The sequence below is a fragment of the Talpa europaea genome (assembly GCF_964194135.1).
Source record: "Talpa europaea genome assembly, chromosome: 11".
NCBI lineage: Eukaryota > Metazoa > Chordata > Mammalia > Eulipotyphla > Talpidae > Talpa > Talpa europaea.
In genome coordinates, this window is record NC_140078.1 from 87,157,889 (window position 1) to 88,311,321 (window position 1,153,433).

At 39.2% G+C, this 1,153,433-nt stretch overlaps 5 protein-coding genes and 2 pseudogenes across 14 annotated transcripts; 3 read left to right on the plus strand and 4 right to left on the minus strand.

Annotated features, from left to right (window-relative positions):
* Positions 1-202,410: 202,410 nt before the first annotated feature.
* On the plus strand, positions 202,411-288,105 carry THRB (thyroid hormone receptor beta; the record flags this gene model as incomplete). Of its 3 annotated transcripts, none has more annotated exons than XM_084247415.1 (8): positions 202,411-202,432; positions 222,284-222,544; positions 263,982-264,082; positions 269,476-269,623; positions 272,775-272,980; positions 281,100-281,246; positions 284,446-284,704; positions 287,864-288,105. In XM_084247415.1, 8 exons carry the CDS (start codon positions 202,411-202,413, stop codon positions 288,103-288,105), a joined length of 1,386 nt encoding a protein of 461 aa, XP_084103541.1. The 3 variants fall into 3 exon arrangements, with proteins under 3 accessions (XP_084103541.1, XP_084103542.1, XP_084103540.1); XM_084247416.1 differs by having other exon boundaries at positions 284,446-284,533; XM_084247414.1 differs by lacking the exons at positions 202,411-202,432; positions 222,284-222,544 and adding an exon at positions 251,393-251,720.
* Positions 288,106-348,655: 60,550 nt separating this feature from the next.
* Positions 348,656-364,652, minus strand: NR1D2 (nuclear receptor subfamily 1 group D member 2; the record flags this gene model as incomplete). 4 transcript variants are annotated; one of them, XM_084247011.1, is made up of 7 exons in its annotated part: positions 364,580-364,652; positions 363,421-363,509; positions 361,470-361,614; positions 359,054-359,607; positions 357,079-357,264; positions 355,048-355,258; positions 348,656-348,852 (listed from the first exon to the last, which is right to left on the minus strand). In XM_084247011.1, exons 1-7 carry the CDS (start codon positions 364,635-364,637, stop codon positions 348,656-348,658), a joined length of 1,440 nt encoding a protein of 479 aa, XP_084103137.1. In that variant the 5' UTR covers positions 364,638-364,652. The 4 variants fall into 4 exon arrangements, with proteins under 4 accessions (XP_084103137.1, XP_084103138.1, XP_084103136.1 ...); XM_084247012.1 differs by having other exon boundaries at positions 355,183-355,258; positions 358,985-359,607; XM_084247010.1 differs by having other exon boundaries at positions 358,985-359,607.
* A 22,395-nt stretch (positions 364,653-387,047) lies between these two features.
* RPL15 (ribosomal protein L15) lies at positions 387,048-388,621 on the minus strand (the record flags this gene model as incomplete). The annotated part of the gene is made up of 3 exons (XM_084246564.1): positions 387,048-387,353; positions 387,932-388,068; positions 388,450-388,621. The coding sequence occupies 3 exons, from the start codon at positions 388,619-388,621 to the stop codon at positions 387,048-387,050; spliced, it is 615 nt and encodes a 204-aa protein (XP_084102690.1).
* Positions 388,622-397,116: 8,495 nt separating this feature from the next.
* NKIRAS1 (NFKB inhibitor interacting Ras like 1) lies at positions 397,117-419,345 on the plus strand (the record flags this gene model as incomplete). The annotated part of the gene is made up of 3 exons (XM_084248016.1): positions 397,117-397,210; positions 410,193-410,434; positions 418,970-419,345. 3 exons carry the CDS (start codon positions 397,117-397,119, stop codon positions 419,210-419,212), a joined length of 579 nt encoding a protein of 192 aa, XP_084104142.1. The 3' UTR covers positions 419,213-419,345.
* A 1,642-nt stretch (positions 419,346-420,987) lies between these two features.
* On the minus strand, positions 420,988-942,609 carry UBE2E1 (ubiquitin conjugating enzyme E2 E1; the record flags this gene model as incomplete). 3 transcript variants are annotated; one of them, XM_084246429.1, is made up of 6 exons in its annotated part: positions 669,785-669,882; positions 709,713-709,860; positions 733,792-733,924; positions 929,385-929,435; positions 936,863-937,046; positions 942,482-942,609. In XM_084246429.1, 5 exons carry the CDS (start codon positions 937,036-937,038, stop codon positions 669,785-669,787), a joined length of 606 nt encoding a protein of 201 aa, XP_084102555.1. The 3 variants fall into 3 exon arrangements, with proteins under 3 accessions (XP_084102556.1, XP_084102557.1, XP_084102555.1); XM_084246430.1 differs by lacking the exons at positions 669,785-669,882; positions 709,713-709,860; positions 733,792-733,924; ... (1 more) ...; positions 936,863-937,046; positions 942,482-942,609 and adding exons at positions 420,988-421,161; positions 421,822-421,969; positions 423,001-423,133; positions 474,943-474,993; positions 478,462-478,613; XM_084246431.1 differs by lacking the exons at positions 669,785-669,882; positions 709,713-709,860; positions 733,792-733,924; ... (1 more) ...; positions 936,863-937,046; positions 942,482-942,609 and adding exons at positions 420,988-421,161; positions 421,822-421,969; positions 423,001-423,133; positions 478,462-478,613.
* LOC311179367 (ubiquitin-ribosomal protein eS31 fusion protein-like) lies at positions 715,522-715,959 on the minus strand (annotated as a pseudogene). Its single transcript has one exon. The product of its transcript is annotated as a ubiquitin-ribosomal protein eS31 fusion protein-like (transcript).
* Positions 942,610-1,089,217: 146,608 nt separating the features above from the next.
* Positions 1,089,218-1,090,094, plus strand: LOC311179574 (small ribosomal subunit protein uS2B-like; annotated as a pseudogene). Its single transcript has one exon. The product of its transcript is annotated as a small ribosomal subunit protein uS2B-like (transcript).
* Positions 1,090,095-1,153,433: the final 63,339 nt, after the last annotated feature.

The following is a 1,153,433-nucleotide window of genomic DNA, read 5'->3' on the forward strand; positions in this document are numbered from 1 at the left end:
AGCCATTTTCTGATCCATCAAAAAAAAACAGAATCTGGTTTTTTTTTTTTTCCTTTTCTAAATGAACAATTAAGTCGGAATCCTTGCTAGACGTATTGTATATATGGTTGCTTGTTTTCCACTTAAGAACCCTGAATCCAAACAGTAACCATTACTCCTACAAATTATGGTAAACCTATCACAAAGCCTAGAATGGCAAAAAGTTTGTGCCAACTTGAGTAAATGTTGGTGGCTGATGTTTTTGAGAAGTATTGTAAGGCCAGGTCTCTGGGATTAGCAGTCAGGAGTGTTATGAGTGATTAGTAGTGTCTGCTACTGAAGAACAACTAGAGACCAATAGTCTTGGTGTCATGTATTTTTCCTAGCCTGTGTCCATACCTAAGAAGGATTAAAACTTCAAGACACACAAAAAAAACTTCAAGACATTGTCCTACTACTTTTTCTTTGGCTTTATGTTTTCTGCTTTTGAAGTAAAACTGTATTCTATATTTGTTCTAAAGACTTGTTCATTTTCTAGTCAATAGTATATTGGAAACATCATTGGTAAAGTCAAGCAGTCTGTGTAAAAGTGTTTCCTGATTGGCAAGTTTAGTGTAAGATTACACAAAACAAAGTACACAGTGAACTTTTTTAATTGTGTCTTTGTTTTTCTGAGTCCTAAGACTCTATTAAACACATCATTAATACTACTTTAAAAGTCAAAATATCAAAACAATTGGAACTCTTTCAAGAACATCTTGGTTCTCAAAATAAAAATGAAAATAATATTTTCTATTATGTTTAAAAATGGACACATCATATTTATTTGTATAATTTACTATTTGGATTCCATAATCAATTTCTCAATTATGATAATCATCCTCTCAGGAAACTGGCCAGCCCTGACACAGAGTACAGAAGGGAAGTAGATTGTATATGAGAGGATGAGGCAGATGGGGAATCAAAGGCAAGCTCCCACTGGGTCTACCAAGTTAGGAAGATAGAAGAATTTGGCAAAGAAGGTACAACAGTGCAAAGCTGCAGTTTGAAAGTTGCCTATGTTCTTGTTTCATACACATACAAAAGCCCTGAGTCTCTGTCAGTCAATTTTGATTGGACTCCCTTGAAATCTGCCCATTAGACAACCTGAGTAGTGTCCCAGTCTTTCATTACTCACCTGAATGCCCAAACTGGAAACTCACAATAGCTTATATTACATTAAGTGTATATGAGGTCCTCAGAAATTAAGGATGTGAAGAAAGAAATCTTTTGTACAGTTGGTTTTGGCATTCTTTCCATTGAGAAATGAATCACCTCTTTAACAAGTCCAGGACTTGACTTTGTGAAGACAGTCAGAAAGAGAGCAATAGGAGACAATTGGCTTTGTGTTCCAGCCCCTTCTACATTTGACTTTCCTCTTTAGGGGCTGGTGGTCTTCAGGGTATTATGAATGGTGGCCAGATGTGTCTTCATACACATTCTTTTAGAAGGGCACCAAATGCTAGGACCCTGTAGATGTTCCAAGTTATTACCATTCTGGTAGCTGGGATAGGTGTTGTTTTGACCACCAGTAATTTAGTTTAGTATTCTTTGGAATGAAGGATAGGGTCTCAAACAGCAAGGGGCTCAAAAATTATCTGAATAGTTATTTTGTCCTGACATGCACAGCTCTAAGAGTAACACAGTAATATAACATAGCCAGTGAAGTATGACATTGGTAGACAGACCTGAATAGAAATATGTAATAAACACTGTGACCTGAATATATTTAGACAGACCTAAATATAAGTATAACTAGCTTATATGATGTTGGGAAAGTTGCTTAATGTCTCTGAGTTTAAATTTCCCCTTCTTTAAAAAAGTTTAAAAAAAGGTGCTTACTATATAGATGAAAAATGGGGATACCTGGAAAAGAAGATATTGCAGTAAAATTAAAAGAACTGGTCTAAGCAGAGCTAAGTCTATATTCTGAAAGTTTTGAGAGTATGTCTGGCATCTAGGCCATTTCCTCCTTTTTGGGAGAGAGGATTAGGAAAAAAGAAGGAACATACGGAATTAAGAGAGTATCCATTGTTTCTCTGCTCACAATGTATTTTTTTAAAGCTTTTATTTAGGGTTTGGAGCAAAACAAGTCCTTCATCTATTCTCCTGGATAGGATAAACATATGCAGGCTGGTAACATTTAGGAAATTTGACAAGTTGAACAACCATATGCATGGAATGCTTTCATGGAGTAACCTTAGACTGAAGGAGGATGGTCTTCCAAGGACCTCTGCCCTTTTCCTCCTTTTTTTGTGGCATTGTGGTGACACAATTAAGACATAAAGGACATGATTAACAAATGTTCAGGAGTTACAAAGTTTGGGTGTGGAGATCCAGTGTGCCCAACAACAAATTGTGAACTTAGATCATGAACTAAAATAGTGGGTCCAAATCAAGTCAACCCAAAGGAGGATTTCAAGCCACAACATTGCTTTCGATGCATTCTGGAGGCCCAAATTCTAAGAGACCATAAGTCTTCACTATAATATGACTAATAAACAGTGTGATGCCTCTACCTTTACTAGGGCCATATGTTCCATTAAAACTTGTGTTGCATCACAATTAGCTCATTCAAATACAGATTGCTGGGCCCTATCCCTAGAATTTGTAATTAAGTAGGTCCTGGATGATACTGGAGAATTTATATGTCAGGCAAGTTCTTAGCTGATGCTGATGTTCCTAGTCCGGGCATCCTACTTTGGATACTGAGACATCAGAAAAACAGCATTCCTCAAATCTAGGGAGTCACTGTAATCTCCTGAATTATTGAAGAAACTTGGTGTCCTACAATTCAGTGAGGACAAAAGCTGGAAAAATGGGCGGAATTTTGGAAGCCAGGTATTTTGAGGACCTTTGAGGAAAGAGAAGCGTAGGGAGAAGAGAAAAATGTAGAAATGTAATAGCTATATTTAAACATCAGAGTGTCAACATCTTAAAGAATCTTGTCTAAGAATATATATATATTGGAACCAGAAAAAACTCTATTTGATTCATGATTATGCCATCCTTGTATATATTTACAAACACTTCTATGGTATTTGCCACATGCCAGGCACTGTTCCAAATGCTTTCTACATATTAACTCATTTAATCCTTGTAACAACAATCTTATGAAGTAGGTTAAGAGAGATTGAGCAACTTTCTTAAGGTCACCCAGCTAATAAGGGGTGCCAGATGGTCATATGGCATCCAGGTTCTTAAATACTGCCTGACACTTCTCTCTACTACTGGCACTTCTCTGCTTATTGACTGCAAGCCCTTAGTGGCATCTCCTACTGCTTAGTAACTTACCTTCTTCATCTTTGAAATCTAAATTCTCCTAGGGTTGTTCTGAGGAATCAATGAGATCATATTAATAAAGTACCTCAGTTGTGTCTAGTATGCTCAAATTTGTGTTCTGTGATACTCAAAACTAGGAGCACTCAAGGGTAAAGCTAATGTGAGTGACACTGTGACTTTAACTTTAAAACCAACCTGTCAGTTCTGGGGTCTGGGAATAGAGCAAGAGCCTTGGCTTCGGAAGTGTTTATTGGGATCCAAGTTGCCTTCTATAAAGACAATCCTAGATATAGTATTCATACCTTGGTGAGGAGGCTGGGCTAACTGATGATTTTTGTGAAACAACTTTATTCATTTGAAGTGTCGGTCTTCATCAGACTGTTTGTCTATGTTGCCTTAGCTCACTTAAAGCTTTATGTAGATTCTAGAATATTCTGTCACAGTCGAAGCTTTATAAAAATAAGTTACCCAAACTGTTTTCTATTCTTTATTCAAACTTCACTCTTCACTGGCAGACACCTGTTCATAGCTTGTTGCTCTTCAACACTTTTCTCTAAATAAGTTAATAGAATTATTCTTACATCCAAAAGCTAATTCTTGCCTGGTTTCCTTACATCCCAGTTTTCCTTAGTAACAATGTATTTTGATTTTCACTTGTATCTGAAGCATCATATTTTAAAGCAATAGGGATTATTTTTGGAGATATTTCATTAGATTCCTAACAAGTAGGTTGAATGATTTTCCTGGTATACATATAAAATATGATAAAGAAAACCAGACATCTAAGGAGAAAGCCTTGTGTGGGGTGCCCTGGTTTGTTGAGGAATTTCACAGCAAAGGGTAGGGCTAATATTGATGCCTGTGGCCTATGACAGTGGAGTCTCTTATGGTGATGTCCTAACTCTTGTGTGACTCCTACATGTATAAGCTACTCCCTTAACTGGGCTGCCTTGGGAATTAATAACTCATGAATCTATAGAACTTAGTATATGCTAGTAACTCCCAAGAGTAAATAAATCCAAAATAGATAGAGTTGATTCTGGAGGAGGATAAATTCCTAACTAGGCAATTATAGAAGCAAGGAAATATCTGCTAAGGGAAAGATAAACCTGGGTTTTATGAGATGCCTCCACCTGCTCCATGGGGGTGTCTATTAGAGAGATCATGGAGAACTCCCCAAGGGAAGTGGTGCTTGATCTGTTCTGAAGAATTAGTAGCAGTCAACCTGACAAAGCCATGGGCATGTCTGTGTGTGTCTGTGTGTGTGAATTAAGTAAGTATGATATTCCCAAACCTCTTCCAAAACATTAATAGCTAAACCTTCACTATGTAGATAGTAGTTTAAAAAAAAAAAGTCTTCTCTGGAAAATCTGAGTCACCCAAGAAAAAAGACCTAAAGATACTCAATAGGACATCCCTAACCACATCAGTCTATAAAGTAAAAAATAAAGTTGAGAAAAGTAAAATTGAAGCAATAGGCATCAATTTTCTTAACTTTTTCCAGAAAGTAAAAGAGAAGGCAATGGCAAATAGAAGGAAAAGAAAACTTAAACTATTTAAGAGATCAGTTTCATTAACCCAATATCTTAATAAGTGAAATATCAGAACAGAAACAATGAACAAAGAGAACCCATGAACGAACTAATGTGTGGACAGCAGAGAGAGAAATGGACTGAGAGTGGAGAGTAAGCATACTGCCTAGAATGAAATACTACACCATACACTCATATGAGTATGAACATGAAGGTCAAGACTTCTTTCCCACCAATAAATGAAAGAATTTAGAGTGGTTAACATGGGATAGAAGTGGTGGAGAGATAGGAGAGAAGTTTTTCATAATAAAGCTTATAATACTATTTGATAGTTGAAACTAAGTGAAGTATAAATATGACAAAAGTAAAAAAAAAAACTTTTTAAAAAGTATGGTGAAAGAGCAGATTAGATGTAGATGGAGAAAAGAGATGACTAAACTTGAAGATAGTGATGATAAGATCACCTAGCCCACAAATAGGAAATGGAGATTCAGAATAAAGGAAAACTGTGTTAAACGAGATAAATAAAACATCCACACTTAACTCATCCTAATAAGAATGCAGCCAATCAAATAGTGGGTAGGGATAGCATTACTTGCAAAGAAACCACAAAGAGCAAGCCAACATCAGCAACAATAGATGCTAGATTCCAGCAGAATGACATTTTCAAAATGATGAGAAAATCATCAACCAAAAAAATTCTATACTAGCTAAAGCAGAATTCAAAACAGGCTATAAAAATTGATTCAGATAAATAGATCTGGGTTAATTAATCTTGCTGAAAGAACTACTAAAGGACATACTTAAATGAGAAGAGAATTAAACCAAGAAAAGAAGATATAGCTTGCAGGGGAAAATAGTGAGAAAACAAATTAGTAAATAAAACGGGGACTCTAAATAAGCACTGTTGGTGAGACAACAATGTAACTGTCTTTGATGAGTGTTTGTTAAATACCATAATGGAAATAATATGTTCAGTAGTCTTTGTATTATTCTAGGTAAAGCTAAAATAATTCTTTTTAAAAAGATTTTGGTTGGTATACAAATTTAGGGATAACCTCCGTAGAAATATTGAATAGAATGACTTCCCAGCCAGTGGAAGGAAATTTTTTAAAATGCAGTCAATCAACTTAATTGATAGCAGAAGAGAATGGGAAAAAATACCAGGGGAAAAAAAAAGGTATGGTCAATAAAAAAAAAAGAACAAAAAGATAATTGAAATAAGTCCAAATATGTATTTAATCATAATAAAGGTAAATGAATTAAACTCTCACTTTTGAAGACCAAGATTGCCAGATTGCATAAAAATACACATGCCAAGCATTATACCTAAAATACAGTAACTCAGAAAATTTGAATGTAATAAGATGGAAATAGATATATTAGGTATATATGAGTTTAGATAAAGCTCTTAACTCATGTAATATGAGTTATTATATATTGTTAATTGTTATCCTTCATGAAAGTTACTATTTTATATATATGTAACAATATTCATAATATGTAAAATAAGACATTAAGGTGAGACTTAGAAAATGACATCAATGACATCAGCATTGATTATGTAAGTCAAAATTTAATGCCCTAGATTTATCTTTAACAGTGTATTTGTATTAAAATGCACCATATTTATAGAATTAATGCTACCATTTCTTAAGGATATTCTTCAGCATTTTTGAAGTATCAGCAACTTTCATGAAGGATAACAGTTAATAAATTACCGCATCAGTATCCTAAGTGGTGGCAATGTGACCAAAATAATTTTGCACCCAGGGTGTGTTAATACTTAGAGAACAGTTGGCATTGCTTGCTGACTGACAGCTTCCAGGTCTGTCTCATTCATGGGAAGTAGTTTGTCCATCACAAGACTCTAGACCCAAAACAAGTAGACTTTGAAACAATTTCTAATCAGAGTGAAAATCCCCAAGCAACATCTTTTGTGTTTAAACTTATTTCATGTAACAATAACATCATTACCTGTGCCCTTAAAAAACTGTATCACCAGGGTCTTTACAGATTATCTAATTAAAAATGAAATGGTGTGAAGGAAAGGTCTTTTCCTCCTCTAAATTTTTTTTCTACTAACAAAGTTATGCAGAAATCTTAATCCGTTTAACATTCTGTTAAGGTTTCAGATACTTTTCCTCCACTCTTAACTGAACCTCACTACAGAAAACAACCCCAATCAGGCCAAACCAATCTCTGTGTCAATAGTAGGGCCCAAACAGATACTGTGGGATGAGTGTCCCCTCTGCCCAGGAGGAGGGAGGCCAAGTTGTGTAACCCTATAGCAGTGACAGGAGCGGAGTTACAAGGTGTGGGTGGAAAATTGTTCTTGCTCATGCATAGAAGCAGATCAGCTTTGGGTAGGAGCTCCACTCAGCTGGGTGCCTTGCCCAGAAGGGGGTGGGGCTGGTAGCCTGAGAAACTGGGTATTTTTCCCAGGCTTCTGGGTCACTGCTGCTGCCTTTCAATGCCCTTTAAAAAGCACCTCGAGGAAACTTCTCATTGGCAACTGAAGAGCCCACTAGTTCCAGGGGAAGAATGTGGGCAAGAGCAAAGAATTTTCTCTCCTCCCTAGTTTGCAGTCCTCATGGAAAGTAAGGTTTAGTACATTCACTTTAGAGTCAGGGCCAAAAGGTAGCAGTTTATTTACAACGTGTTTTGTTCTATTTGAATTTGAGGTTTCAAGTAACCTGGTTTTTTCCTTACCACTTATTACCGTAAAACAATTTTAATCACATAGATATTTTCCTGATATTTTATAGTCTGCATCAGGGTAGAATCTTCTCAATACTTTGTTCCCGAAACACCATGAGTGATAGTTCCATTTCATTCAAAGGATGTCGTACGACCCGGCAATTCCACTCCTAGGGATCTACCAAAGGACACAAAAACATTGATTCAAAAGAACACCTGTACCTCAGGTTTATTGAAGCACTATTTACAATAGAACTGGAAACAACCCAAATGCCCAAAAATAGATGACAGGATGAAGATGTGGCACATATACACAATGGAATATTATTCAGCAATCAAAAAAGATAAACTCATGCCATTCGCAGAAATGTGGATGGAGCTAGAAGGAATTATGCTCGGTGAAATAAGCCAGAAGGAAAAAGAAAAATATCGAATGATTTCACTTATAACAGGAATATAGGGAAACCAAATAAGACATCAGTGTAAAAAAATAATAACAGTATAAAACACAACAAAGCAAAACAAACAATTATAAATCAGAGACATCCTGCAGGGGAGGAGGAGGGAGAAGGATCAGAGGGAAGGAGGGAGAACAGGGACTGTGGTGATGGTGCACGGGTGCCTTGAGGAAAGAAATTCTATGGGGACTCAACCTGCGGGAGTGAGGGGAAGCAATATTGTTTAAAAAAAATTTTTTAAAGAATTTTTTTAAGAAAATCATCTCTTACTTAATTTGAGTCATTTATTCCAGATTATGGCTTTTAATTGTGTACATTTATTTATTTATTTAATATATATTTCACATCATTCTTCCTTTTTGTACAATGTGTACTTTCTCCTCTCAGGTGTAATTCCCACCGCAAATTCACATGGACCATCACCATAGTCCCTTGTGCTCTTCCCTCCCCTGTTTTGATCCCTCTCCCTCCCCTGTGGAGTGTCTCTGATTTATAGTTGCCTATTAATTTTGTTTTTTAATTTATTATAATTATTTTTTTTCCTGACCCCTTATTTGGTTCCCGATATACATTTCTTATGCATTCTTCTTATAAGTGAAACCATCTGATATTTTTCTTTTTCTTTATGGCTTATTTCACTGACCATGATCCCTTCCAGCTCCATTCATGTTGCTGCAAATGGTATGAGTTTGTTTTTTTGATTGCTGAGTAAAATTCCATTGTGTATGCATACCACATCTTCTTGATCCAGTCATCTATTTGGGGGCATTTGGGTTGTTTCCAAATCTTACCTATTGTAAATAGTGCTTCAATAAATATGGGGGTGCAGTTATCATTTTAATTAATGTTTTTGTGTCTTTTGGGTAGATCCTTAGGAGTGGAATTGCTGGGTCACATGGAAGTTTCATTTTTAGTAGTTTGAGGAGCCTCCACACAGATTTCCATAATGGTTGGATCAATTTGCATTCCCACCAGGAATGTAGGAGAATTCCTTTTTCTCCACATCCTCACCAACATTTGTTGTTTCCTCTTTTTTTAATATGAGCCATTTTCACTGGTGTAATGTGGTATCTCATTGTGGTTTTGATTTGCGACTCCCTTAATTGTGTACATTTTTTATTGATTTGTGTAAGTCAAATGAACTGTTAACCCATTTTAAAGGTGTATTATGTACCCAGTTGTTCAGTTTGTTTGTGGGCCTGTATTTACGTGGAGTCCCATACCTATTTCAAATGATTTTTCCTCTTATTTTTCTTAGTTATCAGTGGTATAACATACTAATTATTTTAAAAAATCAACACAGGAAATATTGACAGTAAAAGAATCCCATCCATCACTGTTTACTTTTGTGCCATGTATGGGCTAGATTGAAAAACAAACAAAAAAAATTCTGTAATATGTGGCAATACATCTGGAATTCTAGAATGTCAGACTGAAAAGAGACCTTAGGTTCATTTATTCAAGCTGTTTCAATTCCAAGGTGCAGCATTTGGCCCAAAAAAGAGGAAGGTACCTTTTCTGAAGTTATAATTTTCATCTGCTTGTGGCTTGGTCTTGAAGCCCAACCCCATGCTCAGCTGCCTAGGATTTTTTCTGACATAACACACTGGTGACAAATTTTTAATTGTTAACCATTCATTTTTAATACCATTTATTATTTTAATCACAAAAGTAATAAATGCTCATTGTAGAAATTTGCCCATCATTCTGCCACCTAACATTGAAATGTTGGTGTATTTCTTTTCAGGCATTTTTCTGTGTCAACATTGTATAAAAATAAGATAAGACTTCATATAATTTTGTGCACTGCCCTTTGCACTTAATGCATGATGAACATTTATTCTATGGAATAAATGTTCTTTATTCTATGGAAGTGGACATTATTCTGTAAAAATTCTTTTCAGTAGTTGTGTGGCACTCTGTGCTACATATGTACCATAATATCTAAATAGTCCCAATAATGATCATTTAAGTATGTACCAGGTTTTCAACAAAGGGGTGTTGTCTTGACCCCAGCTGAATACAAATCCTTGCATACTTCACACACTGGATGCAAATACCAATGTATAGAAATTATACTTTTTCTACAATTTAGAAAAATCTTACAAGGTCTGTGAATCCTTAAAGCTCAAAGTTATTTATTTCATGTCATTAGATTAGGTATCCTATAAAGTTAATAAAATCACATCAATTTAGAGGCCAAATCTGTTCCTCTCTGGCTTGATCCAGGATGATTTAATCATTGAGCCTATTAGTCATATCTTTATTCTATTAGCCATTCGTAAGGTTGTTAGAATAATCTGCTACATTGCTTCGGTCTATAGTGTATTTTGTAGTACTAATAAAACAAATAATAGTAAAAATAGTAGCAGCTACTATTTTCTAAGTTTGTGTGGTGTGCTCCCTATGTGTCATTTAATTTTAACCACCATCTAGTGTGGTATGCACTATTATTACCCCCCACTTTATGAAGAAAGTAACTTAACAGAGGGGTTAAGCTGCTTGTGTGTAGTGGCACAGCAAGTGAATGCCCGAATTCAGTCTTGAGCCCACATCTGCTTTACCCAAAACCCAATACTGAGGCCAACCTTTTTAAGCAAATCTGAAGACTTTTTTTCCCTTATTGTTTAAACTCCTTTGTTAGCAATGTTCTCAATGTTTTAGGGATAGTGAAACCATTTCAGAATTTATACTGTTGCCTAGAGATTTGTGTATTTGAAAATATATTATGCCCTCAATATCATGGGTAGATTCTTGGAAACTTCAACTTTAAGCCTTTTTAAACATGTTTTAAAAAAAAAAATCACCATAGGCTAATTGATGCAAACAAGAGTTAATTTCCTACAGCTTACCTCTGATCGCAAAAACATCACCAAACTTCTCACATTAAACAGCAATTCATATTTGATCCCTTTATTTATTCATTTCCTAACCCTCCTATCCCAGGTAAGAGTCAGAGATGGCTAAAGCCTATTCCTGCAGCTCAGGTGTAAGGCAAAAATCAACCCTGGACAGGACGCCCTACCTTTGCAGGGCACACCCACATCTACACTCACTCACACTGGGACAACTGAAAGCCCTCCAACTAACATGCACATCTTTGAGATACAGGAGAAAACTGAGCACACAGACTAGGCAGAACATGCAAACTTTCCACAGATACTGGCCCCTGCTGGGGATCCATTCTTTTCTCTTACCATCATTGAAACAAAACAATGTTTAGCCAAAAAATGTTATTCCAGAACCTGCTATATATACACAAGTTTTAATCAAATTTCAGGAGATACACATTCTCTAGCTGGAAGCCCCCTACACTTGAGCAGTATTTTTGGGCTTTTACAGTTTTTCAGTCTTCTGGAATCTGTTAAAATACAAATAACCCTGAAAGAAGAACACATGCAGTGCTTAGCAACTAAAAGTGTGACAATTTAGTCAGAGTAAACGTTTAGTAAGTGGCAACAAAGATGACAAGAAGCATTTGTTTCAGATTTTACCTGTCCCTCTTTTTTTTGCAATGACCACTTCTGGATGGGACCCTAAAAATGTACTACTGACGCTGAATTTAACTATAGAAAAACTCCTGGTAGATTCCCTCACAGACAAATAATGAACTCTCAAGATATCCAACAATTACTTTGCCAATTGTAAAGTAAAATTTTCATGTCCCCCCTTAGATTAGGGTAGGTTAAAGGACAAAAAGAATTTAAATATTATTTATACAGCATGATCAGAAGATAAAAGGAAATCTAGTAGCAAAAAAAGAAGAACAGGAGAAGGAGGAGGACATTTATTTAAAAATCGACACAGTGGTTTGAAAATTTTCTGTGCTACTACTCCTGTCATTAAAACATATAGTTGGGAATAAATTGTTTTTCAGTGTGATTTTTCTGATCACCTTGGAACTCTGTATGCCCGTAATGATGTTAGTTATATAATTTAAACAACCACTTGCTTAAATTCGTTTTCCCAGTATAATATACAGTAAGAAAAGAAATAACTTCTCCTTCACTTTAGAAGAAGAAATTGCAGACGGATAAACTTGTTTTTACTTTTCTGTTTCTCTGTTTGAATGATAGAGCTCACCAGAAACATTCTAAAATTCCATTTAAAATATGTTAAATGAAACCTTAAAGTACATTGAATAGCATTCCTTTCTGGGGGACGTGGGCAGCAAAGTAATGGGACAGTAGGTAGAACATTAGGCTCTAGTTCTGACCTATTTCATATGAAATTATTTCTTAATATTGAAAAGTTAAATTTTTGAGGTAAAATTCTTTTGTTTTTTTAATTTTATTTTTATATTCCCCATACAATAAAATTGAGCTCTCTTCTCTACTTACCAAAATGTAATTTGAAAGTTAAGACATGGTATTGTGCTTCCCCCTCCCCCATCAAATAAATACATCCTCATTTCATATTTCCATGGTAAGTACTTATATAAAGACTAGGTACCTTGATTTTTTTCCTTTGTGATATTTATAATATGTAAAATATTTGAGGATTAAAGGCCATACTATGCGGACATCCGAGTTCTATCTAAATATCATCTTTTTGTTATGTTATTATTGATTTAGAGTTTGGTCTTTCTTTATGCCCAATATGAGATTAATTTCTTCCAGGACTTAAAATCACTCTTCAGTCGTCAATGGGTCTTCATGGAGGAACATTCGTTCTTTCAAGCTACTGATACAACATTTACTGCCCTGTGAGCAAATGAAGGGATGCTTGACTCAGTCAATTTTGCCATTTATAAAAGGTTTGTTGGAGGAATTGAAACTAATAGCTAAATTATTAGCAACCAATGCATTAACTAGTACCCCACTGAGTGGCCTGAAAGGGTTGAAAATGTTTAACTCACTGAGAGGTCCTGATATTGCAACTAGGGAGAAGAAAGCTCATTAAAAAAAAAAAGAAACAACAAAAAACTCAAAGGCAATTGAGTATAAACTATAAGCCATAATTTCAGTCTTCTGTAAAAGTTACAAGGTCTTGAGTCTGTCAAGCTTGTCTGGTGAGAACTTAAATGCAGTCAACCAAATTCAGCAGCTCCATCTTTTAGGAATGAAAAATGGTGCTGAAATAAATTGGTCTGCCAGCATTATCAGCCCCCAGTGACTACTGTCTTTAGCCTCAACATGTTTTTCCCTTCCTTTACTTTGCTATATTTCTTTAGAACCTGCCTATTCAAAGGTGGGCTCTGGACCAGCCCCACAGAGAGTTCCTGGAGTTTGTTAGAAACGCAGACTGTCAAGCCCTGTCCCAGAATCTGCATTTCAACAAAATGTCCAGATGATTCATCAATGTCTGTGAAACTCTGTTTTAAAAACACTGAATAACTGGCACCATAATGACCTGGAAGAATTCATGTAGCTTCCAAATATGTCTTTCCTTTCTCTAAAAGTGAACATCCTCACTGGGAAATCACCTGCTAGTTCAGAGAAGTATAGGACTAGAAGTGTCTAGATTTCCTCCCCTTTCTCCTTTGCTTTCTTTCAAATAGTATGCAGTTCAATAAAGCTTAATGAATAACACGGTTGGTGAGATTTGCCAATTTATAACACCAGAAAGCCCTAAGCCCCACAATTTGCATTTGTTTTATCCTGTTTCCCCTTAAACTATTTCTAGAATGACCAGAAAATCAGAAATTAGTTTAATTCACAATTCATCATCTTTAGCCTTTGAATCTCTATCTAGGATGGGAGCTAACTGATGACCAGGTGAATAGGAAATATGGAAAGAAATTATTAATAAGCTTGGATAGTACACAACTGGCTACAGGATGAAATGAAGATGGTTAAACACATTCATTACTATCATGTTCAAAGCTCTATTTCATAGTTCCAGAAAATAGAGGGGAATCTGGTATTCTTTTAAGACTGTTTCTAGCCAGTGACAACCAAAACAGATGAAATGAATGTCTCCGTATGAGCTTCGTAAACACTTCTAACTTATTCTTAAGTGCCTTGCTCCAGGAATCTAAAAAGATCATATGCTTTCTTCCCTGCTGACTTATGTGAGAAGATAATAGTCTACAGAGAAATGCAGTGAAGCAACTGATAAAATGCCTTAAAAATATATTTCAGAGAGTAGAGCAATAATAGTGATGTCAAAACAGTATCTCCACATTCTCCAGCCCACTTAAACCAGCACTGGGTCCACCACACATTCATTTTCCCTCTTAAGCAGGATGGAATGGAGTAGTAAAAATCAATACTATATTTCATTGAATCTTATAATAATACAGCTCTATCTTCTCTGCCTGTTAATATAATATCATCTTGGAAGGAAGCCAGAATTCTCTTAGGCAGTTTAGACCTTTTGAAATAGAGGAAAATTGGAAAGGGGGAGTAGCAAGGAACTATAGAAGTAAAAAATTAACTTTGGGGGTCAAAATTCTTATCTGAACAGATTGACTAGTCTGATTATTTTTTAAAGTATTTGTGTATAGCTGTGTTTGAAATTGAATCATAAGTAATGATTTAACTGAAGTTATGCTGCCCACCCCTACTCCCAGTAACACAGAGAAGCAAACACTCCTTTTGAATTCACCAGGGTTTTCTCACGGATACTCACAGAAGAACACATGAGATAATTGAAGCCCCCAAGTTGGATAAAATCTCTCAGGGTAAAGAAGGGAACGTGGGAAAAGAAAGGTATTGCAGGGAAGTCTGAAGAAAGGACGGAAAGCATCAAATACTGATAGAACCTCTACTTGGATGCCTCCCACCTTTCCTTAGGAACTGGTGGTAACTAACAGCTCCAACTGATCCACATCCATGAAGATCTAACTGTTAGAGACCCAAATCTAAACCCCCTAGTCTCTGTTGCCTTTTAGAAAATGTAAGTCTTTATTGCTACAGTGCCTGGCAAATTCAGCTCAGGCTTGCTGAAGGAATGGACTCAAGAAAAAGCAATCACCGTATGAACTTCATCCTTGCTCTTTTCATACTTCCAGTGGAATTCCTTTTGCATGCATGATTACTTGTGGTGAACTTTGGGTTGGGGTCTTTTTTGGAAAATACCATTTACTACTCTACACTGGTGCTATTGAAAAATAAAGCATTAGTCTGGAGAGCTCTCATTTTCTTTTTTTTTTTAATCTTACTAATTTATTTTTTAATATTAATTTTTTTTATTTTTCACATCAGTGTTCATTTTTAAACAATATTTGCTTCCCCACCCCCTTAGGTGTAGTCCCCATAGAGTTTCCTTCACCAATGCACCCGTGTACCATCACCTCAGTCCCCTGCGCTGAGAGCTCTCATTTTCATTCTCATTCCCTTTATGCTCTTGCAAATGATATTTATTCTGTTTGGGTCTTCATTTCTTTAACATCAGAAATTTCATGATTTCTTACATCTTGTCCCACTCACACATTCTATAAATCTGGCCCCAGGATTTCAAGTATGCTTTTAAACTGGTGATAGTGATCAGAGACTAGGAATGATGAAAAGAGAAGGTGATCATAAATTCTTAATGAGAAAATTTCATCTCCTTTTCATCTTCCCTGTTAAAAGCAAATTGTAGATATTCTTTGGTTAAGCCATATCTACCCCTTGTAAATGCCAAGCATAGTTCCAGTTTTAAAGTGTAGTAAAAACTGTATTCCATTATTTTTATAAGAGCTTTATTAAGCTAATTCACAGACCATGCAGTTCACGCATTGAAAGTGTGTACAATTCTGGTTTTTAGTGTTGTCACAGAGTGTTGCAACCACCACTACTGTGTAACCTGTTGAGGAATAACCAGACTGGTTTCCAAGGTGCTGCACCATTTCACGTTCCTTTCACAGCACATGAAGTTTCCAATTTCTCCACATCCTCATCAACACTACTATTATTAATTTTTGAAATTATTACAAGCCTAGTGAGTATTAAGTGGCATCTAAGTGTGGTTTTTAATTTAATTTTCCTTATGCTAATGATTTTCAGCATCTTTTCAGGTGTTTATTTAATATTTTTATTGAGAAATGTCCTTTTAGATCCTTTAACTATTTTATTTTTATTTTTTTAAAGATTTATTTATTTATTTATTTATACAAGCACTGGGTACAGCCAGAAGCGCGGGAGGGTGAGAGAATTCACCAGAGCCAGAGCAGGGAGCAGAGCAGGCAGAAGGACCGAAGTACACTGCTGAGGGGAGCAGCGGGTGGCAGGAGAGGTCTGCGCACCATGCAGGACACTCCTCCGTTGGCTGTGGAGCAGCCGGGGATCGAACCGGCGTTGCAGAGGCTGCGGGCAGCTTCGCAACCCAGCACTCAACCACTGCGCCACCGGGGAGGCCCATCCTTTAACTATTTTAAAATTGAGTTATTTGTCTTTTTTGTTATTAAATTCTTTATATTGTCTACCTATATTGGACATATGTCAAATATAGGTACTTTATACGTATATTAGATATATGATTTGATTCAAGACATGTGATTCAAGATATGTAATCTTAAATACATTTATTTTCTTTTTTGGAAGTACTAGAATACTAAAAAATGATATATAATTCAGAGTCAAATAACTGGCTATTAATTATACAGAGGCTTGAAGAACTGAAGTTTTTTCCTAAAACATCTATGACACAAAAAACCATAAAAATCATGTGTAATGAACGGTGAAACTATTTCCTGATGAGAGATTTTGTGCCAGTGAGAATATCAATCTCTAAGTTATGAAGAGAAATATGTGATTGAAATTACCCATAGCTTATCATTATAGATATTCATGAAATACCGCTATATATTGGATTAAATTAGAACAGTTAACGGTTTAGAGCTCCTCTTATTGAGATGAGACATGATGGCAACATAAGAATTTTTTTTTAATGCTAGATATACTGTAAGGTTTTGGTTTTGTTCTATGTATTTTTCAAATACTGAATATTTGGTTTAATAAATTTTGTTCACATGTTGGAAATTAAATGTATTATATATATACACACATCTATATATACATATATTTATACATAAATATTCCTTTTAAGGATTTCTTTTACTAAAAAATCAAAGATGTTAGTTCCCTAAGTGCCCTGTTCAGTTAATTTTTAGCTCTTTTTAAAACAATTGTCAAGTTAATTCACTGAACAAGTAAGTAGACTGCCTATGTCCCAGGGTTTGGGCTGGGGCTAGGAGCAAAGTGGTGGATAAAACAGCTTTGATTGAGTCTCATGGGAGTTACTGACAGCAAACTATAAAAATACAAATAAATGTAGAGTAATAAGTCTTTCAAATTATTATGAAGGAAAAGAGGAAAAGAAGAATATGTCACAATTTGCCATGGAGCAGATCATTTTTGATTTTTACTCCCCATTTATTAACTACCCTTTGTAGCTAGGGACTTTCCATGGTAACTGGCCATGAACAGTCCCAGTGTTGGCCATAGGTTCAATGGGTTAAAGAGGAGGAATTGTGGAGCAATCACAGATTTCTGACTTGAGAGTCAGGTGGTTTGTAGGGTTGGTTCCTGGGATGAAGGAAAGTGGGAAGAAGCACATTTCTTAGAACTTCAGGTTCTTCAGCTACAGATTAGCATACCTTTCTCATAGGTGAGAACCAGAAAGAACGTATATTAATTGCCTTCCATAATATTTGGCACATAATAGATGATCAATTGTGTTTTTCTTGTGTGTTTTAGACTCTTCTCCCCTTCTTAACTGTAAGAATGTAAGTATTCCCATCACCCTGCCTGGATCTATTTCCATTCTTGCTTAAGATGTAAGATGAAACAGTGAAGGGACAAAGTCAGGTGAGATGAGTGGGGGGCTCACATTGGACCCCCAAAAAGCCAAGTAATCAGTAGAAATATTATCTTAATGGAATATTTTGAAAAAATCAAATTCAATGAAAAAATAAACTCATGATGACTAAAGTATATTTTTAATAAATACAGGATAAGTATTTTTGATTTCTCCTTTTGCCTCATGCTTTAGTGCTCAGTATGCTGCTATGACAAAGTGAAACAAAGGAACAAAGCTTCCATTCCCAGGTGGTTCCCAACATTTCCCTATTTCTTCCAAAGCTGATAGTGAAGAGTGCTTCAGCAGGTGTGTAACCACTGATACTCTAGATGTTAAAGAATGTATTCTAACACCTAGACTATGGCACACTGAATGGGGCTTGGAAGCCTCTGCTAGTCCAGTCCTCCACCTCTGTCAGTGCCTATGTGGGAGTTGAAACAAGCTTCCTGGGCTCGCCCCACCTCAGTCAACGCAGACCCTGGTGACCCTGGATCTGATGAGTAAACACAAAGTGAAATAAGCCATGGCTCTATTAAACACCTGGTGTAAAGGTCAGCTCTGTGCTTATCGGCTGCGAGTTGAGTCGCTCCCTCCGTAAGGCTCAGGGAGTTGTGTACTTGCAGTATGGATTGAGAAGATGAGCATTTCCCTTCAGAGAGGGGAGCTATTTGCGGGACAAGAAGCTGTCACAGTCAACAGGAAAGCGGCAGGTCAGGAGCTGGTGGAAGGTGAATGGAGGTCCCGGTTCAAAGACAGCTTCCTTCTGATTTTGACTTAGAAAGCTAAAGGTACATGTGGTACTGTGGTGGCTTGTGGATTTCAGCTATTTCCCATGAAAATTAGAAATGTCCAGCCGCAGCAATTTGGTAATTTTAACATTGTCAGCAGGTGAATAATGAGTTTTTAAAGGACATAGTTATCAAAGTTCATTTCTTTCATCAAAAAGCCAGTGGTGGAATTTTGAGCTCCTGGGTTACTTTTCCTCTAACAACAGCTGGGTAAGGGGAGCCAAATCTTAAAAATTCTATGAAGTATTTTTATTTCAATTTAATGAAAAAAAAAACTCTCCTAATTTTAAAAACTGTTTACTATCACCCTAGCAGACCATCACAATGTACATTTATGACTTGGGGTGAAACAATAGTAAAGAGTCACATGAATTTCTCAGGCTGCTCAATGCTGCTGACGTGTGTAAATGGCACTTTAAGATTGCAACATTTTGTTTGTGACCTTCATACTAGTTGACTGCCTGCACCTTAATCTCTGTCTCTCAAAAAAGCTGAGCCTGCTATAGATCTGGCAGTTGTGTTTTTTTTAACCCCAGTTTTTCATTTACCTACTACTTTATAACGCCTGGTTTAATTTGTACAAAAGGATGAAGTTCATGATTACATAACTCAGAAACCCATCTTTGGGTTTCTAAGAAAAATAAGGTCAAGGATTTTCATGAATTGAGACTCAAAAACCTAGATAACATCAGGTGGTCCACTTTCAAGAGTCAAAGTAAAAAAAAAATTGTAGAATAGGCACAAATTCTACACAAATGCACAAAGGAGACAGAATAAAGTTTTCTTTTATAATGAAGTTTCTTTCAGACTTTGAAACACAAAACTAAAAGTTCATCAGCAGAATAAATGTCAGAACAAATCTGGATTTGTGAGGGCTGCCAACGTGTAAACATAGGTTCTGCTTTACAGCTCACTGTCCATTTACCTGCCTCTCTGCAGGTATCATTTTTTAATCTTTATTTTTCAAGTACTAACACAAAGACTTTTGGATTATGAGTAAATATTGCCTGGAGATAATATTGCCTGGTTCCTAAGCTATGATTGTCTAGTAAATCCATGGTAGTTATTTCTTAAAGAATTAACCAAAATTTTCAGTTATTTAAGAATATTGAATAAGTTGTGGTACTTTGCTCGAGTCTAGTTTCCTTCCTTTTTTTCCTTTTTTCTTCCATCTTTCTCCCTCTCTCCCTCCTTCAGTCCTTCCTCCTATCCTGCCTATCTACTTAATTACTCTCTGTCTTCTTCTTACTTCCATCTTTTCCTCCTCCCTTCATTTTTTTCTTTAAAGATTTATTTATTTATTTATGCAAGCACTGGGTACAGTCAGAAGCGGGAAGTTTAGAGAACTCACCAGAGGCAGAGCGGGGAACAGAACAGACAGACTGACGAAATACACTGCTGAGGGGAGCAGCGGGCGGCAGGAGGGGTCTGCGAGCCATGTGGGACCCTCGCCGGAGGCTGGGGATTGAACCGGCACTGCAGAGGCTGCAGGCAGCTTCGCAGCCCAGTGCTCAACCACCTGCGCCACCAGGGGAGGCCCATCCTCCCTTCATTTTTATGTTTATTCATTCCTCTAATATCCATCTGAGTGCTTAGACATTTGCTTCCTTTGAGTTAAAATATTCATATAAGCTGCTATTCTTTAAACAGGCTGGAAATTTTTCAAAAATTTTCATGAACCTTCACTTACCCCCTTATTTTCTTTTTTTTTTTTAAATATTTATTTATTTATGCATGTAAGAACTGGGGTATAGGCCAGACATGCAGGGGAGTGAGAGGAGTCACCAGAAACAGAGTGGGGAGCAGAACAGGTGGATCCACTGAAATACACTGCTGAGGGGAACAGCGGGGAGACAGGAGAGGTATGCTGTGCCATGTGAGTCAGCTCTCTGGTCAGGGATCAAACTCATGCCACAGTGGCTAGCCATAGCTTGATAGCAGTGATACTTAACCTCTGCACCACCAAGGAGGCCCATCCTTATTTTTTATTTTTATTAATTGCATTATTTTTTTAGTCAGGGTTATGTTGGTTTGCAACACTGTATATGATTTAGGGTACAGGTTCTTCAGATGTATGTCACTGCATCATACCCACCACCAAGGCCCCCATAGTCCTTTGGACTCCTTTCTCCCTTTGATCGCCAACATCTACTCTTCCCCTGTAGTAAAATTTCAAGAGTTCGTTTGGTTTAATGTAGTCTGTCCTTTGCTTTGTTTCTTTATATTCCATATGAGTGAAATTATGTATTTGTCTTTCTCCTTTGAACTTACTTTGTTTAGCATAATCCCTTCCAATTCAATCCATGTGGTTGCAAAAGGCACGATTTCATCTTTCTTTTTATAGCTGAGTAGTAATCCATTGTTTATATACATACCACTTCTTAATCCACTCATCTCTTGTTGGGTTCTTAGGTTGTTTCCATAGCTTAGCTATTGTAAATACTGCCGGCAAGTAACACAAGAGTGCTTATATCACTTTGAATTAGTGATTTTGTATTCTTTGAATAGATATCTAGAAGTGGGATTGCTGGATCACATGGTAGGTCTATTTTTAATATTTTGAGAACCCCCCATACTGTTTTTTCATAGGGGCTGGGCCAGTTTACATTCCAATCAACAATGCATGAGTGTTCCTTCTTCTCCACACCCTCACCAACAGTTGTTTCTGGTCTTTTATGGGCCAGATATGGACCAGATATGGGCCACTTACCTCCTTAAACCAAATGTGAATAGTCATAGAATTTGTAGACAAACATTATATAGAAAATTATTAACCTGACTTTCAGTTTTCAAGATGAGAAAGTCAAAAATTCCACAGCAAATTAGAGCTGTTGGACTAAATGTTAGTCTATTAATAAGTAGGAAGAACAATGTAGCATCTCTCCCTGCTGAGCTAAAATATAGTACTGATATCTTTTCTCCAGTAGTGTTCCAACATAGGTTATTTGGTCTGGGAATTGCCTGTCAAGAAGCCCATTTCTGTCTACCTAGAATGTTCCCGGGAATGGTTAATGTGACAGTGAACTTTAATGGGAGAAGGGCCAGACCAATTTCAGAAATGGGTCATGTGTGTATGAAACAGTGGGGAGCAGATTTCAAATAAGTAAAATTCACTATACTTGTTATAGCATGCTTCTCCTGAGACGTACCTATAGGTGGTCTGCATTCAAGGATTTGAAAGCTTCATTTCTAAAGAACATTGGTATTCCTTTTGCCCTTTCTTGTCTTTTCATTGATGGACTTTCGCAGTCACTACTTTGCTGGCTCTCTCGCCTCGTGGTTTCCCGTGACTCCCTTGCATCAAATCTAGAATTCTGCTTTCAAACTCAAACTTTGACTTCCTCTGTCTTACCCTTGTCTTTGACCTTATTTTTGCCTGGTTTGTTGGTCATTCCCTAAGTTCACATTGCCCTGGCCTGTCTTTGTGTGCCCTCTTGTTTGTTTTTAAATGGTAGCACTTCACATCATCATTCATTGTCATCTGACAGTTTGTCTTCTCCTCCCTCTTTTCATCTATGAAAGGAACTTTTTATCTTTGAATATTAAATTTTGTAGCCAGAATTTACTAGCTCTTGACCTGTTTAATATATATTTAGTCGAACAACCTGAATTTGTTGTAAACTCTCAGAGATTGAGATTTTTAATTGTTCTGTCTTGTAATCTTGTGACAGGTGCTCGGTGGAGTGGATGTCAGTTCAGGGAATGAATTTGCAGGTTGTGGCCCTAGCAAGATGGGAGGCAAACAAGTTTATTTTAATAAAGACCCATATGGTAAGGCTGGTTCTTCATGTAATGTGACAAACCAGGGAAACATTTGCTTATCTGTGTATTTTAGCTTTCCTAATTGATAGCATTGTCTGGCTCTGTTGACTGGGATCTAGAAGCTACTTAATAAATGCTTCCTGAATGAAGTACTCTTGACAACAAAAACTCTCTTTCCTTAAGAACTGTAGCAATCATTTAAGTCAGCAAGAAGCAACTACCCATCTCTTCATCCTGTGATACAGTTTGGGTGACCAGTAGCATATGAATCCTTCCTTCCACATTGCCCACCACTAGTACAGTACTGAGCACTGACAAATTCTAAAAAAGTCTTTAGAATTTTAGTGTGTGGTACTTTAAGTTTATATTGAGGATTACAACCATTCTTTGTTCTAAAACAGGGGTCTTAGTGTTACCAATTATGCAATAAATAAGTAGAAGTAGAGATATCCCTGCGTAATAATGGCTATTTGACTGAAAACTGACAGCTGGTAATTGAACTTAGAATTACTGTCTTAAAAGTATAAGATAAAGCAAAATACATTCCCTCTGGGATCAAACCTTCCCCATAATTGCAAAGAAGGGTGTGGCGTGAGAAAGCTCTCTCCCTAGGTTTACTGCAGGTTCATTTAGTCCTATCTGGGTTGTTGAGTCGTTTAAAGTTCAGAAGTTGATTTTTTTTAATGGCTAAATGTAGTTAATTGCTACAGAATGGTAAATTGTCTGAACTATTCAATATACATAAAAATATTCAATAACACATAAAAAGAGTTGATGGGTTTTTGCTTGTAGCAATGCATTATAATTTGTAATAGTCATTAAATACTTTAGATTTTTTTCTAATTGAATTAAAAAAATTAACACCTACTTCTTGAAATTCCATGGATTTCAGGAAAGTGGAGACTATGTTTGCTGATTTTATAATTAAGACATATGTGGCTAAAAAGTTTTCCTCTAACTTTATTTTAAAATTACTTGATTTCTTATAACGGAGGCAAAAAATTCTTTGCAAGGAGAGCAATGGAATCAACCATTTGTAGCTGGGCTAACATGTAGTGTTTTAAGAGTTACTTATTCCTTTTGGGAAATTATGAGTGTAATTAATATTCTACAATATAATTGCTTGAAGTAATCCCACTGTACCATTATGCTATCTTGTAAGTCAAATGAATATCACCATCAAGACCTCAGACTTTGAAGGAGAAGGGAATGGCATAAGGGAGGGAAAGGTGAAAAAGAAGGAGGCTCAAGCTGTGTGCTCTGGGTTACAGGACGTGTGACTGTCCCTTCAGAGCCTTAAAAACTCTCACTATTCAGGAAGCCCTTTTGGATGATATAATCAAGGGACCTGTCAGTAAGACATTCCGGAACAATTAGTTTAATCTCTCAACATCTATCTGGATAACAAAATTCTCTCGCCTTCTTTTCCAAAATATATTTCATTTTTAATGTGTGCCTGTATCATCAACTGGAGTATTCTCTCCCTGAGGGGAGATACTATGAACAATGTGCTTGTAAAGTACTTCTGTTGGGTAAGATAAAAAAACACCACTGGTATTTCCAAATGCTGTGAGAATTAATAGTTAATCAGTTTGTTTAATCTAAACAAAGTTTAAAAAATGGCTTCAACCCTGTCTCCCCAGGGCTTAGTCTAACACATGGCCCATAGCAGGTATACAAAGCAATAAATGAGTGTTGCTATTAATGCTGATGTAAATAGATATAAAAGTTTCTATAATGAAATCAATTGGAAAAAGTCCAGATTAAATAGAGTAAAAAAGACTACTCAGTCTTGAATATGCTAAAGCATTGGGGATATCCAAGAGGGTGTATTTCTTTAATTAGAGAACTCTTAAAACTGTGGAAAAGCTTGTAGGACTTGCATTCATTGTAAGACACTTTAAGAAATTCCTGCTTTCATGGTGATAATTTTTGTAAGATTACACAGAGAGAGGCTCTAGTTTTCATGAATACTACTGTATTCTCTTGTTATCACCACTGTAACAAATTACCACCAATTTAGCAGCTAAAGATTACATACACTTAAATATGTTGGCGAGGTTTCATATGTTCTGGAGACTCTACGGGAGGGTTCATTTCCATGTCTTTTCCAGCTCTTAGAGACTGCCCAAAGCCTTGGCTGGTGACCCTGCATCTCTCAAACTTCTGCTTCTGTTGCTGCATCTCCTTACTTACTCTTCTATCTCTTTGCCTTACATAATTATGTTTCGCCCACTTAGATAATGCAAAACAAATTCGCACAGGGGTTAAAGTGTCAGCACTATCAAGCTATTGCCAGCCACTGCAGCCTGAGTTCGATCCCTGGCCAGGGAGCTGACCCACAGGCGTAGCAGACCTCTCCTGTCTCCCCGCTGCTCCCCTCAGGACTACAGAGCCTTACCTTAATCACATTTGTAAGTCCCTTTATCATGTAATGTGACGTAGTCACAAGCCCCAGGATTAAGAGGTGGGATTCTCTGGTAAACATAATTCATTCATCCACACCCACATTTTGTTTCCCTGTAGTCTAAAGGACATCTAATAAATAATTGCAGAATATTGGTGAATGATGAAATTAAGTGGTTTTAACAAAGCTCAGTGAATTATGCTGTTGAAGGAGAAAAGGACTTCTGTGTCATTGCAGAGATTTTGTAGGAATTTGCAAGAGTATAGATTTTGTTGGGGAAAGAGCTTTCCAAAGTTGGTAGTATTATGAAATGATAAGTTAACAGAGACTTAATGCCCTTCTGTGGAAACACATATCATTCCGTTGTATCCCCTGCATGCTAACCCCTCTGCAGACCTTCTTCCTGTGTTGGAGTTGTTTTGTTGTGGCCAGACTTTGAGTGGGAGGAAAGTGGAGGATGGCAGAGTTGAGTGGAAGGAGGCCACTGTGGAAGGAGAAGAAACAGAATTAGCCAAAAGTGATGGGAGATGGCTTCTTGGATGACTTTTTTTAGAAACTGAAGTGATATATGATACACCACTCATTTCCCTCTGAGATAGTGCAATGAACTTAGTGGGATACCCCAAAGTACACTTTTTCATTTTCTTAGAAGATCAGTAAATTTGCTCTTCTTCACTGAATTGGCATATGTGTTTCCACATCTTGGCTCTTTATTCATTTCTTTAATCTTCTGTTGACTATTGAGGCACAACCCTGTTTTATTTTGTATAGCATGTTATAATTTGTATGACACATTTCAGATCTGATATGGTTAAGCCCTAACCCCTTTGTTATGCTATATTACAAATGTACCTTAACAGTTATCATATGAGCATTTTTAAAAAAAATATTCTTTTAGGTGCCTGTTGGAATTGATTTTCAAATTTCAAAAATTCTGATGTCTTGTGCATAAAATTATGTACAAACTATGAGTTATTTTGGGAGGGTTTGCATCTCCAAAGTTTTCAATCATTTAGTAATATTTCTCTTATTTTTTTTCAAGTCTTATTTGATACGACAGAAAAATTTTTACTGCATGCAAGCTTTGCATATTGTAAAGGTTATTTGTAAGTATTGTGTACTTTTTATTTAATTATATTGGGATTTTTTTCTATTGTTTACTCATTGTGGTTACTATAAGAAAGCTATTTATATTTCATTCTATGTCTTTGTTAATGGCCATTTTTCACCTAGTCACTTGAGTTGTCTTAGGAAACAATCATATTACATCCAAATAATAATTCTATTCCTCTTATTTCAGAATGATTTCTTCCAGCATTGGTCAGAATTTTCAACAGCAGTGTCACAGATACTCAGTGAATCTCTTCTTGTTTCTGATTTTAATAGCCATAATAGGTCTTTCTGATCATATTTTTAAAAATGTATTGCACTCCTAATATATTCAGACTTTTTTTTTTAATCAAAAATGGACTTGAGGGCCTCCCCGGTGGCTCAGCGGTTGAGCGCTGGGTTGCGAAGCTGCCCTCAGCCTCTGCAGCGCTGGTTCGATCCCCGGCCGCCAGTCGAGGGTCCCACATGGCACGCAGGCCTCTCCTGCCACCCGCTGCTCCCCTCAGCAGTGTATTTCGTCAGTCTGCCTGTTCTGTTCCCCACTCTGGCTCTGGTGAATTCTCTCACCCTCCCGCACTTCTGACTGTACCCAGTGCTTGTATAAATAAATAAATAAATAAATCTTTAAAAAAAAATGGACTTGAAATGTTATAAAATGGCTTTTGATTATTTGATAAGTGGTTTACTATGAGAATATAACATGGAAACCAGAGTGTATGACTTATGACTAGATATACCTGAGCACAAATAACACCTCTTCCTCTTAGCATTGTATGACAATGAACAAATTATTTGTCTTCCTATTTCAGTTTCTTAGTCTGTAATATGAGGATAGTAATATAAACATCTTGTAAGGATATTGTGTGTATCCAATGAAAGTTCTTTGCCATGTAAGAGGCTTCATACAGAAAACTATATCTTTTTTAATTATTGTGTTATTTTTGCCTCTGATCTATTAGAATGGTGTACCATAACCACATATTGCATAATATCAAATCATCTTTTATTATTGGAGTAAAGCCTGTGTGGTTATAATGAACTGTTTTCTTTACTCACTGCTGTATTCAATACTTGATTCAGATTACTACATCAACTTTTGTAATGATTTAGGTTTTAGGAGGATTTTTTTTAATAGTGTCTTGTTAGTTTTGACATTGAAATGACAGTGAAGTCACATAATCATTTGGAAGGTTTCATCTCTTTCTGTGCTTGGGACTTATAGGGATTATATTTTCCTTGGAAAAAAAAATTTTTAAAGATTTATTTATTTATACAAGCACTGGGTAGTCAGAAGCGCGGGAGGGTGAGAGAATTCCCAGAGCCAGAGTGGGGAACAGAACAGGCAGACTGATGAAATACACTGCTGAGGGGAGCAGCGGGAGCAGCAGGAGAGGTCTGTCGGGCCATGTGGGACCCTCGCCGGTGGCCAAGGAGCAAACCGGCGCCGCAGTAGCTGCGGGCAGCTTCACAGCCCAGCTCTCAAACGCTGCGCCACTGGGGAGGCCCTTTCTTGAAATTTTAAAAGAAGTTTCCTGATGAATTTTCTATGCCTCTGGGTTATACCTATGGATTATTTCTGTATCTATGACTTATTTATTGAGACACATAATGCTTTTAAAAGTTTCAAAGTTTTATTTGTTGTGTTTGGTTTCTCTAATCAGTGAGTCTATTCAGTGTGTCCATTTCTGCTTGTGTCAATTGTGGTAATTTATATGCTACTCCAAAATTTTCCTTTTGTTAGTATTTTAGAAATAATAATCATGGGGTTGAATACAGTATTCTCTTACAATTTCTAAGATTCTCTTTTTTTCTTAGCTTATTGTATAATTTTGAGGTTTATTGAACTTATTTTTAAGAAGTAGCTCTTGGACTTATTTATCCCACTGTTTTAGCAGCTTGATTTTGTAACAGGTTTATAGTCATTAAACCTTAGTTTTAAAATACTTTTGACTCTGCCACCTCAAAAGTAGTTACTGGTAGTAAGTGATCATTTATTAAGGGCCTCAAAGGCCACGCTTTAGGAATAGTTGGTGTCTAATTTCATTCCAAGGCAGTGAGATATTGTAAACCAGTCGACCTGGCTCTATTACTAACAAGTGTGTAATCTTCAGCAAGTTACTTAAACTTTCTATGCAGTTTCTTCATCTGAGGGTGAGGATATGATGCCTGGCCTATAGTTAAAAATTTAGAATTGTTATTACAATGAAGAATAAACACTTTGGTGATTCTCAAGTTACAGCACATGGTCATAGCATGAATGGAAAACTTGAAGACGAATTGAACATTAAAATATTTTTATTTATGTACATATATACCATGGAATATTACTCAGCATTCAAAAAAGATAAACACATGCAATTTGCTGCAACATGGATGGCGCTGGAAGGGATCATGCTCAGCGAAATAAGCCAAAAAGAAAAAGAAAAATACCGGATGGTCTCACTCATAGCAGGAATCTAGAAAACTTAAATAAGGGACCAGGAAAATGAATAACTATAAGAAAGTGAAAATCAAAATCAACAAAAAACTATGAACCAGAGACACTTTTAGGGGGGCGGGGGCGGGAGGGGAGGGATTGGGGTCAGAATGGGGGGCTGCAATTGTATGGGGAATATAACAATAAAATTTATAAAAAAAAAAAAAAGAATTACCTGGCATTAAAAAAAAATTAAATAGTATCCAATATAAACATAGCCTCTAGCAAAAACTTCATTACATGCCTCATGTTACTATACCTAGTTAAATGTGAATTTCAGATAAACACAAAATAAGTTCTTGGTGTAATTATGTCCCAATAAATATTTAAAATGAAAAAAAAATATTTTTATTTATAATAATTGGAGGTGTATCCAGACTTTAGCAGAACAGAACCAGGCACTCTGAATAAAGTATATAGCAGGTATCATTAAAAAAAAATACCATCAAGTTATAGTTAAGCTATTCTAAATCCTCATTGGTAGAGTAACAGCATTTCTTCATATGCTTATCCATTTGTGAGGGTCCTCACATATCTTCTGATATCTGTATTCCAAAAGTCAAGAATAAAGGTGCTTTCTGGAGGGACCCAGCAACTTTCAGGGATGGAGCTTGGTTTTATTTTTTATTTTGTGGACTGGTGCTAGGTAGAGTATTTCTGTTGAGAGAAGTTTTCCTAATGATGCACAATATTTGCTTTTTTCTGTCTGGTACGTGAAAGACATATCTGATCATACTATCTGCCAGGAAAGGTGTAGTTTTGCTTTCTCAGCATTATCGTGTAGTCAAATGAGGTGATAAATTAGAGAGAAGTGATTCAGCTCTATATGTGGATTATTCCCTTATTTTCCCTAGACATTCTCTTGAAGTACTATGCTCCTTAGAATACTTTCTTAACCTCTATTCTTTGCAGCAATTTCTGTACCTTCCCCTAAGGGAGAGGCATTCATCAATGTGGTTGCATTGCTTTCTGTATAAAGCTAAAGCCTGTAGCAAGGCACAAATTGCCTCTCCAGGCCCCCCTCCTCCTACCGTTCCTCACTATGCCTCTGCTATGTTAATCACTGTGGCATGAGGAATTCTGAGATAGCACCCCGGGGTCCCCCTCCCTGCCATGTGGTCCTCTATAATCACCTCTTCACTGTGGACAGGACCTATGAATCTTATGAAATTGTTACTCTCTTGACAACTTTACCTAAGATTCCATATTAGTGAAATGATTACCTAAGATTCACCTGCTGGTCTTGAAAGACCACAGTACCATATTGTGGAAAGTGGCCCACATGGCAGGGAATGTTGGGCACTTTTAGAAGCTGAGTATAGCCTCCAGCTGGCAGCCAGCAGGAAATTGCGGACCTCATTTCTGCATCAGCAAGGAACTTAATTCCTCCAACATCCAGTGAGCTTGGAAGGGAACCCCAAATCTTAACTGAGTTTGCAGCCCCAACCCACACCTTGATTATACCCTGGTGAGATCCTGAGGAAAGGGTTGCACCACTCTGACCCATAAGATTGACCATGGAAACTGTTTGTTTTGTTGTTTTAGGTTACTAAATTTGTGGTGATTTGTTGCGCAGCAATAAAGGACTTCTACAGTCAGTAGAAGCTGTATTCTTCTTATCACCGATCACTCATTTTCTCTAGTACAATTGCACTGCATGTGTTCCCTTTCAGGGCTCAATTATCATCCCTCAGCCTTCTCAGATTGCATCCTCTTCTACATGGAAGAAAATTATTCTTTTTATACTCTGAAATCATACTCTATAGTTCTTGTTTTTCTCCTGGGATTATTTTTATTCATAAAACTATGATTAGGCTCATGTTCTATTTTTATATTGTACTAAATGCATGTAACACAAACATTTAATAAATTAATGATTTTTAATTCTTCATGACTCAATATATCAGAATACCTGAAGGAGTGAAGTTATTGTCAGAACTAGGCTGGATCTTGGAGTGAGCATGAATCAACTGTGTGAAAACTGCAAGGTTCCCCAAAGAGGTGTCTCCTGTGTCAGGCTTTAGGACCTTTGATTTCATCAAAGTATTGATTTTTCCCAATAATTTTAGTGAGGATGCACACTGCATATTTATTAAAGTGGTGCTTGACTTAATGCCTGGAAGAGCTGAGGTTGAGTAACAGAAAACAGAATTTGGATAAAAAAACAAGAATTAGGATCCAAAGAGATTGTTTGGGTTAGAACAAGGGTCTAACTCTAACAAAATAAATAAAATTGAACGAATTAATGAATTGAATAGGTGTAAAATCCTATATAGTTAAGTAAAAATGGAGTCAATCTAGAAATTAAGGATGGATAAGAAGTTCATTTGAACAATGAATTTAATTTTAGAATTAATTAAATTGTTGTGTCTAGAACAATATATTCCTCCTCTGCTCCATGTGGATCACACCACTCCTAGAAGGTTGGGTAGTTCTGACACCTCTTTTAATGGGCTCATGGACAAACTGGAATTTCTTCATTGGGCAGGGTGAACATTGGAGTGGGTGAACAGATTTGAGATCAGGTACAATCATGTAGATGATCTGAGTTCTGTGTATTTTGCCTGTGGAATAGAAGGTGTCTAACGTTAGATCATCCATGAGTTTGGAGAATGGAAGTTACAGGGAAATAAATTTTTGCTTAAAGAATATACACAATGGAATATCACTCAGCAATCAAAAAAGATGAACACATGCAGTTTGCAACAACATGGATGGAGCTAGAAGGGATCATGCTCAGCGAAATAAGTCAGAAAGAGAAAGAAAAATACCAGATGGTCTCACTCATAGCAGGAATTTAGAAAACCTAAATAAGGGACCAGGAAAAAGACTAATTATAATAAAGACAAAATCAAAATCAACAAGCAACTATAAACCAGAGACACACTATGGGGGGAGGGGAGGGGTGGAGAGAGGAAGGATTAGGGTCAAAATAAGGGGGGGTGCAATTGTGTGGGTGTATAACCAAAATGTAAATGCATACATTGTGCAAAAATGAAAAATGATGTAAGAATTATATAAAATAAAATATTAAAAAATAATAGAAAAAAAAGAATGAATTACTAACAAAAGGCAGCAAAATAGTCTGGGCTGCCTTTGGGATTTATTAAGCCTACTCTCCCTGAGCTGTACAAATAGAGGTTTGGATGGAAAAAAGCAGGTTTGTAAAGCCTTTTGCATTCATTGTCAAAAGAGATAGTGATAGACCTGAAAACACCAACACCCATAGTTAGAGGTTTAAAAGTTTCCTTAAAGGTAAAGAAGACAGAAACGTAAGCATGGTTTGATAAAGCAGGGGATAACAGCATGATCCCAAGCAAAGGACTGGCTCCCCAGATTGGCCAAAGTTCTCCATGAGAGGACATCTACCCGTTGATAAGTCCACCTTTGCAGGATCCAGATGCCTCTAGGTGTGAGAAGCTCAGGTAGCAGATGCTGTAGTGCCCCACCCAGATCCGCCTCAGTTGGCTGCTCCAGCTGCCATGGGTGTTGGTTGCCAGCTTCTGACATCTGCACCCACCCTCGAAGAATAGTCCTTGACTGATAGCACCTGCCTCATCCAAAGATGCCTGATAGATTACAGCCCACATCCTGGGGCCAGCCCTTGGCCATTGACTGGCTGATGTAGATAGACAGCGGCTGGGTCACTTCATCTCTGTGCAGGACAACCTCTGAGGAGTAGTTTACACTGCACAGCTCCTGATTGGATCCACCAGATTTCAGATACCACATCTTTGTTGCCTTTCTCCCACCCAATCATGCTTCTCATACTCCCTCACTTGTTGCTTTTAGAGGCCCTGACTTACACCAGAACTGTCATCTCCAGCCTTGCTTGTGGGGATCCTTGTTTGAGATACTGCCTTGGCCTTTCCTGTGGGTTTATCACTCTTACTCTCTGCGTACAGGTGCTTCTGTCTTTTCATCAACCCTCTCACTGTAGCTAATAGCTGGGCCACGCTATCTATAATCTGGGACATGGTGAAGAGAAGATGAATTTGCTAGGAGCATCTCCAGCTGGCTGTGGCTTCCTGGCCTATCTGAGGACCTCTTTAGCAACACTGGAAGAGCTGTCCCCCCAGGACCCCCTGTCTCCAACAACAGTGATTCTATAAACCTCATAATAGCACTTTACTCTTATAAGTACACAAAGTGTGTGTGCATGCACACACACACACACACACACACACACTTCTTTTTGTTTTCTTTCTGACAATGGCTGTCCTCTCCGACTCTTATGGAGATGAAAGGTTTGGAGTCTTTCACATATCCAGCAAGTGTTCTGGGGACTTGTTAGATTAGAGAAACATGAATATCAGCTAGTGTCCAACTCCTTTTCCCTTTTTAACTGCTTTGTATTTCTTCCCCTTTATTCCTTCCTCCTAACAGCCTTTTCATAGCGGGCACCTGGCTGATCTCCAGTGTATGAGATGACATGTGCTAAGAGGAGGAACATGAGTTTGGTGCAGGGGCTAGTTTGAGAGTCTAGGCTGAAGTGCTTAGTTCCTGTCTCTGGAATTAAACTGAAAAGCCATGTGACTGCCTGGTCATTTACCTTTCTTAATCTCAAGTTCCTCATGTATGAAGTGAGTACAGTGGGCTCGTCCTATCTAACTGTCAGGCTCATGAAGACAAGTGAAGTTGTATCTCTGAGGGATTGTTATGAAAGTGTAAAGCCTTTGATCTACATGAGATTTTATTCAGATACTGTATTAAGGAACAGTCCTGCTCAAGAGGAACTTGCAAGATAGCAAGAGAGCTGAGATAGCAGATGAATGAAAATGACTGAAGGGGAGATGATCCGGTGATCAGGGAGGTACAGAGTTCTGTAAGAGTTCAGAGCAGAGTAAACCCATTTCCTGATGAGGACGTTTGCTCTTTGCACCTGAAAGTGCGTTCCTCTTCTTCCCTGTATCTGTTTTCTGCCTTGGAGCATGTAAGTAGTGAGACCATGGCATAAAATCAGAAATAATATCTGCTATTCCTTTTACTGCTTACTGGGGCAAAAGACCTAGTTCGTATATATTCAATTGATGTAGATGCTGGATAATCTCTTTAGAGTCAACCCTTTGCAATGAGACTTAGGATGTCTATTTTATGATGAATTTTACTACACAAGCCAAATCTGTAAAATGGAAATGTTTCTATGTTGTGTTCTCAGCATAATTAGTTGATTCTTTCATCATAAAGTGAGAAGTCCTCATTATGATTTATACTTAAATTGCCCAGAGCAGATAGAAGAAGCTGAACAGAAATAGCTAGATGTCTCAGCTCTTCCCGGACACCCAACTCACAAATAATGGATATGCTAAGCATAGAACTGCAGCCTTCAAATGATGCTCAGGGACAGGGCCCAGGATCTAGAAGGCTTTCCTGGTAACTTGAACTGTTAATATTTTTGCCAAATCTAATTGCAGTCATTACTATTCTAATTTACTCTGCAGATTTATTTTTTAAAACCAAAATAATAGAAATGAATATGTATGTTAAGAAATGAATATGTAGAAATGAATAAAATAGAAATGAATAAATTAAATAGTATGAATATATATTTTAATATATTTCATATATTACATATCTAGTATGTTAATATATATTCATATATGTGAATAAATAAAATGGTAATGAATAAATATTTTAATATATAATCTATAAATATCTAATACATTTTGTATAACATAATTATACATATGTTAAATATCAGATGCTTATTTTTGTTTTATTTGTTCATTTCTATATCATTTATTTCTATGTATAACATCTATAGAGATTTGGCTTTTGAGTTCTGACTCTGTCTCTCTGGGGAGTCATGGATCACAGCTTGTGATGCTGACCGCTGTGTGTTTACAAACTGTTGTGTCCTCTCCTGCAGGCCCAAGGAGCATAGACTGGGCCCTATGCTTCTTATACTCAACCTCCTACTATTATTCTTTCTTCTGTTCTTATTTTTCCCTTAGCAAAGCAGCTCTTATTTGCTCCTTTGCATATTCCTTATGAGAAAAGGACAGTTCCCTGTATTTATCCCAGATATATACTGACATTGTTATTCCAACACTATTTCTTTTTCTTCTTTTTCCACAAATGGGGATTCTATTGTTTTCTGGCTTACTCTGGGATCTATCTAATCCCCTTCTCAGTTATTCTTCTCTAGTCCTTGCTTTCTCCCACCCCTGCTCCCTAGGGCACATTTAATGATTATTGTGTGTATAAGCATTTATGGAGTTCTTTGATTTCTCTAGTCACTTAAGCTGCAATTAATTTCTACTTCTGTGAAAGAGAATTAATTATACTGAGGCCTAATCGTCTATTCTTCCTAAACAGTTTGGAGGGGCTGAGAAGGCCAGCGGAGCATCTGCGGTGTGCACATCTGCTGCTTTGGTGGCGTTCCTGGGCCTGCAGTCCTCATTGTTTCCTATTTTGCTTTTAAAATACTTTGGGGACTGATTTGGTTTTTAAGTTTTTGAGGAGCTGGGGTTTGAGCGGGGCTCTGCCTTCTGGCATGGTAAGGATATGGGAAAGCCTCATTCCCTTGGCTCCTCATAGCAAACATCCCAAGGTTGGGTCTTGTGCAAGGCGTCTGCTAAGTGTTATGAGTTACCAAATTAGAAAAAGAAGAAATGTTCATGCCCACATGGGCATGATTGGGATTTTAGTGGGACTCTGTGCTGCCCATTTCTGCTCTTGGTGTACTGGACCTCATTATTGCCTTTGGCAAAGCTAACAAGCACCCACCCTCACTCCTCTCACTCTCCATTTTCTTTTTCCAATTTCATTCTTTTTAACCTCTTGGGCCCCTCTGTTCATGCATTGCTGTCTCCTTTGCCTCACTTTGCCAATATGGCTCTGTTCTATAGTGTTCTGATGTTTTTTTGCCTTCCATCTATCTAGTGTTCCATGTTTAGAATCTGTGATCCCAAGAGTTGTTTTTTCTCCTTCCTTTCTCATTTTCAAGGACTTGGCCAGTGATGTCACCATTCACCTAATCAAGCTAGAAACCTTGAGGTCATTATAGACCATTTATTCCCAACCCTGCAAAAAGAGATTATACAGTCAAACCATTACCTGCATCTCCCAGCCCCTGTCCCAGGCCTAGACTACTGCAGCCTCCTGAATATCTCACCAGTTTCCTATTTTTGTTTCCTAAAAAAACAAATCTGAACATTCTCCATTCCTGATGACAGGTGTCCCTTCGATTGGTGAACTCTCCACAAATGTAGGTTATATGTACAGATGTTGGTTTATAATGATGCACACCTGAAACTTATATAATAAAAATGTAGAATAAATAAAAAGTTGGATGCCCAACATGGCATCTGAGTCCCCACAGTGGCTGACCATAGCCTCCCCCTACTTTTATCTGTCCCTCTCCTTTACATGCCATACGCACTAACTTCCCACTAATTTTAGAGAATGGTTTTCTGACTTTGCACATATTCTTTCATCCCAAAATGCCCTTCCCAACTTCTTTAATTGAGAAAGAACTAGACTGCCTTGTAAGGTTTTCTGGATTTCTTCATGTTGAAGTGACTGTTCCTCTGTGCTTTCACTGGTTGCCTGTGGTTCTAGAATAACATCTAAGCCCACACAGAACTAAAAAAGAAGAATTATTATTTAATTTAATAATTAAATATTATTATTTAATTTAATAATAATTATTATTATTTGCATTTGCAGAATAATTAATAGATGGTGAGGCTATTTCATACACTTTCTCTCCATGGTAAGTTGGACACAGCAGAAATAGGAAGGGAAGGTTGTGCTCAGTAGCATATTGGTGTCTGTTCTATTTTTGGTCATTTTTGATCCCCATGTCCTATTATCTACACCTTTAGCAACCAGGAAAGTGTGTCAAACGTCCTTCCATTTAGCAGGATAAGAGCCTGCACACAGGGTGAGGATGGCCAGTCAACCCTGTTCTTGAAAGTAGTAGCTGTGAATTAAAGACAGAGAGTCCCAAGAGAACTCTATGGATTCCTAAAGGGAGGATTTTTGACTAAGTATGTTCTTTGTAAAACATCAACTACCATTTTTAAAAATAAATTTAAGCTAAGAACTTCTCAACTTATTTTGGTCTCCCTTTTTGTTTTTAAACATGGAATTAGGTCTGCTGGTTAATCAGTGCCCAGAACAAAGATAACCTAGGGCAGTTGGCACTAGGTAATTCCAACACTAGCTAGAGGTTAAACCAGAAGAGAGGGAGAGAGAGTGGACTCAGAAAGTATTTATTAGACTACCAAAGCATATAATCATTGAATTTTAGAGCGAGGAATGGATCTAGCCTCTAATTATAGCTGAATAATGAGGCCCGGAGAAATCAAGCACCTGTCAGCGCACACCCCCCCCACCCACTATAGTGTTAACTATGAACTCCTGACTCCAGAATTCTTTCCCCACCTCATTAATATACACAAAGGTATAAAAATAACTTAGGAGGGAAAATAGTGGGAGACACACTAATGCAGTTCAGTATGATATTGAGCCTTTATTTTGGGTCATTTAGGTAAATGATAGTAGTAGAAGTTTTTATTGGTTTTTCCTGTTTGGTCTCACAAAAACCCATAACATGGTGTATTCCGTTCCTATGGTTCTGTAATAGATTATTCCAAGCTTAGTGTCTTTAAAAGACATAAATGTGTATGTAATCTTACAGTTCTGAAGATTAGAATTCAAAAATAGTTTCACAGGACTAAAGTTAAGGGGTCTGTACACCTGGTTCCTTTCAGAATCTCTATGGAACATTCCATTTCCTTGCCTTTTTCTAGTGACCATTTGTATCCTTGGTTTATGGCTCTTTCCTCCATCTTGAAAGCACATCATTCTACTCTCTGCTTCCATCATCAGCTAAACTTCTCCTCTGCCTCCGATTCCTCCTGCACCCCTCTTATAAGGAACTTTCTTATTCAGGATAAAATCCTGAACTTAATCACATTGGTGGAGACATTTTATCCTATAAGGTAACATATTCATAGGTCCCAGAGATTCGTACATGGTCTATTTGGGGAACCATTATCAGCCTCCCACAGAGAGGTACTGTTATTAACCCTATTGTGTAGCTGAGGAAATGAAGGGTCAGAAATTCTATCAAGTTAGATAATTATTGCTGAGAAGTTCATTTGTGATATCACTGAACTCAAGGTAAATATGATATAGTATTATTAAAATTTTTTAGACTCAAAAATATGCTAACCCTGTGGTCTGAATTATAAAATACAATCCATTATAAGGAAACGGAGGTTCTAAACCTATTTTTTAAAGCATAACATTCTTTAATAGCTCCAGGAAATTTGTGGATTATAATAGGCTACGCTTCAGAGTTAGTCATCCTGCTAGGTGATATTTTAATTTTAAAAATTTAAAGCAGCCTCAATATATTTCTATCCATTGGTGGTGGGTGGCCACTCTATATGCCGAATGAAGCTAAACATTTTTAAATCTGACAGTATTCCTTTTTAATTTTTGAAGTCAGTTATCACATTTCTAATCTCTCTTTTCTCAGTTGAATATCAAAATTTTAAATTCAGTTAGCCATTCACATGAAATGGATTTTCAGTATCCCAGTTTCTGCATTTACTTCCCCTGGAATTGCTCTACTTTCCAAGTACTTCGCATAAAATATGGCTCCAAAGATTGGACATATTGCATCTGTAGTTTAATGGTACTAAGTATTATTGAGATGTTTTCCTTCCTAAATTGGTAAGGGCTCTTCTGTAATCTTGACTTATTCATATGGAACTACAGGACACACCAAGCCATTTCCAGAGGGAAATCAATTTTAAGTTGTAGCTTACCTGATAATTGAGTTGAGGTCCAATGAAAGAAGCAGAACATTTTTTTACATCTGTATCCCTGTCAATGCTACATGGTCAGTCTTGATGGGATTAAGTAGATCTGCCTTCCTTTCTCTTTTAATTCCTTATTTTATTTTTAAATAAATTTACATGTTATATATGTAGGTGATCACACTTACAAATGAAATAAATCTTCCATGAAATGAACACCCAATATTGGAAGTGGGACATTCACAACAGTTGAATTTTAGTATTTAGTGTTCTTCCCTGATCTTGTCTCCTGCCCCCTTCATTAAGTTACACTATTATGAATTTTACATTTATCCTTAATTTTTTTTTAGTTTTATTGTGTTGTGTTTGTTTCCCTCAATAATAAATATTTTAAAATTTTGCTATGTTAAATAGTAACATACCACATATACTTTCATACAACTTGCTTATTCACTCACAGTTGTATTTATAAGACTTATCCATACAATATATGAAGCTAGCATTTGTTCATTTTCTATATTCTATTCACTGTATTCATTTTCTATATTCTATTGTGTGAATGATCTATTTATAATTCTCTGGGTGAACTTTTTTAGTTATTTCTAATCTGGAAATTTCCAATGATGTGCTGTTAAAATAATGCTATCACAAATTTCCATGCATATGCCTCTTACTGAATGTAAGTAAGAGTTTCTCTAAGAGTGGAATTGATGAGAGGATAAATTCAATACTTATTAGGTAATAAAAAATTATTTTTCAAAGTGGTTGAACCAGTTGATGCTCCCTTCATCAGTATGTTAGAGTTCTTTTTGCTCTACATCTCTGACAAAAATTGGTAATGTCAGGCTTTTAAATTTTGCCTATCTAAAGTACCTTTTTATGATCTAAAAAAAAGCCTTGTAAAAAATTTTTTAAAAAGCCTTCATTTCTAATAAAGTTGAAGATATTATCATATGTTTTATATATAATTAATGTTTTTTTTTTGTTTATTTCTTCCCCCATTTTTCTTTCCCTATTTTTCTCTTGATTCATAATAGCTATAGGTTGTATGTGTGCATGTAGACATAGAGAAAGAAACTTTAGGTGTTGCAAAGGTCTCCCAATTTATGACCTGCCATTTCACTTTATGGCATTTTTTTTAATGCACAAAAGTTAATTCCAATGTAATAAAACATAACAATTTCTTCTTTTATGGCTAATTTTTTTTTAATTTTAAGAAATCATTTCATCCCTAGCCTTCCCTCCTACATATTTTCCAACAGTTTAAATATTTTTCTTTATGTTTAAGTCTACAATTCATCTGGAATGAATTTTTATCTATTTTTGGCATGAGATAGAGGTACAACTTTAATTTTCCTCTATGAAAAAATAATGGCATTCATATAATTTGTTAAATATCCTGTGATTTTTCACTTTGCTTTTCAATGTCAAGGCCTTCTTAAATGAAATTTTCATTTATGTATGACTACTTTTAGTCTTTCTATTCTATTTTATTGGTCATTTATCAATTTCTGTGTCAATGCCTCATATTTTCATTCCTTTCCCTCTTCCATTTTCTATACTTCTGCCTTCTTCTATAGATCCTGGATCTTTCATTCCATAATTTACTTATGTCCAAAGTCAACCAATTCTCTAGGGACTTTCCAGTAGATTTTATATTGTATCAATCACAAAGCAAATAGGGCTATCTCTTATTTGTGGTGATTTCCTCTCATAACACATGGCAGTATATTATAAAGTCTTCATCAATTCTAGGGAAACCACAGATAGTAGAAGTTGAGGGGACAAAGAATATGTTCCACTCTATAGATTCAGTTTTTCTCTTCTAAACTGCTGTCATCCAGGTTTCCCTCTACGAACCCTGCAGTATGCACTTTGTAATTAAGTTTTTCTATAAAATGCAGTGCCTTATATTTTGCTCTTTCAATTTTACCTGAGAGAACAAATTTTATTTGCTCAGATTAGTTTTGAAACATGCTTATATTATCTCCACTATGACCATTCAGTTGAGATGATGATTCTGTCTTCATCCAAATCAAAACCATTTTTCTTTTTCTAAAAAAAATTACATTATTTTTATTGAAGTGATATTGCTTTCCAACACTGTATATGATTTAGGGGTGTAGGTTTACACCTCTTCAGATTTATGTTACTATGCCACACTCACAACAAAGCACCCACAGTTGTTCACCATATTCCAATGGGCCGTTGGGCTCTCACCACCTTTAGCACCCTATTCTCCACCTTGCCCCTCTGATAGCTTCAATTCTTCAGTCTGCAAATCAATGATGTTTTCAAATTACAAAACAACTGGGAGAAGGAATTGTTTGGCTTCCTCTTTTTCATATGTTAACACTGCACCATCTGGCAGTAGCCATGGGGTTAGCCCTTTCTGTTCTTGCCCTGAACAAAACTAAAAATGCATTGTGACACACTTAGCCTTTTCTTGGCAAGTTTTAAATCATTCTTCAATCTAGTTTTACTGATGCTATTCTGACATCTGGTCATGCTACTGTTGGCCTAGGAAAGGTAAGAGAATGCTCATTAAGAGAAGCTGAACCTTAGATGACCACCAATATTGCTGAAGTCATTGGCAGTTAATCCCACTGAGCGCTTATTCCCAAAAGGCAATGAAGGGCTCAGAGACTGTTTTGATCACGAGGTGTGTACACACCGACAAGTATCTGATGTTATTGTATGGCCAAGAACAGTTTTTATAACATCTGAAGGATGGCTCTGAAATAACATCTTGGCCTGAAATAGAAATATTATCCATTGTGTTGATCTGCAGTGCCTAAGTCACTGCCAAGCATAGGGTAGGTATTCATAAAAATTTGCTAACAGAATGAGAATGCTGCATATTGGGGGCGGGGGAGAGAAAAAAAAGATTAACTCCTTCCAGTCACATGAGGGATTAAAGTTGAGAATGTAGATTTAATTTTTCATCCTATCTTTGGACTAATTTCACATTTTTCGCTTTAAGATTCTGTCCACTTGATCCACAAGGAAACCAGTGGTGAAAATAAGGACTATGTGTCTTGGAAAATGAGTTGCCTGAGCAGATTTAAGACATAAACTAGCGCAAGTCTGGAAATCTTCCTTGTTTGAACTGAAAGGAAAAGAAGCAAAGGAAGGAATTAGAAAATTTCAAATCTTAGTCTCTTTCTGATATTTTTGATGAAAGCCTCTGGAAATGAGTTAAGAAGGGAAAGGACTAACCAAGCCTTCTTGATTAGAGATATTGTAAAGCAAATGATGCCATTTCAGACATTCTAGAAAGGCATCTAATAGTGTCTCTTGAGTATTAGTAATGACAACGATTCTTTTTTTTAATTTAAATTTTATTTTTATATTCCCCATACAATTGCAATCCCCTTATTTTGACCCCAATCCCTCCTTTCCCTGCCCCCCCCAACCCCCATAGAGTGTCTCTGGTTCATAGTTGTTTGTTGATTTTGATTTTTTTCTTTCTTATAGTTATTCTTTATCCTGATCCCTTATTTAAGTTTTCTAGATTCCTGCTATGAGTGAGACCATCCGGTATTTTTCTTTTTCTTTCTGGCTTATTTCACTGAGCATGATCCCTTCCAGCGCCATCCATATAATGACAACTATTCTAATATTATCTGTTAAAGTTTGCAGGAAAGTTAAAATTGTGTCTGTGTGTGGAGAGAAAGAGAGAAGGAGGTAGTGGGGGAGGGAAAGAGTCCTTTCCTTTTTTAGGGTCAATACATGATATAGTACAGTATGTTGTGGAAACTAAGTTGTTGAACAACTCCTGGTCTTGTGTGTATAATAATCCCTAAATTTTCTCAAGTCCTTTTGGAAATAAGCATGACCTCAAAGATGGGGTAATAATCAATTTCCATTTATTTGTGTTAATTCTGTTTCACTAGTCATACTTGCTAAACATTCATTCAAATTGAAACCCTTTTTTGGTTATAAAAAGCATGCAATGATATGAACTATGCTAGCTGGTTACTAGCTGAAAGGGAGAGGTTTTCCTCAGTCACAGATCCAACTTCAGTGCAGGGATTGCTATTTTTAATCACAGAACTTAGAAGCTTAATTCAGTTAAAAAGGGAGGAAGTTGTCAAGGGAGGGTTGCTAAAAGTTCATGCTAAATTTGCTTAGAACCAGATTGTGTTCATTAATATTTATACATCTATGGTTGGGAAGGGGCGATTATGCTTCCTTAAAAACACTGGCTATTCATCTTCCATGTAGCACATAGCCTTCTGATTAGGGAAGGTGGGTTTTCATTGTACAATCAATGGCGATACAGATGGAAACCATCTGGTGCCTCATCCCCTTTTTGTCAAAAACCTTGTCTTGTCTCTCACATGTCAATGATGAATGGAAGGATTTCAATCTCTAGCTGAACAATGCAGTTGGAATCCCTCAGCTAGCCAAAGGGTTTTTGGCAAGCACTGATGGGCTTAATATTTTAAAGAAACCAGCAATCATTTTAATTCATTAGTTGAGGCCTGTTGTTCTAGGCAGTGTTTTTGATTTGTATTTTGAGCATGGGCTTTGTTTTTTATTCACAAGCATATTCCATATGGGTATATTTTCTTTTACACAGTGTAAATCATGGAGACAAAAGTGGGTGTTTTATCTGATAAAATGACCAAAATGGAGAGAGTTTCTTTTAATCATCTCCTGTATTAGTTATGATTCGTATTAAGTGTTCAGACAAAAAAAAAATTTCCCTGTTAGCTGGTTCAGAGCATAAATCAGAGAACACAGAATTTAGTTAACCCGACTGTAGACAATGAATCTAAAAATCAATGCAATGCTCTGCTTTGTGGGAGGAGACCTGGCGCAGACCTATCTTCGAGCACCTGGTACAATGCTTTTATAATTTGTCTGTCTGCTGAAGGTGAGTTCCTAGGTGAAACAAAGTGATCAACTCACAGGGTAAGCTTTGACAGTCATAATCCAGCTAATAAAACACAGGTTGGTTTTCCTGTATGCCACATTGGTAGAAAGAGGTGAATCACCAAAAAAAAGCAAGTTGATACCAGAATCTTATTCAGAAACTCATTTTCAGAGGATGTTATGGGGTCAGTAGAGATTCAGCCGTACTCTGCCCTCCTCCCAAAACTGCAGTGGCCTCTATAGTAGTTAGAAACATTTGTGTGGGGCCCTGGTTAAGAAAACACATAACATCTAAGCTCTTTTATTTAATTATAATGATTATTTTGTTAATACATAGTGCTTGCTACCTCCTAGGCACTGTTCTAAATTATAACATATATATACTTTATACTTAATCCTTGTAAGTACCCAAATAGATAAGTTTTACTAACAATTCTATTTTATTATTATCCTCATTTTATAGATATGGAAACCAAAACCTAGAGAGATTAAAAACTTGTACAAATGCCATACTTGTAAATTATAAAATGGTAGCATGGAGATTGAACTCTAGGTAGTTAGGCTCCGAAATTCTGTATGCAATCAGTTCCTACGGTAGCCAAATAAAATCAAGGTCATTTTCATGATATATGTTCTAAGGATGAGGAATCTAAGTCACTAAGAGGTTCAGTTACTCCCCTTGTTCAGGTAACTGATGGCCTATGAAGCTGGACTCAGACTCTCTAAATCCCATTTTCTGCACAAATGAAAAATTCAGAATAATCACTCTGAGTCACCATAAGACACCCAATTATTAGTAAAAGATTACATTTGTTTAGTGTAGCGCCATCCTAGGAAAGGTAAATGTAATGATTCTTTACAAATTCATAATAATGTAATCCAACCAAATTATCTGTTGTCTATTTTCTATTAGCGAAATATTGAAATTAATTCATTCTTTCATTCTTATGCTGCTCAGTTGAGTTTTGCTATACTTTTGTCTCTAAATGATGATGAAAGTAATCCTTAATATATAAAGAGCTCTTCTTCCATATGATCCAGCAATTCCACTCCTAGGTATTTACCCAAAGGACACAGAAACATTAATTCCAAAAAGCACCTGAACCCCTATGTTTATAGCAGCAAAATTTACAATAGCTAAGCTTTGGAAACAACCCAAATGCCCAAAAATAGATGATTGGATCAAGAAGATGTGGTACATATACACCATGGAATATTACTCAACATTCAAAAAAGATAAACACCTGCAATTTGCAGCAACATGGATGATGCTGGAAGGGATCATGCTCAGCAAAATAAGCCAGAAAGAAAAAGAAAAATACCGGATGGTCTCACTCATAGCAGGAATCTAGAAAACCTAAATATGGACCAGGAAAAAAATAACTATAAGAAAGAAAAAAATGAAAATCAACAAACAACTATGAACCAGAGACACTCTTGGGGGGGGGAAAGGAAGGATTGGGGTCAAAATCAGGGTTGCAGTTGTATGGGGAATATAAAAATAATAATAATAAATATATATAAAGAGCTCTTAATATGAATGGGAGAAAATAAAATACTTATTTTTAAATAGAAAAAGAATGAGTCTTTGTCTACAAAGGACTATAATTTTTTAATGAAAAAATAATTAACTTTATTAAAGAAGAACACTATGAATCCATCCTAATATTAAAGTCAAATGATTAAAAGAAATGGTAATATATGTAGTATTACTATATGATGCAAGGGAATTTATTCTTTCTTTCACTACTGAGGATATAGTTATTTAAAAGGATAATTTGTCAGTATGTATTAATAACCTTTAAAGGTATATCCACTTTGATCTAGCAAACTACATCTAGGGATTGATTCCAAGAATGGCATCAAACAAAGATTTTTTTTTTAGTAATTTGATGAAACGATTATGAATGAAAGCAATTTACTTGCCTATGGAAATAATGGTTAAGGTCCTTTAAAAATAATCCCAAAGCTGGGACAGTGGGAACCAGGGAGTGGTAAAAGAGTAGGATTATTTTCCTCTGTCCTCTTTTTCTTTACCTCATAAGTGTTTTCCATTCTATTGCAGGTTACTCTTCCCCAGCTATTTCAATTATATATTGTTGTATAACAAACAATCCCACAACTTTAGTGACTCCACATACCAATGATTTAAAGTTTATCACAATTTCTTGGGCTAGGATTTCAGGTAGGGTTGACCAGGCAATTCTGTTTAGCATCCATTGAGGATCACTCATTCAGCCTTATTTAGCTGTGGCTGGGCTGGGCTATGGAAGCTCTCAAAGATTACTCAATTATTGGGTGGCCTGGTGCTTTTCTTGTGACATCATTCTATAGCTATTTTGGACACATGGGGTGGTGGTTTGAAGGTAGTCATTGTTCTTACTTGGAAGCTGGCTTCCAAGAGGAAAGAAACAGGAGCTTGAACTGAAAAGTTCCAGGATCAGGCACATCACGTCTTCCACTCTGTTGGTTAAAGCAAGTTACAAAGCTCCCTAGATTTAAAACCAATGAGAAATATTACCAACCTTTTGTACAGCAGAGTGGTGTGTGTGTGAGTGTGTATATATATATATATATATATATATATATATATATGCAAGGAAAAAATAGATGATAGCTGTCTTTGGAGATGCTATTCTACGTCTCTTCACTGTTAGGTTCTCAAGGAGCTTGAGACCTATGTGAGGCTCTAACTCATTAAAGTATGACCCATCAATATAATGATGTCCCCAAAACAAGTTCAGTGGAGGTCAGAGAGGTGACAATTCTTACCAGCAGCTTAAAGAATCACAAATTTTTATACATCCCTCTAGCTCCCATTTTGTCATTTAAAAAATCAGAAAACAAAGTGTGCATCCACAGAGGAAATTGAGAGGAGTAGTCAGTCTTGGGAGACACTCGGGTGAGAGGAAGAATGTAGGAGAACAATCATCTTATTTCTACAAGATGCATGTGTAAAGCAAGGGGAAAGAGAAGAGGCAGCCACCATTTGCTGAGCATCTATTAAATGCCGGGCAAGTTTTCATATTTACACCCATTAATTAATTTCACCTCCAGAACAGCTCTATGGGGTAAATAAGTTCATCATTTTATAGATAAGGAAAGATTCTCAAGAAGGTTAAGTAATTTGCCTAAGATTACACAGCTGGAAAGAGGTGGAGCTGAGATTCAGGGTCAGGTGTGTCTGACTTCAATGCCCTTTTTCATTTAACTCCTCCAGGCTGCTCCCTGTTCAAGATAAGAAAACACCTACTGTACATGGATGTATTATTATGAGGTGCTTTTCTTTATCTGCAGAAATAGCTTAAATTATTATTAAAGTTTACAATAATGTAGCATTGCTGTCTGCACACATATTAACTTATTCCTGGTTGAATCTGACATAATAAAAGCTTCTCAAAGATTAAAGCTCTGATGTGCAGATGTGATCGAGATATAATATCAGAATTACCGGACAAAGGGTTATGCAGTGTTGTTTTTTGTAAGTTAATTTCATCAAGGTTCTTAAATCTATAAATGGCAATACATTAGGTATCCAAAGAACTAAATTCTACTTTTGACTTTAAATAACCTCAGCTAAGGTATTTGACCTCTCTGTATCTCAACTATGAATTATAGTTCTAAAAAATTAGAATTCTGAATGGAATTTTGTTTATATCCAGGGCAGGAAGCCCAAGTTGGTTTTCCACTCAGAGAGAGGTTCGTAAATGAGAAGAGGGAAAGGAAAGAGAAGAGAGGAAGGATCTTCTATCCCAAGTGCATAGACATTTCCTTGAGTGGATGGCTTCCACACCCTGTCTGAGCCTTTGGCTTTGCCTGTCTTCAGTAGCCAGATTGCTTACTTGAGATGCAGTGAGCCTGCAACCAAGCTAGAAGGGATGTTGCAGGGAATATGTTCAGAAGCAAGAAGGGAGGAGCTCTCAATTTGCTGGTTAATTCTCAGTCCTGACTTAACTCTTGCGCTCCTTCTATTTTAAAGCCCTGTGAGCAAGCACCCAAGGCCATGTCCCAATTTTTGTTCTAGGGGTCATTGGGACTCTCCCAGTCATGGGTCCAGGCTCAGCTGACAAGAATGCCATGATTGATAAATGATGTCTGTTATGGGCACTGACGTATAGGGGATGATCGATAGTATGTATAGCCCTTCAATTAGATATTCACCATCCTTAGCTCAACATAGACATTCTAGAAATATTTTTGGATGACTGAACAGCCATTTCTAAGTGTTAACTTTGTTGTAACGATGAGAAAAGCATAGTCCCAGAAGTTAGCTAAGAAGATGCTAGAAAATTTAGTATATTGCCCCATAAGTGAAAAACAGGGAATTTCTCAATGTGAATCATGAAATACTTGCATCAAAATCACCTGCTGAGCTTGTTCAAAGTACTGCTTCCTGGAGTTCAACCTAGACTTACTAATTCAAAATCTTAGCACATAGACCTAGGAATCTACATTTTCACAGATATTCTCAATGATTGATTGTGTGTGTGTGTGTATTGGGGTGTGTGTGTGTGTGTGTGTTGAAGTAGGAGAATCATTGCCTTATAAGATTGGGTAAGAAAAATTGTATTTTTAAACCTGCTGATACTTTCATTTAGAGCATCGTATTTTTAACTAAGTGGCTACTTTGAAAATGGTGCTGGAATTTAGTAGAACTTGATAAATAAAACTTAAGGCCAAATAAAAGTTCTTATTAAAAGTCTCAGATATAAATTACTTAACAACTAACACTAGATGAGACAACAGAAATACTCTTTGGAGGGCGTCTCTATGTGTGTACCTATAAATGTGAAAACTGGAAGGGGAACAGGGTTTCAAGAGAACCGCAACAAAGATGGAAGAATAAAATCTACTTTAAGCAATGGCAAGCTCTGTTATATAATTATCTGAGATGGATGAGGTCTGGAAAGAAAAGGGAAGAAATAGGACAAATGTTTAGGAGGTCTTTAGAATAAGTACTTCAACTCAAACAGTCACATGAGAGCAGGGCAGTATTGTTGAAAAGACATGAACTTCAGACCAGGCAACTTGAGTTTGAATCTGCCACTTAACCAGTTCTGTGATTAAAGGCAAGTTAGCTCATTCCTCTCTATCCTTGTTTCCTCATTGTGAAACTGGATGATAGAACCAACACAACTAGTGGCACAAGTGGTGATAAGAGCTATAAGGTAAACAACTAAGTGCTGGCATGTAACAAGCTCTCAGTGGCATCTGTTGGAGAAGACCCAAAGATAAAATGACTTTCTCTTTTGAAGTATAGCTGATCAATATTATTATAATGTGGTGTCATTTCCCTGGAGGGCATGTGTTAATTTCACTGAGGCTCAATTGCTCATACATTATGAAAAAAAACAAGAGGGCCTATCACTAGTATCACCAGCCTCCAGAATTAGCTTGGCATCTAGAGATTCTTCCTAAGAAGAAGCCAATTTTTTTTGTTTCCCTCAAGTTATATATAGTATATAATATATCATAATTAATCAGTTACTTGATTCAACATAGATATACTCTGAGCCTAGGTCTGTCTTTATGAGTCAGTCCATGGTGCTTGCCCTCTAATGGCTTCCAAGTTTGTGGACATGGAACAGATACCTTAAGAACACAGAGAAAGAGCCACTTAACTGTGTCTCCAGTAATAGGAGGTGAGGGAATTTTATTGATGAGAAGGTATTTGAGTCTGGCTTTGAAGGATGAATGAATACAAGTTTTCCAGACAGGTCCCAAGTGGGGAAGTCATGTCAGGCAAAGGGAAGAGTGTCTTCACTTGGTAGATGACACACAATTGAGGGGTAAGCAAGAATAAGGAGGTAATTTCACTCCCTATTGTCCATTCACATATGTGGACAGTGGATGATTTAATCCTCATGGAATTTGCCAGCCAGGCCTTAAGGATTTTAGTTTCACTATGGCTGAATGAGGGAGGGGATGGGAAAATAGCTTTACTTCATAGGGGAAATAGCTTAATTCCTAATGACACAATTTTCAAACACCTATCAACATAGTGATGGGAAATCTTCCCATAAGCTCTTTATCTTCAACCATATTTTAAAGTCAAGACTCAAAAAACTTAAACATTGTTTGTTGGATGGAGTTCCCTAATCGGAGGCTAGATATGGACAATATGTCACGGCAATGGCATTCTGTCCTTTCTTATTTATCTCAGTGGAATATCCACTCATGTTTACTTCCTTCATCACAGAATCATAAATATATATATATATACATATTTAATGAGTCCATTCTTAAGTAGCCACAAAGAATATGCTTTATTAATAGACCACTTCAATTAGGGGCAGCATCTAATCAAACAAATCATTCATAATGGTGTGTTTGCATGTGCGTGTGTGTGTGTGTTTGGCTTACAAAATTAATCAATGAATGACAAGCATGCACAAATAGATTTAAGAAGAGTCTCTTGAAGTTATGAAACTTTTCTTTCTGAGGCAAAGAAAATATTATGTGCTTTATAATTTAAAAGGAATTGTTGGTCAAATTGATTTCGTGTTCATAAACATAAAATTGGGAGCAAAATAGTATCCAATGTAAACTCTTTAGAAATAAACTCTATTCCACCGAGTATCAAAATTCAGCCATTATCCACTTCTTGGTGGGGAGGGGAGAAGAGGGGGATTGGTTATCAGAATGCAAATTCCTGGATACAACTAAGAGGATGGCACCAATAGATCTTGATTAGAGCCTAGGAATCTTTCACAATCCAGTGACTCTGATCTGAGTAGACTAAATATCAGAATTTGAAAACCTCCAGTATTTCCGTTTTTGCCTGGATGGTTCACTTAGAGGGCTGAAAAAGTTGTCTGGTGAACATATTGTAGAATTAAAGCAAGCACTGCTCTTCTGAAGAACAAGACCTATGTCAGACAGCAGAACCTCCCATTAAATAGCTGGATCAGTCTCTTATAAACAAAGCACTTTGCTCTGATCAGGCTCCCTGTAAGAGGCTAACAGATTATATTCACATCCTCTTTTTTAATCCTTTTCACTGTTCATTAACACTTGATTCTACAAGTACAGTTCCCCAAAGGCAGCCCCTGGTGAAATTTGGGAAGCACTTGGTGGCTTCATTTCATCAGCATTTCATTTCATCAGCAATCTACATACACATATCAGTCTGAGGAATATTTCTGCTGACTATTTTATTCAATTTCATGTGATTTCCTAGTAATAAACACTGGCTGTTTTGGGTTCAAGTATCTTGCCTCTTCTAAACTTGTTATCTTTTTTCTCGTTTGCTGAGTCTACTCCTTACAGGTCTTTAATCCACATGAAAGTACTTGAGGGGGGAAAATATGCTTATAAAAGCTAGCGTCATTAAAGTACTTTTCATATGCCTCAAGTTAATTGATCTGGAATTTCATGATTGTGCTTCCAAATACCTGGCATAATTATATTATGTAGCCAATTTTCTGAAACTGTATTGATTTCAAATATTCCATTCCATTACTATTATGAGTACATACTCATAGTTGTTGAAATATGATTCTAGATTATTGGTTCAAAAACCAGAGACATTGTCAATTGTCTTATGCAAAATCCAATGGCATACAGTTATTGCTAAATAAGGTGGGGTCATGTTAAAAATGCATCTTACCTATTCTGCGTTTCCATAGCAAAAGCGTAAGATACTTGAAAATATTTGATTCTGCAGTCCTGGGGTTCTTGGTATCCCTTAATTTGAAGTAAATCCTTGTTTTGCGAATTGAAGGTGTCAATTTCTTATTACCTAGTAGCTTGGATTTCTTGGACTGATTTTCTCTCTCAATTACATGTTTCTTTGGAATTTTCAAAAATTGCCTCAGTGACAGTATCAGTAAGAAAGTAGTGTCTGGAGTATTGGTAACCAGGCCTTTTCTTCTGAGAGATACACAATATTTATCCAAAAACTTGATTAGAGAGTACAAAATTGACATTAGATTGAATCCTTCAAAAGCAAAATGGAGTAGAGCTCTTATGAGTTTTATTCTTAACGAGAACGATGAAAGATCTGATTTTTACCCTACTAGCAAGTTAAAATCTTAGCCTGTCACCATATCATAATGAAGGCAAAAAACCACAATACTCTTAGGTAAGAGATGAAGAAGAGTTTAGTATTCACAGTGCTAGCAGTAGCTAGAATAAAGGAATTTTCTCATGTCTGTTCTCTGAGTCTTTAAACCCTCAAGGTGAAACAAAGGTAGCTAGGTGACACCTGTGCAAGCAGTTAGTTGTAATTCTAGAAAAAATCCTGAGTTTAGGGAACCAAAATCTTTTGTAATGGATGATAAGCCTGCCTGATCTTTGATGCAGTAAGGTGCTTTATCTTCCTAGTCTGTTCATTATACAATATCCATGAATATCTAGTCTAGAACAAAAGCAGTCAATGTCTCTGCCCATGAATGTGCAGGAATTTTAAAGACCCATGGAGAATTGTCCCCCAACAATGCTGTAGATAATACTTTGCTCTTGAGCACATTTATTTGAGCCTTTTAGGGAAGAATTTCAGTGAATGCCATTTCATTTTAGACATGCTTATTAACTAACACAGTTATGTAGTAAATCACTCCTTCTACAAAATGGCATTTATAAAGGTCATTGATAATACTGAACTCATGGAGATGTTTGGTTTTACTTATTTTCCTCCTAACATAATGCATTTTGTGGAGAAAATAACTTAAGGGCTGACTGTTCCATATTTGCCCCCTTTGAGCAATAATTTAGTATTGGAGATTATATGGATGCTACATGATTAGGTATTCTCAAAAACAAAATTCAAAACTGAATTCTCTGGGAATATCAAAGCATATCCTGAAGCAGCAGTGTTTTTTGTTTGTATACTTGTCTTTAATGGCATGTAATTTTTTTTGTCTAGATGACCAAAGAAAAGGTTTTATTTATTGAACTTTTCCTTGGTCTGAATTATTACAGAATTGTTCGAGTCTATTTTCCCTTGTTTGTGGTGTAGAGCTTCTAAGACACAAATATGTGCTGTTCATTTAGCATGTCAGAAAAGAGAGAGGAAGGATACCAAATAAGTTCTCATCATTCACCCTGAATTTCCTATTGAATTGATCTTGTTAAAGTAAATTTGACATACATATGCTGGGAATGATTTCTCACTGTTACCTGAGCCAAGATAGAAGATTTGCAACTTTTTGTTCTTAGAAACATAGGTTGTCTCTTCAAAAAGATGCATTTTCATGGCTGCATATTTTGCTTCATTTATGCAACATTTCCCTTGAATTGTCTTTCAACACACTTGCTACTGTTATCAGGGTAGAATTGGGGGAATTTGGTGTTTCCATTTGTTTATGCAGTGTATTATTACTCCTTACCTTTAGAGACGTAACTGTAATTGCACATAAATCATAGGGGTCCAGAGCAAGTGGGACCTCAAGTGTTTCAGCTGCTGGTGATCTTTCTGTCCTTGGGTTGGTCCAGATATGCCCCCCAATCACTTTTTCATATTTTTCATCCCTTTTGTAAGATAGTGTACAGTCAGTTTAGTGACCCATTCTTTTAGGGTTTCTTATTGACTGCTGTCTGCAGGAGAATGATGTGGCCCAAGGGTTACAATATTTGTAGCTAGAACAAAATTTTATGATAATCTAATAGCTGAAACTCATCATTTTGACATTTTGACTTCTAAGCAGTAAGTGACAATTTGTTGGTGATATTGCTCTTGTCTTCTATGCTAGAAAGTTATTATTTGCTGGTTGCAATCGAAACACTAGGGGGCACTAATTTGCTCAAGAAATCATTCTAACTCATTGGGTCATGACCTCAATCTCACCCAAGTGTGGTTTAGATCTAGAGGGGACCTAGTAGATTATTTAGGTCCATTTGATAATATTTATTATTGCACCAGAAGGAAATGACTTGACAAGGCTGGCACTGGCAGGTGGGTGTCCTAGTGATTCAGTGTTCTTACTCCTCTACCAAGATACTTTCATCAGGAAATCTGGAACAGCCCTATCCTATCGCCAGTAATAATAACCACAACTCTGCTATGTTTAGGTGATACCCCTATGATCAACAGACAAAATTCTGCTGTCAGATTGATCACCAGCTAGGAAGACCCATTGCCCAGTAAATTGAATTTTTATTATGGGTTGTATAGCAGATAGGTGGCAGGGGAGATTTTCTTATTTAGCTGAGCCTTAAAGGAAAAGGAATCAGTAAGTTAGAAGTGGTCGATGGGGATGAGGGATGAATTAATGGTTTGAATCAAGAAAGATATGACATTACTGAGAGAGAACAAAGAAACTTGGAGGTCCTGAGAAGCCAGTGGGGCAAGAGCATAGAGAGAGGGAGGGAGAGTGATACAAGATAAGCCTGGAGAAATAGACAGGAGCTGGAGCACACAGGGTCGAGTGGGCTGTGTTCAGAATGCAGACCTTATCTAAGAGGTTAGGAGAGGTTGTGTATTTTAAAAAGCCTACGGACAAATAAATATGTTGTCTGTATGCACCCTGACTGCAAAATGGAAAGGATCGTGATCGAAAAGAGGAAGGATCATTATAAAGATGCTAACCTAAATCATTCAAACAGGAGAGGTTGTTGGCAAAAACTGGTAGCATTAGTTATTTGGGGTGGTGGTTTCCACCCAAAAAAGGAGTGATTTTGACTTTCCCCAGTTGCTTCCTGTCAGGGTTGCACCTAAAATCTTCTACTCCTCTTAACTCTCCAACTATAACTTCCAGCTATGACTCTCTTAATTGAGGATGAGACTCCAACTCAGAACTAACTAGGGTCTCCCCTTGCATGCAATCACCTTTGAATTTGAGCCCAGCCAGGTCTATTACATGATCTCAGAAGTTACCTGCTACTATTGCTCTCGCCGTTTGGAAGCTTACAGGGGTGCCAGTGTGTAAAAGTATGTAGAAACAGGTATGACTCATGCCATTTGATTTGTTTAGCAGAGCTTTGTTTTGTTAAAGGATTATTTTTATTGTTATTATTATTAACTTTTTTTTTACTGGATAAAAATAATACATACTCATTGAAGAAAATCTAGGAAATATAGAAAAACAAAAGTTTATTTATGCATACAAGAGCTGGGGTACAGGCCAGAGATGTGGGGGGTGAGAGGATCCACCAGAGAATGCTTAACCAGGGAGGCCCTAAAATTCAAAGAGTTTTAAAAATAATTTTGCAATTTTGATTAAATCATATTTTTAACATATTGGGATCTCATCCAGTATGAAAAGTTTTATTAACATTTTTACAAAAATAGGGCCTCCCTGGTGGCGGATGGGGTTAAGACGCAACCTATGAAGCTATCCGCAGCCACTGCAACACAAGTTCAATCCCCGGCCAGGGAGCAACCCACATGGTGCAGCAGACCTCTCCTGACTTACCCGCTGCTCCCCTCAGCAGTGTATTTCAGTCAATCTGCCTGTTCTGTTCCCCACTCTGTCTCTGGTGAATCCTCTCACCCTCCACATTTCTGGCTTGTACCCCAGTTCCTGTATGCATAAATAAATATATCTTTTATTAAAAAAATTTTTGCAAAAATATCGCTACAATTTTTGTGTATCACACTCTGCTTGGCAAATATTGTCCCAGTTTGATCCTCAAAACAACCCTAACAGACAAGATCTGTTATTGTTATCATTCCTTTTTATAGATGAATAAACTGAGGCATATAAAGATTAAGCTAATTTCTAAAAATTTTATTGAGGTATAATTGACATAAAATGGGCTACACCTATGCAAATCATATAATTTGATAACTTTTGACATGTATGTATACCTGGAAACTATCACAATAGTCAAAACAATGGATGTAATTGTCACTCCCAAAGTTTTCTCATGTTCCTTTGTTACCCATTCTCGCCACTGCCTCCATCCTAGGCAACCACTGATCTACTTTCTGTCACTGTAAATTGCTTTACCCTTTCTAGAACTTCAGACTCAGAATATGTATTATTTTTGCTGTCTGGCTTCTTTCACTCAGCATAAATATTTGAGATTAATCCATGTTGTTGCATGTACCAATAGGTCATTACTATTTTTTTTTTGGTCATTACTTTTTACAGCTAAATACTATTTCATTATATAGATACCATAAGTTATTTTTCCATTCACCTGTTGACAAACATTTACGTTGTTTTCAATTTTGACCTTTACAAGTAAAACATCCTTTTAATGTGAAAATCTTTGTATGAGCATATGCCTTCATTATTCATGGATAAATACTTAGGAATAGAATGAATGGGTCATGGTAGACCATAAATAATACATAAAGAAAACTGAAAACTCAGTTATAGCAAAAGAAGCAATCCAAAATGAAAATAGGCAAAAGATTGAGCAGACACTCTATCAGAAACAATATATAGATGACAAGGACATGACCTTATTAGACAAGCACATGACCTTATTAGACAAGCACATGCTCTACCTTATTAGTCATTAGAGAAATGCAGATTAAAATCATATAAAAGCAAATTTAAAATTCCTATCAGAATAGCTAAAATGAAATGACTGACTATATCAAGTGTTGGTGAATTAGTGATGGAAATGAGTGTCTCATAAACTGCTGGTATTACAGCCACTTTAGAAAATCATTTAGTAGTTGCTTAAAAGATTAAACGTAAACCTATTGAATAAGTTCCCTGGGGAAGCTGTACAAATTACTATAAACTTGGTGACTAAAACAACATAAATTTATTATCTCATTTCTGGAGGCAAGAAGTTCAAAATCACGGTGGGTTCCCTCCAGAAGTTCCCAGAAAGCTTTCATCTTTGCTTCTGGGAATTGTCAGTATTCCTTGGCTAGAAATTCTAATTCATGCCTCCTTAAACTCCCTCTATGTCTTCTGACTACATTTAGAGTCTACCTGCATAATCCAGGATACATTCTTCCTTTGGGGGTCTTTAACTTAAGTATATCTTTTGCCATTTAAGGCAATGTTCCCAGTATCTCAAGAAGTCAGACAGCACGCAACATACCTTTTTTTCACTTTTATTCATTATTATTTTTTTGTAATATCAGTAATATAATCAGATTGAACCTAAAGCAATCCAATTAATTGCACAGTGGGTCACTCTAATTGGGCTTGAAAAAACTCAACCCTGGGGCTTTCTTCCTGGCCATGTGATTTAACATGATCATTGTAAGAATGACATTATGATTACTTAAGTAAAACATCTCAGAGCTCTCTCTTGGCTCATCCCTCCTTACTTAGCCTAGGTAGATGGACAATTTGATAGCCATATTGGTATATGTAAATGAATTATGTCCTGTATTTTAATCTTATATATCTTGGTATTTAGAAAATGACTTGAGCTCTAAGTTCATAATTCTTTGAATCATCATGCCTTTTATTTTAGCATAAAACCATGGCTGTCTGAACTAGTTAGTTCAGATGAGTAGTACAAGATGATAATGAGGCCAATGTTGCAGTTTCAATTAGCTTCACAGAGGGAAAACCGAGCTTCATAGCAACAGAATTAACTGCTAAACCCCAGTCACCACTCTTGCCAATGGCCAAGAGGAAGATGAGAATAGAGAATGTTGCCAATTCAGCAGTGCCGCACCATTTAGCCTGGGAAAGCAAAGGTCATCTCTCATTGATGGACCATTCCTGTTAATATTCTTAGACCAATTCACTGCAGAAACACTAAATGAAGGGCACTCTAAATAAGAGTTGGCTTTATAAACAATATAGATCATTCAGGCCAGACTTTTTTATTTCTTTCTAGAATTAGTGAATAAGACTACAGTTTTGAAAGGCATTTAAACAACTTTCACTTTTGTTTTTGAATTTGCCATTTTGACCATGTTTTTGAGCTAAATTTAATTTATCCTCTCACTAAATTATTTTTTAATCATTCACTTAGAGGAATACGTCATACTAAACATAAATTTTCCTGCCACTATGTAAATATAGTGGCTAACTGAGGAAATTTTTCATTGGAAGACTTTTATAAGTGTTGAAATGGAGATTGAATTTTACTTGTGTTTAATGTGACTTTGTATTGGCAAAAGTGTATTTACAAGGATCCCTGGCACCAATTTCCCCCACTTTATGTGTTGTATATGCAAAAGATAAAGTTCATGGAAACATGACTGTCTGCATCTGCCCTTTATTCCAAAGACTGGACTCTCTTCTACTTTTGGAATATTTGTTTTGCTCCTGCTAAACTACCTATGTAGTAATTTGTGCAGGTTAAGGTAGACAGATTTGTTTTACAATATCAGTTCCAACACTAAGATACATTTGTTTCTTTCCATTTTCTCAGGACTTTGAATTTGGATCACACTCCTCTAATCCCAAGCCATATTTTTCCAGTAGGGAGCTTCTGGGTCTTGATGTCACTTATATAATTGTTTTCCTTTCTTGTTGCCTAATTTTTTCTTTTGGCTTATCAAGAAATCCATAGGAATTTTCTATAATGTTGGTCATATCGTATATTCTAGTGATGAGCAGCTATTCAATTTTAAGCTCTTCCATTTAAAATGCATTCATCAGAATGCAATCAACTTTAGTAGCCTATGGAGAAAATAGCATTTAGAAATTGATATTTACCTCATCTCATCAAAGGTCTGCTAAACATTGAGTCCCAAATGAATAACAGTGGACAAGTCAAACAAATTGAGACTTGAATGTAAGAATGTCTACACATGTTTCCATGGATTGCTTTTTAATCAATAAAACCAAGAACATGTTTTTTTAATTGATGTCTGCAGTTGCAGCTGCTTGGGTACCACATCTCCCCAGTTGCCTCTCTGTTATCATTAGTGCAGTATTCAGAATCTCTTGTTTCAAAATGCATGCTGATTTTCTCTTTACAAAAATTCCAATATTTATCAAAAATTACTATATCAAGGGCTGTGCATAGCTGCTTTCATGGATTGTTTCATTTCATTTGTTTACAGTGACTTTGTATCACATGCGAGATATTATTGTCCTCATTGCCCAGCTAAGAAAACTCATGAGCCAAGGTTAGCTAGTGACCCAGGACCACACAACTAATACTCACACATGTCAAAGTCAAAGTCATACCTGTATTTGTTCTGTCTGAACCCAGAACCCATACTCAGCACTATATTGCTTCCCAAAAGTCATATCACAAAGATTTGTATTATTTTATATTTCTAGGAATAATAATATGATTTTATTTCTAAAATCACACTTGATTTGAAACAATAAATAAATGGATGAATGAATGAATGGATGGATGAATGAATGAATGAATGAATGAATGAATAAATAAATAAATAAATAAATAAATGACATACTCAAATACACCTCTCACATCATTCATAGCTGAATTCCTACAGAATGTATTCTGTTTGGACTAATTTAGCTTAGAGTTGGGTCTTCATCCATCTGGATTCGTGAGTCTTCAATGTGTAGCTAGAGTCTTATTCATGTTTTGAGTAATCATATTTCACTCCCTATGACATTTTGGATACTTAAAACATGTTCAGTGACGTTTTAAAGAATGCAATTTACACCACTTCCTTGGGAAGACTATAAATAAAAAAAAGATAATGTCAAACCACAATTTCATCAAGAGTTTTATTAACCTCATAAAGCATATGAATAAAATACCCCAAAATTATTTTCATCTGCCGGCATCAAAGTTCTCATTTGCTGATTCTATTTTTGCAGCATTGATGGAAGTAATCCAGTTAGACTGACATTTTTATAGAGGACAGTTTGATGTTCAAATAAGCTGTTATTTCACCATCTTTATTTTCTTTATGGGAAAGGTTTTCTTCTGCAGTGATTTGAACTGTGCTATAAAGTAAATGAAAATGTGTTTTGTAGGTTCAATTATGGTTACAGAAGACACATTTTAGTTGATCTTAAAGGTCTTTGCCACAACCACAGTCGATGTTTACAAATACCCATCACTTCTTATTTTTAATGCCATTCTTGTATCTCTTAATGAATCTAGTCTCAGAAAATGTGTCAAAAGGGAAGGAAAGCTTTGTCTCAGACATATGCTTGAGTTTCTGTTAGCAGGAAACAAATGTCCAAATGTGATCACATACAAGCTCATACACATGCTCACACATGAACTCACATGCACACTCACGTTTGGATCTAAATGTGAACCTGGTGACACGGTGGCACACAGAGCCAAATACTAAGCATATGTTGAAATCTGGTGTGATCACAACAGCAGAATGATACAATATTGTTTCATTCAGTTTGATGCAGGAAGGGAAGCCAAATGACAGCAAATCATAAAATGAATGTCATTCCTTTCTCCGAAGTGTTATGTTTGAATAATTGAAGGGAAAATAAGACCAATTTGTTTTAGCGTAACTTCCTTGTCATTGGTAAATTGATAGACATGTTTCTGTTCTATAAGAGAAAATAGGATGATGAACTTTTAATGGTCAAAATATATTAGATAAAATTGATGATACTTGATGTTTCTATCCTATTGATCAAACATATATATATATCACACATCCAAAAAAAATAGTATCAGCAAATTCATATAGTTCAATCTAATAGAATAACATTGTGACCATTTTTAATCTTCTTAAGATTTCCCCTTATTTATATTTTGTTAAAGAGGACATATTTTTATCATGTTAAAAAAAAGACATAACTTAAAGATGGGCCATAGTGACAGATATTGCTTGCTTATGGGTCAAATATTTTGCTATATTATTATCCATGAATTCCCTTAGGAGAGTCAAGTATGGAATAATTGTGCATCACTAGAAAATTTCACAAAAATGAGAATTACAATTCTTTCAGGTTCTTTGATACCTTTAGCTAATGGGTGAAAGCCAATCCCAAGGAAAAGTAAATGTGGATCAAATGATAAATCCTTGCAGAAATCCTACTATACCATGTTAAACTTAAGATGGAGAAATGTCCTATAGACTCCTGGAATGAAAATGCCATTGAAATTATCCTACCCAACAGTTCTCAGCTACCCAGTAAGAGGGTGTAGACCCACATGGACAGGTTGACACAGCAATGAGGTATATTGAAACACAATTTGTTTAGGTATTAGAAACAAAATTTATTTCTAATGTTCAAAGTACTAACATAAGCAAATTACTTTATTCTTTTATAAATCAGAATGTATTAGAAAGTATCCTTCTAAAAATGCCACACCAGCTTAATAGCATTTCAAATCAGAAAGAAAATTCTGTTTCAGTGGGTGTATTTAGTATCATATACATGACCTTTGGAGATACCCATGGAGAGGAAACTTGTATGAAAACATGGAGGTGATATTTCCTAGCAGGGAAAATAACCCTTGATATATCTGAGTATCTCCTGCGGACTTGTCCAGGAGCAGGAGATATCTTTGAATTCATAAGCAGAAACTTGATGGTGTACATAGACTCAACAAGAGCTAAATAGTCTTGGGGGATGTTTCTCCAGGGCATGGTGAAGCCTGAGGATATACCTTTGCCAACACTAGGGAACACATTTTTCATGACTTCTTAGAGCTTGGATTCTATGCCTCCTTCCTGTAGACAGTGCCTGACACCCACTGCCAAAGTTTGTTTTCTCTGAGTCAGTTTATCTAAAATGGTCAAGCTCCAATAGTTGACCTTTTCTTTCTTTGGATGTGTTAATATCATGGATTAAACTCTGCATTTGGTCTCAATGCAGTGGCTAGTCCCATTGACCTAGGAGAAATGTTAACTTAATCAGTTCAGTGCTTGCAGAAGAACCTTATTCTTTTATCTACAAGTTGTTATTCGTGAGAATGAGAGCACCTCCTTATTGCTCCCGTTTACCAAGAAATGAAATCTAAACCTTACTACAATTTGTGGTGGTGGTGTTTTTAACTGCATGGTTATGATGTCTCTCCAGATTATTTAGTGGAGCAAATCTGTACATTAATGATCCTATCTCATGATCTTAATTTTATGTATAGCTTTTGGGAATTATAATTTTCACACATTTGTAATCTTACAGGTACAAACTATTCTAGGGATAGGAAAAAAAAAGCCACTTCCAATTTGCCTTTCTTTTGCAGTGTAGGACAAACCTAACAAGGATAACACAAAAAATTATAAATGAATCTCATATGTTGAAATATGGCATCTTAGAGCTGATGCCAGGAGCCTCTACAGCCACATTTTGGGGTAGGAAAGAAGAGTTCTCTTTCATGAAAACTTGCCTCAGACTTTGCTTTCTTCTCTTTGGCATGGGCGGTCTGCCTTGAAGCAGACAAGGTCAACACTGCAGGTGGTGACTCCAGGTGTTCATCCTTGATTCTCTCCCATCCCTCCTTCCTCTATTTTTTGGCACCTGAGTCACTTTCTCTGTTCAATAGAACTTAGCAAATTTGAGCATCTGAATCTTTGGGTGAGTTTGTTAAGATAAATCTCCCTGCCTTCCTAGCCAGAGCTTCAGATTCCATAGGTCTGGGAGAGAGCCCAGGAATTTGCATTTTGCAATAAGCTTCCAAGTGATATTGAAGCTACTGTTGTGGACCACATTGAGGCAGAGACAAAAGACTCAACAGAGTCAGCCAGAGATTCAAGGGTCTATTCGCTGGGTCTATTTGATGCCATTTAGAAATGAAGATGTGGATGTAGAAGTGTTAATAGGATTACCATTAGTAGTGGTAATGATAAAATAGCAATGATAATAGAAATAGTAAGATTCATAATGAAATAGTGAAAATAAATAATGAAAGGCCATTTTTCTTCCTACATTTTGATTAAAGTCTAGAACATGCCTCGCCAGAAGAGAAAGTTTTCAGATAGAAATTATGTTAAGAAACGTCTCTTTAAATAGATATTTTACATTTTCAGTGAAAGCAGGGTCTTTATACCAGACCTTATGATCCAGAAAAAGCTGTTTCTTTTCCTCCTGCAGGGCATTATTTATCTTTGGCTAATAGATTCAGCCCAGCCATTTTTATAACCTCACATGTTATCAAAAAGTGTTTTTATTGCTCAATCTAACTACTCCCTTTCTCAACCTATTGCATTAATCCTGTCTGCAGAGGCCAAGAATAAACTGAAGTCTAGATAAAAGGGATTTTTTTAAACCCCATTTGTGTTTTTCCTTTTTGTGTTAAATTATGAATACAGTAATTGGCAGTTAATGAGATGTAAGTGCTGTAGCCTCAGACACTTTGGGTTACTCATGTCTCTGCACCATTTTCATCCGGCCCTCATTTTCCAAACGCCAGACCTATAATTATGCCAGAATTTATTCAAGCCGGAGAATATTTTGTTTTTCCTTTTTGCTACCTACAGACCATAAAGTTGTGGAAAGTGTTGAACATGCAAAACGAATGCAGGCCTCCAGTGAAAATTCTGAGGGACAACTCAAGTGTAATTAAAAGTATATGAATTGAGAGTTCAGAGATCAAAGAGCTATTTAGAAAGTATCTAATGTAGCTGTTTCACTTTACTATCAACCCCACTTTGCAGATGAATTAGCCAAGGCTCACCAAAATGAAGTGTAGAGGAAGCTAGAGATGTGTCTGGCCCTCAAACCTGTGCCTTGTTGAAAGGATTTGGCTGCTATCTTTTGCCTCTCTGTTTTTTCATTGCGTCATAACATTGCCAGCCCACCTTGAACTCTTTCATCACCTCATTGTGTGTTTTTCATAAGCTTTGAAAGCATCATTTATGCTTGTTTTGTACAGTATCTTTCAATGAAGGTGTCCTTGCACCAGATATTTTGATGTTCTAAATGTATAGACATACCTGATTGAGGAAGATACATGCATTTTGCTTTGTATTAAAAAGTCCAGGACTCATGTTTATGTTGAAAATGTCAGTCTTTGTTTAACTCGAGTGCTAATCTTTCTAAAAATGTCCCTCACGTTGAAGGACATCCAAAAGGCAGTAACTTATTAGAACCTTGGATTCAGATTACAATTGCATTTGGCTAGCTCAGAGTTAAAGTTCAAATTATCTCAGAATTATTTTAAATATTTGTACAGCAACACTGATTAGTTTACTAACGTGTTGCCTCATAACCATCCACTAATAATCACCTTGGTCTATGATCGTTAACTCCAAGGAGCCCAGTGAGCTCCCGGCAGAGGTAATTTGCCTCAATGTTTGAAGCTGTCACAGGATGTCTTTTCCCAACATTTGAGAGGTGTGGAGTCAGAAAGGGAATCTGAAACCAGATTTTTAAAACCGCCTTTTATTGTTCAAGTGGAAGAATCGAGAAGGAAGTTCCAATCAGGTAAAGTCCTCTCCTAGCCCCTTCCCCTTCAATTTTTTCGGTAATTACTTTCTGGATTATTTCTATTTAAACTGGAGATCCGTATCGTGTTGAAAAAGAAAAAATGTGGTTGTCAAAATACCTGGGTATTCTTTCTGGCTCTGTGAATTCAACTATGATCTTAGAGAAGTCATTTCATTTCTCAGTATTGGTTTCTATAGATGAGAGTGCCACAAAGTTATTCCTAAGCTGTGAAGCCTGGAAAGCTGTGCATTCCGCTGGGAGCTAAACTAGCTAGTTGCAAGACAACAGACCAGTGTATGGGTGAGGTGGACTCTTGCCTCCCTTTCTCTTACCTGCCAGAGGAGCTGCTTCCAGGGACTGTAACCTGCTTAGCTGCCCAGGGCCCCACACTCCACTGGGCTCTGAGCTTGGTTTATGTCTTTTCTGCCACTGTCTGAAAATTATGAACCACTTCTTAACAAACCTGCATTTTCATTTAGCTCTGGACCCGATCAGTTATGTAGTTCGTCCCACCTTTTGGTAATATATGTGTTGCCAGTGTGTCTACCAGCTGGAAAAAAAAAAAAAAAACGTCATAATCTCAAATTTGTCACTTGTGCCACTTTTGTATCTGTTGGATAGACTGAGGAGATCAAAATTATGACCAAAAATATTTTGGGGGTAATTTTTGATGATCTGCATCTGTAATTGTCTACATTTTTCCTACTTCTGTGCTTCTTTTCCCTAACTCAACCCCATTCTTAAGAATGAGTTAGTTACTTGTATTTACCAGTGAATATTTTTAGTCTTTCTATCCAACATCATCCTCGCCAGTGCCACATGATTAGTATGATAGTACAATATAGCGTGGCGTCTTTATTTTTCCCTAGAAGCTACAATTACAATATCTTGACAAACTAGACAAGAGACTTCTCCACCAGTAGCTGGTTTATTCTGGTCAGATGACCCCCCTCTTCCACTTAGAGTACAATAGCCACCCAGGGCTATGAGCAGTCAATTTTCACATTACAAAAAGGACCAGCTTGATTGCATGCACTGACACTGAGAACTTCTCTGTGATTGCAAGGAATATATGCTTTTTTGATGTATGCATTATTTCACACCAAAGGAAGAGAGCAGAAGAGATAAAGTGTGTTTTTGTGCCCTTTGGTGAATGGATGGTTTTACCTTAAGTATACTTTCAGATATCTGGAGCAAATCTCTAAGCAACAAAATGGCCAAGTCTGTAGCATATCTATGAAAATAAAATTGCTTTGATGGGCCACTAAAGAATGTTTTCAAAGTATCAAAAATGCCAAATCATCCTCAATTTTTTTTTCTTTCCTAAACCAGTGTTCATATTCTTCCAAAATGCTGTCTTTTTGCCCTCAGAGGGATTTGAGAATTCTGCCCCCCTGCAGGTGACTTTAATGGGCAATAGGGCTGATACCCAAGACTTAGAGTGAGGTTTCGTTTTAAAAAAATCTAACAGTTTTATTGAGAAACGATCATGTACCATATACTTACCCATTTCAGATCTACAATTGAATGGTTTTTAGTCTATTCACAGAATTGTGCTACCATCTCTGCGATTAGTTTTACAACATTCCCATCATCTCCAAATGAAATTCATTAGCATTCACTCCTCACTTCTCCCCCACTCCCACCACTGCCCTAACCAACTTTCTGTCTCTACACATTTGCCATTTCTGGGCATTTCGTGTAAATGGAATTGTGTAATAGGTGGTCTTTTTTGACTGACTTCTTTCACTTAGCATAATGTTTACAGGGTCCATATACATTATAGCTTATATCAGTACTAAATCCTTTTTTTTGTTGTTGAATAATATTCCATTGCATGGATATACCACATTTTGTCTGCCTATTCACAGATATTACTTTTGTTCTGCATATTGGCTATTGTGAATAATGTTGCTACAAGCATTTGTGTATAACTATTTGCATGTACATTTTTTCTCATTTCTCCTGAAAAAATGAAAACATCTAGTGGTAGAATTGCTGGGTTATAAGGTAACTTTATGCTTAACTTTTAAGGAACTCAGACTATTTTCCAAAGCAGCTGTAGCATTTTATATTCCCATAAGCAAAGTACAGGGTTCCAATTTCTTCACATTTTAGCCAACACTTATTAGTAGTTATCTTTTTTGAAGATAACCATTTTGATCAAAACCACAAAAAAATGATATCTCTGTAGTTTCAGTTTGCATTTCCCCCACAGCTAATGACATTAAACATACTTACACATGCTTCGTGTCCATTTGTATATCATCTTTGGAGAAATGTCTATTTAGAGCCTTTCTACATTTTGTAGTTAATTGTTTTTTCACTGTTATGCTGTTAAAGTACTTTATATATGTTTGATATCAGTTCCTTATAAGAATTATGAATTGCAAATATTTTCTTCCATTCTGTGGGCAATCTTTTCACTTTCTTAAAAGATCTCCATTGAAGTATAAACTGTTGACAAGGCCCAATTTAACTTTTTTTCTTTTTGCTTGCACTTTGCTGTTGTATCAAAAAAGCTTTTCATAACCCAAGGGCATTAAACTTTTTCCTATATTTTTTCTCAGAGTTTTATGGTTTTAGTTCTCACATTTAGGTCAATAACCTACTTTGGGTTAACCTTTCTATATAGTAAGAAGGGGTCTAACTTCATTCTTTTGTATGTGGATGACCTACAGCAAATTTTTAAAATAGCCTTCCCCACCAAAGGTTAGTGAACATCTTGCTGAAAATCAGCTGTGTGATGAACTCCATGGGGTCTGGCACATGGGACATCCATAGCAAAAATGAATTGCCAGAAAGTCCTGTTTCTTTCTGCTCTCTCCACCCCCAGGAAATCTATACACTGGTTGAAAGTCTAAGCATTTCCCAGAACTACCAAAAAACACATCTATATAATCTTTACTGAGTAAGTTGAGGTTCCCTTACTAAGGCACACTTAGCCATTAACTAAAGACGGCAGTCACTAAAGACCTCAGAAGGATTTGAGTTTGCCTTTCTATACTGTTCCATACAAATACATATAGGCTAAATACATATAGGCTACAGTGTGTGATCTATAAGTCAGAAGGGCCTGAAATGCTGTGGGGCTATCTGATGGAGTTTCATCATTCTGTGATGTTACTTCTTTGAATGAAAGAAAGACCTTTCTTAAAAAATTACATGGCAGAGGGCCTCCCCAGTGGCGCAGCGGTTGAGCGCTGGGTTGTGAAGCTGCCCGCAGCCTCTGCGGCACTGGTTCGATCCCGGGCTGCTCCCCGGCCACCGGAGGAGGGACCCACATGGCACGCAGACCTCTCCTGCCGCCCGCTGCTCCCCTCAGCAGTGTACTTCGGTCCTTCTGCCTGCTCTGCTCCCCGCTCTGGCTCTGGTGAATTCTCTCACCCTCCTGCGCTTCTGATTGTACCCAGTGCTTGTATAAATAAATAAATAAATAAATAAACAAAGAAAAAAAACTTTAAAAAAAAATTATATGGCAGAAACTGCTTCTATGACAGTTATGAAATTGTCTTATCTCCAAACATTTAAGAAAAGATTATATAAACCATCTATTCAGAAGACCTTTGAGTGAACTGTATTCCAAAGATGAGAAGTATATCATCGAGACCCAAAATTCTGTGCTGCTACAAATGTGGCAGGTAGGAGCAGGAACAAATCCACCAGCATGGATGAAAGCCCCTAAAAATCAAGCACCAGACTGAGAGCCCAAATTTAGGCACAAGAAGAATTCCCTCTCTCTCTTCAGTTCTAACAGTGCTAAATCTTGTGCAGGCCGGTTCATCTTCCACAAGCAACCACTGTCTGCTTATCTAGGAGAGAACATGCATGAGAAGAGTCTTTCTATTCTGCTGAGCTTAAGGAGGGCATCTCAATTAATGCTTTGGGGGACCACATTGAAGCTTCCATCATTTCTTTTAAATCTTCCAGGCAAATATCCTTTTATCCCAAGAAGGCAACAAGGAAAATAGGCACAGAAACTCATAGACATGGAGTCAAACCTTGCCTCTTCTATACAATCTGGGTAATTTTCAATAAAGTTTTAACTTATTTGACTCTCCTCTTTTAGGTTATGGGGATATAAAAATATTTATAAATGGTCATTGTTAGATATACTAGGATAACAAATGTAAAATCCCTGACCAAGTTAAGAGTTAATGTATTTTATTCCTATCTTTTCTATACTAAAGCTATAGTGGACCTCCAATTTCGAAACTTATTTTAGGGGTCTTAAGTCAAAAAAATTAAAAGGATCATTAGCAAAAATGGAGGTTGGATTTGTGATGGGATACATCACAACCCTCTCCTATATCATTCTGTTTCTTCAGTGGTATTAAAGCCCTTATTTCTTGGCAGGCTATGGGACCTCACTTCATGGGGTCTTCCTGCTACTGTAAGAAAAACATTACTACTACTGTCCATGACCTTGGTGATCCATCAGCATTGCAGCAAACTACACAACTATTTGAAACAGCAGGTATTTATTTTCTTTTGTCTGAATATGCAAGGATGAAATGCAGCTTCCTGGTTTTGGAAAATCTTCTGGGTCTGTATCATTTGGTTAGGTTAAGCACTGGAATGTTTTATGACCTTGGTCTTTCACTAACCTCTACCAGGTGCTCCTGAAGCTTGTCTATGCATATATTTATTGGTCACAAAGCTGAAACTAAGCCCCACTTTCCCTAAGATGTCTTTTGTGGGGTTAGTTGTTCAGTATTTGTGTGAAAGTAAGTGAAGGGGACCATTTACAATGATATGTCTGAGCTCCTGGACAGCAAAAGACACTATAAGGACGAAGGGGGTTTGGCTTGGTTCTTCAAGTAACCTTGGTTCTTCAGTGTACTTAATCCTCTCAAGCAATTTCATTTCCTCTGCATGATGTAGAAATGCTGATCTTTTCTTCCATGTGATATCCTAAAGATTATCAGTATGTTAGCAGACGTGGAAGGATTTCTCTCCAATAACAATATATACATTCAAGTAGTGGCATTTGTATTATTCATATTCCTATGGAATCCAGTCCTATTGCTTTCTACAAAAACATTCAGAAGTTTCCTTAATGATGATGTGTCAAAAATTGTGAACAACAAATTTGAGAACTGTGAGTAAGCATGAAAAGAAACAAGAATTCAATAGGACATTAATTTAGCATTTATTTTTATTAGGCCACATTATCATATATATCCTTCTGGAAAGTTGTGTGGATGAAAGTGGATATATTAATAAGTAGGTTAAATTACTTATTTTCTATATTAAAAAGAGAATAAAGATATAGATAGATAGATATAGATAGAGATATAAATATAGTCCAAGTAGTATATGTCCCAAACTTTTGAGCCATCTTTCTGTGATCTGGCCTGCTTATCTAAATCTAGACATAAAAATAAAAATGTTACTTATGTAACCATAAATATGTAAAACCTAAACTATTTTATTTTGAAATGCAATCAGTTGTAACTTAAGACATTAAAAAACACTGCCTGTTTCTACTGCAGACCAGCACAGTCCCTTGAAACATGCAAGCCTTCCTTTATATTAGGAACAAAGAAGACCTGGAAAATAATATGAGGATGATTTACAGTTGAATATAACTTTAACTTTTTTACATGAAGTTCATAGTGTTTCTTGAAATCAAATGTAGAATATTCATCTGAAAAAGAAATAACCAAACCCTCAATAAACTCAACAGCAGTGTTGTTCCACCACACTGGAAGATACAGGATGAGGGTTCCCAGTTTAAACAAAACAGCGTGTGTGACTGTAAGAATCAATGAAAAGGTGCACAGAAAAGTGCTTTGGAAGTGGTAAGTCAGCAGGGTGCCAGGAGTGGCTGGGGAACCTGGAGGTGATAAGACTTGCTCTGCAATCAGATTGTTTGAGTCTCAATTCTAATATGTGCTTATGAATTACTTCACTTCTCTGTGTTCCAGGATCCACACCTCTAAAATAGGGATCACAATATTTCTTATCACTTCTGTGAAAGCTAAATTGCACATGTAAAAGTCCAGGCCAATGCCTAGCATATAAAAAGTGCTCAATTAATATTAATGGTGATGATGATGGTGGGGATGATGATGATATAAATGTATTGGGGAGAAATGAGAGTAGAAAAGGAAGAGATATTTGTTTTTAAAAATGGAGAGGGAACAGTTGACCCAATCAACTTAAAGAGAAGTGAGCAGATTATTAAAAAAAAAAAAGGCTTGGAAGTAGAATGAAAGGGATACCCATTTTATAAATACACTCTAAATTGAGACATTTGTCTTTCTTGGGAAATATTATTAGCAGCAATTCCCATTGGCTTAAAATGAAATATTTTGAGCAATTATTGCTCGTATACTATTGAGGGTGAAAATACAATTTAAAACCAAAGTTTAACAAGGAATCACTGTCTCTGGATTTAATAGCAAGCATCATAGAGATGATGAAATGATGATGTAGGATAATAAAGTATTTATTGCCACAAATATGGGATGACAGCATTGTTCAGGAATGGTAGACAAAACAGCCTGACTCCAAGGAGAAAGGGACCTCTCCACAAGACCTTTCTGAGACTCAACTATGGCTGTTCTTTTTCATTTTCTAAGAAAATGGGTAAATATTCCATGTTGGACAGTCAGAGCCGCCTGAGCCTTACCTTCTTGTGGCCATGATGCAGGTCCCTGAGCTGCCCCCATTGTTCTCCAGAGAAACTTCCCCAGGCTGGGTAGTTCTGCCCACTCACCAGCCCCATTTACTCTGCTGCCACCTCTGCCTGCCTGGACAATGCACCTGAACTCTGCCTGGGAAGCCTCTTCCCTCCCTGCTGCTGCAGGCACAGGCTGCACAAAATGGCCCCTGAAGAGATTCAGCATTGCTTCCCCTCCAGCTGAGGGAAATTGTCGGCAGGGCCATCTCAGATCTGCCAAAATTAATCCAGCAACATTTGGCAAGAGCCCAGGCTGTGAGTTCTTTATGCTAAAAATGGAGAATTGGGGCCAATATTCTTACTATAATTTTCTTAATTCTAAGAGTTTAAAAATAAAAATATATACATATATTCAGGAAAAGGATTGGAGAGCAGCTGGGCACTGCAGCTGTGTTGTCTTGCGTCTGAGCTGGCTGCATAACCCTTGATTTTTTTGAACTTTGGCCTGAGGATTGAGGACCATAAAACAGAGCTAACAAGTGTTGAGATATCTGATTTCTTGTGAGACATAAAGAGGAGAGTTGATTGTTAAGCAGTCTGCAAATGGAAAGTATTGCAGAAATACTTACAATAATAAAAGGCTAATTATAGCACTTTCCCAGGTTCTGGGACTACTGTAATGGGAAGGATGGTATATATGCAAGACCTAACAGGTCTATCAAAGAGCTGGCGGGATGTCTACAAAAGTAAATACTCCATTATATGTGGTAATATCACATGTGCTGATCAACATAATAAGTCTAGCTGGACAGCAAGATAAGCAAAGCAAGCACAGGAGTGGTATAGCCACATAGGCATAGGTAAATACACCTAAAGGATGTTTTGGCTGAAGAGTAGGATGGCAGGCATCTCATGCTTCTTGGTATCTTCGTTTTACCTTGCAATTATAATGGGCCAGGCATTGGGCCTGGTGCAGAGTAACTGACCAATAAATCACTAGTTCTTTCCCCTTCCCCTAGCATTCTTGTCATCAGTGGGAGATGGCTTAGGGGATAGGGCCATGGCAGCTTGGTGTGCCAAGAGCAAACAGTCTAAACAAAATCAGCGGGTTTGCTATATAAATGTGCCTTGAGACAGCATCTCTAAATCCTCCTTCCTAGCAGATTGTCACCTCTATGCCAAGCCCATGATGACATTTGTTGGTACCTTGTATTCAGCAAAAGCTACAAAATTACCTATTGACTCAATTCCATATACTATGGACATTTACTACATACCAAGATCATGATTCCTTTGAGTGAAGGCTGCTCAACAGATTCCTACTTGTTGAGTATTGCTTATTGCTGTAGCTATTTTTATAAATACTGCCAAAAGCCTTTAATCCTCTCCCAGTAGAGAGTATCTTTTGGGTTGTTTTTGTCGTTAAGACTAACCTTTTGGCAGAGAGTGGAACACACGAGGAAAAGTGAATTGAAGTATGAAGCAGTTTGTAGAAAGATTCTTGGAAAAGCCCTTTCTCCCGCATTACAGTTTGCATTCCATTAGAGAACAACGGATTAAAAACAAAGCACAAATCTGGCTGAGAACCTGAAAGGCAAGTTTCAGCATGAGTGAATTTTTAACAGCCTCAAAGAGGGGGTTAAAACGAAATTCTGACAACCTTAACTACACTTCTTTCTGAAAGTATTGCTATAATAATAAAAGGTGAAATGTCAGCAGTCACATATTATTCCATGTAACAATAGTTGATAATTTTTCCTCCGTAGGAGCACTTACCTTTTTGTAGCTTTGACTTTGAATTTTGACTGACTACCCAAGAACTGCAATTACTTAGGCCATTTACCTGCACTCAGGCAACACAGCCAGGACTAGTTCTGCATTGCTAAGTCCTCTAGGGGTTTGTCCTTGGTGACTTCAGCCAAGCAAATAAGTCCTGATAGGGGCTATGTACAGCCTCTGGTTTTTAAACCCTTCCAATAAACTGTATCCATTCTCAAGCCTTGAAAACACACCAATGGTCATGTTTTCTAAAATGGAGGTCACAAAAGCACAACTCTTTCTTAAAACATCTTCATATCACCAAAGAGTTACCTAGAGCCTCCCTCTAAATATTTTAGAAGAGTAGAAACTGTTCATGGTTATGACAAAGTGGTGAAGAGTCTTCTATTTAACTGTACTCACTTAACACACTTGCTTTGACCAACTGCTGTGTTCACTAGGACAGCTGCTAGGGGACAACCACCAAGAGGACTATTACACAGACCCAGACTGAAGAAAGGTTTACATTTTGTGCAAAAGTCAGATGAGAGGTTTAAGTTATTGAGGAAAGTAGACCAGCCAAGGAAGTAGCTCCATTAAGACAGGACTCTGTAATACTGGAATTATTCATGACCCATACCACCCAAATGTCTCTGGGGCTGGGCAGGTAAAAGAAACAAATAAAGATCACTGGTGAGGACCCTTACACATTGGAGTGTGTGATACCACTAAATGGAACACCAACCCTTAACTCCAGTTCTCATTGCCTTATGCAAATGCTGGTCTATTATTTCCAGGCTTTCAGCTTTTTCAAAAGATATTTATTTGAGAAATAGTTCATAATCTTTTAATACCTGAAAAGTCACCATAAAACAATTCTAGAATATCAAAAGTGGTTCATGGGCCTGGGGTTCTTTCCCTTTGTTATGGCATGTACTGTCATAAAATTTCATTCCTTCATCCTTGTGGTTGGATGTCCCAGTTCAGATTCCAGAAAGTAGATTCTGAGACAGAGTTTAGCCAAAAGGTAGTTTAATATGATTTTCTTCAGATGAACATCTTTAGTAGAAAGGAGACAGAATCCACTTTGAATAGAAAGAGAAGTTGAGCTGCAATGCAGTCCCAGTGGAGGTCTCAGCCAGCCTTCATGAGGTACTGAAACTGAGGTAACCTTGCAGAGTAGCTCCAAGGCCTCGATAAGGAGGCCTGACCTTTGTACCCTGTATGGACCAGTAATTGGATGTGGGTTACTTTGGGAAGGGGCATGGATTTGGGTGATGAGGCTTTCATTAGCTAAAACAATGACCATCAGGGCCATAAGCACTTCCAGCAGCTGGGGAATTAGTCTTGCCCACCTAAAGGGGGATCTGGGTTGTGCATCACAGAATCCATCATAATGGCAGTTAGCTTTTCCTATGTGGACTCTGTTGCCTCACTGAACTGATCTGATATCATGTCTTTTGATCTCGTGTTCATTGTTTTTCCCAGCCCCATCCTTTCTACCCACATTGAATGAAATATGCGTGATCCCTGCATGCACAAAACTTGGTATTTAGTTGGCAAAGTAGATGAATAAACAGAAAAATATAGTGTGACAGATGCTGTCATGGGGTGGTCACAAGTGTTGTCTTGGAAGGTCACTTGGATTAAAGCCTCTAGTTCAAAACAATTATAATAGTCAGTGAATGACATTTCCCCAAAGCAATGCTGACTGGGACAGAGAGGGTCAGCTTATGAAATGTGTTAAGGAGGCAGACTCTGCAAAATTCAGTGAATATTAGCATATTTGAGGGGTGGGGATGTGAGGACCCTAATATGTTGTCCCAGTTGCAGGCTAATATGATTGTAGATTGAGTAGATGTGAATGAATTATGGGATAACTGAGGAGGAAAATGCAAAGCACTAGTTAAACATTAATGATAATTAAGATGTAGTTTGATGTTTAATAACTGTTTATGGAATATGCTCCTCCCTGTGAAGCAAGGAAGGCAGTCATTAATAACTCATGTGTCATATTTTAATAAATGTGATCGGACCAATGGGCACTGGTCTGTGGAAGGACAAAGGGGAGGAAGGCAATCAATACCAACTGAGGAAATAAGAAAACTCTGAAGTAGATAATCATGATGATGACGATAGCTAATATGAATGCTTGTTACCTATGGAGGACAGTGCTAAATTCTCTCTATACTTTACCTTATTTAGTCCTTTCCACAATCATTCAACATTGATACTATAACCATCCTCTTTGTGTAGATATGAAGAAACTGAGACCTTTAGAAACATCAAGATTTCATGACAAGAAAGTGCTGACCCTGGGATTTGAATCCAAGTTATCTGGCACCAAAGTCTGGTGTCTTAATCCAAAGTTGTATAACCATTTGAAATTGATCTGGAAATTAACATGGGGAAAGGGAGCGCTCATACTGAAAAGAAATGTTTTGGCAAAAGCATTTGAGTTTGGGAGGAAATGCAGGAGGTATGACCAAACAAAGTACAGGAAGTGGGAGCATGGTTTGGAGGTTAAATTTGGAAAATTATAGTCTCCTCATAATTGGCCTTACCTACCAACTTGATGAAGTTAGGGTTTTATCCCATGTGAAGTAGATATCCAAAGACGGTTGAAACCAAGGAAGTGGTAAGAACTGAATTTTGAAACAATAACCCTGACTGTCAAGTGTAGAAAGAATTATGGCAACATTTAAGCTTAGAACAGAAGACCCTGAATGTCGTTGAGACTTTGTAAGCAGGATGAGGACAGGGCAAGTAGAAGGAAATGGAGGGAAGACTTAGTAGAGGTGGATAAGAAAGGAATTGGTCATTCCATTGGCTCAGGTTCTGAGTTTGCAGTATTGAGGACACGGGATGAAGATAAATTTGGAGTGTAGAGTGACCATGAGCTCAGATCCAAATCATGAACATGGAAATTTGGGCCTTAGGAGAAATGTTCTGTCTAGAACACTTGTGAATCTCCACTTAGAGCTTTTTATGGCTACTGAAATTTGGGTGAGATGGATATTCAATTTTGATGGGTACAGGAACTTGGAATTAGTTGAATACTGGAAAAAACAGCTTGGCTAAGAAATCTGAAAATACACATTTAGAGTTTAGAGACAGGTTAAAGGGAGTCATATTGCACACCATATTATTTAACAATAAATGAGCTGTTGCTATGCCCATGGGCTGCAAAAGAAGTGTGTGAACTTTCAGTTTTAGGGTAAGAATTCATGTTTAAGATTGGGTAAAGTGTTTCAGGAGAAGGGTGAGGTGAACACATGATGATTTATCTCAAAATTTTAAGGAGGCTAGTTTCATATGGAAACAGAGCCTTAACTTCCTATGGATGGTGGTGAGTCAGTGTGGTTCCAATTGTCTCATTGTTATAGCCATTTGATATGTAGGTTTTTCCAGTAAACCATTACATAATGCCAGTTAGTTCTATAATTTTTATTCTAATGACAATATAATTGAAGGATCAATTTTTATGATATTCTGATCAAAGTCCTGAGGCTTTTTAGGCAAAGTATACTATATGTAAAAAGAGGGAACAATTTCCCAATATTTAGAGTGTGACAAAACATCCAACTCATCCCTGCTTCTCAGTACAAACAAGTGTTTTATGTGTGTGCACGCAAGTTGTAGTGTATTTGATTTCTTTCTGGGAATGATTTAATCATTTGGGCACTCGATTTATAAATTTGTAAATGATAATGTCAAAGTCAAGAGTGGAAATAAATTTCTGGTTGCATAAAACTTCAGCATAGTTTATTCTCCCAAGTAGCAGGCTGGTGGTCAATTGTCTTTTTCTAATTATTCATTAAAAATCTAGTATTTCTAATTACATGCTTATTCTCCAGCAGTTATTAATAACACCCCATCTTTAGTACACCTGTAAAACATCATTCGTAATAGAATTCTTGCTATACCATAAATTTCTTATTGACCTTTGAAATGACAATCAGCTTGATCTGTTTTTGTTGTTAAAGATTTCTCTCCTCAATAAATAATTTCCCTCCAGAAAACAACTTTACCCTGACTTAAATTTAGTTTTAATCAAGATATTACACTGACATAGTACACAACTCATAAATGTATATACCTTGAGCCAGATCAAGTATATACATGGTATAAATGTATATACCATGAGCCAGATCAAGTTATACACATTTCCAGCAACCACAAGGTTCCCTCTCTACAAGTGCTTCATCACTGTTAGTATCCCTCCCCGGAGGTCACCTCAATGTTGATGGCTATGACTTTGGTCAAGGATGCATGGGTTTTAAGTACGATGCTTACATATTGATAAATTCTGAAATATGTTTCTTGGAGTGTGCTAGAGTACCAGCAAGGACTCTTGACTTCTTTCCAGGGGTCCCTTTATAAAAGGAACTCTTTCTATTCAAGTGACTAATCCTTTGGATTTTGTGACCAGAAGTGTCTCACTTTAACTATACAAAGGGAGAATAATTATCAACAGTGGGATTTTTAAAAATTTATTTATTGTTAATGAAGTACCATTGTTTTACATCCTTGCTGGTGTTTTGGCAGTATAGGATTTTCCCCTCACATGTAGTCATCATAGCACTTCTACCACCATAGCTTCCTGGTCCTCCCACCCACCCCTGTTGCCCTCCCCTTCTTACCAAGCTCCTCTCCCTCCCCTTCTGAAAACCCAAAATCTATATCATCGTTCAAAGACTGGTTTGGAAGTAATAGTAAGGGTGAATGATTTTTTTTTTAAGATTTATTTATTTATTTGTTTGTTTGTTTGTTTGTTTGTTTATTTATTTATACAAGCACTGGGTACAGTCAGAAGCACGGGAGGGTGAGAGATTTCACCAGAGACAGAGTGGGGAATAGAACAGGCAGACTGACGAAGTACACTGCTGAGGGGAGCAGCGGGTGGCAGGAGAGGTCTGCGTGCCATGTGGGACCCTCACCAGTGGCCGGGGATTGAACTGGCACTGTAGAGGCTGCGGGCAGCTTCACAACCCAGCGCTCAACTGCTGCGCCATCAGGTAGGCCCTAAGGGTGAATGATTTTAAGGCCTTCTAAAGGAAGTCATAGGTTTGCACCATTTTCACAGAATCAGATCTTTATTAAAATGTCCCCTCCTTTCATTATTGCCTATCCCTAAATGTTTTAGTGGGTATTATCTAAATGAAATTTCTTTATATTATATTGCACTACATATTATATTAATTATTATGTTATCATTTGTGGCTTTTCTACAACTCCAGAAGTTCTCAGAGATGTGACAGTTTTCAACACATAAGAATGAAGAATTTGATAAATGACCGCAAGATCATCTCTCTTATTTAACTATTCAGAAAAACTGTCGACAGCCCAGAAAAGCTTTATATCCTTTCTTGTCTGTATTCTATAGCATTGTTCTTTGTATTCTAAATCCAAATTTGCACATTTAGACACCAACTTTTCTAAGGCTCATTTATTCAACCAAATTTGATGAATGAAATTCTGTTTGGTGATAACGTGTAAGACAGCAAGTCTTGTGACCCAAATTGTTACTGCTGTAGCTGTTACTACTCCTGAGATAATTCTCCACAGTATAAGGCATCCAAGAGAGAGTAGTGTTAGGTGAGTTAGAAATAAAGACCAAGTAGATGTCTCAGATTGTTGATTTTAAAAACTTCTTCCCTAATTGTTGACAGCTTGCCTTCTCAAATTGTAGAAGCTGGTTGTTCCATCAAGGAGAAGTGCTCTCTGGTGAACTGGGTTAAGGAAACTCTTTCATACATTAATCAAAATCAAGAGAATCTGGTTTTCTACACATTGTTCCTTTCTATGAAAAAATTATAACACTAACTGAGTTTCCTGGGAGAATTTTCTTAAATGAGAAAAAAAATGTGTGTTTGTGTAAGTGTACAACCATGCATAAGAATGTTTGTGATGAGTTATATTTACTCTACACTTGAGATTGAACTGAATTGAATTAGCAACAAAAGGCAACTGTGTTAATGTTAAGATTTTTCAGAGTTCAATTACAGTCCTGGTGATAGGATATTAAGAAATTATTTCAATACCTTTGTAGGCTGAAGGTGAAATTTTAAAGAAACATCTCATGTCAGCAACAATAAATATTACGTTATGATAAATTATTTTGAACTATTTGGTGCACCTAGTAAAAATGTAAAGAAATGCAAATATTTAAATAAAAGTGAAACTTTTTACTTCTCTTTCCAATCCTTTTCTTTAACCCCATTCCCTAGATAATAATCATGGCTAATATTTTTACTGCAGCTACCAGATGGGTGGAGGGAAAGAGGGAGAAAGAGAGGATGAGAGAGGTGGGGGGAGGAGATATTTTATTTCTGAGTTAGTTACCTTATTGATGATATAGATACATTACTAAATTTCCTAGATATTATTGTATTGTGGTCTAGCAGAAGGAAATAGATACTGCCCACACACGCAGTATATACAATTATAAATTTAAATGAGCATATGAGTTTTTCTAAGGAAGTGACAAATGTGTTGATATCTGAAGAAAGAATGGAAAACCCATCTAGTCTTCCACCATTTTGTTTAAAGTTGCAATTTCCAATAACATATCAGTGATGTTATGGGAGAATTCACTGTCCCTGGTAAATGTAGAGACCACCAAGTGATCATTGAAATAGCAGGGTCATGGAAAAGAGTAGGAGGAGACAAACTTAAAAAGGTAGGGGGAGGTCAAATCTGAAAGTTATTCTACATGCAGTATGAAACCCAAATTTGATTTTAATTAAAACCTAGTAAGAAGCTTGCACTTTATATATAGGGGTGATTATGTGGCAGTGGTATGAGGGGGGCCTCCATGGTAGTCTAGGGGTTAAGTCTCAGCACTATCACTGCTATGTCCTGAGTTCTGTCCCTGGCTAGGGAGCTAACCACAGGAGCTAACCGCTTATGGCACAGCAGACTTCTGTCTCACCCTCTGCTCCCCTCAGCAGTGTATTTCAATAGATCCACCTGTCCTGCTCCCCCCTCTGTCTCTAGTGAATCCTCTTACCCCCCTCCCTCCATGCCTCTGCCCTGCACCCCATTTCTGTTACATGCAAAAATAAATAAATATATATATATATATATGTATATATTTAAAGGACAATGAGCAAAAATGGCTGGGAGTTTCCATTAGTAGGTGAACATACAATCAGTTGCCCAGGACAATCGGGATTAAACTCGTTGTATCAGAGTGATTATTAATAATGACTCCTTTCCTTCTTGATGTTGCTTATAGTGAAATTATGCTGATAGGGACCTAGGTCATAAGAACCTTGACCAGGGTTAAGGTAATTGTCAGGCAAAGGAAGGGAACAATGCTAAAATGTAAAAAAGAACTAACTGGGCCTCCCTGGTGGTGCAGCAGTTGAGCACCAGCCCGCGAAGCTGCCCTCAGCCTCCACAGCGCCAGTTCGATCCCCGGCCGCCAGCAAGGGTCCCACATGGCGTGCAGAACTCTCCTGCCACGCCCGCTGCTCCCCTCAGCAGTGTATTTGTCAGTCTGCATGTTTTGCTCCCTGCTCTGGCTCTGGTGAATTCTGTCACCCTCCCGCGCTCTGATTGTACCCAGTGCTTGTATAAATAAATAAATAAATAAATCTTTAAAAAAGAAATATCTGACAGAATGTGATGCATTGGATAGGAGTGAGGAGTGAAAAGTGATAGCAAAAAGTGGGTCCATTTTTTTTTTTATTTTTGCCAGAGAAACTGGTATAATAATGGTAGTGACAGTGATTAAAAAGAAAAAAAAAGAGGCATGGCAGGACTAGGAAATAATATGCTTAAGGAGAATAAGAATTAGGTCATTGTAGACAATTGAGTTGCAGGAATCAGTGCGGATTCAAATTCATTTGTCACTCATAGAACTGCATGATAAAGCATATGAGTTCTACATCACACTTATAAAGTCTTGCTTGGTTGTGCTCAGCACTGTAGGGCAGAAATGTCAAGTATACTTGCTGAGTCATCTTTCTAAATTATGGCAATTTGTCACAGAATTCTCATGCTAAATTGGAATTACCTGTCTAATACTTCCACTCTTCCAAGGGAGAAAGTGGCTCAGACAAAACAAACAATAAGCCAGTACTCACATATATTCTGGAATAGCTCAAAAAAAAAAAAAAAAACCAACTTTCTACTTTAATGATCTTGAGTCAGGTATTTCTCCTAGTTTTAGGTATTTCTCTTGGTTTCTTTCATTCTAGAGATTTTGATACCCTAGGTGGTTCTGTCTGAGAGCTCAATACCTGATAAATAGCAGTTGTCTTTTTTTTACCTCCAAGTTTATGACAATCTGTGACCTAATTGGAAACTTTGCTTGATATGTTGTGACAGATAAAAATTACAAAATACTATAATTAGTTTTAACAGGGTAGAATTAGGAAAATATGTAAATATAGAAATGAGCACATAGGTGCATATGTAAATATATATATGCTTGTGTTTATATGTGTGTATATAGAAAGAGATATAAATATCTATATAAATATATAATAAATATATATGTATCTATATAAATATATATATAATACACTCACACGTATCCAAGACAGTATAGTGCTTAAATACACAGGACCACAGGTTTTTGAGTTAGGCAGGGCTACTTGACTCTCATCTATAAAGTGGGCACAATACCTGTTGCATAGTGTCATTATCAGAATTTAATAAGATGGATTAAAAAATGCTTTCAAATGATTCTGTCATTCAAACAAACAAAAAAGACTGGAAAAAATATACCTAGTTTTATAAGCAAAATTATATTTGGATTGCCAGGTTTGGGGACAATTATTCTTCTTTATGTTTATCTCTTCTTTTTTCTAGATGTATAAAAAAGACAAATGTAATTAAAATTGATATGGTGAATTTTTATTAATAAAATGAGCTTCCTACAATAGTATATTTGTCAATAAGAAAAAATCATACACATTTGTTCAGTTTTTTGTTTAGAATCTTCTGTTCCTATATTTCTTATCTGGATACCTCCCTCATGTCTCCTTGAAACCCTTTCTCAACCCTTCCCCTTCTTGAGAGGAAAGGCTCCAGGGCCCATTATACTCGACCATTGTCCCCACCTTTGAAGACTAATAGACAACCAGGTCAAAAAATAGATTCTGTACTTTAAATACATTGCTTGACCTTATCTTTACTTATATTTCCATCTTTTTATTTTTCTAAGAACTAGCCTTTCCCTGATCACAGACTAAAAGAGAGGTAGCACTGTTTCTTTTTAAATACAATAGGAATTTCCCACTAAACATTTCCCACTAAACTTTCATTAAAATATGTCAGTTCAGGGGCTACCTTTACATCTAAAGCAAATGCTTCTTCACTATGGGACTTTCAGAAGATGCTAACAAATGAGTAGATGATAATCCAATATAATTTTACTACATTTATCGGAATATTTCTTAGTCATTTCTCCTTTATATTCACATTGGCCCAAAATTACTGTGTATGATTTTATATATTAGAAAGTAGAAGGTCTTAGGGGAGTTAATCAAAATCTTTAAGAAACAGCAGGACTAGGAGAAAAGCAATAGTCCACTTTGCCTGATTCAGTCTGTGTCTTATTCACACTGAGTTTTTCTTGAACCCATGTTACTGGATGACAGAATTTGTTTAATTCAAACTTGTCACGAGGAGAAAATTTTTTTGTTTGTTTTTTTGTTTGTTTTTTATTTTATATATTTTTACATCATTTTTCATTTTTATACAATGTATGCATTAGTTATAGTCCCTATACAATTCCCACCCCCCTTATTTTGATCCTACTCCCCCCACCCCTTAGTGTGTCTCTGGTTTATAGATACTTGTTGATTTTGATTTTTACTTTATTATAATTAGTCTTTTTCCTGGTACCTTATTTAGGTTTTCTAAATTCATGCTATGAGTAAGACCATCCAGTATTTTTCTTTTTCTTTTTGGCTTATTTTGCTGAGCATGATCCCTTCCAGCGCCATCCATGTTGCTGCAAATTGCATGAATTTTTCTTTTTGATTGCTGAGTAATATTCCATTGTGTATATATACCACATCTTCTTGATCCAGTCATCTATTTTTGGGCATTTGGGTTGTTTCCATAGCTTAGCTATTGTAAATAGTGCTACTATAAACATAGGGGTGCAGGTGCCCTGTTGAATTAATATTTCTGCGTCCTTTGGGTAAATACCGAGGAGTGGAATTGCTGGATCATATGGAAGCTACGAGGAGAAAATTTGGTCTAGGAATCAGAAAATTAGGGCACGGGTTGGGGAGAGGCTATGTCAGTTTTTCTTCAAACTTTGTAGCTAAATTCCTGTGTTTCTCATCCTATACTCTTTGTTAGCTTGAACAGGTCTTTTTTTTTTATAAATTAGCATTAACTGGTTATCCAGACTTTGTTTCCAAAGTCCTTTATTTCAGACTCCTGAAATTTTCTAACTATGAAAGGTCTCCCGTCTCAGTTTACAAGAAAAGGTAGAGAGGAGACCAGATAGGGGAGGAAAGGTAAGTGATTTGCCCAATACAGCTCTTTAACAAGGAACCAGGAATATTCATTTTCAGCTATCAAATGTTGACTCTCTCGCTAAATAGGAAGTTATGCTCTGAGTCACAATCTAGGATATATGCAACCCTGAGCATTTAAGACCCTTTTAAAACTATTATTGCTTAACACAAGGGACTTTGGTGATGGTTCACGGGTGAATTATTAGTGGGAATTTTATGGGGACTACATCTGAGAGGAGAAATCAAACGTACAAAAGTGAACAATGATATAATATATATATATATATATATATACTAAAAGAAAACATTATTGCTTAATAATCTAGAACTAGAATACTACTGAATCCCACCCTACCAGATTTGCAAAAATCTTTTGATACAATTCCTTCCTAGGACACAAATGACCTTATTGATCATCTCTACGTCTTCATCTCTTGAACAGGCTCACTTCATGTAGCAGATAGAATGGAATCAACACCTCTTCTTTCAAATCACACTAGTTTCAATGATCATATTTTTAGGGTATAGGTGCCAAAGAGGACTTTCACTGGCTCATCTTGGGTGATATGCCTATCCCTGCATGCAAGAGTAAAGACACTGGATCTCTTCTGGCCACTTTGCCTTGGTAAGAATGGAAGGGCCTGATTAAACCATAAGTAAAGGTCTCTTACTATAAATTTGTGTTTTAAAAGTAGGAGAAATACATGTTGGACAGACAAAAACTGCAACTGTCCTCTTCAGATGTCAACCAGACCAAATGTATAGTGATTTTTAATTTCATGGTGGGCAATGTGGTTGTAATCATGTTAAAACTTTGGATGTTGTTATCTCCCTTTTGAATGGGATCCATTTTTGTCTGGCAGGCATTTAATTTTCTGGTAGAAGAGCTGGAGCTATTTGAAGCTTGAAGTTAGGAATTGTTTTGGGGTAACTTTTGAATGGTTCATACTCTACAACTAGAGTAGTTCTTTTAAGTGTCATTGCCATAAAGGCTTAATTGAATCTTGGGAGTGTCCAACAAGGTCTCTTGTCTCTGGCTATTTAGAATCCCAATATCTCCTTGCTGTGTAACTGTCAGAAACTTTTCTGCTTACAGAATAGCAGTTTTGACTAAGGCTTTGCATACACTCTGCCTACTGTTCAGCCAAAGACTCAAGGGAACCCCAAGTGCTGATTTCTAGAATTCTTTGTGTAGCTCCTTCTTCCATACCCTGTCCCACAAATTCTCGCCATATCTGCCACTTGGCTCTCAGTTCCCTCCACCTCAGTGTTCTCTGTTTGGACTCCACTTTCCTGAGCTACAGATTGAAATGTGCCTGTAGGCAGAAGGCCACTGTGTACATGGAATTCACCTCCTGTGTTTCCCTCCTCTCAAAGATTACAGTCATGTAATCGCTGTTATCTAATGCCTGAAATTATTGCTTCAAGTATTTTGTCTATGTTTGTAGTTGCTTATGTCCATTTATCCATTAGAGCCAGATGTTAAACATTTTTTGTGATGGTGCAACTAAAGCACAAATAGATTTAATCACTCACTGAATTTAGTTCTCTGTGCAAGCTACTCATATTCAGAAAATATTTCCTTTAAAATCTGAGGACAAGTTTAGGCCCCTTTTAAATGAGTGATGGAAACCGAAAACAATCTGGGGTGAATCCTTTGTGAAAACAAGTAATCCTTTCCTAATTTGTTTATATCTCTGTATATTCTAATAATAATTTATCTCCATATCTTCTTTTAAATGGGAATGTGGACATTTGTTGGAACAATTTTGAAGTAAAAGGTGGAGAAATGAACTTGAAGTCGAAAATCTGGGTTAAAGTCACACCAAATCTCACCATCCCTGGGCTTGAAATTTACTGTAATATTGGGTAAAAATGCCAGTTTTTCAGGTTTTTTATTACAATATTCAGAATTTTTTCCATACTCTTTATTTGCTATCATTAATAGTATATGGCACAAAACAAATTTAGAATTAGTTGATATTTAAACATGTTCGTTGAAGTAGTTTTTAAATGTTTCTGAATAGCCAAATACAATATTATTAAAATCTTTGAATGTGAAATGTTTCAGTAGGACAAAGGAAGCAAATCCAAAACTGTTGTTTAAAAGGAAGACAGTGAATGGCATTTTCAAGTATATCTCTTTGTATTTGGCTTTGCCTCACAGAAGTTTGCATTGCTTTTATTTTCTTATTAATCCCTGTCATAAAATCTCAGACTTTATAAAAGAAAAGTAAAACAGAGGAGGAATATGTGAGCCAAAGAATCTTTGTATTTGACTTGTGTATCTCTAGTATTTAACAGTTTCATAATCCAGGTTTATAACTTGTTGAGAACAATAGGCTAACTATTTTAAGCACATTAGCTTTGCTAAAGATTAACTTTTTACATGCCTGGCAAGTGTGGTGAAATTTAAGCTTTGAGGGTAAAAGGAATATTTTCCATCATTGCTGTGTTCTGGATTTTCAGAGAGACACACCTATTTTCAGTGTGTTAAATTCATTTGAAACCAACGTGATTTAAGTATATTCTTGGCACATATAATCTTGGAAAAAAGTAAAAGAGGGACACCTTGATAAACTAAAACTTAGTTTCAGCCTCACATTACTTTTCATTTCTATCTGTGTACACTTTATGTTCTAGAACCCTCATCTTAATATGTATAGTGTTCAGGCCTGGCTCCCACAAATATGTTCACTCACAGTCACTTTACATGATTTTGAGATTTGTTTAATTTTTAATTGCCTTTTAAATCTGAGGACTATTTCACTATTAACAACTTAGTATTCCAGTAAGAAATTTATGCAATATTTTTTAATCTTAAAGTGATCATTATAGAGATTCACATATAAACATATATTTAAATACTTTACAAACACATACATATACTTAAATACTTTAAACCATAATAGAAACAAACAATCTATATGTATTCTTTTCCTATGTTATTTTCTACTGTAATTTCAGGATGAATGTTTGTTTTAAAAATGTTTCAATATGGGTCTACTGTATAATCTTAGAATGTCTCAGAAAATATTTAGTATGTAATATTTGTTCTTGTGACCTTATTACATGTAAGTGCAAATGAAATCTGTGCCTTTGATCAGGTATGCCCCAGGTTTCCTTTTTCTGCTTGAAATAGTTGAATTATTTTGACAAGTTGAGAAGACATTTGCCTTTGTTTCTTTGATTTTCCATCTGAAATGCATTATAGCATGACTACATGCTTGTAGGTCTGAAAACCTGTGGGTTGTTTACTGTTATGCCCAGCTGCCTTGTCTGTTTGTAAAGAAGGCTTGTCAGATGTCTGTGTTGCTTGTACTCATGTCCCTCAGCAAGTGTGGGAAGAGCAGCTGCCTCTGTGCACCGCTTCAGGCAACAGGGAGTCACGGCTTCCAGCTGAAGACCTCAAGAGCCTAAGCTGTTGGGAGATATTGTAGAAAAATATCCAGTGAGGTTGCAATATAACATTTGCTGTCAGAAAGCATCAGGTGTGGGCTTAAGGACCTGTGTTGACTTTAATTTGCAGACACTTCATTCTTTTGCACATGTATTATCTCACCAGATCATGTGGAGAGAAAAGCCAGAGGCATCATTTGGTTTGCAAGAGCCAATATATCACATCAAGGAAACTTTTGAAAAATAACAGTTTAAAGTGGTTCAAAACTGTTTGAAAATTAACAGCTTAGACTTTGGTCTTTCCTGGGATTTTCCAGTTTTTTTTAAAAGACATAAAGCCCTTTCTTCAAAAGAAATCTTAATCTGACACCCAATATATAATTCATGTTTGGATGGAAAAGTCCAAAGTCTTGCCCACGGGGCCTTATCCCCTTTTTCTGTCCCCAAGGACAAGCTCCTTGGGGTTTCATGGAGAACAGTCTGAGAACCACAGCAAAAACAGACGTTGTAGAATCTATGTTGGCCCACAGTATTCCTGCTTTTGATATCCCATAATATTGCTTTTGTGGGATGTCCTGAACTTCCTGTCACATTTTTCAGTGATAGATGAGGCATCCCAGTATGGTAGTGAAGCCCCCTATCATGATTCAGTTCAAATCTAATGTACTATGTGACTTTGAGCATGTTCTTTGATTTTATTAACTTTCACCTCTCCTCTGTGTAAAATGGGCATGTTCAGACAAGTGCAAAAGGTCATAGATCTTTGGCTAAAAGATAGTATATCAATGGACTGAAAGGTGCTTTGCAATGGTTAAACCAGGAAGCTTCTGAACTATAGTCCGGGTAGATCTAAAATGCTGTGTAAATCCTGCCTAGTTGAGTGAAGTCTTTCTTGCACATAAAAGGTGGGGACGTGCTTATGTATTATGAGTCCAGGTATTTGTGAATTTTCTATTCTTTTTGGAGATTGCTGGGGAAGCTGCATAAGCAAGGTGGCCATCAGCAATGTATTCAGTCACAGTTTTATTGGCTTTCATAGTAAAGGACATGCATACATGGAGCAAAGGAAACAAGATACTGCTAGGCTTCATCTATTTCATTTTTGTGGTTGGGTCAGTTGATGTGGGTCGTGACAACAGAAAGGAGATTTCCAACTTTTCCTTGATCTTCTCTCCTCCCTCTATGAAGTGATAGCATTGTGTCTAATCTTCTTTAGTTGATACCTAACTTAAATTTGGTACCTCATGTCTTATGAGTGATACTTTATGTCCAAAAGAATAAAGGCTCTTCTGCTTTTGACTTAGGTTAGGGGATATATTATCAAATTATGTGATATAGTGGGAAGATTTTATAAATCCTCAAGCTGTTTTATATGTTAAATGTTGTTATTATCTTACTTCAGGGATCACAAAACTAGGACTACAGACCAACTCTAACTCTTCACCTATTTTTGTACTAACCTGGGGCCATTCTTGTCCCTTTAAGGATTTTGGCTTAAAGTAGGTCTCGTGTCTAACTCTCCCATTTGTAGGGGTCCTAAGGTTTATGCTTCTGATCCCAGGCCTACTTCAGCATTTGGCCACAAGGCAATTACAGTTTATTCATTTGCATACCACTTACTCTTCCAGTTTTAGTTCATCATCTCCCTTTAAGATTTCCTTTATAATAAAGTAAAAATCAAAATCAACAAGCAACTGTAAACCAGGGACACACTACAGGGGGGAGAGAAGGGAGTAGGATCAAAACAAGGGTGGTGGGAATTGTATGGGGACTATAACCAAGATGAAAATGCATATATTGTGCAAAAATGAAAAATGATGTAAGAAATATATAAAATAAAAAAATAAAAAAGTACGTATGGCAAAAAAAAAATTGCAGATGAAAATTTCTATTAAAAAAAGAAGATTTCCTTGCAAATGGCCAACAGACATATGAAAAAATGTTCAACATCACTTGTAATCAGGGAAATGCAAATCAAAACTACCATGAGATACCATCTTACACCAGTGAGAATGGCACATATTAAAAAAACTAGCAACAGCAAATGTTGGCGAGGTTGTGGAGAAAAAGGAACTCTTCTACAGTTGGTGGGAGTGCAAACTGGTCCAACCACTATGGAGAGCTGTGTGGAGATTTCTGGACCTACTAAACATAGAGCTTCCATATGATCCAGCAATTCCACTCCTAGGTATTTACCCAAAGGACACAGAAACATCAATTCCAAAGAACACCTGCACCCCTATGTTTATAGCAGCACTATTTACAATAGCTAAGCTTTGGAAACAGCCCAAAGGCCCAAAAATAGATGACTGGATCAAGAAGATGTGGTACATATATACCATGGAATATTACTCAGCATTCAAAAAAGATAAACACATGCAATTTGCAGCAACATGGGTGGCGCTGGAAGGGATCATGCTCAGCGAAATAAGCCAAAAAGAAAAAGAAAAATACCGGATGGTCTCACTCATAGCAGGAATCTAGAAAACTTAAATAAGGGACCAGGAAAATGAATAACTATAAGAAAGTGAAAATCAAAATCAACAAAAAACTATGAACCAGAGACACTTTTTGGGGGGTGGGGTGCGGGAGGGGAGGGATTGGGGTCAGAATGGGGGGTTTGCAATTGTATGGGGGAATATAAAAATAAAATTTATTATTTAAAAAAAAAAATTTCCTATAAGCCCAGCAGAACTTGAAGCACTTTGCTTGTTATAATCTAGTAGTATTTCTCTGAGAACTCCTTCAAAATATCCAACAAAAGTGGAAATCTTTAAAGCCTGCTATCTGACCTGTCCTTCCCATCACAGGTGAAGAAACAGGTAATCAAGCAACTTGTCCACTCTCTCTTAGCTCTAAATGACAAAGCTGAACTTGAACCTGGCCAGTATGAGCTCATCCGGAAAGCTAGCCTTCTACACTGCATATCCAGCCTGAATGATGGTGTGTACCCTGTGAGCAAATAAATTCAAGGATGGTTATTTCACATCCCTGCTAATCTGTTAATCTCAGTGTGGTTTATCAAAACCACAGGGTCTCCACCCTTGGCGGCAGTTTCCAACCTAAAGAGCAATTGATCTTTGTTTATACATGAAAGTGCTTTCAACCATTCCTTTCTCTGAGTTGGCCAAGTCTTCAGCCACCACTCTGACTGGTGAGGCTCCCTCATCTCTTTCCATAGGCAAATGTTCATTTCCTCTCCAACATCTTTACTGATCTCTATGTTACCCCTTCTAATTGTTCTGGAATGGTTCCATGTCTTCCCTCCCAATAAGCTGAAAGTTCTTTGAAAGTGAGAACTCTGCCATCTCTATCAGCTTTATAGCCTTAGCTCCCAGCTCTGCTCCTGGCAAGCAGTTTATGCTCAGTACACATTCATCTAAGGTATTATGGCTGTGTCATCCATTCTGTAAATATTGGCTGGCATTATTTTAAAAGGGGGTATAATTTAAGGAGGGGAAATGGATCTGAAACCAACAACCTGATGAAAGACAACTCAGTTAACTTTATCTCTGGGTCTTTAAAGCAATCATAGGACAGTGCTTCCGGAAAGTAGAGAGACTCTAGCAAAGACATGGGTGAATGTAGCCAGCAGCACAAGTTGTTCTTGGCCTCTTGGTCCTACTATTACTGCCACTTGGTCATCATTTTCCCAAGTCCAAGGGTAAAGGTGAAGTGGTTACTTGCCCCAACTCACACAGCTCTGATGTAGATTGGCACTTCTGTCCTAGAAACCAGCAGGTAAGATAAGGACTAGAATTAAGGCAAATAGATAATGCTTGTTCTATACAGACTGAGTCAGCTTTGCCACAAATGTGGTTAATGGCTGTGTCCTAGTGACACACTGTGTAGTATCTACTGCCAAAAACTGAGACCAGATACAGCTGTCTTTAGGGGCTGATCTCTGCATTGACTGAAACGTCTGGATTAGAATTAGACTCTGTAGATATGGTAATTATATGATTTGTTTTCCAAAAACAGGTCCAATTTCAAATATTTTATTCAATTTTAAGAATATCTATACTTATCAGTCACATCTTACTTTAAGGAAGTAATGGGCTTCAATATGCAAATATTGTATATAACTAGCCCAACTGATTCAGAATGGAAATAGCCAAGTAAACAAGTAATTCTAACCTTCCAAATGCATTAATAGGTCTTTAGTCTATAAATGTAGTTGAGATCTAAACACTCCTCATTAGAATTTACTTCTTTCTGTTTGCTTAAATGTGACAAAAATACTTGAAAATTTTTATAGTGCTTTGCCAATATAAGGGTGATGGGGAGTGGGTTAGGAGAAAAATTTACTCTAAATAAATTTGCATTTCTCATAAACTTTTAGAAGTCATATAAAATAATCACTAAGGAAGGAATAGAAGGTATAAGAAGTACAAGTTGTGTTATTGGATGAAACTTCTGTAAAGTAATTGTACCTTGAGATATTTAAGCATTTAATTTTATATAAAATTAAGTTTACTAAGAAAATAAAATTTTTTTTTAGTATCTTAAATTGACTCAGTTATTTAGGTAGATTTACTCATAAGAAAGTAACTTTTATTATATTTCCAATCTATCATTTATGAACTTTTGTTTTATATATTATATATAATGTACATATTACATTATGTGTATAATGTACATATTATCTATATCTATATGTATTAGTTCCAGTGAGTAGGATACTTTATCATATTTTTTCCACACCATCCCATATGTCCCCTTGTCCCTTTGCCTCCCTCACCCCTCCTAACTTCAAGGTTCTTAGGATGTTTATTAATGCCCTTTGGTTTTTTAAAGTGTTTTTACAATACTGAATTGTCTGCTATGTAAAAGCCAGTATTTGTTTTTATCATTATCTTACATTGTTGCACATAATTCTATCAAATTCCCTCCATTTTGTTTGAAATGGCTGCATTTCATTCTTTCTCAGAGCAATATAATACTCCATGGTGTATATATGCCACATTTGTTCCAATCTTCCATGGGTAGTATTTAGGCTGTTTCCATATCCTAGCTATTATAAATAATGCTGCTGTGATAACTGTGGAATATGTGGTTTTTTTTTTTTTGTTTGTTTGTTTTTTGTATAGAGGCATGCTTTATTTATTTGTTTGCTGGTCTGTTTGTTTGTTTTTGTTTATACATGCACTGGGTACAGTCAGAAGCGCGGGAGGGTGAGAGAATTCACCAGAGCCAGAGCGGGGAGCAGAGCAGGCAGAAGGACCGAAGTACACTGCTGAGGGGAGCAGCGGGCGGCAGGAGAGGTCTGCGCGCCATGTGGGACCCTCCTCTGGTGGCCGGGGAGCAGCCGGGGATCGAACCGGCGCCGCAGAGGCCGCGGGCAGCTTCGCAACCCAGCGCTCAACCGCTGCGCCACCGGGGAGGCCCCGAATATGTGTTTTTTGTTCATTGTTTCATATTCTGTGGATATATGCCCAAGAACAGGATTGCTTGTTGTATGTTATTTCCATTTTAGTTTTTTTTTTTTTTAGCAACTTTTTTTTTTTTTAAGATTGATTTATTTATTTACACAAGCACTGGGTATAGTCAGAAGCGCGGGAGGGTGAGAGAATTCACCAGAGCCAGAGCAGGGAGTAGAACAGACAGACCGACGAAATACACAGCTGAGGGGAGCAGCGGGCGTGGCAGGAAAGGTCTGAGCTCCATGTGGGACCCTCACTGGCGGCTGGGGATCGAACCAGCGCTGAAGAGGCTGCGGGCAGCTTCCCAGCCCAGTGCTCAACCACTGTGCCACCAGGGGAGGCCCTCCATTTTAGTTTTTAAGGTAAATCCAGATTGTTTTCCATAATGGTGGCCTAAGTTCACATTCCCAACAACAGTATAATGAGTTGTTTTTTCTCCATATCCTCTTCAATACTTATTGTTGGGGGTTAAAATCTTTTTCTAGCTGATAAAGACTATCCATGTTTACAATTGTTTGTTATTCCCAAACTAAAATCCACTTTATAATAATGACAATGGATTTTCTCCATACAAAGTTGTCCTATCTACAGCCTAAATATTAAACTGCCCAAGGACCTTATACAACTGCCATGTTATTAAAGTTCTTTAAGCAGTTCTAGTTGGTTAAAAGCTTTAGTTTATTTGTTTTTATAAAGACTGGTGACACAAAGTTGGCTGGATCCTCTGCACCATTCATCATTTCCTCTCTGCAGTCTGTCAGGTTCCAAGCATGGGCAGAAGGACTGCCTGTTCTGCCCTCTGCCTGTTCCTGCACCCTCTTGAGTACCTCCAAGTTCACAGAGGGTGGTGAACTTGATCCAATCACTCTTTACTGGAATGATGCATGCTTTCAAGTAACTCTTGGTGAAGAAGGCAATTAAAAAAAGAAAAGTCAGACTAATAAATATGGCAGGCAAGTGGCTTTTCTTATAAACACAGGGCTTGGAAATATGATTTTTCCTTTTAAATTTTTTTATTCAAGTAATATTATAAGATTATATAAGCTTTGGGTATACATCATATATAAATCAACATCTGTATATACTATAAGTTTACTACTAAAAGTTGATTCTTTTAGTTTATTCTTCACCATATAATTGACCCCTTTCACCCGATTTACCCACTCCCCATCACCCTTAAACAATAATTGGATCTTAGAGTCTCAAAGCTTATTTATTGTTTGGTTTAGTTCATTATTTTGCATCTTTATGTACCACATACGAGTGAAATCATACTGTTTGCCTTTCTTCATATGACTTATTTCACTAACAATAATTCACTGTAGCTCTTTTGTTGCAAATGGTAATATTTCATCTTTTTTTATAACTGTGTAGCAGTCCACCATGTGTTTATGCCACATTTTCTTGAGCCAATCATCTGTCAGTATGCACTTTGGTTGTTTCCAACCATTGGCTATTGTAAATAATATTCCAGTGAGCATGGGATATTATTGGAATAGCTTCTAAACATGAGCAGGGAGAATGCCCATTCTGCCCTCTGCCAGTTCCTAATCTTTTTGAATTAGTGTTTTGTATTCTTCAGGTAAATACTCCGAAGTAGTTTTATATGATAGTATAGAATTTCTGTTTTTAATTATTGGGAGAACCTCCATACTGTTTTCCATAATGGCCACACCAATTCACTTCTCTACCAACTGTGTGCAAGTTTCCCTTCTCTCCACATCCTCTTCAACATCTGTTGTTTCTTTTATTTTGGATAAAAGCCATTCTTACAGGTGGTAGGTGATGTCTCACTGTTGTTTTGATTTGTATTTCCATAAGAATAAGAGATGAAAACTGTCTTCTCATGAATCTTTTGGACATCTGTATATCTTCTTTAGAGATATGTCTAGAAATATGTTTTTAAATGAGGTGATTTACTTCTAACATTCAGGAGATGGAGAATCCTTCACATCTTACATATTACGTATCTGAAAACTAGAGTGACAAAATTAGAGAAAAATGGGTATTCTAGTAATGGAAGATTTGGATGTTTATACACAGTCATATATACATACTTACAAGCAATTATCTTACTGAAATGTAATTTGCTTTTTTGTTGGTTCTGTGAGGGAATACAGTTTTTTTTAAAAATATTTAAAAATACCTCCCCAAAGAGAGTTTTTCAACTATTCTCAATTGTTTTTCCAAAAAGGTGGTTAATTTATCTTATTTGTTTATTTGCATCTTTCTAATTGTTCATGTCAACCCTATGAATAGTCCTTTATAAGTCACATCGAATTATTATGTCTTGTCTTCAGGCATGTGACAAAACAGAAAGATTTGGGACTTAAAAATCAGAAATAGGTTTGAATAGTGATTTCCTTAATAAGTAATGTGGAACAAGTTATTCAGCCTTTTAAATTCTCAGTTTTCCCATCTGTAAAATGAGAAAAACATCAACTTCATAAGATTAGAAATTATATATGACAAGTTCTATCTTGAAGGCTTTTATGGAATATTAGTCATTGTTATTAATATGTGAAGTGCCCAAAACATAGCAGGCATTCAGAAAAGGTGATTTCCTTCCAGTTGAACCACTATATTACCTTGCTTAGGCAGACACAATCAAGTCATCATAGCAATGATACATCAAATGATTGAGGATATCTTTCTGTTCACATTTTACTCATACTACTTAGCTGCCATTTCCAAAGTTACCCTCTATCTCCCTGGCTTATTTTTTCTACCACCATATGCTTTTAAAACTTTTAAGACTTGTCAAATAGCCCTAAATAAATAAGCACTTGCATTAAGAGTACAAGGTGTTTATTATTGAACCCAATATCTGTTTTGCTTCAACAAGACTTGAATTGAATTTTTGTGTTTGCAATCCAAGCCATCATTCTGGATACATAGATTGAACCCTGTGTTGCGTCCCTGCCTCCATCTACTAATAAAGTAGACAATTAGGGACTTATGGAAGGAATGGAAAATCACCTCAAATTGTTTAATAGGATCTATGTATATTATTGTATATAAATTTTATTGTTTAAATTTCATTAATGACTTAAGAAACATCCATCAGTTTCATCACTAAGTTGTCACAAGATGTTCTCTTTTCAAAACAATCAAAACATCCTTTTCAAAAGGTGTTTGGAAATGTGCCTTTTATTTTACCTTTATTTTGTTTTCTTTTTTGTCCAGAGAAAGTGTTTTAATCTTCTTTTCCTTGAATTTCACTTTTCAATTTGGCCAAACACCATAATGGCTTAGGCACATTGAGCCACTGAAAATTGAGGCCCAAGTAGATTGCTTAATATTTACCAAGTGCCCCCAAGGCTTCAGACACCTTTAGCAGCTCAGGCATCCTGTGTTTGGCATGAGTTGAATTTTATTCAATTTATTCTTGGATGAGGTAATGTTAGACTGATCTAAAAACAGTTAATGTGCTCTCTACAGAAACCTTTAAAAGTCCTGAGGACATGTTTCCAAAACCACAGTATCTTTGGACTCTTAAAATTCCGCAGCTGTATGAAATTCTTAAGAAATTTAAAGTCCAAAGCGCCGCTTCACTTATTCACCCCAAAGAAGTATGATTTGCTAAGCCTTGATTTATTTCTCATCACCATAATACTTCAAAAGGTTCATCTATTCAACAAATGATCATCCAAGAAATGGTACCAGCTGCCCTAAAAATTAAGAATTATCCTAAGTACAAGAAACAAAAACTATTAACTTTGGAGTTTTGTTGACTTTCTTCTTGGCTCCAGTCATTGCCCTATTCCCAACTGCACCCAACAGCTCCACTTGCAGATTTACATATACATGTTTTTACTGAAATAGCATTACATTTAACATCATGCAGGTTTATGATATACATCATTATACATCAACATAACTTCCAGATTTTAATTATTATTTCTATCATTTCCCTAGAAATATCCAAAAGTGTTAAAATGGCAACAGAGTGGATCATAAATTGTTATGAGCTTTGGTGTCAAATGGTCTGAGGTCTGTGTTTACCCTGGTAGTTCCTCATTCATGATCTTGGGTGAACGCAACCTTCAAGCTTCATACTCTGGCTTAGTTAAACCAGGAAAATTGCAGTGCTTATATTTTGGGATAGTTGTGGAGAATTAAATTCATTCATCTTTTTATCCTAAAAATATGTATTGAGTGCCAGCTATGTACCTGGCATTCTTCTAGGCACTGGGAATACTATAATGAAAAAATTAGAAGAAACCTCTGCTTTCATGAAGCTAATAATCTAGTGGTTGTGAAATAATAAAAAAATCAATAAGTAAAATGTTGAATGTTAGAAAAGTGTAAGTGCTGTGGAGAGTGTAATAGGGAAGGGGAAGTATTACAGTAGAAGTAGGGAGATGCAATTTCAAACTGATTAGTCCAAGATGGGCTCACTGACAGGAATGATTGTCATATTTATCGGGAGAAAAGAGATTCCTGCCTAGGAGCCATAGTGCAAAAACTTCATGTTTGAGGAGCTACAGAAATTTCTTAAGACTAGAGGGGTTGTTCGGGAGATAATGAGTAAGGGAGGGAAGTGGACAGCAGATGGATGTAGGGTTTTGCAGGTTATGGAAGCGACTTTGTCTCTTACACTGAGTAGTGGGAACCATTGAAGTTTTTAAGGAGAGGTTAGCAAAATATGACTTCCTTTTTAAAAGAAACAGTGTATTGAGAATAACATGTAACGTGTTTAGCCTAGCACCTGCCCCACCATGCACATTGGATAATTGATAACTTCTATTATTGATGGTGCTATCATCATCATCACTATTTATTTTGATGTTGACATTCTGTTTCTTTAATCACCATGAGCCACATGGCAAGATGTGTGCCATGTTATATTTGGGGACTTCTATTATCTTGCACCCAAGTTAAATCAAGAAGAGGAACTGATGTCAGCAAATTTCACACCATGGGCCTGCCATTCAACACATCTTCAGCTATGTGACCCAAGTCCTCAGTCCTTTCACCTCGGCACTGTAGCTTTCTCCTTACTGTTTATTAGGCCAGACAAACAAGTCCAGACATAAGCAGGAATTGTGGTGCAGAAACCAGATGGAAAACTTTACTGGCCCTAACATCTCTTTTGCACATGTTTGTTTCTGGTCTTAGCTTTTCTTCTTGGGTTACCTTTTCATAGTGTTAACTCATCACTAAACGGTGCTGAGACATGGGTGAAAATCATGACAGTACTTTATTCTTAACCTATGCCTTTCTCTTCAGAACCTCAAAATGCTTCTTGCCTCTTCTCAGTGTTCGTGTTCCCTAGTCCTGTTGGCACATCTTGGCACTACATATAACACAAAATTGCTTACAGGTTATTGTTCTCTGAGACTGGACGGTCTCTAATTTGTGCTGTGTATTATATGTATATATATGTCAACAGAAATGATGCAAAGACTCTTTTTTTAATCCAGGATGGTCATGCAATGATCATGGCATGTTTCTCAAGGTAGCAGTAGTGGTGGCATTTATAGTAATCAGACATCATGTGAGTCACAGACCCCCAAGTGAATGACCTTAAATCTGTTGAACTTCCTATATCCTTTAATGGGTACACACACACACACACACACACACACACACAGGCTGCAGATCTAGTTTCCTTTACTTGCACACAGCCTTTTAAAATATCTAACTTTGTTGACAACATGTATTATAAAAATCTGAGTTTTAAGGTTTTTCTTCAGAAATCAGAACATTTGGCACTCCTCCACCCAAATCTCTCCATAGCAACCATCAGCTGGATATGTAGGCAACAACCCAGTGGTGTTCAACCTTGACTGCACAATAGAATCACATGAAGTCTTTTCTCAAAAATACCAATGCCCAAGACCTACAGCAGACCAATTAAAGCACCATTTGCAACAACATTGACAGCAGCAAATGTTTACCTACTGCATACTGGATGTAGAAAACTATCCTGGAAAGAGAGCTAGTCCATAAAATATATTCAAGTTGGAGACAAAGGACTTGTATAAATAAGATGGCAAACAAGCACACAAAATAGAAGATATGCTCAGTACCAAGAGAGCTATCTCAAGTGGTGGTTTAACATTGCAGCATCTTAGAAGCACCACGGTTGAGAGAATGGTGTTTCTGTTCCATTAAATCTCTGTTCTTCACCTTGATGTCCTTTTTGCCCTTTGCTCTTGAATGCTTCAGCACTTGCTTCCTAAGAACAAGGACTATTCTTACACAATTACAGTATGATTATTGATCCCAGGAAGTTCAGCATTGATATGATACTATCTAGTGGACATTCTGTATTCAAATTTTGTCACTTGTCCAATAATAACAGTGATCACAAAATTTTCCCTATTAGGATCCATTCGTGATATGTCGTGTTTGGTTGTCCTGTCCCTTGTCTCCTTTATTCTGAAACAGTTCCCCAGCCTTGCTTTATGTTTCTCCACCATGATATTTGGGGAGGACAAGCCAATTATTTTGTGTCTCTCTGTTTGCATTTCTGATATGTCCTCAGTATTTTATTCAGCTGATGCATTTTTGAAAGGAAGAGCACAATAGCAGTCCATGTCCTCAGTGCATCATATCAGGAAACATAGTATTCAAATTTTGTCACTTGTCCAATAATATCAGTGATCACAAAATTTTCCCTATTAGGATCCATTCGTGATATGTCGTGTTTGGTTGTCCTGTCCCTTGTCTCCTTTATTCTGAAACAGTTCCCCAGCCTTGCTTTATGTTTCTCCACCATGATATTTGGGGAGGACAAGCCAATTATTTTGTGTCTCTCTGTTTGCATTTCTGATATGTCCTCAGTATTTTATTCAGCTGATGCATTTTTGAAAGGAAGAGCACAATAGCAGTCCATGTCCTCAGTGCATCATATCAGGAAACATAGTGTCACTTTATCCCACTGCTGGGGATGTTAGTTTTGATCATTTAGTTAAGATGCTGTCTACCAAGTTTCACATGTGAAAGTGGCTACTTTCTTCTTGGTTGACTTTCTACTCTGAGGAAGAACTTTCTCCTCTCTCCTATTTATTTACTTAAATATTTGCTTATATCAGTGTGGACTCATGGAGAAATCCTTCACCCTTAGGTCTGGAGCTTTCTATGATCTTCTCCTTCAAGAATCTCTGATAACCAATCAGAGCTTCTACAACAGGTTTGGAGCAACTAAGGTGGGGACATCAGAGGGTGAATGGACAAGAAGGTCTTCAGAGCTGTAGGGGATTTGTAATCTTGTTTCAAAACCAAAATCTTTAACCTGGATTTTTGGCTTCCTTCTCTTATGACTCTGCAATCCTTTTTTCAAGAGCAGAAGCCCAGGCAGAACACATTTTTGGGTCCCTCTCCACTTCCATTCCAGTTCTTCTCCTCCCAACCTCGGGTGCTCTCAGTGCCCCAAATGTCAGTTCCACAATCAGCAGCAAAAGTCTTAGCACTAAGGACTGGAGAATGTTCTAAGAATTTGAAACTGTTTACCTTCCTGTTATAGAAAGAAAACCCCAAGAGTAGCTTCCTGGTGCTCCACCTGTTTTTCCAAAGAAAATGTGTTTCTATCCAATTTGCAATAGCATCTGAAGTTCCTTTAAAACTCTTATATTTAGAAATTTTAATTAAGGGCAAGACATAAGCCTGCGATATTGTGGGTGGAGTACCTGTCCACCTTACTGAGAAGATGTAAAAAAAAATTTAGCAGAACTTAGCAAGAAGCTGAAGTGTTTCTGTTACCATAATCTCCGTAAATACAAATTGTTATGTGGCCTGCCTTCATTACATGGTGTTTTATTTAAATGAAGAGATGGAAAGGCAAACTTCCTAATTGACTAAGTGGCTTGCTAGTAACAAGTTTTATTGGAGTTTTTTTTTCTTTTTTACCATAGCAAATTATCTGTCAAATACATAACGTCAGATAAGTAAATGACAGTACAAATTAACCTGTCTTTTCCTCCCTGCGTCTGTCAGTACAGATGGACATTTGGTGGTATAGAAAACTGACTGGTATAAATCAGGAAAGTGTCAAAATCATTAGAAACCTCATGGAAAATGAAGATGCTTTAGCATGTGTACTGCTGTGCCTGCTAAATTGTGATAATACTGTGGTCCTAGCTCAAATATGGCAGTCTTATTTTTTTAATGCATTCATTTCCTTTTCAGATAGCTATAAAGATTATTGCTCTCGGGCCTCCCCGGTGGCGCAGCGGTTGAGCGCTGGGTTGCAAAGCTGCCCGCAGCCTCTGCAGTGCCGGTTCAATCCTCGGCCTCGGGGGAGGGTCCCACATGGCGCGCAGACCTCTCCTGCCGCCCGCTGCTCCCCTCAGCAGTGTACTTGGGTCCTTCTGCCTGCTCTGCTCCCCGCTCTGGCTCTGGTGAATTCTCTCACCCTCTCATGCTTCTGACTGTACCCAGTGCTTGTATAAATAAATAAATAAATCTTAAAAAAAAAAAACTATGTAGCCTTTAAAAAAAAAAAAGATTATTGCTCTCTTTTACCTATGACATTAGTTGCAGTAGGATTGGGAAAGTGGCCAGGGGAAGTCTTGATGGTGTGTAAATGTGCATTAACAAATGGGCTTTCAGCAAGGCCATCCAAACTTTTAAGGTTATTTATAAACTACAATTTAATATTAGTACACACAACCCACGTGAAAATATATATATGAGTTGGATTTTATTTATTTATTTATTTATACAAGCACTGGGTACAGTCAGAAGCGCGGGAGGGTGAGAGAATTCACCAGAGCCAGAGTGGGGAACAGAACAGGCAGACTGATGAAATACACTGCTGAGGGGAGCAGCGGGCGCAGTAGGAGAGGTCTGTCGCGCCATGTGGGACCCTCGCTGGAGGCTGGGGATGGAACTGGCGCTGCAGAGGCTGCGGGGCAGCTTCGCAGCCCAGCTCTCAACCGCTGCGCCACTAGGGAGGCCCAACTTGGATTTTTAAGCTGTTTTTTTAATGAGATTTCCCTTTGTGCATATATGTCCAGAGGATAAGAGACCACGTATTACTTTTACTTTGCATATTCACTGATGCATCCAATTTTTCTGTTCTCCTTGAGAGGTTAAAAATTTGCCTACTGCAGTTGTCATAAAAGAGAAAATGGAGTTTCTAGATATTCATGAATCGATGAATGAATAAACTAGAATTCATGAAGAAATGCATTATTAGATTATTTCAATAGCTTTTATTTATCTAGTTGTTAAAGCTATCCCTGCCTATAATGGAAATGTTGAAGAAAAAAAAGAATACAGTTTGGTATTTATAGAGTGCTTCTTATTTCACACTATTAAGGCAAATACTTTTTACATGTCTCTGCATGTAAATCTTGCTGTGCATTTTTGGTTATTTCCTTAGAGCTTCTGTGCTCTCTTGGAGCTAAAGCAGAAACAAAATTCAGGATCCTAACCCTTTCTGTTAAAGGAATGATCAGTCACCTTTACATCACTCCTTTAAACCACAATCTTGTCCTCACAAGATTTAGTAAGGAAACTTAGTTGACAGGACAGCCTTTAAAATAAAAGTTTTAAAGTGAAATGTGTTCTGTGCTAGAAAGATAATGTGTCTGGTCTAGTTCCTTCCAACATGTTTGCTAGCTCTTCTGCAAAAACAATTTCAATGACCTGAGAAAGACTTTACACCATGAAAAGAAAGATAAAGGAAACTCAAAACCCAAACTCCTTTATCACAGCGATGCACATAGATGCTCACACCATTCTTCATTGTCAATTGCAGAACCCTTTGTTCCTCTTTCAAAAAGTGTCTTTTTGTTTCTCAGAATGAGCTGGCGCCCTCTCTCCCAGCTGTCAGAAATGTAAGAGAATTTCATGAAAAATAAGAATATATACGGCTCCCTGTAAGGGTAGAGATGAGATCCTGTAACTGAGGCACAATCACCATCTGCTCTGCTCCGGTGTACACTGGTGCTGTCGACATCATTACGGTGGGCAGACAGGAAGTGTCTCTCTTATAGGTACGGAGCTTCCAGTGGCAGGAAGTGTGACTGGCCATTTGGAAAGAAATATTTCTCCTGGCTCTGCCTTGACTGAATACTGAGTAACTTTGGAAGCATTTTTTAAGGACTTGTTCTGGAAAAGATTTTGACAACTTATAAGGATACATACACTAACCAAATTAAACATAAATGGGGGGGGCAGGGGGGAAGGCAAGTAGGCAAAGGAGAACAAGTATGGTAGTGAACTGGAAATTAGGCTAATATGCAAAATATATACCTTTATTCATTCCGTAACTATCTGCTGAGGGCCTCATACTTGCCAGTATCTCTCAAAGACAATATTGTTCAAACTTGGTCGCAACACATTAATGACCCATGAAACCATTTTAGTCAGTGACCACTATTTGTAATGGAATAGGATGTGAAGACTAGGACAGAATAGACTAGAAACTATCAAAGGGCATTGCACAAAGTAATGCTAGTATTTAGTAAAGTGAATGCTTCAAATTAACGTGTGTGTTTGTATATTGAATCATGATATAAAATGCATTTCCTACTGTGGCAATAGTAAAAGAAACCAGGAAATCTATTGACTCAGATAAATGCAAATTAAAGGTTCAATTTTCTAGAAAGCAATGGAAAGGGAATGAGCAACTTTCGTTGCTCGTCTCCTAAAACTATATACAAAAATAACTCTCTTGTCCTTAACAAAGAGGAAAATTAATAACATGATAAACAATCTCTACAGAAAAAACTGGCAACTTGAGGCTGTTTTTCTCAGCCTCCTAACTTCCTCCACTCCACATAGAGTGACAGCATGGCTCTATGTGTGACAAGATGTCTGAAATTTACCATGCTGTGTGTTTTAGGGGCTGTCATATATGTCTGTGTTCTAAGTAGGAAAAACATAAATTTTTGTAAAGTATTCTTATTTTTTTAAGCAATACTTATGTACATCCATTTCATTAAAATATACAGTAAAACAAAAGCAGCATTCCATTAAAAATGGTGGTCATGTCCTAGGATGGTTTCATGGGCTATTAACATGTTGCAAGAAAGAATACAAGTCTTTAACACACAGCTTGATAAGTTTTCAAAAAGTGCATACACTCACATAACCTGCAGATAGATCAAGAAGGGAGCATTGATAGAAAGCAGGAGATCTCCTAATGCACCATTCAATTCCTCCCCCACTGAGTCTGAATTGTCCTGTGTTCTCATCATCTAGAGATTCATTTTGCTTCATTTTAATCTGAATATAAAAGTTTCATGTAGATTGTACTTTCAGGTGTGTAACTTATTTTGCTTAATGTTTGTGAGACTATCCATCATTTTGCCTTGTCTTCCATTGTATGATTATATTACAATTTTTCATCCATTCTACTGATAATCAATATTTGAACATGCCCAGTTATTGCAACTGTGAAAAATTTAATTAAGGATATATTTGTATAGGACTTTTGATGAATGTGTGCATTTGTATGCATTTGTTGGGTTTAAAGATGAAATTACAGGTTCATTTTATATATTATGAACTATATAATATATAGTGTCTATATTTATATATTATGTATTATATACAGTATATATAATATATAAATATATACATGCACTACATAATATCTATATATATACCACCTTCAAGAGATATCATAGAACAAAGTGATTTTACTCCCATCAGTTTCTCTGTATTTTCTCCAACACTAGGTATTGGCACTATTTTTTTTAATCTTGATCATCTGGTCCATGTGTTTAAATATCTCCTGTACTTTTAATTTGCATTTCCCTGATAATGAGGTTGAGCACTTTTCTACATGTCTGTTTGCATTTGAATATCCATTCCTATAAGGATATACAACTCTTTTGGCCATTTTTTATTAGGTTAACTTGCCCTTTTCTAATTTACTTCTGGAATTCTATATATATTCTGAATATTATTCCTGGATCAGCCATATTTATCACAAATATTGTTTTGCACTTTTCCATCTCATAATGCTGAACAGAAATTGACTTTAATATAGTCTAATTTTTCTTCATTGGTATTTAATTCCTTTTTTGTTTATTTTAGTTATTTTTTCCTTTATACATTACCATCCTCCTGTATTTTTAATGTTTTATGTCTACTTAAGAAAATTTTGCTTTAAAAAAGATAAACACATGCAATTTGCAGCAACATGGATGGCGCTGGAAGGGATCATGCTCAGCGAAATAAGCCAGAAAGAAAAAGAAAAATACCGGATGGTCTCACTCATAGCAGGAATCTAGAGAACTTAAATAAGGGACCAGGAAAATGAATAACTATAAGAAAGTGAAAATCAAAATCAACAAAAAACCATGAACCAGAAACACTTTTTGGGGGGTGGGGGGGAGGGAGGGGAGGGATTGGGGTCAGAATGGGGGGCTTGCAATTGTATGGGGAATATAAAAATAAAATTTATTATAAAAAAATAAATAAATAAAGTTATGTTTATTTAAAAATTAGATTATTAAAAATTATAAGAAGGGGTTTCTCAGTAAGGGCTAGAACTCCCAGTTCTTACCTGACTTTCTGTACCTGAGAATTAATATTCTGTAAAAAAGAAAATGGGGAATAAATTTTCCTTTCCATAAGTAAAAAAAAAAAAAGAAAATTTTGCTTTAAACTGAGTTGAATAGGAAAAAAAAAAAACTTTGCTTACCAGAAATTCATTACAATTTTAACCTTTTACATTTAGAATAACAATCATCTGGAATTGATTTTTCATGTTTTTCACCCACCACCATTTATACAAAATAGCATGCTTTTCTCACTGCAGTGCAATGCCACTTTTAATGATTAATAATAGTGTCTGTGTGGATCTGTTTCTGGACTCTTGAGTTCTTTTGATCTATTCGTCAATCTTGTGTCAATGGCATCTTGTTAATATAGATTTATTATCCTGTAACCTATGGTGTTGAGCTTCTGATGTTCTTCTTCAGTGATGCTTTATTCTTGACTCATTGCTTCTCCACATAAATTTTAGAATTAATTTACTAACTTCCACTAAAAAAATACTTATGCCTATTTGATAGGGATCATATTGAATATGCTGATTTGAGGAGAATTGACAACTTTAATATGAGTTTCTGTATCATGTGAGTCAACTGATCATAATGTATCTCTGTCTTCTTTATTTTCAGTAAGATTTTGTAGTTTTCCATATAGAAATCTAGTATGTCTTTTCTTTAGATTTATTTTTAGGTATTTGGTATTTCTATGTTAAAAAATAATATAATTTACTAAATTTTATTTTCTACTTGATTTGCTGTTGGTACATAGAAATCCAGTTAAATTTTGTATGTTGACTTTTTATCCAGTGACCTGGCTAAAGTCACTTGTTAGTTTTAATAATTTCTCTATAGATTATTTTGTTTAATCTCATATACACGTATGATGCAGAAAAAATTTCAGGGTTTTCCTTTTTTTTTTTTTAAGTCTTTTGTTTTCCTTATTGCAGCATCCATGTCCCCTAGTAAAAAGTTGAATAGAGATAGTTACAGAAGGTATTCTTGGTCTAAGAGGGAAGCTTTTAATATTCATCATTAAGTAAGATGTTTGTTATAAGGTTTTGTCAGAATGAGAAAGTTTCCTTCCAATTTTAGTTTGCTGAGGATTTTTATCATAAATAGATTGGAGTGATACCAAATATTTTCCTTCATCCATTGAGAAAATTTTTCAATTTTAATGTAAATAGGATGCTTTACATTGATTAGTTTTCAATATTATACCAATCTTGTATTTCTAGAACAAATCTGTCTTGCTCATAATGTGTTATCCTTTTCAAAATATCTCAGGATTTAGAGAACAACCCACAGAATCACAAGCAACTATAAGTTCCTCATATCACTTCCCCAACAGTCCTTGTGATTAAACAGAATCTTCTGCCTCCTAGGAACCTTCCCCTTTATGTCCTTTAGATAAGACCCCCTCCAAGGAACTTATCAAAACCCCTTTCATTTTTGGTTTGAATTGATCAATCTAGCTTTAACCTGGGAATCCCAAAGCACTCTCCCTAATAAAAGCCTCAGTCTTGCCTCAGTCTCTGATCTCTGCCCTGACCTCCCTGCTTGATGCCTCCAGTAGTGCCATCTACTTCCTCCAAGACCTGTGAGTAATAAACTTCTCTACTTAAAAAAGTGTATCTTAGACTTCCACTTACTAGTATCTTGTTTTCTGTTTTTCTCCTAAATTCATAAAGGGTATTAGTTTGTATTCTCTGTTCTTATAATGTTCTTATTTAGTTATGGGATCAGGCCTAGGCTAGTTTCATAAAACTACAAGACATAACAGTTATTGTTTTGAACTGTAATATTCAGTTAGATTTACTGCATTTCTGTTGCTCCTTATTCCTTGTCCATTTTCAAGTTTCCTTCTGGGATCTTTTTCCTTCTGCCTGAAACACACTCTTTAATATTCTTCTTGGCTTTATCTGCTGGTAGAAATTCTCTTAGGATTGTTTGTCTGCAGAAGGCTCTGTTTCATCTTCATTTTTTAAACAGCTTTTTGAGGTCTTGTTGACATAAATAAACTGATATATTTAAAAGATGTAATTTGATATTTTTATTTATGTATACACTGTTAAAACATCACCATAATCAATGTATGAATATATCCATTCCCTTAGAAGTTTTATAAAGCCCCATTTTGATTCTGAAATTGCAGAACATAATTTTGGGGACACTTAGAATAAATCCATCTTTTCTTGGGTCTTAGTATTGAGTTCAACACAGAACCAGGCAAATATCTTACAATTTCTTGGACCAGTATAACAATAACACTAGGATAATAATGTAACATAGTAACCACTAACAGTTATACCATGCTTATGTGTTCCACATACTATCCTAAACACTTTACACATTTTAACATCTAATTTATTTAATTCTCATCAGAACACTGCAAATTAGGCATTGTTTTACCACTGAGGAACCTGAGGCAGGTACTAGATGTCTGTAAATGTGTATCTCAAGTCATAAACAAAACTGCATATTCATCAGCTGGTGAAAATCTTCTACCTGGAGATTTGCCAGTGTCTCAATATCAAGCACAGATGTGTTATTTTTTAATCCTTTTGTCTTATTTTTCTTTTGGAAATATAGTTAAGTATACAGAATAAAATTTAAATCACCAATAACCCAGCCACCCAAAGATGACCACTTTTAGCAAATAATGGTTTGTCCTTTGAGTCTTTTACCATTATAGATAACACCATAAGACCATCTTTGTCACTAAACTTTTTGTTCAACTATAATCATTTATTTAAGGTAAATAAAGTAGAAATGCTGAATAAAAGAACAGGAAAAACTTCAGGCTTTTGATGCACTTGGTAGCTGTTTACTAGTTTGATAGGAAGGGTCTTGGGGAGGGTGCATAGTAAATAGATGGATGTCAAAGTAGTCACATGAAATAAAGAATATTCCAATGCCAGAGGGCTGGCAAGAAGCCACCAAAGGATCTCTGATATGATGGTTATGTAGATCTGTTAATTTTTTTTCCTTTTAGAAAGAGAAAATAGATTTTAAATGTTTTAATTAATAGCTTTGTTTTGGTATCTACCACTGAGGTTAGTAGGTACCAATTTGGAAATATATAGTCTTTTATTGTTTGTTTGGTTTTTGGTTTTTTTTTTTTTTTACTTTTATTGTTTGTTTTTACTGTTCTGTTGCTCCAATTTCAGTTGTGTTCACTAGATCATTACAGAGTCTGTTCTGGTATGTCATCTGGACTCATAGCCTCAACACCCAGAATCTGCTGTTGTGTCTTCATGGGTAATTTCTTTGCCATGCTTTGTTTGGAAATCCTCAGGGGTGGCTCCCAGGAGTCATGAATGCCATCTTTGTTAAAAGGAGCAGGAGGGAAAATAATCTAATTCTACCAAAGAAGGACAGTAAGCTGATCGTGTGTTTCCATTACTGTTGGAAAAAGAACAGTAAATGACAGCAAAATTGAATAGCTTGATACTTGCACCGTATAAATTACCCAGCGGAAGAGATGTGTTGAGAAGGAGAGTGAGGATTTGATCTCTGCCTTTCAGTTTTCAGTCATTGTCAACCACTAAGTACAAAAGTTGGCTCAGCAAACTTTGGCTTCATCCAAGTTACTAGGGAGAAAGCCAAGAGATTTTTTTTTTCTCCTGCTAAGTTGCTCAGATTGATCTTTTGTGGATATGTTTACATTGGTGAATAAAGTCAGAGTACTTTAGTCATTTTGCTACTGTCGTGTTTTATAAACTGTGGGCTTGGCCTTATTAGTGAGTAATGAAGTCAATTTGGCAGGTCATTACTAACTTTTCACTAGTGAAATGGTATATAAAATAGAATAAGACAGAACTTAGTAGAAGAGAAAATGTACACGTGCGCCACATAAGTAAGACTTTTATTTCATGGAAGTTGTGTTTTAGTTAGATATACAAACACACACCTATATAAAAGTGTATGTGTTATAAATTAACAATTTTTTGTGTGGATCATGGGGAAATAATTACTACTAGGAATTTTTTTCATTAGCAATGGCTTTTTATTTTCACTTTCTGGTAATTATTGTTTATTGAGGAACCATTGAACTACTACGCTGTATATAACTCAAAGGAAAGGGTCACAGCTTTTCCGGTTGTGACTATTGCCACACCACATCACACCAATGTACCCATAATCTTCCACCATAGTCCACTGGGTCCCCTCCTCCATTTGCTTTCCTTCCCCTCTGGTAGACTCAATGTTTAGTCAGTCTTCTAAAATTTGTTTTGTTTGATTTTGTATGTTGTTTTGTTTCACTGTATACCACATCTGAGCAAAACCACCTTATATTTGTCTTTCTCCTTCCTCTGGCTTATTTCACTTAGCATAATCCCATTCCATCCAGAATGTCGCAAATGGCAAGAATTCATCTTTTTTTTAATAGTTGAGTAGTATTCCATTGTGTATACATACTACAGCTTTATAATCCATGCCTCTGTCATTGGGCATTTAGGTTGCTTCCATAACTTTGCTATTGTAAGTAGTGTTGCAATGAATGTAGGAAGGCATATTTCCCCTTTAAATTAGTATTGTGTTCTTCAGGTAGATACCTAGGAATAGAATTGCTGAAACCAACCCCAAAGTCACCATGTTATTTTTAATGTCTTGAGAAACTTCCATACTATTGTCAGCAGGGTCTGGACCAGTCCACATTCACACCAAGAGAGTATTAAGGTTTCTTTTCCTCCTCATCCTCACCAACACTGGACATGGGCCATTCTCACAGGTGTGAGTTGATATCGCAAGGTGGTTTTGATTTGCATTTCCTGAATGCCAATCAAATTTTTCATTTCCTGGATGATAAACAATAACAAACATTTTTTCATGTACTTGTTGGCCACCTATATGTCTTCTTTGGAGAAATGTCCATTTAGCTCTTCTGCTCACTTTTTATTTGTTTTTGGTTTTTTTCCTTTTGTTTATTGTTGTTAAGTTGTATGAGTTCTTTGTAGGTCTTGGATAATAGCCCCTTGTCAAATATATGATGTACAAATATTTTCTTCCTTTTAGGATGGTGTCTTTTCAATTTAATGATAGTTTCTTTCACTGTGCAGAAGCTTTTTAGTGTGATGTAGTCTCATTTGGTTTTTGCTTTTTTTCCTTTGCCATTGTAGTCAAGTCCCCAAATACATCCATGAAATCAATGTCATGGAGTGTTTGCCTGTGTTTTCTTCTATGTAAGTTTCAAAAAATAGTTGTTTGTGTCCCATTGAATAAGCCAAACTTTGGGATATGGGGTTAAAGTGAGAAAGTCTTCATATTGATATAGACAGTAATTATTTTCTTGCTGATCAAGATTTCAAGCAGAAAAAAAAAGTTTAGCTTTTTTGAATCTGTCATTATGGTCCTATATGGAAAGCAAGTATGATAAAGACCACTTTTCAACTGTCAGAAAACATCCCAAGATAAGAAAAACATCACAGAGGCATTGAAAAACCAACCCAAAAGTCACCATGCTTTGACAGGGAAATAACTTCTGGCAATACCATATACCTATTGATGCCTGTGGTTACAATTAAGAACTAAACAGTGAATACATTAGTAGTTTCTTGTGATAAGAAGAGCTGATTTTACAACTTTACTATGATGAATTGATAATAGTAGAATAACTTTGCAGCTCTCCAGTTCACTCCCCCCTCCCAATTCAACTAAATTTAAATCCTTGTTAATTGCTTTGAGTTAACATTTAGTGGATTCATGATCTTGAGTAAAATCTAGCTAACAGCCAAATTGTATATAAGTCAGAGTTCCACATTAGGATATATGCAATTAAATACATATATACAGATCATATTAATATATAATACAGTTCATCAAATATATTCATTCATTAGAACTTCATCCTAATGAAGCTAAAGAAAAAACAACAAATAAAAATAATTGCTCTAGAAATCATAGTGGCTATCTGGGGTGCTATATAGAAGTTGGAGTTTGTGTTAGCAATAAGCAAAGCAGTAAGAAAAGGTTGTATTTGATTAGTAATATCTGTTAGGAACTTGGGAGGGGAGCAGTAGTGATATATGTGTTTATCTTGGAACTTTTCAATTTAGTAAATCATTATGGTATCTTGGAAACATGAGTTGCTCCTCCACTTTATAAAGAGAGGGAAATAAACTCTTTAGTGAGAGGAACTGCAATGTTACATGGCAAAAGGGTAGATACAGAGAGGGGTGAAGAATGTAAGCCTTTCATACAATGCAATCAGTCTTTCTCAGCCTCATAAGATTCAATGGGAGATCTGAGACTAAAGAGATAAGTAGTTAAATAAATGATAGGTAGGTAGGAAGATAACACTTTTGCCATAATACTAACCTTTCAAAATTAAAACTTTGCAATATAACATACATTAAGTATTTGCTGGTTTGCTTTGTACAGTTCATTTGTGCATAGTTACCACAAGAAAAAAGTAGACCAAGCAAAGGGTCGTTTATAAATAACATATTAGTAAACCAAGTTAAAGGGACTTGATTTATCCTTTAACCTACAATTTGCATTAATTTGGAAGCAGTCATGGGAAAGTGTGCCAACCTCACTTCAGGTCAGATGGCTTAACAAAATGAACTGTTTCATGCCCCAAAATAAATGTATTCCAAATATAAATATGAATCAGTTACAAAACAGATTCTTTTGAAAGTACAAAATAACCACACTGTTAATATATTTGTGCCCCAATTAAAAATGTGTAAAAAACACACATTCAGGGCTAAAGTTGTCCCAGAAAGTGATTCTCATTTTTTATTTGAATCTCGTATAAACAAAACTGGGCAGACTCCTCTGAGCCATGAGCAATTCACAGTTACCTGTTTTCTAAAGAGAAGGAGAATTTAAAATGGGCATATTTAAGATGGAAGGGTCTGTAGCTTGACCGTGCTCCTTCAAATTTCCTTCATCACTAGGAAATAACTTTGAATTTGTCTACTTAGAGAACTTTAATGTGATTTGAGGCATAGCAGGAAAGAGATACTTTCTAGTATTATTATAGCAAAATTTGGAAGCTACCTCGGGGACACTGTTTTTCCATAGAGATATGGTTTTATCTTTAATACCTACTAAGCCTACTCTTAGAAATTCAGAGTGAGGCCCATAACATCATATACCTGGACAAAAATCCTGGCTAGCCTCCGAATCACTGTTTGACTTGGGCAAAATTGTAAACCATTCTCCGTCTCTCCTTTCCTCACATGAAAAACTAGGTTATTAATAATATCCACCTGACATGATCATTGTAAGAATTAAATTAATTGAAATTAGGTTAAATACTTAGCATAACCCATCCCATTAAATAAGTTTAATGAATATTATGCATAAAATGCTTATTAATCATTATATAAGAATTTTTAGGATTTCACTGAGTCAAGTTCATATCTATTCTTCAAAGTTCAAGTCAGATTAAACCCTCAAAAAGTAAATTGTGCTCATATAAGAGATGTTAGTGCCACCACAGATGCTGGTGTGTATTGACTCATATTTGCCATAAAGGCATAACCACATTTATAAACATGAGCTCCTTTCTGGCCCTGACATTGTAGGTTTTGCATCTGCTTGGAGTTTCTGATCATCTAGGAAACAATGAGGTGATGTTGACATCTTGGCATTTGGAGATTTATGATAGCAGTAGTGAGAGAAACTTTGGAGAAAAATAGGTAAATACAAACCAAAGTCTTCCTTAGTGTTGTTTTAAGAGGAAGGAAAATCAGTAACCTACAGATCCATTTTTAACAATTATTTTTTGCCTTTTCCACCTTGAGTGTCCATTCTGCTTCGAATTGTAATGTAGATGAGCCGCCATTAACACACAGCAAGGCAGCATCTTGAGCTCAGCATAAGTAGCAGAGGAAATTCACACATATACATGTATGCACACCCACACATAACCAATAATCACTTTAATGATATAACAAGTGCTTTTATGATGCCGTAAACATTGGTGTTGGGTGAGAAGACAATGACTGAGCATAGATTTATTCAATGTGGCAGTGAAATTAGAGAATGAGCTGTTACCAGTCAACATAGTTTGCTCTCACATGCATAATGTTGAGTCAAAATTGTAGAAGAGTCATCAAAAGAATCAAACCAAGATTCATATCATATAGGTAATTAAAAACATGAACACTGTTCATTGCCTAGATGCATATATTATACAAAAATGTTTTTAAAAAGCAAACTGAAAAGATACAAAAAATGCATGGTCTGGCCTTGGAGTAGGGTTGTCTAGGAAATTATAATTACACTGTATTTTTCTTTTTAATTAAAAAAAGGAGCAAATGTGACAAAGTATTATCAAAGTTTGTTCTGGGGAGCAGAAAATCAGACATTTGTTCTAGTAACTTCTGTTTTTCCACAATTCCTAAGTTACCCACAATGGCAATTGTGGAGTACAGTTCACATGCAGCATCTTGTGTGCTGTATAGACAAATGCTTGGAGACATGGTTAGCTGGTCCACCAGATGCCACAGTCTGGCCACCTCTCTCGTCTAATTTATAGCGGTGGGAACTGTCGCCAGTACAAATACATTTAACACAATCTACACTGCTCCACAGCTTCCTGTCGAATGCAAGCCCTAATAAATTACCTGTCCTGTTCCACGCACAGGGCACCCTCCCCTTGAGGCAGGGTCGCAGCTTTTAAGAACTATCCCCAGGACCTTCTTCTGACACCCCCCACTGACCCTTCTTGAGCACAAACTCTAGAGGTTGTTTAAGGTTCATGCTTGCCTTTTAGTCGCCTTCCCAGGTTGGGACTCCAAAACTCCTGAGTCCTGTCCATCAAAAAGTAGGTCTTTGGGATCCACAGATTTTGTCCCTATGCCTATAACATGTTCTTACAGATCTTGTGTTAAAACCTCTTTCTCTGAAACCACCTCCCCTTTAGAATGAGATATTATCTAAGTCTATTTGCATTTATTCAAAAATCAGAGACTGCTCTGAAACCAGACCCTATTTAAACACAGAAAGAAGAGTGACTGCAGATTAAGCAAATGTTAGGAAACTTTTTTAAAAAGCACTTCTATTTATCTTCTTATGTTTCCTTTTTTACAGATCTGTGGTTTCCCTCCCATTGGCTGTCCTGCGTGGGTGCCAAGTTCCACACGTGACTGAATGGATCAGAAGGTCAGATGTCAAGTTTGACTTGGCTGTTTGCAGACTTGCTATCTTTCTGATTGTACTTTTAGCATTATTAGAGTTATCTTCTAGAGTGTGGTGTTGCTGCTGTTATGATTTAGCAATAGATTTTGAACTCTGTGGTATTCCAGAGAAATTAAAATGAGCTAAAATATATAATGGAGAAAAGGAATGTTCCACATTCATTCAGGGAAGAAGAGCAATAGTAAGATAGGATGAGAGTGGAATCTGTTTTTCATTTGTCTGGGGAAAACTTGTGCTAAGTGAAGATCCATCAGCCCTCTCCAGCCTGTCTTCCCTGAGTGCCATGAAAGGCATAAGAATTAGATGAGCCATGGGGAGAGCAGGTCAGGTAAGCTGTGAGCACCTGTGAGTAAAGCTCTGCATTCTTCACTGAATATCCCTCCTCTCATCCCCAGATGTTTGCTAACATCTAGCAGCCTGTTTGCAACCCTGAGTTTTCCTTAGGAACCCAGTTCGTTTACATTATTGTAACAAAACGCTTTCCTTTTGTCTCTGCAGTAAAGATTGTGTCAGCACTTTCCCTTCTGTGTTTATTATTTTTAGCTGTTTAAAAGTTAACCATGAAAAAATGGCTTTCTGGCTGTAAGGTGACATTCAGGCTTGGCCAAGGTCTGGTGGAGTCTATAGAAATGCTTGCTGGCTGTAGAGTCGGTTCTTGTGAATGCTGCCTTTGTGCCTCCTCTTGCCCAGGGCCTCTGGCCTATTGTCTAGGCGCCTCAGGTGGGGTGGCACTATCTGATTGTAACCGGTGCTAATATTACAGGGCTCAATGCCCAGCCCTCCCTGGGGGCCCCCGTCTGGCTGCCTGTCTCCCAGCCCTTTCTCCAGGGGACCAGCCACAGCTCTCATGTCAGAAAACACTATTTGTAATTTATAGAATGTTCAAAAAAAAGGCATCAGTAGGGATCGTCTAGACCTGGGGTCCTCTAATTTTTTTCTTTTTACAAAGAATCCTTTTCCCAAGTGAAATCTTCTATTGAGCCCCACCCAACTTAAAACATGGAAAAGTACAGCTATTCTGTTTGAAGGTGAGAAGGGCCTCAGCAAACCCCTCTCTCTGCCTCCTCCTCACCTCCCCCCAATTGAGGTGACTTATGGGGTTCCCTACTCCTCCCGTAAGAATGTCGGACTCTCAGAATATGTACACACTATTCTTACAAAGCCGTTCCCTCATTTATAGATAAGGAAACTAAGAGGTGATTTTTGTAGAGACTTAAAACTTATGACATTAGACACTGAAGAGTTCATGCTATCTTAATCCATTTTATATAGATCTAGAAAAGGTATAACTTATGTATGGTAAGAGGTATCAAAACAGTGGTTACCTTGGGGAGAAGAGGTCATTGAAAGGGCACAAGGGAATTTTCTGGAGTGATAGAAATGTGCTTCATTATTAAAGCGTGGGCTACATGTATTTGTTAAAATTCATCTGTGTTTTTTACTGTATATAAATGATTCTGTCTTTGTCAAGTTGGTTATCAGAAGAAATGGGGGGGTAAAGAAAGAAAGAGAGTAGGACAGTGGTATGACAGTTAGGGTGGAGGATGAGTGAAGCATGTGCACAACTGGACATGTGAAAATATAGCCCCCAAAATATGTAGTTATATAAATGACTGACAAATTAATAAAATTGGAGAAAAAATAACTTATAGCACCATTAAAAAATAAAACAAAGAGAAAAAATAAAGCAAAAAAAATTAGATGTTTAGTGAATGAAAATTCTTCTGAACTTCCTTAAATGCTGACAATACCAGTGAACTTCCATGAAGCTGTGTGGATATGAACAGAGCTAGTCTCAGGCTGCCATGCAAAGTGTCAGAAGATGGGCAGCCTCACTGCACTTCCAACAGTTTTTGTTCAATAATCACCATAACCAGAAAAGCAAATGCTCAGAGAATTCCAGACAGTGGAACCACTGAATACTTTTGGGGTCTTCTAGCCTGGAATGCCTAAAATGGCATTACAAGGGAGCTCTGGGTGTGAGAAGCCCAAATACACATTTCTTTGACCTGGACTTATAGATAATTCTCAGTAAAATTCTCGATAGCTTTTTAAGCCTATCATCTGTCTAATGTTTCCATGACCTATAAAATGCAAGATTTCTTCTCATCTATCTTAGCAGAGTGGAACTTCTGGTGACTGAATCTAGAAGGCAGGGCTCAAGTACCCCTGTGACATTGGCCACTGCTGGCTTCAGGCTTGTTGAATTAGCCATGTGTCACATGGAAACCTCTATCCTTGCCTTAGGATATTTTGACCCTCGAAAGTATTTTCCATCCCCTGAAATACTTAGAACCAATTTGTAATAGAAATCTGGAAAGGTAATTAATTGGGTTGAAATGCAGCTAAGGACTAGGCCAGGGCAGATAAAACTCAGCAACTAGCTCTAGCAACTAGAGCCTTTTAAGAAAACCAAGATTGGAATATGCAAGAAAAATGTCTTTTAAAAGGAGATGGTGACACTGTTAAGAAATAGCAAAAGAGGGTCACATGGAGTCGGAGCAGGAAGGATGTGAAGATGCTAGATTGTTCCAACCTTTGAGTCTATGATGTTACTTTTCTTCAGAAAGGACAAACTGTCTACTAGTTGAGTGATTTCTCAACAAAGGGTCAAGGCCTATTTAACTCAGAAGATGGATCCACATTAACAAAAATTTAGCTCACTAATGAAGCTGTGGCAAAACTGAGTCATCCATAAAAAAGAACATTTTAAATAACCACACATTTTTAACCCACACAGACTGTCCTTTGCCTGCACATACACACACATTTCTTAATCGAGTCAAATTCATTTAGCTAGATTTTAGCCACCAATTTAGTTTAATGTGCATAAGAGCAGAATTGAAATTGTACAATATAAGAGTATGAGCAGGATTTGCTTTTTGGTAATTCTGGGTCCATTTGAAAGGAACTGTTTCATCAAGTCATTAGAGTCAACTTACCCAAATGCAAAGTACCAAGACAGAATTGTGTGTTGACTCCATTCCAGTGATTCTCCTGGAGCCAATGTTACTGAAAATTATACTTGCATACATGTGTGCATGCAACTTTTCTCCTTTCCATAGCACTTTTTTTTTTAAATAATAAATTTTATTTTTATATTCCCCATACAATTGCAATCCCCCCATTCTGACCCAATCCCTCCCCTCCCGCCCCCCACCCCTCAAAAAGTGTCTCTGGTTCATAGTTTTTTGTTGATTTTGATTTTCACTTTCTTATAGTTATTCATTTTCCTGGTCCCTTATTTAAGTTCTCTAGATTCCTGCTTCCATAGCACTTTTTATCTTTCCACATACAAGATCATTTATAAATTGGTAATTGTTACTGTCCACTATAACAAGTTTACAGCAGGGACACAGGAATCTCTGTCTTACATGTGTATGTGTGTGTGTATGTATGTATATGTGTGTGTATATATATATGGAGGTGCATGTGTATATATGTATGTGTGTGTGTATATGTATATATATAGGGGTGTATGTATATATCCCAAACATATAGAATGGTGCCTGGCACCAAGTAGGTGTTAATACCTACTTGCTAATTTTTATTTATTACCTTCACAGTTATACCCACAGTCCTAGAGTTTCAAATTTTAATCCATATAAATTATCAGTCTTTCCTTTTCAAGTTCTTCCACTAATTTTATACCTAAATATCTTCTTCATCTAGAGGTCAAATATTTAACTGGTCAACTAAATATTCTTTCAATTTTCTTTTGTTTTCTTAAAATACTTGCTCTTTAAACCATCCAGCATTCATTAGATTTTGGAATGTGTGATGAGGCTTTAACTAGGTATTTCTCCTAAATTGTCAATTTTTCTCATTTTTAAAACTGCTTTATCTCTCCCTTATTACTTTAGAAGGTCACCTATTACAATCCTACATTAAATTAATACAATATGCTCTGATTGGAAGCTGGTGTAGTTCAATGGAACCCAGACTGTTCTATTATATGATAAACACTTCAAATTCTTGGCATTTGGATTTGCAGACAGTTTTATAGCAAGTCTTTCTTAAACTAGACACAAAATTAAAATTTCCTAATTCTTAAATACATCTGTTAGAAATGAGAGAATAAGGGAGGTCCCTTAACATTCACTGAGATGAACAATATATAGTTAATTAAAAAATACTCATGTCTTTCACGAAATGGGCAAATTACTATGATTATTTTCAACACAAGTTTTGCAATTGCTGATTTCTAAATTGTGGTGAGGTTCATGAATACCCTCTGTGACTGGACATGTCTTCTTGAAATTTGAGGAGATCATAGGAAGGCACAAAAAATTCTGGTTTGGGATTGTGTTTCCTGTTAATCATTGATAGAACAGCTTGTTGTTGGCTCCCTTTGGCTAAAAATGTTGTCAAATAAATATTTATCTAAGCTTTTCTCTATGCAAAACACCTTGGTATGCCAGTGGGAGATACAAAAAGTACAATCATAATTCCAAAAGAGATACTTAAAAATCAGTTAGTGAGTTAACATACCTATATAGAGAAAGGTTAGCTCTATAGCTATATAGAGAAAGATAAACTCTGACTGTAGATATTCACTATTAATTATGTTTTTGGTGAATCCAAATGAATGGGGTAGAATATATTCACAAGATATTATTATATTAATTACATTGATTAGTATGTTATCAAGAAATTAAGATGAGGATAATATTGATTGTAATGGCCTCTGAAATCTTTACTGAGGAGATTATAATATGAATTAGACCTTTAAGAACAAGAAGTATTTGACTTGAAGTAGAGAAAAAGGGAAAGGGAGATGTAATAGTCCTCAAAACTATTTCCAACATTTAGCAGTTAGGGGTTTTTTTTCCATGTTTTCATTGCTGTTTATGAAGGCAATGGGTGGTTTTCTTTCTGGTCAAAGGCTATATTATGGTTTCATACATGTCTGAGCGGCTTTTTATTTCTACTTTAAATATTTGATACACTAACATAGCTTTGAAGTTGAATTAATCAGCAAGGAAAATCTAGCAAGGATAGTTATATTTAGACTGATCATCAAGAGACAGCAGCAAACCTGCTCCGCTCCCTGCTCTTTTAAAGCCATTTGCAATTAATTGAGGATGGATGACCACTACTGTCATTTGCAATTAATTGAGGATGGACAATCACTACTGTCAATGTAGTTTTTCTTCCTTTGAGAGGAAGCATTTAATATGGCAGGTATCTTGCCAACCATTAGTTGTTAACATGAATGAGGTCGGGGGGCAGTGATTCTCACCTATTCTAGAGACTGCCATTTGTCCCAACATAAGCTATTTCTCCCAGCAAATCTTTTATGAGAGTGATTAATAAATAACAGAATTGATCTGATACATTGGCTTCTTTCTCTTCTACTACTTCTTATTGTTGTCTGAAAGAGGATCAAAGACAGTCAGAACAGGAAGCAGGAGCTTAGTCCACAGTCTGAAGAAACAGACCATGACTAAATAGGAGCCTGCCGCAATTATCCATTGTATTCCTCTTATCCAGATATGCCCACTTAATCCAAAATGCCATTATCCATATTTTGCATTTCCCATTTAATTGGAAATAGTATCATACATATTTTGCAACAAGTTGACACAGTAGCAGAATATGCTGAATTTACATACTTGATTTTCTGGTAATCTGGAGTAGACAGTTTGGTGTATTCCATTTTGCAACCAACAGGACACAGGCCTTCAGCTTTCTAGTTTAAGCTTGCCTTTGTTCACTGATATCTTGCACATGTAGGCTACTGTTTATGGTCCATTTGCTACATGTTGTAGTTCATATTTTTATTTAATATATTACTCATGAAAAGCAACTATTTTCTGTCAAAACGTGAAGAGAATGGAAGTTGAAGGTTATATGCAGTTTTCAGTATGTGTATTATGTTTCATGGTAAAAAGGTTAGAACAGAAACAACAATGAGAAGAGGCACCAATGATATCTAGTAACAACGAGAAATTGAATTCTTCCAAGGAAGGAAACTGTTTATTTGGGAAATGCCTTTATCGGTGTGCTTGGAGGTAGAAAGATAAATCTCTGAGAGATCCGAATGAGAGTGGAGCTCTTTTGCTAGAGACAAGGGGAGTTTGGGGTCATTACTTCAGAGACAGGAGAGTGAAAGAGAGAAAATAAAGGAAGTGAGGGAAATGTTAATGCTTATAGACACGTTGCACAAAGGACCTACCTTTGAGTAAAGTCACCACGAGGTGAAACGGAGGCAAATCAAGAGTGCACAAGCATGGTGTCGGAGAGCGCGACCGAAATCTTTCAAAATGGAAGTTTAGGTCAAGGTGGAAAGTGGTGGTGGAGATAGATCTTATCAAGAGATGTTGCATATTGTGATGATTTGAAGAAGAGCTTCTTAAGTTGTAATGATCTTACAGTCACGTGGGAATCTCATTCAAAATGCTGATGATTCTGAATCTAAGCCAAGATTTACAAATTCTTGACAAAGCTGGGAATCCATATTCTTAACAAAGCTCTTGGGTAATGACCACCATGCTGGTCAACAGACCACACTTTGAGAAGCAAATTAGCTCCAGCAACAATTTCCCAGGTTCAAATCCTAGTTTTGCCATGTAACTGTAAGGAATTCTCCCTGTAAGTGTATGGAATGCATTTTAACTTGCCTTTATCAGTCATAAAATGGTGATAATACCTCATAGCATTGCTATAAAATTAAATGAGTTATTGTATGTAAAATACTTAGAACTGTATCTCGAACATAAAAGAGCTATATAAGTGTTAGTTGCAACTGCTACATTATCGTCATTATCTTACTTGGAAATAACAAAACCAATCGCATGAAGAATTAAGAATTTCTTAAGGCTGGTCTATTTATTGCCTCAGTGTTTGGACTTCAACAAATGCTCATTGGTCAGAAAATATTCCCCAAATTCTATATATTAGGCATTTTTGGGAAATCAGTCTCTCATTTCTTAGGTTCCATTTTTCTGAGGGTATATGTGTGAGATTTTCATTTTATATACTCAGGTTTCATTTTAAATTGAAATCAATATATACTGACCATGCTTCTGTTCTGTGCTATATTTTACAGATATTTTGATTATAGACATAGAATGTTATACATGACATTAAGTGTCTGGAGAGAGATTGGAACTATTCTTCTTGCCCCCACTTCCTGCATATACTATTTGGCACATTGTATATTCATATCAATCAATTAATTTGGAGAAAAATCATAGGCCTATAGTCAGGGAAGACAGAAAAATTATACATAAAAATATCATATATAAGCTATATTTGATTTCCACTTAGTCTACGTCATCATTTTGAATTTCCCTATACCAAGAAATATAATACCAGCATAAATACATGGTGGTGATATACATAGCTGGAATTTTTTTTAAAAAATTGATATAAGGATCTGTGCATTTTTGCTTGCTATAATTATAAAGCATTTTCTTCATACTTATCAGTTATGGAATGAAGGAGAAATGATCCACTTTAAGTAAACCTTACTTGGGAACTTCTGAATTTATACAACAGATAAACTGAGTAGCAAATATTTATTTAGCAAAAGTCTTTGAATGAGGATTCAAGACAACTGTCAAATGTATCAGGTTACTGAATAAACTTAGATGAGTTTTGCACCCAGCATTATCAGAGACCTGGCTGGAATAGAAAGGTGCTCCATTTGTAGAGATAGTCTAGGTACAAAGTAGCTAAATATACCCTTGAGAGACCTAGTAGTTTAACTAGTAGATTCTAAAATGGTTTGGTAACAGATTTCACACTTAATTTCTCAATCCTTCTCATAGGTAATTTTTTACAACAGGTATTATGACTTCTGAGGTACTATGACTTCTAGCCAAGTGTCTTAAGAAGAGTGTACCCTGGCTTATGTCAGCTTTGGGCTCCTGGTCACACCGAATTATAGAATCCTGGAGACAAAAGATTTCATAAGATCATCTCTTTTGCTACTCAAATTGAGGATTATGGCCAGTAGAGCTGGCTTATTAGAAGTAGAGAATCTCAGGGTCCTCTGCAGAGCTAATAAATCAGAACTGGCTACACTTTAAGATGCACAAGTGATTCTCACACAGAGTAAAGTGAGAGAAGGCTGAGTTCCTACTCCTAGCCCTTACACTCCATGTGGCTAGCACACTGTATGGTTATTATTGTCACCTCCATAAGAGCATTCTAAAATAAAACGAGTCTTTAGTTATTCCTTGCTGGCTTGGTAAACAGTTTCTCTTTCAAAGGGAAGAAATGCTTCTCTGAGGAATTAAAGAGAAAAACAAGAACAGGATCTGAAAAACAATATGCAGAAACTGTGATTGTGATTTCCCTGGATGATCTGTGGGCCACTTCATGTAACCTGAACATGATCATTTTATGGAAATCTTGGACACCAAGATTTTTATATTTTTTTTTACAGAGAAAAATGACTTTATTAGAAATGGATAAGACATTTTATTTTTTTATTTTTTTTAAATAATAAATTTTATTTTTATATTCCCCCATACAATTGCAAACCCCCCATTCTGACCCCAATCCCTCCCCTCCCGCCCCCCACCCCCCATAGAGTGTCTCTGGTTCATAGTTTTTTGTTGATTTTGATTTTCACTTTCTTATAGTTATTCATTTTCCTGGTCCCTTATTTAAGTTTTCTAGATTCCTGCTATGAGTGAGACCATCCGGTATTTTTCTTTTTCTTTTTGGCTTATTTCGCTGAGCATATTAAGTTAATACTTTACTATACTGTATTTGATTCAGAAATATAGAATCCTGCCTCTTCAGATGCATGTTACCACACCACATCCACTACTGTTGTGTTTTTTTTTTTTAGATTTGGGGACTGTAGGAAGTGGAGTGAGTGGGAGATGAGTGGATATGAATACAAACCTCATGAGAAAAATACACTGATGGCTAAATTCACTCTGAGTTCCTTATCTCTAGCAACATAGGACCTAGACAGTGCTTATATTGCCAAAGGTGCCAAGATATGAGGAAGAGGAGATGGAGCTAAAGACTTCTGATCTTTCCTGTAATTGGTTAAATGCAGGACTATGTGATAAAGTGATTATGAGACTATACTCACACATTGTTCAACCACAGGAGACCCAAGTTCCTGTAACAAGAAATATCTTTCATTAGAATATTCTAAATGAGTCAAAACTTTGATATCAATGAAAGAGGAAAGAATTTGCAATGATATTCCTTTGTACCTGGGCAACTTTAAGCAATTAGCACCAGAAGCCATTAGCTTTCAGATCAAAAGAAAAAGCTGAGGAGATTCTGATGCCCCCAAAACCTGAAGGCCAACAGACCAATGCTGCCTTCCTGGAGTTCCTGGCAAAGAAAGGCGTCTCATAAGTTAATCTAAGACTTTATACACTTTTAATTACCCTTAGAAGGGTCATAAGACAGAGGTGGGACCTGGACCTGACTCAAAGCAAATACAATAAAGGCTTTGTTATTTGGTACATGTAGATAAGATTAAGATTAACAAAACAAAACAAAAAGATACTTTACCCATTTACCTGCTTTTTCCAGGAACATTTTAAAAATCCTCTGTTTGAGCCGATGGAAACTATGGTTTTGATTTGAGAAGACAAAAGGGCCTGAGCTTTAAACACTTTTTTTTTTTTTGGCCACATAATAAGAGGACAAAGTGAAATTCACACTTACATATAATTTTTCTCTCTAAGTTGGTATTTAACAAAAGTTTGTTTTCTTATACAAATTCATCTCTAGTTTCTTCCTTTATAAATATGCATTAAAATATAGTCATAGTTTTAATTTTTCATGGATTTTAATTGTTTTCTGTTCTTTTACGGTAACCCAGTATTGTCCACTAAAAACACAATGTGAACCACCAGTGCAAATAACTTTAAATTTTGTAGTAACCACATTAAAAAAGAAAAACCACAGATGAAATTTATTTTAATAGTACATGTTACATAACTTAATTCCAAAATATCATTACAAGTAACCAATATAAAAATTATTGAGGTATTTTGCATTCTCTCATGTTACATCTTTGAAATCCCATCTGTTTTGTGTACTTACTTATAGCACTTCTCCCTTCAAACAGCCTCATGCCAAGTGCTCAATAGTTATGTGTGGCTAGTAACTTAGGAGAACCTGATGGAAAACATGGACATTCCTTACAGAAAAATCCATGTTAACATCCTGCATAAATGTTTAAGCAATTTATGAACTCCTAGAAGCTATCTTGGACCCCCTGGCATAAAATAATTCCAGCCACCGTGATGCTGTCTCTAGTCTCATAATTTTTCTTAAATGTTGAACATTTTTGGAGTAACATAAATTATTTTAAAAGGAAACTATATCATTCATATAAATGAAAAATGTGTCATTTGCCAAAAGTAAGAAGATAACTATAAAAAAGTTTTTTTTATTTTTTTATTTTCCTTTATTGCAGTAACATTGATTTACAATAGTGTATATGATTTAGGGGAGGTTCACACCTCCTCAGATGTATGTTACCACCTACAACCTCCATCTCTGTCCAAGCACCCATAGTCCGTTACCCTAAGTATTCGGTCCCTTCCCTTTGTTTCCACAACTACCTCCCCTACCCCTCTAGCAACCTCAATTCTGGTAAGTGAAATAATTCAGAAGGAGAAAGATAGGATGATTTCACTCATATGCAGAATATATAGAAAACAAACAAACAAAAAAAAAAAAAACCAGAAAGGACTACACTGACCCTGCCACCAGCCAAGCTTGAGAATTCTAATAACTCCAAGACTTGGTTATCTCAGTCCTTTCAGTTTATATCATTCTGATGGGTGTTTAGTGCTGTCTTATTGTGGCCTTAATGTGCATTTTCACTAAAATAAGTGAGTCATAAAAATAATTAACATTCATATAGAAGCCTTTCATTTCTTGGCTCAGGCTACCATACGTGTGACAGTTACTCAGCCTTTTCAGTAATCCTAACTATTTCTCCATCCTGAGAGACATGATGCCTGATTGTGCAACCATTCCAGTTTTGTCAGATGTGAAAATTCTTCAGTTGCACCCCTAGTGCAATCTCCCCAGGGTATGACCCTGATAAATGGTACACAGGATCCACCCAGCATTCCTGCATAGGCACCTGCTAATAAGCTTGCTCCCACAAACTCAGGGCAGCCTGCCTGTTCAGTAAGAACCAGATGAGCATTTAGTGAGCACCTATTTGTTCCAGGTGCTGTGCTGGACACTTAGGAAGCAAGAGACTATGCATAGTCTCTCTCTTGAAAGGTGCATAGTCTAGTGGAAGAACAGAGAGAAGCATATGAGTGCAATGCAGTATGATATGAGCTTTGAGGAATGTGTGTGCTCAGGGGGCTTGGTTGGAGAGAGCAAGGGAAGTCTTCCAGGAAGAGTGATAGTCTGAACGAGTGTTGCAAAAGTAGAGGGAGGGCATCCTGGGTGAGCAGCTGCAGGAAAGGCAAGGAAATGAGCCTCTGCGTGGCTTTTCCAGGTTTCTCAAGACAACTGGAGTGTAAGACTTGAGCAGGAGGCACAAGGGATAGAGGCCAGGATGCCTGCAGGACTGGATCATGCAAGGTATATTTAGGGGAAAGTGCATTTAGCAGAATTTCAGCCTACAGAGTCTCCTTGGTTTGTCTGCAAGCAAAAGGAATCAAGGTGTCCCTTCTGCTGTCATCTCTGAATTGTGGCTTCCACTCATCTTTTGTTAAATTGCATGATATTAGACTTCTTTCCAGTTTAATTATATGGGCACAAGCACACAGTTTGGAAGCAATATAAACAGTCTCACATATAGTCAAAAATTTGTGTTTTCTTCAGTGGGTGTTCCTTAAGTGCCTTTTAGATCCAGCTCCCTAGCTCACACAATAGCCCTGAGTCCATGTGGGATCAGCCCACTTTGAATTTTCTTATGGAATGGAGTTTTATTCTGAACGTTAGCTTTTGTCCTTTTGATTGGAAGAGTCAGGGAGATATTATAATAAAGGATCTGCTCATCCAAATCAAGTCAGTGATGATAATATCTCATCTTTACCCCTCATGCCCAGGCAAGGAAGACATGGACAGCAGAATTACCACCACTTAATTTAATGAGCATTCATGCAGCATCTATCTCTTTGCATTTTCCAGGCAGTATTCTAATTATGGCACTCGACATCTCTCTCAATCCTCACATCCACCCTAAAGTTGGGCAACATTATTTCATTTCACTAATGGGGAAACTGAGGCACTTAGCACTTAAATAACTTGTTCAAGTCACAGATGAAATTGGAACCCACACATTCATTTATGTAAACTCTGTGCAGTGCTGCTTCTTCATACTTGTAAAATATCCAAGAGAAACAAAGTTCATTCAGCAAACATTTATTGAGCAACTGCCTGGTGGGTGAGTCAGCAACACCTTTGCCTGGGAAGTCAAAACCTACCTGGGGAGACAATGGAAGAGAATATTCACCATGCAACATTCACCTAAGGAAGAAAGTAGCTGACTTTGCCTGAGGAATAAGAGATGGGCCTCCAAGACACAGGAGGCCTTTTAGTGAAAAGGGGTGGTGGTGGGAGGTATTTAAAAAGACTAGTGGTAGGTGGGAGTGCAAACTGGTCCAACCACTATGGAGAGCTGTGTGGAGATTTCTGGACCTACTAAACATAGAGCTTCCATATGATCCAGCAATTCCACTCCTAGGTATTTACCCAAAGGACACAGAAACATCAGTTCCAAAGGGCACCTGCAGCCCTATGTTTATAGCAGCACTTTTACCATAGCTAAGCTTTGGAGACAACCCAAAGGCCCAAAAATAGATGACTGGATCAAGAAGATGTACATATACACCATGGAATATTACTCAGCTTTCAAAAAAGATAAACACATGCAATTTGCAGCAACATGGATGGCGCTGGAAGAGATCATGCTCAGCGAAATAAGCCAGAAAGAAAAAGAAAAATACCGGATGGTCTCACTCATAGCAGGAATCTAGAAAACTTAAATAAGGGACTAGGAAAATGAATAACTATAAGAAAGTGAAAATCAAAATCAACAAAAAACTATGAACCAGAGACACTCTATGGGGGGTGGGGGGCGGGGAGGGGAGGGATTGGGGTCAAAATAAGGGGATTGCAATTGTATGGGGAATATAAAAATAAAGTTTATTTAAAAAAAAAGACTAGTGGGAATTGGGGAGATAGTACTGGTGACTGGCGGGAGAGTGGACATCTAGATTGAGGGTCTTGTATAAGGCTTAAAAATTAGGGCTTTCTCTTGTACCTGGGGGGAAGCCACTGAGGTGGTTAAGTAGAGGAGAGAGGGATAAGCCATCTCCATGGCAATCATCCAAAAGAAGATGGAAATTAGCAGGGTGCTTGGAATCTAGGTAAATTAGGTGGGGCGACAATAAAATATAGAGTCTGAATTACACCTTGAGGGGCCTGAAGACTGTGGGAGAAGGGACAAATATGTGACAGCAAGGGGGAAGAGAGGAGGGAAAAAGGGAACAAGAGAGAGAGGGAGAGAGAGAAGGAAAGAGGGGAAAAGGAAAAGAACAGGGTGGGGGTAAAAGAGAGAGGAAAGTTTGGAAGGAGGAAAGAAAAGTACCTTGGAAAAAAATCTCATAGCAAAATATTACTGGCAAAATCCCAATATGATTGAGGCTTTTTGAAGTATTTGCTCAGCAAGATTTGTGTTGGTGGTTCACCAGCAGTTATTTTCATGGCTCTATAATAGCCCATTGAGATTGCTTCTATCTGAAGATAATTTGTCAGTCTTATGTAAGACTTCATTCAGGGGGCATTGCCCTGGCACGCAGACAGCTTCCAGACCTTACACACCAGCAGAAACATGTTATCTGAAGAGTGCAATAAAGCAAATTAAATTCATTGCTAGGCACCCTAGCAGCAAACAAGAGCTGCTTTATGAGACCTTTTCAGAATAATGTGTTGCTTTTAAAAAATTTAAAAATGAAAATATAAAGAGGCATGAAATTCAGCCTCACCAGCCTGAATCTTGATGCCTTCAAGTCCAAGGAAACCTCAAATATAGAGGGATCAGAAGCTTTATTTCTAGTCAGATTGTTTCTGCCCCCTTTGCTGGCCATAAGCAGCATAATTAGCAGCATGAACTTGTTCTCTCCACAATTATGATGCTCTGGCTGGGTAGAAGTGAATTGGAGTTGGGAGAGGAGTAAAAGTTCTAATCGTCCCAGGGCTGATGGAGGTGGATAAGGTAGCATGTCAGGTGTTAGCTGTCCAGGCAGCCTCCTGGTGTTTAGAGGAGTCTTGTTTCATGAGGGGTTTAGGTTACCACCAGCCTCACTTATCTTCCTGCAGCAAGACTGGCTTCTGGTAGCAGGCTGGGAGGCCTGGTGAGCAATCCCAGCCGGAGAGAGCAGCCTAGGGTGGCAAGCTGTTTGTCTGGGGGGTGCGTTATGTGGCAGAATCTATCCAGCCCTGACGCCAGCCCAGCGTCAGTCAACACAAGCATCTGAGATGCATTTCAAGGGCATATAATTGGGATAGCTCAGCCACATAAGTGCAGGACGTGGCTTTGGGTCCATGTGGTTTATTTAGTTAGAAAGTCCTCATTCCCTCTGACTTGGGAGTAGGAGAAGCTCATGATGAGAGTGTGGAGGTGTCAGAAGGTCCTGAAAGCCGATAGAACAGCAAGGTAAGTGTCAGCTCTCCCTGTGAACCTCTGTGTGCTTAAAGAGATTTTGTTACAATTGAATATGGCCAAGATCTGCCCATATTCAGGGCATGGGCATCCAATGGCCAACTTTTCTTAAATTCTAATATACCATTTCTAAAGGTGAAAGTATTTCTCAGATACCTTCAGCTTGAGTTAAAAGACAAAATAAAGAAAATCTAACTCCTGAATTTCAAGATTTTGGAAAGGCAGGGGAAGGAGTGGCAGAGGGAGGAGAATAATAACAAAATATAGATTATAATGCTGTTTTCTAAACTTTAAAATTTTTAAGAGAAATTGGAAAAGGAAAATAATTTTCTTCCTGTCCTTAAATAAAATATTGAATAGGACATATAAATGAAAAATTGTGATCGCTAAAAACTGAGGGACATTGAGGTCCCTTGAATGTCACACTTAAGGGAATAACGAGGGTGTGTTCCATAGGATGGTTTCACAGGGCCAAGGCTTTGGAGATGTTCCATGTTACATGCGAAGGTAGAAAGAATTGGGAGCATCCAGTCTGGAGGAGAAAAGCCTGCAAAACTCATTGCAATTATTTATAAGAAAGACTGAATATGGAATAAGGAGACTGCTTATTCTATATTTCCCTAGGAAAAGGAGGTTTGATCAATTGGGGAGAAGGGATAATAGAACCTTTAGACAATCTGATTTAAAAAAAAAAACATATATTTACTTCCCAGAAATGCATTTAGATAAATGCAAAATTGGCACATACAATCGGGAATTGCATGAAACCTTGTGAAGTTCATGTGAAGAACTCCTGTTGGGCATGGTAGGACTGACAGTGAATAGGAATTTCAGGATTTGGCTTGAGTTAGTCTGGTAAGTCCTAGAATGGAACTGTGATTTTCATTAGGAGATTTATTCCCCCCATCACTAGCATCTGAATGAGAGGCTATATGAGCTTCAGACTCTTCAGAATCTGGATCTGATGCAGGTTGTGTTGCCTTTATCTGTGCATCTTCAGAAAATCATTTCATCCTAAGTATATGTTCCCTATGCTGTGAAATGGGGGTAAAACCTATCAGGAGGTGGTTGGGATAATTTAGTGCAAGGGGTGCATACATATCTGTCCTAGTAGTAGAATAGATTATGAACAAATTTTAACTTTTCTATGTAATTCTTAAAGATCATGAGTTGAAAGGAAGAATAAGAAAATGTCTAATCCCTGCCTCTGCATAAGTTCTTCATAATTATGTTCCCTTTTTTACTGTTAGGAATATTATAGACAGATTTCTAGCATTGTGTAGGAAGTTAAAATAAATGTCTAACTCCAAATATGTACCAGGTTTATATTTTTTAAAAACTTTTAAAATGAAATGAAAGGTGACATTATGGTATCTTGAAGCTTTTTTTTTTTTTAAGCATTCTAACCAAAGTGTGAATGAACATTGTAGAAAATGAAATGTTCTTGAAATAATTCAAAGTGTTTTCAATGAGGAGAAACTTATACTGAATTTCAATTTAAGGAGAGGAAATGAGGTTGTATTTTAAGGTAATATTTAATAATGGGAAAGAAAAGTAACTACATATCAAGTGAAAAGGGGTAATACTAAATAATCATACATTGTATAATAGAAGTTAAATGTCTGTCTTTAAGATTCTAGAAAGGAACATAGTTTTGAAAGGCTTTCAGTAATGCATTTTTTAAAATGTCCAATTTGGGTATGAACTGGAGGATATGAGCGTTTAGTCCCGTGGGTGGCAGGATATTCTTAGCAGTTGACAGCTCTAGGGAACAGTTCCTGAGAATTCACTGCAAGGTGAATTGCATTTAATTCACCAAGAAACAAATTTGTGTGGAGCACCTACTACATTTGAAATACTGTCCCAGGCATTGTTTGATGTGAAAAAAGATCCCTCACGTTTTAGGAACATAAGCTAGGGCAATGACTTCCCAAGTTGTTGGGAGGAAAGAAAGAAGGCTGTAAGTTGATGACAGCCTTCACTAAGGAGGTAAGAACCAAGCTGGGCCTTCAGAATTCATAGGAGTTTCTGTCTTCCCAACTCAGCAAATGACAATGCCATTCATCTAGGTGTTCAATGCAAAAGCCTAGAAATCAGACCTGCATCCTCCTTCTCTTACCCCAAAATCCAAATTCTCAGCAACTCCTCTATCTTCTATCTCCAAAATATATCTAGAATCTGCAGACTCCACCCTTTCCATTGCCATCATCCTAGGTCAAGTCACCATCACTCCTGAAACACTTCAATTGTATATTACTAGTCTTTCTCTTTCCACTTTTGGCCCATCCTTAAATCTCTTTTCCACAAAGCAGCTGGAGGCATGAAGTCACTACCACAGTTTCAACTCTGTAAAGATCTCCCATTGGACTAGAGAGTCTTCACTTCTCAGTGTGGTCTACTAAGCCTTTTGGGATGTGGGCCAGCCTCACTGACCTCACCCCTGTTCTTACTCCTCTTAACTCATCATGATCAAACCACACCAGCTTCCTGTGATGCTTTCATCTAGCTAGATGTACAAAAGAAAAAAGATAATGTGAAATTATTGAATGTCATATAAGGAGATCAGCTCTCAAAATTAGCAGGAAAGCTTAGCTTTCTAATGATTCTACCACACAAACATGGGTATCTAAGTAGAAAATGTCAGCAGCATGGTTTAATTTCAAGGATCACTGGGGGAAGACTCATATCTCAAGATTTATCTTCCCCATCAACTTTATTAAATTCTTTCCCAGGAGAATACATTTACTAAATTCCCACCAAGAAGTACAATCAATATTTATTATGTGCCATGCACTGTCCTAGATATAGAAGCTCTGGTGGTATAAGAAAAAAGACTTACAGAATACCTTCTAAGTGTTGTTGGGCCACTGGGGGATGCAGACAATTGCAGTAGAAGATAATCACAATGAGGACTTTTACAAGATGCCATGAGAACACCTGGGTGGGGCACCTAACTCTGACTTGTGAGGTCAAGGAAAGTTTCCCAAGGGAAGAGCCATTTAGCTGAGACCTGAAATCATGGGATGTGGGGCAGAGAGGGCAAAGGTAAGATTCATGGATTTTGGCAGAGGAAGCATTACTCACCAAGGGGTCGCATAAAGGGAGAGCATGGCACTTTCATGAAAACCAGAAAAGTGGAGGATGGTTGCAACATATTGGAAACATGGGGGGATGCAGGGAAAACAGACACAAGGAGTAAGCAGCGGTCTGTATATATAAAGGCTTATAAGTCACTGTAAGATCTTTGAACATCTTAGTAGCAAATGAAAGGTTTTGAACAGCAAGATAACATGTTCTTATATGTGTTTTAGATCTTATATCCAGTTCATTCTAGGTAGAGTTTCAAGAGGGACAAGTCCAGAGATTGGTAGACTAGTTGGAAGGCTGTTCTATAATCACAGATGATGTTGGTGAGAACCAGCATGGAGATTGAAAGGGTTGAGGGAAGTCCAGAAGAAAGATTTAGAAAGAAAAATTTACAAGACTTTGAGATGAGCTGGATAATGCAGTGGTTAATAAGAAAAGAGTAAAAAGAATGTTTTAAGTATGTTGCCATCAGGGGCAACCTTCCCCAAGTTATCATTTACTGATAAAGGGACTTGTTTAGAAAAGGAGGCTTGGGAGAAAATGGGGAGAATCCACATCTGAAAGTGGAATACCATTCTTTTTTATATGAGAGTGGATTTTCTTTGTAGTATGGGCTCTGGAAATTCTTAAATAGATGGTTGGAAGAGTCTTTGAAAGGTGGGGAGGAGACCTAAGAGAATCACTGACTCCTTGATTTTTCTTGAGCCCAGACCAAGATGCCAAGCAAGTACTTCTGTCATTAATAAAAAATATTAAAGAGAAATATTGAGTCAGGTAGGTAATATCTAGGCCCTTTCCAACTTTATTTTTCTGTAATTCTGGTATTTACATTTTTCATAGCCAAGGTATGTCCAGAGCCAAGGTGTTCTGCTTTGGACAAAGTGATGGCAGCCGTTGGGGAATAAAAGTGTTTCCTCATCCCAACTGGCTTCATATCCTTCTTCAGCCATACACAGGTCCTCATTTACATTTTGGATGAGTAAATGTCTGGACTGTGTGGTGTTTTATAAGCTTAATGGACATGTGAATGTGGGAGAGACAGACAGACACAGAGGAAGATGACAGTAGATATCTGCTTGAGACACCATCCAATTAATTTAATTTCTGTGACATCATCCCACTTTAGTTGAAGGCTTCTAAAATGAGTAGCTCTTGTTTTACCTGTTATTTAAACTCTTATTAAACAATGGGCTTCCATGAGAAAGAGAGTTCCTTTAGAGCAGAGTTTCTCAACCTCAACTCTACTGGATAATTCCTTACTGTGGGGGGCTGTGCTGCAGTATTGCATATTTAGCTGCATTCTCCACTTGTCCCCACTGGATGCCACTGGGGTACCCCACATATGCATCCAGTTGGGATAATCAAACAAGTCTCCAGACATTACCAAATGCCTTGGAGGGAGGGATAAAATTGCCCTAGTCAAAATCATTACTTCAGAGTGGTTGTTCTTAAAATGATACTCAGACTGAAAGTATCAGTATCCTCTGAAAACTCTAGAAATACAAATTTTGTGGCCCAAGACCACAGCCCTGTGTTTAAGGAAATTCCACGTGATTTTTTGGTACATGGATCCAGAGCAAATGAATGGTCATGGAAGCTGCATAAGAAATAGTCATTCATGTAAGGGAAATGTTGACTATAAGAAGGTTTGCCCTCAGGCCTCCCCAGTGGTGCAGCAGTTGAGCACTGGCCTGCGAAGCTGCCCTTAGCCTCTGCAGTGCCAATTCGATCTCCGGCTGCTGGCAAGGGTCCCACATGGCACGCAAACCTCTCCTGCTGTGCCCGCTGCTCCCCTCAGCAGTGTACTTCATCAGTCTGCCTGTTCTGCTCCCTGCTCTGGCTCTGGTGAATTCTCTCACCCTCTCACGCTTCTGACTGTACCCAGTGCTTGTATAAAATAAATAAAAAAATCTTAAAAAAAAAAAAAGGTTTGCCCTTGCCATTTCCTCTTCTCCTTTCATCAGAGAAAGTAAAAGCACATCATTTTAATTCTGAAAGTCAAAAAATATTGATGAATAGTTTCCTGTCATGGAATAATAGCTTAGATAAACCATTTTTGAAACCCACAAAAAGTTTGATTTTTTTGAACAAAATTCTTTTTTGTTTAGTTCACAAAGATGAAACAGTAACAGTGTGGGTATCAGGTTAACAAAGAAAGATTTTAAATAAGCACGTAAAATAACTTTCTACAAGTAGAATAGACATGTGATGTGGAGCTTCCCTTTGGGCTGGCTAGGCCACCAGACTGCTCAGCACTCAATACTTTTGAAACAAAGGCAGAAGTTTTTGTGAATGTAAACCTTTTCTTTGCTTTCTTTCTTAGCTTCCTTTTTTACTTGTTTGTTCATCATCCCTTTTCCACCAAAACAGCACTAAATAATAGAATGGAGTTTTCTGACTTATTTAAACAGTAATTTTATGACACATTCTACAAATTATAAAAACTCAGATAAAAGTCCCATTTCCAAGTGTATTTTCAGATTCTGGGATGCTGAATAATTCATTGATGTTGATATCCTCCCTGAAATGTCTGTTGGGCCCCTGGACATTAGATTGGATCATTTTATCCAAAAAGGAAATGCCAACCCACTTAATTATTTTTACTTAAGCGTACAAGTATGCCAAAAGTAGAAAGACAAATTTAGTGAGACTTTGTTCATTAATTTAATCATTTCTTATGTATTGATCTGCTCAAAAATGTTAACTAAGTCAACCATTTATCAGATAATAAGAAAATATATTTATTCTCTGACTTTATGGAACTTACATTTTTTGGTAGGCAACCCCAGTATTTCAATTTTTATGTTGAATCCTGTTAGTAGGTTACGAGATCAGTTTAATGGGCCACTAAGTTTTCATGATTATTCCTTTAACAAACAAGCTGGAATAGCATAAAGAAACTAGACTTTACTGTACCATACTTCTACAGGGATCGATGTTAGGCATTGCTCATTATGAGTTTTAAAAGTTTGGAAAAGACTGAAATTTTTACAACACAGAAATAAATGAAATAGCTTTGAATTTTAATGCATTCCTTGAAAAGGTTGAGGGGTGAAAGCAGAAAAGACAAAACATGTCAAGTGTGGGGCAGTGGAACCAGCTTTAGCTGTGGTCAGAGACTGCCTCTCTGAAGCCATATTCCGGCCACACCTGGCCAGCCAGCAGAAGAGAGACGAACAGCCTCCAGCAAGGGGAGAAACAAGTAAAGATTCTGTCTGGGGCCTGAATGCCTGGGATATGGCAGCCCAATTGACAACACAAACCAACAGGTCACCACCTTCCTCCTTAGGAAGGAAAATTCTAGAACTTTTGATTGATAGTAATACAAATACACAGATAGGTTTCATTTCAAAATCCCCAATTCAAATAACCATATATTTGATTAAAATTCAGCAAATATCATTGCATTTTTATCGTGGGTAAAGAATTACACTGGTAAATTTACGGACAAACAAGTTTTAAGAATTAAATATAGGGTTCTCAGTATGTGTGTGTGTGTATACTGAAAAAGTATATATTCACAAAATCCAAAGATTTTAATTTACCTATTAATAAAATTGTCGACTATTCTTCTTTATAAACAGGCCTATTCCACATGCCTCAAACTTATTTTTCTCTATTTGGCTTTGTAACAGAGATTTCATTCATGGTTTCTGCCTAATTAGATAACTGAATGGTTTCTGCATAATTAGATTATCTGCTCTGATCTATATTTCAAAAGATAAGAATGTTCTGACCCCAACAGTGATTTTATATTCTAGGACCTCAAACAAAGCATTGAAAAGAAATTTAAGATCTCTATAACACTCTAATCTCTTTAACACCCTAAGGCACCCTAATCCTTTCATGGAACCCCAAATTCCAAAGTCATCACTTTGATGGTAATTATGCCTATATTTGTAACAAACTTACTATTACTGTGATTATTATTTTAATGTACTCTGTTTCCTTGTTATCTCATTCAGTTTCACAGCATGAGCTATTTGTATAGTCCTATCCAATATCCCTTATTTACCTTGCTGCTGACTGACAGTCTGCACCTTCCTCAAAATTCAACATCCTGCTTTCTTTGCCAAGTGGGAAGAATTCACAAAGGCTGCCTTAATGGCAACAGAAGCTACTTTAGTGGTTGCCAATATATGCTCATAGTCCTAACTTGACAACAATGGACTGTGGGACCTCAGGTCATTGGCAAGTGGTCTGACAGCTCTGGAGCCAATATTTTATATATTAGCTGAAGACATCAGAAATTCAGTGAAAACTCTGAATATAAACAGAGCTAAGGCAGAAGAAAATTCTTGAAGCAAATGAGTTGGGACAGCAGTATGCAATCACATCAAGAACCTACCTGTATACTTATTCCTTGAAGCAGTAATTTGAGGATCTTCTGAAATAGTTTTCATAATTTTTCCTAAAAAATAATCCAGAATTAGTCAATAGATTTCAGCACAGAAATGTGATGTGTGGTAGTACTTGTATTTGGAAATGAACCAAATATCTTTCAGTAGAAGAATGTTAAATATGTAATATTTTATCTATACAGCACAGTAGTCATAGTCTTTAAAAGTGTTATTCATGATGAGATTCTAACATAGCAAAAGGGTAAGGTTATATTGTTAGATGGAAATAGATAGAAGTTAGAATTTCTGGTACAATTTCAACTGCATATAAATAGGTACATAGAAAAACAAGAAAGCAAATAATAGTTAAGAAATCTGGATAGTTACATTACTAATCTTTTTTCTTATGCTTTTTAGTATTTTTAATTCCTTCTATAATGAACGCATGTTATAAACAAATAAACTTTAGCTCAAACATTACCATGTTTTCCCTCTTTAGTGAATGTAAAAATAACTTACGGCTTCATATCACATTCAGCATGCATACAGTACTGTGTAGGATATTAAAATTTGCTTGCCAACATCAATGAGCATATATTTTTTTAGTTTAACAACAAATTATTGCCAAGGAATAAAGCAACATTATTATTTTATAATTTATGGGGTTTGTAAAAACAATCAAGAACTCTCATAGGAGATTTCCATTCTTTATTATGAGAGAAAAGAGGATATCTGTGATCATGATTTACCTTAAAAATGTAATCTTCTTATAGGGGCAGATTTGCTAGGGTTATCCATTGGCTTACAATAATGCACTGGCCTGATTGCTAAATTTTACCAATGAATTGTGAGAAACTAAAGAGAAAACTCTTTACCTGAAGTAGATTTTAGCTCTCAAGGACTTGGAACAATGAACTGGAAGAGGGGAGTTTAACTATAACCCTTTATTTCTTCACCCAGATGTCAAATCTTTTGTTACACCTCAGGAAAAATGAAAGTAGCTGTTCTGGTCACATTGAAAATTTGGCCTCCTTCATCCCTAGGGGCTAGGTTAGTGGACTTCAAACAGGCAAATGCCATGAATCTCTGCTCCTCCACTTTGGGAGAGTTTCCCCTGTTCCTCAGCCCTGTTTATAATTTCTGCTCTCAGGGAGTCTATATTTGTGACAACCCAATCATCTTGGCATGTGCACTGAGCCTCAGTGTGAGGAATCAGAGCCTTGTGGGGAAGCCCGCTCCACAGAGGAGACCACATTGTTGACAAATTCGTGCCTCTTCCCTGTGGGTGGTCGAAGGCCCAGAAATCTGAGCTGTCCAGCACAGGCCTGCCATGTGCCAGGAAATTTAGATTCAAGGAGCTGTTATCTATTACAGCAATGAGCCTCCCGAAAACCAGAATTACAGGTAACTAATATTCCTTCTGAATGCCAAAATAAACCCCAAGCTCTTAATCCCCAAATGACTGGGTTATTAATGTTAAAATAGTTTCTTTTATAGAGATGTGTAGTGATTTGTTAGTCTCTGGTGAAGTCGGTGAAAACATGATTGAAGGACCTGAACTCTGAAACACTTGTAAATGAACAAGGGAGGAAGTATGTTATCTCTTGGAAGAGACTTTTCTGAAGGAGTTCATCCATTGGAGGAGAATGTAGACTTCTTGGGGGCCTACACGATCTTAGAAAAAAGTTCTAAGGAATTTAATAGAAGGAGTCAAAGAGGGTTAGATAAAGCAAACCTGATTTTGAATCCTGAATAGAAATGGGTGTCCCTGGGCAAGTTCCAGAATTTTACTGACCTTTTCTTTCCTCTTTGAAAAAAATGGAGCTAATAATAACTGCTCCTCACAGAAGATGTAGGGGGATGTGATATAATGAAAGTGAAGTGACTGGCTTTTGTAGAGTGCATTGCACATACCTCCTTTTCTCATTAAAGGAGAAGAAAATGTTTCCAATCCTTGGTCATCTATCTCTATCATTTAATTGCCCTCACAATTAAATCTTCTCATTTGGGCATTAGAAAAATAAAGAATGATGTAAAAAATACATAAAATTTTGAAAAAAGAAAAAGAAGAATGCAACATGCAAATAGTCATTTGTAATTTAGTTTGGGACTAATTACCCCCAATTAAACAGATACTAATATTGTATAAACAGTGTATAAACAGATACTAATGTTGACATCTGGACCATCACATCTCTCCCCATACATACGACTCTTGTTGCCAGCAGAAACTCCTGAACTATCACAGAACTTCACTTCCTCCGCTCTTGTAACCATACACCACTTCCACACCATAGAAATGGTTTTCCAGGCAATCATAGAAGCTAATGATTTGTGATGCCATAAAAATATTTTGTGGAAAGAAAAACTTTATGAGCAAGTTCAATATAATATGCTCATAAGATAATTGTGAGGTTGAGAAAAAGAAAGGGAAGCAGATAAATTTAGGAGACACATTCTGAAAGATGACACAACATTCTGAAAGATGAAGCCTTTTGCATGTATGTTTGCCATTTGTGCCAAGAGCAGTGACTCTTAAACTTAGCATGCACTTGAATCAGCTGAGGCCTGAATTCTTGGTCCCTCACCCCCCAAGACTTTCTGATTCAATAGATCTGGGGTAGGGTCAGATAATTTGCATTTCTAACAAGTTTCGAGATGATGCTGATGAAGCTGATGGTCCAGGAAACACACTTGGAGATCTGTGTAATATATAAAATGAATTTAGGAGCCTCTGGTCTCTTTTAATAGTCTGGAATACGTTAAGTAGCATTGGAATTAACTGTTCTTTAAAAGTTTGTTGGGACCCAGCTGTGAAATTGCTTCATCTTGGTACTCCCCACTACACATACACACACTCTCACACACACACACTCACACACACACACACAAATACCTTTTAAATGATAGACTTTTAATCATTATTTCAATCTCTTTTTATTAAATTTTTCTACTCCTTTGGTTAGTTTATTCTTATTTTGCTAGAAATAATCAATTCCCTCTTAGATTTTCATGTGTATTATAATAGAACACATAGTACTTTCTTATAATTATTTTAATTTTTTATATTTCTTTTTATATTTCCTTTCTCTTAATCGTGGGCATGAACTGGCTATATATATTTTGCAAAAGTTAGTTTTTAATTTATTTATTCTTTCTACATTTTTGTTTTTAATTCATTTATTTCAGTACTTATCTTTATTAACTTTTCCTTCCTACTTTTTTTAGGGTTATTCTTTCATTTTTCATGGAATTTCTTAATATGGACATTATGTTCATTATTTCTTAGCTTTCAATAATTAAGTTATCATAGCTATAAGCTTTACATTTTCTTCTTAGTTTTACCTGCATTTCCTAATGGTAGTGAACATTCTCCTTTCCACTGATTCTAAATAGTTTATAATTTAAATTTTGCTTTTCTCCTTAATCCTATAGTTATTTTAGTTATTCTCATCAATCCTAGAGTTCTTCAAGTAAAGTTTGACTAGCTATTGCTTTCTTATTTATTATCAGTTTTATTTGCTTATGATCTAAGATTATGGTCTACTAAAGTGTCTACTTTTTTAATGAGATAACACTGATTTACAACGTTGATGTGTTTTAGATGTATAGACAGACCCCCTTCATGTACTGTTACCGCACCACACCCACCACCAAAGCACCCATATTCCTCCACAATAGTTCATTGAACCTCTTCTCCACCTGTTCTCACTTCTCCACCTCCCCCTCTAGTAGCCTCAGTTCCATGGTCAGATTTCTAGGGTGTGTTACTAGTTTCACTTTATCTGACCCTTTGTTTTGTTTCTCTATACTCCACATGTAAGTGGCACCATCTGTTATTTGCCTTTCTATTTATGACTTACTTCATTTAGCATAATCTACTATTTAAAGTACATTAAGTCTCTTTCAGTCTTTTCATTTGTATTTTATTGATATCCCATTACAATGTATGTTCTGTGTATAAACCTATTAGATTGAGGATCTGCCTGATGTCTTCCAAATCTTTATGTCCTTTCTTATATTTGGACTCCTTGATCAATTCTGAATATCCCCAACTCATTTCCTAAAGCCAATATCGCCTTAATTTCAAAACCCAGTAAACAAAATATAGGCCTATTTCAGGTCATTTGACAGATGGAAACTTCTAAATAAGATATCACCAAGTAAAATCTAGAGGTATCTCAGAAAAAAAAAAAAATAACCTGTGACAAAGAAGGACTTATTCCTAAAATATAGTTACATTTAAAAATTAACAAAGTGGAGGCCTCCCTGGTGGTGTAGGAAGATGGGCACAGCGATGTGGAGCTGTCTGCAGCCTCTGCAGTGCCAGTTTGGTCCCCACGGGCCGTGGAGATACCCACATGGCATGGCAGACCTCTCCTGTCTTGCCCGCTGCTCCCCTCAGCAATGTATTTCAGTCTTTTGCCTGTTCTGTTCTCCACTCTGTCTCTGGTGAATCCTCTCACCCTCCCGCACATCTAGTCTCTACCCCGGTTCTTGTATAAATAAATAAATCCTTAAAAAAATAAAAAAAAATTTATCAAAATGATTTGTCTCTTCAGTAATTCAAAGGAGGAAAGATAGTAATCATACATGTAGAAAATTCATTTGTAAAATTCAGCAGCCATTTTTAATTTGAAAAGCTCTAATTACTTTATCTTTCTGTTTTACTTAAATATGATAAAAATCATCCACAAAAACTACCAAATACCAAAATTCTAAATGGTGCAAAAGGCTCCTTATTTTAAAGTCAGGCATAGGACTCTATCAGCAGTTTATTATCACTATAATGCTGCATCACAGCCAACTAGCACATAAATATGTATTTGTTTTTTAATGCTGCCATAACAAACTGTCACAAGCCTAGTGGCTTAAACAACACAAGTGTATTACCTTACAGTTGTATAGATAAGACGTCTGAACAGGTCTCACAGGGCTCAGCAGGATGGCCTTCCTTTTGGAGGCTCTGAGAGAGACTCTCCTTGCAATTCCCAGAAGTTGTCCATCTTCCTTGACTTGTGCACTCTTCCTCCACCTTCAAAGCCTGCAGTCACACAGCTCTCTGACCTTTCTTCCAAAGGCACATCACCCTGTGACCAAGGTCAGGAAAGAGTGTCCCATAAAAGGACTCACGTGACTAGATTGTGTCCACCTGGATAATGCAGGATAACTCTCCCAATGGCAAGGTCTGTACCTTCAGTCACAGTTGCAGCATCCCTTTTGCTGTGTAAGGTAGCTTTGTCACAGGTTCTGAGGATGAGGACATGAACACCTTTGGGGACCATCATTGAGCCTGCCGCAAACATTTTAAAGAAGATTTATGGAAATAGTCTTATAACCCAGATGCCAGAGAAAAGTTTATCATCAACAGAGAACTTACTCATAAAGGATAAAGAAAAAGATGAACCTGCTGTACTGTGTAATTTTTTTAATTGGATGGCCAAACATACCATAAGCAAACCCAAAAAACAAACTAGATGTCTTACAATATGTTCATGTCTGCATTTTAACAGGGTTCATAAGAATTGACAGGAAAAAAACTTCAAAAAATGAGGAAAAGATCTGAACAATCAATTTACAGGAAAGCAAATCCAAATGGTCAGTGAAACCACACGAAAACATGTTCAGTGTCAGTAGTTTTCAGGAAAACACAAATTTATGGTAGTCATGGGTTCTATATATTTGTTCCCTCAGGCTGCCATAAAGAATTAGCACAAGCTTGCTGATTTAAAATAACAGAAAAGTATTCTTCTCATAGTTCTGGGGGTAAGAATTCTGGAATCATGATTAGTTAGGGCTATGCTCCCTCTGAAGACTCTAGGGGAGAACGCTTCCTTTGATCTTCCAGTGTTTGGTGGTTCTGGATCTTCCTTGGCTTATAGCTACCAAGTTCCAGTCTCTGCCCAGTCCTTTACATGGACCTCTCCTCTTCCTAAGTGTCTAATCTCTGTGTCTCCTATAAGAACACTTGTCATTGGATTGAGGGCCCATCAGATAATTTTGATTTATCACCTAGAGATCTCTAGTTACATATTCTAAGGCCCCTTTTCCAAATCAGGATAGATTCATCGATTCTGGTGATTTTATATGGATATATCTTGGCGGGGACTACCATTCAGCCACTGCAATGAGTATCCACCTGCGGTGGATTAGAAGGGAGGTTCTCATACTCTGCTGCAGTCTTTGAATTTTTGAAAAGCAATGTAGCAAACTCTATTAATACAAAAAACACATATATGTCATATATTACATGATTCAGCTTCTGGGAAACTAGCCCATAAAAATAAAAGCAGCAGTGTGCAAGATTTTGTATACAAGAGTGTTATTACGTCATTGTTGTGATGAGGGAAAGAAGCAGCAAAATGAATGCCCAGCAGTTGGGAAATGACTGAAAAATATTGTGGTACATTTATATTATGAATATATGTAAAATAGATTTGAGAAATCTATGGAAGGATAAATAACAGCTTTCATGATGGACAGAGTGGTTGGTAGATCATGCCAGCATTCATGTTTGTGGTTTTAAGAGGAGAAGATAACTTTGAGTCACAATGTTTGGGATCCTGTACCAACTTCATCCCCAATTCTTAGTACACCTGAGAAAAGTCTCCCATAACTAGCCACGCTGGGTTACTAATTGCTCAACCTTAGGTCAGAGGAGCCCTTGCTCTTCTCTCTTCCTGGATCCTATGAATAGATACTGAATTCGGGGAAGAGCAAAGTGTCTGGGTTCTGCTCTCCCTGACACATGGTGTGAATATTTTTTTATGATTTGACTGACAGATCTAGAGTTGGCATCGGTGGCTTTTGTCAGTGTCATCACTGAGTAAGTGAGAAAATTCCTCTGCCACTTAGTCCTGGGACTGAGGCCGTGTTGGGGATAGGCCACTCAAAAGCATCTTGCCCCTGTGCCTGTAATTCCCCCAAAATATTTTGAACAATGGAAATTCATCAAAGAAGCTACACAGCTTCCTTCCCCAGAAAAAAACCATGTGCATTTAAAAGTATAACCTCGGGTATGTTTGCTTAAAGAGGAGCAAGGGAACATGCACTTGCCCAGAAACCTCAAAGCTTCCTGAAATGTCTGCTAAGAATTCAGATTTACTGATGCTGTCTAAATACCATAATTTCAGCCAATACTGTTAACAAGTAGAAAAAGAGGGTAATTTGTTTAGTCATAGAAACCATTTTTTTCATTGTGAAGATATGCAGTGTCACCTGCTAATCTGTGAAACCCTGAAATCAGATAGTTCTCAATCCTTTCAAATTGCTTGCATACTATAAGGAATGGGGATAAAGTCTCTATCAACTCCAGAATGCTGAGGAATAAATTGTTCACATCAAGCCTCTCAAAAAGCATCCATAGATCAAGTAACTCATTTTCCTTCCTCTTGGCAAGGTCAGAGACCTACCTAGCCCAGTTTCTTGAAGGTCCTCCTCATTTTTAAAATGCCTTAGGATGAGGCTCTTTAATAATGCACGTTCTTAGTTTCCTCTTCTCTATTTTTATCTTATTCTACAATTAATATGAATTACTCTTCTGATCAGAAGAAAATATAATACATTAACTAAAAACTCATCTATGTGATTTGAGAATTATAGTTGATAAAGTATTTTTGGAGTGGATTTAAAAAAAAAAAACAGCCAAATTAGTTACCATCGATCCATAATTAGAATTTCATGGCATGAATGCCTAGAGACCTTTACTTGAGATATTTACAGGAGATTAAACTCTCCACTCGTAGCAATGTGAGAGGAGGTTTGCAGCACGGAGGGAAAGGCCTTCCAAGTAAGAGGGGGTGAAAGCCAATACTTGGTGATTGACTGCCTCTCTGAAGCTGATAATCCTTACCTTTGCAGAGTTTTTACCTTTTCAGGTGGAGGGTTACTATTATAAACTGTTGGAAAATGGCACCCAAAAGCTGACAACATAGGAGAATCCAGTACAGTATTTCATTTTCTTCATCCGTATTTTAAATTAACAAGGGACATACAGGATGTATTAGACCATTTGTCCTCAAAATATTATTGATCTCTTAATTATCTCTCAGTAATTATTTGCACCTAAACACACCAATTTTATTGCAATTTGATAATAGGATTAAATAAAACTTTTTTTAAAGTTTTGATAGAAATCAGGGTTGTGGTTCCTGTAGGAAGGAGTATTGCTGCAAGGGCAGGGCAGTGAGCAAGCGGGGATGGGGGGGTAGGGGGTTAGGGTGAGGGGGAAAGAATGGCTCATGGGTGACTAGTAAGTTTTAGGGTTTTGAGCTGGGTGCTGGTTACGCAGTCTGTCCACTTAGTTCTGCATATGTGTCTATAAATGTATCATACTTTAATAAAACGTCAAAACCAAACAAAAGAAAGATGTCAAGAAAGTAAATATCCTCTATGTGTGTTTAATAGACCTCTTTTATTTTAATTGTTCTCACATTTCACATGCACATCAAAGGGGAAATCAAAGTTTAGTGCTTTAGAACAATAGTTTTTGAACTAAGATCAGACTTGTTTAGGTATTTTTTGAAAAGTTAAGCTGAAGATCTACCTCTAGAGATGGGGACTCAGCAGGTCTAGGTTGGAGCCCAGAAATCTGTATTTCTTAACATCAAAATCAAGAACCCCTACTCTGAAGAGTAAAGCAGTGGTTCTTAAACTTTGCCACATGTTGCGATTGCCTAAGGAGTTTAAAAAATATTGACAGCTGGGTTCCACCTCCAAAGCTTCTAATTTAATTGGTCTGGGGAGTGACTTGGGCATCTTCAAGATTTTTAAAAGCTCCCAAGATGGTTCTAATGTGCAGCAAGGCTTGTAAACAACTGTCTAAGACAGAGGGAAGTAGCTTGGAAATCCCTTCTAGGTATTTATCAACAGCAGGTGAGAACTGCCAGGGAACTTCAGCACCATTTAATTGCCTCAAGCCAAATCTGCCAGCACCCACCCACCCTGTACCAGGGCCTGTGGCTTTCACAGAAGGCAAATATTTATTGCATGCTTCTATAACAAGTATTTATCTGTTTATAGAGACAATATCCTGCCTAAATCATCATCCTCCTTTGAGCCTGTAGGCTTCTTCTAAACAGCAGGGGGTAAGGGAGGGGTTACTGCTTGTACAAGCAGCTAAGTGCTGCAATTAAATGCATGATCACAATAATGCAGAAATTCCTTCAGGCTGCCTGCACAGAGGGGCAATCTCTACCATTTTCTATCTCCTCTGTCCTAGTGACTTCACTGCAGGAAAACAAACTATTTTGGGAGGCTAAGTGTCTCTTTCACAGGGGTTAACATAAGACTCAGAAGTAAGACTCATCTCCCAAGATTCACTTTGGTGATGAAAATGCTTCTATTTTTGATAGGAAAATCAACATTGCAGATGACTATACTCATTGTTCATACAGCTTCTTAGTTCCTTGCCTTCTTTTTAACCCATAGAATCTACTTTCACTCAGTACACTCAAAAGATTTCTCGCCTGAGATATGCCTTAAAATTCCCTTCACTGTGTCCAAGAGGTAGAGCTGAAAGTTTACAAGGGATATGGCTTCTTGACATGTATTAAGGAAGCCAAAGTCCTCCTTGAAAGAAGCAAAGATTCAGAATCCAAAGTTTGAATCTTTTACCTTTTTGAAAAGTTGTTCAGCTAAAAGACTCTGATGAGAGGTAGCAAAATCAGCACTCATTTCTTGCTTTGTTCCCTGAAACTTAAACACAGAGCTTATGGATAATCCTCTTCCACTGACACCCCTGAAGGAACCATGCTTCTTTGTCAGAAATGTCCCTATCCCATGTCCAGAGCTTTCATAAACTTCTAGTCACTCTCCATATGATAGAGACCTCCTCTCTGAAACCTTCCCTTGAGTGCCAGAAAAAGGGATGAGGACATGCTCCCTCCTCTGGATTATTAACAACACATTGTTCATGTATTGATTATAGGATGTGTCACCATGTGTTACAAATATTTATCCTCTAACTGGTCTCCTCTGTTAGACCTGGGCTCTTCTTAGAAGAGGCAGGAAACATTCATATTCTCAGCCTCAGAACTTAGTTCTAAGCCTTGGCATATGGTAGGAATCACACCATGCAATTATAGTAGATGATGTTTGGAATTACATGTCCTGACAACGTGGCCATATTTATTAGCAGGAACTGTGGACAGTAAAGCTTCTAACCGAAGCTGACGTTATCCTAAAATAGGAAACTACATCAACACTGCCTTTTGCCTCGATAAATGTCAGATCTCATTCCATCCAAATAACTCCAACTGGGCTCTAATGGAAGATCAAAGAAAGTCTTAAGACCTAGTCTTTTTTTCCACTTCAAGAAGTGGGTTAATGCTGCAGGTTAATTCTAGGCTCTTGACTTTAAACTGTAATGGCAATGGAGGCCTATCTGACCTTTAACTTTAAATAAAATGAAAAGACAATAGGAGTTGAAAAGTTGATGTAGGAGGAATAAATAATATTGAGATAAGAAGAAACATAGACCATTGATCTGTGTTGTCCAGTGCTACAACTACTAGCCACAAGTACCCATTTAACTTAAATGTAAATTAATTAAATGAAGCAAATTGAAATACTCAGTTCCTCAGTTGCACTAGTCCCAGTTCAGGTCCTCAAGCTACATAAGGTTAATGGCTACCATATTGGGTAGTTCAGACATAGGACATTGCCATGAACACAGAAAATTCTGTTAGACAGAAGGATCCAGGGGGAAATCCTCTAGGTTTACAGATGGGAAATCTGAAAGCTGGAGAAATTCAGTGACTGACCCAAGGATGCACAGTAGACTTTGGCCAGGGTCCCAAACCTGGGGAGCCCTAGGCTGACCTCATAACACTCCATATGATGTGTTTTTTCCCACTTTTACTGTCTGTGTTGTCTGTGCAGGTCAAAGACATAGGAAGGCTAGCAAATTTCAGTTGAATTCCAAAGTACAAAGTAGCCATTCAGTCTCATTAAACCAAGAAAACTCACTGAAATAAAATTTGTAAGTAAAAAGCGTATGACATAGTAATTATCTTAAATGAAAACTTAACTCCTGAACAATCCTTGTCTTTATAAACCATGTGGCCATAAAAAGTACTAGTCTATCACTCAGCTTATTAGATGAGGAAGTTCCTTGTTTATCAAAAACCTTTGTACACCCTTGTAACTATTTAACTTCCTGCTCTTGTATAATAATTATATTTATTGCATAGGAAGATATTCCCAAAAGAAAGTTTTGTGTTTGCATCTTCTAAATCTACATGTATGTAGTTAGGGCTGTGACAAATCATCTATTGGTGTGAAATACCTGACTTCTCAAAATGTTTCTTATGCTTATATGTGCTCAGTTTCTCTTTTATACCTTAAGCTGATTTCAATAATATAATTATGTGCCCATGATTGCCCTACTATAAAGAATATCAGTTTTATTCATGCTTTTAAGTTGGGTTTCCAGAAACAAGGTGGTGAGTTTTAAAAAGATTGTAATATTCAACATTTAAAAAACAATTACGTGAGGAATTTGATTTGGTGTCATAGTTACAGGGACTTTTTTTGACACAGTATTTCAGAAAGTTAACAGAGATTTTAGTGAATTCACAGGTAGCTTACCTTCTTACATTTGAGAGAAGACATCTCTCTCCTGTTTCCTTAGCCCTTGGATGACTGAGCTAAGAGCCAGTGTGTTATCAAAAGCTATATACAGCTAGTGTTAAGGGGAAGTTTCCTCTCTATTTACTGGAATCACATATTAACTGTGTTGTTTAGGTGAAAATTTAAGAGTTCCAGACTAGAAGTGGTTTAAAGCTGTGTTATCTCAAGCAAGAACTGCAGAGGTAGTTGGTTTCAGAATTTGTGAATTCTTTGGCACAACAAGATCACAAAAAAGCCTTCCATCTTGTTTCTCTTTCATTCTTCCCAAGGTGCCTTTCATGGCCAAGGCTTGTACACTCAGTCATGAGGTGTCACATTTCAAGGTGCCATATGCTTGTACAACTGTATCCAAAATAGTTTCTCCTCACATGTGTCTTCTGCTGGGGATGCAACATCACAGATAATTTCTTCATCCACATGTCTTTTGGCTCAACCTGGTTGACCAGACTCCTTGCCCCACTTGGGCAGCTATCTTTCTTCACTTGACTTCTTCATGTGAAGCTTGTGCTTCTTCACAGTATGGCTGCCTCAAGTAGTCTGACTTCCTACATGGTGGTTCACTCCAAGAGTGATAAAGTAGTAAATAGAGACCTCTGAAAGTGTAGTCACACATGGCTACCTATGGGCTCTGGAGTCTAAGCAAGCCACAAGGTTACCTCAACTCAGGGGGAGAGGGAGATGGACTCTTGATTAAAGAAGTGGCAAGTCAGGGCCTCTCTGGTGGTGCAAGGGGTTTCAGACTGTGAAGCTATCCACAGCCTCTGCAGCACCATTTCAATCCCCTCTGGGGAACTATACACATGGTATAGCAGACCTCTCCTGTTCAGCCTTCACAAATCCTGTATGAGATGGGACTATGATGAGCCCATTTACTGATTAAGAGAACAGGTTGAGAGAGGTTAAGTAAATTGTCTGAGGCTGCACAGCTAATAGGTAATGGAGCTGGATTTGAACCCTAGGACATCCTGACTTCAAAGCCACTATAAGACACTGCCTCTCAGAGAGAGAGGTCAAGGTGTGCCCCTGCCCCTGATACAGCAAGATTTCTGAAAGAGTTTTGGCTGCTGAGCCAGGCGTCCATTTTACCCTGCACTCTGTTGGTTTTCAACTACAGAGAGAGCTTGTGTTTTTTAGTTGATTTACCCTGTGCCCTTTCTCCAATCCCCACCCCATCAAATTCTACAAAGGAGGGTAATTTAATCAATCTAAATGAGCATTTTGCCACAACCCCTTTTCCAGAATTTCTGGAGAAACAGTTGAATTCCAACAAGCGCCATTTCAAATCTCAAAGAAGCACACATGGTAGGAGTAGCTTGTCCCTTAACACAAGAGAGAAAGGAGGCTTTGACAACCAGAGAACTGTGAAAATTTGGAAGAGTCTAAAAGGCCTTCCAAAGAGCGCGTACCAGGAGCGCCAGCTGTGTGGAGCCAACTGCTTGTATTTGGAATTTTTGGTTTATGGCTCATTTTACTAAGAGCTTCAAAAGTTGCCCTCCTTCCTTTATTGATTTTTTTTAAATCTAACATTAATGATCCTGTAAAAACTGAAGTTGAGATGAAGTTATTGCATTTTTCATTCAATAAGATTTATTGGGTACCCAGTCTTTGGCAGCATCTACATCTTGGTTCAGAGCCTCTCTTCAATCCAAAATGCCAGCATGGAGTTTGTTAGATGTGTCCCTAATGCCCCCTCAGAGCTGAAAGGCATAATTTTGTAGCACTGACTATAGAACTTTTTATAAAATGTATTTTAATAAAGATAATGCAGACTTATATTTTAAAAAATACAACATTGACAAGTTCAGAAGAAATAAAATAAAATGTAAAACTCCTCTCCCTATCTCCTAACTCCCTGTGCCCTGCAGGTGACCATCAATAACATTGTATTGTATACCTTACCAGAAACTTCATATACCCAACATTTATAATGCACACAAACACAATCTTTTACAACTATGGGATTATACTCTGTAGATCATGCAATGACTTATTTTTTCCTCAAATACAAAGCTTTGGCACCTTTCTGTTCCTTTTTATATAGCTTTAACTTTATTTCACCCTATTTTACTCTCATTTAAGCCACATATTAGTCTGTGGGATAATTAGATATATCAAAATTTATTTACTGGGTCTTCTTTTAATGAGCAGTTAAGTTGTTTCCAGATTGTTATGAATTTGCACAAGCCACAGAGACTTAATATACATATTAACAAGAATGAACACAGCTGTGTGATAATTCCAAGAGGTAGTCAGAGGACATAAGCACTTAGAATTCTCAAAGATACTGCCAAGGGTCAGACTAATTTGCATTTTTGTTAAGAGTGTGTGAGTCTGTTTTCTTTTGCCAGAAATATATCTGAAGAAAACCCACATGTTCACAAGGTGAAGGATGGAGCCATCCAAGCCTCAAGTTTGTACCTTGTTATTTGTGAAGTCTGAGCAGAGCCCAGTGTCTTTACTAATGAAAGGAAGAGGGAAAACTCAAGTTCCTTCTATTTTCAGACTTCTTCTAAAGTCCCTAAACTTGTGTTGTAGGAATTTAGCTTAAGAGTTTCCTTGAACTTTGGTTTCATGTACAACTTGGCTTCTTCTCTCCTTTGTAGGAGGAACATGATAACAGAAACTACTCTGTGGCTTTCTCAATTCTTTAGTTTCTCGGAAGGGAAAGTGCCGTGGTGATGTTTCAAGAATTGCTGAATAACTGGGGTGAATAACTGATATCTGTTATTCATATCTGTTACTCACCTCAGTTAATCATAGGCCATCAACAGAGGTGACCCCCACCCCCTGCCCCTATTGAATCCTAAAGACTAAGTTCAGTGTCAAGTTGGTCTCCCTGAACCATCTCTTTTCTGTATGGAAGTTCATAGCCACAGGACATCTCAGGTAATTTATGCCACTTCCCTACAGCCAGAAAATTTTTAAAAATTATTTTAGCATCTTTTTATTTCTTGTCTGAGAGGCATAGAAATTTGCAGATGATATGATAATATACATAGAGAACCCCAAAAACTCCATAGAAAAACTAATTGAACTCATCAATCAGTTCAGCAAAGTGGCAGGATACAAAATCAACATGCAAAAGTCGGAAGCCTTCCTATACACTAACAATAAATCTGAAGAAGAAGAAATGAAAAAAACCATCCCCTTTATTATCGAAACAAAAAAAATCAAATACTTGGGAATAAATCTAACAATAGAGGTAAAGGACCTTTACAAGGAAAACTATAAAACACTGTTAAAAGAAATAGAAAAGGATACAAAGAAATGGAAAGACATCCCCTGCTCATGGATTGGAAGAATAAACATTATTAAAATGGCCATCCTACCAAAAGCAATATACCGATTCGATGCTATTCCAATAAAAATTTCAATGTTATTCTTCAAAGAAATAGAACAATTATTGATGAAATTCATATGGAATCACCAAAAACCCCGAATAGCCAAAGCTCTCCTGAAAAAAAAAGAAGGGAATGGAGGCATCACACTCCCAGATTTCAGGCTATACTACAAAGCCATAATCATCAAAACTGCATGGTATTGTAACAAGAACAGACACACAGACCAATGGAATCAAATAGAAAATCCAGAAATAAACCCACAGATTTATGGTCAACTAATATTTGACAAAGGAGCAAAGAATATGCATTGGAGCAAAGTCTGTTCAATAAATGGTGCTGGGAAAACTGGGCCGCTACATGCAAAAGAATGAAGCTTGACTACTACCTCACACCATACACAAAAACCAACTCAAAATGGATTAAAGAACTAGACATAAAACCTGAAACCACAAAATACATAGAAGGAAATATAGGCGAAACACTACGTGATTTGCACATCAAAGACATCTTTACACACACATCTCCCAAAGCAGTGATAGTGAAGGCAAAGAGAAACAGCTGGGACTACATCAAATTAAAGAGCTTCTGCACAGCAAAAGAGACAATAACAAAAACAAAAAGAAACCCCACCAACTGGGAGAACATTTTTGCACACAACACTAATGACAAAGGATTGGTCACAAAAATCTGCAAAGAGCTGATGAGACTCAACAACAACAAAGAAAATAATCCAGTCAAAAAATGGGCAGAAGAGCTAAAAAGAAACTTCTCTGAAGAGGAAATGCAAATGGCCAACAGACATATGAAAAAATGTTCAACATCACTTGTAATCAGGGAAATGCAAATCAAAACTACCATGAGATACCATCTTACACCAGTGAGAATGGCACATATTAAAAAAACTAGCAACAACAAATGTTGGCGAGGGTGTGGAGAAAAAGGAACTCTTCTGCACTGTTGGTGGGAGTGCAAACTGGTCCAACCACTATGGAGAGCTGTGTGGAGATTTCTGGACCTACTAAACATAGAGCTGCCATATGATCCAGCAATTCCACTCCTAGGTATTTACCCAAAGGACACAGAAACATCAATTCCAAAGAACACCTGCACCCCTATGTTTATAGCAGCACTATTTACAATAGCTAAGCTTTGGAAACAGCCCAAATGCCCAAAAATAGATGACTGGATCAAGAAGATGTGGTACATATATACCATGGAATATTACTCAGCATTCAAAAAAGATAAACACATGCAATTTGCAGCAACATGAATGGCACTGGAAGGGATCATGCTCAGCGAAATAAGCCAGAAAGAAAAAGAAAAATACCGGATGGTCTCACTCATAGCAGGAATCTAGAAAACTTAAATAAGGGACCAGGAAAATGAATAACTATAAGAAAGTGAAAATCAAAATCAACAAAAATCTATGAACCAGAGACACTTTTGGGGGGGTGAGTGGAGGGAGGGGAGGGATTGGGGTCAAAATGGGGGGGTTTAAATTGTATGGGGAATATAAAAATAAAATTTATTATAAAAAAAAATTTTAGCTTCTAAAAAAATTTTAGACCATTGCTTTGCATCTTCAAATGGAAGGCTTCAAAGTTGGTCATTACTATGTAATTCTGCTGCTGTGTCTGATTTGAACACAAGCCCAAGATCAAGAATGGCTGGATTGACCAAAGTACACTGCTGAGGGGAGCAGCAGGCAAGTCAGGAGAGGCCTGCATGAATAAATAAATCTTAAAAAAAAAAAAGAAAGAAAAAAAGAATGGCTAGAAAAATCAGTTCCTCTTGTCAAAAAGATGTTCTTTCATCTTCTAGTTAATTAGAGAGTTTTCACCAATTAATTTTGTGCCATGTATATTAGAGTGGGAATTGAATTAAATTGCCAGAAAAATCACACCTTGAAATGTTAAAATTTGAACCATCATATTTTAGTTTCAAAAGCCTTTGGATATAACTTTTGACATTTACAGTGAGCATCCTAGGATATGAAGCTAGGACACTTGATAGGACAGCTTATTTACAAAATGCCTTTTGTGTCAATTCAGACACTTTAGAAGATTCTAGAACATGACAAACTGCACTCTGAGAATTGTATGGCCCATGAAAAAAAGACTCATACATTGCATTGAATTAAAGTAACCTAGTAAACTTTCTGGAAGATTTCTTTCCCCTCCTTCATATCTAAAAAGAAACATAACTATGCACCAAATATTTTTCTTTCTGCCAGTGTGTTGAAGTTTTTCTTGGCTTGATATTTTTTTCAGCTCAGACATTATGGAAAACTTTATTGCCTTATAGACACATTTTGGGAGGCTATGGAAATAAAAAATAAGAACAACATAGCTCATTTCTTTTCTTCGAAGAAATAATACCAGAAAAATAACTGAAAATCAGGGGAAGAAGTTAATCATTGCATTGAAAAATAAGGAATTTATTTATGAAATCTATTGAGGTCTTTACTAGGGTTGTGGGACCTATAGGCAAAGTGGCAGAGATGTGTCTGTTCAACAGGGAAAAGCCCAATACTCTGTTTCTGTTTAATATATTGCACACACACACACACACACACACAGAGGGAGAGAGAGAGAGAGAGAATATGTATGTGTGCCCACATGGTTGTGTATATACATGCATAATTTTATAAATATATTTTAAAGGAAAGAATTTACAGTCATGTCATTAAGTAAGGAAATTAACTTCAGTCTCAGGGTATTTAAAAATGTTTTAGAGGAATTTCATGGGGAAAAAAATCAAAGGGACAACCTCTTTTGGTATTTTAGCCTAGGTGGCATTTTAAATCCACTAACCAAGAAACAAACTCAAGATAATTAGATTTTCTCTAAGCACAGCTATAATAAATAGCCAAGTGATATTTTCAATTTTGCTTTCCTTCTGAAAAGAAAACTTGCATTTTAATCCTTAGCCCCCGCCCCTCAAAAAAAAAACTAGACTGATAGATGGAAAGACGGATAGACATTGTGAATACGTACCGAAACTGACTGTTTCACCTGAAGAAAATCTGGAATGCAATTTCTTTGAAGGCAGGCCCATACAAAATTACAATGTTTTGTATGTTAAAATGACCATATGTGGCAATGTCTTATGTTTCAACCTAAAAGAATATGCATCTCAAGAACACTTCAACTGTTGTTTGCCTTTATGGAGCATTTAGAACTGTGCAAAACATCAACCATACAGCTGATGAAATCTCTCACAAAGTAAAGTTATATACCTGGAGATCTTGTTGGTGCTTTAAACTCTATGTGTTTAATTTCTTTAAAAATTCCTTCATGTTCATGTGGTAACAAACAGTAGTCATGAAGCCCTGTGCGTCTACTTGCCAACCCCCCCCCACTGGGCCAGCAAACCTCTGGCCTGAAACCACATACTGGGCTTTCATCCATTTTGCGTGAGTCTCCTCATCCCCTCCCTTTTCTTAGCCAGCACTCTGGATGACAGTCAAAAATCAGAAGGACTTTCTTTCCTTAAGCAAGTCACTTCTTTCAGCATTTCTGGCTTTGCTTGGTGGAGTGGCTTTCAAATTGATGACCACAGTCCACAGTAAGAAATACATTGTACATGATTACCAAGCCTACAAGTGATGTGTTTGCAAAGGCAAAGTCTCACAACAGTCCTCACTCTTAGTGAATGCAATGATTGTGGATACATTCTCCTCTTTCATTTATTTTAAAAGGTACATCTTGCTACCCAAAATTGATTTCCTAACCCACTTCTGAGTTGGGAACTGAATTTGAAAAACATTGCTTTCGTGTATTTGATTCAGTTTGGGAATTTCCAGTTTGACAGTCAATCACAGGCTTAAAAGAACCAAGACAAGCTAGGAACAGAGTAAAAATATCCTCTGCCAGTATTCAGGAGATTTTTTTAATAGCAATGGAAATAAACAGGTATTAAGTCTTTCATGGAAGAGGGCCTCAGCCGAAAATATAGCAAGGGGGTTACAAAACGAGCTACCACACACTCTGAGAAGATAGATGGAATCCCACATACTCCTACTCTAGAACTTTTGGCTAAGTACTACTCTCAACTGATAACCAAATAGCCTGTTTTCCAAGGTAATAGGAAGGTAAGCCTTTCAGATGTAGACATTTTTATGCTATATACATTTTTGACCTGGTGGTGAAGCCTGTAGACCTTTGCAGAAGAATGCTTTTAAATATATGAAATAAAATACCCAGGATTACAAAGGACAAAGGAAACTATTGATAATTCTACTAAAACAAAGCTTCATCCCAACCCTTTGGAGAATGTGGCATGTAGACTACAGATTAAGAACCCACATACTTAAAACCCAGAAGATGGGTAAGGGAGACCGATCAGGTGAAAAGAAGCAATATTTTTAGGGTATTATATATCATCTTACAAGACAATGTGAGAATGCAATAATAGTTCTGAATTGATCTACAAGTAACAGAAGTGCCCATGGCCATGACTAAGGAAAAAGTACCCAAGAATGGGCCAAAACTGGGACTGCAGAATCTATAGCTCCTTCCAAGTGTGAAGTTTCCAGATGTTTTTCGATAACAGAATTTTTATTTTCCTATTGGGCAAACCCACATGTTCACATTTCCATGTTTCCAACTCTCAACTTCTCAATCAAGGTGCAACTCAAATTGTATCCTGTGCAAACTAAACATTTGTATGAAATCTAGGAATGGATGGTGGATATTCTTTCAGTAAGAAGTTTTGAGCACTTGCCACATCAGGTTCCATTCTAGTTGGTGGAATTTTAGGTATTCTGAGCCAAGGTTCCTGCCCACAAGTCGTTAGGAATCTGGAGGCAGTGAGAGACAAGTTAAAAGACAATTTCCATATAGTACTCATTTTTTTACTTGTTTTCCAAATATTGCAAGTTACATAGAGTATTGTGGAATAATGTACCTTCCTGTCCTATAATTCCATGTTACTTTTAAATGACAAAACATATCATCTTTTTGTACAAATTAAGGTATGATCTTATGCTGCGTATTCGAGAAGCGAAACTGGACTTTTTCTGGAGGTTTTAAGTCAAACTATAAAGGCAGAGTGTTTCATTCGCCTGTGTTTGGGCAAGACAGTCTCAGACTTCACAAGTAGAATGAAATCTACTTGATTTTTTTATATTACAAAATCTTACATTACATTACATTTTACATTACAATGTCTCCTTTAGCGAGTCTTATCAATTTTAACAATGCTCAAATTACTCCTCTTTTCTTTCTCCAGCCATTTTCTTGATAGTATATTTTATGCCTATTTCTGTTAGTTCTGTAAATTGAGATTAGTCAGACACTATAGTAGCTATTATGTACTTCATGTGTTTTATCAAATAAAAATCCAATAAATTAATAAGAAAGTTAGTAAGTATACTGGTGAGGCATTATGAATATTTTCTATTGTGTGCTCTTTGAGTCTGGTCCTTTTCATTTTCCTGGCTATTTTCTGTGCTCCAAAATCATATTCCTTCAATCTACCTTAAATCCCCAAACCCTTCATAAAATGAGAAGAATAGGATGATACTTCTGCCTGTTTGGAAGGAAAATGAAGGTTAATAAAATATATCCATGCATGGTCAATGTCATAGCATAATTATTAGCAAGGATATACATTATTAATGATATCACTACTTATTGAGAACACTGATTTTTTGGTAAATACCAAAGGGCTGACTTCTTATAACAAACATGAATTTTAGAGAAATTTTGAATTTAAACATGACATTTAAGGAGAGCCATTGCTAAAAAGACATCTAAAAGGCAGCAGGAGAAATTTGGGGTAGTACATTGAAGATTTACCTTTAATATACCTATTAAAATGTACTTAGTATAGTTGAATTTTATAAATTTCTGTAACTAACTGAATACCCCTGTTAGTAAATGACTTCAAAATAACTTCAGTAACTTTGTACCCAAATTTTGTGTAAATGAAAAAAATGACATTATAGATTTAGGTGTATGGGGTGTTCCGGGTGTCACTATACAATGTATATTCTTATTATAGATCATCTCATCCAATATAAATAGAAAAATATTATACCAAAAGAGATTAAGTGACTTGACCAATGTTTAATTTTTTAAATTTTCTCAATTTGTATCAAATTGAGAATTTCCTATTGTTATTTAAATTATTATTTACTACAAATTGAGGAAATAAATTTTTAAAAAGCAGCTAGATCCCTTAAAACCCAATTGTTCCCCAAATCTAAGTGATGGTGATTCTACTATGATGCAGATTTTCCTTAGTAGAAAACCTGAGAGTATATGGGAGAACCTGTAGATCTCTTCCCACGGGATAGTAGAACAGTTGTATTGAGCTCAAATGAACTGAGCTCTGTGCTAAGAGCTTTGTCTGAATTACATCATTTAATTCTCCCACACTAAGGTAGGGTCTCTAATTATCTACTTTTACAGATGAATAAACGGAGGCTCACAAGTTAGTAGTTACTCACTGCCAAGTTAAAAAATCGTCAGTGTAAATACAGAATCTAAGCTTGGCTGCTCTTTCTTACTTTCTCTTCAATCAGTAAATAGAGGGATAGATTTTAAAAAATAGATTGATGCCCAAACTCTAGTATACACATTTAGAGTTTAGGTATTATACAATTTGTAGCTTAAGCCTGATCAGAGTATAAAAGTCCTCTCAGAGAAAAGTAAATGGAAAAGCAAACATTATAAGGTATTTGAGGGAAAACTCTATTAACAGTGCAATTTGCTACTAGGCTCAGTGTTTCTTAAAATTTAGTTACTCTAATGGCCACCCACTGGGAAAGCAGCAATGTAGTGTTTTTGCAGTGAACTAAATATGATGAATCTTCACTGCACTTTCTGTAGATAGGTACCCGGTGAAGTTCAACCATTTTGTATATCACAACTAGGACATGAATGCTTTTGATTATGATAATAAAAAGAGAAATAAGCTGGAAAGAAGAAAAGGAGGAAAAGGAAACAAAGAGAAGAAATGAGAGATATCAAAACTGGTCTTTACAAAGACTTCACATTATTTATGCATACACTCATTCCTGAGTTTTGGAGAGAGATAAATTTATGCATGTCTGTAATTCACAAAGAAAGAGACACCAATGTGCAGGAACTCAACAATAGTTAACACTAATTTGCTTCCCCAATTAACCCTGATTACTTATCCTTTGCTTTTTGCTCTGAACATTCTACAGTTTAAGTTCATACAAGTAGTGTTGCAATGTAGTATATGCCATTAGAGCTGTGGACATGCTATCAGAGGCAAAGAATTAGAGACAGTGAAAGTCAGCATGTCACAGGCTCTATTACTAAATGGAAATAAGAGTAACCTAAGGCTGTGCTGTCCCAATCTTAGAAAAAGCACTCTTTGGAATTGCAAGCAAAGAAGGATGGAGGTGGGGGGGGCACAAGGAGACTCTACCCAACCCACCCATCAATCAGTCCTGACTGTACATTGCTGGAAACTCCTCTGCTACTTGAAGTGTGGTCCTAACCAGTCTATGCAGTATCACCTGGGAGCTTGTCAGAAACACTGAATCTCAGACTCAGTCCAGAACTACTGAATCAAAGTCCGCATTTGAACACGCTGCTTCAGGGGTTCCTATGCTTGTTAAAGTTTCATAAATCCAAGGTAACACTAAAAAAGTATAACCGTAGCCATCCAAGTGGTGAAAAAGAGCTAGTGTGGTTTGATTGTCATTGTGGAGTATATGAAATACTTGGGGGAAGATTGGTGAGCTACCCTTACCAATCAAAACAGAAGGAAATTGAATTGTCTTGGGAGAGATGAAAGTTTTAACGGTAAAATAGAAAGAAACCTAAAACACTTTGTATCACCCATTTCAAGAATAGACACATGTGTTATGTTTCTGCCACATTCATTTTTCAAGACCTCCTGTCTATGGTTTTTCCATCCACGATGATGATATAATAGTTTCTTTGCAGAGGTTTATTTCAGCTCTTTTTAGTGGGTACAGTTAAAGAACAATAATAGTTAAATAATAGGGCAGATGGATTGAAGGTTGAGTATGAGTGGCTAGGAAACAGGATTGCTAGACTGGGTCAGAATCACCCCGAATTCCATATTTCACAAATGAGCATCATGTTTAAAAAGAAATAGAGGAGGACCTCCCCAGTGGCGTAGCCATTGAGCGCTGGGTTGCGAAGTTGCCCGCAGCCTCTGCAGCGCCAGTTCGATCCCCGGCTGCTCCCCGGCCACCGGAGGAGGGTCCCACATGGCACGCAGACCTCTCCTGCCGCCCGCTGCTCCGCTCAGCAGTGTGCTTCGGTCCTTCTGCCTGCTCTGCTCCCTGCTCTGGCTCTGGTAAATTCTCTCACCCTCCCGTGCTTCCGACTGTACCCCAGTGCTTGTATAAATAAATAAATAAATCTTTAAAAAAAAATAGAGGATGCCAACCTTTCTGTTTCACCAAATAAAGATATTTGAAAACAGAACAAACCAACATTTTCTATCTGCTACCCCCACATAAAAAAAAGAATATTTCAAAAGCCCAAAATGAAAGAAAGACCATATCAGGAAAGAAAGGACAGGTCTTTCTAAGAAAATATGGTTGACACCTTCACAAAGAAAGATGCAGGGTCACAGTCCTCGAAAATCCTTACCAGACAGGTCTCAATTGGGAGTAGAGGGAGATATATTTCTAGATAGGTAGGAAGGTAGTATCATAGTATGTAAGGGAATATCCCACATCATATTAACTACACTAATATTTCTGCAATGAAACATATAATTATTCACACTCTGTTGGATCAACACTTACAGAATATTCACATGACAACAAGTCAGCTTTTGCCACCAAATAAGCTATGATAAAACTTCCAGCTTTCTGATATTTTCAGCTTCCAGACATTTTGGGTTTTAGAAATTATAAAGAATCTGTATTATATGATGTTACCCTTTTTCTTCTTGTCTTGCCATGAAGCAAGGAACGTTATCACTGACAGATTCAGGTCTGAGCATCGTAATGCATGGAGTGTGTGTTTGGGCTCAGTTCAAATAATTTCTTCTAACTCTCCAACTGCAAGCGCAACCCTGGGATTAGAATAAGACACGTCAATTCATGTCATATTTTAGTTGAGTATTATTGAAGAAGAGATTTCCAAATGACCACCATGCTAGATGTAAGCTCTAGGAGGCAGGGATGTCTATTTTGTTCACTGGTGTATTCCAAGCACTTAAAAGCACGCCTTCCACCTTAGGTGCTCAGTATTTGTTAGATAAATGAAAAATTTGCAAGTTAACAACCCATGCAAATATTAAAATTACTCTTGACAGCTCATACATATAAAGACAGTTCATAGATACAGGTGTGTGTGTGTGTGTGTGTAATTCAATTCAACTTACATTTTTTTCTATTTAAAAAAAAATATATATGAGGGTTTCCTACTGGTTCTTCAGTTGTAAACACAATTTGGATAAGGGAGTTCCAGATGATGATGTCATACATTGAATCATCTGAAACTCTGAGTCAACACAAACAAGCATTTGGTACTAACATTTATTTTTTTAAAACAGAATATTTAATTTGCTTTGCTATTTTGAACCCAGGTGGTCCAAAAGTAGGTGAATGATCAATGAACCTTAATAGAAAATAACACCATAAACATAGTGAAATAATTTAGTGAAAATAATAAAATAATTCAGTGAAATTTTAAAAAGAAACTGCTTAGAAACCAAGACTCAGAATTGATTTTCATGGTCATAACAAAATATGACTACAGCTGAATAAAATGTGAGGGCAAAAAGAAACTTGTATAATTGTATTATAACTCTTCCAGAAAGGAAGTTAGTTTTGTTCTCTCCCCTTGCCTCTTCTAGGTATGGTTTTGATAAAGTGTGATTAAATGGGCAAAAATTTTTGACGAGGGAAAAAAATATTCCCAACTAAGAGTAAATCAATATCACAATCTTCTGAAGTGACGACAACATGTTAGCACATCATAAATTATTGGCAGTCTTTATCAGAACTAAGACAAAATCCTGCAGCCACTTACCAACAAATGTCACAATGGTTTCTTGTGACATTTTAAATGGTCTGCAATCTTATCCATCCAAAAAGCATAGAGTTCAGTTCTTCATATATAGCCATGATCTGCTAAACATAATAATCCTTGACCATCATCATCATAAAATCTGCCTCTTAGTATTTACTACTTGCCAGGCACTGAACAATCAATACTATTCCTCTTAGAAACTTCAAATCACAACACCCACTGCCATTTTGTAGTTGAGGAAAGTTAAATTAGAAAAAGTCAAGTGACTGTCTAGGTTTCCACCAGAGTAAGGGGCAAAATGGGGTGCAATCCATATTCATATCATCCACCTGTTGTCCTCTGTGCCACTTTGCCTTCCTCCAGCCACATTATTTCATGTGAAGCTCTAAACATCTTCTGCTTCTGCTGTCTGATGTAAAGGTAACTAACACCCATCAACCAGTGAGTCCAATGATTGTAATTCATCTTTTTCTGTTATTTTCATCTTTTGTCACTACCCATGACAATGACTGTTCCATGAAGTCAATAACAATCCACTTCAGCTAATAATCTTTTCAATTGTCATTTTTTTCCCTACCTATTTATTGAAGCTGTTAATTCTGAAATAGATTTGTGGAGTTTTTTTAATATTCTAATTGTTTTTGTACTATGTTATATCTTAAATAATAAAAAAAAAAACTTTAGCAATTGTTTTGCCAGTCTCCACCAGAAAAGAATTACAGAATTCCCATAATATAACCTAATTTTTCAACAGTCTCTCCAACTGAACAGATCATAAAACACATTGTCTTATAAGTGAAGTATAATTGAAGTATACATCGTTAATTCAATCCTTTAACAAATATACTGAGTCCCCTAGAATGTGTTAGAAATTGGTAGATATGCTTTGAGGTATTAGAAATTCAATTTAGGAAAGAGATGCTGAGTTAAGTTAGTTAGACTAGTTTGTTCCTTCGGTTACAAAATAAGTGTCAGGTAGAATATTGTTGGGGATTCTGTCCTCCTGGTGACCTGGATGATTCTAGATATGTCCAAGATGACTGTAGGCAGAAGAGAATGTGGCATTGACATGGACATACCTTCTCCATTAACTCTCAGTCTGTTTGGATTCCTGCCAGAGCAACAAAGCTGTGTTGATTGCCCTGAACAATTCTTAGCTCTTGCCCATGTCTGTACAACAGCATCAGGCCTCAGGCTGCAGACTTGTTCCTAAACCACTGTCTCTAGCTACAAATTCATAACATTAATTCACTTTATGTATATTCATGACACTCATACAGAGTAGTATGGGTATATAGAGTATATAGAGAGAGTAGTATGGGTGTATAGTACAATAGTATAGAGTAGTAACATAAAATTGCCTTTTCCAACTCATTTAACATTTTTAAAAGTGTGTGAGTTGATTTGGAGGAAAGTATCAAGCACAGTTGTTTTTCAGATAGGACCAAAATCATGAAACTTACACTTGATTGAGCAACATTTGGAAATGCTCATTTTTAAGAAATGGAATCAGAAGCCCTCTCGTTGTGTAAGTTGGACCACATCATTTATCCTCTCTATGCTACATTTTCCTTTAGTAGAAATTGTAAGGATTAAACTAGATAAACCTTAAGAGTTTCCAGTTCCCAAAGTTCTGTGAAAATGGAGGTTCACCCAGGACTGATCTTCAGCCAGAACTATTTAGAATTTCCTAGCAAACTGGTCCTTTCTTCCCCCAAAATAACACTGTGTTCCTTTGGGGAACTTTGGGTATGTTTAAAACAATAACTAAAACCTGTTAGTTTCCTAACTATAGAATGCCTCAATTCCAAAGAGAATAAAATTCTGGGCTTCTTTTTAAGGAAAAATGACTAACACATTTGTTTAAAGAATCTGTGTCAGGAGATTGCCTGACACGTGCTGTCTGGTATTCTGTGACCCACAATGATTTTAAGTGCAAGTCGCTCTCTCCAGAGCTCTTCGAGATGTAAGATAAATGTATCCAGGGCCCTATGTACTTTTGGACTGCCCCTGTTTCTCTTCTTAACATTTTACAAAGATATCCTTTACAATGATCTTTACTCAGTGCTAATTTTAGCAATAAATGCAAGCAGATTTGATTATGTCATGCCTTCTTGTAAACCCTAACTCTGCCACACTACTTAAAAATAATTCCCATCTTCTTCTCTGACTTAGGGGGTTCTCTCAACCAGTGGACACCTTCAGGATTTATAGAGTTGTGCAAAGAGCTGCAACTTCGATTTATCAAAGCACTTTCTCCACGCAGAGCTCTCTTCCCCCTCCTTTCTCTGTCCCGCTGGGGTCTGGTGGCCTCCTCCTTAGTATCTTCTCTACTGTTTGTATTTTGTTGGTCTCTTGGGGTCAGCTTCCCTCTTGCCAGTGCTCCAACCTTTCTCTCCTGGGTCTCCCCAGAACCAAGATTGTTTGAGTATAGGCCTGGTGGAAGCTTTTCTTCTTGGGTATCTTTCAGAAGCAAGCACTCCCCCGGCAGTGAGAGGGAAATCTAATAAGCAGATCACAGCCCAGCAAGAAGTTTGCTTCTCACTATGTCTTTCACTATTTTGCTGAGAACTTGACTCTATAGCCTTTTAACTGTGCATGACAAAGACACACAAGGCTGATCCTAGTGACTTATGCTTTGTTCCCAGAGGCAGTGTTGAATCTTGTGGGTGGCCATTGAACATTGGCATCCAGCGGGAGAAATTTAAAAAGGCAGCGCTTCAGCTCCATGCCCCTGTTGGCCTGGACCAGTGTTCACTAGCCAGTAAGTCACTATATGTGCCTTCTTCCTCCAGAGTGCCCCTCCATTTCAACCGCTATGGCTGTATTCTCCCTTTATTTTATTATAAGTAGATTGCACTGCAGCTTGTCAAAATACAAACAGCGATACCATCTAAGATATGACATCCTGACCAGTTTAAAGAAAAAGAACTCACACAACAATCACTGATCCCCTCCTCCCAATAGTATCACAAGTCATGTGCCTGACTTTTTTCAACCTACTTTTTATATCCAAAAGAGAAGGCACAGTCAATCAAGAGTAAAACCTCAGTTACCTAGAATTAAAATAGCTGCTCCCCGCACATAAATTCCCCTATTAAACTTTCAGAGGAAAGAAGCAAATGAGGAAAACTTAACAAAACTCAACCCACTATTATGTATATAAACATAGAACAGGTGTACAAATCCAGATTTATCCTAGAGAACTTCAGCTTGCAATGATTATGGTTGAGCCTCATTTTTTATTCTGATGACCAAAATGTTTCAATAAACAAATTTAATAAACCCTTACTGAATACCTAAGACCTTGAATCATCTCCGGAAAATTAAATTCATTCTTCTAAATGAAGGAATTGAGGTTTTTCACTGCTGTTACTTGCATAACACTTTACCCGGATCTCTTCTAGAGCATTTATCTTTTTCTACCTTATATTATAGATATTTGTGTGCTCGCTTGATCTACGCTCAGAACTGACAGGGCCCTAAAGGCAGGTGGGATGAGCACATCTTTTGTAACCCTCAGAGCCTCAAAAGAGGTGAAAGATGAGCAGCTACAGCAAATTGAAACTAAATGTCACTCTATTGTTCCCCCAATTGATGAGAGAAAGAAAAGAAGGGAGGGTAGGAGAGCACAGGGGAGGGGAGAGGTGAAACACATGGGGGAGGGAGACGCAGGCTAAATATATAGGGAGGGAGGGAGACAGTGAGGGATAAGGAAGAAGAGATAAAATAGTCTACATCAATGGTTTTCAGAGTGTGGCAGTATCAGCACTACCTGGAAACTTGTTAGAAATGACAAGTGAGGGGACCCATTCCAGACCCACAGAATCAGAAACTCTGGAGGCAGAGATCCAGCTATTAGTGGTCTAAGAAGCGCTCCCGGTGACTCTGCAAATAGATATGAGAATCCTGCATAAAGACTTTTATCTCTCCCATTTTTTCTATAAAATCATTCTCACTTTGCTAAGCCAGGGCTGTTCAAACCCCCAAGGTGCATGCACACCACTGGATTTTGTAAAAAAATGAAGATTCTGATTTAGCAAGTCTTGGGTTCCTTATTTCTAACAAGTTCCCAAGGGATGCTCACGCTGCTGGTCAGTCCTAGAGCAAAAGTGAAGTACAGAGAACCCCAGAAGGTCACGGAAGTTCTGGTGGAGGCAATGCAGAGAGAGGCAGGTCGGGGAGCAGGTCAAGTTCCAGCAACCCCTCTCCCCACCTCTGTCTTTAAAGGATTCTCCTCCAGGTGACTCTGCTTTACACTCTGGACTGTCATAGCTTTCATTGGCAGGAAAGAAAAAAAAAAACTTTTTTAATATTTTGTTTTATTTTATGTAATTCTTACCTCATTTTTCATTTTTGCACAATGTATGCATTTTCATTTTGGTTATATTCCCCATACAGTTCTCACCCCCCTTATTTTGGCCGTAATCCCTCCTCTCCCCCCCCATCCCGCCATAGTGTGTCTCTAGTTTATAGATACTTGTTGATTTTGATTTTTTCCTTTATTATAATTGGTCTTTTTCCTGGTCCCTTATTTAGGTTTTCTATACTCCTGCTATGAGTGAGACCATCCAGTATTTTTCTTTTTCTTTCTGGCTTATTTAGCTGAGCATGATCCCTTCCAGCGCCATCCATGTTGCTGCAAATGGCATGAGTTTATCTTTTTTGATTGCTGAGTAATATTCCATGGTATATATGTACCACATCTTCTTGATACAGTCATCTATTTGGGGGCATTTGGGTTGTTTCCATAGCTTATCTATTGTATATAGTGCTGCTATAAACATAGGGGTGCAGGTGCCCTTTTGAATAAATGTTTCTGTGTCCTTTGGGTAAATACCTAGGAGTGAAATTGCTGAAAGCTCTATATGGAAGCTCTATCTTTAGTACGTTGAGGAATCTCCACACAGCTTTCCATAGTGGGTGGACCAGTTTGCACTCCCACCAGCAGTGCAAGAGAGCAGTGCACAACCTCACCAACATATGTTGTTGCTAGTTTTTTTTACTATGTGCCATTCTCACTGGTGTAAGATGGTATCTCATGGTAGTTTTGATTTGCATTTCCCTGATTACAAGTGGTGTTGAACATTTTTTCATATGCCTGTTGGCCATTTGCATTTCCTCTTTAGAGAAGTTTCTTTTTAGCTCTTCTGCCCATTTTTTTGACTGGATTATTTACTTTGTTTTTCTTAAGTCTCATCAGCTCTTTGTAGATTTTTGTGATCAGTCAGTTATCATTAGTGTTGGGTGCAAAAATTTTCTCCCAGTCGGTGGGGTTTCTCTGTTTTGGTTATTGTCTCTTTTGCTGTTCAAAAGCTCTTTAATTTGATGTAGTGCCAGCTGTTTATCTTTGCCTTCGCTATCACTGCTTTGGGTGATGTGTCTGTAAAGATGTTTTTGAGGTACATGTCATATAGTGTTTTGCCTATAAGGAAAAAAAATTTTTAAACCACAGACTTAGAGTAAGACAGGAAGAAGAAGAAGGAGAAGGAGAAGGAGAAGGAGAAGGAGAAGGAGAAGGAGAAGGAGAAGAAGAAGGAGAAGAAGAAGGAGAAGAAGAAGGAGAAGAAGAAGGAGAAGAAGAAGAAGGAGAAGAAGAAGGAGAAGAAGACTACTATCTCATTGTTGAACAGTGCGAATGCTGGGCAACTTTATGATATCTGTCCCTTTGAAAAATTCCAGTTAACTGACTTAGTTGCTACTGGAGGATATCTAATATTGAACACTCTACATTCAAATATTTAAATAATGGTCCCCTACTATCTGTGAACAAAACATTACTAAAAGAAAATTTTCTCTGGGCATTGCATGAACTAACATTTACAAACCACTTGAGCATAAAAGTAGATAGTAGTAGTAGTTGTTGTAGAATCTGTGCTCTGAGCACAAATACTCCATAGTATTTGGATGTTTGTCTTTATTTAAGGATACTGAGTTGAAATAGAAAAATTAACTTGAGGTCTTTATTTTTTTTTCTACATTTGCCATGTGATATTTTCCCCTCTGCCTTTAATATTGGGAAACTAAGTTCCCTAGAGCCCACATGCTTGTCCTCTGACTATTAAATTAGCTTTTTTCTTAAGAAAAAAACTGTCATCATAGTACACATAGTGCATCCTGAGACATGCAGTGTATACTGGATTGGAAAATGAGGCAGTGGGTACTATATAGAACATCCATTTGTACTTGACAGTTATTAAATTATTAACTATTCTAGTAAGATTAAGAGCTTCTAGGAACTCGAAGAGGACCTAGTTGTGTGTCTTCTCCTCTGACAAGAACCTCCATCTGGGAAAAAAAATCATAAATATTCTGTGCTTCCCCAGTCAGGGTCAGAGGGCTACTTCTTAAAAGACAGTCAAGAAGTTTAAATTTTTTGCAGGTTAAAATTTTTTGTCATTTTTAATAGCCCCCCCTTGACCAAAGTAGAAACCCTTTATAAGCTCCCAAACCCAGTTCCCATAGCTGTTTGCTTTCTGACTTCAGAATGCACATTCTAGAAAGGCCCATGTTTTCATGGGAGGTAGATTAGGAGAAAAGAAAAAGTTCTGATTTCTTTGGTATTTTCATAAGCCATATGTGAATAGGTTTGTGTAGAAAGTGTCTTGGTTCCTGAGGGACACCTTGGGTCCAGCACTGAGTATCCTCTCAATATATAAAACTGTCTTACTGACTCAGGTCCCACCCAACACTAGAGTGTACTAATCAACTGAAATATCCAATAAAAAATTCCCTCAGAGGAAGCAGTGACATATGATTGTTCACACATCTAGGAGGCGCTGTGTTTTGAATGTGTGTGTCTAAATGAAAAATTTCTTAGACCAGAGCATCCAGGGGAGAAAGTATTTTGAAAAAAGAGCCTTCCCGATACTCATGGATCATACAAATGAAAAATCAAAGGCTGTTAAAAAAAAAAAAAAGGAAAGAATTTTAGAAATCAGCTAGTCAAGCCCCTGCATTTTATAAAGACAGAGACTTGCCCAAGAGCCCCTGGTTGATGGAGGGCAAGGGTGAAGCTAGAATCTGCCATTGCCAGTCCGTGCAACTTCTGGGACACAGGCTACCTAAAACCTCCAAGAACTGATAAATGAACCCTCATTCGCTACATCTTGAGTTCCTTTTCAGACCCTTGCAAGAATTGCAGGCATGTCAGCATGCTTCTATTAAGCCCCAGCTGGAAGGACTGGAAAGTATCTAATTTCTAGCCAGCCTGAGTAATGGTATTATAGATAGATGCTCATAATGTTAGCACCCCAGAGTGCAGGCTCACTTGATTAAATGCAGGGTGGATCCCTTTACATTCTTGTTATTTTGATAATTAGATGGGATTTCCAGTTCATCTCTGACCTGACACTTGTATTTCATTTTTAAAGTGAGTCAGGAAATGTGTCATTCATTGTAGTTTTGCAGAACAAACTATACCTGCAGCTCATTAAAATGTGTTTAAAGTTTCATAAAATTGTACCCCATCCAGTAATAAACCTGGCTAAGTGTCTAGCACATCATGCATGCTTTTAATGGTCTGTTTGCTTTTCAAAGATGTGAAACAAGACAAATGATGAAAAAGAAAGATGCAATACTGCCAGGGAGTTGCAGTTTAAAATTTTTGGTCATTTTCGATAGAAACAGCTATTACCTTCTATGTTTCTAAACTGTAAAACTGAGATCCAAGTGATCACATTTTTTAAAGTGTTTCCTTTCCATTTCTCAAGCTGAGTAAATACCATTTATAAGAAGTTAAAAAGCATTGTTTAGTTCTTAGATACTTAAGTACATTAGATATCACAAAGAAGTTAAAAAATAGAAAAAACAGAAAATTTAGGGAGACAATAATACAGAAAAAGCCATACAACAAAGTTATTCTTGTACAAATCAAAGACTATCAAAAAATTTTAATGTTATGCTTACTTTCTTACTGCCATGTGGATAGTCTTGGACCATATGGATGGATATCAGTGCCTGCTCATCCTGAAATTGCCTCATTGTCTTTGAGCTTGAATACCATCAAGAAGTCTTAGACTGGCCAAAATTATTACCTTTATAGAGAACTTTCCTTTTCTGCCTAGTGACTAAAAAAAATATTTTCTTAACCTCAAAGCCCACAATTTAAATAGGCTATGGCTAGTGATCAATAATCCTTTATCAGTTTTTCTTCTCTGGAACATGGCATGTCCTGTTGATATGCAGCTATGAGTCTCTTTTCATTTAAGGAGAAGTGTCTCTGTTGATTATTTAATGAAGTTTTCTTCTTGTCATTATTTTAATTTTATCATCCTTGCTGGTTCAATTTTTTTTTTTTTTTGCAGCAGTGGCATTTTGTTCTCAGTTTGTTTCCTTAGTTCTGCCATCTCCCTTTTCATTAATCTTTTTGAGTCTCAATTTAATCTCCTGTTTTATTGAGTTCTCAATTATTAAATTGAGATACTTATTTTCTTTGGGTTATAGTTTCTTCATAGTCTGAACTCTCTCTCTCAACATCTATCTTTCTATCTATCTACGTATCAAACCTTTTCATCTTATTGATGCTTGATGGGTAACATGAAGATCCTCCTGATCTTCTTTTTACTCTAGAGTAGGTGAATTTTTCTTGATATTTTTTAACAATATCTCAAAATTCTTTGTCTATGAACTGTGTATTGACGTGCAACATTTTTCCTAAAGAAAATGCAAATGAGGAAGCACCATAAAGCAAAGTCCCTTTCTGAAGGTCTATACTTAACTCCCTCTTCTAAATTCCATTAGATGTCCCAAGCCAGGACCCCTCCATCAACTGTAGAGGATCCTGTGTCTATGGACTTGAGAACTTTCCCCAGTTTCCATCTGAGCCCTGCCTTTGCCAACATCCATGATCATACACAAAAGTTCATGTTTTTATAAGGCCTTTTTCTTCATCTTTCTTAGGCTACCCCTTCACCTCTCTCACATATCTGCTTCCCAAGTTTAAAGATATCATTAGAGATTCTCTGGAGTCAGCCCATTCACCTTTTTTCCCCTGGATTGTCTCAGATTTAGGGTTGAAATTTCAATTATCCCTATTCCTTTAGCCAGTCCTTTTAGGATGAGGATATGGAGTTACACTCCTTTATTTTGTGGCTGCTGCCAATGTTTTGTTTTGATTAGTTTTATTTTAATATGTTTTTGTTCATTCATTACTAAAGGACAAAGGCCCCCATGATCCAACTTCACCCAATGATATTTTCTCTCTTTCATCCCAAAGACCACATCAATTTCTATACCAAAAAAAAAAAAACTGGGGCCTCCCCGGTGGCGCAGCGGTTGAGCGCTGGGTTGCGAAACTGCGCGCGGCCTCTGCGGCGCCGGTTCGATCCGCGGCTGCTCCCCGGCCACCAGAGGAGGGTCCCACATGGCGTGCAGACCTCTCCTGCCGCCCGCTGCTCCCCTCAGCAGTGTACTTCGGTCCTTCTGCCTGCTCTGCTCCCCGCTCTGGCTCTGGTGAATTCTCTCACCCTCCCGCGCTTCTGACTGTACCCAGTGCATGTATAAACAAAACAAACAAACAAACAAACCAGCAAACAAATAAATAAAGCATGCCTCTATAAAAAAAAAAATTAAAAAAAAAAAAAACTGAACAATTTTGACATGTTTCAATGAAGATTAAAACTTCCATGCCAAATATTTAATTATCGATTTGATGATTATAAAATAAATGCACTTAAAAAAGGAATACAGAAAACATTGTAAAGAACACAGACATTGTCTTTTAGTATTTTTGTTTATCTGAGTATGATTTTTAAAAATTGGGTTTGCACTTCATGTGTGTTTTTTATCTTGTCACTTGTTTTGCCTCTAGCAGCACACTGTGAGCATTTAACATAGCCTTAAATGTTGTTTGAAAGTACAATTTTAATCATTTGAAAGCACGTTAATGTATTCAAATACCCCAATTGTTGGACATGCTATTTATATTTATATTAACATTAATTATGGGATGAACATCCCTATTCAAATTTTTGGATGTATTTCTTTTAAAATATGTTAGTAATATTCTTTTTTGATAAAGATATTTCTGAGATATATATTCTTTTTTACAGACATTACTATAAACCTTGATTATTGCACATTATATTTGGGATAAATTTAGGTATGTATCTATTAGTGATTTTTTCCTAAAACATTCAGGTCTCAAATCACATGATTTCTGATGAATTATTTAATGAAAGTCACTGAGGCATTTCCTAAATTGTTTTCATTATTTTCAAGAGCACATTTACTGCTTTGATCTGTACCCTTTGGCTCTTTCTAAAGTTCAGAGCAGCATAGTGATTCAGTGCACAAACTCTGAAGTCAGAAAGACCTGAGATTTAATCCCAACTTACGAGATCTGACACACCATCTGCACCTCTGGTCCTTTACTTGCTTCCTTCATTATGTTCCAGAAACACTGACCTTTATGTCTTTCAAGGAGGCAAAGATCACATCCAAGTTGGTTCCTACTATTCCTTCAAATATAACTCTTCCCCAAGTCTACTCATAACTGCCCCTTTCTTATACAAGTTAGTTCCCTGCTCAGCTAATTAACTTTCCCTTAAGCTTATTCCTTATTCCATTATTCTTTTATTTTCATCATAGTACTTCTCACCATTTAAAACTATCATAATAATGGCTCTGACTGAAGGTTTTATTAGCTTACCTCAGCACCCATAATTCCCTTCTACACACCTACAACTCTGAGGTGCTTCTGTTATGAGGGGGACTGCCCTCTTGTGGACTTTCAGGATATTTCCTCTAAAGGCTCAGAGTCTATGTCATTTTTTTGCAACTACAGGTTTGTTTGGGAGCATGGGGGCAGTCCATGTATCAAATACTTGAAACTTAATGATTTTCAGGTAACTGATTAATACTTTTTTAATCTACCTGAAACATGAATGAATTACTTAAAGTGTGAAAAGACTTTGGTGTGATAATGATAATTACTGTTCAATGAATGTTTTCTCAGTACCAACCACTGTGCTAAGGAAGGGATTTTCATACATAAGCTCATTTAGCTTAGGCATTGTCAGCTGGAGAAACAAGGCAATAATTTAAGACACAAAGACAGTTTTCCCAACCCTCAGAATAAAGCTCATTCTCTATATCCAAGCTTTGTCTGCAACTCTTGATTTGGGGGCAGGGAGAATAGGAGTTGGGATAACATAGCATTTAACATGATGCTTTTCTAAATACCAAAAGGGTGTGAATTCGCAAGTCTGATTCTCAACCCCTTTTGACCCTCATTATTGTGTGTCACTTAGAGATTGTTGACAAAGATGTGAGTTTCCTCACATGTAAAAGAGGCTAAAGTCATTCCAGGTATAATATGCTTTAGATAAGATCCAGAGATCCAATCAGTATGCTCAGCCAATGTCAAGGGGGGCAAGCAGGTCACATCATCCTTCCAGTACAGTGGCTCTGAAATCCTAAAAACTACACATCACTTTGGATGATGATATAAATTGAGTGTATTTGTTACATATTGTGTCAAATGTCAGTTAACACTTGAAAAACTTTGCTTTGCAACCAAGTTACTTCTTTAAAGCCCTTAGAGATAACCCTTAACTTAAGAATGATAGATATGCTCTGATTGTAATTAGCTATGTGTTAATATAACTGGCTGTGTCTTTGTTTAAGTTCAACAGACATTCACACAAGTACCTATTGAGTGCCCATTCTGCCCAGTCCTGGTACTGGCATGGAGGAAATATCAGCAAAAGAGATAACCGTGACCCCCTCATGAAATCTGCTACCTAGTGTGTAATGAAGTCAATCCATACCATCTTCAAAAATAACTGAGGGAGTAAAATGCCAAAGGGCTAATGCTAAGATTGGCTATATTAGCTGTATTATGCATAATGGCAGTAATATAATTTTCATTTCTTAAGTATCTGCTTTGGAATCTGACAGCTTTCCTTTCAACCTCTTATTAGCTGTGTGATCTTGAGCAAGCCACCCTACCTCTCTGCGCATCTGTCCCCTCACTTGATAAACAGAGATAATACTCCCTAATTTGCAGTGGATTTTGTAAGGATTAAATAAAACAATGTGTACAAAGAGTCTGGCATACACACTCAATACATGGCAGCTGTTGAGTGAAAAAGAACAGGAAAAGAGAGAAAAGAAAGTTGGAAGCAATCCAGCAGGCAAGTTGGCAGAATGCCCAAAATGGCAAAGTTTCTTAATGTTGTTGTACATTAATGACTGAAAGTCTTAAAAAAAATAATAACCTGAAGAGTAATATCATCTTCAATTACATTTAAGACTAAAAATGGAATGTTCTACCACTCTATGTCATCCTGATACTCATTGCCATTCAGTTCTGGACCTGGATACTCTAGAAGACATGTTCAGTTTTAACCCACCATCCAAATTGGCTGAAAGAAGATTGGCAAGAAATAAATTCTACCAATAAATATATCAAGTATGTGCCCAGCACTGTTACAAGCACTGGAGATAGAGCTATAAACAAATACAGGGAAAATTCCTATCCATGGTTTTTACAATCTAGCAGGGAAGAAATAGGCAGTAAATAATGTAAGCATTTTTAGAGGATAAAAAGCTCTGTGGTGAGAAAACAAAAGAGTGAATAAGGGTGTGTGGGTCTAAATAGGTGATTAGGTAAAATGTTGAAAAAGTAACATCTGAGCAAAGACTTGAAAAAGGTGAGCTTAAGATCTTTTTTAAAAAAAGATATATTTGTTTATGCATACAAAAGCTGGGGTGCAGGCCAGAAATGCGGGGGGGGGGGTGTGAGAGGATTCACCAGAGACAGAGTGGGGAACAGAACAGGCAGACTGACGAAATACACTGCTGAGAGGAGCAGCAGCAAGACAGGAGAGGTCTGCTTCGCCATGTGGATTGCTCCCTGGTGGGCCGGGGATCAAACTTATGCAGTAGAGGCTTTGGATCGCTTCATAGTGCAGTGCTTAACCCCTTGTGCCACCAGGGAATCCCTGAGCTTAAGATCTTTAACAACATCTAAGGGAAGAGCTTTCCAGACAGCATGTTCAATGGCCCTGAGGCAAGAGCAAGCCTGGTGTGTTTTAGAAACAACAAAGAGGTCAGCTATCTGAAATGGAGTGAGTAAGAAAGAGCAGCACAAAAGAAAATCAGCAGGAATGGAAGACTTTGATTGGTGTCCATAGTGATTTGTTAGGAAAATCAGGAATGTGTGCTGAGGATAATAGAGGAAAGTATTTCAAGTTGGAGGTAGTAATCACCTGAGTCAAATACTGCTGTAAGATCAAACAAAATGAGGCCAAATAATTGACCACAGGATTTAACCATGTGGGTATTGTGGGTCGCTTAACTTGTAAATTTTGTGTGTTTTGGGCCAAGGTTAAATAAAGAAAAATAAGGAAAGTAATCAGAATCATGGAGTAAGGACAATCTTTGCTGGAAAGGGGAGCAGGGAAATGCAGAGGGGGTTGAAGAGTAAAGCATGGGCCAAAGAAATAACATGTTTGCTAGTCAAGAGGTTGACCAGCAAGATAAGGACGGTAAGGAGAAGGAAATGGGAGAATTGCCTGAGCTAGGAGCCTGAGGTGTAGGGGTCACATGCACCTGTAGAGCAATTGAACTTAGATAGGACTGTAGCCATGACAGCTACTGCAGTGCTTCTCAAAGTGTGGTCCCAGACCAGTAGCTTCAGCACCATTGGGAATTATTAGAAATACAAATTCTCTAGCCCTTCCCCAGACCTCCTGATACAGAAACTCTGGAGTTGGGGCACAGCAATCTGTTCTAACAGCCACCACCCACCTCCCCCCGCCAGATGATTCTGATGTACACTAAAGCCTGGGAAGCATTGGTCTGCAGTCACAGAGGGCATCGGTTCATAGGTTGGCAAGCAGATGTGGTCTCTCTGCTTGTTTTCTCAAGGAAGTAGGAAGGAAGTGTTGAGAGTGAGGATTAGAGAGTATTATCTAAAGAGAAGTTGTTGGAGATTTTCAGAGGCAGAAAAGGTTTGAAAGAGTTACCTTTGAGAATAGGAGAGGGAGTGAGCTAGGGGCTGTAGTGTGAACCCCTGGAAACAGGAGGTGCCCACCTGAGGTTCCTGGTCATGCATCTACCCCAAGACCATCACTTTGATTGTCTTTTTCTCCAGCCACATCCAACTGGAGTTGGCAAGCTAAGAGAGAAATCCAAAGGAGAAATAAATGAATAAAATTATTACTATCTTATAAATATGTGCTTTAGAAGTGAACATTGCTCTGCAGCATGGAAACTATTATTTCCCAAAGACCAGCCTACCTCTTTTCTTGAGGTCCCAAAGTCCAACCTGGAGGCCTGACCTGCAAACTTCTGGGTAAAGAGTGATGGCTGCTGTGTCATCTCCACCCATACTTGTGCCAGGTGCTGTAAGAGGCAGGGGTGCCTGGCTAGTCAGATGGCAAACTAGCGAGGGCAGAAGTGCCAGGGCACCTACAGAGCGCCCAGAACAATATCTGTTTCTTCATCTCCTCACCTGACTGCCACATTTTCCTATTTAGACAAAATGATTCAAAAAAAAATCTGCCATTCACTAAACACCACATACTGTATGATGCTATTTATGCGAAATGCCCAGCACGGGCAAATCTAAAAAGACAGAAAGTAGAGAAAATAGCTTAGTGGTTGTTAAGGGCAAGAAGGAATGGGAAGCAGGGAGAATAAGAGCTAAAATGTGTGGGGGTTCTTTTTGAAACACTGAAAATCTAAGTTTCAGTGGTGACTGTGGCAATGATTACCTCTATCTATGAAGATACTCTAGTCCAGTGGGTTATACATTTATATGGGTACATTGTATGATAGTTGAATAAAGCTATTTTTAAAAGTTCACACACCCACATATTTAATAACCTATTTGTAGAGAGTAAAATCTAGGACTTGTTAATGAAAGTAAGCCAAGTCACTTAAACCTGTGACTAAATTCTTTTGCCTCATTTCTAAACAAACAGGGCTTTCTACTGCAGATTTTTTTTAAATCTTCTAGTATCTAATATAAAAAATAACTTCGAGGAGCTAAGCTTTTTCATCCCCTAAAAAAGATAAATAAATAAACTGAGAGGAAAGCTAACTCCTGCTCTGCAGTGCTTTGTTATGAAAAGCTTGGACTGAAAGCTGCTGTTAACTACTTTTCAAAGCTAGATCCTCCCTGACCCATCAAAACAAATGCTCCCAGGAGTCTTGAGGTGGCAAATGTTATTAAGAACAAATTTATTTTTGCTTCTGTCAGCTTCATGGCTGAGGGCAAAGTGTCCTGGGTTTCATTTTTGCCTCAATTTGTTTGCTCTAAGTTTAGGGACACACACTCATTTCATGCCGTGGTTGAAAAGTGCAACTTGCCCCGAGTTTTTTTAAAGCTGGCACTTGCTTATCTGTGTTCCTGGTGATTGAAAGTGACTCCTTCATCGTCTGTTTGGCCAGACAAGACCACTTGGTCTTGTCTTCCAGGATCTGAAAATAAATTCTCTCAAGACAATGGCTCCCCCTCTACTATTTGATAGGCATTTATTGGATACTCACTGAGAAGCAATGGACTTTGCAATAGGTGCGTGAGGAGCATGGAGAGGTAGCACTAGCTTTTCAGCAGTGGCCCTGTGACCTTGGGCAAGCCTTCTAAAGTTCCATTTCCACAAGTAAACATGAGAAACTGGATCAGGCAGCCTCTGGGGTTCTTTCCAACTCTTAATTTCTAGAAAAGCCTACAAACTTCTGAGAAGTAAAGAGTTGGTCCCCAAAAGTTGCAATCACTTAGTTGGAATTCTGGTTTTTCTACTTACAGGTGGCCTTGCTCTATTTCTTTAGCCTCTCTGTGGCTTAGTAACTTCCTGTCAAAAAAGACAGTAAGAATAATGCCTGCTGCCTAGGCACAGCCTATAAGTTAACTGACAGCAGGACCTAGGATGGAGAAACTCCATTGGTATTAATGATAATGATACATCTGTGTTCAACACAAAAGTCTAACTGGGGAGTAAAGCTAGCCTCTATGAGAGGATTGGCTTATGGCATTCCTACAAAGCAACAGTCCAGAAAAGGGTTAGCTGGCACATGAGACTATTGGTTGGGAGAAAACGTAAACTGAAGCTCTACTTGTTTGTTTGTTTCTTTCTTTCCTCCCCTCTAGCTCTCCCAAGTTTATGTTGGTTTTGAAACCAGGCCCACCCAGGGGAACTAGCAGCAGACCCATCAGCCTTTTCCTGTCTCCAAGCCTCAGACTGGCAGGACCCTCCCACCCCATTGGCTCTCAAGCATTTCTTGCAATGCCGGTGCCATTTTTAAATTGCAGGGTGCCCTTATCATCTTCCCCCAAATGATTTCAAGGTCCCGGGCTTAGTGCCTGAGGCTGCTTCCTAATATGCTGCCTTTCACCTGCTTGTCCTCCACCTCTGTACCCTGTGGCAGATAAGTTAATACAAAGAGACTGTTTTGATTTATTACAACAATTTGATCTCAGGTGCTACAGACCTTAGTTCTTCGTGCCATCAGTTCCTTGTCAGCACACTCGCTGGTTCAGAAATAATGCTGCAGGTTTGAGTTGCCAAACCACATAACTAAGTCCTACTTGCCAAGTTCTCCAAGCTGAAGCTGAAGGACAGAATGGTGGCTGAGAGTGTTGGGCTCTGCTGTAATTCCCAGTGTGGGAAATTGCCCCATTGGTGTAGATCAGTGTATGATCACTTGCTTGTCAGTGTGTTTAATGCATTATATAAATTATATAATTCATTGCCTGTCAATTATGGGAAGTGATTCATTCTTGGGGCCAATTAAGAAGATGAACCTTCCCCAATAAAAGGAAATGGAATATACGACTCTTCAGATCAGGGATCAGCAAACCACAACCTAAAGGCCCAATCTAGTCACTGCCTGCTTTTAAAAAAAAATAAAAGAAGAAGAAGAGGAAGCTTTATTGGGCTGTGCTCATCTCATTCACTTATGCACTGTCTATGGCTGCTTTCTCACTACATGGCATGGTGTAGTAGTTGCAAAGGAGACTTATGTGACCCGTCCCCCTCCCCCCTCCCACGAAGCCTGGAATAGTTTCTCTATAGACCTGTTCAGATTACACTTGCCAACCCCTGACTCAGATGTAGCAACATCAGATGTAATATGTGCAGTGAGCATAGCCATATAAATTGTCTAAAGTTCTTTTTCCTATGAAGACTGTGTTTTTTGGGGCCTCCCCGGTGGCGCAGCGGTTGAGCACCAGGTTGCAAAGCTGCCCGCAGCCTCTGCAGCGCCAGTTCGATCCCCGGCCACCGGCGAGGGTCCCACATGGCGCGCAGACTCCTCCTGTCTCGCCCACTGCTCCCCTCAGCAGTGCACTTCAGTCCTTCTGCCTGTTCTGCTCCCCGCTCTAGCTCTGGTGAATTCTCTCACCCTCCCGCTCTTCTGACTATACCTGGTGCTTGTATAAATAAATAAATCTTTAAAAAAAAAAAAAAGACTTTTTCTACAGATTCCCATTTCTCTTTTAAGTTGAAATTAGAGGGGGCAAGAGAAAATTCTTGATAAAATATAACAGTCTCTCTATGAATGTTGAGGCCATTCATAAAAGTTTCAAGCTGGGAAGAGACTTCAGGTGACACCTAATCTGATCACTTACATGAGCCATCAACATTGCCCTGAAGTCCTGCTAAGTGCCTGTTAATATATTCTTCTACTTTCAACCATGACTGTTTCAGACTCCTTCAACTTCCATAAACGTGTTATATCCCCTCATCTTCCCTTCCCTCATCAATAACCTCATCTCCTTTAGAGAAAATGGAACCCCTAACACAGGAACCCTCACTGTGCTGACACCAAACACATGAACCCAACTGTGCCCATCCTCCCTTCCCCCTTACAATGGGAGAGTTGTCCCTTCTCTGAATGGGATTCCTTCCTACCCCCCCTCCCTCCCTCTCTTTCTTTCTCTCTCTCACTCTCATTGCAGCCTTCTCATCATTTTTCAATATGTGCACAGTAGGATTTTTTTCAGCCTATCATCCACACAGCCTTTTAGCTAATTCCCAATTCTTTCTTCCTCTCATTCACAGTCAAACTTCACAAGGGTCATCAGTGTGCACCTTCTCTCTGTCCTCATCTCCCTCTTATTCTTCAACCCAATCTGCCTGACTGCAGCTCTCCTCTCACCAACTAAATAACACCTGTTAAGGTCATTGATGATCTTCATTTTGTTAAGTGCGGTGCACATCCAGATCTCATCTTATTTGACCTCTAAGCATCATTCAATACCAATTCCTGACATGACACTCAACCCTTAGATTCTATAACACAAATTCTCACAAGCTCTCCTATTAGTTCACTTGCTGCTCAGATTCCCTTACCAATTTGCTTTTTCCTGCTGAGTTTTCAATGTTAGAATTCCTCAAATGTTGATTGTAGGTAATGTTCTTCTTGCTCTATTTGCAATGCTGAAGCAATCCCTTCCATCAGCACCTTCAGTTACTATTTACCTAAATGCAAATGGAGGTCTCCTCTGATTCTTTCAACACAAATGACCACAATGATTTTTGAAAGGCAAATCTAATATTTTCCACTTCCTTCACTTAAGAGCCTTCAATCTATTCTAATTTAGGACAAATAGTAAATCCTGTCTGGGGCCTAAAAAGTTCTAGGTGGCCAGCCTCCTGTCTGCCACCCTGACCCCACCTCATCCCTTGCTCCCTCCCTACCCTCACTGCTCCTACTGCACCAGCTTTCTATCACCCCAATGTGGGTCTGGCTCCCTGCCTCTCCACAGAGCCTAGGCACATTCTCTCCCAATGCTTAGGATTGCTTCTATTCTTTCTACCCGAGCAACTCCTTATCCTTTGATCTCATTCCACTGGCACTTCGAAAAATCTTATCTTGCCACTTCTACAACTTCCCTAAGTCAAATCACATCTTAGTCGTTCCCTTATAAGACTAAACGTAGCTGTATTTTAACACTAAATTGCATAATTAACTTGACTAATACTGTTAGGGGAAAAAGGATGTCCCAAAGCAAATTCCGTACAGGCTTTGTGGACTCCACCCCCACCCCAGGTCAAAGCCAAAGACACTGGGAACTCCAAATCCCATCACCACCAAAGGGAAGGTGGCTGGGACCTGAGGGTGGGGTTAAGCAGCCAGGTGGATACAAAAGGCAGACACGTGGGCTTTGGGGGGCTCCATTTTTGGGCTCTCGGCCAGCTTGCAGCGTCCGGTCAGCTCTGAGAGTGACTTTGGGTTTCCAGGTCGTCGGATCGGGTAGGACGCATTAAAGACTTTATTTCCCTATTTTCTCCCTGAGTTGTACCTTTTCCTTATTTTCTTTTTCTCTTGTAAATAAACCTTTTATTAACCCTTTTGTGTGTGTCTGTAGTAGAGTATTCATAAGTCTCTTTAAAGCGCGCGGGTGAGGACCCACAGCCAGGAACCCGTTTAATATCGGGGCTGCTCTATAACAATACCTGTTCTCTTCCATAAGACAGTAAGCTCCATAAGGAACTTACTATGCATTATTTTTGTTTTATATTAGGTTTCTAGCACCTAGCACAGTTAAGTTGATCAGCAATAGGTACTCAATAAATATTTCATGAAAGCATTGTTGGGGAGGAGATAAAATTTTCCCCTACCCCTTTGGATCTTTCTCAAGCTGACTGAGCACTCAAATTAACATCACACAGATTAGTAAAAGGAAATTACAATTTTAACTACATATGTACAGGGAGATTACATAGATGTGGATTCCAAAGTCAATGAGACAAAATGAGGATATACATCCTGAGCTAAGCATGGGATAGGGACCTGGGACTCCAAGGTAGGAGGAGGGGAGACCCATATGACAAGGAAAAGATGACTCATGTAAGGAAAAGATGACTCATATGATGAAAACCTGACAATCTGTAATTAGTTTGTCTGCCATCAATATAGACCTAGATAGAAAGATTTCTGGTAAAAATCCTAATTTTGGTTAATACCCCAATTTTCACTCTTCTGGGTAGTTAAGAGAGTGGTAAAAAGTTCTCATATACCTCAACTGACAGGGTCTTGATTGTCCTCAGCTCAAAATAATCCACATGCCAAAGTGACATGTCTTGGACAGACCTGTTCTGACCATCTCGGAAAAGCCTATTCTCCCCCTAGCTTATCCCTAGAGAAAGGAAGCAGAGAGAGAGAGGGAGAGATAAATGAGTGGATGGATGGGTGGATAGACAGATGGACAAACAGGTATGTTATTAAAGTATGTGCCTTAGTAGGTACTATATCAATGGGATAAATATTTTGCAAAGTTTCCATTAATTAAAAGCAAGAGAAACACATTTGACAACAGTGGGATTGTTGATGTCTGTTTGGTGCATATCTCCAAGCCACTTTTATGTTCTTCCCAGGGACACTATTTCTATGGGATTATAATAACAACAACAAGTGCAGTGTGTGTTTCTTACCTACCACAAACATTTCTAAAATGCAAACTTGTGGCTTCTGATTCATACATGTTGTTAGGGAGGAAAATCCAAGCTGTCACAGACTCATAAAAAGCCCTGCATTCTTCACTGTGATTTTACATGACTAATATCATTAGCTGACCACAGAAACTTAACCATTGGTCATAGGAAAATAAAAAATAGTGTATATACTGGTTGTGTTTGGCACAAAGCCTTTGTTGGGTGAATTTGCATGCCAAGGATCTCTAGAATGAACTACCTTATAGCATTCAATCAGGTCCTGAGAATGAATACTTATTAATTTTTTTTAAAAAAAGGAAAGATAAGGGAGAAATGCCCTAGACCAATCAATTTGTATCCAAAGATTAGAACCTTTTACAAAATGTTATTAGTCTAGAACACTTATGTTGACTCCTACATGCTTATATGTAATCCTCTTCAACTCTAATGAAGAAGGAATATATTTATTTAAGTGCTACTATCCTTATTCTAAATATTTGCAGCTCCTCTTTGGGGACTACCCTCAAGGTCAAGAGTATATTATTAAACACGTCCTCAGAGTCTAGAAGATAAATTTGATTTTTAGAAAAACCCACTATAATGAAGAATCATATCTAGTGAATAAAGACAAGGATCAAGTCAAGTAATAGCATTTGGTTCAAGCAAGATTTTTAAGTGTAAAATGATGTAGGTTTTCTTATGAGGTAACCCACAAAATGGAAGTAGAGAGCCAGCTGGTTCTCAGTGAAGCATTCTCAAAATGTTTGAAGACATGGAAAATATGCATGGCTTCATTGGATGACAAAGCTTACAAGTTCTGATGTGTTTGTTTTAAAACTCAATCTCATTTCTTTAGAGATTTGAACTGGCCAACCCCCAGGCCAGCCTTGGTCAGTGAGATGTTTTATTTGGCTAACATGGTGATTTAATTTAAAATTTAGTCAAGATTTTAAAATCAGGAGATTTCAAGTACAAATTTGGTTCTCTGGTGTCTTATGGAAAATCTGAAGTCTGGCAAAACTCTTCCCACAATCACACATGACAGTCCCCTCCTGAAGTGCAGTGTAAGACCTTTTATAAGGCAACAGCAGCCCTGCATCCTTCACAGACTTTATTGTCTGCCCTGAGCTCATGATTTATGACTGCACTCCACTGCACTTTGTTTTATGAGACATTTGTTTAACTGCCTTTGTTATCTACCTCTAGATTAAAAGTTCATGAGGGCAGGGATTTTTTTTTACTGTCTTTGTTCACTGCCTAATGAACAAACCAGGGAAATGCCTTGTTGTAGCTGGCACTGATGCACATCTGTTGAATGAATGAATGAATGATTGTCTAGCCCCTGTGAGCAGTTGAGTTAATAATGATCCTCTGCTAGAGTTGTAGTTAGTAGAAGACCAATTTTTTCCTTTTCTATTTCAAGAATATTTTATACCACGTATATTTCATTTTATGCCACTGACACTTTATTGCACTTAGTTGTCGTGATAATTTTATAAATTGTACAGTAAGTCTGAATTTTCCCTCAAACTTTTCTACTTTTATATTGTATTCACTTCATTGTATTATATCCATTTTATCCTTTTGAACAACTACTAAATTCTGTACATGGTTCAAAATTCAAACTATTTTAAAGTCTGAAGTAAAGACTCTCCCTCAACCCCCTTAATGATCAAGTTCCATTTCCATTGGCAAGCAATGTTGTTAGTCTCTTTCTGTCCATCTGTTGCTATTCTGTGCATACACATTTATGTATTCTTTTTCTCTTTATAGTCATAGATGTCTCATACCATATACATAATTATACTTTGCTTTTCTCACTTAATATTTCTTGAATATTGTTCCATTTCAAATCATAACAAGTTTCGTCATTCTCTTTTCATTCAATAGCATTCCATTGAGTAACTATCAGGTGGTTTATTTACCTAGTCCTTATTGATGGATATTTACAGGTGTTCAAAATATGGGTGCTAAAGTGTTTAAAAAGTGAGCTTTGGGGTAATTTCTAAGTTTTGTGCCATACTTAGTCTCACACTTTTTAAATCCATGAAACAACATGTATTCTGCTAGGACTTTCACTTGTTACAATTGTCTTTCATCCATCATACCCTCTTGGCATTTAATTAAGTTGTTTTATAAAGTATAAGGTAGGAGTTGTGGATTCGACTTTGACTTTTTTTCTAGATGATTTACTATGAATTAAATAAGTGACTTTTTATCACTTTCTCAATTACCATATATACTTAGGTCGGTTTCTGAACTTCTGTTCCATTGATCTGCTGTCTATTCATGCACCAGTACTGCCGTGTTCTAACCATTAAGGCATTATATTGAGTTTGAATATCTCACACAGCTTATTCCCCTTCATTTATCTTCCTTTTCAAAATTTTCGGTATATTTAATATTATGTCAAAATAATATTCAATATTCTCCTTCCCTGAGTATTTTTGAGCTGTCAAGAACAATAGTAACTATTATCACAAGGCTTCAAGATCAAATGCTTGTTTACCCAGTGGACTTATTATCAATGATTAGCAATGTGTGTCAACATATTAAGCCATCTTTACTTTCCTAGAAATAGTTCATTTGTCTGGTAGAGTTTTTTTTAATTTCCCCCAAAAGTTATTTACTGATATCATTTTTGTGCATCTGAAAGTTTTCATAATTAAGTGATATGGGTATATTTCCTTATACATGCCATCTTCATATTTTTTGTATCATAATTATGCTGATTTCACAAAATTCATTGGAATGTTTCTTTTTCTTTGTTTTCTCAAAAGTTTAAATTACATTTTTGTCTGTGATGTAATCCAAACAAGAAATCATCTGGATTTGATAGTTTCAAGGAAGTGGCAGGAGAACTCATTAATAATAGCTCATTTTTCCATAATAACTAGTGAGTATGGACTTGTCTTTTATTTAACTAAGCTTCAAATACCATAGTAGTTTTTTTTATGTGTTTGCTTTTCTTTCATCTTCCTTTTAAAATTTCTAAGTTGCTTATAATGAGGAAAGATTATTTTATCTCTAGTATTCTACTTATTTTTAGTCTTGGGAAGTTTCTTTATCATCTTACTTTGGTTAATTTTATAATTATTTTGATTTTTTCTGTTACTCTGTAGTTATTCTGTTTTTCAGCTATGAAGTTTGACATACAAGTTTAGATCAACATTATTAACAATATTATTCTGATAGTCTTTCTTATTTTATCTATACTTCATCTTTCAATGAATGCAAAGTAAATTAAAATCTTCTACTACATTTGTGTTTCAATTTATTTTGCTTTTAACTGTCTGAAGTGATTAACTTCATATATTTAATGTTATGTTATTTGGAGCATAAGATTTATATCAGTTATCTTTTCTGCTTGATAAATAATTTTAAGGCAGATAGAGAGTAAAACACTGGACCAATAGACAATTAGTGCTACCTCCAATTTATCTGAGAAAGTCTCAAACTTGAAGACTTCTCAAGGGGTATAGATAGTTGGTGACAGATATACTTCTGAATGAGCCAAAAACAAGTGCTTATAATAACAAGATAAAAATTATAAAAATAACAATTTTTTAAAATATGTAGGTGTATAGAGAGGGAAAAAGATTAAAAGGGATAAGTCAACATATCTGTAGTTAACTATAAGGGCAGTATTAGCTTCTTTTTTCTTTATACTTTCTGTGTTTTTAAGCATTTAAATGCATTTACAGAAATTATTTTTATGCTAAAAAAGTCATTTTTAATACTTTGATCCTTTGAAGGCTCCATTCTACTACCGTTGGCTCAGGGTTAGTGTGTCTCACATAAGTTCACCTCTTGGCCAGAAATAATAATTTCTCACCCATAGCAGGAATTCAGTCAATGCTGTTGTTTCTGGTCTGCACTGTTGTGCAGCATTGCACATGCCATCATTCAGCAAGCTTACTACCAGCATGCAACCGTCAATGTCTAGGCAAGGAAACACAACCAGACCAGGTCATTCAAACAGAAGGATTTAGTACAGGGAATTGGTTACTATACTGGTGCTGAAGCACCTGAAGAGCAAAAAGAGAACTCTGAGGTCTACTTGCAAAGAGTTGTTGTTCTTGGAGTTGGGGAACAGACCTAGTAAATGGATCTACTAGGATCTAGGCACACAGAAGGGAAGTCCTGTGGAGCTGGCACATGGGGCACCAAAACAGGTGCTGCTGTCAGAACCTCTGCAGAGTGCAAAGCCACTGTCTCTGGAAATGATAAGAGCCTGGAGACTCCAACCCACAGCTTCTTTGCTCACAGGGGCATTGAAAAAAGAGGTCAGGAAGCACCTTTTGTCTTCTCACCATCCTGTCTCTCTAATGCCTCCTATTGGCAGAATCAATAGAAAGCCTGCCAGAAGGGACTCTGGGAAAGAGGCTGCAAAGTCCAGGCCAAAATCAGAGCAGGGAATTGAAGGGTGGATTTGGAGCTTAGGCACAATAGATAACAAACAGGCACTTAGCTTTTGGGTTGAAAGGTCTATGATTTTGTAAGTGGCAGCCAGCCAGCATTATTCTTTGTACTATTCCAAGCCTTTCCTTTGAACAACTACCAATGTAACAAATTTCCAAGTATCTCTGGATTTAAAAAAAAAAAAAAAAAGAAAAACCTTTTCCTTTATTAAGGGAGTATTTATTAGTAATCGCTTTATAAACTTTTCTGGAAATGTCAACATGGGATTACACCTGATAGCAGGTGAGGACTGGGACGCAAGGGTAGTTCATTGTCACATACTCCTACCCAATTGGTACATGGGTGAGACTTATGCTTACAAACTCAGCTGCATAATAGCAGGACTAGTATCCACAATCAAATGCAGCAATGATTATTAATAGAATTTCTAATTTCCTGAGCAACTACATAACCTTTATTGAACTCAAAATGGCTCGTATCTAACAAGAAATGTTTGCCTGCCTCTTAGGTAATAGATGTCTCACTGATTCTGGGCTGGGTGTGTGCAGGAGGTTCAGAATCATCAAGAATGATCTTTTTAAATAATTTATGTCAGCTTGACTAAACCTGGTGTTTTGTACATTAAAATTTTAGCTGCCTGATATTCCAAGCTAGACTTTTCATGTTTTTAGGAACCATCCTTTATGCCTAACTATTGCTCAGGTTTTGTCTTCATAGGTAGTGACATCAACAATTCTTTGTCATTACCTACCATTCAGAAGAGGCTTAAACTGACATTATTCAACAACCAACTTGGCTTAGAGGCTAGGAGATATAATTTGAATTCTGATTTTCTCATGTACCATGTTTATATTTAGACATTTAAATTCTGAGTATCAGCATCCTTGTCTATAAAAGAGGTAACAAAATGAAATGAGCACAAATGAAACACTTAATGTAAATTTCCTTTTTGCAAGCACCATAAATGCCTGTAATCATTATAATTCTTGCAAAAGTCTATCTACTATAGTGACCTAGAGCTTAAAGTCTGGATCCATATGACCTGGATTAAACTCATGGCTCTCACACTTAAAAATTTTTACATCTGTAGGTAAGGCAGGGCATTCACTTCTCTTAACTAAGTTCTCCCAAATGAAAATGGAGATAGTACCACCTACATCATAGGGGGGAATAATAAATAAGGTAGTATACGTAGGACACTTAGAATTCCTAACACATAGTTAATAATAAATAGCAGATGCTACTTCTTATTATTACCTTTACTGTTATTTTTTAGGCAACTGTACACTCATGTGCAGGATGTGTGGGAGCTGATACATGAACATGTTAATGTGTGTCATTAGCTTCTTTTTGCACAAATAGAAACTCTTTAGATTTTTGTAGATATTTCTACACACCATGTGCCCTTTCCAGTCTTGTCTTTTAGTTTGGAGCTGGGAGAATGTAGCTGCAGGTCACCATTCATACATTTCATGTACAATCTGCATGATTTCTTTGGCATTTTAGAAATGATCTGATTTCCCTTCCTCTGGAAATCTTTTTTTAAAATCGCATGGATTCTTTTTACTGAAAATCACACAATTTGTAGTAATGTTGCTGCAATGTTAATGTCAGAATAATTTTATCAATTATTTCTACAAAAAAAAAAAGTTACACCCTGACAAATAACACCTAATAGTGTGCCCTCTTCAAAAAACTATAACCAGGAATGTGGTAAAGCAAGTTGGCAAAAGGCAGTGATCCTGGTGAATGCCCCTCCCTATAGCCCCTCCGCACACCCCATCTCAGCTACCCCATGAAGAAAGCCCAGCTTCATGGACCAGCTCTTCTCTCACTCTGCGACAGAATATCCAGAGCCCTATGTGTGTGGTCAGTTCTCTCAGAGCCCATCCTCAGAGCGCCCCAGAACATAACCATGCACATTTACTGAGCACTTACTATGCACAAGACAAGTCCTAAGCACATTTCCTGTGTGAACTCATTTACTCCCCATAATATCTCCATAAAAGTCCTACCAGCCTCTTTTGGGACAAATGTACAAACAATATTAAAACAAGGTGATGTAGGTATTGTTTGCAAGCATCCTGGCAGCACAGCCAGCATAAGTTCAGCCCAACCACCCACACTTTGCAAAACCCACCTTCTGAAAGGCCCCCAGGTCACAGCTGGGATGGCATGATGAGGAGAGTTGGAGTTTTTTTAGTTACTCTTTCCCTCCCCCACACTTCCACAGCCCACTATACTCCCTATAGGTACCAAAATACATCCTCCTCTAATTAGAATGTTTGCGTGTGTTCTGTCATCTCCACCAGGCAGTGCTTGGCAAGAGAAGGAGAGGGACTTAGTCATCTCGGGGGCCATCGTCGGCCCCGGCTGTGATGTGCGTGTGGTGATGGGGTGGGTGTCTCGGTACTAACTCTGCGATGGCGTTCTCACCAACTGGGAGACAAAGGATCTGTCTCTCTGCCCCTCTAACACTGTTTCATCAATGAGCAAAAACCAGTTCTGAGTGTCGCTTCCTTGGGGTGTCCTGGTTATTGATGACATCAAGGCTGTGTCCTCAGAAAATCTCGGGAGACTAGCAGCAGTGCTCAGGAGACTTCCTGGAGCATGTTGGGGACTCCCTAGTGGGAATGTTGAAGACCAGACTCTGGGCCACCTCTTGAGTTGAGCTCACCAGATACTCTGCACTTGGGGGAGCCCTGGCAAGATGTGGAATGGAGAAAAGGGGCAGACGAGCAGAAAGAAGGCTATCCCACCCACTTCAGGGTGTAGTAGACAAGCTGTCAAAGTCCCAAGGAAGGGAGAATAGCCTCATTGAGTTGTTGTCTCTATCGTTTTAATCCTGACATGCTGTTATGGTTCATGTGTGTGCATCCGCTGGTTGAGAAGACTAGTCTCTCAGTTCACCGCTGCAGATCGGTGGGGTGTGCAGGACAATTGGTCATGAGTAGATGGCAGATGTCCACATGGCTGGCGTTTTGCTTGGCGTTACAAGTTCAAAGGTGCCAAATCTGTACAAAGCTTCGATTCACAACCAAGTGATGGCTTGCTTTCCAAAACAGCTAGTCCTGCAAAGGGGCAGAATTCCGGGAGGTGTTGAAGTTTTTGAGGGAAAGCCATTTAGTCCAAATAAATCACTCTTGATTTAAGCCTTGATCAAGAATTTTAAGTCACATTCTTGACCTATTCACGCTTCTGACAGCGAGTGAAGGCTAATGAAGCTCTCCCACCTCCCTTTCAAAACCCAAGCCAGAGAAAACCCACAGGCCTGAGAAGAAATATCAATAGGCTATGTTCCTTTTTTAGCGTTAGATTTAACACTCTGTATGATGCTCCAGTTACGTGTGCATTTTTAACAGTTTAATTGAGACATAATTTACATAACAAAGTTCAGCCATTGAAATTGTACCATTCAGTGGATTTGGGTATATTGACAATGTACAGCTATCACCATAATCATTTTAGCACATTTTCATCATCCCTCAAAAAAGAACATTTGTACCCATTGGCAGTCACCCCCCCATCCCATCCCCTCCCCACCCCCACTGTCCAGCCCTAGATTACCACTACTCCACTTTCCCTTTCTTTCACTGTATGTTTTGTTTTGTTTTGTTTTTTAACTCTAGACATTGCCTGGCAGTTCCTGCCCTTGACTTATAATTAGAATCAAATGATAAGTGTTTCCTCACAATCTGTCATTTTGGAGAATCATTTTTTTCATGCATCACTGAGCCTTCCCTCCTCCGATCTGTTTACCATCATCTACAGAGGTGAACACCTTCTTCACTGTGCACATGTTAGCAGGGCCTGCTGCGTGCACACACCGGCTGAGCTCTAGGGGCAGTCAGCGAGCAAAACACAGACCCTGACCTCAAAGAGCAGAGGAAGTCAAAACAATAAGCAACAACAACAAAACTAGAAGTAAACTATGCAGCGTGTTATAAGATGCTAACATCAAGCTTGGGGGAAAAGAATGAGTAGAGCAGACTGAAGGGGACTGGGGGGAGTAGGCAATGCATCCAGAACAGGCAGGGAGGTTCAAGGTAGGCATCCCCAAGAAACTGAGATGTGCCAGACTTAGTGGAGGTGAGAGAGGGACTTCAGCAGGTGTCTGGGGCGGAGGAACAATCAATCCCAGGGCAAAGGCCTCCGGTGCAGGAATGGATGACAGGCTCAAGATGCAGCAAGGAGCTGGTGAAGCCGAGATGGGCAGAGAAGAAGGAGACCTCCACAGAGAGGAGAGTGATCATGAGTGCTACAGCAGGGTTTTAAGCAGGGGCTGAGTTATGTTCTCAAAGATCCTCTCTACTAACATGCTGGGAAGAGTTTAGAAGGAAGCAGCCACAAAATGGGGAGACCTCCCAGATACTATTTCGGAGGCCACATTAGGGCAGTGGTTCTCTACCTTGGCTGCACATCAAAATCCTCTGGGCGGCTTCACAAAACTCAGGCCTGAGCCACAAAGTACTAATGGATCTGGGAGGCAGCCTGGGCGCTGGACCTTTGCAGAACCACCCAGGGGGTTTGGGTTGCAGCTCAGGTTAAGCAGGAGAGTCTTTAGAGCACAGAGCCATCCCACCGGTGTGCCTTGCTGCTGGGAAAGAAAAACCTGTAGCTGGCGCAGGCTGCTTACTAGCAAAACTGTGCCTAGGGAGGACCAGAGATCTCACTGCTCAAGTGAGGCCAGAATTGGCACTGCACACAGGGTGCCAACTGGGTCTGGGCAGAGTCCACCTAGACCGCCAGACCTGGAGGAGAGCAATTCCAATTTTGGGCTGGATCCAAGCACGAGTCTCTAAATGTAAGATTCAGCTCTCACCCTGCACTTGACAGAGGGCCTGTAAATGTATCAGGGTAGAACAGGAGGATAAGACTTGAACCTCAGAAAATGGTATGTGATTCATTCAACAAGCATTTTTTGAGAACTGATAGTTGCAGGGTGCCAGGCATTGTGAAAGGAGCTGCTGATAAAAAAAAAAAAAAAAACGATAAGGTCTAACCATCCTTGCCCAAGCCAAATGGCTCAAAGCAAAGTCGGATAATATTTCTGAAAGTGTTATTTGTGGGAAGGCTTTAAATAAGCCAAAGGAGAAGGGAGGGGGAACCCTTGGGTTGCATATCTGAGCTGCTGGCATTTCTAATTCAGAGGGATGAATAGAACATTATTGTGTTGCATCGGCACAAGTACAGCAGGAAAAAAGCTGCTTGGAGCCGTGAGCCGAACATGAATCAGCAATCTCTTTCTATTGTTCGGAAAATAATCACGATGCTGGGAGTATGGAATTTAAGAATCATGCAGAAATGCCCTGCCCCCAGCAGGAAACAGACACTGGCTAAAACACGGCATTTTGTTTTTGGCTTCCTGAGCTGAAAGGAATGTGAAAAACTTGGAGAGGATTTAGGGAAAGCTGATTTGTAAATATGGAAAATATAACCCATACGAAAGGGCATATGATTGAGACCTAGCGTTGGCAACCTCTCAGAGGGGGCATGCCAGGCGAGCGTTTATTCACTCTGGTGAGCAGGAAGAAGACCTGCCCTCACTTGGATCCCTGGCACATGTTTCTGAGTGTCTGCTATTTGCTGGTTGCTGGGCTAGCTTGCGGGGAGAGGAAGAGAGCAACACTTTCCTTTTGGAGACTTTCCAGTCCACAACAATGGGTAGGGACATGCAGAGATCTTATAAAGCTGTTTCCAAACTCAAGGGAGCATACATCAGAATCATCATCTGGAGGGTGTGTTAAAACACCGTGGCTAGACACCACCCTGGGGTGGAGCCTGAGCATCTACATGTCTAACAAGTTCCCAGGTGATGCTGATACTGCCCATCTGGGGACCACACGTGGAGAACCCTGCTCTAAATAAATAAGTGCTGGGCCTCCCCTGGTGGCACAGAGGTTGAGCGCTGGGCTGCGAAGCTGCCCGCAGCCTCCGCAGCACTGGTTTGATCCCCGGCCACCGACCAGGGTCCCACATGGCACGCAGACCTCTCCTGCCGCGCCAGCTGCTCCCCTCAGCAGTGTATTTCGTCAGTCTGCCTGTTCTGCTCCCAGCTCTGGCTCTGGTGAATTCTCTCACCCTCCCGCACTTCTGACTGTTCCCAGTGCTTGTATAAATAAATAAATATATAAATCTTTTAAAAATAAATAAACAAGTGCACAGGGTAGAGAGGATGAGATGAGTGAGTACAGAAGCCCACCAGGGAGGTGCAGTTGATTAATTAGTACTATAGCAGGTGCCCCCTTTTCAGCTTGTTCTTCACCATATAGCTAATTGCCTTTAATTAGTAATGTGCTTGGGATAAACCACACTGGCCGTGCTTTGTCACCACCCAAGGAAGAGTAGCCAGAGCCAGAGAAGGGAGTTCTCTAGAGGCCTGGGGAGATCAAACAGGACATAACAGCAGGGTTGGGTCTGTGACTCCAGACCATGCGTGTTACTCGGAGCAGGTGAACAACTTTAGGGACACCTGGGGGACAGGAGACTGACCCATTCCCCACATTCCCCACCCATTCCCCTTGTGTTCGTGCTCAAGAGTTTCTCTCTGGAACAGGGATTCTCAACAGAACCAGCTGGGGAGACTTTTCTAGGTACACACAAGCAGACCCAGCCCTGGAGAGGGTGAGCAAGACTCCTCAGATGATTTTGCTGGGAACCCCTTCCCTGAGATTAAGACCCACTCTTTGTGCCACCTCTGTGGTCATGGCCCTCACTCACAAGCAAGCAGAGTGCATAGCCCACCTCTCAGAAAGTGTAAAAACTCCTCACACATAGTGTCTCAATGTCACTTGATTACCATGGAATTTGCGTATCTCAAATTCAAGGGCGCCCATTTAAGATGTAAGTGACCGTCTGAGAAATAGCTGTTCTCCTACAGAACCCGGTGCGTTGGTGGGCTTTTCACTGCTCATGTTCCATGCTGGCTGTGTGCTGGTCAGGACTGGAGAAGTGGGGACACCCACCCAGTGTCAAGTGTAGCCTACCAAGACATGGCCTTGATCCGCTAGCAGGTTCCTAAATGCTCCCAACATGTGGCCCTTGAAAGTACCATCAGGTTACCTGACCCAAACTCTCAGGCCCCTCCCCCTCCAGACTGGCTAAACCAGAAACCCTGTGGGTAGAGTCCAGACATCTAGTTTACCAGGCACTCCAGGTGCTCACCAACATTGGAGAATACTGGCTAAGTTCATAGGTGACATTGCAGTGCTACATCCAAATCCAAAACAGAGCAGGATGGAAAAGCAGTCGACAGCTATCTATAAATCTGTTGAGAGACTGACACAAGGTTCCTGGCATGTTTAACATCTGGGGCTCGCTTGTCAAACTTTAACCTAAGGACTTAGTATCTGGCCAGCTTCTCAGCTGCTCTTAGACTCCATTTATGTATCTTCCAGGGGTAGCATGTCTGACTGCATCCTGTTTCTTAGAGGATGCAAAGACTGTGTTCTTTTACTTTTTTCTTTTTTTAAGATTTATTTGTTTATTTATGCAAGCACTGGGTACAGTCAGAAGCGCGGGAGGGTGAGAGAATTCACCAGAGCCAGATCAGGGAACAGAACAGGCAGACGGACAAAATACACTGCTGAGGGGAGCAGCAGGCGCAGCAGAAGAGGTCTGTCGCACCATGTGGGACCCTCGCCAGCAGCCAGGGATAGAACTGGTGCTGCAGAGGCTTCGGGCAGCTTCGCAGCCCAGCGCTCAACTGCTGTGCCACCAGGGGAGGCCCTCTTTTACTTTGTAGATGCTTCATCACAAACTCCCCATGCCTTAGGGGCTCAGAAAACACTATTGAATAATGGTCAAATATCACTCCCAAAACTGGCGTAAATTCCTGGAGTCTTGACTCTGCATCTCCATCTCTTATTCTCTGTTCCACGGAAGAAGGCCGAACTGACTCAGCATTATGAAACTGAAAATTCCAGATTATGTAATCATGGTGTCAAAAAGAGTGGGGGGTGAAAGGAGGTCATGTAAACCACACTCTTGAATTTTTCCCCAAACTATTAGAACCCTAGTTCTCAAACTCTGTACCAAGGCACCTGTGAGTGCCACCACACACCAAGTAATCACAATGTACTATTTTTAATTTTTGAGAGAAATATAGAAAAAACTGTCAGACACTATGCAAATTCTACTATTAGGCTGTTTAGACCTAATTGCTTAATAAATAGAACAACTAAATATTTATTTTGACCTGAGGTCCCTGAAAATATTGCTGAAACATTAAGGGAGCATGAACTGAGAAAGTTGGAAATCTATTAGATATATAGAAAGACATTTACTTGCAATGCTTTCTGGCCATTATCATGCAACTAAACCAGCACATTGAAGGAAACATACATTTTAAATTCAACTTAAAGGTCAGAGGAAAAAAAGCTATAAGGAAACTATAACTCCATACATCTTTCAGGGACTTCCTTTCCTACCTTCCTTTCTAGATCTACCCACCCAGTTCCCTGACTCAATCCTTTAACCAAGGTTCCTGAGATTTTTTTTTAAATACCCCAAATTCTCATTTAGTGCTGCCACCCTTTCTTCATGACTTAAACATAACCAATTCATGTGAACTAATATTTGCTATGGCGCATTCCCGAAAATCACCTTTAAAACAGATGGTTAAAAGCCAAAATCCAGGATGTGCACATTCTGCACATGTTGCAGAACATTTCGTGGCAAACCGTTGAATTTGCCCATAACGTTGGCCATAAGGACCATTGTCAAGCAGTATCAGGCAAGACCCAGCTGAAGGTGGAAGCTTGTGTAATGTGTTTCTGTAGGAACTCTGGAGTGCCCTCCCCTCCTCCACCCATCCTTTCTCTTTGAAAAAATAGTAAACAATTATGACTACATTTATTAGGAGAATTTTCTTTTCATCTTCAAGGAATTTTAGGGGCAAAGCAATCTCCCTATCACCTTCTTAGGAAGATTATTCTTTTTATCCCAGGGTTAATATCTGCAAGGAGCTCACTGCCGATTCCAGGGCAGCAGAGCGCAAGCTGGGACTGGGAGACACCCTCTCCCTAGGGCGGAGATGAGACCTCCCTAGTGTGGAGGCACAAGTAGTGGAGTCTTTTCTCACTAAGCTGTCCGGCCTCGGGGGAGAGCCAGTGAGTTCTTGTTTGTTGTTATTGTTTTAGTCATCATCAAACACTTTTAAGAAAGCAATAATAAATCATTCGCTTTCATTCTCATGTTTTATTTCTACATTCTTGTTTGTTTTTTTTCCTGCATGTGTCTCAGTGAGTCACCTAACCACGATGGTATATTCAGACATCTGGTGGCTCTGTGTGTTCCCTCATTCCTCAGGAGTTATTTCATTCCCCAGACATGATGAATGTGTTTCCTGTCTCTTCAAAACACACACACAAAAAAAAAATCATACATGCACACGCAAGCACATGTGCACAAGGATATACATGCATGTACATAAGAATGCACGTGCAGACATGCGGGCATGTGTGTGCACGTGTACATACATGTGTGTGTACATATAAGCATATGTACATGCACGCACGCCCTTGCACTTTCTTTTCTCTGGCACAGAGACGCTTCCCTCCTCTCCACCAGGTGTCAGTAGAGTCAGTTTTAAGCTTGATTTGGCCAACAGGGCATCTGTGGAAGTTGTTTCTCCTGCTGTGTCAGACATTTCACACACCACCCATCTGCTTTCTCTTAAGAGACCAGCTTCCGTTTCTTAAAAGCACTCAGAGATGATAGTCCACCTGTAGAGAAGGGCTGCTATGAGGAAAATATGCCATAAACAGCAGGGATCAAGGTGATCCTTCCAGAGTTGGCCTCGTAAAACTTTTACTAGCTAAATCTGTTCTGCTCTTCTGTCCCTACATTTTATGACTAGAAATTATTCCAAGTTTCATGCAGCATGACAATAAGTTATTGGTAGCAGATAGTCTTGCATTCACAGCGGGCTCTTTTGCTTGTTTCAAAGTTCACTGTGTCCCCAAGAAACCCATCGCTGATGACCTGGACCTCCTCGGAAAGCACGGTGCCCAGGCTGCCCCCCCACCCTGTGTCACGCACCTGATGCTTTTTCACCTGTTCAGGTGGATGACCTTATCCCCATGGGAGCACATGACTCCTGACTGCACATCCTCTGTGTCTTTCTCCTGGTGCTTGCAGGGGCCATGCTCTTTCCCTGCCAAGATGGCTTTGCCTAGAAGAAAGATGGAAAAAGAGAGGGAAGAGGCAAAGAAGGGAAGAATGACTTGGCCTGGACATGGGCTAAAATGAAGGGTAGACATGAGCCTCCAAAAGAGCTTGTTGAACTTGAATTAAAAGGTGTGGGTGAGATGGAAATAAAGGTTAATCATCTTACCAAGAACAAAAAAAAAAGTCAACCACAGCAAAATTAAGCTCAGTTTCAACCCCAGATCCTGGTTATATTATCTCCCTCCTTAAAGGCAAAACACTTACAGTGACTACTGAAAATCTGAAATGAAAATTATAGCTTTGCCACTCAATAGTCATTTGCTAATATCTCTCATGTGGGGCCCTAGTCACCCACCATACCCAGCAGGAGAGTTCTCCCTGCTGCACAGGACAAAACTACTACCATTTTCTTATATTTTTATTAACTAATTTAGAGTTTTATGTTCATTTTTAAAGAACTCCACCCCCAGTCTAGCTGTGCTGACTTTTTAATTTTTTCTTCTCTTACTGATTTTTCAATGCTATAGTCCCAAATAGGGCTAGTTTTACAAGGTGGATAAGACAGGTCGCAGTACAATATGATTTGAATACATCTGGCCTCAGTTCTCTTCTATTTGAGTTATTATGATTATCAGAAATTCAGCCATTACATAGTCACTTCATTGGATCCTACAGTTACTATAAAAATTCAAAACCTCAGGGAAGGATAACTAAGGCTGCATTTAGGCTACTATAGAATTGGGGACAGATTAGTCTGTGTACCCAACCATAACAAATTTAAATGAACTTGAAAGGTAACTTTAAAAGAGAAAAAATTTCACAAGAGGTAAAAGAGAAAGCATTTCTTGAAGTGATGGTGCATGGGTGCATTGAAGGAAACTCTATGGAGACTACACCTGAGGGGGTGGGGGAAGCACATGTTGTTTAAAAATGAACAATGATGTAAAAAATTAAAAAAAAATTAAGAAATTGTGCTTAAAAAAAAAGAGAAAGCAGTTCTCAAAAGGTAAAATTCAGACTGGGAAGACAGCAATGGTAGAAGAGAGGAGAAATTCCACATGTTTTATCTCTGTGGTAATGGGGCTTCAGTGGGGAGCTCTGTGCTGTGATGAGTATTTAACCTACCTCAGAACACCTCAAAGTGAAGGCCAGATACCTGTCCCAGCTTCCCACACCCTAGGAATTTGGATGCTGGCCAAGAAATGAGTAGACCATAAATATAGTGAGTACAATAGTGAAGAAATCTTTCAATACCTTACATTAGTGTCCTACTTTTAAATTTACAAAGAAATTTCTAATTCCCTTGGTCCTCACTGTAACCCTAAAGAGTTAGGGTTACACCTAACCCTAAAGAGTTAGGGTTACACCCCAGCCCCTTCTTGGGCTTCCTTGGGCTGCCCATGGAGCTCCTGCTGACATATAAACAGATCAGCCCTATTAAATCTCAGTGTTCCCTCACAGCAGAACTGTGAGCTTACACAGTCATAGTTTCCTTCCTCCTCCTGAGAGAGCCAAGGTCAAGGAAATGAGAGAGATGACCTTGAAAGGATCACAGACACCTTCCTTAGAAAACATTGCTGCAGAGACACGAGGGGGTGCAGTGTTTCATTTTAATTGAACACAGGACTTATAAGCAATGACTCACTTGTCTGTATGGAAAGATTTGTTGAAGGGTGATTTTAACAGTTTGCAGTTCCCTAAGATGTGATTTCTGTAAGGAAAATAAGTAGGGGGGGTGGGGGCAAAGTGCACAGTATGAGCACAAATGCACTGGCCTTTTACAAAATGGAACAGTGGAGTTAGTTCTTTCTGACCCTAGTCTGGCTGCATGAGCTTGAACAGTAAGACAGGAAAATAGCAATGATCCCCAGTTTAGCAAAGAGGTGCCACGGCAGGGAGGGATGTTAGCCTCCTGAGGAGTCCTCTTCCTAAGACAACAGTTATCCCTCTCAAGTCCCATCACTCCCTTAAGGACCTTCCATGGCTCCTTATTTCCCACAGGATAAAGTCCAAATTCTACAGTAAACCTCTCCAGTCCCTTCACTATCTGGTCGTCACACACATTCGCCACCTCATCACTGGCTGCTTCCTGCCCTGTCCCACCTCATATCACCTACCCTGTGCTAAGATGCTGTATCTTTTGCTCTTTTGTAGTGCATGAGCTACACTTTTCATCCCCTGCCTGGGAAAAATCCTGCCTTATTTTTCAAAGCTGAGATCAAATGTCACCATGAGATTACCTCATACAGAAAAAATTAATCACACTCTCCTCTGTGTCTCCAAACACATCTTTAGTCTTGTTTGGCACTTCTGCCCCTAAATTACAGGTTGGTTCTTTACCTAAGTCCTCTAGGGGCAGGAGCTATGAATAAATGATCTGGAGTGATCCAGAGCTGGGGTTGGTTCTGATGGCATGAATAGGGCAGCCGAGGCCCAACCCTTGAAGGGATGGATTTCTCTTCGGCCTCTAGCATGCTTCTCAGAAACCCATACTTCTTCTACCCATGAAGGGATCTGCTGCTTGTCAGTCCTGTTCACTTAGCCCCTGACCAGAAATGATTCTCTTATCTCCTTTTCATGCTATTCACTAGATTATATTTATATCATTTTATGACTTTTCCATGAGCTTTAGCTTTTTAATAATGATCAAAGTCTGTAGCCAAAGTTGAACATTGCATCCGCAGATGGATTGTGTGTGCTTTCTGCAGCTCTCCTGAAAATATTCACACAATTGCTAGCTTGTCCTTCAAACTTAACTTTCATTAAGATCCTTGAGTACGGCCTCCCCTGGTGGCGCAGCGGTTGAGCACTGGGCTGCGAAGTTGCCCGCAGCCTCTGCAGCGCCAGTTCGATCCCCGGCTGCCGGCGAGTGTCCCACATGGCACGACAGACCTCTCCTGCTGGGCCCGCTGCTCCCCTCAGCAGTGTATTTTGTCACTCTGCCTGTTGTGTTCCCCGCTCTAGCTCTGGTGAATCCTCTCACCCTCCCGCACTTCTGACTATACCCAGTACTTGTATGAATAAATAAATAAATCTTTAAATATCCTTGAGTAGACCACACACACCCCAAAGAGCTGAGATCCACTAAGCTAAAGAAATGAAGCTTTACAGAGAATTTAAGAGGGGCAGGGAGCACACCAATAATGTGACCCTGGGACCCTATCATGCATGGCACCTGCTTTGTTTGCAGGTGAAGGACACTGGTATTCTCAAAAGAGGTTTATATGTCCTGAGAACAAAGATCAGTCCAAGGTCAGAAAAGTGTGCTACTCTGTGCACTCATCCCTCCAAGATGTGGGCATCTTCTTCGACCTAAGGTAGGGCAGTGGAAGCTCCTGCCCCTCAGCTTCCCCAGCAGCATGGCTCCCCGTGCCCTCTGTCTATCAGTGTGCTCACAGACACATGAAGACCACCATGGAACCTTCATGTGACTCCTCCGTTTTCTAGGTTTCTGTCCACATTTTCTCAACACGTGATTTCCATCAACCTGGACATTCTACATGCAACTTCCTCTCAAAATGTAGCAGCTCAAATGTGCTCCTGGAGGTTGTGTGTCTGTGCACACAACCCAAGATGGACTTGGAGTTCTTAGAGCTCAATGTCGCTCCAAATTCCCAGGCCGATTTTCTACAGGTTGATAATAATTCCATTTAGTCAACTTCAGAGTGCTCAGTAACAGCTTTTCCAACATTTGTGTTTTATATGTTTGAGAGGTTAATGCACATTTTTCCAGTCTTCCCAGCAGAGTGTCACCCAAGGGACACGGATTGGACTAAGTCTAGATGGAGGGGGCAGAGGAAGTCTCAGTCCTGAGTAATTCTTGGCACACACATCTGTGGCTTATATTTTTAGCTGCAACTTGCCAATGGCCTCCGCCTCTGAGCCAGCTTGTAAAATGGATTGTAAATTCCTAAAGGGCTGAAAGCTTCCAGTCTTAATCTATTTGCATCCCAGCTTTAAATGTTTATCCCAGCATTAAATGCTTATATCACAATCATCACTGTGTCTGACTTCATCCTCCTCAATGTCACTTGAGTCCCTTGCCCTCTCATCACCTCCACTGCCACCAGCCCCTGCTAACCCACTTCATTTCCTCCAGACTTGCTGGAGTTCCCTGCCAACCCTGCTTTCACTTCATAGCCACTGCAAATCTTTAAAGATTCAGACTTATTGCACCCCTCCTTATAACCTGCATAATGTAAAGGATTTACCCAATTTTTCCATACAAGACTCATTTTTTTGCAGAGTAGTCCCTGTACCTCAGAAGCACAAGCATAAAAATAAAACACTAAATCATGAGCTAAGGAGTGAAAAGCAGAGCCTATTGAAAAGCAAAGCCTCAGGACCCAGGATCACCTGCACTGGGAAACCTTTCCAGGTAGCCCCAGGTAGAAATGACCTCTCATGCTTTTGTGTCCAAGTCTGCTTTGAAGAGACACTTCAAGTGAAATCTGTTTACACTTTTGTAATTTTTTAGCATGATTCTCACCCTCTCTTAGAGTCGAAGCCCCGTGTGGACAGGCTGGTGTAATATATTTAGACAAAGCCTGAAACATTGCCTGAGCAGAAGCCTCCCTAACCAACCAAATAAATGAATGATTCATGTAAAAGGAATGTTTTCCACTCCAGTAACTCACCAAGGAAACTGAACTGAATGTCATTCTCTCCATCAATCGGTGCTGACATGTTGAAGCTGTTAAAGGCCTTCAGCACGGAGGGGCTGCCACCGCTACACCCTCCCCAGCCTAACTGAAGGCTCTCACCCACCCATGAGCAAGGGGGCCTGTCTGAAGGGACAACTTGCAGACCTGTCACTCGGCCCTCTGGGACCAAGATATGGTTGTCAACCCTTGATCAGCCGCCGCCCCTTCTAACTGCCACAGCCTGGTCCTCCCCACTCTACCTTCCAGGGAAGCCTATTGCTGTGTTTGTTTCTTTCCCTGAGAAGTAAGAAAAGACTCAGTTTTCATTATTTGTAAGCTCTTTGGACTTGGTTTGCTCCTATGACCCCATGACTAGTGAGTGAATCCCGAGTTTCTGCCATGGCTCTGGAGAGGACCTTCTCTGCAACCCTCCTCAGCACAGGGTACTCTCCTGACACTCACACTGTGTCTGGATAGCCAATAATGGGGCCCTGGACATAACTTACTCCGGATATTGTGAGACACTTTCCTGGAATTATTTTATAGAACTCTAAAGCACTTTGAAAGAAAATTGAACTAAGTAATACTAAATGCTACCAAATAATAAAGTACTGTAGTAATAGTAACACTGATATTTTATTAATACTATAATAACCCTAATGGGAATTGTAATGCAATAGCAAAGTACTATATTAATGGTAATATATTAGTGCTAGAGGAATGGTAGAGTATTATAGTCATAGTAACGTTAATGTACAGTTAACGCTATACTAATGCTAGTAGCAATAGTGCTGGTAAAATATTAATATATGATTGATGCTATAGTCATATAGTATTAGTGACAGTGAAGTACTAAAGTTATAGTAATGCTAATATACAAATAATGCTATAGTAATAGTAAAGTACTAGAGTACTATTGTGGGGAAATTGTACTAAAAGGAAAATAAGTACTAACTCTTGGGGTGAGAACAATATTTTTAAAACCTTAATAAGTTCTTTTTCTGTTCCTGGATACTTTCTGCTTCACATATGCTACTTTTCTTGAGTTCTTATGTCTATTTGCTTGAAATTTGTAAACAAAAACATTTTTTAAATAAATGGTTAAGCAAGAACATAACATACCATTGTTATACCTTTGAGATGATTTTTTATTTTATTTTATATATTTTTACATCATTTTTTCATTTTTGCACAATGTATGCATTTTCATCTTGGTTATATTCCCCATACAATTCCCACCCCCCTTATTTTGACACTAATCCCTCCCCCCCACCCTCCTAGTGTGTCTCTGGTTTATAATTGCTTATTGATTTTAAAGGGACAGAGAACTGTTCTGGCACATTTATATAAATGTTATATTTCCGTATCAGTATTATCAGTCAGGAGCCTTTTAATTGCAAGTGTCAGAAACATGACTTGAACCAGATTACACAAAATTGAGACTGTTCTGCTGAGGAAGTGTGGAGGAGCCAAACCCTTAGAGGGAAGAAAAGGCACGGCTTGGCCCAAGGAGAACTCAAAGTGGGGTTTGAGGCCATAGCATTCTCATTACACCTCAGGTGCTCTGTGAATGTCAACTTGATCCTCTTTCTTACCTTCAGACAGGCTTTTCCCCAGAGGCTGAGGGAAACATAGCCTCAAGCAGTTTTAGGGTTTTAACTTCTGATAAATCCTGCCAACAAAAAGGGACTAAATAGCCTTCTTCCCCTCCCTTTCTTATCCTCCATTCTTCTCTCTCTGTCTTCTCTGCAAACATCCTGAAAAACATCTTATTAGCCCACCTCCATTCTTGAATCATTTTGACCAAAGGTAGAGCATTGTGGTTAACCCAGGTTGAGCCAAGTTCCTCATTCTCTCCACAACATTCAAGAGCAACGTCATGTGAAAACATGGCAGCTTCCATGGACTGCAAGGTGGAGGCTAACTGCAGATGAGTATCTAGGAAGAACAAGAGTCTGGACACTCAATCCTATAGGAACGATCTGTGCTCTCATCTTAGGGTGTCTCGATACCTCTATAACCATACGGTCTATCTGACACTCTGGTCAACATGGATGATATAAAAATGGTAACAACATTATCCCTGCCATAAAGCAATCACAGTCTAGTGGGAAAGGCAGCCATATAAACACATATTTATCCCAGGTATGATAAGAACTATGATCCAGGCATGAATTCAGTACTACGTCCACATCTAATATTATTAGATGTGGACACAGGCAATAATGGCCATATAGACATCCCTGCTGTGAACATAATCTGCACACTTCCTCTTCTCCAAGGAGTTATTTAACACTAAGATGTTTCCTTCCACATCCAGTGACTTTCATATGCAGAAAACATTATGGTTTACCCAGTACTTTCATTCATATTATCTTTAAACCTCAGAATCATCAGACCTGGGAAATAAGTAGAACAAATATTATTTACACATGAAGAAATTGACATCCCTGTGCTTTGAAATGACCATCATGATCCCACAGCTAGTATGTGACAGCATTCACCCCCAGGCCCATGCCTTGGACTTCAGTGCTATTCCTAGGACTCTTTACTGCCCCTATCTACCCCTGAATGTAGAAGCCACCTCTAGAAAAAGATACCTAGCCCCAATCTGTTCCCCGCAGTGTTCTGAAGGACTCTGCCCTGTGTTCATCAGCCATTCTGGGTCATCCAACTTTGTGTAACTTTCAACATCCTTCTCTCAGTGGGCGCACCTCAGCTCACTGATGCCCACAGTGCCTCCTCCATCCCTCATCTGGGACCAAGTCTGTCTGTTGCTCTTGGATGAGTGGTGAGGGAGAAGAGGTCAAGGCTGACTGAGAGAAAGTCACAAAGAGAACGATGAGGATGTGGATTACACTCTCTAGAGCAATGTATCCAAGACCTTGAAGTGCACATGGATCACCTGTGGATCTTGTCCAAATGCAGGATTGAACACGATTGAGAAAGGACCCAAGTTTCTTTTTCTAACTAGCTCCCAGGTGATGCTGAAACCACTGGTCCAGAGACCACATTTTGACAGCAAGGGTCCCAATTAAAGAAGGGGGTACAGTTAAGCCACTTGTGAGGAAAACAGCAAGTCACTGTACTGGTAGTTTTCTTTACACTTGAGATGGACAAATAGAAAATAGATGTGTGATATTGAATAAAATATTATTGTAAAGGCATATTGATAGAAGGAACCCTGAGATAAAAGGTCTTATAAACTTACACTTATCACATAACCCCCCTATGCTTCAATTTCCCCACACTAATGAATGTTTGTGATATCATTTGGAACAAAAACGTTATAGAAATGCCAATCATAACCTGTGGCATTTTTTTCTTGTCTTTTTTTCTTTGTAGGAGATGTCAGTGAAAAAAAGGGTCCAGAATGATTACTAACCTATGACTCCCAACAGTATGACAGGTATCTATATATTTTTTTAATTTTCTTTGTGTGTCTCCAATTTTGTTCCACTTAAAGAGAAATACAGGGTTCCTAAAAGACCTGAGAATCTTAAAATTATTTCCAAACCAACAAGTGTCATTAATGCAAATACACACTGTGAATACATCCTTGAAAATGTTCCTGACTTCAGAAACTCTGAGATGATCATCATCACAAACATGATACAGAGAAAATGACCATTTCAGTGAAAGGCTAGTTTTTAGCCATCCTAAGACCATCCTTGATGCTGTTTACATGACATTCTGAACAATGTAATAAACAACTCTGCATACTTAGAGACCATCAAGTCAGGGCATCTTCCCAAAAGTGGGCTGTTTAGTCCATTTGGCAGTAGAGTCAGATCATAAAAGGTAATGTGAGCTGGAGAAACTCTTAACAAGAGAAAAAGGAGAGACAGATGACCCCCGAGGAAACTGAGGTTGCATTAGCACGAATTCCTTCTGCAATTCACTGAGCAGTGGTTGCAAAGCAGGTTGGGAGTAAGGAAAAGCAATAAACAAAACTGGAGAACTAGGTTCTGTCTGAAGAGAAGAAACCATTCCTCCACTCTAGTCAATCACTGACAACATTCGAATATGCAAGTTGGAAATCCAGATTTTAAATGAAATGTCCATATTTGTAAATGTTAGCATTTACTTTGATATTCCTGTTAATTTACAGGAATATTAAGGTCTCAAGGGCCAGTCCAAATATGTCTGCTGACTGGAATCAACCCATGACTGTCAGTTGACAACTTTAGCCCTCTACCTTCCAGCCAAGCGCCAGGCCCGTCACTGTCCTTTGGTTACTATGGCAATAGGGCAGATACCCATAGACTTCTGCCAGTCTTGGGTACAGCCTGACCTTTGATGATCCATTAGTAACCTCCTTACCTAGTGATAAACTAAATGTATAGAGCAAGAACCCTTTCCCAGTAGATCTAAGCATATTGAAGCCACTGAAAGTTGCCACTCAGCCCTCCAGAACATTTAGAACTCAGTGACCATAACATTACATCTCTCAGAATCACTGCCCTGCCACTCTACCCACCTGTGCTTGGGCTCCTCATGCAGCAAAACCGGAAAGGGCAAACCAGAGTGAGTCTCACCTATAAGAAGCGAGGGCTTTAGAATTACATCCCATATTCTCTTCCTTATCTTATTCCTCAAGTATAGGTCCCACTCCCATTTCTGTTTCACTGCCACCTCAGCCAAAATTCTTCCCCATGTAAATCTCATACCTATGGCATAAAACTGCCCATTTTGTGGGAAATTTGGATAGTTCTACCTTAGCTATAGCCTCCGTGTTTATGAGTGGGAATCTCAACCAGAGATGAGAATCTCATCCAGAGGTGTGATGGCATATCTTTGCAGCTGCAGGTGTGTGTGAGCACAGAGAATGTCAGACAGCAGATAACCATACTGCAAACCTAGGACAAGTGTCCCTCTCTGATGAAGGATAATGTGGGATCCCATGCTATTGGTTTTGCCTCTATACTCCATGATAATTTGGGTATGAAAGAACATACCCTCCTGAGCCACATGAATATGGCAAAACTTGGTATGAAAGTAGGAATGCAACAGTGGGGTTTTGCTTGCTATGGATTTGGTTCTAGATAGAGCATAGAAGTGACCATTCATGCCAGATTTCCATAGAGCAGGAGTCAACCACTTTTTTTTGGTAAAGGATCAGTAGATATCTCAGGCTTTGCGGACTACTCAGCTCTGCCATTTAGCATGAAAAACCATGTTCTACATGTATGCATTTGACGGTGTTTCATTAAAACTTTATTGACAAAGCAAACAATGGGCCAGCTTCAGCTCAAGCACTGTAGCTTGTTGACCACTGTAATAGAGTCCAAGGTTCCAAACCATCTTGCTTTGAGAAGAGTCTGCAAGGCCTAGTTGGCTTAACTCCAGGGCTGAACCTAGGTTCTTGGCTCACTCCAGGACAGTACCAGACTGAGCCAGCCCTCAACCCATCCTGTGGAACCCCAAAGGAGACCTTGAAGAATGTGCTGGGACCTCAGATGCCTCCTAGTAGAAGAATTTTTGCTTCCCAGCATTTGCTTCATAATGGAGAAACTAACATTAATTCTATTTTCAAAAGAAATCTACTCCATACTTGCGTGTGCTCAGCGCATATTAATAGGCTCAGCTGAGAAAATCCTTACTTTAGATTCCCTTGTTTGTGGATGAAATAAGACAGTGTCCCTTTTCCCTCTCTCATTTGCTATCATCTAGGGCTCCATGTTTATTTTAAGAAATCTAAAGAGAGACCATAATATACTTGTAAGCCATCAAAGCTAAGTGCTTGCTTTAGGAGCATAATTTAAAGGGCAAATGTGCATATTTTCTTCTTTGAAAAACATAATAAGAAATATTACTGTTAATGCAATACAGGAAATCAATTAAGCTTTATCAAAAGAAAGCCATTTTTTAAATGAACAGGAGTAACAACATTGAATCTATTTTCCTAAAACCGACCAGACCAGCGTTTTCAGATTAAAGAGTCACTTTGTTGGTATGCAAGCTCCTTCAGCCACAGTGCTTATTAAATTTACGTATTTTGCATCAGCCCAAATGGAAAATTGTTATTTTCTGGAGTTATTTAATATCAGCTGTAATGGAGTCAGGTCTTGCCAAAATTTCCTCGTTGCTTTATTTCACCTAATTGGATATTAGGACGATATGAAATCACTCATTGAGAAATACAGAGCCTTAAAAAGAGAAAGTATGAAAGTACCTTAATATGATATTTTATTAGGCTGGAATTAAGCACTACTTCCTAAGTAATCTGAGGGGAATTCTGCTAATGTTTATGGCATTATAATAAGCTCTGTTTTGCATGAAACTGTGATTCACAGAATAGGGGAGTTTGTTCTAAGGTATAAACACCTAAAAATTTAAATACCAGGTTAGTGGTTTTTGGCCTTGACTGAGAAGGAAACTAAGGTCTCAAATCCACCCCAATGTTCCTGAAGAGGCAGAAAAAAGGCTCTACCATGTCTGCACTGAACCTGGCTTGGTGAGATTAGTGGATGGTATAGGACATAGTTAGCAAAAATGTTTTCATAGAAACTGGGCCCCTGACGTTTGAAACCACACTGTTAGGAATTGATGCATATGAATAACATATTCCTCATTTGGTTATTTACCCTGCATCTCTTCTTTGTGACATGCTTGTTCATTTAATTTCCTATTGTGAGCATTTTTCTTTCTCCGGGCACTGTTATTGTCTCCTTGGAACCAGGGGAGGGATGTTTGCAAGGATATAACAGGAGTTTTCAGTTGCTGCCCCACTGTTTGCACGCAATGGTCTTCAGATAATTTGCATTAGTTCCCAATGAATTTTTTTTTGTCATTGCTGTATGCAGTGACCAAGAGTTAGTTTTATATGCCACCACCACCTGCCCTCACCCTGAACCAAAAAGTCCCAGGCTCATATCTTATCTGTCTTGGCATTTGCATCCTCTTTTAAGTCTCAGGGTGTAAGATTTATATAAATCATTTCACACAGGGTGTGGCACATTGGGACATAACAGAAACAACTATTTTGACGGGGTACCTGTCATATAGTAGACTCTCACTGACTCTTAATTCAATTGTGAGAAAACAGTCCTAGAATTACTGAACAACAGTGGGGGGAAAAAACAGAAATAAATGAATGTGTGATGTTCTTAAGGAGTTTGTTTTCAGGTGAGCTTTAATTCTGATGGCTTAGGTTAGCTGATTTCCATAATTCATGTTTCCTATTTAATGTCACATTCAAATTTGGCACCTGTTTAGGATTTCCTGAAGAATTTTTTGTATAGCTTAAGGCCTTTTGTTTTTCTAAAATGTAAGAGACAAGAAATATCTTTGTTATTCCTTATTATTTTATGGAAAGACAGTTTGAATTGAAGTCGTAGTCTACATATAACATTTAAAGACAAATTCATGCAAAAGGAAATAGGAACTTGTTTTAGATTTTATTGAAGTTACCTTGGTTTAAAGAATGATATAGGTTTAAAAATATTTAACATACTTTAAAAATGTGTATAGCATTAAAAATCAGCATCTGTATATACCACATTATCCTAACCACCAGAAAAATATAGATTCCATCCTTCACCATTCAACTAATCCTTTTTACCCAATCCCTGATAAAATAAAGCTACTTAAAACATTTGCTAGTATTCATATTACTTCCTTTTTTAATAAGCACAAGTTCCTATGCCAGTCAAGCAAAGGAACCACACAGGGTCTTCCTAGATGCCCACATTCACCAGGATGGAGGACACAGAGCAATATAATCACCAGGTAGGAGGTGCTAGCAGAAAAGGGGATGGTGGGGGAGACACAGCTCCCTGCTGCTACCAATAAGAAGTTTTTAAAAAGGCCCTAGTTTCCCATAACTACCTTCATTCTACTTGTGCAATGTCAAGTTCTGCTTACCATTGTTGTTTTTCTCCTACCCTCCCTTTAACCCATGCTTTAAAATGTTTTTCCTGGAAAAATGTGTTTACTAAGTAATAAAACCACTTGCCTATAGTAATCAAAGATATAAATAATCTGGTATTTTGATGAACAGGATGAAATGATCAATATTTCCATACTTTATGATTGTATAGAGAAATATTTGCGTATTTTTCAAAAATGAAAAACCTTCCATATATTTTTCACAGACTGCGTCATAACGTTGTGTAATTTCCCTTGGGGCCTTTCAAATTTTTTTAACTGTTCATAGTATCCCCTGATACTATTTTTATGTATTTCATTCAAATTTAGAGACATTTGCATGAGAAAATTCTGCGTATTCTGTACTCTAATTTTTTCAACTCTAAGTGGGAATTATACGGTATTATTTAGCTAAATAGAACTATAAATGAAGCCATCAGAATACCAATTACTGCTGGCACTACCTTTAATCAAAAAAAAGTCTTTCAGCATTATGAAATCATTCTTCAAATATTAAGGCTATGTAAATGAATATAAAATAGCCTATCATACTCAGTAATGCATAATGAAAATATTCATGAAAATTTCAATCATTTGATACTGTACTCCAAATTAGATCAAGAAATCATTGGGATAAATCAGAACATTAGTAAATTCTGAGGTTTTTTCAACAGAAAATTTTAATTAAATTTAGCATTATTAGAGCATGAAAGATATTAGATTCTAGGCGTATAAACATAATTGAGACATAATCCTTATCTTTGAGGAGCTCACAGTCAAAAAATCAGTTTCTAAACACCTCACTACATGTTTTTTAACACTTAAAAAATACTTAACAAAGGTTAAGAATAAAAAGGAATCTCAGACACCACCTGGTCCAACACAGCCATCTCTTACTTGAAACAGGTGACAAGTTGAATCTAACATAATTCCATAATCAAATGCCAAATATTGTTCAGCTTCCCTGAACAATCCACTGCACCATTCAAGAAGTAGAGTCAAAGGTCTGACCCAAAGCTGGCTCTTCCAGCTTTTGGATCCTTTTGCTGCTAGCTGTCTCCCCAACACAGCTGACTATATTGGTCCCTTCTTCTAGATAAGAGTTCCTTAAACTCCATTGCTGTGGCTTTTACCCAGTCTCCTCTCTTAGAAGAACTCAGGGAATTTTACCAGGCCTACGATTAGCCTAATCTCTATTTTTGGGCACAGATAGTTGTATTCATGGTTGACTTTTTCTCTTTTAAACTCCATAATTGGTAGCACATTTAATTAATAGAGGTCTCTGCAAGGTTCCAAATGTCCAAGTTTAAGAATATGCTGTGTTGCCTGATACTGTCAAACCCCAAGGCTTCTTAATAATTTTTCCATGTGCCACAAGTAGGTTGAAGAAAGGCCTTTGATCTCCACAGGCACTGGCCAAGAGGACAAGAATTAAATTGGTCAGAATGGGGGGCTCCTGGATCTGGAAGAGGCTGGACCAGTCTAATGATAATTTCACCAAACATGCTTTCTAATCAATCTTCTCCACCTCTCTCTCTTTCTGGCTAAGGGTCTACTCTACTGGCATGCTTGTAACTTTCCATCACTGCCCTCCACTTAATTGTTCACATCCTACCACATGGCCAGAATTGTTTACCTCCCTACAGAATACCATCAAGCATGTACTGGCTTAGAAAGCAGGCCAGTTATCCTGGCACAAGGAATCATCTAAATGCTCCCATCCAATATTGTTCCATCCCAAATTATAAGCAGCCACCTTAATCTCAGAGCTGCTGAGTCTGAAAATAAGGAGTGACTTCACCTGGCTAAAAACTACCTGCCTTCTACCAGGATTCTCTCAGCTATCCTGTAGCATGAGGGAAGCTGCTGATTGGGAGCCTTTGACTTCACACAGGGATTGGCACATGTAGAAATTGAGTCTTAATTTTGCTTGTAACTATCCAAATAGCCTTGATCAAGCCAGGCACCTTCTTGGATTGTGATTTCCTTTTCTAAACATGTGGTGTTTTCTAAACATGAGCAATATATCCCCGTTAGCCCCAACTATTCCCTGAATTTTACAACTCAGAATCTACTATACACTGACCTATTGAACTAGTTCATTTCCCTCTGAAACTGGGCACAGATGGATGTCAATCCAGCTGCCATACACAGCCCTGGTGACGGTCGGAAGAGCAAGGGTAAAGTGAAGAGCAAGTTCAAATGATTCATGAAGTCACCCAGTGTGGGCTACCCGAGGTAGGATCACTGTGTCAGCATTATCCACTGACATAAAGAAGAGCAAACCCTTCCCTTTCTAAGTCTTTAAAGGAGGAGAATTGACTCTGAAGCTCATCTCTACTGCTAATTACTTTGCTTGTGTTGTGTCTGCTTCACTTGCTTTAAATAAAAGCCTACACAGCATGCCATCCAAATATAGGTCCTAAGCAGTTCAGAAAGAAGACTGTCTGGGACTTATGGTGACAGGACATTTCAAATACCTTACAAATTCATTCTATCATCTCAAAATCTACATATCAACATTAGCAGTAAAGAAAAAATAAATGAGGTCTGATAGGGGCACAGGAAGTTTCCTATAGTGTTTCTTCCCTTGCTGGAAAGCATTTGTAATCAATATCCAGTGTAAATAATCACTTGGCATTATATCCCAATGATTATATCCCAATGGAACCATTTCACAGATTTGCTTATATGCATTATGAATTTAAAAGATGAGCAATGCTTTGTGACTTTCACCATCTACTAAAAATAAATGTCCACATTATCATGGCACCCTGGCTAAAATTTCAAACATTAGTGGTGAGTTTAGATTAGATTAGTGAGTCACGTAAAATACAGATATTCCTGCCAGCATTGGATCTGTCGTTATTCACCTTAGTGTGTATTGATTCAATCAGACTGTCGTTCCTGGAGTCAGCCACACTGATTGGTGGGGAGCAAATGATACAGTTACTCCAGTGCCGGAGATCAGAGTAAGAGCGCTTTGAGGAAGGGGCCAAGAGAAATCCACTCCCTCATTTTTGCCTATGGCAGGGTTTCCTGACTTCAAGCAGTAGTGACATTAGGGGTGGAAAATTCTATATTGGGGGGAGTTATCCTGTTCATAGTCACACCCTTGAATTGTACCCACTATATGTCAATACTGCATATACACATATACACCCCTAAGTTGTGGCCACCAAAACTGCCTCTAGAAATTGCCAGCTATCCCCTAGGAGACAAAAAACATGGGCAAGAACCATCAAACTGGAGGCACCTATGTTGACCTTAGATATTTGTATCCCATGTTTGGGTCCAATGAAGAACTCTCATATGGAAATAATGAGCAGGGCTGGGATTCCCCTACCAGAGCATCTTCCTCACTTTGGCAGCTTCCCTCTTCCCTCCTCCTTTTCTTGTCTTTCCAGGCAAAAGTTCCCCTAGAATTAAGGCAGATAGAGACAAAGCAGCCCAGGAAGTAAACAGCCCATTCTGCTTGGGATAGCAAGATCGCATGATTTTGCAACACCTTGCACTTAACCTGTCACATTATCCTAAATAAACACAACAGTGAGTTTACATGAGGGACGTGCCATGTTTAGGCTAGACAGCACTTTGGCACCGCCATTTTGGTGGTTCTGTTCTCTCTGCAGAAGCTGTCAGCTGGAGACATATGCCAGACAAGCAGATTAATTGCTAACAGTACAATATTCTTTCTTCTTTGGGTTGTTATTTGGTCAGAAATTACCTCAGGCTAGACTTTCATAAAGCTGGAAATATTTGAATCTTAAGCTGTGACTCTTTTTCTTTTAAACAAAGCATGCCTTTTAAGTTCTCGAGCATCTATGTTCTCAAACAGTATTGTTCCATGGGCAAAACAGACAAGTCTGTTCATTTGGACATGATTCTCTTTCCTATATATCTAAAGAAGTTTAATTTTTGTTGTTTTTTTAATATTTTGTTTTATATAATTCTTACATCATTTTTCATTTTTGCTCAATGTATGCTTTTTCATTTTGGTTATATTCCCCATACAATTGCACCCCCCCCACTTATTTTGACCCTAATCCTTCCTCTCCCTGCCGCCCCACCCCCCACCCCATAGTGTGTCTCTGGTTTATAATTGCTTGTTGATTTTGATTTTTTTTAATACATACTTTTTTTTAAGATTTATTTATTTATTTATACAAGCACTGGGTACAGTCAGAAGCGCGGCAGGAGAGGTCTGCGCACCATGTGGGACCCTCGCCGGTGGCTGGGGATTGAACCGGCGCTGCAGAGGCTGCAGGCAGCTTCGCAGCCCAGCTCTCAACTGCTGCGCCACCAGGGGAGGCCCTTGATTTTGATTTTTAGTTTGCATTAATTAGTCTTTTTCCTGATCCCTTATTTAGGTTTTCTAAATTCCGGCTATGAGTGAGACCAGCCGGTATTTTTCTTTTTCTTTCTGACTTATCTCGCTAAGCATGATCCCTTCTAGCTCCATCCATGTTGCTGCAAGAAGTTTGCCTTTTGATGGCATTCTTTTTTGAGGAGAGATTTTACTTCCTGCAGCCATGGTTCCTAAGGGAATAGGTGAACCTCTCTCTAAGTAACATTCCTGCTAAGAAATGGTGCATTGTAATTCCACGGCAATTACCATTTGCCAGGTTGGCCCATTTGAAGGAAGATTCTGGGCACAGCATGGCCCTCTGACTGGATTTGAGCATAAGCAAATGATTTACTTCTCTGGGCTACTATTGCCTCTCCTACAAAATGTAGCACAGGGTTATGAGAACAGCTACTCATTTTACTTTCTGCCACTTTGGGCATCATCTAGCTCTCAGCCAAGGTTTCCTTACCTGTGAAATGGAGTTAATAGCAGCACTCCTTCATGGTGGTGTTGTAATGAGTAAATAAAACACAGTATGCACCAATGCTGGCACATAGTAGGCCCTCAGTAATTGTTGGCTTTCAATATCTTAGACTCAAAATGAAATGATCCTTCATCAGTTCTCACTTGTTTCATGGCCTTTTAACCTTCCAGATGAGCAGGCAAGAAGTCAATCAATTCGTCCTTACCTTGGAAGTTTTGTTTTTTGTCTGTTTTCCCCTCTAAGTTCTTGGCTGCTTGGAGCAGAGCCCATACCACCATAAACTCTAACTTTTTGAAAAATCATCATCAACAGCCAATGTGAGAAATAGAATCACTGTGTGTACAGCTGTCTCTTGTTTGGTGAGTTTAGTGGAAGAAAAAAAAAGGGTCTAATTAGAAAAATAGCTCTTAATATTTGAGGTATAGAGTGAAAATGTCAGAATTCAAAACTATTGAGATTGAGCAATAAATCCTTGGTGTATACCAAAAACATGTTTTCTATTAAAAGATCACAAGATGAAGACTCAGAAGACCTCATTGTAACCCTTCCTCCATCTGGGTGATTGAGCAAAAATGTGACCTCCCTGGGTTTTAGTTTCTTTATACTGATGTCTTTTCGATCTTTTGCCTGTGGTGAGCATCTAAGCTGTTTGGTGTGACTCTCCATAAAGATGTAGAGGTGTGACATGGTCGGCTGACCAACTGGGGTTTGGATCCTGACTCTGTCGTTCACTCACTGTGTCACCTGAAGCAGGTTGTTGACCTCTCTGTGCTCCAGTTCCTCATCCAAAAAGTGGGGATAACAATTCTATCTCACAGAGTTATTATAAAAGTTATAATCATTTTTACATCATTTTTCATTTTTTTCCAAATTTACCAGTTAATCATTTAGGAAAGACATTAAAAGCACTTCCTTTTAATTCCCTTAACCAACAATTTATCAGATGCCACTTTCCCTTCTGATTCCCAAATAGGAAATTTTTACCTCCATAAATATTAAAAACCACATTTAACAAATTCTGTCTAATTCCTATGGAGTAGAAGTGTCTCAAGCATCAGTGGTGAATTCCATGAGGATCTTAATAAAATGCAGCTTCTAATGCATCAATTCTGGATCCAAATACCACATTTCTGATAAGCTCCCACGTGATGCTGATGCTATAGGTCCCTAAGTCAGAGTCACAGGCCTCATACATTCACAAACCACTTGAGGGAGGATGGACTGGAGCTTGGGGTCACACCTGACTCTTACTGGGGACAAGCATGTTGGAGAGTGACTCACTGCCTTCCCCTGCAGCCACAGCCCCTCCAACTCAATTTTAAACAATTAAAACACTTCAAATGAAAGCAGAAAGGTATGAAAAAGACATAAGCAACACTTCTCTTTATTTTCCTGAACTCTAAAAACATCATAAAACTGATTGCAGCCAGCAGTTTGACCCATCTTCAATGCTAAATTAACTTCCATAAGACACACAGATAGAAAACAATTTAATTTTTCTATTTCTGCCATGGGGCAGGAATTGTGAGGTGCAGGTGTTCAGCCAAACCAGCCTAGGGGAACTGTGCTTAACCTGCAGGCAACTGTCATACCATTACACCCCAATAGTAAAATATGCTTTTTTGGTAACTTTAGTAGTATTCTGAAGGCCTGAAACATCTCCAAGTGCTTACTCTCAAACATTCCTCCCCTATTTAAAAAATCATGTCTGTTGTCGTAACACAGAGTAAGGAAGGTGTACATAAGTGACAGAAATTGAACAAAAAGAAAACCAAACACTCCAAATTTAAATGCTTTCCCCCCTAACTGAAAGAAATATCTGCATTGATCCTGCTTACTTATGTTCAGATAAAAATATGGAAAATGACAGTTATAGTCTATGAAAACCCAGAATGGGCAGCCTGTAGTCTTATATGTTACTCTATTAACACCAGCATATATTTTTGTCCATTTTGTTAACCCCTGAGTGTCATTTATTGAAAGAATGTGTGTTTTGCCTCCAAGTAAGGAGTCTCCAGCTTGTATAAAGTTAATCTGATTGCCCAAACCACCTTTTGTCTTTTATTTAAGAAGTTATTGATCTCAGAGTTTGTCTCAATCTACCAACTATGCCCTACCTTAGTTTCCAGAGTTCGTAAAGGTTTGCATGTATTTCCTACTTTGGGAATGGGTATTTCAAGTTTGGGAACATAAAATGGGTTGATTTTATAAACTACCTATGTGTTGCTTTTTTTCTCCAAAATGTGAGCTCAGACAGGCAACAAGAGTAAACATTCTGATGTGAACTTTCATACAGAGAAATTTAATCCTGGCAGTAAACATCTGTTCCCTTTTATATGCATTTGTGGCTCTTTAATAGGAATGTTTTTGCAACAGCTGTAGCTTTTCTAATATCCTAAATGGAATCTCTGGGGCCTTTAGAGTAATTACCTCAAAGTTTGAGTCATGCAACCTGAGGATCCTCTGATTAAATCCAGTATGAATTATGGAAAACCAAGTGGCTGTTCCTGGGGAGGATTCCATTGTGTCTTCTGGAAAGTACAGTACCAGCCTTTGGGGCCTCTAGTCAGTGATCAGACAGGCAGCTCGTTCCTGTGAGGTTAAATAATTGTAAGACATTGTTCACGCAACTGGTCACCACCATGTTTTCATGGAGTTTCCACCATAGTCTTTGCTCCTGGTTGGTGTTTTCTTTTTAACATTCTTTCAAGCTAAACTTTCAAATGGATGAATGTCCATTCCACTTAATGATTCCAAACACACACTTTTCAAACTTTTCAATAGTTTTAACTTATTATCAAGAGATCACCACTGTAGTTTCTAGTTTCAGACTAATTACTGGAGGTTTCTATACATATATGGTCATTTTTCATTTGGATGGAAAGTGCCTAATGGAACATACAGGAAAACTGGAGAAGTGAAAACAGCCAGATAAGGAAACGATTTGTTTTCCTCTTGGTAGTTCCCTCAGTTAATGGACTGAGAATCCCTGCCAGTGAAATAAGAGAAACACTTTGTGATAGCAAACTTGATTTCACGTGGAAACAGGGCAGAGAAAGCCAGTCTCAACAAAAGAGACAATTAATAGACAGATGCTCAGTAAAAGAAAACCAAAACTACACAGCAATGGAAGGCAGCCTACCCTACAAGAAGATATCTCTGGGGACACATTTTGTCTAACTAGACAGAAAGTGAGTGTTATAAAGTCTCAGGAGTGAAGCAGCAGGGTCATTCTCCAGAGATGAATCCAACCTGATTGGAGGTTTGAGTACTTTACACTCCTTTATTGTTCTATTCCTCCATTCATCCAATACATGCATGAAGACAATGTTAATGAAACTTAATTTCTTTTTAAATTTTCAAATAAAAGTTCCCAATTTTCTTCTCAAATCCTAGCATGGAGTTTCTTTAGAGACCACAGCTCCAGATACTGAATAGCCAGGGACATAGCAGTTGATGCCAGGAGTGACAGGAGAGAAGGTTTGGAGAAACAGTGTGGGGAGCATTAAAAGATAATGAGAAAGGGCACACTAACTGACCAGAGGAGGACAGAACAATCACAGAAAGGAGAAGGGTTCTCTCACTGATTCCAATCCCCTCCCCCACCCCCAACTATCGGGGAGAAGGACAGAGATGGAGAGAATTGGTGACTTTAATTCAGTTCCACTCAAGGCCATGAGCATTCATCAGTGGGTGAGTCCCCTGCTACATCCTGTGGTCCCAGAGATGCAGGAACTCAAAATTCCAAACAGGTAAAAGAGTAGTTTCTGTGCATTGTAACTCATTCTAAATAGAAACACAGGAATCAATAACTTCCTTCTCTCTCATTTCATCATTGATTTAAAAATAACAGAAATAATATATTTTTTTGGTATTTGTATGTGAGATAGGTTAGATAATATGTGAAAAACCCTTAGGATGCTACCTGGAACATAGTAGGTGCTGAAAGTATTTTTTATTTATGGAGCCTGGGCTAGTAACCTGGCATATAGTAAGTGCTCAGGGACATTTAGATGTTGTTATTATTATTATTATTATTATTATTATTATATTCATGTAAAGTATCTTGTACATAACAATAACTATGGTTTCCTTCCGTTCTCATCCTCCAAGAAGTCAGTGGCTTCTATTCCTTTAAAAGGCCTCCTCCGCCATTGTGACCCAAGCCCGATGCATCTGATAATGACCAGGACATTCCAGTCCATTCTGCAGGTTTAAATTGTGAGAAAACCAATGTAGATCTGGTCATAATCTCAAGAGTCATGCAAGTCTTCATATGGGAATACAAATAAACCCCCAATAAGAGCTCAGAAACAATGAGGGATAGCCTGTTATTAGAATAAATAATGAATGTTTTTCAAAAAGGATGAGCCTCTCACCACAGACTGAAATAGTAAAGAAAAGTAGTATGACTCTAACTCAAACTGAGCTGGCCAGTTCAAAATGTTTGTATAAGCCATGGTGGGCAGAGGGGAGCATGAGATTCTACAGACCCTCCCCACCCGCCCACACCCCCAGCATTGTAGACTTAACCTCTGTCATTCTTACTAGTGAAATATGAAGGAAACACTTTGAGCACTTATTCTGTTTCTGCTCAGTGCTGGAAATTGTTCTACGTTGACGCACATCAACCCCACACCAATACTGGGAGGCATTTTCATTCAGGTTTACTAGTGAGCCTCCTCAGAAAAGTCGTAGAGCTGTGCCCTTGCCATTCTTGAAAGTAGTGACAGTGAATTTCCTTTTAAAATAGTCAGCAATTTGACTTTTCCCTATTTTGGAGAAATCTCCTCCCTTGCCAAGATATTACAGATTGATAGATCTCGTGACTTCCACTGGGGAAGTGTCACCTACTGAGGCCATAAATGGAAGTAAGTGGCAAATACTGCAGCTCCAGACCCCTCCAAGATTCCCAGGCCAAGCAAAGTCACCCTAAAGGGATCCAAAGATTGTGGGACACAAGCCAGCATCCTGTCTTCTGGCAACTGGCCCACCCCAACCCAGATGTTACTAAAGGGAATACGTTGTGTTTTGGAGGTCCTGCAAATGCTGTACTCCTATGTCTGTCCTGGAGCTCCCCAGCAAAACTTTGGGAAGCAAACAATGAGCAAAACCTGTGGCTTCGGCAAAATGTTTCATGGAATGCAAACACCAAAGTAAAAATGATTGATTTATCCAGTCTGGGCACTGGGAGGAATGGAGGCATCTAGCTTCTTGTGCATATGACACATCTACACTGTGCTGTGTCATGCATTTATGATTGCGTGAAAGAAATCCCTGAATAGAAATAGTCTGTAGATGCCCTGTCAGCTTCAGAGGTATTTCTGTCTATATTATGTTCTATTACTTCCAAATAATATTGAGATTCTGTCACTCCAGTCTTCCAGCCTCCTCCTTCCATTAAAACAGAGCCTACATCAGGGCCATATCAGGGGTCCACTTTCAATTAGTAAATGCTCAGTGGGTTTTTCACTTTCAGTTATCTTCATTGAGAAATACAATCATGATAGGTTCTTAAAGGTGGGAAATCCAACCTTCTTGTAAAAGGGGACAAAGAACAGGCTTCTGGTGATTGCTCTTAGTACATTAGGAGATGTTTAATATAAGGATTGAAACAAAGAGAGTGCATGAGAATGAGCTTCCCATGTTAGACGAAGCCTATCTGGAAACGGGACAGAAAGCAAGGGACATGGCTCAAGGAATAAGAGGGATGAGACAAACCCAGGGACACACTTGGGCTACAGTAAGGCCTTAGGATTTTTCTCCAAAATGATGGGAACATCAATCGATCAAGAAGATTTTAGGCAGAGATATGTGCTCTGATGTATGTTTTTAAAATCTCACTCTGGCTACTCTATGGGAAGTAGATTATAGGTGACTGAGTGAAAGCAGAAAGGCCAGTTATGAATATAAAATTGAATAAGACAATGAGCACTGTTTATACAGAACTTTCAAAGTCCTAATGAAACTGAAGCTATTAATAGGTCAATGGTTACTCATCAAACTAAGGCAAAAATGGAAACATGTCTGTCAACAACAGACAAGGAGGGAAATTGCAGATTAAGTGCTTCTCCTATCAAGCAGTATGTCAATGATCCAATCCCCAGGATGCTCATAAGAATAAAATCTCTAGCTCAGCACCCGACCCACAGTAAATGCACAGCCCAATAATAGTCTTTGGTTCCACATCACTCCCCAAATAAAATCAGGTGATGTGTTCATAGTCTGAGAATTCAGCTAATAAAACTTATGGATTAAAGTAAAAAACTAAAGTGGAAGTTAAAGGGGCCATAATTAGTAACCTGGTGCTATACTGTGATAATTCTATATACTCTCTGGGTTTGCAAAGTATCTTAAATATACATTGCCCTAATATAAAATATAGTTTGGGGTGTCAGTGGCTAATATTGATGGCTTTGTAATGCAAATTAAATACTCTTTAACAAATGCCATGAAATCCCAGCCTACTCAGCCTTCCCTTCCTCACCACACTGTCGTGACCCTATTTCCTTTGCCTTAGTGCTTTACTAAGGTATCAGCTTGCTTTTGTGTCCTGAGATATTTGAATGTTTTCACTTAATTCTCCTTTTTGATGGACAAATTTATTATCTATCATCTTTAGTGAAATTTCCTGAGATAGGATATAGGTAGTTATGTTCATAAGATTTATGTATGTTCCTTTAGATGCTGTGTCATTCAAAGTCACCAGAATTATATATGGTCAGCTAATATGAACTAAATCATTCAAATCTCAATTCTGTGAGACACACAGGCCAGTATGTGCCTACTTGTTTTAGTAATAATTCGCAAGACTTTCTCTAGTTATTCTCTTTGATTCTATTTGTTAACTTGTATCGTTGCTGACATTGTCAATTATCTTGGTTTCGAAATACGAAATAGTAACAGCAAGATGTTAGCTGGGATCCAGTAAAGAGCAAAGAATTCATATTTCGTGTGAATAGCAAGATATGATCATTTCTAGAATCCCCTTTAAAAAAATACTATTTCTACTACTGTACACATTGTGTCCTAGATAATGTTCAGAACAACAGGTTCTTGGAGTGAATATTTACTTATATCCATATCTGCAATCTATAAGAGCACATCAATTAACATCTGACTTTTAATGCTTTATGCAACAGACCCTAAAACAATTGATACATTTTTAATTATAGCAAATTTACTCCAAGTCTATGTAATACAACAGAGTCTAAGAAGGAGACTACATGCTTATCTGAAAGCTACTGATAATTTATTTTCTTACCTTAGATTTTTCTTAACCCTGTAGATCTCAAACTCTACTAGGTATCAGAATTATCTGGAGAATTTAGTAAATATGCAAATGCCCAGTCCCATCTTACTGCAACAAACCTAGTCTTCTGTGTCTTTAATAATACCTTGGGTGGCTCTGATACACTCACCAGTTTCAAAATCATAACTTAACCTTTTAAGATGTTAATCCCTCTGGAAAGAAATATCTCATTGGCTTGAGTTTTGGGGTAACCAAAGGATATGAGCATTTGACATAGAAATAGCAGGAAATCAATGACAAGCATTGTCACCAAGCAAACACGTGGCAGAACTTGGAGTTCATCAGTGACAGTCTCCCCAGTAAGCACAATTTAAGAAACCTGTTGTAGTGAGTGCCTTTCCCCCTCCTGGGGAATGGAGTAGGAATCATATGTGCCTCTCCCCACCCACCCCTTGTTCTTGGGAGGATAAGATCAAGAATCCTTAAATAAATCTCTGCTGAGTTTTCCCATGACCCAACCAAAACCTCTCAGTCCCCCAGTTTCCCAGCAGCTCTCCAACCAATAAACCCACCAATTAAGCAACTGAATATCATTATGGTGAATGTAATTACAGACAGTAATTTTGAGCTTGTAAATGCCTCTCGTGAACGAAACCCTTTTCCCAAAACATCTCAGCTTCTGTTCTTAAGAAAATGGAAGGCAATCTTATCCCCTGCCTCACCCCAAACATAAACTCTTCACTTAGAAGAAACCCCCTCTTGCTGGCCCAGGGGACATAGGAAGATTCAATAGGCCGAATTATAAGGAGGAATGTCCCACTGAGGTCGAGGTCTTTCAGCACCTCTGATCCAAGCATTGTTCACAAGCTCCCTGCCCTCAAGAGCAGTGACTGCCCAGTTTGGCTCTATTTCTTCATTTCTGTTCTTCCAGGGGAATAATACCAAATATAAGGATTTCTGCAGAAAACTCAAGTATTGGCAACATTACAAAATAGTGTGATAACTTTAACATTCCTTAAAATGGAGTTCTATAGGATGCAATTTGCTGAGGATTGAGTCCCTTAAAATAAAATAGACAGACATCATAGAAACATAGGTGAGAATGGATCTAAAGAGAAAATGAATCTCTTCTGGGCCAGAATTAACTCTTGCATTCAATGTCTTTATATTTAGCTCATAAAAACCTTGCGCCTTAATGGATCATAGGTGCTTGAATGGATTCTATATAGATAGGTTTGAAATGCAATACAATCTCCCAAGGTCTTAATCTGTTGTTTTCTCTTATTTTGTTTTCTTTTTTGTATAATGAGAATGAGTGCCTGTAATTGCATTTGTAATTACCATGGTCAGAACTTATGGATTCACCAACCATTGAATAATGCTATACAAACTCTAAGGAGGAAAAACCCACGTGTATTTAACTGACTCATTAAATGCCTAGCACAGTCTTTAGCATAGAGTGAATTTTCAGAACTCCTCTCTGACTAAGATCAAATGTAACATCCAAGTTACCATGTTGTATGATATTTTTAAGGGGATTATTGCTTCCTGGTCAAATTAAGATATCTTAATTTTTAAATATTTATTTATTTGTGCATACAAGAACTAGGGTACAGGCCAGAGGCGTGGGGGGGTGGGAGGATCCACCAGAGACAGAGTGGGGAACAGAATAGCAGATTGACTGAAATACACTGCTGAGGAGAGCAGTGGGCGAGTCAGGAGAGGTCTGCAGTGCCTTGTGTGTTGCTTCCTGGCCAGGGATCGAACTTGTGCTGCAGTAGCTGCGGATTGTTTTGTAGGTTGCGTCTTAACCCCTTGCGCCACCAGAGAGGCCCCAAATTAGGATATTTTAAGCCACAGCATTTCCATTTATGGTGACGAAGAAATCATGTGTTGGTCATTACTCCATTGTTGTAGTTGCTCAGCCTTCTGAAGTAAAAATTGTATCGGCACTTTCACAGAGTAACCTGAAGTCTCGCTGCAACTTCCAGCAGTGCCTGAGAGCACATTACACTTTTAGAGAAACCATCTTCACCAACATTAATGGAAGACCCGTAGTAGCTGTAGACTGGGTGCTTATAAAAACCCAAAGCAGGTTTAACCCTTGTGATATATAATTGAAAATCCATTTTATATGTATAGAAAAGAGTTTTAAATTCCAGGGCTGTGTGCCGATCAGGATGGATTTGTCTCTCCAATACAGATTCTATGGTCTTTTGGGAATTTCAGAAAGAAAGGAAATTTATTTACAACTTTAGTTCCTGTATGTGGTCACTTTAAAAGTAGAACTTTATCAATACTGTATGTTTTCCCATTTTGACGCACAGTACCTAGGAATTTCTGGAAAAAAAGGAAAACCAGATGGATTTTTTAATGTATATGCATAAACAATGTATACATATGTATGTTAGCATGCTCATTTTTATGTTCTACATCCATGCACAATAAAAATAGTCAAGGAGGTAATATTTCCCATCAGAGAAGTTTCCTGTGAAGAGGTTTTCATTACACTTTTCCATTTTTTTCCCACTTTCTAGAGAGCAAACCTTTAAGTCCCTATAAATTACATAGAAAACAACATATGTAAACAATTAATTGCCTGTACTTTAATCAAAGAGATTTGGGACTCTTTCTCACAGGTCTTTTCGTTATCCCCACGACCAAAGCACTAAGTGATTGCCTTCTCTTACGACATCGCCAGTTGGAGACAACATTGAAACCATTTACAAAATCTCCATTTGACAATCTGATCTTTACTTTGGGGCCGTCGGGGGTAGAAGGAGGGTAGGAACAGAGTTGTCACTCCCCGTAGATCCCTGCAAGCATGTCCCACTTAAGTAACAGGGTGCCCCTCAGGTCAGCCTGTGATAAAATCCAAGTCACACAAGGTTGAATCCTGGATGTTTTATGCCCTCAGGATTTGAAAAGTGATCACGGTCAGCCCTGACCCTTGAGACCTCAAGTGGTCATCTAAGCACTCACATAAATTGGTGTCAACTGGTTCTTGGGCCATTGCTGTGGAGGCAGGAGTGGCAAAAGTACAGCCTTCCCATGGAGGAACTAATGTCTTTCTAGACACTAAAAATAAGGGGAAATGTGTTGATTGCTCCGACAGGCGATCCAACTGTGGTGGCTAAATGCCCAAGGCTGACAAATTCTGCATCTTATCATTGCCGTCAAGTGGAGGTGCATGTGAATACTGTCAGCCCAAAAGAATTGAGAAACAACTTGCCTTCCAAAACTCTGCATCTCCACAAAATCTTGACAATGCCAACAGCTCGTCATCTCATGTTTTTCAACCCTCCAGAAAATGGCCTTCCAGCCTGGGACAAACCGAAGCACTGTCCAGACCAAGAGCACAACTGGAAGCTAGTAGGGATGTCTGAAGCCTGTCTGCACAGGAAGAGCCATGCGGAGAGGCGCAGCACCTTGAAAAATGAACAGTCGTCGCCACATCTCATCCAGGCCACTTGGACTAGCTCGATATTCCATCTGGACCATGACGATGTGAACGATCAGAGCATCCCAAGTGCCCAGACCTTCCAAACAGAAGAGAAGAAATGTAAAGGTAACCCGCTATTTAGTAGACCATATCAGTATCTCAGCAAGGAAAAGAATCCCTTGTTAGAACTGTGTGCTCAGCCTCCATTCACTACGGTGGAGCGTGCCATGCATTTCCTCTGTTCTGTTATGAGGTTTCTTTCTCCCCCTAATCTTCTTTTAAACATAAATAAATAAGAGGGTTCCAAAGGAAGGTAGCTGATTTCAGTTTCATGTTGTAGAGGGCCACAAGGACATTTTTATGTCTCTAATTAGCAGAAAGGTTATTAGATTTGGCTTTAATTCTATTTTTGAATCTGAATGGAAACCGGCTTTGCTACCATTATATAACAACTTGCTTAGAAATGTCTGTGCGTGTGTGTGTGTTCGTGTGTGCATTTCTTTCCCCTGATGGGATCTTAAAATCTAACCTAAACTGACAATTCATGCTCAAAAGAAAGGTTTTAAGTTGTTTTCTTTTGCTCCTTAAATCCTGTGTCATCATCCTAAAAGGTGAGATTATCGTGTTAGAAATTGTCACCTCATTAAAAAATAAGTTAAACTGGCCTTAAGTTCCTGATTGCATTAGATTTAACTGGTCTTCGCCTCAGGTCACCTCCACCCTGACAGATGTCTTTGTGCTGATCGCTTTATTGTCTTAGGGTTCCCCAAAATCTTTGCTTCTTTAATCAATGTGTGTCTTTAAATGCCCAAGAAATCAATTTGTGTCTTTACATGTTCAAGTTCACCTAATTTCCCATTCCTTTCCAATTTGACATGATGATTTTTAAAAAGGTCTTTTTGGTTCCTCTCTAGGATTTTTGACTTATGATAAAGTTTTGAATTGTATATTTTGAATTGTATATCTGATAATCACATTCCAAGAATTATCAGTGAATGTTTATACGGACTCCCATATATGAGCCATGAAGGGCTTTTGCGAACTGTTCTAACTTGAACTTAATCACATGAGTCTATTTATCACTCTCAAAAACTGCTGGTCCTTCACCTTTTCTGAAATCACTTGACCTGGGAAGTTGAGTATGCAGAATGTTTTCATTGAATGCAGGATTATCTGAAAATAATAGTAAAATTGTGTTGTGAGTGCTGATGTGAGTGTAGTCAAAATTGTACATATTCTCTTTGGGAAACTGTGAGCTGTCTCTCATCTTTACTATTTAGAGATTTGAGAATTTGACAGGGACATTTAGAAAAAGAACAAAAGTTTTTTTTGAAGGAGTGGCAGTAGAGGACAGCTATGTTTGATATAATACAATTGAGATTCACTCAGCATTTGTAACCAGTTGTATGTTCAAATTTCATGAGCTGGAATCAAAACTTTGTCAGTCCTTGATTTATAGTCAAATGCCAATGGGAAACTATAGCATCCTCATGATTTAAGAGCATCACAAACTATTTGATTCATTCACCATCGGTAACAGTGTTCACTCATTCACTCACCTATTTATTCATTTATATAGCCTATCTGTGTGTCTATCATTTATGAGAAATCTTGGCCTTGGGCACATATAAAGCTCCCAACATTATACACTTTTTAGTTTGTTGATTCACCTTAAAAGCAAAAAATAGGGTCTCTATTTGGATCCAATACCTGACAATAGGCTAGTTGTTCCAAAGTATAAATTTTTCAGTCTGATATATTTGGGCTAGACTTCTAGCCCTCCACATTCTGTCCTTGAAGAATCATATGTGATTGTTGATAGATTGAAATAAAATAATTTGTTTGAGTATTTATCATGGTAGCTTTCATATAGTGTTCTCTATATAGCAGCTATCATTATTGCTATGGTCATTGTTATTAACTATGCACCATTAAATCACATAAATTCCTTGGAGTGCACTGTGTGCCTGGTAAGGACAGATGAGTGTATGGGACATGGCATTTCAGGGATGTTACAGTTGAGAATCCATTCTCCTTGCATTCTATTCTCTTTTGTTGAAAGTCAGAAAATCACTTATTGAGAAAATACAAAAGTTCTTCCTCAAGTATTCAGCATTTAAAAGAAAATAACTAAAGTAAACTCTCCTGTATTTCCAGAGTAACTACAAGTGTTCACCTTGGCATTGATATGAGACAAAGTCTTGGTTCAGCATAAAAATGCCACCAGAAAGTCTACATTGTCATGACCCAAGAACCTATAAACTGCATTCTGGTGGACACCTGCATTTATTCAGGCACCGTGGAGGAGGGAAGCAATGCAATTAGTTGCTCTTTTCTTTTCCCAGTTGGTTCTCTGCTCTGCGTGTGTGCTAGCTCTATATAGTCACTGTGAAGAGAATTCTGTTTTTATGTGTACCTATGCTGCACATTTATTTCCTCACTGACTCGCCCCAAGCATGTTTTATATCTCAGTCCTGGATTATAATTCCATGTATTCATCCCTCCATGTTTATTGAGTGTCTGCACTATTCAAGACAGTGTCCTTGACATCCCAGCATGAATAAATAGCGGCAGCGCCAAAAGAACATCCAAGTAACCCCATTTCAAGGACTCAAAATGGGATGGGTAAGATGCCAATGTCCCTGAGGGATACAAAAAATGAAGGATCTATAGCACAGGGCCCAAAAGAACATACATTTTGAAGTTGCTCAGTAAGCCATCTCCAAAAATCAGTAAAGGAGCCAGTCTGGCCCAGCGCAGCCCTGCGTGTGGTTTGTGAATGAGTACACTTCTGCAAATGATTACTTTTAATACTCTATTGAAGCCAGTACAGAAACTGGGAGTATACTCTAGAAACTTTCAGTGCAATTGATATTACCACTGACATTCAAACGTGTGATCAGTGACTTCATCTTGCTGAATAGTATATAAACTGGCTGGGTATTGTCAAACTTACCTGGTCAGTCATGTGTGGACAGAGCTAGATAAAAGTCTTATGCAGTAGAACTATGTATTGGGATAGGATGGACCGGATCTTTTTTTATTCTCAAATGGTCCTTCATGTCAAATAGTTGGAGAATCACTGATTTATGTTTTACAGTATTCTTGATTTTTTTCTTTAGGTTTATTTTTGCTAGGTATCAACAGTTTTGTTTTTCATTTTGGCCTGCAAACAGACTTCACATTATTCTGCATATACCTGCTATAAGCATTCTAAGCAATTTGATTAGTAACACATTTAACTATACAGACTAGAACTTACATTCTGCTGCAGAGCCCACCATTCAAATCTGCTCTAACACCAAATGGTGGCAAGTGACCTCCCCAACACACTTTATATCTCCATATTACACCCCCTAGAGTTTGTCACCATTTGAACTGATTGCTCAGCCACCAGGACCACATACTCCTCCTGCCCACCTCCTTTTTTCACAATGTATACTTGCATACTTTGTCCTTTTAAGTGTATTCCCCATAAAATTCCCACCACCGGTTCACCCATGAACCATCACCATAGTCCCTTGTGCTCTTCTCTCCCCTGTTTTGATTCCTCTACCTCCCCCTTCCTGACGATTTTGAAGACTTGATTATCTGGAAGTGCCTGAGAATATTCTTATTCTTAGTATAGGAAAGGGTCTGCCACCTAGTGGACACTTGGGTAATGTGCATTTTTCTTCCCTTCCTTAACTGCACCTGGGGAAGCCACCTAAGAGTCTTCATTCTTGATTGAAGCTTCATCTTAATTGCCAAAGGCATTTTCTTCTTAATCACTCTATATGGTAACACATCCCTCTGGGACTTGAGCCTGTCTGAGAATCCCACTCTGTTTGACCAGGACCCTGATCCTCTTCTAATTTCCTGCAAGGCTTCTCTACTCAGTCCTCTCACACCCCCTGAACTTCTCTCCAGGAGCCTGGGGATCCCCACCAATCCCACAAGGATGCAGCCTAGACTGATCCATGCACCCATATTGCTGAATCTAGTCATCCCTGCTGACCCCAGACAGTCAGCCCTCCATACTTGAATATTTGCCCATGATGTCAATCAGGGACCTCTCACTGGGATTTGATGGGAGAAATGAGGCCGGACTTCCCCAGCTCCCTGGTTACATCAGAAAAATGTTAACAGAAATTTGGTGATTGCACTGAAATTTCTCTGTTCTAATTGAGTTTCATACCCAGGAAGGCAAAAAAAAAATCGAAATAATTTTACTAACAAGTTATTCATTCTTCCACGTTCATTGTAGAAAAAAAAGTGGAAATTTCCCAAAAGCTCAGTAAAAATAATTGTTTAAAAAAAATGATTTTTAGTTCCATCCTCCAAGGACAAGTAGTTTTAAATCTATGTTATATTTCAGCCCTTTTTCAGTGCATATCTATTTTTTTATAAAAGTGGAATCATGCTAGATATAGAGCACCACTTTAAAGCTTTTAATGCTTAATAATATATCATGAATATTTTCCCTTGTCATTAAATATTCTGAATCCTGACTTTTATTGGCCATAAATTATTCTTACTTATAGATATACCACAATTTATTAAACATGTCCCTAAGATTTAGACAAGTTAAAGTCATTTTTAAAACAATATTTTATGTCAGCAAAGGGGCAGACTATTAACTCATGCTCTTCATAAGGAGAAAAAAGCGAATCAAATCAACGATGACAATTTTAAATGATGGATAATTCTCATTGACCCAAATAACAAAATGTACTAAAAATGAGAGATGTAATACCAAGTCATCGTCTGCATTATAATCCTTCAAGTTAGACATTCACATCTTCAGCAGGTGATCACTATTTTTTTTCTTTAAGTAGAATGCAAGGACATCTTCAGATAAATGACATTTTAGAAGGCGGAGGATTAAAAAGCTTGAGCCTTTCCACCAGTTCAACCATCTGCTCTGTCCGCTTCTCTCTCCACTCTGCCTCTGCTCTCCAGGCAGAGGGGTCAGCGGTGCTTGTGAGAGCCCAACGTGATTCATGTATCTCAAGAGCACTCTGGGAGTCTTAGCCATCAACAGGAGAACAAGTGCTCTCTGCCAACTTCTGACATATACAGGAGAGCCATGTGATTTGGTACTTCAGAGTCAGGGACAAGCACCCAATAAGTAGAACAGGGCAGACAAACACAGAAGACAAGAAAAGAAGGGGGGGGGAAGCTGTCAGCTACAGTGAATGGGAAGGAAAAGCAAGAAATTGGGTGGTATTCCAGGAAAGCAAACATCAGAAATTCAAGGCTTTGTTACATCCAGCTTCAGTTTTCCTTGCGGTGCTGCATAGGGTGGTGGGTGGACCACGGGCTTTCAAAAGCCAAAGTAGCATCATCTTCATGACAAAAAATGCAGAGGTGCTTCAGGCTGGCTATCCCTCTAATAGGACTCTATCCCATAGAAACGCTCACACACAGGCACAAAGATCTGTGTTCAGAAGTTTTCTTTGCACCTTTTTTTTTTATTACTAAAAGACTGGAAGCAATTCAAATGACCCTCCATAGGAGAATGTCTAGATAAACTGGAGTATATCTAAAGTACCTGCTAGAAAAATAGCAATCTTCTTAAAATGCCGTTGTTCTAGGAACACATATGAAGGAGCAGCATTGAGTACAATGAGATCCCATGTACAATCTTTTTTTTTAAAGATTTATTTATTTATGCATACAAGAACTGGGGTATAGACCAGAGGTGTGGGGGAGCGAGAGGATTCACCAGAGACAGAGTGGGAAACAGAACAGGCAGATCCACTGAAATACACTGCTGAGGGCAGCAGCGGGAAAACAGCATATGGTTTGCTGCACCATATGAGTCAGCTCCCTTCATAGTGCTGAGACTTAACCCCTTGCACCACCAGGGAGACCCCCATTATATTCTTTAAAGTCTATGTCATGGCAACTACCCACCCGTGCATAGAAAAGAGTTGCTGGATGCACATCAATTTTGAGGCAGTAGATACCTTGAAGAGGAAAGAGTGGATAAAGGAGAATGCTAATATCAACTGCATATAAAACTGCCTTCAAAATGTTTGCAATTAGAATGCGTTGTGTAGTTTTCCTTAAATGTCAAGATCCTGTGCTCTCCACTCAGTCAGACTTAGTTTGACTTCTTGCTCTTTAATTTACCAGCTCAGGGCAAATCTTTACCCTCTCTGACCCTCAGTTCACTTAATTTTAAATGGAGTAATAATATCTGGTTCTCAGATTTGTTGTGAAGAAAGATAATGGGTGTGAAACACTCAGCATACTGCCTGCCACTAGCAGAGATGAGATGATAACTGTTCTTAGACTATAAACAATCTCTTAGCCTTATGCCATCCTCCTCCTGTTTCTATCAGCCTTTCTGACCTGGAAATACTTTGACGAACTATATAAACATAAATGAAGAGAAGCAAAACAATCATGTACACAGCGATAGCAAAGCCATAAACAATTGAAAGAGTCCACAGCAACAACCAAGAAATCTTTCAAATTCATTTAAATTTAAATAAGAAATCAAGAAAAGTAAGAAGGCCCTGAGATGAAATTTAATTCAGGCAGTCTGGCCCATGCATCAGCACTATTTACCATTATACTTTCTTATGATCAAAAAGGCGAGAAAAAGGGGCCTCCCTGGTGGTGCAGGGGTTAAGATAGTGCTACCAAGCGGTTGCCAGCCACTGCAGCATGAGTTCGATCCCTGGCCAGGGAGCAACCCACATGGTGCAGCAGACCTCTCCTGTCTTGCCCCGCTGCTCCCCTCAGCAGTGTATTTCAGTGGATGCCTGTTCTGCTCCCCACTCTGTCTCTGGTGAATCCTCTCACATACCCGTACCTCTGGCCTATATCCCAGTTCTTGCATGCATAAATACATTTTTTTAATCTAAAAATAAAAAGAAACAAAAAAACTTTTAAAAAAATGGCGAGAAAATTCCAGGCACCCTAGGAAGGACTCTCAATCACAAAGGAAACACTGGTCTACACTCGGGCAGGTACAGGGCAGTCAGGCTGGCAGTAGTAGATTCAGCACACACCTTGTTGCAGTCTAAGTTCAGATTCTGACTGCCTCTTACCAGCCATTGACCCTCAACTGAGCGAGTCACTTGACTTGTCTGAGCCTCAGTTTCCTCACCAGTACAATGGAAATCCTCTCTCATAGAATTCTTGGAAAGAAACAAGCTCCTAGATGATTCTGTGGGACACAGTGAATGTTCAATAAATGAGTGTTATTGTTCTTCTAATGAAGCTTAGTAAGAATATGAGAAGCCGATTGGATAGTGCGGAGGTAGAATGTCCTTGTGAAAGTAACCACTGACAGCACTGAAGTTTCTTATGCTGGGAATATTATAGATGTGAGGAAACAGATACAATAACCAAATCCCTAATGCTTCCAACAGATCTTTTTCAGACAAAATTGAGGACAATGTGGACGGCTAACTTAGTGACTTTGCATTGAAGTTGAAAAAGGCATTATCAGGCATATCAAGCTAACAAAGATATCCCAGAGGACCATTGCAATTCAAAGTCTTTCCCTTCCCCGGGTATCTCCCACAGGTTGCCCCAAATGCCTATAATTCCATCGTTGCTCTTTCTCTGTGGTCTTTCAATATGCAAACCTGCTGGCTGGATATCTTATCAAGCTGCAAGTGTCTCCAAGTGGATGAATTGGATCAGATTCCTATCTCCTTCAGCAGAGTCCAAAAAAGACTATGGAAGAATGAGATTGAAAGAAGCTATGAAAGGGGTGAAGGAAGCAGGAAAAAGATGAGAGAGGGAGACAGATAGAAAGAGCAGGACTACCAAGTGCCACTGTGCGGGTTGCCAGGTTGTGCACTGTGCAACAGGAGGGGCGTTCTGCTCACAGGTAAGGTTCTGACACAGTGCCTGAAACAAATGTAACCTGCCTCACCTTCTCAATGCTTACCAAGGGCTGGCTCTGAGCACGTGATAAAAATACAAAGAAGTTCCAATTTAATTTAAACAAATGTGTGAGTAGAGTGTTGATCATAGGCTATCAAAATATTTCAAGAATAACACTATATTTTATCATTGAAATTTGCTAAAAGAGTAGAATTTAAATGTTCTTAACCCCTCAGAAAGATAGCTAGGTAGCTAGCTAGATAGATTGATCGATCCATCCATAGATAGATAATAGATCAGATGGGAAATGTTCTTTCACAACATCTAAGTTATCATGTTATCAGATGTATGCTTTAAATATCTTAAAATTTTGTCAACTTTACTTCAGTAAAGCTGAATAAAAGAGTCCAAGTATCCTCAAGTAACCAGTTGCCCTAGCATGTCAATGTTTTCTGACACTGAGGAGGCAGATAGAGACTCTTTAGAACAGAAGACCATGGTTTGGCTCTTGGCTCTGACACTTAGCAGCTATTTAACCTCGGATAAATCACTAATTTTCTCCTGAGATTGAGTCAAGAAACCAATTCACCCACCATTTAAAAGTACCTCTCCAACATGGTAACCATGTTTCCCTTGTCTGGAAAACAGGGCAAAATACATTAAATAACTACTGATCCCCAAAATAAAAGCTCTGATTATCTTAGAAATATAGTACCAGCTCCAGAATAAATTGGGAAATTGGTTCTTCACACATCTATTTCTGTGGTCTTGCTTCTCTTTGGGACAGCTTCTTTAGGAACAGAGGAGACTGTAGGCAGTCCAGGCTCCCATTTTCAGTATCCAGTAAGTCTAGGCTTCCTTTGCCTTCAGTTTCTGGAAACTTATTGATGCTCCATAATATACTCATAAAATGCTCTGAAGGTGTTTGTGCTTCATACTACCTTCTATTATTATTGCCTCTCCAGGAGAGGTGTTGGGTTGTAAGAATTCCTGGAGCTAGGGAGACACCAGACCAAGAGTAGCTTTTAATGGTGATATTTAGACAAGCATGTTGTGGAACTATTTCACATGCGGCTATGACCTATATTGTCGCAGGGAATGTTTCTCACTCTAGGTAGTCTATTCTGTGACTGATGATAATGATGAGCAACACTTACAGATTAGTCTTTCAGATTCTGGATCAGTTCAACCTCCCTGGTTTACAGTGGAATAAATATGACCCTGTTTCTCTCTCTGCACTGCAAGGGTATTAGAAATCCAGGATAGCTGATTTTTGGGAATAAGATGAGAGTCAGTAATCCTAGCTGGTCCACAACCACTCTCCATGGCATTGAGCTGAAACAGAATTATTATCTTTGGTGAATCTCCATCTCTATAGTAACATTCGTCACTGTTGACTTATACAAGGGACATGACTTTATTAAACTTTATTGCCTCTTAAAATATAGCTCTATTTTGCAAATATGACTATTTAACTCAATTGTCTATATTATGAAGTCACTCAGCATTTGAGTTTGAATACTGTGTGTGGTTTGGTGGTTTATTAGTCTAGATGGCAATATTCAGTGACTGGCAGATTTTACCTCAACTACCCATAGTTGCCTTGTAATGTTCAGCTATAAAGGCCATACTATCAAAAGCTAAGCCTCAGAACTAATGAAAAGATACTTATTTGGCTCTGTTTGCCCAGCTCTGGAAAGAACTTATAATAAGTCTAAGATATAAAACCAAAGGTCAAAACTATGTAAGTAAAAGAACCTCCTGCCCTTTAAGGGAAAAAATTTCGTGATATTTTTTGCAGGAGTTTCAATTGAATGGGTTTCCAAGGAAACAGATATCTGCAATGGGTTCATCCCATTTAATATTTATGACCAAACATAGAGAATAATGCTTTTTTATTATCCCTTTGTGGTTATACATGATACCCTTATTCCTAACTTTATTAAGTAATCCTTCTATGTTTGAGTCTTTTTTTCTTCACCAAGCAAAGGAAATAAATTCATTTTCTATGATTTCTCTTTAAAAAAAGGTTTGCAATATCAAGAACATAAGCCTAGTGATCACCACTATGTTATAAGAAAATAACACTAAATCAACCTGAAACTTAGATGAACCAAAGTCTATTTGATTTGATGTTGTTTCATTACATATATGCTTACTTTTTGAATTGGTTTCTGTTTCTAAAGTTGAATTGAAATGCTCTAATGTGTTCTAAACAGCTCAAACAGGATGTAACCAGCTTGAGTTCGATCCAACTGACTCAACCCAGCTACCACCAGCTACGGTCAGATCCAGCCGGCACCAACCCTTCCAATGGGATTCAACTGTGTCCAAATGGCTACAACCACCTCATACCAGACTTAACAGGCTCCAACCAGATCTAGCCATCCCCAACTTTCTCCTAACTTTCCCTTGTCTGCTAAAAAGTGCTCTAAAGAGCTGCTATCATATTGAACCAGCTCGAAGCTACTCCAACAGGCTTGAACATGATCCAACCAGTTTGAACTGGTTCAAACTGGTTCCAGCTGGCTCCAACCAGATCTAGCCAGCCTCAACCAGATCCAACAGGCTGCAACTCGCTTCAACCAGCTAGAGTCATTTGGAGCCAGTTGGCTCTGGTAGGTGCTGGTTCCAGCCAATTTGAGCTGGTTGTAGCCGATTGGAGAAATTCGGAGCCAGTTGGAAAGTGTTGTATGGTTTGGAGCTGTTTGGGTACAGTCAGGCCAGTTTGAGCCACTTAAAGTTAGCTCACTCTAATTACAGATGTTTAAAGAATTTTAGAGCAAGCTAGGGAAGGTTAGAGCACTTTGGAGCTGATTGCAGACTGTTGGCTCCATTTGGAGCTGATTCAGGTTGGTTGGAGCTGTTTGGAGACACTCAGATCTGGCTAGAGCTGGGTGAGCCATTTAGATCTTATTGGAGCCAGTTGCATCTGGTTGGAGTCAATTTAAACTGGTTGGAACCAGTTCTAGCGAGTTGGAGCCAATTAGTGCCAGATGGAGCCTATCAAAACCAGTTCAAGCCAGTTGGAGCTGGTCCAACCTGGTTAGAGTTGGATGGATCTGGATCTGGTATAGCCAGTTCCAGTCAGTTTGAGATTGGAGATGTTTGGAACTCGTTAAAGCGGGTTAGAGTGATTTTGAGCCTGTTCACGCTAGATGGAGCCTATTGGAGCTAGTTCAAGCCAGTTAGAGCCAGTTGGATCCTATTCAAGCCAGTTGAAGCCAGTTTGAGCGAGATAGAGCCTATTGGAGCCAGTTCAAGTCTGTTAGATCCACTTCAAGCCAGTTCTAGTTCATTCAAGCCTGTTGTAGCCAGGTGGAGCCAGGTGGACCTGGTTCAAGTTGGTTAGAGCTGGCTCTACTTAGTTGGAGCCCATTTGATACTGTCTGAGCTGATTCGAGCTGGTTCAATCCAATTAGAGCTGTTTAGAGTATATTAGAGCAGGGTAGGGAAGGTTTGAGCCATTTGGAGACAATTGAATCCAGTTGGAGCCAGTTTGGGCCAATTGGAGCTATGTGGAACCGGTGGGAGCAGGTTGGAATTGATTCAGTTCTACTGGGACTGGTTCCAGGTTGTATAAGTGAAAAACAACATTTGTGGGGCCTCCCAGGTGGCGCAGCAGTTGAGCGCTGGGTTGTGAAGCTGCCCGCGGCCTCTGCGGCGCCGGTTCGATCCCCGGCCACTGGAGGAAGGTCCCACATGGCACGCAGACCTCTCCTGCCGCCCGCTGCTCCCCTCAGCATTGTACTTCAGTCCTTCTGCCTGCTCTGCTCCCCACTCTGGCTCTGGTGAATTCTCTCACCCTCCCAGCTTCTGACTGTACCCAGTGCATGCATAAACCAAACAAACAAACAAACAAATAGATAAATAAATAAGACATGCCTCTAGAAAATTAAAAAAAAAAAAAAGAAAAGAAAAACAACATTTGTGGCAAAGGTCTATCAGGTCTTCAAGTCTAAGTGATTTGGTGCTTTCTTAGAAGATCTGTTAAGGCAAATCCATAAATTCCTTTTTTATTTCATTTTAAAGTAATCTCAAATTTACTACCACTCATGGTTCTTTTTTTTTTCTTTTTTAATTTCTTTTTTTTAATTTTTTTTATTTTTATTTTTTTTATATTAAATTTTATTTTTGTATTCCCCCATACAATTGCAAACGCCCCATTCTGACCCCAATCCTTCCCCTCCCGCCCCCCACCCCACAAAAAGTGTCTCTGGTTCATAGTTTTTTGTTGATTTTGATTTTCACTTTCTTATATTCATTTTCCTGGTCCCTTATTTAAGTTTTCTAGATTCCTGCTATGAGTGAGACCATCCGGTATTTTTCTTTTTCTTTTTGGCTTATTTCGCTGAGCATGATCCCTTCCAGCGCCATCCATGTTGCTGCAAATTGCATGTGTTTATCTTTTTTGAATGCTGAGTAATATTCCATGGTATATATGTACCACATCTTCTTGATCCAGTCATCTATTTTTGGGCATTTGGGCTGTTTCCAAAGCTTAGCTATTGTAAACAGTGCTGCTATAAACATAAGGGTGCAGGTGCTCTTTGGAATTGATGTTTCTGTGTCCTTTGGGTAAATACCTAGGAGTGGAATTGCTGGATCATATGGCAGCTCTATGTTTAGTAGGTCCAGAAATCTCCACACAGCTCTCCATAGTGGTTGGACCAGTTTGCACTCCCGCCAACAGTGCAGAAGAGTTCCTTTTTCTCCACACCCTCGCCAACATTTGTTGTTGCTAGTTTTTTTAATATGTGCCATTCTCACTGGTGTGAGATGGTATCTCATGGTAGTTTTGATTTGCATTTCCCTGATTACAAGTGATGTTGAACATTTTTTCATATGCCTGTTGGCCATTTGCATTTCCTCTTCAGAGAAGTTTCTTTTTAGCTCTTCTGCCCATTTTTTGACTGGATTATTTTCTTTGTTGTTGCTGAGTCTCATCAGCTCTTTGCAGATTTTTGTGATCAGTCCTTTATCATTAGTGTTGGGTGCAAAAATGTTCTCCCAGTTGGTGGGGTTTCTCTTTGTTTTTGTTATTGTCTCTTTTGCTGTGCAGAAGCTCTTTAATTTGATGTAGTCCCAGCTGTTTATCTTTGTCTTCACTATCACTGCTTTGGGTGATGTGTCTGTAAAGATGTCTTTGATGTGCAAATCCCATAGTGTTTCGCCTATATTTCCTTCTATGTATTTTATGGTTTCAGGTCTTATGTCTAGTTCTTTAATCCATTTTGAGTTGATTTTTGTGTATGGTGTGAGGTAGTGGTCAAGCTTCATTCTTTTGCATGTAGCGACCCAGTTTTCCCAGCACCATTTATTGAACAAACTTTCTTTGCTCCAATGCATAGTCTTTGCTCCTTTGTCAAAGATTAGTTGACCATAAATCTGTGGGTTTATTTCTGGATTTTCTATTCGATTCCATTGGTCTGTATATCTGTTCTTGTTCCAATACCATGCAGTTTTGATGATTATGGCTTTGTAGTATAGTTTGAAGTCTGGGAGTGTGATGCCTCCATTTCCTTCTTTTTTTTTCAGGAGAGCTTTGGCTATTCGGGGCTTTTGGTGATTCCATATGAATTTCATCAATAATTGTTCTATTTCTTTGAAGAATGCCATTGAGATTTTGATTGGAATAGCATTGAATCTGTATATTGCTTTTGGTAGGATGGCCATTTTAATAATGTTTATTCTTCCAATCTACCACTCATGGTTCTTTACACCAGTTTTGCTTCCTGATTCAGGATCCAGGTCAAGATTGGACATTTCATTTAGTTATGGTTCCCCCCCATCCCCACCCCCACCCCCTGCGCCCCACCCCACCTGTTTTTTGGTGTGTGTGTGTGTGTGTATTTTTTTTTTGCTTTAATCTGAAATAGTTTTTCGACCCTTTTTGTTGCTGTTGTTCATGGCATTTAACATTTTTGAGATATTTGGGCTGACTATTTTATAAAATATCCCTCAATTTAGGTTTGACTTATATTTTCTCATGGTTAGAATCAGATTATGCATTTTTGGTAAAAAAAAAATGCTTGTATAACAATGTTTTTTCCTATACAAATTTGGATTTAAGCATGTGATTCAGAAACAATTTTCAATCTTCCAAATCATGTGCATGTTCATGTGAAGAAGTTTGTATCTTTGTTGATGGCTGTTCATCACCTCATAGGCTTGGAGGAAAGTGTAGTTTCTAAATAATAATATAAATTTTCCCTTATAAAGTATCCATTCAATACTCTAAGGATGAATGTTTCAAAAGTAAAAGTTATTTGTTTTCCTGTCACCTATGACATTTGTAAGTTTAAAATGACATCATGACACCTGTCTGAGAAACAACTTTCCCCTGTAGTAAGCAGAGAAAGCAGATTGTCCATAGTCTGAAGACTTTTCCAGGGATAACACAGAAATGCTACTACTTTATTATCTTGTATTTTAACTGGATATGCTTTTCTTTCCAAAATCCAAATCTTATGAAATATAAAGGAGCAGATTGTGGTGTATCTTAGATGTATCTTGATATTTACTGTGCATCTTTCTAAACTACTTTGACATTAGAAATAAAATGAAGAATTTCAATCACCATTTCTAGATTTGGATCTCAGGATACCAACATGAAACAGATGCTATTTTTTTTAAAAATCTTTTACAATTCCTCTTTTATTCCACTCATCCTTCAAGGGCCACTTCAAATATCATTTCCACTGTAATTCTTTCTCCATTCCCCAGCTAAATGGATCATTTCTTTCTTTATGTTACTGTGAAGTTTTGTTAAAGCTATTCCTATACTCCACCGTATCTCATGGTGACTTCTGAATTTGCCTGCTTGATTCACTAAAGAATGTGAGCTAGTCTTGATTTATATCAAATATATTTCTGAATGTGTTCTATATGCACAGTACTGTACCATGTGCTAAGAATAAAAAGTTAAGTGAGCCACACTGCTTCCTACAAGGAATTTTCAATGGACACATTGAAAGATTTGAGTCTAGACTTGAAATGAGCAGCAACTCTGTTAACAACCAAGAAGTGGAGGTCCTATAGGTTGCCTGGCTTTGGTCTTAAAGAATAATGATTAATTCAACCTGAATTGCTTCAGAAGTAATAACCCATTGTTTTTACATGCACTACATGAAGTATTCGCCATGTCAGATACTGTTTCTGCTTGTTGATATGTCTTTTTAGTTGAGTGGCAAATTTCAGAGAAAGTCCATGTTTTGCTTCTATGGTATGGTGTATACTCCATTTGGATCTAGGAAAATCACGGATACTGTATTGGTCTACAGATGATGTGAACTTTTGAATTTTTTTATTTTGATAATCAGTTGAAATTAGCTCAAGTTATTTCTAACCCATGTCTATTTTTGTAATGCTTTAATAAGATGTAATTTACATACATTCAAAAAATTCTTGTTTGAAATGTACAGTTTCATAATTATTAGTAAATATATTTACATCGTTGTGTCACCATCATCATGATCTTATTTTAGAACATTGCCATCAGCCTGATTTACACTTCAGCTGATTTACCCTTATTCTTCATTCCTGTACCAGTCCCTGGCAACCACTCTTCTGCTTTCTATCCCTACAGATATCTTTTTACTGGACACTTCACAAAAATGGAATCCTATAACATGTGGTCTTTTTTGACTGATATCTTTCACTGTGAAGCTTTTTTTTTTTTTTTTGGCATTCATCCATTTGCAGCATTTTCAGTCCTTTGAACTTTTTACCTTTAATTATTTCTCAACATTTTCAAGTCTATGTGTGGGAATGGAGCTGTTAGTGAACAAAGAATAACTCTTTTGAAAACTACTTCCATTGTGCCAGACACTCGATTTTGCACTAGTTGTTCTTAAAGGTGAAAAAGGAAAGTAAATGCAGATGACTCAATCATTCATTCATTATTCCTATTATTAGGGAAATTTGTTTTAAAATTAATCTCTGCCAAGTTATTCTGGAATAAAGAAAGTATACTCTAGCTGTTAAGTGTCAAAACCATTCCACTCAAACAACCACTCAACTTTTCAAATCAAGTCCATCAGTGTGATTACAATAAAATATTCATCCTAACACATTAAACTAAGAGGAACTGGATCTACTTGCTGTGTGTGATTAACTTAAGAATACTTAAATGAATGGCTGTGTGATATTAATGTAAGGCATAAATGATATCCATAAAAATGTAAAATATTAAAGAGAATTTTTTTTCCAGGTATAAAAGGAAGCAAACATATCAATCAAAATAAAGTAATGAAGTGGGATTAAACTAGGTACATCTTTGGAAAAACAGATAAATCAGTTTTGGACTTTGCTTTGAAATACATAATTACTTGTCCAGAATTTTCAAAACATTATTTTCTACTTAGAAATGCAATGTGTGGGGAAGTGGAACAAGTGATTCTAGAATAGAAATTTAAAGGACCAACATTTCTTACTTCTTCCCTTATTGGCTACATAAGGATGAGAAAATCATCCCCTTAATTTTCTACTCTGTAAAAAAATGAATGCCAATACTTCTATCAATCTTATTGTTTCGTTATGAAGAAAACATGCAGTGAACCTCATCAATATTATTTAGCCAATGTTCTAATTAGAGTGACACCAAAACTGAAATTTTATTGTATGTTTTCTAAGCCATGAAGTCAAAACTTCGTCAGGCTACATTAGAAGCATTCAGTTTGCTTTTTTTTTTAAGATTTATTTATTTATGTGTACAAGAGCTGGGGTACAGGCCAGAGGTGCTGGGGGAGTGAGAGAACTCACCAGAGACAGAGTGGGAAACAGAACATGCAGATTGACCGAAGTACACTGCTGAGGGGAGCAGAGGGAGAGTCAGGAGAGGTCTGCTGCACCATGTGGATTGCTCCCTGGCCGGCCAGGGATCGAACTTGTGCTGCAGAGGCTGCAGATTGCTTCATAGGTTACATCTTAACCCTTGTGCCACCAGGGAGGCCCCCATTCAGTTTGCTTTTGAAGCAAGTGTTCATTCATGAAAAAAAGCACACATCCTACTGTTAATTTAGAAAATAAAACAGTGCTGACAACAGTGCTCTAAAATATATTTCATGGTCTCACTCATAGCAGGAATCTAGAAAACTTAAATAAGGGACCAGGAAAAAGAATAACTATATGAAAGAAAATATCAAAATCAACAAACAACTATGAACAAGAGACACTCTATGGGGGTGGGGGGCGGGGAAAGGAGGGATTGGGGTAAAAATAAGGGGGTTGTAATTGTATGGGGAATATAAAAATAAAATTTAAATTTAAAAAAAAATTAAAATATATTTCAAAAACTTTACCTTTCTTTCAATTCCCAACCTTAAGGGTACAGATCTGTATTCGCTTCTACAATATATACATATATTTCCAGTTTGGTCTGAATCCTGAGCTCTTTTTGAATATTACTTAATTCTTTTAAAGCTCAAGGTGACTTTCTGATTTGCCTTTGGTCTTAGGAAACATCAGTCAGAATAAAATCTGTGATGCAAGACATATGCTAGAACCCTAGACACTCACACTCTTCCATCCATTGGAAATGCTCTGGAAGAGAGGTCTGGAAATAGCACAGATGCCCCTGGGGATACTGAGCACTTAAAGAAAGATTACTTGAAAATATAAAAGGATTAAATCTTGGCTTCAGACTGAAACCACACTATTATTTTTCAGTAGGCAAAAAGGGAGGATCATGGACAGACCATCCATCATGGATGTTTAGAAATATTTTGAGTCTGTAAATGTCCTTGTCTGACATGGTTTAAGTTTGTATTCCCCTCAAAGGGACAACTAAGAAGCCATAAATGATCATTGCAAGTCAGATCATTGTAGTCCAACAAATCCCAGACCCCAATGTAAGTCGACTGTTGACGTCAGAGCAGTAAACTGGAGCTGATTTGATAGCCACATCCTGTATTCTAACTTATCTTCCTGTTTGTGTGGAGAAAACACATAAATTACAATCTTTTTTTTTCTTAAAGATTTATTTATTTATTTATACAAGCACTGGGTACAGTCAGAAGCGCAGGAGGGTGAGAGAACTCATCAGAGCCAGAGTGGGAGTGGAGCAGAGCAGGCAGAATGACCGAAGTACACTGCTGAGGGGAGCAGCGGGTGGCAGGAGAGGTCTGTGTGCCATGTGGCCTCCTCTGGTGGCCGGAGAGCAGCCGGGGATCGAACCGGTGCTGCAGAAGCTGCGGGCAGCTTCACAACCCAGCGCTCAACCACTGCGCCACCAGGGAGGCCCCCAAATTACAATCTTAAGAACTGTAATTTTTAGAACATTCAGCTATTGTCCATACCCCTTCATTCATTTATTAAGCAACTGTTACGTGTTTATTGTGAACCCCTAAATTAACTTAGCGGGATGTAAGCACTAGATTTGTATTTGTAATGTATGCATTGACTTCAAGAAAACATAGATGTAAACACAAATATAAATAACTATTTCAGTTTTACCACTTGGACAGCTGATATCCTTAGTGAAGGCACAATATTGTGGAATTAACACAGTGTTTGTCAAATAAAACAGCATTCAGATTCCCATTGATTGACCTTGTGACCTTGGACAAGTCTCAGTTCTCTCATATATAAAGCAGGAATAATTACCCACAAAATTGCCATGGAGCCTAAATGATTTCATCTAGATGAAAGTCATTTCACAAGGCTTTACATCACTATGTGGACTAGAGATAAGATAGGAAAAGGGAATCCAGTGCAGCAGAGGCATAGTGATGCTATTTGGCAAAACTACAAATGGTATAAATTCAGGTTATATGAGTAAATGGCAAGAGATAAGAATAAAAAACAGTTCAGTCCCACATAATGAAGGAAGTCTTCAAACTCTATCTTGAAAAAGTGAGGGTGATTTCAAGTTGGGATGGGGATAGTGATGAGGTTTCAGATCAAGGACAAAGAAAATATACCTTTCAGGGCAAGGAGGAAACAGAAGACCAAAGGAGCTTTGCGAACCCAGAGCTCAAGGGGGACAGCTAGTGAGGCCTAACAAGTGGACAGAGACCAGCTTATGCGACCAATGGATTTATTGACACACATGCACTGCTGGTCTTACCCTACAGAGTTGCTGAACAAATGGGCCTGAAGAATTTGCATTTCTAAGTAGTTTTAGGAGATGGTAATGCTGTTTGGGAACCACATTTTGAGAATCACTGACCTAAGGGTTTGCAGTCCATTTTTATAATCTTTATGAAACTCCACAGGCTGTTTCCTCTGACCCATTTGTTCAGCAAATAGACACATTTTATCTAGTAGCAAGCTGCTGTAACTGGGTTTGTGGTTACTTTGGCATCTGTGAGGGCAAGTAATTCCACTTTAATGAAATAAAAAATACAATCGCCAAATCTGAGACCTGAGAGTGTCCAGGTTGAGGAAGCCAACTTATAAAAACTTCCTTCTCTTTGGAAATCTCTCAGTTCCTATATGGGTGGTCCTTCCATCAGCACAGGCCAGGGAGTTTCTTGTTCCCACTCCAGTGTTCTCATCAGAGCCATTTCTTTTCCATTGCAGATCAGGATCCAGTCCCTTTACACTAGTAAAACACACTGCCTGTCACTCTCTCAAGCACATTTTTGTCAAAGCAAATCCTACTTGGGCTGTGAACAAAAGCCTCCCTTGAGTACCCTTCAGTAGAACTGTAACAGGCTAGACCCATCCAAAAGCTTTTATTCAATAAAGGAGAAAAACTTAGAAACAAATTTAGAGTACACAGTGTTTTAAGAGAGAAGAGCCTTGAGTTTCTGTTCTTGTCAAAACACAGTCAATCCCAGTCAACCCAAAGCCCCCAGTCTGTGTCCACCTAAGGATGTGGCTGGTAGCTTTCCTCAGTCAAGAAAAAAAAGGACGCCCCTTCAGCTACTTCCAAGCTCTTCCTTGGTAAATGAGCTGAGAAAAAAAAATCATTCTTCCAGTTGATATATCTCTGCAAGTGACTTTGCCTCTAACATCTGTACAACAAATCAGAACTCCATGTTTCTAAGTGTGTTTTATAGAGCATTTCTAACATATGTTACAAGATATGCAGGGTATGATCAGATATGTTCAGGAATTGCTGAGTCATACAAAGCTCAATAGTACAGAGTCATACAAAGCTCAATAGTTTTCTTTTGTGAATCTCCAAGAGAGGAGACAGTACATCATTTCCCAAACTCATGTGACATGGAACCTCCTTGTATTGCCTTATCTTCAGCATATCTATTAGGACCAGTATTTTGGACCTCTTTGGGGGAAGTGTCAGTCCAATAGCACTGGATTTCACTTTAAAAAGATCACAGAATTACAATAACTAGGAGGAAAATGATTCATGCTTATTAACACATTTGGGACCAAGGAAGTAAAAAGCTTCAAAATGGTTGGAGTTTGGCATGAACCTGATGCCTCAAGGTTTTTTAATAACTAAGTGGAAGTTCTGAGGAGGTTGTCTTAAGTCCCTCCTTCCCTCCAGAGCAACTTTGACATCTAAAGCACTAGGGTCAGTTGTGAAAATAAAGTCCTACCTGATCCACTCAAAGTAGAAGTGAGTTCTGTTCCCAAAATCTGCTACTTTTCCTGTGACAGAAGTCACTCTGTCCCTCTGGGACTCAGTTTCCTCATAATTTAAATCAAGGACCTGTGGACTGCACAGCTCAGAAGTGCCAGCTGTGATCTCCCTGGGAGATCTTACCCTAGGAGAAGGCCTCCAGAAGGGTTCTAATATGTTGGGGCCCTGGAGAGAGAGTGATTCCTGTTCTGGAGCGGGACTAATTTGGAGTCCTTTAAAAAAAAAAAAAAAAGTAAGATTCCAGACATCAAAAGACCAAGAGAACATGCTCAAAATTTCCCGACCCCCCCACCTTTTTTGTTTCCCCAAAATACATTACCTAACTGTTTTGTGTTGGTCTCAGGCAATTGATAGGGATGCTATCAGCTAGAAGTGCCTGAGGCCACTCACCTGGCCCCTGGTGATTTTCCCACAGTCGTTTTTTTTTTTTACGTTTTTTTAAGTCAACATTACACTGGACCTACCCTTACATTTCTTATTGCCCTTTAGTAATAACCATCAGAAAGCTTTGAAAAAAAGAAAGGTTTATTACTTAACAAAACCTGGAAATTATACATCACACCTGAGCAATAGGGAGGTTGCGGGAGGGTAAAGAGAGAAAAAAGGGGTGGGGGAGAAGATAACAGTTCTGGGGCTCTGCTTTTATTGGGGCTGAGGGTAGGAGGTCTAGGGTTTTGCAGGCTCACTCTTTATTGGTAAGTTTATGTTATAAAAGAAATAAAGAAAAGAAAAAATGGTCAGTTATCCAAATCAACCAGAATCCATAAAACAAAAAAGCCTTCATGGGCAGGGGGTAGGGGGAGGCCACCTGACTTTTATCTAGTATGACTGGCCTTGTGTTTGTTTGAACTAGTCCCTTTTAAGTGGATGCCTGACTAAAAAAAAAAACTTAAGTCAAGCCCTTGCATAAAAAAAAGAAAAGTCAACTTTCAGGGGTTCCCTTACACTAACATTTAGATAAGCTTTTTGCCCTCAGAGGGTAATATCTGGACACCCAACCCCTTTGAAGAGATGTTTCTCAATGTGAGTAGCTACTTCTGGGAGGGCAGGTAATGGTTCAACCTTTTTTATGCCTCTCTCGAAGCAGAGACGACTGCCAATGATGACCCCCCATTCATAATTCCATAACCTCAACTCAGGTAGTTTTAATAAGCAGGTCTACCTCTGTTCTCTCATAGCAAAAGAGAAAACTGTCCCATCTTTAGACAGATAGATGTCTCCCAAGAACTTTCCAAGCCCAAGAGAGTCCATTTATTGCAATATATAAAATTGTATCTGTTTTTAAAAATGCACATAGATTTTGGTACACTGAGAAACTTCCAGTTTTTTTCTGACAGTAACTATTATTATAGATATCAGTGTCAGAGACCTTCAAGCTTATGATGGAATTAATAGCTTCCTGAAACACAGAGACATAAAATTTCAAATAAATCCTGAAAAATAACAACTCTGCCCTGTAAAGAGCCAAAGGGGGAGGAATTTCAGACAGTAGAGAACATATGCAGTATCCCTGGGCCAGGCAAGAACTGAGTGCTCAAGGAATAATAAGCACACTGTTTTGGGCCTCAGTAAATTATATGAAAGAGAAAGGGAAGGTGACATGAGATAGGATAGGACCACCTTTTGATAAAGAGTTTGGATTTTATTCTAAATGCAATGAAAAGTCATTGAGTATTTACAGCAAGGAAGTGATAGAATCTCATTGGAAGTTCTAAAAACTCTTTGTTTGCTATATCAATAAAGAACTAAAATGGGGCAAAGTCAATAAGAGACCACTTGGAGAATCCAGTGAGGAGATGGTGACAGTTTGGACAGCAGGATAGCAGTGGAGATAGAAAAGTGGTTGGATTAAAAATATTTTTGAAGAAAGAACCAATGAACTTATTGATGTACTGGATGTAGGTCATGAGGGAAAGGACTGAACAACAACTCCAAAGATATTTGCTGAAGCCCCCAGGAAGATGGTGGGAATGAGATGGGAAAGAATTAAGCTGGAGATGCCTACTTGTTCTACAAAAGAAAATGCCAAGTTGACAGTTGGACTTAAGACTGACAAGACTGACAGTTGGACTAGAAGAACTGGACTTCTAGTTTTAAAGATTTCTAGGGTAGAGATATGCATCTGGATATTATCAGCCTTTCACGATTATTTAAAGTTATTTAAAAAAAAAGATAAGATCACCTAGACCAGGATTGGCAAATATATTCTATAATGTGCCACATACTAAATATTTTCAGCAGGCCAGATGGCCTCTGTCACAATTATCCAGATCTTCTACTGTAACTCAAGTTGATATAGATGCAATCATAGACAATATGTAAATTAATGAGTATGGCTATGTTCTATAAAACTTTATTTATAAAACACACAGTGGACCATATTTTGACAAAGCTACAGACTCCTGACCTAGTGCAAAAATATAGACTAAAAAGAGAAAGTAGTCCAAGAAAGAGGCTAAAGCATTTCAATAGCAATTATTATGTATATATAGTTATATCATTTACTATGCCATCACTGTTCTCAGTGCTTTGCATACATTAACTCAATATTCACAAAAACCTATGAGATGAGTACTATTACCCTTATTTCATGGAAGAAAAAATAGTGACCTACATTGAAAATTTCTCTCTTGAGAAAAAAGATCCTTAGTTTGGCAGTCTGGGCTATTATGGCACTTTTATGGACTTTAGCAACCTAGATTTCTTCCATCTCCTACTTGTACCTTCTCAAGAGTATGGCTCTCATCCTCAGGAACCAAAATGGTGACTGGGGCTCCAGCCATCATATTCACATTCCAGGCAATAGGAGGAAGGAACTAAGGAAAAGAAGCAAATAAGTTGTCTCTTTAAGTTCTTTTCAGTTTCCTAGAAACTACTTACAACTTTTCTTCTATTGCATTTCACTGACCAGATGTTAGTCATGCAGATACATCCAGATCAAGAGAGACTGTGAAAACAAAATTTTCCCAAGGACCATGAGCCCATATAAAATCCAAATGTTCTGTTATTAGAGCAGAACAAGCATTAGAATAGAAGTTAAAGTCTCTGGCCTGTTGTCTTAACTTTTCTTCATTATGTTTATGTACCTTTTCACAAGTACAGTTGATAATACTTCCTAGGACACTTTTACTAGCTGTTTAGTATCTCCAGCTTCCATCACTAAAATTCTATGTACTTTTCAAAAGCCGGATCACAAGTCATCTCTTCTGTGAAGCTAGAAAGACTCTTCCTGGCTTCTCATGCCATGGCTATCATACTTCCTTGGATTTAGTTCTTTCTTGATGAGTCTCTTTAACCTGTCTCCTCCACTTGATTAGATATCTCAAGGGCAGGTGAAGTCAGATTGAGGTGTGGATGATGGATTTTTAAGAACTAAGAGAAATATGCCATGAAATTACAAATAAAGGAAAAAGAGTAAGCTTACAGGATGCCCAGGTGCATGGTGAAGGGACTGGGGCTGAAGCTAGGGCTGGACACCCAGTAGAACAGCAGTGCTGGGGAGCATTAAAAAAATATTGACACTTGGGCCTCCCCGGTGGCGCAGTGGTTGAGCGCTGGGTTGCGAAGCTGCCCGCAGCCTCTGCAGCACCGGTTCGATCCCCAGCTGCCCCCCGGCCACCAGAGGAGGGTCCCACATGGCGTGCAGACCTCTCCTGCCGCCCGCTGCTCCCCTCAGCAGTGTACTTCGGTCCTTCTGCCTGCTCTGCTCCCTGCTCTGGCTCTGGCTCTGGTGAATTCTCTCACCCTCCCGCGCTTCTGACTGTACCCAGTGCTTGTATAAATAAATAAACAAATAAATCTTAAAAAAAAAAATATTGATACTCAGGTTCTACCCCACATTAATTAAATCAGAATTTCTGAGGGTGACACTGATGGTTTTAAAAGTCTCTTGGGTGATTCCAGTGGGCAGCCATATTTGAGAACAAAGACAGTTGACAAAAGAGGAAAATACAGTTGGAAAGAGAAAAAGAGTGGCCCTCCTTCAAAGACCTGAAGGATCTGTTATTTACCTATGGGGTTTCCAAGCAAAGTTGTTAGTCTTATCCTTTTAAGCTATTTCCTTCTAGCCGTAGACCAAGGTGTATTTATATAATAAATTATTATTGATTGCAACACTCTTAATAAGAATTATTAAAGTCCTCCCCAGTACAATTCAGGCAGTTTGATGCACTGTGGATCAAATAACTCTTAGGCTTCTCTTTAAGTAACTAAATTAGAGCAGTCATCCAGGGAAATAAGAAAACAATCTTACTGAAGCTCACCTCATTTGTGACACATAATACGTTTAAGTTGCTTTATCGACTTTACAAAGAAGCACACCAGATCAATCACAAGTGACAGCACTGTGATTGCTTCTATTTGGGAGCAAGGGGCCATATTTCAAATTCAGTGTGAGTAGTGAACTCCACATTTGGCTAACAGTAATGACAGTCTCATGCATTTACTACAAAGGAAGAATATTCCCACCTGGTATAGAGGGAATGCATTTCAGCAAGCTTTATACTGTTATCTCCAAAAGTTAGTAAGGAATCAGGTTCTCTTAAATGTTTTGAAAGTTTTTTCCTATTCAAATATTTCTGAGCAAATTCAGGAGCTTTTAATTTAAATTTTGAAGTTAGATTTTTGCTTTTCCATATGTGCACAGGTTCCACTCACCTTCCACCAAACTAGCTGTGCCTATACTCCATTTACCTCTCTCTCCTATATCCCCCTTTTTCCCTGCTTTCTCTCAGGCATCAGGCAGCCATTAAATTCTTTCACTAAGTTCAAGATTTATTCCTGCTGTATTTTTCCTATGTATTTTTTTGGTTATTTACATTCCACAGATGAATGAAGCCATCAATATCTCTCTTTTACTATCTGACTTAATTCACTTAACATAATCATCTCAAGGTCTATCCATTTTGTCCCAGAAGCCACTATTTCATCTTTTTTAATAGCTGTGTAGTATTCCATTGAGTTTATAGTCCACAGTTTCTTTATCCATTCATCTGCTGAAGGTATATAGTTTGGTTCCATCACTTGGCAATTGTGTATAGTGGAGCTATGAACATACAAGTATATAAATCTTTTCATATTAGAGACTTCATATTTCTAGGATGAATATCTAATGGAGGTATTGCAGGATCATATGGAATTTCCATTTTCATTTTCTTAAATCTCCATACCATTCCCCATAGAGGCTGCAGCAATTTGCATTACAACCAACAGTGGATGAAAGTTCTTTTTTTTACTGTATCTTTGCCAACATTTTGTAATATCTATGAAAATACCAATGACTTTTTCAAGGACATTGAACAAACAATTATAAAATTTATATGGAACCCCAAACGGCCCTGAAGAGTTAGAATAATCCTAAGAGAAAATAAGAGAAATGAAGATATCACACTTCCTGACTTCAGGCTATACTGTATAGCAATAGTAGTCAAAACAGCATGCTATTAGAACAAAAACAGAAACTCGGGCCTCCCCGGTGGCGCAGCGGTTGAGCACTGGGTTATGAAGCTGCCCGCGGCCTGTGCAGCGCCGGTTCGATCCCCGGCTGCTCCCCAGCCACCGGAGGAGGGTCCCACATGGCGCGCAGACCTCTCCTGCCGCCCGCTGCTCCCCTCAGCAGTGTACTTCGGTCCTTCTGCCTGCTCTGCTCCCCACTCTGGCTCTGGCGAATTCTCTCACCCTCCTGCGCTTCTGACTGTACCCAGTGCGTGTATAAACAAAACAAACAAACAAACAAATAAATAAATAAAACATGCCTTAAAAAAAAAAACAGAAACTCAAGCCAATAGAACAGAATAGAAAGTCCAAATATGGACAGTTAATATTTGACTACAGAGCCTCAGCTGTATAAGGGAAAAAACAAAGTTTCTCTAACAAATGGTATTGGGAAACACAGATAGTCAGGATTGTTCTGATTCAATGAAGATGCTGTTGACCCTCAGGGGTCTTCCAAATGTTTGGTAAAAATATGAGAGTAGTAAAGATTTTCAGGAATTATTCTCCCTTTTTCACTACGTATGTATATCCCGTTCTTGCAGTGGAGGGAAAGGAATAACACTGACTTTTAGTGTACATTTAGATATTTCTAAAAATTGCTTTTTAAGTGTTCCTTCGGAATAAAAGTTGAGACTCTGGCTTTAGTCTATATGGTGAAAAGCAAGAAATTGCTTGGATTTATGCCCTCAATGAAACAGAAAAGAAGCCAGGAAATGCATTGGGCAAAACTGCAAAATTGAATGGATTTGACATGTGGCTCCTACCCAGAAAAAGAGGCCTTGGAACATGTGTGTTTGCCAGGAAAGAAAATGGCTTTATTGAAAGGTTAATTTTCAGATTAGTTTTGGGAAATTTGAGATAAATAAATGAGATCAGACAAAAAACATAAGGCCTGGATCCTTTTCCCTGGGGTTTTCGGAAAATAGTTATTGCTTCCAATGAAATGTTTTGACATTTTCAGTAGGGAGAAAATGTTAATTGTGATGTTATGTGTATGTATTCTTAAAATCGCTTGTGAATAAGTCTGTTTTACGAGTAATCAGAGAGTAAAAACACTATTAAAATGTGAACTGTGTTCTTTATTCCCTTTGGTAATTTTCATGCTTTCTAGGATGTTGTGATTCATTTTCCAGGTTCAGAGGTATGAATTTGGAGAAAATTATTTTACTTGTTTTAAAGTTCAGTTGCAATTTTTTGAGGCGCCTTATCACTAAACATCCATGGGATCTGCCTAGGTTTCTTCCCTCATTTTGTCTCATCTTTTGCTTGTTCTCTAATTCTTCACCTGTCCCCTCAAATCAATAGCTTCTTACTACCTTTATAAAGTCAACACTTAAGGACTCCCTTGCACAACCATGGCCCACTTGGATATTGAATGCACTTGCCATTAAGTTGCTTAGCAGCAGACATTATGATATTTTGAATAGCCATGTATATCCCCACCATCTCCCTGCTTTTTTACTTATCAGACACCTCAGAGATGTTTGTTAAATGACTGTGATAGCTTTCTCCTATCCTAGGGTTCCATTTCACAATTAACTGGAGCTTCATGTTCAAAATAGGGTTTCACTCTTAAAAATCACAATATTACACTTTGTAGTCCCTTAGGAGGGAAATACTGACAAGGGAATTTCCCACATGTAGACGTCACCCCCTGAGCTCCACCCTGCAAAACAGAAAGAATCCCTTGCTTCAAAGAAAACCACTACCACTCTTCCTGAATCATGACCTAGAACACACAAACCTTAGTGACTACACACATACTCCCACCCTCTGCAGGGAACAAACCATTAATAATCATCTTCACAAGGCTTTATCATCCAATTTGATATTTACTAGTATTTTAGTTGAAAGATATGAGGGTTTTTTTATAAGATTGGTTTATAATATTGCACAAGTTTCATGTATAAGGCTGTATACTTAGATATCTGTATATAATGCATTATGATGATGACCAAAATTCTAGTTTCCATCTACCAGATAGGGTGATTCTTATAGAAATGCCCTTCTCTTTTAGATTAGTCTTCAAATGGCAAGTGCATGAATATGTCTTAAATCAAAACTAAGCTGAAAAATAATCTCAGAAGCAAATTTGAATGAAAACAATGATGGATGTACCCAGTTTTGTACATACTACCATTAAGACTGCTGTTCTGCTTGAACAGGCGGGGACAGCTGCTAAAACAGAGGGGTAGTCTTCACAGAAGGATATTGGCACACAGTCTCCCTTATGCACATAGAAGCCAAACATGAAGACAGAACTGAGCAAGGTGAATTTAAGCTTTAGGTCTTGTGTAGATGTGTGCTAACGGTGTAGAAAAGTAACAGGCACAAGGAGACCAGAATATGTGCACCGCACCAGGGGCATTTTCAAATGTGCTATGTTTTAAAACCTGCAGGACATATGTGTCTTTGGGAAGATGGTTTGAAACAAACCAATCCATGACATGTAGTGAAAGATTTAACCTCTAACATCTATAAGACTAGATTAATATTTTAGAGTCAGTCCTGAGGCTCATTACTACTGGATTTTCTCTGGATAATGCTAATAAACTAGATTATTGATTTTAGGATTTTCTGTATCCAAGGAGTTTCTCTAAGATGTCTTTATAAAGTTTCATGCTTAAGTTGTCAACTAAAATGACATAATAGTGAGTAATCATTTTCTAATCAGGTCGAGAGGGGTTAAAAACAGCATATAAAATTAATCTCCCGGTTTTGATTACAGGAGCATTCTTGCCTGTCACTCCTCTGGCTGGGTGGAGGTCATCCCTACCTGCCTGCCATCTTCCCCAGGAATTAGCTGCATTCACAGCTTAAGACCTTTGCTTGTCATAAATCTGCTTTCCAATATGTTTGAATGGCAGGGGAGCTCCAAAGACACCTCAATCGAAATAGGATTTTAGCACATCGGGTGCTATTTCAAAGTAAAGCAGGCTGGGTTTCGTGTTGGTGGTGGTGTTTATTCATTTTCCTTGTTTCATGGGTATGAATGTAGCTTCTCGGTGTATATGCCCGGCTCTGGGGCGTATGGGGTTGGTGAATGCGTGCGTAGAGTGTGTGTATATGTAAAGTAGAAACTGAACCCGGGTAACAAAATGAACTACTGTATGCAAGAACTATATGAAGTGCACCCAGCTGCCGGCAGCAATTGCTACATGCAGGCCACTGATTATTACGCGTATTTTGAAGATAGTCCGGGTTTCGGTGGTTGCAACGCTCAGACTGTGCCCAGTAACAACATATATATGGAACAGGCCTGGGCAGTGAATCAGCCTTATACCTGTAGTTACCCTGGAAACATGCAGAAAAGCAAGGACTCTGACTTGGACATGGCCCTGAATCAATACAGCCAACCTGAATATTTCCCTGAAGAAAAGCCTACTTTTTCTCAAGTGCGTTCGCCATCGTATTCTCAAAAAAAAGGTAGGGATCGTTTTTTACCTCCATTTGTTAAAAGTTTCCGTGTTTGTTTCCATTGTATTTTAAAGTTCCAGTTTGCATCACCTTCATCAAATCTTTGCCTTTGTACGCTGAATGTTCAAAATTAAAAACAAGCCGTGAAGAGAGGTTGCTAGGTAATCGAAAGGAGTCCCTGAACGACATAGATTCCCAAGCACTTTTTTCCTTCATATGTGAAATCTGGATTGAGTTGGTTTTTTAGGGTGTGTGAGTGTGTGTGAGTGTCTGTGTGTATGTGTGTGTGTGTTGTATATGATTGCCCAAAGTGAACATTTTCAGCTTCTTTGCTAAAGAAAAATGATTTACAAGTTTTGTCCCCTTTGGGGGTAGGCACAGTGGCATTTAAAGTGGGGTGAGTGTCCTTATTCAGATTCAAATGAAGATCTCATTTGACTTTTTCTTGGCACTTCATATTAAAAGTTAATTTTAGTTAACTGGTAAGTAAAGGAGTGATTTTTGACAGTACTGTGTAGTTGATATGTTAAGCTTTGTAAATGTTCGTTTTAATATATTTACTTAAGAATCTACTTGTAGCCATATCCAGCTGAAAGAATGTAAAACTCAAAAAGAAGTTGATACACTTTATCTTGCCTAAACTATGGTGTCTCTAAAGTATGATGTATCTGGAATCACATTAAAGGGACACTTTATATGAAAGTGAGTGAAATAAGCTTCAAAATATTCAATCTTAAAACAAGTGCAACATCCATTTATTTTAATAGGCACTATGACTTTATAGTGACCTTTAATTTTCTAGCACTAGAAGTTTCTTATGGTACAAAAAAAGTAAAATTAAAGAAGCAAACAGGTGGTACTCGGGGAACTTAGTATAGCGACTTTCAGAGAGAGATGCTTTTGAAAATAACTTAAGTTCTAGTGCAACGTGGCAGAAACTTGATTTTTTTTCTGTGCATGAACTACAGGACATTGCATAGACAACCAAATTTACAGATTTCTGATTTGCAAGGATATGATGCCTTTTCATCTTCAAAGGTGAATTTCTCTGTGAAATTATCTTAAAACAGAGTATGGTTTTATTTGATTATAGTTCCTGTAAATATAATCATATACTTTTTCTAATGTGACTCTACAATTAAAAGTAGCCCATTTGGGGCAAAATTCAACTACTGGGAATCGTGGTTATTAAGAAAGAACTATTCCCTTGGGGTTCCTGAGATTGTTAGTGTTACAGCCCTGACGATGGTGCCAGCACTGAATATGCAAGGAGTGCTAAGAATAATTGGATATCTCATGGCTAAATTCCACTTGAGATACAAAGCCACTGGGTATGTCTTAGAGAACCACTTAGCTTTGGCAATTTAAGGCTTTTTCCATTGTTATCCACCTGTAATGACTACAGAACAGAAAGCTCTATTGTTTATGATATGGAAATTTTGATACAATTCTCTCTGTACAGTAAGTAATGAAATTGTTGATTGTATTCTTAAAAAAAAAAAGTAGCCCATTTGAAAACAAATAAACAAAATCTAAAGAACACAAAGTAAAACCTACCCCCATTTACTTTTTACCATACACTGTGTTCATATTTTTTCTGCTGCTCTATCACTTCCCAACATGAAATATGAAGGGGATTATAGCATTAAACATATTCAGAGTCATTCATCTGCATTTTCATTTAGTTTCACATCCTCTTGAAGGGCATCAGAATTTCTCATTATTACCAGGGGCACACTGTGTAAGTCCTCTAATAGAAACATTTGAGATAGATTGGATGTGTGCTCTCTATTTCATTTAATATTATACTTATAAGTAATTTATCTGTGATAAGAGGTTAACGTGGCCTCTTTAGACAAGTCTAGGTCTGCCTTTCATAATATTATAGGATTGCAAAAATACAGATATTGGTATCTATCACTCTATTTGGGCATCCTGCTATTCTTAAAAATTCCTGCAAAACTTTTCAGTCTCCTTCACTCTTTCTATTTCATGTCTTTTCACTTTATTTTTCTCCACTGGAGAATATTTGCTTATAAAAATGTTAAACCAAAGATTCTTTACTAATTAACTTGACGCATGAACTAGAGGGAGAGACACATTGTATGCATATATTGATGTAATTTCTCAAAGCCATATGCCATTGAAAGGCCACTGCCACCTGCCAAACTCACTAAATCAAAGCCGGCAAATATTCTTAAATGCACCATTATTTACTGTTGCAAGTCTTTAAGTAAATCCCAGTAAAACTAAGCCCAGCTGTTAACTGTCTCTTAGGACAAAGGGTCATACCCAACACATTTATCCATATTGATCCATTATTGATTTTTATCATTGTTGGAAGACCTCAGTAGTATCTCCTTAAGGCAAAATTAAGACTATAAACAGGTGTCCACTGGGGCCAGCCTCATTATTCCAATTGGATTTTTATCTATTTTCATGAAATTCATAATTGCTTCATCTGTGTTTGTTGCTGTCACTACAGCTCTATAAACTCTTCAATAATGCAGCTGCTTGACATCATTTTTTTTTTTAGGAGTGGCTTATTCTCTGGCCTTTTAATTGAAGTTTTTCAGTATATGGAGAATGGTCACAATCTTGTAAAATAAAGTGTATTGTAAGCCCAGTAAGAGGAATAAAGGAAGGCTACACAACCCAAAGTTAAGAATGGCTATCTTGATTGTAGACTTTAGAGTGACTTTAGCTCTTTGTGTTATTTTTCTCTGTTTTTACATTTACAGCCAAGAGGGAAATATTTATCAAGCCCCTGAAGCATTGAGAACATGAACTAAGGAAGAATCAGAATTTAGTTCATTCAATCACATTGAAAATAAAATTTCAAGATCGGTAGAAGGAAGCAGATATAATTTTCTCATTGAGGAGAGTGGACCACAGAATATACTGTCTTATTTTTCTTATAGAATATAAGAAAACTAAATTTTAATTTTGCAAAGTTAGGGACAAATAAAAAGAAATCCAGCAATCACTCAGAAGATCTGAGCTCTGTATTTTTTTCTTTTAAGAAAAAATAGACACGACTTGTTATATTAAAATCAGTTATCACAGCCAATTCTCATGGCACATGTCCTCCCAGACCCTCAGCTCAGGAAGAAGGAGACAGCATGTTCAGAAATGAGACCCTCCCATTCAGAGCATTGCTGTGTTCTCCTTTATGGCCATGGCTTCAGCATAGCTAAAAGTTGACCTTTTTTTCCCTTAGGAAGGGAAGGGTACTGGCTGTTTCCACCAGAAATTTCAATTACATTCCAAAGTCCTCAAACAGGCTGAGTCTTGGTGCTCTACTCCACAGGCACCTTTGCCCATCAGTTTAAACAGAACTCTTTCTGGAGTGTCTGTGTGACCCTCCTCCACAGAATTCTCTGCTTGACATTCTCCGTGCCACCTTTACAGAAATTGCATGTCTGAAAAGTGGCTAGTGTGTTTTGCATCAGAATAGGATAGCATGTCCAAGGACATCAGAATTTCCTATTTCTGTGCCAAATCAAGGAGATGGGGTGTGTTTGTCCAGTTCAGTTTTGTTTTTGATTGCACATGTTCTTGTTCCCCAGCCATATTTTTTTGGATTGTAGAAAGAAAAATTAATAATCGAAGCAGAAACTCCACATAGGATTGCCCTTTCTAAAACTACTTTCACTGTCCCTCCATCTCAGAGACAGGAATCTAAGTCTTTTTTCATGTTCTATAGCCCTCTTGACATCAGGTAAATAATTGTGTTGACATTAGAACTGGAAGTTAAATGTTTGGGTGGAAAATGTTTGAAGTGACCCACATCAAGAGTTAGAATTAAAAGGAAGAGTTAAGCTCCAAAGAAACACTATCTCTAATTAGAATTCTCTTGGCCTCTTTTAAAGTTAGAGAAGGCTGTGCTGTAGAGAAGCATTGGGATAGAAGGTTCCAAAGTCTACCCCAGAAAAAAAAATGTGACATGAGAACAAGGTACCTTTAAACTCTAAATTCACACTCAATCTAATGAAAGGCAGGCAGGAAAGGAAAACAAAAAAGAGCATGTAAGAGTCTCAATGCATAATCACTCCCAACCATGAATGTGAGTATGAGATGATCGTGTACTATTTCAATTTGGTTTTTCATCTTTTTCCTCCTCATTGCATCCCCTCTTCTCCCTCTCTGTATCTCTGCCCACAACCTCCCCCACCCCCTTTTTCTTTTCCCCCACCTCTCTCTATCGCCTACCACTACCATTCTTCTCAGAATTGAATTTGTTTAATTTAATCACATGTATCGTCTATCTATGTAAGGAAATAAGTGTTGCCTCATGTCTTTAAAATGTAATACTTAAATGGTTAATGCAGTTGCAGGTCTTTCTCCAGTGCTTATGCAATTGTAAGGATGATGTAAGATTAGAATTTCAAATTAAGCACTGCTGCACATATACTAAGAGGTAATACCACTCTACAGAACAAAAGAATTGTTTTTAAAAATATAGAACACATTTACTATTCAAAAGGTTAAATGAAAATGTCTCTCAGCACCCAGAAATGGAAGCAAAGTGTGAACAGTAGTAATTTGCCAACCAAGTCCAAGTGCAGACAAAAGCAAGGGCTGACTCTTCTGTCTTACGTTCCTGAGAATTAGCTATCAGCCTTATCAAAGGCCTGTTGTTCAGAGATATCATTGGCTGCCCTAACTTCATCCTAAATCATTCACTACCCGTTCCTCATGATGAAAATTAATGCTGGGAGATCCAAGAATTATGTGCAACTGAAGCCCAGATGCCTACCAGACTGGAGATGGAATGTTGGCACTGTTATTCCCTGCACATGGAGATCTTATTGACCATCTCCCACTCCTCTATGAATACACTCCCACCAACTCAAAACTTTTTCCTCAGCTCCCAGCATTCAGGTGCATTCAGCCTGAGGTCCAGTTGCTTTCCAATCTACCTGACTCTGGCCCAGCTTTTATGACCCCATCTTCTTGTGAAACCTACTTGGTAGTGGATCACCTCTAGTGCCCATTTGATATCTGTATTCTTCCTTCCCCAGATCTTCACAACTGCTTAACTTCCATTTGCTGTTCTTGGGACCAACCTCATCTGAGCTTCCTCTGTGCCTTAGAGAATTTCCCCAGTTCTGGATACTTCCCAGTGGTGACCCCACCCTATCCCCTTTCCTTATCTACAGACACCTCCAGCCACATTTTTCTATCTTCTCTCCATGCTCACCTCTCTTCTCCTTCAAAGCCTTCTGCTTTAGGCACTCAGAATAACTAAGTATCCTAACAACTTAGCTTCCTTGTGATGCTAAAATAAAATTTCATCTGATCTGCTGGCCCAAAACAATCAGGTTTCTTTGCTGTTTCTAAGTTGACCATTTCTCAAGATGAATCAGCAACTAGAAATCTTCACCTTTCTGATCTGCCCAATCTAGTCCCCATGGCCAGTTAAATGTACTGCTCCTCTAAAATGCCAGGACAGATTCTGCTAGCCAAGGGGTCTAGACAGATGGTCAGATTAAGCAGATCAGAAAAGTTCTCTAAACTTAGCTTCTCTGTCCTCCTGCCACATCTGCCTTCCTCAGCAGCACCTTGTACTTCAGATTTATTGTCAGATTTAGCCAACTTATATCTTATTCCTCAAGGTGACAAAGGAAGCTAGAGTTTCTCCTAGGACCTGAGACACTGTTTTAATTCATTCCAGAGAATTAAACTAGTGAGCCCTCTGATTTTGCCCATGTACAGGAAAGTCTTCATTTCTATGATAATTAAGATGCCAAATTTACTGCCTGTTGTGTTATTTCTAGCACAGATACCCAACTTTCCCCTCCCTTCTACATAGTGAGTCTCTCTGAGAATCTATTTTTTAAATGAATATTAGCTACATCGTAGATAAACCTTTTAAACAGTATGCAAATTGAAGAGTCAGTCACAAAAGACTCCACTTATATAAAATATTCAGAATAGGCAAGTCTGTAGAAACAGAAAGTAGATGAATGGTTACTTAGAGTGGAAGGGGTTGAGGAGGTTGGAGGAACGAAGGATGAGGTCTAAAGGTACAGGATTTCTTTGGGGAATGATGAAAATGTTCTAGAACTATCATAATTCTGTGAATATATTAAAAGCCATGGAATTGTATGGTATGTCAATTAAATGTTTAAAAAGTTTTTTCCTAAAACAGTTTTTAAATGTTAGTAATATTTTGCCATATCAACTTATTTTATATGCAGGTGAATACCTAGTGATTAATCACACATTGCTAAGTGTCCATTGAAAATTTCTCCAAGTCCTTTGTTGAACAAACAGATGGAATTTGCTTTTATAAAAATATGCTTGGTAATGTGCCAGCATAATATATTAGTTTAAAAAATAATGCATCAAAAAATAAGAGCTAGGAGAAATAGATCATCCTTGAACTGACACAGCATCACAGGTCCTCATTGTTTTCTGGAGTGTTTTTAACTGTGCTTCTTCGACAATCACATAGGACAGCTTATATTGTAGCTCTCAGATGAGCAGTTGTGGCTTTCAAGATGGTGTCACTCATACCTGTTTCTACAAAAAAAAAAGTAGGTTTTATTAATATTTCTTATTAAGTCAATTTTGTGTACATTTGCCTTCTCTGGCCATATTGGTCAGCATATGACTCATGAGCATGAAAAAGATTAGATGGAGACAGGGAGAGAGCAAGAAATGGTTATGTTCCCTAGGAGAATTACTTAATGTAATGTCGTCAGATACATGGAGAAACCTTAAGAAAATCCCCACCTACCTTTCATTACATGTGAGGTGTTATTCCTTGATGGAAGTTATTTAATGATGGATAGAGGGCTTAAGCATAATGACTGATGTCTCATTGCCTGTTGTGACTCTTTCGGAAAATAAGATCATTCTGAGTTAATATTTTTGAGAAAAGAAAGAGTTGGGTGGGGTATACTAGTATGATCATGTAAGTAACTACCACCAACCTTAACTAGATGTTTCTGTAGAGGTTTTGATGATTTAACTGAAGACATATTTAATCACCTATTCAACTACTCACCAAGAAAATAATCTAGGGGAATAAGAGAACAAAGCAAATCATGCATCAGATTATAAATCAGAAAAAAAGAAGCCCCTCCCACTCACAGTTTGAATTATCTTTGGTTTCCAGGGTTCACAGAAGGTCAAACAGAACAACCATCTACATAAATTTTGTTGAGCTACAGGGAAATTGGAAATCTTCAAAGTGCCACAGCCAAAGTCAAAAGATATACCAGGCAGGTCATGGCAAGGGAGGGCAAGAGATGGCGAGGCAACTTATTTTCTCAGTTCTATTTAATGTTCTCAGACCCACAAGCCACACAGTGTCCCACTGTATTACAGTTGGTTCCCAGATGTGAAATTAGAAGGAAATGGCCTGTAATATCTGTATTATCACCTCTTTCTGCCTTATCTCTGCTACTTGTAATTAATACCAAGAACTTGGAAGTCTTTACTCTGATCAACCATACATAACTTTGGGTATAAGAGGTCAAGTCACAACCTTCTTGAAACATCAATATGTCTATTCTACCTGAGTTCACCAGGAAGATGTTTGTTTTAATAAAAAGGACTACTTCCTTTTATTTACTTACTTTGTATTTATTAAGAATGTGTTTTGGTGCATATACAGTCACACTCATACCAACCTAAGATGAAGAAACACCCAGATTCCACATTTGTCATCTCTGTGGGTGGAGGTTGGTAAGTAATTTTGTTTTTTGCAACTGTATAATGTTTTGATTTGCTTTACAATGAACTGCATGACTTGTATGACTATTTACTTTAAAAGTCTGTACTTTGTAAGGAACTAATACACATTGTTTTGTGACCACAGAAGTCCTTTGGTCAATGCTGATTTAAGTCCAGAGTTTTTCTGGCCATTTTTATTATGATCTTCTATACAATTTGCTAATTAGTTCTTTGGACACAGAGCCCTTTGGGGATTTATGTTATTTCTTCTCATGGATGGAGTCCCTAAAACTGTGTATGGATGAATCAATATGTAATGAATTTTCCTGTAGGTTTAATTAGTATTTCTTATTAAATTGGAGCCACATCACCATAAGTTACTTAGCAGATAATGGTATAAAATCTTGGCATTTGGGGTCTATGGTTGTGTAAAGTAGATACCTAACCAACAAGCAAAGACTCTTTTGACTGTAATGGCAACATAACCTAGTGTTGAAAGATGAGCAAGTTGTATTAAATATACGCTAAGCCTCCACTCTTGGTGATGGCATCTTATTCAGACTGGCTTAGATCTAGTGATTTTTTTCATTTCAATATTGTGGGAAAATGGCATTTTCTTTACGTTCTCCTTGGCCCTGTCTCACCTAATTAAACCTAGTGATTAGGGTACAGTCCAAGAAAGTAGGACCAAATCTAGTTGATTCATGATCATACATTTCCTAATATCACTAGGCCTTAGATGAACTTGAATTTGGATGACTTGGTCTCCCCAAGATGAGTGAAATCTTGGTTTCTTTATCAATATTTGAACTTTCTAACTGAGTTTTTACTGGGCCAAAGGATTGGATCCCTGTATCTGTATTATCACCTCTTTCAGAAACCTTAGTAGAGGTCTTTAACCTTTCTCAGGCATACCTCCAGCCTTCAAGCTCATCCATGGAGTCCAGATAAACCCTATACCCTTATGTTTTTACCATTGACCTACAGCAGCAATCTTGAAAAACTGTGATGTCATCTTTCAGAGGAATCAGGTGCTAAACACTGGGGTTTCCACATGGGTCATATGATCCTTCCCTCTACCTTAACTACACAAATCTAAGGTGAACCAGAGATAATGAACTTAGGGAAAAGTTCACTGGTAGTTATAATGCATATAATATAATAAAGGGCTACCCTTAGGGAAGCCTAAGGATGTATGGAGTTGGAGGTGACCAGGAAGGTTTCTTAGAGTTTCTACTGGACATAGACTTATCCCAGTGCCTATCACATCATAGGTAGATGATCTGCCACTGTCTATTCTCCCTGTTACTCTGAAAGCTTCTCCAAGAATGAAAATGCAGTCACCTTTAAATCCTTAGAACATTGCCAGTACATGGTATTCCTATACAAATGTTTGCTGAAATAGAACTGTCATCTTATTTCCTTCATTTCTTTGTTTTTTTTTTAATTACAGCTATATTGAGATATATTTCATATCCCATAAAATCCACACATTTAAAGTGCATCAAAAATGTCCATGCAATAGTTTTTCATTCAGTGGTTTTTAGTATTTTCACATAGTTATAATCATCAACACTACATAATTCAAAAACATTTTTATTACTCTGAAAAGAAACTCTGTACCCTTTTAGCAGCCACTCCACATTCTTCCCCTCCCAGCTCCCAGGACTTAAAGCCACTACTCTACTTTCTGTCTCTATGAACTTGCTTACTCTGGACATTTCATATAAACAGAATAATGTACCATAGGGCCTTTCATGTCTTGCTTCTTTCATTTAGCATAATGTTTTCAAGATTCATCTATGTTGATGAATAAAATTCCATTGTATAGGTATGTCATATTTTGTTTACTCATTCATCATCTGATGGGCATCTCAGTTCTTTCCACCTTTCAAATATCATGAGTAATGCTGTTTTGAATATTCCAGTACAAGTTTTTGTATGGACATATGGAGAGTTGTATGGTCAACTCTCTTGGGTATCTTCCTAAGAGTGAAGTTTCTGGGTCATAAGTAAATTCATGTTTAACCTGTTGAGTAACTACCAAACTGTTTCCAAAGAACATTTTACCTTCATAATACTAATATAAGGATTCTAATTTCTGTATGTCATCACTTACATGTATTACTCTCCTAGAGGATGTAAGATACATCATTGTGGACTTGGTCTGTATTTCCTTATAGTGATGTTGAGCATCTTTTCATGTTCTTTCCTTCATTTTCACCATTTTTTTTTCACTGAGAAGTGACCAGGACTGGAAATACAGAACTCAGTTGCTCACACATATGCTTCCCAAAGGGAGAGATCATGTCTTATTTGTTTTTATATTCTAGGCACCAGACATAGTTCTCAGAACATAGTAGATGCTAAATAAATGTTTTCTAAATTCACAAGTAGATGAGTGATTGAACAAACAAATCATTCTAATCCCCTTTTTTTCCCCTCAGATCCTTCCCAGATTCTCTTTTTTTAAATGTCTCATGAGAAATTTGAAACCTTTGAAGTGAACTCAACAGATGATTCATGGTTTGCATGATGTAAAAGTCAACCAAGAAAAGCTGTGATATTTAAAAAGATAATCCTGTACATTACCAAATCTCACTTTGAAGTGATTTATCTACTTCCCAAGAAGGGACATTTTTCTAAAATAAAGTCTGAGCAAAGTCATTTCTAAGAAATTTGATTCATTTTCTTCTGTTTCTTTATGGCTTTTTCTGAATAGCAAGCCCTCAGTGACCTAGTTTAATAAAAGATCCTCGAAAATGTCATGGTAAAACATACAGTGTCGTCTGTCATTTCAACCTGGCTAATCTTTATTGAAACAGTAGAAGTTTACTGAGTAAAAAAGTTTCATAAGGTGACTGCACCTAAGGGAAGAAATCCTAAATTGTGAAAAAAATAAATAAGGATGTTTTAAAAATAAAATAAAAAAATTATAAGAACAGCAAAAAGAAATTTTCATAAGGGCCCATGATCAGTAAAAATAGTGATTTTGTTTTCTCAGACCTTTCCTTCTTCACAACCCAACAAATCGAGCTATGTTTTGATTGCTTGGTCTAATCTAAAACTATCTGCTTCTATTGTGAGCAGTTGATACATATGAAGCTGAGTTTGTCCTTCTGAATCAGCTTCTGGGGTGTACCCATTGTAAGTGAAGGCATAGAGGCAAAGAGACTTGGGAAGTAGACTGCTTCTGTTTTTGTTTGTAAACCAGCTTTTTGAGTCAAGGAATTTAAACTAATGAGCTACAGGTACATGAATAAAGGCAGTTATGATTGTATTTCCTTTTCTTCTTACTAAAGAAAATTTCTATTATTTTACACTAAATAGCCCTACTGGGTTGTATATTCTAGTATCCCAAGTTTGCCAAATCTCATTAGATGTCCTTATTCATGCTACTTAAAATTAATTGCCTGTTTTATGACATATACTGGAGGACTAGATATTTGGATCTTAGTCTCTGCTATTAATTTCTACTGTGACCATAGGGGGAACCAATTCTCTAAAAATATGTTTTTCACCTCAAAAATACTTGATGATCTCCCAGTGACCTTTCCAGCTACAGTTTCCTAAATGTACCGCATGGTATCTTTTCAAAGATGTATTGCATGATCATTCCAAAATGGATCAAGACTTCTAGGAAAAGTTATGAAATGGCCTTGTGAAAGAGTTTGTGGTGTCAAAATTCAGATCCCTCAGGGGTCCCAAATCTTGGCCTCCCGATGAGTCATTGGGTCCAACAGCCTTTGATCTGTTTCTACCTGCACAGCAAGTGTGATCACACCTATTTCTTTTTTTTTTCCTCTCTCTGAAAAAAGTGTTTTATCTATTTGTTTTCAATTTTACCATTCTTTATTGAGGTAACGTTGGTTTACAACACTGTAGATGATTTAGGGGAACAGGTTCACACGTTTTCAGGTGCATGCAGCACACCACTCCCACCATCAAAACCCCCACTAACCCTCCACCATAACTCACTGGGCCTCCTCCCCACTTACCTCTAGTAGCCTCAATTCTGCAGTCAGATTTCTAGGGTTTGTTTTGGTTTAGCTTTGTCTATTGCTTTTTATATTGTTTTTCTATATTCCACAAATGAGTGTACTCATCATTATTTGTCTTTCTCCTTATGACTTACTTTGTTTAACATGATCCCCCCCGGTTCCATCCATAGTAACACAAATGGCAAGATTTCATCTTGTCTTATACCTGAGTGGTATTTCACTGTCATGGATACTACGTCATTCTCCACTCACCTGTCTTTGGGCAGAACACACATATTTCTAAGGCATTCTGAAATCTTGGACCTTATGTTGACCCCGTGAGTGTGAGTTAAATATTAGTAAGTACAAGATACACAGGATCAGAGAGAGACCTATGTAATTTTTTCTTGTGAAATATCCTATTTACCTTTTATATTTAAAACTAAGTTATTACAACATGCAAACCCTAACGCAAAAATGGTATTAACATTTATTAAACAATTCAGTCTTCTTCACCCACTTCACTTCCTTTCCTCCCGATTTGGTGTCTTTCACATTAACAAGATGTTGTGTTCTCACATTACTCTTTTCTCCTCCTTCACAGGGTACATCCCCAGTTACTTAGACAAGGACGAGCTATGTGTAGTGTGTGGTGACAAAGCCACAGGGTATCACTACCGCTGCATCACGTGTGAAGGCTGCAAGGTAATTGTCCTGGGCTCAGTGAGCTCAGTGATCAACCCTCCCCCACCTGCCTCAGGATTCCCCCCAAATTAAATTTCAAATAGAACCAAATCCTCACACCCATGGCCTATGGTCATCCAGATGTCTGACTGGCCTATTCATTTTTGAGGTGTTCAAAACTGAATTCATTTTTTCCCAAACCAAAAGATAGCTTAATGAAGTTTGGTGAGTGTGGCGTCTCTTTTTTTAAACTGGGAGATAATTGATAAAATAAAGAGAAATTAATAAAATTCTCATTTTGAGTTTTGAAATGGTTGGGTAATTTATGTCCAGAAATAGCCATTTCTCCTATTTTTGTCTCCAGTGTTTGAGGAGATAGTTCACTCCACCATGGGCCGATTGCCACTATTAATCAGATTAATGCTCTTGCTTTTAAGGGAATATCTTTGGGACTACTTAGATTCAATTATGTTCTGGATTTATCCACATTGGCTTTCTGCACAGCCTACAGTCAGTAGGTAAATCCTGATGATCCATTAGCTAATTCTATGCTCTACAAACCCATCCTCAGTAGATATTTGTCAAGGATACATCCATGATCAACAGTCAGTTCAGTGAGCCTAAATTTGCCTACTTATAATCTTCATCATCATAATTAAAATGAGTTACTTGGCAAATATCTTTTGTTTCAGCAACCTAACCCAGAAAGTAAAGTGTAAAGTGTACTGTAAAGCTAAATAAAATTTAACCCAGTGTTGTAGCTGGTGTTCAGCTAGTATTTTGTCAGAAAATGTTTTAAGGTTTTTCTTATGAAAAAAATATTTCTCCTTAAATGCTTTATCTTTTATATTAAAACTAAATATCATGGAATGTAAACTCTAAAACAAAAACAAAAATTGTATTAAAATCTATAAAACAATTCAACCTTCCCTCCTCTCCTCCGCTTATTTCACCTCCTCCTTTCTTCCTAACCCTTGACCCTAAACCCCAAAACTCAACATGTTAGTTTGATTTCAAATTAAGGTGATGCTTTTCCCTGGTGGGAGACTTTCCATGCAAATAGCCTACTTTTGTGCATGAAGTCTGCTAAGTGCTGAGATGATACACCCCTTAGAAAGAGATCATTCCAAAAGCCTAAATCTGCCAGTTTTGGGGAATGTGATTTTATGTGTTCTGATTCACCCAGACCCCTCTGATCTGGAATTTGGACACTTTTAGTAAAGATTGGGGATGGTGGGGGTTGTAGAGAGGAGAAAAAAAAGAAAGATTAGGCTAATGGTTGCCATTATATCCATGAAAATAATGTCTTAAGAAGTTCAGTAGAACCAATTACAAATAAGTACTGCTATTTATTAATTGGGAAACTTGCAGACTGAAAGCACAGTTGTATTGGCTTGAAAGAGATAAACCTGCATTATTTTGATATGTTCTCTCATTCCCAAAGCCCAGTCATTCAAACTGGTCTTTTTTTCCCCCTAAATTAGCCCCAATCCATAAAGCTTCACCTATCTGATTATGCAGCACTGAGATTGTTTCAAATCCATTCCTAATGGAAAAATTCTGAATTCTGAGAGAGACTCTAATGAAAATTCCATTTAATACTTAACTCCCCAAAATGACTCTCAAGACTGAATGTGGCTTATAGAGGACTTAAATGCTTATTAGTTATCAATTTAAACAAAGGGAGTATCAAGCCTGCTAACCCATGTCCCTGCCTCATGTATGTTTTCAAGATGATCAAAAATTCCACTAGCCTCTTTCCCCCAAGATCACAGGGCATTTTGAACCTGATTCACATGAGGTTTACTTAAAGAAAGAAATTATGTAGCATCAAGTTAGATTCCTTAGCCTGCATCTTTGCACTTGCATCTCAGCTCAGAACCCTATTTCTAGGATGGATACAATCATAAAATCAAAAAGAAGCCTTCCCAGGGTGGCTATGTAGATCATTTAATGTAAGGACAGAGCAACGTGGAATAAGGTAAAAGAGTTTCTCCAATAAAACACAGTTTTTTACAGTGGCCAGAGAGGAAAAGGATTGTCCTTTCCATACTATTTATTCAAACCACTTTTTAAAAATATTTCTACCCCATATATGTAATATAAAGAGGGAGAATTGTCTTGCTCATTTTTCCCTGAAGACAGTGGAAATCTTTTGGAGATGTCTCCTCTGTTGTGATACGCTCATTTTTTCCTTTTGTAGAAAGAATACCTCTACACAATAAACCATTTTTAAAGAAAGACCCAAAGCTTTTTAACAGTTACCCAAATATTATAATAGGAGGGTGACTTAACTCTTGTCACACTGAATAATGCATCCTCTTAAACATTAAGAAATAGATACAGATATAAAAATGCAGAGAAGGGCCTCCCTGGTGGCGCAAGGGGTTAAGCACCGCACTATGAAGCAATCCTCAGCCTCTGCAGCACAAGTTCGATCCCCAGCCGACCAGGGAGCAACCCACATGGCGAAGCAGACCTCTCTTGTCTCGCCCACTGCTCCCCTCAGCAGTGTATTTCAGTCAGTCTGCCTGTTCTGTTCCCTACTCTGACTCTGGTGAATCCTCTCACCCCCCTGCATCTCTGGCCTGTACCCCAGCTCTTGTATGCTTAAATAAATAAATCTTTAAAAAAAAATGTAGAGAAACATGTCTGGCGTTGATTTATAAAAGCAAGACCACCACTCACCAGCAGATCATTAGGGATATATATGTCCTTATTCAGTCCCCAGTACATCTATTTTGTCAGTTCACTGCTAAAAATATTTTTAATAAATAGACTGTGTTAAATATTTTCTCTCCAGGTTCACTTCCCGAAGGCAGTTTTTGTCACTTTTTTTGTAACTTAAATAACATTGCATTATAAGATCTAAGTTTCAGGTGTGCAGCATCATAAAACTAAGGCCTCCAGAGGTGAGGAGAGAGCGCAATAGACTCTGGTGACTCTGGGTGCTTGGGTGGTGGGTGCACTATGATCCCTACACCTGAGAGTCCAAGACACTAAACAGGATGTAAACCAATGGTACTTCAATAAAGAAAATTAACATCTACATATACTACATTAAGTGACTATAAAAGGCCAATTCTGTACTTCACCAAACAACTGTCCCCTTTTACCTGACTTACCCAACTCCTTCCTCTCCCCCTTCCCTTCTGGTAACCACTAGTTGGCTTATGTGTAAAATTCTCACTTTTTAAAATGAAAGAACTTAGCATCTTTGCATTGATTCAAACACAATGGGCCCTGATCATGTGTCACAATATGTTTTCATCAGAGCTTAGGATAGCCCAATCTCTCACAAGGGAGTTGGTACATGATGTGCCCAAGAAAAGTCAGCAGATTAGTCATGGCAAAGAGGGCAACTCAACTCTTTTTTTCAAAATAATGAAGTATATATTATTCATTCTACTTAAAATTTCGGAGTAACCCTTTGGGAGAAATGAAAGGTCAGTCACACCTCATTCTCTCCCTAGGGTTGTCTGACCCTTCAGTGGGCTCCCGCCCCCAAGAATATAATTCAAAGTTAGGGTGAGGAAAGGGTACCCCAACCTCAGATACAGTAGCGATTTCCCAATCATTTAGCAGCAATCAGTGTTCTCACTGGATACCCTGGACTATGGTGTTTCCACCTCCAGGAAAACTTTGCCCCCTGCCTGTGACGTATGTCGTCTTACGGGGCCATCTCCAGGTGACTTCTGCCCGCCAAGAGGGGATAACCCTGCAGGGTGCACTGGCTAAGGTTACCCAGAGCTCGTTCCTCACTCCTGAGGTATGCCCTGACATTCATGCTCTGACAGGGTTTGCCAACCTTGAAGAAAACCCAGGGAAGCTGGATCTAACATCTCAAATACCTGTTCCACGTGTGAGTTAATGAATCTTCAACAGTCTATCAACATCATTCAAACTAATGGACTCAAGTTTTCAAGGATGCAAAACCCAAATAAAATCTGACAGTTTTTCTGTTAGAACTTGAAAAATGGAACCATTAAGAGATTTGCACACATGCCTCAAAATCAAATCCATTCTTTTCAGCGACTGCTGCCATTTTTCCATTTTCCGCTTTGCCCAGTGTAAAATCCTACTTTTTTGAACTTTTATTTATAAAGAACTCTTTTGTCTAAGTGAGGAATATCAAAGTCAAAGAGAACTAAACAGGATAATTAAAATTTAGGTCAGCTGGTACTTCAGCCCCACCATTTATCTCACAGAGTTAGAGATACCCTTGAAGGTTTAGTAAAGACCATCATTCAAAATTTCTTTTGCCTTGTTACTTTACAAAAAAAAAGATAAAAGGAAGGATTTTTTTTTGAGTAGTGGGTGAGAGGGAATATTTATAATCTATTCATTCAAATAAGACATAAATAATACAGTTTATTACTGGATGGGATGGGATTGAATTGGCTTCAGTTTATATCACATACGCTGTTAAGTAAACAAAATTTGGAGTCCAGCTCCTGGGTTCCAGGCTGAGTTCTAGCATGTATTTACTGTGTGATTTTGGACAAGTGATCTCACCTGTCTGAGTAGGCATTAGAGTCCCTACTCAGTCAGGTTACAGAAGATATAAAGAATATGCATTGCTTCCACAGCACTTTGCCCCCACCCCTCAAACTGAGTACTCTGCCATTAGTGATTCCTACAGCTCAGAAGCACAGTGGCCAAAACTTGAGTATCCTGTCCCCAGAGGTCCTGGAACTCAGTGCCACCCTCAGAAACCTGTATGACAGCACACTCCCATGCCTTAAGAAGGAACATATTGAACATTAGGGTACATGTATGGATGCTGGAGAAAATAATTGCTATGAATGGAAAAACCCCAATGCAATGAGTTCTGGGAAAAATTTGATAGAGGACCTGAAATTTTCTACTCCCCAGGTACTGCTGCTTGATGGGTTATCTGAGCTGGTCATGGATCTCTCAAGAGTCAAAACTAAGAATTAAGCTAAATCTCTAAAGGTAGTTAGCAATTCCATGTAATTACTAAATCAATTATTAATTAATAAAGTATCACAAGCATCCAGCTCTGTTGTATTCCAGTAAAGTGTAGTGAATCTCTTCATAATTTCATTTAGCAGCATAATTATGGCAACCCATAAAATGAAAGAATTATTTATAGTACTCAGTGTTTAGAAAAAATGAAAGCAAGCACTGGGTTTTCTTGTTAACCTCTATTCCTTGAATAATTGCCAAAAATATGTTGATTTTATAGTCCTATAACAACTCCTACAGTTCAGATTTAGAATTCTAAGATTCACATTAAGCCAACTGTCCTATATTTTTATAGGTAACACTGCCGTCCCCTACACAGGTAAGGGCAAAAATAATCCATCACTGGTATGTGGACACAAAATTCTGGGGTCATTTATTTCTAGGAAATATGAAATTGTTGTCTTGGGCCTTTCTCTTTTATATAGGGTTTCTTTAGAAGAACCATTCAGAAAAATCTCCATCCGTCTTATTCCTGTAAATATGAAGGAAAATGTGTCATAGACAAAGTCACACGAAATCAGTGCCAGGAATGTCGCTTTAAAAAATGCATCTATGTTGGCATGGCAACAGATTGTAAGTAATCTTCTTCTTTTGCTTTATATTCAAGGAGTTTTGATTGGGGAAATGTTTGGTTCTAGGAGATCAACCAGGCAGGAAAGAAAGCAGAGGACAGAGGAAAGACTCCTTGCATTCCCACTGACCACTCATTCCCAGCCATTGCTAGGTGTCCCACTCTCTTTTTATCTGCTTCTGACTCTCAAGGCATCCAAATGATGGGTGAGGGAAAACAGTTCAATTATCCCTCTCCTGCTTGCAAGACTGTTAGCAATACTCTATATGCAACAAAGATTACAAATGAGAGGTCTGGCCCATTCGCCTGGAGAGGCTATAATTTTACACACAGCATTCGTGCGGTGAGAGCCTGGTGGATGAGTCCTAATATTTTTTTCAAAAGCAGAGACAGGAATTCATTCTGTGGGCATTTTTAGAGACGGGGCACTGGCAGAAAACATCGCGTTCAGAAATTTCTGAAGAATGTGAAGTTGAGTGCTATTACATGAGTCATTCTGCAGTTGGTTGTTTGTTATATTTTTAGCCATGAAAACATTCCGAGCAGAAGTTGGCCTACCCAGATTTCCCAGTGCCACAGCATATGGTGGTGAGATTAGCCCTCTGGGTCTCTTCTCCCGACACTGTGCAGGGGATTTACACCCATCACTTTAATTAATCTAGTAATAAAGTAAGAATGGTATTGTTCTGAATGCAGGTGCCCCCTTCTGCACGCATCAGTGTTAATTATTTCCACTGGCATGGTTTTGCACATCAGTGAGGGATTCTGACTTTTAGTTAAAACAGAAAGAAGAAAAGGAGGGGGGAAAAAGGCAGTGAGAATTTTCATCATGGAAGAAGAGATAGGACTCGTGTGTATGTGGTAAACAGGGTTCTCTTAGCTGGAACAGAAAAAACTGGGCAATGTCCTGCTTTGCCCATTAAAGAAGACAGGATGGGGGATCTTTTAAAAGGAGGTTAACTTGTGGAATATTACTCAGCATTCAAAAAAGATAAACACATGCAATTTGCTGCAACATGGATGGCGCTGGAAGGGATCATGCTCAGCGAAATAAGCCAAAAAGAAAAAGAAAAATACCGGATGGTCTCACTCATAACAGGAATCTAGAAAACTTAAATAAGGGACCAGGAAAATGAATAACTATAAGAAAGTGAAAATCAAAATCAACAAAAAAACTATGAACCAAAGACACTTTTAGGGGAGCGGGGGCGGGAGGGGAGGGATTGGGGTCAGAATGGGGGGCTGCAATTGTATGGGGAATATAACAATAAAATTTATTAAAAAAAATAAAATAAAATAAAATAAAATAAAATGAAAAAAAAAATAAAAAAAAAAAATAAAAGGAGGTTAACTTGGAAATCCTAGGTTAATCCCCACCTCTGCAGGGGTGTGTTCTTTATCTTTTAAAAGATTTTAGCCCTTTCAACAATATGCCTGATAAGAATAGGTGAAAATGATTGACTTACAACCAGATTCTTGTTGCTCTGTGTCCCTGTAATGAACTGTTACTATGAATATACATTTCACTGTCTTGTTGAGAAATTAAAGATATGAGTGTTTTTGAGGTGCAAATAACTCACTATTCATCTAGACAGTAGAAATAAATTGTAAGTGACCCTTAGTTGTTCATGCAATGTTATAAAAGCTCAGGTTTTATAATCAGAAAAATTGTTGGAGTCCCAGATCTGCCACTTACTAGCTATGTGACCCTCTGACTTGAACTCACGTTCCCCATCTGCAAAATGCTGGCCCACCTTGAAGGTCATTCTCAGGATTAAATTAGATAATACATATCGCCTGGTCAAAGCCAGGCACCCCAGCACAGTGGAAGCATTTCTGCCCTTGCCAAATAATAAATATAATGATAGAAGTGCTTGGCTGTCATTAACATCCACTTAAACAGTTCCTGTTAATAAGTGAACCAAAATGAGTAGCCAGGGTTTTTCATTTCCCCCACATTTGTCAGCAGCTCACATGACTTGAAGATCCAATCCAAAATCTATGATTATTACTTGGTTTGTGGATTACCTGAGCACCTTGGTTCTCTTCCTACTGCTATGTTTGCTTTTTTTCTTTTCCTACAAGGCTAGACCTTCATCAAGAAATGGCCTTAGGACAATGATGTTGTAGGACTAGACTCACGAGTCCTTGGTCCAGGGTCTTGTCTTGGCTCTGCCAGGAACTTACTGTGTTACTTTAGGCAAATCACAACCTCTCTAGATTAGCTTCCTCCTCTGTGAGAGGAAGGAGTTGGGCTCAATCACATCTAAGATTCCTCTCACTCCTCAGTATAAAACACAAGCCTTTCTGTTCCGCTGATAGTTATCAAGACTGGTGAAATGCTTTGGGTTTTGCAATTTAACCACTGAATTCAGATTTCTTATTGCCTGTTCTCCTTAATTCCTTTGTACATAAATGATAAAAGCCATGGATCTACATCCTGAGCACTGCTGATGCAATATCACTGTGAAAAGGGTGTTATTGATCCCATTTACACAGGAAAGCTCAAAGAGCCTAAGCCACTTACCGGAGGTCACACAGCTAGAATGTGGTGGTGTCGTGATTCAGAGCCAGTTTCTCTAGATTCCAAAGCCTGGGCTCCTTAACTGCCAGAAGTACCTGTGAATCCAAAAGAGGCCCAGCCACATGGACAGCCCTTAAGGGGCAAACAAAGAGTCGGGGCCCTTTTTCCTCTGAGGAAATGATCACTAGCCTCCCATTGCTGCTCCAGAACTTTTCTTTAACCTGAAATTCTTCTCACTAAAAGCCTTTTGGCGGGGGAGGGAAGGAGCAGAAACCCTGAGTGAAGTCAGGTGATTGTCCAGACAGACATATCTGTGAACCTGTGGGGATGTAATGTTACTTCTCCCTGCTTCATTTTCATGTCGGGCCACCTACAATGCAGTGGGGATGCCCAGTCACCCCACTGCCCTGGAGCTTGGTGCTGAAAGCTGGCTCGGCTCTGGGAGTTGAGTGCTTGGACTCAGCTTGGACAATGGCGAGTCAATGACAGCTTCCTGACAAGGGGTCACGCCCAGCAGGACCAGATAGCCACCTGTGCATCAGTGGTTCCATCCCTGTGGCTCCAGGATGTGGCATCTGCTGAGTGTCTGGAGTAGCTGTGTGTATTCTCTCACTTTCTTCCTCTCCCAGTGGTACTGGATGACAGCAAGCGGCTGGCGAAGAGGAAGCTGATCGAGGAGAACCGAGAGAAGAGGCGGCGGGAAGAGCTGCAGAAATCCATCGGGCACAAACCAGAGCCCACAGATGAGGAGTGGGAGCTCATCAAAACTGTCACGGAAGCCCATGTGGCCACCAATGCCCAAGGCAGCCACTGGAAGCAGAAACGGAAATTCCTGGTAAGGCTGCCTGCCTGTGGAGTGGGGGGTGGGGTGAGGGGGCCAGCTCTGCCTTAATTCATTCAGTCCTCACAACCCCAGGATGCTGATGTTTTTGCCCAATTTTACTGATGGGGAAACTGCAGCTCTGACAGGTCAGGTACCTTGCAGAGCTGGGATTTGACTCCATCTCTTTCTGAGAGTAAAGGCCACACACTTACCACATACTGCTTATGAGTCACTGAATTCTAAAGCAGTTTCAAAGGCCACATTCTCTGATTTTACGGTAGTAAGTTCAGCCTTGGATCAACTAACTAATAAAATTCTTTACCTGCTAGCTTTCCCTTTTTGTAGCCATTTCCTCCCTCATATTCCCAATTTTGCACATACTTAGTCCCCTAAACTTGCTTCAACATATCCAGTTAAGAATAACCCTGACAATTAATGAAGTATCCTCCATCTCAAATGTGTTCTTAGAAGTCAATAGAAGTCACAATGTTTAGCTTAAAAGAAATGATTTAGAGTCCATAAATGCAATAGGAATGGGGAGCAGCGATGGGGGTGGTATATAGAGAAAATAGGTCTTTCCATACCGTTGGACCTTCTATATTTGATGTTTTCATGAAAACTAACAGTTATACAGGTCCCGCCCATCCTCAGAGACAGTACAGTTAAGCCCTGTGTTTCAGCCAGTTTACATATTTACACATACTCCTTGCAGGATGATGACTCCAATGGAGAGTATTTATTCTCAGAGTAAAAATTTCACTCTTGAGTGGTGAGTTATTCTTGTAAGGACATTAAGAATCCTCAGATGATGGGTGCCGTGGTGGTGGGTGTGGTGTGGTAACATACATCTGAAGAAGTGTGATCTTAAGCCTCTGAATCATACACAGCATTGTATACCAGTGTTACCTCAACTTAAAAAAAAGAATCTTTTGCTTAAATACATCTTGGCTACATGGTATCCCTGCCCTGAGTAGACTTCTACACGTTAGGACCCATCTCTCATGTGGCTGCTACTCCTTTTTCTTTGTTTGCAACACTGCTCACACATATTGTTTCATTTATTTTTATATGATGATGGCCTGTTTTGTTCCAAAAAGAATTTGAGGCAGTCTATTATGTTAATAATAGTATAAAAATATATCATAAAGGATTAAAAATTATATGTTGTCATAAAAGCTAGAAGTATTTATTTATCTGGAATGGTAAGTAACTTACTCCCCAAAAGGAGCTTCTTTATCATTTTTCACTCTAAAATCAGGACTCAAGTCAGAAACAGAGATGGGTGGTTTGCGTTGGGTTTCAAATTTATATTTGGGTCTGAGAAAATGATAGTCATGGGCAAATAAATTTTTGCAAAAGCCAGGCAGATTTTCTAAAGCCATTCCTTAAAATTACTGCCAAAATCATTTAAATCATATAATTTTCTAGTTTTGTCCTATCCGCTCAAATCTCTGATGGTCTAAAAGTGCCCAATTTAACCACCAATTTGGATGTGATGACACTGATGATGAGACATAGATGTAGGCTGAGGAGGAATAAGGAGCATCAGATGCCAAACAAGGATGGGTGTTGAAACATTTGGTTTGGAGCAAACCCCAAACCAGCCCCAATATTGCCATTGATGTGGTGTTATTATTCTGCTCTCTTATTTCACCAAAAAGGTAGTATCAAATGTGACCACAGAAGCAGGGCAGGTCTGCTCTGCTTTCCCCCTGGCAGAGCTCTGGCTGATCTCACACATTGTCAATCAGGATAGCCTCAGGAAAGGAAGGTGAGCAGAAGGATCAGGTGACATGTGTGATTTGGCTATGTACAGTCTATGTGGGCAAGTCAAGGATAAGTGCAATCAAGTCAGGAAGACTTCTGTCACCCAAAGTCAGAAGGCAGGGTGGTTGAGTAATGTTGTGCATGGAGATCGAACCAGACAGTGCTGCCTCTTCCTTTTTAATTATGTGATTGTGGAAAGTCACTTCACAGCTCTCAGGCTGTTATCTTTTTTTTTTTTTAAGATTTATTTATTTATTTATGGAGTACAGGCCAGAGGTGTAGGGAGTGAGAGGATTCACCAGAGACAGAGTGGGGAACAGAACAGGCAGATTGACCGAAGTACACTGCTGAGGGGAGCAGCGGGCGCGGCAGGAGAGGTCTGCTGCGTCATGTGGGTTGCTCCCTGGCTGGGAATCGAACTCATGCTGCAATGGCTGTGGACAGCTTCATAGGTTGCGTCTTAACCCCTTGCACCACCCAGGCTGTTATCTTTCTGCCCTTGCCAAATAGTAAGTATAATGATAGAAGTGCTTGACTGTCATTAACATCCACTTAAATAGTTACTGTTTGAATCATCCCTGCCAACACCATCTTTACCATCTAGTCCCTGCTCATCCCAGGAAAAGGGAGAGTCTCGTAATGTCCCAGGGTCCAGGGATTTCTCAGTACCTCTTGTCTGGGTCTTCCTGACTATTTTGGCAAAGGTGAGAAAAGACACCCTATGAACAAACAGAGGAAGGGAAGTCTCACTGAGCCCCAGGTCACACTGCATGTGCCCGATCTTCAGGTTCAAGCCCAGGAGTTCTCAGGTCCAAGCCAGTCACCTGTAAAGAGCTCAGCCAGCAGCATTTCCCACTCACCATGAACAATACAGGTGAAGCAAAGCACAAAGCCAGTTATTACAATTTTTTAACAACCAGGCTCCTCTAGCGCTGAGCTGGGGTTGAAGCTCGTACCTGCACATGTCTGCATCTCTTCTTTTGCACCTCTCCCTCTACCCCCACCCCACAGCCCCAGAGGAGCCACTTTGGATTTCTAACTGTCCCCCACTCTCATCCAGTGTATCAGAAACCCGTCTTTGGCTCCTGGGGTATATCTCAAATCCTTCTACTTCTCTCCTTTCTGTTGCCGCCCCTATAGTCCAGCCCACTCCAGCTCCCACCCAGATCACTGCTGTTGCCTGCGTGTTTCTTCCTTTGGCTCCCTACACTCCCTCTCTGCATAATAATCAATCTCCTCAAGCTGTTCCTCTGTTTAAAAGGTGCCAGACTGCATTTAGAATAAGCCCATCTCCTCTCTGTAGCCCACAAAAACCAACATCACCAGACCCTTGCCCACTTTCCATCCTTGATCTCATGCCATCTCTGGGATCTAGGGATATGGGTCTGTCTCTAGCCCAGGACTTTGCACTGGTTTTTCCCTCTGCTTTAAATGTTCTACCTCTCGCTCTCTAGAAGACTGCCTCCTCGACGTTCGTCAAGTCATAGCTCCCCCATCACTTCTCCAAGAATTCTTGGCTGTGCCCCAACTCCCAGTCTCCATGTTACTATCATGTCACCTCCAGTCTTATCACAAACTGAACTGAGTGTATTATTATTTATTGTCTACCTTCCCTCACTAAAATGAAAGTTCCTTGAGGATACATTGCTCATTGCTGATACCTCCCCATCTGGAAGAAGACCTGGCCTTTTGTAGATACACAATTAAGCTCTGCCCAGAATTGCTCCTCCCCCTCCCTGCCCCAGTCACTGCCTATTCCCCACCCATATTTCTGCCTCAGTGATTGCTTCTAGAACCGGTGACCTCCCCAAAGCCATGGGAGGTGTGCCCTCCTCACACCACACCCCAAAATGATTTTTTTAATATAGGAAAAAAACATTTTAAAACAAGACCAGTTTAGTACATACGTCTAGACACATTTATTTGCTTACTTACCCGGTAAGCATTCTGTCCTCAACCATTTGGCCCAATGCCTTGTAGACAGTAGACGAATATATGTGCGGATTATTCCCCCTACCTTGAGAAGTTCATATCTTATTTATTTATATACCTGCATTACTTCAATAAAAAAAAGTGATGGAAAAAATGCTAAAATGCCATGAGCAATAGACATGGGCCACCACGAGTGTTCAAATACAATAGATATCATGGCAAACTGAGGTCATCCAGGAAGACCTCACAGAGAGAGCATGTGAATGGTGTGGAATGTAGACAGAAGAAAGACAGAAGAAGGAACTTGGGAGAAAGATAAAGTCAGGCGGGAAGGCAGCCCTGAAACAGAAAAGCATGAGGCGGATTAAGGAGGTGACATAAGATCGGCCGGGCTGACTCCAAAAGTCCATGACGGACAGATAAAGAGGAAGACAGCCAGAATGAGAGTTGGAAGTACTCTCATCCTAAAGAAATTTGATCTATGGAGGCAAAAAGCCAGCCAGTGCACACTGGGGATTCCATAAGCCAAAGATATCATCAGTATGGAAGCCTGATCCCCTGTGTGTAAGTGCACATGGGCGTGTGCAAGCAAAAGTACTTCAAGGAGCAGATTATAGGGCTAAAAGCTATATTACAATATCTTATAGATCCAACTAAAGTAAAATATCTGTACTTTTCTTTATCTTCCAAATATTTTTAGCAAATGACCTGTCATCCTTATAGGTAAAAATCTTCAGGGAAGTTACAAACTAGATTGCATTGCTCAACCTTAATTTTTCATCCTTGATGTGTTAACCTGAGTTGGTCATGGAAGATTTTCTACCATCTACAATTCATTATCACAATAAACCTTAATAATGTAAAAAGAGAATTTTGCTTTGTATATGGCTTTATTCTAGCAATTAAATTTGCCATTTACTACCCAAAGATTTAAAAGTAAATTTTTTCTACCCTACTTATTTTTCCACAGAAAACTTGTAAAGGTGTTACATTTGGAGTTTTTATTTTAATTAAAGTTGCCATATTTCTTTGTGTAATTTCCTCCTTCTTTTCAAACCTTTAGAGATAACACAGGTGGTGATTCAAATACCCCACAGCTTGAAGAGAATTTTTTTTTTAATTTTTCAGTTCCACGAACATGGCATGAAACATTATATAAATTTAAGTGTTATTTGGATCCATTCATATTATAATATGAGTGTCACTGTAGCAATATTTATCACCTGATATCATTATAGAACAGTATTACTGTCTGTTCATTATTATGCATTAGATCTCTATGACTAATTTACTACTTGTTATAAATTTGTACCCTTTAACACATTTAAACTTATCCCCCCAATCCTCTGATAATTATTTTACTCTTTTTCATGGGTTTGACTTTTTTAGATTCCACATAGAAGTAATATCATACAGTACTTGTCTTTCTCTTGTTTACCATAATACTCAAAGTCCATCATGTTGTCACAAATGACAGGATTTCCTACTTTCTCATGGTTGAATAGTATCCCATTATAAATATATACCATGTCTTCTGTATCCATTCATCCATCAATGGGCATTTGGGTGTCTTCCACATCTTGGCTATTGTGAATAATGTTGTAATGAACTTGGGAGTACAAATATCTGTCCAGATCATTTCCTTTAGGCATACACCCAGAAGTAGAATTGCTACATTGTATGGCAGATCTATTTTTAATATTTTGAGGAACCTCCATACTGTTTTCCATACTGGTTGTACTAATTTACATTCTTGCCAATAGGGTATAAGAATTCCCTTCTTGCCCCATCCTCCCCATCACCTGTTGTCTTCTGTCCCCTGATGCGAGCCATTATAACAGATGTGAGGTGCTAGCACACTGTGGTTTTGATTTGCATATCCCTGATGATTAGTGATGTTGAGCATCTGTTCATGTGCCTGTGGCTATTTTGATGTTCTCTTTGGAATGAATGAAAATTAACATCAATATTAACCCACTGAAATTTCAAAGAAAGCTGAATACCATTTGAATACAATCAGATTAGGTATGTCTGTGGTCAGTGAGAAGATGCTTGTATTCAACCAAGACAAAACCCTGTTATTACAATTTTTTTCTAAAAAATGTGCACCCTGCTGATGTGTGTTTATGTATCTATGCCTCTGTGTGTGTGTGTAAAGCTCTACTTTTTCAGTGTATGCCAACATTCCTTACATGAGTTGATCTTTTTGAGTTAGTTCTACTTTAATCACAGTGTTGTAGACAAGGCAAGCTAGATGAGCTTCATTTTCAAGGTGAGAAGAATTATAAAGACCAGCAAGAAGACCTGAAGGATATAAGGGGTAGCAGTGCCCAAAGGAGGAACTGATGTATCTTCTCCCCTAGTTTAATCTATGTGAGAACCACAGTGAGACAGAGAGAGAAGGAAGCTATTCATGCAATTATTCCATCAGTTCTGGAAAGTCAGCAGAACAGTAGTCTCCCATGGGTTAGCCATGCCAACGGTTGCCCCAAAACATCATCACTGGTATGAAAACATGACAGAAACCAGGTTTTTTTTCCTTCCACTCAATACCCGCAAAACAAACAATAAAAAGTCAAATAAAATAAACTGAATAACCTACTGGATAATCCAAGAAAGGTCAATGTTGCCAGAGCTTCTTATGTAATATACTTAAAAATCCTCCCCTAGCTGTAACCACGACTCCTGCTACACCCCTGGGGGACTCAGGCTGCTCCTGTTGCTTTTGGTGCCCTGGCAATAAGAGAGTAAAAGAATCATCCTTTACTTTTCTCTGTGCTGAATATTAGCTGTGAGCAGTGATGGGAGAGATGGGGAAAGAAATGGGTGGCTGGGTCACTATAAGCTGGAGGTGGCTCTGGGAACTTGTCAGAAATGCATATTCACAGGCTTCTCCCCTGACCTCTTGAATCAGAAACAAAAGGGGTGGAGTCCAGCAAGCAGTTGATTCTGGGTGCACAGGAAGTTGAGGAACCCTGAAATTATACCAAAGCCTGTCATTGGCAGTGCCCTCACCTCCCTGAAATGAGGGATTCAGTCTTTCTTGACTAGTTCACAATGTCAGTTCCTCCTGCTCACCTCTGCTCAACCTCCCAAACCTCCTAACCTCTGGGTGCCTTGTCCTGTCTGTTCAAAGGCACAGGTGGCTCTAAACAAAGTGGCCACCACAGGGCAGGACCAAAGTCTCTGATCCCCTTGGTTGCATTCATAGTCCAGCAAGACTACTGGAGAGGTTGCGAGGGGAGGGTTAAGAAAATGAGAGGGAGTGAGTGGGCTCTGGAAAGACTGCAGTCTGGAGTCTGGGCCACCAGGGTCCCTGTCCCAAGCTCAGGGGCTTGCTCTCAACTTCCCTGAGCCCTTGCTTGCTCATCTGCCACCTGGGATTTTGTGAAAACTACCTCATATAGTGCACATGAAGGGGCTGGCTTACTTGTAGGCCATCGATAAATGGTAGTGGTGGTTATCACAGTAAGAAAGGGGAGTGAAAGGACCACTCCTGGCAGGAAGCACTGATGACAACAGGAATGCACCTGAAGTCACATCATGCAGGTCACTGAATATGTTCCTTAATGGCTCCAGTGGACACTGGGGAGCCTAACATGAGTCCAGCCACCTGGCAGGGGTACAGGAAAATGCTTGCTAAAATGCCAGTTCTGCACCATGCGGTCCTTGGAGGGGACCAGGAATCTGCATTTCTAACAGGCCCCCAAGTGACACCTCTGCTGCCACATCACCCTTTGAGCAGCAAGACCATGAATTGTTCTTGAGCTAGTAACCTGTGCAAACTACCCTGAGGCCAAACACAAGTAAATTCATTGCTGTGTCCTCAAGTTTGCCAAGTTTGCAGAGCTCAGTTTCCTGTAAGCAGCCTAAAGATCATCCCCCCAGCCTGAGAGACCTCCTCCAACTGGAGTCCGTAGGGCAGGGGGGAACTTCCCGTCTCTGCTGCTGGGGCAGAAGCAAGAGCAAATCTGCTGGGCTGTTTTCCAGGGCTCCCCCATCTCACCCCACTTGTCATGGCCCACTCTGTGCCTGCCTCCCACACAGACACACCAGAATGTGCATGCACTGAAAATGCCACCCAGAGCCCCTAGAATTCACATCCTCTGGCACAGTGAACCCCTTTGTATATTCAGAGGCAGAATCCTAATTCTTACTGTTTCACCTTCCCTCCCTCTTTCTCTCTCTCTTACTCTCTTTCTGCAGCAACAGCTCTGCGGAGATTCTCACCGAGTGGGGGGGAAGCTATTAAAATGATGGCCAAGACATAGATCCTTGTCAGAGAAATTAATGATGTGAAAACTGTTGTTTGTTCATAAAGGAAGTGAAAACCAGAAACTCTGGGTTCAGAAGAGACTTTCTGCCGTCTGAGGATTTGATGAATAAAGATCCCGTCAATGTATTGATTTCAATCTTTCTTGCTTCTTCTTAGCCAGAAGACATTGGACAAGCACCAATAGTAAACGCCCCAGAGGGTGGAAAGGTCGACTTGGAAGCCTTCAGCCATTTCACAAAAATCATCACACCAGCAATTACCAGAGTGGTGGATTTTGCCAAAAAGTTGCCTATGTTTTGTGAGGTGAGGAAATTGTTTTTCCTTCTGCATTATTTTCACTACATTTCCATCAACTTGCAGAAATACTAGGCATTGTTTATAGTTTCATATTAATACCTATATGAAAGCAATGTCAGTACAAAATGAAAATACACTGTTTTATCTTTATTTCCCATCTTTATTTCAGTCAGCATTCATTAGCTTGTCCACATGAGGTCGATAAAGATCCCAGCCATCCACCTGACCCCAGACATGGGGAAGTAATGACAAGACTTCCATTCACTCTGCACCTATGATGTCCTAGTTATCAGGCCCAAGTTGGCCCACCTTAAATCAATCCCTATAACAGACCTGCGGGGTGGTTTTTATTAACCTTGCTCTATATCTGGAAAATATTAAGATCAAAAAGATTGAGTTGATTTACCCAAACGTGAGGCCATGGTTTGAATCTAAGTACATATTTTTTTCCACTACATATCCCACAAGTTGGCTGTGTGATTATTTCTTAACCTTCAAAAATATGTTAAATGACCTTCTCAGAGCTAGGCTCTTTTTTTTTCTTTGTAACACATTTTTTGTTAATGAGGTATCGTTATTTTACATGCATCTTTGTTTTTTCACAAAGCTCTTAATAGCCCCTAAATTCTGTCTTTTTCCTTTTTTTCCTCTAAATTCACTCTTCCCTGCACCATTATCAGAACACCCTGAAGAGCTTACCCATGGGGGCTCACAGGTTTTCCTTTGGGGATTCTTCACTCCTAACTCAGGAGTTCTGCCATGTGGCAGCTGAGAGCAGGGGCTCTGCAGTCAGTTGCATGGACAAGAATCCTAGACACCAACCACTAAAAGATACTGCAGTTAAAGGAAGCTCAAAACCAGATCCACCACCAGCAACAAACACACCATGGGCTTATGTCTGTGGCAAGGGTCAAGGGTCCCCGAGAACTTTTCAAGCTTAGCCTATAGCAAGCGTCCCTTTCCAAGTTTGCCTCCCAAGTTTAAGCCTGCTTCAAAGTCATGATTCCATCTCTCTTTCATCCCTGATATTTTATTGTCTCCAAACTATACAGAGAGAGAGAGAGAGAGAGAGAGAGAGAGAGAGAGAGAGAGAGAGAGAGAGAGAGCAGCAGAGATGCTTGTTTCCAGTTCTATAGCCTGCTGGAGACTTTCAACTTTTCATGCTCTCTTTGGAACCCCAAAGAGGGAAATGCACTGTGTAGGCCACTGAGCTATGTATGCAGTGGGCTGAGACCCTAGGTGAGCAGAGAGTTATTGCTAGAAGCAGCTTGATGCATTGTGCTCCCAGTGCAATTTCTGCTAAGATCCCTGCCAACCAACTACCCCAAGCTGGTAGACACCCAGGCAAAACCAAGAATCGCTACTGGCAGAGATGTCAGAAATACACATACAAAGCACATTAGAGTGTAGGGAACTGTTGTCTTTGCCAGTCAACCTGAGTGACACTCTCCTGAGGAGACAATAAGAGTCTGTGGGTGGATCCCCGCGTCTCTCCCTGTCATGTCCATCATGGAGTTTTCTCACAATGAAAGTATTTTGGCAGGTGACTAGGAGACTATTTGCTCACATGTTGAAACAACCTCACCAGGATCCTATAAATTCCTCTTAAAGGAAGACATCTGGCCTAGTTTTGAAGCCGTTGGTGATCCCTGACAAATGCTTACTCAGCTTTTATTTCAATTTGAACTAATCAATGGTAAATTTTTAAAAGAAAACTTCTAATTCATCTATAATCAGACTCTGCCCAAGTTTGCATACTTGGATTTTTTTAATAAATGCTTTTTTTAATAAATGGTTTGATCTGATTAATACGTTCTCATTGCTGTTCTATGCCAGGGTTCCCAAGAGTAGGGCCCCACCAGCCACAGGATATCCCCTGGGAACCTAGATCACAGAAATCCGAAGGGTGTGGCAGCAATGATCTTTCAATAAACCTTTGAGAGGCCCTGAGGAATCAGCACCCTGGGCATTAAAGCAGCCTCCACCCACTCCCGCTGGTTCTGTATCTTACCTGTGGGAAGATCTATCCAAACTTGGATTTGCTAATTTCTACCATGCTTTTGGGCTAGGAATCCAAAGATATATACTTGAAGAGTACAGTACACATTAGAACATAACAAAAGCAATCGGTGTCATTTTTTTTTAATGAGCCCACGGTGAAAATTCACTCATATAGATTCTAGAACCAAATACGAGATGACTTTTATTCTGTAGAAGTCAAGTAATTTGAAATTAAATGGCATGGTTGCTAGGTTGGGCTAGTAAAAATATACAATACCCAGTGTTTAAATGTAATTCCTTAGAATTGCTCACAGTTTTATATAATAACCTAGACTACACAAGTCCAGTGTTGCCAAAAAGTGTTTCCCAAAAAGAATCTGTATCTGCCTTAATAGAAGAGATAGAAATTATGTGTAAATTCCATAGTCATTATTGATGGAAACTTAGTCATATCCCAAGTACTTCCAAAGATTGTGTTTTTTTTTCCTTCTCTTGGCTCTAACACTCCCCAAACATTCATGTGACAAACACCAACACCCCCCACCCCCAGCCCTTTACTCAACCTTTCACTCCTGGATTCCCACATCTGTAGTATTGCTGTGAAGATTAAATAAGGTAACATATGTGAATCTTAACACAATGCCCAATTAATAAAAAAATAGCCATTAACTAATAATATTCTTTCACATTGTTTTGCTAGTGGCATTTATTTAAACATTCTCCTCCTTCAGGGGAAAAAAACTGATATTTTTTATTATTTTGCTTGCAAAGTCTTTAATTTTTAAGTATTCTTGATGTTATCACGTTATCATAAATCCTGGTTAACAAGTCAACCAAATGAGCTAAAAATGAGATTGCAAACCTGGCAGAAAGATCCAGGGTGTGAAGTAATTCTGGAGCCTGAAATACTTAGAACAAAACTCTAGCCCCAGGAGGTCTGAACACCATTCTCACCTTTGCCTCTAACTCACTTGATGGCCTTCCAGCATCCAGCCTTTATATCTCTGAGCCTCCTGGGTCACATCAATAGCAACCTTCTAATTCTGTGCCTTTTTAAGAGACTCAGAGAACAAATTTTGCTTTAAAACAAAGAGAAGCACAGTTGTCAGCTAAATGGTAGAGTGAGCTATTGAGAAATAGAGCAACAAGACAAAAATGACTGACATTCGTCTGTTCTTTGCTGATGTGGGCTGGTCCTTTTCAGCTGCCATGTGAAGACCAGATAATCCTCCTCAAAGGCTGCTGCATGGAGATCATGTCCCTTCGTGCTGCTGTGCGCTATGACCCCGAAAGTGAGACTTTAACCCTGAATGGGGAAATGGCAGTGACACGGGGCCAGCTGAAAAACGGGGGTCTTGGGGTCGTGTCAGACGCCATCTTTGACCTGGGCATGTCTCTTTCTTCTTTCAACCTCGATGACACTGAAGTAGCTCTCCTTCAGGCTGTCCTGCTGATGTCCTCAGGTGAGTATGCCCAGACGGGGCCTCCAAAGAGCCTTTGCTTGTTTGGCTAGTTCAAATCACTTGATGAGTTTTCAGTCCACCTTTAACTTCAGAATCACAGCTCAGTCTCCTTCAGTGAGTAATTGGGGGTTTACCAATGAACTGGGTAACTGAAGGAAGGTGTCAGGTCCCAGGGTGGTGAGATGAAGCCTAGGAATCAAAGGAGCCATCTTAAGGAGATGTTCCATCTTCAGCAGACACTACTTAGCCTGCCACATGGTAGCTCACCAACCCTCCTCCTGGTTTTGTGTATACAGAATACGAATAAGAGTGTCCACCAATTCTGTGTGAAGTTCTGTGTGAAGAAATCATAAGTGAGAGCTAGCACTTGTCCCTGGGTTAACAACAATTTAAGTTCAGTTATTTATTGCTAAATAGCACAACTCCCCAGCCCAAAACTTAGGGACTTAAAATACCCAAGGTGACTGGGGTTGGAACTGAGACATCAAACACAGCTGCAGGCTGCTCTCCATGCAGCCTTATCTCTGGCAGAGGAGTTGCCCTTCTTACATGGCTGTTGTATTCTAAAGGAAATATTCCAAGCACACAAAAGCAGAAGTTGCAGCTGTCCACTTTTAAGTCATATAGCATCATGTCTACCACATTGTATTGGTCCAAACAAGTCCCAGATTCAAGAGTCCGCTTCAACATGGGTGGAATGGAAAAGGATGTACAGGCATATTTAACCCGTCATCACTCATTATCCAGACCTCTAACTCTCATCATTGAAGAATAGATAATAATGCTGACACTGTTTTCTTCAGGGGTCATGTCATAATAAATGCAAAACACATTGCTTTCTTGAAGGAAAGCTAGTCTTTAACTAGAAGGTGCTTTCAGAGTCGTCTCTGCATTTTCAGAGGACCCCATATTTAGCTGCAGTTCAACACTTGTCACTCTGCTCCACAGCCATCTGCCTAACTTGCCCATCACTCTCATTGTGGGGGTGATGCCAATATGTAGCTATCACTTGTCTTATGTGAAGAGTCCTGTAATATTTCTCTGCTTCTGACAGTATTAATAGAAATGTCCAGGGTATTAGGGTGGGTGAAGAAGTGTAAAAAGGACATGGAGTCTACCTTGCGGTTGTCGGCAGTGACAGCCTCAGAAGGATTAGAGAATTGGGAGAATCATCCAGTAAGGCATTTGATGGGGTTTGTGTCTCACTCAGTTTTTGCTGCTAAGCCCTATTGTTTTGTTTAGCATTTCAGTTACAGAGTCTCTTGGTCTTGTCTTCAAAAAACTTTTTCACAAGTTGCTACTACTCTGTTCCTTGGTCTGTACTGATAAGCAGAGAGGAACTTTGTCTTAAGGAGTTAAAAGCAGTTTACTTCAACTTGAACCACATCAACATGTTCACCCATCTTCTATGGCCACCTTGTCTTTAGCTCTCATCAAAGAACAGAGTTTTGATGCCATAAAAGGGGGAAGACAGAGGAAGTGAGCGATCTATGGACAGCTGCATCCCCTGTCAAGGAAATCACACAGTAAAAATGCACCAGTTGTAACTTGAGCTGAACAGGGGATTTCCTATATTTTATTTATACTCAGAAGGGTGAATTGAAACATTTTCCCTTATCCTTCCTTTCAGATCAAGCAGAACCCTCTTTAGATTTTTATCAGTACAGATACTTTAATAATGGACACTGGACAGCACACCTAACTGTGGTATTCAAGGGTCAACTGTATATACATATATATTTTTTCTTTTTTAAGTAACAAAATAAATGGGGTAAATGACTATAAATGCTTGATCACATTAAAGATATGTCATTGACATTTTAAAAAATAAACTAGAAACTGGAACTGTGAGTTCATGTCTTCAGAGCTGAAAGGTTCGGCGCGGTAAAGAAAAGGAGAGCCAGGCTTCATTTCTCAAAGGGAGGGAAAGTTTATTGCGCCCCGGGCGGACCTTACAGACCCAAGGCGGGGGTCAGTGGAGTCGCGAGCGTTGTTGGGGGAAGCAGGGTTTTATAGGGCGAGGAGAGATCAGGTGGGTACTTGGGCTCCTATGGCGGGAAAAGTTTGTAGGGCAGGTAGAGGTTCTTTGTCTGAGATGAGACTCGTAGGGGGAGGGGGGAGGCTCATTGTCTGAGTCCTCCAGGCAGGTATCCGCATTCCTGCCCCCCAGGTGGGCTTCTGGGTAGGCTTTTGCATTCCAGCCTGCTGCATGGACCTTTCAAGAGCCACTAAAGAAAATCCAGGAGAACTGGGCAAAGGGGTGGTCGTCCTTCCTGGAGCAATGTCAGGAATCCATTCTGGTTTATAAATTACTTTTGTAACTCAAGTGCTGGATGTTCCACAGTCATGCAGCCTTCTTGAGACTTCCCACTACTGTGATCACAGCTGTCTTGACCCCTCCCTCACAGGCGCAAGGATGAGTGGTCCTCCCAGACTTGGGAAGGTTTCTCGGTCCTAGCCTTTTGCTCTATCCCACTGTGACTCTGCACAGGGAGACTCTAGTATGGTTCACATCCTTTTCACTTTTCATTTTAATTCTCCAAAGCACCTCCAATGCAAGGTTGCTACAGGTAACAGTTTCACTAAGTGGGCAAGGGAAGGGAGGGAGTGGTTCACCAAAGCCTCACAAACAACTAAAATGGGATATTCACCTTCTTTGCCTTCATGGGAATTTCTTAACTGTGCATCTGTGGATGCCGCACCTGTGGAGGCAGCAGTGGATGCCATACCTCCTGAAATGTTCCCAGTCTCTCTTCACATCTCCCTGCTCTGCCATATCCTTGTGTGCCCACCCCTCTCTCCCAGGGAGTTAGCAGACACTCAAAATCTTCATCTCATCCTGCAGAGTGTTCCAACTCTCTAGTGTGAGTTTTCTCTTCTGTCGCCTAGGAGAGCAGCTCCGACAGTCACACCCAAAGAGGCAATTGTCTACACCAGAACTATTCATCTGAACAAAGCAACGACTCCCTTCATATAAGTTACATCACTCCCTGACATCTCAGTCCCTGATGCCCCAGAGGTCATGTTGCACATATGCTCCTTTCTGGAGTTAAGAAGCTCCCACATCTGCCCACTTCCTGGTCAAGGGCGTGAATCGGACAAGGCAAGCTTTCTCCTCTCCTCCTCTAAATTAACATCCATGCTCTTTCTTCCCCTCAGACCGCCCAGGACTCGCCTGTGTTGAGAGAATAGAGAAATACCAAGATAGTTTCCTGCTGGCCTTTGAACACTATATCAATTACCGAAAACATCATGTGACACACTTTTGGCCAAAACTCCTGATGAAGGTGACAGATCTAAGGATGATTGGCGCCTGCCATGCCAGCCGCTTCCTGCACATGAAGGTGGAATGCCCCACAGAACTCTTCCCCCCATTGTTCTTGGAAGTGTTCGAAGATTAGACAGACTGAATTCATTCCCATAATTCCTATAGCACTGTTGGGTGTCATTTCATTCCATTGCCTAGAGCTCTCTTTTGTTTGTTCTTTCATTTCTTTGTATTGGGAGGGATTGTCTGGGGGTACAGGGAAGTAGTCCTTGGCATAGACACGGATGAAACCATCCCTTGAATTCGGGTACTTGTAACTATTGTATTTTGTTCTCCCGTCCTTTGATGTGAATACTTGGAAGGTTTTACAGTGGTGGATGTGGGGTGGGGACAATCATTAATTCACCAGCACCAAGTCATCACCAGCTCCCATCTGTCCCGGGTCAGAGTCTCAAGCAAGCAAAATGGCACAGCAGAAGACTAAAGAAGCCTTAATACTGAGATAATATAGTCATCTTGACCCAATCCTGAGTTTTGCAGAGCTAAATGTGGCTCTCCGCTTTCTAGGGAAAAGTCTGAATGAATTTCTACCTACCCATGCAAAAGCATGCTGTTTTCACACTCTTCATTCTCTCCCAGGAGCATAACTTGGAATGTACAGAGATATTTATTCCTGAAAAAGAAGATGTCCTTTCACTGTAATTTTTATAATCCTATGATTTAATTCAAGTTACTCAAGGGTGTGACTCAAGGATAGGCAGGTATTTGAGTGAGGCCAAGAAGGAAAACCATTTTCTTCTGCAAGCCCAAAGAAATTAGACATCTTCACCAATGTCATTGATGCAACAGTTTCCCAAAATTCACATAATATTACCTCATCGTAGGAAGCCTTCTTCACAATTTTGACTCAGAAAATTTCCACAGAAATCAAGCCCACTGCAGAGTATTGTCACTTTTCAAAGACATCAGATCCACCACATCCCAAACTCCTGAAGTTACGTGTTCTGATGACATCTTTGCTGAGCTGACAACAGAATTCACTGTGGTCCAAATCTTCTAAGAGAGAGAAGAAGGCAAAATTTGGGTCTTGTTCTGGAGGAGAGATGAGTGCAGTTGCATTCTGAGCTGCAGGAAATGCAGTGTTCCAAGAGTCCCCTTCACAAATGGATGTTTTGGGGATGCTTCCTTCTCATCTTAGGTCCTCAAGCTTTTTGCTCTACTGGAAAACATTTCCTCTCCCCTTTTCCCATGGACCCTGGGGCTTGACTATCACTAAGCTAAGTCTGGTCTGGTCACTGACCCTCTCTCTTCCTCTTATAGCTTTTCCCTGACAGATATCCAACGGAAGACACTGGCAGACCATGAACACAACCCTTCCCTCTCCTTGCCTGCCCTGCCTCCCCATGACAAATGCTGGAGTCGCTTGTGCCCAGAAAACAAATCGTAATTCCTCATCACTTCAGCGTCAGAAAATGGGCAAAGAATGTACCCAGGCAACTGAATGTATCTTGTTCTTCACTGGCGTAGTAGACATGAGCTATCCCATTGCCTGCCTTTTACTGCCTTACCCTGGAAATATTGGGGGAAAATAAGCCATATCAGTTGGATTGACCTGAAAGCAAAGAAATGAAATTCACTGTGAAAACCAAGTGGGCTAATTTTTTAAGTTTGGTGGGGCCTAACAGACCCAGACATCAGGGTACCTGAATTTTAGTTGGTGCACTGTCAAGTGATAGATCTATGACCTTGGATCTTGGTTTTCTCATGTAGTGAATACATAATGAAATATGAAACCCATCCAACCTTTAATATGTATGAATTTCACGGGAAAGAATCTGGTTCTTTGGACGGTTTCTTTCGTATTCAAATTTCTCTCTGTATTAGACAACAATTATGGCCCTCTTTGTAGGCAAGGAAAGATATTTCGTTCAAAATAAGAATCTAGTCAGCTATTTAGAAGACAGGATGGCCTTGGGAAAAGGAGAGGAACAGCTTTGCGAATCTCAAGTGTGACAGGAAATAACCTATGAGTAAAATCACATGTTTGATGCTCTGAAGTAACTGCACTGCCTTCTGGGGAGAAGGAAACAACATCATCACTGTGGAACTTGCCAGCCAGAGAAAAGAAGTAGGTGAAGAGAGGAAAATTATAAGCACGAAGTTCATGAACCTATTGCCTGCTTTGACTTTATCTGCAAACAGATTTTGTTTCTCTTTTTTGGTGGAGATGGGGGTTGTTTTCTGGACAGTCTCTGCTACTCCTTGTTTTGTTAACATCTTGGCTTCCTCTGTTGAGTCTCCTTAGATAACTTCTCTGAAACAAATAGCTTAATTGCCACCAGCACTCCAGAGTTACTCTGAGAAGCTTTGTGTGTGTGTGTGGGCGGGGGGTAAATTTTCTTCAGAATAGAATGAGAGGAAGGCAATGGGCAGGGTACAGGAAGGGTTCAGAGTCTCCTGGCACACTAGGCCTTCCAGGGAAAGTTTCCTCAATTTATTTGGTGGAGATTCCTCAGTATATGAGACACCCCCAGATTCCAATGTATGCACACACCTATCTAAAGCCGATTAAGAATGCTTTGGGGATTAACCGTTACTGGGTATTGGCCAAATGGTACAGTATGTCTACAGCAATCCAGCCGACCCCATGTAAATTTCTACTTGATCCTCAGTTTCTTGAAGGATTCCCTTAAACAGGCAAAACAATGACCTGAAAGGAAGGCTGACTATATAGAGGAAAATAAGCCTTAAAATACTTCAGGTTGAAACGAAAGGTTATAAGGACTCAATGGATCATAACCCAGTGGTCAATGCGACCAGCTCATTCCTTTTGCAAGTGATTGAGGTATTAGTGCATCTTAAGACTACATCTCATAAAACTCATAAGGAGGAATTTGCTCTTTTTTTTTTTTTTTTGACTTTTTTTTCTTATATTGTCCGGACTTTCAAATCAAGTGTGGACCTGATTGAAAGCCCCCACGGGGGGGGGGGGGGTGATATCCCAGTAGAGGAGCATACACCCATCCAACTGGGATTCTATTTATATATGACTTAACTTTTAAGGGATGAGTGGTGTGTGTGTGTGTGTGTGAGTGTATGTTCGTAACCCTCAAGTGTACTTTGCTCTTCAATATAGATGTGCAGTATTTCCAGAAATAGTGAAAAAAAGTAAGATCCTTTCTTCTTTATGAATCTGCTCAAAATACCACGTGCTGCCTCAGAGCTTTCTCTAGTCAAACGAGCCTCGGTCCTCAATGATGCGCTTGCTGTGTTGAAGCCTCAGCCCAGTGAAACCCCAACCTGTGCCCCAGTGACACCTCGTCCATCTGCAGCGCGGTCAGCAGGGTGGACCGCCAGGCCCGGCTCTGCTCCAACAAGGTCATTCTCATTGCTCTTCCGTGAACAGGTGTGCAAGCCTTGGCCCCTCCTCAACACCGAGCCCCCACCCCACACACACAGACTCAGCCTCCACGGAACTGCTGAGCACCCTCAGCGCATGTCATTCATTGTCAGTGATACATTTTTATTCTATGGAACTCTAACCTATTCGTGTCATATTGACCTTTTGCTGCATGAGTAATAAATTATAAATCAGTCTTATGGTTTTTGAAATGTAGCCAGCATTTGTAAGGCTAAACCTTTTTCATAAACTGAATTTAAGTGAATAACCAAGCCACAGTTCCTCTTCAAAAGGAGAGTGCTTAAAGACCTTGGAATCTCTTTGCCCTTTCCAAAGGCTATGGCATCAGGTTCTAAAATAAGCTCGTAATTTTCCTGTTATTTTAATAATATGGAAATACTAGCCTAGTGTTTCTTTTGATAGTGATAGTCTATAATCCATATTTAAATTTTATAGAGAAAAAATCTTATTGTACTGTGATGTAGATATTTATTATCCAGGTAAGGATTTGCCCGGTGTGTATTTTTTACAATTGAAACATTTTACCTTAATCTTTAAAAAAAAAAAAAGTTAAAAACACACACACAAAAAAAAAAAAAACCCACAAACTCGGGGGGAAAAAAGGTTTGGCCTTATCACAGAATTTTTACTGTGCTGTATAAATGTTTGCAAATGCAAAAAGTGTGCATTTCTAGTGTGTCTCCACATTAATTAATGCCGCCTTCAAGAGCAATATCATGTAGGCAACACGCTGTTTGTGGCTTTCTGTTGCACAGTTAAAGCTGACCCATTTTATGCACAAGACAATCAAATATAAATCTGTCCTTCTCAGGATGCAGATAATACTCATGTAAATTACGGAGCACAGTGTAAGACAAAAGAAGACTTTATTTAATTACACATGTATTGTTGATACAGAAGATATCAGGGCATGAATGAGCTGGTATTATGCCACTTCTTTCTTTTGGTTCTTCCTAATTAACCTGATATTTTTCATTTAATTTTTAGAGCCAAATTAATTCTCCATCTCTCTTCAGAAAAAACACTACCCCCCCACACACACACATACATACATACACAATGTCTTCATGCCCTGAAAATCAGAAAAATACTCAACAAGAAACGATTTACAGTCATTGGAAGATTTGTGTTTTGCAAACAGTGTTAAGTGATATTGCTAGATTGGTAATATTTTTTTCAGCCTAAAACTGTTGAAATCTGTGATCAATCTGTTTTAAACTATCCAAAAAGGAAATTTGTATATTTGGAAAAATGGATTTTTACATAGCTTTTGTATGCAGATATTAAATTGTAATTATGAATATAGTGGGCGTAGATAAACTCATAAGCTTCAATTCTAAAAAAGAAAAATGAAAAAAAGAAAAAGCTTATAACAAATATAATTTCCTGACTCTTTCTTTAAATATTATTATTTTCTAAATTGGATTGTCTGCTCTTCTTACCTTTCCTGCTTCCAAGGGGAGGAAAACAGGGGTGGAAGGCCATTTGTTTCATAAACATCTACTTGAATAAACAAACTAATTAGGGAGGAGTGCAAGAGAGAGGAGGGATAGGGACTTTAAAGACTGATGCCGACTGATTGGGGGGGATTACTACTTTGGAAGCAGCCTCAGAGAGATGATAGAAGGAAGCGTTAAGTTTTTATAGCTCAAGAACTATATTCACCTTTTCTCAAAATGTTCCAGAATATTATTCATGGAATTATGCTAACATCAGGAATCAACATATATCTTGGTCCCCATTGTCCTGAACATGTTAGTTAGGACTCTGTGATAAATGTCAAAAGGCTAAGGCAGACTGACTTAAGCATAAAAGGAATTTATTGATTGTAATATCTGGAAAGTTCAGAAGTGTGATAGCTTCAGGCATGGCTAGATCTGGGTGTTCATTCAGTATTGTCAGGAAACACCTCTTTTCATTTCTCTGTAGGCTTTGTAGAGATTTCCTTCATGTAAACTTCACGATTACCTAGCCTTTTACCTTATAAAAGCTCCCAGTAGCTCCAAGGTTAGCTTTATAACTCTAAACTTGTGGGGAAAAAGTATCTTTTCCCCAATAGTGCTGGTTGAAATCCTGCACTTAATCTTAATTGGCCCAAATTGAATCATGTGCCCATTCCTATGCCAATCGCTGTGCTGAGGAGGACAGATATGCTAATTACCTTAATCTTCTGAAAACCAGGAATTGGATGGGAGAAAAGACACATAATTTTTCCCATCTAAACTATGGACTAAGAGTTGAGGCAGGAATCTCACCTGGACTTGGCCAGGACGTGAAACAAATAAGCACTTCGCAAAGGAAATATCTGATTGTGTCCTACCTAGATCTTACCACCAGCTATGATGAAGCAAATATTTTATTTATTATTTCCTTGACCTAGATCAGTTCACAGTGTCATTTTCTGAGTCCTCCCATGCTCTATTTGAAAAATTATGTGTAGCTTTTATATTGTCCTCTCCTCTATCTTATAGACCTCTCACCTCCATCCTAATAGACACATTTCTCTCCCCCCAGAAATCATTCCTTTTCTTTTGGAGAATTTTCTAAATGTATATTCCAACAAGATACACTTCTTAACCCTGCTACACAAAGCTGACTCAAAACTAAAGTAATGACTTGACTTGGGTTATGCCATTGGTGTCCTATCACAAACCTGGGCAATTCTAATTGATAAGGAAGGACTAAAGGACAAATGGTTTACATTCTTTTCACAAGGTGACAGCTCTCCTGATGTCATATTTGTCTACTCAGGGCACTGTAGCTTTGTAAGTAATTTAGGTTCATGTGCTTAAATTCTGACACATTAAATGTGTTCAAAGCAAGACCTAGTAGAACTATTAAAATGTAGAGTATTACAGATTATCTTTTGAGTATGTTTCTCTGAGGATCTACAGACTGCTTGACAAAAATGTTTCATGTTACACTCTTGAAAAAGAGAATCCATTTACACCATGTATTGCTGAAATCATAAATGATGTCTGTAGTGTTAAACTGATATTGCCTGGATGTTGTAATAAAATGAAAAGAGAGCTGTCTTAACCTGGGTTCCCCAGAAGGCAAAAACAGTTTTATTAAGGATAGCAGCCCCTGAGGAAACAGAGGTAGAGGACAAAGAGAATGAAGCAGGAAAGGAAAGAGAGTAAGTACAAGGGTGCATTGCTATGCTGGCCACTCTGAGCTACACTGGGTACTCAATAATGTAAGACCACCTTCCAAGGTGAACTACTGAATCTCAAGATCATTCATCTGGGCATGGGGAAATAAGAATTTACCTACTGTGTCTCTTCAAGGAAAGCCGAAGTGTTCTGAATAATTCAAGAAAAGTTTATAGTAATGGCAGGAGGTTGGAGAGGGGAGTGGGGAGAAGAAAACAAGATAACAGAAGCCCTTGAGTTCCAAAATGTAACATCATGCTGTACCTCCTTCAATTTTAGATAATCAGCTTAAAATTAGTCAATGTACAGTGCAAGTGAATTTATTGTAGAAACAAATGAAAATGGATGATCAGCTATAGTGTGGATATGGAAAAGAATAACTCCCAAGCAAAAGGGATCTTCATATTAAACCAGGATTCTTCCAAGTTCCCCTAATTCAGAGTGCTTATGACCCAGAACCCAATCCATTTCCTATAGGTATCAATCAAAGGAATTGGGAATATTTATCTTGTAAAAGACTTAGATGGCATTCTAGCTCACACCCAAGATAGCGCAGGTGGAACAGGAAATCGATTTGTTCTGTGTTGCTTCCAAAGAGCATAGCCAAGACTAATAAGTGGAAATTACACAGAAGTCAATATCAGTTCAAAAGAAGAAAGAATGATGTCACAGTTAAATTGTCTACAACTAGAAATAGAGAGTTTCCCATCACTCATTGCATTCAAGGTAGTACTAAGCTCTCATCTAACAAGAAGGTAGTAAGAAGACTAGAAGTATCAAAATAAATGACCTCTCTGGTCTGGCCCTGCCCCAGGTCATGTCGTGACCATGTCCTTGGAGAGTTCCATACATTTACTCAGATTTTAGTCTGTCCCTGACACTCTATTTTAGAAACTCCGCGAGGAAACATGTGAGATGAACCTCAGATAGATGTGACTTCTGGTGCCACTTACTTTGAATGTATAATCATTCTCTGCAAACGCAGATGAGCCAGTAAAATAAAGTCTACCATCTGTCTCTCCATGTTTTTTTCAACAATCTTCCCACTAGCTCCTGAGAAAATCTTCTCTGTGCAGCCATGAATCAAGCAGACTGATTTGAAGCCATTACCGGAGAGAATGATGTGCCAGAATCAAAGAGCAACTCTAAAGTGAGAAAAAAATATAGCAAATAAATTCTAGAATAGTCTGACACACTTGGGACATTGCATTGCAATTGGTTCATTGGAATTATGTGACATACATGGTCATTAAAATTCTTCATTAAAACATGAATCTCAATTTAGTTGCCTCTGGTTGAGACTCTGCACATGGTTGTTTGCCCAGACACAAATCTATTTTGACCAAAATTAGTCATAATCAGCTTGACTTGAGTAATCATGGAGCCGAAACACAACCAGTAGGCAATTTGAGAGTCTCCCCCAACAATTCACAGATTAGAAAAGAAAAGAGCTTTAAAACATTATTTTGTAAGGACCCTACATTTCAGAACTCTTCTATTCCACTAAGGAGCATTAGTGAAAGCCATGGCTGTCTGCTGCGGAAAGGAATCTGGGGGTGAAAAGGAATGGACTGGTGCCTGGAAATAGAGCAGGGCAGTTACACTTTGAGGTTCCTCAGGAGGTCTCGGCTTCTTCTGTGTGGATGCCTTGTGAGCTGAGAAGATGGCTTATGTTGAATGTCTAACAAAAATGGGACTGATTAGATTCTGACCTCCCCAAATCACCCTGGATCACAAGTAAGATTAGAAATGTGCGCATGCAACTTTTTCCTCCAAAATACTGATTATCAGGAAAAAGACAAAACTTGCAGGCAAAAGGTAGATCAGAGGCACACGGGGTAGGGATAGGGATGAAGGAGAATGGTCAAAACAGGGGAGGGAAGAGCACAAGGGACTATACTGTGGTGGTAGGAGAGTTATGCATACTACACCTGAGGGGGGAAATTAAATATTATACAAAAATGAACAATGATGTAAGGTAATTTTTAAAATTAATTAATAAATGAAATAAAAATTGGAGGAAGGAAAAAATACTGATTGAGTCACATATTCACAAGGATTGATCACATTCATCTTGTTATAAAAACATCTCAACTACAATCATCCTCATCATTTCCAGGAATTCCTTCACTTCACAGCCAAGGGCAGGCTTCTTTCTCTCCAGAAATAAGACCATACTCTCTCTCTCAAAAAAAAAAATGCACAAATAAATTTCATACAGGCAAATCAACATTGAAATATCTGGGTGGCTAACATCAAGAGGCAAGAAAAACAAGTATTGGAGATGATATGGAGAAAAACTCATTATGCCTTAGAACCCACTGTGTAGTAAAAAGGGTCTAAATAAATTATATATAGTATAACAATGATTCTAAACATATCACATCAAGTCACTTCCCTGCTCAAAATTTCCCACTACTTTCCATCTCACTCAAATACTATTTATAACCCATCACACTGTGTCCTGGGGTCCAGACACCCTTTTCCCCTACACTCCCACTCACTGTGTTCTGATACAGTGGCCTGTCTCAAGTTCCTGGAAAAGCCAAAGGGCTTTCACATCTCAGGACCCTGTGACTGTTCCTTCAACCTGGAATAGCAGCTCCTTTCCTCCCTTCCCCCAGGTCTCTACTCAAAGGTCTCTAGCATCTTAGCAAAGAGGAGTTGCCTCTTCATTCACCTTTGGCTCCCATTAGTGTCCATCTGTCTTGTCCCAGTTTATTTTTCTTCCCTTCACTTATCATGACCAGACATATTTTAGTTTTTGTTATCTTTTAATTTTCTACTAGAATACAAATCCCATGAAGGAAAGAAATTTGTTTGTTTTTACTGCTAGTTGTCCAGTTATTGCATATAATATCACTGAGTAAATAATTGTTAAACAAACAGAACAAATAATTGTTAAATGAACAGAAAGAAAGTTCCAGCAGACCAAAAGAACCAACTGCTACAAACACCCAAAAAGGCATAGGGGAAATTCTCCTGCCCGGGATGGCTCCCCCCACCCTGCCCCCACTCATTGCTTTTGTTTTGTTTTGTTTTTAAGATTTATTTATTTATGCATAAAGAACTGGGGTACAGGCCAGAGTTTGGGGGGTGAGAGGATTCACCAGAGACAGAGTAGGGAGCAGAACAGGCGGATTGACTGAAATGCATAGCTGAGGGGAGCAGCGGGCAAGTCGGGAGAGGTCTGCGGCACCATGCATGTAGCTCCCTGGTCAAGGATCAAACTCATGCTGCAGTGGCTGTGGATAGCTTCATAGGCTGCATCTTAACCCCTTGTGCCACCAGGGAGGCCCCCCCCCAATTGCTTTTGCATGCCCACCTTCTCCTTCCTTTCACACCCACACCCACAGGCACTTAGGAAGAAGTATTCATATGCTGTTTACAAGAACAAAGGAGGCCACAACACAAAGCCAGCCAAACTGTAAAATAGAAAGCCAGGGTCAAGGAGAAAATTTCTTCTCCAGCTGAGGTAACCCAAGTTCAGGTGAGAATGCAGAAGAGTGACCTATGATCCTATGGCCCAGGGACAGCCACAGATAACATTTGTGTGGATAAACATCCTTCCAGACATTTTGACATGCAAAGAGACACAGCATATTAATCACTCGTCCAATGTTCAATGTAGACTTGATTCCAGACAAAGATTTTTAGGAGTTAATCCAAAGGAATATAAAATCACAAGAGTAGATTAATGGAGGAGATGAAAATGGGGTAGGCAGAAGGAAGGGAAAAGCTTACATTTAAACAATATTATGCCTAAGCTTTCTGAAAGCTGAAAATTTTTCTGCTCCAAGGTCTACACCATAATTGTTTTTGATAAGTAATGTGTTTAGATAAGTGATGTCAAAAGGGTCAAAAAAATTTTATTCTCCGCTTTTATCATAAACACAGAAGTGACACAATTTAGAACTCAATTGTCACCACCTTCCTTGGAGAGACATGTGAGAATTTAATGAGTTTGTCCTTTTGTATGAGTAGAGAGTTCAAATTGAAAGAATTCACCCAATGAATCACATTAAAATGTATTCCAAGTGTCTTTTAACATTTGGACCTTCTAAAAGAGTTTGAGTTTTTTTCTGAATCAAACCATATCTTCTTGCTTAAAGCAATTACCAATTTCTGGACACAGAAGCTGCCCAGGTTACACTTCAATGAAACCAAAAATGCAGGGAAGCCACAACAAAGAGATTAAAGTGACTTTCTATCAAGAGAGTTTAGGAAAAATGACCTTTGTGGATATTAAATTTCTCTAACTCACAAGTTTTGAGTTTGTGAGATTAGAACTGTTATGCTAAATGTCATTGAAACATCCCCTTTATCAGCCTATTCCTTTTTCTTAATTTTTCTCCTTTCTCTTTGTGGTCTCCATCCATTTCTGCCACAGAGTAGACATATAGAAAGATTTTAGCAATATTTGTAAGTGAATGAATAAGTATCTGCACGTCCATCAGGAATCCCATCAACTCTTAGTAATTTTTTTAATGTTGTTAGGAGAGACAACTCTCTAAGTTTCTCATACCTGCCAGGTAGGGTAAGCCAGTAGTGCAGGTCCCCAACTGCTCTTTGCCTAGGGCATTGCTCAGGGTTGTACTTGTAACAAGCAACCTTGAGGGGTGGGGTAATGTCTCCTCTGAAACAAAGAGCACAACTACTTACTATTATTACTTGCTAAAAAAAAATCCTAGATCTCCGAAGCTATGACACAAACCCACTGTGAGCATGGTAACCATCTGGATTTATGTCACCTGCCCGACTGGAGCTTGGCTAGCAAAAGAACTGAAGGAGGGAGGGAGCGAAGGTTGCGAAGAAGGTAGGAAGGAAGGCTCATTGAAGATGAACGGTAGTTCTCTAAGGCAGTAGTTTCTCAAACCTCAATGTGCCTAAAATGCACAGTTAGTAAAATGCAGATTCGTAGGTCCAATCAGGCCTGCGATTATGCTTTCTGACAACCTCCCAAGAGATGGCAAGGCCCATGCTATTCTCACAAGGATCGCATTTTGAGTAGTAAAGGTCTAAGTAATATTTCTCAAACCTCACAGTCTTCAAAACTTACCTTCAAAATTTTACAAACAAGATGCCCAGGTTCCACCCACAGATTTTAGATTGTAATTAGAGAATGAGGCCCAGGCCTCATATGAATATTTTGATTTTATGTGCAAATAATCATAAGTACTGTTAATACAGAACTTATTACTATTTTTAAAAATCTTGGGCATTGGTTCTCAAAGCATGGGTTGCAGACCAAAACATTAGCATCACGGGGAAACTGGTCAGAAACACAATTGACCCACTCCAGGCCTACCAAATCAGAAACTCTGGGGGTGGGACCCAAAAATCTGTATTTTAACAAACCTATCTGGTGAATCTAATGCAAAATCAAGTTTGAGAACCACTGACCTAAAGCAACTGTTTGAAATAGTCTGCACATTTGAATCACCTGGAGAGTCTCAAAATAACAGATGCCCCGCCCCCACCCCAGTTTCTAAATCAATTGGTCTGGGGACTGTAGGCATTATTTTAAAAAGCGACATGAGCAAGGTGCTGAGCACGGGTTGCCTTACCATCAGGCTACTTATCACACTTGTACTATCTGTGGGGCCCTTGGAGGGCCCCTAACACTGTGAGAACAATGTAACAGCAGAGTTACAAGAGTGTAATTGTAATAAAAGTCATAATCATAAAAAGTACTTAACAGCTAACACCAGTATCCCACTAAAAGCACTGAGAGATAAACTGCCATTAAATGCTATTAAATAAGTAGCAAACGATAGATTAAAGAATAAAAATCCAACAATATTGAGTTTAAATGTTCCCAAAAAATACTGAGCATAACACACCCAACAAAAAATACATATGTGGAAATTCAAGAAGATATAAATTGAAATTAGAGACCTAATTATTCTACTATAAAAAGAGCAAAATCTACTCTTCACTGGGGTTCTTCTAAGTGCCTGGGGCAGTGTTGAGCACTTCATATACATTAACTCCCTGAATCCTCCTATGCACAACTCCATGTGTAGGAATTATTATTGTTCTCCCTATTTTACAGATGAGGAAGCTGAGACTTCAACTAAATGCCTTTGCCAAGAAACTCAGCCAAAAAGAGACTCAGCCTTCAGTCGACGCAGCTCCAGAGTTCATGCACCTAATCACTACATTATGTTGTCTCGCCATAGGAAATAATCATAATGTGATTATGATTAATAATCAATAAATAATAAAGGGGGGAAAATGCAAAGCTGTGGGTCTGCTACTCCTAAGCAGCCTGTTTGGCCACCATTTTCTTACCAGCAGTTCTGCATTCACATACAAGGTCAGAATTGCCCGGCCCATTAGTCATAGCTAAACCTTACAAGGTGTTTTTCAAATCAATCAAGAGCAGAAAGCTTGAATACCCTGGAAAGGGTATGCATCATGAGGTATTACCAGGAATGCCAGGGGAGCTGAGGACTAATGTATAAACTTACTTCTGTCTTATACATCACCAGACATGGCCTGGAACGCCAGGGGGCCTGAGGATCAATGTATAACAAGGGACTCCAGAAACTGATCAGTGGAATGCCTTGTTGATAAGATTGAAACCCTGGCTGGGGATCCAGGGCTTGATCTTAATTACAATACCGAGTCATCAAGCAGATGAGAAGTGCCTGGACTCACAATCCCTGATACTATAGATGACAGAGCACATTTTCTAATTTCACCCCTCCCTTCTCTTTTTGTCCTCCATCCCCTCACAATTGATGCTGTATAATTATTCTATCAATAAAAAGGCCAGGATCTTGCTCTTTGGCAGCATCCTGCATCCTACAGCTTGCTCCACAACTCCTGTTTGTCAGTGCATGTGTTGTCAGTGCAACACAGAGCTGATCGATAGCCTCAATCAGATAATGGGGAAATGCAAAAGATAGAAGAGAGTGCACTATATTTTTAAAAATATAAGGATCTTATGAAAGTGATCATCATATTCTATATGAAGGAAGACAAAAACAAGCCAAATCATCTAATATTCCACAATATGAAAACAATAAAGTTAGAAATTAAAGGCAGAAGCAAAATGCCTATCAGTTTTATTCATAAAGGCCAAAACAGAATATTGTGGAAGGTAGTGGAAGGATAAGCAAACTGTGAGCATCCAGACAATAGAATGCTAACCTGTAAAAAAGAGCATTCTGTTGATACCAGCAACACATGGATGAATCTTAAAAATATTATACTGAGCAAGAGAAGCCAGACACAAATGACTAATACTGTATGATTACATTTTTATGACATTCTATGAAAGGCAAAACTATAGGGACAGAAAACAGATCAGTAGCTGCCAAGAACCAAGGGTAGCATAGGAAATTGGCTGCAAAAGAGCTGAGGAAAGTTTTTGGAGTGACAGAAATGTTTTATATCTTCTTGATTGTAGTAGTTGTCAAACTACTGGATACATTTGTCAGAGCCCATTAAGCATTATGGCTAAAGGGATAAATTTTATTGTACATAAATCTTATCTCAATGAACCAGAGTTTTTAAGTGCATGTGGAATTAGAAGTATTTCAAAGCTATATCATGAAAGAAGTTCTCATCTTACACTTTATAACCTAATCCAGACAGTTTTATATACCTAAAATGAAAACTAAATCATTCAGCAAATTTCTGTAATTTCCTTTATGCCTCCATTTTTATAATATCTTAATATGTTCTCTGTGCCATTATGTATTTAATCAAGATTCGTAATGGAAATTTCAATATCTTCTAAACAACTTTGTGAGATACGGTGTTGAAGCCACATCTTTCCTCTCACCTTTTGTAAAGCCTTTGGCAGAAAAGCCAATGGCCTTCAGAAAATTTGTGCCAAGCAGTTCCTACAAGTTTTTTAAGGAGCTCATGTAGTGGCTATTTCCTTGCATCTATTATTTTATTTTATCCTATTGAACATGATTATGTTTTTGTTTTTCTGATTTTAAAAAGTGAATAGGTTAAATATGCTTATTGGACTTCTAAAATATAAATTTCTTGTTCAAAGAAAGTTCCCTATTTAACAGAATATTTTTAAATGTTTCCATAATAAAATTAATGATGTCCTTCCAAAACAGTGCATTGATGAGCACTTGTTTTTCTACATTAATAAGAAAGAAAAATATATAAGGACAAATCCGAATTGACCAAAAAAGGGAGAATAAGCTAATTATTAAAAATAGTAAAGTGTAGGGTGAGGAAAAACACATTGGTAATGAATAGGAATAACTTTTAAAGTAGGCATGATATTCTCAACTATGTACCGATAGTTATTATAAACACAATGTTTAGCTACTAAAATATGCAATAGAACAATTGACTAATTACAGAAGTAGAAGCAGTTATAAAAAGTTTATGGCTCCCAAAAACAAATAGTAATAATGTATTGTCTTAAATTTCCAAAAACAATTTACCTTCTTTCTACCAAAAAGATTCCAAAATATAGAAAACCGCATGTAACTCAATTTGCTTGTAAATGTGGTTTAGATCATAAAACCTCAAGGTACAGTGAAAAAAGAAAAAGAAATAATTCAATCTCACTTTTGAACTTAACTACAAAAATCCAAAACAAAATCTAGGACTCAGAATGCAAGTTTAGAGGACAAACCTCACCACAGGGATTGGTTCCAATGAAGCAACCACAAAGGGGCACTGCCAACCAGACATTGCAACCAAGAAATCAGAGACCTCCCACCAAAACCAGAGGGCTTGGGTAACCAGTCAAGCAGACAGTGTGTAAGACTCAGCATTTATGACCACATAGTGCCCGACATCATGGTACTTACCTTCTGCTAGAGTTGAGTTCTTTCAGGAGTTGTCCCTGTTTGTATATTTATAGCTTTATTTTTAAGGCAATATCAACTTTGTTCTGCTGACAAATACATGAATGTCTATCAAGATTACTATTACCCTTTGTGAATTTCCTTGTCTTACTTTGTTTGTTCTTTCAGAAAAAAATAATGTTTTATTACTATAGCTAAGAACTGTAAGTAAAATTGCAGTTACAGTAATAAAATGGTTTTCGTATTTATCCAAATACATTTTTAAATTTTTAATCAATAAAATAAATCTTCCCTTTCTTGTCTTTAATAAGACAAGTTTTATTTCATTTTTATTTAATACTACTATGTAAACCCTTTATCTTCCTGCCAATTATGTTTATTCTTTGTTTTATCTCATTGGCCAGAACTTCTAACTGATGATTTATAAATAAGTATTCTTGTTCTTGGTTTTAATCAGAAATACCTTAGCATGAAAGGTAATGAATATGCTATTTTTTTAAAGAAAGGAGAAGGTAGGCATTTGTTAAGAAAACTAATCCAAAATTCAGAAATAAGGCATAAAGACGATAGCATATTTTTCTGAAGTCGTACTGAAGCTTTACTCCACAGTCCCTACCCAACTCGACCCTCAAGCCAAATGTACCTTCATTTTATTTAACATTTACCATTGATATAAACTGAGGCTTTATGAAGTAATCTGTGAACGTGTAAATGCTAGACTTTTGTCTAGTGGAAATGCAAATGACTTGTCTAGTACAAAACATAACCCCAAAGGTTACAGTTTTATTGCCTGGTGCAACATTAACTGATTTTGCCTGTAATGCAGCCAGCTTGCCCCAACATGTCCTTCCCAACTGACAAAACCAGCCTCACCATCCTGCTAGTTTCCTGAGTTAGAGAAATCTTTGACATTTACTTACTACACATTTGGACAAAAGTTATGCTTTTCAAAAGCTTTACAAAGTATACTGTTTGTACATCCAACAAACCACACAAATAACCCCCAAATGGCATTGTGAAAGGGCTTTGAAAGAAAAGGGGGTAACCTATCTGACCCAAGAGGTCGGGAAGGAAATGTCTTCAACAGAGGCCTGGGAGTGACAGCCCACATGGAGTGGGGAGGCAGAGAAGAACCCTCCAGACCTTGTCCTTCCATGGGCTTTTTTCTAACTACATCTAGAGATTCCTGAAGTCATGGAGTCATTCTCTACAATTGCTTAGGTAGAGCTGTCTTGTACTTCTACACCAAAGCAGCCTTCAAAATAAAAATAATAAATGTTAATGGGAATACCTGCTGTTAACTCAGTTTATTCACAATGTTCCAGGTGTGGTATGAACTTGAAGTGAATTGCCTCTTCCGATCCTTATGACAATACTACAAGACAGTAGCCATTATTATCTCTGTTTTATAGATGAGAAAACTGAGGCTCAGGGAGGTCTCCTATGGCCAAGAACAGTAGGCCTGCCTGGCCTCAGAAGTTAATTCCTTTGCTATTCTGCCTCTTCTGAAGATACCTCTTCAAATCTGTGCTACTTTACCATAGGGAAGGATTACATTATTTTCATTTTTTTAGGATATATCTTGCAGATTAAAGCATCGTGGCACGACATGGGTGAGTTACTTGGTCACGCGGAGTCTCTCCCATGTGTACAGGAGGTGTGCACATTATCGTCAAATTTGCTGTGACTTTCCTCTCATCAAAAAAATAAAAAACAATAATAAATAAATAAAACATCACGGCCAGAAGGTGGTGGGAGGATGAAGTGTGTGGAGGGCGCTGTGGTTCAATGTTTACATTTGCTGGTTTTGTTCAGATCCTAGAACTCCCTGCTGCAGAAAGTAAAAAGCAAGTTTGCTCAGAATGACTTTTCAACAATAGTGTCTTATTGAAAACCTGTTTACCCCATGCTTTTAATGTCTCCCAGCACAGCCCCTCTGTACATTTCTCCCATCTACAAGCCCTCAAGCACTTGTCCAAAAGCTTTTAGTCCCACAGAGCAGGCAAAAAGCCTTCTCCACCATTTACCCTGCAACTGGTTGTTTCCCTCAGTGTTTGACTCTTTTGCTGAGGATTGAGAGCCCACTGTGAGGTGAGACTCGATTTGCCTGGTGGCATGTCAGCTTTCCAGAGTTCGCTGACTGGTTTCCTATTCCTTTCCCTTCTCCATGGGTTCTTGCTGCTTTTAAGTTGAGGGTTATATAAAAATATAGTTATCCAGCCACCTTCCTTAATCTTACATTCAAAAAGAACATGGGTGTCTTCTGTATTTACAGAAATATTTTCCAAGTGGCTCAGAGGGATGCTGAATTCTGTCTGGATCTCTGTGGCTTGGAGTCTAACATCAGTCATGACCTCTAGTGACTTTTTTTTTTAATCTTGAACAGCCTACAATAACATCATACAATCCTAAAATAACTGAACTAAAGGCCCCTGAGAGAATGCCTCGTTAAGCTTCTATACTTTACCCCGTGGAAAACAAAGACCCATAAAATTCCAGTGCTGCGATCCCCTTTGTGTATATTAACATTTATTTTGTATTATATAGTTTGTCTTCCCCATCATAAACTTTTGAGTACAGCCATTTCCTATTTAAACTGCATATATCTGTATATAAAGTATGTATTTAAAAGGATGGGGCATGGATATTTTACAGGACCTTCTGTTCTATATCCTTTGTTCTAAACTGAAAGGGATTAGACCCAAGCCATAAGGGATGCACAAAGTTTTAAGTGAAAACAATCTAGGGAAATTTCATCCCAGCTGAATGGGCTCCTTGAGGGAAGCTTTGGATTTTGTTCTGTTTGCTTTATTATGTGTGTAGTACATGGACACACTTCTGTAAAGGATTCAGATCATATGTAAGTATACAGAGAAAAATATGAAGGAATTCCAAATGGTTATCTTCATCTACTTCCCTCCCCAACATAGGTCACTTTAGTCCAAAGCATATTCATACAGTCCTTTTCAATATATTTCTACACATATGTAGGTTTTGGTGTTTATTTTACATAAGTGAAACTATGTTTTAATCATTGTTGTGAAACTTGTTTTCTCACTTAAACAAGTATTTTGCAAATCTTTCTACATTAGTAGATACCATAGTATTCTATCTAATGGGTGTACCTTAAACCTTCTCCTATTAATAAGTGCTAAAGTGATTGTAGTTTCTGCTACAATGACAAAGTTGCATGTATGTGAGTACTAATTTAGAATGTATTCCTGGAATTGTTACAGGAGAAGAAGAGGGGCACTCCAGAACCCCCAAATCTGCCCATTCTAAATAGGTTCTGCCATCCATCACATCAAGACAAAAGCATATAGACCTTTAATGGAAAGGAACTTTATTTTTTTAAGATTTATTTTATTTATTTATGCATACAAGAGCTGGGGTGTAGGCCAGAGGTGTAGGGGGCTAGAGGATTCACCAGAGAAAAAGTGGGGAGAAGAACAGGCAGATCTACTGAAATACACTGCTGAGGGGAGCAGTGGGCGAGATAGGAGAGGTCTGCTGTGCCATATGGGTTAGCTCCCTGGCCCGGGATCCAACTCGTGCTGCAGTGACTTTATTTATTTTTTTTTTTAAGATTTATTTTTTTTTATTTATTTATACAAGCACTGGGTACAGTCAGAAGCGCGGGAGGGTGAGAGAATTCACCAGAGCCAGAGCTGGGAGCAGAGCAGTCAGAAGGACCGAAGTACACTGCTGAGGGGAGCAGTGGGCGGCAGGAGAGGTCTGCGCGCCATGTGGGACCCTCCTCCAGTGGCCGGGGAGCAGCCGGGGATCGAACCGGCGCTGCAGAGGCTGCGAGCAGCTTCACAACCCAGCGCTCAACCGCCACGCCACCGGGGAGGCCCATGGAGTGACTTTAGAAAGCTTCATCGTGCTGAGACTTAACCCCTTGCATTACCAGGGAGGCCCTGGAAATGAACTTTAATACAATTAGTGTGCAATACAGAAAAGGGAAAGAATATAGTTTCCAAATCAAGCACCCAAAGTTACCCATCCCCTCGTGGGTAAATGCCCAGCCAAACAGCGTTGGCCCAAAGCAAGGCCTGAAAGCCTGCCACAAGTATAAAGCACCTTCCGGCAGGGACCCATAGAAAAGGGTCAGAAAGAGTCAGATCAGTCTGAGAGGAAAAGAGCAAAATCAAAATCAAGATAAAAGCTGCCATTGTCACCTTCCCCACAGGTCTGTTTCACGCAGTCCAGGACCAAGAAGCAAGTGCAGCTTCTTTATGCCTCTCTGCTCAGTTTCATCCTGCAGGGCTCCTTCCTGATCTCCATCCTGCTACCTTCCTTCTCCAGTCTTCTTTCCAGCTTCTTCTCCTCCTTGCTCAGCTCTACCCTCCTTTGAGTGGGGCAAGGAACCTGGAACCTCCCCTTTTTCCTGGAATATGGTTGAGGCAGAACTCACAGAAAAAAAGTTGTGCTTATGTCCAACTCCTCCAACGGGGCCCAATGTGGGAGAGGACCACTCCCAGCTTAGAGACAGGAAATGGAACTTTGCTGGCAAACATTCTACCACAGCTAGAAGTGTGTAAGTTAAACAGAAGGAATGCAAATAAGACTAGAGACAATGCAAAGACAATTGTGCTAGAAACTGTAGTCCTTACCATTTACTGAGCCTTTATTATATTCAAGCCACTCTACGTGTATTATCACACATCCTTATCAAGTACTTTTTTTTTTTTTTTTTTGGAAAAGGTGGCCGTTTGCTTTTTTTGCCAGTAGTCAGCTGAGATGTCTGGTCTCAGGCGTTGACCTTTGACACAGAATGTGTCGTGACTCTGCTTCCACATTCCTGGATCTCTGCTGGTCAGAGTCAAGGTGATGAGGCTTAGGGCCTGGTTTCCATAGCAACCTTATCATTCCCTTTATCTGTTCACACCTCCCCAACTTGCCTTCAGGGCAAGGAGTAGGGGCTTAGTTTTAATATCTTAGTTCTCAGATGAGAAAACTGAGGATTAGAGAAAATAAGTACATTTAACCAGGTTACTCAGCTAAGTAACAGAGTTGAAATTCCATTCCAGTTAACCTACTAAAATACAAACACTCACCAGACCATCCTGCCAGCTCTCCCTTAGCTGATATGCTAGAAGAGAGGGGTGAAAGCCTGAAGTAGAGTGTTGGCAGCTTGAGGGGATTGGAGAGTTTGAGAAGTTCGAGAGAAAGTATTCACTAATTGTATGTGGGAGTTAAGGAAGAGGGTGATTCAGAGATGACTCTGATTTCAAACCATCATGGCAAGAAGAAACACATGAAACCAGATGTTAAATTAGAAGTTTAGAGCGAGCCCCTAAACTATGAGTGATGTCAGATGCCAAAGGTAATGTGTAAGACAGACCAACTAAATACAATTTTTTAAAGAAAAGACTGAAGAATCAGTTATTCAACTCTTGGGGATCCTTGTTCAGGCTTACAATACAAAAAGTTCAAAAGGGTGGAAATTTGAAAATGTGTGGGTGTTTGGAAAAAACTCTGCTGTGAGTAATACTGACATTCTTAGAGGGGAAAGTATAAGAGGTAACTTCCTTTCATCCTAAGTGCCAGTGAGAAGGGCTTCCAGGACATCACTCAGAGAATAGGACAAAGGTTCTCGGCAAGTTAAAGATACAGGGCATGGGCTTCAGATTCTGCCTCGAAAATAAGACATCCTGTAGCTACAGAGTAGAAGTCATAACTGGTAGTGATTGAACTTTCCTCTGATTAAAGAGACACAAATGCAGGTACCAGATATGGAAACTAAAGCAGGAACATGAGCCTAGGCCCATTTATAAGAGGGATCTTGCCGTAGAGGATGACTTTGCAGGCCAGGGAAGTTCAACACTACTGGACTGGAGAATGCTCTGTGGAGGTAGAAGTCAAGACAAGTCCAAAAATCACCATTCATGTCATAAGTAAACACAGGCACCTAGAATGGGATTTACGAAGAACCTACAGAGTTTCCCACAAGAAAAAAGGCCATATTTAAACTTCTACCCCCCCGGAAAGCATGAAACATCTCATGGCCATGCCTATACGAATGTTCCTGTTCCCTTATTTCTCCTTTCCAGTCTCCTTCAGTTTTGGTGGATTTAGGAACAGAAGCTGGCAAGTCAAGAAGAAGTTAAGCAACAGAAAGAGAAGTTGATCATAACTCCTACCCCAAAGGCAAATGCACCACCTACAGCTGAATGAAAACTGACTGAGTTCACATCTGAGATTAGATATGTTCATTTCTGAATCAAGACTGTTTTGTAACTGAGGGCTTTCTCTTATCTAACAATGAATAGAAGAGTTGTTGACCTTTACCCCTTGACCCCCTGGCAGAAGAAGGACCACCCCTCTGAAAGGGTTAAAAGGGTCAGTGAGTAATGAAAGTAAGTCTTGCTTTATAGCCTATAAGTGCACTCAATGCTGTGGTTGGAAAGGTTGTGAGCTAATAAAGAGGAAAGGATCAAAGGTGAAGAAGCCACAATGAGGATGCCAAGAAAAGCCAGCAGAAGTGAGGACATGAGGAGAGTGGAAATAGATCATGGTTAAGGGGGAAATACCAAGTTTTAGATCCTAAGGGGTGTCTCCATTTCAAGTGATGACACTGGCCTCGAAAGTATAAGAACAGACAAGAGACAGGACAAGGAAAATGTTACGAACTTTATAATCTAGATTCAGCCAATTCACCTGATTCATCATTCATTCTGTTTCAGAAGGCAAAAAATCAAGGGCCATATGTTTAAAGCTTTCCATTTTTTAAAATGCGTTCAATATTTAAATTGGAGACAGTAAAAGGATTAAGTTTCCATCATCTATAAAACGAATGTTTATGTGATCCTCTATTCTCAGTTAATATTGAATTATATAAGCATTATAATTATTAGCATTATTAGTCCACTTTTTAAAGATCATCTGAACTGACCAGAATATCAAAATGTTGACAAATCAAAACTCTAAGCACCTTTCATTGTGGCAAATTATTTATCATGGCTGAAAGAATGCATAATTTTTATCTTTCATTGGTTTAATATTTCCTGTGATCTTTAGTTCATTTCAGATTTATCGCAGAGGCCTAAATTATTTGTTTAGCTCCTACTACATACCAGGCACTGTGAATTAAAAGGCAAATAATTTTAAGAAGAAAGGGTTAGGGCCTCCCTGATGGCCTATGGGTTAAGTCTCAGTGCTACTACCACGAAGGCCCTCCCACCGCAAAGCAGTCTGACAAAGCAGTCTGAGTTCAATCCCCACCAGAGAGCTGGCCCACATGGCGCAGCAGACATCTCCTGCCTCGACCCGCTGCTCCCTTCAGCAGCGTCTTTCAGTAGATCCACCTGTTCTGCTCCCCACTCTGTCTCTGGTGAATCCTCTCACCACTCGCACCTTTGGCCTATACCTCAGTTCTAAGCAAAAATAAATAAAATAAAAATCTTAAAATAAAGGGATAATCCTTTTAAAAAAGAAGAAGAAGAAGAAGAAAGGGTTAAGCTTCCATAGGAATTTGAGCCCAGGCTAAGGTTGCCAGACTTAGCAAATAAAAATACAAGATGCCTAAGTTAAATTTGAATTCAGAAAAGCAAAGAAAAAACCTTCATATAAGTAGGTCTCAAATATCGCAAGGAACAAATACTAAAAAATAGCAAGTGCTCATCTGAAATTCAAATTTAACTGGGCAACCAGTGCTTTATTTGACAGCCTTAACCCAGCTTGTTGTGGTTTGGTTTGGTTTGGGTTTGGGTTTTTATCTACCAAAAAAGGGCTTTAACTGCATGACATTTTTAAAGCAAAAGTATGGAAAACAACTACCAATCAAGCACTGCTTATCTTGCCAACTCTTTCTATTCATTTCAGTTACAGAACCTGCTTATCCTAACACTTCATCAGGTAGCCTTCGTAATCATATGTACATAGAGCACACCATTCATTTTTGTAATAGACTCTCTTTTTTAGAGTAGTTTTAGATTATAGCAAAATTGAACATAAGGTACAGAGATTTCCCACATACCTTCTACCCACACGAATACACATGCATAGCTTCCCCCATCATCAACATGTCCCTCCAGAGTAGTGTATTTGTTACAATTGCTGAACCTACATTGACATCAAGATGAAATCATGGAGTAGTAGCCTTTCAGATTGGCTTCTTTCACTTAGGAATATGATTGGAGTTTCTTCCATGTTTTTTCATGACTTGATAGCTTGTTTCTTTTTAGCACTGAACAATATTCCATTGCCTAGAGGTACCACAGTTTATTTATCCATTCACCTACTGAAGGACAGTTGGGTCACCTCTAAGCTTTCTTTGTCAATTATGAATAAAGTTCATATAAACATGCAGGGAGCATGTAAACTATAAACGTCACTTGCATCCCTATCGGATACCAGCTTTTCACAGACAGACTACACACAGCAGACACTAGTAGATAATGATGTAATAAAACATACATTCTTACTGGACACCAGCTGTCCGAAGATATCGGACACCAGCCGTCTGGGGATAAGTGAAAGTAAATATTTTTGTTTTGATAATTAATTTGCAGTAAAGAAAATATTTTGGTGAAAGTAAGACGTAAATATTCATACACATATATTATTGGATATAAATATGGGAAATATGTTGAGAAAAATAAATTATATAACCTAGCTTAGGAAAAGTATATAAACTGAGTGATGGCAAATCATTTGGGCTTCAAGGTGAGCTCAAGGTCAGCCCGTTATACTGCACGACTAAGAGCCGCCTTGTCCCTTCGAGATCCACCGGAGAATACCAGAAACATTAATCACGGGCTGCAGCCACCAGGAGTCCCTGCAGAGCGGAGACCGAATTCCAGCAGCGGAGTTCAAAAGATTGAACACAAGCTGCCGGGCACGGACGACTCTTCCTCAGCGACTAAAAGTGACCTTGCAATAAGCGATGGCTCGAAAAACACAGCGATGGGGTAGTGCTAGGCATGGTGTTTGATTGTATACGACTTGTGTGAATAAAGCACATTGAAAGACACCGTTTATGGTCAGAGCTTTATTGAGGACACCTACCCTGAGGAAGCCAAGGTGGTCAGCTTCCCAGCTCGCGACAAACACCTATCTGTTTGTTGGTTTGTGTGTGAACACAAGCTTTCAACTCCTTTGCAGAAATCCCAAGGAATACAATTACATCGTATGGCAAGAGTTTATTTAGTTTTTTTAAGAAACCACCAAACTGTCTTCCAAAGTGGCTGGACCATTTTGCATTCCCACCCACAATAAACAACAGTGTCTGTTGTTCCATGTCCTCAGCAACATTTGGTTTTGTTAGTATTCTGGATTTTAATCATTTAAATAGGTATGTAGTGGTCTATCGTTATTTCACACAAATTCCTTCCTACTACTCCCACTAAGAAATGGTATCTTATGTTGATGGAATATATATCTTTGCCCATTGAGTCTAAATGGATTTGTGAGTACTTTGATCAATTTGAATACAGTGGAAGTGATCTCTAAGACTAGGCTGAAAAAAAGTCCATAAGTGTTCTGCCTGTTTCTCTTCAGAGCCTTGCTCTGTGAGAAATCAGCTCCCTTGTAGGAGTCAAACCAACCCAACCCGCAGTGATGGAGAAGCCATATGTGGATGCTCCAGGTTACAATCCAGCTTAAACAACCAGTGAACAACTAACAAACTGCCAGCCACATGAGTGAGTGAGTCAGCTTGGACATCTAGCCCAAGAAAGGCTTCAGATGAACATCTGACCACAACCCATGCAAAAGCCACCCAGCTGAGCCCTTTCTATTCCTGCCCTACAAAATCATGAGCAAAATAAAGTGGTTTATACCATAACATATCGGAGTAGTTTTTACCACATCAGTAATAGCCAGAATAATGAGCAATAGCGAATGATAGCCAATATTAATACTGGTGTAGTTTCTAAACCTCGTAAACCCTAGATTAGACCCCCTGCTTTCCCAGGTGTGACAACCAAGAGGTGTCATCGCTCAGAATCCATCTGGCTATACTTAGACTTCCCTCGCTCCAGAGCCTGGTTGCTTTCTATTCTCTGCTAGGTTTCCTGTCTAACTTCTAGATTAAGAAAGCCTGGATAAACTTTAGATAAACACTTTAAAATTATTTCCTGGAAGCGCACCAAACCGAACATGTGAATCCTCTCCAGTCTGCACAATTGAAAACAAGTTATATAATTTCTGTTTCTCAGAGCGGAAAGGGCTGTGCAAGACAGGGAACACTGGGACTGTTGCCTGTTGTCTGGAATCACATTTTAAATAAATAGACGAAGGGAACTGCACAGAAATGATGAATAATGAAATGGTAGAAATAGAAATTAAAGAGCAATGCGGACTACAGAAGCTATTTCTGTCTCTCAGTGAGAATTCCTAATGGCTTAGGTTAGGTGTTTATTTCCAACGGAGTGGATTATTTTTAATGTCTTTGAACATAACGCCTCCATGACATCCATTATTTCCAAATGCCTGCAATGTGATTCTCAGATCTGAACGTTACTGAAGGATAAAGGAACAGCTTGAGGTTCACATTGAATGTATATGTTTTTCTTTCAGCTATTAAAAATGTCCCACCAGTTATCTCAATTATTTATGGAATTCATTCTCTGATGAGGAAGTTGTTCTCTGCAGAGACTAAAACTATTTTAAGTCTGATATTTTCTTTCCTCCTTTTTGCTTCCTTTACTGGTCAACACCCTCGAGTCCAGCCACTTATAATAGTGTCATCTGGGATGGCATTAGAATCGCCAGAAGACGGATAATAAATAGAGGTAAATTTTGAACTATACAAATATTGTATTTGTGGCTGTGTTTTCTCCTCCTACTCCATATTCTCAGGATGTCTTGTGGCTCATTAAAGAAACATTCACAGATGTGTAGGTATTTTTAAAACATTCAGGACTCTGAAATCTTTATGGCAATCATTATTCTTTAAAATTCATGTGAATATCTAGAAAATTAAAATTAATATATTGGTGTCTCGGTCCCCAAACTTGACTGATTACCAGAACCACCTAGGGGGGTTGTAAAAAAAAAAAAATGCAGATTCTTTCATTTTGGTCAGAAAAAGGGAATCAGAGTGTCTGGGAATGGAGCTAACGAGTTCATGTGTAATTAGACTCTTTCAGGTGATTGATGGCCAGCCAGCTCCCATAGTCTCAGCCCAGCTGCACCACACCCTGCCATAAAACATCAGGAGGAAGGAGTTGTGGACAAGGCAGCAATGTGTGAGCAATAGGAGCAAGGGTCACTTTCCAGGCCTAGAGAGAATTGAACAGACCCTCCTTCCTTTTATTCAACTAAAAAGCAAACATTTTTAAGGCTGTAGTATGACTGAATTATGTCAGAGAAGAGAAGAATATGACTTATTCTCTGCCATCAAGAAACTCAGAAAAGTACTCATTCATTCCCTCATTCATTCACCAAATATTAGTATTGCTTGAGCACCTACTGTGCGCTGGATACTGCTCTAGACACTATCAATGCACAACTGAGTTGACATTGTACCTGTTCTCATGGAATCTGATATTTAGCACAATCTACAGGAAGATGAACAGGTGACATAGGAGCTTTGCTTTGATAATTACATAGGTGGTCATTAGGCAGAAACAGCACAGCACTTGAACCAGCCTGAGAGTGAGCATGTTCCTAATTTTCTACTCTTGATGCCTCATTTGCCTCACCCTAGTCTCAGTCTATTCAGAAAGTGATGAAAAATCGAGTGTGGCTTAAGTATAAAAGGCACAGGGTGAGGGAAGTGCTGGAGATTCTGTTGTAGATGAGGTGCAACTCAGCTACAGCCCACACAGTTTGTAAAGTTCCTTGCTTGCCAAGTGTTTATTCTCTATGGTAATCATATTCCCCATTTTAATTTTTAGAAAGGTCATTCTGATAGCAATGCAAAAACAAGAGTGAAGGGGAAAGGTGTGGAGACCAAGAAATAAAGTAGTTATTAAAGCAGTCTCAGAAAAAGGTAATAAATACTTAAATTGAAGCAATGACTTAAATGGAAAGGAACTCTTGCTTCACAAACATAGGGATTAACACAAGAGAAAAACTCCAGGGCTATTCAAGTTGAAATTTTAACTACCTCCTTCATTGAAATGGTAAGTAAGCAATAAGCAAAGAGAACAAAGTAAACGTGTCTGCCTCATCCTTGGCAATACTTAAAGGGAAATTTTTTTCAATTGTTTAAATTCACCACAACAGCCCAGCTGTCACTTTAAGTTTGAGCTCCAAGTACATGCTAACTACACAATACACACACTGACTCACACGCACACAGAATTTAATTTAAAGCTAATCCTAGTTTAGCAATATGCCAAGGAAAATGGCAGAAACAAACACAAAACCTTATGAAAGTAATAAAGTTTTAATAATAATGTTATTATTAAAGTAATAATAAACTTTCTCACAAAGAGGAAAAAGAGGAAATTCTGCATATACACAAGAAAACACTACTTACTATTTAAAAAGATAAACTCTTGCCATTTGTGACAACATGAACGAAACTGGAGGGGATTGTGTTAAGTGAAATAAGTCAAAAGGAGAAAGACAAATACTGGGTGGTGGAATATAGAGAAACAAAACAAAGGGTCAGATAAAGCCAAATCAATAATAAGCCCTATAAATCTAAGTATAGAATTGAGGCTGGGGGCGGGGGGGGCGAGAACATAGTAAGTGGGAAGAAAAGGGACTATAGTGGAGGAATATGGGTGCTTTGGCGGCAGGTGTGGTGTGGTAACAACACCTGTAAGAGGAGATCCTGTATCACTAAATCACAAAGTGGCAAATCAATGTTGCCTCAATAAATAAAAAGAAATAAATCAAAAAGAAATTACAAAAAAGTTAGAACTACATATGATGCTGATTATTACAATAATCATTTAACAATACATACAAACATCAAGTCATTATGTTGTATACCTGAAACTAATATCATATGTTGATTATGCCTCAATAAAAATAAATTAATGATAAGCACGAATACATTTAAAAATATAAAGAGAAATATATATATATAAAGAGACTAAAGAGAAGATAACTAAAAGCCACATATCCTGAATTTTTTAGTATTTTAAATTTATTAAAGATTATTAATATAAAATGCAATCAAGTTACAGGCAGTCTGCAAGAACTTTTCATTTTCAAAAACATTTATCAGAGAAAGGGAGGCACCCTGACATCCACGTGGGTTGCAATGTGGGCTCCGTGATGGAGCTCAGCTTTTCCCAAAACGGGAAGAGTTCCAAACCCAGAGGACAGTGGGAGGGACACCACGGTAAATGAACTGAGACTGGTTTCTGACTTCTAGGGGAGATTTTGCAAAATGCCGTCACCCACGGCAAGATGTATAAATTTGTATTTTCAGTGCTTCCTCCTTCACTGCAGTCAGGTTGTCCTCACCTGGAATTACTGGTCATCAGACCCTGATGACTTGTCTTTCTTTTCTAAAAATATATACATATTATGTATCAAATGATTATCTCACAAGACCCTCAATTCAATAATTTCCCTTCATGAATGCTAATCCCTGGTCAGAAGCACCAGATCCTCCAGCATGCCCTTCCTCAGCCTCTCCCATAGCTGTCTTAAGTCTCGCTTAAAGGAATCAAGGCAGAAGCCCAGAGAAGCTGGTCCAGGATGGGGCACCCTCCTGAAAGTCACCCCATCCTCCACGGCTGCCCTAACTCCTCCCATCTAGACACCTGCAGACAGACCTTCATACATAAACATGGCTGCACACAATACTCTCATCTTCCAGAAGCAACCCCATTGATCCATCAAGGATGATTCAGACTCTTATAAGATGGCATTAGATGGGATGTTGTATATTAAGAGTAAGATAAACTCATCCAGTTTGTTTCAGCAATCATTCTCTCTGTGCCAACTACATCTAGACCCAAGTCCTCACAGCACTTGTTAATTTTAAAGACACAGCAAATAAACATTTTTTTTAAATGTATTGAAACAGAAGAGCAACTGTTTCCCTGGTGGCGCAAGGGGTTAATCACCACACTATAAAGCAATCTGTAGCCTCTTCAGAAGGAATTTGATCCCCAGTCCAGGGAACAACCCACATGGCACAGCAGACCTCTCCTAACTCACCCACTGCTCCCCTCAGCAGTGTATTTCACTCAATCTACCTGTTCTGTTCCCCACTCAGTCTCTGGTGAATCCTCTCACCCCCTACCCTGCACTTATGGCCTGTACCCAAGCTCTTGTATGCATAAATAAATATTAAAAAAAAAAAAAAACATAAGAGCAAGATACTTTTAACAAGTCTACCATCTATTTAGTACTGAATTTGTACCAGGCATCATTTGATGACCTTGACTTTCATTAATTCTAATCCTTAAAACAAGGTTGGTCATTAATATCCCCTATTGCAAGTAAGTAAACCAAGGCTCAAGGAGGTTAAGTAAACCTCTTAGGATCACACAGCAAGTAAACAAAAGAATCAGAATTTGAACCCCATTTTATTAATTCCAAAGTCCACACCTGTGCCTCTATGCTTTGAAGCTTGAATTAAAGCACTAAAAATATTATTGCAGGCAGGAAATGTTTGAGTGGTAAGGAACAGATGAACTTAATGCTGCCTGCGATTCCTGGGGAAATTTTCAAAGGGTGAAGAGGCACTTCTATATCTCTGGATGCTGCCTGGTTTATTAAAAGCTCATTAAACTCAATATTCCTAATGCCAAAGCTAAAAAATCCAGCACAATGGATTTTGAAGTCAACATTAAGGTACTTGGCCCAAACCAAAGTCTTACACAAAGGAACATATTCCACCAATAAGAAAACCCTTTGCAAATATTTTGCATCAATCCCCACAGGTACCTTATTCAATTGTAAAAATGTGCTTCAGACAAAGTTTAAAACAACAAGAATCAGCTTCTTAAGTATCAACTGTCCAAACAGTACTCAGTTTATATTTTCTTGATTCATAATACATCACTCAATCCACCATTTAACTTCTAGAAAATAAAGGTCAATAAAATAAACACTATAAAAACATTTAAAAAGTCTTACCAGACAAAACAAACTCACTCAAGGTTCAAACTAGAATTTTTCTATCCCTTGTAGAACTCAAGTTGAAATCAATTTCCTCTCTTCTCTTTTTTCTCCTTTTATTAATTAATTATCATCTCTCCTAAACTACTGATTAATTTTCTTCAGAATATATTTCATTAACTTTTTAGAATATCATTCTGGTCAGAATGATAAGACAGAAATACAGTAGTCTACGGCAGGCAATTCAAATCGACACCTAGTCTATCACTGATGGAAATTAGATCATGGTTTCCTCTCATATAAGCACAGCACCAAGCCCACAGCAGGCACCAAAGAATGACAGCAAGATTAACTAGTAACAAGATTCAAACTCAAATCTGCTTGAAAACAGAGTACCCAGTTGAGCACTCTGATATACTGCCTCTAACAGTTATATTTTAAAGGTAGAATCCTTTAACTGCAACAGGAATTGCATATAACCCATTCTTATCTCACTGCTCAAAATATGTCTTTCCATAATGATGACATATGACATTTTCATGTAAAACCCTCTGAAAGAATTATAGACTCCTCTACAAGGACAAGCAGCACAAAAAGTGGTGTGTTTAGAAATAGTCAACACAAAATAAGAAATAAATTGATGTTTGAAAGGGTAGAGTTGCTTGTCTCAATCTGGGCAAAGCTTCAGTTCTCAAAAATCCATGAAGATTGAAATGAGGCCTCAGAAGAAGCCAACACTACTGATGGTATGAAATCTTAGAAAGCAAGGCTGATTAGGCAAAAATCCATGCTGCGAACTTTATATTCAGTGAGCAGTGGGCAAAAGGGAAGATTCTTGTCTTTGCTTAGCAACTTTTTTTAAAAGAAATGCATTCAGAATTTGCTTAACACCAGGGGAAAAGCCTAGTTCAGAAAGTATAACCATTTTCTCTGTTTCACTGGATAAACAACTGTTTGTTCTGTTGTCAAATGTTTTCCTGTTCTAATAATCCAGCAGTCTAATTAATGCCCCATCCCTTTTCACACTCAAAGTGTATATCTGTGCATTTCAACATTTCTACCTACAAGTATTTCAAGGCAAGTTCAGATCTTTTTCAGATCCTGCAGATGGGAGAAAGATGATTTAGCACAGCATCAGACCAAATACTACAGCCTCATAAAAAATAAGGTAGTTAAATGAATCAAACCTGAAGAAAGGAATTTCTTCTCTGCCATCATAGTGGGACTAGCTGAGAAGCCAGGTGCAGGCAATCATGACAGAAATAAGGAAAAACAAAAACAAAACAATGTGAGACCAAAAGTAAAACCAAAAAACCAAAATCACTTATTTACCTAAACTAGGTTTCAAAGTTCCCATCTCAGGAAAAAAAAAAAAAAAAAGGTTTGCGGCATCTAAGAGACAGTACGACATTCTAGAACATGTCTTCAAGACCTATGGAAATAGACCAGATTCTAATCCAGACCTTGCCACTTAGTCCTAATTACGTGCCATCTCTCTGGAGCCTCAGTTTATCCAGCTATAAAAGGAGGGTCCCCATGGTCAGATCACAGTGAGTAAGATGAGGTCTCCTAACTTTTTAAATTTTTAACCAACCCAAAAATCTTTTCTTTTTTTAAAGATTTATTTATTTTATTTATACAAGCATTGGGTACAGTCAGAAGCGTGGGAGGGTGAGAGAATTCACCAAAGCCAGAGTGGGGAACAGAACAGGCAGACTGACGAAATACACTGCTGAGGGGAGCAGCAGGTATGGCAGGAGAGGTCTGCGCACCATGTGGGACCCTCACCGGCGGCTGTATATCAGCGCTGCAGAGGCTGCGGGCAGCTTCACAGCCCAGAGCTCAACCACTGCGCCACCAGGGGAGGCCCCCGAAAATCTTAATAATAAAGTTTAATTCCCTCTAAGTTCAACTTCACCTAGGTTCTATGAACAATGCTGAAAATTTACATAACAGGGTCTAAGAATACCCATTTGAAAAATTGAGGCATTGCACCAAAATACAGACCTCCCATTGTATGCCAAATGTTCTTTTGCAGTTGAAGATGGAAACAAAGTTCATCTCTTTGTTCCATAAGCTTTCAGAAAACTGCCATGCCTACCTGTTTCCTGTTAGACCACAATTTCCTGGAGGGCGGGGGTCTTACTTTTACCTCTGTGATCCCAACACAGCATAGGAGATGGCACATCTGTGGAGCTCAGAGATCATTGTGCAGATAGATGGATATATGGACACTTGATGAATGGCCTTCTTGCCTCTGTCACAGGGTTGCTTGAGGATCAAATGAGATAACATATGGAAGTGCTTTGGAAATTGTAAAGTGTTTCAAAAGAGCTCAGTAAATTGTGTTGGTTTTCTCAGCCTGTTGGAGGTATAGCAGAACACCACAGCTATCCCAACCATCACAATGCTGATGATGCTGGTGGAAGGGAGGAAGCAAGTCAGGGGATACAGAGAGATGAAGCTTCAGAGTAGACAGGATGAGATACAAATGATTTTGAAGCCTAGCCAGGGAATTCTGGTTTATCCCAAGGGCATGGAAATATCACTGAAAGATTCTAAACAGAGGAAAGGTGTAAGAAATGTACACCATATCACTCTGTCCCAAAACCTGTTTTCCTTTGCATTTTTTTCCATAAAAATCCTCCACATTCACTTTTCAAGACTAGTTTAATCTTGTTAGTATGTCTGACAAAGATAACATACAAACAAGGACAAAAGAATTTCAATTATAAATATAGTCACAAACAATGAAAGTAACTATCATTAAAGTGAAATTTTTTCTCCCCTAAGTGGGAGAAAATATTTACACATCAAACAGCTGACAAAGGGTTATACCCAAGATCTACAAAGAACTCATACCACTCAACAACGAGAAAACAAATAACCCAATCAAAAATGGGCACATGAGTGCAGACCTCTCCTGTCACCCGCTGCTCCCCTCAGCAGTGTATTTCATCAGTCTGCCTGTTCTGCTCTCCGCTCTGGCTCTGGTGAATTCTCTCACCCTCCCATGCTTCTGACTGTACCCAGTGCTTGTATAAATAAATAAATAAATCTTTAAAAAAAAAAAGGCACATAACAATTGTTCATCATCACTTATCATCAGGGAAGTGCAGATCAAAACCACAATGAGACATCACCTCACCCCTGAGAATGGCCCATACCAAAAAGACTAGAAACTACAGGTGTTGGTGAGGGTGTGGAGAAAAAGGAAGCCTGTTAGACTGTGTGTGGGAGTGTACTCTGGTCCAGCCCCAATGGAAAACAGCATGGAGTTTTCTCAAAAGATTAAAATGGATCAACCATATAACCCAGCAATTCCATTCCTCAGTATCTACCCAAAGAAAATAAAAACCACTCGTTAGAAGAGAAAAATGCACTCCCACGTTCACTGCAGCACTATATACAATAACCAAATGATGGAAACAACCTAAATATGCAAGGACAGATGAGTGAATTAGGAAGATGTATACACAGTGGAATACTACTCAGCAATAAAAATAGATGGATGGACTCTTGCATTTGTTACAATATGAATGGAACTGGAAGGGATTATGCTAAGCGACATAAGTCACAAGTAGGATCCTGTTATGGGCATATGCACAGCAGTGGAAGCCAGTGATGGGAGTCAGGTCATCAGGGTATATAACTGGAGAGGCAAGTTACAAACAAGTCCAACAGGTGATGGGGTAACAGATGATGGGGCCAGAGTCAGGTTTACAAGCAGCTGTAAAGCAGGGGCTTTGGCTATTGGCATGTACTTCTGTGGCTGTAAGATATCCCCCAGGTGGCGTGAAGCCCAAGGAGAGAGGTCGGGTGGAGGGAGAGGAGGAGCAGGTGTATAGCTAGAGAGGTCAAGCTACTAGTGAACCCTGTGACTCAGGTCAGCAACATGAGCTATAGCCACATCCAGGCCTACAAGTGACTGTGGGGCCCTTGGCTATGTGTACATTACCACAGGCCCAGGGTCTCCCCCTGGGAACACAACAGAGAAGGCAGATGTTGGCATCAGGATGGTGGCATGCCTGCACACAGACGGAGGAGTGAGCCGCAACCACACGCATGAGTGGAGCCAGCCCTGGGGGCTAGCTGCTATCTTGCATTCAGGAAACCAGAGGTCTGGGCTGCCAACCATATGGATCCAGGCTTCAGTGGGGGCAGAGGAAAATGAAGTGGAGAGAGAAACTCAGGCAGATGGTGTCCGAGAATAACTGCAGGCAGCAAACCAGTGCAATCTGCAGGAGTTCTGCAGCGACAGTGGAGACCTTGATTCTTCAGTGGTGAAAGCTGCTGCGTCCTGTGCAGAGCAGGGCACTGGGAGCTGCAGTCGCTTTTGCTGGTGGCTGACAGTGACAGCCCTGCCTTCTCCCTGGTTTCAGCCAGTTCTATGTCTCAGCTCCACTTGCCTCTGGGTTCTTCAAGCAGTGTCCCAGTGGCTGGGGATGCTGGTTACTCATGCCTCCCTCCATTTCCTAGTAGGGGAAACTCCAGTTCCCTGTCTTGGAGCAGTGCTAGCCTGGGGGGTGGATGACGCAGGCAAATGTAGCTCATCTCCTTCCCTTCTGTGCAATTATTCTCAGCCTTTTGGGGCCACCTTGTTGTGGAAGTTTAATTTGACTCTGGAGCTCTCTCTCAGGGCTGTTTTGTTCATGGATACCTGTTCAATTCTTGATGCTTGTAGAGACACAGAGGTGAGTCTCCTACTTCACCATCTTGTTAACATTCTACAATGTTTTGTTTAGTAATCACATTTACTAAATCACCCCTTGTATCATCCCTTTTAAAACTTGAAATAAGGGCCTCCCCTGGTGGCACAGGCGGTTGAGTGCTGCGCTGTGAAGCTGTCCGCAGCCTCTGCAGCGCCGGTTCGATCCTGGCCAGTAGGCTGGCGAGGGTCCCACATGGCGCGGCAGACCTCTCCAGTCTCACCCACTGCTCCCCTCCACAGTGAATTTCCTCAGTCTGCCTGTTCTGTTCCCCGCTCTGTCACTGGTGAATCCTCTCACCCCCACCCCCGTGCATCTGGACCGTACCCCGGTTCTTGTATAAATAAATAAATATATCTTTAAAATAAATAAATAAATAAAATACCTATTTAAAAAAAAAATTTGAGGACCTCCCCGGTGGCACAGCGGTTGAGCGCTGGGTTGCGAAGCTGCCCGCAGCCTCTGCAGCGCCGGTTCGATCCCCGGCTGCTCCCCGGCCACTGGAGGAGAGTCCCACATGGTGCGCAGACCTCTCCTGCTGCCCGCTGCTCCCCTCAGCAGTGTACTTCGGTCCTTCTGCCTGCTCTGCTCCCCGCTCTGGCTCTGGTGAATTTTCTCACCCTCCTGCGCTTCTGACTGTACCCAGTGCTTGTAAAAATAAATAAATAAATAAATCTTTTTTAAAATAAATAAATAAATATTAAAATTAAAAAAAAACTTGAAATAAGATCAGTGATCTAAGATTTTTTTTTTCTTTAATTACTACCAAACTGGACTTTCCTCCATTCTATGCTGGTGTAATTGCTCTTTCAAGCTAAATTCTGGGTCCCACATTTATTTCTATTACACTCAAATTTCATAATCAACAGGTCTGAATCCTGAACTGAAAAGATCAAAATTTCCCATCTGTCATGCCAGCTTTCAATTCCAAATTATACTTTTATTCCAAATCATTTTGCCTCAAGACGAACATCTCAGGAACAAAGACAGCAAACAGATGTGATCAGATCAAAGGGGGAAATCCCAGCTCAATTCATGCATGAGAGAGGGTTTGGTAAGTGTGGGAGCAGTTTCAGGAGAGGCCCAAGCTTGGAAGGGGCAAAAGTGGTGAGCAAAGGTGTGGAAGGGACGTTGGGGCAACCCAATGCACACCCAGCCAAATTCCCCGAACTCCCACAGCCAAAGAGAGAATTCCCAAAGGGGAACCCAGAAAAAAGAACATACAGAAACTAAAATCTCAGGCTACCCCAATGAAAAGCCAGCCTACCACCCAATCATCCTACAAAGGAGGCACTCGAAGAAGAGCCTGGCCCATACACACAGCCTCCCAAGGCACTGTCAGGCCTCCTCATCCTCACAGATCTCTGGCTGAGCAGTACCTGACATTTAGAGGAAGCCTTGAACATAACACACAGGAGCAAGACAAACAAATAGAACAAAGAACTGGAAGAAACTGAGCTATAAAAGGTGCAATTTTGGTTTTTATTTAAGTTTAAAATGAATATATAAAGTTATGAAAGTTGTTGTCCTGACCGTGAACCAAAGTCAGGTCAGCATTTTCAAAATGCAAGAAAGAGAAAGAACTGTTGGGAATATAAAACTCTGATAGTCAACCTTAAAATTTGGTAGGGAGTTTACGAAAGTCAACCAAGAAGATCTGCCGATAAATAAAAGGAAAGGAGATAAAATAAGCAGAAAACAAAGAAATGAGTAAGAGAAATAAAGATTCAATCTGTGGGTTTCACTATCCAAAAATGTGGAACTCCCAAAATGAAAACTGGAAAAATTGGGGAGGAAGAAATTTATAAAAAGAAAACTTCTAAAACTGGAGCAGGTGAAACACTGGATAGAAAACAGCCATTTATAATGCAGTAAATGAAAAAAAGACACATCCCACAAATACATCTTTTTGGATTTCTAGAACATCAAGAATAAAGAGATTACAAAAGTTTCCACAGAGAATTAGAGGGAAACAGTCAAAGCAATAAATAAATAAATAAACAAGTAAACAGGCCTCCCTGGTGGCCGAGGGGTTAAATCTCAGCACTACCACTGCAAAGGGCTGAGTTTGTCCCTTGCCAGGGAGCTGACCCATATGGCATGGCAGACCTCTCCTGTCTCACCCTCTGCTCCCCTCAGCAGTGGATTTCAGTAGATTCACCTGTTCTGCTCCCTACTCTGTCTCTGGTGAATCCTCTCACCCCCTGCACCTCTGGCCTACACCAATGTTAAATAAATAAAATCTTAAAAAAAAAAAAAAAAGATACAGAATCCAGTAAACAAGTGATCCAGCAGAGGAGAGAGGAGAGAAAATTTCCAGGATGAAAAGAAGTTTCTGAAGGACAGTAGATCCAGAAGCATGGAGTGCTGACTTGAGCAGAAATGTGGAGACTCCTAAGGGGAGTCTATGAGAAGGGTAAGTGGATTATCTATTGGGGGGTGGAATAGATCAGCAAGAGGTACACAGAGAACTAAGCAAATTCAACAGATGCAATTAACAACTCTGAAAAGTATACATGGAAATAATATTTACTTAGGCATGATTATGTAGACACTAAATATTACTATAACCAGAATCTTGGTGAGACTATTTTTGGAAAACAAAGAAAACAAAAAGGTGGAGTCCAGGGTGAGGTAGGAGTAACTAACTCCCAGATCTACATGCTCATCTACCATAAGAAGAAGACAGTAAATTGCCAAATTAACATCTTAAACTGGTTAACCAAGAGACAAGAAAATCAAGACAGTATTTAGAAATAATGTTTAAGAATGCCAGAGGCAACAACTGTGAGAACTATATCAACTCCAGGAATAGGATCTGGGATTAGTTAAGAGGGAATTGTTAATTTAGTTTATTGTCCTATGTGTCCTATGTGTTAATTTAGTTTATTGTCCTATGTGTTTGATTTTTTTAACTTTTATAATGAAATAAATTTAACTTTTAATCGAATAAACAAAGGGTTCTTTATTAGAAAGGAAGACACCACTAACCCAGTTCAACCCAGCAGTGCTGGAGGGAGCAACAATTCAACCCAATTAAGGATTGTCCTTATTCTAGACTGGCATGAAAATCAACACCTTCCCTTTAAACAAACCCAGACTCAGATTAATTAATAGCTGAGCTGTCACCCCCTTGCATTCAAGTAGTTCCTTCAGGTTCACAGTCAATTAATTAATGACACTGTTGCACTTGAATTTCCAGTGTCTCATCTCTCACAATTATTTACTTTGCATTCTCTGGACAAAAATTTACTCTTCGGCTCTCAATATACTTTGTACAAATTTACCTCCACCCTGCAAACAGAAGGAAAAAGTCATCTATCAGCCTGTGAGAGGCCTGGAGGTAAAGACCTCCTCTATTGAAATGATACTTTGATTAACAGGAAGCACACAGGCTAGAACAGGCAAGTTGGCCTACTGTCTCTCCACTTTTAGAGAAAATATGAAGGTGTCACACACATAGACACACAGGCACATACACACACAAGAACTGATTTTCAAGACAGAATCCAAAAAGGTCATATTGAACTCAAATCCTGAACTTAGTAGATGAATCAGATGTCTCTAGTGTCCCAATTCACATTGCATCCTCTTATTTATCAGAAATAAGCAATTAAGATTATAATTTTAAAATATTCCCCAAAGGGGGGAGTGGATACACAAAAATATATTCTATTCACTATCAACAAAGATTACAAAATGCCTAAGAATATCCTTGGAAAATTATATGAATAAAACTATAAAAATGTACTCCAGAATTAAAAAAAAAAAAAAGTGGTCTGGATAAAGGGAGATATGCCAAGCCCTGAATATGAAGACTCATTATGATAAAAATGTTATTTCCATTTCAAATTAATCCTTAAATTCTCAGTGCAAATGTGCTCAAAGTCCCAATACAATTTATTCATGAAATTTGACAAACTGATTATAAATATTCTCTGGGTGAGAAAATGTTCAATGATAGTCAAGCAACATTGTAAAAGTGAAAACAATAGATGAGTTAGCAAAAAATCTCAAGGTATGTCACATCATTGGTGCAAAAAGAAATGAAAAATGATAAGAAATTTTAAAAGAGACTTATTATAAATCAGAATATCTTCAGATAAAGATAATACTTAAAACCAGTGGGGAAGGAAGAATTATCCAGAAATGTTTGAGGCCAACTGGATACTCATTTAGAAAACATTTAACTTAGATCCCCACCTGACACAAATACCTGTTGACAATGTAGTGACAAGCACAAAAAAGAGACATTTTTAACCTCGTAGAGCTAACAGGTGAGAAAGCAGAAAGGAAATCAAAGAACCACAGAGATAAATAAAAATTACTACTGTGGCAAGGGCTACAGAAAAAGTGCTACTTTCTGCTATGAGAATTCAGAACAGTGGAAATTGGTTTAGGAAAGTCAGGAAAGGCTTCCCTGAAAAGGAACTGATTGGACTGAGAGCTCTGACATCTCAATAAAAAAGAAGTATTTACCTGGCAAAGAATTGGAAGGCAATATCCCCAGCAAAAGACAGAGCTACATGGAGGCTTACTGAGGAAGGGTGTATGGGGAAGTGGGCTAGGGCGGCTGAAACTGAGAAGAGAAAAAGAAGCAATGGATTGAGTACTGAGAACAAGAGAAAACAAAACATTGAGAATCTGTGGAAGGTTTTACCATTCATTGACATAAAGAACACAGACTTAGCTGGAAAAATCATAAATACAAGTTTGAACCTGAAGAGTTTAAAGCATTTGAGATACACAACTGAACTATCCAGTTGACAGCGTATAACTTTAGGGGAAACATTCACTTTTCACTTTTTTGATGGAACATGCAATGAGAGTAATGTTACCTGCTACAACAAACAAGCCCTTCAGATTTACTGACTTCAACTGAAGCTAATTTCTCGCTCATGGAGTCACACAGCAGGTTGTGAAATCCTCTCCATCAAGACAGGGACTCCTTTCCTCTCAAGGCCTGCTTCTCCCCTGGGGCCTCAGAGCTGATGCATTCAAGCAGAGGTGGAAAGAGCGGGTGGAGACCACTCACTTGAACCACCTTAGCCAGGAAGTAACAAAGCCCACATTACATATTACATCTCACCACGTTCTGTGCTGCATCGGTGAGAACAGTGTGCTGGCTGAGCTGCTGCCTCCCAGGATGGAGTTGCCTCTTCCCAGAAGTTTCCCCACAAGCATTTCATCGCAAGAATTTTTGACACATAACTAATTGTCCATTAGACAATTTTGCCACAAGAGATAACAACTGGTTGATAGTTTGTTTTTAGGTTTTGTTTTTTGGTTTAACAGTTTGGATTCAAGTTTGATGGTATCTCATTATCTGAGTTTTAGCCGTCATAATGGACTAGAGAGCGGCAAGTAGGCATGGTGGCTTTAAAACAGTGGGTGATATATTCATGATAAAAGCCCTTGAAATTCTTGGGATACAAGGAACATACCTCAACATCATAAAGGCCATCTATGACAAGCCAACAGCCAGTATCATTCTCAATGGTGAAAAGCTGAAAGCAATTCCATTAAGATCTGGAACAAGACAAGGATGTCCACTCTCACCACTGCTTTTCAATATAATACTGGAAGTCCTAGCCAGGGCAATAAGACAAGAGAAAGACATCCAAGGAATCCAAATAGGAAAAGAAGAAGTCAAACTATCACTATTTGCAGACGATATGATATTATACATAGAGAACCCCAAAAACTCCACAGAAAAGCTAATTCAACTCATCAATCAGTTCAGTAAAGTGGCAGGATACAAAATCAACACGCAAAAGTCAGTAGCCTTCCTATACACAAACAATAAATCTGAAGAAGAAGAAATCAAAAAAACCATCCCTTTTGTTATTGAAACAAAAAAAATCAAATATTTGGGAATAAATCTAACAAAAGAGGTAAAGGACCTATACAAAGAAAACTATAAAACACTGTTAAAAGAAATAGAAGAAGACACAAAGAAATGGAGAGACATCCCCTGCTCGTGGATTGGAAGAATAAACATTATTAAAATGGCCATCCTTCCAAAAGCAATATACAGATTCAATGCTATTCCAATCAAAATTTCAATGTCATTCTTCAAAGAAATAGAACAATTATTGATGAAATTCATATGGAATCACAAAAAACCCCGAATAGCCAAAGCTCTCCTGAAAAAAAAAGAAGGGAATGGAGGCATCACACTCCCAGACTTCAAACTATACTACAAAGCCATAATCATCAAAACTGCATGGTATTGGAACAAGAACAGACATACAGACCAATGGAATCGAATAGAAAATCCAGAAATAAACCCACAGATTTATGGTCAACTAATCTTTGACAAAGGAGCAAAGAATATGCATTGGAGCAAAGAAAGTTTGTTCAATAAATGGTGCTGGGAAAACTGGGTCGCTACATGCAAAAGAATGAAGCTTGACCACTACCTCACACCATACACAAAAATCAACTCAAAATGGATTAAAGAACTAGACATAAGACCTGAAACCATAAAATATATAGAAGGAAATATAGGCAAAACACTACGTGATTTGCACATCAAAGACATCTTTACAGACACATCACCCAAAGCAGTGATAGTGAAGGCAAAGATAAACAGCTGGGACTACATTAAATTAAAGAGCTTTTGCACAGCAAAAGAGACAATAACAAAAACAAAGAGAAACCCCACCAACTGGGAGAACATTTTTGCACCCAACACTAATGATAAAGGACTGATCACAAAAATCTGCAAAGAGCTGATGAGACTCAACAACAACAAAGAAAATAATCCAGTCAAAAAATGGGCAGAAGAGCTAAAAAGAAACTTCTCTGAAGAGGAAATGCAAATGGCCAACAGGCATATGAAAAAATGTTCAACATCACTTGTCATCAGGGAAATGCAAATCAAAACTACCATGAGATACCATCTTACACCAGTGAGAATGGCACATATTAAAAAAACTAGCAACAACAAATGTTGGCGAGGGTGTGGAGAAAAAGGAACTCTTCTGCACTGTTGGTGGGAGTGCAAACTGGTCCAACCACTGTGGAAAGCTGTGTGGAGATTTCTGGACCTACTAAACATAGAGCTTCCATATGATCCAGCAATTCCACTCCTAGGTATTTACCCAAAGGACACAGAAACATCCATTCCAAAGAACACCTGCACCCCTATGTTTATAGCAGCACTGTTTACAATAGCTAAGCTTTGGAAACAACCCAAATGCCCAAAAATAGATGACTGGATCAAGAAGATGTGGTACATATATACCATGGAATATTACTCAGCATTCAAAAAAGATAAACACATGCAATTTGCAGCAACATGGATGGCGCTGGAAGGGATCATGCTCAGCGAAATAAGCCAAAAAGAAAAAGAAAAATACCGGATGGTCTCACTCATAGCAGGAATCTAGAAAACTTAAATAAGGGACCAGGAAAATGAATATAAGAAAGTGAAAATCAAAATCAACAAAAAACTATGAACCAGAGACACTTTTAGGGGGGCGGGGGCGGGAGGGGAGGGATTGGGGTCAGAATGGGGGGGCTGCAATTGTATGGGGAATATAACAATAAAATTTATTAAAAAAATAAAAAAAAATGAAAAAAAAAAAAACTATATTGGCAATGGAGCGCAGGCCTCTCCTGCCGCCCACTGCTCCCCTCAGCAGTGTACTTTGGTCCTTCTGCCTGTTCTGCTCCCTGCTCTGGCTCTGGTGAATTCTCTCACCCTCCTGCACTTCTGACTGTACCCAGTGCTTGTATAAATAAATAAATCTTTTTTTAAAAAAAACTATATTGGCAAAGTGAGAGGGAGAAAGAAGAAAACAATCTGTTCAAGGAAAGGTAATAGTCAGCAAAGTCTCATTTTTCTGGAAACTTTACTATGAAAAATGGTGGACCAGGGCCTCCCCGGTGGCGCAGCAGTTGAGCGCTGGGTTGCGAAGCTGCCTGCGGCCTCTGCGGCGCCGGTTCAATCCCCAGCTGCTCCCCGGCCACTGGAGGAGGGTCCCGCATGGCGCGCAGACCTCTCCTGCTGCCCGCTGCTCCCCTCAGCAGTGTACTTCGGTCCTTCTGCCTGTTCTGCTCCCTGCTCTGGCTCTGGTGAATTCTCTCACCCTCCCGCACTTCTGACTGTACCCAGTGCATGTATAAACAAAACAAACAAACAAATAAATAAAACACGCTTCTATTAAAAAAAAAAAAAAATGGTGGACCAGGTTGTAGCCAAACACTAGATATGAGTTGACCTACTCAATAATGAGGGATATGTTGTATTTTAAACTATTGGTGACAATCAGGAGAAGGATATAACAATAGGCAATCCAAAAGAGTAAAACAATGGAAATACTGTATTGTTCACATGGATCTTCCATGCTTTTAACCTACTATATTTTTTTAGACTTGCCCTACAATCAGTGGTAATGAAATCAAGAAAGGGAAAGGAGAAAGTTCTGGGATCTTATGGGTTTCATGGGCTGAATATAAAACCAAGTCAAAAATAAGATGAGAAATTATCTAGCTTTCATGGATAACAGGTGATTAAATACATTGAATGATAAATAGGATTCATACCTCATGTAGACCCCAAGGATCCAAATAACTTCAAAGTAGCCTCCTCATTATTTGATTTCTGTCAATTATTAACAAAGACAAGATCTTCTTGGGGGAGAGAAGGAAGTGAGGACAAATTTAGCTGTTGCAACAACAAATGTTGGTGAGGATGCAGTGAAAAAGGAATTCTCCTCCATTGTTTGGGAGTGCAAACTGGTCCAACCACTGTGGAAAGCTGTCTGGAAGTTCCTCATTCTACTAAAAATGGAGCTACCATACGATCCAGCAATTTCACTACTAGCGATCTACCTAAAGGACACAAAAACAGTGATTCAAAAGAGTACCTGTACACCTATGTTTATTGCAGCACTATTTACAATAGGTAAAACCTGGAAACAACCCAAATGCCCAAAAATAGATGACTGGATCAAGAAGATGTGGTACAAATACACAACGGAATATTATTCAGCAATCAAAACAGATAAACCCATGCCATTCACAGCAAGGTGGATGGAGCTAGAAGGAAAAAAAATAAAAATAAAAAATAAAACAGTGGGTGATAACAATTATGCATATCTACTTGATAGAAATACAGCTGTAAGATGCACTGGGAAAGGTTAACCTTCTGATTTGTAAATCCTTCAGTGAGCACCATCATTCCTCCCACCGTCAAAACTGAAAGGTTACCCAGTGATAGCAAACATAAAAGAGGTGATAAGTCACTCCCAACAGACTTAGAGAGCTTTAGTTATCAATGTTTTAGTTACATCAGATACAACAGCTTGTCTCTAATGCCATCTTGACCAAATGTATCACATAATATTAGAAATTGGAGGCAAAAGAAGAATCAAGCTCCTCTAGCTGCCCCCTCCTAAGAAATCATCATGTGGTTTCTGATTAGAAGAAGGTTCTTGGAAGTGATGACCATTTGTTGCCATTTGAAAATGGAAAACATGCTGTAGACAGAATTTTGGTACTTGACACAGAATCATGGAACTTTTCATAGCCCAGTATGAAAAGTATGTACATGCAGCCACGTACATTACAGACAATGAAAGGAAACAGCAGCTTCTATCATCTGCCAAACAACAGCACAGAAGTTTTCACAAGGCTGGACAAAGAAAGCTCCACGAAAAATATGCATCCTAGTATTTGGAAATGGATACCTCTCTTAAGGAAGAAAGAAATTTTAGCGAAAAAGAAAAAGTGTTTCATTATGTTCTTGATAATTAATGTTCCCCCTTTGTTTTTTATGATTTTTTATGTTTTCATATTTTTTAACAGCAAAACTCCTTCACAGTCAATTAGTTATGCAGCAAAAAATGTTTGCAGCATATACTTACAACAAATCTACTTGGACACCAGTGTTGCCAGGTAAAACATAGGACACCTAATTAAATCTGAATTTCACGAAAATAAATCTTTTTTAGTGTAAGCATGGCCCAAATATTATATCTGAAATTCTAATTTAACTGGTCATTCAGTAATTTGCTTGCTTACTGGCAATCTGGCAACGCTGCCCACAGACAACCTATCTACAGTGGAGGAACCCACTTTTTGATGGAGCAATAGCTCCAGGATACAAATGACTTAAATACATTTTTCCCATATTTCCTGTGCAGGCCAACCTAGGGGAGGGGAGGCGGGGTCCAGGAACTTGTTCTTCAACTTGAAATCTCCAAGAAAAAGGAGATTCAAAGCAGAGTTAGATAAAAGAGGGATACTCTTGACAGACCATTAAGTCAAATACCGCAATTCCGTGTAATTTATCCCTGGAGTCAACGAGCATTTATTGAGCACGAATTCTAAGTGTCATGCTAGGGCCTGAAGAGATGAGGTTTACATCTATGCCCTGAGAAACCCTCATTCCTAGGAGAGGAGAGGAAAGGAGCATAAAAAAGCAGATGAAGGAGGACTTATGTTAAATTGGTGGGAACCCAAATGGTTTCCAGGAACAATGGTGACTGAACCAACCCGTACGAGTGGGGCAAGTTGGAGTCCACTGAGTGAAGATATACCGTTCCACTGCAGCCAACTAGAAAACCAGGCAACACAGAAGAAGCAGTTGACACAGACAGGGCAGAACTGTCATTTTTCAGAGAAGAGAAATAAGCAAGGTGGCTCAACCCACAATGGCTCTAGTTTTCTACCTGGAGCAACTTCTAGATTTTGGCACAGGGAAGGAAGCCAGACTGGGAAACTTGCTGAGTGAAGGGGACAAAGATACACACTTAAGAGTCACTGAGGCAGTGGGAATATGTGCGGCAGATACCACACAGGAGGAAGCTGTGCAGAGAAATCACCCCAGAAATCTGCAGAGGGGTCTTCTCAAGGATTTGACTAATCAATTAACTGTACACACGGAGGTAAAATTCTGTAAAGCCAAAAGCAGGACCACTGCCAAGTAGGTATGAGCTGAACAATTCCCAGAGCCCATTTAGAGTGGGGAGATGTTTTGAGCTCCCTCCAGTCAAAGGGAAGAGGACTCATTGAATGCAAAGACATTTAGAATACTCCAGCAGAGTCATGTCTTAATAACAGAGAAAAAGCTACTCTAGGCCAGACCTCACAAAACTTGAAAACAAGCCTAGAAAGGATCAAGCTGATCTGCAAGTAAGTTCGCCGCCTACCAAAACAAACTTCAACATTCTGTTTAGACAACAAAATCCAAACATTCCACAAAATATCATTTATAATGTCAACATTCAATTTAAAAATTACTAGACATGCAAAGAAAGAGGAAAATGCGACCCACATCCAAGAGAAAATTTAGTCAAAAGAAATAGACTCAGAAATAACCAATAATGGAATTACCAGATGAAGGTTGGGGGCAGAGGGGGGTGGTCGGTGGACTCCAAGCCAAGAGAGTGGTAGGATTACATGGAGCTTCTGGACAACTCACCGTAGGGTGTCCAAGTCCTTTTGGTTGCACTGGTAAGAATAGGTTATTCAGACAGACACCCAGTGTCCTCAGAGGGTTTGGGCAACATGAAGCAAACACAAAGGAAGACTCCATCTGGAGAATTCTAGATGACTCACATAGGTCTTGTTGACTGAAAACAGAATACCTGCTTCCTTCCCACTAAGGAACTTCAAGATCTCTGGGACAAACAGGAAACTGAGTGTATCTGTTATGGTGATAGCTCTTATTTCTAAGATGAACTTGACTTAATAACTTGCATTTCTAAAGAAAAGAGAGTTCAGCTTTGATGAACACCTACTAGGTGCCAAACATTATAGGAGGCACATACATTATTTCATTTAATCCTTACACCAGCCCTGAGAGACGAGTGCTTATCTCCTTAGAAATGATAACCACTGAAGTCCACAAATTAAAGAGTTTGCTTGTGGTAGTTATATAATGTCAGCATGAATTGAAATCTGTGAAAATTCAATAACTCAAACTGTGACAAATGTTCTGAAGTCTTTGCAGTCAAGCACAGCTGAGCTCAAATTCCAGTTCAACCACTTGCTAACTATTTGCCTTTGGAAAATTCCTTACCTCTTCCAGACTCAGCTTATAGATACGTTGAGTGGGAAGCATAAATCATGTTTTATAGGGTATAGGGAAGATAAAGTGAGATTAAAAATGTGTAGAACTTAGACTAAAACATATACTAGGTGTTCAATAAATACCTGCTTTTCTTCTCTGCTATTATCTGATCTGCCCTTGTATTATGACAGGAAAATGAATATCAAAGTCATAACTAAATTAAATATTTTTTTCAGCAAATGTGTAAATCAGTGGTTCTCAAGGTTAAGTCCCTGGAATAGGAACACCAGCCAGCATCATTTGGAATTTGTTAGAAATGTACATTATCTTATCTGACCCCACCTCAGACCTGCTGAATTAGAAACTCTGGCCTCTGCGTTTAAGAAGACCTCAGGTGATTTTAAAGCATGCTGAAGTTTCAAAACCACCCGGTATTATCGTTTTCCCATGTTGTTAATTTAATTACACCCTAGTAACCACACTAGCAATTGCTTATTGTTTTGTGTTTTATGGCTAGCTTTCAGAAAATGTTAATGTAACCTGAAGATTATACCTCCCTATGAGAAATAGTAAGTCAAGTGAAATTCTGTGTTAATAACCATACAAAAAAGAGACTCTCTAAACCATTGATTTATACAAAAAGATAAATGTAGAAAAGTTCTTGAGAAAAGCCATTAATAGCCAAGTGGAGAAAATGATGACTAAATTGGGAGCATCTTCCTTAAATTCAAAATGACACTCAAAAATAAATCCAATCAGGGGCCTCCCCGGTGGCTCAGCGGTTGAGCACTGACGGCCTCTGCGGCGCCGGTTCGATCCCCGGCTGCTCCCAGGCCACCGGAGGAGAGTCCCACATGGCGCCCAGACCTCTCCTGCCGCCCGCTGCTCCCCTCAGCAGTGTACTTCGGTCCTTTTGCCTGCTCTGCTCCCCGCTCTGGCTCTGGTGAATTCTCTCACCCTCCCGCGCTTCTGACTGTACCCAGTGCTTGTATAAATAAATAAATAAATAAATAAATAAATAAATAAATAAATAAATCTCCTTTTTTAAATAAATAAATAAATCCAATCAATTTCACAGTGAGGGCCTCCCCGCTAGCACAGCGGTTGAGTGCTGGGTTGCGTAGCTGCCTGCAGCCTCCATAGCACCGGTTCGAACCCGCCGCCACTGGGTGTGGGTCCCACATGGTGCGCAGACCTCTCCTGCCGCCCACTGCTCCCCTCAGCAGTGTATTTCGTCAGTCTGCCTGCTTTGCTCCTGGCTCTGGCTCTGGTGAATTCTCTCACCCTCCCGTGCTTCTGACTGTACCCAGTGCTTGTATAAGTAAATAAATAAATCTTTAAAAAAAAATTAATTAAGCAGTTCCTGCCCCAGTCCCTTTAAAATTTTGCTCCTAATTCAGCTATTCTGTTTTCCTAACCTGAAATTTTGAAAAACAATGAAGCAAGTTTGATCTGGAATCAGGTGGTTGTCATTAGGAGCTAAAATTTAAATGCTGAAGACCTCAAAATATTGAAAGCTACAAAACAAGGACTGGATGTGGGCTGGGCAGCTGAGTCCAATTATGCAGGAAATTTAGCATCTAAAGTAAATGATACATCTGAATTCTTAGAATGATTCTCCATTGTATTTCAGTAGTTTTCATTTTTTCCAATTGTTACACTGCTCCTCCACATCCCTCTCCCAAAGCTGTATCCCTCCATTCTTGCTTGCAGATTATTTCAATTGTTTTCTATTTTCTTAATCTTCGCTTTTATCTCTGCTGTTTTTCTTTCCTTTCTCATTTCATGATTTTTTTTTCTTACAAGGCATGTATGTAGGGATTTTCTTCCTGTCCTTGAAGCAACAGCTTGTCTTTCTCTTCAAGTGTCTTTGTCGCAATGGCTGATAAACTGTTTATTTTTCCTAACAGCTTTCCTTTTTTTTTTTTGCCTGAAAAACAAACATTAACCAAAATAGTTTTCATTTAGCTAAATTGATACTTTGTATGCAATCCCTGATGCTAGAGCGCCGCCTGCTGAGTAAATGGGAATTAGCCAATTATAGGCATTCGATTGAGCCTCTGCTCAAAATCATTGCATTGGGGTGGCCATTTCCTCATCCTGGGTACAGATTTTTTAGAAATAACTGGTGTAGTTTTTATATAATCCCTCCCTAAACTATCCAATAGAAGTCGCTGTACATTACCCCTAACAAGCTACACCACAGTATAATAAAACTATTAGCAAGCGGGTTACTGTTCAAGTGTTATAATTCAAGCTTTACCGGCCTTAGCAGTAGCAGTACAGCTCTTGCTTACAGCTCCAGTATTACAACAAAAGTGCTACAATTTGCATGCAACAGCAGATAATCATCTGGGCTCAGAACTGCAAACCAGAGGCTGTAGAACCAAAGGGCACTTGAATGCACAAGTTGCCTGCTGTGGGTGTGCTTACATAGGCAGAAGGGATGGAGTGTTTAAAAGGAAAGAAAAAAAAGGGCAAACCAGCATCCCACCACTGTTTGTAGTGTTCTATAAACAGGAGATTTAAGTCACAGTTCAGAAACCCAAAAGAATGTTGATGTATAGCCACTTTAAAAACTGTGATGAAGATTTATCTGCATGCTGTCTCTGAATTGATCACTTCTCAGTTCAATCTTTTTTAGGACCATTTTCACAGTCGGATTCTGAAGTCTAGCCATACAGTATCTATGACTCATGCAGAGTCAGAGAAAACCACCAGACTGACCATTTTTCATCTCAAAATTTTTATTCTCATTGACATAAGAAAGGATTTATTATCAACTTCTGCAAGATGCAGGTAATATACCAGTCTTGGGGGTCTGAACTAGAAGTGAATAAATATGACAGAAGTTTGGGGTCATCTGGTGTCAGAAATGGTCTGGAGTTTGAAATTTTTTGTGACTAATATTATATATTTAAAAAAACAAAATATATTTATATTTTTTCTTAAGGTTTTTCTTTTCCCATTCTAAACACAAGTGCCTTATCAAGGAAAATGGACTCAATGTGCTGTTGAAACCACTTAACATTCCCTTCCCCAGAGTGCACTAAACTGCACAGCACTGATTTTCTCTTTTTTAGGAGTTATTATAAGGGTCAAATGATTCGGAGCCCAACATTTTAAGGAAATTTTTCCTAGTCCCTGAAGAATCCTAGCATTTGTAAATGATACTCTTTTTTTTTTTTTAAAGATTTATTTATTTATGCATACAAGAGCTGGGGCACAGGCCAGAGGTGTGGTAGGTGAGAGGATTCACCAGAGACAGAGTGGGGAGCAGAACAGGCAGATTGACTGAAATACAGTGCTGAGGGGAGCAGCGACAGAGGCAGGAGAGATCTGCTGCACCATGTGGGTTGCTCCCTGGCCGGCGGGGGATCGAACTTGTGCTGCAGTAGCTGCAGATAGCTTCATAGCTTGTGTCTTAATCCCTTGCACACCAGGAAGGCTCTGTAAATCATACTCTTGACTCCTCACTCTGAATATCAGGTTCTTAAAAGTTTTTGTCAGAATTTAATATTCAGGTGATGCATCTAAAGAAAGATCTCCAGATTAATCAAAACAAGTCCTTCCCTTCTCTCCTGTGTTCTTGGTTCTAACCATTTTGGATAAAGAGAATTTAAGGGTGTCTTGTTGAAGCACAATCAGTACAATCTTACAATCCCCTTAACAACAGAATGGAGCAGGATAACATTGGTGGATTCCGTAAGGACAGAAAGCATTATATGCATCGAAGTGCTCCCAGTGGCTGTGCAAAGCCCTTTTCAAAATATGACCTCCCACTATAGAAGCATCCACAGGAGGCAGATGGGACATTGCTAATGGTACAGCTGAGAAACCCGCTAATGCAAGCTCAGGAGTATCTTCACCTCCCTTGGCTTCCATTGCCTTCTCTGAACTATCCTTAACCCAAACGGTATTAGTTAGGTAAGCATTTTCTTAATACCATCAGGTCCCAGAATAAATGTCCCAGTTACAATAAATACATAACAAAATATTCTAAATTTGTGAGCATAAAATAATGATCATTTTACTTTGCTCACAGATTCATTGAGTCAAGAATTCGGCTGGGCTTAACTGGCTAGTTTTCACCAAACCTCACTCAAAAGGTTTTAGTCAGGTATTGACTGAAACTGGAGGTAATCAAAAGTTCAGGGCCTCCCTGGTGGCGTAGGGGGTTGAGTGCAGCGCTGTGGGGCTGTCCACAGCCTCTGCAGCACAAGTTCAATTCCCGGCTGGCCAGGGAGCTACCCCCATGGCACAGCAGACCTCTCCTGATTCGCCTGCTGCTCCACTCAGCAGTGTACTTTGGTCTATCTGCCTGTTCTGTTCCCCACTCTGTCTCTGGTGAATTCTCTCGCCTCCCACACCTCTGGCCTATACCCCAGTTCTTGTGTGCATGAGTAAATAAATCTTTAAAAAAAAAAAAATTCAACTGGGCCAGACATGCAAGATGGTTCCCTTGCAAGGCTGACAGTTGATGCTAGTTGTTGTTTGGGAGTTTAGCTGGGATGGCCAACCAGAGAGCCTACACATGGCCCCTTCACCAGAGCAGTCCCCCAGCAGTTGGACTTCTTATACAATAGGTCAAAGCTTTAAAGGCAAGTGTCTCAGCAGCCACGGTGGAAGCTGCATGACTTTTTATGACTTTTAAGGGTTGGTTTTATTTTATGGATTGTTCTGCTTTACTTGAACTTCCCAACCGTGCCTCCTAGAAATATACTTCAATGCAGGCTCAAGGTGTGCTCTGAAACTAGCTTACAAGGTGAATCAGCCTTCCCTGGGCTCTCGAGACCTGTTTTAATTAGGTTTGTGACATAATGCATTGAGTGCCTATAGGCAAAGCTCAGAGGAAAGAGAAAATCCATTTAGAGTTGCCAGAAGCTCCCGTTTTCTCAAACTTAGCCAGCTAGTTCAATTTCTTGGCATAACCAAGAATGGGTCCCCAGGTCTGCCAGACCTTCTGACTTCCTTTAAGTTGGCATGTCTGAAGGACCAGTCTTCTGTTTCTTTGGAACCTTCTTTTGATGTCCCACCTGGACAAAAGAAGGGAGGTCACAGACAGAAGTTTACCCTTTGTGAAATCTTGGGTTGAAGTGGGAGTTTAACTCTAAGTTGACCGTCCCCAAAACTTAATTCCTACAGTATGCTACTGACAAAGGTAAAGAAACTACTTGGGAGACAGCAATGTGGTTGTTTTCTTGAAAGAACTCCAGAGACCAAATTATACAATTTCTAACACTGGGCTATTCAGGGGCCTGGTAAACACAGAAACCACAAGGGGCTGGGAGGGCCACGAGGCAGGAGCAGCAAGTCTCCTCTAATTTGCATTCACTTTGCTCTGCTCTGTTTTATAACAATGTCAGCTCTATGGAATAAAACCAAATGTGGTTTCTGTGTCTTTAAGGCCCAGGCCGCTTGGGCAATGAGTGGGTTGCCATGGCAACTTGTAATTCTACTGTCTATTAAATGGAAAAGCAACAATAGAAAATCCCTGACAAATAAAGTGGGATAAGTCTCAATGACAATTATCTGTTTATTACAGACTGGCCTGGAGTACTTCAAAATACAAATATCTAGAATCCTTTACTACCTCTGAATGAAGCAGAGCTGGGTTTTTTCTTTTCTTTTCAAAAACTCTCAGTGAGAAAATAAAACAAACAAACAAACAAACAAGTTTCTAGGAGAATTTAGCAGCAAAGCCTCTTCTACAGCCCCAGAAGAATCTCCCACTGTATACACACACACTGCAAAGAAGCAGCAAGTAGGATTAATCGATTCAGAAATCTCTATCCACCGGAGGTAATGCCTGCTAAGTATCCTACTTCAGACTTCCTGGGGGAAAGGCCTGTGACTGTGCTAAGCTTTAAGTGGGTGCTTTGCACCTTGGCTGAAAGACTGTCAGGCATTTTATGTGACACTAAAACTATAAAAACAAGGGAGAGTCAGTCTCTGACTTCTACAGGTTCACAATTGGGGGGTGGGAGGGGAGACAGACACATAAATTATATAACCAGATTTCCCAAGTGTTATGGCTGAACAAGTGTCCCTCCAAAAATCCTCATGCTGAAATCCTATCCCCTAATACTCAGAATGCATCAGTATTGGAAGCCAGACTTTTTAAAGAGGTAATTAAATGAAATGAAGGTCAATAGGATGGGCCTTAATCCAACCTGACTGTTGTTCTAAGAAGAGGAAATTTGAACACAGGCATGTACAAGGGTAAGATGGTGAGGGCACGGGGAGAAGGCCATTTACAAACCAAGGCCTAGAACAGATCCTCTCCGCAGGCCCCTAAGAAGAAACCAACCCAGACTTCTAGCCTCCAAAACCAGAAGCTCTTTCACCAGCATGTAGTAAAAGAAATTAGGAGCCAGTAGTATAATAATGTAGTCTCCAGGGAAAGAGGAGATTCCAGGTTCCCTGCCCCACCCAAAAGAAGGGGTGGAACTGGGCAGGGAGATGAAGCTAGAAAAGGTTGGGAGGACTGAGAAGGGAGGAAGAAAGAGAAGAGAGAAAAGAAGCAGAGAGAAATGGAGAAAGAAGACTGGAGGCAGTTGGAGCAGAGAAACGTGAAGAAGCTGCACTGGCTTCTCTGCCTTGGACTTGCGCCAGGGACTCAGGGGACATGGATGAGGCACTTGAAAGAGACAGAGGCATGGGTGAGAGACCCATGAAGAGGCTAACAATGGCAGCCTTTATCTTGACTTCAGTTTTGATTTTGCTCTTTTCCTTCCAGACTTGCCTGGCCCCTTCTGACTCTTTCCGGTGGGTCTCCACCAGAAGATGCCTTAGACCTGTAGCCAACTTCCAGGCCCCAGTGGCCCTCCTTTGGACCTACCTTGTTTGGTTGGGCATTTACCCTCGAGGGGATGGGTAACTCTGGGTGTTTCATGGGGAAACTATTTTAGCTATATTCTTTCTTTTTCTCCAATGTACACTGATTGTTATTAGCTCTTTTCCATTGAAGGTCTTATGCACTATGAGTTGCCCCAAGTCCCGTCTGAACAGGTAGATTGAATCATGGACAAGCAAGTCCAAACAGTTTGGTCCACCACATTGACCATGAGGTACAATGAGAGACAAAAATTGTTAGATCCTGGGCCTCCCCTGGTGGCACAGCGGTTGAGCGCTGGGCTGCGAAGCTGTTCGCAGCTTCTGCAGCGCCAGTGGGACTGGCGAGGGTCCCACATGATGCCACAGACCTCTCCTGCCGTGCCCACTGCTCCCCTCAGCAGTGTATTTCGTCTGTCTGTTCTGCTCCCTGCTCTGGCTCTGGTGAATTCTTTCACCCTCCCGCACTTCTGACTGTACCCAGTGCTTGTATAATTAAATAAATAAATCTTCAAAAAAAAAATTGTTAGATCCTAACTGATTTTCTCGAACTGTCCTTGAGGGAGAAGGCTAAGAGCTGGCATGGGCAGTTGGGAGTGTAACCGTCTGTGCATGTGCAGGTGTAGCTCAACCCAGGCCAAGCTGTGACAATGTTCTCCTCCCAGTCTCATGGATTTATTCTAAGTATCTCCTCCTAACTCCCTTGGAAGAGCCAGGATAATTCTCCTTCCCAGCACTAGTTACCTCCTGCATAAATCTGATGAATTCTTTCCCTAGAGGACAAAGAGCCCACTCCTTTGGGTAGGAGCCTGTGACACTGCCAATGTGCCATCCCTTAGCAGAGAGTTGGGAAGAGTTCAGGAATATGCCATGCTAACAGATTTCCGCCACACACATAAAAATGAAGGGATTAAACCACAACAGTAAAATATAAAAGTTTTGAACATTATCTTTTCAAATTAGAACTCAATTGTAGGGTTATATAATTTTATTTTTTTGATGTTTTATTTCCAGTATTTCTTTTCTTTTTTTTTAATTTTATTTTTATATTCCCCAAACAATTGCAACCCCTTTATTTTGACCCCACTCCCCTTCCCTCATAAAGTGTCTCTGGTTCATAGTTGTTTGTTGATTATGATTTTCACTTTCTTATAGATATTCATTTTCCTGGTCCCTTATTTAAGTTTTCTAGATTCCTGCTATGAGTGAGACCATGCGCTATTTTTCTTTTTCTTTCTGACTTATTTCGCTGAGCATGATCCCTTCCAGCGCCATCCATGTTGCTGCAAATTGCATGTGTTTATCTTTTTTGAATGCTGAGTAATATTCCATGGTGTATATGTACCACATCTTCTTGATCCAGTCATCTATTTTTGGGCATTTGGGTTGTTTCCAAAGCTTAGCTATTGTAAACAGTGCTGCTATAAACATAGGGTGCAGGTGTTCTTTGGAGTTGATGTTTCTGTGTCCTTTGGGTAAATACCTAGGAGTGGAATTGCTGGATCCTATGGAAGCTCTATAATCTTAAATAATTGTTGTGTTCCTAACAACTGGCTTCTTAAATTCTTAGAGGTGTAGCTCTCAGATCTCATGAGCCCTCACCGGCCAGCACCAGTGCTCCACAGCTAGAGCAGCAGCGACTGGCAATTCCTAGTCAAAACGCTGCCACCAGTGGCCATTTATTCCATGTGCACACGACTCCCATGTTTTCTGGATTGTGCCCAAGATTCTCACAGGATTTCATTTTGCATTTAGATATCTAGGACAGTCTATTCTTCAAAGATCACATCAGATAAAACTGCTTAGAGTCAGCATTAGAAGGAGAAAGACATAACCAAGAGAATGAAAGTGTAGGTGATTTCCACTTTGGAAACTGCCCCACTTAGGTTTAACTGCACAAACTTAGGAAATTAATGGCTTGGTGGGAGGTAGCTCCTGGATGGAATAGATGAAAATGTACGGCTTACTTGGAGACTTTCAAAGATCATATTTAATCCTATGGACACCAGTAGGAAAAAAAGAAGGAAAAAATAGGAACAATATATGCACTGGGTGTTTTGTAGTTTAGCCTTTCTAAAAAGCTTGATCTCCTTCTTTAGTGAGTTGCATTAATATGCAAGAAAATGCTAATTTGGGGAAATGCTACTGATGAAAGCATATTTACATTCTGGCGACCCGCAGACTCCAAGTTTCTGTCAAGATTGCCCTTATGGCTCCTACACCATTCGAGGTTCCGAGCTACCTGTTGTTCTAAGTGGATCTGACACTCTGATGTCTGAAAATCACCCCATAGCAACCAACTTTCACTTGTGAAAAGCAATACTCTTGCCATAGTCATTCTTTAGCCTTTACACAAATAATTAAGAAAGCAGATATAGGGCATCTCCCTGGTGTCACAGGAGTTAAAAGTCTCAGAGCTATCAGCCACTGTGGTATAAGCTCAATTCACCGGCCAGTGAGCTAACCCACGTGACACACTAGACCTCTCCTGTATTTCAGTTAATCTGCCTGCTCTGCTCCCCACTGTCTCTGGTGAATTCTCTCACCCCTTGCACCTCTGGCCTACACCCCAGTTCTTGTATGTATAAAAATAAATTTTTTTGTAAAAATTTAAAAATCAAGCAAATATAACCAATTTTAACAGGCCCAAGTGCATGTACAAGCTAAAATCAGATCCATGAGTTGGCTTTCATTTACTCACAGGTAGTATTTCAAAATTCTAAAGGAATTTCATCTATTTCATTTCCCATCAACCACACATTTATTAGAACTCAATGTTTATGAGGTTGTGCAAAGGGGCAAAATACCACAAGAACTTGGACAGCAATTCAGACTGTGATCAACATCCTGATCAACACCCAAAATGGGTTAACAAGATTTTGTCTCCTGATAGCACTTTCCAAGCTGCCCCAAGAAATGTTCAGCACCGTAAGAAAAACAAGAGGTTGCTTGGTAAAGGGAAAAACTGCATCCCACTGAACTCTTCCTTATGGGACTTGCGATGCAATGCATATCTGCTCATTGAGAATAGAACTGGCATAACACCTCAGTAACTTTAACCCAGCATTCCCCAATGCACTTAATCAAGAGGCCCTTTTCTCCCACCTAACATCAACTAATATTCTCAGAAAAGCGGCGGACATTACTGAACTGGGAAACAAATATAGGGAATGCTATTTAAGTAACTGCCTTAGTCTCTCTAGTGCAGGCGGTAACCACTGAGAGGGAAAGAGGGTTGGTCGTGCTGAGGAACCTTATCCCATTCACAGCCAAGGCTGATTCTTGGCTAGCACCCTCTTCAGCTTTCCCTATTTCCTGGCCAGAACATTACCTTAGCAGGTACTACAAACCACTCACCAGCTGGCATTACAGAAAATTGCAGCAATCCTTGCTAGACTCTCCAAACTCTAAAATCTTTTATAAAAAAGCCCTCCGTGTGTGTGCGTGTGTGTATATTTCCCCATGCTGAATCAGAGATTTACATAGGTGATGGTGTTACTCTCAGGGAAAAGCAGCAAGTCAAATTTTAAGTGGTCTATAAAAACATCAAAATGGAAAAAGTCGCCACATTTGGTTAGAAATAACATTTATTACCCCTCCCCATGTACAGATTACTTCTCAGAAACATGAAGATTTATTCATGTCCTCATCAAATACAGTTGTAGAAAATAAGTTTAATTATTTCCTGTCAACAATATATTTCTATTAATTTTTTAAACAATAGCCATTTAGTTTTTCCATGTTAGTTCAAGAACAGCTTCAAGTTTTATGTTTTGGATCAAATCAAGACAATCTTTGTTTATAGGTAACCATTTCCTGACAAGAGACCCTCCCCCCAACCCCTAAAAAAAAAGTCTATATCCTAAGTGATAAACTCTTCTTGTACATTCAGCAAACTTTATATTGGAAAAGAAAAAATAATTGAGATAGGTACTTACTCTCGTGCACAGTAATAAATCTAGCTGAGCTTCTACACCTTGCTTTGCAATGATGTTTACATAAATCATATCTTACCAAGTTACAATGGTAATTTCTTGAAATGTAGATATGAAAGCTATACAATTAATCCACTGACATTTCCTTTTAATTTTTAAATCTGTAATTAAACCATCACCCTAAGGAAAAGCTTCATCCCAGGAAGGTGTTTCCCCTTTCCCTCAGCTATTTCTCTCTAAAAGCGTGAATCCTCTCTCAGACCATGTAAAGAGATACATTAAAAGCACAGGGAAAAAAAATGTAGCTTGCTGACATAATGCCCTTAAGTTTGCTGACACAATGCCCGTATTTTAATTTTAAAATGCAAAATCAGTTAAAGCATCACTTAATTCATACAGTACATTATTAATTAATCAACAGTGTCCCACTGACTCAGAAGTTTCCTAAACTGGTAGCCTTCTCTGCATATAGTAAGTTTATAACCAATGACTCAACCAGAGAATGTGCTTGTAATAGGCTGCTGGTTTAATGTTAGAAGATTCAAGATTGGGCTATTTTCAAATATAGAAATGCTACCGAAGGCATATGAATATTAATTTCGTTTCCCATTACCTACAGAAAGAATTCATTCAAATAAAATTTTACAAGACAAAATGCGAATCTATATGCGAATCTATATATAGATGTATACATGTATATACTGAATCTAACTAAAGTTTTATAAGCAATACTAACATAGTTCTGGTTACACGTTCCTAAAGACTTAGTAATTGTTTTAAAGGTAACATGTTATAAAGAGGCTTATGCAAAAGGCAAAAATTAAGAACATGATCTCTGAGGTCTTCGTATTATTTCGAAAAGCTGTTTCTATTCCCATAGAAGAAAACTATGCATTTATCTTAGGGAAAAAAATTATAAAAAAATGCTATCATGTAAAGAATTCACAAAAACTATACTGTATATCCCATAAAAGTCTTACCTATTTAAGGTAAACCACGATTATGGTTTATATTGTATTACAGACATCACCATCACCTTTCCTCTTTAATAATGAGAGGGTTTAACTTTTTTTAATTACTTAACTAGTGCCACAGAAATTCAAGTCCCAGTAGCAACAAGTTAAACAAGATTACAAAATAAGGCATTCTGCTCACGTCATTAAGATAACAGGCTGAGTAAAATAAAGCGGGCTCTTTTCATTTTTGCAATTTCATATAATTCAAAAATTAAAAGACAATCTTTAACAAAAAATCCAATTAATTGTTATTTTCCAGGGAAACAGAAAAACATACATAAAATCCTCAACTTTGGCTATTTATCCTACTGTCATAAAAAGAGGCTGATCTATCTAATAAGCCCATTATTAGAAATATGTATATCTTTGACTATAGACTATTTGCAAGTCTGTGGGTCACACACAAAATGATTTTTCAAACTAGATTAAATCTAATTTAAGAATATCCCTGTAGTGTTATTTAGGGGGAAGAAAAGGAGATTCAGAACACATTTGTGCATCTATTCTCTTTCCCTTTCTCTTCCTCTCTCTCTCTCTCTCTCTCTCTCTCTCACACACACACACACACACCCCAAACAATGAAACAGTTTTCTTAAACATTAATTGGTTCTCCAAAATTCTTTATCATCAAGCTGCAGCATGTGTATAAGGGGCAATAATGTAACCTTTGTCAGCACAAGGTAAGAATCTGAATAAACTTTTAAACAACTAGTACCTTGAACTAAAGATTTTACCAAAGATGAATTCCAAAATACATGTGTTGTGAAATTTGGACTCAACTGCCTGTTGCACTTTTTAATAAGTGTTGCTTAAATAAACAAAAATACAGCGTAAGTTCAATATTCTATTGTCTAAACAACTAAAGCGATGATTATGTCATCAACAGGTAAAATGCACCTAATTTGGGTCTTTTGACACCTCTTGTTTTAAGTTTATTGTATGATAAAGTTCTTCACAGTTTAAAATATTGTGAAGAAATATATTTATGTATAACTATATTCACATACATATTATGTACACATACTATGCATTTGATGTACCCATAAACTTTGAATATATGTGTGCCAGTAGGATACCCCACACATATGCAGGAACCCTGAATAACAGATTGTGTGGACAGTGAAATTTCTCAGTAATGCTTAGAAACAACAAAGACTATTATTGTGGATAATTATAATAACAAAAATTTTACCATATTTACATAGTGCCTATCTCCCAAGAGGTAAATATGCTTTATAGACAACTTTTAGCATCTCTGTGAGGTGGGGGCATTGGGAACACTATCAAGTTTCATTTTCCACAACCAACTAACCTCCCCAGGATCATACACATTAACAGAGACAGAGTATAATACAGACATGGAGGTCTCCTAATTTGAAAAGTCTCCAATTACCAGATCAAATAGTCTTGTGGAATCAAATCTCCATCATATAATAGAATTTCTACCACAAAGGATTAATGTTTCAATCTTCAAATACCTGTGCATTGTATTTATACCACAGGGAGATCAAAATGTTTTTTGGCTTTGGCAGATGAAAAAGTCTGACATTCAGTGTGACTATAATTCAGTGTAACTTCTCCAGTTTAAGTGCGACACAGCTGATTGGTCTGTCAGGGAAATGTGGTCAATATCTAATCATGGCTGAAGAAATCTCAATCCAAACAGCTACTGCATGATAACAGAGATAGCCTACAATCTGTATTGTCTTAAAGGTCTTTTCTATCTCCACATATAGTATACACATATAAATAAGCATTTCAGCACAAAATGTACAGTTAGCATGAGTCAGTTCATGTTTAAATAAACAAAGGCCTTAGGGGTGAACTTTAAAGGCCAAGAGCTCCTCAGAGTGCATGTTGTTTAAAGATCGAAGATCTGGCAACTTTAGAAGAAGTTTTGTAAAAATAGAGGCCTCATTTGGATGATTTTTCATTATTAAGGTCCTTAGTGCACGGATAAGGGTTTCCTGCAAAGCTTCCACAGAATTGACGTTTTCTATTCCAGATCGATCTAATGGAGAGAGATGAAGGAAGAACCTATTAGTAACACTAAATATAAATTTTAAAATTGGCTCATTAATGCCATTAATAAATTCAAACAAGGTTTTATACATTGAAACAAAGGCAAAAAATTGATAATTTTTTAAGTTCTAATGACAAATTTTTATGACTAGCACATTACAAAAATATATATCACATAGTACATTTGATAATCAAAATTCTTTACTGCTTAGCTAATTTTGTTCATAAAAAAACTAGGGGTTCTGGTTTTTAAAATTAGATGCCATCTATTGATTTCAACTGCTAATTGGCAAAACGAAATGAATAATGTAGTTTAGAAATACATTTTCACCTCATCCACCATATATCCACATTCACGTAATACCATGTCTGGCAGGCAGTTTCTAAAATGGCCTCCAGTGAGCCCCTATCCTGATATATACGTCCATGGGAGCCCTCTCCCTTTGAGAGGGCTAGACATACTAAGTCACTAGTAATAAACTATTAGATCACAAAATAAAATAAAACCTGGCTTCCATCTTAGGCACTTACTCATGCAGAAAAGCAGATGTCACACTGTGAGCTACCCTATGGAAAAGCCCCCATGAAAGCTGCTGAGAGTGGTCTCCAGTCAACACTCAGGGAGGAAGTGAGGCTCTCAGTTCAACAACTTGCAACAAACTGAGTAAGCCTAGAAGCAGTTCCTTCCCTAGTGGAATCTTCATGAGACCACAGCCATGCCCACAGCTTAATTGCAACAGCCAAAAATCCGTAAGCCAGAGGCACACATCCACACCATGCCCATATTCCTAACACTCAGAAACTGAGATAATAAATGCATCCATTTTTAAGCCACTAAGTCTTAGGGTAATTTGTTACACTGTAATATATAAATAATACATTATTGGGCCTCTCTGGTGGCGCAGCGGTTGAGCGCTGGGTTGCAAAGCTGCCCGCAGCCTCTGCAGCGCCGGTTCGATCCCCGGCTGCTCCTGGCCACCAGAGGAGGGTCCCGCATGGCGCGCAGACCTCTCCTGCCGCCCGCTGCTCCCCTCTGCAGTGTACCTCGGTCCTTCTGCCTGCTCTGCTCCCCGCTCTGTCTCTGGTGAATTCTCTCACCCTCCCGCACTTCTGACTGTACCCAGTGCTTGTATAAATAAATAAATAAATCTTTTTTTTTAAAAAAATACATTATTGAACTTTATTACCTAGTTATATGAATCTGCATACTCTAATTTTCCATACTATGTTTAATAAGCTCATCATACAAGATGTTAATAAATCAGTGATTTAGTATAAACCAGCAGTAAGGTATCTTAACTAAGCCTATGTCTTTTGCCCATGGACTTTTTACATTAGCAAGAGTTATTTCTCCCCTTTCCAACAGGAGGCAGTAGTGTGCAAGATATATTCACTATCTCCCAGTACAGGGAGTTGTAATTATTAAAAAGACTTCTCTCAAAGCAAGCAAAATTTTCTGGCAATTCACATTCCTTTTTTCATTTATTTACAAGGAGGTTGAGGAGGTAATTAGTAGCTCAGTACTTTGCCGTTTGCAAAGTAAGCATTTAGAACAAGATCTAAAATATAATAGTGGGGGAGAGTAATTAAGTTGAAATGTAGAAAAAAAAATGATGAAAACAGGTTTACAGTAGACTAAGGTGGAGAGCTACAGGTGCCTTGGTGGAGAGCTGTGGTTACACAAGTCTGCAGAGGTAGTTTCCTGTATCTATGAATTGTACACAGTATTATAAACTAATGTTACCTTAATAATTTTTAAAAACTGTAATAGAAAATTTCATAAAAAGGAAGATAGGCTTAGCTTCTATTTAATAAAATCTGGACTATTCTTTTGGGAAAAGAAACTGATGGTGGAGCAGTTCATAAATTTTTCAGATAAACTGTTAGGAAAAAAGACCTCTTAAATGTGACTTTGGCTATACAATCCTAAAACTCATCTTTGCAAAAACACTTAAAGTTTCAATAATGCTTTCAAAAGCCTCTCTGGCCTCTGATACTCAAGTAATTATTTTTTTAACATCCTTACAACTCACTGATTCATTATTGAATGTAAGTGGTTACTATGACAGGTGCTAGGGATTTAGCAGTGAGCAAAACAAACCAAAATCACTTCCTTTAGGGAGTTCATGTTTCACAAAATAATTGGTTTGCACTGTATGATCAGTAATTTACAACACCAACAACTGGGAAAGAATGACAGGGATTTCCACAAAAAAATTAAAGAAAGAGGCAAACAGTAAGTGGAGAAGGCTATTTGAGATAAAACTAGTATTGTTAGTAATTGGTCCTTTCTTGAATAGTTCATGCTTGGAAGACCTATGCTTCTCTACACAACCCAGAATTTGGGAGAAATGAATATCTATACCAAAAAGCGTAAATCGTATTAAAACTTCAATTTCTAAAACCATGGTCTTCTTGATTTCAAGGTCAAGAACCTAACTACAAATCTAGCCGTACTGTAAATAACCATGCTCTAGAAATTGGAATAAAAACTGCACAGACTGAAGTAAATGGTACACTAAATGGTACTACCAAATCTTCTACACGTACTCATTTCCTACAGGATGAAAGTTAAATACTTCAATAAAACCCTATGAGGAACACTGAAACCCATATCTATTTTTTTAAGCATACAAGAGCTACGGTACAGTTCAGAGATACCAGGGGTGAGAGGATTCACCAGAGACAGAGTGGGGAACAGAACAGGCAGATCTACTGAAATACACTGCTGAGGGGAGCAGCGGGCGAGACAGGAGGTTTGCTGTGCCATGTGGATTAGCTTCCTGGCCGGGTATTAACAAGTGCAACAAGTGCTGCAGTGGCTGCTGATAGCTTCATTGTGCTGAGACTTAACCACTTGCACCACCAGCGAGGCCCCCCAGAATATAAATGTTTTAATCCTCAACAATGTAAAAGAACCAATATAGCAAAAGAGCATAATATGGAGGAAACAGGAAACTGTCTCCTTGTAAAATAAGATGCTCTCTAAACTGAGAGATTTTGTAAAAATTAAGGATCAAAGAATGGAAGCATATTAAAATTATAATTAAAACCAATAAAGTAACCAAAAAGTAAAACAAAAATTGAGAAGAAAAAGAGGGTGCTTTAATTTATCAGTTATCTTTATAATAAAAAGACAGAAGAATAGTATTTAGAGGTGGATGGGCAATCATCAGGACAATCAATCATCAAATCATCAAAAAGAAAGATGATTAGAAATCTACTTTGCTAAAGAATAATAATGGGAGTAGAGACTATTTCATTTTCTAAATATCTACAGTTTTTGTATTTAATTTCCTGCTTAGATGTTGCTTTCTAAGTTATGAAGAGTTACAATTGACATGAACACTGTCCTACATTTAAGTGAAAACAACATTTGTTTTAAATGCATGGAAATGTACATAACTGTTGTTTATGTATCTTCACATATAAACAATAAAAGGGAGAGTGCATTTTATTATTCTTAATCGATCTTTTCTGTTTAGTACTTCAAACTTTCTTTATATACCACCTATCAATAAGCAGGCAAAAAGATAAATGGGTGAACAGGTGAATGAATAGATGGATAGATAATAGTGGTTTGGGGTTTATACTATCATCTTTAATTTCTAATTTAAGAAACAGGAGCCTCCCTGGTGGTGCAGGAGTTAAAGTCTCAGCGCTATCAAGCTATCGCTAGCCACTATGGAGAGTTCGATCCCAAGCCAGGGAGCTAACCCACATGGCACAGGAGACCAATCCTGTCTCACCTGATGCTCCCCTCAGCAGTGTATTTCAGTAGATCCACCTGTCTGCTCCTCACTCTGTCTCTGTTCAATCTTCTCACCCATCCCACCACATCTCTGGCCTACACCCCAGTTCTTGTATGCATAACTAAATAAATCTTTAAAAGAAAAAAAAGCATTGTTCTTACAATCAAAATGAGATTAAAACAAAATAAAAATCAAGTTCTTGGTAGAAAATATAAATGAGGGGTCTCCCTGGTTGCGCAAAGGGTTAAGCACCGCACTATGAAGCAATCCGCAGCCTCTACAGCACGAGTTTGATCCCCGGCCGGCCAGGGAGGAACACACATGGCACAGCAGACCTCTCCTGACTCGCCCGCTGCTCCCCTCAGCAGTATACTTCGGTCAATCTGTCTGTTCTGTTCCCCACTCTGTCTCTGGTGAATCCTCTCACCCCCATATCTCTGGCCTGTACCCCAGCTCTTGTATGCATAAATAAATAAACCTTATAAAAAAAAATAAATGAAGTAAATACAGTATTATTCTCCTGGCCTAGATTTCCCTTCCACCCCTTGGCCTTCACTTCTTCCCCTAAGCTATCTCTGGGGCACACTCCACCATTTCTACCTCCTCTGCCACAACCCATTTGAGCAGAGTTCATCCCACTGACTCATACACCTAACATTATTTCAACAGCCTCTACCTGATGCTTTGGCTCTCATGACTCACCTGTCTAATCCATCCAGGATAAAAATGTAGGACTACTATTAAAGCCTGGCTTTATTCATGCGTTATCATTCCACTGACATTTTGTTGCCACATATTTCAGCTAAAACTTCTCTGCTCAGGTCTCCTAGTTATCACTTATAACCTGGAGATTCTCTAACTCACAAGTATTTTGTTCTTCCCTTTGAGGTACAATTCAGGCTTTAACAACCTGCTCCTTCCCTGCCCTATCTCAAGTTCTCTCATGACATTCCATCTCTTCTTTTTCTGGGAAAAACCTAATTAATTCATCCCTCAAATTCCAGCTCCACTTCTATTTTTCCCACAGTCTTCTCAAATGATTTTGTCTTCCTTCTGGTAATTCAGTCAGAACTACACAGTTTACTACCATAAAGCCTGTTCTGTTAGCTTTGTCTCTCCAAACAGAAATGTAAATACTTTGAGAGTACGTTTACGTCTTAATGTTTGTTATGTCTTCCTGAGCATCCAGCACTTAAGACAGAGTCATGACGTAAAGAAATTAATAAGTAATTACCTTTGGTTTTACAGTAAAAGATTAATCTGCTATCAACTCCATTACTAATTATTTATCAAGAGACCATGGTAACTGAAGTGCAAGAGGCATTCAAGGTTACTATGAAAACAGGTACCCTTTATGGATACATTACTATATCGTACTACTCCCATATCACAAATACATTTTTATCTACCCAGGTAGAAATCAGAAGAAGTAGTCAAAGAATGTTTTCAAATGGCATAAGCTTTTAAAATACTTCCACTGTATAGGTCCTTTAAGGTATACAAAGAAATTGTTCTCCATGAGTTATTAATAACTCAAGACACCTAGCACAATGTCTTTTTACACAATAGGAAGCAAATGGGAAACTCAAAGAAAATCATATCAAAATATTGTAAAATTCTCAAATGTTTTAAAATAAAATTAGTAATACCTAAAAATGACTGACATGTGCCACAACAAAGTCATTATGTGTCCATTTATAATTTGCTATTGGGAGTAATCACTGCCTTAATAGCTTTTCTCTGAATGGAAATACTTTGGTCAGAATAACTGCAATATAAATAAATTCAAGCAGGCAGGTAAATTGGGAAGTATCAATGATTCATAAAATATTAAATCTACGGACTAAAAAATCTTGGTCACTCATTCCAACAGTGACCGAGCATTTAGTCTGTGCTAATCCCCATGGCTAGGCTTATGTGGCAATACCTCTTTCTTTCAAAGGATGAGGAAGCCAAGACTCAAAAGGATAAAATTACTTTCCCAAGTCACATTCAAAATTCAGTGGGAAAGTTGGGTGAAAGCCTACAATTTATAATTCAGTAATTTTTTTAACATACTGATATGTCTAGGTAATTTTAACATTTTCAAGTAACCCACATAGTATTTTAATTGAAACTTAGATTCATATTACAACCACCTATGTGGAGATAAACAATGTCCCAAGAAGTAAATCCGTGAAATTAAAATTTAGATTCATAAAGATTATGAAAAGCTAAAGACTCAGACAAGCAAATGTGAGGCCCATCGAAATACTGTTTTATTACTATATAGTACTTTCACTGTCATGATAAAAAAAAAAATTAGATTCATACAGACGAGCACCTTCTTTAAGATGTCTATAAATGCTTGCTGGAACCTAGTTAACTGCTACCTTCTCCCTAACTGGTTGCTATACGTTAGGGGTAGCACAATTTTGAGTCAGCTTGCTTACCTGCAGATACCAGGACAACTGCTGTAAACAAACTCATCTCTTCATCACTAAGTTGGAGGGCGTTTAGCTTCTCACTAAATTCAAACATAGAGTTTAGCAGATCCCCAGCTCCCATTGAGTGTAAATCATCCACACTATACTTCTTTCCACTTAAAAAGGTGACAGTACGCTCTTTTGCATCAAATAATGATGCAAACCGTACCATTAAAACCTGGAAAAAGAAAAAGATTTAAATGTATTTGTGGAAGTTGAAATGTAATGTTAAGAAATAACTCATTATTCAAATCAGTTAAGAAAGATCCGACATATGAAAGAAAACCGTAGAAGAAGAATTAAGTTTATGTTTACCTAGAACCATCTCCTTCAATCAAATTATCTATCAATATAATAAAAAATTCCAAGAACATCAAAAAACTTCCAGTGACCAGTGGCAAAATATGTGAATCATGTGATACTCTGAAACTCTATTAATAAAGATTCTGAAATGCAAATATGAAATTAAAGCAGGCATTAATGCCAAGAAATTTGAAACAGTCTTGGCCAAAGTTAAAGAAACATGAAAGAAATTCTTTAAGTTAAAAATATATCACATGGTCTCTAAATATTGAGTAGAAAAAGCAGTAATTCAATGTAGCAACACTGACAACCTTCAAAATGCCCAAATGTAGCCAAGACAAATGCCAAGAGATGAGCTCTAATTAGATTATTTCAAGAAACCGTAACTCAAAAAGACAATACACAAAGAAAACTATTAGAGTAAAAGTGTTCTACACATCGTTATAATTGAAAATCCAAAGCAAAACCAGTCCACAAAGCAAAACCAGTTCCTGATATAAAGCAATGACATCTAGGTCACATATTTCTCTCATAACCAGAGGAACACTGAACAAATACCTTCCCTTTGTAATGCTTCCAAGCAAAGACATGTTTTATCTAAGACAATCCAAAAAGAGAGCTGGTCTTCTATGAAGATGGTGCTGAATCTAGAATACAGCAATCCCAAGACAGAAAGAACAAAAGCCCTGGAGTCTGGGATTTATCTTCCGGTCCCAAATGTGCTATGAATTTACTGATAATCAAAGAGAAGACTCTTCACCTCTCTGGGCCATAGTTACCGACCTAACCTCAAAAATGGGTGAAATGCACTTGATCACTGACATCCTCTCTGGCTTCAAATATGAAGTCTGAGGTTTTCCTTTAAACTGAAAGTCCTAACCTAGAGGAGCTACTTTTGAATTACACATAGCTATTTTATTTATGAAAATGGCTCCTCCTCTGTGCACTGAAATGTGTGAAAACAAGAGTGAGGGGGAAAAAATGACACAGGGAAAAAGAGAGTAAATATTAGAGGATGTAATACTGAGCTGGCCACCACTTGACATCAAGAGCAACTGAGAACTCAACCTTGTGGAACCATCCAGGGAGAAGTGAAAATCTATCAAACCCCAGCAGCACCAGGAAAGCCCTATGTAGGTGAGAGGCACCTAACCAAGCACAGGGAGAGACAGTGTCAGATTGTGTCCTACTGAAGTCAATGTAGGCACTGCCTGAAGCCTAGGCAGAACGCACTTCAGCAAGAGCAGATGGAGTAGGATGCGTAACCTAGGATCCTGCAGTGAGGCTGAGGTTGAGATGGTCTGTAGTGGCATATAAGGGATATATGACACATTCCTCAAAATAGTCTACCTCAAAAAGACAAAAAAACACATTCTATTCACACTCTTTATTCTGTATTAAACATAGTAAATGTCAAGCCAGGCTCTCCATAAGTGTCAAACACTCTGTAGAACCTAACAAGTCCACACTTGACAACACTAGAACTTGAAGTTCATATGCTGGGAACACAGAGCATTTATAGTTCAAATTCTAAGTAACTTGGTTTACCTGGTCTCTGCCCAAGATCCTGATATAGTCATTTTTTTATTGGTAGTTTCATCCTCCGAACTACAAATACTTAGAAAAGAATGAAAATAAACTAATATTTGTCCTGCATCAATAGTCAGAATAAATAAATTAAATAAATAAAACTACCTCAAAAGTCCCAGCCTTTAAAAGGTTGACCTGGTCATGCTGAGAGAGATCTCTGAACCCAGGAATACGCTTTGCAAATTCCACCACTTCTTTCACAGCCGGGGTGAAACTCATTGAAAATTCTTCCCAGATTTCATGTCCTGACTTATGAGGATCCACATATGGAGACTTACTCATTGGACAGACCTAGTATTAACAAAACAGGAAAAGGCTTAAATTGTGATTGGTGGTAAAGTACATCGAAAGTGGCATCTCAATCACTGGAAGCCCCAAAATGAAAATAACCTACAGATACAATTAAATCTACTAATATTAATACTTTCTCCATGTGCTACTGGCCTTGTGATAGAAAGCCTCAAGGCAACCTAATTTAAATAGCAATTAACTTACTATCATTAAGAGGTAGCCTAAACAAAAATGAGATTTATAATAAGCTACTTCAAAAACCTATCCAGGTTTAAGAGCTTATTTTGTAACACTGCTGCCACCTTATGCTGGTTTTATGGTTTTCATACAAATTCATATATATTTACTTGACTCTTAACCCTGTTTGTTATGGCAGATATTATACTCACCATTTCTTAGATGTGGAAACAAGAACTCTAAGAGATTGAGTTAATTATCCAAGTATAGCTAGAAGTCACAGGGCTAGAACCCAAGCCCACATTTAATTAGTATTCCAAAACTTACTTTTTTCAAAGTATATATAATTTCTAAAAGGGAAAGATAGTGAGATGGCTCGTTTTTTAAAAAAAGGTCGCCATTTACTTCATAAACAATGGTGTGACCACTGACCTCCATTTATTCTACTAGGAAACAATTACTGGAGAATCAAGTTACAACTTCTAAATGAGGACCGGGGAGAAAAAAATAGGAAAGTTTAAGAACCCTACAATGATGATGATATATGGACTGTATATTAGTAAAATCAGTTTTTAAATTTTCACTAAATCCACAGAAGGTCCAGGAAAGTGATGATTCTATAACCATGGAGCACATCACAAAATCAGAACCTAAATGCTCACATATTCTTCTCTCATTAAGACACTGACTAAACCTAAAATATAAGGTTACCTCTCATATCCATGGACTCAAATATTTTAAAGTGAGAAAAAAAAAAAAACCTAACATGAGGACTGAGGTAGAGTCAACTATTTTAAATGAAAAGACAATATTTTAATTACCTGACTATAGAAAATATCAAGCACTATCAAAGGACCTTATGGTTTAAACTGGATATGATACAATACTGCTGTTTTTGATGAAACTTGGGCTGAATATAAACACTGCACTTTCATGTAGATTGTTGCATTTGATGGGGGAAAAAAAAACACTTGAACAATATTAACTCATCTCACAGAATAAAGTCTGAAGATATCCTTAGAAATTAGACTATTGAAATCATAAAAATCTTAAATCATAAAGCATTCATGTTCCGTAAGCAAAGAACTTTGTGCATCACATCATTAAAGCAAATTTCTTCCATAGAAATCAAAGAGTAACTGTTTCAAGTTAATAAAAGATCAGACCTTTGAGAAAATCCCAAAGCTACTATGGCTATGAATTACCAGAATCCTTAAAATTTAAAGGGATTTCTAAATATAAAGGACCAAATCTGCATGATTCATATTTTACCAAAAAATCCTAATATTAATCATTGTATCATGCTAGGTATACATGCTTATATCTAGCTTTGTGTGAAATTAGGTCATTCAACAAATGCTGTTGACTAAGTCTTTGATCTAAAATACTACACAAAATTGATCTCGTGAATCTCTTTGGTTTTTTGACCAAATGTTAATACATAGCCCCATATTAGTATATCCCCCAAATAGAAGACTATTTTCAAAGCTTTCCTTGATACAAGTAAGCAAAAAAAAAAAAAAAAAATTTTATTTCACTATACCAGATGCATTCTCCCTCCAGTGTTGCACAGGTAACTATTCTTGTTCTCATTCTGAGAAAATCCGTCTATGGAAACTCTATCACATACTCTTTGAGTATAAGCATTTGAGAAGTTCATACAATGTCCATTTGCAATACAAATGGCATGCCCATTTGGGTAATGCATTATGTTTCTCCCTTTGTACTGTCCATTGAGATGCTGCTGGCTCTCACTACAGGGAAAATGGCTGCTAAGCCCACTGCCACAATGGTCATGATTCAAATTATATTGCTCCATGTTCTTGGGAATCCTTTCCCTCTGGGACTGCATGGTCTCTGCTGAGTTTTCTCGCTGCTCTTGATTATACATAAAGGTATCCTTGTGTGCTCTGGTGACCATGCCAATCACTTCTTCCTTTGCAAAATCAGAAGACGGAGGAGAACTTTTGATGTTTTCTTGTTCCAGTTGGGGCTTGGGTCTCAGCTGTTCCTGGGCTGGTAAGGCTGTCTGTTCATGATGTTCTATTAATGTGTCATTCTGCAAATGACCACTGAACTGGCTGTTCATCATGGTCTTCATTGCACTTTGCATTTCAATGAGCATCCTCTGTTTTTCACGCTTAGGAATACGACCAAACCGAACAGCTATTGAAGAAACAGATATTTAATATCTAGTATTCTAAATAAGACCTGTTTATACAAAAGAATAACACAAAATTATAGCTATAGCCTCTATCACATAAGTAAAAAATGTCTATTCATGTTAGACCCAGATTGTTCTAATAATATTCTAAACCTTCTGGTTGTTTCTGATGTACCATAGCAAGTAGAAGTGGGAAGAGAATTTTCTATTTTTCTCCCAAAACAAAGCTAAGAAGATCTACCTCTTGGCGATTTTATAAGCAAAATCTAAAAACGAAATCTGAATTAACTAATGAAAATCACAGTTTGAAGTGAACCAGCACCTCATTAAATGGCTGAAGGCTCAGTTCTTAAGAAGGCATGTGGGATTCAGCTACCCACATCCATTAACGTTAATGGAACCTAGAAGATAGAATCACTCCCTGAATACATGACCTTTGTCAATTTATTTTCTTAACCTTATTCACAAGACACAACTATTAAATGATCTGCCCTTTCCTCATCTGGTTTCTTAAAAAGTAAAGTCTTAAAGGAAAGAAATAATACACCTATAGAAAAACAGTTATTGCAAAATAAGCTTGCAGGATTTTAATTAAATTCAACAAAATAAAGATGAAATCATTAATCCTCCATTCTTTTAGCCGCTAGTCTTAGAATGTGTCCTACCCCTAAGGGAAAGAAAAGTTTTTTTCTAGTCTAATACTTCTACAGAGATAATAAAAATTCAATATATCCACCCAGCAAGAAAGTCTTACTTATCTAATTATATACTCTAACATTATCACTGTCACAGACTAACAAGTTTATCATGTCTCACACTCAACTTCTACTCTCTCCTTTACTACCATGGCCATTTTTATTCTTTTGGGGCAATCACAATATCTATCAACTATGGATTAGTATTTCTAGTCCTAAAGAACACATTTAAGAATGTTAAAACTTCAAAATATCACTGCTGAAATCCATTATTCAAGAAACTCCTTTTGCAATACTGTATTTCTGAACCCATAAGATATCAGAGTAACCTAAGGGACTACTTAAATGATCCTTCCCTAGATAAATATGGGGTTCTGTTCTTAACAATTCTTTTTTTTTTTTTTGTGGGACCCTCGCTGGTGGCCGGGGATCAAACTCTCAACCCAGCGCTCAACCGCTGCGCCACCAAGGGAGGCCCTCTTAGCAATTCTTAATCAACCCTAATAAACTAACTCTCTAAAAACTAATACCACTCATTTATGTTACTTAGAAAACAATGAGTCTATCTAAGATGTCCATAAGCATAAGAGTCAAATCTTGCGATGATTTCACCCACAGATAATACTAGTTGTCCCACAAATTTCTACAGCTTTTATTTTCCAAGGAGACAGATCATGCCAGAATAGAGCAATCACTTCCACTCTAGACCCTAATGATTCTTTCAATTTTTCATCTCTTTTGATATATTCAGAAACTGTGTCCTGAAAGCACACTGTCATCTCATGAGTGAGAAATAAGTCACATAAAGAAAAATGGGTTCCTCTGTAATGCTAAGACATCAAGAGGAAAAAACAATATTCCTATATTTTTTTTTAAAAAAATTTTTTTTCAGGGGGGCAAAGTATTTGAATTGTATAGGGGGAAAAATGGATCTTTCTACAAGAAGTAAAAATAAGTGAGCCAAGAGCTGTTTCTGCAGTAATGATGCTAAAATTGAACTTTAATGAATTTGGCATCCTGAAAGGCATCAAAATGTGTTTTCTAAAATCTGCATCACTCTAAGTACAAGAGGGCTTTTGGTAACTGGCTTATAGCTCTGGTTTATGCTGAAGAATAAAAATCAAGCTTCACACGCTTTAATAAGAGTACTCCTTAAACAGGGAACATACCATCTCTTGACATTCCAACAGACAGACACTTTTTGAAGCGACACTGCTGACATCTGTTCCTATTCATTCTCATTATAGAACAATTTTCATTCTTCAGGCACTTCTTATATTGTATGTTTTGCTGAATGCTTCTCCGAAAAAAACCCTAAGTACAAAAAGAAGATGCATCCATCCATTTGAAAACATCCAGATGAACTGCTTAGAGCACTCCCCCCCGTATCTAACTAGCCAGTGTAATACCAGCTACCTGCAAAATAATTTTGGCTTAAAACAGAGAGAAACAGAATACTGACACAGTTTAACTGGATTCTTACCAGTATTAATAAACACGTAGGCCTACTAGACAAATAAAACTCTTCTTCCTTTTGTCTTTGCCAAAGCATGCTTTACCCTGGTGCTCACCCCGACCTAGAGCCGCATTTTCTGGGTCATAATTTTAATCACAAATTCCAAATCTTTTAAGATATGAATGACTAATTCTTAAAGACTTCACAAAGAAATTATCCCATAGCTATAATTCCCTCTTGAGAACTAAGGATTACATTAGAAGAGCTTGGTCCTTTTGTGGATCACTGCCTGCTGACACCAGCAAGGCCTACATGTTCCTGGCTACCTGTCAACAACAGGTAGTGCCCACCTGTGTAAATGTGAGAAGTGTCACATCCACAGACCAACTAATGACCTAAGGAAAGAAAATTCACAGCTAAATGGCTGTAAAGACTGCCTTTACTACAAACAACTTAAGTACATGCTCTGTGATCTGCCTTCAAAGATCTCCTGCTTAATGACTCCAGGGAGAAAAGAAAACTCAAGAACACAAATAGCAAAATTATTTTAAACTGTATTTTTCTTCAATATCATATAATTAACCATACATTTCATGAATCTATATCAATAACCATGGGATACAGTATTTTGTATTTTATTATTCTACATGTAACTAGGGTACTACTACAAGATCTGAGCCAGGGTATACAGGGTATAAAACAACTATGTGTATTTATGGAATACACAATTTGGTTCATTTGCTCGTGCTTTTGTTTCTCTAGCTATAAAACAAAAATAATGTCCCAAAATTACTTCACATTTTTGTAACATGACTTTTGAAACAGTGGGAAAGTGCTACATTTGTATAAAATACTAATTTTGTGACGTGACCCAACCATTAAGATCTACCAAATTCACAATTCATTCAGAGTCACCCTAGAATATTTTTTCTTAGATCATGTATATTCATTATCTTGCTCACCCACCATATCCTGCCAAACTGGATTCCTGCTTCTGGCATTCAGTCAAAGAACAGTAAGAGTACATGTCTTGGCTATGTTAATTTTTGAAACTCAGGAGAAAGGACTGTGCCAGATTAGGGAGAAAAAGATTCTCTGGATGTAAGTAGGAGGCATAGACTATCGCCTCTGGAGTATCTGACCAACACTCTAATATTCAACTAAACTTATAAATAGACTGAACTTTGCCAAGTGCTCAATTTACACTCAAGATTCTTCTACTCAACATAACTTCTGAAGATACAACACCTTTTAAGCATCTAGAAATTATTCCCACCTCCGAGTACCTGACATGTCAGAATGTCCAAGTATTGGATGAGGACTATTCAAAGTTGGGTTTAAACTAAGTTCCAATCAGGCAGTAATGCCTTGTCCATTTTGCAACCTGCTGTTTTCCCACCACCTAGAACAGTGCCTGCACATTCATGACAAATATTTGTGCATTTAGTTTCATACCATAATTATGTTTGAATAAAACAGTAAATTCTGATCAAATATTTTTAATAAGAAATTTCACTAAATTAAAAATACATTTCTCAGAACAAGTTATGTATACAGACTTTAAGAAATGCTTAAAACTCTAAAAGAAAACAGCTGACTTCTCTTCTCCCAGGTTATCTTCAATCCCAGGACCAGTAACTTAAAGAAACAAAAGGAAGCTTTACCTTACAGCCTTCACAAGCATGAACTCCATAGTGGAATCCTGATGCCACATCCCCACAGACTTTACACAGTAGAACCATGCCACTAAATTCTAAGGCACAAACAAGACATAAAAGTGAAAATCTAGAAGAAAAGCTTCAGATATTTGTTTTCTTTCCAATTGAGTAGTTTATTTTGTTCAACAAGTAAATAATTTTAAAAGGCACAATATACTTTTATAATATAAAAGAAAAATCTATATCAATGTTAACAATTCAAAAGAAATCATAATTTTCTTTTAAATATAGTTTAGTTTATGGGACTACTAAACTATCTCAGAGAGCTGGATTTTTTTCCTTTCCTGATGACTTTAAACATACACTGAAATTTTGTAAACCTAGAGTTACTTTACATCAGTTATTCAAATATAACTAAGAAAATAATTCTTTGGATAAAAATTAAGAAGTCAAACAGACAAGTCAAACAATAAAAGGTGCAAACAAATGATCAGTTCAATTCAGACTTCATAGGTCCCAGCCCCTATACCTTCATATTCTCTAAGGGATACCAATCCCATTACTCATTTACAGCTTAGTTTCCTAATCCCAAATGTTCCTAGCTGCAAGTTCATGAAAGTAAACCCCTTTCCACACCAAGTAAGCACAAGTTGGGGACTAAGGGCACAGACCCACTGCAATAGTGTAATACATGTAATAGAAGCAACCCTGTATAAAGAGGGCCAGCCCAAATCCATGGATTCAAACAATGACATCCAAGTTTGGCTGAAACTGCAAACGAGGAAATCCCTTCTGCATAAGTAGACCTGCACAGTTCAAGCCCTTATTGTTCAAGGGTCAGCCACATTGCTGTAGAAACCAAATTCAATATGAGGAATCCAAAAGGAAGATAACTGAGAACATGGTAAAGGGGGTACTCTCTGGAGGAAACAAGGTCAGGCACAATACACAACCACATTATCTTGTTTTGAATCAGCTATGACAGCTTTTTAACTTGTAACTTTTAAAGTCATCACTGAGCTCTATCCTAACTACTGAATTATCATTACTCAAAAGGAATGAAAATTATATCTAAAAATATAGTACTCCCCCACATGAAAAATGGGTAAAATAAGCACACCCTGAAATTACTAGCAACAGTATTTAGAAAACTAAAGCAGCTTACTTGTCACTCCACTATGACTCTTGGTCATCCCAGGTGCACTCGATTTGCTTGTTTTCATAGAACAATCTATTCGATCATTCTTCAAGATGCCTTCAATGTTAGAGACATCACCATTTTTGGGATTACCGTTGTTATCAGAATTAGAGCTATTTGGAGAAGATGGAACTGAAGAGGAGGAGGAGGACTGGAAACTGTTCTCAGAACCCTCACTGTGACAAGAGGCAGGACTAGAGGCTGAGCTGGAAGAACTGATATAAGCAATCACACCTCCTAGAAAAGAGGGGGGAAATCAGATAGTTAGGTACACAATAGTATGTATTTTCCATTTTTTGCAAATCTAAACAGTCAAGGCACTAACTTACAAATGGCAAATAATTAAATTCTGCTTACCCCAAAAGTAAAAAAGTAACATTTCTTAATATTCTCCCTGCTTCCACAAAGTTCAAATGCCATATACTTTCCACTGATTTAAAATGAAGGTCCTTACTGGTTTCAATATCTGGGCACATGCAAATCCATGAAGTTTTTGATTTTCTAATTGTCTCCTGGAAGGACTGAAAAAGCTTCCTGCAGCAACTACATAGCTTAAACAAAATATTGTTTTGTGCAGAAATCGGGCTCTGATTCTCTCGTTGCGTCCTTAATTATACCTTAATAGGACAAAATTCTAGAAACAATGAGTTCATCAATTACCTCCCCCCAGTGCTTTGCTAAAACATAGGTTAAACAAGACCAGATGTAACATTTGGACTCTGGATAATGTATTTTACCTCAAAAAAGGGAAACTTTTATAGCTGTTGTTCTTAAAATCTTTGCCTTTTGATAATACCCAAAAACTTAATGACTATTCACTTAATCCAAGTTGCACTTGCTCCCCCTTCCCTACCTAGTTCTTCATTGGACTTGCAGACAAACTCATCTCTAAGCAGCATTTAAGGAATACTGATTTGTTCTTCTGACTAGCTATTTAGAGTAAAGGTTAAAGAGGCTAAAAGGAAGAATGCACCCTGTAAGAGACTAAGGTAAGGCTGAAGCTAATTCCCTCTTCTGAGTTACTCTCAAAACACTAATCACAACTTCACCAACATAACCTCCACAATCCCAATGAAAACTGGCGTTGATCTCTTAGAGAAAACTTACTAGGTTAGGAAATAGCATCTAAAATTATTGGTACAATTTCAAACTTCTACCCTCAAAAAGATAAAATGTTGCAAGAGTGACCACATGGCCAAACATGTTTTTCCAAATCCCAGGCCAAACAAGTGATTCTGATCTTTTCTGCCAAGGTCTACTATGGTTTCTTTTCCCCTTCCCTCTATCAATAGCAAACATTTATTGGTTTTTTCAACATGCATTACATTCAGAAGTTATCTTTCTACCATCATGTCCTGTACTCTTATCTAAACCTATTATCTAAACTATTTGTTTCCATCTATTTCTCACCTAAACCACAAGTAACAAGGTGTAACAATCTCTCTTAATTCTCTATACAAGCTTCACAAGTAATAAAGTTATCATAAATATTTTTTAAGGCCTACTTCTCTGCCTTTGTGAAGTCAACATCTAACTACATGGACAGATCCCAAGCAGTATAAAACTGAAACAGAAAGGACATTTCTGACAACAATCTATGTAACTCTACTGAGTAGTAATAGAATTTTGCCACTCTGCTAAAGGAAAAAGACTCCCCAATCTTTTTCAAGTAATTATTTTTTAAGTCATTAAAAAGGGGGGAAAACTCACAAAGCAAAATGCCAAGGCCAAAACAATTCCAAAGCACCAAAAGACATTTCCATTTACAGAGAAGAAAAAACAGGCAGAGGAATTTTCAGTCACTTTCAGTGTCACATCTGTCATGTCATATCATGCTGAAGTTCAGAACAGTTATATATTTATGTACTAATTACTCCAGGCCCGGAAACCTCTGAGAAGTAAAGCACAACCACAACTCTCAGAGAGTTTGATTACAACTCAGAAAAGAAGTAAAACAGGTGCCTACTATGTCAAGAAAAACTCAACAGTGTTCATCACATACATATTTAATATGCATAAATGCAACTAAGAGCACCTGAGCTTTAAAGACAAAAAACATGAGATACCCACTTTTCCATTCATTAAATTTATGTGCTTGGCATCAACACTTAGAAGTGCTGAGGTTGGAGGTGTGAAAATATATTTTCTATAGTCTGACTCACTTCCTAAATGCTCTCTGGGCATGTACTTATTAACTGCCCACAGTGAAGCCAGGACTTTATGATTAATATTTTCCCCTGCAATGTGGCCTCTACCCATAAGCAAGTCTTTCTCCAAGTGTAGTCCCTGGCTTCATCATCACTTCACTATCTATTAAAAATGCAAATTCTAAAGCCCCACTCCATAGCTACCAAATCAGAAACTTCAACAACCCTCTTGATGGTTCTGATGCGCAATAAAGTTTGAAGTTGCCATAAGCCAACTATTTCATCTGTGCTCAATGGAAGAAAAAGCAACAAGGGTAATTTTAGTAATATGATTCTCATCTATCAAGGATTTTAAAATCTGAAAGGTCCTAAGGAAGAAAAGTTCCCAACTTTGAATCTGTTCTCATCATCCAGAGATAGTATGTGAAAGACATATCATCAGAACTACCAGTGCTTTGGGCCCTGCCCAAACTAGAGAAGACCCTCCCAGAAATAAGTATCTTTAACAAGTATTGCAAGAGATTCCTTACACACAAACTGACCCATAGTTTTAAAAACAGTTGTTTCCACTGGCATATAGCTCCTTGAATACTCTTAATGCATCCTGAATCCAAAGAGAAACAATTTAAACCTGAAGTCTATCTAATGTCATGTTTCTGGGTAAAACCACTGTGCCATCTTCAGTTCACATTAGAAATTCCAGGTGTTTGCAAATTGTTACCTATTTTACACTCTTCTCCACTGAGAATAGGCTACAAAGAAAAATATTATCCTCAGTCTTCAATGAATTCCCAAAAGAAGGTCTCATAGCTGTTTGTCTTTTTTTAAGTACTACCCTAGGTACTAAATTCACTTCCTGGCATCTCAAGAGGGTAGACTTTGAGAAAATGATAGTTCTCCATCAAAGTAAGCCTTTCTAGGGACAGCATTGTGAGTCAGCCAATAATGTTCCCAAGGTCTTCTGACTACCTCAGTTTAAATATAAACTTTTAGAAATCAAAGCTCTCCAGATGGTTTAAGAAATGGTTAAAAGCACTGAGTGGGCAATGGAAGGTAAAATTCCTTTGCAAAAGCTCCTCCAAAATCAAATCTAAGAAAAATCACTGGGCTGTATCAACCCAGTTAAGATAACAATTCATGTTTAGAAAGTTGAACCATCATTTACAAGAAGCATGTATGTCAGGGACCATGGAATCAAAGATGACCCATTTACAAGTAGCTACATTCTCCAAGAAAGAACTCATTATTGACTTAGTTGTCTTAGTACCTACTCTTGCTACCAGATGCCAATCTATTGAACTAATGGCTAGCAATCCAAATGGATTAAATTTTCATTTCCTAGAAGGCAAGGAGTACAGCTAGTAGCTCCTCAATCCCATGAAGAAAGTGAAAACTACAAGTCATCAGTACCTACTGAATGCCAAGAATGACCCAATTTCACATCTATTTTCATCCACACAAGAGCCCTGTGAATGGATGTCCATTATTGCATTCTACAGAGGAGAAACTCAGAGCTCAGAGCAGTCAGTAATACAGCTACTAAAGTGCAAGGGCCAGGGCTGAAAATCAAGGCTTTCTAATTCCAGTATACAGGCTATTAGTCTCGCCAAGAAGACCTGGGCAATCAAATCACTTTCAATCTCTAAACCTGAGACATCTTCTATACAATGGGAATATATCTGCCAGTTATTACAATGTTGAAGTAACATGGTGTTCATAAAAGGGATTATTAAATTACTTTTTTGGGGGGGTCGGTGGCACAGTGGGTTGAGTGCCGTGCTCTGAAGCTGTCCACAGCCTCTGCAGCGCAGGTCCAATTCCTGGCTGGCCAGGGAGAAACCTAAATGGCATGGCAGACCTCTCCTGCCTCGCCCGCTGCTCCCCTCAGCACTGTCTTCAGTCCATCCGCCTGTTCTGCTCCCCGCTCTGTCTCTGGTGAATTCGCTCATCCTCCTGCACCTCTGACCTGTACCCCAGTTCTTGTATAAATAAAATCTTTTTAAAAAATTAAAAAAAAAAAATAAAGTGCTTTTTGCACATGTTTTGATGGTGAAGCAATAAAGGCAAAATCCTGAGCCAGCAAGCCTCAGCACCTCCAGAAACAGGTGGAATGTACTTCTTACATGCCTCAAGCTAAAATTAGCTGAGGCAGAATCTTCTCTATTTTTAGATGAAAGAGAGCCTGGGGCTGGGCCAAGTCCCCAGGCTAGGGCTTACCCAGTGGTCAACTTCAGACAAAGCCAACACTCCAATTTTGTACTGCTGGGACAGCACGCACTATCCCTATATTACTGAGTTTTTCTTACCCCAATTTTAGGGTTGCCTATCATCAAAGTCTCCCATTCTCATTGCCAACCATCCTAGAGTATGCTTGAGCTCAAGTCATGACTGCACTTTTTTGCCTTGTGACTTCAGTTTTCTCATTTTAAAAGGTTATTATTAATTTCTACTCAGAGGGTGGCAGAGTACTAATTGAAGCACTAAACTTCCAATTGTGTCTTAAATGTCAGGGTTCCGGAGAATAGCATGGTCCCTTCTTGAAAAAGACTTCTAGGCCATCAGGGAAACAGCTATGTCAACAATCATTTCAGTGCAACGTGAGCAATGTTTTATGCAAATTACTGCAAACTGCTGTGGAGCACACAAGAGCAACACAGAGGTTAGAGATCAAGAGGAGTGTTTGCTTCGGCAGCACATATACTAGAGATCAAGGAGCGAGCGCAGTCAAGGCGACAATAAGTAGGGGCTTGCAGAATATGTAAATTATCATAAGAGGTTAAGAAAACAAACAAAATCAGGACTGCAAAAAACTACTGATAATAAGTCTCATTTTTGTAAAACTGTTTTTCGTTTTCATGTAAGTTGTTGGGGGTGGGAAGGGAACCAAGTGTAATATCATGTGTAGGAAATGTTAGATCTGACTAGCAACAAAATTAAAAAAAGAGAGGACTGATGAAATTGGGAGGCTCTGCTGACACCATTCCTTGCCCACAAGTATGACCCTATACCACCGCAAACTGAAGGGCCCATGTGCACAGGACAACCAAGTTTTACATATACCTTCAAATATTGTTTGAGCTTAAAACTATTACAGCACAGTAGTTAGCTTGGTGCCTCAAGTGGACTTTGTTGTCAAAATCTTACTCTGTCACTTGCCTGTGTAAGTCACTTAATTTCAATCTGCTTAAGTCCTCATGGTCGAATGGTGACAACAGCACCTTCCTTCACAGAATTAATGAAAAGCGTAAAAATAGTAATACATGTAAAATGCTCAACAGTTACTGGTGATTATTTCATCACTATACTGGAAGAGTTCAATCAGAACAGTTCAAAAGAGACTGGGGCCTTCCTGGTGGACTAGGGGTTAAGGCGCTATCACCACTATGGTCTGAGTTTGATCCCCAGCCATGTAGCTGACCCACATAAGGCGCAGCAGACCTCTCCTGTCTCACCTGCTGCTCCCCTTAGCAGTGTTTCAGTAAATCCGCCTGTTTTGCTCCCCACTATGTCTCTAGTGAATCCTCTCACCCTCTTGTACCTCTGGCCGACGTCCCAGACTTCTACGCAAAAACAAAAAACAAAAAAAAATGAAACTAACTCCCTATTCTTTCTCCTTTCCTTCTATTTTGAATGTCATATGTTCCCAGTGCTTCCTCTGTAAGAGGAAGCATTTCCACACTACCTCCTAGATTCTGTAATCCCAATGACTAATCATACAACTTCCAACTTCACTTTTTATTCTTCCTATTATCTTGCTTGTTTCTCTTTTCACATGAAGACTGTGTTACCCCTACCTCCCTCTGATGTCTTCTTTCAAAGTTTAGAGAAACACAGTAGAATACACATTTGTAAAGATAAAACTGGACTATGTGGAATACCTCCTTAATTTTACAAATGAATTACAGTCATGGTATGAATTTTGTGCAATATGTTTTCATTTAATATGAAGAACCTGGTACACTCAATTAAAATCTGGCAAAATGTAGTTAATTTCTACCACTTCACGATTTCATATCTGAGTTAGTCACGGAAAGGATAGAGACACAACGCATCATGAATTCTATAACAGTGAGATGAAGTGATCATGGCAGAATGTGTATTGATTAATATCAACCAAAAGGGAAGGTCTCAGGTGTGCCACACAGCACTGAACTTGGCCCCACCCTGGTCAACTTTCGCAACAATTTAAAGAAAGTTAAAAAGGAATGCTTTATCAAAGCACCCTCAGACAGAAAGCAAAAATTGTTAAGATACTGGCAACAGATCAAGACAACTTCAACTTGGAAACAAAATGAGAAAATTAAAGAAAAGTAATTGCAAATTCCTACACTTCAGGTCAAACAATTGTCTGCACAGTGGATAAAACCTAGCTTCAAAGTAGTTCAGAGGAAAAGGTGATTGCAAGGTTACTATGAGTCAGCAAAGCAATATGCCACAAAAGCCAAGCCTGCCAGAGAACTCATTTGCAGCAGAATCCAAAACATGGAACTTGGTAACTGTCCAACCACTTCAGTAGGAACCTGTTCACATCTGGGTGCTACATCCCAATGGGGATAAGGATGATCTGAAAAAACAACAGAACAAGAACTGAGGGACGAATGACAACCGGAAATGGAAGAACTGGGGGTGGCCAACAATCATCCAAACCAAGGTTTTACAATGTGCAGCTCCAAAAGGCAAGATTAAGATGTGACAATGTTCCAGGATGGTTCAAACGAGAAAAACTCTGACCACCTAAGCCAACCCGGCTACCTTACATGAAGTTGCAAAACTGCAAAACTGGAAGAATTCACTCATGCTAAAGTCTGCGTTAGAAGAGGCCGAAACTGAGAATATCTAAATTCTAATCAAGTCCATTTCATGATAGCCTTATCCAATTTTAAAAAATACCCTCAAAGACTAAGTAGACCCACAGATCATAAAAACACAGATAATGTCTTCATCTTGGTGGAAAATTCAAAACATTGATTATCGACACGTAGCCTTCGGTAAACATAAAAAGCCCAAAACTGGCTTCTACAACCTCACTGACTTCAGGAATAAGGGCCAAAAAGGCGAAAGGAGCACAGAGTATTCCTGTTCCATAACAATGCAACAGGACGTGTAACAAGACAAAGATTTATAGCTGTCAAATTCTGCTGCTCAGATTCATGAAAGGCTTAAAAGAATGACTTGATATGAACAGTGACCAGTCTCAATAAGGTCTCTAAGGCACCTGGGATCACCTGAGTCATCCTGAGCACACAAGAGCTGAAGGATGAGCTTTGGGCGTCAGCCATTTACAGTAAGGCTTCAGCCTGTGGGGATTTTCCAGCCAAGGGGTAGCATCCTAGAGGAAACCTTTATTTTTATTTTTATTTTTTTTAATTTTTGGGGTAAAAAATAGGCAGCAACCTAACAAGTCGCCCGGGATCTAAAGCATCTCCGATCTGTTTCGACGATCTCCCGTCGGGGAAGCCTCATGCCTCCCCCAAAGCAACCTCTTTGAGCTGAGGTCGTGCCGTCGCCCCGCACTTCATCAGAACCCGCCAAGTCTGCAAGCTCAGGCTCAGCACCGCGGGGCAACCTGCAGCCTGTGCAGGCCGCGGCCAGTGCACTGCGGCGCCCGCCTCCGGGCCGCCCGGCCGCGGGACACCGCACGCGCACGCGCGGCCTCCTCCGCAGTGTGCAACCCCGCGGGGGAGGCGGGAATCGCGGCCACGTCACGGCCAGGAGGGTTCCAAAGGGGCGGGGCCTCCGCGAGGCTGCGGCGCTCCCAGCCGGCTCGCGCGCGCGCGCCCCCGCCCCCACGTGTCCCTGCGGCCCCGGGGAATGTGGGTCACCAAGCCGAGCGGCCTCACGTGTCCCCGCCCGCCGCCGCCGCCTCAGCGCCCATTATGTAATGCCGCGTCACGCACCCGCCCAGCCAACCGCCGCCCGCGCGCCGCCGAACGTAAACACAGCGCGCACGTGGCTCGCGCGGCCCGGCCATGTGAGGGGGGGGCCGGGCCGGCGCCGCCGGGCCGCGCTGCGGCGTTGCGGGGAGCGGGGAGGGCGCCCGCGGGCGGCCCAAGGGGAGGCGGGAACGGAGCCCGAGGCGGCCGCACCGCGCGCAGCAGCCCACCCGCCGGCCCGGGGGGTACTCCCGCCGCCGCCCCCCCGAGCGCCCCCTCCGCCGGGCCCCCACCCGCCGCCGTCCGGCTCTTACCCGCATTCACCTCCATGGTGCCCTCGGGCAGGGCGCTGACGCCGCCCGCTTCCCGCACAGGGAGCAGCGCCGCCGCCGCCTCAGCGCCGCGCCGCCCCGGGCTGGAGGCAGCGCTGGTCGCGGGGCCGCCTCATGGGCAGGGCGGGCGGGGCGCCCGGGACCCGGGCCCCGCGGCCGGAGAGCGGGCAGCCGTGGGAGAGGGCGGCGGCGGCCGGCGAGCGGCGCTCCTCGCGGGGCCCTGACAACAAAAGCGGCGGCGCGGCGGCTTCCTGCAGCCAGCGCACCGCGGCGGCGAGGGCGGCTGACGGGGAGGGCAGCGCGACCATGTGACCCGCGCACACACCCCCTCCCTCCGCGCGGCCGGCCGCAGCGCCGGCTCCGCCCTCCCGCCGCCGCGCCCTCACTTCCCGGCCCCCGCTCCGCCGCGCTCGCCCGCGCCCCGCTCCTTCCCGCCCACGCGGGGCCTGCGGCCGCGGCCCCCCTCTCCGCGGCCCGCCCCGGCCTCCTCCGGCCCACTTTCCCGCCTGCGCGCCCCCCACACGCTCCCTCCCCGGACGGCCCACACGCGCCTGGCGACGCCGCGGTCACCTCGGAGGGTCACCGGGGACGGCCCTTCCCGGGCTGGGCCGACGGGGCTCGGACGACCCAAGCCCTCCGCTCCCCCCACCCCCCAACGCCCCAACCCCCCCGCAACGCCTCAACCCCACCCCTAACGCCCCAACCCCCCCGCAACGCCTCAACCCCACTCCTAACGCCCCATCCACCCCCCCAAACGCCCCAAACGCCCCTCCCCGTCCTGCTCTGCCAGGGCGGGACTTGAACGCAGGACCCGTTTCTCGCCCGTCTCTGCCCCTGGGGGCTGTCAGCCACCCCCGTAGCTGAAACGGACCCGTGTTCTGACGACCCCCTCTTAACAACGAGACTTGACTGAGCGCCGGACGGCTCCGGACGGCCCCGTCCGGCGGCCCGTGTGGTTGTGCCCTCTTGACGGCCTTTGGGCGTCCCCAGTGTAAGGTGCGAGCGTGTGTCAGAACTGAGGGAATCCACGTACGATTTGTCCGTCTCACCTTGCGTGTCAGTTTTACATGGAAGGAAAAACAAACAAACCAAGAAACAAGTGTGTGCTAAGCTCCGGCAAGGATGTGTGCAGTTGAAATGCACGACAGAAGTAAAATGGGCTGATGGATGGAGATGGAAGGCTGGAGGTACGGTGAGGGGATGGTTGTGTGGGGTTAACCACTGTCAAGTTCTTTGCAGTTTGCTCTTTGACAATTTTCGGTATAGAATGTTGGGGAGATGTCATGTGTAACATTTTTGCTTATGCAGCACCCCTTCTTGGCCCCACTGTCCCACCTCCTGCCCCCTCTCTTACTCCCTCCCTTTTCTCCCTCACACACAAGTTCCTTTCCCATTTCGTCCTTGCTGTTTTAGTAAATCTGTCAGTTGCTAAAGCTAGTAAAATTGGGTCCCTCTCTCCCTCTCCCCATTTCTTTCCCTCCTCCTCCTCCCCTCTCATCCCTTTGCCTTTGATATCCCATTTAATCCATTAACAAATCTGGTCTATTCTACCTTCATAATGTCTTCCTCCTGTGCTCTGCACCATGGGCCTTGCTATCACTCTGGACCCAACCACCATCTCGTGTGGTATACTGTAACAGTTGCTCCCTAACAGAGGGGAGGCTCCTGATAGCTACTTAATCAGTCTTATTTTTTAAATATAAATGAGATCTGATTACTCTGCCCAAAACCCTCCGACAGCTTCTTGCACTTTGAGAAAAATTCAAGGCCTTACCGGACCTGCAGAACTCTGTACAAGCTACAGGTCCTGTTTCTCTATCCAAGCTTTCCTGCCATGCTCTAAACACAGTTCTAAAGCAGATTGGTCCCCTTTTCTACCTGTCTGAGGGCTTTGCTACCCTGTGTAATGTTGATGCAAGAGTTCCCTGGGTTACACTTTGTAGCTTGCTTTTTTTATTTTATGTAGGAACCACCATCTGCTTTTACACAGGTGCAATGAGGCTAATGCAAACAGTCTAGAAAGCAGAAATGAGATCATAAAAGAGGATACCACTCTAAGAAGGCACCATACTCTATGGTACAACATTCTGGAAAAGGTAAACTATGGAGGCAGTAAAAATAGCATTGGTTGCCAGGGTTTAGGGAAGAGAAAGGGGTGGATAGGCAGAATACAGAGGGGCACGTGCGTGCTATAATATGGTGGATATCTGTATGATACTACAGTGGTGGATGCCTGTCAAATGTGCACCACCAAGAGTGACCCCTGATGTAGGATGTGAACTTTGGACAATTGTAGTGTGTCAGTATAGAGTCATTGATGATAACAAACATATCTGGTGGGGAATGTTGATAGTGGGAAAGGCTGTGTTTCTGGGGCAGGAGGTATATGGGAGCTTTATAAACTTTTTTGTCAGTGTACTGTGAGCCTAGAGTGCTCAAAAAATGTCTTTTTTTAAAGATAGGATACTGGGCCTCCCTGGTGGCGCATCGGGTTGAGCACAGTGCTGTGAGGCTTTCCGCAACCTCTGCAGCGCGAGTTCGATTCCCGGCCAACCAGGGAGCTACCCACATGGTGCGGCAGACATCTCCTGTCTCACCAACTGCTCCCCTCAGCAGTGTCTTTGGTCCGTCTGCCTGATCTGCAACCCGCTCTGTCTCTGGTGAATTCTCTCACACTCCTGTGCCTCTGACTGTACCCCAGTTCTTTCTTGTATAAATAAATAAGTCTTAAAAAAAAAAAGCACTGTTTGATGGAGGAATTAAAATAAAAATAAAAGATAGGATACTACCCTTTAAATTTGAAAAGGAACTGAATGACCATGAAAGGCCATTGCAAAGAGATTAACATCCTCTCTTCCATGATAATACCTATGAAGTAAAATCTATGTTTACTAGCCTCATGTTTTTTAAAAAAGGTGACATTCCTCCTGTGAGGCTTTGTCAGTAATTATCAGAGATGATAAAGCTACAGCCCCTCACAAGCACCAGCCACGCTACTGGCCACTGGAAAAAGCCCTGGACTCATTGGTGGGTACCGTAGGAGTGGCTGAGAGGCTAGAGCTGCGATGAGAACTGCCTTTTGCTGCTGTCCTTCCAAGGAACCTCATTTATTTACCCGTGGAGACTGTAACTCAGATAACTGCTAATGGATTTCTACTTACTTCCCCTTCCTCATTCCTGTTACCAAAACAATAACTGTTGAGTGAAGTGACTTTGTCTTCAAAAGTCATCTGTTTAAAAGTGCAAATTATTTCTTGGAAAAGCTACTTCATTAACGCTCTTTTGCTAACATTAGGACTCTGGACAACTGAATACGCAGGTAAATCTGGATGTGGATAAAGGGAGGAATGAGTATAAGTATTATAGTGTTCTCATTCTAAATAAACTAAAGTAAAATAGGCCAACTGGGGCACTGCAGCATTTGGACCTGGATGAAAGAGAGGTATTGGGGAGAAGAAAAAGGAGACTGGAAGATGGAGTTGCATTAAAGTTGAAGTCAGTTAAAACCATTTAAGGCCCTTCATTTTAAAATGTTCTAGTGAATCATGCTAGTTCCCAATACCACAGTACAGTCTTCTAAAACTTTATTTTCTGTATGCTCTAGGTCAACAGTTCTCAAACATTTTGAGCTCAGAACCCCTTTACACTCTTAAAATTATTGAAGACCAGAAAATTCTTTTTTCAATGCATTTTGTTAATATCTACCTATTAGAAATAAAAGCAGAAAACATGTTTAAAACACAAAAATACACAGCATGTATATTGTGGAGCAGTGGTATCATCAAGTCAACAAACAGCTTGGGAGGTTTCCCTCCTACAGCAGCTATTCATCCTGGTATTTATAATATCCCTTCTTTCAGGCTCCCTTTTTCTTTATTGTTCTGGACATAGTAATAGCTTCTCTCTCATCCCCCAATTCTGCATCAACATATACCTTTGTTATAATTCAGAAATTTGTCTAGAATTACTATTAACTAGAAAAAGAATTATAATTAAATAATAAACATCAGCCTAATGACCAGTTATGACTTACATAGGTATTGCTACGTAGAGCATGTCTTCTCATTTTGTCTTCATGAAGTATTCAAATAAGACACTACAGTAACCTTGCAAAGAATAAAATCATCCAAATTGAATCCGTCTATTGATACCAGCAAGACCAGTGATGTGTTCATGTGCAATACTAGAAATGATGCCCATATACAATATACACAACAATGCAACAATCTTTTTCTTTCTTTCTGTCTTCTCTTTGCTTGGCATTTTTTGAGCTTTATTCACATTATTTGCAATAGTTGTATGGCTATATCACAATTTTTTTATCTTCTTATTTTTTTAACTTTTTTTAAAAAGATTTATTTATTTATTTATTTATACAAGTCAGAGGCGTGGGAGGGTGAGAGAATTCACCAGAACCAGAGCGGAGAGCAGAACAGGCAGACGGATGAAGCACTCCGCTGACTGAGGGGAGCAGGGGGCGCCAGGAGAGGTCTGCGCACCATGTGGGACCCTCGCCAGCAAAACCGGCTCTGCAGAGGCTGCAGGCAGCCTCGCAACCCAGCGCTCAACCGCTGCGCCACGCCACCGGGGAGGCCCCAACATTTATTTTTTTAACATTTATTTATTTATGCATACAAGAGCTGGTGTACAGGCCAGAGATGCTGGGGGTGAGAGGATTCACCAGAGACAGAGTGGTGAATAGAAAAGGCAGACTGATGAAATACACTGCTGAGGGGAGCAGCGGGCAAGACAGGAGAGGTGTGCTTCGCCATGTGGGTTTCTCTCTGGCCAGCCAGGGATTGAACTCGTGCTGCAGAGGTTGTGTATTGCTTCATAGTGTGGTGCTTAATCCCTTGCGCCACCAGGAAGGCCCCTCACATTTTTTTCATTAAATATATTTGTTTAAATATATAGGTATATTTTATCTTGTTGTTCATTTTTGTACAGTGATTGCTCCTCTCTGGTGTAATCCCCATAAAATTCCCACCACCAAGTCATCTGTGACCCGTCACCAGTCTCTTGTACTCTTCCCTCCCTTGTTTTGATCCCTCTCCCTCCCCTTCCCCTGCTGTATATCTCTGATTTACAGTTTGCTAGTTTTGCCTTTTTTCCCCCTACCCTGTGGTTGGTTTCCCTGTATACTGCCTATAAGTGAAACCATCCGGTGTTTTTCTTCTTCCTTCTGACTTATTTCACTGAGCAATGCAGTGAGATACTGTAAGAGGTTAATATGGTCCCACCAAAAGACACAAAATTGTCTTTTTTAAACAGTTCTAAAAAACTTGCAGTTTTTTAAATTTAAAATAGTTCTTTTTTTAATTAAAATTTAGGGTAGGGAGGGGTAAGGGAAAAATAGAAAAAAATTAATAATAATAATAAAAATTAAAATTTAGTCATTCAGTTACTCTAGCCATGTGTCAACCATCAAGTCACATGACTAACACTCACCATATTGGTCATTACAGGTTTAGAACCTTTCTTAGTCTTCCTATCAGAAGTAGGAGTTTCAGAGAGAGAGTGATTGAAGAAGGAATTCAAGAGATTTTCCTGGAAGTAAGTGGAAGCATTTCCAAAGTAGAATACTCACAGATTATCCTACACAAGTAGTGGGAAAAAAATCTTTAATGCATGTTATGGATAAATTTCGAAGCATCAGAGATAAAGAGATCATAAAAATAGCCATAAAGACATATCAGATCATATATAATACAACAGACATCAGACTTCTCAGCAGCAGTACTCAACACCTGAGGAATGCCTTCGGAAGTCTAAGGTGAAAATATTCCGTGCTAAATCTCAGAACTCGGCCAAACCATCTATCACGTATGAGGAAGGATAAAGGAATTTTTAGACAGGTAAGTAAAAAACTATGTTTTAAAATTTTTAATTTTATTTTATATATATTTTACATCATTCTTCCTTTTAGTACAATGTATGCTTTCTCCTCTCAGGTGTAGCCCCTGTAAAATTCCCACCACCAGTTCACCCCTGCACCATCACCGTAGTCCCTTGTGCACTTGCCCCCTCCCCCGCTCCCCACCCCCCTACCCCTTTACCCCAAAAACTACCTTTTCTTAGAAAGTTACTACGGTGAGGTAACAGAGATTCGGAGAGGGGAAGTATGTGTGTTCCAGTACAGCCATACACTGAGCAGTAGGAGAGGAAGGGACATGTGTGACAGGGAAGTATTTATATTCTTTTCTTCTATAATAGAAAACCAGTAATACCTAGTGCAGAAGTCACTAAAATGAGGAAAGGGACAGCAAAGCTCTCAACAAGTTTGGGAGTTTGGGTTTCTAGATAAATGGATGGAAAGGGCTGGGTAGAGAACAGACTGGCTAAATTCTACTCTGGAATGCTGACTTCACACAGCTTGTCATTGTATAACAAGGAGAACAATCTGAAAAACTGAGAGATCTTTAAGATTGCCTTCAAAGATGCAAAGGGAAAGTGGGTGAATTAGATTGCTAAACTATCACCACTTTTTAATCTTGACATCATTTCAAGATTTAGAAGTCATCTATTACAAGTATCTCTTAAGTAATCCTTGATAGAATTCTTAAAATCTATTAGAAATTAAGTGTTCTTATATGCTCTGGAATGCATGTTTTTACTTAAAGGAAGAGGAAACTCTGTGAAGAATGTTCTGTTTTCTTAGGAAGATGGGCAAGCTGTGATTAATCACCGTTGTGGTTAACACTAATTCTTGCAGAGTTGGTCCTTATAGGTCAACCGGATCCCTTTCTTTTGCTTTATAAATTGAGCTGAAATAGTTCCTGCTGACCTGAGAGTATTGGCTGCTAGCCCAGAAGTGCCTCCCCTGCAGGCTCTGTATAATGAGGCAATCCACAGGGCTGATCTCAGCATAAATAAAAGTTCAAATTGGGACTTAAATTTTTAACACATTTGCAGTATGAAAGCAAAACAGCCAGAGGAACCTCAAGAGAATGACATCATTCAAATAACTGAATAATCATTTAATCATTCAAAGAACCAAGATCACAAGAGACTTGTCATTATGACAGTGTGCTCACAATTGGCTGAGATGGATGCTTCCTTCTTACTTTATACTCATGACCAAACATACGGATACAATTACCTTGGGTGTTTGGTTTAGGCTTATTGGAATGGTTTGTTTGGGGTGAGGAAAGGTGAGACAATGTTCAGTTCTTCACTGTGGGAAAAAAGTTTCTGCACATAGATGATGGATGGAAGAAAGGAAGGAGCAAATGATAAACATGTACACATTTGCAAACCCCATTTCTTTTGGATGAATTTAAAGTTTAGTTCATACATTGCCATTCTTTGATGAGCTAATCTTAGAAACCTCTCTTAAGCAGAAGGAATATAAATGTCTCAGTTTTTAAAGGCTAAAGACTGTGTTCTCATAAATATTTATTAGGCTGCTGGTATTCAGTGTATAAACTATTTTGAAGTACTGCCTAAGAGAAAACAAAAAATATTATGTGCAGACTAAAGATATTTTAAATTTTTTAGCATTTATGGTTATATAGTCTTCAGTGTGATATACTGCTACATTTTCCTTCTTCAAATTAATGACCTGCCCTAGGAAAAATGAAGGTAAAACTAGAGCAAAACCTCTTAAACTAGATGTTAGCAGTTGAACAATGAACAATAATTTTGTACATCATCTTTATATACATTTTTAATGTATAAGCATTATATATAATTTAAAATAAATTTACTGGCTTGCAAAAACATTTATTAATTACTATTCTTTGCTAAACAGATAAAACTACTTATACATTTATAGGAAAGTTCCCCTTAAGTAATAAAAAGAAGTCCAAAGAAATACCATCTTTGGAAGAAATTAATGAAAATTCGGTAGAAAGTAAGGTTTAGGTTTTTTGTTTTTTTTTTAAGATAGATTTATTTATGTATACATGAGCTGGGGTGTAGGCCAGAGGTGCAGGGCCTGGAGTAAGAGGGAGACAGAGTGGGGAGCAGAGGGCAAGACAGGAGAGGTCTGCTGTTCCATGTGGGTCACTTCCCTGGCCTGGGATCAAACTCATGCTGCAGTAGCTGAGGATTGCTTCATAATGCTGACGCTTAACCCCTTGCACCACCATGGAGGCCCCCAAAGCAGGGGTTTTGCCTAAGGAAAAAAAGTATATTAAAATTCTTCCTAATTAAGTGCTGCGGAATATCATTTTGTCAGGTAGGGTTGAGTTTTAGAGGACCACAACCTATTGCAAGATCAGGTTTTTTACCTTTCATGAACCAACTTTTGCGCCATTAAGGACAATATTACCTGTCCATTTTGAAGTTGCATGGTATAATAATGGAAGTCCAAAAATAAAAAATAGGAAAGGAAAGGCAGAGATGGAAGGAGGAGGAAGTACAGGGATTCTTTGCAGGTACATTTTCACCAAACCCATATATTATGCTGATAAATATGTAGAGTGGGATTTTACTCAAGAATGGTGCCGTTACCATTTTGGGCTGGATATTTTTTGTTTTGGAGGGCTGTCCTGTGTATTATAGAATGCTTAGTGGCTTCCTTGGCTTCTGCTCTCTAGAAATCAGTTCCAAAATCCCTACACTACAGTTTTGACAACTAAAAATGTCTCCAGCCACTGACATAGAGTAATTCACAAGAAACTGCCAAAAGTGAGGACTAGAGCTCTAAAGGTGTGGGGTGAAAGAGAATAATCTGTGGGTGAGATTAAGGAAAGAATGCAGACAACCAACCAAAGCTGTACTCATTTCCTATTACTGCTATAATAAATTACCACAAACTTAGTGGCTTAACAAAATACAAATTTATTTTCTTATAGCTCTGTCTTAACTGGTCAGAAGTCCCAAACATGTCTCCCCGGAATAAAATCAAGATGTTAGGAAAGCTGCCTCTCTTTCTGGAGGCACTAAGAGAGAACCTCTTTTCTCACCTTATCCACCTTTTGGAGGTTACCCACATTCTTTCACATGCCCTCCGCTTCCATCACTAAAATCAACAGCACCAGGCAGAGGCCCTCTCACATTGACATCTCTTTTCTCCTCTGCTCCCCTCTCATATTTAAAGGACACTTATGATTATCCACCTCCTGCTTAGATAATCTTCCCATGTCATGGTCAGCTGATTAGCAACCTTAAATCCATGTGCAAACTTAATTCCCCTTTGCTTTATAACTGAGAATATTCAGAGGTTTCTGGTATCAGGAAAGGACATAGCCATTATTCTACCTACCACAGATATTCATGGGGGTGATCTCATGACTGATTCTTAGCATAGAAAAAACACCTCGGTTTTGGAGGAACGTGAAGTATAAGTGGAACTCACTGCTAGGTTTTGCTCTTTCCATTGAAAGGTGACTGCAGTCTTCTTTGCCATTTACTCCCAAGACACTAGAAGTTGTTTTGTGGCAGGTGACAATATATAGTCCTTATGTGGGATTGTTTTTTAAGGATGTACACAGACCTCCATCTATCATTTAGTATAGCAGTTTATACAAATGACTGGAATTTCATGGTGCAGCTAGTTTTTTTTAATGCCCTTTTATCAAGTCCTATTTGTAGGTACTCTTACAATAGTTATTGCTTAAAGTCTGCTTTCTCAAAACACCCCGTGGAAACTCTATCATATCTGTGCTTCTGCTGCCTCTATTTAGTTGAGTTTTCAAGTCTATAAAAGGTTCACATTACAAAACAATCAAAGACTTTAAGCCATGCTTCTTTCTAACCAGCTGTAATCCATTGACTTTGGGGTAACATACCTACCTACCTCTCCCATCAAAATGAACCTCTCTGTCACGAAAACTTCAATTACCAAGGGCGGGCCTCACTGACTAAGTATTATAGCACCAGGAAAAGATTAGGTGGAAAACTCTGCCTGTGCCTAGTTGCCAGAAGGAAAAATAGGGCCGTCTTTGGGGCAGGAAATCAACAAGCACTCGGTTTCTGAATTCACTGGTTGGTTGAGGGCTCCAAGACCAATTTGGGTCTCGTGTACCCCATACTACTTCCCGAAACCCACTCTTCTTCCCAACCTCCCTGCCTCCTACCCTTCTTCCCACATCCCTTCTCCCTCCTCACCCCTGCATTTCCCTTTGCTTTCCCTTTCCCGTCCCTCCTGCCATTAATATTTATGAGCAATGCAGTGGTCAATAACAGACAAGAAAGCTGACTGCATTAGGCTTAAAATCTTCAGGGGAGACCTTCTGCCTGCTCTGCTCCCCGCTCTGGCTCTGGTGAATTCTCTCACCCTCCCGCGCTTCTGACTGTACCCAATGCATGTATAAACAAACAAATAAATAAATAAAACATGCCTTTAAAAAAAAAAATCTTCAGGGGAGAAGGCAAATAAACAACCAATCAATCATCAATAAACAAGCTAGAGAGTATCAGATGGTGATGCTCTGGGAAAAAAATTAAGTGAGGAAGGGAGAAGCAATGCCAGAGAGGAGGATGAGAGAATTTTATTGTTTTTTTTTTAAGATTTATTTATTTATGCATACAAGAACCAGGGTACAGGCCAGAGGAACGGGGGTGTGAGAGGATTCACCAGAGACAGAGTGGGGAACGGAACAGGCAGACTGACTGAAATATACTGCTGAGGGGAACAGCAGGCATGACATGAGAGGTCTGCTGCGCCATGGCCATGTGGGTAGCTCCCTGGCTGGCCAGGGATGGAACTTGTGCTGCAGAGGCTGAGGGGATGAGGGAATTTTAAATAGCACATTCAGGGTGGCCCCACAGAGAAGTTATATTTGAGCAAAGACCTGAAGGAGGCAGGGAGTGCATTATGATGTTTGTATCTGGGGGAACAGCCATCTTGGTAGAGAGAAGAGCCACTGCAAAAAGCTTAAAGTTAGAGCATGCATAACTGAATTTGAGAAACAGCAAGGAAACCAGTTTGGCTATCAGGCATGAGCAAGGGAAAATACAGAGTAAGTGGGAAATGAAATGGAGGAGGTAACTGATTTTCAAAGGCAGTGGTTCCTCTGCTCTCGGAGTATTTTGAAAATTGGTGAGGGAGTTTTTTGATTGTCACAATGGTGGGATGGGCTAACTACTGGCTTTTTATGGGCAGGTGCCAGGGATACCAGACATTCTGCAAATGTATAGGACAGTCCCATTCAATGAGGGGATTGTCCTGTGTTCAGATGTCTTCCTATACTTACAAAGCGGAAAGAAAAATCTATTGTGCAGTTTTAATAGCTGCTGTATTTTCTAGGAGCACAACTACAATGTAAATGAAGGGTAGGTACTTGGTTGTTCTGTTTGCAACAGTAGAGTTTTTAGAAAATTGAGAAATCAGGTCATTGATGGCATCAGTGTTTATGGTATTTGAGTCACTGATTCACTGATAACACATACACATATATCAGGCTACACTCACGGGTTCTTCACATATCCTTTACCAGAATTTGAGTATGAGTTGCAAAGTGTGTGTTCTACCTTCTTCATTATGTGCTTTGATTATGAGTTTTAAAAGCACAGGCTCATTATCCCACATTTGCAAATTTTAAGGAAATTTGAGCATTTCTTACCAACTCTTTTTCCCATTTAAGAATAGGTTGAAAATTGTGTATGCAATGACGTTCAGTGCAGCATTAAGAATAGCTAGTCTATGGGCAAGCTAAATGTCCAGCCTGTCTTCCCAAGGCTTAACTGTGAGGTGATGGGTACATGGAAAGAGTTGCTAGGTGAAAACTGCCATTTTGGGCGAGTTCCTATAGGGTGGTCAAGTTTCTGTATGTCACCTCACTACTGGTGTTTCAGGCCAGCTGGATCCTTCCAAGACAGATCTCAACTGATGAATATTTTAAAAACGTAAACATAACAAAGGCCGTGGTAATTACACACTTTAAAAATCTGTAGCAACACACTTTTTTTTTTAACATTTATTTTATTGATTTATGCATACAAGAACTGGGGTGTAGGCTAGAGGTGCAGGGAGGGGGAGGTGAGAGGATTCACCAGAGACAGACCGGAGAGCAGAGCATGTAGGTGGTTTACTAAAATACACTGTGCTAAGGGGAGCAGTGGGCAAGATAGATATGCTGTGCCATGTGTGGGTTAGCTGCCTGGCTGGGGATCAAACTCAGGCCTTAGGCCTTTACTGTGATAGCACTGAGATTTAACCCCTATGCCAGCAAGGAGGCCCCACTTCTGTATTTCTTAAGAAAATCTGAATCATAAATTTCGGTAATTTGAATTATATGCTGATCTAGAAATACTAAACAGAACTTAGAGGGTGGTAAGGTCATGTCTAAGGTGACATTTAGTATTTGGGTATTTAATATTCTATCATAAAGATACTAGGGTGACTTGTTATGTCTCAGGAACACCAAAGAGGCTGAGATCATGTGAGGACAGCAAGATATGGAGGACCTAGGGTAAAAATGGAAGGGCTCTCATTTCCAGCAAGAGTCTGGTAGGATCCTTCTAGCTGTTGTTTGGAGATCAAAACGCTGCCTCAAGGATAGGAGTGCATGCAGGTCTTGGAGACTGGTAATGACCCTTGACCTGAATCCTCCCTCTTCTTCCAAACTGACAGCAGCAAGTTTGAGGGAAAGCACCTAAATGACTAAAAACCCAAAGGAGACTAAGCACTACATTTTCCTCAAGTTCGGTTGACTGTTAGTTCCTGTAGGTTAGGCTACTTGGTTTGTTTCAAGCATCCTATTAGCACCAGATGACAAAAGATTAGAGACAGTGCCATTTGTTTTAGTTTAACAGACATTTATTCCTTGAGTCAAACAACCTCTACACACAATGGAAATATATGGTTTAAGATTTTGAGTGGAATTTAGGTCTCAGTAAGTTTTGAGCCTGCATGTTTTCTTGAAAATTGGGACTTTTAAGACACCTAAAGAGAAGCTGCAATTAGATTTTGAAAGTATTCTTAAAACAGCAAAACCGGAATTGGTAGGGATTAGGGTAATTCCTCTCTGTATTTCTACACAAATTCACACTGGAAACAGGTCAGGATGCCATAAATTCTAGACTATGGTGTTGTCATGTTAAGGTGGGCAGTTGATGGCCTAACCAAGTTAGTGGAATGGTACTTCTGTTGGCCAGGGAAGAGAGTAACTGTAGACAGTTAAGTAAGAAACAATAGATGACAGCTACATCTATTATGACTTAGTTCTTAGTAGCCTTATGAGAATAGATGTGGGTTGACCCAAGATGATTAAGACTGACTCAACAGTAATCTACTTTTAAATAAAGCCAACCATCTTTCTCCAGGTTCCTAAAAGTGTGACAAACAGATCAAGCTTTTAAAACTTTGATCAAAGTGGACACAATTTTTTATTCTCACACTTGAAAGGTATGATTGTCCCTGGTCTCCCAACCCATAGCATTACTAGTTTATAATCCCAAATGTCAATTCCCATTACTGACCACTGTGTACATAATCCAGGATCCTACATACCCCATGAAGTAATGGGATTCAATCAGGAGCCTTGACTTGAATGGGTATCGTGGAGACACTTGTTCATGTTAACCACCATATTTCATTTATAAGAACAGGTCTTGTAACAGGTTTATTCAATTCTCCTAGAAATGGTGGCTTTTATACTGATTTTCAGAAGCAAGTTAAAAATGGAATATTGGACTAAAAATGTGGGCCCTAGTTAGCTTTCATTTTTTTCTGCATATAATCACAACAAAGGATTAGGATAACATTCATGTTTCAAGCAAAATCCAACTGAAATTTGTTCTCACCAACTCCTAAAAACAGCTACTTGAGAAAACCAGATCATCACATTACCCCAATGAAGTTATAGGTTTTATCACATGCACCAAGAAAGCTATAGGGCTAGTTTCTGCACTTTTTTTTTTTACAGGATTTTACACCTATTATACCAAATAGCATTTTAAACACTGACATGTAACTCCCTAATAAGATAAAGCAAAGACAAAGAATTTATCTTATTAGAAACAAGATACATCACTTATAAGCCTTCAAACATTATTGCACTTTAACTCTCATAATTTGACAATGCATTCATAAAACAATCTGCAGACACTAGTTTTAACAAATTAAAGAACACTTTTAAGCAGACATAACTGTCCTAAATTGTTTATTAGGTAAGAATTTTACAAACATTACTTATTAGCGGTAACGGTGGAGCTGGAGAGTATTGCGCCTTCTCCAAGCTGCACGGCGAGAACCACCAATAGTGTGGTGGAACTTGTGGCCCTTTCCAAGACCACGGCTCTTGCGGCCTGCAGATGTTAGCCCCCGCATCTCCCTGTGCTTGTGGACTGGTTTAGTGATCCATTGGGTGTCAGGGTTTCTTCTGATAGCTTTATGGAATGGATCGATGAGGATAACCTCAAAAAATTTGTACGTGGAATCTTCACCAACCCAGTAAGAATTCAGGACTCTCAGAGCTCCACAGTGGCGTCCAGCTCGCTCCTACAACAGGAAAAAAGGCCCATAGTCAGCTTCCCACAGTAACAACTGGGAAACAATACTTCTACCTTTTTTTTTTTTTTTACCACTAGACAAGTGACTGAGGCTGTACTTTAACATCTCAAAAACCAAGCTTCCCAGTTTGGCCTAAAAGTACAGTAAGGTTTTTACCAAAATAACATACGTATCATATTTAGACTGATTTGAAGCCATTCCATCTTATTTCCCTTTCCCTCATCAAAGCTTAGTTTCAGAATATGACAATTACAAGTTAAGTGATGTGTGTAAGCCTAGCTTCCACAAACCTGGGAAGGTGTGTTCAAGACAAAGACTACTGCCCTGCAACAGCTCAGGTTCTGCAGGCTCATACTAATCATATAAACTCCCCAGTATATATGGACTATATATCAGTAACAAAGACGGACAGTGTCGTGGACATCAACGCTTCCAACAACAGGAAAAATCATAAATTCCACTTTATACACAACACATCTAGGTTCAAGCTAACAATCAGGAAAGCTGCTCAAATTGTTCCCGGCCATCTCTAAAAGGTGACCACCTGCTACTCAAAAACCACTTACTTCAGCAACAGATTGAAGGCTTCTAGCAAACTTCAGCTGATTTACACCATGGTGGACAGGCTTGCCATAGGTTGCACCCTTTGGAACTGGACGTTTGCGGCCACCACGGCGCACACGAATCCGATATATGACATAACCTGTACCAAAAAAATTATCATTTTTTAATAACAGGAATTAATGATTTGTTTCAACCAGTTGTCATTAATGCTGATCCAGCATTAAATATATTTCAGATAAGTTTGCTGGTAATAAATACCAAACTGTGACCCACTTATGAAAATATTTCTGTGATTTTCCAAGTAGTCTAGACTCATGGATTTGCAATCATTGACACACTTGCAATTTAGTTAATTGCATGAACTGCAATTTGCCAGTCAACTTGTGTGCCTTATTACCTTAAGACCCTTTTAGCTAAAGCTTTTTATGAAGGAAGACACTGGTAATACCCCTTCCTAATCACCAGTTTCTAGCTTTTTCCGGGGAACTTTTGTTCCAGCAACAAGACAAAGATCACTCACCTTGCTTGGCTTTGTATCCCAGTCTTCTCGCTTTATCCGGCCGGGTGGGGCGGGGTGCCCTGTGGAGGGCCGACAGCTGGCGATACTGCCAGCAGCGCACCCTGAGAAGAAAGCGCATCACATCGGACTGCTTCTTCCTCCATAGTTCCTGGATGTATTTGTAAGCGCCCATTTTGGCTTACCTATGCGGAAAAAAAATGAGTAGTAAAAAAATACACATTTTAAGTATAACAAGGGGGCTCCGTCCATCTTAGTCACCCTCCCCCGCCCCAAAGGAAACCATTGGGAATGAAAATGGCTCTGCACGATCTGCAGGGGACAGCTTGCCCAACCCTCTGTCTGTGCCCAACGAAAGCAGCGGTAGGTATCCCCTGCCAACCGAGGCGCAGAACAGGGAGGAACCCAGCACATTTTGGTTGGACGAATGAATGGCGCGAGACGTGGACACATGGGGCGGACGACCGTAGGCGGCGATCCCAGGGGCCCGGCCGGCAAGGAGGCCTAGCCGCCAACCCAGTCAAGTACTGCTGGCACCGAAGATTAACTATCGAGGAAAATGCAGCCACCCCATCCAAACCACTGGCCTCGCTTAAGGTCGCCCAGGCTTCGCTTTCCTTCACGCTGCGGGCCCAGTTCTAATTCGTGCCGCCATAACATCTTCCTCCAGCCCGCCTCGGGGGCCGCCTTTCCACGCCCCCGCGCTGCCCCACATTCTGATCAAACTCGCACCGCACAGGAGGCGGGAGGAATTTCCAGAATGCAGGGTCCCCGAGCCCGGATGGCCAAAGAGAAGGGAGATCAACGGCGGATGGTGTAGGGAATCGCTCTAACACAGCTTACCTGATGGCTGCCGCCAGATGGAAAGGAAAGAGCCCTTTACCCACAATCCCCCTTGGGCTCCGCCCCAATTTCTGCGCGCGTCCTTCCGGTGGACCGCGGCCGCCGCCCGCGGCCTCCTGGGACTTGTAGTTTCTGCGCCGAGCCCGGTGGGCGGAGCTCTGCCGGAATTGGGCGCAGCTCCCCCTATTGCCCCGCCTCCTGCTCCGCAGGCTTCAGTCTGGGCGGCTGCGGCGGGAGCGGCTGTGGCGCGGCCTCCGCGGGCCGGCGTTCCGGACGCGCCCGCCGCGGAGCGGAGGGGACGCTGGTTGGGGGCGGTGCTCCAGGGCCCGAGACTCGCCGCGGAGCTGCGCGCCGCTGTTTTCGGGGTCTGAGGCGGTTTCCAGGTCTGTGTCCCGCGGCTGTGACGCGGCCTCGCGCGCCGGGCGCCTCGCTGAGGAGTCGCCGCGGGCCCCCTGCGCGGCGCCGGGACCCCGTGCCCGAGGCGGCGGGGCGCGCGCGGGCTGGGCCTCGCCCGGACCCTCGGGGTCCTGGCGTCGGTTCTGGCTTTAACCCCCGCAGGCCCGACGCTGAGGGATTTTGCCCCGAAAAAAGGTGCGGGGGGCGGGGAGGGCGCGCGCGGGCGGCCCGGGCGCCCCTCCACCCCGGCTTTCCCCGCCGGGCTTTGACTCCAGGCCGCCGCCTCGGAGCCGGCGGTCCAGGGAAGCGGAGTGTTGTTGGCCGAGACCCTCCCGCCAGGTGCGTGGGGTGGCTGGGGGGAGCACGGACGAGAAAATGCCGGCGCTTTCTGTTGCGTTCAAATGCTAAGTTTCAGTGTGGCCGAGGCTTAAGAATCAAAATGACCTAACCCGCGGACGGTTTGGGTTGCTTTTTCCTTTTTCTCGTGTTTTAATTGCACCTTTACCACGGGAAGAGGCCTCACGTGGTTCTTCGAGGCTGTCAGGTTGTGGAGTGTCTGCTAGGGGCCGGGCCGCGTCCCAGCCGCGGGGATGGACCAGGGGCCGCGCCCCCGCTCCAGCTTTCTTGGGAATGGGCGGAAGTTCAACCTCAGGCAGGTAGGGCTTCTGCTCAGTGCTTAAGTGTTAAGGACAAACAAATATTAAGGGGAGGGAAGGGATTCGGGCTGTTTCGGTGGGATTCGTAATTGTGGATGGAATGTTCTGGGTAAGTCTCCTTAGAAGTAAATTTGAGATGTTCTAACGATGTGAGCTTTGGGGGTGTGAGGTTTGACTTCATTCCCAGGGAAGCGTGACGAGGCAGGAGCATGTCAGGATTGATGCTGGAACAGCACGGAGGCATTGTGGCTGGCATCGCTCGGAGGGGAATAGGAGATGACATGAGGAGCGAAGGTTCTTGTCGGGACTTTGGGTTTTTAAACTGCTGAGATAGGAAACCTTTGGAGGTTTGAAGCAGAAAAGTGACTTCACGTGGTTTACATTTTAAAAGGATCGTGTGTGTTGCAGCTTTGATGCTAAAAGGAAGGAGAAAAATGAAGGCAGAGAGCTTAAGAGGTTGTATTAGTTTCCTGTTGCTGCTTGCATGGATTACAGCAAGTTTAGTCTCTTAAAACATCACAAATTTATTGTCCTTATGGTTCTTTAGGTCAGAAATCTCGCTGCCTTAGGGTTCCAGTTTCTAGAACCACCTACATTTGTTGACTTCTGACCTTTTCATCTTCAAAATCAACTGTATGGGATCTTCAAATAAACCCCCGTGCCACACACACGCACTTGATTTGGCTGATACACCTGTCTCCCTCTTACAGGACAATCTCCCCATTTAAAGGTTCTTAATTTAGTCATAGTCACAGAGTCCTTTTTACTGTGTAAAATACTCACAGGTTTTGGGAATTATAACATGGTCATCTTTGAGACCAGGTGAGAGAAGGTGAGAGACCCGTGGCGCTTCCACCACTTAATTAGTGATGGAGGTGTTAAATGGTCCCTCCCCCCAGGAATGTTTCAAGGGTAGAGGATTGATCACTTGTGGGTATAAGAAATGAGTCAAGGATGATTGACTTCAAAGTTGGATGAATCATTTAGAAAGAAGATTCTGGCAATGTGAACAATCACTGCTAATTTCTCAATTAGTTTTTGCAGTTTTGTTTCTTAATTTGCATTTTCTCACTTAGCTGTTTTGCAGGATTTGAATTGGCATTTCCAACTGATTTTTAGATTCCAGAGGGCAGGGTTCATTTCTGGTTTTGCCCCCTCATTTGTCCCCAAATATCTGGCATTATAATAAGCTTTCAGTAAATATTTGCTGAATGAATTTTAAAAAGGTAAGCTGGGGTCTGCTTTCATTGTTTGTTTGTAAAACACTTATGTATGTTTACATAAGATGTAGTCACATATGGATAAGAATTGCACGCAATGCATAATATTTACATAAATACACAGTGTAGAAGTTTTCTCCCATGCTTACATAAGACAGCATCTCTTGTTGATGTTAACAGTGTTTCATTGGTTTTATTTTTCTGGTTGCATAGAAAGGTGATGTAGAATGATTTCCTTAAAATGAACAGAAATACAGGTTTCCCTCACTATCTAAAAGTAGAGCATTTCTTTTTTTTTTTTTTTTTAAGATTTATTTTTGCATACAAGAGCTGGGGTGTAGGCCAGAGGTGTGGGGGTGGAGGGGGTGGTGAGAGGATTTACCAGAGACAGAGTGGGGAACAGAACAGGCAGATTGACTAAAGTACACTGCTGAGGGGAGCAGCAGGTGAGGCAGTGCAAGTCTGCTGTGCCATGTGGGTTTGTTCCCTTGGAACTTGGGCTGCAGTGGCTGCTGATAGCATCATAGTGCTGAGACTTAACCGCTTGTGCCACCAGGGAGGCCTGCTTGCCAACTATTTTGAATTACCTCTGTTCAGTTACTTTTACTGTTTGTCCATGATAGAAACTTCTCTGATATACTGAAACCAACTACCCAATTTATGTATATTCACCCACAAATAAAAATAATACATGTATTTTAACTTTTTTTTTTTTTTTTTTTTTTTGTGGGACCCTTGCCGGTGACCGAGGATTGAACTGGCACTACAGAGGCTGCTGGCAGCCTCGCAACCCAGCGCTTAACAGCTGTGCCACCAGGGGAGGTCCTTAACAAACTATTTTTTAAAGATACATATAGAGAGCAACTTTATTTTTTATTTTTATTTTTGCATAGAAGAACTAGGGTGTAGGCCAGAGGTATGGGGGTGAGAGGATTCATCAGAGACAAGAGTGGGGAGCAGAACAGGTGGATTTACTGAAATACACTGCTGAGGGGGGAGCAGCAGGCGAGACAGAAGAGGTCTGCTGTGCCATATGTGGATTAGCTCCCTGACCAGAGATTGGCAGGCCATAGTGGTGATAGTAATGAGACTTAAACCCTAGGCCCTATATACCACTTTTTTTTTTTTTAAAGATTTATTTATTCATGCATACAAGAACCAGGGCACAGGCCAGATGTGCAGGAGGGAGAGAGAATTCATCAGAGACAGAACAGGGAACAGAACAGGCAGACTGACTGAAATACACCGCTGAGGGGAGCAGCAGGTGAGACAGGAGAGGTCTGACGGACCATGTGGGCATCTCCAGGGCCAGCCGGGATCGAACTCGTGCTGCAGAGGTGGCGGACAGCTTCACAGCGCTGCATTCAACCACCTGCGCCACCAGGGAGGCCCCCTGTATACCACTTTTAAAAAAAAAATTATGCATACAAGAACTGGGGTGCAAGCCAGAGTGGGTAGGGCAGTGAGAGAATTCACCAGAAACAGAGTGGGGAGCAGAAGAGGCCGATTGACTGAAATACACTGCTGAGGGGAGCAGCGGGCAAGACAGGAGAGGTCTGCTGCACCATGTACTCCCTGGTTGGCCAAGGATCAAACTCATGTTGTAGTGGCTGGCTGTAGCTTGATAGCAATGTCTTTAACCCCTGCGCCACTAGGGAGGTGCACCCCTTTATACCACTTTTTTTTTTTTATTTTATTTATTTATACAAGCACTGGGTACAGTCAGAAGCGCGGGAGGGTGAGAGAATTCACCAGAGCCAGAGCGGGGAGCAGAGCAGGCAGAAGGACTGAAGCACACTGCTGAGGGGAGCAGCGGGCGGCAGGAGAGGTCTGCGCGCCATGTGGGACCCTCCTCCAGTGGCCAGGGAGCAGCCGGGGATCAAACCGGCACTGCAGAGGCTGCGGGCAGCTTTGCAACCCAGCGCTCAACCGCTGCGCCACCAGGGAGGCCCCCTATATACCACTTTTAAAGCCACTATATTAAGACTATTTTCAAGACTAGAGTATTTGATTTCTGAATTCCTCAGGATACTGTCGGTTTCAGCATTTTTCCAGCTATCTGTGATCCCCAACCATCAAATTTGCCTCCTTTTTACAGAGGATCTATTCTGTTAATCATTGGGTTTTTTTTTCTTATTACTGTTTGCTTCATTCAGTTATAGTCACTGTATTTTGCTTTTGAAAGCACTTGACTTTGAAGACTGGTATAATGTGTGGGAAAGGGGCTTTTTTTTTTTGATTGAACAGGAAGGAAAGAGGAAATAAGGATTGGTATTTAGAAATTCTTCTTGGAACTAAGATATTTTCAGAGGAAGAAAAGTAACACTATAAAATAACAATAGAAACATAGGAATTTAGATTCTAACAGAAATCTTTTCTTACAGCTGAATAGTTCTGTGCTGCCATCATTTTTCTTACCCTCTGGCAGATATATTTCTTTTTCCTCCTCTTCTAACATGGTTTGCTGGCAACTTTTTTTAACTGGTATCATTAAAAACCTTTGAAAGATTCAGTGGTATAACTTACAGGAGACCACAATATGCAGAGGGAGTATAATTTGATGATAAATGAAATGACATTAAATCATTAATTCAGTTAGGTGTAGAAAATCTTTTAAAATGGGCTATGGTTGCTGACATAGGAGATGCCATACTATACAAACCATACCATACCATAAAACTCTACACTTAGGAAGGGTTAAGAAATTTTCTGTTGCAGTTATGTTGAAAATGTAAAGAAAGTTCCCTAAGTGGTTCTACTTAAAACAGTGATAAATATACTTAGGATGATTTAAAAACATCCCAAGTATGTTACCCAGGAAATAATGGTTGCATCACATAAGTGGTGGTGATGATTCTGCTGCTAAAATGCAGTGCTCTGGAAGGAAATGCTGTGTTGCTGTTATACTACCGTAATGAAAGCATTGAAATTTTCCTTCTCATCAGGTTAGTATTGTGGTTCATTTGGGTCATAAAAAAATTATAGGCTTTGAGAAAATAGAGGTTTGGTAGACATTCACTTGTTATTTAGTGTTTTCGTTGTTGGTAAAGAAGAAAAGCAATAGTGATATACAATACACATACATACAAATACAGCTGCTGTTCTGCCACCATGAAAGTTATGTCTGTACTGAGTTTTTAGTTGTCACAGTCCAGTAAGTATATGACCACAGAAAGATATCCAGGTTCCCTTTTATCAGAATGTTTACTTGAATTTCTTTGCAATTATTGTTTTCTGACTTCAGGGAGTTGGGACATTGCTTTTAGTCAGTTATTGAATATGCTTCTAGGTAAGAACATTGGGGAAATAAGGTGGTAGGAGATGACAAAAGTCACTCTGAAGTTTCAATTTTCTTTTCAGGATATTTTGTTTTTAATGAGCCTTGTTTCTTGTCTGCCTTGGCTTCTGGTACCTTGCTTTCTGGAAAATAAAAGCTTTGAAGAAAATGTTACTTGAGGGCCTACCCGGTGGCGCAGCGGTTGAGCGCTGGGTTGCGAAGCTGCCCGCAGCCTCTGCAGCGCGGGTTCAATCCCCGGCTGCTCCCCGGCCACTGGAGGAGGGTCCCGCATGGCTCGCAGACCTTCCTGCTGCCCGCTGCTCCCCTCAGCAGTGTACTTCGGTCCTTCTGCCTGCTCTGCTCCCCGCTCTGGCTCTGGTGAATTCTCTCACCCTCCCGCGCTTCTGACTGTACCCAGTGCTTGTATAAATAAATAAATAAATAAATAGATAGATAGATAGATAGATAGATAGATAGATAAAAATTAAAAAATAAATAAAGGTCAATGTACTTTAAAAAAAAAAAGAAAGAAAATGTTACTTGATCTTGCTCTTTGGATATGTTAGGAAGCTAGGAGAACTAGTTTAAGGCCCTGAGTAATTTATCTAGCAGTAAAAAGTATGACACAAAAAGAAGTATAAGAGAGCCCAGGTGGCTAACAAAATCCATTTTCTCACTGGCCTGAGTAAAGACTAACAGCAGCTTTAATAGAATTAATGTTTGCTTAAAAAATTATGTCCATTCTTTATCCAAATTTTTATTTATATGTCTTCTTAACTTTTTTAAGATTTATTTGTTTATGCATTAAAGAACTGGGATACAGGCCAGAGGTGGAGGGGGTGAGAGGATTCAGAGACAGAGTGGGGAACAGAATAGGCGATTGACTGAAATACGCTGTTGAGGGGAGCAGCAGGTGAGTCAGGAGAGGTCTGCTGCACCATGTGGATCAGCTCCCTGGCCAGGGATCAAACTTGTGCTTCAGTGGCTGCGGATAGCTTCATTGTGCTGAGACTTAACTCCTTATGCCAGCAGGGAGGCCCCTGTCTCCTTAACTTTCTGTTCAAATGTGGATTTTTCTATATTAATGAGCATGCAGTTTTTTTTTTTTTTTTTTAAGATCTATGCATACAAGAACTGGGGTGTAAGCCAGAGTTGGGGCAGGGGAGAGGATGCACCAGAGAGAGTGGGGAGCAGAACAGGAGGAGCTACTGAAATACACTGCTGAGAGGAGCAGTGAGGAAGATAGGAGAGATCTGCTGTGCCATGTGGGTTGCTCCCAGGCTGGCTGGGGATTGAACTTGTGCTGCAGTGGCTGGTGATAGCTTGATAGCGCTGTCTTTAACCCCTGTGCCACCAGGAGGCCAAAAGACAGTCTTTATAGAATTAGTTTCATCCAGGATTTGATTGGGATTCTTGTAGACTAGTATTGAAATATTTTTGTGTAGAATGTGTTTATTCCTTTTGGAAACAAACAAGTATGTTTTGGTTACATGTATTACAATTATTTGGAATTCATCAGTAAAGATATATAAGAAACTGGTAACTGATTGTTCTAAGGAAGCACAACTTGGAAAAAGGGTTTGGAAGGACATTCTTCTGTGTGTCCTTTTTTTAGATTTAACCAGCCCCCCCCCCACCCCATGTATGATTTGCTTATTAAATTCAAAAGTAGAGGGCCTCCCTGGTGGTACAAGGGGTTAAAATGCAAACCTGTGAAGCTGTTGCAGCTTCGGCAGCATGAGTTCAATTGCAGATGGCCAGGGAGCAACCCACATGGCGCAGCAGAACTCTTCTGACTCGCTGGCTGCTCCCCTCAGCAGTGTACTTAAGTCAATCAGCCTGTTCTGCTCCCCACTCTGGTGAATCCTCTCACCACCCCCATACCTCTGACATGTATCCCAGTTCTTGTATGCATAAATACATTTTTTTAAAGATTTATTTATTTATACAAGCACTGGGTACAGTCAGAAGCGCGGGAGAGAGAATTCACCAGAGTGGGAAGCAGAACAGGCAGACTGATGAAGTACACTGCTGAGGGGAGCAGCGGGCATGACAGGAGAGGTCTGCGTGCCATGTGGGACCCTCATGGGGGGCCGGGGATTGAATCAGCGCTGCAGAGGCTGCGGGCAGCTTTGCAGCCCAGTGCATAAATAAATCTTAAAAAAAAAATTTTTTTTAACTTAGGAAAAAGAGGTTGATTTCAACAGTATATAATTTTAAAGACCTGCTATGCTCATAAGGACTTGTGATTCTTTTTACAGTGATATCCTGAGAGAAGATGGGAAAAGGCTGCAAAGTTGTGGTTTGTGGATTGTTATCTGTTGGGAAAACAGCAATTTTGGAGCAGCTTCTTTATGGGAATCATACTATTGGTAAGATGATTTTTACTTCATTTCTTTGTTGATTCTGGGAACTGCTAGGGGTGTTTTGTTGGTCATGCCAACCTAAAGATGGTACACAAAAGTGAGGTGTAATCAGAGGGACCAGAAGGGTCATAGAAGTCATAGAGAGGGGAGAAATATAGAAAAAAAATCTTTGTTATTGAAATTCAAGAGTACTTGATATTGTGCTATAACAGGTCAAAAAACGTATGTGTCCACATGTATACATGTGGTTTCCTGAGTAGGGGTCATAGGAGTCATAGAATCACTGACTTGATATTTTCAAACAGGACAGTCCAGTACTGCTGCATAGGTTTTAAAAAATGGAAGAGGCAGTTCTTTGCTGCAGTGACCTAATTTTATGAATTGGATTATCTCATATAGTCATTGACTTAAACAGTTGTTAATTACTTGCTATATGATATAGGTGGTAATGAGATAATGAGACCTTTTGAGGATACAGAAGAAAACACCATCTAAGGGGATTATGGTTTAGTAAGTAAGACAAATTACAGATCAGAATGAAAGGAGATTTATGTTAGAGAAATAGAGTCATAGATCTTTGAAGTATTTATCTCTGGCATGTACCTTATAGCATATTTCTGCCTTTCATTAACTATTTTGATCAGCTCTGCTTCTCTTATATTTTCTCTAAATAATGCCTAACAATTTTGATTAAATCCTTATTTGGTGTTTGTTATAATGCTTATGCCAGCAGATCTCAAAATTTTTGGTTTCAGTATTCCTCCTGCCAGAGTGCTACATTAATGACTCTTAATTTTTTATCTGCAGAATCTAAATTATACCTATGTAAAAAAATAAATTGTGCCTAGGAAAAAAATACCCTTTATACTCTAAATGCCCTGACAGCTTTTGTTTATTATAAGCTATCTTTTGATATCTTTAATGGATTAAAATTATTTTAAAATATATTTATTATTGGATATAATAAAATAGCATAGTAAACATACCACATGGTAAGATAACATTTTTATAGAAATGTATTTTTTTTTTTAAGATTTATTTATTATACAAGAGCTGGGGTACAGGCCAGATGTGCAGGAGGGTGAGAGGATTCACCAGAGACAGAGCGGGGAACAGAACAGGCAGACTGACAAAATACACTGCTGAGGGGAGCAGCAGGCGAGACAGGAGAGGTCTGCTGTGCCATGTGGTACCCTCGCCCGCTGGCCAGGATCAAACCGGTGCTGCAGAGGCTGCGGACAGCTTCACTGCGCTGTGCTCAACCACCTGCGCCACCAGGGGAGGCCCTTTTATGGAAATGTATTTTTAAAAAAATTTAGACTCTTATTTTCCTCAAAATGATAGGTCTCTTCATATAGTTTCCTGAGAGAATGTATATGATATATTCTTTGACACATCACATATTTGAAATGTATTTTACTCTCACAGCTAAACTATTATTTTGATGAGTATAGAATTTTAGGTTGAAAATAATTTTATTTCAGAATTTGAAAGCGTGACTCCACTGTCATCTTTTCAGCTTTAAAGTAAAATACATATGAAACAGTGCATAAAACACATACATGGTTTATTGATTAATTATGAAACAAATCTTTGCAAACTGTCCACATGGGTCCAAAAGTAGAACATTGAATGTACTCTAGTAGCTCGCCATGTTTTTCAATTATAACTTGGCCTTTCCCTTGATTTTTAGTGAATCCTTTTTTATATCAATGGTTGTGCCACCTCTATATGTATCAGTAATATAATTTATTTTTGTTACTTTATGTCAGTGGAGTCATTTGGCTCTGTTTACTCAACATTTATTTGTTACGTTCATCCATGTTGTTATAGGTAGCTGTGGTTTAATTTTCACTGTCTTATAGTATTCTGCTGTGTGACTATATCTCTGTCCTGTCTTGATGAACATTTGGGTTGTTTACAGTTTTGAGGCATTAGAAATAAAACTGCTATAAACAATGTTGTACATTTATCCAAGCTATTAGGTAGACATATATCTAGTAGTGAAATTGCTGGTTCATTCAAATGTATATCTTCTATTTTGCCAGATTCTCTCATCTTCTTGCATCTAGGGTTGCTTTTGACAAGCTCACAGCTATTATGTTTCATGTTACTTTGGTTGTGGAAGCTTTTGTAGGCTTTCTTCTTTGTTGCAGTGTTCTGAAATTTCACAGTGATGTGTCCTAGAATTGGTGTGTTTTCATCCATGGTACTGTGCACCTGGTGAGCCCTTCCTTATGGAAATATGTTCTTCAGTTCTGAATTATTTGTTGATGCGTTCCCTCCTCTGTTCTTTCTGTTTCTCTTTTTGAATATTGGATTTCCGGGCTATTCCTTTAATTTTTAAATTTCTCCTGTGTTGTTTTCCTTCTCACATTATTTTTGCTCTGTTTTCGGGGCGTTTTTCTCATTACTTTCCAGCCCTTCATCGAGTTTTCACTTGATGTATCTTGCTACTGTTTATCATCTTACATCTTTGAGTACAATATTGAGTATCTTCTTTGTTTTCTTTACATGGTCTTTTTTTTCCTCTAAGAGGCTTTCTTTCTGAATTTTCCTCATATACCTGGTAATTCCTGGTTGTATGCTCATAATTAAAAATGGAGGAAATTAATTGAAATCCCTAGGCTTGTAGACAAGGTTCATGACTTTGAGATTCACTCTGGCGATTTGGGTGGTAAATTTGCTGGGAAATCCTGAATGCTAGCCTATTTTAGAAGAGAAAGGGAAGCTAACTGGGGGTTCCAACCTACAGTGTATTTGCACAGGCACATCGTTTAATTGTCTCCTGTTTTCACTGTATAACTCACACCCTCTATCCCACCTTGCACCCTCAGTTTTACCCTCTCTAGAAAATTGCATTTTATCTTCTGATATTGGGTAGGGGTAATTGCCCTGCAGCATGGAGTGGGAGATCTAGAGAAGTGATTGTAGAGTCATGACTTTAGTTGAGTAATAAAATCTTAAAAGGTCTAAGGTCTAAGCTTAATAGGGAGGAGGAAGAAACTAGACTTTTTTGAAAAATTTTTTTTTCTTGGCATAGATTTGGGGTATAGGCCGGAGGTGCAGGGAGTGAGAGGATTCACCAGAACTGAGTGGGGAGCAGAACAGGGGCATTTACTGAAATAGGGGACCAGTGGGTGAGACAGGAGAGGTCTGCCACACCATATGTGGGTTAGCTTCCTGACTAGGAATTGAACTCAGGCCATAGCAGTTAAAGACTTAGGCCAGTAGGGAGGCTTAAATTGGTTTTTGATGGATAATACATTCAATGGGACAAAAGTTTCAGTTATTTTTGTCTTTAAATTATTTTTGTAATCAAAACCTGATAAGTTTGTGTCTGAATGGAATAACCTTTCACTTACCTTAATTAGGGAAATTTATCACAGGATGATATAGATACTCAAACCTATGAATACTTTTCCCTTACTAAACACTGAATCTCACCCCTTAGTGTAAAAAACTGTGCTGATGAAGGAAATTTTTGGTTTCTGATGGTCCAACCTGTTATTGTATGATTATTCCTTTTAATACTTTATGGAGATTTTATGTAATACTTAGACATTTCATGTGAAGCACATACTAGAAATCACCCTAGTGTTGAGGGTGTTTAGGGAAACTATAGCAAGAATTCTCAAAAAACTTTAAGATGGGGTGTTTTACTGCTAAAGAACGTTATCCATATGATTTTTCTTCTGGATTTGGCTCATATATCAACGCAAAAGTGCTTATAGGGACCATATCACATATTGCATACTTCTCTACTATTTAAAAAAAAAATTAAAGATTTATTTATACATACAAGAGCTGGGGTGTAGGCCAGAGATGTGGGGGGTGAGAGGATTCACCAGGACAGAGTGGGGAGCAGAACAGGCAGACTGACTGAAATACACTGCTGAGCGGAGCAGCGGGCAAGTCAGGAGAGGTCTGCTGCGCCATGTGGGTCAGCTCCCTGGTCAGGGATTGAACTCACGCTGCAGAGGATGCAGACAGCTTCATAGTGCTGAAACTTAACTCCTTGTGCCACCAGGGAGGCCCTACTCTTTAAAATTAAAGTTTTAATCTTTTCCCCTTAATATCCATATCAATAAATGGTTATTGAATAATTTTGTGCAATATGGACTAAAGAGACAAAACCTATATAACAGGAGCAAAGTAAAGTGCATTTAAAAAAGAATAGAGCGGGGCCTCCCCGGTGGCAAAGCGGTTGAGCGCTGGGTTGCGAAGCTGCCCGCAGCCTCTGCGGCGCCGGTTCGAACCCCGGCTGCTCCCCGGCCACCGGAGGAGGATCCCACATGGCGCGCAGACCTCTCCTGCCGCCCGCTGCTCCCCTCAGCAGTGTACCTCGGTCCTTCTGCCTGCTCTGCTCCCGGCTCTGGCTCTGGTGAATTCTCTCACCCTCCCGCGCTTCTGACTGTACCCAGTGCATGTATAAACAAAACAAACGAACAAACAAACAAATAAATAAATAAAACATGCCTCTAGAAAAAAAAAAAAAGGAAAAAAAAAAAGAAAAATAAAAAAGAATAGAGCGCGTCCTGACTGGTGAATATGTGGAGATCTGCAGAGGGGAGAGCGTGGCAGCTCTGCGCCCTTCCCCTGTACCTTGCCCTGTGCATGTCTTCCCTGGAGTTGTTCCTTTCATAATAAGCCTAAATATTTAGTCCAGGGGCCTCCCCGGTGGCGCAGCGGTGGAGCGCTGGGTTGCGAAGCTGCCCGCACCTCTGCAGCGCCGGTTCGATCCCCGGCTGCTCCCCGGCCACCGGAGGGTCCCACATGGCGCGCAGACCTCTCCTGCCGCCCACTGCTCCCCTCAGCAGTGTACTTCAGTCCTTCTGCCTGCTCTGCTCCCCGCTCTGGTTTTGGTGAATTCTCTCACCCTCCCGCGCTTCTGACTGTACCCAGTCCTCGAATGAATGAATGAATAAATAAATAAATAAATAAAAAATAATAAAATCTTTTAAAAAATGAATAAATAAATAAATAAATAAATATTTAGTCCAGGACTTTGTTAGCAAATCTGACTCAGGTTTTTTTTTTATGTATTTTTTTATTTTATATAATTCTTACATCATTTTTCATTTTTACACAATGTATGCATTTTCATTTTGGTTCTATTCCCCATACTGTTCCCACCCCCCTTATTTTGACCCTAAACCCTCCATTCCTCCACCCCTCTGGCTCTGGTTTTGAAACCGGGCACCACCATCTGCTTCATTGCCCACACAAAACCACAAATCATGAGTTTGTGGGTGATCAAATGCTTGAAAAAAACTGCAAGGAAGTTGTAACTGATAATCACTCTTCAAGTCATAGTCCCTCTCTCTCCTCTCAACAAGGAGTCACCAGCACTTGCTGTTCATGACGGCATAGTGAAACTTCCCATTTCCCAAGTACTGAATTACTGGGAAGCCACAGAAGCAAGTACGCAGAACATTGATGCAGTTTGAAAGCTGAAAGGAGAGAGTGGCAAACGAAACTGAACAACCTCATGTTACTATAGCAATATTAGTCATCCCAACATCTGCAGTAAACACACCCAAAGGAGAAGACAGGCCAGATTCTCCTAAGTACTCAGAAAGAAATTCTGTAAAAGTGTCTACTTTATATGATAATTGGAATCAATTCTAAGAGAATTTGAACCCTGTCTGTGAAAAGAATCCCAATGTGGAAGAGAGAACAACAAAAAGCTATTTGCAGAAAAATATAGCAAGCAGAAAGATTGGTAGTAAAATAAAAATGAAGCTTCCAAGTTTGAGGATGGAAATAAAGGCAGTTTTACCTCTTTAAAAAAAAAAAAGATTTGTTTATGCATACAAGAACTAAGGTACAAGCCAGAGGTGCAGGGGGTGAGAGGAGCCACCAGAGACAGAGGGGGGAACAGAACAGGCAGATTGACTAAAATACACTCTGAGGGGAGTAGCAGGGGAGACAGGCAAGGTCTGCTGCGCCACGTGGGTCACAGGCCATGGATAGCCGCATAGTGCTGAGACTTAACCCCTTGCACCATTAGGGAGGCCCCAGTTTTACCTCTTAATCAAGAAGAACAGTCTCAAGTGCTGCCTGTTCATGCTGTTTATGACCAGGACACTTATTTTAAATAAGTCTTTGAACAGAATGTTCCAGTTAAATGCAAAACAAGAAAAGGGAGAACTTTTTTTAAATTTTTATTTTATATATTTTTTACATAATTTTTCATTTTTGTACAATGTATGTATTTTCGTCGTGGTTATAGTCCCAGTACAATTACCCCCACAATTACCCCCACCGTTGTTTTGATCCTACTGCCTTCAAGGGAGAACTTTTTTTTTTTTAATTTATTTATGCATACAAGAGTGGGAGTACAGGCCAGATAAGTGGGGAGTGAGAGGATTCACCAGATACAGTGGGGAACAGAACAGGCAGATTGACTGAAGTACACTGCTGAGGAGAGCAGTGGGTGAGTCAGGAGAGGTCTGCTGTGCCATGTGGGTTTCTCCCTGGCCAGCCGGGGATTGAACTAGTGCTGCAGAAGCTGCGGATTGCTTCATAGTGCAATGCTTAACCCCTTGCGCCACCAGGGAGGCCCAGGGAGAATATTTTGATAAAAATGTCTCCTGTTAAAACTAAGAACAGTGGCTATGATGAAGATTATTATATATGTAAAAAACTCATTCTTTCTGATGTTGAAGAGAGGAAGTGGTTGGCGCCTGGTGGGAAATTCCAGATTTCCTTGGTCCTTCCAGTGTTAGCTATTGATCAACTCTGCTGACAACAAAGGAATAACAACACAGGAGCCAAGAATCGGTACATCATCTCTGTGAATGGAATTCAGGGGCAACTGAACATTCTCCCTGCTGCTGGTGTGGATGACTTGACAATGGCCAGTCAAGAAATGCAAACCAGGGCCTCCCTGGTGGCGCAAGGGGTTAAACACCGCACTATGAAGCAATCCACAGCCTCTGCAGCATGAGTTCAATCCCTTGCCAGCCAGGGAGCTACCCACATGGCAAAGCAGACCTTACCTGTCTTGCCCGCTGATCCCCTCAGCAGTGTATTTCAGTCTGCCTGTTCTGTTCCCCACAATGTCTCTGGTGAATCCTTTCACCCCCCACAACTCTGGCCTGTACCCCAGTTCTTGTATGCATAAATATATTTTCTCACCTTTAAAACATAGCATATATAACTGCACAATTGTAACAGTTCTGTGTCAAAGGAAAATTTTTCATTCCATATCACCACTATAAAGAATGAAGTTTAGAGAAAGTTAATAATTTTCCTTCTACTGCAGAGATTTTAAGATGCTTATCATTTACCATAAAAACTAATCCAATCATTTTCAAGTAAAGCCGGAAGTTATTGCTTCTCATTTCTAGAATAACTTGTAGAATAGTGCTGTGTACATAGTTGATCTTAAACATTTGCTGAAAGTATGATAAACTGCCTCTTGGAAAGAATGGCTTTATTTCTAGTATGTCTTTCAAAATGTTACTAATCTTGGGGCCTCAGGCTATCCACAGCCTCTGCAGTACTAGTTCGATCCCTGGCCAGGAAGCTAACTAACCCACATGGCGCAGCAGACCTTTCCTGTCTCGCCCGCTGCTCCCCTCAGCTGTGTATTTCAGTCAGTCCGCCTGTTCTGTTCCCCACTCTCTCTCTGGTGAATCTTCTCACTGACCCCCTTTTCCCCGCACCTGTGGCCTGTACCCCAGTTCTGGCATGCATAAATAAATCTTAAAAAAAAAAGTTCCTAATCTTCCTAGAGCCCAAATATTAACAACACCTACTTCTTGTCACTCTGTTAAACAACTATATAGTGAAACTTCTTTGATGGCACTTATTGGAAAAAAATTTTTAAAGTAGACTATATAAACTGTAATTCATATCAAAATGCCAGTAATATTTTTTCACATAAATTGAACAAAAAATATTGAAGTTTATATGGAGCCACATTTAAGTTTGATTTCCAGTGAAAAGTTCTTTTTTATGTTAATAACTATATTTTTAGAAATGCAGTTTAATTATTTCAGTTGACAGTTCTTTCCTCCTTTTTAACTTATATAAGAAAACTATTGATTTCTTTAAACTTTGGGAAAAGAAAACTTTTTTGGTATTTTAGTTGATTTAAAAATGTGTGTTGGTGGTGACTTAATGATTATATTAAGTACATCTATTTATAGTAAATGTAAGTATTTCTGTTTACCATGTGGAGTAACCAAGGTCATTGTTTTTTGACAATTTTGTTTGAAATTCATGTATCTTATTTAAAAGGATAGCATAATATCTGTATTATGCTGGATAAAATAGACCTTTAGAGAATACTTAAACTTTTTTAAGATTTATTTTTATTGATGTATGCATACAAGAGCTGCGTTGTAGAGCAGAGGTGCAGGAGGTAGGAGGATTCACCAGAGACAGAGTGGGGAGTAAAGCAGGCAGATTTATTGAAATACACTGCTGAGGTGAGCAGCAGGCCACAGCATGATAGTGCTGAGACTTAGCCCCTACGCCACCAGAGAGGTCCAATATAAACTTTCTTAAATGTGCATGCGTGACAGGAAAAAAGTATCATTCAGGCAAGAAAGGGACTGAAATTGTGACATTAATTATGAGTTTGCTCTTTTGTTCACTCATTTCAGTAAACATTTAGTAAAGACTTTCTACATATGTAAGACAATTTGTTCTCATAAATACAGTGATAGATTAGCCATAGTCCTGGATCTCAAGGAGTTTACACACCAGCTTTGAAGGGGATTAGGTATGAAAAATTTTAAGTATAAAATGGTACTAACTGTGCAAGGCACAGTGGGAAAAGAAAAGGAAGAGGATAAAGAAAGGACAAGGAAAGGATACACAGTGTTGACATTTCAGCAGTCTGAAAAGGATACAGGTATATACTGAGCTATTGCAGTGGTTCAAGTGAAGATAAAGCAGTGGGGTAGAGGAAGGAGCTTAACTAAGCAGGTATTTCAGCAGTAGAGTCATTGGTTTCTGATAACTTTTACCCACACCTTCTTTATTCAGTGAGAATCTGGACTGTTCCAGGAGGATAGTGAGTAAGGGAAGAAAGAAAGAAAGCAGGAGGTATAGGTGTGGGAGGAAAGACAAGTGTTGTTAGTTTGATGTACTTGCAGGATATTTACATAAAAGTGCCCAGTAGATACCTGGGAATTAAGGCCTGATGCCCAACCCCAGCCTGGACATGTAAATTTTTGAATCCTTTAAATAGACCTTGGAAATTAGTGGAAAATGCACAGAAAACAGTAAACGTCCCCCATGTCCTGTCACTAGCTCTGATGAAGAAAATGACGCCATTTATGGTTAAAGAGACTTTTAAAATCAGCCTTTGATTCCCTAATTTAGGTGTCAATTTCTTTGACTCTTGTAATGATCACTTTTAAAATTTTTCTAATAGTAAATCTCTGACAGTTTTTTATTTCTATACAGAAGAAATATATATTTTTTAAAACCACTGTTCATTAAACTACTTTTAAATTTTTACTGAGGTCATATTGGGGTACCCCACCATCAGGTATTACCACCATACTGCACCCACCACCAACTCACTCCTATCCCACCACCATAGTGCTTCCTTCCCTCTTCATTCTTACCCTTTCTCCCCATATGGTACTTCAGTTCTGTTGTCACCTACCAAGGGTTCAGTTTTCAGCTTGTCTTTATCTGACTATTAATTTAGTTACTTTATGTTCTATATATAAGTGATACTGTCCCATATTTATTTTTATCCTTCTGACTTATTTCACTTAGCATTATCCTTTCAGTCTCCATCCATGTTGCTGCAAATGGCATGACTTTATCTTTCTTGATTGCTGAGTAGTATTCCATTGTGTATATATACCATATCTTCTTTTTTTTTTTAAAGATTTATTTATTTGTTTGTTTATAAAGATTTATTTATTTATACAAGCACTGGGTACAGTCAGAATCTCAGAAGGGTGAGAGAATTCACCAGAGTTAGAGCAGAGAGCAGAGCAGGCAGACTGATGAAGTACACCGCTGAGGGGAGCAGTGGGTGGCAGGAGAGGTCTGCACGCCTTGTGGGACCCTCACCCAGCGGCCAGGGATCAACTGGCGCTGCAGAGGCTGCAGGCAGCTTCGCAACCCAGCGCTAAACCGCTGTGCCACCTGGGAGGCCCTATACCATATCTTCTTGATCCATTCACTTGTTTTGGGGCACCTAGGTTGTTTCCATAGTTTAGCTGAAATAAACAGTGCTGCAATAAACATGGAAGTAGTGTTTCTTTTTGAATTAGCGGTTTTGAATTTTTTGGATGGATGCTTAGGAGTGAAATTACTGGGTTGAATGTCAGATCCATTTCGAATGTTTTGAGACACCTCCATACTGCTTTCCATAAGGGCTGGACCAGTTGCATTCCCCCAGCAGGGTTGGAGGGTTCTCTTTTCTTCACATCCTCACCAGCACTTGTTTCTAATCTTTTTTGATACGGGCCATTCTCACAGGTATGAGATGGTATCTATCATGGTCTTGATTTGCGTTCCTCTAATAAGTGATTGTGAACTTTTTTTAAAGATTTATTTATGCATAAAGAACTGGGATATAGGCCTGAGGTGCTGGGGTGGGGGAGCAGTGAGAGGATTCACCAGAGACAAAGTGGGGAGCAGAACAGGCAGATTTACTGAAATACACTGCTGAGGGGAGCATCAGGTGAGACAAGAGAGGTCTGCTGTGCCATGTGGGTCAGCTCCCTGGCAAATGATCACACTCATACTGTGGTAGCTGGCAATAGCTTGATAGTGCTGAGGCTTTACCCCCGCACCACGAGGGAGACCCTGTCATGAAACGTTTGCCTATGTTTGCCTGTGTTTCCTTATGTCTTTTATGGTTTCAGGTTTTACATTCAAATTTTTGATCCATTTTTAGTTGATTTTAGTGTATATGTAGCATGGCCTAGTTTCATTCCTTTGCATACAGCTATCCAGTTTTCCCAACACCATATATTGAAGAGGCTTTTCTAGTTCCAGTGTATGTTTTTGACTCCTTTGTCATAGGTTAATTATCCATAAATATGGGTTTATTTCTCTCTTCTCAGTTTTGTTCCATTGGCCTATTTTTGTTCTACTAGGCTGTTTTAATTATTATGGCTTTATAATATAGCCTGGAAATGTGATACCTCCATCCTCTTTCTTCTTTGGCAAGCTTGGTTTTGCTATTCAGGGCCTTTTGTGGTTCCATATGAATTTATATGCTCCACTTCTTTGAAATTGACATTTTTATTGGGATTGCATTGGATCTGTATATTTCTTTGGGAAGAATGGCCATTTTGACAATGTTGATTCTTCGAATCCACAAGCAGGGAATATTGTCCCCTTTCTTTGTGTCTTGTATTTTCTTTCAACGTTTGCATCTTCAGGTACATTGACTGGTTTTTCCACTTCATCTGTTCTACTTCCACAACTTTCTCCTGAGTAATTTCATCTCCTGTATTTCTCTTTTGAACTCCTGAGACTCCATTTTTATCTTTAGAGCTTCAATTTCTGGGTTCAGCTCATTGATTTCATTTTTTTTTTTTTTTAAGATTTATTTGTTTGTATACAAGAACCCGGGTACAGGCCAGATGCACGGGAGGGTGAGAGGATCACCGGAGACAGGGCAGGAACAGAACAGGTAGACATAAGAAATACACTGCTGAGGTGAGCGGCGGGTGAGACAGGAGAGGTCTGTTGCACCATGTGGGATTCTCGCCGGCTGGCTGGGATTGAACCGGCACTGCAGAGGCTGCGGACAGCTTCTCAGTGAGACACTCAACCACCTGCACCACCAGGGAAGCCCTCATTGATTTCATTTCTAACAGCACTCATTTGTTTTTCTGAGTTTTCTTCAATTTCTTTATCATTGCCGTTCTGAGCTCTGTATCTCATAGGGAGAACATAGCTTCCATGTCTGTGAATTGACTTGTTTTCTGTCTGTATTCTTCACTTGGGGACTCATGTTGCTGTTTGTTGGGTTTTTCCTTCTGCCCATTATTAGCTTTGGAACCCAATTACTGTATGGGGTCTTATCTCTGGGTATGGTTCCCAACCACCTCACTGGTTAGGGTTTCTCACCTATTTGGGTGAGCAGCTGGCAGGGTCTCATGGATGGTCATGAGGCCTCTGGCCATTCAGGCTCTCTCCCTGCTGCCAGTCCAGGGTCTCACCAGTCTGTGTGGGTGCTGGTGGGGATCCTGTGGGAAATTACAAGGCCTTTGTGGGTCCAGGTGGGTGCATTGAGGGTGCAAGGCTTCTTCCAGTCTAGGCAAGTGCTGGCTGGGTCCTGCCGAAAGTTACAAGGCCTTTGCTGGTCTGGATCGGTATTGGTGGGGTTTCCTGAGGCCTCTGGCCACTCTGGCTTCCTCCCTTGACATGGATCCAGGATTTCAGTACTGGCAGGCTCTCCTAGTAAGTCTTGAGGCCTTTGAGGTCTGGTGGGGACTGGTGGGGTCTCACAGAAGTTCAGGAGACCTCTGCTTGTGTGCGCAGGGCTTGGGAGGTTCTTGTGGAAGGTCACCAGGTCTCTGGCTACTCTGGCACTTTCCCTGATGGGGTTTCCTTGGGCGAGGGCTGGTGGAGTCTCAACCAAGTGTGATTCTTTTTTTTTTTTTAAAGATTTTTATATTTTTTTATTTATTTATGCAAGCACTGGGTACAGTCAGAAGCTCTGGAGGGTGAGAGAATCCACCAGAGCGGGGAGCAGAGCAGGCAGAAGGACCAAAGTACACTGCTGAGGGGAGCAGCGGGCGGCAGGAGAGGTCTGCGTGCCTTGTGGGACCCTCCTCTGGTGGCCGGGGAGTAGCCGGGGATTGAACCGGCGCTGCAGAGGCAGCAGGCAGCTTCGCAACCCAGCGCTCAACCACTGCACCACTGGGGAGGCCCCCAAGTGTTCTTACATACAGGAAATAGGGAACATAGAAATTCAGTTTGAAAGGACAAGAAAATACTCAACAGTTGGTACTGAGTTTTCCAAAAGAGTAATTTTTTTAAATCTCAGGAATGGAAGATTGTGAAACAATGGAAGATGTGTATATGGCTTCAGTGGAAACGGATCGGGGAGTAAAGGAACAGTTACATCTTTATGACACCAGAGGCCTGAAGGAAGGCGTGGAGCTGCCAAAGCATTATTTTTCATTTGCTGATGGCTTTGTTCTTGTGTACAGTGTGAATAACCTTGAATCCTTTCAAAGAGTGGAGCTTCTGAAGAAAGAAATTGATAAGTTTAAAGACAAAAAAGAGGTGGGTAGGTGTGTTAAAAAAATCAACTCTGAGTTTTAATACTAATTAAATTACAGCATGATTTTGGGGTACTTTTTACCATTTTTAAAGCATTGTATTGTATTCATAGTATCTGTAATCTTCATAATTTTTTTTCTAGCCCAGGAAATACAGGACTGAGTTGGATCAGTACCAGCATTTGACTTTCTCTCATTGCTTGTTGCTCTGTTTAAGTTGAATTTTAATGACTCCATCACCAGTGTCTTGTGCTCGTCCCTCCCATTTTCCCCCTTCTTACCCCCCCACTGTATATCTTAGATTTATAATTTGATTTATAATTAGTCTCTTTTTTTTCCTGACCCCTTGTTCAGTTCCTCTATAGTCCTCCTATATGAGACCATCTGATATTTTTCTTTTTCCTTCTGACTTATTTCACTGAGCATAATCCCTTCCAGCTGCATCCATGTCACTGCAAATGGCATGAGTTTATCTTTTTTGATTGTTGAATAGTCTTGCGTTGTGTATGTACCACATCTGATCCAGTCATGTTTGTGGGCTTTAGGTTGTTTCCATAGCTTAGCTATTGTAAATCGTGCTGCAGTGAACATAGGGGTGCAGTTTCCTTTCAAATTAATGTTTTTGTGTCCTTTGGGTAGATTCCTAGGAGTGGAATTGCTAGGTCATATCATACAGTAGCTCCATTTTTAGTAATTTGAGGGTTCTCCAAAAACTTTCCATAGTGGTTGGACCAGTTTGTATTCCCACCAACAGCCAACACAATAATTTTGTTCCCCTATGAATTTCTTCTCAGTTGCTGGTTTCCCTGCCTGGAGCAGATTTTTCTCCAGATACCCACATGTCTGGCTCCTTATCTAGTCATCTAGGAACCTTAATATGTACTGCTTAATATCACTGGCTAGATCCTTTTCCGGTTCATAAGCATGATGATTGGGTGCTCACGCGGCTGTGTGAGATGTGCCTCCCTTAAACCTTGTTTTACGACGTCGGCACATTACCCTTCTGACGTGAAAAAAAAAAAAAAATATCACTGGCTAGATGTTCTTAAACTGGATTTTTTTTTTATGTTAAATCTTTTGAGATAATTACAGATTCACCTGCAATTTTAAGAAATTGAGATGCCTTATTCAGTTTTCTCTAATACGCTAAGTACAATATCACAGCCATGATACTGATATTCAGTCAAGATACAGAACATTTTCTGCATTGCAAGGATCTCTCATGTTATCTTTTTTTTTAAACAATAATGACTTTCTTTTCTTTTTTTTTTTTTATTTAAAGATTTATTGGGGTCTTCCCGTTGGGGCAGCGGTTGAACGCCGGGTTGCGAAGCTGCCCGCAGCCTCTGCAGTGCTGGTTCAATCCCCGGCTGCTCCCCGGCCACCGGGGAGGGTCCCACATGGCGCACAGATCTCTCCTGCCGCCCGCTGCTCCCCTCAGCAGTGTGCTTCGTCACTTTGCCTGCTCTGCTGCCCGCTCTGGCGAATTCGCTCACCCTCCTGCACTTCTGACTGTACCCAGTGCTTGCATAAATAAATAAATAAATAAATAAATCTTTAAAAAAAAATAAAATAAAAAAATGAAACTGCGGAAGTAATAGTCTTAAAAAAAGATTTATTGATTGATTGATACAAGCACTGGGTACAGTCAGAAGTGCGGGAGGGTGAGAGAATTCACAGAGCGGGGAGCAGAGCAGGCAGAAGGACCGAAGTACACAGCTGAGGGGAGCAGCGGGCAGCAGGAGAGGTCTGCGAGACATGTGGGACACTCGCCAGGCGACCCCGTGGGCAGGGATCGAACCAGCCCTGCAGAGGCTGCGGGCAGCCTCGCAACCCAGCGCTCAACCGCTGCGCCACCGGGGAGGCCCATCATGTTATCTTTTTATAGCCATACCCACTTTCCTCCCAGCCCCAATTACTCCTTAACCCTTGACAAACTCTTAATCTGTTCTCCATTTCTATAACCTTGTCATTTCAAGACAGATAACATACATGGAAACCTACATATGTAACATTTAGGTTTCAGCTTTTTTCACTCCGCATCATTCCCGGTGAGGGGGGGCGGAAGTCATCCAAGTCGTTGCACATACCCGTAGTTCACCCCTTTTTATTGCTCAGTCGTCTTCTATGATATGTGCCCAAATTTAATTCTTCGCCTGTTGAAGGACATCTGGGCTGTTAATACTTAATTTTATTATTTTGAATATTTGTGAATAACCATAGTCACAAAGTTCAATCTTCACGAGATTAAAGAAGGCAGGTAAGGAATGCTCCTTTCCTTCCTGCTTCCCATCTTTTCCACATCTACAGGTAAATACTGTTACTTTATGTATTATTTATTAATGAAGTATATACCATTGTTTTACACCCTTGTTTATGTTTTGACACAATAGGTTTTCTCAGGTCAGGTGTGGTCACTCTAGCTTCCACCACCAAAGCACCCAGAGTTTACCATAGTCCATTGTGCTCTCCCTCCTTCCTCCCATATCAACCTTCTCTCTCTCCCCCTCCCTTCCTGGATGCCTCAGATTATGGTCAGCTTTCAGGGGTTGGTTTTAAAGTGTTTTTGCCTGGCCCTTTGTTTGATTTCTCTGTATTCCACATTATAAGTGACACTGTCTGGTATTTATCTTTCTCCTTCTGGCGTATTTCACTTAGCATAATCCCTTCCAGCAGCTTCATCCATATTGCTACAAATGGCATGAGTTTACCTTCTTTGATCTCTGAGTAGTATTCTATTGTGTGTGTATACCACATTTTCTTAATACACTCGTGTTCTTGGGCATTTAGGTTGTCTCCATAGCCTCACTACTGTACATAGTGCTGTAATAAACAGAAGTGCAGGTTTCCCTTTGCAGTAGTGTTTTTATGTTCTCTAGTTAGGAATGGAATTGCCATGTTTCTTGGCAGATCCGTTTTTAGTCTTTTGAGGGACCTCTACAATGCTTTCTATAGGGGCTGGACCAATCTGCATTCCAACCAACAGTGTATGAGGGTTCTTTTTTCTCCACACCCTTGCCAGCACTTATTTTTGTGTTGTTGTTTTTTTTTTTAAGATTTATTTTTTATTTATACAATAGCTGGGGTACAGGCCAGAGGTGCGAGCAGTTGAGATGATTCACCAGAGACAGAGTGGAAAACAGAACAGGCAGACAGAAAGCACTGCTGAGGGAAGCAGCAGGTGCGACAGGAGAGGTCTGCCATGCCATATGGGACTCTCCCTGGCCGGCCGGGAATCAAACCCATGCTGCAGAGGCTGCGGACAGCCTCACAGTGCTGCGCTCAACCTGCTGCGCCACTGGGGAGGCCCTGTTATTGTTTTCTTCAATATAGGCCATTCTTAGTGGTGTAAGGTGTTACCTCACTGTAGTTTTGCTTTAAAGATTTATTTATGCATACAACAACTGGGGTGTAGGCCAAGGGTGTGGGGGTGGGGTGATAGGATTCACCAGAGACAGAGTGGGGGGCAGAACAGGTGGCTCTATTGAAATACACAGCAGAGGGGAGCAGTGGGTCAGACAGGAGAGGTCTGTGCTGTGTGAGTTAGTTCCCTAGCCATGAATCAAACGCATTACCAGTTGCTGGCAATAGATTGATAGCACGGAGATTTTAAACCCTGCACTACCAGGGAGGCCCCTATCTTATTGTGATTTTAATTTGCATTTCCCTGATGATAAATGGTGATAATGAACATTTTTTTCATATGCCTGTTGGTCATCTGTATGTCTTCTTTGGAGACATGCCTGTTTAGCTCTTCTGCCTATTTTTTGATTGGGTTGTTTTCTTTTCATTGAGTTGTATGAGCTGTTTGTAAATCTTCAATTTCAGTCCCTTGTCAGATGTGTGCGGTGCAGATATCTCCCATTTGTAGGGTGTCTCTTTGATTTATTATCTCTCTTGTTGTACAGAAGCCTTTTCATTTGATGTAGTCCCATCTCCTTCGTTTTCCGTGCTGCTGAGGATTCGTCTGAAGTTTAAGTCATGGAGAGTTTTGTCTGTGTTCTCATCTATGTATTTTTATGGTTTCAGGTGTTAAATTCAAGTTTTTATTCCATTTAAATTGTCATGTATGGTAAGAGATCTGTTTTAATTCTTTTTGCATGTGGCAGTCCAATCTTCCTAGCACCGTTTACTAAACAGGCTTTTCTTGTTCCAGTGTATATTCTTTTTTTTTGAAGATTTATTTATTTATGCATACTAGAACTGGGGTGAGGCCAGAGGTGCAGGGAGGTGAGAGGATTCACCAGACAGAGTGGGGAGCAGAACAGGCAGATCTACTGAAATACACAGCTGAGGGGAGCAGCAGGCGAGACAGGAAAGGTCTGCTGCACCATGTGGGGCAGCTCCCTAGCGGGTGCTGCAGTAGCTGCAGACAGCTTCATAGTGCTGATGCGTAACCCCTTGTGCCACCAGGGAGGCCCCTCCAGTGTATTTTCTTTACTCTTTTGCTGTTGATCAATTGTCCATAAATATGTGGGTTTATTTCTGGACCCTCAGTTCTTCTTTTTTTTTTTTTAAATTAAAATTTTTTTTTTATTTTTAAGTAGAACTGGGGTATAGGCCAGAGGTGCAGGAGTGAGAGGATTCACCAGAGACAGAGTAGGGAGCAGAACAGGCAGATGGACTGAAATACCCTCGTAAGGGGACCAGAAGGCAAAACAGGAGAGGTCTGTTGCACCATATGTGGGTTAGTTCCCTGGCTGGGGATCGAATTTAGGGAAATCAATTGATTGCATTGATTCTGTAGATTGTGTTAGGTACTTTCTTAAGTATCCTCTGGATTCTCTTCCCTGCCTCTCAGAAGTTGAAAGAGTTGGTAAGTGAACACTCAAGACTTCATATTTTAATCTTGGCTTCCTTATCTGTAGAATGAGGGTAATAATAGTATCTTTTTCATGTGGTTATTTAAGCAGCATACTCAGTCAGTAAATACTGAGCAAATACTAATATGCGCCTAACATTGTTCAAGATGCAGGGAGTACACTAGACAAACAACCAGAGTCCCTGGTCCCATACAGTTTCTGTTTTGGGATTAAAAGGGTGAGAGACAACTAACAAAAATACACTGAAGAATGATGCTGCTATGTAAAAAAGTGAAGCAGAGCGGGAATAGGGGGTACTGTTTTCTGTTGGGTCATCTAGAAGGTCTTCCTGATAAGTGACTTTTATAGCAGATTTGAAGGAAGTGAGGGAGGGGTCCACGCAGAAGTCTGGAGGAGGAGGATGCCAGGCGGAGGGTCTGGCCTGGGAGTTTCCTCGTCATAGTTAGGAATAGCACTGAAGGCAAAGAATGGGGTTAGGAGTTTGGTAGGAGATGAGAGCAGTAGTTTACAGTGAAGCCACTGTTCATGAGCAAAGGAATGATAGGACCTTATGTTGCATTTATTATATTTTTTAATTAAATAGTAATGTTTGAACATGGTTCAGAAATAAAAATGATATATAGAAAACTAGTGAACTCTGGTTCCCACTCCTGTCCTTAAGCACCATGTGTGTTCTTCTGCTTCAAGCATGCTTTTAAATTTTTTAAAAAGATTTTATTTATGCACACACAAACTGGGGTGTAGGCCAGAGGTGCGGGGGATGTAAAGATTCACCAGAGACAGAATGGGGAGCAGAACAGATGGATCTACTGAAATTCGCCTGCTGCTCCCCTCAGCAGTGTGACAGGAGAGGTCTGCTGCACCATGTGGATCAGCAACCTGGCCAGGGATCAAATTCATGCTGCAGTGGCTGGCGATAGCTTGATAGCACTGAGACTTTAACCCTGTGCTACCAGGGAGGCCTGTAAGCATGCTTTTTTTATGTTTTACCATTTACCTTTTTTGAGGCATCCTTCAAACTTTATAAATAAAGGTAAATAGGAATATAATTACTCCCTTTTTTACACCATAGGTAGCATACATACTATTCTATAATTCGTTGTTTCATGTAATAGAACTGCTCCCCCCCCCGCCCCCCGTAACTGGTGCATATTTGTTGTATGGGTGTAGATGCATCACTCGTACTCAGTAAAAAAATTATGCATTTATTATCTTGTATATTAGAAGGTATCTGCTGTTGGTCAGCAGAAGTGGGGTCAGATATGTAGCCAGATTACCTTTAACAGTAATGGTATAAAAATGTCTTTTTCTCAAGTCTTGACAACAGTGTGTTTGGATTTTGTGGATCTTGTGGGCGAAAATGGTATTTTAATAGTTTGTTTTTTCTTAATATGAATGAGATTGAGACACTTGTTTCGAAATGATCATTTTGGTTGCTGTATTGACACTGGGGGACAAGGTGAGAAGCAAGTTTAGCTGAAATGCTATTGCCCTGAAGCACTTTACCATTTACCAGTTGGAGAGTTGGGAAGATACCTGAAATAGTGGCCAGTTAGGTATCAGGAAAGCCAAGAAATAAAGATGTCCCAGAGGCAAATAATGAGCAGCACTTTAAAAAGTAGGGAGGAGGTTTCAGTGTGGTGGTGGGGGCATGTGGTTCTCTTCTAAGTGATTGTGCTTTCTTACTGAATACGTATGGACATCAATTGAGGATAAGGAAGGAAGATGATGGAGAAGAGGGCCAAGGCAGATGTTGCTTTGTTAGAGTGGATGGGGGAAATACTTTGCTGGAAACCACCGCTACACTTGAGCGGTTAATTGGGACAGCCAGCAGAGTGGTTTTTTCCAGTCAATTTAGAAAAGTAGTATAGGCACAACTGAGTTCACTGTAACCAAGGTAGGGGTTTTGCCAAGTGAATACTATGTATGTTATGTGACAGGCAGCAAGGTTGTATATAGAAGAATCTAAAGTGGATAAGGAACTATATCTATGAGTGGGGTTGAAGGACAATGGTAATAGTAGTACAGCTAGAGCTCACCTAACACTGTCAATAGATTGTTGGAAATTGACACGAACTGACCACACACACACACACATATATATATACACATACACACATATACATACACATATATATACATATATATGTATATGTAGGAGTTTTGGTAAAGTCATGATGCATTTTTGCTTGACAAACATAGGAAAAAATACTCCTTGACTTTTCCAACAACCCAATAATGAAAGAGGGTTTTTGAAACATTTCTTTCAGTATCAGTAAGGATTATTTTTCATTGATATTGTAACAAAAAATTATTTGAGGACCTGCTATAGAGCTAGGATTATAAATCTTTGTGGTGGTTAAAATTGTTGCAGCTAGGCTATTTGTGTACTAGGAAGGTGGAGCTAAGAATTGGATTCCTGGAATTGAAAATCATGGAGGGGAGCAAGTAAAATTGCCAGGGCTGGGACGTGTTCATGGGGTGAGTGGCTGAGGTGAGGAGGATGAGAGTCATCAGAGATGTCAGGGAGCCAAGACCCAGTTACTGGAAGGATCATCCACCTGGCTACCAAAATCACTAGGATTAAGATAAAAGTAGTGTGCAGGTGACTAAGAACTGGGTCTAATAAGCAGCAACAAGATGGGGGAGGGGAGCAGGTAGTTGAGACTATTAGCACCGGTCTTCAATTGTGGGGTTTCAAAGGATAGGTGGGGGGCATGTGAAAGAGATTTTGTTGAACTCTAGGGTCAGAGTGGAGCAGTTTCTGCAACTGGGAGGAAAGGAAGATGAAGTCAGACTAGGGAATGTACATGAAGATGAAAATCTGAGTCAAGAAGGCTGAGAGGGATAGTTCCTGCTAAGAAACAGAATATGAGATTTGCCAAGAAACTGGAGCCCTGGGACCTGCTCCTTCTTCCTAGCAAGAACATGTCCCTTAACTGGAGGATAGGGAGCTCGACTTAAAGGCAGCAACACAGCATTGGCTCAGAGGCCCCTAGCTCAAAGCTGCTTCTCAGAGATACCTTCGCTGACAATTCTTGCTGTTTTTCCTCAGCTTTCCCACCATCCTGCTTTATTGTTGTCTTTACAGTCACCATGGGAAAATCTGGATGTTCTCTTCCCCCTTCTCTTCCTAGTCTTCGCCTTGTGACTGTTACCTGTGATCTGGTCCTTTCTTGAAACAGTGCCTGGTGTGCAGTAAGCTTTGATTTTTAGGTGAAAGACTGTCTTGTAATTGAGTTGTAAAATGTTCCTGTTATTTAGATCCGGCATTTTTCTTCATTGGGAATAATGTGACTAGAAAAAAGAAATTTCTCCTCTTACGGAACTTAGGTTTTAAGGATGCAGAACTCAGAGCTTCAGGAGCTGTCTTACATATTTTAAAATACGTACTACAAATCCAGAATTGTAGGTGTAACTAAAATAAACTTACATGCAGATACATTTCAGTTAAACCATTCATGTATCTTTCAGTTTCCCCAAGTGTACCCTCTGCTTATATCTGAGTAACTTCACCTGTTGTTAATTTAAAATATTTCATAGCAACCTGTGGAGAACCTGCATTTAAAAAAATAAAATTAAGGGAGGTTATTGTGTAATTGAGGTCACATCTGAGAATCAGTTTTGACGAAGCCATCTGTTAAATGGGTAATTTTTCTTCAATTTTGCCTAGGAAGCGATGTTGGCAAAGTATGACCATTTTATTTTTCTTTCAGGTAGCAATTGTTGTATTAGGAAACAAAATTGACCTCTCAGAGCAGAGACAAGTGGACGCTGAAGTGGCGCAGCAGTGGGCAAAAAGTGAGAAAGTGCGACTGTGGGAGGTAACGGTTACAGATCGGAAGACTCTGATTGAACCGTTCACTTTATTAGCCAGCAAACTTTCCCAGCCTCAGAGCAAATCGAGCTTTCCTTTACCTGGGAGGAAAAACAAAGGGAACTCTAGCTCGGAGAACTAAGAGTGAATATCACCACAGTTGTTTGCTGAATAGGGATAGCCTCTGAACGCCTGAACTTATTTAAAATAGGTCATTCAGTGCACTTGTTACTAATTTATTTGTGCTAAGTTTATTGTGTCCCATGAAATGAGGTAATCCATTCTCATTCTCTGAAACTTGACTTGAAATTATTTTGTTATTTGTTGGTTTTCTCAAAGCAGTAAAATAAATCTTGGTAGTATGCAAATGTAGCTACTGAGTAGTTTCCCCTCCCTCACCCTGGTTCAGAAGCTACGCAAAATTCTTAGCTGAAACTCGACTTTTATTTTAAAAGCAATTTTTTTGCATACCATAAACAGCATTTTGGGCACTACTACATAAGCTAATTTGTGGAGATTTTGCTAAATCGGACAAATATGTTTAGCATGATTTGGAGTAATGTAAATACATTCTAGTTGTTTTTTCTTTAGTGAGCTGCGGAGCACCTAGGGAACGTTAAGCTTCCATTTTCCACAAGGAATACTATATACCTTCAGTCGTAAAGCAAAATAAAATGTAGCGTAAACATAATGCAAGTTGACAGTAGTCATTTCAACTGAGAAAGCAGTTAACTTTTATTTAAATGTAAAATACAGAATAAGCTATTCAGTAAGGAAATATTAAAGCAGCTAATAAATTATAACATCTTAAATGGAGTCCTTTTTAGGTTGGTGCATTCAAGCCACAAGCTGCTGCTGCATGTAAAAGAAGCAAAACTTATCAATCGCCTCATAATTGTTAACTCAGAAATGGTTCTGTCATTGCCTGCCTTCTCTCCCAGATAGTAAGTGTTCATTTTCTATACCCTTTTCCCCTGGTATTTTTACTATTTTTTCTATTATGTGTAACTTAAAACTATATTAGAGTTGCCATATTCTTTTAAAATGTTTAGTGACTATGTGTGTGCATTCCTCTACAGTAGTTAAAAGTAACTGAACTGCTCACTTAAGAGTGTATTATACATACACCTGGCTACTCCTATATTGCCCTCGAATGTGGCTGCACTAATTTTGTCCATGAGAGAACCCGTTTCTCATGCACTTATCCCACAGTATTTGCAGGTTAGATAGACCTTAAAAATCTAAGTGTTGCATTACTTCTAGGTTCAAAGGTCAAGTTAGAAGAATCTGAAAACTACAAAGGTAAAACAAAGTAATAAACACAGCAGTGTTGGGTGGTTGTTTTAATATTGTTTATTAGCACAGTAACAAATGCAGACTTAAGTAGTCCACAACATATAACCAACCCACTGAGTAACTCCTATTCCACATCTGACAGTTAACAGCTTAAGGTATTTTACTACAGGTTTCCACAAGTCCTGATTCAAACCTCTATAATCTTTCCACGACAAAGCAGATTGGCATATAAAATAAAATACACAACTACTCATTTCCTATAGGGTGTCTTAAAGCCATGTGTCCATTTTATATATATATATATGAGATGACAGTCTTTTAAAAACTTAAATACCAATGTTCCCTTCTAAGAAGGAAAAAACAAATTCCAAATTGTTTAAACAAAATAATGCGGTCATTAGAGAACCAAATAAATGGCCATGTGTGTAACCTGCACAAACGAAATACCTATTCTCTGTACTACTCTGTACATTTCAGCTAATTATTGCAGAACTAATGACAGTTTAAGGTTGCTATTACCAATTCTGTCTACTGTAGCAAGATACCTTAAGTCACAACAAAATCTTAAGAAATAAGACTGAATAATATCTGTTATAGAAATACCCTACTCTTTACCAACTCCCACCCTCCCCCACCCCTTCAAAATCGTAAGCAGCGCTCTCTGTGACAGACAATGTAAGAATTGTGAAAACCCAACTTATGTAGCATATCTCTTGGTCCACTGTCTGGCCATTCTGTCATGTTCTGCTCTGTTGGTCATATACTGAGTGGCAATACTTCCCACCAAGGGGTCGGCTGGAAGAAAAGAATGTAGATTACTTCGGAGAAAGTACAGACAGCTTGTGAAGAAATGTACCACAAAGTATTTGTGATCAAATCTTTCTTTGAAACACCAGTCTACCACGTTGGGCACTTTTCCTGCACAGGCAAATCTGACTTTTTTTAATCTCCTAGTTCATTCCATTGCTCTCCCAACAATACCACCCAATCGGAGGGTTTTTTGGTCTTACATCTTAGGGTATGTTAAACTGAAACTAGACTGTTCCAAGCACTGGACTGCAGTGAGCATCCTGCTTTGTTCCTATGACCTTTTTTGCTCAAGGGTACCTGTTGTGACACTGAGTAACTGTGTGGTCCCACGGGTGCTTGCAGTGTGGTACCATTTACTCGTACACCGTGTGCTCCTGGGTCAAAACCCAGAACTCCAATTAAGGAAATTTTAATGAAATGAAGTCCCCCGTCACATGTGACAATCGCTAAGTATTTAGCAAAAAAATTGAACATTTAGTAGTATGTGGTTTTAAGAATTGTATGAATATGAACATATGTGAAAAGGGAGAGGCAGAATGAATGAAAATTTAGAAAAATCTGTATCTTAACAAACTTAATGTGTCCGGTAATCAAGTATTTTGATTACCAGGTGAGGAGGAGTAAAACAAAGTAAATTAACCTTACCAGGATTGCAGTCTGTAAGAAGTGAGCAGATAGAAAGGAGGACTTTAGAAATGGTTAGTGCTGGACTCCAATTGTCTTTCAGTATGTCCAAGCAAATAACTCCTTGACTGTTAATATTACAGTGGTAGATTCTTGTGCGAAATGTAACCTAAAATAACAAAATGTATAATTTTAAATAGCAACAAAGAAGCTTTTTACTAAATTGCCCTTCAGGCGAGTGGCCCTAAAGTATATGCTGACAAATAGGTTGAGACTACTAATAGAAAGTGTTCATTGATACTCAGGGACTGCCAACTTCACTAAAATATCCATCAACAAAAACTTTTTTGATTTCCTTAACATTTCCAACTTAGAATAGCTATATGTTTGCTGACCTCTGGTGGTAGCTGACAGTACTACAAGGCTACATAAAATTACAATCAAATTCAAGCTCAGATAAAGTGAGGTCCAATGTAGTAGGTACATAGAGACACTTAAAATGTTTTTAGCAAACAGTGATCACACACTCAAAGAAATTCTTGATTTGTTTCTGCTTTTTTTCTAGCCTTTGTAGCTTCCTCTCTACCTAAATCACAGAATTCACTCTTAACAGTGTCCCCACAGGTGAGCCACCAGCAGTGGAACACAGCAATAGACGACACAAGCTATACTATGGGTAACTTCAGTGTCCTAATTTTGGTGAACTACATTGAATCATTTCAAAGTAAAAAATTGCATGTATTTTTTAATGACAGACTTTCAATCATTTCTTGCTGTGGCAATTGTTCTTGTATCTGGCAAGCTACCTCATCTCCAAGAGGTTTTTACTTTCTGCCGGTGTGAATGAGAATCAGATTGCTGAGTATTACGAGATGGGTATCATAGATGAGAAAACAAATCTTGGAGGTAAGGATTTGGATAACAAAGCAAAATCGAAGGCTTTGGTAGGAGATTGATTTTCCTGTTGCTTTATAGTGCATGGGTATTCTGACCCCATTTAACTGTTCAGAAACTTTTACCTGGCTGGAAAATTCTAGGCTGCTGCTTTTGATGGCACTTAAAATCCTACCGTTTAGTCAGCCCAAAGAAGTGTTTTATGTACATTCAATTAAGATGACAAGCAGCTTTCCTGTTATGCTTATTATGTATGTGATAATATTAAGTCTCAATTTTAGCATCAATTAGTACTGAGTTTCTTACCTTTGGAGGTTTGAAGGGATATTCTGGTGTAAAAGTGATATCAAGGAAGAATACACCACCCTCATATACAGATCCTGGAGGCCCTAGAATGGTTGATCTCCATTCATAGATGTTATCACCTTTGGGACCAGCACTGTGGAGTAAGATAGCAAAAGAGGACTTAGATGACGGCACGATTCAAATTTATACAGTATATCAAGGAAGGGAAAGATTATGTCCATAAAGCATGAGTAAGAACCTCAAGAAACCCATAAAACTTGGGTAAATGAATTCATTCATCTGAAGTATGCTTACCTGCCTACACATTTGCACCCTGCGTATGTACTGGGTAGAACGCCTATAGTGGCTTGCAGAGTGTGACACCCTTTTGCCAGACTGTAGTTAACTGAAAATGGTTGAGTAGATGAAGACAGATAGAATAGAGGTTACAGATAAAAAGATGAGTACATATGTTCATTTCATGATATCCAAACCCCTCTTAAGAGGGGCCAAGAAGAGAAACAAGGCTTCCTGAAACAGTAATCAGTAACCATACTGTCTACCTCACAGCTTGGTGATACTCAGAGACCCAGAAAAAGTTTAGTCGGTCTAACGCTAGAAAGTGACAGGTTGGCATGGACCCAATTCTGGCTGGTTCTTTAATACAGAAGAAGGTTTAAAAGAACAAAGACGGATTACAGTGTGCCTCCGTAAACTCATCTTGGTTCCTTTGCAACTTTTATGGACAATATGGAACTTTAGGTCTGGGTTTGCATGGCAGAAATCTTTAGTGTATTACAATATGAGGGGAGGGGGACAGGAAGATTCTATTTAAAAATCTCCCCTGGTGATCTTTTAATCAGGTGATTAGCATGTAGGTATCACTGGTACTGAAAGTAGGACAATCAGTTGAGAATAAGCTTTACAGATTGCCACCTGTGATACTGACTAGAAACCAAAAGATAGCCGTGCTCAGCTTTTGCTTGGGTATGAGCTAAGTAAAACATCAAATATAGTGAAATCCTAAAGCAAAAATAGGAGCCCTAAAAGACTCTTTTAGTAACAGGGATTAATTCTCAACCAGGGGACTTCGGGAACTGAATGAAAACGTGACACTCATTTTAAAGCTGTTATTGAATAAATTCATGTAACATTTTCTAATGTTTTTTTCTTCCCCAAATTCTCTCGTTAAAAATCTACTGGTTTAGAAGACAGATGGACCATCCCCACCCCACCCTTGGGCTGTCACAGTCCCTCAGACACAATATTAAAGAAGCTAAGTGAGGAAGGCAAGACAGAAAATTGTAAGTGCTAGTCCAGTGAACAAGAGCGCAAAACAGCCTTATTGCTGATATTGGAGCCAGTTTCAGTGGTGGTCTGACGACATCATCAAACCAGCCATAGCATTCCCTTAAACCAAATCTCCAGCAAGGTCGTATGGCTCTTCACTTCCATGAAGCCTGAGGGGTCGGGAGGCTGCAGAAGCTGCAGCAAGTTACCTACAAGATCTAGCTATTCATGCTGAATTATTATTCACTTAAACAGTTTTCCCATGCAAATGAAATGTAGAAGATGCCCTCTAAGACTCTGATAGCTAGAAAGGAAACTCAGTTCCCTGGCTTAAACGACAGGTTGACTCTGTTAGACGTAGGGGCTAATGCAGCCTATGTAGTCAAAGCAGATGCTAATTTATCATTACGGAAATCTAGGATCCTGAGAAATTATGCTAAATCTATGTTTCATAAACAAAGCTTCAGTTACATAGAGCACTGTTTACATGGTTGATTAAAAAACTCATGTGACTACATTGTTGGGGTGTCTGAGGTGTGTGTGCCTTTTTTCCCCTTCTAGTCCAAATACAACTATGGAAACATGTTAAGAAATAATCATTTCTAATTTTGACAGTATTTTCTTATTTCTATATTGGGTTGACTTCATTTAGCTACACTAGTATTAGGAGCAGAGGCTCCATTTTTAACATATCACTAATGCGACCTTGGTAATTATAAAAGGCAAAAAATCTAGTTGTTTCTGCTAAATGCATCGTTTAAACAGAATTTCAACAGTATAAAATGTAGTCATTTAACATATAATCCTATCAATAAAACCAATAACTCTTGAAATTTGTGTTCTCTGGGTTGACTTAAAAGATTTAATAACCACATATGGTAATGTTTAAGTTTCATTTTGCTTTGTTTCTCTTTGTGGGTCCTCCCCCTTTCATGTGTTATAGGCTACTGTCTTCTATTTCAATGGTTAGAAAGCAAAGCTGCATTTCGATTTTCAAAAAATAGCACTGATTTCTTACAAAGTACACCCTGGAAGTAAGATAAAAATTAAGTTTTGAAATTTATTGGGAGAGATGACACTTGCTTACAAACATAGAAAACCCTAATCCAGATGTTATTTTAGGCATAATTCTGAAATGCTTAGTTATCTAGTCTTGTTCCTAGAAAAAAATGACCAGTTGGAAAGAAAGAAACATGCTGTAAATATGCAGTAAGTTCGTATGGCAGCAGTAAGCTGGCAATGGATGAATGAAGGTTTGCAACGGGTTGCTGCTCAGGATCACCTGAATGAGCAGCTCCGTTCTCCCACCTAAACACCCCAAGTCAGTTCCCCCATTCTGTAATGCACCCCTACAACAAAATATTTTCTTGACCCCAACTATCAACAGCACTGAGGCTGGCAATCCAGTAAAATAAAGACATCCAACTGAATGGGAGAAAATATTTGCATATCATACATCTAACAGAGCCAATATCCACGGTCTACAGAGAACTCACACAACTCAATAAAAAGAGAAGAAGCCAGCAGAGGCGCTAGACAGACACTTCTCCAAAGATGACACACAAATAGCCCGCAGACCCATGAACAAATGTTCAACATCACTTATCAGGGAAATGCAAATCAAAACCACAATGCAATGAGAGCCTCCTCACTGCAGTGAGAATGACGGCCCACATTAAAAAAAAAAAAAAAGCCCAGAAACAACAACTGTTGGTGAGGGTGTGGTAAAAAGGAATCCTCATAAACTGCTGGTGGGAAAGCAGGACGGTTCCAGATCCTATGGAAAAATGTAGAGATTTCCCAAAATAGCAAAAATTACACCATAGGATCTACTAACCACTCCTTGGCATTTGTCCAAAGGATGCGAAAACACTTGGAAGGAAACACGCATGCTGTGTTCACTGCAGCACTGTTTAAGATGGGCGCCTAATGGAAACGGCAGGTCCCTGGGTAAGAAAAGGCGGTACTATGCACACATGGTGGAATGGTCGTCACTCACTGAGAAAAGACAGATGAACTCCTGCCATTTCTGACATCATGGATGGAGCTGGAGGGGAGTATGCTAAGCAGAAGTCAGGAGAAAGAAAACCACCTAATGATTTCACGTGGATGTGGAATATGCAGAGCCGAAACAAAGGCTAGAAATGGCTGAACTGGGGCTAGTGGAGGGGCACAGGATCAGGAACAAAGTGGGGAGGAGCCCACTGATATCTGATACATGGGTGCTACAGGGTGGGGTGGGGTGATTCATACCCGAGAAAATAGGAACCTGTTCCTCTTTAGCATACACAGTGATGCAAACCACTATTACCTCAAATAAAAATTATAAATTACCCTTGGCATTATCTAGCTCTCGCCACTGTAACTGCAGTAAGACTATACAATCAACACCATTCACAAAACTCAGACCACGCTTGCAGGGAGAAATCCAGCATGGCATGGATATTGCCAGCAACGAATACATTACGCAAAATCCATTCTTAATTTACTCTTCTTTTGCTAAGAAATTCAAAGAGGGGGGAAGAATGGTAAGGAGGCAGTAGTCTACCGAAACAAATCCACCCCCACAATGGTCCCCCAGGAGACAGACTCTACATAGAATAGCAGCTACACCTTCTCAAGAGCTCTACTTACAGGAAAAACTTCCTGTCCTCAGCATCGTTCCTCATAAAAAGGCAGACATTTGTACTTTAGAGTTGAGTGGCAGAAGGAACATGAAAAACCAGAAAACATCTCTAAGGAGACGAACAGGTAAGTGAAAAGGCCTGGTGAGTCCTGTACAGAAATGGGGCATTCGCTGCTCTAGGCTTAGTAAAACGAAGAGCAGCCTCCTCGTACGAGGAGGGGGGAAGGGAAAAGAGGTGGCGGCAGCGATGCTTGGGATGTACAATTCAGGTTACTCGCCCATGGAAAGAACTTCCAGACCAAGGGCCCATCTGAAAGCCTCCCCCCAAAGCTGGTGCCCAAATAAGTGTGCACGTGTGCACGTCGGTGGTATCCAGCAGTTATCCTGAATAGTGGGTCCAGATAGGGGGACATTGCCCTACAAAAGGAAGGGAAAATAATGAGATCATGGGCCTCCCTGTGGCCTCACGGTTAAGTCTCAGCTCTATCATCACTGTGGTCAAAGTTTGAGCCCCAGCCAGGGAGCTGACCCACATATCGCACAGCAGACCTCTCCTGTCTTGCCTGCCGCTCCCCTCAGCAGTGTATTTCAGCTGGTCTTTCTGTTCTGCTCCCCACTGTCTCTGGTGAATCCCCTCACCCACCCACCTCTGGCCTGTACCCCAGTTCTTGTATGCATAAATAAATCTTCTGAAAAATAAAATTGGGGCCTCCTTGGTGGCGCAAGGGATTATGACGCTACCTGCAGCCACCACAGCATGAGTTCGATCACCAGCCAGGAAGCTACCCACACAGCGTGGCAGACCTCTCCTGACTCGCCTGCTGCTCTCCCTTAGCAGTGTATTTCAGTCAACTGCCTGTTCTGTTCCCCACTCTGTCTTTGGTAGATCCTCTCACTGCCCACACCTCTGTCCTGTACCCCCATTCTTGTATGCATAAATCTTTAAAAAATAAAATGAGACAGCCACTAAAGTAAATGACCTTCCAACAAAGCCTGAATACCAACAATGAGGAAACGGCACCTGCTGTCCTCATTTGGCAGTAAGTGTATAAACCTTCAACGGAATTTGCAGTTTTTCACACGGCTGAAATGTCTACAGAAGTTGCACAGAGTTCATTAAAGTAAGGATGTAACCACCCCCCTGCCACGCCCCTCCCCCCCCCCCCAAACACAATTTGTAAGCAGAGACTCAAGAGACGCCATCGGGGATACTGAAAGAGCAGGCCTAAAATACTACGAAGGGTGAATGAGTGTTTGGTACACAGCTAGGAATCCTGCTTTCCCTTCTAGATCCCTGCACTGGGGAAGGTAGAGGAAGCCAATATAAGACATTAGTCCCATATCAAGGGACTAAAACGGGGGTGTGGGGTGTGTGTATGGGAGACACACAAGTTAGAACACAGATGGAATCTCAGCATCCCTTGTGTCTCAAAAGCCGTATTTCCTATACTAGGTCACACTGGGTAATGCGGGATAAAGGTGAATCAGACAATGGTTCTTTCTGCAGAAACTACACAAATCTAACTTAAAGCAATTCTAATTTGCTATTTCCCCAGAGAAGTTATAAAATAGGGTCAGAGGAGAATCAAATTCCAAGGTAATTAGGATTTATTCCTCTACTCCCACTAAAATAATTCACAGCCAGAATATTTGCTTTAAAGTAGCTGAGTCCTGACGAGTCGCCATGCTTATGTTAGCACCTAAAGCTTTCTAAGGAAACAAATCAGCCACTAGTCTCTGGTTCTTCAAGTTCAGAGCACAACCGATTCTCTGGCATACCTGTGCTGTACAAGCCTCTCGACAACTGGGAGAAAGTGGAACACGCTCTTCAGAATTTTTAGGGGAGAAGGTAAAGTTGTATAACACTCGTGCCCTCCACAAATTGAGTGCTGATCCTCTAAAAAGTAGGATCACGAGGAAAGCTATTTAAATGCCAAAAAGTTCTTAGGTTTTACTTAATACGAAGAAACAATTCTGGAACACATCTTGACTGCAAAATTATTACAGCTAAAGTTTTCCCAATGGCTCACATTCACTCCCCTTTGTGGTCTCCACCCTGAGACTGCAGGCAGGGGGAGCCAGGGGGAATGTTGGGAAGTGACATGTTAATGCACAAGAAATAGGTCTCGCCACAGAGCAGAGAGAGATGCCTGAACTATCCTGCTGCAGGGATTTCAGTCACTTATGTGGTGCTATGGATCTATTTTATTGCTTGATAATTTAGTAACACTAAATTAAAAAATTTTAATGGTCCTTTCAAAAGTCTTACAATGTGGATATTATATGGTTAACCTACTTAGGAGGGCATTTCAGAACACCTTCCTGCACTGCCCAATCAGCCTGGAACGCCCCTGCTAGGTTCTTAACCCTAGCGATTGTGTTGGTTTTTGAGTGAACACCCAGAGCGGGTGTGTCTCGCTCGTCGGAAGTCTAGCTCCCTACAACTTCTTCAGCACAGAACTGTGGCTCTGCAGTAGAAAGAGCCTTCAGCTAATGCTGGCATTTCCATTATCAGGGAGCATCTAGATCAGTGGTTATCCCAAGACCCCTTTAGGGAGCCTAGTACCATCATCAATCTAAAACATCACTTGCCTTTTAAACTCTCAGTCTATCTGTACTGGGCGGTCTCCAGGAGACTGCATGGCTGGCAACTGTATGCTACGGCAACAGACTGAATGCAGCAGCGGCTACCCAAATCCAGCTGTCGTCTTAAGTCACACAGTAAATGAACTTGCACATATGGAAAATGGTGCCACGCTTACAAGTTCTGAAAAAAGTGATTTTTTTCACTAAAAGTGTTAATGTTTTTGTTATTTTTGAATGAAGTGCTTTAATTTTCAGCACAGCAAAAAAAAAAAAAAATCCCTAATTATTTATTAGTCACGTAAACAAAAGCTCTTTGGGGTCCTTAATAATGTGTAAGAGCATCAGCGGGGTCCAGAAAACGAAAAAGTTTAAGAACTGCTGGGTTGACTATTTGCACAATTAGCTAACCATTAAAATAAAAGTATTATACTCCCAATGGATGTTAAAAAACAAAATGAAAACTTAATCTTTAACAGGAACTAAAGGAAAATATAAGCGAACAGTTCTGTGTGGAGAGCCATTCTTACCTTGACAACCTGTAGCAGAGGCTGTCAGTGCCTCATCCACATCCCTCATTGCCTCCAGGTTCCAGCAAACTCCTGTCAACCGGCCCCATCCGCATCTCTGTGCCTGAAAGCTGCTCTGTCCTTGGCAACAGGCAGGAAGTGGCAGGTAAATTAACTCCCTGTGGTGATCTTACAACACAATCCAAGATTTTCTGACACTCCTCCAAGAGGTAGAGACTAATTCCCCTCCCTCTGAATACGGGTTGGACCCGTGACACCTAAGTGGTGGTGTGTGACTTCCCAAGCTGGGTCCCTCTTTTTTAAAAAGTGAGAATGGTTTCCCCTGGCTCACGCGCAGCTGTCCCTCTGTGCACTCTGGAAAAAAAACATGAAGTCCAGCTACCCTGAAGCCTACAAACGAAAGCGAACAGGTGGAGAGAACACAGAGGCTGAGAGATGCCCCGGGAGCCCCGGGGATTGTGTCCTCAGCTTTCTGAGTCTCCCCAGCGCAGGCACCAGACCTGTGAGACAGGGAAGCATTCCCATGACTCCAGGCCAGTGAGCCCCCCGATACTAAGAGGTGGTAACAAATGGTGGTTGCTGTTTTACGTCACTTAATTTAGGGTGTTCTGTTAAGTAGCAGTAAGTAATGGAACACTGTTCCCCACTCCACGCCCCCCCTGCCCTCAGACAAAGCCGATTGCTGGTCGGGACAATTCGGATGCAAGGGCTTCACCCAACTTCCCAGAGTGTCCCTTTTAGCAACGGTCACGCTGGGAGCTGGCTGAAGGCACCCGTTATTCAGCCTTTCCTTCCTGCTCTTCTTACCCTCTACCACTGTTCCTGCACCACTGACCACATTCTTCCTATCGGAAATCTCATCTCAGGAATCTCCTGGGGGAATAACACCGAGACACCACTGAGGTTAAAAACAAATCACACGTACAAAGGGAAAGATGGACAGATGCGACTGCATTAAAAACTGAATATCCCTGAGGGAAAGCGTTTATGAAAGGGCGGGGAAAGAGAGCTGACGCATGGGACTGGAGGTTTTTACCTTCCTATCCAAAGAGACTTGAAATACGCTGTAGTGTGTCTCCTCCACACGTTAACCATGCAGTACGCAAGCATTTCTCCAAAGAGGACACCCTATGACCAATAAATTCTCAATCTCGCTGAGACACAAAGATACGCAATTTAAACACTGCAGTGCCTTTTACCTCTTAGGGTGGCAAAAATGTAAGACTGGAAATCTTCTGTGTCAGTTATATGAGGAAACGCGCACTCTCGTCCCCTGCTGGTAAATCGACTGTCCTTCCAGGCTGGGATTATGTGTGACATGCTCAAATACCCACCAGACCCTCCGACACCAATTCTGCTTTTCAGAAATTAGCCTGCGGAAACCATCGGACATGCGCACACGGCTCCAGTATCTGGACCTTCAGAATGACCAAAAAACCATTTCAGGTTGGAAAAGCTTAGTTATCAATCGCAGACAGATTAAACTGTGTGGTAACTATGAAATGGTCTACTTTGCAGCTCTTAAATGAGAGAAGGTATGCACACCGAACAATACAAAAAAATCTGTAATGTACCGCGGGAAGAAAAGAGCAGGTTCCACGAAACGGCCTCATTTCTGTCAGACAGACCATCTGACCAAATTGTCAAGAGTGGTTTATACCTGCAGATGAACCGCAATGGATTTTTTTCCCCCTTTAAACATCTAAATTACTGGGATTTTAGAAAATAATGCTTAAATTTTATAACACTGTGTTTCCAATTCTGAGTAACAAAACAATGGATGGAAGATGTGAAATCCAATCCACTAGAAACAGAGAAAGTAACTGGTCACCTTGGAGTAAGCAGTGTTTCAGACGAGAAAGCCAGCACTTCAGGGCTTGGGGATGGAGGCAGGGAGGGTTTACTCAACCTGAGCTCTTTAAGAATTTGAGCCCAGTTTTCTTAGGTTATTTAGGGTTTTTTTTAGGTTTAGAACAGAGTTGCTAAGGATCAGAGGGGAGGTTTTTGACCAGGTCATTCCTGCACAGGAAATAAGTATGTCTCCCCTACCCAGCGTGTAGGCCCATGCAAGCCATCAAACACGAGGGTCTCCCGTGGTCACACAGAAGGACAGGCCTGGCTCGACAATGAAAACGTCCACTGTCATTTCACTTGAAAACGTAAATGGCTAGAGGGAAAGGCCACTGTCTTGTGGTCTTGGTTCCTCCGCCCTCCTCTCTCCAATTCAGGTGCTCTTTCCTAATCTTTTTTCTCTACCATGCTCCCAGACAAGGGCCTGAGAGACAGGAGATCCGGGGAGAGACTGCGAATCTTCCAACCTAGTGTTAATTAAAGGAGCTCAAGTTTACACCAACAGTGGGCTGCGAACACATTCTGAAAATAAGGCAAATGGACCTGAGAGACTAAACAACAGACACATACTTAACTAAACACTGTTTGCCAAGGTCATCTGCTCAGCTGATCTAAACAGTTCAAAACACATGAAAGAACTGAGCGATGGGCCTCCCTGGTGGCCTAGGGCTTAAGTCGCAGCACTATCACCACTATGGCCTGCGTTCGATCCCCGGCCACGGAGCTGACCCACATGGCGCAGCAGACCTCTCCCGTCGCACCCGCTGCTCCGCTCAGCAGTGTATTTCAGTCAGTCTGCCTGTTCTGCTCCCCACTCTGTCTCTGGTGAATCCTCTCACCCCCCGCACCTCTGGCCTATACCCCATTTCTTCTAACCAATAAACATAAAAGAATTAAGTGGGTGAATTTAATGGTATGTAAATCACACCTCAATAAAACACATAACATTCATCTAGGTGTAAGCACAACAAAGCTTGAACTCAAGTCTCCAGGTCTGTGAGGTCGCAGTCTGTTCAGACCTGAGACGCACATTCAGAAGCACAAAGTACAAAGCCCCAGAGTAGGAAGTCACACTTCTGCCCAACACAGCCCAGGTTCTCCTGCAGCGATGTTGTTTCCAACTTATCAATGGAGCGTACAATGAAATTACCTGCCTTTGAACTCACCACCAAAATCTTTTAAACATTATCAGTCTGCCTTTCCTACTTTATTGTTTCATCTCTCTTTGACATTTGGATAGAAGCTAGAATTAAGCAGGAATAAAAATTGTAGTGAAATGCTGAGCGTATTGAATTTCCTTTTACAAATTAACTATTTGTGGAAATGATTTAATTGAAAACAAAACATACCATATAGAGTACTCAGTGTGTAGAGGGGATTTCAATAAAGTGACGACTCCAAAATTGATGAGGATCACCAACTTCATGAAAACCAAAGATTATTTTAGGAAAGGCGCTAACGCAGGTGCAGAACATGTGGACGCCTACTTCCCCAGCTCACATGTTAGCCTGGCCCCAGGCGCGGTCCAGGAGTCCACGCCACTCCACTCCATCCACTCTAGCGCACGGTGGCAGTGGAAGGTCCAGCACTCACTGGAATGACCTGCACTGAGATGGAGGTCAACCCCGGCCTGAGGATACAACATCACCCCTCGCTGCTCTGTGAAGCTGAGGCCTCCTCGATCTCGTTGTTCCCGCCCTCTGCATGGCAGGATCTACAGCTCGGAATCTCTGGGAAAATCACAGGGTCAGGAGGTTGAGGAGAGCTATTTACTGCGCTTGGAGAGTCACTGGCTTCTTTCTTGGCCCCAACTGACCAAGAAAGTCACACAATACAGGGCGGGGCCTGGAGGGGAGGATCTGACTTCTTTCTCACTCTGACGCTCAGTGCCAAATCTCCGTCCTCTGCCTACACACCCTTCTCACTGAGCAGCAGTGCTGTAAGAAAGCGAGGTGCTGCAGAGGCCTAGTTGGGGGATCCACACCTGACATTTCACAGCTACCCAAGACTAACAAATCTAGTACTAGGACCACCGAGCAGAACCACGGGACCTTTACCAGTGGCCAGCCCCACTGGGCTCGTAAATTAATACATGCAGTGACCGTTCCTTCATGCTAGTGTAAGCTGCTTCCTAAAATAACTAATGGTTCATTAACATTTAATATCAAAGTTCAAAACAGACTCCCAAACAGAGAAGGTTCCGGACTAACAGTGCAATTTCCAGTTTTGTATGAAATACCCTCTTAGAGAACTAACTGCTAAGGCCAAAATGCAAGAAACGCCCTGATTAGGAGAAGCAAACAGGTGCCTCAAGCAAGGTGAGGCGTTGGGCTTTACAAAGTTGTGGCTAAGAGCTCACATACATACATAACTGCAGGAAAAAAGACTAGAAGGATATGAAAAAACCTCAAATTTTTTATCCCTTTTAAAAGGAAAACACCTAATGTAAGTATTGGGGGGCACCGCGGGGGGGGGGTAAGTGTTCCAGAATATGTGCATAAAGATGTCAGATTGAACACATACACCAACTTTTATTCCTCCAAATCCCCCCAAATGAGAGTTTTGTTTGTTTTGTTTTTAAGGCCTAAACCTACAAGAATAGAATAGGAAAGAGACGAGATGGATGAAAGTTTGGAAGTTAGCGCGCAAAAGCAGCAGTGGGTAAAGAGTGACATGGCCAAGAAAACTGAACCCGTAACTGCCAACGAAGAAAGCCCAAATTGAGCTTTGTACCACAGAACCCGGCACAAGATTCACGAATTTATGGCACCTCTGCTGTCACGAGTAAGCCTGGGAGAGGGTCTGCAGTAAGGACTGGTTGAAGGTGTGCTGAAGAAGCAGCCAGTCAGCTTCCCAGCTCTGTGGCCTGCAGAGTTCTAAGAGGGGCACCCCTCCCCCCAGTGTCGCATCCTGCGTAATCTCCACTAGGTGTGGGCAGAAGCTGTGGCTGACTTCTCAACAACAGAAAAGGGCAAAGTGGACAGACCACTGCTCAGAGCAGGGTATGTTTAATATAGAATGTGAAGTTACACAAGACTCGGCCTTAGCTGGCGGCAGAGATTCTCTTGCTAGCCTTGAAAGAGCAAGTGGCTGTGATGTAAACTCCCCGCGCAGCAGGCGGCCTCTGGGAACTGCTGACCTGCTCTACAGCTGCAAGGAACTGAATTCTGTGTCACAACCAGGCGGGCTTGGCCGAGAGCCCTAGGATATAGAGGGCACCGGCTTCCTTGATTGCAGCTTTGAGAGACCTTGGGCAGAGGACCCAGCTAATTCCTGACCCACATTAACTATCAATACTCAGTATGTGTTTTCACTGCTGCATTTTCAGTGATCTGTTACAGAACAATAGAAATCCTGCCAGACTGAGATGTGTTTTCTGGAGAGGTTAATACAAAGGGTCTCTGCACTGCGACACCAACATGGACGAGGGCAGAGGTTCCATAATAACCACGAGCTTATGCGCACCGGGCAATAAGAGCCTGTTCGCGTCCACAGCTCCCACGACACAGCCTGGCCTTAGCCCCAGGCACTCTCCTTCAGGGGTTATCAACAGCGCAGACCTCAATATACCGACAGCAAAGGTCCCCTCAGTGAAGTAACATACAACCAAAGAACAAAGTTCTTCTCTAACCTGACAAAGCTCACAACAAACCAGAAGACGGCCAATTAGAGGAAACAGAAATTACAAAGAAAACTTCAAAATAAACATAATATCTAGAGAGACAGAAGACACTGCATGATGAAACAAGACTATAGTTAAAAGCACATTTACAGGTTGCTGAGAGTTCATTTTAAAATTTAGCACTCATCACAGGAAGAAAAGGTATGAGGGCGAGGTGGCTGGGGTCATCATTACGCAACATACACTGGGAGTGAGTTGGTGCTTGGAGAATGTGTCTTCAAAATGACGTCCAACACAAGTTCCACAGCCAAACTTTCCATTATGGTTGAGGGGAGAGATCTTTTCAGACCTTTGAGGCGTCTAAAATTTTGTCTTTTTCATAAAGTCACTGGCAGCTGTACTCCATTGAAACAAGGGAGCAAATGGTAGAGGAGCCACATTTGAGGGAAACTCAGTCAAAACAAAAAGAGCATGACGAGCCTCGTGCGGTGGCGGGGCTCCAGACTGCGCACGACGACGTCCAGGCCGGAGCCGTCAGAAGGCTCCAGGAGAGACGGCTTGGGGAAAAAACTCATTCAATATCTAGTACACCTGGGTATCTTCTGAGGAGGTTCTAAATAATTGTGAAAGCATTTGAGGCTGAATGAACAGTAGATATGGAAAAGCATGACGTGGGCAGGGAGAAAGGCAACAGGAGAGAGGAATAAGCTGGGAGGTGGGAGGAAGGGAGGGAGAAATGAGCAGTGACAGCTGTTACTGTGGCGGACAGGACAGTGCGGAACTATGTACAGAGGCACCATGGAGCTAAGAGTGATTTCCACATAATGTAGAATAGCGGTAATAACCAAATCTCTACCATTCACTGTTGTGAATCAAGAAGGGTAGAACTGTTGCCAAAAATGGAAACAGCAGGTTATTTTGGCTACTACCTACCAACAGGGAGATACATAGTAAAGTATCAGTCCAAAGGCCTGCTGGTGGCTTTTGGAGGGCAAAGTGCTGGAAGGGGCTACTGGGAACATTTGTTTCTTTGTAATAAACCTTAAAAAAGTATTAGGTCTGGGCCTCCCCCGGTGGCACAGCGGTTGAGCGCTGGGCTGTGAAGCTGCCCGCAGCCTCTGCAGCACCTTTTCGATCCCTGGCCGTCGGCGAGGGTCCCACATGGCGCACAGACCTCTCCTGCCGCCCGCTGCTCCCCTCAGCAGTGTACTTCGGTCCTTCTGCCTGCTCTGCTCCCCGCTCTGGCTCTGGTGAATTCTCTCACCCTCCTGCGCTTCTGACTGTACCCAGTGCTTGTATAAATAAATAAATAAATCTTTAAAAAAAAGAAAAAGAAAAACTAGCAATTTTAAAAAAAAGTATTAGATCCTTTAACTTACGCTGGTACATAATTCTAATAAAAACTAAGATAGAAAAGGAAAAAAGGCAACATCTTAATCAAGTGACACAACTCAAGTTCCTCCAAGCACAACAGAGTATTTGCAAGGTGTATTTCCAAATGATCACTCAGAAGCGAAGCATAAAATATTAGGCTGATATTATGGGCTCACCACATACAGCTTAAAGCACACTGTACTGCACCTAGCAGAACGCAAACTAAAATGTTAAAACAGGAACATGGCACAGATATTCATTCTAAGAAGTACCAAGAAGGTTTCACAGTGTAATGTTATCTAACTTAAGTTTAGAAAGCTAAATAGGTTCACCCCCCTTTTTTTGGGGGGGGGCACTGGCCAAATTGGGTAACTTTTGACACAGAGATGGAGGACTTCTGCAGGAATGTAGCTGAAGATAGAACTGGGAAGACCAAATGAGAACAGGTCAGAGAGGCCTTTACAAACCTACACAATTGGTATCCTAATAGCTTCTCGCTGCCTACACAAGTGAAGTGAAAAAGAGTGACTGTTTTTGAGAAATGGAAAACCCCAAACACTGAAAACATCAAAATAGGAAGCTGCATATTAAACCTTCCATGAATGAAGCAGAGTCTAATTAAAAGGCTTCAGACATCTAACAACCTGGATTAGAGCAAAGGCAGAACAACAAAACTGTCTCAGGGGAAACACAAAGTATTTCATGGTAGCAATCCTAAAAAGATACCAGTAAACCACACATCCTCTGCACACATCCACACAACCCACCTACATCAGTCTTCAGTGGAGCAGAAACCAGGGTCTCTCCACTTTTTGGGGGGTGGGGGGCGGGAGGGGAAGGATTGGGGTCAGAATGGGGCGTTTGCAATTGTATGGGGGATTATAAAAATAAAATTTATTATTTTAAAAAAAAAGAAATAAAAAAAAATTAAAAAAAAAAAAAGAAACCAGGGTCTCTCCCCCGCCCAGCTAGGCTCCCTGCGGGGGAGACAGGCCTCCCATCTCCCCAGCACCTTTCCAAGCCCCACCATGTAATATAATACTTAGTTACGAAGCCATTATTTGCTAAACAAAGAACGTGTGGGCTGTATATATGATCTCCTATGCTTATTAACATTTCAGAAAACAATGTACTTTTGAATTTAGTTCAGAAAATATTAAGTAGTTAAGGGCTTAAGAGGTTTATTTGCTGTTATATGCAATTTGAAAATACAATATACATGTTATTTCAGTTAGTGTCTAGATATTTCAAGAAGTTGAAAAATTCAGGTTTAATGTTCTTTTAAGACACTATTTAAAATGGATTTACAACTTACAGCAAATTAAGGTGGAAGTGTATGGAAGGAAAGACAGGTGAGCAAAATGAAGACTTTTAAATCAGGTTATCTGGCAGCTTGATTCTGTTGTGCTTCTTCTAAGACCCAGAGATCACAAGTTTAAAGACTCACAAAAGAGACACAACACCAATAAGCATGAGGTAAAAACGAATAAACTCTTAGAATAGCTACTAAAAAAACCAGTGCATTTCTGAGCACTCACTCTACCTCTACTGAGTTTATTAACCAAAGGTACTGTCAGTATTTCCCCATTGTAGTGTTTCCTTGCATATTAACAAGGCGCACTCAGGCCAGGAGGTACCAGCTAAGACCTCACTAAAAAAGGGAGGAGCAGGGTAGAGGGTCCAGTGGAGGGGAGGCCCAGGGGACTCAGGTGGGGGGCTGTGGGTGCTGTGGTGGGTGTGGCAACATCCACCTGAAGGTGTGACCCTATACCTGTGGGTTACAGACAGTGTTGTAAAGCCACGGCTACAATCAACAAACTGATAGTTATGAGGATTAAATTAGAAAATCCATGACAATTTTTTAGTACACATCTGACACATCCTATGTAAGCAAAATAAAAAATACATTAAAGATCACAATGTTACTGAAGCATAATTTAAAATTTATAACTAAGAAAAGAGACATCACTAAAAAGAAAATCAGGGCAGTCAAGATTTGTTAGAGAGCTGCGATGAGCAGCCCTGGAAGAGCAGCTGCAGGGGCCCCAGCACTAGGGACACCTGATCAGGGGACAGAACGTTCGTCTGTGCATGGCGAAGGTGAAAGCACCCAGAAGCCACGGAGCAGAGGCTTCCAGAGCAGCTGGCTGGCAAAAGGCTGCAGTTGAGCAGAACAAGCACCTCACTCTCAGCAGTAATGTGAGCGTCACCCTTCACTCCGAGACCCTGACACATCTGCTCTGAGCAAAACCTACACAGGGGAACTGCCACACAAAAGGAAGCAGAGGAAAATCTCAGTGGCTCTGGTAGCTGGGGCAGCTGGGTACAGAGTATGAAAGAAATCCTAGTGTGTTTTACCACCCTACAATAAACCAACTCTTAAAATACCCAATTAGACCTCAGTCTGTGTTCATTGTTATGCTAGGTACAAAGTTCTTGAGACACACACACACACACACACACACACACACACACACACACGGCCCCCCACCCCCACACACCCCGCCAATGCCTACTCAGGATCCTCAGCCTCTCACCCCAGAGTGGGGCCAACAACAAATGACTAAAATCCAAGGGAAACTGTTAAAAGGTGGGTAAGAGGAAAAGGGGAGGGGCTATGACTCAAGTGCGGGTGGCTGAGAAATGGGCCCGATGTAACTATTTCATCGGGGCAATCCACACACCACCATCTTCCACCTCAGAAGAGCCCCCTTTCTTTCATACGTGAGGTGCACCGGGGGAGAGGAGGCCAAGTATTTTGAACACATTTCCCAACATGAGCGGCCTCAGCGACACAGGTCATCGACGGGTTCTTACGCGCAAGTCCAAGACAGAGTTTCCACCAGATGGTACACAATATGGGGAGAAGGATAAAGTACGAATTTTCTCATAAATCTTATTCAATATAAAGGTTCTGCCCTTTGTTCGGCTATTAAGTTCTTTATGTTTTGTGATTAAAAAAGGATCCTTTCAAGGCAAAATCTGCCCTGTATCAGCTCATCCTGTGATGAAAGCCAGAATTTACAAGGAACATCTTCTGTGGCCCGGGGTGGGGAAAAGGGCCACTGCAGTTTCCCCAGGAGGAAAAGCCTGGTACTGAATCTGAGGCTTGGGGCTGAAGCTGGCACCTCTCAACTCTGTCCTCAGACTCCTGCCTCCCAAAAAAGCCTAGGCAAGGTCACCGACATCCGCTCACAGCCCCGGCACCCGGCACCCATGCGCCTTCCACACACACAGATGGCCCACAGGGGGCAAGTGCTCCCTGAAGAGAGACAAGTCCCTCAGCAGTGGCAGGTAAAGTGCTCTGCAGGCCAAAAGACTTGCTAAGCAAATGCAGTGTCATGTTGCCAACGGGTGTGCGTGTGTGTCTGACAGGCAATCACAAAGCCTAAGTTTTGGAATGAATATTTTAAAGTACTGACTGTGTTATTTATAAGGACTTCTCACTTGCCTCTGTATCTCTCGCTCCCTCAACCCTCAATTATCCCACATGGAAAATTTCTATCTTCACTCCATTTTTCTTCTCTTTCCCTTTCATTTCAGAAGTGTATGTGTGCTTCTTCCCAAGAAAAACATGTGGCCTTTATTAAATCCTTCTTTATCAATGAATCTAAACTTGGTTACACTCTTTCCCACATAATAAGGCAAACAACCAAACAAAGTCCAAAATACATTCCCCTGAATCCCCCTACTTCTTCCCTTCAAGCCACGGGTCTAATTTTCTGCTGCCTTCTGGGCCATCATCTTTCTTTCTGCTGCACACACCACCCCCTTACATTCAATCCCGCTTTGCCTAATGGTTCTACAGTATTTCTCTTAAAGGTTGCCAATAACCAGCCAGTCTCAAAACGAAACAGCATTTCCATGTACTTCATCAGTCTCTTTGTCAAGAGCAGGTTTAAGACTCCCTTTCAGAAATGTTCTTGACAATCAAAGACAATAGTTTTCTGAATCTTTTCTTACCTCTGAACTCCGCTCTCTCGATTCTAAAGCCCTTTCCCTGCTAATCTGTCAGAATACAGGAGTCAACAGGAGCCCTCTCGCAGAGAGAGTTGCGTTTCACGGAAAAACCTGGATGTATGTGAGGGCCAAAGCGGCTCTCATGGGCATTAGCGCTAGGAGGAAGGGAGACGGCAAAGTCAGAATGTGATACAAACTTAGCGGGAGATCTTAGTTCGCTGTCGCAATAGTTACTGGGCCTAGCAAGACACAAGTCAAACGTCTGCTACCAAAGCAATGACTTTCTTTCAATGAAAGAGGTTAATGTTTTAAATTTTATCTCAGTTCCCTGAAATGTTTGAAGGAAGAGTTAAATTGATTTTAACAGCTTTAAATGTATACTCACTATAACTAAACACACAAAGTGCCTGAAAATCCTACTGCCTGCCTCATTGACCTGAACTTAGAGAAAGTAAAGGAGATACGAATGCTAAAACACGATTTAGAGTCACACAATTATTTTTAAAGCAACAAGTGCTAAAGTTTCCATAGAAAAAAATGATTGCTTATTTGAGCATCAATAACAACAATCACAAAAATCTACAGGTACATTTGGCTTTCCAATAATCATGCTAATCTTTCACTTTAAATGTCAAAATTAACCTTTATAATTGTGAAATAATTAATAGTAAAATTCCATAGTTTTGCAATCCCAAATTTCACATAATAAAGGTAATATAGTGAAATCAAATTAAATACTGATATGCATCACATCAGTAATGAAAATTGGTGCTAATTTAATAATCTAAAATTAAAAACTAGTAAGCACGGTGCAAATGCTTCCTATAGAAGGTTGCATACTTGTACCCATTAACCAAATAAGGAAAAAGAGACATTTTAGAGATCTACTTGTTTATACCCAAAGGTTTGCTTTAAGCATGCTTTAATTTCACATAACTCTACATTTTTAAAAAAATGTTTACTTTTTATTTTTTTGTTTGTTTGTTTTTGCATGCCCAAATTACTGCTCTGATTATGTGAGTTGACAATTTTTTTTGAACATTTATTTATTGTTATACAAGAGCCGGGGAACAGGCCAGAGGCGCGGGAGGGTGAGAGGATTCACCAGAGACAGAGTGGGGAGCAGAACAGGCAGATGACGGAAATACACTTCTGAGGGGAGCAGTGGGTGAGACAGGAGAGGTCGGCCTCGCCATGTGGGATTCTTGACAGCCAGCCAGGATAGAACCTGCAGTGCAGAGGCTGCGGACAGCTTCACAGCGCTGTGTTGACAATTTTTAATTTCATTTTATTTTCAAAGCTAGTTTGATAAAATACTCTAAAGTAATAAAAATTACAGTTGAGGGCCTCCCCTAGTGGTGCAGGCAGTTGAGAGCAGCGCTGTGAAGCTGTCTGCAGTTCTCTGCAGCGCGGGTTAGACCCCGGTTGGCGGGTGAGGGTTCCACATGGCACGGGAGACCTCTCCTGTCTCGCTTGCTGCTCCCCTCAGCAGTGTATTTCAGTCAGTCTGCCTGTTCTGTTCCCCACTCATCTCTGGTGAATCCTCTCACCCCCCGCACCGCACCTCTGGCCTGTACCCCCATACTTGTATGCATAAATAAATAAATCTTAAAAAAATTTTTTTTAAAAACCATGAAGCTGGTCAAATGAATGAATAATCCATATACTTATTAAAAAAACAGACACTTAGAACCATACCTCTCAGTTTATCCTCATTTAGCCTTAGGACTTAAATTGAGTCTTCCATAAAAGTAGTATCACGGTGCTGCATATTTGAAAGAATTTCAGAGCTTTCATAAAAGTCTTAGGAGCTGCTGTGTCTTCCCACAGCACACACAGAGGAAGTTACTGCTCATTTACTAACCACCTGTTAATAAAATAGACCCTGACTTATTTGAAATTTTACATATTACATGTTTATCTGGGAAGATTAAACATGTTACTAGTTAAGGACCTTTTCAGTTACACATGTAGATACCGCAATTAAATGAGCCTGGGCCGAAAGGAAGCGGCCCACATAACTGAGAAGGCCCGAGGAAGGTTTCAGGCGGGGATGGGCCCAAATGAACAGAGTCATTAAGAGTTCTACACTAGGGCCTCCCCGGTGGCGCAGCGGTTGAGCGCTGGGTTGCGAAGCTGCCCGCAGCCTCTGCGACGCCGGTTCAATCCCCGGCTGCTCCCCGGCCACTGGAGGAGGGTCCCGCATGGCGCTCAGGCCTCTCCTGCCGCCCGCTGCTCCCCTGAGCAGTGTACTTGGGTCCTTCTGCCTGCTCTGCTCCCCGCTCTGGTGAATTCTCTCACCCTCCCGTGCTTCTGACTGTACCCAGTGCTTGTATAAATAAATAAATCTTAAAAAAAAAAAAAAAAAAAAGAGTTCTACACTAAGCCTCAACCTCAAATTCTCCAAGAGCAAGAAAACAAGGGTACTGTGAAGTTGAAAGTTAGATGCAGCAGATACCTTGATATCTTTATGGACAGAGAGAAGGCAGAGAAACTGAAGCGATCTTTGCCCTGCTCCCCACCTCTGCATCTGGCAATAAAGAAGATGAAATGAAATGGGCATACTGAGCTGAACTGTATTAAAATTTTAAAAAGCCTTATTATGTTGTCTTTAAGGCAGGAAGGGAAAATTAGTTGAAGTGACTTCTGATAGGGATAGAAAGGGGGAGAACAGTGGCTAATTCCTTGCACTCCTACTCTTGGGAAGTAATCAATGGACAAATAAAGCAGTTCTTTAAAAAAGACCATACTACCAACTTAAAAGAGAAACTATGACAATTTTGTATAATAAACTCTTCTGAAGGTTCCAAGAACTGACTGATTATCTTATTAAAATGTGTAACAACATGATTAACATTTTGACCTCACACATCTGGTCTGTGCCATTAGAATATTTAAGACAGCAATTATTTTATTCATGCTGATTAATCAATTTAAAAAGGAAAAAAAAAGCTGGCTAACACCTAAGCTATTGTTGCTTTAGACAGCAAAAAGGGCTGTTTTCTATTTTTCATCTCTTAACAATTCTACCTTGAATGTGACACTGTGGGACAATATTCCAGCTCACATACTCCAGAGTCTCTTTCCATTGTCACCTCTGAAATATGTTTGAGACAATTTAATATACCAAATAGTAATTACACCTAAAGACATTTAGTCACTCATTCCTGAGAATAAAGAAAATACCCTCACGCTGGGAATTCCTGCTATTATGACACAAGATATTTCCCCAAATAGAGTAACAATTACATGAGATAATCTAGAATATTGGTTTTCAAGCTTGAGTTGCCTCAAGACCAATCTGGAGCAGGGCTGGCTGTGCCTTGCACGGGGCAAAAAAGGCTCACTGCCTGCTTTCATTTGGTCTGCTGGCTAAGAAAGGTACCTTTTTTTAATTATTGGCAAAAAAATTAAAGACAACATTGTGACACTAATATTTTATGCGTGTGTATAAAGTTTTACTGGAACACAACCATGCTCCTTCATGTACCTTTTGTCCGGCTGCTTTGGTACTGTGGGTATAGCTGAGAGTAGTTGTACTAGAGAACACAAATCCTGCAAAGCATCCTTACCATTTGTACATTTACTGGAAAAGAAAGAAAGAAGGGGAGGGGAGGGGGGAGGAGAGGGGAAGGGGGGGGAGGGAGGGAGGGAGGAAAGGAGGAAGGGAGGGCGGGCGGGCCAAGCCCAGCTCTACAGGATTGCACACAGTGGGAAGGGTGAGGATGGCAGACCCTTCTCCACTCCAAATACTGAAACAACAGAGGAGGGAAAGAGGGAGAAAAAGGAATTTCCATTTTTTAACAACTCAAGTAATTCTGTTATGGATAATGTATTCAGAAATCACTGATCGAGACTCCATTTCTCTGCAGATACTCAGAAGGTGGAATTATAATGTGGACACTTTCAATTTCATAGCTGAGTAAGATGGGAGCAACAGCCCAGAAAGTACAGATGTGTACAGGCAACTCAGCCTCCCCCAAAGTGCAGGCAATGTGTCCTGCCAGCCACTTTGATCCTGAGGCAGAAAGTGAAAATAAAAAGTCCATTAAGCAGAATTTTTTTTTAAAGATTTATTTATTTATGCATACAAGAGCTGGGGTACAGGCCAGAGGTGGGGGGGGGGTGAGAGGATTCACCAGAGACAGAGTGGGGAACAACAGGCAGACTGACCGAAGTACACTGCTGAGGGGAGCAGCAGTGAGACAAGAGAGGTCTGCTGCGCCATGTGGGTAGCTCCCTGGCCAGCCGGGAATCTAACTTGTGCTGCAGAGGCTGTGGACTGCTTCATAGTGCTGTGCTTAACCCCTTGTGCCACGAGGGAGGCCCCAATACATAATTTAAAAGTATATATTTATATACGATTTATATACACAATGGTATATTAAAGCCACAAATAGCATATTTACATATCTATACATTTTAAAAATATATAGGACATATACTATTTTATTGCAGAATATGATACACTTTATGGAATAAAGTTATACCACAACTATACTACAGTAGAATCATTTAAGTAAAATATTACTGCTTTCCTTGGAGATCATACATAGGTAGCAGGTAAGAAAATAGTGAGCTTACAGAAGAGTTCAACTAAGCTTTACCTCATTCCCTCAATAAATATATTATGACTTCAAGGATCAAATTTAAAAAATCTAAAAATACTTTTGTAACGTGTGATGAGATTGTGTGTCACAAAAGTTTTCATTACATAGAAATATATAAGGAAAAAAAAATCACATTAATTCCCTCAAGCTCAGATTTTAGTGTATGTAACAAAAGGAGCACTTACACATCTTTGCTCCACTAATCTCATTTAGGATGAGACAGTTTAATAACATTTAAAGCAGTTATTGGAAACTGAAACTAAGGTTTATTCTAAATACTCCCCCCAATGCAAAAAACCTCAATGGACTATGAAATAATTCTTATGTACCTTCTCACCTGATTCTAACAGGTGAGAACTTTAACAAACTGTAAAATCTGAGGTTTACTCATTACAGTCAAGCTAGAAGTTATACTACATTTACTTATATCTAGTTACAACAAATACTTTTAGGTAAATGAATGTTCTGATCCAGAGTAGCAATCACTAGAATAACCAAATTACTAAGGCATCTGTTCTAAAGTCTTTAAAAAAGAGACTTTTCTATTTTGTCCTTCAATGGCAGTTACCTCTCCTCACCTGAGGCAGAAAGTGAAAAGGAAAAGTCCATTAAGCAGAAATTTTAAAAAATATATTTATTTATTTATGCATACAAGCTGGAGTGCAGGCCAGAGGTGTGGGGGCAGGGGTGTGTGTGTGAGAGGATTCACCAGAGACAGAGTGGTGAACACCCAAACACCCCTCTCTTATGTAAACTTGGAACCACTACCACCCATAAACACTTCCAAAAAAAAAAAAAAAAACAAAACATCTAGGACAATGATAGACAACTAGGACTCGCAGCTGCATGTGGTTCTTTGACTCTCAAGCCCATGGGATTTTAAATGTGTCAGAATATACAGTGCAACTTGCTCAGACTTAGGAGCCATGTGGTTTTGTTGATTAATGGCAACTACAAATGTGGCTCTCCAAAACCCCAGAAATGAATGGCATTGGTTTAGAAAGGGCAATTTTGAAAAAGAAAAAGAGTGAGAAATGAATATGGCATTGACATTTTCTCTCTTTGACACAGAGTATTCATTTGTGAATCTAGCAGACATTTGTTAAAGGTAGAAATGTAATCTGTGACAATGAGATCATTTAAATTCCACCATAACCAACACATTTAACATATTCTTCTGATGTAGCTTGACTGTAACCATATTAGAATATGTTTCTTAAAAGTGCACCTAAATGTAAATCAGTAAAATCAAAGGGGTAAAAAAAAAATCATGTTCATTCTAAATAAAGTGACTTCTGGTGGCAAGCAGTAGCCCAAGAAGCAGGCCAAGGAGACAGATGAGGAAATAAGGCATTCAAGCAGAAACAGAAAGAGAAAAAGAAACTTGGAGCTTAAAGCAAAGGCTGCAGGGAAAGGCCCCTTGGCCACAGGTGGAATTAAGAAATCTGGCAATAGTAAGATGTCCTTGTGCCTGAGGCATGGTGGTCCTTAATTCCATTCCTGTTTCAACATCTGGATTCCCTGCCATATTTTTTGCCACCAATAGCTAGAATGAAATATCTTGGAGCATGTTGTACATTTAATAAACTTTTTTTTTTTTAAAAAAAGGAAATAACCTAAAACAATTACAAATTCTAATTGCAAAGCACAGTGGATATGGAAAGAAACAGGATGAGTCTCCAAATGTCATGATAAATTAAAAATGTAACTTTGTACATATCTGTAAAAACTGAAATGGGAAAATAAGCCTTTAATACTTATCTTAGCCTCCCCCCTCCCAACCCCATTACGGAAAAAAATCTAATATATAATTTTGTATCTTTTCAATCTATTCAAACAATTTGGCCACAGTTCTAAAAAACGTCACTTTATATAAATACTGCAATAAGATGAAAATACTGTTTTCCAATGACTACTCTTAATTTGTAACAAAGTGGTATGGGCCTTTTAAAATCACTTAGGTTTCTAACAAAAATGCAGTTACCAGGAATCCCTTACCATCTTAACTAAAAAAGAAACAAAAACCAAAATAAAAACAAAAACAAACCCTCTCCCCCTCAATATTTGAAATAACAGTTTTCAGACACTGGGCATCAGGAAGTGCAAGACAGTGATTCCAGAGAAAGCAGAAAACACACACAGCAAGGCTACAATTGTCCACTGCAGTCTCTGGGAGGGAGAACCCAGGAGACAGAGCTCACAGGTAGTAGAGAAGAGCAAGCCGCACAGGTAGAGAAGATGTGGCTGAGAACTAACTGATCAACACCAGAGAGGTTACAACATGACCCAACTCAGGGAGAGAGCACTCAGAAGGAACAGAGGAAACAATCTCCAGGGCTCACACAAGGTAAGAATAGTTTGTGTTCCCACTAGTTAGAAAAGAGAAATCTCCTAATTCCCAGGGTATCGGGAATGGGAATGGCATTGCCTCTGCTGGCACTGCCTCAGCAGAGGAGAAAAGTTAGCCTGAGGAGTTATTCTGACCATTCTTAACAAAGCTTTGTAAAAGCAGCTCTCAAAAGGAACAAACTCTTTCCAAGTAACTTCATGGCACCCCAGAATAAAGTGCAAAAATGAAAAAAATTTTGAATAAAAATTCAAAAATAACCAGGGCCTCCCAGGTGGCACAAGGAGTTAAGCACAGCACTGTGAAGCTATCTGCAGTCACTGAAGCACAAGTTCGATCCCCAGACGGCCAAGGAGCTACCCACATGGCACAGCAGACCTCTCCTGACTCACCCGCTGCTCCCCTCAGCAGTGTATTTCAGTCAGTCTGCCTGTTCTGTTCCTCACTCTATTTCTGGTGACTCCTCTCACCCCCTGCATCTCTGGCCTGTATACCAGTTCTTGTATGCATAAATAATCTTTTAAAAAATATATCCAAAACCCAAGAAGGTAAAATCCACAGGGTCTGGTATTCAATAACTATCATGAAATATTGAAAGCAGTTTGAAATGTGAGGAGAAAAAGCAATCAAACAGAAACAGATGCAGAAATGAAAGATAATAAAATCAAAGGACAAAGACAGTAAACAATTACAGCTATTCCATAAGTTCAAAATGCCTGTATTAGTTGCAATCATAAAAATTATAAAACTTCTGGATATGAAAATACACATCTGAGATGAAAAAGACATTGAATGGGATTAATAGCAAGTTAGATACTGCAAAGAAACTGATGAATAAATGTGAAAGCATAGCAACAGTACGTATTCAAAATGAAACAAAATAAGACTTTGAACAGACTATCAGTGAGTTACGGAACAAATAACCTAATGAAGGGGGAGGGAAACATAAAAAAAAGTTTGAAGAAATTAATGGCCAAAATGTTCCAAATGTGATGAAAACTAAACACAGATCAAAAACCAAAAACCAAACAAAAACTGAACAATCCCTAAGCATAAGAAACATTAAGAAAACTACATGAAGGCAGATCATAAACTGCACAAAACCAGTGATAGAGTGAAATCTTAAAGGCTGTAAAAGGAAAAAAGGAGACTGCAAATAGAAGTACAAAGATAATAAGCAACAGTGCAGCAAGTCAGAAGACAGCTAAGCAACAGCTCTAAGTACTGAATTCCATACCCAGCAAAAATTGTTTCAAAAACAAGAGCAAAATTAAATTTTTTTCATACAAATTGAAAGACTTCATCTCCAGTGGACCTGATTATAAGAAATGTTAAAGGTAATCTCTCATGAAAGAAAATGGTAACAAATGATCATCTGTTTAAGGAATAAAGAATACCACAAATGGCAATAAACATAAGGAAAATATGTACTTTTTCTTATTTCTTAAATTGCATTCAAATATAATTGTTTAGGAGCCTCCCTGGTGGTGCAAGGAGTTAAGCACCACACTATGAAGCAATATGCAGCCTCTGCAGCATGAGTTCGATCCCCGGTCGGCCAGGGAGCAACCCACGTGGCGCAGCAGACCTCTCCTGTCTTGCCCACTGCTCCCCTCAGCAGTGTATTTCAGTCAGTCTGCCTGTTCTGTTCCCCACTGTCTCTGGTGAATCCTCTCACCACCCCCTGCATCTCTGGCCTGTACCCAAGCTCTTGTATGCACAAATAAATGTCTTTTAAAAAATTTGTTTAAAATAAAAACAGTAAAACACTGAGATTCAAAATGTGAAGAAATAAAATTTATGACAATAGCAGCACATGAGCTGGGAAGAGGAATTGTTGAAGGATCCTATAAGGACTGATACGCTACATTCTATAAATACGAATATTCACATAAACATGAATTCTATAAATATGAAAAACATGAAAGAACAAGTTATAGCTAGTAATCCAACAAAAAGCATAATATAGAATTATTTTTGAAAAATTCAATACAAAAGAAAACATGGGGGCCCCCCCATGGTCTAGGGGTTGTTTCAGTGCTACCACAGCTGTGGCCTGAGTTCAATCACCGGGGAGGAGCTGACCCACATGTGGCCCAGCAGACGTCTCCAGCTTATCCCTCTGCTCCCCTCAGCAGTGTATTTCAGTAGATCCACCTGTTCTGCTCCCTATTCTGTCTCTGTGAATCCTCTCATCACTTGCAGCTCTGGCCTACACCCTAGTTCTTCTCCGCAAAAATAAATCTTTTGGTTTTTAAAGATTTTTTACTTATACAATAGTTGGGGTACAGGCCAGAGGTGCGGGAGGGCGAGAGGATTCACCAGAGACAGAGTGGGGAAGCAGAACAGGCAGACAGACCAAAGCACTGCTGAGGGGAGCAGCGGGTGAGACAGGAGAGGTTTCTGCCACGCCACGTGGGACTCTCCCTGGCCGGCTGGAAATCCAACCCGTGCTACAGAGGCTGCGGACAGCTTCACAGCGCTGCGCTCAACCCGCTGTGCCACCAGGGAGGTCCTGCAAAAATAAATCTTCAAAGAAAAAAGAAAATATGAAAAAGGAAATGGCACACGTGGAATGAAGAGGAAGCAAACACAGTCAAGTGTCACTTAACAGGGACACTGCCTGAAAGACTCGGCTAGGTGGCTTCATCGCTGTGCACACAACAGAGAATGTGTTCAAACTAAGCCAGGTGGTATTGCTCACCACAGTACCTAAGGCTGTATGTGGTCTGCTCTGTATGTGGTCTGTCACTGACATGTCGTTATGTGGGCATGACTGCAGTAAGACAGTCATCACATTAACAGTAACATTAAATGTAAATGATGTAAACACTATAATTTATTTATTTATTTATTTTTAGTGATTTATTTATTTATACAAGCACTGGGTACAGTCAGAAGCGCGGGAGGGTGAGAGAATTTACCAGAGCCAGAGCGGGGAGCAGAGCAGGCAGAAGGACCGAAGTACACTGCTGAGGGGAGCAGCGGGCGGCAGGAGAGGTCTGCGCGCCATGTGGGACCCTCCTCCGGTGGCTGGGGAGCAGCCGGGGATCGAACCGGCGCTACAGAGGCTGCGGGCAGCTTCGCAACCCAGCGCTCAACCGCTGCGCCACCGGGGAGGTCCTAAACAGTATAATTTAAAGGCAAAGATTGTCACATTGGAAAATAAGCAAGTTCCAGCTATAATTGGCTTAAAAGAAATCCATATTAAATATTTTAAAGGTCATGTATCAACTTGGTCCCTACAAGGGACCAAGCAACACAGATTAAAGGTCCAGGTGGTAAGAATTTTCAGCACAATGATACCGATTTATAATTCTTAATTCTTCATATTACCAGAGTCTGTCTACTTACAATATATACCATGCATTACTTAATACTTGACATGAGTGGGCAAACCAACCATTCTCACTCAAATCATTTGTAGGTTACTTCCCTAATTTTAAAAAACCAAAAGCCAAAACCAAAACAAACCAACCAATTACTACGCTCAATCCTTTATTAGACGCAACAAGACATGGTTTTTAACATATCACAGATCCTTTGAATTTCAAGTTGAGGGACTAAAAATAAAAATACATGGCAAGCTGGACTTGGATGAAGTGGGCAACATCCTCAAAACTTAGTATCTCCTCTCTTTGTAAATGTATTACTAAAAGTAAGCAAACATGTAGCTAAGTATTTCACAGTTAACACATTACTATATTTTTTGACACCAATATTCTGGGACACTTTGAATTTTGAAAACTTCTGTAGTGTTGGTGGTAAAACTTCTCTAGTGTTGGTGGTAGGTTTGGCTCAGCCCGGTAAATCTAAACAGATACGAGGTTAGACTGAATGTATGTATGTATGCATGAGCTTCTGACAAAGAAACATTTGCATGTGCAGATTGTTTGCATCTATTTGGGGATTTGTTTTTAAAAATAAAGGGGAATGTCTGAGAAAATGAAGTTCTACAGGGTCTTCACAGCAACCAGGGAAGCAGACGGGGCTGACTCGTTAGACATGATTTGCCCCAGAACACGTATTAAGTTTTCAAATCAGGAATCTAAAGAGGCAAAGTCAAGTCTTTACTATGTTTGCTACAACACCAATGCAATGAGGAATTCCACTGGCCAAAGCTCCAGTCCCTGCTCCATTAATTGTCCTGATTGACCTGGTACTGAACTTTGCTTTTAAGTTTTTATTTTTTCAATACAGGTAACAATGAAAATGGTGCCCAAAATGCTTTCTCCTTTGGTAAAAGATTGGGTTTCCAAAGCATTTTATAACCTCCTTTAAGTTGGAGACTGACCCTCCTCCATCACTTTGAAGTTTACTGACATTAAGATGTGGTAACTAATATCCTGGACAAGAGCCTAGTTTTAAATAAGTGGTCCCAAACTTTCTGTGTGATTGCTCATGGGCAAGTTTCTTATGCTTCAACTACCTCATCTTATAAAATCTGGAGAAAAAAGAATGGTGTAACTTTTTTTTTTTAAGTGTTTTTAGTAGCAATAATAGCTATTATGTATTGAGCGCTGACTTTAAGTCAGGCATTATTCTAAACACTTTACATATAATACATTTTAAATCCTAAAAACCCTATGAGGCAGGCATTTTTATCCCATTGTGCAGATAAGAGGGTACAAGAGATTTATATTCCTTCCAAATTCATGAATATACCAAGTGGGGAACTAGGATTTTTAACACAATCTGATTCTAGAATCTGTCACTGTAATTTATTAAACATGTAAGGAGTTAGTTACATGTTTAATATATTAAACATGTAAAGGAGTTAGTTAACTCCTTTATACGTTTTATTTTGCTTTGGCCTGTGACTGAGAAGAGCTTTATTTTTTCCATTTGCGTAATCCCAGCATCTACCACAAAGAGAGCAAAAACCAAATCAATGAAAGTTTGCTGAATGAACAGAATCTGGGCATGATCCTGCTTGTCATATGTCACTTATTGGTACATGGGTAGGCTATGCCCGTCAATACCAGCCCTCAGTGGTGTCATTCTAGGAAACGCATTATCACTTCCCAACATCTGACTGACTGCCCTCATTTATAAAATGAGGAATTGAACTAACCTTACAAACTTAAGTTTCCTTTCAGCTCTAAAATTTCCAAGAAAAGCCAGTATCCTTTTTTGGGAGAAAGACCAAGAGTTGCCTCTAGTCAGTAGAACTGAAACACCCTGAAGGTTTCAAAATAATATTTAGAGCTCTTTTCTTTCTTATTTAAAATCCCTAGACTAAGAGCTCCAGCAGCGTCTGGACCTAGCCTGTCTTGTTTACAAGTACCCCTCCTATACTACTTGACACGTGCTTAACTTGCACGTGAAGTTCCGCTAAAAACCTGTGTACAGTAAGTGAAAGGAAAAAATATTTTTTACTAAGTCAGTTTCTTAAATATCATAGATATTTGGCTAATTTTATTAACTGAATATTCAGATATCTCCATTAATTTTAGTTTTTTAAAAAATCATGCTTTAAAGATAGTCACTAGAATCCCATGTATTTCATCTGAATCTCTAAACAACTCTTACTCCAAAAGGTCCATGTAACATAAAGAGTAATCTTACCATCAGTGGTAAAGGCACAAAGCTTTTTTCTGAAATGTATATCCTTTCTGTGCCACAACTAGATTGTAAAAGCAGCAGCTGAAAAGTGGTTATATAGAAATAGCTTAAAACTCAGAGGAAACAGATACTGACTCCCTTTTTTTCTAATGCCTTTAAGTATGAAACTATTACATGTTGAGATGAACCTTTTATTTCAAAGATTATTTCTGTAGATTATGCACAGAACATATCAAAACGTAATGTAGACTCAATTCACCAGAATACTTCAAACAATTTCTAAATTGATAAAGCTATATTCATCTTCACCCTGAGGTTATCCTTCTCATAGCCTGAAAAATGGAGAGAGTGTTGGTAAAAGTGAGTGACTTTTTGTTTTAAAAAGTAATTCATGGTTACACCGTTACAACAAAACTTAGAAGTAGAGGTATACTAATGTGGACAAAGCGCATTACTGTCCTTGGATCTTACCTCTGTCTTCACATTTTATTTTAATGAAGATGCCCAAGTCTTCCCCTCATTCCCCCCCCCACCCCCCCAGATGTGGATTCAGTGAGTGAGTCCTGGCCTTTATTTTTAATGCTACATCTCCATAGTAACTGAATATAAAAGAGCTACAAGGATGATGAAACAAGTGACAAGTTCCTGTAGAAAGGATTACAAGAAAGTTGAAATCCTTTGACATATAGGAATATCACCCTATAGATGAACAAATATCTGCCCTCAGATGGGGAATTTGATAGGGGTTATCACCACCAATCACAGATGAGAAAATGAAGTTACCAGAGATTAAGTGATCTGCCCAAGGTTATAGCGCCAGTAAGAAAACAGAGTTAAGAGTTGAATTCACTTTTGTGAGAATCAAATCCAAGCTTTTATTATAGCAAAGGTAACTGTGTGACTATATAATAATGAAGCTGTGTGGGGCCCATAAATGCACTGTAAAGACCTTCCCAAAGACATTTCAAAAAATATCTGCATATGGACCAAGAGTTAATTCATCTATAAAAAGTTGAAGTTTTCTGATATAAAACTTTTGGCATCTTAAGTCAGTCTCCTTCATAGTCATAACTATATTATACAAAGACAACAAAATTTGCTGTAAAATACAAGAAAGTACCCTCCCTCTCATTTTGCTAATGGTGCCACTGCTTTCTGACATCCTGCATTTAATTTAACACTTTATTTAACTACTGTTTCAGGATGGCTTTCGGACCCCATGCAGCTTTCTGAACCACTCTGTATTTGTATCTTCAAACCTAACTGTATTAATAATCTAAAAATGGGGGAAATATTTTATCATCTAAAATAAAAAATCAGGGGCCTCCCTGATGGCGCAAGGGATTAAGACGATGAAGCTATCTGTAGCCACTGCAGCACAAGTTCGATCCCTGGCCAGGGAGGTGACCCACATGGCACAGCAGACCTCTCCTGTCTCACTTGCTGCTCCCCTCAGCAGTGTATTTCAGTCAATCTGCCTGTTCTGTTCCCCACTCTGTCTCTAGTGAATCTTCTCACCCCCCACACCTCAGGCCTGTACCCCTGTTCTTGTATGTATAAATGTTTTTAAAAAATAATAAACCAAACTAAATTAATTAATGTAGCTGCTTCCAGAGGTGCCTAGGAAACAAATCTTCCCCTGTGGGAGAGCCTATAAGATGTCTTACTTTTTTATATATGGGTATCAAATAGCTTACTTTCCAGGGAAGCACACAACATCTAAAAATAAGCGTATTTTAAATCGCTTCTCGGTTGTTTGGCTAAGATCAAGTATAGTAAAAATAAGCATTTTTTTAGGTTGGGAACAGCACAAAACTTGTATTTAAAAATACAAAATAAAAAAGTCATTATCTCCATTTTATCTCTGCTAAGAAAGATAAAAGAGTTATAGAAAATAAGTAGAAGGATGTACTAGCATGTGGACATGGGGGGAAGGAGGAGGAAACGGGGGGAGAAGTAGTGCTAAGTAGTTAAAATCAACTTCAATACTTTATCTTTCTAGGTCTTCAGTCCCCGAGGGGTAAAAAAATACAGTCCTATCACCCTTGCAAGAAATATTTCATCTACTCCAACAGACACAGACTATTTGTATCTATGCCATTTCCTAGACAGAGATCTGAAAACTGAATCCTATTTTTATAAGTATTCCTTTTTCAGGAAACTCATTTTACTTTTACTTTACTCACACAGCAAACACCTAAGCAATTACTATTTCCCAGTCCTGTGCTGGGTGTGGCTGGCATGGTCCCTGTTGCTAGGTAGTTAAATCTACTGAAGAAACTCAAATGGCCAGTTACCAAAAGTTAATAAGATTTCTTCTAGTTTCCTTTTTGTTAACTATCAGTATCAGTGTCATCTGGACCCTTTCATTTTAATTACCAAACTTGGTGACTGGTCCAGAAGTCAAAAATAAATAAGCAAGGCCCAGAGATCAAGTGCCTGCATTTAAGAAATTAGGGCTCTAAAGGGCCAGAGAGTAAATCTCTCACACACACAGCCTCTCACCAAAGATACTTGGCAAAAAATATCTTTTACACAATTCTAAAAATCAAAATTCCAGGTGCAAAGCTAGTTAGGTAATAAAAAATGCCAGGGAAACATATGCAAACCCAATGCGAGGGCTCCTCTAAGGAAATTCCAAAATAATGGCAAATTCTGGTGCTTCCTCTTCCTAGGAATGCAATTCTAGCAGAGCCATCAACCCATTTCAATGGTCAGAAACGCTTTGGAAAACTTCTTTCTGCTTCTTTCGGATGCTATTTGTAAAAAGTAGCAAATTTAAGTCCATGGCAAAGTAAACAAGACTTCATTTCTAATCTCCAGAAATGTGTCATTTCTCTTCCAGACCCCTTTCCACCTTCATCTCAGTCTCTTTTTCCACCTTCATCTTTTTTTTTTTTTAAAGATTTATTTATTTATGCATACAAGAGCTGGGATACAGGCCAGATGTGCGGGAGGGTGAAAGGATCCACCAGAGACAGAGCAGGGAAGAGAACAGGCAGACTGACGAAATACACTGCTGAGGGGAGCAGCAGGCAAGACAGGAGAGGTCTGCCGCGCCATGTTGGAATCTCCCTGGCCGGCCGGGAAATCGAACCCGCGCTGCAAAGGCTGAGGACAGCTTCACAGTGCTGTGCTCAACCCACTGCACCAGGAGAGGCTTATCTCAACACTTCAAAGCTGCCAAAGGTCTCTACCACTGCCCTTTTACTCCCTAAGTATATAAACCCTCCACCCCAGCACTTCTCTCCCTCATTTAAGGTAAAAAAGAGGAACTGCCTCTCAGGCTGCCAACACACCCATCAACACTTTGTTATTATTGCTGCAGGGGTTTTAGTTCCCACGTTCCCCCAGGCAAACTTGCTTATCTCTCCTCCTCAACCCCAGTTACAGAGGGGCATCTACCTCAGGTGTGCTGGGGACAGGGACAAGACTGGAAATCACCACAATCACACAAGGTATAGATGAAAAGGAATTGTGATAAAAATCATCAAATCATTATATCTGAGTTTACTAATGAACCTTACCGCACACCCTCTTGTTCATTAGCAGCATTATGTCCATGTTATATTTCTACCAATCTAATTCAATGCTACACAGACACACAAACAAAAAGCACAGCTTGAATTTTAGTCATAAAAATTTAAGTCTTTTTTGATAATGGCTGTCACACGTTATTGCAAAAGTAATTTACAACCATCTATAAAACAGCAACTCCAGTGTCTTTACCAGCAAATGCTTCAACTAGCACTGGTGAAAAATCCAAATGTTCCCATTTACCCATATTGTAAAACCTATCTAAATTTTCAATCACTAAGTATAATGTGTATTTCTTAAAAATTAAATCTATATTTAAAATCTTAAGGATAAATATCCACACCCATATATACAAATTAACAATGAAAGAATAAAACTGACTTTGTGCTCTAATGACTTCAACTAAATTCTAATTTCTCAGAAACTGATGTTAACAGCTAAAGAAATACATTGGTAAATTTACACAACCACTACTAAGAACTATAATCTGTTTCTAATAACTATAATCTGTTTCCATAGTCATTCAAACTTAAAATGTATCTCCTGGTGTTAGGCACAAGAAAAAAAGTCAGATTTTTTAAAAACTTTGAGAGACAAATACAAATGACTATAAATATGATAAATGTGTTAGGAGGTGTGTATATACAGTGCCACAGCACAGATGATAGAGAGCCATGTGGGATCAGTAACTTTTATTTTATTTTTTTAAAATAATAAATTTTATTTTTATATTCCCCATACAATTGCAGCCCCCCCCATAGGGATCAGTAACTTTTATATGAGCTTTAAAGAATATCAGGATAGAGGCCCCCCTGGTAGTGCAAGGTGTTAAGCACCGCACTATGAAGCTGACCGCAGCTTCTGCAGCATGAATTTGATCCCCAGCCAGCCAGGGAGAAGCCCACATGGCACAGCAGACCTCTCCTGTCTCACCAGCTGCTCCCCTCAGCAGTGTGTTTCAGTCAGTCTGCCTGTTCTGTTCCCCACTCTCTCTGGTGAATCCTCTCTCCCCCACTCCCACATCTCTGGCCTGTACCCCAGCTCTTGTATGCGTAAATAAATAAATCTTAAAAAAAAAAAGAGAGAACACCATGATGATCAAACCCATGTGGGAGAACATCCAGAGGCAGACGCCAGTATGATGACACATTAGCAACAGCTATGTCAAGAAACGGTTGTCTTTTTTCAATTTAAATACAGTTTTGCTGAATAAAGGTTAACAGGCAGTAATAACTTGCAGTGAGGTCTACAATTCAGCTCTTACAGCCCTAAGAGGCAGTGGGGCATGATGGTTAGGCACACGGGCTTTTAAGTGAAGACCTAAATACCAGCTTCCCTATTTAAGAGCTCAGTGACTTTGGGCAAGCTACTTAATCATTTTAAGCTTCTATTTTCCTCATCTGTAAAATGAGAATAATAACCATATTCACAAAGGTTATCTGCTACCATTATTATTTAAGCTTTTAAGTTTTGAAATTTCCATAGCACAGAATATGAACCAGAAACTAAGTTTTGTATGGTTAAGTCTAAAGAATTGTTTAGATTATCATAAATCAAGCTTTTTACTGTCCCTTCATTATTCTATAGAAAGTGAATATCGAAATACTGGACACATTCATATCCTTTCACAATATAATTACTAAAATTCGTTTTAAAATCAAATATAAATTATTGAAGTTTTTTTGCAATTTGAATTATTTGGGCTGTTTCCCTTTGAGGAAATACCCATGTTACATGTCTGCATTGAAATTTTGCCCCTTCAAGAAGTTTGAATGTGTAAATTTTGAATTGTCATGTGTGATAAATGGGGAAAAATTTTTCTTAGGGCCTCTAAGATGTTTATTACTAGTTCAAAGGGAGAGATCATGAAAAATGGGTCTTTCAGTAAGAAAAATTACCTTTCTGTAAGAAATGATGTAATAATTGTTAATTCCTTATCAACGCAACCCAAAATCTCCTGTAATGGTTTATTAAGATATGCTGAAATTGGAGCCTCCCTGGTGGCGCAGGGGTTAAAGACAGCGCTATCAAGCTATTGCCAGCCACTGCAGCATGAGTTCAATCCCAGACCAGGGAGCTGACCCACATGGCGCAGCAGACCTCTCCTGTCTCACTTGCTGCTCCCCTCAGCAGTGTATTTCAGTCAGTCTGCCTGTTCTGTTCCCCACTCTGTCTCTGGTGAATCCTCTCAATGCACTCCCCCTCCCACCTCTGGCTTACACCCCAGTTCTTGTACGCATAAATGAATAAACCTTTAAGAAAAAAGGTTTCTATAGCACTGAAAAAAATCAAACACTGAGTTTTAGAAACTGAAGCTTCAAATATACACCTAGGATTGAATACAGCACTACTCCAGTCTGTTTACTAGTTTCATCACCTGTGTTTGGCTGTCCCCTTTCATCCAAATACTCCAACTACTGTAACTTTAAATTACGGTAAAATTATTACTCCACAAAAGCATCTATCAATCAAGGAAAGTAGAAAGGATTCTCTCTATAGTCATATCACACAGATATGGGGCTTTGTACTATACTGATCAATCTTTTAAGTATCACAGGTAACCACCAAGTGGGGCCTGGCATGAGGTATAGTAAGCTGCCTCCCAGACCCCCTCAGTTCCCTAATTTCCTCCCTGAGTTCACTCTCATTTGCTGTTCTGAAGCAGGGAAAGGCCAACCAATGCTTCCACCCTGGTCACTCAGGCTGGCAATGAGGAATGCAGGTAGCAGGCAGGCTATTAAGACAAGTGAGCAGTTCTTTTACTGGCTAAATATTCATCTCAAACCACTCACACTCACCAAGCCTTGTATGTCAAGATAAGCTGATTATTTCCCTCAGAGGTGTATAAATTTACGTGGCATGTCAGTAATTTTTATGACATACCTACATATAATATATATATATATGAGTGTAACAGGCATGATAGAGATCTAAATTTAATAGAGGACTGATACATCTCATATCCAGATTTAATACAGAAAATTACTGAATCTCTGATCATAAGGGGGAAAGATTTACAAAGAAAATCTCCAAAATCTCTGTTTTTATAAGTTGGGGTCTTTAGCCGTATTCTTCGAGTCTAGGCTAACCGTAGTGTTCTATCACTCCTCTATTTAAAACTCTCCGATCAGGGCCTCCCCGGTGGCGCAGCGGTTGAGCGCTGGCTTGCGAAGCTGCCCTCGGCCTCTGGGGAGCCAGTTCGATCCCCGGCTGCTCCCCGGCCACAGGAGGAGGGTCCCACATGGCGCGCAGACCTCTCCTGCCGCCCGCTGCTCCCCTCAGCAGTGTACTTCGGTCCTTCTGCCTGTTCTGCTCCCCGCTCTGGTGAATTCTCTCGCCCTCCTGTGCTTCTGACTGTACCCAGTGCATGTATAAACAAAACAAACAAATAAATAAAAACATGCCTCTATTAAAAAAAAGAAAGAACAAAACAAAACAAAAAAAAAAACCAAACTCTCCGATCACCATCTACTGAAATTAATAAAGCCTGACACTTGTGTGCCACACTTGGCTCACTCACACTCTCTAAACACTCTGGCCTTCCCCTGCAGCACCTGTTTGCTGTCTTCTGTTTTCAGGCCTAAAATCTCCTTCTTATGGTCAGCACTTTGCCATCATTCAGGGCCATCTCCCCAAAGTAGTATCTACCACGGCCCCAACCTGCCCAATCACTAGTTATGCCACTCTCCCATTTTAATTTTATAATATTGTGATCTGAAATTAACTTGATGCATTTTTTAAAATTGTCCCTCCCCCCAACATGAATGTAAGCTCCTTAAGAGTAGGGACATTGTCTTTTTCATCGCCACATCTTTAGTACCTGGCACAACAGGGAACACCTGGTAAGTGTGAAGAATGAATGACTGAAGGTGAGGAGCAGCTGGTTATAGCTTAAGTCAAAGGGTCACGCACTGTCAGAAGTCGGGGCAGTCACAGATGCAACTACTGGCAGGGCTGTCAAAGATTTGTACGCTGAGCGCAGTAAGTTAGAGTCAAGCCTGCGGAGAACACAGGTGGGGCAGACAGGAGACAGCCCCACCCACCCCAGCTGAGTCATTGATAATCCTGCCCGCCTCAACACACTTGCAAAACTACCAGGAAGATTTAACTGGAACAAACAAAAATCTGTTATTGGTACAAAGAATTCTCATGATACAAATGTAGTATGTTTAGTACATTACATATTTTTAAACACTCAAAGGGCAATAATTACTAATCTATTGAGCTTGGTAAATACCTGTTGGGGAATGAATCATACCTATGTAGTTTAGGTCCATAAAAATTCTCACAAACAGAACACAATCGTATCTCTTCACAAAGTCAAGGTGGGGGAGGGAATCAGATGAAGGGTGTCAAAAGGTACAAACTTCGTTGTAATATAAGCAAACCCTAGGGATGTTATGTAAACCCAAAGTCCATAGGTCACTGGTCAATGTCCATATGCTGTACAGTATATATGAGAGTTGTTAAAGAGAGTAAGATCCTAAGCAGACTTCTCATCATCAGAAATATTTTTTTTTTCCTTTTTAAACATCTGTATGTGCCTCCCTTGGTGGTGCAGGCAGTTGAGCGTAACGCTGTGAAGCTGTCCACAGCCTCTGCACCGCCGGTTCGATCCCGGCCAGCCAGTGAGAATCCCACATGGCGCGGCAGACCTCTCCTGTCACGCCCGCTGCTCCCCTCAGCAGTGTACTTCAGTCAGCCTGCCTGTTCTGCTCCCCACTGTCTCTGGTTAATCCTCTCACCCTTCTGCTCCTTTGGCCTGTACCCCGGTTCTTGTATGCATGAATAAATAAATCCTTTTTAAAAAAAATAAAAATCTGTATGAGATAATGGATGCTGACTGAACTTACGAGGTAATCATTTCATGAGATATGTAAGGCAAACCACTGTACATCTCACACTTAAACTTACAAACTTTATCTCAATTAAGTGTCACAAATGATCTCTTCTCTGGCTTAAGGGAGCATGTCCAGAAACTTCTGAGAAAAATTCACCTTTTCTTCCTTGAAGGGGCAGGAATGGGAGGGAGCACAATAGGGTGAGACAAAGTCAGAAATGCAAGAGTGAGATTTTAATCAGACAGGACAATGCAAATTAGGCCTACAGTAACGTCACCATGTCTCCTGAAACTTCCAGACCCAGTCAGGGACTAGCCCAGGCAACAGGATAGCTTCCATCTCATCTGATGCCCTCCAACACCAGAATTCAAGACTGAAGTTTCACTTAATACAAATAAAAACAATTACCCTCTGTCATCAATTTTAACTGAGAAATTTCTCAAAGTTATGTGAATAACTCATAAGGGATTTCTCCCTTAACTACACATTTATTTTATTCTTTTTAAAGATTTTTATTTATACAAGAGCTGGGGTACAGGCCAGAGGTGTGGGAGGGTGAGGATTCACCAGAGACAGAGCTGGGAGCAGAAATGGCAGACGGACCGAAAGCACTGCTGAAGGGAGGAGTGGGCTAGACAGGAGAGGTCTGCCGCGCCATGTGGGTATCTCCCTGGCTGGCTGGGCATCGAAACCGTGCTGCAGAGGCTGCGGACAGCTTCAAAGCACTGCGCTCAACCCGCTGCACCACCGGGGAGGCCCAACACATATTTATTTTAAAGACATACTGGAAGATAACTTCTAATTGTTTGAATTGTGAAACATGTAAAAACCCACTGCTAAATAGAGTTAGTGTCAATAAAATATATCATATTTTTTGAGACTATAAAAATGTAGTACCTTGGGGTCTCCCTGGTGGCACCAGGGGTTAAGTCTCAGCACTATGAAGCAATCTGCAGCCACTGCAGCACGAGTTTGATCCCTGGCCAGGATGCTGACCCACATGGCACAGCAGACCTCTCCTGCCTCGCCCACTGCTGCCCTCAGCAGTATATTTCAGTAAATCCACTGTTCTGTTCCCCACTGTCTCTGGTGACGCCTCTCACTTCCCTGCACGTCTGGCCCTCACCCTAATTCTTGTATGCATAAATAAATCTTTAAAAATAAATGTAGTACCTTGACTGATGACTTTTCTGACTAAAAAGATACCAGTGAGATCATTTAGGATATGAATGCAATACTTCCTCTAAGTCCTCTACAGTCCAAATTTAAACAGGAATCTGGTGTCCAATTTTTTATATCTAAGCTACTGTGTATACATCCAGATGTGATGGGCACTGATGTATGTGTCTGCACTTCGGGAGATTTTCTTATGTGAAATTGTTAACTGCCTTCACCAATGACTCTAGGTGTCTTACTGCCCCCTGGCTTTCTGCAAGCAATTTAGGAGTATGTGTCTTCACAGGACTAATCTCGGGGGGTGGGTGGGGGGGAGAAACACTCTCAATCAATTATCAGTAGGATCAGGAGCATCTGGGATAATCTAAAACAAATTAATAAAATGTGATCAGTAGCTAGCTGAAAAATGTGCTTAGTGATATTTAAGCATTCCAGGTACCTCCAATGCAAAGCATTAACATAAGCCAATCTTAGAAGCCAAAATTAAATGTGAACACCTTACACTGTGTTAAAAGTTAACACATACATGCACTCATTCTAATACATTAATGAGTGTGGACAGAGTACAAAACATTAATGCAATCCAAAGTATGTTAAAGAAAAAAGTTCCAAAATGGCAGTAGCAGTTTACTGATTTTCCAATTTAACCTAACCACCGCCTAATACTTCCGAAATAAGTCCTACAAAAGGGATACATCAGGATATGATATATGAACCGGCACTATTTACTTATGGTCCCTATAGTCCAGTCAGACATAAGGATCACTTGGATTCAAAGGAGTTTAATCTAGTAAAGAATTTTACTTTTTCTGATGGGAGGAGAGGAAACCCTACCCATAAAAAAGAATACTAATTTGAAAACAAAATAGATCCTCTCCCAAGAATATACACGATCTTAAGAAATTCTGTGCTAAAGTATAAAAATCAGGAAATACTAAATCACTTCCCTAAACAAACAGCAGAAAAGCTTGTTTTGTTTTGTTTTTTAAAGATTTATTTATTTACACATACAAGAACTGGGGTACAGGCCAGAGGCATGGAGGGTGAGAGGATTCACCAAAGACAGAGTGGAGAAGAGAACAGGCAGTTTGACTGAAATACACTGCTGAGGGGAGCGGCGGGCAAGTCAGGAGAGGTCTGCTGCGCCATGTGGCAGCTCCCTGGCGGGGGACAGAACTCCTGGCGCAGTGGCTGCAGGACAGCCTCATAGGTTGTGTCTTAACTGCCCATGCCACCAGGGAGGTCCAGCATAAAAACTTTTAACTGGAAAGAGGATCACAAACACCTTTTTCTTCTTGAAAACCATTTCCTCTTAGAACTGCCTTGCAAGGGATATCAACAAATTTGAAGTAGTAAAATCAAAACGTTACTTGTGTCTTCATCTTTTCCACCTGACAGTATTTTCAGTTGATCACTCACTCTGCCTCAAAATACTTTACACTCATTTTCTGACATCACAATCTCTTTGATTTTCCTTCTGAATCTCAGCCATTCTGCTGCCTTCTCCTGTAGACTAGGTGCTAGGTGGCCCAGTCGCCATTGTGGGCCCTCTTCTCAAACCCCTTACTCTTCAGGTGAACTACAGAGGTAATCCCCAGTTGTCTAACTTCTGTTTACCACCTATATTTGAACGCCTCTTGGTATCTTTCTCAAACCTAACATCCAAACGGATTCGTGTTCTAAGGTGCCTTCATCCCAACACAACACTGCAAACATATCATAGCCCAATCTTCTCCCCATGGGTAAATCATCACCATCATCTACCTAATTTAAATCATTCCTGGTCTTTTCTCTCATCTCCCACTAGAATCATCAGCAGGTTTAGATGTTTGAACCCATCTCCACACCTCCACGTTAATCTTAGCTACCACAGCCAGTGACCTGGAAAGGAAAGCACTCCTTTCTGGTCTCCCTTCTTCCCCAGCTATTTTCCACACAGCAGGAGGGTGGGAAAAGACAATTAAATCTTACTGAAGTAAAGTCACTTCTTGCCTTCAAAACCTTGAAATGACTCTCCACCTTTCTTAAAATGAAGGCTAAAGACTCTACCATAATTCCCATGATCCTGTATTACATGTCTCTCCCCACATCTCAGGGCCTGTGTGATTCCCTCCATCTGTGGTGTTCTGCCTGTACTTCTCTTTTTTTAAGATTTATTTATTTACACAAGCACTGGGTATAGTCAGAAGCGTGGGAGGGTGAGAGAATTCACCAGAGCGGGGAACGGAACAGGCAGACTGAAGAAGCACACTGCTGAGGAGAGCAGTGGGCAGCAGGAGAGGTCTGCGCGCCATGTGGGACCCTCGCCCGGCGGCTGGGGATTGAACCGGCGCTGCAGAGGCTGCGGGCAGCTTCGCAACCCAGCGCTCAACCGCTGTGCCACCAGGGAGGCCCCTGCCTGTACTTTTCACAAAGCTATCCCTTTCATCTCATCTTTCCAGTCTTTGCCTAAATGTCATCGGAAGCCTTCTCTAAGTAACCTCCCACCCCCATTTTTCTCCATCACTACACTTAATTTCTCTCCTACTAGCCAACACAACTTGTAGTTACTAATCCTTCTACTTGGTTGCTGTCTGTATTGCCTAACATTCAAGTTTCACAAGCCAGAGGTCAGAGTTGTTTCAGTCACCGACACAGACAGCAATGTCTAGCACACAACAGACGCTTTAATGAATTTTTTTTTTTTTTAAGATTTCTCTTTTTATCCATACAAGCACTGGGTACACTCAGAAGCATGGCAGAGTGAGAGAATTCACCAGAGCCAGAGCGGGGAACAGAACAGGCAGACCGACGAAATACACTGCTAAGGGGAGCAGTGGGCACGGCAGGAAAGGTCTGTGCGCCATGAGGGACCCTCGCCGGCAGCCGGGGATTGAAACTGGCACTGCAGAGGCTGCAGGCAACCTCACAGCCCAGTGCTCAACCACTGTGCCACCTGGGGAGGCCCTCCAATAAAAATTTTTTTCAGATGAATGTGATCTGAATTCATGCTGCTGTAATTTTTTTACACTGCTTCCTGATTATAATCCTGACATTTTGCTTTGCATCCTTTCTAAAACTTTTCTCAAAGCTCATTCCAAGCTGCCTAATATTTGAAAAGCATATCTGAATATGCTTCAGAATTTCTATAGCACTTAGTAGAGTCCATCCCACATCAATTTTCCATCAATTTAAATAGATACAAACATCCAATGTCTTGGCATTATACATAGCAATCATCATTTCAATGCTGGTACACTCTACTGGGACCTGTCCATTGATTATTACTATTTAAAATGTAGTATCAATACAGGTCATTATACACTAATCAGATTTGATACCTGAGGCAAGTGCAGTGTTGAATGCCATACATGAGTTGGATAGTGCTATTCCTTTTACTTTGCCCTGGTATTTCACTTTGTCACTTTCAGGTTCTGTAGAAGGCAGAAAGAATTCCATTTTTGGCGACTTTGTTAATTAAAGTACCGTTGAACAGTATGCAAAATCCAGTGACAACTTTTAATTATGTTCAGCCTATGAAAATCCTTGGCTTTGCAGGATGTTCCTGACTTGGGTGAGACATCACTATGGGCTTCCATAGGTTTATCAGCTATGTAGTGTGACATGGACTCTACAAAAGCAATTCATAATCACTTGCATATTTGTTTAAAGGAAAGAGGCACTAGCATACAATTCTCCAGCAAAGTTTCTCAGAGGATTAGAAGCATATTCTGACACCATTTACTAGGTCTTTTGTTTCACTTCAGAGCATGGCTGCATAAGAGAGGCTGAGTAAGAATGGGCTTATTATAAAATCCCTGTTCACTCCACTGATGATGGGGAATGTGTCAGATCTCAGGCAGTGCCAGATCTCTAACATAACCTGTATCTAGAATAGTTTTAGGATTTGGGGGAACAGCCTTAGGAAGCCCAATTTATTCTGCACCGCTAAACCTACTTACTTGTTGGTAAACAGTAATTAAGTCAAGACTTGTGCATCAAAGGTATTTATATTTTCTTTGCACATTTTCTCCATCTAGCCTGTACCACTGATCCCGTCTTTTTCATCACATTGCAGTCCAGAGCTCCTCTGTGACTATAGGAAGGTGAAAATTGCCAAACTACTTGAGTGCCAACTCAAAAAGACTGCCAGCAATGGACAGCTGTGAAATGTGACAGCAATTTCCCGAGCTCTTTCCATTATTTTCTGAAGAGGGTAACCCAAATTAGGTCTTTGTGTTTTAACAAATATGTATTGTTTATCTACTCCTTCCTGGACACTGTAGTGATGCAAAGACATAATCCCTTCTCTCAAGGAACTTAAAAAGTTCACTGGGAAAGAACAAACCAAATAATACGGGGGACAAGGTGCTGCTTCTTTTCAGTTCTATACAAGGAGATGGAGTGTTATTCAAACACCCAAAATCCTTCTAATCCTCTAGAAAATCGTCACTATCTGAAAATTCCAAGAACCAGTCTTTCCAAATGCTCTCCACTTAGGACCTCAGTTCCATACTCTATCACCTTCTCCACAATTGTGTTTTAAAAACATTGCATCTCCTGCTCACATTTTCACTCATCCTTTCTACTTGCAGCTTCCAGAATCTTAGCCTACCAAGCAGATTGTTAACTTTATACTTTAAATCTTTACACATTAAAGTCCAAAGAAAAAAAATCCCTTGACCCCCCCCTCCCCACCCGCCCGGGGTTTTAAGAAACCTGGCAGCTTTCCTCTCTGCTTCTCTTTTTCCAGGCACCCTTCCTTTCCAGACATCCCTAAGAGCATGTTTCTCAATCCCACTCTTCCCCGTGCCAATGCCAAGTTCTTTATCATCCAAACTTTCAAATCTCATGTAGTCTCTTCAAAACCAGTCCCTGTCTCAGCACCCCCGCCAGCCCAACTCAGATTCAAGGCCTGTAAATCTAAAGACATGCAAGCATCAGGATGCCTGCAGCTCACTGTCAAACAGTTCTGCAAAATACGTATATAAGGATAAAAGAGACAAAGCAAACAAGGTGAAATTTTAATAGCTGATGAATCAGAGTGAAGGATGGTGTTCCCTTTATAATTCTTTCAACTTTCCTGTATTTTTTGAAATTATTCCAATGGAAAAGTTTGGGGGGAAAAAACCATAGGGGATCAGAATCAAAAGACAAGTATGATGGTCCCTTGTCTTTTAGGGAGTTTACAATCTACTTAAGTTTGTCTGATTTAATTTTAAAGTGGGCAATGCAGATCTGTGAGTTCAATGATTAATAATAAACTTAAATATATAACTAAGGGTCTATTAAGCAGCAGCAACATTCTAAGTACTATATGGTACATGGTCTCCATGAGCAATCTCCAGGTCACCTAGTTCCAACCAGCTCTACTCAAGCCCTGTTTATCTTTCTCCAGATACTCAGTAACTGGATTACACTCCCAGACCAAAATGGTTTCACTGGTTCTCCAGCATCTATGAAATGAAATCCAAAGCCTAAGGAACACCACAAATTTTGTCTCTTTTAGTCACAGGTTTATTCACTACTGTCCAATAACACCTGTTTCCCTCTGCTCTTCCTTTGCTTACACTGTTCCCTTCATTACAGATGTCCCTTACTCTTCCCAACTCACTTCTCATTTGTTCTATGAACCCCCTTCCCAGATCACCGAGTGCTCCAGCTTCCACACCTCATACCCAGGCCACATAAGTAATCTCTCTTTCCTCTGAACCTTTATAACATGCTATGTGCCTTTATTACTTTCCAAAAACTATTCAGGTCTCCAAGTACTGTTCAAAATCCATGCATGGTTTCCTCACCATATGAAAACCTTGAAAGCAGTGACCTTTTATGTGGCACTCAAGATTCATGACTGGAATTTAACTTTAGTATCCTTTAAAAGAAACCCTAAACACTTAGTGTTACATCCTACATTATAAGCATTTTTCCTCAAAATACTGATAAACATTTTAATAGTAGTTCTTTCTAAATATATAACAAAAATTTACCATTTTAGGTTAAATTTCAGTACCATTAATTATATTCACAATATTGTAAAACCATCAACACAGTTTCCAAATTTTCATTACTCCAAACAGAATCTCTGAAATAATTGCTCACATTAACAACAAATATTCTGAAAAAGAAACTGATTCAATTTACAATAGGCACCAAAATCAAAATACTTAGGAATAAAGTTAACTAAGGAGGTAAAAGATCTCTATTCTGAAAACCACAAGATACTGATGAAGGAAATCAAGGAAGACGCAAATAAGTGGAAAGACAGCCAGTATTTATGGACTGAAAGAATACTGTTAAAATGTCAGTACTACCAAAAACCATCTATAGATTCAAGTGATCCCTATTAAGATTCCAATGGCATACTTTACAATAGTAGAAAAAAAAGACTCCTAAAATATATATGGAATGACAAAAGACCCCAAAGAGCAAAACAAACCATAAGCACAAACAAGAGGCATTTCCATTTCCTGATTACAAGTTATACCATAAAACTATAGTCACCAAAGCAGTATGATACTAGAACGAACAGAGACTCACAAATCAACAGAACTGAGAGCCCAGAAATAAAGCAAAGCATGTATATAGTCTACTAATATTTAACAAGGAAGCAATGACTATCAATGGAGAAAAGACAGTCTCTTTAATAATGGTGCTGATGGGCCTCCCCGGTGGCGCAGCGGTTGAGCGCTGGGTTGCGAAGCTGCCCGCAGCCTCTGCAGCGCCGGATTGATCCCCAGCCACTGGGCAAGGGTACCACATGGCGTGCAGACCTCTCCTGCCACCCGCTACACCCCTCAACAGTGTACTCCGTCAGTCTGCCTGTTCTGTTCCCCGCTCTGGCTCTTCTGAATTCTCTCACCCTCCCGCACTTCTGACTGTACCCAGTGCCTGTATAAATAAATAAATCTTTAAAAAAAATAAATAATGGTGCTGAGACAATTCCATATTCATGTGTAAAAGAATGAAATTGGACAGTATCTTACATGACTCACAGAAATTAACTCGAAATGGATTGAACACTGAAACGTAACACATGAAACTCCTAGAAGAAAAAATAGTTTGAATAAAGCATCCTGACATAGGTCTTGGCAAAAATTTTTTGGAGATGACACCTGAAGTGTGACATTTCCAAGGTTCATCCATGTTGTAGCAAGTATCAGAACTTCACTCCTTTAAATAGCTGAAAAACACTTTATTGCATTTATTTATTGCATTACGTTTATCCACTCATCTGCTGATTAACACTTGAATTGTTTCCACTTTTTGACTTATTAATATTACTGCTATGAACACTGGCAAGTATCTGTTTGAGTTCCTGTTTTCAATCCATTTGGGTATATACCTTAGAGTGAAAGGAATCCCTGGGTCCTACAGTAATTCTGTTAAGCTTTTTGAACAGCAGTGGTACAGTTTTACAATCCAGATACATGGTCTTTTGGTAAACACAAAAGCCTCAAGAGTTTCTACTCATCTAGTAAGTACTTTCTGGATAGACTTCCTTACTTTCTAACCAGCCAAGCCCCAGATGCTGATCTTATTTCCAGGAACTTGACCCTGGTTTGGGTGCTATTTTGACTGTGTTGACTCCAGTTTCCTAGTTCTCATTATTTTGCGACACTACTTATATTCACAAAAAGGCAGGCACACTGCAGTGGTAACTCTCCAAATGAAAATAGTAATGAAGTTAAACATCATTCAGAGGGTGATGTCAGTTATATTCTTATGCATTTAGTAACATCAGATGAATGAAAGATACATAAATGGAAGGGTATTTTTCATCAAGTGAGATGATTCAGGATTCTGCAAATGACTTCTTTTGAACCTATTTCTTTTAACTGAACAACCATTTAAAACATGCTAGGCTTGGGGCCTCCCTGGTGGCGTAAGGGATTAAGTCGCAGCACTATGAAACTATCCGCAGCCACTGCAGCATGAGTTTGATCGCCAGACAGGGAGCTGACCCACATGGCACAGCAGACCTCTCCTGTCTCACCCACTGCTCCCCTCAGCAGCGTATTTCGGTCAATCTGACTGTTCTGTTCCCCATTCTATCTCTGATTGGTCCTCTCACCAAACCCACACCCCCCACACACACCCCGACCCCTGGTACCTCTGGCCTATACCCCAGTTCTTATATGCATAAATAAATCTTTAAACAATGCTAGACTTGCAAGAGATGTATAAGCCTTTACTGTTCCACAGAAAGAATCTCTTCATTTTAAGGTTAGCAGACAGGAACTCCTAAATTGACTATTATCACCAATTCCAGGAAAATTTGTAAAGCTAGAAAAAGACAGCAATGCAAATTCACAGGGAATATCTGGAAGGATACACACAAAGAATTAAGCTTGCAGAATCTTTCTGAAAGGGGCAGGATCAGAAGAGGTCGTGAGGGGGGATGTTTCACTTTTTACTCCACCATCTTTGCAGTTCAACTTTTCAAAAACATGCATTCCTGTATTATTGTGTAATGACTTAAAATTGTATTTAAAGAAACAAACAATAAAAGGCAGTGATGGTTAAAAACAAAAAAGATGAGCTATTAAAAGGAGCTAAATGGAAAATTTAACTAAATACCACCATCTTACACATACTGAAAACTCTAGTCTCACTTGGACTTTACCACATGAAGTAGGCCAGTGAGGTATTGGACCCTTTTAATAAATAAGGAAAAGAAGGTTGAGAGAATTTAACTTCTTAAACAACTGCATTATATTAAAAACAAAAACAAAAACAAAAACACTATTCACTTTAACCTTTAGATCATTCAAAAAAAGAAATGACTTAACTGTAAAACTTCCAAGCCAACTTATTCAATTACTAAGAGTTCTCTCAGAAAAATTAAAAGCATTGATTTAGGTTTGCATATTTAGGAAACAAAAATAAGGGTGAAAATGTAATAAAGTCAAATAAAAGTATTTTTATTACTCTCTACCATACCTGAAATGTTTAACAACTTCTCAAAGGCTGCCCAAATAGCAGCCTTCCAAGAATCTGAATTTTTAGATTTTCAGTCACTACATGAGTGGTTTACTCATAATACAAACATATCCATTAAGTAAAACCTGAAGTTTGAAACTCTTGGGAAAAATACGTCATATACTGTCTACAGACATTTTATGTCAACAGATTATATAGCTATAACAAGTCAATTTAGTAAAACTTGAGCCCTAGGCTATAAATAACAGCTGCAAAACTCACTCTTAGTGGCCCAGGGTTCACCAGCTATCTATAAGGCATAATTTTACAATCTAAGATAGGGCTTCAGGAAACCATCACAGTAGTGAAGGTAGTATTTTTTGAGTCAAGATGCACAGGAAAAAGTCTAAGTAAATGCAAAGTATATTAAGTTGGGAGACTATTTCATCTGTGTGTGTGTACACACAAGTAGTTGAAAGATACCGAAGAATTTGGTTTATATGGTATATAAAGCAATTTTAAAATGTTCACCTAAAATATTTTTGATGTGGTCATTGAATATAATTTGTATTTTGTTCCCCCCCAAAAAAAAATAACATAATAAACATTGAGGGTTTAACTTTATGTGCTCATACACTATAACATATTTAGCAACTGCATTTCACACAAGTTTTGAAGCTCAGTAATTTCCAATCCAAATATTTTTGACAAGTGCTAAAATTAGCAAACACAAGCTGTGTACCTTCAAGAAGAAATTTCTCCCACTGATTTGCAATAATCAACTGTTTATTGAGAGGTTATTATGTGCCAACTACTATATTTTTATAAAGTAATGGGTTTAAATTTAAAACTATATACTGAATATATTAATTATAGGCGGTCCGATGATAGTTAATAACCAAGACATGTTAACTAAAAGCCAATTATATAACTTGCTCAAAATATAATATTAGGTGGTGAAATCAGTTTCATAAAAACCAAACTATCAAACTCTAACATTAAAAAAATTAAAAATAAACATTTATATTCACTATCTTTTAATACATTTTAATTGAAAGCAAATGTCAAAAAGTAGTCCAAACTGAATTATCCATTTCCATCTCCAACAATAAAGTACATTAAAACTAAATTCAAACCCATAAGATACCAACACAAAACCACATTCATTTCAATTGACTATCAGATTGCCATATAACATTAAGACAGTAACACTAGTTAAGTCAACCAAAAGTAGAAACTGAAACTCATATTAAGCAATCCCACAGGAAAATGTTTTCAGAAAATAAAGCAGTTTTTCTTTTTAAAAGTCAAGATAGTATACATTTTCTTACCAAATAAAGATGCCTGGCTTTTTTTCTTTTTTCTTTTTTTTGTCTGAAAGTGTCTTTAGGAAAGACACTTTTTCCTAAATATTTAAGTAGGTCGAAGTTTGTCTCCCCATCACTAAACACCCTAGAGTCATTTAGTTTGATGCTTCACCTGCTTCAAGATTTCACCTTGAAAGGATAATTAGGAAGGGTTTTTCAAGATAAATCATTCTACAAGTTCAGCAGCACAAATGTCTCACACATGAACTCAGCAAAATCGTGTGAAACCAAAGTGTACTTATCCAATTTTTAAATGATTAATCCCATAAAAACCTTGAAAGTGTTTGCATTTTTAAATTTTTGTGCTTACGTGAAAGAAGGCTGTCATGTTTTGATAAACATTGATAGTTTTGAAGCCATACTTTAAAAATGTAGTAATTTGATCAGCTAAAGCTGTCTGAACTCACAAGATACACATGGCTGAGATACGACACCTAAGAGCAGTAACTGCACAGCACAGATCTGCCGTAAGGAACGCACCCCCCCCCCTCCGTGGACTCAACACAACCAACCAAAAAAAGCAGCAGGCTTCCATCTGACAACTCCAATTAAAAAAAAAGATCACAGCCTTAAGCCTAAGTTTACCTATTTCTCCACTTTCTCAACAGGCTGAAAAGATTCTTCATAGCCATAAAAAGTCCTCAAGAATTATTAAGAGCGTTTCAAATTCAAAATGACTTTCCTTATAAAACAGAAGAAAATTTTGCCAAACACCCCACACCTGACCAACATTAACAACACATGTAACCAAAATGGAATGATTAACATTTCTATTTAACCCATCAACGATAGTTTAGAAAGCATGTATTTAGAAACTAAAGCTCAGAAAGCAAAGTATTTCATTGAACTTTTTAAACCTGAACATTTCCACATCTAAGTTCTGTGGATGACCAATGAATATTTTTCTTGTCAACTTCTACTCCTACCTGTAAGTTCAGAACACCTCTGAAATTTCGCATCCCCTTCCAATGCCAATCCTGACGCACGGGAATTAGGTTAAATGTTATACTTAATTTTTTAACTACAAGAGTAACAGAATAGAAGAGCTTTCCCCCCCTCAAATAAACGGCTGAAGATTAACAAGTCCTTTCACTGCACTGCTGATTAAAGTCATCAAGTCTTTCACCATGATTCAACAATAGCAAAATGGCTATTTGAAATAACAACTCACCAAGAAAACCTTCAAAAGTTCCTATTAAATTGTTTTGCATTTTAATCACATGCATGTCGTCCGAGTAAAGCAATTGTGAAGAAAAATACCCAATGGAAGAGTTTAAATTTGTCAAATAATTAAAGCAAAACCTTTTTATCAAAGCCACAATTCATTTCTTGACTTGGTCTGCCAAAAGTCCAACACACAATTTATATACAAATTTGAGGATCCCGAGTTTGACTTCAGGCTGCGCTCAATTCGCTTAGTAACCAGAGCAAAGCAATTTTCCAACCAAAATGTCCTGAACATCTACAAGATTTTACATCAACCTTAATGACATATCAAACTTCACAATGACGCAACCATACATCCGCCAATTCTTTTTAGTTTTGTTTTAGATATTAAAAAAGTGTCCACTTCAAATACATTACTTCTCTGCAACAGACTGAGCTTGTCAGATCATCAATACGCTCCACTCAGGTTAACAGCCCTCACCTGGCTTTGGATGTGAAGCACCAAAACAAACATTCAGCAAATATAAAGCAGACTGAAACAATAATAAAAAGAAAAAAACCCAACACCAAGGTTGGAAGAACCTGAAATGCGTACAACACCGGAGAAGCAGCTCACCTGCAGTTAGGTGGAGGGTCTAAAGTGATGTCCGCCAGCTCCTTCTGAATCCTGGAGGCGGGAGAGAGACAAACGCGCGCGTCAGGCGTCGGAAGGCTCCACCTGGCCGACACCCCAACGCCCGCCGCGACACCTGGGTGCTGCGCAGGGGGGGAAGCTGCACCCACGGCTCGGGGCGAGGCCGTCGTTTAAGAAAACACCTTTCGTCCCGCGGCTGAGGCGGGCCCGGGTCTCGCTCGCGCCCGCCGGCCCGCACCCCACAGGCAGGTCCCGCTCCCGGCCGCCCGCGCTGAGGGAGGCCTCCTCGGCTTCTCCCCGGCGGACCAGCTTCTGAATCTCACCGGGATGTGTCGGGGCACACTCACCGTCCCCGCCTCCTCCCCCCGGGACGGAGCGAGCCCAGCCCTCGGGTGGGTGGAAGGACGCCGCCGGGGTCACCCCGGCCGCTCGGCCGCTCTCCCGCCCGCGCCCGGCAGGGCGCCCCCCCAGGCCGCCCCGCGTCCCCGGTGACGAAGCCAACATGGCCGCTCCCCGCGAGGGCCCTCCGCCCGCAGTGACCCGCCCGCGGTCCTGGGCGCCGTGGGGCCGCCGCCGCCCGCGCTCCCCGCCCCCCCCCGCGCGCGCCCGACGGTTCGGGCCGCGCACGCCGGCGGCGCGGGCGAAGTTGCGGGCTGGGGGTGGGGAGGGCCCGCGCCGGGTCGCTCGGCGACTCCCCCGCTCGCCTCCGCCGCGCCCCGGAACCTCCAGCCCCGACGCCGCGCGCGGGGTCCGGGCCGCGAACCGCGCCGCCCCAGCCCGGCGGGCCCCGGGCAGCCGGCCCGCGGCGCGCACAGGTGCAGCCCACCCCGCTCGCGCGCGGGCCCTCGGCCCGGCCTCCCCGCCCGGGGCCAGCCCGGCCCGTCACCCCACACTGGACACCAGCCCCGGGCCCTCCACTTTTCCCTCTCCGCACCCACCCTGGACTTCACAAAGAACCCCATCCCCCACTCGCAGGCCGACGCCACCAGGCAGTTCACACCAAGGCCTGGCCTTTGTCTCTGCTTACCTAGGCGCTCGCAGCATCAATTACAACGACAAAGTTTGAGGCTTTTACGCCTCTTCCACCTTCCAAGCGATGCCTGCTATTCTTAACACCTTTCCTGCTCCTATCATTGAAAACCCTAATGGGTTATTGTACAACGTAAAAATCTCGTGAAGGCAGCGCAATTGTAAAAGACACACACACACATACACACGCGCACACACACACACACACGCGGCAATCAGAATCACAATGGATTCTTTTCTCTTTGCAAAGGTTTTCTAAGGGTAGAAATTGAGGTGGCTGGATGTGATGGGGAATAGGATTTGAAAGGCATTGTTTTCCCACGTGTAAGTAAAGAGAAATGAAGGGTGGTGACTGGGGAAGTTCTTTAAACCTTCCTATTGGACCTACAAATCTGGTCAACTTTAGAGCTGGGGTTTGCGCACAGTCCATACTGACATCTAGTTATCTATGTCTTGCTAAATTCTATTGCTACCAACAAGCATTTCAGTTCTGAGACATTCACATCCCGGCTGTTTGACTAAAAAGTTCGGAACACCGGCTTCCTGACTTGGAACCCTGGTTTCCTGATTCTTTACCTACACCTATTAAAGCCTATGGACATAAAACAAAAATACTCCCTCCCTGAGACTTCTTGTATAAAAATAGTTATTGACTTCACTTCTCCTTGCAACCCCACCTCTACTATAAAATACTGAAGAGAGTTGTTTCTTTAATACCTAAAAAGAGTAATACCAGACAGCTTTATCCACTTCACCTCTACAACAAACATTTGCACCATTTCCAGGATAATGGCATGAAGATCTGCGACAGTAACACATTCGTATGCTCCACAGAGTAAATCTTGTACAGAACACTCTCAACGGGGACTTTCTTCTAGTCTAGAAACCACTTTCCAATATGCAGTTAAGTAACCTCTTACGGCCAATTCAGGCTTCTTTTTCACTCTATATGCTGCAATAGGCTCCCTCTTGCAAATTCTATGGGAAACACGTGCCTCCCAAACCAAACTATTTCACACAGCAGCTTTTGCAGAGTTCCACTAATGCAAATGTCCACCTCATGCTTACCTAGTTACACCATCCCTCTTCCATTTTTACTTTCACTAAAAACTTTAGCTGTTTTTCCAGCGACACTTTTCCCTGTAAGATATCCAGGAAGCTAGAACTGATGTTCACCTTACAGTTAAAATTACTAGTTGTAGATTCCGCCTTTCACTTTTCTTATGACCACCATTTCCCAAACATTTCCAAACAAGTTTTTAACTCCCTTTGCGCAAATGGACAGACTATCTAATGAAACCACCACCTCCATGTAATTCAGCGACACAAAGCTGACTATTTTATATTTGGTATCTGTGCCTTTACCCCAAATATATTCATGTACACCATGGATCACTGGCAACATATAAAAATGCCAACGGCCTAAAGCAAATATCCTATCTTGGTCAAGTCAGGGAAAGTTCCAAAGTGGGCCAGGAAGAGGCCAGGCCTGGGAGAACCAGCACAGCGCTAATCAATGAGGGCCAATTAGAACTCTCAGGAAGCTGGGATGTAGTCAAATCAACTCTCTGAAAATGAGAACAATCTTGCCACAGAAGTCTAGACTGCCACACTACTTAAAATAAGTTAAATTAGCTCCATCAGTCCATGCTTAGGTCACCCAAGCATCTGACAACTTTTCAAATTTCAAGTCAGGAAGGATGACAGAATAAACTCAAACCCCATGTTCCAGCTCACTCAACTCATTGGAGAAACCAGAGCCTAGGATCTTTTTTTTTTTTTTAACTTTTTAGAAAGACACTCCTATCCAACCCACCATCCAGACGCCTTACTATTTTTCTGGTTTGCCACTTTAACGTTTAAGGACTGTCCACCTGAGAGCAGAGGGATTTAAAAATGGCATGGGGGTTCCAGGAATCTATTCTAGATCTTTTGAAGGGTCTTGGGGCTCAGAAGATATTCCTGAAGGACAATGTCTGTAAATCGTAGCTTTGACACCACGACAGGAGAGGAAAGAAGCAAAGAAAAAGAGCCACTAGTTAGATTAGTTCACATATGCAACAGGTGAGAAGAACTAAGATGGTAATAGAACTCCTTTTGCTAGAACTGTCTGCGCAGGTATTAGTAATTTAGTGGGATGGCAGTCTTGAGGAGGGTCAGGTGAGTAATTACTAGGCCAAGTAATTTGAAATCAGATTTGAGGGTCACTAATGAAAGTAACGAAGATTCTTACAAACTTTGGTAAGAAATGGAAGAGGCAAGCCACAACAGCTGCATGTGGACAATGATTAAGAAGAAAAACAGAAGAGGTAAAGGAGAAAATAATTAGGGCTGCCAAGGCTCTTTTTTCATTTTTAAGAACATATAAGCCACGAGGAGCATTGAAGCTACCCTTATAGCGAAGCAGACCAAATACAGCAAGAGGAGGTTCGGAAAATAGGAAGCCTGGGGGGGAGGGGGGGAGTAGAGTACCTCTTGGCGCTGGTGGAGAGGAGTTTGGAGTTTTTGCTCATGCTGACTTTACTCTCCTTCTTCTTGGGGGTGTTTGTTTCCTTCTCGGTTTGCTGGTTTGAGGACGATGATGAGGAGGAGCTGGTGCTGGCCCTCGAATCGTCATCCGACATAGCGAACCCCCCACCCCACCCCGCAAACAGCCCCTGCAGCGAGAGGGAAACAAAACAGAAAAACGCAAACCATGCAGCGCGTGTAAATAGGGAACTCGGGTGCTGTCAGGAGAACTGTGGACAGGGGGTGCACCCTGCCGCCCACCGCCCTCCACTTGCTTTTCCAAGTCTTCGGGCCCACTAAGGTCTTTGCAAATGGGACGCGGTTTGTTTATTTCTGGCCCCAAGGGGGTGGGGGGGGGGACGCAAAACCGTCAGGAGCAAAAGCAAGCCGCTCCTCCCTCGCCCCCCGGGGCTCCCCTCCGGGCAGGGAGGGGAGAAGGCGAGCAGGCGGAGGAGCAGGGCAGGGCGGGGGCGCGGGGCGCCTCGGCGGGGCCGGGAGGGAAGGTCCCGGCGGCCGACGGGCCTCGGGGCTGTTTTTCTCGGCTTTCCGGGGGTCTTGGGGGGCCGGTGGCAGAGCGAGACCGCGGGGGTCAGGAGCGGAGTTTGACGAGGTCGGGGAGCGAGGAGGAGTAAGAGAGGAAGCCAAAACGGGGGGACGGAGGCGGGGAGCGGGTGCCGGGTGGGGGAAGGGAGAGGCCGGGGTGGGGGGGCCGGGGCGACGAGGCCCGACGCCCCTCCCGGCCGGCCTGTCCCAGGGCCGCCCGGCGCGCCCGGCCGCGCGGCGGGGGCGGAGGTCCCGAGCACCCGCCCGATCGCCACCCCTAATGGGGGACGCGGGAAGGGGGGGCGGAGGGGTGCTCGGCCTCGCCAGCGAAGGAATAACAATGAGCCCGTCGGCCCCGGAGGGGTTAATCCCCGCGGGCCCCCGCCTGAGGGGGGGGGGGAACCCGGCTCCCCCCAACTTCCCCTCCCCCGCTCCCGGCCCCCTAGGCGGCCAGTGGGGGGCTCCCCGGACAGCGCTGACAGTTCGAGCCACAATGCCCCCCGGGGCCCCGACGCGGGCGGCCCCCGCACCCCACGCGGCCCGGGGTCCCTGCCCATCCCCCGCGGGCGGCCCCAACCCCTGGGGCTCCCCGGCCCCTCTCCGCGCCCCCCCCTCAGCGCCGTGCCCGGCGGCCCGGGCAGCGCGGGTCGGGGGGAGGCGGCGAGGGGTGTCCCCGAGGCCCGGCGGCACGGCCGGGGGGCGGCGGGCGGCGGGGGGGATCCCCGTACCTCTCTTTGTGTCTGGCTCCTCCGTGCCGCCGCGGCGGCTGCTGCTGCGGCTGCGGCTGGGCCTGGCCACTCGTGTCTCTCTCGCCGGGAGAGAAGCGGAAGTGCAGCAACAGCAACTATTAAACAGGCAATGGCTTCCCCCAGCCACACACGCTCCACACGCCTCCGCCTCCCCCCGGCCCGCGCCCCTCCCCCGCGCCGGGCCCACCCTCCCCGCGCCCCTCCCCCCGCACACCTCGGAGCGGGGCGCGGGCGGGACTCTGGGGACCCCGGGGAACCCTGCTCCCCCCCCCCCCCGCCACTCCAGCGCCGCCTCGGGACGCCGGGAAGGGGGCGACGGGTGTGAATTTTCTCCTCAGTGGTTTTGAGACCCGGGTCCTGGGCTGAGGAGGGGAAGCCGGTCGGAGAGGGGGGGTCGCTGAGGCGCGAAGGGCATGGAATTGGGGGGGGGGTCACGAGAGGAAGTTCTTTCCAGTGAGGGTTTTGGCAAAGGGGGGGTGCTGGCAGATGGGTGGAAAAGATGGTCATCTGGGGACAAGGACTTTGGACTGGGGAACGCCGCGGGAACTCCTCCTGAAAAGTGGAGCTGTTTAAGGGGGGCAAGAAGAAACCCCGCGGCCGGGTTTCCCTTCAGGCTGACGCGGGCTGCAGCCTCTGGCCGTTTACCTGCTGGGAGCAGAGGTCGGTGTAGGCACGCCTGTGAGAAAATCCCAAACTAGGAGTTTTCTGCTTGCTCGGGCGCGTGCAATCTCACAATTTTAGATTCTTCCGGCCTCTTTTTATAGAAAGTGGTGTGGTTTTATAAAAAGTGATACAAAGGACTTCGTGACAGGTAAAACCAACGTGTATAACAAGCTTCAAATGTGAGCAATCACTGGGAAGAATTCCTATGCTACTGAATCAGACTGGATTGAGAGTTTTTGGGTGTCAGTTTAGTTGACGTAGAAAGTTTGAATTTTTTTTTGGGGGGGGGGAAATGGAATTAAAAGTTCTGGGATCCCTATACTTTTCCCCAACTATAATATAAATGCTATTCAAATAGTTATATTTCTGGGATAATTAGGCGGTAATTCTGAATTTTCTTATCCAGCATTTTTACCAAGATTAATTTTTTTTTAAGATTAAGCCATCACATTACGATTTCTTCTTTGTCGTTCTTATCGGTCGAAGAAAACGGAAGAAAGACGTGCTAGCCAAGTACACTAAGACCACACCTGCAAGGTGTGGTACCATTAGGAGACTGCCCAGTCACATTTCCATGGGCCACTCTAAATTATCTCCTTCAAATTGTCCTTTTCCATGGCAACAGTGGCTTCAGCTACCACCCGACGGCGCATGATGTAAAGCCCAGGCACATCAGTAACCAGGAAAACAAGCATTCTTACCACCCACCTAAACCCCTCCTAACCCTCGACTTCAAACTCCAACTTTACCAAGACTCATAAAGTAATTGTGCTTGTTTTCTTGCTCAACCCTTACCAGGAAGCCTGCACCTACCAGGGATTGTCATCGAATCAAGGAATCCCAAAGCTGGGAAAAAACGTATTTGTCATCACTTCAACCTCCATCCTCCTGTCTCCAGATAGAAATGTCCCTCAGCCACTCAAATGAATAGAGGTTTTTAAGAGATGCCCACACATGTGTTTGGTTTCAGGCGTCCTGATAGAGCCTATGAAAATAATTCCCTAATGTATGTTATTTGAAAGCAAATAAAGAAAAAACTCTTTAAAAGCAGGTTGTTTGCTTTTAGTACTTCTGATGGAGGGTGTATGAATTCAAGAGCAAACAATAAGCAAACACAAAATTAACTCACTGGAGACGAAGAAAAGAATCTAAAGACAGTTATTAAAACTGAGACTTCCTCTTATGAAAATCTGGGTTTCTAATACTTTACACATCGACACTATGGGTACAACCAGGAAAAAAGATCATAACCGTATAAAGACAAGAGCGGGCAGACATGACAGGGAAATATTAAATAAAAGGTTTGATTTGTTGATATGGTTAGGACAGAAGGTTAATTTTTTTCTTTAATTTTGGTTTGCACAAACAGTATGCTTGGATATTAACTATAATAATATACTTGTTTTTAAATCGGAACATGCTATTTGTATTTCATTGTTTATGCTTGGGTTGGACTGGTCCTGGGGGCTATATATCATGTAATCTTGGGACTCTGTCTCCTTAAGGAAGTGCTTTCTCAACCATGAGTCTGGAAGGATATGAGGCCTCTTTTGTGTCCTAGTCCTTCTCTCTAACCCTGATAAGTGCTTTATGGTTTGGGAATAACTTACAGAGGGGAATAAAGACCTCAAGATGTTTAGAAAAGAATTCACTGCTCTCAAAAGACTGATCTTTATGTCAGACTATATTAAACATATAGTTGTCTCAGTCAAAAAAAATAAAAATTCGGGCCTCCCCGGTGGCGCAGCGGTTGAGCGCTGGGTTGCGAAGCTGCCCGCGGCCTCTGCGGCGCCGGTTCGATCCCCGGCTGCTCCCCGGCCACCGGAGGAGGGTCCCACATGGCGCGCAGACCTCTCCTGCCGCCCGCTGCTCCCCTCAGCAGTGTACTTCGGTCCTTCTGCCTGCTCTGCTCCCCGCTCTGGCTCTGGTGAATTCTCTCACCCTCCCGCACTTCTGACTGTACCCAGTGCATGTATAAACAAAAAAAACAAACCAGCAAACAAATAAATAAAGCATGCCTCTATAAAAAAAAAAAATAAAAATAAAAATAAAAATAAAAATAAAAATAAAAAAATAAAAATTCATTTGCCACCCTCTTGTTTTCCTACTAATTAACTATCAGGCCTAAATACAACTGAATGGACCACTCTGAACCTTAATTTCCTTGTGTACAAAAAAAAAACCAAAAAACAAGAATAGGGGCCTCCTTGGTGGCTTAGGGGTTAAAGACAGCGCTAGTAAGCTATGGCCAGATGCTGCAGCACAAGTTTGAGCCCCAACAGACCAGTGAGCTAACCCACACGGCACAGCAGACCTCTCCTGTCTTGCCCACTGCTCCCCTCAGCAATGTATTTCAGTGGATCTGCCTGTTCTGCTCCCCAACTCTCTCTGGTGAATCCTCTCATCCCCCATCACCCGCACCCCTAGCTTACACCCCAGTTCTTGTATGCATAAATAAATAAATCTTAAAAAAAAAAAAAACAATCAAAAAAACCCCCACAAGAATACCTGTGCTGTATTCACTGGCAGATTGTTAAAAGGCCCAAATGTGGATCTGTAGTAAAATGGTTTATTAACTGCTATGCAAAGTAAGGGCTTCCCTGGTGGTGGCACAGCAGTTGAGCGATGGGTTGCGAAGCTGCCCGAAGCCTCCACGGCGCGGGTTCAATCCCAGGCTGCTTGCCGCCACCCGAGGAGGGTCCAGCATGGCTTGCAGACCTCTCCTGAAGGACCTCTCGGTCCTTCTGCCTGCTCTGCTCCCGGCTCTGGTGAATTCTTTCACCCTCCCGCGCTTCTGACTGTACCCAGTGCTTATATAAAATAAATAAATCTTAAAAAAAAAATTAAAAAATAAACCCTCCCCCCCCCAATCCTGACAAGGAGTCTTCATGACTTAAATTGATGACATGTATAAGAAAACTCCTAAGGAAAAGAGTCAAGGAATTAGGATTTTATCTATTAGAAGGGGCCTAGGATGTCCTTCAGTTCTGAGTCCTCATGTTATAGATGAGGAAATGAAAGCAGAGAAAGCCATTGTTTTGTTCAAAGCCATGCAGTAAAGTGGTGGCAAATTTGTGTCTATGGTCGAGACTGTCCGCAGATGATTTTGTCAGTTCTGGCAATATTGGGGGATCTGAAAGAGTCCCAACACTGTTGAAGAAAAAATATACTAAATATAACAGAACTGGGGCATACCTGGTAGCACAAGGGGCTAAGCACAGCACTGTGAAGCAATCTGCAGCCTCTGCAGCACAAGTTCAATCCCGGCCGACCAGGGCAATAACCCACATGGCGCAGCAGACCTCGCCTGTCTCCTCTTAAGCAGTGTTTTCAGTCAGTCTGCCTGTTCTGCTTCCCACTCTGTCTCTGGTGAATCCTCTCACCCTCCCGCACCTCTGGCCTGTACCCCAGTTCTTGTATGCATAAATAAATAAATCTTTAAAATAAAAAAATAAATAAATATAACAGAACTCTGATTATCATGAACACAGTGACAGTCAAGGCAGTTGAGAAAGTGGAAAAATGGAGGAAGTAAGGGAATCGCTAATTTTATTCATTTGAACCAATGACTGCTCACTGTCGAAGCATCCTGAGAATTATCATTACTCATTTATTGTATATTTATGAATATATTCTAAATAGCTAAGACTTTCTGATGCTATATTATCCCAAAGAAACCAAGGAGGAAGCCATGAAAATACACCTCTGCCCCTCCCCCCAACTCTGTGGTGGTCTTCTAGGCCTGCTTTGATAAGGAATGCTCAATTTACATTTAAAAGATACTGGCAGCCACAGAGCTCAAGTGCTAGCAGACTAGCTCCGCTTGCTTTGAGGCAGTGGCCTTCAGCTTTAACTAATACCTATTCCTGATTCTCAGAATGAGCCAATTCTCTTCTTCCACTCTGAAGATATATATAGGGTATCCAGAACTTTTAAGTATAAACATTTGAAGTTCAAGGTGCCAAGTGATCCCTAAGAGGTGAAATGATACAGTTGATTCAAAAGAAAGACACCTACTCTATAACTTTTGAGTACTCCTGTTTTGGGCTTGTTACTTACATTGAACTTCAAATACTTTCCTAAAGAAGATCCTTCTCTTTAGCTAATTTTACATCCAAAGAATTGTCAAGCAAATTAACATTTGTTAACATGGATTTTTTTAACTCCTCTTATGCAGGAGAGAAAAGTTTTCATTTTTCTGTCAGAAGAAAAAAAACTTAGGCGTGGAATTTTAAAAGATTTGCTATAAAGCCTTGCTGAAAGGGTGGTCTCAGTGCAGATTTCAGTCCACTTGTTTTATCTTATGATGCTCCTTTGCCTGAAAAACCCATTTCTTATACAAAAAGATGAGGAAGTTTTGCAAAGAAAGATCAGCTTTATGAAACTTAATGACATCTGGTGCTTTTATCTTCAAGTCGGGTAATTTTTCCATAGGTCTTTATTTAAAAACAGGGTTTCCTTTGAACGACCCTAAGCATTGTCAGAGTTTATTGGTCCTGAATGTGGCGATCACAGGAAACTAGGACAGAGCTAAATTATTTTTTTCTACCACATGGAGGCATTGAACAACCATGTGATTTTCAAAATTTACCAAGACTTGATAAGAGTCTAATGCTTTCTCAGGCAAGGGCAAAAAAAGATGTGTTTGATGTTGCGATATGGATACCAAAGCATTCTCCATTTCTAAATTAGCATCGCCTCTTTTGGGCCCGGTCACTAAACAAACTAGCCTCCAACCTCTTCTACACTAATAATATAGGACAGACTACAATTGGAGCCTGCTGTTTTGCTGTTTGACCAGTTTGTTTCATTAATCTCTGAAATCGTTTCACAAACTTAACACTTTTTCAGTTTCTGAAATTTGCAGCAATGAAATAGTAGGGAAAATTACTTTTATTTCACACTCTTAATTATCCATTTTGAAACTTCAAAAATATGTATCAACTTCCCCACAGATCTATCGTGTGGCAAATCTATAGTCACGGGTCCAGTTTAAGTTTCAATAGCTTTTCTTTTTTAAAAAGATTTATTTTTAAAGATTTAATTTTACTTATTTACACATATAAAAACTGGGGTGTAGGCAGGAGGTGCAGGGGAGTGAGAGGATTCACCAGAGACAGAGTGGGGAGCAGAGCAGGTGGATCCACTGAAATGCACTGCTGAGGGGAGCAGTGGGCGAGACAAACAGGACTGCTGAGCCACGTGGGTAGCTCCCTGGCCGGCCTGGGATTGAACTCATGTCACACTGGCTGGTGATAGCTTGATGGCACTGAGATGTTAACCCCTGCATCACCAGGGAGGCCCCTGGTTCCATTATCTACCTCAATTATTACAAACCTCAGAAGCAGTTGGCAGCAGAGATCCCAATCTTGACTTGCGAAGCCTACAGGACAAATGCTGTCTTTGCAGCAGCCAGTAATCATGTCTCACCCTCCAATCAATTAATCAACAAATATTTATTGATTGTTTTATGTATGTGAAGCACAGTGCTGGGTGTTGTGGCAGATGTCAAGCCTAAGAGTATGCCTGGCCTCCAGCAAGGGCCAGAGATTATGGCTGAGTTTAGAAGAACAAACAGGAATTAGGAAGATGGAGAGGCATTTCCAGATATTGAAAGGACAATTAAAATGTGGTGAAGGACTATGGGTGCTTGGGTGGTAGGAGTGCTATGGAGACTATGCGTGAGGGGGTGATCCTATACTGCCAAAACACTAGTAAGTATATAAAACAAAACAGTGACACTTCAATTAAAAAAAAAAAAGCATTTAGCAAAACTAAAAAAAAAAATTTTACAGAACATGGAAAAGCATTGGTAGATTCAAAATATTAAAAGATGTATAATGTATTTTATTAATAAAAGCTAAAAGAAAGACACTAGCCTTTATTCTTCAAAAAAAAGTTTCGCACATGAAAAAATAAAGAAAAATAGAGATTCCAGAAAGGAGACTGAAAACCATCAGAACTTAAGGTAACAAATGATCCTGGACCAGATCCTATACTGGAAGGAAGAAAATTTTATAAACGACATAACTGGGTTAGTTGAAAAAACTAATAGTAAGGAAGTTAGATTAAATCAAAGTGTTGTGTCAATATTAAATTTCCTCAAGTTTTAACTATACTAAGTATATTCTTGTTTTTAGGAAATACACACTGAGATATTAAGGAGTAAAGAAACATGATGTCTGAAAGCTGTTTAAATAGCTCAGGAAGAAAAAAAAAAGATTTATGTATGTGTAGAAAAGAGAGAGAATAAAACAAATGTGCCAAAATGTTACAATTTGGCAAATAAGAGTAAAAAGTATACAGATGTTTTCTGTATTCCTGTGACTTTCCTGTATTCCTGTGTAAATTTGGTGGGGGGTGTAATTACTTCAGAAAGAATGAATAGGGGGAAGGAGACATCACTCATTAAGTATCTCTCTGTGTTGTTTCACTTCTTAAAGTAAGTGTGCATTACTTCAGTACATTTAGAAAATCTAACTTCTAAATCTTTAAAGAACACAAAAAAATGTGGAAGCAGAAAAAAACTCAGGCAGTGATAAGGGGATCATGAATAGACTAAATTAGTTGAAGAACTCGGAGAGGTGAGGGGGTGGATAGAAGGATGAAAAGTAGGTCCCTGGAGTTTGCAAAAGGGACACTACAGAGAGCCAAGAAGTCCAGGTTTCCTTACAGGATAAAAGCACAGGGGGAAAACATTAGAAGCATTTTAGCCTAAGGGGTATTTTAAGAAGATTAGTTTGATAGAAAACTCAGAAAGGAGAGAAAGAAGTCAAGGAGACCAGGAGGAAGCCATCTAAGAGACTAGGCTGAAGGGAGCAATGCCTAATCCTAATTCTCCATGCTTATTTTAATTAATCACTGTTTAAGCTCAAACTCCAGGAATTTAAGTCTTGTGATAGCAGAGAATTTGTCTGCTTAGAACATTTTTAGAACAGCTCTTGGCACTTAGTAGGCATGCAATTAAAAGTTGGGAATGAAAACCATCTTTTAGTCATTCTATGTTTCCTTTGCCCATCTCCTCTGAGGTTATTTCATCCCCACATGCATTATACCAGCAAGTGGTTGACGAGGGACATGAGGGGTCTGTGTTGCTGTCCCAGAGGAAGCATGAGTGACCCTAAGGTGAGCCCTGAAGTGACTCCCCATCCCCCATCATGGAAAGGAATCCCAGCCTTGACAGCAAAGTTACCCAATTCCAAATTGGAAGAGCTCTTAGACATCACCAGAGGTAACCTGTTCTATTGACAGATGAGGCGGCTAAGATCCAAAGAAGCAAGATGAGTGTTCTGAGGTCAGACAACTAGTTAGCAGTAGCACCAAGACCCTTCCCTTAAAGGAATCCAAGTGGACTCTGGGGAAGTGTGGAATCCACATCTCCACACTTCAAACATGAGGCTGTGGCCAGGAACTACAGAAGCCAGAGGTAACCTCCAGGGAGAGGGAGACGAGCCAGCTCTTGTTCTGTCTACTCTGTGTGGCTCTCTGGGAGCTGGCTGTGTCCAAGTGTTCCATAGCTCCTCAGCAGTGGGTACTGAGAATGGGCATAGATTCACCACTCAGACTCACACCCACACAGACACCCCCTCTTACTTCCTGAGTTCCACCCACTGAACTGTAAGCTGTCCTAAATCTCACAGCGAGTGGGGATAGATATTTTCCCAATGTGATTGTAAGGATGGAAGCAAAGTTTCCTTTATCCCCTCTTCCTGCCTGACTTTCAGTCACCTCAAGGTTTTTTTTAAATCTTGATGAAGAAGAAAGACAAAATGGGGACAGTGTGTGTGTGTGTATGGTAGGGGGAATGGCCACTTTGGTTTGCTGATTAAGACTGTATACATCGGGCCTCCCCTGGTGGCGCAGTTGTTGAGCACTGGGCTGCAAAGCTGCCCGCAGCCTCTGCAGCGCCGGTTCGATCCCCGGCCACCGGCGAGGGTCCCACATGGCATGACAGACCTCTCCTGCCAAGCCCGCTGCTCCCGTCAGCAGTGTATTTCTTCATCAGTCTGCCTGTTCTGTTCCCCGCTCTGCTCTGGTGAATTATCTCACCCTCCTGTGCTTCTGACTGTACCCAGTGCTTGTATAAATAAATAAATCTTTAAAAAAAAAATTATACACATCACCTGTGGCTTCCCCAGAAGGCCTTCCCCTATGAGGGCCTGAAAGTTGGGGGCTATCCTTGCTTCCTTTTCCCAGTGCCTTGTTCTTCCCCATCCTCCAGCTTAGGGAGGAGCACAGTCTGGGCAGCGGAGAGAACAAGCAAGCTACTTCCCTACTCTCATTGCCTCCTGCTAGCAGTGACCTTGGGAAAGTTCTTAAACTTGCTGAATCTTTGTGGTTCCTTCTATGAAGCTGGGATTCCTAACATTTTTCAAAGGTTAAACGAGAAATGTCTAAAAAATGCTTAGCCCAGTGCCTGGCATGGCTTCAGTGCCTAATAAATAGCAGCTATCGGCAGCTGACTGACACATCATCTTGGCCTAATGTATTTTTCGAGACTTGATTCAATGACCTCAGACTTTCTTCGGCTGTTCCAGAGTTAATAAATTGAAGAGCACTTGCAGCCAAACCTCACTTATGGACTATTTTGTGTTGTTCTCTGTCGACTAAGAAATTGTAAATAACGGCAGGGGAGGACCCTGCTGTGTTCCAGTTCCAGTTTAAGGCCAACTTCATGCCGAGGACTGAGTAACCAGCCACCTGTTGATTGATTGTTCGAGTGGCAAGAGCTTCTGAAAGAGCATGAACAAACAGGTAAGTCAGACAACATCTGGGTTTTGCCCAGATATGTTCCCTGTAAGTGAATGAGTCAGAATGGCTCAAGTATGTAATGCTTCTCCTTAAACTGTTTGCAAAACTGTCAGGTGAAGGATCGTTTCAAAGGATTTGTGTCTATTACATGGAATTAATTCTCTTTTTCTTTAGATAGAAAGTTAGTCTAGCCTCTTAAAAGTGTTAAATCAAGATATCTAAAAGAAGACAGGCTGTGGGCAAGCTGGAATTTTCAAAGAAGTTAAAATACAAGGAACTGCTCTGGGAAATTTGTCAGTCATGAAATAGATGAGTGTGGAAAGTTGGTGAAAATATTTGAGCTCTTTAACATACTTACTAGCCCCTATAAGATTTGCACATTGGATTCACAAAAGCAATAAAACTATCATAATCAGCAGTTTATGTTTCAAAAAGTAATTTTCTGCAATATCTATGAGCTAGTCATCTTCTTATGTCCAATGTAGCAGACAGACTTAGAACAGGATGATTTGGGGAAATACTTGTCCTTAGAGTTCTAGAGTTTTATTATGTGAGGAATTGAGAGCCAGAACTTTTCTCTGATAGTAGATCTTTACATATAATTATATAGAGATCCACATTACCAGGCCTCAAATAGTGAAAAAATAATAATAAAGCCAGTTCTCCACTACTCTCGGTCACTCCTTGGTATCTATGTGTCATGAGTGATATAGTCAGTGAGATTAAAAGGACCCTTTCTCACTGAGATTTACATTTCAATATGTAGAGTTTATTTAGTTCTAGTTGTGTCTTAGCTTAAAATAAATCCTTGGGGTGGTGGGTTGGTCTAAGAAGTATATATTTAAGATGTTATTTTTGGAAACTGTTAGAGAATGAAATGAAAACTTGTGATTTTCCTTGAACTTGGCTTGAAAGTAAAATAAAGATTTTATGAACTTGGAGGTGCAAAATTTATTCTCCTCAAACTTTCTCATTTGTAAATGAGAGACTTAGAGCAGAGCCTGGAATAGGGAACTGAAATTCTATAGAATTCACTTAGCTCTGCCCCTAGAAATCAATCTTTACCAAAATCAACCATCCTCATCTTAGAAATTGCTTGGATGGAGCTCCCGGGTGGTGCAAGGGGTTAAGATGCAACCTATGAAGCTATCAGCAGCCAGTGCAGCATGAGTTCGATCCCTGATCAGGGAGCTACCCAAATGGCCCACCAGACCTCTCCTGTCTTACCTGCTGCTCCCCTCAGCAGTGTATTTCTTTTCTTTTCTTTTTTTTTTTTTAGAGGCATGTTTTATTTATTCATTTATTTGTTTGTTTGTTTTGTTTATACATGCACTGGGTACAGTCAGAAGCGCGGGAGGGTGAGAGAATTCACCAGAGCCAGAGCAGGGAGCAGAGCAGGCAGAAGGGCCGAAGTACACTGCTGAGGGGAGCAGCGGGCGGCAGGAGAGGTCTGCGCGCCATGTGGGACCCTCCTCTGGTGGCCGGGGAGTAGCCGGGGATCGAACTGGCACTGCAGAGGCTGCGGGCAGCTTCGCAACCCAGCGCTCAACCACTGTGCCACCGGGGAGGCCCAGCAGTGTATTTCAATTGATCCACCTGCTCTGTTCCCCACTCTATCTCTAGTGAATCCTCTCACCTCCCCCCACCTCTGGTCTGTACCCCAATTCTTGTATGCATAAATAAATGAATCTTTAAAAAAAAATTGCTTGGAGTTCCAAAGTGTTTATATCATAAATACACATTATTATTGTTACCATCCCATTGTTTATTTATTGCACATGTAAATGCTATGCAATCCACAAACTAGATGCTTTAGGTTTGGTCCTCTATAAGAATGGCTGGAGAAGTTTTCCTTAGGTGTATAGGGTGTCTTTGTTTTGCTTTGTTTTTAATGCAGGATTTTTGTGTCCTCTCCTCATGAAATATACATGAAATTCCTGCTTTTGTGAAATGAGGAAGGGGAGATGTGCTGTGAATCCCTATCACTGAGTGGATGTTTGGACATGGTACTGCGCTAGGCCATCTCTGGAGCAAACACACTTCTACTTCCTGGAAGGTCTTTGTTATTACTGATTATGAAAAATTTCTAACATTCCTAAACATAGAAAAATTGGCACCAGGGTCCCATAGAGCTTGCCTACTACCTACATTAAAGAATTGATAATATTTTTCACTTTTGGGGGGGTTACATCATTTTAGGTAAATTACAGACATCAAGACAATATATTCCTAAATTCTTCAATGTGCTTTTTCAAAATATAACCACAAACCATTATTACATCTGGCAAGATTAGCAATAGTTCCCTAGTGTTGTCTAAATATTCTGTACAAATTCAGTTCTCTGCTTTTAAGTTCAAATCAGTACTCTATAAAGACTATGAACAATGCTTTTGTTTTCTTGACTCTTTTAATCTATAACAATCCCCCCAACTGTTTCACCTTTCCTGCCTTTCTTTTATTGTGGCATTGACTTGTTGAAAAGACATGATCAGTTTCTCCCACAGCACATCATACATTCTAGATTTGCTTGATTACTTTTCTTCATGGAAAATTTAACATGACCTCTCTATCCCTTCCCTGTCCTATAAATTTGAAGCTTCAGAGAAAAGTGTGATTCATTCCAGTTAAACATTTTTGCCAAGGGTCTCCCCGGTGGCGCAGGGGTTGAGCGCTGGGTTGTGAAGCTGCCCGCAGCCTCTGCAGCGCCGGTTCGATCCCCGGCTGCTCCCCAGCCACTGGAGGAGGGTCCCGCATGGCGCGCAGACCTCTCCTGCCGCCCACTGCTCCCCTCAGCAGTGTACTTCGGTCCTTCTGCCTGCTCTGCTCCCCGCTCTGGCTCTGGTGAATTCTCTCACCCTCCCGCGCTTCTGACTGTACCCAGTGCTTGTATAAATAAATAAATCTTTAAAAAAAAAACAAACATTTTTGCCAAGAAGGTTAAGTCACAGGTGACACTGTGTACTCCCTGCTGCATCACATCAGGAGGCAATGACTTCTTGTCCCTTAAAAGTTTTAACCCTCTTGAGAAGCAAAAGTGTACCATTTCTCATTTGTCTTAAAGAACACCACTGCACCAGCAGCCAGGAGTGTGAATGCCATTTAACTCGGCTGATCTTCAGTTTTCTTGGAGAGAGAGAACCAACACTAACTTCTGGTAATGATGCCATTAACTATCATTTATTAAGTGATCACTATTTCAGCTTATTTTCACACTAATCAAGACAGAGAGTTATTTTTTTATCTTCTCCATCATACAGGTGAGGCACTGAGTCACACTAACCATGACAGAGTTACTCTTATTATCACCTTCCAACTACAGGTGAGAAACTGATCTGCAGAGATTTGAAGCAATTTGGCCAAGGTCAAACAACTGGTAAAGAGGGAGGCGGGAGGTAAACTCAACCAACTTGATTACCTGGTGTGTGCAGCAAATCCTGCGAGTCTTGGACAAAAGGGAAGCATTGACACAGAAACAGCAGTGCTGTGCTAGGGGGTTGAGTGGATTTTTTTTGTTTTGTTCTTTTCTTTCTATTGCTCAGACTTTCACTGATTTTACTCAATTACTTTGATAACTACACAAATGAATAGGTATTTATGGGAGAAGACATAGCATATGGGTAAAGTAACAATCAAAATCATCTATTACTTACCTGTTCTAGTGGTCCTGACAACGCAATCAAAGGAATCACATCAACCATCATAAGAAAAACTTCGCCTAGAGGGAAATAGACATACAAAGTGACACCATAAACAGATATTCTGTGTTTTCTTCTTCACAATTCTATTCCTTTTGTCCTGTTTTATTTGACATATGGCTCACTTCATAAAAATGTTTAAATATTGATTCTAAAATAGCTTCACTTGGTCCTAAAACAATAATAACAGACCATGTGGTTTCTGGAAGGATCTGTTCTGCTGTTTCTGTAAAAAAAAAAAAAAAAAAAAAAATGTTTGGTTTGCTTTCAGGATTTTTGAATCAAGAGAGTTAGCTGGTCAATTATACCCAAACATGATCTCTGTTTTTAGAGCTGCAGTAAAGACAATATAAAGAGTTACACGTCTCCTGTCTTTTAAGTTAAATCTCTGAGATAAGCATGTGTCCTCTCCAAGATGTAAAGCCATTCTTGGCAAATGGCATCTACATCTCCAGAATCCTCAACCATTTTATTCCACACACAGCTAAGAGGGCTGAGAAAATTGTGAGTACACCTCAAAAAGATATTTACTGAATAGGAAAGCTTTGGCCCCCTGCTTTGTCTTTCTGCTTCAAATCAGAAATATAATATGCCTAATTTGGTCACCATAATAATTATAAGCCTGGACATATTTATTATCACTTAGTTAAAAGCTAGTACAATCTTTGAAATAGATTTAAAAATATATGCATCAACCAAATGTGGGGAAAGGACACCAAAATCTTAACAAGCTATGGTAAGGTAACTATCGCAAATTGAAAAATTATAATTATCTTTTCTCATGCCTGGATGGTTATAAAAAGAAAAAATGATTTCCTAGAAATTTCATCTAGTCTGTTTCCACTCTAAAGCTCCTAAAAAATGATCTTTTGGGGGAGTTGTTTTTTTATTACTAGCTATTAAGTTTGATGCTTACTATGTCCTAAGCATTATACCTGCACCATTTTGCTTAATCTTTACAACAGCACTACACCTGCATTATTACACTTACTCTAAAGTACAGGCATTTATATCCCTAATGTACAGATGAGAAAATCTAGGCTCAGAGAGGTTAAGTAACTTGAACACAGTCACACAGCTGACAGGTGGTGGAGCCAGAATTCAGAGTCAGGACTGACTCCTGAGCCCTACCTCCCTAATTTCCCAGAGGCGACAAGAAACCACGACTATAATTTCATCAACTGAATTTCAAACCCCAAGAATATGCAAACTCACAGCTTAGTAGAATCCGTTGTACTTAACCCAGAACAATTCAAAGCAAGGAACCTACTTGCAAATTCAGCTCTAGAAGCTCTAGACTCAGACCCATATTGCCTGCACCAGAAGAGAATTCTCACTAGTCCCTAGGGTTCCCTCTCCCACCCTCCCCTGAGGCCTGTGGGTGTTCTTCACGAGGCCCTTCCAGCTACCCTTGTGTCTGCAGCTGCTTTGGAATCCCTTCTTTCCTGCTTCCCCCTCAAAACTCTAGCAGGTCGTTTTTCTTCTTTCCCTTCCTCTTAGGCTGCACCCAGCTGCCAATCAAAAAATATTTGTTGAGTGAATAAATAAATGAATGAGTGAATGAACAAACAGCTGCCAAACCAGTCACAGGTGGAAAAGCACACAAGTGTACAAATAGCAAGCTGGTTGCCTGAAATAGCCTCAGTTTGACCAGAGTCTACATGTTAAATTGGAGAACATTTATTTATTTATTCTGTGTTAGATACCGTATTATTTACTTCACATTTCATACTTGGTTGCCTTAATACTACTCAACACTTCTGTGTCTTTGGATCCAGTTACTACTCGTGGATCCTTGTTCTCTGTTATAAAATGAGCCCATTGAGTCATACTTCACTGGTCATTCTCGGGCTCAGTAAAGGGCCCATGGGAGCTCTATCAATGCAGGACCTTTGGGTACTGTCACCGTCATGCATTTATTTGTAGCTTTTTTGCATTTAATAGTGGGGACCAAAACACACTGCTCAAAAATGATGGTGTTATAGAGAGAATCCCCTGAGGTTGCTTGCTGGAACAAAGCCATCCACAGCAGAAAAGGGCTTGCGGGAAGCCAGGCTGCTGTGGATGGACCCAGGGAGCAAGGGAGGCCGGCAGCCAGGTCACACCTTGAGGACATCAGGGAAAGGCCTGGAAGCCCCAGGAACATTTGGTATGTCCTTGCTTTTGCTGTCTTAACCTCAGTGATAACCACTCCAGTTAAGACTCTGTCTAGACTGACAGTCAATAACCAGATTGTATAATTAAGCCATGCAATCACCCTGGAGACAGCGGCCACTGAGAAACATTCTGGACGTGGGCCCTAGCACCTGCCCAGGTGGGCACCTTCCAGCAGCACCCACCTCCCTCCCCACCCTCTACTGGGGCTGAAATGAGGGGAGTTTTTTTTTTTAATTTATCCTAACTTGTTTCTCCCTCTCTAAATTGTTGGGGTTTACCTGAGCAAGGGAGACACTTCGCATCTGCCCAGGAACCCCTATTCCTCCACGGCAGATATCAGAGAACTGACAGAGACAGAGTTTGTGAATTGACGATGCATTTCTCGTGGGTCTTTTCTCCCACCCTAATCTCTGTCCTCCCCTTTGCTCCCTGCCAGCCCCTCTCCTTCTATCTGTGTAAAAGGAAACCCTTTGAAGTGTCTTTGAAACAAATTTTTTCTTTTCCTCCTCCAAGGTTCTTTTCGCTCATTTTTAAAGCTGAAATTTTCATAGAAAATTATTTTGGTGGGGTCGGAAACATAACTTTTAATTCTCAGCCCCCAAGCAAACATTGCAACCAAAGACACCTTACCTTTTTTTTTTTTTTTTAAGTGCAAAGTAAGTTTCTCCAGCAAAGAAAGACCTAGTATTTTCCTAGGCCTTCTTGCAAACAGAGGCCCCTTCGACAATATTTACATCTACATGTGGGTGAGTAGAGACCGTGCTTGGGGCAGTTGGAATAAGAGAGGCATTGATAGATTCCAGTAAGGCTGGCGGGTACTGAAGTGTGAGTACGGAGGAAACTGGGGGAATGAGCACTAGGCTTGTGAAAAACTAACATTTATTGAGGACTCAGGTGGACCTGCTCTGTGCAAAACACTGTCCACGAGGTAGAGAGCACCGTTTCTGACTTATAGATGAGGAACCTGGGGCAGTGATAAGGGATCTAGTCTCCCAGAGCTAGTGAGTCTTAGAGTCAGGATCCTAACGCAGGCCTCTGTCTCCACCCTTGCTGCTCCTCTGTGGTGCCTGGGCCACAGGTCAGTCCCACAGGGAAGTCACTTAGAATCCAAACTTTAACCAGACCCTCCCCAGAGTAAGGGGTGCACACATTCTGGAACTGTCCTTTATCACTAAGGGCACCGCTGCCTTGACCACATTCTTCTTCTGCCCCTCTTGGGATCCTGCTTTGCTCCTTTCTGAGGCTTAGCTGGTCAACTATAAAACGAAGATGGGCTTAGGATCACCACTGAGAATTCACTGGAACCTAGCAGCAGCTTTCTAAAGGTCTCTATGGGACTTTTGTAAAATTTGAGTATAGAGTCTGACAAAAATGATGGCAATAATGAAAAACCAGTTTTCAAAAGTTACTTCTGAATGATAACAGAACATTAATAGATATTCAGTATAGGAAATGTGGAAAATGAAGAAAAGATAAAGGAAACATAAATAATCTTATAAACCCACTATCCTGAGATAACCTCCGAAACATTTAGCTGCATTTCCTTCCAGTATTTTCTCTACACATATGTGCGTGTGTATAAATACATTATTTCTTACCAAATAGGGATCATTCTGTATGTATACATTTGCATCCTGAATTTTTTTCTCCTCACATTTACATGACGAGCATTTTAAAAATACTTTAAGCCAGTGAATACACAAGCTGCTTTCCAGGGCTCCGGCTCTGGATGAGAAAGTTCTTTCCATTTAGTTTGAATTCCTTCTGCTTCAATTTAAGAATTAAGATAGGAAGTATGTAGTGTCTCTGTGGGAGACGCTACATGTTCTGAGAGAGAACCTCATTGTGGATGGAAGGCAGATCTAGAAGATCCCCATGTCCCAGAGGTACGAGGGCCCTGCAGGCATCCACCTTTGTCCTGGGCATTGTAGTCCCTTCACCCTAGGGACATGAGGAAAGTCTTCAGCTTTAGGACAAAGAATGAAAGGTGGCATTCGTTGTCAACTGTGCCAGCTCCTTTCAAGCAAGGTTTGTCTGGATTTTGTTTTTGCTTTTGTTTTTAAGTCTCCATACCCCACTGCTCAGAACTGTACACAGTAGCTTCCAAAAAAAATGAGATGAATGAATGGATCAATAAACAAGTTAGTGAATGAATGAATGGAGATGGTAGGCAGCAGCCTAACGATATAAACATCTCCTCCTACTCCACCTTGGCCTCAAACATCTCTCTGTGCCTCAGGCGTTACCTTGAGAATCTCTTTGAGGCATTCTGCAGAGGGCCTTTTTAAAAATCAAGGCTCACTGGGAGGGCTACCTGTTTCATTTAATAGCCTTTGCAAATATGTTGATGCAGGGATTTCAGGAAAGGGTGGTCCTACAGTTTGTCATAGTCAATACTATTCTAGGTAAACCAGTTTCCTGAGCCAAGTTCTCTGTCCATTTGAATATTCATAAATCTTGTGCCCATCAAGTGTGTTTTCCCTGGGAGCAAGGAGACACTGCCTTTAAAAGCTCAAGGAATAGAGAGCAGAGCTGTTATGGCATTTTCCCAGTGAAAGTTTTGGGGGTGATATTGCTTCCCTGGGCAAAGATGGAATAATCTGGGTAGGAGTATGACTCCCAACTTGGAGACCCTTCTCTTGGAAGGTTTAGTGGAGAGCAGACTTGGACAGTGGCAGAAGGCAACCTGAACCTGCTCAGTAAACCCGGGCTTGCTCTAGACCATGTCTTTACAGAGAAATCTTTTCTTAGTCAACTTTTCAGTTGACAACTAAGAGAAGATGAGGGAGGGGTCCGACAGCTGTCACCACCTTCCCGGCTACCCCCCTAGTGCAACTCTCACCAATTTCACCCGGATTCCTTCAGTGACCTCCTAGTTAACCTCTCTGCATTCACCTGTGGCCCTCTCTTCATTCTCAACCTACAAATCATAAGTCAGGTCAGGTTGTGTTTTTGCTCAGTAACCCTCCAATGTGGCTTTCCAGCTCTGGCAAAATCTAAATCTAAGTCCACAATCTAAATCTAAATCTAAACCTATGTGGTCTGTCATTCCCTGCCACCTTTTAATTTTCATCTCCTATTACTACCCCTCTTGTTCATGCTATACCAGCTGGCAGGCTCCTAGCTGTTCCTTAAATGCACCAAGCACACCTCTGCCTCAGGACCTTTGTCCTTGCTGGTCTGGCTGCCAGAACAGATCCACGCTGCCCTCACCCCCAAATTCCCCTCCCCTTCACCCCTATCTATCTGCTTGCCTCACTCCTCATGACCTTGGCCTCACCTGGCTGGCCCATCTAAAATTAATAGCAATCATCCTCCCGCCCCCGACCCCAAATACGCATTCCACTCTCTACCTCCTAACTCCCTGCTTTATTTTTCTTCATAGCATCTCTCACCACATGATAGTCTATATATTGTTTCTCATCTCCTTGGCTAGAACAAATAGCTCCATGAGAACAAAGATACTGAACAGAACAGGTAGATTGACCGTAGTACACTGCTGAGGGGAGCAGCGGGTGAGTCAGGAGAGGTCTGCTGCGCCATGTGGGGAATCAAACTTGTAGGGAATTGAACTCATGCTGCAGAGGCTGCAGACAGCTTCATGGGTTGTGTCTTAACCAGGGAGGCCCTTGGTTTTTTTTAAGTGACCATTGAATGACTCTTAAAGAACAACAGTGGTATAATTTATTTTTTTTTATTTTTATTTTTTTTACAGTTCTATTACCTCTCTTCAAATACAGTATCCTGTGCTATTATTTTTTATTACAGGGCTTTTTATTTCAAAGGAAAATCCAAACTCAGACTGACTAGGCAGTTGTAAATGATTCTGAAAGTGTAATAAAACATATAATGATTTTTCATTTGTTCCACAAACAAGGCCCCCAATAGCTGGGATCGGATTCTGCTTCATCTGCTTTAGTTTCCTGGTTTATTCTAGGGAGAGCCAAGTGACATACTTGTGTTATGGGAGAACATCTGGAATTGTTTTTCAAGTTTAGCCACCGGACTTTAAAATCTAAAGGTTAAATCACAGGGTTCAGAACGTTCAGGGATTTGAGGGATGACTTATCTTAACTTGACTTTTAAAAAATATTTGAAAAATCCGTCATTTTACGCAAACCTCCAAGATACGCCCTGTTTTCATTTAGCTGACTTAAAAAAATCAGCTAACTTCAATGACAATGCTACAACTTTGGCCTGCCAATTTCCTTTACATCTTTATGTTTATTAAGTAGTAATTCAACTTAATGAATGACATCTGTCAAGCCACTTGCCCAAGAAGGAGGAAGGACATTTTATGAGCTGCCCACGTGCTGATTTCAGGCTGCTGAAATGACCCTTCAAAACCTCAGCCAAGCCCCTGTGTCAATATTTCTCAATCTTCACTATGTAGAAGAATCACCTGGGGAATCTTGTTAAAAGTGTTGTAGATTCCTGGCCAAGAACCCGATTCATTATATTTGGGGAGGGGTGCAGAGCTGCCTTGTAAACCCAGTGCCCGGGGGATGTGTCACCTGCTCTTCCTGAAAAACATTGCCAGACTGTAAGCCACCTGCAGGCAAGAACCACATCCATCCTAAACCATGACACCACCTGTGAGGCAGCCCTGCCCAGAGACTTCTTTCCCCTGGAATGTTCTCCTAGGATCCAACAAAGGAATCTCCCCATAAAGAAAGGCAAATGAGGGACTGAGGAGAAGCAGACACTTAAGGATAAAGCATTTTCACTAGAGACAGATTTGGAAGTGGCCCACATTACATAAACTCTCTCTTTTTTGATCATCAGCTTCCAAAGATAATTCTTTCTGGTCTTGTCAAGATAAGTTTTTGGATGATAGATTCATAATCACACCTCTTTTAGAATTTCAGAATATCTTGGATTACCCAATCAATTCTAATGGCCTCTCTGGACCCATTATGGTTTCTTACTCCTTATTACTGGTATTGCAAAAGTGACTAGAAAGATGAGCTCCTTGTCAGAGATGCTAGTGGTTGATCTTATAGGATCTGGGGAAACCCTGTAACGCCAGCCAATATATCTCAGGATGAGATCTGTAATTGCCTGTGAAGATCACTGGTAGTAGTTGTGATGAGGATGAAGTAACATTTATATTTGGCTTCCCACCCTTCCCCATTAATCCTATTCTCTATGGCCATTATTTAAAAAGTACAAAACTATGCCTACACATTCATTTATTCAAAAAATAGTCAAATCAAGAGTTAAAAGAAACCCCCCCTGCACTCCCATCCCAATTCTAGTTCCACACCAAGATATGTTTCTAGGTTGGTACATATCATTCCGAACCATTTTTTATGCATTAAAAAAATCCCTTTCCTCCCCGGGAAGGGGTATAGATGTCCACTTTGCTCCCTAGAGCTATTCCCAAAAGAATTCACCTTTCTCTCCCAGAGACCTGAATGACTATGGGAGGTCTTGCGAGCTCTCCAGCCCTCAGATTCACTCCATGCAGCCACCAGCCAGCTGCCTTCTTGCTTCTCATTAAATACCTCAGTGGGTATTTAATCCCCTAGCTTTCTGTCTTCCTTCCCATTTGACTCTGGTCCTCATTCTTTTTTTTTTTAATAGAGGCATGTTATTTATTTATTTGTTTGTTTTTTGTTTGTACATGCACTGGGTACAGTCAGAAGCGCGGGAGGGTGAGAGAATTCACCAGAGCCAGAGCGGGGAGCAGAGCAGGCAGAAGAACCGAAGTACACTGCTGAGGGGAGCAGCGGGCGGCAGGAGAGGTCTGCGCGCCATGTGGGACCCTCCTCTGGTGGTGGGGAGCAGCCGGGGATCGAACAGGCGCCGCAGAGGCCGCGGGCAGCTTCGCAACCCAGCGCTCAACCACTGCGCCACCAGGGAGGCCCTGGTCCTCATTCTTGATAATGTCAGCACCCACATTTGGGGCACTCAACACCTCAGCCTGTTAGTCACTTGTCCGCCCACCCACCCCATGCCTCTGCTTGCAGCTGTGACGGGGCAGCACCCATCACTGCACCAATGTCACCTTCAAACATTCTCCTCTTGAGCCAACATCGCCTGTCCTCTTTAGCTCACACCAACCTTCCTCTTATCCTGCTGTTTGTTTTCCTGTTTGAAAAAACAAAGTCACTTCCCTCATCCAGATCTTTGCACTGATTTCCCTCAGCCCAAGAGGATCTTCTCATAGCTCCCATTGGATTGTTCTCATCCTTCAGTGTCTCCAAAAATATTACCTCTTGGGACCTCCCTGGTGGTGCAAGTGGTTGAGAGGCCACACTATGAAGCTGTCCGCAGCCACCGCAGCATGAGTTTGATCCCCGGCCAGGCTAAGGAGGTGACCCACGTGGTACAGCAGAACTCTCCAGACTTGCCCGCTGCTCCCCTCAGGAGTGAATTTCAGTCAATCTGCCTGTTCTGTTCCCCACTCTGTCTCTGGTGAATCCTCTTAGCCCCCGCACCTCTGGCCTATACCCCAGTTCTTGTATGCATAAATATTTAAAAAAAATTTTTTTAAAATCACCTCTTCAGAGAAGCTTTCCATTCCCCAATCACACTTTCATCACCTCCTTTATTCTTTTGTAGCACGGCAATGCAATTGCCTTGTTCTGTGTCCACTGCCTTGTCTACTGTCTAGCAGCCCACTGGCATGTTGCTTTAACTCTGCATCCTCAGCCTTGATCCAGGGCCCACCATGTAGCCACTGGTCAATATATTTGTTGAATGAATGACAGAAATGGCATCATACCAGACATATTTACTTGTGACTTTTTGGATTTTTTGAAATACAGTGTAGAGCTTTTTCATGTTAGAATATACAGACGTGTCATGTTAAAGAATAGGACTGTATTCTACATGTACATAGTACATATATGTACTTTATGTACTTAATCATGCCTTATTATAGGACATTTAGGTTGTTTTCTTTTTTAAGATTTTTCTTTATTTTTGTGTGGAAGAACTGGGGTATAGGTCAGAGGTGCAGGGAGTGAGAGGATTCACCAGAGACAGAGTAGGGAACAGAACAGGCAGATTGACTGAAATACACTGCTGAGGGGAGCAGCAAGTGAGACAGGAGAGGTCTGCTGTGCCATGTGGGTTAGCTCCCTGGCTAGGGACTGAATTCAGGCCATAGTGGTGATAGCGCTGAGACTTAACCCCTAGGCCACAAGGGAGGCCCCATTGTTTGTTGGTTTTTTTTACTGCTTAGCAGACTGATGCAATAAACTTTCTTCCACATATATCTTTGAACATGCATGCAAATATTTTTGTAAGTTATAATACTTGATGTAGAAGTGGTAGGTAAGAGGTTATGAGCACAAATTTTTGTTAGCTATTGCTAAACTGCCTTCAGAGACTGCCACATTATACTACTAACAGCACAAGGGAATTCCTGCTTACCTCCATCTTCACCAACACTGTATTTTAACAATAAGTTGATAACTTTATGAACAAAATTGTGCCTTCTGATGAGGTGAGCTCCACTCCAGTGGTTGTGAGAGGGACAGGAAGTGGCACAAGAAGCCAGGTGGCCTTCCTTTCCCGAACGTCAATATGGAGGGCCATGCAACAAAGGTTACCTGAGGCCACTACTCAAGAAAGAGTAGGTGTACTACCCACTCAGGGTGTTTCCCAAGGGGAAACTTCCTTAACAAAACCAGGTCCTCACAGATTTTCGTGAGAAGAAAATTCTAGAGTCAGTCTCTAGAAGCAGGGTTTAGTTTTGCTGCCCTTTAACTAATTACCTAGTTGACACGCCCTTGCTCACTTGTTTGCCCAGCTCTTGCTGCCTTTTCTCTTGAGGTTTTTCCATGTTTCTTCTGGGAAAATTCGCTTTTGGGGGACACACTTTCTCTGGGTTATTTATACAGGACTTAGTCCTACAGTTTCATGAGATTTTGTTGTGCTCACTTCAAAATGCCTCACTGCTCTGGTATTTTGGTGGCATCCCAATATGACAGCTTGATACAATATTATATTACTCCCCCCCCTTCAGGGGGGTTAAGCACAAATACTTAGTCATCTTGAACAAGAGCCCCCAGAAGATGTGGAACTTTTAAAATTAACTATATTTAAAGTAGAATAGGGAACATTTAAAGGGACAATTATAGGGAAGGTTAACCAGAGCAAAGTTTTTTCAGTTAAAAAAATCCATTTTCAAGATTAAGTGGGATAAGAACTCCACTCCACATATTGACAGGGAAATCCTGGCAGCTGAGGCCCCTAAGGGGTAGAACGGCTGGCCCAGGGGCTGCAGGCAGGCATCTCCTGGGATGATTTCTGCCACATTCTTGGCTGTTGAGAAGCAGGGATTCAATCAGATTCATTTCTATGTCTGCAGAATCTGTACAGGGCCTAGCAGAGAATGGCTGCCCAACACCCTCTCTAAGCTGGCAGTTGAATTTATGCCCACATTGCAGATTTATAAACAAAGTAAATGTTGTTTGAAGTCACTGAGTTTTGCAGTCATTTTTATGGATCACAGATAACTAGGAGAGCTAAGCTGAGATTCCATTAGCTTGCTGGTCACCCAGCAAAAAGCAGGTCTCATCAGGAAAAAGACAGGGCTAGAGGAAAGATTCCTGGTCTGAGGGGAGGAATGTGGAGCTGTCTAGAGGTGAGGGCTGTGGCAGCTGAGCGATGCAAGCAGGTGTTGGGCACAGGGAAAGACTGACAAGAGAAAGAGCTGCCACTTTAGGCTCACAGACCCAAGGAAGCAGAGTCATTCAGGTCAGTCCTATCTATCAAAACAGCCAACATTTATTAAGCTGCTTTCAGTCTGTGAGTCACACGATAGGCCTCTACATATGCAATCTCTAAGCCTTACAAACATGCTCACAGTGGGCAATATTTTATCTCCTTCACTTCAGTTGTGAGAAAACTGAAAGCTGGGGACGGTACTCAGTGTGCCTGAGTCAGCCTGCCTGGGAGTCAGAAGTGGCAACCCAGGATACAAGGAGGGTTGTTTCCTAATAAAGCCACTGGCCTTTGCTGATCACTTTGATGGGTTACTGAACCACACATGCCTCATTTTCCTCATTTGTAAAATGGGAACAGTGATAGTTCCCATCCTGCAGAGAGAAGCCAAGAGATAAAAGATGACACGTTAAACCCATGTTCTCTAACAGGATGGCCACCATCCAGCTGTGGCTAGAGCCAGCTGGAAGGGTGGCCAGTTCTCACTGAGACAGGCCAAGGATAAAACCTATACCAGGCATCATAGATTTTGGATGAAGAACTTGTAAGCAATGTCATGACCTTTTTAATATCCTTTACATGTGGAAATGATAATATTTGGTCAAATAAAATAGGTTATTAAAATGAATTTGCCTGTTTCTTTTGGACTTTTTAAAATGGGCCGCTAGAAATTTTATCACATACGCATCTGCATGACATCGCTATTGAGCAGCTCTGACTCAGCGAGAACATCACCAGGCCTTAGGACAGGCGCAGTGCAGCTCAGCAGATCCTGGGACTTGGCCGTTCTACCACTTCTTTTGCTTCCTTGGGCCGGATTTAATCCGCGCATCGCCATTCTGTGAGTTTGTGAGCTAAAAAAAAATCTTCTTTCCCATATTTGTTGCTATTCTTTCTCCTAGTCAGTCTCCCTGCAATTAGTGGTGAAAGCATTCTATGAAAAGAGTTTGTGCACTTCTCTACAGGGGCAATAGGGAAGGAAAGCTGGGGAGGCAATGCCAGGCTTGAGGGGAAGGAGCCATCAAGAGTTGTAGGGAAGGTTCTGGGGGAAAGGAGAAAGTGTCGAATGGGGTGAACTGCATATGACTTCTTTCCAGAGGAAGGCCTGGGTGCCCTTCAGCTACAGGATGTCCTGAAGAGGACTGGTCCCAGAGTGGCCCAGGGGCACGCTGGCCTCAGAGGGCAGGGCAGCCGACCACCCACACAGACCTGGCTCCTCGCTGCAAATCCAGAGGAGCCTAGAGCCACAGTGTGAGGAGGGAGCTGCCTCCTGCTCACAGCAGGCTCCAGATTGCCATAGAGAGTCCAGGTAATGACCTGTGGGCTCAGGGTGAGGCTAAAGTCGATGCCACATAAAAGAGAGATTTTTACCTAAAATTGTTTTGCCCCTCCCCCACAAGCCTGAACACCATTATCCCTCCTCCTTCACAGAGCCTTCCAGAATTGGTTTCTTTTTGTTATCCGATGATCAGGGATGCTGCTTTGGTTTATATGTTCAAGACAGTGATGCTAATCCCCCTATCACTGGGAGAACAAAATGGACATTTCTGCACTGAATCATTCTTTACAGAAAGGAATCACATGCTTTCCTTGGGGAATCTGCAACCTCACACTCAGCCCTAGAGGGACAAAGCATAATGATTTCACGTTGTCTGGCTACTTACTCCCTAGTGGTTCTGAAACTTGGGCTTCCCTTTGAAAGGAAAGATGCCTCATCCTTTTGAAGGCTATCACAAGGCTCTCTGTGGCACGGCTCAGCTCTGGCCTCCACCACAAAGACATTTGTGTGTCTTCTTGGGGCTCTGTGCCAGGCATGCAGACTGCCCAAACTTTCTGCCCATCTGCCGCATGTAGGGCAAAGTCCTGGCTTCTGCCAGGCCAAGGCAACAGGAAGGCTGTTCAGAAACAAAGGCAGGCATTGCTCCTGTCCGCAGCAGTGGGCGAGCAGCCTAGGTCTGGGCCTCAGGTCACCACCCACTCTCCGGCTGCCTGAGTCTGGGCATTTGTATCCAGGGGGAAAAGGCTAGAAAGGCCAATACAGTCAGCTTCACTGGACAGACAAAAGGACAATGTGTGGTCTGATGAAAACAGGACTTGGGGCTGATGAAGAAACTTTCCGTGGGGCAGGGGTGTCACCTGCATGGGCTGAGCCATGGGGCCTGAAAAGTTGCCTCTTCCCCCTACCTCTTTGATCCCTGATAGCACAAAGTTCAGGATCCCTCCAGGGGATCCCCAAGTTGGAGAGGCAAATCATCTTAGAAATGAGGTAAGTTGACTCTGGGGAGGCACCACAGTTCCCAGCTCAGCTCTGTTATTTACTCTCTGCCCACTCTGACAAGTTTCTCTACCTTTCTGTTAGTTGAGTCCCCTAAAGGAGCATACCCTATGGTAAGGATTCAGGGTGGCTGGGTAGTCAGGAGTTGCAGGGACAGGCCAGGGAAAGGGGCGGAAGGCAGCTTAGTCCATCCCAGCTGCCACAATACAATACCAGGAGTGGGGGACTTATAAACAATAGAAATCTCTGTCTCACAGTTTTGGAGACTGGGAGCCCATAATCAAGGTGTTAGCAGCTTTGTTGTCTGGTGAGAACCTGCTTCCAGATGCATGAATGGCTGACATCTGGTTGTGGCCTCATGAGGCAGATGGATCAAGGAAGCATTCTAAGGTCTCTCTCTCTCTCTTAAAATTGAGATATAACTGGGGCCTCCCCCGGTGGTACAGCAGTTGAGCGCTGGGCTGCGAGGTTGCCTGCAGCCTCTGCAGAGCCAGTTCGTTCCCTGGCCGCCGGCGAGGGTCCCACAAAAAAAAAAAAAAAAAAAAAATTGAGATATAATTGACGTATCAGAATGTATTAGTTTTAGGTGGATGATATATTGATTTGATATAGGTATGTACTTTGAAATGATCACTGCCAATTTAGTTAACAACTACCTAGTCATCATTTGTTTACTGGTGATGAGAACTTTCAAAACCTACTCTCTTAGCAGTTTTCAAAGGTACCAGACAATATTGTCTGCGCCTGCCACCCTGTTGTACATTACCTCCCTGGGACTGATTTATCTTAGCTGGAAGTTTGTATTTAGTGCCTCTTTATAATCTTAAGTCCCCACCTTCAAACAGCATAACCTCAGGGTGAGGTTTCAGCATATTCATTTGGGGGAACACAACCTATGACATCAGTCCATAAAGGTGTATTATTACACCAGCGACCACAGTGACACCTGCAATGCAGTGCCAGGAAGGGGTGTAGAACACACAGTCCACAGTTATCCTGACTAAGGGCTCGGGGATCTGAGGTACTTATACCCCACACCTAACAGGTATATCTTTAGAACTTCTCTGGAGCACAGGTAACCCCCAGGCACTTGTGCTCTGTCAGATTCAAAGGCAGCTCTCAAAGATACAAGGGTTGGCCTGGCCATTGGCCACCAGGCCAGGGTGCACTGAAATGATGAGGTGTTGTGGGTGGAGCAATGGCAACACCTGCTGCGCCCTCCCAGCCTCACGTTCTATTTTGAACAGTGAGTGTGACCACAGCTTTTATCTTGTAGGAGGGATGAACTAGAAGGTTAAGTCCTTGGCATTGGATTGCCCCCAACAGTCTTGGTAAATGCTACTGGTGCTACCGAGCTCAGCAGTTTTTACCCTAGGATTTTGTTTGTAGTTCCATCATTTCCTTTGTTTCCTTGGGAGTCCCTGAGCCTTTGTGACTCAATGCCAACATGTGGGTCTAACAGACTTGTGCCTTGCTTTTGCCCCCAAATTTTGGTGATGTTACTGTGTCCCTGCTGAATTGAGACTTAAGTAAAAATGTGGGGTAGCAAGTTGCAAATGATGGCTTCTGCCTGGCATCCTTGTTGTCTACCCAGGTCAACTTTGGGGAGGGTGCTTGCAACCCCTTATCCATACAGCGGCACTGCATACACACACACACCTCACAGAGTTGACTCTTGAACAACACAGGTTTGAACAGCCTGTTCAAACTTCATCTTCAAAATCCACTTCATCTGTGGATTTTTTTTAAAATAAATATTTTCATTCATTTCAACAGGATTTTTTTCTTTTTTTTTTTTAAAAGATTTATTTTTATTTATTTATACAAGCACTGGGTACAGTCAGAAACGCGGGAGGATGAGAGAATTCACCAGAGCCAGAGCGGGGAGCAGAGCAGGCAAAAGGACCGAAACACACTGCTGAGGGGAGCAGCGGGCAGCAGGAGAGGTCTGCGCACCATGTGGGACCCTCCTCTGGTGGCCGGGAAGCAGCTGGGGATCGAACCGATGCTGCAGAGGCTGCGGGAAGCTTCGCAGACCAGCGCTCAACCGTTGCGCCACCGGGGAGGCCCATCTGTGGATTTTTTTTTAAAGATTTATTTATTTTTATCCAAGAACCAAGGTGCAGGCCAGATGCACGGGAGGGTGAGAGGATTCACTGGAGACAGAGCCGGGAACAGAACAGGCACACTGAAGAAATACACTGTTGAGGGGAGCAGCAGGTGAGACAGGAGAGGTCTGCCGCGCCATGTGGGATTCTCGCCGGCTGGCCCGCAGGGATAGAACCCACGCTGCAGAGGCTGCGGAAAGCTTCACTGTGCGGCGTTCAACCACCTGTGCCACCAGGGATGCCCCATCTGTGGATTTTTTTTCTAAACAGGTGATATAAACTTACAGCATTGATAAATATAGCATTTGTCAAAGTATTTCTCTTCCTTAGGATTGCCTTAATAACATTTTCCTCTCTAGCTGGCCTTACTGTAACAATACAGTATATATTACATATAGTGTGCAAAATGTGTTAACCGATGGTTCATGTGATCAGGAATTCTTCTGACTAAACACAAGCTCTTAATAGCTACGTTTTCAGAATCAAGAGGTATATGTGGATTTTCAACTGAGCTGGGTTGATGTCAGTACCCCCCATGTTGTTAGGGGGTCAATCGTGTACTTTACCATATGAAAGGGAGTACAGCATGCCTTTAAAGTTTCACACATACGGTGGGGGGCGGGGGGCTCCCTGGTGGCGCAAGAGGTTAAGACAAAACCTATGAAGCTATCCGCAACCTATGAAGCTATCTGCAGCCACTGCAGCACAAGTTTGATCCCTAGCCTACCAGGGAGCTACCCACATGGTGCAGCGGCCCTCGCCTGACTCACCCGCTGCTCCCCTCAGTAGTGTATTTCAGTAGACCTGCCTGTTCTGTTCACCACTCTCTCTCTGGTCAATCCCCTCAGCCCCCAAACCTGTACCCAGTTCTTGTATGCCTAAATAAATAAATCTTTTTAAAAAAGATACACTATTTTAAAAAAAAGTTTCACACAATGATTTACAATAACTATTTCTGAATGGGAGCTATGAATTTTTTTTCACTATGCTATGTTCTACTTTTTCTAAAGTGAATATGTATGACGTAGGTAGTACAATAGGTAGTTTTAAAACTACCTCATAACTGACAGATATAGGAATGTCACCAGGCCTAAGAGAAGACAGAAGAGAGCAAATAAACATTAAAAAAAAGTTGAACAGCAATGATCTAAAATACCTACTAACTCCTCCCTACCCCCAAGACTGCTTACTCATGTGTTCCTGTATAGTGGCTGTGATGAGGGTCTTTTCTAGGAAAGGGGTGCTGAAAGCATTGCTGTGTATTTATTCCATGGGACTGTGAAATTGTTAAAAACTGAGCCTGCATCTGTCAGGTGATTAAAAATAATTTTTTTCAGTACAATAGGGCACTTTAAAAGTAAAATCAATTTGAAATTATGCAAATCAAGCAAATAATAGGATGGAAATTATCTTTGCAAATATCTGAGCCATATATATGTTGTTCTTTAACTCTGTAATATTGTCATTTTCCTGGTGTTCAAAATTAATAAAGTGGCACAGTGTGCTAAATACTTGGAAGTTGCACAAGAACTGTATTTTTGTCAGCGTACTTTCTCCCCCTCCTTTTGACAACTCACACTGGGAACAATGAAGATGAATCACATAAGGGGAAATGAATAAGTGAAAACAAGTACATTCACAGTCACATAACTGCAGCTTAACCACATCTCCAGGTGAGGTACTTACTTGTCATTATTCTCTCAGTTCCTTTATAATTTGAGTTTTATCCAAGATTTCAAAGAATCAGTCCATTTAAAAATATTAAACTAAAAGAAAAAGCAATTATCATTTAAAAGCACAAAATATTGAAACAGGTTTTATAACAAAATTCTGTGCATTAGCCACTATACTATTATTTAAGCTCTTTGCTTAATCCAGCTGAATATTCTAGATTCATTAATTCTACTATTTGCAAGAAAGTTTAACAACTGCTTGATTTTCATGGCCAAAATGATTATATTCCATCCTTGGCTTTCATAAAGTCCTCTCCTATGTTCAGCTCAGAGAACAGATAAGAAGAAGTACAAAATTGGGACTCCCTGGTGGCGTAAGGGGTTAAGACGCAACCTATGAAGCCATCTGCAGCCTCTGCAGCATGAGTTCAATCCCTGGACAGGGAGATACACACATGGTGAAGTAGACCTCTTCTGGCTCACCCACAGCTCCCCTCAGCAGCGTATTTCAGTAGGTCTGCTTGTTCTGTTCCCCACTCTGTCTCTGGTGAATCCTCTCATCCTCCACACCTCTGGCCTGTACCCCAGTTCTTGTATACATAAATAAATAAATCTTTAAAAAAAAAAGAGAAATACAAAATCAATACCCCAGAATTTGGGGATTTTGAAACATGTCATCCCTATAAAATAATGAGCTCTTTGAAGGAAGACTCTTAAATTATTCTCTACAATATACACATGTTATACATATTATATATATTTGGCCTTATCTCCCCACCAGACTAAGTAGAGATTGAATAAATGAATGCTAAGAACAGCAGCAGGACCAAAAAAAAAAATTGTATAAATTAGTTTTAGTTTTGGTAGACCTTAAAACAGCATATCTATTGTTAAATACAGTGATAAAAGTAGTAGCTTTACAGTGAGAAACATGGCAGACACCAGGTTGTTAAAGTGGACATCATTAGTAATTGGACAAGCTGATGTGAGGCTTTGAGAAGGTCCCTATCACTCTTCAGTAATTCTTGCCAAAGATGTGTAAACTGAATCTAATCACAGGGAAACATCAGACAAACAAAAATCGAGAGAGTGTCTACAATACGAAAGGTCTATAGTCTTCAAAAAATGGCAATATTAGGAATGACGAAAAAGAAAAGTTTAAAGATGGATCATTTCTGAGTAAAGGAGAATAAAGAGACTTGACAACTAAATGCTTTCTATCATCCTCGATTCTGAATTCGGAGGAAAATTGCTGTAAATTACATCATTGGGAAATTGGCAAAATTTGAATGTGAACTGTAGCTTAGACAATAGTAGGGTATTATCATTAAATTTTCTGAATTTGATCATTTTGCTGGAGTTACCTAAGATGTCTTTGTTCTTGGGGGACACATACTGAAACATTTGCTTGGCATAAGTGGCTGAATAAAATATATATAATGTCCCACAAATTTTAGTGCAGAGGTGAAATTCACATAACATAAAATCAATCATATGAAAGTGTACAATTCCATAGTATTTAATATATTCACAATGTTGTACAGCCACCACCTCTATCTAGTTACAAAATATTTTCATCATCCCAAGAGAAATCTTCATGCCCATTAAGTAGTCGCTTCCCTTTTCCATTCTCTTCTGAGCCCCTGGCACTCACCAATTTATTATTTATTTATTTATTTATTTTTAAAGATTTATTTATTTATGCATACAAGAGCTGGGGTACAGGCCAGAGATGCGGGGAGTAAGAGGATCCATCAGAGACAGAGTGGGGACTGAACAGGCCAATTGACTGAAATACACTGCTGAGGGAAGCAGCAGGCAAGACAGGAGAGGTCTGCTGAGCCATGCAGGTTGCTCCCTGGCTGGCCGGAGATTGAACTCACGCTGCAGAGGCTTTGGATCTCTTTATCGTGCGGTGCTTAACCCCTTGAGCCACTGGGGAGGCCCACCACCACCAATTTATTTTCTGTGGATTAACCTAATCTGGATAGTTCAGATTTCTTTCATTTACAGTGTTTTTGAGGTTTATCCTCATCGTAGCATGTATCAGCACTTCATTTCTTTTTTATGACTGAATAATATTCCACTATATGGTTTTATCATATTATATTTATCCATGCATCCACTAATGGATATCTGGATTATTTCCACCTTTTGGTTATTGTGAATGCTGCTGCTATGAGCATCAGTGCATGAGTATTTGTTTAGATATGTGCATTCAGTTTTGGGAGGTGATAAATGCCTAGAAATGGAATTACAGGATCATATGGCAAATTTATCAACCTTTAGAGAAACCAACAACTTGTTTTCCAAAGTGGCTATACCATTTTACTATGTGCTATTCTTGCTCTTCTCAAAGTTTGAAATTATTACAGTCAAAAATAGAAAAGCAGGGCCTCCCCGGTGGTGCAGCGGGTTGAGTGCAGTGCTATGAAGCTGTCCGCAGCCTCCATGGCGCCAGTTCGATTCCCAGACAGCCAGGGAGACTGTCACATGGCAAGGCAGACCTCTCCTGTCTCGTCTGCTGCTACCCTCAGCAGTGCTTTTGGTCCATCTGCCTGTTCTGCTCCCTGCTGTGTCTCTGGTGAATCCTCTCACCCTCCCACGCATCTGGCCTGTACCCCAGCTCTTGTATAAATAAAAATAAATCTTAAAAAAAAATTTTTTTTTGAAAAAAAAAAAAAAGTAGAAAAGCAAAAAATTAGCGTGTGCACCCAGGCAGACAGGAAAGGAAATCTAAGATGACAGGGTTTCATCCAACAGGACAGACACTCATGTGAACTGAGATGGTTAGAGTGACTGGCAGGGACAGCTTAAGGGGAGATTCCAGAGTGGAAACTTCTGTAAGGCATGACACAGTTTGAAAGTGCTACCAAAGCACTTCCATAACCAGAAACCCAGCCTCAGGTGGGTGGAGAGAACTGATGGTGCGACCATACTTTCTCTTCTCTTTTGGGGGCATCGTTAGCAGTTCTGTGGGTAGACAATCCATTTGTTGATGAAACGCATGTGTGAGCGTGCACTGAGAGCTGCCATAAATGGGTATGCATGGGAAGCTACAATTTCCCTTGCAGGAGTCAGCCTGACTGCCAGGTTGCTGGGACCCTCATATATAAAAGGGATGATAATGTTCATCTCGTACAATTGTCCTGAGAGTTACAAATAACAAAATCTTGCATACTATAAGGTGCCAAAAGACCTGGGGGTTATGACTAAGACCTTTAAACTCAGTTCACATCATCATTTTTTAGTTATTATTGCTACTCAGGGCTGTGATCACTCCATGAACCACTTGGAGACTCCCTGGGAGCTTGTGGGAAATGCAGACTCCTAGGCCCACTTCCCCAACGTCCCCAGCTGGAGGAACCAGAATCTGTATTTCGACAAGACCCCAGGTATTTAACATGTCTATTAAAGTCTAAGAAACACTGTTTCCTAAATTTTTCTAATTTTCTCAGCTGCTATGTTCCCCTGCTCCCCATGGTGGAGATGAATTCAGTGAGTCTAGGGAGACATCCTGGCACATGAATTTTTAACAAACCTCCAGGTGAGTCTTCTGGCTGGGTGATTTTGGTAAGCCTTATTTTAAATGCATAATTTTAAAGATAAAAGGAGAAATCCACTCCTTAGAGAATGTGTGTAAACTACCTTTTTGAACAGTTGGGTAATAGTTCAAGGACCTCTGAAAAGCCCTGGGTTTGGAGGTAAGGTTTGGGACAGGGTTTGACACTTTTTTAGCCTTAGACACAGTTTTGCTAACCTCTGCCTAATGCCAAATACACAGTTCTGTACTTAGTCCTAACATTAGTTGAGAAGTGCTATGGTCCTTGCTCCTTGAGAGAGTAAATGAGGCTCAGAGAGGTTAAGTGGTGGCCCAAGAGGTCCCTCAGCCAGTAAGTAGTGGGTCCAAGGGGACTTCTTTCTGCCTTCCAGGGTGCCCAGCAGTCTGGACCCACCATGACCCGCTGAGCCAATATGGCAGCCTGAGCCTGCCTGGACCTTCCTACCTGGCTTCCCTTTACCTTCCCCTCTGTTCCCTGCTCTTGCTCCTGGGGATGTATAAGCCAAGAACATTCCCCTTCTTTTGGACTTGTTACCTCAGTTCTTTAAAAGTCCCTTAATTTTGATCTGTCTGTTGTAGTTAGGCAATTTTGGTTTGCAAGGTGTGTTCATTTCCTGTGGTTCTTAAGCAAATTGCCACAAACTTATTGACTTAAAACAACAGAAGTTTATTCACTGGCAGTTCTAGAGGCCAGAGGTCCAGGAGGGAAGTGTTGACAGCACTGCACTCCCTCCGCTGGCTCCAGGCTCTGAGGGAATCATCCTTTCTCGCCTGCCCCTTCCTGCTCTGGCTGCTACAGGCCACTCCCTGACTTGTAGCCGCTGCATTAGCCCAACACCTGCTCTGTCCTCACTGGCCTCCCTCTCTGTGTCATCTTTTCTACCTCCTGTAAAGACACTTGTCTTTGGATTTGGGGTTATCCAGCTAATTCCAGAGGATGCCATCCCAAAATCCTGAACTTAATTACACCTGAATTACATTTGAAAACCCCTTTTTTCAAATAAGGCCACACTCACAGGTTCCAGGGGTTAAGATGTAGCCTGTCATTTGAGGGGGCCACAATTCACTACACAAAGCTCTGAGTGTCTCTCATTCGCCCCCACAGCCCTAAGGCCGTTTGTGGTAAGGAGACATGCAGACAGGAAATGAAGCAGAGAACTATTCTGCTCTGTCGTTCCTGTTCCTCCAGCCGCCCCTGCTCCCAGGGTTTCCTCTTTCTCCCAACTGCTGACCCTAAGCCTGGGATCCTGCTGCTGCCCAGGCTACCCAGTCCCAACCACCAGCCTGGGGACAGGCTGATCTTAGGTAGGGAGGTCTTTCCCTGGCCCAGTCACATGGGGTCTTGAGTTGATGAGCCTCCTGTTTCAGAAGGCTGGTGGAGCAACTTTAGGAGACTATGGGCCCTTGGAGGAGACTGAGGTGGAATCCTGAACTCCTCATTATGCCTGGAACTGGGCTCCATTTATTCATTTAATGAACTATCAATCCCCTCCTTATAAGTGACACTTTTGGGGAGAGGCACATGAGGAATCCCTGGGGATGTGTTAGCAGGGAGGCGCTGGTAAGGTTATCATCTGTGCCCCAGACACAGAGCACCACTTTCATTCCTTATTTAATCTTTGTAGTAACGTTGCCAAGGAGACCCAGCCTGGCTGCCGTCCTGTGGGGGAGGAAATCAAGGCTGATTGTAGCTCAATGACTTACCCAAGGTCACCTGGCTCCTAAGTGCAGCTCCAGAAGGAGAAGTTAGTTTTCTCCACCTGAATACTCTGTCAAGGCCATCCTCATTCGCACCAGGCATTTGTCACTCCCTTTGGAAATCATGTTGGAATTAATCAAATTTTTAAAGGATTTTAAAAAAAATTATTTATGCAAGAACTGGGGTATAGGCCAGCAGTGCGGGAGGTGAGAGGATTCACCCGAGACAGAGCAGAGAGCAGAACAGGAAGATCTACTGAGATGTACTGCTGAGGGGAGCAGCAGGCAAGATAGGAGAGGGCTGGGTTAGCTCTAACTCATGCTGCAGTGGCTAGTGCTGAGACTTAACTCCTTGCACCACCAGGGAGGTCCATTTTGGAATTAATCTAAAGCCAAGGGCACCCTATAAAAGTGAGGCGAGCATTTTGTGGAATCCTGATTTGAAAGGAGAGTCCATGTAAGGATGGAGAGACAGATGTGTGGAAATAAGAGCTGGGGAAAACGGCCCACTCCCGCAAAAGCATTTAAAAATCTTATATTCTTTCACACAATCATTTTTTCCGCTTGTCTGGTATTATCACTGGGCTGCCTACACATATAAAATACGTGAGGGAAATTAATTAAATTTATCTTCACCCAGATAGAGAATAGCAGGGGATGGGGTCCTTTAAGAGAGCAGGAACTCCACAGAGCCAGGAGATCCCTATAAATATTCAGAGATGCAAATACACAGCTTCTGATCGGGCAGTGGGAAGGCAATCCCTGTACTAGGGGAGCAGTCAACCCCCAGTCTCCCCTTCCCCAGGGTGTGAGAAGGTGACTCTCTGGCAACGGGGCACTGGGCTGCAGGGGCCCTACTGCAGTTTAGTGGAGGACCCTGCCTTCCCAGGCTTGGCTCCATCCCAAGATTCATGGTCGGGGACCCTCAGGAAATGGCCGCCCTGGGAGCCTTCCCTTGTCCCAATCCACCAGACACTCTCTCAATTTGCAGGGATGGGGGGAGTAGAGGGGGGCACAAAACAATAAGGTACTCTTTCAATGAACTGTATTTCCGTGGGCAGCTGCAGCTTGATCCAGAAGCACCAGGACCAAGCCGCCTGGCATCTAAATCATCCCCCTCATTGGGTCTGCACCATTATTTATTTATTTATTTTGCATGCTTCGAAGGCACCTTTGCTGAAGGAGATGGGAACTCCCTCTCGCTCAGCTCAGGATGTCACTAGGGCCTCCACAGGCCTGCTGGGCTCTGTTGGCTGGATGTGCTAAAAATAACTGGAGAGGTTAAAAAAAATTGTTAAAGCAGATTTAGGGGCTCTTCTGAAAAATGAAACACAGAAGCTGGGCCATGGGTGGTTCTATTTAAAGATGATCATCATCTCATCCATTCTGGTGGTGGATTTACATGTGAAGACTTGATTCCTCCAGCCGCTGAGGAAAGGAGGGTCTGAGCCACATTAGGACTGCAAAGCAGCAGCCCTCCGGAGGGAAAGACGCTCCCGGCCAGCAGCTAAGTAAGTTCCTTAGTTGTACAACTGTCCCCTGGATTTGAGGAGAGCGGAAATAAAGTTTTCAAGGCCAATTTCACAATTTTATCTTCTGTGAAAAGCAAAATCAACGAGGCTATGAAAAATTACAAGCAGTTAAAACACTTTCGTGTCACCCTCCCCTTAGAGAGAGAGGGGGGAAATCAGGCTGCCTTGTTCAAAGCAGGAGCCAAACCAAGTCTCTTTTCTTTCTTTCTTTTTTTTTTTTTTTTAACACATCTGGTCTCAATCTTTATACACCAGTGGACAAAAGCAATTAGACAGCACTGCTTTCCATGTCATAATAATGAAAGTCATATATTTTCCATGGCTGTCTCATTTGGTTACCCTGCTCTGCAGAAGGAGCTTAAATGGAATTAAAAATGCAGGTCTTAGCTTGACAGTAATGTTAGTGACCTGAGGGGTAAGTGCTCCAGCATCTTCCAGAAACCAGAGAAGGGTAATATTGCAGGTGCATGCTAATAGGTCCCCCACTGTCCAGTGTTTCCAATAAGCCCTGGTAGATGGAGATGTGTGGCTCAAATTTGGGAAGACCAATTGACCATTCTGTCAGCAGGGGCCAGAGGGACATTCATATCAGGTGATACTTGGTTCTCTCACTGTATGGATCAGGATTCTTGTTGTTGCCAGGGACAGAACTCAATACAATGCAGACTAAGCAAAAAAGAAAACTGCTCATACAGTTCTCTGGGGGTGAATCTGGTCAGACACAATTGATTCCTAGGCTTCAAACAATGCATCTTTTCTTCTCTCCCTCCCCTCTCTAAGATTAGCAACTCCAGGGAAAGGGCTGCCTCAGTACCAAAAGTTCCAGCAATAATTCTGGAGGTAATCCTGTTGAGTCAGGTGCCCTCTCTAAACTGATGACAGCTTGAGTCACAGCTCCATTTCTGGAAAAGGGAGTAGGGTCAGTTCCACCAAACCACAGGACTGAGATTGGGTCAGGGTTGGTTCTCCAAAAGAAAATTGTTTTAGGGCCTCCCTGGTGGCGCAAAGGGTTAAGCACAGAACTGTAAAACTATCTGCAGTATGTGTAGCATGAGTTCAATCCCCAGCCAGGGAGCTGACCCACATGCCACAGTAGACCTCTCCTGTCTTGTCCACTGCTCCCCTCAGCAGTGTACTTCAGTTAATCTGCCTGTTTTGTTCCCCACTCTGTCTCTGGTGAATCCTCTCACCCCCCCACACCTCTGTCCTGTACCCCAGTTCTTGTATGCATAAATAAATAAATCTTTTTTAAAAAATTGTTGCAGCTTCAGAAGAAGGGAGACTGGGGGCAAGACACCATAACTAGACTATAAGGGGCTTTGATAATTGGAAATAGGCTCCCCCTACCTTTAGCCCACCTTCCCTGGGCTGAAGCAGCTCCAGGACAGATGGTTGATTGAACAGAACTAAAACTGAATGTTAGCCCACTGGCCTCCCAGGCAGGGAGTTGTGCAGTGTGACACCTGAACAACTGTATGTGGCAGAACCAGCAGATGTATTGACACCCACCCCGCACCATGTTACAAGAGACCCCCAACCCCAGGTTTCTGGCCTGACTTCATAAACTATGGCTTTTGCCCATAAGAATACATGCATTAGTCACTTTACTAATTAATGTTCAAACTCGGCTGTGTGATGTCCACCTGTGTGGGACGTGCTGCCGCATAAGAATCCTGATGCCCTTTTGGGTCTCAATTTACTCTTGTGGAGTACAAGAGGGCCCACCCGAGACCCTTCCCTGCCCCCACAAAAGTCTATACTGGGAACAGGTGTGGTGGTAGGAGGATGGGTACCATTGCTTTTCCCTTTGTCTTCTACTGCTTATGTCAACATAGTTCTTCCTTCCACCTCCCAGCCCCCTTTCCCCAGCCACTTTTCTTCAGATATGTGAAATGAGCGGTTTTACCTCCCTTTAGTCAGATCCAAACACCTCAGGGTGTCTTCGGGCTGTCATTTCTCTCCCCTAGGGCACGGGTAACACACAAACCCCCTTTATGCCTGTTAGGCAAATTAGCACCCACTCACTAAGCTGGGCCCAGGCAGAAGGTGGCTCAAAAGTGAAATGCAAAGTATAGCTGTGCGACTCTTGTCCCCTGGGGTCAGGCACTCACACACCCTTCAAAGGAGTGTCAGCCAGGGAGGAAAGGGTCCTGAACTGTAAACCTTTCCTGTCCCTTGGGTGCTGAGCACAGATCTACAGTGTAGATGGAGTCTCACTCATTGAACACGCCTACTTACATTTGCCAACAGCAAATTCTAGCACCCAGCTAAACACCCCACAAAGGTCTTGACTCCTCTGTTATCAAACAAAACCAAACTTCCTTTCGGGCCCTTGCGTCTGGTCTCAGCCGACCGCGCCTGGAAAAGCTAGGGGCACAGTAACTGAGGTTAGCCTCTGCCAGAACAGTGGAGGGAGGGCATGGGGCCTTGTGAAATGCCCTTGGGATGAGTCAGTCTGCTTTTATTTCACTACTCATAGCCAAATTGGTCTTCTAAGGCCTAAAGATCACTGGTCTGAGTGGGGTTAAGCAATGCCTATGGGTGCCACTGGGTGCCAGTAGTGGGGTATTTTGGGGTCCAAACAACCAGACACACAACACACAAGGCATATCTTTTGGTAATGTCTTCTCTGTCATTTAGTGTCCTTGGGAGCTGAGAGCAAGCAGACCCTGGGAAGCATAACAGTCTGAAGTCCACATTCACGGAGCACAAGCAGTCCCCACAGCTCCTTCCAGAACAGTCTTGCAGTTGAGCGTGGAAACTACTGGACTCAGATCTCCACTCCTTCAACGACTGAGGAATCTTGTGTAAACTGGTGGTCTCCTGATGCCTCAGTTCGCTTTCTTGCAAAATGCAAGGTAATCATGGCCTCTGCCTTCACAAGTTTGAGAGAGTTCATTACAATAGCCCCTGTTAAGCTTGTAGCACATGCTCCAATATGGAATTAGGGCTCAATAGATAAAGAGGCCACTACTATTATTACCTGTGACTTTGTTGTCTATGGGGACAAAACTTTGGGAAGCTGTTTGGGCTGGGATTTTGCCTTCCTTTGATAAACAGGAAAAGTGAAATTAGAAAGTCAAAACCAAGTTTGGGGCGGAGGAGGACAGAAGGGAGAGAAAAAGAGTAGTTCAGGGATAGGGGTGACACATAAAGGGGACAGAGGTTCACTGTTACCCCAGCAACTTTGAGTTTCCTGCTGTGGACACGGGAGGGGTCATGACCTTCAATAACTGGCATTGAGACAAGGCCATTTAAAGGGGACCCACTTATGAAAGGGACTGAAACTTTGCAATAAAAAAAGAAAATATTTGATTGGCATTTTATCCTGAAAAACCAACCAACCACTACTAAAAAAAGAATTTTATCCTCTAACAACATTTACATTATGGTCTCAGCCAAGTACTAATTTGGAGACCCCCCAAAAATCTAAAGTTTATTTTCCTGATCAAATTGTATATTATTCTTTACTTCATTTTTCACTTTCATATCACATTTCATAAAGGGGATCTTGCCCCCCACCCCCAAAATATCTGATGACCTCGTTGATTTTGTCAAGGCCTCTGCTGAATCCTGGTTAGTCGCATCCTCCTTCTCCGTGTTCTCTTCGGTAGTTTACTGGTCTCACTGGAGACTTTGAACAGTCCTGCTGAGTTACTTTCACGAACTTTGTGAAACCCTGCCACTTTGCAGGATTTGCAGTTTTATGAACTGATTTGCCTTGAATTTGAATGGTAATTTTGGATCTTGCTACAAACCACAAAGGTGTTGTTGTGTTGGGGGGCTGGGGCGGGGGCTGCTGGTGTGAAACAAGGAGAGCCTTTTTTTGAGTGTAGACTGTGTTATGGTCCTTGAGCTCGTAGTTTCATGTTATGACAACTTTTGCTTCAAAAGCAAGTCATAACTGTAGGCAGCTGGGAAACAAATACTCAGATAACAACCATCTCCTGTGTAGGAATGAAGCCCTAGGTTTTGATAAACACAGGGCTCCGTGGCCAAACACATGACTGAAAACCTGTTAATGAAGGCAACTGCAGCGGGTGAGAGGGAGTGTAAAGGCAGGAGCGGGCACAGTGCAGGTTTTCTGATCCCATGCAGACCGGGTAAAGGAGGAGTCAGAGTCCTCAGTGGTTTTGCAGGTTTTTTATTGGGGTTCAGCGGGTACGAGGCAGACAGGGGTGCTGGCTGGGGGGCTGGGAGGCTGTCTTCACTCTATCTGGGCTCTCTAGCGTTCGTTCTGCTGCTTCTCGGCTTCTCTTTCGGCTTCTGCTTCGGCTTCCACTGCTGCTACTGGTGCTGCTACTGCTGCTGGCGTCCCCCCCGTGACGCCGCCCTTAAAAGCACAGTCTCAGCTCAGCTGAATCCCATCTACCTATGCCCACACCCTATTCCAGGTGCCCGCCATCAGGCATGCATTCAGGACAAGGATCCATCATCTATCCTGATGGCGGAAGGGCAGAAAAGCCTGACATTTTCCTTACCCTACAGGGAGCAAGAAAGTAGTGGTAAGAACAGATTATAGAGAATACCCTGGATACAAGAGCCTATTCTGAGATAAATAAATGACTTGATTGAAAGTCTGACGAGGAATGAAATATTCACATAATTCCTATGGTTTTCACAAGATACTGATGAAAGGGGCAAGAATCACTGTTGATGAGTCTTGCAGACAATCAAGGGATCCAAGAGACTGGCACCAGGAGGGGGGGGAACTGAAACCGTGCACCCCTCATAAGGTGCGGTGAGAACCCAGCACCGCTTCTGCGATATTCTTGACAAAGAGGCACTCTTTCTGCCTGAATCTGATCAAGAGGAAATAGCAAGTGAAATCAAAATTGAAGGACATGTTGTTCATCTCTGGACCGTAGTCTTTAAAAATGTCAAGGTAGGCCTCCCTGGTGGCGCAAGGGGTTAAGCACAGGACTGTGAAGCTATCCACAGCTTCTGCAGCACGATTTTGATCCCCACCAGCCAGGCAGATAACCCACACTATGCAGCATACCTCTACTTTCTCACCTGCTGCTCCCCTCAGCAGTGTATTTCAGTAGATCCACCTGTTCTGCTTTCCACTCTGTCTCTGGTGAATCCTCTCACCCTCTCAACCTCTGTTCTTGTATGCATAAATAAATAAATCTTAAAAAAATTTTTCCTCCCAAAATAAAAAGTGTCAAGGACATAAAAATCAAGAAAAAAATGAACTGCAGCTCTAGACTACAGGAGCCCAAGAAAACTGCCAACAAGTTGTTCTGAACTGGATCCTTTTGCTGTGGAAGCAGTGGCAGGGGCTAGTTGTCAGTGCTGTGCCAACGTTCATGTTCTAACTTTTCAGAGAGTGTACCGAGGAGGGTGTCCTTGTTTTTAGGAAACGCACACTACAATGTTCAGGCCATCAGGTCTACAATTTATTCTCAAATGGTTCAGAAACAGAAGTGCTGATTTCTATACTTGCAACCTTTGTACAAATTTGATGTAGGCCGTTCGTTTTTCAAAAGAACAAGGAAGGAACTTATTTTCTCCAAGCAAATTCACATAAATGCAGGGGTGGAGTTGAAGGTAGTGCCAGGGAGTGGGTACGCTGATGTGTGCTGGGGAAGCTGCCCATGATGAGTTGGGTGGGTGCTGGGGAAGAAGGAGAGGAAGGTTAAGGAGGGGCTGGGAGACTGGAGGCTGATGATAAGGGCTTCAGCTTGGCAGTGACAACATGCAAAGCAGAAGACAGATGTGAGACCTGGTGAGGAAGGAGATGCCATAAGATTCGGAGTCAGGGCGGAGGGGGAGATGACAAAGGTTCAAGTCTCTTAGAGATGAGCGAGGAGTTGGGAGCCTGGGGCCATGGGCTTGGGCAGGGAGGGGAAGGTGCTGTTTGGGGCATGTGGAATATGAGAGTGGTAGAGCTGTGACACTGGGCTCTCGCTGATCTCCGAAGTATTAGCCAACATGACTCATCTTCCCAGAGGTGGAATTTGAGACGTTGGTGTCATGTTTTCACAGAGACATGGGGAAGCTGTGAAATATGATCTGGAACCAGGAGTAAAGAGCAGAGCAAGCAACATGGATTTGGGGGTTATTTGTTTGGAAAGCAAGAGAACAACTGAGATTAGTGAGGGAGAGCATGGGAGGGCAGGGAGACTTGGGAGCAAGCTGAAGGGCAGAAGTGAAGGAGACAAAAGTTGTGGCCAGGGGACTAGGAGGAAACCAGGATGTCTGATTATTTAATAACATGGACATGGACCACTCCCAAGTTGCCTTCTTCCCCACTGGAGAAAAAAAATATACCAGATCCCAAGGGTTTTCTGCTTCATTTCTGACATTCTAGCTGCTGTTTTGTTTTTTCTTACATGTAAAATAATGCCTATAGTTAAAGTAGTTGCCTCACCACACACACACCCACAACTGCATAATTCCCTCCTGGCTGTTTTTTTTTTTTTTTTTAAAGATTTATTTATTTATGAATACAAGAACTGGAGTATAGTCCAGAGGTATGGGGGTGGGGGGGTTAGAGGATTCACCAGAGACAGAGCGGGGAGCAGAACAGGAGGATTCACTGAAATACACTGCTGAGGGGAGCAGTGGGCGAGACAGGAGACATCTGCTGCGCCATGTGGTTTAGCTTCCCGGCAGGGGATCTAATTTATGTCCTAGTGGCTGGCGATAGCTTGATAGTGCTGAGACTTTAGCCCCTAGGCCACCAGGGATGCCCTCTTGACTGGGTTTTGACAGAAGATGTGGCTAAGCAATTACGTTTAGGAGGCACAGTGTAATCATTGAGGGCCTGGAGTCTTATTTCGTGGGTTCAAATCCCAGTTCCACCACTCATTAGCCATATGACCTTGGGAAAGTTACATAACATGTCTGTGCCTCAGTTTCTCCATCTATAAAATGGGGACTCCAATAGTTTCAACACCCAGAATTGCTGCAGGTTAAAAGTGTTAATATTTGACAACTACAGGAATAGTGGCTGGCACTGTGTCAGTGCATGTCTTGTTAGGTAAATGGGAACCTAGATGGGTCACTAAGTCTACATAGCCCAGCCACAGATCTCTAATCATCATTAATATTGAGTTATACTTTTGGAGCATATTTCCTTAGGCCTGTCTCTGGACCCATTTAACCATCCACTTGTTGAAAGATTAGAGCCCATAGGGTGGATCTCATGAGTCCAGAATTGCTGTGACACAGGTGACTACGGAGTTGATGCCAAGTGGTGTCTGTGGAGGAGTAAGAAAGCCTGAATCTCTGCAAGAACTGTCCTTTTGACTTTTCTCTCCTCCCTTGCCTCAGCTCTGAGTATTCTAAGACAGTGCTTCTCAGATTTTGGTGTTCTTATAGAAGACCCGAGGAGTTTGTTAAAATGCAGATTCTGGAGGCTTCCCTGGTGGTGCAAGGGGTTAAGACGCAGCACTATGAAGCTAAACACAGCCACTGCAGCACGAGTTTGATCCCTGGCCAGGGAAGTGAGCCACATGGTACAGCAGACCTCTCCTGTCTTGCCCACTGCTCCCCTCAGCAATGTATTTCAGTCAATCCACCTGTTCTGTTCCCTACTCTGTCTCTGGTGAATCCACTCACCCACCACACCTCTGGCCTGTACCCTAGTTCTTGTATGCATATATAAATCTTTAAAAAAAACACTTCAAAGCTATTAAAAAATGCAGATTCTGGTACAAGATGGCTGGAGCTTTCATGCTAAGTGAAATAAGTCACATAAGGACACTTATCAAATAGTTCCACTTATATGTCATGTTCATTGAGACAGAAAGTAGAATGGTGAGTGCCAGGTGCTACAGTGTAGGGGTGGAGAGAGTGACTGCTTAAGCATCACAGAGTTTAGTCATTGCAAGATGGAAAGAGTTATGTGGATGGATGGTGGTGACCACACTTTGCAAGTTGACCACACTTTGAGCCGAGGATGACACCTTGAGTTGCAAGCTACCACAAAGCGGAGCCAAGTTCTTTAGTTCCTTTTTCACAAGCCCAGCACCTGCTTTGCATTAAACTACAGTAACTGCCTGAATGAAATGCAATTGGACTCTAAGCCTTTGAGAGCTCTGGCCTCCTCTTTCTATACCCACAGAAGCTGCCAAGAAAGCCTCCATCACGACAGACACAATCACAGCAAAATACTTCCACAGCCAGAATTCTTTCCTGGCCCTCTGGGGCTGGCCCACTCACTAGGAAATTTTCTCCAGCCCAACAGCTCATCTGCTGAGTAACGAGGGGTTCTTAAAATAGTTTGAGTCTGAAGCTTTTCTTTGGTGAACTCAGGAACACAGGCACCACCTCTGTGATGCTTGCTGCTTAGATCTTGGGACCCAGCACAGTGACCAGGGTGGAGTGGGTGCTCAATAAACATTTGTGAATGAAAATAGCTAGCCACAGATCGTGCTTATTAAGAAACATTTTGAGAATGTTAAATGGTACACTGTATTTCCCATAAGGGCCATACACTGTCTTATATGCTGTCTTATATCTTTTCTTTTTTTAAAGATTTATTTATTTATACAAGAGCTGGGGTACAGATCAGAGGCATGGGAGGGTGAGAGGATTCACCAGAGACAGAGCAGGGAGCAGAACAGGCAGACGGACCAAAAACACTGCTGAGGGGAGCAGCGGGCGCGACAGGAGAGGTCTGCTGCGCCATGTGTTGATCTCCTTGGCCGGCTGGGAATCGAACCCGCGCTGCAGGCGCTGTGGACAGCTTCATAGCGCTGTGCTCAACCTGCTGCGCCACTGGGGAGGTCCTCTTACATGTTCTTCTTATAATATAATCCTAATATTCCTCTCATTGAGGAACAGGGTCCCTGTCCCCTCTCCTTGAACCCAGGTGGACTCAGGATGGTTTGCACAAATTCTTGTATGCCCTCTCATTGGAGAAAAGATCTTTCTAGAATTGCAGAGTATGTTCTTATATCAAAGAATTGCCAAAAAGGCCTGAATATCAAATCCCACCTTAGCAGGTTTGCAATACTTTTAGTCTCATGGATCAGTGGGTGTGGTGAGGGGTTGGCTGAACCAGATTCTTCTCTACTGGGATGGTTTGATTTGGCTGGACAGGTCTGCTATCCTTCTCCAGAAGCAATGGGCTAGCCTAGGTGTGTTCTCGCGGCAATGGCAATCGTTCAAAGCAAGCCAAGTCATGCAAAGGCTTTTCTGTCCTCCCCTAGCATTGCATATGCTTGCATCCCCGTGGTCAAAACAAATATCATGATTAAACCCAGATACAGGGGCTGGGGAAGAGAGCAAATATTTTAAACAATAGTCACACCCTTTTCCAAATATTAGCAACATATTTAGAGGTGTTTATAGGTCTTACACATGTATGGTAGCCTTGTTCCATTCAATACCCTCTTTGCATTATTTTCTAAGGCTGCAAAATTCTCTGTCATATAAATACGTTACAATGCACTTCATCACTCCCCAGTAGTTGACCATCTAGGTTGCTCCCTTTTATTGTGCTGCAATTAATACATTACATGAACATCTATGCACACAGTTTTAGTTCACATTTCCTGATTATTAGGACAAATTCCTAGAAGTAGAATTGCGAATCAAAGAGACTCAAAATTTTAAGTCTGTGCACAGAATATTAATAGCAGAGTTTTGTTTGAACTCCCTCCTGGATAGATTACACACTGATTGGTCTATATGAATGGGGACTCACTTGCTAATTAAATGCTTCAATTCAAAACATGAAAGTGGATTTTAGCCTCAAATGAATTTGGGTGGCAAAAGCCAGACTTGCCTAGGACTGATCACCCAGGAAAATGGACCATTTCAATTTTATTGACAAGAAACATTCTCTACTGAGACTTGCAGCCAAAGTCAACACATTTATTTTGAAAAACACTAGGGAGGAGTAAGAAGAAGAAAACATGCTTTCTGTCTTTGGGAAGTACAGTTGACTCCTGAACAATGCTGGAATTAGGGGTGGCAACCTCTGAGCAGCTGAAAATTCATTTTGACTCTTGCAAAACTTAATCATTAAAATACTGTCAATTAACACATATTTTCTGTGCTATATGTATTATATACTGTCTTTTTACAATAGAGAAAATGTTATTAACAAAATCTCAAAGAGAAGGACATACAATTGCAGTATTGTGCTATATTTATTCCTCTAAATTTATACTCTAAGAAAATCCCCCTGTAAGGGTACCTGTGCAGCTCAAACCTGTGATGTTCAAGGGTCAGCTGTATTTACTTCTTTGTAACAATTCAATTATTGAATTACATTTGATGAATAAGACATACTACATTTCTTTTTAAAAGTTAAAGTGCTAGACTCTGTCATCAAGGTTGGTGAGATTCTGCCCATATCAGCCAATTTGAGAGGCTTTTCTCTCTCTCTCTCTCTCTCTCTCTCTCTCTCTCTCTCTCACACACACACACACACACACACACACACACACACACACACACACACCCAGACAAGGCAACCATATACGTGACACGTAACTGCAGGGGGCATTATGCCATAGGTTGTGACGTAACTGATTTGTTGCGGGTTACACTATAATGAAGTGCAATGCCCTTCACCCCCATCCCTTTAGGTTGCACAAGATCTGTGGGGTTTCTGCTAAGCGGGATGATGGAGGTATGTTGAGTCTTTAGTTGATGTGATCCCTGGTGCTGTTGCTACTTGCCCTCGTGCATCTGTCCATGGGTATCTCTATGAGCACTTGTGAGGGTAACTCCAATTATTCTGGGTCCAGCTCAACTATGAAGTTTTCCCCTAACACTTACAGTCTAGTCCTCTCAAGCATCCACTCAGGGTATGGGCAGAGATGAAATTTCTGAATTCTTCTTGGGCTGGTCAAGCAATCAAATTAACAGCAGACAGATTAGTAGGAGAAAAAGACAGATTTAGTTAAATATACATGGAGAATCCATGAGGATATAGATTCTAAAGTAAATGGGGCAAATGAGGGGATATATTCGGAGCTAAGGAGCGATTCCCAGGGCTTCAAGGAGAGAGAAGGGGATTGCATGATGAGAAGAGGAAAGGGTGACTCGTGTGACAAAGACCAGATGCCAGGTAGCTAGATATTGTCCAGCAATATGGCTAGGCTTCTCAGAAAGGTTCTTTCTGCTAAAAATCCTAATTTTAGGTAATTCCCTCAATTTTCATTCTTCTAGATAGTTAAGGGTATGGTAAAAGTTTCTCATTAGCCTGCAAGGCCTTGACTGACCTTACCTTAAATTACCCACATGGCAAAGAGATGTATTTTAGGAAGACCTGTTCTGGACATCTTGGGGAGGCTTATCCTTCCCCAGCCTCTCTGCTCCTGGCCCTCTCCCTCAGGTCCAGGTCCTAAAGATCTATAGAGGAGCCTGTTCTCCTTCACTTTGGAATCTCTTGGCCACCATTTCCTTTCCCTCAAATGTTTCAGATTAGCCCCCCAATGGGTCTAGGCAGGGGTTGAAAAGTCTGAGGCTTACAAGAATAGGCAGGTTCATACATGACTGATATATAAAGAGTATAAGAGCTTAGGGAGTGGTGGGGATTGAGGGAAATTGGAAAATACATAGCCTATCTAAAGGGGACCAGCATGACTTGCATCCCAGCAATTTTTGCCTTGTGAAAATTTGGGCCCAGGGATACTAGCTCTGTGTGTGTGTGTGTTTAGAGAAATCAGATGTTTAGATTTTTGTGGGAAATCTCCCACTTTTTGAAAATTGCAATTGATATTTAAACCTTATATAAACCTCATATAAAATACTTCCAGGCCAAATAAAAGATATCCTGAGCGACCAATTTTAACCAGTGGCTTAGACGTCAGACAACAAAGGGGGAAGCCATCCCTACCAGGCGGCTTCCCTTTTTCCCACAGAAAACTCACAAAAAGGCTGTAAACTCTCCCAGGGGCTAAGGGAAGTCAGCCTTCCAGGACACAAAGGCCTGGCTACCTACTCTCAGGGGAGGAGCCAGGAGGGGGTAGGGGAAATACTTTTCATTCTTTCTGGAGGAGCTAAGGAGAAACAACTCCTCTCAGCCAGTGTAGTTAATGGAGTACATTACAGTCTTGATAATTTGGAGGGCTATTAGCTGGAGAGTCAGACATAAATAACTGCATGTAATAATTACAAGGCAGCTTGCAGACAGGCCCCGAGCATGAGCCTGCCAGGTGAGGGGCCCGGAGTGTGCAATGCCTCCAGGTGGGGATGCTGCTGTGGCAGAGGATCTGGGGTAGCAGCTGGACAGAGGAGGAGGAGGCTGGGGGCCAGATTAGCAGAGGACCTAGCCTCAGTGTCAGGCTAAGACACGGTTAGTTTTTATTTTTAGGACTCAGGGGCCAGCTAAGGCTTTGTCAGGGGAGGGGCAGTAGTTCTGCAGATGGGATGCTTGTGTAAGGGCGGATTAGGAAGGGAGAGAGGGGTTGGATGTGGGAAGACCGGTTCAGAAGCTGTGGAAACTGTCCAGGTATGAGCTAAGGGCTGTGGAGGGTGTGGGCAGGGAGAAAGGAAGGGGCAGTCACGGGCACTGTTACAAAAGAAGAATTGGCAGGAAGTGAGGCACCAGGGAGGGGAAGCAATCAAGATTGCAATCTGGGTGGCTGTGCTCTCCCTTCCACTCCAGGTCCCTCAGGAGGGTGAGGGGAGAAAGTGCCAGTTTCAGAGGAAGAGGTTTATACATCTCCATGCCCTCCCTCACCAAAGCACAAGGAATGGAACTAGCCCTTTTCCTTTCAAATTCCCTCATTTTAGAACTACCTGCAGGTCTGACAAGCACAGCTATTCATATGTTAATACATCTGACATCAGGATACACCCAATGACCCACGGCATGCCAGAGTTTAATGATGTCCCCACCAAATCCATACCCTGGAGTCCTAACTCCCAGCCCCTCAGAATGTGTCTGTCTTTGGAGATAGGGTTTTCAAAGAGGTAATGGAGTTAAAATGAATTCTGGAGGGTGGGCCCTAATTCAGTATGACTGGCATCCATATAAGAAGAGGAGATTAGGACACAGACTTGATGAGGGAAAAGCGTGTGAAGACTCAGAAAAGACAGCCATCTGCAACACCAAGGAGAAGCCTCCAGGAGAAAGCAACCCTTGCCAACACCTTGATCTTGAACTTCTAGCCTCAGGACAGCAAGACAGTAAATCTCTGTTGCTTAAGCTGCCATGTCTGCAGTGCTTTGTTATGTGCTAGCAAACTGACACAGTGGCCTTCCCCCCCCCCCCAAAGGTACCTGAGGTAATCTAAATGTCTTAGAGACTATGTATTAGTGTACTTCATCGTTCTCCTTTTTGTGACATCTTGTCCTAGACCACATAAACTTTATGCTGATATTGGTAGCTACACAACTGAGCTTTCAAACTGGGCTCACTTTAAGAATGAAAGGGAGGAACTGCTGGTAATAGTTACTCAGAGACAAAAGGGCTAAGTGGGTACTGTCCTAGGCAAATATGGACATCTGGTAACCCCAACTCTGACCTACTTGAGGCTGTGAAGAGAAGTAGTACCTCACCCTAGATTGCTCTCTGCTATACCCTGGCCACATCTCCCGAATGGCAGTACAAATGACATCATCCACAGCAACAGACAAGCTAGGAGTTCTATGGAGAAACAGACTGCCCTGATTCAGGGTGAATCTCATTTAAAATACCAGAAAGATTTCTTGGTGGCGTAAGTGGATAAACTCCCTGGAGGCCCTGATGTCTCAAAGAAGGCTTCCCCAATTGATGGGCCACGATGTGGGAAATCCCCACAGGGCTTCCTCTTTTCAGTTAATGCATCAGAGAGTCTTATAAAAACCTGAAAGCGAAAAATTACCCATGAAAGGTAACGACACAAAGAACAGTTACACCTTAAACTTATGTGAAGGAAAACCATTAACTGAGCACTAACCATGTTTTATATACCTCTCATTAATTCTCACCACAAACCCAGTAGGGTAAATAAAGTGTTTCCATTTTTCAGATGAGCAAAGTAGGTCTCACAGGGATTCAGCAACCTGTTCCATGGCCCTATAGCTATTGGGGCTCACAATAGTTGGTTCATAAGTGCCGAAGCTGTCATTTCTGCTCTGCCACCTGACCCTTCCTTTAATTCTTTCCTCTCTTCCTTAGCTAATTTTTATGCTTATCGAATGTGAAGATATTTTCTGTATCAGACTTAGTGCTTCATAATAAATAAGGGCTAGAGAACCAAATGGAATGAGATGAAAATGAAAGCTAAAGGGACAAATTTCCTGGTTTTTGTAAAAGCTGGCCCTGTGTTTCTAGGACTTGATTTTCCATAACCCAGCCCCATTACTGTTACTTGTTGAACTGAAGCAAAGCAGATTATATAATATATATATTAATTTTTGTTTATATATTAATCTTGTGTATATGCAAAAGAACTGGCCAAGTTTACTAAAACTAGATTTGAAAATGAGTTTTATTGTAATTAGTTGGCAGAGCTGGAGTAAGGGTGGAAAGGAATCATGCCTCAGCTATATTTTTTGGATGTCAGAGTCTGGCCCTCTTATTTTATTAAGTTCTGTCTTTTTTTTTTTTTTTAAAGATTTATTTATTTATTTATACATGCACTGGGTACAGTCAGAAGCGCTGGAGGGTGAGAGAAATCACCAGAGCCAGAGCGGGGAGCAGAGCAGGCAGAAGGACCGAAGTACACTGCTGAGGGGAGCAGCGGGCAGCAGGAGAGGTCTGCGCGCCATGCGGGACCCTCCCCCTGTGGCCGGGGAGCAGCCGGGGATCGAACCGGCGCCGCAGAGGCCGTGGGCAGCTTCGCAACCCAGCGCTCAACCGCTGCGCCACCGGGGAGGCCCTAAGTTCTGTCTTTTACCTGTAAAATGAACTGGATCCCAATTTAAAAAAAAATAACTGGATTCTTTCCTTCACAATCTTTTGAATTAGATTAACAGAAAATTAAAACTTTTTTTTTTTCCCTAAAAGATGGAGAACTTTGTCAAATTCAGAGACATCACCAACATAACTGTAAAGTATGTCCTTTACATTTTTTTGTAAATTGTAAACCTGTAGGATTAGTTACCCCAGGTGGACTAAATCACGGACTGGTGAGCCCTGTCTCAACATCCTGCCCAAACAATTTGACCCACCACACTGACCCTAAGATACTGTGCTAGACAAAAAGTGTTAGACCCTGATTAATGATCATCTCACAATTTCCTGGAGAGTGAAGGTGGAGAGCTCTCATGCACAGTTGGAATGTAATCCGTCTGTGCATGCCTGGGAGTAGCCCGACCCAGAACAAGTTATGACGCTGCTCTTCTCTGTCCCCCCACTACTCTCCCTACCCCAAACACATGGACCTACCTTTAAATGTCTCCTCCTAAGTCTCTTCGAAGGACCATGTTAAAGTCTCCTCTTTGGCACCAGTTCGCTGGTGCATGAGCCGCTAATGAAACCTTGCCTGGCGTGACTACACTGAGGGTTCTCTGGTGCCTTCTTGTGCTAGAGGATAAGGGACCCAATCTTTTGGGTTGGGACCTATAACAAATAGGCAAACACTCCTCATGTTTTCCTTTTTTAACATGAAGTAATTATCTTATAGTTAATGGCTTAAATCTTACTAGGGTTACAAGGAGCCCAGAAAGATGTGCAAAGTATTCATCAATCACTTGAATACAGCGTCAGCCTATGAAATTGGACAGGACCTTTTTTTTTTTTTTTTTTTTGTGGAAACAATGCTTTGGTGAAATGATGTTTTTATACTCTTGTGTTACTGGGTTCTTGGACCTAATCCAACGGGTATGTGAGGGGAGGCTTCCCCATCTCAACAAGCAAATTCTCCAAGAATTCAACTCAATTCTGACACTATCTGCTCAGAGTGGTGTCAGGATTCTCACTGGTGAAGGACTCAGTCTTCCAAGACCACACTTTACTTCAGACACTGGCTGTAAGACCAGGCTGCCACCTGGCTCCGACCAACTGGCTACAGAGCAGAGGTCCCCAAGACCCCTCACTGGACTTCAGGTCCCTTCAATAGTTCAGGTTATTATCTGTGCTTCTGACTGGTCATAGTTCACACGTTCTCAGGAAATTCTCTTTAGTTTGAATTAATTTGCGAGGGAAGCACAAAGAACTCAGGAAACCCATTTACTCACTAGATCACCTACTTATGCAACTGCTACCAGAGGATGGGAAACAACAACACGGGGAAGAGATGCATGGGGCCAGGTATGGGGAAAAGGTCAGGCGCTTCTATGCCCTCTCCAGGAACACCATTGTCTACAAATCTTCACAAGTTCACCAACCCCAAAGCTTTCTGAAGCCCCCTTCTTTGGGGCTTGTATGGATTCTTCATTACATACTGTAATGGCAGGAGGACACGGAGCAGGTTCTCTATAACCCGAGCAGACTGGGTAAAGGAGGAGTCCTGGGGCCCTCAGTGGCTTTTGCAGGCTTTTATTGCAATTTACTAGGTACACAGCAGGCAGGGGTGCTGGGGGGCCTGCCAGCCTCCCAGCCCCCAGCAAGTCTTCACTCTCTCTGGGCTCTCCAGCGTTCTCTGGTAGTCTCTGCTTCTCTCGTGGTTCTGCTCCCTGCTCTCACATTTGTTCTTCTTGTCCTGTGGTTCTGCTTCTCTGCTGGCATCCCCGTGACACTGCCCTTATAAGCTCAGTCTCTCAGCCCAGGTGTACCCACTTGTGCATGCCAGCACCCTACACCAGGTACCCACCATCAGGCACACACATTCAGGACCGCAGGGATCCATCATCAATCCTAATGGCAGGAGGGCAGAAAAGCCTGACACTCTTTCACTTACCCTACATATAGGCACGACTGGTGAACTCAATGTCCACTGTTGGAAGAACCCAACTGCCAGCCCCGCTTCCCTCCCCTGAGGTCAGGAGGGAGAGGGCTGGAAGTTTCAACCCAATATTTAAGTTGGTTTCCCTAGCAAATATCCTGTATTCCAAAGGTTACCCTCATTAACATAGCAACAAACATTCAACACTTGAGAAATTCAAAAGCAGCTGTGAGCCAAGAACTGTGAATGAAGTATATATATGAGAAGTATATTTTGGTCATCTAAATGACATATATATATATTTCTACATCCCCTCCCCCTGCCCCATAAATCACAATATAGCAACTCTATTTAAGCCAACAAAATTATTCTAACACATTTTCAGTTACAGATGATGACAATGAGACGCTAAGGCAGAAATCAAAATAGATAATCTAGAAATGCAAAATACAAGTTTTTCTATAGCAAGGCAAACCGCCTGTTATTCCACACATTATCTCTGGCACAAAATTGTCAAATACCTCTTGTATCATATGCCTTATATAGTTCTGCCCTAACGTATGCTGGTTTAACAACCATTCATCTAAGTCACCTGAAGAGATCTACATTTAATGTTCTCTCTCTAGCCTTTGTTTTTAAGAAAATACATATTAAAAAAAGCAGCTTCATTTTGCTCAATCTTCAGGGACCATATTGAAAGAGACAAGGATAGAAAATCCAGCCTTCCAATGGAGACAATATAGGCATCCTGATTATTTATTATCTATCATCTACCTGCCTATCATATTTATCCACCTACCTGCCTGCCTACCTGCCTATCTACCTGCCTTCTATTATCTGCTAGTTACCAAATTGTGCCACTTTTGAGTTGTCTGTTTCTCCTGGAATTTAGTTAGACCCCAAAGCTCTACGGAAGGTGTAAAGTCAGGAATGGACCAGTGCAGGTTTTCTGGCCTCATGCAGACCGGGTAAAGGAGGAGTCAGAGTCCTCAGTGGGTTTTTGCAGGTCTTTTATTGGGGTTCACCAGGCATATGGCAGGCAGGGGTGCTGGGGGGCCGGGAGGCTGGCAGGCCTCCCAGCCCCCAGCAAATCCTCACTCTATCTGGGCTCTCCGGTGATCTCGGCTTCTCTTTCGGCTTCTGGCGTCCCTGTGACGCCGCCCTTAAAAAGCACAGTCTTAGCGCAGGTGTACCCACTCCAGGTGCCCGCCATCAGGCATGCATTCAGGATCACAGGGTTCCCTCATCTATCCTGATGGCGGGAGGGCAGAAAAGCCTGATACCTTTTACCTTACCCTACGGAAGGCAACGACAGCTCCACATCTACTTTCGGGCCCTGGCAATGTAATAGTGAGGGTGTGGCAGGCACTATAAATGCTCGACCTGCCGCTGGAGAGAAAGGCAAGAAGGAAGGAGAAAGGAAAGATGAGGGAAGGAGAGGGTGCGAGGAAGGAAGAAAGGAGGGTGACAGAAGAGTGGGGAGGAGCGGGGGGGGGGGGGGGGAAGGAGGGAGGGGGAGAGAGACGGGAGCTAAGGCCACGAGGCTGGAGGAGGTGGGGGGGAAGGAGGGGAGTAGAGAGGTGTGTTTTGGAGGAGTCTAAATTTCACCACCAATGGCTGCTGCAGCCGGGGGAAATAAAACCCAAACCCGAATGAGTTAAAGGTCCAGGCACCTTGGAATCGCCCAGGGCCTGATTAGCAGCCCTGGGTCCTACTTCCCCTAATTTCTTCCTTCCTATGGGGGCACAGCATTGCTCATTAGCACCTTCACCAGATGGTGAAAGTGAGAAGTGAAACTCAATTCAGTAATTCATTTCCTGGTGTCTCAGCACAACTCCCACTTTGAGAGAAGGTAGAAATTGATGGCTAGAACTCATTTGGGATGATCTCAGGTTTCCACATACGCATTTTCTTATTAGCAGGGCGGGCTACTGAGAGTTGGACCTTATGAAGAAAGTTTCTCGACTTTAAGTGAGAGGAGGGGTGTGGGACCTGGTTAGGATGAGGAGGCAGGCGCAGGCAGGGGGCAAGAGTTGAAGGTACTTTCCAGTCAATTCCCGCTACAAGGAGATGGGCCACTGTGACAAGTTATGGGGGATTTACTTCCATCCCATCAAATTTTACCACATTTTCTTCATGTCTTGGTTTTCATCTTTTTTTTTTTTTTTTTTGCAATTGATGGATGTGGCACAGACAGGGCTGGGTGGTGAGGGATCTCACAACAGAGAAGGACAAGCAAATCTCAATTGAAGACCTTTGGGTTCTCAAGCATTCTTTCCTCTCCGAAGGAGGGGGGTTTACCCAAACATATCAGTTGAGTAACGGATTTTAGTGACACTACAGTATTCATTCTGGGATTCAGTTTCCCATGTTTGTGAAAAGATGAGCTTTAGGCTGGTATTTTGTTAGAGTGAGTGGATATGCACAGGTTTTATTGCCTTTGAACAGTAAAGGGGAAGGAAATAACTTGTACAAAGATCAGACAAATTAAGCCTTCCTTCTGTCTGCACCTTCAATTTGTTGCCAACACAAACTTAAAGAAAGGGGGGGAAAGGACTAGGATTCTGGATAAATGGGAAAAGGCAGATGTTCCCATGAGCCTTCTTCACCTCAGCTCTCCCTGTACCTCTCACATCTGACAACTGGATGCAGCTGGGAGAACCAGTCCTCCCCTCCGGGTTGCCTCATGGTCTTTGGAATTAGGCCTGTGGTATCAGAGCTGAGATTCGCAGCGACCACGGAGAGACAAGCGCCTTGATTCTGGGGTTCACCAGGGTGGGGAGTTGGTGAAGAGGAAGAGAAGGGGTAGGGGACCTGTGCTCCCAGGCTAGTCACTTTCCCCTCATCTGCAGCCCGGGCTTTCCACAGAAATCTCGGTGTGTCACTGATAGGAAAAAACCCAACTGAATTTTAAAAACAACTGACTTTCTTTAAGTTTCCATTCTCCCCAGGCTAGTAGAACATCAGCCTAAGTCAAGTTTTCACTTGTGCGGTTTATGTTTTGAAAAGGCATCCAGTGGGTTCACTGGGTCTTTGGTTATCACTCTACTCCGGTCACCCGGAGACACCAAATTGCCCCCAATGGGTGCTGTGCTGGTGGGAAGCCAGCTCTTTCTGGACTTCCCTGCGGGGCCTGCCACCTCCGTGAGGCTCTGGTAGAAGCCGGGCATAGGTGTCCCCATCTCTTTGGGTGTTTCCCGACTTCATGGGGCTCTGCTAGGAAGCAGGGCATAAGTTTCTCTTCCTGGACTCACCCTCTTGTCTCCTCTCTCCAGCCCTCCAGGAAACCTTCACCCCTCAAACATCAATATGTTACTTCTACATTTTATTTTTTTTAAGATTTATTCATTTATGCATACAAGAGCTGGGTACAGGCCAGAGATGTGGGGGTGATGAGAGGATTCATCAGAGACAGAGTGGGGAGCAGAACAGGCAGGCAGACCAAAATACACTGCTGAGGGGAGCAGCGGGCAAGTCAGGAGAGGTCTGCTGCGCCATGTGGGTTGCTCCCTGCCAGGGATCGAACTCATGCTGCAAAGGCTGCAGACCACTTCATAGTGCTTCTTAACAGCTTCTTAACCCCTTGCGCCACCAGGGAGACCCTACTTCTACATTTTATTGGCACCTGGAATCTAAGCAGGGAAGAGACCTTTGCATTTCTTCTGTCCAGGTACACCTCCCCAGGGCAAGGAGTTCACAGCAGCACGACCCACTGGAGAAGGGAGGATGGTCTGAAAACAACCACTAGGAGGGAGATACAGATTACTGTCTGGAGATGCTAACCCACTCGGCAGTACTGACATTTACTCTTTTGATTCCTCCTTCTCCAAGAGTAGGGAACCCGCGCAACAGAGACCCGCTTATCTTTGTATTGAACCTTAGTGAAGTCTGGGAGGCAAACCAGATCTAGCAGGACCTGGTTCTTTATAAAGAAAACTGGGGAACCCAGAGCTCTTAAGGGTACTCCCCTGCCTTAGGGAGATGCACGAAATTGCTTAGGGAACCGGTGGGGAGGTCCCTCTGCTCTGGGGAATTTCCGAATCAAATGGCACCCTCCTGGGTGCTGTGGTAAGGTTAGATGGACCCGGGGAGCGTGGGGATAGGGGTGGGGGTAGGTGTGGGGCAGACGGCCACACGCGGAGTGGTGGGGGAGGGGCAGCCCCAGCAACCCCCATCTGCGTTTAATAAGCTCTCCCAATTTTTTATGATCTTGGTGACAGGTTTATTACACTGAGGAGAGGCAGTTTCAGTGGGACAGGAGCTCTCCTGAGGAAAGGTCCCAGAGCTGCCCACAGAAAACCAAGTGATGGAATGAATTAAAAGCAGCTCCAATCCCACTTTTCAAAGCCCCTGTCAGCAGTTCACCCGTGTTCCTTAGAATCATAGAAGGTCTGTACATCACTTTAGATATAAACTACAGCAAGGCAAACAAAAACTTTAAAATTGAACAAATAAGTACAACTGATAACTAACAAGTGTCTCTGCTTTTGGTTGGGAAGGCAGCCAGGTGATAAGCGTTTGGGATTTACTTTTTAAGGGGAAAACAAATCACTTTGCAAATATAGCGTGCTCGATAAATTCTCAAAATATGGGAGAAAAATGATCAAGAATGGTTATTAGGAATTCAAGCAATGTCTATTTATTGGTTAAAGTTGGCTATGTTAACACAAAAGGCAAATATTTGCCTTCTTATGTCAGCCTTAGAGGTATTGATATATCTGAATAAAGATTAGACTGACAATTAATTGGTGTTAAAATCCCAGGTTGGCTTGAAGCTAGGATTAACTGAAGTCACTAAAGGCTGTTGTAGATTCAAAAGCCTGAACCTTATCAAAGTTACTGCAAGGTTTAGAGGCTGCAGTATTTGTGCACCTTTCTTCTCAGTCTCCAACAAGCCAAGTGGATGATAGCATTACTCAGTCACCTCATTGTTTGCTTTACCCTAAAGCTGTTTCCCACATACTTAAGGGGAACAAATTTTCTGAGATCACGTTCCTGAATTCTACTGAAATCCTACTTCAAAGTTTGCTCTCAATGGGTAGGCAAATGCAAGAGTCCCAATTTGAGGCGGTGCATTTTAATATAAAGATCCTTTCCCTTTGGGATCCTCTGAGGAGGGGGGGGTGTCACCCTTAAAGGAAGAGACAAATTGAGTCGTGGTGGTCTCGCCTTTTAAAACTGGAAGGGTCCTCAGCCTTCAGTGGGGCCAATCCCTCCCTTTACAGATCTTGGAACCGGGTGATTAGAGTCCAGGGTCCCCTTCTTTCTTTCTTTCTTTCTTTTTTTTTTAAAGATTGATTTATTTATGCATACAAGAACTGGGGCACAGGCCAGAGGTGTGGGAGGTGAGAGGATTCACCAGAGACAGAGTGGGGAGCAGAACAGGCAGACTGACTGAAATACACTGCTGAGGGGAGCAGCGGGCAAGTCAGGAGAGGTCTGCTGCACCATGTGGTTGCTCCCTGGCTGGGGATCGAACTCCTGCTGCAGTGGCTGCGAATAGCTTCATAGGTTGCGTCTTAACCCCTTGTGCCACCAGGGAGGCCCCAGGGTCCCCTTATTTCTGAGTGGACTTGCCGTCATATTAAAGAATTCATGTCTCCCATATCAAAACCAACACCCCCTTAACTCCTTCAGATCTCATAAACTGAGTTCCCCAGATCACCAGTTCTATTTGATTTTAACAGATGCCTCCTGTCCCTCCCAAAGAAGTTCTGTGGCCAAAGGCCATTTAAAACAAATTTAAACAGACTGCTTTTTTTTTCTCCAGCAAGAACTCTCAGAACTTTGATATATTAATAAACATTGACACTCTCTATGAGGAAAAAATAGGCAATCTTAAAAATGCTACAAGATTTTATGATTTTATAGCCATGTAGGAAACATTTTCTTTCTAAATAGTTTATAAAAGTGCTAGAAAAAACAGTTCTTTATGTGAAACATGACATTTATTACACAAGCTGAGGGACCCATCCCATGGGCTCCAGGAATCCCTAGTGTTCACAGACACTCCTTGCAAAGAGAGAGGAGGAAAAAGAGGTCTGTGCCCACTGGTAAGCAGCCTGCTTCTTCCCCCTATGCAGCTGCCTGCTTTCTGGGAGCCCTAGTAGTAACTTGGGTGCCCGGAGAAGTTGGAGGGCAGAGAATCAGGGCTAAGGTGAGTGAATGAAGCAAAGGGAGGGGTGTGCGGTTTAAGGAGGCACTGGCTCTTGAGCTGTCAAATGCCCACCCTGCACTTACCCCAATCCACGAGCAGCGCCTCCTTAAGGCACACACTCTAAGCTTTTCACCTTGTCTGAGGGCCAGTGGTGTGAAGTGTGGGGCCCTTAGTAGTGTCCTTAGGGAAGTGAGTCCACGGAGACTAGGTGACTGAGGATATGCTCAATCAATCACACTCCTTCCGTGAACAGAGAAAACCTGGGGCGTCAGGCCAGTTCCCTGGGATTTTCCGGGCCAGTGCCATTAGGAAGGCAGGCGGTGCCAAGACAACAGGCTGGACTGGGGACAAAATATCATCTGTAAGAAAGTGACATGGTTTGAAGAAGTGTTCCACTTGCGGCTCAGAAAACCCATTAGGTAAAAGGCAATGGGAGAATAAATACCTGAGTCATCAGGGAGGGGACCCGGCTAATGGAAAGAGTGACTGTGGGTGTTGGGGACAAAGGGTGGGCAATGCCAGGCTTCCAGATGCACACCCATCAGCTCGCAGAGGAGACACCTCATCTTATGAGCGATATTTATGGCTTCTATATGGGGGAGTCTCTTCCTCTGCTCTGATGATTCAAAGTGGGCACCGTGTAAGATTTTATTAGGTAACCTCAAAGGTTTATTTTTATAAACTAGGATTTAGCACTTTGCATTTGCAAAGCAATTAATAGTGTGTGTGTTAGTTAATATCCCATTTTTGGTTCAAGAGCAATATTTTGTTATTTAAAAATTAATAGCAATATCACAAAGGGCTTATAAAAAGAGATATATTACTCCAATAGGCAATTCCATATAATGCTAAGTTTTTATTTGCCATTACTTTAATTACCCAGATATTATTTTATATGTTTTCATTATTTTAAAGTGCCTTGGGAGCATGAAAGATGTCTTACAGATAATGTATTCCATTTTAGCCAGAACAGCCTAATCATAAGTAGCTGTAGATTAATGCATTTATCACTTAAAATTTCTTTTTAATGTTCTGTAAGCAAGTGAAATTGATGTCTCAGAGATGACGGATACCTCCCATGCCATGGAACTCCTCTTCAGCGAATATTTCTTCATTAGATCATGGATATTCCCGGGAAAGGAAAAGAATAAGGCTAGCAATGAGTGGAAATTGCTATACAGCAGCTTTTTCCAATGTTTCTAGTGACAAACATTAGTTCAGAGCTAGTCCTGAGAAAATAGCACATGTCCTTGGGATAAGGAATATCTATTTTAAACTAAATTGGGTCTTAAAATTCCATGTGCACAAATACTTCTCCATTTCCTCCTGGGTGGGTTAGTGTGACTGTTCTGTAGAGGTGGCAATGTTTCAGGAGGGTTTAAATGTCCACAGAGCCATGTGGTTTTCCTTCAGCAGGCAACCTCCAGAGATAAATGTGACTCACGGTCATGATCCCTGGATGAGGTTTTTAAAAATAACCTATAGCCTCTATTTTTAGCCAACCTGACAAGCTACAGGGCTGCAGGCTCCCTGTTTCACAGAAAGTAATTAACAATCTCTAATCCCTCTGGAGATGGATATCACTGAAGTTCCTGATATGGAAACAAAAATACTCAGTCTTAACCGATGGACAGAACTCCTAAAACAAAGACGGCCACCCTCAGTGGCCATCAGCTAATTCCACAAGGATCGAATCCATCAGAGAAAAGCAAATAGTTTTAAACTCCTAAGAGGTGTTATAAATAAGGGGGTTTGAAGCAGAACCATTTAAAAGCAGCTCTGTCCTTTCTTTTCAAACAAGAATTTCCCCAGTGACTTGTGCTCATTTGTTATTCAATTTCACTTCCCAGTCGATGCTAAAGGTTTGAAAGCTTTTGGCAGGTTTCAGTGGAATAATTTAAGGTCTCTAATAGAAAGATCAGAAGGGCAAATTATCCAAATTCATTCTGAGTCAACCAAAGTTTTACAAAATAAGAGAAGCTGTGGTTTGAGAAGAGAGAATACGAGGCTTGGGAGTGTGTTAGACAAAAATGTCCTTTCGATGGACAAAGACTCTTGGTCCAGTTGACAAACACCCAGGAATGTGGCCCCCTAATTCTACATCTCCTTATAAATGCTGTCATCATGCACAAGCCTGTGGATCTTGCTCTGTGCACTGACCAATTCTTGGTGAAGCTCATGGAGCTGTTACAGAGGCTGTCCAAGGATATCCTTTGGCTGACACTTTCCTTGAAGATGGTCATAGCACAGTAGGTGTTTCTTGCACATATTATCTGTTTGCACAATCAGTGGGAATCCTGAGTGAGCATTGCTTTTCTTGACATTAGATTTTGCCAGTCTGTTTTCTCATAGTTTCTTACTGCTTTTCTATGCTGCTGCTCTTCTCAAATTGGTACAATATATTCTCTAGCAATCCTTTCAAAATGGGTTAGTGATTGGTACATTTTTTGAGTTCTTGCTTGTCTGAAATGCCTGTATTTGTATCCCAGTGAAAGATATTTTCACTTGAAATCTATGATCACAAACTTTTTCTTTTAAATTTTTAAAGATCTGGCTTCACTATTTTTTTCCCATCCACTATTTCCAACGAGAAATAGGAGACTTACTTCCCTCTTTGTGTATGACCTGCTTCTCTCTTAGGAGGATCTAGAACTTTCTCTTTGTCTTTGGTGTTCTGAAATTTCACCATGATGTCACTGCTTTTTTAAATGGCATTTAAAATGTTTCCTGCTTGGGTCTTGTTGGAGTTTTTTGTTCTGAAGACTCATGTATTTCACTAATTTGGTACATTTTTCTGCTATTATCTTTCACATATTTTCTCCTATCTATCCTCTTTATCCTCTCATTCTACAATGTTATTAGCCAGATGTGGGAGCTTTATAGTTATTTTCCATGTTCCTAACTTTTATTTATACTTTTCATCCCTTTTCAGAGAATTTCTTTGTTCAATCTTAGTTTAATCTTCCATTTCACCAATTTATTCCTTAGCTGTTCCCATTCCACTATTTAGTCCATCTGCTTTTAAAAGGTTTCAGGGAGGACCTCCCCGTTGGCACAGCGGGTTGAGTGCAGCACTGTGAAGGTGTCCACAGCCTCTGCAGTATGGGTTCGATTCCCAGCTGGCCAGGGAGATACCAACATGGCATGGCAGACCTCTCCTGTCTTGCCTGCTGCTCCCCTCAGCAGTATATTTCGGTCTGTCTGCCTGTTCTGCTCCCTGCTCTGTCTCTGGCGAATCCTCCCACCCTCCCGTGTCTCTGACCTATACCCCAGTTCTTTTTTTTTTTTTTTTAAGATTTATTTATGTATTCATACAAGCACTGGGTACAGTCAGAAGCACTGGGAGGGTGAGAGAATTCACCAGAGCCAGAGTGGGAAGCAGAGCAGGCAGAAGGATGGAAGTACACTGCTGAGGGGAGCAGCGGGGGTGGGGGGGGGCGCCAGGAGAGGTCTGCATGCCTTGTGGGACCCTCGCCAGCGGCAGGGGATCGAACTGGTGCTACAGAGGTGCTACAGAGGCTGCGGGCAGCTTCGCATCCCAGCGCTCAACCACTGTGCCACTGGGGAGGCACCCCCCAGTTCTTGTATAAAAATAAATAAATCTTTAAAAAAAAGTTTCGGGGGGTCAAAAACTTTATTTTCAAACCTTCCATTGGATTCAGCAGATAAAATATTTCTGTGTTTCCAAAGCCATGGATTTAAACTAGTTCTAGGTCATTTTCTGTCTTTTTTCAATGACCTTCATTTCTCAATGTTTGTTCTTTCATTGGTTAAGTTGATTTATTTTATTTATTTACGCATACAAGAACTGGGGTACAGGCCAGAGGTGGGGGGTGAGAAGATCCACCAGAGACAGAGTGGGGAGCAGAACAGGCAGACTGACTGAAATACACTGCTGAGGAGAGCAGCAGGCGAGACAGGAGAGGTCTGCTGTGCCATGTAGGTAGCTCCCTGGCCAGGATGCTGCAGTGGCTGGGGATAGCTTGATAGTGCTGAGACTTTAACCCCTGCACCACCAGAGAGGCCCTCATTGGTTAAGTTTGATATCTCTTTTCATGAGGTTCTTTTTCACATTGTGAGCTTGAAGCAGGAGCTGGCAGGGCTCCATCCACCTGCCCTCAAATCTTTTTCCCATTTTTTTATAAACAGGCTCCTGAAGATTTTATTCATGACAGCCAGCATCCATGTCTCTATCCCAGGCAGGCCCTCAGCTTGCTGGCCCACTCTTTCCAGTGCACACCAAGAGTGGAGGAAGGGAATTTTGGTCCCTGGGGCATTTATGTGCTGATAGGCACAGGGGACTTAAACCCTCCTGGCCCCTTACCCTTTGCTGGGACACTTCTCTGTGTGACCTGAAGTGTCCCCACAGTAAGAGCTCCCCACATTAAGCCTCTGTGGGACTCTGCTTTCACACCCTTGGCTGCCCCCCTTCCTGGTCCCACTTCCTTACTCTCTAGCCCATTCTTTCTGGGAGTATTTCCTGATCATCAGCTTTCCACAATTTTTATCTCAGCGGCTGTTTATAAGAACCTAAGTGAAGACTGCTTATCTTTCACCTGAGGCCCCACAGGGCTGTCTGTGAGCACTTGATGGGCACAGCTCGGATATACTGTGCTCGGATATACTGGGCATGAGGCACCATGATAAAGTCAATATCCCAATAAAGTGAATCACATGAAGGGTTTTAGTTTCGCAGTCATGTAAAAGTTATGTTTACGCTACGCAGTAGTTTAGTCAGTGTGCAATAGCTAATGTTTAAAAAGGGCAATGTACACATCTGAGTTTAGAAATACTTATTGCTAAAAAATGCTAGCCATCCTGTGAGGCTTCAGTGAGTGATAGTCTTCTTGTTGGTGGAGGGTCTGGCCCCATGTTCAGGGCTGATGACTGATCATGCCGGTGGTAGCTAAAGGATTGTGTGGCTGTGGCAATTTCTTAAAAGAAGCTATCAGTGAAATTTGCCTCACCGATCAACTCTTGCTTTCACAAAAGATTTCTCTGTAGCATGTGAGGCAGTTGGATGGCATTTAGCTCAATGGACGGCATTGAGTTTCTTTTAAAATCAGAGTTGACTTTCTCATCCTCCCTGCTTTAGCTATTGAGTTTACCTGACATTCTAAGTTGTTTGTTGTCATTTAAATGACATTCACAGCATCTTCAAAAGGTGTAATTTCCATCTCAAGAAGCTGCTTTCTTCACTCATCCTGAAGAGGTAACCCCTCCTCAGTTCAAGTTTCATCTTCAGACCACAGCAGGGCAGCTACCCCTCTTCCCTCCCCTACTCCCCTCTACCCCTTCTACCATAGTCCTAGCTCTTCTGCCATTGAGGCCACATCTGCAGTCACTTCCTCCACTGAGATCACGAATCTCTCAAGGTAATCGGTGAAAGTTGGAATTAACTTCTTCAAATGCCTGTGAATGTGGGTATTTTGACCTCCTCCCATGAATCACAGCCTTCTTAGTGGCATCTAGAACAGCGACTCCTTTCCAGGTTCTCAGTTCACTTTGCCCAGATGTAATAGAGGAGTCATTATGTGTGGCAGCTATAGCCTTATAAAGTATATTTCTTAAATAATAAAACTTGAAAGTTGCAATTAATCCTGGACTCATGGGCTGCAGAATGGATATTGTGTCAGCAGGCTGGAGACAGCATTTATCTCCTGTACACTCCATTGGTCCCCTTGAGTAACCAGGTGCAAGTTCAAAGAATTGTCTTTTTTTTTTTTTAAAAAAAAGATTTATTTTTATGCATTCAAGAGCTGGGGTACAGGCCAGAGGTATGGGGGTGAGAGGGTTAACCAGAGACAGAGTGGGGAACAGAACAGGTGGACAGACTGAAATACACTGCTGAGGGGAGCAGCAGGTAAGCCAGGAGAGGTCTGCTATGCCATGTGGGTTGCTCCCTGGTCGGGGATCGAACTTCTGCTGCAGTGGCTGCAGTTAGCTTCAAAGGTTGTGTCTTAACCCCTTGCGCCACCAGGGAGGCCCCAAACTGTCATATTTTGAAAGGAATCTTTTTGTCTGAGTAGTGGCTCTTAACAGCGGAATTAAAATATTCAGTAAACCATGTTGTGAGCAGATGTGCTATCATCCAGGCTTTGTTTTCCATTTATAGTGTGCACAGAGAGTAGATTTAGCATAATTTAAGGGCACTAGATTTTTGGAATGGTAAATGAGCACTGTCTTCAAGTCACCAGTCACATTAGATCCTAACAAGCCTATGTTTTGAAATTCTGAAGTCAATGATGACTTCTGCTTTTTTAGCTATCAAAGCCCTAGATGGCATCTTCTTCCAACAGAAGCCTGTTTCATCTACTTTAAAAATCTGTTCAGTGTCACCATCTTCATCAATGACTTTGGCTGGATCCCTGGATTATTTACTCGGCTTCTCCATTAGCTCTTACTGCTTCACCTTGCACTTTTTTATGTTATGAAGATGGCTTCTTTCCTTAAACAATCTCAGGAACCAATCTCTGCTAGAGCTTCAAACTTTTCTTCTGCAGCCTTCTCACCTCTCTCAGTCTCAGAATTGAAGTGCTTAGGACCTTGTTCTAAATCAAGCTTTGGCTGAAGGGAATGTTGTGGCTGGTTTGATGGTATATTATTGAGACTACTGAAACTTTCCCCAAGTCAGCATTGGGGCATTTTTTGCTTTTCTTATCATTTGTAGGCTCACTGGAATAGCACTTTTAATCTCCTTTAGGAAATTTTCTTTTGCATTCACAACTTAGCTGCTTGATGCAAGGGCCCCAGCTTTCAGACCACTTCAGCACTGACAGGCCTCCCTCATTAATCATAATCATCTCTAGTTTCTGATTTAAAGTGAGGTACATGCATATCTTCCTTTCACTTGAACCCTAGTATTAGGGTTACTCGCTGACCTAATTTTTATATTATTGTGTCTCAGGGAGTCCAGAGGGAGGCAGAGGAACTGGGCAAAGGCCAGCTGGATGGGCAGTCAGCACACATAAATTTGACATCTTAAGTGGGTGTGTTTCCTAGCGCCCCAAGACAATTACAATAGTAACATCAATGATGGAAGCAGATATAATAATAATGAAAAAGACTGAAATATTGTGAGAATTACCAACATATGACACAGGGACATGAAGTAAGAACACACTGTTGGCAAAATGGCAGCAATGAACCTGCTGGATGCAGTGTTGCCACAGACCTTCAATATAGAAAAAAAAAAAACCACATCATCTACAAAACACTAAGTGAAGTGCAATAAATCAAGATATGCCTGTGTTTATTTACCATGGCCTGGGTCTGGGGAATAGGGTGAGGGACTGAACAGGGTGTGTAAACATATGCATGTATAGATGGGTATATAATCTAAGACATAGGTATCTTCTAAGTCTTTTCTAGGAACTTGGAGAGGAAGGCTGGGACATGTACTGAGCTTAATTTCCCATTTCCTTAAGCATCTATTTAGTATTTGTTTTTCTAATCAACAGTCAAATCTACAAAAGCAGAATGATGTGCAATATTCTGGAGCACATCAGCAGATTCAACTACAAATCTTGAGCTGAAGAACCTATGTTTCAAAGTCATTCACTCATTCCTTTTCTGAGCTCTTGTGTGCCAGGCACTGCACATAATACTGAGCAAAGCACACCAGGACTCTACTCTCACAGAACAGGATGGCTTATAGCTCTGCCTGCTGATATTCTTACACAAACATGCACACACGCACACATACATATACACAATCTTCTTCCCTATCCCCTCCCCTTAAAAAAAATAGTTTTATTTTTTGCTTGGAAGAGCTGGGGTTTAGGACAGAGGTCCCGGGGTGAAAGATTCACTAGAGACAGAATATGGAGCAGGACAGGTGGATTTACTGAAATATACTGCTGAGGGGACCAACAGGCGAAACAGGAGAGGTCTGCTGTGCCATATGTGGGTCAGCTCCCTGGCAGGGATTGAACTCAGGCAGTAGTGGTGATAGCACTGAGACGTAAGCCCTAGGCCATCAGAGCTACCTCTTTTGGAAACAATTTGGCAACTTGTATCCAAAGTGTTCCCTTTGACACAAGACTCATTTTCAGGAAATTTATCTAAGAAAGTTATTTGAAAGAAGATGAAAAATGTGTGTGTATAAAGATGTTTATACTCATAAGCAGGAAAATTTGTACAACAGTCTAAATGTGTGACAGAGGAGAGGAAAAATACCCTGTCTTAGGCCCACTGAATGGACAATAATGCAGAAATTGAAAATTATAGTAGTCAGGACTATGGTTATTGTAAAAAATACTTATAATGTTGGGTGAAAGGGCTGATTATAATTTGTACATAGTTGATTATATCAATTATATAAAATACATATGCATGGAAACACAGATTGAGGGGGATATACGCAACTAAAAATAGAAGAAGTATTAAGGTAGTAAGATTACAGATTGTTTTTTCTCCCTTCTGTTTTCAAATGCTCTTTAATTATTTTCCTATGTAGATTTTTAAAATTTGGTGATAAAAAATGTTATTACATGATTCTTGAGTTAGGGACAGACCTAGAATGTTATCCTTACAAAATTTGGGTCATTATATGGATGGTTCCTTCTTGGAACCATCAGATTCCAATCAAATACTACCTTTTCAGAGCAGCTACCAAATGAACCCCCTCCTAGCTCTCAACATTCTCTCTCACATTCTTCTTTCCTCTGGTTCAAGCCTGAAAAGTTTTATCTAGAATACCACCTTACTTATGCATTTATTCACTTGTTTATAATTTATCTCATCTAGGTACAGGTAAACCCCAGGAGCAGAAAGATCTTATTTTAATTGCCTGTATCATCAGTGTCTCCACTGCTATCTACTCAAGACTATTTGTTCAATGAAGGTTCATCTACTCATTCACTCCAGTGTCTTGGTAAGTCAGTGATAAACATCCTTCACATCATATACTAGAATATCTTTTATGATTTGACCCTTGCTTCCTCTCTTTCTTCACTTCTAGTGGCCTGATTTTAAACTTCAGTGATGTTGACTACTTCTGGTTTCCCCCATATGCTGTGCTGTGCCCAGAATCACATCTTCTGTCCTCTCAGATGCCACTGCTCAGGATGCCCTTTAAATCTCCTTTTACTGGGCAACTCTTAAGGTTTAGCTTAGTTATCATCTTCTCTTTCCCTAGATCCTCAATTGGAGCCAGGTGTACCCTGATTCTCAGAACACTGGTGCTCCCCTCTATCACTGCACTTTATAAAGTACTTTGTCTTATGTCATATCATGCTGGAAGCCCATGAGAATAAGGGTGAGTGATGTCTTATTCACACCTATAACAACCTGCCTGTTAGCCAATCCCTGAACTATAGCAGATGCTCAATAAATGCTTGTTGAACCAAATGAATTGTATCACTGGGAGGAGGTGTCTAGGATGTGTTAGGTATAGTGCTGGATGGTGTGGCATATTAACAAAAATAGCTAGAAATAAAACAAATTGTGAGAGGTAAGTAAGCAAAGCCAAGTTCTCCTAGAGCAAAGCTCAGCAATTAGCCAGTCTCAAAATATTAAGATATTTTGCATAAAAGCTCCCCTAAAAGCTTCTGGCAAATGAACAGTTGGGGCAGCAGGGCAGTGCTTGATTAGAACTCAACAAAGTGCTTTCCTTATTGTGCAGACTTGAAATACCAGTTGGCCACAGTTCGCACCTCTCCCCATAGTCGGTTCAGCCTCAGGTCTACTGTTAATGTCTTAAGAAAACACAAAAATTTGAGGAAAAGGTAACAGCATATTCTTTCTGTCACAGCAAAGCATTGTCTATTGGGCCCTGCTAGGGATTATTCCATGCTCTGGGGCTGTACCACCTAACACTGTAGTCACTAACCACCTGTGGCTATTATATTTAAACCTTAATTACAATTAAAATTAAATAAAAACCTTCAGTTTTCAGGTGTAATAGCCACATTCCAAGTGCTCTTTAGCTACATGTATCTGGCTGCTGGGTTGGACAGCACAGATAGAGAATATTCCATCACTGCAGAAAGTTCTAGTCTAAGAGATGCACTTTAACTTATTTTCTATTGACTAGGATGATCTATGCAGTCACATGCTAGCTTAGATTTTTGTTCCAATGGATTTCTGTCTGCAGGAAAAGCTAACCTTGGTCTTATCACTCTGTGAGACATTACCCATTCAATTTGACTCCTGAGCAAAGTTACTGCACCATGCCTTTGCCAACTGTCTACATAAACCTGTTTTTCAAACTTTCCTTTGAATTAACTTTACCAGTCTCCTGGCTCCCTCATCAGAATGTAGTGGATTGAATAGTGGCTCCCAAGAGATGTCTTTTCCAGATCCCTGGAACTGTGAATATCAGCTTATTAGGAAAAGTTTGCAGATGTAACTAAGAATCTTGAGATCTGATCATTTTGGATGGCTTGAGTAGACCTTAAAGCCGATGACAAGCCCTTAGGAGAGGAGAAGACAGAGGAGGAGGGGATACAAAGGCAGAGGCAGGAAGAAGAGAGATGTGGCCATAAGCCCAAAGGCTCTGGGATGAGACAGCCACCAGAAGCTCATAGGCAAGGACAGGTTTTCCCCAAGAGCCTTTGCGGGGGTGTGTGGTCCTGTTGATGGCTGGATTTTGGATTTCCAGCTTCCAGAATGTGAGAGACTACATTTCTATTGTCTTAAGCCATCTGGCTTATGGTAATTTGTTGTAGTAGAACTAATACAATCAGTTAAAAGTTAGACATATACTCATATTTCTATGAGAGTCATGTTTTTAACTGTAAAAACTTTTACTGTGAGATGGACAAGTTCATGCTCTTCTTTTCTCTCACATTTTTATACTTAGTTTTTTTTTTTTTATAGAGGCATGCTTTATTTATTTGTTTGCTGGTTTGTTTGTTTGTTTTGTTTATACATGCACTGGGTACAGTCAGAAGCGCGGGAGGGTGAGAGAATTCACCAGAGCCAGAGCGGGGAGCAGAGCAGGCAGAAGGACCGAAGTACACTGCTGAGGGGAGCAGCGGGCAGCAGGAGAGGTCTGCACGCCATGTGGGACCCTCCTCTGGTGGCCGGGGATCGAACCGGCGCCGCAGAGGCCGCGCGCAGTTTCGCAACTCAGCGCTCAACCGCTGCGCCACCGGGGAGGCCCTTTTATACTTAGTTTTTACCTTCCTGACCTAGACAATGTTTAAGATTGAGAAACAATCCTTGACCTCAAGCCCCAGCCCTATTGGAAGAGACTCCAGAGGTATGTGAGGGAAGGATAACATTGAATGTTGTGCCTGAGAGTAGAGATTCTGGAACCTACCTTACCTGGCTACCTGGCTACCTTAGGCAAGTTATTTGTCCTCTTTGAACCTGGGTTGCCTCACGTATAAAATGGGATATAATAGCAACTACCTCACAGGACTTTTGATTTCTACACAAGATACGTAAAGACACGCACCCAGGATTGCAGGAATTCACTGATGCCGTAAGCAGTGAGTCAACATTAAAACAATTTCATAACTGTTCTGTGAAAGTGCAGCTACAGTACATTGTATTTCTATGTGTTGGGAGTTTTAACTTTTATGTCAACCATGTCTGTCCCTAAGGTTGGGCTCCCCAGGAAGAGTTTGCAAGAAGGACGCTTGCTGCTTGCTTATTAGGGGAGCAGCCTTGGGGCCAACCACTGCGGAGGAGAGTGACGGGCAACAAGAATCAGTGCTGAGACACAGACCCTCAAACGACATTTCGCCTTTCAGCACTGTCCCGAGTTGAGCCAAATCAGTCAGGCCTTTGTATCCCTGCCACACTCAGTCACTGGATGTGGCCACCCCGAGAAGGGCATTGTCTTGGTTGAGGTGACCTCAGCAGCTGAAGTGGCCTCCGAAGGGGCTGTCGTCTCCTGGGAGGGTGAAAGGCACTCACTGGAGGCATCTGGGCAGTGAGTGACACCATCACACACTTTAATCCTCCTCTAGGATGTCCTCACATTTTAATATCCAGGAAAAGTTGAAAACAAGTGGCCCTGACCCAGGAGGGCAGACTCTGGCCTCAACCTCGTCTTCGCTTCCCTGGGGCTGCAGATGACAGTTCTCTGTCGTCTGTTTGGACCACCCCATCTTTTGACAGCTTCCCCTCAGCCCACCTTTCTTCACTCTCCAGGTTGCCTTCGGTGCTGACTAGCCAAAATGGAAGTGGGCCTGGGGGAAGGGAGAGGCCAGATCCAAGCTGTGGGCTGAGAGCTCCTTTCCCTAGGCTGGTTCGTTCGGTTTGTTCATACAAACATCCCCACGTGTGGCTCCCTAGCCTGCCAGGGCCAGCTCCAGACCCCCGCCTCTTTGTAGGAGGAGGCAGGCTGCTTTTCAAATAATCCAAGGAGCTCCTCTTTAAAAGCTTAAATTCCAAAGGGATTATTCCTGTCAGGGGAAAGGCATAAAAGGAATCCACTTCTGTAAACATGAAACAAAGATCAGAATAAGGGTTTAAGAGTAATGTTCGCTAAGCCACAGAAAGGCACGAAGATTGTACCACGTGCTCCGGGGTGGATTTGTGGATTTTCCCTCTGATCTGAAGGAGGGAGAAATGGAGAGGTGAGTGGGTTAAATGAAGGATTCAGTGGGTGGGAGAGGGCAGAGGTATGAACTGGTTGGCTTTGTCGAGAGAAGTGGAGGCTGTGAAGGGGGAATCTGTGCTTTTTTCCTCATCACCTGTGCCCTCCTAGTCACCTGGGATGGAAGCAAAGTCACAGGGTAGGAAAGAGGCCGGTGTTGCCAGTGTCAGGTTTGACGTTGTGTCTCCTTGGGCAGATACTGACCAGGTGCTCGTTCCCACCCTGTCATCCAGTTGTAGCCCTTGGGACCCCAGGAGGGCCCCTGAACCTTATCAGTACAGTGAAGGGAATACTCAGCAATCAAGATGGCTGAATTAAACAAAAGGGAAGTTTTTGGAATTAATGGAAGGAAAGGAAATGGACTGGATGCTAGGATGCTCTCAAGGTCAGTTGAGAGCCATGGCAGAGGCTGCCCAGCAAGAGTCTCCACTTTGCATGTTGCAGTTTCCACTGACTAGGTCACTCCCTTAGGGCCCCAGTGCCCCTGAAGAGAACAGGGGACTGGTCAGGCCAAGGTCATCCCCCCCCCCCCCCAACCCAGGCTGTGCCTCCATCATGAAGGAGGATCTGATTTCTGGCGGTTTGCCTCCCATCGAGACCACACAGGATGATGGACAGAACCAGGTGCCAATAACATCCAGCTAATAGAAGAGTAGGGGAATCACAAAATCCCCTACTCTTCTCCGGTTATTCTGAGATATGGTCTGGGGTGTGCTTGGCATGTTTGCCAGTGGTGAATGCTCCCTGCGTAAAAGCCTCTATTAATGGATTAACAAGTTTGCATGCGTGTATTCTTCCAGTGGAGTTCTGCTGCGTAATCAAAGGCATCAACTACTGAAAAGACATCATGGATAATTCTCAAGATTGAACAAAAGCAACCCAAACCAAAAGAATATGTACATATTATGTGATTTTGTTTATATGAGGTTTGAGAACTTTTCTAGAGAAGGCCTAGAAAAAAATCTGAGGTATGACCATAGAGTAACACTTGGAGCAGGGTTCCCTAGAAAAGGATAAGAGGGGACATTCTGGGGGTGATGGGAGTGCTCTATATCTTCATTAAGGAGGTGATTACTCAAGTGCAGGCATTTATTACAACTCAAGCAAATATACATTTGAAGGCTGTGCATTTTAGGATATGTAAATTATAAAAGAAGGCTTTTAAATTGTGGCATATATTTTTTATCATCAATTGATGTACTGTCTGCCCAGTCAGGTATCTTTGCCACCAATATCATTATAATGGAAGCTTATCCCTGTAACAAATGCTCTCAGGCGCTACACAACACCCACACATTTTAAAACATCATTTGAAACCACAAGTGAAAACTTTAAGGATTTTGTCTTAATGGATTTGGCCGTATCAGCAGGATGATCTCTTCCCTCTCCCCAGAACCTGAGAACAACACGCAAAACACTGCGAAAGCAAAGTGACATCTCAAGTCAGAGGACTCCTCAGACCAGGAAGGGATAAGCTGGGGTACTGCTGAACTCCTGCGGTCATCCCAGGAGCAGCACTGGAAAATAGGCAGTTTGAGAAACATTGATCTAAGCCAACTTCCCGGTTACAAACCTCTGGGGAAGGACAGCCCCTGGCCTGTCCCTCTGGGTCATCACTGCACAGTGTGGTCTGCATGGGCAGGTACGGCGTATTTTGTGCCTTTGTGTTGATTTTAGGCCTGAAGTCTCTGGAAAAATGAACACACTTGCCAGAACCAGGCACCCCCGGCCCTTAGGATTGTCCTCCACCCAGAAAACGCCTAGATGAAGAAGGAAGTCTAGAAAAAGCAGACATCTTCTTGAAAGTCTGGAACAACCTCAGCCTGATGTTATTTTAAGTCCAACTGTGACTGTCCTCTTTTGCCAAACAGAGTTGGCTATTGCCACCCCCAGTGTCCCTGCTTTCTGAACACCCTGCTTCCTCTTCACTTGCTCCAATTGTTGACTGTGCACATGGCAACCAAAAATAAGATACAGATTTCCCAGCCTCCTCTGCTGCTAGCTGTGGCCATGTGACTTGCCTCTGGCCAAAAAGATGAGTTCCTTCTTCTGCACTGTTGGTGGGAGTGCAAACTGGTCCAACCACTGTGGAAAGCTGTGTGGAGATTTCTGGACCTACTAAACATAGAGCTTCCATATGACCCAGCAATTCCACTCCTAGGTATTTACCCAAAGGACACAGAAACATCAATTCCAAAGAACACCTGCACCCCTATGTTTATAGCAGCACTGTTTACAATAGCTAAGCTTTGGAAACAACCCAAATGCCCAAGAATAGATGACTGGATCAAGAAGATGTGGTACATATATACCATGGAATATTACTCAGCATTCAAAAAAGATAAACACATGCAATTTGCTGCAACATGGATGGCGCTGGAAGGGATCATGCTCAGTGAAATAAGCCAAAAAGAAAAAGAAAAATACCGGATGGTCTCACTCATAGCAGGAATCTAGAAAACTTAAATAAGGGACCAGGAAAATGAATAACTATAAGAAAGTGAAAATCAAAATCAACAAAAAACTATGAACCAGAGACACTTTTAGGGGGGCGGGGGCGGGAGGGGAGGGATTGGGGTCAGAATGGGGGGCTGCAATTGTATGGGGAATATAACAATAAAATTTATAAAAAAAAAAAAAAAAAAAAAAAGATGAGTTCTTGGGACTTCAAAGGAGTCAGTCTAAAGGGAGCTGGCTCAGCAGGATGGAGCCTCTTATAATCATGGCTTCTCTTTTCTGCAGCCCATCCTGGAACATGAGGCAACCTTGGGGGTGGAAGCCATATAATAGGATGGAACCCCAAAAATACAGAGGGAGTCTAGAGCCTACCCTCCTTGGATGCCTGCCTCTGAACTTCTCCACACAAGGGAGGAATAGGTTCATGTTTAAGCCATTCCTGTCTTTAGGTTTTCTTTTCCAAGCTGCTAAATCTAATTCTAATTGATACAAATGCCAAAATTTCCCTTTTCTCCTTTCACTGACAATTATCCAAAAAGCAATCTTGCCTTCTCAACCCATCATCTTGGAATTCATTAAGGAAAGCAAGCTGATGAGTCAGCAATCTGATCACATATGCCCTCAGATGTATTTGTACTTACAAGAGGCCACCAGATAAGCAGTGCTTCATCCCAAATAAACATTATGGTGCCAAGTAAAAATATTTTTTTGAATTTTGTGACTTCTGGGTAAATCTAGATACATAGAGGGACTATGAGGAATGTGTCAAGTGCATCCTCTGGCCTTTGGCAGCCACATGTGGGCCACCATTCTATGAGGAGATAGAAAAATTAACTAGTTACTTCTGGGTCTAGGCAAATGTGTTTGGAAAGACTATAAATTAATGACTTGTTAGAAGAAGACAGTCAGCAAGTTAATTTTCCACAGACTTTGGAAAGCATTTTCAAAGGGAAATTATATTCTCTAACTATTGTAATTGACAGGTTCGCAAAATAACTACTCCTCTTAGCAAACATCTGTTTAAAATGTTGGTCTTCTTTCGCAAGCACAGACATTTGAACTCTCCTCTTAAAACAACAGAATGTTTTACAGATTTAGTAAAGCAACTGCTTTTGAATATAGCAGTTGAAAGTTACACAAGTGATCAGAGAAATTTATTCACTGACAAGTGTCATATTATTATAATAAAAGTCCTCACTCCTCCAGATACATTTGTGTACAACATGAGAGCATAGTGACGGATTTATGAAACTTTTTTGGTCCATGTGGATAATAAGTTTATTATGTACAAGTATGTAAACTGGATTTTTTTTTATAGCTTTGTCCTTACCAATGACATCACTGCCTCCATAATAAATTAACACATTTCCAGAAAGTCATGTATGCATACACGTAGCCTTTACTCTTTGTCTCACAACATCAGTCCAATATTGAGCTAATCACATTTTCAGAGTATTCTAGACTATCATAACTTTAATTATTGAGAAGTCCTTTCTAATTTATTTGTACTTCTAACCTCCTGTAAGTGAGATAATGGACATTTTATCATGATTCTCTAGGATATGTACACAAACACACATATCTATTCCTGTGCCTCCTCCCCCATTTGTTTGTCTTGAAGTTAACCTTTCAGGCCTCCCTGGTGACACAGGGGTTAAAGACAGCGTTATCAAGCTACTGCCCGCCACTACAGCATGAGTTTGATCCCCAGCCAACCAGGGAGCAACCCACATGGCACAACAGACCTCTCCTGTCTCGCCTGCTGCCCCCCTCAGCAGTGTATTTCAGTGGATCTGCCTGTTCTGCTCCCCATTCTCTCTGGTGAATCGTCTCACCCCCCAACCTCTGGCCGACACCCCAATTCTTGTATGCATAAATAAATTAATGTTAAAAAAATAAAGCTAATCTTTCATGCCTCCTCGACTTATAATATCAAGTTTTTCTGTGGTTGGTAACCGGAAACTAATTTTGAATACCTTGATGAAATCATATGCACATATTAACAAAGTGGAAAAGAGCACCACAGACTTCTCCAGCACCTCACTCTCAAATTTAGTAAGTCAAAGATTCCCTCCTTATAGTGGACTCCTTCCACGTGAAGAGAGTGAGTTATCCTAAGGAAAGGGACAAAGGAGAGAACTACTGACAGAATCCGGGGTAGAATCATTCGTAGTAATAGGTTATTCTCATTCAACTTTCAAAACTCATCTATTAGGCCTTTTTTGATCGATATAGGTTCCTCTTGATTTAATACAGCCTATCTTCTTTAGGAAAGCAGGAGTGGTATAACAAGTAAAATACCTCGAAGAAGTGTTCTCTGTTCAATGACTGCTGCCTAAGAGAAGGCTGGGAATATAATTTCATCTGTGATTTCTTCCTTTTCTCTGGTAGGTACCTTTGGTTCTGTGAACTGGCATGCTTAGAACCCAGCCAAAAACACAAGCAAATGTGATGTAAGTCTTCAATCACCCAATCAAATAAACAAACCTAAAGCTTGAATGCAAACTTCATGCCTCGTACTATGATCGTGGTTGAGCAGGCTTGGCTGTACTTCAGTCATCTCCAGGAAGGTTTCACAGATGCAATTCCATCACCCTCTTCCCAGCCCAAGCTCACCCAGTGGCACTTTCCTTCCACTGAGTGTGGTCAGTGCAGTGGAGCCAAGGCTTTGGGTTGCTATGACTACCATGCCCTCACCTGGATTGGCATGGATGACAGTGACTAGATGAGTCTGTGGCAATGATCACAAGACTGCACTCCACAAATACTCCCCACCCTGGTCCATTAATGTTTCTAACATTGTTTTTGTGTAACCATTGTTTTTGTTTTGTTGCATTGTTATTTTGTAGAGATAACAAGTACAAACATTCATGAATATATTCTCTTTGTAAAAGCATAAAAACATTTGAACTCAACAGGATATAATTAACTGGGTATAACTGATAATGCAGAGATTACTTCACCTTAGAAGTAATCTAAGAACTGTAGAATACATGTTCTTCTCAAGTGCCTATGAAGCATACATCAAGATAGACTATTCTCTGGTTCATACATCTTAACAACTTTAAAAGGAGAATAGAAATCTTACAATGTAAGCTTTCAAACAAGTGGAATTAAACTTGAACAGAAAGATAGCTAGAAAATCCCCAAATACTTGGAGATTAAATAATACACTTCTGAAAAACACAAGGACCAAAGAAGTAACCTCAAAAGACATACAGAAATATTTTGAACTAATTTAAAAATAATTTATCAAAGCCTGTGTGATCCATAAGAAAACATATAATTTGAAGAAGTATATAACTATTAAAGAAATGGAATCAACAATTAATAACCTTTCCAAATAGAAAGTATCAAGTGCAGATATGTACACTAGTGATATTTTCAAATATTTAAGGAAGAAATTAAATCAATTTTCTACATTTTTTTCCAGAAGCAGAGTAATACTCTAAGTTATTCCAGGAGAGCAGTATTACCCTAACACCAGATAATGAGAAAGACATTGTAAGAAAACTGCAGACCAATGTCTCTCATGAATATGTGTAAAAATTCACTACAAAATATTAACAAATTAAATGCAACAATGGATAAAAATAATTGTACCCCATGACCAAGAGGGATTTATCTCAGTTATGTAAGGCTGGTTCAATATTGGAAATCCAGTTAATGTAATCCATCACATGAATAGGTTAAAGAAGAAAAACCACATGATCATATCAATAGATGCAGGAAAGGCACTTGACAAAATCTAACACTTATTCATGATAAAAGCTCTCAGTAAGCTCAGAAGATAGGAGAACTTCCTAAACTTGATAAAGAATATTTATTAAAAAACCCTACACCTAACATGATACTTAATGGTGAGATACTAAAAGCTTTCCCAAAAAGAACAAGCACAAAGCAAGGATATTTCCTCTTTCCTCTCATCACTCCTATTCAGATAAAATCTTAAGACGACCCCCCCCAAAAAAAAAAACAGAAAAAAAGAAATAAAAATGAACCTATTGGGAAGGAAGATATAAAACTACCTTTGTCAGTAGTGATATGATTGTCCACGTAGAAAATCTGAAAGAACCGACAAAAACCCCTGCAATAAGTTATTACAATAAGGTTGCAGGATACAGGGTCTATGAAAGTCAATCACTTAACCTAAATACCAGCAATGTATTAGTGGAATTGAAATTAAAACCACAATACCATTTTATATGTACTCTCCAAGATGAAATAGGTATAAATCTAACAAAATATGCGCTATCAATAAAGAAAACCACAAAACTCTGAGGAAGAAACAGAAAAAAATTAATGAGAATTGCTTCCTGATCATGTATAGGAAGACTTATTATCATCAATATGTCAGTTATCCCAACTGATCTGTAGATTGAACACAGTCCCAATAAAACTCTCAGCAAGTTATTTTGTGGCTATGACTGATTCTAAAGCTTATATAGAGAGGCTAACCACCAAGAATAGCCAATACCACACTTAAGGGAAACACAATCGAAGCACCAACACTGCCCAAGAGTGGTGTTTATTTGCAGCTCACTTACCCCTATCTACTGAAGTTTGGGAATGAAGGCGAAAACTCCAAAGAAAAGGAAAAATACATCAGATTGCTCTACTTGGTCTAGGAACCCTATTTAGAGTCAACATGTACTTAAGTGAAATACACAATGCTTTAATTCATGCATCTACAAAAATACTTAAAATGTATTATATACAATTGGTTTTTCTTATCTTCTGTAGAAGTAGAGGATGATACTTTCTTCTTTTTTTTTAATAGAGGCATGTTTTTGTTTATTTGTTTGTTTGTTTTGTTTATACATGCACTGGGTACAGTCAGAAGCGCGGGAGGGTGAGAATTCACCAGAGCCAGAGCGGGGAGCAGAGCAGGCAGAAGGACCGAAGTACACTGCTGAGGGGAGCAGCAGGTGGCAGGAGAGGTCTGCGCGCCATGTGGGACCCTCCTCCGGTGGCCGGGGAGCAGCCGGGGATCGAACCGGCGCTGCAGAGGCCGCGGGCAGCTTCGCAACCCAGCACTCAACAGCTGCGCCACCGGGGAGGCCCGATGATACTTTCTGAAGACTTGGTCTACCTTGAATATCAGGCACCCTGATCTGAGTTCTAGCACATGCTTACAATCATTTCATATGCCCTTTCTACATTTTAGGTTTCAACCTGCTCCTGATTACATGGCTTTCTTCTTCGCATCTGTTCAGGCCTCTCCTTTCAGTCATCTTACATGCTCCTCCTTGAAGACCTGCTCCTCTTCTCCCTCCCCAAGTCATCGCCTACACTACAGCACCAAGGGTGTATAGAAATTCCTGGGCCTGCTAGGTCCTTCAAACAAATCTCAGCTCGTTTTGCCCACCCAATCAAGCTTCTAGAAGCAGAGTAGCCAGAGCTGTGGTCTTCAGCAGTCCAGGAGGTCTTCAGATGGTGAAAGATCACCTCTGACTTTGGAATAAATGTGCCAGATTGAACACATTAGCTCTGCCCTCTCCCACACCCTACTAAATAACAGTAAATTAAAACCAACAATATAAACCCACAAGGACAGAGAACAAGAGAGGAGTTGGCAGCAAATGAGCAATGTCAATAATATTCTGGGAAAGTGAAAGCAGATGGAAAAATGATAACTGACTTTGCAGAACAGAGAAATTGAAACCTACTTCCTACAAATTGGGTGCAGATTTGCTTGATAGAACTCTACAAAGTTTCAGGATGTGGAAGACCAAGTATCTCTAAACAGGGGGTACAAGGTAGGGTTAAACCCAAGAGTAGGGCCTCCCCTGGTGGCGCAGCGGTTGAGTGCTGGGTTGCGAGGCTGCCCGCAACCTCTGCAGCGCCAGTTCGATCCCTGGCCACGGGTGAGGGTCCCACAAAAAAAAAAAAAAAAAAAAAAAACCAAGAGTAATTGAATGTTCAGCTGATGAGCAGTTAGCTATCCAGATTCCCTCCTCTAATCCAGTCACCCAACTCCCATTCCTGTACTACTTTATAACTGTATTATAAATCACCTCATGAGGCAGTGACCTAAAACAAAACAAGAAAACATCATCTCAGTTTCTATAGGTAAGCATTCTGGCATGCCTACCTGAGTGGCTCTGGCTCAGGGATTCCCATGAGGTTGCAGTCAAAATGCTGACTTAAATTGTGGTCAGTTCAAGGTTTGACAGGAGTGGGAGGATCTATTGCTAAGATGGCGCACTCCCACACCTGGCAGGGGGTTGTTCTTTACTGGAAAGAGGCCTGGTTTCTTCCCCACATGGACCTGCCTATAAGGCTGCTTGAGTATCCTCACATCATGGCAGTCGGCATTCCCTGGAGCAAGAGGAAGCTGTCATGTCTTTTATGATCTGCCTTTGAAGTCACACACCATCATTTCTGCAATATTGTGTTGGTGACACAGACTTTTCTAGTCAATATAGGAGAGAAGCACACAGGAGGTACAAGTACACAGGAGGTGAGAATCACTGGGTGCCCTCCTGGAGGCTGACCTGTAAGCCTCCCTCATACCTTTAGTGTCTCATTGTTTACTATGAACCTGAAGACAAAGAACAGCAAACATTTGAGGAAAACTTTTCACACTAAAAAAAAAAAAAAAAAAAAAGACCAAAACAAAGAGACAAAGAAGATAAAGGAATTTAGGGAAAACAGAAAAGGCAAGAAACAGAAAGAAACTTCAAAAAAAGGAACCAAATATCAGAGAGAGGCACTAAAAATAGAGTCAAAAATCAAAGAAAAATGATTTATGCAGGAAACAGAAAGAAACTTAAAAAAATAAAAGGAACCAAATCTTACGAGAGAAAAGTTAAAATAGTACAATCATGAGACAAGGCCAGGATAGAAGAATAATGTTAATAAAAATAACAATAAATAATACACAACATTCCCTCCTCCCATTTATGGAGTCCATATGACTCTAGACAAGCTGTGCAGTCCTCTAAACAACCAGCCCAGAAGGGGGCTTCTACCACTCCATTTATTTTAGAGTCAAGAACTTCTCTAACATCACAGCCAGGTGAGAAAGCCTGCAATGGAACCCAGACCAGGACTCTTAAAAGAAGGCTTCAGGCCCTGTAAACAGATCCCTTTCTAGAGAAAGAAAGAACACTGACTTCAGAAGCAGATAAAACTGTGATAAGTTCAGCGGGGTCTCCCTAGTAGGCAGGGGGCAGCTCAAGGTTTGGGGTGAGCGGGTCTATAGTACCTGCCATCACGGAGGGAACAAATTGTGGCTGAGAGGGAGGAAGGACAGACGGACACAGGCAGGAAGATCTGGAAGAATTGTGCCATGTGGCTACATATGCCAGTAGTTTCTCAGTGTAGCCATTGGCCATAGTCTCTCTGGAGACTCTGGAGTAGACTCAGAAGTTTAGGGATAAGGGCTGAAAGCAGGAAGTCATGGCTATGCCACGGTCTCCCCAAATTACATCTGTTCTTGACCATAATGATAACTACTCATTAGAGATCACTCAATCAAATCACTCTAGCCTCTACCACAGCCCTATTTTATGGATAAGGAAACCACAGTTCAGAGAGACCTTTCCAAGGCCTCATAGCTGGTAGGTGGTAAAGTGAGGTCAGACCCTAGGCTTGCTGGCTTATGACTCTGTTTTTTCAGTGTGAGAGATTGGTTAATTCTTGGCTGCTCCTCGTATTGACTCTTTGCAGTTCCATGTCTTGAAAACGTGTGTGGCCATGGGCCTGCTTCGGTTCTGGAGTTTTAGTCTGCATGATGTGGTCACAGGTTTGAAGAGCGCTGGGCCCCATGTCTTACTTCCTGCTGTCATGTGATGAGCTCCTGCCTATCCCAGCCCACTGGCCTCAAGAAGACTAAACACACACAGCGCAGATGCTGCAGGGAGCCAGCCTAGGTCATTCACCTCCCAGCAGACCAGCAAAGCCCCAAGAATTAATGAATAAAGGAGAAAAACAAGACAGTGTGGTGTTGGTGAAAGAACAGATGACTAGACAAACAGACCAACGTAATACAGAAAACATCAACAGCCCACAATATACAGTCAAGTGATCTTTGACAAAGACGCAAAGACAATACAATGGAGAAGAGACAGACAGTCTCCATTCAATAAGCAAAGAGTATATGGTTATTACTTTAAGTCATTGAATGTTGAGGTTGTTTATGGAGCATTTTTGTGGCATGAGCTGATATCCATGTCATGGAAACGTTGCCATCAAGATAAACAAACAGATAACTGAGGATTGGGTTTAGGGTGTGCCTGGCTAGGGCACCAGATTTGGCAAATAAGGATAGAGGGCCCAAATAACTTTAAATTTCAGATAAACATCATGAATTTTTAAATATAGATAGGTCATGCCATCTTTGGGAAATACTTATACAAAAACAAAAAAATATATTCATTTGTTGTTTATTTGAACAGACACATTCCCTGGACATCCTGTATTTTATCTGGCAACTCTATTCTGGGTGACTTGCAGGAGTCAAACAACACAGAAAGCACCTGTGTGTAAAAGTGGGCCTGAGCTGGAAAATAAGAAAGATGAAAACAAGAAGTAATTTCCTCTATTCCCCACCAGCCAGTAAGTACACTTAGAGGGCAGGCCTCTCCTACAGGGACTGAGTCACAGAAAAAACTGCCAGCACCCTTAAGGGCGGGCAGGCTTGCCAGGAGTGGGGGAGGTGTCTTTCACCCTTATTATCTAATCACCCTAAAATTGGGAGGGTGCACAAGGGAGGAGCTGGCTTTCCTGCTTTTGGCAGACTGTGGTCCCACGGAGAGCATCCCTCCCAAAGACCCCAAAGCTTCATCCCTTTTGTTGGGTTCAGGAAGCGTTTCCTGGGTTACTGCACCATCTGTCTGGTGGTGCCTGCTTGGGAAGGGCACTGTGGGGGTGGGGAGAGAAGGCCGCATTCGGGCCCAGGAAGGGACGGCCCAAGGACTGTGTGTTCAGAGGTCAGGCCAGCTAGCAAGCAGCCACTGGAGTTGAAGTCAGAGAGGAGAAATCCAGCTTCCTCAGGTCCGAGTCAGAGCCACCGCGGCGCTGGAGCTCAGCCTGCCCTCTGTTTTCGTCTTGCTCTGTAGCAGACGTGGATCAGCCACTGTTTTTGGCTTTGCACAGCCTAATTGGCTATTTTCGTGAATAATGGCCAACTCAATCCAGGAAGAAATTCCATGTTGTCAGCCAGCAGCACAGATTGTTGCAGGAAAAATGACACAACTACATCCTCTGGGCAAACTTGCAAATTATTACAAATTTCCCCATTTCTCCTCCACTCACAGCTGGCTGCAGAGGGCGTAAGTTTTTCCATGGAGATAGGAGACTTTTTCCTCCACAGGATCTCTCACAAGCAAACAAATCCCTGTGGTACTTGTTTACTTCCACTCCTGGTTCCCTCTCCCAGGACAGAACCACGCAGGCCCTGCTCGTGATCACTTCTCAGGACTCAGGCCCGAGCTTCCTTCGCGGCCTCGGTGCAAAGATGGGTTCCCACAAAGGACATGGGTCAGCTGAATGTGTACCTCGTTAGATGAAAACCAAACATGTATAATGTGGTCATCAGCGCCGATGGTTTCAACATAAACCACAACCTGCTCATCTCAGGACCAAGATAACCTAACTGCTGATAACCCTGCTCCTGACCACCAGTTCTCAGCTTTCTCCGGACCCAGGCTCCCACGCCTATGCAGCGTTCACAGGCTCTCCTGCTTGATGCAACTAGATGAATAATTTTTGAGCCCTTGTCATGCTCATTGTGCCACACTAGCCCCAGGGAATGCAATGCCAAGTAATGCACGGGTCTAGTTCAGAAGCTTGCTGTTTGCAAGGAAAGGAGACATGCAAATTACTATAAAGTGAGAAGAGAAAAAAGGACCTTCATGGTAGCAGCAACCCCTGGGGCAGGGATAAGGAGAGATGCTCCTTGAGAGGGGAGACTTGCAAGGATTCATAGAAGGAGGAGCATTTGAGTTGGGCCCATAAAGGGCTCAGGAATGGCCTCTGAGATGTCAGGAAAATCTAGGCAGCAAGATGAACAGTGGTGTGGAAGGAGGATGAGCCTAAAGCATAGGGTTTGTAGGGAGAAGACAGAGAAGTCAGGTGTTCAATGTGAGAACAAGGGGCAGAGCCCCGGGACCAGCACCTGACTCACCCCACATGCTGGTGGGATCTCTATCCCAGAGCCCAGTCTCACCCTTACACCTCTTATTTACAGCCTGGATTCTAAATCGTTTACCCTGATGGCGCTTAAAGGATGAGACTTAAGAGTGCTGACGCTTATAGTCATAGTCACGATTTCTTAGGCGCTTTCTTTAGAGGACCTCAAGTAGCTCCGAGCTCCAGCTGTCTCTGTTGATAAAGAGAAAGTAAGTGTTCCCTGTTGCAAAAACTTTTGGAGCAGCAGGAAACCAACCTGCCAACTGAAATTGATTTATTCACTCAACTGGACTGACCCGACCCACTTAACACATCCCTGAGAAGGCACATTTTGCTTCATTCAACCCATAGGATCAGACTGATTATCAAATACTATCGTAACGTCTCCATGAGGAAGTCGGGGTAGAAATTACCATTCCCTCTTAATAAAGGGAGAACATGGAGTATAAATTGCACATTCACCCGAGAAAGGGTGAATAACATTCAGCAGATCAGCCTAACATTGGATCATCCTAGTGTCACTTCCTCGGGTAGAGGATGAATTCCAGGCTTCCCTGAACCTCTATGCATGCAGTTCCCTCCATCAGAGAGCTAAATGATAGGAAGAATTTGTCATCGTAGGAAAAGAGGAACCTAGTCTTGCAAACCCCTCACCGATTCCTAAATATCTGATCGCCTCCATCTTCTTCCCTTCATGAGTTCCTCAGCCTCTCTTGCTCTTGTTTAGAACAAGTCCCTTTATAAGTCCCTTCTGTGTCTCCAGTTTGCAAGCTGAGGGCCCAACAAGCTGAGTTTGATTCAGTGACAAGCTGGCTCCAGGCATTTGGTCTGCGAGGAAATGACATGTGCAACCGTGTCAGTTCCAAAACCTCCACCTGGCCTTGATCACCCAGGTCCCCAGACACTCATGTGTGTTGATCTTGGGATGCAAACCAGTTGCTGGCCTGCGAGGCGTCTCAGTAACTATGGCAACAGGAACATAAACATCAGCACGGAAGTCAGGAAGCAGTCGGTGGCGGTCTCAGGAGTGGAAGCAACAGTGGTGCCGGGACTGACTGGCTTCCTTGGGGTGAGCAGCAATGATGAGAGCAGACGACTTTCGTCCTGCAGACAACTGTCATCGTATCGTCACCCTGTCACTTAGAGACTTGTTTGTTTATTCTGCAAATATGTACTGGGGGCTGCTATGTGCTGTTTGGCCTCCAGAGTTAGAAGTGAAGCAGGCCCAGTTCTTGACCTCATGGAGTGTCTCAGGATGTGGGACTGGCAGGGCTACACTTGACAAAGAGCTGGTCAGGGGGGAAGGTTATTAACAAACACAGATAAACACTAAAAGTTCCAAGAATGATACAGGCAACGAAGAGGATATGAGTGATCGGAGGTGAGAAGAGGCTTCTGCTGACAGCTGGCATGGAGGGTCTCTTGGAGGAGGCAACACTGGCTGGAGGGCCAGGGGGGAGTTGCAGGTTGAAGTAACAGGCACAAAGTGGGCAATGCTGAGGTGATGGAGGAAGGCCAGTGGAGCTGGCATGTGGTGAGAAGGTAGGAGATGAGGCCTGCTATGGCTGTGTTCAGAAAGTAGTGGGGATTCTGGAACTATATCAAGCCAGCAAATGCACATCTACTATGGTCCAGATACTCCTTCAGAGGCTTTATATATGTTAACTCAGTTTTTTTTTTTTTAAAGATTTATTTATTTATTTATTGATACAAGCACTGGGTACAGTCAGAAGCGCGGGAGGGTGAGAGAATTCACCAGAGCCAGAGAGGGGAGCAGAGCAGGCAGAAGGACCGAAGTACACTGCTGAGGGGAGCAGCGGGCGGCAGGAGAGGTCTGGGCACCATGTGGGACCCTCCTCTAGTGGCTGGGGAGCAGCCGGGGATCGAACCGGCGCTGCAGAGGCTGCGGGCAGCTTTGCAGCCCAGCGCTTAACCGCTGCACTGCCGGGGAAGCCCAATATGTTAACTCATTTTATCCTTACAACAAAAGTAGGTTTATGTCATCTTGCTCCTTTTGTGACCTCAGTTTCAGATGAAGAAACTGAGGCACACGGAGGCTTGACAAATTTGCCCATCCCACTAGTCACTGGAAGCCAGGCTTCAAGCCCAGGGGTTCTGGCTCCAGAGTCTATTTCCCATATTGCTGGGGTTTTAAGCAGAGGGGCACCCTGATTTGACTTACAATTGGGTCAAACCCTGTCTGTGGCCTCCTTGTCTCACTCACCCCACCAGGCCCACCAGATGCAGCGTCTCTGTGTGTTAAAGTCACAGATTACCAGGAGGCCGGCGGCTGTAATGATTTCATAACAGGCTTGACGTGGAAGAAATCAGGGAGGTGAAAATGTTATGGCATATTGCCTTTTTAACTTCCACTTTACTTCTTTATAACCAGCCTCAATATGTTATTCTTGCCCCGTGTTGAATACAGAAAACAACATAACCATCCAACTGCAAAGACTGTTATATCAGCAATGAAATGACTTGCTCGGGTGTGGTTAACAGTGGGTTTTCTTTCCTCTACCGTTTCTGATAAAATGTTTGCACAGCATTATATGGGGAAATAGAGAGCTATGGTAATAAAAAACGAAGGAGGATAATTTGTGTGTTGGCATTTCTACAATAGAATGTCAAATATTTCATACCCCAGTGATATTGAGCCTTTCTACACTTACTGCTACTTTCTTTGAAAACATGCTTTATGTTCCATTTATTATTAATCTCAGGCTGTACATATACATTATATACACTCATTTTGTATGATATGTTTCCAAAACAACATTTTAAAATATGAAATAAAACCATGTCTTAAGCAATGAAAATGATACCATTCAGGTGAACTAAGAGGCAGTTGCTAGAGCGTTCTTTGTAAAGACCACTCAGCCATCACTCACGTAATGCCCCTGTTCTTTTCAGAATTCCTTGCAACATTCACTTTTATGAAGGGAGTTTGTAGAATCTGGTGTTTAATCAATGGGGGTTCGTTCCTGTCATTATTCTTACAGGGCTTCTTCAGACAGAAACTTTCCAGGTGGTAGATAAGGATAATCAGATCTCCAATTTAACTAGGAATCATCACAAGAATACTTTGCAAACCCACGTTGAGAAGTGAGTTGAAAAGTAATCTTCCCTTGATTTGAATTTTAGAGCTTTTTTATCCCTACAACATAGCTCTTAAATTAAACCATAACTGATATTTGAAATAGAAAATTATCAAAAGAACCCTTGGAAGCAGAAGGGCCCAGCCCCACCTCAAGGGATCCAGTGCGGCCCTTGCACTGTCCCTGCAGGTTCAAGTGCAGTCAGCAGAGACATGATGGAGAGTCATGAAGCCTCCACAGGGATAAAGTTTTGGAACCTGAAGTGATCTGTCTTCAGAATTGCCATCAAGATTGGATGGTTGAAGATGTGAATACAGATATATTATTTAACATGGAACAAATGTCCTGTGCTGTTTTTTTTTTTCATAGCAAAGAGGAACAAATCACCTGCCTCCCAGGGTGACAGTGGGTAAAAATGTCATTAGCACCTGCTCTCTGACCACAGGAGACCTGGTGCCATGCTCACGGGAATGGGGACTATGGGTGTGGTTGGTGGAGAAATGGTCCTGGCCACATGCTAATCCCTGGAGCCTGTGAAATTCGCCTCATAAGGCAAGAGCTGGGGTGAAATTAAGGATCCTGAGAGAAGGAACATATCCTGGATTATCCAGGCGGTTTTAAGTGTAATCACATGTGTCTTTCTAACAGCAAGGGGGGTTTGACAAAGATCCCCTCAGGGATGAACTGATATAAAGACAGTGGCAGGACTGGAATGATGCAGTCAGAAGCCAAGAAGGACCCACCACCTCTGGATGAGGCAAGGGACCTTCATGGAGCCTCTGAAGGAAGAAGGGCCCTGCGCACACTGTGGTTTCAGACTTGTGGCTTCTAGAAGTTTGAGAGAATGAGTTTCTATTGTTGTTAACCATTACATTTGTAGTCATTTGTCACTGCAGAACCAGGTAATTAACATACTGGGTAATAGGTATGGGAAGAGACAGGGCAGAAAGGAAAAGATAATTTTTAATAGCATACTCATGGAAGCTAGAACCTTCTGTTAAGTCACTGTGCAAGAGCAAAGACATCAGGGCCTCCCTGGTGGCACAGGGGTTAAGACACAGCACTATGAAGCTATCCGCAGCCACTGCAGTACAAGTTCGAGCCCCAGCCAGGGAGCAGCCCACATGGCGCAGCAGACCTCTCCTGTCTCGCCTGCTGCTCCCCTCAGCAGTGTATTTCAGTCAGTCTGCCTGTTCTGTTCCCCGCTCTGTCTCTGGTGAATCCTCTCACCCCCACACCTCTGGCCTGTACCCCACTTTTTGTATACATAAATAAATCTTTTTTTAAAAAAAAAGAGCAAAGACATCTATGTCAGCTTTCAAAGATGGCCTAGGCCTCTAGCCTCTGAGTTTTTCCTTTGGTTATGAAACCTTATGTCGCACAGGGATTTTGCAGAGGTAATTAAGGTTATTAACAGTTGATCTTAAGATAGATTATCCCCCTGACATGAACCTAATCACACAACCCTTTACATGCAGTCTTTTCCAACTGATAGCGGGGAAGGATGTTGCTGGGATGCCAGCAGCTGTCCATGGAGAGGGACAGACCCTAATAATTGTGGGTTCTACCTGACAGCTAGCAGGAAAAAGGGGATCTTACTCCTATAGCCTTAAGGACCTGGATTCTTCCAATAACCAGTGAGCATAGAAGTGGCCCTTGAGGCCTACGTGTGAACCACAACCTCACTGAAAACCTTGATTTGACTCTGTGATATCCTGAGCGAGAACCCAGTCAAGAACTATTTTGAGGGCCTCCACTGGTGGCGCAGGCGGTTGAACGCAGCGCTATGAAGCTGTCTGTAGACTCTGCAGTGCGGGTTCGATCCCTGCTGGCCAGCAGACCTCTCCTGTCTCGCCTGCTGCTCCCCTCAGCAGTGTATTTCAGTCAGCCTGCCTGTTCTGTTCCCCACTCTGTCTCTGGTGAATCCTCTCACCCTCCCATGCATCTGGCCTGTACCCCGTTCCTTGTATGCATGAATAAATCAATCTTAAAAAAAAAAGGCAGAAGCTTTAAAAAAAAGAACTATTTTGATTTCTGATTTAGAGATCTGTAAACTAGTAAGTGGGTATTGTTTAAGCTACTAGGTTTGTGGTAATTTGTCATGCAGCAATAGATTATCAATGCACAGCCCCAGTTGTTGAACTGTCCTGATGTGGAAAGGGAGATTGCAGGCAGGACATGCATCTTGCATCTTGTCATGCTCTACTCATTCTCCACCTCCCTCCATCACCCACCACACACCCTACTATATGCCTGGGCTGTAAAGGGTCCACCAAAGCTCAGGACAGGTCACTTTCTATGATCTGACCTATCCAAGTTAATTCTAAAGAGATCAAGTTCTTTAGTGGAGGTTCCTTTAGGCAGATGCTACAATCATGATATAGAGAATAAACCATTCCCAAATGGGAGGATATGATAGTGTCTCTCTCTCTCTCTCTCTCTCTCTCTCTCTCTTTCTCTCTCTGTCTGTCTGGAATGTGTTCTGTCCTCCCTGCACCCAGGGATTTTCACATGGCTTTCCTCTACCTGAATACTCTTCAAATGGCAGGCTCCATCTGTAAGGTTTCAACTGGAAGATAATCTCCCCAAAGACTCTCTTCCCTGACCACCTAATCCAAAACTGGTCTCTGTTCTTAGTCTCTCCAACTTTTTGTTCTTTTTCGTCATGGCACTTTATCACATTTTGTAATTATGTATTGATTTCTTTGTCAGCTTGCTTGACCACTAGAGTTTAGCTTTATGTATTATTCAGTACTCTTTTGGTTGCAAGCAACAGAAATCCCTTCTGGCTTGCTTAAACAATAAAAAAGGGGCCATTGAGAATGCTGCACCTCCAAATCTCAGCAAGGATGGGAATGGTGAACACCATAGGAATTCTCAGTCCTCTCACAATCCTCGCCACTTAGAAATTTGGGCACCTCCACTCACATTATTAATTTCTGGGAAAGAAAATCTGATAGGTCAGGCAGGTTGAGTTCCAGCCGTGGACATCACTGTGAGTTCCTCTGATGGGCCAGTGTGAGGTCAGAAAAGCACAGTCTGTTACTTTGTTATCGGAAGGCCAGAGGAGGTGAGGGCGAATGTTTCCCAGCAGCAAACATAGGCGCATCACCACTTTTATTGGACATGGACACAGGTAAAGCTCTGACTAAGCAGAGTTGCTGTACCTATGGGCCTCCTCCCAGCAAATCTTTCAGGCTTTGCCTGGTACAATTCTCCATTAGGTGTTATTACCATCAAGGAGCTTTATGTCATGGAACCCAGGCCCTGCAGACTGAATATATGTACCCCCTACAATCCAGATGTTAAAATCCTAATCCCTGGGCCTCCCCTGGTGGCGCAGCGGTTGAGCGCTGGGCTGTGAAGCTGCCTGCAGCCTCTGCAGCGCTGGTTCAATCCCCAGCTGCCAGCGAGGGTCCCACATGGCGTGCAGACCTCTCCTGCCACCCGCTGCTCCCCTCAACAGTGTATTTTGTCACTCTGCCTGTTCTGTTCCCTGCTGTGGCTCTGGTGAATTCTCTTACCCTCCCGTGCTTCTGACTGTACCCAGTGCTTGTATAAAAAAAAAAAAATCCTAATCCCTGATGTCATGGTGTTAAGAGGTGGTATTGGAAGGTGATTAGGTCATGGGGTGGAGTTTTCACAAATGGGGACTAGAAAAGAGGCCCCCGAGAACACCCTCACCCCTGTCAACATGCAAGGACACCATGAAGAGACGGCTATCTATGAACAGGAGCCGGTCTTCACCAAACACCGAATCTGTCTGCATCTTCATCTTGGACTTTCCAGCCTCTATCACTGCAAGACATAAACTCCTATTGTGTTTAAGTCATTCAGTCTATGATAATTCCCACAAGGGGGAGGCTCCAGGTCCCTTGTCCCACCTATTGAAGGGTGGAGTTGAGCAGCAAGGAGAACTAGAAAAGAGTGGGAGCAGGACTTAGAAATAAGAAGGAAGAAAACTTGAGGAGGCGCATGGACCAGAGAGACTTGAGAAGAAGCCACACTGCTTCTCTGCCTTGGACTTGTACCAGGGACTTGGGGGGCATGGAAGGAGACACTTGAAGGGGACAGAGCTGGGGGTGAGAGATGGTGGGGAGGCTGACAACGGGAGCTGTTATCTTGACTTGTATTTTGATTTTGCTCTTTTCCTTCCAGACTTGTCTGGCCCCTTCTAATCCTTCCCTATGGGTCCCCATAGGAGATGCCTTAGATTTGTGGCAAGCTTCTGGGCTTCAGTGGCCCTACTTTACGCCACCCTGTTTGGCTGGACATTTACCCGTGAGGGGATGGGAAACTGGGTGTTTCACTGGAAAACTATACTCTTTCTCCCCTTTTCTCTCTATTATGCAATACCTGTATTAAAGTTCTTTCTATTGAAGGTCTTATGCAGAAAGAGTATGTTTGTCTTTATGTGGAGGATAGCAAAACCTATATAGAGGAGGCAAGTTTGGGGGCCTTAGGGTGCCCCTCATTCTGCCTGCTACCAATATATTTTGTTACAGAAGCCCAAATGGACTAAGACAGAAATTGGTTCTAGGAAGTTGGGTGCTGCTGTGACAAATTCCTAAAATGTGGAAGTGGTTTTGGAACTGGGAACCAGGCAGAACATGGAAACGTTTGGTGCTGTATGTCAGTAAAAGCCTCCATTGCCGTGAATGGACTGCTGAGGGCAGGCGAGAACTCAGAAAGAAGAGAGGAGAGCTGCAGAACCACAGCCTCAAGCCTCACAGACAATAATACCTCAGCCACTCTGAGCAGAATGTTGATAGAAACATGGGAGGTAAAGGCCATTCTGCTGAGGTCTCAGATGGCACGAGGGGCATGTTACTGACAGGGAAGGAAAGGCCAGGCTTGTTATAAAGTGCCAGAGAACTTGGCTGAATTGTGTGCATGTTCCAGTGTTTTGTGAAAAGGAGAACTCGAGACGGATGAAACTGGGTATTTAGCTGAAGCTATTTCTAAACAAAGTGTTGAAGGAGGGGTTGGTTTCTTCCAATTGCTTTCATTAAAATTCCAGAGGCGAGAATGACTTAAGGACAGAATTGTTGGTCAAAAAGGAAGAAGGTAAAGATTTGGTAAATTCTCAGCCTATCTGTATTGTAAAAAAAAAAAAAAAAAAAAAAAAAAAAAAAGAACCGTGCTTGTCAGAGCACCCAGAGGGTGCGGCCAAACCACTGCTGGTGTCTTTAGGGTTTCTGATTGCACTGTGGGGGATGGGAGAGTTGTTTCCTACACTCTGGTGGGTGCTGTATTCCTTAGACCCCTCCAGATATGGGTCCTGGGGCCCCATGGAGTGACAGTCAGGGTGGCCACCCTCCAGAGGAAATAAGCACACTTTGACGGTGTCCATGCAGCCTGTCTCAGCCAAGGGCTGGGTTGTGGGGAAGTGGATGACTCCACCCACATGTCAAAGGGCACTCAGGAAGGGAGCTGAGGAGGGGTCATTAGTACATGCCCTGGGAGTCTTGGGGGCTCAACTTCTGACTGATGAAGTAGGGGAGATCAGGACCACCACCCTGGCAGGCAGAGCCTAGAGACAAAGAGAATTATTCTCAAACCTTAAGGTTTAATGTTTGTCCAACTAGGTTCTGGACTTCTCACTTTTCTCTTCTTTCTTCTGTCTCCCTTTTAGAATAGAGACATCTATCCTATGACAGCCCCTCCCCTGAAGTTGGGGAGCACTTTACTTGTTTGAGTTCACAGCTTTACAGCTGGAGAGAAACTGGCCTCAGGATGAATCACCCCTCACATCTCACCCATATCTGATGTAGATGTTATTTAGATGAGACTTTCAACTTTCACTTTTGAGTTGATGCTTAATTGAGTTAAGACTTGTGGGGCTGTTGGGATGGAAGGGATGTATTTTGCATGCCAAAAATATGAATTTGGTGGTGTGGAGTGCAATGTTTTCGAATACTTGTGAACACAGGCCTGCCCTGGGAGACTAAGACACGAAACAGACTTATGACATTACATAGACTAAGAAATAAGATGAACCAGACAGCACAGACTAATTCAGCCTCTTGTGTTCTACAGAGCTGGAGGGAGCCAAATGCATCCCTCACAAGATAATCTGGGTGGCAGGATGTAATGAGGAGGAATAGAGCTCCTGAGAGCACCTTGCCTGTGAACCCAGCCTCCCCACTGTCACTTTGGCCAAATCATTTACTGGATGAGCCTCGATTGCTCACCTATAAAATGGGTACAACTATACGCATATTTGTGAAGGCATACCTTTAAATGGATGGGTAATAAAGCCCTACAGGCATTCCTTATTTTCTGCGTACCACCTGCCAACATCAGAAATTATTTTAACTATATATGGATTTGATTATTCCCACCGGAGTGGAAGTTCTTGGAGTGCAGGGGTGCACAGTTTGTTAGGTTCTATTTTCCAAGCATGGCACATCACAGCCATGTAATAAATATTTGTTGAATAAATGAATGCATGAATGAATGGAGAGACTGGGGCCCAAGAGGGAACGCAATGGGATCATTTTTTTTGGGGGGGGGTCTACGTGTATATGGAAGTGACTTAACAGCTCCAGCAAATAGACTACATCCTATAATCCACACTGCCTGCTATTCTGTTTATTTTCCTTTTGTTATCTCACGACCTTAGTCACTCTTGCGCAAACATCCCAACTGTCTCAGCCGAGCTACAGAGTAATAAGAGAAGGGGTCAGGGTCAGAGGAGCCACCTCGGAGATGCCAGGACACCAGTGACAACAATAGCCAGTGAGTCAGGAATCGTGATGGGGCTGCCCCTTCTGTCCTCTACCAACCTGGGAGCTCCCACTGGTTTATTTGACAAATACAGCAATTTCCTCAATATCTCCTTCCAGGGTGAGGGTTAAATAATGTCCATATAAAGTACTAGACACATAGTAAGTCCTGACGGAGGCTAAGAGGAGAAAATGTGGGGTGGAGGTATCACAAGTCCAGAAACTGGAGGTGGGGGTAGAAAGGATTAACATAGTCGTTTAAAAAAAATAGTCCTTAAGAAAAATCCTTAGACACTGGAGTGCCTTAGTGCCCAGAGGTGGGGATATGGAGGTTGAGACCATTAGAGAATCACCTGCCTTTACAAATGAGCCCAATCACACCCTAAAAATGGTTAATTTAACAATAGACAATTCCACAAAGGAAGTAACCCCTCCCCAAGAGACCGCTGTATCAGTTCAATTTCTGCACTGGAGAAACGCAGCTCTCCTCCCGAGACTGCCAGCCTGTGTCCATGCAGGCGTCTCTTACTTTCTTTTGCCTTTTTCTAATAAACCTGTCCTTTTAAAATGTAACCTTCGCCTGCCTATGTCTGTGTAAAAATCTGCTTTTGGGTAAGCTCGCCGCGTGCTGCTGAAAGGGAAACTCCACAGAAACTCTTCTCAGAGATAACCCAAGGACCCCATTCAACACTCACTGAACCCCATGCCTCATGAAAACGACATCAGGTCCTACATGAATGTCAGTTCTAGAAATTAGGCTAAAATCCCATAATCCCAGCCCAATACATGTTTGTCCTGATATCTAAACATTGCCACAGTGATAACTACTGTCTCGGAATTACTGCCAGCCTTGGCCCCTGGCATTTCCTATTTTTTCTGGAACGTGTTTCCTTCTTTCTCAATGACACACCGCACAACTCAAGCAGAGGAAATGTAAATTGCCCGGTAAATAGCCAATCAGTGGTGAAATCTAGAGGTTCTCATGCAAAGAAGTTAAACAAACAATGGGAGGCTGACCATTATGCACAAGTTTTACCACCTGCTTTGTAATGAACCCCTTGATTACTGCCCTCTCCCTCTTGCCCCCCCCCCCAGGGGCAAGCTACTCCATGCTGCTGTAAGTTTTCAAGTAAGCTGCCTTTGTGGGCCTGGCAAGAAGATTCCTCTGAAGTCAGGGTGCCACTGTCCACTCCCCACACTGTTTCTGGGCTCAGCAGAGACCCAGACCTGCTTTGTTCTCGGACAGTCTCCTGGGGACCTGGACGTGTTGCCAGAGCTAACACAACTTAGACGTAGCAGGTCACCTTTCAGTTGGAGCTTTAGAAATAACCTGAGAGATGCTATTACCTTTGAAAGCACGTTAGCCTGTTTCATCTTGAGAAAACCGTGGGACCCCCCCATTGCGGTGGCTCAAATTCTAAGATTTTGTTAGTCCAAGAAAGCTGGACAAGAGGGCTGGCTAATTTCAGCAGATTTTACTGGCCCAACCTATCTGTGAGACTGGGGAAACTCCTTAACCCTGCTGTAAACTGGAATAATAACCATACAGATCTCATGGGACATGGAGGTTTCCTACTATGTGAAAGTAGACCATTTCCTAAATTGACATGGATAATGTCAAGGAAGCAATTACCATTAATTTACCTGGAAAAACTTTTGCACATTCCCGGACTCTAAAAATAACCTACCAGCTAACATTTATTTATTTATTTTTAGCTTTAACAGAGAATTCTTTATTTTGTTCAAAACAGCACAATAAAATCATCCCCAACAATACATGAACCTATATATAAAACATAGACTATCTCCAATATTTTTCCTTTATACGGTAACACACCAGTATACGCAATAGAAAGTACTGTTGATGGGGCAAAAGGAACACTAATTTAGGAATGACCTATAGAAATGACCAGTCATTAACTTTTGTAAGATTTCAGGTAAACAATAATTTTAGTCAGAAAAGCAGCATGAAAGAATTCTCATGAAGTGGGATTTACATACTTCATTCTCCATTTCCCTACCAGATAACATTTAAAACCTAGAATAACACTAACATGTAATCAAAGTCCGACTAATGTGACAAAAATACTGCCTGTATAAAGCAGAAATAATGTGTGTACAGCATGGCTCACTTACCGAATCAGGAAGGCACACAGGAAGGCTGAGAGGTGAAGTTGGGGTGGTGGGAGGGGCAGGAGCCTGGGGTGCAGGAGAGAGAGGAAGAAGTCATTGATTAACATCTCATTGGCGTCTGGCTCCACGAATGTCTACACCACCTAAGACCACCTGCCTCTGTGTCAAAGATGGAGTCTCCCTGCCTGATGGGCTTGAAATATGATGTGACACTTGATGGTTTAGTCTCACATTTTCTACCCTACAATTTTTCTTTGTAGGGTCTCAAAAATTCCTGCACACCTGCCCAAAACATAGCTGCCCTTTCTGCAATCATTGCAGCGTTGCTGCTCCTTGGGGAAAATCGCACACAAATGTTAACCGTCCAGTTCCTAGATGACTTCGCTTTCAGGGTCTAGGGCTATTGCTTGGGTTTCATTCATATCCTTTCCCCTTGTAATTGCATCCACATTTCATCTGTCAGATCTTGGTCAAGGGATACAAAAACCTCTTCAACATCATCTTCATCAGCTTCCGCAAAGCCAGGCTGGTTAGCCAAAGTCACTACTGACACATTTATTGTTGTTGGCATAAAACCTTTAAAATTGCTCACCGCTTCAGGACAGTTTCCTCCAAACACCATTTCTCATCCAGACTGTTAGCCTATCAAGAGCATCTCCAGGGTTGGTGATTGCCAATTTTATATAGTAGTCTTTCCAGATCTCTTGTAAAGATGCTTTGGAGTTACCCTCTCTGTCAATGGCACTTACAATAGAGTGCATCATCTTGCAAATAGTGAGCTTTACTTGCAGCTATTAGGCCCTGGTCCCACAGTGCAGAGCTAAGGCAGGGATGCTGAGAGGCTCAGTGTAGATCCCAGGGATGCAGCGTGGTGGGTGCTGGGGCTGCTCTGGGTGAGGCCCTACAGTGCTGGGTGTTTAGGTTGCTGCCTTTGCTTGTAAAGACAATAAATATCTTTGAATGTAGGGCTTGGTGCCTATCCAAATATTTCTCTGAAGTTTCTCTTTCTGTCCCTGTCCCTTTCCTTTCCTGGGAGCGTGGATCTGCTCCTCCCTTATTATCCATAACGGCATTCCTTTCTTTTTTTTTTTTTATAATTTTTTTTATAGAGGCATGTTTTATTTGTTTGTTTGTTTGTTTGTTTGTTTGTTTGTTTCTTTGTTTTGTTTATACAAGCACTGGGTAGTCAGAAGCGCGGGAGGGTGAGAGAATTCACCAGAGCCAGAGCGGGGAGCAGAGCAGGCAGAAGGACCGAAGTACACTGCCGAGGGGAGCAGCGGGCGGCAGGAGAGGTCTGGGCGGCAGGAGAGGTCTGCGCACCATGTGGGACCCTCCTCCGGTGGCCGGGGAGCAGCCGGGGATCGAACCGGCGCCGCAGAGGCCACGGGCAGCTTCGCAACCCAGCGCTCAACCACTGCGCCACCGGGGAGGCCCCATAACGGCATTTCTAATGTACCAACATGTACATATGCTTCAAGAATATATTTTGACATTGTTCTGTTGTCTTTGGCTTATGGTTTTATGACATACCAAGTGGCTCATACATTATTATCATCACTACTCATTTAACTATGAGACCAAGCATGTGACAGAGACATGGAAAGAAACAGTGACAAATGGGAGAGTATTTGTTTAATTAGATAGACTATTGCTAATGGTGTCAAGACAGGTTTTGCAAGAGATCATCACAGACATTCATGTAGGTTGTAAAGCCAGTGTCTCTCAGCTTTCCATCCTTACTGCACTTAGAAATGAGCTTCCATAGAGCTCATTCTGAGCTAATGGAATAGTTCTCCTTAACAACAGAGGTTGAAATGAAGACTCCTGAGAAGTTGCCTGACATGAGGCCAGAGGTATTTTTCAACCTGTGTTGTAACAGCAGCAGGTAATAATCACAGAGCTTTTACCATGCATAACTCTCCACTTAACATGATGTATGAACTCGGCTGTTCCTACAAGCCGAGGAGCTGGTATTCTCACAGTCACCCCATTTTACAGATGAGAAAACTGAGGCATATCGAAGTTCTGTAACACATCCAAGGCCTTCCTGTCAGTGACTCGGGGAGCCAGGATGTGCCTGGCAGCCTGTCTCTCCTGCTGCAGGGACTGCAAGGGCAGGTTGTTTGTGATGAAGTAACATCCTGTAAGAGAATCTCAGCCCTGACACAACAGCTGGGCAGACAGAAGGCGCATGACACATTATAATCATTATTCCTCTGTTCTTCCTGATCTTCACATTCTCCTGCTTCTTGTTAAATTCTCCCATGGAGAATGTATTCTCTTGAGCCTTGAAGGCTTTCAGGAATCTCCTACGAAAACACAAACATCCTTGGGAAAAAATAAAGACGCCTTGGTGGGAGTCTGGCCAGTGAGGGTGAGGGGCCCTGGGCTGAATTCTCAGCTGCTGTGACTGTGGCCATGCGGCCTGGGGCAGCTCTTCATCTTCATTAAGCCTCTGTTTTCTTGCCTGAGAAAGTGGGTTAATAAGAGTGCCAAGGACGCCTCATGAATCCCTGTGACCGTTCAACAGTGAGCTTGAAGCACTCAGCCAGGGGCTGGGAGCAGGGAGGCTATGGGGACAGGTGGTTAACACAGAAACCCCAGGGCCCAGCTGCGTGGTTTCGAGAGGTGCCGCTAGGGTTCACCAGCTGGGCTAAATTGGGCAAATCACTTTTTTTCTAAGCCTCAGTGCCTCATCTATAAAAGGGGACTTTTATTTTATCTTAATTATGTTTATTGAGGTAAAGTTGGTTTACAACACTGGATATGTTTTAGGGGTCTGTGTTCACACCTCTACAAATGTATGTTCTCACACCATCCCCACCTGCCAAAGCCCCAATAATCCACCACAGTCCCTTGGGCCCCCTCCTATTTCTACCTGCTCCCCATCCACCTTCCCCTTCTGGTAGCTTTGGTCGGGCAATCAGATTTCAAGGTAAAACAGGACCTACCTGATCACACTATTACAACAATTAAATGAGCAAATACCTACAACGTCCCTAACAGTACTGGGTAAGGGTCAGGTACCGGCAACTTTAATGTCATATTAGTCAGGGTTCTCCAGAGAAAATGCTTTCTTGTCTAGTGCGTTAGTTTTTGTGGGCTACCAGGACAAAATTGCACAGACTGGGGCTGGGGTGGGGGGCAGGGAGAGGGAATTAAGAGGGGCTTAAACGCCAGAAGTAAATTTCTCACAGTGTGGAGGTTGGAAGTCGAGATGATCAAGACGATCAAGCCCAGGTTGGAAGGTTCCGTTGTCTCTGCAGCCTCCCCTTGGGGGTCCCCTCACGCGGTCTCTCCTCTGCACATCCCTGGCGTCTCCGTGGACAGCCGCATTCCCTCCTCTTAGAGGACACCTCTGAGAGTCAGCTTTGATTAGGCCCTCCGCCACCCCCCACCCCCAGCTTCCTTTTAACTTATCACCTCCACATTCAGAGCGCAGACTTTAACACATGCATTTGCCCATAACAAACCCAGCCCACAGACTGGGGTAACAGCAGCTCCAAGGACGGGTTTTGAAGATTAAAGAAACAGGGCACGTGGCAGGTCTGTGACAGTGTCTGTGCAGCGCTGACAAGCAATAAAGGTTATTTTCTTTCCTCATCTTGAAACCCCTTCAGAGTTGTAACTAGTGATGAGCTTAGTCCTCAGCTGCTAGGACCACAGGAAGGGAAACTGAAGCCTGACAGGAATCCTTGCCAGCAGAAAGCGAGGAAGTTGCAGCCCAGCAATCCCCCGTCCTGGGGCTTGCAGCTTCGGTTCTCAAACTTGAACATCTGAGTCCCTGAGGACCTGTTAACACCCAGCTCACTGCTCTCACATGGCCTTTTGCAACAGGTTTGCTGCTGTCCAGGACCCCACTTTGGGCAGAAGTCTGGTGTACCCCTTGTGCCTTAGAGACTCAAAATTAAGATGGGGTTAGGGATAGAGGAATACTCCTGGAAATAATGCCTATTCAGGTGTGGGGGTGCATTCCTGAGGTGTCCAGTGTAACCATCCCAAGTTAGCTTTTGCCCTATGTCCCCCTTGGACAGGACCGAAGATTTTCAGAGCCATTTGCAAGGAATGAACACTGCTCAGCTCCTTCCCCTCCTCCACCTGGTCCCCGTGGCAGGAGCTGGGTCAGTCCCTCCTGGGGCAGTTACTGCGCTCACAGAAGAGCCCATTCACCCAGCAAGCTGGCTCCTTTGCAAAGCTGCAGCACCCGCGGGAGGGAACAAAGCCGGAGCCTCTAGAAATGTCAGCTTTTTCCACAGAGTCGACTGGCTGATGGGAGAAGGGAAGGATTTTCTCTTTCTCATTTAAGTCATTTTTATGTGTCTAAAGATGTTTTATGGAAACAGAAATTGTACCTGATAAAGTGCCAGCATTAATCCATTTGATGTGTTTAAGGCAAGCGTTTTCACAGCAACATATCATGTTAATGTAATGCTGATGGATAAGAAATGGCAGAGGATGATTTCAAAAGATCTTTTTTTTTTTTAACACGATGAGAGAAAAAGAGAGAGAGACTTTCCATTTTATTTTTTTCGTGGAATAAGTGTAGCTTTAATCCTAATAGTATTTGCTGAAATAGACTTTTGGCTAAAATCCAAAGGGAGTTTTCAGAGCGGAGCAATTTCTTTTTACATCTGCTTCACTGACTCAGCCATCAGACAAGCAATTCTGCTTGACAAGCATGTACTGAGCACCTACTGTGTGCCAGCTTGTGGCCACAGGTGGCTGGCAACCCATCAGATGATGGGGGGTGGTGTGTGGGGGTGAGGTGGGGGTGGGGGTGTGTGTGTGTGACCACTGGGCAGAATCCTTTTGCCTCCCTCAATTCACTGTTTCTTTTATTAAATCAACGACAGAGCACCCAGGATGGTCTGCACTGGGCCCCTCGACAAGAAAGCGCAGTCTGGCTTTAAAATTGCCACTATTGTAGTTTTAAAGTCATGTGTATCCCAAGAATACCATCTTTACCAAAGAAGTGCATCATTCAGGAAAGTACATTTTCAAGATGTTTCATTCCTACGCTAACATGGACGAGGCCCTGGTTTAGGCAAAATGGATGCAGGTTGACATGTTTTGAAGGAAAGTCACAAAGGAACATTAGAGTGACAGCCAAGACACCATCTTTGCCAAGGGGTGGGTTTTGGCTTTTCTATACTCGAGGGAATTCAGTGTCACTAGTTTGCTGGCATTATGAGGTGCTCACTCACTGGAACACCCCACACCTCACCATCCTGGGTGTGTGGGTGCAGCAAGCACAAAACCCTCACCCACCCAGGTGGCCTAGGCAGCCCACCGAGTTGGGACAAGGGCGAATCCTTGTCTTGGAAGCTGGGGGCCTGGCAGCCGGACTTGAGGCCAAGGGTAAAAGCAGGTCTAGGGCTCTGATGTAGTCAAGTTACACCAAGAAACACAGAAAGCTGCAGCAGAACATAGAGGGGGAATGAAGGAGAGAAAAGGAGAGTGAAGAGTTGTTGGGGGTTGGGGCAGAGAGAAAGGTCACAAAGAAAATAATATTTGCTTTGTCTTCCTTTGCAATCAACTCCACACTGGCAGAAAGGCCACCGGTGGAGTCCCAAAGCCCCCAAAGGTCAGGGTTAATAGTCTTCCCACCATGGTGGGGAAGTTGCATTTTCACTTCCAATGAAAATGTTTCCAATCTGTGTGATGCTGAGTCACTTTTAAATTAGGACTCGGATCTTTTGAAAGTTACCAGACAGAAAGGACGTGTTTGGCAAGAAATTCTGTGCTATGATATTTTTCATTTTCTAATGACCCTTCAGGGAAACCTGGGACTTTTGGCCAGAGCCACTGTCCACTGCAGGGTGTTTTACAAAGAACTGCCATCCTGAAGACCCATATGGAATGACACGGTGAGCTCTGCCCCCACACCCTAAGGTGACCACAAGCTGTGTCCCATTCCCCTTTTCTCCTTTTTCTCTTCCTCCAGCAGTTTTTCTCCTATCTCCTATCTATTTAAATGCCCAGTTTATTTCCTCCTTAGCTCGCTCACTCTCCTTCCCTTTCTCCCTCCCTGAAATGCAGCAGGTAAAGACAAACAGGGAGACAGAGCCAAGGGGTGGGCTGGAGTGTCCTAGGAGAGCAAAGAGAAGAACAGACATAAGCAAGGGTGTCCTCTGATTGTGCCCACTGGAGTTTGGCTGTCTTTTGGAGTTTGGCTGGGAGGGAGACCATTTAGAAAGCAGGCCAGGAGAGATTTTTTTTTTTTTAGATTTCTAGAGATTTAATGTGCTACCATCTCCGAAGTGTTGTATTTTTAAAAGGATGCCAAGGAGAGAACCAGGCTCAACACAGAAGACCAGACTCAAGAGTAAGAGTGGAATCCTCAGCTGCTGGAGAGGGATTTTTTGAGCCTGCTATAGTCAAGCGCCGCTGAGGACAGCTGGCTGCCTTCAGGTGGAGCTAGAGGAGCATGACAGGAGACTTGGGAGAGTCTAGGGTGGTGGTAAGCAGCCTGGCTTGCATGTTGGAGTTGGGGAATTCTTATGCCTAGGCCTCAGCCCAGACCAAACGAAGGAAAATTTCCAGGATGGGGCCCAGGTATCAGCATTTTCCAAGCTGCCACCAAAATTCCAAAGTGCCCCTCAAAGGGTGGTTCGTGGACCAGCAGCTTCAGTATCAGCTGGGAAATTTCAGGACTATAACCTCTCAGGCTCCACATCAGACTTACTGAATCAGAACCTGTGCTTTACTGACATCCCTTGGTGATTGTCATCAAATTGACTGCGGATGGATTCCTGGGGGAGCTTGCAAACTTGCAGCTCCAGAAATTCTGATGCAGTGTGTTTGGGGTGTGGACTTTTAAAATCTCCACAAGTGATTCTCAGCACTTCAGGGAGGAGAAGTGGTACAAATCATAGAAATTCTACTGGATTTCTTCATGGCCCCACAGCCTCGAAATTGAGAGAGGAAGGTGCAGTTGAGGGTCATGTAAACCCAGAATCTTATAACTAAATGCAACGTTAATCAGGAAAAGTGATTAAGAGAGCTTAACACATTTGAGAGATTCTGTCCTCTGCAGGAAGTCATCCCTGGAACGGAAATTCTGAGGAGGCCAAGCAGAATATTCACTCTGAATTATGTTCCACCAACTGCCAGGTAGAAAGAACCCCATGAAAGGCACTCAAGTGGCTGAGCGTGCACATGTGTGCAAGGGGCACAGCCTTGCCTGGTCAAGAGGACTCATAAAGGAGGCTGTGAAACAGGTAACTTGTAGAAATTTCCCCAGGGATCTTGCTCCTGGTCTTCAGACTCTTGTGTCATTTCTTCCCCTATGTGTAGGCTGGGCCTGGTGATGGGCTTCTAACAAACAGAACATGGCAAAATCAGTGGGGTGTTATTTCTGAGGTTGCCCTACTCTGTGTCAGCCTGTGGTCGCAGGTAGACAGGAACCCAACAGATGACAACACTATGTGACAACTGGGGAGACCCTCTCTCTTCTCTCAATTCACAAATTGCTTTATTAAATGGTATCCATAATGGAGCACCCAGGATGGTCTACACTAGACTCTGAGACAAGAAAGTGCAGCATCCAGTGAGATGGTGATGCCCATCTCTCTCTTTCTCTCTCTGATTCTTTTTTTTTTTTTTAAGATTTATTTGTTTATTTATTTATACAAGCACTGGGTACAGTCAGAAGTGCGGGAGGGTGAGAGAATTCACCAGAGCCAGAGCTGGGAGCAGAGCAGGCAGAAGGACCGAAGTACACTGCTGAGGGGAGCAGCGGGCAGCAGGAGAGGTCTGCATGCCAGGTGGGACCCTCCTCCGGTGACCGGGGAGCAGCCAGGGATCGAACAGGCACTGCAGAGGCTGCAGGCAGCTTCACAACCCAGTGCTCAACCGCTGTGCCACCGGGGAGGCCCACTCTCTCTGATTCTTGAAGCCCTTGTCATAAGAAAAGCCACACAGCACCTGCCCACAGAGTCCTGCTGCTTGGGGGCGCTGAAGCCCACCCAGGTTCAAGAGGAAGGAAACAGATGGTACCTCTCAGGGGAGGAGCGCCTGCCGTGTCAGAGAACGTGGGGTGGGACCTACACACACAAACATGTGACACATCTCAGGCACTCACAGCTCGTCAACACCCTCAAGGGCCCTCAGATTAAGATTTGGGCTTGTGTGCAACCCTTCCACCGACTCTTCATGGCTCTGACCAAGGCCATCTTTGTTTTACCTATGTAGTTACCTGTTTTTGCAAGGTACAATCCACCACAAACTGTTAGCTGCTTCTGTTTCTTGTGGCCTGGGGAGCAGAGCGGAAGAGTGTGCCTGGCATAGGGCTCTCAGGTAAGATCCACCTGGTGTGGCATCTCAAGAGGACCTCCCACTCCAGATTAACCATGGCGATGCTTCACTGCTCAATCTGTGTTTTCTCATTTGTCAAATGGGGATTGTAGTACCTCCGGGTGGGCTGGTTAGAAACAGGAAGGGAATATATAAAATATCTAGCCTTATACAAAGTATGAAACCTGGCAGGGTCTCTTAGGTAATGCCCTTCCTGGGGCAAAATGGGAGGAAGCTTGGGCTGAAAAGTCCAGTCTCCCCTAAAGGGTGCTGGTGTATGGGAGAGGGTGGTCACAGGGCGAAATGCTTGAAGTCACTCTCAGTCCAGGCTCAGTGCGAGTTGAAAGGGTTAAGGAGGCCTGGATACGATGCTGTGCAGGGCTGAGGGGAGGCCCGGGAGGCGGGAGGTGGGTTGGTGGGCGGGCACTATTAGCATGCAGCTGGTAAATGCTGCCCACTCATCCCAGCTCAGCTGTTACTCCTCCCAGGGCCAAAGGAGAGGCTGAAAACCACAGTGGAGCTGTTGGTGGAAGGGGTCTCTCCATGGGAGCTGTGCCATCATGCACACAGCAGGGATTTAAATGGGAGGTGGATCCCCTGGAGGGGGATTTGTGAACCATGCAATGCTAATTAACTCCATTGTTATATTTTGTTTTCAACACTAGTGTCTTTTTGGTATTAGGGCACTTTTTTTCTCTTCCAACTATTCTTTAAATCTTGCACCAATGTAGAACAGTCCCTGCCAAGAACGTAGGCAGAGGTGCCTGGAAGTACTGCCTGCAGAACTTTCTGGGTGAAGATTCAGGTGGAGGAACTGGTTTCAATCAAACAGGGAGCTTACAGTACCCCATAAGCAGAATCATTTTTTGACTTTTTATTCTACTTAAATCATTCTCCAACTTCCTGAGGTAACTTATGTTTTAATAGTTAAGTTTTTTTGTGGGGTTTTTGTTGTTGTTGTTCATTTAATGAAAGACAAAAGGAGAAAATGGCAAACCACAGTCAGCTAAACTTTGAGAGCATGGAAGCCACGTGAAGGGGCTGATCAACTTATGCCAAATTCCCTGCAAAAGCAATTCCAGAAAATTCAGATTCTCTTTGCCAAATGCCTGGACCGTTTGGGAGCCAAGAAGGAAAGGAGAAACCAGATGAGAAATCCTGGCAGGCAGCCCTTGTTGGTTGGGCAGAACCAATTTCTCCAACTTGATCTGATCCCAGAGAGAATCGGTGATTCAAAAGCTAGTCAGGAAGATGATTGTTCCAGGGCCTTCTGGGTTACTCATAACTCATGCCCTGACTCACCAGGCTGGACTCGCTCCAGGCAGAGAGGGGGAGGAAGCCTGAGGGAGAGTCCACAGAACAGGCTGCCCAGCCAGTGGCAACTGAGATCCCAACCCAGGCCACAGGGGCTGTGGAATCTGGACTTTTTGCACATGGAGCAAGAGATGACTACAGTTTATAGGACTGGTGATAAGCTTCCTTTACTCTCCCAAGGCTGAGGTGGTGGGGAGGCACTGGGATTCCAACAACTGATTGGCATCCTAAAGGGGGTGTGGCTTGCTTCTCCAGATTGGGGTGCTGGGCAGGAAATAAGAGCAGCCTGGCTATTGGCATGACTAAGGGTGACCTGCAGTGTCCACAGGGCAGCCAGTGTTCATTAGTGCTACGGAGCCCTGGAACTCCTCATCCAATTTGAGATGCACGAAACACCAAATTTCAAAGACTTCTTATGAAAAAAAATGTGAACTATTTTATGATGCTTTATATTGGCACTTGTTGAAATGATCCGTTTTTTAATATTAATGAAAATAATTTCATTTTTCTTTCCTTTTCAAAATGTGGACAATTTTACATTCCTCCTGCAGCTCATTATATGTACACATTTTCATGGCTCACATTCTGTTTTGATGATCAGCACTAGTTTAGAGCCATTCAAGCCTCATCTCTCCTAGACAGCGTGACTAGGAACATGGGTTCTGATCCTGTTTAGGATAAAATCCTAGGTCTGCCACTATCTGGCAGTAAGGTTTGGTGAAGTTAAACTCGCCATCTCTGTTTTCCCAAGTGAGATGATGTCCCCAAAACAGTGTTTGGCACACAGTAAGGATTTAGTACACAGTTGCCTTCATTATTATCTATTAAAACATTGCCTGTAAAACCGAGAGGCAGACAGTGAGGAGTGGCGGTGGGGAGGCATGAGATACTGCTCTTGATATCTATCCATCTGCCAGCCATATTAGCCAGGAAAAGCTCCCTCCTCACATGGATTTCATTCGTGAGTCTGGAGAATGAAGGTGAAGGAAGCTCTGACTTTTTTAGTATGGAAGAATAAGTCACCCAGCTCAGAACCAGACACTTGGAATTTTGTCTTGAAACTGGAAGCTACAGGTGAGGGGAGACGAATATCTGAGTTAATACCTGAAGACTGGGATCTAAGTTGTGTCGTTTGACCCTAGTAACATTTCTTAACCTCTCTGGGCCTTTGATTCCTCACTTGTACATAGGGCATTCTGGAACACTACGGATTCCATGAGGAATCTTGCAGTCCCTCAAGGAAGATGTGAAGCAGTTAATTATATAGTCATTAATTATATATATATTATATTACATTATATATATGGGATGGGAAATACAAGAAACCAGGTTGGGTCATACCAAGGAGGTCCTGATAAGTTGAAGGACTCAGAAAGGGAGCATCTAGGGGTATGATGATTCTTAAGCTGAACTATCAGGTGCAGGCAAAGAAGTAGAATGAACAAAGAACCTGAGGCTCCAGAGACTGAAAGTCCAGGCACGCAGGGAGTTAACGATAGTTAACTTTATGTATAAACTTGGCTAGGCTATGGTGTCCACATGTTTGGTCAAACACTAGTCTAGATATTGATGTGAAGGCATTTTTTGGATTTGATTAACGACCAACTGATTTACAACCAATAGACTGAGTAAAACAGATTACTTTCTAGAATTTGGGTGGGCCTTGTCCTATCAGTTGAAGACTTTTTTTTTTTAAGACTTTTTTTTTTTTTAATAGAAGATCTGGGGTATAGGCCAGAGGTGTGGGGGCGGCAGCAGTAAGAGGATTCACCAGAAACAGAGTGGGGAGCAGAATAGGAAGATCTACTGAAATACACTGCTGAGGGTAGCAGCGGGCAAGACAGGAGAGGTCTGCTGCAGCATGTGGGTCAGCTCCCTGGCTAGGGACTGAACTCAGGCCATAGGGGCTAACAGTGCTGAGACTTGGCCCTAGGCCACCAGGAGGCCCCAGCTGAAGACTTAAAGAGCAAAACCTGATTTTCCTGCAAAGAAGGAATTCTGCCCCAAAATTCTAACAGAAATTCTGCCTGAGTTTCCAGCCTGCCAACCTGTCCTACAGTTTTTAGACTTGCCAGCTACATATACCAGCTCCTTAAAATCACTTCCCTCTCTCTTAAAAACCGTCTCAATATAGTATTGGTTTCCTAGAATCACAATCTGGGTGGCCATGAACAACATTCATTAACTTTCTCACAATTCTAGAGGCTAGAAGTCAAAATCAAGGTGTTGGCAGGACTAAGTTTGCTCTGAAGGCTCTAGAAGAGAATCTGAGCCAAGCCTTTCTTTTAGTTTCAGGAATTGCTATCAATCCTTGGTTTCCTTAGTGTGCATACACATCATTCCAATCTCTGTTTCTCATCCTATGGCATTCTCCCTGTATGCCTGTCTGTGTCTCTTTTCCATCGCTAAGCTAACAGGCCTATTGGAGTAGGGTCCACTTCATTCCAGTGTTATAACCTGACTACACCTCCTAAGACCCTGCTTCCTAAGAAGAACACATTCACAGGCACTAGAAGTTAGAACTTGAACATATCTGGGGTGGGGGGGGCAGGAAGGGAGGGCATATGATTTAACCCAAAACACAGTATATCAACTTCATAGGTAAAAAGGCACCCAACAAAGACATATTTACCATTCACCAGAAATCACTGCACCCAATAGACTCATTTAGGGACTGAACATCACATCAACAACGTCTAAAGTGTCAGTTTCTGATAAAAATCACTATGCTTGATGTCTGTTTTAGCTGAACTTCACTTTAATAATGATCAAAACAAACCTTCACTGTTCCGTTGTTCCTGAGTCACCAGCATTGTAAGTAATTTGATAAGGCACCAGCCAGGTCTGAGTTAACCAATTAACCTGGAGCTTTTTCACCCTGACCCCCCAGTCCTTGGTGTGAAACTAACTAAACACTCAAAAGATGCCTCAATAGTTCCTTATCTTCTGAGAGCAAGGAAGGAAAGTTTCGACTGTTTACTCCCCAATGAATGCACACTTCACCCCCTAGCACCTCCTCTTGCCTCTACATCATCCATTTGAGCAGATAATTTGCAATATATTATTTAAAATATCATTTTAATCTGCTTGAAGAATTTTACCAGGGAGTAAAAGAAAACTTTCCTTTTGTTGTCACAAGCCAAGTTAGTTTTGTTGTTGTTTTGCCATTTATTAACCCATACACCTTACTCACATCATCCTCGAAATGACTTGCAACAGAATTAGCTCCAATTTACAGAAAGGAAATTGAGAGTTAAAGAAGTCACTGATTATCGATCACTCAGACAGTGAGTGGAAGAACCAGGATTTGAACCAGGACCCACATCATCTTTACTCCTGACATAACCATTTGACTTCAATAGCTGTTCCTCTCTTTTCAAGGTCTCACCTGATAGCTCCAGGGCTAACTCAGCCAGTAGAGAAATCCTGGGCAGTGGGATGTTTAAAACTTGGACACTCTGGGGCATGTTCAACTTTTCTAGTTCATTCCAATACTATGCTCCTTTACACATTTGTGCTTGGCCCTGGAGTGCATTTCATTTTGCCTCTGTCTACTCCCACATTCTAATGCATGAGTTTAACACAGTTTCCCGCCCCACCCCCCATCCCCTTTAGTTTCAACATTTCAAGATTTTGTTGAAAGTGAAATGCTACATGACTCTACTTGAATTTTGTCTTTGAGTCAACTATCATCACGATAGTTACAACCACTCCTGATGCAGATATGTTTGCTAATTGGGCGATATTCTTATTTTCTCACGGAAGTATTGCCTATTTTCATTTTTACCTGGCTAATCTGTCATTTGGCAATTTAAATGTCTATATTTTAAAGACCATGGCAGGAACTTGACTCTTCAAACTGCCCCCTCCCTGCCATCCACCCCAAAGGGGAACAATAGAGTATGGTTTGGTGCTGTTTATACATAAACAATTCATATCACATTCAAAGATCTCCTGGTTCCACAAAACCAAATCCCCTACATGAGGCAGACGATGATCTGTGTATTATAAAACACACAGTTCTAGAAAGGCTATCTATAGGTTCAATATAGGGTATTATTATTTACTGCTTAAAATCATGTATAAAGGGTTATCTGAAAAGGGCCTCCCTGGTGGTGCAGGGGGTTAAGCACCATACTGTGAAGCAATCCGCAGCCTCTGCAGCATGAGTTCGATCCTGGCCTGCCAGGGAGCAACCCATGTGGCACAGCAGACCTTTCCTGTCTCGCCTGCTGCTCCCCTCAGCAGAGTTTTTTGGTCCATCTGCCTGTTCTGCTCCCCACTCTGTCTCTGGTGAATCCTCTTACCCTCCACACATCTGGCCTGTACCCCAGTTCTTGTATGCATAAATAATCTTTAAAAAAAATCCTTGTTATTAAGTATTTAAAAAAATAAAAAGCCTCAAGTCCTAAAACCCTTCCCAGAATGAGCACTACTGTTGAAAGCTGTGAAAGTGATATGAGGAAAATAAGACAGTCAGTCATGCAAATGAAGGTGAGGGGTTCCCTACAAACACCAGGAAAGGACACAGATGAACCCCATCCAGAGTTATGCTTCATACCTGCAGGTAAGTTCTCAGTCAAGCCCAGGCCTTGGTGTCCAACATGAGCCCTAGGCCTCATCTCCATGAAGCTCTGAATGGAAGTTACTCCCCAAATGTAACCTGTGTGCCTTTTCCTGGCCGGTTTCATTAAAAATCAAACCAAAGACTAATCGGAGTCTTCCCTCAACAAAACACATTTAATATCTCATTAGCTTGGGAAAGTTTCACAGCAAATTGTCCATAAATGGACACTCTAGAAAGAGCGTTATTGTCTTTATGTAAACAGTTCCTGGCACTCTAGGAACCCACGTGGCACAGCAGACCTTTCCTGTCTCGCCCGCTACTCCCCTCAGCAGAGTATGTGTGCTCTGCATAGTCTTTGTAAAAAGAGGGCATGTAACCCTATTAGTTCACCTGCTTTTCTCCATCTCACAACTGAGATAGACAAATAGGCTGTCAGACCCTTGCATTTCCTTTCGCTGTTCTGCTTTCAAGCAATACTGTGGAAAATTAACTTGAAATATGATCAAGAACCTTTTTGCTCCTTTTAATTCCAGGTAAAGGAGTTATGCCTCATTGTACTTATTCACTCCAAACATCTGGCTCCATTCCACAGTTGTTAGAGGAACAGTAATTGCTTAGCTATATCTCTTGTTCTCAAAGCTGGCACAAAATAAAACCAGGGACATCTCAACCTCAGAGAGTCTCTGAAATACAGGAGCTCCACCAACAGATACACACCACCTTCCTGCCCCACTCCCCATACGTTTGAACAATCTGACTCTTTTCCAAAGAACAGCAAGATGGAAAGACATTCCAAGTTGGAAGCGGCATGCAGAGAAGCCTGCTGGGACTGCAGTGAAGAAGGTTTTATTCTCATATTGGTCCCTAGAAGAGAATCAGCACAGAGTTGGGAACCACTGGGAGAAAGCTGCCAGGTCAGCCCCACATCACCAAGCAGAGTGGTGCCTACGCCGTCTTTATTCAATTTACATCACACGTATTTATCAGGGCTTATTCTGTCCAGGTCATCATACCTGTTCTAAATTTCTGTAAAGAAAGATGCACTACTGTCTCAGTCACACATTTCAGCAACCCTTAACTCTTAGAAGAAGAGGTGGCTGGGGGAGGCTGTGTCTACTGGAGGCAGATAAAAGGAACTTGCACTTGAAGCATGTTGCTATGGTTGTAAAACTTGTTCCAATGCTGTCTTTAATGATATCCAAAGTCTATTCAAAGTTCACCAGATAGATTTCTACTTGGAACCAAGAAAAATGTTGTCTAAGTATTTTTGCTTGCTTCCTTTCCAAGTATATAAAGAAAACTGTGCTTGTAACATTAAGCTAAATTTAATAGGGGCAATAGCTAGCTAACTGGCAATAACTATTTTTCTGTTCATTTTCTGTAATTTATTGTTGGTTTTTTCCCCTTATGTTCTACTTCCATGTAGTTTAATATCATACACTATCTCATTTGAGGGGTAGAAAGTGACTATATTTTAAAAATCATTTGAATTAAAATAATGAGTTAGTGCTAATACCTATTAGACTCACTGAAAAATACTGATAATAACAATTGCTGGGGAGGCTGTGGAGCAAGAGGAACAGTCATTGGTGGTGGGAATGCAACATGTACAGTCACTTTGGAAGACAGTTTGACAATTTCCTACAAAGTTTCACGTAGGTTTCCTATATGATCCAGAATGCAAACTTCAAGGTATATACCTAACTGATTTTAAAAGTGATATTCACATAAAAACCTGCATGTGAATGTTTGTAGATGCTCTATTCATAATTGCCAAGATTGGAAACAACCAAGATGTCATTTAATAGGTGAATGGATGAACAAATTGTGGTACATCCATGCCATAGATTGTTATTCAGTGATCAAAACAAATGAGCTACCAAACCATAAAAAGGCATGGGCAAATATTAAATATACATTGCCAAGTGAAATAGCCAGTCTGAAAAGACTACGTAGTGTGATTCCAATTATATGACATTCTAGAAAAGGCAAAAATAGAGACAGTAAAAAAGATCAGTGAGTGGTTGCCACGGGTCAGAGACAGAGGATTGACAGGGTGGAGCACAGGGGATATTTTTAGGGCAGTGAAGCCATTCTGCATGATTCTGCAGAGGCAGATACATGACACTGTGTATTTGTCAAAACCCACAAAAATTTATAGCACAAAAAAATAAACTTTAACATATGCTGTAAATGCCAAAAAAAAAAAAAATCACTTAGGGTATTGGGGAAAATCCTAGGATAGAATGCAGAATGAGACAAAACAAGCTGTATTATAGATATATGAAAAACCTCACTGAAGGGGGTGGGGAAAAATTGCTGATGGACATAACTTTGGGATGTGAGTAGAGCTGTGAGACTAATGACAAAAGACACTGCATCTAAGCACTGTTCTCTAGTGAATGCAGTAGTTTTCTCGGGGGAATGGGCGTACTCTTCTGACATGGCTATCCATGTATACTCTAACCGAATGATTAAGTATATGGATGGTGGGTGGAGAGAGCCTTGTTGGAATGGGAGGTTGGACTAATACATGTTATGATGGATTAGAGTTGAAACATCAGTGTGACCTCTGAACATATTAAGCTATGTTTAGCTTAATGTAGATACAGATAGTTACATGAATAATTAGAGATATATGTATATGTCCAGGTCAGTAGATACACACGTCTCTTTGTTCTGCCAGCTGAAAAGACCTAGAAGCAAAGACACCCAGTTGCAATAAGCACACCTAATCAAATCTTGGTTTCTGACCTCATTCTCCAATGAAAGGAGCCCCTTGGCGAGATGGCATATTTGAGTCCTGGGGTAAAAAATACACCAGACGAGCTAGGAGCATCTTGACTGCCAGGAAGCAAATAGGGGATAAGTCAAAACAAGCCTACAATAGTGGGGTGTGTGAAAGGGACCCAAGGGTTAACCAAAAGAGCTCCCAATGGCAAAAGCTGGAATAATTTGAGCAATGAAATTAAGTAGTACTGGATCATAACTCATAATATAAAATAACCACCCACGAGTCTATGCTGGTATAAATAAATGACTGAATAAATAAATTGGGAAAGAATAGACAAGTCTCTGATGCAGAATTCCAAATATTTTATGTAAATACTCTGGCCTCAAGGTGTGGAGCAAGTAACTCACTAAGTGTGGGTTATGCATAGTGAATTACTGCCCCAGAGCACAGTATAGAAATGTAACTACTCAGTGGAAACCTGACAATACTACCTCAAGCCCAGGATCACCAAGATAGGGAAGCCATGTCACACCTCCTGATGTGACAAGAATGACACCCCTCTTCTGTGGTCTTCATCCCCCAAACATAACCCCAGATGAATCTAAGAAAAACAGACAAATGTCCTAGCTTAGCGATATACATGGCCAGCCCACATCAAAACTGTCAAGAAATATGACTGTGGAGAAATATGAAAAGCTGAGCTGTGAGTATTATTGGGCAGAGTCTTCAGAACTCCCTCCTCTACCAACAACAAATCTGACTTCTAATACATTTTCTTCCCATTGCCTCCAACCAGATAACATTCAAGTAACTTATCTCCCTCATAAAATAACTGGCTTAAACAAAACTGTAAAGGTCATCAGAAACAAAGAGAAACTGTTCCAAGAGTAGCTTAGCGAGACATGAGAAGAAATGCAACCTGTTGTTCTAGATGGGATCCTGGGATAACAGAGGACATTAGGTAAGAATGACGGAAATCTGGACTTTAGTTAATAAGGTATCGATACTGAATCATTGACAGTAACAGATGCACTTTGTGAATGTCACATGTTGAGAGGACCCAGTGCAGGTTTACGGGGCTGTCTGTAGAATTGTCAAAATAATTCTCTAAATCTGAAAACTGATTTAAAATAAAAAGGTCAACACGCTCCTCCCCCTCCGACCACACACAGACACACACCTCTGGAATGGAGGCCTGTGTTTCTGAGGGAAATCTTGCAAGCCCATCAGGCCAACGAGTGGAGTAGCTAAGATTCTTCCAGCCCCATTGCGGCAGAATCCAGACAACCTCACAGAGCACAAAGATGAGGCGCAGACCTTACTGTGACTCCTCACCCATCTCCAAGGGGGAAAGTTCATGCAGCAGGGAATTTTTGAAATTTAATGTGAGTGGTGCAAACTCCTCAAATCAAAGAACTTGAGTTAATTCAAATGGAACAAGGTATAGTCTTGACTCGATGCACTTCTCCCTATGTTGGTACCAGGGACACTGGCAATGCCACCTGGGGAGTGTTGTCTTGGGCCTGCCCAGGCTCCAGTGGGAGGGCAGCCAATGGAAGGAGGTGCTGCACAACTCCCAGTGTTGCACAAAATGTCAGATGTTGCAAATGGCAGGTGCAATTGCACAGCTTTTTTTTTTTTTTAAAGATTTATTTATTTATGCATACAAGAGCTGGGGTACAGGCCAGAGATGCAGGGGATGAGAGGCTTCACCAGAGACAGAGTGGGGAATAGAACAGGCAGATTGACCGAAGTATACTGCTGAGGAGCGCAGTGGGCAAGACAGGAGAGGTCTGCTGAGCCATGTGGGTAGCTCCCGGGCCAGGGATCGAACTCTTGCTGCAGAGGCTGCAAATTGCTTCATAGTGTGATGCTTAACCCTTTGTGCCACCAGGGAGGCCCCTGCACAGCTTTTAAATGCAGGCACCCAGTCAACTTCTTTTTAAGAAAACACAGGACCGGCTAAACCAAACCCCTAACAGTCCTACTCAACAGGTGGACCCCAGGCTGCCACCCTGAGAAAAGGGAACCTCTCCACAGAGGCTGAGTTTCAAAATGTTGTATTCAAAGCCTAGGAAGATGGAACGAAGATGGGGGGACTAGCAATAAAGCTGAGATGTGTTCACTCAGTTAACCAGTAGTGGCGGGACATGTGACTATTTCAGTGAAAGTTAAATTAAAAACTGACAGCCTCATTCACCCAAGGCACATTTAAATGCTCAACAACCTTTTCTATCATCAAATATTCTACTGTACATCTTAGTATAAAGAATATATTGGGGCAAATGAGAACATTTAAATATAGGGTACGTATTCAGTGAGACTGTGGACCCAGGACTAACTTTCTAGTTTTGATCATTGTATCAGTTATGTGCAAGAACATTCTTGTCTCAGGAGCCATGTGTGCAAGTATTTAGGGGCAGAGGGGACACACTGTTTACAACTTTCAAATAATTTAAAGAAAACATGTTATGTACAGAGAAAATGTAAATGTAGCCAAACACTAACGACAGGTGAATTTGAGTATAATTCTTGCAGCTTTTCTGTAAACTTGATGTTATTTCAAAGATAAGAGTTAAAAACAAGGCCTCCCTGGTGGCACAAGGGGTTAAGCACCGCATGACGATGCAACCCACAGCCTCTGCAGTACAAGTTCGATCCCCAGCTGGCCAGGGAGCAACCCACATGGCGCAGCAGACCTCTCCTGACTCCCCTGCTGCTCCCCTCAGCAGTGTATTTCAGTCAGTCTGCCTGTTCTGTTCCCCACTCTGTCTCTGGTGAATCCTCTCATCCCCCCACATCTCTGGCCTGTACCCCAGCTCTTGTATGCATAAATAAATAAATCTTAAAAAAAAAAAAGAGTTAAAAACAAGGGAAGAAACACACACATACAAACACCCAGGGCAGTCAAATGCTATAAAATTGGCTTTCATGAAATGCTAAGAATGTATTCCCAGAAGTCCTCAACCTTTGGTAGTGGCATCCCATCTGCAGAAAAGCTTCAAGGGGTTAATTGCACACACAATTATCCTACTCATCCTCCCCTATGGGGCCCTTCAGAACTTCTCATTTCCCCCCAGGGAGGCTTCTTACTCACTGGGAAAAGTGTCTCCCATTCCTATAAATACCATATTTTGTTTCTAGGTTGATAGGCCACATCTCTCCTGGCTCACAGTAAAGAGGGGAGGGGTCCCAGCTCTAGACCCCATTTCTGACCCTCACCACTCTGAGCATCCTCTGTTGCACCTGGAAGAGTCTCCATACAGTATCTGTTCTCAACTGTAACTCTAATTGTTTTGATGTGATCACCACTCAAAGATGCATTGCAAAAGGGACTTGCATTTCTTTCTTGATGTACAATTTTACCTAAATGCACAATGGTGTTGAAATAGGTGCATTTCGTTTCAGCGCAATTGTTTTTCTGTTTTGCTTGCCTCCCTGTACCACTTTTCTCTCTTCTTTGTCTTCCCCGGGAGCAAGTCCTGCCATTCTTGCCTCTGTTAGTGCCTCAGAGCCCCCAGCCCCAGCCACATGGAGTTGTCTGTCCACATTCCCTGGCCTTGGAGGTGGAGGAGAAAGAGCTGAGCTCCCAGAATCCACTGGACTGGTTTTCTACCTAAGCCTTTTATTTTAAGAGTCCCTCATTGCTATTAACCTTTGTTAAGTGGCAGGGCACTAGATGTCAAAGCGGTCATAGATCCTACATGATATTTTAATTAAATTCAGAAAACACTTCTTGAGAGCCTGTTTTGGGGGCCAGGCACTATGCCAGGTGCTGATGATACAAATACCACCACAAAACCTTGCCCCTGAGGAGTTCCCAGGCAACAAAAACCCGAAAATGCGATGTGTTGTTTTTATTAGCAGTGCCAGGATATACAGGGTGGGGTGCTAGACACATGATGTCATCTGGGAAAGGGCACCCCACCTTTCTCTCTGCACAATGCCCTCTCTACTCATGTAATTTGTCACATCATCAATCTAGTACGCTCCTCCTTAAACTTTTGTCCAACAAACAGCGAGGGCCTATAATACTCACAAGCTTCCAAACTTGCTATTTCTCCTAATTCAAAGGCAGTTTCAAGTTCAACCATAGTCCAAATAAAGCATCCAATACAGGAATGTGTCTGCTCCCCAAAGCTCCCTTTTGTATAGACAGAAATAATTTATTGCTCTGGCACTCCTCTTTCACAAGAGATCTCCACTTGTCTTTTCAAAGCACTTCTCATCCTTTGCAGAGTTTTCTATTAACTCTCTGCCCACACCTCGCCCCAGACTTTGAAGTTATGGATTATTCAACACTTCTTGCCTGTGTGTGTAAGAAGCACCTTGAATGCGACATCAGATAAAGCACTCAAGGCTGGTGGATGCATTTTCCATACCTGCTCAGTCATCAACAGCTTAACGACACAAGCAGGTGACTTCTACTGCAGAAATACATCCAGAAATACATCCCAGTAAACCCAAATTGAATGTATTCCAAGCTTAACATACCCTGAACAGAATTTCAAAAAACGCCTTTGGACACTTCAACTTGACAGGAGAAGTCAGAAAGGGAAGAGATCAGCATCTTAACATGACTGCAGTAAAAAAAAGAAAGAAAGAAAGAAAGAAAGAATTGCTAAAAAAAAAAAAAAAAAAGAAAAAAAAAGGTGCTGTCAATATTCATTGCACCCCTTCCAGGGTCTCCCAGGGAAAACCAGGCATCTGAAGCTCAAGCTTCAGCAGCTTCCTGGTAAATCTACCTCAGTTCATAGCAAAATATTTTGAATGAGTCACTCACATAAAATCACTGAGTATTTCCCTCCAGAGAGTCTTGGATTTCAGAAGGCTCTCTCTGGGGAGGGCATTCCTGGTATCCTTGTTTTTCTCCAGGATACATTAATGCATCCTCAGTTACTTGCACCCAACTGGAACATCAAAACACACTCAAGTGCACAGGGCTCAGGCAGTGGCCACCCACCCTTCCCGGTGCTGGGCTGGAAGTCCCACCTCCCGGAAAGCTGGTGGTCAGCGATGCTGCAAGCACTCAGAGGACGGCACAGGGGATCTGCCAACCATGCAGACTTTGGGGACTCATCCCTACCCGCTTCTCAGCACAACCTTGAAAAACAACCTGCAAGATCAAGCAGTGGAGAGAGGCTTAGATCAACTTTGGCAGAGGAGCTTTGAAAGGATATTTTCCTCTTTGCATCTTTGCCTCACACCAGGATACACAAAGCATTGGGTGGGAGCATCTGATTGGCCAAACCAAGCCATTTCAACACTCCGGGTTGGGGCAGGAATGCAGCTACAATCTGCCTTCGTGGCTTCTGTGCTGGGAGGTGGACTCTCCTGAGCCCCAAATGCACACTGCGGGTAACTCCCCAACCTTGAACATGGGGGTCAGGTGGTTGCCACCTAAAGAAACTGCAAAGTCAACAATGAAGAGTTTATGTTGGATAAGGACCCGACTTAGACAACCGTGGGGCAGAGAGTGGGAGGGAAGCTGAGCGTGACAAGGTTCACCCGAGTGTCTTCACAGGAAGCCAGAACCTGCCTTGTCATTCCAGGAGGGCCCGAGGAGGGACTGGGCTGCAATCTGTGTGCTCAGGCTGTAAAGGGCGATGCAGCCATTGCGGGGGCTGGTGGCAGACAGGAGCAGCACGAAAATGTTCTAATCCTAGAGCACCCAAAGACTTGAAGACAGAGGCACTGACATTTAGGGGACTTTTGGGGAGGTGAAACGAGATACTTGGCTTTAATTCAAGGGCCTGCCAAATTGCTTGGACACATGAGCTAAGGATTTTGGAGCTGGCATATAGTGAAGGTATGACAGGGAGACAAGGAAACTTATTTTTCTTTCCAAGTAAAGTAGGCGTTCAATATTCTGGCAACTTGCAGCTTTTCAGTTTCTCCCCTATGTGACCCACCCAACCCCACTTCACCCTGGGAGCATTAGCTGCAGTCAGAACTTCAGTATTTTTCAAAGTCCATCTGGCTCCATTTATTCCATCTATTTTCACATACAAACATTGTTTATTTGCAAAGTCCTTGCTGCATAACTGCCTGGGAATACTTCTATCTTTAGTTATTTCAGTTGCATAACTAAGTCACTCGATGTTGCTACAGACCTACACTTCAAAACCTCCTAGGCTCCCTCAGCCCAGTATCCACACCTACTGCCTTAACTCGCAGCTTTCATGTATAATAGTTGCCTTTCCAACTTCCACCCTTTACTGGGGACAACTTCTCCGAAACAAATGTCTTAAAAAAAAAAACACAAAAAACCAACTCTCTTTGGCTGTTTTCCCGTGGAAATGATGCACGCCCTTTCTCATCCTTTGGAATCCCCCGTCCTTCGTGTTCCAGCTTCACTGTTTCTCCCCTGGGACCTGCTCTTGTCCTCTCAGCTGGAAGAAAACTTCCCAGCTTCTGAAGCCTCAGAGAACTGGACACAAGGCGACGATATCAGGGTCTCCTGGCCCCTGGAGTCTAGGCCTGGCCACTTTTTACATCCGCAGTGCAGGTATCACCTGGGCGCTTATTAGAAATGCAAGACCTTCACCCCACCCTGAACCTACACTTTAACAAGGAGGTCAGGTGATTGGGCGGGCTTGGGACACATTTCTCCATCTTGTTGGTCCTTAGCTTTAGCAGCCCTGACACCCCTTGATTAATTTGCGGAGCCATGTGGACTTTGGGATTTCTATACAATTCCCAGGTGATTGCAACACACAGCTACATGTGAGAATCACTGGCTCCAGCATGATTAGCCCAAAGCTGAGCCCACTCCCCCTGAACTCCAAAGACTTCCAAGCGGTCCTGCTCTGACCCTGTCTCGGGAAAGGTGGGGGTACAGGACGGTGACTCCTTTTCCCTGGCGTCTCTTCCTCTGGCTTCCTTTGTAGCACAGGCTGCCTCTGCCGCTGCACCTGGGCCCAGACACTTCCTTGAATCTCCCCGACCCCCACCCAGCCCAGGGGAAAATGGATTCCCACAAGACACCTGTGCGTGGTGGGCTTTCGCCCTGAGAACGGGGGGAGAGCCGGGGTTCCCACAGCAGCAGCAAACAGCCGCCAAGAGGAATTCTGTCAGTGGTTAAGACAATAAAATGTATCCTAAATATGTTTTTATGGATGTAACTGTGCCTTGTTTTTATGGTTTTATGGGTCTGTATCTCAAGCACATTCAGACTCTTTGTTCTCCAGCTCAGGTTTCAAAAAACGTCTTTTTGTTCAACTGGGTTTCGTTATAAAGTTGATGAGAAAAAAACAACCCACCTACGTTGAATAAAACAATGACTTTCAAAGGCCTGTTTTGTTATGTGTCTTTCATTTCAGTTTCCAACCAACAACCTGTTGACACCGGGAGGCGAGGACTTACTGTCCTTGGTACCCTGGCTGGATTGATGTCTCAGGATTTAAAAACACAGATGTGAGAAAGGAATTATGTTTTGGACACACAGAAAATTTTCAAGGGCAGAAGCAGAAGGAGTGAGTTTCCTGAGAGCATGAAGCTTCCAAGCATGGTTCAGCTTCCATCTTTAAACCTGCGCTGGCCACACACCTGCTGCCCTTGAGCACTTGACATGAGGTGGGTCTGAAGTGAGATGTGCAGGAAGGGGAAAATATGGCCCAGATTGTGAAGATGTGGGATGAAGAAAGATACACAGGGCCTCCCTGGTGGCGCAAGGGGTCAAGTCTCAGCACTATGAAGTGATCCACAGCCACTGCAGCATGAGTTCAATCCCCAGCCAGGGAGCTACCCACATGGCGCAGCAGACCTCTTCTGTCTCACTCGCTGCTTTCCTCAGCAGTATATTTCAGTCAGTCTGCCTGTTCTGTTCCCCACTCTGTCTCTGGTGAATCCTCTTACCCCCCACGCCTTTGGCCTGTACCCCAGTTCTTGTGTGTATAAATAAATATTTTTAAAGTTACACACCATCTGTATCGACTGCATATAGAAATATTTTATATAAATTGGATTAACTAACATCTATTTTTCAAAATAAATGTCACTTGTTTGTTTCCTTTTTAAATGTGATTACCAGAAAGTTAAAAATTATATATGTACAACATGTAATTATTTATAATGAAAAGTATGCATATGCTCCTATTTCTGTGGAATGGCACTGCTTTAAACACTGCACTCCCAGAGAAAGAGGGCCAAGGGACTGCCTTTGGGACCCCCTGAGTGGCAGGCTCTGTGCTGGCCCCACAGTCAACTTGTGCAATTAGCTGTGCATCTCCACATTCCAGACGACTAAGTGGAGTTTCTCCAAAGCTAGAGAGGAAACCCCCAGAATCAAGCTGCACAGGAGCTCTTCCAGGGGTGTGTGCTCAGCTTGCAGAAGAGATCTCAGACAGACCCAGGGGCTCCATCTTCAACCACCTAAAAGCTCATTTGTGGTCAAATGAGCTCTGTGTAGCACAAAGGGGTGGAATCAAATAAGAAGGGAAAAGATATGAGGAGAAATACTTCCATGGAGACCAAGGAAGAATTTTCCATGAGTAAGAGCCCAAATCCAGCCACTTTGGAAGGCAGTGAGGGCCAGGTGCTGGAGGAGACTAATCGATGACTTGACACTTGGCAGATGCCCCAGCACTTCGTGGTGTTTCTGAAACTCTGCTCTTGGAGCAGCCACATGAGCTTACCTGGGTGTTATTCAAAGTAAATAGGTCCATCCCAGGGCTACTGAATGGCAGCCACACAGGGGAGAGGCCAACTGTTTTTCATTTGGACCAAGTGCCCTTCGGTTATTTGGATGCACAGCCAGCTCCCAGAACTGCTGGTGCGGCACTACTGGGCAACTGGGCAATATGGCTTTGCAAATATCTTCCATTGTTGAAATTCTATTATCCCAAGTCAGACAAGGCTTGCCAGCAAATTTAAGGTGCGTGAACTTGGCAAGATGAATCATTTCCTTATTTGTCTAATTTACTATCGAGAGGATTTCTTTATCCAAAACAATAAGACTGCAATCTGCCCACATCAATTGAGAAGGATTAGGTTTTACTTCTTTAAGCTTTGGTGAATCAGGAGTTGGGGTGGGGGAGGGTGAGGTAAAAGAAGGAATGTTTTCTTATCTCTTTTGGCTAGTAGATATGTCAAATTTTAGTACTCATTGCTGGAAAACAATTTCAGGCTTTGATAAAAAGTCGTTTTGGAGCTTTGGGTGGGTTTATAGATAAAGCTAGCAAAGGGCTGCAAAGTTTGCCTGTGAAATACCATGTTAAGAGTTTCCAAGGAAGCAGATTCACAGGCTTGATTCACAACACACCAGTGAGTGAAAGAAACAAGTGCCAAGTCCCATCAGCCTGAGGTAGTGTAGGAACACAGCTGGGATGCAGACGGAGTTGGAAAATGGAATCAGAAGCAGCAAACAGAACGAGAGTTGGGCTATGAGTTCCTGAGAAAGAAATTAGGGGCACTCAGTCCAAACAGGAATCCTTGAGGACTGAATTTGGGGTCACAGGATATCTGAATCACCAGACCTGGATGCTGTATTCCTCTCCCTTGGCAGAGTGAAGACTGTAGAAAAAGTGGAAGAGGATCAGCTCTCCAAAAAAGCAGATAAAAATTGTTGCTTCGGGCCTCCCTGGTGGCGCAAGGGGTTAAGACGCAATCTATGAAGCTGTCCGCAGCCACTGCAGCACAAGTTCGATTCCCCCAGCCAGGGAGGTGACCCACATAGTATAGCAGACCTCTCCTGTCTCACCCGCTGCTCCGCTCAGCAGTGTATTTCAGTCAGTCTGCCTGTTCTGTTCCCCACTCTGTCTCTGGTGAATCCTCTCACACACACCCCCTACCCCTACCTCTGGCCTGTACTCCAGCTCTTGTATGCATAAATAAATAAATCTTTTTTTTTTTTTAAAGAAAATTGTTGCTTCGTTGCTCAGAAAGACAAGACAAAGTTTGTCATTTTGCTGCTGTTTTCATTAAAGAACTGCCTGAAGGACAGCTACTGAAGAAATTAGCTAAGGAGGCTGATGCAAGGCAGGTAAAGTGAAGGGGGTAGGAAATGTCTTAACTCGATTAAGTTGGAGCCAATGGCTGCTTTGTCAGGAAAAGTCATAAATGTAGAGCAGGCAGTTATTGGTTTGAGCTTTTCTATTTCTCCCCAAAGGGCATTATTTTGTTCTTTGTTTCATTCAGCTATTAAACATGGCCTTTTGAGAACAATATCTGGATTTAGCACACATGGAATCCATTTTTTTTCCTAGAACTTCAATAAAGTCATTTGTCTCTACTCTTTCTAGCTTCTCATCTTTCTGGCACAGTTGTAACAACTGTATAATCTTTCCATCTAGGAAATTCAACTCAGGTTCTCATTTTCTAATTGTACTTTCTGACCATCTCTTTCTAGATACGGGAGGGGGGCACCTTCATTACAGAGTTTTGTCTCCAGTATGTGAGCCCAGGTAAGCTCCTGCCATGTGGACAAAATTCAGAGAATTTTCCAGCTCTAGAAAGAACAGGGTATTGGTTGCTAAGGTATGCAATTAGTAATAAATGTTCCTGAATATTCCCAAACTAGGATGTCTACTGGAAATTTACAGAAAGCCAACTTAGTCTGACTTTTGTTTAAGGTAGTCCTACTCAAAGTGAGATCTCTAGTGACTGGAGGTTAATCTAAACATGCAACTCCTTTCATCGATTTTTATGTACTGCTCAGATCTACTTCTTAGTAATTCATAAACTTAAAATTAGCACCAGACTTAAGTATGCAGAGAACTCTACTGGGACCTCTCCTGAGAGGTTCTGACAACTTTTGGCATCACTACCATGATTTATTTTTTGTCCCCTAATGAATAGATTTTATGACCCAGTTGCATTGTGGTTCAAACATGTGTTCAGCACAGGGACAGCTATAAAAGCATACATCTACATTCGTTACCTAGTGGCTGTGTTGGATTGGGAGGGTGAAATGGGTGGGCCTTTAGAGTCTTTTGTTTCAACCAAATGGTCTGGAACCAAAAAAGTGTGTAAGGCAGTAGTCTAAAACAATGGGACGCAGGAGAAATAGAACAAGTTTTGGAGTCAGACCAACAGAAGGTCAAGCCCTACTCAGAGTCTCCAAGTTCCAATCTGCAGGTTTCTGTTGCACAGAGCCATGTGGTGGAGGGGCTCTCGGGCTGAGGTGCCAGCTGCTCTCTGCCAGGCAAGCCCCTCCCACGGGGCTTGTTAACCCTGGGTGGGGGAAGGGGGAAGGGCTGCCTTTTTTTTTTTTTTTAAATCTAAAGGACAGGAAGGCACCGGGCTGTCTGCGGAAGAGCGACTTTAGAAAAATACTTGCTCTCTCTGCAGCTCAGGCTTCTCATCAGCAATTGTGGAACAAGAATTCCTACTTTGCAGGACTGCTATAAAGTCATGAGATTAGGGACACAGACTGCCTGGTACACAGGAACAGATGCTCAGGAAAAGGAGCCCTTTAGCTAAAGGTCACCGTCTAGTCCCAGCCCTGAGCTCAAAAGGCTGTGTGAACTGGGGGTCGAGTGACTTCTACCCAGCTGGCTGGTCCAACTGCACTTTCTTTAATCTTTGTCACAAAGTACAGAGGTCAAGATCTTTGGCACAAATGTCCCAATTTGGGGCCCTATGTGACTAGGAGCAAGGTACTGTGTTCTGTTTCCTCATCTATAAAATGAACACAAAGTGTATCTTATACCAAAGTGCTAATGAGAAGAGGAAATGAGTTAATCAGGTAAGCTTGCAACTACATCTGGCACATTTTGGTGCTTGATAAACCTGGTGTGTTTTGTTTTGTTTTTTTGCTTTGACACCCCCCCTGACCCCCCAACATGGAATTCTTTGTTTTATTTACCATTTACTAACACTCCTCTAAAGAGACATGCTAGTCCCCACCTTCATCACTGCTCACAGCTTGTTATGTAAAGTTTAATTAAATCAAAAACCACTTCACAGGCTTATGTCTTGGCAGCCATGAGATTAACTTAGTAGAAAAGGTAGGAAACGATATAAAGAATGGTACTGAATAAAAAGTCCAGAAACCATTCCAGATATATCTAGGACTTGGGATGGCCGCAAATATCAGGGATTTTGTGATAGCTGGCTGTCGCCATGGAAAGAAATGGAAATGGAAAAAAATAAAATTAGATCTTTACCTCACCCAGCATATGGAAATAAATTCCCGATGAGACTGAGTACCTATATGTGAAAAACAAAACTTTAAAAGATTTCCATAACCTGGGCCTCTCCAGTAGTGCAGCGGGTTGAGCGCCGCGCTGTGAAGCTGTCCGAAGCCTCTGCAGTGCGGGTTTGATTCCCAGCCGGCCAGGGAGAAACCTACATGGCTCGGCAGACCTCTCCTGTCTCTCCCACTGCTCCCCTCAGCAGTGTCTTCGGTCTGTCTGCCTGTTCTGCTCCCTCCTCTGTCTCTGGTGAATGCTCTCAACCTCCCGTGCCTCTGACCTGTACCCCAGTTCTTGTATAAATAAATTAAAAAAACTTAAAAAAAAAAGATTTCTATAACCTTAGGTACAGGCAAGGATTTTTTTTTCCTGTGTATGTAAGTGTAAGAGCTGAATTTTATTTTTTTTAATTTTATTTTTATATTCCCCATACAATTACAACCCCCTTATTTTGACCCCAAGCCCTCCTTTCCCTGACCCCCATCCCCCATAGAGTGTCTCTGGTTCATAATTTTTTGTTGATTTTGATATTTTCTTTCTTATACTTATTCTTTTTCCTGGTCCCTTATTTAAGTTTTCTAGATTCCTGCTATGAGTGAGACCATCTGGTATTTTTCTTTTTCTTTCTGGCTTATTTCGCTGAGCATGATCCCTTCCAGCTCCATCCATGTTGCTGCAAATTGCATGTGTTTATCTTTTTTGAATGCTGAGTAATATTCCATGGTATATATGTACCACATCTTCTTGATCCAGTCATCTATTTTTGGGCATTTGGGTTGTTTCCAAAGCTTAGCTATTGTAAACAGTGCTGCTATAAACATAGGGGTGCAGGTGCTCTTTGGAATTGATGTTTCTGTGTCCTTTGGGTAAATACCTAGGAGTGGAATTGCTGGATCCTATGGAAGCTCTATGTTTAGTAGGTCCAGAAATCTCCACACAGCTCTCCATAGTGGTTGGACCAGTTTGCACTCCCACCAGCAGTGCAGGAGAGTTCCTTTTTCTCCACAACCTCGCCAACATTTGTTGTTGCTAGTTTTTTTAATATGTGCCATTCTCACTGGTGTAAGATGATATCTCATTGTAGTTTTGGTTTGCATTTCCCTGATTACAAGTGATGTTGAACATTTTTTCATATGCCTGTTGGACATTTGCATATCCTCTTGGGAGAAGTTTCTTTTTAGCTCTTCTGCCCATTTTTTGACTGGATTATTTTCTTTGTTTTTGTTGAGTCTCATCAGCTCTTTGTAGATTTTTGTGATCAGTCCTTTATCATTAGTGTTGGGTGCAAAAATGTTCTCCCAGTCGGCGGGTTTTCTCTTTGTTTTTGTTATTATCTCTTTAGCTGTGCAGAAGCTCTTTAATTTGATGTAGTCCCAGCTGTTGATCTTTGCCTTCACTATCACTGCTTTGAGTGATGTGTCTGTAAATATGTCTTTGATGAGCATATTTCCTCCTATGTATTTTATAGTTTCAGGTCTTATGTCTAGTTCTTTAATCCATTTTGAGTTGGTGTTTGTGCATGGTGTTAAGCAGTAGTCAAGCTTCATTCTTTTGCATGTAGTGACCCAGCTTTCCCAGCACCATTTATTGAACAAATTTTCTTTGCTCCTTTGTCAAAGATTAGTTGACCATAAATCTGTGGGTTTATTTCTGGATTTTCTATTTGATTCCATTGGTCTGTCTGTTCTTGTTCCAATACCATGCAGTTTTGATGATTATGGCTTTGTAGTCTAGTTTGAAGTCAGGGAGTGTGATGCCTCCATTCCATTCTTTTTTTTTTTTTTTTTTCAGGAAAGCTTTGGCTATTTGGGGTTTTTGGTGATTCCATATGAATTTCATCAATAATTGTTCTATTTCTTTGAAGAATGACATTGAAATTTTTATTGGAATAGCATTGAATCTGTATATTGCTTTTGGTAGGATGGCCATTTTAATAATGTTTATTCTTCCAATCCATGAGCAGGGGATGTCTTGCCATTTCTTTGTGTCTTCTTCTATTTCTTTTAACAGTGTTTTATAGTTTTCTTTGCATAGGTCCTTTACCTCTTTTGTTAGATTTATTCCCAAGTATTTGATTTTTTTTGTTTTGATAATAAAAGGGATGGTTTTTTTTTTTTTATTTCTTCTTCAGATTTATTGTTTGTATATAGGAAGGCTACTGACTTTTGCGTGTTGATTTTGTATCCTGCCACTTTACTGAACTGATTGATGAGTTGAATTAGCTTTTCTGTGGAGTTTTTGGGGTTCTCTACGTATAATATCATATCGTCTGCAAATAGTGATAGTTTGACTTCTTCTTTTCCTATTTGGATTCCTTGTATGTCTTTCTCTTGTCTTTTTGCTCTGGCTAGGACTTCCAGTATTATATTGAAAAGCAGTGGTGAGAGTGGGCATCCTTGTCTTGTTCCAGATCTTAATGGAATTGCTTTCAGCTTTTCACCATTGAGAATGATACTGGCTGTTGGCTTGTCATAGATGGCCTTTATGATGTTGTGGTATGTTCCTTGTATCCCAAGAATTTCAAGGGCTTTTATCATGAATGGTTGTTGCACTTTGTCGAAAGTTTTCTCGGCATCTATTGATATTATCATATGGTTTTTATATTTCTTTTTGTTGATGTGTTGGATAATGTTGATTGATTTTCAGATGTTGAACCATTCTTGTGTCCCTGGAATGAATTCCACTTGGTCATGGTGAATTATCTTATGGATACATTGTTGGATTCTGATAGCTAAAATTTTATTGAGGATTTTTGCATCAGTGTTCATTAGGGAGATTGGCCTGTAGTTTTCTTTTCTTGTGTTGTCCTTGTTCAGTTTTGGTATTAGTGTAATGTTGGCTTCATAGAATGTGTTTGGTATTATCCCTTCCTTCTCAATTTCTTGGAAGAGTTTGTGAAGGATAGGCACTAATTCAGTTCCGAAGTTTGGTAGAATTCATTTGTAAATCCATCAGGTCCTGGGCTTTTGTTTTGGGGAAGGTTTTTGATTACCATTTCAATTTCGCTGCTTGTAATTGGTCTGTATAGGTGTTCTATTTCTTTTTTATCTAGCTTTGGGTGATTGTAGAATTGTAGGAATTTGTCCATCTCCTCTAGATTGTTGAACTTGTTTCCATATAACTGTTCATAGTAGTTTCTGATTATTCTTTTGATTTCTGCTGTGTCTGTTGTGATTTCGCCTCTTTCATTCATGATCCTGTTTATCTGTGCTTTCTCCCTTTTTTCCTTTGTGAGCCTGGCTAGGGGTTTGTCTATTTTATTTATTTTTTCGAAGAACCAGCTCTTGGTTTCATTGATCTTTTGGATTGTTCTTTTAGTTTTGATTTCATTTATTTCTGCTTTGGTTTTTATTATTTCTTTTCTTCTACTGGCTTTGGGTTTTTTTTTTTTGTTGTTCTTTTTATAGTTCTTTGAACTTCTAGATTAGGTTGTTTCTTTGAGTTCTTTCTTGTTTCATGATGTGAGCCAGTATTGTTATATATTTTCCCCTTATTACTGCTTTTGCTGCATCCCATACATTTAGGAAATTGGGGTCCTCCTTGTCATTCAATTCAAAGAATTTTTTAATTTCTTCTTTGATCTCCTCATTAGTCCAGTGGTCTTCCAGTAGTGTGGGTTTCAATCTCCATGAGGTAGGAGAGTTCCTTCAGGCAAGGATTTTTTCAAGAGGACTCCAAAAAGCAGAACTTGAAGAAAAAGTGGCCATCACCTACTAGCTCATGTATTTTTTTTTTCTTTTTTTTATAGAGGCATGTTTTATTTATTTATTTATTTGTTTATTTGTTTGTTTTGTTTATATATGCACTGGGTACAGTCAAAAGTGCGGGAGGGTGAGAGAATTCACCAGAGCCAGAGTGGGGAGCACAGCAGGCAGAAGGACCGAAGTACACTGCTGAGGGGAGCAGCGGGCGGCAGGAGAGGTCTGCGCGCCATGTGGGACCCTCCTCTGGTGGCCGGGGAGCAGCTGGGGATCGAACCAGCACCGCAGAGGCTGCAGTCAGCTTTGTAACCCAGTGCTCAAACGCTGCGCCACCGGGGAGGCCCACCAGCTCATGTATTTAATTAAAGTTTGTACCAGGTAACTGGGAGCTTGGCTCTCTTGCTTATTGTCAGCTACCAGTTTTATCTTGTTCTTTCTTCTTCTTTTTTTAAATTTGCATCTTTTTAAAAAAAATATTTTATTTTGTAGACAAACTGGGGTGTTGTGGGTCTGCTACTCCTAAGAGGCTTGTTCGGCCACCATTTTGTCACCTATAGTTCTAAATCCTAAGCAAGGTCAAAATGGCCCAGTCAGGTACAGGAGCCCACGCCTAGGAGGTGCCCTTCAAATCAAACAAGAGCACAAAGCTGGATCACCCGGGGAAGGCTATGCTTCAGGAGGTATAACAGAGAATGCCGGGGGCGGCTGAGGACTGATGTATGACAAGGGACCCCAGAAGCTGATCAGTGGAACACCTTGTTGATAAGATTAAAACCATGGCTGGGGGATTAGGACATGATCTCAATGACAATTCGGAGTCATCAAGCAGATGAGAAGTGCCTGGAGGGCAGACTCACAATCCCTGATCTTCTACATTCTTCCCCTTTCTTTAATCTCCTTCCCCTTAATCTCCTTCCCCTTTCCTTTTGCTCCTCTCCCTGACAACCAATGCTGTGAATCAATAAAAAGGCCAGGATCTTGCTCTTCAGCAGCATCCTGCATTATGTAGCCTGCTCCATGACTCCCGTTTATCAGTGTGGTGTTGCACAACACAACAGGGTGTAGGACAGAGGTGGTGGGGGGCGTGAAAGGATTCACCAGAGACTGAGGGGGAGCTAAACAGGTAGATTTACAGAAATACACTGCTGAGGGGAGCAGCGGGTGAGGCAGGAGAGGTGGGTTAGCTCCCTGGGCAGGGATTGAACTCAGGCCATGAGCCATAAGCAGTGATAGCTGAGACTTAACCCCTAGGCCACCAGGGAGTCCTCCTCTTTCTTGTTTCTTTTCCATGGGTAATTGAATCTGGGCCCATCCTCACTTTTCCTTACCCCTGAACTCTGGGACCAGGGTTTTTATAGTAGCTCATATAAAATCATCCTGTTTCTTTTAACTGTGTCTTCAAAGGTCACTAGTTTATACTTAAAATCCCCTTACAGTGAGGCTGGGCGAATCTGATAATGCTGGAGCATCCCTGCCAGGTCCCTCCAGTGCTCACTGAGTACCAGTGCTAAGCTGAAAATGTAAACCGAACTGGCAGGCCAACTAATACACTTTTATTGCTTTATCTCTATTTAGATGAATCGCCTCCCCTTAAAGGACCCAGGGATCTAATTACATGGTCATAGCCAAGGACTGAAGTATATAATAGATCCAATAATTTGTTATTAAGTACGCAGATACGCTAACTACTTACATAGTTTAGAAGTGCCATAGAGAAAGGGGTAAAGACAGAGAAAATGAGCCCACCAAGGTGCAGGCATCCTCAGAAACCACACTTGAATAATCACAATCTTAATTAAGTATTTTATGCTTCAATACATTTGTAATTGACCAAGATTTGTTTCTATGGGGTATGATACCCAATGATAAAATCCAAAGACTAGAACCTTTATCATATAATTAAATATCTTTAGTTCTATTAAGCAGATAGGTCAGAATGGAGTTTGTTTTGGGGTGAGGCAGAGATGCTTAATTTTAGTTTTTCACAAATTTTCAGATTATTTAACATAAGCACTCTTTTTATGTCTTTTTGACCTAAGAAAAGAATGTTTGTTACAGTGGTATGTACATTTTCCTACTCTCAGGATTTAGCACAGTTCAGCACATGGCTGTAATATGCAAAAAAAAAAAAATTATATTTTATTTTTTGTTTAAGAAGATGAAACTTACTATTTCGTCTATCTTCTTAGTCACACCCTATGCTTTTAAAGGGGAAAAAAAGGAAGAACAGGAAAAGAAACATGAAAAGTTACTCTCCTTGGTGTAATCTGTCAGATTATAAAATATAGTAGGTTGAACTGTTTTTAACCTACAAAGGCAGCAATTTCATACACTTAACATTATATAATACAGCTATGGCTTGGTTCCCATACACTAGAGTTATTTAATTGCTAATTGTAACATATTTAGGTCAGCACATTGACCTGGTTGGGGACCCTCTTGGAGCAGAAGAAGGTCATGGCTGATGCTCCCTCCCTGAGGGGGCTGCATCTGCATACATGGGCAAGTCCTTGGGGAATGTGCCAACTTCATACCTGGCACAATTAGCGTTCTGTACTCCTTGGGGAGGAGATAATCAGAGGATGAGAGTTAGGATGAAGAAGCTCTTAGCCTCAGAGAGTCTCAGTCTATAGGTTTTCACAAGAATTTTCTCACTGACAATGGTTGGAGACCAGAAGCTCTCACAAAGTGACTTAAAAAGTGATTGGGACAGGGCCTCCCTGGTGGCACAAGAGGTTAAGACACAGCATTATGAAGCTATCCTGCAGCCACTGCAGTATGAGTTCAATCCCCGACCAGGGAGCTGACTCACATGGCGCAGCAGACCTCTCCTGCCTTGCCCACTGCTCCCCTCAGCAGTGCAGCTCAGTAGAGCTGCCTGTTCTGTTCCCCACTCTGTCTCTGGTGAAGCCTCTCACCACCCCTCCCACCCCGTACCTCTGACCTGTACTGCAGTTCTTGCATGCATGCATAAATAAATCTTAAGAAAAAAATGGGGGTTGGGACAGAAAACAGGGTCTCCTTTGGTAACAACCTCATGCCAATGTGACTTTCTGAGGGGGAGCTGGAGTCCTGCCCACTCGCCTATCTAATCCACAACACAGGGTTCCTTGGCTGCATACGCAAGGGTCACCGGCAGGGGAGGGGCGGTGGTCAAAAGAAAGTGCACATCCACAGTAGGCCACGACCCGCCTGCCCTCTATGGATCAACTCTACCCTCCAGGAAGCAGGCTTTAATTTCATGGACTTTGCCTTAGGCCACAAAACCCAAGGTGCTATGTGCCACGACCCACTGTCCATTGCAAGGCCCTTCACATGGGCTGTGGGTCACTTCTGCCCCAACGCCCATGCTTTCCCTGGTGCCAGTTGGCCCTCACTATCGTGGAGGCTGGTGGAGAGCTGGGATGGAGCTCTTCTTCCACACATCTTCCGTATCTTATAGTCTGATGGGACAGTTAGGCAGTTGGGAGCAAGGCAGACCTAGTTTTCAATTTCTCAACTGCTACCTACCAGCTGTGTTTTCTTGGGAAACTCTTTGTGTCTCAGTTTTTTGGTTTGTAAAAGAGGAACTGTAAGTATCACCTTGAAGTTGTGACAATTAACTAAGCTAATGTAGGTGGCCTTTTGGTACATGATAAAGAATAATAAATGTTTTGTTTCTTTCCTTTTTTGCCTCTTCCCCTACCCCCACCATGCTTCTCTCCTGAATACTCTATTTCTTTCCTATGTGGTGAAGGAAAAGGTGAACTGTAGCTGCACATTATTGGTCTAGCTCTTGTTTTTATTACATTATTTTCTTTTATTGAGGTAACATTGGTTTACAACTCTGTATGATTTAGGGGTGCAGGTTCACACCTCTTCAGATGAACATCACCACACCACATCCACCACCAAGGCACCCATAATCCTTTACTATTGGGCCATTTCTGCTCAGAAATCAGTTGATTTCTCAGACAAATTCTAAATAGTAAAAACCTCACTAATTTGGGCTCCATTAAGCCAGAACCGTCTCCTTGTTGATCTGTGAATAGAGGGTTTGCTAAACTAAAGTGTGTTGTCAGGAAAGGCTAGGCTTTTGCTGCCATAATAAACAACCCCAAGTCAAAGAAAGGGTACATGAAATCCACTGTCGCCAAGCTGCTTCCCTCCTGTGAACTCAGGGTCCTCATTTTCCACCCAGCAGTTCCAGCAGCTAATCACTGCTTGCAGTCACTCTGCTGCTACAGGCTAGATAATTGAACAGAGGCTTCTTGCTGCTTCCACTGGGAAATATGCACATCTCTTCTGCTCAAAAAGTAGCGATATGGCCTTGCCTATAGCAAAGGGGCCAGGAACGTGGACTAGGTGAACACACAGCAATGACCCTGCCATATCTGAGTAGGCATTCAGGAAGACTATAATTTCAAAGCAGGTTCAAGTGCATAGAGATATACTGTGTTTGTATATAAAACAATCCAGAAACTGAAAACAAGCATCAGGTGAATGGATCTATAAACTGACATATATCCAAGGAACAGAATACTACTCAGCAGTAAAAAGGAACCACAGTGCAAAGCAATCACACTGAGTGAAAAAAACAAACAGAAAGGAGTCATATTGTGTGATTCCATTGACATAAAATCCTAGAAAATGCCAACAGAAAAATGGACAAGTGGTCCCCTGGAGACTGAGGCAGAAGGAGGGATGGACTACAAAAGGGCGCAGGGAAACTTCTAGGGTATTGGAATCATTGTCTTGATGTATATACCTGTAAAATCATTCCTCCATGAGCCCAAAAAGACCTCATGTTAGAGCTGAATTTGTGCATTTATGGACTTCTATGAAGTTGAAAAAACTGAGACACTAACTCAAAATTTTTCTAGGTATTATTTACTCTTGAAGCACTTGTTTATACCTTTTGAGTTTTATCTGTAATTGAAAGTCACAAAAAGGAATTTCATTGCATGTATGGAGTAGTTTATTCAGCCCCTCTGTGGCCTCACCTGTTTACTCCTGATTCATCTCAGAAAGAGACTGTGGTAGCCCAGGGCTTGCAAAGAAGAGAAAAATCAGATTCGAATCCTGGCTTCCCACTTGCTAGATTTGGCCGTGGGTGATTTATTGAATTTCTCCTGAGTCATGAACATCACAGAACTGTCATGCAAGTAAGTGTCAAATTCCTGTGGGGCACCTGCCAGAGTGTGGACTAAAACCTTAGTCACCCGCCCCATGCTTACTACCTTTCTGCCACTGCATTTGAAACTTCACATTACAGTTGTTCCTTGGTTTTGAAAATAGTTCATCTTTTCACTGGTTTCTAGGCCCTGTATTAAATGCAAACAAAATTTGAAGGGTTGCCAGAAACCCAGTTATCAAAATAAATAATATTTATAAAATAAAATTTAATACAAATATTCACAATGAAGAAAATATCAAAAATTTAAATAAAGATAATATTCAGTCCTATCTCAATACCTTTTTAAATCCTTTCCTCAATTCGGACAATTCTTTTTGAATCTAATTCCTCCAAACCCAAGGTATTGGATGTAAGGACTTGTGAAATAAATGAATGGTAGTTCAAAACTTTCAAGTATTTCTACAAGAGCAAGATATGAAGGAACTGGAATCAAATAATTGCCAGAATTTGGGAAGGGGCTTAAAAAGGAACTGTGGACAGGCCTGAATTATTTGTCTTTATTTAAAATTTTTATTATTTAAAATTTGTTCATTATGAATTTCTCTGTATTAATACTGACTTTAAAAATATTTCATTAACCGATTACTGATTTTGATTACTGAGGTTTTTGGAGATCTCCCCTAAGTTTTGTGCCTGAGATGTGTGCGCCCAGTCCTAGCCTGCCTGAAATACCAACTTGAAGGTGAGTAGGAGAGCAAGGGGAGCCGGTGTCATGCGTAGGAGACTTGTAAGTAGACACAGGAGCTTAATTCTTTTACCTGCCCCCTCACTAGCTGTGGGAGCATCTATGAAATAGGCTGCAGGCCTCTGCTTCCCCAAATATAAAATGGGCGGACAGCCACCTGTGCGGTGGGCAAGATTGTTAGGCAGTCGTGAAGTAGCTAGACGCTGATTCTCTGGGTTTACATTTCAGTTCAGCCACTTATAAGCCATGTGACCTCAGCTTTCTTATCTGACGGGATGGGGCAGATACCAATAAACCAACTTCAGAGGACAAAGGGTATGGATTGATTGTGTTAACCCAAGTAAGCCTCGCCACCAGAACGTGACACAGAGGAAGCGCTCAGTAAATACTAGCTGCTATTCTTACCACCACGCAGTCATTTTAATGATCAAGTCTTTCAAAGCTTGTAAAAAAGCCCATTTGCAGTCTAGAAAATCCTATTGTTAGCCGTGATTGTCACATGGCCTGAAATTGCATCTAAAATCAATTCTTTGGCCACCTTTGTCACTGGTTGAGTTTTGGTTGAGCCCAGTGAATTGCAAAAGACAAGCTCTAAATCTGACAGCTTATGACAAAAAGGGTATATTAATCTCTAATGAAGACAAGAGGAAGGTCAGCTTTCTCAGGAAACAACCCCAAAGGCTCAAATGGTTTTTTTTTTTCACATCCATTTCTGGTTTTCCCCTCCTTTGATGCCAACGCTTGTAACCTCCTTTGCATAACTGAATCTTCAAAAGTTTACAGACCCATAAAAGAAAGCAGCTAAAAGTGAACCATTCAAATGAAACTGCTTAGAAAAATAACTGAGTGCAGAGGACTTTTGTTGATTAGAAACTGAAGCTGAACATTTGAAAATGTAAAGGGACACTGGGGTGCTTGTTTTTGTTGGTTTCTTTTAGGTAATTTGAATATTTTCATTAACAGGGGGAAAAAGGCAGTGAGATTTTCCTGGGCTCAGCTCCTTGCCATAGATCTTGGGGGAGAAAAAAAAAAACACAAACCCAACTACCCTGGAGTAGAACGCATAATTAAATCCCCATAGATTTATATTCTCCATCAAGGGATGTGTACTAAAAACTCAGTAACAATGAGAATTTCTTACAGCATAAATAAAAATGATAGACTGTATCTCATTATACAAAAACCTGTGGGGAAATGTAATGAATGGGAACTTTAAAAAGATGGGTCCCATTGTACTGGGGAGAAACTTGACAACTTTAAGTTTGAATTTGGATTCCTAATCCTTGGGAGACATTAATTTTAAAAACAAAATTCGGTGGACTATTTTTCCTTAGTGAAGGCAAATATTAAGGACCCCTCCCTCAGGCAATGGCGCCCACCAGCACTCCTGTGACCAGTCAGCCCACTGGTGGGGCTCAGCCAAGGAGCAGCAGGCAAATGACCCGGCCTTGGGGAGGTCAGCAGATGCTTACAGTCAGAGAACATTGGAGAAAAGTGGCCACTTTTACCCAGGCTTCCCCTATTGCCTTGTCCCTTGCTCACCTTTATCAGCTTATAGCAAACACAAGGTGATTTGAGAGTCACTGAAGAGTTCTGTGGAGGGAATGCCCCCCAGGAGAAAACTGTACAGGATGCCTGCTCTATGCCTGTTCCCAGAGTCCAGGAGAAAAGGGGGGAAAAAAAAATCAAACTGCAGAAAGGTTCCTTCACGGGTAGAGATGCTTGGTCTCACCCTTTTCACCTCTTTGTTTGGCTTCTGCACGAAATCCCCACACTTCCTCCAGAAGGAAAGGTTCACCTGCTACCTCAGGTGAGTCAGTCTTGCCTCAAATTGTGCAGGCATAGGACAAATAACCCCAAGCAAAACTTTTCCCACAGTCTGAGTTATTTGATCTGCAACATTCTGGAGGGCTTTGGCATTTCCAGTCTACTTAGTTCTTTGTTAGGGAAGTCAGCTTGTGCCTCTTGATTCTCTCTGGCTTTCATGGTCTGGCTCAGTTGTGAACAAGATTTACATCCCCATAAAAAGTGAATCCTAAATAATGGCTCAACCAAAACTTGCGATCTAGCTCTGCTGGGGAGATGGGAGAGGGACAGTTTGTCTATGGGGGTTCAGGTGACATTAGAAGGAAAAAGGGAAGGTGTTGCTAAGCCAAATCCTCATTTTCTGCCATGAAATAGATGGTGAAATAGGAATGAAAGAGATGACATTTAAAATAGAGAAATCAAGAAACAGCAATATCAACACATTATTGGAAATGTAAGTATAAACACCAGAAGAAATAGCTGGAAGACTGGAAAGTGCTTGCCTCTGGAGAGCCATATGTAAACATAGGGGGTCTGGTTGGAGGCTGCTGTTCTTCAGGATTAGTTTTAGTACTATTCAACTCTGAGAACTGAGCAAATGTGTGCCTTTGAAAACAATAAAAAGGGAATTAAAAACCAAGCCACCTCTCCCCTTCCAGAGTTACCTTTCAGCTACACAAAAGCTTGAATTTGCCCGTCTTTCTCTTGGGCTACACCAAGCTCATAGACAGGATGTGTATTTCATTGTTACCAAAAGTTAGTTAGGGGAGAGAGGGGCAAAGTGTTTGGTCACCTGACGAGGGTCTCTATTTCTGGTCACTCATCACATTTGTCTTTTAATGACTTGGTATCCAGTATGCTTGTGAGACTGTGACCGTCTTTACAACAAAAGGTAAGTGGGAAGTCAGGGCTGTGCCAGGCACTTTCTAGCAGGGAGAAAGGAAGGGGGCCTGCCTCCCCTGAAGCATTTTCAAGGGGAACCCTATGAGGGGAATTCTGGAAGGGATCCCTGCCTGCCAAGGAGATTAAATCAGCTGCCCTCCCAGTTCCAATTTTAAGATTTTACATTGTTCTGGAAGAAGGACTTAGACTACATTATATTGCTGCATTCACAATCCTTTCACCCACAGTAGGAACATTCACAGAGAGTCAGTGCCCGCTCGCCACCATACCCTTCCCACAGTTATATTTGTCAACTACGATAAGAGAAAATGGGAAGCCGCTACCCAGGATGTGTTTGTTTTGTACTCTGTCATCATTACTGCCTATTTTTAAAAAAATGGGGGAAAAGCAAACAAAGTCACCCTGAAAACTGGTCATAAATTTTCCTGATTTGGCATTAGTGTGATTTGTGAGAGCCTTTTTGATGTTCTGTGATGCAGGAAATGGCCCAGCACTGAACACATGGAGAAAGCACAGAAAGGCAGACAAGTTCTTAAGTACGACTCAGCTGCCCTTAGAATTTTTGAAAAATGTGAATCAGCTCTCCCGGTGAAAAGTCAGGTTCATGGCAGCCTATGGAGGCAGCACCAAGGGTCCCAGCCCGGCTCCACCACACTCGCTGTGCAGACTCGGGCAGGTCCTGAATCCCCCTGGACATGGGTTTCCTTATCTCTAAGATGGGTGTAACACCTGGAGCAGCTTGGATGCTTTCAGTGTAGGATTCAACCCCACAAAACGGCTTTAACAATGAGGAAATGTGCCAGCTCATGCAGTCAGTTGACTGTGAGCTGTTCAGGGCAGCCGGCCCAGCTTTTCTCTGACTCTACACAGATGTGATGGCTGTGATGGTGCGGTCAAGGGAGAACACAGACTCAGCCCGATGCTGTCCACAGTGCTACCTCCACTTTCATGGGGTTTCTCTCAAGGGCACAGGATGACATCCAGAAGCAACTGGGGCTCCTGTTTTATTTATTTATCTTTGTACACCTCTAGCTGAAGACAGAGACTAGCTTTTCTTGTGGCTTTCTCTCTGGTCCAAGAAGAAAAAAAATTCCAGACGCCCCGGGACCCTTCTGCTTGAGTCAAATTGGTCATATCCCATTTCTGAACCAATCATCGCCAAGGGGCAATGACTCTGATTAGCTTAGCAGTCTCAGAAGCACCAACAGATCTGGCAGCCATATCCCAAGCCCCATGTCTGTCACATAACAGCAGAGCAGACAAGGGAGCAAAGCATCAGTGTTGATAAGAACACCTGTCACTCACACAGGTTGTGGGGAGGAGGACACAAGAGGGCACGAGGCAAAACCCCAGGTGTGGAGGGCAAATGACAAGTAATTTCCCTTCCCATTATCATTTCAGTTTTCCAAAGAAAGAGGAAATACTTTGTTGGGAGGGAGAAATGACCTATATATTAATTGCATGGCACGTCTCACCAGGCTGAGCTATTAGAAAGCATCTGCATGAGCTTGATAGCAATCTACTACCACATTATGTGAGGCTGCTCCCCACCAAGAACGGAGCATGGCCACCAAGGCAGCGACGCCGTTTCCACATGCTGTAGGCATTCTCCAGGAGTAGCTCAGGGCTGCAGTGCCCCCACCAGCCTGCCCCAAACGCACTTGGATCTGCATTGCTGTCCATGGCTCTCTACTCTATCCTTTCTCCTCTCTATCTTTCCTTCCTAGGGGATAGACCCCCAGCACAGTTTCTCTCTTCCTCTTCGGTCCCTCCTCTTTATTCCTAACCTGAATCACTCCATTCAGTTCTTCACATCTACTCCTGTCCTGGCCCCTGTGGCTCAGAGCCTGTTCTGCAGCCATCCCAGGCTGGGTAGGTTCATTGTCGGCTCAGGTAGCTTAAAAGAACCTTGGAGCCCGTGGCATCATCCCCACAGGTTAGGGGAAACAAGCCAGCAGGGAGACAGCAACTTGGGCCCCTCAGCGAATCCCTATACGCTCTTTCCTTTCTTAGCTGTTCTGACGCTTTCCACTGGTCTTCACTGCACTCTGCTGCACCCCGTTCTCTGCTGCCGCACCTCTGTGACACCACCCCCCATTTTAAAAAGATTTCTTTATTTATGAATACAAGAACTGGGGTGTAGGTCTGAGATGAGGGGAGGGGAGAGTGAGAGGATTCACCAGAGACAGTGGGGAGCAGAACAGGTGGACTGACTGAAATACACTGCTGAGGGGAGCAAGATAGATCTGCTGTACCATATGTGGGTCAGCTCCCTGGCCGGGGATTGAACTCGTGCTGCAGTGGCTGCAGCCACTGCAGAGAGAAAGCCAGAAGAAAAGCTAGTCTCTTTATGGTGCTGACACTTAACCCCCTGTGCCACCAGGGAGGCCCTGTAACACTGCCCTGATATGCTCAGTCTCTCAGCTCAGGTGTACCCACACAATGCCCACACCACGCTCCAGGTGGCGCTGTCAGACATGCGTGTGAGACCATAGGTGCCGATCACTGATGCTAATGGCAGGAGCATGGAAAAAACAGGGTAACTTCATTTACCCTACAGAGCCCCAAACCAATGCAGACATTACAGAAGGGCTTTCGGTTACTCGTTATCACCAGCTTTTCTAACAGACTCCAGAACATCCCGTTTTAAGAATAGAAATGTTTGTGAGAAAGCAAATCATAAGTTGAGATTTTAAAGTGTCAGAAAAAAAAAAAATCACACCCTTTCCTTCCAGATTCTGAAACATCTGAGAAGCAGATCCCTCAGTGAGTCAGGGATTAAAACATCCACATTATTGCTGCAAAAACGGACCTGAAGCCAAAATGGCAGTCCCAGACCTTGATTGCTCTCACTCCTTGCAGCTCACTGAGCACAGCTGGAGGACATCAGACTTCTCCAGGCCCCACCTCACACCCCTACCACTCCCAACACCCCACCTTCACCCCTGTAGGAGGGTCTGCCCTGTGGTGGGAGCTGCATGGTCAGAGGGACACCAGGGGGGACAGGAGCCTAAGACTTTGGAAGAGCTGAGCCACCCCAGGCAAGGTGGGTGAGGAAGCACCTGTAGCCCCATTCCCAGACAGCTGAATACCCCCAACCTAAGGGTGGGAGGGGCAGGAGACACCTCTCCAGGGCACAGAGAAGTGGAAATTCCTATTGCAGCACTGAGCAGGACTGCGGTGAGAGAGGAAGGGGAACAACGTGCCTTTATCAGTAGATCACATCACCAGGATGTCAGACAGAAAATGTGGGGAGACAAAAATGACCATGGCTCCCTCTGCCCTAAAGCAATCACCAGTTCCATGGAGAAGATGAGAGATGTCAGGAGGGAAACTGAGGTCGGGGAACGCCTGGCACTCTGGGCACAGACATGAGCCCCAGGCTCTGAGCCTGTCCTGGGCTTGATGCTGTGAGCTCTGCTTGCTCTTTCCTGTTCTCATTGCCCTGTTGTCTCCATTTATTCCCATGCTGATTGGAAACTTTCCTTTATCTTTATGTATCTCTGAACCATCATAAATCCTTTCCAGAACAAAGCGTGGGTTGTTTAAATAAACAAAGTATTCCTATAAATATTGCTTTGGCTTTGCTATTTTCCATTGTGTGACCTTGCCCAAGTCTGTGCCTCAAAATGGACACAATAAAACCATTACCACCCGGCCTGGAGGTGAGGGCCCAGCAGGCAAGCCCTTCACAAATGCTGGCCATGGTTTTTATTCCAGCAGGCTCACCTGGGGCTTATCCTGCTGCCACAGCGGCGTGAGGCAGGACTCTGTGCCAGGCACGCGGACAGCAATTATTGAATCAATGGGAAGGCACCAGAAAAGTCAGAGAATGATTGCATGGACTCAGAAAAGGCTGGATCGAGAACCTTTCCCAGGGAAACAGGCACAAGTTTCCTGGGGAACAGGGGCAGAGCCATAGTAAGGGAGAAGGGAGTTTGTGGATATGGGGGGTGGCGACCAAGGGGGATTATTAAAAGGAAGATTTGGGGGCCTCCCTGGTGGCTCAAGGGGTTAAGCACCGCTCTATGAAGCAGTCCGCAGACTCTGCAGCACTAGTTCGATCCCCAGCCGGCCAGGGAGCAACCCGCGTGGCGCAGCAGACCTCTCCTGACTCGCCCACTGCTCCCCTCAGCAGTGTATTTCAGTCAGTCTCCCTGTTCTGTTCCCCACTGTCTGGTGAATCCTCTCAGCCCCCCACACCTCTGGCCTGTACCCCAACTCTTGTATGCATAAATAAATAAATCTTAAAAAAAAAATAAAAGGATTTGGGGCAGGTGGCAAAGACACTGGGGGTGTTGTCCCACACACCCCAGTTGGCAGGCTGTGCCTTCATGGCCTAATGAGGTTCGGGTGTGAGCAGTCAACTTCACCCTTTAGCCCCAAAGCCCAGGAGAGGTCTCAGCCTCTCTTTGAGCGCTTGCCTAATTTAACCCCGCACGGGGAGAATCCTCCTTAAAATATGCAAAGTGCCTGGAAGAAAGAAAAGCAAACCCAGATCTGAGCAGTAATTCTGTTGCTAATTCTGTCTCAGATATTATGTATAAAGAACATTAACAACTGGGAGTGTTGTGAGCTTCTCAAAAGCCTAGAAATTTAATCAAGTCTCCCCCAGCTAAAGTACCAGGGCCCCTCTTGTTTGATGTGCAAATTATAACGAGATTTTTCATTACACTGAAGTAGGAATTTACAAGCTGCCAATGCGTATCTAAGAGTGTCAAGTGAGAAGCAATTTGAACGCACACGTACACTTAAAGCTATTTCCAATGTCTTCCGGAAATAGAAACACCTATAAAAACTCAGTTTAAGAGCACAAAAACCCTTTAAAAAGCCCTACCCGGGATTTGGAAGCTCCTACCTCTTCTGGATATGCCCAATTATAGAACGTCCCCCACCGTACGTCACAGCGAACAGAGTCACGCAGGTGAAGCACTCTTCTCACAGGAATGACAAGATATAAATTACCATAAAGACTTTCAGTCCCCAAATTTCAAAGTGCAGCAATTTGATAAAATGTGCTGTCTCTTTCCCCACCTGTTAGTCACAAACTCCATTTGGGAAACACACATCAATACCAGGGATTCAAATGAAACAAGCCCCTGCCCTTTAACTTGGGAGGCATGTGGGGCTAGGGCATCCAGGTCTAATTTTGCAAGAGAAACTGGAAAACCGAATAAAGTTTTTTAAATGTTGGTGACTACATACGATTTTTATAAACATACAGGGGGCTCCTCAGTAATACCTGAAAGTCCTGTGTGACTTCTACCTGGAAGCTTCTGGTTCTCTGCCACTTCCTTGGCCCTGTCCCTTGACAAACCCCTGCTCTGGTTCCTTAGGTCTGGGAGTTGTGCGGAGTCCCCCTGGCGTATGATGCCTTCACGTTGCTCTGTGTGTGCATTTGGACTTCATGGAGGTCAGGTCAGTTGTAGGAGCTTCCCTTTGTTTGCTGCGGTACTGAAAATCCCATGCACCTGGTGGCTGAGACAACAGGAATGTCATTTTCTCCCAGGTGCTGGGGCTGGAAGTCTGAGATCAAGGTGTCTGCAGGGTTGGCATCTCCTGGGGCTTCTCTCCTGGGCTTGAGAGGCCATCTTCCTATTTCCTCACTGTGTGAGGCCATCAGATCAGTGAACAGCGCCAAATTTCGTGATCTTCAAATGAGATCGATACTCTTACTACTATAATTTTACTACTACTGCTGCTACTTGTGCTACTTTTTCTTTCTCTTCTTCTGTCTGCCACTACTTCCTACTCTTTCAAAAGATTGTAAGATAAAAATTTTTAAAAAGAATGTGAAAACATTATAAACTGGAAAGTCTTCAGAATGTCATTATTATTGGGCCTCCCTGGTGGCGCAGCAGTTGAGCGCTGGGTTGCAAAGCTGCCCGCAGCCTCTGCAGCACCGGTTCAATCCCCCGGCAGCCGGGCAAGGGTCCCACATGGTGCGCAGTCCCCTCCTGCCGCCCTCTGCTCCCCTCAGCAGTGTGCTTTGGTCCTTCTGCCTGCTCTGCTCCCCACCCTGGCTCTGGTGAATTCTCTCACCCTCCCGTGCTTCTGACTGTACCCAGTGCATGTATAAACAAACAAATAAATAAAACATGCCTCTAAAAAAAAAAAGTCATTATTATTATTAAATGTCTTTTTGCTGACTATTCTCCTTATCATTTCAGGATATAATGTGCCTTATTTAACACACAGGGAGGGTCATTCACAAGAAGCTGAGAGATTTGGGTTTTAGTTTTATCTCTACCGGTTATTGAGTATGGGCCATGGGAGAGCACTTAATTTTTCTCTCTTAGTTTCCCCAGAGGTTACAGTCTTAGCACTGTGTGATTTTATCCAACACTATTATTTCGGAATGCTTTCAAGAATGCTGCTAAGCATCAGGAAACAGCTGCACTGTCACCTGTGGCTAAGATACATTGGCTGTGGAAAGGAACCAAACTATTAACATTACCTTCAATAAACTCTAGGAATATCTATATACCATACTCATGTGTCAGTAAAAAAAAAAAAAAAAAGATAGGAAGTTCCATGAATGGACAGAAACTAAAGCACACCATTACACTTTATATAGATACTGTAGGTAAGGAAAAATGTCAGGCTTTTCTGCCCTCCCGCCATCAGGATAGATGATGGATCCTTGTGGTCCTGAATGCATGCCTGATGGCGAACACTTGGAATAGGGTGTGGGCGTAGGTAATGGGATTCACCTGGGCTAAGACTGTGCTTTTTTTTAAGGGCAGCGTCACGGGGAAGCCAGTAGAAGCCAAAAGAGAAGCCAAGAGAGAAGCAAGAGAAGCAGAAGCCGAGAGAAGGCCAGAGAGCCCAGAGTGAAGACCTGCTGGGAGCAGGGACGCCTGCCATCCTTGCCCCCCAGCACCCCTGCCTGCTGTGTACTGGGTAAATCCCAATAAAAGACCTGCAAAAACCACTGATGACTCTGATTCCTCCTTTACCCGGTCTGCTGGATCATAGAAAACCTGCACTGTGGTCGTCCTTCCACTACAGATACTTACAAAATAAATCCACAACTTATCTGACTATTCCAATGGAACAAGAATGGCATCATTATTAAATATTATGGTTTTGTTTTCCCCACAGAATTATTTCCTAAATATGATTAGTTGTGTAAAACAGAACTGACAGGATTACTGTTTAAGTTGAGATTTACCTTTTTATATAAAATGTTACATTTAAGCGTCTTTGGATTTTAAATTGTATTCTTCCTTAGACTGGAACTTCAAAATTGTTGCTGATGTGAGGGAGTGTCCTAATCAGCTCTCTGTTCATTGGGCCTTGTGTCTCAGGAAAGAAAATGCATTCTTTTGCGAATATAACACTTGCTACAACCCTGCTGAGTTATGAATAATTTGTGCTCTCTGGAAACAGTGCTCCAATTGAAAACACCATTTTAAAGGCATCATTTGTTGACTATCATTTCCTGTTTCTTACAAAAATTGGAAAACTAGAATAGCAGTGCTGTTCTCTTGAGGCTTATAATATCCTCATTTATTTGATGTCTTTTTCCAACTTGAAAATGTTGGGTGTCACGTATTTGTGATACAAAATCACAAATAGTGTTCTTTTTTGCTAACTTTGGGGCAGAGGAGAAGGGAACATATGACATGGTTTGAATTTTTAAGAGATTAGCAGTTTACCTTCACAACTGATGTTTTCAGGTAACCTCTACAACTATTTCCGATCATTTTAAACCTTAATGACTTTCTCAGCTCTCAGTCCTCCTAAATGCAGTGGTCAAGAGGGCTCATCAGTACAATTAAATAAAGTGGTTTAAAACATTCATGTAGGGGGCTGCCCCTGCTGGCGCACGTGGTTGAAGGCAGGGCTGTGAAGCTGCCCGCAGCCTCTGCAGTGCCAGTTGGATCCCGGCTGGCCAGCCGGCGAGGGTCCCACATGGCGCAGCAGACCTCTCTGGTCTTGCCCGCTGCTCCCCTCAGCAGTGTATTTCATCAGTCTGCCTGTTCTGCTCCCTGCTCTATCTCTGGTGAATCCTCTCACCCTCCCACATGTCTGGCCTGTACCCCAGTTCTTGTAAGCATAAATAAATAAATCTTTAAAAAAAATAAAACAGGGCCTCCCCAGTGGCACAGCAGTTGAGTGGCGGGCTGCGAAGCTGCCCGCAGCCTCTGCAGCGCCGGTTCGATCCCTGGCCGCCGGCAAGGGTCCCACATGGCACGCAGACCTCCCCTTCTGTGCCTGCTGCTCCCCTAAGCAGTGTGTTTCTGGCTCTGGTGAATTCTCTCTCACCCTCCCATGCTTCTGACTGTACCCAGTGCTTGTATAAATAAATAAATAAATCTTTAAAAAAAAAATCCCAACTTTAAAAAAAATAAAAATAAAAAAATAAAACATTCATGTAGGGCAAGACTCCCAGAATGGTGAAGTTAGGGGCTTAGCAGACCTCTCTTCCCAGCAAAACAACACTCTAACCAGTAGAAATTATGAAAGAGCAATAATTAAAAATCTCTGGAAATTGTTTGAAGGGTATACATCTAATGGAGAAAAGGCTGTTCAGGAAAATCTATTAAATCTTAGTCCATTAATCATGATTCTGTGGCATTTGAGCCACATTTGCCTTCCTTACCCACTGTGTTCTCAGCTCCATATTAGGGAAGTGCTACATGGGGCCCTCTGCTCGAGGCAGTTGTGTCCAAGAAGATGGGGCTTGCAGTCTGGGGCTATGGCTTCACCCTTGGAGGGGCAGGATCTTGCCTTCCCTATCCCCATGTCCCATGTTGCAGCAGCTCTCTTCTGGACAGAAAGCCACAGTCTCCCCCTCGTACTCTGTACCACTTGCTCTTAGGATAGAAGTGCTACCCTAGATAAGAATACTGGAGTGTGTGTCACCTCCATCCCTGGCCCAGTGCACTGGCTAGTAGGCTGGAGCTACCCTGATGCAATAGATAAGCCAAGAAGACCAGGGGCTGCTGTTGCCCCCACCCCTAGCACACACTTGTAGAGTGGGGGCATTTATCATTCTGGGAAAAGTAGACTCCTGACCCCAGCATGGTGCTGGGTGTAGGGTACAGGGTTCTTACCCAGGGAGGTGGGATGGGTGGGACATGGGAAGGAAGATTAAAAGGATAAAGAGCTCAGTAGCTCTGTCCAGGGGACTGCTTTTATCTGGAACAGAGGGGAGAACTCCATGCCTCAGAGTGTTATCTAAAACAATGGAGGTCTTGAGAGAAAGGATATGACTGGTAACTCTGACACAAGAACAACAGGGGAACAGTCAGAGGTTTAATAGAAGAGGAAAGAGATCGCCCAGGAGAACCCTCCTGGGATCACAATCAACCCTGCGGGTACATAAGCTGTGTGGGTGGCATCCCCCACCCCCAGCAATGTGGGGCTGATTTAAAAGCATCCTCCAAGTCTTAAACAAATCCACATACACAGGGAAGCCGCACTGACTCAAAAGGTTTAAACAACCTCTGGCCCAAAATGAATGGAAAGCTAAGCCACTCTGACATGGGGGCAATCCCAGGGAGCAGACTTAAAAGTGACGTCACAGCCACCCCGATAGTCTGAAGATGGTGCACGTTCAGTACTGTACTCTCTTCCCCCACCCCGGGTCAGACCAGAGAGGAGTGAGAAGACTCTAAGGCAGCAGAACAAGGGACAAGTACTGTGACAACTGAACTGTGACATCTACCTCCAAGCCACACACACGCTGCCACCCTAAAGTGTCAAAACCTAACTGGCTAGGGGGATGTAAGTACAGCCTTTGACCCATTGGTGGCTTCTACTTACCAGGTGGCCAAGCTTCTAAGAGAAAAACAAGGGGAGAGAAATCTGTGCAGGACATAAGAGGCTGCACACTGCAGGAAGACTGGACTTGGCAGGAAGATTTCAGTCAAGTCACTAAGCAAAGAAACAACCCAGCAAACAATAATAATAATAACCACCACCATGCTGGAGGGTGACGTCAGTATCCAGAGTGGCTGCAACATCTTATCTGAAATGTTCAGTTTTCTGCAGTTACCAACAGGCAAAGGCAAAGAAACAGGAATGTGTGACCCATACACAAGGAGAAAAGCAAACAATAAAGCTGCCTTTGGAGGGGCCCAGATACCGGACCTCAGACTATGCCAGCTAACTCAGGTACAGGAGCTATTGTATCAGCTCCTGTACCTGAGTTAGCTGCCATAGTTAGCTGGCTGAGTTACTGTGAATATGCGCACAGAACTAAAGAAAACAAGGTTCAAAGCACACAAAAAAAGGTGTGATGACAACGTTTCATCAAAAGAAAATATCAATAAAGAGACAGAAACTATTAAAAATAACCAAGGAGAATCCTGGGTTAATGCTAAAGGGGAGAGACCTTTCCCGGCCCCAGGAGCTCATCCCAGGCCACTGGAAGAAAGGAGGAGTGATGATTACTGGCAGCGCTGCACAGCCCTCAGAAACCGTGGAAAGCTTTCTCATTCAGAGAAGTGGCCTTGAGCTAGTGGAGCCTGTGCTGAGACCATGTTGCTGTGGCTGTTGTGCAGCAGTCCTTTTGGGGAACTGCAGGATATACTTGGAGAGTATTTGCAAGGCTCTGTATTAATAGGTCAAGGCCACAAGCCAAAATATTGGGAAATCTTGGAAAATTTGATTCATTTATTTAATCGAAAATCATTACTGAGCACCCACTACGTGTCAGGAACTCTCACATGCAATGGACAAATAGACTCAGCAAATGGGCGCAGTCCCTACTTTCATGAAATGTACATTCTCGGACTGATTACAAATAAATAAATATACAAGAGATTGTCATTAGGAAAAAAAAAGGATTCTGAAAAGTATAAACCAAAATGAGAAATTCACAGAGGGGCTCAACAGTAAATTTGAGCTGGCAGAGAAATCAAAAGGAAATGGGAAAACACTAGGAAGACACAACATTCATTGTAAAACACATGGATGGAGCAAAAGCAGTGTATGGAAGGAATTTTAGAGTTGCCTCTAATTAAGAAAGAAAAAGATCTCAAATCAATAATTCACCATCTATGTTAAGACACTGGGAAAAGAAGAGCAAAGTGAATGTGAAGCAAGCAGAAGAAATAACAAAATCAAAAGTAGAGTGGAACTTAATAAAATAGAAAATAGAAAAAATAATAGAGAAAATCAATGAAATCTAAAGCTGGTTATTTGAAAAGGTTAGCAAAATTTTACAAATTCTTAGATAAATTGACCAGAAAAAAGGAGAAGACTCAAATTACTAGGCATGAAAGTGGGGATATTCCCATGAATCTCAGAAAGGATTATTCAGACACCAGAGTAATCTGAGGCCACTTTTACTCCGACACTGATACCAATAAAGACATCACAGGAAAAGAAAATTAAAGACTAGTGTCCCTTATGAACATAGACACAAAAGTTTTTAATGAAACACTAGCAATTTGAGCAAGAAAGTACAGGGATTTTTTTGGGGGGGGAGGTTGAGGGTCAAAGTTCTAAAAACATTGTTGTGATGGGTGCACAACCCTGTGAATATACATCAAAAGTTTGAGTTGTAGACATTAATGCATTACACGAGTAAATTGTGGGTTACGTTAATTATATCTCAACAAAGCTGTTTTAAAAACCAATGTCATGTTTTGCTTGATGAAGAAGAAATTGTCGGTCTTTCAAGTTGTTTAAAAATCTTAATATCCCTAACTCAAAATATAATGTCAAAGCAGGATTTAATGTTCTAGAATAATCCTTATTGGGGAAAGGTGAGTAGTATGATTTTCCAGATACATAAGGTTGAAAACCAATGGGAACAACTACAAATGTAGTCCCACTGAGTGTTACCAGACTAACTGCAAAAAAGGCTTCTGGAAAACAATAAATCAGAAGAAAATAAGTTATATATCTTAAAAATAATACAGTTTAGGGCCTCGCTGGTGGTGCAGGGATTAAGTGTCAGTACTACAAAGCTATCAGCAGCCTCTGCAGCACAAATTTGATACCCAGCTGGCCAGGGAGCAACCCACATGGTGCAGCAGACCTCTCCTGCCTTGCCCACTGATCCCCTCAGCAGTATATTTCAGTACATCTTCCTGTTCTGCTCCCCACCCTGTCTCTGGTGAATCCTCTTACCCACCCCACACCTCTGGCTTACACCCCAGTTCTTGTATGTAATAAATAAATCTTTTTTTTAAAAATACAGTTTACTAGGAAGCTATGAGTTTATATTTGGAGGGATCATTAACTATACCAGGTCTTCATGAAATGAAATCTCTTTCAACTGAAAATTCTGGCAGATTTTTTTTCTTGTGGGGATTTCAAACTTTTATTAACACGATTTTTTTTTAAAAAGAGAAACTTCTTTGTGAATATGATCTGTTTTTCATAGTTTCCAGTGGCTGATGATATCTACGTTTTTAAGCAGATGGTGGTTGAAAATACTAACAAAAAGAAAACACATTTTAATTTCCTTTATTAAATCCATGTAGGAAGATAATCTTGGGATGATTAAATTAGAGAGCTTAAATAACTCATTCCTTAGGAAAAATATGGCCCAAATCACAAAGCTATTTATGTAGTGACAGTGGGAACTAAGTGGTCATAAGTCAGGGGAAAGGCTGATTTTCTATAAATAACAAAGAAGAAGCAGTGACATTCTCTAGACACAGCCATATACCCCGGTTTTAGCAAGAGTTCCAGATAATCCAGGTATGCCCCCCCTCCTGATGTTTTGTACCTACAAGGAAGATAGGAAATCTTAGCAATGCAGTGCACTTAGCATTTTCTCTGGTTAAAACAAAATATATTAAGGGTTTACTCAATTTACCACCACCCTCTTGGAGTAACCCATGTGATTTTACAGTGAAAGTGGCCTGCCATTCTCTTTCACAGTGAAAAATGCCACAACCTCCTCTTCAAGAGGTTTTCCCATTTTGTTTCTTGCTCAATTTTGGACGTAGATATTTCCTGTCAGGACAGGGAGAAAGAGTCTTTAGAACTATCAAATAAGATGTTGCCTTGATTTCTTCAAGGAATGAATTATATTTGCTTCCTCCCAGGGATGTAAGCCAGAAGTTCTCTCTACACTGATGCAAGGATAATGTAGTCTCCCTGCCCCCACCTTGTCAAATCTGCTGAGTTACAGGAGTTTGCTGATGAAACTGTGGAAGGAGCTGATGAAACTATGGAGGTGTTGACAGCACTGTAGCCGCTCACTGACCTATAGATTGTGGGGTTGTGAGACAAAGTGAAGCAGAGGAAAAGCTGACCGTCATCACTGGAGGGAAAAACACGCTGGAGTTTTAGGAAATGGAAGTGACTTGATTTGTAAAACCGCCTGCATGCTAAGTGTTTTAAGGGCTGGTAACATTTGAAACGATAAAGAAAAACGTATGTACTAGTTAGTTGTACAATAGTTGAAATGCAGAGTAACTTTTACACCTGTTCTGCTTTGATAGTGGACACATTAGTTAAGTCCATTCTCATACACCCCTGTGGGGTCCAACTGATTAAAAAGAATCAACTCTCCTTTCATAATAGGATGAATACCTGCTACATTGTCTGCTTCACAAGATCTGAGGTAGATGGTACCTAGATCCATCCTACTTGCTTTCCTTACAATGTGATATTGAAACACCTCCACTGAGGAAGAGGATCTAGGTCCCCTCCCCTTGAGCCTAAGTCCACCTTTGTTGTTTTTTTCAAGTAGACTTTTTATTTAAAAAAAATTTTAAATTTATTTTTAATTGCGGCAATATTGGGGTACCCCCATCAGGTATTAGCACTGTAGTAAACCCATCACCAATTTACCCATATTCTACCACCATAGACCATTGTGTTTCCTTCCCTCTTTGTTCTTACCTCCCCCCACCCACCCTCATCCCTCCCCTACTTGGTGTCTTAGTTCTGCAGTCAGCTATCAAGGGTTAGTTTTTAAGCTTGTCTTTATCTATTAGTTTAGTTACATTATGTTCCACATATCAGTGACATCATTTGGTATTTATCTTTCTCCTTCTGACTTATTTCACTTAGCATTATCCCTTTAAGCTCCATCCATGTTGCCATAAATGGTGTGTTTATCTTTTTTGATTGCTGAGTAGTATTCCATTGTGTGTGTGTATACATGCCACAACTTCTTGATCCACTCACCTGTTCTGGGGTACTTTGGTTGTTTTCATAATTTAGTTATAGTAAAGAGCACTGCAATAAAGTGCAAATTTACTTTTGAACTAGGATGGATGCCTAGGAATTACTGGGTCAAGTGGAAGATCTATTTTGACTGTTGAGACATTGCCATACTGCTTTCCATAAGGGCTGGGGCCAGTTGCATTTCCATCAGCATTGTAGGAGGGTTCCCTTTTCTCTGCATCCTTGCCAGCACTTGTTATTTCTGATCTTTTTGATATGGGCCATTCTCACAGGTGTGTAATGACATCTCATTGTGGTCTTTATTTGCATTTCTCTATTAATAAGTGATTGTGACCATTTTTTAATGTACCTGTTGACTGTTTGAATGTCTTCTTTGGAGAAGTTATCTGTTCAATTCTTTTGCCCATTTTTTAATTGAAACCCAAGCCTACCTTTGTAACAGATTGCACCAATAATAGGATGAGGTGGAAGTGATACCATGTGGTTTCAAGGGTCATGAAAGGCAATATGGCTTCCTCCTGATTCTCTCTTTAGGTTACTTGCTCCTAGAACCCAACCACCATGTTGTAAGGAAGCCCAGCTCACAGTGCCCCAGGCCCAGCCAGACCTGTGAGAAAATCTTTTAATGATCCTAGCACCTCGTCTGAGGTATCCAGCCAAGGCCCCAGATGTTGTGGCATAGGACAAGCCATCCTCAACTGTGCCCTGAATCCTGACCCATAGAAACTGGGAGAGGTAATAAGGGGCTATTGTTTTAAGCCATTTTGTGTTGAGATAAGTTGTTAACGCAGCAACAGAATACTAATACAAAAACTATGCCTCTTCTTGGTAGGAAGCCACTAAATGGAGGAAATTAAATATGCTTTAGGATTCAAGATAATAGTATCTCAATAGAAAATTTATGACTTTTATGCCTTGGGGTATTTTACCAAAAAGATTCAGACATCTCAAGCTAGACTCTTCCAGAATGCAGGTCAGGCATGTGCTAATTTACATGAACTTAATGAGTTTATTTTGTTCACTCTTTGGGTAATCACTATATTTTAAGTATCAGAGTAAATCAAATAAGATCCCCAAACTGCATTGAGTCTAGTCTGCCTAGGTTCAAAGTTTAGCTCTTATATTTATTAGCCGTGTGATCTTTGACAAGTTACTTAACATCTTAGTGCTCCAAGTACTTTGCCTGTAAATAAAGACAATATTATTATCTACTTCACAGGCACTTATGAAATTTAATGGAATTAATACATATGAAGTATTTAGAACAGGTCCTGGCACATATTCAACACTATATAAGTGTCACTATAATTATTATCCTCTGAAATACAGTGTTTCTTAAAATAAGACTCAAAGTCAATATGGTAGTGTTAACATTTGTTAAACCATGTGATGTATTTGTGAGTGTTCTTGATACTTTTCTATATTTTAAAATAATTCATAATAAAATTAAATTACACATAGAAAGATGGTCTCAGCTCTACAGTAGTTTACATGTTAAAGAAGATGAATAACCCATTGTAGAGAACAGTTGCTCTGTGTGTGTGTGTTCATATGTAATGAGTCAAAATTTTCATCCTACTACCTGGCTCCAGAATTCCTTTTAGGGAGAGTACAGTGTTTGCTTTGGGAAAACAACTTGATAAGCCACTTCAATGTGAGGTTGAAGGTGGCATCTTGAGGTTTGGGTACTGGCAGGAGCTCAAGCATTGAAGAGACAGAATAAATTTGTCCTGCATGAATAAATGAAGGGAGGAAAGGGGGGGAGAAGAAAAAACATGGAGGAGAGGAAGGTAGGAGGAGGGAAACCCTGGCATGGCAGGAGGCTGGGCTTTAACTGGGGTGAAGGGTGTATCTGTAGAATGCATTCAGCAGCCAGTTACAGAGATTGAGCAAACGGCATCCACAGCCAAACAGGAGCCTAATTTTCCCTGAGAGCAAATATTTCAGAGGAAGTTAGTTTTTGGAGAAAGTTGGCAAAGGTTTGATAATGCAGAGATTGGTGTGGCCACGGGAATATGCCACATACACCTCCTCCAGCTGCAGGGAGCCTGACTAACCAAAGGCTCCCAGCTGTTGCACTTTAAAATCCATCCCAATGTTTGTTTCACAGCCAGGCCTTCCTTGGGCAGCTCCCAACAAATGATGGTGCAACAAGGTTACCAAGGCAGACCTGCTCCCAGGAGATTTGGAATTTCTTTGACAGGCAACTTTGGTTTGAAAACTGCCTGATGGCTTTGCTGAACTTTCTTTAAACTTAGAACAGTCTCTCCTTGTCTTCTTCTCTTAGGGTCACACTTGATCATAATCTGATAGCTCTCGCAGTCTTCCTCAATTCCTTATTTCCCCACACATAGGCATTTCCCCTAATAAAATCCTTGCACATTATTCCTATCTAGGCAATTGCTTCTTGAAGGAACTAGATGAGCACAATTGGTAACTCTAAGTTTTTTTTGGGTTTTCCCCCATGGTTGCAAAAATGGTGGCTAGAGTACCTGACATTCCATTTACATTCAATTCTGGAGGAAAGGGTGAAGGAAGAAGGGCTATACCCCTCGCATCCAGCCCTTTGATCAGGAAATCGAAAACTTTCCCAGGGGCCTCTTTACACTCAACGAAGTCAACTGGAGTTTTGTTTATTGGGTATCTCAACTATAGCATGAGACTTTGAAGAAATAGGTCAATGCATGGAAGAGTTCTGAGAGCACTTTACACATGAAGAGAAACTTTCCAAAAGAGTATTGCTAGTCATAATCCAAAAGCACATATATTCATTGATTTATTGTTATTATTTTTTTTAAAAGACTTATTTATTTATGCATACAAGAACTGGGGTACAGGCCAGAGGTGCGGGGGAGGTGAGAGGATTCACCAGAGACAGAGTGGGGAGCAGAACAGGCAGATCCACTGAAATACACTGCTGAGGAGCAGCAGGTGAGTCAGGAGAGGTCTCCTGCACCATGTGGGGTGCAGGAGAGGTCTCCTGCACCATCCTCCTGGCTGGGGATCGAACTTGTGCTGCAATGGCTTCGGATTGCTTCTTAGATTGTGTCTGAACCCCTTATGCCACTAGGAAGGCCCCACTGATTCATTATTAAGTGCCAGCAGTATGCAAGCACTCTGCCAGATTTTATATAATTAGTGGGAATTTTCAGTATTATTAAAAGCAATGCAATGTTTTTATGAGCATGCAAATGGCAAAAGATTTCCCTGACACTAATGACCCTAATAAAGCCTTCATCATATAACTGTTGGCTCAAAGGGTGAACAAAATTTAAAGTAACTGTGTATTTCAATAGCTCCCAGAAATGATGCCTGCACTTAATTTTGCAGCATTTAAAACTTCATTAGAGCACTTATCATTTACTACAAAAGGCCCAGAAAACCATAAAAAAATGCCATCTACATATTATGCTTTGGGGAATAAGTTTTTAAAAACAATAAGAATATATGACATTATAAAATTGTTTCTTTTTCAAGGAGTTTGTGACTGGTAGAACTTAACCTGTCAAAATTCCAGTTAGTATGGGCCTTTTAAACACAAACTGCTCACTGGAAATGTAATTTTGGATTCCACAATATTTATTGAGAAATTGCCATGTGCCAGGTGCTGGGTTAGGAAATGGATGAACCAAACTGGCAAGGCCTCTGCCCTCAGGGAACTTAATTTCCTGTGGGGGTAAGAGAATGAACGAGCACAGGGACAGAAGACTGAAAAAATTAGAGCTCATGGCAGGAGCCTCAAAGGAAGGAGCTGATGCTGTGATAGATCTACATTAAACATTTGGTCAAAAACGACATTTCCCAGAAATGGACACTTAATCTGAAAGAAAAGAATAGCCAGGAAAGAGAAGAGGGATGAGTGTGTTCTAGGAATGAGAGAAAGCTAGTGCATGTCATGAATTATCTTTCATCTTTGAGCCAGAAGTCTTATGTCTTCTTTTGGCATGCAGAGAAACAGTGGCAGGCTGACATACAAGTAGGCTGGACTCACAGGCCCTTCACATTCACAACAATACTTAACCATTCCAATCTCAACTCTTCCCCTATAAGACCCTCTCTCTCTACACACAGTCTCACCCACCCTGAAGTCCTGAGTGAGTGGCACTGCCATCCACCCAGCTGCTCAGTCCTGAAATCTAGGAATCTCCCCAGGCATCTGACCCCTCAGCAGAGTCTCGTTGCACTTCCTCCAAGAACAGAAGGACAAACCTAATTTCGCAAGTGCTTTTCAAGCTTCTGCCATGTCAGGCTAACATGCCATTGGGCCAATCAGGTCCACGGCCCAGGTACAAGTCAAGGGCAGAGGGACGGCAAGGCCTCTGGAGGGAAAGGAACTAGAGTCACAAGACCAAGTTCGAGGTACTGGGAGAGCTGAAATCTACCACAAGCACCAAAGTGATTTTTTTTTTTTTTCCTTAGAAGAGGCCAATTTTTCAAGAGACCACAGACCTTCAACTCATCATCCATTTGCTTTCAAAGGGCTTTCTGAGGAACCTCCCAGAAGAGCAGAAGAGGAAGTAGGGTGTTTCCTGGGGACTGTGTGCCAGAAACACAGTGGGCTCAAGGTCTGGCCCCAGCAGTTTCACTCACCACAAGCCTCTTTCCTTCTGGCCTCCAGGACTGGTGCAGGCACAGGAAACACCCGCAGGTGAGGACAGTCTGAGCCAGCGCTTCCAGGAGCATGGTGAGCTGCTCGCTGGATGGACATCAGGTGTTGCTTCCAGACCCAGACTAATGTAGACCTAGTGAAGGCAAATTTCATTTTCTATCTCTGATTTTCGAATTAAAAATATTTATTTATATATATATTTTACATCATTGTTCATTTTTGTACAATGTTTGATTTCTCCTCAGGTGTAGTCCCCGTAAAATTCCCATCACCAAGTCATCTGTGCACCATCACCACAGTCCCTTGTACTCTTCTCTCCCCTGCTTTAATCCTTTTCCCTTCCCTTCCCCTGCTGAATGTGTCTGATTTATAGTTGCCTGCTAGTTTTGTCTTTTTTATTTTTCTCCTAACCCCTTATTTAGTTCCCTTCTATTCCTCCTATAAGTGAAACCATCCGATATTTTTCTTTTTCCTTCTGACTTTGATTTTTGAATTCTTTAACATCTATATGGAGGTATAATTTACACACCGCAATATTTATCATTTTAAGTACATGACTTGATGAGCTAGAAATGTGTTCAGTGTTACAACCATCACCACAACCCTGTCTTAAAACACCCCCAACATCCCCCAAAGTGCCCTCAATTTTCCCTGCACACATTCACAGTCGATCCCCAGTCTCACCTCATCCCCAGCAATCACTGCTCTGCTTTCTGTCTCTACATGTTTGCCTTTTATGGGCATTTCATGTAAATGGCATCAATAATAAGTGAACCTGGCTTCTTTCACTTAGGTTTTGAGACTCACCCGTGCGTGTGTGTGGGTAGATTGTTTCTCTTCATTACTGACTAGGCTTTCATCCTTTGGTGCTAACTCGGTTTGAACACATGTTAATCTCTAATTTTAGAAAGAGGGTTGACCCAGGTTGAGAGACTTGGGTAGTTCAGAGTATCTAGTGAAAATTCAAAGTTGTCATTCTGGCTTTATTTCATTAATTTTTGGGACATTTTCTATTTATTGCGAGTGGTTCTGGTTATCCATATATACTTGCATATTAATGATCTAGGTTACTGCACAACAAATCATCCCCAACCTTAGCAGTTTAAAAGAATAAACATGTGCTGTGTCTCTCAGTTTCTGGGAGTCAGGAATCTGGCAATGATGGAGCTGGATGAGCTGGCTCAGGGTCTCGTATGTTGTATATAGATGAGATGTCAGGGAGGACTGTCATCATTTGAAGGCTTGATTGGGGTTGGAGCATCTTCCAAGTTGGCTTTTGCACATGGCTGGTGGCTGGGAGCCTCAGTTCCTCACTGACTATTGGCAGGAGACAGGGTTTTTTCACCAAGGGGCCCCTCTCTGAGGCTGCTGACTTCCCCCAAAGCAAATGATTCCAGAGAGTGTACGTGAGAGGAGGCTGTAGCACCTTTGATGATTTCCTTTCTGGAGACTTACACTGTCACTTTGGCTTATTCTAATTCTCTAGTCACGATCACTGCTAAGCTAGCCTGTACTCAAGAGGAGGGGTTAGACTCCACGTTTCAAAGAAAAACAAAGTTCCCTTTTAAAATATTTTGTACATTAAGTCAGTTTTAAAAAACGAATTGCACACAAATGTCTAAAACGTGGAAACATGATTTTAGATCATGGATTATTTATCTTAGTTCTCAGGAAGCAATATTAATAATAAAAATGGGTTTTTATATAAAAAATTTGTGCTGTAAGTGTTGGAGTAGCAGAAAGAACTTTCAATTAAGTCACTCTTCTAAAAAATCCCGAGTTTTGCCAATACAAAGAAATTAAGTACAATCTCTTTATCTTATTAGAAAAGACAGTCTGATATGTTCCAACTAGCTTTCTGGTTCTTTCTACATATATTCCACTTGTAGTTGGATGCAGCATTACTCAGGAGTGAGTGTTATTTCAGAGAACAGAATCTGAGGCCAAATGAGCTTAGGGAATAACACACTGGATCACACACAGTGAAACTGGTATATTTTCTGCAGGACTTGTCAGGGTCCTTACAAAGCTGGTGCATTCAGAAAAACTCCAGAGAGAGCTTCTAGGACCTAGTATTTCTCCACATTTCAAAAAACCACATAACCCCTTGTTTGTGTGTGGGCATCTCGTGGGAAGAAGGCTTCTTTCAACATTCCTGTATTGTACTAGTACAGAGTTCCTTATTATTTTCCAGACACAACTCCATTTCCCAGTTTCTGTGCAAATGTACTTATTGCTCCCTTTGTCTGGAAGGCCCTTTCATGGCCCTTTCAGCATATTTCCATACCTCATCCCTCTCTTTTGCCATGTGACTTGGCAATTTTCCCACTAGAGGTAGTCTATTTTCCCATCCTTGACTTTAATCTTGTCCATATGACTTGCTTTGGGAAAAGGATGCTAGAATAAGCAACACAGCAAGGGGTTTGAGACGTGTCTGGGCTGCCAGATGTGTCTGTGCTGCCAGATGTGTCTATGCCTCTGCATCACCATGAGAGGAATTACCCCAGATCAAACAAGGTTGAACAGACCAAGTCCCAGACAATAAGAAAGCCAAGTCCGGCTGCACCCTCAGTGTGAAGCAGAGCTCCCAGTTGAGTCAGCCTAGATCAGCCAACTTTGGGCAATCTGCAGACACCAGAATGAGTTCAGGGTGGGGTGGAGTGGGGTGCAGTGCAGCCTTATTGTGACAGCAGCTAATTAACTACCTTCTCCCAAAGCCCATGTCCCCAGGCCTTTTCTGCTCTCTCCCATCCACCCTCTGAAGGCTTGATTTGACTTTTCCCTTCTTGGAACCTGTCAGCACCCTGTACGCCTCTTACAGCTTTATCAGGCCCCTCCAGTATCTACTATGCCCAATATTTGTTAGTGCTCTCCTGAGGACTGGAATTATGTCTTCGTCATCTGCGAATCCTGTGTTATCTTCTGTCTTGTATTCTATTCAATAAATCTTTGTTGAACTGAAGTCAAATTTAGTTTACTTCAACATTCTGCCTTTGCAGGCTCTGATAAGAAATCATTGCTCCATGTCACTAGCGTAAAGAAGAAGAACAGAAAGCAGTCACAAAAGAGTACTATTTATTTAGTTGAATTTGTGTTTCCTCCAGTTGGTAACTTCTTTTGTTTATTGCCTTTGATAGAAGATTCTGACATCTCGGAAGCACTCCTAGATTGAGGACTGAAGAGGATGGTCGTTCTGCAAGCTCCACTCCCATCACAGGTTGTGCGTTTATACAAGTACCTCTTTATGGCCTCCCCACTGATTTTGGGGATTGAATTGCCAATTCTGAAAAGCTTCAAAGGACACGGGATGGTAAAAGTGGGAATAAAATGAAGAATGGCTGGCCCAACAGCCACAGCAGAAGCGCTTCTCATTTCCTCTGGCCGCACACAGGACAAATGTCTGCACTTTATTATTTTAAGGGGGGTAATTTGGAAGATGGCGATTGGTCTCCAATAACATCTGTTCTGGGACCCACTGCAGTCTTGGGCCATGGTCTCCACGGACAGTAATTCAGCAACAGGCAAGAGTTGTCAGGTCTCTGTCGTCCAGAGCAGCCAGGGGGCTCCTGGCATTGCTGGGTGGCTGCCATGTTTGCTGAAGTTTCATGCCCTGCATCCTGCTCTCCTGACCACACAGCCTCTGCCGATAACCCTGGCCACAGAGCACTGGTGGAGATGCCAGCCAGAGGCCATTTCTGTGACTGTCAAAGCACTAGTCAGCATGAAAGCAACAATCCTGAGAAGGTGCTTCAAATGGGGAGAGAGCAAGAAGGAACATGACTGAGAAAAAAGCAGCAGGCCTCCTCTTCTGCCTGGTTAAGGAACAAAATCTGCATTCTGCTGCTATTTTGATATTTTATTTTATTTTATTCTTTTCATGCTGGCCCTCTGGCGGTTGGTAGAGAGTACACAACTCACCCAGGAAAGTGTCGTGGATCACCACATCCAAGTTCAATAACAGTCCTTTACAGAACCACCCGGAGGTGCCTTCTGGGTTCTGCTGGGAGGTGAGATGGGCTGCATAGAAGAGTGAGAAAGGCCCAAAAAGCCTGTACCTCTCCAGCCCACCCACCCTTCCTGTAAGCTGCTGGCTGAGATCAGCACTGTCAACTATAGGAACCTTTGGCAAAATACGCTGAAAATATCAACTCAATGCTGATTATACCAGAAGATAAGTGAATATTTCTAGTAGCAGTCAGCAAACTTCTTCCGTAAAAAAGTGAAAATATTTTAGGGTTTACAGACCAGGGGCTTGGTCACAACTCCTCAACTCTGCCATTATTTTCTGAAAGCAGACACAGATGGTATGGAAGCAAATGAGCACAACTAGGTTTCAATAAAACTTTATTTACAAAACAGACAATTGGGGCCCCAGATTGCTGTTTAGAGTCCTCCTGAGACAAAGACACTCATGTGGGAGCCCAGAGTGAGGTAAGATTTTCTCTGCTGGCAAAGAACAAGAATCCCTTTACACAGTAATCCCAAAAGCATAATCCTCTCTAGGTTTTGGCTTCCAAACACCTATATTTTGAAAGTATAATGCTACAAATCTTTTGTATTCAGTGGTTTCTGCCTCTGATCTCTTCAAACATTACTGACACCATTGACAAAAACATTTCCTAGGAACGTTCCTGGCAGTGTCGGGAGGACCCTACGGACACCCGAGCAATCCCCTGGCTTTACAGGCCTTGGAACGGAGACCCAGTCACTATGCCAGTTGGTGACAGAGCAGGGGCCACTGTGGGCCACTAATTCATGCACATTGTTAACAATGCCACTTTTATCCGAAACAACAATATAATGAAAGGGGGGTCTGTGTGTGTGTCTTAAATATCCCATCACATTAAAAATCTACAAGGGCAATAACATATCTTATGTCACTTTCTATTAAATTCTTTTTTTTTTTAAGATTTATTTATTTATGCATACAAGAGCTGGGGTACAGGCCAGAGATGTGGGGAGTGAGAGAATTCACCAAAGACAGAGTGGGGAGCAGAACAGGCACTCTGACTGAAATACACTGCTGAGGGGAGCAGTGGGTGAGACAGGAGAGGTCTGCCTCGCCATGTGGGTTTCTCCCTGGCCGGCCGGGGATCAAACTCGTGCTGCAGAGGCTATAGACCGCCCCATACTGCGGTGCTCAACCCCTTGTGCCACCAGGGAGATCCTCTATTAAATTCTTAAATTAAAAAATTGCTAACAAAAACAGTACCTGCTTGTAAAAATGAGAAAAGACAATTAAGATGCATATAGAGTGAAAAAGGAAGGTCCCTTTTCAACGACTCACATCTCTTGCCTGGTTTCTCCAGAGCTAACTATATTCCCTCCCTCCCCAACATGCTATGAAAAAATTTAAATATGCAGAACACTTTTCAGTGAACACCTGTACATCCCACGTAAATTCTACAATGAAACTTTACTGTCTACTTTATCATATATCTGTCCATCTCCCCAGGCATCTCTTTGCCCACCAACCTCTCTGCTTCTTTCAGTTTTTATTTCAGAGTAAATTGCAGACATCAGCAATTTCCCTTCCGTACTTCAGTGCACAAGGCACTAACTAGAGTTTAATATTTGTGAAATATTTTTGAGTCAAAAGCTATATCCAAAGAGGGGGGTGGGAACTGTATGGGGAATATAACCAAGATGAAAATGCATACATTGTGCAAAAATGAAAAATGATGTAAATCAAAATCAACAAAAAACTATGAACCAGAGACACTTTTAGGGGGGCAGGGGCGGGAGGGGAGGGATTGGGGTCAGAATGGGGGGGCTGCAATTGTATGGGGAATATAACAATAAAATTTATTAAAAAAAAAAAATAAGCGGGGAGGTGCAATTGTATGGGGAATATAACCAAAATGAAAATGCATACATTGTGCAAAGATGAAAAAAGATGTAAGAATTATATCAAATAAAATATTTAAATTAAAAATAAATAAATAAATAAAATGAACAATGATGCAAAAAATAAAAAATTTAAAATAAAAAAGAGCAATTCCAAAGGAGGAAGCAAAAAAAAAGCTATATCCAACGAAATGCACCCATTTAAAGCATATATTTGCAATTTTAACAAATGCAAGAAATAGGACATATCACCCTAGAAAGTGCCTAACACCCTTCCCAGCCACCCTTGCTCAGCTATTTTTCCAACATTGATTATTTTTTGCCTGTTTTAGAGCTTCATTTAAATGGAATTTTATTTATTTATTTATTTAGTATTTCAAAGTATAATTTTTTTAATTAGAAGTTTCATTTTGTTATATTAGATTAACTGAGGATTCTGCATTTACCAGTAACTGGCAGCACAGGTTTCAAAGCAGCAATTTAAAAAAAAAGTTTCATTTTTAAAGGATTCCTAATGGTCTGTTTCTTCTTTTTTTAAAAAAATATATATTTTAATTTTTTTTTACATCATTGTTCATTTTTAAACAATATTTGCTTCCCCCCTCCCCCTCAGGTGTGGGCCCCCCAGAGTTTCCTTCCCCAATGCCCCCGTACACCATCACCTCAGTCCCCTTGAGCTCCTCCCTCCCTTCCTCTGATTAAATGGAATCTTAAACACGCGTATTCTTTCTATAAAACAGTACTTGGGGTTATCTACTCCTCATTCCCCCTCACACACATAGGTATTGCGTATGGGAACCAAGGGAAAGAGTGTGTCCTCCCTACCCGGGGTCATGGTCTCCACAGGCTGTGCTGCCCCTGGTGCGTGGCGGTGTTAGGGGGAAAGGATGTCCTGCGCTAATCCCATGCAGGCTTTGTGGACCCCCCCACCCCACTCCAGACCAAAGCCATCAGGACATTGGGAAAGACAAATCCCGTCACCACCAAAGGGAGGGCGGCTGGGACCTGAGGGTGGAGTTGGGCAGCCAGGTTGGGTATAAAAACCAAACACGTGGGCCTTGGGGTCTCTCGCTGTGTCGCTGGCCTCCTGGCTTCGGGGCTCCTGGCTGCGGCCAGGCCAGCTCTCAGAGCGCCATTTGGGATTCCAGATGGGCAGATCGGGTAGGGCGCATTTAAGACTTTGTCTCCCACTTTTCTCCCTGAGCTGTACATTTCCTCATTTCCCCTTCCCTTGTAAATAAACCTTTTATTAACCTTTCCTGTGTGCCTGCAGTAGAGCATTGATAAGTCCTTTCAAGCGCGCGGGTGAAGACCCACAGTCAGGCACCCCATTCTGTATCGGGGCTGCCCTGTAACAGCGGGAGCTGGCAGCCGCGGAGGAACCGGTGGACACCCTCCTCGGACACCCACTCGCGGAGCCACTGCGCGCAAGGGCTGCACCGTCTCCTCTCCTGTGAGGGGGACCGACATTATAGCACTGACCTCGTGGGCTCCGGCGTGGCTCACGCGGCCGGTGTCTGGAGGCGCCCGCAACCGCGGCGCCCACGCGTAGCCTCGGCAGCGCCTGCGGGTCCCCGGGCCTGGTGCTCGCGCGGGTTCTGGGAGCTCTGCGGCCGCCCCCACACACCTGGGCGCTGCTTCGGCCACCCCGTGTCCCCGGGGCCGCCTCCCCAGTGACGGAGAGCAGAGGGGCCTCTTTTCTGTTTACCTCACAACGCGCCGCACAAGCAGAGCCCGCGGGCGCGCCCGCTCACACCTGCACGGGCGCGTTCCATGGGGTTTCCGGCCCCTGGAGGCCTGACAGGTGCGGGAGGGCGGACTGGCCTCCTTCCCCGGGGAGAGGGGCGCGGGGCGCTCGCCCTCCACAGCGGGCGGGAACGCAGCTAAGATGGCGCCTCGCGCGCTTCCTGCCCTCCCGGGCTGCTCCGGCGTCTCCTGCGGGTGCCTCCTGCGAGCGCTTGTCCGGGAAGCCCCTGGCCCACGACCCCACCTCAGTCCCTCCGGGGCCTCGCCCGGGCGATGCGCAATGCACTTCTGGGGATGCCGCCAGGGGCTGAGGAAGGCCCCGGGGCAGGACGGCCTTGCCCGTTTCCCTCCAGGTGAAATGGAGGCAGAAACCAGATTCCCCGACCCTCGTGACCATCTGAGGCGTCAGGGCCGCCTGAAGTAAACTTCAGAAAGGGAGGGTGGGCGTGAGGTGGAAGGCGAAGACGTGGACAAGCGCAGCCGTTTCTGAGAGAGTCACAGAAAGAGTAAAGATCTGCAGGAGCTGCAGGGAGGAGTGGACGGCTGGCCCGCGAGTGTAGGGGTGAAGGGGGAGGTCCCTGGGGAGGGCCAGGCAGCCCCCCACAGCACCTGTGTCTCTGCTTCTCCACGTGGACACAACAATCCTTGACTCCTCAGTGGCTCAAGCATTTAAGTCTCATAGTTCTAGAGGCTGGAGGTCAGATCAAGGGGTTCACAGATTCTGTGCCTGGTGAGAAGGCCTCCTGCTGAGAGACGCTGCTCCTCACGTGTCCTCTCCTGGTCAGAAAGGAGGAGCCAGCTCTCCTGTTCACTCAGGGGGGTCCACCCTCATGACCTAGTGTAAGGGCAGGACTGGATCACTGAGCAGGTTTTCTGATCCAGCAGACCGGGTAAAGGAGCAGTCAGAGTCCTCAGTGGTTTTTTTGCAGGTCTTTTATTGGGGTTCACCAGGCATATGGCAGGCAGTGGTGCTGGGGGCAGGGAGGTTGGCAGGCCTCCCAGCCCCCAGCAAGTCTTCACTCTATCTGGGCTCTCTGGCGTTTGTTCTGCTGCTTCTCGGCTTCTTTTTCGGCTTCTCCTGGTGTCCTCTTGACGCTGCCCTTAAAAGCACAGTCTTAGCCCAGGTGTACCCACTCCAGGTGCCCGCCATCAGGCATGCATTCAGGATCATAGGGTTCTCTCATCTATCCTGATGGCAGGAGGGCAGAACAGCCTGATATTTTTCCTTACCCTACACCTAGTCACCCCCAAGGGTCCCACTATCATATTGGGGGTTAGAATTTCAACATATGAATTTAGGAGAGGGGGTACGAATGTCCAGGTGCATAACAGCCGGTAAGAGCCCCAAACCAGAGGTCCGTGATGAGTGTTCTGATTGTATAGGATCCCCGGTACCTTGTCAGGTTCTGGGGAGGACCTGGGCTACACGGCTTCCCTTGGGACTCACTAGGCAGCAGCGGGAAGCAGAGCTGGGCAAGTTTAATGAAACAAATAGCTGTGACATGTGTCACACATGGAGTTGGAGAGTTTGTGCTCACAAACCCACAGCCTGAACTAAAAAGAGCAGAAAGAAGTATCACACAGAAGAAACATCTTGCTAAAATGAAGGATTTAGGAATAAATTGCCAGCTCTGCAATAATTAAGTAGCAGATAAAAAAACTAAGTAGCAGATGTTTGGTCTTCTGGGGGAAAACAATGACACCCTATTTACGAAACTTTATTGATGATTTCTTTCCGTAATGCTCTCTTAATATATATATATATATATATATTTTTTTTTTTTTTTAAAGATTTATTTATTCATGCATACAAGATCTGGGGTATAGGCCAGAGGTGCAAGGCAGGGGTGTGTGTATGTGTGTGAGAGAGAGGATTCACCAGAGATAGAGCGGGGAGCAGAACAGGCAGATTGACTGAGGGGAGCAGTGGGCGAGACAGGAGAGTTCTGCTGTGCCATGTGGGTAGCTCTCTGACTGGCCAGGATCGAACTCGTGCTGCAGTGGCTGCAGATAGCTTCACACTGCTGTGCTTAACCCCTGTGCCACCAAGGAGGCCCCCACAGTGCACTTTTTATAAATGAGATATCCCTTCACACTTTCTAGGATGACTGTGATCAAAGTAATAAGTATAAATCAGCAATTGCCAGGGCCTGGGAGGTAGGGTGGTGGCGAATGACTGCAAGAGGGTATGAGATTCTTTTTGGTGTGGTGATATGTTCTGGAACTATGTAGTGATAATAGTATAACTTCATACTAAAAACTAGTGAATTGTAGAGCTCTTAAGATGGTGGATTAGGTGGTATGTGAATTATAACACAATTAAAGAAGTCTCTTTAAGAACACATTTGTGCTCAAACATACACCTTCCCTAGTCTTTGGTGATCGTGATAGCAGTAAGTTCTACCCATAAGAGGAAAAACATGACACCTTTCTAGATTGTTCACTATTGTAACTGAAATGTCTAATAAATTCGTTTTATAATGAAAAGAGAAGATGTTACTTTTATAGTTTGGGGCATTTGTTGAAGAGGGGGATTGTCATACATTCATATCTCTATCTTAAAGAGGGGTTTAAAAGTTCTTCTGATCTTTTAAATATTCAAAAAGATTATTTTTGAAACTGATATTTAAATGGAGAAAGCAGGATTTTTAGAAGTTGCACCTTCAAAGCTGGAATTCATGAAACCATATAGACATTATAAAGCAGTACCACATAATAAAATTAATGTTTCTAACAATTATAAGGGGTTTCTTTTGAGATTAAAAGAATTTCTTACAGGGCTCAAACATATCTTTATGGGCTAAAAGGAAAAGCAAAAACATTATAACTGTAGATTTTATTTTACAGAAGTGACAGTGCCTGCTAGATCCTACTTCACAGGGATTTTTTGAAAATCAGGGAAACACATATGAATGTGCTTTATTCCCTCTGAAGAAAGGTGACACATAAATTCAAGACACTATTATCTTAATTCAATAAAAGTTTATGGAAATGATATAAAATCACCAGGTGAATTCTAGTTTGTGCTCAAATTACCTACACAAAACATTTTTCACTTGCTCCATAAAAGGGTTATAGCCCTGTTTCTTTTCATTTGTGAGAGCTTGAAATGAAATAAACTCTCTTCCCAGTAAGGAGGTGATGAGCTGTCAAATCTCAGGAGAAGGATTGTTTGAACAATGAAAGTTGATACTGATAGTTACACCCACATGTTCACATCTGATGTTGCTCCCTCACCTAACCACACCACATGGGAGCAAGCAGCTCTCTTTTATTTCAATTCTAAATTTCTGTGTAAGTTTTATTTATAAAATGTTAAACAAGCAAAGTATGCGCTTGTTTTTACAACATAAATGTTTAGGCTTTTCTCCCTCTTCTTCCTTTTCTCATGTTTTAAAAACACAGCCTAATTATTGAAAACATGGCTTTTTGAAAGCACTGTGGAACAGAAAGATGGGGTCCCTTTTGCCTTTCTCTCTGGCTCTCAGGAGAGGCAGCCAGGTTAGGGTTAGGGCCCTAGAATTTTCTCTGAGCAATGACCACCTTGGAGTGGGCTCTGTTAATGGGGTAGGATGGGACTGGGTTGCCGGAAATAAGCCCCTGGGTTCTGCCTCTTAGGGACACAGGCATGTCCCCTGACAGTTCAGGAGTGACCCTTTCCCTGGGTCCTTTCACCAGCTCCACTCAGATCCCCTCTTTCCCCTTCTCCACATACACATACACCCACCTTCCTGAAGACCTGGGGCTCCCAGCCACCTTACACCATGGGCTGTGGAGATTCCCAGCAGCCCTGATGCCCCCATTGGCTTTGAGCCCACTCTGGGATGGGAGGGAGGCAGATTGCTCTTTATTTTTCCAGCTGTCCGTCCTCTTGTACCCCAACCGCTCCCCACAATGCGTTGACTCTAGTTTGCCCTCTTTAGTGAACCAAAATCAACAGATTCTGACTGTGCTATGTGTGGCCGGACGAGTGGCAGCATGTGCCGAACCTACAGAAACTGCAGGAACTCAGGCACCCGAATGCCCCCTTGCCAGGAAGCTTCATGCTCACTTGCCTGGCCTTGAAGTAAGTTCCTTCCACCCTTTGCAAAGGCAAGACCATCTACTCACTTCAGAATCCATAGCAGGACTTAACCAGGCCTGCCTAAGGCAAGACACCCTATACCCCATCCCCCAAGGAAAACCAGCAAATTTGACTGTATCACAAATTTGACTGTATCACAGACTGTCCATCAACAGCTTAGGAAAAAAACACCTTTGGGGGCTCTCGTGTCTTTGGGACAACTGTGAGTTACCAGCTTCAAAGGCGCTTTATCTAAAAGCCATTTCTCATTAGAGCTGAGGGAGCCTGGAGGGCAGCGGGCCAGCCAGCTGCAGCTGGAGAGTCTATTCTTGAGGCCTGTCGAGCAGGGCTCCTTTGCTGGGCTGCTGGGTCTGGTTTTATTTTGGCCTTGTCAAATTCTGGCTAGAGTTTGCACTAGTATTGCCAGCTCATTCGTTATGCCCATAAAATAATAATGCTAGCAATAATAACAATGAATAATAATAACAACAGTAGATCTCATTTACTCAGCACTTAACATGTGCCCAGAGCTGGGCTAAACGTTTAATCTACATTTTCTCATTTAATCCTCATAAACTCATAGAGGTTAAATAACCTCCCCAAACCCAAGCCAGTAAGGAAGCTTTGTCTGAATCCAAAACTGTTGAGGACTCTCTCTCAGGCGTATGGCTTGGGGCCCTAAGAAAAAGGCTGCATTTTCAAATACCCAGAGGATAGAACTTTTAAAAGGCTCTGTAGGCCCTGAGGTCACTATAAGGCTGTTGTTGTTGGAGAGATCCTTGCACAGAGATAGCAAAGCCACCTTAGAGTCAAAGGTTAAGGGAAATATCATTTTCTTTGGAACTCTAGAAAGACCCAGCTATAGGTGCATCACTGTAGGAGAAAAGCGGAGTCGGTCTTTCCCATAGTTGACAGTCATTTTGTGATCTAGAACAACCTTCTTGTTAGGACTTTGTCCTATGTGCTTAGTAAACATTTTTGAGGTCTTTGTGGGGAAGGTGTTTCCTATATAGACTTCTTTCCTCAGTCAGTGTCAAGTTCTTAGGCCATAAATTCTCATGTTGTGTAATGTGTAGGTGGAAAAACAATTTCCCCTATCATCTTGATATTTAAAACACCCTTGGAGCTTAAATAATTCAGGTAGGGTTGACTTTTGAACAGCTTGGGGATTAGGGGTAGCCATCCCCATGCAGTAGAAAAATCAAGGTATTACTTTTGACTCCCCACAACCTTAACAACTACTAACCTGCCTTTGACCTCTAGCCTGAACAATCACATAGACAGTGGATTTACACATATTTTGTATTCTATTGTATACTATATTCTTGCAATAAAGTAAGCAAGAGAAAGGAAAATGTTATTAAGAAAATCATAAGGAAGAGAAGATACATTTACAGTACTGGACTATATTTATCGATACTCCAAGGTACCTGGAGTGTTTGCAGGAAACTCTGCAGAGGAGTGGACTATACATCTCAACGCCTGCTGGTTAGGGCCTTCTGCATCTATGAACATATCATCATCATCATCATGTCAGTCCTAATTAGCAGTAAGTTATTTTTTTAGGGCTGGAACATTTATTGATGTTTCAAAGCTTAAAAACATTTCTCAAGAAAATCTGCCAATTAATATTAAGCAGAGTTCTTAAATTCCTTTTTAGAAACAGGGCGTAAATGAATCTTAAGTACATAAATAGTGGAAACCAAAACAGGACAATCCCTCATCAGAGTTTATTTTAAACACAGTCCAGATATCAGATTTCCACTTGAGAGATTTCAGCAACACAGCTCAGCTTCTGGGCTCTGGACTTCCACTGTGGTGGGGAGACTTTCCTTCAGCTGTAGTTTCTTGGGGAGCAAAGTGAATTGCCTTTTACCCCCTCCTTCCTGCCCTGCTTCCTAAGTCTCTCTATGCCACAAATTCTTCCCACTTGGACCTAACTGTCCTCAGGCCTTGTAAGTCTTTATCCATGTTCATTTCTTTGGGTACATCTGCTTTCTCTGGTGGTGACAGCATGTCCTGGCAATGAATGTGGACATCAGACCAAAATGTCATGTGGGTTCAGGTAGAGAGAGGGAAGAGGAGACTCCAGGCCCCTCTCTATCTGTCTGCCTAGCTCCAAACCTCTCTCTTCATGCAGACAGCTCAAAATCAACCTACAGTGACCTCCCAGAACTCTTGACAACCTGGGCTCCCAGCCCTTCACATTGGCCCCTCAGATGTGGCCCTGAGTGCCTCCAGGTCTTGGCTGAGTCCTCCCCTCTTCCTGAAACCACATCCTCTCTTCTTCCCCTTTGTGCTCAGAATCCCAATCTGCTTTCCAGGCTGAGATTGGCTCCCTTACTGCTGCTTTCACTTCTCCCAGATCATAATGAATCTCTTGCACTTCTGATTTCCATTCCTGCCACCCTCTCTCTCTCTCCAGTTTTTGACATTTTATTATGGGAATTCTCAAACATATTCACAGTAGACAAAGAGCATAACAAAATTTTGTGCTCTGGTTGCCCGGGTTCCACTGCATGAACATGTGGCCAGTGATGTTTCATATGTTCTCCTAGTGACTGCCCTCCCCAGGGCCATCAAGAAGCAAGTCGCAGATACTATATTAGTTCATCCACAGATATTTCAGGGTATATCTCTAAGGATTATTTAAATACACACACACACACACACACACACACAAGAAAGTACCATTATCATACTTCTTCAAGATTATTAAAATTCCCTTATTGGTTAAGAAAAACATATATATTTTAAAGATTTATTTATTTATTTATACAAGAACCAGGGTATAGGCGAGATGCACGGGAGGGTGGGAGGATTCACCAGAGACAGAGCAGGGAGCAGAACAGGCAGACTGACGAAATACACTGCTGAGGTGAGCAGCGGGCAAGACAGGGGTGGTCTGCCGTGCCATGTGGGACCCTCGCTGGCCAGCCGGTATCGAACCTGCTCTGCAGAGGCTGCGGACATCTTCACAGTGTGGCACTCAACCACCTGCGCCACCAGGGGTGGCCCAAGAAAAAAAATTTTTTTAGATTTATTTATTTATGCATACAAGAACTGGGGTGTAGGCCAGAGGTGTGGCGGGGGGGGGGTGAGAGGATTCAAAAGAGACAGAGTGAGATGCAGAACAGGCAGGGAGCAGCGGGTGAGACAGGAGAGGTCTGCTGCGCCATGTGGGTCACCTCCTTGGCTGGCCGGGGATTTGAACTCATGCTGCAGTGACTGGCAATAGCTTGATAGCGCTGTCTTTAACCCCTGTGCCACCAGGGAGGCCCCTTCAAAAATATTTTTTACAGATTGTTTAAGATGGAAATCCAGATGATAGGTCCACACATTGCAAATGGTGAGTTTGTTTTCTCAGTTGCTGAGAAGTTAAAGCTCACCTCCAGTTTTTCTGTTGAAGAACCAGGTCACTAGTCTTGTAGCATTCCCAGATAGAATGTGGCTGATAGCTCTCCAGCACTTTCCTTTAATGCTCCCTCTGCCCTGGCATTGAGGGGCACCAGTTCAAGTTACTGGCGGGGTCAGTCATCCTCAGGTATCATTGTGTTACAGATGCAGCTCTGTGAGAGGGGCATCTCAGCACAGTGAATGGGTTCCATTTACCTTGCCCCACTTACACGCAGCCACCTTGGACTACAATTCCCAGCATGTCATGCTGAATGGAGAGGAGCAAGGTGGATGTATAAATTGAGGTGGATCAAAGGAGAGTAGGGGAGACAGATGGAGAGAGACATGTAGAGGAGAGACACATAGAGAAGAGATACATGTGGGGCGGCTATTTCTGGTCCTTGGCAGAGACAGTGGCAGCCATTTTCTTGACCTGGTAGCAGATTATATGGTATATTTTGAATTTCTCCTTTTGTCCCAGCTCTGGAGTATATGCCTAACCCCTTTCTTGGGGTTCCCTTCTGGAAGCTAACTTAGATTTGTGGTCTGCTATCCTGCTTTGGGGCAAGCCTGTTTGGCTGTGGATTTGCCCACAAGAGGATGTGTAAGTTTCAGAGTTTGCTGTTATTTGAAAGACTTTCTTCTCTCTCTCTGCATAGCAATTAAAGATCTTTCATTCTAAGAGTCTACTTTCTTTGCTTTTGTGCATGCAGACGGTTGGACTCTTTCAGAAGCTGCACTCTTTTTTTTTTTTTTTTAATTTATTTATTTGTACAAGCACTGGGTACAGTCAGAAGCGCGGGAGGGTGAGAGAATTCACCAGAGCCAGAGCGGGGAGCAGAGCAGGCAGGACCAAAGTACACTGCTGAGGGGAGCAGCGGGCGGCAGGAGAGGTCTGCACGCCATGTGGGACCCTCGCCGGAGGCCAGGGATCGAACCGGCGCTGCAGAGGCTGCGGGCAGCTTCGCAGCCCAGTGCTCAACCGCTGCGCCATCGGGGAGGCCCAGAAGCTGCACTTCTTAACAATTTGTGTCACATGGTTACAACTGAGGGTTAAGGGCAGAGAAAGGGAACCGCCAGGTCATACCTGGTACATGGGTAATGCTCTCAGAGGGGACATCTGTGAGTTTGTTCTGGAGGCCGGGTCCTCAGTTTGAGATCCTTCCTTTCTTGTCCCTGAGGAAATGTCCCCTGAGGACTGTAGCCGCAGTGACTGAGGATCATGAACCTTCAGGGCCCAGTGGTAGCTCTGCCTGGAGCAGCAAACTCCTCAGGCCCAGTAATGAGGGGGCTAGCCAGCTCTGTGTGACCCCGTGATAGTATCTGAGGGTGACGTGGCAAAGCTAACTACAGGGACCCCCTGGCCTGGTCAGGCCTTCTGTGGTTTTCTTCCAAGTGCTGAATTTGGCCTCTCTACCTGACCTTACTATCACTTCTCTAAGCCAAAGCTTGAGATCAGAAATGGCCATTTTTGGTGTCTTTCCCTTCCCACTTCTGAGCAGGAGAGAGCCAGCTGTTCTTCCCTTCCCTTTTTTGTCTGGCTCACTTTTATGTAAATCTCCACCCACTGATGTATCACAGGAGTGACAAAGGGATTTAGACAACTCCGGATTATTGTCGAGCTGAAAAATTCCACCTACTCCAGTTTACCCACTTCATTCATTCCTAAAGATCTTTCTGCTAAGGAAAAAGTTGTTTAATGTAACACTTTGTCCCATTAACTTAATAGGAAAAATTACGTATTTTTTCCCAACTCAAGATACTGCCACAGTTTTTACTGGTAGAAAACTCTATTGACTGAACAATGAAGATAATCTTATAGAAGCTATAAACATCAGTGTGAAGGTAGAACAATCTAGATTGTACATAAAATACAATGTAACAAAGGTAGTTGTTGAACTCACCAAAGGAGCAGGAGGGGTTGGTGGAAGGCTGGGCAGGAACTGTCCTTGGGAGGTCCATTCTTCCTGTTACTTTTGGTCACTCAATTTTCAACCTTTGGGCTCCTAATTATTTTTCTATCAAGCTGCATCTCAAGATATGTTAAACACCATTAGGGAAAAATAAAAACTGAGCACAGGAGTTCTTGGACATGTGGTTAACAGAGCAAGAATGTCCCACTGGAGGCTGCAGGAATTGCTGTCTCCTTTTTTCTTGCCTGGCAAAGAACACAGGCTGTAGGTCGAATCCATTTCAGGTGATGTATATTCTTCTGTTGTGTTGACTAGATAGCTGAGTGTGATTTTGCCTGCCTAGATGTCAAAATATCACTGCTTTTAACATATTTACTTAATGTGGCCTTGGAGACAAGGTTATTGTACTGGGAAAAAATAAACCATTGTTTAAAATGTGGCTCAAGAGCCATGCTGTTGAAAAGTTAATTCAGCGTCATTATGTGCAGGAAATCTCTCATTACCTTGGTTTTTCTCTGGGCTTTTCTTCTGCAATTGGTGCTAATTTCCTCTCAGCCAAGGGGATGCTTCCATGGTCTAGAATGAAGGTTAGGTTCTCAGAAAGGCAGGGAGACCATGCATACTTTTAGAAGTGTTACCAATATAATACTTACCTGCTTTTCAGGGGATGAGAGGCAAACAATTCTTTGAGTTATTGATGCAGCAAGGCTGAACCCCAAAACATGCTGAGTAAAAGCAGACACACCAGCATACAAACTCCACTGATACGGGATTTAGAACAGGCCAAACAATCCAAGGTGACAGAAACCAGGGCATGATTCGTTTGTGAACATTAAAGGGGCCAATTATCACAGAATTCAGTCATTGATGAACAGTACTATAGTCCTCTTTCTGGAGTAACTTAAAGGACACTCACCAAGTTCCACCCACCCATTTCACATTGCCACCTTTCACCCTTGCCATTAGCTTCATCTCCAGTCTGTCCCGTCATCCCAAGGCTCTCCCTGCCACTTGTGCCTCTCAATTCCGTCAGTGCTGGTGCGGGGACCACCTCTCGTCTCCCGCATATCCTAGCAATGCTCAGTTAGGCCCACCCCTCTCTTACTTGAAGGTCTTTGGTGGTTTCCCAGTGGGTTCCTCTCCCTGTAGCTCTGTTGCCTTTTGTCCATCCTCCTCCAGATCTGGAACCCTGCTGCTGATATCCTGGCTTCTCCCCAATCCTGACCCAGCCTTGCATCTTTGTTCATTGCGGAGTTTTTACCTTTTGTACTTGGTTCCATCGCTCCCATGCCTGGAAGGTCCAGGAAGCCTCCCTTGGCCCTCTAGCCTGCAGCCCTTGTCTGAGATTAATTCAACTTTACTTTGTTGAACATACACACACATCTTTGTTTGGCAGTTACATTTGACAGGCATTATCTTCGTGTCAGTAAAGTTAATGTTCCAAGAAGGAGGGGTTTCAAATACTCCCACACCCCTCACAGTAGTGCACCCCAGAAGTCTTCAACAAATACTTGGTGAATGTCTACTACTGTTTTTAAAATTACAGAGGGCGCCTCATCTGTTGTGATAGCTGAGCAAGGCTTCCTAACTTTCAACCTTCTCTCCATCACAGGGGCCAAATAAGCCAGGACCCTGCCCTGGTGTCCATTGGTATGCCAGGGTGAGGAAAACAGCATGATGTTAATGACACCTGAGAATTACTGATGTGAAATAAGAAGGGCTACCAGCCTCATGTCCACTGATGGCCCACACTTCTTAAAATGACTTAAAAAATGGTTCTTGAGGTCCAGGCTAAATTAGTAATGAAGCCAAAGAGGACTTCAGGGAACCCCAATTCAGGCCTACACATTTGTTATTGGAAAGGAGACTCTAATAAAGCTTGTTTAGGTCAGTAGAGAGCACCCAGAGGTGCACTGTCTGAAATCAAACCACCCCAGAGGACAAGCAAAGCCTGCTTCCTCCAGTGCTGTGCATAAATGGCCTCCCTGGAGGCCACAGGGGCCAAAGGCTGACCCAGAGCCCAGATCCTTCCCTGCTTCAGTCATCTCCACCCGCACATCCTTTCCGCCCCTTTCCCTAGTGCCCAGCAGTGCTCTACGTTTGTGTTCCAGTTTCTTAGGGCCGCCACAGCATTGCACCACACCTGAGTGGCTTAAGCAACAGAAATTTGCTGTCTCATAGTTTGGGAGGTTAGAAGTACAAAATGAAGGTGTGGGCAGGGCCGCACACCCTCTGGAGTGTGAGGAAGGGTGTGTCCTGGGCCTCTGTTCTGGTCCTGTGGCAGCGTGTGTCTTCAAGGGCACTCTCTGGGTGTATGTCTGTCTAAATTCCCTGATTTATAAGGACAGACACCAGTAACATTGGAGTGGGACATGCCCCTCCAAAATAACCACATCTTAACAGATTACATCTGCAGTGACCCTATTTCCAAATAGTCCCATTCCAATCACTCCATTCTGGAGTACTGGGGGCTAGGACTTCAACATTTTAGTGGATGCAATTCAACTAATAGTTTCCATCAAACTTGTCATTTCTAAAACCACCTTTGTGATTGTTCTCATGAATAATATGCCACCTGTACGATTATCTATTTGCTATTAGTTCTTATTTTTTACCTGAGACCTAATCCACTATGCCATAAATGGAAAGCCAGTATCATATGGCATTCAAAAGTTAACAGTAAACATGACACACAAAATGAGCAGGTAACATAATAAAAATATTTAAATATCAAGTGTTTTCCTATCCGCTGAAAATGCCCTTTGGAAAACATAAACTTAGGTTTAATCTGAATGGGGGGGGGGTGAGGGAATTTCTAGAAATAACACCAAAAGCCATAAAGGCCCTCCCAGCATGAGAATTTCAGCTACTTTGCTCGGGTGGGAGCAACGACAGGCTGTGGTCTCCTGGGGCCAGGAGGGGCACATGAGGTCTAATTACTCTGTGCCCACTAGCACCCCAGATCAGAGGATCAGAGTGACCTTACAAATCACATTTTATAGAAGAGAAAAATGAGACGCTGAGAGGTGAAGGCCAGTTGGGGCCGAGGCCAAGGATGGAACTCGATCCTCTGACTTCCCAGTTGGTTCCACCTCAGTTTAGTTAACCCCATGGTACTCTGGAGGCTGCAATGCCCAGGGCTAAAGCTCACTTCTTGGAGTCCTGCGTTAGATTAATAATTTGGTTTTCACTGCAATTGGGCTTCATCTTGTGAGTGATGATGACACACTAGGCATTTTCACTTTTTTTTTTTTAAAGATTTATTTGTTTATACAAGCACTGGGGTACAGGCCAGAGCCTCAGGAGGGTGAGAGAATCCACCAGAGACAGAGCAGTGAGCAGAACAGGCAGAAGGACTGAAATACACTGTGAGGGGAGCAGTGGGTGAGACAGGAAAGGTCTGTCATGCCATGTGGGAAACTCCCTGGCTGGCCGGGAATCGAACCGGCGCCACAGAAGCTGCAGACTTCACAGCGCTGAGTTCAACCCGCTGTGCCACCAGGGAGGCCCAGCATTTTCACTCTCGACCATCATGTACCTTTCTGACTTTGATTTGTCATTATGGAAAGAAAGGTATGCTTTGGGTAAAGGTAGTTCTTTTCAATGCCCTCATACTGTTTACTAGAGAGGATGTTGTTTTTGCTTTGTTGGTAGCTTTTATTTTTTGAAAATGCATGCACGTGGTTAAAATTCACACAATGGTAAAAGTATGTGGTAAAAGGCTTTCTTCCCAGTTATAATTTATAGTACCCCAGTCCTAGCCCCAGAAGCAATCCAGTCCCGATTTCTTGTGTATCCTTCTAGAGATATGAAGGTGGAATGGAGGCTTAAACTTAAGCACCAGTGAAATTTCTGAAACAAACCTCATCAGAATTAATAACTTTGGGAAAACCACTCAATCTCTGCTGATCCAGAATTTCTACCTTGCCCCTTTTTAACTCATTTTTCCCCTTTTTTTTTGTCCTTTTTAAATTAAATCTTAACCCTCTTATATTTCTGGGTAAAGAATACAAGATAGAAATGTCAGCAGCTTCAGCCACTACCATTGGCTCAAAAGAGACTCTGGTTGGCATAAACTAGGTGATGAATAAATTTTGGCAGAAGGATAATTTGGGATGGGAGGGAAGGTTAATAACATTTATGCAGCATCTACGATTTGACAGGCACTTTAAAATATAACCCCATAAGGTGGGTTTTTATTTACAGTTTGTAGACAGGCAACCAGAGGCAGGGAGATTAGTCCTGGGTTGTCTGATTCCACAACCAAATCGCTGTGCTTCCTTCTGGAGTGGGGAGCTGTGGCAGGCCAGTCTATGGCTATTCCTACTTGGGAACAAAGGAACACGGTTATCAGGCCTATTTGGTTCCTGGTAGGATGACTGTTGTCCTTAATCTCTGTGGTTCTGCATCTATGCACACTGAACATTTAAAAAAAAAGTTTGCTAGGCTTGTGGGATTTCCGGGTTAGCCATTTTTAGTGGAAAGCTGGAAATTTAGAGCTGATGTTTGTGAGACATGTCAGGTGAGTGATTTAGAGGTTATCAGAAAACAGGAGATGAAATCATTAAATGAGAGAGAAGGTCAGAAGACAGGACAGAAAAAAAAACAGCCATCACTCATATTCCCAGGGTATGAAAGGCTGCTTTTGTGGTATATGGGGGTCAAACCTGGGATAAGGGAGAAAAGATCAGGAAGGAAGGTTAACTGCATGGAATAAAATACTTCATAAGGCCAAGAGGAGCTGTAGAAGATACTATGGGTTTGATGATTGGTATTTGAGTGAGTAGATTTAGTAAAGTGGCAGAAAGGAAAAAATTGTGTGTGTGCGTGAGAGAGAGAGAGAGAGAGAGAGAGAGAGAGAGAGAGAGAGAGAGAGATTCATTCATTGTTCACATTCATCTTGTGTCTTGTTTTTGGGCTACTGCAACTTTGAGGTTAGATTTACCAGGCGTTTATTCTGAAGCCTGGCATTTCTCCCAAGAGCACTAGTTCTGTCTAATGAGGGCAACTCAAGTGAATCCACAGGAAAGGAAAAGGAAAGTGATATTTTAATTTTATCCAGCCTGAAACACTGCCATACACAAGGAATGTGCCTGTGATTCTGAATCATAAATGTATCAATGCGTTATTTTATGGAACAGAGACATGTTCTGCCCAAATTGGCTGTGAAGTGAATAAACATTATTTTTCTACTGAATTCAGCTATAAAATGACTAGAAATCTTCCCGGGGGGATGGAAAAAAAAAAAGAATGAAAGAAAAAAGCAGAAACCTACTGCCAGAGGGAAGACAGGGAATGGCTCCAGCACTGACCGTGGCTTTGTGTTCACAGGGTTGATTTGTGTTGCTTTCTTCCAAATACCCCAGACGGTAAGGATCGCTCTCATTTCCTCCTGCTTTATTCGCCTTGAAAGAGGTTATTAAGCCCAGTGGAGCAGCATGCAGAATTTTGCTTTACCTGAGGTCCATTTAACACAAGGTTCAAAGGCTTGGGTTGTATACACTCAGCAATTTCCTACTCCATCAATTGGTAAATTCACAATTATGCATGTCAGGCATCCTTGGGCTGAGAGGTGGCACGGCACAGGGCATTAGCACGTGGGCCCATGGCCACACAGAACTGAGTTTGAAACCCAGCTCTGCCACGGAGCAGTTACATGAATTTGGATCCATTAAAATATTCAGGTCCTCGTTACCACATCTCTATAATGAAGATAACACACATCTCAGGGGGTTATAGAAAGGATTAAATGAAATTATATGTGTATAGCATATGTACATACATACACACATAGCTATCCAGACTATTCAGAAGGGGGGTAGTAACTGTGCCAATAGTTAACAATGATGATAATACAGAACCTTGTTCCAGTAGATGACCATTTGGAGTCATTAATATAAAATGAAAAGTGAGCCAATAAAGGAGATAAAGAAATCCTAGGTGCTCTCACACGGAAATCTACTTTTGTTATCTAAAGACATACAATTTCCACATCTTTCTAGAATCTCAAGCCTTTTACAGTACTTCTAAAGGAATTTAACCCACAACCAGAAGGCCAAGAGTTTTTGAAATCTACAGATAAGACATGCTACCATATGCCTGTGAAGCCCCACCTTCAGGGAGTGACATCACCGCCCAAGAATGCACTGCCCAGGGTGTCTGGTTATTTTTTAAAACAAAATATATCCAGATCTGGGCACTGTGTGAGCTGGCTGGAGTGCACTTGTTTGCACACATGATTATCAACCAAGGCAGTTTCCTTTCAGTGTGTGACCAGAAGGTAAAAGAGGAGGGGTATGGAACCCCCACAAGGTCTCACCCCCAACAGGGTCACTTCCTAACTGTGTTACCTTGGGCAAGTTATGTAACTTTCCTGTGACCTTTCCTCACCAGTAACCTGGGGGCCGACTGCCTCTCCCACAGGCCTCCCAGGGACTGGAGAACAGATAGGTAAAGCACCTGGCATGGAGCCAGCACATTGCTGCTGCTTCTCCCTCTTTTCAGGACACCTGTTATTACCTTCACCAATAATTCAGAATACAGATTCCTTCAATTTTCAACACCAGCAGAAAATGTGGCCCATATGCCCAGGTTGCTCACAAAACTGGAATCATGTTACCAGTTAACTTTTCTATTCATAACTGGAGAACTGTTCCAGTTCCAATAACATGACTATTGCAATAACCTCAAAGGCTAACCATGCAGTTCGCTGCATCTATGCCGACTGCCCATTATTTAATCTGTAATCACCACTTTCCAGCATTCCCTTCCTTTGAATATCCACTCCTGGGATGGATTTCAGGACCCATCATTTAATCTGTTTCTGGCAGGTGCCCTTAATTCTCTCGTCTTTCTCTTGGCCTTCTGCCCACATGGCCTAACAAAGCCCATTCTCGGTCGCCTGTCTGGCTCTCCTGCTTGAGCCGTGGTGGCTGAGAGCTGCTGGAGAGTCATTCACCCTGGCTGACTCCTTTCAGCCTCTTTTCGCTTATGAGCTCACATCTCCAAGCAGATACTCTACGTTGATTGCTCTCCTCCGAGATAACCATTTGCATTCTCTCTTCAGACCTCCACCACTCCCTCCTGCCTTCTAGAGGTGATCCTATTTCATTCTTTACTTGGAAAAAAAAAAGAAGCTGTCCAATGGTGAGGCCCTCATTTCTCTATCACCAAAGCAGCAATCTTCCTGCTCCAGCCCTGCCAGTACATAGAAAGGATCTGGCCCCAACGCAGGCTTGTTCCACAGTGTGCGCCATCCCTGTGCTACTTCAATTTCAGGGGAGTTTGTCAAATGCAGAGCCTGACCTAATAGTTCTGAGCAAGGGCCTGCCATTTTGCATTTCTAACAAGCTGTCTGGAGATGCTACAGCTTTGCACTAGATTCTTACCTTTTCTTTCTTTTCACCTCATTTTTTGTATCATAAGTAGGCTCTAGTATCTTTCATTTTTAAAACTCCTCTTGTGATCAAACATCTCAAACTACCATTTCATTTTCTCTCTCTCTCTTTAAAACAATTCTTAATGAAAGAACTTTCCACCTAAGCTGCCTATGGGCATTCCAACTTTTATCTTCTTTGTCTTTTTTTCCTGATTACAAAAGTAGTATACACTCATTATAAAAAAATCAGCTTAACAAAATGTATCACAGAGAAGCTAATTTAACCCGATACTTATGAAAGGCTTATTTACAATCTATTTTTTACAATAAATTTTTTAATTTGAAAAGTATGCACACATAAGAAGTACAGATGATAATAAACATGCTGTTTTCAAGCACTCAGAATGATTGAGTCATAACATTTGTTAATGGCTTTATAGCTTCATGAAAATGAAGTAAACTGAGGCAGATACATGTGTCCGCAGGAGATGCCAGACATGCTCTTCTAAGGATTGGCCAGTGACAGGCTGGAGTTACAGGAATTACACCTGAGACAGACGACTGAACAGCAAGTACCAGAGACTAAAATCCAAGTCAAATGCAGGCCAGCCTCTCTGAGCAGCCAAGAGTGCCAGCGTACCCAAAGCGATGTCTGCTGCAGCAAGTACCCGTGGTGGATTTCTGGGTGGAACTGAGACAGGTGCTCTTAGCTGAGACACCAAGAGGTGGTGAAAGCAGTATTGGAAACCAAGGCAGCTGATTCCAGGCAAAAATCCTGCGTGTTTGAATCAGCTGACAATGTAATAAATTTCATGGATGATATCCTTGGGAAAAAAAAAAAGGTAAACTGAGATACAATTGAAATCTTGTCTGTGGGTCTGTCTGCCTAGTGATATTTCCCCTCTGCCCATCACCATGAGGTTGGTACACGTATTTCTTAGGCTCAGATCAGCTGCAAGTGTCAGGAAGGCCACCGCAAGGGATGTCTAAGGAGAAGAAACTCTCCACATGAGAGACTGTGTAGGGGTTTTGTGGCTATGGTGTCTTGTGGCTCTACCACCTCCAAGTCCAAGGCAGCAGGTCCTGTTCCTGCATTTGAGCAGCAGGGAGGTTCTTTCCTGGAAAGACTCTTACCTGTACAGTTTTCCCTTGTGTGAGTTCTACTTTGTGTACACTTCTGCTTATGGCTTCATCAATAACTGCAGCTGTCTTCCCAAAATTTCTCAGAATACTTCACTTACCGCTGGCATTATTCTTTTCCTCCATCACAGTATAGGTATTTCAGAGAAATTTTTTCATTTTATAGCAACTTTTTTTTTTCAATCGAGGTAACATTGGTTTAAAACACTCTATGATTTAGAGGTCTGGGACCACACCCTTCAGGTGTATGTTATCATACCATAACCACCACTGAAGGACATAGTCAACATTTTAAGTAATTATGTTAAAATGTCATCTCTGGACACTTGGGTCAGGATAGGTGGCAAGTTATCCTCAGATTTGATTCTGGCCTTTTTCTTCTAGTTTTCCATTCACTCTCCCTAAGTTATCCCATTCTCTTCCACAATCACATTCCCGTCCACACTCTGAGGATGCCCAACTTCATATTAAAATCCTGGTTACTGAATTTTCCTGAACGTGATTCGAGTCTATTTAATGGCCAGTCATTTCTACTTGGATGTACTCAAGGCACCTCAATCACATGTTCAAAACGGAACTTCAACTGTCTTGTTGCTGCTCCACATTCTCCACATATCGTCCTTGTTGCCAGGTGCACAGTTGGCCCAGCAGCGTCATGTCTGCATTCCAAATCATGGAAGGTGTAAAGACAGAAAGGAGGGTAAGCACTTTTCTTATATAGGTGTGACCTGGACTTTGCTCTCCTCACTTCCTTGGGCTAGAATTTAGTTCCATGGCCATTCCCAGCTGTAAAGAAGAGGATTAATTAGTTATTGCTGGGTAACAAAGCACTTCAAAACTCAGTGGCTTAAGTCAACACTGTTTACTATTGCTCATAAACATACGGGTCAGGTGGACATCTGTCTGGGTTGATGCACCTGCATGAACTGTACGCTGTGGCTCTGTGGTCTCTCAGCTTCTAATAGGCTGGCCCTAGGCTGATTCTCATGGCATGGAAGCGTTCCAAGGTAGTCAGGAAGTGCACAAGACCTCGAAGGCCAAGATGACTCCCACTGTCGTCTACTAGCCAAAGTTAAGTAATGAGGTCAACACTGACAGTAAGTGGGGGGTAAAAAAAGAAAGGTCCATCTTTTCAGGAAAAATCTGAACAGGATGTGGATGGAGAATTAGGGCCATTTTTGGAATCCACCTACTACATGGAGACTGGGGAATTTAGTTTGTAGGTATGGTGGCCACGTGCCCAGTGAAAACTCCAATGGTTCTATTTATAAAAGGATTGGATACTAGGGCTAATTTATACACTCCATTTTAGAAGGAATTAAAGCTCTCTATTCATCTTCCCTAAATGGAGGTTATACTCTCAATCTTTTGCTATATATATTACCACTCAGACAAAATTTTTATTCATAAGTAGAGCTCATTTTTGATTTCCCTTTACTCTGCTGACCCAATGACTTAATCCTTGACCTCTCAATCCATGAAACTAATCAAATAACTTACAAATATTTTGGGAGTTTAATACACAGCATCTTTGTGTTATTTTGCAGTGTCTAGGAAAGTAGAATTTTTATGTCAACTTGTAAAAAATATATACCTATTTTATTTTTTACATCAAAACATAATTTTTATATGAACCTATTTTCCTCTCCTTTTCAACTATAAAAATCCAAAATAACAACTAAACATTACCATTCTTCCAAAATCCAACAGCCCAAATCTGGACTGACAAGTACATCTGGTATTTTATTACACACTAAGAATACATGAGAATTTGAGGATTCTTTAATACAAACAAATGTTTCAGATTTAAATAAAAATGCATAGTCATACTTGAATTTTAAATAATTTTCTCATTATTGTTTAAAGTGGTAGAATCTCTTGAGGATTAACAATAGCTTCTAGAGTTTCTTGACCTAGGTTTTGAATAACTGTTCATAAGCTGCCTTTAAAAAAAAAAAAAAAAAGATTTATTTATTTATTTATTTATACAAGCACTGGGTACAGTCAGAAGTGTGGGAGGGTGAGAGAATTCACCAGAGCCAGAGCGGGAAACAGTATAGGCAGACTGATGATACACTGCTGAGGGGAGCAGGGGGCGGCAGGAGAGATCTGCGCGCCATGTGGGACCCTCACCCGGGGTGGCTGTGGATCGAACCGGTGCTGCAGAGGCTGCGGGCAGCTTCTCAGCCCAGCTCTCAGCCACTGCGCCACCGGGGAGGCCGTCCATAAGCTGCTTTTTAAAATCATAGCACTTGGAACTGATTGGTGGTGAACAAAAAGTTGTTTGTTGATCTAAAGGAGAGAGACTAAAACTGCCAGATTTCATGGAGGTGGCCATCTTCACTTATCTGTCAGTGGTTTCAAGTTGGAGATTCAACAGACAATGAAGAATGTTATCTACTTTCCATGCAACCTCAATAGAGACAGGCTGTATCAAGAGAGGATAACTTCTTTCTCCTTTGTACTGTTCTTGCTCTATACACTAAAGAGAAGAATCTTGCTTGTGTTTCTCAATGTGCTCAGTAGCACCAACGTCAAAGCATCTGTGGCTTTTCTGCTGAATAGCCTAATAAATTTAGATTTCCTGTAAGCTGTAATGTTATTGTCATTCTGAACTTTGACCTTCCACATAAGATTTTGAGACAGATGAGAGGCCAATGTTGCAGGGTGCTGGGGATGATATGAGAGTGGGATTAGGGTTGGCCATATCAGTTCTAAAAGATGCTGGCATTATTGGGTAAAGATTTTTCTGTAGCCAAACTGAAAATCCTCACTCGAAGATTCTGGAGCAGTCTGTGTTGGTACCACTTTGACTATATGGATATGTAAACAGGCAAGAGATATAGGGGCTTATACTAGTGCTTCCATTTTCCTGGATCTCATACATAAGTTTTTTTAAATTCCTGGATTTCCCTTTAAAACAATCTTCTCAAGGAACAGGCACACTAAAGCATAGAAAAGCCTTTCATTTGAAAGAATAGTTTTTTTCCTTCATATGATGCATACTTATTGGCAAAGAAAAGCAAAGCAGAAAGGAAAGGCATAAGTTGAAAATGATTGAAATAACATTCACAGTTATTCAACCAAAATATAGTATATATAATTTCTAGTCATAAAACAAAATTATTTTTTAAAATGCATTTTTATGCTTAAGATTATTCATTCATAGAGAGGGATACATACCTTAAGTTATATTTGAAGATGTAAAGGCAGGATGAAGTGATTCATGTGCTATCAGAAATCCATCGAGTGGAGGGAGTTCCTCAGAACTTAGCGTGCACACCTCTTATAGAAGGACTGCTGGGTATCCAATCAGTACCATTCTTCAGGGAAAACACTTCTTTGGGCCACTTAAACTGGCCCTGTGGAATATTAGAGACATTACGCTGAAATTTAGTCCTAGCACTGAAGTTTGTATGAACTGGTGTGTCCCAGATGAGAGGGTTCCTGATACAAGGGACTTCCCAGTTTAAAACAGTTTGGAAAGTCCTGGCCAAACTGGGATATATTGGCCACCCTAAGCCACATGTTTGTGGTAGAATGTGAGAGTGGAAGGTGCCTAGTGGAGAAAGAAGGTTCCAGGCTTAAGGGAACCAGTCAGTTCCTCAGGGGAAGCATAGGTGTGGGGAAATGAGTGATTATGGGAGGTCCTCAGAGGCCAACCTTCCCTTAGCCCTTTGAAAATGCCAACAAGATATTCCAAATATAATATAGCTTGAAGTACTATGATTCAGACTTTAAATAGGTTTGCTCATATTTCCTTTGAGGACAACTGCAGAAAGGGACATTGTGTGCTGCCCCACATGCTAGAGAACCCCATACAGAAGAGACATTTTGAGGGTTACAAGGTCACCTTGAAATAAAATACAAGGGTAGGTGAGGATCCTCTGGTACAGATTTCCTGGGTACAATTTCAACTGTTCTCAATATTAACTATGAACATATCCCTTTTAAAGCACAAATTATTATAGAGACAATTAAAAACTGCCATGTCTGAAAATAATTATCAGACTCTTTTATGGAAGTACTAAGATGCAGAGAATTTTGGGGGTCTTCCAAGTGACATGTTTCTCCATGGCATCTCTCAAATCAGAAATGCTGTTTGTTCTCCCAGTTAATAACAGGTCTATATTTCCTTTAACCTGTTTTTCCCACCTACTGACACTGGCAAAATCTCTACCACCGAGACATGGCAGAGCACCTTGACTCTAACATTGGATTATGCCAATTTGTTTTTATAGATTGATCTTATAAATACAGGAAAGGTATATACAAGATTTTGTAATTGATAGCGAGGGCTCTTGGGTGGGAATCTCACTCTGATGCCTTGTTAGCTGTGTAAAAAATGAGAGTCACTGTCTTAGTCAGCTGAGGCTGCTGGAACAAAACACCACAGACTAGGTGACAAGAACAATAGAAATTTATCTCATGCAGTTGGGTGCCAGCAGATTGGATTCCAGTGAGGACCCTCATCCAGTTTGTAGTGTTGGTTTCTCACTATGTCCTCACAAGATGGAACTCTTTGATGAGGGCAAACCTCAATCCGGAGGACACTGATGTCATAACCTAATCATTCCCCAAGGCCCCACCCTCCTATTACCATCACCTTGGGGATTAGGATTTCAACATAGGAATTTAAGGGGGACAATATTTAAACTATCACAGTTAGCTTACATTCTAAAGGTGAAGATCAGGTTTTAAGGTAACCTCTGACCTGGTACATAGTACATTCTGAAAAAATACTTCCTTTTTTCCTAGTTCCCAAAACCAACATTCCATGATGAACTTCTAGTTTACTTTCTAATCTTGAAATGATAAGACTGACTACTTATGCATTTGCTATCTTCAATGGGTTCCTCTAGAACAACAGATGAAGAACAATATTTATTTGAAGTTTTATGACAAATTAAAGCCACAACCACCTCAGTGATTTAAGATTCAAAAAATGTCATTTCAAACTATTTTCTCAATGACCAATGGTCCTGCCTTAGCCAAGTACCTGCCAAGATTTTATTTAACAAAGTTACAAAATACTACAACTAGCAGTAATTGGTATGCAAAGCTAAATAATATAGGTTGTAAAATAATTCCTAAATTTTAGAAATGTTATAATTATCAAAACTATTTAGCTCTCTGAGTGTTAAACTACTCCCAAATCTTAATTTATAAATGTTCTGAAAACTTAGTGGAACTGGAATGCCTGCTGTGATTATAGATCTCAAGCAAAATTGCCATGTTATCCAGAATCTAGATTTACCAGGCACAACTAAAACTTCAATGGTCTCTCTTTTCTCTAGCTTTCACATTTTGAGGGATGGGTACTTTTGTTTGTCATTAAATATTCAGAGTTCATAAAAATGGGCAGAAGTGTTATTGACTCCTCATATTAAATTAGCATTAAACCTAAAAGTGACAGGGAAAGCAAACAGATTTGTGATAGGATCTTCTACTAGAATGGTTGTATTCTCTGGCTTCCAAATAATATACATGTTAAAATGATCTAAAGTATACAACCAGATATGAGAATATCCTGGATATTTTATAGAAAATGTGTGTCCGTTGGAGTTGACATTTTAAAAGAAAAGCAAACTGAATTTAAACATTGTCTATAAGAATCAGCATTAATATCAAGAGTCTATTTTAATCAGTCAAAAGTAAAAAAAATAAAAGCCATTAAGCAAATTGCAATGCCTTTAGAGTATAATTTTTAAATCTATAAAGTAAAAATAAAAACCTCTGTGAGAAAGACTGCGGGAAATAAAACATTTTCAATGATTTTCTAAAAATTAGTCTTATAATAATTAAATTTACTTTATTTTAAAGAAAAATGTTTAACGGTTAGTTATCTGACATCTGACTCTCTCCCTCCCTGGACTCTGGTGGTCTGTACCAGGAATTAGCAAACTACAACTCAAGGCTAAATCCACTATACTTACTGTTTGGGAAAGTAACTATGTCCCTTCACACGTATTATCTGTAGTTCCTTTTGCTACAACTATAGACTTGAGTAGTTGTGACAGAGACCATATGGTATTCTGCTGTGCTGGAAAATGTTTTCAAATAAAATGAGGAAATCATTATTAGAACTAGAAAAAAACATCCCCAGGTACTTTGGTTCAAAAGTAACATTTTCAATATTTAATTATATTTCCCTTGGGATTTCTTTTTAGCCATTTAAAAACAACAAAAACCTGTATCTTTTAAATCAGAAATATAGAGGCGAGTAACTTACTATTGAAAATCCTATATTCAGCAGCAAAGGTATTCCTTAAATGACACCAAACTATATGTTTGAACTACGAACTATTATTAGTGGAAGCAGGAGTTTCCAATATGCCTTATAACACAAAGAACCTTGACCTGACTATCAATTAGCATATCAGTGTGTGTTTCAAGCTGCTCCACACAAGTTTTCTCTGCTTCCTATAGCTGCATACCTGAAAAAACACAAGGTCAAAGCCAGAACAGACATAACCTCATCACTGAACGTGCTACACAAAGTTGGATTTACGTCTTCCACCAAAATCACGGAGAAAAAGAAAAAAGCAAAACTCAAGGGCAATCATTATAACACTTTAAAGAGGAAAAAAGAGAAATCAATTCAAAAGTGATTGAACACAATGAATGGCTCAGCCTTCACTTTCGCTAGAGGGTTAATTTTGGAGTCACATATTTTGATTGTTCAGTGAAGTGGTGGTGACAAAAAGGATTTCTAATGTCCAGCCAAAATGTGAAATGAGAATAATCTGAAACCACCGTAAGATCATCAGGCTATTGCAACTGGCGAAATCCCACGTTAATCAATTCAATACAAAGAAACATTAAAAGGTTTGAGATGTAAAATGTACTTAAATATGTAATGGAGTTAGACAAGCCTTGCCACATGGAAGGCTGTGCTGGTCACCAGGACACAAAGTAAACGCTGGGTTACCAGGAGTGCATTTATCAGCCACAGTGATTTATTGAGTGCTTTAATAATGCAAGTGTACATCAACTGATCCACAGTCAAAAGTGGCAGGTCCCTAAGAAATTTACAAGCACTTTAAGTAAATCAAAATACATATTATTTTGTTCAATCCAACCGTCTTCTGCGTGAGGGACAGAAGGCTAGTGATAAACAGAGTCTCTGTAATGCACAGTGATTCTGATTGAAGCTTTTGTACAAAAACTTGTTCCCAGTAGCATGCACCCACCAATAAAGACTTCAGTACAAAAAATTAACCCTAAGCACTACATTTAGGTAGAAACAAGATATAATTCTGAATTCGTATTTTCCCAAAGATCACATAAAAGGAAAAAAATTAAAATAAAACAAATAATAAAAAACAAAACCACACAGTAATACAAGGCTTTGTAAGAAAGCTCTTATTACAGACTGACATTTTTTGTTCTGAAGGAAAAAAAAAAAAAAAAACAAAAAAAAAACAAAAAAGATTTCCATCCAAATTGAGGTGGGGGGGGAAAAAAACCCAATTCTTTCAAGTTAACAGAAATCAAAAAAAAGGAATAAAACAAGAGGTGGGAGGGAAGGGGGAAGAGAAGGAAACAGGGGAGGCAGGAGAGGGACAGATGACATACCATCACAGAACGGTTCAAATTTAATAAAAATAAGAAAATAAGAACCGAGGTCGGAGGGGTGGGTAGGGCTATTGATGCACTTGGTGAATGTGCTTGCACAGGTCCGGCGGGGGCAGGCGGGGCCCTATGTGGCATACCGCTTGGTCCACTGTCTGGCCATCCGGTCGTGCTCCGCTCTGTTGGTCATGTACTGTGTGGCGATGCTGCCCACCAGAGGGTCAGCTGGAAGGGAAGCAGAGTCAGGAGTCAGTAAACACCAGCACCTCTTCCTATTTCAAAGTTGGAGAAGGTGTTTCTGGAAAGTTGGTCCTTGTTCCTGGAGGAGCTGTGGGGATTTGAGAAGCTGCTGCTCTAACCTGGAACAAGTCACTTTAGCAATGACTGAACATGACTTGCCACTGAAGGACCACATTTCATTGCCTGAAGGGTTATCTACCTGGGTTTTTACTGACACCTTTTGCTCTATTTCTTTTTTTCTTTTTAAAGATTTATTGATTGATTGATTTATACATACATACAAGCACTGGGTACAGTCAGAAGCGCGGGAGGGTGAGAGAATTCACCAGAGCCAGAGCGGGGAGCAGAGCAGGCAGAAGGACCGAAGTACACTGCTGAGGGGAGCAGTGGGCGGCAGGAGAGGTCTGTGTGCCATGTGGGATCCTCCTCCTGTGGCCGGGGAGCAGCCGGGGATCGAACTGGCGCTGGGGAGGCTGCGGGCAGCTTTGCAACCCAGCGCTCAACTGCTGTGCCACCGGGGAGGCCCCTTTGCTCTATTTCTTGACAAGTGTTATCCTCTCTCCCTGTCCCCATGATACACTTCTCATCCTCTTTTTTTTTTTTTTATTTAAGGGTTTTTTTTTTTTTTTAGATTTATTTATTTATTTATACAAGCACTGGGTACAGTCAGAAGTGGGGGGGGGGGTGAGAGAATTCACCAGAGCCAGAGCGGGGAGCAGAGCAGGCAGAAGGACTGAAGTACACTGCTGAGGGGAGCAATGGGCGGCAGGAGAGGTCTGCGCACCATGTGGGACCCTCCTCTGGTGGCCTTGGAGCAGCCGGGGATGGAACCGGTGCTGCACAGGCTGCGGGAAGCTTTGCAACCCAGCGCTCAACCACTGTGCCACCTGGGAGGCCCCTCTTATTTTCAAGGAGGTATTTCTCTCAAAATGCAGGTCTGCTATGGGAGGTGGACTTCGAGGTCCTTGTTGAGATCTGGGAAGCAGCTCTGGTGGCATGGACAACTCCTCGACCCTGTTTCAGACTTCAGGCAGGGGCACTCACGTCCCTCTTCCTGTGCTGAGGTAATGCACAGGGCCTCAGAGAAGACAATCAAGCTGCCTCCATTAGTGAGACCCCATGACACAGGGAGTGATCTACTTCTTCCAAATTTGAGAATACCAAAATGCACACAAGTCTTGATTATAAAAATACCATTAGAAGTTAATAATAGTCAACCCTCATTGATTTACCACTTCCTAAAACTTTATCATATTAAGGACTTGAGTCTCCGTGGCAGTTGATACATGATGATAAGAAGGGTGAGTCACTTGCCTGAGGAGCTGGAGAGCCCAAATTCTTAACTCCAGGCCTACTATTCTCTACCCAGACAGGATCAATCCTTACTGGGGGGGAAAAAAAAAATCAAGCAATATTAAAAAAAAAAGTTTAGATTTCTGGAAATCCCAGAATCTACTCCTTTCCTTCCATTCTCTATTTTCACTTCTTCCCTCATCTTCATTTATTTATTTATTTTTAAAAGATTTATTTATTTATACAAGCACTGGGTACAGTCAGAAGCGCGGGAGGGTAAGAGAATTCACCAGAGCCAGAGTGGGGAGCAGAGTAGGCAGAAGGACCGAAGTACACTGCTGAGGGGAGCAGCGGGCGGCAGGAGAGGTCTGCGCGCCATGTGGGACCCTCCTCCGGTGGCCGGGGAGCAGCAGGGGATCGAACTGGCGCCGGGGAGGCTGCGGGCAGCTTCGCAACCCAGCGCTCAACCGCTGCACCACCGGGGAGGCCCCTTTCCTCATCTTTTTATTCCCTTATTTTTGGTGTTGAGAATTTAGGTGTAGTAGAGCAAGTAGTAAGAAGGAACCTAAAGGGAAAAGGAGAAAAATTAGCAAAAGCTAATGTTAAATATAAAAAAAGGGTAAAGAACATGGAAGTGTGACTCTTGGCTGATGTCACCTGCAACTTGGGCAGATTCTGGGACTCTAACCTGGTAAGATATTCATGTTCCCCGTGTTCTCAGTTATTAAAGCTACAATGGAAACATACCTTTTTAATGATCTTCTGAGGTAGATCAAAATAAAGTCTTTGAAAGTCCTCCCAACATAACCTTGCTTAAGTTTTAACAAACCTTGTTTAGGGTTTTTTGGACTTGCTGCTAAGCCTGTTATAATTATTATGGGAGCGGTCAGTTTCTCACATTCATTTATATCACAGTTAATGGACCACCCAGTAGACAGGTCTGTTCAGTACTCTTGCCTTCTGCCTATGCTCTCTGATTTTTCTCCTTCAGCTGCTAAATTACTGAAACTGAAACTTTTAAACCAGCTCAGTCAGGGTTCAAGATTTAAACCAGTAGACACAACTGTAGACACAAAATACCTGGAAATTGGCCAATATACTTTTAAAAAATGTGGGCTTTCAGTTCAGACTAAGTAATGACTTTAGAATCTAAAGGGCCAAGAAGAGGGCTGAGTCACACTTCTCTACCCTTGAAAAAAATCATCTCATTCTAATTTCTGGTAGTCTAGAATTCTTAGGGTAAACCTGGGTATCTTTAGTAGCTTAAGTCTACATCACCCAAGAGAGATGGTTAAATTGACTCTTTGTTAGTGAAACACACCCAAGTTCCATCTGCACTACCTAACTTGCAGACTGAGGTAAAGGACAGGCTTAACATCAGAGGAATGACCAGTGACTTAATGTTCCACCTCAAACTGAATCTGCCTGTCATTTTAGCTCAAGCAGGCAGAGGGAGATAGGTGAAGGATAGGGAACAGTAAACTATGGGGTAAGGAAAGGAGTTACATCAATCTTCAGTGCTCTTTTAGCAGAGGCATGGGGGAGGGAGGAGTGGAAATCTCAAAAACAAGTTACAGTGCAAAGAAAATAAACATGCAATATGCCAACATTTTTTGGTATGCTTAATTAATTAACAGTCAATTTCAGAGTTCCTTTTACCCTTTCAAGTTTGATTAAAAATTTTTTCTATCTTTTCTATTTATCTTACACATGCTAATTATAAAAACAATAATGGTAATTAAAAACCTCAGACAATACAAAAGACAGAAAGTTGCAAGTGAAGACAAGACCATCTGCAAATTCACTCAGAGAGAAATACAATTAACATTTTGATATGTCATTTTGCACACACCATTGGAAAACATTAACTTATAGTCCACTTTTGTAATTTTTAAAAAATATTATAGGGTGAATAACTTTTTGGTCAATAATTACAGAACCGTTTCATCATTTTCCACATTCATCTAAACTAATAACCAATTTTCTACCTAGAAACACTTAACCCCCAATTTTTTGCTTTACAAACAATTCTATGAAGATTATTGTGTGTGTTTCGTTGTAAACTTATGCCAGTTTTAAATCTGTTTAAAGTACAAATGAAGGAATGAAGTAAAGGAATGAATTAATAAAAAAACCAAATGTTATTAAACAAATTGTTCTCAATGTCAATATATTTTTGCTGAATAAAAGAAAAACTGCAAGTCCTAGATTGAAACTGCAAAAATACGTGTAGCCAATAACTATCACAGTGAGTTCAATGGCATAAGATACCCTTTTTGCAGTGTATTTATAATTATGATATTAAGTAAGGTGGAATCTTGCTACAGGGTTTCATATTTCATACATACAGATATAACAAGGAGGATACAAGAGTCTCCAAACACAAATTACTTGATTTTCTTGACCTAAAGTTTTTTCTGAAAAAAAGTAAAAATTTCTCATCATTTTGAGTTTTTAGATTGTGACTACTTTCCCACATCTTTACAGTGTCAATGTGAGATTACCATCTGTCATTCTTCTTCCTCTGCGCTAAAGAGAAACCACAAAGTTCACCATTGGATAAGTAAATTGAAATTTAAGTCTCCTACATTTTTTGTCTTTGTTCAACAATTGCTTGAATTTTTGAAAAGAGGAGCATGTTCCTACTTAACAGCATAGGGTTAGACAATTTTAAGCACTTAATTCTCCCAAACACCAGTGTGGCATGTAGTACAGAGCCCCTCAGGCAGATGCAGAGGATTTACAGTGTAGTCAACGGGAAGTCGTGGGAGTGGGAGCTGGTTTACAATGCACTCCATTAACTAGACCTCGAAACCACACTGCTTCATCCGTTTAATAAAAATCATGTCACTTTTGTCGACACATACTAGCTATGAAATACGAGCCCTGACTAAGACTGAAAGATCAGGGACGATGGGCGATACATTGTCTTTTTACTCTTCTCCACTTTGTCCATTTCACCTCCTCCCTACACAGTTCCAGGCATACAGAGTTGCTGTTCAGTAAATGCTAGTGGAATGAATAACAATCAGTGAAAGATGATCACATTGAGTACTCTGCCCCTCCCCCCCTTTTTTGAGTTTTGTGGTATGTGCACCCTTGATTCTAGAAGAGACTCAAACAACAACTGCTGCCCTGTCTCAAGCTTTGTCTAATGGCTGGGGCTACACAGAGTACTCTGGTGGCAAATGGGGTTTACAACTCCATCCAGAAAACTGGGGGGGGGGCAGGGATCATGACTAAAGAGGATAAGAGACAGCTGAATGGTGAAAGGAAAACGCAGAGAAGACACGCAGACTGCTGAACTGCTGAGACATCTATTTGCAAAGTCAAAAAACATTCTAAGTTGGCTACTAGGAGGTGTGGAGAAATTAACAAGGAAAAAAATTTATTCCCTTTTCTTAAGGAAACATACATGCTCTCAAAGAATATAGTGGGAAAAGGTATGGGCTTTGGATACAGACTGCCTGGGAATCTAAGTTCCACTAACAACTGAGTCATCTTCTGCAAATTACTTAACCGCTCTATGCTCAGTTTTTTCAACTGCAAAATGAAGGCAACAAAAAGTACCTACTCCAGAGAATGATGAGACTTAATGAATTAATTCTTATAAAGCACCTATAATTTCTGCTATTATTTAAACATGAAGGCAGGTGAGTAAGTATTCACATAAACATTTAAATGTCTCCTTTGAAGACATTCTCTTCAGATAAAATCTGAAGTCCCTACCATGGCTCCCAAGACCTGTGATCTAGAGCTTCTCTTTCTGGCCTCCTCCCCCGTGCTTTCACTAGAAAAAACGACTTGCAGTTTCTCAGGGAGCCCTGCTCTTTGAGGCTCTGCATCTTTGCTTACGCTGTTTACTTTCTTCTCAAGCCTCTGCTGATTTCTCAACATTCATCTCCAGCATAGCCTCTCGGAGGTGTCTTCGAGGGGTTTCCCAGGAGTCTTATGTGCCCTATTTCTGTTTTGTCTGCTCATATTTCTGTCACTGCACTGAGAATACTGCCTTTTAGTTGCCTGTTTACTTATCCGTATTTCCCACTTGACTGCAGTCTGCACAGCCATTCACTCAACTAGTATTTACTGAGTTCTACACTCTGTTCCAGGAACTGGAGAAACTAGTGCTAAACAAATTCCTGCCCTCATGGGACTCTGCTTGTCTTCTCTGTATCCCACTTATTAACTCTATGTTTACTTCATGGATGTATGGTTGGGCAGAAGAATATAAGACAAAAAAAATAAGGTGCACACACAAAACAGCCATAAACAGCAGCTACTCCCCAAGGCAGGTGTCTCTCTGCAGCACTAGCACTGTCAGTTGTTCATCATAGAAGTCTTTCCTCTAAACATGGATTATTAGCAAGTAAAAGATGGGAGCCGGGTAACAATTCTCACAGCTTTCTTTCACTTTTCGCCTGATCTATTTTAAAAAAAAAAATCCACCATCATTTGTATTTACTGTTAATATACGATACTGGTTTTAAAAACACTGGTAAGTGTTATGTATACAACCTGGAATCAAAAACCTCTTGCCTAAGACAAACATTACGTACAAGGGGAAGATTTGGAACTGTCGTCAAATGTATTCACGACTATGTTCCAGGTGAGATGGCAGGGGAGATGTCACAAAAGAAAAAGCTGCTGGAATGAAACATGTCTTAATAATGTCCACTGCAGATACTAAAACTGATGGAAAAGCACTTGGTAACAACCAAAGGCTCATGGCAGGAGAAGCAGTGCACCCAATGATGGCTGAGAAGCAGCACATGAATGCAAAAATATGAGAAATAAAAATGTGAGGGCACAATTTTCATGTGCTCCTTAAATACTCAGAAATCATTTTCTTTACTCACTGCTTCAGTTTGCAGAAGTGCTTCAATGACATGGCACCACCATCATCAGCCAAATCTTTAAGTCTAGCAGTTGGAGAGTAAGCCTTTATGTTTTTATTCCATTAGAGAAAAAGGAAAGCTTACTGACCTGATAGCAGAATCTCCATTAACAGTAACCCACATTGGCACAGATAGCCCCCCATTCATGCTTTTCATCAAATGAAAACATTTAAGTATTGAAAATGTACAGAGGAGCCATCGAGCAGTTGGCAGTGCTGAGAAATTAGATTGCTACATCAAAATGACAAAGTTTAAAAACATACAGAATTTTTAGTAATAAGATTGTAACACTACTTAAATTCTTAAAATAAAATTTTATATTTATTCTTGTATCTCAGAAGATCATTTTATGATGGGAACATTCAACCCTGCCTCAGGCTACTCATTGATTTTAACACCGGCTGTTCAGTATTCAGCCAAAATAAATTCAGTGTACCTCAAAGGATAATACCATTTATCTATCATGTGTGGAGGAAATATTTTCTCTTGGTATACCACTTTTCCCTTTACCTAGTTTATGACTCCTCTTGCTATATATAAGTTAAAAAATTTTGTTTAAATTGCATTATTTTTATTGAGGTAACACTGGTTTACAATACTGTACATGAGTCAGAGTTACAGGTTCACACCTCCTCAGATTTATGTTACAACACCATGCTCAACCTCAAAGCACTATTAATCCTCCACAATATCCACTTGGCTCCTTCCTGCCTTTGCTCTCCTCCCCACCTCTGGTGGTCTCAATTCTATAATCAGAATTCTAGGGTTTGTTTTGATTTAGAGTTGTCTATTCTAATGTTTCTTTATATTCTTATTTGAGTGAAATCAAGTCAATCTTTCCTTAATATTTTCTGGCCTGATGTTTTTATGCTTATTTATTTAGACACTTCCCATTCACTCCAGTATTTTAGAAATGTTCTCGTATGTGCATATATTAATTATCCTTATGTGAACTGATAGCTTTATCATACACAAGATTTCTATATATATACCTGGATCTGATTCTGCATTTGAGATTCTTTGAATAAATTTCTCATTTGCTTTAAATGTTCATGCTGTTTTTCTCACTCTATAGCTTTATAGTATATTTTGATATCTAATAGGGTAAGTTCTTACCCTTTCCCCTTGCTTTCCTTCACTAAAGGTTTATTTAGAGAACCTTAACCTTGGTGAGGTTAAGACTTAGAGCAATTCAAGCTATTTCACCCCAGAAATATAGGAATATTATATCTCTTTGAAAATGTTATCAAGATTTAGTAACACCTGAATTCCTCTAAGTCTAGTAACTAAAAATAAAGTATATCAAAGTTAGGACATTTTGGAATGCAAGGAAACCAGAATACTAATTATAGGTCTAACCCAAACCAGAAAGATTTTCAGTTCACTGAAAAAATATATAATACACACACATATATATGGTGTGCATATGTGTGACTTACAGAGTGATTTAGGGAGAAAATAATCATGTCCATGACATTATATAAGCCAAGGACATTACTATACTAGGTATAAATTTGAGAATGCTAAATAAATCTTTATACAAATCTTGCAATATAGAATAAATCTACAATCTAGAATAAATAACTCTGACACTAAAGGAGGTTTCGAGTATCACACGTTCAAAAGACACAATTATACCTTACCCAGAGACTATTAAAAGAAGACGAGCTGGTCCTGACAGCTCCAAAAGTGTATCGCAATATATGAGAAAGAATAGAGAGGACACTTGTGGGACACTGATCTACCACTTTGGAATGTGGTGTGTGGGTGGTAGGAGAGCTGCCCTATCTCCCCCTATCACCACAAAAATGGGGAGATGATGATTTTTTCCCTCTCAATGCCATGTGAGGAAACTGCTAAGAGATTCTCCAGTAAATACTGGGAGTGCCTGCGAAAAGGAGACTCTGGAGTGTCATCGCTGCTTGAGATTTAAATCAGATATGCACTGATTAGGAAGCTGACCTGATTTGTGTTTTGATGAGCTGGGTAGAAAGAACGGGCACCCAGGAAGTAGTCTATACAGCCCTGCTATCTTGTCAGCGTCCTATCAAGAAGGTAGTTCCAAGGGGGAAGGGGCCACAGTAACAAAGAGGCTGTTAGGAGAATGCTTTGTGAGAGGCATAGTGGTATTTTGGAACCGGCTTGCCAATCAATTTTAATCTTTGGGTAATTTAAACAGCCATTATTAAAAATTAAATTATATAAATTAAAATTAAGTAAGTTATTTAAAAACAAAGCTAATACATACTTAAGATCATTTCTTAATCATTTTATTATTACTTAATCTTACAGTTGCTTTTTTTTTAAATGGCTGCTTGATCTCTATTGGGAGGGAAAAGAAGTGTCCAATTCATGCATTCAGTAAGGTCATGTCAGTAGCTTGAAATCAACAAATGTTACAAATTAGGACTTGATTTGTTGTTTTACTGACTGTCCAGAGTTAAGAGAGTGACAGAGGAAATGCTGATAATGCAGATTAAATATGAAAATATATCATGGCTAGAATCCATACATTGTGAAGAGCATAGTCTTCCAGCATTAGAAACTACAATCTGGTTCGGAAAAGAAGATGCTCATGACATTGACTAATGAGTGAAGCTCGGATATCCTTCCTTGTTTTATTTTTGTCTTAATTTTTAACTCAAATGAAAGCATCACCAACACCCATGCTGGAACTATAGAATTATAGTTTGACTTGCAACTAGATGATGGTTACCAATAAAGGAGTCTGGCAAGAGGCCGCACATTTTCTGGGAGAACCAATCGGCTCTATGGAATCTGCGCTGAAGAATAATGCACAGTTTATCTGTAAACTGCGTAGTAGACATTTTTTACATAGTAAGTGTAAGAAACTTATGCCCATATATACACGTATCACCACCCTACTCTAGCCCCAATCAGCTGTTAAATTTTCCCCAGTACACCATGTGGGAAGAAGCTAGTCAAGAAGGTTGGACCTTCCACATCGGGAAGGTGAAAGCTCCAAATGTGAAGCAGCCTTTTGACACTTGTCACTCAGAAGGCATGGATGGCTTACCAAATAAGCAGCCTTGGTAGACTAGGTAAAGGGACACTGTTCTCATTCATTACCTAGTGCCTACCTACCACCAAGGAGTTAGGCCTTGAAAAGGGAGAGGAAGGAAATATCTGAGAAACAGACCAGGTTCCATCCACTCTGATGGGGTGGGAAAAAGGAAATTAGATTTAAATCAGGTATGAGATGGGTGTTTTGTTTTTTTAAAAGACTTATTTATTTACGCATACAAGAGCTGGAGTACAGGCCAGAGATGAGGAGGGATGAGAGGTTTCACCAGAGACAGAGTGGGGAACAGAACAGGCAGATTGACCGAAGTACCCTGCTGAGAGGAGCAGCGGGCGAGTCAGGAGAGGTCTGCTGAGCCATGTGGGTTCCTCCCTGGCTGGCTGGGGATCGAACTAGTGCTGCAGTGGCTGCGGATAGCTTCATAGGTTGCTTCTTAACCCCTTGTGCCACCAGGGAGGCCTGAGATGGGTGTTTTAAAATGCACCAGACCAACCTTCTAATAATGGAAAGGGACATGAATGCTATGAGATGTGCAAGATTTTGTTAAGGGAGAGAAAATTCTGCAAGATTCAACAAAACATGGCTTAAGGCAGTAACTAGGAAAAATTAAAACCATTCGATATTAATGCCCCCTGGGTTGAGATTGCTTGATTAACAATAAAAATACACTGACTATAACATAAAGTATACTGTTGATAAAATATTTTTTAAAACAAAAAACTCCTCCTCTATGGCTACATAGCAGTGCTACGTACATTAAATCAATGTGTTCTGAAATATAAAGTGTTCTGTTAGAATAGACTCATCTAAAGAACTGCACAGATGGTTCATTCCTACTGAGAAGCTATTGGATTGCAATTCCAGGCTTAGTTAAGCAATAATTCCTAATGAACTCTCATAAAATACCCATACAGTAGAGGACTTGTTTAAGACACCAGAGATTCACACATTACTTTCCCCAAAATACCATGCAAAATGCTGTGGCTGCAGCAAGTAGGAAAAGTGTCAAAGATGCCAAAATAGCAAAGCTAGATTTTTAAGAAGTAGCTATACTGATATATTGTCCACATACCATAAAATTTATTCATTTCAAGTGTGGACATACATATTTTTAGTATACCTTAGTATATATACAACCATTACATAATCCATTTTAGAATATTTTATCATCCCACACCCAAATGAAACTCTATATCCATTAGCAGTTACCTCCTATCCCCCCTCCAGCCCTAGGTTTCCAGTAATCTGTTTCTATATATTTGCCTACTCTGGACATTTCATACAAATGCAATCATTCAATATGTGGTTTCCTATGACTGGCTTCTTTCACAAGGTTTCAAGGTTCATTCATTTTATACAGTATGCATCAGCAGTTTCTTTTTATTGCCAAATAATATCCTTGGTATTATTATACCAATTATATTTAGCCCTTCACTGGCCAAGAGACATATGGGTTATTTTCACTTTTTGGCTATTATGAATAAATGCTATGAACATTCCTGTACAAATTTTTATGTGGACATGTGTTTCCATTTCTCTTGGGTAGATTCCTAGGGGTGGAATTGATGGTGACCTGTTTAACCAGGTGAGGAACTGCCAACTGCTGCTCTAAGATGATGAACCATTTTACCTTCCCACCAGCAATGTAAGAGGGTTCCAATTTTCCACATCTATACCAGTATTTATTTATGGATAGCCATATACCTATCAGGTACCTAGTTTTTTTTAATTCTCTATACACATTTGTTTCTGATAATCAGGGAAAATAAATTAAGTTGGAGGATTTTCTTTCACAATCTCTGGCTATGAGAGACAGATTACTCTGCTCCTCTATTTCCTCTACTTCCAACCTTGTTTAAGTAAAAATAACAACAATAATTAACAAAGTCTGCTTGTAATATACATCTTTTCTTCAACATAAAAATATCTTTTAATCTACAGCCAATGTAGTTCTCTCATTACAGGCTGGTGTTCTAAAAGATCAGTTTTCTTCCCAATAATTGTTTCCATTCACACTCTTATTCAGTAGTTAAGAGTGGGCAGGGTATAGTTGTGAGCATGTGTATAAATACAGCAGTCATTCCCTAGATACCATCACATATATCTATAATCTCCACTGTATCTGGAAATCTGGACTTGTGTCCAAAGTTATAAATAACCCAGCCTAGAGTCAGAGCTGGACAAGAATTTCAGTTTACCAGAAAATTCTGCCTGCTTTTGAGTGCTGGACATCTGTAGCTGAGGGGAACTGGTAAGTCAAGTGGATGCTGTCCAAGTTGTGGAGAGACTGCGCTGAAGGTGTGGGGTTTGATTTGGGCTGAGGTGCATTGCTTTTATGCTCTCCTTTAGCCATTACCTCTAGAAAGGAGGGTACTCATCACTCTGTGCTGACTCCCCCTCTCCTTGATGGGAGGCAATGTCTTTCTTTGTCTTGTTTCACAAAACCAGAAGTGTCTGGGACACTGTAGATAACCATTAAACATGTTTATTTAACAAATGAATTAATGAGTAATGAGGCCCAGTGGTCAGGATGGAATTTAGTTTATAGGTGGTGTCAGGTTTCTGGCAAGACATCCTCATTCTATGCTAGATATTATATCACATTTATACCTCTAGTATCAGCAGCTCTCCAAATCACTAACTTGAGATGGTAAGAATTTGGTAGCTTAGGTGCCTTTTTTTTTTTTTTGGTGATTTAATATTTAGATTTTTTCTGCATTAAGCCTAAAGACAAAAGGATCCATTTCCTATTATGACCTCTTTCTTTGTCTTCAAATTTTCTTTCTATCTCCTTTCAGGTCCTCAAAGTTTCAGCTCTAATAATTTATAAAAATATTATATTTAGTTTGTATTCAGTAGTTTCCTGTTTTACTGACACCTACCTTGATCTTGAACTTACTATTGTTTTAACCCCTTGGGCATCATGTTCTACCACCAAACCAAAGTTTGTCTGCAGATACTGCTTCTCCCTTACTTCTGCTTCAGTCAAGGGAGCAAGTCTATTTCTAGGATCCAAAGTCTTACTATATCCTTTTGACATAGGTAAGGAACCATATCCAAACAAATTTAGTAGTCATAAGGGATAAATTGTGATCCCTGTTTTCGGGGTGAGATAGTGGGGTTACAGGAGGGTCAATTCCCTAAATATCATAGAATGATTAAATACTATTCTCTGCTCTTGGAATGCATATTTAGAATGCATCCTTGGAATGAATCATTAGCTCACCAAGCCTGTCTTGTAAATTTGTGGGAGACCAGGCACAGTCCCGTTCATACAATCAGTGATGTCACAGTGGTCAATAATATCCCAGGGATTCTGATCGCCAAATAGCTTCTGGACCTTCCTTTCTTTTTCTTCATGTCCTCTTTCATTTCTTCTCTGGACCAACAAAAAAATCTTCTCTAATGTCTCCTATCTTCTGTCTCTCCACTCCCAGTTGAACTAAGCTTTAGTTTCTACAGACATAAACCTGATCATGCAACATCCCTCTTTTAAACTTTCTACCTCTGCGGCCCCCTCCCCTAATTCTCATGGGGCGAGGCTAACTATGCCTAAAGATGTATTTTTTGTCAATAACCTGTCTGATGTCCTAGATGCTTTTTGGACATTAAATTATTTTTCAAACTATCCCAATCATACTGCTATCTTCAATAGGGGATGTTCCAATGTTTTACTCTGTTAATACTTATTGTTTCTGGAGGAAAATGTAAGCTTTCAATAGAGGCAGATATGTTATGTGCGAAATGACCATAATATAGAATACTGTGTTGTCGTTCAAAAAGGAAAATGTGTGATTAAAAAAAAATTGCATTTATTAAGTGTAAAGTGCTGGCCTATATATTAAAAAAATGCACTAATACAAAGTAGGCTTCACCTTTATAGTCTCAGGAGCAACAACTCTCAACAATAATTTGGTCTTCATTGTCATTCTAGTCTTCTGTAGGGAGGCCAATCTCTGAAGATGAAGAAAACAGAAACCACTGATCTCATGAAAGGGGCTCTTAAAGCACAGGAGGAAAGAGAAAAGGAGGCAGAGCACTTATTATGGGAAGGAAGCTATGTACACATTAATTCCTTTAAAATAATGCTTAACTATTCAGGCAGGATCATCTTGTCATATATATTGGGGAGGTATGAAGAGATGACAAACTGCTCATTATGGGATTTTTCTTATCTGAATTTCAAACTGGATGTTAAACTATTTCAGCTGTAAGCCACCTATTTTCTAGCCAGATGGCCCCAGTAACTTCCCTAGTGTGGAAATCCCACCCCTCTGCTTCCTGCTGCTTCCCTAAGTAGGTCTTTGATTAATCCTAATGAGCCCAGTTGCAGAGGGCTCAGGAACCTGCTCTTTTTTACCTCAGTGCCTCTCAGCCCAGATACCAGTCTCACTTTAAAAGGTGCCAGGCCGAATCCGGGGTAATGACAAACACCAACATTTTCCTACTTTCTCATTCTACATGAGAGTGTAGTAATTCGAAGTCAGGCCTTTCTCTAACTTATTGCATAACAACTTTGTAAAGCGGGGGAAATCCAGCTTGCATCTGGCTGTTTCCCTCCCCATTTGCTTAATTCTCCAGCATATTTCCACTTCCTGACATGCAAAGATCTTTCTCTCCCAGAGAAATGCTCGTATACCTTGACATGATATGATTGTCACCCAGTGTACCTTCTTTTCCAGAGAGATGTACTTTTCAAAGAGAACTAAAAAGAGAGGCCACATTTAGCATTAAGAAATATACACAAAAGTGTATAGTTCAGTTTTGTTTTTTGACAAGGAAGAATTCTGTGTCCTTCAAATCACATAACTGAAAACTATCATCTTGTCTGCCACTAGAAGGTACTCTGTTGCATCTGACAAAACCATACTGTTTCCTTCCCCTTCTCATAAGCCTTATTTTTAAATTGAGGTATAATTTACATATGACCTTGTATTAGCTTCAGTGTACAACATAATGATAAACCTGATTTTGATTATTACTTTGCATGCAGCTAAGCTGTGCTAGTCATTCTTCATGAAAATTTGACCCTCATTGATGTTTTAGCTTTTCAAATTACATTTTACACATTATGCTACTTAATTCTTTCTCCAAGACACATCATTAAAGACAAGAAAATGGGTTGTAAGAAAGCTGGCTTCCTGGCTGTGATGATTCAGATCACTAATGGGTGGGAGGAACAATGCTTCCTACCTTGTGGATGATGATGACAGGAGCTCACCTACAGGGGCTTTTATCCACCACTTATTTATTCAAGGCTGGTTAAACCATGGACTTCTTGGAAATTCAAAGGCCACTCTGATTCAGCATGGAATGGGACATGCTGAGTCCCTCATTTTAAAATGCTTTTGTTGTGGGCAGAGCCACAGGTTTTCAGATTGCAATGCTTCATTTGAGTATTTTTTTGAAACTAAATCTTGGTGTTAAAATGGAATCTGGTAATAAGTACTAAAATACACAGCCATATTTAAATTCTAAAATAGTTATTTTTACAGCAGCCTTATAAAGTTTAATTTACCCCTTGCCCTGAGAGATATAATGAATGCTTAAAACAGCTCCACCTATTTTTCTATAATTGGCTACATTTGTTTCCAGTGTAAATATGCTGACTAAATTTGCATAGTGATTATATGTCTGGAGCTGTATTTTAGGGGGGGAAAAAGGCAATGAATAGACTCACTGCCCCTAAATGAGAACACACTCACATCTGCATGAACAATGATATTTTCACTTGCAAATCAGGGATGATTTGTACCTATAAGTTTTCCTTGTTTAAGCAACCATTCTTCATACACAAATACAGCGGATTGTTCTTAGAAATGATGATTAAAGAATACTTTTTTTGGGGGGTACAAGGTTAAATCAACCCTCTAGACCTGTAAGTTTAATTTCATTTGGGAAGAGGTCAGGAAAAGCACATTTTGGCACAGATACATCTTACTTAGGTCTAGGAAAAGTCAATAATAATAATAAAAAAAAGCCCTATGAAAATTATAAACTTCAGTAACTATTTGTGGCAAGTTAAATTTAGTAAAATGGACTATGGCCCTTTTAATTTTTATCTATTTGCCTACAGTTCACTTGAAGGATACTTTCACTTACAGGATTCTTGTTTACCTGCTTAAATGATCAATTTGAAATTGAATTCTTAAGTTCCCCCCCAAGGAAGTTAAAAACACAAGGAATTTAAAAGCTTCAATGAGCAAAAAACATTAAGGAAAATAACAGGACTAGCTCAGCACCCCAGCAGTTATTTCCAGCTCCCTCTTAATAAATAGAAACAGGGGGAAGTGCATCTTGACATTGACACTGAATAGCCCTTTGGTCTCTATGTGAGAACAGATTCATTATTTGCAAGAACCAGGACTATAGTTTCACTTGCAAATTAGGTATAGCATGTACATACAGGGCTTTACATATTTAAATTACTTAGTCTAGGATAATCATAAAAATAAGTAGTAATAAGTAAAAATATTGGGTAAATATTCCTACAAAGATAACAAAAGATTTAAGCATTTAACATAGAGGTAATGTACAATGCTCCCAAGTCACTGCGGCGTCAACACGTTAAAAATTTTAAATAGACTTTTATTCCTGTGGGAGTGATAAGTAGATGTTTGCGTCCTTAATGCAACATTAAAAAAAAAAAAAAAAAAAAGGAAGCCTGTATAAACTGCTTCTGACAGGACAGATGGTGCTTCTGGTATTAGTTAAACATAAGTATCTTTTATTTCTGGAGGCAGGTATTTAAATTTTGTTTAAAATCGGAAATGAAAATTAGCCGAGTAATTTAAATCTAATTCTCATTTGTACTAAGTTAAAGTCTCTAGTACATGACATCTGACACAGAAAGGCCCCCAGGTTATCTAGTGTGGGGGTGACAGGTCATGGAGAAGGTTGATTACAGGGCAGAAAAATGAATGTTTAATGCCTTCCATGCCCAATGGCTCTTTGGGATTGCCTGCCCCTGGGAATAATGTTAAATGCTTAATCAAATGCATTTGGATTCCTTAAGAGGCGCCTGCTTGAACTAACAAGCCAATTCTCAAACTTATAATCAGATTATAAACCAAAATAAAAATGAATAATTGTTTCCCTAGGGATAATATAAGAATAAAACTTTAGTATGTAATTTCATTAGCTGTTTTTTTTTTTTTTAAATCTGTTAAAACAGAAAAACTTGTCAAAATGTCTAAGGAGTTGCAGAATGTTCAGTCAATACTTCTAATAGCAAAATCATTATATTATGCTAGTGTTGAGACTTGAGTTTTCTGACAATTTGATCTTGGAATTTTTTAGGAGATGGTACTAATAACATGGGAATGAAGGTGTCGATAAAAATTGGGTTTCAGCACTTGAATTGGTTAATAAATATCATTTAGATGGGCAGATTTCAGTGAACAGAAGCTTTGAAACAGGCAAACCAGTATGCTCATTCTGGATGGGCCATATCCAGCTGATGGATGCCAGGAGACCATATTATATTTAAAAAGTTGGTACTCATCCTCCCTCCTGTCTACCCACAATATACAGTTAGATTAAGGATGAAATTCTATAAATAAACCATGAGGTTAAGATGTTTAGAGAATATCCACTGATGATTTGGCACCTCGAGCCTCCTTTTCTTGGAGACTGTTTCAGCTCAGTTGGTCCAAACATCATGGTCTGGCTTCACACATTTACCAGACATGCTTCTAAGTAAGTCTGAGAGCAGGCACTATATTGAAATCATACTGCATACACCCAGAGACATGTCTGTGTGTCTGTCTAGATGTATAAGAACAAAGTACGGGGAGAGGTAATAAAGTAAAATATTGTTTACATGCTTGCATAGATTATCTGGATTTTCATCCTATACTTATAGAATAAAAGATATTAAGCAATGTCCTTTGAGGTTTGAGAAAGAATGTGCAGATCAGACATAGTTAAATTTGAGACCAGCCTGAAGTCACAGTGAAGTATATTTAGGCAACTAGGTTTTTGTTAGGACATCAAGCTGTTAGTGGCTTTGTAGGACATATCCCATTAGCTGGAACCAACCCTTGTCCAGCTACTATTGTTGACATGTCTTTGATAAAACGATCTATAATATGACCTTCATGGGATATCACCCCAGAGAATAACAATGAGAAATGCAGTAAGACAGCCATTTTGACATGCTCCGCTTAGGCATAAGCTGACCTAGTGTGTTGATGTCAAAAGAAACAAAAAGCTAGACTGACTTTCTAATGGAATTTGTCAGATCCCTATAAAGTCCAAGGAAAGCTAATAAAGCAGTGTTTGTGGACAAGAGGGTAGAGAAAAACTGTGACAGAGTAACTTTACTAATAAAGAACTGAGACTATATATTTGAAAAAAAGTTAAAAATGAAATCAGCCATGATTCTCATCTTTGAAAGACTGAATAACTGCTGAATTGAATCTCATTAATTATATGAACTACATTTCTGTTAAGTAAAAAAGCAGTAATTCCACAAAATATACCAATTCTGTATATGCTATTTCTGAATTATAGAATGTTTGCATTTGTTTTTAAATTGTGTAGGATTTTCATGAATTAATTTAAAATATAAACTGTGATGGTATAGAGGAAGAAAGATTGGATTTCTGATATATACACACACACACATAGTTAAGCCATCTGATTATCAGAAAGGCTAAAATTCTAAGCAATAAGTTTGTACCATATGTTTTAAGGTTGACTTCTTAACTTCACTTAAACTAAATGACTGTACTTAATACCAATTTCATCTTAAATATAGGATAAGCTGGTTTTTAACACGTACATATTATCAACAATTTTATTTGCTTTTTTCCTCATGTTTATTTTTGAAGTAGCCATGTCTTGTTGGGTACAGTTTTTGAGAAAGCCTTTTCATGTCCAAGAAAGTCCAAAATAACTACTGTTAATGATGGATTAAAAAATATGAACAGAAAAGAGACTTAGAAAACCAAACCATTTCCTTCAGAAACAAAAGTCCAATTTTAGGTGGCTAACACACTATTCACTTTAAGAGTTATGTCTGTTTATTTATGTAAATCAAAGGTTAAAATAATCATTGATGAAAACAAAGGCCTTGTGCTTAAGGTAAGTACTGCACTTAGACACTAATCTCTGATGGGAAAATGCTTCACACTTCACATCCACAAATCATGCTTCTTTGCAGTTATCCTATTTCCCTGCTGAAAATGTTATATATAATATTTATAATATCATTGTTTTTTTCTGAAGTATAACTGACCAGAGGTTTCTATCATTCCATAAAAAGAAGATGTACAGCATTCTGGATTGTGTGAACAATAGAAACATATCAAGTAATTTTTTTATTTTGTCATCTTACTTACTAGACCATAGGTTAACTTTACGATTTATCAAAGGATCACATTTTTCCTCTTCAAAATCATCTTTCATTTTTATATATAAAACCTAGGGTGCAGATAATCAGGGTGATTATGAATAAACAAGAAAATGTTTATTAAATTTCAGAAAATAAAGGACTTTTTCTTTACATTTAGAAATTTTATATGGTCTACATTTTGCAAAATTCACTTTGCTACGAAATCACTAACATTGATGGCAACAATATGCTGATAGTTATACGAAGAATGGAGAATAAACAGGCTTCTAAGCATTTTAGTCAACCAAGAAGTCAATATTTTTCTGGATGATTTATGGGCATTGTTGCACATACCAAGTCTTAAGTGATAGTTGAACAGCATTTCTGACTGTTTTGCATTCATGTGATAAGAACTGCTGGAGACATGAGGTCAGCTAACAGAGATGCCACAAAACCTTGTATTCTTAACATTTCGAAAGTACAATCGGTAAGAAAGTCCTAATAAGATAAAGTGATCCAGACTCTTCATAATGAAGAAAATCAGGGTTCCTGAGGGTGCAGAGTGAGCTGCAGTGGGGAGCACATACATTAACACGTTTGTTTGTGCTACCTCCTAACCACTTAGTTCTTGGAACTGCAGAAATGTTCAAACCCCAAAATTCCCGTTGGTGATTTTCCATGTTTAGGCCCTCTTCACCTTGTACCATGGTAGGATAATCAATCCTCTCCCAGCTGCTCCAATCCTTTCTAACCATACCCTCTCCAAGTTCCAATGAAGCAACATTATTTCTGTACTTCTTTTATTTCTGATGCTCCTCCTCCAGTAGACTGTAAGCTGCTAGAAGAATATTTCCAGTAGTACTAGTAGTAGCAGTGGTAGTCATAGACCCCGCAAAATCCCCTGTAGTGTCTAGTACAATTCCTTGCAACTTTTGGCACTGAAAATATCTGTTGAATTGAGTGCCAGAGGAGTCTCTAAAATCATAGTAATTAATAATTATTGTAATGACTATTTATTAATAAGCCAATTTTAAATGATTACTTTAATAGTCATTTAGTGAACTATTAAGTAATGAACAGGAAAATTATTCCTAGTCAGAAATCTGTGAGAATAGTCTCTGAGAAGTGGGGTATGTAAATCGAATACTATCAAAGGATTGCAGTAGATGAATAATTTGGAAAGTGTTTATTCCTGGACATTCTTTCTTAGAGACTTGCAGTGTGCTGCTACAATGCCAAGAGCAGGACATCCTATAGCTCGAGGTATCCTGGTAAAGATAGTGGTATCAGAAGTCCATATTGGCAGATATACAAATATCCCAAACAGGAAAAAATGATGCAACACAGAATACATGCAGGGAACATTTATACATCACATCTAGATTCCATGGAGAAGTTCTAAGGTACTTCAGGCCTACAGAGGTAGCTTCCTCTACCTAACACTAAGTTGGCCTATTCTGAATCCACACAGTATTGAGTGTGATAAGCACATCGTACAGTGTGCATGTGAGTCTGCTACTATGGACTTTTGTGATGAATAAAAGCTAACATTTTATGTTTGAGTGTGATTTGTCTTAAACCAGCTTCTGGAATCTTGCCCATACAGTTTTTTCTCTTCATGCTCCCATTTATACAGATTACTAAGGGTCTCTAAGAGGGAGAGTGGCTTGAAGAGACAAGGTTCCTTAGCTGGGAGCAGGAGGAATGGCGATGGAAAATATGGAGGCAATTCGCTTCTTGGGTCTAAAATGTTTTGCTCTTAAGGACCCACTCTAGTAAGGTGGTCTGAAAACTGAGGCAAGGGCTGAATTACTACAGTCTTATGCCCCATCCTGTATCTCCACCCCATGAATTCACTGTGTGTGTATGTCCTACCCAGCCCAAGAGAACTGTTTCTGCCCACTGCAGAAATGAAGATAAAAGAATTCTGGTCTTTAAAAGGGAGCCCCTTGCACCCTAACCATATGTCTGTGTGGGTAGTGAGTGGTCCCCAACTGCAGGACATCCTGGGAAAGCTGGCACCCTCAAGCAAAGGGCTTCCATCATGGGTCACCAGGGGCCTCCTGGGCACAGAAGTTCTGGCCCCAACTTCTGGTCTTAAGTGATGATGCACCTACTGTCAGATGCTTATACTTCAATTTCTTCAAGAGTTGGGACTCTGATCTAAATATTTTAATTACTTCTTTCTTCTTGCCCAGATTATAGGTCTTAACTAAAGTTAGGTAAGTGTTTACTGAACACAAAGTGGCTGAGTTAAAGGCATCAATGTGGTGTCCATGCACAGAAGCTACAGCTCAGCTAGACTCAGGTCTGCTTTCAACTTAGAGAGTATGCTAGACCCCACCTGGGCTCCCTTTCCCATACCATGACCTGAAGCTTTCAGAGGGCAGTAATGCCTCACTTTGTTTGGTTCTCATGTATCAGTAATCACTCTCCTAGTCCAGCTTCTTGAAAAATCATTGTTTTTATATATTTTGTCTGATTCTTTCAGATAGGAGGACAAATTCAGTCCTTGTTCTTAGAAGTGGAATTACTCCCATCATTTCTTCAGTTTTTCTTCCCTGACTTGCTTTTCTGGGACCCCAATTACAGTGTGTTAAATGGTTTGTCCCATAGCTCATTGAAATTCTGTTCCTTTTATTTTTTTCAGGCTTTTAATTCTCTTGTTTCATTGCAAATGGCTTTCATTTATATGTTCAATTTCACTTATCCTTGCCTCTACATAGTAAGCTAGGGCTCACTTCATTTGTTTCTCTTCTTCCATGATCACAGTCCTGGGCTGCCTGTTGTGCAAATCTAATTTTCCAGTTGTTTAAGGTAGGAGTGCAAAATCTGGTTCCTATTATTTGTTCAAGGCAAGACTCAGAATTCCTCTTTGATGTATTTTAAAAAACATAAACAATCCAGATAAAGTATGTGCAATTAGTAATTAAATCTACTTAAACTTAATCCCAAGTAGCTAGAAAGTTCCTACCACAACTAGAAAGTCTCTGTTCTCCAGGAGCCTGACAGCCAGGATAGCATCCTCACATATTTTAATTTGTCCTTAGTCTTGAGCATCTTATATTAAGAGCAAAAGTTAGAACAAACTTGTGGTTGAAATAAGGTAAAGTTTACTGGGGAATTCTTTGGGCAGATGGTTTTGCATGAGGGCATACAGTTTTTATATTATGGGTGCTGAGACTAATGATGTGTACTTTAAACTTCAGAGACAGAAACTCAGATGACAGGTGGTAAGTCTAAATATTTAAATTATCTATAATATAAAGATAGGAGTCTAAAGCAAATTGAAACCATTGAGTCAAATTTGACTCATAATTCATTCTTATTATTAGTTTTCCTTAGAGAAACAAATATTGTCACATGTAAGACTCCAAACTTACAGAACTATGAAGTCATTTGAAGATTTTATGCAATGAAAAAAAATCGTACTTTTAGACATCTTAAAGGTCAGGTCATCATACCTTACGGAGCTAACATAGGCCTCCAGTTCAATACATTGTATATAATGATAATCATAGCCTTTGAAGTGTTTACAGAGGTCTGTACACTTTACTTTTATAATAAAGCCATGAGATCGTGAGGGTCAGAAGTACTATCTTCAACTTAGAAGTAAGGCTACCAATTCATCGAGTGAGAGCTAAGCAATGCTAGTTTCCTTGATGTCTTCAAAACTCAGTATAATTTGCTTCCTTTGACTTAATTTTTTTAAACATGACAAGGTATAATCTCCATTGTGCCCATGAAATGCCTGACATTGCTGAATCTAGTAAGGGACATCATAAGGTTTGCTGAAAAAGTTGCCTATAAGGAAGGGTATGTTATGACTTAGAGGAGTCAGGCAGGCTGCTGTGCCATTCAGTGCAGCAGCTTAGAGCTAAGCAATATAAATCTCTCTATGGATCAAATTCAGTATCTTCATTTAAAACCCGGTCATCCATAGACCACTGGACTAATGAGGAGATCAAAGAAGAAATTAAAAAATTTTTTGAATTGAACGACAAGGAGGACACCAATATCCTAAATGTATGGGATGCAGCAAAAGCAGTAATAAGAGGAAAATATATAGCAATAGAAGCTCACATCAAGAAACAAGAAAGAACTCAAAGAAACAACCTAATCTCGAAGCTCAAAGATCTAGAAAAAGAACAACAAAAAAACCCCAAAACCAGTAGAAGAAAAGAAATAATAAAAACCAAAGCAGAAATAAATGAAATTGAAACAAAAAAAACAATCCAAAAGATCAATGAAACCAAGAGCTGGTTCTTTGAAAAAAATCAATAAAATAGACAAACCCCTAGCCAGGCTCACAAAGGAAAAAAGGGAGAAAGCACAAATAAACAGGATCATCAATGAAAGAGGAGAAATCACAACGGACACAGCAGAAATCAAAAGAATAATCAGTAACTACTATGAACAGTTATATGGAAACAAGTTTAATAATCTAGAGGAGATGGACAAATTCCTACAACTCTACAATCACCCAAAGCTAGATAAAGAAGAAATAGAACACCTAAACAGACCAATTACAATTAGCGAAATTGAAATGGTAATCAAAAACCTCCCCAAAAACAAAAGCCCAGGACCTGATGGATTTACAAATGAATTGTACCAAACATTATCCTTCACAAACTCTTCCAAAAAATTGAGAAGGAAGGGACAATACCAAACACGTTCTATGAAGCCAACATTACACTAATACCAAAACCGAACAAGGACAACACAAAAAAGGAAAACTACAGGCCAATCTCCCTAATGAACACTGATGCAAAAATCCTCAATAAAATTTTAGCCATCAGAATCCAACAATGTATCCATAAGATAATTCACCACGACCAAGTAGGATTCATTCCAGGGGCACAAGGATGGTTTAACATCCGAAAATCAATCAACGTTATCCAACACATCAACAAAAAGAAATATAAAAACCATATGATAATATCAATAGATGCTGAGAAAGCTTTCGACAAAGTGCAACACCCATTCATGATAAAAGCCCTTGAAATTCTTGGGATACAAGGAACATACCTCAACATCATAAAGGCCATCTATGACAAGCCAACAGCCAGTATCATTCTCAATGGTGAAAAGCTGAAAGCAATTCCATTAAGATCTGGAACAAGACAAGGATGTCCACTCTCACCACTGCTTTTCAATATAATACTGGAAGTCCTAGCCAGGGCAATAAGACAAGAGAAAGACATCCAAGGAATCCAAATAGGAAAAGAAGAAGTCAAACTATCACTATTTGCAGATGATATGATAATATACATAGAGAACCCCAAAAACGCCACAGAAAAGCTAATTCAACTCATCAATCAGTTCAGTAAAGTGGCAGGATACAAAATCAACATGCAAAAGCCAGTAGCCTTCCTATACACAAACAATAAATCTGAAGAAGAAGAAATCAAAAAAACCATCTCTTTTGTTATTGAAACAAAAAAAATCAAATATTTGGGAATAAATCTAACAAAAGAGGTAAAGGACCTATACAAAGAAAACTATAAAACACTGTTAAAAGAAATAGAAGAAGACACAAAGAAATGGAGAGACATCCCCTGCTCGTGGATTGGAAGAATAAACATTATTAAAATGGCCATCCTTCCAAAAGCAATATACAGATTCAATGCTATTCCAATCAAAATTTCAATGTCATTCTTCAAAGAAATAGAACAATTATTGATGAAATTCATATGGAATCACAAAAAACCCCGAATAGCCAAAGCTCTCCTGAAAAAAAAAAGAAGGGAATGGAGGCATCACACTCCCAGACTTCAAACTATACTACAAAGCCATAATCATCAAAACTGCATGGTATTGGAACAATAACAGACATACAGACCAATGGAATCGAATAGAAAATCCAGAAATAAACCCACAGATTTATGGTCATCTAATCTTTGACAAAGGAGCAAAGACTATGCATTGGAGCAAAGAAAGTTTGTTCAATAAATGGTGCTGGGAAAACTGGGTCGCTACATGCAAAAGAATGAAGCTTGACCACTACCTCACACCATACACAAAAATCAACTCAAAATGGATTAAAGAACTAGACATAAGACCTGAAACCATAAAATATATAGAAGGAAATATAGGCGAAACACTACGTGATCTGCACATCAAAGACATCTTTACAGACACATCACCCAAAGCAGTGATAGTGAAGGCAAAGATAAACAGCTGGGACTACATCAAATTAAAGAGCTTCTGCACAGCAAAAGAGACAATAACAAAAACAAAGAGAAACCCCACCAACTGGGAGAACATTTTTGCACCCAACACTAATGATAAAGGACTGATCACAAAAATCTGCAAAGAGCTGATGAGACTCAACAACAACAAAGAAAAGAATCCAGTCAAAAAATGGGCAGAAGAGCTAAAAAGAAACTTCTCTGAAGAGGAAATGCAAATGGCCAACAGGCATATGAAAAAATGTTCAACATCACTTGTAATCAGGGAAATGCAAATCAAAACTACCATGAGATACCATCTTACACCAGTGAGAATGGCACATATTAAAAAAACTAGCAACAACAAATGCTGGCGAGGGTGTGGAGAAAAAGGAACTCTTCTGCACTGTTGGTGGGAGTGCAAACTGGTCCAACCACTGTGGAGAGCTGTGTGGAGATTTCTGGACTTACTAAACATAGAGCTTCCATATGATCCAGCAATTCCACTCCTAGGTATTTACCCAAAGGACACAGAAACATCAATTCCAAAGAGCACCTGCATCCCTATGTTTATAGCAGCACTGTTTACAATAGCTAAGCTTTGGAAACAACCCAAATGCCCAAAAATAGATGACTGGATCAAGAAGATGTGGTACATATATACCATGGAATATTACTCAGCATTCAAAGAAGATAAACACATGCAATTTGCAGCAACATGGATGGCGCTGGAAGGGATCATGCTCAGCGAAATAAGCCAAAAAGAAAAAGAAAAATACCGGATGGTCTCACTCATAGCAGGAATCTAGAAAACTTAAATAAGGGACCAGGAAAATGAATAACTATAAGAAAGTGAAAACCAAAATCAACAAAAAACTATGAACCAGAGACACTTTTAGGGGGGCGGGGGCGGGGGCGGGAGGGGAGGGATTGGGGTCAGAATGGGGGGGCTGCAATTGTATGGGGAATATAACAATAAAATTTATAAAAAAAAAAAAATAAAACCCGGTCATCCATACCCACAACAAAGAAATTCAGAACATCAAAATAAGATTATTGTGCTATATGCACTTACTACTGCTTTGCCAATACTAATAAGAGCATAGAACTTTACATTTAATATATTTTGCAAACCAAATTAAAACTAAAACAAGAAACTGTTTAACTGGAGAAAGAGGCCATGGTATTAAGAAGGTATGTGTTGGCTGAGAATGACAACAGGTCAGCATTGACAACATTATTCAGTGTGTGGACAGATTTTCAGAGCTGACACCTGCCCTCTTTTGAGAGCTGATGGCGCTGGTCCTGCCTTGGATGCCAGAACAAGAGCTGCCACCTTGGCACATAAAGTGAAGGGGACTACTCCAAGGTTATATTAAGGCTATAGGCATTACAAGCTAAGTTACGGTAGTATAGAGATAATAATAGAGTGCTTTTAAAATAAAAATAAAAATAAATCAACAAGAAAATTTGGATTATTAAAAAGAAACATTTGGGGGCTGGAAATGCAGATGAAAGAGAGGAGAGTAACAGGGAAGGGGAGAAAGGATAAGGAATATCCACGGAAACATACACCACTAGTTCTGTCCTAAAGAAATAAATATATGCTGGTTTACTTCACTATGCCTTTGGATCCAGCTCAGTGATCCTTATAAGGATGGGGTAGACTTATGAGAGAGGAGCCAAGTGAGAGCCTAGGGGGAAGGAGAGTTTGTGCCTTTGTACTCTGAAACACAAACTACAGATCAATTTTAATATTGTAAACGACATGAATGAAGCTTATCTTAGGGGCTAACAGGCACAGGTCACAGATAAGAAGTATTGTAGGATCACAAAAGGTTCTTGTGAGGTTCTGGTGTCTATTGTGAAAGATAATGTGGCAGATACTATTTCAAGTAACCTCTGAAATGGTTCATTCTTTCTCTTAACTATTTTTTAAAATCAGGATTCATGGCAGAGGCAAACTTTCGAAGGCAGTAAAGCACAAGCTGATGGGAAAAAGGAAGCAAATGCCCAGTGGTTCATACTGCTTTGGCACATCTATTTGCGGGCAGAAGGAGAATTTAATGCTTTGCCTTAAAATTATCATTCTTCCTGGGGGGCAGGGAGAGGGCCAGCCCAAACCCCACAAACCTGCCTATTCTAAATGGGTTCTGCCACCCACCACATCAACACAAAACATATGAGACTTTAATGGGAAGGAACTTCAATACAACTAGGAAACAATACAGGAAAGGCAAAGAATCTAGTTTCTAAATCAAGCACCCAAAGTTACCCATCCCCTCGTGGGTAAAACTCCATCCAAATGGGATTGGCCCAGGGCAAGACCCCAAAGCCTGCCACAAGTCTAAAGCATCTTCCAGTGGGGACCCACAGAAAAGGGTCAGAAACAACAAGACAAACCCAGAAGGAAAAGAGCAAAATCAAAATCAAGATAAAAGCTGCCATTGACACCTCCCCACGGGTCTCACCCACATCAGTGTCACCCAGTCCACGACCAAAAGGCAAGCGCAGTTTTTCACGTGTTTCTAGGCTCCATGCGCCTCCTCCAGGTCTCCTTCTGGCTCCATCCTGTTTCCTTCCTCAGTCTCCTCTGCAGCTTCTTCTCTTCCTGCTCAGCTCCACACTCCCTTGGGTGGGGCAGGGAACCTGGAACCTCCCCCTTTCCTGGGAACCACCCTGTTACATTCCCTCCAGTATTCACACCAGGTCCCTGAGGACATTAGACAACTACTAATAAAAGTATAGAATCGCTTCGTTAACAAATTATCTGGGTTTGAAGAGCCTTTAAAGTCCGTGTGGTTATAGGGGGTCTCCTCATTGCATGGGAGATGTCTATCTCAGAAGGTGGTACTCTTTAAGAGCAGAATTTGACAGCCATACATACTGATAGAAAAGAGATCAGGAGACCATGGCTTCTGGGCTGAGGAATCCTTCTGAATGCAGGGTTGCACTCAACATTCTGGAGGGTATTTTATGCTGTTATCAAATTTTAAAAATATATTCACTTTTTAAATTTACATAAAGTAAAATATCTGCTATGTCATTTATAATCCAGACACAGGTGCTTCTGACAAAAAGCAATATTAGCATGAATAAGAATTAAAATGTGCATGTATACTAATGAAATGCATTGGTATAGTTATTGTAATTGAGCTTTAAATTAGCAATTTACAACCTGATGTCAAAGTGGGAAGATAAAAGTGATTGCAGAAGGAAAGCGGACAAATTTTAAGGAGTGAAAAACTCAATATTGGTCCTAAACTGAAACAAACAAACAAACAAACAAACAACACAACTGGGAGAGGGTTATCTGGGGGAATTGGTGATACCTTTGAGTTATATTGCAATTTTTGGATAATTCTAACTCAATCATTTAAATAAAACTTTTTTAACAACTCTAGAATGAGAAGAATTAATGAGGAGTCCCTTTTCACCATTGTAATCTTTTAATCATCTTTATTTAAGAAATAATAAAAAGTTAATTAAAATCTAGACTAAATGCTCTTGACTTCAGAATTTTCTCAGTAAGGGAAAGTCTCTGAATCATTCCTTAGATAAATAGTTCTGAGTAAAAGATATATTCCCATGTGAGTAGAAATGGTCTTTACTTATACTGAGGGCTTGCATCACTTTTCAACTTTTTGTGTCTTCAGAGTCTTTCACTGATAATGACAAAACAAGTACCTGCAACAGTTTCATTCAGGCCCTTGAAGATCATTAGATACCATAGATTGGAAAATAAGGGGAGAAAAAACACCTAAAATACAGACAATTTACCAAATTTTAGTATTAAAAAAGACATTCTTTGATTGGCATAGTGCAGAAACTAAAAAGTACTGATCTAGACCACACTTCACTTCCTTTTTAGTGTTTCTCTAAACAAAAGATAGATCCTTGTTGATTTCTAAAAGGCAAAACCCCAAAAATGACATTTTCTAAAGGGTAACTTAAAAAGAATTTCATCATAGCTCAATATGCACCTTAGCTTTTTAATGAGACCAACTTCCAGCCCAGTAAATTAGAGGTTATTATTGCAGAGCAGTAGTAGAATTTACAAAAGAAAATTTGTAGCAACATAAATCCATGTCTAGATTTATATTAATGAAGAGGCAATAAAATATGCATAGGGAAATGATAAACAGAAGTAGGTTAAAACTAGGGCTAAAAGTTGATGTCAGTGTGTCTAAAATTACACAAGATTGTAAGACAAACATAACTATCAAATATACTTGCTGAGTCCCCTCGAATTTGAGTTTATAGAGTCCCACGTGAAAACTGACTCAATTCTTAAGTATTAAGTATTAACTCTTAATACTTAACTCTATAAAGAATAAGCATGTGTTATTTTTATATAAAAAATAAAAATATCTTCATTGGAAAAAGTTAGTAAGGACAGATTATCAAGAACATCCAGAACCCTTTTTCCCAACCTTTAGACACTGTCACTTTACCATGAAAACTATGAATTTACAAATGACCAGAGTTCACCAAATGCCACCCACATAAAAATTAAAAATTAAAGGCTTCTTTGCTTAGTTACAGTAACTGCAACTTTATTTATTTATTTACTTAATTTATACAAGCACTGGGTACAGTCAGAAGCGCGGGCGGGTGAGAGAATTCCCCAGAGTCAGAGTGGGGAGCAGCGGGCACGGCAGGAGAGGTCTGCGCGCCATGTAGGACCCTTGTCCAGTGGCCTGGGTAGAGGCTGTGGGCAGCTTGACAACCCAGCACTCAACCGCTGCGCCACCGGGGAGGCCCGAGTAACTGCAACTTTAAATTACCTTTCCAGAGAACTGAACAAGCAAACAAAAACCACCCTCAAACAGCAATCTTTCGGGCCTCCCCTGTGGCGCAGCGGTTGAGCGCTGGGTTGCGAAGCTGCCTGCAGCCTCCCCGGCTCCAGTTCAATCCCCGGCTGCTCCCCGGCCACCAGAGGAGGGTCCCACATGGTGCGCAGACCTCTCCTGCTGCCCGCTGCTCCCCTCAGCAGTGTACTTCGGTCCTTCTGCCTGCTCTGCTCCCTGCTCTGGCTCTGGTGAATTCTCTCACCCTCCTGCGCTTCTGACTGTACCCAGTGCTTGTAAAAAAAAAAACCAAAAAAAAAAAAAAAAAAAAAAAAACCAACCAAGCAAACAAACAAACAAAAACAACAATCTTTCACTTAAAAATATTTACTAAACTGGACACAGACTATTCACACATACTGAACTCAGATATGATTGCCCCCAACTCTAACCCATCCACAGTATTTTGAACATGAATGCATGGAAAAGATGTATTCTCTACAAACATGGATGCATTCTGAATAAGACTACAGTTAAAATAGGCAGCCCTGACCTAGGTAACAACCATGCATGTTCCTTAGGTAAGTATATCCTCCTACAGAGGACCAGGAGAGCTGGTACTCTTATGTGCCTTTGCCTAGTGAAGCAGGATTATTCATGCACTGCAGCAAGGTGCTCTTTTCTACAGTTTTTCTTTTAAAATTCTGGCCATGTCATCCCAAGCTAAGAAGACATCTCTAGACCTCCATTTGTCCTAAATTCCCTTATTTACTTGAGTTAGTGTATGAAATGTTCTACTGCAGGAGCCAGTCTGGACAAGACAGTCAGTACTGGAATACATGTGTGCCCATGATGCTCTCAATAAAGAGGTGGTGCTCACTGTATACCACAAAATGGACTCCCTATACCTACCTGCAGACACACAGCTTGACAGGCTTTTGTAGGCTGGCCTAGGCATTTGAGTATGATAAACAATATGACTTATTTGCAGGAATGCCTTCAGAGGGAAGGCATTTAAGGGAAGGCAGTGTTTATTTGTATAAAATAAACTTTGTATTTTTAAGAAAAAGGAGGGCATTCATTATTCAAGTTAATAGACCCTTCATTTGGCAACAGGTTTTTCCATAGGATACGCTCAGGTACATTTAAAATATTCTAAGTTCATAATTTTTTTCCAGGAGCACTCTTGTTATGGCAAGAAATATGCCTATAGTTTAAAGGAACTCCTATACTGCTTATTATTCATGTTCTTCACCAATACAATATAATGGAACACTCAATACCCATGATAAGCATTAAGCTCCAGGATCTCTAAAAGGATAAATATAAAGAGAAGAAAAAGAAAACTAAGTTATTGCCATTGTATTGGAACAATTAGCCTAACATTTCAGAAGTAACATCTTTCTTGAATAAGAGTTGTGTTACTGACAGCAGCTTGCCCAGGCCAAATGCTGAATGGGGGGCTGAGTTGTGAAAGTGAAGACAAATGATATTAACTGTTCAGTTGTTAAGGGTTCCAGATTCAGACATTGATAGAGTTACATTAATTCTTCAAATTCTCAAAATTAAAATAGTTCCCCAAAGATATCACACACATTAAAATATCCAAATTAAAAAGGCACAGTGCCATACAATCATCCTGATAATTTGTCCATACAAGAAAATTTTTGTACAATTAAAGGAACTTTGTTTTGTTTCATTGGTATGGTTTCATATATGTTATTTAAATGTGTTTAAGCAATTTATCTTCATTTCTCCTTAAAAAAAACAAACGAACAAAAAACAAGACTTTTCATAGTGGTCTACCTTCCACAGTGATACATATTACACTACTCAATAACAAATATTATTACTAATACTAATGCAGCAACCTTTTCTTAAGTTTACTATATTCTCTCTTTTTAAATGGATTCCCATGAAAACTAATGGTGTAAAATAATATTATCTGAGAATATTTAGCCTTCTAAAAAGAAAACTCTTGGTAATGTGCAAAAATGTCTATACACATAAAAGGCACGTTTTGAAGCTGGGCTCATTATAACCATTATCTCTATTTTTGTGAATGTGTGAAAAGCCTACTCTATCCCTTTCCTTGGCAAAGCAGAATTATAGCTATCTAGTTTAAACCTTTTATTAATATTGCCTATATGTGCCTAAAAGTGCTAAGTCTTAAAATTTCATTTAAAACTTTCTACAAATGAGAAAAAAATCACTAATCTGGCTAAGCTCTTCATTATAGTGAGGTTTTACTGTACATGCTATTACAGGACACACCAATCAGAGTCCTACAACGAATGAGTGGACAATTGTATAATGGTCAAAAAGAAACAGAAAAGCAGTTACAGACTGCCAGTCAAGGGATTCATCTTCTTATGTTAAGAATGCTGGCAGCACAACTGTTTCCTGGTTCACAGCTCTTCCCTGGGTCGGGTAAGGGAACAGAAGTGAAAAACAGGAACATGGGGATGATAAACAAAAGGCTGTATTTTATTATTTACCAAATGGGAGCAATTTCTTTAGATAAGGGATGACCTACGAAGCTTTGTAGGCACATTTTAAATGTATCCCAATAACTCTCTCTAGCTATCTACATATAGGTATGTGTGTGTATGTATATATCTCAGATCTATCTATTAAAGTAAAAAATTTTTTTGTGGGTCATCATTTCTGGATAGTGATTTATCAGGGTCACATAAACAGCTAATGCTCTTTTATATTTAGGCAAACTGGATGTTCAAGGAAGACAGAAAACTGGTAGTTATGGTAAAGACTTGACTACACAAAGCGGAAATATCATGGGCTGATTAAGACACTAGTTTTGTCATGCAGTCATCTCTCACCTCCACATGGTAGCTACCAATCCTTTTCTGGCAACTCTTTGATTTGATTTTTTTTTTAAAGATTTATTTATTTATGCATGCAAGAACTGGGGTACAGGCCAGAGGTGTGGGTGGTGAGAGGATTCACCAGAGACAGAGTGGGGAACAGAATAGGCAGATTGACCGAAATACGCTGCTGAGGGGAGCAGCAGGCGAGTCAGGAGAGGTCTGCTACGCCATGTGGGTAACAACCTGGCTAGCAAGGGATCGAAACTCTTTGATTTTAGAAAGAACTTTCCCACTTGTTTCACTACACAGCAATCCAAAGTATAAACTCATGATCAGGTAATTTTAGCTTTCATTTTTGTTCTGTATTTCCTAGAAAATCATTTTTTGATAAACTTACATTTCTTAACTTACATTATTTTATACCAACAGCCTTTGTAAGATAACCAGTTTCTTTTTTACATAGTAACAGGTAGGGAAATAATCCTTTTAATAGCAGTTAAAACTCACATTTATAAATATACAGATCAAGGTTTGTATTTCAGATTGCTACATTTTAAAACCAGTTTTATGATGACAATCACTTCTGAGAAACTGCTTCAATTTGTAAAACAGAACTATTCTCTTTAATAATGTGTATCTCCTGATTTTATTTATCCCTCTCAATGAATCCTCAATTTTTCTTCGAATCATCACACCATGGACAGCATATTTCCTAACTGTTTTTAGAAAGACTATAGGAACCTGTGGGGTTAGATGGAGCAGTGACCCAGGATACTACAGATGATACTGAGCTTGAACCCAAGTACTTTATACACGTTTTTTGAATTTACTCTCCTTATATTTAAGATACCAGGTAGACTTTCCCTTCTTTGTTTAAGGTGGCAGAGAAGTTAAATAACTATAAATTATGGTCTGTTTATAGCCATATCTGGAAGTACTCATGAGAATAATTTGGAATTCAGCATGGAACAATCTAGAAAAGAAGCTAATCCTTCACAAATAAGGAAAACAACATGAAGTTGCCTAGATGTTGTGCACTGTATTTCTATTTTGTATGTGTCTCTTTTTGAAAAAAGCCGTGGACACCAGAAGAAATCTGATGTCTACACAGCCATTGGTAATATCTATTTAAGAAAAAGAAATTTAGGGCCTCCCTGGTGGTGCAGGCAGTTGAGCGCAGCACTGTGAAGCTGTCCACAGCCTCTGCAATGCGGGTCCAATCCGGCCGGCTGGGGAGATATCCACATAGCGCGGCAGACCTCTCCTGTCTCATCTGCTGCTCCCCTCAGCAGTGTATTTCAGTCAGTCTGCCTGTTCTGTTCCCCACTCTGTCTCTGGTGAATCCTCTCACTCTCCCGCACATCTGGCCTGTACCCCAGTTCTTGTATCAATAAATAAATCTTTAAAAAAAAAAAAGAAAAAAGAAATTTAATTTTTGCATTCTTCTAAGATAGCATGCTTTGAAAGTAGGCAGTCTTATTTTTTTTTAAAGATTGATTGATTGATTTGTTTATTTATTTATTTATTTATGCAAGCATTGGGTACAGTCAGAAGCGCAGGAGACAGAATTCACCAGTGCCAAAGCAGGGAGCAGCAGGCAAGACAGGAGAGGTCTGCATGCCATGTGGGACCCTCACCGGTGGCCGGGGATCGAACCGGCACTGCAGAGGCTACAGACAGCCTCACAGCCCAGCGCTCCACCGCTGCACCACCATGGAGGCCCCAGTAGGCAGTCTTTTAAAGCCTAATTTCAGTTAAATATCTGTTTCTAAATGGGCCAAAAATCTATCTTTGTTGAAATAACTAACACTATTTTATAATGTTTATTCAAATATAAAATTTTAATATCTTGTAACATAATTTATTATGTCATTATAAACAGCCCAAAGACACTTAAGTATCTAATAATAAAACTAAGGTATCTGAGAAAATTTATGGGTAAAGGTTATATCAGTTGTTTAAAAATGGGTCATAATTGATCTGAAACAAAGCACTAAGATGAAGAATGAGGAATGAACCATTCTCCCGACCTTTTACAGAAATCTGTAAAAGAGCCACTGGGAGCAAATTCCTCTTTCCCTTTGCTCAGTCCGTTGAGAAGAATAAAGCCCTGCCCAACGAAGCTGCAGCTGTGCTCACCCTCAGTGTAATCACTGTGTAAGAGTGAGGGTTAATTAGCTCCCATTCTCATTTCTACTTTTGTTCTAATAAAGATTTGTATAAATCTAAGACTGGGAGTGACTGATACTTGATTTTTATTTGGAAGATGATGGGGGAGGGGAAGAGTTCATGCATCTGGAGTGATAATTTTGTGGGTATGCTTAGAGCATTTTCACTTGACCGTGCCTGTGCAGTTATGCCAGTTTGAAGAGCGGTGGACAAAGACTTCACGGTTGTTTCTGAATGTAGGATCTTGCTGGCCCGGGCTGCACCAGGAAGCAGTTTATATTCTAAAGGCAGATGATACAGGAATGAAACTCACAGGGTTAGGGTCAGCGCCCAAATGATTTCCTCACAGGGGAAGGGTGCCAAATCACACACCTTTAAAGATCACACTGCTGGTAAGACTAATTTTCGGCAATCAAAAAAAAAAAAATTACTATGGAAAGTATCAATTTAAAAGTAGACAGAATAGAATAATAAAGCCCTATGAATTCATAAATCAGATTCAGCAATTGTAATATCTCACTGATATAAAATATTAAGCTGATATTTTCTATATCCCTGCCCTCTTCTGATCTTTTGAATTATTTTTAAGCAAATCCCAGATATCAAGGTATTGCATTTGCAAATAGTTGAGCATGTATCTTTAAAAGATAAAGAACATATAAAAATATTCATAATCATAATTCTACTTTATCATGTCTAAAACTCTCTTGCAATAATTCCTTAATATCAAATGCTCAGTTTTCAGATATCCAATACTACCCTATAAAAGTCATATAAATTGGGGAGAATTTTTTTTTAATGATATAGTACAGCATTCTGCTTTGAATGAAACATGCTCATTAACACTTTAGAAAGTAAAAGTACTAGACTAGAAATGTAGTAATTAGAATTAGTAAAACTATACCAGATGAGATACTTTTTATATACTTTTCAGAAAAAGGGGGGAAAGCTAGAAATACTTGCTTAAATAAACATGGCATAGGAAAAATGTTGATTTCCTTGTTTTAGCTCATCAATGTCAGTGTTCTCAGGTAGTTCATTGTATATGAGAAAATACCCATTATACAAGGGGTGTGAAGACCATAAAGATGAGATAAAACAGAACAGAGTTTAACTCTGTATATGCTTCAGAAGAATAATTATGAATAAAAGCATCCCATGAAAAATGGGAATTTGATCTAAAATTCAGCAATTCATTTACACGAATCCTGCATCAGAGGATTATATCATGTTCGTTCATAAAGCAGTACTGAATTCAAGAGTCTAGAAGGCTGGTGTTGACCTTTTGAGCTTGTCATTCTCTGTTCTCTCCTGCCACTCTGTTCTTGGACACTGAGTCACAGTTAATGGAGGCAGTCAGGTAATGTCTGACAAATGAAAGTGCCAGATCAGGCCCAATAAACACTGTGAGGTGTTTATCTACCTAGACCACTGCAGGGGGAAGAGAGTCATTATCATTGCCGTACCCATCACTTGGCTGATAACTGTTGGATATTTGCTACCTGAGAGATAGTCATTCCCAAGAGAAAATACAATGGGCACCATGAATTGAGAATTAGGCTTCTTTTCAGATTCTAAAACCCCAAAGTGTCAGTGCCTAAGGCAGTGGTATTTGAGATTATTTGTTCTATCATCTCAATGAAATTAAACTTGAGTTGGTATTTATCAGTCATCTACTGTATTATCATCCCATGGCCTTAATGTTCTGGGAAATAACATCACCATGAATCCATTACTGTCAACAAAGGGCTTTCACATACACCATCTCATTTTAAACTGGCAGGATTCCTGTGATTTATGTAGGGTTGATAATTTCCATTTTAAGTAAGAAACTAAGGCCATGGGAGGTTAAGTGACTAGTACAAGGTCACACAACTAATAAATAGTGGAACTGTTTTATACATCTATATTTGCTTATCTTAAATATCATGCAATAAGAATGTGTAGCCCTACCCTAAAATACATAAGAATTGTTTCTGAATGGACCAAAACTCTTGAAAGAGATGAGTACAAATTATGAGAAAAGTATGAAAAAAAATGTTTCTATAGGAATAAGAGAAAACACTTTTTATTTTTTTTATTTTTTTTTTTTTATGATTTTTTTTTTTTTGAGGCATGTTTTATTTATTTATTTGTTTGTTTGTTTGTTTTTGTTTATACATGCACTGGGTACAGTCAGAAGCGCGGGAGGGTGAGAGAATTCACCAGAGCCAGAGCGGGGAGCAGAGCAGGCAGAAGGACCGAAGCACACTGCTGAGGGGAGCAGCGGGCGGCAGGAGAGGTCTGCGCGCCATGTGGGACCCTCCTCTGGTGGCCGGGGAGCAGCCGGGAATCGAACCGGCGCTGCAGAGGCTGCGGGCAGCTTCGCAACCCAGCGCTCAACCGCTGCGCCACCGGGGAGGCCCGAGAAAACACTTTTTAAATTGATTAAATCTGTATCATTATTGGGGGGGTCTACTATGAGTGGCTAGCATTTCTGGAATTAAAATAGCTCCACAGATTCAATACTCATGTTCTATATCAAACTTATTCTATGATAATTTGAAGATAGGATAGATTGAAATTTACCTTAAATCTAGAAAAGAAAAAAATCCACAGAGACTAGAGGTGTATCAGGTAAAAGTGTGAAATAAATCCACTAAAACAAAAGAAGGGACATTTTGATTTGTTTACAATAAATAACTCATTTTAAGACTAGATGTATGACCGTACACATGATGTTGCCAATTAGGAAGTTTTTTAAAAAAGATTTCTTTTATTTATGTATGCATACAAGAGCTGGGGTGCAGGCTAGAGATGTTGGGGCGGGGATGAGAGGATTCACCAAAGACAGCATGGAGTAGAACAGGTGGATTGACTGAAATACACTGCTTAAGGGAGCAGTGGGCAAGTCAGGAGAGGTCTGCTGTGCCACAAGGGCCAGCTCCCTGGCCAGGGATTGCTCGAGCTGCAGTGGCTGAGGATAACTTCATAGTGCTGAGACTTAACCCCTTGTGTCACCAGGGAGACCCAGAAAGTTTGTTTATAATGTGTTAAAGCATGAACATTAGTTTGTGAGCATGTATTTTACTTATAATATTTAATTATTATATTAGACCACCTCTAGATAGTAAAATTTAAGGAACATTATTATCTTTAGGCTTATTCTTACTAACAAAAGCATTATTTTCAAAATCTGCTTCTTTTTATTTATCTGGTTTTGCTTAAAGTAGGGATGATTTTTATATTTATGTTTTTACAGAACGCATCTATAATTTTCTGAGACACTGAAATTCTAATTCACTGAACAGAAATTTATTTGATTGCTGAGAGAAGGCCTTGGTGGAACAAACATTTCTTTTAAGCAGGAATTATACAGAGAACAGACTCTGAAATACAAGTTGATTTAGGACAACAGGCCCATTTCAGCTGACCGGGAGACCAAGAAGGTCTGGTTACCACTGGGAAAGGACTGTCTCTCCTCACTGAGTTTTCTAAGGGTGAAGTTATACCTATTTTCATGTATAAGAAATGAGAACTTTTTACTACTTTAGTTCCCCTAAGTGCCTCATTAGTAGTAAGGTCTCAAAAGTTTCTTTAGTTCCCTCAGTTTTATTAAGATATAATTGATACACAATACTACATAAGTTTAAGGTGTATAGCATAATAACTTGAGATTGAAAATTTCTTGAGCACTAACCTCTCCAAATTTTCTCTTTAAAAAATTTCCATCCAGGCCTCCCTGGTGGCGCAAGGGGTTAAGAAACAACCTATGAGGCTGTCTACAGCCACTGCAGCACAAGTTCAATCCCTGGATGGCCAGGGAGCAATCCTCATGGCGAAGCAGACCTCTCCTGACTTGCCCACTGCTCCCCTCAGCAGTGTATTTCGGTCAATCTGCCTGTTCTGTTCCCCACTCTGTCTCTGGTGAATCCTCTCACCACCCACGCCTCTGGCCTTTATCCCAGCTCTTGTATGTATAAATAAATAAATCGTAAAAAAAATAAAATAAAAAATTCCCACTCTAACTTTTAGGAGTGGGAGGGCACATTCAAGTCCATGTTCTGATATTTCCAGGAGGACTGCTTGGTCTAGGCCACATGTAGAAAAATGCCTTATAATATTATCTCCAATGAGGTTACACATGAAGAGACAAACAGAACTGAAATAGAAATAATGAGACTGAAGGAACAAAATATTTGTCATTCAATATCTGGGGGGAGTCTGAATTAAAAATACTTTATAATGATAGTGCACAATTATATTTTATTTTTGGTGTTGAATGCATTAATTTGCAATAACTATCCTAAATACATCACAATATAATTATACTGTTTTATATTTTTTCATTAAAATTTTTTGTTACTGAAAAATAATATAAAAATTGAAAAGAATAATTTCTTCATGTTTTATAAACTAACTAGGAGCTTAAGAGAAACCCTGATTCCCACTTATCATTTCTCTTTTGTCTAAAGCTTCACTTACCTAGTAAATAGTTTGCTTCTGAATAGGAAAGATGGCATCTTATGGAATATTAAATCAGACATTAAACACTCAAAGAAGAATGTTCTAATTGAGAACATCAATGAAAAAAACACCAGCTATTGCTGGAGTTTTGTATTTTTCAAAACAAACCCAATAATATGAAGAACTGGCAGCCAGTTTGTCTCTCAGTTAAAAAAAGCTGGTCAAAGACACATAACCACATATCCAGGAGCATACAGGAAGCAGGAACTTTCAGCATTATGCACACCAGCAAGCCACAAATACTTGATCATAAACTCTCTTTTATTTTCCTGGTAAGCTGTATTTCCTTATTCACTTTTTGGGTATATCCTAGGTTAGCACCATTCAGCTTTTTTGTTCTAATAGCTTGTCAGAATGCGCAGTTATTAAGATGCCAAAAGGTCACGTCTGTGTGGTGCTGCCCGGCTGTTATCAGATTTTAATAGCCCACATTTCTCAAATTAACATCTTCTGGTAGGAAACTAATTAAAGATTAAGCTATTCAATTTGAATTTTTATTATTATTTAGCAGCATAATTTAATGCATTCTTTAAATGCAGTACTCCATCTACAATGATTTTTCATTAATTTTTATCACACCATGCTTTTTCCTTTCTTGGCAAGTAATAGGTCTTAAAAAGACTAATGAGGAGACAATATAAAAAGAAAGTAGTTACATTCCATGGAAATTTAAAATCAATAATAATAGTAATAGCAGTAGTAGTGTTGGTAGTAAACAATTTACCAAGGTCTGATATTTAAGTCATAAATAGCTTTAATTCAACAATGGATTTAAAGGACTTACCAGGGTTGCAATCTGTAAGAAGTGAGCAGATGGAGAGAAGAACTTTAGAAATGGTTAGGGCTGGACTCCAGTTGTCCTTTAGGATGTCCAGACAAATAACACCCTGGCTGTTAATATTACAGTGATAGATTCTTGTTCGGAAGGTAACCTAGGAGAAAATGCAAAGTTGTTAGAAATACCTTTTTTAGACAAAATATTCCAAGTGTTATTGGTTAAACTACATTTCTAATTTTTCCTTAGGCACAACAGAATATTCGGTAGTTGGAATCATTATTTTAGGACCTTTAATTCTGGGCTCAGAAAACTAAAGTAAAATCATGACATTCTGTTTTCAGATGGAGTCTTTTCAATGACTAATGTTCTGAGGATTGAGTTCACTTCTATGTTCATTACAATACTATACACAATAGTGAAGTTATGAAAACAAGCTAAGTGCTCAAGGACAGTCTAGTGGATTAAGATAGTGTGGTAAATACACACAGTGGAATACCACTCAGCTATGAAAAAAGATGAACTCTTGTGACTTGTGACAACATGGATGGAACTGGAGGGGATTATGCTAAGTAAAATACGCCACAAAGAGAAAGATAAATACTGGATAGTTTCACTCATATGTGGAACATAAGAAACAAAACAAAGGGTCAAACCAAACCAAAACTATAACCTAGAAATAAGACTTCCCAAGTGGAGAGGGGGAGGGTGCAGAGCAAAGTGTGGTGGGGGCCCAACAGATTATGGTGGAAGACATTATGGTGGAAGTCATCTTGGTGACTGGGTTGTGGCACTGCACATCTGAAAAGATATGTTCCTATACTCTGCATCATATACAGTGTTGTAAACCAATGTTACCTCAGTTAGGAAAATGCCATATGAAGCATCAAACGACTTAACATATTTCAAATAATTATTAAGACCACAACCTATCACATAATGGAGTGCTTCATCATATGTTTGAACACTGAAAAACATATTTTCAAATAATTCTTGGAGCAAAGAAAACAAAGTCAGCTAATTTATAACTGAATGACAACGACAATTTCGGGTTGCCAATACCATTATCTGTGATTCAGTTTTAACAGTTTCAAGGGACAAATCTAGTTTCGACTGTACATATTAGAAAGAAAGATATTTAATGAATTAAAGTGTCCAAATAAGAAAAGAAAAAAAATAATCACACAAAAGCTAATGAAATAGAGAACATCCAGTAATATTAAAATTTTGTAGAGTGCCTATATCTTAAAGTGCTAGAAAAAAGAAAATATTTTCATGATCCAACATAAATGAGTGACTTTTACATATAATTTAAAAAACCTATCAGATATTGATAGGTTATTCTGAGCCAGTTAATCCTCAGATTTGTGTGATGACCGCCACCACCAAGACACAGACAAGACACAATTCCATCACAAACATCCTCTGTGTTATTCCTTTAATAGCCACAGTCACCTTCTTCCTTTCCCTATTCTTTTTTTTTTTAAAGATTTATTTATTTATGCATACAAGAGCTGGGGTACAGGCCAGAGATGCGGGGTGGGGGGGATGAGAGGATTCACCAGAGACAGAGTGGGGAAAAGAACAGGCAGACTGACTGAAATACACTGCTGAGGGGAGCAGTGGGCGAGACAGGAGAGGTCTGCTGCACTGTGTGGGTTGCTCCCTGGCTAGGAATTGAACTTGTGCTGCAGAGGCTGCATATTGCTTCACAGTGCGGTAGTTAACCCCTGGCACCACCAGGGAGGTCCTTTTTCCTTATTCTTGACAACCACAACTCTGTTCCTCATTTCTGTTATTTTGCCTTCTTTTTTTTTTTTTTTAAAGATTTATTTATTTACGCATACAAGAGCTGGGGTACAGACCAGAGATGCGGGGGTGAGAAGATTCACCAGAGTCGGCGTGGGGAACAGAACAGGCAGATTGGCTGAAGTACACTGCTGAGGGGAGATATAATTTTGTCATTTCAAAAATGCTATAAAAACTGATACACAACTTTTTCATATTGGTTCTTTTCACTCCACAAAATTCACTGAGATCCAGCACAGCTGTTCTATGTGTTAACAGTTTGCTCCTTATTGCTGAGATGTACGCCCTGGAATGAATGTATCAGTTTGTCTAGCCACTTATGCAATGAAGGACAAATGGGTTATTATTCTTTCAACTTAAGTCCAGTGCAGCTTTTGCTGCAAAGACAAAGTCCACTGTTTGTCAATCAAACGCCAAGGCATCACAGGCTAGTGCTCAAATAGACAAGAATCTCTTTGAGGGGTTATAACATCCTATATAGCGCTTTAGGTAAAAGAGTACTTTAGTACCATAATGGAAAGCTGGAAAATTGGAGAATATTTTGAGGAAGGAGATATTTTTAGTATCTTTTTGCCCCATAATGTTACTTTACTAAATTTATTTATAGTTTAAGATTATTATTTCAGAAGAGATTTCACACAGGTCAAACTAATCATTAAAAATAATATTTAGGGCTTCCCCGGTGGCACAGGGGTTGAGCGCTGGGTTGCAAAGCTGCCCGCAGCCTCTGCAGCGCCGGTTCAATCCCTGGCCGCCGGCGAGGGTACCACATGGCGCGCAGACCTCTCCTGCTGCCCGCTGCTCCCCTCAGCAGTGTACTTTGTCAGTCTGCCTGTTCTGTTTCCCGCTCTGGCTCTGGTGAATTCTTTCATCCCCCCCATCCCCGGCGCTTCTGACTGTACCCAGTGTGTGTATAAATAAATAACTAAATCTTAAATTTAAAACCCTGGTTAAAAAAAAATTATATTTAGTAATCATTCTATATGTGGCACACACTACAACATAATTTTTTTTTTAATTGTTGCTATGGCCTGTTTAAATTCTGAAAAGAACTTTTTAAAGGTATGACATGGTCACAACAAAAGTATTCCACAATCAAGGCAAAACCTTGCTGATAACAGCTCTTGAAACAGCCAGCATTCTTTTCTAGACCCTGTCAACAAACCTACAGGAAATAGAAGAGAATGATACATGCAAAGTGATAAAGATTTATCTGTAATCTTTAGACATTAAGTAATGCAGAAATAGGAACTGATGCTTTGAATACTGACAATATCAAAGGATCTGCAACTGTTACGAGATTTTTATAGGCTGAGAAAGCACCCTCCTATTTCCACTCTCACCCTATATAAGATTACTCTGATCTCTGACTCAGTTTTCCAAAAAACCCATCATGTTATCTTTCTTAGGAGTCTGGGCAGCTGTACATCCTTTGTTCACTCTCCTGTCAAAAAACCAAATAATTAAAAAATGACCATAAAGAAAATTCCATTTTCATTTCAAGGGTTAATACTCACTGAGTTGTGTGTGTTACACACAACCCACACCTATGTTTGCATTTATAGCTGTATTTGACGCACAGCTCAATACTGATGCTTATGATGATAGCTATCATTCCTCAAGGAGAGGTAAAATTATATTGAAAATATTGTTCTCAATGGCAGGGAACAAAGCACAATTCGGAATACTTTTCAAATATTAAGGAAATTTTAAAAACATGATTTGGATACAGTGATACAGGAAACTTATTTACCCAGAATGGCTGAATCCTAGATGACTCTAAATGAGGAGCTTTTTAATTGATATGAGCTACATAAATGCCCACATAAAGATATGACACGATTACAATGAAATTATTCCACAATCAAGGCAAAAGCTTGCTAATAAAAGTTCTTGAAACACCCAGCACTCTTTTCTAGACACTGCCATCAAACCTCGGGGAACTAGGAGAGAATAAGACGTGTAAACTGATAAGGACTTGGGGGTTCTTATTACAGGCATGTGGATGTATGTATATGATGGACAGAAGAAAGTCCTTATTCACCCAAAGATGACCATGTTCTAATCCCTGGAAACTGACTATGTTACCTACGTGGTAAAAGGGACTTAGTATGTGTTAAGGATTTGAGAGACAGGGTGACTATCCTGGGTTATGTGGGTAGGCTAATATAATTTTAGGGGGCTTCTAAAATGGAGACAGGATTAGTGGGAAGTGTTATGATGGAAGCAAGGGGTCAGTGTGCTGTGAAGAAGGGACTGTGGCCTCTAGAAGGTGGAAAAGGCAAGGAAATGGAGCCCTTTCTGTGCCGCCCTGGTGTGTAATTCTTTACAATAGGAATAGGGAACAAATCACAAACACACACACTATATATATGTAATAGATGTATACATCTATATACATCTATTTAGCAGTTGCTTTAATGTTTTATCTAAAAGGTATCTTAAAATGTAACTGTGCTATTTCTGTACTTCAAAGAATCACTTCCCTTTAAAAATAATTTTAGAGTTAAAATTCTTTATATTGACTATTAGATAAAAGAGTGCTATTAAGTAGTGAATTATCTAGCATAAGTCACTTTGGTACTCTGAATCTCTATGTCCTCAACAAAATGAGCAACTTCAGCTAGATTATTTCTAAGGCCCATTCTAGTTCCAAGATCCAAGAGTTATTTGTGGAAAGAATATATGGTTTGTAAATTAGTGGGCCATGAGTTGCAATGTTACTTTGGACATATCGACTTAGGATCCCTGATACTCGATCTGTAAAATGGGGAAAACAATAGCCACAGTGGCAAAGAAGAGTGAAAAACACAGGAAGTTCTAATACCATGCCTGAGACCCAGCAGAATTTAAGTAGAGTTAGTCTTCTTTGCCTTCTCGCACATCTCCTTACTTTACAAGATTACTTCACAATGTTCAGTGTTCATATAACGATTTCCCCATTACTTGGATTATGTTATTTAATACCCTGCTTGCTCCAGGGTAGAGACAACATTCTATATATAGACAAAGAGGAGTTCTGTAAGGGGACAGAGATCATGTAGGCCATGAGTATACAGAGAGAGAACGAAATATTTTAATAAAGTATTTCTTTTAAATTGACTTCACATAATTTAGAAAAATGTTTTAGAGTAAATAAACACCTGTAATCTGGAAGGCTAATGGTATTAAGATTTGTTTAAAAGTGAACATTTAAAAGAATATTTCAGCGATAACCTCTATTTTATACATAGTTTCCATATTTCAAAAATGTTTTGATTTGGAGATAAATGGCACTGTGATTTTACTGAGGAAGTATGAGATCAGTAAAACTGGTTATATGAACAAATTGTTAGTACAACATTTTAAAAATGTCAGTACTATCACCCTCCTTGAGATTTCAAGTACTCTTTTTTTAAAAACTGAGTTTAGAGTACTTCACCAACAACCAACACATTCTAAGATTATTTTTAAAGTATTTGTGACAAAATAAAAACTGGAAAACCTCATTCTAAGTGAAGCACAATTCTTAAAAAACTTCTAAAAACCAGCAGAACAAAACAAAATCTCCACCAATTAAAAAAAAAGCAAACCTGGAACTATACTTTGCCTTGAATAATTGGTGCTAAAGCAGTTCAATTAAATACACTGAGAAGCCATATACAAAGATGACACCCATTCTGCACAGCCTGTTACATTTGACTGCAGGATATAGTTACTGTTTTAAAGGTTTTTTAATGTACTACTCCTATGTGAGTAGCACATTTCTCAGAATTTGGGAGCATCTTATTCAATTCCCAGGGCCCTTTGCTACCATGTAGCAACAGATTACTCTCAACTCCTGTAGGGGATGATATTTGGTATGACTTGATTAGGACCAATATTATTAGATTCCTTCTTATCTAATTCATAAAAGTTCAACTTATATAGAATGTTTCAGGAACATATCTCTATTGAATGAGATTCACTGTGGTTATTTTTCAGTGTGTGTGTAAAATGTTAATGTCTTTTATTATTAACCCATACACAATTACTTGTCTTCTGCTTTGTTGAAACAATAGGTCAGACAACACTTGCCACAATGTCTGTCAAAATGGCTGGTTACAAAAAAATCCAGCACTACATTCATTGAATGGGTACTTCCGATGAAGGTGACTGACTTTACCATTCTCATCCACCTTATAATATTTCAGCACAACCAGTTTAATCTTCTTTCTCTTATGTTTATTTTTCTTGGGAGTGGTGTAAGACTTTTTCCTTTCCTTAGCACCACCATGCAGTCTCAAAATAAAATGGAGAGTGGACACCTTTAGAAAGTTACCATCAGAGAAATTCGTCCACCTTCCAGTTATTTGTCAACAAAGATCAATCATTGCTGGCTGATCAGGAGGAATCATCCCTTATCCTGGTTCTCGGCCTTTATACTTTCTATAGTATCCAAGGGTTCAACCTTGAGAGTGAATAACATTCTTTCCCAGAAGATTTTTCATGAAACTCTGCACCGTGATAGCAGTTTTACTGCAGATGGCAGATCAGAAAGGCTGCATATATTCTTTTTTTTTTAGAGACTTGTTCTTCCATTATATTTTATATTCCTATATCTCTTTACATGATTATATTGTCTCTTCTGATTTCTTCTACTGCCTTACATTTCAGAAGTGGTAGAGCTTATTGTAATGTTTGAGTGTGAGTTCATCCTCAGTGTAAATTATTTAGATTTCTATAGAAGTTCCATGTACCCTGGATTGTGAAGTGCTTCCTTTGCATTTGTTTCTTCATGGGCCTCAAAGAGAATATTAGTCTGAAATCAAATTATGTAATATATGCCAAAATTCAAGGCAATAAAATCATCCGCATCCAGGGCTAACTTACATTCAAGTATTTACAAAATTCCTTAAATTATAAATGATATCTCAATTACTTTATTTGGAACAATTGAATGAGGTTCAATTACCTTATCTGGTAAGGACACAGTAAGCTGGCAACCAATTCAATCAATGTTTTGCATGCATATAGAGGTTTTCTTTCACAATCAGTTAAAAAAAATAGGAAAATTTAAGCTCTAGGAAAACAACTTTACCATTTGAAAGCTTGGATTTTAATAGTCTTTTAAGGGTCATTAAAGTGACCTTTAAAACAATTAAGGAATTTTTAGAAATCCAGCTGTATGAATTTTCGACAAATGGGTTTTGTAGCTTGGACAAATTTTCCAGCAATGTGATCATATATGGATTAAAAAAATGCTGAATTCCAAATAACTGAGATAGAAACGAAGACTCTCTGACATCTAAACTTAAATATGTATACAAAATATTTCTTAAATATTTCCACTGTTTTACATCATTGAGCACATATACTACAGGTGCTCAATCAAAGCCGGGGAGTCTAACGAAACCATACCCTATATACTCCACATTGAACTGTGGAGCCTCACAAGGAGCCTCACTCCCTTTTACCCCTCAAATCAGATGCTGGCACATGTGCTTTGGAACACTGAACTTAAGCCATTATGTGGGGCTGTGTTGATCCAACAACACTTATTTATTAATTAGTACTGCACAGAGGAGACATAATTTAACAGATGTCCAATGAACCTACATTTCTAAGACAAGATGATTCATTTCTGCTTTATAACTGCAAAAATGTCTTATACATAACGACAATTAATTATGAAGCCCAACAGCTGAGATACTTAATGGATTCTGTGTAAAGTGTATAATAAATGACTGGCCATATGATACTTGCTGTTAAATTAAAGGCAGTGACAAAAACATAAACATAAGGACAATGCCACCTTTTTGATTTTGTTTACATTTTTATGGGTCACACACTACAAAGGCAATTCTGTAAGACACAGCATATTTACAGACTTGCTAAATGTAAAATGGAAATAACACACCTTTATCCTTTGTGAAGAGGTAATAAATTTTATGATTGTAGACAAATGAAGTGGCAGTTATTTATTGTAAGAGATTAATAATTCAATACACATACAAGACAATACAGTGTTCATCATAACTAGCTATACATGACAGTTTGATTTTTCATCTAGCCCACAACAGTGTAGAAGTAAGCTATATTTCAACACAATTTAAAATGAAACAATGACTAATTCTGTTAATGATACAGTAAATTAACAACAATTACAGACTTGGCCGAATGCCCATTCTCTTGGTGAGTGCTACATAACACACAAAAGAGACATTCTTTAAAAGTGGTGGAGTGTTCATAAATACCACAGTAGTCCCCAAACTCTGAATGTCTATGAGAGAGAGTAATGGTGCTGGGTCTCTATGCTTTCACTAGTAAGTTTAATAATACGGCATGTGTGTCGTGGTGGACTATTGGTGCTTGGTGGGGGGCATGGTATAATAACATACATCTAAAGAGTTGTGAACCTATACCTCTAAAGGATATGGTTTAGTTTATGATGTAAACCAACATTACCTCAATAAAAAATAATAGAAGTTAAAAATGTGGCATGTATAACATAGGAAGTTGTAATCCCACCCCCTTCTAGAATGCCAGGCACAATTCTAAATGATTTTCATTTATTATATAATTTAATCTTCACCATCACCCCGTGAATTAAGTATTGCTATACTTCATAATTTATGGATAAAGAAACTGACAGGTTCAGAGAAATTAAAATGTTCAGAGTTGAGGCAATTTCATTAGTAAGTAAGTAAAGCAAGCATGAGGAGGAAGAAGATAGGAAATAAATAAAAACAAACACACATGAAAACAATCTACATGCCCAAAGAGTTTTATGAAAAAGACAGAAAAAAGGAGGAGAATAAGGAAATTTATATGAATTCTAGCTCCTAAAAGTTGGAACTCAGATGGAAATGTTAATGATTTAGGAAGATTAAGTATCTAATCTTTGTTAACTTAGATCTTAGTATTTAAAATGCTCTGTGGAGAACAGATCAATGAACTGACCTGATACTCTTATTATAGACTATAATTGATAGCTAACCAAGCAGTTTACTTGAAAAATAAAATAAGATTGAAGTTTGATTGAAAGAATGAAGGATTGGGTGTTGGATAATAAAGTAAGAAGCGGGGCTCTTATCCTATCATTTTTTGATCAGGCCAGTCAGTACCATGATGAAAGGGGGATTTTATTTTAGGAATTTATTTTTATTTCAGGAATTTATTACAGGATTGCTATACAATGCTTTTTAAAAAATTATATATATTTTACATTATTGTTCATTTTTTAACAATGTTTGCTTTCTTTTCTCAGGTGTAGTCCCCACAGAATTTCCACCATCAATTCACCAGGTACACCATCCCCACAGTGCCTCCTTGTACTCTTCCTGCCCTCATTCTGATCCCTCTCCCACCCTGCCCTCCGCCCCACAGAAAGTCTCTGGTTTATAGTTGGGTGTTTATTTTTGCTTTGTTGTGTTGTGTTTTTTATTATTTTTTCCCTTATGCCTTATTTAGTTCCCCTGTATTCCTCCTATAAATGAAACCATCTGGTATTTTTCTTTTTCCTTCTGACTTGTTCCACTGAGCATAATTCCTTCTAGCCCCATCCATGTTGGTGCAAATGGCATTAGTTTATTTTTTTGATTGCTGAATAGTATTCCATTATGTACATATACCACTTATTCTTCATCCAGTCTATTTTGGGGCATTTGCATTGTTTCCAACTTTTACCTATTATAAATAGTGTTGTAATAAATATAGAGGTACAGGTATTCTTTTGAGTCAATGTTTTTGTGTCCTTTGGGTAGATCCTTAGGAGTGGAATTGCTGGGTAATATGGTAGCTCCATTTTTAGTAGTCTGAAGAAACTCCATACGGCTTTTCATAGTGGCTGGACCAGTTTGCACTCCTACCAGCAGTATACAATGCTTCTTTTTCACCTACTCCCTCACAGAATGAATCCTTTAAGGCTGATAACACACTAACTTATTCCTAATTTCACAAAATAGCTTTTATATGACCAACATTGTGGGAGTTTTTTTGCATATTGTCTGAATAGTTAACGGCAGACACCAAGAGACAGTGAATATAGGTGAAATGGAAAAAAGAAGGGGGAAAATGGAGACAAGACAGGCAACTCGAGCCACAGTCTGAAGCAGGTATGGAGGAGAGATGAGGCACTATGGACAGGAAGAGAGAAATGGCTAAGAACATGGCCTTCATCATCCCTGAAACCCACTTAGTGAGATGATCAGAGAGGGACAGGAAGACAGTAAATATATAGAATAGCCCAAGATAAGCATTCTTAGTGATTCTTAGGATTGAGATATTCTTATTAGGATGGATATGTTTCCCTTCTAATCAAAAGAAAAAAAAAAAAGAAAGAAAAAAGAAAAAGAAAAAAAGAAAGAGCAGCATAGGTTCTTGATATATCAATAACTGGGGGCCTCCCTGTTGGTGCAGCGGGTTGAGTGATGCACTGTGAAGCTGTCTGCAGTCTCTGCAGTGTGCGATTGATTCCCGGCCGGCCAGGGAGATACCCACATTGCACAGCAGACCTTTCCTGCCTTGCCCACTGCTCCCTCAATAGTATTTTCGGTCTGTTTGCCTGTTCTGCTCCCCACTCTATCTCTGGTGAATCCTCTCACCCTCCTGCTCATCTGGCCTGTACCCTGGTTCTTGTATAAATAAATAAATGTTTAAAAAAAAAAAAACTGAAGGGCCATCTCAACATACCTCTTTTTGCTTTTCTGGCAAATATTGAAGTATTACTTGTTAGTTTTATTGAAGGAATATATAATGTTCTGAGGGATGACTTAAATTTTGTTTTAATCTAATGATACTTGCATAGGTTTATTTTCTACTTAAATTTTATTTTTAACTAACAACGACGTGGATTTGTTTTCTTTTTTTAAAAAAGATCTATTTATTTATGCATATAAGAATTGGGCTATAGATCAGAGATGCAGGCGATGAGAGGATTTGCCAGAGATAAAATGGGGAGCAGAACAGGAAGATCTACTGAAATACACTGCTAAAGGGAGCAGCCAGCAAGACAGGTTATCCTATGGGTCAGCTCCCTGGCCGTGGATTGAACTCAGGCCACAGCAGTGATAGAGTAATAATGCTGAGACTTAACCTCTAGGCCACCAGGGAGGCCCCAACATAGATTTGTTTTCTACGTAAAGTTTTATGCCTATTTCCTTTTATCTCAGGCAATCTCTTTCCTTCTCTTCTGCTGTCACTCTTCTATTCTTCATTTGTCCACAATCTATTCTCTGCTACCATCGACAATACTTCTCTGTTCTCTATTTCTATCTTTTTTTTTTTTTTTAAAGATTTATTTATTTATTTATACAGGCACTGGGTACAGTCAGAAGCGCGGGAGGGTGAGAGAAGTCACCAGAGCCAGAGCGGGGAGCAGAGCAGGCAGAAGGACCGAAGTACACTGCTGAGGGGAGCAGTGGGCGGCAGGAGAGGTCTGCACACCATGTGGGACCCTCCTGGGGCGGCCGGGGAGCAGCCGGGGAGTGAACCGATGCCGCAGAGGCTTCAGGCAGCCTCGCAACCCAGCGTTCAACCGCTGTGCCAGCGGGGAAGCCCTATTTCTATCTTCTTGGTTATCTTACTTCACTAACATCTTAGTGCTTCTGAAGCCTATTATTTTGTACTTACCTTTTTTCCTTCAGTATTCTCTGTAAGACTACTGACTTAAAAACAAAACAAAACCAAAAAAAAAAAAACAAGTTAATTTTCTTTAAGTTTGTGTGGGAATGTACTGATAGAAACAAGAACAAAAAACGGAGTCAAGTAGTAATGATTCAGAATTCTATGAAAAAAATACACCCTCATTTTCTAATGTTCTATTCCTGCTGTCTGAATCTATGCCCAAAGAACATCTGAAAGAGTATCTCACATTAAAAAAAAAAAAAAAAGCTTCTAAGCTACTTTTTCCCTCTTTCCCTATAATTTGCAACATTCAACTTTGTATACTGTAGACAATTGGCTCCTGCAGTACAACAACAAACATTACCTTTAAAAAGCAAATAACTCCTCAATTTGTGGCTTTTTAAAAAATAAATAGCATCAACTTCATTTTACAAAAATGTTCCATGTATAGACTTTAAAAATGAAGTCTTATAGTTAGGCTAGCAAAGAATATTTATAAAAGGAACAAATTTATATGAAATCTTTACAGGTGGGGAAGAGTAGAACATTAACATGTATTTATTCAATAAATACATAACTTGGAAAAATATGGACTATAATAGTTGAAAGGGGGCTATAAAAGCCATAATTAAAAATGACAACTGACTGAGAACTTGTAGTATTGTAACCATTAGGGTTACAGTGCCTGTGCCTTTTTTTTGAGCAGAAGGTGCAGTTAGCAACTGACAAATGTGCTATTAAAATGTTGGTCGAGAGTAATTTTCAAAGTCTTGTGATTAATACATTAGTATAGATTATAATGGTCTCGCATAAATTGTAGAGTTAGAATTAAGAATATTTCATAAAACCTTCAAATTAGAAACTGATGAAATTCTAGAAGTATAATATATCATTGTATTGTATCTGCTTCAAATAAAGAGCATAAAGAATTTAAAATTTTCAGAGGTCTAGGTGAAATGATTGCTTCCCCCCCCATAAGATTCATGTACTTTTATCCTGCCAGTATTAAAAGAACTGTATGAAAAAAATACACCCTCATTTTCTAATGTTCTATTCCTGTTGCCTGAATCTATGCCTAAAGAACATCTGACACAGTATCGTACATTAATAATAATAAAAAAAAAAAGCCTGTGCGAGTCAGTTTGCCATTTTTTTTGGTCAGAGTTAGTGATTGATAAATATATTGAAGGACAAAGAAATAAAACCTAATGTATCATTATAGTAAGGTGGTTATGTTGACCATCACAATGACAAGCTGTTTCAAATAGGTTTTACCTTCTTAGATATGGTAAAAGTAAAGATTCCTTAAATATGCAGTTAAAATCTGTACCATTGTTTTATAATCACATGCTGGGATATTTATGGTGTGGCTAGGTAAAAAGCAGTTCAGAAAGAAGTTATGAGGAAGAAGACACAAGAATAAATCTTACTTTTTACCCAAAATTCTAATTATTGTATTTTCACTGTTAAAAAACACTAACAGTTAAGACTTCAGTTTGTTACTGCAGTGGAAGAATAGTATTTTCTCAAGCACTGTTGATTATTAGAACATGTATCTTCTTACTTTATACCTAGCTTAGAGGAATTACAAGATACTTTTGGTTATAGATGCTATTGGTATAAGATATTGCTGCTACAGAGTTATTAAGCTTCTCCTTTCTAGGGGCAACTGAGGAAGGAAAAATATTGCATCTCCACTTCACAATATGTTTTACAGATATGGTACACTGTGAAAATGCAATTTCACTGAAATAAGCTCACAAACTGAAGGTTTATGTACTACTTTAAGATGTCTTTGAGTATTTTTGTAAGCAAACAACACTATTGCTCAATATGTGTATGTAATAAACATGCATATTCTAAAACTTTGCCTATACTTGTTGCTTTTTATAATTATTTGAGGAAAAAAGTTGCTCTTAAAGCTTGGTCTTGTGGTAATGGATCAATATATTAGCATTCACTATATTAAAATTTTCTCTGAATGCTCACCTGCACTTCAGCTTTCAAAGAATTCATTTCAACGTCAATACCTTTTTATGGAGAATAATGATATAAAGAAGTATACTTCTGAGGCCCTCCCTGATGGCACAGCTATTAAAAGTCTCAGCGCCGTCAAGCTATCAGTAGCCACTGCAGCATGAGTTCGATTCCCAGCCAGGAAGCCACCTACATGGCGCAGCAGAACTCTTCTGTCTAGCCTGCTGCTCTCCTCAGCAGTGTATTTCAGTAGATTTGCCTGTTCTGCTCCCTACTCTGTCTCTGGTGAATCCTCTCACCCCCCGACACCTCTGGCCTATACCTCAGTTCTTGTGTGCATAAATTAAAAAAAAAGCGTACTTTTGAGAAATATTAAATGGTTACTTTTTAAATTACTGGTGTTTTTCATTAATAACTTATTACAAATTCCAATTTTCTTCTCTCCTTTTTACGGTGAGTATGTGGTGTTTGAAAAACAGTTGCATTAACCTAATCCTCAAAACAGTGACCATTTCTAACAGAAAGCTTGCATTTGCTTTTAAACACTTTATTCTGCACCTTGATAAACCTATATTCTCTCTCCACCCTATTAAATTCTATCATCTCTCATAGACCAGCTAAATATTTCCTTTAGGAATTCTTCCCTGCTATTCCCAGATAGACCAGTAAGATGATTCCAAAATGTTGGTTATTTATATATGTGCCTTCATGAGAAAATACTTTCTAGCTCATTATATTTTACACTACTTTTCAACTCTTTATTAAAAAATTCAAACTTACAATGAACAGACTCATTGTTACTGCTGAGATATTTCTGTATTTTCAAAGTATTTCTAAATATATTGCTCAAAATGCCTCTCTCAAGTTTCACTATGCTTAGGGCATGATTTCTAGAACATGCTTGCTTTTTCCATACTTCAAACTTCTGCCATCCTGCATCCTGATAACTGTGTATTTTCCCTTACCTACAGAATGTTAACTATTTTTCATGAAACTTTCCCTGCCATTCCAATCAAGGTACTCAATACCTTTTCTGTGCTGCTGTTACAGTTAAACTTACAGTGTGTACATGTGTTTCTTCCTTTCTACGACTTAGACGAAAGGCTTTTTTCTTTGTATTACTGATACTATCACACATCTAATAGGGCTTGGATATAGATCTCTAGGGTCGATAAATAAATGCTAATTCTGTGTAAGAAACCTATAACCATCATACGGTGAGTTATTTCTCATCCAATTAGGGATAGGAGTGCAAGTAAAAAATAAAAGGGGAAAGATCTTTTCTCTGAATGTATTTTACAGATTTTTGGTATCTGATTTGTATTTAAGGTTTAATTTAGATACTTTAGGATGTCTGACCTTAGGATATGTTTGATATGTCCAGTGGTTCTTGATATTGGCTAGAGTCACCTACTTTGATTAGTTACCAAATCCCTATAGGTCCCATACATGTGCTCAAATATGACTCAACTCACTTGTTAGCATTTATGTAAATAAATAAAACGTAGGGAGGTGAGAATTCTTTTCTGAGATGATGCCTCATATATCATGAATTTTATTCTTTTCAAAGTAATCAATTAACATATTAATGATCCAAGATGGTAGTTATTGTTGCCTACAGTCTACACAGGTCTGTACCAGGTTGTAGGGAAGATACAAAAGCATAAATACGCTGGCTCTAAAGAATGTTTGCTGCCAATTATAAAGACAAAAGCCCATGGTTTAGGACAAAGGAACATAAGGAATAAATTTCCATTTATTTAACATTCAACATCATCACTGGCATGTCTATCCCCTCACTGGTCTACAAGTTTGATGATGACCAGTGCCGGATCTCCTTTCTTCCAGGGTGTTTAGTCTGTCTTACCTTTACCTTTTAATTGTCTTAAAATCCTGCCAGTAAAATCATTTCAGGGTTTAGACAGCTCCAGAAATAAGTTTTACAAAGGGAAAAAAAGTTTATAGAAAATAAGGCTTTTTCAAGAAAAGTGTGGCAAGTTAAGGAAAAGAATCATTGCTTGGAGTAGATAAGAGTGAAATGTTAACAGATGGCATAGAAAAGGTAGTTTTTCAAACCCTATTAAATTACATTAAATCACATTTCTTTTGTTAACAAGGAGAATGATATCACTTTAAGCAAAGCTCTAGAAAGGATTACTAAGCAGATAAAGTTAGTACTTTAAAAATGATGTAGTGATGAATGGGATAAAACAAAGTGTGCTATGGTTTATCCATTTCCTTTTCAATATAGTTATAAAATTATAGACTAGGTGAATAAAGCAGATATAGTGCGCTTGAACTCTAGCATGTTTTATGACGAGCTCTTTAAAAGTTTTTCAGAAAAATTACCGAGTCATAGATTGAGGGTCACAGGTCGATTCAGCTTGCTCTTCTGGTGCTGTGCCAACCAGCTTTACCAGTGAGGTGACCCACTAACAACTTCTTCTTTTGTTTACACTAACAACTTCTTTTTGTAGTCAAATCTATACATAATCAAAAGTCTTTAGAAGTCTTCTTCCTTTATTACTGTCAATGGCAATCAATGCTGTAGTGCCAAAATAAATGCAGTAGCCTAGCAGCCAATAAATTAGATTTTTATGTATGGGGAAGGTATTTACGACTGAAGGAATTATAAACAGTAAGATTCAAAAGCAAATTGGGTTGTTGCAAAATCACTTTGGGTGCGTCCGTGTGGGCAAGAGAGAGAATTCCAGGATGGATAACCCAGTTTAACAGATGTGGATTAATTTAATAAGCAAATTTTAGCAGATTCTGCTGAGTGACAAAATCAATAAAGAAGTTCTCTACTGGGATGATTTGCTATTAGTCTTGTCTTATTCACATTTTACCAATGACTTAAACAGAGACATAAAGGTATGTTTATAAAAGCTATGGATAACAGACAGCTGGATAGAAAGCTAACACACAAAATGAAGAATAGTAAACATGTTAAGCTACATGTTAAAACATACAATATAAATTTAACAGGGGAAAAAAAAGACCTACATTGAGGTTAAGAGCAGTAATTTTCATAAGATGGAGGAGACCTGGCTTAAGCGTAATGATATAGGGATTTTTTTTTAAATTTTATTTTTTTAATTTAAATTTTATTTTTTATATTCCCCATACAATTACAACCCCCTTATTTTGACCCCAAGCCCTCCTTTCCCCGCCCCCCAACCCCCATAGAGTGTCTCTGGTTCATAGTTATTTGTTGATTTTGATATTTTCTTTCTTATACTTATTCTTTTTCCTGGTCCCTTGTTTAAGTTTTCTAGATTCCTGCTATGAGTGAGACCATCCGGTATTTTTCTTTTTCTTTCTGGCTCATTTCGCTGAGCATGATCCCTTCCAGCTCCATCCACGTTGCTGCAAACTGCATGTGTTTATCTTTTTTGAATGCTGAGTAATATTCCATGGTGTATATGTACCACATCTTCTTGATCCAGTCATCTATTTTTGGGCATTTGGGCTGTTTCCAAAGCTTAGCTATTGTAAATAGTGCTGCTATAAACATAGGGGTGCAGGTGCTCTTTGGAACTGATGTTTCAGTGTCCTTTGGGTGAATACCTAAGAGTGGAATTGCTGGATCATATGGAAGCTCTGTTTAGTAGGGCAAGAAATCTCCACACAGCTCTCCATAGTGGTTGGACCAGTTTGCACTCCCACCAATAGTGCAGGAGAGTTCCTTTTTCTCCACAACCTCGCCAACATTTGTTGTTGCTAGTTTTTTTAATATGTGCCATTCTCACTGGTGTAAGATGGTATCTCATTGTAGTTTTGATTTGCATTTCCCTGATTACAAGTGATGTTGAACATTTTTTCATATGGATGAAGAAATTTAAATCCCTGTAATTGGGGAATGACAGTCTAGGACTGGATTTGCATTACAGTTCTGCTATCTACTCTCTATCTATGCCACTTAACACCATGGGAATGTTTTCTGAGCTATGACATAGGTGGGATAATCAATATCTTCTTTATGGCAAAGCTGTATGGCTTATGAATTCCAAACTGTCAGACATTGTTCTAAGAATACAGGAGCAACATCAAAATACATAGTCTCTGTGCTCATGGCACTAACATGTTAACTGGAAAAAGGGAAACAAACACATCAACGAAAAAATATATAATGCAGGAAGGAAAATGGCTATGGAGAAGGTCAGTATGGTGGTGGCAGTGGGGTTGCTCATGGGGAGCACAGGGTGGATGGAGTTGTGACACAAGAGCCTCTCTGAAAAAGGGGCATTTGAATGAACATCTAAAGGGAGAAATGGGGTGAGCCATGTGAATTCTGGGGGGAAGACAACTGCAGGCAGAAGGAATAGCAAACACAAAGGCTCTGTGGAAGAGGTATGCTTCTAGAAGATTTTGTGTGCTTTTATTCAGTGAGCTGGGAATCACTGCAGGGTTTTATGTAAATAATTGACAAATCTTACATTACGAAGAATCATTTGGCATATCACTACTGTTTTTAATGGCAACCAGAATGATGAATCCTTTCCAGGTTTCAATTTACTTTGCCCAGATCCATGAAAGGAATCACTATCTATGGTAACTATAGCCTTACAAAATGTATTTCTTAAATAAAAAGATTTAAGTCAAAATTATTTCTTGATCCAGAGGTGCAGAATGGAAGTTGTGTTAGCAAGAATGAAAACAAATTCATCTCCATCAGAGCTTTTGGAAAATGAGGTGCACTGTCAATGAGCTGTCATGTTTTGAAATGAGTTCTTTTTCTTCTGAATAGGTATCAATAGTGGGCTTAAAATATTCAGTAAACCATGTTGTAAACAAATATGCTGTCATCCAGGTTTCGTTGTTCCATTTATAGAGCACAGGCAGAATAGATTTAGCATGATTCTTATGGGACTGACATTTCTGGGATGATAAATGAGCGAAAGTTTCAAGGAAAAGTCACCAGCGGCATTATCCCATAAGAAGAGTCATTAATAGCCTGTCCTTTGAAGTTTTGAACCTTTCTAGCTATGAAAGTCCTAGATGGCATCTTCAACTAATAGAAGGTTGTTTCATCTACATTGAAAACCTGTTGTTAATGTCACCACCTTCATCAATGACCTTGGCTAGATCTTCCAGATAACGTGCTGAGCTTCTACATTATCACTTGCTGCTTCACCTCGCACTTTTATATTATGGAGATGGCTTCTTTCTGTAAACAACCTCATGAAACAACCTCTGCTAGCTTTAATTAAACTCTTTCTGACACTTCCTACTCTCTCTCATCCTTCACAGAATGTGAAGAGCATCACTGTCTTCTAGATTAGGCTTCGATTTAAGGAATGTTGTGGCTGATTTGATTTTCTAAGTAGACCACCAAAACCCTCTCCATATCAGCAATAGGACTGTTTTGCTTTCATATCATTTGTGTGTTCACTGAACTAACACTTTTAAATTTTTCCAAGAGCTTTTCTTTTGCATGTACCACTGCATTGTTTGGTACAAAAGGTCCAGATTTTAACTTATTTTGACTGTCAACATGCCTTCCTCACTAAACTTAATAATTTCTAGCTTTTTATTTCAAGTGAGAGATGTGTAACTCTTCCAATTCACTTGAACACTTTGAGGCCAACTGTAAGGTTATTCATTGGGCTAATTTCAATATTGTGTCTCAGAGAATAGAGAGACTAGAAAAGGGGGAGAGAGACTGGGGAATGGCCCCATCTGAAGTGCAGTCAGAACACAGCATTTATCAACTAAGCTTGCTGTCTTGTATGGCATGGTTTGTAGTGCCCATAAATAATTACAATAGTAACATGGAGGACAATGATCACAGATCACTGTGACAAACAAACAACAGCCATAATAAAAAAGGCTGAAATATTCTGAAGATTACTGAATGTGACACAGAAACATGAAATGAGTATATGTTCTTGACAAAAACCCTCTGATATACTTGCTGGATACAGGGTTGCTACAAACCTTCTATATGTAAACAATGCAGTATTTGCGAGCTGTAATAAATGAGTAAGTCATGTATGTTATTACTCTTTGAGACACATAACATTAGACACAAGGTTCACAAGATTTTCAAAAAGAAAAAAACATAACATAGGAATACAATATATTCTCTTACTTTCTTCTGAAATTTTTAAACACAACTGTCTGTTTTATTTCATTTGGGCTTTTAAGAAAAACACTTTCCTGTTATTCATAAAATAAGAAATAATTAGACAACAGTATACACAAAAAATATTCCACATCTCATTGGCAGTGAAATAAATACCAGTTCAAGTAACCATGAGATACCACTTTTCATCTCTCTGACTGGCAGAGATTAAATACGATTAGGGGACAATGTAGGGAAACACTATATTATCCTATATTGATGGTCATGATATAAATTGATACAATTTTTCTGGAGGGCATTTTGTCAACCTTTATCAAAACTTCACAAATGTGTGTAAACCCACTTATCCATATGTTCCAGGACAACAAATTTAGGCTCAACAAATAATTACAAGGTTCACAAAACATGTAATTATAAGGCTGTTCTACATGTCATTGATTATAACAGAAAATTTGGCAAGAGTTTAAATTAAGATGTCCAGTCACGGGAAATTAAATTTGGCATACTTATACAATGAAATACTAGGTAGTCTCTTTAATTGTAATGTAGTTATATATTTGTTGAAGTTGGAAATATAGTGTTGGGTGAAAATATGATGTTAGGTTTAAAAGTAGTATGCATACAAACATATTAATACACATTTTCAGAGAACAAAAATCTCAAGAGACATAGAAAAAGTCATGAAAAATTAATGTTGGGATTAGGATTATAGAAAATTAAAATTTTTTTCTTTGGCTTATCTGCAATTATTTTTTGTTTGTAACAAACATGTAACTGCAAAATTAAAAACATTAAATATTTACACATTAGACTTAAAATTAAAAAGTATGAAAGAAATATCTTTAATGAGTAAGAAAATGTCATCCCTAATAAGACATAAAGCAATTTCTACTTCACAAATAATATAATTCAGTTATTTGAATTATAATATTTGTTTGTCTACACTCCAAAATAAATACAGCATTAAAAAATTGGGGGTACACATAAGCAATTAAAATTATGTGTTTCTTTTTTGGCCATAGTGAATTATTCCTAGATAAAAACACTCATTGTAAAAAGATGTTTTCCCAGAGTAGTAATATTATCATTGTGATTAATTACTCAACTAAAGATTTGCTATCAAATAACTTCAACTTTTGAAATGAATTACTTCAAACACTTTGAAACAGTAAAATTATGTTGTGGCTTAAATTTCGCATACTTACACTAAAACATGCAGTAACTAGTACTTGACATATTTAAAACTAGTATACCAAGTTTAATGAAGATTATATACTTAATTAACGGTTTTCCTTCCTTATTAAAATTTATGTGAATTCTGGAAGAAATTATAACTGGTGTCTGATTTTAAAAATTTAGTTACTGGCGCGTGAGATGTTCAAACTGAAAAAGCCCTATTCCTCCCAGAAGTTCCTGTGGCAATAAGAGGCATCCAAATCACGCTACTGATACACTGAACACAATAGCATTAAAAAGTCCTCACCAAGGATTTTAAATATAAGAGTCTGGGAAAAGTGATTCAACAGATCCAATCATGCTATAGACTATTTTTATTTCATGGATATATGATTATCATTAATAGTCAAATTTATTTGTGAGCCTCTGTTTAGACCATTATTTCTCTTCAACAGCTAGTGCTACCCGATTCATTTTTTCATAGTATTGGGAAATATTGCATGAATCAAAATGTGTGGCAAAGGGATTTGGAAAAAGAACAAAAGGATAAGGGCAACAGAGAAAAAAAGCCAAGACTTAACCCCAAATACAGACAATTTAGAGTAATAGGAAAGTAGGAGGCTTGGGAATGGAACTTCAAGACTACTACTAATAAAAGTATTTTTTTTAGTTACCACCTTTCAAGACAAACTTTCCTGCCTTAGGGTAATACAGCTATCTACAAAATCTGATTTATAAAACTGAAAAATTAGGTAGTGATAATTTGCTTTGAAAAACTTCCTATTGGTTTCTATTACATGTGCATGTGCATTTAAATTGTGATTTGAGTTATCAAAGTTTGATTTTTCTTTGTCCTATGAGATTGTCTAATGAAATTCATTCAGTCAGAGAATTTAATTTTTTTTTTTGGTTACATTCAGCTTGTTCTTGAATACTCCCAACAAAGGGAAGCCCAGTATATCAGAAGTAGAACTATTCAAAAGCAGCATGTCCAACTGTAGGTCAGATTTTCCTCATACAGAATTGCAATTTACTTCTCTGTAACTGACACCCTTCTGCTTCTATTTTTGTCCTATCCAACCATCCAGGACAAAATCTAGTCCCAACTCAGACCATAGTTCCTGAAGACAGATAGCCCGTTTTTCCCATGTCCTATTTTAATAATAAACATCTCCAGGGTGACTGCATATAATTTAATGGGCAGTACATGGTCCCTGGAATGACCATTCAGTAGAGCCTTGGTTGCATGTTATTAGAAAAGCCCTCTAAGCTTCACCTGTGCTTCCTGATCTATGGATGCGAACACTCTGACTTTATGTAGGTGTTTTGGAGAATAAATGAACTGGTATAGCTGATGCCCACTACAGTGCTTTGAGTCAGTGTGTTCATTCTTGATAAAACAAGGAGCGTGGAAGTGAATCCAGCACTCCAGAGACAGTGTGACTGGTTCAGAGTTTTGAATCTTAAAAATGTCTTTTAAGACTTCAAGAACCACAGGCTCCCACAGAATTGGGGCCCATGTGAAGTCCCCAAATTTAACTGATATGAAAATAAAGCAAGGCATTCTTTGCTGTTGTGTCATGTTTTTTTTAGAACCTCAAATTACGTATTTTGTTGTATTAAATTCTGTCTTGTAGCCTTCTCTTCAAACTTTATTTAATGTGTACATTTCTCTCATGCAGAACTTGGATAAGCCCCACATTTTCTGACATGTATAATTCACAGAAGAGATTACATCAGACTTACAAGTAGCACAACTACCTGATCTGAGCTTCCCTACTCTGTACTTCATTTACTGAAAAGGCTGTCAGAGAAGGGCCACGCATTACTGGCAGTGCAACAGGGCTGGTTCAAAGTAGTATTGGAAGACATATGGTTCCCATCCAGTTAAGGAATTAGATACACTAAATAAGAATTAGATACACTATGGTTTTGTACTGAAAAACCTATGCAATGCAGTCCTGTCAGCTTGGAAAAATGTACTATGTACTGTAGTAAGGAACAAGGGCTTTGGAGTCAGCCTTCCAGAGTTCTAATCCTGATACTGCTATTTGCTTGCTGCATAATATTATTTAATTTATCTGAGCCTTCGTATCCTTTTTGGTAAAATAAGGATAATTATTACCTTTTGTTTTGATATGAAAACAATATTCAAGTATCCATGGAAAGGAAAGAACAGAGGGTGGTGGAGAGAGGGAACAGAGGGAAGGTGGAAGAGAGGAATGCAGAAAGTCATGGTGAAGTCTGGCCTTATTTTTGTTCTTTAAAATAGTTAACCGACACCTATAATTCAAATAAGTTTTACTGTTCTCTGCACTGAGAGGTTAAATTGGGTGAAATGAGACTTCTTTCTTGGTGGCCAATGTACAGTCAGTATTCTCGGGGCTCTTCCTTTTCAAAGTGGAGATCAAATTTAAACTTGTCAAATGGCAGGCTTACAGGTAGTACAAAGGAATGTAAAGAATTCTTAATGAATATAACTTGGTTTAAGTAAGTGAAAATTCTCCCACTTTTTTTTTTTTTAGAGGCATGTTATTTATTTATTTGTTTGTTTGTTTTGTTTATACATGCACTGGGTACAGTCAGAAGCGCGGGAGGGTGAGAGAATCCACCAGAGCCAGAGCGGGGAGCAGAGCAGGCAGAAGGACCGAAGTACACTGCTGAGGGGAGCAGCGGGCGGCAGGAGAGGTCTGCACGCCATGTGGGACCCTCCTCTGGTGGCCGGGGAGCAGCCGGGGATCGAACCGGCGCTGCAGAGGCCGCGGGCAGCTTCGCAACGCAGCGCTCAACCGCTGCGCCACCGGGGAGGCCCCTACCACGTTTTGATTATACTGTACTTTTGTACTTTCTTTAGTCATTCATATATAATTTTTGTATTAATGGGCCATTTTAAATATTTCTTCCCTGATTTTTCTTGGCATGACTGTTAAGTCTCTGTGGCTAACACTGTGTTCTAGAGCATGTGGACTTCATGTGAGCAGCTGAGTGGTGGAGGCATGAAAACTTGAATTCTCATAGCTGGTCTTACCTTTGTAAGGCTCCCTCCATCTTTACTCTGGCTCCTGGGCTTGGTTCTCACTCCAGTTATGGGTCATGGTTTGTATTCTAACTTGAGGGCTAGAAATGGCTAACCTCATCCCCCTGCTTCTATCCAAAACATGCTGTTTTATGTTACATTAAAACATATACTAGAGAAAGGAGACAGAAATGATGAGGGAAAAAGGCAATGAATATGAATAAAGGGGTAAGGTTGGAGAAGAATGACCTATAATTTTTACATTCTACTCCCTTTTATAAACAATCATCCCTGGGAAGTTGTCTAACAGAAAAGACATCCACTCCTACATATCACTCCTACACACATATATATATATATTTGGAAGTATGTATAGATACACACACACACACACACACATACACAGAAATGCATATTGATGAAAACTTCATACTGACCTTAGGGGGTTTAAATGGATAGTCTGGTGAAAAGGTAATGTCAAGGAAGAACACCCCTCCTTCATAGACAGATCCTGGGGGTCCCAATATAGTTGACCTCCACTCATAAATGTTGTCTCCTTTGGGTCCAGCACTGAAATGAGACAAACAAAACATGCTTAGACATTAAGAACATAAGGTTCATGGAGACCAGCAATTGTTTATCATATGTAGACTCAGCTCAAGTATCATATCCCATGTGAATCTTCTTTACTCTCTCAATCCAAAGACTTTCTGCCCACCACTTCCTATACATCAAGACTAATGAGGACTAAAAAGATAAGATGTATCATTTCATTCTATATCTGTTTTAGAATTGTTTACTTTTTCTTTCTTACACAGGACATAAGTTCCTTGAAAAATACACTTTGACTTGTTCTTAATGCCCAGTAAAAGTTTGCTGGATGAAGGATTAATAGCACAGCAAGTTAAGTCGCATGGCTACTAGCAACAAACATATGTCCTCTCTTGTTTCGGAGAAATTTACTGAGGAAAATAAGGTCCACACGAGTCAACTGAATTTTATTAATTCTCTCAGGGAGCAGGAAGGGAAAAATGACATAACTTTATTTTCTTGTGCTTTTTTTCCTTTTACATCAAGCTAGTACCTTCATGTAAAAGCCAGAAATTCTTTTCACACTATGTAGCAAAGTGGGCAACCCTATTAAGGTTGTTGGGAAGGATTGTATTGTCAACAAAGATTTAGCTTCTAGAGGACCCTTTTATTTTGAGATCAGTTTTTATCTAAAAAAAAAAAAAATTCACTGCTGAGCAGTGTATCAGAAAAGTATGCAACTTAACAAAGCTGGAATTATTCTGGGACTGTAAGGATAGTTTAATAGAAAATTATTAATGTAATTCATTTCACTACAGATTAAAAAAATCATCTCAACAGGTACTGAAAAAGCACTCAATAGGTTTAATAGCTATTCATGATAAAAACTCTTAGCAAAATTGGAAACTTAACCTGATAAAGGGCATCCACCAGAAACCTCACAGCAACTAATAGACTCAATGGAAAAAACATTAAAAGCACGGCCTTTAAATTGAAGTACATAAGGATGCCCACTATCTTCAAATCTAACCATCACTGTACTAAAGATCATAGTCATCAAAGCACGAAGGATTTAAGTAAAAACAAAGATATACTGATTGAGATGGGAGAAATAAACTGGGAAGATCTATAGTATGTAAGCAGAAAACAATCTAAAAGTATATACGATGTAGCAAACTCAAAAAAGTTTAGGAAAGTGGGGATGTAAGATCAATATTCAAAAATCAACTACATTTCAATACATCAACACTAGAAAAAGTATTTTAAAATCTTTCACAGTAATATTAAAATGTAAGAACTTATAAACAAGTTTATGAAAATATATGTAAAATTTTTAGAGAAAAACTATAAAATTTATTGAAGTATACTCAAGAGAATTAAAGAGAGACACCAAATTTATGGGTCAGGAGACCCAGCAGCCTAAAGATTTTCACCAAATCCATCAAATGAAATCTAATCAAACATTTAACAGTTGTTGCTGTTTTTTTTTTTTTTTAAATAAAACTTGACAAGTTGATTCTAAAATGTTTGTGGAAGAGCAAAGAATCACCTAAAACCTTTCCACAAATACGTGGAAATCTGGTTATGTCAGAATTGTAAGGCAAGTCACAAGTTGAGAAAAGATACTTGGATCATACAAAACTGACCAAATTCTAGTGCCTAGAGTATACAAATTCCTGTGAGTGAATAAGAAAAAGACCAACGATTCATTAGAAAAGAGTCATTTTCAAAAAGAGGAAACATGAATAGCCAGTTATAGTATAAAAAATGTTCAATCTCATTAAAATCAAAGAAAGGAAATAAAATTACAATTCACTATTTCACAAACTTTATACGCAAAATTAAATGCTGACAAAACCAAGGTTTAATGAGGAAATGGATAAAAACAACTACTGCTGATGAGTATTTTCAATTAATTTGGATAAGAATGTTAAATTGAATATATATAAATATCCTTATATTACAACACAGCAACTCCACTCCTAGGTATAGGCACACCTGAGAACTATCACCAGTTGTTTCCAGACCACCACAATAAAGCAAGTATTGCAACTAAGGGAGGCATATGAATGTTTTGTTTTCTAATTCATATGAAATTTTCATTACAGTATACTATAATTTATAATGTTTGCAAGATGTCTAAAGAAGTACATCTTAATTGAAAATAATTTATTTAAAAAAAAAACTCAGCTGTTGGAAACATGGCACCCAAAGGAGACTTGTTCAATGCAGGGTTACCACAGTCAATTTTTAAAAAGCGTAATATCTTCAAAGTGCAATAAAATGAGGTGTGTCTGCATTTACTGCAAAGAAATTTTTATGTCTGTATAAGAATGTCCACAGAAGTACTATTTGTAATAGTAAAATCAGAAACAGCACAAATGTCCATTAACATAAAAATGGATAAATTTACCCAAAGGACTGTAACACAGCAGTGAATATATATATATTAAAATGGATGAATCTTAAAAATATATTGAATAAAAAGGCAAGTCTAAAAGGAACATATACTATATACTATTTTCACAAAGTTTAAAAACAAGGAAAGACAGTGTTGAGGGACATGCACATACATGAGTGGTAAAGAGGAAGATGAATGAAAACCAAGTTCAAAAATGTAGCTTCGTGGATAGGAGCAAAAGGTGGAGACACAGCACACAGGTGGTTCAATGTTCTAGAGATGTTTTGCTTCTCAGATGCTTGGTGAATTCAGGAGCTAATTATTTTATTACTAGGTTTTATAATGTGTTAGATATGTTCTAATATATGCACCAATTTTCCAATAAGAAAAAGGATGCTAAAAATGCCTACCAAAATGCTGAAGAACAGCAAGTTGCAGCATATGTATAATGTGATCCTGAAAGTGTAATCCCCACAGAAAGGGGAGATCCCAGGTTCCCTGACCCAGCTACTGAGCTGTGCATCAGGAGAAGCTGAAGAGGACTGATAGAGGAGATTAAAAGGAGACCAGAAGGAGATCTGAGAAGGCAGAGAGACATATGACAGGTGAAGAAAAGCAGTGTTTACTTTGCAGCATTGGATTTATGCCAGGGACTTGGAGGACATGGAAGGGGACACTTGAATGAGAAAGAGATGGGGTGAGAGACCTGTGTGGAGGCTGACAATGGCAGCCTTTATCTTAATTTTTATTTTGCTTTTTCCTTGCAGACTTGCCTGGCCCTTTCTGCCCCTTTCCTTAGACCCACCAGAAGGTGCCTTAGACCTGTGGCAAGCTTTCAGCCCTCAGTGGCCCTGCTTTGGGTTAATCCTCTTTGGCTGGGCATTTATTCATGAGGGGATGGGTAACTTTGGGTGTTTGACTGGCAACTATTTTAACTATATTCTTTCTCTTCTCTATACTGTACACTAATTCTATTAAAATTCTTTTTTTTTAAATTAAAGATCTTATGCTCTGAGAGTATGTTTGTCTTTATGTGGTGGAAGGCAGAACCCATTTAGAGCAGGCAGGTTTGGGGACCCAGGCGTACCCATCATTCTACCCACTAACAATCCTATTGTAGTAAATTAGAAACTTAACAGCATTTTACAGTGTTTATGAGTACATATCTTTGTCAAAATATTTCAAGAAATTAGCTGGGAAGATAAACCTAATTTCATGATAGTGCTTGTGCAAGGAACAGGGAAGATGTGGAGTGGGGTAACAGGTAGAAACAGATTTGGATATGGGGAATGTAGGAGAGTTCAATATTATCTCTAGTGCAGGCTTTCTCTTATTTATAAAAATGAAGTAAAAATAAAATCATAGTTGTTAAGCTTACTGCGAAGTGCTACAGTATAATGAGAAGCAGTAGTACCAGGGACCAGAATACAGCAGTCTCCCCACCTTCCCTGAAGCTCTCCTGAAGCCGACATGAAGTATAAACAGAGTAAATTCAGGCCAGATGACAATAAAGCTTTGGCAACAACAGCTCCTTGTTGCCAGACAAGCTCAGTCATTCAGATGAATAATACACATAGTTACACCCTGAGCTATAATTAGACCTAAAATGAATAGATAAGTTTATCAGAAGGAAGAGCTTAAAAGTAGAGTAAATTATAGGTCTGTAGTTACAACATTACTTCAAGGTAGATGAAGAAATTTAGTTTAAAAAATACACACAGGAATACACAGCTATGTAACAATGGCACAGACACATTTCTCAGATATGAAGATATAATTTCTCTGAGGCACTTAAGAAGCTTTAAGATGTTCTTCCAAGAGTGGTAACCAGTTAGTTACAGAGTTTTGGCTAAACAAGGCATCACCAAGTAGTAAGGAACCCAGAAATAGGTGGCAGTGATGGAGTAGAGTAAAAAATTAAGGATGGAGGCTTCTCAAGACCAGAAACTGGAGGTGGAGGCAGAAATGATTAACATAATTGTTAGAACAGTTATAGAAATGAAAAATTCTTGATTCCCAAAAAAACTTTCTTCAAGATTGCAAATCTCCAAGAGTCTCCCTCTAATTCTTTTGCCTTCTTTAATGAAACCTCTTCAATGTCTGCCTCCTAGGGGTTATTACCCTCACTCTCCTGATTTTCTCACCTGAGTATCTCATTATCCACTTTCCACAACCAACTACCCCAGCAAACACTGACGGAATCTCTGATCTGGTCAGAAACTGGATAGGCATCTTTCCCTCTGAATTCCCCAAAGCCTACAGAATTTTGTAATCTGTCTCCAGCTCGCATTCAGATGACAATACCAGCATCCCCTGGTTTCTCACCTTCAGTCTTACTTTCCTTCAATCCATCCACCAAAGCTCAGAAAGGGCAATTTCCAGAAAATCTGTTAAATGGGATTTTTTTTTAAAATTTTAAACATTTTTTCATCATAGCAGGAATTTAGAAAACCTAAATAAGGGACCAGGAAAAAGCCTAATTATAATAAAGTAAAAATCAAAATCAACAAGCAACTATAAACCAGAGACACACCGGGGGTGGGGAGTAGGATCAAAACAAGGGGGTGGGAATTGTATGGGGACTATAACCAGATGGAAATACATACATTGTGCAAAATGATAAATGGGATCTTTTGTTCCCCTCTTTCACTGGCTTCTTATTACCTTCAAGATCAAGCATGAATTCCATTGAAGCATACAAAGTCTCTCATAAAGATCTGGTTCTAGCTATATCCGTGTCCTTATCCCTTGCCACTCCTCCTCTTCCAATGCCATTCTTTAATCATAGCCAAATTACTTGTAGAACCTCCAAGGGATCTGGGCTCTTCCTTGTCTTCTGGCTTTTGGAGAAGATGCTCTGCAGGTAAGACTGTTCTATTTGTCCCTCAGGTTTCACCTTAGTTCCATTCCCTTTTAGGACATCGTCCTTATCCCCTTGGCTAGTTTCTCCTTTGGAAGTGTAACATTATATGCAAAAATAGTTATAAAAACAATATTTATGGAAACTTTGGAAAGAGGAAATATTAAGGAACAGTGTTATCTAAATCAGTATAAAAAAAGAACTCATTCTGATAGTGAATAGGCATCCCCTATGGCTAAGGGTGTTGAAAAAACAAGACTAGCTCTTGAGAGGATGAATAGAGAACAGCATTTTATAGACTCCTGAAGTTTCCTATGTTTGTACTTAGTCATTTAAAAAAAATGCTAATACCACCAAAATCCATCATGACAGCTTAAAAAGTTAGGACATAATAGTGCTGACAGAAAAGATTCATTCTGTACATTAAACTCTAAGCAGAACAGGATTGTGAGTATTTTCTCTTCATACAGCTTTTCCCCAGTCTTTAAGGATCTGGTCCTTATGTTACAGAGAGAGGGAGCTCCATTAAAAATGGGCAGTTTCATGTTCTCTACTCCACGGAATGAAGGGTGGAGCTGAGTGGCAAGAAGAGGCTGGAGGAAGACTTGAAGAAGACTTGAAGAGACACACGGAGAAACTGCTCTTGCTTTTTGGCTTTGGAATTGCACCAAGGACTTAGGGGACTTGGAGGAGACACGTGGAGACAAGATACACTGAGAAACTTGGAAGTGATGTGGGTGACGGCTCTGTGGAGAGGCTGCCAATGGCAGCCACTGCTTTGATTTGTACTTTGATTTCGCTCCTTTCATCCCAGACTTGCCTGGTCCCTTCTGCCCTATTCCTATGGCTCCCCAAGAGAAGGGCCCTTAAACTTGTGGCAGGTTTTCGGGCCTCAGCAGCCCCGCTTTGGGTCAACCTTGTTTGGCTGGTCATTTACCTAAGAGGGGATGGGACTTTGGGTGTTTCATTGGGAAATTATTATCCTTTCTTCTCTTCTATCTCTATCTTTATCCTCAATCACATTGTCCAGATTTGAGATGCAAAGACGAAAGAAGAATTTCAGTTGAATATACTATCTTTTAACAAACCTTACTTTAAAGGAAGAACTGACATCTATTTTGTTGGTGTTCTTTGTTAACTGTTAACAACTTAGAAAGGAAGAAATGGAAGAAAAAGAGGATTTAAAAAAGTAATTACTATTACCAAAGTACTACTTTTTCCCCTGGAAGGTAATAGGCTCTAAATTCATGACACCTTACACTTCCTTGCCTCTTTCTGCATTATGTGCTTGTGTATGTATTAAATTTCCCTAGTGTGTAATCTAATGCACTGAGAGCACAAATTTGCAACAAAATTTTAAGAAACATAAATATAAGAAATACTGAGCAGGAAAATGTAGAGAAACTGGGAAACAGGAAGGAAGACTACTGGGAAAACTATATTCTTTCTTTTCCTCCTAAAGTACATTTTTATAAGACTGATCTATATGCACAAAGATAAATTACATAGTCAAAAAGAACTGGATCTTATTTTTTACATGTGGGTTGTTAGAAAAAAGGTTACAATTATAAAGGCTTTGGAAACCATCTACTTCAACTTTTCCATAGCACAGAAGTAAGCATTAGAACTTGATTGGAATTCCTCTGGGTCAGACAATTAGACATAAAATCAATACTTTTACTTAAAATACTGAATCACAGAATTTTTAATCCTTTAGGGTAGCTGAAAGGACTTCAGAAACAAGTTAATCAAGTTATTCTTAGCCTCCCCCCTCCCCTTTCAACATACTCCCCCCTCCCCTTTCAACACACTCCCTCCTCACAGGAAGAATAACCTTACACAAGAGCCAGAGTCTTAGTTTGTACATGGGAAGAGGGTGGAGGGAAAGAAAAGAAGAAATAAAAACTAACCCCCCATTTATCTTTCTAAAGTGATAAAATTAATGGTTAACATAATGAAGGAATTGGCCAAGGACACAACCCACAGAGGAAAATCTGACCCCTCAGATCCTGAGAGCACTTACTATGTCACAACTGTTGTCAATTTTGACACAAAGACTTAACTGGAAAAATCGAATGGTTACCATTAGGATAAACTGTCCTGCTTAAGATAGGCGACAAGAGGTCAAGACCAATTTGGGGTTTTTCTCTTAGCTTTTCATTCTGAGCACATATGTTTCAAGGACAAGATTCAGAGATTTGGCAGTCATTTTTTTTTTCAGTTACCAAATTCTTTTTTTAGTTATTCAAACAAGAAATAATGACCTTTGATGACTCCCATTTATTTAGCAAGTCTAGCACATACTGTAACACTGCTTCTTCTGCCCACCTACCTCAACTCTTGTGCTTTTTTCTCTATTCCATGTGAGAAAAGAAGTGTCTTAAGGTACTTAAGTTTCCCCACAGGCTCTAAATTTCCTTGTCTATACCCTCTATCTGACCACTTGTATGTTTATGTTTCTCTTTCCCCCATACTTCTTCCCATTAAATACAGAGCTCATGAAAGAAAATGACAAATGATGATTATGTCCCAGCTTTCTGGATTTGTGATTCAGTAAAGAATAGCTTCAATTTTAAATATTCCATCCTCCCGCAACATCTAAGACAGTACCAGGTCAAAATGCTTTCTTTACAAAGTGGCTTTATAATTCATCCCTTCAACTACATGAGACACACACCACTGCCACTTCAACAAAACATAAAATATAGAGACACCTTTTTTTTTTTTTTCCAAGTTTAGGAGAAGAAAGGCTAAATGTCAGTCCTATGGGAGAAGAATGGTGCTAGGGTTGCTAAAAGAGGCCCTGTAAATAACAAATCAGCAATAAAAGATATCCATTAATTGCCGTAAGAGGTGGGGTTGAGTGGACTTAACTGAAAACTTCTCTGTGATTACTTTAGAAGACCAAGATTTATACAAGGTCAAAATACTAGCTTTAGGGTGTTGAGATTTATCTTCAATAGTTAGCTACCCACCTTTGTCTCAGTGCCCGTAATGTACTGAGACCTGGGCACAAAGCAAAATGTAACAGCCCTGATTCCCAAGAAGCTTCCTATCTGGGCAACAGGTAAGAAGGCAAAATACTGAGCTCCATGGGATTCATAATCAAGATACTATAGGAATCCTGAGAAAAGAACAATTTGGCTTCCTGCTGGGTGGGATTTCTTACATCATGACAGTACCAAGTATCAATTCAATAGTGACCTGAGAAGAAATACCATACTCTGTCAGGGTAAGGATGTCATTTTAACAAGTCCCACAGGTGGTTCTGACAAAAACTGTACCTTTTTAAGGAAAGGTTTTATAAAAGAAGTGGCATAAAGTTGGGCTGGAATAACAACACAGGTAAATGGGGCATACGAGGTTTAAAGACATTGCAAGGAAAAAAAAATAGGGAGGAGGAAAGTGGGTTCCTTGTTGGGAAACAGCAAACATGCCAGAGGATTGAGGTTAAGCAGTATAGGGTCCAGACTATCATGATAGGAACTAGAAATAAATTCTGAAAATCTGTGGTTTTCAAATTTGTTACTTCTAAGAGCTTCTGGCCTCCACTGAGGTCTTTCGCGATATAACTACTCTCTGCTCACTCCCCATCTGAAATTCAACCACAGGGAACTCCTGGGGGTGTGTGTGTGTTCAGTACATGTATGTCTGTTCAGTGCATGATTTCTTCATATGTTCTTTGAGTAAAAGAAGTTCAGAGCTTTTTAAAAGAATGTGAACTGCTTCTGAATCTTAAAAAAAAATGCGGGCCTCAAAGTGTGGTACAGAGAGCAGCAGCATGATGCAGAGCTACTGAATTAGAATCTACATTGTTAAAAGAATCTCCAGATGACTGGCATGTTTAGTAAAGGTTAACAGACATTTTAGAAGGTTCCACATAGAGGGCACACAGTGAAATCCATATAATAAGATCTACCATTTAATGAGCATCTACTCTGTGCCAGACATTGTATTAAGCACCTTTCATACTTCTCATTCTCAGTTTTCTTACCTGTAAGAGGGACATCATTTTATGTGTGTGTGCGTGCGTGTATGAAGTATAGTGCCTGATTGGTGTTTTACAAAATGGTTACAATTACCACTAATACTCCTTCAAAATGTTACAACTCTGCAAACTTACTGTTGCATGAAACTATGGCTCAAAGAAGTTCAATGGCTTGGCAAGCGTAATACAGTAAATGGTGGAACTGAGTTTCAAACCTAGGACAGTCTCATGCAAGCGTTCTTCATCTTTCATGCACAATGCTGCACAGCAAGGCATAGTGAAGACTAGAAGCAGAAGAAGAATACATGGCAGCAATGATAATGAACTAAGGGGTGCCAACATTAGCTTCCTACCAACAAGGACCAATAAAAAGTAGATTAGTGTTATTATGGTCTGAGGAAAACATGTAAGATCCAATACCATACTGTAGGGTAAGGTAAAAAGTATCAGGCTTTTCTGCCCTCCCGCCATTAGGATAGATGACAGAACCCCGTGGCCCCGAATGCAAGCCTGCTGGCGGGCACCTGGAGTAGGGTGTGGGCATATGTAGATAGGATTCGTGGGCTAAGACTGGGCCTATCGGGCGGCATCACGCAGACGCTGGGAGAAGCAGAATGAATGGAAGAACCACGAGAGAAGCTGAGAGAACACAAGAGAGCGCTGGAAAGCCCTCAGTACTCCTGCCTGCCGCATACCTGGTAAATCCCAATAAAAGCCTGAAAAGCCACCGAGGACTCCAGGACTCCTCCTTTACCCTGCCTGCTCGAATCATAGAAAACCTGCACTGTGCCCATTTCTGCCTTTACACATACAAACACTTAGCAAGTATTAAACAACATTTATATAATACTATTTAGTAGCTAACAACATTTAATCTTGGGCTAGGTTTACCGAATTGATAAAGCACTCTTACATGCATCATCTTCTTTAAACTTCACTATAATTATGTGAGATGGGATTATTTTTTCCCGTTTAAACCCCTATTTGGGGGTGGGATCCAATGGCTTGGGGTATAGGATGGTGGGGTAGTGTGGTAACACACACCTGGCAGGTGTGAATATATCCCCCTAAATCATACACAGTGCTGTAAACCAATGTTACCTCAATAAAGACAAACAAACCCAATTTAATCTCATAAACCTGGATTTACCTTAGGGTAGTTTTCAGGAAGCAATCAGGGTTTGTGTTTTTAAAAAAAAAATGAGATTTTCAATGACATGCACAGATTTCATCTCCCATTCTTCTTAGTAAAGGAACAGGGAACTGATCACACTGGTCTATCTTACGTACTCGACAGAAGAAGCATGGAAGGTAACTGACCTGGCTCTGGGGGCTCTTGGAGGAAGTGCTGACCCAGGTGAGGGCAAGTTTTTAAAGAGTTCAGAGACATACACTCCAGTGTAGGAGAGAGCCTAAGAAGTTACTCTTTGGCTTTTGATGTATTCACAAAATCTACTGAATTATTCCCTCTCCCCAAACCCCACATCATTTGCACCAGTATTTCTACCAGGTATCTTAAAAGTCTACAAAATTTCTGATTCCATAAAAGGCAGGAAAATGAAAGGGTCCAGAAACTTTTTGTTTCTCCCAAGACGCAGGGGTGGAGTTACGGACAGCACTTTCACACTGCTTAGCTGTCTAAGGACATCCATTATGCACTCGCTTTCATGTGAGATTTTTGCAGTCTGCCCTTGTAGAACATTTCTGGAAGTGACTTCCTGCACTCAACTTGGGGATTTAATATTATACAAAGTTCATTAGTCATGGTATCTACATCAATTTTCTACAGTAGCTTTTAGATTTCAGCCACTGCTTTCCCTCTTTGTAAGCAAAACAAACACAGATTTTACAGAAGATCTGCTATTTAAGAACCACCAATTTGTAGTATCCCTTAGTAAGTCCTGTCAACGTAGGCTATCTTTGAAGGATTTAGTGGTTTTTGCTTTTGGCAGTGTTGTAGTGGTGGAAATAACTTACACTGCCCATCCTCATCTTACAAGGTCTGCTAATACGTAGAATTGTTGGCTACTGAGCAGATTTAATTTACCCACTTCTCAGTTTGCATTAACCTTTGAATAATAAAGCACAGCTGAGGCTGCTGTAAGAAACAAACCAAAGAATGAATAATTAAAAACACCTTCTCAGTCTTGGGAAGACCAATCCCTAACCATTAAGGGAGCTTTAATTGTGACTGAACTAAGCATTAAAAAAGGCTAATTGTATTCTTTATAAACTGAAACAAATACTAAGGACAGAGTGTGGCTACAATATATATATATTATATGAAAAGCAAAGCTCTGAAAGCACCCAATAATTAGTTGAAATTAAAAAAGTAAGTATAGTGTGAAAGAAACTAATTCTAAAGAAAGAAACTAATTCTAAAGATGGGCACTTTTATTATCTACATACACAAAAAATGCTATTACTTATAAAAAAACTATTATTAATTTTATGCAGGTGGACTGGCTGGAGTAGCATTTGAAGAGATAGAAATGTTAAAGCCGAAACAAAAGGTTGAGAATGGAATATATTACAGGAAAACCCTATCTTCTTTGAATCTGTCAAGTGCTTATGCCAGCTGGGATTCTTCTTTGCTTTGAAGGGTTTAATTTTCCTTTGGGAACCCAAATCCAAATGTAACTGTCATGTTTATGTGTTAAGATCACAAAACAGTCATTGATATTTTATATACTTGCTAAAATGTTGTAAGTATCTAACTGTTGTAAGTATCTAATATCATTTTCAAACCAAAGAGTTTCCTATTTGTCTGCTATTTATCTGAATAGTTGGAAACAATCTATTTCCAGACCTCCACAAGGGGTAGGAAAACCCCCTAAATCAAACAGAGCAGTTGCCCTGTAAATGATGACTAAATTAGAAGAGAATCATATTTGCCATTAAAGACTAACTTAAATATCACTTTTTTTTTGCTGTTGTTCTTGCAGGTTATATGCTTAATATTTCCCTATTATATATTAGTTTTTGATACAAGAAAACCAACTAGTGGCTTATGTTGAACTTGTCTCCTATTGGGACAAGAAATCTTTCAGTGCTTAGAATTAATTATCATTGAATACAATTGTTCTCATTATTCTTGTTTCTTTTCACTATTACCTTTGCTAATCATCCTCTAATTATCAGTTGTTTAAATAACTGGCATTCAGCTGATTGCTTTTTTCTCAGTTATTTTGCAACCCTAGCAAAATAAATATCCCTACTCTTGATTTCCCATAGGCCATGACTTCTATCTTTTTATCTTCTTATCATAGGTTATTCAGTCTCGTGCTTTATAACAAACTGGAATTCCTTGGGAACAGGCATTCCCGTGTTATTCATCCCTGCTTTCTAGTCAGCTACAGAGGTGTCTGGTACACAACAGATACTCAGAGAGTATTTTAAAATTCAATGTGTGAATTCACAAAGAACTGACATGAACATCTTATATTAGTACAGTACATTGTCATAATTAAGGAGTCAATATGGATACAACATTATTATTAACAAAAAGTCTGTATCTTATTGACATTTCTTTAGTTTTTACCTAATGTCCTTTTTTTCTGTTCTAGGATTCCATCCAAGATACCATGCAACATTTGTAGCCATGTCTCCTTAGACTCTATTCTGAATAAAACAAAACCTTGAGAAGTGGGTAGGATGTATGTGCAAACACTTGTATCATTTATTTTCCTGAAACCTAAAGTTATCCTAAAATAGTTAATTTTAAAAACTGATAATGAGAACAACCAAAACAATGTCACTCTTGGTATCTTTTAAAGATATTTCTATGTACAAATATTCAGCTTGCACAGTATGTTTTAATTTAATTTAATTTTTAATTTACTTAATTTATTTTTAAAAAGATTTATTTATTTATACAAGCACTGGGACAGTCAGAAGTGCGGGAGGGTGAGAGAATTCACCAGAGCCAGAGCGGGGAGCAGAGCAGGCAGAAGGACCGAAGTACACTGCTGAGGGGAGCAGTGGGCGGCAGGAGAGGTCTGTCACGCCATGTGGGACCCTCCTCCGGTGGCGGAGGAGCAGCCGGGGATCGAACTGGCGATGAAGAGGCAGCGGGCAGCTTCGCAACCCAGCGCTCAACTGCTGCGCCACCGGGGAGGCCCAGTATGTTTTAATTTTAAATCAAAGTGTATGATTACTCATCTCTCTACATGGAAGGTTATCCCAAAGTACTGACAAATACTTCATTTTAGCTATATCCTACTCCTATTAGCAACACTGTAATATAACGGTGCTCACAGCACTATTAGCAAAGCATCAAAATTTAAAAACACTTGTTTTGGGGAGAGAAGTATGGGGAGAGCCTGAGATATTTCAACTGGCTCTATTCTGATACATGCTCAAGTTAAAGTATCCAAATTCTGTTTGCGAGATCCTTTGTTCTCAGACCCTCAACCTCTCCGTGGTATATTAGTTATTTTTAATTTTACTAGGCGCAGTGAAAATAGATACACCATGAAAGAAAAGTTAGCTGGGAGGGGAGGGATTGGGGTCAGAATGGGGGGCTGCAATTGTATGGGGAATATAACAATAAAATTTATAAAAAAAAAAATAAAAGAAAAGTTAGCTGGATGCCAATGGCTACCTTCCTAAACCCTCTTCCCTTTATTCAAAGCAAGTATGTCAATTGAATAGTCAAGAAAAAAAATCACATAAAAACCCTAAAAGTAACTAAGATTTGGCCAATGGTCATATCAATTATCTAGGCTATGTCACACTCCAAGATGTTTCTGTGTCCAGTCCTTAATTTTCTGTTAAGCAGTGGTGAACACCTCACTATCACCACCACATTTCCAAGGTAACCACTGACAGCTGGTAAAAACATTTTTTAATACTGCATTTCCCAAGTATCTTCTTCACTATATGTTTGTCAAATGTCTATGAAGCTACATAAAGGAGATAAGTACAATGGAAACTGATAAGGCTGCAAAAGTTTAGGAAAGACATGAGAAAGAAGAGGAACTGACTGAACCAGTTACTTTACCATTCATGCATATTTTATCATCTATTTCATTTACTCTTGTGTAAATACACAAATAGGAAAAGAACGAATAAAAGAAAGGAAGTGATGGGCCTCCCCTGGTGGTGCAGCTTTTGAGCGCTGGGCTGCTAGGCTGCCCGTAGCCTCTGCAGTGCCGGTTTGTTCCTGGGCCACCGGTGAGGGTCCCACAAAAAAAAAAAAAAAAAAAAAGAAAGGAAGTGAGAAAGGATAGCAGGAGAGAAAAGAAAGGTAAGAAAAGATATAGGGAAGAAATTAAACGATGGCTGTTGGGAACTGTTATGCATGTTGCAGTGGTGGAAGTGCTATGGTTAGTTAGTACACCAGAGGGGGAAAATTCTATACTGCCAAGCACTGCCAAAGATGTGGAACAATGGCAATTCAAAAAATAATACTAATTAATAATAATAATAGGTTGCAAATAAGGCAAAAAAAGGACAGGAGAGATTTTCAATTGATTATTGTATTTTTAAAAGCTGACAGAATCGAATTTTCTTGTTCTATTTCAGTTCAAACCATGATGAATACAGAATCTAATTTTGTGTTTAGATAAAATGTGTTGTTTTACACACACACACATGCACACACACATACACATACACACACACACAAAGGGGAGCAACTCTTCTACAATAGTTATCCGAAGAAGCTGGGTAGAAATGAACGACAGAGGCAAAAAGCAGTGGAAAATTATCTAACTTCGGGCCTCCCCTGGTGGTGCAGGCAGTTGAGCACTGCGCTGTGAGGCTGTCCGCGGCTTCTGCAGCGCGGGTTCAATCCCGGCCGGCCCGGAGAGGGTCCCACATGGTGCGGCAGACCTCTCCGGTCTCGCCGGCTACTCCCCTCAGCAGTGTATTTTGCCAGTCTGCCTGTTCTGTTCCCCACTCTGTCTGTGGTGAATCCTCTCACCCTCCCGCGCATCTGGCCAGTACCCCGGTTCTTGTATAAAATAAACAAATCTTTTTAAAAAATTATCTTACTTCGGGCCTCCCCGGTGGCACAGCGGTTGAGCGCTGGGCTGCGAAGTTGCCTGCTGCCTTTCTCTTGTCTTATTGCCCTGGCTAGGACTTCCAGTATTATATTGAAAAGCAATGGTGAGAGTGGACATCCTTGTCTTGTTCCAGATCTTAATGGAATTGCTTTCAGCTTTTCACCATTGAGAATGATACTGGCTGTTGGGTTGTCATAGATGGCCTTTATGATGTTGAGGTATGTTCCTTGTATCCCCAGAATTTCAAGGGCTTTTATCATGAATGGGTGTTGCACTTTGTTGAAAGCTTTCTCAGCATCTATTGATATTATCATATGGTTTTTATATTTCTTTTTTTTGATGTGTTGGATAAAGTTGATTGATTTTCCGATGTTAAACCATCCTTGTGCCCCTGGAATGAATCCTACTTGGTCGTGGTGAATTATCTTATGGATACATTGTTGGATTCTGATGGCTAAAATTTTATTGAGGATTTTTGCATCAGTGTTCATTAGGGAGATTGGCCTGTAGTTTTCCTTTTTTGTGTTGTCCTTGTTCGGTTTTGGGATTAGTGTAATGTTGGCTTCATAGAACGTGTTTGGTATTGTCCCTTCCTTCTCAATTTTTTGGAAGAGTTTGTGAAGGATAGGCACTAATTCGTCTCTGAATGTTTGGTAGAATTCATTTGTAAATCCATCAGGTCCTGGGCTTTTGTTTTTGGGGAGGTTTTTGATTACCATTTCAATTTCGCTAATTGTAATTGGTCTGTTTAGGTGTTCTATTTCTTCTTTATCTAGCTTTGGGTGATTGTAGAGTTGTAGGAATTTGTCCATCTCCTCTAGATTGTTAAACTTGTTTCCATATAACTGTTCATAGTAGTTACTGATTATTCTTTTGATTTCTGCTGTGTCCGTTGTGATTTCTCCTCTTTCATTGATGATCCTGTTTATTTGTGCTTTCTCCCTTTTTTCCTTTGTGAGCCTGGCTAGGGGTTTGTCTATTTTATTGATTTTTTCAAAGAACCAGCTCTTGGTTTCATTGATCTTTTGGATTGTTTTTTTAGTTTCAATTTCATTTATTTCTGCTTTGGTTTTTATTATTTCTTTTCTTCTACTGGTTTTGGGTTTTTTTTGTTGTTCTTTTTCTAGATCTTTGAGCTTCGAGATTAGGTTGTTTCTTTGAGTTCTTTCTTGTTTCTTGATGTGAGCTTCTATTGCTATATATTTTCCTCTTATTACTGCTTTTGCTGCATCCCATACATTTAGGATATTGGTGTCCTCCTTGTCGTTCAATTCAAAAAATTTTTTAATTTCCTCTTTGATCTCCTCATTAGTCCAGTGGTCTTCCAGTAGTGTGGTTTTTAATCTCCATGAGGTAGGAAAGTTCCTTGCCTTCTTTTTATGGTTTATTTCTAGTTTGATGCCTTCATGGTCAGAAAAGATGGTTGATATGATTTCAATCTTGGTGTATCTGTTGATGTTTGTCTTGTGCCCCAGTATGTGATCGATCCTGGAGAATGATCCGTGTGCGCTTGAGAAAAATGTGTACTCCGTTTTTTTGGGGTTTAGTGTTCTATAGATGTCTGTTAAGCCCAATTGCTCTAGGTCCTTATTTAGAGCTTTGGTTTCTTTACTTATTTTTTGTCTTGTTGATCTATCCATTGTTGATAGTGGTGTGTTGAAGTCTCCCACTACGTATGTGTTTTCTCTGATGTCTGTTTTCAGAGAGGACAACAGTTGTCTGATATATTTTGGTGCTCCTTCGTTTGGTGAGTATATGTTAATGAGTGTTATTTCTTCTTGAAGTATTGTCCCCTTGATCATAATGTAGTGACCATTGGGGTCTCTTTTTATCTTTTTGAGTTTGAAATCTGTTTTATCTGATATAAGTATAGCTGTTCCTGCTTTCTTTTTTGGTCCATTTGCTTGTAGGATTGTTTTCCATCCTTTAACTTTGAGCCTATTTTTATCTTTTGTAGCTAAATGTGTTTCCTGGAGACAGCAAAAGGTTGGGTTTTGTTTCTTAATCCAGGCTGCAACTCTGTGTCTTTTTATTGAAGAGTTTAGTCCATTTACATTTAGAGTTAATATTGATATGTTAACATCTGTATTTGCCCTTGTGTTTGTCTTTCCTTTGATTTTATTTATTTATTCTTTTAATAACTTTTTTTTTTTTTTTGGCCTTCTTTCATTGTTGTTCGTCCCTCTGAGGTTCTGGCTTTAGGACTCCTTGTAGTATTTTTTGGAGTGGGGGTTTAGTTGCAATGAAATTCCGGAGTTTCTGTTTGTCTGGGAAGGTCCATATTCTTTCTTCAAAGAGGAAGGAGAGCTTTGCGGGATAGAGTATTCTTGGTTGGCATCTGTTTTCTTGGAGTCTGTTGACTATGTCCCTCCACTCTCTCCTTGCCCGTAGTGTTTCTTCGGAGAAGTCTGATGTCAGCCTGATTGGCTTTCCTTTGAATGTTATCTGTTTCTTCCCTCTTGCCAGCTTCATTATTTTTTCCTTGTCCTGGATTCTTGGGAGCTTTACTATTATGTGTCTTGCTGTATTTTTTCTTTCGTCGTGGAAGTTTGGTGTTCTTCTTGCTTCTTGTATATCAATTTTCAGCTCCTTCTTCACATTTGGGAAGTTCTCTTCAATTATCTCTTTGAATATTTTCTCTGTTCCTACTTCTCTCTCCTCTCCTTCTGGTATTCCTATAACTCTTATATTTCCTTTCCTCATGGTGTCAGATAGTTCCCGAAGTCTTTCTTCATTCTTTTTCCTTCGTACTTCTCTTTCCTTTTCTGTTTTGGTTCTTTTTATTTCTGTGTCTTCAAGAGCACTTATTCGTTCTTCCATTTCATCAATTCTGCTTTCATTGCTTTTCCCAGAATTCTTTAGTTCTTCCACTAATTATTTGATCTCCTGCATTTCTTTTACTTCCCTCTTTAGGGACTCAATTTCATTCTTCTGATCGTTGATTATTTTTCCCTTATCATTGTTTTCCTTTATGACTTCTGTCAGTTTTTTAATCACAGCAATTTTAAATTCTCTTTCTGGAAGGCTCAGAAGTTCTTCCAAGTTACTGTCGTTGCAATCTGAGGGCTGGTTTTCTTTTTGTGGTGTGCTTTTTCTCTGGAGAGTTGCTAGGTTGCGTGTGGTTCTTCTCCTCCCTACTGTCTGTTTTCTAATTTGCCGTATGCGTTGGGACACTGTGTAGTTGGGACTGGCCGGCATCTTAGGTGAGCTTCTCTGCTCCCCTCTGGTTCCTCCAGGAGTCATCTGTCAGTTTCAAGCAGTCTTTATTGGAGAAAGGTCCCTGTCCTAAAATGTCGATGTGGGGACACACTCCCCTGTGCGCCTGGTCTGCCCCGGCGGTGGGTTCCTGCTCCCCCTCTGGGCTTGGACTGCAGGCCAGAGGGGGTCTGGCGTGGGCGAACTTCCCCCGCTCACCTCTGGCTCCTGAGGAAGCCTTCTGCAGGTAGTCTTTACTGAAGAAATATCCCTGTTCTAAAATGGTGATGTGGGACACACTCCCTGCGCGTCAAGTGAGTCAATCTTTCAATTGCTGTTGAGTTCAACCACCTGGTGGGGTGTAGGGTAAAGAAAATATCAGGCTTTTCTGCCCTTCCGCCATCAGGATAGATGATGGATCCTTGTCCTGAATGCATGCCTGATGGTGGGCACCTGGAATAGGGTGTGGGCATAGGTAGATGGGATTCAGCTGAGCTACGATTGTGCTTTTTTTAAGGGCGGCGTCATGGGGACGCCAGCAGTAGCAGCAGTAGAAGCCGAAGCAGAAGCTGAAAGAGAAGCCGAGAAGCAGCAGAACGAACACTAGAGTGCCCAGATAGAGTGAAGACTTGCTGGGGGCTGGGAGGCCTTCCAGCCTCCCAGCCCCCCAGCCAGCACCCCTGCCTGCTATATGCCTGGTGAACCCCAAATAAAAAACCTGCAAAACTGCTGAGGACTCTGACTCCTCCTTTACCCGGTCTGCATGGGATCAGAAAACCTGCACTGTGTCCTGTCCTGCCCTTACATGGGGGCACATCTCTGCTCCATATGGAGTGAAGATGATGTACTGCATATAACTGCACTACTCAAGGGCACACATGATACCTACACTTTTCTTTATAATGGATTATGGATATTTTTTAATTTCAAGAGGGTTTTTTTTTTTAAATCAGGAGAGGTTATCTTCATAAATTAAAAAAAATAAAGTATACTGTAAAATTTTTACTCTATTCCAAAATGACCATGGTAGATCAAATATGAAATTCAGTCATTTACAATCTCAGTTTAACAGTTACAAAAACATCACCATCAAATTTACTTACATTTAAATGCTCTATTGTAAGGACAGGAATGACACAGGGCAGGTTTTCTGATCCAGCAGACCGGGTAAAGAAGGAGTCCTAGAGAGTCCTGGAGCCCTAAATGGCTTTTGCAGGCTTTTATTGGGATTACCAGGTGTAGTGCACCCAACCCATTCCGGGTAGGTTTATTAATGGTTCTAGCAGCCACATGCTCTTAGCCGTTGTTTGTAGTCGCCCTACTCATCCATACTCTCCACTGAACTCCTCCACCCTCGACACCGCACCACTACCACACCGCACTCTGCTGCGCCACCCTTATAAACCAGTCTCTTAGCTCAGGTGTACCCACCTACATATGCCCACACCCTACTCCAGGTGCCCGCCATCAGGCATGCATTCAGGACCGCAGGGTTCTGTCATCTATTCTAATGGCGGGAGGGCAGAAAAGCCTGATACCTTTTACCTACCTTACACCTACTGTGACATGATTTCATCTTTAAGTTATATTACTCTTTAAAAACATGAAGAAATGCTCCAAATATGTTTAAAAGGGTGTAAAAATTTACCTGTTCATTATTTATTCATATGTTCAACAAATGTATTCTAAGATCCTTTTTGTGTCAGATACTTTCCAGGCAATATAGACTTAGCATTGAACAAATCAAAGTCTTTGATTTTACAGAGTTTATAATCCAGTGAGGGGAAGATAATAGTAATTAATATATAGGTTTTCCAAGGTGGGAGGAAAAAAAAGGTGATCAGTAAGACAAGGTTGGTGAAGGCAATGATTCCAAACTATTTTAAAAAGAGCAACTTAGAACACATATGTGGAACATTTAGGTATTACTTTGTGAAATCTATCTATTTATATATGTCACATTTTCCCATTCCAAAAATAATCACACAAAGCTTCTAAAATATATTAGCACATGATAAACTGCTTTCTCTGTGGAGTGTAATATTACTTTGTTTTATGTTCACAACTAGCTAAGGATTTGCAAAATATCAAAAGAAACTTTTGTCCTAATTCATGTAAGAGTTCTATCTTAGACTAACAATTTATTAACTGCAAACATTAATTACACTGTTTATGACCAGCAATTGATAAATATTCACAATGTAATTTTTAAAATTTCAATTTTGTTAATGATTACATCCTTTAGTTCAGCAGAATGTTAAAGACGGATATTTTTGGTAAAACATACACTAAGGAATTTAACTCAAACTTTCAGTTTGATTTTTGATATTCTAGTTGCTCTGTTTTTATGGAGACACTAAAGAATAATGCCACTGCTTCCAGCATTTTAAGAAAGCTTTTATAAAAATAAAATTTATTAAAAAGAAAGCTTTTGCGTGACTTTTTTTCTTTAAATTTAAAGTAGTTATTACACAAGGTCTACTTTGGATACCCTGAATTGGGATGCTAACAAAAATGTAGTAAAATGCTAGTGATTTTCAAACTGTAGTTACCTGAAGGTTTATGTATATGTATGCATGTCTCTGGGTGTAGGTACTTCTGTTTTCCTTTCTTCACCCCATCTCAAACAGGAGGGGTCTACTATACACATTGTAGGTATTACACTTCCTTGAATTATTTTATTTGAAGAAAGGATTATGTGGTTAACACTCTCTGAACACCTCTGTTCCAGTGTCATCTTTTAAAATTAGCATTTAAAACCTAAGTGAAGTGAATTCACTTTCATAAAACAGATTTAGTATTCATAGGGTTGAGCCAACAAGTACGACCAGAATTTAAGCAAAAAGCATATATTTTAATAATCCCTCATGTTTTCAAAGACTTAAGGAGAAAAGTATATATTTATTATATTCCTTTACCTTTCTGTTAACAGATTTGACTGGTTTCATTTTTCTCCCACTTAATATCTGCTACCTGAATATCAACCATGATATCAAAAGTGGTTTTTAAAATTTCCAACTATTTAGAAAAAATGTGAAAATTTAAATCAGAATTACACATGCTTAAAGTAATCTCAGAAATGGTTAACCAAATTTGATTTTTCCACTCTGTCATATCTATTTAAAATTTCAATTTACTTTGTGATGCTATGAATAAAATGTTTAAAAGAACAACATAAAAAAAACTACACATCAATGCTTATGGAGGAAGATATGATTCCTCTGGGCTAGGCAAAACACTGTTATATACTATGCTATGTCACAAACCCAGGAAATCAGACCTTATGGATATGCCTGTCAGCCTCCTAGATCAAAGAAATTAGGATCTGTAACCATTTTGCAGAGAGATTTTCATTTCCCTAGATGGTGAAATCCCCAGGAAGCAAGGAGGGCAGAATTCTATTGGAATTCTGCAAATCAGAAAAAGAAAAGTGTGGGGCACAGCAGGTTTAAATCCTGGAGAGGCACAAGGCTCATTTTAAAAACCTACTGGTGGATTCTAGCCTATTAATTTAGGACCTCTGTGCTTAACTGCTGGTAAGGTTGGTCTTCCCAAGAAACTTCTTATTACTGCAATGCTCTTTACTTTTCTCATCTTTCTGACATACCAGCTTCTTTTACCTGAATTTACTTGAGCCATGTAACATTCGCCAAATAAGGCACTGCAAACCCTTATTCAAAAACTTGCCAGAAACAGATGAAATCTGAGGGCTGTATATATAGAAACCTTGTGAAAAGGAAGGAAAACTGATTCTGTGTTTATTTTAGAAATCAGAGGACTTCAGGTAAACACGAATCAGCAACAGATTACATTTTTCACTTCAATAGGCAGAATACTTCACTGAAAAATGGAGTGAATCAATGTTACAGTCTCTTGGAACTTGTTTAATCATGTATAATATTAGGGAAAAGTCAAATTTGACATATGTATTACAAAATATAGTTCTTCTGCCAGTGAATTGCCTGTCAAATTGACGGTTCAACTCTGCTTTAAGTTATTACTGAGGTACTTGATCACCCTGAATGTGCAATATACTGAAGTTCTTATTGGGCAGAATGGAATGTCAAACCCAAGGGGGAGATGCCACAGATAGCTAAGTGGTATGCCTATAAAGGTAAAGCCATAATGTGAATAAGAAAATATATTTACTAGTACCTTATATAATAAAGATGTATCCATTTTTTTCTCCTTATTTCCTGTAAGGGTTTCTTTATGGCATGGAGGAATCCATGAGCTTAAAAGTAACAGTTTACATCCTTTATCGTCTCTCTAAAGTAACTCCTATAGAATGTGAGAGGGCAAAGTGATTTTGGTGATTGCCTGAGTCACTGTAAGAGCAGGACTGGACACGGTGCAGGTTTTCTGATCCAGCAGACTCGGTAAAGGAGGAGTCAGAGTCCTCAGTGGTTTTGCAGGTCTTTTTATTGGGATTTACCCGGTTCACAGCAGGTAAGAGTGCTAGGGGGCCGGGAGGCTGGCAGACCTCCCAGCCCCCAGTAAGTCTTCATTCTATCTGGGCTCTCCGGCCTTGTCTCAGCTTCTGCTTCTCTTGCTTCTCTCTCGGCTTCTCTTTTGGCTTCTGCTGGCGTCCCCGTGACGCCGCCCTTAAAAGCCCAGTCTTAGCCCAGGTGAATCCCATCTACCTATGCCCACACCCTATTCCAGGTGCCCACCATCAGGCATGCATTCAGGACCGCAAGGATCCAAGCCTATTTTAATGTTTTGGTTGTTTGGTTTCCTGCTCCCCTCCAACCTCCCAACTTCACACCTGATACTAAGCAACTTGCCCAAGGTTAACACAAATAAGAGTAATAAATTTTGAATCCAGGTCTTAGGACACTAACCCTAACCCTAACCCTAACCCTAACCCTAACCCTAACCCTAAGCCAGAAATTGAGTACTTATATTTTGGCTGTGGAAATAAGACTGAATAGAGAAAGTAAAGGGAAAAAAAACAACTATTAAATCATATACTATCAACTGGAAGTCCAGAGAAAACAGCAGTAAAGACTGAAATAAAAGGGGCAAAAGACATGTAAGGCTGACAGGAAGGATTGGGGTGAAGAAGACAGAAGACATGTCTTTAAAATAGTAGGTGAGCAGCAAAAATCTGAAAGGTCTATGTGGAGTAAGAGGAGAGACCGCAGGAAAAATTCAAGACTGCCTAGAATAACAGAGAGGCATTGAATGAGAGGGCTATTTGACCGTAATTTATGAAGTTATTGTTGATTGTTGAAACTAAAATCATCAGGTCTTGTAAATTCACTCTGTCCCTATGCTGCAATAAACCCTTTATAGTATACCACATGAATTTTGATTGCAACTCTATGAGGTAAGGATTATTAGGAGCATTTTCAGTTGTTATAACTGAGACTTGGTCAGGCAATTCGTCCAAAGCTACAGGGCAAATAAGTAGAGGATCCTAAGTATTCTAAACCACATCAGTTGAATTCCAAAATCCACACTATTTCTGGCAATTGTTTCTCAATTAAAACCAACAAATGAACAACTGTAGCCAACTTAATGAATAGCTGGACTCTGTGCTGCTCTCTGAATGGCCTCCCAAGTCCACGATGGCCACCATTCAGCAGCTGTAGGAAGATGGCGCTGGGTGAGCAGCAATGGCTTTGACGTAAACATAAGGAACTAGGTGCTGGAACGACTCTGCAAAAAGTGGGTGCAATGGCCAAACCAGACTATGTTATCACTGCGGATGGCAATCAATCACCTCACTTAAAAACTGAAAATAACAGTTTTCACTTAATCTGAGAAAGAAGTTTGAAGAAACTACAGCTGCTGGCAGAAGAGCTCAAATGGTCTTCAACTTTGCAAAGTGCACATTGGTTCAACAGCAGGAATTAGACTGGAAGGAAAGCACAGCAACAAGAAAACTAAAAGACAGGAAATTGGTGGCTGAATGCCCATGAACAATATCACCTGTACTCAGGTCTATGAAAAAGTAGAATAAAAATTCCATTAGGAATTAGCTTTGAGGATGAACAAGCTCAGTTCAACGAGCAAATCTCCATACTGCTTTTCCCCCCTTCATGAGTGTATTCAATTATCTTTATCACAAATATTTTACATGCAACTATTTTAACATATCGGTTTCATTATGTTCATCTCTTTGGTTAGGAAATAAATGTGTTTGTGCTATAAAAATTACTGAAGATCTAGTTTTGATTCTCACCTCAAACCCTAAGAAGTAAGGAATATTATTCAACTTTGTAGATGAGGACAGTGAAATTTAAAAGGGTTATTTAACTATTCCACAATTACCACACTTGAAGTAGCACTTTCCTACTGTTTCAATTCTATTTCTCATAACTTCTATGTTTCACATTTTAAGATAAAGAAATGGCTTATGTAATTAAATTTTAGGTTTAATAATTATATTTAGGATTATTGCTCATTTGTTTTGCTTTGGCTTTAAGTAGTATTTATAAAGTACTTTACAATTTCGAAATAAATTCTTTGAACAGAGCTACACACATATATTACTATAGAATTACTAGTATATTCTAGAATAGTATCCTGTATTTAGAAGGTCCTAAAAATAAATGTAAAATTAGTATCAGTAGTTGGTAAAAAGATATCCTTCCTAGGATGGCTTACTGCCTTTCAGGGAAGTTGTTCTAGATCACTGCTAGTAGATGGCAGGGGAACGAAGGATGTTTTCACTAAAGGTTAGATAATGGCTTTGCTTTGTATCCTTGGGAAAAAGGTAGTAAGTTCATGTAAATAATGGATTAAGCAGTCGCTCTATCACAAATGATACAAAATCCATTGACAATATTGTCAACTTTAGATGTCAGGTTCTGGTTTAACCTTCAAAGACCATCCTCATTACCATTACAGATGAATTAGTCTCTTGTGCTGTTACCAGACTACACTCCTCTGCCAGAGTTGTTGATTTTCTGCTAAACGTTAAGTCATGGCTTGAGAGCCATTAGTGGTATGAAACAGCCACAACAGTGACATACAGACATGCTATTTTAAAATGAAGTACATATGTTTTGTGCATTTTAATTTATCAAGAACATTGTGATCTTTAACATACTAATTAAAATTGATTTAATTGAAAAGCTATTAATCCCTTTGATTCTTTTGCGTTGAAAGCAGACCACTTGTGTTACAATAAATGACAATCACTAACTATGAAGGAATTTACGAGCATATTGGAATAAACTTAAAATGGATTTACTCTGAAACATAATGATATAGTCACTGCTTACTATATTATGCCAGGTAGTAATTTTTAAAAAGTCAGCCAAAAATTTTAGAGAAAGAATGGGAAGGGAAGAGAGCAGTTCAGTAGATGATAGAGCTACTCTGATGCCCAGGTGCAGACACCTGGCATCTAGGGCCCCAGGTTAGGCCATCCTAAGTCACTGGCAAGAGGGGCCCACGACCGAAATGTCCCTTGAGACCTAGTGCAATGGCTGTGGTTAGTCCCAGTTATTAAGAGTGTACATATGGTAAAAAAACTGGATCTTATATGGCTCTCGGCAAGGCAGTATCTTTTCTCATGTAAGAAATTACATTGATTTGGGCAGATTTTCCTCCCTAATTCTAAGTAGCATAGAATCCTGCCAATTAAATATGATTTAGACAGAAAACATCCCAAGGGTGTGACCACTATTGTAGTTTGGTTTAGATGATTATCATTATTCCTCGCTAGGGTGTACACTCATGGGATTAAAGTTTCAAGGAATGAAATGTCTAAAAGGTTAATTTTGAGCAAAACGCACTTTCATGACAGATTTTTTTCTTAAAGGCAGATTTTTTTCTTCACTGAAACATTCAGTAAATGGAAGAATTATTGAGCCCTTTTCTAGGGGTGTGTGTGTGTGTGTGTGTGTGTGTGTGTGTGTATGAAATATCCCCTATAGGTAACCATAACCATCTAACTTCCAATAAGAATATTTTATTACATCACTACTGCTAACACGACTATAGTGTCTACTGTAAGTCAGGCACTGTTAAATGTACCTTACATCCCGATTGGGACGGGCACTATTACACAACATTCTAATTACAGATAAGGAAACTGAGGCAGGGAAACATTGAGTAATTTGTCCAAGGTCCCACTTATAAGTGGTTCTAGAGTCCCTGATTTTAACAGTTACCCTATGCTTAAATATAACTCTTCTACCAAATATGGACAGATATGAGTATAAGAGGTAATGAAGAATTCAAAAGATGAGGAGGGGTGCAGCAAAAGCAATTTTCCATATTGAGATTTGGCCTAGAATTGGTCTTGTCCTTTTTTTTTTTAAACATAGAATTGCCCAAGTATCACTTAACTCTTGTCCTGTCCCTAAATGCATTCACTTTCTCCTGCTTGCCTGGACTGCTGTGCATCTAGCAAAGAGAAGTAGGTTAAGACCATAAAAGTTTGCTGAGCTTAGGTGGAAAAACCTGATGATTCACTGCTGGTCATGTATAGCAAATAAAAGTTGTGAGAAGCTGTACCATATATTTATCATACACTTATGAAGACAGATTAAAAACTATCAATGGAGAACAAGATGGAGATTCATTGGCCTTTTAAAGTAAAGTTAACAATCTCTGGAAATTTGTTACCATATAATGAAAATTAATATTTTAAGCTTGTGTCTTATTTAAGACTGGCAGCTTGAAAGTACTACTTCACCACCCAAATGGAAACAGATATTATTATACAAAGATATTATTATACAAAACAGATATTATTATATGCCTACAAAGGCATATATTCATATACAGTTCTTAGCAATATTAAGAATAAGCAGTCTATAAAATAGAGAAAGTGTTAGACAATAAAGACATCAAGTTAAAAATCAACATAATATGGAGACATTGGGAGATATTTTTGAATTATGCTGTATAAGAATATTATATTTCATACTCTATGATGCTAATCTTGTATTCTAAAAATGAAAAATAAGTTATAATGTATTCTAAATAAATCCCATAGTGGGTTATTTATGACAAATCACCTTAGTTTACTCCCAAGTTTATAATATAACCAGAACTGGGTGGAATTATAGTTTGTTATAATTTTAGAAAATTCTATATAGTAGATGAAAATCATATTTAATATAAGTGCCGCATCATATAGTCATATTCCTCTTAAAGTAACACTTTTATTGGAGCAGTGTGAGCTTTTAGAATATGCAATGCAATCAAGGTATTTTAAACAGAAATGTTAACTTCATATTTAAAGTGTAACAAATATGCAACAGCATAATCATAGGTAATTCTTCAAACACCAGTAATAACTGTCTTGGGGATTTGCTGAAAAAAAATTTTTGAGGCTTATTACATCAACTAGAATTAATAATAAATGCAAGTCATGATATTTTATCCACATTAAAAATATTTTTAAAAGGAAACACTAATAGTAGAAAATCACTGAGTATTATGAGTTACGAAAAGGTGCTAACTTTAATTATTTGACTATTATAAATTTGTAATTTCCTAATTATCAAAATATAATATTTCTTATTTCTTAAATTCCCAAATATCTGAGACAAGATGTAAGAATAGGATTCCTCTGTAACAATGTAGCATAGCTTTAGTACCTGCTATATATGAATTAATCAATTTTCAATTTAATAAGCTGAAGACAACAATATGTGAATCAAACATACCTAGCAACCTTCAGCTATCTATGGCAAAATGCAGCAAAGACCATACCTAGTGTTAATAAGGACACTGATTTTGTGGTTGCCTTCTAGGTACCATCATTAGCTACTAGTGGTTTTGGGGTTCCACTTTAAGTAGTGGCACTGGATTTATATGGGGCATCAAAACTTTTTCCAGCCCTTCTGAATTTGGCACACAGTTAAAGCAAGCAGCCTTAGGACAACTATATGGTTGGCTAATAGTCTTGAAACTGTTTCTACTTAGGCTAATAGAGGGAGTTTCATGTATTGCTGTGGAAATACATGAAATTTAGTGCTTGCATCCTGGTTTTCCCCTTCTATCAATTACTGCTGTGAGAACCTCAGTTTCCTTATCTATACAGTAGAAATAACAAAGCCAGTCTCACTATTTTTCTGCAGATGTTAAGAGTATTTTGTGAATTAAATAATGTAAGCACTTCCAAGACTCTCAACAACATCTCAAAAATGTTAAAAATTTGCCATCAACTTTTCCCATATTAAGATTGTAACCAATACCTAAAATAATGTTCAGAAAGAAAAACATTAATAGTCATAAAGTACAACAAAACACTGCAATAGGTAAAATAAAACACTAATATTTTTATAAAATGATGTGCCACATATTATTCTAAATTCCTTAAAAACTTAGTCTCATAAAAAGTTTGTCTTACATGATAGCCAATCATATCTATTCCCCCTACTCTTTAGGCATGCTCCCATTTTTTTTTCACTCTTAGTCACTATCTTAATGAAGCATGATTAATTTTTTTTAAAGATTTATTTATTTTTATAGAAGAGCTGGGGTATAGGCCAGAGGTGTGGGAGGGTAAGAGGATTCACCAGAGACAGAGTGGGGAACAGAGCAGGCAGAAGGACGGAAGTACACTGCTGAGGGGAGCAGCCGGCGCAACAGGAGAGGTCTGCATATGGAACCTGCAAGGCAGAAGCTGTGGACAGTTTCATAGTAATGCGCTCAACCTGCTGCGCCACTGGGGAGGCCCAGCATGACTAAACTTTTTAAAACCCCTAACATCAACATATCTTGACAAGAGAATACAAACATATTCTTCACTTAAAAATAACAATTATATGAGAAAATAAAGTCTGAATCACTTTAACAGAAGAAAAACATACTTCTAAATATTTTTCAAGTTGTAAAAGCAATTTATTACCAGGGAATTATTTTGTTTTGGATTTCTTAGAATGCAAAGTTTGTCCTGCTACACTGACAGTAAAAAGAAGAAAACTTCTATTGCATAATCAGGATTCCTTAAGAGTTAACAGTGTTGTGGTTAAAAGCACTGACTTCCTGGGTTCAAGTCCTAGTTCTGCCACTGACCAGTCAAGTGAAGCTTCTGATATTACTCTTTATTCCAATATCTCTCAGGGATATCTGAAGATTTCATACTTGTGTTAAGTCTATCCATTATGGATCTGTAATTCTTATGCAGGAAGCATACACAGGTAATAAATTAACCTGTGAATATAAATGATTAGTATGACAAAATTTACTTTAAGCAATGTTTTAAAATAAAGTTAAAAAATTTAGAGTAGTTATAATTTATAGAAATTTTGTGAAAACAGCACAGTTCCCATTGCAGACAGTACAGAGAGTTCCCATGTGCAACTCCCTCCCGCTGGAATCCTGCCACAATTTGCCTTATTAATGTCTTATGATTTAAGCAATTTTTACTAATAACCCAGTAGTGGAAGGTCATTTATTCTCAGTTGTTAAAATTACAAATTTAATTATCTATAATTTCAGTAACCCATCTAATAGAATCAAACTTTGAAACTTGTAAGTACTGTTTTATAAAGAACATATACTAAATTTAATGTTTTGGTAATAGCAATGCAAATACTGTATTAATGTAGGATGTTTTATAGTCTCATTAAGAAGGAATAATAAAATAGGGAAGTTATTTAATGTGTGTAATTGCTTTTACATATATAGAAGCTGCAAATTAAAATATAAAGAAAATAAAGCTAGGATATTTAAATTGATATTACTTCATAATTTTAAAGTAGAATAAATTTTCTTAATATCATGAAGTAATTAAAACTACATAAGGGTAACATGGGTGACTGAATTTTGAAATAAAAAAATTAAATTTAAGTACTTTCTATTAGAGAATCATACTTATAATAATACAATACAAGGAAAATTTTCTGGGTTATTAAGAAATAGAGGTAAAGAGGTACATCTGTAGAAATAGTCAAAGAGCCTAGATATCTCAGGCACACAGTACTAAGTGTGAGCATTCACCATCCAACTTAGGAGCCCTAGTTTTACATGGAGAATTAAGTTTAAATTAATTTAAACATAATAAAAATAAAATTAAACTCCTTAGTAGAACTATGTTTAAGTATTCAGTAGCCACATGTGGTTAGCAATCACTGTATTGGAAAGTGCAGATGTAGAACATTTCTATTCAATATCACTACAGAAAGTTCTACTGAATAGTGTTGTTCTAGATAACAACAGATTGTTTCACTAATCACACTTCAATGAGTCTTATGCCAATAGCCCTAACGTCTGATCCAAGTAAATTCTTTCCGTTAAACTTGTAAGAAAACAGCAAAAGGCTGACAGACAGTTTATACTGCCTTTTGTGAAATGTTTAGAGGATAAAAGGGGAAACTTTCTGAGGTCCTCTAAGCCATTGCTGTACTCACGTGGCAGGGTAGCAGTGGGCCCAGTGGCCAGGACTCCTCTTCAGGGGTACATTTCCTCACTAGGGGAGGGGTGCCCAAGTGGGGCCATCGCACTGGTGGGACCTTCCCCATTATGGGGCTGGGGTTCCTGCCAGTGAAAAATGGGAAATTTCACTGTTAGCCAGCTTTGAATCTTTCCTTTTTTGAGTTACAAAAACACTGCTTACTGGATTATTTAATTAATTCAAAACAGGGTTATATGAGATAAACTCTTAGACCTGAATAACCATGGTGTGTGACTGATTCTACTTGCCCCTTGGTCTCCCAGGAAACATAATCTGCAGCCTAATTGGAACTGCTAGAATCTTAGATCTAGTCCCATATTGAAAAGATTAGCTTGAACCAGGTAATGGTTTTTCCAATCAAGATAAAAATTAAGGATAATTATCTTTTAATTATCAGTAATGGGTAGTATAGAAAGAGCAAGTATAATCAGATATAACAAAACCTCACAAAGTTTTATAGCATCTCATTCTCACCCCACTCAAACATTTAAAATTAGAGTTGAGAGTGAGAAGCAAATATTTGAGTTTCCTCTACTTACTTCTCCTGACCATTTGGTGATTTGATACCAATTAATGGTGATGACATGGTCAAAAGAAACAAGGATGTGTCATTTTCTTCCAAAAAATTTTAAGAAATCCATGTAAGCAGTGTGCTGATATCTAAAAATAATGGCTAACAATAAAAATCCCCTTTCATTCACATAAAGTTTTCTGCTTATACACAATTACAGTGGAATATTTCTGCTGACATTCTGTAACTCTGCCAAGAGTTACCCTAACCTCCTCTGGGAAACTTTTTCCATATCTTTGGACAATAAGGTAAGAGGAGACCAGAGATTCTAGTGAAATAAATTTAACATGACATTTCTAAAAAGTACTGAAGAGATTAGAAAATTTAAGTTTGCGGTGAAGTCTGAGAAGATGCAGGAGAAGTAAACAGGAGCTGTGCACTAAAAGATGTAACTTTTTCCATCAGGTACCACAGATCATGGTTCTGCCTCCCTTTCTCTTCTAATCTCTTGAGTTGCAGTTTTCCCCTCTAATCTCGTAATTGCAGGCAGCAATTCAGAGGTCAGGTTACTAGAGATTGCACTTTTCCGTCTATACTATGATGAGGATGGGGGATGGAGAAAGCAATCACGAGCAGAGAAAGGTATTTTACACAAAACTAATTATAGATGTTTCCATTCACAAAAGAAATGCATTTCAGATAGAAAGTGTTTGCAGTTCATGTGCCTGATGTTACTATAAGTTTGAAACTTTTCCATAACAAGGACTAACATGCTTCTTGGTTTAGTCTCCTATCAGAATCCTGATGGTAGGTCAAGCATAAAAAGTATTACTTTAATAGACTATTCCTAGTTGCATTCAAAATCTTACTGATAGATGGTAAATTAGGTTAAGCTGCCACTGGATTAAGTAAGGCTGTAAAAATTAAAATTTTGACACAGTGTGAAAAGTAGTTCCAGAATATATGGCCAAACAAACACAATGCCAGAGACATAAAAGTCTACACTGAATATCAAAGACAGGCATGCCCTTCAGGAGCTGACCAAAGTTTCTCTGACTGGGATTGGAATGCTTCATGGCCAGAGCTTCATTCTGAAAATATTATGAAGTCACTGATCTGGAATTAATAAAAACAAATTTTGCTAGACTTCCTGTCTAACAAACACCCTGATACTGACAGATTAAGTACTTCTTCACAAAAGAAAAAAACTGTCTTAAAGAGAATGATTTTTAAAAATAAAAATATTCTTCTATTAATTTGATACTCATTTGCTTTTTAAGTCAGTCTTTCTATAACTTTTCCTCAGGACCTACCAGGCAAAAAAACAAAAACAAAAACAAAAAAACAAGAAACAACACACCAAAAACAATCAAAAAACCAGGACAGCAATGTTCAAAGCTATATACAATGTTCTATTCCAAAGTCTAAGAGAAAAATAATTCTATATAAAATGTACGATTCCCATAAAGATAGTTGAAGCTCTGCATGCGGTAGTGCTGGTTCCCCCCATCTAAAGTCATTTGGGGTAGGGGGACTGAAATCTAGCTTGCTTTCTCCTCACTACACCTCTCATACAGTTACAAGGGCTGTTTTAGCCTAGGGATTCCAGTTCACAAAAAAATCCAATAGATGTTAAGGAAGGACCTAAAGAAAAATGTACAATGTATTTCCATTTACTATAAAATGATGATGGATCATTACTTTATGAACCACTAAGAAAACTAATGCCAAATTAAACTATAACTAGATAATTTTTATCACATAAATTATTTTATGCTTATTGAATTAGGTTTTCCTGATAAATCTCATAGTGATATATGATAGTATCACTCAAGCACAAATACATTTTGGAGAATTTTTTAGTGTATGCACAGACAATAAACAACAAACAAAAGCTACTTGGCTGAAAGCATCGATACTAGAAATAATAAAATATGAAAAAAAGAGCCTTTTTAAAATCAATGAGATAGAGTAATAGAGCTTCTGATGCCAGAGTACATAATGCTTATCTTTCACCCATCTGTTCACTCATTCATTTCTCCAGTAGTCATTAATCCCCTATATGGGATGCAAGTACTAAGCTAGGGATAGGGCAGTGCACTAAGCAGAAAATGACTTATGAAGAGACTGGCATTCATTTAAAAATATAAAAAATTAATATACAACTACAACTATTCTAAGTATTATAAAGAAGAGACACATGGTGCGCTGACAACATGACTGATCAGACAGAGTTATAAACACAGTTAATATGCTTGGTCAGGGTATCACCCTACAGACAATACAATCATTTAGGCATGCATTGGCTCTCTCTTCTACCAAGTTAGATTGTCCTTCTCCCTCTCTCTACTTCCTGCGATTATGTCCCCTAATAAAGTAACGACACACAGCCCTCTGCTTCAGGCTCTTCTTCCTGGGGAACCTACACTGAAGACAGACCTTTGTCATATGCTGTGTCTTCATGATATTCAGGAAATCATTGTTTTAGTGCTTAGAAGATGAGATCACCGACGGAAGAGTGAGAAGAGAAGAGGACCTAACACTTGGTCTTTTATTGGCTATAAGAAGGATAATATCTAGAAAAGAAGGTTGTGATTTCCCAGAGAGTGGATGGACTGCTGTAAAGTATTGTTGTGAGGGAGTTTGTTGCTTTTTAATTACTAAATTTGGTCAGATCTTGACTGCTGTGGATATTTGATATGAAGCAGTATCAAAGAAAGTTAAATAATATGCAAACAAAAGTGTGGTGGAGGAAGTTTTTTTCAAACCACATTTCTCTGAGGGAAAACCCCAGGCAAACTCTGCAGAGAGGAATCCGTAACCAGTCACCAGATCTCCTCCTCTGTGTCCTGGCTGAAAGGCAAACGGGAGTGGGTACAGAATGAGGAGAGGATGATCTGGTGGCATCTAGGTTATTAATTTACAAAATTTTACCTTTAAATTTTTTGATTAAAAAAGATACATATCAAAAAATTAAAAGAAAAAAGGCTCCTAGAACAAGTTTTTGTAACGAGATATTAAACAAAAGAATAGAAAGTGCAGCAGCTTGAGTAAGGCACATCAGTATACTTAAAACTCTATTTCACAGCAAGATTTTCTTCCTTATGCACAGGAAGGCATAAGAGTTCCTTAAAATTCTTTGTGTCTTTAGGAATGCTCAGGGTTAGAAAACAAATCTTCCTTAATACTGAGAATTTATCACAAGGCTAGAAGGAACTGAAATAACATCCTGTTTCAAGAAGTTACATGTCTTTCAAATTTTTTCAAAATTATTTCTATATCTATTAGTTATAGGATTTACTTTTTTTTTTCTTAAAGATTTATTTATTCATGCATACAAGAACCGAGGTACAGGCCAGAGGCGCAGGAGGATGAGAGGATTCACCAGAGACAGAGCAGGGAACAGAACAGGCAGTTTGACTGAAATACACTGCTGAGGGGAGCATCGGGAGAGACAGGAGAAGTCTGCTGCGCCATGTGGGATTTTCGCCTGCAGGGCTGGCAGGGCCGGCTGGGATCCAACCCGCACTGCAGAGGCTGCGGGCAGCCTCACAGTGCCACGCTCAACCCCTGCACCACCACCAGAGGCCCTAGGATTTACTTTTTTAAAAGTCAGAAATAATTATTTCATTAAAACATCTCTTCATTTAGGTTAGTGTAAAAAAAAAATCAGTTCTGCCTGATTTTTAACTCTGATTTCCTGTCAGTTTCAGTCAATATGCTGAGTCCTAATATTATTAACGTTTAATGGGTATATTAATACTCTAAGTCTTTATTAAAAGACCCACATTGTTTTTGTGGGGAAAAATTTCCACATAGGTTTTATTTTCATAGCATGTATTACACAGGCCACATATAGTCAGGGAACTAAGATTTATAACTAATGACAACGAAGAACTTCAATTTCAATCACAAAGCAATGCCTGGTAATGAAATTCTTTTTTATTTTTTTAAGATTTATTTATTTTATACAAGCACTGGGTACAGTCAGAAGTGTGGGAAGGTGACAGAATTCACTAGAGACAGAGCAGGGAGCTGAACAGGCAGAATGACGAAGTACTCTGCTGAGGGGAGCAGTGGGGGCGGCAGGAGAGGTCTGTGCGCCATGTGGGACCCTCCCCAGGCAGCTGGGGATTGAACCGGCACTGCAGAGGCTGCGGGCAGCTTTGCAGCTTTGCAGCTTCGCAGCCCAACGCTCAACTGCTGCGCTACCAGGGAGGCCCTGGTAATGAAATTCTTAAAGTCCTTAAATATGAAATGTTTTTGAAATACAAAGTGTTTCAAAGGATCACGTGGAATGTTTATTTTCGTCAATGCTTTAGGTGATTAAAAACCACGACAATTAAAATCTTTAACCCATAATAATGTCTCTCAAGTGTTGTACAATTAACAACTACCTTTCAAAAACAGTAACAAAGCCATATTGAATATGCTGTACTAAAAAATAAGAAAAATTCAACTATTTTTCTGAGGAATGTTGGTGGACTGTTCTGGCCACCCGGGCATTAGAACCAAATCAGTGGGCTCTTGCTCTGAGTTTGGTGCTTCTTTGCAATACCCAGCCATTTATCTCACTACTCAACAGCATAGCCTACACTAATCAACTTTACCTCCTCCAATTTTCTGATTCATACTCATGTAGATGGTATTCTAACAATTCCAATTCATTGAGAGGCACAACAGCTGCCTGCCAATACCACAGTGGATTTAGTTTTCATTTGATATTCAGAATACCCAACTGACAAACACCAAGTCAAATGACTTCAGAGGTTTGAAAGTCAGCCTAAAACATCCAGCAATTTTACACTAACACTCAGTAGCTAAACAGTCTATTCTTTCCTTAGAATTCGAACGAAAAAACTAAAATGTCAGCTGCAAGGGTTTTAAAAATAGCCTTTAGGTGTTTCAGATTTCCTATCCCTTCTTCAGCAGACTAATGGAGTGCCTAATAATCAGTATGTCCACATTTAAATATCCAGTTACACTGGTGGCAGTCAAAAAAGCTTTTCTAGGAAGAGCAGAAAAGGAACTTGGGGGGACAAAATGGTAGGGAATGGTTTCAGGACACCCCATCCCTTTTAAAAATACAACAAACAATAACTCAAGACTTTATAGTTGACATTATTATAATTTGAAAATTATTTTCCTAGGAGCGAAATTTATAAATGGTATAAAAATATCAGCTTAACTGGACTAAAACATTTAGGCTGATCTTAGTTTATTCTTTATCTTAGCATCTCACCTTACAGTTCTATATTTCAATGCTCTGACAGATTTGCTTGGCTGTATGATCTAAGATTACTTCCTTTCTATAAAGAAACAGTTTTCTCTTTTGATGCTAAAATATTTCTGCTCAGCGTTTGAACCTTTGTCTCTTTAGGTGGGGTGAAGATGTTAACATGGAAAAAATGCAAGTCATTATTTTGTACCTTATTAGGTACTTCTAAGAAAAGATAAGAAGATCTTAGAGTTAGTAAATATAGCTTTTCTGACTTCAAATAAGCTATGGTATTTGAGTTACATCTATCTGGATTGGGACATGAGACAGGCAATACATTTTGGCTGAAGGTGTTAATCTACTAAACACATGAAAACAAAAGTGTATCTTTCCATTTTCTTTTTCTTTTTTAAAGATTTGTTTGTTTATGCACACAAGAGCTGGGCTATAGGCCAGAGGTGCTGAAGGTGAGAGGATTCACCAGCAACAAAGTGGGGAGAAGAATAGGTGGAGTGACCAAAACATACTGCCAAGGGGAGCAGCTGGCAAGACAGGAGAGGTCTGCAGGGCCATGTGGGTCAGCTCCCTGGCTGGGGATAGAACTCATGCTGCAGAGGTTATGGATAGCTTCACAGTGCTGCAACTTAACCCCTTGTGCCACCAGGGAGGCCCCTCTTTCCATTTTCAAACGATGGTATCATATGATGGGAGGGATCCCAAGCTTCTTGAGGGGTGGGGAAGAGAAAGCTGTTAGAAGACAAGCTGCAGAACTCTCATTGCATGCATCCCTGAGATTCCCTCTTACAGTCTCTGGGATCTTCAATCTCTATGGGCACTAGCTAACACTAGGCCTCACTTAAAATTCTCACTCCATTTCCCAGATCTACCTTAATCCAACATGTATCCATAAAAATCCCTAGCATGATTCCAGAATTCAAGCCTGGAGAGGAGGAGTGCCTTGAGTTTGGTAGCATCTCCTGGAACAATACTACAATACACATTCTTGGATTCTGCGAATCTGCCAAGTAACAACACGTGGTGACCAGTTAGTAAGGAATTCGGTGAAATGGCTACCTTCTGCAACATACAAAAGGAAGGGAACAGGCTCATGTTATCCGTAGAAGTACTCTATAAAAACTTTCTTTTTTCACCCAAATCACACGGAAAAAGCCAAACACCACAAACTCAATGTCAAGAAATATAAAATATTTCTTTTGATCAACATATTTGTATGACATTAAGTTCCTAATCCAAATATTATATGCAGATCTCCTTGTTGATGCAAATAATCTCACAGTTATTTGGAAACAAAACTAATAAACATCCTATTTCCTTAAAATGAAGACAAGAATAGTTAACTACTACATGGTGTGAAATATTCAAACATACTTGCATAAAAGATACAAACATTATGAGAATACTGAGATGTGGTTGTTAAGAAAATCTGCAGCTATAGAGGTAAATCTGACAATCACAAAATTACAGTCATTTTGATTCTTCTGTAGTTTCAATCTGAGTATACCTGAAACCAAATATTTCAATTTATGAACTATGCTAAGCTTCTCTTTTCCAAGATTTACATGTGCAATAGGTCCCATGCAGAAATATTTAATTTCATAAGTATTTCAAGAATATACCAAGTTCATAATAATAAAATATAATGAAAGGGAAAAATTAATATTTTAAACATTATTTAAATAAAAACTACATGACTAAGACCTGAATGGCTGCCAGTCCTAACTGCCTATTGTAATTTTGTAAAATTTACTTAGTACCAACTGACAAAAACTAAAATTATGCTATTACTAAAGGTGACTGACAAATATGTTGAGAAGATTTGTCCCTTTTAATTCAAACCTTTCACACTTATATTTAAGGAATTTGTAATATTAAACAAAAGACAAGTGTGGATCTAATTTTATGTACTACTTCTGCCAATTTTTCTGGGGAAAGCCTTCCACAAGCTCCTAAATATCCAAAGAATAAAGCCCACATTCTACTTGACATTCTAAATCCTCTGTAATTTGGGACCATTACTTCAATCTAATCTCACCTTCCTCTATTGCGTGAAAACTTTTTCTTGATAACCTGAATTGCTGAATAGCTTCAACTCTGTGCATCTTTTTTGTCCCACTTCTGAAATCTGCCTGGCACACCCTTCCTCCTTCTCTCCAGTTACTCAAGTCCCAAATGAATCGATTTTTTTACGCTTTAAGGGTAACCCTATGTCGGTTCATGCTTGTGCTCCCACAGTTCTAGCACAGAAACTGACTTGAAATGATGTTCTTCAACTGTTGAATTTAATGGACTCTATAAGACAACCCAATAAATAGTTTGCCCCCCACTACTCTAACTGGACCATGTCCAGTAACTAATTGATCTATGGAGTCACTATGCACATATTGCATCCAGTGTCCATGCAGAGAGTTTTAAACTTGTTGATTTTATGTCATCTCTCTGAGTTTTCTTTCTTACAGCAAACAAGTAAATAAATAAGTCACCTGTCCAAATGTGCAGGGCACAATTCTTGCCAGAATGCAGAGATATACTCCATTTGTGAGAACAAACATGCAGTTCATGATATAAAGAAGATCAAGGTCTGTATTACAGGAGAAGGACCATGGGAGAAATCCAGAGGAGGATGGTGTGCTTGTGTGAGGGAAACAATCAAGATTCTATATAGAGACGATCATGTTCAGTTAGTTCTGCCCTCACATAAAAGGTTTTAGTGATGATTCAGATAGCAAAGATCTTTCCTTTTACTGAACTTCTATAACATTTATAGTTTATACGACCTATTTTACCCTTAATAATGAGAATGATCATTAGAAATTGTGCTTAATGAGCATTCATTAAATGCCATACCCTTACAATTAACACTTTGCTACTATATACTTTATACGCACAACAACCTAATCTATTAAAACACTTCCATTCTACAGATTAGCAAACTTGACACAGAAATTAAATAGCTTGGGAAAATTAAGGTGTTGACCTGGGATCACTATACAGAACAGTTACAAGAATTCATTTTAGACAACACAGTTGAGGAAACATCAGACATATCTAGGCAAAGGATTTTTTTTAAAACTATTTCATTCTCTTCACTATAAATCCAGATCTGGTTTATTTAGGTCACGGCAGCCTCACACCTTAAGCACCACTAGACCTCCTTTTTGACTTGGGTGGCCGTGGGCAACCAGATACTTGTTGGTCTGGAGATTGTCGGAGCCTTCCATGTTGAAGGACCTTGGAGGTGTTTTGGCCCTCTTAATGAAAATAGGTTGATGGAATTTGGCACTGGAGCCAATATCTGTTTATCTTGGTAAGTATTACCTAATTACCACTTAAGTGATTGACAACCTAACTTCCAACTCCAGAGCTAGGGATGTATAAGAGCTCACTGCCACACTTCCAAATCCGAAATGATATTTCTAAATTTTCTCCTCCCCAGATATCCATGCTACTGTCATACTATGAAGCTCATTGGAATAGTTTCTGTTCATGGCAAACAATCCTTCAGGTATTGTAGGTAACTTTATTGGTGAAGAAGCTCCTTCTGGTCTTCTGAGACCAGAAAGGTGCTATTTGAAGTGTAGCCCCCAGTAGGGGACAAACTGTGAGTGTGTCTGTCTGTATGGATGGTATCAATCACCAGGCACAGCACGGTCTGCCAGACCTCATGGATGACAACCAGCAAGGGGTGCAGGCACACCACATTAACTTCCAGAGGCTGTCTAGGACCACCAGGACTTTTCTTGTGCAGGGAATGCTCGGGTTATTCTTCCTTCAATCAATCCTTCCCTCCCACTTTGTACTTTTTAATATGTTAACTTTTCCAGGAAGTTATTTTTGGACACATTTAGTTAGTTCTTTCAAATCACTAAAGTCACTATCATCATCCAGTAGGATGATTTCATGACAAAGGCAGGCTGGTGTGCAGTCTAGAACTCTGTACACAGTCTGGAGCAAGGACAACAAAGCCTCACTGTAAAAACAACACTAACAACTGTTAGATTTCTCAGGTAAGACTTGTCTTTACATGCTGCATTCATTCCTTCTATCTGGCACATCTCTATGACGCCCAAGTAGATGATATGCATACTGAAGGCTTATTTCTAATAACCCAAGTTTCTCTACTTCTGATTGTGTTCATTAAAAATAATACCCAATTCAGAAGAGAATTTCATACTGGCTTTTTCTGTATCTTCAATAGTATTAGCTATCACATTATCAGTTTTGTTTGCTTTGGACTATAACTCTTAATGCTTGACTTGGACCTCCAATGAAACAGTGATGAAATCAGGGGTGGGGGGTATAGGGGATGATCCATGGGGACCAGACCATTGATGGGCACATTTTCAAGTGGCTGAGTCTCCTCACTAAAGTTGAAATAATAAAACACAAAGCTGTGCAGGATCTCCCCTGGTGGCACAGCAGTTGAGCGCTGGGCTGCAAGCCTGCCCGCAGCCTCTGCAGCGCCAGTTCTTTCCCTGGCAGCCAGTGAGGGTCCCACAAAAAAACAAAAAAACAAAAAAAAAACAAAAAAAAAAACCCACAAAAACACACAAAGCTGTGCAAGTCACAGATGTAAAAAGGCATCCATAACAGAAATATCAAGCTATGACACTTCCCATTATAGACCTCACATAGCTGAAAGGCCACCTTCAGTTTCCCTGACACTGGTAGCACAGAATGGCAGCCTGCCAGGACTCGGGCTGTGACATCTGCTCTCCTTCCACAGCCTGCAGCATTAGCCTCAGCGGGCAAAGCTGCCCAGGAGGAAATGCAGCACCATGTGTGGTGGTGGCTACAGGATTACTCAGTGCCCAAACCACAACTTCTGCCTGAAGTTAACTGTTATGTGATGCCTTGACATCTGGTAAAATCAGGAAGGCCTTGATTCTGCCCTCCCCACACTGGTCCCATAGATAAGAGTCCCTAACACTTTCTATCAAAGTGCTCAGGTGTAATTTCTGCTTATCCCTAAGTAGCAGGTTTCAGTTCCCCTTCAGCTTGCAAAATGACTTAAATAAGCCAATCACATCCTTCCCCTTCCGTGGGAATCAGGGAATAGCCCACCCTAGTCATACTACAAAGCCAAAGCATAGGTTCCTAGGTCTCTAGACTAATTCACTCTCTTCGTAAGTGCAACTCCAGTGTACAACCTATGGTGTGCAGAGTCTTCCTCTCTGGAGTGGTGAGAACATGTGACTGATAAACAGCTGTATGCCCTCCTGCCAGTGCTGGGTCTCATGTGTTCAGCCATCTCCACAGCCCTATGGCAGGATCCTTCCCTCATCAGAAGGGTGAAGAGGCAGTCAAAACAGCAGTTAACTTTGCTCTCCAAGCTTTTAACTCTGTAATACAGGATTGACGACATTTACCTTGCAGTTTATTGTGAGTGTCATGTCTAGCAGTTATTGTGAACACCGTCTAGCATACAGGGCTAGACATAGAGTTGATTCTAATACCATCACCATCCTCCATATCACCACAACTCTTTAAAACTCTTAAGAGTTAGAATTAGTAATAATAGTAATAATTGAGTTTGAAACAAAAGAGGAGGGCACAAGTGGCAGAGTTTATTTAAAAAGCAATCTTGTTTTTGTTAATGAGAAATAATAATCTATCAATTCCAGGTATCACAAAGAGAACCAGGAGAGTTTTAGGTAAATAATGAAAATAGACATGAAACCAAGACTCTTTCAAGATACTGAATAGATGGTTCAACTGGACTTTGCATGAATCTTGATATGCAAGTGTACAATAATTTGTAGTGATAAGAGATCTTTTAATAAACTAACATTTTTGTGGGAAAATGCTTTATTTTTAAACAAATGAAAAAATTGGGTGCTTCTGTTAAGAGAGAGGGGGACAATGGAACTTACAAAGCATTATTCTGGCAGAATTCTCTTTTCCTCAGATTTTTCATTAACACATTTCAGTTGACAATTACTTTTTTAAACATACAACCCAATGCAATAGTCCTTCCTGAATTCAGGAGTACAACCTTATGCGTTTCAATTTCTTATGTAATTATCTAATTTATACAAATCTGTACGCTTATGTATTTGGGAAGAAGGGAAATTATAAAATATGTATTATATATATTCATATTCAGGTGAAATGCTAGAACTATAAAGAAGAGGGAGAGGATAAAATTTATTTAACTGTGTAGAGAGCCTGTTAGACACACATGGGGTCAGCATTTTATAGTACCTTTTTGTACTTTTTTTTTTTAATTTTAGATTTGGGCTAGTTTAGCAGAGCTGATGCATAATTCTGTCATTTGGGGGATACAAACTTTATTCTCTTCAGAATTCTAGTTTGATACTGAAATATTATTTATTATGATAAAGCTGAGATAAACCATAATCCAGGTTATGTTACTCAGTAAACAACTGAATACTATGTTGAGATATTTTTAGTATACCTTTGAAACATAGCTTCTTGGCTACCACATTCAATAAATATTTAAGCAAGAGATTAAGGCAGATTATTGTTAACATGCTGTAAAAAAATTGCACAGTGATAAAGTTTGTAATAAAAATAAGCAGAACACCCACTGCTTATACACGATAGTTAAGTATATTAGCTGGTCTCAAAAGCATTACCTTTTACTCCAACAGCAGCAGTATTCTGTCCAAACTATTAGCTTCAGACAGTGCATATTAGCTTCAGACTATTGGAAATCTTTATATTTGTATGCTCAAAGAAAATGATTTTCACTATATAATAGTTAAATATAACACCAAGGATTTATTTTTTTTAAAAAAGATTTATTTATGCATACAAGAGCTGGGGTACAGGCCAGAAATGCAGGGGGGGCAGTGCTAGATTCACCAGAGACAGAGTGGGGAGCAGAACAGACAGAATGATTGAAATACACTGCTGAGGGGAGCAGCAGGTGAGACAGAAGAGGTATGCTGCACATGTGGGATGCTTCCTGGCAGGCCAGGGATTGAACTCATACTGCAGAGGCTACGGATTGCTTCATAGCGTGGTGCTTAACCCCTTGCGCCACCAGGGAGGCCCCTGAGGATTTATCTTAAACACAAGTGGGGAGGCAAAGGGGGGAAAATCTCTTCCATCCTTACAAAGTAGCTTTAAAATTTTATCATCCCTTGAACTATATGAATTCCTGTATTTTACATGTTGGAAAAAAGCAAGACATGATAATGCTTCTGTAATTCACATTTCTTATAGGATATAAACTTATAAAAGGAGGCCACTGGTGGGCCAGATTTTTCATTTACTCTCAATCTGTGAAGTCTGTCTTTCCCTTGGGAAAGACAGTATTAAATTTACACATAATTTGGCTCAGTCTTTAGAAATTGAAAAAAAAAGAAAAAAGAGAGACAAAGACAAGTGTTTTCTTGATTCCTTAATACTTCACACCATTTTCAATATTCAACAATCATATGTTTTGGTTAATTACAGTAAATAAGATGTCATTAGCTCATATAAGGCTGCAATTCATCTTTAAAAAAACTTGTAACAACCAATTCACAATGCCAAACATGTTCAAAATCACATACATTTACTGTTGACACTAGATCAGAGCATTCTCTGCATATAACACTTGGGGAAAAAAGAAAAACTAAAAACACAAAACTAAGCACTTGAAGAACTCTTATCAGTCTTCATCTAAATCCACATATAAGGGCCTCCCCGGTGGCGCAGTGGTTGAGCACTGGGTTGCGAAGCTGCCCGCGGCCTCTGCGGCGCCGGTTCTATCCCTGGCTGCTCCCCAGCCACCGGAGGAGGGTCCCACATGGCGCTCAGGCCTCTCCTGCCGCCCGCTGCTCCCCTCAGCAGTGTACTTCAGTCCTTCTGCCTGCTCTGCTTCCCGCTCTGGCTCTGGTGAGTTCTCTCACCCTCCCGCGCTTCTGACTGTACCCAGTGCATGCATAAACAAAAACAAACAAACAAATAAAATAAATAAATAAAACATGCCTCTATAAAATAAAAAAAAATTGTATTAAAAAAATAAATCCACATATAAAACAGGACTCTAGCTTCACACATTATGGTAGGATTTACTCAGCTGACTTTTATCGTATTTTCTCTTTTTAGGTATAAACTCGTGACATTTTCTTTCTGTCACAAAGCTAATATAGATTCTGATAGGGGAGCAAATCAATAATGTAGCAATTCAGTTGGGGAAAACAACACACGAGAACACGACTAACTGGCATGCAGCAGTCTCCTAGACATGGAACAGTGCCTGGCATATAGGAAATAATATTTAGTAGAGTTTTTTGAATGAATAAATGTATGGGTACAACTCTTCTATTTAAAAGCCATCATTACTTTCGCTTACATTAGCATCACATGTATGAGGAGTATATGTTAAAGGTATCAAAAGTGGAAAATGTATTTAATATTTTTAGTTGCAGCATAATAATCTTTTTATCATGGTATCAATGTCTACTCCCAGAGGATCACACATAACAAAACTCATTAATTTCATTATGAATTATAACAAAAGAGAAGTAGAAAAGAAGCCTGTTACTGATAACAGGACAGGAATCCATATATAAATAGGGGAAAGGTGACGAGGAGGGCTTTTAAAGTATTTAAATCAACTTTAAATGAATATTTAAAGTACTCAAAATGGACAAAACTACTACTAAATTGGGACAGAATAAAAGTATTATGTCATTTATTAAACTTGGAAAATAATGAGAAAAAGAGAACTTATTAGAGTTGTAGAGAGACTTAGAGTAGCACTTTATCAACAAAAAGGTAGAACTATTACACTGACATGCAGTGACATAATAAAAGCCTTCTAAATAATAAATTAAAATATCTTACTTGATGTAAAAAATTTATTTAAAATCTAAACATATTTAGAAATTTGCTTTTTAAATGCTGGAACTTTGTTACAATTTTTGACCTTTCCTTTTATTCTGCCTTTTCAGTATTATATATGAAGAGTGTCCACTTACAACACTAACAGGGTGCTGCAAATTCACAAAAAGTAATTTGTACTTTATGGAACCCTTCAGCTCACAATCTTTAAGCATTAATTTATTTATTAGGAGCTACTTATCCCAAATAAGGGTAATCAGAATTGAGAAAAGAAAGGCTATGTTTTTTTTTTTCCTCTACACATGCCATTTTGGAATTTGAAACTGCTTATATCACATAATTATTATATTTGATAAAACAGGGAATACTTTACAGAAATTTCTGAAAAGCTGATTTCTGGATATAGCTGCAGAACATTTATCCAAATTTTCTGAACTGAAGAGTATACATTACCATATATCATGATTTGTAGGGTTTACCTACTGCTTTTCAGTTAAATTATTAAAGGTGGTTTTACATTGCAAGTTTATATAGAATTTGAACATCACACTTTTCTGATAACTATTTATGAACTTCACTACAGTATGTGGATTAATTTAACCACATTTTTATTGAAAATATTTTGAAATAATTTTAATACCAAAATATTGAGGTTTTATTCTAAGTAGTAATTACATACTACACTTCCAGAAATGTAATCATTTATGATTAAAAAAATCCACCAAACTTAGATGCTCAACCTGTAGCTAGTCTACTTGCGGAGTTCAGTAATTCAAATGGACACTGAATGAGAACAGGAAGGTTTTTTTCCATATATAGTGGCTAGTGCAAATAAAGTTGTTTTCACAGACGAAAAATCTTTATATTCTTACCGCAAAACTTGATTTTGCATTTAGAGTAAATTCAAAGATATGTCAGAAATGATGATAAATTTACAAATTTCGTCATGCAACTCATAAGATAGCCTTAAATAAATCATCCAAGAAAAGGATAAGAAGAGTAACAGCTGATGTACACCAGAACTCAATTTTTATGAATTTTTGTGATCACAATCTATCCATAGTAAATATATTATACTGTACTCATGTCAAAATTTTAGACTACATTTCTTATTAAAGGACAATCTTAATGGTAAAATAACATGAAAAGTCAATAGTCTGGTTATTTAAGCTTCTTAATGTATTATAATGTGCTACCTAATACCTTGTAGATCTTGAGCTTGTAAAGAAAATTTGCTCATTTCCTCTTAAGAAGTAAAAATCCATTTACCTCCACATCGGACTCAATATGCTACAACAAAGAATGAATCTTCAGTGCACAGCAATGTTTTTTTTTCTAATGGTGCTTTTGGAAGACACTTAAGTCTCCCCCTTTTTCCCTTACTCAGTGGAGAAAGCAGGTATATTACTGATAAGAATTCAGCTTTGTATTTTACTCCAAGTAGGGTATCCCAGCATTTACATGTTCTGGAGTTGGGATACAATCTTGTTTAAATAGAAATCCTGAGTTTAAAAAAACAAGAAACACTGTAAATAATTTTAAACTGGTTATTTTCTCTTCTCTTTTTCCTTCACCTAGTGGTCCTTACACAGTCACACTTCCTGCACCTCAGATACCTAGCAAGCAACAGAGAGTAAGGGGGAGACTGGGGAGATGAGCAAGAGTTGAAGAAATGAGATGGCCCTTATGTTAAATGTTTCCATCCTATCCAAGGTGAATATGTAATGGCCCTTAAAACTTAAGCAAATTAGAGTATGACTCTAAATTAACAATTTTGTTTTTGTCAAGAGACATAATGTAAACATTAGTTACTTCAATATTTGACAGTCTCTGCTAGCACATGCACACTGTGTCTCTGCTTATCAACAGAGAGGCAACAGGGCAGTGAGGACACTAGTTTTTAGAAAGCCAGGCAGAACACTGTCATTATCTCTGTGCACACATCCATGGGCATAAGTAAAATCATATTTTTAGAGAAACTTTAAAAGAAAACCAATTCGATTAGTAAAAGAAAAGCGTAGATCATGTTCTCAAATAGCTTTTTCAGATTCTCACAAGTTCCTGAAAATATATTAACACTCCATTAGCATGTAAACCTCTCCAATTAATTCACATGGCTCTACTAAACATCCTTCCAATAGTATTTAGACAAAACATTTAATTCTTGTTATGATGCAAAAAGTATGTTGGCTAATATATGAAACACCTTTTGAATACTTGTAATCAGCTCGAAATTTTCTGGATCCCTCATAAACTGTACTCAGTATTCATGGATGTTTCTTTTCATTACCAAAGAAATGGTTCTTTTTCAGACATTTTTTTTAAGATGTAGTAACCAGATTTTTGTCTTCTATCCTTACACAAAGAAGGCGTTTATTCTTATGGTGCTTTACTTTGAGGGCTGAGACCGAGGAAGGAGAAATAGGAGCAATAACCTGGAGAAAGAAACTACACCTTCAGCTTAAATTCTAGTTTAGCTAAGACTTTAGGTGAGTGATTTAACTGATTAGTGAGGTAACCGATGCTTCAATAAATGAGAGAATTTTAACCTATGGAAAAGTTATCACGACATCAATAAGTACAAAATAAGACATACAGAATGCAAGTGATGCAATACCAATATCAGTATCTCAGAAATTGTAAACAGAGAATTTTTGATACAGTACCTCTACTATATTGAACCAAACAACTAAATCCTTAAAACAGACTCTGGCATTTTTATTTTTTATTCTTTCAGCAATACTATCGTTCTTTGAGTCACAGAGGTTTCAAATCACAATGTGATTTTTTGCACCAAAATTTTTTCTGTCATATTTTAAGCAATCATCTGAAAACTTTTTGATTTCTGTTCTCCAACCTCCAGTTCCACATAAAGATACCAAACAGATTAATTTTCCTAACAGAACATTTGTTCCACTTCATTCCACTGTTTTGAAGCCCCCACTGCACTGGCTCTTTATAAACTTCTTCTTCGGTTCTTATGCATAAAGAAGCTTGTGAATTACTGTAAAGTTTAAGCAAACATCACTACTACTAAGAATATGTTAGCGTATTAAATGCTTAATGTTCCAAGAGCTTTATATGGACAAGCTCCTTTAGTCTTTCTAACAACCCATGAGGTAGGTACTATTACTATCCCATTAAGAACAAGGTAGGGAAAGTGTTACGTAACTTGTCCGAAGTCACACAGAAAGAAAATGGAGAAAGATCTGAGCTCAGGCAGTCCGCACCCAGATTCTATGTTCTTAAAACTACACATGCTGCTTCAATCTACCATTGAAGAACCCTTAGTCTCAAAACCTAATCTTTCCAGGATGAATTTCTCTACTATCAAATATGAATGTGCTTCATCATCTAGATAATCACTGTCTCCTTAAGAGCATCTGAACTTCTAATTGAAACTGAGATAGATAAAGAGGGAATTCATGATGTTACTTATAATAAATACAAGAGAGCAAATTTACAAGTATAGAACACCAGAATTCTGGCTCCAACTCTTTGCTCCCTTCCTGCTTTCTGATGGTTTTATGTTCTACCTGGTAGCAAAGCAGTGCCAGGAGCTCAATTCTGTTATCTAGGCAGACCAATTCTGAGAAAGGAGAGAGGGCATTACTTTCTGTGTTCTCTTTCACAGAAGTGAGAAAAGCATCTCTAGATCCCACTCTGCAAATTCCTCTCCTGCCTCATCGCTCAGGCCAATCCACACTCAGAAAATGATTATTATGAATGGTTTGGATTAATTACTATGGTGGAATGGATGTCAGGGTCAACTATTATCAACTACACTTATTTTTCTACATTTGTTCATATTCCTGCCAAGAATATTCCCCCCACCAGTTCCCTCAACTAGACATATTTTCTAACTCATTGTTAACCTCATGTTCACTTTTTCTTTCCCTCCTTTCTCCACTTACCCATCAAACAAGTGTCACGTATGAGCCAGACAAAACTAGAGAGTTAGAGATGTAATAGCAAGGTAGACATTGTCCCTACCATTTGGAACTTACATTTTTGCATAACAGTAGACAAAAATAACCAAAAATTACAAGAGAGATGTACTTATAGGCAATAGTAAAAGTTAGAAATGATAAGATACCAAATGGAGGGAGAGGGAGCTATTTTAGCTATGTGGGGTAAAGAAAAATCTAACTTTACAGTGATACTCAAACTGAGACCTACAGAAGGAGAAGTCATGCAAGAGGTTTTAGGTAGATGAAGGGAATCAGAACATCCAAGTTCCTTAAAATGGGAAAGCGTTTGTTTGGAAGAACTAAAGAGATCTTCAAATTAAACAAGAGTGAGAGGCAGAGGACTGAGTGACCAAGTCATGCAGGATCTTTGAGGCATGGGAAGGAACTCAATGGAGAAATAAAATCACACACATTCTAAACCTCTAGCAATTCACCAATTACAGTTGAGGTAATGTATCCCAGCACTGTACTTGCAGGGTTTCTGCCCCAGTTAAGTTGTGATTCTCTGTATTTGCCTTTCTTTTCAATTTTGGGGATGGGGGTTTTCCCTATGACACCACTGTTTGACAGATGTAAAGAGGGTTGCTTTCCCCTCCCCCCATCCCAACTCCCCAGTTTCTGCAGCTTTAACTTGTTAGGACAGTGATAACTTGTAAGCTCCTTAAATGCTGGATTACAAATAAGAAATGTCATTTTTACAATTATAAATGTTATAAACAGATGGGATTTTAGAGACAAGAAAGCATAGGGGAAAGTTAGTAACTTGTCCAAGTACCCACAAATACTTAAAGTCATTAGAACCTGGTTAGACTCCTTTTCTACTTCCTTCCTACCTGTACCTAAAAAGCAATTCTGTTGTAACAGCATTATAGTTATGTTCAAAGAAAGAAAGAAAAAAGTCCTTAATTACAGAGTCACATACTAAAATATTTATAAGGAAATAAGTTGTGCCTGGAATTTCTTTAAAATGTGATGTGAGAGCAAGGGCTGGTATGGGTATATAGTTAAAACAATTGGCCACATGTTGATAAATGTGGTCAGGGAAATAGAGTTTATTATACTGACCTTCTACTTTGTATATGATTGAAATTTTCCATAGTCAAATGTTAAAAACATGGTAAAGTTGAAAAGAATGAAATGATTGCTTATTTTGACCTTAATTTTCCATTCAAACTACTGAAAGAAATGATGTGACTATTAAACTTGAAAGTAAATATGCATTAAAAGTTGATGTGAATTTTAAAATTACTTGGCTTGATTCATACAGGTAAAATAAATTCTACCAATCATAAATCAAATTACCTTCTTTATAAAAATTCAGTCATCATATTTCTCTAAAATCCATTATTTTAACATCTCATAGCTATCAAAGTGCCTTAGCACCAGATAAAATAAAACTGTCACTATTTTATATGCTTAACTATGAACCGCTTACACAATTTATTAACCTGATTTGCTTTTTCCTTCTGAAATGAAATATTCTGCCTGCAACAGAGGAACTTTCACTGGTGACAGTACATGTCACACAAGCCTGTAAAAAGAATGCTCATTAATCCAAACAAGAGAATTAAATTTTACATATTTTTACCCCATAAGGTAGAAGAAAAAGCCATCAAATGTAGTATCAATTAAGGCAAATAGAGAAGAATCAAGGTATTCAAGTCAGTTAATATTTGCTCTCCAAAAGTAAGGCCACCCAATCTCCTATTAGAGGAGATATCTCAGTGACTACTTTTTAGTGCCTGATTATAGATAAGTGACTTCAGTTAGAAAGTTAATTGTACCTTAAATATGCTATCTTGTAATTTATATTGTACTATAAATTAGTCTTTATTTCTTGGACATCTAGTTGAATATGGCGGGGGGAACTCCTTCAAGGTTTGTCTTATTTGATGTTTTCTGAGGAACTTAGAAAAATAAATAAATCCTGAATTAAATAAAATTATCAAACTTATATTACAAATTAGTCAGGGAAGAAAAATTTGAAGGGAGACCTTTAAAATATATAACTCACAATCACTACTCAAAATGTTTCCATTGTTTAAGAGGTCAGCTACCAACTACATCAGGCAAAATGAGCCTGCCTGAGCATCATGGAGGAGAATGAGGGGATTGTTTTTTTATTCCACTTGTGAGAACTGAATATTCAGACAGAACCAGCTCCTATGTACATCCAGCTCCAATGTACTCCTGATCTTAAAATTCAAGAAGGGATGTAGGATTTAATTACTGAAGTATCACTGATTACATGCATGAGTATTCTAATATAGACTTCACACATTTTACAAATGTGTAATTGCCTATATTCCAGCTTAAGATAAATGTTTTAAACACCTAGTACCAAATACAAAAACTTATTTAGAAAGAAAGAAATACATTGCCATGCAAGTATTATACAGATTACAGTTCCAGTCCGTAGCAAAGTAATGAAAAAAATTTTAAGTAAAAGAAAAATAAGAACTCTAAATAAGGCTGGTGATATGTTAACTATAATGCTGATAACAAAATTGTTAACATTAAAACAAGGATTATGTCACAATAGACAGTTTCATTTTTTGCATAAAACCATCTACTAAGCTAGGTAATGCCATATTACAACAGATATTAGTCATTATCTAACTACATAAAAGTTTGTGCCAACCACAAACATTTACTGAACACAAACATTTACTGAACACAACCACAAACATTTACTGTGTGGTACTTTTGTCTAAATCAGCTGGGATTATAGATTACTTATCTGACCTCCAACCTAAAAGAGATCTATCTACATAACAACCCTTAGCAGATGTTTATACACTTTAATTTCAAACATTGTAAGGCAGATATCCCCCTTTGGAAGAATTACAACTTTTAGAAAAGTTCTTCCTAAAGCTAAATGTAAATCTCCCCTAGAACTTTTCCATCTATTCATTTGAAAGCAAAGGGAATAATGAAACTTTCCTACATGATCAACATGACATTCTTTTTACATGTCTTAAAACAGTTATTTTCTTCCAGTTTATCCTGTTCCTAGGTCAGTAACACCTAGTCTGGGGTTTTGTGGGCCTAACTGCAGAGGAAGAAAGATAAACATGTCAGGACCACTCCAATCCTGGAGAGAATGGCAGTGTCAGGAGATTTCATAGAAGCATAATTTAAACTAGACTGCAGGGCCTTCCTGGTGGCCTATGGGTTAATATTCAACACTACCACTGCAAGAGCCTGAGTTCGATCCCCAGCCAGGGAGCTAACCCACATGGCACAGCAGATCTCATCTCACCCTCTGTTAGCAGCGTATTTTAGTGAATCTGCCTGCTCTGCTCCCCTTTCTGTCTTTGGTGAATCCTCTCACCCCTCCAACTTCTGGCCTGCACCCCAGTTTTTCTACGCAAAAAAAGAACTAAACTTCAAGTATACATATCAACAGGTATATCATGATTCAACACTTAGTAAACATTCTTGTTCCTTATCGTTTCTAGTATAAATGCTCAAGAATATTGTAAAAACATGTCTTAGAAGTTACAACTATAAACTTTAAGTTAAGTAATTATAGAGGCCTTTCTGAGAAATATGATCCATTTATACCTTCACTAAACATTTATTGTGTTCCTACTACATGTAATATACTATGTCAGATGCTAGAGTTCACAATAGAAGATACTTACATACTTTAGATGGAAACAATTCAAATATTTAAATAACAGAAAATGGTTACATAAATTGTAATACATTCATACAATAAAATATGAATTAAATATTTGAAGTTTTTAATGACATAGGAAGTTCTTAGTGAAAAAAGCAAAATACAAAATAAACTTACTCTAATTTTTATATTACACACACACAAGGAATAAACACATTTCGAGATAAACACATGTTGACACTGATTATCTTTGAACGGTGAAATTACAGATGGCTCTCATTACTGTTTTCACTTTTTAAAAATGTCCAAATTCTCTATTAGACTGATTTTCTTTCATAATCAAGAGAAAATTTTTATTTAGAATGTGACTGAGGTTCTTGTTAGAGTTCTATCTGACTAATAATAGATATCAAATTAATGAATGACATAAGTACATGGATAGACATATCCTGTTCTTAAAGAGCTTACATTTGGCAGGGGACTGAAATGAACATAAGTACTGATAATTCAGGTTAGGAAACACTAAATTCTATGGCAGATGAGGGCCACTTGTTCAAATGTGTTTCATCATGCACTCCCTAAGCATCTGCCTCCATCTAAGTGCCTAAAAAGTACTTTGTTCATTATTCTTATGTTTAGATGATGAGACTGCAGCCTACTGTAAGGTAGATATTTTGTGGGCAACCAGCAAGTCACACTGCTGATTTTAAATCCTCTTAACTGAGATGTCAGGCAGAAATCCTTAGGATTTTGTAGCCCTGAGCAAGAAGGAGTTTCCCTACTGCATGTGGTATCATCCAATTCAAATCAAAGGAGCAGGTGCCTTAAGAGGTGCAAATGTCAATGAAATCAATGAATCATTCGCTCATTTAACATTTATTCATCCTCTAATATCTATCAGAGGCTACACCAGAGAGAAAGGCCATGATGTTACGGGTATATATCTGCTACCACGAAGCTCACAGTCCACTTGGGTTTTTCGATTCAAGACAAGGCACAGCAGAGGAGTGCAAATAATCTCTGCAAAGTCACAACACAAACTCACAAGCAATACCCACTGCTTCCTATGTGATGATGATGAGGCACTTCCCTGTGTTATTTGACGTCCTGAGAGGCATTCATGTGGGCACTGCCATGTTGAATCTTAAGAGAAAGTGAGTCACACTTTTTTATTGTACACACTTCTTGTATAAGAACAACAGGAAGGGTGCAATTTGAGGGTTGAATGAGTGGTAACCTTATCTACATACAAAGTATCTTCATAGCTAGAAGCAGTAAAGCTCAGGAGTTATGACAGGTACATTTGAAAGTAACATTTGTAAAAGAGAAAATCAGAAAGAAAGAACAGGTGCTAAGGCCTTTAATCTAACATCCTTACTGCCAAGGGAATTTTAACCATATTAAAGTATCATTTGCAAAGTAACAGCATGACTTAAATACTGCTAAATCTGGCACTAAGAGTCATTATACTGTAATCATCACATCACATTTTCTCCCACTACTGTTGTTTGAAGATTCGAGGAGTCTATCTATATGTTAACATAAAAGATCCATCATAACAGTGATTTTTAACACCTCCAGAAAATAGTCTGTTGTTGACAGAATGCCTAGATTAAGATATGTTTTTCAACAAACAACCCTATTTCAGTTACTCTCTTAGCTGACAATACTGCTATAGCTGATATATGCATGTAACGTTTTTAAAAAAGTAATACACACACAATCATACACATTTTCTAGTGCACCACATATAGATGTTAGGGGGAAGTAACACATGCTGTAAAAAGAGCATCACAGCAGTTTTGCTCAATGTGTGGTTTTGAGATTCATCATGTTAGATTCTTTGGGGTTAGGGCTGGCAATTAACATATTTAACAAGGAATTTGAAAAGCAACCCAGTTACTAAAGTTTGAGAACCACTAAATTAAGTTTGTGGAAAACAAAGGCAAAGACAAATAATCTCTATTGTTATTTGGTATATTTTCTATTGAAATGTTTTTCTTTACTTAAATAATACACACCTAGGTAGCCACCTCCCTTCCTCCACTTGACACTGTAGGGGAATCTGTCCAAGTTACTGTGTATATTTAACATACATATTTTACTGGCTTGCTATTCTTCCTGTTGAACAGACATACCATGATTTACCTCACTAAGCTCTTGCTGCTGGAAATTTAGGTTACTAAAACACAAAATAGTACAGGACTAGCTTCAGGCAAGGACCTTTGAGCATCTGTCCAATTGTCTTCTCCATAATTTCAGTCACAGGACAGATACTGCTTAACTGACAATTAGAAAAACTACCAATTAACAGTTTCACTAACAGTCTTTCATGCTACAGCACAACAAATAAGCTCCTTTATGAGACAAAGGGATTTTTTAACGCGAACAATCTTTTCTGTAAAAATGCAACCAATAAATTTTAAGATAGTAAAAAAGGAAATTATAAACTACAATGCATTTTATCAACTAATGCCAATATTTACATACATTAAAAATTACTCTAATTAAGTATGTAATTATAATAATTGGTAATTAATTCTGCACTATCTCTCGGGAACTTGCCACTTCCTAGAACACAAGTAGGTTAATATAGGGTCCATACTGTCATATAAATGTGTTGCTTGCACGACAATTTTAATTATCACAGCAGTTAATTTTAAGGCCAGTAAGTATAATTAACTTTACTTCACTCTACACTTACATACACACTATAGGCAAGTAACTGGTTCCACTTTTACTATTAGAATTATTCATTTTGGTAATGCATGGTTAACAAAGATGTAGCAAAGATTTTAATAAGCTGATGAAACAAAGTTGTGTATATTATAATATCACTGAACCTCAGAAGGGAGCATGATGCACTCACTAGGTACTTAATTTTCACACTCAGTCTGAGTCTTCTAGTTGAACAAAATGAGCCGCATAGAATTAAGTAATTTGCCTAACATTATACAGCTGTTAAATAGACAGCTAGAATATTTATATCATGCTTTTGAGACATTACTGAAGCACTTCTAAGTTGTAATAGTGAAAAATCAAAATGACTCTTCTTGGGTGGTCCTCAATGACCAACAAACATGCTGGTCAGACCCAGAATTATTCTGAGATCTCCAAGGGACAAAAAGGAATGGAGGGCCTCCCCGGTGGCACAGCGGTTGAGCGCTGGGTTGCGAAGCTGCCCGCAGCCTCTGCAGCGCTGGTTCGATCCCCGGCTGCTCCCCGGCCAATGGAGGAGGGTCCCACATGGCACACAGACCTCTCCTGCCACCCGCTGCTCCCCTCAGCAGTGTACTTCGGTCCTTCTGCCTGCTCTGCTCCCCGCTCTGACTCTGGTGAATTCTCTCACCCTCCCATGCTTCTGACTGTATAAATAAACAAACAAACAAACAAACAAACAAACAAATAAACAAACAAATAAATAAATCTTAAAAAAAAAAAAAAAAGGAATGGAGCTTCACTTTCTCATCATGAGGCAAGAGCCAAAGGCTAGCATTACAGGAGAATACTTGCCTTTCTCTGCACGGCCTAGAAGTATGGAATAGACTAGCAAACTTGAGGGCATTTGAAACAGAGGCCTCTACATCCATAGGGTCCAATTCTCCCAACCCCAGGCAACTCTCCCTCATGAACCAAACCTCTCTGGACTTGCTAACCTTGACTTCCACGTGTAGTTTAGAAACAGCCTCCTCCCAGAACCTCTACTGAAGGAGAAGTTTGCTACACCTGATTCCAGGTTTCCCCTAGACCTAGAACAAGTAACTATTTGCTCTTCCCTGTGTTTTAGTTCTGTTATGTAAAATATTTGTGCTTGATTCTTTAATGCACATTATTCTGTAGTGATCATTCTTTTAATTTGTCACCAAACTTTTTAAAATTTAGAAACTCTATACCAGTTGGGGGAGGGGGAAAAGCTGGAGAAAAACAGAGAAGGGAAGAAAGGAATAGTCTTTGTTAGTTTTCTAAGTGTTCTTTCTCACAACTTTCTATTTCTTTTGTATCAAATCCATTCATTTATTATCCAAGCACCCTACATAGATATCTCTACCATTAATGGTGCATGAGACATAATTGTGTGTTACCTGTCTACACCTCTCATGCTAGCTATAACTGGCTTGGGAGCAGGGGACATTTTATATTTTCTGCCCTTATGTTACCTATACATATGGCTACTTGGTACACTGGACAGGATTCATATTATCACTATGTACTTCAGTTTTTCCATCTGTGAAGATAATACAGATAATATTCTAACTCAACTTATAGGGTTATTGTGAGGATAAAATTAGTTTAAAAAAACACAAAACTGAAAATAGTACACACTTCATAATTAATAGTTTTCTTCAAGACTAATCCCTGTAAGAAACTAGAAGGCTTATTAAAACATTTATAACATTCATGTCTCATTATTTTAGACTATGCTCAACAGAGTTGATAAGCTACTTTTCTCCCACCCTATCTTTTGCTCTCTTGACATGTAGTTCTGAAAATGTTTCAAATTTGTGAGCAATGAAAAATAAAAGGAAAAATCAAGAACTCACATGCTAAAGGTAAAAATTGCGATTTTGATTCTGTAGACAGAAACAAACAAACCTAGCAAGACATTCTATACAAAGTAAAATGACATCTCATTTAACACAAATCACCGTGATGTCACTGAACTGAGACTAATGTTTAAATTCTGCAATTAACAATTGCATGCAAAACCAAGAAGAAATAAAACCATAACATTGAATCGATACTGAAAACTAACCTTTCTGAATACTCCTGACCATGGCCCCTGTACTGGATTAAATTGTGTCCCTGAAAGAAATATATTGAAGTTCTAACTCCTGAAATTTGTGAAATGATTTAAATAGGGTCTTCGTAGATGTAATTAAGTTGAGTTCATACTAGATTTGAGTAGGCGTTAAATCCAGTGACTGGTGTATCACAGTTGAAAGGAATGGGAGACTGAAGAGAGGCACAGGAGACAGACAGGGAAGAAGGTCATGTGACAACAAAAGTAGAGACTGCATTGATGCAGCCGCTAGCCAAGCTTCCCCAAGGATTGCTGGGAGCCTCAATTAGCTAGGAAGAAGCAAGAAAAGACCCTTCCCTAAGAGCACACAGAGAAAGCATGGCCCTGCTGAACCTTAATTTCAAACTTCTATTCTCTAGAAACTGTGAGAGAATAAGTTTCTATTGTTTTTGGCCACTAGGTTTAGAGTAATCTGTTACAGGAACCCTAGGAAATTAAACAGTCTCTTAGAGAGGAATATACGTCAGTAATAGTAGAGAGAACCCAGTGTAAAGAAAGAGTTTTACATACCCATTTTTTCAATTGCACATATGGTTAGGGTAAATATGGGGGTTGGATGGTGGGTAACAGACTTTCCTAGAAGAATTAACCACATACTGTTGTTTTGTCTCCTATCTATGGAAAATCATGATGTAACCAAAAGCGGTCAAAAGTTCCTACAGAATTCTATTCAAGAGTTCATATGTTCTGGGCCTCCCCGGTGGCACAGCGGTTGAGCACTGGGTTGTGAAGCTGCCCGCAGCCTCGGAAGCGCCGGTTTGATCCCCGGCCACCAGGTGAGGATCCCACATGGCGCACAGACCTCTCCTTCTGCCCACTGCTCCCCTCAGCAGTGTTCTTCATCAGTCTGCTCTGCTCTCCCCTCTGGCTCTGGTGAATTCTCTCACCCTCCCGCACTTCTAACTGTACCCAGTGCTTGTATAAATAAATAAATAAATCTTAAAAAAAAAAATTGGGAGAAACAATATAATTTTAAAAAAAAGAGTCCATATGTTCTATCTACTGCCTTTTAATACCTGATTGTTTCATAAACCATAATGATTTTGGTTTGGCATTCTATCACAGCCATAGACATCTTTCATTTTGTGATCCAGTATCTGCTTTCTAATAGTTACCAGTTTAATTCTCTCCTCATTGCTCCTTTTCTGTGTTAGTGATGTGCAGTGAATATTTAAAAGTAATACAGACACATATTACCTGATCCTTCCACAGTCATCCACCTACACTCACCTCAGGCACACGCCCGAAAGAGAAGCAATGAAAAACCTCCACTTTCTATTACTCCTGAGAAAGTAAAGACAATGGTTGGAATTGTGGCCCAACAAATAACACCATCAGAGTCATTCTCTTTAATTATGAAGTATGACGAAAACCACATTCATTATGGGATATAACCATCAATCTGCTTTGTGTACTGTGGCTAGTCAGATCTAATAACTTCCTACAAAAGTAGAAATGAAACACTACTGCAAATACAAGGGCCCATTCCTTGAGTCACACAAAAATCATTACTAATTTCTGACAGCATTATTCTTAATCTCTGAGATAAATTCATCAAAGATTAATGAAATCCTACGCATTTTCTCATGTTTGACATTACATCCAGGTAAAGCAAAAGAATAACAATGGACAAACATTCTTCAAGTAACAAGTACACTCCTGGAGGAAAAGAAAGTGAAACTACAGTATTGACAAAACTCTGGGTTTTGGGGAACTGTGACATATATAGGCCATGAGGTCCAGATGGGTACTGTTCCAGCAGTTTCACTGTCAAATTTCTGCCCCCAACTTCCAATTCTGGCATTAATTTGGGAAAAAAAGTTTATTTCTGATTCAGATCCTGTATATCTTGCTATAAAGATTTATGACCTACAACAGCCAGCCAACAGTCATATACTTCAACAGATCTAAAGACTTAGCTATGGTTGGCACACCTACCAGTTTTAAACTCACATCTAACTCCCCTGGGAATAGCTGCTGCAAAGTAGCAGTATGTGTTTTAATTTAAAGATGTAGATGTCCGGTACCACCGAGATTTAATGATTTTTCCAGATAAATTATATCCATTTTTTGACAAAGTATCTAACCCAAACCAATACTAAGTGACCTTCCTTTGAAAACATTTTATTAGTACAAGAAAAGAGAAAAGCTTTATTTCTTTTCAGATACTGAAAGAGACTGATAATTTGATCTCAAGGCCACAAATATATGTCTTTAAATAAAACTTTTCTAAGAACATATGCAAAGCATTTGTTTATAGTCTATTTCAAAATGGCCTTGCCTCAATAAATGGCCTTGCTTCATAAATAGCACGCTTTCATTCTACAATGACACTCAAGATGTGCTAGTATACTTTTAGATTGTTTAGTCTGACTTTAATAAAGTTAGACTATCTTCAATATATACTACTTCAATTTATGTAGTATCCCATAATCAGGTAAGGAGCCTATACATTCTTTACCCAAGCACAAATACACGTACATGTGCATATCTACACTAATTTCAGAAGATTTCTACGTCCACTAAGCATTCTATAAACTCAAATTAAGAACTGCAGAAGTGGGATCATAAAATCTGAAATCTTGAAAACAGCATTTTTTTTTTTTTTTGCTTCCTGTATTATTGGTAATTATTTACAAGAGGCAATGGGAAGCACAGGTAAAACGCTGGAAAATTTAGGTCTTATGTGAGATATATAATGAAGCTTAGGAGTAAAATGGCATGAAGACAGGAATTTTCTTCACAACACTCCACACAAAATGGAAGAAAAATCATAAAAAGTGAAGGCGCGGTACAGCAGAGACATGAAACAGACAGACATGAATGCTGTTGGTAGTGGGGCTGCTAGGTATGTGAGGGTTTGACACTCTACTTTTGTGTATGTTAGGACATTCTCACATTTAAAACAAAACTTTTCAAAAAGACACTCCCACTAATCATTGCATAATTTTATATTTGCAGACACTGAAATCCTAACTACGGTTTACAGAACCAGAAAAAAGACATGCAGTAACTTCAGCTGGAGTCATTTCCATTAAACCACATTATCTCAGATCTCACCTGAGTCTTCAACTTTTTAAAAATAAAAACAGGATAAAAGTGTGACAGGTTAGTTTGCATAAAGAATCCTGAAGAAAGGAAGGAGAGGGAAGAGACGAAGCTTGATGTTCACTTGCCTAGTGATCAAGTCCTCTTTCAGGTTATTCTGAAAGTGCAAGGGATTCTCCAGAGAAAAAGAAAGAATATGCCATTTTGATGACATCCTTTGGAGAGTATCTTTAGCATGTGGCTCTCAGTTGGGGAATATAGGAAGAAAACAGTCCATGAATTCAAAATATCGTTAAAAGTATAGCTCCTTTAAGATTTAGAATGGGCTTTCCTGCTGACCCCTTTCCTGCCTATGAGGACACTGACTTTATAAAGAAGCTATGCCAAGAGAGATAAGTGAATTAAATTGAATGCTCGGTGGCACAGTTTAGCAGGCAATTCATCATCAGGAAAGTCTCAAGTACTGCTGGCTGAATTTTAAAGCATTTCTCCAATAAGACTGGACATGGATGCCGCTGGGCATACAAATTTTCTTTAAGTTGGCAGGAGAATTGTTTCCTCATTCCATCTTTCTTACAGTCAACTCAATTATCATGGTCATAGAAGACAGAGTTAGCAGTGATAACCACAAAGATAAGTTTTAGAAAACTCATATTAACTGTTAGTTTTAAACTCCTGTTCAACCAAAAACTTTTTTTCAAATTTATTTATTTATTTTAATTTAAATTTTATTTTTATATTCCCCATACAATTACAACCCCCTTATTTTTACCCCAAGCCCTCCTTTCCCCACCTCCCACCCCCCATAGAGTGTCTCTTGTTCATAGTTATTTGTTGATTTTGATATTTTCTTTCTTATAGTTATTCTTTTTCCTGGTCCCTTATTTAAGTTTTCTAGATTCTTGCTATGAGTGAGACCATCCGGTATTTTTCTTTTTCTTTCTGGCTTATTTTGCTGAGCATGATCCCTTCCAGCGCCATCCATGTTGCTGCAAATTGCATGTGTTTATCGTTTTTGAATGCTGAGTAATATTCCATGGTATGTATGTACCACATCTTCTTGATCCAGTCATCTATTTTTGGGCATTTGGGTTGTTTCCAAATCTTAGCTATTGTAAATAGTGCTGCTATAAACATAGGTGTGCAGGTGCTCTTTCCAACCAAAAACTTTTAACTAGCATCCCATAAGTCATCTAATTTAGTTACTTGCCTTGTTATTTTGTAATTGCAATAGGATGCATAACAAAATCAACAAAAGCAATATTAAAAACTCTACTTATTAAGCATTTAAATGTTTTTGCTCATAATTTGGTGTTATTCTAACCATTTAGAGATAGAGAAACATACACTTGCCCAGAGAGTTAAGTAAATGAGTCTACAATCCCACCAGGATTGACAGGGTCAGGATCTGAACCTAGATCAGTCTGACCTGCCCTTTATCCAGTATGCTACATAATTTCTACAAAGAAGGAAGCTATAAAAAAGGGAATAAAAAAAGGCAACCAAAAAAGGTAACTAGAAAATACATTAGTAAATCCTGGCGAACTAAATGACCTTGGGAAGACTGTTCAAAAATGTCTTTTACTTTGTGGTACTACTTTGCAGATGGTCAATATAAAACCAGTACTTTTCTAAGTTCCCTATTATTGTTTTGAGGTTTAATAGACATAATAAAAGGGGTGTGTGTGTGTGTGTGTATCTTTTTTGAATTAGTGTTTTCACTTTCTACTCAGAAATAGAATTGCTGGATCATATGGTATTTTTATCTTTAGTTTTTTGGAGAACCACCATATTGCTTTCCATAGTGGCTATACCACATTTTACATTCCTACCCACAGCACATGAGCATTCCTTTCTCTCCACATTCCTATGTTATTTTATTTTTTAAGATGGACATCCTGACAAGTATAGGTGATATCTTGTTGTGGTTTTCATTTGCAGTTCCCTGATGATGAGAGATGCTAAGCACCTTTTCAAGTGCTTGTTGGCTACGTGAATATTGTGGGAAAATGTCTATTCAAATCTCTTGCCCATTTTGATTGGATTATTTGGTTTGTTGGTATTTTGGATGAGCTCTTTACATATTTTGGTATTAGCCTCTTATCAGATATATAATTTGTAAATATCTTCTTCCATTCAGCAAGTTGCCTTTTTGTTTTATGATGGCTTCCTGTGTGGAAACTTTAGTTTGATATTGTCCCACTTATTTATTTTTGCTTTTATTTCCCCGCTTTTGGAGCCAGATCCAAAAACAAAAAATCACTAAGACTGATGTCAAGGAACTCACTACGTTTTCCTCTAGGAGTTTTCTATAAAATCAGTACTTTTGTGTATCATTTTATTCTCAAATTATTGTCTTTATTGTTTTTTAAAACAAGCTTACATTCTTAGTAAGATGATCTTCATAGGTAAAAGCTCATTAAAAGACACTGTGATTTTAATGTGGCCCTAGTTATAGAAAACTCCACAGAAAAGTCATTTCTTTTGAGTGACTGATACCAGAGAGCACTGTCATGGAATTTCTGTTACTTTGATCTCGACTTATAAAAACACATGGTATATTACACAAATTTATAAATGACCCAAAGTGAATAATATTAAGGACTACAAAAGCCCCCACACAAAGGTTAAAAATAACAAAATGTTAAAGTTCTGGTGAATGAATTCATCTAAGTCTCATTCAGACTTGTTTTTCTTCTCCTAGGCACACGATTTCAGTGGATCGCCCTATCACGAGCAGTTATCTAGTCGACAGCCTGGCCATCTCTTGGCTCTTCCGCTTTCTTTTCAGCTAACTCCTGATATTTCAGACTTTCTGAGAAAAGTTCTTAACAGAATTACATGGGGAGATGTTACCTTTAAAAAGTCAGCATTGGGGGCCTCCATGGTGGGCAAGGGGTTAAGTCTCAGCACTATGAAGCTAACCGCAGCCACTGCAGCACAAGTTCGATCCCCAGCCAGGGAGCTACCCACATGCTGCAGCAGACCTCTCCTGTCTCTCCTGCTGCTCCCCTCAGCATTGTATTTCAGTCAGTCTGCCTGTTCTGTTTCCCACTCTGTCTCTGGTGTTTCCTCTCACCACCTGCACCTCTGCCCTATACCCCAGTTGCTGTATGCAGAAATAAATAAATCTTAATTAAAAAAAAAAAGTCAGCAGAACCATTTGCAAGTACCCAGCCTGCCTACTAATTGGTAAAAATAAATAATGTGCTATGGTTGAAAATCACTTCTGTGAGTCAGAAGACCCGACTTTTGGTTGATACGCTACCACTAATGAGTTCTGGGACTTCAGGACTAAAGAAGAACACTAGACATTGTGCTAGGTGTCTTACATAACCTCATTTCATTCTTACAACTCAAAGAGGCAGAGGTATCATCCTCATTTTTAAACAAGGACACAAAGGCTCAAAGGGTTAGATGCCTTGTCCAAGTTTACAAAACAAAGAGGCAGATGTGGAATTCAAACCTAAATCTGTCTACCATATTCGCAAACATATAAAATAGAATTGAAAAAAAAAAAAGCCAGCAGGGAGTCTTAACCCATTATTCGTGCAATTCCAAATATTATATTTCCAAGCCACCCAAGTAATCTATTCATTAAATAACTAGAAAAATGAACATAGTCTTTGCTAATGTAAGAATAATTGGGTTATCTGATAAAGAATAAGAATCTGTAAGTTATGAGTAATAAGTGTAAGATTAAGATACTACCTGTTACAGAAACACTTCATTGATTTGGGCATTTATTTCGGAAGAATGGATGTCATGTTGCACTAAGTAGGGAGGGTGGAGTGGGAAGAACAGTACAAATTACAGCAGAGGCATCAGATCCTATTGAAGTCATATAAAAAACTCTTTTTATATATGAATGTATAGACTCCTCATTATGTGCTATTCAAACACGCAGGATTTCATTACTATTGAGTTTATAAACAAACATTTGTGTGTGTGTGTGTGTAATCCAAGTCCACTCTCTTACAAAGTAATGCCAAAGGAGGAGAATAGAAAGAATAATAGGTGCAGGAGATTGTGTTTCAAAGTCATTGGCACTTTGTATCCAGTTCTTTTTTTTATGATCCAGACAAAATGGGATAGCAGTGAGAGAAGGCTGGAAGAGAGAGAGAGACAGAGAATAATGATAGATGCAGCAACGGTCTACTACTTTTTGGTTACTGACAAAGTTGATTCCTCCTCTTGGCTGGAAATAGAAAGTGCTTTTTGTTTGTTCTCTTGTTTATTTTTAAAAGCCACTACTCTCCTGCTATGGCATTCATCACATATAGTCACTCTAAGGATTTAAAATGCTGATAACAAGAGTTCTGTCATGTGACTACAATGTTATTTCATGGAAAGTCAAATAAGTGTATTCAGAGTCAACAAAGGACTTTTCAATACAGTGTTGTATCATCTGACTTGGCCAAGTTACAATATTGAACAAAATACAATACTGGATTTAAAAATAAAGCGTTGGCAATTAATGACATAAGACCCATTTTAGGAGATCTCAGAAAAGTGAAAGTGAAGATGTTTGAAAGGTGTGCAATTTTCTTCTACTTCTGAAGGTCACTTCAACACCCATGAAATCCTGCCTATAGGTATCTCTAAATGCTTAGATCAAGTACTACAAATTGTTAAGTGATAACTGTGCATAAATAATTGCATTCAACATTCATTTTAGTTTAATTTTACCTGAATATTATGAAATAGTTTTTTTGTTAATTGATTCTGAATAATTATAAATGATTTACACATTAGGTCCAATATCTTTCAGGCAAGTCAGGCAGCTGCTACTCACTTTTTTTTTTTTAAAAAGATTCATTTATTTATACAAGCACTGGGTACAGTCAGAAGCACAGTAGGGTAAGAGAATTCACCAGAGCCAGAGCGGGGAGCAGAACAGGCAGAAGGACCGAAGTACACTGCTGACAGGAGCAGTAGGCGCAGCAGGAGAGGTCTGAGCGCCATGTGGGACCCTCGCTGGTGGCAGGGGATCGAACCGGCACTGCAGAGGCTGCAGGCAGCTTCACAGCCCAGCACTTAACAGCTGCGCCACCCGGGAGGACCTGCTACTCACTTTTTTTTTTTAAAATCTTTTTTTTTTAATTTTTTTTATAGAGGCATGTTTTATTTATTTGTTTGTTTGTTTTTTGTTTATACATGCACTGGGCACAGTCAGAAGAGCAGGAGGGTGAGAGAATTCACCAGAGCCAGAGCGGGGAGCAGAGCAGGCAGAAGGACCAAGGTACACTGCTGAGGGGAGCAGCGGGCGGCAGGAGAGGTCTGCGCGCCATGTGGGACCCTCCTCTGGTGGCCGGGGAGCAGCCAGGGATCGAACCTGCCCCGCAGAGGCCGCGGGCAGCTTCGCAACCCAGCACTCAACCGCTGCGCCACCGGGGAGGCCCCTGCTACTCACTTTTAAAAGAAGTATTCAGGGCCTCCCTGGTGGTGCAAGGGGTTAAGATGCAACCTACGAAGCTATCTGCAGCCACTGCAGCATGAGTTCGATCCCCAGCCAGGAAGCAACCCACATGGCTCAACAGACCTCTCCTGATTCGCCCGCTACTCCCCTCAGCAGTGTATTTCGGTCAGTCTGCCTGTTCTATTCCCCACTCTGTCTCTGGTGAATCTGGTGAATCGTCTCCCCCCCGCCCACACACACACACACCTCTGGCCTGTACCCCAGCTCTTGTATGCATAAATAAATAAATCTTTAAAAAAAATTAAAGAAGTATTCAAACTACCCCTGAGGCTACAACGTACACTTCCCCTTAAGAAGCCTTAATGAAGCTCACCAAGTTTGAGTTAATCAACGGTAGCTGTTGCTTTGGTAATATTCTGGCAGGGGGTCAATACAACTATTATTTCTGTGGGCAAGTAGGCATCAGATAACGGCCAGAGGCTCATCCTGAGCCTTCAAGTGAGTGTCACTGCCACTAAGGATCAGATGGGAGATAGCAAAATGTTGTAAGAATCAAAACAAGCCTTTGTGCTACTGCTAATATATTCCAATTTAAAAGTACATAAGTAGAACATTTACTTTATTTCATATACCATAATCCTGATAACATCACAGTTATCTATCTAGAGATAAATGTTAACTGAAGCATTATTTTTATCTTGTATCTAATAAAAGGCAGTGATGTAGGTCAATTTCTACCAAAGGTGGTTGAAAACCTTCATGGCACATTAATATTTTATCTAATGTATTTTTGAAATACAAAACGCCAGCATCTGTAGTGAAGTTCTTAAAAACATTTTCTAAATACTATCAGTCCTGACACTTAGTGCTCATTTTATGAGTGCCCACTAATTTTTAGTGCAACTAGAAAATCTGAAAGCGATTCTGGCCAAAATGATTTAACATTTTTAATGAAAATTGTTGGTATAATTCTTTTGGCAAACTTAACTTGAAGCACTAGTGATTAATAAGCCCTGGGTCAAAAATTACTTGGAAGTGACTGCATAAAGTCCTAATCTTGGTCTAAGTTTATATTTTCCCCAAATGTAGAATAGTGTAACTAAATTATTAAGGTGACAAATGAGAGATATAAAACAAAGGAAGTGTAGAAATCAGTGACAGTGGTATATAATAATAGGCTTTCCTGGCTATGTTCTAGAACCCACAAAACTGAAGAAAGTATTCTGAGGGATAATGGGGATAGAAATGGAAAGTTAAGAATAAAACATACTCCTTACAACATAGTAGTTGAGACAAAGGATTTGGAGTTCACTAGACCAGGGTACAAATAAAACCCCATCCCTGGGCCTCCCCGGTGGCGCAGCAGTTGAGCGCTGGGTTGCGAAGCTGCCCATAGCCTCTGCAGCGCCGGTTCGCCGGTTCGTTCCCCGGCTGCTCCCCGGCCACCAGAGGAGGGTCCCGCAAGGCACGCAGCCCCCTCCTGCCACCCGCTGCTCCCCTCAGCAGTGTACTTTGGTCCTTCTGCCTGCTCTGCTCCCCGCTCTGGCTCTGGTGAATTCTCTCACTTTCCTGCGCTTCTGACTGTACCCAGTGCTTGAATGAATGAATGAATAAATAAATAAATATCTTTAAAACAAACAAACAAAAAAAACCCATCCCTGCACACCCCACCCCCATAAATGTGTGGTCTTAGGTAAATGGATTTTATCTGATTCTCACTTTTCTCATCTGAAGAAATGAGGAGGACATACATACTGCACAATATTGTGAGAATTAGATAAATATATTTCAATATTCTTAGCAGAGTACTTGGCCCACAGTAAGTCAACATATAGTAGCTGCTAGCATTATTATTCTTGCTTTGATTATTTTCATTCACACTTTTTAATTTTCCCTACAAAGAGTTACACATTCTCAAAACCTCTGCTCACCATCTTGGGTTCAATCTGTACCATCTTTACAACATACTTCGGTCACCTAACCAGATGTACCTTTCAGTACAGGTGAGCAAAATTGGTTTCTGCCTGCCTTGGATTCTTGGCTTACTTCCTCTACCTAGAATGTTCTTCCCAGAGATATAGACCTATCTCCAGCACAATGCCTGCTATAGCAAGAATGAAGTAAAGTGATTTTTTTAATTATCAGCATTAGTAATAACTAATATTTATTGATTGCTTATTGTGCACCAAACACTGTTCTAATAACTTTATACATCGTTATCTTACTTATTACTATAAAGAAGTTACATTTTTCCCATTTTAGAGAGAAACTGAGGCACAAAAGGGTTAAATAATTTGCTTTAGGTCATAAAGATAGAAAATGGCAGATCTAGGACCATATCTCAGGTCTACTGATATCCTGATTTGCTAAAACCAAACTAGTTCCACTAAATCCTACTGTATTCCCACACCATGAGACCTCAGGATAAGGAATTCTCAACTACATAATTTTTACATATACATGCCTAAAAATATGAAAATGGAAGGCTTGTTGTTGGCCCAAATTCCAAGTCTTAAACCAAATCTTGAGGTGCTCCAAGCTTCTAAAAATATTTGCCCATAAATATATAGGCAAAGATTAAGTTCTGCAATACAGTAAAAGAATTATAATTATAGCTATTATAATCATTTGTGAAATGATTAAATACAGGAAATACACTGAAAGGCTTTAAAAAGCACAGTAGTAATCAATAGAAGAGAACTATTCTTCAAACAGGTGATGATTAATTCAAACACACACTCTATTTAAAATAACAATGTAAGGAAATCTTTCAAATTTACCAATAAAATCTGGATAGTGAATATGGTAATAAGGTGATTTAATTAAATTTCCTTACATCTGTTTGTGTACGTACTGAAGCTATCCACATAATGAAAACAATGACTCAAATTTTATTTTGAGCATTTTCCACTTTGCTCTGAAATGATTCTCACACACATGCCTGTGCTATTAGTCATGTACATTGACAGAACAGAAAGCACGACCACGCAGAAAAACTCTACTTTCTAGTTTTGTAGGTCGGCACAGAATGCTATCACAGAAAGAAAACTATGGGCTGCCCTTCTTGGCATTAGAAATTAAAGAAGATTTTGGGCTCACTCTTCAAACAATAAAAAAGATGACTTCCAAAATGTGTGTTACAGAGAGAATTAGGGTGAGGATTCACTAAACCAGGAGAACGACTAAATGGAGAAGTCTACTAGTCAGAGAAATTAATTTCATTCTCATTCATCTAAACAAATAGTGACTATGTTATAAAGTCCTTCTCAGATAGCTTGGGTAATTCATATAGATAGCTTATATTAATGTTCCATTACCTCCCTGCATGTTTTATAATAAACCAAGTACTTTTTACGACTCTAACAAAAAGGAAAAACAGACATCACCAATTGCCTGTCTTTCACCAGGTACTGGAACTCTGCCTCAAAAGGATATGTTGGTGTCAGGAAATGACCTCACTAGAATCCAGATTTAGCAGTTGCCTGCTTCCCACCCCCATTTTCTGTTGTTTGGTTTGTTCTGTGAAGGATCAAGGAAAATGTGGAGGAAAATGTGAAGGATCAAGGTGGTACTCAGCACATCATTTAAAGCAGCAGCAGCTGCTCTCCTGACCAGGCTTCAGGTTCTCACAGGCTCTCCACCTGTTACACTCATGTCCCACAAGAAGCAGGTTTACTCAAGAGGATCTCCTTTCCTCTTCTGTTATTCCAGAAGTAGAGGGCTTTTCCCTCTCAGTGGCTTGACTCTTTTCAGGAACCACAAAGGTCCAGTTATTGGACTCAATTATTTTATCTTTCAAAACTCCAGTGTAAGAGTAAGAAAATCAGAGTAATTATGTGGCAGATAACCTTAATCCAATAAAGGACAGGGCTGATTAGAGGTGGGCTGTGGACCTTTTGAGTGCTGTTCTACTTTGGTGATCACAAAGAAAGTCTGGGATGTCTACCTGTACTACTCTTTAGTAATCTCTGGAATCCAATAGTTAGTCTCTGGCCCCATAAGAGTACAAGAAGTTCTGTTCTGATTTTTCAAAAAAAAGATTTAACAAGAACTGGGGTACAGGCCAGAGGTGTGGGGGTGAGAGTACTCACCAGTGACAAAGTGGGGAACAGAACAGGCAGACTGACTGAAATACACTGCTGAAGGGAGCAGCAGGCAAGTCAGGAGAGGTCTGCTGCGCCATGTGTGTAGCTCCCTGGCTGGGGATTGAACTCATGCTGCAGTGGCTGCAGATAGCTTCATAGGTTGCGTCTTAACCCCTTGCACCATCAGGGAGGCTCTCTGATCAGATTTTAACCACTACTGAGATTAACCAAATGACCACGAAGAGTAGTAGTACCCGATGTTCATGTCCTCTCACTGTACTTTCATTCTGTGGGATCCTGGCCCCAAAAGTGCTCACTGACTTAGCAGGTGTTCTGTGCCCTCAAACAGACTTTATTTTCCCCAGTATTTCTAGTTGTTCTCGGCAGGAGGTTGGTGTACAACCAGTTTATTCACTATTCCCAAAAGCAGAAACTTTCAAAGTTCGATTTTTTTCCCCATAATAATACTGAATCTTATCCAAAATAACCCATAAAGACATACCAGTGGCAAATACCCTTGAGGATTTCAGAAGGCCATTTACACACTTAAATACAATACAGAGTATTTTTACACACGATGTATTTAGTACGAAGACAACATCACTGTACAAAATAAACAAGAATCATTTTCATAAAACCCATTTCTCAAAAATTTACTACAAAGAACACCAGGAAAATCATTACGTCAGGTAAAATTGCAGGTTCTGCAACTCTAGGCCCCAATCCAGTACAAAGCAAGGGCCCTATTTTTGCACTTATCTTTCAAACCAAGCAAGTTGATATTTCTGTTCCTTAGGTTTCTCATTCTCTATCTAAAGTCCTGATTATTAACCTCCCCATACTGCTCTTCTCTGTTTTCACCAGTTCCCAAATACAGTATATTTTAATGCTGTTTGGTGGGGGTCTGCAAAATCTTCTGTATAGGACCACATAGTAAGCAAAAGCAGCCATAGACAATAGTAAATGCATCAGTATGAATGTGTCCCAATAAGATTTCATTTATGAGCACTGAAATTTGAATTTAATATCGTTTTCATTTAGCATTTAGAAAATTATAAAAGCCATTCTTAACTTGTGGACTAAACATAAACAGGCAGTGAAACAAATCTGGTCACCTGGCTACAATTTGCTAAACCTTGCTGAAAAACAGTCATTCCAAACAACTAATCGAGTCCCTTGGCATTCTTAAACCTGTCTACCGTGTCTACAAGGAAGATGGTTTGCAAATTTTAAGCATGCATCAAATCACCTTGGGGTTCATAAAAGACAGGCTGGATGGTATCACACCCAGCATTTTTTACTTAGTAAGTGTAGGCCTTGATAATTTAATTTGCATTTCTAACAAGTACCCAGATGCATCCTGCTAGTTCAAAGACCACCACATCTTGAGTAACTGCTCTAGAACTTCCTCAGTATTATCAGCAAAATCTAGTATATCCTCAGTCTCTTCCTAGAACATTCCCTTTACTCTCTTGACTTATTTTTAATCTATTTGTCTTTTAGCTGATATCTGGGAGTTCTCATTAACATTTCCTTTCCCCCTCATCCTTCAGTCCAATAAGACATGAAAATCATGATTATTTTACCCTCTAAATATATTTTAACCTAATCATGTCTATCCAATTTCTACCTTACTCTAAGCTACTATCATCTTTCATATTTTTTACAGCATTCTGATTGTGCTCCCTATATCTACTTTGCTTCAATCCTGAACATTCTGTAGAAAGCATGCTAAACGAACTGCGTAAGAAGAAAAGCTGACCATGTCACCTCCTTCCTGAAAATCACCATTCTAAGGTTTTCCAAAATCCTGTAAGACGTCCCTTAGCATCTCTTGAGCCTCATCTTTGTTTCACTCTTCTGGCCCCCACTTAATCTATAAGCCACTCTTATGTGCTTCTTCTTGGTCTTCAGACTTGCTGTTCTCAGCCTGGTATTTTCTTACTCTACTTCTCTCCTTAGTTAATCAAACCTATTCAGGTCTCCAGGAAAGTCATCCTTGACCTTCCCAGGACAGTCCAAGATCCTCTCAGTATGCATTTTTTCCCCTAATCATCTGTTTCCACTCTTAAATAATATGCTAACATTTATTACACCAGGCACTATTCTAAGTCCTCCATACATTTGTTTTATTCATCTTCACAAAACTCCATAAGGTACATGCTATCAGAATTATCTTGCCTCCTCTTCCCTCTCTTTCATTATCTACATGACTGAACTGAGACACAAAGAGGTTAAACAGATCACTCAAGAGTAAGTGGAGGAGCTAGAGTGCAAATCCAAGCCATCTGCCTCCAGATCATAAATACTGCCTCTCAAAAACTAGAGAAACTACTATGTGAACAAAATCTCCACATTAGATACTCATTTTCATGTGGCCAGCACCATGCATATAGAGTTCACACAGAGCCTGACACATATTAGGTACTTGGTTTGTAGAATGAGATGACTAATTTTATCCTTAGCTGAGCAATGTATTATTAAAACATATTAAAAAAGACTTTCCATCCTGCCATTGTTCTTAGAATAATCCATAAAAGACTTTATCTGTTAGCAACTATACTACTGTTATGAGGATAAAGTCATTTAATATTTTCATACTCTCTATTTTTATCTATACGCTAAACCATTTCACCCACTTAAATATAAATATAAGTCAGCACAAACAGAACATTAAGAATTAACTATAATCTAGTTATTGCATTTCTGAAATAATTATTTCTAGAGAGAAATAAGTATTCTTACAGAATATCTTTATAGCCAAAGAATATACAACAAAACAATGGAGGAGTAATAAAGTCTTAAATCACCATTTCATTTTATCTGTTGCTATTTAACTATTTTAAGATGCGATACATGTATCTCTCACAATTCAAACTCTCCCTAACTGGACTAACACTACCCAAACTCAGGAAATGAACAAACTTTATAGCAAAGGAAAACAACTTCATCTTAAAGAAGTTGCCTTTTTTTGCTATCCAAGCTTTCACTACTGCTCATATAATGATGCTTTTGCCTATATATAACAAATGGAAAACCACAAAAGCAGTAAGACCTTTTTATGTATCTTTTCAATGGGTAGGTGTTCAAAGTAGAAAAATATATACAAAGATAAACTAGAAAGTATTTTTTAAAACACATGTCTTAAAACAAATAATGTTATATTACACATTACAAAAGAAACGCTATTATGTCAGCTAGAGAAAAATATATTCATTGAACAAAACCTCCATATTATTAGAAAATATTATTCTGCACAAAATAAATATTGAATCATTTTTCGTAAGAACCCTTTTTCCAAAAATGATTACAAAGAGCAGTGGAAATTATTACAAGAGCTCTTTCACAGAATCTGCAGATTGAAAGTACCAGGACCTGAAAACAGTTGGTAATACTAAAACAAAAAAAATGAAAAGTTAGAGAAAAATAATTTAAAGGGTCTCACAAATTTCACAGAAGGAAAATTCTATTTTAAGAATTGCTAGAAAATAGTTTTAATTATTTAGAAAAATACACTTAATGGGTTAACTAAAAACTCAAATGTGCAAACCCACATTAACTTCATTAATTGGGGAATTTGGAATTCTGTGACCTAGCTGCTAATAAACTGGCACTTTTAGATCCCAAGTGTGGAGTCCTCAGCCTGCCAGTCCAGGTGTGCCCAGGATTACATTTCTGTAATAGGCAGCTCTTGCTTGTTCAGCAATCATCCTGTACAGGGTGGGCATTTACTGCTTTAAGCTTGCATAGCCATGCCATATGGTTCTGGCCCACAGTGGCTCTGTTCTCATCTGGTGGACTAGGTTTTGGCGCTTTGCCAATGGTCTCTGCATTCTATTTACTCCCTCCCCACCCTTATATGGCTTTTGTATTGAGTTACTGATTACATTTTATTACGATGAAATATACATAAAATTGACCATTTAAAGCATTTTAAAGTATACAATTCGGTGTCCTTTAAGTATATTCACAATTCTGTTCAATCCTCACCATTATGCATTTCCTAAACTTTTTGTTCATCCCAAACAGGGAACTCGTGAGTCCATTAAGCAATTGCTCCCCATTTGTTCCTCCCCCTGTCTGTGGGAACCTATTATACTTTCTCTTTCTATGAATTCACCTATTCTATATACCTCATTAAGTAGAACCATACAATATTTGTCCTTTTTATTTATTCTTAAGACTGTTATCAATTCTATCTATTCTAAAGTGAGCACCGATAACTCATGTTGACCTTGCCTATTCATCTTACACAAATAGTTACGGTATTATTTCAACCATACAGTCATTCATTACACACAGTCAAAAACCTAGTAGGTCTTCATGAACTTATATGCCAGATACATAATTATTTGGTATGACTTACAGTATAATTCTGATGCAGGACACATACTTCATGATGCTTTTGATAAGGTGTTCACCTTTGCCTACTTGTGACTTCAAGATCCAAGCTCTGTCCAGTCCAAATTAACTCTACACAAAGGTATGGGTAGGATGCCTAAATTCTTATTATGTAAATTAGTGAAACATTTTTACCTACCCAATGCTATGTCTACCAAAATTTAAAGTAGATGAAACTTGTATTTCATATTCTGTTACTCATCTCTCTCTCATCTCATGGTGATCCCATACACAGTTGGGTTTTCAAAGCCTCTCAATGCAAGTAAGCCCTTATTGAAATACCTTTCAACTTGAGAATTAATTTATGCACAACAGATTTTTAGTTCACAAAGAGTCGACTTTGGCATGACTGTTGTGTAAGCAGTCTGACTGAGATGATTCACATATTACTAAAAAAATTATATGGGGACCGGGCCTCCCCAGTGGCGCAGCGGTTGAGCGCTGGGTTGCGAAGCTGCCTGCAGCCTCTGCAGTGCCGGTTGGATCCCCGGCTGCTCCCCAGCCACCTGAGGAGGGTCCCACATGGTGCGCAGACCTCTCCTGCCACCCGCTGCTCCCCTCAGCAGTGTACTTCATCAGTCTGCCTGCTCTGCTCTCCCCTCTGGCTCTGGTGAATTCTCTCACCCTCCTGCATTTCTGACTATACCCAGTGCTTGTATAAATAAATAAATAAAAATTAAAAAAAATAAAAATCTTTAAAAAAAAATTATATGGGGACCAATGTACTATCTAAAGAACTCTGGAGAAAACTACGGTGGCAAGTTAAGCAAAATGATTTAGCTTTCAAAAAGGAGCAATGATTTCTAGGATCCAGGCACATTTTTAAAGAAGTCACACTAAAAGATCTTAATTTTCTCCTTTTAATAACTTTACTACACAGAGAGCTCAGGGAATTCTATGGATATGGTGGACAAAGATTTACAAGAATTTTGCTAAATTGCCATACAATAATCAAGACTGAGAAATACATAGGTTCTTAGTTAAAAGAAGGATCAAATCCAAACAGTGAGCTAATCAGTGGTTTTGATCAACTTGAACTTTATAAGGTATGGCATTGACCTCTGTCCATATTGTTACTTTATTTTTTTTAAAGATTTATTTATTTATTTATACAAGCACTGGGTACAGTCAGAAGCGTGGGAGGGTAAGAGAATTCACCAGAGCCAGAGCAGGGAACAGAACAGGCAGACTGATGAAATACACTGCTGAGGGGAGCAGCGGGTGGCAGGAGAGGTCTGCGCGCCAGGTGGGACCCTCTCCGGCGGCCAGGGATCCAACAGGTGCTGGAGAGGCTGCGGGCAGCTTCGCTGCCCAGCGCTCAAACGCTGCGCCACCAGGGGAGGCCCCATATTGTTACTTTAATGAAGGAAAAAAATGATAAACTTACATGTTACAAAACTAGAAAGGACAACTCTTATGAGCATTTTTTTTAGTTGAATTTAAAGATACAGTAAATCACATTTTTCCCACATTTATCAAGGCCTTACTATATTTCAGATTTCTGCCATGAACTGAGAATATGAACAAAAATGTTGGTTTACAAAAAAGGAGAATTTGGCAGGTCTGACCCACAGACTATTTATTCTGTCTAATCAATGTGATTATTTTTTATTGTAGAGTTGCCGAGTTAAAAATCAGAAGATTTTCACAGTTATACATATTGAACTTCTCATGAAAAACAAAAATAACTAGAAAACCATGCCAGGGTTCCTACTTAGCAACAACTGGCTGAGTTGCACAGTGACATTTTGATGGAATATGTGCTTTCTAGTGAACTACGATCCCTGCCACTCCCTACTGTGTACACCTCCGTTTCACTTCACTACCTAACTGATGCCGGCAGGCGTGATGTACAAAGTATGACTAAGTACTATTTTGCCAGTAAGACTTCTGTCAACATAGCAGAATAAACTGAAGAACGGAAATGCTTAGCAAAAGGCACAAATGGATCTCAAGAGAAAATGCCAAGAAAGAGCAAACCCATGGGACTGCTGGTAGTGGATAGAGGCTTTATTGTTAAGGTCTTAATACACATCCAGAAGTTGTATCTACCAGACCGTAAGAGTGGAGAGTGTGAGACAGCAAGCACAATCTACATAAAGTTAGAAACCTCCTGGAGCTGCTCTGTCCCTAAGAGAGCACTAGAAACATAATGCCCTTTTAGTACACTGATACTGTTTTGTGAGGGCATCCTTGCCTGTGGGCAGAAGACTATCCCAGGTTCACCTTATCCTTTACCTCTCTACATCTGCATCAGTTGTTTCCCAGGAATCTTGATTTTTGGAGGAATGGGATTTTAGAATCTGATGAATCTTACAGTTTCTTGGGGAATGGGAACTAGAAAGCAAGATCTGGGCATCAGTTAAACTCACTGCCACTGGATTTCATTGTTTCTGGCCCTTTTCTTGACAGAATAGGTAATACATTTTTTTTTAAAGATTTATTTATTTATTTATTCATACAAACATTGGGTACAGTCAGAAGCGCGGGAGAGTTGAGAGAATGCGCGGGTGAGAGAATTCACCAGAGCCAGAGCAGGGAGCAGAGCAGGCAGAAGGACCGAAGTACACTGCTGAGGGGAGCAGCGGGCAGCAAGAGAGGTCTGCGCGCCATGTGGGACCCTCCTCCAGTGGCCGGGGAGCAGCCGGGGATTGAACCGGCGCTGCAGAGACTGCGGGCAACTTTGCAACCCAGCGCTCAACCGCTGCGCCACCAGGGAGGCCCAGTAATACATTTTTGAATTATGTTTAGTTTATATTGATAGTACTAACTCACATTTGGCATTAATTTCTTTAATTTGTATTTGTAACTTTCTCTTTCACTGAAGATCTTGGACATACATAACAAGTTATCTGCTTTTATATATAAACATTAAAAAAATTACACTCACAATCCAAATATTATCACTAACAGTAAAATTAATGAAGAAAATACAATATTTCTTTGCAGTTTTATGTCCTTAAAGTATCACTAAGGAGCTTCCAAAGTAAGATGACTACAAAGACTACATAAACATCTGAGATTATTCAATGAAGTCTCTTTCCTAAAAAGAAGTGGTTGATTTTGGGTTAATAAAGATAACTGTTGTGTGTTGCTAAATGGCATAATAAAACTAATAAAATTACTATGTGGGGTATGTCAGTCATTCTTTAAAAAGAATTCCACTTCAAAAATATGGTACTACTGGGCCTCCCCGGTGGCGCAGCGGTTGAGCGCTGGGTTGCGAAGCTGCCCGCAGCTTCTGCAGCGCCGGTTCGATCCCCGGCTGCTCCTGGGCCACCGGAGGAGGGTCCTGCATGGCGCGCAGACCTCTCCTGCCGCCCGCTGCTCCCCTCAGCAGTGTACTTCGGTCCTTCTGCCTGCTCTGCTCCCCGCTCTGGCTCTGGTGAATTCTCTCACCCTCCCGCGCTCCTGACTGTACCCAGTGCTTGTATAAATAAATAAATAAATCTTTAAAAAAATAAAAGCAATGCAACAGAAAAAAAAAATGGTACTACTAACAACAATAAAACAAAATTACAAATTAATTATAGAAGTAGACAAATGCTTAGAAATACTGTTTAAACAGTGTAAGCAGTCCTTATTTACTAAGTTTTGCAGTATTTATTCCATACTGATTGTGGATCAATACTCAAAGAAACATAATAAATTGCAGATTTGTATGGCCTTGATTTGGGCTAAGTTAAGCATAGAGTTACACATTCTATTCATTTTTTTTGTCTTCTTGACTAACTATTCTTGTAGCAGCAGTCACTCTAAAGGAAACATTTTTGTACAAATGTCTGTTTTGTATAATTTATTATTGCTATCCTCTGAAGGAAATGCATATGTGAGTGATTAATAAAGATAAATCACTGAAAACCCCTTTTAAAAATCATGTGACCACACTGAGCTAAAAATTAAATGTAATACTACTACTTCAAGAAAAGAAAGTAAGCAGGATGTCTGTGACAAAAGGAACAGTTATGATAGAAAACTGGGAAAGAAAAGGGTTGCTTTTGGGGAAAAAAATGTGGTTTTGAGCTTCCTGGCAGCCAGTGGTTTCTGCAGTTATGGGTAACTCTGTCTAGGAACTGTATCAAGTGATGTTTTTATTTGTGGAAAGGAATAGTATTTAGGTACCAAGGGGACCACTTCTAGGTGCCAACCAAATGTATTTCACTAAAGCTGGAAATCACTTTGATAATTTTAGAGAAAACCAACACTTTATAAAAACTCCAGTCGCACTTTTTAAAAGTGATGACAGGTGTACATGCTGTTAAGTTCTGGAAAATGTGGCAATGTATTTCGTTATACAGGTGATAAAAACATTTATTCTGAAGCAGAGATTTGTGAAAAAGATTAGGAGAAGTGTGATGAAGGTGATTTATTCCTGTTTCTCCCCACCCTCATCTGTAGGTCCCACCTTTACTTCTGTGTTGGAGTTATTCTTGAATACTGAATAGATCACAGTTTCGGACTTAATCAGAAATAGGCAACAGCCTTGCAAAGACTGGAGGCTATAGATTTTCAAAAGTCTAGGAAAAAAGGTTTTTTTTTTTCCCTATTTAAAAATTTTTAAGCAATACACGTGATGTATTTATACAACACACGTGATGTATTTCTTACTTAGTAATGTTCATTAATATCTTTACCGCTCTCCCTTTGGAAAATTAAGATCCTGAAGGAATTATAAGATCTTTGAGTGACTTCCTTGGATATTTTCTTTTCTCAGAGAACTGTTAAAGTTATTAAGGCTAAAAGGAGATTTGGATATTTGAGATCAAAAGGGAAAGGGAGGCTTAAGACAGGTTTGCTGGCACAAAGCCATTTGACTCAGTTCTTTTCACCTGCAAGAAAAAAAAATTAAGATGCTGTAAAGCTTCCCAAGTACTAATTTGTTTTGATTATAACAAAGTGATGAGTGATAGTATTAAAAAGATTTGGAACTATTTATAACCCTATGTGTTGTAACTGTCAGTAAAAGTAGTGAGCAATGGTAGAAGCAGTAGTATGTGGCAGTTTGCAGTTTACAAAGGATCTACACAGTTTGCGTGTGTGTACACATAAAGAAACAGGACCAAACAGGAGCCATTTATGCCAAAGGAGGTAATCTGCATTAAGAGTCTCTCCTCCTCCTTCCCTATGGGAAGGTAGTTTTCCCTTAAAATAATATTTCATTGTTTGTCTAGTAACCCTGTCCTACCCTTTTTCAGACTTTAAGAATCTTCCACTTTGTGCAATGTGGAAGAGCTAGCTTTTTGTGTTGCTAGACGGATGGTCCCAGATTCATTAATCATTGACTAAAATCAGTTAGGTCTTAAATTTTTTCAGGTGAATTTTGTTTTTTAACTGTCTCCATTTGTATACAGTCATTCAATATGACTTTATACACTTCCTATGAGTATAAGAAGTGGATACAAACATACTGTCACAACCACATTTAAACGACAAATCAATCAAGGTTTGTAGATGTTAACTAACCTAACTTACATACCACATCCTTACATTCAAGTTTAGAATCACATGACTTCAAATCTCTTTTTCTTTCAACTGCACCATCTGTTCAATTAAATGTTTTGATTGCCAGCGTGTCTTGTCCACCCAGCATTAGCTGTATTTTGGTAGTGATTATTTTTGTTGTTTTTGGTTTTTGTGATTATGAGGAAGGCTTTCATGAAACCTCCTTCTCCATCACACTAATGATGGGAGCCTCACCACTAGTATATAATACTGTTACACTTGCATGTCAGTGGTACCTTACTTATAGGAAAAGATTTCAGGATATAAAAACAGGCCAAAATACCTATTTTTGCATTTTTATGACCCAAAATTTTAAATTTGAGCAAAACTTGGTAACTTGTTTTGTTCCATTTTATAACACTCAAGTAAGTAGCTTTTCATTTATCTAGAATGACTTTAGAACAACATGGATACATTTTTAATGAGAAGGCAGACACGAAAGTAATATCGATTATACCATAAACTATATTAGCATATATTTTACTGATTAAAAATAAAAATAAATTTTTCTTTCTGCTGAAGTGATAAAATCTCCAGGAACAGCCCTTCTATTGTATTTCTCTGGGTAAGAGCACATTCAGTCACAGGCTATGGAATGAGGCAATTAGCTGTATGACTAAACCAGGAGACTGGCTATTGAGACATGAATTATCCAGAATAGCTTACTCCTCTGTTTAAAATTCAGCTAGTTTGTCAGTTTTTTCTTTGATGTTCTATAGAGATCTTTACATTTATGATGCAATCAGGGTTTTTATTGTGGGCAAACTTGAGAGAAACAGGCTTTAGAGCCTTACAAGCTCTAGAAAATATCACAGTACATATGCTCATAAATGTGTGCTATTCTTAATTATGAGGATTTGCTTCTCTATTGTGTGAATTATCAAGCATCTTTCTTTGCAGTGCTCTGAGTCAATGGGCCATTTTCTGTTCCTCAAATATATTTCCTTAAAGGTTTGGTGAATCTTTGGAGTTCGAAGAGAAAAATCTACCAATTGAGGAAAAAACTTGGGGGAGGACGCTAACTCTGGCTTTCCGTAGTCTATTCTATTCCTCCCATTTAGTCTATTGATTTAAATAAAGAAAGAAGACATATTTATTTTGACCAAATCACAGAAATGTTAGGTATTTTAGGATGCCATATTTCTTTTTTTTAATATTTATTTATTTAAGTTTATTTATTTATACAAGCACTGGGTACAGTTAGAAGCGCGGGAGGGTGAGAGAATTCACCAGAGCCAGAGCAGGGAGCAGAACAGGCAGAAGGACTGAAGTACACAGCTGAGGGGAGCAGCGGGTGGCAGGAGAGGTCTGCACGCCATGTGGGACCCTCACCGGCAGCCAGGGATCAAACCGGCGCTGCAGAGGCTGTGGGCAGCTTCACAGCCCAGCGCTCAACCGCTGCACCACCAGGGGAGGCCCAGGATGGCATATTTCTTAAGTAATACAAACTATAATATTATTTCTTGGATGAGCAGACGAATACAGACCATCATATAATGGGAGAGTTACTAGATGTCATACACAAATATGTTTCTTTTATCAGTAAGGTAGATACAAGGAGTTAAATAGAAACATGGCTTTACAACCCAACTTCTTAGAAACATACACTACTGTTCACTGAAAGGGATTTAGTACAAACAGATCACCATGGAATCTTTCTTTATGGATAAAGAAAATGCTGGGTTTTAAACCAATTTTAGAAATAACAAACTATAAACCTGTTAACTATTTGAAATATAAAACACTGATTGAGTCAATATCAAATTTGTAAGCTTTATATTTGAGAATTATAGAAAAAACAATTTGTTCATGCCAACCTGCAGGTCAGCTCATGGTAAATTAGCAGAAAGAATGTACTTAAAATTAAGAAAAACTCTGAGGTGTAATTAACATACAAATAAACCTTAATATTTAAAGCATTGTATGTATATATGTATTTCAAACTGCTTTGAGAAAAGCAATGTGTTTAAAAAAAGCCTTAATTTATTTCTCCAAGACTTATAATCAATAAAATTAAGCCAAAAATCCCACATAAAGAGAAACAGCCTCAGTTTGTAGTAATATTTTTTTGTAGTGCAAATGAATTAAATACATTAAGCAGAGAAATAGAAAACTGCAAATTTAATAAAACATTTTGGAACATAGGAAGTGCTTGTTTTAAAGTAGGTGGATGTATTAATAATTTTATTCAAAACACTGGCTTGAAAGGCACACTTTTAAATGAAACAAATGTTTGATTTTTTCTTTATTTACACAAATGCCCAACTGTAGTAGTCACATATATTTGATATAGAGCGCATCATAAAAGACAAAAGATTTTGTTTATGGACGCTTTTAGTGTCTGATCCTTGATATTTTATTAATAATTGTAGTTTGATATTTTACTTTATTAGTGTTGATAGATGCCAAGTCAGTACTCCCCTTCACCACCACCACTCTGAGCTCAGGGTTAGTCTAGCAATCAAAGTAACATCAGCTTGATTAGAAGGAGAAAAAGTCAAATTTAATTACACAAGTGTAGGGACTCTACAAAAGTACCGATTCCAAAACCAATAGGGCAAAATGAGGGTATCTACCCTGAATTAAGGACTGGGAAAGGGGCCTGGGATTTGAAGAAAAAGAAGAGAGAGAATCACACAATGAGGAGCGCGTGACCCGTATGACAAAGACCAGATGCTCTGTAATTGTAAGTCTGCCTTGTCATGTAGACAGTTTTCCCTAATTGAAAGGTTATTGCTATTAAAAAGCTAAACTATGTGTACTATCCTCAACTTTCATTCATAAAGTTAGTCAAGGGAATGGTAAATATTTCTTGTGATTCTGCCTATAAGATCGTCACTGACCTTTGGTACAAATAACCCACATGCCCAAGTGGCACATTTGGGAAGCTGTGTTCTGAAAATCTTGGGGACCCCTATCCTGAATATCTTGGGGAGACCTACCCATCATCTTTGTCCTAAATGTTCCGTGACTATAAGAAACATTGTTATGTTTGAGTATTTTTTTTTTCAGGTATTTTAGAAAGAAAAAAAAGTCCATTAAATAATTATCTGATTCTGGAGATGAAATGGTGGCAGTAACCACAGAACATTGTGAATTTAAAATCTAATAAATGATTGTTTTATTCAAAAGTCACAATGATTATTATAACAGAATAAAAAGCAGTTTGAATTAGTCCTTTGTTCAAAACATTAGTGTCATAGCAGGAAGTGTAAGCCTCTTCCATGCCTTGCCATATCAAACACCTTCTGCATTGTTCTGACCACTGAAGCAAGATTAATTCATACCCTGTGATATATGCTGTCCTCATGAACAAGACCCTCAATTTCACTTATTAGTAAGGGTGAGAGAGGAATATTGTATCTTTTTATTTCTAGAAGAAATAATATTGTTTGACTTTTATATCATGGTCTTGAAATCACTAGTTTGCTGGTATCTTGGTTTAGGTATTCCAAGATACACAGAAATAACTGAAATAGGAAAAACAGAAGAAAAGGGTAGAGGAAAAATACAGTTGTAATGTCTTTGCATGTTCTTGAAAAATGCAATAAGGTTCTGATTTTATAAGTATCTATAAGAATAAAAGTCACAATCTTCTCCACATTCCTACAGACAAGTTAAATTATTTTGACAGAAAAACATACTTAAAGGCCCATTTACGCTTGGCCAGTTTTCTTCAATCACATGATAGTAAAACTTCAGTCAGAAAGTTAACTGAACTGGAGATACAAAACTAATGACATTGTTAAAACATCTCAAAATTTCCAGTCACCTCAAAATTTAAACAGTAAGTCTCTGCATTAGTGTTTAAGCCAACATAAATTATCTTGAATGTAAAACTGCAGCAAGTAAACCAAACAGGCTAACCTACATACTGAATATCTCAAAGCAGCTAGATATAAAATGTGATGGTTAGCAAAATCTGAAAATGAACTTTTGAAACAAGAATAGTTAATGGGCATTTTTATGATTTTTGGATTTCAGGCTTTCTTAAAAAATTCCTTTTTATGGCCTAAATTCATTATATAAACCATTTCAACCTTTTCCCATTTACTGGATAATAATAAAGCTCACTATCTTATAATGATACTTCTAATCTTAAGTTAATAAAATATGGCAGAAAGAATTCATGTCTTTGATTCCATAAAATGTATAAAGCTTGGTTTCTATGTAGTGTTGGTAATTATCAATCATGATTTGATTCAAGCACCAATCTAGTATTTTTTGACAATACTTTCTGGTTCGTTTATTTAAGTATTCATTTATTATCAACTGAATTCTGTTTTTACGTTGTATACTGTTTCAGGTACTGTGAATCTTACTGTACAGCAGTCACAATTCTTTCTTTTTTTAAGTGTATAATCTAGCTGGGAAAGCTGACTTTGAAGAAGTAATTACAAATGTGCTTAGTATAAATTGTCATTGAGAAATGTCAAGTGTTTTGTGATGATTTGACATGGGACTCTTACCCAGACTGGGAGTTCAGGAACAACTTTAGTGAGGAAATGATATTGAAGTTAAAATTTGAATGACATTTAGAAGTTAGCAGAACTAAGGTGTATGTAGGTAGGAAAAACACCTTCAGGGTAGTGGGAACAGCATGTGCACGAACTGGAGTGTAAAAAATCTCAAAGAAATTTGACAAAGAGGAATAGATACATGATGAGAATATTATATACCGGGAAGCTAGAAAGACAGGTGGAAGTTAGATCATGCAGGGTGTTTTAGGCTATGTTAAATAAAGACTTTAGACTTAATATGAAATATAGATAAAGCCATCAGAGAGACTGAGAATTAAATGATCAGATTTATATTTGAAGGGCCTCTGACTGAGTCTCTCTGCACTGGAGGGGAGCAAAACTGGGTGTGAGGAGATCTATCAGAGACCATGCAAGTGGTTTAGTGAGAAATGTACACTCAGGAGAAATGCAGAAAATTCAGGATTGCAAAAGTACAAGGAAGAAACTTGAACATCTTGTGTGTCAGAAAACAAGGGTATATTCAAAAAGTGATGGAAGCATGTCAAAGAACAGAGGTGCCAACTTTAAGGAGCTCAAGGGGCACAAATGGGCATAATTTGAGTAATGACAGTAATGGATTATAATCCATAGAATGAAAACAAATACACAGATCTTACTAACAGAGGAAAAAGAAAAGTTCTTTGCCAGAGAACTCCAATTATACTTGTAAAAGAAATGATGGAAATAGGAGATCATTTGAAAAAAAAATATTAATTATTCCAGGTAAGAATTACTACTTAGAGGAAAATATATATGATTACAAGCAGAATATTTAAATAGCCATAAAGTATCTCATTGTAAATACTAATTAAAAAGGGAAACACTGATTTTCAGTGGATAAAGTGGCCATCCTCTTAACCAAGTGATAAAAAGATATCATCAGTAATGAGATGAATGTATATTATGCAATTCCTTTCTCCTGAACTGAGAAAGACACAAATCACTTTTATTTTTTTTAATAATAAATTTTATTTTTATATTCCCCATACAATTTCAACCCCTCCATTCTGACCCCAATCCCTCCCCTCCCTCCCCCCACCCCACAAAAAGTGTCTCTGGCTCATAATTTTTGTTGATTTTCACTTTCTTATAGTTATTCAATTTCCTGGTCCCTTATTTAAGTTTTCTAGATTCCTGCTATGAGTGAGACCATCCGGTATTTTTCTTTTTCTTTCTGGCTTATTTCGCTGAGCATGATCCCTTCCAGCTCCATCCATGTTGCTGCAAATTGCATGTGTTTATCTTTTTTATTTTTTTTTCATATACTAAGGAAATCAGTTATTTTATTTATTTATTTTTTTAATTAATAAATTTTATTTTTATATTCCCCATACAATTGCAATCCCCCCCATTCTGACCCCAATCCCTCCCCTCCTGACCCCCACCCCCCAAAAAGTGTCTCTGGTTCATAGTTTTTGTTGATTTTGATTTTCACTTTCTTATAGTTATTCATTTTCCTGGTCCCGTATTTAAGTATTCTAGATTCCTGCTATGAGTGAGACCATCCGGTATTTTTCTTTTTCTTTTTGGCTTATTTCACTGAGCATGATCCCTTCCAGCGCCATCCATGTTGCTGCAAATTGCATGTGTTTATCTTTTTTGAATGCTGAGTAATATTCCATGGTATATATGTACCACATCTTCTTGATCCAGTCATCTATTTTTGGCACAAATCACTTTTATGGCATTCTTTCCCAAATGTATAACCTAAATTTAATCATAGAAAAACATCAGACAAACCCAAATTGAGGATCCTGGTACAAATTTAATGACCAATATCCTTCTAAAATGCCACAATAATGAGAGATGAACCAAGAAACTGTGTGAAATTGAGGGAAGCTAACTAAGGAGGCCTGACAACTAAATGTAATGGGAGTCCTGGAAAGTGCCTTAGACTATTAGGACATCCATAGGATTATTAACAAAATTGGAATAAAGGCCTACACACTAACAATGTATTATCATTGCTAATTTTCAGATTTGGCACTTATGATTATATAAAATGTTCACATTTGGAGAAGCTGAGTATAAGGCAAATGAGAATTCTTTTTTGGGAATACTGTGTTCTATTTTTGCAATGTTTTTAAAGTTTGAAATTGTTTCAAACTTGAAAAAATTAAAAACTAAAAAGCCACACAGAGTCCCCATCTAAATGTTTACTTCAATTTAATGGGGAGGGGGGGGTATGTGTGAGATGATAAAGTGGGGTTGGCTATTTTTAAAATTTAATTTTATAGTTATGCTCTGTATTTCAGTGATTATAATTATAAAACACTGATCAAAGCATCAAATTATTATGGAAGTACTTACTGCAAATTTCTCTATGCTTTTGACATGCACTTTTTTTTGGGAGGGGCTATGTCACTGAATATTTAATTCACTTGAGAATTATTTCAGTCTTCCCATCTTCTTAAACATTATCTTGGAAAACGTATGCTTTTTATTGTGCTAATAGCATGTATCTTTAAAATGCATTCTTCTTATAATATAGGAAAATCACAGTTCATGAAATGATTTAGTTTTAACCTGACTTAAAGAAGTCTGAGTTATTAATGTTCTGCATGTTCAGTATATGTCTAGTGATTGGGAATAACTAGAAATATTGCAATATTTAGCTAAAAGGAGTTATAATGAAAAGAGGAAAAATTCTAAATATATGGACAATTCTGTTAATCTTCGGTCATTAACCTCTATTTGAGAAGTGGATAAATTGAAGCTTAAAAGTTAAACTGTTTTGCCAAGGTCATACAATTAACATATATGAGGTGACAACAAACTTAGGACTGTAAGGACCCATTTTTCCCCCAGTACTGTAATGAATAAAAGATTAAACACAACATGCTGACTTCCTCTAAAGCTGTTAGTCTTTAAAACAAACAAACAAACAAACAAACAAACAAACAAACAAACAAACTTTTTGTGTTTTGATAATCAGGTTTTGAGAGTTCAAACCCGTGACTATTCATTTACATTAAGTTTTTGGCTAAAATTTAGTATTTATTTAAAAAACTGGTTTTAGACAAGTGAAAAAAAATAATTTGCATCTACTACGCACCATATTCTTTTCTTTTTGTGAAGCAATTACAAATGCCTGTCATACTCTTGAAAAATAAATATGAAATGTGAACAGCTGATGATTATAAAAATAATTACAGGTTGCCATTATGAAGCATATATCATACATAATCCTTTTAAAAATAAATGTACTTTACACTAAAATATATGCTTTAACATGTTAAACAGAAAAAAGACATGAAGGTATTTTTCAAAGGAAAGATGCTAGGGGTATGTGTGTGGGGTTAAATTGAAAAAGAAAAAGAGTATGAAATTTCTAGTCCTGAAAACTACTGTTGACCTGTAGTGGGAATAAATTTCCTCATGTAGCCTATAAATAAGTCAAAACAGGGAAGACTAAATGCTAGGAACAGTGGGTGCGCTTGTTAACCTTGTTAATAACTTAGAGCCAGAAACTTGAGAAAAGGATGGGATCATTAGAGCAAACAGGTTAATGGGATCACTAGAGCAAATACACAAACCATTTGTTTACCTTCTATCCAGTCAACATAATTTTCCCTCCAATTCTCTTTCCTTGCTTCCTATACCTCTTTGTGTATGGTCTTTCCCTTCACTGCAGCCCCCTGCCTCTTTCCTAAAAAAATCATGATTGAGGCATAAATACCAGGTGGAGAATTTTAGCTTCTTCAGAAATCCTTCTGCGTATACAAGTAAATAGGTAAAATTATCTTTATCCACAAAAATGAGTGTTTCTTTAGAAATTCAGACCATGATTCCAAGAAAAATATGATCGCAAAGTCAGAGGCCTTGCATTGTGGATGTGAGGCTTGTTAATTGCTTAAAACGCCATTTTTCAATCCAGCTGCATCATTAAATATTAGAGGTTGGAGTGCAGAAAGAGACCAGACTAGGAGGACAGAAAGTACCTTCTTGGTGGTGATCTTAGTATAGTAACAATGGTAAACTTCTATAGAGCACATTCTGCATGCCAAACATATTTTAAGTGAATAACATGTATAAATTTATCTCTGTAGTTTAAAAAAAAAATCTTTATTACCTTAGTACGAATCTCATGCCCACTTAATGGATAAAGACATGTTACTCAAAACCCACACTGTTAAAACGCTACTTGCAGGATTTTAGGTTTCCCTTGGACTTAGGGCTGCTGATTGTGTGTGATTTGCTTATATCAAAAAGATTACAAGCTAAACATTTAAGCACAGGTAAGTTTAGAATCCTACATTTAAGCACCTAAGCCAGTTGAGAGGTATGAAGAGAAACTGAAGGAAGTATTTTATGACTTTGTCTCCCACAGCTACCCTTATCTGCATAAGCTATATTCTAAAGCAATATCCCCCTTTACTTCCTTTCATTTCCTTTTTCCTATCTCCCCTATTGGGCCTGCTCCCCTTTTTGCTCTCCACATTCCCTCTCCCCCTCTGGTATTCTCAATTTTACTGTCAGCATACTGACTCTTAGCTATGGTTTATGCTACAATCCTACATTCTAGTGGAAATGTGTATGAACACACAATATACGGTATTTTCTTATTTTCAAACTATTTTACTCAAGATGAACCTTATTAATACTCTCATTTACAAAACATTAAATGAAACGGGAATATTAAATTAAAAAAGCAAGATTCATTATGTAAGAGAGTCTCATTTATGAAGTGAAAAATGTGTATGACATTTCAAGCAAACTATTGTGATGTAATGACAAGTGCGTGGAAGAGCACAATCATAAGTGTACAATATGGGTCACTACCAATGAACAAACAAATAAAACCAGTGCACAGATTAAAAGAACACTGCCAGCACCTTCTCATGCTCCTGCAGCCACTATCTCCTGCATCCTCAAAGAGTCACTATGTCAACATCCTTGCACCATTGATGAGTTTTGACTGTTTTTGGAGGATATAGAAATGGAATTATATAGTATGTACTCTCTTGTGTCTGATTTCTTTTGCTCAATATTATTTGTAAGATTCACCCACATTTGTGTATATTTCATTTATTCTTCAATAAGAATAAGCGTACCACTGTATGAATATATCACATCTTAGTCTATGTTTATGGAACTTGAGCAGTTCTCAGTTCTTTTTATAATTAAAATGGATCTAAAAGCCAGAAATATCAATCAAATCTAGTTTTCAAATGAACAAACTTTGAACTAGCAAATTATTCATTAAGCAAATAACCCACAAATTTGCACTTTCTTTTCCTAGTTCTGATTTATCAGGAATCAGCAGATTTGGAAATCTATAACCACATTACTGATTTTGTTCAATCTATTTTTCTTCAAACATAAGTACTATAATTTATCTGGTTCAGAGATACGGAATCCCTCTTAATGGTGCTTATCATTTCACACTAAAGTAGCCAGCTGACTTTTTCTTTTCCAACCTCAGAGACATTTATAAACTTGTCAAAAAACATCCAAAAAATGTGTCTAGAGGTCACATACTGGGCAAGTCCCGCTGACTGCAGGAAAGCTCAAAACTCCTTGCACTTTAGTCACTGATAAAATTTTGGGCAAATTTTGTGAAGCAAGCTAAAGCTTTAGAACTATTTTTTTGCCTTAACATAAGTGAATATACAATCCACTTTTATTTCCACTTCCCATTGTCTGAGTTGCTTTCGTACAGGATCACACTCAAGAAATGAGTGAACAGCTAAAGAACTGGGAATTAAAAAATGGATGTTAATGAGATAGAGTATGGTGATTTTAATGACAATGTGTAAGGAAAAGCAAGTAGAGACTGTCTACACACCCTTTACTAGAGATGAGCATCACAGCAGGATACTAAGCAAATTATTAATGTATAATTTTAAATCACATTAAAAATAGTTCTCAAAGGTATCTCTTTAAAGAAAAAACTTATTTCTCTTTCATCTTTATTTCAGTCTTGTAGACTGAATACATTATTTAACTGTCAATATGTTTCCCTCTTCCTCCAGATTAAGGTCTTTTGAGGTGGGAATTGTTATATTAAAGTTTGCATACCCAGTATCTAGCACTTAGGTGATCAATAAATGTTTGCTGAAGAAAAGATTAATTAAATGAGAAAATAGTACTCTGAAAAAGAAATAACTGGGGATAAGGAAATAACACTGCATGTTGTTCTGAATTTATCTATGGACTCTCCCTCTGACTAGAGATTAACCAACTGCAATTTATTTGAATTTGAAGACTTCCTGCCTAATTGTGCACTTAAATTCACACTGACCTTGGTAAGCTGAGTACAACTGAGGTAGTAGCAAATAAAAAACTGAGTATTATAAGCTATATACTATCAAGATTTAGGTCAGGGCACACTTGATGATTGTGAATTGAGCATCTTCTGGACACAATGTGTTGCACTCCTATTGGTTATTAAAATTTACAACAAGTTAACTAAGACCATATTTTCAGAGTTCAGCAACACTTAGTACAGGGAAACAACTTTTTAAAGTCTTTGTCATTTTGTTATACATCATTTACCACATGTAGTTAAAAAATAACATAATAAGTCATTCTTGTCAATTTTGATCACAAATATTTATTGCAAAACCAACATACTTTTGCTGTTATATAACTAAAAATAAACTTGAATTTCATCTTAACAAAACAGCATTGAGTACTCACAACTAAAAGACATGAAAGAAACTGCTGAAATTTGAAAAATTAAAAGTACACCAGAAGTTAAAAATCAGTAACCTGATACACCGTTTTATTTATCATCATGCCAAACATTTTAATTACCTTTATGAAATATTCTTCATTGTCCTTTTACTAAGTTGCCCTGTATATGTGATTAAGATAGGAACAAGACACTGAGTCTCATTTTGATTACTGAACATTTTAAAAATTACTTTTCAACTCTGTATTTAGATTAGCAGAGCATTAGGACCTGTTTGGGTAGGAAACTGATAAGCTGAGAGAATACCAAGGATGAAGAAAACTATCTCACCAACAGCAGCCAGTAGCAAGGAATGATTTTCAGGCATTGTGACATAACTAATCATGGTGCTATAATAGAAGGCAGTTCTGTCATTCAGATGTTTTTCTACTGGATGCATTCTACTCCCTTGTTATTTTTAAGCCTCCCTAACTCTGGATTTCCCTTTTCTTAAAAGGTGGTTTCTAACAATGTGTTTCTTACAAAGTTAATAATTAATAGTGAAAGGAAGCTAGCTGCCTGTTGAACTTCAATAAAACTCTTTTGTTTGACATAGAAATAAAATACTCTTTGATTAAAATACTTAACTGTGAAAATTTATCATATATTTGTTAAATGCCTTTGGTTGAGTTCTTAATATCCTAGAATAGTAAAATAATAGTACTAGGGCCAGATTTTACTTCCAGATACATCACATGATCACATTAAAGTTGAAAATGATATTTTTCTAGCCATCAAGGAAAAACTTTCAGTAAACTATATTTAGCTGTCAAATATCTGCAAGGAGTCCACAGGTTGAGAATGTTATTTTGATTGATTGCTGTAAATTTTAGTGTGCACTTATAAAAACATTCACTATTTCACTGAAGTCTGTAATAAGATGTTCTTTATAAACAATATTTCTAAACTACATTTAGTGGTGTTTTTTCTTTAACAGCATAATACTATTAAAATGTGGAATTTTTCTACTTTTTTTTAGCATGTTGCTTTTACTTTTTAACTCATCATAGAGTTATAGAACTGTCTCCATGAATTTTGTAGAAATCACCATTATTTCCTTATTATAGTGTGAAAAAGAAAATCCATCAACTTTCAGGCTGTGCTTGGCTTCTTTGGGTTACATGCCTAGAAACCACAATCCTCTCAGTTAAGTCCTATTTGAGACCAAGTGCTACATCCACCATGGTACAGTAGTAAATGGATAGAGGGATGAAAAATGAGGAAGGTTCCCCTGCTAATGGGCTTAATGAATGGTAGTTCTTACAGGTTTCCTCACACTACAGAGTATTGCAAAGAAAGTTTCCAGGTTTCCTTAAAGATTTTGCAAGAGCAGGACTGAAAACCAGCTTGATTTCAACAATGAGGAGAACACAACTGAGTACAGATTTCCTATGATCAGAAAGAACTACCCACCTCTGAACCTGCTGCCAGAGCTTGCTTGCCTACTGACCAAGTGGAAATGAGGACAATGCCTGACGCCCAGAAGTCTAGCCCATGAAATGCCCCACTGGAAGGACAGGAGAGGAGCCATGTTTCCCTGGCACTCACGTGCCAAGAGTGAAAAAGGGAGGAGAGAACCCTAAAGAGTAGAAATTTTAATAGACTGAATAATTAGTCAATATGTTTAAAATGAGAAGGTTCTGTGCTATCCATTTAAAAAGCAAGGTTGAATGCTTTATACCATGACTCAGAATGGCAGTCTGTAAGAAAAAAATCAATTTATAAAACGAAGTTACATTTTATTCATACCCTCGTTTGGGATTAGCCAGTTTAAACCTATTTATGCCTACGCTAGAAAGCATCAAATTATGATAGTTGTCACAATCTCCATTGAAATTAAAGTTCCTGAATTATAAAACTGTATTTCAAGAAAATGACTCCTTTTTCTATAGCATTACCTTTAAAGAACAAAATATAGGGCCTCCCCGGTGGCACAGCAGTTGAGCGCTGGGTTGCAAAGCTGCCCGCGGCCTCTGCGGTGCCGGTTCAATCCCCGGCTGCTCCTGGCCACCGCAGGAGGGTCCCACATGGCACGCAGACCTCTCCTGCCGCCCGCTGCTCCCCTCAGCAGTGTACTTGGGTCCTTCTGCCTGCTCTGCTCCCCGCTCTGGCTCTGGTGAATTCTCTCACCCTCCCGCGCTTCTGACTGTACCCAATGCATGTACAAACAAACAAACAAATAAATAAATAAAAATACATGCCTTTAAAAAAAATAAAGAATAAAATATATCAGGCTATCATTTATGTGGCTGACCATATAAAACAGTGTACGCAGAGCATGTACATACCCTTCATAACTATATTAAGCACTTTCAGCTTTTATGTAATGATCTAAGATTATCTTAATTTTATTGTTAGATTGTTTTAAAATTTTATTTTCCATAAGTTGCCAGTTCTGAGGTAGTTTCTGGCCTATTCTCAGGAGGAAGGAAAAGCAAAGAAACTACGCTAAGAATCAGGAAACAAGATGGCATATACCTGGTGTTCTCAGATGATGAAGAGTTTGAGCTAGACAGGTATCTCTACGATCAAGAAAAAGTCACTAGTAACAAACAAATCATGGTAGTGAAGAAGACAGAACAATTTCACACTCATTCAGAAATGAATCTCAGATCCAGACAGATGAAACCTAAAGTTGTGCACCATTACACAAGCAGAAGAGAGATGTGAGGTCAGGACAAAAGCTTCATCCTCATGTGACCCTATGGTAGTATATTTTATCATTAACTGCAGACAAATCTGTAACTTTCATGTTTCCTAAAAACTCTTCTCCAGAATATACTTTTGTTGATTATCTCATCTTTTCCTATTCCCAAATGCAATTGCTTGGTTTTACCTCTTCATGTTTGTTTTAAATACCACCCCCCCAAGTTTTTCTTTATTTCTCATCAGCATTCTTCATAAGATTTTTGCACAAGAATATTCTGTTTCAGAAAGTCTCATATAAACTCCTTTGGGAACTAGCCCTTGGTGGAATAATACACATTAAATATGTTATCAGTCAGGATGGGCTAAATTATGCTGAATAATAAATAACACGAAATTTTGCATTACTTAACAATAAAGATTTATTTCTTACTACACATACACACTATCAAGTGGTTCTCTTGGGATGCTGACTGCCATGTTCATAACTCAGTAATCCTGGCTTCTTTTATCTTATGATACTGTATTTGCCATGTCAAGGAAGTAGAGAATCAAAGTCTCAAATTGGCAATTAAATCCAATTGGGCTTGCTCAGGTGCAAGGAAGAGGAGAAGAAATCCAGCAAGAAGAAATAGGGACTCACAATTGAGAAAATACTAAGTCATAAGCACCTCTTGCTTGTCAGGCAATGAAATGTCTATGTGCCGACTGACTTCGGAAAAGCAATAAATTGAAAAGATGTTTGTTCCCCCCAAGTGTTTTTTAATCTTACCTGTCATGGGATCACTTACCTAATTCCTTCCTTTAAAGAGACAGACAGGGGGCCTCCCCGGTGGTGCAGTGGTTGAGTGCTGGGTTGCGAGGCTGCCCGCAGCCTCTGCAGCACTGGTTCGATCCCCGGCAGCCCGGCGAGGGTCCCACATGGCGTGCAGACCTCTCCTGCCACCCACTGCTCCCCTCAGCAGTGTACTTCATCAGTCTGTCTGTTCTGCTCTCCGCCCTGGCTCTGGTGAATTCTCTCACCCTCCCGTGCCTCTGACTGTACCCAGTGCTTGTGTAAATAAATAAATAAATCTTTAAAAATAAATAAATAAATAAAGAGACAGACAGGTACCATTCATTCATTTACTGAGCTCGAGAATGCCCGTGTCTAGAGAGATGTATATATGTATGTGTGTGTATATACACATACACTAAATGTGATTACAAGAACATCCACAGAAAATATTTTAGATTTGATTCCTTTTCAATTCCCAATACTATCATGTATAGCAGGCAGATTCAGAATTTTTAAAAAATCCTAGTCTTCATTATACATGTGGAATTACATTCCAAAGAGTATCTGAGGAGTCTGGGAGCACAGCTTTTCCATTAAAACCATTAATTCTACATGAGAGCTCTCAACCAGCAGATATGATTTTCAGAAAATAAGTAAATTGAATGGAGAGATAACTGAAAGAGCTAGAGAAACTGAGGTATCTCAGGGCTTGGTGGGGGAGAAAAATTTGATGCTAGTGATACTGTCTGATTTGTAGTGATTCCTAAACATGTACTATCTACAGTTAGGTAGAAATGTTTCATCTGACATCACTGAATCCTCAAAAGAGGAACAAAATTGGTGATAGGACCACTTGAAAAATATGTATATACTCCAAACAGCATTTTGTTGTTCTGTCAGTTTTTAATTAGCCATTGATTTTTTAAAAGAAATGTCTATTATAATACTCATATGGGATACATTATGTAGTTATTCTGCCTCATTGAAATGACTCAAAGCAAAATAAATATAGTGAACTAAGTTTAAAAAAATAATTTGTGTATGTTTCATAAAATTCATTAAACCCTACCTAAAAATTCACCTGGAGACATCTAACTTGTCACAATAGAATAGAATATTTGATACAACAAACCTCTTTAAAAGAAATGCTGAAATTTAGCTTCAAACTGCTCCATCAAAGTTAGCAGTAAGTATTATTTACAAAAAGGGCCTCCCCTGGTGGTGCAGGAGGGTTGAGTTCAGCTCTGTGAAGCTGTCCACAGCCTCTGCAGCCCTGAGTTCAATCCCGGCTAGCGAGGGTCCCATATGGTGAGGCAGACCTCTCCTGCCTCACCCGCTGCTCCCCTCAGCAGTGTATTTCGTCAGTCTGCCTGTTCTGTTCCCTGCTGTCTCTGGTGAATCCTCTCACACTCCTGCACATGTGGCCTATACCCCGGTTCTTGTATAAATAAATAAATCTTTTTTAAAAAGTATATTTACAAAAAAACTAAATAGTTGAAAGTTTTATTTTGTTTTTTTTTTTTTCTTTCAGGATTTGAGTCCATCAGGGTAAAACTGATGTTTGTTCTACAACTACAAATCACAAAGTAACTTATAAAATTATACAGTAACAATCAAACATGCTTCCTATGCTGTATCCTTTATGCAAAAAGTTGTTATCAGAATATTACATGGGAACTGAAAATAGATCTTTAGATACCTAAATTAATATACCACAAACACAGTGACTATTGGTTACACATGGTATCTTATTTAATCCTATAGTAACCCTGAGAGAAGTGAGGTTCAGATATATTCAATAATTTGCCCGGGGCACATAACTACTAAGTGTTAGAAACAAAATTTGAACTTTCATGTATTTTCTTCTCATTGTATCCTGCTGTTTCTAAGATTCGGAATGCAGGTGGGAGTGCCAGGGTGGAGGGGACTGATCTTAAAGGAGCCATGATCTGATCCCACTGCCTAATCAGTTTCTTTTCAACTATTCGACATCATAAGTTTTACTTTCCTTTCAGTTTGCTGCTTTTCATAGACTCTGGGCTCACTTTTTCAAGCATGTGGTGTTGCTAAGAGTAGTAACAATGTGTTGATCTAGTCAGCTCTATGCTAGCATATTCTCTGAGAAACGTTTCTGGAAGGTTTTTAGACTGTAGACTGACAGAGGCCTGTACCAGGCAGTGGGTCTGAGAGAGAGCACTAGAAGATTCCTCAGGTTGAGTCATCTATGAATGTGTTGATATTAGCTCACTGTGCAAGTTCCTATTCTAATAAAACTTATCTGCTTGTTCCTCCTGTTGAATGAAATGAAAAGTAACTTTTGAGTAACTTCTCAAGACCTCTACAACTGCTAACTGTGGACTTTGGAAATGCTTTGAGGGTAGCATATTTGAAATGGACCTTGATCTAAAAACAAACTTTTGTAGCAATGTAAAACACAGAACTTTCTCTTCTGCCTTTCCTGCACATAGAAAATGATACATTTTTTTACCTCTGTGTAATTCTTAGCTCTATACTAAGATTTCTTTATTTTTTTAAAAAAGGATTTATTTATGCATACAAGACCTGGGATTTAAGGCCAGAGGTGTAGGGGGGTGAGAGGATTCACCAGAGACAAAGCGGGGAGCAGAACAGGCAAATCTACTGAAATACACTGATGAGAGGAGCAGCAGGCGAGACAGGAGAGGTTTGCTGTGACATGTGGGTAGCTCCCTGGCTGAGGACCCAACTCAGGCCGCAGTGGCTGGCAACAGCTTGATAGTGCTGTGTTTTTAACCCCTGTGCCACCAGGGAGGCCCCCTAAGATTTCTTTTTTTAATAAAATTAAACATTTTTAAAAAATTATACATGGAGCTTGAGGACACATTGAAAATTTAGAATGTCAGTGTACTTACAAAATTTATGAAACATAAAACTGAATTAAATATAAACCAGATTTCTAAACTCCAAATGTATGAACAAATCTCTGAATTCTTAGGAAACAGAACATATCCCTGCATTGCCCAACACGTGAGGCCTCATTGAATCCAAGCATGTCCTTAGCGTTACGGAGACTGATTTAGCTTCTCTGTTAACTGGTTTTCCTTGTCAACCTCCAGTTCTTCCTGCCAGAAAGGTCTCACAGTAATGAATTTCTTGGAAAAGGCAACCTTAGCACTTGAGTAGCACTGGAAGGCATCATCATTATAGCAGAGTGTAAACTTATGTTCCAAAAAGTGACCCATCATCATTCAAAAGAGTTTAGCAAGCATGTGTACAGTAAGAAAAATACAAAAATGCTGTATTTTAGAAAGATCTGTTAAAAAAAAATCAATGTTTTAATCATTTTGAGCCCTTCCTCCCCACCTTCTTCTTTCCTATATGTGACAAAGATTAACTGAGCCAAACCTATATTAAATGTTGTGGATACAAACATGAATAAAACATGTTCTTTGTTCTCAAAGTGTTTGCTATATTATGATTCAAAGAGACACATAAACAAATTATTAAAATACAATGCATTACTTAATAGTTATGTTATAAATCCTACTGGGGAGCATAAAAGAAGAAAGAATAATGAAATCTAACAGGATCAGCTTCAGTATCATGGTGAATTTTCCAGTTCATACTTCATTTTCCAGTAGTGAAAGATAAATGAGGTACAACTATATTTGGAAAGATTACTAGTTTGGTATTTACTAATGTTATTCCTTTGGGGTTTTAGCTTGTTTAAATGAAAAGTAGTCTTGTTAGGAAAAAGAAGTTATTTCAGATAGAAGATGGAGCAATTTGCAAATTTTATATGAAGCACTTGAACTCCTGAGAAGAAATAACATTTTGTAAGAGCAAGGTATTGTTGGATATTCTTTATATAGCCATATAACTACTTTCTATAACATCATCTATTTGAATGTTTTTTTTTATTTAATCTTTTTGAAGTAGCATTGGTTTAAAATGTAACATATTTCATTTGTACAACATTATAAATTTATAACTACCCCCCTCTCTATATATATATTATATATATACATACATATTTATGCTCTCTACCAAAAGTTTAGTTTCCATCCACCATCATGCAATTGATCACATTTATCCAATTTACCCACCACTCCTATTTGATTATAAAGCAAGGATAATACATTTAATTTTTAAATAATTTTTATACAAATTTTACTTCCTATAAAGTAGGAACTTGTTATGTGATAATTCTATGAAAAGGCCCCTTAATGTGAATTCATTTAAAACTAGGGTCACACATATCACCCAAAGCAGTGATAGTGAAGGCAAAGATAAACAGCTGGGACTACATCAAATTAAAGAGCTTCTGCACAGCAAAAGAGACAATAACAAAAACAAAGAGAAACCCCACCAACTGGGAGAACATTTTTGCACCCAACACTAATGATAAAGGACTGATCACAAAAATCTGCAAAGAGCTGATGAGACTCAACAACAACAAAGAAAATAACCCAGTCAAAAAATGGGCAGAAGAGCTAAAAAGAAACTTCTCTGAAGAGGAAATGCAAATGGCCAACAGGCATATGAAAAAATGTTCAACATCACTTGTAATCAGGGAAATGCAAATCAAAACTACCATGAGATACCATCTTACACCAGTGAGAATGGCACATATTAAAAAAACTAGCAACAACAAATGTTGGCGAGGTTGTGGAGAAAAAGGAACTCTCCTGCACTGTTGGTGGGAATGCAAACTGGTCCAACCACTATGGAGAGCTGTGTGGAGATTTCGACCTACTAAACATAGAGCTTCCATATGATCCAGCAATTCCACTCCTAGGTATTTACCCAAAGGACACAGAAACATCAATTCCAAAGAACACCTGCACCCCTATGTTTATAGCAGCACTGTTTACAATAGCTAAGCTTTGGAAACAGCCCAAATGCCCAAAAATAGATGACTGGATCAAGAAGATGTGGTACATATACACCATGGAATATTACTCAGCATTCAAAAAAGATAAACACATGCAATTTGCAGCAACATGGATGGCGCTGGAAGGGATCATGCTCAGCGAAATAAGCCAAAAAGAAAAAGAAAAATACCGGATGGTCTCACTCATAGCAGGAATCTAGAAAACTTAAATAAGGGACCAGGAAAAAGAATAACTATAAGAAAGTGAAAATCAAAATCAACAAAAAACTATGAACCAGAGACACTTTTTGGGGGATGGGGGCCGGGAGGGGAGGGATTGGGGTCAGAATGGGGCATGTGCAGTTGTATGGGGGAATATAAAAATAAAATTTATTATTTAATAAAAAAAATAAAAAATAAAACTAGGGTCACATGTTCAAATTGTGAAAAATTATATCAGATAAGCTGATTTTAGCTTAATGAGGAAAATTTGTATTATAACTAAAAATGCTCTAATTAGCACAATAGTGAAAACTGTTTATTATATAATTTTATATGAAAAAAAGTACATTTTTGCCACATTTAACTTTTATAGTATAAATATACTTATATTAAATGTTAAGATGCATCATCAGTTTATCCAAGGGTCTCTTAGTCCTTTGATGGTAAAGTTGTTTTCAGAACTTATTCTGACATCATTCTGGTTGAGTTTCTCATTTGTAAAAGGCTTAGAATGTGATATCAGCAGTTCTTTGTCATTGCTTTATTTCATAAATCTTAAATGATTTTCAGTTTCACTTTATAATTGAACTGAATTTGCCTTGTATGTTTTAGAAACCAACATATTTGATAGGATGGGGTTTATATGTACACATATATATACACAGACAGGTATATTTTTATATATATACACACATACATTTATATAACTGTGTTTTGTGTTTTCATTTTAATTGAGGTAACAGCTGCTTATAATAGTAAGTTGGTTTCAAGTATACAATTCAACATTTATATAAAGTACACCATGATCACCACCCAAAAATCTAGTTTGCATTCATCACCATAAAATGATTCCCACTTCCCACCCCTTTTACCCTCTAATAAACACCAATTAGTTCTCTGTTCCTGAGTTTGCTTTGTTTTATTTTCTCATCTACTTTGTTTTTTGTATTATATAAGAGTAAAACCTTAACGGTATTTGTCTTTCTCCAAATGATTTATTTCACACCACATATTACCCTCATGATCCACCCACGTTGTTGAAATGGCAAGATTACATATTTTGTTATAGTTGAACAGTATTCTATTGTGTATAATACACATCTCCTTTATTCATCTGTTGATGTGTGATTGGGTCATTTTTAATTCTTAGCTAAGGAAAATAATGCTGTGAAGAACACGGGGGGTATACATGTATCTTTTTCAAAATAATATTTTTGTATTCTTTGGATAAATACCAGAAATGGAATGGCTGGATCACAAGGTAGTGCTATTTTTAATTTCTGGAAGAGTCTTCACAGCATCTCTCATAGTGGCTGCACCAATTTATATCTCCACCAACAGTGTATGTAGGTTTGTTTTTCCCCACATACTTGCCAATATTTGATAACAGCTGCAAGAGTTACTTGATTTTTTTTTTTTGGTTTGCATTTCCTTAATAATAAGTAACAATAAATATACTTTCATGCACCTGCTGACAATGTTTATGTTTATGTTTTCTTTGAAGAAATGTCTATTTAGATCCTCTGCCCACTTTTTATTTGGGTATTTTTTTTGTTGGGTTATGTGAATTCTTTATATATTTTGGGTTTAATCCCTTGTCAGAAATACGATTTGCAAATATCTTCTCCCAATAAATAGGTTGTCTTTTTTGGTTTGCCAATGGTTCTTGCTGTGCAGAAAGTTGTTTTTTTAGTTTGACATAGTCCTATTTATTTTTCCTTTTGTTTTCCTTGCTGGTTAGTTGAATCCAAGAAGACATCATTGCTAAGGCTGATATCAAGGCTAAGGCTATGTTTTCTTTTACGTATTTCATCATTTCGGGCATTATATTCAGTTTCTAATCCATTTGGAATTACTTTGTGTGTGGTGCTAGATAGTGGGTCTACTTTCATTCTTTTTGCATGTAGTTGTCCAGTCTTCCCAACACCATTTATTGAAGAGACTTTCCTTTCTCCATTGCATTTCCTTGGCTTCCTTGTAGAGACTCTGGTATTAAACAGAATAATAATGTTTGAGTTAGGACTAATTTTGTAGGTGATCATTTCATTACTACTTTCATTTTTAATGGCTTTTGCTTGTCTAGATACTGTTTTTTTAATCTGTAGAAGCTGGTATGGATTAATATTTCTTAATACTTAATAGAACATTCACTTAAACTATTGTAAGTCATTTATGCATGTTGCTCGCTTTATGAAAATTATAATCCTAATGTGGATACCAGCTAGATTATGAAATGACAAAGAAGAAAATAATGATGATGACTGACATTTGTGAAGCTCCTATTCTGTGTCAGTTGCCCTTCTAGGCAGTTTATATAGTAATCCTTCTCACAACCTAGCAAGCTTAGTATTAGTCATTTGACTTGATAAATAAGGAAAATGAAAAAGCTCACACAGGTGATGAATGTTTTAGGAGTTAAAGACAAGCCATTTACATTCTCAAATTTGTGCTCTGTACCACACTATGTCTTTCTTTGGTGTAAAGAAGTGCTAGGTTCACAGTTTTCTCATATAAACTAAAATGTTTCGGCGCATATAAAACTCATGAAAATTTGGTCAATCCACAGCTGAAGGAATACATGTTTAGGTTTATAAACATTGGTTATTAAAAATCTTGGAATTACTATAATTCTTATAATTCTTCTTGTTTGTCAAAGAGAGGTATTCCACAAATATATTTAATCCTGCTTCAGCAGATTCAAGAGCCGAAACAGAGTGGAAGATGTGGAAATAATGAAGTTGGATTTTTAAAAACAAATTTCATAAATTACAGCAATGTTTTAAAAAATTGCTTAACCTCTTGAAGCACATCCAACTCCAATAGCTTATTGACATTCTCAAAGAGAATGATAAAATATCTCCGAATGTGTATTTAATGGAAACTTGTGACTGCCACTGTAACTGCAGTTACTTTACAATGTATATTTTTCTATAACCCATTACTCTAGATCATCAGGACTCAGTTTTGAAATAACAATTAGTTAAACAGAAAAAGAGGTATTTTATAGTCTTTTATAATCATGAGTCTGGAATTTCAGACACTAGTCATATTACCCTATGGCAAATTTTCATTTGTTTGAAAATTTTACTTCACAGAGAACCACTTTGATAATGGTCTTTGGTCAAAGATGCTATTTGTATTGTTTTAAAAAAAATCTCTTCAAATCAAATAGTATACGAGGAAAGAGTCTAAAATAGCACAAGAGTCAAGCAGACAGAACTTTGTGGTCCCAAGAATAATGGCCTTTCCTGGAAAAATGCCTACTAAGATGAGTAAAACTTCAGAAGTTATTGTTTTATTACTTTGGGGATTTTTTGTTTCTTTTTCTTCTTCTTCTTCTTTTTTTTTTTTTTACCATATATCCTCTAGCATGTATAATGAAATAATGATTTCTTTAGCCGTAAGATGTCACCAAGTTATCATTTAGACTTAGATCTTTTGATTTCTTATTTTCTTTGCTAAGAAAAATAATGGGATGACACTCCCTAAAACTGCCAGTTTCGTGCAACATATTGTTTCACATACCATATCATCATATTTAGGGTACATGTCCCCAGGGACTTGTTCTAGAGTTATTTCTCACTCAGCATGTTTCAAAACCATAAAACCTGCTGAGGCATTGAACATATTTGGGGGATATGAGCTTAGGAATATAGGAATTGCCATATTGAAGCCAGCCATCCAGTTATCATGTCTAGTTTTCTGCTCTGAACACTGCCTTTCTTGCATCAGAGGCAGGCATTAAGGTCCTGGGAGTTGTGCAGTAACATCAGATGGAAGAAATTTCATTTTGATTGCATCCAGTAATATTTTTATGCCCTGAGGAAATGTGAAGATGATCTTTAGTAATTTTAGCCTACTAAATGTAATTGCAGTTACATTTATACCTAGATAGGCCCCTAATCCCTAAACCAAGCTTCTACACTGAGAATTTGAGATTAATTTGACATAACCTTTTTTTAATCTTCTCACATTTTTTGCAACATGTTTGCAGTCAGAACACAGGTGTAATGAAAATCACCACAAAATCTAAGCAATACTGAGAAAGAAAAACACTCATCAGCATCATCAGCACTGGACATAGATAGATTTGGGCAAATCTACCACAACTAGTTATCTGCTATACAAATGTGGTGAATCAACAAAAGAATTATGGACAACAGTTAAGAAGGAGGCTGTTGAGATGAGAAAGGGTTTCTTCAGGTATGTCTGGGTCTTGGATCAACTGAAAGCTGAGTGCATGCCATCACCACTGGTAATTCCCTGTGAAATGTGAGAGCAGCAGATGTTGGTGACAACATCCTGGAACCAAGAACTAACATGACCTAGTTCAATGGATGGACAGTTACCCACAGAGATGGCAATGGCAGTGGAATCGCTGGATTTATTTAAAAATAAAGAGAATGGATATGTTTAGATCTGGAAAGGGGAAGAAAAGGAGGTAAGACAAATACCACAGAGGAAGATAACAGGAGGAAGATGAAAAAGCAAACTATTCTTGAATGTAGCTCTCACAAAAGGGAAGGTAGTAGAAGCATAAAAGAAAAATGAGGTTGTTGCTTATAAAGTTTTTAAAGTTTCTTTAAAAATGGACTAGAGATTTGAATGTGAGTAGCATTTTTATATATAATGAAAATCACAAAACAGTTTTGAACATATTTTAATGCATGTTTTTAAGTTCTTAAATACCAATGCTCTACATACAACATTGCTGATATTCCACATTTTTCATTCAATGTCATTGATTGGTTCTTCATATTTTCTCAATTAAATATATTCTCAAAGTAGCATGTTTTCTATGAAAACAATTAAGCCATTGTCATTTATTTACTTTTTTATAAAATAAAACCCCCTTTTCATAGAATAAGACTGAGGGAATAAAGCCAAAAGCAGAAGAGAATTTTTCTGGAAATATATACAGGAGAGAAGGCATCAGGAGACACTCAACATGCTGGAATTTTACAATAGATGTGGTAGTTTACATAGAATTTCAGGTGAATTAAGAATAACTAGAGAGCTAAAAACTTTTGAATAATAAATAAGACATGGTTTGTGAGGCATGAAGGAACTTTTTGGAGTAGTGATAATGTTCAGTACTTTGATCTGATTGCTGATTTTACATGAGGTTAAATGTACCTTAAAAATTATTTAGGGGCCTCCCTAGTAGCACAACAGGTTGAGCGCAGTGCTGTGAAGCTGTCCACAGCCTCTGCAGTGCTGGTTCAATTCCCGGCCGGCCAGGGAGATACCAACATGGTGTGGCAGACCTCTCCTGTCTCGCTCACTGCTCCCCTCAGCAGCCTTCAGTCTGTCTACCTGTTCTGTTCCCAGCTCTGTCTCTGGTGAATCCTTTTATACCCTCCCGCACCTCTGGCCTGTACCCCAGCTCTTGTATAAATAAATCTTTTAAAAAAATTATTAAGCTGTATAATATATAAATGAAACTTAATATTTACACATTTTGCTACATGTGATAATATTAATATTTTAAAGACAGGGAAAAGCCTACTTGAATTCTAATGAGTGCTTCAGACTGACAGTATTTTAATTTTTATTATTTCTACTAAATACCTAGTATCACCCCTGATGTTAACTGTTTAAATGTTCTTTAAAGTGATACACAGGAAAAAAAAACCTAGCCAATATATTTCATTTATAACTGTCATGAGCTGAAATTTCCCAACACTAACCTCTGTTTCAGATTCCTGCTGTTGCTTTTGCACTATTAGGTGATATCAGCAGGGGGTTAACAGCGCTCAATTTAACCTTGCTATTTGTTCTCTGTTTTGAATTTTTTTCTTTTTTCCTCATTTAACTTCCTTACATGGTTTCCTCATTTTAAAGATCATGTATGCACCATGGGGTCTGTACACTGAAAGGCTGTAGTGCAGATAAGAACACAATAAAAGCACATTTAAAGATAATGTGAAGCTAAAAGACCTTTCTTTTTTCTGGGAGCATAGCGGCAATTGCTGTAAAAAATCATTGGAACGAGAGAAAAATTGAGTGAGCTTACTCATGCTGTTATTTTTCTGGGAAGACCTATTTAAAATATGTAAGAATTAGAGGTAGGGATTAATTATGGGTTTTACATCTGATAGAGGGGTATCTCTGTGACTGTTCTCCATAGACAAGAGGCCCCTTATCAGAAGTCCCCCATATTAAAACTATAAAATCTATCTCACCTGGGACCACATCCACTACTACTTTTTTAATTCCTCCCTTTATCCTCTCACTTGACACTCCCTACTTTCCTGATCCTTTTATATTGAGAATGCTGAGCTTTCCAGTCTTCAGCAGCAGGATAGGGAGGAATGGGTGAGTTGAACAAGGGCTGGTTAAACTACTTGTATGCTCTTGGTTTCCCTCTCCTCTAGTGGAATTCAGGTAAACTTAGGGGCTCACTACTCTTTTTTTTTTTTTTTAAGATTTATTTATTTATTTATACAAGCACTGGGTACAGTCAGAAGCGCGGGAGGGTGAGAGAATTCACCAGAGCCAGAGCAGGGAACAGAACAGGCAAAAGGACCGAAGTACACTGCTGAGGGGAGCAGCGGGAGGCAGGAGAAGTCTGCGCGCCATGTGGGACCCTCGCCCATGGCCGGGGATCGAACCTGCGCTGCAGAGGCCGTGGGCAGCTTCGCAGCCCAGCTCTTCTCAACCGCTGTGCCACCAGGGGAGGCCCCTTACTACTCTTTTTAAGAGTTGTCTCTGGGGGCCTCCCTGGTGACACAGGGCTTAAAAAGCAAGTTATGAAGCTACCTGCAGCCACTGCAGTAAAAGTTCTATCCTTGGCCAGGGAGCTACCCACATGGCACAGCAGACTTTCCTGACTCACCCACTGCTTCCTCCAGCAGTGTATTTCAGTCAATCTACCTGTTCTGTTCCCCACTCTGTCTCTAGCGAATCCTCTCCCTCACCCTACACCCCTGTCCTGTATCCCAGTTCTTGTATGCATAGATAAATAAATCTTAACCAAAAAATAAAAGAGTTGTCTCTGCCTTTGAGCGGACATGGAGCTAAACATCAGATTGGTAGTAATGGAAAGAAAGAAGGGCTGGCTCAAATTCTGGGGATCCTAAAACAGGAATAATAAGACATGGTACTGTGTTGTTTAAATAGGAAGGAGAACCCAGTTTATCTATTCCTCAGTCTCCACTTCCTTTCATTTATGACCACTGCCTTTGCACAAAACTAGCACAACTCTTTTAGCATGGAGTCTAAGATTTCATTAGTTTCATCTTCATGTGCTGGGTTCCCTGCTAGTGGTAACCAAAGTGAAAACAACAAAAACACATCCAGGGGTTTTTATGCTAAGGGAGACTCAGAGACCATGTCTGTAGTAGGAAGGAGACGTACATTCCTGTTATTGGGGATTCTGAAAGCATTTCTCTTGAGAAGCATTGCTTTGGTGATTAATGAGTATAATAAGCCAGGTATTGTACTATATTATTATAGTAGTCTGCTATTATACCAGGGTGATAAACATCCCAGTTTACAACTGTTGTCCAGGCATTATTTCTTTTTTAATAACAGCATTCCCTTTCACTTCCCCAAGCTTTGGATAGTAAATTTATATGGTCACTCTAGTCATAAAAATGAACTTCGTATGGGGAGGTGGGGATTGTTTAACAAAAGTCCAAAGTGTAAACTTTGGACATTAAGTGTTTTGAAGTTAATTTGATAGCAGTGATGTTTAAAAAACATAATAAATGCTGAAGTTCATTAATTGTTCTTCAAAACAAAAGCCTCTTTAGAAAGGGATTATAACTGCTATGATATAATTCCCACATGACATCTATAGCACCACCCATACAACTGATATGGAGAAACTACCTTATATTTAAAACATTAAGGCAAACATAATAGAATAAAATCTTTGTAACTGAACATTTTGATCAAGATTTTCAGCTTTAATTATAAATTTAAATGTAAATTTTTCTTGTTTCCAGTTCTTTATGATTAAAGGTAGCCAATGTAGTCATTAATTATTACAATTTTTAAAAAGATTTATTTTATTTATTTATGCATACAAGAGCTGGGGTATAGGTCAGAGGTGTGTGTGTGTGTGTAGTGGGGGGAATGAGAGGATTCACCAGAGACAGAGTGGGGAGCAGAGCAGGCGGATTCACTGAAATGCACTGCTGAGGGGAGCACTGGGCCAGACAGGAGAGGTCTTCAGCACCACATGGGTTAATTCAGGGGGAGGGAGGGGGGGTGGGGTGGGGTGGGGATCGAACTTGTGCTGCAGTGGCTGCAGAAAGATTCATAGTGCTGAAACTTTACCCCTTGCGCCACCAGGGAGGTCCTGTAGTTGTTAATTATTTTTAACCCACGTTAAATGCAGAAAAAATGTTTAGAAATATAGGTGTTGACTTTAACATATGACAAATGCTTCACAAGTACCTTTCCTTTTGCTTAACTCTTTAAGAGACAAATTATGGCGTGTAACCTATTCTGCACATTTAAGTATACTGGGATGAAGTTAACATTAGTAAAACATGCTTTAGTAAGAAAACAGTTTATTTTCTGATTTAATACTAATCAACCATTACTAATGTGCTATAAAATCCTACTTAAGAGACATACTGACTCTAATTATTAAAGTTAATGGTCTCCAATTGCCTCATCTTGCCTTAACCTAGGACATTAGGCATGCAGAACTCGTAATTTAATTATCACCTGTTAATATTGGCTCTAAGTTCATTTCTCTTCTTTCAGGATGAAAGTTCAGTGATGAGCCAATTAAAAACCATTATCTTCCTACTGAAAACATCAGCCTGCTAACTATACTCATAGCACACAGATCACAGATCTGCTGGGACTTTCAAGATGGAACTTGCTGCCTCTTGCCTTTAGGGATTGTGAAATTAAAGTAAATTATTTTTGGACATTTATCATTCTAATTTTTTAAATCTCATGATTATATAAAGATTAGACTATTTTCTTTTAATATGTTTACATACTGCACCTTAACACCATTCAAGAGGTGGTGTGATGTTATTCTACAATAAGTAAAAATAAAACTCTACACTCATTCCTATCTGGACATCACAAGGTATAACACAATATGAGAGGATGTGATGTAATATAAGAGGGCTAGCTTATCATAAAAGCCCATTGATATATACTGGAGAAATGTGTAGTTCATTTACCGGAATTTATTAGAAGCTTTGTCACCTGTACCCTCCTGATAAATGTACCATTCCACTGAAATCTAATTTATCAGTTCACCCAAGGGAATCAAACTCTGAGAAATTAATTTGTGGTAACCAAACTCACAAGAGATTGATTTATAAACTACTAAATCACTTTTTAATTTACCATGGGAATGCTATCTGATCCAAGAACCAGAAAAATTCATCTGGTATTTTTGAGTTCCCACTACTCTCAGTATAGGCAATACAATGAATACAAAGGTGTAAAACACTTAGTCCCCATCCTCAGTGAGTTTATCACCTAGTGAGAGGGTTTGGACAACAATACATAAAACACAGGTCAGACACAATAAATGTATGAGTGACATGCAGTAGTTAAATGTATAGAGAGGAAGTTCTTTCTTTCTGTTATGTAGACTTTTGTAGTTAGGAAACCAAGTAACACTTCCAATGGATTTTTTTTTCTTTTCTTTTTTTTTTTTTATAAATTTTATTGTTATATTCCCCATACAATTGCAGCCTCCCCATTCTGACCCCAATCCCTCCCCTCCCACCCCCGCCCCCCTAAAAGTGTCTCTGGTTCATAGTTTTTTGTTGATTTTGATTTTCACTTTCTTATAGTTATTCATTTTCCTGGTCCCTTATTTAAGTTTTCTAGATTCCTGCTATGAGTGAGACCATCCGGTATTTTTCTTTTTCTTTTTGGCTTATTTCGCTGAGCATGATCCCTTCCAGCGCCATCCATGTTGCTGCAAATTGCATGTGTTTATCTTTTTTGAATGCTGAGTAATATTCCATGGTGTATATGTACCACATCTTCTTGATCCAGTCATCTATTTTTGGGCATTTGGGCTGTTTCCAAAGCTTAGCTATTGTAAACAGTGCTGCTATAAACATAGGGGTGCAGGTGTTCTTTGGAATTGATGTTTCTGTGTCCTTTGGGTAAATTCCTAGGAGTGGAATTGCTGGATCATATGGAAGCTCTATGTTTAGTAGGTCCAGAAATCTCCATACAGCTTTCCACAGTGGTTGGACCAGTTTGCACTCCCACCAACAGTGCAGAAGAGTTCCTTTTTCTCCACACCCTCGCCAACATTTGTTGTTGCTAGCTTTTTTAATATGTGCCATTCTCACTGGTGTAAGATGGTATCTCATGGTAGTTTTGATTTGCATTTCCCTGATGACAAGTGATGTTGAACATTTTTTCATATGCCTGTTGGCCATTTGTATTTCCTCTTCAGAGAAGTTTCTTTTAAGCTCTTCTGCCCATTTTTTGACTGGATTATTTTCTTTGTTGTTGTTGAGTCTCATCAGCTCTTTGCAGATTTTCCAATGGATTTTTAGCAGTTGCATTTGAAGGTGTATTTTCCTCAAGCCATCATTGATTAATCTTCCCCTTTTCTCTACAAGTTTCTGCATAAGGAGAACTAGCTGTCTACCCATAGAACATATTTATTCTTGAATACACTCCAGACACCCTGCAAGAATTTTGAAACTGTAACATGTCCAGATCCATTAAAAGTCCACTCTTACTGTGACTGTTGTTATAGTATCAATCTCCTTATTTCTGTACTCTAGAGTCTTAGCTAAGTTATAGGCTGATTTTACAATTAGTGCATAAGCAAAAATTAAATGTAAAATACCCTTAAAACTCCAAAAATAGGCTATAAAACAATGATCAGTAATATAATGAAATGATCTAATAAATATACAATTCAAACAACTTTAAATATTTAAATTGTAGTATTTTAATTTAAATAAATATATGATCACGTGTGTCCTCTATCACAATACAGATACTGGTAGATATCTTTCACTGAGGTTTTGGATAAGTATACTTAATAATACATAATAATACATGTTAAGATACTTGACTCTTAAATCAAAAGACAGATTATGCTGCTTTCATAAGGGAGTTTCCCTAGAGCGAGTTTATTTTAGACAATTTAAGTGGATTCTTAAAACTTCAGTTTCAGGCATCTCTCCTAGATTTGGATTGTTGTTCATGCTTTTCTCTAATTACTATAGTCACTCAAACATTCCATTACTGGCTGGCACTGAGTCCATTTATGTCTCTGACCATGGATAGTTAACTAGTCTGTAAGGAAGTCAAACCTGACCTTGATAGCATTTGCACTATACTCAATCAGCTGAGCTTTGGTATCCATATACCTGGAATAATGAAACAGTCTCACTCAGCAAGTACAGTGAGGCAGGAGTAGCCATTACATATGCTTCAGTCTGCATCTAAAGAGTTTTTATTATGTGCCTTTGCTCACTATAATAGTGAGTGTAGGTAATTATTGATGATATGATGATGGTACTAATTGCTGTGTCATCATTTTCACAATGAGATCAATAGTATTTCTATCTTTAGGAGACTAGAGTTTGAAGGACTTGCAACAGCTTTGATTTGAAAGCAAGTGGCGGAGCTAGAACAACGGTATCCCCCATATTAGATCAATCAGTGGTCCATTTCTCTATTAGGTCACAGCCATAATGCAGAACATTGGGAAGACCTGGCTTTAGGGTCTGGATCAGAAAGTGAATAGAGCCCAAGCTCTGGAATCCAATAGTACTGGGTAATCTCTAGCAAGTTAGTTTCGGCCTCTGTCTTATCTCTCTCAGGGTTTTTGAAATAATTAAATGAAAAAATAGATGAAGTTTTACTATAGTAGTGGATATATGATTACAGCTTAGCAAATGTTTGTTTTTTAATCTTAATGATATTTCGAATTTCAAGTCTTCAACAATTTCGCAACATCTCTGATGTGTGTACCTGAATAAGATGAAAATCTATACAGGAAATTTGATTTTTCTCCCTAGGAACAAGTAGATATCTCATGATATATATATATGCTTATATATATATTCCCAATATATATAATACACAGTATATATAAATATATATATAATATATATACAGTCCCAACAACTACTTTTTGGTCTTAATTATTCCTCCCATGAAATTTTCTTAATCTGTTACAATGGGAGATAAAATGACTAAAGCTGAGAACTATTATAAGAACAGGAAACCACATACTTTTCTTAAAATAAATATACAAACTGAGCCCAGATACAGTGTTTATATATCTATCTAAAAAGGAAACATAGTAAGCAGAATGTATTTAAGGTTAGCCACAAATAAGTGAAAAAGTACCACAGTTTAAGATTACACACATCTAACTTTTATTAGTGTATACAGGAGTTTAAAAAAATTTTTTTTTAATCTCAAAGCTATGTGTGCCCCACCCAAATAATTCTACTTGGTATTAATTATACTTTAAAACATATACGTGACACCAAAGTTGAATATGAAGTGCTTGTTTGTCCTTCCAAACCTTCCTCTACACAGATAGCAAGTCAAACTTGAGTTTCTCAGAGTTTGGTAGGTGACTGTAAATGTTTGTAGATAGCCCTTTATTTTTACTAATATGTAATCAATTTCATGCTCTATTAACTGTAAGTGAATTGGCTTTTGTTTTGAATTGTTTCCCATTGGGTTGCCTTTACTTAAGTTTTTAAAAGTTTGTTGATTTTAAAATACAGTGAGAAAATTACTGTGGGCAGAGGGCAAAAAAGCATGCAAGTTACACTCAGCCAGCTGAAATGGTGGAGACTAAACTGAACAAACAGAGGTGGATAATTGATGACATGTTAACTTAAACAGTATTTGATATACCTAATTTTTAAAAGTGTGAATAACATTAATATTTCTTGTTTAACAAATCTCTGGCTTTCTTTAACTATTATATTTTTTAATAGTAGCGATTTACTAACATTTGTGCAAATTCTATGTTGTTGTTCTCAGGTCTTTTTCTTCAAAAATTTCTTCAAAATTAACACTGAAAAGATCTAGATAGATAACTCTATGTTTAAAAAATGTTTATGACACTGATTGACTATCTTATCATGAGATTAAATATCAGTGATCAGAAAAGTATTGGTAATTTTAAAATATGCAGTTATAAGTAGTTCTTCATACCTGAAGAAATGTCCTAAGAGATCTCCTGATGTTCCTTAACATTGTATATTTACCAAGTTCTAATTATATCTCAGGTATAGCTCTAAATTCTGAGTACAGAGTGGTAAACAAAATAGACATGATGTCTATCCTCTTGAACCAAATATTACACAATTAAATATTCCTCTCCTAGGAGGTAACATTTAAATAGAAAATCTGAAAGGGCAGGTAAGGTCCAAGCAGAAGGAAAATATATAAAGACCTGGGGAGAGAAAGGTTTAGTCTATTTGACAACATAAATGCTTTGGGAGCTTAAATAAAGGGAAGAGTAGTGAGAGATGAACTTGGAAAGGCAGATAGGGGTCATTACAGCAGTCTTTTCCCCAGGGAGTGTCACTTTATAATAAATTAACTGCCAGTGAGGACACAACAGAATTAAAGTCATTTTTTCCCCTTAACATAAAGGGCAAAATATTAAGACTTAATTTGAGCGCTTTGGGAAAAAAAATCAAGAAATTGCTAAACTCATCTATTGGGAATAAAATACCCACCAAAAGACCACTTTGTTGAAATTTCTGTAAACAGTGTCTCTAATTGCTCAACTCATCTAGATTACTATAGGCAAATGGCCACTTAGGAAATACCACAGGAATTCCCATCAGTCTTTAACACTGCTTTGGAATTTACCTCTTCTTCCCTGTTTTGTCAGATACCACCTGTAGCCATTGTACCAAACCTATGTTTCCTTTTTAATCTAGAAAAGAAATACAGAACTGGCTCTGTGGTGACAGGATAAGAGGGAGGGAGGGAGGAAGGCTATGTGAGAAAAGTCCTTTCCTGTTTCTTCTTTAACATGGTTCCCTATGCTTTCTCTTCAGATTAAATACATCACAGTCAAATAAAATCTTTCTGAGACCTAGTGTCCCTGACCTTCATCCTGAGTAGTCCCAGTTTTACATTTCTCATTCCATGCTCAGCTGTTGGAGTGCTTATGCACTTCATAACTTTGATATGGAGGGCTCTCATTCCACAAAGATGGCATAAATTTCATTCTTTTATCATTGAGTGTGCTCTTCCTTGATTCAGAATTGAATTCTCTAATATTCTGTACTACTATTATTATATAATTAATAATATAATTATATATAATAATATTATTAGAGAATGACAGTCAATAATTCTCTAATAATATTCTTAGGTTACGTTATGTCTTAAAATTTTCTATGAAAAGTCATGGAATTTTAAGAACTGTATACAAAATAATTTAAACGGGTAAGTGAATTCCAAGTTCTGAGCACTAAAATAGACCAAGTTTTAAAATATAAGTAGTTTAGAAAAAGTTGGACATTGCAGTCTCCTTTTCAATAGTCTTGTTCTGTGATTTCCTGTGAGAGTCCACATTGTTGTCTTAATGGTCTGGAGGTGTTAGCAATGGAGGCTTCACACTTTCTGCTCTCCCACCTAGAAAGGGCACTTGATTTAATCCTTATTTTCTAAGAAGGGCTTTTAGATAATCCCCCTACAAATCTTCCTATTGATCTCTTTTGTTTTTATTTTCCCCACATTAAAAACAATCTGAAGACTGTGTTTTCACCATAGTTTTAAAGTTCAAGAAAAGGTTAAGGTGCAGATAAGCAGTGGTCAGATGGTCAGATATGATTTCTTTCTTGGTAAAAGTGGAAAGAAACACATTGGATTCCAGAATTTTAATATTATAGATAGAAACATATCATGTTAGCGTACATCCCATTAGCAAAATGAAGAAAGTTGTACAATATCCCAATAAATCTATGAATCTCATTGTGAACAGAAAATATCAAATGATGATGTCATTAATTTATGCAAATATTTCAGATGAAGATAGACAAAGGGTATTTTTTTCTGGTATAGAATTAGATTAGTTTAGAAAAAAAATCTCTAAGGTGCTATGTGTATGTGGGTCATTATTTTAAAGCCTTGCATGTTCAGCAGGACCTTCCTGCTAATATCCTGACAGGCTTGAATTCCTTGCTCTCTTGAATTACACCATTATCAGTCAGGAAGGGCAAATTAAAAGAAACTACATAATGCTTTACAAATATAATTTTCAAATACCTGCTGACACCTTTTTCTATCAGTGAGAACTCAGTGCAATCAATTTATTCATTAGGAGTATTTCACAAAGTCCTATCTCATCTAGATGACTTTTAGATGAATATAAAGGAGTTTTTGTTTGGTATGGTGTTAGCTATGTTAACAATTTTTTACATGCCAGTTTCCCAGTGTTTTAGACCACTGTAACCAGGAGAGGTAAGGAAGATGTAGACTGAGAAAGCGGGGTGGGGGGTCTGCTGACCCCAGGGACTCTCATAAGGTTGTTCTTAAACACTGGTTTACTGCCAGTATACCAATGGCATGTTGGGAAGAGAAGTTGATCTTTGTATTTTAAAATGACTCCAAATTTTTATTTTTGGAGAAGTAGTATTCACTACATATAATTCATTATTTTCGATTTACTACTAACCAAATTAGGTGTCTTACAAACATTTCTAAAAACATCATTAAGGGGTCTCCCTGTGGTGTAAGGGGTTAAGATGCAACCTATGAAGCTATCCGCAGCCACTGCAGCAGGAGTTTGATCGCTGGCCGGCCAGGGAGCAACCCAGATGCACAGCAGACCTCTCCTGACTCGCCCGCTGCTCCCCTCAGCAGTGTACTTCAGTCAATCTGCCTGTTCTGTTCCCCACTTTGTCTCTGGTGAATCCTCTCATCCCCCACACCTCTGCCCTGTACCCCAGTTCTTGTATGCATAAATAAATACATCTTAAAACAAATCACACCATTAAGGCTTATAAATACAAGGAACTGTCTTAGCTTCTTTATACATTTAAAAACATATGGTGAAAGGACCAGACATGTGAGGTTAATGACAATACTTCTCATTAAATTGACACATGATCAGTCCTTCATTGTACCAAAACATAACAGACAAATGGAACATGATGTAAATCATGAAGGTCATTGTAATTCAAGTTCAAGTGTTTGTATTTTACCTGAAAGCAAAGATTAGCAGTTGAAGAGTTGTAATTTTAAGAGTAATGTTCTCAAGTTGTAGTTTTAGGAAACAAAGGCAGAATTGAGGAATGAATTTAAAGGAAGACAACTTGAAGTGGGAAAACCAGTTAGGATATTGTTGCATTAATATGAGAATGGACTGGATACAGGTAAAGGGGGAAGGGGGAGGGCTCAGTTATAATTTAGGCACTAGAAGAAAGGGCACTTTTTTTAAGGGGGAAAGAGTGACAAATTCAGCTTTAGTCATACTAAGTATAATTTATCCTTTGGGGTATCAAAGTGAAAATACTCAGCAGACACTTGAACACATATTAGCGAATTTAAGAGGAACTGAATTGGAGTACAGATTTAATAGGAAATAAATAGGAGTACAGTACAAATAAGAGATGATGATTAGATAAAGGAGAACAGATGAAATCACTAAGAATGAGAAAGAAGTCAACTGTCTTTTAAGAAATCCCCTGATCAGGGCCTCCCCTGGTGGTGCAGCGGTTGAGCGCTGGGCTGCGAGGCTGCCCACAGCCTCTGCATTGCTGGTTCGTTCCCTGGCCACCAGCAAGGGTCCCACAAAAAAAAAATAAATAAATAAATAAAAAATAAAAATAAATAAAAAAAAATTCCCTGATGAGTGAAAAGTATTTTTGAAAGAACATTAATCATAACTTCTAAAATTCCTGTCCTGTTCCAACACAGAATTCAGAACACACTCAAAGTTTTCAATAAACTCATCTGCTCTAATTATTTCCTCTAATCTTTTTCTGATTTTATATCAAATTAAACATTTATTTGACTTGCAGCCATTATTTGTACCCTTTGTCCTTGTCTTTATACTATCGCTTTTAAATTATGCTCTTGCTCTTCGCTTTGCTACAAAGGAATCAATTCACTTCTGACTATTTTATCACCTATTCAATACTTTTTTCATTTTGCTTAAATACTGGTATGTATTTGCAGTGGTTATCTTCTCTTGTCAGTGCAAAGTGTATTTTAGGTACATAAGTCAAATTGGCATCTGTGTGTTAGCCCGTGAAACTAACTTATTATTGCTTTGGGAAAGTGTATTCTGAATTTCTGTTACCTATTTTGAAGATATTCAGGGGTATATAGCTTGCTTTAAATTAGAAGCCCAGCAGTATCTCAAAGTATATTCTTCACTGGATCCTTATTTGGCCCAGTTTTCCCTTATTCCTTTAAAATGATGATGAACTCTGTTACAGGACTTTTAAACTAAAATTTCCTCTTGCACCAACACACTTATGCATAGACAAATAAAAAGGCAGAAAGCCTGTGAACCCATCAATAAAATGTATTTATAACGAGAAAAAAAAAGTTGTATATCACTGAAAATTATTAGTAAAGCTGACTACTTCACAATTTTCTTCAGTACTTAACATGTTCAAAATGATATCTTACACGAGGGAAAGGAACATTTCTACACCAGAAACTTAGTCTTTTGGACATTTAATGTTAATTTTTAAATCAAACTAAGACAATTTTAAATTCTGTCTTAGATAATTGTTTAAGACTGTTGACATCTTGATAATGAAAGATATTTCTGGTGGTTTGTGAACTGCTTAAAAGAAAGGGTCTAGGAGCCTCCCTGGTGGAGCAAGGGGTTAAGACACAGCATGATGAAGCTATCTGCAGCAACTTCAACACAAGTTCAATCCCTGGCCAGGGAGGTGACCAACATGGCACAGCAGACCTCTGCTGTCTCACCCGCTGGTCCCCTCAGCAGTGTATTTCGTCAGTCTGCCTGTTCTGTTCCCTGCTATGTCTCTGGTGAATACCCTCATAATGATTGTATTAAATTGTCCTTTGACTTAAGTTGCAACTATTATTTGTACATTCTGTCCCAGTTTGTAAGCAATTGTATTAGAATCATGTTCTTTTCAGTGGTATTGCTGCAAATTCGAATCACATTACTTCTGATCATTGCATTCACAGAAACAATGTTTCCTGGTTACCCTGAGCTCTTTTATCATTTAGAGCTGTGATTCAGTATACTCTTAAACATTCTTCTGTTGGTCTGGTTTGTGGTCTCCCTATTTTAGATCACCGTGTAGCAGCTGCTTAGACAGCCTTCTGTCATCTATTTTCAATAGTGTTATTCAGCATCCCACACAACTTCAAGGATGAAAAATTGGCTGAACTCCAGGGTTTGCACTGTAATCCTGCCTTGTCATTTAATGTTAAGTGTATCTCACAGCTGACACTGATAAAACTGCTTAAGAAATCAGATATGATCTTCAGCAGAGTCAAATCTCACTTTCACATGCAGGGTTAGGTTTTGTTTTGATCAACTTCAGGGCAAAACACCAACATTATTTCAGAAAGCAGCATCATTCTTTAATGTCTAAAAGATCTCTTTCATCCATCAGTCTAGCCTCTCATATCTTTGATGCCTAAGAGCCATTTACTGATCTGTATTTGACCTGATATCTGTATCCCCCAAACAAACTGAATTTAACTGACAGTATTAACCCACAAACTCTACTCATCACATATTAATATTATATATCAAAATGTATAGATCTGACCTTTCAAATTTCTTTTAAAATTCTTCGCAACACCAGAATCAGTTTATTTGCTATCATACTGGTTTCTGCTTGGCATTCTAACTAATCTTGATAGGAACAGAGACTTAAAAAACTTTGCTAATTAAAACATAGTATAAACATCTCAAATTATTAAAAAGAAATTGGTCCTATCAACACATTACTTCAATTTACAAACTAAAACTTACAGCTAAAATGTCACTGTCATGGTTTTAAAGGCTGCTGGTTTTAATGGCTGCTGCCCATTATATTAGGGATAGCACTATAAATTTCTGAGCAAAATTTCTTGTCTTTTACTTAATTTAGTGAAATCCACAAAACTTTAAGTCCTCTAAAGCAAAATTATCCAATTTGAGTTTTATTATATCTTTTCTGTATTTTTGTTGAGGAAGACTGCGTGATTAAATAGCACAAGATGTCACAAGAGGCTAAGAAGAAAACCAAGAGCATGGACAATCCAAATATTGTATGTAGCTGCTTACCCTGATATTTGACATATCGAATATTTATCTATCCTTAAATGATTTCCATCTTTAGGTCAACAAACTCATCATTGTCGCCAAATTGATCCATTCAGTGTCTGAGTGTTTCTCATTAGAAACTTTCTAATAGATGAGAACAGCCCATTAAAGATGCTGCCGGTCATTTCATTAATTACTTGTTGAACTTGGTTAAGAATCACAATCCAAAATTGTTACTCCGATGGTTATTTTGGGAAAAACAAAACAAACTGTGTTTGCAGAGATCACATGTTTTATTACTCTTAAAATAATCTGAACCAACTTCCCCAATTACTTATGTTTTATATTGAGTGTTTAGCATGTATTCTCATGATTATTAATAAAACCGCGAAACAGTGAAATTCAGCAGAGGAAGATGTGGATGGATTGAATGGAGAATGCAAACAATTCTGGAAGATTTTTTTAATCCGCTGTAACAAAACTTGTAAGAAAGCTCATCTTTCCTTAATTTGCTTTGAGGTGTACTAGCCTTGATAGGAACAGAGACTTAAAAATCTTTGCTCGTTGTTTGAGTTTAGTCTTCCTTAAACTAGAGTCCTTTAAACTGGGGGTCAGGACTATCTACCTATAATCTTGACTCTTCTCACCAATTTACTTAGCACTTTCATTTTGGTGAATAAGATTAAACAAGTTCTGGGAGCCCATTATGTGCAAATCAATCTTCCTGTACAGTAGATTCCATATCTGAAATATGGATTAAGTGACTCCTCCTCTAGGCCTTTCCTGGTTGTAAAATGATGATTCCTAAAGTATTTTGGGACACTGGTTGTACGTAAGAAAGTGTTTTATCAACAAGACCTTTAAAATAATAGAGCTAATTGGTGAACTTACCATATAAAAGTCACACAACATTTGTTGGACTCATACTGAAAAGCTGGTAGAACTACAGTAGGATTTTTATTACTGTGCATTATTAGCATTCAAAGATATTCTGTTATTTCTACAAAGTCAGTTTCAACCTTGTCTCTGATGAAGCAGGTATCTTGGGGGAACTTACAAAGTATTGAAATAAAGAAATAAAGAGGATATTCATTTGGGAAACTTTTTGTAATGTCAAAAGATTCCTAATTAACATTAAACCAAAAGGGAGAAGCCAGTAACTGTTGCTTGAGTACATATGTTTCCAAAGCTGTCCTGGCTATGAGGGAAGAAATGGGAAAGAGAATATAATATTGACCCAAATTTACATTCAGAAAATAGCTAGGTAGCTTCTTAAGGCCTCCATCATGAAATGCTAGATTGTGTGGTAGAGACAAATGTGACCACAATAATTTCAGGAAAATCTTCTGCAAGGAGCTTCTTACAGATTTTGGCACTTGAGCACACCAACACTTGCGATAGCTGATGATTAGGAACTTTTCTGACAAAGGAAAGGATATTTCAAGCAACAGCTCTACCTCACACAAATAAGAGGCAGCTCTATTACCATCATTTTATTTATATTGTTACAGTCAGAATTGGAGAAACTGTAATGGAAATGGGTGTGTGCACAAGGAGGATATGATTTTTAAAAAGAAAATGATTTTTTAATTTACTTGTTGCAAAGTTAGTTCACTAAGTCACACAGAACCACTGCCATTTATTTCTCTTGGTTAGGACTGAATATTCTGATAATTTATCTCCCTGGCATTAGTTGCTATAAGTAGTTATTTATTTTTTTTAAGATTTATTTATTCATTTTACACAAGAACAGGGGTACAGGCCAGATGTGTGGGAGGGTGAGAGGATTCACCAGAGACAGAGCGGGGAACAGAACAAAGCAGACTGATGAAATACACTGCTGAGGGGAGCAGCGGGCGAGACAGGAGAGGTCTGCCGCACCATGTGGGACCCTCGCTGGCCGGCAGGGATCGAACCGGCACTACAGAGGCTGTGGACAGCTTCACAGCGCAGTGCTCAACCACCTGTGCCACCAGGGGAGGCCCAATATAAGTAGTTGTTTTTAATAACTGCGGAGTGTCCATTCATAAAGGAATAAAAATTATTACTAACACTTTGATTCATTAAAAACATGAGTTTATTTTGTAGGTGAATAACAAAAATATTTGTATAACTGATATTATTAAAAAGGGAACTGTTTAGCAACTGCATTTATTTTCACAGATTTATGTAAATGTATCATGAATTTTTCCTGACAAGCTTATTTAAATGAATTTTCACATATGAAGAGGCACTGTCAAATTTAGTTTTGACATAGATACTATATCTGAAAGCAAGCCTGGCTAATCGACATTTTAGTGAAGTATTTTACATACTTACATTAGGAAGTAGTCCCCTCTCCCTGTCCTGTAACAGCAGGATTTTAAATACAAGATAAAAATATTTTCCTATATAGATATAAACAGCTTATATCTTGAATTTTCTGGTTACTCAATTTTTACAGTTTCTACTCCATTGTCAGTTCCCATCATCTTGATATTTACATAAGAAAATATTATAATTTCTATTATTAATGGTCATGCTTCCTGACCTTCTGATCAGTTATAATTTACTAAGTTGTTGAATCAAAAAGCATTTGTAGAATTCTTGCTATCTGAAAAGCATTAAAGGAGGATAATGAAAAGCAATCTGTTTGAGACAAACTTCTATACCTACACAGAATTTTTGGTTTAGGGATAGAGATGGGGTTCAAAATGAAGCAAAATGTAAGACATACATGCAAAATGCCCCTGGGAGGACTTCTAATTCTGGGACAATTAAAACAAAGTACTCATGATGGTTAAGTAGTATCATTATAGATTACTCTGAGTGCATGTCAGAAAATGTAAAAGTGGGTGTGACATCCACCCGACACAAAGTACAAGGAACTATTACATTCTTTATCCTTTATCCTTCTAAAATGTGACTTGAATTGGATTCTGATCATATCTCAGCTAAATCCTCCACTTTCAAATTCTGCAATATCTATATTTTTATGATGTCTATAAAAACCAGCCATTGCTCACTTCCTGTATGCTTTAAGTACTGTGATTATGATTTCCTTCTTTATCCATTTTCATTGTTTTCCCGTTTGTCTTTTCTTGTCCTAGATTTCACTGAAATCCGTCTTATCAATGTTTTGCTTATTAATGATTTATGTTTCTTCTTTCTTTGCATTCCTAATTATTTATATTTGCTCACGCTGGCACCTGAAAACAAAACTTCACTGCCCCCCACCAACATCACCTATTGGCCGTACCTATCTCTACCCCCTTCCTAACTTGACTTTGAACCAAAGAACTTCTTACCTCCTGACATAGGAAATAGTTCATTTGTTCACATTCTTCTTCCCCCACTAGAATGTAAACTCCAGGGCAGCAGTGTTTTATTTTCTTTCTGTTTTGCTCATTACCAGGTTTCCAACATGTTAACAATTCCTGGCTCATATGAGATATTTAACTAAGATTTGTTCAATGACCAAAAAACTGACCTAGTGAGTAAGGTTTTCTCTGCTCGCTCTGTAACAAAAGAGTTCCAGTTTTTAAAAGTGTTTTGTTTTATTTACCCACATATATAACTTGATCTTACTTGAAAAGAATTCAAGAGAAAATCTGAAACTTGAGCTTGGCTTTGCTATACTTCAAAAATCCAATGTGGTACATAAATACATTGAAGGCAAAAGAATATTACCAAGTTAACACTGATTTTTAAAAAGGCAGGAAGAGTTACATTAACATCAGATAAAGCAGACATCAAAGTAAAGAAAGTTACTAGTGACAAATATGGATACTACACAGTGGTAAGTCTCACTCCATTGGTAAAATATAATCCTAAATGTGCACACACCAAACAAAACATCTTAAAATATGTCAAGCAAAAACTGAAAGAACTGAGGAGGAACAGACAAGTTCACAATTAGCAACACTGTCAGCAAGAGATATGATGTAGGGTAGGACATAGAACTGAGCCACTAATCAACTACCATGATAGAACTGACAGATACAGAAGACTCCACTCAATAATAATAGATCACACATGCTTTTCAGGAGTCCATGTGCCAGTCATCAAGATATGCCATATCAGATGGCTGTGTAACAGATTTCAAAAAGGTTAAAAGAATTGTAATCACAGATACATTTTCTGTTGAATGAAACTAAAAATCAGCAACAGACAAAAGAAACATCTCCAAACACTGTGAAACCAGGCAACTCACTCATAATCATTGTACCATAAAGGAAATATCAAAAGAAATATCAAAAGAAATAAAGAAAAATACATAGAACTGAATAAAAATTAAAATATACAATACCAAATATGTGTAATCACAACTCCCCACCCTTTAAATGTGATCTGCACACAGTGACTTCCTTACAAAGATTACAGCATAAGAAAGGGGAGGAGGTACTTGATAGTGGAGAAACTCAGCAAACACTTCCAATTCCATGGACTCAAAGTGAACATCATCAGTGATAAGGAAATGTTGACCACAAACAACTCTGAAACAGTAGGATGAAATGATACTTTACCTCTGTGGTTATGGTGCCCAAAACCCCATAAACCCTAGTGTAATCATAAGAAATTGTGTGAAAAGTATCAGACTAATACCAATTGAGGGACATTCTATGAAATATCTGACCAGCACTTTTCAAACCCGTCAAGCACTCTTTAAAACTGTGAAGGTCATCTAGACGAGCCTAATGAGACGGGATGAATTACTGTGATCTATGATCTAATAACCAGGCTTGGATCCTGGGACCAAAAAAAAAAAAGACATTAGAGTAAGAACTGAGGAAATATGTACTATACTTAATAATAATATATCAATATTGGTTTACTAATTGTGATAAAATATATCATATTAAAACAAGAAATAAAATTTGAAGTTTACCACCCTATAGTCATGCCAAAGCTAGGCAAAGAATATTTAGACACCAAAAGCATCATCCATGGAGGGAAAACTGATAAGCTAATCCTCATCAAATTTAAAGTTGTGCTCTATGAAACACCCTGATAAGAGGATGAAAAGACTGAAGGAAAAAAATAAGGGAAGATCACATATTTCACTAAGGCTTTGTATCTAACTTCTATAAAGAGCTCTCAAAACTGAATAGTAGAAAAGTAAATAATTCAATTAGAAAATGGGCAAAAATATGATGAAACAGTTCATTAAGGAGGATGTACATAGAGCAAATAAATATATGAAAGCTGCTCATTGTCATTAGGAAGTAAGAATTAATACACTTACCAGAATGACTAATGCTAGCGAGCATGTAGAGAAACTGAACCATTGATACATAGCTGGTGGGAATGTAAAATGGTACAGTCACTCCAGAAAACAGTTTGGCAGTTTCTTATGATACAGACCATGCACTTACCATATGACCTAACAATTGTACTCTTGAGCATGTGTTCCACATAAATGCAAACTTATGTTTACACAAAACACATGCATGAGTATGTATATACAGCATAGGAAAGAGGAGGAAGTTCTTTATAGTGGAGAAACTCAGCAGCTTTATTTGTAATAGCCCCAGAGGAAAAAAAAAATAACTCAAATGCCCCTCAACAGGAGAATGGCCAAACAGACTATGATACATCCACAACATGAAATACCACTCAGCAATGAAAAGGAACAAATTACAAATATATACAGTCACTCAGATGTGTCTCAAGGGATTTATGCTAGGCGACAAAGAAAGCTACCTCATAAGGTAACATACTGTAGAATTTCATTTATATGACGTTCTTCAAATGACAAAAGGATCATGGTTGTGCTTTATAAGAGATACCATAAGGAGGGCTTATGCTAATAGATGAGTTCTGTATCCTGATTGTGGTGATGTTTATACAAATCTACACATGTGATAAAACTTCACAGAACTAAATACACACATACAAATGAGTGACTACTAAACTTACATATCTAAATGCAGCCATAGGCAAAAATAATAGAAAGAAAAAAAATAAGTTTGCCATAATGGTAGTACCTTGTATAACCATAGTCAGTATCACAGTTGCGACACTGATAAAGCCACTATTTTAGTTAGAGCTATAATTATTTGAAGTTAAAAAATTTATATAAAAAAGTCAATATAGTAAAGATGAAAAAAGATGTAAGAATTATATAAAATAAAATATTTAAATAAAAAAGTCAATATAAAGAAATGCAAATTTAAGGGGTTGTTAATTTCTTTCATAATGAATCAGTGTTATGGATTAAATGTTAGCAAGTCGTATCACTATTATTTGAAAAGGAAAAAAAATCACAAATGGTCAATGCTTTTCCTCTTAACAAGCATTATTTAAGCAGGTTTTTAAAAGAACTTTTTAAGTGTATGATTTTTTTTTTTTAACAAAATGAAATCATTAAGATGTTTAATGTTTGTGTATGATTTCCAAGTACCAAAGGATAAATTGGATTTGGAAAAAATTTATAAAAGTCACTAATTCTGTCTAAATAATTTTCTAACTATTTCTTTAAATTATCATGTTGTACTATGAAAATCACAAATTAAGTACTAACTGCAATAAAAGGTAGCAAACTAACCTATCAATTTATGATTAAGATACCTGGGTGTTACAGATTCATGAGAGGATACTTAGAAAAAAATTAGTGGCAGAACAATGTTGTTCTAATCTTTTTCAATAACAATAAATCCTTTATTATCTTATGTATTCTAATTGAGGAAGATTAAATAAGCTCTTTGGGGGAAAAAAGTAACCTGAAACATATTTTCTGAGCTGAGGATACTAATTTGGTCTTATCTTAGAAGCAACTATGTAAACAAATGCAGCTGAACAGTTTAGAGGCATTTTAGAATCCTAAGAATCTTAACTCAAAAAAACAATGAAGGGGTCATGTGGATTCTCTCCCTACACCTCCAGGGAAGGTACTTTACCTTAATCAAATTCAAATAATTTAATTAAGAGATACTGAAATCCCTTTTCCTTTATTTTCTGCATTATTCAATAAGTAATGTGGACCATAGGAGTCTATCTAAATAATCAAAATTTTAAAAGACTGCTATCACCTATCCTACAAGATAAATATTATCTTGGTCAGATAAATATTATCTCAAAGATAAATACTATCTTTGAGAATTCCTTATGTTCAATATTTACTTCTACACAATAAAATAAAGGAAGACATCTTTCAAAGTCCTATTCATAAAAGCCTGAAAGTGTACTAATAGAGAATAATGAGCTAAAGTAATTAAAAGTATGATATTTAGAGCTGTAAAAGGAGGATACCAAAGAGCTCAGAAGTATACCCAGACTGAATTTGCTTATAAACACTAATTTCTGACTTCTGAACATTTCAGGAAGGCAGTCTCCATATTGGGTAAGCTGGGTAAGGGCTGGTTTCTAGTGTTTCATCCCATATCTAGTGTATCAGAATTTATGGGGTAGTGCCACAGGAATCTAAATTTTTAACAAGAATCCCTGATGATTTTTTAATGCACAGTTAAGATTAAGATAAGCTGCTCTGGTGCAAGCTACCACATAATGCAGAAGGATGCTTTGTAATAATTTTTGCTTTTGCCAAATAGGGGATCTCTCCATTTTTCCACAGTGGTAAAGCTTTGAGATTGCTAAAATACTTTAAGGGGGTGAGTACAAATTGCAGACAATGAAAGATGTGGGAATCTCATGAAAACACCCCTTGTTACCAATGGCCCATTTAAGACAAGGCTCTTCAAGAGAGTGCCAGGAGGGATCTGCAGACATGATTATAGCTAAGCCGTGATGGAAGTCTTCCTGGCCAGCAGTAAAGCCAACTGTGCCACCCTCCTGCATTAGTGCCAATGGAGGCAAGCTGTCTAAGCCACTGGCTCCAATTAGTTGTTGTTGTCGTCTAATTAGCTTGCATACCAAAGGAAACAACAACACTGAAGAAATTCAACAATCTCTCATCAAAGCCTAATATTTAAATTCCTTGCATCAACTCATTTAGAGCCATTTGGCAGAGAATCTGCCCTTTTGCCCGCCTACATAACAATTTTCTGCCTACTATTTTGTCTTGTACTCTGGCAAAATATAAGCACTGCATTTGCTTTTAACTGTTTTTAGAAAATCTGAGGCAAACTACAAAGAGAAAATATATGCAATTTCATCCTCCACAACACCTGGCAAAATGCATCTACTGCTCATTCAATGGCTATTTCTTGATGCCCATTCAGAGAAGAGTAGTCATGATAATGTTAAAATCACTATAAACTTTTGTCTATGTGGTTTGACTTTATATGTACAGAAATTTTGATTTGTAGCTCCTTAGCTTTTGACTTTTAGCTTTCAGCTATAACTAGAAATTTCTATTATTCTTAATTTTCATATCATTAAAGAAGGAAATATTCATCAAAAATTAATATTTTGTTATATTCTCAAGAGAAATCAGCATATAACAAATGAGATCCTGGGGTAAGGTGGCAAGAGCATAACTATGAATATCTTACTAGGTTAAACAGCACATGTGCAAAAAGACTACTGAGACCACTGAATTACCAGGTTCTATTTTATAGACATACACAGAGGTAGAAGACACTTTTAGAGATTATCTAATGTGACCTTTTGTTTCACAAATTAGAAAATTACCTTTCAAGGTCACTAGCATCTTCACTTTTTTTTTTAGTATACTACATTATTTGAAATGCTGTGTTACTTTTCACACTAGATTACAAAAAAGAAAATATTTTATCTCCTCCTAAAATTTATATTATGACCACTGTTCTATGTTTATGGTGATAAATATGAGATGAGTCAATTATTACATACAGTAATTACTGTCAGAAAAATTCTACATGAAGACTGAAAGAAATGTTAATGTCTGAATACATAGCATAAAATCAGAACTTGAAAAACTTCATCTTCACAACTTCCTAGAGCACACAGATTTCTAATTTACACGTTTATCAGAACCTAACCATGTTTTTTCACACATGGGAGGAAGGGAGAGGGAGGGAAATGGAGGGAGAATGTGGGAAAGAGAGAGAGCTTCATTGTCCGAAAGAATACAAAAAGCAACTCTGGGAAAATTTCCTGATAATCTTTTCTTTTTAAAGATTTATTTTATTAATGCAAACAAAAGCTGGGGTGTAGGCCAGAGGTGTGTGGGGGGAGGTGAGAGGCTTCACCAGAGACAGAGTGAGGAGCAGAACAGGCAGATCTACTGAAATACACTGCTGAGGGGAGCAGAGTGCAAGACAGGTGAGGTCTGCTGTGCCATGTGGGTAGCTCCCTGGTGGGGGATCAAACTCCTGACTCCTGCTTCAGTGGCTGCTGATAGCTTCACAGTGCTGAGACTTAACCCCTTGTGCCATCAGGAAGACCCTTGACTGATAATCTTGAACATTAATTACAATCACAAACAAACCTATATGTAAGTACAATAAGCAATCTTACCTTCATTGGCTTATATAGGCAATTCTTGTAGTTATAAAGTTACTTAAGTTTCTCATTAGTAAAATGGAACGGATGGTGGGAGGAAAGGGCACTGGAGTAGATTCTGTAGCACTATCACCATTACCACCTGAGTTCCATTCCCTGCCAGTAAGCTACCCACATGGTGCAGCAGACCTCTCCTATCTAGGCCACTATTCCCCTTAGCAGTATGTTTCAGTAAATCTACCTTTTCTGCTCCCCTTCAACCCTGCACCTCTAGCCTGCACCCCAGTTCTTCTATGCAAAAAAAGGAAAAATGTGAAAATGAAAGAGGAAATTCTTTACATTATGGAATTCCCAAGAACTAAATAGCAGACTACTGCCACCTAAATTTGAGTTAAGAAAAATGTTTGAGGGCCTCCCCTGGTGGCGCAGCGGTTAAGCGCTGGGCTGCGAGGCTGCCTGCAGCCTCTGCAGCAGCGGTTCGTTCCCTGGCTACCGGCGAGGGTCCCACAAAAAAAAAAAAAAAAAGAAAGAAAGAAAAAAGAAAAATGTTAGATTTAAGATAACTGTTTTTCCTGCCCTATAAAAGTCAATCTCCTTCTCTTCTAAGTTTCCTTAACTCTATATTTGAAGTAGTCTAATGCATAAACACTGCCTGGTATTTATATAGCTATTCAAAGTGTAATTATATAACTTGTCATCCAAACCAAATCATTGGAAAGTATACAGTTAACAATTATGCCAGGATGAGCGGCATAAAAACAGGATATATGAGTTCCCTACTTATTCTCACCATTCTTTTCTCTACTTGATTTCAAACTAAATGAAATAGGGGAGTTGCAAATTCATCATTAATTTTCTCAAAGTAACACATTATCTCGTATAAACTAGGCCTTCAAGTCTTAGATGACAGAATGAATGAACCAATAAACTCAAGAAGACTTTCACAGCTATTTTGGGAAACAGAGGTAAGTGTAACACTCTGCTCTTTTTGATAAAGGCTGTATTTGCAGTCTACTGGTCTAGACTTCAAAAAAGAATGAGCATAGAATTACTCAGGCAATCCCATCAAATATATTTTAGTGTTGTCTACTAATATTAAGGGCCTAATGTTTTCTTTTTTTTTTTAAATAAATTTTATTTTTATATTCCCCATACAATTGCAACATCCTTATTTTGACCCCAATCCCTCCCCTCCCCCTACCCCCCCACAGAATGTCTCTGGTTCATAGTTTTTTGTTGATTTTGATTTTCACTTTCTTATAGTTATTCATTTTCCTGGTCCCTTATTTAAGTTTTCTAGATTCCTGCTATGAGTGAGACCATTCGGTATTTTTCTATTTCTTTCTGGCTTATTTCGCTGAGCATGATCCCTTCCAGCGCCATCCATGTTGCTGCAAATTGCATGTGTTTATCTTTTATGAATGCTGAGTAATATTCCATGGTGTATATGTACCACATCTTCTTGATCCAGTCATCTATTTTTGGGCATTTGGGTTGTTTCCAAAGCTTAGCTATTGTAAATAGTGCTGCTGTAAATATAGGGGTGCAGATGCCCTGTTGTATTAATGATTCTCTATCCTTTGGGTAAATACCTAGGAGTGGAATTGCTGGATCATATGGAAGCTCTATGTTTAGTAGGTCCAGAAATCTCCACACAGCTCTCCATAGTGGTTGGACCAGTTTGCACTCCCACCAACAGTGCAGGAGAGTTCCTTTTTCTCCACACCCTCGCCAACATTTGTTGTTGCTAGTTTTTTTAATATGTGCCATTCTCACTGGTGTAAGATGGTATCTCATGGTAGTTTTGATTTGCATTTCCCTGATTACAAGTGATGTTGAACATTTTTTTTCATATGCCTGTTGGCCATTTGCATTTCCTCTTCAGAAGTTTCTTTTTAGCTCTTCTGAAGGGCCTAATGTTTTCAACCCTAAAAGTAAAATCTTAAGTTAAGCTAATCAGCAATATTCCAAAAATAGAGGACAGCTAAACACAATTGGAAAAACAAAAGCTACATGAGAAAGAATGAAACTAGACTACTATTTCACACCATACTAAAACCGTAACATATATAGAAGAAAACATAGGCAAAACACCCCATGACATAAACCTCAGAAACACCATTGAGAACTTGACTCCAGAAGCAAGGAAAACGAAGGAGAATATAAACAGCTGGGACTATATCAAACTAAAAAGCTTTTGCAGAGCAAAAGAGACAGTACTAAAATAAAGAGACATCCCATTGAATGGGAGAAAATATTTGTACACCATACATCTGATTAGGGACTAATATCCAAGATCTGCAGCGCTCACACAATTCAAAAAAACAAATCAAATAACCCCATCAAAAAAAAAAAAAAAAAAAAGATCCGAAGAGCTAAACAGACACTTCTTTGAAGAAGACATGCAAATGACCGACAGGTATATGAAAAAATGTCCATCATCACTTGTTATCAGGGAAATACAAATCCAAACCGAAATGACATACCACCTTACACTGGTGAGAATGAGCTGTATTAATAAATAAATAAATAAATAGATAGATAGATAGATAGATAAATAAATAAATAAATAAATAAATAAATAAATAAATAAATAAAGTGCTAGTAAAGAAGTGGAGAAAAAGGAACCCTCTTATACTACTATTGGGAATGAAACTAGTCCAGTCACTATGGAAAGCTATGTGGAGGTTCCTCAAAACACTAGAAGTAGATCTGCCACAGGATCCAGCTATTCCACACCTAGAAATTTTCCCAAAGAACACAAACAACTACTTTGAAAGGAAACTTGCAACCCTGTATTTATTGCAGCACAATTTACAATAGTCAAGACACGGAAACAACCTAAATGCACCCCCCCCCAAACAAATTAAAGGATCAAGACGATGTGGTATTCACACACACACACACACACACACACACACACACGAATACTTCTCGGCGATCAAAACAAAGTCATGCCATTTGTGGCAATATAGATGGAACTGAAAGGGTTGATGGTAAGCAAAATTAGAAGAAAAACGATAAATATTGAATGTTATCATTTATATGTAGAATACAGAAAAACCAAATAAAGGGTCAGAAAACGACAAACCTTGAAAGCTGACGATAGATACAAGGTCTCCATGAGTGAAAGGTGAGGGAGATGATGGAGAGAGGGATGAAAATGGGGAGAGAGGAGAAGGAGGGATATGGTGATGGATTACAGGTGCTTTGGTGGTAGGAGAACTATGATGACCACACCTAAGGGGAGAAATCTTATGTTGTCCAAGAATAAGTGACCATGTGGAGAAAAACAAGCACTACATTTAAAAATTGAAAGTAAAAAAAAATTTGCAAATGCTTCTACAAATATGGTTATACTCCTGGTAGCAGAATCATCTGTAGAATTTATCTCCCTCCTCCAGTCCAGAATCAAGATGTTACATCAACTGGGGGAAAAGTACACACTTTGAATATCTTTACTTACTTCTCAACATATTATTTCATGAATATGTACCATATACAATATACATTTTATTATTAAATCTAAGCCCTTGTCCCAAAGAAAGGAAAATAAAGTATAGCTCTCTTATTGTGCCTTAAGATGCAAAATATTCTAATATTCATATTCTCTATAAACAAAATGTGTGCTTCACTGCTTTAAAGTCACTAAAGTTTTGCCTGATACTAAATAAGGATCTATCCCTGCCCTACTTCCCAATAACTTTGTATCAGCAGATCTAGTTTTCATTAGGACTAGTCCTGGTTGGTGGCAGAAGCAATTGGGTTTGTTAAAATATTTATAGTTTCATTTCAGTCCCACCTTGGTTTGCTGAACACATATAAAACCACGGTCTTTATCATACATGCCACTTCCTGCACTTCACAACTCAGTCCAATTCCATTATTCATTATAAAAACACACAATTTAGCAAAATGAAATGCCAAAGATAAAGAAAACAATCAGAATACATTTAGGTCTTTTTTCCTTTTTAATTCTTTTCCCAAAAGAAAGGTGTAAAAAAAAAAAATCTTAAGGAAGCACTGCTTTACTATTTTTCTGCAATTTTAGTCAATTATCGTTAAGTCATCATTATCTGTGATAATGGGAGGCAGAAATAATCAGGATGAAGCACAGTAACCTAACGATTTTCATTCTAATTCACACCTAAAATTTAAGGAATCTGATAACAACAAAACTGAAGGATGTGCACTTCAGTTCCTATTCCGCTTTCTGGTACTGCAAACTAAAAAATAGTGGCATGATCAGAAGGTAGTTTCCAGGAGGGAGAGAAGAAAAGCACAGGAAACACAAACGAACTGGTTCATCAGACACTATCAGACTTTTTGGTATGTATCCACCTTTAAACTGCCTTCAAAACTCACATGAAAGTTTGGATTTCTTAAATTCATGTACAGAACAGTTACGAGTGTAGCTAAGATTTTTTTAAAAATAAATTTAGACAAATATGACAGAACCTGGCAATAAAACTTCACTTCTGTAAGAAACTAAAGGTCATAACAGTACCTTTTGTTACATAACAGCACCATATTTTGTTTTAAATATGATCACAGATTGAACTAGTGCAACATTATAATGAAACTGTTTCATTTGGGTCCCCTATAACCATAACTGCAGCAGGAACAAATGGCCCAGCACCAATTGAAAACTCCAGAATATTTCTACCATCATGTAGTAAGTAGTTTCAGACAGACATTTAACACTGCATAGTTATTCCAGAATCAGGGAGTACATATGATGGACATATAACAAGCATGTAGCATTCGCTCAGTGGTTTAATTCTAAGATATTTATTGAACTCTGCCAATGGTTCTTGGAAGTCCTGGAGAAGTGAAGAGGCATATGACAATTTTTGCCTCCAAGGAGCTCAAACATGGTATCATGACTTTTTGTACCAAAAAGTGCTTAAGAGACCATGAAGGATAAAAAGATGTTTGTCTCCTCTGAAATAAAGACAGATGTCACAGAGAAGGTGACACTGAGAAAAGGACAGGAAGTTTGATAAAAGAGATAGGCAAGAACTCCTGGCATCAGAGGACTTTAAACTTGTATTCCTTCCACCTGGGCTAGCTCCGGAGGCATGCCAAGTAACACAAATCACTCCTCTCTAGAATAGAATCATCAAGACGTTTGCATTCCCTGAAAGAAAAAAAACAATAAATACTACCACGACTGACCACTGGCATGCAAAGGAATGGGTAACCACAAGAATAAATTACTACAGTCATAAAATTTAGGCAATTCATTTAAACTACTTAATCTTTCCATCTATAAAAAGAAATTAATAAGAGTTGTCTGACCTGCCTTCACAATCTGCCTATGAGGAGCAAATGCAGTAATAGAAAGATTATTATATATATATATATATTAGTATCATTGGCCACTATTTTATGTCTCACTGAACTGTAAGAGTTGAGAGAGGAAGCAAGGAATTGTCTTCCACTACAAAACAAAAATCCTAAATTCTCAGGTCTCTAGTTAAGCTTAAAATCAGATTATTTGGTATAGATGTCAAATTAATACTAGTAAAAATAATTATTGTAATACTGAAATGTAGGGAAAACATGGTATTTCCTGAAGCTTTTTGAAAAAATTAAAATTAAAAAAAGGCTACACATTGCTTCATGGATTTCTGGAAGTGTTAAGAGTTTTGTTTTTACTTTTCCCTTCAAGTGTATAATCTTACATTCTAAAACTTAGAAAGTTACGTGTGAACGATTTCTAAAGACAATTGTTTCATCAAAATGACAGGGTTGTACTTAGTAAAATCTAAGGTCCAAACAACCTCTAAAATTCTAATGAAAAGTATTAGTAACACATTAACTGAAACAAGTAGATAGTTACAATGCTAAAAAACTAACATATTGTCTCAAAGCTTTACAGAAAATATTATAAAGATATCTTGTGATTATTTCTCATTATGAATGAAATCTCAAAGTGATTTCCCAATCTAAAAAGCAACATTTTGGTCAGAGCAAAATAAGAGAAATTCATACCAGCTTCTATTGTCAGACATCTCTAACTGTAGAACTCAAATTAGATAAAACCAGTATTCTTGCTAACCCTACCTAAATACATTTCAGAGGTTTAAAAAACTTTCAGATTATTTTGCTGGTCCTTTCAACTGAGTAAGGTTAAAAAAAAAAAAAATTCAGCCCAGATGGTGACATTTACATCAAATAAATACCCATAGAAGAGAAGTGCTATAGTTGATTATGAAAAATTCCAGCATTCAATGAATAAAGACTTAGCTCATATAATTAGCCCATTAAACATTCCATTCCAAGAATAATTTTACTTACTGAAATGAAACTTTATTAACATTCTTCTCTAACCATTTATTTTTAAGTGTTTTCTTCTGTGTTTTGTGTTAGGTGCAAAAAAAGTACTATTAAACCAAGTAAGAAATAACTGCAATCATTTTAACAAAGGATTATAAAACTTTCAACAGTTGCAAATGTTGAAAAATAACATCAGCACTAATGGAAATCATTCTTTTATGGCCTAACTTCCCAGAAGAGTTATTTGCCATTCCATTCTTGTGTATCTCACCACCCTACCCTGGAATGTGGTGCTTTAAAAACTATTCAAGGAGCAAGATTCTGTAGAATGGCTGTCTGAGGAGCTTGGAAGAAAGAATACCCTTCCCCTGCTTTCCCCTTCCCCCTCACACATTTAACTAAACTGGCAGAAATTAGAAAGACAATCATTAAGAGTCCCTGGATGTTAATCAAAGGACTTGCAACAAACTGCAATGTTTTTATTCAACAAATCTACAGACACTGGGTAACAGAGTGGGAAGTGAGGCATTTCAACTACAACCTGCACCCATCCTCCCACACTTTGGTTACAGAAGAACTGAATAGACTCATCAGGCAAGCAGTGCCCATCTCCCACTGATCCTCGGGGGAGGTGGTTTCAACAGCTCATGAAGACCATCAAATATCATTTCCCACAGCTTGATGATTTAAAAGACCTGTATCATGGAGGAGGCAGCAGCCAGTCAGTACCCATTGTGCCATTCCCAAATCCAGCGACTTGGTCTGGGTTATGGCAGAGTTATGCTAGATGACAGGACCCAGTTCTCTCCCCTTCAACACACATCCGGCTCCTGCTCCATAAGGAAGGTCCAAGTGGACAGCTGGTGAGCTGGTGAGGACTAAGCTCCTCATGATCTGCCAGCTCCTGATCCACAGTACGAAAGTTATGACTAGGAAACAGTCCAAGCAAGCCTCAAAGACTGGCAGCACCCTATCCCTGCCAAGAAGTCAGACTTTGGATCTGAATGTGGAGCAATTTATGCCCCAAAGCATTATTGAAAACCAAAGGACAATCAGCTAGTCAGTGTCTTCCAAAAAGTTGAAATCCTAACTTCTATATATAAATGTGACATCATTTGGAGGAGTTCCCCAGGGTTCCAAGGGGGATATGTTCCAAGAAATCCACAGATAGTACTGAAAACCACAGATGGTACTGAACTTGCAAGAAACTAGAGAGGAATAATATCTAAAGAGGCATAAAGAAAGTGAGGGGTTATACTTAAAACAAGTCAGATGGACTGGATGAGAGTTTGAACTGAGCCAATAGGAATAGGGAAGAAGGAACTTCCCTCCTCTAGTAACGAGAAACATTGTTTTGGTCGAACTAACAGTACTTACAACTAGCTATCAGGAATTAAAGATGGTTAGAGGGCCTCCCCGGTGGCGCAGGGGTTGAAAGCTGGGTTGCGAAGCTGCCTGCAGCCTCTGCAGCACCGGTTCGATCCCCAGCTGCCGGGCGAGGGTCCCACATGGCGCGCAGACCTCTCCTGCCACACCCACTGCTCCCCTCAGCATGTAATTCGTCTGCCTGTTCTGCTCCCTGTTCTGGTTCTGGTGAATTCTCTCACCCTCCTGCGCTTCTGACTGTACCCAGTGCTTGTATGTATGTATGTATGTATGTATGTATGTATGTATGTAAAAACAGAAAGAGAGCAAGAGAGCAAGAGAGAGCGAGAGAGAAAGAGAGAAAGAGAGAAGGTTAGGACAACTCTCAGATTTCTGTACTTTTTGCAAGGTAATGTGTGACAACAAAGTCATTCTTGATTTTCTACCGGGAAGGGTATTATTTGAAATGGCTGCTGCTGCCAAGACTGTGTGTCAAATCTGCCTCCAGAAAGAAGACTGACTGCCCTCTCAGTTCACCATTGTGTACAAATGACCAGTATTGGCCAGATATCTTGGCTACATTCTATGACTAGCTGTCAGTCTTGATACCAAAGGCAAAGGGCAATCTGTAAGAAAGGAAAGGACAGTTTTCTGTCAGAGGGTTGTTTTGAGAATTAAATGTGTTAAAACACTAAAAGGAGTTTAGAATAGAATCTGGCATGTGGTCAGCCTTATGTAAGTGTTAACTATACGATGAAGAGAACTACAGTGTAGGAGGACCAAGGTCAACATACAAGCATTAATGGGAAGGTAAAGATTATGGCAAGTCTTTTAAAAGATTGTGCTCACCTCTAACTCTTTTCAACAAGAATGCAATTAAGTTTGGCGGAACAGCTAGGACTGTTTCAAACATAAAGGATGATCCAAGGCTAAGGCTGAGAAAGAGAAAGAGTAAGAAAACAAATCCAACTCTATCCTGTTTACTTTGGAAGAACAAAACATTTATAAAACTAAGACTTTAATCAGCTGATTAACATGGACAACTTGGTTTATAAATAAATCCTTTACTCTCTGTAAAGTAACAGGCTATCAATGTGTCTTAACGTACACTGACTTTTTAGAATTAATGCACACTCTTCTTGGTCATGAAATGTTTTCACAATCGGACCACTGGAAAGGATGCAATTTTAAAATAATATCCAAAAGTATGTAGGGAAAGATTAATTTATAAGATAATGTATAAGAAAATTGTTATTTACTGAAGACACACCAGTGATTTTAACCTTTCGAAAGTTAGTATTTGCCTGTGATGTTTGGAAAGTGTTTCTCTGGTAAACATTTTCAAAGTATAACCCATTGAGAACATACTTGTTACAATATGTTAACCATATAACAACTTCAGTTTAATAATTTAATCTGATTTGGTACTGGCTTTTATATAATAAATGAAAACTGAAAATTCAACCAAAGGGAAATGTTAGTAAATGTTCTCAATATGTTTCTGAAGCTATTTTTTTATGGCATTAAAAAAATAAATGGGGGTAAATTGTTATGTAAAAATAAAAATTCAGGTTGCTTCAGTTACATCTAAACTCTAAATTCCTAGTCCAAATGTGTATGATTTTAGCCTTGGAAATTTTCGAATCCAACCCTTTATTATTTCCTACTAAAGTCCAGATAATGTAAGCAATTTGACCTGGATGCAAAAGTAACCACTGACAATTTATGTCTTTCTGATTCTCCATCTTTTCCTCCCAACTCACAGTAGTGAGCCGCTCCCCTGCTGACAATCATGCTACACAGGGAATGACATCATCACTATTTTACCCTTCCCAAAGCTTCACATTTTTTAAGTGCTTCACATCTATTCTATTGAAATGACCTTTCAATTTGAATCCTTCAACATGTCCCCTCTACCAAAGATATTTTACCTCTAATAGTTTCTCCACAATGAAGTTTTGTAATGTCTCCTCTATATTTATTTATGTTTAGGAAAAATCTTTAGCTACAGTACTTTTTTTTAATCCCATAAAAACCAACTTCAGAAACATACTGAGGGCCTCCCCTGGTGGCGCATTGGTTGAGCGCTATGCTCAGAGGCTGCCTGCCGGTTCGATTCCTGGCCATAGGGCAAGGGTCCCACATGGTGCCCAGACCTCTCCTGCCACGCCCACTGCTCCCCTCAGCAGTGTACTTCGTCAGTTTGCCTGTTCTGTTCCCTGTTCTGGCTCTGGTGAACTCTCTAGCCCTCCCGCGCTTCTGACTGTACCAAGTGCTTGTATAAATAAATAAATCTTAAAAAAAAAAAAAACATACTGAGAACATTTTACTAGTACCTCCCTTTGGCAAAATCTCTCCAGTTTTGGAGCACTGATTAAGTAAATCTTTCGGAAAGACAAGGAAAAGTACCAAAACTGGTAGAAGATCTAAGAACCCTTAAATAGCTGAGGAAATAATAATTTATTCTTTTAGTATCAGGGCAAGGGGAGGAAGGACACAAGTAGGACATAAGAATGGATACTGAAAGGTGTGTGTGAGCAATTCTTGTAGTGTAGTGTTTAAAAGGTGGTTCAATCTCAAATCAAGGTGACTAGCAGAAAAACTGTAATAACGAGAGGAAGTGAAGAGTGCTGGTCTGGGGATATGGTTGGCAAGTTAAGTTATAGATCTTTTTGAATTTTAGAAAATGGCAGACCATCTGAGTCAAAAATGACAAATTAGCAACTGTCAAAAAATGACATTCTTTCACAGTAGTTCCCTCATTGCATTTTGGCCTTTATATTACAGATTATAATTCAGTGATAGATAACACTAAATTACCTCAGTAATTTAGTAACTACAGTCTCCAATGTAACTACAGTCACAAATTATCTATGAAACTGAATATCTAGAAAAGAAAGATGATTTTCAGTGGTGATTTTAAACTATGTCCATAAACTTTTTGACACCTGCCTTCAAAAGGCAGGGTCTACTTTCCCTCTTGTTGAATGTGGTTCAGACTTAAGTGATTTGCTTCTCATAAAAGGACTGTGATAGAAGTGATGCTGTATGACTACTGAGGGACTCTTTTTTTAGATATCTTCTGTATTTTCTCTTTCCCCTTCCCTTTACCTCCCCCTCTCTCCCCACCCTCCTCACCCCTTTTACTGAAAGCTTACTCTGAGGGAAGCCAAAGACCAGAGGGCACTTAAGCAACCTGTGGAGAGGAGAAGCCCAACATGCAAAAGAAATGAGATCCCCTACCAACAACTAGTACCAATTTGATAGGCAAGTGACTAAGTCATCTTGAAAGTAGATGCCTTGCTAGTTGAGCCTGTAGAGAGCTACAATTGTTATTTAGTAATCATCTTGCTAGTAACCTGGAAGACTGAAGGATTGCTAGATATGAAAGAGTCAAAAAAAGAGCAACTTGGAGAGAGAACTATTATCAATATACTCAGAGAAGATATTCACAAATCATAAAACTAACAGCATATTATAAGCTTTAATTTTACTAAATGAAAAGAGGACATAGAAAGTTACATATCTCAATTACAGAACAAAATTTTAATCAAATATGGACACCACTTCTAGCCAAAATATCTTTAAATTTACATACCACCTTTTATATTTCTTTGAGTTAAAGGAATGATTTCCCAAATGTCAGTTTTTCTGTTGCTCTTCTTGCATGATAAAGTCTATAATATCTTTATGAAGCAAAGGGGGTCATATAACATAGTCAGGAAATGTTTCAATTTTCCTAAAGTTTAGTCAATCAGGTAAGATTTGCTTAATTACCTTTCTGAATTCATCTAGTTAAGATTTAAATATAATCTAAGGACAGAATTTAGATTTAAATAAAATCTAAACATGAGTACAAAAGCATATCTGGATTGGCAAGAAAATAGTCAAATGAAATTCTCCCACATTATGCATTTATCAGTTAAGCCTGGTTCTCAAATTGGTGTCCTGCTTTCTTGTTTTGTGGGTATCCACTGGTTCATTTGCTTTTCATTCCAGATGGAATGACAGTGCTATAAGAAAGCCAAATAAGGAGTGACAAAGTAGAGAAAATGTGTACATGTCTGGCTTAAATCATAAATCAGTGCCACTAAGCAACAGCAACATTTACAACACAAACAAAATGAATGTAACTAGAAAACTGATTCACCTCCTTGATTTATTTTGGTTGGAATCTCACTGAAATCTATAATTGGAACCAAAACATTTTTATTTTCTATGATAGACACAGTTGTTTAATTCTCTGACATGCAAAGCTCATTTCTGAAAATACAATGAACATTAAGTATGTATACTGATTTAATATTGCTCCTTAGATCCAATCTACAACTAAAATATTGTTCTTTTTTTTTTTAAGATTTATTTATTTATTTATACAAGCACTGGGTACAGTCAGAAGCGCGGGAGGGTGAGAGAATTCACCAGAGCCAGAGCGGGGAGCAGAGGGCGCCACAGGAGAGGTCTGCGCACCATGTGGGACCCTTGCAGAGGCCGGGGTTCGAACCAGCGCTGCAGAAGCTGCGGACAGCTTCGCAGCCCAGTGCTCAACCACTGTGCCACCGGGGAGGCCCTAAAATATTGTTTATTTTAAGTATAGCATGTGCTGCTTTGCATGGAAGTCTACTTCAGTTTTTGGATACACATACCAGAATCAAAGGACATTCCTTTTTTTAAAAGATTTTATTTATTTTATGCAAGAACTGGGGTACAGGTCAGAAGCGCGGGAGGGTGAGAGAACTCACCAAAGCCAGAGCGGGGAGGGGAGCAAAACAGGCAGATGGACCAAAGACCCTGGTGCTGCAGAGTCTGCGGACAGCTTCACAGAGTGGCGCTCAACTGCTGCGCCACCGGGGAGGCCCAAAGAAATGACATTCTTAAGGGAATTGAATCATAGACAAGTCAAATGACTTGCTCAGGATGAGAGACTTAAATTTGGGCACATAAAACAACTGATTTTTCAATCATTATTTTAAAATAAAAAAGGGCCTCCCTGATGGTGCAAGGGGTGAAGTCTCAGCACTATCAAGCTATAGGCAGCCACTGCAACAGGAGTTCAATCCCCAGCCAGGGAGCTAACCCACATGGTGCAGCAGACCTCTCCTGTCTCACCCACTGCTCCCCTCAGCAGTGTATTTCAATCTGCCTGTTCTGCTCCCCACTTTGATGAGGATAATCTGGTGAATATTCTCACCCCCCACACCTCTGGCCTATACCCCAGATCTTGTATGCATAAATAAATCTTAAAAAGATACTTAGTTTAACTATTTCAGTGACTAGGTAAGCTTCTAACTCACAGTTTCCAAAAACACTGGTTTTCATTCTTCATTTTTGTTCTACCATTAATATCTGAAGGTGCATCCAATAATAATTATTATTCATATAATCACTTGAACAAAATAATAAGACAATACATAACAAAGACCTAGTGTTAAAAAAATGAACAGAAGTTTCATAATATTCTGAAAGAAAACCAAAATCGATTAAATGAGTAAGATGAAAGAATGGTTATGGTTTTATATTATCAAAAAAAAAGGGGAGGGGGACAATAAATATTGTTCTCTTCAAGAGTTATAAATGCAGTTCTCAAAGTGTGGCATTTTGAGCATTCCAAAGATGATTTCAGAGGGTGTAAGAAATAAAAACTATATTCATAATAATACTAAAATCTCATTTGCCTTTTCCTTGTTGAAATTCATACTGACAAATCAACCCCAACAGTACATAAAACCATTGTGCCTTATCTCAAATCAATGCAATAGCCCTATTAATACTACCTGTAACTAAAAAAAGGCAGCATCACTTGCTGATTAAAGCAGTAAAAATTATTAGTAGAATTAAATTTTGGCACCTGAGCATGCATAAAATATTTCCACTGCATACCTAAATAGGATGACTATCTTGAAGCAAAGCACTGTGTATTTCTTAGAGTTACAAGATAAACTTGCTTTTTTCCCCCATAAAGTGCCATTTTTCCTCAATGAATTACAGACAAACTATGCTTATTGAGACTTGGGAATATATCAATAACCGGTATTTTCTAAAAATAATGACTGGGTGAGTTTGTGATATCAAGAAAAAAAAAACTGAAAAGTATTTGTTGCCAATGATAACATTTGCCCTTTCCAGTAAAAAATCAGAATTTTGGAAAACATTTCCGATTCCACAGTATGATTAACCAATAAAAATGACTATTTTTGACTTTTAGGTTATTATCAATGAAAAATATTCACAATTATCTGATGTGTGAAGATTTTTCTTCATATACTTCAAGTAGGACAACATCAACTATTAAAAGAGACTACAAAAGCAGAATCTAGTTGTTTAGTAAGTCAGACATTACAGAGATTTTCAAAAATGTAAAAGAATGCCATTCCTTCAAGGGTTTTTCAAAATACATTTAAATTAACATAATTTTCATAACATATTTACATTAACATAACATGGGCTTACTATTGCTAGTTACAACAGATTAATAACTAAATGCATTTTAATTTCTAGCAGCAAATACTGACAGATATAATCCAATAGTTTTAGGAATGTATAGTCCTGAGACAAAAAAGTTGGAGAACTGCTGACAATGATGTGCATAAAACTGGTTTTTGATTGTCAAAAATTAAAGACTTTACATTTTTGAGACTAACTTCAATATCTTAATTTGAAAAACCCCCTTTCCTACAATTTCATCAAATTTAATCTCTGACCTACCCAATGCCAAAACTGATGCCAAGGTCAGCTTCATTCTTATACAAACTAAATAGTAAAATCAATACAACCTATACTAAACATAAAACACCTATTCTTCCAGAGACAAGAGAGTTAACTGTTCAAACTTTCGACAGTAAAAATGAAATTACCCAAGTTAATGAATGAAAATAAGCATGCACCTTTAAAGTAAGTATCCTGGCTAGAATCCACCTCAAGATATTCACATTTGAAGGATGGAATTCAGGGAAGACTAAAAGCAAAATTATATTGGTAGGGATCTGATCAGGCCAACAGGGTTAACAGTCTAATTCCTATGAGGAGAGCCACAGGAAATGGCCAAGAATGATCAGAATCTAATTACTGTACCTCAAAAGATATGTCTATACTAAACAAATAGTTCCTGAATTCTATTTCCCACTCTTGTAATAACTTGCTGACTTTACCTTTAATTCCAAATATCTTAAGTATGAAAAAAACAATAATTCTTCAGATTTAAAGTGCTACACTACACTAGTCATGTGGAATATGCAGAATCTACTTTAAAGATCTACATGCCTATATTTATTGCAGCACTATTAATAATAGCCAAGATATGGCAACAACCTAAATGCCCCCAAGACAGATGAATGGATTAAGAAGATGTGGTATACACACAATGGAGTACTACTCAGCAATCAAAAACGATAAAGTCATGCCATGGCAACATGGATGGAGCTGGAAGGGGTTATGTTAACCAAAATAAGTCAGTGGGAAAAAGAAAAATACTGGATATATACGCAGAATGTAGAGAAACTGAACAAAGTAACAGAAAAAAGACAAAACTTGCAAGCTGACCAGAGATCTGAGGGAAACAGCAGGGAGAAAAGAGCAGAAGGATTGTGGAGCTGGATCATGGTGGGAGAACCTCGGGGACTACACCTGAGGGGAGAAATCAAATACTGTCCAAAAATTAAAATAAACTTAAAGAGAATACCTAAAAGTTTCTTTATTACCTAGGAGAAATGCTTCTCAACTGTAAAGAAACATTATTGTATGGTTTCTAAAGTTAATTTAAACATGAAAATTTATACCTGATGATAAAAAATAAATTGTACTTCCTTCTCTGATAATTCTTCTAAATAAGTTAGGTTTTTTAAAATGTGTGTTGTTCTAAATCCAACACAAAAAGGAGAAAAATTTGCTGTGACAGTTGTTAGTAATGCTCTAGAACAAGTTGGCACACTATGGCCTATAAGTCCAATTAGGTCTGCAGTCTAGTTGTGGCAAAGCTTTACTGGAACACAGCCACCTTTATTAGCTTAAGTATTATCTCCAGTTGCTTACACACTCTCTCAGTCAAGCTTTACAGGAAGTTAGCTGAGAAGTCTAGTGTGCTTCTAATATCAACTAATAAAATCAAGAATAAGCCAAATTTTCCATCACTTATTAAAAACACAGATGACTCTCTGAATCCTAAGATATTTTCCAAATGCAAAAGTATCTAAGATTTTAAGTGGCAAGTCATGCAGCAGCTTTAGGTTTAAGGAAATTCAAAGAAAAAGTATGAGCTGGGGTTACTGGAGAAGATTCTGCTGAACTCATAAAATTGAACTGTTAAGAATATGTGGAGGGCCTCCCCGGTGGCGCAGCGGTTGAGCGCTGGGTTGCGAAGCTGCCCCCGCAGCCTCTGCAGCGCCGGTTCGCTCCCCGGCTGCTCCCTGGCCACCGGAGGAGGGTCCCACATGGCGCGCAGACCTCTCCTGCCACCCGCTGCTCCCCTCAGCAGTGTATTTCCTCCTTCTGCCTGTTCTGTTCCCCACCCGGGCTCTGGTGATTTCTCTCACCCTCGGCACTTCTGACTGTACCCAGTGCTTGTATAAATAAATAAATAAATCTTTAAAAAAAAAAAAAGAATATGTGGAGTTTCCACTAGAGGAATAAAAGATAGATATTTCCATGTTGGAAAAATACCAAGAAACAAAAACAGAAGACATAATTAGTAATATCAGTAATAATGCATCTTTATAACTTGGAGCAATAACTACTTCATAATGGGAAACATGACGGGATAGGGTAAGAGCAAAATTTAGAGTATTTGAACCTCTGAAAGAGAAACATAGTTTGCAGGTTCCTAAGCTGTACCACTGGGTTTTTTTTTTTTTTTTAAAAAGACAATGTTTCCATTATACCTCTATGTAATAACTTTAATTATTCCCATTTCAATTCATAATTTCTCTAAGATTTTAAATTCGAATCACAACTATGGTAATCCCATCCATTGATATTCAGAGAGTGGTTCTAAGATCTACATTGGAATCATCTGGGAATCTGTCAGAAATGTAAGTATTTCGGGCTATACCCCAGAAGCTACTAAAAACAAACTCTGCATTTTCAATAAGATCTTTAGCTATTCTTATTTACATTATAGCCTGAGAAACAGTGATCTAGACTAGAGAAAGCAAACCTTAGGCCTTACCTGGCCAGGATAGCTTTTAAAAATGGCCCACATTCTAATTTAAATGCAACTTCATCTACTACATTGACCAACTATTGAATAGATATAGCAATTAATAGATACAGCAATTTCTAACTTATAATTTGTTATACCTAGCAGAGTAAACACATATTTGGATGTTGTTGTGACAATTCTTATGCCTATATTCTAAGTCACATTTCACTGGGTGGTTTAATTATGAACTTCAAGTATCTTTTTTTATAGTCACCCTTTCTAGTGTGAACTAAACTTTCCTTTAGAAAGCTTATGAAACTCAAGTTTATCAAATTCATGTTTCAAATGAGCCTTCTTTAGTCAATTTCAACATACATATAAATATGTACATCAAAAGAGAATTATTTTAACACCTTTATGCACAGGTATTAATTGTATTTTAAGGAAAAAACTTAGCACATTAAAAAATTCACTTTGACAGAACTCTTGTGTTCCTAAAGCAGAAATTTAAATAAAACAACTCATCATAATTTGATAATGAAAGGTCTTAACTGTGATGTCACTGTCAGATACAATTTCTTTATAGCTCATAACTTAAGCTTAGCTAAATATTAAGCGATAACTTGGCTATTAACAAAACTAAATAGCAAGCATATACCCATGATAGTCAGCTAATGTGTGTATTTAAAAGTATAAATGGGGAAACATACAAGTAGTCAAAAAGGTGTTTTAAACACTGGGTCTAGAAATGGTAACATAGCATAGCAATTATAAGTGACATTTTTAATAGTTTTTCCTCCTGATTTGCTTTTGTTACTTTCTATTTGTGTACCACACTTGAAAATTTGTAAAGTGTAAGTGGCAATGTGTCAAGCTGCTTTCTGCTCAGAAAAGTTTTTTTTTTTTTTTAAATAAAATTGTAACAAGATAATGTATGCCAGGGATGGCAATCAAAGTACCAAAACCTTCATTGTATGAGGAGTGTGCACTACTAGTTTTTCTTTTTCTTTCAAACTTTGTATTATAAAAGACCACATGCAAGTGTCGAACAGACCTTACATTCGTATACACTTCTGTCTTTGAGGCTGCTGTAACAATTAACCATAGATTGGGTAGCTTATTAACAACAGAAATTTATTTTTCACAGTTCTGGAGTCCAAGATCCCAAGGCAGCAAATGTGGAGTTCAGGTGAGAAAGCCCTTCCAGGTTCCCAGCCGGGATCTCACTGGGTAGTCATTGTGTCTTCAGGGGTGGAAGAGGCTGGGGAGGTTTGTGGGGTCTCTCCTAACAAAAAGCACTGATCCCATTCGTGAGTGTGCCATCCACATAACCTAAGCACCTCCCAAAGACCTCATCTTTTAATACCTCACGTTCAGCTTTAGGATTTTAACCATGGACATTAAGACCAAAACACCCTTCATTCACCTTCAACTAAGATTATTACCAATTCACCACTGACAATGTTTCCATTCTACCCTCGCATATTAACCCTCATTAACCCCCCACAGCAATTACTTACATCCCAGACACATACTGAAAAAAAATGACATTATTCCTTATCACTAAAGAAAAATTACTGCCCATATTAAACACATGCAAGAATTACCCCCTCTCTTACACATATATACGCAAATGAATAATTCTGTAACATCATCAAATATTCCATCAATTCAAACAGATTCTTTACTGAAACATTGGGAAAAAAGAAAGTTATCTTACACTAACATAAGAGTTATAGAAAAACTCTTGATAAACTTTATAAACTCCAAATATTTTATGAGAATATAGTCAATACGAGATTTTATTTTTAAATCACATACGATTCATTAAAATTAATATCTAAAAAGTTTCTTTGAATGATTTAAACATTACATACTTTTTGCCCTTATTCTAACACTAGATAAATCAAGTTTTAGGGCCTCCCTGGTGGCAGAAGGGGTTAAGCACTGCACTATGAAGCAATCCACAGCCTCTGCAGCACAAGTTCGAACCTTGCTGGCCAAAGAGGAACCCACATGGCGAAGCAGACCTCTCCTGTCTCGCCCGCTGCTCCCCTCAGCAATGTATTTCAGTCAGTCTGCCTGTTCTGTTCCCCACACTGTCTATGGTGAATCCTCTCACCCCGTGTATCTCTGGCCTGTACCCCAGCTTTTGTATGCATAAATAAATAAATCTAAAAAAAAAATCAAATTTTAACCAAATTTAGCATCTGATTTTTTTTCCCCTACCAGAAATTGGAACTGGAATAAATTCAGGCAGTACATGAATTTTAAAAACTTGTTAAAAATGGGTTTATCCCTAACACATCTCAAACTAGGAAAAGGCCTACATTGTAGAATCTCTCTCATTTGTGTTCTTATGACTTCAAAGATAGTGCAAAAATACCAAAGGCATTAATTCTCAAACCTTTAGAGTGCAACAGAATCACCATAAGGGCCTGTTAAAACTGACTGCTGGCACAGTGTTAGCTGTTTCACTGGGTGTGGGGTAGGTTCTGATTATTTGCATTTTGAAATAATTCCGAAGTGACAATTCTGTAGTGGAGACTACACCTTGAGAAACACTGGTCTTAGTTTCATCTACAAAGTGAGTTCTCATTTTTCTAGAAAGAAAAAAAAAAGCTACTGGCTTTCTTGGGAACACTTTGGTCATCACCTATTAATCTGCACTCAGGATTGGATGTAGGAGAAGTGGTATTAACTTTTCTTTGGGTAAGAGTCTTTTTTTTTTTTTTAAATTTATTTATTTATGCATAAAAGTATGGGGGTACAGACCAGAGTTGTGTGTGTGGGGTGAGGGGGGGGGAGAGGATTCACCAGCAACAGAGGAGGGAACAGAACAGGCAGACTGACTGAAATACACTCCTGAGGGGAGCAGAGGGCAAGACAGGAGAGGTCTGCCTCGCCATGTGGGTTTCTCTCTGGCCGGCTGGGGATTGAACTCGTGCTGCAGAGGCTGCGGATTGCTTCACAGTATGGTGTTAACCCCTTGTGCCACCAGGGAGGCCCTGGATAAGAGTCTTAATGACAAAAATCAGTCTTTTCTAGCTATCCTGAACAGTCTGAGGTTTATCTGTGGAATCACTTTGCCTCTACCATTCATTTGATAAAGTATGAACTTCAGTCTTCTCCAAATTCCGCCTATTCTGATACTTAGGTGACTACCACACAGTTCCAACACTCATTCAGACCAGAGCCTTTTCTTCATAAATTAATCTAGCTTATTACCAAATTAATCCACTGTTACATTTTTTAAAAATCATGGTTTTTAGAAATAATTATGTAATATATGTCTACTATAACAAATTGAGCCTATTAATTTCATATACTCCACTTTTGACAACATACTGAATGTACTTTTTAACTTCACCTTAACTTTTAAACCATTTTTTGTTGGCAGATAAAAATAGAAGTTTTATCCTGAAAAAGGATAAGACTATATTTCACACTGCAAAACACAAGACACTAAATACAGTACTACTGTAAAGAATGAAAAGAAAATTTTTTTTATTTTTAAAATTTAATTAAATTAACTTATTTATTTATATTTATTTTATATCATTGTTCATTTTTTAAAAGATTGATTTATTTATACAAGAACCGGAGTATAGGCCAGATACGCAGGAGGGTGAGAGGATTCACCAGAGACAGAGCGGGGAACAGAACAGGCAGACTAATGAAGTACACTGCTTAGGGGAGCAGCGGGCGCGATAGGAGAGGTCTGTTGCGCCACTTCTCGCTGGCCAGCTGGGATTGAACCAGTGCTACAGAGGCTGTGGACAGCTCCACAGTGCTGCACTCAATTGCCTGTGCCACCAGGGGAAGTCCCAATGTTCATTTTTAAACAATGTTTGCTCCCCACCCCCAGGTGTAGTTCCCACAGAATTTCCTTCACCAATGCATCCGTGCACCATCACCACCAAACCCTGTGCTCCTCCCTCCCTCCCCCTGATCCTTCTCCCTCCTCCTCCCCTGCAGGATGTCTCTGATTTATAATTATCTGTTTTTGTTTTGTTGTGTTTTGTATTGTTATTATTTTTTCCCCTGATGTCCTATTTAGTTCTCCTATATTTCTCCTATAAGTGAAAGCATCCAATATTTTTTTTCCTTCTGACTTATTTCACTAAGCATAATTCCGTCTAGCTCCATCCATATTCTGTGAATGGCATGAGTTTATGAAAAGAAAATTTTATTTACAATTTAGATAAAGTGAATTCAAACTTGGTAGTATATTATCTCTTAAAAGGCACCATAAATTTACCAGTTATCAACATGAGTGTTTTAGGTGTGTGTGCTTTACTTATACAAAATATCATAATCTGGTGAGAGAATTAAGCAAAGAAAATTGTTCCCAATGGACAATAGTTAATACATTATTAGATTAAAAGGTAAAAGCCTGTGTCATTACAATGAACACACTTATTTCGTTATAATGAACACACTTATATCGTTACAATGAACATTTACCCACTGTCAACGATACATGCATGAGAGAGAACAGGGATGAGAATTCACCAAATGCAAAGTAATAAAACAAAATTTCTCAGATGTTCCAAACTGATACTATTTGTTACTTTCATTCACTCTAATATAGTCATTGATGAAATTAAAACAGCAGAGAGGAAAAGGGCTGGGTTCAAGTTCTGGTCTCCTCTATTGCCAGTTAAAAAGCTTTGAGAACAAGTGCTCAAATCTCAAAACCTGACTCCCAGCTGCAAAATGTAGACAATTTCCCCAATTTCCAGAAATATTCTGAAGAGTAAATTACAATTATATCGAAAATATCTGTGTTACAAAGAAAATTAATATTTTGCTTCATTAACAATCTATTTTTGAAAATCTGGTTTATAATTACTTCGTCATTAAAAATTATTCAAACAATTTTGTACTTTAAGATCACTAAGGGATTTAATATATTTCTAATGTTATTGCTAACGGAATTTTCAGAAACAGTTTTCCATTCACAATTAACATTAGAAAATAAAATATAAGCAATTTAAGAAAAAGAGATAACAGATCTTCATAAAGTATTTAGCTTTACTGATGCTGGATCACAATTGTATTTTTTTTTTTAAATAGAGGCATGTTTTATTTATTTATTTGTTTGTTTGTTTTTTTGTTTATACATGCACTGGGTACAGTCAGAAGTGCGGGAGGGTGAGAGAATTCACCAGAGCCAGAGCGGGGAGCAGAACAGGCAGAAGGACTGAAGTACACTGCTGAGGGGAGCAGCGGGCGGCAGGAGAGGTCTGCGCGCCATGTGGGACCCTCCTCCGGTGGCCGGGGAGCAGCTGGGGATCGAACCGGCGCCTCTGAGGCCGCGGGCAGCTTCGCAACGCAGCGCTCAACCGCTGCGCCACCGGGGAGGCCCCACAATTGTATTTTTTAACATGAAGACATGTCATGATAAATATAAGTAGATGTATACTTACTAGTACACATACCTAAATATGGATACAGAGGTATACCTAAAACATAACTGGATATAAGTACATATACCTAAATATGAAATTTTCAAAAATTTCTTCTCTATACAAAAATAATTCTTCAATAAATTTTAATGTGAATCTTCGTAATACAGGTTTCCTATACATACACGTTTCCTATACAATATCTCCCCCATAAAAATGAATGTTTCCAAGTTAATGTGTAGTCTGTTTGGAAGATCAACTTCAGTTTTCCACTTAGATGCTATCCATACAAAATCAGTCATCCCTATGCACCCACGAGCAATTGACTCCTCAAGCTTGGGTAAGGCAAGTCATTTAAACAAGTCATATTCAATTAGATAGGCCCCACACCTCAGTCAAAGGTTATTCACTAAAGACTAAACAAAAGAGAAAGTGGGGGTGTAGTATGTGCCCCTATGGTCAACCCAAGTGGGTAATTGGAGACTCACCTAACCTCCTATGAGAATTCTGAGTATGAACAAAAGAGGCAGCAACATGAATAGAAAAACACAGAAGAGGCAAACAGAAAAGTTGAGTTCCTAGTACTTGTTCCTTTATTCAAAAAATATTACTGAGCATAAGCAGTAGGTTATATGCAAAGCAGTATGTTAGGGCAATTATGACAAATGGATAGAAAGAGGGTGCTGGTGACACTGAAAGAAGGCACCATTTCTGAGTGAATAAGACAACTAGGTTATCAAGGGCTGCTGTTAGTTAGCAGGCTTCCCAAGTAATTCTCAACCTCAACACTTGTCAACTGCCAACTACACATGGCAAAAAAAAGAGTGAAAATGTGAATAAAAAGGGATCAAGAGATTGTGTGCCTGTGTCTAGTCCCATTCATAATCCCTCAAAACTTCCTGTTTAAAGTAAAACCAATGTGATCTTGATTCATATCAACTCTCCACTGTAGGATTAAGGGGGACTAGAGTATATGTATAATATTTATATTTCCCAAAGAGTATTAGCTGTATCACCATTAACAAATTGTCCTTAGGAGTTAAATTATAAATACCTTAAAGGGCTACAAATGAGAGGGCTCGTGAAAACACTTCCCAATACTGTTTAAGGAACTTAATCACAGGGATTGCCCTTGACAAAACTTTAAAATAGGTTATGGTAGAGCATTTATCTTTAGTACCAATGGATAATTGGTACTGCTACAAAACCTACCCTACTGCATTGTGTTCTCTTCTCTATTACAACCTCCTAAGAAAAGGATTTGGTATCAGTAATTTGGTAATAAGGTAACAACATGGCAACATGTCAAACATGTTTCTCTCCCAGGCTTACTGGCACTCCTGGTCTTCCAATAGGTGAATAAAAGGTATCACTGACAATTGATTTTAAGCATCAGTGAATGAACGGTGATAGAGTATTGAAAAGAGAAAGGTAAAGCATTTCCTGAAATCACATCTTAACTACTGAAAGGAGTATGTCAGTTCAGTACCCCAAAATTAAAGCAGATACAAATATTTTTAAAAGTACTTATTTAAAATCATTTACAAATATAAAATAAGTTATATAAAAAATAAGTAGAAAGTAAGTTAAAATAAGTTACGCTTAGGAGGAGTATTGAGGAGACTCAATTCCTTACCTCTAAAAACTTACACAACTCACGATCTAATAAGTAATTCTAACAACGTGAAAAACTGACAAGTATATTTAATGACTTACCACTACAGGATCAAAAAAGGTCACAAAACAAGTGTGAGTATCTGCTTAAACTACAGGTAAGTCTTCTATCTATTATTGCCATGTCCAATTCTGTACTGCTATGTTTCAACAGCATATTTATGCAAAATATATTGCTCAATTCTACCACAAATCAACAGTTTATTCAAAATTTGTTTCAGATATCACTTAACAATAATGATCATTTGAGTACTGTCTATAATTTAGCATAATTAAACAATTGCTCAATGTTTTGAAAACTAAGAAGTATACATTAAATTTAATTCAACAAATGCTTTGATGTACCTACAACATGTTCTAAGTATGTATATATTAAAATAAAGCTAAAGTGACAGCTAAACAGACAGGCCTACTGTAAGTGCATGTTTATCAACACTTAAAACTCCTCGAAAGAACTCCTCTTGGATCTGGAATGTTTCCACTCTCGTTCTCATCTGCAAGATCACAGCTAAAATAAAATTTGAGTAAGCTCTCTACTTTCATATATTCAGGGATTTATCAAACCTTTAAAAAAGCGTATTAACTTATAATGAAGGACTGCTAAAAGTCTACTGTATCTTAAAACAACAGAAATTGCTTCTTCTTCCTAAATTAAATATATATCTTAACTTTCTGGATTCAAACATGCCACTGTTCTAATTAAGCTAGAAATCTTAAGCAACTTGAGAAATTAATATATTATTTCTCATATATATAACATGACTGTGTTTAAATGTGCATTTTAATGCATGTTTATTTGGAAAATTGCAAAATGCAGCTATTCTTTTCTCAGAGGTGAAAAGTGCTTCATATAATTTGCTAACCTTTCCTATCACATATCAACTATTTTGTTATCTTAATTCCAAATGATAACATCTGACTGAATAATGTCTGAATATTCACTTAGTTTAACTAACTCAGTAGGTTCCGAACACTAAAAGCTGAGAATCCCACCTAGAGAAACAGAAAAGTCTGTGCATATACTTTATGCAACACGATTTAGAAATTAGACCCTTTTTGTCCTGCCTACTCTCAATAGTTGAAAATTAGTCATTAAAGATTAATGACATCCTCAAAAATAGTGCTTTGAATGGTATCTTTGCAGGTTTTTTTAAAAAGACTTTTATTTATTTATTTATTTATTTATTTATTTATTTGTTTGTTTGTTTATTTATTTATTTATTTATTTATTTATACAAGCACTGGGTACAGTCAGAAGCGCAGGAGGGTGAGAGAATTCACCAGACAGAGCAGAAAGCAGAGCAGGCAGACTGAAGAAATACACTGCTAAGGGGAGCAGCGGGCGGCAGGAGAGGTCTGCGCGCCATGTGGGACCCTCGCCCGGCGGCTGGGGATCAAACCTGCGCTGCAGAGGCGGCGGGCAGCTTCGCAACCCAGCGCTCAACTGCTGAGCCACCGGGGAGGCCCATCTTTGCAGTTTTGATCAAAACTATAGAAGCCTGAATGGCTAGCACATAGTAGGCATTCACTAAGCATTTGGTAAATGGAGCTAATTAAACTCTAAGACCTAGACTATATTTCATAACATAATCAGAATTATAGATCCTTAATTTATTATATATCATTTATATTAACTTTTCATTATTATATTTTTTTAAAAGCAAAGGAGGAAACAATTCTGTAATAAATAATTTCTTAGAGAAACAGCTATGCTGATCACAGGAAAAATAAGCAGTTCTCACTTAGATGATGTGGATAGTCTGAGGTTTACATAGTAAACACAATACTACATACTTTATAGATACAAATGTTGACCTTTGAAGTTTGCAGGGAATCATAGCTATGTGAAACCACACTATCAATTATCAAATGACATTCTTATTATCAACACATCTAGCTTCTGGCAGTAGCCAATTTTTGAAAATGTAAGTCAGCATGGATTTAAAAGGTTACTGTGTGAATATAATAGTTCTATTTGTTGCTGTGAAATAATGAACACTGTGACATATTTTTTAGTTTTGTATTTAATACAGCTTATTAAAAAACTAATTTTATTCTTCCTCTGTATTACTATTCTTCTAGTGCACAGCTGCCAACCATAGTTAAATCTGATTAGGCCCCATGTTGAGTTATCAATCTGATAATGCCGGACATTATTAGGAACACATACATGACATGGTCACAATGTCTACTATCAATACATGTACAGCAAAGCCTTTATTTTTTTTAGAATGCTGCAACTGCTTAAATTAGCTCAGTTTTATTTTGTCTTAAAAATGCAAAAAAAAAAAAAAAGCTCTATCTCTACCTTGGGTACAATAAAAATTATTGTTAAAATTATATACTATGTATTAATATATATTATGTACTAAGATAAATTATTTTTAATCAATACTTTTTATATAAGGAAATAATCTCAATCACAATCAAGATCAGAAATAAAAACAAAAAGTACTTATAATGAAAAATAGTATCCCCAGATAGTATCTTCAAATAGCTTCCTATTTCATTTTTATCCAAAATTTATTAAAGTTTTCAAAACACAACCTACATTCTCTACTTGCGATTTTTATAGATTCACTCCATTAAAGCTTAACTGTAGGCAACCAAAGGGAAAAGCAACATGATCATTTGAACACACAAGGTCTGTGTCATGATCCCACTATAAGGCAAGCTTCACACACTGCATTTTAGAAGGCAGAAAGCGTCATGAAATGCATTAATATTTTTAAAACTTTCTGCCTTTTATTCTTTCAGAGGTCAGGAAATATTCAGAGAAGGTAAATGAAAGAGTTCTCTGCAAATAGAAATTAACTTCTCCTGGGCCTCCCCTGGTGGCACAGCGGTTGAGTGTTGGGCTGCGAAGCTGCCCACAGCCTCTGCAGCGCTGGTTGGAAGCTGCCCGCAGCCCGCAGCCTCTGCAGCACTGGTTTGATCCCTGGCCGCCGTGCGGGGGTCCCACATGGTGCGCAGACCTCTCCTGCAGCCCGCTGCTCCCCTCAGTGGTGTACTTCAGTCTGCTTGCTCTGCTCTCCCCTCTGACTCTGGTGAATTCTCTCACCCTCCCACACTTCTGACTGTACCCAGTACTTGTATAGATAGATAAATAAATCTTTAAAAAAGAAAAAAGAAATTAACTTCTCCTTAGCTTATATATTAAATTTTTTCATTTAAATATTATGTTTACCTTATCAAGAGCAGTACATTTTCTAGTACTCAGTGTTAAAAGATCTGTTTCTTAAAATGAAACAAATTCAAAAGCAAAAATTAGAATAAATTAAGTACCATTTATAGAACTACAATTCTAAGACGTAAAGAGTAATCTGCTGTCTTTATCTTAGGGAAAAGAGGTAGGAGGAAGGTAAGTTATTGAAGTCACCGTCTGCAGCAAAGGAGTAAGTTAAAATCATGGAGCGTTCTAAAAACCAAGCCATGCACATACCAGCTCGCTTACAGTCTTACTTTCATTGGCATCACTAGGAAGGATAAAAAAGGATAGAAACTGTTAAATTAAAATAAGCTTATCTCTACTTTTCTCCCCTCACACCATATCTTACCAATCTATAAAACCCTCAGTATCTTGCAGTAAGTCCCTTAAGTGACATCCTCTCTGATGTTATCTGTGAAGATCAGATGGGATGGAGGTAAACATTATTATGAATGGAAAGAAGCTCAAACTCACATTTGAATGAAACTAGATCTGCCAGACAATATATTCTGCTTCAAATATCGCTTCGTCTTCCAGAAACTGACAAAAAGGACTGAAGTTCCCTGGCTCCTATGCCTAGAATAATCCCTTTTTCTTTCCCAACAAACCCCCTAGTCTTGTGATTGTGGTTTACTTTCTTCAATTTTTTTTTTTTTAGTTTTTGGATTTTTTAAAAAAAAATTAAGTATCTCTATCTATCAAACTGCCAACAATAAGGTTACTGAATATTCTATGGCAATAGAAAATTTCATTCATTACAAACTCACTGTCCACACAGCACTCAAAATGTCCTTTTTCAAAAGTAAATCTCTTGGGACTTCTCCACTTAAAACACTTCAAAGGCTTCCCATTGCTCTTAGAAAAAGAACAAAATCTTTAACATGACCAAAAGACTGTGACTTAGCTAGCCAGCTTCATCTTGAGTTGTCACTCTATTCCAGACAACTCAGGATTCCAATCACACGTCATCTAATTTCAGTCCTTAGAAAAAGCCACTTGTAATCAGGGAAATGCAAATCAAAACTACAATGAAATACCATCTTACACCAGTGAGAATGGCACATATTAAAAAAACTAGCTACAACAAATGTTGGCGAGGATGTGGAGAAAAAGGAACTCTCCTGCACTGCTGGTGGGAGTGCAAAATGGTCCAACCACTGTGGAAAGCTGTGTGGAGATTCCTCAACCTGCTAAAGATGGAGCTTCCATATGACCCAGCAATTCCACTCCTAGGTATTTACCCAAAGGATAGAGAATCATTAATACAACAGGGCATCTGCACCCCTATGTTTATAGCAGCACTGTTTACAATAGCTAAGCTATGGAAACAACCCAAATGCCCAAAAACAGATGACTGGATCAAGAAGATGTGGTACATATACACAATGGACTATTACTCAGCAATCAAAAAAGATAAACTCATGCCATTGGCAGCAACATGGATGGCGCTGGAAGGGCTCATGCTCAGCAAAATAAGACAGAAAGAAAAAGAAAAATACCGGATGGAATTTAGAAAACCTAAATAAGGGACCAGGAGAAAGACTAAGTATAATAAAGTAAAAATCAAAATCAACAAGCTACTATAAACCAGAGACACGCTGGGGGGGGGGGGGTGTAGGAGGGAGTAGGGTCAAAATAAGGGGGGTGGGAATTATATGGGGAATATAACCAAGATGAAAATGCATACATTGTGCAAAAATGAAAAATGATGTAAAAAATATATAAAATTAAATTGAAAAAAAGAAAAGGCCACCTTTTATTCACCTCAAGGCCTCCACACAAGTGCTGACCAGCCGCAGACACTTCCTTCCCCTAATTTCTCTATTCAATTTAGATGTTTTTTGCAAAGATAATTTCTTTCTTGCTGGCCTTCCTCCAGATGCACACACCATGTGTGACAAACTTTCAAAGCAGCCTAAATTTCTCTTTCATAGCCTTTCTCACAATGGTAATTAAACAGAGTAGTTGTTGCCCCTCAGCCTTTTTGCCTAAACAGTGGCATCAACAAGAGGGTCTCGCTGCTGAGCACAGTACTTTGCACACAGTGACTCTCAGTTGTTTTCTAGTGGTGATATTGAGTATATGTCACTCACATGGTTATTTTGAGGAATTAACAAAATAATCCATATAAGAAAACCAGGTTCTGATCAACACTGAATATGAGCTAATTGCTATTATTAATTTTTATGTGAGTGAACACACCAGGGTGATTAGGCAATATTAAAACTGCTCAGAAAGTGGACATTTTTAAACACAGCTTTATTCCATTTACTCATTTCCACAGACTTATTGAAAAGAGATGAGTTATGAAAAACATTTTAAAGAAGAATATTCAATGCATCATTATTTCCAAAAGAATTTTAGTGATGAAAGATAAATTATGGAACATAAAAATGAACTATGTGGACACTGAAAGTCATTTTCTTATGAACTAAGGCATTTCTTCAATAATAAGTTCTCACAACTTAAAAGGCAAGTAATACACTAATTGCTTTACATTCACACACTGCTATTAATTTGCAATTAAAGATCAGAAATCAGCACCACATGTAAGAGAATAAAATACAGCAGCATAGCAATTCATTGCTACTGGGCTTTCAAAAAAATAACTTTTTAAAATCAACTGCTCTGCCTGCATTTTTACCTTCCTACTTTCAACAACAGTGCTTTTCCCCCATTGTGTACAAATTGTCCCGTTTCTGCACAAAAGTGATTTAATCACTAGGGGTTCAAGTCTGTTAATATGGGAATCATTTTTGAACAGCAGTACCATGTCAACATCAAATAAAAATAATCCTGTAAAAAGAATGATTCATAATTTCACAATTTTAGGAGTTCATTACTTATTCATGAAGCCTTAAAATACTTTGTTTTTTATAATATAAAGTTACTTTTTCATTTTAATATAAAGTTATTTTTAAAGTGTAAATCACCTCAATGGTTAATTTTATGTATCCACTTGACTAGCACACAGATGGTGTCCAAACATTTGGTCAAATATTAGTCTGGATGTGTGATAGTGTTTCTGGAGGAGACTAACATTTGCATCATACACTGGGTAGAGCACACAGCCCTCCCTAATGTGAGTGGAACTCACACCACCAGTTCTCACATCTGAACAGAATGAAAAGGGTGGCCCTTCCTGGAGTAAGAGGGAACTCTTCCTGCCTGACTGCCCAAACTCAGACTTCAATCATTTCCTGCCTCCAACTCAAATTGAAACATCAACTCTTCTTAGTGAGCCAGTCAGCCACTGGACTGAACCCTATGTCATCAGCTTTCCTGGTCCTCAAGCCTCTGGACTCAGACTGCAACTACACTGAATCTCAAGCTTCCCAAATACAGAACTTGGGACTTCTCGGCCTCTGTAATCACATGAGCCGATGTCCAATAATGCATATTCGTAGGGGTGTGTGTGTGTGTGTGTGTGCGCGCGCGTGTGTGCACGCGTGCACATGCACAGGTGTTCTGTTGACTTTTTCTGAAGAACCCTAACAAAATACACTATCCCATATGCCTACTTCAAAACTCTCACCCTTGACACACATATCCAACACACTCACACTCAGCATCTTTTGAAAGTCCATTACAATACAAGTTCCAGAAACTCAAGGTACATCTTTTTCTTCATTTTTACTATCATCTTCATTTTTGTGTAACCAAAGTGTGATAAGCACAAGGAAAAGAGAAATAAGTAAGATTAAAGTTTGTTCTCTCCAAGATGCTCACAAATTACAGAAAATATAAGTAGATCCAATCAGGGAAAAGCCTGTTAACAAATGAGGTATTAGGTTTAGTTGTCAGGAATTTTCACAAATGTTAGGCAATTATGGTTCTTAATCTAGGACTAGTAATTGAAAACTCTATTTGCTTAAGAAAAGCAATTATATACCTAGGAGAACTATTCATTGAGTTCCTGAAACCATTAGTAAACATCATAACTAGTAACAAATGTGCACACAAATGAGACTGGTCAAGGAACTTTCTGTCACAGGATCTGGAAGTATCAGAAAGCAGTAATGATATATTCACTCACACCATTTCCTTTCATTTCATTCACCAAGGCACAGAGATGGAGTGCTCGGAGACAAATAATGGGTAGGCACTTGTATCAGTCTAACTTCTCGGCATATCTATATATTCTACAGTTCTGAGGGCCGGAATACCTGAATCACATAGAATCTTAGCTAGATGGATAGCAGAATGACTATTAGAAAAGTGGGCTAAGGCTCAGTCCCAGCAGTTTGCAAACCTGTGAGGTTCCCATGACTTCCAAGTTTTGTTTCTAAGTTTCTCCCTGAGGTGCTCAGTAACCCAAGCCCATGGGACTCTTAAAGGAAGGAGTGCATGAATAGCAAGACAAGTTCAGCCAAGCCCTGTCTAGTCAAATCTGCCATCCTGTACATGCCCTGTATCCAGAGGCAATCCTTCCACAGGAGCAGAGGATTTCTGACCCTCACCCTGTGGGCAACCCTCCTCCTTTATGTCAGGAGGAGTCAACTAGACATAAGGGCAAAATCATCCACTTGAGAAGTGGCAAGCAGGAAAGGAGTCTTGACCCAAGAAGAGTCAAGGATCCAAAAGTTGGGACCTCTCTGATCCACTGCCGCTGGACAGCAGCCAGACAATAAATGCATGAGCCACTTTAAAGCCTCCGCCTGAACAAGTTATTTCTGGAGACCCCAGTTACACAGAAGAGGCTCCAAATCAAGACTCTGAAGGAATTCCTAGTTCCTAGTGTTACTGGGCCCCTTTTTTCTAGATTCTTGATTCTCTTGGGGCTGCTAGAACTAGAGAAAACATTCTATTCACTTATAAATAGGGAGAATTTCCCCTTTCACTTTCTACTAGGCACTTTACTACATTAAGCTGCACATCATTTTGCTTCCGCTCTGATTTCTCTCTAGACTGCTTTTATTTCCATAGGCTTTGTGCTCTCTGCCCACAAAGAGCTGAAGTGCGCTGCACAGTATTTTGGTGGCTGCTGCTCCTGCTCATATATGAACTTAAAACTGCTTTTTGGGGCCTCCCCGGTGGCGCAGCGGTTGAGCGCTGGGTTGCGAAGCTGCCCGCGGCCTCAGTGGCGCCGGTTCGATCCCCGGCTGCTCCCCGGCCACCAGAGGAGGGTCCCACATGGCGCGCAGACCTCTCCTGCCGCCCGCTGCTCCCCTCAGCAGTGTGCTTCAGTCCTTCTGCCTGCTCTGCTCCCCGCTCTGGCTCTGGTGAATTCTCTCACCCTCCCGCGCTTCTGACTGTACCCAGTGCATGTATAAACAAAACAAACAAACAAACAAATAAATAAATAAAACATGCCTCTATTAAAAAAAAAAAAAAAACTGCTTTTTGGGGCCCCAGAATACATGGCATTCTCTTAACTAGACCTTTACATGATACTAAAGCATTTTCCTGTTTCTCCTCTGCTTCCCATCTAGTCTTGAAATCATCCCCACCTGGAAGGTGAGACCCACTCTGGGCAAGACGCACACCTTCCAGTCAACCAACATTGTCCAGTGAGTACTGTCTACCTTTTTCTGCTTCAGTGTGCGCCAACAGCAACACAGACCCTAAGACCTTTGGTCTTTACCTTTTAACTCTACATGCTAGCTACAAGTAGATTTCAAACATTACTGATCTAAAACAAGCTTCCTATATGAAAAGGCCAAACTCAGCTTCTTTATCAACACCTCCACTACATGAATTCCTGGGTGAACAGCTTCTGGGGCAGAGAGACACTTTTCAATAGAACTAAAATTATTTGCCGCCTGCAGTGATAGGCATTCCATTCTTTCCATGAACGCCTCACATCACTCTGCCTTTTATCTTCAATGTTTCTATCCATTCGTTCCTTCTCCTTAGCAGGGAAACAGTCTCAAGTTTCTTCAGGTCCATAAACAAAATTCCTCTTGCAAACTTGAGCCCCTAATTTCTGGTTCTGTCCTTCTCATTACAGCCTGTATCTACAAAGACAAGGGTATATATTTGCCACTTTCTCACACTGCACTCACTCCTGAACTTAATATAACGGCATTCTACTCTGCAACACTCAACCAATGCCATTCCTGCTGATAAACAAAAGACCTGTCTCTGAAATGGAGTGGACTCTTTATAATCTTTATCGAACATGGCATCTCTCTGCTACATTTTACAGGACTGAAAAATTTCTTCTTACTGAAAATTCATTTTTCTGGTTTCCATGATAGTGCCCTAGTCTGGGATAACTACCCATTCAATCATGAGCTAAATAAAACAAACAACTGCCAGTACACTCCCTATTAACCAAGGAACAAAACAAAGATGTTAACTCAACTATCCTCTCATTTGATTTCCTGGGAATATGCAAAGTCCAGGACTGATTAGCAAATGTGCAGCCCATTCACTCATTTCCTTTCAGGATTCTGGATTTTATATATGGATCATACCAAAACAGTAACCTAGCTCCATGTATCATGGTATCTCAAGAACTCTTCTTACCAAACAAGGCTTCGGCATTACGGCCTTAACTTTAGGATCAAGCAGTCCTATTCATAAACCCATCACTATATAAAATACAGGGAAGTTACTGAAGAAATCATTCCCAATATCTATAAGAAAGACTCTTTTTGAGGCTCCCACAGGGGACTTCTATTTAAAAATTAAGTCCTAAGGAAAAAGTTTCATGTGATATTCTCCCATTCCCAATTCACTTTGCCCCATCTACTTTTTTGCCAAAAGAAATTCAGTCATATTCATGGTCCAGACATAAATGAGGAACCAAAAGATGTGAGCATCCAGAGTTTTCATTTTTTTTCTTGGTTTGGACATTTATTCTGATTTGCATTTCCCCTCTGCAGAGATGAGGAACAAAGACTAAACTTCCTAGGCTTGTGTTCTAGCTCTGCTTCCCAGAATGTTCAAGTATGGCAAGTTACAAAACTCCTCTAAGTATTTTCTCAAGTGCAAAACACAGACAACAGTAGTAGCTACATATGGTTGGTGCAGGATTAGAAGATCATGTACCTACCTCATAAATAAGCACTTGATGTTAATTATTATTTTAATTATAATTATTATTATTATTATTATTAGGTACCACAAATATTCTGTAGAATGAAATAAAGTACAAATAAATGTAGTATGGGTCACCCAATCTAGAAACATGTTTAAAAAAAATAAGAGGAAGCACAGGCCCATCTATTCTAAGGTACTATGGATTTACATTGTTTTTCCAAATTTTTACACTAATAAAAAGGATGAAGAACACATGACTTTGGTTGTGTGTTTATTTTAATAAATTTTTACCCTGAGTCTAAGAATTAAACTACCTATGAACCAAGCTAAATAGTAATAGCATAAAGTCAAGTCTTTTATGTTCCCTTTTAGTCTTTAACAAAATCAAAATGATTGAAATGGTTTTTTGATAAAACAATTATGTTTCTTTGAAAATTAAGAACTACATTCCAACCACCCTTTCTTTTTAGCATATACCTTGCAGATCATCACAACGCTTAAATGAAATGAGCAGAGCTACCTTTTGAATAATTCCCTGTCCAATGATCACATGCTTGCACAGTTCCGTCCACCTCTCTCCCTCCCTCCCTCCCTCACCTTCCCCCACCTCCCTCCATGGAAGCAGTGATTTAAGGAGGCAACTGGATGTGGGAATGGGCATAGTGCCTTGTTTATTTTTTGGAGATGACTTTTCAGTTGCTCTTACTTATTCAAGAAATTTTATAGGGATACTAGTTGTTAACAATCAAGTCCCAAGTTCTATACATTTTCCATAATCTAAAGTGACTTTTTCTCTCTGCAGTTTTCATTTAAAAGAAATAATTTCAGATGACATGATTGGCCCTGTACAAAATCTAAAAGAATCAACAAAAACCTCCAGAAACAAATAAGCAATTATAGCAAGGTTACAGGATAAAAGTTTAATATACAAAAGTTAATTGCTTTCCTATATACCAGTAATAAACAAGTGAAATTTGAAATGAAAAGTATAGTAACATTTATAACAGTGGCCCCCCCAGATTAAATACTTATATATAAATCTAACAAAATATGCACAAGCACTAGATGAGAAAAACTGAAAATAACCAAAAAACTAAACAAATGGAGAAATAAGTTCATGTTCATGGACAAGGAGATTAACAGATCAACAGATCATACCTAAAGTCAGTTGACACGCAGAGGTTGAAGTTGTTTTTCTACTTTTTTCTCTGTTTTCTACTATCTCCACTTATCACCACTAACTCCACTTTTATCAAAATTATTTCCAACATCATTACTCATCCTCTGGCATATTCTACTCTAAACTGCTGGTGACATCTCTCCTTTCATACTACTAAAAACAATTGCTAGTCACCACTAAAGCTCCCCTTCTGAGGCATCTACTATTTTGCCCCTTGTGTTTCCAATATAATGTAAGTTCTCAATCTTTTCAGTATGTTCAATTATAGGCTCTAATCTTGCCCAAGCAGTTGCCATGCATTGCTGCTAACATTTCAACCCCATTCCTGTGTTAGGCTTAGCCTCTATTATTAGCATAATTAATTCATACTTTATAGAGCGATCACATGTTATATATATATATATATACTCTGTCATTTCAACTTTTCTTTATAAAATCCATTTCTAACATGCATTTCTCCTAGGAAGAGGATCTTTTTTAATGTCAGTGGGTGAACAGATGAAAGAAGTAGATCTAAATGAAGTAAAGGAGAAATACAGAATGTAGGGAATTATATCAAGTATAAGAGATCTCCTTCTGATTACTAATTACATAATACCGAAGGTAAAATAAAGCAAATGCCAGACTTTATTCTAAATTTTCTACTAAATCCTACTATTTTCTCCAAATTAGAGATAAAAGTGGTGCTGATGTGTATAAAGAGACTATATGTTGGGTATGTGTTCAATTCAAACATACCATGAATCAAAAAAAGGTGAAAGTTGCAATATATTAAACTTGCTTTCTTCAAGCAAGATAAAATAGTGGAACTACCCAGGAGAGTTATTGATATTTTTTGCAGCTTGTCATTTGTGAGACTGACTTTTTGAAAGGAGAGTCCATTCTAATGAACAGAGTTGGGCAGGAGAAGACCAACAAAAAGATATTAGCCTGAGCCATGTTCTGTAGTTGTTACATTTACCTCATTTACACGACAACCTAAGCCCATTATACCTGTTGTTTAGCCTCTCCTGAAAGATGGAGATTGACAGAAAGGGGTTAACAAAGTCTCTTCCAGGAACTCATTCATCTACAGAAAAGGAATACATGGCCCATAAAAACATCCTATTCCCAAAACCTGAGGTAGGAATTGGACAAATGAGCAGGTTCTGGTACGTTGCTGATTCACAACACTCAAATAAATAGATTTCCATTTTTTTTAAGCAATTCATCTGTTTTTATTTTTTTTAAGATTTGTTTATGCACACAAGAACTGGGGTACAGGCCAGAGGTATGGGGGCGGGGGTGAGAGGATTCACCAGAGACAGAGCAGGCCGACTGACTGAAACACACTGCTGAGGAGAGCAGTGGGCAAGTCAGGAGAGGTCTGCTGTGCCATATGGGTAGCTCCCTGGCCGGGGATCAAACTCATGCTGCAGTGGCTGCAGAGAGCTTCACAGGTTGCATCTCAACCCCTTGTGCCACCAGGGAGGCCCCATATTTCCATTCTTTTTTAAATGCCTGATGTTCTATCAAAACATGCAAGTCGAATAAAGAACTACAACAGACTGTCTATTATCCAATAAAAGCCAAGTTTCACTCTAGCAACCACTGGGGGAAATAAAATGGAACTAGACAGTAATAAGGAAAAAAATTATTTTAGTTGTTTTGTGGAGGGGGGGAGGATGCATGTATTTGAGACCTTAGAACTAAGCAGCTAAAGCTTTTCAATTAACAATCAAATATTAAAGAAATAGCTAATGCACTGAATTAAAATGTAAAGAAGACACAGCAAAAATGCATTCATGCTACTGAACTAATTTAGTATTATAAAGAATGTGTATGTCCTAATAGCTTAAAAGCAGCTTTATTAATTGCTTTCAAAGAAACTGACATAATGTCAACAATGACACTTTTCTCATTTTTTTAAAGATTTATAAGAAAATGCTCTTGATTAAATAATATGCACTTCAGGAATACAGTTTGAACTAACCTGTTTTTTGTCAAAGATTAAAACACAGATGTTTCTTCAGTTTATATAATCCACACCTGTATACAAACAACTATCTTATTACAGAATATTATTTAAAATGAAAGACTATGAAAAACTTCTCTAAATCCCCAAGCATTTAGAGCATTCAGTATGACAAACAGTACTGATGTGTTACTTAGATGCACAAATAGCTAAAATAAACAATTACTTTAATTAGAACGTCATGTGACTATAAATACAATTAAATTTAGTGATGTCTTTCCCACATACACCAAAAGCATGTAATCAAAAATTTATAAAAACAAAAGAAAAATTAGGTAGAAATGACTATTTCTAGAGAACGGACAGAATCATCTCCACAGCTGCCTCCCAGGCTTATGATGGGTGGCGGCATCACTGGCTTTTATAAACTAGTATTGCCTTCTGAATTAACTTCAAAGACTGGTTTGCTAAACTTGGAAAGCAAGTTTACTAACAAATACTCTCAGAAGCCGATTTGCTGGAGTGTTTCACTCCCTGCTACCAGGAAATCTGCCCAATAACAAAATTAGATTAAAAGAAGGTACTGAAATCAAGACAAAGACACTACCTGTGACAAAAAGCAAAATGTTGAGAATACAAGGGAGCTTAGCTTAGACCTACAACCAATTCCCAGACCAGTGCTAATTATCTGCCATTTCTCTCTTTCTAAACCTGTATTTTTCAATTTCCTTTAGCTGCCTCTTTAAATCTGAATTTTTGTTTTCTGTTCATTCAGCATGTAACTAACGAACAGTAAACCGCTACCTTTTACTTCTCTCTTAAACCGTGCTTTTTTAAATCTAAAATAAAAGCCACCCTTTAAATTGCCCTTGCTCACAATAAACTGTTCCTAAGTTGTGTTGAAGAGAGTTAAGTTATATGAAATCATAAAACACTTAGGCAGCTCTGGCTTATCATTCTCATTACCAAATTTCTTTTGAATATGATTTCCTGACACATCATGAGTTCTTACATCTCTTTAAGAATGTATAATAACCTTGAGCTGGCTACACACCACCTTTCCAGAGTGCTCTTCTTACTCTCATCCTCTCTTGTAATTTCTGCTTATCCTTCAAAAAGAAAAACCCCAGCTCATATATCATAAATCTCCAACAAGTCTCCTAGGTCAATCCTTCCCAAGTGAGTATCAACCACATCCATACCTATGTAATCCTTTCACATCTTAGGGAGTTTTGCTTAGAACAACACATGTCTCAAATCAGAATTTTGTGAACAGTAATTTGAACAAGGTCAAATATACTTTAACATTTAAACTTAAGCAAACCTACCAGATTTTAGTTAATTACTGATTAACACCACTACCAATATGTGTTATCAATGTGTGTAAGAACACACATTCCAATGAGAATAGAGGTTTTTTCAACTCTGTATCTCCTTATCACACAACCTAACATAGACTACTTCTCAAATACTGGCAATCTAATTCCTTTTAATATGCATCTTTTCATATTACTATATAGTTTGTCTATTTATTTCTATTGGATAAATAACCATTCAATTAAAAGATTAGCTATAATTACTCACCCACATTTTCTTCACAGAGCATTGTTCACTTTTACCCTTACATACAATAGTCTTTATTTTTAATTATTTCCCATAAGCTAAGAACCTTAAGTTAGTGAATGGAAGGATAGGAACAACATTTCTATTGCTACTGAAGCACAGTGCCAACATGCTTTCAATTAAAGTTCTATTTTTCACAGTCCTCCAGCAACAGTAGTAGTTTTAGTAGCATTGCATATGATTCCTTCTTGTTTAAAATCACATTTCACAGGTTCCGAGCAAGGTTAAATATTTCCCATGTGCCGGTTTAGTAACCTTATTTCTTTTGTGAACCTTTGTGTGCACTATGCCCATACACCTTTATCATGGTTTTCTTACTGGTTTGTCATCTTCTGCCTGTGTCACTGGGAATACACTTTTTTCCAGTTTATTTGCTACACCAACATAAACTTTTAAAAACCTTTTTAGTTTACAATTTTATCTTCTCGTTGATTGTTTTTCTTCATAAGTTCTTTTATCAATTCTGGATAATCCACTTTCTCCTAGTTTGTTTCTTTTTATATTTAACCCATGGGTAAGGAAAGTCATTTCTGCATGCGTCCACAGAATCTATCTCAGTACCTTTCACATGCTCAGCATTCAAAAAATGTTTCTTTAATATTCTTTCTTAAGAGATAAAATGTAGAAAACACTACCCATTATTGTAATCTTTCTAGTCTCTTTACAGTCTATTTCACCAATATAAAGAAAAGTAAAATAGACTCTACAAAGAATGACAAGAAAATGCTGTAGATTTGGTTTGTTTCTTTCTATTATGGGAATATAAATTGTTTTAAGAAAATTTTTTTTGGCAAACCAAATTTTAATGCTGTGGTTAAATCACATAATTCATACAAACATAGACTGCAGAGTAGCAAGTTGGACAATAGTGTTAATTACATTTTTCTAAGTCAGTCCTCAGATCTCTGTTACTGTGTTCTAGAACTGTAAAGCAAAGAATTACTGAAAAATTTATTACAATTCACACCATAACTTATAGTGCTGTGCAATAATTCAGACATAGCCACTTTAATAATAATGATACTTTGGTAGGATTTTTTTTTGTCAATCATTAACTCTTCAACAGAAAATTATGCATGTATACACAATTTACAGATTCAAACATCCAAGTTATCACCTAGTAAAAACTAAACAGTTTTATTTCTCTTTTCCAGGTTGAGTAAATGCAATTTTATTTGTTACAGTGAAACAATTAGGCCAAAACAGACTACTTCTATCAAAAACCTAATAGTGCACCCCTTGGATTATAACACATTTATAAAGACTACCTGTCAATATAATTTGCATAGGAAACTCTAATAAAAATACTGTTAAAATGACAGTTGTAGAAATTTCTCTGAGTGGTAAAGTTGGCAACAAGGGCTCTATTTTCCTCTAATGGTTATAGTTTTTATCTATAATACATGGGTATGACAAATCATTGCCCTATAATATTTATTTTGGAAAAGCTGTATGTCCTAATACATATATAGTTCAGAAAGATGGAATTGAACTGGGGCCTCCCCAGTGGCGCAGCAGTTGAGCGCTGGGTTGCGAAGCTGCCCGCAGCCTCTGCGGCGCCAGTTCGATCCCCGGCTGCTCCCCGGCCACTGGACGAGGGTCCCACATGGCGCGCAGACCTCTCCTGCAGCCCGCTGCTCCCCTCAGCAGTGTACTTCGGTCCTTCTGCCTGCTCTGCTCCCCGCTCTGGCTCTGGTGAATTCTCTCACCCTCCCACGCTTCTGACTGTACCCGGTGCATGTATAAACACAAACAAATAAATAAATAAATAAAAACATGCCTCTATAAAAAAAAAAAAAAAAAGATGGAATTGAACTTTGTATTTTTTTCTGATTACTGACAAAACAAAGGAAAACATACAGTAATACTTTTTTCATCTGTAGATTTTCATGTTTGAACATGCTAATTCTAAATATGAGTCAATCATTTAATTTCTATTACCTTTTAAGGTAATATATTTAATAGAAAAAATTCCTTTGCAAGAAAATAAATGTAGTAAATACACAGTTTGCATGAAGATAACTACTTTTTTAAGTTTCCAAGACTGAATGTTCTTAAAATTACAGAGAGGATGCTTTTCAACTTCCTGACAAAACTGAGAAATAGGAAAATGAATTAAATGTAAAAGTACGGTTTACAGTCTGAAGGACTGCCAAAAAGATTATCAACTTTATGCAAAAGAAACAGTTTCTACAATTATATCATTAAAATATAAAATAACAGCAAACCCAGAGAACAAGGAATCTTTATGTTTGGGGGAGGAGTAACTAAATACTTGACAAAAGCCAAAGACATGCCCCCAGATTCCCAAGTATACACAATTGTACCAATTCCCTTCAGAAAGGCTCATGAACTCCCTGATGCTGTTATACTGACACAGAGATCTAGACAAGTAACTACCCGTATCAAAAGCATAAAGTTTCTGTAATTAAAATGAAACATAACTCCTAGTTCCTTGCTGTCAAAGCAAATAGAAAACAAAATGAGTTAAATTATTCTCAACGGCTGATACAAGGAGTGTGCCAGATCATATGGTAATTTTCCTCTGAAACGAAATACTTGAAGAATATGTCATGTGAATTCTTACAAAGGAAACACTGAGCATCATAAGAGACAACATATCCAACACAGTTTTATAGAAATTGCTAAAATATTTTCCATGTAAGTGCATCTGATAAAGGTTGATAAAATGAGGGAATAATATTAAAATACAGGGCTAACTAGCTTTCTAATGATCTAAATGTGATTTAAAAAAGTTAGAAATGAAGTTATTCCACATGCCAAACTCATACTCATAACAGCCATTGATACAAAATCAGAAAATTTTCACTTGAGTCTCCAAGTCCAGTTTCCAAATCTTCAAAGCAATCATTTAATGGGCTGGCGTGAGCACTTGAAGTCTTTACATATGACACAATATTGTAACAGAGTGAAGAATCAACACAGAAGACAGGTTAAGAGAATAGGAAAGGGAGCCAGTCTGAATCTGCATCCTTACTCATCTACTTAGTAGCTATGTGACTTTCTACAGCTGACCCTTGAACAACTCAGGGGTTAGAGGTTTCTCTAACAGATACATATCCAGATATAACTTAATTGGCCCTCTGTGGGAAGGAAGCAGCCTGAAAGAAGTTTGCATCCTCATTTTCAAGCAACCAACATTGAAGTCAAGGTTGGCTGAATCTGTGAATGTGAAACCCACAAGTAGAAAAAAATCCCTATGTCAGTGGAGCCATGCAACCAAACCTTGTGATGTTCAAGCATCTTGTTGATAAGACTGTGACAACAGTCCTTACTTTCAAAAGTGTTGGTAAGAAATAAATCAGTTAACATATATGAAGCTCCTAGATCAGTGTCTATGGACCCACCTAGAATGGTGAAGAGTCAACAGAGTAAGACTGGGTCTGTCACAGGTCAAGTATCAACATTATGCAATTCTCCAAGAATCAATGTTTTTACTTTAGGTTAAGATAGAAGCACACTGTATAATTTTTGGAGAAGGTGCATATACCACTGTGGTTTTTTAAAGAAAGTAAGATTTTAATAAAATGTTTCATTTTCATATGATTGCTATGTAGCTGTCTCTACTCAAAATATTTCATTGTCTATTTTAAAAAACTTGTGAGTACATATTCACCTGAAGTTTCTTGTACCTCCTTTTGAAAGATACCATTTTATTTATTCATTCAACTATTAGTAATTGCCCAAATATGGGAGGGAAATGAAAGCTGTTTATATGTAAATACAAAAAGACAGTTCCTGAACTCAAAAAGGCCAGTTTTTCCCTCACTTTAAAAAGGTCAGGGGGGAACTAAACCAATTATTGGTAACTCTAATAAAAGGTTCAAGGTGCTAAGATTAAAGATATCCAAGTGCCCTTTAAAAGTTTAAAATGCTATTCTTATATCATTACTAAACAAAATTACTTGATTACTCTGATGACTTCAATTACTTATGCTATTATTATGAATATCAAGTCCCTAACCTAAATTGGTATATTTAAGAATCAAATAAAGCCTCATCTTTTGATAAGGTTAGTTGTAGCATTTAAGTACAAATATCCAATATTCTATACCAATTCAGTCAAGTTTGAAGAAAAGTATAACCTTTGAGGGGTTCAAGTCACTTATTATGATTTATTAGAAAGAAAATGGAATTTAAACTTAGAATTTAAATTTTGGCCTTCTGTGACCTTCAATGGGGGTTCAGTCTCCCCAACTATAAGATGAGGGTGATGACACCTACCTGGAACAGATGTTGTAAAGATTAAAAAGTAGAGAACATGACAATATTCAGCATAATGTCTATTACATGTGAAAACTGTATTTCCTTTTTATCTTCTTTAGAACAATGTTGTAACAATGGATAATCTATTAATCAATTATGTATCCTCTTGATACTACACAATCTATTAATTTTGTATCCTCTTGTTACTAGACAATAAATCCTGAGCTTTTTTTCATTTATGATCCTTCATTTTTATGTAAATGAACTGTAATCTCGATTTCTTTCACTATTTCCTCATTTTTTGGTGTATTCTCACAATGTCTAAAATACTAGCTAACCACATTTACTAAATCATAGGCTCAAAGGGTGTTCTCATTTATAGATGTATTTACATAAAAAAGTAAAAAGAATATCTGAAATCAGGACTTTGCCAGAAAAATGCAAAATGAACAAAGCCCTACACGCTCTGCATATATTGACCCTATTGCTAATTTTTATTCTACTTATCATTATAATGGATCATTTTTCTTTAGGAGTGAGCAAAATTATAAATAAAAAAATATACCTTAGAGTGAATTTTCATTACTTTTCTAACATCTATTTGTTTTTTACAACCAAAATACACATGACACTTCTTCAAAACAATCATTTCTCCATGCAAAATTTCCATTGTTTTCTTGCAATACTGCAATAGTGCAATAGAAAAGGCAATTAAAATTAGACAATTTAGTTCTATTATCTGAAAAATGTAAGCATGTGCTTACAAATTCAAGAACCACCCAATGAAGGCATTACTACAATTGGCCAGCCTAACACATTGCCATGTTATTTACTAATCTTCTCTGTGTGTTTTCTTCTTTGAAGCATTGTTCTAGTATTCAGCTATAATAAACAAACCTTGTAGAGTTAATTATGCTGCTGCACTAACAATAAAAAGTTGGCCCTCTTCCACTCTGACTATAAAAATCTTCATTAAGGAGGCTAATGAACACTAATGCTGAAAAGTTGACTGTAGAAAGAAACACATAATGTGTTATAAGGAAAGAATGTATTTTGGAAAATAGAATTTCCACAAAGTTAGACACTAATCTATCTTTATATACAAATAATATATGCAAATATAAATTTGTCACCATATGGTGAAAATATAATTTCTAAAGATCTTTTTGTATTTCTTGGTTAAAATTTCTGCACAGGACATATTCATCTTAAAATTTTCTACTAAGTATATTTGAAAATAAATGAAGAAACCAAGCCTAAGCTTTTCAAAATTTTTCTCACTTAGTAATTTACTTTCCTTTTTCATAGAAAAATCAGGATATACTTTTCACCTATAAGATCCACCTTACTAGATACAATAGGAAGAGATGAAAAGTGGTAAAGTTTAAAAAAAAAAAAAACACCTGTATAGTTGGAGGGAAAAATCAAGCCTATGTTGTTGATAGGCAGGATATGCAAGGATAACTAAAATATCAAGTGAAAATGAATAAATATGGGGTGTCCCTGGTGGTGCAAGGGAAGATGCAGCCTATGAGGATGTCCACAGCCACTGAAGCATGAGTTTGATCCCCAGGCTGGCCAGGGAGCTACCAACATGGCGCAGCAGACTCACCTGACTCACCCACTGCTCCCCTCAGCAGTGTATTTCAGTCAATCTGCCTGTTCCTGTGAGCGGGTAAATCTGCTCACCCCCGACACCTCTGACCTGTACTCCAGATCTTACATGCATAAATAAATAAATCTTTTTTTAAAAAAGAAGATGAATATGCAAGTTAAAGAAAAATATTGATGCTTCAAATTGTTCATATAAAAGGTAAGATAATTTCTAAATTGGCATTTAATAGAATGAAATCTTCTGCGTCCTACTATACTTACGTATTCTGACAAAAATGATTTGGTAAAATTTTCATTCAAGACCATGAAATGGTCTACTGTGGGAGACAAGTGATTTTGAATTTTTGAAGTTCCATAAACTTGTAAACTCAATTAGCTTACCCAACGCTTGAAAAAAAGCTGCAAACTTGCCAAAATGATTGTCTTTGCTAATGGTAGAATATTCTTGGCTAAGCCATAAAACACTATTATTTTTAACATTTAATAAGTTATTTTCTTAAATAAAACCATCACTTCAAAATGAGTATACATGCTTGTTAAGAAAGGGTTCAAAATATCAAATACAAAATAAAAATCAGGAACAAAGGGGAAGACAGGAGACAAAACAAAGGGTAAACAATCCAAAATTTGAGCTCTGATAGAAAAAGTGAAGCTCAGTTACTGAACAAACATTCTGAAAAATGAAACTGTAATACCTACCATTAAACTGTTGGGAGCATATAACGTGTGGATTTGATATATACTAACTAAAAGCTCAACAAATGATATTATCATTACTGTTATTATTACTAGATTTAGTGCAGATGAAGAAGTTGGTTCACCAAAAAGTCCCATTAGGATAATGTCCTTTGAAGGTTTTCTTTGTTTAAACTTCAATAGTTAATTGATTTTCTTTATATTTCTATGCAGTGATAATTATTTTCAAGCAAAGTAGTTGTGACAAGTTATAAGAAATTTGAGGATTTTAACTGCTTTTAACAACCAATTTATTAACCTAATACCACCTCAACAGTAATAATACAGTTTTTCTCAGCAGAAAGATGAGTTAGACAAATGTATTGTTTTACTTTTAAAAAATGATAATTAACCTTACTATTCACCTGCAAAGTAAGTATTCTACATTATCAACAGAATAAAGTAATCATCACCCAAATCATAAAAAGATTCCAGTAAAATGTTGAAGGCTATTATCCCTGTGACATTAGTAGCAGTAAGAAGCAAAGATTATAGATACAATTTAAAACGTTTCTATAAACTTAACAAATACTCTTTTCTTAGTAAATACACAATGTACATTCTGGCTGTACCGGAAAACAAAAGTTAAAAGGAAGTTCCGGGGCCTCCCTGGTGGCGCAGCGGTTGAGCGCTGGGTTGTGAAGCTGCCCGCAGCCTCTGCAGCGTCAGTTCAATCCCTGGCTGCCGGGGGAGGGTCCCACATGGTGCGCAGACCTCTCCTGCCCCCCGCTGCTCCCCTCAGCAGTGTACTTTGTCAGTCTGCCTGTTCTGCTCCCTGCTCTGGCTCTGGTGAATTCTCTCATCCTCCCGTGCTTCTGACTATACCCAGTGCTTGTATGTATGTATAAATAAATAAATAAATCTTTAAAAATAAATAAATGGAAGTTGCTGCTGTAGCTCACTGGAACCAAGCTCTACTACACAGACACAGACTACCACTCTATAGTGGCCCTTAATGTGCATGAGAATGATATCCATTCATATTAAAAATAACAAAAACAGTTTTAAGTACCATCTTATTCAGGGAGAATTATGAGTGGAAGGGGGAATGAGAGGCTTCTAGGGTGCTAATAACGCCCTGTTGTCAATAAAGCATAAATTATTGACACATATTATCCAAGTCTTTACAATACTAACTTTCTAATAGCAGAGCACAGACAATACACATAATAAATAAATTACATATATTTTGGTGTTTAGTCCTGTGAAAAGAAACAGAGTAAAAAGACTGGGCACAGGATGACAGAGTAGAAAGGTAGGCTCACTGAGGTGAGATCTGAGGAAGGACTTAAGTGGGGAGTCAGTCATACAGCTATTGAAAGGAGCAATCCAAACAGAGAATGCAGGGAACCTGAGGTGGAAGCATGGCTGGTACATTTTAAGAGGTCAATGTAGAAGGAGCGGAGTAATCAAGGGAAAATGAGGTGAGGTCAGAGAGATAAAGAAGGACCTGGATCACTTACTGTTTCATAGGTCACTATAATGGATGTAATATAACCTGACTTTCATTTTAAGTGGTTTCTTCTGTCATAGGACAAATAGACACAGAAAAGAAAGAACAAAAGCAGGAGGACCTATTGGGAAGCTGTGGCAATTAATTCAAACAAGAACTGAGGTGGTTGGACCAGGATAATATAGGGGGAAAAAAGAAATTTAATCAGACTCTAGTTATATTTTGAAGACAGGGGTAAAAGTATTTGCTGACAGAACAGATGCAGAGTGGAAAGAAGTAATCAAGAAGTCATCAAAGTTTTATTACTAACAGGAAAGATGGATTTGTGATTACTAACTGAAATGAAAAAGACAATGGGTGAAGCAGACTTGGGAAGAGAAACGGAGTAGTTTTTAGACTTGTTACTTTTCAGATGTCTATTAAATATTAAAATGAAGTGTTGAGTAGGCAGTTAGACATAAAGGGTAAATTTTCAATGACGGGGTTTATTTCATAGACAACTAAATAAAAATAAAACAATAAAGTTAAACCTTAATTATTAATGTTCACTAATCAATGTAATGTATGTTCACCATTATTAATCTCCTTTAGTACATCTATGTAATGTTCCATCATTAATAGTCACAAAACTGCAAAAAAAAAATCACTTAATACTAATATACTCTAAAAGAATGATAATTTTATCCAAGCGTTAGTTGCTAACAGAGAAAACACTAAGGGTATCCAAAAAGCTTTAATAAGCACAGCTCAATAATACAGATGACTCAGGGCCTCCCCGCTGGCGCAGCGGTTGAGCACTTGGTTGCGAAGCTCCCGCGGCCTCTGCAGTGCCAGTTCAATCCCCGGCTGCTCCCTGGCCACCAGAGGAGGGTCCCACCTGGCGCGCAGACCTCTCCTGCCACCCGCTGCTCCCCTCAGCAGTGTACTTCGGTCCTTCAGCCTGTTCTGCTCCCCGCTCTGGCTCTGGTGAATTCTCTCACCCTCCCGCGCTTCTGACTGTACCCAGTGCTTGTATAAATAAAAATAAATAAATAAATATTAAAAAAAAATACAGATGACTCAGCTCATGCTTCAAGCAACATATAATGCTTGGAGGTGAAACTGCCAAAAGAGTCTGTCATATTCCATCTGTATCTTTCCATGCAGACATAGTAAATTCTGAAGAACCATAATGGCATTATAAATAGTGCTATTGTACACCACAGACACAAAATAACTATAACATGATAAAACTGGAATTGAGAACTAACAGCTAATGCAAGTTTACTGCTGTGAAGCTACACACTTTCATATATCGAATATTACCGAATTTAGCAATTTACCTACTAAGATTTTTTTTTAAGTTTTAAAACCTGCTAAGGCATTAGTATAGCTCCTAAATAAAATGAAAATTAAAACAAGTCCTATAAGAATGACTAAACTGAAGAATTAAAACTTAGATAAACAAGTGAAAGGCAAGACTGTCAATGGAATAAATTAAAAATGGAAGTTACCAGTCAATAAAATGTGAATGTTTAGCCATTCAGACTAACCTTAAATATTAAACAATAAGATACAAAGGGAAATTACTAAAATGCCCAGTCAGTAGTACTTCAAAAATTCAATTGGTTGCTCTATAATAAATAAAAAAAATAACCCAGGACAAGCTTGCTATAATGAAGCAGGAGCCCTACATATCTCAAGAAATATAAACTGAGAAGTGGGAATTTTACTTTAAAGGAGGAATAAAAGTTAAGCTTGTAATAGCCAAAAACTGATTATGAACAATAATTTGTAGTCCAAGTCCTTTACAAAGTGCTTATTCTGCAATTCTATACATTAAGAAGATAAAATTTATCTTTCTACTCAACATTCAATTACCATCAATGAAAAGAGAAATTATCAGCATACCTTTCGTTGAAGAACCTGTTGTTCTTTATCATCCAATAACTTAACACCATGCTTATAGAGTGTCAGTGTTTGCTTAGTCTGAATTTCTTCTGATCTCATCCCTTCCCCTTTTATTTCACCTGTCGTCTTTTGTGGAATCTCAAACCCTGCCCTCCACCTCCATCCAATTTATTTGATTACCATTTTTTACTATGAAATTGAGTATTTTCATCATGCTAAGTGAAAGCAGCAGTACACAAATGGTCACAACTTGAATGACTCCATATGTATGAAATGTCCAAATATACAAATCCATCAAGACAGAGAGTCAACCAGCAGTCCTGGGGCTAGTGGTAAAGGAGAATGCTTCATAAGTATGGGGTTTCTTTTGGCGAATGAGAGTGTTCTGGAAGTGGTGATGGTTGCACAACTTTGTGAATGCAGTGAAAACTACTGAATTACATACTTTAAATGGCTAAATTTTATGGCACATGGACTACATCTCAATTTAAAGGCATAAGGAAAAAGCTCTATGTACCTCAATAATATAGCAGAGTGGTATGATTAATCACTGCATTACAGTATCATAACTTCAGTTCAGAATGAGGTCCTAAACTACAAGAAAATATTAAAAGTCAGTACATAATTTCAGAGGGGAGGGAAAGGAAAGACTTGTTTAGGAAGACATCTTATCTTAGATAAGATACAAAAATTGGGAAACCTGAAGAGTTACAGTTCAATTATTGAACAAATTACCTGATGGAGAACACTTCATCTTCCAAAAAAAATACACCATGGACTTTTTTGTTTTCCTTTTCCTGAAAAATGTCATCTTTCCCCAATTATTTCATTAATCTTGTATACTATTAAAAACAAGCCTTTTCTCTGTAATATTTTAAGGGGGAAATCCCCCCATCCTTACAGTTCCTTTTCAGACCCCTTTAACTATTCCAGAACGCACTGTTTTTGTTTCTTGAATGCTACCATGTAATGGTTTGCCTCTAATAATTTAACTTTACATATCTGTTTATATCTGCACAATGTCTTAGTGTCCTGGGAGCTTTCATATAAATTATCATATTTGATCCTTCTATTACCATATGAGGTTAGTGGAGTAAATTCAGTAAAATTGAGACTGGTTCAATATCTCAGTAGCAGATCTTGGACTAAAATTCAGAGTTTGGAACTCCAATGAGAAGGTGCTCAGTAGGTTTTTGGAGAATATATATAAATGAACAAGACTACTAGATGAATTATCTTAGTACTTACAACTCATTTCCTTTGAATAATGTCCTCTCATTTTCGTATTTTGGAAAGTGAGTCAGCCTTCTTTGCAACAATTAAAATTACAAGCTCCTAAAGTCAAGAGGTCAGATTTCACACTTACTCCATGTCCCCACAGCACTGAGCTGTGTATACATGAATTGATTGAAATGCTAAGCTACTCACGAATACAGAATAAATGCATGGCTGTCAACTGCATCATGAAAAAAGGTTGGAAATCATGGGAAAAATTTTTTAATCTTAAAAAAAAAACCCTCCCTGCCCCCAGCAACTTGCATGAGACATTAAAACAAAACTTATCTCTTGTTATGAAGAAATAATAAATGCATTAAGACTTTATAATTGCATTGTACAGAATTTATTTTTAGCTTAAGTAGCAGTTTACATCCTTCAAAAACTATTATTCTTTTAAATAACTATTGGTGGTAGACCCTGCTACAAAGCATAAACCTAAGACAATTCATGTGAGAATGAAGCAACGTACTTCACACAGCATATAAATTCAATATATATATTTTTTAAAAAACTAGAGATTACAATTTAAGGTAAAAAGATATTCTAGCTGATAACAAACACCAAGCCCAATAAATGAGTTTTGTAAACACAAAAGCTACTGATTTATACATTAATTTATATAGTGACATAATATTCATGAAACCTAGTGAATTTTCTAATCATCTTCTGTTTACTAACATTAGCCCAGCTGATGAGACTTCAACATATAGACTAACATGAGAAAACTTTATCAAAAGATATTGTCAACCAAGCAGATAAGATATTTATGTATTTACTTAATTTTTTAGAGAAAAACATTCCTGTTCTACCTTCTTAATAAATGCATAGAGAGCTGAGTGCCGATTACATGCCATGACCATATTCAGAAGACAATGAATAATAAATGCTATAAGCCTTTACCATTCTCAAAACAAATGAAGGCAAGTGCATGCGATGCTTATAAATAATAACTGCATCAACAACAATAATAGTTTTTTCATCTTAGTCTATCTGTGGAAGTCTCATCAGCTGGACTAATGTTAATAAAAGGAAAATGATTAGAAAATTCATTAGGTTTCATGAATATTATGTCAGTAAATATAGAAATAATTGTTCCTGACACTGTTCTCCAGTGCTTTACATATACTAGATCACATAATCCTCACACAAACCCATATGACCTTACCTGTATGGAAACTGAGGCACAGAGAAGTTATATAGGTTATATATTTACATATTATTTGTAAATGTAAATATTTATGAACAGCTACATATATATAAATCTAGGCAGTCTCTCTATAAGAAACCACTGTACAACACTGCCTCTCTAACTCAAAGCAGGTGCTATAGGTGCAGAGAGCAAAGAAAATTAGAAGAGGTGACATTTGAGCTATCCTTGAAGTTCAAGCAGAAGAAATGGAGAAAAGGCAATGCTCGTGTGCCCATGTATGGGGAAGGCTTTCCAACACTGACACTTCTATTTGGCCTCCGCATGAATAGGATACAAGCAGGACTGATGATGGAGAAAGTCAGGCAGTCCACAAATCCATGGGAAACCTTTGAAAGCACACTTAAGCCAACCCTACTTTTAAGAGCAGCCGCTGCTGTTCTCCAGATATAACATTCTTGACAGCTCTTTCTCAGTGGCAAAAATGAAGAGTGTTGCCTACACTTAATTTGGTGTTTAAAGAGATGGGAACTAGACATATATAAACTGACATGCTACCTGCAATAACTTCTCTAGCAAGAAATACACTACAAGAGAAAGATAATAAAAAATGACACATGCACATCCAAGTGTGTTCAGTTCACAGTCATAGCATGGATGTGAGTTCTCAAGTATTCCTAATTAAGTTGGCCCTAGCCACTGACCTGACAACATCCAGATAGGCAGAACCCTGCTTCCCAAAAAGAAAGTCTCCCTTCTTAAGGCCAATTATAGAGTGTAACTGAATAAGTGGTATGGATACTTTTAGAAAATTACAAAAGAAATCATTCTTGAAATCTCAAGGCAACTAGTTTTTACTAACTTATTACTTTCTTGGTGAGGAGAATAATTACAATCTACACACTTTCAATCACTTGAAAATTTCATTCTTGATCATTTTAGGTCCACTCAGTAAGAAATGGGTACTGTCCTTCTTCTTGACTCATGAAAAATTCTTTCCAGGTTTTTCTTTTCACTCTCTAGATGCAAAGTCCTCCTGCCTCTAGCTGGCTCCATCTCCTTTATCCATCTCTAAATGCTATGGTTTCCGTGGGCTTTGTCTTGGGTGGTCTTCCTTTTCTCTCTCCCCCTTCCATACATAAATTCATCAGTTCCTGTGGATTTAAATACCTTTATGATGACAACTTTGAAATGGTATTTCTCAGCTCTCCATTGAGCTTGAAATTTAAGTGGAACTGCCTATTTGATATTTCCATTTGGACTTCTCATAGACATTTTAAAATTGACATATCCAAAACAACTTTTGATCTTGTTCACCAAATCTACTTCTCTCCCCTCTCTCAAATCTTCCCCCATTTCAAATGAGGCACCACCATCTCCTAAACGGACTCAAACCTGACCCCTACTATGCCACCTATCAATCAGCGAGTCCTGTCAACTCTCCTTCTAAATATATACCTTAAAATACATTCTTTCTGTCTCCATTGCTAACATTCGAATGCAGAACACCACTCTCTCTCTTATGCCCCTCCATAAAAGTCCAAACCTCCTGGATTAGGTCCCAGTCCCATTTTACAATCCTGTAACACAGCATTCTTCTGTCCACTCCTACCCCCCTGCAGTCCAGCAACACCAGACTTCTTTTTGAACACCAGCATGTGTATCTACTTTAGATTCTCAACACATGCAGCCTGCTATGCTGAGGGTCCTCCTTACATAGCCTGCACCTTTCTGTCATTAAGTTCTCAGTTTAGATGTCACCTCCTTTAAAAAGTCTTTTTACAACCAAATTTAAAGTAGATCCCCACTTTAAAACACATCCTTGTTTGTTTTCTTCAACAATTATTATGTCTGTTTACTTCTCCCTCCCCATAAGGCAGTTTTGCTTTGTTTGTTTTTAATACAAGTCCCAGTCTGTCTACACAGCTGAAATATAAGTTTTACAAAGGCTGGAAATGCCTTTTGTCTTCTCTATAATTGCATTCCCAGTATCCAGCACAGTGCTAATCACATAATAGGCTCTCAGAAAATATTTGCTTAATGTTAAATGAATATTAATCTCAAAATAAACCCTACCCAGCTTATTTTATTATTCACATAACCTAGTAATAGTTATTTTCTGAACACACCAGCACCTTACACATTCTTATTTATGAATGGTTTTTTATTTTGTCATTTTCCAAGCCCCAATACCATTTTGAGCCTATTCACCGCTTTCCTACTAATCCCTGACCAGCTGTTTTGTCAAACATGTAAGCGATTCCTATCCCTGTGACAAATTCTTACCTCTTAATAATGTCGCAAAATCAGTTTTTGCTCTACCTTACCCTACCTAACATAAGCCTTTACACCCTCTACTTCCCAAACCTCTCTCCAATAGACCATGGAGCATCAATACCAACAATCCTTGACTATGTCTAACTTATAAAGTTAGTGTTATAAGCACATAAATATCAATTTAAGAATGCCTGATCTTTTACCTGGAAAAGTAGGTTACTCAAATACAGTCTCTACTATGATGATCAAAGAAAACTTCCCAGTTGGGTCCCGGCTTATGGGTCTAACCATGGAAGAGGTAAAGGTCACACGGTGCATTTACGTGTATACATCCAACTGAACATACATGAGTTCCTTGAAACGTGCATCCCTGATTACCTTGCACATCTGCTCAACAAAATTTGCCATAGACAAAATCTATAGTCAGGAGTCGCCAGCTGGATTAAAGCTATACCCAATTTGATCAGTCCAAAACACCTCACTTCCTTTTTTTTTTTTTTTTTTTTTTTATTTTTTTTATTTTTTTTTTTTAAATAAATTTTATTGTTATATTCCCCATACAATTGCAGCCCCCCCATTCTGACCCCAATCCCTCCCCTCCCGCCCCCCTAAAAGTGTCTCTGGTTCATAGTTTTTTGTTGATTTTGATTTTCACTATCTTATAGTTATTCATTTTCCTGGTCCCTTATTTAAGTTTTCTAGATTCCTGCTATGAGTGAGACCATCCGGTATTTTTCTTTTTCTTTTTGGCTTATTTCGCTGAGCATGATCCCTTCCAGCGCCATCCATGTTGCTGCAAATTGCATGTGTTTATCTTTTTTGAATGCTGAGTAATATTCCATGGTATATATGTACCACATCTTCTTGATCCAGTCATCTATTTTTGGGCATTTGGGTTGTTTCCAAAGCTTAGCTATTGTAAACAGTGCTGCTATAAACATAGGGGTGCAGGTGTTCTTTGGAATTGATGTTTCTGTGTCCTTTGGGTAAATACCTAGGAGTGGAATTGCTGGGTCATATGGAAGCTCTATGTTTAGTAGGTCCAGAAATCTCCACACAGCTTTCCACAGTGGTTGGACCAGTTTGCACTCCCACCAACAGTGCAGAAGAGTTCCTTTTTCTCCACACCCTCGCCAACATTTGTTGTTGCTAGTTTTTTTAATATGTGCCATTCTCACTGGTGTAAGATGGTATCTCATGGTAGTTTTGATTTGCATTTCCCTGATGACAAGTGATGTTGAACATTTTTTCATATGCCTGTTGGCCATTTGCATTTCCTCTTCAGAGAAGTTTCTTTTAAGCTCTTCTGCCCATTTTTTGACTGGATTATTTTCTTTGTTGTTGTTGAGTCTCATCAGCTCTTTGCAGATTTTTGTGATCAGTCCTTTATCATTAGTGTTGGGTGCAAAAATGTTCTCCCAGTTGGTGGGGTTTCTCTTTGTTTTTGTTATTGTCTCTTTTGCTGTGCAAAAGCTCTTTAATTTGATGTAGTCCCAGCTGTTTATCTTTGCCTTCACTATCACTGCTTTGGGTGATGTGTCTGTAAAGATGTCTTTGATGTGCAAATCACGTAGTGTTTCGCCTATATTTCCTTCTATATATTTTATGGTTTCAGGTCTTATGTCTAGTTCTTTAATCCATTTTGAGTTGATTTTTGTGTATGGTGTGAGAACACCTCACTTCTTAAATTGAGAGCAAATAGGAAACAGAGTATTTCAAGTACAAAGAATGATGGCATAAGAAACCACAGATAATGCTATCTGTAAAAAGATTCTGTCAGCAAACAACTCACTAATACACTTACTAATGCACATTTTGAGCTTTATTCCACTTGAAAGTTGGACACATGTAGCCCACATATAACTTGAAGGAGAATCAATTTTATATAATGACCACATGATAAATTTGATACTTTTTAAATGGTTTGTAACACCTATATTTACATATTTGAAGAGGTTACCCTGAATTTACTAGTTAAAACACTTTGTCCATTACAATATATTCAGAATGCCATCTGATCACTTTTTGTGGGTTTTAATACTGTGTTTGCACTTTATAATATGTAGTAATACTGATTTTCCATTAATTTGGAAAATTAAAATTAAAATAAATATTGTAGGCTACATTTGATGTTGTTAGGGTCCATTTTACTTCTCTAGGCATAGCTAACTTATAAGGAAATGCTTTTGGATAGTATCAGAAGTGTCTGATAGTCACACAACTTAGAGCAAAATGTGCAAGGTTTTGTTTTGATGTATTAAGAAATCATCCAAAACAAAAATATGTACTGCATGAACTCTAAAATTTTTTAAAGGATTTGACATCAATGCAATGCATCACTTCACCCACCCCTTCACGGACCCTAGCTTAGAGATATGACAGTCATCTTTTGGTAACTTGAACAAAATTTTTAAAATAAATGTCTCTTAATTAGGAAAAGTAAATGAAACTGGAAGTCCATAGTATATGTAAAGAGCACTAGCGGGTTTTTTTAGTACATTCATTTGTAATTTTTGAAACTGAATTCTCTTAATCCTAAAATCTTTTGACTCGTGGAACATTTATGTTAGAAAAAATACAACCCAGGGTCTCCCTAGTGGCACAAGGGGTGAAGATGCAACCTATGAAGCTGTCCGCAGCCTCTGCAGCATGAGTTCAATCCCCGGCAAGCCAGGGAGTAACCTACATGGTGCAACAGACCTCTCCTGGCTTGCCCGCTGCTCCCCTCAGCAGTTTACTTCAGTCAATCTGCCTGTTCTGTTCCCCACTCTGTCTCTGGTGAATCCTCTCACTCCCCACACCTCTGGCCTGTACCCCAACTCTTGTATGCATACATAAATAAATCTTAAAAAGAAAAAACACATCCCATATAAACCACAATTTTTCTTCGTTAATATTTACTCAATTTTTAAGAATGCATATTTTTTCCTAGGAGTAAAGAAAGGTATAAGAAACCATGAGTATCCTAGTTTGTTTAATAGTTTGATAAATGCACTGATAAAATGAATATTCAAAAGATTTGCATTAGATGATTAAGTCAATTAATGCTAACATTTGATTAACAGTAATATTTTCACTTCTTGACTATGTAAGGTAAGTGAAGTTTATGAAACAACATTTAATAATAATAACCTGGGACCTACTGAGCTGATGGGTATTATTTTGTAACTCTCATATTCCTTCATATTCTCCATATATCATCCTTTTCTTAGAAACTTAAAAGTTATGATTAAAGGAAGAAATAAAAGCCTCATTTACCAATTCAGATATGAAACTGATAACAGACAGGCCGCTGTAAATAGTGAAATCAATAAACTATTGTAAGTTACCCATTACAGGCTTCAAGAGGCAAAGACAGGAATAATAAGTCACAACCCATGGGTGAAGGAACAAAACTGATTGAAAAAATGCACACACACACACACACACACACACACACTTCTTTAGTCTCAGGTCCAGGAACTGGAAATACCACACAAGTACTAACTTAAATCTGACACCTGAAAATCTTTCTGAAATAAGCAGATTCATTTTTAATTTCTCTAGAGAGGGGGCACGTATTACCTTCTGAAGTCACCCATTATTTCTCTGGATAGCTCTGACTAAAGATGAAGCATTTTTATCAAGAAGAAAATAGTTTCTTTCTAACTTACCACAACAGTGCTAGTTCTACTCCCTGCAATCACAAAGAATAAGATTAATCTCTCCATTTTACAGTTATGAAAACAGTAAAAATAGCTGTGTTTTACTATTTTTTTTTAAGATTTATTTATTTATACAAGCACTAGGTACAGTCAGAAGCACAGGAGGGTGAGAGAATTCACCAGAGCCAGAGTAGGGAGCAGAACAGGCAGAATGATGAAATAAACTGCTGAGGGGAGCAGCAGGCGAGGCAGGAGAGGTCTGCGCGCCATGTGGGACCCTCGCCTGCAGCCGGGGATCGAACTGGCACTGCAGAGGTTGCGGGCAGCTTCGCAGCCCAGCGCTCAACCACTGCACCACGGGGTAGGCCCATTTTTTCACTGCTATTATTATATAGCTTTATTACTTCAGATAAAAATCTCCAATTCCTTTCAAATGTATTCCATGATCATGGATAAGAATTCCTAATTTTCCTTGTTTGTATTACCTCTTATCTAATTCTCTAAGTGTATATAAAATTCATAGTATCAATGAATTAAGAAAGATAATTAACCTTAAAGATAAATATGAAAGATACTTAACTATCAGGACTGAATGCTAGTCCTGGGTTTGTCATTAAACTGTACATTCTTGAGAAAGTGCTGTTTTGTCTCTGGGGTAGAGAGAATGCCAGACCATAAGGTTTCCAGTTTCACTGTCCAATGGGTCTACTATAAATTATAATTTGCAATATCATTTTCATTTTGGTAATAAGTTAGAAATAAATGTTAAACCAATACTTTGTAATAGTAATCCTTATAAAGGTCTTTTACTTAATTAAGGGCCTTCCACATGTAAGGCAGTGTGTGTGACACGCTAAAAGATAATAATACTCAAAAGAGGGGCCTCTCCTGATGGCTCAGCGGTTGAGTGCTGGGCTGCGAAGCTGCCTGCGCCTCTGCAGTGCCGGCTTGATCCCAGGCCTGCCGGTGAGGGTCCCACATGGCACGACAGATCTCTCCTGCTGCGTCCGCTGCTCCCCTCAGCAGTGTATTTCATCACTCTGCCTGTTCTGCTCCCCACTCTAGCTCTGGTGAATTCTCTCACCCTCCCTTCTTCTGACTGTACCCAGTGCTTGTATAAATAAATAAATAAATCTTTTAAAAAAATAATACTTAAAAGAGTCTCTGACTCTTAAAATACAATGATAGTTGGTAGGAAAGCAGCAGGGAGACAAATACTTAACAGAAGTTTTTATTTTATAGATCCGTACTGTGTGATATAGTAGTAGTTACTAGTCACATATAGCTATCCAAATTTAAATTATTAAGTAAAATTAGAGGCTCATTTTACTTAATACATACAAAGTTGGATTAGCCACCTTTCAAGTACAAAATATTCACATAAGGCTAGTACCAACTGTACTAGATAACACAGATATAGAATACTTTTATCATAACAAAGTTCACTAAATCTATTTCACAAATGGAAGACAGCACAGCAAACTCTCAAAACACGTGGGCTCTCAAGCCGAAACACCAAGGTTGAAGTGCTAGTTCTGCCACTTAATTGCTGTGTGATCTTGAACAAATTACTTAATCTAAGACTGCCTTCCCACTAGTAAAGTACTGTCTAAAACTACTATCTACCTCAAGGATAGGTATGAAAATTAAATGAGATGATGCTAATGAAGCACTTGGCATACTGCCTCAAATACTGGATGCATTCAACAGGCATTAACACCCTAGTATATTTAATTGCATTTATTCACTCATAAGTGAATAAAACTGAATAAAACTGCATGGTAAGATCTGAAATATAGACATTAAACAAAGAGCTCTCACCCAAGCAGGTAAACCAAGTAAACTAGTTGTAATAGGAAGCATCACAACTGTCAGCAGTGAAGTATAGGAGAGGACATTGCTGGATTTTAACTGAAGGAAACAGCAGATGCCAAGGCAGAAACCCTGGCTCCAGTATGAGGGCATGAGGGCTGTCTCGTCTTTTGGTAGTTTCAAATTACCACCAGACCTCATCTTCCATGCAGGTGAGAGTGGCAAGCGTGGCGAGTGAATGAGCCTACCTTCAATGGATCAAAAAATGAATTTTAGTGTATGGCTTTGTCATAAATGTATATTTTAGTATATATTTTAGACTAAAGGCACCCAATATTGACTTAGATAACATAAAAACACCCCAGTAAGTCCCTAAACCAAAATATTCTAAATGAACAGTTCTAAATGTACTGTAAAAATATAGTGAAAACACCACAAATGTAAACATTAAAATTTCCTTTTTCAAAATAAAATATACTTCAAAATAAAGTTTGGTCATTTGCAGTAACAGCTGATAAAAAAATATTTAAGTTGATAATTACAATAGCCACTTTAAAGAAATGTTTTGGGTGTACTAAAAAGTACAGTTTTCAGGATATCTTTAATATTAAAACAGCTATGGGAATTGAAATATTACATGTTAGAGAGTAATATGACACTTTCTATCTAAAGTGCTTAGGCAATAAATCTGAAATAATAACTAGTTATAAAACTAGGCAATCTAATATAAATGATACAATATCTGCTCGTATTATAAAGTATAATCCCAGTGTAATCACTGACTATGCTTTTCCCAAACACATTCTTATGCTGTTACTAAAGCAGCAAAAAATAGAAAAGATGTAGTAAAATATCAAAGACCACAAGTAACTGGCACTGAACTCTATCATTCACATTTTCTTTTATTATGACAAACATTTTTAAAACTATGGTTAAAGGCAGACTTAAAAAATAACATTTTGAAGCAAACAAGAAAGGAATTTTTCTGGTAAGTCTATGGAGATAGTTCTCCCAAATACAATTCTGAAGTAAAGGTACAAGATAGCAAACAATTACATCCAAAGTTCTCCACATGAAGTAGCAGTCCTTCAAGGTTCTTTGTTAGTTGTGCCCCAATAGAAAGCTTCAAGGTAAAGGCAAAAAGAAAACCATACATATACTCCTGGCAGTAACAAAGGCATTCATCTTTAAAGCCACTGAAAGAAGGTATCAATTAAGAAATAAACACTATGGTGGCTTCAAAAAATATATGTAGTATAAAAGTACAAATGAAGGGGCAGCTATAAAATGGGAAAGCAGGAGTAAGAACATAAAATACAACTAAAACTGAACTTTCTGCACAAAATAAAGTTAATTACTAAAATTGAAGAACAAGTAAGGATATTACCTTCCAGGTAACCAAAGGTTCACAGAAGGCTGATATTGGTAGTATCTGCCAACAGTACCATCATTCTCCTAGTCTTGGTTCTCTAAGAGTCCAGTCATCTATCCCAACTAGGTGTAATCAGATCTTTACACCTGGGTATCTTTTTGTAGCCCTACCTTTGGAGAAGCACAGATCTAATACTAAGTCCTCAATAAAAACTAACATGCACTGTAGGGGAATATAAGCTAGAATCCGTCTGAGTAGCAGGAGAAAGTCAATTTGGCATTAAAAGTGCAGACATTTGAAAAAAACAAGTTAAGAACTGTCAAATGTAAAGAAATCCTTTACCTGGACAAGTGCCAGTATAAACACTAACACATATATCCACACAAACACACATACACAGGAAGTGTGGTAGAAATCACTGCACTCAAAAAATTGCTTTTCAAATGTTCCAGCTAAATACTGCCTCGTGGAATTCAGAAATACAAATCAAACATAGTACAAATGATATCTGGGACTGCTTTGCATTGTTGATTTTGTTCCTTTTTTAAAAAATCCTAACTAAACCATGAATAGGTAGACACATATGTAATTTTTAATGTATTTATCTGGTCACACATGTGGAAAAAGAACAAAAATCAGAAAGCCAGAATTCAAATCCAAATCAACTACTTGTACTTGTACAACAATGAGCAAATTGCTTAGCCACAGTCATCTCACAGAGTAGATGAAATGAAGAATGTCATATATGAAAAATTTTGAAATGTTACAAAATGCTAATTACTATAATGAAGAGAAAAGAAAAATAATTGGTGACAATTAAATTTTTGCATTGATGGCTCTTTTTAGAGCTCACACACTGTCCCTAATTTCTTATCTCAATGCCTTCCTGTTCAATGAGATCACTTGGAAAAGTGTTAACTCCTACACTATTCCCTACATACTACCAGCTACTATGATCTAAAAAATACATTTTCCTCTATTAAACAGCTCTTCTCTGGGCCTCCCCTGGTGGCGCAGGCAGTTGAGTGCAGTGCTGTGAAGCTGTCCACACCCTCTGCAGTGCAGGTTCGATACCAGCCGGCCAGTGAGAATCTCAGGTGGCACCGCAGACCTCTCCTGTCTCGCCCGCTGCTTCCCTCAGCAGTGTATTTCAGCCAGTCTGCCTGTTCTGTTCCCTACTCTGTCTCTGGTGAATACTCTCACCCTCCTGCACATCTGGCTTGTACCCCAATTCTTGTATGCATGAATAAATCTTTAAAAAATAATAAATAAATAGCTCTTTTCAACAATAAAGTGAGACAGTGATTAGCTTTATGTCCATTCACCACCTCTTTCTATACTAGGAATGCCTTCACTAATGGGTTAAGACAACAAAAGGTAAAACAGTTAGAAAACTTAATACTTTCTGATTCAAAACTCACTACACAAAGTGACAATAATCAATACTGTATGCACTGGCATAAAGAGACACGAAGATCAATGAAACAAAATCCTGAATTCAAATTTAAAACTTCACATTGTGATCATGATTTCACAAGGATGTCAAGACAATTCAAAGAGGAAAATGGGGGCACAGGGGTTAAACACAACACTGTGAAGCTATCCCCAACCTCTGCAGCATGAGTTCGATCCCCCTAACCCCCCACATGGTGCAGCAGACCTCTCCTGCCTCACCTGCTGCTCCCCTCAGCAGTGTATTTCAGTTTGCCTGTTCTGTTCCCCACTCTGTCTCTGGTGAATCCTCTCACACACACCCCCCACTCACACACCTCTGGCCTGTACCCCAGTTCTTTTATGCATAAATAAATAGATCTTAAAAAAACAAACAAATAAAGGGGAAAATGGTCTTCTAAGTAAGTAGTCCTGAGATAATGAACTAGGTATCCACAACAAATCCCAATCAATATACTAAATAAATCAGAGACCAAAATAGCAAAGCTAAAACTAAAAAACTCTTAGAAAAAAATGACGAGTGTTAATCTTTGTTGTCTTTGAGTATAGGCAATGGTTTCTTGAATGTGACATCAAACCCACAAGTAACAAAAGATGATAAATGGGCATCATTAAAATTTAAAAATTTTGTGCTTAAAAAGTCACTATCAGAAAGTGAAAAACCACAGAACATAAGAAAACATTTGCAAATCATATATCTGATTTATTTCTACAATAAAGGACACTTACAACTCAACCATAAAAACAAGTCAGTATTAAAATGGGAAAGGACTTGAACAGATGTATCTCCAAAGATATCAAAATGGCCAGCAAGCATATAAAGAGATGGCCATCCATCACCATCAGGGCAAAGCAAATCAAAAACACAGTAAGAGGGCCTCCCCGGTGGCACAGCGGTTGAGTGCTGGGCTGTGAAGCTGCCCGCAGCCTCTGCAGCGCTGGTTCGATCCCCGGCTGCTCCCCAGCAACTGGAGGAGGGTCCCACATGGCGCTCACACCTCTCCTGCCGCCCGCTGCTCCCCTCAGCAGTGTACTTCGGTCCTTCTGCCTGCTCTGCTCCCCGCTCTGGCTCTGGTGAATTCTCTCACCCTCCCGCGCTTCTGACTGTACCCAGTGCTTGTATAAATAAATAAATCTTTAAAAAAAAAAAACCAAACACACAGTAAGATACCACTTTACACCTACTAGCATCAGAAAAAAAGATAGTAACAAGTATTACCAAGTCTGTGAAAAAACAAACTCACACTACTCGTAGAAAGGCAAAATGACTCAGTTACTTCAGAAAAGTCTGGCAGATCCCCAAGATGTTAAATATAGTTTTGATATGACTCAGCAATTCTACTCTAGGTATATACCCAGGAGAAATGACAACAAATGTCCACATGAAGAAAGCTGTGCGTAAATGTTTCCAGCAACATTATTCATAATAGTCAAAATGTGAAGATAAGCTAAATATCCATCAACTATTAAATGGATAAATAAAATATAGTATATCCATGAAGTTAAATGTTATTCAGCGACAAAAAGAAATACTGTACTGATGCACACCACAACATGGATGAACCTTGAAAACATGCTTTGTGAAAGAAGCCAGTCACAAAAAACAACATATTGCATTATTCCATTTATGTGAAAGGTCCAGAAGAAGTAAATCTAGAGACAGACAGCAGGCTGCCTAGGGGTGGGGAGAAGGAGAGATGGGAGGAAATGGAAAAGGGTTGACCGCTAAAAAGTGTGCAGTGAATCTTTTCGGGAGTGATCAAACTGTAGACTGTGAGAGTTAACACAACTTAGAGAATATGCCAAAAGCTACTTAATTTTACACTTTAAATTACATCTCAATAAAGCTCTTTGAATTTCCTAAAGCAAAACAGAGTTCAGGTTCACTAAGGAGATCACTGAAATAACATAGCACAAAAAGTGAAAACTGTTAGTATAACTGATCTACACCTTTTTCTAAATATTTCCTCCTTTTTACTCACTAAATTACTAGATCAAGAATAAAATTCAAATGAATCCTTTTACCATAGATTCTGCTATCAAAAAGCAGTAATAAATTCTGTCATTCCATGCTTATAAAAGTAATAAACAAACTTGGGTCGTATCAGATCATAATAGAACTTGAGCTTAGTTTCTCTGCAATAGAGAGGAACAAACTGTCCTTTGCATGACAGAAATCTTAACTTCAATCAGAAGATTTTTCTAGTTAGCTGACAGTTTCCCACTAGCACATTCAAAGACTTAAAAGAATGCACTAGTACATTCAAAGACTTAAGATCTGTGCTTTTGACAACTGTGAAGAATCCTGAAAATCACAACAGAGTCATTTATATGGGCCAGAAGTTCACATATTAAGGATATAGCATGAATTTTACCCACTCCACCTAGCTAAGCTGGCTGTGCAAGACACTAAAGGTTGTGAGCAATTATAGCCAACAGTCCAGCACCTGCAACTCAGCTGGCAGCATAAAAACATTCATGTATCTGCAAAGGCCTAAGGATACAGCCCTTGCAAAAGGCATGGGTCAGTTCTGCTAATCATTGAGCAGTGGCCAAGCAAAATATATTCTACTGTTTTTAGGAAATACTCTATATAACCAAATTTCACTCAAATTATGTATAATTTTCTGTGCCTATGGCCTTCATATACCCTGTGATTTTATGAACAGAAACTTTTTTCTTGTATTTATTGTAAAGTTTTGTTTTTAAACATTAACTCTTGTGACCTAGTATTAAAAAAACTAAATATAATTTAAAGTGTATTCAAATATATTCAAATATAATTTAGGCTTATTCAAAACCTGAAAAAAATTAAACAATTACTGTAGTTTCCTCTAAAACAGTCTTAAACATATCCATCTACTCTGAATGATTTAATTCAGAGAGACTTTATATCCCCCAACATGCTCAAATGACAGACTTGCAGTATTCTACTTCCTTTAATATGATTCAAACGTTGCTTAATTGGACATCATATAAGAGATGCACCAAAATCTAGAAGTGCCATCTCTAACCGGAAAAACACATAGAACTTGGCTGTACCAGTTTGTTAAGATTCCAGAAAATAAGGATAAACCATACATTTAGTGGAATGTGACACTCTCCCACCCCCACCCAGACAACCAATAGATAAAATCCACTCTGGTTGCCTAAACTGGTAAACCCACAGATCTTTCCTCACACATAATCTCTGGTTACCAGGGACAGTGAGTTAACAACTCCTGAATAATCAAAATGCAGAGTTTTGAGAGACACATGTGCCAGAAAGGGTAATACACAAAGGGAATAGAACTCTTTTGACTCCTTCTAATAAACAGATAACTTTATTTACTATGTTGCTATAAATCAATTCATTATAGTCATTAAGACACACATGAAGGCAGCATGGAACTTCTAAAAGTCGACCACAAAAGCACTGTGAACTCTGTGCCAAAAAAATTAGGCAAACTAAAATTATCCCTAACTTCTTTTCTGATGATAGTTAAGTGTATAAATCAACTGAAATACAGATGAACAACCTTACTATAAAACAATCAAATATTTCACACCAAGCAATCCAAAGACCACAGTATCCATTTAACACTCACACTGAACACTTACATTAAGTATTCAGTATACCAAGTAAAATCTAAATCTAAATCACCATTTCCCAGTAAGCCAAGGCACAGAGATTCCTTTGCTTGCTAAACAGAAGCACCATGTACATGAAGGCGAACATGATCTTTATCTCTTCCTGATCCAGCACAATCAACTATTTTGGGGTCGATGAAAGGAATCAAAGTCATGGCAATGCAGAAGCCAAATGCCAGAAGAGTATAAGTCAAGTTCACACACTTACCAATTCAGATGTTTGTAAAAAAGTTACCAAAATAATAAACGTGATGAGATATTTAAAAAAACATTCAGACCATTAAAACAAATACTATAAAACAAGGAATTACAGATCTAGTTCAAATTGGAGTTTTTACACAAATCAATCCATTTACATGAACTGGCCACCAAATCTAAACAATGATATGTCATCTGAAACACCTCTGAGGTAAAACAGCCTTAAGTGTGACTAAAAGTCTTACTTTTAAACAGTTTTACCTAGCAAAGAAATATCTGTTCCATTTGTGTGAAACATTCTTTGAATGTTATTATTGCAAGTTTATATGTTATATGTGACTCTCATGTGAAGCTCCACATTATATTTGAATGAACATAAGCCTTACTAGAATTTTTCCTATACAAAATAGTTATTAGCCAACTATCAATATAACCAATGCAAATGTTTTACTTTAAGCAATATCTATAGTTATCTTTGTTTCACATAAAAATAAGAGCAGTAAAATCAGAAACAATACCAAACAAATTCTAATACACCAACATTTTCTTTTATGGGACCCTCGCCAGTGGCCGGGGATTGAACTGGCGCTGCAGCGGCTGTGAGCAGCCTCGCAATCCAGCTCTCAACTGTTGCACCACCAGGGGAAGCCCCCAACATTTTCTCTTGATCTGGCTTCTCACGTTCCATAAGACAACCAATTTAAAGTTCCATAAGACAACCAATTTAAATTACAAAAACTCTACGTTGGCCTGGCCTGGTTCCAACAATGACCTCGTATCAAAACAGAAATGTCTTAAAATAGTCAAACAGGCATCTTCCCACTACAGCAATAGATCCAAGAAACAGTATAAGGTAAAAGGTTGTTTTTTTCCCTTTTCCTCTACGTATCTATGTATCATTAATCACCTCCATGCAAGCACTTTTACTTCCTGACAGTAAACTCTGATCAGAAAATTAAGGACATGTGGTCATGCTGGAGGGTGTTTTAAATTTAACATCATGCCTCCAATCACCATTCTTACTTAGTCACAACCAATAAGCAATAATTGAAACCATGAAGAAACACTGTTTAATGTTAGAGCACTTTTAAAAATCAATTTCCAACAAGATAACAACTGAGTAATTATCAAATAGCAAATATGTTGGCCACACTACTATTCTATCATTAAAGAAATAACTTAAGGCCTCAACACCTCTTCCACTGAAAGATAATTGTACTTGTTATCCTATAATTTCATTATCTTGTTATTGTATTACTCTATTTTTATCAACACTACTCTCCCACTGCAAACATACTGCTGAAAATTCCACTTCTGCAGAGAGACAACCAAAACCACCATCTTCCACAGCCTTTCAACTCCAAGCCACAAAGATGTTTTTGTTAATTAACCAGACTACAACAACAGATACACACCAGATGAAGAGTTTAAATACACCTTCTACAAAAGATCCAAGTAAATAAAAATCCATAAGTACTTACCTACAGTTGGGAGGAGGGTCCAATGTAATCTCTGCAAGTTCCTTCTGAATTCTTTAAAATAAAGACAAAGAGCTATGTTAAAATGTCTCCATTAACATTTCATTCAAATGTTATATACTCTAACACTAATTTTTCCATTTGTATGTTTTTAATTTGAAATACTAATATTGCACAAATCATCACATACTATAATAAAAAAACAGTGACTTCTGCCACCATTTTGACTATGCAACAAATAAAAGGAAATAAGACTGGCCACTATTAGTGCATGCAGCCAGTGGAAGCAACACTATGACTTAAACTTTTAAATCACTGATAACAGTAAACTACAAAGTTAGTGGTTTAAATTAGAAACTTTTGTCACTATTCACGAATCATTCTCACTTCTGATTTCAACTAGAACAGCCCCATTTAGAACAAAAAGATGATCATATTAAATCCAAGTATTCTGGTTGAGCCAGTCAACTAATGAGGAAAGTTTACTAGGTTATCATTTGAACACCTGAAACTGCTATCAAAATATATATGACTGGATCAAGAAGATGTGGCATACATACACAATGGAATACTAATCAGCAATCAAAAAAGATAAACTAATACCATTTGCCGCAACATGGATGGAGCTGGAAAGGATTATGCTCAGTGAAACAAGTCAGAAGGAAAAGGAATAAATGAACAATGATGTAAAACAATACATATAATTTTTTTTTTTTTTTAATGCAGATGATATTCCTCCCGGAGGTCTCTAGGTTGGGGCAAATTGAGACTTTCAAGTTTTACACTATTCCTTTTGCTAGAAAAGTCCAAATAATATGTGGTTAATTATTTCAATGTCATTGCTTGAACTTCAGGCACAAAGAAAAAAGAACTTTATTCTAAACCCTGCTTGTATCCTCATGTATTATTTTCAACTATGAATTTTAACTGTACCTAAGCCCCTACATACACATAGTAAGGCTAACAGTGCTACACAGGTTTTTAAGGCTATACTTAAAAACAATCTCTTAGCTATCATTCATGCCTTATTAAATGTAGATTTTGTTTAAACCAAGCACAAAAAAATATTCTCCAAACCATTTATTCTCCTAGTTTTCAGATGATATTCATTAATAGCTAGATATCTGCTGTCTGGTAATTACTGTGATAATACATGGATGATAGTTGACTAAAGTACCTTAAATACAAGAATATGAACAAAAGCGTTTACTCTTTAATTTCATTCTACAATTTTTTAAGACAACTAACAGCAAATCAGAATAAATGCAACTCCTTCAAGAGGACTAGCATTGACTTCCTAAAGGACGTGCAAGGTATTAACTTAATTTTCAAGTCTCCAAACCATCTGACTCAAGGTGGGGGAGGTAATATGAAGTCCAGCAAGACTAATAAATTCAAAATCAAATAAACATTCATTTGAATTCTGCTATGTCATTAATTGAGAGTTTTCAGACAAGAGGACGGCTCACACCTGCTCCTGCTCCTTTGCTCTCTCCGCCTGTTTTCTGTCCAATTAAATGAAGAGGTCAACCGAGACCAACTTCATGATCTTTTTGTCTTTAAAACACTATTTCTTTATAATCCATAAATGTATTCAAATGTCTTTGATATATTCAAATACATATGAAGTACACATGGCCCATAATTAAACCAGAGAAGTCTCAAAGATCTAAGAAAATCCTTTATGGATTTCATACAAACTATAGTCCTTCAAAAATAAGGTGCTTTAAAACTAAATGGTAAGTCCAGGTTAAAGGTGGAAAGCTGAGTGCACACATATCACCTCCCACTCCTTCAGGATCCCACATGGTATGAGTGGAGTGGTGGACAGAGAAAGTACAAAAAGGAATAAAATACCAGTGAGGAGGATGGTCACCAATAGATGAGAAATTTCAGTGTATTTCTAGAAGTCAAATGGATGAGTGTAAATCAAACAGGTTGAGATGGGCAAGAGGGGGACTGCAGAACGTATAAGAGTATAATAAAACACATTATTGGTGGGGGAAGGGAAGACAATCAGAAAGACATAAAAAAGGGGCGGGAAAAAAAAAACCTGTGGAAGAAAACCATAAATCAAATATTAAGGAAACTAAATGTAAAATAATTTTAATCAAGTAAAAGATGCCAAGGGTTTGAAAAGAGAGACCTGATCTATTTTGTCAAATGTTATGACTCGTTGGGTAGCCCAAAGATCATGACATTGACTAGCAGGAAACCTAATCTTTGACATCTGTTTGGTCTGACACTGAACATTTAGCTATAGTAAATATACAATCTCCTGATCATTTACTTAACAGATAAAGCACAGAAAATGGGTCATAGCTGCACTATACAATATAAATGCTACTAACCCTGAAGATGTACAATTTAAGGTAGCTATTACCAGCTAAAAGTGGATGAGGAATGGGTGCAAAAAGGTGGAAAGAAAAATAAAGGCATACCTTTACAAAATAAGAAATAAAGAAATATTGTTGAAATTTGAAGGAATAACCAAATGACAACTTTAAAATACAACCAATATTCTTTTTAAAAATATATAACTATCATTATCTGAGAGGAGGGAAAAGGGAGAAAAAAACAAATAAGCAAGCTACAACTTCGTATTTCATAGCAAGGAATCAACAGATAATATTTAACTTAACAGTCAACAAACAGATAAAAATAAATAATTCAGATTTATACAGAAAACCAACAGATGGACTAAAAAGCAGGGTTCCTAGTAGAGTTTGCTTCAAGAGAATGGGATTGAAATCAGAGGTTCTTTGGACAGAAAAAAAAACTATTGCTGTCCTTAAAATGTCTCTGTACTATTACCAGAAATATGAATCGCATTATAAACTGTTTTTAAATTACAGGACCAAAAGAGTAAGTGTACAAAAGCATATGCTTAAACAGTTAAAAAAAAAAAAAAAAAACACTTTTTAAATATAAAAGAATTTCTTTGGGATTTTCAAATAACCCATCTTGCTTATGCTTACATTGTACCTTTTGGTTTAAAAAATTAAGAAATCATAATTTCATGTCACATAATTCTATAATAGAACTTGAGGCCCTCTGGATGTCTGTAATTCCAAATCTAATTAATCAATACAAAAAGCAATTTACTGAAAAACCTTGACAACTCGGAGCAGTGAGTCAATATATTATCATATATTTTGAGACACTGTTACCTAAGAATGGCTGTATTTCTCTTGACAGAAAAGATTATACTAAGAATTGCTTTTTAAAGGGCTGCAACATGTCCTGCTGTTTTCAATGACAGCAATTCAATTCTATCTCAAAAGTTGTGATCACGGTATGTATTAAGCTTCTCAGTCTTGACGTGTAGGATAAGGAAGTACCTATTTCAGGCAATGTCCCTTAGGTGAGGAAAATCAAAAAGTATCAATAATGTCCACATGATGATCTTAGGCTATTAAAAGTGAATTAAATAAATCTCACATAATTCTCCAAGTATTATTGTTTTATCAGTTCCCATTTAAACTAAAGGAAACTAAAGCAAGTTATTGTACACTGGTAACATGAGAGACAGGCAAATACCTAAAGTTGAACAAACAAAAAGATGTCTCTCATCAGAACTTTTAAGAAAAAAGTATTTCTTTAGATATAAATCAACTAGACAATTACCTAAATTTCCAATTTCCATCTAGCAGTGCCACTTCTCAGGTTGTTATGATAGAGAAGTCAACAACTGCACACAGTAACTAAGACAAGTTTGAAGCAAAATAGTCTAAATTTCAGTTTGTATGACTTCACCTAACACCTCAACTGTTACAGGAATGCTGCATACAAGTGACTGTCATTTACTAAAAACAAAAAGGGATGGGGAGAATCATAACAGTCATGATTGATTCAGACTTAAAGAATATGGTACCAAAATTATACAATATGAAGAAGATACAAAGTACTCATTTTACTATCAAGATAGTGATGGTTCAGAAAAATGAAGTCATGTATATATATTTAAAACACAGAAACATATTTTAGATTACAGCAAATTCCCCAATTCACTCCAGCCCAGGCAGAACATGACTATAAGGGCATGAAGATTCACAACAGTGATTTCTTAGAAGTTATTTCAAATCTTAAGGACCTTTCATCCCACCTAGATGACTTTCTATAGACCTCTAGGGACTGAGAACTCCTATTCTAACCAACTGAACCAACTAGTCAAAATGGAGTTATTCTCAAGTGGAAAACATCATGAACAAATTACTATAAATTTTTAAATATCAGTGTAGTCTCTAAATTAATCTAGAATACACAGAACCACTGCAAATACACCTTGAGTTTAATTCTGAATGGTGACATATACCATATATCTGTGATTTTAAGAGACAGACCACTGATTTTTAAGGCAATCAATTAAATTTTTAAGGCAATCAATTATATATATCAACTGTAAGATGCACGCTGCTTTTAGGAACATTAACAAGTTTTAAAATCTACATTTAGAATCAAGAAAATACTGTTATTACAAAAGATCATCTATCAGTGCTATTTCATTCTCATCTGGAAAACAAATTGAGATGAGCCCACATTATGAAAGTTCACATTGGAATACACTGGAATCAACCTTTCAACCTGACCAAAACAAACAAACAAATATCATTCCAGGAATAGTATTATATTTAATGTCCAATAAAATCACAATATCTACTCTGAACAAAGTTAATTTAGAATGTTATTTAAAATCCAGGTTTACAGATGCGTCAATACATGAAAGCAGTATAGCAAATTCAATAAAGAACTCAAAATCGATGTTTTATTGAACTAGTCAATTTAATAAAACCATCAAAATTTGTCTTTACAGATATAGTCCAACTGCAAACTTGCAAATATAACAAGAGAAGAATACATTGTCATGAAAACAGAATGTGTTAAGAGAGCACGCCAATTTTTTAAGAAATAATTCTTGCCAAAGATGAGCAATTATGCAAAGCTTTAACTATAATCTTCCTCTTAACTCTAAAAAGACAGAATTTATATAATTGTTTAAATAAAATACTTGCGTAAATGTTTTCTGTCATATATCACTTTCCTAAAATATCTAAAACTGACATTTTTTCAAAAAAATATATTTCTATACCAAATTATTAACTGTACAATTACAGCATATTTCATACAGTTGAGACATATGTGTAAAGCACTTTACTTGAGCAACTATAAGATATATACAACTACAGCATCAATAGTAAATAATAAAGTTAGAATTCTATTTTAAAACTACCTTGACCTTTGAAACTTCAGAATACTGAAATACTGACATTCTAATACCCATGGAAAATTCAATCACCATAATAAACTCAAGGTTTTAAGGCAAACAGCAAAAACATATGTTGTGATCTGACTATGCTAGACACATGGATATAATGGTGAATAAAATAGATGTGTTCCTGTCCTCATGATTCCCAATTATTTCCTTAGTTCTTAGAACTTAAGCAGAAATGGGAAGAATTAAACTTTTTACTTAAAAAAATTAGTGAATCAGCACTTTTATACTTAAAGGAGACAGTAAATGATTGACTCCAGTTACCCATAAAGCACTCAGAGATGACCTAGAGGATTCAAATTGAATCACAATTTGAAAAGTTCATATTCACAGAATGAATTTGCCAATGGAGGGTTTCTTTCAGCTAGGAAGCAACTCAAAAGATACTTCCTACTTCTACCAACCAAATAATACCAATTTATATCAAATGCCAAACAGGCACTGTCCTGAAATCTACACCACACACAATCTCAAAACTAGGTTTTATTGCTATTAAAAAAAGGGGTCAACAGGAAAACTAGGTTTGAATATATAATCTATACTTCATACAAACTGTAGTGAGATCAAGTAAAACATGACCCACATACTTGAAAAGTTCATGTAATTCTCACTTGGGAACATTGTACAGTTCATTCTCATAAGCAGAATTTCAAGAAAGATGAATTTGAGGCACTTTATGGTACTGTGCTCCCAGCTGGAGGAAAATGCAGGGCCTCACAAAGGCAGACAGGAGTCTATGCTAACAGTCAGTCATAGGACAGCATAGCACACACCACACAGAATCACTGTTCAGACTTCAGTCCCCACAGATCTGGCCAGTCCATTCTCTCCCTTTTCTGACAAGTTGTAGAGGCCCCATGAAAAGCGTTACCACAAAAGCTGAGGACTGAACTAGAGTTTCCTTATTCACATGGAGCCACAATGTGTACTGGAACATCTCTTAGCTACCTACCCCCAACTTCCTTTCAATAAAATGTCCTATTTTCTCCATTCCTGCCTTTCTCATCCATCCTAATGCTAGTCCCATTTCCCAGCAACAGGTCATTTTGTATTGGGGCCAGGAAACAGACTATTCAGCCAGGTGAGATCCCCTGGACTTGTAGTGGGATAGCAAAAACAAAATGAACCCTTTTCCCCACTTAAAGAAGGAAGCTATCTGATTTTCACACAACTCCTTCAACAGAGTCAAGGATCAGCAAAATATTCTTGAGGGGTAAATTTATTAACCTAGTCCCTTAGAATGGGTTGCTGACAACTCACCATCACTCCAACATCTCTCCCTAGAGTCATATGCCACCAGGGGCCTCAGATGGTTCATCCCAATCTGGTGGATTAACTACACCAGATGGAAACAAGGTCTCCTAGACAGTAATGACTCTTGAGCTTTGGGAAAGAAGATTCCCTCATACAAACTATCCAATAAAATAGAAAGCCAACATTCAACATGCAGGCATTCGACCGTGCCTAACATTTCAGACAACTTATATTTGTATTTCCTATTTGATGCTAAGCAAAATTTTAAAAAATAATGTAAAATCACACAAAAAGGAAGACTACTAAATGTAATTTACCTTTAAATTATTTTCTAACAGTCTAGAATATATCAATAACATGAAAGTAGATTTCCTCTGCTGAGTTCAGTGACATACCAATCTTACTGAGAGTGGTAACAGAAGAGTCATGCAAATATCTACCTTCCAGATACAACTATTTGCTAGGAAAAAAGAAAATCTGTATAAAACTGAACCACTGCTTAATATAATGAAAACATGATGTATTTGTTGCTAACTCTAGTATTTCTCACTTTACAAACACTATCATTCAATTAACTACTTCAACAGATTTCTATTCTATTGTGTTATTTAACCGAATAAGTATTTATGGTCAAGTAACCAGAAAGCAAACTATCACACCTTTATATGCATTTTCCTAACAAATATGCTCACCTAACAAATACATATATGCTCACCTAACAAATACATAAATGTTATAGAGATGTATTTACAAATCGGCCATGTTGTTTAACTATCCTAAATAGCAAACAATTCAGATTGCCTACAATTAAAGCATGTAAAAGAAAAGAGCAATGAAGAAAAATCCATAAACTTCATGATCCACATTCCAGAAAGATGATTAAATGCAACTAAAAGATAGAACTTAAGATAATAAATTGATACTAAAAATAAAAGTGTTACAATAATTGAGGTACCTTTTAGCACTAGTTGACAATTTAGCAGCTGTTTTGCTGGATATTTTTCCCTCTTTTTTCTTGGGCTGAACTTGCTCTCTTTCTGGTTCTTGCTGAACACTTTCACGCTGGTCTCCATCAGAACTACCTCCACTAGTGCTTGGACTGTCATCAACTCTTTGTGCCTCCGTGGACATTTTAGATCCTGGATTAAACAATGAAAAGTCATTTATTCAACTGTCAAAAGAACTGCAGTATCAGAAATACACAGTCATCCTCAAAGTGGAGTATGTAAGGTTAAACATAAAATGAGTAAGTTGTTCATTTACATAACAGCTTTGGGAGCTGCCAAAACTTTTCATTTATTCAAAATGTATTAACAGAAATGAAAACACACAAAATTTTCATAGCAACATTAGAGGAAAAAAGAGAAAACAACATAAATGTCCACAAATTGATAATGGACAAAGCAAATGCGGTATAGCCACACTGGGGAATATCATTCGGCTATGCTAGAAAGTACAGTATATACATGCTACAACATGGATGAACTCCGGAAATATTTCAAAGCATGAAAGAAGTTAGTCACAGAGGAACATACCCTATTTGATTCTATTTATACGAACTGTCCAGAAGATGCTAATACACAAAGACAAAAAAGCTAGAAGTGAGGAAAGAATGGGAAGGGACTGCTAAGAGGCAGTTTCCTTTTGGGGTGATGAAAATTTTCTTAAACTAGACAACAATGATGTTACACAACTCTAAACATTCTATAAACCACTAAGATATACATTTTAAAGATTGATTTATTTATCAATCATACAAGAACTGGGTACAGGCTAGAGGTGTGGGGGTTGAGAGGATTCACCAGAGACAGAGTGGGGGACAGAACAGGCAGACTGACTGAAATACACTGCTGAGGGGAGCAGCAGGCGAGACAGGAAAGGTCTGCTGAGCCATGTGGGTCAGCTCCCTGGCAGGGGATCCTTGCTGTGGTGGCAGTGGATAGCTTCATAGTGCTGAGACTTAACCCCTTGTGCCACCAGGGAGGCCCAGGTTGTACATTTTAAAAGCCTGGATTTTAGAGTATGTGAATTACATCTCAATCAAGTTATCAAAAACAAAATAAAAGTGAGGGCTTATTTTCCACCACACTCTGTCTAGGCAGGCGCAAGAAATTCAGTCTAGTGGATAAGCAAACATGCTAAGTGCTATAACAGAGGTTAGTAAAAATTGCCACAGGAACAGAAAAATGGGAGACACTCTTGCATTTATAGTCAATAATACATCCTCAGCACTGGGTTAGGTTAAATCCCTCTAAATGAGTCCTGTTTTAAGTTACCTTTGCCAGAACGGAACACAGAAGCCTGTGAGATTCTAAATAAAATCTGAACCATATAATAGTGCCAGCACTGAACCAGCAATATACCAAGCAACCATGTTTCACAAGAGATGGCAATTGTATTGAGATACTGAAAGATTTTTTCTTCCCCAGTCTGGATGAACCATCCCTCCAGGCTTTCAAATTCCCTTTGCTCTGAGCTCATGCTCCCCAAGTAGCTCTGATTACCAACTCAATTTCCTCAATACCTTGATACACTGGTACCTATTATAACTTAGATAGCAGACAAAAAAATCCCAGCAAGTGAAAAGGTATCTCCTTTCAACTGTCACTCTAGCATCAATCTCTGAATTTGAATACTATGTACACAACCCTTATGACCCAACTAGCTTATAGTGTACCGACAAATCCAAAAACCAAACTGACAAAACAGATGTCTAGACACTAAAAGGGCCCTGTGCTCACTATGTTACTGTCACCTAATAACTACCTTGAGCACCTGTAGCTACCTTCTGAGGCACCTATTTAAAAACAAAACAAAAGAAAACTTTTATTTAAGAAGCAACAACACAAAATAGATCTATAAAGATCAGATCTAAATGGAAAAAATTTCTTTTAAAAAAAGACGATATCACTCAATCAAATTAAGACTTATATAAAGAAAGATACCTCAAATGAAACAATGATTTTTATTACTATAATTATTCCAAATGTATAGCTAGTTGATACTGATGAAAATTCATCATAGACCTATAATGAATGGGTTGAAAGTTTTATGGTAAGACAAACCAAAAGTACTTCAAGAACATGGAAGAATCAAGGAAGCAGAGAGAATCAATACAAAATACTGAATGCCTTCAATAGATACCCGCCCACACACACACACTAGCAACACCTTCTGAACCCCAACACAACGCCCATGACAGACAAAAGCAGGTCTCCCCCTACAGCTCTGAAACAAAACTAACAGCAAAATGTGACTGCTTTTCCACCTACTCTGTAAGTGGAGAGCATCAGTCTCCACAGCTGTGACATCTTTTATGAGCACTAAAGTGACTTAATAGAACACTGAAATTTTATATCAGTGTATTTCATACCTAGCTCTAACATATTCCTTGGTTTCTTTTTTACATTTATTTCACTTTCTCATCCTTGGATTTAACATTATTTTTTCAGCTTACATCTTTCAGAAGTGTAAACCTTTTGAGTATGGACATAAGAGCATGTTAGATAAAGCAGATGTGCATGGGAGTAAAAATGGCAATTCTCAAAGAAAGGCCCTCAGATCTAGTAAAATGCCAACAGTAATATTTTAAGAAATTGAACTGTGCAAGAAGTCATTTTTTACATCTTAAACCAGAAGTAACACAGTATATAACAAATATAGGGAAACCTTAAGGAAATAAAATTCTCTTTTACTGGAGCTTAGCTTAATAAGCTATGCTAAAAGTTACAGTTGTATATACATTAGATATAAAGCCACACTTTCTTCTTAATATTTTTATTTATGTGAATTTATATACTATCTGATAATGCTGTGAGTGTAAATACTAAGATACTACTCAATGATGTCATGATGTAATATGAAATCCAAATTTCATAACCAGCTCCAGGATATCAGAAGATTAAAATCAGTCTGATCTGAGAACTAGTAAAAATACTATTAAAAATAACCAAATAGAAGTATAATTTCTATACCTTCACAGTAATTTATTTACATAAATGCCCTAAAATATTTTATTGTGCCCAAAATATTAACCTACAGATGACAAAATTTTATGAGGCCACTAATAGCCATCCATTATAAAAACTTTGAGAAACTAAGTTTTCATTTATCTTTTTCAAATATTAGAAGGGAAATTTCTGCTGGTTTTGTTTCTTGAATCTGATTCAGAAAAAGTTAGGGGGAAGTTTATTGCACCATTCAGGAAGGAACTAATTTTTATGAAAAAGTAGTCTGTACGACATTTTAATTAGTTGTGAGTATAAAATTTGTGTTTTATATATCTAAAGTACAAATGAATAGAAATTTCAGATATAAAATGGTTTAAATGTTATCTTCTAAATCAGCATTTTAAAATTATCTTTGAGATTAATTCATAAATAATTAATCTGACCGAGCTATCTCATTTAGAAGGAAGATAAATCTCAGGGTTATAAACAGAGCTACTCTGCAATGATAGTTTCAAAGATATCTTAATTTCTATTTTTACTTTGGATGCAAACTTGGTTTCTAAACATAAAATAGTAAAGAAATTTTTTTTCCCCAAATATGTATAAATGAAGATTTTAGGTACCGTCGACACAGAAATTGTTTAATGTATTAGTTATGTACTCTTTTGTAAATTACAGTCCTGGAAATTAGCAACCTAGAGTAAATGAAATTCACATGTTCCATAAAAACAAATGATTTTGCTATTAATATTACTGATAACATTAAAGCAACTATAACTACTCTGCATATCCGGACTACTGTCCAGATAAGCCTTAAATAACTATCTCATGTAGTATAAAACTGAACAAGCAAGTGTTCATTTGAGGTGATACATCAGAAAAACGCTTCATTCTGTCATGTGCTTTCTCGCTATTTGTCTTTCTACTCACATTTCTGAACTTTTGTAAATCGTAGGATAATTTATATTATATGCACAACTGATAGCAATATTCAGTTTTTAACTTTACTGCAAAGGTATTTATCCATGAAAGGACAGTGGAACAGCCGGTTTTCCAGAAAAAGGTGGTTAAGTCCTGGGAAAGACTGACTGGGGCATAACGTTAAATGAACACACTTCCTCATCAGCATCTGCCCACATGCAAAACTCTGATGAGCCAAGGCGCAACCAAACTGTCAAGTAAACACACATATTCAGATTCCCAAGGTTCAAACTGAATTACCACATATTCAAAAATCACACACTTCAAAGAATCTGCGATTAAAAAAAAAAAAAAAACTAAGAAGAGCTTAAAACCTTTCTGAAGAGCAAAATCACCTTAAAGTAAACCCTAGCACTTCCTTCTGTATTTTCAAATAAAAACATTTGCGTAGACTTCCCACACACAATACAAAACGATGAATCTTGAAAACATGCAAATAGGTCTAACAGCCACCGAGCACAAGATGATGTCTTCCTAAAGCGGCCTTAATTTCCTTAAGGGAAGATGGATTGGACATTTCTGGCTGGTCATGGGGTGGGGGGGTAGGGGGGGGTTAGCCATGAGAAGCTACGCTTTATCTTCATTAGAAATGGTAAAGGGCAAAAGGCTCAAAACATTATGAGAGAAGCGAGAGAGGAGGGGATTCGGGGGACGCGTGAGAGGGAATCCAGTTTCCAACCAGGCCAGTGGAGGAGGCTGCAGACACCAGAGAAAAATGGGTTTCGGCTCCAAACAGTGACAAGCGCAAGGCTTCACAAAAGACCAGGACAACTCCCCCCACCCCCCGCGCGCACGCACACACACAACCACACAACCACACACACAACCACAGACACCCCGGGGCGCACCCAAACACACCCCACAAGGTCTTCTCCAGGCGGGCCACGGGGGTGCCGCGCGGCGGGAGGGGAGCCAGCCCCGGCGCTCGCCAGGAGAGACACCATGTGCAGCAATTATGCAATTAGGGAAAATAGCAAAAGATCAAGCCGGGCACTTTCCACAGTGACATTTATCCTGTACTTTTGCAAAGACTTAGTTCCAGGATGCGGCTGGGAGAGGCAAGAAGGGGCCGGGAGGGTGGCGAGGGATGGGGAACTGAGAACGGAAGAGGGGACAAGATGGGCAGGGAAGGAAGAGGCAGGAGGGGGTGGCTGGAAGGGAGGGGGAGGGGTGGAAAGGGCGAGAAACCGGGGCAGGAGGCTCGCGGGAGGGGGGCGCCGGGAATGGGGCACTCCGGGGAGTCGGAGGGAGGAAACTAGGGCGCAAACGGTGCGAGCTGAGACCTGCGGCGGAGGGGGGCGGGGGGGGCGGAGGGGGCGGGCGGAGGGGGCGCGCGAGAGGGGTCGCCCGCGGCTGGGGGGGCTGGGGAGGTGGGGGGAGGGGGTGGGCACCGGCGTGGCGCGGCGCGGCCCGGCCGGGCGATTACCTGAAGGAGGGGCGTCAGCACAGGTCGCGGGCTCGAGCCCCAGCCCCGGGAAGAGGGGGCGGCGAAGGCGCGGGGTGCGGGGGGAGGGGAGTTGGGGAGGCCCCGGGGACGGGGTGTCCTCGCAGACCGTCCAGCCCCCCAGAGCCGGACCCACGCACCACGCGCCGGGCTGCCCGGCTCCGCCTGTCCCCGCCGCGTCGCGCCCGCCCCGACTCACCCTCAGCGCGGCCGCCGCCGCCCCCGGCCGTTCCGGCTCCGGCTCCCGAGGCTGCTGCCCGCGGCTGCCGCTGTGGCCGCCCCTGAGTCTTGGAAAGTGAAGCCGCCGCCTCCGACAGGCTCCGCCGCCGCCCGGCCGTCCGCGCGCGCGCCCGCGAGAGCGCGTGCCCGCCGGAGAGACCGCGAGAGCGCGAGCCCCACGTCGGCCGCGCCGCGCCGCGCCGCGCCGCGCCGCGCGCCTCCGGCCCCCCCGCCCCCACCCGCCCCGCCCCTCCTCCTCCTCCTCCTCCTCCTCCTCCTCCTCCCCCTCCCCGCGCGCGCGCGGCCGCGAGGGGGCGGGGGCGGGCGCGCGCCCGGGCCGGCCGCCCCGCCGGCCGGCTGAGGGGCCGCGAGGCCGCGCGGAAAAGTAAAGTGGCAACCGAGTTTCACGGGCTGGCACGGGGGGGTGGGGGCCGGGGGCGTCCCGCGGAGAAAGGACGGCGGGGACGGGGAGAGGTGAGGGAAACGGAGGCTGATGGGGCGGCCTGAGGGAGGGGACGCGGGGACCTTGACGGGCACGCGCATTAAAGGGAAACGCTGGCTGGGGGGGGTGCGGGGGGGGGCGAGTGGCCTCAGGACCACGCTGAGGGGGGCCGTTCTGCCCCCGGCCGCTGCACCCCTAAGCGTCACACTTGCCGCTTAGCTTTCGCGAGGAGTTGCTGGTGCTGACCCTTTTGGCACACTCACCAGAACGTGGTGCCCACATGCACCCAAGATGGGGAAACTTCTCATTGGCCTAGAAAGTTCGCCCACTTGGAGCCTGACTTTTCACCTGACTCCGCAACGCCCAGGTCCTTTGGCCTTTTAGCTCTCCAAGGCCCAGAGTGCGCACTGGAAACCTGCAGCTCCAGGCCACTGAACTGTAGATGTTGTGGAGAAAGTTTGGGGAGACAGTAGGTACCTTACTGCCCAGTTGAAGGGTGTGGGAACCAGGACATTCTGTGGGAGACGCAAGGGAATGAGAGGTTCCCTGTAATCTTCACCTTAAATAATAATTAGAATACATTAACCTGTGATATGCAAACTCGGCTTTCACAGTGTCCCCCACCTTCTCTTCTGCCTTAGCCTCTTCCAAACTGATGCTCTTGCTGCTCTGATATCTCCCCAGTGTAGAGACTCTGGAGCTGTCACTGAAAGTGGAGTGTCTTGTTCAGACAGAGCCAAAAACAATCCTGCGATGTCCAAAGCTATTTAGGAAGCCTAAAGAAATTGTACAAGGAAGATCCTACCTGATGGCAGCAGCAAGATCTGTATGTATGTCTAGAATTGAAAATTCTTTTGTCAGATGCCTTCCTCAAGATTTAACTACAATATCCCTGAAAATTCCAAAGCATGGATTGATGTGTAGCCTTCCTAAATCACAGTTGTGCAAAAGAAAGTGGTGGATTCTTGAATATTACCTTTATGTATCAGGGATATAAACAGGTTCTGTTATTATTTTTTAAAGATTTATTTATTTTTATAGAAGAATTGGGGTACAGGCCAGAGATGTGGGGGGTGAGAGGATTCACCAGAGACAGAGCGGGGAACAGAACAGGCAGACAAACCAAAGAAGTACACTGCTGAGGGGAGCAGCAGGTGAGAGTGGAGAGGTCTGTCCCACCATGTGGGTTTCTTCTTGGTGGGCCGGGAACCGAACTCATGCTGTAGAGGCTGCAGATTGCTCCATAGGCTGCGTGTTAACCCCTGCGCCACCAGGGAGGCCCAGCCCTGTTATTATTAAACTTAAAATACATGGTGAAGGATTTGAAATTAGCATATCCTGGGACTATCACTTAAATAGACATCTATCTCTCACATGGTACAATGTATTAGCAGGAAAAGATACCAAATGCATCATATTTGCTTTTTAATATTTTAGAATATGGCCAAAATAGAGCATTTCACAGACTGCCTTAATGTCTGCGTTAAGGTAGTCTACAAAATGAAACCTTTATATATTAATATTTTCATTTTACTGATTGTTTCAATGTGTTTTGCAACTGTTTCGTGAAGATAGATGACAATCCCCATTTCCTAGGTCTCTACTTTTCTACAAATAAACTATTCATATACCCTTAGGTGTATATCCTATTGGCTTTTCCATGAATATTTTATAACAAAGTGCTTTTCTTTTACAGGAAGTATCAAAGTTGTGTTTTAGTCCTAGTCATTGGCAGTTAGGGCCCAGTGATGGAACAATGTCAACTTGCAACTTTATGAAAGGATTAGAGGGATAGTGTGAATGCTGAGAATGTAGTTCATAGTATGAATGCTGAGAATATAGTTACTGCAGTAGTTGGTGTTCTATTATGTGCTATTAACTAATTTTAAGAAGGCCATAATACAAGTCAGTTACCTTTTTTGCTGATTCAAGGAATATTTATTTAGTACTAGGCACAGTCTAGGAGGTTGGGTTATAACATTGAGTACAGGAAGAAAACCTCAGTTCTACAGACCTTCCCTGACCTTGACCCTTCTTTTTGTCTTACACACTTCACCAAATTCATCACCAAATTCTGTTGACTCTGCCCTCAAAAATATATCCTATAAGTGTCCATTTCCTTCCTCCTTTCTCCCATAGCTAATAGCCTGGTCCAAACCACTATCATCTCTCATTCTTCTACTTCCCTTAATCCCCAGCCCCCCACATAACAGTCTGAATGATCCTTTAAAATGTAGGTTATAGTATGTTTTTCCTCTTCTTAAAACCACCAGTGGCTTCTCAATCTAGAGTAACAACCAAACTTCCTGCAATAATTACATGGTCTACCTGCCACCCCCAAGGAAAATCTCTCTGGTCTCACACTGTGTGACTCTATCCCATCTTCACATCTCTCCAGCTACACTAGCCTCCTTGTGTTATGGAACACGCCATAACACAGGGCACCTGTGGTTTTTTTTTTTGGTAAAGATTTACTTATTTATGCATACAAAAACTGGGGTGTAGGCCAGGGGTGTGTGGGGGTGTGTGTGTGTGAGAGAGACAGTATTCACCAGAGACAGAGTGAGGAGCAGAACAGGCAGATCTACTGAAACACTGCTGAGAGGAGCAGCGGGCAAAACAGGAGAGGCCTGCTGGGCCACGTGATTTAGCTCCCTGACTGGGGATTGAACTCAAGTTGCAGTGGCTGGCAATAGCTTGATAGCACTGAGACTTTAACCCCTGCGCCACCAGGGGGGCCCTCCCCCAGCACTTTCTGTTCCCCATCTCTGCTTTGTTTATATTTATGATCATCATAATAAATCTGACATATTTTTGCTTGTTTATTTTAGTTTTGCTTGTTTACCCTTCTCACCCCTTTCCCTCCTTCCTCCACATATAAGCACCTTGAGAACAGGATTTTCTTGGCTGGGGTCCATTGCTATATCTATTCAATAAAAACTGGTTCAGTGAATGAAATTAACCTCTTTCAGTTGACGGCATAATAGACATTGTTCTAATTTTGTCAATAATAATAATTGGCACTTATTGTGTTCTTAATTTGGACCAGGCAAAGTGCTAGCATTGTACATGCACTCACAGACACTGCATGAGGATGGTCTGTCTCATTCAGACCAACCTCACTGTACAGATGATAGTACAGAAGTGCAGAGAGATTTAGTTACGTTCACTACCATGCAGCTGGAGAATAGCAGAAGTGGGACTTGAAATCAGCAGTTGGGCTCTGGAATCTCTGAACTTCAGGACACTATAGAATGAGTCCAGTGTTGCAAACGTAGATTGTACTTGAATTTCTCAGTTCCTCTCCCCCTGAGACTCAAACTTGGTCTCTAAAACAAATAACTTACCTTCCTTGAATTTCCTGCTCTAGTCTATCAATCTGTCCTCAGGAACTTGCTCTGTCCTTTCCTATGCTTCTTATTTCTGAGCTTTAATATAGAGCCTGCATTTTTTTTCTCCTACAATTGGCAGATGAGATTTTTTTTTTTTTGTAGGGCCCTTCTTATAACTTGTGTTACTGCCAATTTTATGAGTAGAGTCACAATTAGTTTTCCAGTTTGACTGGAAGGTGAAAGCACCTCTCTGGGAGTAAATGGACTGAACTTTAGCAAAATGGATCATACTAGTAGAGCTGGTGCTCGTTTAAGTAGCTTTCATTCTTGCTGGGTACATGATAATCAGGGGTTGTTAAAAATTTGGATTGCCCCCCTCCCCAGAAGAAATGTCATATTGGCTTAAGTTCATCAAAGATTAGCATCCTGAGAAAATGAGATGGAAGACAGTAATCTTTTGTGCTTACAGCCTGGTTTGAAAGGGATTGTAGGTGCCCTGTTTTCACTCTGAATGCTTTGAATACTTAAGAAGGACAACACTGATATGGGAAAATTGAAGCCTCATTACAGCTGATATAATAGGGAACCATTACCTAGTATGTACCAACACAGAATCATTCTCTAATTCCCAATGTGTGTGTCTCTCTACCTTCTCTCTCTCTCCTACCCCCTCTCCTTCCCTCTCTCTGAGGCTAGCAGCCATATTGTGAGCATCCCTAAGGTGCAGCCCATGTGGCTAGAAACAGGTCTAAACTGACACCCCCATGCATGAGCTCTGAAGCAGAGTCTTCTGCCTTAACTAAGCCTTCAAATGATGCAAACCTGTTCAACATCTTCACTGTAACCACAGGAAAAACCCTGAGCTGGAAACACCCAGCTGAGCCATCCTTTAGCCTTGTCATAAATGTTTGTTGTTTTTAGTCACTAAGTTTTTAGAGGATTTGTCATGCATCAATACATAATTAATATACATCTTCTTTACTGTCTAATGACGATGTTCCCTCAAGTCCTTTGCATATCAAGGGTACTACTGCTGAGTAGTTCCTGCCAGGCAGAGTCCTACTCCTAAAATGAGTGGTTGCATCCAACCTCCTAGAAATACAGAGGGATTTAAGTAGCTGCTGAGTATGGATGAAGGGTCTGAAGAGAGCAAGAATAATGGCATGTAAGAGGGATTTATTGAGCAGTGGAGCAATAAATTGTAGATGAGATTTTCTCTTATAATTACACATTATTTGTACAATAAATTAAAATATTTGAAAACTTAGGGAAACCTCAGAAGGAAACAAAGACAGAAGGAGGGAAGCCTTGCCCTAATTTGTACCTTTCTTAGGCAGTCCAGAGATGCTTTGAAACTGGGCTGTCTGGTTCCATGACCCTGGTTCTACTTCTTTCTTGCAGTGATCCCTGGGCAAGTTACTTAACTCCTTGCTGACTCAGATTCCTTGTTTACTAATGGGACTTATTTAAATAGTTAATAACTTATGTAGGTAACTTTACCAAGGACACGCACAACTAGCTGCTTCTTAACTCGTGTTGCAGAATATCAATGATACATATGAGGTGTGTGTATATAAATATATTTGTATAGCATATAGATAACATATTTTCAATTTGAGTCAAAATTTATAATTTGCATTGAATGAATTATAAAAATTGTTTTGTGAATATTATCAACAACTACATACTGATTTGTAGACTACATTTTCATTACTGAAATTTTATGGCGGATTACACTGTTACTGCTAAATTATGTGAGTACTTTCAAATTATGTGAGTACTGCTAAATTATGTGAGTACTGTCACACTAATAGTATAAGCATAGAAATGAATTTTCTTAATTCAACCTAAAAGTTATAATTAAGCCATCCACACCACTTAGTTTTCTTCTCTTCCACTAACATGAAACATTTTTGATTTGTTATCTTCTGTTTCTTATTCTATGCTCTCATCTCTTAGTCACAGAATCATATAGGTGAGGACAGAAAGGTGAAAGGAAAGACAGGGCCACAGCTCAAGTCTAATCTGTCTTCATTCAGGATTCAGACTGTCAGAACGTCACTACCGAGGTTGTAGAGCAAGCCCCAAGGAGAACGAGGGAGATTTAGATGTGGGACCAAGTAGTATCCTGAGAATATCAGACTCTAAGTGAAAAAAGAGAAGGGAGACCTAGGAGATTTGCTTGAACACAATGACCAATCACTCTGGAGAAAGGCAGTTGAAAGGAAAATGTAAAATCTGTTACTCCCTGAATTTTCCTACTCAGTTCCTGTAGACTTTTTCTTAAATCCAAAGGAAAGAATATCTGTGACTTGAAATTAACAGATATTTGTTCATAAAATCTATTTGGCACCACGGGGTCCTGCCTTGACAGCAGTGGCACAGTATAACACAAAAAAGAGAGGATGTCTGGCCTGGTTGTGTTGGGGGAGGTGTGTGTGTATTGCAGGGTAAAGGGGCAGGAAATGCTGTCTTTGCCCAGGGAAGCACTGGCACAGAGATATTGTTAGCCATCAGAGGTAGACAGAAAATTCCCTCTGGAATTTGATAGGCTTTGGAGGCTTCAGGACATGTCATTGCTTATAGGAGCCAGATATAGAAAAGAATGGGCTGTATTCTAAGACAAAAGGTAGCACACCTGGTCACTCCTAGAGGTGATGGTGTGGGGACACTTAAAGAGGTCAAGCTCTTGGCAATAGTGGAACGTACCTTGTAGGTCCTAATGTCTAACCAGTCTTTGTCTTAGAATTCATTCAAAATAATCTGCTTGAATGTCTCCAGTGATGGGAACTCCTACCTCCTCTGACAGCTGATGTCCCATCTTTCTTCATCCCTCAATTGCCTCCAAATTCTTTTTTCATTGTGCTTTGGGGACTGCAGACCAATGCTAACAAGTTTTCTGCAAGAAAGCTCTTTCCTTGCTTAAAAATGCCTACCACGCACTGTGAAATGTCTCCTCCCTTTCCTTCATTTGTCCCTCCAGTGACACCGGTTTGTGTTCCCTCACCACTCAAGTCGCTCTCTTTCAAATGTATTCCAATTTGTATTTCTCTTAAAACATGGAAGCAGGAATACAACACAATATTCCAGGAGGAGCTGGCTTAGCTAAGCCCAGAAGGAAGCTATTTGTCACCTGCTATCTTCATCCCAGGAATCCCTGAATTTGAACACCTACATGTAATATAAATTACCCATGGGATATAAATTCCCACATGGCGTCAGTGAAACATTAGCTAAGGTAAAAAAATAAAAAAAAAAAATGTTTTTTCAAATTACCCACAGCCCAGGGAATATTCTTGGCATATCAGTAAACTCTAAATCTTTATCTCTCAAATTTGCACGTGCCTGCAATTCCTCAGCCATATAGAAAATAAGGCTGTCAACATTAAAGACTAGTCATAAATTTTACCTCTTTGAGAAACTCTTGATCGGTTCACTTAGAAATGTGTATTTAGAAGGGAAACCAAAGGTATTGATGACATGTCAGAATTACATACTTTTATCCTTTGCATATAAAGACTTATTCCCCCCAATAAAATTCAGGTGGGCTTTTTAATTTGTTTTTGAAATGATATCATTCCTCATTTTGGTAGGAAAAACTATAATTGATTTCTTTGGGAAATTGCCAACCTGGCTTCATGTAAGGTACACACAAAATAGCAGATTGTTAGTATTTTATTTTCAATAAAAATTTACTTTTTTTCCAGCAAGAAAACTTTTTTATATAGATACATTTATATCCAGAACATTTTCTGGCAGAGCCATGAATAATAATTAGTTCAAGCATGGTTGACTACACAATACAACGTCATGTGTTTACACTATTAATAGTTTGTTTACTAAACTTTTTTCTCTCTGCTTCACAAATTCAACATTCTCAACATTTCCATATTTTTATGTTTTTATTTCTAATTGGTGAGTTATACATAAACATGCCCTTATTTGTGTCATGTTTTAAAACACCAGGCTGTTTCACACTTCTTTACCTTTAGATTTTATTCTTGGAATCGAATGCTGTATGACAAATGACTCCAAAAGTTGGTGGTAGAAACAAAAGCAATTATTTATTTTGATCATGAATCTGCTATTTGGCCAGGGCTTGGTGGGAGTGGCTTATCTCTGCTCTACACTATATCACCTGGAGCAGTTTGATTAGAGGTAGGAAGACCTACTTTCAGGATGGCTCATTCACCTGACTGGCCAGTTGATGTTGGCAAGCAGATCAGCAGGCATCCTGAGTAGAGATACTAGATTCTCCCCGCCAGGACTTTCCATGGGTATTTCTACTTCCTCACAGCTTGGTGGTTGGGTTCCAAAAGGCAAGCAACCCAGAAAGTCAGACAAAATGACAGTCTCTTCCAACCTAGCCTTATAAGTCACTTAATGTCCTTTCACTACCTTGTAATTGTGTAACAATCATAAATCCACCCAAATTCAAGGAGAGAGAATTAAACTTCACCTCTTGATAGGTTAGTGGAAAGTTTCTAGAAGGTTTTGTGGAACTATAGATTGCTCCGGTCGTCTATGAAAAACACTATCTGCCACAGATGCGTAATTCTCTTTGCCTTGAATTCCCTCTCTTTGCTCCATTAAGCCATTTCATCCCCCAATGCCCTGCTTAGACATTCCTCTCCTCTGCTGTGTCACCTGTGTGCCTCATAGCTACATCTACAATTCCCCTTTAGACAATGCCTTGCAATTATTTATTTGTCTAACTTGCCCATTAGACTATGAACTCCACAACAGTGAGTTCTGTAAACACTGTTGGCTCACCATTGCCATCACCAACACACTCAGTCCTAGGTGATGAAAGCTTGATAGCCCTAAAGTAACCTTTCCCGTCCATGTAATTTACTCCCATTCCATGACTAAGTTCTGCCATTCCGGCCAGCTCAGTGGGAGTACTGAGTAAGGCCAGCGTTTGGTCCACAGAATAGGCACAGAGCATCACCCAAAAACTTGTTAGAAATATAGACCATTAGACCTTGCCTCTGAACCACTAAAACCTACATTGTAACAAGATCCCCAGTGATTGTTTGCATATGGAAGTTTGAGAGACATTGCTATAGAAGTCACCTCTGGCTCCCTTCTGAGTAGTCAGTAGGGCCAAGTCGATATGCCCACAGGAAGCCTCTGCTAAACAGAACTATGGGATTCCCCCACTTAGTTGTCTCCAAGAGAGCTATTTCCTAACAACTCCTTGTACCTCCGCCATGAGTCTGGCTTCCTGAAAGAGGGCTGTGTTTCTAGTGTGTACAGTTGTATGTTGAAAAGGTGGCCGGGGGGAGCTAGGAGAGGAAGCATTAGAAGTTATACCTATGAACTGGTGTGTACACACACACACACACACACTCATGAGACCCCTCTTGATGTAAGACAGATCCAAGGGAATGAGAGCAGGGTGTGGCTGAGACTTCCATTTGTACCCTTGTGCCTGGGCCACATCATGGTTCAGGGCAAATTAACAGTGACTACTCACTTTTTTAGCCTATCTGGGGAGATTTTCATAGGGATTACATTCAATTTATAGATCAATGCGAGGATAGTCTTCCATCTACTTAGGTCTTCAGTTTCTTTCAGTAATGTTTTGTAGTATCCAGTATGAAAGTCTTGCTTGCATTTCTTCTGTTAAATTTATGTCTAAAAATTTTATTTCCTCTGCTGTTACTGTAAAGAAATTGTTTTCTTAATTTCAATAGATGGTTGTTAATTGACAGCATATGGAAATACACCTAACATTTGTATATTGATCTCGTAATCATGCTAAAGTCCTTTACTAGCTCTGGTAAATTTCTGTGAATTCCTTTACATTTTCATATAGGATTGTATCATCAGTTCATAAGGACAGTTTTACTTCTTTTTTCCAATCTGGATGCCCTTAATTAAACAGATTTTTTTTATTGCACTAGTATCAAGATTGAATAATTTGGTGAAAGCAGATATCCTTGCCTTGTTCCTGATCTTAGACATCCAGTCTTTTAGCATTAAGAGTGATGTTAGCTATGAGTTTTTTATAGATGTCCTTTATCAGGTTGAGGAAGTTCTTGTCTATTCTTAGTTTGAGAGTTTTTATCATGAATGAATTTTGGACTTTTTTTCAAATGTTTTTTTCTGTGCCTATTGAGATGATCATGTGGTTTTTGTCTTTTATTTGATTAATCTAATACATCTCATTTATTTGTTTTTTTTTAAAAATTAATATGTGCTTTTAGGAATTTTTAGGGCTTCCCGGAGGTCAAAGCCAAAAGTTGTTAAAGTTTCACTTCCTCTGTTTGTCTTGGAAGCAATTCATATTCTGCTTTGAAATGAAATGATCTGATTGTCAACTGTGGCTCCCTGCCTCCTGCTGGGGTGAATCTAGTTCTCTTCCATCTCTTGAGTTTTAACTTATCTTAGGACACTCTTAAAGTATTATATAAATAATTAGACTTCCAAGGAACAAATCAGTATAAATTAATATAAAATTTAAAGCCTAACAGTTAAACCCTTCACACCACCTTCTTTCCTACCATTTTGCAAATTGTCTGAAAGCAGGAAAATAAGTCTCCAAATATTGCTTATCTAGAAAACAGTTGTAAAAATAGAATTGAGCACAAGAGGAAAGAATTGATGCTATACAAGCTAAGCTTTGGAAACAACCCAAATGCCCAAAAATAGATGACTGGATCAAGAAGATGTGGTACATATATACCATGGAATATTACTCAGCATTCAAAAAAGATAAACACATGCAATTTGCAGCAACATGGATGGCGCTGGAAGGGATCATGCTCAGCGAAATAAGCCAAAAAGAAAAAGAAAAATACCGGATGGTCTCACTCATAGCAGGAATCTAGAAAACTTAAATAAGGGACCAGGAAAATGAATAACTATAAGAAAGTGAAAATCAAAATCAACAAAAAACTATGAACCAGAGACACTTTTAGGGGGGCGGGGGCGGGAGGGGAGGGATTGGGGTCAGAATGGGGGGGCTGCAATTGTATGGGGAATATAACAATAAAATTTATTATTAAAAAAAAAAGAATTGATGCTATACAGATAAAGAATCTGGAAAGAATTTGGTTGGGTGAGCATTTTAATGAACAAAACTCAGATTCTTGATCCTGATAACAGCAAACATTTACCAAGTATTCCCTCTATATTTGAACTGTGCAATGTGCTTCATATGCCCTCATTTAAATATCAACAATCCTAATAGGTAAACATTGTCTCTTTTTAGCAGAGGAAACTGAGGCACAAATTGGGCACCAAGCCCAATGTTATATACTTAGTAAGTGGTAGAGCCAGTTTTAAACCCCGACTGAGTGACTCCAGTCTGTGTGCCTAATTACTATGTTATATCAAAACAAAGCAGGGGCAATGTTAATACTGGGTCCTAGTAATTTGTTGCTTACTTGGGGCAAAATCTCATTCACTCTATGTAACAAAAAGACTCCACTTTTTACCACTAGGTCTAATACTACCATCAGAATCAGTTATTTGAGTTCAGTTTCAAAAATATTGTGCAAGTGAGTATGTGTTTGTGTGTGTGTGTGTATGTGTGCATAATCAGAAAAAAAGACATATTGGAAATGAATAAGAGATTTGAACAGGTATATCAGAAAAGAAACTATATATAATGGGAATGAAAAGCCCATGTAAATGCGCTCATCATCATTACCCATCAGAGAACTGTAAATTAAAATCACCATGATGTACCAGTTCACAGCCATTCAGATGGCTAAAACTGAAAAGGTTGGCAATGCTAAGTATCCATGAAGATGTCCAACAACTGGAGCTCTCATTCATTGCTGGTGGGAATGTACAATGATATAACTACTTTGGACAGCTGTTTGGCAATTTCTTTTAAAGTTAAATATAAGCTTACCATATGATGTCGTAATTCTGCTCCTAGGTATTTACCCAGGACAAGTGAAAATGTATGTCCAAGAAAGAAGTGACATAGTGGTGATAACAGCTTTGTTCATAATGGTTCCAAAGTAGAAACAGCCCAAATGTCCATCTACAGAAATATGAATAAACCAACTGTGATATAATTAAACATGCAACAACATGAATGCAACTAGATGAAACAAAATCAGACACAAAAATGATTCTGTTTATAGGAAACTGTAGAGCAAAATCCACCCAAAGTGACCAAAAGCACATCAGTAGTTGCCTGGGGCTGAGAGGGCGGATGTGTGGTGAGATTGCCTGCAGAGGGGCAGGAAGAAAGTTTTGGAAGTGATAATGTTATATACTGTGACTGTGGGGCTATTTGTACAGGTGTAGGTGGGTGAATTTTATACATAAATTATACTTCAAAAAGTTGATTTACAAGAAAAGAACTATGCACAATGATAATATAAAATAGAACATTTTCTTGATTCAACCTAGAAGGCTGAACAGAAAAGTTTTTATGGGAAGAGGGGAAAAAGAGGTATCTGCTCTGAGATGCATTGTTCCAGAAGGGAGTTTGGGTTACCTGATATTTTGGTTTTATCCATGGGGTAACTAAAAGGCTGGGGGTGAGGAGCACAGAGAATGTGGGGAGGTGGAAATGGAGGGAGGTTAACACCACACTACCTACTGGACAACTACCCCATCCTATCTAGTTGAAATTCATTCTTTCTATTGTTACATTTCTACTACAATTATTTTGTCTTTCCTATTTAAATTTGTTGAACTTCACTCTCCTAAAGGGAGTAAGAGAGGGAATGTCAGGAGAAAATAGAAAGGTGGAATGGGATAGGATACTCCCCCTCAAACATTCAGACAATGACTGCTTAATTATGTTGTAAATAATTTACTGCTGAGAAAAAAGAATGACAAAGCCCTTAAAAGAATACGGGTGGGGGAGGCAGAGGTGTGTGCTAGGATGTTCCTGAGGTCAGGGAAGGTGGTGTGCCACATCCGCTTAATCTGCATTTTTCTTTTTTATGGGTTTTAAGTAGCACTTGGAAGGGCTGAATCCTAGTTTATTTAATTTAAATCCTATGTAACAAGCTATAGCAATGACTTTCAAAAGTAAATATACTTGTAGTAAATGCAGATTCCTGGGCCTCCCTCCCTAAGACTTCTGCAAATGGTATAGAATCAGCATTATATCTGGCGTTTTAACCTAGATGGTTTAGATGCACTCTCACCATGGACTACACTTTGAGAAATAATGACCTAGAAGATTATGAGAGAATGAGAAACAATATTTTTTATGAGCATATTCACTTCAGAGAAAAGAAAGACAGAAGTGAACAAAAGAAATCTTAAATTAAGAAAAGTATCAGTACTTATTTCAGTAAGGGTATGTATGTGTGTGTGTGTGTGTGTGTGTGTGGAGAGAGTGCTGAGAAGTAAGATATTAGATAGGAGGCTTGTGGCCTTCTGATATAGGGGAACATATGCCTTTCTACTTATCACACTGACCCAGATCTGGTTTTAAGGATTCTACTTGTTACTAGCATATGCCTCAAATCCCTTTTTTCAAAGCCCATCAAATTGGTAGCAAATGTAAAACATTTGCTGGCCTGTCCACCTAATCCATCATAGCACAATACAAAAAGATACGAAGAGACTGGGGTGGATAAAGGAAATCAATACCCGTTTCCTGTTCTTTACCTTGAGATCCTTTGTCTGGTTTCAGTATGTCTTCAGCAGAATAAGAAACATAGCTCAAATTCCCAATCAAAATCTGATAAAACACAGACGATAAGACATTGTGTCTCTCCTTTCTGCAGATAAGAAATTTGAGTTATAACAGGGCCAGATTGTGTGAGCTCACCGCAGTTTTTTGGTGATTAGAAGTTTTTTTAATGTTTCATAGTAATTTATAAACTCAATCATAAGGTGTTTAGAAACAAAGCAAATATTCCAACAGTAGGAAGTTAGGCAAGTTGACAAAAAATTTAATTCTCCACAAATTACAGGTAATCCTAGATACCTTCAAATTTGTATGATAATCTTTCTTTTAAAATCCCTGAATACCATTAAACAAGTGTGTTCCTGACCAAATATAAACATATTTATGCTTTCCACACTTTACCTGTTGGACAGTGTTAACAAAAAAACTAGTTCCTTAGTCATTTCTAATTTGATGAACTCAAAAAGCAGTCTTTGCAAAATGTTTAATCAATTGCCTATAATTTAAATATGCTTTTAAAAAAATATATGGTTTTTTAATATATATGTTTAAAATATATGTGGATCACTCATCTAGACATATAGAACATTTCACACTTATTACAGAGATGCTATACATTTTCCAAGTAAATTATTATAAGGATTAAGTAAAATAAGCCACAGAATATTTCATTTTCAGTATGACATGAAAACTGCTAGTTGATATATCTAAGTCATTCTTCAAAATGGTTATATAGGGCCTCCCCTGGTGGTGCAGGCGGTTGAGCACAGTGCTGTGAAGCTGTCTGCAGCCTCTGCAGTGCAGGTTCAATCCTGGCCGGCAGGTGAGAATCCCACATGGCACTGCAGACCTCTCCTGTCTCGCCCGCTGCTCCCCTCAGCAGTGTACTTTGGTCAATCTGCCTGTTCTGTTCCCCCCTCTGTCTCTGGTGAATCCTCTCACCCCCCCTTATCTGTGGCCTGTACCCCAGCTCTTGTATGCATAAATAAATAAATCTTAAAAAATAATTTATATATATATTTTATATCATTGTTCATTTTTTAATTTAAATTTTATTTTTATATTCCCCATACAATTACAACCCCCTTATTTTGACCCCAATCTCTCCTTTCCCTGTCCCCCACGCCCCATAGAGTGTCATTGTTCATTTTTAAACAATGTTTGCTTTTTTTTAAATGTGTGTGTTCTTTGTAAGCATTTGTTTATATGAGAGTGTGTGATCATACTAAAAGATGAGTGGTTAGCAAATTGGATTATCTCTTCTCACCTTGAAGTATAGACAGTGACAAGGAAGTGGAACAACTGGGCCCAGTTCCCGTACGAGTGTGGGTTTTTAAAGACAGTTCAGGCCAGATTTTGAATTGTGAGCTCTCCACCCATAGCCTTTCTAGTCCCTTCGGCCATGGTATTACACACAGGCTGTCAGTGTGCTTTCATTCCCAGTAAAGCTGGCATATATGTCAATGTTGAAGAGTTGCCCAAGTGACTAGACTCCAGTTTGCCTGCAAATGGGGAGTTGGAGTGCCTAGGAATTTAAATTATCTCAGAAGCAGCCCCTAACCATTTGCTGATGGGTGCAAGCGATATAAATATGCCAGCTCCCTTGAGGACAACTTTGAGGAAGTACCTATACTGTACCCAAAGTTCCGTATAGATGTGACTCAAAGTTACTGGCTGTCTGACATTGTAGGACTTTTATATGACTTTGTACCTTTGTTGGTTTCCATCCTTTCCTGGTCTCACTTCTCTATTGGTTGGTTCAAGAAACATTTCATAATAAATTACATTAACAGGAATCCTTATCTCAGGGTGTTTTTCTTGGGTACTCCCTCCTAAGACAGGTTATTCGTTGTGTTCCGTTGTGATTGCCTTGCCTGGGTGACGGAGGTCAGCCCACACACCTGAGTGAAGTGGATATTTCACTGAAGTAGGAGAGGAGATGGGCTTTCTTCTTTATTGTAGTTGCTACCAGACAGCTCCTTCAGGACCTAGCCACTCATTTTCCCAGGTGCTGGGCATCCTGGCAGTGTACTCCTCTGGGAATTGCCATTCACCAAAGGACAGTCCTGATGGCATGGCTATTCATAGGAGTTCAAAGGTCAGACTCCCTCATCTGCATTTGGAACAACTTTGAAGAATTATCTGTACTCCGGAGCTCCTGTGGCATCAGCTGAGGACTCTATTGTACTTCATTGTAATCCAGTTTCTCCCTCTGCCAATTCTGCTTTTCTTACTCCCCATGCTTGTTCTCAAGGGCATTCTTTCACAATAAATAATTATCCTCAGAGTCTATTTCCAGGGGAAATTGACCAAAGACCTTCTACTCAGACAGGGAACAGAAGGAGGCCTGAAAAATGAGGGTTAGAGATGTCTGAAAAGGTTCAGCAAAGTGACTTGCCCACAGTCCTGCAGCACATAAGAATTGACAGTCTGACTCAAACCACGAGGGTTTGAATCTGGATCCCTTCCCTTTTGCACATAAAATACCCAAATTAAGTTACTAAATTTTAGTCTCAAAGATCTGTAGTGAGTTGTTTTAATTTTAGTTTTCATTTTAATAGCATATTAAAATATTTAATTCACTTATTCTTCACTTCTAATGAAAACAGGCACTAGCTAAACACTTTCAAGATGATGGGACATATTAACCTGTTTCCACCAAGTATACTTCTCTTTCCTCATGCTCTCACTAAAATTAAAACGGGAGTTTTCTGCCAGAGCAATACTATGTCTCTTCGAGCAAGCTTCTACAAGGTGGAGGAAAGTTCACATCATATGCTAATGGTAGCTTTTCCCTTTGGACCAGATGCCAAGAAGATAGCAGCTTAATGGAAGGACTTTAATTCACTGCCCAGACAAGTTCCTGTCCATACAATTAACGACAAAAGATTCACATGGATCTGAACACTGCATAAACACTCATATGTACATAATGGATACTCTCTTCCCTTCACCCTCTAATGTTGGATTCTATCAACTTATAAACAAATAGGACTGAAAAACAGTCCATTGAGTTAGCTGTTGTGCTTAGTTGTGCCATGCTGCTGAAAATGCACAGGATTCCTCCTGTTGTTTTGCCAGGAATGACATAGTGTTAATAAAAAGAAAGATATGATCACTTCTGCTTTTAGTCTTTGATGAAATAAATTCTGAATAAAGTCTTCTTGATAATGTTGAAAATTGGTTATTTGATATTTTATTGATAGACAACTTGCCAGGAGTCATATAGAAAACGGGAGATGCAGGATTTGAATGAATTTGTCCCTAGACACCAATAAATGTCTTTCTTATGTTTCAATAGACAGATAACTAGAGGGCCTTATGACTCGTTAGCCTGGTCCCTTAATCTCACCCTTTATGTGTTGCCTTCATTGATACTTCATGGGAAGAAGACCTGGCTCTGGATGTGAGTTTGAGACATTAATTTTTGTCCCTGTGATCTCTGCTAGAACTAGAGATCTGAACTGGAAAACATCAGGGACAACCTGAACTCTTTGTAACTCTGAAGGCACCAACCTCCATCCTTTAATTGGACAATATGAGTATCACATAACAACTGTGCAGTAGCCTTAAGGAACTGGTTGCCACACTGCTGAGAATGCCTGGGTATTCTTCGAACCTCTGGTTGACACCATTTAACTAGCCATGTTAGAGAGAGGAGAACAGGGGTTTTCATATAAGCAATTTATTACTGATTGCACATTATAAACATGCTAGATGGACTTCTTCAGTCATCTGGTCTAGACATTCTCAATGGCTGGGCTATAAATCATGATTCAGAATCATTGAGCAAGAGTTATAAGCATGATGAACCCCTGGATATTCTGGTTCAATAGGTCTGTGGTTGGGTCCTGGTATCTATACTTTAAAAAGAAATTCAGGGCCTCGCTGGTGGCGCAATGAGTTGGGCATAGCACTGTGAAGCTGTCCTGCAGCCTCTGCAGTGCGGGTTTGATTCCTGGCCAGCTGGGGAGAATCCTACATGGTGTGGCAAACCTCTCCTGTCACGCCCACTGCTCCCCTCAGCAGTGTATTTCGGTTGGTCTGCCTGTTCTGCTCCCCACTCTGTTTCTGGTGAATCCTCTCACCGTCCAGCACCTCTAGCCTGTACCCCAGTTCTTGTATAGGAATAAATCTCTAAAAAAAAAAGATTTATATATAAAAAAAGAAATTCATTGATCACCTTTGGAGGATATTAGAGAAACAAATCATTATTTTAAAATCTTCCAAATTAATAGGAAAATCATAGATTTTTTCCTATTTTTCACTTACCAATGCTATCAGGAAAATTAACTATTTAGAGACAATTTCCCTTTATAGATATATTTCAGTTAGTAGTAAAGTAAGAATGTTGGAATACGCCATTCTGTAATTTCTAATGTATCAGTGGATTCAGGCAATGATCATAAATAACTACAAACAACACAAAATGGGCCTCCTGGTGGAAGTACACAATACCACATATAAATGTTCTCACCAAAGACTTACACTAGAATATGATTAAATTTCTGTCTCACTTCCAATTCACAGGAGATATAAAGGAAAGAAGAACATTCTAAATGACACCACTGGGATTTCATAAAACCCTGATTGTGAAAAGCTCTGTAAGTCAATTATCCAGTTTCTTTTTAAATACAGCGAAAAAGGGGGATGTAGGGGGAACCCATAGAGTAAAAGGAAGTTAAGAAACATATCTTTCAATTGAACATTAATCTTATTAGTCTCTAGATTCTATCATTCAAATTGAAAAATGTATATATTATTAATTATGTTAAGTGTGGTCATTGTAATGTGGATATGTTCATCCAAAATATTCATGGATGAAATAAATACAAATATTTAGGAATAAAATAAAAGGATTGGCTGTAAAATAATTCCGAGTGGATAAGAAATTCAATGAAACAAGGTTAGCACAAGTTAATACCTGCTGAAGTGAGGTGATAAATCTGAGAAGTCATTATACTAGTGTTTCAATTGTTACAGCTGATTGAAATTGCAGACCAGAAAAAGTGAAAAATAAAAAATTGTGTCCAAAATTTCAGAGACCTTGAATTTTATCAGAGTTCACCAAATTAGGACACTCAGGTTAAGTGCAGTCTGCCTCTTGTTTTAAAAAATAAAATTTTATGAGAATACAATAAACCAAAACTACTCATTTACATATTGCCTAAGGCTGCATTCATGTAACCTGGGAAGAGTTTAGCAGGGGCTTTGTGACCCATCAAGCCTACAATATTGGTCATCTTTACAGAAATCATTTCCCAAACCCTGGCTTTGATGAAGTAGTAACTTTACAAAAAAAAATTATGGACTAATTGTTTCTGTTTGGTTTTTATTTCACATATCATAGCTTATATGTGTGCTTTTGAATTTTTTCATTTTTTTGAACAATGTTAGAGGAAATATTAGAATTAGAATATACCCATTTGTAACTCCTTATGAGTCAATGGCTGTAGGCAATGGCCATCAATAGCAATAGATCTAGGCAGTGGTTGTCAATGAATAATACATAAGACTATTGATGTGATGTCAAAATTATGTATGAATAAATACTTTAAGTTACTGTTCTAAGATACGATGCCCAAGTGATTCTGATGACCAGTCTAGGTTGAGTACATTAATCTCCATCCTCTTACTATTCATATGAGAAAACAAACAAATAGGTCAAGAACAAATACCAAATAAAAGCACCTACATGAAGAAAGAAGTCAACATGTTTTTATCATGCAAGTTCTCTTCCACATCCTGTAGTATACTGGAGTGTTTTGTTTTTTTTTGTTGTTGTTGTTTGTTTTTAAGTGTATGATTCCTAGCATGATGTGCTTTCCTCTTACCTCTTACCTTAATTCTGGTAGTTCCTACAGACCATTTTGGTCAGTAAAAATATTGTATCTTGTAGCATCATTACCTGCTAAGTGGAGAGAGAAAGGAAGGTTATTAATGTAATTACTGTCCCTACAGTGATGGTCCATATATTATCTATCTAATCTTCTAAAAAGCTGAGAGGTACAAAGGTGGAGTGTGTTGTATTAATACAAAACTAGCTTTTCTGAAAGATGATTTATTCAGTGGTTGAAGATAAGAAGTGGGATGGGAATGGTGGGAAGACACACCTGAAGGAATCTAGGGCTTTCACAGCTAAGAGAGGTAGTGCTGGCATAGCTGAAGGACTTGGTTCAAGCCTTGAATTTTCAGTTATTACAAGATGATTTGTACAAGCCACTTAACTCTGAATGTAGCAGGTTAAGGTTAATCTCTGATGCACAACTAAATTTAGTCATGAAGACTAAATAGTAATGTATATGAGAGAATTTTGTAAACTCCTAACACAAGGTAACTATAAGGGGTCATTACTTAGGTATATTCATCCTTCCAGTGAACGAGATCCATCTTTGACTGTTGCCAAGTTCAAGAATGTTAAAAGAAGTAGTTAGCTTTCGTACATATGGGAATTTTTACTGAATCTATACATCCCTGGCTAGACAATCAAGTGTGTCATTTTTAGCTCAAATAACTTGATTCTATTCATTTTCTTGTCTCTGCAAAGCATACAAAGGAGGGAGATAGGTGAGGTATCATGGAGAGGAAGCATAGTAGAAAAAAGGAGAAACAGGAGTTCAGACTGCCATCACTTTAAGAGGCAAGTTTTTTCTCTACCATGAGATACCATCTTACACCAGTGAGAATGGCACATATTAAAAAAACTAGCAACAACAAATGTTGGTGAGGGTGTGGAGAAAAAGGAACTCTTCTGCACTGTTGGTGGGAGTGCAAACTGGTCCAACCACTATGGAGAGCTGTGTGGAGATTTCTGGACCTACTAAACATAGAGCTTCCATAGGATCCAGCAATTCCACTCCTAGGTATTTACCCAAAGGACACAGAAACATCAATTCCAAAGAGCACCTGCACCCCTATGTTTATAGCAGCACTATTTACAATAGCTAAGCTTTGGAAACAGCCCAAATGCCCAAAAATAGATGACTGGATCAAGAAGATGTGGTACATATATACCATGGAATATTACTCAGCATTCAAAGAAGATAAACACATGCAATTTGCAGCAACATGGATGGCGCTGGAAGGGATCATGCTCAGCGAAATAAGCCATAAAGAAAAAGAAAAATACCGGATGGTCTCACTCATAGCAGCAATCTAGAAAACTTAAATAAGGGACCAGGAAAATGAATAACTATAAGAAAGTGAAAATCAAAATCAACAAAAAACTATGAAACAGAGACACTTTTTGGGGGGTGGGAGGGGAGGGATTGGGGTCAGAATGGGGGGGTTGCAATTGTATGGGGAATATAAAAATAAAATTTATTGTTTAAAAAAAAAAGAGGCAAGTTTTTTCTATAATTTGGCACAGAGAGGGTAAAACACAGGTGATAGAAAACAGAACTGAGAAGAGAAGAATGAGAAAGACAGGCATGTTTCCAGAAAGATATGGGTTGGCCCCTCCATAGCATGACATTCCAAAATCAAAACAGAGTCTCTTGGATTTGTAATATTCCTGGTGTCCTACAAGTCTGTTTATATCTTTGATTTCTATGCAGAACCTTACAATGTGTTATGCACATAGCAAGAACTCAATAAATATTTGTGGGATGAGTAGTTCTTCCATTAAATCTGAATGGAGAATTGGCTACACATATTTCCTTCCTTCTGTAAATGGCCTTGATAACTCAGAGGAGGATTGAGCCATTAAAACAACATCGAGAATTCAGTCCAGGTTTGAGGTGATTAATTATCATCCTGTTTTCTCTGGCTTGGCCAGACATCGTAACTACTTTTAAATGTTCTGTTCAGCTAGCACACAGCTAGAAGCTACTGGCAGACTGAAGAACAGTCTGGGAGACCACTACTATCTAAAAATTTTGCAGATATATCTTTTTGATCCTCTGTTAGCAATTGAGTTGTTACTCTTGTATGCCGTCTAATTGCTACAATCTAATTGCTACCTAAAGATGTGCAATTGGTGTATCCTTTCTACCTTGCCCTCTTCTAAATAGATTAGTGAAAGCTTTAAGAGTAAGAGATTTCTCAACATGGTCATTGCTACACTAAGATTCTCTGATATCTTAGATGTTAAATAACACTATAGATATTAAATAATCTCATAGATGTCAGTATTATAGCTATTAAATACTACTATATATGTTAACTAAAATTTTATATGTTATATGTAAAATATTGTACGTTAGTTTCTGAGACTTAACATGGGTAACCCAGGTAGAAATGTTTCTTTTTGAGGCATTTCTTGTTTAGGACTTGTTTTAAGTCAGGTTGATTAAAAGCAGTGTCTGGGATGGGGATTCTTGTTTGAATGATTTATTACGGGAGTGTTTCCAGAAGGGGAGTGTGGAAGCAAGATAGAGTATGAAAAAGAGCTAAGCAAGGAGGTGGTCTCAGCTGGAGAACAGCTCCGCCCTGATCCCAAGAGGCACCAACAACATACACTACATGACTCCTTTTAGGTGGTAAAAGGAGTTTCAAAACTCAGTGGGTTTGCACTCATTTTACTTGGCTAGTAAATAAATCATATGAAGGATAGGAGAGTTCTAGAAGTTCAGATAATAAAACATTCTGTCTCTGAAAGTAGAATTTCTGTTTCATGTATTTTCTTCAATTAAAATAATTTAGAAATATTTTTAACCTCCCATTATTTAGATTAAAAAATTGATGAATGTGGGAGAATTGATAGCACTAAAGACTATTGCTTAACTTACTGCTCTGGAGAGAAATTGTAGACAGTAAATAGTGTTTGTGATGCATGGATGGGTTTGGCAACTTGAGTCTGTGTTCAATTTTTTAGTTCATATTAAAAAACAAACATTCAAATTTAAAAATGATCCATGATATTGTTATTACATAAAAGGTGGCAATCAAGTATCAGTTTACCAGATGCATGTAGAGAAAATGATATTTTACCAACATTAATGAGACAAATATTTTAAGCGTATAACCGAAATTTTACCAACAATGCTTCATTGAGCATTACAAACTCTTACTTGAATACAGTTGGTGATAATTATTTCAGAATAGGTATATGGAGGAGGACATTGGTGAGCATGGAATGGTATTTCAAGAATCATAAGGTAGATTTGCAGGTTTTTCTACAGCTAAGTAGAGAATATATGTATTACCTCTAAGCTAAATAGAGATACTGCTGAATATAGAATTTATGTATTGTGTATATATATACATATTCTATATATTCTACCTATATGTATATATAGTAAATATGCAGCTAAATAGAATATATATATATATATTCCACAGGGATGGATATATGTCATATCCATTTCACTGCTAACACCAAGATGGAAATAGCATTTGTTACCTAAATTGGGTTAAGGGAAAAATAGGTTAGAATTCATACAACATTTTGCATGTGATAATGTGATGAAATTTGCCAAAATTACACATTATCTCTGCTCTTCTTAAATTTTTAATTTGCAAAAATAACCCAATAATTTATGCTATCTCTTAAGGTGTTATTTACTGTTTTTCACTTTTTATGCTTTCACTGATTATTTTGTATTGTATTCATTTACATATGTGACAAAAGGGCATGAAAGAACTATATATATAATGCAATTCAAATACCATATAGCCATGGGGAAAAAAACCCAGACAGACACTTCTCTGAATTGGGAAAAAAGAGATACATTTCTCTATGGGAACTACAAAAATATCCTCATAGATAGAGGAGGAGGAGAGTTGGGAGACTCTGAAAGCAAGTTGGAGTCCCAGCCTAAAATTAACTTAGGAAAGACTGGAAGGATGGTGATTTTTTTAGGGTAAGCAGAATTATGTGAGTTACCTCAGGAAATTAGTAATGTGCTAGGATCAATAGAGAACATCAAAATGAATGATGGCAACTGAGCACATCAAAGAAGACTCAGTAGGTAGAAAAAACTTAGAGACTTACAAGGAAACAGAATTTAAGTCTAGTTCAAGAAAAGCTGCCACTGCAACCTCCTGTAGTTCATAACCTGATCAGAATCTTTGTTGCTTGCTTCACAGAAATAATAATGACATAACTCTCCTTTCCCAGAGCTGGCGCCTTGACTTAGCACCACCTCCTGGACCATCACCAAAACAGGTTCTTCAAGGGCACAGCTTTTTCATGGGGCAAATGCCCTTCAGACACCCTCTTTGCACTCTGACCTTGACTTCAGAGAAAGAACACAGATTCCTTTGAGTGGAGGATTCACACTTGAATCATAGGCACATCCCACTACCACTGCCCAGGAAAAGTGATTAGAAGTTTGGATTTCCTGATTACAAAGAAGAACTGCCATGTAGCTTGGGCTTCCTGAAAGCATCCAGTGGTTTCCAAAGCCTGAAGAGAGGCAGGGGGCATTTAGTCTAATACCAAAACAACAGTCTCACATCTTTGCACCTACAGCGTCCAAAGAATCTGTCTTATGTCTTCCATGCTACTGTTGTTCCATCTTAGTTAGCACTGACTCTGCCATGGAATGTTTGCGTGTTCTTTAGAATTCACTCCTGTGGGGAGTGGTGTGGACAGTCCATCATATTGCTGACTTCTGGATCTCGTTCCTTCAGCTTTTGCCTTTGGTATTCTCTTTCACTGCCTCTAACTGGAAGTTCCCTGCCTAATTTCTTAAGCAGGTCTCATTAAGATGGCTTGAATAGGCTTACTTTCCATTGTATTCATGACTTCATACTCCCCCCAAACTGCAGATTGCTCCAGTTGCTGCTCTCACCTTGCTTTCTGTGGCAAATGGCTCTACCTTACCTCCTATTTTTGTAGTCACCAGTTGGTACACAGTTCCCAGTCTGTGTTTACCTTTTCTTCTTCTGCCATGTCCAATCAATTATCCCAATTTTACCTCCAAAACATTCCTTAAACACTTCTCTCTCCTTGCTGTCATTTTGCTTGTTCACTTTTTTAAAAATCTATTTTCCTTTCTGACATCTTCTCTCCAAACTTCCCCTCTAGATAGCTGCCAGAATGATCTATCAAAAGTGAAAATTGGTACATTTTTACCCTTCCTAAAATGTACTGAGTTCTACACAGACATCCCCTATAGGATAAGTTCCAAATTTCTTACTTGACTTTAAACCTTCTATGTGATCTGGTGCTCTTAGACTCTCTAGTCACACTAGTATATGCCAAACTACATGCTGCCTGCCTTGATTTTTGCTGTCCTTTGTCAGAAATGTTTTCCCATCCCCTCCTCTCCCTAATTAACTCATTCATTAAGACTCAGCTCACTTTAATCTCCTCCAGGGAATTTTCCTTTAGAACTCACCCCCCCCCCTGCACTCCACTGCTCCTGAGATGAGTTATACTGGAGCCCCTCTCCCATGCTCTTGAGTCTCCTCTGTCACTGTCAGTTCTGCTGCTGCACTTCCAGTGCACACCCTGGCATGCATGTGTATGTCTCTCCCGTTAGACAGAGTTTCTGGGAGGAAGGGCAAGACTTGTTGTTGTTTTGAGTCCTGCCTTCTGCTTAGTACATGCTATGCACTGCATAAATATTTGCTGAAGGAATAAATGGAGAAAGGAATGAATAAAAGAAGGTGTAGGATAACAAAGGGCAGGAAACTAGATTGGGAGACATGATTTCTCCCCTTATTTGCCTTCTATTGTTCCTGCTGCTTTTCTGAGTCACGAAAGTGGCTTTCTCAACAGCCGGGAGTGCCATCTGTACTCCCATCTCTTGTCTGCATGTCCTTTTTTCCTACTTAAGAAACCACAGGGCCAGAGTGAATGATCATTTCTTTTACTTGTAGCACTCAGATTCCATGCTCCAGGGGATCATGATGGTCTACCCAATTCTGCGAGAATTTTCAGAATTTTTTTTCTGATAGAGCTGGTGCTGTGAATATTCCTCTGGGATTTCAGACACATGGTAGACAGGCTCAGACTTGTGAGTAGTTACATTTCTGAGATGTTTCTAGATTTCTGAGATAGGATCTGACGTTAGGTCCCAATTCCTCCAAAGCATTGTCACAGGATTTTCAAGATTTTAGCTGCCAAGTAGAAGGAATGAGGTTTATGGAGGAATGATAGGCAGCCAGGGAACCTGGGACAGGACAGATGGAAAACTGGAAACAATGACCTGGAAATAGCAGGCTGGGGATAGAGAAAGGCAGGAAGATAGTGGCCCTGATGGCAGACTTTTGCCTCTGTCTGTATTTACCTAGTATCTAGCACTGGGTATGAGAAATATCATATATCTGTTAAGGAAGATGGTAGCACAGGACTCAGCAGTGTCTAGGATTCTTTAAAAAAATCTCTCTTTCTCTCTCTCACACACACACACACATACACATGACAAACCTATCTTCAGCCATGGAAGTCACTGAAAATAACTTATTCCTACGAAATTATTTACTTTCTAAGACCATGGTTATATAAGCAGAAAGAGTCTTTCTCATAAAACTTGAAGAAATACCAATACATTTCTACAGTCTGCTCAGCACCTAATTTCACTTTTCTGATAAAACACCTCATTTTCACTTCTGGGAAATTATCCTTTTCTGCACTCAGTCCATCATTTGGCTCCGCAAGTTGTCATGTGCAAGACCCAAGACTAGACAATCAGAGAACTGCATCCCCTGGCCATGGTGATTTGTTTAGGGAAGAGGGCACAAATCAGGTCAAGGAGATACAGGCCTAGAATTTATCTTGGCATGAATATCAGAGAGGCTGTTTCTGATAGTGGCTAATATAAGAAGATGTAAACCTAGAAATCTGGAGATCATCTATGGGCAAAGCCTGCCTGGAAATGCTGCCAGGTTAGAGGAACGCAAAGTCTACTGATAGAGGAAATCAGATTCTTGATAAACTATGTGTGCCTGGATCAAGCCAGACCTGAAATCAACGTAAATCTGGACCTTTATTTGCAAAAACCAATAAATTTCCTTCACCTACTTGTTCAAGACAGTTGTAGTTGGGTCTTCTATTACTGCCTGCACAAAGAATTCTGATATCCTGGACCTTGAAATTCTGTATAGAGTGGACGGAGCCACTTCTGTTGCTGTCCAGGAGGTACTTAATTATGACCTTCTGGTTGAAACAGAAACAGGACAGCAACCCAAATTAAGGAAAATGACATGGGTTTTTAGACAGAAGCTGGTCCTATTTACCCTTCTTTACAGGTAGATATGTAACATGAAGAATCTTGATTTGAAATGATACTTATTTTTAATGTTGCTGTGAAATTTTGAACACTTTCAAGAGCAGAATAAAGGGGATCACTAGGAATCCCTAGGAGTAACAGCGTTGCAGTTTTAAATGGGCTCATCAAAAATGTGAAACTTGAACCAAGACTGGAAGGAGGGAGAGAGTTAGCTCTAGGACAAGTGTTGCTGAGGAAAGAGAAAAGCCAGAACAAAGTCCCCACTTACCAATGTGCCTGGTGAGGCTGTGGAGGACAGAGAGGTCCCTGTGGCTGGCTGGTGTGAGGAGAAGAGAAGGGAAGGGGAGGGAGTGATATGGTGAGAGGAGGAGAGGAGAGGGGAGAGGCCATGAGATCAGTGTCATGTGGGACTTGGGTTTTTACTTTGAGTAAAATGAGGAATTATTTGAGGGTTTCAACAGAAGGGGACGTGGTTCAAATCAGACTGTAAAACCATTACTCTGGCCACAGGGCTGAAAATAGGCTACAGAGGTGGAAGAGTAGAAGTAGAGTAGGTGAGCGATAGCAGAGACCTGGCTTGGACTTGGGTGGTTACCAGGGTGGTGGCCTTGGAGTTGGTGAAAGTGGCTGAGTTTATTTTGCAGACTGAGTCATCAGGATTTGCTGACAAATTTAATGGGGAGCATGTGAGAAGGAGCAATGGGAGATAATTGCTTTGAGCAAAGATGGAATTGCCATCAGCTAAGAAAGGGAAAAGTGAGGGGAAGCCCTTTGGAGGGGACTATTAGCAGTGCAGTTATGGACAGCAGGGGAGGGAGTCAGAGCCTCTGCATGAGCAGCTGACCGCTGGGCTTCAGGAGATAGATCTGGCCTTGAAAGATACAATTGGGAGTTGTTACCATTGAGATAGCACTTACAACTTCATTTTTACACTGTAGGTTCTTCTTATCAAACACGCCTCCTATTACCACTGACTTTACTTACAGAGAGAAGTGGAGAGCATGGCACATTGGAAAAACAGTGAGCTTTGGAGCGGGACAGATCTGAATCAGAGCTCCAGTATTACTCGTCGTGCGGCTTGAGGCAAGTTCCCTCTCTGAGTTGCACTTTCCTTATCTGAAAAATGGAGTGATAACACCTACTTTCTAGGGCTGTTGAACACAAGACATTAAATAATGCCTGTGAAACTTCTGGTACATAGTTAGTATTCAATGATTATCCCTCCAATTATCCCTCCCTACCCCCTACCCACCTTTTATTTAGTCTGGGTGCTGACCAGTGATTGCAACTCCGTTCTCTGAACTGTCACTACTCAAAGTGTGAGCCTTAAACTGGAAGCACCATCATCACTTGGGAGCTTCTGGGAATGCAAAATTCTCAGTCTTCCCTGCTGCCCCCTCCCCATCCAGACCTACTGAATCAGTAATTCTTGGGTGGGATGTGGCAATCAGCATTTGAACAAGCCCTCCTGGTGACTGATATACCCTGAACTGTGAGGACCACAGCACTCGTGTCTGTGCATGCATGTGCCTCCACCTGTCCCTGCGCACTGGCCCTTCTTGCTCATGCTCCTGCGTAGCCGGGCCATTGTCAGAGAAGGTTCTACTAACCAAGTTAAATGGCTTTGCTACAAACTCATGCTTTTGATCCTTTAGCCATTCATTTCAGTACAAACTCAAATTTCCAGTTCTCTTCACATTAAATAAAGGTATTCTAAAAGATACTCAAACTCGGTATGATTACAACTTGCTCTTCCCCTGCCTCCCTCATCCCCTTCAAAAACATAAAGGCAGGGCCTCCCCGGTGGCACAGCGGTTGGGCGCTGGGTTGCGAAGCTGCCCGCGGCCTCTGTGGCGCCGGTTCGATCCCCGGCTGCTCCCCGGCCACTGGAGGAGGGTCCCGCATGGCGCGCAGACCTCTCCTGCTGCCCGCTGCTCCCCTCAGCAGTGTGCTTCGGTCCTTCTGCCTGCTCTGCTCCCCGCTCTGGCTCTGGTGAGTTCTCTCACCCTCCCGCGCTTCTGACTGTACCCAGTGCTTGTATAAATAAATAAATAAATCTTTAAAAAAAAAAAACATAAAGGCAAACAACTATAAGGCAAACTCCCAACTCTCTTCTCTCTCCCAGATTCCCTATTTAATCATAGGGAAATTTCCTTGCTGAATGCTCACTCTGGTGCCACATTTCATGTATCGTTTCATTGACTTCTCCCTGTAACTGTGTTAAGTAGGACAGATGTGAGCTTCCACTCGACAAGGAAATTGGGGAGTAAGGAAATTAAATAGCTAACTCAGGGAATGCAGGTTGTAGCAACTGGGGGTGGCAGAGGGAGACTGGAGGTCTGGAGGAAAAAGAACTTGTTTGCCTGCTCTTCTTGCAGTCACATCCTTTGATTTATGACCAGCAACAGCACTTTCCCTTCATGCAGGAAGAGTGTGTGTGTTTGCATATGTGTGTGTGTGTGTTTTCTGCCGCACCCCTTCAAGAAGACTGAATTAAATAATCTCATAACAGAGAATTGGGTTCTAATCAAAACAATTTAGTTCCTCTCTTTTGGATCCTACCATAGACCTTTCTTATGATCTTGGGGAAAAGTGAGCCACTTTTGTTTCCACAGAGCAATCAATGGGGCTTCATAAATAGGTTGTCTACCACTCAATGTTATTGTTAGTTTGTTTCTATATAATTGACTTTTGGGATATGGAAATGAAGATCTGTTTTCATCATTGCTTGGGAAAATGAGAGTTTATTTTTTGATTTCAACTCTTTCAATATATAAAACAAAATTATTTAAGAAACAAGTAGGAGTTTTTATAAGGACAGCTATGTTGTAGAATAAATTCAGAAACATGTAGGAGAGGATAAGTGTAGCCAAAAAAAAAAAAAAGCTGTTGTGAATAATAAGAACATCTGGAGTGTAGACTTTGGTAATTTTTGGTACTATCATTTGCATTTTAAATGGGTGAGCAGTAAAACAGCAGCTATTCGTATATGTCTCTATCCACACTGTCTTAGAGTACACAATTATGATTTCACTCTGAAAGTTGACAAACTTTTCAAAGCCCCATCATACTGTCCACTTCTCTGCTCCTGAGACACAGCGTGTGAAGACAAAGTAGAAGCTTTGTGAAGCCAATAGCTACAGAAAATCAGTCATAGAAAATCCTGTAACTAAAGGACTCATGTTTGAGACTTTTTACCTCCACAAAGTTGAGATCTTTGCTGCCTGCCATAATCACGAGGGCTCTATGGTCTTATGAAGACAGAACAGACAGCATTTGGAAACAGATGATTCTTCTTAGTTGAAAGATTATGTATATTTTCCCCCTTTATTATCAATGCATTAAAAAGCTTATTCTCTGGAAAGTAGATGTCCCAGTAGAATATGATCTAGTTGTAATTACTCATTTGAGAGATTTGTTAAAGTGAGTGACTGTTCTTTAAAATAGAAGGGGATTTTCACTTTGAGAGCAAGGTTTTCCCTTCTTGTCCTTAGTCATAGAGATTGTGTTGTTTCTACACATCCTTCCTTCCCATTCTGCTTCCTCACTCATTTGGAAAAACACCAGGGAATATACATCCTCATTTGAAGCACTTTCTCAGATATTTGAGTAAAGGCTGGTATTTTCTGTTGACAAAAATTAGTACTGCCCACTGTGGATGTCCTTGTAGAGTGAAAATATAGGGAAAGGTGTTCAAAGTGTTTAAAGTGGTGGTTAAGGGCCTCCCTGGTGGCCTGGGGTTTAAGTTTCAGTGCTGTCACTACTTGGGCCTGAGTTGGATCCCTGACCCACACATGGCACAAGAGACCTCTCCTGTCTCGCTCGCTGCTCCCCTCAGCAGTGCATTTCAGATCTGCCTGTTCTGCTCCCCACTCTGGCTCCTGTGAATCCTCTCACCTCTCACACCTCTGGCCTACACCCCAGTTCTTCTATGTAAAAAATAAATAAACTAAAAAAAAAAATACCAAAACAAAATGGTGGTTAAAAGCCAGTGGACTTCACTTGTGGTAAAGGAGCAGCTTCAGCAGATTAGCTTCATAGCTCACCACTCTGTCAGAGGGTATTTCCTGGACAGGGATCCATAAAACACCCTGACCCTTTTGCGGGGAAAGGGAATACTGTGGAATACTGTCCAGTTACCTGTGTTACCAAGACTTTGTTCACTTAATTTCTTATATCTTTATCGAATATTTAAGCCTTCTTTCTATTTATTTCCCCATCAGCTTCATGTTCCCTATTTGCTTATGCAAGATTTGTAAGGTCTTCTCTCATCTTTGGAATTCAATTTCCTTTACAATATTGTATATATTATGTTTAAAATCATCAGCTCAACAACTCTTTAGTTCCTTAGCTGTGCTTCTATATCTAGGGCATTTGTTTCTGGTCTTAATTTTTAGGCTAATCTTGGTACTTAGCTCTCATTTGAGATACATATAATAAGCAAAGGTGGGAGGAAATAATATTTTGGTGTCTTAAGTGCAAGAATTTAGAAGCTCATGAATAATAATGAACCTTGAATTAATTGGTGGTAAAGTTACCTTTATATCATGTTGCCTCAGATGACTTCTGTTTAAAAGGAGGAATGTTATTTGGAGGTCAGAGAAAGCGTATTAGAGGATGTAATTATGAATTATATAAATAAATGTGCAAGGATAGTAGCAACACTTATGATGGACACATTTGAAAACAACTTTGGGAATTGTATTGCCTCTTGTTAAGGGTAAAATGTAGCAGAGCATGTTATTAGAAGCTTGTGTGTGTGCTCTTCCTGGGAGTCCTGAAATCAGCCCCATCATAAATTGAAAACAAGAATGCCATTTATTTTAGGGGCTTCTGTAAACCCAAATATAGACATCACTTGTTTTCATTTATGTGTCCTAAACACATTCATATATATATATATATATATATATATATATATGAATGTGATCTGTGATCTATGAATATATCACTTTGTGGTAACATTGCTATTCAACCCTTCAGTGTCTTTGAACCCAGGGCAATTTTCACTTAAAGAAATATATAGATTAGTTGTAAGATTTGAAAGAGAAAATTAATTTTTAGATGTGAGGAAAAATGATCTCTTGACTTTTTGCTCTATTACTGCCTTTAAATAACCTCATTGATTTCATTTTGTAATGATAAAATATCGAAGAACAATTGATAAGCTTTGGGAAATTTATAAACATTAAGGACATGTTGAGACAGTTATTTTGACTAATGTTTGCATCTAATCTTAAATTAAAATACTGAAAGGAAATTATATAAACATTAAGACAAGTTGAGACAGTTATTTTGAATAATGTCTATACTTAGTCATAAATTAAAATGCTGAAAGGAAATATAAACATGGTTTCTTTCTGTAATGTAGAACATTATAGGCAGCTTGACAGTTAGAAAACCACAGGTTTGTCTGCAAAGTAAGTTGTAGTGATTGTTAAGGTCAGTGGTTCATGTTTTAAACAATCTGAGAATGTAGTTTGTATTTACCAAGTGAGTGTTTAAAACCTTCATAAATATGTATTCCCAGGATATAGCTAATAGAGAAAGTCTTGTCAGCTTTCATGCACTTTTATGACAGATTGTTTTCCTTTTTCGCACAAAGGATACATGGCTGATTCAAAGCTCAGAACAGTTCAATAGCAGTTTTATGAAACCATGACAAGTTCTATCTAAGCTTGTTTAAAAATATTCCTCAGGGAATGTTTCAAAGAATGGTACACAGTGACAACTGGAAGAATACTGCTTTATTAACAGTTGGCAATTCTTACAAATTCCAAGCATGTTGCATAGCCTCTGCTCAGCCCGGTCTCGATCATAGTTAACATCCATCTCTAAAACAGCTACTTAAATGTTGTATTAAGTATTAAGGACTACTTATTTTCATGGAAGCTAAGTTTTAACTTATCTAAAATAAATTTATATTAAGCAAACAGAAGCAACATGACATAAAGGAAATTGCCCTCTTTGAATAAGAATTTAGTACTCCAAGTTTCAGAATGCAAATAAAGTAGTCCAGTTCCAAGGTCTTTTCAGTAACTGTGTAGCTGAAAGAGAAAACTTCTAATCTCCAACTTTTCCTTCAGTGTCTCTTCTCATTCCATACTCCCCCATTTTCCACACCTGTTTATTCTTTTTCCCATTGACATTCTAGTTCTCCTTCCTCTGATATTTCCTCTATTTCCTCCACCTTTATCCATCCCCTCCCTCCTTGCATATTCTTTCTTCTCTTCATACTTTCAACTCTCCCTTTCATCTCTCTTCCAGTGTTGAAATCATTACATGCTAATAGAGCCAAGTAAATTGCAACAGCAAGGACATGATCTGGTGCCTACCGTAGAAAATTGATGAATTATGAGTTTTCCCTTTGTAGGAATAATTATAAGAAATCAAATGTTAACTTTTAAAGTCATACCTTAATCAAAGGTGTATTTACATAAAACCACTACATGTTAAATGCAGAGTAGAATTAAAATTTTTTTTTTCTAAAACAGATACTGTTTCATTGACTAATGACCACTAATGGCTATTTAGATTTAGCCTATTAAGTCAATAAGCAAACAATTAGCTCATTTCATTCAAGTATAAGTAGCAGATAATTCATGAATAAGTAATTTATACTTTGTTGCTATGGTTTGTTAACAGGAGCCTTTTAAAGTAGCAGAATCTCAGATCTATAACAAACTTGTTTCCTTTAAAACAAAACAAATGCAGGAAAATAAGGTCTGAGATCATCCTATAGAAACCAACCTCTGGTACCCATCTGTTCTAATAACCTCAGTTCACTGAGAAAAGATGTAGCTGTCTTGCAAATGCTCACCTCTGAATATTGAGGAGGCAGTAGGTTATATACTCTTTACACTAGTCTTTACAAAGCAAATACAGAAATAAAAATGTTCTTAAGTCAGCCTTTCTGTGAACTAAGGACATGAGCTAAGGACATTATGTTTTTACAGGACACGAAATATTTAATTCTGTATTATTTTCCTTCAGAATCTCAACCTTAATATCTAAGTGAAGTTAAGCACTAAAAATGTGAAATTGGACACCACCACTGTTAGGTCTTAACACATCATATTGATATAAAAATTATATAATTATAAGAGTAATATAAATAACTAAAACATCTGTTTCAAGCCAATAAAGTTGCAGATTAAACAACACAATTATTTTTCTTATCACTAGGCAGATCTTCCTTGCTGTCTTTTAGTAAGAGACACCCAAATAATCAATGGCACAAAATTCAGTAATCACATTTTATTAAATATACCCAGTCTGTTGGTTGTACTGTAATTTGTAAGTATTGAAATTACTTCAGAAAGTGGCCTATAAACTTTATTTTTTTTTAAAGATTTATTTATTTATGCATACAAGAGCTAGGGCGCAGGCCAGAGATGCAGTGGGTGAGAGTATTCACCAGAGAGAGTGGGGAGCAGAACAGGCAGGCTGAAAACACTGCTGAGGGGAGCAACGGGCGAGTCAGGAGAGGTCTGCTGCACCATGTGTGTAGCTCCCTGGCTGGGGATTGAACTCATGCTTCAGTGGCTGAGGATAGCTTCACAGTTTTGCACCTTAACCCCTTGTGCCACCTGGGAGGCCTCCATATCTTTGAATAATAAACTCATTTAGTCAAGATTATCTTGCAACATTTTTCAAATTTTCATCTCTATTCCTTCCCCTTTTCTCTATCCAAGGAACTCCTCAGATTGGCATAAGTCTGGAGAAATGGGCTGGTAGGAGTGTACATTGCTACCACCTCTTAAGAAGTAATTTGGTGGTAACTAACAAAATAAATAATATAAAGAATTTAAAAATACTGTTGGAGGGGCTAGATCTGTGATGAAAGAAGTATCAGTGTATTAAGGACATGAGTGCAAGGCCATTGATTATGTGAGTTATTGTAATTAAAAAAATACCAGAAGCAATTTAAATGTTTATCAGTGGAAGAACAGTTGAATATATTATGGAATATTCATGCAATTTAAAAGGAATGACTGATGTGATCAATCCATATAACAAAGGCAATGAATGCACAGCTATTATGATGAACAAAAGAAACCAAACACATAAAGGGGCAAACCTTATCATTTGTTTGTAGGAAATAATGAAACAAGCAAAATCAGATCAACGGTTGACTGGATGGTAGGAGCAAGGGTGGCAAGGAGCACATGGAAATTTTCTGGGATGATGGAAATATTTTGTTTCTTAATGAAAGTGTTAGTATCATGGGCATATGCTCTTGTCAAAACTGAAATATGCAGGTAAGGTCTGTATCACAGTATTGTTAATAAAAAACGTGCATAGTCCCTGGGCTAGTTGCTCTGTTTGGAGGGCTATATCTTATTGTTAAGATGTACTTGTACATAAGGACATGTGTTCAGGGAGGTTTGTTATAATAGTGTTTTTATATTAATCAACAAAAACAACAGAACAGGCCTCCTTAAGATGTTTAGAACAGGCGTCCCCAAGATGTGGCACTTGGCCACGTGGATTATTTTGAGCAAGGGTCAGTCAAAGCCCTGCAGTCTCAGGAGAAACTTTTACTACTCCCTTTACTACCTTGAACAGTTAAAAACTGGGGGTATTACCCAAATTAGAATTTTTATCAAAAATAACCTTTCTATTGGAGAAACATCTATACTGCAGGGCAAATATCTAATTACAGAGCATTTGGTGTTTCTTATATGAATCATCCTCTCCTCATCACGAGTCCTTTCCTCTGTCCTTGAAGCCCTGACCCCTATCCCATTCCTTGGCTCAAGATATACCCCCTCATTGGCCCCATTGACTTTAGAATATACCTCTATATAGATTCTCAATATGAATGTAATTAGATTTGACTTTTCCCCCTACTAATCTAATGTTAATTTGATTACTTGACCAGCCTGAGAAAAACTCAGGTGGGGAGGAAGAAATTTCCGCTCCTTCCTTATGCAATCTAAAATTTGGAAATATTCTAAATGTTCATCTCCAAAGGAACAGTTACATATATTTTGATATAAGTATAATGGAAAATGTAACTGCTAAAAGAACAGGAACAATCTAAATGTACTGATCTGATATAATATGCATGATAAGTTTTTTAAGTGACAAATACAAACTGTTGAACAACATGTGTAGTGTATTATCTTTATAAACTGTAGAAAAAAACTTGTTTAATTGTAAACAGCTGTATAGCATCTGCATAAGGGTATGAAATAATCCATACTCAACTATGAGGATATATTTCTTAGTTTATATGTATTCCATCTCAAAATTAAAAAAAAAACACTAAAATGAATTCATTCACAACAATTAGTACAAAGAAACAGAAATAAATGTCTGAAATAACACTAGCTAGGAAATTAAATTTATTATTGAACTGAAGAAATAGCTCATATTTGTCTCAATTCCAGTTGTCATTCCATTCCAGCTGTCATTTGCCTTTAGGTCCTTTTACCAATTGTCTCTGGTTGAATAAAATTGTTGAATAAATAATATGAATGAGTGATATAAAGACTTGGAAAAATCACATGAGCAACAATATATTGTGTGCCACTGAAACTAAGCATGTGGGTCAATCAGTAGCTTAAGACTGGTGAGCCACCAACTCAGCAAAATTAACAACTTTGGGTAAATATGTTTTATGTGATGGGTCATGAGGCTGAGATGTTTTCATGTGTCTTATATTTGTTTTACCAAAACATTTTGAAGAATGCACAATTACGACGTGCACAGAATGTTTGTGTGGTCAGGCATGTCCTTCTGACTAAACCAGTTCACACACCAATGCCCAAGCCTCTCTCTGTTTCTACAGAGGTATCTACTGTTGGAGAAAGTTTATTTAAAAAAAGAAAGGCGAAGATAAAAGCTCAAACCTCCTGGTAGGACTGGCAGGGATTTGAATGACTCCTCCATTTATGCCTTTGCTTATGGGAAGGTGTCTAACTCTCTGAGCCTCTTTTTCTTCAGCAGAGGTAATTTGGAGGTTCACGCTATTTTGAAAAGACAGCATAGTGCCTGGCATGGATTAGGTACTTGGACATTCTGAGGTACGTACCTTTCTATTTGCAATGCCACATTTTTAACTGTCTAGTAATAGCCTCACATTTTTCCTTTGGCATTTCTGATCTTGGGAGTGAAACTAACTCAGAAACAAAGGGATTTATCCAGCCACGTTAGGCAACTCTTTATATTTCACCTACATTTGACATCTCTACTCCTCTCAATAGATTCTGCAACTTTCTATCTCCAAGTTGGCTTTCCTCTGACCACACTTCCACTTTTCTGTCTTGAGCTGTATAGTTTTTGCAGGATAGGATCCTTAAGTCTGCATTTGTGATAAAGGAGGCAATAGCTTTTTCTAAAGTGGCTTTCTCTGTGTGTGAAGTCTGCCTGACTGATAACAGATCAGAAGCAGAGAGTGGCCTTTGAAATGGAAACACTGACTATAGTGGGGAAAATGAAAGGATCTTAGGTTTTTTGATCAAAGGATGATATCTCCCAACTTGGAAAAGGGGGTTATTCTGCCTGCCAAGGCCTCTGATACTGTTACCTACTTACCCTAGGGAAGAAGATTCAATTTCATAGCTATTATATTGCTACATAGTTTTAAAATATATTTATAAATTTACATTTCCTCGGTCATTTGCTTTCCTTTTCCAACTCCTGTCTTCCAATCTGGCCTCCAGACAAACTGCCCTGTGGTTCTTAATCTACATAGCGTTTAAACAATTCTCTGGATCCTTGATCCTTATTGAACATTCACTACTAAAGAGATGACAAACTTTAAATAGAGACAGCATTAAATAAAATGAAGGATGATATGTCGAGCCATAGGTATTTAGTGGGGTAATTTCTGGTGTCTGACTGCAGGAGAGGTGTGGGTGTGGAAAGGGCAAAGGCAGTGCCATCAAGTTCACAATCAGTACTCATCTGCGGTTGTCTGAAATGAGGAGACCAGAGAATAAAGAGAATGGGGTCATAGAATTAGACTGGGGAAGAGTCTATATATGACTTGAGATCTGAGAACAGCATGACTGGGTATTAGAAACAGGAGAGACAGATGGGTTACAACATGGAACTAATTCACTAAACAAAGATTATATTGTGTTTTATTATAGGGCAGCGGGCAGCCCATAGTGTTTTTTTAGGGGGGAAGGTATGTCCTTCTTGATGTCAAATTTTGGCAGTTGCTTGCTTCCTGGCATAATTTGTTATGAATGCTGTCTTGTTTGTAGCTAATATGTGTAGGTGTTATGATACATATATAGATTTATGTTTTTTTATTTATACAGTCTTATTTCAATGTAGACCTGGCTTCTACTTGTCAGTCCTGTTCTCATTAACTCCTCCAAATAGGTCCCACAGGTATTCTAGATTCCTCTGTTTCCTTAAGTAGTTAATCCATTCATACCATCGATTCTTTCTCACTCCTCCTACCCATGATTTTTTTTCAGCACGCACTGCCTAATATGACGGCCACTAGCCATGTGTGGTAACTGAGTACTTGAAATGTGGCTGGTAAATCCAAACTAAGATGCTCTGTAAATGTAAAATACACAATGCATTTTGAAGACTTAGTATGAAAAAGAAATGTAAAATATCTCAATGATATGAATTCTATTGTTAAAAACATAATATTGGTTATAAAATTGAGATTGTAATATTCTGAATAAATTGAGTTTAACTTAAATAATTTCACCTATTTTCATTGTTTAAATATGGTAACTAGAATATTTAAAATTAGATTTGTGGCTCATTTTATATTTTTATTGGATGGCTCTTCTGTAGGTCTTCTTACCTCTTCTTTTAAGGAACAAAATTAGGATTACACAGATTGAATTCCCCAATGGCTTAACTTAGTGATGTCATTTATCTGTCTGTCTGCTTGTCTGCCTGTCTGCCTGTCTACCTACCTACCTACCTACCTAGCTGTTATAGGACAGCCCCAATATTGAACGGATTCCTGGCTGTGGGTCCTCACCCGCGCGCTTAAAGGGACTTATGAATACTCCACTACAGGCACACACAAAAGGTTAATAAAAGGTTTATTTACAAGGGAAAAGGAAATAAGGAAAATGTACAACTCAGGGAGAAAATTGGGAAATAAAGTCTTTAATGCGTCCTACCCGATCCGCCGACCTGGAAACCCAAAGTCACTCTCCGAGCTGGCCGGATGCTACGAGCTGGTGGAGAGCCGATATGGGGGGTCCCCCCAAAGCCCACGTGTCTGTCTTTATACTCACTTGGCTGCTTAACCCCACCCTCAGGTCCCAGCCACCTTCCCTTTGGTGGTGATGGGATTTGGAGTTCCCAGTGTCTTTGGCTTTGGCCTGGAGTGGGGGTGGAGTCCACAAAGCCTGTATGGAATTAGCTTTAGGACATCCTTTTCCCCCTAACATACCTACCTACCTACCTACCTACCCACCAAGCGCTGGTCTGTAATATCAGAGTCCTCGACTGGTTAAAAGCCCAGTGCTAGAGTCAGAGTGCATGGTTTTCACTTTGAATCTGTTGCTTGCAATCTGCCTGATCTTGGGAAAGTTACTATATTTCTCTGTGCCTTATACATGTTAATGTTATAAAAGCACTTCAAATTCTGTGTGACTCAGAGAGAATATTCGATGTGCGCTACTTTATTGTTCCTTAAAATCTTTCCTTACAGAAAGGTAGTCTTTCACTCTCCACCTCCAGGGAGATTTGAATGTCATATTATTTCCCCCTTTAGCATCTTCTCTCTCCCCTTTTCTTCTATCTTTAAACAAACTCCACCAATCTCAACAAGAAGACTCGAGTCTCCTTGACCTTGAGCTAACTTTTCTATTTGTGCAATTCTCTTATGCAATTCCCCTCCTTCATATACTTGCAAAATGTTTTGAGGACTTGTATTTCTAATAAGTTCCCAAATGATGTGGATGACACTGACCCCAGTACAACACTGAAAATCACTGTTCAGTTCTTTGAGGATCTAAACGATGCTCCCCTATGGGAAAGCAACCAGAAGCTCCACAAGAGGTGGCTGATTGTCCCTCTTCCCAGTCAAGTTCATTGACATTCAGTGCACCTGAAAGCAACTGCTAACCCTGGTCTGATGGGGCTGCCAGTCCCCTTGCCTGGTCATATCTGTTGTTTCCTAGGAGAGGCAAACAAAAGTAGATGCAGCTCACTTATTTGGAGTAACTGGGGAGAGCAAGAATAACCAGTCAGTCTGGTTAGGAAAGTTGCAGCTTGGTGGTCATTGATTAGCTAGTATTCAGCATGGACACATTGCAGAGCAGACCTGTGCTCAGAGCAATAACTCTAGATATCACACCTGATTGGATCTAAGGTTGAAACCCTCTCTCAGTTCGGTTTAGTTCAGGTGATGAACAGTAAACAGAACAGGAAGCAAAGCCTGAGCTGCAGGGAAGGGTCATGGCAGTTTGACAAAGTCCTGCCTCTGCCTTCCTTTCTGCTGCTGACTCTCACCTAGCCCTCCTCCTAACTAACATGTCTACTTCCAGTTGGTTCCTGGTTCTTTGGCTCAACCCCATATTCCTTCTCACACTTTCACAGCTTCAAACTCGTCTTCTCTTGTTTTTCTCCAGACCTATGCCTTCTTTCCATCCTAAATACGCAGTTCCCTGTGAACCTCTCAAGCTTTCCTCTTGCATTTCCTCTATCCATTCAGAATTCTGTCCCATGGGAAGGGCTACTTTTTTCTTTTCTTCTCTTTTTTTGAGAGCAAAGAATCTGTTTTTGTATACATCTATTTTAGGCAGCAGGCCCAGTACTCCCTGCAGTGAAAGTACAAAATGATGGCTTTAACCTCCCTGTAATGTATATCAGCCTCCCAAAGCTGTTGCACTTAAATATCCGATTAAATGCAACAGTGAATTTCCTACAGTTGTAAGACGAATTCCTTTGCACTTACTTGTAACAGGATCACATCCCTAAGTCTCATTAGGGAGAAATTTGAGAGCTGTACTGACTTGTTTGGGGTCTAGTGATGCCCTCTCAGGCCCATAGGGAAGTTGAGATTCTAGATCTCTGTGTGTGTGTGTGTGTGTATGTGTATCTTTAGATCTTAAGTATCCAGGTTATGGGCCAGGGACTAGGGCTCCACAGCACAAGAGACCCCAGGAAAGATACCATTTCCTGAGACCCCAGGAAAGATACCATTTCCTGAGACCCCAGGAAAGATACCATTGACTTCTGAATTTCCTATAGCAACTGTTTCCTAAATTTTCTTCATTTAAGAAGAATCTGGATGTTTATTAGAAAACAAATAAGTTGGGTGCATGTTATAATTCAGGTTCATTAAACCTGGATGTGAGGCTTAGGAATCATGCTTCTAACAAATATCCCAAATAGGATTTTGAGAATATCCTATAGCATTTAGGACAGTATCTGGTAAAACAACTGTACTTAATTAATATTTGCTAAATGGAATTAAATGCTTATTTCCTTATGGCACTTAGCTTTATAGTGACTTGTGTTTTTATATTTAATGTGAACCTTGTAAGTGTGTTTGAAAGGGTCCACCATAATGATTCTTTTAAGCATACTAGGCCTGCACATTGTCCCAAAATCAGGATTGAATATTGGCATTCAATATTCATTTTTATGGTGGAATCCACCTGTAGGTTTCTATGTTAGCAATACTCATAGTCCTTACAGGTTTCCCCTGCTATATGAAAGTAGTATGTTCCTATTTGATGTGATTTGGTAGATTATTTTTGGTGTGATTTGTAGACTGCTCCCAGGTAGGTTTGGGAATACTGTTACCACTAATTTATATGAAATAATTTTTGAGGGTTCCCAGATGCTCAAAATTTGGGATTTTGATAGAAAACGATTCCATCATCCATAAGACCAATTATCACCTAACATGACTAGGGAAATTTTGTTTCATTCATGTAAGTGGAATATTTCAGCATTTACTGATTATGAGTGGTATGTTTGCAATTTACCCTGGCAGCATATGCTTTATTAAAATCATGATATTAAATTTAACTTCCTAAATCATTTTATGAAACTAATGTAACAATACCAAAATCTATCAAAGTACAAAAATTAAAATGCCATCAGCTATAGTCTACAAACACAGATGCAGAATACTTAAACAAAATACTAGCAGATCAAATATAGCATTATATTAAAGCAATGATATATAATTAACTAATTAGCCAACTTCTAGAAATTCAGAGATGACTTGATATGGAAAAGTTTATCAATGTAATTAATCACATGAATAATTGAAAGGAGAAAAATAGTTAGATACTGAAAGGGATTTGATTAAAATCAACTTTTTAAATAAGACTTATTAAACTTGGGATAAAACTTTATTTACTTATCAGCATCTTAGAATGCTTATTTCAACTAACAGTTTTATGAAATTTAATGGCTACTACTTTAGACATCCCTGTCACCATCAGAGTCAACTTAATAATTCTTGAATGTTTTAAACAATGCTATTAAATTTTAAAAAGAAAAATTAAATTTTTAAAATTAGGTGAGATTATTCTTTGTTGATGGTTTAATTACAGATCCTAAAGAATCAACTAATTTTTAAAAAAATCACTGAAAATCACAGTTTTTCTGTAAACCTATAATAACCAAATATAAAATATATTGTAATGATTTCAATCACAATAGTAATGCAAAACTAAAATACTTGGTTAAAAACATAGTAAGAAACATGTAAAACACATGTTAACATTGTTAAAGGAAAAGCTGAGTTGAAATATGGAGAAAATATGTTATTTGGGTTTTGATCCCAAAAGTCAATGTTGTATTATCAGTGAGCTCCAAATTAATTTACAGATTTGATATAATCCTCCTAAAATATTATTGGTAACTTTTGAGTATAATAAAAATAATTAATGCATTACATATTTTATATGGATAAATAAATGGACACAGTACCCTAAAAATTTTGAGAAAGAATATGTGTGTGGGTAAATATAGATATAAAAGCAAATTTTAGAGTTATAATACATAAAAGAACAAGGTTCTAATGGAGCATAGATTAACAGATATCCAGAATAGAACAGAAAAATTGGAACAGATGCAAGTCAGCTAGATAATATAGCATGATAATGACATTGCAAATCTGTGGGGAAAAATCATATGCAAATTGTACTCTGTGAGGTTTTCCAGCTGATACAGAAAATCCCTTCCCTTACTTCTCGTCACTTCTGGTTCAACTAACATAGCTCTACTTTAATACAGTGGTCTCTCCTGTAAGATTTTATTTGGAGAAGGTATACCATGGTTTTCAAGAAGAATGGTAATGTTCATCTGAAGGATGTGAACATATACGCCAAAATCATATATGGTGTTGTAAACTTACAACCTCTATACAAAATAATACAATTAAGAAAATTTAAAAAAATTTTACACACCAGCAACCTCCCTGCTGGCCTAGATTGTATCAGCCCTACCATCCTGAGGGCCCTCTCTCAAAGCAGCCTGAATTCAACCCCTGGCCAGGAGCTAACCCACATGGCACAGCAGACCTCTCCTGTTTTGCCTGCTGCGCCCCTCAGCAGTGTATTTCTGTGGATCTGCCTGTTCTGCTTCCCACTCTGTCTCTGGTGAATCCTCTCACCACCCCCCACCCCGTCCCACCCTGCCCCACACCTCTGGACTATACCCCAGTTCTTCTATGCAAAAATAAAGAAAATAAAAATATTACAATAAAGGACTAATTCTTAAAAAATTAAATACCACAGAAATAGAAGAAACTCGATCAAGTATTTAGCTATATGGAAAGGTATAAAGTTAAAATCTTATAATGCCGCTATAGATTTCATATGGATTATGGGTTAAATACAAAATATAGGAATTTAAAGAAGAAAATGAGTCTAAGTATTTATGTGCTTTTGGGATGGAAAAAGCCTTTCTAAGCGTATGAAGTAAAAGATCATAAAAGAAAATATTGATAGATTTAACTATCTAAAAATGGAAAAATCTTTATGTCTAGACCACCAGAAAGATAATTAAAACTCAAGTGATAAACCAGACCAAAAATCTGTAATGCACTATTTTAAAAAGGCTTAATAATCTTCATAGCACTTCTTAAAATAAAGTAAGAAGAAAAAGGGACAGGCAATTTTTAAAACAAGAAATCCATACAGCCATGAAGTATTAAGAAAGAACATGACTAGTAGTTGTAAGATTGAAAATACAGATGGATGCAGTTTTCTTTTTTTTATTAATTAGGCAATAATTAAAAGTAATAAAACCAGCTTTGTCCATAACATCTGGAGATAAACTCTCACTTATGTTAAAGAATGGGAGGGCAGGTATTGGTACAACCATTTTTGAAAGTAATTCAACAACACATAGCAAGAGGTCATAGTGCAGAAAGTTTATAGAGCAATGTTACTTTTAAGAATATAACTAAAGAAAACAGTCATGGTTGTACACAGAAATAAATCTAAAGCAAATTTGTTAAAGCACTGTATACAATAGAGAAAAATGGAAAGTAAACTCTATAAAATAGGAAATTAGTAAAATGAATTATAGAATATACTTGAAATAATCAATAAAAATAATGCTGTAAAAGAATACACCATGACATGAAGAAATTTTCATAATCTGTGTTTAAGGGAAAAACCGTTCATAAAGATATAAAGTAAGCTGTGATTTCTTAATTAAAAAATAAATATATGCCTTGAAAAAATAACGCTGAAAAATGTATATTCAGATGTTAGTTTTGTCTAGTTTTGAATACTGGATAATTCTCTTTTATTCTTTTTGTTATTTTTCCTTGTTTCTCAAAATTTCTACTACAAATATTTGCTAATCACAACAAGGAAGCAATTTTGGACATTATTTAGATTTGTCAAAATTTAGTTTTTAACTAATCTCATAATGATTCCAGATTGAAATTTAGTTTTAGCTTCTAGTCTTATTTCTTTACTTCTCTGTGCTCTATTTTTACTATCTACATTTTCTTTCTAAAGAGTAGATGGCATTTTAATTTGCTGAGACAAATGTGGAGCAAATCATTTAAGTCTTTGTTTATGACTTTGCATTGTTATATGCTTTTGGGAAAAAAAAGTTTTTCATTCTTTTTATTAGCTCCATAATTACTTTCTGTAGTATTCTGCCATTATAGCAGAAAACTAAAAAATGTAATTAAGAAATTCTCAAGCACAGCAGGAGTTTTTGCTGGAAAAGAGAACCTTAAATATGAAACTTAATGATCAAGAGAAACTAGGGCTCAAAAGCTGCTTCTTAACCTTGACATCCAAGGGAGAGGGACTAAAAACACCACATCACTTCAAATCTATGGTAATTATAGTAAAAATATTTATCTTTTTCCCTGATGTAGCTATTGCATTGATGATTTTCATATTACTTTTCCTGTGGATACTTGTTTTTCTCATATTATTTTGCAAAGTCTTACCTGTAAATCTTGGAGGCATGACTGAATAGTCCTATCAATTTGCAGGTTTAATTTGATCAAGGCAGGGATGAGAGTGGTTTCATCCAGTTAAGAGGTTATGTAGCTTAAGTATGCTCAAGCCTGTGTGTTCAAGTTCCCTTGACTATTTTTTTTAAAGATTTATTTATTTATTTATACAAGCACTGGGTACAGTCAGAAGCATGGGAGGGTGAGAGAATTCACCAGAGCCAGAGCATGCAGGAGCGAGGTACACTGCTGAGGGGAGCAGCGGGTGGTAGGGGAGGTCTGCACGCCATGTAGGACCCTCCTCCGGTTGCTGGGGAGCAGCCGGGAATCAAACCAGCGCTGCAGAGGCTGTGGACAGCTTCGCAACCCAGCGCTCAACCGCTGTGCCACCAGGGAGACCCCTCAAGTTCCCTGACTTTAACCTTGTCTAGTCAGTATAAATGTGCTTCCTTCTTGGTTCCTGTTAGAAACTTATTTGTACTTAATCTTGCCTAAATCCCAGACACTGACCACCGTATTTTTGTGGAGATATGGACACCTGTTCTCCATGATCCCTACTATTAGCTGGACTTCTTTCCCAAATCAGATAGACCACGTAGGTCCCTGTTATTGTCACGTCAACTTCCTGGGTCACCAGTAAGTGAAAGTGCTGCATAACCTTCTTGGATTCTATGTCAACTGCACCAAGTTCACCCTTTTGGGAATGTGTACATTGACTTCAGGCTGAGGAGGTTCTGCTGCTCTGGTTTTGTCTGACTCAGGGTTCTTTGCCTTGTCCCCACACCTATGTCTAGAGATGATTCTGCCTGAATGATGACTCCATTTTTTTCAGGATCTAGAAATAGGGTTTAAAAAGGAACTATTGATAAAGCATTATAAAGCATTACAATGTGTTTTCTATCCTTTTCTCTAAAATAAATTATGTAGTACTTCTCTATGTGTAGTAGGGGTTAGTTAAATAAATCTTAGTTTCTGTTACCTTATTTGGAAGTGGGACCAACTGACCTTATCATCTCTGGTATAAGTAAAAGTTTCACTATTTTAGCTCCTTTGGAAGGCATAGGGGTAAGTAAGTCATTTATAGACTATTTTATTTCATAAAATAGTGTGATGAGTAACTATTTTAGATAAAGTCTGCACATCTCAATATAAAAATAGTAGATAATATCAGAGACATTTATTACAGAAATCTATTCTCATATTTTATTTAGTCAGAGGCATTTATAACCCTAAGAAAAAAATCCCTAGCTTGAAACATTCATAAAGTAGCAAACAAATACCCGTGGGCAAAGAGCCTACCCACACAAATTGATTTCTAAATAAAGATTCAATTTAGATTTAAAAGTCTTATATGCACCCAGAGGTATCTATTACATATGTAATTTCCTTGTGGGATTCTGTGCCTGATTCTGCTGTCATCAACTTCTTATTAGTTGCTTTCACATGGAAGAAGCAAAGCTTCCAATTAGCACAATTTTTTAATGAACATGTGTTGGAAATCACTGCCACCATATATCATTGCCTAATGTTGATTTAATCTTTTCTTTATCAGTTTTTCTGCTTTTACTATGTGGGTTATACTATACTTTTTGGTTATAATACTTCTCAGATTACATAAAAAATCAGAAAATATATTTTTTTCTATTTATTGGGAAATATCATGATAACCTCAGATATTGGTTATAGTAATATTTAAAATACACAGGCACAGTTGGTCCTTGAGCAACATGGGTTGGAACTGCACAGATCATCTTACATATGGATTTTTTTCAATAAATATTATCAATGCATGAATTATTGTACCTATAAGTAAATATAAATTTCTTTTCCACATTATCTTTTCAATTTTGTTGTCTAGTGTTAGTAATATGTAAAACATCCAGTGTTTTGTATCATAGAAGGCAATGTTGATGTCGGTTCTAATAGAGTATTCATCTTGTAAACAGACTTGTAAGCTTATGGTACTGATAGACACAGTATAGGACTGTCAATGTATTGTCTCTTCCTTTTTATTTTCTTAATTATATTTTCTTTTCTCTAGCTTATTTTAAGAATACAGTGTGTAATAGAAAATATATGTAAATTGTTTATGTTATCAATAAGGCTTAGGTCAACAACAGGTGTTTATGTTATAAATAAGGCTTAGGTCAACAACAGGTTATCAGTAGTTAAGTTTTGGGGAATTCAAAGGTTATGTGTGAATTTTTAACTTCATAGGGGTTGGAATCCCTCAGCACTTCATTGTTCAAGGGTCAGCTGTATTAGCAAACATTATTTCAGTTTATTGTTAATACTCTATACATACTGAGAGTACACATAATGCTGAGAACATGATCAAAAGAACAGAACAAGAGCACACACTTGGGCCTCCCCGGTGGCGCAGCGGTTGAGTGCTGGGTTATGAAGCTGCCCGCAGCCTCTGCGGCGCCGGTTCGATCCCCGGCTGCTCCCCGGCCACCAGAGGAGGGTCCCGCATGGCGCGCAGACCTCTCCTGCCGCCCGCTGCTCCCCTCAGCAGTGTACTTCGGTCCTTCTGCCTGCTCTGCTCCCCGCTCTGGCTCTGGTGAATTCTCTCACCCTCCCGCGCTTCTGACTATACCCAGTGCTTGTATAAATAAGTAAATAAATCTTTAAAAAAAAAAAGAACAAGAGCACACACCTCAACTTCTGTCCTTCCACTTGGCTTGTCCTCTTGTGGGGAGACACTGAGATTGCAATGCAAATGATCAGACATTTTGTATGGGGCACATTTTCTCCTTAACTCCTGTGAGTTAGTTAGGAATAACAATACCTTCTTGGGCATCTATGTCAATTTTTCCCTTTGACATCAACTCTGAAATAGTTAAGGTGTTTTCTTTACTTTGATCATATATTTCCACTTTAGTAACATAACCCAGAAGAGCAGCTGTCCTGTTATCTGGTTCACTGAGTTTATATCCTGCACAAACCTGTGACTCAACCTGACTTCCACAAGAAATCTGTTCACACCAAGCACATCCTGGATTTTATCATTCTGTGGAAGATGTGCAGGATTTTCAGCAGAAGTCACATAAAAGGGCATTTTATTTGGGAAATTGTCATCACACTTTTCTCCTCCTGAGTCTTTTTTGCCTTCCTCATTGCCAATCAGGATCCCTGTCTGTCTTACATCCATCTTAGCTACTTCTTTTTCCATATCTCATTATCCACACATTAATTTCCACTCAGTTGACAGTGACAACAGACCTGAAGGCAGGGATGTTTCCACTGGATTTGTCTATCCATTACCTTTCAGAATAACCATAATATTATAATGAGCCTCAAATATTTAAGGAATAAATGAACAAAAGGTGAGCATTTATACCTTTTTCTTTGCAAAGAAGTATAGCGCTTATTCCTTGGGGTTTTCTTTCCTACTTTAATCCCAATATTTATGGTAGTAAGTGGAAATAGAAAAATAAAGAAATTAAAATATTCAAATAGCAAAGCTGATATTTTATTTATTTATTATTTTTTTAAAGATTTATTTATTTATGCATACAAGAACTGGGGTGTAAGCCAGAGGTGCAGGGAATGAAAGGATTCACCAGGGACAGAGTGGGGAGCAGAACAGGCAGATCGACTGAAATACACTGCTGAGGGGAGCAGTGGGCAAGACAGGAGAGGTCTGCTGTGCCATATAGGCTGCTCCCTGGCCGGCTGGGGATCGAACTAATGCTGAATGGCTAGCGACAGCTTGACAGCTCTGTCCTTAAACCCTGCACCATCAGACAAATTAAAATTTGTCATTTTAATTTGGGGGAAGAATTTGTTCATTCATTCATTCATTCATTCACTTGGTTGGTCAGTCAGTGAACAATTTCTGAGAGACTACTATGTGATGACAAAAACACTCCTTTCCTGAACTTCAGTGAGGCTCCTCTGAGCTCTCTACTTGACTCTGTCATGACCTTGGCCCCCGTTTTGTCTTTGATCTGGCCAACTTAGTTTTAATAAACAATACAGCTACATCATTCCTACTACCTTTGATTTCTGATCAACCTTTCTTGCCTTTAGTAAGAATCCTGTTAAGTTAGCAAGAATCTCCCTATTCTTGAGGTCTCTTAATAGTTTTCTATTCACTGCTCCCACCTCATCCCTGACATGCCGGCTGACCTTATGCTCATTGAGTAAGTTCCCAGCTGTCTTGCTATATTCAAAGTTGAGCTCCACCTTTCTCCCCTATTGCAATACCTCTATTGTAATAGTCAGTAAAAAATCTTTACCATTTTAACAAGTGTCAAAATAATTTTTTCTTGAACAGCATCAGGCAGAAAACAAGTAAGTTATTAGCTTTCATGAAACTTAAATTCTAACTGGTGTAGAGAGAAAATAGGCAAAGACCAAAAAGAAAAGCTTGAAAAAATTACAAACATGTTAAGTGGAAAAGGGAAAATTTGTGTGAGTTGGAGGTGTCTTTGGATCAGGTCATCAGAGAAGACCATGTTCTGTTTGGTCTAAACTGGGACCTGGGAAACAAAAATGTCATGCTGAGGTGAAGGACTGGGGTACTGCAGGCAGGGGGGTCATAGCTTGGAGGCTGGACAAGGGAGTTCTAGGAACTTGTTGAAACATATTGGGAGGGGAAAAGAGTGACACAAGGGTGGCGTCCAGAGAATTGAACAAAAAGCCAGATCATGATGGGCTTTGACAACTGGCTGAAGAGTTTGAAGTCTATTGCATATAAAATTGGTATCTTGGGCTTCAAATGTATGGCTGTTGTCTGTGTTTTTCATATTGTACTACTATTAGTGGTATGTCTGAGAAATTGTCAAACAACTTTTTATTCTTAGTCTTATGGAAGTTTCTCTCTCTGTGGGTTTATTATTTTGCATAAGATAACTGAAAATTAAGGAATTTTTGTTGCTTGGGATATTACTATTTCCTTTGTTTCCTTTAATGCTCTGAAGTAAAGTAAAAAAAAAAAAGTCCTAGAAAATAGCCAGTTTGTAGTTTGTGTTTGGTTGCTTTTAATTACTTTCTATACCATCAGTTCCTCTCTGGGATCTTTTATCTCCTGAAGAGCTGTTTTATCATATAAATGAAAAGATAGGATGGCTTAATTGTTTTTTTTTTTCCCTTGGATAATCTTTACTGATATCAGAAAACACAGAATGTTTTAAGTTATCCTTGCTTAGTTTCCCAACCTAGCCATTTAAAAATGTTGGTTTTTAAGTCCACTTTCTCGTATTTTTAATTCTTCCAAATAATTGTTTTAAAAAGTTTTCTGCTTACTGTGTTCTCTTTTGAAGAATCTATGTATTTTAGTTTGTGATACTGTCATCGTTAGACACTTAATATTACCAATTTTTCCCCTTATGCTGGGCATTTTATTTGAAGGGCTATATAGCAATTTACTTTCATACCATGTTTTTGTGAAACACTGCAATTTTAATTGCTTTATTCTGTCTGAATCATATGATGGGTATGTGTTTCCAAACAACTTTCCAAAGTAGAACCTTATTTTCTTTCCATTAGCAGTATCTGAAACCTCTAGTAGCAATACTTCCTTTTTCAAGGACTAGTTATAAAACTGCCTGAACACATGCTTTAGGTAAGGTTATTTGTATCTGTCTAACATTAGATTTGATTCCTCTTAAAAATGTCCATTGTTAGGAGCAAAGAATATGCATTGGAGCAAAGAAAGTTTGTTCAATAAATGGTGCTGGGAAAACTGGGTCGCTACATGCAAAAGAATGAAGCTTGACCACCACCTCACACCATACACAAAAATCAACTCAAAATGGATTAAAGAACTAGACATAAGACCTGAAACCATAAAATATATAGAAGGAAATATAGGCGAAACACTACGTGATTTGCACATCAAAGACATCTTTACAGACACATCACCCAAAGCAGTGATAGTGAAGGCAAAGATAAACAGCTGGGACTACATCAAATTAAAGAGCTTTTGCACAGCAAAAGAGACAATAACAAAAACAAAGAGAAACCCCACCAACTGGGAGAACATTTTTGCACCCAACACTAATGATAAAGGACTGATCACAAAAATCTGCAAAGAGCTGATGAGACTCAACCACAACAAAGAAAATAATCCAGTCAAAAAATGGGCAGAAGAGCTTAAAAGAAACTTCTCTGAAGAGGAAATGCAAATGGCCAACAGGCATATGAAAAAATGTTCAACATCACTTGTCATCAGGGAAATGCAAATCAAAACTACCATGAGATACCATCTTACACCAGTGAGAATGGCACATATTAAAAAAACTAGCAACAACAAATGTTGGCGAGGGTGTGGAGAAAAAGGAACTCTTCTGCACTGTTGGTGGGAGTGCAAACTGGTCCAACCACTGTGGAAAGCTGTGTGGAGATTTCTGGACCTACTAAACATAGAGCTTCCATAGGATCCAGCAATTCCACTCCTAGGTATTTACCCAAAGGACACAGAAACATCAATTCCAAAGAACACCTGCACCCCTATGTTTATAGCAGCACTGTTTACAATAGCTAAGCTTTGGAAACAACCCAAATGCCCAAAAATAGATGACTGGATCAAGAAGATGTGGTACATATATACCATGGAATATTACTCAGCATTCAAAAAAGATAAACACATGCAATTTGCAGCAACATGGATGGCGCTGGAAGGGATCATGCTCAGCGAAATAAGCCAAAAAGAAAAAGAAAAATACCGGATGGTCTCACTTATAGCAGGAATCTAGAAAACTTAAATAAGGGACCAGGAAAATGAATAACTATAAGAAAGTGAAAATCAAAATCAACAAAAAACTATGAACCAGAGACACTTTTAGGGGGGCGGGGGCGGGAGGGGAGGGATTGGGGTCAGAATGGGGGGCTGCAATTGTATGGGGAATATAAAAATAAAAAAAAAAAAAAGGAAAAAAAAATGTCCATTGTCAGTTCTTTGAGTAAGCCTGGTTGTTTTCTTCATTGTTCTTTATGAAAAAGACATTTTTTGGCATTATGGATGATAAAAGATAAAAATTGTTCAAACAGGTTTTCTAAAATTGTTGTAAAATAAAAAAGAAGATAGTTTCATGCAGTAATTGGGTCTGAGTGATTCTGAATTTTTTCCCTCTTCAAACCATATGATGTTATTATCCAGTTACCACAGGAGAGTATATGTTAGTTGCCAAAAATCTAAAACAGATTGTGGATGTTAAACAGGTAAGATTAAGTCACAGAATTAAATTCTAGTAGAACAAAATGTAGCATCCATTTGAAGCACCACCAATGTTCTGGGAAACTGTTATTCATGTTTCCATCAATGCATCTAGGATATTTAGACACCATAATTAGTCTATTCAGATGAAAGAGTAGTTTTTCAATGTCTGTATTTATTGGAGTCCTAAAAGTGGTTCTTCCCAAAAGAGTTAAGAAGTATGCCTTCAGGCTAGAGCTTTTCAAACAGTGTTTACTTTCATATCACGAAAGCCACTTGTGGTCTCTGAATAAACAAATGCCATTTGATTTTATCACACTATTGACTTTGTGGTGCAAATGTACTATAACCACAGAATCAGGAAGTGGAGTGTAAATGATTTTTTTCAAGAACTCATGGGCTTTGAAATAAAACCAACAAACACCTCAAAGTTCCAGCTAATGCTCAAATCTTATATAGAGCAGTTCTAGAAATTAAATAATTTTTTTATGTAGATACATGTAATACATTTTCTTATGTAGAACAGAGTCTTATATAATCTTACTTATATGCCTTCCATTCAAATATCTATCTGAATCCTGGGCCTTTTCAAAAATGTTTATTGAGGGAAACTAGATATCCCTGGCTAGAATCTCCTGTATTTCCATCAGGGCAGAGTACCTTTACACTGGAGGGATTATATGCTAGCTTTCAACTTGGCATACACATTCCTTTCCAGTGCAAAAGGATAGGCATTCTATACATGCTTACTGAAGAAATAAGTTATATTACATTTTATCTTAACGTGCATAAATATGAATACATACATTAATAAGTAAGTCTGTTAAGACTATTATAAATCTGATCACATTTTCTTTAGGTCAGTCTAGATCAGCAGCCAGGAAAGCTCATCAGTAAAGAATCAGAGCAAATATTGTTCTCTCTGCTGGTTCTGGTCTCTATCACAAGCACTCATCTCTATTGTGGTGCAAGGGCAGCCACAGACAATATGCAAACAAATGGGCGTGGCTGTGTTCCAAGGAAACTTTATTTACAAAAGTAGGCGACACACCCACAGGCTGCAGTTTGCTGATCCTGGTCTAGCTACTGAAGATTGCACTGCATATGAAAGCAGATTATGGGTGAGGGACACAAGCATCCAAAAGTCCTTTTAGCTTTTATTTTTGTATTGTTCTGCCTTTGCCCCGGAGTCAAATTATTTCAACTTCATATTTTTACCTAGAGATAGTGCTGTGAAGTGTCTTCCAGTTTCATTAGGAAAGCATGGGACTTTAGAGGAACTCTGCCTCTGTCTATGCTATGTTCCTCAGTTTAGCATACTGCTCAGGATTAATAAATGCTAAATAATAATCATTTTTCATTTTCACCGTCTTATGCCTTTATGGTACCTCATTTGGCACCCTCAGAGTTGTTAACCTGTAGCTTTTACAATGTTCTATTACCCATTGTCAGCAGCACCTTGCTGATTAAATCACACTCCAGAGAAAGTTAACTGCAAGGCTGTAAGTATTCCTGACAGGTTGTTCTTGCACGGGTTTGGTTTCTCTTATATAAAGATGAAAAATCTTGTCACAGCTGGTAAAAAATGAAGCCCATGAAAAGCCACCAAGCATCCACAACTCACAAAAGGCACTTCCCTGAAAGTCAGAATTTGGCTGAGGGGGATGGATTACAAGAATGTGATGTGATGACCAGGTATTTCCTAGTACTGGGTGGAGTAATGGCAAATTCTTTTGTGGATGTTTGTACAGGGGGGTAAGGGTGGGGTGAGTGGGAATGTCTTTTACCATGAGTAAAACTTTTATGATTAACAGAAGAATCTCCAGTTTATAACTTCATTTAAGCAGATACAAACTAGTAGTCCTATTTTTTTTTTTGTATTTTTGCTGAAGCTCAGAGAGGAACTTTTATTTTTGGAAACGCTGAATCTAATTTTTCTTTTCCACTGTCCCTTGTGCAATGCTTATAAAATTGTCTTTTTGCTTTCCTTCTATAGTCTTTGCCTAAAACTGGACTTGTGCCCAAAATAGCGGGAGATACTGTCCCATAAAGCCAGACATTTTATAAGTACTGGCAGTGAGGGTTTATTACTTTGTTCCCAAAACAGCACAGAGGGCTGCTGCGTGGTCTGGGGGGAAGAGGAGGGCTCAAACTGTGTGTCTGGGAGAAGTGCTGACTCTCTGCTGAGTCATCCTGGGATGTGCTACCTTTGTGACTTTGTGCCTGGTGGGGGTGGAGAGGAGGGAGGTGCGTGATGAGTGGAGTTGTTACTGGAATTGTTAGGGGGAAAAGGCTGTCCTAAAGCTAATCCCATACAGGCTTTGTGGACTCCACCCCCACCCCAGGCCAAAGCCAAAGACACTGGGAACTCCAAATCCCATCACCACCAAAGGGAAGGTGGCTGGGACCTGAGGGTGGGGTTAAGCAGCCAGGGTGGTATAAAGCCAGATACATGGGCTTTGGAGGGGAGCCCCCATTTTGGCTCTCCGCCAGCTCGCAGAGTCTGGCCAGCTCTGAGAGTGCTTTTTGGGTTTCCAGGTCAGCGGATTGGGTAGGACGCATTAAAGACTTTATTTCCCTATTTTCTCCCTGAGTTGTACATTTTCCTTATTTCCTTTTCCCTTGTAAATAAACATTTTATTAACCTTTTGTGTGTGCCTGTAGTGGAGTATTAATAAGTCCCTTTTAAGTGCGCGGGTGAGGACCCACAGCCAGGAACCCGTTCAATATCGGGGCTGCCCTATAACAGCATCATGATGAAGTAACTGGTTAGGAGATACACCTGTCAGGGGGGCAAAACTGGAGCCTGTCCGGCAGAACCTATGATTTGAATTTAGATGGGTGATTTTGATAGTCTTCATAAACAATATTAACAAAATACATCAGTATGATTGGTTAAGTCTTTTATTTTTACTATAGTAAAAGACATATATAAGTCAGAGAAAGCCTTATGTGTCTGCTTTTACCACCCAGATTCAGTCATTATTAAACATTTGTTATGTTTGCTTTAAGTCCTTTCATTAAGGAGAGGTGACATCAAAGATCAAGTTGAAGTTTTTTGTCTCCTGTACCTCATTCCTTTTCCCTCTGTCACCCCAAAGGTAACCACTATAATTTAGTTAGTGTATCATTTGTAGAGTATTTAAGAAAGAGACCATTTCCATAAGTGTGGGCAAATGGAGGGAAACCACAAAGAATAGCAGGGTGCTAGCACCTCTGAGCCTATTGGGGAGAAGGGAGGGAGCAGTTATTAGATCGCAGAGTAGAGAATTGTGTCCATTGGGGCCTTGATAAGAGCAGTTTCTTTAGGTTGAAGGTCATAACCTGCTTAACACAGTGCTGCAGAGAGGGAGGGGACATAAACCCCAATCTCCTTTCCCTCTTGCCTTCTGACCTATGGTTAGTGCCCACGTGCCCACACCCAACCAGGAGCCAGAGATCACTGAACTGGTCCATACAGGGCAGCCTTGTAGGGCAGGAGGAGTGTGCACCCTGAAACTATCACTTACACTTGTCCCTATACTTAAAGAAATAATACACAGTATATAGCAATGAAGGACGAGATAGCAAACAGCTTAGGTTTGTAAGGCACATTCAGACTCTTATGTACCTTTTAAAGCTTTTTACAAACCTTTAAAAGCGTAAAAGCCATTTTAACTTGTAAGCTGCATACATACAATTCATGGGTCTGATTAGTCCCTGGGCTGCAGTTTGCTGACCCCTACTACATATTTTCAGTTTTATACATTTTTGCACGACTTATACTCTAATTTGTCTTCTACTGCAGTATAACAAATGACATGAACTTAATGGCTTACAATAATGCCCATTTGTTAGCACACCACTGTATAGGTTAAAATTCCAGGTGGGAGCCTCCCTGGTGGCGCAAGGTGTTTAGGCTCAACCTATGAAGCTATCCACAGCCACTGCAGCACGAGTTCAATCCCCAGTCAGGGAGCAACCCACATGGCACAGCAGACCTCTCCTGTCTCGCCCGCTGCTCCCCTCAGCAGTGTATTTCAGTGGATCTGCCTGTTCTGTTCCCCACTCTGTCTCTGGTGAATCCTCTTACCCCCCACACTTCTGGCCTGTACCCCAGTTCTTGTATGCATAAATAAATAAATCTTTAAAAAAAAATCCAGGTGGGCTCACAAATGATTACTTAGTAGGAACAATCGATATCTTGGTTAGTGTGGTCCACTGCCTTGACATTAACAGAGGAAATCTAGTGGAGATATTTTTGTCCATGGCACTTCCCAGTGGTCTTCATTCTGTGCAAGAGGCCACAATCCAATCAAACCCCAAAGCTGAAATTAGTCTTTGTCATGAATGGGTGTGTTGTGTCAGTGTGAGGAAGACTACCTCCTACTCAAATGGGGCACCATGAAAGGAATTGTAGTCAGTGTAATGCGATCCTTTGTCCTGGGGGAACGAGAGCCACTGATAGAAAAGGCATTTTGTCATTTTCTGAGTTGCACAAAACTGAAACATATGACAACAGAGAAGCAGTTGGGGGAGTGTCTTCTCTTTGTTTTCAAGGACAGGGTACCCCATAAAGCAGTGAGGAAAACTGGGGAACTGACTGGAACTGGACTGATCAGAGAAGATATTTTTATCTCACGGCAGGATGTTTGGAGGTAGGGTGGCTTTATTTATTTATTTATTTATTATTATTATTTTTAAAGATTTTATTTTTTTAAAATAAATTTTATTTTTATATTCCCCATACAATTGCAACCCCCTTATTTTGACCCCAATCCCTCCCCTCCCCGCCCCCCACCCCTCAAAGAGTGTTTCTGGTTCATAGTTTTTTGTTGATTTTGATTTTGACTTTCTTATAGTTATTCATTTTCCTGGTCCCTTATTTAAGTTTTCTAGATTCCTGCTATGAGTGAGACCATCCAGTATTTTTCTTTTTCTTTCTGGCTTATTTTGCTGAGCATGATCCCTTCCAGCGCCATCCATGTTGCTGCAAATTGCATGTGTTTATCTTTTTTGAATGCTGAGTAATATTCCATGGTGTATATGTACCACATCTTCTTGATCCAGTCATCTATTTTTGGGCATCTGGGTTGTTTCCAAAGCTTAGCTATTGTAAATAGTGCTGCTATACACATAGGGGTGTAGGTGCTCTTTGGAATTGATGTTTCTGTGTCCTTTGGGTAAATACCTAGGAGTGGAATTGCTGGATCCTATGGAAGCTCTATGTTTAGTAGGTCCAGAAATCTCCACACAGCTCTCCATAGTGGTTGGGCCAGTTTGCACTCCCACCAACAGTGCAGGAGAGTTCGGTAGGGTGGCTTTAGGATAGGTGAATTCAACAACAAAATCAAGGAGCCAGGTTTTTTCTCTCTTACCATCCTCAGTGTTGTTTTTTCCCTCAGGTTTCAGTAGACTCTCTGGACTCGTGCCAGGTAGCATGTCCGGAAAGAAAATTTGCAGACAGCGGGTCAACTTCTCTTTTAGGAGAAAAGAAACTTTCTCCAGAACTCCCCTCCCTCAGTAGAATTCTTTGCAGTTCCACTGCTTAGAATAGAGTTGTATGCCAGTTTCTGAACCAGCCACCCCACCAATTAAGTTTATCCCTAGAACTGGGGTTAGTTATTGTAATTTATCACTTTTTCCATTTCAGTTTTGCAGGTTTCATATTTCAGAGTCAATAAATCTTCCATCACATCTCAAACATTTCAAAGTCCCCTAGGAAGCTACTAGATCCTGGACCCTATGGTGTGGGGCCACTTGCTCTCTGGAAGTAATATAATAAATCCAGAATGCTTGTCATTTTTAGGTGAAATATATGGCTATCTACTTGTGACTTGATTTGATGTGCATGGAGAAGGGCTGTTTTCTTGTCCAGGGGACCAGATATTTTGTTGCACAGTTCATGATCAAGCTCAACTTGTTGAATTCTTAAAGTAACACTTCAGATTTCACTGAAACCACATTGTCAGCTTTTAAAAGTGGGAATCTCTGGTGAATCCTCTCACCCTCCCGTGCCTCTGGCCTATACCCCAACTCTTGTATAAAAAAAAAAGTGGGAAGATGAAAATAAGAGCAATAGGTATCACAGAATTAGGCAAGGAGAGCTTGGGACACCAAACAAAGAAATTCACTTGGGCAACCTTTCCGAAATGGCAGGTCTTACACCAATTATATTATATTCATCATCTCAATGAATATTTACTGGACACTGAACAAGCAACATAGTCAAAGGACATGGTGATGAAATTTAAAATACCTGTAATCAAAGGTTCTTTTGTCTAAGGATATTAACATCTTAGAAGGGAAATATGAAGATGTGAGGTGATTAACAGTCATAGATTTAAATAGGATAGTCGTACTTCGTACAACTCTTACTATTATTTATTTATTTATTTAAAAATATTTTTTTATTTATGCATACAAGATCTGGGGTGTAGGCCAGAGGTGCGGAGGGCGAGAGGTTTCGCCAGAGACAGAGTGGGGAACAGAACAGGCAGATCCACTGAAATAAACTGCTGAGGGGAGCAGCAGGTAAGTCAGGAGAGGTCTGCTGTGCCAGGTGGGTAGCTCCCTTGCCAGGGATCAAACTCATGCTGCAGTTGCTGTGGATAGCTTCACAGGTTGCGTCTTAACCCCTTGCACCACCAGGGAGGCCCCAACTCTTATTTTCAGGCACACCTTTTCTCTCTCCAGTCTCTACTATTGAGGGCAAGGGTTATGCCTTGCCTATCTCCTCTCCAGGGTACCTACAATCGTATCCTGCACAGAAATGTCATTAAGTCTGTGTTAAGTACAAATACATAATATGATACCTGGCTTCACAAACAAACACCCAACAAGCAAACAACCAACCAAAATGAAACCTAAATGCTTTTTATTGCTCCCTCTGTGCAGATTTCTTAGGAAACTGAACCGACATTAAAGAGCACTTGTCTTTATTTTTAACTCTCTGGCTGTTATAGTTTGAACATGTTGGTTTTTCTCTCCAGAGCAGAGCTTTTAGATCCATTAGGTGAAATCTGTTGTTGAGTATAAAGGACAACAACATGTCACAAAGTGAGTTTCAGTGGAAGAGCATCTCCTGTGCCCCAAGCTGTGCCTGCTCCAGGTGGCTCTCCCCTGTTTCTTTCTCTGGGCTTTGGATGTAAAATTTGTTATGGCAGTTTGCCCCATGCTGAGCCAGCATCAATTTAAAGTAGGTTTTACATATTTATTTAAAAATGGCCTATAATGTATTTTAGAGTCGGTATTGATTTCACTTGTCTGTGTGATTTCATCTCTGACTGGTGTTTTGTTATGTTGCAATTGCACAGTAAAGTAATAGGCTCTGAGATTCTATCAGTGCCTACTCTTTTTATGTTGCAATTGCTTGATAATAATTTGATTCTATCGCTGCTTGATGTTTTAATACTCCTGTCTTCCAGATTGCTCTTTCTGGGGATATAGTTGCCCCATTGGGTTCCTACACCCTAATAAAAATAAACTAAGCAGGAAAACACGTGTTGCATACACTTCTTTGTGTGATACTTTTCTGGGCTGACATTGCAGCTTCAGGCTGACGATCACACATACCATATGTTCCAGTTATCTATTGCTGCATAACAAACCACCCCAAAATTGTGTGACCTAAAGTAACAGGAAATTATGGTTCAGATATTTACATAGAGCAGAGCAAGGAATGTTTTTCTCCAACAGGTCTGGGGCCTCAACAAGTGGGGATGGTATGAATAATGGGTGCGGGAATTATCCGGAGGTTTCTTCTGTCACATCTCTGGCTCATGGACTGGGATAACCTGAAAACTAGGCTGAGCTGGGCTGGCTGTGGCGCCTCTTACGGGTTGGACTTCCTCACAGCATGGTGTCCTGAGAGAAGTTGCTTTTCTTAAATTAGGGGCTTCTTGAAGAAGTGTTCCAACATGGAACAAGATGATGGAAACTGCATGAATTTTCTTGGCTCAGTCTCAGAAGTGATATGGTGTCACTTCTGCTGCATAGTCTTGGTTACCAGTGAGCCATGAAGACTGATCCAGATGTTACCAGCTGGAGGGAACCAGGACACCACCTGTTGGTGGGAGGAGCATCAATGAATTTGTTGCCATCTTTTCTTTACAATGAATGCTTTACCCTTTTGTCAAATCCAGTTTCTATCATTTCTGAATTTAAAGATTTCATTGGTTGTGTTCATTAGGTACCTATTGAAATATGTGGAAGCATCCTAAAGAGTAAGGTAATGAAAAAAATTCTTTTTTTTTAACAAAGAAACTTGCAACTTAATCAGAAATATATAAAAATATACAAATAAAAATCCTAATGACATATTTACATAGCAAAGTGTTAAGCAGTGCAAAACAATATGCCCTAAAACTTTGTAGTAATAGCTGTGAAATTTTTATAATATGCAAATATTTTGGATCTTATCCAAGGTAATATATCTAATATAACATCTCATAGTAGCAAATATCACCCAAGCAACTCTTTCAAATCTCAGGAATCTATGAGAGGAGGGCTCATGATTTTAGAATGTTGTAGTTGGAAGGAAATTTAGGGATGATTTATTTATTTTTAATTTTTTTATTTAAATTTTATTTTTATATTCCCCATACAATTACAACCCCCTTATTTTGACCCCTATCGCTCCTTTCCCTGCCCCCCAGCCCCCATAGAGTGTCTCTGGTTCATAGTTTTTTTTGATTTTGATATTTTCTTTCTTATAGTTATTCTTTTTCCTGGTCCCTTATTTAAGTTTTCTAGAGTCCTGCTATGAGTGAGACCATTCAGTATTTTTCTTTTTCTTTCTGGCTTATTTTGCTGAGCATGATCCCTTCCAGCGCCATCCATGTTGCTGCAAATTGCATGTGTTTATCTTCTTTGAATGCTGAGTATTATTCCATGGTGTATATGTACCACATCTTCTTGATCCAGTCATCTATTTTTGGGCATTTGGGTTGTTTCCAAAGCTTAGCTATTGTAAATAGTGCTGCTATAAACATAGGGGTGCAGGTGCTCTTTGGAATTGATGTTTCTGTGTCCTTTGGGTGAATACCTAGGAGTGGAATTGCTGGATCCTATGGAAGCTCTATGTTTAGTAGGTCCAGAAATCTCCACACAGCTCTCCATAGTGGTTGGACCAGTTTGCACTCCCACCAACAGTGCAGGAGAGTTCCTTTTTCTCCACTTCCTCGCCAACATTTTTTTGTTGTTGCTAGTTTTTTTAATATGTGCCATTCTCACTGGTGTGAGATGGTATCTCATTGTAGTTTTGATTTGCATTTCCCTGATTACAAGTGATGTTGAACATTTTTTCATATGCCTGTTGGCCATTTGCATTTCCTCTTCAGAGAAGTTTCTTTTTAGCTCTTCTGCCCATTTTTTGACTGGACTATTTTCCTTGTTTTTGTTGAGTCTCATCAGCTCTTTGTAGATTTTTGTGATCAGTCCTTTATCATTAGTGTTGTGTGCAAAAATGTTCTCCCAGTCGGTGGGGTTTCTCTTTGTTTTTGTTATTGTCTCTTTTGCTGTGTAGAAGCTCTTTAATTTGATGTAGTCCCAACTGTTTATCTTTGCCTTCACTATCACTGCTTTGGGTGATGTGTCTGTAAAGATGTCTTTGAGGTGCATGTCATGTAGTGTTTCGCCTATAGGAAATTTAGGGATGATTTATTCCAACTTCTTCAACATATAGATGAGAAACTGGGGGTCCCCAATGCAAAGTCACAGTACAGGAAGGGAAAGGAATACTGACTTACTCAACTGGGTCCCCTTATGCATGCCGATCATAACTTACAGTTAAAGCTTAAATTTTGTCAGTCTCATTGTATCAGTTAGGTTACACTGTTTGCTTTGGTAGCAAATTACCCTCCCCCGTCGTTGTGATTAATAATCAGGGTGTATTTCATTTTACTTTACTCCTTTTGATGACTCATCATATTTCCAGAAGTGCCTAATGAACCCTTTGTCAATGTTTATGCTGCAGGTACCTGGTGGGTCGGTATGCCATCCCTGATGGTACCTTCACTCTGGGATCAGGTTGATTGAGCAGCCCCTACTTGGGACATTGCTGGCTGACTGAGAGATAAACAGGTCACATGAACCATCATACACTGAGTCTTAAAGTCTTGGGAATCATAGGCTAAGATAGACACCAAAGGAGCAGTATACATAAAACTTGAAGTTTAGGGATTCTGGGGAAAGGGCTTGCCTGCAGGGAGGAACAGTATGTATTTTCAACAAGAATTCAGTCCACATGGTGGTGGGGATAAATGGCTCAGTGGACAGTAGATCTCCATTGTCTTCTGATCACTCCTTACATGTCCAGGTCTACCATGTCCAAGACTACCATCCATGGTGGAGCAGAGGTTACAACACCCAATACTCAAAACCCAGCTCAGTGTTCCCCTCTTCTCTGCAGTGATCACTGACATGACTTTCCATTTTGTTGCTCAAAAGCAATTTGTGTTAGAATTATCAATCATCATAGTCCCTTTGTCAAATATAAGAACTGTTTCCTAAGGATGATGCTCCAGTTTTTTTTTTTTTTTGTTAAGAGTTTTCTAAACAGTGATCACAGCTTTCAGTTGGATTGATTTTATAATATATGCTAAAAAGCCTTGACACATGTGTCTTAAATGAATCATTTCAACCTTATGTGTTTTATTTGTGAAGAGGAGACTTCCATTGGAAATGTTTTTTTCTGACAGAATCTGTCCTTGAAAATATGTAAATTCCATTTCTAGCTCTATAGCTCCTCCATAATTCTTTATTCATCTCTAAATGGTACATAAAGGAAGCAAGATGGATGATGTACTTTTCAACATTTTTCAGTGTTTCAAGCAAAAATAATTTGATGCAGACTTTTTGTAAACTTACTGTCAAGTTTTTCTCTTTCAACAAATAGAGGCATCAAAACTCAAGGCAACTCACTGGCAGTAGAAACTCATCTGCAGAATCAGTTGCACTGTTGACTGACTAAAAGATCTGTGATGTTTTATCCCTAGAGTAATCCCCCCACCCTTTGGTAACACTATATATAGTGTTACCAGTTGCTTTTAGATTTATTATCCTTTCACCAATGGGTTTTTGAAGCAAGCCTTCACTCACACCACTCTTGCTTCGTTTTTTGTAGAATTGGAGAAATATATTTCCCTTCCAGGGAAATATATTTTAGCTATGATCATTGAACAGGTTGCAATACAGTTGTGCCACAACCTGCTTGGTGTGGGAAATTTTGTCTACAAAACAAACATAAATCCAATGAACCTCAGTCATTGTCAAAAACTATAATGAGAAAATCTAGATTAAAATGTGTGGCAGCATTCATTTCAATGAGTTGTAAAGTGAGGGTATTAACTTCAAAGAGCCCAACTTTCCACCCTCCCATCTCCAGGCACACAAAAAAGGCAATTTCTTGGTAAAGTGCCATTATTTCTACAAGGTAAAAGTCAAGGGATTAAGTAATAAGATAGTTCCTGGTTAAAAAATAATAACAAGATCTATGTTGATCTATCCCATAATTAGCTTGAATCTCAGCTCAAACTTCAAAATGTTTTCTCAGATGGTTGTGCATTTGACACAGGGCATAAAATTTGAAGGGATAGACTAAGCCTCTAGAGTAAGCAAAATCCATTGCAGCAGCAAGTTGACATACAACAACATCCATAAGACATGTTAACTGTCTGGTTAACAATGCACAGCACTAGACCCGAATTTGCATAGAAGAGTCTGCAGAAGACTAGGAGACCTTTACTGTAACAATTTTACAGTATATTTTTGCAGAAAAATGAAGACTAAAACGTGCTACAATTCTGTAATATGTATCCAGAGTGTATATTTATAAAAAAGAACTCTAGTAGACAAAGTATAAAATAAATGTTTCATTATTTCAGCAAACATTAATCTGATTGCAAATTAGTGGGTAACTTTAGAATATTGTGGTGTGAGAATTAATTTTACATTAAATCTAAGAGCTCTAGGCTTGTTTGGCTTCTGTTTTATGTTATCTAGAAAGAAAAGAACAAAAATGTTAACTTCAATTCTGTTCTTCCAGAAAGCACCAGAGTATGTAGGAGCAGGGGTTCCAGGCTGTAAAATGGGACAAAAACTGAGAATCAGAATTAAAAATAAAGGAAAAAAAGTAAAAGAGTTACGAGCAGTTAGGTTTCCTCAAAATTATGAGCAATTAGGTTTTGCTGTGTAACAAAAATGCAAAATTTCAGTGACATAGCAATTGGCTAGGACTGTTCTCTAAGCTCAGAAGGCTTGCCCTGGACTTGGCCACAGGCTGCAACTCCATTCACATTTGAGCAATGGGTCTCTCAATCTTCTGGAGCCAGTGGCTGTCCAGGACTTGCTCTTTTCATGGTGATGCCAGAAGCTTGACATCAATTTCTGCTTATATCACTTTTGCTAGCATCCCATTGACCTAGGAAAGTCATGTGACCATGTTCAACCTCAAAGAGGTGGGTATATAATTCGCCCATGAGTGGAGAGAAGGAAGTGCATATTTGCTAACTAATGATCTATTCTATCACAGACAGTTTGCATAAATCTTGAATGTATTGCTTTTGTATTGTATGGTAGGAGGCTGACTTGACACCTTGGTTATTCTGATGAGACTGGAGAGATAGGGAGGGACTGTATGTCATGTTAATAATAATAATACTAGCAGTAATAACTGTGATTCATAACATTTATAAAGGCAGAATATTGTAGACCAAGCTAAAAAAAAAATGTAGTAATAGCACACACATTTATTGTACATTAGACATTGTTCCAAGCACTTTACAAAACTTAATGTCTTTAATTTTTACAGCAAACTTATGAAGCAGAGGCTATTATTATCTCAATTTTTAGATGATAAAACCAGGGCACATAGAAATTAGGTGACTTGCCCAGGGTCCTGCTGTTAGGGGGAAAAGGATGTCCTAAAGCTAATTCCATACAGGCTTTGTGGACTCCACCCCCACCCCAGGCCAAAGCCAAAGACACTGGGAACTCCAAATCCCATCACCACCAAAAGGAAGGTGGCTGGGACCTGAGGGTGGGGTTAAGCAGCCAGGTTGATATAAAGGCAGAAACGTGGGCTTTGGGGGGTCCCCCATTTTGGCTCTCCACCAGTTAGCAGCATCCGGCCAGCTCTGAGAGTGCCTTTGGGTTTCCAGGTCGTCGGATTGGGTAGGACGCATTAAAGACTTTATTTCCCTATTTTCTCCCTGAGTTGTACATTTTCCTTATTTCCTTTTCCCTTGCAAATAAACCTTTCATTAACCTTTTGTGTGTGCCTGTAGTGGAGTATTAATAAGTCCCTTTTAAGCGCGCGGGTGAGGACCCACAGCCAGGAACCCGTTCAATATCGGGGCCGTCCTATAACACTACCACTCTCTAGTAAGTGGAAAGTGGAGATTTAAATCCAGGAGGTCTGGTCCCAGAGTTCATGTTCTTGACATTCCTTTCCCCCTTCAGTTATTCCATGGGCTGAGGGTTAACACATCTAATCTACGCTTTGAAAATTCATTTGAGGAGTTTTTGCTAGAAGGAATGGAGGAAAGTATGAAAGTGATGATTTCCATTAGAGCAATGTTTTTCAAGGTATGATTCCTATACTGCTACTGTCACTCTTTGTTGTTAGTCCATGTCAAAGCACATACAGAAATCGAGAAGAAGCATTCAGAAAACTCTTACAGCAAGTTTAACATTGTTTCAAGACCCAAGTGCATGATCACTTTCCTAGTAATTTGTTTATTTTACTGTATATTACAAGAGTATTGGAACAGGCTGGAAATTAAACACAAAAGAAAGCAAAAAGAAAAATAAAAAACAATTCTCCCTTTATCATGGGTAGCTTGAGAAACCCTGAGTAGAAGGTTAGTGCCATGATAATCCTGGCATGTTTTTATTGATAATACTTTAAACTTGCGTAGTGCTTGTGTAGAGAAAGAAGTAGATGATGGATTTGGTAAAAATGTTAAGGGTGGGTAATCCTAGTTATCAACATGTGGCAGAGGTTAAGATTACTAAGGAGTTTAAAACAATCATTCAAACACGCGTTCCAACCTTGCCCTCTCATTTAGTCAATACTTGCATGTTGTTTGCAATGGCAGTTTAAAGGAAAAATCACAAAGGACTACAGCTTTATTTGAAATCCAGGAAAGAGGAATTTTGAGGAAACTTTTGGGTGACTTTCAGTATAGACGTGATCAACTCATCTTGATTTGCCTGGGACTTTCTCAGTTTTAGTGCTGAAAGTCCCACATCCTAAATATCCCTCCAAATCCTAGGCAAACCACTGTGGTTGACTACCCCCTATTTCATATTGTAAGTATTATTACATGTTAGATATACCAGAGTTAGTTCTCCTAGTGATACTCAGGCTCATGCCTAACTTTTTTCCTATGTTGCTTCTAGCTCATCTGAAGATGCTACATTGTTGGCATAATGGCATGTAGGGGTATGACATAGAAGCCCAGACAAAATGGAGGATTTTTGAACCCCTGTTGGAAAAGATTTCAAAACTGTTATAGAAGTTAGAATAACATGAGATGCTACTTACTCAGCCATTTCCTGGAATGTTTTTCTGCAACCTAGAACTTCCATGAATTTTTAACTTTGCTGACTTCATTTTTCCATGGGCTAGAGGAAGCAATAAGGGAAACTGATACACCCTGACCAGCAGTGAAGAACTGGTTGAGAGCATTGGAGTGTAAAAACTTAGAGAGCTTTTATCTATTTCATTTTAGAGTATCTGAAGTTGAAGGATTAGAACGTGATGACAAGGTCCCAGAATCTCTTCTACCTCCCAAGAACACTGATTTCAACATTTTAGAGAATAGATTGTGATGGTTCCATGACCCAAAGAGGTAAAAAGAAACCCAGATCAAGATACGTAGTAGATTTTTTAAAAATGAAATTCATACTCTGTGAACAAACAATGCTTTAGAGCGGAAATGGGGAATGCAACTGTTGAGGCAAATCGAATTTTCACTTAGGAAGCTTACTCTTGAGCCTCTTTTATCTACAACTGGAAGTGTATTTGGAACTTCTATCCCAGCAGTAGGTGGTGTCGAGTGAGGACTGTATAATTAACTAGTGTGGTTCAGTCTAGGATGAATCATTAGCTAATGTGTTTCAGTCTCTGGTGTTTTAATCTGAATCATTACTTTTGCCATACAGATCCAGTTCTCATGAAGAGGCCACTGTTTGTCTTTTTAATGTAACATTTCTACTTTCTCTTGCATCATATCCCTGCTTTGAATCACAGCCAGTTTGATGAGGGCTGGGAGCTCTGCATAGCCATTGCCTTGGGGGACTGTTTCCTCTTGGGTGACCAGGTAGGTTTCCTACATCCCATACTGGGGGTCTATTTGAAAGTGTTTTCTTTCTTTTTTTTAGATTTATTTATTTTATGCATACAAGAACTAGGGTACAAACTAGAGGTGTGGGGGGTGGAGAGAGGATTCACCAGAGAAAGAGTGGGGAACAGAACAGGCAGATTGACTGAAATACACTGCTGAGGGGAGCAGCAGGTGAGACAGGAGAGGTCTGCTGCCCCATGTGGGTATCTTCCTGGCCAGGGATTGAACTTGTGCTGCAGTGGCTGTGGACAGCTTCATAGGTTGTGTCTTAACCCCTTGCACCACCAGGGAGGCCCTGAAAGTGTTTTCTTGAACCATGATCTCATTAACCTTTCAAGAGTCAAGGGTGAATCTGTTTCCTGGGAGCAAGACCATACTTCTTAGCCTTATATCCCCATTGTCTGGGATACTCGTTTCCTAGAGACTAAGACTTTGTTTCCTTTTGGTTGTCTGCCCCTCTCATTGGGTATCTAGCTGCTAAAAAACAAACAAAGCCCCAAGAATAGAAATTCTTAAATAGTGACACCAACTCCAATCATGCATGACCCTTACCCTTTACTCCTTTATCTCCTTCTCTCTAATCTAGTCATTCATCTCTTTATCTTAAGAACAGCCACTGTTTTCTCTTCTTACACATCAAACATCATAACTGTCACTAAGTGGGAGTGTCCTCAATTCTTAGTCTACATGTCTTCCCTCACATGTCAAGTACCTGTCCCTATTACAAATTCTATAAATGCACATCTCTGTGGTCCATTGATGAAACACCACCAAGGGGGTTAAAATGAGCCACCCAACATTTTTATGGTCTTGAATGGATCTGTGCCAGTGGACCTTCTGTTCCCGCAATTTGGAATCAGGAGGCTCACTCATGGGGGCTAAGACCTTGTCTCCTCAAATCTTCTATCTCATCATTAGGAGTGAAAAAGTACCCCCTGAAGTGATCTTCCTATGCTTGGTGTGTGTGTGTGTGTGTGTGTGTGTGTCTAGAATAGATACAGTGATACATGTGATTATCTATCTAATCATCTATTGGTCTACCTCACTACTTGGTGATATCTAATGGCCATATATGTATAAATGATTATTTCAACTCCCTGGCCTTTTAGTCCCTGGCTTTATCTACATCAAAACTCTTGTCATCCATTCTACCTCAGGCATTTCTTCCCATCCTCATACTCTAGACCTTGTCTTTATTGATAACTGAAAATATTTTGTACTCTGATTTTCAGGCATCTCATTCTTACCAACATCTCCATTTTTTCCAGTTCATTTCTTCCCATAGTCCAACTCAAAATCACTTTCAAACATCCCTCATCCCAGGTAAAAACTTTTGGAATGCATTGTACATACTACCTTTTTCCTGTCCCTCAATCCCTTGATGTCGTCTTTCTCCTCCTTATCTGGAAAATTGTATTTTTAATCATTATAATCACTTTCTTGCATATATACTCAACTCTTTTGCCTATATCTTGCTTTCTTATACTCAACTGGTAAAAAAAAATCCTGGGTTAATTCTACCTTTATTAATACTCAACAATTATAGACACAAAACTGAAGATGCCTAAAGAAAAATTTGCAAGCACTTAGGCTAGTCTCATTATAAATCCATGATTGGGAATCTCGAGTAGGTTTTTAATGCTGTCAGGCAATCATAACTTCCTTATTCATAAATTCTAGTTGAATTAATAAATTCTGGTTTACCTTATTTCTCTCCTTAAAGCTCCAACATTACCTCTCCCCACATTTAGTTGGAGCCGATGATCTTGTATTTCATCACCAAAAAGATGAAGCAATCAGAAGACAACTGCCATGGCTTCCATCAACACATCCACCCACTTAACTAACATCTGACCTCAGATATTCTGCTTTCCCTTTGCCTGTTAAATTTCTTCTCTCTACTTCAGTACTAGATTATTCTCTTGCTCCAGGCTCACTTGGGCCATTCCTTTCTTTCTTGCCTATATCATCAATACTTTTCCTCTCCACAGGTTCATTTCCACTTGTCATTTTTCAATTCTAGAAATCCTCTCTTTTTTTGCTGATACATCTACTGACAATTCATTCACCACCTCTTTGCTCCCCTTTGGAGAAAAGTTCCTCCAATGGGTGATTTGAGTTTGTTTTCTCCAAGTCCCCTTCTTCCATTCCCTTAAGCTACTCTAGTCAGGTTTCCTACCTCATGGCATATTTGACACCTCTCTTGTCAAGACATGCAATAACTACATGGTGACGTGGCCAATTCTCAGTCCCATTTTACTTGATCCAACAGCCTCATATAACATAGTTAATTGTTCTCTTTTCTTTCCAGTACTTTGTTTATTTGGCTTCCACATTTCTAGTTTGGCTTTTTCCCCAATTTACTGATTGTTAGAGATTAATCTTCTTTTTTCAGTTCTTCCTACTTTTCTCTAACCTTTTAAAGTTGTACCAGTGCACTTTCTAAAGTGCCCCAGGACGCAGTCCTTTGATCTACTGTTATGCCTTCTGAGCTCATTGAGTCTCATGGCTCTAGCTATAACCTCTTTTTTCAAAACCAGGCAATTTTTTTTTCTTTCATTTAAGTTCTTATGATGCTCCACATTATCTATGATCTCATCTCCAATCTTTTTTCTTCAAATCACTCACTCTCCTGCAGCCATATTGATTTTCTTGCTCCTTAAACATGCCATTTGCCCTTTGTCTTAGTGCATTAGCCCTGGCTGTTTCTTCTGAACAAATGCCTTTTTCCTAGAAATTTGGGTGATTCATTCCTTTACTTCCTCCAAGTTTTTGCTCAAATATTACCTTCTCAATGTAGACCTATTCAATTTAATTAAAATTGCACACCTTACACCTCAAAATTTTACCATTATATTTTTCCTCTTTTTCATAGACTTAAAATTTTATATCTTTATTAAAAAGATATATTTATCAACATATACCTTATTTATGTATCGATTTAATTTATGTTTCTCCCCTTCTGCTATAATGTATGTTCAGCAAGTGAAAAGATCTTTCTTTTGATTGTTGATCTTTTGCAAAAACTCAGGACAGTGACTAGATACATAGTGGGTGTTCAGTAAAATGTTTATTGAATAAATGGATGAATCCTTGTTTCCAGATGTATTCCTACTCTATTGGGAGTCCCTACTTATTCCAGTTACCTGAAGTCAGAATGATGAAATCACATGAAAATAAGTAAATTCTTATTCTTTCCATAGATGGAATAGGGTAAGTTCTCTAAAAAAATTTTTTTCTCTGAGAAAATGGAATGGATAGAAAGGAAACAATGAAGATGTCTATAAAGATGAGGCCTAAAAGTGTTGAATAAATTATGGGGCTTGGAGTAAGCCTTAGTAGTCAGACTGGATGAACCTGTTGATTCCTTTCAAATCTAACACTGTAACATACTTGTCCCAAGAGTCTGTGCTTGCATGAAATTTCTAATGGTGTTTGGCAAAATTTTCCTCTTTGAATTTATTTATGCTTTATATTCAACTTTGAGACTAAGAAGTTAATAAAGTTATCAGAAAGTATATGTAGAGAGCTAGGTAATAAACAACATTACAGAATCAGGGATTCGAGAGTATCTCAGTGGGCTCCAATAATGGGCCAAGGCAAATAAGATAAAACTTAAAAAAGAATGAATTTAAAGTTCATCATTGGGGGTAAAAAATTCAATTGTATAAGTGCAGAATGAGGGAAATTGTGTTAAACAGCAAATTATATGAAAAAGACTTGAGGGCTCTGTTTGATTATGAGATCAATATGAACCAACAGTGTGATGTTCCTTCTCAAAATGCAATCAAAAAGTCACCATGCAGTCTTGGACCATTTTTGTAGAAATATAGTCCTAGATGTATAGAAAGGAACATAGGATTCACAGGGTAAGGTATTTTTTTTTTTTTGTCTAAAGTATTTTTAGTTGAGATTGGCACACTTTTAAGAGGATTATTGATAGTCAAAATGTTGAGGATACCAGGAAGTACTTACTCTTTAAGAGTACATTTATTAAATGCCAACTGTGCTCCCATCCCTGGCCTGGGTATTGGGAATATATTAGTGGACCAGCACAGCAAAATCTGTGCCATTGGGAGTTATCAAAGGAAGTATGGAAAATTTTACTTTAAAGAAGTGTGTATTTGTATACATTGTATCATAAAATGGTAATATTTTATCATGTTTGGTTAATGAACTTGAAATAAAATGAAATAAGTTACTTGTAATTCCCTTTTTCAGGGGTAATCATATTTTTTTTGCACAGTTCGCTTAATCTGTATGGTTTTTCAGCAACCCAGGAAAACCATGAAGGGTTTGTGAGGGACAGATATCAAATGGAGTTAATCACTTTCATCTACAGTTCACTGGGCACAATCAGTCACATGACCCACAGCACTATAAAGAATGCTGGGAAATATAGCCTTTGTCTCAGAAGAAAGGAGGGTGTAATTTTCTACTAGAACCATGTCATTTGTTGAGTCCTGTGCACTCTATTTGACTGTTTTTGGTCATCATTTAGTGTATCTGTTATTACAATTATCATTATGTAAAGCTGGTTTTCAATCATAACAAGTTAAGTTTGCATCTCTCTTTTTTTATAGCTTCCATTTTTTCCTTTAGAATTTTTACACTGAGTTTTGCTTGGGCTATTTTTTGACTCCTGCGTTAGCCAAGTACTTAACTTTTACATTTCCTCTGCAAGATCCTGGTTTTGATATTTATAAAACTATTTTTCACTACATGCAAACTAATGGAAAGTGGCCTGCTGTTTGGACATTTAATATCAAGGGAGGAAGGTAGAAATATCTCCTTCTCTCCAGCCCAAATGCCTTCCGTTTCCATCTTACTTGTCTTATTTTTCTGCTTATAGAATTGTGCCATGCTAATGTCTTGTCACATGCACTTCAAACTTGGCACTTTAGGGCCTCCCTGGTGGCGCAGTGGTTGAGCGCTGGGTTGCGAAGCTGCCCGCGGCCTCTGTGGCGCCAGTTTGATCCCTGGCTGCTCCCCGGCCACCAGAGGAGGGTCCCGCATGGCGCACAGACCTCTCCTGCCGTCCGCTGTTCCCCTCAGCAGTGTACTTCGGTCCTTCTGCCTGCTCTGCTCCCGGCTCTGGCTCTGGTGAATTCTCTCACCCTCCCGAGCTTCTGACTGTACCCAGTGCATGTATAAACAAAACAAACAAACAAACAAACAAATAAATAATAACATGCCTCTATAAAAAAAAAAAGAAAAACTTGGCACTTTAAAGAGCAACAACTTTGTCCCTTTCTATTGATGCATCTCTATTTTCATCATTATTTTTCTATATTCTGATCTTTCATCCTGTGTGGTCTCTCTGGACAGGCGTGTTGAACCCCTTTATATTTTGATTAGAAACTTTGCTTCCTCACCACCCAAAACAAATACAATTAGGCACTCAGCAGACTGGGGTTCTGTATTATCAAACTGCTGACTTTGGGGGGACTCTGGATGCCACTGGGTAAACACAGTCTCCATCATCCAAGAATTAATCTGTCCACTTGAAGACTGGGTACACCCTCATAGTTTCTTCAGCAAGTTTTAACCTGATGACATCGAGCCCTTGGGATAAGGTCTTTGTTTATTCTCTGCTAAGGCAGAGACCATCTCTAATTCTGAACCAAGTAAAATCCAAATAAAATCATTCTGACCAAGAGAAATACTTAAGCCAAATTAACAGCTCTTTCTTTTTCTCCCTGTCTCTCAAAAAACTTTGGCAGTAGACTTTCTTAAATAAAGGTGGCACTGCTGTGGTCTTGGGTAGAGTTATTATTGCACCACTGCCTAACAATGGGTGGTTTACCACCCCAGCAACTGGGAAGCCAACAAAGCCAAGACATCTACCAGCTAATCGTGAATCTCCAGGAGGGAGACAAAGCTGCTTAGCAACTTTCCAAACAGAATTGCCTCTAACTATGTGAAAAGAATGTGATTAATGCATTCAGAGAGTTTGGTGGTAACCATTGACATCTAAGCATAGAATACATTTGTAGGCATGTGAGGCTGCTAGGTTGTTTCAGGCTGAGACTGGGGTTGAGTCTCATAGTGACTGGTTGGTTATGCCTTTGAATGTGGACTCTGGGTGACTTTTAATTCAGCTGTGATCAGACTCAAGTGGGCAGGAGAGTGGAATGCAAGTTATAATGTATGATTTTGGACATCTAGGCCATTAAGACCAGAATGTTTATATATCATTGGAATGTATCTCATTCTTAGTGATAAGATCTTTGGGAAAGATAAAGTCTAAAGAATACAAGATCCATGTTAAAGGATTTCAGTGAGTCCCTCTAAAGATATATTTTTATTAAGATGTGTTTTATTAAGATGTGTAATCTTTTTCCATTACAGATAGAGACCAGAGGCTTTCTGGTGAACTTTGTTTTTAGGCTTTTCTGACTACAGTAAGGATGTATCTCCTCATGCCTCAATAGATAATTTAGCATTCACAGATAGAGCTACTGAATCATTTCATTTTATTAAGCACTGTGTCTGGACCTTTAGACTCTATTGTTTCTCTGGGTACTATCCACATGATTAGACTACTTCAGTTTGATGCATTGATTAACCCTTTCTCAGTGTCCAATATCTACCTGTTTTCTTCCATAAGCAACCCCAGAGCATTTTATAGTAACCTTCCCATAATTTTATCCATAGACCCTGTTTGGGGTTGCTTGGATTTGGATCTTAGAAATATGTTAGCATTTTCTTCTTTAACATACTACAGGTGTAGTAATGCATAGAGAAGAACTAATATTTCTCAAATATCTACCTTGTGTCAGACTGAAATGGAGGCACCATGTGAATGGACTGACATAACAAATTCATCAAAAATAAATATTTTTAATCACAGAAGTTCATCACATTATGGCAGTAGTGTCACTAATATTTAATGACCTTAAATATTTGTGTCTATCAGAGATTTTTTTGAACTTTGGAACTATTTTCTATGAACCCCGGGAAACTAACAAGAATGTACAGTGTTTCCATTTCTCACATATTTGGAGTTTATTTATTTTTGGCTCAATTAGGCCAGTTTAGCTTGTTTGGCAATCTTTCATGAATTTAAGTTTTATTTCTCTTGCTTTTCCAGAAGCAACCTCATTAAAAATGTGTGCTTCCAGGAACCATTAAATATATAATTAAGTTTTTTGTGTGCATTCTAGGACAATTTTAGTTTCCAAAATGAGCTGTTCCTGATATAAGTATGGCTGTCCCTGCTTTCCTTTGAGCCCCATTTGCTTGTTGAATTGTTTTCCAACCTTTCACTTGAGCCTGTGTTTGTCTTTGGAGTTTAGGTGTGTCTCCTGGAGACAGCAGAAGGTTGGATTTTGTATCCTGATCAAACTATTGGGTTGTTGGAAAAGTCATGATGCATTTTTGCAACAACAACAGCAACAACAACAAAAAACATAAAAAAATTAGCAAAGTGAAGGTAGGGAAGATAGATGTGAGAGGAATTGATGGAATAGCATATACAAAGACCTGAGGATAAAATTCCATATTAATTTGCCACTAAAACTATCTTAAGAGAATTAGAGAGTACAGTCGTGTTCTTGGCTCATCAGCTGGCTATCAAACTATGGGAGTTTGAAAAGGTTCAGAAGTGTTGGTGGAAGGCAACACATTGAGACTAGGCGAGTTCTGTTGGGCCAGTAGAATATATTTGAACTTTGAATTTGAATGTCTTTAGGAATTACGAACTTTTTTTTTTTAGTTTGCCCCAAACCCTGCCACTCTGTGGTGTCATAACCAGTAATTTATATAATACGTTACCTGCTGGAGCTCCTGATCCCTGATCTGTGCCATTTCCTTGATTTTAAATATCAGGAGTTTGATTGCTTGATAATTAGACCATTTATTCATTCATTAAATATTTACTGTGGCACCATGAAGGAGAATAGATATACATTAGTCATTTCTGATTTAATGGAACTTATTCTGAAAGGGAAGACAGATAAGTAAACAAGCAAATGGGTGTGTAAAATACAAATTATGACAAGTGATTTAGGGACATGTGAGATGTTAGTAAGGGCTTACATTTAGAATGGATGGCTAGAGAGGGCCTTTCTGAGTTAAGATATTGCAAAGATAAGAAAAAAGTATTTGGAAGAGTGTATAGAAATGTGCCCCAGGCAGCAAAAGTGAAGTCAGGCTGGTTGTGACTTGCACATGGATGTTTCTGCTTGCCAACCATGGTAGAGAAATATGCCTGTCTAGAGGAAGAGTAGTGTAAATGGTAGGAGGGTGAGCTGCTGACCCTGGAGAAGGCCTTAGGTGGACAGATCAGACAGCAACTTTTTGTATCCTGGAGAACAGATGTCCTTTTCAAGTAGAATAAATACTTGGGGGTAGGTTTGGGGAAGGTGAAGTTGGGGCATACAAGCTGTAAGTACTATGGGAAGCTCAGCAGTGATAGAAACAGTTTGTGGAGAAGAGGTTGACAGGGTTGTACCAGGAGGGCATCTCTACTAGGAAGACCCGATGAGGCAAGTCATCTGGCCTAAGACAGAGAGATGCCCTGGGATGCAAAGGTTTGGAAATACAAAGCAATGAAGGAAATGTAGCAGTTAGAATAACCCCAACCTCAGACCAGTAAACCCTGGCTGACACCAGTTTCCAAGACCATGAGAAAGAGGAAGGCAATAGTGGGAAAAAGGAACTGAAGCAGTGCAGGCACCCAGCATCCAATACTGCACCCTAGGACCAGAAGAGAGGAAAAGACTCTCTGGACCTGGTGGCTTTTGAATTCCTTTTATATAGAACTTAACTTTGAGGAGGGTTCACAGTGAAGCTTGGTTTGTTGGAAGGGACTAAACTACATCATATTTGAAGAGTAGATGGACAATACTAGGTAAAGATCCAGGCAAGTCATAGCTCGATATACCCATCTGGTGTCTTAAACAAAGCCCAGAATGAACTTTGTTTGGCATGACTCAGTTTGGGTGTATCAGTGGCAACTCTTAGTCATTTCTGCATTCCTTTCTTATTTGCATCAGACATTTCTTGTCCACCAACTAACATCCTCTTGACACTCTTGTCCCTTGGGTTCTTGGCCATTTGTTTTCACCAGCTGCTATGACAACTAGCTTCATGTGGGCACCATCCAAGAGTGCCCTATTTCCTGCTTCTGCAATGCTTTGCTTGCTTGCTGCTCTGCTGCTCTGGGCTTTCCCATAGCCTCTGATGTGTGAGATGTGGAATCTGCACTGGCATCTTGCTATAAGCAGTGTCAGAGTATGGGGGAATGAAATGAACCTTGGTTGAGGTGAGATGAAAGTTGGCTGGAAATTCTCCTTTGTTCCTTTTGCTGAGATGGAATAGTCTGTGTCTGTGTATGAGATGGAACAAAAAATTGTCTTTACTTTCAAGCAGTTCTTCCCTGCCGCCTTCCTGTTTGCGTCATTTCTACTTCCTGTGATTGCATTTTTTTTTAAAGATTTATTTATTTATGCATACAAGAGCTGGGGTACAGGCCAGAGGTGCGGGTGGTGAGAGGATTCACAGGGTGGGGAACAGAACAGGCGGACTGACTGAAATACACTGCTGAGGGGAGCAGCAGGCGAGTCAGGAGAGGTCTGCTGCGCCATGTGGGTTGCTCTCTGAGCGGGAATCGAACTTGTGCTGCAGGGGCTGCAGATAGCTTCATAGGTTGCGTCTTAACCCTTGCGCCACCAGGGAGGCCCCCCGCGATTGCATTTTTGATAAAACAGTAGTGCATAAGGTTTTTTCTTCAGGTTTTGCTGAGATGCAATATAGGTCAGTTGCAGAACATCCCAGTATTCTGAACACTTGAAATGTAACTGGTCCTAATTAAGAAGTGGTGTAAGTGTAAAATACATATATTTTGAAGAAATAGTATTAAAAAGACTTAAAATAGCTCCATTTAAAAGTAATGTTTACTATTAAAATTTAACACGTCTAAATGTGTCTCTAATATTTACACAGTGCAACTCTCGGCTAGTGTTTATAGAATCTGTCTCTATCCCATTAAAAAGTTTAGAGCCTCACTGTCACTTCCCATCTTCTTTGGTACTTGTCTTGTTACCTATAATTTCTTAAAAATTATTAACCAGAGATTAATCAGTATTAATAAGTAATACTCCAAAATCAAGGAACTATTTTTATAGGGGTCAAAAGAAGCAGAATTTGTGCATTTTATCTCTGTGAATGTTAAAACGACCATCTGTATTTGTTTTTTTTTTAAAGATTTATTTATTTATGCATACAAGAACTGGGGTACAGGCCAGAGATGCGGGGGTGAGAGGATTCACCAGAGACAGCGTGGGGAGCAGAACAGGCTGATTGACTGGAATACACTGCTGAGGGGAGCAGCGGGTGAGTCAGGAGAGGTCTGCTGTGCCATGTGGGTAGCTCCTTGGCCAGCCGGGGGATCAAACTCGTGCTGTAGAGGCTTACGGATTGCTTCATAATGCTGTGCTTAACCCCTTGCACCACCAGGGAGGCCCTGTATTTGTTAATGTCTAAATTTATAGGATGTTAGGGTTATAATTTGAACTATAAATGAATAAGGGTCTCTACTTAATGCTTTGCCAGTATGTTGGGATAATTGCAATAGATGTTGAGAAGGCCCACAGTTTTATAAGTATTAATCTTCTCATATATTTTGTTATATGTGTTTTTAATGTTGTGATTGAATATCATAGGCATAATGCTTAAGGACTAACTTTTGTGCTTTCTTTTTGTTCACTGCTATTATCAGTTACGTGTTGTGATTTAGCAGGCTACATAAAGTTTGTTGCAGGATTTGGCCCTGGTCCTTCCTCTGGAATTTCCTTGTGGCTTTCTTGCCCAGGGTATTTCATCATCAAATTGTCTTATTAAGCTTTCATGCACATGACATTGGCTTTGCACTATATACAGTACAAGTCAAATAACTGTGGATTCTACTGTGTTCTATAAAAAGATAAGATTCTGGCTCAGAATTACATTCCTTCTCTTGGAATTTGGTTCTGGCTGAATTGAAATGTAGTTAAATAGTTTGGTGAGAATTACTTGAGGGATAAGAGCTGAGTGAGTTCCTACTTAAAAGGAATGTGAGGAGAAGGAGGAACTGGGCGGGGGCAGGTAGGAGTCAGCTTTAAGCTGAGCAGGGAATGGAGGGAAAGGATTTTAAAGATTGAAAAGGAGCAGTGCTTTTAAAACTACAAGTCAAAATTACTTGCCATAAAAACACCCTCTCTAAATGTGATTTTGGTTTTATTCATATGTCAACAAGAGGGTAGAGTATATTACTTAAATTTTAAGATGTGGTACATATACACCACGGAATATTACTCAGCATTCAAAAAAGATAAACACATGCAATTTGCAGCAACATGGATGGCGCTGGAAGGGATCATGCTCAGCAAAATAAGCCAAAAAGAAAAAGAAAAATACCGGATGGCCTCACTCATGGCAGGAATCTAGAAAACCTAAATAAGGGACCAGGAAAATGAATAACTATAAGAAAGTGAAAATCAAAATCAACAAAAAACTAGGAACCAGAGACACTCTATGGAGGGTGGAGGGCAGGGAGGGGAGGAATTGGGGTCAAAATAAGGGTGTTGCAATTGTATGGGGAATATAAAAATAAAATTTATTTAAAAAAATTTTGGGTAATCCAAATGACACAGAAACATTAATTCCAAAGGGCACCTGCACCCCTATGTTTATAGCACTATTTACAATAAGTAAGCGATGGAAATAACCCAAATGCCCAAAAATAGATGACTGGATCAAGAAGGTGTGGTACATATACACAATGGAATATTACTCAGCAATCAAAAAGATAAACACATGCAGTTTGCAGCAACATGGATGGAGCTAGAAGGGATCATGCTCAGCGAAATAAGTCAGAAAGAAAAGAAAAATACCAGATGGTCTCAGTCATAGCAGGAATTTGGAAAACTTAAATAAGAGACCAGGAAGAAGACTAATCAATACAAAGTAAAAATCAAAATCAACAAGCAACTATAAACCAGAGACACACTGGGGGGGCAAGGGGGGGCAGGGAGAGGAAGGACTAGAATCAAAATAAGGGGGGGGTGTGCAACTGTATGGGGAATATAACCATAATGAAAATGCACACATTGTGCAAAGATGAAAAATGATGTAAGAATTATATAAAATGAAATATTAAAAAAAACACTAACAAGAATGTGAAACAATGGTAGTTCATTAAAAAAATTTAAAATATAAAAAAAAATAAATTTTGGGTAATCAATTTGTTAGGGGGAAATGATGTCCTGAGTTAATCCCATACAGGCTTTGTGGACCCCACCCCCACTCCAGAATAAAGCCATCAAGACATTGGGAAAGACAAATCCCATCACCACCAAAGGGAAGGTGGCTGGAACCTGAGGGTGGAGTTGGGCAGCCAGGTTGGATATAAAAACCAAACACGTGGGCCTTGGGGGGCTCGCTATCGCTCGCCTCCTGGCTTCACGGCTTCTGGCTGGCGGCCAGCTCTCAGAGTGCCATTTTGGGATTCCTGATGGGTGGATCGGGTAGGACTCATTTAAAACTTTGTCTCCCACTTTTCTCCCTGAGCTGTACATTTCCTCATTTCCCCTTCCCTTGTAAATAAACCTTTTATTAACCCTTCGTGTGTGCCTGCAGTAGAGCATTGATAAGCCCTTTTAAGCGAGCGGGTGAGGACCCACAGTCAGGCACCCCGTTTTGTATCGGGGTTGCTCTACAACAAATTCACTGTTAAAGAATATCAAGAACACATATTATACAGGATTTTGAAACCTTGAAGGACGATTTGTCCCCAAGTATGATTCTAAAGATGACCTATAATATTTTCTCAACAGAGACAATATTTGAGTTATCTCAATAGTTCAATTCAGAGGTGAGCTTCTCAAACCAAAGATTTATTATTTTCCCCTTACTTCCTGGTCTCTAAATTCTATTTCTTCTGAAACTTTGCATCTTTTCTACTGAAATAAAATAAACTAAATGCAGAATAACAATTCCCCCCCCCCCCCCGCCCCCCACCAGTGCAGGGCAGCTCCTCCTGCCCCTGAGGCCACACCGCTGTCTCTCTTCACTGACCTCTTTTTGCAAAGCAGCTGCGCAGGCCTCCTCCAAGGCTGCCCGCCTGTGACCATGCAGACCTCTCTTTTAGCAAACATGTCCCTTTCAGGGGCAGCTATTTTGCCCGTTTGTGTCCGTGCAAGTGTCCTTTACTCTCCTCTCCCTTTTAATGATAAACCTGCCCTTTTGGATATTAAAAAAAATAAATAAAATATGTGCTCATAACTATTGCCACATTAGTGTTAATTTCATTTAAAAACACAAGTAAGCAGAGAGCTGAGATTATACTCAGTCAGGCATTTCAAAGGAAAGTTGCTGAACTGTCTTGAACTCTCCCAGGAAGCTTCTCCTACGGGCAGTATAGGAAGAGAAGGTAAACCTCTTGCCCCATTCATATCCCAAAGGAATCTTTGTGCCAGGGAAGTTGACTTGCAAAACTGACTTAAGCCCATTCAGCAGTGAGTGGCAATTGTGACGGCATCCTAAGGGTGTGTCAGACTCTTACTGGAGCAAGGCCCACTGCCAAGGTCAGGTCCAGTCCAATTTTTTTTTTATGTTAAATAAACATTTTTTTAAAATATGGCTAACAGCTTTTACTGCTCATAACATTAAGATCACTCTATTAGCAGTTTATGGCTCCACACAGGTTATCACAAGTGGAAAATGTGGAAGTAAATGAACTGTAACTTGGATTTTTTTTTTTTTTGCCAACCAAAAGTTTACTAACAGCAAACATTACAGTATTCTTTTTTTTTTAATTATTTTTTTTAAACATTTCCTTTTTTTTATTTTTATTTTATTTTTTTTTATAGAGGCATGTTTTATTTATTTATTTATTTGTTTGTTTGTTTTGTTTATACATGCACTGGGTACAGTCAGAAGCGCGGGAGGGTGAGAGAATTCACCAGAGCCAGAGCAGGGAGCAGAGCAGGCAGAAGGACCGAAGTACACTGCTGAGGGGAGCAGCGGGCGGCAGGAGAGGTCTGCGCGCCATGCGGGACCCTCCTCTGGTGGCCGGGGAGCAGCTGGGGATCGAACTGGTGCCGCAGAGGCAGTGGGCAGCTTTGCAACCCAGCGCTCAACCGCTGTGCCACCGGGGAGGCCCTACAGTATTCATTTTTGAAAAAAAAAAATCCTATAGTTTTATTTTACATGGGCCCATGTTCTTTCAAGGGGAACTTAAGAGACACTTCATGGAATCTTGAAAGTTTTTAAAATTAATATTTTTTTTTATTGTTTTACCTTGGGTTACAATTCTATACAAGTATCGGGAGTATAACTTCACATCTAGATGTTTGTATCACTTTTGAAAATTCCAGACAATAAGAGGAATTGTTGGAATATGGGACTTGTTCTCCTGGGCCTGATAAGCAGTGGGAAGGTTGTAACTTTTATGCATGGCCAACAAGGGCTGTTTTTTATTCATTGTTATCCTCCAGCCTCAAGTACACGCTGCCACATGGTCAACCCTCATTTACAGTATTTATTATAACATTTTTATTTTCTCAACATAAAATGACATTGGGGTTATCACATTTAGTGAAGATGCTGATGACAAAGGTGTAACAGGAGGGCCAAGGAGAGGGAATTAAGGGACATAGTGATTTATGATGAAGGCTTTGCAGGTCTCCTCTCTGACCTCAGCTTGTATTAGTAACACTTGAAAAACTCAAAATCCCTCATAAAGTACAAGAAAACTCTCCCCTTACAATATTTCCATATATAATATACAAATACAAGCTTATTATAACTTTTTAAAACCAAAAAAGGTAGAGTAAGAGAGAATAATTTCTCCAATCCTTGCCTTTTCCCCTCTATGTAAGTAATTACTATTAACAATTTGATATGTGACCTAACAATTCTTTTTTGTTTGCACATGTGTATATATTTAGCTTTTAAAATATGGAAGGTGGGCCTCCCTGGTGGCGCAGCGGTTGAGCGCTGGGTCGCGAAGCTGCCCACGGCCTCTTCAGCGCCGGTTCGATCCCCGGTTGCTCCCCGGCCACCGGAGGAGGGTCCCACATGGCGCGCAGACCTCTCCCGCCGCCCGCTGCTCCCCTCAGCAGTGTACTTCGGTCCCTCTGCCTGCTCTGCTCCCTGCTCTGGCTCTGGTGAATTCTCTCACCCTCCCGTGCTTCTGACTGTGCCCAGTGCATGTGTAGACAAAACAAAAAAACAAACATAATTGGATAAAAAACATGCCTCTATAAAAAAAAATATGGAAGGTGATTATTGAGGAATACAATGCATTGGAGCTTTTATATGAAAGGATTTAATTTTTAAAAAATGACTTTCTCCCAAGTGTGGTATTTTAAACTTCCCCTTTTCATTAGGTGGTAAGTGGCGAGGAGTGGGTTCCTTACTGAAGTCTCAACTTCTTTCCATCATTTTCCAGTAAATTTCAGATATTAGAGTGATTATATTTCAATGCTTATGATCATATTTGTTTAAAAACTTCAGTCTTAAATGCAATTCAGAGAAAGTCTTTTGCCCAATTCCTGTCTTCATTGCACTTCAGGCGTGTGAGTGCCTCGGCCCGCTAGATCTGCGTGGGAATGGGGGTAGGGAGCTTGCTTGTAGCCTTTTCGTGGTTCGTTATGGATGCTCTGCTCGCCTTCATGAGCTCAGTGAGGATGGTGAAAGCAGTAATATGCTTCTTCCACTCAGCACTGCTGGATGATGGTAGCCCTTTGTCGTAGTTAGCTACTTCTGTCTGCACCAAGGATGGTATTCGTTTTCATTCCTTGCCCGCTCATTCCCCGACTGTCACGGTTCTAAGGGTTGTTCTAAGAAGAGTTCTTCCAGTACTAACTGCTCATCTTTAAGGCTGGCAAGTACATTAGGATTCCACTGTCATGTCTCCCAGAAATGAAGAACTTAAGGGGGTGGGGATAATTCTGACTTTCTTTCCGCCTGGTGCCTGGTCTAGCCCCTCTTGTCATCTCTCTCCAAGTCTCTTCTATGCAACATGGAGCACATCATCAGATCTGCTGGCCAAGCACATACAGATAAGTAATAAATGCTCTTCTCTTCTTGAAGCCACCACTGGTCTTTACAAGTAATTCTTGGGAGGCTCATTAGAGATGTCTACCTTGTCTGGGGGAGGCAAAGCAATCTTCTTTCTCTGGTATGAACAGCAGAGAGGATAGACTCTTCCCGTGAATTAACTATTCTACGGCCAGTGACCCTCCCCACTCTCAGTTCTGTTTTCATATACTCTAGAGGAGGGTCATGTGGTGGTGAGTGGTGTTGAGTGTGGTTCTACATTTTTGCTTCTCTCTGTAAGGTCTGTGGGAAAGAGGTGGCCCCAAATGCTAGCTGCTTTGTGCACATGAAGCATGGAGTGCTCAGCTCCTTCTATCCTCAGATATGATCTTTAGCTAGAATTTTTTTATCATGAGAAACATCCTAGTTGACATCTTGCTTCTTCACCTTGATACTAGAAATCAATCCTCATGCTGCTTGTTTTCTACAATCTAATCTCCACTTTTCTCAGTGCACTGTGCTTTGAAAAGCTGATGTCTACATATCACCTTAACTCTTGTTCTCTTGCTTCTGGTTGGTTTTAGCTAATGGGAGGTACTGATAGAAGATAGGACTATGGTAGAAAAGGAAGTTGAGGTATGACTATAACCTTGATCCACCCTCCCAATCCATTCTCCTCTGTGGCCAAAGATCCTACCTGCAGCTTCTCTTCCTTAACTTAGTTATATTTCCCTCCCCTTGCAGCCTCCAAGTTAAGGCTGGTAGAGCTTCCACTGTTGCTAATGCCATTGTCATTGCACTTGTATTCCCTTAAACTCTTACTGTTCCTTTAACCTGTCCCCATCCCTGAAGAGTCCCTTCAGTAAAATAATTTCAGTTAAATTCTTTGAGTGGGCCATCTGTTTCCTGTTGTCACCATCACAAATATCCTTCCCTTTTCCATTAACAAAATATCCTGAGACCTTCCATGTCATTTTTTATCTATTTACTTAAATGGCAATGGCTGAAAGCATAATCATGAGGTAACATCAGATGTACCCAAATTGAGGGGCAGTCTACAAAAACTGGCTTATACTCTTAAAAAGTCAAGGTCATGAAAGATAAAGTAATTGTTTTAGATAAAAGAGACTCAAAAGACCTGATGAGTAAATGCAATGCCTGATCCTAGAATAGAAAGAAAAAGTGTTTTAAATTTTGTTGTAAATGACAAATGTTTATGCTTTAGTGTTTGCGTGTGTGTGTGTGTGTGTGGACGTGCGTGCACGGGTGGGGGCTATGGGTAGGGGGGAGAGAGAAAAGGGTAAAGTAATTGTGATAGAATGTTAACATTTGGGGAATCTGGCTAAAGGGTACATGGGAATTCTTTGTATTATTTTTATAACTTTTCTATAAGTCTAAATTATTTCAAAATAAAAAGCTAATACAATGACAAGGTACTGACTCTCTATGTCTCATTTATTTGGGTCCTCTCCATCTTTCTCTAGTATTAACAGTCCTACAGAAAACACCTTTGTACACATATCTTTCTGTGTATGTGCCAGTACCTCTGGTGAATTGAATGCAGGAGCAAAACTGTTGAATCAAAGGTCATAGACATTTTACATTTTGGTAGATTTTGCCAAGTTTCCAAAGTCAGTTTGTAAACAACTGCAATTTGGTTTATATTGCAGATATATGAGAAAACTTTTATTAAAAATTTAGATTGTAACCTGTACAAATGCAGTCTTTCAAACAGATGGAGTTGAAGTTCCTAGAGTTTAGGAACACAGCCAAGTTTAAGGTGTTTGCCCACGCGTTGACCTCCTGCCCGCCCTTTATCACTAACAGTTTCAATGTCCTGCCTGTCTGCACCCTTGCTTTGCTCTGGGTTTGTGATCCATCTTCTTTGGTCTGCCTCTCTGAATTCCACTTAGTCAGAAATAATAGCTAGTTGTAGTGAGAAGAGTAAAAAAACCTAAATACTGCCTTCAGCAATTAGTTATACATGATTTTTAAAATCAAGATTGACACTGTTTCCTTTGATGAAGATGTGTAGCGAAGAATTGAAAATGATAATACTTTGAAAGAATACAAATGGTCTAATATCAAGGTTGAATTTGGAAATGTTATGAAATTGTTGTATAGTTTAAAGAACACATTTACCTATTTACTCTTAGGGTATAATCACAAAATGCTAAAGCTGTAAAGAAAGTTATAGACCATTTGGTCCACTCTTTTGTAGATGTGAAAATTGGAATTTGCAACTTAATGTACTGAACTGAAACCACAGAGCTCATCATTGGCAAAACAATGACTAGGCACTGGTTTTCTGACTTTTTAAAGTGCTCTTTCTTTGCATTGATATCATCTTCTTGAAAGTCTGTAGGTCATGCTTTTAGTTAAGCTGCATGTTAGAAGGTGGTAATTCAGGGTAGGATGACTGGAATAAAAATTATTTCAAGTATAAAATGAAGAAAAATTTACATAATGTGATCAGTATAAATGATTTATGTGATTTATTCCAAGCTCCTAACCAGGAAATAAAACTGGTAAATTTGATATTTCTCTTTTGATTGCTGGAAACTGCATCAAAATGTACACTAATGTCATAAGTACCGCAAATACATTAATGTCATATAAACCTCAAAAGTTTTGCCCAAGTGATCATTCTAGCAAATTTTATATATGCAATGAATATTACTGTATTTGGAAATGGCTAGATTTTCCTAGATAATTTGTGAAGCTGAAACATGGATGATTAAGTTCCTAATTCTTCATTGGCATAATTGCAACTAACATTGTATCATTTGGCATGTATAGTTGACATAAACAGTTCTTTGTGTGCTTCTGCCATACTGACAAAAGATAACATATTATACAAATAGTAGCACTAAGCAATCTCACCCCCCCCACCAAATCATTAACTTTTTTTTTCTTCTGTATTTTTTTAATAATAAATTTTATTTTTATATTCCCCATACAATTACAACCCCCTTATTTTGACCCCCCCATCCCGCCCCCTGCACCCCATAGAGTGTCTCTGGTTCATAGTTTTTTGTTGATTTTGATTTTCAGTTTCTTATAGTTACTCATTTTCCCTGGTCCCTTATTTAGGTTTTCTAGATTCCTGCTATGAGTGAGACCATTCGGTATTTTTCTTTTTCTTTCTGGCTTATTTCGCTGAGCATGATCCCTTCCAGCGCCATCCATGTTGCTGCAAATTGCATGTGTTTATCTTTTTTGAATGCTGAGTAATATTCCATGGTATATATGTGCCACATCTTCTTGATCCAGTCATCTATTTTTGGGCATTTGGGTTGTTTCCAAAGCTTAGCTATTGTAAATAGTGCTGCTATAAATATAGGGGTGCAGATGCTCTTTGGAGTTGATGTTTCTGTGTCCTTTGGGTAAATACCTAGGAGTGGAATTGCTGGATCCGATGGAAGCTCTATGTTTAGTAGGTCCAGAAATCTCCATACAGCTCTCCATAGTGGTTGGACCAGTTTGCACTCCCACCAACAGTGCAGGAGAGTTCCTTTTTCTCCACACCCTCGCCAACATTTGTTGTTGCTAGTTTTTTTATGTGCCATTCTCACTGGTGTAAGATGGTATCTCATTGTAGTTTTGATTTGCATTTCCCTGATTACAAGTGATGTTGAACATTTTTTCATATGCCTGTTGGCCATTTGCATTTCCTCTTCAGAGAAGTTTCTTTTTAGCTCTTCTGCCCATTTTTTGACTGGCATTAACTTTTTGCTTTGAAATGTAATTTTGCATTCAGCTGGATGTGGGTGTTTGTAACATTCTGGAAGTTCTATATAACTTCTTCAAGCTTCAGTGACACTGGATCATGCCTGTACCTTCTTCATAACTTCGGTGGGATCACTTGCAGAGCATATTGACATTTGGAAAACTTGCATGGGTGTGCAAGAACACTTTGTAGCAGGTGGGGCTAACTTGGCTATGGGTCTAGTCTTCACGAGAATTAGGATAGCCAATCAGGGAAAAGAATGCTGGGCTTCTTTCAGTTTCTATCTCAAAGAACCCTGGGCTCTGGCAATGATTTGGATTGATGTGATTATCTAAGGGGACCCATATGGTTAGTGGGTGGCAGCAACAGGAGTTTCAGTCAAGTGGCGACACCACAGTTTGGGTGGCTCCAAAGCTTTAGCTAGTGGTTGTGAGTGAAAAGGAATTGATAATCAATTATTAAGCAGATGGTCAGGTCCCAGCTAAGTGGCTGTCAACCCTGACACTTGATTTCCTTTATTTAAAACAAATATTTTGTCACAGCCACTTAACATTCATTGATAAACTAATCTGCAAATATAATTTAAAAATACCAGCCCTATCTATGAAATATAAAAGAAAAAAGTACCCAGTAACATTTACTTTAATATATATTGCTTGCTCACAACCACACTGGAACAGAGCTTCCCAAACTCTACTGTACCTGCAGTTCCCCTAGGGTCTTGTTCAAAAGTAGGTTCTGGTTCAGTGGGAGTTGGGTGGGCCCAAAGATTCCTTAATTTTGGCAAACTTCCTTGAGATGTGGAGGACGCTGGCACCTGGAATACGTTTTTGAAACCTGGCCCTGGAAGTCATAAGGAGAAAACCAGAGAGTTGCACTGAGGAGAAAGCTACAATGTAGCCTGACACAAGTTAATTTAGCAGTTGAATTGCCAGTATTAATCTGACTTTTTAAGAAATCCATTCATAATTTTTAGTAAAATTCTGACCAGGACAAATGCCACGTTCCTCTTGATTTGCACAGTAGTTGAGTTCCTGTAAAAATCCTTCGTATTCATAAGTGCAATGAAGTTCAGTTCTAGGCTAGTTACAGACGTTTTCCACCTACAGAAATGCCCAGGGGGATGAAATTTTCATGGGATGGGGGTCACTCTTTGTATGCAGAACTATCCCATGGACTGTAGGACATTTAGTATCCTTGACTCATAGCACATCTGATTATTCTGACAATCTAAAATTGTCCCCACTATTTTCTCAAGTCATCTCAGACAGTAAGATTTTTACTTAGAGTGCGAGTTAAGACTGTGTTAGACTAAGTCTGCTAATTACCAAGCGTGGCAGAAACCCATTGTAAAGGCTGGTGAAACACCTCAGGAGTTAGATACTACAGCTGCTTGGAGACAAGTGCCTGGGCTCACTCTGTTTATGAAGTTTAATGAAATACTATTTTATTTATTTATTTTTTTAAAGATTTATTTATTTATTTATACAAGCACTGGGTACAGTCAGAAGCGCGGGAGGGTGAGAGAATTCACCAGAGCCAGAGCAGGGAGCAGAACATGCAGAAGGACTGAAGTACACTGCTGAGGGAAGCAGCAGGCCGCAGGAGAGGTCTGCGCGCCATGTGGGACCCTCACCTGATGGCCGGGGAGCAGCTGGGGATGGAACCGGCGCTGCAGAGGCTGCGGGCAGCTTCGCAACCCAGCGCTCAACCGTTGCACCACCAGGGAGGCCCTGAAATACTACTTTAAACTCTGTTGGGGAAGGAAGAACTGGAATATAGTATGCCTCTCAAATATTAATGCCTCTACAAATCACCTGAGGATCTTGTTAAAATGCAGGTACTGATGCAGCGGTTCTCGGGTAGGTTCTCTGAGATTCTGTGTTTCTAACAACTTTAGAAACACAGTAGTTTCTAAATCCCCTTTCCTCATCTTATTTCTGACCTTGCCAGTGCCCATGGCAGATATTACTATGTCTTGTTTCAAAAACTGCCATGGTGGATTACCATTTACCTTGTGGAGGTATCTCAACTATTGTGCACATCAAGGGAAAAGTGACAATTTTTTTTGATCAGTGTGACTTTTAGGTGATGTCAGTGCTGTGGCAGCAATAAACTGAACAGCAAGAGATGGAGTGTTTTTCTTGGTGGGACTGGGATTAGAGGTGGAAAACCAGTGTCTCAAGCTGAGATGAGCTGAGAGCACCCAGGGCAGGCAACAGTTATCCCAGCTTTCTTTCTCTGTATGAATTTTTACCCCCTCTTATTTTTATTTTCAGATTGGTGAAGATCAGCAGAGTAGAGGTAGGGTGTCTCCATAGGGTTGCTGCTTCTTCTTTAAAGTGGGGAGGAAATAGGTAATATTTTGCTTAAAGGTCATTTTAGGTCTTAGTGGCACAGAATAAATGGTACAGGGATTCCATTTATGTCATCAAAGGATTTAATTAGCTATAATTTCACTTGTTGTTGATGGATACTTGAAAGCTAGATTTACTGAGGATAACATCCAACTCAAATAATTACTTGATGATGATTGAGAATTTTCTCTGAAAAATTATGAAGGCAAAATTGGTGTTTGTTTCTAGGGTCAAGATGACAGATATGTAACATTCATGTTAGAAATCTCTACTTGTACCCAGGATTTGGCAAGCAGGTATAGCAGACACAAAATTTAAGGAGGCACCCACCGTCAGGGTTGAGCAGGTGCGTGGTTGGTATTTACGAGTGAGTGCCTCCTTAATTTTGTATTCAAGGCACCTCCCTTTCCTCATCTTATTTCTGGCCCTGCTGGTGCCCATGGCAGATATTACTATGTCTTGTTTCAAAAACTGGCATGGTGGATGTATCATTTACCTGGGTGAAGGCATCTTTCAATTATCTTTGGTTGATTACCTGTTGTCTGGGAAACTGTCCTTATTCATAAGCTTTTTGGTTTGTTACAATAACCCCCACGAAACACCATGCCAGATTTTTTTTGAAGACATATAGAGTGAAAAATCAATTCTGTCTCAGGTTTCTTTTTCTCTGTATCTAACATTTCTTCTTGGTCTTCTTAAAAATATAGTGCTATTTTTACCGAAGAGTTACACTACTTGTATATTATTTTGATAGTTGAACTAAGGGTGAGACTCTAGGCTTGGTGAATAAAAATGGGCAAACCAAAAATAGAACATAAGAGTCAAATCCACAAACCTTTACCCCTCCCCTCATGGTTTATAATCATGATTAAGTTATGAAAAATTTGTTGTTTTGAAAGAGAGTAAGATCCCAAAGACCAAAACCAGCACTGGAAATTCTGTTGGAAAGTGCTGGTTAGAATGCTGCAGAGCTAGATTTTACTTGCTTTGTTTCAAACTCACTGCATCCCAATCACTGGGAGTGGAGCTTGGACATTTGGAACATATAAAGCTGCAGAACATATGCTGGTGTCCAGGAGGGATTGAGATCTGGAGCCCTAGGATTTGCCTGTTTTCATGGTGTCTAAAATGTTCACACTGTCAAAACAAGAGTCTATTTCATTCCATGTTTACTTAAAGATAGGTTACCAGTTTTAAAATATTTTCATTTAATTTTTAGGAAAAAAGTTTTATCTTTCTCTGTCCCAGACTCCATGGGTATGTGACCTTAGCCATTGCACTTAGGACCCCACAAATTATGTATTGAGTCTTGTCTATATATATGTATGTATCTGAATATAATTTTGCATGGCTCAGAGTCCAGTGCTAGCTTGAAATTATTTCTTTTTCCATTAAAATTATATAATAGTGGGCCTCCCCGGTGGCGCAGCGGTTGAGCGCTGGGTTGCGAAACTGCGCGCGGCCTCTGCGGCGCCGGTTCAATCCCCGGCTGCTCCCCGGCCACCGGAGGAGGGTCCCACATGGCGCGCAGACCTCTCCTGCCGCCCGCTGCTCCCCTCAGCAGTGTACTTCGGTCCTTCTGCCTGCTCTGCTCCCCGCTCTGGCTCTGGTGAATTCTCTCACCCTCCCGCGCTTCTGACTGTACCCAGTGCATGTATAAACAAAACAAACAAACAAACCAGCAAAACAAATAAATAAAGCATGCCTCTATGAAAAAAAAAAATTATATAATAGTACTTTTTGTGCCATTTAAAATTATTATAACATCTTTATAATTAGTTTTAATGATTCTGTAGTAGCTAATTAATTACATCTGTAATAAGCTATCTATAGAATGGAGCTAATATTCCCATACCTTATTTTTTTCTGATATTAGGTTGCTTCTCATTTTTCATGAATATATATTTACATGTATGTAAATATATACATTTATGTTTATATGTATATAAATACATTCATATGTGTGTATATATTATATATATTTAGCAATGAGAATTATTGCTTATTCAGCTTTATCATTTGAAAAATTTTCATCAGGATACATTTTCAAGAGAGGAATCACTAGACTGGGCTAGTTCTATTCTTGGTTTGCCTAAAACAGAGCTAGTTTATACCTGAGTGTAATTTCCATAGTCCCCCATTTTGATCTCAGAAATGGGCTATCAATTCTGTGGCTTTCTTGGCTATAACTGGTATTATGAGCATTTTTGACAGAGAAAATTGATAAAAATCCAATGATCAACAATAAGGTATTATAACTAATGTAGCATTGAAAATAACTACTTTCAAGTAAAAAGAAAAACCAACTTCTTTATAAAAGATTATCAAATTGGGCTTAATTCTCTACACAATCACATAATTAAGATGAATAGACTTAATTAAATGCACAGTATTATTTTGGAGCATATCCCCAACCCCCGGAAATGTATGGTTACTATCTCCCCATGGGAATGGGCTACACACTTACACATCAAGATGCTAACTCTGTTTTCAAAATATACAGAGAAGTCAAGTATTTTACTACAATTTCTCTAATCCTGGTATTCCCAATTCCAATAAGACTACAGGAAGAAATATTAGTCATGTTGGAGAATAAATAACCTAAAGAATTTCAACAATGATACTTACATAGACAAAGTGAAATGACTCTAAGCAGATCTTGTGGCTGCTTGGATTCATACTTTGATATGCTAATTCAAATAATTCTCATCTCTTCATTAAATTAGGGTCTTTTTCCAAGTATGATGGTATGGCCAGTCCCAGTTGTAATAGATGAACATGACCATGGCAAAACCTCATTTCCTTGAAAATAGTGCACCATCATTACATTACTTCTCCCCCAACCAGATGGACGTGCCTCTTGAGTTTGTTCCAAATTTATGGTATTTCACTTTTTCCCTTGAAGCCAGAGGTCATATTTTCAGGCTAAAAGCAAAAACTAAACTGTTTCTAAGAGTTGTGCTTAGATATGACCTTTATGAAACAAAAGTGTCATCCAGAATTTATAGGGCATGGAGTCTCTGGCTGGATGTTTCCTCCCTCTGGCAAGAAAGGGCAAGTGGAGGTCAGGGGGGTGTGCCTGAGGTCTTCTCTGCTTGCTTAGAGTTTGAAGAGGGGACTGCTTTGGGGATCAGGAAACCTGATTAAAAAATTTTGAGGGTTAGGTGGAGAATATAGACTGTTGAGTTGAGATAGCATTATTTAAATCATATCTTTAATACCTATGAGCTCTGTGATCAGGGACAAATTACTTACCCTCTCTGAGATGCAGTTTCCATGTCTCTATGTAATAGAATAAGTTTTTCTCCACAGCTACTGGGCAGCGAGTTTGGACTTTGTCCCCAAAACCGAAACAGAGGCAGCTGGGTAAAACTGAAGAAAGTGGGAGTTTTGTCTGGTTCTCCCTGACTGTAACAGATTGCTCTGCCCAAGGAAGGAGCTGGGGGAACTTTGGGCAGACTTAGACATCTTGACTAGTTGGTTCATAGTGGGTCACTATCCATAGAAGCCATTTCTGGGGTTGGTCATCTTTTAGGGCAAAGGGTGTGGTCTGGAGGTGACCAGTAGGAGCCAGTGACCAGACAGAATGTACCCATTGTAAAGGCAGAGGCCAGGATGGTGGGGCAACAGTGGTTCCAAGGAGAAGCTACAGTTGGGCAATCAACAAATTCTGAGTCTGGGCATTCATCTCAAATCTTTAGGTTTTTAATCAGCGGTGCTTTCATTTATAGAATCATGCATAATTCTGTTTATTGAGTGCTGACCCAGCACTGGGATAAAAATGGGTGATACCCAATATCTGTCCCCAGATCATCATGTCTAGGAAATTGGTTCGTGTACTGGCCTCTCCTCCCGAGACAGTCCACAGCACTGCTTGAGTATCTTCGCAACATGGCAGCCAACTTCTCCAGAGTAAGCAGTCCAAGAGGACAAAGTGGAAGCAGCAAAATCTTTTAAGACCTGGCTTTCAGAAATACTCCTTGTCACTTTTGCTGTATTGGATATGTATATATGTGCATTATATATATGCATATAATATATATGTATGTATTATATATATACATATTGTATATAATATGTATATTATTAATATGTATTAATTATTAATTATATTATTCCTTTACTATCATTAGTTAGTGATTAGGAGGAAGAAGAGAGAAATGTATTTGGTTAATCCATCATTTTTAACTTGAAATGTCAAAAATTGTGTTTTTTTTAATATCCCAGAAGAGGACATATTTTCATTCCATGGGCTAGTTTTCTGATTATTTCTATGAATCAATTTCCTTTCCCTATTAGATAAGAATAGCTAGTTAATCTAATTAATACTGAGGCATTAAAAAAACCCTTCAGTTTAGCTATTAGACAATAATGGTGCAATGTGCAGTATGTTTCTTGACACTTCAATTTTATTATTCTTATTTTGGTATTAATATAAAATTAGACCTATAATTTATAATAGTTGTATAATAGTATAATAGTTGTATATGACATAATAGTTGTCTATGAGATGCTGTAAAGTTGACCATATATTTTAGAAGTTAGAGAGAGAGGTGAATTTGATGACTGGTGATCTTGTCACTTTTGTGGCCAAAGCAGCTCTGTGATGGTCTTTTTTTCTATCATAAAAACACCTCCTCTCACCAGATACAAACACTGATAAATATTTATGGCTCTTCATTTCCCAGATTTTTTTATTTTACAGGACTTCATTTACCCCGATTCAGAGTTCTATTTAGTGTTTTCTTTTTTTGGTGAATAGAGGACACACATTTTTCTTCTGAAGTTGCAAGTGTGATGTCCATAGAAAGGGGAGGTTCCAGATCCCCTGCCTCACCCAAGGATGGGTAGAGCTGAGCTGTGAGAGATTTGAAAAAAGGATTGAAAAGAGAGAGAAGCCTTGGAAGAGGCACTTGGAGCAGAGACATGCAAAGAAGCAGCTGGGCTTGCTTCTTGGCCTTGGTCTTGTACCTGTAACTTGAGGGACATGGAAGGAGACACTCTAGAGAGTTAGAGATGTCTGGATTTAGTTTTACATTGTTGCTCCTCTTTTTCAGAAAGTTTCTGGTTATTTAATTTTAAGTTTTTTTCTTCTAAACAAATTAGGATTTTTTTTTTTAACTAGGAATTTTATAAAGGCCCCTCTGCTCCAAAATTGTTTTGGGTTTTTATTAGACATTGTATTTTATTAGACATATTACTTTGTAAAAAATTGATATCTTTTCAATTTTGTGTCATCCAATGTAGAAATACAGATAATATATATCTACTAAAGTTTTTAAATGTCTCAGTTAAGCTTAATCACACATCTCATATATATACACACACATTATAAATTCTTATTTAAAAATAGTCACTACTATTGGAAACTTTTATCCTTGCTATGAAAAGAAATCGTGAGGGAAAGACAAAATTGTTCCTATTTGAGTTTTGACACATCACTACCAAATTTAAACTCAAATTTATTATAAGTTACTTTGCAAATTACCTTATTTTTTTCCCTCCAATATGTGTACTCACAGTAACTAAACAAGCAGTTTCACATTAATCTATAGTTATGCATTATATAGTATAATTATTAACTCATAAATGTACAGTAGACTTCTATATCTAAGATCATACAGGACCTTAATATTTATACTTTGAATCTTACCAAACATTAGTGGCTTCCCAGAGCAACCTTATGAGGAAAGAAATTCATATATATAAATTATCTATAAAAATATTAACTCTACAAACTTGTATTTTCAACAGAGCGACATAAATGCAAAAAAATAAATTGTGTGCAGACTGAATAGCTCTAGAATTTCCAAAATGTCTGCTAAACGTGAACAACTTTTACTGCAATGAGATGAATATTGACCATTAACTCCAGGTAATTTGAACACACTCAATATATAACTTAAATATGAGCTTAAAGACTGTATTTTTGTAGCCCCAGTACTGATTCTAATAATAAAAAATAACATAAGAAAAACCAAAAGTATGTGTGAAGAACAGAGTCACAAATTAAAAGAGAACCTGGAGCAAAGAGGTATAAAAGTTTAATTGGGTGTTTAAGACAATTCATAAAATACTTATCTGGGACTTGGAAATATTGACTTAAGTGGTAACTGATCCACTGACTTAGCACATAATAAAAACATGTTGGTTATATGTGGAAAAATAATAATAAGGTTAAAATAATTAGGGGAACAAACTATAAAAAGTAATAGTCACTTTAGTATACTTGTAAGAAATCTGGCAAGAGGATGATGACTCTATACAAATAGCAAATCTCAAGATTGAATATGAAGAAGAAAGTAAATGAAATAATTCAGAGTGAAGAGTGTCATATATGGTAAAGATCCATAAAAATGATATTTATGTAGAAAATTTTGCATTTTGAGTAGAAAACTGGCAATTTGAGGGGGAAAATGACCATTTTTTTGTCCCCCATGTTGAAATGTGATATGATGGGCCCTCCCTGGTGGGCTAGGGGTTAAGTCTCAGCATTATAATCGCACTGGCCTTTCAGTTCCCAACCAGGGAGCTAACTGACATATGGTGCAGCAGACCTCACCCATCTTGCCCGCTGCTCCCCTTACCAGTGTATTTCAGTAGCTCTGCTTGTTCTGTTGCCCACACTGTCTCTGGTGAGTCCGCTTACTCCCCAACCTCTGACTACACCCCAGTTCTTCGATACACATACAAACAAAGAAAAGAGATATGATGTAAGACAAGAACTATAACATAGAATGTGCAAGTTTTTATAAGTATAAATGAACAGAAAACATGATTTATTAGATGACATAATATAAAAAAGAGGAAATTACTACAGTTAATGAATGAGTAGTCTCAAAAAACAAAGACAATATTTCATTCACAGCGAGAAAAACACAGATTCAATATGTATGAATTAGTTAAAAATTGTGAATGCTCAAAAAGATGCAATTGATTAGCTTCCATATGTTGGAAATCTCTGCTGCACTTGATTGAAGGTGAAGACAACAGAAAAAGATGCTTGTGAGATATTTTAGATGAGCAAAATGAACGAAAATTCAGTATACATTGTGCACACACAGCAAAGAATCTGAAAGTATATTCTTTTTTTTTTAATTAATAAATTTTATTTTTATATTCCCCATACAATTGCAATCCCCCCATTCTGACCCCAATCCCTCCCCTCCCGCCCCCCAACCCCCAAAAAGTGTCGCTGGTTCATAGTTTTTGTTGATTTTGATTTTCACTTTCTTATAGTTATTCATTTTCCTGGTCCCTTATTTAAGTATTCTAGATTCCTGCTATGAGTGAGACCATCCGGTATTTTTCTTTTTCTTTTTGGCTTATTTCACTGAGCATGATCCCTTCCAGCGCCATCCATGTTGCTGCAAATTGCATGTGTTTATCTTTTTTGAATGCTGAGTAATATTCCATGGTATATATGTACCACATCTTCTTGATCCAGTCATCTATTTTTGGGCATTTGGGCTGTTTCCAAAGCTTAGCTATTGTAAATAGTGCTGCTATAAACATAGGGGTGCAGGTGTTCTTTGGAATTGATGTTTCTGTGTTCTTTGGGTAAATACCTAGGAGTGGAATTGCTGGATCCGATGGAAGCTCTATGTTTAGTAGGTCCAGAAATCTCCACACAGCTCTCCATAGTGTTTGGACCAGTTTGCACTCCCACCAACAGTGCAGAAGAGTTCCTTTTTCTCCACAACCTCGCCAACATTTGTTGTTGCTAGTTTTTTTAATATGTGCCATTCTCACTGGTGTAAGATGGTATCTCATGGTAGTTTTGATTTGCATTTCCCTGATTGCAAGTGATGCTGAACATTTTTTCATATGCCTGTTGGCCATTCGCATTTCCTCTTCAGAGAAGTTTCTTTTTAGCTCCTCTGTCCATTTTTTGACTGGATTATTTTCTTTGTTGTTGTTGAGTCTCATCAGCTCTTTGCAGATTTTTGTGATCACTCCTTTATCATTAGTGTTGTGTGCAAAAATTTTCTCCCAGTTGGTGGGGTTTCTCTTTGTTTTTGTTATTGTCTCTTTTGCTGTGCAGAAGCTCTTTAATTTGATGTAGTCCCAGCTGTTGATCTTTGCCTTCACTATCACTGCTTTGGGTGATATGTCTGTAAAGATGTCTTTGATATGCAAATCACGTAGTGCTTCGCCTATATTTCCTTCTATGTATTTTATGGTTTCAGGTCTTATGTCTAGTTCTTTAATCCATTTTGAGTTGATTTTTGTATATGGTGTGAGGTAGTGGTCAAGCTTCATTCTTTTGCATGTAGCGACCCAGTTTTCCCAGCACCATTTATTGAACAAACTTTCTTTGCTCCAATGCATAGTCTTCGCTCCTTTGTCAAATATTAGTTGACCATAAATCTGTGGGTTTATTTCTGGATTTTCTATTCGATTCCATTGGTCTGTATGTCTGTTCTTGTTCCAATACCATGCAGTTTTGATGATTATGGCTTTGTAGTAGAGTTTGAAGTCTGGGAGTGTGATGCCTCCATTCCCTTCTTTTTTTTCAGGAGAGCTTTGGCTATTTGGGGTTTTTTGTGATTCCATATGAATTTCATCAATAATTGTTCTATTTCTTTGAAGAATAACATTGAAATTTTGATTGGAATAGCATTGAATCTGTATATTGCTTTTGGTAGGATGGCCATTTTAATAATGTTTATTCTCCCAATCCATGAGCAGGGGATGTTTTTCCATTTCTTTGTGTCTTCTTCTATTTCTTTTAACAGTGTTTTATAGTTTTCTTTGTATAGGTCCTTTACCTCTTTTGTTAGATTTATTCCCAAATATTTGATTTTTTTTTGTTTCAATAATAAAAGGGATGGTTTTTTTGATTTCTTCTTCTTCAGATTTATTGTTTGTATATAGGAAGGCTACTGACTTTTGCGTGTTGATTTTGTATCCTGCCACTTTACTGAACTGATTGATGAGTTGAATTAGTTTTTCTGTGGAGTTTTTGGGGTTCTCTATGTATATTATCATATCATCTGCAAAGAGTGATAGTTTGACTTCTTCTTTTCCTATTTGGATTCCTTGGATGTCTTTCTCTTGTCTTATTGCTCTGGCTAGGACTTCCAGTATTATATTGAAAAGCAGTGGTGAAAGTGGACATCCTTGTCTTGTTCCAGATCTTAATGGAATTGCTTTCAGCTTTTCACCATTGAGAATGATACTGGCTGTTGGCTTGTCATATATGGCCTTTATGATGTTGAGGTACGTTCCTTGTATCCCAAGAATTTCAAGGGCTTTTATCATGAATGGGTGTTGCACTTTGTCGAAAGCTTTCTCAGCATCTATTGATAAAGAAGAAATTAAAAAATTCTTTGAATTGAATGACAAGGACGACACCAATTTCCTAAATGTATGGGATGCAGCAGAAGCAGTAATAAGAGGAAAATATATAGCAATAGATGCTCACGTCAAGAAACAAGAAAGAACTCAAAGAAACAACCTAATCTCGAAGCTCAAAGATCTAGAAAAAGAACAACAAAAAAACCCCAAAACCAGCAGAAGAAAAGAAATAATAAAAACCAAAGCAGAAATAAATGAAATCGAAACTAAAAAAACAATCCAAAAGATCAATGAAACCAAGAGCTGGTTCTTTGAAAAAATCAATAAAATAGACAAACCCCTAGCCAGGCTCACAAGGGCAAAAAGGGAGAAAGCACAAATAAATAGGATAATAAATGAAAGAGGAGAAATCACAATGGACACAGCAGAACTCAAAAGAATAATTAATAACTGCTATGAACAGTTATATGGAAACAAGTTCAACAATCTAGAGGAGATGGACAAATTCCTACAACTCTACAATCACCCAAAGCTAGATAAAGAAGAAATAGAACACCTAAACAGACCAATTACAATTAGCGAAATTGAAATGGTAATCAAAAACCTCCCCAAATACAAAAGCCCAGGACCTGATGGATTTACAAATGAATTCTACCAAAGATTCAGAGATGAATTGGTGCCTATCCTTCACAAACTCTTCCAAAAAATTGAGAAGGAAGGTATAATACCTAACACGTTCTATGAAGCCAACATTACACTAATACCAAAACCGAACAAGGACAACACAAAAAAAGAAAACTATAGGCCAATCTCCCTAATGAACACTGATGCAAAAATCCTCAATAAAATTTTAGCTATCAGAATCCAACAGTGTATCCATAAGGTAATTCACCATGACCAAGTAGGATTCATTCCAGGGACACAAGGATGGTTTAACATCCGAAAATCAATCAACGTTATCCAACACATCAACAAAAAGAAATATAAAAACCATATGAAAGTATATTCACCGAAGAATTGCAAGTGACTGACTGCCTTTAGGTACCAAATCATGGATTCATTAATCCATTCAATAAATGTTTATTGAGCACCTGTTATATGTCAGGCACTTTACAAGCTTCTGGATACATCTATGTGAACAAAACAGCTATGCTTCCTGCCCTCCTAGAAGCTAAATTCTCAAGGCAAAACAGTTTTTTAACAAAAACATAGATGAATATAATGAATTTATATTAACGATAAATTATTTATAGTGCTCAGAAGGAAATAAGCAGAATATCAGGATGTCATGGCACAGAACAATGCGGGGGCAGGGTACTTATATAGGCTGATGGATTGCACAAGGTCTCTCTCATGTGGTGATATTTAATCTGGCATTTGGAGACAGGCAAAGACCCAGCCCTTTGAAGTGCCAGGAAAAGAATGCAAACGGTGTAGAAATGAAAAGGACACAAGCAGACAACACACGAAAATCTTTTAAACTCAAAAGGCTCAAGGATATAGACTGAGAGAATATTGAAATATACTCGGGTAAGTTTGTAATGTTCATTTGTTTATACTTTGCATCATAGAACATTCATCGTGCTACTTACATCTTTTGTAATTATGGGGGGAAAGCTATAAAATTTAGGAAAAAGATAACCAAGCTGAAGAATGACCAAAGGTCAAGGTGTCTGGAATTAGCAGTCAAAGTTATTAAAGTATGAAGAAGAAAATTTTCACAGAGAAAACAAGAAGGTTGAATTTGAGAATGTTACAGGTGAAATAAATAAGCAAGTGACCACAAGATATCTTATTAGTAGCTAGATTTTTGTTGGGTAAGAAATACAGAGCAATGGAAAGGAGAGAAGTGAAAAGTGCCACTGATTTTCATTAGTGATTCAATCTGTTCATTTATCTTATCATTTGAAAGTCACACTTTACAGAAAGAGGAACTGCTTCTCACCAGTCCTGCAAGAACTGACTGGATTCCACTCCCTTTCTGGAGATTTCCTGGAGATTTCAACACAGTATGGCTTTTTTGTTAGCTTTTTTTCCTGAATTTTTGTAGCATTTACAATAAATGCTATAATTTACAAAACTATAATCAATAATAGCACTTAACTGGGACTAAACTATTGTAGTTTATTTCTATTTGTTTTATGAATAACTCATTTTCCACATCCTAGACATTCTTTACATATTTCCATGGATTAGAAGTCATGATTGTTTATGAAATATCAAAAAATTGGCTAAAAGGAATAATTTCTTTAAAAATTACATATATAGTGTAAACATCTTACTATTATTTAGAATATAAGTGAACATTCATTTATCAGCTGTTTTATCTTCTTTGTATAAAATTCATCCATTATAAATCATCTACAATGTTCAATTCCTTGAACAAGATGTTAAAGACATTCTATACAGAAATGCAATTCCATCTAGCTTTCTATGTTTTTCTCCAGTCCTTTAAAAGTCATTATACCAGACTTGATTTGACTCTAGTGTTGATAGGGAATTTACCTTTACTGAAACTTACCCAAAGCATTCAGTTAAGATTTCATGTAAACAACTCTTTTTTTTTTAAAATAAATTTTATTTTTATATTCCCCATACAATTGCAACCCCTTTATTTTGACCCCACCCCCCACCCCCTACCCCTCCATAGAGTGTCTCTGGTTCATAGTTTTTTGTTGATTTTGATTTTCAGTTTCTTATTGTTACTCATTTTCCCTGGTCCCTTATTTAGGTTTTCTAGATTCCTGCTATGAGTGAGACCATTCGGTATTTTTCTTTTTCTTCCTGGCTTATTTCGCTGAGCATGATCCCTTCCAGCGCCATCCATGTTGCTGCAAATTGCATGTGTTTATCTTCTTTGAATGCTGAGTAATATTCCATGGTATATATGTGCCACATCTTCTTGACCCAGTCATCTATTTTTGGGCATTTGGGTTGTTTCCAAAGCTTATCTATTGTAAATAGTGCTGCTATAAACATAGGGGTGCAGGTGCTCTTTGGAATTGATGTTTCTGTGTCCTTTGGGTAAATACCTAGGAGTGGAATTGCTGGATCCTATGGAAGCTCTATGTTTAGTAGGTCCAGAAATCTCCACACAGCTCTCCATAGTGGTTGGACCAGTTTGCACTCCCACCAACAGTACAGGAGAGTTCCTTTTTCTCCACATCCTGGCCAACATTTGTTGTTGCTGGCGCAACTTAAACAACTCTTTTACCCTCTTACTTACCAGTTTATAAATAGTCAATTAAATTGCATAATTATAGTAAGTTCAGTTGGTATTAATAATTTGGAAACAAATTTAACTGACTCGTTAAAATGTAACTCAACTGGTATAGTCCCAGTCAGTAGGGTGTGTGTGTGTGTGTGTTAGGGTCATCATACCGCTGGCATCAGTCAGTATATATTCTGGAAGGACTGGGAAAGCATCAGTTAATCTGTGATTGGGTGTGTGAATGGGTGATAATTATAATGGCTTCTTTAACTTCCTGTATTCGCCAAACTGTTGTAGAGCAACCCCGATACAAAACAGGGTGCCTGACTGTGGGTCCTCACCCGCGCGCTTAAAAGGACTTATCAATGCTCTACTGCAGGCACACGTGAAAGGTTAATAAAAGGTTTATTTACAAGGGAAGGGGAAATGAGGAAATGTACAGCTCTGGGAGAAAAGTGGGAGACAAAGTTTTAAATGAGTCCTACTGGATCCGCCGATCAGGAATCCCAAAATGGCGCTCTCAGAGCTGGCCGCCAGCCAGGAGTGGTGAAGCCAGGAGGCGAGCGATTGCGAGCCAGAGAGACCCCAAGGCCCACGTGTTTGGTTTTTATATCCAACCTGGCTGCCCAACTCCACCCTCAGGTCCCAGCCACCCTCCCTTTGGTGGTGATGGGATTTGTCTTTCCCAATGTCTTGATGGCTTTATTCTGGAGTGGGGGTGGGGTCCACAAAGCCTGTATGGGATTAACTCAGGACATCATTTCCCCCTAACAATATGATGGTTTGACCGTCATCAGAATGATTATTGGATTAATGTTCACAAGTGTTTCCATCAAATAGTAATGTATTTTAGAGGAAGGTAGAAAATCCTACACTAAAAAGGAAAATGTTGTGCTGTTTAATGACAGTGATCTATTCTGAGAAATGCACTGTTAGGTGATTTGGTTATTGTGTAGGTGTGATAAAGTGTAATTCCACAATCCTAGATGGTAGAGCCAACTACACACCTATGTTCTCTGGCGCAGCCCATTGGCAATACTGTCATATATGCAGTCTGTTGGCCAGACATTAAGCAATGTGTGGCTGTATAAAGTGGTTAACATGTCCATTGCACATGATAGATGTCCAACCATTATCGGTTGAATCTTAATCCGTATTCTCCTTTGAAGACTAATGAGACAGTTGGTCTCAAAGTAGCCCAAGAGCTGTCCTTGAGCTAGTCTATGAAGATGATGGAAGGTGTTTCCTTCCTTAGGGAATATTCGGGAGCTTTCGGTTATTTCAGGACAAACCTTATTTGTATTCCTTTCTGAGACAAAGGGACAGAATAGGGAGTTGTCCAAAAAGAGGGTCCACTGTATTTGTAGCCCTGATTTTTGACCCGACTGCTAACTGGGGGAGTAATTCTCTTTGTATCTTAATGAAAGGTTCACGGAAACCTCTATCCTTTGCTGTGGAAAAGGGCAAATAGTTGCCTTTATGAACGTATTCCTGAATCCAGAAAACATTAAGTGCCCTGTGTTAGATATTTGATTTAGCACAACCATGAGAAGACATTCACTAATTTATGTCACTTGTGGGCTGGGGATCCCTGGAGATCCCTGAGATCCTTTCAGAGTGTTCATAAAATCAAAGCCATTTTCACAGTAACACCATGATGCTGTTTGCCTCATTTAATCTCATTTTCTCATGAATGTGCTGTGGAGTTTGCTAGAGGCTAAAAGATAAGTGATATTTCAACAGACTGAATGCAGAAGCAGATAGAATAGTCCAGTCCTTATCTACTAGGCCAAACATTGAAGAGATTTGCTAAAGTTCAAAAGAAAAATGCTATTCTCTTACTGATTTTTTGGGGAAAATACATTTTTCATGAAATATGTGTTATAACTATTTAAAAACAAAGTAAAACAATGAGTCCAAGATGGAGACACTTGCCCAAAACCCAGGTCTCCAAATTTAATTTAAAATTTAAATTAATTGCAGTTTCAACCCCTCCCAGAAATGTAGTTCTGATCAGACCTGGGCAACAATAGCGGGTAATCTGCCTGCAATTCCCTTTAAGGGAAGATGGCTTTGCCTGAAGTAATCTTTCTTTTCTTTTGCTAATAACCTTGTCCCACTCTCTTTCTGACTATAAAAACCTTTCATTTTGTACCACTCCTGGCAGCATCCCATTCTAAATAGATGAGATATTGCCTGACTCATAAATCATTTAATAAAGTCAATAAGATCTTTGAATGTATTCAGATGAGTTTTGTTCTTTAACATAACATGTAATGAGTATATCATTGTTATCTATAGGTGGATTAATAAATATTTCAAAAATTTCCATTTTAATCTGAAGTAAGGTAAATATTGAAAATTATAACCCACATGAACAAAAATCTTTTGGGGGCCCTCGATAATCTTGAAAGTATAATAGGTTCCTGAGATGACAACAGTTGAGAATCAAAACTGTTAGGGGGAAAGGATGTCCTGCGCTAATCCCATGCAGGCTTTGTCAACTCCACCCCCACTCCAGACCAAAGCCATCAAGACATTAGGAAAGACAAATCCCGTCACCACCCAGGGGAAGGTTGCTGGGACCTGAGGGTGCAGTTAAGCAGCCAGATTTGGTATAAAACCAGACACGTGGGTCTTGGGGGTCTCTCCTTGGCTCGCGTCCACTCTGGGAGTGCCATTGGGATTCCAGGTCTGCGGAACGGAGAGGATGCATTTAAGACTTTATATCCCTCTTTTCTCCCTGAGTTGTATATTTCCTCATTTCCCCTTCCCTTATAAATAAACCTTTTATTAACCTTTTGTGTGTGCCTGCAGTAGAGTATTAATAAGTCCTTTTTAAGTGCGTGGGTGAGACCCAAAGTCAGGCAACCCGTTTTATATCGGGGTTGCCCTATAACAAAATTATAGAAGAGAGACTAGGGGCCTCCCCAGTGGCGCAGCGGTTGAGCGCTGGGTTGCGAAACTGCCGGTGGCCTCTGCGGCGCCGGTTCAATCCCTGGCTGCTCCCCGGCTACCAGAGGAGGGTCCCACATGGCGCGCAGACCTCTCCTGCCGCCCGCTGCTCCCCTCAGCAGTGTACTTCAGTCCTTCTGCCTGCTCTGCTCCCCGTTCTGGCTCTGGTGAATTCTCTCGCCCTCTCGCGCTTCTGACTGTACCCAGTGCATGTATAAAAAAACGAAAACAAAACAAACAAACAAACAAATAAATAAATAAATAAGTCTATTAAAAAAAAAAAAAAAGAAGAAGAGAGACTAGACTGAGCCCTAGGAGATGGTGCCAGAGAGGGAGCATCTAATGATCAGTGAGCATTTGGCAGATCGTCTTACCATGAATGTTTTATTCCAAGCAGTCTTGAAGGATAAATAAATTTAGAATCTTTGAAAAAAAAACTTGGATTCTAAAAATAACAAAGATAATTTTCTATGTAGATTGATAATATGTTTAACTACAGCAGTCTAGTAGCTTGCCTTATATGCCATGATTCATCTTTGTGAGTCACGACTAACAACATGACCTATTTGTACATGTTTAGTTTCTGAGGATTGGGTAACAATAGGTGATATACTTCATTGGTATCATTAAGATTCAAGAGCGTTTTCAAAGGCGGGTTTTTGGAATAACATTTCATTAATTGCCCACATAGTTTTCAATCAGTAACTAACCTCTAATTATCCCGAAAGTTCATCCTTGAACATGCATTCCTTAAAATAACATTTATCATTTTTTTTTCATATAGCAAAAGAATATGTATTCATTGTAGAAAATGGTGTAAATATGGAAAAGCTGAAAGGTTGACATAAGTTTCATAGTCTGATTGCTTGGTAAGTATCCTTTTAGTCTCTTTTGACATGCAAATGTATACTTTCCTAGATTAAGCATGACAATTATTATTTTTTAATTGTAATATTAGTGACTTACTTAAGCTTTTGATTGCTGAGGCATCCGCTTCAAAGACAGCTATCTGTAATAAACAGATTGCAAGCCACGTGACTAGATAAGAGAGGGAGCAGTTTCCTTTGTGTTAGAGATCTCTGGTAGACTTAGATAACTCATCTTTTGACCTCTTGTTTTTTCCTTCTCCAGTTTTAATTCCTGGTCCTATGTTTTGAATTCACCAATAAAGAGTGAATTTGTGAATCTTCTACTCTTGACCCCAATAAACGCTGAACCCTAGACCCAGGCTGGTTTCTCTCTGTCTCTCTTCGCCCCCTCCTCCTTACCTATGACTTCACTGTGTGGTCCTACATGTACCTCGTATCCTCCAGGAACCTGTGAGTAATAAACCTTGTCTTTCAAAGTTTGCAGATGCTTATTGCTTGAAGGCTTCTTGCAGTCCTAATGAGAATCACAAGGGCCTATCCAGTCACAACATTGGTTCCAAAAGGAAAGCTATCTTTGAGAAGCCCCCGCTCCTGACATTTATAAGCACACCATAGACAGGCTAAGATTGGCACAAAACAAAATATTCTTTTTTCTTTTGCAAAAATGGGGCCACACAGTATATATTGTTTTGTAATTTGCATCCCTGACCAGTCATAATTCATTAACATTTTTAGTGCTCATGTTAGGTAAAGTTCTCCGAATATTTTATTGTTATTATCTTTGATTATGAGGGTGTATCATGTTGTTTTGAAGGTGTGTTATTCAGTATTCTTGATTGCAAGCAACAGAAACTGACTCAATAAATTTCATAGAAAGGGAGTTTACTGGAAATATTGTCAGGTTCCAAGATGGTGGGGGAAGGTGGTCCAATTAAGCTTAGAAAATGGAAAAACAAATGCCCACTACAATGACGATCTAGAATTTTCTACCAAAATGTGTGCACATTTGAAAATATTAGACCTAGTTGCTCGACTCTGCAGGTTCTATTCCCTTTGCGTAGATTAGGATTAATGGAATAGATATGGACTAGATGCCAAAAAAGGTAAAAGATGACAACTCGGGCACTGATATAAGTGGGAAGCCATCCCACAGCTCTGAATCAGAGGGGCTGTTATATAATGTGACCAGCAGACTAAAGATTCTACAGTTTGCTGCATCGTGAGTCAGACAATGTAAGACAGGCAGGTCTTTGTTTCTCACTTACTGTTGTGTACAGAGCACACACATTGCAGTATGTTCGAGTGATGGGAATGGCCGCAGTGGGCTACCCTGAGAGGTTTGTGAAGGTCAGTTGGAAGCAAGGGTTAAATGACCTGAATGTGAAATGACCAGCATCTATGGTGACATGCAAAAACAGAGGAGGTGAGCCCAGGACTCGAAAAATCTTAAGATTTAAGACTGTGCTTTATCATAGTGGCAATTCAAGCCTTTTTACCCCCTCCCCCTGAACCTCTCCTAGGAATTGCTAAGTCTGAGACCATGTGTTAGCTTGAATGATGTAACAGCATGAAACTAGGCCATTTGAAATATAAGATGAATTCTTGGGGATAGGTGAGAAAATATGCCATTTTGAAAAGCTGTCTTCTACTAAAATCATTGCATAATGGCACTCGGCAGCATTAAAAATGACAGGAAGAAGAAATAGTGCTCAGAGAATAGAATTTCTCTTGGCTTTTTTTCTGCACTTCAGAGAAATTCATTCTGGGTTGGTTCAGTAAAACTGGATCCTTAACCTCTGTACTAATTGGCACAGGTTCTCTGCCATACCACAGTGGACTTTTAGTGGTGACAGAAAATGCTGTCTCTTTCTTCTTCTACTCCCTGCCCACACCTCATCCTCCAGGAAGCAAAGAGCCCTTACTTGTGCTTATTTCAAGAAAAATAGGCCTTTTCTATGCAGCTGTATTTCTTTTTAATCTTGGTTGCCTTTTTCTTTGCTTTTTAAGAAGATAAGAACTTCAAAGAACTGGTCATAAGGAGAAGTAAGAAACTTGGCAATTTGGGGAAAGAAAAATGAGGGAATCACATCTGTTGAACATCTCCCAGTCCCATTTTTGCAGGTATTTTCTCAGCAGATTCTCCCAACCTCTCTAAGTAGCTATTAGAATTGCCATCTTACAGAGAAGTTAACTAAAACTCAGAAAGCCTAAGAGATTTGTCCACTATACAAATGCTAAAGTGCAAGAAACCGGATGCAAATCATGGTTTCTTTTACTTCAAACTGCTTTCATCTTGACACCTGAAGACAAGGGAAAGTTAACAAGTGAAGAAATGGAGAGGGGAGAAGAAACAAGATGGTTTTATGACATTCATAATGGACAAGTGTTGATGCTGGCATCTATATTTGTAGTTGATTACAATATAATATGTGATACAGAATAATATAATGGTAATATAAATGTAAAGCACTGATTATTTAATCAAATTTGTTTTAAAACATGGTGTCTAATCTGATTACTGTGTTTTAAAACTTGGTGTCTCCTCTGATTATTGTGCAAACTCTGTGACTCACATATTTATGCTTTTTACAAAATCAGCATACTTTTGGTGAAGATTCATTCCAATACCTGATATGTTGTGTAAGTGGCCATCTCTGTCTGTCTTTTTCCATCACCTTCCATTTATCCATCTTTTCTCATATACTGCTCTCACATACAATCACACACACATACATACATAATTATGTAAAAAGGTTTTAAGTTTTGAAATTCTTTCAGTTACATCATTTAAAATAATCTAACAACATTTTCTGGTTATAAAAATTATCTTTGCTCACTGAAGAAAACTTAAAAGTGTGAAGAAAATAAAAATCACCCTAATCTTATAAATTAGGGGAACCACCATTAGCAGTTTGTTTTGTGCACTATATTCTAAAGCATATATGTACAGAAAAAGGGTTTTTGTTTTGAGATAATTATAGAGTCACAAGAAATTATAAATATAGAGCAGAGCTGTTCTGAGTATACTTACTTAGTTACTCCAGTGGTTACATTTTATATCACTATGGTACAACATAAAAAACTAGGAAATTAACTTTGGTACAGTGTATATGTAGACACTTCTGTCATTTTGCCACATTTGTATGTTTATATAAAAACTAGATAGAGATTTGAAAATTTGGGTCATTCTGTTTAATTTGTTTTGTAATGTTTTTCCCTATTTAACAATACAGTACATTGAGAATATTTTAGGTACAATTTTTACCTCTCCTACACTGATAATATTTTTATATCTGTCTAGTATTTCATTTTGTGTGCATAGTTTCTGTGCATTTTGGATAATTTTTATAAGTGATCTAATTCCAAGTATATTAGGTGGCCAATGCCTCTGCACATTTTAAAAGTATTTGCTGCATCACAAAATCACTTCTTGCTTTGTATCAGTTTGTACTCACTTGAGCCAACATGAATGACACCCATTAACCAGTGACTGGGTCAACATGGGTGTTGGCATTAAAAGCAATCAAAACCTATTTGATAAATGAAAAGTTAATTTTTGTGCTTTAATTTGCATATATGTGACTCCTAATAAGTTGAATATTTCTTATGTTTATTGAACATTTATATGTCTTTCTTATAAATTTTTCTTCTTGTGCATTAACCAAATTTTTTTATGGGGAATTTTATATATTTGTGTCATTTGTTTATGAAGAATTTTGTCCCTTTATCCTGTCTGTAATAACATTTTGTATGTTTCAGTTTGTAATTTTTTTGGTAATGATTTTGCTGTATAAAAGTTAGCAATTTTTGTTTTATCAAACCTATCAATCTTTATTTGGTAGTTACTGTCTTTGTAACTACAAAACTACCAGTCTTTTCACATTGAAATAATTAAGGTATGTTTTCTTTTTGTTCTTTTAGGGTTTCTCTTTTACATCCAACTCTTTAAACCATCTGCCATCTATTTTAGTGTGTAGTATAAACTAAATATCTAGTTTAATTTTTAAAATAGTTAGCTATCCCAGCAACAGCTATTAAAAATAAAAATCCCTTCTATAATCTGAAAAGTCTCATTTATCATACAGTATAATCATATGTTTACTGCAGAAAGGGTAGAAAGTGAATTCTGAACTCATATTTACTCACTCATTCATTCACTTATTTATTCTTCAGCTCATCCATTCCACAGACATTTATTCAGGACCCCCACTCTGCTCTACATGTGGCTGGTATTCACTTCATGTATGGGGAATACAGAAGGAACTGAGTTCAGAAAACAAAAGGCCTTACATTCTGGTGTGAAGAGTGAGGTAAAGATTGTTCTTGTTGCTGGAGGTTTTCAACAGCACAGCAATGTGAGCTGATTTAAGTTTTAAAAAATTGGTCTAAATCCTGAATGGAGAATGAACTTTGCAAAGGTAAAGAAAGGGGTAAATTGAAAAGAAAAACAATCCTCATATATCTGCTTCCGTTTTCGTGGGTGTATTTTTCAGAAAATTCTATCATTTTAGAAATACTGTTTTTTTTTTTTTTTTTTTTTTTTAAGATTTATTTATGTATACAAGAACTGAGGTACAGGCCAGAGGTGGGAGGGTGAGAAGATTCACCAGAGGCAGAGTAGGGAACAGAACAGGCAGATTGACTGAAATACACTGCTGAGGGGAGCAGCAGGCAAGTCAGGAGAGGTTTGCTGTGCAATGTGGGTCACCTCCCTTGCGGGGATTGAACTTGTGCTGCAGTGGCTGTGGATAGCTTCATAGGTTGCCCCTAACCCTTTGTGCCACCGGGGAGGCCCAGAAATACCTTTTTGAGTCATTTTCCAAATTTACTCTTATTTTTTAAACTAGCATTAATGAGGCAAAATTTTCACACCACGAACTTCAGCCATTTAAAGTGAGTAATTCAGTAATTTTTTTTAGTATCGTTACAGGATTGTGCAACCATTCCTGTATTCTCATTTTAGAGCCTTTCCATCACACACAGCAATAAGAAATTTGTGGCCGTTAGCAGTCACTTCCCTCAAGTCTATTTTCTGTCTCTATAAATTTGACTTATCTGGATATTTCATATAAAAAGAAATATACAATATGTGCTCTCTTATGTCTGTTATATTTCACTTACTGTAAAGTTTTTGAGGCTCATCTATGTTTTAGTATCTATTGGTACTTCATTACCTTTTGTTGCTGAATAGTATTCCATTATATGGATAGGCTACATTTTGTTTATAATTCATCAGTTGATGTACATATAGATTATTTCAACTTTTTGGCTATTGTAACTAAAGCTGCTTTACACATACATGTTTCCATTTCTCTTGAGTGGAGATTTCTTTTGAGGGAAGAATAGAAATGCTGTCTCCTTTAGTCTATTTAGGTTTAACATTAATTTTCAAAAATCTTAAAATCAGAACAACCTTCACTATGGCTTAATTGCCATTCTCCAATAATTTTGATTATTTTGCTATTAAGTTTAAGTGTGTAAAACTAGTTTTTGTTATGTACTTGAAATTTTAACATATTTTATAAAGCCTGTCTTTGCATTTCATGGTATTTTAAATATCGAGAAATAATCTATCTGCTCAAAGATTTTTTTCTTGGTTCCCAAATTGATTTGATTAAAAATGTCTTTAAAATGAAGCTGTTCTCTAAATTACTGTTTTAAAACATATAACATATGGAGTTATTTCTATCTTTAAAATAAATTTCTGTGAACAGGAGGTTTGAAAATCACAGAGTGAATATCTTCTTTGTTATTTTAGCTGCTGACATTCTAAATTCAATTTAGCAGTGGCCTTATATTTTTAAAGTTAATGAAGTAGATTTCAGGTTCAGTTAACAGTAATTTAAGATGACAATTAAATCATTAGTGAAGCTAATTATTAAATGGAAAACTCACTGTAATACTCAAGATCATAATGAAATAAAACCTGAAGTCCAAGGGCTGTGCGGATTGCGAACTGGTTGGTGTGTAGCTCTTTTAACATAGCAGCGCAATAAGCAAGGTTGACAGATGACAGTCCTGCAATGGTATTATTTCCACTAGGCTGAACTTTAATATTTAGTTTCATTTCTAGTCATGATTTTATTTAGCCTAAATCATAAAGGATGTAAAACACCACATTTCACAGCATCTCGAGCTGTGTTTCTAAATATTATATATCCATTATGTTTATCCCATTTATCTTAAACTCATATGACAAGTATAAAAATTGCCATATTTATTATAGTAAAAATAAAATAGGAGTCATGCTGTTAGAAATGCTCTTGTATCTTTATTTTGATAAGCAAACACAGGCATTTCTTTTGGGTATATAGCTGGAAATTGTTGGAACATGAGAAACACTATGTTCAATTTCGAAAGATAAGGCCAAACTGTTTCACAAAGTGGTTAAACCTCTGAATAGTCCCACCACCAAGGTTTGAGGGTGCCTGTTACTCTAGTTTATGTTAATAGCTAAAACTGGGGGCCACTAGGTCCATCACATTGAAATGGATGACTAAGTGGTGGTTGTAAACAATGGAATACTATATACCAATAAAGCTAAACTATAGGCTTCAGGTAACATCATTCTTGCATCTCGAAGATGTAATTTTAAATGAATAAAGCATGAGAAAAATGAATGATACTATATGCTCCCTATATTTATAAAGTTTAAAGAAAGACAAAATTAAGGTGTCAAGATAGTGGTTAATTTGGCGGAGGAAAGGGGACAGTAGTGGGAGAGGGACAGAGGGAAATTTCTGGCTCCTGGTAATATTCTCTTATGGACCTAAATTTCTTCACTTGTGACATTTCTTTGCATACTTATGATCTGTACCCTTGTGTATGCATGTTAAACTTCAATAAAAAGTAAAAGAAAAGTAGCTTTTCAACTTAGAATAACATTAATTTTATTCTTTTGATCATAATTAAAAGATTGATTTCAACCTAAACTGAGTCCTTAAAGTAAAATGTATTTAAAATTATCTTTTACACTAAAAAATTCTTTGATATATGGCATGAATGTCTTACTTTATAAGGCTTTTTGCCCTTTATTTTTGTAAGATTTTAAGGGTTGTCTTTGCATTTTTATTTTATCACATCTTTAAAATTCTGCTGCTTTTATTATATATTTTAATTTCTGATAATGCTACCCTTGTGATTAATTTATTTCAAAACCACTTTAATCATTCCCTCTATGGATTTTTGGGTAAACTTCCAAAATAACTAGGATTTTAATTTTGATAGTTTTTACTTTATAAATTACCTTGGGAGGAATTAATGGCTTTATAGACTTTGATTTTTTTCTTCAGGTATATCTATGAGTTCTCTCCATTAAATTACATCTTCTTTCATGCCACATCATATTATTTTCTTTTTATTTTTAAAATTCAAGTGTAATTATATCATTAAAATATGACTAAATTCTTGTTATTAAGAATTAAAACATTACAAATAATTGTGATCCCCAATTCAGCTATCTCATTTTCCCTTTCATAGGGTTATCCACAGTTATCAATTTGGGGTATATACCACTTCAGAAATCTTTTGTGCATCTTCCTATGTGTAAATGTACCCACAGACATATGGTCATGATATTTTCATCTACTTGAATTGTATCATGTAATCAATATTTGTGTGTTTTACTTTATATTCATCCCCCCCTGCAATAATAGGATTTAGCCCCCCTTCCATATGACATCCTTAGACCTCTCTCATTCTATTAATAGAATTGTGAGTCCTAAAGAATTCTTTAAATTGCTGATGAGTATTTAATAGAATGGTTACACTATGGATTATTTATCCAGACTGTTAAAGGATATGTAGATTTTTTAAATTTTTTATGATTAAAAATAATGTTAGGCCAAAGCCTGTACTCATCTGCCTTTGTACACTTATAGATTTTGAGAGGTGGGATTTAACGTACCTGAAATTTGGATTAATACTGTGTAATACTTATCTGCAAATATTTTCCTGGTTGGCATGCCAATTAAGAATGTATAAAAAAATTCATTTCTATCCTCTCATCAATACTTCATATATCGAACACTGTGGGAGGTGGTAAAAATAAATGAATAAACTGCTCTCATATAATTTAAAACTGAATGTAATTAAATACATAAGTAGTTATAATATTAAAAAATAAAAACAATACCTTACAGGTAGCTGAACTTGTAGAAATAACAGTTTGTTTTGTTTGGCAGTGGGAAGAGGTATTACCATATCTGAGATACCTTTGTGAATTCTTCCCAACCAAAAGGACAGACTCAAGAAATCCCATTTGTTGGCTCACGGAGTGAACTCATCTTTCAAGAATAGATTCATAACACTCAGACTCACAGAGGTTCAAGTACAAAATCAATTTATTAAGTCATAAGAAGAGACAGACATACCCTTCAATGGTCACCTTGTGTGTGGATACACCACATATGAAGCCAGATTATCATCTGAATGCCCAATAATTCAGATTTTAGAAAATATGTCTCCATGACAGTCTATTTGGCATGTAGCTGCTGTGAAGTCTCTCAACTGGAAAAACCAATTTATAATCTTGATCAGCAAGCACAGAATGGGGAAGAGGAGAAACAGTGGTGTTAGTTAGAGGAATCATCAGCTCCACAATATGGGATATATATGCCCCTGATCAGGCAGATGATCTTCTAGGAAATGTCCTTTGGACATTGCTGGTTTGGGTGCAGTCTACATTTGCTTGTAGCAGTCTCTCTTTTCTGAGCTCTTAAGGATGGACAGTCCTCTATCTGATGGGTATATTATGTTTCACTACAATCAAGTATTATTCTCTAGGAGCAATTCATGTTATTTAATTCTAATAATAAAATCAATAATTATAGTCACTAATCTTTATTTAGAGCTTATGATGTGCCAGGCACAGTTCCAAGTGCTTTAAATACATTGATTCATTTAATCCTCTTTGGAGTGTTTTCATCTCCATTTTTGCCCATCATGAGTTGGTTTGATAGCTTATCTATCTGAGGGTGCAAACTCATTTTATTTACACGTTCTTGAGCTGACCCTCGATATAGGCACAGCATATGGGAACACAATTAAAATACAGCAGAAATTCTAAGTGGTAGAAATCCTCTTTGATTAGGTCACTAATCTGCATGAGCGGAATTTTTATTGACAGTAGGAAAAAAATTACGCTTTTAAAAAAATGACGGTTTTCTTGCTTAAAATGTTAGTTTTACATACTTGGAAAGTTTGCTTATGTGTAATACCTAATTTCTCAATAATGGTTGATCAAGCAGATGTATTTTATAAAGATTTTCCTATTGGGAGTAGGGGTAGAGAGGGAATATGGATATTTTCCTGTAAATTTTTTATATTCTGATTAAACTAAATGGACATAAAACAAAACTGTCATTGACTCTGCAAGCTTTTTCCTTCTAATTGTGTTTCTCACACACTTGTACAACTTATTTCTTAATGAAAATGAGACTCAAGAGATGCTCTTAAAATCCAGGAGGGGAAATTAGAATGCATTGCCTTGATTGCAACATTTGTTATTTTAGAGGGAAAAAGCATCAGTGGTCACTTATAAATTGCCAGTCTGACCTACATTGCAGAGCTAGCAGATTTCCTTGGGAACCTGATCAATAACATACTGTTAAAAGAAGACCTTGCTAACAACAGTCTTTCCTTAGAAAATGCTAAGGTTGACAGTCAAGAAAACAATTTGTTCATTTTCATCTATCCTGGAATTCCCATCAGTAAAATTGCTCCTTATTTCTTAATGGCAAAAAGTATTTTATTTAAAATAATCATACTGATATTCATTGCATTTTTAATATAGAAGTTATATATAGGGACTTGTGGAAACTTATGGAATAGGCTAATTGCAGCCATTCTCTAAATCAGAATTTTTCATCACTAGCACTGTTGACATTTGGGACTGGCTAATTCTTTGTTGTGGGGGCCCTATTCTGTGTATTATGGAATGTTTAGCAGCATCCTGGCCTCTACCCATGAAATGCTAGTAGTATTCTCTACCCTCATCCCGTGTGTGACAACCAATTTAGATATTGCTAAAATTCCTTGAGGGGCAAACTCTCCTGGGCTGAGAACCACGCTTACATGTCTATGATAGCAGAGCCCAGCACTCCCTCTTTGACCTGTTCTCCCTTTGTCACTATCCTCTCTCTTTCTCCTTTCATGACAGGATGTCAAAAGGGGTAGATTGCAGTCTCCTGAAGCCTGGGGCTTATCCCTGAAAAGATTTAAGAACATGCATTGGGACCAAATTCATTTATGGTATTAGAATGTAAGGTAATGGTTGCCTTTGAGGGAAGGGATATTAACAAGGTTGGGACACAAGGGAGATTTCAATAGCAACGGAAATAGTCTATATCTGGATCTAAAATGGTTATTAATCTGGTGGATTTACATGTGTAAAAATTCACGGAGCCATGTTGTTAAGGTGGGTGCATTTCACTGTATTTAAGTTTTACTTCCATTAACAACAAAAGACAAAATCTCAGGAGGAGAGTTCATCATGGGACATCTTAAAAGGAGAAGGACAAAGACCCATTTCTTTTAAAATTGAAGGGGAAGGTACCTCTGAAAATGAAAAGACGTGAACATTTTTGAATGCATGTGCTTGCATGAAAGAACTCAGTGTGGGAAGGCAATAAATTGTCAGGAAGCCCATGCCTATGGCCCTTTGCAATCCCTGAGAAACAAAGGGGAAATCAGTATTAAACACTGGGAATGTGATCAACCTTTGGCCATAATCTTGGAGAAATTTCTGCAAACTACAAAGATAATGGATCACTTTTAAAAAATGCAGTTATGGCTTATCCAAACTTTACCAACAGAATCAGTCTCTACATGCCTACTAGAATGTCAAAAGGAGAAGCTCTGTATTAGCCACTCATCTGCCTCCTTGAATGTAAGCATTGTACTAACCCACATTCTATGCAGCTCTTCTACTGTACAGCTACTGTTTTTTAAGACAGAGTTCTCTGCTCCCCAATCCCCTAGTGACATCAATTCTTCTACATCAAAATCAAGAGAGCACTATCCCATACAATACAAGGGGCCAGCAAGAGCTCATTGTTTTGGGGAACAGAGTCCACACAAGTAAAGCACTGTATCCAGAATAATAAGGAACAGGAAGTATGCAGAGACTCATGATGTGTATAGACAATGACAATTCCACAGTGACCAGTGTAGTAATTGCAGATCTGGCACTTCAATTCCTATATCACCTGTACGAACAGAGTGCATACTCCATTGACAATTCCCCTAGTCTCCACTTCTAACTAGGTTTTCGCCTTTAATGCTCCCCCAAATAGAGATTTAGAGGCTGCTGTTGGTATCCAAAGCATTGGAATGGCCTGAGTGGTGAGCGCATTTGCCAGTTCACAAATCCCAGCAGATCCATAATTGAAAGTGGTTGTTCTGTCCCAAGTGACTGGTATATCTGAAATGGTCAGTATATGGGGTGTCGTTAATCTGTTAGGTCTTTTGTGTGTCCACAGTGGTCAAGTCTGGGCCCATGGGGTATGTATTGTTTGCATTTTCCTGGCATCTCCTCTTGATCTAGATGAACTCCGGCATGTTTTGGAGGTAAAGTGAGCTCTGGATGTGTGTTTGGAGTTTTGGCTTGTCACTCTGAAACATGGGCGTCCACCACCCCAGGATTATTCCCCTAACTTTGCTATTTAGTTTCTGAACTAGTAACTGCTTCCCTCAAAGAAGGGGTACCACCCCTGTTATGCTCCATCCTAGCTCTTGCCACTCCCCACCAGGGATATCCAACAGGAATGTGACTGACTGATTGTACCTTGCATAAATCCTTGCCTGGAACCCAGGAGACCTTTCCTTTTAGCCCCCCCTTCCTTTTAGCCCCCCCTCCATCAGCAACCTCAGTATGTTTTTGTCTGACCTCTTGAATTTGCATATTTATTGATCCACTCATGTATTAGTTCCTGTATTCATTCAGCAAACACTTACATAGTATCTACTTTGTTCCAGGCATTACTTTATGGGTGAGGGCTATCACAGTACATATTACAGACAAGATCCTTATTCCCTTGGAGAATAAGGATTTATTTCTTCATGAAGAAAACAGATGAAGTGAATAAATAATCAAACAGGTACATATAAGGTAGTGGTAAATGCTAAATGCAAATAAAAGCAGGACTTGTGACATTGGCAGGATGGAGTGAGGGTATTCAGAAGGTGTAGCTGATTGCCTGTGCAAATAAGAATGCCTAAGCTCTAGCACCATACCCTTGCCAGTGAGTGGGCTAAAACCTGGGCCGGAGCTAATAAACACATAGGATTTTCCTGTCAATAGGAATATTTTTAGGAGTAGGTATACCATCCAACTTGAGATGCATAAAATCCAACTTGAGAACATAACAACGGAGTGCATACTCCCACTCTGGAAATGTCCGGGAAGTATTTTGCTCTCAATAGGAAGAGATTGTCTCTCTTACGAGATGTGAACATGGAAATAAGCAGACCCTGTTGTTCTTGGCAGCTGCCCTAGGACCATGAAGAAAATACTCCCAAGAGGATCTTCTCACTCTGGACAGCTGAGGACATCAGTGAACCCCTAAGCCAACACTCGAGAGTCTATTCTAGGCACTCATCATTCCTGCAGGCTCAACTCCAGATTATGCACAGGGAAGGCCAGGAAAGTGCCCAGGATCAACCCTCTAACAGTGAAGACAGGAGATTATGGATACCAACCTTAGCTTTCTTGTCTCTCGCTGGGAACAATGCTGAGCGTCTTTTGTAACAGAGAAGTCCCTTCCAAGCAGGGAACATTTACTGAGCTGAGAGTGACAACAAGAAACTGTCGTGGGAAGGGTGTTCAAAGCTGAGGCACTAGCTTGGCAAAGATGCTTGTGTGGGATTCATCTTCGGCATATTCCAGAATCAGAAAAAGAGGAGGGCAAGTATGGCTGGACCCTGATTAGCAGACAGCTGAGATCCTTGAATCAGGGACTCTGGTTAAGTCCTTCTCAGCTTGCTTGCGGTTTGGTCTCGAGCAAGTTATCTAACCCTTTTGAGTCTGTTTGCTCATCTGTCAATTACAACCTGACAGTGTTGTAATAAGAATCAAATGAGCTTGTGAATGGAAAATATTTAGCACAGTGCCTGGCCCAGAGTTGTCATCTCTCATCTAGATTAGGCTTGCTTGCCTAATGTTTAATTTACCATGGATTTGTGGGGTCATTGTCAGCATGAGCAGAACCAAACCACACTTAGCTGAATCCTGGGACAATGCAGCACTGAACACGCTGGTAAGCCCTAAGGAAGCGTAACTAGAAACCTTAACTTTTATAGAGAGATTATCTGGATTAGGGCAATAGCTGCCCTTGAGTTTATCTCTTTGAAGAAAATCTGGAAGAGTGCCTGAAAAGCTTGTGGAATGTAAGATAAGTGTATCATCTGAGCAAGAGCACTTCCTTCTCCTGTAGCAGCTTCTTCTGCAAACGATCGAAAGATAATCTGTCAAAACCTATAAAGATTATGGTGCATAGTAAACAATTTGGCCAATTTGTCCATCAAATAAAATTAAAAACCTCATACAGACCTGTTACTGAGAAAAACTGGAAGCCCCAATACAGTTCCACCGAAATGTGTAATTAATTACCTGATGGACTTTGTAGGGTGCTTTGAAACCTGCCTCTGGACTACCCTTTTTATTACTCCAGGTAGATTCTGAACTAGTTCTGATGTCCAGGGACACCAAACCTATGACAGCTTCTTTAGGCCATGCTCAGTTTCCAATAAAGCTATTACAAAATTGCTAATTGTACAGATGACTATGTACAGTGAAATCAGAACTCACTTACAGCAGAGAAAAATTCCACCCAGAATGCTTGTAGCACTATGCCCTCACGAGCCACAGAGAGAGTCTCTGCATTTAATAATGTGTATTCACTTAAAGCAACAAAGACCAAGAAAATGTGTTTCAACTGACCTGTGAGCAGTGATATTTCCTTTAGAGCTCCCTGTCAGAGAAGTCTAATAAAATAATAGAAACTGCTAAGTAATATTTATCTAGGGCAAGTAATATTTTTCTGACCTATGATAAGCTCTTAAAGGAAGCAAAGCTTTCCACAGTTAATTCAAAAGCTATTTAGTGACCATTTCTGTCTACTGTTAAATACTAATTTTCTATAATTATGTGCTATTAAACATGAAATGAAGAGATAGAGAAGGATTTGATTCCTAGCTCTGCCACTTACTCATTCTTTGACCTCATTAATAATAATAGTTATAATGATAGTTAATATTTATGACAGCTTACTAGGTCCTAAGCATAATGCTGAGCTCTCAACTTATAGCCCTCTCATTTAATATTTGCAAAAATCCTTTGGGAGGGAGATTAATTATCATTTTATTCTTTTTATAGTTGAGAAATAGAGACTTTAAGAGGTTAAGATACTTGTCCAAGATTATACCTTTAGTAGATCATTCAGCTACATTTTCAGCTCAGGCTGCTTAGTCTGGCAGATCATGTATTCACTGTATATTCTGCCTCCTCTAGCCCTAATTTCCTCCTCTTTGTCTTCCTCTGCTAAGTAACAGGAGAGTCTAGGGCTCTGCCTAAACTGACTTTCCAGACTTGGTGTGGCTCACTGCTGGCTCACAGCTGAGGACATGGAGCAAAGTGAGTGGAGCCAGGGCAGCAGGCTGGAGAGGGTAGGGCAGGCAGCAAGGAGACAGTTGAAATGCCCATTCCCATCCATGATCCAAAGTGAAGCACCAGCAACACAGAACTGAAAAAACTGAGCAAGTTTGGGAAGCAGGCTGCAAAGATTGCCAGAGTCAGGGAAACCTGAGTAATGGGAAGTTTGTTCAAGGATGTTCAGGGCAAAGATGATGGGGCAGAGTACAAAGGACACTGAGCATATCCCTGCACCCGTGGGACAGACAGGAAGCAACTCTTCCACAGATCTTGTGAAGAGTAAGTGAAATGCCTGTGGGTGAGCTCCTTGCAGATTCTAGAATGAGAATTTATATGACAAAGGTTGCCTGTCTCTGTGCATGCAAGATTAAGTGAGTCTGGGCATTGGTGTTTCGCTCCCAGCAGCTGTAGATTCGTGACCTAAGACTCCTCAGTTGGATTTAGGAATAGGAGGAAAGTGAGAAGATTGTTTTGACACAGAAAGAGAGGAGATAACTTTCCAGCTTTGGCATGTGTTCTGAGGAGAGAATAGTCAAGTGTATCAAGAGAAGAACTAACACCATTGCAAAATAATGCTCTAGTGTTATGGTTTCTAGTGAGCGTATCTGATATGTTGACAGACTGAATGCAGGATTTAAAATACACACAGTGGATTTTGTTGGGGATCTGAGATCAGCATTGGTTAGAGGCAGAGGGACTTTCTTGGGTTTGTGAATGCTGTAGCAATCCCGAGCTGAAGGACAGCAGGACGGGGAAGTTGCAGCCAGCCGCAGTTAAGGAGGAGACTGAAAAATTTAACAATCCATTCAGCACAGACTGGAGAGATACAGGATGGGTCGTGGGGTCACAGAGAACACACGATCAGGTTTCCATTGCACTCTGGCAGCCGAGGGAGCTGGAATTAGCACTGGGAGGCAGCTGGTTTCACGATGCAGCCACAGAGAATGCATCCAGCAGGGTGGTAAAGCTTGTGCCCAATTTGGCTGGCAGCAGGACCAAGAAGGGAGTGGGCAGAGGCACAGCTGTTACCTGGCATGGATGCCTGGCAAACAAGAAGGCAGAAGCAGAAAGCTGGAGGCTTTGTGGCTCCACTAACGCTGAGAAGACTGTGCAAAGACATCTCTCTGCTGGGAATGCCCTTGGCTCCCCCTGCGTACTATTTACTTCAGGCTGAATAGGAAATAGACGTTGACATCAACCAGCCCTCTGCATCATAATCTGGCAGGAGGATTCCAAGGACGATCAGGAGGACTAGGCAAACCCAGCCTCTTAGTTTGTAGCGGAAGCACTAAGCCAGAGTAAACTTGACCTTCTTCCTCTAGGCTGAATAAGTCGGAAAAAGCCAGAGGAGATAATGGAAAGAAAAATGGAGAACCTACTTCAGGGCATTGAGGAAAGAACAAAGCATTGAAAAATAATGACAAATGAATAGCTTAGGAGCAGAGTGTAGTGATTAAACAGCAATAATTGAGGTTTCTAAAAAGGAGACCAGAGCAGAAGGATGAGAGACACATTCAAATACATAATAGAGAAAAACTTGACTGAGCTAAGGGAGAGCTGATTATGCATCTAAAAATGACTAATGCAGCATCTGTCTATATTAATGACAAATATCCAGACATATTTCAGTGATATTTAAAATTTCAAGTACTCCCAAAGCATTCAAGGAGAAAATCAGGTGGCTTACAAAGGGGTAAATCATCTTTCCCTCTGTATCCTCTCTACAGTATTAAAGTTAAGAAAAGCATAGCTTATAGACAGATGGGACAAGGATTCGGCACAAGAATTTTATTCCAAAACAATTATGTAAGATATATTTATATATATGTAGTACATAAAGTATAAGATATAGTGAATACATAGAGATACAAATACATACATATGTTATTTATGTATGTATATAAAATTCCATCTCTGAAAAGGTGAGGGAAGGGAAGTGGCTATCAAAGAAGGCTCAAAGGTGAACTTTAATTGATATAAAGATAGGGAACTCAGTGACAGGTAAGTCACTATGCAAAAGGGTTTGCACAAAGCACAAGATAGATAAGTTCTCTAAATTAAATTTAAATAATTATTGCAAATATAGTTCTAAACCAAAGGAAAATGTTAGAAATATGCTTTTAATATATAATTTTTATATGTAAAATATATTTTCCTTTTCCCCTCTACTGAATGAACAAATTTTTTAAAAAAAGAAATTAATGAATGAATTTGAAAACTACTGGCTGTTACTACAGTTTTTCCTTTTAACAGCTCTGCAAATGCATGAACACTTTGATGACAATAGGACTAGGAATACACGATAAATTAAGTCCCTTTGGGCACTAACGTAATAGAATCAAACTAGGTGATATTTCAAAGATACATGTATATACATGTTGAGGAGAATATTCTGCAAACTTTTGAATCACAGTAACATTAAAAATATAATAAATAGGTTTGAGAAAATTACACAGATGCTAGCAGATATAAACTTGTTATTTAAACTATTTTTAAAGGAAAATTCTGTTTCCTACGTTTGTACTTTATACAATGGTAACATAAAGTCAAAATTACTCAACAAGGGCACCAACAGCAGAGAAATAGATAATATAAAGTATTTTTATTTGGTATTCTTGCAGAGGTGAGGGTTAGAATTTCTTGCTTTGTGTTTGGTTATTGGACAGCTGGAATGAGAACCTGCACAGAGACTCCGTGTGTGTGCTAAGTGGTGATGATATAATGGTGGACGTAGAATCCATGCTGTCTGCTCTCATGGAACTTACACACTGGCAGGGAGCTGGCATGAATCAAAACCACAGAAATAGCACTCATTCATTATTCATTTATTCACCAACTATTATGTAAACACCTACAATGTACCTGGCACTGTTTTAGGTTCTTGGGATTATGCTTTATCTGTAAAACAATCAGATGGCATTATTTCTTCCTGTGGCAACTGTATTCTGTGCCAATTATATAAACTGGAACTACATTTCCCAAAATTTCCTCTCTGTTAGGTTCTGAGTTAGGAAATTTGCATGAAATTAGGACGGTAAGAGCCAAGCTGCAGCCAGTAGTCTCTGAAGGTCAATGGAGGAACCAGATTCTGCTGCAACTCTTGCACGTTGGGGCTGATCTGCTGGGTCACATTTTTGGTATTCTGGGGATTGACCTCCAGGTCTGGCTGGCCCTCCTCCACCTGCTTCTCTGGGCCAGGGCCCAGCACAGTGCAGGGGCAGCTTCATGTCAAAGACCAGATTCTCCTGCATTTTCCCCACTGCACTGAGTTGGAGTCACTGACCAACAGACATAGTTTGTCCATTGCTGTCCTTGTGAGCTGCTCAGTGTCTCTGCTCTTGTGCACATCCAGGGTTCCTTCCTGGCTGTCCAGTTTATTCATGGCAACTTCAGGCTCCACTTCAGATTCAGAGTCATGAGTCTATTTGGTTGCTCCAACTGCTTGCATTACCCCTTGAGTATCCCCTGTTTTCTAGCCCCCTGAGTGGTCCTGCAGCTCTGATGGAAGCCTGGTGGCCACTCTATCCTTGTGCAGTTTATAGTTTAGACAGATGGTATACAATTTAATAAATAAGTAAATTATAAAATATGTCTAAGAATAAAAGTTGCAGTGGAAAGACAATTACAGAAGGAAAGAGTAGGGAGGATCTAGGGTGTGTTGGGAGCGGAGGTTGGGAGGCTGCTATTATGTTAAATAAAGCTGTCATGATGGGCCTTATTGAGAAGCTAAGATTTGAACAAAAACTAGAAGGAGGAGAGGGGTTAGCCAAAGGAAAAGCTTCAAGGCAAAGGGAAATAGAATACATTCCCTAAGGCAGGAGAGCACCTGAAGAGTCCCAGGAACTGCAAGACAGTTAATGTGACTTCTTCAGAGAGCAAGGAGGTGGACAAATCTCAGGCCAGAAATGTAACGGGCTGGATTTGTACAGCAGGGGTTAGCAAACATCAGTCTGTGGGCCAAATCCTGTACCTCTGTCTGCTTTTACACATCATCCTACTGGCATGCAGCCATGCTTATTCATTTACACATCATCTATGGCTGCTTTCTGGCTACCATGGCAGAGTCAAATAGTTGTGACAGAGACCATATGGTCTACACGGCCTGAAATAGCTACTTAAAAAGTTGGTGGTTCCTGGTGTAGAGTCTTGGAGTTTTTAGCCTTTACTCTGAGTGAAATGGGTACCCTCTTGGGGTTTTCAGCAGGCAGGGGCCATGCTCTGATGCATCTTAGAAAAGAGTTATTCCTGCTGCTGTATTAAGAACAGATTGTAGGGGCTAAGGGTAGAAGCAGGGAGACCCATAGGGTGTTTTTGCAGCAATCCAAGCAGGAGGTGGTGGCTCGGACTGGAGTGGCAGCAGGGGAGGTGGTGGGATTTTGATTATCTTTTAAAGGTTGAGTCAAACTGACAGATTGGATTTGGGGTATGGGAAGCATAGAGGAGGCAACAAATGTATAATTGTAACCCCTCTTAAGTGCTAGTATAAAAAGAGGTGCTGCAGGGGCCAGTGGGATAGGACCAGTTGCCAGTCTCCCCACCAAACTGGAGATTATCTGCTTTTTCTGTTTTCTGAATTGTATTTACTATAAATATGATTGTTCTTAACCTTGTCAATGCATCAGAATCATCAGGGGGAGCTTGAGGTACTGATGCCAGGATCCCACCCCAAAATTCTTAATTGGTTTGGGCTTTGACCTGAGCAATAGGGTTTATTAAAAACTCCCAGAAGACTCTTTCTTCATTCAATGTTAAGAATCACTGTTCTAATATTTGAACATTTTTTTCATGTCTTTGAATGATGGAAAATGGCTATTTTGAGATATAGAAGTAAGTTGTGGAATCTGTCTTTTTAAGTTGTATCTTCCCAGAACTCAGCACCGTCATAATACATCCTTAATTTCCTTTGAAAGTTCTTTTCCCTGGGCCTCCCCGGTGGCGCAGCGGTTGAGCGCTGGGTTGCGAAGCTGCCCGCGGCCTCTGCGGCGCCGGTTCGATCCCCGGCTGCTCCCCGGCCACCGGCGGAGGATCCCACATGGTGCGCAGACCTCTCCTGCCACCCGCTGCTCCCCTCAGCAGTGTACTTCAGTCCTTCTGCCTGCTCTGCTCCCCGCTCTGGCTCTGGTGAATTCTCTCACCCTCCCGCGCTTCTGACTGTACCCAGTGCATGTATAAACAAAACAAACAAACAAATATAATAAATAAATAAATAAAAGCATGCCTCTATAAAAAAAAAAAAAAAAAAGAAAGTTCTTCTCCCTTTTATATGTAGTCCTCTTAGTCCTCTTAGCTGTAGTGCCTGTCTTCCCACCATTAAGATGGTTTTCCTGGATGTTTTCTCTCCCTTTCCCTAGTGCACCCAGATGGCAGCTGTTTGACTTGAGTTGAACCAGTTGGGCACCCTGATGTCAGGGTTTGCGGGTAACTTGTTGCAGCAATGACCAAAATGGTAACATACGCCTGTCCAGGATTTTCCACCATGAGATGATTGCAGAGTCTTACTCCCATCTTCTTGATCGTCAGAGCTCTCTTTGTTTTTTCATTCCATTCCCAAAACTAGTATCCTGGTATCCTTTTTATTCTTTCTCTCCTTCTCTTCACCCTGTAGTATGCCAGTAAATCCCCTATTACTAAAGTTAGCTTTATAGTTTGTAACCAAGAACCCTGCTGGCATAGAATGCCTGTGTGGCATTCTTTGCTCTATTTGTATCATGACATTCAGTCTATTCATTTGGCAACTGTGCGCTGTGATTTCTTTGCTGGAAAAGAGCAAACAACAAGAATAAAAATTATTGAATTTTGCTTATTCAATAGGGAACAGACAGATATGAGTTGGTGCCAGTTCCTTTGGGGGTCATAGCAATCATTTATAAACTAGTACAGCAATCAATAATAACAATAATTTATCAATCTTCTACCTCTTGAAAGTACAAAAATTTGACTTAATATTTTCATAGATGCAAAATCTTTGGTTGAAAATGCAATATATGTAGAATCATTAAAATGGGAAACCAACAATACCACAATCTGGAGGCAAGTGTTGAATATCTAAAGGAAGAAGAATTTATGTCAATCTAGTCCTGTGGGAAGAAGGTGTCAATAAAGAATTAGAAGTGCAAGAGATTTATTATAGAAAATAACTGTGAGTGATAAAGGGGAGAGGTCACAGAAGCAGCTAGACAGACTCTCAGATCCATGCTTCAGGTCTGTTACTTATGAAAGGAGAGTGGTAAGAAAGAGGATTGGTAGGAAGAAACTCAGATTGCAGGGCAGCTCTGAAAAAGTCTAGATGAGGCTCAGTGGGAATTTTGGCACAAAGATCATCAATTGGTGATGTCTTTTGATGGCCAAGACCTCTGTACTTTAGAAACCCTGCAGAGCTCAGTCATTGACTAGGAGCAAACTGGTAAGAGTGATCCTGGTATGAATGCTGGGGCTGATCTCAAAGTTGCAGCAGTGAAGTTTCCTTGTAGCAAGTTTTCTCTTGAAAGACTTGAGCATTGAACTTCCATAGTGATCATAGAAAGACAGTAGGAGATATGGTAAGGGGGATTTGCCTTTCAAAAATCAAGGTCAACCCCACCTACCTACCCTGACCTACCTATATATGCCACATAAAGCACACAAACTGAATATATGAGGAGGTGTTATTATTACTTTCTTGTGTATGCTTTAGCAGGAAGTCTTTTAATCTTTTGTGGGGGAGGGTGTGTCATTATGAAAAATGAATGCATTTCCCTTCCAGTAGGGTCAGAGGTGGGCTGCTGGGGAGGAGATCAGGCATTATGGTTTCAAGAATTGAACTCTTGAGGAAAAGTAAGTAAATTTGGGAGATCTAAATTCCACCCCTTCTTGTTCTCTCAAGTTACTTCTTTCTTTTTTTCTCTTTCAGGCACCACCTATAGCTTCCTTTTTACAGAGTCATTCCTATCATTATTTAAACAAATTAAACAAATTAAAAAAAATTCCCTTATCCCAGTTTCCTCTTCAATCAATCTCCTATGCTTTTGCACCTATTCAAAGTCTAACACATAAGCTTTCTCCTGTTCTCTTCACCTATTCATTCTTCACTTTGTCTTCTGCGTTCTCAGTGCTCTTATAAAATTGCATTCAAGAAGGGCGCCAGTGACTTCCAGTGGGCAAACCCAATGGCCAGTTCTTGGTTCTTGCTTTAGCATCACCATTGAAATCCCTGCTGCTTGAAAAACTTAACTTCTTGGTGTCATGTTCTCCTGGTTTCCTCCCTCTGTCTTTCCGACTGCATCTTCTCAATGTCATTAGTCTCCTTGCTTGTACTCAGACTCGGTTTCCAAATGCCTTTCACTGCATGTGTTTTTTCTCCTACCATCTTCCTTCGGGCCTTTCATGAAAATACAGGATGCATGTGGATTGAGAGTATGTGTTCTCCAACTCTCAGCATGAAACAAGTGGCTGTTTTGTGGTGTCTTTCAGATCAAAATTTTATCATTAAAATCACAAATTTGATCACTTAAAAATGGAATAAAGACACTCTGTTAAAAGTAAGGAAACTTTAATAAATGATAATACCTGTGAGTGGTAAAAGAGCATTATATACAGAGCACATGTAAATTCACCACAAGCTGTAAATAGAGGAAAGTGGATGTTTCATTAAGTGGAAATATTGAAAAGCAGGAGAGTAGAATATTAACCTTCAACTCTAATACCCAAAGGCAACTGTTTTAACATTTTGATTTAAATATTTTTCCATTTATTTTTTAAATGTTTGTCCTGTCTAATGTTATAATGGAAGTCCTTGTATAGGATATTGACTATTCTTGGAAAACATTATTTGTAATTGCTGCATAACATGCACATATTTTTTGCTTTACTTGATAGTTTTGTAATGGTTGGATATTCAAGCTTTTTATGATTTTGTTTTATAAATACCAGTTCAATGAATTATATTGTATGACTTTGTGTGTGTGTGTGTTTTAGATCACTTTACAAATGTCTTAGGTTTGCTGTGGTTTTAAAATTTGTCAAAATGTCTTTGATTATTCTTTTCTTCAAGAGGTGGTTCTTAATTTCCATTCCCTTGAGTATGAAATGACTTTAATTATTTCACTTCTAATCAATAGACTAGGGAAGACATGGTGGGTGTGATTTTGGAGACCAGATCATAAAGCCTGTTACTTCTTCCTTGCTTTCTCTTGGGGAACTTGCTCTGGGGAAGCCAGCTGACAACTGTGAGCAGCCCCATGGAGAGGTCCATATGGTGACCTCTGCTAACAGTCTCCTCTGTGGTCTCTGTCCAAAAACCCAAGCAAGTGAGTCATTTTGGAGGCAAATTTTGTAGCCCCAGACAAACTTTTAGATGAACACATCTCTAGTCAACATATAGACCATAATCTCACAAGGGACTGTGAACTAGAAATACCCAACTAAGCAGTTCCTGAGTGCCTAACCTGCAGAAACTGTGAGATAAAAATATCTGTCATATTGGGGTAATTTTTAATGTAACAATAGATAACTAATACAGGGCTCTTAATATATTCAAATTGCCTTTTCAAAAGGTTATACAAATTTATTCGCTCATCAAAAATAGATAAGAATGGCTGTTTTACTATGCCCTTCTCAATTGAATTTTTATGACCAAAGGAAAAAAAAAACTTTGCTCATGAAGAAATAAATTATTGTAAGTCCTAATTCTTTCATTCTGGTTAGTTTAAAATTAGAGTTGAAATAATTTCTATGTCACTTAAAGAAACCTTAACCTAAAGAAATCATTAGCAGGACCACTTTAAGAAATGCAAAAATACTGGTTGCAGTCTTTGCTCTTTATTGAGAAAGGAAAAGAAAGGGTAGAAAATATTTAGATATGATTTATCATAATATATGAGTTAATTTTATGGTTATTCTTTACCTTGTCATTATAAAGTTGAGCTTCTGCTTCAAATGTGTTTACTAAAAATAGCAAAACATTACTTGTAAACGTAAGCGTTTTTCATTAGTGTATCTTAAGGACTTTTGACTTGAAACCTTAGGAATATTAATGCTTCTTATAGACAACTAAATTTGCTACTGTTTTTGTGCTAGACACCAATATTTTAATTTAAAGTTATTAATTCTTTTTTTAAAAAGTGTCATTCATTTGCCACTAATTTACATAACTATATACTTTGGGAGTACAACTTCATACATCTATGTGCAGACATGCCTCCCCTACTACCAAAGCTCCAGGGTCAGAACTCTTTTCCCTCATCTCCGCTATTCCCTGCCCCACCCCATCCTTTCTGGTAATCAGTATATTATTCTTAAAATCTAAGAATTGTTCTCATTGTTTTCCACAATGAGTGATTATTCCACAAGTTATTTATATTCCACAAACAAGTGACACCATCCAGTAATTGTCTTTCATTTTCTGATTTCTCTCTTGTAGCATAAGAAACTCAAGATGCATTCATTTTATCCCAAAAGGCACTATATGTCATTCTTTTTAATGGCTGAGTAGTATTCCATTGTGTATATATTCTATTTTTAGAGAAATAATAATTCGTTCTCTTATTTGTGGTAATATTAGAATTCTCCCCATCAAGTATCACCACCAAATCCCTTTTTAAAATCCAGTCATCTGCTGATGGACATTTAGGTTGGCTCCATGTCTTAGATATTGTAAATAATGCTGCTATGAACATAGGAGTGCATGCATCTTTTCAAAATAATGTTATCATGTTCTTTGGGAAATACCTAGCAGTGGTAATGCTGGATCTTATGGTACTTCATTTTTACTTTTTCGAGGAATTGCCGTACCATTTTCCATTGAGGCTGCAGAAATTACCTTCCCACCTGTAAGTGAATGAATTCTTTTTTTCCCACATCCTCACCGATATTTTGTTGTTTCCATTCTTTTTGATATATACTAGTCTCACAGGGTGAGGTGATATCTCATTTTGGTTTTGGTTTGCATTTCCTTTATAATGAGTGATGTTGAGCATTTTTCTCAGGTGCTAGTAGGTCATCTGCATGTCTTTGAAAGGTATCTACTTAGGTGTTTTGCCCATTTTTGACTGGGTTGTTTTTTGTTGTTGTGTTATGTATTTTGGGAATTAAGTCCTTGTCAGATGTATGATGTGCAAAATCTTCTTCTAGTCCGTAAACTGCCTCTTTGTTTTTGTTTCAGTTTCTTTTGAGCAAAAGCTTTTTAATATGATATAGCCCCATTTTTTTTTTTTTGCTTTGCTTTTCTTTCTTTTCCAGACTTGTCCCCAAATACAACTATGTGGTTGATGTCCAGAAGCATACCGCCTTTGCTTTCCTTTAAGTATTTTATAGCTTCAGATCTCATATCAAAGTCAATAGACTGGGAATAAAAGGAACGCATTTCATGACAAGCCCAAATCAAACATCCTACTCAATACTGTTCAACATAGTATTGAAAGTTTCAAGCAGAGCCATCAGGCAGGAAAAACATGTAAAAGGAATTAGAATTGGGAAAAGAAGAAGCGAAACTATCACTTTTCACATATAGGAAAATCTAAGAGGGTACCGTAAAGCTACTAGAAATAATAAATGAATATGATTAAGTGGCAAGATATAAAATCAATCCTCAAAAATCTGTTGCATTTCTAGATGCAAACAATCAGACAAAAAGAGAAATTAAGAAAACAATCTCATTTAAAACTGAACTGAAAGATTGAAATACCTGGCAATAAGCTTAACAAAGGAAGTGAAAGCAGTACAAAGAAAACTATAAAACTATATATTGTAGAAAATAAATAGAAACACAAAGAAATGGAAACATCCTCCTAATAATGGGTTGGACGAATGACCTTATTGCCTACAAGCAATTTATAGATTCAATACAATACCTATTAAAGTCCTAATGACATTCTTCAAGGAAATAGAACATACAACTATAAAATTTGTTTGGGACCACAAAAGACCCCTAATAATAAAGTGATCTTGAGAGAAAGAAGCAAAATGGTGATATCACATTCCCTGACTTTAAACTTCATCATACAGTAATAGTGATCAAAACTGAATGGTATTGGAAAAAAAACAGAAACACTGATCAAATGGAATAGAGCCCAGAATTAAACCCACACAAATATGGACAGTTATTCTTTGACAAGAGCCACAGCCATACATCGGAGAAAGGAAAGCCACTTTAACAAATGGTGTTTGGAAACTTGAAAGTCACGTGCAGGAACATGAAACCAGATCATTATCTAATTCCATACACAGAACTTAATGTTTTCTTAATAAAATCCTTCCCCTATCATTTTAGATGTCTTTGGAAAAATAAATAACACAGATCATCATGAAAATCCCCAGTATTTCTTGTGACAGAGGTTCATGTTAACTTTCATTCCATATTCGTATGAAGAAACCAAACCAAACCACCACTCCAATGATCAGTTTATAAGCACCTCCTGACAAATCCAGTGTTGGAGATAGTAATCATACTCGACCTTGTCTCTAGAATTCCCACCCCTGCTGTTCATGCTCCAGTCCCTCTACAGATTCATATAAAAAGTGCAAGTTTCATATAAAAAGTGCAAGTTGGATCAAGATAGTCTTTTCTTTAGAAATAAAGCAAATCTACAACAACAGTGTATTCTTTAAGTTCCTAGGAGCCCCTGTGACCAAGCCAGTCCAAACTCCTATGCATGTTTTCTCTTCCTAGAATCTCCACTGGCCTGCTTCTTGATCTCTGGTTTTCCCTTGCAAACCTCCTCAATTGTCTCTTTATTGAAAATTGCTTTCCCTTCCCTTCCTCAAACTGAGTGGAACCTCGTTGATGCCACGACTGTATATTGCATAAACTATAATTGCTCACACTGATTTATAATTATTTATCCTTCGGTTCCAGTCTTTGAGCTCCTTGAGGGTAGAGCCCTTATCTCTTTTGTGACCCCTGTGCCTGGGTGTTTATGAAATGTGTGTGGAATGTGTAAATGAAGCCAGACCTAGCAGTTGATTTGAAATGCTAAAGTATGAAATGGCCCACCAGGCTATATGACACAAATTATGTTGTCTTCTTTTAAAAATATTAATTTTAGTCTGTGGAAGTTTGGACCACACACAGAGCTGGTGTGCAACAGCAAATTTGACAGTCTTAGTTATATTCCTTCACTTTAGCTGGCTAACACAATGTTAAATTGAAGCTTTTCTCTATCAAATCAATACATTTTCATTTGGTTTGTCATTCATCAACCTCTGAATAGCTTGTTATAGGTAGAGTGATAGAGTTGAGAGAGGGATTTTTTGAGACAGGTTGGCTGGCTGCCCGGGCTGTTGCTCTCTCTTCAGTGCCATCACCCAGCAGGGCTGCTATGTTCTAGGTCTGCTTTGCACAACCTTGGTATTTCATTCATTGCTGAAATGATCATATAACTAAACCCACAAGACTTATGTATATTAATCAAGATCTGACTTACTAATTTACTGTGAAAAATATAACTGGCAAGCAGGTGAAAATTTTATAGCAGCTGGGTGGGTGTTCTTACCTCTTTAGGAAAACATGTTTGGGAAACCAATGTTTAAATCACTAGTTGCATAATGGAATCAAATGAAGAGCAAGGGGATAAGTGTCATTGAACCATGAATCTGAAGCTCTACTTATTTCTTGTCCCTGAGCTATCAAGCAGATTGGATATTTCTGTTCAGGCGCCCTGAATAGGAGACTAAGAGGTCCTTGTACTTTGATTTCCCACTCATAAGACCCCAATTCAACTAGGTCCCACTATCCACAGGATTTCTTCAGATAAGACAAAATAAAATTGTCAGGTTTCAATTTTTTTATTAGAATGATAATCCAGTGGCACTTCTGTCACACTCTACATCCTCGATACCTTGACTGGACTTTAGTATTTTCAAAACTCTGCAGCTCTACATTTTCATGAATTAATCTCATTCATTATATATTAAGCTTTTTAGTTTCATTCTTGGAAAATGGCTACATTATTTATAGATTTTGGGGGAATTTGTTTTTTGCATTTAATACTGATAAAACAGTTGTGGGATCTTCCCAAATACTATATTTCATTGTAAATATTAATTGATTATTACTTCTTTTTTTAAATTTAAATATTTTATTTTATATAATTCTTACATCTTTTTTCATCTTTGCACAATGTATGCATTTTTATTTTGGTTATATTCCCCATACAATTGCACCCCCCCCCCCTTATTTTGACTCTAGTCCTTCCTTTCCCCACCCCTCCCCCCACCCCCCGTAGTGTGTCTCTGGTTTATAGTTGCTTGTTGATTTTGATTTTTACTTTGTATTGATTAGTCTTTTTCCTGGTCTCTTATTTCAAGAAGATGTGGTACATATACACAATGGACTATTACTCAGCAATCAAAAAAGATAAACACATACAGTTTGCAGCAACATGGAGCTAGAAGGGATCATGCTCAGTGAAATAAGTCAGAAAGAAAAAGAAAAATACTGGATGGTCTCACTCATAGCAGGGATTTAGATTATTACTTCTTAAGCAGTGCTTCTCAGACCATCAGTCCCCAGGTGTTAGAGTGTCATAAAATCAAATTAGTGGGTTCTGACTAGTGGCTTAAAAAATAGAAAAGAAAATATCAGCGCATGGCACCTAGTTCCATAAATATGTTTTTTTTTTAAGATTTATTTTATTTATTTATTTGTTTATACAAGCACTGGGTACAGTCAGAAGCGCGGGAGGGTGAGAGAACTCACCAGAGCCAGAGCGGGGAGAAGAGCAGGCAGAAGGACCGAAGTACACTGCTGGGGGGAGCAGCGGGCGGCAGGAGAGGTCTGCGCGCCATGTGGGACCCTCCTCAGGTGGCCGGGGAGCAGCAGGGGATCGAACCAGCGCTGCAGAGGCTGCGGGCAGCTTCGCAACCCGGCACTCAACCGCTGCGCCACCGGGGAGGCCCCATAAATATTGTTTTACCCATGTTCTGTGTACTAAGTAGTGATGTAAAATGTCAAAGTTAAAGGAGGAGCAAAGTTGGGTCAAAGTTAAAAAAATTATAAGCCACTTCCTAGGAGGAACTCAGAATTTCTCTGCCTTGGAAAGCAAGATATTCTTTCTATATGTAGGTGTTAGAAAATGTGCTTAAAGAAAACCTTGGCCACCAAGAGCTGTCAATTGAGGGGGCAGTTTATACTCTGTGTCAGAGGTCTCAAAAACAATCCATCCTGGGACATGTGTGACAAGATCCACTGTTAAAGAACAGGTACAACTCGTGTAAAGTCACATGTGAAATGAGAGATTAGCTGGGAGAAAAGGGAATAGAACTTATTGGCAGACATAAGATGAACATCTAAATTATCTTACTTGGCTAGAACAGTAGCTCTAGGTGAAAATCCTCATCCTGTGTGTAACATAACAACATTCAGTTAAAGTGAAGTTGATGGCTGTGGCATTAAATGTTTAGACAAATACTTGATAAAACCATTAAACAGACTGAATATAGAACCTTATAATCTGCGACTGAAAATATTCTAGGATGACACAGGAATCGTCACTCTGCAATTGTCCTAGCACCCAATTCACTTCATTTCATCCAATATTATTTTATGAAAAATCTCTTCAAGTATCTTGCTGAAGTCAAGACACTCTGATCTACCATATTTCCCAGATTACGCTGCTAATTATTCTTGTTGAAGAAGGAAAAACTTTTCTATAAATATGACATTTTTGTTGTGAAAATATATTTTGTCCCAATCAGTCCTCCCTCCTATTTTTTTTTGGTTCTTACTGACTTAAGAAATCTTTTCACATTATAATTATTTCCCCAAAATTAGTTTGATCGAGCTGTTGTTTATGTACAATAAGTGACACCCATTTATAGTGTGTAAGTTGATGAATTTTGACACCATTAGCTGACACCCTTGAACTCAGCAGCATAACTGAGACATAGAGCACTTTCACTGCTTCCAGGGCGTCTTGTCCTTCTTTAGACAGGCTCCTTTTTGCCATTCTCAGTCTCTTCAGTCAATTACCAATCTTCTTTCTGTCATGATAGATTATTTGTACTTTTTAGAATTCCATATAAGTGGAATAGTACAGTCTGTTCCTTTTGTGTTTGGTTTCTGTTCCTCAATATATTGATTATGCGATCCATCCACATGGCAAGTCTATTAGTGTTTCTTTTTATTGCCAAGCTGTGTTCTGTTGTAGGCATATAGCACATTTTGTTTATCCACTTCTCTGCTGATGGATATTTGTTTCTAGTTTTTTGGCTTTTAGGAACAAAGCGACTTTGAATATCCATGTATGGGTCTTAGTATGGCCTTGTGTTTTATTTCTCTTCAGTACCAGACTCTTCCTGCCGAGAATTAATCTCACCATTGTGAAGTTTTAAAACCTAACAGCACGTTTTGAAAATTGCCACAAAAGTTACCCACCTCCAGCCTTCTAATATATCTTCATAGTTCTCAAAAATCTTCCATTTATAAGTTATCTTAATTCTTAGAATAGAGTTCATCATTTTCTATTAAATAAATTTAAAGAAATTTTCTTTTAGCTAGCAGGTTTGGTAAATATTGAGTTCTTACAAGGTGTGTTAGACTAGACACTTTCTGTACATTACCTAGTTTTTCACTTACATGAGAGGGGCTATTTTATTTTGCTTTTTGACAGATAAAGGAAGAGAAGCACAAAAAGATGAAGTAACTTGCCTAAAATTTGACAGCCAGGGAGCTAAGTTTTGAAGCTCTGTGTTCTCTCTAGAACTAGAGTCCAAATAATTTCACAGTATAAGATAGACAGTGGTGATTATATTGAGAGAAATGGTCATACAATATGATGAATGTTTATAAGAGAAAAGATTATTTTAGGTGAGGAAAATGAGGAATTACCTTGATGAAGAGATGTAGGTAAAGTGGGTCTTGAAAAGTAGGATGTATTTGGACATCATGTGGTAGGGACAAAACCAAATAAAACTCAGGTGAAGCCTAAGAATCATTTAATCTACCTGTGATCCGTCGGCATAAGAAAAGCCCAGGGAAGGAATGGGAGAGGCATCCAGCTGCCTCAGTGCAGAGATATGATGGGAGATTAGGGAAAAGTGCTTATGAGATTCGGTGCAAGAGTGGACAGACTGCTTAGTATTAGAAAGTCAAATGAATTTGGTATCATTATGGGTTTTTTTAAAGATTTATTTTTATTTATTTTTATTTATACAGGCCAGAGGAGCGGGAGGGTGAGAGAACTCATCAGAGACAGAGTGGGGAGCAGAACAAGCAGACTGACTGAAACACACTGCTGAGGGGAGCAGCAGGCGAGACAGGAGAGGTCTGCTGCGCCAGGTGGGTATCTCCCTGGCTGGCCGGGAATTGAACTTGCGCTGCAGAGGCTGTGGACAAGTCCACAGCGCTGGGCTCAACCTGCTGCACCACCAGGGAGGCCCTCATTATGTTTTTTTTTTTTAAAGATTTATTTATTTACGCATACAAGAACTAGGGTACAGGCCGGAGGTGTGGGTGGTGAGAGGAGCTGAGGGGAGCAGCGGGTGCGACAGGAAAGGTCTGCCGTGCACTGTGGGTAACTCCCTGTGGGGGGGATCAACTCCTGCTGTAGTAGCTGCGGATTGTTACATAGTGCTGATGCTTAACCCCTTGCACCACCAGGGAGGCCCCTCATTATGTTTTTATTTCGCCTTACAACTCCACCTCCACATTAATATAAACTAGCTTTAAGAACTTAATTGCATCTATAACAGCTAATATTATTCAAATTTATAAACACAGATATCTCAAGTTATACCATTTGCATGTAGAAGCAATTAAAATGTAAATCAATAGAAACAATTTAACTTATTAAATGTTTTTCATCATCCTCATGTGGGTAATACTGGGTTGTTAGAAGTCTTTCAGGTGATGTTTCTCTTAGCTGTTATCTAAAAGACCCCATTACAGTCACATACATATTTAATAAAGGCATTTGATAATAAAGTGTAAGTATACAATTGAGGTGCTTACATAATACTCATATATATTTTATTCATTGAGGTATAATTTACAAACAGATCTTAAGTGTGCAGTTTGATGAGTTTCACAAATACACTCACAAAGGGGTGATCCAGAACTTCTCATCACCCAGAAAGTGCTCCTTTCACACAATCCCGGCACCATTCCCTATTTACCACCATAAATTACTTTTGACTGCTCTAGAATTTCACATAAATGGAATCATACAACATGTGCTGCTTTGGATATAATGTTCTTTCACATAGAGTTTTGCATAGATCTTCCTTTTTATTGCCGAGAGTTTCCAGGGTGAGAATATGCCACTGCTTGTACACTCATTGGCTGGCTGTTTTGGGTTGTTTCCAGTTTTGGCCTATTATGAATAGAGCTGCTATGAACATTTTTGTGCAGGCCTTTTTGTGGACATATGGTTTCATTTCTTAGACAAATACCTAAGGGTGCAATGATATATGGTAGGTGTGTGTCTAATCATTTTAAGAAACTGCTAAACTGTTTTGCAAAGTGTTTATACTTTTAAAATATACTTCAGGATTGTGTGGCTCTGGTCTTGTTTGTGTAAAGTCTACCACAAGATTTGATTACGAATGCAATATTCACTTTAAGTTTACAATGACATTTCCTGTGGCAATGAGGACTTTGCGATTACAGATGGCTAGCTTAGCCATCAACACCATTTTCCCCATAATTATGCTATAAATTAGGGGTGACCCCTGAGCCTCTTCTAGCAAGAACTTCAGTATCTGGAAGGTGAACATGAAATCCTCCAAGGTATTCTTAAATGGTGCCTAAAGGAAAAACATGCTGTAATGTCACATAAGTTAATAATTTTAAGGAGCCTATAGGCCTGGCAGTGGAATTAAATGCTTAACAATAATTCAAAAATGACTTACAGAAACTTAAAAATGTGAATCATTTAGTGGGGCTGAAATTATGCTCCTGACATATATGTGTGACACATGAGAGCACTTACCTGGGAATTTATTACCAGCTTCTGAGCAAACAAAGCCTGACCTACATTTGACTAAAGTCAGCTGTCTTTGGTTAATCCTATGGGCTTCTTTTTATTAATGTCACAATTGCTAATGTGGTATAACATTGTCATTACTGAATAGCACAGTGGGATGAGCTGCAGCTGTTATTTCTCTTTCTGAACCCACTGAGTCATTAAATCTGAGTTTGGGGGAATACAAGTTGTAAAGATTATTCAAATTCTGATTGAGAAATAGGACTACTGGGAAATTGTAGGTACATAAAGTAAAACTTTGAATCAATCAAGGTTCCCCCTTTTTTGGTGAAGCTTGAATGTTCAGAATTGTTCTTTATGTTTAATTTGAAATTGAATGTCAAGGAAATAGAAGGTGAATGTAAGAAAATAAAAGAACGATAAAAATTACATGCTAAGTCTTCTTTCTGATAGGAAAGTGATGTGTGGTTACTGAGAAAACATTAAGAAGCTAATGTTCTTTCAAAAGATCATAGTATTATAAGAATCCCAATATTAATATTAATTTAAGAAAGATATGGTTTCATTCTAGCACGCCAGAGAATAACCTGTTTCTTCAATACCTAAGGGAAATTTTGTTATATTGTTTGTATTTCTTCAAAACTTCCATTTGCTTTGAGAGTTCTTACTTTGCCTTTGGTCACTGTTAGTACTTTGTAAAGGGTATGAATCGGTAACTCTCAAGCTAAATCAAGGTACTTTAGGGTGCCTCAGAAAATTTTCAGTTTTTGAGGGCACGTACAGCCATATTCAATATTTATAGCATACCACATACACTACTAGCTCAAGATACTACACAGTTTCTTCAATAAGATTCTACTACATTCCTCTCAATGGTGTCATATATTTTCAAAACTCCGTTTTTGACAGTTGCTGTGATAAGTAGCAATTACTGCAGGAAAAGCGACATGGAAAAGAGGGATGAGAGAGTGATTGTGTCCAGTCTGATTCCAGTTTGAGAAGCTGTGCAATACTCAACAGATGCCCACATCTCTATCAGTAAGAACTTGTGGCTTCTGGAGCTACTCCTTTACTCCTGGAATCTTTGCTAGCCTGATCCAGAAACCTTCCAGGAACAAGACTTCTGGAGGTAACTGACCCCAGGGCGTTACTACTAGCCTCTCAGAGAGATTTTTATGTTAACCTGCTGACCACCTGCAGGATAAATGATTTTCAGGTTTTTTTGCCCTCCTGCTATTAGGATTGCTCTGACTGATGGGGCACCTGCATTTGTTACATTGTTATAAGTAGTGTTGTTTACTTCTGAGGGCCATGGCTGGAGTATTGAGAGAGTCACCAAGAGAAGCAGAGGCAAGAAAGCATCAGGAGAGAGATGGAGAGAAAGAAGGCCCAGAAGCCCAGGGTGAAGACTTGCTGGGGGATTGGGGGCCTGGGGGCCTTTTGGCCTCCTGACCTTCCCACCCTCCCCCCAAAACACACACACCCCTGCCTACTGAATACCTGGTTGCTGCATAACATGTAAAAGCTCAATAAAAGCTTGAGAAAGCCACCGAGGTCCAGGACTCTTCTTTACCTGTCTGCCAGATCATAGAAACCTGCTCTGTGCCCATCCTGCCTTTACACCATGGCTCGTGTAACACAGACTCCCCTCTGCATTATGTGGACATCGCCATCCCTGCCCCCAGGGAGCTCATGCATATTGGGTCTCTGGCGGTGGGTGCGCCTGGAAGTTTTGCCCATGTGCGGCCCCTCTCCCATCAGTACTTGACGGAGGTCACCTTGAGCTCCACTTCCACAGAGATTCTGAGCTGATTGGGCACTGCTGAAGATGCTGTGAGCAAGGAGGCACTTCAGGGCACCCCACGCCAGTTCCTGAGTTTACTGCTACTGAAATTGTGCGGGTGCCTTGTTGGCCAGATCAGCTGCCTCCAACTGAAGCTGGATGCTCGCCCGCCCCTGAGGCCTGGTGTGCAGCTCCCACCCCCACCGCTCAGGCTTCTGAATGGGTAGGAACGACTCCCCAGTGGTCTAAAGTAGGTCTTCCACAGGCTCTTTCGCAGAAACTGGAAATAAGACCCTTGGAAAAGAAACCGTTTCATTAAAAAAAAAAAAAAAAAAAAAGGCAGGAGCGGGCTACTTAAGTGTAGAGACCCTAAGGCTGTGCAGAAGCAATTTCTATGCCTAGTCTGTGAGCTGCAGGAACTGGGACCTTCTTGGTATAGTGCTCCTTTTCCAAGTAATGAAAATGATTGCAAACTTTTTTTTTAAATTATTAAATTACGTACCAGGTGCTGTTCTCTGATCACCACATATGTTGTCATTGCTTTAAGTAAAGTAAGTCTATTGTGGTCCAGAGGTTATCAGAAACTTTGACTTTAAGGGAAATGACGTGTAACAAACCAATTTTTCCATAGGCTAGTTGATATAAATGAGAGTTCAGTTGCTACAGCGTATTTGTGGTCACAAACATCACACTTCTAAAGAAAGGCCCGAAACGCTTCTAATAGCAAACAATAATTTGTATTCATTCCTTCATTTTCCAATCTACTTATCCAAGTTTAGGGTCATGAGGGACTAGAGCCTATCTCAGCAGCTCAACTAGGAACCAACCCTGGATAAGATGCAGGATGCTCTTCCTCACTCAGACGTGATGTACACGTTGTTGGGACGTGGGAGTAAAGCCACACAGATACCGGGAAAATGTGCAAGCTCACACAGTGACCCTGGGGTATGGCTTTGTTTTTCTCTTTCTCTTCAATGTTATAATGATGTCATTGGAGGATCTGCTCTGTACATGTTTTCTTACTTTTCATTTACACCACTATTACTCTCCTTAATTTGCAGATGAGGAAATCCAGAGCTATAGGCTGCTGTACCTTGGGCCCAAATGTCTTGTATATCCTGAGTATTGTATCCCTGTGCCAGATAATGGTTTCTTGTCTCTCTGGTCCAGATTAGTCCTTTAGTATTTGGTCTGTGAAAATGGACCAGACTTATTCAGCCTTTTCTTTTCAGTGGGGCAATGTTAAGCTTTGTCAATAGAGGGCGCTGGAGGACATTGCTGGAGCACAGGGCTCTCTTCCTCTGTCTGGCTGCTGCTTTCTGTTTCTGTTGCCATCACTCTTGGGTGACTGTATGGGGTGGAAAGTGGGGGGACATCTGTCGCTGTTGTGCAATGGAGTGGGCAGTCCCTTAGCCATATCGCAGTCCTAGCTTGGGCCCAGTGGCCATTTTGCTCTGACCCTCCAGCCATGGGAATTGCATGCTTTAGGCCTTGTGCACACAGTGGCATCCTGCCTCCCTCTGTATTCCTTCCCACCAGTTTGACTGGTTGTTCCCAATTTGCTTCCTTTGGCTCTACTGGTGTGATCACCATGTACTCTAGATCTTTTACCTATAGTGGCACCGGGCACTTGGTACCCTCTACAGCACACTCACAAGCCATAGCTTATCTGTAGCTCATTTAGGAGGGTTATTGCTGCTTGATCAATAACTCTGGCCTTTTCCTGGCCCAGGAAACCCAACAACTTCTTCATCTTGTGAACTGAAAACACACTTTCTTAATAGCTGAACTTCAAACTTGGGTTGGGGATCCCCCTTCCAAGTCTGTACTTCCTTGAGCATTCTCCCTTGTCTGAGGCATTCTTTAGAGTTCTCTTTATATCTTTATATTCTTCTCTAAGGATTTCATAATTCTTTATATTAAATGTCTGTTTAATTATTGTATGGTTTCTATCTCCTGGTTTCCTAACTGATACAATCTGATACAGATTTTTCAGACTGATACAAGCTCTTTCTTTTTCCCTCCCAAAATAATCTCTTCAAATGTCTGCTTTACATATGACTGACTTTTACCAAGATATTTTTACATGATGCCAATAAAGCAATTGTCCGTTTCTCTGAGCTCAAGGGGTGGACAAGTTAGGCTCTAATTGATTAAATCCACCATCTATTCCTATATAAAAACTCTAATGAATGCATATTTTATGCAAGGTGGATTTCAGCACCATCTTTTCTCACACTTCTGTAGAGGAGACAGAAGTTTGCATGGATAAAGTGAATCAATATGATGACTATTATGGTTGAGAAATGAGCATAACACTCTGGCAGCACCATGACAGAATGACTCATTCTCTCTGAGGGAGGCAATGCAGCCTCATTTGAACAGGATCTGGAAGTGTTTACTCAACACTTGAATACATGGAAATTGTTTATATAGACCACTATATGTCCTGTCTATCGGGCTATGTGGGTAACTGTAGACTTAGTTTCTAAATTGTCATTACTGGAGAGAGAGAATCTTAATATTCTCACACAGGGATGGTAAAATATCACTGTGCTGGAAGTCAGAGGCCAGGGCCAGACATTCTCCAGGCTTCATCACCCACTCACTCACTGGTGGACGCTGGACACATAGTAAGCTTCGTGGAACTAGCTTTTCCATCTTTAACTTGAGGCTGTTAGAGCACATTTTTGCAGGCATCTCTTCTCAATCTAAATGGTATATAATTTCATAGAATGCCTTTAAAATGAAACCAGGGCCTCCCTGGTGGTGCAGGGTTTAAAGACGGCACTGTCAAGATATCCAGCCATTGCAGCATGAATTCGATCCCCTGGCAGGCCAGGGAGCAACCCACATGGTGCAGCAGACCTCTCCTGCCTCACCCGCTGCTCTCATCAGCAGTGTGTTTTGGTAGATCTGCCTCTTCTGCTCCCATCTCTCTCTGGTGAATCTTCTCACCCCCCACACCTCTGGCTTGCACTCCAGTTCTTGTATGCATAAATAAATAAATCTTAAAAAAATAAATAAAATGAAACCAAAGGAAAATTTTATAAAAAATTTATGATTCTGAATTCGATGTTTTAAAATAAAATGTAGGGTAGTGTTTGCCTCTATAGTAACAGACATTGGAGATCTCACAATGATGTTTTAATCTGGATAGTTAGTGTGCCTATTATTAATTTATTTGTCTTCAAGAAAAGTTTATAATCACAAGTCATTGCAATGACTCTGTATATATTTTTATATATTTTGAACAAATGATAAAGTCAACCTTGTTTACAGCTTTGGCTTTTTTTTTTAAAGATTGATTTATTCATTTACACAAGAACGGGGGCACAAGCCAGATGTGTGGGAGGGTGAGAGGATTCACCAGAGACAGAGCGGGGAAGAGAACAGGCAGATTGACGAATACACTGCTGAGGGGAGCAGTGGGAGAGACAGGAGAGGTCGGCTACGCCAAGTCGGACCCTCGCCGGCTGACTGGGATTGAACCAGCGCTGCAGAGGCTGTAGAGAGCTTCACAGCGCAGAGCTCAACCGCTGCACCACCAGAGGAGGCCCTGCAGCTTTGATGTTTTGACACATCTTTGATTACAGTGGTGGCGATAGATAAATGTTTCTAGGGATCTAATGGTAAAAGTGCAAATCATCAGATCTCACTTCATGGACATTTTTCAGAGACTAGGGAGATGTGGGAGAACTAGATTCCTTAATGAGTATAAGGGATAAGGAAGAAAATATCTAGAATGTTCATATATTAATTTATCAGTATAGTGTTGTTAAAATCCTTAGTAAACATTAGTATTTAAAATTATTTTAAGATATTTAGCATCAGAGGTGGCAAATGCATTTTTAAAAAACAGATTCTCCTTATTCTGTTGCTTAGTGCAATGATTAGGGCAATGGACTTTGGAATGAGTTTATATTGGCTGAAATTTTAGTTCTATCACTTAGCATCTGTGACAGCTTTGAAAGATTATTTAAACTCTCTGATCAGTAAGAAGGATCTTACTCTTCTTTGGTGTAGATAAGACATCTGGGGAGGAGAAAAAAAGTCCAAGGGCACCATCAACAATAGAATGGATCTGTAGCAGTAGAATGTCTCCAAATAAACTGTTTATATTCATAAGATGTAATATAAACGACAGGGGAATATTGCTATATGCAACAACACAGATGAATTTTACACTCATAATGATGCATGAAAGAAGCAACAGTATACAGACCATATACTATATTATTCCATTTATAGAAGCTCATGCATAAGCAAAAGTTAAGGTGATTAAATTCTGAACAGTGGTTGTCTTTGAGGGGAAAGTATTGACTAGAGGGGGTATGAAAGAACCTTTCAGAATGTTAAAAATACTTTATAGTACATATATAAAAACCTCTCCCTTTTATGTTTAATGAAATGAAAATGTTTTAAAAATACATAGGCATGGTCATAAAAACAAAGACTCAAAATGGGGTGGTGGTGAAGAAGAAGAGCTGGAGATCAGACTGTGCAGGTTAATTTAAGGTGGACTCAGCATGGATCTATTATCTCTGGGCTCTGTGGATAGGTGAGATAAATGAGCATTAAACTTCCCGCTAAGATTTCACCTATATATCCTTCAAGACCTAATCAGCTTAATTATGGAGTCTCAAAGAATACTCAGGAAATTCGACATTGCTCAGAGAGTTAAGAATTCAATAACAAAACAGCATAAGAAATGCTGATCTCCGGAAAATTTTTTTTTTTAGATTTATTTTTTATTTATACAATAGCTGGGGTACAGGCCAGAGGTGCAGGTGGTGAGAGGATTCACCAGAGACAGAGTGGGGAACAGAATAGGCAGACAGACCAAAAGCACTGCTGAGGGGAGCAGCAGGTGCAACAGGAGAGGCCTACCATGCCATGTGGTTTCTCCCTGGCCGGCCTGGGATTGAACCAGTGCTGCAGAGGCTGCGGACAATTTCAAAGCACTGTGATTAACCCGTTGCACCACCAGTGTGGCCCCGGAATTTTTTTTTTTAAAAACAACATAAACTGATACATATTGCATGCAAAATTTAGTTGCATGACAATGAAAAAGTGACAAGGTTGACTGCGTTCTTAATTTTTTCAGAAACAGAATAGTCTAAATTTCTCAAGCACAACAGTCACAGAGGATTTGATGACACGGCCTAAACAATGGGGGAGCTCTCACCACCTACCTCCCTTTATGTGCAAATCCATATTTCCTGCTAGGTTAAAATGTAATGTCTTTTTCTAATATCATGTTCCCCTGAACTCTGTGGGTGGAAAGTCATGGGAATAGGGTCAGCAGGCAGGGAACATGCATTTTGAGGCTTGTGCCACTATTTAGTAGACTAGATAACAATCAGTGCCAATAGCTGCTGCTTGGATGATTTGCATTCTCATAATTATGGGGCAGATATTTATCTTTGTGGGGTTACTTTGCTTTCTTTCAACTCATTTTCCCCCCTGATTTTTAGACTGATCAAAGACTTTGAAATAAATTTTGCGTGGGCTTGTTTTATTTTTAAAAATATAGGGGCATGTGTGTGACTGAAGAGCCAATTCCTGATGTGGAGTCCTCTCTCTTCACTTCTACACATGAAGCCTGTATGTCCATGAATGCTCGTGGCTGACATTTGAAGAGCATCATGCTTGTGATTCTTTTTAGGAGATTCAAGGTTGGCTTAAAGAATTGGCTTGAAAAGCACAGCTTGTTTTCTTATTTTAACAGAACAAAATAGCTCATCTAGTTTGCAATCTGCAGCCATCCACTATTGGGTAGCATTGCAGCAAATGTTGCTTCAGTTTCTGTCTTTCGAGTCCCTGGTAGATTTCCTCTTTGGTTGGTGTGTTTTTTTGGATCATTCTTAAAATATAAGCCACGTTCCTCATACCCTTTGTCCAGCTTTCTTTTGCCTGTTCTTACTAGTGGAAATATATTAATTAAGAACAAGCTGGCTCTCCTGGCTCTTTCTCTCTTTATCCACATAGAATTTTATATTCCTGTGAGGTATCCCTCAAGCATTTCTAGGCATCCAATGGGAATCTCATACGTGCTTACAAACTGGTCATGCAAACTGCTGGCTGTGGCTACTACCACATAAACAAAAAATTATGTGTATGCATTAAGTAGGGCCTAGCAGACCTTGAGATGGCCAAGAAAAATTGGGAGAAAACGTGTGATTTTAAAATATGGCTCCACAAAGCAATCCTGAAAGAAGGACCAAAAATGGAGGTTTCACATTCCCCGACTTCAAACTTAGCCAAGGTGAACTGTCCAGTTGCTCCCCTGTTTTAGAGTCTTTCCCCCGGTGTTATGCATATGGAGAGCTGTTCATCCTTCCTGTTGTTTTTGAAGGTTTCACTCCCAAAGTGAATTCTGTTCTTCAAATAAGGACATGAATTTCCCATAGTAAGCAGGAATATGTAGTCAGAATGCAGTGATGATCATCATAGATAAGAATAGTTTCAGCCTTTCCGCGCTGCCCAGAGAGGGGTCCATATGGCATTCTGGGTTCCCATCGTAACTTAAAGGGGAAACTTTCACAATGTCTGGAGCCCTTGATGTCCTGCAAATGAAGGAGGAGGTTGTCCTCAAATTCCTTGCAGCAGGAACCCACTTAGGTGGCACCAACCTTGACTTCCAGATGGAACAGTACATCTACAAAAGGAAAAGTGATGACTTCTATATCATAAATTTGAAGAGAACCTGGGAGAAGCTCCTGCTGGCAGCTCGTGCCATTGTTGCTATTGAAAATCCGGCTGGTGTCAGTGTCATATCGTCCAGGAACACTGGCCAGTGAGCTGTGCTGACGTTTGCTGCTGCCACTGGAGCCACTCCTATTGCTGGCCGCTTCACTCCTGGAACCTTCACTAACCAGATCCAGGCAGCTTTCTGGGAGCCAAGACTTTTGGTGGTTACCAATCTCAGGGCTGACCACCAGCCTCTCACAGAGGCATCTTATGTTAACCTGCCTACCATTGCTCTGTGTAACACAGACTTGCCTCTGCGCTATGTGGACATTGCCATCCCCTGCAACAATAAGGGAGCTCACTCAGTGGGTCTCATGTGGTGGATGCTGGCCCGGGAAGTTCTGCACATGCGTGGCACCATCTCCCGTGAACACCCTTGGGAGGTCATGCTTGATCTCTACTTCTACAGGGATCCTTAAGAGATTGAAAAGGAAGAGCAGGCTGCTGCTGAAAAGGCTGTGACTAAGGAGGAATTTCAGGGTGAATGGTCCTGAGTTTCCTGCTACTCAGCCTGAAGTGGCAGACTGGTCTGAAGGCGTGCAGGTGCCCTCTGTACCTATCCAGCAGTTCCCTACTGAAGACTGGAACGCCCAGCCTGCCACTGAAGACTGATCTGCAGCTCCCACTGCTCAAGCCACTGAGTTGCTGGGAACAACCACTGAGTGGTCTTAAGCTTTTCTTCCAGAGACTTGAACAGAAAGTGGAAATAAGGTTAATGGAAAATAAACAGTTTGTAAAAGTTGAAAAAAAAAGAATAGTTTCAATTTATTTAATTTCTACTATGAATCAGGAATTGACCTAAGCACTTAGTAAATAATATATTTGTAAATTTATTAAATGAATATTTATTAAACACCTACTATGTGACAATCACTCTCTCAGGCACTGAGGATACAGCAGTGAACAGCAGACCAAGCCCCTGCTGCTACAGAGGTTATTTTTTATTGGGAGATGACTAATAAACAAACTTGGCATATCAGAAGTTGTTAAATGAAAAGGGAAAAAATAAAGGAAAGGAGACAGAGAGTGAAATAGGGTGCTTTTAAATATGCAAGTGGTCTAAGACATCAGTGATAAGATGATATATGAGCAATGACCTACAGAAAGTGAGCTAGAAGGCCACATAGCTCTCTAAGCGATGGAAATTTCAGGCAGAGGACCAGCAAGGGCAGCTGCTCTGAGGCAGCAGTGGACTTAGGGTATTTGAAGACCAGAAGGAAGGATGGTATCTTTGGGAGGTGTGATCATGCAGGAGAATAGTAAGTGAAGTCAGGATGAACAGGGGCCAGATCCTGTGGGATCTGTAGGATTTAGATTTTATTTTGAGTGGACAGGGAACCTTTGGAGGGATTTCAGCAGAAGAATAACAGACTCTAACTTCCATTGTAAAAGAGCCTTCCTGGCTACAGTGTGGAGAACAGATCATAAGGCAAGAGTCCAGACAGGTTATTATAGTAACCTACTAGGTGGCTTAGACTACTGCAGAATGGTGCATGAGGTAAAAGTAATAGAATTCAGTAGGATTTGGAGCTGGCCTTAATCATTCTGCTTGTTGTGCTAATAGAGTACCAATAGTCATAAATTTCTGTCTTATAGGACTTGCCCTGAGTTAGTAGAGGACATCCTGGGAAGTCAGTGATGAAATGAAACACTGGCGATATGCAAATGGATGAGTATGGCTGGATTTGGTAGGTGGGTTATATTTTCTGACTTCTGCCTTGTACTTATTTTTCAAGGTGTCATTGGAAAGTTACTTGTTCTTTTTATAAGTTGTTATGAAACTCTTCTATGATTAAAATTAATTTTTTCTTGGCAGACAAAAATCTCTTGCTCTCTCTTCTTATGCTCAACTTCAAAGTGGGTTGAAACAATGGAAGTTTAACTTTTCTTCTTTAGGGGATCCACTTGGGAGTAATTTCAGTGCCCTAATTCCAGAAATGAGAGGGGAAAGAAAGGATTTCATAGATTTCTAGTGATACAAAAAAGCACTGATAATATTGATCAGCTTTCTCGTGATATGTCACTCCAGCTGCCACAATTCTGTGGATACTGAGGCAGCAGTTGGAGGCCTATGACTGAGTTTTAACTCAGTTTCATGTTGGTCTTAGAATTGAATTTCAAATGTCTAAGGTAGATACAGCTTTAGGAATTACTAGCCCACTTTATTTCTTTAAATTTATTTATTTTTGACTGAAAGTGATTGCATTTATTTTATTTTCTTACTTTGTTGTTCATTTTGGTACATATTTGATTTCTTCTCTCAGATGTAGTCTCTATAGTCTCCCATCACCACCTCACCTGTGCATTGTCACCATAGTCCCTTGTGCTCTTCCCTCCCCGGTTTTGACCCCTCTTAACCCCACACCCTTCCTGCTCAGATCTATAGTTTGCCTCGGATCTAGTGGAATACTATTCAGCAATCAAAAAAGATGAACTCATGCTATTCACAGCAATATGGATAAAGCTAGAAGGGATGATGCTCACTGAAATAAGTCAGAGAAAAAAGAAAAATATCAGATGGTTTCACTCATACGTGGAATATAATCCGTTTTCTTTGATTACTGGTAAATATACTGAGGTTCTGGTGGTGCTATTTTATTCTCATTAATACGTTATGTGAGACACAATTTGTACGTTGTACAAAAATCATCCCATATGGTGAAGTTTGGATTTCCTTGTGGCAAATAAATACATTTTTGGTAAATGAGTAAATTTAGAAGTACCTATACACTATATATAGTATGTTCTGATTGCAGTTCTTTCGTCTAGTCCTACCATTTTGGAGTGTCAATCCTGCATCTTCTATTTACTAGCCTTGTCCTTGTATAATTCCTTGTCCTTGTCCTTGTATAATTCCTTGTATAATTCCTTGTCCTTGTATAATTTACTAGCCTTGTCCTTGTATAATTTCTTTAAGTGTAAGAATTGTGTTATGAATGAAAATATGAATAGAGATTGGTGCTCACCAAACATTATCTTTGCTCTTACACATTTCACAACAGCCCTTGCACCTGACTAGTTCTGGCCAATGAAATGTGAAGGTATTATGTATTACATCTGGAATGAGACATTAAAAATTTAATGTCTAAATTTACTGATCTCTTCCTTTTCCTACTGAGAAGGTAGCATGTTTCAGGTGGCATACTATAAAATGGTAGACCTTCAGTCAGCTTGGGTCCCTGAGTGACTGTGGAGCAGAGCCCCTGCTACTATGAATTAGATAGACAACATAAATGAGAAATATACTTTCACAATATCAAGTCACTGAGCATTGTAAATACATGGAACTTCCATGAAGTAAGAGGCTGTTATAATAAAAACAATTCAGTATTGGGTTAATGGTTGGGCAAAAGACAGTAAAGATAGTTATCTCAGAGGTCAAAAGGATGGCAATCCATGTTTTGTAGTGGCAAAATGATTGGAAATATTGTCATCTGCTGCAACTGGAGAAGTCGATCACAGCTCATGAACTTTTCATTCTTTGGGGAAAAGCTGGAAAACAGAATATATTCTAAAAAATAGAACTGTGGATGAGGATGTTGGTTTATGGAATATTTGAAATCAAATAGGAAAAGTCCACTAAATTTGGAGAAAATTAAAAAAAGAAAATATAGTATGATGGAAGCTTGGTGAATTTAGATACCTGAGCAACTGTATAGATTAGCAAATCCTGCTAATCACTATTTAGTATGAAATGTGTACAAGAAGTCAGCTTTTCTGTGTTAAGACATTGAGATCTGGAATTGTTACTTTAGTGGAGGCCTTGTTTCCTCTGAGTTTATAATAATTTTAGTACAATGAATAGCTAGCATAGAGTGAATCATCAATAATGTTACCCTACATGTGTTGTTATTGTGTTTATTATTGTTTTTTCAATAATTGTAAAAAAATTTTGATTGTGCAACATGGGGTCTAGATCAGTCTGAAGAAGAAAGAGGATAAAGCCATGGTAACCAGAGTAGATAGTAGTGTTAACTTTGGCTTACACAGGGATTGCAATGGGACGTGTAAGTAAGAGAAAGAAAGGCAGTGTAAATAAGTAAGGTAAGTTGGAAATTGAGAGAGCATGAGCTGTAAGCTAAGGGATTAGTCACTCTTGGCTCCAGCTAAGATATCTATTTTTCTCAAGGGAAGCTGTAAAAATCAAAATTTTATATGAATTTTATAGTAGTTTGAAGTCCTGGCAATTAATTTAAATGTTTGAAAAATACTAGGTGGGCCAGGTATGACTCATGAGCCACTAGTTGGTGACCTCTACCAGATGGTTAACCCCAGGAGTGAGAATGCCTAATAGCTAACAAAGTCTCTGAGGATAAATCTCATCCCACTTCATCTATCATAAATTGCAGAATCATAAATATTTAAATATTTAAGGTTATGTTGTTGGGATTCGCTTTCCATTCATCTGAAATTTATATTCTGTTTGCAATATCTCCGGGAGCTCACTACTTTGGAGGAGTAGCCTATTGCATCTGGTGTCTTCAGCCTGTTAGAAAGTTCTCTCCATATTTGAAGTAAAAGTGCCTTTCTATCACTCCTCCTACGCTTTTGTTTCCCGCCCTCTGCCCTATGGCTTTTCTGTGGGATTATATCAGATAACCAGTTTTCTAAAGCTGGCTATCAGTTCACCTAGTGACACAGTAGTGGGAGTCTTTTTTTTTCTCTTCTTCTCAGCTATTCTTCTCTCCTCATCCCCTTCAGCTGGCAACAGCACCATGCTTAGAGTATTCTGTGTGTGTAGTGCTCCAAGTCACAATATCGTGTTCTCTTCCTCTGCTCTGCTCCACCCCACCCTAAGCCACAGAAGGTCTGGGGCTGGCCAAGGATATGACATCACCCAGGCTTTGGGAATTGAGTATGTGCCCCAAGCTGTACATCTTGGGGTCTTTTCTGGAGACTTAATACAGGACACTGTGAGAAAGAAATGCTGCCTGTACTCTGTCATCCCAAATTAGGAATCTCTATACTCAATTCCTTCCACCCCCCCCAAATTGTTCTGCATAGAGCAGAGTCTCTGTAGCAGGAGAAAGTGAGCACCAGAGTTGGGGAGGTGGTGGAGACAGAGAGGCAGGGGGGTGGGGGGGAGGAGGGGAGGGGAGAGAGAGAGAAAAAGAGAGAGAGAGAACTTTTGACTTTTGATTCTCTGGGACCTTTACATTCTTGGATCTTTATATTTAATGTTATAAAAAAAATTGCAGTAGTTTGAAACCAGTGCCATGATTAACACCAGAAGGGTCCTGCTTGATCTGAACTATGCTATCATGTCTATGACACTTTACACATGGTAGTATAGTTACAGCTCCCCTTTCAATTTTTATCTCATTTTGTATGTCATTTTTTCAGAGCATTTAAACGGACTTTCTAGTCAAGTCATCTGCAAGTGACTTGTATCATAATTTCATTCCAATAAGGTTAAGTCATCATGCATTTTAGATACAACACATTCATTTAAACTCTTGAGTATTTCAGTGTTCTATGGTTTCATTTTATTGCAGTTGCAAATGTATTTGTATTTTATGAATTTGTTATGTGAACTAACTACACAGTGTTGATTCCCATTTTTTTTTTAGTGAATTACTACTCTTTGACAGTAACAGCAAAGATATATAATGATTGTGACTGAAATGTTCTGCATCTCATACATCACAAAGCAGTAATGCGTCATGAAATACTAAGCCAAATCCCCAATATTATCATTACTTCTTTACGAGAACCTGTAGGCACTTACACTTTTTGTTTTGGTTACTACCACGCTCCTGAGTAGTGACCAGGAATAGAATCTGCAGCAGTTTGTTTTATTGCTATTTCAAAGCAGGCCTTTGAAGTTAAGCACATTTTTCTATAGGAATCATACCCATAGTTCGGTGGGCTGTGTCAACCATGTATAAGAAGTATGGCATTAGTGAATGTTTAATGTGTTTTTCCACCTTGAATAGTCACTGTCATTCATGCTTTGAGGACATTTGTAGGTTTCAAGCGGGATCTGTCATGGTAATCCCACATGTCCAGGGAATGGCGCCATTACCATGGTAACTGCTGGCCAACTGGCCCCAAAGAGTACCCAGTGTTCTTTATTATACTCCAGCCCAACTGCCTCCATTTGGAAATTCTAAACACTCTGGCAATACCTTAGGAATGATAAGTAGGCAAATAAATGAGATACAGAAAATTAAAGCAATACTGAAAATTAAACTTCATCCTCAGGTAAAACATGCCAGTTCTCCAGGGCTAATGAGAGTTCTCTTCCCTCAGGCACCCTCATTTTCACACTGATGATGGACTATGAAGACTTATTCCTGTGCTGTTGCTGTAGACTTGTTGAAGGCACACTGTTATTAGATGAAATTATTTTTGAGGGGAGGCAAATGCCTTATGTCTTCCTCTAGTTTGTACCAGAATTTGGCGAGAGTGTCACAAAAACAATAGGTTTCATTGAGAATGTAGCCATGTTATACAATATACCGTGTAGTATACATATGCAAGTACTAATTTGGAATAGCAGACAAGAAACTTAGATTTTTCAAATGTACTAGTTAAATTTCAAGTCCACATTTTAGGCTTTGCTTTTTTGATTATCAAAGATAGGTTAAAAAAAAAAAAGAAGATTGCTGCTAGTCATTAGGAAAACTGGCTTTGCTTAGGAGTTTGCAACTGTGCAGCCACAAGGAGGAGCTCAAGCATCAAATTAAAAATTAACACAAATTATTAAGTATGGTGTGTGTTGCTTTTGACAATGCATTGAGGCATTATTTATTCTTTTATGGAGGCGAGGTGATTTGTGGGCCTTTTGCCCAAATTAATATCCCCCTGGGGCTTTTATGTTGATATGCTGGTATGTATCAGAATATTTAAATAAATATGATAATACAGGCATAATCTATTCTTCACTCAGCAACCAGATGAATCTTTGAAAGAATGCAAATGAGATCATGCCACTCCAGTTTAAAGCTTTTTAATGGCTTCTTTTCAGTTTGAGAATAAACCTGACAGTTTTTCCCATAGCTTATGAGATCCTGGGTTGTATGGCTCCCACATTCCTTTCTGAGTCCCTCTTATTTTTCTCTCTCACCAGACCTGTTAGTGTAGCCACTGGCAAGCTGCAGCCACGTTTGCTTTCTGACAAGTTCTAGAATGGTTCCCTTTTCTGCTTTCAGACCTCATATTACTGGTTTCTGTTCTTCCTCTGGTTGCATGCTGCCTCATTCTTGATCTTTGGAATTCAACTTCAGCATCACTTTCTAGAGAGTTGTTTCTGGTACAGAGTGTTGGCTAGCTTGTCCTTCCTACTATTTTTCCAACCTTATTCTGTGTTCATTCTTTTTTAAGCATTTATCACAAGTTGTAATTCTTTTGGTAAAATTCCTGGTTTATTGCCTTGATCATATATTTGAACAGAAATTTGTCTGTTCTATCACTGCAGTAACCACAGTGCCTAAAGCAATTCCTGGCACAAAAGTAGGTATGCAGTAAATATTTATTGAATGAATATATTTTTTAAAAGATTTATTTATTTATGCATACAAGAGCTGGGGTGTAGGCCAGAGGTGTGGGGGTGGTGGTGGTGGTGGTGAGAGGTTCACCAGAGAGAGTGGGGAGCAGAACAGGCAGATCTACTGAAATACACTGCTGAGGGGAACAGTGGGTGAGACAGGAGAGGTCTGCTGTACCATGTGGGTTAGCTCTCTGAGTCCAGTATGGCCCTGAAATAACATCTGTGGAAACAATTTTTAAAAATTAATCCCCCACCTCAATGACCTTTGCTAATATAGTTTCAATGACCACTCCCTGATATAAGGTCCACAATATACATGTTCTAGTCCTGTTGCCCACAAGAAGCAGCAGCAAATGCCACACAATGAAAACTTAAGGGCTATTAGGGTAATTATTGACAGCATTGCTGGACAAACAAATTAAAGTTAAGCAAAATATGCTAACGTCTTCCACTGCTCTCTGTTTGACTTGTGAGGATGTGAACTTGCTTCTGAGAAATAGTATCTTAGTCCCATCAGTCTGTATTTACCTCTGATAGTGTCACCTGGATGGTGACTTTGGAGATATCAGTAGGACTGGCTCTCAGTGACCCAAGTTGTCAGATAAGGGGATATTTGGTTATTGGCCTATTTGGAGCTGCTGTCCTTCCATATAAGCCTCATGTCTTTCCTCCGCAAGGAGCCCATTTATGACTAGGGGCAAAATAGTGTCTTTGAGTGCTCATATGTGGAGATTTGTGGCTCTTCTAAAGCCATCTCCTAAAATTCCTTAAGTTTGAGTTGCTGCCAAATTTACTTTTTCATTAAGTTAATATATTTCACTTCAAATTTGGGTTTTATAAATAGTTTCTGATTCTTTTAGTAATGACCAGTCATTATTCAACTTTGCCCATTTTCTCCTTCCTAGGAAATGCCTTCAAGGTAGTATGTTTATTTTCTGGAAATGTAGTCATAGAAGATTCCCCAGAGAAATTTACCTTTTCACAGGAAGGAAGTTGACACTTTCTCTATTAGAATGACATTATAAAAAAATCATACTTACAATTTTTAAATTTTCAGAGGAACATAAGAAGTTAACGCTTACATATATTTTATTACTCTGAGGAATCACTTTTTCAAGATGTGGTATTAAAATATATTCTTGTTAGAAAAAATAACTGCGATTGAAATAGAGTATCGATTTCTTCTCATGGTCACAGCTTAATGGGAAACAGAGATACCTGACATTACATGACCTGTTTACAAGGATGCAATGAGAGGGGATTCTGTGTCTTAGAGGTTTTAATCTGTAACATTGTACTTTGAGAGGTTACATAGTTGAAGAAGGGGCATATCAAGATGTATGTTGTTTTCTGGGTGTTATTAATCATACGATGGTGACAAACTTGTAATGTTAAATATTTGTGACTAGTTAAGACAGTGGCAGTTGATGGCTCTTGTGACTTTAACTGTTGCTGTCACTTTCATTTCAAAATATATGTGGTGCTGTGTTTCAATTTGTAGTAGATTGATTACAACAATTGCCTTAATTCTTTGGGCATCTTTGGAAACATATCCTTTGCAGTGGAATTTTGTGGCAGGTGCTTTTAAGAGGTGGGGTCTTTTCATCCCCAGCCACTTCTAATCTGAGCTCTTTTTATCACATACACTAACTGGAGGAGTGGCTGCAATGGCATGGATAGGACCTTCTAAAGCCTGGAACTCAAGGGCCCTTGTGCTTCTGCTCATGGTGCTATTCTTCATCCTTCAACATAACAAACCTGAGCTAGCTTATAGGATGATGACAGATCATTTGTAGCAGAGTTGGGTCATTCCAATTGGGGACATCCTAGAACAAGCAGCTCCTAATTTACCAACTGATCATAGCTAATGAGCAGTTACGCCTGAGATCAGCCAAACCTCTAGCTAGAACACAAGAACTCCCTGACCTGCTTATAGAGTAATGGACAATAATAAATGGTTGCTGTTTGAAGTCTATTTTGAGTTTGTTATATTGTACTATCATCAAAAATAACTAATTTCTATTCTGTTTGGCACATGTTTCATTGCGACAGCATTATGTAGTTTTAGATTTCAGTAATTTTGTGACTGTGGACTATATCAACTATAGTTCAGATAACAGGTCTTGTGACTCTAGGTACTGGAGACTCAATGATGGCGGAATTTGGAGATATTTTGGCAACATGAGTAATATTGATGACTTAGCAATCATAGTACCTATGCTTGTGATCATTATGGTGCTTATGCTTTTAAGTGGCTTCTTGGTAGTATTTGGTGTGACTATAACATATGTTGTAAAATTCAGATTTCCTCCCAAGGTTTACCACAATTTGATAACTAAATGACCACTCTCACTGCCACTAAGTTTCCAAGGAAACTAAATATATATTGTGCTTAATTTCTTGCTAAGTTGGGAAACTTGAGAATTGGGAGGTTTCTTCTCACTGCCTGTATATGTTTATACACACACAGAAGAATTATAAGAAATTTCTGATTGTTGCACTATCTGTGTGGCTGTCAGCCTTGACCATGCCAATTTAGGTCCAGTTGGCACAGATGCCAGAGATGGATACCTGTTTTCATGATTTTTCAAAAAAAAAAAAATCCCACAAACCTTATCTAGGCCTCAGTTCATCCTTTATAAGAAGGACTGATGTAAATATATCTTGTCATTTGTAATTTTTGGTTAAACCTGCCTGATGGTGAGGGAAAACAGGTGAAGGGTCCACATATAGTTTCCCAGCTGGAGAACCCATGAAATGAGCTTGCTTTTCTAGGAGAGAACTGAAGTATGGGACACAGAATCTCTGTGAGGATCCCTTTATGTTTTCTGAGGTTATTTCCCACCTTTGTTAACTTTTTGGATAAATGGTTAACAAAGCACATTCCTTTTTGAATAAGAATTTGACCTTTGGTTAACTCTCTTGCGCAGTTCTTCTGGTAACTTGACAATGACAGAATGTCAGCTATGTTTCAGGATTGCTTGTGCTGAAAGTAACCTTTGATTGACCAATTGCATCTGGATTTGAAAGGGTTATAAATGAACTATAAATACTGGATAGGAAAGCTTCGGGCTTTCCTAAGCATTATGACTCATACCTGGGTATGTCTTTTGCAGAGAACTGGAAAACTACTGATGCTGTGGGTTAGTAGATTTTAGGCCAGGTGGATCCTGTTCTTGTGTGATGTGGGTCTTGTGTCCTTGTACCTGAGCTGTTAGTACTACCATGGAAACAGAACACCTAAAGCTGTCCTCTTGGCAAACTTTGGTTTTTGTTCTCTAATCTAAGAGGTGGATGCTAAATGTGGCCTAGGGTGGTTCTTGTGAATCTGAATGTTCAATTGAAACTAGAAAGAGCTTTAGTGGGTGTTGCAGACTTGGCATAGGTCCACAGATTGAGTTGCTGATATATTTGAAACACCCTCCGGCTTGAGAGGACTCCATGACAGATGCTCTGGGCTGTGTATGTTTGTTTGGGGGTGATCCATCATGCACCAGGTATATACCAGGAGATTAAGTGATAGGTTACCTGTTCTCTGGGAGTTTCCATACCGTTGTATGAAGACACTGACAGAAGTACTAATTAAGTAAACTTGCTACAATGCAACATCCCTTATCTGCCTAAGACCCAGTGTATGGAGTGGGGTTTTCTGGGAAGGAAACTGAAGACTTTGGAGAATGGTTATATTGCTGGTAGAACTGACCAAGGGTGGCTAGTCCATGTAACACCAAAAACATTCACAACAGGGGGCTTTCAGGAAGCCCTGGGCCAGTCACAGGAAAAGTAGAATTCATGCCATCTCATGAGTGCCTCTAACCAGAGATCTTCTTTGTGGGAATCTAGAGAATTCCTGCCCTCACAGACATGTTTGCACCTTGCCTGGAGAGCACTGCAGACTGTGCAGGATGATCCAAGTTCTCAAACAACAACCCCTGAAACCTTTCTACATTTTGAAGTGCTGTTCTATTTTATGTTGGCTTCATTCTCAGCCAGATTTTCCCTGGGAAGAGGCAGAGATGTGTACTGGCAGCTCCAGGATTCCATTTCCTAGTTTAGCAACCGTGGAAGGAAGAGCCTGCTTCCTTCTGGTCATTCCAGCAAGTGAGCTGTGGCTGACACTCACCGCCCTGGCTTGGAATGCAGGGGCCTCCTGAGCTGAGGCCAGGTGATATAAGCTCTCACTTGACTATCTAGGAGCTGGCTCATAAGGACATTTGAAACATATAGCTAGAGATTGGAGAACAGTGTTTTACCTAAGAAATATTAGAGGGTTGGGATGCAGGGAAGTAGGAAGGGGTGTTGGGAAGGCTGAACAAAAGTTATCCACAGCAGTATCGAGAATGTAGGGAGGTCATAGACAATTAATTATTTGCATCCATTTAATAGGAGAAAACATGTTAAAAGTGATATTTTCTAGATTGCCTATAAGCCACTGAAAGGTACTAAATTAAAGACGGGGTAAAAACCAGATATTACACAGAAGGACCTTAATATAGGACAGGATCTTAATATTTCCGTGGGTAAGACAGATATGTGAAAAGTTTAAATGAGGAAGAAAAACGACAAATGCCAAGATGTAGATATAAATCCAGAGTTTATAAAAACCAGCACTAATACGACAACTCAGTGAACATTGGAGAAGAATTCTGGCATCCTTGGCTTCTGTCCAGTAAAATCAAATTCCATAAATTTCAGTGTATTACCTGGGCATCCTGTTAAAATTTAAATTTTGATTCAGTAGATCTGAGGAAGAGCCCAAGACTCTGCATTTCTAACAAACTCCAGGCATCTCTGATGTTGCTTTTCAGAGACCTTGCCCTGAGTGGCAAAGCAGTTGAGGGTCAGGTCACTGCACAGTTTAACTGCTCTCCAGTTGCTAATGAAGAGGTGTTAGCAGCTGCCTTCCAGAGACATTGGGTAGCCGTAGGAGGGCGTCCTCGGTGCAGCACAGGGTGTGATAAAGCTTGTTGGAGGGGTCTCTTCTAAATGACTAGGCCTAGTGGTGCAGGTTGCATGACCCTGGAATGCTAATGTTGGCAGTTTTTCTTTATGCTGTGGCAGCACTAGCAGAAGCCATTATGCAGCTAAATGAATTATACACAGTGAGATAATCACAGGCCTCCACTGCCAATGGGCAGCTCCCACTGGAATGAATTTGGAGAGGGAGAGTATTTTAAAAAATAGCCAAACTGCAGGATAATGTGTAACCAGAATTATTTTCAAAATGAGCCATAAAAGGATGTTTGGAGAAAGTTAATTTTTAAATGTCTGCTCCCACCCTGTGGTATGAACTCCCTAGAAAACTGAGAATACTATTATTTCTTCTCCTTGTACAAATCTCCCCTGGGCTGTGTTCAGTAAACATTGGTTTTTTTCCTCCTTGATTTGTTAAGTGGAAAATCCTACCACAAGTTTTGACTTGCTGACTTGAATTTTCCTAGCATGATCATAATCAGACCCAGCTGATAGTAGGGAACCCGATTGTATTCTAAATTGGATCCTTTTATGTTAGAAGAATAAATGGAGGTGCTCCTCAAAATATTCAAGGACCAAATGTTTAACTCAGAACTAAAAAGATGAATAAAACAAAAAAAGTTATGGAGCACTATGACTCTGGAAATTCAGGACATAGTGCAATTTAAGATGTAGCTATTTTCAGGAAGTCATTGGTTATTTTGACTTTGAAGTCATTGTTCAAAGGCAAAAATTAGAATTTATGGCATATCCAATATGTCTAAAAAGGAATTGTTGAGTAGAATTGTAGATTAAGTTTTCTTAGCATCAAATAGCTTTTGAAAAGGATTGAGAGTATGTATAACTACTAAATCAATTGTTTTTCACTTTTCATCTCACTCAACTTAAATGACAAATATAATGCAGTTGGCACAATGCATATTAGATTGTTCCAACAAATGATGTGTTCAGCTGTTCAGCTGTAATTCACCCAACCTGTCCTTGGATCTTCTTATTTTATTGGAATAGAAGTCAGGGACAGAAGAGGTTATTCCAGGAACGTCATTACGTGTGTGTGTATGCGCGTGTGTGCATGCATGCATGCCTGTTTGTTCCTGACATTGGAGCGTTTTGAGAAGGGCAGCATGATGTTGAGAAAGATTTGATACTCTACTCACTGAACTTTCCAGGCTCTTAATGTTGAGAAAAGGAAAGTGATTTTTGTAACTCAAGGGCTTAAGTTCTAAACCCTAAGTTTTTGTTTATGGTAGGTTGATACTGACGAATTCATTTCTCTTCCACTTGATTTTCCTCACTCAATAAAAATGCAAAGTTATCTCAGTGTTTATGTCTCACAGATATAATTTACAAATATTTGGTGAATAAGGTTAAGAAATGAGAAGGCATCTGGTCTCCACAACTGGTCAAATTATACTTCTCAAGGAGGCCTGTTCTGCCTCCATTATGTAACACTTCCACTGTGACTCCTTGACACCTCTCCCTTCCTAGGCAGCACAGATTTCCTGGCTCTGCTTCCCCCCAAGAGTATTTATTTTCTTCTTACTTACCATTTTATTAATTATTATGCACATTGATTTACTTCATCCCCTGGAATCATCTCTACAAATGCAGGAATCTTTGTATTGTTCACTGATACATCCTGCATGACTGGCATAATACTGCCTGGTCCTTAGTAGGTTTTCAGTAAAGGGAATAGTACATTTTTTTTTTTAGCATTAAGAATGTCTATTCCCATTTTCTTAGACCAGGTTGAAATTAAAATGGGAATATAGCCATCTGCTTATATCATGTCTCAAATGCAGTGACAACATCGTGCATTATTATCTCATATATATATATATTTTTTTTCCTACCTGAAGAAAATACTTATTATTCTGTCATGGAAAAAGGTCATTTAATTATGACATTGGTGAAAGTTCATCTGGTAGTAATGAAATTTTCATTTCCATACAGATCAGTTGACTTTTCCCAAAGTGTTCAGGTAAACTAGACACTATTGACATTTTGGGCGAGGTAATTTGCTGTGGGGCACTGTCTTCTGCACTGAGAATTGTTCAGCAGTATATCACTGGCCTCCACTTACGGGGAACAGTGTGACAACCCAAAAGATTTCCAGACATTGCCAAATATCCTCTGGTTGAAACCACTTAGGTAAACCAATCAACCTAGTATTAAATAGGCTCACTGGCTTGCAAAGTTTTATCTTTAATCATCAAAGTGATAAGAGCTGTCTTTTATCGAGCAATAATGTGGTAGGCAGAATAATGGCCCCAAATCTGTCCACACATCAGGAACCTAGAATATGTTACCTTACATGACAAAAGGGACTTTGTGGATGTGATTCAGGTTAAGGACCTTGATGTGAGGAAATTATCCTAGATCATACAGATGGGCCCAATCTAATCACAAGGGTCTTTAAATGTGGAGAGTCTTTTTAGGATATGGTAAGAGAGAAACGCAATCACAGAAGGGTCAGAGAAAGGTGCTGTGACAAAGGCTGAGGCCTCTTGCTGACTATGAGGGTAGAGGAAGTGGGCTATCAGTCAAGGAATGCAATGACCTCTAGAAGTGGGAATCTTCCTGTTTGTGGTGATCTTCATTTCACACTCAGCAAGCTAATCGGGAACTTGGTCTTATGACCTTAAGAAATGAGAATGAGTGGGGAACAGATCCTGCATCCCCCACCCCCGCCCCTATGCCTAGAGCCTAGGAAAAGGAGTATAGCTCTCCTGACATCTTGATTTTTAGCTTGGTAAAACCCATGTGGGACATGTCACCTACAGAATTATAAGATAATAAATTTGTGTTGTCACTAAATTTGTGGTGATTTGTTACCATAGTAATAGAAAACTAGCAAAAACCGAGCATTTTATAAATTCTATTGTTCCATTTTACAGATGTTAATAACTGAATTGTGTCTCGACCAATTGAGATGAAGAGGTACTTACCCACCCAAGCTCATAAAATGTGACTGTTTTTGGTGACAGGGCCTTTAAAGAGGCAGCTGAGGTAAATGAGGTCATTAGGGTGGACCCTAATCCAATGACCAGTGTCTATAAGAAGAGGGGATTAGAACAAGGCACACAGAAGGAGAACACCATTTGAAGACACCCAGAAAGGACCAGAAAAGATGACAACTAAAGAAAGGTCATCTACAAGCCAAGGAGAAAGGTCTTTAGAAGAAACCAGCACTGCTGCTATCTTTTTTTTTTTAAAGATTTATTTATTTATTTATTTATACAAGCACTGGGTACAGTTAGAAGCGCGGGAAGGTGAGAGAATTCACCAGAGCCAGAGGGGGGAGCAGGACAGACAGAAGGACCGAAGTACACTGCTGAGGGGAGCAGCGGGTGGCAGGAGAGGTCTGCGTGCCATGCAGGGGAGCAGCGGGTGGCAGGAGAGGTCTGCGCGCCATGCAGGACCCTCCTCTGGTGGCCGGGGAGCAGCCGGGGATTGAACCGGCTCTGCAGAGTCTGCGGGCAGCTTCTCAACCCAGCGCTCAACCACTGCGCCACCAGGGAGGCCCCCTGCTGATATCTTGATGTTGGACTTCTAGCCTCCAGAACTGTGACCAACAATATTTCTGTTGTTTAAGACACATAGTTTCTGGTGTTTTGCTTTGGCTGACTTTGCAAGCTAATCCAATAGATAAGAAAACAAACTTAGAAATTTCCCTAGGATGTGAGAGCTAACACAGTGGGGATTAGAGTAACCCAAATCCAGGATGTAAATCCATACACCAAGAGATGTCCTTAGCTGGTCAAGAATGTGGGTGATCCAGAGAATTCTAACTATTGCCAACTGTACCGGAAAAGTCTGAGACATGCATTTAAATTACAGCTGTGACTTAAAGCTGTTGTATCTTGAGTGACATGTTGATCTCAGAAACTCAGTGTGCTCTTATGTAAAATTATTATTTTTCTCCCCAAGATTATCTTGAGAATTAAAATCAACAATTAACTCAAAGTATTTTGTCATATGCCGGACACTGAATGAATGTGTGGTCTTAAAAATGATTAAAACATTACCACTGCTGGAAAAAGAAATCAATGAGTGTTGTTCTGACTACACCTTCCAGACCTTTTATGTACCTTAAGTGAATATCTACTTTGGCACTCAAGAAACAACGTGCAAGTGTTCTTTAACGGGGAAGTGAGCTGTACAAGATTGGTGTTTCTGTTTCCTTCTAAAAGCAATTCACTCATGTTTTATTGTTTGAAATTCCCTGTGGAGGCAGTATCAAGTGTAGTGTTCAGAAAGCCAGTTCAGAAGAACAGCTGTTTAAGAAAGAAGGGGAAATGCCTACTTTGATTTAGTTTGTCTAGTTTATTATGGGGTAAGAATAAAAACAGAAAGATTTACTTGTGGTAAAGCTAACAAGACAGTTTTCCCACAGGAGAGCAATGAGTTCCAGAGTTGGTTCCATGTAATGTTCTTCCAGGAGGAAAAAGCATTTATTTTGGTTTGAGACTCTGAAAGCTTCTCCTTTTATAATATTGACTCTTATAAACGACTTATCTTTGTGTATAAGATCACAGAAGTTCAAGTGGCTCAAGAGGATCTACCTGTCCCACAAAGTTGCATCAACTGTGTGCTTTGGGGGGCAATTGTACAAGTGCTCCCATCCTACCATCAAATTTCTGATGAGGGAAAATTTAGCATTCACATGGGAACTGACATACTTACAAATTTTACCAGAATAATATTACCAACTGATTCTGGCATCAGCTAACTGTACATATGCTATTCACCTTCTCAAATGTCTTCTCCCCTCCTTCCTATCTAGGGTACTTGTCAAACTTCAAGTCTTAGGTCTGTTACTCCCTTTCTCATACTGTTACTCCCTTTCTCATCTGTGTGCCCATAATGCCTTACTCAGACCTCAGATACACTATTTACTATTTCATATAATGATTGGTTTACCATTTGTAAACCAATAATGGTTTGTGAGGTTTTCAATGACAGGTGTATTTCAGTGTTCCCAGCACTGTGCTAAGACAAAGCAGGTATACAGTATAGTAATCAGCTTCAGACCATAAGAGGGTTTTAGATAATGAGTAACAATAGAAATTTTATTTTTTCTTTTTTTGCTTTCTGAGATCTTTTATTTATATTTTATTATTTTTAATTATTTTATATATTTTTACATCATTTTTCATTTTTGTACAATGTATGCATTTTTATCTTGGTTCTAGTCCCTATAAAATTCCCACCACTCATTCACCTGTGAACTATCACCATGGTCCCTTGTGCTCTTCCCACCCTTGCTTTGATCCTACTCCCCACCGCCCCACATAGTATGTCTCTGATTTATAGTTGTGTGTTGATTTTGATTTTTACTTTATATAATTAGTTTTTTTCCCTGATCCCTTATTTGGGTGGAAGTGACAAGGGGCCAATTCTGAACTGAGATCTTAAGATAGTGTATGTTTCTACTCATCCCTTTTACAGTTCATCATGAGAACCTACCATGGGTAGCCACAGATCCAAGAAAGGGTGAAAGATGTCTGGAGAAGAAATGAACTTTACCTAAAATTCAAAGCTGAGATGTTTCAGTTCACTGATAAAATAGACCTATCAATGAGAAAAATAAATGTGTTTTTTTTTTAAATTATTTGTAAGCTCCTGAGACCTTAGTATTTTTATTACACAGAAATGACTGACTAGTATATTTGGCCCCTTAAAGGCTGTGATCTCCTTCTCTTCTACTTAGTCTATAAAAGGGGAAGGAAAATTCCATTTACTTTGCAGACATAGAGTATGAGCTCCCAGAGGGCATCTTAGAGACTAACATATAGCACACACTGAAATATGAATGTTAGCTATGATGGCACAGTCATTTTCTTGTTAAGTTGTATTGCATGGCAAATGGTGATAGAATAATCCCTCCTGTGATTATGTCATACTACATAAGACTCTTGTTGCAAACTGGAGAGAGATTGGAAATGTGAGAGTGATTATTCAGCATCAGGAATAGTCTAAGTTACTAGTTTTGAAGACAGAGAGAGGTGTATGGCAAGATTCTGAGGGTGTCCTGTTGGAGCTGAGAGCAGTCCCCAACAGATGCCAGCAACAACAAGGAATTGAATTCTTCCAAGAGTCTGAAAGTGGGATGCACATTCTTCCTCAGAACTGTGAGAAAGGCATGCAGTGTGGCAGCACTGAGATTTCACCCTGAAAAACCCTGAGCAGAGAATTTAGCATACTGGGCCTGGACTTGTGACCCACAGAACTGTAAGCTAACAGATGGGTGTTGGTTTTAGCCACTAAGTATACTTTATTATGCACCAATACAAAACTAATACAGGTCACAAGGAACTAAATTCTACCAATGACCTGAATGGGCTTGGAAGAGGACAAGGTCTCTCATATGGTGTCTTAGTCCAACCTACACTTGATACAGCCTGAGTGCTGGGTGAGACTTCTGACCTCTAGAGACTGTGAAATAATAATGAGTGTTGCTCTGAGTTACTAAGGTTGTGGTAACTGTTATGAAACAATATAAAACTAAATTATCTCTCCATTCCCTACCCCTATATATATCACGTTGGAAATAGATAGCTAAGAACTCTGGGCACTGTTAAAATAAAGTAGAGGTTAGATGTGGGTATAAAATAAATAACAATATTTAATAAGCATAATTTTATTTTCCAAATTCACAAGTACAATAACATGAACAAAGGAAAGTCATAGCACTGTTCTAAAAAATATGTGAAATTAAGGGTTATGAATGACAATTACTGCATCCAATTTGCTTCTCTGTTTTCTTTTGGTTGCACACATCAAGTCAATCCTGACTCACACATATTTAGTAATCATGCAGTCAATTTAATAATTTTCTTTTGTATACATGTATAGACTTGAATTGAAAAAATAGACCACTGCAGAGCTACAAGCTTGTAATCACTGACACAATTGCGGGGAGTCTAATTAAACACAAACAAATGATAGAATTTTCATATCAGGATTTGGATAAGATTGAAATTTTGTGGTGATGAAATTAAGATAGTGTCCATTGTTTCAATTTGATATGACATTTTAAGTGTGCATGCTGATTTAATATAGTATTTAAATAGATGACTATGTGCAGAATATATATATAAATGAAATATATATATATAGACTTATACATACATGTAGATTTATGTGTACACACACACACTCACACACACACAAATGAAATTTTTTTTTTTTTGTGGGACCCTCGCCGGGATGGAACCGGTGCTGCAGAGGCTGCGGGCAGCCTCGTAGCCCAGCGCTCAACCGCTGCGCCACCAGGGGAGGTCCACAAATGAAATTTGAATCTAGGCTTTGTGGGACACTGAAGAACCTTTGTAGTCTCCTAGGGTTCCATGGAAAATAATCAGAGCCCTTGCTCAGACCCATGACTCCATGCTGACAGCTGCTGGTCCTTCAGTATAGCTAACCTCATCTGGATTACTTCATGAATAAACAAAGACCTTGTGTTGAACTGTTATGAGGTTAAAATCCTGGCAGGGAGAAGGGGAGTGTTAGATCTTAGATGACCTCAGCTCCTGGCCCCATGGAGCTCATCTCCTGGGGTAGATGCACCCTCCTTTTGGAGCTGAGCAGTGATTTTGTGCATGTGGAATTCTTCATGTTAGTGACAGAACAAACTACTATGATATTCTTGGGTGGTGGAACTGGTTTGGTCTTACCACACAGGACAACTGGAGGCAACCTGATCTTCTCGACCTCAGTAATTGAAGCCTGACTTAATTTTCTAGCCAACCCAGAAGACCAAATGTCAAGACATCTATGAGACTTGTAGCCCAGTGCCTGGCACCAATTTAAAACTCAAGAAAATGACTAGTCCATTAGCCTTTATCCAAGCTCCTTGGTTCCAGCTGTTATTATTTTTTTTAATTTAGAAATTTTTGGATTTCAGAAAGAAAATTTGGTGCAAACATCATATATTGTAATGGCCCTGCTGAAATCTGGCCAGCATCTCATAATAAAATACAGTAATATTTCATTTTTGAGATTCATACTGAACATGAATATTAATACTAAGTGGTATAAAAAAGGATGAGAACAGCCCCCTGCAGTAGAACATTTTGTAATAATAAAAGTTATAAAAAGGTTTCTAAGAAGATTAATATAAATATGTAAGCAAATACATGAAGCAAAATGTGACAGAATTGAAGAGAGAAATAGACAATTTAACAAAAATAGTTGAAGACTTCAATATCCCACTTAGAATAACTGATGGAACAATTAGAAAGGGAATCAATAACATTGAGAAGATAATAAATATTCTTTGACTTCTAGCCCAAATTTGATTCGAACGTGTCTTGCTCCTTGATCTAACAATACAGTATTAGGGTTTGTGAATCCATGTGTGGTTGTCAAGGGCTTTATAACCTATGGAATATCACTAATTTTTTTTTTTTTTTTTTAGTGAATGGCTGCATTTGGAGAAGGTGTATTCATAGTTTTCATCAGTTACCAGATAATGGACTCAGTGTTGGGAAAGCAGCTGTGAATAAGACAGATTCTTCAGGAGTTATACATGGGCCCTCTTCAGTTTCTAGAAGACACCCTAGTTTTCTCATTTTAAAAACGTAAGTGACTTTTTGGCCAGTTCATCAAAATTTGGGGATTTTCCTAAACTCAGTTATATCTGGTGCAGTCTCTGTCATGTTTTCTTTCCTGGATCCAACTTTTATAACAAAGCATTCTGGGGGATGTAGGAATTAGTTGCTGGAGTTAGAGACTATTAGCAATCAAGATCTGGGCTGCAAGTGTGAGCTAGAGTTTAAGTGCTGTACTTGGCCATGGATACTATTCAAAATACTTCTGTAACTTCTGACTTGGTACCTGAACTTTTAATCAATGTGTGCTTGGGGTGAAAGTTCAGAGTTAAGGTATGATCATTGTTGTAATTTATGATATTTAGCACAGTTTGCTTTCACTTTAATTCTCATGAAAGTCACAAGTTCTAAAAAGAAAAATTCTAAGAGATCCTAAATCTTCAGTGTCCAATAATGGTAGTTATTGGCATGTAGTTAGTGAGCTGTGGGTAGTCCAAACTGAGATGTACTACATGTGTAAAATACATGGCAAATTTCAAAGACTTACTATGAAAAGTATAATATAGAACATATTTTCTTAATATTTTTATATTGGTCCATTTTGAAATGATGTTTTAGCTGGAATTGAATAAAATATACTATCAAAATTATCTTTTTAATTAATTTAGGTTAATCTTTTCCCTTTTTAAATGTGACTACCAGGAAATTTGAACTTACATGTGTGTATTGCATTTGTGACTAACGTTATGTTTATATTGGACAACACTGTTCTATACAATTAATAAAGACTGTTATGACCTTAATGTATATTGATGTTTAGCACAGATCACAACTGGGAAATATTTATATGTAGTGTTTTTGGTAGGATCAAGTATATTTGTCATAGAGCAGTCATAATTAAAATACCAATAAAATCTCATTGAGCCAGGACACATTTCTTGCTTGAGTTCATCCATTCAATTTCTAACATGTGCATTTAAAAAAATCACCCCAAAATAGACTTGGATGTGCTTGTTCTGGCATCTGAAATAGTCTCATTGCTTTTAGTAGATTACAGTTAAGAAACAGGAGGTACATGGCTTATTTTGACAGCTAGGAATGCAAGACACTCTACTTTAGATTTAACATTCCATCTGCTCTGTTTTCAAGTAGAGGAAGTAGAGGAGCTGAAACTTTGTGAAGAGGGAACTGATGGAATGGGGTGGTAGTGGTTCTGTTTTATCCTAATGTCTTCCTTTTTTTTTTAAAAAACTTATGAGCTAAAGAAGACACATAACAAACAACATCACTGTGCTTTAGCAACCTTGCCAAGAGTAACAGATGAACATATTTTTATTGAGTATCACTCAGTCTTAGCCAGTCAGATTGCTCATTGCTCTGCCTCACCTACTAAGGAAAAGCATTTCTTTAAAGCTATAGATTCCATTTCTGATCCAAAGAGAACTGCTTTCATTAGATTGCTAAAGTAAAAAGCAGAAGTCTGATTCCTTGGATTAAAATGAGTAAATTTCCAATGGACAGGACTTTGTGAAGTGTATAGCTGGGAGAGACTTAAAAAGTAGAGACCAAAATGATTTCTTTCTTTTGCAAATATTTAAGCAAATTGTTAAGTACTAGTATTCTAGTATTAGGAGCTAGTAACAGTATCTAAAGTGAATGAAGAGATTATAACACCTCTTTTATAGTTTGACTATATAGAAATGACCTGATTGAAATAACCACTGTGGTAGACACTAGTAGCTCTCCAATAAAATTTTTCTTTCTTTCATAGTAATAGAATTATAGTTGGGATGTGAAGTCAGAGATTAAATTTTATAAATATCCTTGAAGTTATGGCCATAGTTATATGGTTAATTTTTCTTGAATGGCATACAAGAGGAAGTGAGGCTTTCTCTTGGCTAGGACCAAATCTTTTATTATTATAATTATCATCATCATCATCTTAGAATAAATTTCTAAGTAAAATCAGTACCACAACAGTAGATCACAACAGTAGATCATTTGGGAAGTCATGCCAGCTCCAATTGCAACTCATCCCAAGTATTTGATGTCCACTACTCTAATCTGTGTCCTCTTACACCATCACCCTCGACTCTGTCACTAGTCCATCAACCAAAGCATTTCATTCTAGTCCATCACCCCAGAACATCTACTACGTCCATCACTTAAGAACAGATTCCACAGTTCTTTTTCTTTTTTTTTTTTTTAAAGATTTATTTATTTATTTATACAAGCACTAGGTACAGTCAGAAGCGCGGGAGGGTGAGAGAATTCACCATGAGCCAGAGCAGAGAGCAGAACAGGCAGACTGACAAAGTACACTGCTGAGGGGAGCAGCGGGCGGCAGGAGAGGTCTGTGCGCCATGTGGGACCCTCTCCTGGAGGCCACGGATGGAACCTGTGCTGCAGAGGCTGTGGGCAGCTTCACAACCCAGCACTCAATCAGAACTTTCATACATTTGAGCTGATGCATTTGGGGTTTATTTGTTACTTATGTTTGGTTAATTCTAAAGTAAATACTATAAGTTGTTACATTAGTAATTATATGATTTGAAAATAAACAAATGTCACAAATCACAAAGGAGATACTTTTCTCTTAGAATACACTTTTATCTGTAATAGTTACTATCCTATTTCTATTGCATTTTCCTTAAACTGGCTTTAGACATTAATTATGGAGGTAGAAGCTATATAAACTGGAAAAAGGATCATTTTGTTCAAATCCCACATTTTGTGGATGAGGAAATATCCATAACATGCCTACCTAATGTGATATGGCCAGAAAGTTTCAGGAATTAAACTAGAATTCAGGTCTCTTGTTTCTTTTTTTTTTAATATTAGAATTTGCATTTTATTTATTTATTTATTTATGCATACAAGAGCTGGGGTATAGGCCAGAGATGCGGGGGTGAGAGGACCCACCAGAGGCAGAGTGGGGAACAGAACAGGCAGATGGACTGAAATACACTGCCAAGAGGAGCAGTAGCAGGGGAGACAGGAGAGTTCGCTGCACCACGTGGGCTGCCCCCCGCCGGCGGGGATCTCACTCATAGCAGGAATCTAGAAAACTTAAATAAGGGACCAGGAAAATGAATAACTATAAGAAAGTGAAAATCAAAATCAACAAAAAACTATGAACCAGAGACACTTTTAGGGGGGCGGGGGCGGGAGGGGAGGGATTGGGGTCAGAATGGGGGGGCTGCAATTGTATGGGGAATATAACAATAAAATTTATAAAAAAAAAACAAAAAAAAAACGCATGCTGCAGAGGCTGTGGCTGCCTCATAGGTTGCATCTCAACCCCTTGTGCCACCAGGGAGGCCCCAGGTCTCTTGTTTCTCATTCTAAATACATTTCCAATATTTTTAAGTGTAAGTAATTTTCAGTTAACATGGCAACTCTGACTAATCAGTAATACTTGTCTGGCCTATTGTTTTCAATTGTTTTCTGGTCCATGGAGAAGAAAGACAATTAAACGCTGCATTAATCAATTCTGTATTAACCAATGCAACTGCACACCAATATGATTTTTTTTTGGCATATCCTGGAAGTACTGAGAAAGTGCAAGCTTTATCTTTTGAATAGTGACAATCTGTTTGAAAAACTCCAATAGCATTATCACTACAGAATTAGCATTCCAATGGAATGGAAAGAATATAGAACTGCATTTCTGGAGCTCTAGGTTTTAGCATTAATTAATTTTTTGCTAATTTGACTGTGGGCAAGTCACTAATATACCTACAATTCAGTTTGCATATCTGTAAGATAATCTTGTCAAACAAGATTTTATTCCAGGTCCAAATTTTTGTTATTCTATAAGACTATTTCATTGATAGCATTCAGTAAACACTTCACTGCTCTCATAAATGTAACTATCATCTATAAACATAAACTTCAAGAGATATATTTAGCCAAATTATTAATATGTAAGTATTAATATTATGATTAATTATTATTAGAATATGTACTTGTACAGAGCTGTTGATCTCCATAACAATTCTGTAAGCTTGGAAAATATTTCTGTAACAGGGCATGGCGTGCAAAAAAAGGACTTCACTTACAGGTAATAAAACCATGGCTTGGGAAAAGTAAGTGACAAAACCCTGAATCACATAACAAGTAAGTGAAGAAATTGGAACTTGAGTTTAGACCAGATGCACATTTTCTCTAGATCACACTTCCTCCATAATCCTTCAGAATTAAAAACAGTTACAGTTTGCATTGAAAAAATTTAATGGTGATTATTGCATGCGTCTAGAGTGATTCAGGTTCCAGATATATAGTTTCAGTTTTGCTTAGTGAATTTCTTTTGTTCTTGTTGGCATAGTAGGGATAGTCAGTCTTCCCTCTTCTGTTTTCTGTAGGTGGAATCACACACTCTGCCACATGTCATCAGACATTTCTCTTGACTATTTCTCCACGTGCTTATTCTTGGCACAAATTAACCTATCTTGTTGCGTCATGGTGGGTTTCTGTGACAACTTTTCAATCCAGCTTCCGTGTGGCCCATCAGTGAGATCAAAAAGCTCCAAAGAAGAGCTTGGGAGGGTGTAACATCTGTACTCAATCAAAGTAATTGATTACCAAAATGTACTCCACATGCTTTCCATTTTTCGTTCTGGGTTTTGTTTTCATTAGGCAGCATTTAACAATTGAGTTGTTGAATTGTGTTGTGAGCTCTGTACAACTGGTATCTTTTACTACATGAAAATCATCAGATAGTTTTACAAGACAATCACTTATGAGAAGATTATCTGTCATGGCAAATGGTTTAGAAAATTACCATGAGGCGTCTATCATCTGCCATTAAAAGGGAACTATCTGGCTTATTTGAACTCTCATGATGTTCTTTTATATTACATGGAGAAATAGGACTCAATATCAGGGCAGTTAGGTGACCTTTTACCTAACCGAAAGAATGTTAACTAATTGGATCTATCAGTTCACTAGTGTTAGTCTAATTTGGTCTATTCTATTAAACATTTTAATTACAATTTTGATAAAAGGCATATGAAATTTGCCTGGCAAACTTTTGATATCACAAAAAATTGGAAGGATAGATAAAATGTTAGACAACAAGCTGTTCATCAAAACCAGTATTAATAGCCTATGATGATGTGAAACTAAGAAGATATCGTTCCTGTATTTAGGTCTGACAAATAAGATCTTTTGTGAATGTTCATAAAGAGGATGCCTGAGTTTAGTAGCATTTTATGTGCAAACGATTTCAGTTGATTACAAGCTGAATATGAGCCAACAATATGGATGCAGCTGCCAGGAAGGCTAATGCAATCTGAGGGTAGTGTTAGGAGGATATAATGTTGCATTTATGGAGATGATGGCTTCACTGTAGTGGGTTCTGGTCAGAACGCATCAGGAATATTGTTATTTTTGGTTCTATATTTCAAATGGATCTTGTCAAAAGAAGGAAATTGGGAACTGAAGAAATCAGAAGAGTTCAAAGAATCAGGGATGTTTAACCTGAACAAGGGAAGTGATGATGAGACATAGTCGTTGTCCATATATTTGGGTTCGCCTTGGTCATTCCCTGTTCATGTCTTTCTTTCTCTCAGTGTCCCATCTGGTTTAGCATCTGTGCCATGTATGTTATTCCCATGTGTTTAGAATAAAATTTATTTTTTGAAAATGCTTTTGGATTAGAACCTTTTAATGGGTCTCCCACTATAGTAAAACTAAAGCAATAGTAAATACAAAATTTAATAGCTAAATTTTAATTACCTTAGTAATTTAGTAATACCCTTTGCTTTCAAGATTGTTCCCACTTTGACCAAATAAGACATCAGTGTAAAAAAAATAATAACAGTACAAAACACAACAAAGCAAAAACAGACAATTATAAATCAGAGACACACTGCAGAGGAGGAGGAGGGAGAGGGATCGGAGGGAGGGATGGAGGAGCACAGGGGACTGTGGTGATACTGCACGGGTGCTTTGGGGAAGGAAATTCTATGGGGATTCAATCTGAGGGGGTGGGGGGAAGCAAATATTATTTAAAAAAGTAAAATAAAAAATACCCCACAACAACAACAACAATAGAAAACAAAAACAAAAACAAAAACAGAATTGTTCCCACTTTGGAATAGTAAATTATATGGTCATCTAATAATCCTTTTGTTAGTTGGAGGGTTCTCTTATTGAGATATTTACTTTTTACTTTTGTATATGGAACTACTTTTATGTAGTTCACAGGGCATTGATAAGTTGGTGGAAATTATGGGGAGTTGAGTTTCAATTCAATAAAACTTTGTGAATTGGTAGAATCTCACCTCTGGTAAAGCTTAAGTGACGCTTGATGACTCCTTGTATGCCAGGGATTTAAAAATACTTAATTGTGCAAATCTTTCAAATATAAATCAAAAAGGAAAAACAGTTTAATGCTAGGAATAGCATGAAGATGGACTCTAAACCACAAGCAACTGTAGAAACCCAATGACTGGCAGGTGTCTGAAGAGTCACTTTTGCTAGTGATGAAACAGTGCTGACCACGGTGAGGTAACATCACTGTCACATCACTAAGTGACATCACTGTGACATCATATTAGCACATTCAGGGCCTCCATTTCGAAGTTTTACGAAAAGCTGAAGTCATAGGACTGAGTCATCAGCAGACTGTTTCTTCCTTCTCTTTGGTTTCTTTGATAGTCAGTCTTTAATGTAAAATGAAAGTTAACTTTACATTCTGGCCTTTCTAATTCTTCCTGAGTGGAGGGTCTTGCAGTAGTAACGGTCTGTTACTGCCTCATTCAACCCAGCTAAGAGACCACTAATCCTCTATTTTTTTTTTTGATGATAGTTTATGGGTTTATCACTTATTAAACTCTAATCAGGAAATATATACAATGTATCCCCACACCTGTGTGTAAATTTAAGGGAGTCTCAGCTCTCTTTGCATTTAGATACTGCGGCCATCACTTTGCAGGAAAAGTTTACTCAGGGCAGACAGAACAGTTTTGCAGAGAAGAAATTCTTATCTTTATGGTTAAATCAGGTAATGAGAAATCTTCTTAATGGTTGAAGCACAATCTCTTAGGGAGCAAGACTTGGGTGTCTTTGCTCGGATTGTCAAGCTAGAGGACTTAATAGTCTTATTTTCTTTTCATGAAATAGCAGAGTTGGGCCTCCCTGGTGGCGCAGGTGTCTGAGTGCCACACTGTGGTGCTATCCGCCGCCTCTGCAGTGTGGGTTCAATCCCAGCCAGCCGGGAGATACCCACATGGCGCAGCAGACCTCCCCTGTCTCACCCACTGCTCCCCTCAGCAGTGTATTTCAGTCAGTCTGCCTGTTCTGCTCCCGGCTCTGGTGAATCCTCTCACCCTCCCACACATCCGGCCTATACCCTGCTTCTTGAATGCATAAATAAATAAAATAAATAAATCTTTTTTAAAAAAAGAAATAGTAGAATGTCTCTCAAACTCTAGAATTTTCAGATCATGTTGTAAGGAACATGGGATATTCAGGTTTTTTTTTTTTTTACCACCTGCTACCAGCATCTAAAGCTGCCACCTGCGGCCTTGCTTTCATCTCAGTTTGCATTACCCACATGTGATAATCGTGTTAATGCAAAGGGTGCTTGGGAGTGTGGGCACAGAGCACGCATACCTATGATCGTGGACACCTGGGCCAAGAAGCAATGGGTATAAGGGGAGATTCACAAGGTAGGTTGGATTTGGTTCATTTACTGCCTCCCTGCCTGCTGATCTGCCTGTGAGTCCTGTCCCCTGATTCAGCACTAAAGGCTTGTCAAATCTACCAAATTGACAAAGAACCCACTTGGTCTGGGATGGGTGCACAACAATGTTCATAAGTTACATTGGGTTGTAGTTTTCTTCTAATGCTTTTGTTTGCTATTAAGGTAATGATGACTTCATAGAATGCTAGCAACTATCCCTGTCTTTTCAGTTTTCTAAGATAGGATTTGTAGAATTGGCATTATTTCTTTGTGAATTGTTTGGTAGATTTTTTTCCTTACTGAAGCCATGAGGGATTGGAGCTTTCTTTGTGGGAAGATTATAAGCTATAAATTGGATTTTGTTAATAGACACAGTCCCTTCAGATTATCTACTTTTTTCATGGAATTTACCCAGTTTACCTGTGCTGCTAAATTTATTTGCATAAAATTGTTCATACTATTTCTTTATCCTTTTTTTTTAGTTGTTGAGTTGGTGGTGATGTCATCCCTCTCATTTCTGATACTAATAATTTACATTTTCTCTCTTTTTTCATGCTCAGTGTATCAAGAGACCTATCAACTAAATCTAAATATGTCACTATTGATTTTAATTAACTTTATTGTTTTCCCCCTTTTTTGATTTCATTGTTTCCACATTGATCATTATTTTTTTCTACTTCCTGTGGATTTAATTTGGATTTGGATTTAATTTGGATTTAATTTTTTTGCTACTTTATCAAGGTCAAAGTTTAGGTTATCGGACTGAAACTTTTTTCCTTAATATAGGCAACAGGTGCAATGAATTTCTCAAATATTTACTTCAGCAACTTCTGACTCATATTGACATGTTGTGCTTTCATTTTAATTCACTTCAAATTTTAATTCTAAGTTTTTTTCGACCCATAGATAATTTAGAATTATGCCATTTCAGTTTCATAGTTAGGAATTTTCCCTGCATCTTTCTGTTAATGGCTTATAACAATTTCAAAAGAAAGAATTCTGTGATCATCTGTAACAATCTCAGGGAGTGTTGATTTTGTACAATCCAAAAGTTTTCATTTGCTGAATAATGATGATTTCTTTTTTTTAATGTCTGAGAGCCTGTGGTCATAAATTCAGTTTGTACTCACATAGGTTTTGGTCATTCTTTGGGGTATGCTCTATAACCTACTTTGGAATGATATCACCTATCAAAAACATGTGTTGGAAATGTTTAACATAACTGCTAAATCAACAAAATTATTACATTAAGTTCTGTTTGTTTACCTTATATTGTGCTTAAATGTTTAACAGCTTATTTTATAATTTATATCAAATTGATAGTGTGCTATTACTGCCATTTGAGGCATGTACACACAGATTAGTATTTAATATGCCTTATAAAATGGTATTCTATAATTAAAAATCTGCAATGGGGAAATATAACTTTAATAAGTGAGCTCAGCTTGCAGTTAATATTCAAGGTAAATAAAACCACCAGGAAATCTGGTTTCATGAACAGTTTATAAATTCAGTTAATAAAAGATGCATTGATTAACTCAAAAGTGCTTTCAAAGTCATCTTCATAAATGAAAAATGACCACGAAAGAATAGGACTTTAACAAACGTAATAGAGTTCAGATGAGTGTCGTTTTCCTTATATTTGCTTCAGAAGGATCAACTGCAATTGTGACACCTGTCATTCCTCGACATAGTTCATGACTGATCTCTGAGGCACTGCCTTCTTAGTATCATTGGCTTCCAGCAGCACCTCTGCTACCCGTTTCTCCCTCTCACAGCTTTAAAAATCATCTCCAGTGGTGGTAAAGCTTTATCATTTGCAGGTAGATTTGTCTTTTGGCAAGAATGGTAGTAATTAGGATCACCAGCTGTAAGGCCCTTGAAGTCTTGCATCTTATCTGGTGACATCTTTTACATTCTGGATGTATTCTGGAATGGGGCTCGAAAATGGTGGGCTTGTCACACACGTATACAACTGTGGCGAATTGTGAATTCATGAATTCCATTGACTTTAGGATGTGACTTGTGTCACAATGACGTGATTTAGGAGAAAGGGAGGTGCAAATCCTAGCTTATTTACTTGCCTGTCCATGACTTGGGACTAGGTGGCATTTTAAGTTTCATTACTTCTGTGGCCCTCAGTTCTTCCCATTTGGAACATGGGCTAATGTTCCAGCCTCACACAGCTATTGAGAAGGCAATATGTTGTGCACACTGGTTTGTACCGGGCATGGCACATTGTACAGGTGCAGTAATTGGAAATTATGGTTATCTGCTTTTAAGTTAGTTCACAAAAAAGAGTTATAAAATATTCTAAGCTGAAGGAATATTTCAGGCAGTTGCTCCACACAACTAGAGAGGAGACTATTTCTGTGTAGCTTTTGAAGTCATTTCAGTAAGGTAGAGTCCTGCATTATAATGTCCAGATGATGCTTCTTAAAAAGGAGCACAAATTCATTTGATTGTATTTTGGAATCACTTGTTAAATAATCATTAACTCTCTGTTAGTGACAGTAATTTATGTGGCTTATTTTCAGGTTTATGTAAGAAACAAGTGTTCATCTTCTATTGAATGATGTTTAGAAAGACCAGAATATCTTCTAATACACACTATGGTGAGTTCTATAGTTTATTATAAGTAATGTAGTTTATTGGCTAGCCATTGATTTTCCTCTCTGATCTTATCATTACTTAAAAGCTCTATCATATGGAAAACATGACCACTGTATTCTTATAACTGTTGCAATGCCTGTAATGGGAGATTCTCTGACTCCTGTTCCTCTCTCTGTAGTTGAAGGCTGCTCTCTGGTAGGTGGGTGAGATCTTGCAGACAAAGATTCTTAACATATTGTTAACAGACAAAGATTCTCATTCCTGTTCTGAGTTTAGCCTTATAAACTTTATAAACCTTTTACTGATGGAATGTTGTCATGTCACAAAATTAGATGCAAAAGAAGAAAAGCAACTGAGTATAATAACGGGAAGGGAGGAGAAGAAACACTGGGCTTTCCTGCTTTGGTTAGTAAAATGCTACATGCAGCTGATAAGTAGTTTTAGGGGAAATAATATGTGGTTCACTATATCTTGAAAAGGAGTTGTAGAGGTGAAGCTAAAATTCAGGAGGTAGTTATAAAGGAGCAGTCCTGGTCATAGATCTTAGAGGCAGGGTGACGCAGTAGAACCTGCCACCAAGACTCACTTGATAAATGACATTTATACATCAGAAATATTCATACAGGCTTATTAAAGCCTGAAGCTTTCTTCTTCCTGCTGTAGTCATTTTCTTTTATTAGGAAAGTCTTTTTAAGTACAAGTGAGCAAGAGCTACATTTTTATGCAGACAACCTTTCCTTATATATAAAAATAAGTCATTTGGAAGCTTCACATGTTATTTCTAGTAACAGATGATTTGTGATAGTCTCACGGTGAATGGCAGTACCATGGTTGACATCTACTGGTGTGACGTTAGACATGTCAGTATACTTAGAATTGCAGAGCTAAGAATTTGCTCTTGTTAGTTGTGTGATGTTGAAAAGATCACTTAATTTCTCTGAGTCAGTTTGTACCTTTTAAAATAGACATTTTATAATCATTGACTATTATACAAAATTATGGATAAAAATGATAAAATAATATATGTGAATGTACTTAATAAGCTCTAAAGTAAAGACATCAAACCTAGCGAGTTAATCCAAAGAAACAAATAAGTCCATTCAGGACCCAGAATTATCCTGTTTGTCCAAATTTGCCAGATACTTGCTGACTCTTCAGAATGCTTTCTATTATAAAGTATTGCTTTAGAGGTATTCCTAAGTGTAATAAAAAGATGTTTCTGCAGTGTCTTTGGACATACTACCTCTTTCTCCCACGTTACTTTCTAAATATAAGACTTTCCATTTATCTTTGTTCTTGCAATATGACCATTAGAGCAAAGGAAGATATGTGAACACATTTAATTTGTTTTGAGAATAAAAATTGCTAGGGTTAGGGGAAAGCATTGTGATCTGTTTCAGACTGGTACAGAAATATGAGAAGTAGGGGCGTATCACACAGTAATTCACCTTATAGAACTAAGGCCTGTCCAACCAACAAAACAAAATTGTAAACTTAATGAAAAGAAAATTAGATGTATTGGCATTTAGAGCTAGTTGTAGATGCTAAATTGGACTGGCCAAAATCTCTACCTCAGAATAGAAGGATTTATTTCATCAGCTGCTGAGAAGTTATCTATTGAGCGATCTTTTCAGCCTGCTTTTAGAATTGCCTCCACTGAAAACAACCACCTAGGCGAAGAGTGCCTTCTCAGAGCTCCTTACATTCAGTGATTGATCAAAGCAAGGACATAAAATTCTGGTTCCCTTCTGGCATGAACAGGACCACCCCAGCCCCCGAGCTCCCCATGAAATCAGGGCTTGGTTATGACTGCATTGTAGCCCAACTCTTACACTACCAGCCCTCCCTCCAGTTATCCTTCCTGAGAGCAATCCCAGTAGTGTCCTGCACAAAAATCTGGAACCCAGTCTGCACCAGAGGCTCTCTGCTGTCTCTCTGAAGGTGTTTATTTAGACAATTGAACTTAGTTTTTGCCTGAACTGTTAAACTACTTCCTTGCGAGAGGAAGAGATTTGGTGCCATATATTCAGAGGGCTGTGCTTAGGTCAAACTAAGGGGCTTGTGTGAATTAACTAGCATATGATAAGCTTGTCAACCTTCTGGTGAGCTTCATTCATTAAAAACTATTTTTGTCTCATTATGGGAGAAATGGGGGAAAATGGTTAAAAGACTAGTCCCAGGTCCTAAAAATTGAATCCATAAAACCATTCCAGAACATTTATGATTACAACTTCTTTTCAGTTCGTGAATTCTGCAAGTAATCATTGAAGGTCTTTCTCTATGGGAAAGAGAACAATACATAAAATAAGGCTGCTGTCCTTTTTATCTTATAAGGGAGTTCATGCATGTGCCTCATATAATCAATAAAGCATAATATAAAACATAAAAACTTGAGTAGTTCCTCTCAGTCTGAGCCACTGCTTGGGAAGAACTCAAAAGAGCTTTTAAGAAGCCTGTCATTTTTGGAGAAGATGCCCTCAGTGGTGCAGGGCAAGGCACAAACCACCAGTCCTTCAGACTCGGAGGAGGTGAAGAAGGAAGGGACAGTGGCCTCCCTGGACCAGGATTCCAGGCAGTCTGACTTTCTGCAGGCTGGAATCTGAAAGCAGGGATAGAAGAAGTCCACTGGAAGAGAAGCTGTGGCCCCCCAGCAGCTCCTTACTGGCCTGGCCCAGGTTCCCTTTACCAGGAGCCTCCTTGGGCTGACCCAACCAGTTGAGAAACCCTGAAAAGTGACACTATGCCTGACACCTGTAGTTCGGAAGGAACAAGTTACTGCCTTTTTGGGAGACTGTTTGCTGTGACATTTCTCTAGAATATCCTTGAGGGTCTTGGTGCCACATGATGCTGCAAGCAATGGGGCCCAAACCCAATGGGGAATGATGCAGGCATAGGCAGGGCTTCTACCTCGACATTCCTGGAAGAGCCGCAGCACTTTTCTCAACAAAAACCACTCTCCAAATCCCCACCTATTGTCAGGTCCACTTTGGACATATTCTTTGCTTTGGAGGTAGTATCAAGCTCTTACTTTAAAAAAATTAATTATTTATTTTATATAATTCTTACATCATTTTTCATTTTTGCACAAAATGTATACATTTTCATTTTGGCTATATTCCCCATACAATACCCACCCGCCTTTATTCTGACCCTAATCCCTCTCTTCTCCCCCTTTCCCTGTAATGTGTCTCTGGTCTATAGTTGCTTGTTGATTTTGATTTTTTCTTTATTACTATTAGTCTTTTTCTTGGTCCCTTATTTAGGTTTTCTAAATTCCTGCTATGAGTGAGACCATCCAGTATTTTTCTTTCTTTCTGGGTAATTTCACTGAGCATGATCCCTTCTAGCTCCATCCATGTTGCTGCAAATGGCGTAAGTTTATCTTTTTTGAATACTGAGTAATATTCCATGGTGTATATGTACCACATCTTCTTGATCCAGTCATCTGTTTTTGGGCATTTGGGTTGTTTCCATAGCTTAGCTATTGTAAATAGTGCTGCTATAAACATAGGGGTGCTAAAAAGAAACTTCTCCAAAGAGGAAATGCAAATGGCCAACAGGCATATGAAAATATGTTCAACATCATTTGTAATCAGAGAAATGAAAATCAAAACTACCATGAGATACCATCTCACACCAGTGAGAATGGCACATATTAAAAAAACTAGCAACAACAAATGTTGGCGAGGATGTGGAGAAAAAGGAACTCTCCTGCACTGCTGGTGGGAGTGCAAACTGGTCCAACCACTATGGAGAGCTGTGTGTAGATTCCTCAACCTACTAAAGATAGAGCTCCCATATGATCCAGCAATTCCACTCCTAGGCATTTACTCAAAGGACACAGAAACATTAATTCAAAAGGGCACCTGCACCCCTATGTTTATAGCAAGCTCTTACTTTTTGAGGGACGAGAGAAAGACTGCGAGGCAGAATCTCACTTGACAATCACTCAATTGAAAGAATCAGAAAAACAGCAACAGATGACTTTGGAGAAGATGCTAGACAATTCAGAGGAAGAGGAGGAAATGAAATAGAAAACCAGTAGTCAAGATGATGAAATGGGCCACAGACGGGGAAAGGGAGAAACCACTAAAGAGGATGAAACTGACAAGAACCCCACTGATTTAGAGTGTCGGCAAGAGAGGAAGGCCTTTTAAAAAAAGGGTCCCAAAAAGGATCTTCATGGACATTTTGGACAAGAAAGAGAAGAATTAGGAGTTTGATGAACAGAAACATAGCACTTGTGACTTCACGTGGAGATTATCATCTGTGGATGATTCAGCTGGAAACAACTGGTGACTCAGACCATTCACTTGGGAAAGAAAAAAGGAGCAAAAAGTCCAGTGCTCACGGAAGCCTGTTGAATTCTAGAGGCTAATAGGGTGTAGCGGGATGAGCCGTGGAAGGAAGAATGAGAAAAGCCTTTTAAAAAAAGTTTAAAGTATGCTTTTTGAAAAATTAAAAAATTAACTGTTTTTCAAATTGTAAATGAACATTTAGAAGATCTTGTTAATCTTTTTTTTTTTTTTAAGATTTATTTATTTATTTATACAAGCACTGGGTACAGTCAGAAGCGTGGGAGGGTGAGAGAATTCCCCAGAGCCAGAGCAGGGAACACAACAGGCAGACTGCGAAATACACTGCCGAGGGGGGCAGCGGGCGGCGGGAGAGGTCTGCGCGCCATGTGGGACCCTTGCCTGGTGGCCGGGGATCGAACCGGTGCTGCAGAGGCTGCAGGCAGCTTTGCAGCTGAGCTCTCAACCGCTGCGCCACCGGGGAGGCCCCAAGATCTTGTTAATCTTATTGCAAGGAGCCAGTGCCATGGTGTGGCTGGCCCCAGAATATTTGGGGAATGATATATCCTTAGCAGTTTTATACAGGAAACTTAGGATATGGTTGTTAGATACAAAACTAGATGATATTCTACAAGGCAATAAACTTAGCCTCTAGAGTTATTCTGCTGGGTGAAAATCTACATGACAATGTGTGAATTCATTATGTTGGGTCTTTATTTAGTGATAAACTGAGTTGAGCAAAATGAATGTCCCTAGACACTCTTCTTTGATGGACCTTTAAAGAAAGGCCTACAAATGACATTGAAAGAACGCGGTCTTTTGCTTTATTTCCATGTTTTGGATATATATATTTTAACAGTGGAAAGGTCAGCATACTTGGAAGATTTTGTTTTCTTCAAGGAGAGTGGACAAAGTGAATTTCAAAAAGAAAGCAGAGGGGAGTTTAGAGATTTTTAAGTGATAGGCTAATGAATTTGTATCTAAAAGAAATGGTGATAAGGGATTCACTCATGATTTGGATGTGGATTTGATTAAGGAGTATTTTCAAAAAATTAATTAGTCTAAGTGACATAAAAAATAGGAGATCTTCCAGGACAGTCTTTCAACAATAACAGATAAAGGTTAAATCTCAGGAACAGGAAGAAAGAGGGGCCAACTGTAAGAGCCTATAGAAAATATGCTATAGGCAAGATATTAATGAGAATGAGTCATTGTTCATCTGTAGACATAAAAGATGAATCTATTAAACCTGAACTGGAGACTGACAACTTTGGAAGAAGTATGCATGTAGAAGGAGAAATTGATTTGAAGTAAGAGATAATGAGCTCAGAGAATAATTTGGATTGCATAAACTATCATACATCATTCAGTTTTCTTGTTTCATATCCACCTGGTACTCAAAATTGTTACCTCCTGTTGAGACTTTAACCCCTTTGCCACCTGGGAGACCCACACATAGACATCTTAAATACTTGGCAGATTTTCTCTCAGGAGGTGCTCGCTTCTGTAGATCTCAGGTTTACTGATATCACTATTACTGTATTTATGTTCATCAACATGTGCACTCTTGTATGATTTTACCTTCACATAGTCTATAGTTCTGTGTTATATAGTTTATGTTTATCAATTAACATGGTAGAGAAACTGACAAGGAACTATCTCTTCTTGATGGGACAAGCTTAGTGAGATTCATAGCACTATATTTGGAACTATAAACAAGTTCCTATGGGAAAGGATATGTAAGAGCATATAATTACACATTTCATTTGACTTACAGCTAGCTATTACTTGCTTTTAGGACATGCCACAGGTGCTATTTAATTTCAACTCTGAACACATTATTCATATCCTGAAATGAACAATTAATTGTTGAAGTTCCTTCAGGACTATAATTCATCATTTTATTAAAATTATCTGGCCCTCACTCAATGTTTAGAAACTTTTGAGGGTCTATTTTGTAGGCACAATAGCAGATTGTTGGCATTACCATGAAATAGGTGTGAGTAGGTGAGGGAATCACACCCCTGGTATTGTCTCTACATATGGTTCTAGTGCTCTATAACTATTTTAAATGCTTTAGTAGTTGCAATAGGAGAATATACACACCTTGGCAATATCAGGTGACACCATATTTTAGCTTCCTTGAGTTCATCATGGAAACAGGGCTTAGTGTACATTCTTATTCCATTAAGAATATATGCAGGGCCTCCCTGGTGGTGCAAGGGGTTAAGACACAACCTATGAAGCTATCTGCAGTCACTGCAGTGTCACTGGATCAAAATCGGTAAACTCGGGCCTCCCTGGTGGCACAGGGGTTAAAGTCTCAGTGCTATTAAGCTCTCGCCAGCCTCTGAGTATGAGTTTGATCCCTGGCCAGGGAGCTGACCCACATGGCGCAGTAGACCTCTCCTGTCTTGCCTGCTGCTCCCCTCAGCAGTGTATTTCAGTACATCTGCCTGTTCTGCTCCCCACTCTGACTCTGGTGAATCCTCTCTCACTCCCTGCACCTCTGGCCTGTACCCCAGTTCTTCTATGCAAAAAAACAAATAAATCTTTAAATTGTTAACTTGATGTAACACAATTCCAGTTGTTGGAGTAAGAGAGTTTATTTAAAATGGAAATAATGAGAAAACGAGGTATGTGGTTGCTAGATCCTTTGGACACATAGATTTTATTTTATTTTATTTTTTTTAAATAATAAATTTTATTTTTATATTCCCCATACAATTGCAACCCCCCCATTCTGACCCCAATCCCACCCCTCCCACTCCCCACCCCCCAAAAAGTGTCTCTGTTTCATAGTTTTTTGTTGATTTTGATTTTCACTTTCTTATAGTTATTCATTTTCCTGGTCCCTTATTTAAGTTTTCTAGATTCCTGCTATGAGTGAGACCATCCAGTATTCTTGTTTTTCTTTTTGGCTTATTTTGCTGAGCATGATCCCTTCCAGCGCTATGCATGTTGCTGCAAATTGCATGTGTTTATCTTTTTTGAATGCTGAGTAATATTCCATGGTGTATATGTACCACATATTCTTGATCCAGTCATCTATTTTGGGGCATTTGGGCTGTTTCCAAAGCTTAGCTATTGTAAACAGTGCTGCTATAAACACAGGGGTGCAGGTGTTCTTTGGAATGGATGTTTCTGTGTCCTTTGGGTAAATACCTAGGAGTGGAATTGCTGGATCCTATGGAAGATCTATGTTTAGTAGGTCCAGAAATCTCCACACAGCTCTCCATAGTGGTTGGACCAGTTTGCACTCCCACCAACAGTGCAGGAGAGTTCCTTTTTCTCCACACCCTCGCCAACATTTGTTGTTGCTAGTTTTTTTAATATGTGCCATTCTCACTGGTGTGAGATGGTATCTCATGGTAGTTTTGATTTGCATTTCCCTGATTACAAGTGATGTTGAACATTTTTTCATATGCCTGTTGGCCATTTGCATTTCCTCTTCAGAGAAGTTTCTTTTTAGCTCTTCTGCCCATTTTTTGACTGGGTTATTTTCTTTGTTGTTGTTGAGTCTCATCAGCTCTTTGCAGATTTTTGTGATCAGTCCTTTATCATTAGTGTTGGGTCCAAAAATGTTCTCCCAGTCGGAGGGGTTTCTCTTTGTTTTTGTTATTGTCTCTTTTGCTGTGCAGAAGCTCTTTAATTTGATGTAGTCCCAGCTGTTGATCTTTGCCTTCACTATCACTGCTTTGGGTGATGTGTCTGTAAAGATGTCTTTGATGTGCAAATCACGTAGGGACACATAGATTTTAAAGAATAGCATTGGATTTTGTAATTACTTGGGCTCTCTATTGAAATTGAACCCCAGTTGTGGCCATATTCTAATTCAAACCTTTCACTAATTCTGACTGATTTATTCATTAATGTTACGTAATTTTGCTTTTTAAAATCTTACTTTGCATAACAAATTGCTTTTGAGTCCTATTTGATGAATTTTAGAATATTTCCTGTTATTCTCTAAGCTAATAAGTTCCAACCACTAGATTACATTCTTTCTACATTTTGCAAAAGTAACTTTCATAGATCTGGGTCCCTCACTTTAAAGATTATTCAGTATGAGGGCCTCCCCGGTGGCGCAGCAGTTGAGCGCTGGGTTGAGAAGCTGCCCGTGGCCTCTGCAGCGCCGGTTCAATCCCTGGCTGCTCCCCGGCCACCAGAGGAGGGTCTCACATGGCGCGCAGACCTCTCCTGCCGCCCGCTGCTCCCCTCAGCAGTGTACTTCGGTCCTTCTGCCTGCTCTGCTCCCTACTCTGGCTCTGGTGAATTCTCTCACCCTCCCATGCTTCTGACTGTACCCAGTGCATGTATAAACAAACAGACAAACAAACAAACAAATAAATAAATAAAAAACATGCCTCTATAAAAAAATATATATATATAAAAAAATTAAAAAAAAAGATTATTCAGTATGATAAGAAGAGAATGGGACTAATAGGATTTAATCTGAATGACTCTGGAGCTCATTGTCTATTAAGGAAAAATGACTTTTGATGAGTTACTTGATTCAGTCCAGATAGGGAAACTGGGTTTCTTTCAAAGATTATTTGCTCACATAGTTCATGTACCATTCAGCTTCCTGGAGATTCTCAGATTCAGATAGATTCTGCAATGCCAGTACTATCAAGAATATCCATTGGAGGACACTAGAACACAACAAATAGATAGGAATGTAAGAATGTATAAGTAGCTTAAAGTAAAGCCTCTGCACAAAACCAGGCCATTTGCTCTCCAAAATGAAATCAAATTGATTTCCAACTATAAAAATATGACTACTTATCAGTATTTCTATTGAAAAACAAATTCTCTCACTGGTACCCCATGTCTTCCAAATTTGTAATTTTAGACATGTGATGGATGGCTTTCTCAGGAGATAAATGGATGCTATTTTATTAACTCAAGCACTTATGTAGAAATTTGCTTGAAAGTTCTGCCTAATAGCCTAACTGTAATCAAATCATCATTGGCAGACAAGTGGTGTCCTTTTCAAGTTGAACTGGGTTTGTCTGACAATCCCTCTGGAAATCGACAACTTTGTAAGATTCATGGAGGAAAAAAGCCCAATACTTAGGAGTTCTCTGCTGCAGAAGACAGTTATCCTACACAAATTAATTTAGTTAAAAACCCTGATGAGGAAAATCTTGGACATTCATAGTGACTGTTTGTAAACTTTGTCTTAATGTCTCTTAAGTGTTGAACATTCTAGTAGCACTCTAAATCTTAAAATTTTTGTAATTTGATATTATAGTTTATAATTTAGATATTTGAGACTTTAATTTTAGTTTAGTTTAATTGGAGAATAAAATGAGGCTGTGCTTTAAATCCATCCGCATTTCTGAGATTCCCCCAACTCCAGGTGTAAATACTACATAGCTGGAATTGAAAACAATAATGATTTTGGGTGGGGCTCCTGATGTATGCATATAGATGTTGGCTTACAATGCTATGTATCTGAAACCTACATAATGCTATAAAAAAATGTTGCTCCAAAAATGAAACAATGTCCACAGTATGACAACTTATTCAACATTTATTTTATCATTATATATTTTATAAAAATAGTAAATATATTAAACATTTTATAAAACATTTACTAAATATATTTGTATTAAATATTTGTGCTTAAGAATGTCACAATATTTATAAATTTCTCTTAGAAAAACAATGACTCTTACAGTTATCTTGGTGATATTGGTAATATTAGGGATTTATTTTCACTTTATACACAGGAGGGCACTCTGTGTTCTCTTTGTAAAGGAAGAAGATGAAAATTTTTTGGATGAATTTCCTTCTGGAAGTCTTCCCTTGGCCCAGAATATTTAGTTGGGAGTGAGAATGACAGGGCAGCAAGCTTTTCCATTGAAGGGTATTATTTATTTCAATTCACTTCTCCCTTTGCACATAGGTTGTTAGGTAGTGAATGTCATATTTATGTTGTAAGCTTACAAAGGTCTTAAGTCAGGCATGTTAAAGTTACTAGGTAGTAGTCCTGATGAGTTAGAGAGTCATCAAAACCATTTAAAATTGTGCGGTGACTTTAAATCCCCCAAATGGGGCTTTTATTCTTTTGTCAAACACTTACATAATCTATATATATTCCAAATCATTTATTTGGGCCAACACTCAGTTTCTTCATGTCTGTAAGAGAAAAAACTACCCATTTCAGTATTCTTATATGTTTTAGGGGTGGGGATACAAAAATGACTGATTTAAAATCTAGATAAATAACTCTGCAAAATGCAATCTTGTTTCAGAAACATGGAATAATTATAACTATGGTGTTCATAAAATTTAGTATATTTAATTGCAAAACTTTTACTTAATTCTTTTTTCCACACAAATAGAGCCATTAACAGTGGGAAGGCGGACTGTGTGGCTGAGTCACCTATGTGCACTTAACATTTCTGTGTCTTTTCTTATTTTGATTTTTTTCTTCTTTTCTTCCTCCCTGTCTCCACAGGGACCTTCAAATTGGGTGATATGAGAAGAGCCTAATAAAGAGGTGGGCAAGATTTAGGGAGACAAACCGTGCAGTATCCTGATGGTAGCAATTGTGGGAAACCCTGGTGCAACCTCTGGGTAAGCAGGGCAGGGAGTTTTTGTCTGAAAGTGGAATAGGGGATGCTAAGGCAAGCAAGGAGCCTCAGCCTCAGGTTGAGAAGTGGGGATTCCACTGCAAATATGGAGAGAGGAGCAGGAACAGAAATACTTGCTTATACCATTTCCTTCTTTCCAGTGTCCTGCCACTGTCCCCAGACTGGTTAAAACCATCAGCATGCAGAGGCTAGAGCAGGGGATCCTTCCACAATATGTGCAGGTTAGCTCAGGCACAAGAGCCTAGAAGGGTGAGGTCCAGAGGGGCAAACAGGAGACATCCCATCCCCTGCCATCTCCCACCCCTCAGAAAAAAAAAAAATTGCTGGAAGATTGTGCTGATAAGGATTGTGGCTTCTGAGATCTGTTTCCCTACAAATTTTCAGGCATCATTCTTGTTCATTGTGTCTACCCACGAGGCCAGAAATATTGAATAAGACTCTGACTTATTCAATATTTTTACTACTTCATTTGCTAAATAATAGTGAATTAAACAAAAAGAATCTTGCCCCTTATTCTAATATCAGGGGTTCTTATCTATGTAGCTCTCTCACAAGCCTTCACACTGACGAATATTCCTAAATCTTGAGATGGTGGTGAATGTTTCGGTGAAAAAAGGAAAACATTAAATAAATAGGTGGTAGACATTGTACAGAGAAATGAATCTTGAATTCATTTTCATGCTAGAAAAGGGAAAGTTAACAAACCAGCACATACACAAGTAAATGTATTTTCCTGAAATTGGAAAAGAGGATATTTGTAATTTATTTTGATTCAGCCTTGTCACACTGTGTATTTGTGTATTCTTTAATTCTTACTGTAATGCTATAAATGTACCCAGTTATTAATGATCATTTAAACTTTTGATAATTAAAGCTTAGGGATATTCATTAACCTGCATGGTGGACATTTTTTTTTTTAAACAAGTAGCATGATATATAAGCTCTTAAAATTTTTCTAGTGTATGGGGCAGTATTGTTAACTATAAGGACAATATTGTAAGGTCCATCTCTAGAACTTTTTCATCTTGCATCACAGAAACTATGCCATTGAATAGCAATTCACGTCTCCCTCCCCAAGCCTCTGGCAATTACCATTCCACTTTCTGACTCAATCATTCCAAACTCATTTTCATGTGCTTTTAAAAAAATCTAAAGTAAATTTTGTATGCTCTAAAGTGCATCCAAATTTTTTTGAATATTACTCTGGCATTTAATTGTAAACTTTTATGAATGAATCATATTACTGCATTCATTTTTTAAAGTGAAATAGTTCAAGCATTTGAAAATATGCAAGCATGCAGATATATACTATATATATACTATAGCATATATACACTAGCATACTATATATACTATTTATATACTATAATTATAGTATATGTATAATATAATATATATATATATTATACCATCACAAGACAATCACTTGACCATCTTGTACATATCACATGACCATCGTGCTTGCTTCTGTAAAAGTCAGGTTTTGAATTCAGTCATATCCTGAATTGGGGTTTAGAGTGTCTTTTTTTTGGGGAAACACAGTCAACCCATAACAATCATATTAGTCACCATTTAAAAATATGTATGCATTGCTGCTCTTGTACTGGTTCCTAGTTAGTCTTTACAACCACTCTGAGAATTAAATTTATTACGTCAATTAGAGAGATTCAGAGAGACTCAGTGTTACAATTTAGGTCTGTTTTACTTCAAAGCTTGTGATCTTTCCACTCTGCTTGTTGATTCCTGGGAGTCTGGGGCTGGCAGGGATCTTAAGAGGCCATCTGGTATAATACTCTCTTTTTACATGTAATGGGCCAAAAGATAAAAATGGTACTACTTGTAAAAATCTGGTGTGTTATCTACATTCCAGAGAAGCAATGACATGTATCTATGGAGAGTGACCACCTCTTTACTTTGAGAAATTCTGGAAAATACTTTGGAAATTTCCTTTCTCACCATCACCCCCAAAAAGTGTGAAAACTCAGGAACACATGCCTAGATACAACATTTGTATGATGTGACATGAACTGTAAGAGCAATATTAAGAAAGAAAAAGGGAGGAGGAGAGAAAGAATGAACCCAAGCTGCCCATTTGAAAGCCAAAAAACAACTGAGCCCAGTGAACTTAGTGTCTTTTCCAAACATATTATCTCTTTTTCAGAGATAAATATGAACTATAATTGTATTGTTAAACTGTTAATACTTTTTCCTTGATTAGTGTGATGAGCAGATAATTGGTAGTTCTGAAATCTGAGAAATTTTGCCAGTGTAAGACAGGTAAAAATTACTTTGATCATGAACACCTATTTCTCAGTACCAAGTAAGAAGGGACTGAATAAGTATTGTGATATGGTAGTAAGTCACTGTGATTTTAGGAAAGAACTAGATACTAAAGTGAGACCTGACTATCAGTTATTAGCAGCAAACTGAACTTGGACAATTATTTAACTTCCTTGAGTTTTTTTTTTCTTTCTTTGAATTAGGCATTTGGGATTATCATAATAAAACCCACTACAGAGATGTGGATTAGATTAAATGAGACAACACACATGAAAGTGGCTAATGGCGAGTCCAGAACATGGCATATTTTAACTTCCTGCATTCTTCTATCAATTTTGTCTGGCGCTAAACTTGATTGTTCAGTTTTTAGTCAGGGGGCTACTTTTGGCACCGGTTAGGGAGTGGAGACAGTGATAGGCAAGGTCTATATTCTCTAATAATGTACGTTCTGGTAGGGAAGACAGACAAGAAACAGCTGGGTAAATAAACACTTAAAAAATTATCAGTGACAGTGATGAGGGATTTGTAACAAATTTAAATAAGGGGATATGATAAAAGTTCCTAGTATTTCCTTAGTTTGGGTGGTTAGGTAAGGCGTCTTTGAGGAGGCGACATTTAAGCTAAGATTTGAATTAAAAGAAGGGGATTTTAGGGGGGCGGGGGCGGGAGGGGAGGGATTGGGGTCAGAATGGGGGAGTTGCAATTGTATGGGGAATATAACAATAAAATTTATAAAAAAAAAAAAAAGAAGGGGCTGTTGATGTGGATATCAAGACTGTGCAAAACCTAGGCAGAGAAAAGAGAATGAACATAAAGGCATGGGGGTCAGCATGATCTGATGATTAGTGTGAAGAGCAGAGAACTGGTAGTTGAAGAACAGAAGAGGAACCATTTGGGTTGGGGCATCACATGGACTAGGGCGGTAAGATGGAACAAAGCACAGGATTCAGGGTAAGTCTGGAAATTAATTGGATATAAGGAAAAACAATTAAATAAATGTTAACTCCTTGATTTTTGATTTGAGCAAACACAAGGAAGCTGGTGCCATTTAAAGAGATAGGGGAATCCAGGGGAGAGAGATTTTGAGGGAAAGAGTCAAACACCCTATAATACTGGAAATATTTTTTGTGACATCCAAGTAGAACTTTTAGCTAGAGGCCCAATTTCACGGGAGAGGATATATATGTAGTTTTGGGAATTATCAACATATAGATGGTATTTAAAGTTCACAGTACAACAGTAGCCTCTCAGCCCAGGACAATCTCTTCTTAAAGATGTGGCCAGGTAGCCTCCTATGATACCCTCTCTAACCACCTCATTCTTACATCAGGACTCTTAGACAATGACCTTAGCTTATATAGAGGGCAAATTCTGGGTGGAATAGATTCTGTATTTTTCCCTAATGATCTTCACTTCTATTTTCTTTTGCCTTGGATTCATATGAATCATTCATTGAAATATTCAATTAATCATTTTCTGGGTGACCACAAATATATAATCATGTTACTTATCTTTCACAATGGAAGAATAAAGAAATCATGGTTAGTGTTCAGTTAACAAAATTGACCTTACTCTCAATATAGAATGAAATTAAATTATCTGGGCACATATTTACCTTTGATTTGCATACACCACTCCAAGTAATGCCAAGAGCAATGCTATATGTCAATTTAAGACAAATTAGAGTCATAAAATCTAACCTGCTGTTACAATTTTCATGTTTATGATTTAAGCTCCATTTCACATGTTTTATGTCTAGTTTTATAGCAGTGCACTCATCATCAGCACCTCTGGGCACAAGTACAAAGCACCACTTACAAAAACAACAGATTGGCAAAAATCAGGCTCCAAGGCTAACCCCTATCGCCCTTTCTCAGGCACCAGCTAGTCAGTAGATGAATTTCCTTCTGTGAGCCCTAAAGGCCTGCATACTTGGACTCTTAATGAACCACATCAGAAGGGAAATGTCTGATTCAGGGACCTTGTAAATGTGAACTTCTTTGTGTGCAGAATCTCTTGGGAAGTTATCTAATCTTAATGATCAAAGGGGGACATCCTATACCTGTAAATCACAAACAACATTGTAAGCCAATGTTACCTCAATTAAAGAAAAGGGAAAAAAAGGAAAATGAGCCAATATGATACTACTATGTGGTAATATAAGAGTAAGAGTTAAATGGCATACCATATGCTGTTTTAAGCATTTCACATATAGCATTATGGTTAATCCTCAAGAAGTGGGTCATATTATTATCACTATGTTGTAGATGAGGAAATTGAGGCACAGAGAAATCACATGACTTACAAGTTCTCACAGTAAGTGAGTTGTAGGAGGTTAGGTGTCCCTGGAAGTAAACTCTGGCTTGGAGATCTGCATGTAGGAAATATATTAGGGAGTGCTCCTAGGATCCACACTTAGGGGGCAGAGAGGAAAGCAGGACTGGGCAGAAGGTGAAGCTGGGGTACCATTTAGTTTCAACAGGGTTAAATCTGTAAAAAGTTCTGGAGCAAGGATAGCCCTGCATAGTTTTCTAAATTGATATGACGGTGATGGGCAAGTTATATTATAATGTAGGCTGTTATTGGAAAAGAGTTGTGACTTTGCATGAGGAAATTGTCTTCCAAAAAGGACAGTTCCTGGAGACTGGTTGGCTGACAAAACTCCCACCAGCTTGGGGAATAAATGCTTTAATTCTGACAGGTACCTGGGTGTCCTGTCACAGAATCTACTGTATAAGTTGAGTTCATCTGCAAAGCTAGGATGTAAGGCTTCAGAGTTCAATTTCTTAGCTACTATATTGCATTATAGTGTAAATACTAAAAAATAGTGCTAATACCCTTGATTCAGAATTTGGAAGTATTTATAGGACATTTAAAAATAATGTCAGGCAATGGTTTTATGTAGTCTATTTTTCACTTGATTAACTGTTAAAACAACAAGCTCAAATATTAAGCATCAGTCAAATTTCTTTAGATGTACGGGTAGAAGTTGACATTGGGGCTCTCAGAGAGCAACAAGGACCACCACGAGAACCTGGGACTTAATGCTGCTTGAACCCTATTCCTGCCTCTCAGTTCTCTTCTCATGCCATACAGTTTCATCTCATATAATGGGAAACATTAAATATCAGAACAAGCAGAGAGAGACTATCCTCAAGTTTTTATTGTCTCAAGACATGGAGAAAGGATCTTTGGCAACTACTTCTAGAGCCAGTTCATATGGTGACCTCGTATTAAGTTGTGGCTGATGGTGGCCAAGGAGCTGCTCCTGCGAAAAGGATGCTGAGTCAGTTACCCAATACCAAAGGAATGTAGGCAATGAGATTTTTTAGTAATCCCAAGGAGTGTAGAGACCTGAGCTGTGTCAGTGCTCCAACAGAGACCATGAATAAGACAAAAAAATGAAACCTTTCTCTATATATGCTTTGTTTTCATCTGTGATTTGCTGAGTGGCTGCCCCAGAGATCAGCTCTGTTTACATATTACAGGACTATTATGCAAAGATTGTAATCCTCATTCCCTATTCCTCCTACAGCAGATAAGAAAAAATAAATATGTACTGCAGCCTTTGGGATTTAATGCAGTAGGAAGCTAGCACTACAAGTGAGGATTGTTAAAGAATCAGGAGGGTTATGAAGAGCCTTTGGAGATTGCATACAGTGGACCAATTATTGCATACAGTATTCTCAATTATTTTTTAAAATGTTTAGTAAAGCAGAAGGGTAACAGCTTGTCCTCAAGGGCAATTTATTACTTAACTGATAAATGATGCGATTAAAAGATAATAAAAGATTTTTAAAATTCTTAGCATGAGCAAGAAGCTTTATCTCTATGTATATGAAATAATTTTCTCCACATTTGATACAGCTCAAGATGACAATGCATTGACCCTAAGCTCAGCAACAACTGCTGAATTTCAGTGACCTTTCCCAGCTTCTCCATCCTTCATGGTCTTTGGTCCAGATTTCTTGTAAGCTTGTGTGCTTGGGAGGTATCTCTGGTGTGTTTTCAAACCCCTAGGTTCCATTTATTGTTTTGGTTTGTCTCACTGCTGGAGTAACTCCCCTCACTGAAATCTGAGCATCTGTCAAAATGATGTTTTTAAGTGCTTTGAAAACATTTCCTACTCCTCACTCTCTGCTGTGTCCCATTGCACAAATTCTGTGCCATAGGCTGAGTCATGGCTGGTAGGATGGTCTGTCCTTTAGTATAAATCAGAGTTAGTGTCTTGAGCTTTATTTTATATATATATATATAAAAATTTGTATAGATAAATATATACATATATGTACACAATTATTTATTTATTAAGGTATATTAACCTATATGTTGTTATTTAGTTATAAACTTATTTAGTCTGTCATTTCACCCCTCCAAATACAGGGTATATGTCAGTCTTTCTCACCAAGCTGATTTCTGATTTCTTACCACCCTTCTACTCCCCTCCCAGTAAATTGCCACTCTTCTGTGGGAGTCAGTGGACCAAGTTGATTCAAGAGAGGGCATCCCTTTTCATCACTTAATGTTATTCTGAACTGTACAATAGGGGAAATTGAGATTCAAAGGAAGTAAGGAAACCTCCCAGCACTACATAATTAGTAATGGCAGAGCAAAGATTTGATGTCAAATACGTGAGTTATATTAAATACTTATTTTATAAAATTCTTTATTATATATTCGAATAATTTATTAAGGTTATAAAAATACTTATTTTCACCATAAAAAAACTTAATATTTTTGAGAAATACATACATTCCTGAAAATCCATGTTCTTAAATATCTGCATACTTTTAAAAAAGAATTAAAAAATCATTATTTGTCCTGACAATAGAAACAAGGATGGTTGCCATATTGCCTTAATTTCTTTCTCTCTTTTTTCTTGGCATGAATTTTATTTGTTTCATAGTGTTTCAGTCTAGATTTCCCTATATTTCCAGTTAGGGATGAGTAATGTGTGGAGCTGTTTCCCTGATGGCTTTGTCTTGTCAGACTGACGTCTTGATGCTTCATGAAACTCCAAAATATCTTCATTATTCCTGAATTTGAATTCAGGGCTTCTTAAAGGAATTGTAGAAACCTGAAGGTCTCTATAAACACACGTTGTAGCAGTTTATTGCAAATGTCAACTTTGGTGGTTCTTAAATGTTTTGTGTGTCAGGATGACTTATGACATTTTAAAAAACATGTATGTTTTGGTACCATACAGAACCTGCTGAGTCATAGGGGGTCACATTGGGCCATTTCTATGTTACAAAACCTTTCTCTGGTGATTCTGAAAGGTATCTGTTATCTTTTAGAGACATTGGTATATTTTCTTTAGCATTTTTTGTTTCCCCAAGATATAGGTGGCAAGCCCTTGGTAGTTTGAGGTTGCTTGATTGTGACCTTGGCCAGCCCAGAGGAGCAGGTGTGACAGGTGCACATACTGCTTCTTTCTTATCTCAAATCCTGGTTCTCTGTGGCTCTTTTATATTTTAAAAAGATGTCAGATGTTTCCTTTGGCAAAAGACCCCTTCTCGGAAAGGGTTCGCTTTGTAGAACTTGGGCATCAACAGAAGTGTCAAAAGAGAAAACAGAAATAGCTGCTGTATTTCTAGAAACCAGTAATTATTTTTCTGGTCCTTCAGCATGTGCAGAAATTGACAACTCAATCCTGGTGCCATGGCAGAATTAGTAGAAAGAAAAGACTCAGTAGCAAAAGAAAACAGGCCAGATTACAGCATGTCACTCAATTTTGTTTGTGTGTGTGTTTGTGTGTGTGTGTGCAGGAACACATTTGCATGTGTTTTAAAGTTTCACTGGGAAAATTGATTTATACAAAGCTGCATTTGACAACCACTGAGGTTCTTCATTTGTGGCTGCTGGAGGGTAAGAAGAAGCAAGACAATGGCGAGTTTTGACACTCGTGTTAGATTTGGGCATATTGTAAGAGCACTAGAGAGACAATGAAGGGATTTAAGCAATCAGGTGACAAGAGAGATCATCTCTGCTTAGGAGAGATTATTATGGAGAAGAACTCTTAGTTGAAGGAGGAGTCCAGTTAGAAGGCTGATGCAATGGCTTGGATGGAGACAGATGAAATGGAGATACATGGACAGAGCAGAGAAACCTTTTTTTTTTGCAAATGAAAATGATTAATTCATTGAAGAGAAGAGAGGATCAAGAAAAATAGAAAAGAGGGTGCAGTTTAGAATGACACATAGGTTTTGGACTCAGACAATTAGAATGTCATTACCTAATTTGGAAACCCAGGAGTAACAGTGGATTTGTGTGTGTGTGTGTGTGTGTGTGTGTGTGTGTGTAAGATAGCCATCGCTTTGGGACATGTTGAATTTGAGCAATCCGTGGGACATGATTGCACATATTCAAGCAGATAGTTGGGTCCAATGCTCTGGAGAGAGAACTGGGGTAAAACTAGAGATTTGAGGATTATTAATCCTGGGAAAATTTGAATTTGCTAGGTAGAGTGTGCAGAAGGAGAAGAGGCTTTGTAAAAGCCCTGATGATTACCACAAAAATTGAAGGTAGAAGAATACAGCATTCTGAGGAAAAGTCATCTGAGGAAGAAAATTAGAGAAATTGTGTTGAGTAAAGAAAGAGAACTTTCAAAACACGGAGTAGGCGATTGTGTCATCGGCTGAAGGGTTCCTGTGAGTGGGGTGGAGCTGGGAGGCAGAACTCAAATTGGGTTGTGAGTTGAGGAGAGTAGGAAGGAAAGAAAGAAGGGAAAGGAGACATGAAGGAAAGAAAGAGGAGTTGGACAAGAACTCTAGTGAAAGGAGACTTGATGGGTCTCTCTGGATCTGTTTCTTCTCATTAAAAAATGGGAGAATGATTATCTAAGATTTCTAACAAACACTCTGTGAATAGAGGTTTTAAAGTCATATTTAAGTAGGTATGAAATTACAGTGCTCTCTCAGGTCATTGTACATACTTAATAGGAGACAAATTTTATCACTCCTAATCCAAGAGTAATAATCTTTTGTAAATTGGATGCCATGAATTTTTGTGGTAAGTCAAAGGTCTTGTAATTTACATGCTGAATTTTCCATTTTGTTGCCCTGCATACATCATAGCAAACTTAAGTGGAATTCTCTTACATTTCTTTCATAAAAATCACAAAAATTTCATTAGTGGAAAAAATCACATCAGCTATGCCTTGAGTCTTCTTTGACTTTTCCTGGGAGTGAATCCAGACTGGAGATATAAAATCATTTTTGAGTAGCATCTTAGAAGAAACTCTTGGCTTATAGCACTAAACCACTTGAGTTAACTTTCTAAAGGTAATTACCCAGGTTTCAGTCTGGAGTTACTAAACTAGGAGTTTAGAATTAGGCTTCGAATTAAGATTTTTATTTAAAAAGAAAGAAAACAAAACAGATGATGCTGATTTGCACCCCCCAAAATGTTTACTTAGAATTTACCTGGCGTTTTGTATTTTGTAACCTAGAATATACTGTTCTTCTGCAGTTAACTTCTTTGAGAAATGAGTTCCAAGGGCACCCTAATGTCACCTTGGAATCCTACAAGTCTGAGTAATAATGTCTTCTACAGAGGTTGGAGTGGGGGTCACCAGCATGATTCACATACAAAGCAAGGTTGTGAGGGGCTATACCAGAAGAGAGGATATGTGGAAACTGAGTTTCAGCCATTGGAAATGAGGCGATCTGGTATAAATTAGGAGAGACCCCACCTGGCTACTCTTGCCTGTCATGCTTCCAGAGTTCTTGGAATGGAGATATAGAAATAAAACACTTTAATTGAAAGACAAGAATTAAATGCTTACCACGTATCCATCCTGCCACTTCCCAGTCTTCCTGCTCTTATCCTGCACAACTCCAGTTATCACTCTGCTACTCTCTGGGGGAGATTACACTCGGCTGTCTTCTCCTTTGGAAACTTTCCCTGAAACCTTCCATCCCTTCTTCCTTCCTCTGCGCAGCCCAGTGCTATAATCTGGGCCAGGACACTGATTTTTAAATACTTATCACACCATATAATTGATGGTTGATGTGGCTGCCCCATGCTAACATGACTCTCTGGGGGAAAAGTAGAATGTCTTTTATCTTTGTAGTCCAGCACCTACCACAGTTCCTGGGCACCTCGTGAAGGGTCAGCCTTGGGAGGACAAAGGGCATTTGGGCAGCTGCATTTTATCCATATTTGAAATCAGTGTGGCTTGTTCCTTTCTACTTCAAAAGAGGCAAAGGAGGTGACCTTTGATTGCTACTCTAAAAATACAGGATAGTGATTTATATCAGCTCCTATTCCTCTCATTTTAGCAGTGTCTTGAAAAATACCATGGTCCTTGAGTCAATGTGTTTTTGATTCATAATAAAGACTTTAGTTTTAAAGGTCCTTATAAACATCCCAAGACTGGGAAGTGTCGCCACTTAGACATTCACAAATAAACAACATGACCTGCATGGGATTAGGATGGAAGCAGGGGTTTAGGTTAAAAGAGGAGAGAACCACAAGCTAGAGGGTGAGGTAGACTGACATGGGTGGGAGCTGGCATGAAGTGGAGGTAGTGAAATAGCTAATGCCACTTTCTCCTCTTACTACTTTACCCTGGTACTGACCCTGACAAATTCATCCAAAGGGTAAAAAGCAAATGGTCCTAAGGGGGTGATTTAGAGACTCTGCCAGATAAGCAGCTTGCTAAGTGGGTCTGCCAGAGTGAATGCTGCTTTCTGTTATTTGCTCTGGATTAGTAATCACTGCATGGCTTTGTAAAGATCTGGTTAAGTGGATTCTGTGAATTTAGATGGAGGAAATGTGTTTCATTTTATCCTGGAGAAGAATTTAGTTTCTCTCTGCATGACCATGCCACTTTCACACCATTAGTCACTCCAGTAAATATTTTATAACTATGGCCAAGACGCAGCACAGACTATAAGCTAGTGAATCCTTAAAAATCTGTTCTAGTCTATTGATAGCATATTCGTAACACGTGTTTCACTGCTAAAGATGAAACATTCCATTTAACAAATAAGTTGCTATTTAGCATATAAGTAATTGTAAATAGTGCCAATGAAGATTCCTTAAAAAAATAAACTTTCATATAGACCGAGCAGCAAGGACTTTTGATGTGTGGCCACGTGGGGGAGCTCTGGCAGACAGGTTCACCTTAACGGCAAGATCCTAGGAATGTTTGCATTTGTTTTTGAAATTAACACCATAGAGTTAAATCGTTTCTGGTTAGCGCTAAATGGCAATGAACATAAATGATCATTTAGGGAATTTTACTTTAAAAAGATGCTGCAATACTACAAGTTTATATATTTATAAAGTCCTAAGATAGGCAGGTATTTATAATCTGTTTTATTGCTGATTGAAAACATGTACTTTTTTCTTCTTTTCCTGACTTCTTTCTCTCTTTCTTTCTTTTCTCATTATTTATGTACCTAAATCTTGTGCTGGGAGTTTAGTGTAAATAAATGTTTAAGGTCAGGAATCTAATAACACAAGCTATTTGTAAAATATCAGCTTTGTAAGCAGAACAAAATTAAGTTTATATTTAGCTGCAGGCCAAGAAATTGGAAGGTAATGGACAGAAATTTGTTTGAGTAGACAGATTATTTTACATGCAATAAATGGCCAATTAAAAAATACACTGCAGTTTCTTTTCATTCGTTCTATATACATGGTGCTGATTGCTATAGTAGAAAAGAGACCATCTTTGGTATTGGTCTGGTCTGGGCTTAATTCCTGGTTTTACATTTTATGAGCTCTATGACTTGGTTAAATTAATTAAAGTGGACATCCAATTTCCATCTCAACTCTGTTTACTTTGCAGGTGCTTGTGGCCATTCAGTGAGCTAACATATGGAAGGAACTTTGGGACTGCTAGGGACTTGTGTAAGGAACTTTGTGTGTAATTGAGAATACAAATGAGACTTCTTGCTCTTATGCTTATTTTAGGTAGATGGACTTTCATTAAAAAAATAACTATAGAATTATGCTCAAAATGACTTTTGGGAGGTAGAATAATGCCGCAATTCAGAGCAGTAGTTTTGGAGCAAGACCAAATAGGGCTTGAGTCCCAGATTTGTCTCTTGCTAGTAGGGTTTCCCTGTGCACATAACTTTCTCTGAATTCAGATTCTTGTGACACCTGGAATTAGGGTTTTTGCACTGTCTTTTCTGGAGGGTAGTGTGAGTGTAGGGAGCGTGATAGGGTCTCAGGCTGGTTCCAGTCTGTCCTACCTTATTTGTTTGAACTGTGAGGTGTAAACTCTCAGGGCTGTAATGGATACATTTTCGATGCATAACTAACTAGAGACCTGTGGGCCGCTGTCACAGAATGATGCATCCTGAATTGTTCTCAGCACGGACAGGGGTCAGGGCTCACTTACAGAGGGTGAGCTGGGGGGGATACTGCCTGCCACTGGGGGATACTGCCGTCTTCATCACACCTCTGTTTGTGCTACAGAGACTACTAAAAGTGGATTCCCTTCTCCCCAGGACTCCTCCTATCCTCAGGACTCCTCCTTCTAGTTGCCCCTAACATTTCTCTTCCCTCTTGCAACTCAAGCAAGCCTCATTTACTTTAATCTGTCCTTTTCTCTGGTTGTTCTAATCAATTGTTAATGTATAAACTTTAGGCTCTGCTTACTTCAGATCTTATCACTTTGGATTCTCAAAATGTTCTCTCAGGAAGACTGGTTCTTAAAAATAAAATGCTTTGGTCTTAAGACTGCTGTCTCTGTTATGGATTTTAAAATTGATTGAGAAATGAAAGACTTAAGTACTATTTTCTTCTTTTTGCACTCCTGCTAAGCATTCTGAATCCTTGTAAGGACAAGAGTGGCCTCTGAGGGCAATCAGGGATGGGATAGAAGATTTTGGGGGCAAAAAGGAAAATTTCACATTTTGGTTTGCAGCATCTGTTTTAATTTAGAACACACTTTACTTTGATGTGATTAACTCAGCTGAGAAGGCTTAAAAATAACCTTGACTTAGCTTTATGTGCTTTAAGGGTAACTGAATAAGAAATACTGATTCCTAACTTTCTGTCTCAGTTGTAAGGACAAATGTATTTTATTCTCGTGATCTGGTTCTTTTATTATCTCTTGTTGTGGCCATAGAATGAATGAAGTTGTCATGGAATTGAGATAAGCACCTTTTTTTGGGGACAAAATCACTGCAAAAATCACACTATAGATCTGATTACTACTTCACTTTGTTGCTAATATTCTGAGTTCATTGGTAATGTAGTAGTGATCAGATGAAACAGACATATAAAGTATTTCTGATTTGCTTTCTACCCTGATTAGTACTGAATGGTGCAATGATTCAATGATTTTAGTTGATGTGAGATACTATAAGTGAATTAAAATTAAAAATACTGTAGTGTACTTTGATTGTTGGCAAGCTGTGGCCCAGAGGCCAAATCTGGCCCATGGACTATTTTTAAGCCTGAGAGCAAAAAATGAATTTCATTCTTAAAGGATTGTAAAAAAAGCGAAACAAAACAAAGAAGGATATGTGACACATGGGTTGCAAAGTCTAAAATATTTATCAACTGACCTTTTACTGAAAGAGCTTGCTGACCCACAGCATAGAAAAACAAAACACAATGGAACAACAAAATAGTTGGCTTCCTACATGTGTTTGTAAATGAGTTGTTTAAACAATGACTCATATTTGAGGTTACCAGTCAGGCTAATGAACTTGTCTTCTCATTTACAAACTGATGAAACTATTTCTCAATAAAACTATAGGCATCTTAGTGTAGGCTGCACAGTAGATAATTAAAATAAAGATACTCTTTATTTTATTTTCAGCTGTGGACCTCTGCAACTTTGCCCATGCCTGGCACCTAATAAGTATTAAAGAAAATATTCACAAAATGAATGTCCTGGGATGGGACCAGCAGGGGGTTTAAATAAGAAATTAATAGTATTTCCTCCTTATCTGTAGTTTCACTTTCCACTTATTTGTAAAACTGTGGTCTGAGAATATTATAAAAAGATATTTTGAGAAAGTGAGAGAGCACATTCAGGTAACTTTTATCACAGTAGATTGTTGTAATTGTTCTATTTTATTATTAGTTATTATTTTTAATACCTTTATTATAGTTGTACATGTAGAAAAAGCATAATGTACATGGTGTTCAGTGCTATTGGCAATTTTAGGAATCCACCATGTGTCTTGGCACATAACCCCTGTAGATAAGGGGGAGATACTATAAGGCTTAATTTAACACAATTATATTAAAAAAAAGTCTTGCAATATGATAGCTATCAACTATTTTTGTAGTAAATCAGTGGGAGGATAGGCATGTGTTTGAAACTTGTAAAGTTGAGGGAAAGTGATCTATAGCTCAGCAGGGCTATGGTTATTCTTTACTGGAATGAGTCTCTTAGAGATGTATTATGAAAGCAGTACTTTTAATCATTTATTTAAAAAACTTTATATTAGATTTTATTTTATGGAAATTTTTGAACACATAAAGCTGGAGAGAATGGTGTAGTGAACCTAGCTTCAGTAATTATTGATATCTGACTCATCTTCCTTCATCTCCAACTCCTGCTACTCCTTATCTCCTTATGACCATCTCCTAAATGTCTCATAGCAAATCCTAGAGATTATATCCTGTGTCTGTACTTCTTTCATCATGTATGACTAATTATTTCTCCAAAGGCCCCCTTTCAAAAAACACAATCATTATGCCATTACCACACATAGACTGAATCGTCAAGTGTTCCCTTCTCCTCTGCTTTCAGACAGGGTTTGTGCAGAATTGGTAGAATTCCCTAGTGAAGTCATCTGGGTCTAGAGTTTTCTTTGTGAAAGTTTTTAAATCATGAATTCAGTTTCTTTAATCATAAAATAAGATTATGATTACCTATTTCATTTGGAATGAATTTGAATAGTTGGTTTCTTTGAAGGAATTTGTCTATTTTATTTAATTTTGAATTCATTGGCATAATATTTTCCCTCATTATCCTTGTAATGTTTCTAAGATCTACTATGGTATCTTCTCTTTGATTCCCACTCTTAGTTATATGTATCTTTTCTCTCTTTTTTCTTTGATAGTTTTCCTAGTGGTATATCATTCTTATTGATCTTTTCAAAGACTAACTTTTGGTTTCATTGATTTTCATTCTTGTTTTTCAGTTTATGATTTTACTGTCTTATGTTTATTATTATTTTCTTCCTTCAGCTTACTTTGTGTTCAATTTGCTATTTTTCTAGTAAGATGCAAGGTTAGATTGATTTGAAACTATTTTTCTTTTCCAATTATATTAGAAAATTAAATTAAATTAAATTTATTTTTAAGCATTGTTTTAGCTATGTTCCATATATTTTCATATGCTGTGTTTTTATTATTATATAGACAGGAGATGTCTGCTGTGCCATATGTGGGTTAGCTCCCTGGCCTGCCATTGAACACAGGCTACAGTGGTGATAGCACTGAGACCATCAGATAAGACATCAGCTATGATTTTTATTAAATATACTTCAGTTAGGAGGCATATGAAGTACAATTATTCTTATTTCATTATGTTAACAGCTATGAATTATTTTCACCTATTTATTGTTCTATTAAGAATATTTAAAATGATGTTCTCATTCTGTCATTAAAAATTTTATTAGCTAGAATAATTTCAAGAAGCCAAACTTTCCCTCATTAACTATTTGATTATCTTGCATTACAGTTTATACAGGAAGGCAGCTTATATGTTTGATTATTTCCCATCATTTGCCAGTTTCCAACATGAGTTATTTTCTTAGCTTTCTCCAAAGGCGAGCTGTAAGTTTTATTTTTTTGAATAAAAAAATTATTTCAGGGAGTAATAATGTTTGATCTATATTTCTGTGTCTGCTCAGGTTGTTTCATTTGTCTTTGAAAGTTTTTGTGACCCCAGCAATCTTTAAGATTTCTCACCTTTTCAGCTTCCAACCTTGTCTTGTACATTTCATGTCACAGACTTGGAATCAGTCATTTTTCTAGGAAAATGTGTGTTTTTTTGGTGAATATGTAATTCAAGAAATAATCTGATTGCCCAGTATGTTTGATATAAGAATATCCAAAAATATTATTACAAATGTGATTATTAACTGTGGATTTTTGTGTTGGTGGCCTTTATTTCATTTAGAAATTTGTCTTTTATGCCCAGTTTATTGAGTGTTTTTTAAATCTCAAAATAGTATTGGATTTAGTCAAATGTATTTTTCTGCATTTACTGAAATGATCATGTGGATTTATCCATTATTAATATTTTGTATTGCTTTGATTAATTTTTATATGTCAGTTTGACCTTGTACTCCAGGATAAATCCCACTTGGTCTTTGTGTATCTTTCTTACATGTTGCTGGATTCAGTTTCCTAGTATTTTGTTAAGTTTTTGCATTGATATTCATAAGAGCTATATTGGTCTGTTCTTTTTTATGTTTTCTTTGGCTACATTTTAGTACCAGAAATATTCTGACTTTATCAAATGAGTTGTAATACATTCCCTTCTTCTCTATATTTTGCAAGAATTTATGAATGATCAATATTAACTGGTAGAACTCAGTCACGAAGTTATTTGGGCTGAGATTTTTTTTGTGAGAAGGATTTTGATTTTATTAAGTGAAATTTCTTTACTTGTTACAGTTCTAATTAGATATTTTGTACTTTCTTGAATCAACTTTGGTAGAACTTGTCTTTCTAAAATTTTTTTCATTTCATCTGGGTGATCTAATTTGTTTGCATATAATTGTTGATACTTCATTTATTTCTGTATCATTGGATTATAATCCCTTTATTCATTCTTGATTTTTCATCTTTTTTTTTTTCCTTGGTTAGCGTAGATAACACTTTTCAAGGTGGCTTCTGTTGAGCACTCTTTTCCTGGCTTGAGTGTGCTCACATTGCAGAAAGAGCTCTCGTGTTTCTGTTCTTAAGAAATCAGCAGCCATAATTAGTTTAGCACGGACCTTTACAACCTTGTTAAACCTCTATCGCAGGCCATAGCACCAAATACATGTTAAACATGTGCAATATTCAATCCTTTTTGGGCATTATTCAATTTCTAACAAGTGTTTACATGCAATTAATATCTCGATGACCGGACTCACTATGTAATTGGGCCTTGATAAGGACAAGGAAGGCTTATTAGAGCAAAATACAGATTCCAGGTCCCAAATGATGTCATCTATAAAAATGAAGTACTATCTATCTCATTTTGAGCTGAAGTAAGGAAGTCAGTAGACTAATTCCTTAGTCTATTGATGATATACTCCATGGAGACTGGTTCTTATTTGACAGTGCCATCAGCTGAATTATCAAACAATTGGGCTGAAATAGAAAGAGAATATAGAAAAACACAGAGGCAGAGACAGTGTTTATAGTTAAAAGATTCTTTAATATCTTAGTGACATATTAGGGCCAAAGTGGAGACAGTTTCCAACAATCACGTTTATATTTCCTTTCCTTAAAGGAAATATTTAATGAAATAATTAGTAAAATATGGTTAAAATTAACAGTTATGGGATAGCTTCCAATGTTTTATCAGAAAGAGAGATTTGTATTGTTTCTTTGATGGGCTTCAGGAAGAAACAAGAGATTTCCATTCTTAGATTTGTTTAGAAAAGGAGTTATTGAGGGAGGTCAGTTGCCTTTTTTGAGATTAATTAGCTCTCTAGCTAATTCTAGGATGATGACCCTTGATAGGCATCAGAAGAATTAGTTAAGCAACCAGTATTATGGTCACATTTTAAAATGAGATAAACCTTAAAGTCCTATTCTGTTTTCTGTATTTAGACAACAATTCATTTATTGTATATCTGTTCAATAGTTACTAAGTATTTTCCATGGCCTGGGGAGATAAGGAGAAATAAGATGTCTACCCACCCACAAATTCATTTTCCTTGTCTACCAGGCACTCAGTTTGAAGAATTTTAGTTAATTTTGTTCTCTTCAGTCTCTTTCAGAAGGTGTTCATTTATGTGTTCTGCAGTGTTTACTTTCAACATTTATTTTCTATCCTTTAATTTTACAAAGATATATCAAACATAGGCCATGCATTTATACAGAATAATTATAAGGTAGAAATCACAGCTGATCCCATGGAGTTCCTACCCTAGAAGTATGTAGGCAAGAAAGGAAGCAGTAATGATTCTGTGATGTAAGTTCCCTGAGAGGGAACTCAGGAATGATGCTGTGAGTGTGAGTGCACTTGCTCAGATCTGCAGGGGCAGGAGTCAGGCTAGTCCCCTGGAGTAGATGCCTTTTAAGTGGAAAATGGAGAATTATGCCTTTTTGTTTAGGTACAAGACATACCTAATACCGAGTCTTTGGGCAACATTTTTTTTTTTATTTCCCCTTTCACTTCTATTTTCATCTCTAATTGTATGCATCAGGGGCTAGGAGTTCTCTTAGGTGACAGCTTATACCAATGCAGAGTAAAGAACTCTTTTCCCACGTACCCTCTTCTTCTTCCTCAGCTCCCACAAATCAGTACTTTTAATGGTGTACTTGAAATACTTTTTCACTGACTGGGTCATTTTTTTTTTTTTATAGTATATGAGAGTGATAAGAATTCTTGAAGTTACAGAAAATACCCAAATGCTATCATTAATTTTTACTTTCTTCTTACCAATAATCTTAGGCCAAATTTCATAAAGTATTTCCATAAAATAACCAATGGCTATTTTTAGTTGACTGGTCCCTGATTCGCACCATCAGTTTCCCTTAGTGCACTTAAAAATGTGTGAAAACCTCTATTTGCAGGCCTGTGGCAAATGCACTGGTGTACCCTGACTTTTAGGGCTAAGTGGTCCTGAGTTAGGGTCAACATTCATTCAGGCCCAAGCAAAGCCAATCACAATGTCAATAGCCTTTGCAAACTAATATATTTTAACATAATATCAAGATGTCTTTGATTTGAAGGAAAGAGAAAAACTATTAAGAAAGTTACAGCCTTGGAAAACTTTGCTTTAGTGGAAATCCACCCATCTGGCTTGCAGTATCTAGTGGTTACTCAAAAGTGATTTATTAACTGGCTGTTCTCTTAATTGGCAGGACTCTTGGCAAAAGGTAACTTACAATTGTACTTTTTGGTCTGCTTTATTTATGGCTATTTTCCAGTGCTTGGAACACTATCTGTCTATATGAGAATAAATATTCTACACCTTTACAGAGAAATTGGTTTTACATTGACAGAAATTTTTAGTTTGTTGTACAATAATTTATCTCTGCATCACATAGATGAATTCACAACAATTTTGCTATCTCCCTGAGGGTAAATGCTAAGGCTTTTAATGTTTAATAATTCACTATGGTCTTTGTTTTATTATATGCCAACATGAAAAAAACACCGTAGGCATATCTTACTGATGGTGAATGCCAACAAATTGCATTTTTGTATCATGAGACAATGCTCACAGATTCTTATTTTGATCCTGGCAACCACTTCTGACTAAGACAGAGCAAGTGGTTTTGTTCTTAGTGGGGGAAAATTGAGGTCAGACAGGGTAAGTTGGCTCACTGCAGGTCTCATGGCCAGCAAGTGGAAGAACAAGGAGTAGTACACAGGTTTTCTGGCTCCTTCTCTAGTACTTGTTCTGTCTCTATCTGAAAGCAGCATATTAAGGTTAATAAAACACAAAGCTTTGTAGGAGTATTATTGGGGAAGGTACTTACTTGGTCACTGATTCAGATAACATTTTTTATGTGCCATAGTAAATTTGGGGAGCCAAGATGTGGTGTGACTGGCATAGTCATTACATAACCTTGGGCACTTTTCAGGGCTATACTTTCCCTATTTGTGAAATAAGGAGAGTGGACTCTGAACTCTGATGTACACCATACCCATATCACTCGATCATCTTATTTTCCTTCTATTCACATCTCTTTCCTAGTGCCAAAGATCCCAAAACCATGTGTTTCAGTGCTCAATGTCAACATTAAATTAGATCCATTTTTAAAAACTGTGTAGAAATGGATAAATACAGTATCACTAAATGAGAAAAAAAAAGATGGGGCAGGCTTATATTCAAAGGTATGAAACCAAAATATTGAAGGAGAGATTTTTTTCATGAATTAAAACTAAACAATTATTATCATGACCCATAGGATTCTACTGTTGGAAGTATTAACTATGATTATTACTATTGTTATTTTTAGCAGAAACTATAAATCCTTCCCTATACCTCTAGCCTCATCTGAACTACAAAGGCATTGAGCCCACCATACAAAAATAAATACAGTAAATATTTTATACAGATTATTTGTGACAAGGTTACTCTTCAGCAAATAAGCACTCTTTTCTAACTCCTTGTGAAATGAATGTGCTTCAAACTCCACCCCTACTCACCCCTAGCGTTTTACATGTATGTGGCCATGTGACTTGCTTTGTTAGCAGAGGTTGGTGCAGTTGGGCTATGCCCTTGAATTTCTGCCATCACCATGAGAAAAACAAATCCTGAGCCCCTCATTGGCCTCAGAAGACCGAGTCACATGGATCAGACCTACATGGAGCCTGTGATCTGGAGCTTAGCTCAGACAAGTGCAGCTAAGCTCTGCAGAGGGTTTCCAGTTGGATGAGAAAAAGGTGGAAAGGGCATATATGATTAAAATGATACTCTTTAAAACCTGAATTGATTGTGAGAATAACATTAATCATTCTGCTAACAATTTAGCTATGATACATTTTATGATTATAGTTTGTTGGGCTCTCTGGGTAGTTTTATGATCAGAATTGGAATTCATTGTGTTGTGTTAGATGTGTTATTTTAAAATGGAGAAGACTGTCAGGACACATAACATAGCTCTTAATCGAGTGATTTGTTAGATTTATTGCATTCCACATGGTATTCAATGTTCCACAGCAGAGTACATCTATTTGAAGAGCATCTCGGGAGAGTAATGGAGCTAGAGAAAATATCTTATGATAATCTTAGAATTTGATTCAGTGTTGCATCCAGAAGCTGTTCTGAATTGTGTGAATTATTTATTCTCACACAAAAAGTAAAATTAAGAGATTATAGTTATGGATAATCTATGTGTATTTAAGTATAGGAAAATCTATGAGCATAGACAGGGTAGGACTAAAACGAGAATATTAACTTTTTCTATACTGGTTTAATTCACTTTTGTTAGGATTGTACTTGAACACATGAAAGGACAAGGGCTTAGTCCTTTCCCAGTAGCTATGGTATTAGTGGCGTAGGAAAGAATTTTTTCCTTTCTGGCTAAGAGGACATGTGCCCAGTGTCCTTCCAGGCTTAAAGGTGAGCTGAAGATACTTTTCTATATGAACCCTTTTGCTTATTGATGAAAAATGGATATTGGTTAATATATATTGATGTATATTGGTGAAAAAGGATGATTGGTGAAAAAATGATATTGATTATTTATTGAGAGCTTTGCACCATCTGTTATGATTTAGAAAGAGATTTTTCTCACAAATTATACATTCAATAATTTTTACTAGACAACCCACCATATATCACAAAATTGGGGACACAACAATAAGACAATTATTGTTTTCAATATCTGATGGAATAAATGGAGA